This window comes from Buteo buteo, chromosome 5 (genome assembly GCF_964188355.1).
Source record: "Buteo buteo chromosome 5, bButBut1.hap1.1, whole genome shotgun sequence".
NCBI classification, from domain to species: domain Eukaryota; kingdom Metazoa; phylum Chordata; class Aves; order Accipitriformes; family Accipitridae; genus Buteo; species Buteo buteo.
The window spans coordinates 89,615-1,220,234 of NC_134175.1; the positions used below are offsets into that span (position 1 = coordinate 89,615).

Below are 1,130,620 nucleotides of genomic sequence, written 5' to 3' on the forward strand. Positions count from 1 at the left end.
AAACAAGAAAACCAAAGAAGGGACAACAAGACAGACAACGTGGGGAAAGGCAAGGAGAAGGACACAGAAACAGAGAGAGCGCGGGAGGGATAGGGAGCAGGACAGAGAGATGGAGCAAGAAAGGAAAAAAGGACAGGAGGCAGAACCAAGGGAAAGAGACAAGGACAGGGAGCAGGACAAAGGGACGGAAGAGGGAAAAAAATTAGCGACGGGCTGCAGGACAGAGATGAAGGGATTCAATAGACACAGGGAGCATGACAGAAGGACAGAGAGGAGACAGACAAAAGGGACAAAGAGCAGGCCAGCATCGGAGGGGAAAAAAAAACAACTGCGATGGGCAGTGGGAGAGAGATACGGAAAAAAGAAAAAAATACTGAGGAACAGAAAAAAGAAAGCAGCGACAGCTAGCTGGACAGGGGGACACCGTTAGAAAGGGCGGGAGAGGGAACGGGGCAGAGAAAGACAGACAGAGAAGGTAGTGAAAGAAAGCAAGGCAGAGGGACAGCAAGGCGGGGCAGGGGGGAAGGGACAGGGGTCTGGACAGAGATGGAGAAATAAGCAGCAAGGACAGAGGAAAAGAGACAGAAAGAGGGACAGGGAACATGGCAGAGAAGGAAAAATCAGGACAGCGGCAGGACGGAGATCAAAAACTGGGACGGTCCTCAGGACAGAGAGGAATACGAATACGAGCAGGGAGCAGGACAAAGGGATACAGCGAGAAACGACGGGACAGGAAGCAAGACAGAGCGACAGACAAGAACGATGACAACGAGAGAGAGCAAGCGAGAAAGACAAAGACCGTGAGAAGCACGGGGCGGTGGGGAATTAGAAAGCGAGGTATCAGGAGCCCTGCAGAGAGAGGGAGGGTGAATAAAAAAGGGGCAGGAAGCAGCACAAAGGGTCACAGAGAGTAAGAGATGACCAGGAAGGAGGACGGGGCCAGTGAGATCCAGAATGACAAAAATAAACAGCAACAGCGAGCAAGACAAAGGGAGAGAGAGAGAAACAGAAAGTAGGAAGACGAGAGATAGGAAGGCAGGGACACAGAGCAGCACATAGAGGCACAGAGAGGAAAAGAACGCCAGAGAACAGGCCAGAGAAATCGGGAGGCGGGGAAAGAGGCGGATGCAGATCAGGACAAGGAGATGGAAAAGGAAAAAACAGCAACTGGCTGCAGGACAAAGACGGGGAGGGGCGGGGGGGGGGGAGGAAGAGGGAGTAGGACAAGAGAATAGACAGAAGAGGAGAGGTACGGGGAAGCAAAATTTAAAAAAAAAAACAAAAACCAAATGTCACAGCAGCATGAGAAAGCGAGGGGGAGGGAGGGAGCGACCGGGACGCACAAGAGGAGCGACAGGGCCCCGAGGGCCCAGCACTCACCGCAGCTCTCGCTCTTGGAGCTGCCAGGAGGCCTTGCCAGCTCAGAATCTTCCTTCTCCTTCTCTCCTGCCTTCCTCTTCTGTAACTCCAGTCGCCTGGCTGTCCTCCACATAACGGAACACGCGAGCGCCTCGCTGCTCTTACGAGATGAGGCCCCCTAGACACGTAGCCTCGCTCGCTCGCTCACTACGTGGCCGTACCGCGCTGCTGGTCATGCATACAGACCCCGGCGGTCTGACCTGCTGTGGACTACGAGGAGGGATCCTCCCACACCCAGAGAGGCAAGCTCTCTCTTGCCTGCAGCGGGACGCAGCTGCCGGCCGGCCTTCCGTTTCTTCTTCTCTACCTTTCTGTGGCCTCTCCAGCTTCAGCAGCTCCCGTCCACAGCCAGCAAGCGCTCCGCCTGTCCCTCTGTGCTCCCGTGCCGCGAGGAGAGGGAGGCCAGGCAGAGACAGCCCACGCGAGCCTGAGGCTGCCGCAGTCAACGGCATCCCCGGGGACGAGCGGACAACCGCACTCACAGCGTGGCCTCTGGGAGAGGGAAAGAGGCAGCAGTGACCGTTATTACCGTAGCTCGACCCTGGCCGGAACCCCTCCTTCCGCAGGGGCTTCCGCAGACGCCGCTCGTTCCCCGCGCCGCTGCTAACGGCACCCACGTTCAGGGAGACTCGAGAACATGGGAGAGCCAGCTTGCTGCCCTCACGACAGGGCTCGGGGGCTGCCTGCGGCTACAGCACGGGCTTCAGGGGAGGGGCTGGAGCTGGGGGCAGCCGCACGGGCCGAGCGGGGCCGGGGGAAGGCGCCGGGGGAGCTCCGGCGACTCGGGGAGGTGCCCGCTGGCCGCGCCTGGGGGGTGCCCGCCTCCGTCCCCTCTTCCCTTCTATCGGCTCTCGGGGAACCGCCCGGCGCTGCCCTGGCCCGGCTCGCCTCCGGCGGACCGGGAGCCTGCCGCGGCGGCCGCTTCGCAGCTTCCCGTCCCGCCAGCCCCGGGCGGCCGGCGGGCAGGAGGCACCCCCCCGCCACCGCCCCGGCCCCCGCCGGAGGGGATCGTTCGCCTCACCCACGGTCTCGGCAACCGCCCGCCGCCGCCACGCTGCTCCCGGACACCGCGCATGCGCCGGAGGGGCCGGAGCCGGCGAGCGAACGCCGGGCTGCCCCACGCGCAGGACGGCACATGCGCCTGGGAGGCGCGTCCGCACGGCTGGTCGGGGAGCGGGCGCGGCGGGAAGCCCGCGGAAAACCACGCGAAACCGGCAACGCTCCCGAGTCTGACCTGGTCGGACTCCGGGGGCCGCGGCGGCAGCGAGGACTACGCCGCGCCCGAGAGCCGCGCTGCTGCCCGGCCGCCGAGTCCGCGAAAACTACAGCTCCCGGCATGCCCCGGGAGGCAGCCTGCCCTGCTGCCTGACCCCGAGGGGACGCCGCTTCCGTTTCCGCCCACCCCCACGCCGGCGCAGCCGCAGTCCCCGCCGAGCCCCCAGGGCCGGTCCGGGCGGCTCCAGCGCGCTCCCGCCGCCGCCGCCCCGGCACGGCGCGGCAACCCCCCGCCCGGCTCCAGCTTCGGGCAGCGCCCGCCGCCGCCCCGGCACGGCGCGGCCCCCCCCCGCCCGGCTCCAGCTTCGGGCAGCGCCCGCCGCCGCCGCCGCCCCGGCACGGCGCGGCCCGCCCCGGCACGGCGCGGCCCCCCCCCGCCCGGCTCCAGCTTCGGGCAGCGCCCGCCGCCGCCGCCGCCCCGGCACGGCGCGGCCCCCCCCCGCCCGGCTCCAGCTTCGGGCAGCGCCCGCCGCCGCCGCCGCCCCGGCACGGCGCGGCCCCCCCCCGCCCGGCTCCAGCTTCGGGCAGCGCCCGCCGCCGCCGCCGCCCCGGCACGGCGCGGCCCCCCCCCGCCCGGCTCCAGCTTCGGGCAGCGCCCGCCGCCGCCGCCGCCCCGGCACGGCGCGGCCCCCCCCCGCCCGGCTCCAGCTTCGGGCAGCGCCCGCCGCCGCCGCCGCCCCGGCACGGCGCGGCCCCCCCCCGCCCGGCTCCAGCTTCGGGCAGCGCCCGCCGCCGCCGCCGCCCCGGCACGGCGCGGCCCCCCCCCCCCGGCTCCAGCTTCGGGCAGCGCCCGCCGCCGCCGCCGCCCCGGCACGGCGCGGCCCCCCCCCGCCCGGCTCCAGCTTCGGGCAGCGCCCGCCGCCGCCGCCGCCCCGGCACGGCGCGGCCCCCCCCCGCCCGGCTCCAGCTTCGGGCAGCGCCCGCCGCCGCCCCGGCACGGCGCGGCCCCCCCCCGCCCGGCTCCAGCTTCGGGCAGCGCCCGCCGCCGCCGCCGCCGCGGCACGGCGCGGCCCCCCCCCGCCCGGCTCCAGCTTCGGGCAGCGCCCGCCGCCGCCGCCGCCCCGGCACGGCACAGCCCCGCTGCCGCTCCGTGCGTGCGACACAGACCCCGCCATCCTCCTCGGGGCTTTCCCCGGGACCCGCCGGGCGACTGCGCAGCCCCGCCACGGGGCCCGGTGAGCACCCCCCCCCACGCGCACGTGCTCCCAGCCGCCGCCCCCCCCCCCGCGCGCGCACGTGCTCCCAGCCCCCCTGTGAGCCCCCAGCTCCCCCCCCCGCCCCCGGCCTTCGGCACAGGCGACCCCACCTCCCCCGGGCCACCCCCGCCTCCGACGTTCGCCGTCCGAGGGGCGCCCGGCCCCGCTCACCTTCTCCCGAGGGGCAGCCGCAGCCCGGCCACCGCTCCACCCCGCTCCGCTCCTGCCTGGGCTCCCACCGGCCCCGCCCCGGCCCCTCCCCCGGCAGCCCCCCCTTTCCAGGGAGGGGCCGGCCCCAGCAGCCTCACTGCCCGCACCTGCGGCTCCTCCAGCCCCGGCCCGCAGCTGGGGGACCGAAATCCGGAACAAAACTCCTCAACACCCATGGGAAGTTAAGCAGCAGGCACTTCCTCGATTGAATGAAAGATGGCAAGAGTCATCTCATTTGGAAGAGGTGTTAACTGGGGTCAAAATACAGATTTTAATACCCATCTTATTTTAGTTCTAAGACTTGGCGATTGCCAGGTATCATCTTTTCCATTTACCCAGGTCCACCAGCGAGGCCACAAGGGAGATTTCTTCCAGAGAGAGGATAGAGTTATTAAGTCTAAAGTCCACCATTTGCTTTTCTCCTTCATGAAAAGATGAGTGGATCATTTATCATCACTAGTCACCCAAACAGTTAACCCTGAACTTTTCACCTGTCCTTTAATACAGTCAACTCCAAGCTAAATTTTTTCCGTCATTAAGAGGGGACCAAAGATCATTTAAAATATTATTATACTTTCTACAAATACATCCCCATCTTAGAGCTTTAGCTACTAGAGAAAGTCTTTGGAGTTTTGGGGTCAGAGGAGCTGCAAGTATAAACTTTCATACAGCTCTGTTGAGGATGTGTGATTTTTCTCTGGTTGTCTAAAGCAGTCTAAATTTCCATAGACGGTCCCGACTCTGGGTGGCTCTAACAAGGATCCTGGAACTCCAGGAAATTCTAAACAGCGTTTTATATTTCAAATATGATGCCAAGTTCCTTTTTGCACTTGTCTCTACGGTTTTGGCAACTGACAGCCCCAAGGGGTGCCCGTACAAGTGTCTCCCGAAGGGCGATTAAATTAATTCTTTTGTCCACGAGGTGGATGGTTTGGTAATGTTATAATTCACAACGCTCTAATTCCTTCTTTCAAATTTAAAAAAAAATAATTGCCTTTTAAATCCATCCCATTTAATTTGCTAAAATGATTCTCATTGTTCTGCATCTTTTCTCAAGTTTTGGTTAAATTCAATGTCAATATTCTTCACGGAACTAGATTTTCATCTGACTTTGGAATCGGAAGGCAGCCTGTTACTGAGGTTCAATTTTGTGTCTTTACCAAACTTTGAATCAATTACAAAACTAGATTTTTTTTTTTTTTAATCCAAATTACAAAAACGGTTAACATCAAGATTAATAGCTCAAACAATACTTGTTTCATTTTGTTTATCTCATGTTTAGAACCCCTCAAAAAAACCCACATAAACCCTATACACACACAAAAAGATTACTGCCCTCGACAATATTCCTAATAGCAACCCCAACCGTATAAACTTTACACAACTGTTTTCCCAAATAGATAACGTGAAACTTACTTATAGATTTTCAGGTTTAAAGGGCCAGTTTCTTTAGACTTCCAATTTCTTGTTGGTGCTTTCTTTATTCTTGAATAATGAAGCCAAGGTTCTTCTCCCAGACCTTTACTGCTATAAGGGTTGTTAAAATGACTCGATACGGTCCTTTCCACTTCTCCGTGATTTTATATATATTCAATCTAATCTCCCGGTCGGAAGGGATGCGCTGCTAAGTCCAATTCTAAGGGTCCAGCTGTGGAGACATACTGACAAAGTTCCTGAAAAGAATTGCTTAAAGAAATCATAACACCTTTTAAAAACCTATCTCCAAAGGCATTCAAGATACTCAGAACGTAGGACTCTTGATATGGTCTTTCATACAATATTTCATAGTGACTTCAATTTGCTTTCTCTTCTGGCTATACTCTGATTCTTAATAGAGCCATGGGTAATGCTCTAACCCATGTGAGAGGTTTCCTGACAAATTTTACTCGACTGTTGCTTAAGGGTATAGTTCATTCTCTCTCTCTCTCTTTTTTTTTTCCCCCCCCACTTGCTTGTGGTCTATGTGGGGTGTGATAGTCTCAATCTATAGATAATACTTTGCTCAACTTGTCTCCTAATCTTTGCTATAAAATGAGGGCCATTGTCAGATGACATTCTTACAGGCACCCCACATTTTGGTATTATCTCTTTGAGCAAGACTTTGACTACTTCCCTTGCTTTCTCGGTGCGACAAGGGAAAGCCTCGGGCCACCCAGTAAAGATATCAACTAAAACTAGGATAGATCCTTCTTTTCAAGGCAATTCTATAAAATCAATTTGCTAATATTCTCCTAAAAAAATTTCCTTCTTTAATAATCCCAAAGATGATCGTATTACTGATTCGGGGATAATTTTATATATAAATTTCACATCCGCTTATAATTGTTTAAGCAATCTTTGTCGTATTTCGCTTTCTGTTCCCCAGTATACTTTGTGATGTTCAGCTCGGGCAACTTCTCTTATTATTGTGGGTGGGACTCTTATTTGACCTGTCGGTGTTACAGCCTATCCTGTTTCATTTTGTTAGCCTGCCATCTAATAATTAATTCTTCATCTTTTTCATTATACATTGGAGTTTCTTTAGGCAACTTTATACTTTTCTCTGGAACTAGTGCTAGGATGCCTTTTTCTGCAGCCTCTTTAGCAGCTTTATCAGCCAGTCGGTTACCTGCGTTCGGACCGGTCTTACCTAACTGATGTGCTTTACAGTGCATTATCGTGACTGCTGTTGGTTTTTGAATGGTTTCTAACAATTTCAGTATTTGTTCTGCGTGCTGAATGGTGGTTCCTTGCGCAGGTAACAGTCCTCTTTCTCTCCGTATCGCTCCATGTGCGCGTACTGCTCCAAAAGCATACTTTGAGTCTGTCCAAGTGTTGACTCGCTTTCCTTGACTTAGTTCCAGAGCTCGAATAAGAGCTATCAATTCAGCCTTTTGGGCAGATATCGTCGAAGGCAAAGTTGGCAACGCAATTACCTCCTCAGTAGTTATTGTCTATCTTGATAAACGTTTTCCTTCACAGATGGAACCGCTTCCGTCGGCATATAGTTCCCAATCCGTTTCTTCTAGCGGCACATCTCAGAGATCCAGTCGGCTGGAGTAAACTCTTTCGATTGTCTGCAAGCAGTCACGTTCCAGTTCTCCTTTAACTTGATCAGTTGTGGAAAACGCAACAGGGTTAACGGTGGTAGTAGTTTTTAGGTAAACATCATCTTGTTCCAGCAACACCACTTGGTATTTCAGCATCCTGCTAGGGGATAACCAATGCCCCCCTTTCTGTTTTAGCACAACCGTTATCATATGGGAAACGTACAGTAATCCTTTGTCCTCAGGTTAAACTTACGAGCTTCCTGGATCAGTAGCACAGTTGCAGCGACGGCTCTCGGACGACCAGAGCATCCCAGACTCACATTACCTAATCGCTTCGAGAAGTAGGCCACAGCTCGCCCACTTGGCCCTAAATATTGGGCCAGGATACCCAGAGCTATACCTCTTCTTTCACAAGCAAAAAGTTCAAGTGTCTTTGTGAGATCTGGCAGGCCTAGGGCTGGCACCCCTATTACAGCCTGTTTCAATTCTTGGAAAGTAGCTTTCTGGGCATCGGTCCAATCCATTGTTTGAGGTTTTGAGCTGCTCCTATAAAGGTCAGGCCAGCAAGCCACAATTTATCATCTACAGGTGACACCACTCGACCATTCCCGGAAATGCTCGTCATTAATTTTTTTCGTCTTATGTTCGGGGAGACGACAAATTGCCTCTTTTCTCTCAGTTCCCAATTGTCTCTGCCCTTTTAGGATTTTAAAACTCATTTACATAAGTTTCTTCTTTCTGGGTTATTTGGTTTTTTTCTTTTGACGCTCGATATCCACTGATTCCCCAAAAGTTCAAAAAGTTAATAGTTAACTTTGTGCATTGTTCTTCCGTCTCGGCTACAATTAACAGATCATCCATATATTCCGGCAAGATTTCTTGATTACTTTCTTTCTTCCAAATCTCTAAGTCTCGTGCCAATTGATTTCCAAAAACGGTAAGACTATTCTTAAAGCCTTGAGGCAAGACTGTCGACGTATATTGTGTTTTTCTCCCAGTCTCAGGATTTTCCCATTCCAAAGCAAAAACCTCTTGACTATTGGGATCCAAGGGAATACGGAAAAAGGCATCTTTTCGGTCTAACACTGTGAACCATTCTTGTTTCTCCGTTAGGGTCATTAACAAAGTATAAGGATTTGCTACTACCGGATGAATATCTTGTACTATTTGATTTATTGCTCTGAGGAGGTCTTGAACTAATCTATCATCTTTTTTCATTAGCCTTTTAACAGGCAAGATCGGGGTGTTATATCTGGATTCACATTCTATTAACAATTTGTATCTTAAAAATTTTTGTATTACCATTACTAACCCTTTCTGACTTTCCGGTTTTAGGGGGTATTGTTTAATTCTTACCGGATTCCATCCTGGCTTTAAATCAACTCTCACGGGTTCTGCTTTTCGGATTTACCAGGAACTTCCCAGTCCAGACGATTGGAATTACAGCATTAGACTTTGACTGGTATAATCTTCTGCTGTCGGTAACCATCCTGTTAACAACAAAGCCACTGCTTCGATACGTTTAGTTTCTGGAATTAAAATTTTAATCTCTCCATTTTTAAATTTAATTTCTGCCTCTAAGTTCTCAAATAGATCTCTCCTTAACAGGAGTTTAGGAGAATTTGGCACATACAAAAACTGCTGAGTGACCCGTTGCTTTCCTAATTTCATTGTTAAAGACTTAAAGAAGGGTCTAGTTTCTCGTTCACCTGTTGCACCGACACCACCAATTTCTTCAAAACTTAACTCTCCCTCTAAGGTATTTAAAGCTGAAAAGGTGACTCTAGTGTCAATGCAAATTCAATTTTCTGTTCTCCCAGTTTAGCTGTAACCAGAGGTTCTGCTGGGAGACTCCCTTCCGGTCCCCGTCAGATACGTTCACTTAAAAAGAACAAATCTACATGTGGCGCTTTATTCCAGTTACTCTCTCTCCTACAAAACGACAGTAATTGCAATATAGTATTGTAACTCAAAGTTCTGTTCGTTTACCATTTTTCCTGCAACTCACCCCAACGTGCCAATAAACATCCCGACGCTGATGTTTTTGGTATCTTTTCATCAGCAGTTCCATTTCCTGCACTCTTATTCTTAAACAATTTTGCTAATGCCATTATACTTCTATACATTCAAATACCAACTACCAAACAAATGCAAATGACAATCGTCCCAAATAATACACAAAGTCCAACCCAGCAATAGCTTTCGCTTATGACTTACGGGCAGACGCCTAGGCTTCCACTGCAGACGGGGACCCTCCAAGCCCCAACCCTGCGAAGCTTTCGCCACGCCTCACGGGCAGGCTTTCCAAACAAATTCCAAAGCAGCGGCGCCTCACCTTTTTTCCAGGGAACGCTGCGAGGAGCTTTGCGAGTCGAGGGTGACGGTTCTCCCCGACAATACCTCGGTGCCGGCCGGAGTTCGATCGACACTCGATCTCGTCCAGTCTCACTCGCAAGGTCCCATCTGGGTCGCCAAAACCGTTACCAAAATCCAGAATAAAACTCCTTAACACCAACGTGAAGTTAAGAAGCGGGCACTTTGTTTATCGCAGCGCTGGGGACACGGGGGATCGCTCCTCCAAAGGCGTGCCCCACTTAGTATCAAAATCCACCAGTTTTCACAGACTTTTTCTGTCAGGTCATTGTTACCTAAGCTCCTTCTGTAAAAATGCATACTATGCTCGTTCTTAAATTTAACCTTTATAATGATCGGTCCTTTGATTATATAACCTTATCAATATTCTTATTTAAAAACAATCATTGGTCAGTTACACTTAGCTCTGCTGACTGGCATCTTCGATACTCAAATCGAGATGGGAAGGGTAAGGGGGTTTCCAAGCAGCAAACTGGTGTCCACGACAGTTTCCTTGGTTTCCTGAAACAGAACGTAGAAAAGCCAGTAACTTCCTGGTGAGGTTTCTAGGGTTAGCTCTTTCAAACTTTAACAATGTTAAGGTTCCTAGAGTCACGCGTAACACAGTTCCTAAAGTTTCTATGGCTACGTTTCAAACTTGACAATCCTATACGTTATGCTTCACAATTTTACTTCTTAATCAAACCTAACTCTTCTATGTGATTAAATTTTGATTTCTTTACCAGAATACTTGCAACAGCCGGAGCCCAGCAGGAACAGGGGGGGCACGGCCCGACCCCCCCAGCGCCTCACCTCCTCCTCCTCCCCTGGGCTCCCTCACGGCCCCTCGCCCCGTGCAGAGGGAGCGCAAACGCAGCCCGGAGGGCAAAGAGGACGGACGGCCAGCGTTTATTCAGTCAGTCGCGTGCCCATCGAGTCCCGCCAGCGAGTCTGCTCCGGGGCTCGGGGCGCCCCCCGGCGCTCCCCCTGCCCCTCAGACACCTCTGATAGCCTATTTCCATACATTCTGTATGGCACGTCTAAATATTGGTATGGTTTTAATATTTTGTACCAGCTGTGGAAACTGGTTTGCTGCTAGGTGACTGCAAAAGTGAGATTTGGTAAATAATTATTAGAAATCTTATACTAACACTACCATTGAAACAATAGACAAAAGTATAGCCAAGCAATCGACTAGCAGAGGTAGGTACTCCTAAGTTTTGCAGTTCTTTGCTCTTATGACTAGATGTTCCTGGACGCTAGATGAGAACAATGCTGAAACTGACCCCACGTGATTGAAACTGCGTTAAGCTTCAAGATCAAAGAACAAGGACAAGAATAAAGACTTCGAGGACAGCCAGCAAGAACTTCAAATGGGTCGGTGGTCGCAAAAGCAGCCCTTCGACTCAAATGGATCCTTCATTGCGCGTGATCGGATGTAGGCAGTACTATGATAATCGGTTGCCATCGTTTTTACGTATATGTATTCTAATCTGATTAACATGCAATTACTTATTCTATATAACCTGTTTGTGCTAAAGCGGTGGCATGCACGCTAGGTGGAACTATCCCCCGTGCATCCAGCGCTGCAATGAAGAATGCCTGCTTTCTAAAACTCCAAAACGAGTCTTAGGGAGTTTCTTCGACCGGCTTTTCAGTATCAGAGGTACAAGGGAGGAAGGAAAAAGAAACAAAAGAAAAAAGAAAAAAAACAGGCAGCGGTGTGGGAAAGAGAGGGGACCAGGGGAGGGGCAGGGAGGGACCAGAACGCAGAAGAGGGGAGTCAGGGCCCCGAGGGCCCGGGGCTCACCACAGCTCTTGTTCTTGGCGCTGCCAGGAGAATTTGCCAGTTCAGACGCTTCTTTCCGCTCCTCTCCCGCTCCCCTCCTCTTCTGTAACTCCGGCGCCACGGCCGTCCTCCCCCTAGGAGAACACGCGCCTCGTAGGTCTTGCAAGACGAGGCTTCCCAGGCACGGAGCCTCGCTCGCTCGCTCGCACACTACGTGGCCGTACCGCGCCGTCGGTGCTGCATACGGACCCTGCGGACTACAAAGAGGGATCCTTCCACACGTGGAGAGGCAGGCTCTCTCTTGCCTGCAGCGGGAGGCAGCTGCCGGCCGGCCGGCCTTCCATTTCTTCTTCTCTACCTTTCTGTGGCCTCTCCAGCTTCAGCCGCAGCAGCTCCTGCCCGCAGCCGGTAAGCGCCCCGCCTGTCCCCTCGTGCTCCCGCGCCGCGAGGAGAGGGAGGCCGGGCAGAGACAGCGCGTGCCAGCTTTCCTTGCCGGCGGCGTTTCCTTACCGGGAGGAAGCAACGAGCGCGGCGGCACCTCCCGCCGGTGCCGCATTGCCGTTACCGTCGGACGGCACGTGCAGGACCGGGGCAGCCCCGCGCACTCGCAGCCTCCGGGCTGCAGTACCGAACATTGGTCGCGGGGTGGCAGCGGCGAGCGCTTGGCACAACGCGCCAGCGCGCATGCGCGGCACCCCAGCTGCAGTACCGAACTCTGTTCAATAGGTGGCGGAAGAGAGCGCTGGAGAAACGCGCCGCTACCGCGCATGCGCGGCTCCCGAGCCGCTGTACCGCGTTTTGGTTGCCAGGCAACAGCAGGAGGGCGGCAAAGGCCGCCACCGCGCATGCGCGGCTCCCGAACGCCAGTGCGGCGTTTCGGTTGCCAGGCAACAGCACGAGCGCCGTAAACCGCGCAGCCGCGCATGCGCGGTGGCCGAGGCGTCGTGTCGCGCCTTGGTTGCCAGGCAACAGCGGCGAGCGCCGTAAAAGGCGCATCGCGCATGCGCGGTGCCGAGCTGCCGTAACGCGCTCTGGCTGCCGGGCAACGGCACGAGCGCCATAAACCGCGCAGCCGCGCATGCGCGGTGGCCGAGGCGTCGTGTCGCGCTTTGGTTGCCAGGCAACAGCGGCGAGCGCCGTAAAAGGCGCACTGCGCATGCGCGGATGCCGAGCTGCCGTAAAGCGTCCCGGTCGCTGGGCAACACCAGGAGCGCCGCCGCGCATGCGCGGTTGCCGCCACGCCGTGTCGGAGCTCCGGCGACTCGGGGAGGCGCCCGTTGGCCGCGCCTGGGGGGCGCCCGCCTCCGTCCCCTCTTCCCTTCTATCGGCTCTCGGGGAACTGCCCAGCGCTGCCCTGGCCCGGCTCGCCTCCCGCGGACCGGGAGCCTGCCGTGGCGGCCGCTTCGCAGCTTCCCGTCCCGCCAGCCCCGGGCGGCCAGGAGGCATCCCCCGCCGGAGCGGATCGCTCGCCTCACCCGCGGTCCCGGCGCTCGCCCGCTGCCGCCGAGACCCGCGCCCTGCGCGCCGCCACGGTGCTCCCGGGCGCCGCGCATGCGCCCGCCCTCGACGGCGCGCCGGGGGGGGGGGGGGGGTGTCAGAGCCGGCGCGCCAACGCCGGGCTGCAGTACCACACTTTGCCCACAAGGCGGCAGCACCCGAGGCGGCGGCGCTGCTGCGCACCTGTGCGGTGCCGGCGCTGCTGTTCCGCGCTTTGCCCGCTGAGCGCCCGCCCACACCGCGCACGGGGGGCGGCAGCGGCGTTTCCTTACCGGGAGGAAGCAACGAGCGCGCCGGCACTCTCCCCCCGTGCCGCACTGCCGTTACCGTTGGACCACGGGTGCCATTACAGGGGCACCACCGCGCCTTTGCAGCCTCCGAGCTGTAGGACCCCATTTTGGTCGCCGGGCAGCAGCATCCCCACAACGATCCTCTTCGGAGCAGCGGCTGGATGAGGGATGACTGACAGCTCAGCCCAGCAGAGACCAGACACAGGCGGCAACTACTTACTGGGGGCACAGGGCTTACGTTGCCCTGCCCTTTCCCCACTCGCAGCCCAGGCAGTCATCTTCATCGCCTCCGTTCCAAAAAGCACCCGAGGGCCTGGAGCGTTTACAGCAGTCAAGTGCAAAGAACAGACCATTCGGGTGCTCGCTTCTGTCCCTGCCCCCCCACCCCATTATCTAGAGAGGAGAAGCAGCACAGGGAGCCTGCAAACGGCAGGGGGGAGGGGGGGTGGTCCCCTGGACCAAGCCCCCAGGGACTGCTGTAGCCCTCTGCATGTGGCATCAGGGTTGCGGGAGTGACAGCAGCCAGTCAACAGATGCTGGCGACAGATTTTAAAAACAAAAACATAACGCCTGGTGCAGCTGACAGCCTGAAGGCAGGCCACAAGAGACCCAAAGCTGCTCTGTGCCAGAGGGGCAGCTCTGTTCAGCAGGGAACGCCGCGCACCAGATGCCAGCGGCCCACCTGCAAGCGAGCGATACCCTGGCGACCCTGGGGCTCAGTTGGGGTGGGCGCACCTTTCCTCACCTCCGTGCTGTCAGAACTCTGCTCTCCCAATCCTGCGCGCACACAAGGCTTCTTGTGCGGGGCTTGTCTCTTATCGAAGAGACGCTGCACGGTGTTACTTACCGCCCCGCCCTCCGGCGTGCAAAGGAATCAGCCGTGAAGCAGGGATAGCAAAGAGGCCTGTCGGGATAGTAGTAGTCCTCAGCAGATGACCGCAGAGCCCTCGAGGTTCCATCTTTGCTCCCTACAGGAGCGTGGCTCCGCACTCCTTGCCGCTCCCGCCAGCAAGCGACACAATTGCCCTTTGCCGCCTGCAACACGCAGTACCTGCACGGCCCCAGTACTGCCGCTTACAGAGCGAGAGGCGCTCGCTATAAAGCGGCAATGAAGAACAAGGACGGCCCGTCAAGATGGCAGGACGAACATAGAGAGCCTCCAGCATTAGCCAGGCGGGGCTTGCAACTCACCTCGTGTCGTGGTTTAACGCCAGCCAGCAACAAAGCCCCACGCGACCGCTCACTCGCTCCCCCGCCCCCAGTGGGACAGGGAGACAATCGGAAGGGCGAAAGTGAGAAAACTCGTGGCTTGAAACGAAAACAGTCTAATCATTAAAAAGAAACAACAACAACAACTTGCAAGGAAAAGAAGAAGGAAAAATGACAGAGAATGGGGTGCAGGCAGCATGCCAGGGGTCTGGAGCCTGATGGATGATGCGGGGGGGGGGGGGGGGGGGGGGTGGTGGTGTGGATTATGGAAGAGGGAAAGGAAGCGGGGGGGGACGACAGGGGGGACGGGACAGGAGACAGAAGAGCAGGGCATGCGGGGGGGAAACAACTCGCGTGGGTTAAAAACTCGCATGGGTGAAGGGGGCGGGCTGGAGCAGCAGGGGGCATATGGGGGAGAAACACACACGGGGGGGGGGGGGGGGGGTAGGTGAGGGTACAGAGGTGCATGGGGGGACACGGGTAGGGATGACCTACCCCAGGGAGTCCACCCAGGATGATCCACAGCAGGTAACTCGCCTGGGATAACCCGCAACAGAGCATCCACACCAGATAATCCACACTGGGAGGACCCCCAGCAACACCCCTCAAACTGCCTGTGCTTCACCCCCAATCTTCCCCAAACTGGGGAGTTTTCTGCTTTTTCAAAATACTCAGTTTGGGGTGTGTTTCAGTGCTTTTCCACAACATAAAAAGGGGTGATCTTTTGGTTGTGGTTTTGTGCATGAAAATGGGGTGGGTTTTTTGCTTTCCAGCTGCACAAATCCAGGCGGATTTGGCTTTCCCAGGAGTCCCAAATTTGTTTGGTTTTTTCCGTTGCAGACCCAGAACCAGGGGGTTTGGGGTTGTCCTGGTTTCGGCTGGAATAAAGTTCATTTTCTTCTGACTAGCTGGTACAGGGCCATTTTGGATTTAGAATGAGAACAATGTTGACAACACACCGATGCTGTAGTTGTTGCTAAGCAGCGTTTAGACTAAGTCAGGGACCTTCCAGCTTCTCATACCGCCCTGCCAGCAGAGGCTGGGGGTGCACAAGAAGAGTCGCTGAGCTAAAGGAGGATGCCAGGTAAACAGGTCAGCTCGAAATACACCACCACCTTTAAAAGTTAAGAGCGATTTGAACACTTAAAATCAGCACTTAGGCTAATCGATACCATTTTGAACACCTTCTTAGCATACAAGTAAACACTCTCGCCGGTGTTGGAAAACGTCTCCTCCCTTCCTTACAGCACTGCTGCAGGGAGATAACCCCGGGAGGCTGCGGGACGAGGTCGTACACAATCAGAATCTACGCTTACGGATCCACCGCAACAGCTACAGCCCTTGCGCTGCTGCTGCTGCTGCTGCTTTGCATCTTGCTTGTTTGGTGAATAAAGCTGAAAGCGAAGTGGAAAACTTCAAAGAGCAAAATGAAAAATAAAGAACAAATCTCAATCATTCACTTTACACTAAAAAGGTGTGCCCATGTTTATATACATCCAATAAAAATACTTATACTATAAAAGTATTTGATTTTCCTTTTCCATTACCTTAGCTTGCACAGCTCTGAATTCATACCATTAAATTATCTCTCTCCAAAGTACACAGTTATAACGGGACTAGGGGTTTTTGTGCGTGTTGCATAACGCGGAGGGACACCTGGTCAGCTGAGCTGCCCAAGAGAGGTGTACTGAACTGCCAGGGAAACGCACCATTGAAAGCCAGACAGAAAGAAAGTACTTCAGAGCACTCCGTCAAAACATCAGGAAAAAAAACCCATAACATTCAGTTGCCTCTCTTTTTAAATGTTTAGACAAATACCTAACTGCTTACATACACCTAACAAATCATATACTACAGCTATCTGGCAGTTACAGTTTAAACAATGCAAGTCAATTTGTAAAATCCCCAGCGCTGCAATACCTCAGACTACCAAAAAGGACTGGCAGATTTCCTAATGCTTTTGGCAGTACTGAAGCATGCAGAGCAACACTTTTTCATGTTATCTCGACCGTTACAACTGAGAAACCAAAGACCAGTGATGCCATCAACTTTAGGAAGATGGGCTGTGCTTGGGTCTTTGGAAGGAAATTGACTTTTTTTTTTTCCCCTCTCTTTTTTTAAAGAGAGTGAAAAGTCTCATTACTGATGACTTCTACTGTCAAGTTGATCACCTCTGAAGATCCACTCTGATGGGAAGTTCATAAAACAAAATTTCTTTGAGAGAGAAAGACTTCCATTTTGGAAAATCTCTTTCCAACTGAAGTCAAAATTACACACTGTAGGTGAAAGGAAAAAATACATTACTGAAGCAGTAACTCGTCAAAACCACCTCAGGACTCACTGTCACTAGTTACAAGGCTGCTAATGCTTCCTGGGAAAGCCTGGAAAACACACAGATGCGACGCCCATTTGCCCTGTTTTGTCCACGTCTCTTCTTTGACCTTGACTGCTTTTAGTACAGATGCTAATTATCTCCGTAACGTTTTTGAGCACTACTATAAGATATTTAAAAAAAAAAAAAAAATCATTGACTGTAAAAGCATAAAGGTTTTATCATGAAAACAAAGTCTGTTTCTTCTGAACAGCTGAACTCTTAAGAACAGTTTCTTCCCTCTTTTAGGACAAAATTAGTTTCACAGTATCATTTACTAGCAAGCACACAGAAACAGAAGATTATGCTTTCAGGAAGAGAAGATAAACTGAGGGAAGTAAACTTTGTATAGGTGTAACATGCTCCAGAACAGAACTTATTTTTAGTATTTGTGTTAAAATATTTAATGTAAAAAAAAAAAGTAGGAGAGTTGGCACACTCTCAACATTAAAGTCCGTACCGCAAGTACCTTTGGAAAAACACAGACACACATCGTAGGCGTACCTTGTACTTGCAGGCCACTACGGAATCTTTCCGTCTGTCTCGTACCGTCACGGCAGAAGAAAGGGCAACCACGGCGAAACGGTGCCAGCTGACATCCAGCTGAGAGAAGAAAAAAAAAACATTAGCACAAAGCTGGGTAGGAATCCAAAGCTGCCTTTTTTTTTTTTTTTGTGAAGGTTTGTGAAGACAGTACGACTGAGCGGAGGAAAAACTATTTTTGCGTCATCTTCGGTACAGTTGTTGACACGGGCCACTAGAGCTTTTGCATTTTTCAGACGACTGTGCCTTTTTTTTTTTTTTTCCCTTTCTTTTTTGACTCACTGGCAACTTTACTTTCACTAGAACTCACTTTCCTAGATACACGCAGGTGACAGACATAGAGACCTACCGACATTTTCTCAAGCCTTAGTATAGCCGAGGCTTCATCACCCTATACGTCCCAAGTTGAGTATCTTTGCTAAAGAGCACAGCAACATATCTGTCCTTGTGAACTGCCTCGTTGCAAAAAAGGAATCATTTTTTCCAGGCCGTTGCTCCAAACAGGCAAGATCTTTTAAAACCGCAGTTGTGCCACCAAACCCGCTCAGGGTCCCTCCTAGCTTTTGACCACCCTGAGATTTAACAGGCACACGCTCCATTCCATCTTCCAACAGCAAAAATACGTTAACGCTCTCGGACCCAGAGCGCAACCCTACGGATGTCCACGCACACACCCTGCCGTTTTGATGAGGAGCCACCGAGCATCCCTGCGAGCACAGCTGCACGCGCCAGATCGGTTTCCCCTACGCCGCGAGTTACCGGTTCCGGTGAACGTAGTTTCTGACGCTTTAAACCGAAAACCGTATCTCGACGCTTCGCCACAGTAGAAACGACCCATCGCCACAACGCTACAAAAACGCAGTAACACCAATTGCAAACCCACAGCAGCAACAGCTCCAGAAATATTTAGACCAGGAACAAGGGAGAAAAATAAAACAGCTTCATCTCACGCACAGGGGAGCGGCAGGCAGAGAAAAGGGTCGGCATTCTGAGCCCTTACAGAAAACGGGCATTCTCCTTCCGTTCCTCAGCCCGTCCGTTAAGGTCTAAATACCGCAACACTACTACGGCAACGTCGAGAGCAGGGAACAGCAGCCCTGCCGCTGGACTTGCCGCTGACCCACGCTATTTACGTAGCAGGACGCGTACGCAGAGGGACACGTTTTGCCACACGAAGCCCTGAACTTCCTGAAAATTTACGTTTACCAAAAAAAGCCATTTGGAACATATTGCCAAACAACATTCGGCAAGAAAGCTTTGATGCCTTTGACACACGCAAGTTTTTGGTCACTTGCTATTTGCTTCCTGTTGCTGCTGCTGTTCTTCCTTCAGAAATTCTACTCGTAGCCCAGTTATTCACTACTGGTTCAAGCATTTGCCTTCCTGGTATTACCAGCACATTCACAGAGGCAAATAACTTACTTGCTCTTCTACAATTATCCAAACGACAATTACAGCCATGAAAGAGAAGGAGAGGTCAGGCAGCAGAAGAGCTCTGCAGGCTGGCACCAGTCAATATTGCACTCTCGAAGAACAAACAACAACAAAACAAAACCGTGACCCTGTATCCTTCTTTCCCTTCCCCCCCCCCCCTTCTTCTTTCAGAGCTCATCCCTGCCTCAGCATTTTGTCTTGTCAGAGCACGAAGCGCAGGTGATCCGTACCCTGACTGTAGGTAATTAGGGCCTGGCGGTCGGAAGATCTCGCGTTGTACGGAAAGTTAGAGCCCAGCGCCAATTTTGCCAGCGCCATCCCCCAAAAGGACCAACCACGCCTTTTAGCGACTGCTCTGTTAGCACTGAATCAGTTCCCCCGGGGGGAGGAAGTAAATAGTCCCACCCAAAAACATTGGGCCACTCGAGCATTAGAAGAAGGCCCGCTAGTTATAATCAGGAATGAGTTAGGAGAATGGGAACAAGGATGGAGGCTAGTCCTTACAGGGCGGGGGTACGGCGCGGTCAAAAAAGACGGAAAAGTTAGGTGGTGTCCGCTTAAGTCCATTAAACCAGACCTCCAGAATAAAACTAATGAAAACTGTGAGTTTTTGTCCACAGGACCGGATCATCGGACGCCCCCGTGATCCATACTTCCCGATGGCAACAGAAAGTGACGAGCCGGCAAGCGTCCCGTCCGAACCAGAAGATTCCGCACCGGCGGAGCCCGGACAATATCTAAGCAACCTCGGCAAGGGAAAGTTCCGATGCTTTTGTGTAATCCTGATTTTAAAGCTTATCATTGCAGGAAAGGCAGAACCAGATTACAATCCCCATCGGCCATTCAGGTGGGTCCTACAAGACCTCACCAGCGATCGAGTGATAGCGGTAAACGTGACAGCAGGCCCCCCAACTTTCGTGGTAACAAATTTCGATTTGTTCCCTAAACGTGGAAGTCCTAAATCAATATGGGGAACGTATTGGTGTCCTAGTTCAAACCCAGGGAAGAGTTACTGTAACTATCCAGGACGTTGGTTTTGTGGGTACTGGGGATGTGAAACTATCGTGACGAGCAATAGATGGAAACCAGAAATAGAGGACAAAAATTTGCAAGTAGAATGGGGACCAAACGGGTGCAATCGTCCAAAATTCAGACCCAATGGATGGTTAGCCAACAAAGGTACCTGTTCCCATCTGGTTTTGAAGATCCAGAACCCGGCTAATATGGGATGGGTCGTGGGAAGGAGGTGGTCAGTATTCATTCACAGCGCTTTCAAAGATCCAGGAACAGTGGTACAGATCCTTAAAATAATCTCACAAACACCCCAAGCGATCGGGCCTAATCCAGTTCTCAACCCACCAACACCGATATATAGCAAAACACACGATATCGAAGTTACAACCCCCGATAACGTCCAAACCCCTTACAAAAATCTTCTTTGGAAAATAATGCAAGCTAGCTTCCAAGTATTGAACGAGACAAATCCAAATCTTACAGAGCATTGCTGGTTATGTTACGGAATAAGACCACCCTTTTATGAGGCCATAGGAGTAAGTGACCTACCCATGCAGACAAATGATGCAAACCCAGCCCAGTGTATATGGGACACAGAAAAACAAGGCATTACGTTATCACAGGTGGTAGGGAAGGGAGTGTGTGTAGGCAAAGTCCCAGAGCATAGAGAACAACTGTGTTCCAATAAGATGCTGAGTAAAGCCTCTACCAAATGGTTAATACCAACCAAAAATGCCAAGTGGGTCTGTTCTACTACCGGAGTTACGCCTTGTTTGTCATTAGAAAGCCTTCATAGGTCCTCAGAACATTGTATCCAAGTGTCCATAGTCCCAAAAATTTTGTACCATCCCGAAGAATTTGTCTATAACTATCAAGCTACCCCAGAACATCATTTGATGAAACGAGAACCCTTTACAACACTAACGGTAGCCACCTTAATGATCTTAGGAACAGCAGGAGTAAGTACGGGAGTAACATCCTTGGTACACCAAAGCAAAGGATTCAGCGCCCTAAGAGTAGCAGTACACGAAGACCTAGCAAGGATTGAACAATCGATAAGTGCATTAGAACGATCAGTTAGATCACTATCCGAAGTAGTGTTACAAAATCGAAGAGGATTAGACCTAATGTTCTTACAGCAGGGAGGAGTATGTGTCGCACTGAGGGAAGAGTGTTGTACATATGCGGATCACACTGGAGTAGTGAGAGACACCATGGCTAAACTGCGAGAAGGACTGGAGAAGCGAAAAAGAGAACGGGACGTGCAACAAAACTGGTACGAATCACGGTTCAACCGTTCGCCGTGGTTGACCACCCTGATATCCTCCTTGATAGGGCCAGTCACGATAATTCTGCTAACATTGATTTTCGGACCTTGTATACTGAAAAAACTTGTGTCGTTTGTCAAAAAACGACTACAAAGCGTTAACATCCTGTTTGTAGAGCACCAACAAATGCTTTAAGAATATTTAACATTGTCCCTAACAATTTCCTGACTTACTCCTTAACTTCCTTACTTACCTGTCTTAACTAATTTACGGTGTTTATAGTTTTTAATATAGTTTTCTACTTAGATTTATAATATATTACATATATTTTTTAAGACTTTTTATAAAACTAAAACATTTTTGCTAATTGTATTAATATAATTTTTATAACTAATTTAACTAATTTAACTAATTTAACGACGCATAGGGAGGGGGGAAATGTAGGTAATTAGGGCCTGGCGGTCGGAAGATCTCGCGTTGTACGGAAAGTTAGAGCCCCTCTCCTAATGACCAATAGTGTTTAATTTACGATGTAAGCAGACGGAAGTGGCGTCGTAAACCAAAGGTATATAACACCGTGTCGACCACTAATAAACGCCATTTGCTGTCCACCACATTGGTGTCCGCAAGCTGATGGACGGGGGTCGCCGTTCCTGAACCAGGTCGCCACGCCTGCATGCCAGGCGACACCTGACGACTTTTGCGTGTGATGAATGCCTGTTCAGAAATAGTCCAGATCTGCAAGACTGGTGTCATTTCTATGGTTTTAATCATCATAACTCAAATTTTATTTACTCACGCATTTGTGAGGAAACTAATTAACTTTCAGACACTGCCTCTCCTTTTTTTGAGGGGTGGGGGTGGAAATGTGTTAGAGACTGAAAAACATTACGATTCAGAGCTCCCAACCACGAGGGAGTGGTGGAGAAATCAATGAAAGCAAAGACCAACAGCAGCAACATCAACTGAAAGTTGGCTTTCATTCCGATCACGTACTTAAGCGACTCTCCTTGCAAGGCTGTGCCTCGGTCCTAGGAATGACTAGTCCCTTTTTGGAAGGACAAACTTTTTCACTTAAAAGTCCTAGACTGAAGACTCCGCTGAACGGAATGGGGATTGTGCCACGGGACAACATGCCATCAACACTCTTAATGGGGAAGGGAAAAAAAAAAAAAAACCAACCAAATAAAAATCAAGTACCAGTTCCCATCATGTTTCACTCATTACATTTCTACTGGCATCTAGGTGCTCAAAAACGAACTACAGGGACACCACATATTCCTAAAAATTCAGTTATACATAAAAAAGTAAAAGGCTATTTCCAACTTGCCCATAAAATCAGTATGAACAGAGAGAAGAGAAACACTCGACCCCCTAAAGAAGCTAACAGGCAGCTCTGAATTTACCAGACAGGAAATTTCATTCTTTCACCTGAACCAAAAACACATCACGGGACCAGTTCAGGAACAGGGCACGATCTGTTAACAGCAATTTTTCCATCAGCTTTTCGGCACTAGCAGCAAATTTGCCTTCTCTGTGGGTTTAACGTGGAGCATCTGTAGTGCCCTCGAACTCGCAAGTGTTCCTCTCCGCTCCCCCAGCCCGATACGTGCGATTACCTGAGCAGCAAGCGGAATTAACCAGGCAGGATTTTCTTCGTGTGACGCGGAAGGTGACGCTGGGAGAAGAGGAGACAAAGAAATGAACCTGCTTGTCACACCCAGCCAACGGTGAAAAGACAGGGGAGGATTCTGCCGGAAGGGCTCTGCACCCCAGGAGCTCCCGCCAGCCGGTTTCTCTCCCCTTTGCCCGGTACCGAGGGGACGACGACACCTCGCCCGCGCCCCCTCGCAGGGGAGGCTGCCCCGGGAGGGCGGGGGGACCCCCACCTCGCTTCTGCCCGTGGGAATGGACCGGGAGAGACCCTCCACGCAGAGACAGGAGCGTGGCGTGGATTGCATGCCCGAGGGAAGAGGCCGGGCTCCCCGCTGGCAGAAGGACAACTCACCTCCCTGCTGCTCGGAGCTGCTTGCTGCGGACAGCCCTGCCCGCGCCCGGCCGCTCTTCCGCCGTGCTGGGAGCGCAGTCCGGCCGACGGACGCTCCAGCGAAAAGACGCTCCAGCTAATCGCGCCCCCTGCTCGGTTACAGCCGCAGGTACTTTCGCCTCTGGCTAATGCACGCTCCAGACAGCGGACACCCCGCCTCGTTCCAGCTCCCGCTTGCTACAGTTCTGGCTCCTTGAAGCCCCAGCTCCGCACTGAAGCTCCGCCTGATTTCAGCTGCTTCTCCTTACAAGCTCCAGCTACGTGCAACGGTCTGGGCTTTCCATAAGGTTGCGTATCAACTGCTGTCAGAACTGGAGCACTAGGATTAAACAGCAGAGTTACACGCCAAGTAAATATTCGTTAAGTTTGGGCGATTAATTACTTAATAACTATTCTGAGCAGCGCAGAAAGAAGAGCTGGACTCAAAGAGGGCACGTGGGGTCTGAAAAGCGCCTTTCCCCCCCACAGACCATCGCAGATGTTGAGCTCGGCCGGCTGCGTGCCGGCCTCCCGAACTTCGGCGTCCGACACAACCAGACCCCCATCTACGGGGAGGGACCACGCACCCTGCCCGCCCCCCGCTTCCCCCCGCAGCCCCCAACACCCTCCCACCCGCCTGCAAAACCAGCCAAGCCGGCTCCCGCTTTTGGCCCCCACACCACCTGACTCGGGGCCCATTTGGGAGCCAAAAAACCCGGCTGCTGAGCCTGTTCTCAAGGCCCAAACACGCAGGGCCGGACCTCTGTTTCTGGGCCCAAAGCCGCGCAGCTCGGTCTGTTTCCGAGCCCCCAAATCAGCCACGCGAGCCTGTTGTCAAGCCCCAGGAACAGAAAACTTGTTCTCCATTTCTGACCCTGCAGTGCCCACGGGCGACGCCGAGCGTAGCCACCCCACAGCCCTGCACCCCCGGGGCCCCACGCGCAGTTTCGGGGAGTGCTCGGGACCTGCAGAGGGCCCGGCCCCACGCCTCTGCAGGGCAGCCCCAGCACAGGCAGGGCGTCGCTTCTCGATTGCCGTTTCAGGCTTTATTTCCCCGCCATCACCGGCACGGCCAGGCCCCCCACCCCAAACCTCCCAGCCGAAGCACCCCCGCGGGTAGCCGGGCCCAGCCACCCAGAAAACAAGAAAACCAAAGAAGGGACAACAAGACAGACAACGTGGGGAAAGGCAAGGAGAAGGACACAGAAACAGAGAGAGCGCGGGAGGGATAGGGAGCAGGACAGAGAGATGGAGCAAGAAAGGAAAAAAGGACAGGAGGCAGAACCAAGGGAAAGAGACAAGGACAGGGAGCAGGACAAAGGGACGGAAGAGGGAAAAAAATTAGCGACGGGCTGCAGGACAGAGATGAAGGGATTCAATAGACACAGGGAGCATGACAGAAGGACAGAGAGGAGACAGACAAAAGGGACAAAGAGCAGGCCAGCATCGGAGGGGAAAAAAAAACAACTGCGATGGGCAGTGGGAGAGAGATACGGAAAAAAGAAAAAAATACTGAGGAACAGAAAAAAGAAAGCAGCGACAGCTAGCTGGACAGGGGGACACCGTTAGAAAGGGCGGGAGAGGGAACGGGGCAGAGAAAGACAGACAGAGAAGGTAGTGAAAGAAAGCAAGGCAGAGGGACAGCAAGGCGGGGCAGGGGGGAAGGGACAGGGGTCTGGACAGAGATGGAGAAATAAGCAGCAAGGACAGAGGAAAAGAGACAGAAAGAGGGACAGGGAACATGGCAGAGAAGGAAAAATCAGGACAGCGGCAGGACGGAGATCAAAAACTGGGACGGTCCTCAGGACAGAGAGGAATACGAATACGAGCAGGGAGCAGGACAAAGGGATACAGCGAGAAACGACGGGACAGGAAGCAAGACAGAGCGACAGACAAGAACGATGACAACGAGAGAGAGCAAGCGAGAAAGACAAAGACCGTGAGAAGCACGGGGCGGTGGGGAATTAGAAAGCGAGGTATCAGGAGCCCTGCAGAGAGAGGGAGGGTGAATAAAAAAGGGGCAGGAAGCAGCACAAAGGGTCACAGAGAGTAAGAGATGACCAGGAAGGAGGACGGGGCCAGTGAGATCCAGAATGACAAAGATAAAAAGCAACAGCGAGCAAGACAAAGGGAGAGAGAGAGAAACAGAAAGTAGGAAGAAGAGAGATAGGAAGGCAGGGACACAGAGCAGCACATAGAGGCACAGAGAGGAAAAGAACGCCAGAGAACAGGCCAGAGAAATTGGGAGGCGGGGAAAGAGGCGGATGCAGATCAGGACAAGGAGATGGAAAAGGAAAAAACAGCAACTGGCTGCAGGACAAAGACGGGGAGGGGCGGGGGGGGAGGAAGAGGGAGTAGGACAAGAGAATAGACAGAAGAGGAGAGGTACGGGGAAGCAAAATTAAAAAAAAAAACAAAACCAAATGTCACAGCAGCATGAGAAAGCGAGGGGGAGGGAGGGAGCGACCGGGACGCACAAGAGGAGCGACAGGGCCCCGAGGGCCCAGCACTCACCACAGCTCTCGCTCTTGGAGCTGCCAGGAGGCCTTGCCAGCTCAGATGCTTCTTTCTCCTTCTCTCCTGCCTTCCTCTTCTGTAACTCCAGTCGCCTGGCTGTCCTCCACATAACGGAACACGCGAGCGCCTCGCTGCTCTTACGAGATGAGGCCCCCTAGACACGTAGCCTCGCTCGCTCGCTCACTACGTGGCCGTACCGCGCTGCTGGTCATGCATACAGACCCCGGCGGTCTGACCTGCTGTGGACTACGAGGAGGGATCCTCCCACACCCAGAGAGGCAAGCTCTCTCTTGCCCGCAGCGGGACGCAGCTGCCGGCCGGCCTTCCGTTTCTTCTTCTCTACCTTTCTGTGGCCTCTCCAGCTTCAGCAGCTCCCGTCCACAGCCAGCAAGCGCTCCGCCTGTCCCTCTGTGCTCCCGTGCCGCGAGGAGAGGGAGGCCAGGCAGAGACAGCCCACGCGAGCCTGAGGCTGCCGCAGTCAACGGCATCCCCGGGGACGAGCGGACAACCGCACTCACAGCGTGGCCTCTGGGAGAGGGAAAGAGGCAGCAGTGACCGTTATTACCGTAGCTCGACCCTGGCCGGAGCCCCTCCTTCCGCAGGGGCTTCCGCAGACGCCGCTCGTTCCCCGCGCCGCTGCTAACGGCACCCACGTTCAGGGAGACTCGAGAACATCGGAGAGCCAGCTTGCTGCCCTCACGACAGGGCTCGGGGGCTGCCTGCGGCTACAGCACGGGCTTCAGGGGAGGGGCTGGAGCTGGGGGCAGCCGCACGGGCCGAGCGGGGCCGGGGGAAGGCGCCGGGGGAGCTCCGGCGACTCGGGGAGGCGCCCGCTGGCCGCGCCTGGGGGGTGCCCGCCTCCGTCCCCTCTTCCCTTCTATCGGCTCTCGGAGAACCGCCCGGCGCTGCCCTGGCCCGGCTCGCCTCCGGCGGACCGGGAGCCTGCCGCGGCGGCCGCTTCGCAGCTTCCCGTCCCGCCAGCCCCGGGCGGCCGGCGGGCAGGAGGCACCCCCCCGCCACCGCCCCGGCCCCCGCCGGAGGGGATCGCTCGCCTCACCCGCGGTCTCGGCGACCGCCCGCCGCCGCCACGCTGCTCCCGGACACCGCGCATGCGCCGGAGGGGCCGGAGCCGGCGAGCGAACGCCGGGCTGCCCCACGCGCAGGACGGCGCACGCGCCTGGGAGGCGCGTCCGCACGGCTGGTCGGGGAGCGGGCGCGGCGGGAAGCCCGCGGAAAACCACGCGAAACCGGCAACGCTCCCGAGTCTGACCTGGTCGGACTCCGGGGGCCGCGGCGGCAGCGAGGACTACGCCGCGCCCGAGAGCCGCGCTGCTGCCCGGCCGCCGAGTCCGCGAAAACTACAGCTCCCGGCATGCCCCGGGAGGCAGCCCGCCCTGCTACCTGACCCCGAGGGGACGCCGCTTCCGTTTCCGCCCAACCCCACGCCGGCGCAGCCGCAGTCCCCGCCGAGCCCCCAGGGCCGGTCCGGGCGGCTCCAGCGCGCTCCCGCCGCGGCACGGCGCGGCCCCCCCCCCGCCCGGCTCCAGCTTCGGGCAGCGCCCGCCGCCGCCGCCGCCCCGGCACGGCGCGGCCCCCCCCCGCCCGGCTCCAGCTTCGGGCAGCGCCCGCCGCCCCGGCATGGCGCGGCCCCCCCCCGCCCGGCTCCAGCTTCGGGCAGCGCCCGCCGCCGCCGCCCCGGCACGGCGCGGCCCCCCCCCCGCCCGGCTCCAGCTTCGGGCAGCGCCCGCCGCCGCCGCCCCGGCACGGCGCGGCCCCCCCCCGCCCGGCTCCAGCTTCGGGCAGCGCCCGCCGCCGCCGCCCCGGCACGGCGCGGCCCCGCCGCCGCTCCGTGCGTGCGACACAGACCCCGCCGTCCTCCTCGGGGCATTCCCCGGGACCCGCCGGGCGACTGCGCAGCCCCGCCACGGGGCCCGGTGAGCACCCCCCCCCACGCGCACGTGCTCCCAGCCGCCCCCCCCCCCCCCGCGCGCACGTGCTCCCAGCCCCCCTGTGAGCCCCCAGCCCCCCTGTGAGCCCCCAGCTCCCCCCCCGCCCCCGGCCTTCGGCACAGGCGGCCCCCACCTCCCCCGGGACACCCCCGCCTCCGACGTTCGCCGTCCGAGGGGCGCCCGGCCCTGCTCACCTTCTCCCGAGGGGCAGCCGCAGCCCGGCCACGGCTCCGCTCCGCTCCGCTCCTGCCTGGGCTCCCACCGGCCCCGCCCCGGCCCCTCCCCCGGCAGCCCCCCCTTTCCAGGGAGGGGCCGGCCCCAGCAGCCTCACTGCCCGCACCTGCGGCTCCTCCAGCCCCGGCCCGCAGCTGGGGGACCGAAATCCGGAACAAAACTCCTCAACACCCCTGGGAAGTTAAGCAGCAGGCACTTCCTCGATTGAATGAAAGATGGCAAGAGTCATCTCATTTGGAAGAGGTGTTAACTGGGGTCAAAATACAGATTTTAATACCCATCTTATTTTAGTTCTAAGACTTGGCGATTGCCAGGTATCATCTTTTCCATTTACCCAGGTCCACCAGCGAGGCCACAAGGGAGATTTCTTCCAGAGAGAGGATAGAGTTATTAAGTCTAAAGTCCACCATTTGCTTTTCTCCTTCATGAAAAGATGAGTGGATCATTTATCATCACTAGTCACCCAAACAGTTAACCCTGAACTTTTCACCTGTCCTTTAATACAGTCAACTCCAAGCTAAATTTTTTCCGTCATTAAGAGGGGACCAAAGATCATTTAAAATATTATTATACTTTCTACAAATACATCCCCATCTTAGAGCTTTAGCTACTAGAGAAAGTCTTTGGAGTTTTGGGGTCAGAGGAGCTGCAAGTATAAACTTTCATACAGCTCTGTTGAGGATGTGTGATTTTTCTCTGGTTGTCTAAAGCAGTCTAAATTTCCACAGACGGTCCCGACTCTGGGTGGCTCTAACAAGGATCCTGGAACTCCAGGAAATTCTAAACAGCGTTTTATATTTCAAATATGATGCCAAGTTCCTTTTTGCACTTGTCTCTACGGTTTTGGCAACTGACAGCCCCAAGGGGTGCCCGTACAAGTGTCTCCCGAAGGGCGATTAAATTAATTCTTTTGTCCACGAGGTGGATGGTTTGGTAATGTTATAATTCACAACGCTCTAATTCCTTCTTTCAAATTTAAAAAAAAATAATTGCCTTTTAAATCCATCCCATTTAATTTGCTAAAATGATTCTCATTGTTCTGCATCTTTTCTCAAGTTTTGGTTAAATTCAATGTCAATATTCTTCACGGAACTAGATTTTCATCTGACTTTGGAATCGGAAGGCAGCCTGTTACTGAGGTTCAATTTTGTGTCTTTACCAAACTTTGAATCAATTACAAAACTAGATTTTTTTTTTTTTAATCCAAATTACAAAAACGGTTAACATCAAGATTAATAGCTCAAACAATACTTGTTTCATTTTGTTTATCTCATGTTTAGAACCCCTCAAAAAAACCCACATAAACCCTATACACACACAAAAAGATTACTGCCCTCGACAATATTCCTAATAGCAACCCCAACCGTATAAACTTTACACAACTGTTTTCCCAAATAGATAACGTGAAACTTACTTATAGATTTTCAGGTTTAAAGGGCCAGTTTCTTTAGACTTCCAATTTCTTGTTGGTGCTTTCTTTATTCTTGAATAATGAAGCCAAGGTTCTTCTCCCAGACCTTTACTGCTATAAGGGTTGTTAAAATGACTCGATACGGTCCTTTCCACTTCTCCGTGATTTTATATATATTCAATCTAATCTCCCGGTCGGAAGGGATGCGCTGCTACGTCCAATTCTAAGGGTCCAGCTGTGGAGACATACTGACAAAGTTCCTGAAAAGAATTGCTTAAAGAAATCATAACACCTTTTAAAAACCTATCTCCAAAGGCATTCAAGATACTCAGAACGTAGGACTCTTGATATGGTCTTTCATACAATATTTCATAGTGACTTCAATTTGCTTTCTCTTCTGGCTATACTCTGATTCTTAATAGAGCCATGGGTAATGCTCTAACCCATGTGAGTGAGGTTTCCTGACAAATTTTACTCGACTGTTGCTTAAGGGTATAGTTCATTCTCTCTCTCTCTCTTTTTTCCCCCCCCCCCCACTTGCTTGTGGTCTATGTGGGGTGTGATAGTCTCAATCTATAGATAATACTTTGCTCAACTTGTCTCCTAATCTTTGCTATAAAATGAGGGCCATTGTCAGATGACATTCTTACAGGCACCCCACATTTTGGTATTATCTCTTTGAGCAAGACTTTGACTACTTCCCTTGCTTTCTCGGTGCGACAAGGGAAAGCCTCGGGCCACCCAGTAAAGATATCAACTAAAACTAGGATAGATCCTTCTTTTCAAGGCAATTCTATAAAATCAATTTGCTAATATTCTCCTAAAAAAATTTCCTTCTTTAATAATCCCAAAGATGATCGTATTACTGATTCGGGGATAATTTTATATATAAATTTCACATCCGCTTATAATTGTTTAAGCAATCTTTGTCGTATTTCGCTTTCTGTTCCCCAGTATACTTTGTGATGTTCAGCTCGGGCAACTTCTCTTATTATTGTGGGTGGGACTCTTATTTGACCTGTCGGTGTTACAGCCTATCCTGTTTCATTTTGTTAGCCTGCCATCTAATAATTAATTCTTCATCTTTTTCATTATACATTGGAGTTTCTTTAGGCAACTTTATACTTTTCTCTGGAACTAGTGCTAGGATGCCTTTTTCTGCAGCCTCTTTAGCAGCTTTATCAGCCAGTCGGTTACCTGCGTTCGGACCGGTCTTACCTAACTGATGTGCTTTACAGTGCATTATCGTGACTGCTGTTGGTTTTTGAATGGTTTCTAACAATTTCAGTATTTGTTCTGCGTGCTGAATGGTGGTTCCTTGCGCAGGTAACAGTCCTCTTTCTCTCCGTATCGCTCCATGTGCGCGTACTGCTCCAAAAGCATACTTTGAGTCTGTCCAAGTGTTGACTCGCTTTCCTTGACTTAGTTCCAGAGCTCGAATAAGAGCTATCAATTCAGCCTTTTGGGCAGATATCGTCGAAGGCAAAGTTGGCAACGCAATTACCTCCTCAGTAGTTATTGTCTATCTTGATAAACGTTTTCCTTCACAGATGGAACCGCTTCCGTCGGCATATAGTTCCCAATCCGTTTCTTCTAGCGGCACATCTCAGAGATCCAGTCGGCTGGAGTAAACTCTTTCGATTGTCTGCAAGCAGTCACGTTCCAGTTCTCCTTTAACTTGATCAGTTGTGGAAAACGCAACAGGGTTAACGGTGGTAGTAGTTTTTAGGTAAACATCATCTTGTTCCAGCAACACCACTTGGTATTTCAGCATCCTGCTAGGGGATAACCAATGCCCCCCTTTCTGTTTTAGCACAACCGTTATCATATGGGAAACGTACAGTAATCCTTTGTCCTCAGGTTAAACTTACGAGCTTCCTGGATCAGTAGCACAGTTGCAGCGACGGCTCTCGGACGACCAGAGCATCCCAGACTCACATTACCTAATCGCTTCGAGAAGTAGGCCACAGCTCGCCCACTTGGCCCTAAATATTGGGCCAGGATACCCAGAGCTATACCTCTTCTTTCACAAGCAAAAAGTTCAAGTGTCTTTGTGAGATCTGGCAGGCCTAGGGCTGGCACCCCTATTACAGCCTGTTTCAATTCTTGGAAAGTAGCTTTCTGGGCATCGGTCCAATCCATTGTTTGAGGTTTTGAGCTGCTCCTATAAAGGTCAGGCCAGCAAGCCACAATTTATCATCTACAGGTGACACCACTCGACCATTCCCGGAAATGCTCGTCATTAATTTTTTTCGTCTTATGTTCGGGGAGACGACAAATTGCCTCTTTTCTCTCAGTTCCCAATTGTCTCTGCCCTTTTAGGATTTTAAAACTCATTTACATAAGTTTCTTCTTTCTGGGTTATTTGGTTTTTTTCTTTTGACGCTCGATATCCACTGATTCCCCAAAAGTTCAAAAAGTTAATAGTTAACTTTGTGCATTGTTCTTCCGTCTCGGCTACAATTAACAGATCATCCATATATTCCGGCAAGATTTCTTGATTACTTTCTTTCTTCCAAATCTCTAAGTCTCGTGCCAATTGATTTCCAAAAACGGTAAGACTATTCTTAAAGCCTTGAGGCAAGACTGTCGACGTATATTGTGTTTTTCTCCCAGTCTCAGGATTTTCCCATTCCAAAGCAAAAACCTCTTGACTATTGGGATCCAAGGGAATACGGAAAAAGGCATCTTTTCGGTCTAACACTGTGAACCATTCTTGTTTCTCCGTTAGGGTCATTAACAAAGTATAAGGATTTGCTACTACCGGATGAATATCTTGTACTATTTGATTTATTGCTCTGAGGAGGTCTTGAACTAATCTATCATCTTTTTTCATTAGCCTTTTAACAGGCAAGATCGGGGTGTTATATCTGGATTCACATTCTATTAACAATTTGTATCTTAAAAATTTTTGTATTACCATTACTAACCCTTTCTGACTTTCCGGTTTTAGGGGGTATTGTTTAATTCTTACCGGATTCCATCCTGGCTTTAAATCAACTCTCACGGGTTCTGCTTTTCGGATTTACCAGGAACTTCCCAGTCCAGACGATTGGAATTACAGCATTAGACTTTGACTGGTATAATCTTCTGCTGTCGGTAACCATCCTGTTAACAACAAAGCCACTGCTTCGATACGTTTAGTTTCTGGAATTAAAATTTTAATCTCTCCATTTTTAAATTTAATTTCTGCCTCTAAGTTCTCAAATAGATCTCTCCTTAACAGGAGTTTAGGAGAATTTGGCACATACAAAAACTGCTGAGTGACCCGTTGCTTTCCTAATTTCATTGTTAAAGACTTAAAGAAGGGTCTAGTTTCTCGTTCACCTGTTGCACCGACACCACCAATTTCTTCAAAACTTAACTCTCCCTCTAAGGTATTTAAAGCTGAAAAGGTGACTCTAGTGTCAATGCAAATTCAATTTTCTGTTCTCCCAGTTTAGCTGTAACCAGAGGTTCTGCTGGGAGACTCCCTTCCGGTCCCCGTCAGATACGTTCACTTAAAAAGAACAAATCTACATGTGGCGCTTTATTCCAGTTACTCTCTCTCCTACAAAACGACAGTAATTGCAATATAGTATTGTAACTCAAAGTTCTGTTCGTTTACCATTTTTCCTGCAACTCACCCCAACGTGCCAATAAACATCCCGACGCTGATGTTTTTGGTATCTTTTCATCAGCAGTTCCATTTCCTGCACTCTTATTCTTAAACAATTTTGCTAATGCCATTATACTTCTATACATTCAAATACCAACTACCAAACAAATGCAAATGACAATCGTCCCAAATAATACACAAAGTCCAACCCAGCAATAGCTTTCGCTTATGACTTACGGGCAGACGCCTAGGCTTCCACTGCAGACGGGGACCCTCCAAGCCCCAACCCTGCGAAGCTTTCGCCACGCCTCACGGGCAGGCTTTCCAAACAAATTCCAAAGCAGCGGCGCCTCACCTTTTTTCCAGGGAACGCTGCGAGGAGCTTTGCGAGTCGAGGGTGACGGTTCTCCCCGACAATACCTCGGTGCCGGCCGGAGTTCGATCGACACTCGATCTCGTCCAGTCTCACTCGCAAGGTCCCATCTGGGTCGCCAAAACCGTTACCAAAATCCAGAATAAAACTCCTTAACACCAACGTGAAGTTAAGAAGCGGGCACTTTGTTTATCGCAGCGCTGGGGACACGGGGGATCGCTCCTCCAAAGGCGTGCCCCACTTAGTATCAAAATCCACCAGTTTTCACAGACTTTTTCTGTCAGGTCATTGTTACCTAAGCTCCTTCTGTAAAAATGCATACTATGCTCGTTCTTAAATTTAACCTTTATAATGATCGGTCCTTTGATTATATAACCTTATCAATATTCTTATTTAAAAACAATCATTGGTCAGTTACACTTAGCTCTGCTGACTGGCATCTTCGATACTCAAATCGAGATGGGAAGGGTAAGGGGGTTTCCAAGCAGCAAACTGGTGTCCACGACAGTTTCCTTGGTTTCCTGAAACAGAACGTAGAAAAGCCAGTAACTTCCTGGTGAGGTTTCTAGGGTTAGCTCTTTCAAACTTTAACAATGTTAAGGTTCCTAGAGTCACGCGTAACACAGTTCCTAAAGTTTCTATGGCTACGTTTCAAACTTGACAATCCTATACGTTATGCTTCACAATTTTACTTCTTAATCAAACCTAACTCTTCTATGTGATTAAATTTTGATTTCTTTACCAGAATACTTGCAACAGCCGGAGCCCAGCAGGAACAGGGGGGGCACGGCCCGACCCCCCCAGCGCCTCACCTCCTCCTCCTCCCCTGGGCTCCCTCACGGCCCCTCGCCCCGTGCAGAGGGAGCGCAAACGCAGCCCGGAGGGCAAAGAGGACGGACGGCCAGCGTTTATTCAGTCAGTCGCGTGCCCATCGAGTCCCGCCAGCGAGTCTGCTCCGGGGCTCGGGGCGCCCCCCGGCGCTCCCCCTGCCCCTCAGACACCTCTGATAGCCTATTTCCATACATTCTGTATGGCACGTCTAAATATTGGTATGGTTTTAATATTTTGTACCAGCTGTGGAAACTGGTTTGCTGCTAGGTGACTGCAAAAGTGAGATTTGGTAAATAATTATTAGAAATCTTATACTAACACTACCATTGAAACAATAGACAAAAGTATAGCCAAGCAATCGACTAGCAGAGGTAGGTACTCCTAAGTTTTGCAGTTCTTTGCTCTTATGACTAGATGTTCCTGGACGCTAGATGAGAACAATGCTGAAACTGACCACACGTGATTGAAACTGCGTTAAGCTTCAAGATCAAAGAACAAGGACAAGAATAAAGACTTCGAGGACAGCCAGCAAGAACTTCAAATGGGTCGGTGGTCGCAAAAGCAGCCCTTCGACTCAAATGGATCCTTCATTGCGCGTGATCGGATGTAGGCAGTACTATGATAATCGGTTGCCATCGTTTTTACGTATATGTATTCTAATCTGATTAACATGCAATTACTTATTCTATATAACCTGTTTGTGCTAAAGCGGTGGCATGCACGCTAGGTGGAACTATCCCCCGTGCATCCAGCGCTGCAATGAAGAATGCCTGCTTTCTAAAACTCCAAAACGAGTCTTAGGGAGTTTCTTCGACCGGCTTTTCAGTATCAGAGGTACAAGGGAGGAAGGAAAAAGAAACAAAAGAAAAAAGAAAAAAAACAGGCAGCGGTGTGGGAAAGAGAGGGGACCAGGGGAGGGGCAGGGAGGGACCAGAACGCAGAAGAGGGGAGTCAGGGCCCCGAGGGCCCGGGGCTCACCACAGCTCTTGTTCTTGGCGCTGCCAGGAGAATTTGCCAGTTCAGACGCTTCTTTCCGCTCCTCTCCCGCTCCCCTCCTCTTCTGTAACTCCGGCGCCACGGCCGTCCTCCCCCTAGGAGAACACGCGCCTCGTAGGTCTTGCAAGACGAGGCTTCCCAGGCACGGAGCCTCGCTCGCTCGCTCGCACACTACGTGGCCGTACCGCGCCGTCGGTGCTGCATACGGACCCTGCGGACTACAAAGAGGGATCCTTCCACACGCGGAGAGGCAGGCTCTCTCTTGCCTGCAGCGGGAGGCAGCTGCCGGCCGGCCGGCCTTCCATTTCTTCTTCTCTACCTTTCTGTGGCCTCTCCAGCTTCAGCCGCAGCAGCTCCTGCCCGCAGCCGGTAAGCGCCCCGCCTGTCCCCTCGTGCTCCCGCGCCGCGAGGAGAGGGAGGCCGGGCAGAGACAGCGCGTGCCAGCTTTCCTTGCCGGCGGCGTTTCCTTACCGGGAGGAAGCAACGAGCGCGGCGGCACCTCCCGCCGGTGCCGCATTGCCGTTACCGTCGGACGGCACGTGCAGGACCGGGGCAGCCCCGCGCACTCGCAGCCTCCGGGCTGCAGTACCGAACATTGGTCGCGGGGTGGCAGCGGCGAGCGCTTGGCACAACGCGCCAGCGCGCATGCGCGGCACCCCAGCTGCAGTACCGAACTCTGTTCAATAGGTGGCGGAAGAGAGCGCTGGAGAAACGCGCCGCTACCGCGCATGCGCGGCTCCCGAGCCGCTGTACCGCGTTTTGGTTGCCAGGCAACAGCAGGAGGGCGGCAAAGGCCGCCACCGCGCATGCGCGGCTCCCGAACGCCAGTGCGGCGTTTCGGTTGCCAGGCAACAGCACGAGCGCCGTAAACCGCGCAGCCGCGCATGCGCGGTGGCCGAGGCGTCGTGTCGCGCTTTGGTTGCCAGGCAACAGCGGCGAGCGCCGTAAAAGGCGCATCGCGCATGCGCGGTGCCGAGCTGCCGTAACGCGCTCTGGCTGCCGGGCAACGGCACGAGCGCCGTAAACCGCGTCGCCGCGCATGCGCGGTGGCCGAGGCGTCGTGTCGCGCTTTGGTTGCCAGGCAACAGCGGCGAGCGCCGTAAAAGGCGCACTGCGCATGCGCGGATGCCGAGCTGCCGTAAAGCGCCCCGGTCGCTGGGCAACACCAGGAGCGCCGCCGCGCATGCGCGGTTGCCGCCACGCCGTGTCGGAGCTCCGGCGACTCGGGGAGGCGCCCGTTGGCCGCGCCTGGGGGGCGCCCGCCTCCGTCCCCTCTTCCCTTCTATCGGCTCTCGGGGAACTGCCCAGCGCTGCCCTGGCCCGGCTCGCCTCCCGCGGACCGGGAGCCTGCCGTGGCGGCCGCTTCGCAGCTTCCCGTCCCGCCAGCCCCGGGCGGCCAGGAGGCATCCCCCGCCGGAGCGGATCGCTCGCCTCACCCGCGGTCCCGGCGCTCGCCCGCTGCCGCCGAGACCCGCGCCCTGCGCGCCGCCACGGTGCTCCCGGGCGCCGCGCATGCGCCCGCCCTCGACGGCGCGCCGGGGGGGGGGGGGGGGGGGGGGGGGTCAGAGCCGGCGCGCCAACGCCGGGCTGCAGTACCACACTTTGCCCACAAGGCGGCAGCACCCGAGGCGGCGGCGCTGCTGCGCACCTGTGCGGTGCCGGCGCTGCTGTTCCGCGCTTTGCCCGCTGAGCGCCCGCCCACACCGCGCACGGGGGGCGGCAGCGGCGTTTCCTTACCGGGAGGAAGCAACGAGCGCGCCGGCACTCTCCCCCCGTGCCGCACTGCCGTTACCGTTGGACCACGGGTGCCGTTACAGGGGCACCACCGCGCCTTTGCAGCCTCCGAGCTGTAGGACCCCATTTTGGTCGCCGGGCAGCAGCATCCCCACAACGATCCTCTTCGGAGCAGCGGCTGGATGAGGGATGACTGACAGCTCAGCCCAGCAGAGACCAGACACAGGCGGCAACTACTTACTGGGGGCACAGGGCTTACGTTGCCCTGCCCTTTCCCCACTCGCAGCCCAGGCAGTCATCTTCATCGCCTCCGTTCCAAAAAGCACCCGAGGGCCTGGAGCGTTTACAGCAGTCAAGTGCAAAGAACAGACCATTCGGGTGCTCGCTTCTGTCCCTGCCCCCCCACCCCATTATCTAGAGAGGAGAAGCAGCACAGGGAGCCTGCAAACGGCAGGGGGGAGGGGGGGTGGTCCCCTGGACCAAGCCCCCAGGGACTGCTGTAGCCCTCTGCATGTGGCATCAGGGTTGCGGGAGTGACAGCAGCCAGTCAACAGATGCTGGCGACAGATTTTAAAAACAAAAACATAACGCCTGGTGCAGCTGACAGCCTGAAGGCAGGCCACAAGAGACCCAAAGCTGCTCTGTGCCAGAGGGGCAGCTCTGTTCAGCAGGGAACGCCGCGCACCAGATGCCAGCGGCCCACCTGCAAGCGAGCGATACCCTGGCGACCCTGGGGCTCAGTTGGGGTGGGCGCACCTTTCCTCACCTCCGTGCTGTCAGAACTCTGCTCTCCCAATCCTGCGCGCACACAAGGCTTCTTGTGCGGGGCTTGTCTCTTATCGAAGAGACGCTGCACGGTGTTACTTACCGCCCCGCCCTCCGGCGTGCAAAGGAATCAGCCGTGAAGCAGGGATAGCAAAGAGGCCTGTCGGGATAGTAGTAGTCCTCAGCAGATGACCGCAGAGCCCTCGAGGTTCCATCTTTGCTCCCTACAGGAGCGTGGCTCCGCACTCCTTGCCGCTCCCGCCAGCAAGCGACACAATTGCCCTTTGCCGCCTGCAACACGCAGTACCTGCACGGCCCCAGTACTGCCGCTTACAGAGCGAGAGGCGCTCGCTATAAAGCGGCAATGAAGAACAAGGACGGCCCGTCAAGATGGCAGGACGAACATAGAAAGCCTCCAGCATTAGCCAGGCGGGGCTTGCAACTCACCTCGTGTCGTGGTTTAACGCCAGCCAGCAACAAAGCCCCACGCGACCGCTCACTCGCTCCCCCGCCCCCAGTGGGACAGGGAGACAATCGGAAGGGCGAAAGTGAGAAAACTCGTGGCTTGAAACGAAAACAGTCTAATCATTAAAAAGAAACAACAACAACAACTTGCAAGGAAAAGAAGAAGGAAAAATGACAGAGAATGGGGTGCAGGCAGCATGCCAGGGGTCTGGAGCCTGATGGATGATGCGGGGGGGGGGGGGGGGGGTGTGTGGTGGTGGTGGTGTGGATTATGGAAGAGGGAAAGGAAGCGGGGGGGGACGACAGGGGGGACGGGACAGGAGACAGAAGAGCAGGGCATGCGGGGGGGAAACAACTCGCGTGGGTTAAAAACTCGCATGGGTGAAGGGGGCGGGCTGGAGCAGCAGGGGGCATATGGGGGAGAAACACACGCGGGGGGGGGGGGGGGGGGGTAGGTGAGGGTACAGAGGTGCATGGGGGGACACGGGTAGGGATGACCTACCCCAGGGAGTCCACCCAGGATGATCCACAGCAGGTAACTCGCCTGGGATAACCCGCAACAGAGCATCCACACCAGATAATCCACACTGGGAGGACCCCCAGCAACACCCCTCAAACTGCCTGTGCTTCACCCCCAATCTTCCCCAAACTGGGGAGTTTTCTGCTTTTTCAAAATACTCCGTTTGGGGTGTGTTTCAGTGCTTTTCCACAACATAAAAAGGGGTGATCTTTTGGTTGTGGTTTTGTGCATGAAAATGGGGTGGGTTTTTTGCTTTCCAGCTGCACAAATCCAGGCGGATTTGGCTTTCCCAGGAGTCCCAAATTTGTTTGGTTTTTTCCGTTGCAGACCCAGAACCAGGGGGTTTGGGGTTGTCCTGGTTTCGGCTGGAATAAAGTTCATTTTCTTCTGACTAGCTGGTACAGGGCCATTTTGGATTTAGAATGAGAACAATGTTGACAACACACCGATGCTGTAGTTGTTGCTAAGCAGCGTTTAGACTAAGTCAGGGACCTTCCAGCTTCTCATACCGCCCTGCCAGCAGAGGCTGGGGGTGCACAAGAAGAGTCGCTGAGCTAAAGGAGGATGCCAGGTAAACAGGTCAGCTCGAAATACACCACCACCTTTAAAAGTTAAGAGCGATTGGAACACTTAAAATCAGCACTTAGGCTAATCGATACCATTTTGAACACCTTCTTAGCATACAAGTAAACACTCTCGCCGGTGTTGGAAAACGTCTCCTCCCTTCCTTACAGCACTGCTGCAGGGAGATAACCCTGGGAGGCTGCGGGACGAGGTCGTACACAATCAGAATCTACGCTTACGGATCCACCGCAACAGCTACAGCCCTTGCGCTGCTGCTGCTGCTTTGCATCTTGCTTGTTTGGTGAATAAAGCTGAAAGTGAAGTGGAAAACTTCAAAGAGCAAAATGAAAAATAAAGAACAAATCTCAATCATTCACTTTACACTAAAAAGGTGTGCCCATGTTTATATACATCCAATAAAAATACTTATACTATAAAAGTATTTGATTTTCCTTCTCCATTACCTTAGCTTGCACAGCTCTGAATTCATACCATTAAATTATCTCTCTCCAAAGTACACAGTTATAACGGGACTAGGGGTTTTTGTGCGTGTTGCATAACGCGGAGGGACACCTGGTCAGCTGAGCTGCCCAAGAGAGGTGTACTGAACTGCCAGGGAAACGCACCATTGAAAGCCAGACAGAAAGAAAGTACTTCAGAGCACTCTGTCAAAACATCAGGAAAAAAAACCCATAACATTCAGTTGCCTCTCTTTTTAAACGTTTAGACAAATACCTAACTGCTTACATACACCTAACAAATCATATACTACAGCTATCTGGCAGTTACAGTTTAAACAATGCAAGTCAATTTGTAAAATCCCCAGCGCTGCAATACCTCAGACTACCAAAAAGGACTGGCAGATTTCCTAATGCTTTTGGCAGTACTGAAGCATGCAGAGCAACACTTTTTCATGTTATCTCGACCGTTACAACTGAGAAACCAAAGACCAGTGATGCCATCAACTTTAGGAAGATGGGCCGTGCTTGGGTCTTTGGAAGGAAATTGACTTTTTTTTTTTTTTTTCTCTCTTTTTTTAAAGAGAGTGAAAAGTCTCATTACTGATGACTTCTACTGTCAAGTTGATCACCTCTGAAGATCCACTCTGATGGGAAGTTCATAAAACAAAATTTCTTTGAGAGAGAAAGACTTCCATTTTGGAAAATCTCTTTCCAACTGAAGTCAAAATTACACATTGTAGGTGAAAGGAAAAAATACATTACTGAAGCAGTAACTCATCAAAACCACCTCAGGACTCACTGTCACTAGTTACAAGGCTGCTAATGCTTCCTGGGAAAGCCTGGAAAACACACAGATGCGACGCCCATTTGTCCTGTTTTGTCCACGTCTCTTCTTTGACCTTGACTGCTTTTAGTACAGATGCTAATTATCTCCGTAACGTTTTTGAGCACTACTATAAGATATTTAAAAAAAAAAAAAAAATCATTGACTGTAAAAGCATAAAGGTTTTATCATGAAAACAAAGTCTGTTTCTTCTGAACAGCTGAACTCTTACGAACAGTTTCTTCCCTCTTTTAGGACAAAATTAGTTTCACAGTATCATTTACTAGCAAGCACACAGAAACAGAAGATTATGCTTTCAGGAAGAGAAGATAAACTGAGGGAAGTAAACTTTGTATAGGTGTAACATGCTCCAGAACAGAACTTATTTTTAGTTTTTGTGTTAAAATATTTCATGTAAAAAAAAAAGTAGAAGGAGAGTTGGCACACTCTCAACATTAAAGTCCGTACCGCAAGTACCTTTGGAAAAACGCAGACACACATCGTAGGCGTACCTTGTACTTGCAGGCCACTACGGAATCTTTCCGTCTGTTTCGTACCGTCACGGCAGAAGAAAGGGCAACCACGGCGAAACGGTGCCAGCTGACATCCAGCTGAGAGAAGAAAAAAAAAACATTAGCACAAAGCTGGGTAGGAATCCAAAGCTGCCTTTTTTTTTTTTTTGTGAAGGTTTGTGAAGACAGTACGACTGAGTGGAGGAAAAACTATTTTTGCGTCATCTTCGGTACAGTTGTTGACACGGGCCACTAGAGCTTTTGCATTTTTCAGACGACTGTGCCTTTTTTTTTTTTTTTTCCCTTTCTTTTTTGACTCACTGGCAACTTTACTTTCACTAGAACTCACTTTCCTAGATACACGCAGGTGACAGACATAGAGACCTACCGACATTTTCTCAAGCCTTAGTATAGCCGAGGCTTCATCACCCTATACGTCCCAAGTTGAGTATCTTTGCTAAAGAGCACAGCAACACATCTGTCCTTGTGAACTGCCTCGTTGCAAAAAAGGAATCATTTTTTCCAGGCCGTTGCTCCAAAGGGGCAAGATCTTTTAAAACCGCAGTTGTGCCACCAAACCCGCTCAGGGTCCCTCCTAGCTTTTGACCGCCCTGAGATTTAACAGGCACACGCTCCATTCCATCTTCCAACAGCAAAAATACGTTAACGCTCTCGGACCCAGAGCGCAACCCTACGGATGTCCACGCACACACCCTGCCGTTTTGATGAGGAGCCACCGAGCATCCCTGCGAGCACAGCTGCACGCGCCAGATCGGTTTCCCCTACGCCGCGAGTTACCGGTTCCGGTGAACGTAGTTTCTGACGCTTTAAACCGAAAACCGTATCTCGACGCTTCGCCACAGTAGAAACGACCCATCGCCACAACGCTACAAAAACGCAGTAACACCAATTGCAAACCCACAGCAGCAACAGCTCCAGAAATATTTAGACCAGGAACAAGGGAGAAAAACAAAACAGCTTCATCTCACGCACAGGGGAGCGGCAGGCAGAGAAAAGGGTCGGCATTCTGAGCCCTTACAGAAAACGGGCATTCTCCTTCCGTTCCTCAGCCCGTCCGTTAAGGTCTAAATACCGCAACACTACTACGGCAACGTCGAGAGCAGGGAACAGCAGCCCTGCCGCTGGACTTGCCGCTGACCCACGCTATTTACGTAGCAGGACGCGTACGCAGAGGGACACGTTTTGCCACACGAAGCCCTGAACTTCCTGAAAATTTACGTTTACCAAAAAAAGCCATTTGGAACATATTGCCAAACAACATTCGGCAAGAAAGCTTTGATGCCTTTGACACACGCAAGTTTTTGGTCACTTGCTATTTGCTTCCTGTTGCTGCTGCTGTTCTTCCTTCAGAAATTCTACTCGTAGCCCAGTTATTCACTACTGGTTCAAGCATTTGCCTTCCTGGTATTACCAGCACATTCACAGAGGCAAATAACTTACTTGCTCTTCTACAATTATCCAAACGACAATTACAGCCATGAAAGAGAAGGAGAGGTCAGGCAGCAGAAGAGCTCTGCAGGCTGGCACCAGTCAATATTGCACTCTCGAAGAACAAACAACAACAAAACAAAACCGTGACCCTGTATCCTTCTTTCCCTTCCCCCCCCCCCCCCTTCTTCTTTCAGAGCTCATCCCTGCCTCAGCATTTTGTCTTGTCAGAGCACGAAGCGCAGGTGATCCGTACCCTGACGACTTTTGCGTGTGATGAATGCCTGTTCAGAAATAGTCCAGATCTGCAAGACTGGTGTCATTTCTATGGTTTTAATCATCATAACTCAAATTTTATTTACTCACGCATTTGTGAGGAAACTAATTAACTTTCAGACACTGCCTCTCCTTTTTTTGAGGGGTGGGGGTGGAAATGTGTTAGAGACTGAAAAACATTACGATTCAGAGCTCCCAACCACGAGGGAGTGGTGGAGAAATCAATGAAAGCAAAGACCAACAGCAGCAACATCAACTGAAAGTTGGCTTTCATTCCGATCACGTACTTAAGCGACTCTCCTTGCAAGGCTGTGCCTCGGTCCTAGGAATGACTAGTCCCTTTTTGGAAGGACAAACTTTTTCACTTAAAAGTCCTAGACTGAAGACTCCGCTGAACGGAATGGGGATTGTGCCACGGGACAACATGCCATCAACACTCTTAATGGGGAAGGGAAAAAAAAAAAAAAACCAACCAAATAAAAATCAAGTACCAGTTCCCATCATGTTTCACTCATTACATTTCTACTGGCATCTAGGTGCTCAAAAACGAACTACAGGGACACCACATATTCCTAAAAATTCAGTTATACATAAAAAAGTAAAAGGCTATTTCCAACTTGCCCATAAAATCAGTATGAACAGAGAGAAGAGAAACACTCGACCCCCTAAAGAAGCTAACAGGCAGCTCTGAATTTACCAGACAGGAAATTTCATTCTTTCACCTGAACCAAAAACACATCACGGGACCAGTTCAGGAACAGGGCACGATCTGTTAACAGCAATTTTTCCATCAGCTTTTCGGCACTAGCAGCAAATTTGCCTTCTCTGTGGGTTTAACGTGGAGCATCTGTAGTGCCCTCGAACTCGCAAGTGTTTCTCTCCGCTCCCCCAGCCCGATACGTGCGATTACCTGAGCAGCAAGCGGAATTAACCAGGCAGGATTTTCTTCGTGTGACGCGGAAGGTGACGCTGGGAGAAGAGGAGACAAAGAAATGAACCTGCTTGTCACACCCAGCCAACGGTGAAAAGACAGGGGAGGATTCTGCCGGAAGGGCTCTGCACCCCAGGAGCTCCCGCCAGCCGGTTTCTCTCCCCTTTGCCCGGTACCGAGGGGACGACGACACCTCGCCCGCGCCCCCTCGCAGGGGAGGCTGCCCCGGGAGAGCCGGGGGACCCCCACCTCGCTTCTGCCCGTGGGAATAGACCGGGAGAGACCCTCCACGCAGAGACAGGAGCGTGGCGTGGATTGCATGCCCGAGGGAAGAGGCCGGGCTCCCCGCTGGCAGAAGGACAACTCACCTCCCTGCTGCTCGGAGCTGCTTGCTGCGGACAGCCCTGCCCGCGCCCGGCCGCTCTTCCGCCGTGCTGGGAGCGCAGTCCGGCCGACGGACGCTCCAGCGAAAAGACGCTCCAGCTAATCGCGCCCCCTGCTCGGTTACAGCCGCAGGTACTTTCGCCTCTGGCTAATGCACGCTCCAGACAGCGGACACCCCGCCTCGTTCCAGCTCCCGCTTGCTACAGTTCTGGCTCGTTGAAGCCCCAGCTCCGCACTGAAGCTCCGCCTGATTTCAGCTGCTTCTCCTTACAAGCTCCAGCTACGTGCAACGGTCTGGGCTTTCCATAAGGTTGCGTATCAACTGCTGTCAGAACTGGAGCATTAGGATTAAACAGCAGAGTTACACGCCAAGTAAATATTCGTTAAGTTTGGGCGATTAATTACTTAATAACTATTCTGAGCAGCGCAGAAAGAAGAGCTGGACTCAAAGAGGGCACGTGGGGTCTGAAAAGCGCCTTTTCCCCCCCCCACAGACCATCGCAGATGTTGAGCTCGGCCGGCTGCGTGCCGGCCTCCCGAACTTCGGCGTCCGACACAACCAGACCCCCATCTACGGGGAGGGACCACGCACCCTGCCCGCCCCCCGCTTCCCCCCGCAGCCCCCAACACCCTCCCACCCGCCTGCAAAACCAGCCAAGCCGGCTCCCGCTTTTGGCCCCCACACCACCTGACTCGGGGCCCATTTGGGAGCCAAAAAACCCGGCTGCTGAGCCTGTTCTCAAGGCCCAAACACGCAGGGCCGGACCTCTGTTTCTGGGCCCAAAGCCGCGCAGCTCGGTCTGTTTCCGAGCCCCCAAATCAGCCACGCGAGCCTGTTGTCAAGCCCCAGGAACAGAAAACTTGTTCTCCATTTCTGACCCTGCAGTGCCCACGGGCGATGCCGAGCGTAGCCACCCCACAGCCCTGCACCCCCGGGGCCCCACGCGCAGTTTCGGGGAGTGCTCGGGACCTGCAGAGGGCCCGGCCCCACGCCTCTGCAGGGCAGCCCCAGCACAGGCAGGGCGTCGCTTCTCGATTGCCGTTTCAGGCTTTATTTCCCCGCCATCACCGGCACGGCCAGGCCCCCCACCCCAAACCTCCCAGCCGAAGCACCCCCGCGGGTAGCCGGGCCCAGCCACCCAGAAAACAAGAAAACCAAAGAAGGGACAACAAGACAGACAACGTGGGGAAAGGCAAGGAGAAGGACACAGAAACAGAGAGAGCGCGGGAGGGATAGGGAGCAGGACAGAGAGATGGAGCAAGAAAGGAAAAAAGGACAGGAGGCAGAACCAAGGGAAAGAGACAAGGACAGGGAGCAGGACAAAGGGACGGAAGAGGGAAAAAAATTAGCGACGGGCTGCAGGACAGAGATGAAGGGATTCAATAGACACAGGGAGCATGACAGAAGGACAGAGAGGAGACAGACAAAAGGGACAAAGAGCAGGCCAGCATCGGAGGGGAAAAAAAAACAACTGCGATGGGCAGTGGGAGAGAGATACGGAAAAAAGAAAAAAATACTGAGGAACAGAAAAAAGAAAGCAGCGACAGCTAGCTGGACAGGGGGACACCGTTAGAAAGGGCGGGAGAGGGAACGGGGCAGAGAAAGACAGACAGAGAAGGTAGTGAAAGAAAGCAAGGCAGAGGGACAGCAAGGCGGGGCAGGGGGGAAGGGACAGGGGTCTGGACAGAGATGGAGAAATAAGCAGCAAGGACAGAGGAAAAGAGACAGAAAGAGGGACAGGGAACATGGCAGAGAAGGAAAAATCAGGACAGCGGCAGGACGGAGATCAAAAACTGGGACGGTCCTCAGGACAGAGAGGAATACGAATACGAGCAGGGAGCAGGACAAAGGGATACAGCGAGAAACGACGGGACAGGAAGCAAGACAGAGCGACAGACAAGAACGATGACAACGAGAGAGAGCAAGCGAGAAAGACAAAGACCGTGAGAAGCACGGGGCGGTGGGGAATTAGAAAGCGAGGTATCAGGAGCCCTGCAGAGAGAGGGAGGGTGAATAAAAAAGGGGCAGGAAGCAGCACAAAGGGTCACAGAGAGTAAGAGATGACCAGGAAGGAGGACGGGGCCAGTGAGATCCAGAATGACAAAAATAAACAGCAACAGCGAGCAAGACAAAGGGAGAGAGAGAGAAACAGAAAGTAGGAAGACGAGAGATAGGAAGGCAGGGACACAGAGCAGCACATAGAGGCACAGAGAGGAAAAGAACGCCAGAGAACAGGCCAGAGAAATCGGGAGGCGGGGAAAGAGGCGGATGCAGATCAGGACAAGGAGATGGAAAAGGAAAAAACAGCAACTGGCTGCAGGACAAAGATGGGGAGGGGCGGGGGGGGGGGAGGAAGAGGGAGTAGGACAAGAGAATAGACAGAAGAGGAGAGGTACGGGGAAGCAAAATTTAAAAAAAAAAACAAAAACCAAATGTCACAGCAGCATGAGAAAGCGAGGGGGAGGGAGGGAGCGACCGGGACGCACAAGAGGAGCGACAGGGCCCCGAGGGCCCAGCACTCACCGCAGCTCTCGCTCTTGGAGCTGCCAGGAGGCCTTGCCAGCTCAGAATCTTCCTTCTCCTTCTCTCCTGCCTTCCTCTTCTGTAACTCCAGTCGCCTGGCTGTCCTCCACATAACGGAACACGCGAGCGCCTCGCTGCTCTTACGAGATGAGGCCCCCTAGACACGTAGCCTCGCTCGCTCGCTCACTACGTGGCCGTACCGCGCTGCTGGTCATGCATACAGACCCCGGCGGTCTGACCTGCTGTGGACTACGAGGAGGGATCCTCCCACACCCAGAGAGGCAAGCTCTCTCTTGCCTGCAGCGGGACGCAGCTGCCGGCCGGCCTTCCGTTTCTTCTTCTCTACCTTTCTGTGGCCTCTCCAGCTTCAGCAGCTCCCGTCCACAGCCAGCAAGCGCTCCGCCTGTCCCTCTGTGCTCCCGTGCCGCGAGGAGAGGGAGGCCAGGCAGAGACAGCCCACGCGAGCCTGAGGCTGCCGCAGTCAACGGCATCCCCGGGGACGAGCGGACAACCGCACTCACAGCGTGGCCTCTGGGAGAGGGAAAGAGGCAGCAGTGACCGTTATTACCGTAGCTCGACCCTGGCCGGAACCCCTCCTTCCGCAGGGGCTTCCGCAGACGCCGCTCGTTCCCCGCGCCGCTGCTAACGGCACCCACGTTCAGGGAGACTCGAGAACATGGGAGAGCCAGCTTGCTGCCCTCACGACAGGGCTCGGGGGCTGCCTGCGGCTACAGCACGGGCTTCAGGGGAGGGGCTGGAGCTGGGGGCAGCCGCACGGGCCGAGCGGGGCCGGGGGAAGGCGCCGGGGGAGCTCCGGCGACTCGGGGAGGTGCCCGCTGGCCGCGCCTGGGGGGTGCCCGCCTCCGTCCCCTCTTCCCTTCTATCGGCTCTCGGGGAACCGCCCGGCGCTGCCCTGGCCCGGCTCGCCTCCGGCGGACCGGGAGCCTGCCGCGGCGGCCGCTTCGCAGCTTCCCGTCCCGCCAGCCCCGGGCGGCCGGCGGGCAGGAGGCACCCCCCCGCCACCGCCCCGGCCCCCGCCGGAGGGGATCGCTCGCCTCACCCACGGTCTCGGCAACCGCCCGCCGCCGCCACGCTGCTCCCGGACACCGCGCATGCGCCGGAGGGGCCGGAGCCGGCGAGCGAACGCCGGGCTGCCCCACGCGCAGGACGGCACATGCGCCTGGGAGGCGCGTCCGCACGGCTGGTCGGGGAGCGGGCGCGGCGGGAAGCCCGCGGAAAACCACGCGAAACCGGCAACGCTCCCGAGTCTGACCTGGTCGGACTCCGGGGGCCGCGGCGGCAGCGAGGACTACGCCGCGCCCGAGAGCCGCGCTGCTGCCCGGCCGCCGAGTCCGCGAAAACTACAGCTCCCGGCATGCCCCGGGAGGCAGCCTGCCCTGCTGCCTGACCCCGAGGGGACGCCGCTTCCGTTTCCGCCCACCCCCACGCCGGCGCAGCCGCAGTCCCCGCCGAGCCCCCAGGGCCGGTCCGGGCGGCTCCAGCGCGCTCCCGCCGCCGCCGCCCCGGCACGGCGCGGCAACCCCCCGCCCGGCTCCAGCTTCGGGCAGCGCCCGCCGCCGCCCCGGCACGGCGCGGCCCCCCCCCGCCCGGCTCCAGCTTCGGGCAGCGCCCGCCGCCGCCGCCGCCCCGGCACGGCGCGGCCCGCCCCGGCACGGCGCGGCCCCCCCCCGCCCGGCTCCAGCTTCGGGCAGCGCCCGCCGCCGCCGCCGCCCCGGCACGGCGCGGCCCCCCCCCGCCCGGCTCCAGCTTCGGGCAGCGCCCGCCGCCGCCGCCGCCCCGGCACGGCGCGGCCCCCCCCCGCCCGGCTCCAGCTTCGGGCAGCGCCCGCCGCCGCCGCCGCCCCGGCACGGCGCGGCCCCCCCCCGCCCGGCTCCAGCTTCGGGCAGCGCCCGCCGCCGCCCCGGCACGGCGCGGCCCCCCCCCGCCCGGCTCCAGCTTCGGGCAGCGCCCGCCGCCGCCGCCGCCGCGGCACGGCGCGGCCCCCCCCCGCCCGGCTCCAGCTTCGGGCAGCGCCCGCCGCCGCCGCCGCCGCCCCGGCACGGCACAGCCCCGCTGCCGCTCCGTGCGTGCGACACAGACCCCGCCATCCTCCTCGGGGCTTTCCCCGGGACCCGCCGGGCGACTGCGCAGCCCCGCCACGGGGCCCGGTGAGCACCCCCCCCCACGCGCACGTGCTCCCAGCCGCCGCCCCCCCCCCCGCGCGCGCACGTGCTCCCAGCCCCCCTGTGAGCCCCCAGCTCCCCCCCCCGCCCCCGGCCTTCGGCACAGGCGACCCCACCTCCCCCGGGCCACCCCCGCCTCCGACGTTCGCCGTCCGAGGGGCGCCCGGCCCCGCTCACCTTCTCCCGAGGGGCAGCCGCAGCCCGGCCACCGCTCCACCCCGCTCCGCTCCTGCCTGGGCTCCCACCGGCCCCGCCCCGGCCCCTCCCCCGGCAGCCCCCCCTTTCCAGGGAGGGGCCGGCCCCAGCAGCCTCACTGCCCGCACCTGCGGCTCCTCCAGCCCCGGCCCGCAGCTGGGGGACCGAAATCCGGAACAAAACTCCTCAACACCCATGGGAAGTTAAGCAGCAGGCACTTCCTCGATTGAATGAAAGATGGCAAGAGTCATCTCATTTGGAAGAGGTGTTAACTGGGGTCAAAATACAGATTTTAATACCCATCTTATTTTAGTTCTAAGACTTGGCGATTGCCAGGTATCATCTTTTCCATTTACCCAGGTCCACCAGCGAGGCCACAAGGGAGATTTCTTCCAGAGAGAGGATAGAGTTATTAAGTCTAAAGTCCACCATTTGCTTTTCTCCTTCATGAAAAGATGAGTGGATCATTTATCATCACTAGTCACCCAAACAGTTAACCCTGAACTTTTCACCTGTCCTTTAATACAGTCAACTCCAAGCTAAATTTTTTCCGTCATTAAGAGGGGACCAAAGATCATTTAAAATATTATTATACTTTCTACAAATACATCCCCATCTTAGAGCTTTAGCTACTAGAGAAAGTCTTTGGAGTTTTGGGGTCAGAGGAGCTGCAAGTATAAACTTTCATACAGCTCTGTTGAGGATGTGTGATTTTTCTCTGGTTGTCTAAAGCAGTCTAAATTTCCATAGACGGTCCCGACTCTGGGTGGCTCTAACAAGGATCCTGGAACTCCAGGAAATTCTAAACAGCGTTTTATATTTCAAATATGATGCCAAGTTCTTTTTTGCACTTGTCTCTACGGTTTTGGCAACTGACAGCCCCAAGGGGTGCCCGTACAAGTGTCTCCCGAAGGGCGATTAAATTAATTCTTTTGTCCACGAGGTGGATGGTTTGGTAATGTTATAATTCACAACGCTCTAATTCCTTCTTTCAAATTTAAAAAAAAATAATTGCCTTTTAAATCCATCCCATTTAATTTGCTAAAATGATTCTCATTGTTCTGCATCTTTTCTCAAGTTTTGGTTAAATTCAATGTCAATATTCTTCACGGAACTAGATTTTCATCTGACTTTGGAATCGGAAGGCAGCCTGTTACTGAGGTTCAATTTTGTGTCTTTACCAAACTTTGAATCAATTACAAAACTAGATATTTTTTTTTTTTAATCCAAATTACAAAAACGGTTAACATCAAGATTAATAGCTCAAACAATACTTGTTTCATTTTGTTTATCTCATGTTTAGAACCCCTCAAAAAAACCCACATAAACCCTATACACACACAAAAAGATTACTGCCCTCGACAATATTCCTAATAGCAACCCCAACCGTATAAACTTTACACAACTGTTTTCCCAAATAGATAACGTGAAACTTACTTATAGATTTTCAGGTTTAAAGGGCCAGTTTCTTTAGACTTCCAATTTCTTGTTGGTGCTTTCTTTATTCTTGAATAATGAAGCCAAGGTTCTTCTCCCAGACCTTTACTGCTATAAGGGTTGTTAAAATGACTCGATACGGTCCTTTCCACTTCTCCGTGATTTTATATATATTCAATCTAATCTCCCGGTCGGAAGGGATGCGCTGCTAAGTCCAATTCTAAGGGTCCAGCTGTGGAGACATACTGACAAAGTTCCTGAAAAGAATTGCTTAAAGAAATCATAACACCTTTTAAAAACCTATCTCCAAAGGCATTCAAGATACTCAGAACGTAGGACTCTTGATATGGTCTTTCATACAATATTTCATAGTGACTTCAATTTGCTTTCTCTTCTGGCTATACTCTGATTCTTAATAGAGCCATGGGTAATGCTCTAACCCATGTGAGAGGTTTCCTGACAAATTTTACTCGACTGTTGCTTAAGGGTATAGTTCATTCTCTCTCTCTCTCTTTTTTCCCCCCCCCCCCACTTGCTTGTGGTCTATGTGGGGTGTGATAGTCTCAATCTATAGATAATACTTTGCTCAACTTGTCTCCTAATCTTTGCTATAAAATGAGGGCCATTGTCAGATGACATTCTTACAGGCACCCCACATTTTGGTATTATCTCTTTGAGCAAGACTTTGACTACTTCCCTTGCTTTCTCGGTGCGACAAGGGAAAGCCTCGGGCCACCCAGTAAAGATATCAACTAAAACTAGGATAGATCCTTCTTTTCAAGGCAATTCTATAAAATCAATTTGCTAATATTCTCCTAAAAAAATTTCCTTCTTTAATAATCCCAAAGATGATCGTATTACTGATTCGGGGATAATTTTATATATAAATTTCACATCCGCTTATAATTGTTTAAGCAATCTTTGTCGTATTTCGCTTTCTGTTCCCCAGTATACTTTGTGATGTTCAGCTCGGGCAACTTCTCTTATTATTGTGGGTGGGACTCTTATTTGACCTGTCGGTGTTACAGCCTATCCTGTTTCATTTTGTTAGCCTGCCATCTAATAATTAATTCTTCATCTTTTTCATTATACATTGGAGTTTCTTTAGGCAACTTTATACTTTTCTCTGGAACTAGTGCTAGGATGCCTTTTTCTGCAGCCTCTTTAGCAGCTTTATCAGCCAGTCGGTTACCTGCGTTCGGACCGGTCTTACCTAACTGATGTGCTTTACAGTGCATTATCGTGACTGCTGTTGGTTTTTGAATGGTTTCTAACAATTTCAGTATTTGTTCTGCGTGCTGAATGGTGGTTCCTTGCGCAGGTAACAGTCCTCTTTCTCTCCGTATCGCTCCATGTGCGCGTACTGCTCCAAAAGCATACTTTGAGTCTGTCCAAGTGTTGACTCGCTTTCCTTGACTTAGTTCCAGAGCTCGAATAAGAGCTATCAATTCAGCCTTTTGGGCAGATATCGTCGAAGGCAAAGTTGGCAACGCAATTACCTCCTCAGTAGTTATTGTCTATCTTGATAAACGTTTTCCTTCACAGATGGAACCGCTTCCGTCGGCATATAGTTCCCAATCCGTTTCTTCTAGCGGCACATCTCAGAGATCCAGTCGGCTGGAGTAAACTCTTTCGATTGTCTGCAAGCAGTCACGTTCCAGTTCTCCTTTAACTTGATCAGTTGTGGAAAACGCAACAGGGTTAACGGTGGTAGTAGTTTTTAGGTAAACATCATCTTGTTCCAGCAACACCACTTGGTATTTCAGCATCCTGCTAGGGGATAACCAATGCCCCCCTTTCTGTTTTAGCACAACCGTTATCATATGGGAAACGTACAGTAATCCTTTGTCCTCAGGTTAAACTTACGAGCTTCCTGGATCAGTAGCACAGTTGCAGCGACGGCTCTCGGACGACCAGAGCATCCCAGACTCACATTACCTAATCGCTTCGAGAAGTAGGCCACAGCTCGCCCACTTGGCCCTAAATATTGGGCCAGGATACCCAGAGCTATACCTCTTCTTTCACAAGCAAAAAGTTCAAGTGTCTTTGTGAGATCTGGCAGGCCTAGGGCTGGCACCCCTATTACAGCCTGTTTCAATTCTTGGAAAGTAGCTTTCTGGGCATCGGTCCAATCCATTGTTTGAGGTTTTGAGCTGCTCCTATAAAGGTCAGGCCAGCAAGCCACAATTTATCATCTACAGGTGACACCACTCGACCATTCCCGGAAATGCTCGTCATTAATTTTTTTCGTCTTATGTTCGGGGAGACGACAAATTGCCTCTTTTCTCTCAGTTCCCAATTGTCTCTGCCCTTTTAGGATTTTAAAACTCATTTACATAAGTTTCTTCTTTCTGGGTTATTTGGTTTTTTTCTTTTGACGCTCGATATCCACTGATTCCCCAAAAGTTCAAAAAGTTAATAGTTAACTTTGTGCATTGTTCTTCCGTCTCGGCTACAATTAACAGATCATCCATATATTCCGGCAAGATTTCTTGATTACTTTCTTTCTTCCAAATCTCTAAGTCTCGTGCCAATTGATTTCCAAAAACGGTAAGACTATTCTTAAAGCCTTGAGGCAAGACTGTCGACGTATATTGTGTTTTTCTCCCAGTCTCAGGATTTTCCCATTCCAAAGCAAAAACCTCTTGACTATTGGGATCCAAGGGAATACGGAAAAAGGCATCTTTTCGGTCTAACACTGTGAACCATTCTTGTTTCTCCGTTAGGGTCGTTAACAAAGTATAAGGATTTGCTACTACCGGATGAATATCTTGTACTATTTGATTTATTGCTCTGAGGAGGTCTTGAACTAATCTATCATCTTTTTTCATTAGCCTTTTAACAGGCAAGATCGGGGTGTTATATCTGGATTCACATTCTATTAACAATTTGTATCTTAAAAATTTTTGTATTACCATTACTAACCCTTTCTGACTTTCCGGTTTTAGGGGGTATTGTTTAATTCTTACCGGATTCCATCCTGGCTTTAAATCAACTCTCACGGGTTCTGCTTTTCGGATTTACCAGGAACTTCCCAGTCCAGACGATTGGAATTACAGCATTAGACTTTGACTGGTATAATCTTCTGCTGTCGGTAACCATCCTGTTAACAACAAAGCCACTGCTTCGATACGTTTAGTTTCTGGAATTAAAATTTTAATCTCTCCATTTTTAAATTTAATTTCTGCCTCTAAGTTCTCAAATAGATCTCTCCTTAACAGGAGTTTAGGAGAATTTGGCACATACAAAAACTGCTGAGTGACCCGTTGCTTTCCTAATTTCATTGTTAAAGACTTAAAGAAGGGTCTAGTTTCTCGTTCACCTGTTGCACCGACACCACCAATTTCTTCAAAACTTAACTCTCCCTCTAAGGTATTTAAAGCTGAAAAGGTGACTCTAGTGTCAATGCAAATTCAATTTTCTGTTCTCCCAGTTTAGCTGTAACCAGAGGTTCTGCTGGGAGACTCCCTTCCGGTCCCCGTCAGATACGTTCACTTAAAAAGAACAAATCTACATGTGGCGCTTTATTCCAGTTACTCTCTCTCCTACAAAACGACAGTAATTGCAATATAGTATTGTAACTCAAAGTTCTGTTCGTTTACCATTTTTCCTGCAACTCACCCCAACGTGCCAATAAACATCCCGACGCTGATGTTTTTGGTATCTTTTCATCAGCAGTTCCATTTCCTGCACTCTTATTCTTAAACAATTTTGCTAATGCCATTATACTTCTATACATTCAAATACCAACTACCAAACAAATGCAAATGACAATCGTCCCAAATAATACACAAAGTCCAACCCAGCAATAGCTTTCGCTTATGACTTACGGGCAGACGCCTAGGCTTCCACTGCAGACGGGGACCCTCCAAGCCCCAACCCTGCGAAGCTTTCGCCACGCCTCACGGGCAGGCTTTCCAAACAAATTCCAAAGCAGCGGCGCCTCACCTTTTTTCCAGGGAACGCTGCGAGGAGCTTTGCGAGTCGAGGGTGACGGTTCTCCCCGACAATACCTCGGTGCCGGCCGGAGTTCGATCGACACTCGATCTCGTCCAGTCTCACTCGCAAGGTCCCATCTGGGTCGCCAAAACCGTTACCAAAATCCAGAATAAAACTCCTTAACACCAACGTGAAGTTAAGAAGCGGGCACTTTGTTTATCGCAGCGCTGGGGACACGGGGGATCGCTCCTCCAAAGGCGTGCCCCACTTAGTATCAAAATCCACCAGTTTTCACAGACTTTTTCTGTCAGGTCATTGTTACCTAAGCTCCTTCTGTAAAAATGCATACTATGCTCGTTCTTAAATTTAACCTTTATAATGATCGGTCCTTTGATTATATAACCTTATCAATATTCTTATTTAAAAACAATCATTGGTCAGTTACACTTAGCTCTGCTGACTGGCATCTTCGATACTCAAATCGAGATGGGAAGGGTAAGGGGGTTTCCAAGCAGCAAACTGGTGTCCACGACAGTTTCCTTGGTTTCCTGAAACAGAACGTAGAAAAGCCAGTAACTTCCTGGTGAGGTTTCTAGGGTTAGCTCTTTCAAACTTTAACAATGTTAAGGTTCCTAGAGTCACGCGTAACACAGTTCCTAAAGTTTCTATGGCTACATTTCAAACTTGACAATCCTATACGTTATGCTTCACAATTTTACTTCTTAATCAAACCTAACTCTTCTATGTGATTAAATTTTGATTTCTTTACCAGAATACTTGCAACAGCCGGAGCCCAGCAGGAACAGGGGGGGCACGGCCCGACCCCCCCAGCGCCTCACCTCCTCCTCCTCCCCTGGGCTCCCTCACGGCCCCTCGCCCCGTGCAGAGGGAGCGCAAACGCAGCCCGGAGGGCAAAGAGGACGGACGGCCAGCGTTTATTCAGTCAGTCGCGTGCCCATCGAGTCCCGCCAGCGAGTCTGCTCCGGGGCTCGGGGCGCCCCCCGGCGCTCCCCCTGCCCCTCAGACACCTCTGATAGCCTATTTCCATACATTCTGTATGGCACGTCTAAATATTGGTATGGTTTTAATATTTTGTACCAGCTGTGGAAACTGGTTTGCTGCTAGGTGACTGCAAAAGTGAGATTTGGTAAATAATTATTAGAAATCTTATACTAACACTACCATTGAAACAATAGACAAAAGTATAGCCAAGCAATCGACTAGCAGAGGTAGGTACTCCTAAGTTTTGCAGTTCTTTGCTCTTATGACTAGATGTTCCTGGACGCTAGATGAGAACAATGCTGAAACTGACCACACGTGATTGAAACTGCGTTAAGCTTCAAGATCAAAGAACAAGGACAAGAATAAAGACTTCGAGGACAGCCAGCAAGAACTTCAAATGGGTCGGTGGTCGCAAAAGCAGCCCTTCGACTCAAATGGATCCTTCATTGCGCGTGATCGGATGTAGGCAGTACTATGATAATCGGTTGCCATCGTTTTTACGTATATGTATTCTAATCTGATTAACATGCAATTACTTATTCTATATAACCTGTTTGTGCTAAAGCGGTGGCATGCACGCTAGGTGGAACTATCCCCCGTGCATCCAGCGCTGCAATGAAGAATGCCTGCTTTCTAAAACTCCAAAACGAGTCTTAGGGAGTTTCTTCGACCGGCTTTTCAGTATCAGAGGTACAAGGGAGGAAGGAAAAAGAAACAAAAGAAAAAAGAAAAAAAACAGGCAGCGGTGTGGGAAAGAGAGGGGACCAGGGGAGGGGCAGGGAGGGACCAGAACGCAGAAGAGGGGAGTCAGGGCCCCGAGGGCCCGGGGCTCACCACAGCTCTTGTTCTTGGCGCTGCCAGGAGAATTTGCCAGTTCAGACGCTTCTTTCCGCTCCTCTCCCGCTCCCCTCCTCTTCTGTAACTCCGGCGCCACGGCCGTCCTCCCCCTAGGAGAACACGCGCCTCGTAGGTCTTGCAAGACGAGGCTTCCCAGGCACGGAGCCTCGCTCGCTCGCTCGCACACTACGTGGCCGTACCGCGCCGTCGGTGCTGCATACGGACCCTGCGGACTACAAAGAGGGATCCTTCCACACGCGGAGAGGCAGGCTCTCTCTTGCCTGCAGCGGGAGGCAGCTGCCGGCCGGCCGGCCTTCCATTTCTTCTTCTCTACCTTTCTGTGGCCTCTCCAGCTTCAGCCGCAGCAGCTCCTGCCCGCAGCCGGTAAGCGCCCCGCCTGTCCCCTCGTGCTCCCGCGCCGCGAGGAGAGGGAGGCCGGGCAGAGACAGCGCGTGCCAGCTTTCCTTGCCGGCGGCGTTTCCTTACCGGGAGGAAGCAACGAGCGCGGCGGCACCTCCCGCCGGTGCCGCATTGCCGTTACCGTCGGACGGCACGTGCAGGACCGGGGCAGCCCCGCGCACTCGCAGCCTCCGGGCTGCAGTACCGAACATTGGTCGCGGGGTGGCAGCGGCGAGCGCTTGGCACAACGCGCCAGCGCGCATGCGCGGCACCCCAGCTGCAGTACCGAACTCTGTTCAATAGGTGGCGGAAGAGAGCGCTGGAGAAACGCGCCGCTACCGCGCATGCGCGGCTCCCGAGCCGCTGTACCGCGTTTTGGTTGCCAGGCAACAGCAGGAGGGCGGCAAAGGCCGCCACCGCGCATGCGCGGCTCCCGAACGCCAGTGCGGCGTTTCGGTTGCCAGGCAACAGCACGAGCGCCGTAAACCGCGCAGCCGCGCATGCGCGGTGGCCGAGGCGTCGTGTCGCGCTTTGGTTGCCAGGCAACAGCGGCGAGCGCCGTAAAAGGCGCATCGCGCATGCGCGGTGCCGAGCTGCCGTAACGCGCTCTGGCTGCCGGGCAACGGCACGAGCGCCGTAAACCGCGTCGCCGCGCATGCGCGGTGGCCGAGGCGTCGTGTCGCGCTTTGGTTGCCAGGCAACAGCGGCGAGCGCCGTAAAAGGCGCACTGCGCATGCGCGGATGCCGAGCTGCCGTAAAGCGCCCCGGTCGCTGGGCAACACCAGGAGCGCCGCCGCGCATGCGCGGTTGCCGCCACGCCGTGTCGGAGCTCCGGCGACTCGGGGAGGCGCCCGTTGGCCGCGCCTGGGGGGCGCCCGCCTCCGTCCCCTCTTCCCTTCTATCGGCTCTCGGGGAACTGCCCAGCGCTGCCCTGGCCCGGCTCGCCTCCCGCGGACCGGGAGCCTGCCGTGGCGGCCGCTTCGCAGCTTCCCGTCCCGCCAGCCCCGGGCGGCCAGGAGGCATCCCCCGCCGGAGCGGATCGCTCGCCTCACCCGCGGTCCCGGCGCTCGCCCGCTGCCGCCGAGACCCGCGCCCTGCGCGCCGCCACGGTGCTCCCGGGCGCCGCGCATGCGCCCGCCCTCGACGGCGCGCCGGGGGGGGGGGGGGGGGGGGGGGGGGTCAGAGCCGGCGCGCCAACGCCGGGCTGCAGTACCACACTTTGCCCACAAGGCGGCAGCACCCGACGCGGCGGCGCTGCTGCGCACCTGTGCGGTGCCGGCGCTGCTGTTCCGCGCTTTGCCCGCTGAGCGCCCGCCCACACCGCGCACGGGGGGCGGCAGCGGCGTTTCCTTACCGGGAGGAAGCAACGAGCGCGCCGGCACTCTCCCCCCGTGCCGCACTGCCGTTACCGTTGGACCACGGGTGCCGTTACAGGGGCACCACCGCGCCTTTGCAGCCTCCGAGCTGTAGGACCCCATTTTGGTCGCCGGGCAGCAGCATCCCCACAACGATCCTCTTCGGAGCAGCGGCTGGATGAGGGATGACTGACAGCTCAGCCCAGCAGAGACCAGACACAGGCGGCAACTACTTACTGGGGGCACAGGGCTTACGTTGCCCTGCCCTTTCCCCACTCGCAGCCCAGGCAGTCATCTTCATCGCCTCCGTTCCAAAAAGCACCCGAGGGCCTGGAGCGTTTACAGCAGTCAAGTGCAAAGAACAGACCATTCGGGTGCTCGCTTCTGTCCCTGCCCCCCCACCCCATTATCTAGAGAGGAGAAGCAGCACAGGGAGCCTGCAAACGGCAGGGGGGAGGGGGGGTGGTCCCCTGGACCAAGCCCCCAGGGACTGCTGTAGCCCTCTGCATGTGGCATCAGGGTTGCGGGAGTGACAGCAGCCAGTCAACAGATGCTGGCGACAGATTTTAAAAACAAAAACATAACGCCTGGTGCAGCTGACAGCCTGAAGGCAGGCCACAAGAGACCCAAAGCTGCTCTGTGCCAGAGGGGCAGCTCTGTTCAGCAGGGAACGCCGCGCACCAGATGCCAGCGGCCCACCTGCAAGCGAGCGATACCCTGGCGACCCTGGGGCTCAGTTGGGGTGGGCGCACCTTTCCTCACCTCCGTGCTGTCAGAACTCTGCTCTCCCAATCCTGCGCGCACACAAGGCTTCTTGTGCGGGGCTTGTCTCTTATCGAAGAGACGCTGCACGGTGTTACTTACCGCCCCGCCCTCCGGCGTGCAAAGGAATCAGCCGTGAAGCAGGGATAGCAAAGAGGCCTGTCGGGATAGTAGTAGTCCTCAGCAGATGACCGCAGAGCCCTCGAGGTTCCATCTTTGCTCCCTACAGGAGCGTGGCTCCGCACTCCTTGCCGCTCCCGCCAGCAAGCGACACAATTGCCCTTTGCCGCCTGCAACACGCAGTACCTGCACGGCCCCAGTACTGCCGCTTACAGAGCGAGAGGCGCTCGCTATAAAGCGGCAATGAAGAACAAGGACGGCCCGTCAAGATGGCAGGACGAACATAGAGAGCCTCCAGCATTAGCCAGGCGGGGCTTGCAACTCACCTCGTGTCGTGGTTTAACGCCAGCCAGCAACAAAGCCCCACGCGACCGCTCACTCGCTCCCCCGCCCCCAGTGGGACAGGGAGACAATCGGAAGGGCGAAAGTGAGAAAACTCGTGGCTTGAAACGAAAACAGTCTAATCATTAAAAAGAAACAACAACAACAACTTGCAAGGAAAAGAAGAAGGAAAAATGACAGAGAATGGGGTGCAGGCAGCATGCCAGGGGTCTGGAGCCTGATGGATGATGCGGGGGGGGGGGGGGGGGGGTGTGTGGTGGTGGTGGTGTGGATTATGGAAGAGGGAAAGGAAGCGGGGGGGGACGACAGGGGGGACGGGACAGGAGACAGAAGAGCAGGGCATGCGGGGGGGAAACAACTCGCGTGGGTTAAAAACTCGCATGGGTGAAGGGGGCGGGCTGGAGCAGCAGGGGGCATATGGGGGAGAAACACACGCGGGGGGGGGGGGGGGGGGTAGGTGAGGGTACAGAGGTGCATGGGGGGACACGGGTAGGGATGACCTACCCCAGGGAGTCCACCCAGGATGATCCACAGCAGGTAACTCGCCTGGGATAACCCGCAACAGAGCATCCACACCAGATAATCCACACTGGGAGGACCCCCAGCAACACCCCTCAAACTGCCTGTGCTTCACCCCCAATCTTCCCCAAACTGGGGAGTTTTCTGCTTTTTCAAAATACTCCGTTTGGGGTGTGTTTCAGTGCTTTTCCACAACATAAAAAGGGGTGATCTTTTGGTTGTGGTTTTGTGCATGAAAATGGGGTGGGTTTTTTGCTTTCCAGCTGCACAAATCCAGGCGGATTTGGCTTTCCCAGGAGTCCCAAATTTGTTTGGTTTTTTCCGTTGCAGACCCAGAACCAGGGGGTTTGGGGTTGTCCTGGTTTCGGCTGGAATAAAGTTCATTTTCTTCTGACTAGCTGGTACAGGGCCATTTTGGATTTAGAATGAGAACAATGTTGACAACACACCGATGCTGTAGTTGTTGCTAAGCAGCGTTTAGACTAAGTCAGGGACCTTCCAGCTTCTCATACCGCCCTGCCAGCAGAGGCTGGGGGTGCACAAGAAGAGTCGCTGAGCTAAAGGAGGATGCCAGGTAAACAGGTCAGCTCGAAATACACCACCACCTTTAAAAGTTAAGAGCGATTGGAACACTTAAAATCAGCACTTAGGCTAATCGATACCATTTTGAACACCTTCTTAGCATACAAGTAAACACTCTCGCCGGTGTTGGAAAACGTCTCCTCCCTTCCTTACAGCACTGCTGCAGGGAGATAACCCTGGGAGGCTGCGGGACGAGGTCGTACACAATCAGAATCTACGCTTACGGATCCACCGCAACAGCTACAGCCCTTGCGCTGCTGCTGCTGCTTTGCATCTTGCTTGTTTGGTGAATAAAGCTGAAAGTGAAGTGGAAAACTTCAAAGAGCAAAATGAAAAATAAAGAACAAATCTCAATCATTCACTTTACACTAAAAAGGTGTGCCCATGTTTATATACATCCAATAAAAATACTTATACTATAAAAGTATTTGATTTTCCTTCTCCATTACCTTAGCTTGCACAGCTCTGAATTCATACCATTAAATTATCTCTCTCCAAAGTACACAGTTATAACGGGACTAGGGGTTTTTGTGCGTGTTGCATAACGCGGAGGGACACCTGGTCAGCTGAGCTGCCCAAGAGAGGTGTACTGAACTGCCAGGGAAACGCACCATTGAAAGCCAGACAGAAAGAAAGTACTTCAGAGCACTCTGTCAAAACATCAGGAAAAAAAACCCATAACATTCAGTTGCCTCTCTTTTTAAACGTTTAGACAAATACCTAACTGCTTACATACACCTAACAAATCATATACTACAGCTATCTGGCAGTTACAGTTTAAACAATGCAAGTCAATTTGTAAAATCCCCAGCGCTGCAATACCTCAGACTACCAAAAAGGACTGGCAGATTTCCTAATGCTTTTGGCAGTACTGAAGCATGCAGAGCAACACTTTTTCATGTTATCTCGACCGTTACAACTGAGAAACCAAAGACCAGTGATGCCATCAACTTTAGGAAGATGGGCCGTGCTTGGGTCTTTGGAAGGAAATTGACTTTTTTTTTTTTTTTTCTCTCTTTTTTTAAAGAGAGTGAAAAGTCTCATTACTGATGACTTCTACTGTCAAGTTGATCACCTCTGAAGATCCACTCTGATGGGAAGTTCATAAAACAAAATTTCTTTGAGAGAGAAAGACTTCCATTTTGGAAAATCTCTTTCCAACTGAAGTCAAAATTACACATTGTAGGTGAAAGGAAAAAATACATTACTGAAGCAGTAACTCATCAAAACCACCTCAGGACTCACTGTCACTAGTTACAAGGCTGCTAATGCTTCCTGGGAAAGCCTGGAAAACACACAGATGCGACGCCCATTTGTCCTGTTTTGTCCACGTCTCTTCTTTGACCTTGACTGCTTTTAGTACAGATGCTAATTATCTCCGTAACGTTTTTGAGCACTACTATAAGATATTTAAAAAAAAAAAAAAAAATCATTGACTGTAAAAGCATAAAGGTTTTATCATGAAAACAAAGTCTGTTTCTTCTGAACAGCTGAACTCTTACGAACAGTTTCTTCCCTCTTTTAGGACAAAATTAGTTTCACAGTATCATTTACTAGCAAGCACACAGAAACAGAAGATTATGCTTTCAGGAAGAGAAGATAAACTGAGGGAAGTAAACTTTGTATAGGTGTAACATGCTCCAGAACAGAACTTATTTTTAGTATTTGTGTTAAAATATTTAATGTAAAAAAAAAAAAGTAGGAGAGTTGGCACACTCTCAACATTAAAGTCCGTACCGCAAGTACCTTTGGAAAAACACAGACACACATCGTAGGCGTACCTTGTACTTGCAGGCCACTACGGAATCTTTCCGTCTGTCTCGTACCGTCACGGCAGAAGAAAGGGCAACCACGGCGAAACGGTGCCAGCTGACATCCAGCTGAGAGAAGAAAAAAAAAACATTAGCACAAAGCTGGGTAGGAATCCAAAGCTGCCTTTTTTTTTTTTTTTTGTGAAGGTTTGTGAAGACAGTACGACTGAGCGGAGGAAAAACTATTTTTGCGTCATCTTCGGTACAGTTGTTGACACGGGCCACTAGAGCTTTTGCATTTTTCAGACGACTGTGCCTTTTTTTTTTTTTTCCCCTTTCTTTTTTGACTCACTGGCAACTTTACTTTCACTAGAACTCACTTTCCTAGATACACGCAGGTGACAGACATAGAGACCTACCGACATTTTCTCAAGCCTTAGTATAGCCGAGGCTTCATCACCCTATACGTCCCAAGTTGAGTATCTTTGCTAAAGAGCACAGCAACACATCTGTCCTTGTGAACTGCCTCGTTGCAAAAAAGGAATCATTTTTTCCAGGCCGTTGCTCCAAAGGGGCAAGATCTTTTAAAACCGCAGTTGTGCCACCAAACCCGCTCAGGGTCCCTCCTAGCTTTTGACCGCCCTGAGATTTAACAGGCACACGCTCCATTCCATCTTCCAACAGCAAAAATACGTTAACGCTCTCGGACCCAGAGCGCAACCCTACGGATGTCCACGCACACACCCTGCCGTTTTGATGAGGAGCCACCGAGCATCCCTGCGAGCACAGCTGCACGCGCCAGATCGGTTTCCCCTACGCCGCGAGTTACCGGTTCCGGTGAACGTAGTTTCTGACGCTTTAAACCGAAAACCGTATCTCGACGCTTCGCCACAGTAGAAACGACCCATCGCCACAACGCTACAAAAACGCAGTAACACCAATTGCAAACCCACAGCAGCAACAGCTCCAGAAATATTTAGACCAGGAACAAGGGAGAAAAACAAAACAGCTTCATCTCACGCACAGGGGAGCGGCAGGCAGAGAAAAGGGTCGGCATTCTGAGCCCTTACAGAAAACGGGCATTCTCCTTCCGTTCCTCAGCCCGTCCGTTAAGGTCTAAATACCGCAACACTACTACGGCAACGTCGAGAGCAGGGAACAGCAGCCCTGCCGCTGGACTTGCCGCTGACCCACGCTATTTACGTAGCAGGACGCGTACGCAGAGGGACACGTTTTGCCACACGAAGCCCTGAACTTCCTGAAAATTTACGTTTACCAAAAAAAGCCATTTGGAACATATTGCCAAACAACATTCGGCAAGAAAGCTTTGATGCCTTTGACACACGCAAGTTTTTGGTCACTTGCTATTTGCTTCCTGTTGCTGCTGCTGTTCTTCCTTCAGAAATTCTACTCGTAGCCCAGTTATTCACTACTGGTTCAAGCATTTGCCTTCCTGGTATTACCAGCACATTCACAGAGGCAAATAACTTACTTGCTCTTCTACAATTATCCAAACGACAATTACAGCCATGAAAGAGAAGGAGAGGTCAGGCAGCAGAAGAGCTCTGCAGGCTGGCACCAGTCAATATTGCACTCTCGAAGAACAAACAACAACAAAACAAAACCGTGACCCTGTATCCTTCTTTCCCTTCCCCCCCCCCCCCCTTCTTCTTTCAGAGCTCATCCCTGCCTCAGCATTTTGTCTTGTCAGAGCACGAAGCGCAGGTGATCCGTACCCTGACGACTTTTGCGTGTGATGAATGCCTGTTCAGAAATAGTCCAGATCTGCAAGACTGGTGTCATTTCTATGGTTTTAATCATCATAACTCAAATTTTATTTACTCACGCATTTGTGAGGAAACTAATTAACTTTCAGACACTGCCTCTCCTTTTTTTGAGGGGTGGGGGTGGAAATGTGTTAGAGACTGAAAAACATTACGATTCAGAGCTCCCAACCACGAGGGAGTGGTGGAGAAATCAATGAAAGCAAAGACCAACAGCAGCAACATCAACTGAAAGTTGGCTTTCATTCCGATCACGTACTTAAGCGACTCTCCTTGCAAGGCTGTGCCTCGGTCCTAGGAATGACTAGTCCCTTTTTGGAAGGACAAACTTTTTCACTTAAAAGTCCTAGACTGAAGACTCCGCTGAACGGAATGGGGATTGTGCCACGGGACAACATGCCATCAACACTCTTAATGGGGAAGGGAAAAAAAAAAAAAAACCAACCAAATAAAAATCAAGTACCAGTTCCCATCATGTTTCACTCATTACATTTCTACTGGCATCTAGGTGCTCAAAAACGAACTACAGGGACACCACATATTCCTAAAAATTCAGTTATACATAAAAAAGTAAAAGGCTATTTCCAACTTGCCCATAAAATCAGTATGAACAGAGAGAAGAGAAACACTCGACCCCCTAAAGAAGCTAACAGGCAGCTCTGAATTTACCAGACAGGAAATTTCATTCTTTCACCTGAACCAAAAACACATCACGGGACCAGTTCAGGAACAGGGCACGATCTGTTAACAGCAATTTTTCCATCAGCTTTTCGGCACTAGCAGCAAATTTGCCTTCTCTGTGGGTTTAACGTGGAGCATCTGTAGTGCCCTCGAACTCGCAAGTGTTTCTCTCCGCTCCCCCAGCCCGATACGTGCGATTACCTGAGCAGCAAGCGGAATTAACCAGGCAGGATTTTCTTCGTGTGACGCGGAAGGTGACGCTGGGAGAAGAGGAGACAAAGAAATGAACCTGCTTGTCACACCCAGCCAACGGTGAAAAGACAGGGGAGGATTCTGCCGGAAGGGCTCTGCACCCCAGGAGCTCCCGCCAGCCGGTTTCTCTCCCCTTTGCCCGGTACCGAGGGGACGACGACACCTCGCCCGCGCCCCCTCGCAGGGGAGGCTGCCCCGGGAGAGCCGGGGGACCCCCACCTCGCTTCTGCCCGTGGGAATAGACCGGGAGAGACCCTCCACGCAGAGACAGGAGCGTGGCGTGGATTGCATGCCCGAGGGAAGAGGCCGGGCTCCCCGCTGGCAGAAGGACAACTCACCTCCCTGCTGCTCGGAGCTGCTTGCTGCGGACAGCCCTGCCCGCGCCCGGCCGCTCTTCCGCCGTGCTGGGAGCGCAGTCCGGCCGACGGACGCTCCAGCGAAAAGACGCTCCAGCTAATCGCGCCCCCTGCTCGGTTACAGCCGCAGGTACTTTCGCCTCTGGCTAATGCACGCTCCAGACAGCGGACACCCCGCCTCGTTCCAGCTCCCGCTTGCTACAGTTCTGGCTCGTTGAAGCCCCAGCTCCGCACTGAAGCTCCGCCTGATTTCAGCTGCTTCTCCTTACAAGCTCCAGCTACGTGCAACGGTCTGGGCTTTCCATAAGGTTGCGTATCAACTGCTGTCAGAACTGGAGCATTAGGATTAAACAGCAGAGTTACACGCCAAGTAAATATTCGTTAAGTTTGGGCGATTAATTACTTAATAACTATTCTGAGCAGCGCAGAAAGAAGAGCTGGACTCAAAGAGGGCACGTGGGGTCTGAAAAGCGCCTTTTCCCCCCCCCACAGACCATCGCAGATGTTGAGCTCGGCCGGCTGCGTGCCGGCCTCCCAAACTTCGGCGTCCGACACAACCAGACCCCCATCTACGGGGAGGGACCACGCACCCTGCCCGCCCCCCGCTTCCCCCCGCAGCCCCCAACACCCTCCCACCCGCCTGCAAAACCAGCCAAGCCGGCTCCCGCTTTTGGCCCCCACACCACCTGACTCGGGGCCCATTTGGGAGCCAAAAAACCCGGCTGCTGAGCCTGTTCTCAAGGCCCAAACACGCAGGGCCGGACCTCTGTTTCTGGGCCCAAAGCCGCGCAGCTCGGTCTGTTTCCGAGCCCCCAAATCAGCCACGCGAGCCTGTTGTCAAGCCCCAGGAACAGAAAACTTGTTCTCCATTTCTGACCCTGCAGTGCCCACGGGCGACGCCGAGCGTAGCCACCCCACAGCCCTGCACCCCCGGGGCCCCACGCGCAGTTTCGGGGAGTGCTCGGGACCTACAGAGGGCCCGGCCCCACGCCTCTGCAGGGCAGCCCCAGCACAGGCAGGGCGTCGCTTCTCGATTGCCGTTTCAGGCTTTATTTCCCCGCCATCACCGGCACGGCCAGGCCCCCCACCCCAAACCTCCCAGCCGAAGCACCCCCGCGGGTAGCCGGGCCCAGCCACCCAGAAAACAAGAAAACCAAAGAAGGGACAACAAGACAGACAACGTGGGGAAAGGCAAGGAGAAGGACACAGAAACAGAGAGAGCGCGGGAGGGATAGGGAGCAGGACAGAGAGATGGAGCAAGAAAGGAAAAAAGGACAGGAGGCAGAACCAAGGGAAAGAGACAAGGACAGGGAGCAGGACAAAGGGACGGAAGAGGGAAAAAAATTAGCGACGGGCTGCAGGACAGAGATGAAGGGATTCAATAGACACAGGGAGCATGACAGAAGGACAGAGAGGAGACAGACAAAAGGGACAAAGAGCAGGCCAGCATCGGAGGGGAAAAAAAAACAACTGCGATGGGCAGTGGGAGAGAGATACGGAAAAAAGAAAAAAATACTGAGGAACAGAAAAAAGAAAGCAGCGACAGCTAGCTGGACAGGGGGACACCGTTAGAAAGGGCGGGAGAGGGAACGGGGCAGAGAAAGACAGACAGAGAAGGTAGTGAAAGAAAGCAAGGCAGAGGGACAGCAAGGCGGGGCGGGGGGGAAGGGACAGGGGTCTGGACAGAGATGGAGAAATAAGCAGCAAGGACAGAGGAAAAGAGACAGAAAGAGGGACAGGGAACATGGCAGAGAAGGAAAAATCAGGACAGCGGCAGGACGGAGATCAAAAACTGGGACGGTCCTCAGGACAGAGAGGAATACGAATACGAGCAGGGAGCAGGACAAAGGGATACAGCGAGAAACGACGGGACAGGAAGCAAGACAGAGCGACAGACAAGAACGATGACAACGAGAGAGAGCAAGCGAGAAAGACAAAGACCGTGAGAAGCACGGGGCGGTGGGGAATTAGAAAGCGAGGTATCAGGAGCCCTGCAGAGAGAGGGAGGGTGAATAAAAAAGGGGCAGGAAGCAGCACAAAGGGTCACAGAGAGTAAGAGATGACCAGGAAGGAGGACGGGGCCAGTGAGATCCAGAATGACAAAGATAAAAAGCAACAGCGAGCAAGACAAAGGGAGAGAGAGAGAAACAGAAAGTAGGAAGAAGAGAGATAGGAAGGCAGGGACACAGAGCAGCACATAGAGGCACAGAGAGGAAAAGAACGCCAGAGAACAGGCCAGAGAAATTGGGAGGCGGGGAAAGAGGCGGATGCAGATCAGGACAAGGAGATGGAAAAGGAAAAAACAGCAACTGGCTGCAGGACAAAGACGGGGAGGGGCGGGGGGGGAGGAAGAGGGAGTAGGACAAGAGAATAGACAGAAGAGGAGAGGTACGGGGAAGCAAAATTAAAAAAAAAAACAAAACCAAATGTCACAGCAGCATGAGAAAGCGAGGGGGAGGGAGGGAGCGACCGGGACGCACAAGAGGAGCGACAGGGCCCCGAGGGCCCAGCACTCACCACAGCTCTCGCTCTTGGAGCTGCCAGGAGGCCTTGCCAGCTCAGATGCTTCTGTCTCCTTCTCTCCTGCCTTCCTCTTCTGTAACTCCAGTCGCCTGGCTGTCCTCCACATAACGGAACACGCGAGCGCCTCGCTGCTCTTACGAGATGAGGCCCCCTAGACACGTAGCCTCGCTCGCTCGCTCACTACGTGGCCGTACCGCGCTGCTGGTCATGCATACAGACCCCGGCGGTCTGACCTGCTGTGGACTACGAGGAGGGATCCTCCCACACCCAGAGAGGCAAGCTCTCTCTTGCCCGCAGCGGGACGCAGCTGCCGGCCGGCCTTCCGTTTCTTCTTCTCTACCTTTCTGTGGCCTCTCCAGCTTCAGCAGCTCCCGTCCACAGCCAGCAAGCGCTCCGCCTGTCCCTCTGTGCTCCCGTGCCGCGAGGAGAGGGAGGCCAGGCAGAGACAGCCCACGCGAGCCTGAGGCTGCCGCAGTCAACGGCATCCCCGGGGACGAGCGGACAACCGCACTCACAGCGTGGCCTCTGGGAGAGGGAAAGAGGCAGCAGTGACCGTTATTACCGTAGCTCGACCCTGGCCGGAGCCCCTCCTTCCGCAGGGGCTTCCGCAGACGCCGCTCGTTCCCCGCGCCGCTGCTAACGGCACCCACGTTCAGGGAGACTCGAGAACATGGGAGAGCCAGCTTGCTGCCCTCACGACAGGGCTCGGGGGCTGCCTGCGGCTACAGCACGGGCTTCAGGGGAGGGGCTGGAGCTGGGGGCAGCCGCACGGGCCGAGCGGGGCCGGGGGAAGGCGCCGGGGGAGCTCCGGCGACTCGGGGAGGCGCCCGCTGGCCGCGCCTGGGGGGTGCCCGCCTCCGTCCCCTCTTCCCTTCTATCGGCTCTCGGAGAACTGCCCGGCGCTGCCCTGGCCCGGCTCGCCTCCGGCGGACCGGGAGCCTGCCGCGGCGGCCGCTTCGCAGCTTCCCGTCCCGCCAGCCCCGGGCGGCCGGCGGGCAGGAGGCACCCCCCCGCCACCGCCCCGGCCCCCGCCGGAGGGGATCGCTCGCCTCACCCGCGGTCTCGGCGACCGCCCGCCGCCGCCACGCTGCTCCCGGACACCGCGCATGCGCCGGAGGGGCCGGAGCCGGCGAGCGAACGCCGGGCTGCCCCACGCGCAGGACGGCGCACGCGCCTGGGAGGCGCGTCCGCACGGCTGGTCGGGGAGCGGGCGCGGCGGGAAGCCCGCGGAAAACCACGCGAAACCGGCAACGCTCCCGAGTCTGACCTGGTCGGACTCCGGGGGCCGCGGCGGCAGCGAGGACTACGCCGCGCCCGAGAGCCGCGCTGCTGCCCGGCCGCCGAGTCCGCGAAAACTACAGCTCCCGGCATGCCCCGGGAGGCAGCCCGCCCTGCTACCTGACCCCGAGGGGACGCCGCTTCCGTTTCCGCCCAACCCCACGCCGGCGCAGCCGCAGTCCCCGCCGAGCCCCCAGGGCCGGTCCGGGCGGCTCCAGCGCGCTCCCGCCGCGGCACGGCGCGGCCCCCCCCCCGCCCGGCTCCAGCTTCGGGCAGCGCCCGCCGCCGCCGCCCCGGCACGGCGCGGCCCCCCCCCGCCCGGCTCCAGCTTCGGGCAGCGCCCGCCGCCCCGGCATGGCGCGGCCCCCCCCCGCCCGGCTCCAGCTTCGGGCAGCGCCCGCCGCCGCCGCCCCGGCACGGCGCGGCCCCCCCCCCCGCCCGGCTCCAGCTTCGGGCAGCGCCCGCCGCCGCCGCCCCGGCACGGCGCGGCCCCCCCCCGCCCGGCTCCAGCTTCGGGCAGCGCCCGCCGCCGCCGCCCCGGCACGGCGCGGCCCCGCCGCCGCTCCGTGCGTGCGACACAGACCCCGCCGTCCTCCTCGGGGCATTCCCCGGGACCCGCCGGGCGACTGCGCAGCCCCGCCACGGGGCCCGGTGAGCACCCCCCCCCACGCGCACGTGCTCCCAGCCGCCCCCCCCCCCCCCGCGCGCACGTGCTCCCAGCCCCCCTGTGAGCCCCCAGCCCCCCTGTGAGCCCCCAGCTCCCCCCCCGCCCCCGGCCTTCGGCACAGGCGGCCCCCACCTCCCCCGGGACACCCCCGCCTCCGACGTTCGCCGTCCGAGGGGCGCCCGGCCCTGCTCACCTTCTCCCGAGGGGCAGCCGCAGCCCGGCCACGGCTCCGCTCCGCTCCGCTCCTGCCTGCGCTCCCACCGGCCCCGCCCCGGCCCCTCCCCCGGCAGCCCCCCCTTTCCAGGGAGGGGCCGGCCCCAGCAGCCTCACTGCCCGCACCTGCGGCTCCTCCAGCCCCGGCCCGCAGCTGGGGGACCGAAATCCGGAACAAAACTCCTCAACACCCCTGGGAAGTTAAGCAGCAGGCACTTCCTCGATTGAATGAAAGATGGCAAGAGTCATCTCATTTGGAAGAGGTGTTAACTGGGGTCAAAATACAGATTTTAATACCCATCTTATTTTAGTTCTAAGACTTGGCGATTGCCAGGTATCATCTTTTCCATTTACCCAGGTCCACCAGCGAGGCCACAAGGGAGATTTCTTCCAGAGAGAGGATAGAGTTATTAAGTCTAAAGTCCACCATTTGCTTTTCTCCTTCATGAAAAGATGAGTGGATCATTTATCATCACTAGTCACCCAAACAGTTAACCCTGAACTTTTCACCTGTCCTTTAATACAGTCAACTCCAAGCTAAATTTTTTCCGTCATTAAGAGGGGACCAAAGATCATTTAAAATATTATTATACTTTCTACAAATACATCCCCATCTTAGAGCTTTAGCTACTAGAGAAAGTCTTTGGAGTTTTGGGGTCAGAGGAGCTGCAAGTATAAACTTTCATACAGCTCTGTTGAGGATGTGTGATTTTTCTCTGGTTGTCTAAAGCAGTCTAAATTTCCACAGACGGTCCCGACTCTGGGTGGCTCTAACAAGGATCCTGGAACTCCAGGAAATTCTAAACAGCGTTTTATATTTCAAATATGATGCCAAGTTCCTTTTTGCACTTGTCTCTACGGTTTTGGCAACTGACAGCCCCAAGGGGTGCCCGTACAAGTGTCTCCCGAAGGGCGATTAAATTAATTCTTTTGTCCACGAGGTGGATGGTTTGGTAATGTTATAATTCACAACGCTCTAATTCCTTCTTTCAAATTTAAAAAAAAATAATTGCCTTTTAAATCCATCCCATTTAATTTGCTAAAATGATTCTCATTGTTCTGCATCTTTTCTCAAGTTTTGGTTAAATTCAATGTCAATATTCTTCACGGAACTAGATTTTCATCTGACTTTGGAATCGGAAGGCAGCCTGTTACTGAGGTTCAATTTTGTGTCTTTACCAAACTTTGAATCAATTACAAAACTAGATATTTTTTTTTTTTAATCCAAATTACAAAAACGGTTAACATCAAGATTAATAGCTCAAACAATAATTGTTTCATTTTGTTTATCTCATGTTTAGAACCCCTCAAAAAAACCCACATAAACCCTATACACACACAAAAAGATTACTGCCCTCGACAATATTCCTAATAGCAACCCCAACCGTATAAACTTTACACAACTGTTTTCCCAAATAGATAACGTGAAACTTACTTATAGATTTTCAGGTTTAAAGGGCCAGTTTCTTTAGACTTCCAATTTCTTGTTGGTGCTTTCTTTATTCTTGAATAATGAAGCCAAGGTTCTTCTCCCAGACCTTTACTGCTATAAGGGTTGTTAAAATGACTCGATACGGTCCTTTCCACTTCTCCGTGATTTTATATATATTCAATCTAATCTCCCGGTCGGAAGGGATGCGCTGCTACGTCCAATTCTAAGGGTCCAGCTGTGGAGACATACTGACAAAGTTCCTGAAAAGAATTGCTTAAAGAAATCATAACACCTTTTAAAAACCTATCTCCAAAGGCATTCAAGATACTCAGAACGTAGGACTCTTGATATGGTCTTTCATACAATATTTCATAGTGACTTCAATTTGCTTTCTCTTCTGGCTATACTCTGATTCTTAATAGAGCCATGGGTAATGCTCTAACCCATGTGAGTGAGGTTTCCTGACAAATTTTACTCGACTGTTGCTTAAGGGTATAGTTCATTCTCTCTCTCTCTTTCCCCCCCCCCCCCCCACTTGCTTGTGGTCTATGTGGGGTGTGATAGTCTCAATCTATAGATAATACTTTGCTCAACTTGTCTCCTAATCTTTGCTATAAAATGAGGGCCATTGTCAGATGACATTCTTACAGGCACCCCACATTTTGGTATTATCTCTTTGAGCAAGACTTTGACTACTTCCCTTGCTTTCTCGGTGCGACAAGGGAAAGCCTCGGGCCACCCAGTAAAGATATCAACTAAAACTAGGATAGATCCTTCTTTTCAAGGCAATTCTATAAAATCAATTTGCTAATATTCTCCTAAAAAAAATTCCTTCTTTAATAATCCCAAAGATGATCGTATTACTGATTCGGGGATAATTTTATATATAAATTTCACATCCGCTTATAATTGTTTAAGCAATCTTTGTCATATTTCGCTTTCTGTTCCCCAGTATACTTTGTGATGTTCAGCTCGGGCAACTTCTCTTATTATTGTGGGTGGGACTCTTATTTGACCTGTCGGTGTTACAGCCTATCCTGTTTCATTTTGTTAGCCTGTCATCTAATAATTAATTCTTCATCTTTTTCATTATACATTGGAGTTTCTTTAGGCAACTTTATACTTTTCTCTGGAACTAGTGCTAGGATGCCTTTTTCTGCAGCCTCTTTAGCAGCTTTATCAGCCAGTCGGTTACCTGCGTTCGGACCGGTCTTACCTAACTGATGTGCTTTACAGTGCATTATCGTGACTGCTGTTGGTTTTTGAATGGTTTCTAACAATTTCAGTATTTGTTCTGCGTGCTGAATGGTGGTTCCTTGCGCAGGTAACAGTCCTCTTTCTCTCCGTATCGCTCCATGTGCGCGTACTGCTCCAAAAGCATACTTTGAGTCTGTCCAAGTGTTGACTCGCTTTCCTTGACTTAGTTCCAGAGCTCGAATAAGAGCTATCAATTCAGCCTTTTGGGCAGATATCGTCGAAGGCAAAGTTGGCAACGCAATTACCTCCTCAGTAGTTATTGTCTATCTTGATAAACGTTTTCCTTCACAGATGGAACCGCTTCCGTCGGCATATAGTTCCCAATCCGTTTCTTCTAGCGGCACATCTCAGAGATCCAGTCGGCTGGAGTAAACTCTTTCGATTGTCTGCAAGCAGTCACGTTCCAGTTCTCCTTTAACTTGATCAGTTGTGGAAAACGCAACAGGGTTAACGGTGGTAGTAGTTTTTAGGTAAACATCATCTTGTTCCAGCAACACCACTTGGTATTTCAGCATCCTGCTAGGGGATAACCAATGCCCCCCTTTCTGTTTTAGCACAACCGTTATCATATGGGAAACGTACAGTAATCCTTTGTCCTCAGGTTAAACTTACGAGCTTCCTGGATCAGTAGCACAGTTGCAGCGACGGCTCTCGGACGACCAGAGCATCCCAGACTCACATTACCTAATCGCTTCGAGAAGTAGGCCACAGCTCGCCCACTTGGCCCTAAATATTGGGCCAGGATACCCAGAGCTATACCTCTTCTTTCACAAGCAAAAAGTTCAAGTGTCTTTGTGAGATCTGGCAGGCCTAGGGCTGGCACCCCTATTACAGCCTGTTTCAATTCTTGGAAAGTAGCTTTCTGGGCATCGGTCCAATCCATTGTTTGAGGTTTTGAGCTGCTCCTATAAAGGTCAGGCCAGCAAGCCACAATTTATCATCTACAGGTGACACCACTCGACCATTCCCGGAAATGCTCGTCATTAATTTTTTTCGTCTTATGTTCGGGGAGACGACAAATTGCCTCTTTTCTCTCAGTTCCCAATTGTCTCTGCCCTTTTAGGATTTTAAAACTCATTTACATAAGTTTCTTCTTTCTGGGTTATTTGGTTTTTTTCTTTTGACGCTCGATATCCACTGATTCCCCAAAAGTTCAAAAAGTTAATAGTTAACTTTGTGCATTGTTCTTCCGTCTCGGCTACAATTAACAGATCATCCATATATTCCGGCAAGATTTCTTGATTACTTTCTTTCTTCCAAATCTCTAAGTCTCGTGCCAATTGATTTCCAAAAACGGTAAGACTATTCTTAAAGCCTTGAGGCAAGACTGTCGACGTATATTGTGTTTTTCTCCCAGTCTCAGGATTTTCCCATTCCAAAGCAAAAACCTCTTGACTATTGGGATCCAAGGGAATACGGAAAAAGGCATCTTTTCGGTCTAACACTGTGAACCATTCTTGTTTCTCCGTTAGGGTCGTTAACAAAGTATAAGGATTTGCTACTACCGGATGAATATCTTGTACTATTTGATTTATTGCTCTGAGGAGGTCTTGAACTAATCTATCATCTTTTTCATTAGCCTTTTAACAGGCAAGATCGGGGTGTTATATCTGGATTCACATTCTATTAACAATTTGTATCTTAAAAATTTTTGTATTACCATTACTAACCCTTTCTGACTTTCCGGTTTTAGGGGGTATTGTTTAATTCTTACCGGATTCCATCCTGGCTTTAAATCAACTCTCACGGGTTCTGCTTTTCGGATTTACCAGGAACTTCCCAGTCCAGACGATTGGAATTACAGCATTAGACTTTGACTGGTATAATCTTCTGCTGTCGGTAACCATCCTGTTAACAACAAAGCCACTGCTTCGATACGTTTAGTTTCTGGAATTAAAATTTTAATCTCTCCATTTTTAAATTTAATTTCTGCCTCTAAGTTCTCAAATAGATCTCTCCTTAACAGGAGTTTAGGAGAATTTGGCACATACAAAAACTGCTGAGTGACCCGTTGCTTTCCTAATTTCATTGTGAAAGACTTAAAGAAGGGTCTAGTTTCTCGTTCACCTGTTGCACCGACACCACCAATTTCTTCAAAACTTAACTCTCCCTCTAAGGTATTTAAAGCTGAAAAGGTGACTCTAGTGTCAATGCAAATTCAATTTTCTGTTCTCCCAGTTTAGCTGTAACCAGAGGTTCTGCTGGGAGACTCCCTTCCGGTCCCCGTCAGATACGTTCACTTAAAAAGAACAAATCTACATGTGGCACTTTATTCCAGTTACTCTCTCTCCTACAAAACGACAGTAATCGCAATATAGTATTGTAACTCAAAGTTCTGTTCGTTTACCATTTTTCCTGCAACTCACCCCAACGTGCCAATAAACATCCCGACGCTGATGTTTTTGGTACCTTTTCATCAGCAGTTCCATTTCCTGCACTCTTATTCTTAAACAATTTTGCTAATGCCATTATACTTCTATACATTCAAATACCAACTACCAAACAAATGCAAATGACAATCGTCCCAAATAATACACAAAGTCCAACCCAGCAATAGCTTTCGCTTATGACTTACGGGCAGACGCCTAGGCTTCCACTGCAGACGGGGACCCTCCAAGCCCCAACCCTGCGAAGCTTTCGCCACGCCTCACAGGCAGGCTTTCCAAACAAATTCCAAAGCAGCGGCGCCTCACCTTTTTTCCAGGGAACGCTGCGAGGAGCTTTGCGAGTCGAGGGTGACGGTTCTCCCCGACAATACCTCGGTGCCGGCCGGAGTTCGATCGACACTCGATCTCGTCCAGTCTCACTCGCAAGGTCCCATCTGGGTCGCCAAAACCGTTACCAAAATCCAGAATAAAACTCCTTAACACCAACGTGAAGTTAAGAAGCGGGCACTTTGTTTATCGCAGCGCTGGGGACACGGGGGATCGCTCCTCCAAAGGCGTGCCCCACTTAGTATCAAAATCCACCAGTTTTCACAGACTTTTTCTGTCAGGTCATTGTTACCTAAGCTCCTTCTGTAAAAATGCATACTATGCTCGTTCTTAAATTTAACCTTTATAATGATCGGTCCTTTGATTATATAACCTTATCAATATTCTTATTTAAAAACAATCATTGGTCAGTTACACTTAGCTCTGCTGACTGGCATCTTCGATACTCAAATCGAGATGGGAAGGGTAAGGGGGTTTCCAAGCAGCAAACTGGTGTCCACGACAGTTTCCTTGGTTTCCTGAAACAGAACGTAGAAAAGCCAGTAACTTCCTGGTGAGGTTTCTAGGGTTAGCTCTTTCAAACTTTAACAATGTTAAGGTTCCTAGAGTCACGCGTAACACAGTTCCTAAAGTTTCTATGGCTACGTTTCAAACTTGACAATCCTATACGTTATGCTTCACAATTTTACTTCTTAATCAAACCTAACTCTTCTATGTGATTAAATTTTGATTTCTTTACCAGAATACTTGCAACAGCCGGAGCCCAGCAGGAACAGGGGGGGCACGGCCCGACCCCCCCAGCGCCTCACCTCCTCCTCCTCCCCTGGGCTCCCTCACGGCCCCTCGCCCCGTGCAGAGGGAGCGCAAACGCAGCCCGGAGGGCAAAGAGGACGGACGGCCAGCGTTTATTCAGTCAGTCGCGTGCCCATCGAGTCCCGCCAGCGAGTCTGCTCCGGGGCTCGGGGCGCCCCCCGGCGCTCCCCCTGCCCCTCAGACACCTCTGATAGCCTATTTCCATACATTCTGTATGGCACGTCTAAATATTGGTATGGTTTTAATATTTTGTACCAGCTGTGGAAACTGGTTTGCTGCTAGGTGACTGCAAAAGTGAGATTTGGTAAATAATTATTAGAAATCTTATACTAACACTACCATTGAAACAATAGACAAAAGTATAGCCAAGCAATCGACTAGCAGAGGTAGGTACTCCTAAGTTTTGCAGTTCTTTGCTCTTATGACTAGATGTTCCTGGACGCTAGATGAGAACAATGCTGAAACTGACCACACGTGATTGAAACTGCGTTAAGCTTCAAGATCAAAGAACAAGGACAAGAATAAAGACTTCGAGGACAGCCAGCAAGAACTTCAAATGGGTCGGTGGTCGCAAAAGCAGCCCTTCGACTCAAATGGATCCTTCATTGCGCGTGATCGGATGTAGGCAGTACTATGATAATCGGTTGCCATCGTTTTTACGTATATGTATTCTAATCTGATTAACATGCAATTACTTATTCTATATAACCTGTTTGTGCTAAAGCGGTGGCATGCACGCTAGGTGGAACTATCCCCCGTGCATCCAGCGCTGCAATGAAGAATGCCTGCTTTCTAAAACTCCAAAACGAGTCTTAGGGAGTTTCTTCGACCGGCTTTTCAGTATCAGAGGTACAAGGGAGGAAGGAAAAAGAAACAAAAGAAAAAAGAAAAAAAACAGGCAGCGGTGTGGGAAAGAGAGGGGACCAGGGGAGGGGCAGGGAGGGACCAGAACGCAGAAGAGGGGAGTCAGGGCCCCGAGGGCCCGGGGCTCACCACAGCTCTTGTTCTTGGCGCTGCCAGGAGAATTTGCCAGTTCAGACGCTTCTTTCCGCTCCTCTCCCGCTCCCCTCCTCTTCTGTAACTCCGGCGCCACGGCCGTCCTCCCCCTAGGAGAACACGCGCCTCGTAGGTCTTGCAAGACGAGGCTTCCCAGGCACGGAGCCTCGCTCGCTCGCTCGCACACTACGTGGCCGTACCGCGCCGTCGGTGCTGCATACGGACCCTGCGGACTACAAAGAGGGATCCTTCCACACGTGGAGAGGCAGGCTCTCTCTTGCCTGCAGCGGGAGGCAGCTGCCGGCCGGCCGGCCTTCCATTTCTTCTTCTCTACCTTTCTGTGGCCTCTCCAGCTTCAGCCGCAGCAGCTCCTGCCCGCAGCCGGTAAGCGCCCCGCCTGTCCCCTCGTGCTCCCGCGCCGCGAGGAGAGGGAGGCCGGGCAGAGACAGCGCGTGCCAGCTTTCCTTGCCGGCGGCGTTTCCTTACCGGGAGGAAGCAACGAGCGCGGCGGCACCTCCCGCCGGTGCCGCATTGCCGTTACCGTCGGACGGCACGTGCAGGACCGGGGCAGCCCCGCGCACTCGCAGCCTCCGGGCTGCAGTACCGAACATTGGTCGCGGGGTGGCAGCGGCGAGCGCTTGGCACAACGCGCCAGCGCGCATGCGCGGCACCCCAGCTGCAGTACCGAACTCTGTTCAATAGGTGGCGGAAGAGAGCGCTGGAGAAACGCGCCGCTACCGCGCATGCGCGGCTCCCGAGCCGCTGTACCGCGTTTTGGTTGCCAGGCAACAGCAGGAGGGCGGCAAAGGCCGCCACCGCGCATGCGCGGCTCCCGAACGCCAGTGCGGCGTTTCGGTTGCCAGGCAACAGCACGAGCGCCGTAAACCGCGCAGCCGCGCATGCGCGGTGGCCGAGGCGTCGTGTCGCGCCTTGGTTGCCAGGCAACAGCGGCGAGCGCCGTAAAAGGCGCATCGCGCATGCGCGGTGCCGAGCTGCCGTAACGCGCTCTGGTTGCCGGGCAACGGCACGAGCGCCGTAAACCGCGTCGCCGCGCATGCGCGGTGGCCGAGGCGTCGTGTCGCGCTTTGGTTGCCAGGCAACAGCGGCGAGCGCCGTAAAAGGCGCACTGCGCATGCGCGGATGCCGAGCTGCCGTAAAGCGTCCCGGTCGCTGGGCAACACCAGGAGCGCCGCCGCGCATGCGCGGTTGCCGCCACGCCGTGTCGGAGCTCCGGCGACTCGGGGAGGCGCCCGTTGGCCGCGCCTGGGGGGCGCCCGCCTCCGTCCCCTCTTCCCTTCTATCGGCTCTCGGGGAACTGCCCAGCGCTGCCCTGGCCCGGCTCGCCTCCGGCGGACCGGGAGCCTGCCGTGGCGGCCGCTTCGCAGCTTCCCGTCCCGCCAGCCCCGGGCGGCCAGGAGGCATCCCCCGCCGGAGCGGATCGCTCGCCTCACCCGCGGTCCCGGCGCTCGCCCGCTGCCGCCGAGACCCGCGCCCTGCGCGCCGCCACGGTGCTCCCGGGCGCCGCGCATGCGCCCGCCCTCGACGGCGCGCCGGGGGGGGGGGGGGGGGGGGTCAGAGCCGGCGCGCCAACGCCGGGCTGCAGTACCACACTTTGCCCACAAGGCGGCAGCACCCGACGCGGCGGCGCTGCTGCGCACCTGTGCGGTGCCGGCGCTGCTGTTCCGCGCTTTGCCCGCTGAGCGCCCGCCCACACCGCGCACGGGGGGCGGCAGCGGCGTTTCCTTACCGGGAGGAAGCAACGAGCGCGCCGGCACTCTCCCCCCGTGCCGCACTGCCGTTACCGTTGGACCACGGGTGCCGTTACAGGGGCACCACCGCGCCTTTGCAGCCTCCGAGCTGTAGGACCCCATTTTGGTCGCCGGGCAGCAGCATCCCCACAACGATCCTCTTCGGAGCAGCGGCTGGATGAGGGATGACTGACAGCTCAGCCCAGCAGAGACCAGACACAGGCGGCAACTACTTACTGGGGGCACAGGGCTTACGTTGCCCTGCCCTTTCCCCACTCGCAGCCCAGGCAGTCATCTTCATCGCCTCCGTTCCAAAAAGCACCCGAGGGCCTGGAGCGTTTACAGCAGTCAAGTGCAAAGAACAGACCATTCGGGTGCTCGCTTCTGTCCCTGCCCCCCCACCCCATTATCTAGAGAGGAGAAGCAGCACAGGGAGCCTGCAAACGGCAGGGGGGAGGGGGGGTGGTCCCCTGGACCAAGCCCCCAGGGACTGCTGTAGCCCTCTGCATGTGGCATCAGGGTTGCGGGAGTGACAGCAGCCAGTCAACAGATGCTGGCGACAGATTTTAAAAACAAAAACATAACGCCTGGTGCAGCTGACAGCCTGAAGGCAGGCCACAAGAGACCCAAAGCTGCTCTGTGCCAGAGGGGCAGCTCTGTTCAGCAGGGAACGCCGCGCACCAGATGCCAGCGGCCCACCTGCAAGCGAGCGATACCCTGGCGACCCTGGGGCTCAGTTGGGGTGGGCGCACCTTTCCTCACCTCCGTGCTGTCAGAACTCTGCTCTCCCAATCCTGCGCGCACACAAGGCTTCTTGTGCGGGGCTTGTCTCTTATCGAAGAAACGCTGCACGGTGTTACTTACCGCCCCGCCCTCCGGCGTGCAAAGGAATCAGCCGTGAAGCAGGGATAGCAAAGAGGCCTGTCGGGATAGTAGTAGTCCTCAGCAGATGACCGCAGAGCCCTCGAGGTTCCATCTTTGCTCCCTACAGGAGCGTGGCTCCGCACTCCTTGCCGCTCCCGCCAGCAAGCGACACAATTGCCCTTTGCCGCCTGCAACACGCAGTACCTGCACGGCCCCAGTACTGCCGCTTACAGAGCGAGAGGCGCTCGCTATAAAGCGGCAATGAAGAACAAGGACGGCCCGTCAAGATGGCAGGACGAACATAGAAAGCCTCCAGCATTAGCCAGGCGGGGCTTGCAACTCACCTCGTGTCGTGGTTTAACGCCAGCCAGCAACAAAGCCCCACGCGACCGCTCACTCGCTCCCCCGCCCCCAGTGGGACAGGGAGACAATCGGAAGGGCGAAAGTGAGAAAACTCGTGGCTTGAAACGAAAACAGTCTAATCATTAAAAAGAAACAACAACAACAACTTGCAAGGAAAAGAAGAAGGAAAAATGACAGAGAATGGGGTGCAGGCAGCATGCCAGGGGTCTGGAGCCTGATGGATGATGCGGGGGGGGGGGGGGGGGGGTGGTGGTGGTGGTGGTGTGGATTATGGAAGAGGGAAAGGAAGCGGGGGGGGACAACAGGGGGGACGGGACAGGAGACAGAAGAGCAGGGCATGCGGGGGGGAAACAACTCGCGTGGGTTAAAAACTCGCATGGGTGAAGGGGGCGGGCTGGAGCAGCAGGGGGCATATGGGGGAGAAACACACGCGGGGGGGGGGGGGGGGGGTAGGTGAGGGTACAGAGGTGCATGGGGGGACACGGGTAGGGATGACCTACCCCAGGGAGTCCACCCAGGATGATCCACAGCAGGTAACTCGCCTGGGATAACCCGCAACAGAGCATCCACACCAGATAATCCACACTGGGAGGACCCCCAGCAACACCCCTCAAACTGCCTGTGCTTCACCCCCAATCTTCCCCAAACTGGGGAGTTTTCTGCTTTTTCAAAATACTCCGTTTGGGGTGTGTTTCAGTGCTTTTCCACAACATAAAAAGGGGTGATCTTTTGGTTGTGGTTTTGTGCATGAAAATGGGGTGGGTTTTTTGCTTTCCAGCTGCACAAATCCAGGCGGATTTGGCTTTCCCAGGAGTCCCAAATTTGTTTGGTTTTTTCCGTTGCAGACCCAGAACCAGGGGGTTTGGGGTTGTCCTGGTTTCGGCTGGAATAAAGTTCATTTTCTTCTGACTAGCTGGTACAGGGCCATTTTGGATTTAGAATGAGAACAATGTTGACAACACACCGATGCTGTAGTTGTTGCTAAGCAGCGTTTAGACTAAGTCAGGGACCTTCCAGCTTCTCATACCGCCCTGCCAGCAGAGGCTGGGGGTGCACAAGAAGAGTCGCTGAGCTAAAGGAGGATGCCAGGTAAACAGGTCAGCTCGAAATACACCACCACCTTTAAAAGTTAAGAGCGATTTGAACACTTAAAATCAGCACTTAGGCTAATCGATACCATTTTGAACACCTTCTTAGCATACAAGTAAACACTCTCGCCGGTGTTGGAAAACGTCTCCTCCCTTCCTTACAGCACTGCTGCAGGGAGATAACCCCGGGAGGCTGCGGGACGAGGTCGTACACAATCAGAATCTACGCTTACGGATCCACCGCAACAGCTACAGCCCTTGCGCTGCTGCTGCTGCTGCTGCTTTGCATCTTGCTTGTTTGGTGAATAAAGCTGAAAGCGAAGTGGAAAACTTCAAAGAGCAAAATGAAAAATAAAGAACAAATCTCAATCATTCACTTTACACTAAAAAGGTGTGCCCATGTTTATATACATCCAATAAAAATACTTATACTATAAAAGTATTTGATTTTCCTTTTCCATTACCTTAGCTTGCACAGCTCTGAATTCATACCATTAAATTATCTCTCTCCAAAGTACACAGTTATAACGGGACTAGGGGTTTTTGTGCGTGTTGCATAACGCGGAGGGACACCTGGTCAGCTGAGCTGCCCAAGAGAGGTGTACTGAACTGCCAGGGAAACGCACCATTGAAAGCCAGACAGAAAGAAAGTACTTCAGAGCACTCCGTCAAAACATCAGGAAAAAAAACCCATAACATTCAGTTGCCTCTCTTTTTAAATGTTTAGACAAATACCTAACTGCTTACATACACCTAACAAATCATATACTACAGCTATCTGGCAGTTACAGTTTAAACAATGCAAGTCAATTTGTAAAATCCCCAGCGCTGCAATACCTCAGACTACCAAAAAGGACTGGCAGATTTCCTAATGCTTTTGGCAGTACTGAAGCATGCAGAGCAACACTTTTTCATGTTATCTCGACCGTTACAACTGAGAAACCAAAGACCAGTGATGCCATCAACTTTAGGAAGATGGGCTGTGCTTGGGTCTTTGGAAGGAAATTGACTTTTTTTTTTTTTTTCTCTCTTTTTTTAAAGAGAGTGAAAAGTCTCATTACTGATGACTTCTACTGTCAAGTTGATCACCTCTGAAGATCCACTCTGATGGGAAGTTCATAAAACAAAATTTCTTTGAGAGAGAAAGACTTCCATTTTGGAAAATCTCTTTCCAACTGAAGTCAAAATTACACACTGTAGGTGAAAGGAAAAAATACATTACTGAAGCAGTAACTCATCAAAACCACCTCAGGACTCACTGTCACTAGTTACAAGGCTGCTAATGCTTCCTGGGAAAGCCTGGAAAACACACAGATGCGACGCCCATTTGCCCTGTTTTGTCCACGTCTCTTCTTTGACCTTGACTGCTTTTAGTACAGATGCTAATTATCTCCGTAACGTTTTTGAGCACTACTATAAGATATTTAAAAAAAAAAAAAATCATTGACTGTAAAAGCATAAAGGTTTTATCATGAAAACAAAGTCTGTTTCTTCTGAACAGCTGAACTCTTAAGAACAGTTTCTTCCCTCTTTTAGGACAAAATTAGTTTCACAGTATCATTTACTAGCAAGCACACAGAAACAGAAGATTATGCTTTCAGGAAGAGAAGATAAACTGAGGGAAGTAAACTTTGTATAGGTGTAACATGCTCCAGAACAGAACTTATTTTTAGTATTTGTGTTAAAATATTTAATGTAAAAAAAAAAAGTAGGAGAGTTGGCACACTCTCAACATTAAAGTCCGTACCGCAAGTACCTTTGGAAAAACACAGACACACATCGTAGGCGTACCTTGTACTTGCAGGCCACTACGGAATCTTTCCGTCTGTCTCGTACCGTCACGGCAGAAGAAAGGGCAACCACGGCGAAACGGTGCCAGCTGACATCCAGCTGAGAGAAGAAAAAAAAAACATTAGCACAAAGCTGGGTAGGAATCCAAAGCTGCCTTTTTTTTTTTTTTTGTGAAGGTTTGTGAAGACAGTACGACTGAGCGGAGGAAAAACTATTTTTGCGTCATCTTCGGTACAGTTGTTGACACGGGCCACTAGAGCTTTTGCATTTTTCAGACGACTGTGCCTTTTTTTTTTTTTTCCCCTTTCTTTTTTGACTCACTGGCAACTTTACTTTCACTAGAACTCACTTTCCTAGATACACGCAGGTGACAGACATAGAGACCTACCGACATTTTCTCAAGCCTTAGTATAGCCGAGGCTTCATCACCCTATACGTCCCAAGTTGAGTATCTTTGCTAAAGAGCACAGCAACATATCTGTCCTTGTGAACTGCCTCGTTGCAAAAAAGGAATCATTTTTTCCAGGCCGTTGCTCCAAACGGGCAAGATCTTTTAAAACCGCAGTTGTGCCACCAAACCCGCTCAGGGTCCCTCCTAGCTTTTGACCACCCTGAGATTTAACAGGCACACGCTCCATTCCATCTTCCAACAGCAAAAATACGTTAACGCTCTCGGACCCAGAGCGCAACCCTACGGATGTCCACGCACACACCCTGCCGTTTTGATGAGGAGCCACCGAGCATCCCTGCGAGCACAGCTGCACGCGCCAGATCGGTTTCCCCTACGCCGCGAGTTACCGGTTCCGGTGAACGTAGTTTCTGACGCTTTAAACCGAAAACCGTATCTCGACGCTTCGCCACAGTAGAAACGACCCATCGCCACAACGCTACAAAAACGCAGTAACACCAATTGCAAACCCACAGCAGCAACAGCTCCAGAAATATTTAGACCAGGAACAAGGGAGAAAAATAAAACAGCTTCATCTCACGCACAGGGGAGCGGCAGGCAGAGAAAAGGGTCGGCATTCTGAGCCCTTACAGAAAACGGGCATTCTCCTTCCGTTCCTCAGCCCGTCCGTTAAGGTCTAAATACCGCAACACTACTACGGCAACGTCGAGAGCAGGGAACAGCAGCCCTGCCGCTGGACTTGCCGCTGACCCACGCTATTTACGTAGCAGGACGCGTACGCAGAGGGACACGTTTTGCCACACGAAGCCCTGAACTTCCTGAAAATTTACGTTTACCAAAAAAAGCCATTTGGAACATATTGCCAAACAACATTCGGCAAGAAAGCTTTGATGCCTTTGACACACGCAAGTTTTTGGTCACTTGCTATTTGCTTCCTGTTGCTGCTGCTGTTCTTCCTTCAGAAATTCTACTCGTAGCCCAGTTATTCACTACTGGTTCAAGCATTTGCCTTCCTGGTATTACCAGCACATTCACAGAGGCAAATAACTTACTTGCTCTTCTACAATTATCCAAACGACAATTACAGCCATGAAAGAGAAGGAGAGGTCAGGCAGCAGAAGAGCTCTGCAGGCTGGCACCAGTCAATATTGCACTCTCGAAGAACAAACAACAACAAAACAAAACCGTGACCCTGTATCCTTCTTTCCCTTCCCCCCCCCCCCCTTCTTCTTTCAGAGCTCATCCCTGCCTCAGCATTTTGTCTTGTCAGAGCACGAAGCGCAGGTGATCCGTACCCTGACTGTAGGTAATTAGGGCCTGGCGGTCGGAAGATCTCGCGTTGTACGGAAAGTTAGAGCCCAGCGCCAATTTTGCCAGCGCCATCCCCCAAAAGGACCAACCACGCCTTTTAGCGACTGCTCTGTTAGCACTGAATCAGTTCCCCCGGGGGGAGGAAGTAAATAGTCCCACCCAAAAACATTGGGCCACTCGAGCATTAGAAGAAGGCCCGCTAGTTATAATCAGGAATGAGTTAGGAGAATGGGAACAAGGATGGAGGCTAGTCCTTACAGGGCGGGGGTACGGCGCGGTCAAAAAAGACGGAAAAGTTAGGTGGTGTCCGCTTAAGTCCATTAAACCAGACCTCCAGAATAAAACTAATGAAAACTGTGAGTTTTTGTCCACAGGACCGGATCATCGGACGCCCCCGTGATCCATACTTCCCGATGGCAACAGAAAGTGACGAGCCGGCAAGCGTCCCGTCCGAACCAGAAGATTCCGCACCGGCGGAGCCCGGACAATATCTAAGCAACCTCGGCAAGGGAAAGTTCCGATGCTTTTGTGTAATCCTGATTTTAAAGCTTATCATTGCAGGAAAGGCAGAACCAGATTACAATCCCCATCGGCCATTCAGGTGGGTCCTACAAGACCTCACCAGCGATCGAGTGATAGCGGTAAACGTGACAGCAGGCCCCCCAACTTTCGTGGTAACAAATTTCGATTTGTTCCCTAAACGTGGAAGTCCTAAATCAATATGGGGAACGTATTGGTGTCCTAGTTCAAACCCAGGGAAGAGTTACTGTAACTATCCAGGACGTTGGTTTTGTGGGTACTGGGGATGTGAAACTATCGTGACGAGCAATAGATGGAAACCAGAAATAGAGGACAAAAATTTGCAAGTAGAATGGGGACCAAACGGGTGCAATCGTCCAAAATTCAGACCCAATGGATGGTTAGCCAACAAAGGTACCTGTTCCCATCTGGTTTTGAAGATCCAGAACCCGGCTAATATGGGATGGGTCGTGGGAAGGAGGTGGTCAGTATTCATTCACAGCGCTTTCAAAGATCCAGGAACAGTGGTACAGATCCTTAAAATAATCTCACAAACACCCCAAGCGATCGGGCCTAATCCAGTTCTCAACCCACCAACACCGATATATAGCAAAACACACGATATCGAAGTTACAACCCCCGATAACGTCCAAACCCCTTACAAAAATCTTCTTTGGAAAATAATGCAAGCTAGCTTCCAAGTATTGAACGAGACAAATCCAAATCTTACAGAGCATTGCTGGTTATGTTACGGAATAAGACCACCCTTTTATGAGGCCATAGGAGTAAGTGACCTACCCATGCAGACAAATGATGCAAACCCAGCCCAGTGTATATGGGACACAGAAAAACAAGGCATTACGTTATCACAGGTGGTAGGGAAGGGAGTGTGTGTAGGCAAAGTCCCAGAGCATAGAGAACAACTGTGTTCCAATAAGATGCTGAGTAAAGCCTCTACCAAATGGTTAATACCAACCAAAAATGCCAAGTGGGTCTGTTCTACTACCGGAGTTACGCCTTGTTTGTCATTAGAAAGCCTTCATAGGTCCTCAGAACATTGTATCCAAGTGTCCATAGTCCCAAAAATTTTGTACCATCCCGAAGAATTTGTCTATAACTATCAAGCTACCCCAGAACATCATTTGATGAAACGAGAACCCTTTACAACACTAACGGTAGCCACCTTAATGATCTTAGGAACAGCAGGAGTAAGTACGGGAGTAACATCCTTGGTACACCAAAGCAAAGGATTCAGCGCCCTAAGAGTAGCAGTACACGAAGACCTAGCAAGGATTGAACAATCGATAAGTGCATTAGAACGATCAGTTAGATCACTATCCGAAGTAGTGTTACAAAATCGAAGAGGATTAGACCTAATGTTCTTACAGCAGGGAGGAGTATGTGTCGCACTGAGGGAAGAGTGTTGTACATATGCGGATCACACTGGAGTAGTGAGAGACACCATGGCTAAACTGCGAGAAGGACTGGAGAAGCGAAAAAGAGAACGGGACGTGCAACAAAACTGGTACGAATCACGGTTCAACCGTTCGCCGTGGTTGACCACCCTGATATCCTCCTTGATAGGGCCAGTCACGATAATTCTGCTAACATTGATTTTCGGACCTTGTATACTGAAAAAACTTGTGTCGTTTGTCAAAAAACGACTACAAAGCGTTAACATCCTGTTTGTAGAGCACCAACAAATGCTTTAAGAATATTTAACATTGTCCCTAACAATTTCCTGACTTACTCCTTAACTTCCTTACTTACCTGTCTTAACTAATTTACGGTGTTTATAGTTTTTAATATAGTTTTCTACTTAGATTTATAATATATTACATATATTTTTTAAGACTTTTTATAAAACTAAAACATTTTTGCTAATTGTATTAATATAATTTTTATAACTAATTTAACTAATTTAACTAATTTAACGACGCATAGGGAGGGGGGAAATGTAGGTAATTAGGGCCTGGCGGTCGGAAGATCTCGCGTTGTACGGAAAGTTAGAGCCCCTCTCCTAATGACCAATAGTGTTTAATTTACGATGTAAGCAGACGGAAGTGGCGTCGTAAACCAAAGGTATATAACACCGTGTCGACCACTAATAAACGCCATTTGCTGTCCACCACATTGGTGTCCGCAAGCTGATGGACGGGGGTCGCCGTTCCTGAACCAGGTCGCCACGCCTGCATGCCAGGCGACACCTGACGACTTTTGCGTGTGATGAATGCCTGTTCAGAAATAGTCCAGATCTGCAAGACTGGTGTCATTTCTATGGTTTTAATCATCATAACTCAAATTTTATTTACTCACGCATTTGTGAGGAAACTAATTAACTTTCAGACACTGCCTCTCCTTTTTTTGAGGGGTGGGGGTGGAAATGTGTTAGAGACTGAAAAACATTACGATTCAGAGCTCCCAACCACGAGGGAGTGGTGGAGAAATCAATGAAAGCAAAGACCAACAGCAGCAACATCAACTGAAAGTTGGCTTTCATTCCGATCACGTACTTAAGCGACTCTCCTTGCAAGGCTGTGCCTCGGTCCTAGGAATGACTAGTCCCTTTTTGGAAGGACAAACTTTTTCACTTAAAAGTCCTAGACTGAAGACTCCGCTGAACGGAATGGGGATTGTGCCACGGGACAACATGCCATCAACACTCTTAATGGGGAAGGGAAAAAAAAAAAAAAACCAACCAAATAAAAATCAAGTACCAGTTCCCATCATGTTTCACTCATTACATTTCTACTGGCATCTAGGTGCTCAAAAACGAACTACAGGGACACCACATATTCCTAAAAATTCAGTTATACATAAAAAAGTAAAAGGCTATTTCCAACTTGCCCATAAAATCAGTATGAACAGAGAGAAGAGAAACACTCGACCCCCTAAAGAAGCTAACAGGCAGCTCTGAATTTACCAGACAGGAAATTTCATTCTTTCACCTGAACCAAAAACACATCACGGGACCAGTTCAGGAACAGGGCACGATCTGTTAACAGCAATTTTTCCATCAGCTTTTCGGCACTAGCAGCAAATTTGCCTTCTCTGTGGGTTTAACGTGGAGCATCTGTAGTGCCCTCGAACTCGCAAGTGTTCCTCTCCGCTCCCCCAGCCCGATACGTGCGATTACCTGAGCAGCAAGCGGAATTAACCAGGCAGGATTTTCTTCGTGTGACGCGGAAGGTGACGCTGGGAGAAGAGGAGACAAAGAAATGAACCTGCTTGTCACACCCAGCCAACGGTGAAAAGACAGGGGAGGATTCTGCCGGAAGGGCTCTGCACCCCAGGAGCTCCCGCCAGCCGGTTTCTCTCCCCTTTGCCCGGTACCGAGGGGACGACGACACCTCGCCCGCGCCCCCTCGCAGGGGAGGCTGCCCCGGGAGAGCGGGGGGACCCCCACCTCGCTTCTGCCCGTGGGAATGGACCGGGAGAGACCCTCCACGCAGAGACAGGAGCGTGGCGTGGATTGCATGCCCGAGGGAAGAGGCCGGGCTCCCCGCTGGCAGAAGGACAACTCACCTCCCTGCTGCTCGGAGCTGCTTGCTGCGGACAGCCCTGCCCGCGCCCGGCCGCTCTTCCGCCGTGCTGGGAGCGCAGTCCGGCCGACGGACGCTCCAGCGAAAAGACGCTCCAGCTAATCGCGCCCCCTGCTCGGTTACAGCCGCAGGTACTTTCGCCTCTGGCTAATGCACGCTCCAGACAGCGGACACCCCGCCTCGTTCCAGCTCCCGCTTGCTACAGTTCTGGCTCGTTGAAGCCCCAGCTCCGCACTGAAGCTCCGCCTGATTTCAGCTGCTTCTCCTTACAAGCTCCAGCTACGTGCAACGGTCTGGGCTTTCCATAAGGTTGCGTATCAACTGCTGTCAGAACTGGAGCACTAGGATTAAACAGCAGAGTTACACGCCAAGTAAATATTCGTTAAGTTTGGGCGATTAATTACTTAATAACTATTCTGAGCAGCGCAGAAAGAAGAGCTGGACTCAAAGAGGGCACGTGGGGTCTGAAAAGCGCCTTTCCCCCCCACAGACCATCGCAGATGTTGAGCTCGGCCGGCTGCGTGCCGGCCTCCCGAACTTCGGCGTCCGACACAACCAGACCCCCATCTACGGGGAGGGACCACGCACCCTGCCCGCCCCCCGCTTCCCCCCGCAGCCCCCAACACCCTCCCACCCGCCTGCAAAACCAGCCAAGCCGGCTCCCGCTTTTGGCCCCCACACCACCTGACTCGGGGCCCATTTGGGAGCCAAAAAACCCGGCTGCTGAGCCTGTTCTCAAGGCCCAAACACGCAGGGCCGGACCTCTGTTTCTGGGCCCAAAGCCGCGCAGCTCGGTCTGTTTCCGAGCCCCCAAATCAGCCACGCGAGCCTGTTGTCAAGCCCCAGGAACAGAAAACTTGTTCTCCATTTCTGACCCTGCAGTGCCCACGGGCGACGCCGAGCGTAGCCACCCCACAGCCCTGCACCCCCGGGGCCCCACGCGCAGTTTCGGGGAGTGCTCGGGACCTGCAGAGGGCCCGGCCCCACGCCTCTGCAGGGCAGCCCCAGCACAGGCAGGGCGTCGCTTCTCGATTGCCGTTTCAGGCTTTATTTCCCCGCCATCACCGGCACGGCCAGGCCCCCCACCCCAAACCTCCCAGCCGAAGCACCCCCGCGGGTAGCCGGGCCCAGCCACCCAGAAAACAAGAAAACCAAAGAAGGGACAACAAGACAGACAACGTGGGGAAAGGCAAGGAGAAGGACACAGAAACAGAGAGAGCGCGGGAGGGATAGGGAGCAGGACAGAGAGATGGAGCAAGAAAGGAAAAAAGGACAGGAGGCAGAACCAAGGGAAAGAGACAAGGACAGGGAGCAGGACAAAGGGACGGAAGAGGGAAAAAAATTAGCGACGGGCTGCAGGACAGAGATGAAGGGATTCAATAGACACAGGGAGCATGACAGAAGGACAGAGAGGAGACAGACAAAAGGGACAAAGAGCAGGCCAGCATCGGAGGGGAAAAAAAAACAACTGCGATGGGCAGTGGGAGAGAGATACGGAAAAAAGAAAAAAATACTGAGGAACAGAAAAAAGAAAGCAGCGACAGCTAGCTGGACAGGGGGACACCGTTAGAAAGGGCGGGAGAGGGAACGGGGCAGAGAAAGACAGACAGAGAAGGTAGTGAAAGAAAGCAAGGCAGAGGGACAGCAAGGCGGGGCGGGGGGGAAGGGACAGGGGTCTGGACAGAGATGGAGAAATAAGCAGCAAGGACAGAGGAAAAGAGACAGAAAGAGGGACAGGGAACATGGCAGAGAAGGAAAAATCAGGACAGCGGCAGGACGGAGATCAAAAACTGGGACGGTCCTCAGGACAGAGAGGAATACGAATACGAGCAGGGAGCAGGACAAAGGGATACAGCGAGAAACGACGGGACAGGAAGCAAGACAGAGCGACAGACAAGAACGATGACAACGAGAGAGAGCAAGCGAGAAAGACAAAGACCGTGAGAAGCACGGGGCGGTGGGGAATTAGAAAGCGAGGTATCAGGAGCCCTGCAGAGAGAGGGAGGGTGAATAAAAAAGGGGCAGGAAGCAGCACAAAGGGTCACAGAGAGTAAGAGATGACCAGGAAGGAGGACGGGGCCAGTGAGATCCAGAATGACAAAGATAAAAAGCAACAGCGAGCAAGACAAAGGGAGAGAGAGAGAAACAGAAAGTAGGAAGAAGAGAGATAGGAAGGCAGGGACACAGAGCAGCACATAGAGGCACAGAGAGGAAAAGAACGCCAGAGAACAGGCCAGAGAAATTGGGAGGCGGGGAAAGAGGCGGATGCAGATCAGGACAAGGAGATGGAAAAGGAAAAAACAGCAACTGGCTGCAGGACAAAGACGGGGAGGGGCGGGGGGGGAGGAAGAGGGAGTAGGACAAGAGAATAGACAGAAGAGGAGAGGTACGGGGAAGCAAAATTAAAAAAAAAAACAAAACCAAATGTCACAGCAGCATGAGAAAGCGAGGGGGAGGGAGGGAGCGACCGGGACGCACAAGAGGAGCGACAGGGCCCCGAGGGCCCAGCACTCACCACAGCTCTCGCTCTTGGAGCTGCCAGGAGGCCTTGCCAGCTCAGATGCTTCTGTCTCCTTCTCTCCTGCCTTCCTCTTCTGTAACTCCAGTCGCCTGGCTGTCCTCCACATAACGGAACACGCGAGCGCCTCGCTGCTCTTACGAGATGAGGCCCCCTAGACACGTAGCCTCGCTCGCTCGCTCACTACGTGGCCGTACCGCGCTGCTGGTCATGCATACAGACCCCGGCGGTCTGACCTGCTGTGGACTACGAGGAGGGATCCTCCCACACCCAGAGAGGCAAGCTCTCTCTTGCCCGCAGCGGGACGCAGCTGCCGGCCGGCCTTCCGTTTCTTCTTCTCTACCTTTCTGTGGCCTCTCCAGCTTCAGCAGCTCCCGTCCACAGCCAGCAAGCGCTCCGCCTGTCCCTCTGTGCTCCCGTGCCGCGAGGAGAGGGAGGCCAGGCAGAGACAGCCCACGCGAGCCTGAGGCTGCCGCAGTCAACGGCATCCCCGGGGACGAGCGGACAACCGCACTCACAGCGTGGCCTCTGGGAGAGGGAAAGAGGCAGCAGTGACCGTTATTACCGTAGCTCGACCCTGGCCGGAGCCCCTCCTTCCGCAGGGGCTTCCGCAGACGCCGCTCGTTCCCCGCGCCGCTGCTAACGGCACCCACGTTCAGGGAGACTCGAGAACATGGGAGAGCCAGCTTGCTGCCCTCACGACAGGGCTCGGGGGCTGCCTGCGGCTACAGCACGGGCTTCAGGGGAGGGGCTGGAGCTGGGGGCAGCCGCACGGGCCGAGCGGGGCCGGGGGAAGGCGCCGGGGGAGCTCCGGCGACTCGGGGAGGCGCCCGCTGGCCGCGCCTGGGGGGTGCCCGCCTCCGTCCCCTCTTCCCTTCTATCGGCTCTCGGAGAACTGCCCGGCGCTGCCCTGGCCCGGCTCGCCTCCGGCGGACCGGGAGCCTGCCGCGGCGGCCGCTTCGCAGCTTCCCGTCCCGCCAGCCCCGGGCGGCCGGCGGGCAGGAGGCACCCCCCCGCCACCGCCCCGGCCCCCGCCGGAGGGGATCGCTCGCCTCACCCGCGGTCTCGGCGACCGCCCGCCGCCGCCACGCTGCTCCCGGACACCGCGCATGCGCCGGAGGGGCCGGAGCCGGCGAGCGAACGCCGGGCTGCCCCACGCGCAGGACGGCGCACGCGCCTGGGAGGCGCGTCCGCACGGCTGGTCGGGGAGCGGGCGCGGCGGGAAGCCCGCGGAAAACCACGCGAAACCGGCAACGCTCCCGAGTCTGACCTGGTCGGACTCCGGGGGCCGCGGCGGCAGCGAGGACTACGCCGCGCCCGAGAGCCGCGCTGCTGCCCGGCCGCCGAGTCCGCGAAAACTACAGCTCCCGGCATGCCCCGGGAGGCAGCCCGCCCTGCTACCTGACCCCGAGGGGACGCCGCTTCCGTTTCCGCCCAACCCCACGCCGGCGCAGCCGCAGTCCCCGCCGAGCCCCCAGGGCCGGTCCGGGCGGCTCCAGCGCGCTCCCGCCGCGGCACGGCGCGGGCCCCCCCCCCGCCCGGCTCCAGCTTCGGGCAGCGCCCGCCGCCGCCGCCCCGGCACGGCGCGGCCCCCCCCCGCCCGGCTCCAGCTTCGGGCAGCGCCCGCCGCCGCCGCCGCCGCGGCACGGCGCGGCCCCCCCCCGCCCGGCTCCAGCTTCGGGCAGCGCCCGCCGCCGCCGCCGCCCCGGCACGGCACAGCCCCGCTGCCGCTCCGTGCGTGCGACACAGACCCCGCCATCCTCCTCGGGGCTTTCCCCGGGACCCGCCGGGCGACTGCGCAGCCCCGCCACGGGGCCCGGTGAGCACCCCCCCCCACGCGCACGTGCTCCCAGCCGCCGCCCCCCCCCCCGCGCGCGCACGTGCTCCCAGCCCCCCTGTGAGCCCCCAGCTCCCCCCCCCGCCCCCGGCCTTCGGCACAGGCGACCCCACCTCCCCCGGGCCACCCCCGCCTCCGACGTTCGCCGTCCGAGGGGCGCCCGGCCCCGCTCACCTTCTCCCGAGGGGCAGCCGCAGCCCGGCCACCGCTCCACCCCGCTCCGCTCCTGCCTGGGCTCCCACCGGCCCCGCCCCGGCCCCTCCCCCGGCAGCCCCCCCTTTCCAGGGAGGGGCCGGCCCCAGCAGCCTCACTGCCCGCACCTGCGGCTCCTCCAGCCCCGGCCCGCAGCTGGGGGACCGAAATCCGGAACAAAACTCCTCAACACCCATGGGAAGTTAAGCAGCAGGCACTTCCTCGATTGAATGAAAGATGGCAAGAGTCATCTCATTTGGAAGAGGTGTTAACTGGGGTCAAAATACAGATTTTAATACCCATCTTATTTTAGTTCTAAGACTTGGCGATTGCCAGGTATCATCTTTTCCATTTACCCAGGTCCACCAGCGAGGCCACAAGGGAGATTTCTTCCAGAGAGAGGATAGAGTTATTAAGTCTAAAGTCCACCATTTGCTTTTCTCCTTCATGAAAAGATGAGTGGATCATTTATCATCACTAGTCACCCAAACAGTTAACCCTGAACTTTTCACCTGTCCTTTAATACAGTCAACTCCAAGCTAAATTTTTTCCGTCATTAAGAGGGGACCAAAGATCATTTAAAATATTATTATACTTTCTACAAATACATCCCCATCTTAGAGCTTTAGCTACTAGAGAAAGTCTTTGGAGTTTTGGGGTCAGAGGAGCTGCAAGTATAAACTTTCATACAGCTCTGTTGAGGATGTGTGATTTTTCTCTGGTTGTCTAAAGCAGTCTAAATTTCCATAGACGGTCCCGACTCTGGGTGGCTCTAACAAGGATCCTGGAACTCCAGGAAATTCTAAACAGCGTTTTATATTTCAAATATGATGCCAAGTTCTTTTTTGCACTTGTCTCTACGGTTTTGGCAACTGACAGCCCCAAGGGGTGCCCGTACAAGTGTCTCCCGAAGGGCGATTAAATTAATTCTTTTGTCCACGAGGTGGATGGTTTGGTAATGTTATAATTCACAACGCTCTAATTCCTTCTTTCAAATTTAAAAAAAAATAATTGCCTTTTAAATCCATCCCATTTAATTTGCTAAAATGATTCTCATTGTTCTGCATCTTTTCTCAAGTTTTGGTTAAATTCAATGTCAATATTCTTCACGGAACTAGATTTTCATCTGACTTTGGAATCGGAAGGCAGCCTGTTACTGAGGTTCAATTTTGTGTCTTTACCAAACTTTGAATCAATTACAAAACTAGATATTTTTTTTTTTTAATCCAAATTACAAAAACGGTTAACATCAAGATTAATAGCTCAAACAATACTTGTTTCATTTTGTTTATCTCATGTTTAGAACCCCTCAAAAAAACCCACATAAACCCTATACACACACAAAAAGATTACTGCCCTCGACAATATTCCTAATAGCAACCCCAACCGTATAAACTTTACACAACTGTTTTCCCAAATAGATAACGTGAAACTTACTTATAGATTTTCAGGTTTAAAGGGCCAGTTTCTTTAGACTTCCAATTTCTTGTTGGTGCTTTCTTTATTCTTGAATAATGAAGCCAAGGTTCTTCTCCCAGACCTTTACTGCTATAAGGGTTGTTAAAATGACTCGATACGGTCCTTTCCACTTCTCCGTGATTTTATATATATTCAATCTAATCTCCCGGTCGGAAGGGATGCGCTGCTAAGTCCAATTCTAAGGGTCCAGCTGTGGAGACATACTGACAAAGTTCCTGAAAAGAATTGCTTAAAGAAATCATAACACCTTTTAAAAACCTATCTCCAAAGGCATTCAAGATACTCAGAACGTAGGACTCTTGATATGGTCTTTCATACAATATTTCATAGTGACTTCAATTTGCTTTCTCTTCTGGCTATACTCTGATTCTTAATAGAGCCATGGGTAATGCTCTAACCCATGTGAGAGGTTTCCTGACAAATTTTACTCGACTGTTGCTTAAGGGTATAGTTCATTCTCTCTCTCTCTCTTTTTTTTTTTCCCCCCCACTTGCTTGTGGTCTATGTGGGGTGTGATAGTCTCAATCTATAGATAATACTTTGCTCAACTTGTCTCCTAATCTTTGCTATAAAATGAGGGCCATTGTCAGATGACATTCTTACAGGCACCCCACATTTTGGTATTATCTCTTTGAGCAAGACTTTGACTACTTCCCTTGCTTTCTCGGTGCGACAAGGGAAAGCCTCGGGCCACCCAGTAAAGATATCAACTAAAACTAGGATAGATCCTTCTTTTCAAGGCAATTCTATAAAATCAATTTGCTAATATTCTCCTAAAAAAATTTCCTTCTTTAATAATCCCAAAGATGATCGTATTACTGATTCGGGGATAATTTTATATATAAATTTCACATCCGCTTATAATTGTTTAAGCAATCTTTGTCGTATTTCGCTTTCTGTTCCCCAGTATACTTTGTGATGTTCAGCTCGGGCAACTTCTCTTATTATTGTGGGTGGGACTCTTATTTGACCTGTCGGTGTTACAGCCTATCCTGTTTCATTTTGTTAGCCTGCCATCTAATAATTAATTCTTCATCTTTTTCATTATACATTGGAGTTTCTTTAGGCAACTTTATACTTTTCTCTGGAACTAGTGCTAGGATGCCTTTTTCTGCAGCCTCTTTAGCAGCTTTATCAGCCAGTCGGTTACCTGCGTTCGGACCGGTCTTACCTAACTGATGTGCTTTACAGTGCATTATCGTGACTGCTGTTGGTTTTTGAATGGTTTCTAACAATTTCAGTATTTGTTCTGCGTGCTGAATGGTGGTTCCTTGCGCAGGTAACAGTCCTCTTTCTCTCCGTATCGCTCCATGTGCGCGTACTGCTCCAAAAGCATACTTTGAGTCTGTCCAAGTGTTGACTCGCTTTCCTTGACTTAGTTCCAGAGCTCGAATAAGAGCTATCAATTCAGCCTTTTGGGCAGATATCGTCGAAGGCAAAGTTGGCAACGCAATTACCTCCTCAGTAGTTATTGTCTATCTTGATAAACGTTTTCCTTCACAGATGGAACCGCTTCCGTCGGCATATAGTTCCCAATCCGTTTCTTCTAGCGGCACATCTCAGAGATCCAGTCGGCTGGAGTAAACTCTTTCGATTGTCTGCAAGCAGTCACGTTCCAGTTCTCCTTTAACTTGATCAGTTGTGGAAAACGCAACAGGGTTAACGGTGGTAGTAGTTTTTAGGTAAACATCATCTTGTTCCAGCAACACCACTTGGTATTTCAGCATCCTGCTAGGGGATAACCAATGCCCCCCTTTCTGTTTTAGCACAACCGTTATCATATGGGAAACGTACAGTAATCCTTTGTCCTCAGGTTAAACTTACGAGCTTCCTGGATCAGTAGCACAGTTGCAGCGACGGCTCTCGGACGACCAGAGCATCCCAGACTCACATTACCTAATCGCTTCGAGAAGTAGGCCACAGCTCGCCCACTTGGCCCTAAATATTGGGCCAGGATACCCAGAGCTATACCTCTTCTTTCACAAGCAAAAAGTTCAAGTGTCTTTGTGAGATCTGGCAGGCCTAGGGCTGGCACCCCTATTACAGCCTGTTTCAATTCTTGGAAAGTAGCTTTCTGGGCATCGGTCCAATCCATTGTTTGAGGTTTTGAGCTGCTCCTATAAAGGTCAGGCCAGCAAGCCACAATTTATCATCTACAGGTGACACCACTCGACCATTCCCGGAAATGCTCGTCATTAATTTTTTTCGTCTTATGTTCGGGGAGACGACAAATTGCCTCTTTTCTCTCAGTTCCCAATTGTCTCTGCCCTTTTAGGATTTTAAAACTCATTTACATAAGTTTCTTCTTTCTGGGTTATTTGGTTTTTTTCTTTTGACGCTCGATATCCACTGATTCCCCAAAAGTTCAAAAAGTTAATAGTTAACTTTGTGCATTGTTCTTCCGTCTCGGCTACAATTAACAGATCATCCATATATTCCGGCAAGATTTCTTGATTACTTTCTTTCTTCCAAATCTCTAAGTCTCGTGCCAATTGATTTCCAAAAACGGTAAGACTATTCTTAAAGCCTTGAGGCAAGACTGTCGACGTATATTGTGTTTTTCTCCCAGTCTCAGGATTTTCCCATTCCAAAGCAAAAACCTCTTGACTATTGGGATCCAAGGGAATACGGAAAAAGGCATCTTTTCGGTCTAACACTGTGAACCATTCTTGTTTCTCCGTTAGGGTCGTTAACAAAGTATAAGGATTTGCTACTACCGGATGAATATCTTGTACTATTTGATTTATTGCTCTGAGGAGGTCTTGAACTAATCTATCATCTTTTTCATTAGCCTTTTAACAGGCAAGATCGGGGTGTTATATCTGGATTCACATTCTATTAACAATTTGTATCTTAAAAATTTTTGTATTACCATTACTAACCCTTTCTGACTTTCCGGTTTTAGGGGGTATTGTTTAATTCTTACCGGATTCCATCCTGGCTTTAAATCAACTCTCACGGGTTCTGCTTTTCGGATTTACCAGGAACTTCCCAGTCCAGACGATTGGAATTACAGCATTAGACTTTGACTGGTATAATCTTCTGCTGTCGGTAACCATCCTGTTAACAACAAAGCCACTGCTTCGATACGTTTAGTTTCTGGAATTAAAATTTTAATCTCTCCATTTTTAAATTTAATTTCTGCCTCTAAGTTCTCAAATAGATCTCTCCTTAACAGGAGTTTAGGAGAATTTGGCACATACAAAAACTGCTGAGTGACCCGTTGCTTTCCTAATTTCATTGTGAAAGACTTAAAGAAGGGTCTAGTTTCTCGTTCACCTGTTGCACCGACACCACCAATTTCTTCAAAACTTAACTCTCCCTCTAAGGTATTTAAAGCTGAAAAGGTGACTCTAGTGTCAATGCAAATTCAATTTTCTGTTCTCCCAGTTTAGCTGTAACCAGAGGTTCTGCTGGGAGACTCCCTTCCGGTCCCCGTCAGATACGTTCACTTAAAAAGAACAAATCTACATGTGGCACTTTATTCCAGTTACTCTCTCTCCTACAAAACGACAGTAATCGCAATATAGTATTGTAACTCAAAGTTCTGTTCGTTTACCATTTTTCCTGCAACTCACCCCAACGTGCCAATAAACATCCCGACGCTGATGTTTTTGGTACCTTTTCATCAGCAGTTCCATTTCCTGCACTCTTATTCTTAAACAATTTTGCTAATGCCATTATACTTCTATACATTCAAATACCAACTACCAAACAAATGCAAATGACAATCGTCCCAAATAATACACAAAGTCCAACCCAGCAATAGCTTTCGCTTATGACTTACGGGCAGACGCCTAGGCTTCCACTGCAGACGGGGACCCTCCAAGCCCCAACCCTGCGAAGCTTTCGCCACGCCTCACAGGCAGGCTTTCCAAACAAATTCCAAAGCAGCGGCGCCTCACCTTTTTTCCAGGGAACGCTGCGAGGAGCTTTGCGAGTCGAGGGTGACGGTTCTCCCCGACAATACCTCGGTGCCGGCCGGAGTTCGATCGACACTCGATCTCGTCCAGTCTCACTCGCAAGGTCCCATCTGGGTCGCCAAAACCGTTACCAAAATCCAGAATAAAACTCCTTAACACCAACGTGAAGTTAAGAAGCGGGCACTTTGTTTATCGCAGCGCTGGGGACACGGGGGATCGCTCCTCCAAAGGCGTGCCCCACTTAGTATCAAAATCCACCAGTTTTCACAGACTTTTTCTGTCAGGTCATTGTTACCTAAGCTCCTTCTGTAAAAATGCATACTATGCTCGTTCTTAAATTTAACCTTTATAATGATCGGTCCTTTGATTATATAACCTTATCAATATTCTTATTTAAAAACAATCATTGGTCAGTTACACTTAGCTCTGCTGACTGGCATCTTCGATACTCAAATCGAGATGGGAAGGGTAAGGGGGTTTCCAAGCAGCAAACTGGTGTCCACGACAGTTTCCTTGGTTTCCTGAAACAGAACGTAGAAAAGCCAGTAACTTCCTGGTGAGGTTTCTAGGGTTAGCTCTTTCAAACTTTAACAATGTTAAGGTTCCTAGAGTCACGCGTAACACAGTTCCTAAAGTTTCTATGGCTACGTTTCAAACTTGACAATCCTATACGTTATGCTTCACAATTTTACTTCTTAATCAAACCTAACTCTTCTATGTGATTAAATTTTGATTTCTTTACCAGAATACTTGCAACAGCCGGAGCCCAGCAGGAACAGGGGGGGCACGGCCCGACCCCCCCAGCGCCTCACCTCCTCCTCCTCCCCTGGGCTCCCTCACGGCCCCTCGCCCCGTGCAGAGGGAGCGCAAACGCAGCCCGGAGGGCAAAGAGGACGGACGGCCAGCGTTTATTCAGTCAGTCGCGTGCCCATCGAGTCCCGCCAGCGAGTCTGCTCCGGGGCTCGGGGCGCCCCCCGGCGCTCCCCCTGCCCCTCAGACACCTCTGATAGCCTATTTCCATACATTCTGTATGGCACGTCTAAATATTGGTATGGTTTTAATATTTTGTACCAGCTGTGGAAACTGGTTTGCTGCTAGGTGACTGCAAAAGTGAGATTTGGTAAATAATTATTAGAAATCTTATACTAACACTACCATTGAAACAATAGACAAAAGTATAGCCAAGCAATCGACTAGCAGAGGTAGGTACTCCTAAGTTTTGCAGTTCTTTGCTCTTATGACTAGATGTTCCTGGACGCTAGATGAGAACAATGCTGAAACTGACCACACGTGATTGAAACTGCGTTAAGCTTCAAGATCAAAGAACAAGGACAAGAATAAAGACTTCGAGGACAGCCAGCAAGAACTTCAAATGGGTCGGTGGTCGCAAAAGCAGCCCTTCGACTCAAATGGATCCTTCATTGCGCGTGATCGGATGTAGGCAGTACTATGATAATCGGTTGCCATCGTTTTTACGTATATGTATTCTAATCTGATTAACATGCAATTACTTATTCTATATAACCTGTTTGTGCTAAAGCGGTGGCATGCACGCTAGGTGGAACTATCCCCCGTGCATCCAGCGCTGCAATGAAGAATGCCTGCTTTCTAAAACTCCAAAACGAGTCTTAGGGAGTTTCTTCGACCGGCTTTTCAGTATCAGAGGTACAAGGGAGGAAGGAAAAAGAAACAAAAGAAAAAAGAAAAAAAACAGGCAGCGGTGTGGGAAAGAGAGGGGACCAGGGGAGGGGCAGGGAGGGACCAGAACGCAGAAGAGGGGAGTCAGGGCCCCGAGGGCCCGGGGCTCACCACAGCTCTTGTTCTTGGCGCTGCCAGGAGAATTTGCCAGTTCAGACGCTTCTTTCCGCTCCTCTCCCGCTCCCCTCCTCTTCTGTAACTCCGGCGCCACGGCCGTCCTCCCCCTAGGAGAACACGCGCCTCGTAGGTCTTGCAAGACGAGGCTTCCCAGGCACGGAGCCTCGCTCGCTCGCTCGCACACTACGTGGCCGTACCGCGCCGTCGGTGCTGCATACGGACCCTGCGGACTACAAAGAGGGATCCTTCCACACGTGGAGAGGCAGGCTCTCTCTTGCCTGCAGCGGGAGGCAGCTGCCGGCCGGCCGGCCTTCCATTTCTTCTTCTCTACCTTTCTGTGGCCTCTCCAGCTTCAGCCGCAGCAGCTCCTGCCCGCAGCCGGTAAGCGCCCCGCCTGTCCCCTCGTGCTCCCGCGCCGCGAGGAGAGGGAGGCCGGGCAGAGACAGCGCGTGCCAGCTTTCCTTGCCGGCGGCGTTTCCTTACCGGGAGGAAGCAACGAGCGCGGCGGCACCTCCCGCCGGTGCCGCATTGCCGTTACCGTCGGACGGCACGTGCAGGACCGGGGCAGCCCCGCGCACTCGCAGCCTCCGGGCTGCAGTACCGAACATTGGTCGCGGGGTGGCAGCGGCGAGCGCTTGGCACAACGCGCCAGCGCGCATGCGCGGCACCCCAGCTGCAGTACCGAACTCTGTTCAATAGGTGGCGGAAGAGAGCGCTGGAGAAACGCGCCGCTACCGCGCATGCGCGGCTCCCGAGCCGCTGTACCGCGTTTTGGTTGCCAGGCAACAGCAGGAGGGCGGCAAAGGCCGCCACCGCGCATGCGCGGCTCCCGAACGCCAGTGCGGCGTTTCGGTTGCCAGGCAACAGCACGAGCGCCGTAAACCGCGCAGCCGCGCATGCGCGGTGGCCGAGGCGTCGTGTCGCGCCTTGGTTGCCAGGCAACAGCGGCGAGCGCCGTAAAAGGCGCATCGCGCATGCGCGGTGCCGAGCTGCCGTAACGCGCTCTGGTTGCCGGGCAACGGCACGAGCGCCGTAAACCGCGTCGCCGCGCATGCGCGGTGGCCGAGGCGTCGTGTCGCGCTTTGGTTGCCAGGCAACAGCGGCGAGCGCCGTAAAAGGCGCACTGCGCATGCGCGGATGCCGAGCTGCCGTAAAGCGTCCCGGTCGCTGGGCAACACCAGGAGCGCCGCCGCGCATGCGCGGTTGCCGCCACGCCGTGTCGGAGCTCCGGCGACTCGGGGAGGCGCCCGTTGGCCGCGCCTGGGGGGCGCCCGCCTCCGTCCCCTCTTCCCTTCTATCGGCTCTCGGGGAACTGCCCAGCGCTGCCCTGGCCCGGCTCGCCTCCGGCGGACCGGGAGCCTGCCGTGGCGGCCGCTTCGCAGCTTCCCGTCCCGCCAGCCCCGGGCGGCCAGGAGGCATCCCCCGCCGGAGCGGATCGCTCGCCTCACCCGCGGTCCCGGCGCTCGCCCGCTGCCGCCGAGACCCGCGCCCTGCGCGCCGCCACGGTGCTCCCGGGCGCCGCGCATGCGCCCGCCCTCGACGGCGCGCCGGGGGGGGGGGGGGGGGGGGTCAGAGCCGGCGCGCCAACGCCGGGCTGCAGTACCACACTTTGCCCACAAGGCGGCAGCACCCGACGCGGCGGCGCTGCTGCGCACCTGTGCGGTGCCGGCGCTGCTGTTCCGCGCTTTGCCCGCTGAGCGCCCGCCCACACCGCGCACGGGGGGCGGCAGCGGCGTTTCCTTACCGGGAGGAAGCAACGAGCGCGCCGGCACTCTCCCCCCGTGCCGCACTGCCGTTACCGTTGGACCACGGGTGCCGTTACAGGGGCACCACCGCGCCTTTGCAGCCTCCGAGCTGTAGGACCCCATTTTGGTCGCCGGGCAGCAGCATCCCCACAACGATCCTCTTCGGAGCAGCGGCTGGATGAGGGATGACTGACAGCTCAGCCCAGCAGAGACCAGACACAGGCGGCAACTACTTACTGGGGGCACAGGGCTTACGTTGCCCTGCCCTTTCCCCACTCGCAGCCCAGGCAGTCATCTTCATCGCCTCCGTTCCAAAAAGCACCCGAGGGCCTGGAGCGTTTACAGCAGTCAAGTGCAAAGAACAGACCATTCGGGTGCTCGCTTCTGTCCCTGCCCCCCCACCCCATTATCTAGAGAGGAGAAGCAGCACAGGGAGCCTGCAAACGGCAGGGGGGAGGGGGGGTGGTCCCCTGGACCAAGCCCCCAGGGACTGCTGTAGCCCTCTGCATGTGGCATCAGGGTTGCGGGAGTGACAGCAGCCAGTCAACAGATGCTGGCGACAGATTTTAAAAACAAAAACATAACGCCTGGTGCAGCTGACAGCCTGAAGGCAGGCCACAAGAGACCCAAAGCTGCTCTGTGCCAGAGGGGCAGCTCTGTTCAGCAGGGAACGCCGCGCACCAGATGCCAGCGGCCCACCTGCAAGCGAGCGATACCCTGGCGACCCTGGGGCTCAGTTGGGGTGGGCGCACCTTTCCTCACCTCCGTGCTGTCAGAACTCTGCTCTCCCAATCCTGCGCGCACACAAGGCTTCTTGTGCGGGGCTTGTCTCTTATCGAAGAAACGCTGCACGGTGTTACTTACCGCCCCGCCCTCCGGCGTGCAAAGGAATCAGCCGTGAAGCAGGGATAGCAAAGAGGCCTGTCGGGATAGTAGTAGTCCTCAGCAGATGACCGCAGAGCCCTCGAGGTTCCATCTTTGCTCCCTACAGGAGCGTGGCTCCGCACTCCTTGCCGCTCCCGCCAGCAAGCGACACAATTGCCCTTTGCCGCCTGCAACACGCAGTACCTGCACGGCCCCAGTACTGCCGCTTACAGAGCGAGAGGCGCTCGCTATAAAGCGGCAATGAAGAACAAGGACGGCCCGTCAAGATGGCAGGACGAACATAGAGAGCCTCCAGCATTAGCCAGGCGGGGCTTGCAACTCACCTCGTGTCGTGGTTTAACGCCAGCCAGCAACAAAGCCCCACGCGACCGCTCACTCGCTCCCCCGCCCCCAGTGGGACAGGGAGACAATCGGAAGGGCGAAAGTGAGAAAACTCGTGGCTTGAAACGAAAACAGTCTAATCATTAAAAAGAAACAACAACAACAACTTGCAAGGAAAAGAAGAAGGAAAAATGACAGAGAATGGGGTGCAGGCAGCATGCCAGGGGTCTGGAGCCTGATGGATGATGCGGGGGGGGGGGGGGGGGGGTGGTGGTGTGGATTATGGAAGAGGGAAAGGAAGCGGGGGGGGACGACAGGGGGGACGGGACAGGAGACAGAAGAGCAGGGCATGCGGGGGGGAAACAACTCGCGTGGGTTAAAAACTCGCATGGGTGAAGGGGGCGGGCTGGAGCAGCAGGGGGCATATGGGGGAGAAACACACACGGGGGGGGGGGGGGGGTAGGTGAGGGTACAGAGGTGCATGGGGGGACACGGGTAGGGATGACCTACCCCAGGGAGTCCACCCAGGATGATCCACAGCAGGTAACTCGCCTGGGATAACCCGCAACAGAGCATCCACACCAGATAATCCACACTGGGAGGACCCCCAGCAACACCCCTCAAACTGCCTGTGCTTCACCCCCAATCTTCCCCAAACTGGGGAGTTTTCTGCTTTTTCAAAATACTCCGTTTGGGGTGTGTTTCAGTGCTTTTCCACAACATAAAAAGGGGTGATCTTTTGGTTGTGGTTTTGTGCATGAAAATGGGGTGGGTTTTTTGCTTTCCAGCTGCACAAATCCAGGCGGATTTGGCTTTCCCAGGAGTCCCAAATTTGTTTGGTTTTTTCCGTTGCAGACCCAGAACCAGGGGGTTTGGGGTTGTCCTGGTTTCGGCTGGAATAAAGTTCATTTTCTTCTGACTAGCTGGTACAGGGCCATTTTGGATTTAGAATGAGAACAATGTTGACAACACACCGATGCTGTAGTTGTTGCTAAGCAGCGTTTAGACTAAGTCAGGGACCTTCCAGCTTCTCATACCGCCCTGCCAGCAGAGGCTGGGGGTGCACAAGAAGAGTCGCTGAGCTAAAGGAGGATGCCAGGTAAACAGGTCAGCTCGAAATACACCACCACCTTTAAAAGTTAAGAGCGATTTGAACACTTAAAATCAGCACTTAGGCTAATCGATACCATTTTGAACACCTTCTTAGCATACAAGTAAACACTCTCGCCGGTGTTGGAAAACGTCTCCTCCCTTCCTTACAGCACTGCTGCAGGGAGATAACCCCGGGAGGCTGCGGGACGAGGTCGTACACAATCAGAATCTACGCTTACGGATCCACCGCAACAGCTACAGCCCTTGCGCTGCTGCTGCTGCTGCTGCTTTGCATCTTGCTTGTTTGGTGAATAAAGCTGAAAGCGAAGTGGAAAACTTCAAAGAGCAAAATGAAAAATAAAGAACAAATCTCAATCATTCACTTTACACTAAAAAGGTGTGCCCATGTTTATATACATCCAATAAAAATACTTATACTATAAAAGTATTTGATTTTCCTTTTCCATTACCTTAGCTTGCACAGCTCTGAATTCATACCATTAAATTATCTCTCTCCAAAGTACACAGTTATAACGGGACTAGGGGTTTTTGTGCGTGTTGCATAACGCGGAGGGACACCTGGTCAGCTGAGCTGCCCAAGAGAGGTGTACTGAACTGCCAGGGAAACGCACCATTGAAAGCCAGACAGAAAGAAAGTACTTCAGAGCACTCCGTCAAAACATCAGGAAAAAAAACCCATAACATTCAGTTGCCTCTCTTTTTAAATGTTTAGACAAATACCTAACTGCTTACATACACCTAACAAATCATATACTACAGCTATCTGGCAGTTACAGTTTAAACAATGCAAGTCAATTTGTAAAATCCCCAGCGCTGCAATACCTCAGACTACCAAAAAGGACTGGCAGATTTCCTAATGCTTTTGGCAGTACTGAAGCATGCAGAGCAACACTTTTTCATGTTATCTCGACCGTTACAACTGAGAAACCAAAGACCAGTGATGCCATCAACTTTAGGAAGATGGGCTGTGCTTGGGTCTTTGGAAGGAAATTGACTTTTTTTTTTTTTTTCTCTCTTTTTTTAAAGAGAGTGAAAAGTCTCATTACTGATGACTTCTACTGTCAAGTTGATCACCTCTGAAGATCCACTCTGATGGGAAGTTCATAAAACAAAATTTCTTTGAGAGAGAAAGACTTCCATTTTGGAAAATCTCTTTCCAACTGAAGTCAAAATTACACACTGTAGGTGAAAGGAAAAAATACATTACTGAAGCAGTAACTCGTCAAAACCACCTCAGGACTCACTGTCACTAGTTACAAGGCTGCTAATGCTTCCTGGGAAAGCCTGGAAAACACACAGATGCGACGCCCATTTGCCCTGTTTTGTCCACGTCTCTTCTTTGACCTTGACTGCTTTTAGTACAGATGCTAATTATCTCCGTAACGTTTTTGAGCACTACTATAAGATATTTAAAAAAAAAAAAAAAATCATTGACTGTAAAAGCATAAAGGTTTTATCATGAAAACAAAGTCTGTTTCTTCTGAACAGCTGAACTCTTAAGAACAGTTTCTTCCCTCTTTTAGGACAAAATTAGTTTCACAGTATCATTTACTAGCAAGCACACAGAAACAGAAGATTATGCTTTCAGGAAGAGAAGATAAACTGAGGGAAGTAAACTTTGTATAGGTGTAACATGCTCCAGAACAGAACTTATTTTTAGTATTTGTGTTAAAATATTTAATGTAAAAAAAAAAAGTAGGAGAGTTGGCACACTCTCAACATTAAAGTCCGTACCGCAAGTACCTTTGGAAAAACACAGACACACATCGTAGGCGTACCTTGTACTTGCAGGCCACTACGGAATCTTTCCGTCTGTCTCGTACCGTCACGGCAGAAGAAAGGGCAACCACGGCGAAACGGTGCCAGCTGACATCCAGCTGAGAGAAGAAAAAAAAAACATTAGCACAAAGCTGGGTAGGAATCCAAAGCTGCCTTTTTTTTTTTTTTTGTGAAGGTTTGTGAAGACAGTACGACTGAGCGGAGGAAAAACTATTTTTGCGTCATCTTCGGTACAGTTGTTGACACGGGCCACTAGAGCTTTTGCATTTTTCAGACGACTGTGCCTTTTTTTTTTTTTTCCCCTTTCTTTTTTGACTCACTGGCAACTTTACTTTCACTAGAACTCACTTTCCTAGATACACGCAGGTGACAGACATAGAGACCTACCGACATTTTCTCAAGCCTTAGTATAGCCGAGGCTTCATCACCCTATACGTCCCAAGTTGAGTATCTTTGCTAAAGAGCACAGCAACATATCTGTCCTTGTGAACTGCCTCGTTGCAAAAAAGGAATCATTTTTTCCAGGCCGTTGCTCCAAACGGGCAAGATCTTTTAAAACCGCAGTTGTGCCACCAAACCCGCTCAGGGTCCCTCCTAGCTTTTGACCACCCTGAGATTTAACAGGCACACGCTCCATTCCATCTTCCAACAGCAAAAATACGTTAACGCTCTCGGACCCAGAGCGCAACCCTACGGATGTCCACGCACACACCCTGCCGTTTTGATGAGGAGCCACCGAGCATCCCTGCGAGCACAGCTGCACGCGCCAGATCGGTTTCCCCTACGCCGCGAGTTACCGGTTCCGGTGAACGTAGTTTCTGACGCTTTAAACCGAAAACCGTATCTCGACGCTTCGCCACAGTAGAAACGACCCATCGCCACAACGCTACAAAAACGCAGTAACACCAATTGCAAACCCACAGCAGCAACAGCTCCAGAAATATTTAGACCAGGAACAAGGGAGAAAAATAAAACAGCTTCATCTCACGCACAGGGGAGCGGCAGGCAGAGAAAAGGGTCGGCATTCTGAGCCCTTACAGAAAACGGGCATTCTCCTTCCGTTCCTCAGCCCGTCCGTTAAGGTCTAAATACCGCAACACTACTACGGCAACGTCGAGAGCAGGGAACAGCAGCCCTGCCGCTGGACTTGCCGCTGACCCACGCTATTTACGTAGCAGGACGCGTACGCAGAGGGACACGTTTTGCCACACGAAGCCCTGAACTTCCTGAAAATTTACGTTTACCAAAAAAAGCCATTTGGAACATATTGCCAAACAACATTCGGCAAGAAAGCTTTGATGCCTTTGACACACGCAAGTTTTTGGTCACTTGCTATTTGCTTCCTGTTGCTGCTGCTGTTCTTCCTTCAGAAATTCTACTCGTAGCCCAGTTATTCACTACTGGTTCAAGCATTTGCCTTCCTGGTATTACCAGCACATTCACAGAGGCAAATAACTTACTTGCTCTTCTACAATTATCCAAACGACAATTACAGCCATGAAAGAGAAGGAGAGGTCAGGCAGCAGAAGAGCTCTGCAGGCTGGCACCAGTCAATATTGCACTCTCGAAGAACAAACAACAACAAAACAAAACCGTGACCCTGTATCCTTCTTTCCCTTCCCCCCCCCCCCTTCTTCTTTCAGAGCTCATCCCTGCCTCAGCATTTTGTCTTGTCAGAGCACGAAGCGCAGGTGATCCGTACCCTGACTGTAGGTAATTAGGGCCTGGCGGTCGGAAGATCTCGCGTTGTACGGAAAGTTAGAGCCCAGCGCCAATTTTGCCAGCGCCATCCCCCAAAAGGACCAACCACGCCTTTTAGCGACTGCTCTGTTAGCACTGAATCAGTTCCCCCGGGGGGAGGAAGTAAATAGTCCCACCCAAAAACATTGGGCCACTCGAGCATTAGAAGAAGGCCCGCTAGTTATAATCAGGAATGAGTTAGGAGAATGGGAACAAGGATGGAGGCTAGTCCTTACAGGGCGGGGGTACGGCGCGGTCAAAAAAGACGGAAAAGTTAGGTGGTGTCCGCTTAAGTCCATTAAACCAGACCTCCAGAATAAAACTAATGAAAACTGTGAGTTTTTGTCCACAGGACCGGATCATCGGACGCCCCCGTGATCCATACTTCCCGATGGCAACAGAAAGTGACGAGCCGGCAAGCGTCCCGTCCGAACCAGAAGATTCCGCACCGGCGGAGCCCGGACAATATCTAAGCAACCTCGGCAAGGGAAAGTTCCGATGCTTTTGTGTAATCCTGATTTTAAAGCTTATCATTGCAGGAAAGGCAGAACCAGATTACAATCCCCATCGGCCATTCAGGTGGGTCCTACAAGACCTCACCAGCGATCGAGTGATAGCGGTAAACGTGACAGCAGGCCCCCCAACTTTCGTGGTAACAAATTTCGATTTGTTCCCTAAACGTGGAAGTCCTAAATCAATATGGGGAACGTATTGGTGTCCTAGTTCAAACCCAGGGAAGAGTTACTGTAACTATCCAGGACGTTGGTTTTGTGGGTACTGGGGATGTGAAACTATCGTGACGAGCAATAGATGGAAACCAGAAATAGAGGACAAAAATTTGCAAGTAGAATGGGGACCAAACGGGTGCAATCGTCCAAAATTCAGACCCAATGGATGGTTAGCCAACAAAGGTACCTGTTCCCATCTGGTTTTGAAGATCCAGAACCCGGCTAATATGGGATGGGTCGTGGGAAGGAGGTGGTCAGTATTCATTCACAGCGCTTTCAAAGATCCAGGAACAGTGGTACAGATCCTTAAAATAATCTCACAAACACCCCAAGCGATCGGGCCTAATCCAGTTCTCAACCCACCAACACCGATATATAGCAAAACACACGATATCGAAGTTACAACCCCCGATAACGTCCAAACCCCTTACAAAAATCTTCTTTGGAAAATAATGCAAGCTAGCTTCCAAGTATTGAACGAGACAAATCCAAATCTTACAGAGCATTGCTGGTTATGTTACGGAATAAGACCACCCTTTTATGAGGCCATAGGAGTAAGTGACCTACCCATGCAGACAAATGATGCAAACCCAGCCCAGTGTATATGGGACACAGAAAAACAAGGCATTACGTTATCACAGGTGGTAGGGAAGGGAGTGTGTGTAGGCAAAGTCCCAGAGCATAGAGAACAACTGTGTTCCAATAAGATGCTGAGTAAAGCCTCTACCAAATGGTTAATACCAACCAAAAATGCCAAGTGGGTCTGTTCTACTACCGGAGTTACGCCTTGTTTGTCATTAGAAAGCCTTCATAGGTCCTCAGAACATTGTATCCAAGTGTCCATAGTCCCAAAAATTTTGTACCATCCCGAAGAATTTGTCTATAACTATCAAGCTACCCCAGAACATCATTTGATGAAACGAGAACCCTTTACAACACTAACGGTAGCCACCTTAATGATCTTAGGAACAGCAGGAGTAAGTACGGGAGTAACATCCTTGGTACACCAAAGCAAAGGATTCAGCGCCCTAAGAGTAGCAGTACACGAAGACCTAGCAAGGATTGAACAATCGATAAGTGCATTAGAACGATCAGTTAGATCACTATCCGAAGTAGTGTTACAAAATCGAAGAGGATTAGACCTAATGTTCTTACAGCAGGGAGGAGTATGTGTCGCACTGAGGGAAGAGTGTTGTACATATGCGGATCACACTGGAGTAGTGAGAGACACCATGGCTAAACTGCGAGAAGGACTGGAGAAGCGAAAAAGAGAACGGGACGTGCAACAAAACTGGTACGAATCACGGTTCAACCGTTCGCCGTGGTTGACCACCCTGATATCCTCCTTGATAGGGCCAGTCACGATAATTCTGCTAACATTGATTTTCGGACCTTGTATACTGAAAAAACTTGTGTCGTTTGTCAAAAAACGACTACAAAGCGTTAACATCCTGTTTGTAGAGCACCAACAAATGCTTTAAGAATATTTAACATTGTCCCTAACAATTTCCTGACTTACTCCTTAACTTCCTTACTTACCTGTCTTAACTAATTTACGGTGTTTATAGTTTTTAATATAGTTTTCTACTTAGATTTATAATATATTACATATATTTTTTAAGACTTTTTATAAAACTAAAACATTTTTGCTAATTGTATTAATATAATTTTTATAACTAATTTAACTAATTTAACTAATTTAACGACGCATAGGGAGGGGGGAAATGTAGGTAATTAGGGCCTGGCGGTCGGAAGATCTCGCGTTGTACGGAAAGTTAGAGCCCCTCTCCTAATGACCAATAGTGTTTAATTTACGATGTAAGCAGACGGAAGTGGCGTCGTAAACCAAAGGTATATAACACCGTGTCGACCACTAATAAACGCCATTTGCTGTCCACCACATTGGTGTCCGCAAGCTGATGGACGGGGGTCGCCGTTCCTGAACCAGGTCGCCACGCCTGCATGCCAGGCGACACCTGACGACTTTTGCGTGTGATGAATGCCTGTTCAGAAATAGTCCAGATCTGCAAGACTGGTGTCATTTCTATGGTTTTAATCATCATAACTCAAATTTTATTTACTCACGCATTTGTGAGGAAACTAATTAACTTTCAGACACTGCCTCTCCTTTTTTTGAGGGGTGGGGGTGGAAATGTGTTAGAGACTGAAAAACATTACGATTCAGAGCTCCCAACCACGAGGGAGTGGTGGAGAAATCAATGAAAGCAAAGACCAACAGCAGCAACATCAACTGAAAGTTGGCTTTCATTCCGATCACGTACTTAAGCGACTCTCCTTGCAAGGCTGTGCCTCGGTCCTAGGAATGACTAGTCCCTTTTTGGAAGGACAAACTTTTTCACTTAAAAGTCCTAGACTGAAGACTCCGCTGAACGGAATGGGGATTGTGCCACGGGACAACATGCCATCAACACTCTTAATGGGGAAGGGAAAAAAAAAAAAAAACCAACCAAATAAAAATCAAGTACCAGTTCCCATCATGTTTCACTCATTACATTTCTACTGGCATCTAGGTGCTCAAAAACGAACTACAGGGACACCACATATTCCTAAAAATTCAGTTATACATAAAAAAGTAAAAGGCTATTTCCAACTTGCCCATAAAATCAGTATGAACAGAGAGAAGAGAAACACTCGACCCCCTAAAGAAGCTAACAGGCAGCTCTGAATTTACCAGACAGGAAATTTCATTCTTTCACCTGAACCAAAAACACATCACGGGACCAGTTCAGGAACAGGGCACGATCTGTTAACAGCAATTTTTCCATCAGCTTTTCGGCACTAGCAGCAAATTTGCCTTCTCTGTGGGTTTAACGTGGAGCATCTGTAGTGCCCTCGAACTCGCAAGTGTTCCTCTCCGCTCCCCCAGCCCGATACGTGCGATTACCTGAGCAGCAAGCGGAATTAACCAGGCAGGATTTTCTTCGTGTGACGCGGAAGGTGACGCTGGGAGAAGAGGAGACAAAGAAATGAACCTGCTTGTCACACCCAGCCAACGGTGAAAAGACAGGGGAGGATTCTGCCGGAAGGGCTCTGCACCCCAGGAGCTCCCGCCAGCCGGTTTCTCTCCCCTTTGCCCGGTACCGAGGGGACGACGACACCTCGCCCGCGCCCCCTCGCAGGGGAGGCTGCCCCGGGAGAGCGGGGGGACCCCCACCTCGCTTCTGCCCGTGGGAATGGACCGGGAGAGACCCTCCACGCAGAGACAGGAGCGTGGCGTGGATTGCATGCCCGAGGGAAGAGGCCGGGCTCCCCGCTGGCAGAAGGACAACTCACCTCCCTGCTGCTCGGAGCTGCTTGCTGCGGACAGCCCTGCCCGCGCCCGGCCGCTCTTCCGCCGTGCTGGGAGCGCAGTCCGGCCGACGGACGCTCCAGCGAAAAGACGCTCCAGCTAATCGCGCCCCCTGCTCGGTTACAGCCGCAGGTACTTTCGCCTCTGGCTAATGCACGCTCCAGACAGCGGACACCCCGCCTCGTTCCAGCTCCCGCTTGCTACAGTTCTGGCTCGTTGAAGCCCCAGCTCCGCACTGAAGCTCCGCCTGATTTCAGCTGCTTCTCCTTACAAGCTCCAGCTACGTGCAACGGTCTGGGCTTTCCATAAGGTTGCGTATCAACTGCTGTCAGAACTGGAGCACTAGGATTAAACAGCAGAGTTACACGCCAAGTAAATATTCGTTAAGTTTGGGCGATTAATTACTTAATAACTATTCTGAGCAGCGCAGAAAGAAGAGCTGGACTCAAAGAGGGCACGTGGGGTCTGAAAAGCGCCTTTCCCCCCCACAGACCATCGCAGATGTTGAGCTCGGCCGGCTGCGTGCCGGCCTCCCGAACTTCGGCGTCCGACACAACCAGACCCCCATCTACGGGGAGGGACCACGCACCCTGCCCGCCCCCCGCTTCCCCCCGCAGCCCCCAACACCCTCCCACCCGCCTGCAAAACCAGCCAAGCCGGCTCCCGCTTTTGGCCCCCACACCACCTGACTCGGGGCCCATTTGGGAGCCAAAAAACCCGGCTGCTGAGCCTGTTCTCAAGGCCCAAACACGCAGGGCCGGACCTCTGTTTCTGGGCCCAAAGCCGCGCAGCTCGGTCTGTTTCCGAGCCCCCAAATCAGCCACGCGAGCCTGTTGTCAAGCCCCAGGAACAGAAAACTTGTTCTCCATTTCTGACCCTGCAGTGCCCACGGGCGACGCCGAGCGTAGCCACCCCACAGCCCTGCACCCCCGGGGCCCCACGCGCAGTTTCGGGGAGTGCTCGGGACCTGCAGAGGGCCCGGCCCCACGCCTCTGCAGGGCAGCCCCAGCACAGGCAGGGCGTCGCTTCTCGATTGCCGTTTCAGGCTTTATTTCCCCGCCATCACCGGCACGGCCAGGCCCCCCACCCCAAACCTCCCAGCCGAAGCACCCCCGCGGGTAGCCGGGCCCAGCCACCCAGAAAACAAGAAAACCAAAGAAGGGACAACAAGACAGACAACGTGGGGAAAGGCAAGGAGAAGGACACAGAAACAGAGAGAGCGCGGGAGGGATAGGGAGCAGGACAGAGAGATGGAGCAAGAAAGGAAAAAAGGACAGGAGGCAGAACCAAGGGAAAGAGACAAGGACAGGAAGCAGGACAAAGGGACGGAAGAGGGAAAAAAATTAGCGACGGGCTGCAGGACAGAGATGAAGGGATTCAATAGACACAGGGAGCATGACAGAAGGACAGAGAGGAGACAGACAAAAGGGACAAAGAGCAGGCCAGCATCGGAGGGGAAAAAAAAACAACTGCGATGGGCAGTGGGAGAGAGATACGGAAAAAAGAAAAAAATACTGAGGAACAGAAAAAAGAAAGCAGCGACAGCTAGCTGGACAGGGGGACACCGTTAGAAAGGGCGGGAGAGGGAACGGGGCAGAGAAAGACAGACAGAGAAGGTAGTGAAAGAAAGCAAGGCAGAGGGACAGCAAGGCGGGGCGGGGGGGAAGGGACAGGGGTCTGGACAGAGATGGAGAAATAAGCAGCAAGGACAGAGGAAAAGAGACAGAAAGAGGGACAGGGAACATGGCAGAGAAGGAAAAATCAGGACAGCGGCAGGACGGAGATCAAAAACTGGGACGGTCCTCAGGACAGAGAGGAATACGAATACGAGCAGGGAGCAGGACAAAGGGATACAGCGAGAAACGACGGGACAGGAAGCAAGACAGAGCGACAGACAAGAACGATGACAACGAGAGAGAGCAAGCGAGAAAGACAAAGACCGTGAGAAGCACGGGGCGGTGGGGAATTAGAAAGCGAGGTATCAGGAGCCCTGCAGAGAGAGGGAGGGTGAATAAAAAAGGGGCAGGAAGCAGCACAAAGGGTCACAGAGAGTAAGAGATGACCAGGAAGGAGGACGGGGCCAGTGAGATCCAGAATGACAAAGATAAAAAGCAACAGCGAGCAAGACAAAGGGAGAGAGAGAGAAACAGAAAGTAGGAAGAAGAGAGATAGGAAGGCAGGGACACAGAGCAGCACATAGAGGCACAGAGAGGAAAAGAACGCCAGAGAACAGGCCAGAGAAATTGGGAGGCGGGGAAAGAGGCGGATGCAGATCAGGACAAGGAGATGGAAAAGGAAAAAACAGCAACTGGCTGCAGGACAAAGACGGGGAGGGGCGGGGGGGGAGGAAGAGGGAGTAGGACAAGAGAATAGACAGAAGAGGAGAGGTACGGGGAAGCAAAATTAAAAAAAAAAACAAAACCAAATGTCACAGCAGCATGAGAAAGCGAGGGGGAGGGAGGGAGCGACCGGGACGCACAAGAGGAGCGACAGGGCCCCGAGGGCCCAGCACTCACCACAGCTCTCGCTCTTGGAGCTGCCAGGAGGCCTTGCCAGCTCAGATGCTTCTGTCTCCTTCTCTCCTGCCTTCCTCTTCTGTAACTCCAGTCGCCTGGCTGTCCTCCACATAACGGAACACGCGAGCGCCTCGCTGCTCTTACGAGATGAGGCCCCCTAGACACGTAGCCTCGCTCGCTCGCTCACTACGTGGCCGTACCGCGCTGCTGGTCATGCATACAGACCCCGGCGGTCTGACCTGCTGTGGACTACGAGGAGGGATCCTCCCACACCCAGAGAGGCAAGCTCTCTCTTGCCCGCAGCGGGACGCAGCTGCCGGCCGGCCTTCCGTTTCTTCTTCTCTACCTTTCTGTGGCCTCTCCAGCTTCAGCAGCTCCCGTCCACAGCCAGCAAGCGCTCCGCCTGTCCCTCTGTGCTCCCGTGCCGCGAGGAGAGGGAGGCCAGGCAGAGACAGCCCACGCGAGCCTGAGGCTGCCGCAGTCAACGGCATCCCCGGGGACGAGCGGACAACCGCACTCACAGCGTGGCCTCTGGGAGAGGGAAAGAGGCAGCAGTGACCGTTATTACCGTAGCTCGACCCTGGCCGGAGCCCCTCCTTCCGCAGGGGCTTCCGCAGACGCCGCTCGTTCCCCGCGCCGCTGCTAACGGCACCCACGTTCAGGGAGACTCGAGAACATGGGAGAGCCAGCTTGCTGCCCTCACGACAGGGCTCGGGGGCTGCCTGCGGCTACAGCACGGGCTTCAGGGGAGGGGCTGGAGCTGGGGGCAGCCGCACGGGCCGAGCGGGGCCGGGGGAAGGCGCCGGGGGAGCTCCGGCGACTCGGGGAGGCGCCCGCTGGCCGCGCCTGGGGGGTGCCCGCCTCCGTCCCCTCTTCCCTTCTATCGGCTCTCGGAGAACTGCCCGGCGCTGCCCTGGCCCGGCTCGCCTCCGGCGGACCGGGAGCCTGCCGCGGCGGCCGCTTCGCAGCTTCCCGTCCCGCCAGCCCCGGGCGGCCGGCGGGCAGGAGGCACCCCCCCGCCACCGCCCCGGCCCCCGCCGGAGGGGATCGCTCGCCTCACCCGCGGTCTCGGCGACCGCCCGCCGCCGCCACGCTGCTCCCGGACACCGCGCATGCGCCGGAGGGGCCGGAGCCGGCGAGCGAACGCCGGGCTGCCCCACGCGCAGGACGGCGCACGCGCCTGGGAGGCGCGTCCGCACGGCTGGTCGGGGAGCGGGCGCGGCGGGAAGCCCGCGGAAAACCACGCGAAACCGGCAACGCTCCCGAGTCTGACCTGGTCGGACTCCGGGGGCCGCGGCGGCAGCGAGGACTACGCCGCGCCCGAGAGCCGCGCTGCTGCCCGGCCGCCGAGTCCGCGAAAACTACAGCTCCCGGCATGCCCCGGGAGGCAGCCCGCCCTGCTACCTGACCCCGAGGGGACGCCGCTTCCGTTTCCGCCCAACCCCACGCCGGCGCAGCCGCAGTCCCCGCCGAGCCCCCAGGGCCGGTCCGGGCGGCTCCAGCGCGCTCCCGCCGCGGCACGGCGCGGGCCCCCCCCCCGCCCGGCTCCAGCTTCGGGCAGCGCCCGCCGCCGCCGCCCCGGCACGGCGCGGCCCCCCCCCGCCCGGCTCCAGCTTCGGGCAGCGCCCGCCGCCGCCGCCGCCGCGGCACGGCGCGGCCCCCCCCCGCCCGGCTCCAGCTTCGGGCAGCGCCCGCCGCCGCCGCCGCCCCGGCACGGCACAGCCCCGCTGCCGCTCCGTGCGTGCGACACAGACCCCGCCATCCTCCTCGGGGCTTTCCCCGGGACCCGCCGGGCGACTGCGCAGCCCCGCCACGGGGCCCGGTGAGCACCCCCCCCCACGCGCACGTGCTCCCAGCCGCCGCCCCCCCCCCCGCGCGCGCACGTGCTCCCAGCCCCCCTGTGAGCCCCCAGCTCCCCCCCCCGCCCCCGGCCTTCGGCACAGGCGACCCCACCTCCCCCGGGCCACCCCCGCCTCCGACGTTCGCCGTCCGAGGGGCGCCCGGCCCCGCTCACCTTCTCCCGAGGGGCAGCCGCAGCCCGGCCACCGCTCCACCCCGCTCCGCTCCTGCCTGGGCTCCCACCGGCCCCGCCCCGGCCCCTCCCCCGGCAGCCCCCCCTTTCCAGGGAGGGGCCGGCCCCAGCAGCCTCACTGCCCGCACCTGCGGCTCCTCCAGCCCCGGCCCGCAGCTGGGGGACCGAAATCCGGAACAAAACTCCTCAACACCCATGGGAAGTTAAGCAGCAGGCACTTCCTCGATTGAATGAAAGATGGCAAGAGTCATCTCATTTGGAAGAGGTGTTAACTGGGGTCAAAATACAGATTTTAATACCCATCTTATTTTAGTTCTAAGACTTGGCGATTGCCAGGTATCATCTTTTCCATTTACCCAGGTCCACCAGCGAGGCCACAAGGGAGATTTCTTCCAGAGAGAGGATAGAGTTATTAAGTCTAAAGTCCACCATTTGCTTTTCTCCTTCATGAAAAGATGAGTGGATCATTTATCATCACTAGTCACCCAAACAGTTAACCCTGAACTTTTCACCTGTCCTTTAATACAGTCAACTCCAAGCTAAATTTTTTCCGTCATTAAGAGGGGACCAAAGATCATTTAAAATATTATTATACTTTCTACAAATACATCCCCATCTTAGAGCTTTAGCTACTAGAGAAAGTCTTTGGAGTTTTGGGGTCAGAGGAGCTGCAAGTATAAACTTTCATACAGCTCTGTTGAGGATGTGTGATTTTTCTCTGGTTGTCTAAAGCAGTCTAAATTTCCATAGACGGTCCCGACTCTGGGTGGCTCTAACAAGGATCCTGGAACTCCAGGAAATTCTAAACAGCGTTTTATATTTCAAATATGATGCCAAGTTCTTTTTTGCACTTGTCTCTACGGTTTTGGCAACTGACAGCCCCAAGGGGTGCCCGTACAAGTGTCTCCCGAAGGGCGATTAAATTAATTCTTTTGTCCACGAGGTGGATGGTTTGGTAATGTTATAATTCACAACGCTCTAATTCCTTCTTTCAAATTTAAAAAAAAATAATTGCCTTTTAAATCCATCCCATTTAATTTGCTAAAATGATTCTCATTGTTCTGCATCTTTTCTCAAGTTTTGGTTAAATTCAATGTCAATATTCTTCACGGAACTAGATTTTCATCTGACTTTGGAATCGGAAGGCAGCCTGTTACTGAGGTTCAATTTTGTGTCTTTACCAAACTTTGAATCAATTACAAAACTAGATATTTTTTTTTTTTAATCCAAATTACAAAAACGGTTAACATCAAGATTAATAGCTCAAACAATACTTGTTTCATTTTGTTTATCTCATGTTTAGAACCCCTCAAAAAAACCCACATAAACCCTATACACACACAAAAAGATTACTGCCCTCGACAATATTCCTAATAGCAACCCCAACCGTATAAACTTTACACAACTGTTTTCCCAAATAGATAACGTGAAACTTACTTATAGATTTTCAGGTTTAAAGGGCCAGTTTCTTTAGACTTCCAATTTCTTGTTGGTGCTTTCTTTATTCTTGAATAATGAAGCCAAGGTTCTTCTCCCAGACCTTTACTGCTATAAGGGTTGTTAAAATGACTCGATACGGTCCTTTCCACTTCTCCGTGATTTTATATATATTCAATCTAATCTCCCGGTCGGAAGGGATGCGCTGCTAAGTCCAATTCTAAGGGTCCAGCTGTGGAGACATACTGACAAAGTTCCTGAAAAGAATTGCTTAAAGAAATCATAACACCTTTTAAAAACCTATCTCCAAAGGCATTCAAGATACTCAGAACGTAGGACTCTTGATATGGTCTTTCATACAATATTTCATAGTGACTTCAATTTGCTTTCTCTTCTGGCTATACTCTGATTCTTAATAGAGCCATGGGTAATGCTCTAACCCATGTGAGAGGTTTCCTGACAAATTTTACTCGACTGTTGCTTAAGGGTATAGTTCATTCTCTCTCTCTCTCTTTTTTTTTTTCCCCCCCACTTGCTTGTGGTCTATGTGGGGTGTGATAGTCTCAATCTATAGATAATACTTTGCTCAACTTGTCTCCTAATCTTTGCTATAAAATGAGGGCCATTGTCAGATGACATTCTTACAGGCACCCCACATTTTGGTATTATCTCTTTGAGCAAGACTTTGACTACTTCCCTTGCTTTCTCGGTGCGACAAGGGAAAGCCTCGGGCCACCCAGTAAAGATATCAACTAAAACTAGGATAGATCCTTCTTTTCAAGGCAATTCTATAAAATCAATTTGCTAATATTCTCCTAAAAAAATTTCCTTCTTTAATAATCCCAAAGATGATCGTATTACTGATTCGGGGATAATTTTATATATAAATTTCACATCCGCTTATAATTGTTTAAGCAATCTTTGTCGTATTTCGCTTTCTGTTCCCCAGTATACTTTGTGATGTTCAGCTCGGGCAACTTCTCTTATTATTGTGGGTGGGACTCTTATTTGACCTGTCGGTGTTACAGCCTATCCTGTTTCATTTTGTTAGCCTGCCATCTAATAATTAATTCTTCATCTTTTTCATTATACATTGGAGTTTCTTTAGGCAACTTTATACTTTTCTCTGGAACTAGTGCTAGGATGCCTTTTTCTGCAGCCTCTTTAGCAGCTTTATCAGCCAGTCGGTTACCTGCGTTCGGACCGGTCTTACCTAACTGATGTGCTTTACAGTGCATTATCGTGACTGCTGTTGGTTTTTGAATGGTTTCTAACAATTTCAGTATTTGTTCTGCGTGCTGAATGGTGGTTCCTTGCGCAGGTAACAGTCCTCTTTCTCTCCGTATCGCTCCATGTGCGCGTACTGCTCCAAAAGCATACTTTGAGTCTGTCCAAGTGTTGACTCGCTTTCCTTGACTTAGTTCCAGAGCTCGAATAAGAGCTATCAATTCAGCCTTTTGGGCAGATATCGTCGAAGGCAAAGTTGGCAACGCAATTACCTCCTCAGTAGTTATTGTCTATCTTGATAAACGTTTTCCTTCACAGATGGAACCGCTTCCGTCGGCATATAGTTCCCAATCCGTTTCTTCTAGCGGCACATCTCAGAGATCCAGTCGGCTGGAGTAAACTCTTTCGATTGTCTGCAAGCAGTCACGTTCCAGTTCTCCTTTAACTTGATCAGTTGTGGAAAACGCAACAGGGTTAACGGTGGTAGTAGTTTTTAGGTAAACATCATCTTGTTCCAGCAACACCACTTGGTATTTCAGCATCCTGCTAGGGGATAACCAATGCCCCCCTTTCTGTTTTAGCACAACCGTTATCATATGGGAAACGTACAGTAATCCTTTGTCCTCAGGTTAAACTTACGAGCTTCCTGGATCAGTAGCACAGTTGCAGCGACGGCTCTCGGACGACCAGAGCATCCCAGACTCACATTACCTAATCGCTTCGAGAAGTAGGCCACAGCTCGCCCACTTGGCCCTAAATATTGGGCCAGGATACCCAGAGCTATACCTCTTCTTTCACAAGCAAAAAGTTCAAGTGTCTTTGTGAGATCTGGCAGGCCTAGGGCTGGCACCCCTATTACAGCCTGTTTCAATTCTTGGAAAGTAGCTTTCTGGGCATCGGTCCAATCCATTGTTTGAGGTTTTGAGCTGCTCCTATAAAGGTCAGGCCAGCAAGCCACAATTTATCATCTACAGGTGACACCACTCGACCATTCCCGGAAATGCTCGTCATTAATTTTTTTCGTCTTAGGTTCGGGGAGACGACAAATTGCCTCTTTTCTCTCAGTTCCCAATTGTCTCTGCCCTTTTAGGATTTTAAAACTCATTTACATAAGTTTCTTCTTTCTGGGTTATTTGGTTTTTTTCTTTTGACGCTCGATATCCACTGATTCCCCAAAAGTTCAAAAAGTTAATAGTTAACTTTGTGCATTGTTCTTCCGTCTCGGCTACAATTAACAGATCATCCATATATTCCGGCAAGATTTCTTGATTACTTTCTTTCTTCCAAATCTCTAAGTCTCGTGCCAATTGATTTCCAAAAACGGTAAGACTATTCTTAAAGCCTTGAGGCAAGACTGTCGACGTATATTGTGTTTTTCTCCCAGTCTCAGGATTTTCCCATTCCAAAGCAAAAACCTCTTGACTATTGGGATCCAAGGGAATACGGAAAAAGGCATCTTTTCGGTCTAACACTGTGAACCATTCTTGTTTCTCCGTTAGGGTCGTTAACAAAGTATAAGGATTTGCTACTACCGGATGAATATCTTGTACTATTTGATTTATTGCTCTGAGGAGGTCTTGAACTAATCTATCATCTTTTTCATTAGCCTTTTAACAGGCAAGATCGGGGTGTTATATCTGGATTCACATTCTATTAACAATTTGTATCTTAAAAATTTTTGTATTACCATTACTAACCCTTTCTGACTTTCCGGTTTTAGGGGGTATTGTTTAATTCTTACCGGATTCCATCCTGGCTTTAAATCAACTCTCACGGGTTCTGCTTTTCGGATTTACCAGGAACTTCCCAGTCCAGACGATTGGAATTACAGCATTAGACTTTGACTGGTATAATCTTCTGCTGTCGGTAACCATCCTGTTAACAACAAAGCCACTGCTTCGATACGTTTAGTTTCTGGAATTAAAATTTTAATCTCTCCATTTTTAAATTTAATTTCTGCCTCTAAGTTCTCAAATAGATCTCTCCTTAACAGGAGTTTAGGAGAATTTGGCACATACAAAAACTGCTGAGTGACCCGTTGCTTTCCTAATTTCATTGTGAAAGACTTAAAGAAGGGTCTAGTTTCTCGTTCACCTGTTGCACCGACACCACCAATTTCTTCAAAACTTAACTCTCCCTCTAAGGTATTTAAAGCTGAAAAGGTGACTCTAGTGTCAATGCAAATTCAATTTTCTGTTCTCCCAGTTTAGCTGTAACCAGAGGTTCTGCTGGGAGACTCCCTTCCGGTCCCCGTCAGATACGTTCACTTAAAAAGAACAAATCTACATGTGGCACTTTATTCCAGTTACTCTCTCTCCTACAAAACGACAGTAATCGCAATATAGTATTGTAACTCAAAGTTCTGTTCGTTTACCATTTTTCCTGCAACTCACCCCAACGTGCCAATAAACATCCCGACGCTGATGTTTTTGGTACCTTTTCATCAGCAGTTCCATTTCCTGCACTCTTATTCTTAAACAATTTTGCTAATGCCATTATACTTCTATACATTCAAATACCAACTACCAAACAAATGCAAATGACAATCGTCCCAAATAATACACAAAGTCCAACCCAGCAATAGCTTTCGCTTATGACTTACGGGCAGACGCCTAGGCTTCCACTGCAGACGGGGACCCTCCAAGCCCCAACCCTGCGAAGCTTTCGCCACGCCTCACGGGCAGGCTTTCCAAACAAATTCCAAAGCAGCGGCGCCTCACCTTTTTTCCAGGGAACGCTGCGAGGAGCTTTGCGAGTCGAGGGTGACGGTTCTCCCCGACAATACCTCGGTGCCGGCCGGAGTTCGATCGACACTCGATCTCGTCCAGTCTCACTCGCAAGGTCCCATCTGGGTCGCCAAAACCGTTACCAAAATCCAGAATAAAACTCCTTAACACCAACGTGAAGTTAAGAAGCGGGCACTTTGTTTATCGCAGCGCTGGGGACACGGGGGATCGCTCCTCCAAAGGCGTGCCCCACTTAGTATCAAAATCCACCAGTTTTCACAGACTTTTTCTGTCAGGTCATTGTTACCTAAGCTCCTTCTGTAAAAATGCATACTATGCTCGTTCTTAAATTTAACCTTTATAATGATCGGTCCTTTGATTATATAACCTTATCAATATTCTTATTTAAAAACAATCATTGGTCAGTTACACTTAGCTCTGCTGACTGGCATCTTCGATACTCAAATCGAGATGGGAAGGGTAAGGGGGTTTCCAAGCAGCAAACTGGTGTCCACGACAGTTTCCTTGGTTTCCTGAAACAGAACGTAGAAAAGCCAGTAACTTCCTGGTGAGGTTTCTAGGGTTAGCTCTTTCAAACTTTAACAATGTTAAGGTTCCTAGAGTCACGCGTAACACAGTTCCTAAAGTTTCTATGGCTACGTTTCAAACTTGACAATCCTATACGTTATGCTTCACAATTTTACTTCTTAATCAAACCTAACTCTTCTATGTGATTAAATTTTGATTTCTTTACCAGAATACTTGCAACAGCCGGAGCCCAGCAGGAACAGGGGGGGCACGGCCCGACCCCCCCAGCGCCTCACCTCCTCCTCCTCCCCTGGGCTCCCTCACGGCCCCTCGCCCCGTGCAGAGGGAGCGCAAACGCAGCCCGGAGGGCAAAGAGGACGGACGGCCAGCGTTTATTCAGTCAGTCGCGTGCCCATCGAGTCCCGCCAGCGAGTCTGCTCCGGGGCTCGGGGCGCCCCCCGGCGCTCCCCCTGCCCCTCAGACACCTCTGATAGCCTATTTCCATACATTCTGTATGGCACGTCTAAATATTGGTATGGTTTTAATATTTTGTACCAGCTGTGGAAACTGGTTTGCTGCTAGGTGACTGCAAAAGTGAGATTTGGTAAATAATTATTAGAAATCTTATACTAACACTACCATTGAAACAATAGACAAAAGTATAGCCAAGCAATCGACTAGCAGAGGTAGGTACTCCTAAGTTTTGCAGTTCTTTGCTCTTATGACTAGATGTTCCTGGACGCTAGATGAGAACAATGCTGAAACTGACCACACGTGATTGAAACTGCGTTAAGCTTCAAGATCAAAGAACAAGGACAAGAATAAAGACTTCGAGGACAGCCAGCAAGAACTTCAAATGGGTCGGTGGTCGCAAAAGCAGCCCTTCGACTCAAATGGATCCTTCATTGCGCGTGATCGGATGTAGGCAGTACTATGATAATCGGTTGCCATCGTTTTTACGTATATGTATTCTAATCTGATTAACATGCAATTACTTATTCTATATAACCTGTTTGTGCTAAAGCGGTGGCATGCACGCTAGGTGGAACTATCCCCCGTGCATCCAGCGCTGCAATGAAGAATGCCTGCTTTCTAAAACTCCAAAACGAGTCTTAGGGAGTTTCTTCGACCGGCTTTTCAGTATCAGAGGTACAAGGGAGGAAGGAAAAAGAAACAAAAGAAAAAAGAAAAAAAACAGGCAGCGGTGTGGGAAAGAGAGGGGACCAGGGGAGGGGCAGGGAGGGACCAGAACGCAGAAGAGGGGAGTCAGGGCCCCGAGGGCCCGGGGCTCACCACAGCTCTTGTTCTTGGCGCTGCCAGGAGAATTTGCCAGTTCAGACGCTTCTTTCCGCTCCTCTCCCGCTCCCCTCCTCTTCTGTAACTCCGGCGCCACGGCCGTCCTCCCCCTAGGAGAACACGCGCCTCGTAGGTCTTGCAAGACGAGGCTTCCCAGGCACGGAGCCTCGCTCGCTCGCTCGCACACTACGTGGCCGTACCGCGCCGTCGGTGCTGCATACGGACCCTGCGGACTACAAAGAGGGATCCTTCCACACGTGGAGAGGCAGGCTCTCTCTTGCCTGCAGCGGGAGGCAGCTGCCGGCCGGCCGGCCTTCCATTTCTTCTTCTCTACCTTTCTGTGGCCTCTCCAGCTTCAGCCGCAGCAGCTCCTGCCCGCAGCCGGTAAGCGCCCCGCCTGTCCCCTCGTGCTCCCGCGCCGCGAGGAGAGGGAGGCCGGGCAGAGACAGCGCGTGCCAGCTTTCCTTGCCGGCGGCGTTTCCTTACCGGGAGGAAGCAACGAGCGCGGCGGCACCTCCCGCCGGTGCCGCATTGCCGTTACCGTCGGACGGCACGTGCAGGACCGGGGCAGCCCCGCGCACTCGCAGCCTCCGGGCTGCAGTACCGAACATTGGTCGCGGGGTGGCAGCGGCGAGCGCTTGGCACAACGCGCCAGCGCGCATGCGCGGCACCCCAGCTGCAGTACCGAACTCTGTTCAATAGGTGGCGGAAGAGAGCGCTGGAGAAACGCGCCGCTACCGCGCATGCGCGGCTCCCGAGCCGCTGTACCGCGTTTTGGTTGCCAGGCAACAGCAGGAGGGCGGCAAAGGCCGCCACCGCGCATGCGCGGCTCCCGAACGCCAGTGCGGCGTTTCGGTTGCCAGGCAACAGCACGAGCGCCGTAAACCGCGCAGCCGCGCATGCGCGGTGGCCGAGGCGTCGTGTCGCGCTTTGGTTGCCAGGCAACAGCGGCGAGCGCCGTAAAAGGCGCATCGCGCATGCGCGGTGCCGAGCTGCCGTAACGCGCTCTGGCTGCCGGGCAACGGCACGAGCGCCGTAAACCGCGTCGCCGCGCATGCGCGGTGGCCGAGGCGTCGTGTCGCGCTTTGGTTGCCAGGCAACAGCGGCGAGCGCCGTAAAAGGCGCACTGCGCATGCGCGGATGCCGAGCTGCCGTAAAGCGTCCCGGTCGCTGGGCAACACCAGGAGCGCCGCCGCGCATGCGCGGTTGCCGCCACGCCGTGTCGGAGCTCCGGCGACTCGGGGAGGCGCCCGTTGGCCGCGCCTGGGGGGCGCCCGCCTCCGTCCCCTCTTCCCTTCTATCGGCTCTCGGGGAACTGCCCAGCGCTGCCCTGGCCCGGCTCGCCTCCGGCGGACCGGGAGCCTGCCGTGGCGGCCGCTTCGCAGCTTCCCGTCCCGCCAGCCCCGGGCGGCCAGGAGGCATCCCCCGCCGGAGCGGATCGCTCGCCTCACCCGCGGTCCCGGCGCTCGCCCGCTGCCGCCGAGACCCGCGCCCTGCGCGCCGCCACGGTGCTCCCGGGCGCCGCGCATGCGCCCGCCCTCGACGGCGCGCCGGGGGGGGGGGGGGGGGGGGTCAGAGCCGGCGCGCCAACGCCGGGCTGCAGTACCACACTTTGCCCACAAGGCGGCAGCACCCGACGCGGCGGCGCTGCTGCGCACCTGTGCGGTGCCGGCGCTGCTGTTCCGCGCTTTGCCCGCTGAGCGCCCGCCCACACCGCGCACGGGGGGCGGCAGCGGCGTTTCCTTACCGGGAGGAAGCAACGAGCGCGCCGGCACTCTCCCCCCGTGCCGCACTGCCGTTACCGTTGGACCACGGGTGCCGTTACAGGGGCACCACCGCGCCTTTGCAGCCTCCGAGCTGTAGGACCCCATTTTGGTCGCCGGGCAGCAGCATCCCCACAACGATCCTCTTCGGAGCAGCGGCTGGATGAGGGATGACTGACAGCTCAGCCCAGCAGAGACCAGACACAGGCGGCAACTACTTACTGGGGGCACAGGGCTTACGTTGCCCTGCCCTTTCCCCACTCGCAGCCCAGGCAGTCATCTTCATCGCCTCCGTTCCAAAAAGCACCCGAGGGCCTGGAGCGTTTACAGCAGTCAAGTGCAAAGAACAGACCATTCGGGTGCTCGCTTCTGTCCCTGCCCCCCCACCCCATTATCTAGAGAGGAGAAGCAGCACAGGGAGCCTGCAAACGGCAGGGGGGAGGGGGGGTGGTCCCCTGGACCAAGCCCCCAGGGACTGCTGTAGCCCTCTGCATGTGGCATCAGGGTTGCGGGAGTGACAGCAGCCAGTCAACAGATGCTGGCGACAGATTTTAAAAACAAAAACATAACGCCTGGTGCAGCTGACAGCCTGAAGGCAGGCCACAAGAGACCCAAAGCTGCTCTGTGCCAGAGGGGCAGCTCTGTTCAGCAGGGAACGCCGCGCACCAGATGCCAGCGGCCCACCTGCAAGCGAGCGATACCCTGGCGACCCTGGGGCTCAGTTGGGGTGGGCGCACCTTTCCTCACCTCCGTGCTGTCAGAACTCTGCTCTCCCAATCCTGCGCGCACACAAGGCTTCTTGTGCGGGGCTTGTCTCTTATCGAAGAAACGCTGCACGGTGTTACTTACCGCCCCGCCCTCCGGCGTGCAAAGGAATCAGCCGTGAAGCAGGGATAGCAAAGAGGCCTGTCGGGATAGTAGTAGTCCTCAGCAGATGACCGCAGAGCCCTCGAGGTTCCATCTTTGCTCCCTACAGGAGCGTGGCTCCGCACTCCTTGCCGCTCCCGCCAGCAAGCGACACAATTGCCCTTTGCCGCCTGCAACACGCAGTACCTGCACGGCCCCAGTACTGCCGCTTACAGAGCGAGAGGCGCTCGCTATAAAGCGGCAATGAAGAACAAGGACGGCCCGTCAAGATGGCAGGACGAACATAGAGAGCCTCCAGCATTAGCCAGGCGGGGCTTGCAACTCACCTCGTGTCGTGGTTTAACGCCAGCCAGCAACAAAGCCCCACGCGACCGCTCACTCGCTCCCCCGCCCCCAGTGGGACAGGGAGACAATCGGAAGGGCGAAAGTGAGAAAACTCGTGGCTTGAAACGAAAACAGTCTAATCATTAAAAAGAAACAACAACAACAACTTGCAAGGAAAAGAAGAAGGAAAAATGACAGAGAATGGGGTGCAGGCAGCATGCCAGGGGTCTGGAGCCTGATGGATGATGCGGGGGGGGGGGGGGGGGGGGTGGTGGTGTGGATTATGGAAGAGGGAAAGGAAGCGGGGGGGGACGACAGGGGGGACGGGACAGGAGACAGAAGAGCAGGGCATGCGGGGGGGAAACAACTCGCGTGGGTTAAAAACTCGCATGGGTGAAGGGGGCGGGCTGGAGCAGCAGGGGGCATATGGGGGAGAAACACACACGGGGGGGGGGGGGGGGTAGGTGAGGGTACAGAGGTGCATGGGGGGACACGGGTAGGGATGACCTACCCCAGGGAGTCCACCCAGGATGATCCACAGCAGGTAACTCGCCTGGGATAACCCGCAACAGAGCATCCACACCAGATAATCCACACTGGGAGGACCCCCAGCAACACCCCTCAAACTGCCTGTGCTTCACCCCCAATCTTCCCCAAACTGGGGAGTTTTCTGCTTTTTCAAAATACTCCGTTTGGGGTGTGTTTCAGTGCTTTTCCACAACATAAAAAGGGGTGATCTTTTGGTTGTGGTTTTGTGCATGAAAATGGGGTGGGTTTTTTGCTTTCCAGCTGCACAAATCCAGGCGGATTTGGCTTTCCCAGGAGTCCCAAATTTGTTTGGTTTTTTCCGTTGCAGACCCAGAACCAGGGGGTTTGGGGTTGTCCTGGTTTCGGCTGGAATAAAGTTCATTTTCTTCTGACTAGCTGGTACAGGGCCATTTTGGATTTAGAATGAGAACAATGTTGACAACACACCGATGCTGTAGTTGTTGCTAAGCAGCGTTTAGACTAAGTCAGGGACCTTCCAGCTTCTCATACCGCCCTGCCAGCAGAGGCTGGGGGTGCACAAGAAGAGTCGCTGAGCTAAAGGAGGATGCCAGGTAAACAGGTCAGCTCGAAATACACCACCACCTTTAAAAGTTAAGAGCGATTTGAACACTTAAAATCAGCACTTAGGCTAATCGATACCATTTTGAACACCTTCTTAGCATACAAGTAAACACTCTCGCCGGTGTTGGAAAACGTCTCCTCCCTTCCTTACAGCACTGCTGCAGGGAGATAACCCCGGGAGGCTGCGGGACGAGGTCGTACACAATCAGAATCTACGCTTACGGATCCACCGCAACAGCTACAGCCCTTGCGCTGCTGCTGCTGCTGCTGCTTTGCATCTTGCTTGTTTGGTGAATAAAGCTGAAAGCGAAGTGGAAAACTTCAAAGAGCAAAATGAAAAATAAAGAACAAATCTCAATCATTCACTTTACACTAAAAAGGTGTGCCCATGTTTATATACATCCAATAAAAATACTTATACTATAAAAGTATTTGATTTTCCTTTTCCATTACCTTAGCTTGCACAGCTCTGAATTCATACCATTAAATTATCTCTCTCCAAAGTACACAGTTATAACGGGACTAGGGGTTTTTGTGCGTGTTGCATAACGCGGAGGGACACCTGGTCAGCTGAGCTGCCCAAGAGAGGTGTACTGAACTGCCAGGGAAACGCACCATTGAAAGCCAGACAGAAAGAAAGTACTTCAGAGCACTCCGTCAAAACATCAGGAAAAAAAACCCATAACATTCAGTTGCCTCTCTTTTTAAATGTTTAGACAAATACCTAACTGCTTACATACACCTAACAAATCATATACTACAGCTATCTGGCAGTTACAGTTTAAACAATGCAAGTCAATTTGTAAAATCCCCAGCGCTGCAATACCTCAGACTACCAAAAAGGACTGGCAGATTTCCTAATGCTTTTGGCAGTACTGAAGCATGCAGAGCAACACTTTTTCATGTTATCTCGACCGTTACAACTGAGAAACCAAAGACCAGTGATGCCATCAACTTTAGGAAGATGGGCTGTGCTTGGGTCTTTGGAAGGAAATTGACTTTTTTTTTTTCCCCTCTCTTTTTTTAAAGAGAGTGAAAAGTCTCATTACTGATGACTTCTACTGTCAAGTTGATCACCTCTGAAGATCCACTCTGATGGGAAGTTCATAAAACAAAATTTCTTTGAGAGAGAAAGACTTCCATTTTGGAAAATCTCTTTCCAACTGAAGTCAAAATTACACACTGTAGGTGAAAGGAAAAAATACATTACTGAAGCAGTAACTCGTCAAAACCACCTCAGGACTCACTGTCACTAGTTACAAGGCTGCTAATGCTTCCTGGGAAAGCCTGGAAAACACACAGATGCGACGCCCATTTGCCCTGTTTTGTCCACGTCTCTTCTTTGACCTTGACTGCTTTTAGTACAGATGCTAATTATCTCCGTAACGTTTTTGAGCACTACTATAAGATATTTAAAAAAAAAAAAAAAATCATTGACTGTAAAAGCATAAAGGTTTTATCATGAAAACAAAGTCTGTTTCTTCTGAACAGCTGAACTCTTAAGAACAGTTTCTTCCCTCTTTTAGGACAAAATTAGTTTCACAGTATCATTTACTAGCAAGCACACAGAAACAGAAGATTATGCTTTCAGGAAGAGAAGATAAACTGAGGGAAGTAAACTTTGTATAGGTGTAACATGCTCCAGAACAGAACTTATTTTTAGTATTTGTGTTAAAATATTTAATGTAAAAAAAAAAAGTAGGAGAGTTGGCACACTCTCAACATTAAAGTCCGTACCGCAAGTACCTTTGGAAAAACACAGACACACATCGTAGGCGTACCTTGTACTTGCAGGCCACTACGGAATCTTTCCGTCTGTCTCGTACCGTCACGGCAGAAGAAAGGGCAACCACGGCGAAACGGTGCCAGCTGACATCCAGCTGAGAGAAGAAAAAAAAAACATTAGCACAAAGCTGGGTAGGAATCCAAAGCTGCCTTTTTTTTTTTTTTTGTGAAGGTTTGTGAAGACAGTACGACTGAGCGGAGGAAAAACTATTTTTGCGTCATCTTCGGTACAGTTGTTGACACGGGCCACTAGAGCTTTTGCATTTTTCAGACGACTGTGCCTTTTTTTTTTTTTTTCCCTTTCTTTTTTGACTCACTGGCAACTTTACTTTCACTAGAACTCACTTTCCTAGATACACGCAGGTGACAGACATAGAGACCTACCGACATTTTCTCAAGCCTTAGTATAGCCGAGGCTTCATCACCCTATACGTCCCAAGTTGAGTATCTTTGCTAAAGAGCACAGCAACATATCTGTCCTTGTGAACTGCCTCGTTGCAAAAAAGGAATCATTTTTTCCAGGCCGTTGCTCCAAACAGGCAAGATCTTTTAAAACCGCAGTTGTGCCACCAAACCCGCTCAGGGTCCCTCCTAGCTTTTGACCACCCTGAGATTTAACAGGCACACGCTCCATTCCATCTTCCAACAGCAAAAATACGTTAACGCTCTCGGACCCAGAGCGCAACCCTACGGATGTCCACGCACACACCCTGCCGTTTTGATGAGGAGCCACCGAGCATCCCTGCGAGCACAGCTGCACGCGCCAGATCGGTTTCCCCTACGCCGCGAGTTACCGGTTCCGGTGAACGTAGTTTCTGACGCTTTAAACCGAAAACCGTATCTCGACGCTTCGCCACAGTAGAAACGACCCATCGCCACAACGCTACAAAAACGCAGTAACACCAATTGCAAACCCACAGCAGCAACAGCTCCAGAAATATTTAGACCAGGAACAAGGGAGAAAAATAAAACAGCTTCATCTCACGCACAGGGGAGCGGCAGGCAGAGAAAAGGGTCGGCATTCTGAGCCCTTACAGAAAACGGGCATTCTCCTTCCGTTCCTCAGCCCGTCCGTTAAGGTCTAAATACCGCAACACTACTACGGCAACGTCGAGAGCAGGGAACAGCAGCCCTGCCGCTGGACTTGCCGCTGACCCACGCTATTTACGTAGCAGGACGCGTACGCAGAGGGACACGTTTTGCCACACGAAGCCCTGAACTTCCTGAAAATTTACGTTTACCAAAAAAAGCCATTTGGAACATATTGCCAAACAACATTCGGCAAGAAAGCTTTGATGCCTTTGACACACGCAAGTTTTTGGTCACTTGCTATTTGCTTCCTGTTGCTGCTGCTGTTCTTCCTTCAGAAATTCTACTCGTAGCCCAGTTATTCACTACTGGTTCAAGCATTTGCCTTCCTGGTATTACCAGCACATTCACAGAGGCAAATAACTTACTTGCTCTTCTACAATTATCCAAACGACAATTACAGCCATGAAAGAGAAGGAGAGGTCAGGCAGCAGAAGAGCTCTGCAGGCTGGCACCAGTCAATATTGCACTCTCGAAGAACAAACAACAACAAAACAAAACCGTGACCCTGTATCCTTCTTTCCCTTCCCCCCCCCCCCTTCTTCTTTCAGAGCTCATCCCTGCCTCAGCATTTTGTCTTGTCAGAGCACGAAGCGCAGGTGATCCGTACCCTGACTGTAGGTAATTAGGGCCTGGCGGTCGGAAGATCTCGCGTTGTACGGAAAGTTAGAGCCCAGCGCCAATTTTGCCAGCGCCATCCCCCAAAAGGACCAACCACGCCTTTTAGCGACTGCTCTGTTAGCACTGAATCAGTTCCCCCGGGGGGAGGAAGTAAATAGTCCCACCCAAAAACATTGGGCCACTCGAGCATTAGAAGAAGGCCCGCTAGTTATAATCAGGAATGAGTTAGGAGAATGGGAACAAGGATGGAGGCTAGTCCTTACAGGGCGGGGGTACGGCGCGGTCAAAAAAGACGGAAAAGTTAGGTGGTGTCCGCTTAAGTCCATTAAACCAGACCTCCAGAATAAAACTAATGAAAACTGTGAGTTTTTGTCCACAGGACCGGATCATCGGACGCCCCCGTGATCCATACTTCCCGATGGCAACAGAAAGTGACGAGCCGGCAAGCGTCCCGTCCGAACCAGAAGATTCCGCACCGGCGGAGCCCGGACAATATCTAAGCAACCTCGGCAAGGGAAAGTTCCGATGCTTTTGTGTAATCCTGATTTTAAAGCTTATCATTGCAGGAAAGGCAGAACCAGATTACAATCCCCATCGGCCATTCAGGTGGGTCCTACAAGACCTCACCAGCGATCGAGTGATAGCGGTAAACGTGACAGCAGGCCCCCCAACTTTCGTGGTAACAAATTTCGATTTGTTCCCTAAACGTGGAAGTCCTAAATCAATATGGGGAACGTATTGGTGTCCTAGTTCAAACCCAGGGAAGAGTTACTGTAACTATCCAGGACGTTGGTTTTGTGGGTACTGGGGATGTGAAACTATCGTGACGAGCAATAGATGGAAACCAGAAATAGAGGACAAAAATTTGCAAGTAGAATGGGGACCAAACGGGTGCAATCGTCCAAAATTCAGACCCAATGGATGGTTAGCCAACAAAGGTACCTGTTCCCATCTGGTTTTGAAGATCCAGAACCCGGCTAATATGGGATGGGTCGTGGGAAGGAGGTGGTCAGTATTCATTCACAGCGCTTTCAAAGATCCAGGAACAGTGGTACAGATCCTTAAAATAATCTCACAAACACCCCAAGCGATCGGGCCTAATCCAGTTCTCAACCCACCAACACCGATATATAGCAAAACACACGATATCGAAGTTACAACCCCCGATAACGTCCAAACCCCTTACAAAAATCTTCTTTGGAAAATAATGCAAGCTAGCTTCCAAGTATTGAACGAGACAAATCCAAATCTTACAGAGCATTGCTGGTTATGTTACGGAATAAGACCACCCTTTTATGAGGCCATAGGAGTAAGTGACCTACCCATGCAGACAAATGATGCAAACCCAGCCCAGTGTATATGGGACACAGAAAAACAAGGCATTACGTTATCACAGGTGGTAGGGAAGGGAGTGTGTGTAGGCAAAGTCCCAGAGCATAGAGAACAACTGTGTTCCAATAAGATGCTGAGTAAAGCCTCTACCAAATGGTTAATACCAACCAAAAATGCCAAGTGGGTCTGTTCTACTACCGGAGTTACGCCTTGTTTGTCATTAGAAAGCCTTCATAGGTCCTCAGAACATTGTATCCAAGTGTCCATAGTCCCAAAAATTTTGTACCATCCCGAAGAATTTGTCTATAACTATCAAGCTACCCCAGAACATCATTTGATGAAACGAGAACCCTTTACAACACTAACGGTAGCCACCTTAATGATCTTAGGAACAGCAGGAGTAAGTACGGGAGTAACATCCTTGGTACACCAAAGCAAAGGATTCAGCGCCCTAAGAGTAGCAGTACACGAAGACCTAGCAAGGATTGAACAATCGATAAGTGCATTAGAACGATCAGTTAGATCACTATCCGAAGTAGTGTTACAAAATCGAAGAGGATTAGACCTAATGTTCTTACAGCAGGGAGGAGTATGTGTCGCACTGAGGGAAGAGTGTTGTACATATGCGGATCACACTGGAGTAGTGAGAGACACCATGGCTAAACTGCGAGAAGGACTGGAGAAGCGAAAAAGAGAACGGGACGTGCAACAAAACTGGTACGAATCACGGTTCAACCGTTCGCCGTGGTTGACCACCCTGATATCCTCCTTGATAGGGCCAGTCACGATAATTCTGCTAACATTGATTTTCGGACCTTGTATACTGAAAAAACTTGTGTCGTTTGTCAAAAAACGACTACAAAGCGTTAACATCCTGTTTGTAGAGCACCAACAAATGCTTTAAGAATATTTAACATTGTCCCTAACAATTTCCTGACTTACTCCTTAACTTCCTTACTTACCTGTCTTAACTAATTTACGGTGTTTATAGTTTTTAATATAGTTTTCTACTTAGATTTATAATATATTACATATATTTTTTAAGACTTTTTATAAAACTAAAACATTTTTGCTAATTGTATTAATATAATTTTTATAACTAATTTAACTAATTTAACTAATTTAACGACGCATAGGGAGGGGGGAAATGTAGGTAATTAGGGCCTGGCGGTCGGAAGATCTCGCGTTGTACGGAAAGTTAGAGCCCCTCTCCTAATGACCAATAGTGTTTAATTTACGATGTAAGCAGACGGAAGTGGCGTCGTAAACCAAAGGTATATAACACCGTGTCGACCACTAATAAACGCCATTTGCTGTCCACCACATTGGTGTCCGCAAGCTGATGGACGGGGGTCGCCGTTCCTGAACCAGGTCGCCACGCCTGCATGCCAGGCGACACCTGACGACTTTTGCGTGTGATGAATGCCTGTTCAGAAATAGTCCAGATCTGCAAGACTGGTGTCATTTCTATGGTTTTAATCATCATAACTCAAATTTTATTTACTCACGCATTTGTGAGGAAACTAATTAACTTTCAGACACTGCCTCTCCTTTTTTTGAGGGGTGGGGGTGGAAATGTGTTAGAGACTGAAAAACATTACGATTCAGAGCTCCCAACCACGAGGGAGTGGTGGAGAAATCAATGAAAGCAAAGACCAACAGCAGCAACATCAACTGAAAGTTGGCTTTCATTCCGATCACGTACTTAAGCGACTCTCCTTGCAAGGCTGTGCCTCGGTCCTAGGAATGACTAGTCCCTTTTTGGAAGGACAAACTTTTTCACTTAAAAGTCCTAGACTGAAGACTCCGCTGAACGGAATGGGGATTGTGCCACGGGACAACATGCCATCAACACTCTTAATGGGGAAGGGAAAAAAAAAAAAAAACCAACCAAATAAAAATCAAGTACCAGTTCCCATCATGTTTCACTCATTACATTTCTACTGGCATCTAGGTGCTCAAAAACGAACTACAGGGACACCACATATTCCTAAAAATTCAGTTATACATAAAAAAGTAAAAGGCTATTTCCAACTTGCCCATAAAATCAGTATGAACAGAGAGAAGAGAAACACTCGACCCCCTAAAGAAGCTAACAGGCAGCTCTGAATTTACCAGACAGGAAATTTCATTCTTTCACCTGAACCAAAAACACATCACGGGACCAGTTCAGGAACAGGGCACGATCTGTTAACAGCAATTTTTCCATCAGCTTTTCGGCACTAGCAGCAAATTTGCCTTCTCTGTGGGTTTAACGTGGAGCATCTGTAGTGCCCTCGAACTCGCAAGTGTTCCTCTCCGCTCCCCCAGCCCGATACGTGCGATTACCTGAGCAGCAAGCGGAATTAACCAGGCAGGATTTTCTTCGTGTGACGCGGAAGGTGACGCTGGGAGAAGAGGAGACAAAGAAATGAACCTGCTTGTCACACCCAGCCAACGGTGAAAAGACAGGGGAGGATTCTGCCGGAAGGGCTCTGCACCCCAGGAGCTCCCGCCAGCCGGTTTCTCTCCCCTTTGCCCGGTACCGAGGGGACGACGACACCTCGCCCGCGCCCCCTCGCAGGGGAGGCTGCCCCGGGAGAGCGGGGGGACCCCCACCTCGCTTCTGCCCGTGGGAATGGACCGGGAGAGACCCTCCACGCAGAGACAGGAGCGTGGCGTGGATTGCATGCCCGAGGGAAGAGGCCGGGCTCCCCGCTGGCAGAAGGACAACTCACCTCCCTGCTGCTCGGAGCTGCTTGCTGCGGACAGCCCTGCCCGCGCCCGGCCGCTCTTCCGCCGTGCTGGGAGCGCAGTCCGGCCGACGGACGCTCCAGCGAAAAGACGCTCCAGCTAATCGCGCCCCCTGCTCGGTTACAGCCGCAGGTACTTTCGCCTCTGGCTAATGCACGCTCCAGACAGCGGACACCCCGCCTCGTTCCAGCTCCCGCTTGCTACAGTTCTGGCTCGTTGAAGCCCCAGCTCCGCACTGAAGCTCCGCCTGATTTCAGCTGCTTCTCCTTACAAGCTCCAGCTACGTGCAACGGTCTGGGCTTTCCATAAGGTTGCGTATCAACTGCTGTCAGAACTGGAGCACTAGGATTAAACAGCAGAGTTACACGCCAAGTAAATATTCGTTAAGTTTGGGCGATTAATTACTTAATAACTATTCTGAGCAGCGCAGAAAGAAGAGCTGGACTCAAAGAGGGCACGTGGGGTCTGAAAAGCGCCTTTCCCCCCCACAGACCATCGCAGATGTTGAGCTCGGCCGGCTGCGTGCCGGCCTCCCGAACTTCGGCGTCCGACACAACCAGACCCCCATCTACGGGGAGGGACCACGCACCCTGCCCGCCCCCCGCTTCCCCCCGCAGCCCCCAACACCCTCCCACCCGCCTGCAAAACCAGCCAAGCCGGCTCCCGCTTTTGGCCCCCACACCACCTGACTCGGGGCCCATTTGGGAGCCAAAAAACCCGGCTGCTGAGCCTGTTCTCAAGGCCCAAACACGCAGGGCCGGACCTCTGTTTCTGGGCCCAAAGCCGCGCAGCTCGGTCTGTTTCCGAGCCCCCAAATCAGCCACGCGAGCCTGTTGTCAAGCCCCAGGAACAGAAAACTTGTTCTCCATTTCTGACCCTGCAGTGCCCACGGGCGACGCCGAGCGTAGCCACCCCACAGCCCTGCACCCCCGGGGCCCCACGCGCAGTTTCGGGGAGTGCTCGGGACCTGCAGAGGGCCCGGCCCCACGCCTCTGCAGGGCAGCCCCAGCACAGGCAGGGCGTCGCTTCTCGATTGCCGTTTCAGGCTTTATTTCCCCGCCATCACCGGCACGGCCAGGCCCCCCACCCCAAACCTCCCAGCCGAAGCACCCCCGCGGGTAGCCGGGCCCAGCCACCCAGAAAACAAGAAAACCAAAGAAGGGACAACAAGACAGACAACGTGGGGAAAGGCAAGGAGAAGGACACAGAAACAGAGAGAGCGCGGGAGGGATAGGGAGCAGGACAGAGAGATGGAGCAAGAAAGGAAAAAAGGACAGGAGGCAGAACCAAGGGAAAGAGACAAGGACAGGGAGCAGGACAAAGGGACGGAAGAGGGAAAAAAATTAGCGACGGGCTGCAGGACAGAGATGAAGGGATTCAATAGACACAGGGAGCATGACAGAAGGACAGAGAGGAGACAGACAAAAGGGACAAAGAGCAGGCCAGCATCGGAGGGGAAAAAAAAACAACTGCGATGGGCAGTGGGAGAGAGATACGGAAAAAAGAAAAAAATACTGAGGAACAGAAAAAAGAAAGCAGCGACAGCTAGCTGGACAGGGGGACACCGTTAGAAAGGGCGGGAGAGGGAACGGGGCAGAGAAAGACAGACAGAGAAGGTAGTGAAAGAAAGCAAGGCAGAGGGACAGCAAGGCGGGGCGGGGGGGAAGGGACAGGGGTCTGGACAGAGATGGAGAAATAAGCAGCAAGGACAGAGGAAAAGAGACAGAAAGAGGGACAGGGAACATGGCAGAGAAGGAAAAATCAGGACAGCGGCAGGACGGAGATCAAAAACTGGGACGGTCCTCAGGACAGAGAGGAATACGAATACGAGCAGGGAGCAGGACAAAGGGATACAGCGAGAAACGACGGGACAGGAAGCAAGACAGAGCGACAGACAAGAACGATGACAACGAGAGAGAGCAAGCGAGAAAGACAAAGACCGTGAGAAGCACGGGGCGGTGGGGAATTAGAAAGCGAGGTATCAGGAGCCCTGCAGAGAGAGGGAGGGTGAATAAAAAAGGGGCAGGAAGCAGCACAAAGGGTCACAGAGAGTAAGAGATGACCAGGAAGGAGGACGGGGCCAGTGAGATCCAGAATGACAAAGATAAAAAGCAACAGCGAGCAAGACAAAGGGAGAGAGAGAGAAACAGAAAGTAGGAAGAAGAGAGATAGGAAGGCAGGGACACAGAGCAGCACATAGAGGCACAGAGAGGAAAAGAACGCCAGAGAACAGGCCAGAGAAATTGGGAGGCGGGGAAAGAGGCGGATGCAGATCAGGACAAGGAGATGGAAAAGGAAAAAACAGCAACTGGCTGCAGGACAAAGACGGGGAGGGGCGGGGGGGGAGGAAGAGGGAGTAGGACAAGAGAATAGACAGAAGAGGAGAGGTACGGGGAAGCAAAATTAAAAAAAAAAACAAAACCAAATGTCACAGCAGCATGAGAAAGCGAGGGGGAGGGAGGGAGCGACCGGGACGCACAAGAGGAGCGACAGGGCCCCGAGGGCCCAGCACTCACCACAGCTCTCGCTCTTGGAGCTGCCAGGAGGCCTTGCCAGCTCAGATGCTTCTGTCTCCTTCTCTCCTGCCTTCCTCTTCTGTAACTCCAGTCGCCTGGCTGTCCTCCACATAACGGAACACGCGAGCGCCTCGCTGCTCTTACGAGATGAGGCCCCCTAGACACGTAGCCTCGCTCGCTCGCTCACTACGTGGCCGTACCGCGCTGCTGGTCATGCATACAGACCCCGGCGGTCTGACCTGCTGTGGACTACGAGGAGGGATCCTCCCACACCCAGAGAGGCAAGCTCTCTCTTGCCCGCAGCGGGACGCAGCTGCCGGCCGGCCTTCCGTTTCTTCTTCTCTACCTTTCTGTGGCCTCTCCAGCTTCAGCAGCTCCCGTCCACAGCCAGCAAGCGCTCCGCCTGTCCCTCTGTGCTCCCGTGCCGCGAGGAGAGGGAGGCCAGGCAGAGACAGCCCACGCGAGCCTGAGGCTGCCGCAGTCAACGGCATCCCCGGGGACGAGCGGACAACCGCACTCACAGCGTGGCCTCTGGGAGAGGGAAAGAGGCAGCAGTGACCGTTATTACCGTAGCTCGACCCTGGCCGGAGCCCCTCCTTCCGCAGGGGCTTCCGCAGACGCCGCTCGTTCCCCGCGCCGCTGCTAACGGCACCCACGTTCAGGGAGACTCGAGAACATGGGAGAGCCAGCTTGCTGCCCTCACGACAGGGCTCGGGGGCTGCCTGCGGCTACAGCACGGGCTTCAGGGGAGGGGCTGGAGCTGGGGGCAGCCGCACGGGCCGAGCGGGGCCGGGGGAAGGCGCCGGGGGAGCTCCGGCGACTCGGGGAGGCGCCCGCTGGCCGCGCCTGGGGGGTGCCCGCCTCCGTCCCCTCTTCCCTTCTATCGGCTCTCGGAGAACTGCCCGGCGCTGCCCTGGCCCGGCTCGCCTCCGGCGGACCGGGAGCCTGCCGCGGCGGCCGCTTCGCAGCTTCCCGTCCCGCCAGCCCCGGGCGGCCGGCGGGCAGGAGGCACCCCCCCGCCACCGCCCCGGCCCCCGCCGGAGGGGATCGCTCGCCTCACCCGCGGTCTCGGCGACCGCCCGCCGCCGCCACGCTGCTCCCGGACACCGCGCATGCGCCGGAGGGGCCGGAGCCGGCGAGCGAACGCCGGGCTGCCCCACGCGCAGGACGGCGCACGCGCCTGGGAGGCGCGTCCGCACGGCTGGTCGGGGAGCGGGCGCGGCGGGAAGCCCGCGGAAAACCACGCGAAACCGGCAACGCTCCCGAGTCTGACCTGGTCGGACTCCGGGGGCCGCGGCGGCAGCGAGGACTACGCCGCGCCCGAGAGCCGCGCTGCTGCCCGGCCGCCGAGTCCGCGAAAACTACAGCTCCCGGCATGCCCCGGGAGGCAGCCCGCCCTGCTACCTGACCCCGAGGGGACGCCGCTTCCGTTTCCGCCCAACCCCACGCCGGCGCAGCCGCAGTCCCCGCCGAGCCCCCAGGGCCGGTCCGGGCGGCTCCAGCGCGCTCCCGCCGCGGCACGGCGCGGGCCCCCCCCCCGCCCGGCTCCAGCTTCGGGCAGCGCCCGCCGCCGCCGCCCCGGCACGGCGCGGCCCCCCCCCGCCCGGCTCCAGCTTCGGGCAGCGCCCGCCGCCGCCGCCGCCGCGGCACGGCGCGGCCCCCCCCCGCCCGGCTCCAGCTTCGGGCAGCGCCCGCCGCCGCCGCCGCCCCGGCACGGCACAGCCCCGCTGCCGCTCCGTGCGTGCGACACAGACCCCGCCATCCTCCTCGGGGCTTTCCCCGGGACCCGCCGGGCGACTGCGCAGCCCCGCCACGGGGCCCGGTGAGCACCCCCCCCCACGCGCACGTGCTCCCAGCCGCCGCCCCCCCCCCCGCGCGCGCACGTGCTCCCAGCCCCCCTGTGAGCCCCCAGCTCCCCCCCCCGCCCCCGGCCTTCGGCACAGGCGACCCCACCTCCCCCGGGCCACCCCCGCCTCCGACGTTCGCCGTCCGAGGGGCGCCCGGCCCCGCTCACCTTCTCCCGAGGGGCAGCCGCAGCCCGGCCACCGCTCCACCCCGCTCCGCTCCTGCCTGGGCTCCCACCGGCCCCGCCCCGGCCCCTCCCCCGGCAGCCCCCCCTTTCCAGGGAGGGGCCGGCCCCAGCAGCCTCACTGCCCGCACCTGCGGCTCCTCCAGCCCCGGCCCGCAGCTGGGGGACCGAAATCCGGAACAAAACTCCTCAACACCCATGGGAAGTTAAGCAGCAGGCACTTCCTCGATTGAATGAAAGATGGCAAGAGTCATCTCATTTGGAAGAGGTGTTAACTGGGGTCAAAATACAGATTTTAATACCCATCTTATTTTAGTTCTAAGACTTGGCGATTGCCAGGTATCATCTTTTCCATTTACCCAGGTCCACCAGCGAGGCCACAAGGGAGATTTCTTCCAGAGAGAGGATAGAGTTATTAAGTCTAAAGTCCACCATTTGCTTTTCTCCTTCATGAAAAGATGAGTGGATCATTTATCATCACTAGTCACCCAAACAGTTAACCCTGAACTTTTCACCTGTCCTTTAATACAGTCAACTCCAAGCTAAATTTTTTCCGTCATTAAGAGGGGACCAAAGATCATTTAAAATATTATTATACTTTCTACAAATACATCCCCATCTTAGAGCTTTAGCTACTAGAGAAAGTCTTTGGAGTTTTGGGGTCAGAGGAGCTGCAAGTATAAACTTTCATACAGCTCTGTTGAGGATGTGTGATTTTTCTCTGGTTGTCTAAAGCAGTCTAAATTTCCATAGACGGTCCCGACTCTGGGTGGCTCTAACAAGGATCCTGGAACTCCAGGAAATTCTAAACAGCGTTTTATATTTCAAATATGATGCCAAGTTCTTTTTTGCACTTGTCTCTACGGTTTTGGCAACTGACAGCCCCAAGGGGTGCCCGTACAAGTGTCTCCCGAAGGGCGATTAAATTAATTCTTTTGTCCACGAGGTGGATGGTTTGGTAATGTTATAATTCACAACGCTCTAATTCCTTCTTTCAAATTTAAAAAAAAATAATTGCCTTTTAAATCCATCCCATTTAATTTGCTAAAATGATTCTCATTGTTCTGCATCTTTTCTCAAGTTTTGGTTAAATTCAATGTCAATATTCTTCACGGAACTAGATTTTCATCTGACTTTGGAATCGGAAGGCAGCCTGTTACTGAGGTTCAATTTTGTGTCTTTACCAAACTTTGAATCAATTACAAAACTAGATATTTTTTTTTTTTAATCCAAATTACAAAAACGGTTAACATCAAGATTAATAGCTCAAACAATACTTGTTTCATTTTGTTTATCTCATGTTTAGAACCCCTCAAAAAAACCCACATAAACCCTATACACACACAAAAAGATTACTGCCCTCGACAATATTCCTAATAGCAACCCCAACCGTATAAACTTTACACAACTGTTTTCCCAAATAGATAACGTGAAACTTACTTATAGATTTTCAGGTTTAAAGGGCCAGTTTCTTTAGACTTCCAATTTCTTGTTGGTGCTTTCTTTATTCTTGAATAATGAAGCCAAGGTTCTTCTCCCAGACCTTTACTGCTATAAGGGTTGTTAAAATGACTCGATACGGTCCTTTCCACTTCTCCGTGATTTTATATATATTCAATCTAATCTCCCGGTCGGAAGGGATGCGCTGCTAAGTCCAATTCTAAGGGTCCAGCTGTGGAGACATACTGACAAAGTTCCTGAAAAGAATTGCTTAAAGAAATCATAACACCTTTTAAAAACCTATCTCCAAAGGCATTCAAGATACTCAGAACGTAGGACTCTTGATATGGTCTTTCATACAATATTTCATAGTGACTTCAATTTGCTTTCTCTTCTGGCTATACTCTGATTCTTAATAGAGCCATGGGTAATGCTCTAACCCATGTGAGAGGTTTCCTGACAAATTTTACTCGACTGTTGCTTAAGGGTATAGTTCATTCTCTCTCTCTCTCTTTTTTTTTTTCCCCCCCACTTGCTTGTGGTCTATGTGGGGTGTGATAGTCTCAATCTATAGATAATACTTTGCTCAACTTGTCTCCTAATCTTTGCTATAAAATGAGGGCCATTGTCAGATGACATTCTTACAGGCACCCCACATTTTGGTATTATCTCTTTGAGCAAGACTTTGACTACTTCCCTTGCTTTCTCGGTGCGACAAGGGAAAGCCTCGGGCCACCCAGTAAAGATATCAACTAAAACTAGGATAGATCCTTCTTTTCAAGGCAATTCTATAAAATCAATTTGCTAATATTCTCCTAAAAAAATTTCCTTCTTTAATAATCCCAAAGATGATCGTATTACTGATTCGGGGATAATTTTATATATAAATTTCACATCCGCTTATAATTGTTTAAGCAATCTTTGTCGTATTTCGCTTTCTGTTCCCCAGTATACTTTGTGATGTTCAGCTCGGGCAACTTCTCTTATTATTGTGGGTGGGACTCTTATTTGACCTGTCGGTGTTACAGCCTATCCTGTTTCATTTTGTTAGCCTGCCATCTAATAATTAATTCTTCATCTTTTTCATTATACATTGGAGTTTCTTTAGGCAACTTTATACTTTTCTCTGGAACTAGTGCTAGGATGCCTTTTTCTGCAGCCTCTTTAGCAGCTTTATCAGCCAGTCGGTTACCTGCGTTCGGACCGGTCTTACCTAACTGATGTGCTTTACAGTGCATTATCGTGACTGCTGTTGGTTTTTGAATGGTTTCTAACAATTTCAGTATTTGTTCTGCGTGCTGAATGGTGGTTCCTTGCGCAGGTAACAGTCCTCTTTCTCTCCGTATCGCTCCATGTGCGCGTACTGCTCCAAAAGCATACTTTGAGTCTGTCCAAGTGTTGACTCGCTTTCCTTGACTTAGTTCCAGAGCTCGAATAAGAGCTATCAATTCAGCCTTTTGGGCAGATATCGTCGAAGGCAAAGTTGGCAACGCAATTACCTCCTCAGTAGTTATTGTCTATCTTGATAAACGTTTTCCTTCACAGATGGAACCGCTTCCGTCGGCATATAGTTCCCAATCCGTTTCTTCTAGCGGCACATCTCAGAGATCCAGTCGGCTGGAGTAAACTCTTTCGATTGTCTGCAAGCAGTCACGTTCCAGTTCTCCTTTAACTTGATCAGTTGTGGAAAACGCAACAGGGTTAACGGTGGTAGTAGTTTTTAGGTAAACATCATCTTGTTCCAGCAACACCACTTGGTATTTCAGCATCCTGCTAGGGGATAACCAATGCCCCCCTTTCTGTTTTAGCACAACCGTTATCATATGGGAAACGTACAGTAATCCTTTGTCCTCAGGTTAAACTTACGAGCTTCCTGGATCAGTAGCACAGTTGCAGCGACGGCTCTCGGACGACCAGAGCATCCCAGACTCACATTACCTAATCGCTTCGAGAAGTAGGCCACAGCTCGCCCACTTGGCCCTAAATATTGGGCCAGGATACCCAGAGCTATACCTCTTCTTTCACAAGCAAAAAGTTCAAGTGTCTTTGTGAGATCTGGCAGGCCTAGGGCTGGCACCCCTATTACAGCCTGTTTCAATTCTTGGAAAGTAGCTTTCTGGGCATCGGTCCAATCCATTGTTTGAGGTTTTGAGCTGCTCCTATAAAGGTCAGGCCAGCAAGCCACAATTTATCATCTACAGGTGACACCACTCGACCATTCCCGGAAATGCTCGTCATTAATTTTTTTCGTCTTAGGTTCGGGGAGACGACAAATTGCCTCTTTTCTCTCAGTTCCCAATTGTCTCTGCCCTTTTAGGATTTTAAAACTCATTTACATAAGTTTCTTCTTTCTGGGTTATTTGGTTTTTTTCTTTTGACGCTCGATATCCACTGATTCCCCAAAAGTTCAAAAAGTTAATAGTTAACTTTGTGCATTGTTCTTCCGTCTCGGCTACAATTAACAGATCATCCATATATTCCGGCAAGATTTCTTGATTACTTTCTTTCTTCCAAATCTCTAAGTCTCGTGCCAATTGATTTCCAAAAACGGTAAGACTATTCTTAAAGCCTTGAGGCAAGACTGTCGACGTATATTGTGTTTTTCTCCCAGTCTCAGGATTTTCCCATTCCAAAGCAAAAACCTCTTGACTATTGGGATCCAAGGGAATACGGAAAAAGGCATCTTTTCGGTCTAACACTGTGAACCATTCTTGTTTCTCCGTTAGGGTCGTTAACAAAGTATAAGGATTTGCTACTACCGGATGAATATCTTGTACTATTTGATTTATTGCTCTGAGGAGGTCTTGAACTAATCTATCATCTTTTTCATTAGCCTTTTAACAGGCAAGATCGGGGTGTTATATCTGGATTCACATTCTATTAACAATTTGTATCTTAAAAATTTTTGTATTACCATTACTAACCCTTTCTGACTTTCCGGTTTTAGGGGGTATTGTTTAATTCTTACCGGATTCCATCCTGGCTTTAAATCAACTCTCACGGGTTCTGCTTTTCGGATTTACCAGGAACTTCCCAGTCCAGACGATTGGAATTACAGCATTAGACTTTGACTGGTATAATCTTCTGCTGTCGGTAACCATCCTGTTAACAACAAAGCCACTGCTTCGATACGTTTAGTTTCTGGAATTAAAATTTTAATCTCTCCATTTTTAAATTTAATTTCTGCCTCTAAGTTCTCAAATAGATCTCTCCTTAACAGGAGTTTAGGAGAATTTGGCACATACAAAAACTGCTGAGTGACCCGTTGCTTTCCTAATTTCATTGTTAAAGACTTAAAGAAGGGTCTAGTTTCTCGTTCACCTGTTGCACCGACACCACCAATTTCTTCAAAACTTAACTCTCCCTCTAAGGTATTTAAAGCTGAAAAGGTGACTCTAGTGTCAATGCAAATTCAATTTTCTGTTCTCCCAGTTTAGCTGTAACCAGAGGTTCTGCTGGGAGACTCCCTTCCGGTCCCCGTCAGATACGTTCACTTAAAAAGAACAAATCTACATGTGGCGCTTTATTCCAGTTACTCTCTCTCCTACAAAACGACAGTAATTGCAATATAGTATTGTAACTCAAAGTTCTGTTCGTTTACCATTTTTCCTGCAACTCACCCCAACGTGCCAAGAAACATCCCGACGCTGATGTTTTTGGTATCTTTTCATCAGCAGTTCCATTTCCTGCACTCTTATTCTTAAACAATTTTGCTAATGCCATTATACTTCTATACATTCAAATACCAACTACCAAACAAATGCAAATGACAATCGTCCCAAATAATACACAAAGTCCAACCCAGCAATAGCTTTCGCTTATGACTTACGGGCAGACGCCTAGGCTTCCACTGCAGACGGGGACCCTCCAAGCCCCAACCCTGCGAAGCTTTCGCCACGCCTCACGGGCAGGCTTTCCAAACAAATTCCAAAGCAGCGGCGCCTCACCTTTTTTCCAGGGAACGCTGCGAGGAGCTTTGCGAGTCGAGGGTGACGGTTCTCCCCGACAATACCTCGGTGCCGGCCGGAGTTCGATCGACACTCGATCTCGTCCAGTCTCACTCGCAAGGTCCCATCTGGGTCGCCAAAACCGTTACCAAAATCCAGAATAAAACTCCTTAACACCAACGTGAAGTTAAGAAGCGGGCACTTTGTTTATCGCAGCGCTGGGGACACGGGGGATCGCTCCTCCAAAGGCGTGCCCCACTTAGTATCAAAATCCACCAGTTTTCACAGACTTTTTCTGTCAGGTCATTGTTACCTAAGCTCCTTCTGTAAAAATGCATACTATGCTCGTTCTTAAATTTAACCTTTATAATGATCGGTCCTTTGATTATATAACCTTATCAATATTCTTATTTAAAAACAATCATTGGTCAGTTACACTTAGCTCTGCTGACTGGCATCTTCGATACTCAAATCGAGATGGGAAGGGTAAGGGGGTTTCCAAGCAGCAAACTGGTGTCCACGACAGTTTCCTTGGTTTCCTGAAACAGAACGTAGAAAAGCCAGTAACTTCCTGGTGAGGTTTCTAGGGTTAGCTCTTTCAAACTTTAACAATGTTAAGGTTCCTAGAGTCACGCGTAACACAGTTCCTAAAGTTTCTATGGCTACGTTTCAAACTTGACAATCCTATACGTTATGCTTCACAATTTTACTTCTTAATCAAACCTAACTCTTCTATGTGATTAAATTTTGATTTCTTTACCAGAATACTTGCAACAGCCGGAGCCCAGCAGGAACAGGGGGGGCACGGCCCGACCCCCCCAGCGCCTCACCTCCTCCTCCTCCCCTGGGCTCCCTCACGGCCCCTCGCCCCGTGCAGAGGGAGCGCAAACGCAGCCCGGAGGGCAAAGAGGACGGACGGCCAGCGTTTATTCAGTCAGTCGCGTGCCCATCGAGTCCCGCCAGCGAGTCTGCTCCGGGGCTCGGGGCGCCCCCCGGCGCTCCCCCTGCCCCTCAGACACCTCTGATAGCCTATTTCCATACATTCTGTATGGCACGTCTAAATATTGGTATGGTTTTAATATTTTGTACCAGCTGTGGAAACTGGTTTGCTGCTAGGTGACTGCAAAAGTGAGATTTGGTAAATAATTATTAGAAATCTTATACTAACACTACCATTGAAACAATAGACAAAAGTATAGCCAAGCAATCGACTAGCAGAGGTAGGTACTCCTAAGTTTTGCAGTTCTTTGCTCTTATGACTAGATGTTCCTGGACGCTAGATGAGAACAATGCTGAAACTGACCACACGTGATTGAAACTGCGTTAAGCTTCAAGATCAAAGAACAAGGACAAGAATAAAGACTTCGAGGACAGCCAGCAAGAACTTCAAATGGGTCGGTGGTCGCAAAAGCAGCCCTTCGACTCAAATGGATCCTTCATTGCGCGTGATCGGATGTAGGCAGTACTATGATAATCGGTTGCCATCGTTTTTACGTATATGTATTCTAATCTGATTAACATGCAATTACTTATTCTATATAACCTGTTTGTGCTAAAGCGGTGGCATGCACGCTAGGTGGAACTATCCCCCGTGCATCCAGCGCTGCAATGAAGAATGCCTGCTTTCTAAAACTCCAAAACGAGTCTTAGGGAGTTTCTTCGACCGGCTTTTCAGTATCAGAGGTACAAGGGAGGAAGGAAAAAGAAACAAAAGAAAAAAGAAAAAAAACAGGCAGCGGTGTGGGAAAGAGAGGGGACCAGGGGAGGGGCAGGGAGGGACCAGAACGCAGAAGAGGGGAGTCAGGGCCCCGAGGGCCCGGGGCTCACCACAGCTCTTGTTCTTGGCGCTGCCAGGAGAATTTGCCAGTTCAGACGCTTCTTTCCGCTCCTCTCCCGCTCCCCTCCTCTTCTGTAACTCCGGCGCCACGGCCGTCCTCCCCCTAGGAGAACACGCGCCTCGTAGGTCTTGCAAGACGAGGCTTCCCAGGCACGGAGCCTCGCTCGCTCGCTCGCACACTACGTGGCCGTACCGCGCCGTCGGTGCTGCATACGGACCCTGCGGACTACAAAGAGGGATCCTTCCACACGCGGAGAGGCAGGCTCTCTCTTGCCTGCAGCGGGAGGCAGCTGCCGGCCGGCCGGCCTTCCATTTCTTCTTCTCTACCTTTCTGTGGCCTCTCCAGCTTCAGCCGCAGCAGCTCCTGCCCGCAGCCGGTAAGCGCCCCGCCTGTCCCCTCGTGCTCCCGCGCCGCGAGGAGAGGGAGGCCGGGCAGAGACAGCGCGTGCCAGCTTTCCTTGCCGGCGGCGTTTCCTTACCGGGAGGAAGCAACGAGCGCGGCGGCACCTCCCGCCGGTGCCGCATTGCCGTTACCGTCGGACGGCACGTGCAGGACCGGGGCAGCCCCGCGCACTCGCAGCCTCCGGGCTGCAGTACCGAACATTGGTCGCGGGGTGGCAGCGGCGAGCGCTTGGCACAACGCGCCAGCGCGCATGCGCGGCACCCCAGCTGCAGTACCGAACTCTGTTCAATAGGTGGCGGAAGAGAGCGCTGGAGAAACGCGCCGCTACCGCGCATGCGCGGCTCCCGAGCCGCTGTACCGCGTTTTGGTTGCCAGGCAACAGCAGGAGGGCGGCAAAGGCCGCCACCGCGCATGCGCGGCTCCCGAACGCCAGTGCGGCGTTTCGGTTGCCAGGCAACAGCACGAGCGCCGTAAACCGCGCAGCCGCGCATGCGCGGTGGCCGAGGCGTCGTGTCGCGCCTTGGTTGCCAGGCAACAGCGGCGAGCGCCGTAAAAGGCGCATCGCGCATGCGCGGTGCCGAGCTGCCGTAACGCGCTCTGGCTGCCGGGCAACGGCACGAGCGCCATAAACCGCGCAGCCGCGCATGCGCGGTGGCCGAGGCGTCGTGTCGCGCTTTGGTTGCCAGGCAACAGCGGCGAGCGCCGTAAAAGGCGCACTGCGCATGCGCGGATGCCGAACTGCCGTAAAGCGTCCCGGTCGCTGGGCAACACCAGGAGCGCCGCCGCGCATGCGCGGTTGCCGCCACGCCGTGTCGGAGCTCCGGCGACTCGGGGAGGCGCCCGTTGGCCGCGCCTGGGGGGCGCCCGCCTCCGTCCCCTCTTCCCTTCTATCGGCTCTCGGGGAACTGCCCAGCGCTGCCCTGGCCCGGCTCGCCTCCCGCGGACCGGGAGCCTGCCGTGGCGGCCGCTTCGCAGCTTCCCGTCCCGCCAGCCCCGGGCGGCCAGGAGGCATCCCCCGCCGGAGCGGATCGCTCGCCTCACCCGCGGTCCCGGCGCTCGCCCGCTGCCGCCGAGACCCGCGCCCTGCGCGCCGCCACGGTGCTCCCGGGCGCCGCGCATGCGCCCGCCCTCGACGGCGCGCCGGGGGGGGGGGGGGGGTGTCAGAGCCGGCGCGCCAACGCCGGGCTGCAGTACCACACTTTGCCCACAAGGCGGCAGCACCCGACGCGGCGGCGCTGCTGCGCACCTGTGCGGTGCCGGCGCTGCTGTTCCGCGCTTTGCCCGCTGAGCGCCCGCCCACACCGCGCACGGGGGGCGGCAGCGGCGTTTCCTTACCGGGAGGAAGCAACGAGCGCGCCGGCACTCTCCCCCCGTGCCGCACTGCCGTTACCGTTGGACCACGGGTGCCGTTACAGGGGCACCACCGCGCCTTTGCAGCCTCCGAGCTGTAGGACCCCATTTTGGTCGCCGGGCAGCAGCATCCCCACAACGATCCTCTTCGGAGCAGCGGCTGGATGAGGGATGACTGACAGCTCAGCCCAGCAGAGACCAGACACAGGCGGCAACTACTTACTGGGGGCACAGGGCTTACGTTGCCCTGCCCTTTCCCCACTCGCAGCCCAGGCAGTCATCTTCATCGCCTCCGTTCCAAAAAGCACCCGAGGGCCTGGAGCGTTTACAGCAGTCAAGTGCAAAGAACAGACCATTCGGGTGCTCGCTTCTGTCCCTGCCCCCCCACCCCATTATCTAGAGAGGAGAAGCAGCACAGGGAGCCTGCAAACGGCAGGGGGGAGGGGGGGTGGTCCCCTGGACCAAGCCCCCAGGGACTGCTGTAGCCCTCTGCATGTGGCATCAGGGTTGCGGGAGTGACAGCAGCCAGTCAACAGATGCTGGCGACAGATTTTAAAAACAAAAACATAACGCCTGGTGCAGCTGACAGCCTGAAGGCAGGCCACAAGAGACCCAAAGCTGCTCTGTGCCAGAGGGGCAGCTCTGTTCAGCAGGGAACGCCGCGCACCAGATGCCAGCGGCCCACCTGCAAGCGAGCGATACCCTGGCGACCCTGGGGCTCAGTTGGGGTGGGCGCACCTTTCCTCACCTCCGTGCTGTCAGAACTCTGCTCTCCCAATCCTGCGCGCACACAAGGCTTCTTGTGCGGGGCTTGTCTCTTATCGAAGAAACGCTGCACGGTGTTACTTACCGCCCCGCCCTCCGGCGTGCAAAGGAATCAGCCGTGAAGCAGGGATAGCAAAGAGGCCTGTCGGGATAGTAGTAGTCCTCAGCAGATGACCGCAGAGCCCTCGAGGTTCCATCTTTGCTCCCTACAGGAGCGTGGCTCCGCACTCCTTGCCGCTCCCGCCAGCAAGCGACACAATTGCCCTTTGCCGCCTGCAACACGCAGTACCTGCACGGCCCCAGTACTGCCGCTTACAGAGCGAGAGGCGCTCGCTATAAAGCGGCAATGAAGAACAAGGACGGCCCGTCAAGATGGCAGGACGAACATAGAGAGCCTCCAGCATTAGCCAGGCGGGGCTTGCAACTCACCTCGTGTCGTGGTTTAACGCCAGCCAGCAACAAAGCCCCACGCGACCGCTCACTCGCTCCCCCGCCCCCAGTGGGACAGGGAGACAATCGGAAGGGCGAAAGTGAGAAAACTCGTGGCTTGAAACGAAAACAGTCTAATCATTAAAAAGAAACAACAACAACAACTTGCAAGGAAAAGAAGAAGGAAAAATGACAGAGAATGGGGTGCAGGCAGCATGCCAGGGGTCTGGAGCCTGATGGATGATGCGGGGGGGGGGGGGGGGGGTGGTGGTGTGGATTATGGAAGAGGGAAAGGAAGCGGGGGGGGACGACAGGGGGGACGGGACAGGAGACAGAAGAGCAGGGCATGCGGGGGGGAAACAACTCGCGTGGGTTAAAAACTCGCATGGGTGAAGGGGGCGGGCTGGAGCAGCAGGGGGCATATGGGGGAGAAACACACACGGGGGGGGGGGGGGGGGTAGGTGAGGGTACAGAGGTGCATGGGGGGACACGGGTAGGGATGACCTACCCCAGGGAGTCCACCCAGGATGATCCACAGCAGGTAACTCGCCTGGGATAACCCGCAACAGAGCATCCACACCAGATAATCCACACTGGGAGGACCCCCAGCAACACCCCTCAAACTGCCTGTGCTTCACCCCCAATCTTCCCCAAACTGGGGAGTTTTCTGCTTTTTCAAAATACTCAGTTTGGGGTGTGTTTCAGTGCTTTTCCACAACATAAAAAGGGGTGATCTTTTGGTTGTGGTTTTGTGCATGAAAATGGGGTGGGTTTTTTGCTTTCCAGCTGCACAAATCCAGGCGGATTTGGCTTTCCCAGGAGTCCCAAATTTGTTTGGTTTTTTCCGTTGCAGACCCAGAACCAGGGGGTTTGGGGTTGTCCTGGTTTCGGCTGGAATAAAGTTCATTTTCTTCTGACTAGCTGGTACAGGGCCATTTTGGATTTAGAATGAGAACAATGTTGACAACACACCGATGCTGTAGTTGTTGCTAAGCAGCGTTTAGACTAAGTCAGGGACCTTCCAGCTTCTCATACCGCCCTGCCAGCAGAGGCTGGGGGTGCACAAGAAGAGTCGCTGAGCTAAAGGAGGATGCCAGGTAAACAGGTCAGCTCGAAATACACCACCACCTTTAAAAGTTAAGAGCGATTTGAACACTTAAAATCAGCACTTAGGCTAATCGATACCATTTTGAACACCTTCTTAGCATACAAGTAAACACTCTCGCCGGTGTTGGAAAACGTCTCCTCCCTTCCTTACAGCACTGCTGCAGGGAGATAACCCCGGGAGGCTGCGGGACGAGGTCGTACACAATCAGAATCTACGCTTACGGATCCACCGCAACAGCTACAGCCCTTGCGCTGCTGCTGCTGCTGCTGCTTTGCATCTTGCTTGTTTGGTGAATAAAGCTGAAAGCGAAGTGGAAAACTTCAAAGAGCAAAATGAAAAATAAAGAACAAATCTCAATCATTCACTTTACACTAAAAAGGTGTGCCCATGTTTATATACATCCAATAAAAATACTTATACTATAAAAGTATTTGATTTTCCTTTTCCATTACCTTAGCTTGCACAGCTCTGAATTCATACCATTAAATTATCTCTCTCCAAAGTACACAGTTATAACGGGACTAGGGGTTTTTGTGCGTGTTGCATAACGCGGAGGGACACCTGGTCAGCTGAGCTGCCCAAGAGAGGTGTACTGAACTGCCAGGGAAACGCACCATTGAAAGCCAGACAGAAAGAAAGTACTTCAGAGCACTCCGTCAAAACATCAGGAAAAAAAACCCATAACATTCAGTTGCCTCTCTTTTTAAATGTTTAGACAAATACCTAACTGCTTACATACACCTAACAAATCATATACTACAGCTATCTGGCAGTTACAGTTTAAACAATGCAAGTCAATTTGTAAAATCCCCAGCGCTGCAATACCTCAGACTACCAAAAAGGACTGGCAGATTTCCTAATGCTTTTGGCAGTACTGAAGCATGCAGAGCAACACTTTTTCATGTTATCTCGACCGTTACAACTGAGAAACCAAAGACCAGTGATGCCATCAACTTTAGGAAGATGGGCTGTGCTTGGGTCTTTGGAAGGAAATTGACTTTTTTTTTTTCCCCTCTCTTTTTTTAAAGAGAGTGAAAAGTCTCATTACTGATGACTTCTACTGTCAAGTTGATCACCTCTGAAGATCCACTCTGATGGGAAGTTCATAAAACAAAATTTCTTTGAGAGAGAAAGACTTCCATTTTGGAAAATCTCTTTCCAACTGAAGTCAAAATTACACACTGTAGGTGAAAGGAAAAAATACATTACTGAAGCAGTAACTCGTCAAAACCACCTCAGGACTCACTGTCACTAGTTACAAGGCTGCTAATGCTTCCTGGGAAAGCCTGGAAAACACACAGATGCGACGCCCATTTGCCCTGTTTTGTCCACGTCTCTTCTTTGACCTTGACTGCTTTTAGTACAGATGCTAATTATCTCCGTAACGTTTTTGAGCACTACTATAAGATATTTAAAAAAAAAAAAAAAATCATTGACTGTAAAAGCATAAAGGTTTTATCATGAAAACAAAGTCTGTTTCTTCTGAACAGCTGAACTCTTAAGAACAGTTTCTTCCCTCTTTTAGGACAAAATTAGTTTCACAGTATCATTTACTAGCAAGCACACAGAAACAGAAGATTATGCTTTCAGGAAGAGAAGATAAACTGAGGGAAGTAAACTTTGTATAGGTGTAACATGCTCCAGAACAGAACTTATTTTTAGTATTTGTGTTAAAATATTTAATGTAAAAAAAAAAAGTAGGAGAGTTGGCACACTCTCAACATTAAAGTCCGTACCGCAAGTACCTTTGGAAAAACACAGACACACATCGTAGGCGTACCTTGTACTTGCAGGCCACTACGGAATCTTTCCGTCTGTCTCGTACCGTCACGGCAGAAGAAAGGGCAACCACGGCGAAACGGTGCCAGCTGACATCCAGCTGAGAGAAGAAAAAAAAAACATTAGCACAAAGCTGGGTAGGAATCCAAAGCTGCCTTTTTTTTTTTTTTTGTGAAGGTTTGTGAAGACAGTACGACTGAGCGGAGGAAAAACTATTTTTGCGTCATCTTCGGTACAGTTGTTGACACGGGCCACTAGAGCTTTTGCATTTTTCAGACGACTGTGCCTTTTTTTTTTTTTTTCCCTTTCTTTTTTGACTCACTGGCAACTTTACTTTCACTAGAACTCACTTTCCTAGATACACGCAGGTGACAGACATAGAGACCTACCGACATTTTCTCAAGCCTTAGTATAGCCGAGGCTTCATCACCCTATACGTCCCAAGTTGAGTATCTTTGCTAAAGAGCACAGCAACATATCTGTCCTTGTGAACTGCCTCGTTGCAAAAAAGGAATCATTTTTTCCAGGCCGTTGCTCCAAACAGGCAAGATCTTTTAAAACCGCAGTTGTGCCACCAAACCCGCTCAGGGTCCCTCCTAGCTTTTGACCACCCTGAGATTTAACAGGCACACGCTCCATTCCATCTTCCAACAGCAAAAATACGTTAACGCTCTCGGACCCAGAGCGCAACCCTACGGATGTCCACGCACACACCCTGCCGTTTTGATGAGGAGCCACCGAGCATCCCTGCGAGCACAGCTGCACGCGCCAGATCGGTTTCCCCTACGCCGCGAGTTACCGGTTCCGGTGAACGTAGTTTCTGACGCTTTAAACCGAAAACCGTATCTCGACGCTTCGCCACAGTAGAAACGACCCATCGCCACAACGCTACAAAAACGCAGTAACACCAATTGCAAACCCACAGCAGCAACAGCTCCAGAAATATTTAGACCAGGAACAAGGGAGAAAAATAAAACAGCTTCATCTCACGCACAGGGGAGCGGCAGGCAGAGAAAAGGGTCGGCATTCTGAGCCCTTACAGAAAACGGGCATTCTCCTTCCGTTCCTCAGCCCGTCCGTTAAGGTCTAAATACCGCAACACTACTACGGCAACGTCGAGAGCAGGGAACAGCAGCCCTGCCGCTGGACTTGCCGCTGACCCACGCTATTTACGTAGCAGGACGCGTACGCAGAGGGACACGTTTTGCCACACGAAGCCCTGAACTTCCTGAAAATTTACGTTTACCAAAAAAAGCCATTTGGAACATATTGCCAAACAACATTCGGCAAGAAAGCTTTGATGCCTTTGACACACGCAAGTTTTTGGTCACTTGCTATTTGCTTCCTGTTGCTGCTGCTGTTCTTCCTTCAGAAATTCTACTCGTAGCCCAGTTATTCACTACTGGTTCAAGCATTTGCCTTCCTGGTATTACCAGCACATTCACAGAGGCAAATAACTTACTTGCTCTTCTACAATTATCCAAACGACAATTACAGCCATGAAAGAGAAGGAGAGGTCAGGCAGCAGAAGAGCTCTGCAGGCTGGCACCAGTCAATATTGCACTCTCGAAGAACAAACAACAACAAAACAAAACCGTGACCCTGTATCCTTCTTTCCCTTCCCCCCCCCCCCTTCTTCTTTCAGAGCTCATCCCTGCCTCAGCATTTTGTCTTGTCAGAGCACGAAGCGCAGGTGATCCGTACCCTGACTGTAGGTAATTAGGGCCTGGCGGTCGGAAGATCTCGCGTTGTACGGAAAGTTAGAGCCCAGCGCCAATTTTGCCAGCGCCATCCCCCAAAAGGACCAACCACGCCTTTTAGCGACTGCTCTGTTAGCACTGAATCAGTTCCCCCGGGGGGAGGAAGTAAATAGTCCCACCCAAAAACATTGGGCCACTCGAGCATTAGAAGAAGGCCCGCTAGTTATAATCAGGAATGAGTTAGGAGAATGGGAACAAGGATGGAGGCTAGTCCTTACAGGGCGGGGGTACGGCGCGGTCAAAAAAGACGGAAAAGTTAGGTGGTGTCCGCTTAAGTCCATTAAACCAGACCTCCAGAATAAAACTAATGAAAACTGTGAGTTTTTGTCCACAGGACCGGATCATCGGACGCCCCCGTGATCCATACTTCCCGATGGCAACAGAAAGTGACGAGCCGGCAAGCGTCCCGTCCGAACCAGAAGATTCCGCACCGGCGGAGCCCGGACAATATCTAAGCAACCTCGGCAAGGGAAAGTTCCGATGCTTTTGTGTAATCCTGATTTTAAAGCTTATCATTGCAGGAAAGGCAGAACCAGATTACAATCCCCATCGGCCATTCAGGTGGGTCCTACAAGACCTCACCAGCGATCGAGTGATAGCGGTAAACGTGACAGCAGGCCCCCCAACTTTCGTGGTAACAAATTTCGATTTGTTCCCTAAACGTGGAAGTCCTAAATCAATATGGGGAACGTATTGGTGTCCTAGTTCAAACCCAGGGAAGAGTTACTGTAACTATCCAGGACGTTGGTTTTGTGGGTACTGGGGATGTGAAACTATCGTGACGAGCAATAGATGGAAACCAGAAATAGAGGACAAAAATTTGCAAGTAGAATGGGGACCAAACGGGTGCAATCGTCCAAAATTCAGACCCAATGGATGGTTAGCCAACAAAGGTACCTGTTCCCATCTGGTTTTGAAGATCCAGAACCCGGCTAATATGGGATGGGTCGTGGGAAGGAGGTGGTCAGTATTCATTCACAGCGCTTTCAAAGATCCAGGAACAGTGGTACAGATCCTTAAAATAATCTCACAAACACCCCAAGCGATCGGGCCTAATCCAGTTCTCAACCCACCAACACCGATATATAGCAAAACACACGATATCGAAGTTACAACCCCCGATAACGTCCAAACCCCTTACAAAAATCTTCTTTGGAAAATAATGCAAGCTAGCTTCCAAGTATTGAACGAGACAAATCCAAATCTTACAGAGCATTGCTGGTTATGTTACGGAATAAGACCACCCTTTTATGAGGCCATAGGAGTAAGTGACCTACCCATGCAGACAAATGATGCAAACCCAGCCCAGTGTATATGGGACACAGAAAAACAAGGCATTACGTTATCACAGGTGGTAGGGAAGGGAGTGTGTGTAGGCAAAGTCCCAGAGCATAGAGAACAACTGTGTTCCAATAAGATGCTGAGTAAAGCCTCTACCAAATGGTTAATACCAACCAAAAATGCCAAGTGGGTCTGTTCTACTACCGGAGTTACGCCTTGTTTGTCATTAGAAAGCCTTCATAGGTCCTCAGAACATTGTATCCAAGTGTCCATAGTCCCAAAAATTTTGTACCATCCCGAAGAATTTGTCTATAACTATCAAGCTACCCCAGAACATCATTTGATGAAACGAGAACCCTTTACAACACTAACGGTAGCCACCTTAATGATCTTAGGAACAGCAGGAGTAAGTACGGGAGTAACATCCTTGGTACACCAAAGCAAAGGATTCAGCGCCCTAAGAGTAGCAGTACACGAAGACCTAGCAAGGATTGAACAATCGATAAGTGCATTAGAACGATCAGTTAGATCACTATCCGAAGTAGTGTTACAAAATCGAAGAGGATTAGACCTAATGTTCTTACAGCAGGGAGGAGTATGTGTCGCACTGAGGGAAGAGTGTTGTACATATGCGGATCACACTGGAGTAGTGAGAGACACCATGGCTAAACTGCGAGAAGGACTGGAGAAGCGAAAAAGAGAACGGGACGTGCAACAAAACTGGTACGAATCACGGTTCAACCGTTCGCCGTGGTTGACCACCCTGATATCCTCCTTGATAGGGCCAGTCACGATAATTCTGCTAACATTGATTTTCGGACCTTGTATACTGAAAAAACTTGTGTCGTTTGTCAAAAAACGACTACAAAGCGTTAACATCCTGTTTGTAGAGCACCAACAAATGCTTTAAGAATATTTAACATTGTCCCTAACAATTTCCTGACTTACTCCTTAACTTCCTTACTTACCTGTCTTAACTAATTTACGGTGTTTATAGTTTTTAATATAGTTTTCTACTTAGATTTATAATATATTACATATATTTTTTAAGACTTTTTATAAAACTAAAACATTTTTGCTAATTGTATTAATATAATTTTTATAACTAATTTAACTAATTTAACTAATTTAACGACGCATAGGGAGGGGGGAAATGTAGGTAATTAGGGCCTGGCGGTCGGAAGATCTCGCGTTGTACGGAAAGTTAGAGCCCCTCTCCTAATGACCAATAGTGTTTAATTTACGATGTAAGCAGACGGAAGTGGCGTCGTAAACCAAAGGTATATAACACCGTGTCGACCACTAATAAACGCCATTTGCTGTCCACCACATTGGTGTCCGCAAGCTGATGGACGGGGGTCGCCGTTCCTGAACCAGGTCGCCACGCCTGCATGCCAGGCGACACCTGACGACTTTTGCGTGTGATGAATGCCTGTTCAGAAATAGTCCAGATCTGCAAGACTGGTGTCATTTCTATGGTTTTAATCATCATAACTCAAATTTTATTTACTCACGCATTTGTGAGGAAACTAATTAACTTTCAGACACTGCCTCTCCTTTTTTTGAGGGGTGGGGGTGGAAATGTGTTAGAGACTGAAAAACATTACGATTCAGAGCTCCCAACCACGAGGGAGTGGTGGAGAAATCAATGAAAGCAAAGACCAACAGCAGCAACATCAACTGAAAGTTGGCTTTCATTCCGATCACGTACTTAAGCGACTCTCCTTGCAAGGCTGTGCCTCGGTCCTAGGAATGACTAGTCCCTTTTTGGAAGGACAAACTTTTTCACTTAAAAGTCCTAGACTGAAGACTCCGCTGAACGGAATGGGGATTGTGCCACGGGACAACATGCCATCAACACTCTTAATGGGGAAGGGAAAAAAAAAAAAAAACCAACCAAATAAAAATCAAGTACCAGTTCCCATCATGTTTCACTCATTACATTTCTACTGGCATCTAGGTGCTCAAAAACGAACTACAGGGACACCACATATTCCTAAAAATTCAGTTATACATAAAAAAGTAAAAGGCTATTTCCAACTTGCCCATAAAATCAGTATGAACAGAGAGAAGAGAAACACTCGACCCCCTAAAGAAGCTAACAGGCAGCTCTGAATTTACCAGACAGGAAATTTCATTCTTTCACCTGAACCAAAAACACATCACGGGACCAGTTCAGGAACAGGGCACGATCTGTTAACAGCAATTTTTCCATCAGCTTTTCGGCACTAGCAGCAAATTTGCCTTCTCTGTGGGTTTAACGTGGAGCATCTGTAGTGCCCTCGAACTCGCAAGTGTTCCTCTCCGCTCCCCCAGCCCGATACGTGCGATTACCTGAGCAGCAAGCGGAATTAACCAGGCAGGATTTTCTTCGTGTGACGCGGAAGGTGACGCTGGGAGAAGAGGAGACAAAGAAATGAACCTGCTTGTCACACCCAGCCAACGGTGAAAAGACAGGGGAGGATTCTGCCGGAAGGGCTCTGCACCCCAGGAGCTCCCGCCAGCCGGTTTCTCTCCCCTTTGCCCGGTACCGAGGGGACGACGACACCTCGCCCGCGCCCCCTCGCAGGGGAGGCTGCCCCGGGAGAGCGGGGGGACCCCCACCTCGCTTCTGCCCGTGGGAATGGACCGGGAGAGACCCTCCACGCAGAGACAGGAGCGTGGCGTGGATTGCATGCCCGAGGGAAGAGGCCGGGCTCCCCGCTGGCAGAAGGACAACTCACCTCCCTGCTGCTCGGAGCTGCTTGCTGCGGACAGCCCTGCCCGCGCCCGGCCGCTCTTCCGCCGTGCTGGGAGCGCAGTCCGGCCGACGGACGCTCCAGCGAAAAGACGCTCCAGCTAATCGCGCCCCCTGCTCGGTTACAGCCGCAGGTACTTTCGCCTCTGGCTAATGCACGCTCCAGACAGCGGACACCCCGCCTCGTTCCAGCTCCCGCTTGCTACAGTTCTGGCTCGTTGAAGCCCCAGCTCCGCACTGAAGCTCCGCCTGATTTCAGCTGCTTCTCCTTACAAGCTCCAGCTACGTGCAACGGTCTGGGCTTTCCATAAGGTTGCGTATCAACTGCTGTCAGAACTGGAGCACTAGGATTAAACAGCAGAGTTACACGCCAAGTAAATATTCGTTAAGTTTGGGCGATTAATTACTTAATAACTATTCTGAGCAGCGCAGAAAGAAGAGCTGGACTCAAAGAGGGCACGTGGGGTCTGAAAAGCGCCTTTCCCCCCCACAGACCATCGCAGATGTTGAGCTCGGCCGGCTGCGTGCCGGCCTCCCGAACTTCGGCGTCCGACACAACCAGACCCCCATCTACGGGGAGGGACCACGCACCCTGCCCGCCCCCCGCTTCCCCCCGCAGCCCCCAACACCCTCCCACCCGCCTGCAAAACCAGCCAAGCCGGCTCCCGCTTTTGGCCCCCACACCACCTGACTCGGGGCCCATTTGGGAGCCAAAAAACCCGGCTGCTGAGCCTGTTCTCAAGGCCCAAACACGCAGGGCCGGACCTCTGTTTCTGGGCCCAAAGCCGCGCAGCTCGGTCTGTTTCCGAGCCCCCAAATCAGCCACGCGAGCCTGTTGTCAAGCCCCAGGAACAGAAAACTTGTTCTCCATTTCTGACCCTGCAGTGCCCACGGGCGACGCCGAGCGTAGCCACCCCACAGCCCTGCACCCCCGGGGCCCCACGCGCAGTTTCGGGGAGTGCTCGGGACCTGCAGAGGGCCCGGCCCCACGCCTCTGCAGGGCAGCCCCAGCACAGGCAGGGCGTCGCTTCTCGATTGCCGTTTCAGGCTTTATTTCCCCGCCATCACCGGCACGGCCAGGCCCCCCACCCCAAACCTCCCAGCCGAAGCACCCCCGCGGGTAGCCGGGCCCAGCCACCCAGAAAACAAGAAAACCAAAGAAGGGACAACAAGACAGACAACGTGGGGAAAGGCAAGGAGAAGGACACAGAAACAGAGAGAGCGCGGGAGGGATAGGGAGCAGGACAGAGAGATGGAGCAAGAAAGGAAAAAAGGACAGGAGGCAGAACCAAGGGAAAGAGACAAGGACAGGGAGCAGGACAAAGGGACGGAAGAGGGAAAAAAATTAGCGACGGGCTGCAGGACAGAGATGAAGGGATTCAATAGACACAGGGAGCATGACAGAAGGACAGAGAGGAGACAGACAAAAGGGACAAAGAGCAGGCCAGCATCGGAGGGGAAAAAAAAACAACTGCGATGGGCAGTGGGAGAGAGATACGGAAAAAAGAAAAAAATACTGAGGAACAGAAAAAAGAAAGCAGCGACAGCTAGCTGGACAGGGGGACACCGTTAGAAAGGGCGGGAGAGGGAACGGGGCAGAGAAAGACAGACAGAGAAGGTAGTGAAAGAAAGCAAGGCAGAGGGACAGCAAGGCGGGGCGGGGGGGAAGGGACAGGGGTCTGGACAGAGATGGAGAAATAAGCAGCAAGGACAGAGGAAAAGAGACAGAAAGAGGGACAGGGAACATGGCAGAGAAGGAAAAATCAGGACAGCGGCAGGACGGAGATCAAAAACTGGGACGGTCCTCAGGACAGAGAGGAATACGAATACGAGCAGGGAGCAGGACAAAGGGATACAGCGAGAAACGACGGGACAGGAAGCAAGACAGAGCGACAGACAAGAACGATGACAACGAGAGAGAGCAAGCGAGAAAGACAAAGACCGTGAGAAGCACGGGGCGGTGGGGAATTAGAAAGCGAGGTATCAGGAGCCCTGCAGAGAGAGGGAGGGTGAATAAAAAAGGGGCAGGAAGCAGCACAAAGGGTCACAGAGAGTAAGAGATGACCAGGAAGGAGGACGGGGCCAGTGAGATCCAGAATGACAAAGATAAAAAGCAACAGCGAGCAAGACAAAGGGAGAGAGAGAGAAACAGAAAGTAGGAAGAAGAGAGATAGGAAGGCAGGGACACAGAGCAGCACATAGAGGCACAGAGAGGAAAAGAACGCCAGAGAACAGGCCAGAGAAATTGGGAGGCGGGGAAAGAGGCGGATGCAGATCAGGACAAGGAGATGGAAAAGGAAAAAACAGCAACTGGCTGCAGGACAAAGACGGGGAGGGGCGGGGGGGGAGGAAGAGGGAGTAGGACAAGAGAATAGACAGAAGAGGAGAGGTACGGGGAAGCAAAATTAAAAAAAAAAACAAAACCAAATGTCACAGCAGCATGAGAAAGCGAGGGGGAGGGAGGGAGCGACCGGGACGCACAAGAGGAGCGACAGGGCCCCGAGGGCCCAGCACTCACCACAGCTCTCGCTCTTGGAGCTGCCAGGAGGCCTTGCCAGCTCAGATGCTTCTGTCTCCTTCTCTCCTGCCTTCCTCTTCTGTAACTCCAGTCGCCTGGCTGTCCTCCACATAACGGAACACGCGAGCGCCTCGCTGCTCTTACGAGATGAGGCCCCCTAGACACGTAGCCTCGCTCGCTCGCTCACTACGTGGCCGTACCGCGCTGCTGGTCATGCATACAGACCCCGGCGGTCTGACCTGCTGTGGACTACGAGGAGGGATCCTCCCACACCCAGAGAGGCAAGCTCTCTCTTGCCCGCAGCGGGACGCAGCTGCCGGCCGGCCTTCCGTTTCTTCTTCTCTACCTTTCTGTGGCCTCTCCAGCTTCAGCAGCTCCCGTCCACAGCCAGCAAGCGCTCCGCCTGTCCCTCTGTGCTCCCGTGCCGCGAGGAGAGGGAGGCCAGGCAGAGACAGCCCACGCGAGCCTGAGGCTGCCGCAGTCAACGGCATCCCCGGGGACGAGCGGACAACCGCACTCACAGCGTGGCCTCTGGGAGAGGGAAAGAGGCAGCAGTGACCGTTATTACCGTAGCTCGACCCTGGCCGGAGCCCCTCCTTCCGCAGGGGCTTCCGCAGACGCCGCTCGTTCCCCGCGCCGCTGCTAACGGCACCCACGTTCAGGGAGACTCGAGAACATGGGAGAGCCAGCTTGCTGCCCTCACGACAGGGCTCGGGGGCTGCCTGCGGCTACAGCACGGGCTTCAGGGGAGGGGCTGGAGCTGGGGGCAGCCGCACGGGCCGAGCGGGGCCGGGGGAAGGCGCCGGGGGAGCTCCGGCGACTCGGGGAGGCGCCCGCTGGCCGCGCCTGGGGGGTGCCCGCCTCCGTCCCCTCTTCCCTTCTATCGGCTCTCGGAGAACTGCCCGGCGCTGCCCTGGCCCGGCTCGCCTCCGGCGGACCGGGAGCCTGCCGCGGCGGCCGCTTCGCAGCTTCCCGTCCCGCCAGCCCCGGGCGGCCGGCGGGCAGGAGGCACCCCCCCGCCACCGCCCCGGCCCCCGCCGGAGGGGATCGCTCGCCTCACCCGCGGTCTCGGCGACCGCCCGCCGCCGCCACGCTGCTCCCGGACACCGCGCATGCGCCGGAGGGGCCGGAGCCGGCGAGCGAACGCCGGGCTGCCCCACGCGCAGGACGGCGCACGCGCCTGGGAGGCGCGTCCGCACGGCTGGTCGGGGAGCGGGCGCGGCGGGAAGCCCGCGGAAAACCACGCGAAACCGGCAACGCTCCCGAGTCTGACCTGGTCGGACTCCGGGGGCCGCGGCGGCAGCGAGGACTACGCCGCGCCCGAGAGCCGCGCTGCTGCCCGGCCGCCGAGTCCGCGAAAACTACAGCTCCCGGCATGCCCCGGGAGGCAGCCCGCCCTGCTACCTGACCCCGAGGGGACGCCGCTTCCGTTTCCGCCCAACCCCACGCCGGCGCAGCCGCAGTCCCCGCCGAGCCCCCAGGGCCGGTCCGGGCGGCTCCAGCGCGCTCCCGCCGCGGCACGGCGCGGGCCCCCCCCCCGCCCGGCTCCAGCTTCGGGCAGCGCCCGCCGCCGCCGCCCCGGCACGGCGCGGCCCCCCCCCGCCCGGCTCCAGCTTCGGGCAGCGCCCGCCGCCGCCGCCGCCGCGGCACGGCGCGGCCCCCCCCCGCCCGGCTCCAGCTTCGGGCAGCGCCCGCCGCCGCCGCCGCCCCGGCACGGCACAGCCCCGCTGCCGCTCCGTGCGTGCGACACAGACCCCGCCATCCTCCTCGGGGCTTTCCCCGGGACCCGCCGGGCGACTGCGCAGCCCCGCCACGGGGCCCGGTGAGCACCCCCCCCCACGCGCACGTGCTCCCAGCCGCCGCCCCCCCCCCCGCGCGCGCACGTGCTCCCAGCCCCCCTGTGAGCCCCCAGCTCCCCCCCCCGCCCCCGGCCTTCGGCACAGGCGACCCCACCTCCCCCGGGCCACCCCCGCCTCCGACGTTCGCCGTCCGAGGGGCGCCCGGCCCCGCTCACCTTCTCCCGAGGGGCAGCCGCAGCCCGGCCACCGCTCCACCCCGCTCCGCTCCTGCCTGGGCTCCCACCGGCCCCGCCCCGGCCCCTCCCCCGGCAGCCCCCCCTTTCCAGGGAGGGGCCGGCCCCAGCAGCCTCACTGCCCGCACCTGCGGCTCCTCCAGCCCCGGCCCGCAGCTGGGGGACCGAAATCCGGAACAAAACTCCTCAACACCCCTGGGAAGTTAAGCAGCAGGCACTTCCTCGATTGAATGAAAGATGGCAAGAGTCATCTCATTTGGAAGAGGTGTTAACTGGGGTCAAAATACAGATTTTAATACCCATCTTATTTTAGTTCTAAGACTTGGCGATTGCCAGGTATCATCTTTTCCATTTACCCAGGTCCACCAGCGAGGCCACAAGGGAGATTTCTTCCAGAGAGAGGATAGAGTTATTAAGTCTAAAGTCCACCATTTGCTTTTCTCCTTCATGAAAAGATGAGTGGATCATTTATCATCACTAGTCACCCAAACAGTTAACCCTGAACTTTTCACCTGTCCTTTAATACAGTCAACTCCAAGCTAAATTTTTTCCGTCATTAAGAGGGGACCAAAGATCATTTAAAATATTATTATACTTTCTACAAATACATCCCCATCTTAGAGCTTTAGCTACTAGAGAAAGTCTTTGGAGTTTTGGGGTCAGAGGAGCTGCAAGTATAAACTTTCATACAGCTCTGTTGAGGATGTGTGATTTTTCTCTGGTTGTCTAAAGCAGTCTAAATTTCCACAGACGGTCCCGACTCTGGGTGGCTCTAACAAGGATCCTGGAACTCCAGGAAATTCTAAACAGCGTTTTATATTTCAAATATGATGCCAAGTTCCTTTTTGCACTTGTCTCTACGGTTTTGGCAACTGACAGCCCCAAGGGGTGCCCGTACAAGTGTCTCCCGAAGGGCGATTAAATTAATTCTTTTGTCCACGAGGTGGATGGTTTGGTAATGTTATAATTCACAACGCTCTAATTCCTTCTTTCAAATTTAAAAAAAAATAATTGCCTTTTAAATCCATCCCATTTAATTTGCTAAAATGATTCTCATTGTTCTGCATCTTTTCTCAAGTTTTGGTTAAATTCAATGTCAATATTCTTCACGGAACTAGATTTTCATCTGACTTTGGAATCGGAAGGCAGCCTGTTACTGAGGTTCAATTTTGTGTCTTTACCAAACTTTGAATCAATTACAAAACTAGATATTTTTTTTTTTTAATCCAAATTACAAAAACGGTTAACATCAAGATTAATAGCTCAAACAATAATTGTTTCATTTTGTTTATCTCATGTTTAGAACCCCTCAAAAAAACCCACATAAACCCTATACACACACAAAAAGATTACTGCCCTCGACAATATTCCTAATAGCAACCCCAACCGTATAAACTTTACACAACTGTTTTCCCAAATAGATAACGTGAAACTTACTTATAGATTTTCAGGTTTAAAGGGCCAGTTTCTTTAGACTTCCAATTTCTTGTTGGTGCTTTCTTTATTCTTGAATAATGAAGCCAAGGTTCTTCTCCCAGACCTTTACTGCTATAAGGGTTGTTAAAATGACTCGATACGGTCCTTTCCACTTCTCCGTGATTTTATATATATTCAATCTAATCTCCCGGTCGGAAGGGATGCGCTGCTAAGTCCAATTCTAAGGGTCCAGCTGTGGAGACATACTGACAAAGTTCCTGAAAAGAATTGCTTAAAGAAATCATAACACCTTTTAAAAACCTATCTCCAAAGGCATTCAAGATACTCAGAACGTAGGACTCTTGATATGGTCTTTCATACAATATTTCATAGTGACTTCAATTTGCTTTCTCTTCTGGCTATACTCTGATTCTTAATAGAGCCATGGGTAATGCTCTAACCCATGTGAGAGGTTTCCTGACAAATTTTACTCGACTGTTGCTTAAGGGTATAGTTCATTCTCTCTCTCTCTCTTTTTTTTTTTCCCCCCCACTTGCTTGTGGTCTATGTGGGGTGTGATAGTCTCAATCTATAGATAATACTTTGCTCAACTTGTCTCCTAATCTTTGCTATAAAATGAGGGCCATTGTCAGATGACATTCTTACAGGCACCCCACATTTTGGTATTATCTCTTTGAGCAAGACTTTGACTACTTCCCTTGCTTTCTCGGTGCGACAAGGGAAAGCCTCGGGCCACCCAGTAAAGATATCAACTAAAACTAGGATAGATCCTTCTTTTCAAGGCAATTCTATAAAATCAATTTGCTAATATTCTCCTAAAAAAATTTCCTTCTTTAATAATCCCAAAGATGATCGTATTACTGATTCGGGGATAATTTTATATATAAATTTCACATCCGCTTATAATTGTTTAAGCAATCTTTGTCGTATTTCGCTTTCTGTTCCCCAGTATACTTTGTGATGTTCAGCTCGGGCAACTTCTCTTATTATTGTGGGTGGGACTCTTATTTGACCTGTCGGTGTTACAGCCTATCCTGTTTCATTTTGTTAGCCTGCCATCTAATAATTAATTCTTCATCTTTTTCATTATACATTGGAGTTTCTTTAGGCAACTTTATACTTTTCTCTGGAACTAGTGCTAGGATGCCTTTTTCTGCAGCCTCTTTAGCAGCTTTATCAGCCAGTCGGTTACCTGCGTTCGGACCGGTCTTACCTAACTGATGTGCTTTACAGTGCATTATCGTGACTGCTGTTGGTTTTTGAATGGTTTCTAACAATTTCAGTATTTGTTCTGCGTGCTGAATGGTGGTTCCTTGCGCAGGTAACAGTCCTCTTTCTCTCCGTATCGCTCCATGTGCGCGTACTGCTCCAAAAGCATACTTTGAGTCTGTCCAAGTGTTGACTCGCTTTCCTTGACTTAGTTCCAGAGCTCGAATAAGAGCTATCAATTCAGCCTTTTGGGCAGATATCGTCGAAGGCAAAGTTGGCAACGCAATTACCTCCTCAGTAGTTATTGTCTATCTTGATAAACGTTTTCCTTCACAGATGGAACCGCTTCCGTCGGCATATAGTTCCCAATCCGTTTCTTCTAGCGGCACATCTCAGAGATCCAGTCGGCTGGAGTAAACTCTTTCGATTGTCTGCAAGCAGTCACGTTCCAGTTCTCCTTTAACTTGATCAGTTGTGGAAAACGCAACAGGGTTAACGGTGGTAGTAGTTTTTAGGTAAACATCATCTTGTTCCAGCAACACCACTTGGTATTTCAGCATCCTGCTAGGGGATAACCAATGCCCCCCTTTCTGTTTTAGCACAACCGTTATCATATGGGAAACGTACAGTAATCCTTTGTCCTCAGGTTAAACTTACGAGCTTCCTGGATCAGTAGCACAGTTGCAGCGACGGCTCTCGGACGACCAGAGCATCCCAGACTCACATTACCTAATCGCTTCGAGAAGTAGGCCACAGCTCGCCCACTTGGCCCTAAATATTGGGCCAGGATACCCAGAGCTATACCTCTTCTTTCACAAGCAAAAAGTTCAAGTGTCTTTGTGAGATCTGGCAGGCCTAGGGCTGGCACCCCTATTACAGCCTGTTTCAATTCTTGGAAAGTAGCTTTCTGGGCATCGGTCCAATCCATTGTTTGAGGTTTTGAGCTGCTCCTATAAAGGTCAGGCCAGCAAGCCACAATTTATCATCTACAGGTGACACCACTCGACCATTCCCGGAAATGCTCGTCATTAATTTTTTTCGTCTTAGGTTCGGGGAGACGACAAATTGCCTCTTTTCTCTCAGTTCCCAATTGTCTCTGCCCTTTTAGGATTTTAAAACTCATTTACATAAGTTTCTTCTTTCTGGGTTATTTGGTTTTTTTCTTTTGACGCTCGATATCCACTGATTCCCCAAAAGTTCAAAAAGTTAATAGTTAACTTTGTGCATTGTTCTTCCGTCTCGGCTACAATTAACAGATCATCCATATATTCCGGCAAGATTTCTTGATTACTTTCTTTCTTCCAAATCTCTAAGTCTCGTGCCAATTGATTTCCAAAAACGGTAAGACTATTCTTAAAGCCTTGAGGCAAGACTGTCGACGTATATTGTGTTTTTCTCCCAGTCTCAGGATTTTCCCATTCCAAAGCAAAAACCTCTTGACTATTGGGATCCAAGGGAATACGGAAAAAGGCATCTTTTCGGTCTAACACTGTGAACCATTCTTGTTTCTCCGTTAGGGTCGTTAACAAAGTATAAGGATTTGCTACTACCGGATGAATATCTTGTACTATTTGATTTATTGCTCTGAGGAGGTCTTGAACTAATCTATCATCTTTTTCATTAGCCTTTTAACAGGCAAGATCGGGGTGTTATATCTGGATTCACATTCTATTAACAATTTGTATCTTAAAAATTTTTGTATTACCATTACTAACCCTTTCTGACTTTCCGGTTTTAGGGGGTATTGTTTAATTCTTACCGGATTCCATCCTGGCTTTAAATCAACTCTCACGGGTTCTGCTTTTCGGATTTACCAGGAACTTCCCAGTCCAGACGATTGGAATTACAGCATTAGACTTTGACTGGTATAATCTTCTGCTGTCGGTAACCATCCTGTTAACAACAAAGCCACTGCTTCGATACGTTTAGTTTCTGGAATTAAAATTTTAATCTCTCCATTTTTAAATTTAATTTCTGCCTCTAAGTTCTCAAATAGATCTCTCCTTAACAGGAGTTTAGGAGAATTTGGCACATACAAAAACTGCTGAGTGACCCGTTGCTTTCCTAATTTCATTGTTAAAGACTTAAAGAAGGGTCTAGTTTCTCGTTCACCTGTTGCACCGACACCACCAATTTCTTCAAAACTTAACTCTCCCTCTAAGGTATTTAAAGCTGAAAAGGTGACTCTAGTGTCAATGCAAATTCAATTTTCTGTTCTCCCAGTTTAGCTGTAACCAGAGGTTCTGCTGGGAGACTCCCTTCCGGTCCCCGTCAGATACGTTCACTTAAAAAGAACAAATCTACATGTGGCACTTTATTCCAGTTACTCTCTCTCCTACAAAACGACAGTAATCGCAATATAGTATTGTAACTCAAAGTTCTGTTCGTTTACCATTTTTCCTGCAACTCACCCCAACGTGCCAATAAACATCCCGACGCTGATGTTTTTGGTATCTTTTCATCAGCAGTTCCATTTCCTGCACTCTTATTCTTAAACAATTTTGCTAATGCCATTATACTTCTATACATTCAAATACCAACTACCAAACAAATGCAAATGACAATCGTCCCAAATAATACACAAAGTCCAACCCAGCAATAGCTTTCGCTTATGACTTACGGGCAGACGCCTAGGCTTCCACTGCAGACGGGGACCCTCCAAGCCCCAACCCTGCGAAGCTTTCGCCACGCCTCACAGGCAGGCTTTCCAAACAAATTCCAAAGCAGCGGCGCCTCACCTTTTTTCCAGGGAACGCTGCGAGGAGCTTTGCGAGTCGAGGGTGACGGTTCTCCCCGACAATACCTCGGTGCCGGCCGGAGTTCGATCGACACTCGATCTCGTCCAGTCTCACTCGCAAGGTCCCATCTGGGTCGCCAAAACCGTTACCAAAATCCAGAATAAAACTCCTTAACACCAACGTGAAGTTAAGAAGCGGGCACTTTGTTTATCGCAGCGCTGGGGACACGGGGGATCGCTCCTCCAAAGGCGTGCCCCACTTAGTATCAAAATCCACCAGTTTTCACAGACTTTTTCTGTCAGGTCATTGTTACCTAAGCTCCTTCTGTAAAAATGCATACTATGCTCGTTCTTAAATTTAACCTTTATAATGATCGGTCCTTTGATTATATAACCTTATCAATATTCTTATTTAAAAACAATCATTGGTCAGTTACACTTAGCTCTGCTGACTGGCATCTTCGATACTCAAATCGAGATGGGAAGGGTAAGGGGGTTTCCAAGCAGCAAACTGGTGTCCACGACAGTTTCCTTGGTTTCCTGAAACAGAACGTAGAAAAGCCAGTAACTTCCTGGTGAGGTTTCTAGGGTTAGCTCTTTCAAACTTTAACAATGTTAAGGTTCCTAGAGTCACGCGTAACACAGTTCCTAAAGTTTCTATGGCTACGTTTCAAACTTGACAATCCTATACGTTATGCTTCACAATTTTACTTCTTAATCAAACCTAACTCTTCTATGTGATTAAATTTTGATTTCTTTACCAGAATACTTGCAACAGCCGGAGCCCAGCAGGAACAGGGGGGGCACGGCCCGACCCCCCCAGCGCCTCACCTCCTCCTCCTCCCCTGGGCTCCCTCACGGCCCCTCGCCCCGTGCAGAGGGAGCGCAAACGCAGCCCGGAGGGCAAAGAGGACGGACGGCCAGCGTTTATTCAGTCAGTCGCGTGCCCATCGAGTCCCGCCAGCGAGTCTGCTCCGGGGCTCGGGGCGCCCCCCGGCGCTCCCCCTGCCCCTCAGACACCTCTGATAGCCTATTTCCATACATTCTGTATGGCACGTCTAAATATTGGTATGGTTTTAATATTTTGTACCAGCTGTGGAAACTGGTTTGCTGCTAGGTGACTGCAAAAGTGAGATTTGGTAAATAATTATTAGAAATCTTATACTAACACTACCATTGAAACAATAGACAAAAGTATAGCCAAGCAATCGACTAGCAGAGGTAGGTACTCCTAAGTTTTGCAGTTCTTTGCTCTTACGACTAGATGTTCCTGGACGCTAGATGAGAACAATGCTGAAACTGACCACACGTGATTGAAACTGCGTTAAGCTTCAAGATCAAAGAACAAGGACAAGAATAAAGACTTCGAGGACAGCCAGCAAGAACTTCAAATGGGTCGGTGGTCGCAAAAGCAGCCCTTCGACTCAAATGGATCCTTCATTGCGCGTGATCGGATGTAGGCAGTACTATGATAATCGGTTGCCATCGTTTTTACGTATATGTATTCTAATCTGATTAACATGCAATTACTTATTCTATATAACCTGTTTGTGCTAAAGCGGTGGCATGCACGCTAGGTGGAACTATCCCCCGTGCATCCAGCGCTGCAATGAAGAATGCCTGCTTTCTAAAACTCCAAAACGAGTCTTAGGGAGTTTCTTCGACCGGCTTTTCAGTATCAGAGGTACAAGGGAGGAAGGAAAAAGAAACAAAAGAAAAAAGAAAAAAAACAGGCAGCGGTGTGGGAAAGAGAGGGGACCAGGGGAGGGGCAGGGAGGGACCAGAACGCAGAAGAGGGGAGTCAGGGCCCCGAGGGCCCGGGGCTCACCACAGCTCTTGTTCTTGGCGCTGCCAGGAGAATTTGCCAGTTCAGACGCTTCTTTCCGCTCCTCTCCCGCTCCCCTCCTCTTCTGTAACTCCGGCGCCACGGCCGTCCTCCCCCTAGGAGAACACGCGCCTCGTAGGTCTTGCAAGACGAGGCTTCCCAGGCACGGAGCCTCGCTCGCTCGCTCGCACACTACGTGGCCGTACCGCGCCGTCGGTGCTGCATACGGACCCTGCGGACTACAAAGAGGGATCCTTCCACACGCGGAGAGGCAGGCTCTCTCTTGCCTGCAGCGGGAGGCAGCTGCCGGCCGGCCGGCCTTCCATTTCTTCTTCTCTACCTTTCTGTGGCCTCTCCAGCTTCAGCCGCAGCAGCTCCTGCCCGCAGCCGGTAAGCGCCCCGCCTGTCCCCTCGTGCTCCCGCGCCGCGAGGAGAGGGAGGCCGGGCAGAGACAGCGCGTGCCAGCTTTCCTTGCCGGCGGCGTTTCCTTACCGGGAGGAAGCAACGAGCGCGGCGGCACCTCCCGCCGGTGCCGCATTGCCGTTACCGTCGGACGGCACGTGCAGGACCGGGGCAGCCCCGCGCACTCGCAGCCTCCGGGCTGCAGTACCGAACATTGGTCGCGGGGTGGCAGCGGCGAGCGCTTGGCACAACGCGCCAGCGCGCATGCGCGGCACCCCAGCTGCAGTACCGAACTCTGTTCAATAGGTGGCGGAAGAGAGCGCTGGAGAAACGCGCCGCTACCGCGCATGCGCGGCTCCCGAGCCGCTGTACCGCGTTTTGGTTGCCAGGCAACAGCAGGAGGGCGGCAAAGGCCGCCACCGCGCATGCGCGGCTCCCGAACGCCAGTGCGGCGTTTCGGTTGCCAGGCAACAGCACGAGCGCCGTAAACCGCGCAGCCGCGCATGCGCGGTGGCCGAGGCGTCGTGTCGCGCCTTGGTTGCCAGGCAACAGCGGCGAGCGCCGTAAAAGGCGCATCGCGCATGCGCGGTGCCGAGCTGCCGTAACGCGCTCTGGTTGCCGGGCAACGGCACGAGCGCCGTAAACCGCGTCGCCGCGCATGCGCGGTGGCCGAGGCGTCGTGTCGCGCTTTGGTTGCCAGGCAACAGCGGCGAGCGCCGTAAAAGGCGCACTGCGCATGCGCGGATGCCGAGCTGCCGTAAAGCGTCCCGGTCGCTGGGCAACACCAGGAGCGCCGCCGCGCATGCGCGGTTGCCGCCACGCCGTGTCGGAGCTCCGGCGACTCGGGGAGGCGCCCGTTGGCCGCGCCTGGGGGGCGCCCGCCTCCGTCCCCTCTTCCCTTCTATCGGCTCTCGGGGAACTGCCCAGCGCTGCCCTGGCCCGGCTCGCCTCCGGCGGACCGGGAGCCTGCCGTGGCGGCCGCTTCGCAGCTTCCCGTCCCGCCAGTCCCGGGCGGCCAGGAGGCATCCCCCGCCGGAGCGGATCGCTCGCCTCACCCGCGGTCCCGGCGCTCGCCCGCTGCCGCCGAGACCCGCGCCCTGCGCGCCGCCACGGTGCTCCCGGGCGCCGCGCATGCGCCCGCCCTCGACGGCGCGCCGGGGGGGGGGGGGGGGGGTGTCAGAGCCGGCGCGCCAACGCCGGGCTGCAGTACCACACTTTGCCCACAAGGCGGCAGCACCCGACGCGGCAGCGCTGCTGCGCACCTGTGCGGTGCCGGCGCTGCTGTTCCGCGCTTTGCCCGCTGAGCGCCCGCCCACACCGCGCACGGGGGGCGGCAGCGGCGTTTCCTTACCGGGAGGAAGCAACGAGCGCGGCGGCACTCTCCCCCCGTGCCGCACTGCCGTTACCGTTGGACCACGGGTGCCGTTACAGGGGCACCACCGCGCCTTTGCAGCCTCCGAGCTGTAGGACCCCATTTTGGTCGCCGGGCAGCAGCATCCCCACAACGATCCTCTTCGGAGCAGCGGCTGGATGAGGGATGACTGACAGCTCAGCCCAGCAGAGACCAGACACAGGCGGCAACTACTTACTGGGGGCACAGGGCTTACGTTGCCCTGCCCTTTCCCCACTCGCAGCCCAGGCAGTCATCTTCATCGCCTCCGTTCCAAAAAGCACCCGAGGGCCTGGAGCGTTTACAGCAGTCAAGTGCAAAGAACAGACCATTCGGGTGCTCGCTTCTGTCCCTGCCCCCCCACCCCATTATCTAGAGAGGAGAAGCAGCACAGGGAGCCTGCAAACGGCAGGGGGGAGGGGGGGTGGTCCCCTGGACCAAGCCCCCAGGGACTGCTGTAGCCCTCTGCATGTGGCATCAGGGTTGCGGGAGTGACAGCAGCCAGTCAACAGATGCTGGCGACAGATTTTAAAAACAAAAACATAACGCCTGGTGCAGCTGACAGCCTGAAGGCAGGCCACAAGAGACCCAAAGCTGCTCTGTGCCAGAGGGGCAGCTCTGTTCAGCAGGGAACGCCGCGCACCAGATGCCAGCGGCCCACCTGCAAGCGAGCGATACCCTGGCGACCCTGGGGCTCAGTTGGGGTGGGCGCACCTTTCCTCACCTCCGTGCTGTCAGAACTCTGCTCTCCCAATCCTGCGCGCACACAAGGCTTCTTGTGCGGGGCTTGTCTCTTATCAAAGAGACGCTGCACGGTGTTACTTACCGCCCCGCCCTCCGGCGTGCAAAGGAATCAGCCGTGAAGCAGGGATAGCAAAGAGGCCTGTCGGGATAGTAGTAGTCCTCAGCAGATGACCGCAGAGCCCTCGAGGTTCCATCTTTGCTCCCTACAGGAGCGTGGCTCCGCACTCCTTGCCGCTCCCGCCAGCAAGCGACACAATTGCCCTTTGCCGCCTGCAACACGCAGTACCTGCACGGCCCCAGTACTGCCGCTTACAGAGCGAGAGGCGCTCGCTATAAAGCGGCAATGAAGAACAAGGACGGCCCGTCAAGATGGCAGGACGAACATAGAGAGCCTCCAGCATTAGCCAGGCGGGGCTTGCAACTCACCTCGTGTCGTGGTTTAACGCCAGCCAGCAACAAAGCCCCACGCGACCGCTCACTCGCTCCCCCGCCCCCAGTGGGACAGGGAGACAATCGGAAGGGCGAAAGTGAGAAAACTCGTGGCTTGAAACGAAAACAGTCTAATCATTAAAAAGAAACAACAACAACAACAACTTGCAAGGAAAAGAAGAAGGAAAAATGACAGAGAATGGGGTGCAGGCAGCATGCCAGGGGTCTGGAGCCTGATGGATGATGCGGGGGGTGGGGGGTGGTGGTGGTGGTGGTGTGGATTATGGAAGAGGGAAAGGAAGCGGGGGGGGACGACAGGGGGGACGGGACAGGAGACAGAAGAGCAGGGCATGCGGGGGGGAAACAACTCGCGTGGGTTAAAAACTCGCATGGGTGAAGGGGGCGGGCTGGAGCAGCAGGGGGCATATGGGGGAGAAACACACACGGGGGGGGGGGGGGGGGGGGGGGGTAGGTGAGGGTACAGAGGTGCATGGGGGGACACGGGTAGGGATGACCTACCCCAGGGAGTCCACCCAGGATGATCCACAGCAGGTAACTCGCCTGGGATAACCCGCAACAGAGCATCCACACCAGATAATCCACACTGGGAGGACCCCCAGCAACACCCCTCAAACTGCCTGTGCTTCACCCCCAATCTTCCCCAAACTGGGGAGTTTTCTGCTTTTTCAAAATACTCAGTTTGGGGTGTGTTTCAGTGCTTTTCCACAACATAAAAAGGGGTGATCTTTTGGTTGTGGTTTTGTGCATGAAAATGGGGTGGGTTTTTTGCTTTCCAGCTGCACAAATCCAGGCGGATTTGGCTTTCCCAGGAGTCCCAAATTTGTTTGGTTTTTTCCGTTGCAGACCCAGAACCAGGGGGTTTGGGGTTGTCCTGGTTTCGGCTGGAATAAAGTTCATTTTCTTCTGACTAGCTGGTACAGGGCCATTTTGGATTTAGAATGAGAACAATGTTGACAACACACCGATGCTGTAGTTGTTGCTAAGCAGCGTTTAGACTAAGTCAGGGACCTTCCAGCTTCTCATACCGCCCTGCCAGCAGAGGCTGGGGGTGCACAAGAAGAGTCGCTGAGCTAAAGGAGGATGCCAGGTAAACAGGTCAGCTCGAAATACACCACCACCTTTAAAAGTTAAGAGCGATTTGAACACTTAAAATCAGCACTTAGGCTAATCGATACCATTTTGAACACCTTCTTAGCATACAAGTAAACACTCTCGCCGGTGTTGGAAAACGTCTCCTCCCTTCCTTACAGCACTGCTGCAGGGAGATAACCCCGGGAGGCTGCGGGACGAGGTCGTACACAATCAGAATCTACGCTTACGGATCCACCGCAACAGCTACAGCCCTTGCGCTGCTGCTGCTGCTGCTGCTTTGCATCTTGCTTGTTTGGTGAATAAAGCTGAAAGCGAAGTGGAAAACTTCAAAGAGCAAAATGAAAAATAAAGAACAAATCTCAATCATTCACTTTACACTAAAAAGGTGTGCCCATGTTTATATACATCCAATAAAAATACTTATACTATAAAAGTATTTGATTTTCCTTTTCCATTACCTTAGCTTGCACAGCTCTGAATTCATACCATTAAATTATCTCTCTCCAAAGTACACAGTTATAACGGGACTAGGGGTTTTTGTGCGTGTTGCATAACGCGGAGGGACACCTGGTCAGCTGAGCTGCCCAAGAGAGGTGTACTGAACTGCCAGGGAAACGCACCATTGAAAGCCAGACAGAAAGAAAGTACTTCAGAGTACTCCGTCAAAACATCAGGAAAAAAACCCCATAACATTCAGTTGCCTCTCTTTTTAAATGTTTAGACAAATACCTAACTGCTTACATACACCTAACAAATCATATACTACAGCTATCTGGCAGTTACAGTTTAAACAATGCAAGTCAATTTGTAAAATCCCCAGCGCTGCAATACCTCAGACTACCAAAAAGGACTGGCAGATTTCCTAATGCTTTTGGCAGTACTGAAGCATGCAGAGCAACACTTTTTCATGTTATCTCGACCGTTACAACTGAGAAACCAAAGACCAGTGATGCCATCAACTTTAGGAAGATGGGCCGTGCTTGGGTCTTTGGAAGGAAATTGACGTTTGTTTTTTTTTTTCTCTCTTTTTTTAAAGAGAGTGAAAAGTCTCATTACTGATGACTTCTACTGTCAAGTTGATCACCTCTGAAGATCCACTCTGATGGGAAGTTCATAAAACAAAATTTCTTTGAGAGAGAAAGACTTCCATTTTGGAAAATCTCTTTCCAACTGAATTCAAAATTACACACTGTAGGTGAAAGGAAAAAATACATTACTGAAGCAGTAACTCATCAAAACCACCTCAGGACTCACTGTCACTAGTTACAAGGCTGCTAATGCTTCCTGGGAAAGCCTGGAAAACACACAGATGCGACGCCCATTTGTCCTGTTTTGTCCACGTCTCTTCTTTGACCTTGACTGCTTTTAGTACAGATGCTAATTATCTCCGTAACGTTTTTGAGCACTACTATAAGATATTTAAAAAAAAAAAAAAAATCATTGACTGTAAAAGCATAAAGGTTTTATCATGAAAACAAAGTCTGTTTCTTCTGAACAGCTGAACTCTTAAGAACAGTTTCTTCCCTCTTTTAGGACAAAATTAGTTCCACAGTATCATTTACTAGCAAGCACACAGAAACAGAAGATTATGCTTTCAGGAAGAGAAGATAAACTGAGGGAAGTAAACTTTGTATAGGTGTAACATGCTCCAGAACAGAACTTATTTTTAGTTTTTGTGTTAAAATATTTCATGTAAAAAAAAAAAGTAGAAGGAGAGTTGGCACACTCTCAACATTAAAGTCCGTACCGCAAGTACCTTTGGAAAAACGCAGACACACATCGTAGGCGTACCTTGTACTTGCAGGCCACTACGGAATCTTTCCGTCTGTTTTGTACCGTCACGGCAGAAGAAAGGGCAACCACGGCGAAACGGTGCCAGCTGACATCCAGCTGAGAGAAGAAAAAAAAAACATTAGCACAAAGCTGGGTAGGAATCCAAAGCTGCCTTTTTTTTTTTTTTGTGAAGGTTTGTGAAGACAGTACGACTGAGCGGAGGAAAAACTATTTTTGCGTCATCTTCGGTACAGTTGTTGACACGGGCCACTAGAGCTTTTGCATTTTTCAGACGACTGTGCCTTTTTTTTTTTTTTTTCCCTTTCTTTTTTGACTCACTGGCAACTTTACTTTCACTAGAACTCACTTTCCTAGATACACGCAGGTGACAGACATAGAGACCTACCTACATTTTCTCAAGCCTTAGTATAGCCGAGGCTTCATCACCCTATACGTCCCAAGTTGAGTATTTTTGCTAAAGAGCACAGCAACACATCTGTCCTTGTGAACTGCCTCGTTGCAAAAAAGGAATCATTTTTTCCAGGCCGTTGCTCCAAAGGGGCAAGATCTTTTAAAACCGCAGTTGTGCCACCAAACCCGCTCAGGGTCCCTCCTAGCTTTTGACCGCCCTGAGATTTAACAGGCACACGCTCCATTCCATCTTCCAACAGCAAAAATACGTTAACGCTCTCGGACCCAGAGCGCAACCCTACGGATGTCCACGCACACACCCTGCCGTTTTGATGAGGAGCCACCCAGCATCCCTGCGAGCACAGCTGCACGCGCCAGATCGGTTTCCCCTACGCCGCGAGTTACCGGTTCCGGTGAACGTAGTTTCTGACGCTTTAAACCGAAAACCGTATCTCGACGCTTCGCCACAGTAGAAACGACCCATCGCCAGAACGCTACAAAAACGCAGTAACACCAATTGCAAACCCACAGCAGCAACAGCTCCAGAAATATTTAGACCAGGAACAAGGGAGAAAAACAAAACAGCTTCATCTCACGCACAGGGGAGCGGCAGGCAGAGAAAAGGGTCGGCATTCTGAGCCCTTACAGAAAACGGGCATTCTCCTTCCGTTCCTCAGCCCGTCCGTTAAGGTCTAAATACTGCAACACCACTACGGCAACGTCGAGAGCAGGGAACAGCAGCCCTGCCGCCGGACTTGCCACTGACCCACGCTATTTACGTAGCGGGACGTGTACGCAGAGGGACACGTTTTGCCACACGCAGCCCTGAACTTCCTGAAAATTTACGTTTACCAAAAAAAGCCATTTGGAACATATTGCCAAACAACATTCGGCAAGAAAGCTTTGATGCGTTTGACACACGCAAGTTTTTGGTCACTTGCTATTTGCTTCCTGTTGCTGCTGCTGTTCTTCCTTCAGAAATTCTACTCGTCGCCCAGTTATTCACTACTGGTTCAAGCATTTGCCTTCCTGGTATTACCAGCACATTCACAGAGGCAAATAACTTACTTGCTCTTCTACAATTATCCAAACGACAATTACAGCCATGAAAGAGAAGGAGAGGTCAGGCAGCAGAAGAGCTCTGCAGGCTGGCACCAGTCAATATTGCACTCTCTAAAAAACAAACAACAACAAAACAAAACCGTGACCCTGTATCCTTCTTTTTTTTTTTTTTTTTTTTTCTTCTTTCAGAGCTCATCCCTGCCTCAGCATTTTGTCTTGTCAGAGCATGAAGCGCAGGTGATCCGTACCCTGACGACTTTTGCGTGTGATGAATGCCTGTTCAGAAATAGTCCAGATCTGCAGGACTGGTGTCATTTCTATGGTTTTAATCATCATAACTCACATTTTATTTACTCACGCATTTGTGAGGAAACTAATTAACTTTCAGACACTGCCTCTCCTTTTTTTGAGGGGTGGGGGTGGAAATGTGTTAGAGACTGAAAAACATTACGATTCAGAGCTCCCAACCACGAGGGAGTGGTGGAGAAATCAATGAAAGCAAAGACCAACAGCAGCAACATCAACTGAAAGTTGGCTTTCATTCCGATCACGTACTTAAGCGACTCTCCTTGCAAGGCTGTGCCTCGGTCCTAGGAATGACTAGTCCCTTTTTGGAAGGACAAACTTTTTCACTTAAAAGTCCTAGACTGAAGACTCCGCTGAACGGAATGGGGATTGTGCCACGGGACAACATGCCATCAACACTCTTAATGGGGAAGGGAAAAAAAAAAAAAAACCAAATAAAAATCAAGTACCAGTTCCCATCATGTTTCACTCATTACATTTCTACTGGCATCTAGGTGCTCAAAAACGAACTACAGGGACACCACATATTCCTAAAAATTCAGTTATACATAAAAAAGTAAAAGGGTATTTCCAACTTGCCCATAAAATCAGTATGAACAGAGAGAAGAGAAACACTCGACCCCCTAAAGAAGCTAACAGGCAGCTCTGAATTTACCAGACAGGAAATTTCATTCTTTCACCTGAAACAAAAACACATCACGGGACCAGTTCAGGATCTGTTAACAGCAATTTTTCCATCAGCTTTTCGGCACTAGCAGCAAATTTGCCTTCTCTGTGGGTTTAACGTGGAGCATCTGTAGTGCCCTCGAACTCGCAAGTGTTTCTCTCCGCTCCCCCAGCCCGATACGTGCGATTACCTGAGCAGCAAGCGGAATTAACCAGGCAGGATTTTCTTCGTGTGACGCGGAAGGTGACGCTGGGAGAAGAGGAGACAAAGAAATGAACCTGCTTGTCACACCCAGCCAACGGTGAAAAGACAGGGGAGGATTCTGCCGGAAGGGCTCTGCACCCCAGGAGCTCCCGCCAGCCGGTTTCTCTCCCCTTTGCCCGGTACCGAGGGGACGACGACACCTCGCCCGCGCCCCCTCGCAGGGGAGGCTGCCCCGGGAGAGCCGGGGGACCCCCACCTCGCTTCTGCCCGTGGGAATGGACCGGGAGAGACCCTCCACGCAGAGACAGGAGCGTGGCGTGGATTGCATGCCCGAGGGAAGAGGCCGGGCTCCCTGCTGGCAGAAGGACAACTCACCTCCCTGCTGCTCGGAGCTGCTTGCTGCGGACAGCCCTGCCTGCGCCCGGCCGCTCTTCCGCCGTGCTGGGAGCGCAGTCCGGCCGACGGACGCTCCAGTGGAAAGACGCTCCAGCTAATCGCGCCCCCTGCTCGGTTACAGCCGCAGGTACTTTCGCCTCTGGCTAATGCACGCTCCAGACAGCGGACACCCCGCCTCGTTCCAGCTCCCGCTTGCTACAGTTCTGGCTCCTTGAAGCCCCAGCTCCGCACTGAAGCTCCGCCTGATTTCAGCTGCTTCTCCTCACAAGCTCCAGCTACGTGCAACGGTCTGGGCTTTCCATAAGGTTGCATATCAACTGCTGTCAGAACTGGAGCATTAGGATTAAACAGCAGAGTTACACGCCAAGTAAATATTCGTTAAGTTTGGGCGATTAATTACTTAATAACTATTCTGAGCAGCGCAGAAAGAAGAGCTGGACTCAAAGAGGGCACGTGGGGTCTGAAAAGCGCCTTTCCCCCCCACAGACCATCGCAGATGTTGAGCTCGGCCGGCTGCGTGCCGGCCTCCCGAACTTCGGCGTCCGACACAACCAGACCCCCATCTACGGGGAGGGACCACGCACCCTGCCCGCCCGCCCCCCGCTTCCCCCCGCAGCCCCCAACACCCTCCCACCCGCCTGCAAAACCAGCCAAGCCGGCTCCCGCTTTTGGCCCCCACACCACCTGACTCGGGGCCCATTTGGGAGCCAAAAAACCCGGCTGCTGAGCCTGTTCTCAAGGCCCAAACACACAGGGCCGGACCTCTGTTTCTGGGCCCAAAGCCGCGCAGCTCGGTCTGTTTCCGAGCCCCCAAATCAGCCACGCGAGCCTGTTGTCAAGCCCCAGGAACAGAAAACTTGTTCTCCATTTCTGACCCTGCAGTGCCCACGGGCGACGCCGAGCGTAGCCACCCCACAGCCCTGCACCCCCGGGGCCCCACGCGCAGTTTCGGGGAGTGCTCGGGACCTGCAGAGGGCCCGGCCCCACGCCTCTGCAGGGCAGCCCCAGCACAGGCAGGGCGTCGCTTCTCGATTGCCGTTTCAGGCTTTATTTCCCCGCCATCACCGGCACGGCCAGGCCCCCCACCCCAAACCTCCCAGCCGAAGCACCCCCGCGGGTAGCCGGGCCCAGCCACCCAGAAAACAAGAAAACCAAAGAGGGGACAACAAGACAGACAACGTGGGGAAAGGCAAGGAGAAGGACACAGAAACAGAGAGAGCGCGGGAGGGATAGGGAGCAGGACAGAGAGATGGAGCAAGAAAGGAAAAAAGGACAGGAGGCAGAACCAAGGGAAAGAGACAAGGACGGGGAGCAGGACAAAGGGATGGAAGACGGAAAAAAATTAGCGACGGGCTGCAGGACAGAGATGAAGGGATTAAATAGACACAGGGAGCATGACAGAAGGACAGAGAGGAGACAGACAAAAGGGACAAAGAGCAGGCCAGCATCGGAGGGGAAAAAAACCAACTGCGATGGGCAGTGGGAGAGAGATACGGAAAAAAGAAAGCAGCGACAGCTAGCTGGACAGGGGGACACCGTTAGAAAGGGCGGGAGAGGGAACGGGGCAGAGAAAGACAGACAGAGAAGGTAGTGAAAGAAAGCAAGGCAGAGGGACAGCAAGGCGGGGCGGGGGGGAAGGGACAGGGGTCTGGACAGAGATGGAGAAATAAGCAGCAAGGACAGAGGAAAAGAGACAGAAAGAGGGACAGAGAACATGGCAGAGAAGGAAAAATCAGGACAGCGGCAGGACGGAGATCAAAAACTGGGACGGTCCTCAGGACAGAGAGGAATACGAATACGAGCAGGGAGCGGGACAAAGGGATACAGCGAGAAACGACCGGACAGGAAGCAAGACAGAGCGACAGACAAGAACGATGACAACGAGAGAGAGCGAGCGAGGAAGACAAAGACCGTGAGAAGCACGGGGCGGTGGGGAATTAGAAAGCGAGGTATCAGGAGCCCTGCAGAGAGAGGGAGGGTGAATAAAAAAGGGGCAGGAAGCAGCACAAAGGGTCACAGAGAGTAAGAGATGACCAGGAAGGAGGACGGGGCCAGTGAGATCCAGAATGACAAAAATAAACAGCAACAGCGAGCAAGACAAAGGGAGAGAGAGAGAAACAGAAAGTAGGAAGAAGAGAGATAGGAAGGCAGGGACACAGAGCAGCACGTACAGGCACAGAAAGGAAAAGAACGCCAGGGGAACAGGCCAGGGAAACTGGGGGCGGGGGGGGGGGAAGAGGCGGATGCAGATCAGGACAAGGAGATGGAAAAGGAAAAAACAGCGACTGGCTGCAGGACGGGGGGCGGGGGGGGGGAAGAGGGAGAGGGAGCAGGACAAGAACGCAGAGAGAAAAAGAAAGGGGGGCAGTCGAATGAGAGAGAGAAAGGGGGAGAAGGATAAGAGAATAGAAGAGAAGAGGTACAGAGAAGCAAAAAAAAAAAAAAAATCAAATCCAACCACAAACATCACCGCAGCACGGGAAAGAATGGGAAAAATTAAAAAAACAGGGACAGGGAACCAGACGATAGCGATGGAGAAAGGAAAAAAGTTGCGATGGACTACAGGGCAGAGTGGGAGGAATTAAAGAATCCGGACAGAAAGAGACGAAGAAAGACGTCCCAAAGATCCCGTCTCCGCAGGGAAGCCACAATTCCAACAGGCTCTCTCTCTCACCAGGATTTGGAGACAGCCAAGCGACGGAGCCGCACATCTCTCCGCATCGCTCCCCCGCCCCGCCCCGCCGCTCCCTCCCTCCCGCTCCGAACGGCCGCGACTCCGGAGCGCCCCCAGCCCGCGCTCCCCGGCGCCCCCCCCTTCCCCTTCCCCTTCTTCTTCCCCTTCCGCCCAGACCAGCCCTCCCAGCCCGCCGGTGCACGCACCCCACAGCCCCCGCCCTCCCGCCAGCGCGCCCGGGCTCGGCCCAGGGACCCCCGAAGACCCCTCCGAGGCAGCCCTCGCTGCCCGCTCCCCTCCGGGCGCACCGCAGCCGGCGGCACACCTCCCGACATCCGCGGCCTCCGCGGCGCCCCTGCCCCTCCGCGTCGGGCGGCCCCGACCCTCACCCGCTGTCGGCGAGAAGAAAGCAGGCTTCAGAGCAGGCTGCTCCCGGGAGCAGCGGGAGGAGAGAGGCCGCTCCGCCGGGGCCCGAACCGGGGCCGGCCCGTCCGTCCGTCCGTCCTCCCGCCCGGGGCTGCGCCGGCCGCCGCGCTTCCGGCGCCTCTTGCGTCATCGCGCTGCGCCGCAGAGAGGGCCCGGCCGCCGTCATGGTGCAGCTCGGTGAGTGAGTGCGCGCGGGCGCGGCCCGCCGGCCCCGGCCCCGGTCCCTCACCGCCTCGCGCTCTCTTCGCAGGCAGCCGCCTCCTGAAGAGCTACCGCGGCGGGCACGTCGTGATCCGCTTCGCTCTCGGAGGCTGCGCCAACCGGCCCTTCTTCCGCATCGTGGCAGCGCACAGCCGGCGCGCCCGCGACGGGAAGTACCTGGAGCAGCTGGGCTGCCTCGACCCGCTGCCCAACGCGCACGGCGAGAGGGTGGCCGGGCTCAACCTGGAGCGGCTGCGCCACTGGCTGGGCTGCGGCGCGCAGCTCTCCCGGCCCGCGGAGAAGCTCCTGGGTAGGCCCGGGGGGGGGGCGTCGGGGGCGGGGGGGGGCGCGGACGACTCGCCGCGGCTCACCGGCGGCATCTCCTTGCAGGTCTGGCGGGGTTCCTGCCGCTCCACCCCATGACGGTGACCGGTGCCGAGAGGCTGCGGCGGCGAGCGCAGGAGGCTGCCGCGGACGGCTCGCCCGGGCCTGGTGAGGCGCCCTGAGAGAGGCACCGGCCCGGCCCGAGGATGCGCCCTGCCCGGTCAGCGCACTTGTCCGCATTAAAGTGTCATTTGCACGCTCCACACTGTGCATGTGCTGCTCTCTCCGGACTCGGCTCCGAAAAGGTTACTACCGTTGCTGCCAGATTTGGTGCAGCAAATACAAATGACGATGTAGGTGCCGGACCATTCCAGGAGGCATATATGGCTTTTCCTAAAGGCACGTGATTACCTCTGGTGTATCGCTTTCCGCAGCAGTGGCGTGAGTACTGCCAGCTTCCGTTTGCCTGCTGCGCTCGTGAAGTGTTTTGACTCCTGGTGCCGATTTACTGTAACAGGGCTGGCCCATGGTCCAGGAGAGGCCTGGTGCAGAAAAATGCAAATGGGACTGCAGCTGCGTTTCTGTTTAGTTTGTCCAGAGAGGGTCTGGCCTACTTGTTCATTTACAAGCAGAAGGGAATGATTTCAGTCTCGGGTAAAGAGGGAGTGGGGTTTGCATGAAGTGAGGTGAGAGCCTTCATCACGTATTTGACCCTATCCTGAGAAGCAAGAAACCCATTGAAGTCCCTCTCCTACCTTAGATATGCTTCTTGCTTTTGGGGATTTCCTTTGGCACAACTCTTACACAACTCTACAAAGGTCATGCAAAGACAAGTTTTCACTTTTACATCCCAGTAAGGCTTGTAGTGTAACCTCCCCAATAGAGGAAGAATAGACAAAATGCTCTAAGAAAGGGGCTGGCTTGCTTTTAATAGAAGCACAATACTGAGCATGGGTGGTTTTATTTCTGCTTACAGGTGAAAGATCAGATGATTAAAAACTGATTCGTTGAAGTGGATGAGGCTGTGAAAGGTGGTGTTGCTTTTCTAATCGTCCCACCTTCTTCCATGTATTTGATATGTACAGAGTCACATTTTATATAAAATGGTGGCTGTACTCTGGTACAGGGTTTCTAGGAAGTTCCTCTAGCTTACTCTAGCTTTCCTTGCTTCAAAGGTAAAGTTTTGCATCTGCGCTGTTCTTCCAATGGTCATCTAAAGGTACCAGACAGCTCTCCCTTTCTGGAGCTTTCTGCTTCGAACACAAGAAGGTAGTTTGTAAGGTTTCTTTTGAGACAGTTTCGTGGAGGCCTGGCTTTTTTGCCTATTAAAAAAACCCCCAAACTACTTTGTTATTAAATAAAGCATCCCATAATCATACATGAGGCAGTAAAGCAGGTGCTTTCACATCCTTTTGAATACATAAGTGCTACAGGGGTGCTCTGTAATGCAATAGGGTGAGTGGCTATTAGCATCAGACACTACTGTTGCAAGACACAGTAAGAACACCAGGTAAATGAAGGAAGTAATAAGAGGAGAGTCTGGCCGTGCTGAGGTTGTGCTTTCCGCAGTGGCTCCTCTCACCTTTTCTCTTGCCCAGCCTATTGTCTTAAGTCCCCTGCTAAGGCACCTGCTACACTGACAAACAACATGCAACTGATTGGAGACTTACAGAAAACTGTGTGTTTCTCCTCACCTAACTCCTTCCTTGTCTGTGCAAGCGGTGGGCCTGTTTCTTTTTGTGGACCAAACAAGTAACTCAGGGTTCCTAAATTGCTGCACATGGATCAGAAGAATAATTTGTGCAACAATGCAGAGCCTCTAGGCCACAGTAAACCGAGCCTGCCACAGAAACAGTGGATTTTTCTGCGCAGATGCAGAGTACTGTGCACCAGTACAGGACAGCCCCAGCTTTAAAAAAGAAAAAAAAAAGCATACTAAGCTTATAAAGTGTAATTCTCAAATAGCTGCTCTGATGCTGTCAGTGGGTGAAGGCTGCGAACAAATTACAGAGCAATTCCAGTGTCTTGCAAATGGCGAGAGTGCAGTGCTGGAAAAAGGGTATGGCTGAGGCCTCTGGAGTTTGCTAGAGAAAACCAGTAGCAGTTAGCTATGACCGCTGAATGCAACTTTGGCTTTCAGCTGAACCTGCCTTTCAAGAGATTAGTTGATAGTTTTCTTCAGGGCCATGATGACCTGTTGCTTAAGGGGGCTGTACGTGGCAACGTAACGTACAGGGATCCAAGTTCAAGGGTGTATGTGTTGCGGTAGATGCTGCGCTACATACTTTCTCTAGAGCAAGGGCTAGGGCAAAAGGAGAAAGAATTTTCCTTTTCTTGGCAGGAAGCAGCTATTAAACTCATTCAGCTATATTGTCACCTTCTCCTATTTCCCCTGAAAGTTGTGTGGGCTAAACAAAACAGCTGCATACAAGGAGTGAGCATAAGCCAGAAGCAGAGTATCATCAGGCTGACGCACAGCAAAAACTAGGCTTGAAGAAAGCCACAAGTGAAGCTCGAATCTCTAGCATAGTAATTCTTCATAGCATTTGATAGCAATACGGTTAAATTCCTCATTGTTTAAGTAGCTCTCGTAAGCTTGGTTAGCACCGTACTCACACAAACCAAAATCTTCATTTCTGCTCTGACGCGGTGATTTCCTCTGCTGGCCGTTCTGTTGGCTATTGCAACAAAATTTGTTATCCTTTGTTCGAGAAAGCTATCGCTGGATCCTAGAAAAAGCAAAAACAAAACAAAACAAACAAAAAAAGCTTACATACAGCTTATATATGCAGCGAATACTGCATCATCCCCATTGTAGACTGCTCCTCAGTCTGCAGACTGCTACTCCATGCGTATTTCGCATTTGAATTAATCTGATAAACATTACTTCATTGCCTGCTTTCTTCCTGCTCCTGGAATACTTCTGTGTTCCATACATCAGGCAAGCTGATGAAGCAGTCTCCCCTTTACTTACTGTTAACTATTAGTGCTATTTGGGTATTGGACTATGCTGTTGCCTTTGAGACCTAAAGTAAAACTCCTTGGCTAGCACTGTGGGAGGGGGTTTTAGGCAGCAAGCTGCACACACCAAAAATTCTCATTATTCCATGCATTTACCATTTCTGCACAGGATATACAAGAGAGAGCGAGTGCACGTTGGCAAGGCTTTTAACATGAAGAACTCCTTGTACAGTGTAGAACGCTGTCTTCCCAGAACTTTCAAATCCGTTAGGCGACAGCATGGACAGCAATACCGAGGAATCTAAGGATTCTAGTAAAAGACCACTAGTCTGTCCTGGCGCTGCTGCCCTACAGCTTTTGCTGTTGTCTTGGGTGTTGCAGCCTGCAATTTGCCACCCTAAATGCAGGCCCACTTTCACTAGCACCGTCCCTTCCACTCACCCTGCTTACAGAAGTGGCAGCCTGGGGCAGAGGAACAGCAATGGAAAGTTGCTGCAGCCAAATGAATCGTTATGTCTTAACAACCAGAGGTATGGAAAATGTCAATTTAGATAAATTAAACAGATGCTGGAGATTTCCCTTGGCATTTCAGCTCCAGTAGTCATAGAATTCTCAAGATGTTTATTGTACTTAATGCAATCCATTGGGTGGTGTTATGGTAATGGCATCTAAAAGTCTCTCACTAAGGCTGTCATCCAGTCTGAGGAAGGGAGAACATACAGTAAGAAAGCCACCTTTCACCTGAAGACAAATTCTTTTTTTAATAAAATAAAGTGCATCTCCTGTAGAGTACCAGATGACTAACTACTTGTCAGTAGAAAATAAATTGTCTAGACTCTTTTCAAGCAGCTCCCAATATAGCTTTTCTTTTTATATATATATACAGTCATGCAATTTTATTTGATTCTTGAGAAGACTTATTTTCTTCATTCAAGGATACAGCAAACGTTCCAAACTCATTAGGTTGTCTTTTTTGAGAGACATGGCAGAGGTCAAGGGAACTGCAGGCACACGCTGAAATGGTTACAGCTAGCTTAATTACAAATGTGAGACAATTGATTAGGTGCTTTCTCTGTCCCTCTCCCCATTTTCCCTACTTATGTACATCTGTTATAAATACATTTATGAACATCCACAAATAATTGCCATCAAGCAACCTTTAATTATAAGGACTTAATCAAAATTAACCTTTAGGCACTGCTGAAGAGATTCAACTACAGCACAGCGTAAAATCACTTTCCTGCCTAAACTCATGCATCTTACTTCTAAACAGCAGCTTGCAGATTTAGAATATTTGAAGGGTTTGGATTCCAAAAGGTAAACATCACTTTGCAGCTCACAGTTCAACAGTGACCACATACAGTAATTTCTGTAAAACACAAAATGTATGACAAAGGAAGAGAATAAGCAAGTAAGCAGTGCCTCTTCTTTAAGTTAGTTTCTATGGATTTGGTGCAACTTCCAACTCTGCATGATGGTGGCAGGCTCTGTTTTTTTTCCAGACACCACCAGTATTGCTCAAAGCCCCAAATTAACATACATTGATGTTGACTTAAAAATACTATGTATGTAAACACTACATAAATACATATGCAAAACAAAGTCCATATCCTGTAAAATAGAAAATGTGATATATATTCTATTGGGCAATGCATACAGGCAATAGCAGTAGTTTTATAACTATATAAATATTTCAACAGGTTATTTACATAGGGAAGCAGAGACAAACATTACCATCAAATACATTGATTTCATAATTCTGTGAATCTTTTGAAGATCCTCGCTTGCAACAAAATGACCTGCAACTCCAGCTACCTAGGAAAGTAAAGTGCTCATGATCCATTTAGTGCAATAATGCTGGCTACAAAACTTAAGAGGAGAAAACATTTTAAGAACTAGTACCACATTAGCTAGTGGGACCAAACAAAACAAAAAAAAAAAAGAAAAATCATTTTTTAGTTTAAAAGTTTGATAAGGAAGAGAAATTAAGGTTACACAGCAGACCAACAAGAAAAGAAAAACTCTCCAAAGTCAAGTCTTTAGATTGTCAGAAATCGGGAGTGCCAAACGTACAGTTTCTCAGGCTATTTTGTTCCAGCTTCATCCTGAACATTCTTGGAGACAGCTGTCCCATAATCCAGGAAACGGCATGTCACAGATACTCCTGCAGATATGACACTACGTAAGCCCAAACAAAGAAAAGAAAGATGAACAGACTCACCAATCTGACAGTCCTTTACCTCTGAGTGCTTAACTTCAGCATTCCTCCATTTAAGTAAATACTGAGTAGCATGAAACTTGCTTCTCAAATAAAAAAAAGTAATACTCAGGGATGGATGATAAAAACAAGGGGTTCTTACAAGCTGTGCATTACGCTTTCAGCACTGGGGTATAGTAAGCCACAACAGCTAAAGATTGCACAAGTTATTTCATCTTGGCATCACAGATCAAGCACCAGAACAAACTTAGGTGAACAGTCAAGTACAACTCATTTAAAAGGAGTGACACTCCAGAGAAAACCCTTCTTCTGCACCCAAAGACAAGGTGAGCAAAAATAACCTCCAGAGGGATGCCATGCACAGCACACGTAAACACCAAAATGCCCCATCAGCCTTGGTAAACCTTGGCTGTCTACCCAAATACAGAGGGAGGCTGACAGTGATCCTAGAAAGTTTTATTTCTGTTTTCATCTTTGCTCTCAAGACTTAAAAGACTCACGGGCTTAACTGGAACTTACATGAGACCTCACACTTACCACTTTCCAAAATCAGAATATTTAAGAATTCTCACAGATAATGAAACCCAAAGCCCTTTTTTACTAGTTTCAGTGAGAGATGGAAGATGCAGCTCTAGCTGACAAGTACTTAATCACCAATCCCATGCAGATTTTAAAATGTCACAAGGTACAACTGAATGAAAGACAAGGATGATGTGCTACAGGCTTTCACATAAATTATTTTTCTTACATTCTCAACTTTGAGAGTAAGCTTCTACCCAAAGGAAGTTGACGCAAAAAGACCCTTCTCCCCAAAGGTAGCTTATGGACAACTGCCTGTCCTCCTGCTAAGTCATCACAAGCCCTTGTAGTCTTAGTTAAAAGTCTAACGTGGAAGCAAATATGCACATATTGGCAACCACCACCATGGACCACAGCCAGAACCTACAGAGCAGGGTTTGCAAGCCAGGCCACTGCGGTTTCACCCCACAGTGGCTTCTTGGAGCAGTTCTGCTGGCGGGAGCTCTGCGCACCCAGGAGCCTGGCTGTGGCACTTGACAGAGTAGTTAAGCCACCTGAGCAAGACCAGTCACTCTCTGCCTTTCCCAAGTTTTGAAAAGCACCCATCCAGAGCCAGGCCTACCACAGGCAGAGACTGGGACCCGCAGGTTGGTCCCGCCGCTCCCTGAGGCCTCACGGGAGTCACTACTGCCCTCGGCAACTGAGGTCCAGGCTGCTCCACCGGGCTGCGAGATGGGACCTTCTGCCCACGAAGCCGGCGGAGCACTGCAGCCCCAGCGCTCCGGCAGCGGCAGTGCCTGCAGGGGCATGTGCAGCCCCGCAGCTCGCTGCCACCAGAGAGATAGTGGTCGCCCTGCCCGGGCGCCAGGCTTCTGGGTCCCCTGCCTCAGGCCGGACAACGCCACTCGTCCCGCCAGGAACGACCGATGGCACCGCGGGGCAGCTGGAGGGAATGGCCCCGCGCTGGCACCACGGCTTCCTGTTGCTGTGGCCCTAGGGGCACAGATGGGCCTTTGCTGCCTCAGGGGAAGGATGAGCGGTGCCGGGTGCCGCCAACTCGCCCCTCGGCTCCCGCGGGCAGGGGAAAGCTCGGCGAAGCCAGTGCAGACCTTCTCGCCATTTGCCAGGCCCACTGCTGCCGTCCCGGGGGGGCACGAGCCCACCGTGCCGCGATGGGGAGGCCGAGGGCGATGCAATGAGGCAGCGGAGGCTGTGGCGGCTTCTCCCATTTATTCGTTCCGCGCGCGGGGCAAGAGCGGGCGCTGCTCCTCAGCGGGTGGCAGCTCCTCGGTGAGTGGCGACTCGTAGGTGACACAGAGGGAAGAGAAGAGACAGCCCAGGAAGGATACCAGGCTGGCGAAGTACATGGCGCCGCTGGCGCTGCCCACAGCCGCCGTCAGCGGCCCCATGGCCAGGGCCACGAGGATCTGTGCCAGGAAGTACTGGCAGCTCAGCAGGGAGATGTCAACGCCCATCCCACGCCGTGTGCCCTCCGCCTGCGAGCCTACGAACTGTAGGGGACACAGCGTAAGGGGGCGCAGCGGAAGCCCCTCTCCCCTCCCCAGCCTGGGGCTCACCTCGCAGCTCTGGTAGTAGTCGCAGAGCAGGGAGTACGGCAGCGTGCAGAGCGTGGCGAAGAGGATGCCGTAGGTAGCGCAGAGTGACAGCACTATGTAGACGTTTCTGGAGAGCGTGGCCAGCCCCGTGCCCAGCCCGAAGGCCAAATAGGCCACAAAGTACAGTGTCCGTGTGCTGAACCGCTCCTCCAGCTTCTCCAGTGCAGCTGCAAGACAATGGCATGGCATTCGGGGTGAACCGTGGCCCTCCCCAACGCTAGCCCATCATTCGACCCAAGGGGTGCACTTTCAGGCCCCACGGCCCAGCTTTTAGGCAGCCGCATCTCAGCAGCAACCGTTACACCTTTGACTAACTGGTGGCTCACACGTGAATGACAAGGACCCCCCTTCCAAACCCCACTGCCACAATGCAGCCTTGCTGCCCTACCTGTGTGGAGGACACAGCAGAGCTAAAGGCTGGCAGTGCCCCTGTCCCAGAGGGGTAAATGGGAATTGTTGGGGGAGGTGGGGGGTGGCAGGGGGAGGGCGGACGCGTGACACACACAAGGTGCTGGCATGGTGCATGATACCGGGGCGTTCTGCTGGGGGCACACAGGCACTAAGGGCTGCTGCGCCAGAACTGTGCCTACGGTGGCTGCGTGTATTTCTGGATTCAACGTACATTGAAAATGCCACTTGTGAAAGGAACTATATACTAACAGAGATGTGTTTTCACCAGACTGCTGACCTCATCTGCTGTCAGTGCAGGCCAAGCTAACTAGCAGAGATAATATGGTGAAAAAGAACACTCTGCTTCAGCACTCCTGCCATGCGGTAGGCTACGTGCAACATAAATGGTGGACTACTTGTTGCAGAAACACCGCTTAAAGAACGGGTGCATCTTTCTCACAGCAGTGGTTAAGATGGCTGTACTAAGTACCTGAATAGAAAGCAGCACTGAATGCATAGATGCACATTCCCCAGCAGCCCATGGTGACCCCAGCATTGTACTTCTGGTACTCATCTGAGTTGTGAGGTGCTTTCGGATTCCCTTGAAACACTACTTCTCCCATGAAGTCGGTATAGAAGAGTAACATCCCCTCAAATGAAAGCCATCCTGAAAGAAGCCAGAAGTAGCCCATTAGGATTGCAGAGCATCTGTTTCCCCTTGTCAGCTTAGGGGATGGTATTAGCTATATTGCAAACTGCAACTGAAGACAGGTTGTGCAACATCAGTATTACATAACGTTCAGCCACATTTATCTGAGACTGCTGTTCCCTGTGCATTATGCTACCATGTTTGTCAAAGACATTCAGGATTTTAAAGACCAAGAGTTATCCTTTGAATGCCTAAGTGGAATCCCAGAGGCTGACTGCAGGCCACATAATACTGGTTTAGCACAACAGAAAAATAGATTACAGCAGTCTGAGCTGCCTTCAGGTTTTGACAGGACACAATGCTCAGTTTCACAGAGTGTCTCATGACATCGTCATTTCAGGTTGCTGTTGTCCTCCCACAAAGAACTGGAAGGAGTGCTTCTTACGTCATGGTTGCAGTCTCTAGAGCGCCTCCAACACGGTTAAAAACTCCTACTCACAAACCAGCGTCAGGGCCACTGATGCAGGCAATCTCTTAATTCCTTTCACAGCCAATAAGTATTAACTACCTGTTACCTTCTGACCAATTTTGTGTAAACTGGATTGCTTGCAAGCCCTTCCTAACCATCAGTCATGCACTGGTAAGCATAAAGGTAACAGTGCAGTGGTTATGGGCACTCCTGAGGTGTCGCGTTCCGCGCCTGTTCTGGGACCCCCTAAACACATGCTGTCAAAGGGAGGAAAGTGAATGCCAGTCTCAGGTGTGAGCAGGGAAACACAACTAATCTCGTCTTTCTGCTCAGTAATGCCAGTTTCAGAGCACTAAAAAAAAATAAAAAGAAGGTCAATAGTTTCAAGTTCTCGGTTCAGTGGAGTTTGTCATTCTGTTGTAAATATTCCATTTAACAGATGCGATGATTTAGGCCATTGTTATTCCCTCTCAAGGAATGTAGGCTTTACTGTTTTGTTGGGTTTTGGGTTTTTTTCCCTTTCTCAGTGTTCTAAGAAACTAAATACCAGAAAATACCTTATTGGTGAGTGTACATGGAACAAATCATGTCCCTCTAGTTAGTAGCTATTGCAGCAATAGATAAAATATTTAAAAACATTCACCCGAGGTAGACTTTACTTTACGCTGAAAGCAAGACGGCACTTTCTGAATACCTAGGAAGTGGTTGATGCAGAGGTTACGAAGAGCCTTGGGCATCTGGCAGATGGTCGAACAAAGAAGTTTCACGGAGAGTGGTTGCTCAGAGGTGTCACCTGATCCATTCAGCTCGCTCTCATACTTAACACCATTCAGCAAGATATTAGCAACCTGCACCATAAGAACTCCCAGGTCAACAAAGACAGTAAGAAAAACCTAAACGTTCTTTGAGCAAACCTATGCAGTATTACACCCCTATCTGACCACCTGAAAGTTAAACTCTGCTGCTGCAGTATGTTAACCTGGAGATAAAGAACAGTGTATTTAGCTAAGCTGTAAATTCAGCCTTTGAACAAGTGTTAAATGGCACCACTGCGCTGCAGCTTTCAGTATACTTGAAACAGTACTCTTCACTTTTCTAGGGTACTTGGCAACCACATCCAGATGCTAGCGTAGGGAAGGCATAAATTCCACTGCTTTTAATAGGAGCTGTACCCACATTCAGGTGGATTTGGTTCCTGAAATTTTAGAGACATTGAGGAAGAAGAGGCCAGTTTAAATTGAAACACATTCTTACTGCCTGCTAACCTTGATGCTCAATCTCTATGTGCACAGCATGTAAAATTCTGGGCCTGATGAAGTCTCCTCTCACAAACTGGGTCAAAGTACAGCAACAGCAACAAACAAACAAAACAAAACAAAGCAAACAAACAAAAAAAACACCACTACCACCACCCCCCAAAAAAACCAAACCAAAAAACAACAGGACAGTTTACCTCATCCCGGATCATAAAAAAATGGGCCAGCATACAGAGGTCTCAGACATTCCAAGTTATCATCAACAGTGGGAGGTGAGATCAGAGTCTTATCCCTGGGTAAGGGAAACCTCACCTCCCTGATGGAACCAGATGTAATGACTGCCATAAGGAGAAGCTCATGGGAGAATCCTATCCCTGGCCCTATCTTGCGGGTATTTCTGTGGAAAGGGAAGATACAGGCTCAATAAAAATGTGTCTTTTTTCTGCTCTCACGTGGTAGGTCCCTGGGTGGTGAAGCAAGGCTAAAAATACTGAACTAACCTTCACATGTGGCCCGCTGAGAGCGGAACGCTCCCATTTCTGCCATCTTTAACAAAGACAGTTGACAGACTGCCAGTCATAATTCACATCCTACCCACTATTTTACCAGTAAAGTCATAGCAGGTATGCTGTTCCCATAATGACTTTTATGAGCACACTATCATGAGCATTCTTTAATAATGAATTTGTGCACCACACATTTAAAAATATATGAAGAGATTAAATGAATGCTCAGGTTTACATGGTCATATCATTGATGTTCTGCCCTTACCTGTTGGCTGAAGGTTACATTTCTTCTTCTGCTATTTTCTGGACAGTGTCCTGTTACGATATCTGGAATGGCCAAGGTCTGAGGTCTTTTCAGGATCCCTGACGACCGTGGCTTTGTCGCATCCAGTGAGCCCACTCTTAGCACCTCGCCATCAGGCCCCGGCGTTATGCTGCTCTCCCCTTGCTCCAGAACTCCATTTTCTCCTTGGTAACAGCCATCAGGCACCCGAGGAAAACTGACACTGACAGGCTGCCTGGGCAAGCTAGCTGGAAGTGCTAAGTAGCTGTTGTGCCCGCCTGTAAAACAGTCTATAAGCACGCTGTCAATATTTGAAGTCCCAAATGATGATGCAAACTCATTAATTCCCGTCAAGGAATTATCTCTGCTGACAAAACTGCCATATTTGGGCGTAAGTGGGCTGAGGGGGGAAACTGGACTCGTAAAACTTGCATATAAGTGAGCTGAGTTATGAGAAGCAAAGTTTTCATTTACACCCTCCTCAAAGAAGAAAGGTGGAGAAGGAGGGAGAGGAAGACTTGGACTCTTCATCACCTTTTTCTTCCTGCTAAAGGACCTTAAGGGTCTTTCTGGAATGCTAATTAGAGTCAGCACAGTAGTGACAGTCAGTATAACTGAGGTGAAGACATAGATGACGCGAAGTTGCCCTCCCACAGCTTTTCCAAAACTGGTTTTATCCCAGTGTATTCCTCCAACAACATAACCAAAGCCACCTCCAAGACCTGGTGGAAAAACAGAGCTGAGATTATCTTCCCTAGCCAATCCTGGAAGTCAGTAACAGCACAGCACCATTTGTCTAATGATTTGTGAGTAGAATCCGACGTGTTACTTCTGTTCTACTACTCAACCCCTCTTCAATTCAAATGCAGTAATAAACAGTTATCCGCACCACAAGGACAGTCTGGATGTACAAACACAGTACAGAAAGAGGGAGAAGGTCAGTGCTGTAAAAGTGATGATACAAAAAATTAAAAATGGTAGTTCTTTCTCTGCCAAGAACAAACCACTTTACCTTCAGCTATTTCAGTCCGTAAAAGAGAAGTGTCCACCAGCCTCGTGGCAAGGCTCTGCAATCAGTCAGCTAAGACTGTCTTCCTGAAAGGAAGTGAAAATCCATTTTCCTCACTCAGTTAGAGGAACACAGATATAACTGCGTCCAAGACAGACCGAATCACTTCGGAAGCGTAGCAAGCTCATTACTCAGCAACACGTTGACAGCGTACAAAACTGCCACTGCATTACTACCAAATGAACACAGAAGTTCTGAGGGCACCGGATACCTCTCTCACTCCATTCACATGGTGAAAGCCTTACAACACTGTCCTTTCTTTCTTATGAACGCATTCAAGACTGTGAAAGAGTCTCCTGATGGAGAGGAAAACTAGACTAGGGCAGTACAGCAATTGAAGATGACAGCAATGAGGGATCATAGCGCCCAGTATGCACTTTCCCCTCCAGCAGAGTGACCAAAAAAAGGCATTTTCCACACCTGCAGGAAGCCAAACCTCCTCCCTCAAGGGATAATTTTGTTTCCATAGGTGTTATAAGTGACGTAAGGGACCTTCAGATGAACAACCCTGGACTGCATCTTGTTTGACTTTTGGTAGTTACAAAAGCCTTTTACAGAAAGCACAAGTTTGTTTTCAAAGTTAATTAGTGCTACTCTCCAGCTATTTGGTTATTATGCTTATACAGAAAAACACCAGCGATTTACACTTGTCTTTCTCACAGCAGGGCTTGTTTACTTAGGGTTCACGTCACCCAGGAAGCACCAAGAAAGCATACCTGCTAACAAAGCGTGGATGTTGAGGCCCCTGTCTTGATCCACTGGACTGCATACATCCATCATGTAGGCATGACTGGGATTGTCTGCTGAATCTGCACTGAAGTCCATGAGGACAACACCACAGACTGTAAGAATGATTCCCCATTTGTGGTTATTCGCAGTGTCAGACAAGGCAGTCCCTATATCTTTGCCATTCAGCATAAGCGAGAGCCCAAGCAATGCTCCTGGGAATAAAACCAAATCAAAATCAATCAATCGACTGCTTGTAAGCAAAAAAATCTGCATCACTCCATGATCCAAAAGCACTGTACTAACTGCACAGCCTTGCGGCAAGCACTATTGCTCTTATTCAGACCACCACAGTCTGGGGAATGAACGTGGCTTACAGGATATACATAATCCCTTTCCACTGTTCAAGCTTACAAATGTCTGGAGTTGTTTTGTTGACCAAAGAAAAACATTCTTGACCCTCAAAACACCATCTCATCAGACTCTGGCAAGAGAAGCTTTTATGCGTGGATCTCCGGCTGCCAAAGCATCACCTCGGCGCCATTCACCACCTTCTTCAGACCCACAATACCCAACACTTCTGAGGCATTTTGTTCAGCCTAGTGCCGCAGGGGATATCGCAGAAGAGAGATGTGCAGTGTTTCTACTTTACAAGTGTTATCCCCATAGTTTCTAAAAGACACACCTACTGCTAAGACCAGAATGAAAGGTCTTCTCCTCCCGAATCTTGATGTGCATCTGTCACTCCAGGCCCCCAGCAAAGGCTGCAGCAAAAACCCTAGAAAAAAGGAATCACCAATAAGTAGCATTTTTCTACAAGCCTGCTTCACAGGGGAGTTAAAATAGGTAGCTTAAAAGGCAGCTAAAGGCAGGACACCATAGCATAGTGATATCCCCAGTTGGTACTAGTCACCCAGGTGCACACACAGTGTACTGCCTGGCATTTCCCAGGTCGGGGACTGAATAACGTAATGTGCCGCTGCTCACTGTCATGGCGGTTCACTCTGCATCATTAATATCGCAGAATTTGACATCAGGTGGACAGTAAAAGTACAACAGTTACATGTTCTAAAGGACTCTGTTCCTTACAAGCTATTTCATTTACCTCATCTTAGATGGGAGATCCCCTGCAAAATTAGCTTGGAAGATAGCAGGAAGCAAGCGTGCAAGTTGGAAAGGTGCCTGTATTACCCTGGGCCAGCCTGTGAGTAGGGGCCTATCTACTCTCTTCTGAAGCACATCCCACGAGTACAAGAACAGGCAGAACAAAAGTTTCCAAGTGGTAATAGCCCATCCTATGGTTCTTCCCATAGTAATGGATATGCCCCCAGCCCTGCCGCCGTACTAAGGCAAGTAATCCAATGCCCACGACAGTAGTGGTCGACAGTCTTTCATCACTGGAACACCTGGTTTGTTTCAGAAAGTTAAACAGGAGAAGGCAATCCCACTCTGCTTTTTTCACACACCCTTGGGAACTGTCTCTGTATGTTTTTTTTCATAGGGCCATAAATGGATACACTGATCCTCTTTTGCTAGTTTTTATATGTAGGAACAGAATAACCAAAGCTTACCCTTGCACAAGATGTAAGAGGTTGAGAAGCTGTTAAAAGAACAGACCTTTTGATCACACCAGGCCCATTTCAGGCAAAACATAGCAAGAGTTATTCTCCATTCAGTTGTCTAAAATTATGACTAGGGCTTCTTAACCTTGAGAGCACACAGAATGTAATTATGAACAGCTAAGGTAGAGAAAATAAAAACATATAAACCCCGTGTAGTAGAAGAAACAAGAGGGAAGAAATAGCGTAAAGAACAGTTACCTAATATAGGGCTGATGAACCACACCATTCCATACAGTTGGTCTGGAAGCCCCATCTGAAGCAGCACAGGGGTAACATAGGCTGTTTCCATGGCATAGCTGAACTCAAGCCCAAAGAGAATGCACCCATTAAACAGGAGTTCTAGGAAAGACCTCTGAGGCTGGAGATCCCCAAAGTCAATCAAATCAATAGGACATGGAGTATTTGGTGGTGGCGGTGGTGAAGGGCGGATGTGTTTTCTCCTTTTTGGGTGTCTCTTGAAGTTGTTAGCCCTATGACTTATGTGCCGTGTGACCGATCCAGAATAGCCTGGAACTTGTGACCTCCAGATTTCCTGAGAAGCCACACTTGGCAAGAGTGCAGCATCGCTGACAGGGGTTGTTGCAGATGGTGGAATCATCACGGGTAGGCGTCTGGAAGAAAAATAGCTCAGAATAAAATGGTTGAGTAAGAAAAACTTTTGCTTAATTTCACTCACTGAAGTCCGAGCCATTTCTCAACATTTCACATACTGAGTGCAGCCTTTGTATTAGTTATAACCTTTTCTCTCCATCTCTTGACACAAGGCGTATACGTCTTATAGGCACGTCTCCTCTATCTTTGCACAAATGAGACACCAGAGATGCTATCTTGCTTACCTAGGCATTGCCTACCATCATTGGGGATTAAGATTGTGTCATGGTTTCACCCCAGCCAGCAACTAAGCACCACGCAGCCACTCACTCACTCCCCCCACCCAGTGGGATGGGGGAGAGAATCAGAGGGAAAAAGGTAGAACTTGTGCATTGAGATAAGAACAATTTAACAGAACAGAAAGGAAGAAAATAATAATAATAACAACAATAATAAAATGACAATAATAATGAAAGGATTGGAATATACAAAACAAGTGATGCACAATGCAATTGCTCACCACTCACCAACCGATGCCCAGTTAGTTCCCGAACAGTGATTCCCCTCAGGCCAACTCCCCCCAGCTTATATACTGGGCATGATGTTACATGGTATGGAATACCCCTTTGGCCAATTTGGGTCAGCTGTCCTGGCTGTGTCCCCTCTCAACTTCTTGTGCCCCTCCAGCCTTCTCGCTGGCTGGGCACGAGAAGCTGAGAAACCTTTGATTTAGTATAAACACTACTTAGTACCAACTGAAAACATCAGTGTGTTATCCACATTCTTCTCATACTGAATCCAAGACATAACACTATATCAGCTACTAGAAAGAAAATTAACTCTATCCCAGCTAAAACCAGAACAGATTGAAATATTTAAAACAATTAGCAGTCAGACATGTCACGCTTCCCAGGAGTTCCCATAACAGCAATGGTTTTACATTTATCTGCAATTCACTTGAGCTAAATTAAGATGAATCGAGACCTCAGTCTAAGTTTACAATAAAGCAGAGCTGTGGCTTGGCTGCAGATCCAGGCCCCTGCTGCAATGTGAAATCACCTTTCAGTACTGATCCTACCATTCCTGCTGCCTGTGCTGAGGCCAAGATTTAATGCAAAACTTTTTTCGCAATGACTGAGTTTGGTTTTCTTCCTATTTATATACCTGAACTCAGCAGAGACACTCCGTTGCAAGGACAGGGTCTGATTCTCTGCTTCTTGCTGGTTCTATTTCTGTAAGACTTTACTGGAGCACCCAAAGAAAGCGTTTTTGAAGTTCAGACTTCAAGCTGAACACCACACAAGCTGAACACTTGGATGAGGTCAGCTGATAAGAAACACACTTGGAACCAGAAGCTGATATCATTTTTCAGTGCAGGAATTGAAGTTTCAAACTAATTCTTGAGAAGAAGATACATACCCCACAAGCCACTCTCAGCACTGCTACTCCTCTCTCAGAGATGAATGCCATTAAAGGGCTGAACAGCCTCCTTGGGTCTCATCAGAATCACTCCTGCAGCCAAAGCACGCATACTGTGGTAGGTAAAACAGCCAAATGGGTTCCAAAATAGCATCTCAGGATAGATGTCGACAGATCTGCTGAATTAACGAACCACATGCGATTTCTTGCCTCTTGTTGCCAGAAATGGAAACACCTCGTAAGTGAAGTCTGACCTTTTCTTTATGCTTTCTTGCCCATGGACCAAAGGCTGCTGCTGCACAAGGATGGCTCCACATCACCCCACACCTCTTCAGGAAAACCCCCACAGCTGCACACTAGTAAGCAAAAGAAATATCTTACTTTTTTTGTTCACAGTTGCCTGAGGAAAAGACTCCCACCTGTTCTGCTCCTTTGGCTGTACAGAACTCCCACAAATCTCCCATATTCTGCTACTTTCTCTGGCACATTTCACGCACCAGTCTTTCTTCCTGTAGCTTTTAGTCTACGCAGCGCCATTCTTCCCTGCATATCCCCAACCATTATCAAAAGCAGAACTCCGCAAACCCACGTTTACCATCACATTGACGCAATGATTGTTAAGCATGGTGGGATGATGCCCTAGACAGAATGATCCTCAGCTTCACGCAAGCATCCGACACTGCACAAAGCAAAACTGAACACCAAGCACCTCACAGAAGACTGCAGTTGGCGTAACTTGACTGTATTTGGGGCCTGAGGGAGAGGAGGAAGGGTGGGAAAGAACAGACATCTACTGAGGCATTGCTAACATTGTACCCTGGGTTTCCTCAAGATTGCTCCTCTTCAGACCAAGATGCATACCATGTTAAGAGAGAAGAACAAGCAATTCATAATTGTAACTACACGCCTTGACAACCCCCATCTCACAAGGCACCAAGAGCAAGCTGCGTTTTCTTGGGAAAGCTCATTAGACACAATGTCACCTAGATAGACCAACAGAAGGAGAACCGTATGGAGACTTTGTGAAGATGCCCGCACCGATGTTCCCCTTGACGCTGTTTTAACAAATTATTGAAAACTTCTTATGACCCGTGTCTTCATAAGGAAAGTCCTTACTTTGCACGAGTACCTTTATCAACCTTCAGATCAAAGTAATGCCCTAAAGATAACAATTTCTTAAAAATTAGGAGACAGATACCAGAAAAAAATATAATGAAAACCCAGTCAGATTCTCGATGGATGCTCTAATGACCCTTTCACAGAGACATGACAATACAGCTATGCTAGCACTCCCCTTCACCACTGATACACCTTGCCATTTGCACCCAGGGTGTTGATCTCACTCTATTAATCTATTAGTTTAATTTCATCCTAGGTCCTCTTTCATCTTCCTGCTCTGTAATGTGCCTTGCAAAGAGATCATATTGGCAGTTAAAAGTAGCAACATTTTAGCGACAGAAAAAAAGAACCCCTCTGCGTGGCTCAAAAGTACCGGTGGCGATCTGCAACTACTTGGAAATAAAGGCCATTATTGACAGCATGTCACTGGTCCAGCAGAAAGTCTGCGTGGAACTGTGAGCTGAGCCCATACTCCTCACCACCCACTTTCCTCAGCTTACAAATTGTTCACCAGAGGACATCTTCAAAAGACTTAAGCCTGTCCTCAGGTGAATCTACCCTATGATCGCAAGAGCTTCAAAGCCAGGAACCTCTCCTCCAGCGTGCAAAAGCTTTCACTGTCAGTAGTCATTTGTGATTTCTGGCACTCTACATTTGTCATACCAACAACTGCGCATCTCAAACTGCAGGGCCCTGGCGATACCGCCTCTGCCGCCTGCAATCCGCACAGTCAAACCCGCGCCCGCAGCCAACACGCGTGGCGGGCAGGGACCGGCCGTCACCGTTCCTCCGGGGCACCTCTGCGCCGAAAATGACCTTTTTCCTTCTTCGCCAGAACCCGGTCCCGGTTTCGCTGCGGCGGGTACCGAGGGCTCCGAACGAACCACAGACATCAGCGTCGCAGGGAAAGGCCGACCCCGAGCCGGCGCTAGGGCCGCGGCCTCCCGAACGCCCCTATCAGCCGAGAACGAGCCGCGCCGCCTGCGCTGCGCAACCGCCCCGGGCCCGGCCCTGGGCCCACCGTCCGCCCGGAACGGGAGGCGCGCCCGGAGCCGCCAGCGCGCAGCGACCCCCGCCCCGTCCCGCCCGGCCGGCCTTACCTCCAGCGACCCCCGCCCCGTCCCGCCCGGCCTTACCTCCAGCGACCCCCGCCCCGTCCCGCCCGGCCGGCCTTACCTCCAGCGGCGCCCGGCCCGGCCCGGCCCCGCACTGCGCCGTGCGCGGTGACGCCGCCCCAGCCCCGGTGACGTCGTCCCGCGCGGCGGCCGCCCGCGATTCGCCAGCGGAAGCGGCCGCCCCCCCGCGCCGCCGCCGCACGAGCAGGTTCCGGGGCGGCGCTGGCGCGAACGCGCGAGCGTGCTCCGCCCCCCCGGGCCGGTGTCGGGGCCAGGGCCGCCGTGCGGGACGAGCCCTCCCGGCCGAGGCGGGGGTCAGCGCGGCGCCGCCTAAGAGAGAGGTCAAGCGCTCTCCGTCTGGGGTACCCGCCGCCGCCGCTCCGCTGCCTCCTTGCGAGCTGCGCCCGCTTTCTGTCGCGATGGTCGCCCCCGACAGGCGCGAGCTGCCCTACTCCGCGTTGGCACTGGAATCGCAGGGGAGGCGGGTCGCAGTGGGAAGATTTCTAGCTGTTTTGTGGCAGGCCCGTAGAGCAGATGCTGTAGATGACGCTGCGCTTTTCTAATTAACAGTAGCGCTCAGTCTTCCCCTTCCCTGGGTAAGGCGCTCTGGCAATTTTGTTTTACAGCGCTGTATTTTGTGCTCATGTTCCAAATTTCCTCATGGCTTGCAAAGAAAGATGTCATCATGTAGTGCAGTCTGCTCTGTGTGTTTTTAAAAAACTTGAAGCTCAGGGCATTAAGGATGCTTAATTCTATCTCCAGAGGTTACTGTAACACCACATGAATCCTTAGTATATATTAGTATTTAGCTCTTGCAGAATTTATTGGAGCAGAACGATGGCTTCGTTCCACAGAAATCACTAGTTGCAGTAGGAATAGAAGGTATTGTGCCATTTGTCTGTAGAAAACTAGCTCTCCTTTACATGGTAGGTGTGGTGCAAGAACAACATCTGAAAAAGATGCCAAAGAGCACTCTCCAAGGCAGGTGGGGTTCAGCTAGTGCACAGGTTCATATAAAGCCCAACAAGAAATTACAAGAAATCAGGGTAATCTTGCAGCAGTCAAGGACAGGTGCAAGAGACCACTGAACATTGTTATCACCATGGATTCCCTGTCACCTGGTCCGTGGTGTTCAATTTTTTTATGTCAGTTTGGCTGTTATATGGGTCAAGTATCATTCGCCAGTGTTTATGTAATCCAAGAGCAGTGTAAAGGACCTATTTACAACACTAAGGGTTATTCACTCACAGCACAACGACATTCACAGGGCAGAATGGGGTTTGTACTGGTCTAAATTAAAAGTGGGACTGGGTTCCTCACCTATCCTCACAAATGTTCTTCCTCAATACCACATCCCAACCAGCACATCAACAGTCATGGCAAAACTCTTCCCTTTACTGCTTTCTAAGACAGGGCCCTGTGTAAGCACATTGTTCCCAAACTGACTGCAAGATACATGCCTAATTCTGCCAGACTAGGTAAAAGTGAGCATGAAACTTGTCAAGCACCGGCACTGCTGCTCTCAGCTATTTGATCCAAGTTCACCTTTTCACCTCCTCCTTTGCCCATGTCAAAATGCTCATGCAGATAAACTAAACACAGATGGGAGAGTCAGCCTGATGTCACAGACATCTTTGAGTAATGGAATCATCCCAAAATACACCTATTTGCCCCAAACAACACGTGTTCTTTTGCTGCCACGCCAGACACTGTTGCAGGCTTCTACCGAAGATGCTGCAGGTTCCTAATCTGACATACATTCTATCCCCAGTCCTTCTGGCAGAGTTGAGGCAATTTTGGTACCGAGATGTCCCTCGCCTGTCTGTGCTGAGCTTTTCCTTTCAGCTCCCCAGATATGGGACTTCCAGAGCCTACGTCAAACCAGCCTTGCCACACGCCACTTCTCAGTGCTGATGGCCGATGGCTGTTGCTGTCTCTTCTCCTGCCAGAGGGTCTCATCCACAATACGGCAGCCACTGCTCCATTTGCGGCCTGTTGAGAGAACAAACTGGTTTTAGAAGCCACATTCTTAATGAATCGATTAAAACTATTGCTGTTGCTCTGGAAGAAAACAATCACGTTCTCGTTCAAAAGCACAGGCTGATGGCATCCCTTTTATTTACATGCCTCCGATGCCACAGCCACTGGAAAGATCCTTCATGCTTCTGAGCAGCAAAGGTGAAAAAACGAAGATTTGCAAACCTAGGGATGAAGGGCAGGAACAGGAGAAGGTCCAGCCAGGTGCCACAGCTGGTAAGAGAACATGAGCGGGCAGGTCTGCTGCCTGCCAAAGGGAGCAGACAGGTGGGGCAAGAGACGGCTGTTGCTGGGAGGAGCCACTACCATCAGCAGTAGTCGCAGTAACATCAGCTACTGCTCACCCAGCTTCTAGTGCTCAGGGACAGCTAAATTGGCTGCGACTATGGCTGACAGGCCAGCCACAATTGTTTGCTTCCTTCTTTGTTCAAGCCCCAGCATCAGCCATCCCTTCAGTGACCACAAGAGAGAACACAGCCCAACAGCCTGTGCTCTTGCCAGCCTCGGTCCCAGCCACCACCCAAGTGCTAGAGAGCTCTGCAAACACTGATCAGATGAAGGGGGCATTTAAGAGCCCCATTCCTTGTCACCGAGGATGACTTTTTGTTCCACCTGGGCATGGAGAGTGGGTTATACTATTAATGCCGGCAGGCAGTCGTGGCCATCATATACGATGATTTTTCCCTGTGAACATGTTTGAGACATTAAACTCACCTTTATTCCATGTTCAATTAAATAAAACTGCCTGCTCAGAACTTACAAGGATTAACTCTTACACCATTTAGCACAGTTTGTCCAGTTGGGATGGCGGGACAAGGCACTCTACTCCTTCCCAGGGTAACAACAATGGAGAGAACGAAAGCAATTCCTGCTGTGCATTCATCTATCAGCATCCTTTGGGCTTTAGACAAAACAGAAACCACAAATCTCCTCTCCTCTGTGAGCTTACACATAAATTGTTGTTGAAATGTAAAGATACTCATTTACTTTGTACTAATTTAACCCAACAGCATTCAAAAGAGCGAGTTTTGGTGATGAATACCTACTGCTATGAATCCGCGCTGTTCCCTCCTACCTTCTCTGGGTGCAAGATGTTTTGCATTCATTAAACTCTTTTGTGAAGTCTTTCCGCGACGCAGCTTCTGACAGCATATTCATCTCTCTGCTCATTTACAGCTGCATGTTAGGCTCACTGTTTCATTTGCCAGCAGACCTCATTATCTGCCTCGCTTAGATCAGGACCATTCCTCCGTTTCTTGGAAACCTCTCTTACTATCCTTATAATCCTTTTCTCCGAGGTAAACATTAGCTCCAGTTGAGTGAAATTCTGTGCAAGCCACCAACTGAGAGTATGTTGTTCTTTCTCTTAAGAATGGGGTTTCAGCTGTGTGATACTGGGTGTTCCTTTTTCTTTTTTCATCTTAATTTTAAAACATCTTTCAGTTAGGTTCAGTGGCTCCGTGATGCCATTCAGTGATCCACCTGGAACTGGCAGCTTCTTTTCCAACCATGACTTGATTCTTTTGCAGGGAGATACAAAGTCTGTACCAAACAGACACGCTGTGAAAGTTGTTCTGTGCTCAGGGGCTGCCACTTCAGAACACCCAAAGGCCAAACAAATCCTGGAGCAAACATTAATCTATGCTCAATAACCCAAAAAGGGAGAAGCCTGATGAGTTACCAAGTTTTTATGTCTGTGGAGGGTCCTGTGCATGCCCTCCGCAAACTATCGTCCACTTCCTACAGAACAGCAGACAGCTTTCTCTTATACAACCAAAGCAGTCAAGGAAAAACTATGCCAGCAGAGATCACACACGGCCCCTCTTCCTTCAGAAGGGCCATGAACGCGCACATCCTGCACTACTGTGTTTCAGTGGAAGACGGTGGGCATGGCTGCAGAGAGCTCCTCAGAACAAACTGTACAGGCTTGCAATAGCAGTACAGCTTGATCGCCCTTGACACAAAAGGGTTGCCTTGCCAATATTTTAAGAAAACCTCAGAAACTGCATTCTCTTCTGAAGACAGATGGGGGGGGGTGTCTCAAATGAAGTCACCTTCTTTTTTCTTTTCTAATTTAGCAGAATTCACTTCATTTAAAGGGGGGGGGAAGCTGCTTAGTTTGGAGGACTTCAGTTTGTCCCCTCCTGAGCTCCACAACAAAGAAGGCGGGGCGGCACAGCAGTAGGTGAGGAAAATCCAGAGCAGCATAGGTTACAGAAGAATAATTGCCAAGCCTATCTCAAGTCAGTTTGCACAATTTCCAAGTCAGTGATGCTGTCACATACTGGACAACTTTCCTTTCCATACCATGGAAAAGACTAAAGCTCCCTGTGCCCAGAATGAAACATTGCATATTTCTTGCTCCTTAGGAGGAATAAGTGGTCTAGCTTAATCTGTCATTTTTGACCACCCCAACCTGGCAGTAATACAGAAAGAACTAAGTATCCTTCTTTTCCTACTCCACATTGAAGTGACAAGTTAATTACTGTCCATGCACTACAGTCTTTCAAATGGAAAAACAAAAAAAGCCTTTGTCTTGTTTGGGAGAACGAAATTCAAGGGGCTGGGGGGGGGGGGGGTGGGGGTTGGGGTGCTACTCCTTATTAGTTAATTATTAAGCGGAAAGGTTAGGTTAAAGAATTTATGGAAAAGCTGAGACCTTACCATTTGTTGCCAATGTGTAGCTCTCATTGAAAGAGTATTTGACTGAGTCGGCTCTGCTGCGCTAGGCCTTAGTACCATAGCTGATCTGGCAAACTCATTGCCAGTGAGATTATACAACACATAAGCTTTTCAACACTTAGTACTTTCATAGTTTGAGAGAGAGAGAGAGATGTATACAGACACAGTGACTTTCTAAGGTTCTTTCAAGCTGTACAGGATTTAGTGCCATGGATTCAAGACATTTGTCTGATACAAATTAAATTGCCCAAGAAATTTTGGGTGAGTTCTCAGAAGGTATTAGAGGAGAAACAACCACTCAGCTTATATGGCTTTGTACAACAGCTTCTTTGTTTGGTTACTGCTTCTAAAACTACTGTGTCCCAGTCTGTTGCATCTTCCTATTCTACTTAGGCAGTCTTTGTATTTTAGCAAAAGCTCACTTTCAAAAAGCTACAGTCAGGAACTCTTCCAGCGGAAAAGCGCAATACAAAGATCTCAGCCCATGTCCAGAGAACAAGGTGTCAGCATCTGCATCGCCTCCTCTTGTACACAGGCATGACTCTAGATATTTCCATACGCACAAAACCAGCCCACTGATTTTTCACAGTCCTTTTGCAGGGGAAAAAAAAAAAAAAAAAGGTCGTTGATGCCCGATGCCTGTCAGCTGTCAGTGTTCAAGAGGCATTTGGACAATGCCCTTAATAGTGGGCTTTAACTTTTGGTCAGCCCTGAAGTGGTCATGCAGTTGGACTACAAGATAGTTGTAGGTCTCTTCAAACTGAACTGAACTGAACCATTCTATTCTATTCCTCAGTACTTTTTTCTTGAGAAGTAGAAAGCAGTGTGATTACTTAAGAAGCTATGAGTAAAGCCCTGTACACTTGCTACTGGGCATCAGGCTCATCTCTTTCAAATACAGTCTTTTTCCAAGCAAGTTCAATGCCCCAAATATTCCTGTAATCCCTCAGAAAGCTTGATGCAACTCTTCCTTTTACGTAGCATATTCCTCATTCTGTCCAGCACAGTTAACAAAAAGTCACATTATTGATTAACTTTCTTAGGGCAATGTTGCAGTTTTCTTGGTGTTATCATTCTTTTGCACCAGAATAATTTAAACAGGTGTCAGCTCAACCCTAGACTATTTGTAAGGGTGATGAGTTTGCAAACCAGGGACCAAAACGTTTCTTAAATGGCAAGTTTATGACAGTCTTATGCTTATTTAAAATTAGTTCTGTCAATGATAAAAATTGCAAGGGTTAGAATCATAGAATACCTCAAGTTGGAAGGGACCCATAAGGATCAGAGTCCAACTCCCTGCTCCTCACAGGACTACCTAAAACTAAACAATATGACTAAGAGTGTCATCCAGACACCCCTTGAACTCTGACAGGCTTGGTGCCGCGAACACTTTCCTGGGGAGCCTGTTCCAGTGACCAATCACCCTTTCAGTGAAGAACCTTTTCCTAATATCCAATCTGAACTTCCCTGACTCAGCTTCATTTCATTTCCTCATGTCCTATCGCTGGTTACTGCTGGAGTTATCTAGATGAATATAGGCGTTCACCATACAGGCTGAAGCACTCTCTAAATCCCAACTGTCCTTGCTCTTTCCACAGTCCACTTTTGCAGATAATTTCTAGAGCTGATGCCAGTTTGCCCTCTTCCCTTGAACTCTTCCCATACATGTATTCCAGGTACACAAGAGTTTTTGCTTCATTGCTAAATCCAAAAGAAACTCTGCTTTCCACAATGTTTATGATACCAGTTGAAGAAGAAATTTATATTTCTGTAAAAGCCCAGTCACGGCAAAAAGGTCTATGGCCTATGTTATTGAACACAGTGCAAATATGGAGTAAGACAAAAAAAATGAAGCAAGTTCAAACAAGGTGAGGTACATTTCAATTATACGTTCTTAATGCTTATATGGTAAGAGGAGCTTACCATGTAAATTACACCGCCCTAGCATCCCTTACATGCCAAATGAGTAGGCGTAAGGAAGTTGGTGGGAGGCTAATACAATGTAAGAACATAAAGAAGTCTCATATATGCCAGTTTGCACACCACCTCCATATCTGGCCCTTAGCGTATTGTCATATGACTGTAACAGCCCAGATAAATCAGTTCCTGAACGTGGATTCACCAAACTCCTACGCTGGCTATATTAATGGGTGCAATTAAACATTTAAAAGGGCTTTTGAATTTTTACTTAAAAGAAGGAAAAACACAACAACAACCCCAACCCCCAAAAACCCACACCCAAAACACCACCAGAAACAAACCCCAGTATTTTGCTGCAGAACGAACAGCAGTGGTAACAGCACCAATCCATTTGCATTAAAATTGAGTTGTCAATTCATTGCGACAATAAATTCAACATAGCGAACTACTATACAAGATAAGAACACGAATTTTTAAAGAAACATGTATGCATGTTCTGACAACTGCTGTCTGCAATTTGTAAGCCTGCACCTGCATGGATGTAACAAAGTACAAAAGGAGTTTGTGTCTGCTCCCATCCTTTTTCCCAGAACACAGCAAATCTACCCTATTCTTTTTGGGTGCAAGGTGAGGGCATGCTCCTGAAACAATCCATTGAGAAGTATCTTCAAGATTACCCCTGACAAGCGTGCCAGGCAACTACAATGCACAACATTGCGTGTAGAGCTCTAATAATAGGAAGATACAGAAATGTTCCCGCTATTGACAAACACATAGTCCTGGACCATAGTTCAAACTTTTGTAAAACAGGTGAAACTTTTTTATTTTTAAACAAGCAAAGTCTTTAGTAAAGAGCCAATTTGGTTTTAGAAAAACTGGAATGCTGTCACGGTACAAATGAAATGTCAGTGATGTATCAGCCTAGTCTACAGTTGCTGTATCAAACGAAAACCAGAATGCCGTGGCCCTTTCTCAAACCTTACAGGATAATTACTCAGAAAAATTTCACTAATGCCACGCTTCACTGAAACCATTCAAGCATTGTGCACTGACAACCCAATAGTTTTTCTCCTGCTGGTTTGCGCTTGATTTGACTCATGTTTTGGTTCAGACGTGCTATTTCCACAATAGCAGAGTGCATGCATTCAGTCGTTTGCTTTCCTGAGCTTTGTGCAGTGACTGCTCAATGAGCCTTTTTGTTTGCTTCTGCAGGACAAACTAGTGCTGCCCTCAGAATAAGGACACTTACCTAGCTCCTGCCCTCACCAGACAACCACCCCCCTTCAATGGCTGGTTTCTCTCTCCGGCAATGAAAACCCAACACACAGTTCAGAGAATTAGTCACTAGAGGGCACTTACAGAATCCAGAAGATTGAGAACGGGCTTGGTATCAGAAGGCTACAGTCCTACAAACAGTTTAAAGCGTCCAAATGACGAGTTTTGCATTTACTTCCTAATCAGCTCCTGCTAAGATACAGAACCAGGGAAGTAATTCTATTTCAGATGATCTTTTATCATTTTCTGGTTTTCCAGCAATTGAATGAAAGAAGGCTGAGGAAAAAGTCTCCTCTGAGGCAACACGCGTGCTAGGCTACACTGACCATGCACTTCTGGAGAAATGCTGAACAAGTTAACTGCAGGCATGTAAGACATTGACCATGCAAGATACTGGTGCTGAGTGTCGCTGTTGTGTGCAGCTCCGGGGAAGGAGGTGCAGGAACACACAAAGCAGCGTGGCAAACTCACAGAAGTACAGTATTTCATTTCACTGCGATGCCTCAAGTGGACTACACATTTCACAAGAGACAAGGATGTGATTATACTCCAAAGACCCTGCAGGGTTTTTTCTGCATGTGACAAACCACAGAAAGGTGACAAGTACTATGCCAGGAAAGCAGGAGCGAGAATCCTGGATGCAGGAACTTGTTGTCACCCAGAGCAGGGCTACATATCTTTTAGAACTAAATTCAATTTTCATTTAAAGGTAGAGCATAAATAGAGACTACAGACATCCCTGCTGTGTTACATGAACAGCTCAATTCCTTGCTTCTCATATTAATTGTGAGGTGCAGCTTCAAGCCAGTAGGTCCTGTCATTAGTAAGATCACAGTTTTCTTGGCTACCAGGTGTCTTATTTCTGTGATTCAGTACACTTCGGATCTTCTAGCGGAGAAGGAAAGCAGAACTCATGTGACCAGTGAGTTCTGGAAAACCTCAAATCACTGCTTTTCTGAAGGCCAAATGCAGGGCAGCACAAGAAAGGGCCGGGCCACTGCTGTACCGAGGGCTGTCGGGAAGAGGTAGGTGGCTGGGTGAGGCACCGTGCAGAGGGCAGGCCAAAGCACCCGGCTGCAGGCGAGCGTGGCGAACGGTGAATGCGGCAGGTCTGTCACGCAGCATCGCTCTTGGCAGGAGAGGTGGCGAAGGGTACCAAAGCGCTGCTGCGCCAGGCTGCGTTCTCTAGCAGCTGCACTTGGCAGGGCTCGGGCTGGCTCAGCAGCAGCCGGACAGAGACAGGGCACTCAGAGCTCGCAAAAGAAAAGCAGCATGGCACCAAGTGGTACGTGGTGGGCGCTGCAAGAAGACCGGCGGTGCGCCTGCCTCTTGCTAAGCATTCATGAAAACTTTGGGTTATAAATTGGCTCTGTACTTTGTCTAAATTGACTTTGGAAGCCTATGGGAAGTACTGCCCCACTTCCCTGTGTTTACCACAGGGGAAATGAGAAACCACCGGGTCCCTGGGGCTAATTACTTTCTTCAAAACCCAGCATTGCTCTGTGTTTCTGACTCAGTGCAGCGTTCAATTTTCTGCTGAGATTTTATCTATATCGCATTACAGGACGAGTTGCAATAGCACTCGGTGTTAATTGCAGTGCACAGACTGCTCCCTTCTCTCCTTTATACCAGTTATCAAGAAAAACCAGAAAGTCTACTTCACTGTTTTTAATTTAGCCTCTTCCATCCATACAGAGTGCCTGTCAGACAGGAGAGGCAGGGGCTGTCATCCCCTTTCCGCCTGAAAGTGTCTAGCAACAAGGCAGAGACTATAAAGATGTCTACGTGCCATCCCAAACAATCAATTACCTTATGGAGACAGACAGATGTTGGGGTGCGGTACGGCCACTCGGTGTAAACAGATAGACAGGTGCTTTAATATTCCTGGACGGCCCCAAAGCCACTCTGACGGCCTTCCTTGCCTCTCACATCCACTGAGGCAGAGAAAAGGGCAGAGATGAAGTAACAGGACACCCCTATGCTACTCTGAGTGCTTGGCAGTCTCTTTCAGGGCATCTGTCTGCCTAAAACACCAAAGCAACCCTCAAAGCACCAGAGCACAACCACGAGCAGACTTTCACAAAGCACAGAAACAAGCAGGGGCTGTGCATCCCAACTTGATGAGTGTATATGGCTCAGGAAATTCTCCTATGGGAACTAAATTTGAGAACATTTGCTAAGTGATGAGTACGATTTTTACCTTTCCCTGGAGCATGATCAAAGGGATAAGGGTTTTTAGCGTCTTATCCATATTTTATTTCCCTCCTAAATGTCCATCTCTAACAGCAGTATTCCAGCACCCTACCATGTCGGAAACAAACATTTCTATGATACAAGTCATTTGCTAGCCTATCATCTCCCACTTCCATCACTAGCAACCGAGATTTCTGTCAACCGCCATTGGTAACGACCACTTGCTCTGCATCATATGTACACAGGGGAACGATACGGACTTGTATAGTGCTTCTCACTTTCAATGCAGTGTATGAATAGCATTTGAAGAAAATTGATTAAACAATATACTGGAAAGCAATGCCTGCGGGACTAGCGTGGAGGTTTTGGAGATCTTTTTGTGAGATCTTTCAAACACGGCCTCCTACTAAAGCAACAGGAAGGCAGCCATACTAGATCAGATAGCAGTCCTGTTTCCGACAGGGGCTATTAGTGGACACTTGGTTGCTGCAATTCACAAACCTGCTTTTTGCTTCTACTGGTCTAAATAGACTATTCACCTTGGTATTCAGTTTGTTGGGTATTTTCCAATAAGTCAAAGTGCTGTAAGTACCTCCTTTCTTCCGATTTCTTACCCTTTGCTTAAAGGCCCTTTCCCTGTTTGGCAGATCATTCTCAAGACATTTTCTGCTCTCCCCCATCAGCAGTAAAGAAAATCCTCTGACTAGAGTCCAGCCTGCAATATGTGTGCAGTCTGGAGCTGCTTTTCTTAGGAGAGAGGAGGGGAAAAAAAAAAGAAGAAAAAAAAGGAGACAAGAGGAACAGAACATTCTGTCAAATAAACATTTGCTCACACTCTTGAGCAAGAGAAATGGAACAGGTAGTAAACAGTAACCCAGATTAACTATCTGCTAGGGCAAATACACAGTACGCAAAGGTTCCCCATAAACTATTTGGATGGCATTTCTGTGTTGAGCCTGGTACACTGATATATTAATTGATCTCTCCAACAGCAGCCATGACCTTTGGATACAAAATTGGAGGTCAGGCCTCACAGTACTCTAATTAATCTCCTGCCTGGTAGAATAAAAACAGGCTTGCTGTTAGCTTGACTTTTCTACTTTTTTTTTTTCCTCTCCCATGAGGAGTAAAGTGATTTCTGCAGGTACACAGTTACTCAGTTTCTCAGTAATATTATCAGCTCTTTGGGTGTAGGACTAGCAGAGCTTGCCGAGAATCCATGGGTTGATTCTATATGAAAGTTTACTGCAACTTCTGGGTCAGCTTTGTCTGAAGACTGAACATGTAGGAATCAGTAAATGAGTAATTGGTTCCTCTCTTCTGGGGCTGAGCCGCACAGAGGCATTCCCCAGGAAGGGGTCTGATCACAGCCCTTAACCAGCAGGGAGTATTTTCCCTTCTAGGCCTGGTACAGATGAAGATGACACTGGAGCCTGAGTCTAGCTCTGGGGACCACAAGTGAAAGATAGCATTGAAAAACTTGGGATGAAGAATAGCAGAAATTATTTACAAGCTGGAAAACATTTTGCAATAATCTAATGTAAGAATTTTTATCTGTTGAATTCCTGAATAAGACACAGAGCAAGGGCTTCCAAAGCAGCTGGTCCAACAAAGGGCTGAAAATTAAAACTAAACAAATTCAAATTACAAGTAACATACATGTTTTTCAGAGTTAGAAGAGATCAACCATTGCAATAGGCTACCGAGGGAAGCAGTAGACATGCATGCTTCTGGGGAATACATGGATTAATCAGAGATCACCGGAGGAAGAGAGAACATGGGTGGAAGACTTTTTGCTATATGAGAGCTCAGTCCACGAGGCTAATGGTCCTTTGCAGCCCTAAGGAAGGGAGTTTTGCACCTATCTAACCAATCTCTTCTCAAAGACAGTAGGGACAGAGCTAGATCACATCCACTCCACAGTAAGCCAATCTACCATCTTTTGCAAAGTCAAAAAAATCTCCTTTGGAGGTCTTAGGGTCAGAGAGAAGGACATGTTAACCTCAGACCAATTTCTTCAAACAGACCAGATTCTCCTGGCTCTCCTTTTCACATTGGCCAAGATGCCGGACAACCTTTCTGTGCCCATGTGACAAATGCTTCCAACCTCCTCCTCCCTGCTTTTTTTTTTTTTTTTTATTAAAAATCCAGGTGCACTAGGAGACTTGCTTATGTGATCAGGCTACATGGAGATAATAAAATGGGAGAAGTTTTTGATCAAAAATAAAGTGGACATCCTAAGATATTGGAATATGAGCTCATTCAGATTTCAAGTATCAAATAAATGTCTTCACTGTGTGATAAAAAGATCAGATTTCACAGCTGAAGAACAGCCATAAGGAACAGAGGTGAAAAATATTTGAGATTTAGTCAACATAAAGTAGATTTTTGTCACTATCTTTTGTTTCTGGGCAAGTTGGATAGGAGAAAAACAGGTTTGATACAAGTGTTTTCCTGCAGATTAACTTGTTACCTACCTTTGCACAACTCCTCAAGCCACCCACTAGCCTAAGGAGAAATGATGTCACCAAACCTAGTCCATGAACCTCAAGACAAGCTCTGCCCTTTACTTTCCATGGATGATAGTAACAATAAAGTCTGGACACCCAGCTCACAGATACAGGGGCTGGGATACAGATTCCATAGTCTTATTATAATATTAGTCCTGCGAACTTCATGCATACCACACATTCTCCCGAACAGAAGAGATGACCAGGGCTAGTCTCTCCCTCAGCTTTAAGGCATACTGGACCACAATGGCTCTGGACATCCCCTCAGAATTACCTTCCCTTGAGAATTTCAATAGGGCAGAAACATGTAAGCTCTTTTAAGACCTTCTGTACTGTCAATGAAAGGGAAGGAAGCAACCTATTTTAACCTGCAGAGTCAATGTTCATGACCTTTTGGAACAGCCCCTTTAATTTAAAATCAAAACTTTCTACAAGCCAAAGGAGACTCACTCTCTCCCTCCTCTATTCTAATACGGTCTGAGATTATGTGATCAGACCAACACACAGAAATCCTGCTGTGGGAGCAAAGCAGATCTATCCAGCAGCATTTTCTCCATTACACCCTGGTCTAACCTCACTGCAGAAGTTTGTCCTGGTGACCATGTTGCATCCTTTTCAGTCCTCCATTCTAGGGTTTCAGGTTTCCCTGTGTTTTCTGTTGCAACAGCATTTCTACTGCCCTGTCCTCTACCTGTTTAATGACGACAGCATTGCTGTGGATAGGTGTGGTTTCTACCATTGCCGATCTTGCAGCTAAAACAACAATCTGTGTAGCAGTAGTTCTGTACAGGAAGAGGGAGCTAGAATTCTGATGTGCTTTTACTACATATATCATTCCCAGAATTGCCCAGTTGGATAGCTGGTATAGACAAAGGTCACATCTCCATGATGTTCTCAGAAAATACATGCATGTTAGACTGCCTCTATTTGTCATACCAAATGGATCTTCAGCCAGATCATCATCATCTTTGTTATTCTTCACCAAAATGGAATTTTCTTCCCTTTGCAATTCTGTATAAAACACCAGCACTTGGATACAGCCTAGCTTTGCACACTCCTTCACAGATACTTCTTAGAGGTGAAATGCACCCGACTGGAAAGAAAGGTTTTTTTCCTGTGTTTGTTAGCTCAGCCACAGCTACAAACTCCTGACAGTAGACTTCCAAGAAAAGAGGAGTTGGGAAGGGAAGTTCTATTAAATGGACTGTCCACATTCACAGTTCATCCTCAGAAACCCCAACTGTCACCTTCTTCTATGGTCAGTTGACAGAAGTCGTGAGCCCCATGTCAGCTAAAGTGTACGTAAGAACAGCTGCTTACCTCTTTGTTTTGCACAGAGTGTGCACCTGTGTAGCAACACACACATTACATAATAGTAAGTCATAAACTAAAAGGAGTCAGATTGCTAAATCAATCCACTGTGTGGATGAGATTTTTACTTCCATCACCTGATAATTTAATTGCTCAATTAGCTCCACCTGAATGCCTTGGCCATGGTAGAGGAATGTTCCCTTGCAGGTCATGGTAAATCAGAAGACAGGAGGAAAGTAAGCAATGCAAAGGTAAATGATTCCTCTACAGCAAACCAAGCGCATCATCCAATTGTATTTTCTCTCCTGATCTGCTCCTTGCACTAGTGTTTTAGAGACAGAACAGGCACCAGACAAATAAAAGACCAGAAAACTCTGGTCAAAAGCCAGTATCATAGGAGGCCTCCCCTATGAGGTTTAATCTTGAAACTTTCTTAGCTGATTCAAACCTCACTCGGACATTTCTTTTTGCATTTCTGCAATTCCATAACATGCCTAATTTAGGTAACAGGGTAATCTCCTCGTTGATGAGGACTTTGAAACATCTGCTGCATGACTGAACATTACATTATTGCTTTCCTTTAGCCAAGAGGCAAGTGGGAAAGACGCCATTAAAGTGGCACTTACTGATCATCCTGGAGCATAGTGGGACTGACTGTGGGCCTGTGGATGTGACTCTTGTGCAACAACAGACCCCAGCACAGAGGGTTTTGGTTGCAATGAACATGGCCTGTAGGTAGGTAGGACTTGATGGACTTTGTAACTTAATTTTTTAGACTTAATGGGAAAGTAATTACTTCTGCTGCAGAAGCAACTCTTGAGTGTACCGCAGGCACCTAGGTCACAAGAAACTAATTCTATCATAGCATTCAAAGAAATCAAAGAACATGCAGTTCCCAGGGAAATCTGTATTTGTAATAGATTGGCTGCTGTGTAGGAAGGGCCTGGTTCTGAATAAATGCATTTGACACACAATTCCATTCTAAGCAGTTCTTGCCCTGCACTCTATACTGGAGTGCCTGCTTCTGCCCCCCCCAAATTCACCACCACTGATCCAATCCACAACTGGAAAATCTGACTCATACCTTCCTCTGGACAGGTACTGGCACTTACCCTCTTTCCCTCACAGCTTGGAAGTGACTTAAAGCATTTCTGAATTGTGGCTTTCCCAAACTCCTATTGCTGGATCACACTGATCCCAGGCTACACTGCAAGAAAAAGTACCAAATGGACAGATAGTCAGAGTTTGGACAAAATAATTGGCACTCACTGTGCTGCCGTTGGAGCCTAATTTTAAATCATACTAGTAAATACACTTTCTCCGTCAGTTTAAGGCATTATTCCTTCTGAAGTAAATCATTACTGTATGCCCTGCTGTGAAATATGACCCTAATCTGCACATCATTTATCTGTGTATTTGTCTGGGTCTAATTGAGTCCCCTTCCTGTCTCTCTCCTATCTGTATTTCTGTTAACACCAGTTTTATTAACAATCCTCACAATTGCTTATTAACAATTTTCATTCACAAAACCGCCACTAGCAAAGATCAGGAAAACACGTCAGAATAAATGAGAATTCTTCAGGGGACAGAACCTTAAAGAAAATCAAGGGGCCAAGAGGTGAGCAGGAGGGTCATTATGGCACCAAACTGCACATACCTGAATTGTACCCTCTTTCATCTGGTGGGTCGCACCGGAACACAAAATGAAGCTACAGCAGTCAAGTTCTTAACACTCTCCCTCTGCTGCTCATGTCAAAACCTGAGTGCTCCAGTACAATTAATGAAATCATGTTGTTTTAGTTAGACACGGGGCAAAAATTTCTATTAAAAAGAATTTAAAATTGCTTAGGGAGATAGAAGAGTCTGTATCACTGGAGACTTTTAAGATCATCTGCCAGGATGCTTGAGAGCAGGTTAGGGTTATTAGATCCTGCCTTGGGCCAAGAAGATGAAATAGAGGAACTCTGTGACCTTGCAAGGTCTCTTCTAGCTTTTCCTGGAACCATTCAGTGAAAGCGGTCTGGAAAAGCAGCAAACCAAGAACCACTAAGAGAGACACCTCTGGTCTGTGTTCAGTTGTGGAAGCAAAAAAAGCCAAAAGAGGCTTGAAAAGTCTACATCTAGCAAAGTGTCAAAAGAGAAAAGAGTTTACAATTGAAGTCAGTGAGTGCTAAAGGGGAAACCATCCTCTCCCCACATGACCCCTATTTAAGGTCTTCTCAGGAACACCATCATTAAATCCCTACCCATATTATCATTTTGCATAGCTCCTTCAAAACTCCATTTGTGAACTTCCCCCCTGTAGTGCTCCTTGCGATCATCATGAGAGCTCACATTAAGTCATTCTGCAATGCGCCTTTCCTAAATTGCTCCCTGAAGCCACCTATAAAACAGGTAGAGGTGAAACAGAATTTACTTGGTGATTACTGACCCCCTTTTGCTTTTAATTAGGATGCAGTGTCTCCTGAATTCTTGGTCATTAGAAATCATCAGCCTGTTGATTCTGCAAGGACTCACCATGCTAGAAAATCCTGTTTCTGCCTCATGCCATGCAAAGTCTGACTGGATGTTACTTTGACCTGAAAAACAAGAAACAAAGTAGGTTTGTAGCCAAACCTTGGGCTGCCAACTATACCTGTGGCAGGAAAAGGTGCATCTCCAGCAATCAGAAATTATATTTTAAATACATCTTTTCTTGGATGGATCCTATAAATCAGGGCAGTTCAAAAGAGGTGAATTTAATTAGAAAACACTTGTCCCAAATGTGATATTGACAATCTTGGAAATTCAAGATTAATGGAAGGCAGAAAGGAGCTAAAAATAACAGCAACTGTACATAACCAGCTTGGGAAACAGATAACGGAAGTAAGAGGCAATGAGGAAGGGAAAAACAACAACAACAAAAACCACCAAAAACCCACCACTTTCCAGCAGACAATCAGAAATGTTTAAATACATTAGGATAAAAACAAGTACAACAATTTGTAACAACATCTGTAATAATCAGATTGTCCGTTACTACATTCATAGGGTAAAATCAATCTGTAAACAGTAATACAGAAAAGGTAGATATTTCTCATAGTTATTTCTGCTCTGGACTGCGAGACAATGCATGTCATATAATACCTTAAAGCCAACAACTCGGACTGATACTTCAATAGTACCGAAGGTGAGATATTAGTGAATCAGCACCCCAGAGCCCTACAAGACGTCGTCTGAAGATCTGATTGCTGACACTGAGTTTCTGCAAGTCATTGAAAAATAAGTAAGCTCCATAGGTCAGAGAGAAAGCTAATCTCTAGAAGTATAAACAGGACAATCCAGGACTAAGAGCTCAACACCAGTCCAAAAGCGGGTGAAGGAACTCCCTTTTTGTGGAAGGAGGGACAGCATTCCAAAAGCAAGCAGCTGCCACCTAGGCACTACCCGGCAGACCACCCGTCACATCCTCAGCAAACTGCTCCGCTTCCCAGGAAGCCGCAGGCACAAACGTTTTCACTGAAGGCCTTAAGAAATGCCAGGGGTTCTGCATTTGGTCAAAAATGCTCCACAGCCACAGTCTGATCAGAGCACCTACGTCAAAAGTGGCAGAGTTTATGTTCGTGGATGAACACTGAGCTGGGAGGATGTTGGGCTGTAGAACAGGCTCAGCATCAGTGCAGTAGGGTACTGGGACAAAATAATCTCTCAAGTATTTGGAGAGAATAGCCAGAAATAGCTAAAATACCTCTAAGTCTGCACCATGGAAAACTGTTTACTAAAAAATAGGAATACTTTTAAGAGCCACGAAGAACTTGGGAGGTCTTGCAAGGAGAGATAAAGAGACAAAACCTGTGTCTTAGAGCCTCCAACTAGAACTTCTCTACTAGTAAATAAAATGCTATGACATCAATAGTGACAGAGCTCCAAGTGAAAGCAGTTTTAATTCCAAAATGTTTGGATTAAGGAAACACAATTGTAGCTTAATGTATTTGGGACGCAATCAGAAAACTGCATTTAAGATGGTAAATTTGCCTTTTTACTCCACGTAACTTACAGAAAAATCTGCAGAACATTTCAGTATAAAGATAGAACATTCTGGAAGAACTTGATGATTGTTACTTTACATATGAAAAGTGTTTCTATTCCATTCTTTGAGATTTTATCATGCAAATCACGCAGAAGTGGGTGACTGAACATTCCAAAAGGCTTAACACAACTTTTACCGTGTTTGCTTAGGCAAATATTCTGATACCTGTCACCAGTTCAAATTTAATCTTGTCCCAGGGTTAGAAAACAGGTCACGGTGTGTTACGTTTGCCATTTTGTTGCGAAACTTCAGAGCATTTTCATACCGAGGACACATGAAACAATTTCTAGGCCAGCTGACTTCACTGGTACCACAGTTTCCTCTCAACTGCTACAGGATTCCCACATATTTGTCTTTTTTGAAGAACTCAAGCACTGAAGAATAATTTGGTCCTTTAATTGTTTTACAGTGCCTGGGAACAGTTCCTCTGACTGAGCCTGAAAGAAGTGCTGAGTTTTAATTTCACCCTTACATGCAAACTTGAACTGGAGCTTGGTAGAAAGACCCACAGTTCTGGCGTTTGAGATCTAACAGCATTGTAGGTTTTCTCTTGTAGGTGTTGCAAGCTCATCAGATTTCAAGCACATTTCCATGTTTATAAAGCAGCTGAGCTGACCCAACGCAAATGAATAGGTGGAAAGCCACAGGAAACCGAAGCCCTACCAATTACCTGCAACCGAATGCCATTTCTCAGAGAGACAATACAAGACGCTGATGAAATGCAGATACTCGCTTTTGGAACGGGGTGCTGGCTGGCGAGTTACAAGCTTTCACTTCAGGCTGCAGCCATCCCCCAGCTGACCTGCTGCTGGCGAAGAGTGACTCAAGCACGACGGGCGCTGACGCCCCAGCCCTCCCGGTTCTGCAGCTTGTGACTCACGCCTGCACCCCCCCGCCCCGCTCCGCTCCCGGGCAGGCACCCCAGGGCCTCCCCTCGGAGCTCCGATACGTGCTGCTCCGCAGTACCTCTCCTTCCACTCGGGGCAACCCCGTGCCCAGACCGCCTCGGGAAAACCTCAGTTTCAGCAACAGCGAAGAAGAGCTAGTTAACAAGGAGGAGCGAGGAAGCGTTAGCGAAAACATCTTCTCCCGTGGGTCCGGAGGAGCGGAGTGCATCTGCTGACTAACAGCGGGGACGGGACGGGAAGGGAAGGCAGCTGGCATCTCTGTGAGGGAGGAGACACGTTCCTGAGCGATGCTGTGGGCAGTACAGGAAAAGCTGTCATCTCCAACAGCAGCGCATTGCCTCTCGGGGATCCGACACCCACTGCTTCCACAGCACCCAACGCTCCTTTCCCTCCTGGCTAAAATGCATGTTAAACATGATGAGCCTGCAACACTCAAGAGGAGTTAAACTACAGCTAGAGCTCTCTGTTTGGCTAAAAGCCTTAAATACAAGTGGAAAAACTGATAGTATTCGTGAAGCCCTGAAAAGGAAAACCCAGGATACCTAAGTCCATTTGTAATAAAGTAACCCTCTGTGAAAAGTAAATGCAAAGGGCCTGATGCTCCCCTTCCCGCAACCCCCCCACACCGCCCAGAGAACAGAAAGCAGTTTTTGTAAACCACCACCAGAATTCACACACATCCACAGGTTCACTGGCACCTCAGCCCTCTGCTAACAGAGAAGGAGAGCAGAAGTGCAGCCTTCCAGGAAAAGGTATGCACGTGGACAGGATGGGACACAGCAGTTCCAACACTTTCTGATTGAATTTCCTGAAGAGACTTTCACAGGGTGAAGATCTGTGGGTCTCTTCAGGCTTTCTGGAGTCAAAGGCATGCAAATTCCCAGGCACAGAATCTCACAGTGGCATCAACTGCTGCAAGAAAGGTTCAGGTTTTTTCGATTCTCCTCCTTGCACATGACCAGCCAAGACTACTCCATCTTATCTACCTGCTTATGACCCAAACTTCTTGTCAGCTGCTAGCTGAGTGATCCCCAAGTCTCCAAACACCACATACCCTTCACCTCGTGCCTCTACTACTACACGCATCCTTGCCACAAAGCGGAGTGACTCACAGCCTGCCCATACAAGATCATGGCCTAGACAGCTGCTGATCAGGATGTGGAGGTATCAGCCACATCCTGAAAATGGAAGGGGCCACAAGGTAGAACAGACAGAATGGCACTGACAGACCTGTGAGTCAGAACACAAGGGAGAAATGAAAGATGTTGTCGACAGCATAAGGAGCCTGGAGGTAACAGGGAGCTTAATTGCTAGACACGTACAGAATGGTGAATCAAGGTAAAACCCCTCCACAGCAGATTCTGTAACATTCTCTCAGCACACGTTCCCAAGCGCAGAGTCTCACTGTGGTGTATTTGTACCACTGTCAGGACCAGTGTGAACAGCTTTTTAAGACTGCCATACAGGAAGAAGGCTTCAGGGAGTCTTTTGTGATTATTAGTTATGTTAGAACAGACTGGACTTTTGTCTCTCTGTTAACTTTTTGAGTCAACTCCACGGGTCACCAGCCAGAAAACCCAACATGAAATGCAGTCTGGTGTTTTGTTAATAATATACTCTGTGTTTGTTCATGCTCTTTAATCACATAGCTTTTTGCTCTGTGAAACATCCTGTCTCTCTGGCCTAAACCAGTTCGGAGGTAAAGATGCTTTGGACTGAATCCAGACTACACATGTATATTTTTGTCTTGCTCTGGAAACCCTATGTCAATTTAAGACCAATTGGTAGAGTTTGTATTACTGAATTTTCCTGAAAAACAAAAGTAACCTGCTTATAAGAAATATGAACAGATAGCCCTGTGCCCACCCCTCCAAGAGGAAACCCTTTGCCTCTCCAAAGACAGGAAAAAACTGAAGGGGAAAGGCTAGCACACTGATAAATTTGTTAAGACTAACTGCTCATAAGAAGCTATTCATTTGTTGCTACTGCTATGTTTCTTACACATCAGCAAATGTGGTAACTGTTTATTTTTCTGTATTTTCATGCTAAGGCCATAGCATTAATGGTTTGGGGGTTTGGGGCATGTTAAACTAATCTCAAAATCTCATATTCCGTTTCTACTCCCAAGCGTTAGGAAACCACCAAATACGGCTCCAAATCACTGACACTGTTATGAACAGAACATATTATAAGTAAACTTATCACTAAACTGCTAATACCATGGATTCATGGATAACTTTTGCAAAAATTTGGGGTTCTACCACTGCTGCCTCCTGACCCATGCATAACCCAGAGAGTATGCACGACGTCCACTGGAGAAGGGAATAAATATTCCAACAGCAGCAAATCCTCTTTCAAACCCCATCTAGCTGATTCATGCTTTCACAAGTTGGATAACAGGTTTTTATTCAGTCACTTTGATTTCTACCACGTTGCTCAAAGTTTACAGGATGCTTCAATGCTTCTCCCTCTGCCCCATTTGTGTAATACCCAACGGATAAATTATTGAAACTGTGTCGGCATACTCAGGGCAGGACGGGGGGGACCAAATTAAAAAAACAAACAACACAACAAAAAAACCTCAAGATTTCCAGATCCCCAAAATAAGAATAAACTGTGTAATTCAAAAACTATACTAGCGTGGAGTTATATTTAATATTAAGAGTCAGTAAGTAAATGTATTGGACATATGCCATTCCAAACCAAACGCACATATTCTTTATAACAAACAAATACTGTAGAGTAAAGGAACCAGGACTGACCGTCAGGAATTTACAATAAAACATTTTACAGGGACATTGTAATTAGTCTGAAGAGACCTATTCTGAAACTAACCAGATAAATTAATCAATAATTAGCAAAATTACTGCAAAATTATTTATCCATTCCAAGACTAAGTGCTGTCATTTGGAATGCTTACCCATGTTCCCCACATATAAGCAAGCATTTGATTCCTGTCTTACAGGCAATACTCAAGTTAGTCTTCACTGTGGAACAGGTACAAAAGTGTCCTACTATTAACTCTCATGTTGGACATTAGCCATAAAATAACATAGCTACTTATTGCTGGAGATCCACTATTAAACGGGATTCATGGTTTTAATCTTTCATCATAAAATAGATTAAATCTGCACCTTTGTAGAAGCATGAGCACATAATCCTAATAAGAGCCTATTTATCCTACACAAAAATAATTAAATGTTTGATTGCTGATTTTCTGAGCAACAGATTCTGTTTTTCTGGTTGGGGACACTATTTCTTATACATATTTTAAAAAGCTCATGCTAATTAACACACAAAATATATCCAGTAAGAATGCTGGTGCTCAAATGGTGGGGCAATAATCAGAAGGGATCTGCTGACTGCAGTCCAGCGCTCCTAAGGACATTTGTGTCACTTAATATGGAAATAACATGGGTATTTTATATATCCCCAACTTTTGCATTTAGGATGCACATGAATGAAAGGGTATTATTTGGAGCCATTGGGATCACTGTGAGTGAATGCCATTCTAATTGACACGACTGGATGTGACTCCAAGACAAACTCTCATTACCTCTGTGTATGTGTATTTGCAAACTGAGCTCCTGAAGCACATTAACTACAAGGCATTTGTAACGCGCACAGTTTGCTGCAGAGAGGCATGTACTAGAACTGGCTATTAAGATTGGGCATCTCTCCTGACCACCTAATTTTGTTCTGCTGATGCTGCCCCTTGTGTCAGTTCGATTTTGTAAACTGACTTCTACCTGGGCTGCCCTCACAGGAAAATGATGCTCTTTTGACCAATGAGGAAATATCAAATACACACTGTGTAGTTTGTTACACTGCCATTTTAGCAGAAAACAGAGTTTACTGACCTATCAAAGAAAGCAGCTCTGTGAGCAGCAGAAGTAGTGGAACCCAGGTCTAAATGGATTTTGTGGCTGCTGCCCGATTTACAGTTCTCTGCTGTCCTCAACTCATGCCAATAAAATTCTCTTCTGCTTCCTGTCACAACAAACGCCTGTGAAATAACACACTGGCTGCCACACTTGCTCAGAGAAACCAGCTGACAAAAAGTGTGGAGAGACAAACTTGACAAGGTTTGACTCAGAGCATTCTTGCACAACAGCTCCCTATTTTCCAAAATGTGTATGAAAATAATTACATCTAAGACTACATTTCTTCTCAATTTGCTAGAAATTGTTACAGATGGGATTATACCCGTCCTCATCAAACAATCAAACGCCCATCTAAAAAGCAATTTTGAGGAACAAGAAACACGAAATTCTGACATTCAAAATCTATTGCTCTGTCATTAACCCTATTTTCCCAGTAATGCTCATAACACAGAAATTAAATAGAAGTATTACACCTTAATCACTAATATTTCAATTTATTTGAAGGCAAATATTAGGACATATAAAAATATTAAATTAGTGGTCTGAGAACTCAAGATTTCTTATTCAAAGGAATACTATTTATTGAGGAAAAAAAGAAATCTACCCCACACAACCTGAGTTCTCATTTCTAATAAAAATCTTCTCCCTGTTAACAAGAGAAAATGGAAACTAACGTCCCCCCCTTCCCTCCTTGGTATCCTATCATTCCATTTCATTAAAATTCAGGTAGCATTGACATCTCTGGACACCTTTGGAGGGTGAAAGACTAGTATAAAAGCCCACTCCCAAAACCTGAACGTTTCCCTTAAAGCCTAAGTTAGTTACAGATCTGGCAGTCTCTGTCTCAGTTCTTTTTTCCAGCCTGTACGATAGACACCATCCATCCTAAGCCTATATGCCTGCAGCTGGCGTGAAAATTTCATGACAGTAAAGCCATCTGAAGAAATAACAGCACAATACTGTTGTCCATAAGGCATATTTTAGGCTTGCATAAGACCTCCAGTAGCTTGTTTAAATTGCTATTCTTTTTTAGAACTGCAGGAGACAGAACAAAGAAATGGCTTTGTTAACACTTCCACAAAAAGCAGAGTATAGATCCTTGGGGCAGCACAGAGCAGCTGTTTCTGGTGAGAGCGGGATATACAAATAGATGACTGAATTGCTGAAGACTGGGGAAAAGGCAGGAGTAAAAATAAACGTTAAATTTCACAGGCTGAAAAACGTCTGGGCTTGTACATACTTTCTCTACTCTCCAGCAGATGAGGTGCAGGAGAGGACAGTGCCTGCCTTTCATTTCCTCCCCTCCTCTCCACAGTTCTGCCATCCAAACTCCCTTCCCCTGTCCCACTACCCTCCCTTTCCCTCCAGCAACTCCGTACTTCTGCAAGGTTCTTGTGCAGGGCCAGATCTTTGTCTGTCTCTTGTCCTGCCTCAGCGTTTTTAGATTCCAAAAGGCTTCTGCAACTGCACTCTAAAAGCAACATCATACTTCAAACTTAAACAGAGCTAACTTTTATAAGTAACAAAACTTGTATGACAGGTGGATCTTGAAAAAGAAAATTCTTAGAATTTAAATCTGGAGAAGACCAATGTGATTCTCTGCTGTGATCTGACACCACAGAGACCTTAAGTTTTACACAGTCATTTCTGAAGGCAGAGAGTGACTGTGAGGGGGATAAAATCCTCTGGAAGAAGCCCAGGGAGTGTTTACAAATTTCAAAAGACAGAATAATCACCTCACAGTAAGAAGCACTAGTGACAAATCATCTTCATTTTTTAAATACTTTGCCTTTCATAATTTTTTAGAACTAGCAAATGAAATACTTTTCTTCAAGGAGAGGGTTATGGGTTTTTTTGGTTGGTTGGTTGGTGTTTTATATATATATTTATATATACACACACGTATATGTATGTATTTTCAATCTTTGATCCTGACAGTTTACATGTAGTTTTTCTGGAAAAGTTGGAGAAAATCCGTAAGTTCTGCAGTAATGCTATGGTGTATCAAAAAAAAAAACAACAAACAAACCTGGAGTTAGTCCTGTGGAGCTCTTTATTTAGAGAAGCAGAAAATTATTTTTAAAATACCAGCTTTTAAACTCTCCTACTTGAGATAAGTCTAAACAAACCAATGCCAGTGTTTTGTTTTGAGTCTGAAAACTTAGGGTTGGATGAACTCCAGAAGGACTGAGTGAATTTAAACAGGCAGGAAGAATCATAAATTTTGCTTCTGGAAAAAAGACCTGTGTTTTGCTTGCCAACAGGACACCAATAAACCTTCCCAAGAGGGAAGGAGCTGAACAACAGTTTTTAAGCCATCCATCTGCACAGTCTTCCATTAAATTTTGAGAAGTTGAAATAATCTTTTGGAGATGAATGACTAAATCTCTCTGGAACAAGTAGTGAAAGACCACGTGAGCAAAAACACCGAACGTGACTTGCAGTGCTGTGCACACACAGAAGAGCCACACGCAGCTGGGCAAACCCACACAGCATTCGGGTTAACACCTAGCATAAGCAGCAAAGAGCCTATTTCCCCAAAGACACAAAAGGACAAAACTTTTTCAATATCTCCATGTGAAATGACTCCTCTCTTACATTCTAGTCCCTAAAGTAAATTCATTCTTTTTTTTCTTTTTCTTTTTTTTTTTTTACTGACTTTGGAAAACATTTTCTGTTCAGAGGTAGTTACCCAAAAATAGAGCAATACAGGCAGGGAGGCTTGTAAGGTGTAATATTAGGAACAAGCCTTGGAAAGCTCTAGAAAAAAAATCAGTGCAACTACAGTGACAAAATAAAACAGAGGCAGAAGGTGAGGCAAATATGCACAGTTAAATTTGTCACATGATAATAAATAAAAAAGCAAGATACTGTTCTGTCTGGTTTCATTGCTTCTGCTAGACAGCACCTTCATTATTTCAAGTGTAGTAAAAACAAGAGGGCATAGCAGTTCATTTGCATAAACTTTAAAAAGTTTTAAGCGACTAGAATGGAAGAAGCATCAACCAGCATCTGGCATTCATTGGCAATAACAACTCCCCCCATAATCCTTCATCCACACAAGCAAAGGCAAGATAGGCTTTCCATGCCCAGCCCTAATCGAAATTCTACTTCAGGAATTAATTAGCTTGCTACAAAGAAGGAAAGCACGCAGGAGTGGCTTTGGCCTGTCTGTGCTTCCAGCAAAGCCAGCCTTAGGCTGTAACATTCCCTGCTACGAGTGGGAGAGCTCAAACAGCTCAGCTGTTTAGACTCTTTTTCTCTTTAAACAACATAGTGGTGCATTTTAAGCCACAGAGCAGAAGTAATAGGTATTATGATTTGTATACACTATAATATTTTTGCACAGCCCACTTTTAATATACCTACCAGAAAAAAACATTGAGTTACAATCCAACAAGTCCATCTAAAAGATTCACTAGCAGGCAGTAATAAAATAAAATTAGGAGAGCTCAGCATAGCAGCGATCATGGTGGCAAGTGTGAGAAAGCAAAAAACCTTGAAGAAAATTAATTTCAATAACAGCTTAGTAATTTAAGACTGCTGTCTGAACTACAGCTTGTTAAGTTCATCCTCATTCAAGTGAAGCCTCACAAAACAGAGGACGTGAGGCAGGGCTAAGTCACAAGAATTTGAAAAGATCTGTAAGACATCTCCTAGGCAGGTGATAGGTGCCTATTTGACAAAGAACTGATGTACAACCATGTTATGAACACAAAGGTACAACAATTTAATGAATACTGGACTGAGAATACATCATTGCATACTGGGTTAGAAAAAATTATTCTGTGACTAACGGGAGCTCATTTACATTGGGTGGTGCTGGAAGAATAAACAGAGGAGCAGTATGTTTTAAAAACTGGGGAAGTGTCAGTTTTAAAGCCCGTAATTTTTCTCACAGAGAAGTGGCAAGCTTGCCTTGCCAGGCTAGGGACTTGGCAGATCAAAGAACATGACATTGAAAAGTCCCCCTAGAAAACAGCTTGGGAAATACATGCTTGTGAAAACCATCTAGGGCACAGTCCCAGAGAAAAAGAAAGTGGATTCAGGAAGGGAGTCCAAAACAACTAAGACTTTCCCATTCACAAAATGGCAGGGCTCAGTGGTCAGTTGTGTATATACCACCTATTTTGTTGATTTTTTGACATTCCCTGAAATATTCTAATTCTGCATACATGACAGAAGTAACGAATTTCAAAGCAAAGGCTGTCTGTAGCTAGAGCTCAATGAGAGAGACGGCACAATATGCAGACATCATCGGTCCCTAACTCCCTTAACTTTTTAAGGTAAGGATTGTCCATACAGACCCATTTCACCAAGAAATGTTATTGCAAAGATACACTAGCAGAAACATCTGCAGAGAGACTACCAGTATACTAATTAGATGTATGCACAAAATGAATTGAGAACTAAAGCAAGCAGAAAACCTGCAGTTAATAGTGAAGTGCCCCTCACCTATATGAACACCACTTCAAATATCTTTTTTCCACTTGATATGAAAACAATAATAAAAGCAAACTAAAATACTCCACAAGACAACTTTCTGACTGAACAGACTGAGAATATACAGGTGCTGTAGAGAGGAAAAGGCTCTCTGGGAACCAAGGGATAGATACAAGGCAGATCTTCACGCAGCTGAAAACACTGCATTTTTTGCACAAGACCAATATTCTTTGAAAGCAACAGTATTTCAAATGTAGATTTGATTCAGTCTGATTATCAAATTAATTACAGGAAGTCAGAAGAGACTGGCATCTGCATTCTAGCACAGTTGAGGGGAGAATGTAAAATCCCTTATAAATTTAAGTGCGTTAAATGCTCATTAAACATATACCATCCTTCCTGACACATAATCTGTTTAAAAGCAATTTACTTATCAATCTGCTCCAAAATAAAAAAGCCCACAACACATGAAGCAGGGCAGCAGATTTATCAGATGGGCAGAACTACCATTAAAAAAAAGAATGTATTCCCAGACTGTCTCTTTCTACGTGTAATGTTTACTTACATGTACAGTAGATGGTATTGTAAAAAGACAGGACAAAGTGTTCTCACCGACTATATCTGGAAATACACAAGGTCAGCGGTAGCGTGTCAGTATTAGCCAGGTCTTTTTCAGCAGGAGGTTATGCAGGCTCCAACGTTGTGACAGATCATCACAAAGCACAGTTGAAGGCTGGTATGAACTGGGGAGCCTGGAACAAGAGAATAGACTCCTTACATCTGAGTTGGATGTACCGTAAATTCAGGTAAATTTATAGCATTTTAGAACTCATGGTTTTATTCACACTGAGACGCCTACCTCAACTAGGAATGCAGAGACATGGCAGTGCTATGAGATCAAGGAAACGGGTTTGAACAGTGACACATCTCAGCAGTTCCACTCTGGAATGGTTCTATCAGTAAAAAAAAAAAAAATGATGCCATATCCAACTGCTCCCACCAACCCCTATGGCAGAGCTTTGAAGACTTCGGTATTGCAGATCAATTTCCTATGCTACAAACAAAATACTTTTGAAAGGGCTCTGAGCGTGGGCAATCCTCAGCAGCCCTGCTGCGTGCAGGACACTTCCAGGGACCAAGACACACACTACTTGTATTTCCGCTTAAACTTGGGTCTTGCCCAATGAAAGGCCTGGCTCTCTTCCACTGCAGCTTTATGAGCATTGCCAGGGAAGAGAATTTATGCAGAGAGAGAAGGGACTGGTGTTCCTTCTACAGTAGGGCCAATTGTCTCAGGCTGCCACATTCAGTTAAATGTTTACTTTGTTGTTTCACAACTCCACAGGAAGCAAAAGGTCAGAGAGGGCCCACTGCAGAACAGAGATGGTGCCATTCATCTATTCACCTGAAGCCAAGATTCCAGTGGGAGACTACTGCTTTCCAGTTTTTTTCCTCTTCCTCCAGAAGACAGACACCAGGTAGTAAATCAACACTCCAGCAATTCTTCCAGTCTGGTTTCATATCCTAGAAGAAACGTTAGAAGTCTGAGAGTATTCTGTCAAGATTCTGGAAGAGGAATATTGCCAGGATTTATTCACCAAGACTAGTTAATGGAGAAAGATTAATTTCTTGAGATTACCCTTGAAGACCAGCCTTTTTGGCACACTTTAAAAGTAGAGCTATAGCAAGGATAGAGCCATAAATGTGTAGAGCTTCCTGCGACACAAAACTTCTCCACTTGAAATGGTGAAGACCCTACTCAAATTCAGAGTCCTTCAGAAGCTGCACTTGCCAGCATGAAGGTAAAATAAGAACAACCATTTAATAGGAATGAGACTGCTATTCTTGGCTTGTTATGAATGGACAACCTGCAGTTTTGCTCTCAGTCAAGGAAGTATGAATTCACCTGGAGAGCCACTTGGTCACCTAGTCCGTTAAAAATAGCCCAAAACTCTCTTAACCTGTAAGTATTTTCTTCCTCTGTTCAATTAACATGAGAAAAAACCCACCGAGTTTAGCCAATGAAAACCTATCACAATAGTAATCAAGCCATTATTTTCAAGAGGAATATGCATGGGTCAAACAAACATAATGTAATTCTCAGCTAACTGCAAACATGCTCTGAGCTCGTGAAGAAAACGCAGAATATTGAGTCCTGGCACAGAATGAGTCCTGCTCTGATGAAACTTTGACCGCATTGTTTCTGACGGTCTGAGCGGCCAGACGGTTATTGGGACACAGCCTTGGATGGGATGAGTCATACCCCAGCAACACCTGTTTCTCTCCACTCAGTACCGAGAAAACTGAGACAACCAGCTCCAAAGCAGAAGTCTATATTTGGACAGGCAAATCCTTCCTGCTCTGTCTCTTCCTGAGCACAGCATGCAGTTCACCGATCAATCAACAACTGTAGGACCTGAAGAGACTGGTGTGCCTGCAGAGTCTGGGAAATGTCATCTTCCTCAAAGACCAGAACCTCGAAAACACAAACTGAGACCTTTTCCGGCATACGTGGGGTAATCCCAAATCTGGAGGCGGGAACCCCAAACCCTCACCACGGCTGACTGAGCAGACGTGTATTAACCAAACCTTCCACCTTCTCAGCTGCTTACACAAAAAGTAAGCAGTACTTGTTCTGTAGCTGGTTCAAAGCACGGGAGCCCCATTCAAACTGGAGAACAACGTGTGCACTCTTCTGAGATGATGAGCATGTATCCAATCCCCAGTCTCATTAAAGAGGCTGACAAATCTACCATTGACCTAAGGCAGTAGCAGGATTACGCATCTGACTGGAAAAGCACAGATTTCCTGAGGACTGTCCAGTCTATATACAGCCAGCCACATAACTCGGTGACGCGCTGAAAATCCCTGGACATGACTCAAAAATCTTCCTCACAAAGCTGACGGGAACATTCCTGGGCCAGCTATTCTGGCCACAAGTACTGTCCTCCTCACTGGATATGAGCTTTGTCATTCACAGCAACCTATGCCAGTAGACTCCTGACTCCTCTAGGTTATGAGGCAAAGCTCAGGTTTTTACAGATCAGACCTGATCCATCAGACCAGGCTCTTCACTTCAAAATGGTCAAAAGTCTTCAAACAATCTTCAAGTTCCCATATGATTGTGGGTATATTTTGACAAGTCGGCAGGATTTTCATTCCCCAGTCAATACTATTACATAAGCAAAGAAAACATTTTCATATACAACCTATCTTATATCCCATACTATCCTATTCAAACAGCATTTGAAGCTATGTTTGGAGACTGAAACATCACCACTAATTAACTCGCAAATGGGTAATACGATAGAGAGTGCTTTAACAAGATGACTGTATTCCATTCTAATTCCACTGAATCACTCTATTTTACAAAATAGGAAACTGAGATGCAAAAGGCTATTACTGTACTGCATTTGTAATGTCATATTATGTAAAAAAGTACTGACCTCGTGTTGCAGAAATAATGCAAAAGGATTTAGAATTTACATTTTTCTCATAGTGTCACCTAAGATCACATACAACAGGAAAGATATTTCATTTTTCTTCAAATTACTCAGAAAAGACCATGACACAGTAAAAATCTGTCAGCAAGACTTCTTGGAACATTGGACATCTGCCACGTTACTCAAGAATTACATGTATCTCAGTCTCTCGGCTGACACAGAATTTAAGTAGGAACATCCACAGTGGTTTTTAGAACATACCACCATGTTTCACTCTAAAAATCAAAAGGAAAAACCCTCTGCTTTAGATGCTTACGTGTACTTGTGTGTTTCATCTGGCTGACTGTAAATACAGCTTTTCAGAGCTGAATCATTACAGCTTGATGACACCAAGTAAAGGGTAATGACTCGTGCTCTCATACAAACAAGCGGGCAAACAGTTAGTGAGAAGAGCAGCCTCAGTGACAGAAATGAGCTGTACTGCATTAGGACACTGCCCCTCATCTTTGAACCTTCTCAGAATGGAAATTTGAGAGCATGCAGCAGCAGCACAGAATAAACTTCAAATATATTTTGTGAAAAGCCTGAAGAAATCCCACCTCTGTAGAGCACAGAGATCTCATGCTCATCTTGCGGTGCAGACCACATTAAAACAAAGAGTGTAGTGGGGACACTTCTTCTAGCCCTGTGTAACACTCAGCATAGCATTTCAGGCTGTGATTCAAAGCCTAATTCAATACAGCATAGGTGTGTAGCCTTGGCTCTGTTGTGCTGAGAAGACTGTTGTTAAGGTGTGAGAAAGTATACAAGCTTAAAGCTATGCAAGATAAAAGTAAAATCACAGACAGAAGTGTAATCGTCAAGACATGAATAACAGGCCAATGATTCAAGGAAAGAAATACTGACATGAAAAGGTAACAAGACCAAAACATTCTAACAAGAAAAAGAAAGCAAAGAAATTCCATGTGTTGTGCCACTTCTACTCTCTGTGAGTACTCTCTGTGCTCCTGCAGATGTTTATGCAAGTGCTGTTCTCCCTTGATTACGATTCACTAATACCCTGTCGCAGTCAGAGAAAAGTGTTGGCACAAGAGTGCCACACATCTTCCTTTACAGCCCTCCAGATGATTCATACGCAATTATTTAAAAGTCATAAAATTGTTCATCTATGAGGGTGAGTCAGAGAACTAGGAAGTGACTCGTATACCAGACTATGTGGACCTTACAGTCTTCAGCAGGATTCCTATAAGACCAAAACTATTTCTAAGACTGATTGCTTTGTGACACAAACTCTGTTGTCAGCTGATTAAAGAGACACTGTAAGGAGAGAGGTGAGGCTCAGGGTACTGAGGACAAACACACACACTCATTCACTGGCCATATTTACTTTTACACATACATTATGAACATATTTCCAACAGCCTATTACTATGCAATTGAATGCAAATAAGTTTGCTGATGTTATGACAGTAAATAAAAACCCCACACTGTTATGTTTATAAGCATAAATAGTCAAAATTACTGATTACAAAGATGAACATTATCTATGATTTGGTAAGACCTAGGAATGAATATGGCAGAATATTTTTAAAACACTACCTATATCTGTAAAGGTCTTCCAAGCACCTCATGAGCTTCATTTGGTTTTTGGTTGGGTTTTTTTTTTTCCCTCCTCGGGAACTTAGCTGAGTACTAATAAAGGCATATCAGTGTTAAACTTCTTTCTGGATGCTAAGTACTAGTATAGATTGAACATCATCCAAACGGTATATAATTCATAGACATATGCTACAGTAATTTTCTGCAATGCACACTCTAAGCAAGCTAAAGGTAAACTTCATCTTTCCTAGAGCTTTACTCCTGTTCAGTCTTAATGCCTGTTCTTTACAGTAAGTGGTTCATGATAGTACGTAGGTGGAATCTGGAAACGAAAGGCTGTTCCTCAGTCATGGCTATGCCGTGTGCGGAGAAGTTCATTTCATTATTCATGCATTCCCAGAAGAGGCCAGATGGACATGGGCACAACTACAAAACAGACTCTCTAGTAGTTTTCATACGGGGATTATTTCTTATCGGCAGCAAGGGGAAGATTTATCCATCTGTCAGAAACCATCAAGGGGCCATTGGCCCCCGTTATGATGAAATCTGAGCAAAACTACTCATGAATGAATTTTTCAGATTGTAAAAAGATGGTTATGGACCACAGAGGAAGAATGTAGCACTCCAAAGTCTGATGTTTGTGGGATCTAGGTTCATACTACAACACTAATACACACATAGCACGCTTTTAGTCATCTTTAGTAACCACAGCATCGTGGCAGTGAACTGCGACGCTCTTGATAAAACCTGGTGTTTAACAATATTAGTTAGCCAAGTCCGGTTACACTTTTTGGCATGAATCGCCAGAGAACGCCCGTTTTAAAAAGTAGCTGCTACAATTACAGCTATATATGAGATATTAGCAATGCCATTGAAATGTAACTTCATAGCCTCATTGGCATGTTTGCAGCTGAGGGCAAACTGAACTGAAAACAAAGCAATGTGAGTTGGAGTCCAAATTGCGACAGAGCAAATACCAACCATCTTGTCCATCAGCTCCCCAGACACGAAACAGATTCTAGCAAAGCTGTCTCTTAGCATTTGTGCTTTGCAGCAACCAATAGCCCAAAGCATTAGGCTCACACTGAATGAGCAGGAAAGAGCGCTTGGATAGTTCCGACACACTGAGTCCTGACACCACTGTGCGGTGCTAGAGACCGAGACTGGCTTGGCCTTCGCTCCCAGATGACTCCGCAGCACTTGCAGTCAAGACTAGAACAGAACCTGTTCACTCACGCTGCCCTCAGCTCTACTTGAGGAACGCATGCGGTGCCTCACTCTGTGCTGCCCGTCACACGAACTCTGCACCGGTACAGAAGTGTGATAAACAGTCTCAGCCCACCTGCAGAAATTCAAAGGAAAGATCTGCAAGGATATACAAGTGCTACATGATGAAACAAATTCTACTATATCACTGCTTTTCTTCCGTGCTTACAGGTCCAACAGCTCGGCCAGCTCTCCAAGCCGCCAGGTCACAGCTGTGCCACACTAACTCTGGCACGATGCTGGCAGAAGGGGTGGGGGGCACTGCCTGGTTAATCTAGTTTACAGAGTACAGCTCCTGCGTATCTAACTACAGTCTCAAAGTTTTTAGGCTCTGCCCACTCATAATGGTTACCAGTTCACTCTTTACAATGAAATCCACCGTTCCCAAAAAGCAGCCAGCAGTTTCACTGAGGTAGCAATAACATGGAAACATAAAGGCTGATTCTCAACCATCTATGTAAAGTTCAAAGTAATTTCTTGTAACCTTGCCTCTATAAAAAGTTTCTAAACATCATTTAGCACTGTATTTTAAGCTGACCACAGGAAGCGCAAACAGGAAAGTCCAGGAGAAGCCTCATCTACCCCTCAGGCACTTCCTGCACTAGTGACAAAGGCATAATGCAAAATTGCTAAGAAAATGCTTCATGTTTAGGTTATGCTTTTTCTTCCTTTTAGGCAAGAATATCTGTTTATCAAAAATCGCAGTCTGGAAGCAACTATGCCCACCTCTCTGTCACTGTGTCTGGCTAGACTCAGAGCTGCTGGAAGCATGTCTCCGATAAACCAAGTTTGGGAGCAAACTCAGAGAATGAACCAAACCAAAGCCAAGCTCTTAATTTTTCCTCCCTCTCTTCAAGCAGAGTGGGTGCCTAATAGTCATGTGATCTACTAGGCCAACCTTTGCTGAAAGGAAATTACCCATACTCCTCTCCACTAGCCTTGTAATCGCTTAGCTGATGGAAGAAAAAGCTCTATGGTCCCTTTAAGGAGGAAGCAGATGATTCAAACATTCCCATGTTAAAAAAACACACTAGAAACAATTGAAAAGGCCACAAATTGTTCCCCGATTGCCACAGCTATGCAATATCCCCAATCATAATGACCGTTAGCAGTGAATTCTCTCTTCCTGCTCAGACATCAAGGCAATAAAAGCAAGAACAGCTACAAAAGACAAAACATTCACAAAAACTTTTTCACAAGTATTAATCTCTTTTTTCCTTCTCCTGCTGCTTCCAAGGTAGCCTAAAGGGCCTTACTTTAAACTCGTGGAGCAAAATCTCTAACAGTTAGGCTAAGTCTCAATGTGTGTTTGCTCCAGCCACGATTTGACCCTATGCTGAAGAAAGAGTTGAGCATGTGCTAGCAGTTCATTTTCCATCCCTGCTTCATTTCCAGAGACAGAAAAGGAATACGCGTGCCAGCAGGTAGACAAAGCACACTATTTTAGGTACCTGACCTGGATGACTGGAGAAGCAGGATCTTGAAGTGTCTGCTCCTTAATCTGGACACAGCATCTGATCTCTGCTGAGCATCAAACAGGGATGCTTCTCTGCACGGTTCCCTTTCTCATAACGATTTGTGCTTGCCTACTCTCACTGAAATCTCTACATCCTAAGTAATCAGCACACTTTACTGTTCCCCACAGTTCCTGGCAATCTTGAACAAGAAAAAAAACTACAGAGCAAGGATTTAGTGTTCTTGACCATAAAGGTTATTACATGTGTATTCACACAAGTCACAAAGGAAGAGGGGAGGGAAAAAAAAAAAATCCACAAAACAACAAAAAAACAAACCACCAACAACCACCCCACACCCCTGGACTCAGAGAACGCTTCCACTAAAACCTCTCCCAAACAAATGAAGACTTCAGCATGCTCTCGCAGCTCATTGCAAAAGACAGCACACAGGTTTTCTCTTTAGGTAAACATGGAGTCTTAATAGTCTCTCATTTCATGATGGTTGCTACCACACAGGTGGGATTTGTATGCATGTTTCTGCTAGCTTTCTAGTGTACAATACTGTCCACAGAGCCTTCAATATTCCTTCCTCAAAAAATGCTAGTCATTTCGCCACAAGTCTTGCTACTGGGAAGGCTTTCCTGTGGTATAAGGAAACACTACCTATGTTCACATCCTTCAGGAGCAAGCTATCGACTCTTCTGTGTCACTATAGAAATCAGAGGCAAAGACTTTTTTTACAAGAGGATATTTTCTAGAAGGCCTAGATAGGGTGGGGCAGACTGCAGCAGGAGAAGCTTGCTTGTGCCAAGTGATTTCAGAGTGCAGGAGACAGATAACATATATGAATCAGCAGTGCCTTGGGCTCCAGTTGTAACAGCATTTCTCTCCACATCAGGAGAAAGATCCTGTGCCTGACAAGAGCTAAAATCAGGCAGGGAGTGTAGCTTTCTAAATCACCTTCTAACCTGAGGGACTGCAAATCAAGGAGTTCAGTGAATTTGACTTCTTCAGCTAATGTGCACACAACAAAAGGCATGATGGGTCCTGGGGCAAGAAGAGGAGATAAGCCCTCCAAAATGCCCGTGGTCTTTCAGCTCCTTAGCAGCACCTTGGTAGCATCAATTAAAACCAAATCAGTTCCTCTAATCCACACTAAAATAGTTCTAATGCCACATTCCTTCTGAAGGAAGCTTATCTTGCCTGATTTTTCACTAGGACAGGCGACCCACAGACATACCCTAGACTGTCAATCTTCTCTCTACCCTCTCTTTCCACAAAGGCCTAACTCCACCTGCATTATTCTTCCAGGTGGTGGATCCATGGTATTTGCAGGGGCAGTGGACAGGATCATCACAAAGATGGCAGCGCAGTTCTGCGGGCAAGTCTTGAACATAGATGCATTCCTAATGAATGTCTGCTATGTCTGAAAAATCATAGAGTAGCTTCGGTGGGTTGTACAAACAGTGAAGCCCACCACTGCTGACTGAAAAGACCACACCAGTTAAATGTATTTCAGCTGATTAGCATAAACCCTTTTAGAAAGAATGTTATGTGATATTATATTGCATTCCATTATATTGCCCCACTAGAGAAAGCTCCAAACTGTAGTTGCTTCTCTGAGAGATGACATCTTCATTGTAACCCAGAGAAACATGCACAGTAATTTACGTAAGAATGCAGTAAAAATGTCTTCCATTTGGAATATTTTTATGTGCTGAGATCCAACTCAGTTATGCCCTGGTGAAACTAAAAGTAAGGCAGTTTGGTTTTGCTTCAGAATAGGGAGTATTCCTCATGATTTAACACATCACGGAGTATGGAAGACACCTATCTGTCCTGAGTCTTGAACCCTTTGAGATCTGCCACCTTGCATCAGCAAACTCAAGTGCTGGTAGTATCATCACAGGCAAAGTTTAAAATAAACAAACAAATAAATAAATAAAAATCCTTTTAACAAGGTTTTAACTATGTCTAGAATCTGCTGTCACCTATGTGGGGATGCAGGACAAGCTCACACAACATGTGGCCTATATTCTACACAAAGAGTTCTGCCCAAGGTAAAAAAAGCACTCTGCGTTACATACTATTTCTTTCAAAGTCTTACTGAAAATCTGTAAACTTTCAGTTTCGTCATACTGAGAACTTGCATGGTAGCTAACTAGAATATACAAGAAAGTGAATATTCTTATGACTTAAAATATTTGGAGGAATACAACGTAGCATCATTCTCCTACTTTCTCAGGCATGCCTTCCCATACGAGAATCCTATATCTTAGCAAATACATAGCCAGGTAATCATTTCCCTGATGACGCAAGTGTACCTTACTACTACAGGCAACATTCTGTTCCTGATGCTAGTGACTGACAGACTCATGAAAGACCTAGGTAGCTCAGGGAAAATAAGACATTAGAGCTGCCTTTAACTGTTTGTCTTTGTTGGACGATGCTCTGCCTATTTTGTACTCAGAAAAATTGAGATATTTAGGGACAAATGTGCCTCAGAGTGTGCATGTTACACCTAAAGACTGATTATTCCAGGTTGACCTTTTCTGTTTCCATGCAGCCTACAGCACGCTGCTTTCCAGATAACAGATACCGCTTCCTGTACACAAAGCCACATAAAATGAGATTTCAGGAAATAATGGATTTTTTTTTTTTAATCCACAAAATAACCCCACCCCCAGACCCACCAACAGGTTTTCTGTTTAAGACTCATAGACTGCCTGCAGGTACTGCTGTGCTCTCCCTGCCTCCGGGAAAGGAGATAAATCTTATCAAGGAGTAATTAGAACAGGGAGCAAACTGTACTGTTGACTGAGCCAATGCAGGTATACCCTGTTACAGTTCCCTCGCTTACCACTGCTTACTTGCTAAATAAACTGACCCAATGAGTCAGTCATTGCAACAAAATGATGTAATGCGTAAAAATTCTGAACTAGTAACCTCCAATATTCTTTGAACACTCGGGAATAACCCCTGCATTAGTCAGGGAGCAGCAAGTACAAGCTGCCACTGCCTTGGTGAGTCATGAACAAAAGAGACTTGGCATCTCTTGCAGCTTTGTGTAACCCTCCTCCTCATGTTCTTCCACTACAAGCCAATGTTTCACAAACTGGGCACACAGTATGAGCACATCTGTGATGCTGGCTACATCCCTACTACATCAGGTCAATGACTTATCCAAGTGTGCCCCAATCAACTAGTGCTCAGTGATCTGTGCTCCTCTGTGTTTACACACATCAGTCCATTAAAATAGATGCATTTCTACATTGGATCTTTATCCACCTAACCTTCACCTGAAGACAATTTGAGTATCTAAGTTAAGCAGTCTAGTCTTATGCTTCCTGGAGGCATTTTGCATCAACAGAATTCATTTCCAATCCCTCACTAAATCTACTGAATTACAAACAACACTTTTCCAATTATGCAGTCTTCACTGGCTTTGTCAGTCCTTCTGTCAAAAGGCAAACTTCAAAACCTACCGTCTTGGGAAATGTTTCTGAAAGCTTCTCCTTCAAGCAGTAGGCACTGTAGATTAACACCAGGCCTACTCAAAGTGTCTGGATATTTGTCAAGACCAAGCATCCACCAAATTGTCTCCTACAGGATTTTCCCTGCAGGAATTGCCAACTCAACCTTTTGAAAGCTTCTAATTCACTTAAAATAAGCACTAAACACAGTCTAGAGACATCTGCCGGTGTCCAGGAAGGCAGGGCCTCTAGAAATGCAGGATGTATGCTAGAGTTACACGACATTAATAGTTTTAAGAAAAATAAGGCAGGATCGCCCTTTGTATTTAACTGCAGACTACAATGGATTCAGTCAATGTTTAGATGACTGTATCACTGGTAAGGTCTGAAAAGGTGGGGTCAGCTTGTTTGGTTTGGGCTTTGTTTTGGGGGTTTTTTTTGTGTTTTTTTTTTTTTTTAAGTAAACTTGTTCAGGAGTTGAGCATGAGAGAGTGAACATCTCCAAAACAGACAAAGAATGCCAGCTAGAATAGATGTTTACTTGCTGCCAATGCAGTGCTCTTCAAGTTGGTATTTGTCTCAGTCACTACAGATAATAGATCTCAATGAACACACATAAGAATTTACAGCTATTAAAATGACAACTAATTTAATCAAACTTCCTCTCTCTACACAAAACACAAAGGCAAAGGTTTACTCTACCATCCTTCCTGGTTTTCTGATCCTGTATTACTCTGCAGGAGGTCCTCTACCAGGACAACAAAAAGACTGAAATTGCAGCAACCCCACAACACTCCCAGCAGGCAAGTTTATGCAAGCTAAGTCTGTGCAAGAAGCTCTTATGAAAAAAACAGAACAGAGAAGAACATGAAGTGTATCATCAAGGCAAGCAGAACCCTTGGCTATGTGATCTGAAATTCAAACAGCTGATTCTTTGCAAAATTAACTCCCTTGTTTCCTCCCAAATCCATGGTAGCTGCTGGCATCCTGTAAGAATTTCCCATTACACTTTGTGATACTGTAATGTACCTGGATGCACTGCAGAGGGAATGTCCATCTCTGTGTCTAGGAACTACAGCTGCTCTCCTGCACCAACATACACTAACGATACTAATTCTACTGTACTTACAATAATTGGATTCATATACATTGCTTTGTAATCATTCACTGAAGATGCATAGGACAGTGAAAGCAGAAATGTGAAATGCATTATTCCATGCAGGAATCTAGTAAAAAACTGAAATGCCATTTCCTAAAGGATATTTAGAGAACTTTTACTGTGAAAGCGTAAGTTGAAGCTGCTTCCACCATTGCTTCAAAAACACAAATGTTAGAAAAGAACTGTTAATTCTATCCCTAGCTTCTTTCTTTCCAATTATTCTTCCCATTCAGCCCCAGCTCTAAACTCAATGTCAGAATTCAAGGAATGTTGCGGAGGACCAGTGATCTCCCCCTTGCACTTTGAAATGGAGAATCATCCTTCTGCTGCTCCAGGTCATGGTTAGTCCGACAAAACCAGAAAAGCCTTCTCTGGTCCCAAGGATGCTCCACTTCTCCATAAAAAACATAAAGATATTTTAACTTCTAATTACTAAAAATTGAACTCAAAATTGCAAACAGCTTTCATAAAGATGCCTGGCAGAAAACACCTCAGTATTTGCTGAATTCTAACATAAACATGTATTTACTTATTTTAAGGCTAAATACTTGAAAGCTGGTAAGGCCGGGATGCACAGCAAGCTGTGCTGTTTTACCCACCAGTTCCAGTAAGCCCAGAGAGCTACCTTCTCAGCAACACAGGCCCAGATCTCTTAAATCTGAGCTGGAAAGAAAAGAAATTAGCATGTTCAATTAAGAAAAAGAATCTGCTGTTATCTACGCAGCTGGGAATTTGTGTGTGTTTGGACAGCAGACCCAGGTTAATGCTTCTCTAGCCTCTACAGTTTAAACAGTTAAATCAGAATGGTAAATAAGCTTAAATGAAAAAAAGAACAAATAGTAATGGATACAAATCTCAGACCCTGGCAAGCCATTTCTTACACCGCTGAATAAACACTCTCACTAAACTGCATGTGCTCTTTGCAGACAGGCAGTGACATCTGGCTGATACGCAGTTCCCAGTATCCTCTCAGTCACACGAGTGAAGCTGCAGCTTCTGCACAGCCCTGATAGCCAGTGTTTGCAACCAGGTTGTGGGAGCAGACTAACAAGGGAGAAGGGCAAACAGCTGAGCAATTAATTCCCCTCTGATCAGTACACACTGGGCTTATATGCATCACCTCCCACCTCAGACAGAGACAGGAGCCTCTGAGAATTCCAGGCTCTCCCATCACTGTAGACTGATCTTCTCCAATTTTTGCTTTGTATTTGCGTAAATCTATTTCTTCTCCTCACCAGCAGCTTTGTGGACTTCCATTTTCTTATCCTTAAGGATGCAGATAATTAGCCTGACAGTGTTTCAGCTTCATAAAAATCAGCTCAAGACCTTTGCGCTGCTGGTCCTTGATGGGCACGAGCGCATTTTAGAAACGGTTGGAGGAGGCAGATATTAAAAGTATACCTTGCCTTTGCCAACTTTCAAAAAAACAGCTGACACATTAACCTCACACTGACTATTCCTTACAGAACTTCTCCATTCTCTTAGTCTCCTTGGTCAGGAAGACGCAGAAATGGTTTGTCCCCAGGACCACTGGTGGCTCAGTAAGCATTCCAGCTTTCCCGCTCAGCATTCCAAGCAGAGGAATCAGCCACAAAGGGTTTTTTCCTTTTCCTCCGATTAACACACATAAGTTTACACATGGCAAGCGCCACACATATTTTGGTATTGCTTAAGAAACATCTAGGTTAGGCAAGCAGAGGCTGGAGCGATGGAAATTGCCTTACTGGATATATGAAAGACTAACCTCAAAAGAGGCCATGGGGTGAGGACAACATTTCTGAAGTTAACACATTCGCCACAGCAAGAGGAAGATGCAAAGCAAACTTGAGCTGCCTGCTGTGACAACTGCAGAGGTTGTGTGCTGAGCCCAGTGCAAATAACTGCTCTAACTTCCTAACAGCACCACGATGAATAATGGCAATCATTGTATAAGCACAGAAAGAGGTAGTCTCTCCATTGCTAGTAGCAATAAAGGAGTAGATATTCTGGACCAAAAAACTAGGATCCATCTAATTCTGTGTCTTCGAATCATAGAATCATTTAGGTTGGAAAAGACCTTTAAGATCATCGAGTCCCACCGTTAACCTAGCATTGCCAAGTCCACCACTAAACCATGTCCCTAAGCGCCACATCTGCACGTCTTTTAAATACCTCCAGGGATAGTGACTCAACCACTTCCCTGGGCAGCCTGTTCCGATGCCTGACAACCCTTTTGGTGAAGAAATTTTTCCTAATATCCAATCATATAAACCTCCCCTGGTGCAGCTTGAGGCTATTTCGTCTTGTCCTATCGCTTCTTACTTGGGATGAGACCGACCCACACTCCTTTCAGGTAGTTGTAGAGAGCAATAAGGTCTCCCTTCAGCCTCCTCTTCCCCAGGCTGAACAACCCCAGTTGCCTCAGCTGCTCCTCATAAGGCTTATGCTCCAGGCCCCTCACCAACTTGGATGCCCTTCTCTGGACATGTTCCAGCAACTCAATGTCTTTCCTGTAGCGAGGGGCCCAAAACTGAACACAGGACTCGAGGTGCGGCCTCACCAGTGCCGAGCACAGGGGGACAATCACTTCTGTAGTCCTGCTGGCCACACGATTTCTGATACAAGCCAGGATGCTCTTGCCCTTGTTGGCCACCCAGGCACACTGCCGGCTCCTATTCAGCCGGCTGTCGACCAACACCCCCAGGTCCTTTTCCGCAGGGCAGCTTTCCAGCCACTCCTCCCCAAGCCTGTAGCGTTGCATGGGGTTGTTGTGACCCAAGTGCAGGACCCAGCACTGAGCCTTGTTGAACCTCATACAGTTGGCCTCGGCCCATCGATCCAGCCTGTCCAGATCCCTCTGTAGAGCCTTCCTGCCCTCAAGCATATCAACACTCCCACCCAACTTGGTGTCAGCTGCAAACTTACTAAGGGTGCACTCTATCCCCTTGTCCAGATCATTGATAAAGATATTAAAGAGAACTGGCCCCAATACTGAGCCCTGGGGAACACCACTTGTGACTGGCGGCCAACTGGATTTGATTCCATTCACCACCATGCTTCGGGCTCGGCCATCCAGCCTGGTTTTTACCCAGCAACAGTACACCCCTCCAAGCCATGAGCAGCCAGTGTCTCCAGGAGAATGCTGTGGGAAACGGTGTCAAAGGCTTTACTAAAGTCTAGGTAGAAAACATCCAGAGCCTTTCCCTCATCCACTAAGCGGGTCACCTTGTCTTGCCTAAGGGAGTTGTCAATACCAACTTCCTTAAAGCAGGATGTAAAAAAAAAAAAGCCCTACAGGTAAGAGCTTTCCTCACAGAGAAAGAGCTAACCTGGTTATCGAGTTTCCTTCGTTCAGTGCCCCAACACTTTGACCCAAAAAGGCCAACAACAGCCACTGCACTCTAAGTGATCCTTCTGGCTCCATTGCCTCTCTCTGATGTGGAAAAATCACCACCAACAGACTTATGCCAGAGCCTCTTAAAGGTCTAGCTCCCATTTCATAACCTTGGCAAATGTCCGAGCTAGTAGTTTTACAACTGGGGAAAATTAATCCTTCAGCAAGAACAATCAGCAGGTGACCACAGAAGGGGACTGCTGGTAAGACAGGATCGATCACAGGTGGATATGCCAGTACTTAAGAAATTCTCTAATGTGGGTTTTAGTTAACAGCCTCTCTCAACTGCAGGTAAGGTACAAGTGGGGTTGAATATGGCTCAGCAAGCTGCCCTCTTATCCATGAGGGCTTACCTGTTCTGAAGGGAATTTCTGGAGGAACTTTGCTGACTAGTTACAATGGTGCTGTAAATACACAGTACTGCAAGAGCCTAGCTAAACAGAAATAAGAATTGCTAGTCACAGGTAGTCTTTCAGGGGCTGGAGTCATCCTTTGTGAAGGACTGCGGGCAGACTGCTCAGTGTTGCTGCCAACACAGAGCGCTTGTGGACGGTCCCCTCTGATACAACTGGCAGCTCCACGGAGCCAGTGAGGGTCCTCAGAAGGCTGGCAGTGCCCTGGGATGCATCTAAGCCAAGTCTGCAGCAGCCTTGAAGAATGCGTGTGGCATCATCTTTCTCACTCAGTTATACACAGATGAAGCACAATTGCATATTCTCTCTTTCCACAGAAAAGCAGCACTGAAGGTGACACTTAGGTTAGGCTCAGCTTTTCTCTCATTTCTGTTTTCCAGTCTAGTTTCTTCAGAGACAGCAGCCAGATCTAACATACTTAGGAAGGCTAGCCTCTTCTGAATCCTATCCAACCTGAAATACTGGCTTTGTTGGCCAGAGGCCCAGGTGAGGCTGTAACTGTGACACTACATGCAGTACCTTTGCTTAACCTTTTCCCTCCCACATTGCCAGGATGCATTTCAGATATTTTGACATCTTAGCAACAAAGACAATTTCATATACAGCTTTTTATTTCTCTTTCCAAATGAGCATGCCTAATGCAGTGCTCTGCAGCAACTGCGATCAGTACAGTCCCTTCCAAACTCTGAGTCAGATGCTAGACTGCATCTTGCAACCGTTCAGTCTCTCCAGTGTCCTCAGGGCCAGAGGCTGCTGCTCCTCCAAATGCCTCCAGCCCATCTCAGGGAGGGGCTCAGCAGCACCCTCACCTTTGGCCAGCTGCTTGCTCTGTTCCACCCCTCCTGACTCAACCTCAAGAAACAGCCAAGTGAGCAATGTCCTTTTACTCTCTTACTGTTTGGTCCAAATAAGAGCCTGTAGGCTTCCACAGACACAGAATCCAGATTCTTTGCACAGATGCACTTTCAGACAGAGAATCCTGCAACTTCATGGTAACTTGAAATGTTTGTAAACATTTCTTCAGCCATGCCGCAGCTAACTGACTGAAAAAAAAAGTTAAACTAAGTGTTCAAACAAATTCCTAGGCTATATTATCAGCAGCTGGGTCTGGCAGTTGTGAAACTCATAGTCTTTAAACACAGCAGCCATTCAAGAGTTTCTGTCCTCAGCTCCTTATTGGGGAAGATGATTTCTTCTGAAATTGTAAAGAGCGCTTTACTCACCATAAAAGATATCCCTTACACTAATACATGTAATTCCTCAAGCTAGCATTCTTCGAAGGGAATTTTTCAAAAGTTAATCGCTGTGTCAGTTTTAAGTATTGTGAAAGCAAACAATGCACATAGATTCTGGGCAGGGTCATCTGGAGAAATGAAATTCAAGCAAGCTGGACAAAGGCACTCCTAAAGCCTTCTGTTTTCCCACGTTTAGTACAAATTGGATCATACGACAATTTAGGGTGGGCGAGACCTCAGGAAGTCTCTAGTCCAACCTCCTTCTCCAGGCAGGATCATCAGCCACTATATTAGGTCAGAGCAAGTTGCTCAGGGCTTGATTCAGTCTGGTCTTGAAACTCTCCAGGGACAGAGACTGCACAACCCCTCTGAGCAACCTGTTCCAATGCTGGACTGCTTCACTGTGAGCAAGTTCCCCTTTACACCCAGCTGCAGGTGACAAAATGGTCTTTTCAACCACAGAAGTTTTTCTTCTGACAGTTTCCTCCTTTAGTTCCCTAACTTTCATAGCGGCATACTCATCTTCTCAAACCCCTGCTCTCATCTGTCTCCTGCTTGCCTCCTCGTTCCTTTTGCTCACCCTTGACTTCTCTCTCACCTTCGCCACACCGTCCCCCACACTTAAGCCAGCTTGCTGCTTTTTGCTTAGAAACCCTCCTGGGATTTCTTGCTCTCATTCCCTCCTCAGTTTACTCCTTAGATCTTCTCAGCTCTAAGGATGCCTGCAGGTCCCTGCAAAGAAAGATCCCATGTCACCTTTTGTGCTTGAATTCCTCAGTGCAAAGATGAAGGATGCCCAGAACTTTTCCACTCTGCAGGTAACTGCATCCACAAGCAGCACTGGAGCCTCTCCTTCCCCTCCTCCACAGCATCCCTCAGGGTGTCACAAAAAATCTCTCATAAGCAGACACTATGAACAGCAACTACCTTGCTTTCAGCTCCTGCTCTGGAGACTACCAGACAGAGCAGCGCAGATGAAGCCACAACTTCTACCATGAGGCAATACTATCACGACTCCCATGGCATGTGCGAATTTCTACAGAACTTTGGGCAGATGAGAGATGTAGCCGAGCTGCGCAAGGCACCCCTGAAGGAATTCCAGGTGAATTCACAGTAATGTATGGAAAATGCTGACAGACTGCTTCCCCACCCCCACCCAAGGGGAAAAGGATTTCAACTTTACAACAACAACAAAAAAGATTACAGACCGGGATATCCCAACTACCTTAAATTTGGCTTCAGCAGTCAAGTCTTACTTTGGGTGACTCAGGGTTACTCAGCTATCAGGATAAATTATCAAGCCAACCCTTTCACTTTGACACCAAGAAATAATGACTCTCGTGACATTTCTTCCTGTTCACTTGCTTGCCAAATAACATTGTTGATATCTTCTTTACAAAATAAGCACGTGCTACCAGAACCTGATGTATAAGCAAGCTGCTCCAGCTTCTCTCAAGTATGGATAGCAATGGTACAGTTTAAGTAATTTCCCAGAAACTGTAAAGTCAAGTGCTTAAACACACTTAACATAACTGTTATGGCATAGAATTTTCTTAGGCATCTCCATTTTCAAAGCAGCAAAGCAGCCTCTGAAAATGCCATATAGCAAAAATACCCCGGAGAATCACAGGCATCCTGGAGCTTTGAGGTGAGATACAAAGCCCTGCTACCGAGTCTGGCCCAGCCACCTGGCACCGAAGTGAATTACAGACCAATCAGCTTTACGGATACAGATGGAGACCTTGGCTATTCATGCAACCTCGAGAGGAAAAGGGAAAGCTTAAAATAATCTCTCTTATCTAGGCTGAGTCTAATTTATCCTACTATCCAGGGCAATTTCAAAGCATGTATCGAAGCGCACTAGGAAGCCTGTCAGGTACCACACAGCAATTCCTCAGCAAGCAAACAGGTAGGGAAAGCACTATTCCTGGGATATTTGCCAATATCCTTCTCCTTGAGCACCCTACGTATGGTGGGGTTGCCTACTCAAGAACCATTTTATCCCCACCTCGCAATGTGTTCTAATGCTCTACTGTAAATATTGTTTTACACCAAACATGATTTGTTTTAGATAATATGTAACGCCTTACTCAACTCCACCTCTGTGTACTGCCTCCAGCAGAACCCACTAGCAAACATGGAAGTAAAACACATTAGAAATGGGGCAGAGGAACCTTCACCTTCTGTCCGCTGTCCGTTAGGGATTCAGCAGTCAGCTCTAGTGACGTGTCACAGATGATAGGCTGATGGATGGCTACCTGCTCCAGGCCCTCCTCCTCCTTCCTTGGACGCGGAGACACAGGGCGTGCTGGATTGGCCCTTCAGAGACACCATGAGCTCACCCTGCCCTGAAGGGGCACCTTTGCTGGTGACTGTACTGGAACGCGGGCCACTCAAAGCCACTTGTTCCCCTTACACCGAGTGTTTGTTCTAAAAGAACCCGTAACCAACTCATGCTATAGACTGATTTAAGAACCTCCGAGCCTTAAAACATAAAGCATACCCTCTAACAACTCATGGAAAAAACATCCGGAAAGCAAACTGAAAAGCCTGAAAACTGAAAAGCCTGAAAACAACTGCCGTGCTTGCTGACTGCTGAAATCTGTTAGCCGTGTTCCTGCTTAGCGCTCGAGTAGCAGCGCAGTCCCCACCCCAGCAGATGGAACAACATCCTAACCTACTACACTTCAAACTAATTAGCTGGCTGCTCCCACTAACACCAGCAATCTCTTTTTACACTGAAAATACTTGAAGGAGCTGAATAAAAAAAGCAAATAAATTAATCTTCCTTCCCTCCAACCAGTAACACAGTAATCATGAACAAGCAATGGCTGTTGCCGTTTCTCAGAGAAATTTCTGTAAAAGCACAACTGTGTAAGTACATCAAAACAATCTTAAGTACATCAACCCGATGGGAACTGTGGTAACACTTCAAAGTCATTACCTGTACACTGCAGAGAAAGTAACTCCTATGGTCTCTCCTTGCTTTAGGAAGAAGAGGAGCTTCAGCGCAGATAACACAAGCTCACACATCTACGGAAAATCAACGTAAGCCAGGCCTACGCAACGCTGCACCCAGCTCAGAAAAGAGACCGCCAAGTCATGCACGACAGCCCTCCGCAACCGACGTCTCGAATTGGGGCAGTTGCCAGAAACAGACAACAAAAAGTTAGAAGGATACAACCAATCAGACAGAGCGTCCATCCCACGCGTGGCTCTGGTCTCTGCACCAAGGGTGATGAAGAGAGAAAGGTAACTACAACGATGAAAGGAACAGGGGCTCGTGAGGAGAGACCGACGGGGCTGAGATTTCCATCTGGAGGGAGAGAAGGATGCAGGATGAAAGGAACAGGGGCTCGTGAGGAGAGACCGACGGGGCTGAGATTTCCATCTGGAGGGAGAGAAGGATGCGGGAGACTGGAGGGATTACGATCCAGGTTAAAACCCATAAAGGCAGTAAACAAGCTGAAAGTGCAGCTCTCACCACATGTAGGTATTTGCCAGAATTTTAGAAGCAGGGGCTCCTGCAGAAACCAGCAGCAAATTGGGTTAGAGCAGGTAAAAGAAAACACTTCTTTACACTCTTAGCAGGGACTCCCAGAGCCTGCTGCCACCAGTGGCTGTGGAGACATCCATGCTCACTCAGCAGGTTCAAAATCAGACCAGATAAATGCATGGAAAACTGATCTGTAACCAGAAAATACAGGACCAGGCAGGGATGGAGCCCCGTTCCAACAGCTGTGGCTTCTGGGGGAGTACAGGAGGAGTGGACCACAAAACTGTCTAGGCTTGCAAGCCTTCCCCAAAGTAGCCTTTCCTATTGCTCCCACAGGAGTCTGACTACTGGCCTAGATGAACTGTTGGTCTGACCCACTAGCACATTTCTTGTGTTATTTTTATTCCCACACACAAATCTGTCGGCTTTAGTTGGATCCACAGCCAAACAGAAGATTCAAATTCAGAACTTGAGTTTGTGCACTGTCTCAATATTTGCACACACACACGAGATCCTGAACGGATGTTACTTTCATTACACATACTTCTGGATAATCTTTCTTTTCCCTTGAAATATGGGCTGTCTTTTGGGAGCCAGCCAGCTGACTTCAGGAGACAATGCTGCTGAACTGCTGTCAGCTGCTGCACTGGAATACAATACTATCTGACAGCCAAGGAAAACAATTCTTAACACGTTCACCACGAATGTGCCAGAGGTTATCACCAGTGTTTGTGTGTGGAAGACAAGCAAATAAGTAGACAAAAACTCTCGTATACAGTGAACAGCCTGGGAAAGGGCAAAAATAACATATTTGCAGAATACTGTGCAACCATCCCTCCGCATGTGTGCATTTCTGTATGTAAAGCTTATTTTCAAAGAGGATTTAAGAGAAATCAGTAACCCATCACCAGAAAACCTGTCCTCTGCGTAAGCCCAAAGTTCTCCATCAATACACAGACAGCATCTTTCCCTGCTAGAGTGAGTGGATACTAAAGTAACTTGGAGATAAGGCCTGTATTACTAGAAATCATTTCACAGCAGAAACTTCATGCAGGCTTTACTTTGAAACTACTGCTTCCAGGAAGACCAGAAAACTTGGGACATCACACCAGAATTAGAAAGCACCAGCGTGCCAAGTCTGAGATTGAGTCACATACCTTTCCTTCCCCAAAAGACTATTTTGATAGCAGACTTGGTTCAGCTTATTTACAGGTTTGCAGGTCATTTTTTAACTTGTCAAAACATATGCCAGGCATGTGTGCAACAGCCAGATAACTTATCATTTAAGTAATTTTTGAAAACAACATGCAGAAACAAACATTTAATACAGATGATTATCACTTATACTTTGATTTTGGCTTCAGACTACTATCTTTGCATCACTGTATTTAATTACACTCCACATTTCCTTCATGATTCATCGTTGCATAACAAACTAGATAGCCACTTTATGGGTGTGTTGCAGGTTTGCACAATTAACTGAGTCTATTGGACTGGAAATGACGATTTGTATTAACTGAAGAGATCATGTGGCTGCATAGTTTGTGGGTGTTGGTTTATTAGAATGGAAAGTGCCAATTAGAGAAGGAGAAAACAAAGACAGACTCATTATGTTTTAAAGAGAAGTACCTACGACTTCCTGGAAATGTTAAAGTTTATCTGGGATAAGATTCCGAGTTGCTAAATTACAGAGAAAATTATTCTTCTTGTGTTCACGAGCACGTAGGAACGGCAAAGGAGGAAGCACAGGCGGCGGAGGGAGAACAAAACAAGTAGCAATCCAGGAACAGGACAAAACAGGAGTTTCCAGGCCAAGGCTACCTCCGCCATCGCTGCCACCTCCCAGCCCCCGCCCAGCAAAGTCTGTGCCTGCTGCAGGCCGGGCACATCGGTCACACAAGCTGCAGCAGGCTGTAGGGACTCACTGGGGACCGGCTGCTCTGCCCTGAGCGCACTCAGCAGATCCTGGGAGGAGGACGAGACTTTTCCACAAAGAAATGCCGGCTCCCAAACCTGCAGTGACCCTGCAGAAGAAGGAAGAGAGTGCAGTCAAGACGACAGCAACTTCGGGACTCCGTGAATGCTGGGTTTTGGCCATGCTGCAGGCCATGCGGGTGCAGCCTCACCACCCAGACCTCACCCCGCTGCTCCCTCCACAGAGCTACTTCCAGCCACGCAGCAGGAATACTCTTTTCCTGCCCATATTTTGAGCTCAACAGCAAATTCAGTTCGATCGTACTTCATTCTTCACACCTACTTTCAAGAGCGCCATCTCACTACGACAAATCTACACGAAAAATGTAAAGCTCAAATGCCTCCGAACTGACTAAGTTTATACATTTGACTATGGTACTCACACCATGTTGATTAACAGTTAGAAGGTGATGCTTATGACAGAACAAACACCGTATAACTTAAGTAGTTAAAATCAAAGATGTGTTAAAAACCTCAAGCTATTTAGTTGCTCAAAAAACCTCCACCATAATTTGGATTCACCCCTCAAACCAAGCGTGAAATATTTCCCATGAATTTTCTGCAATGTACTTAAAAAGAAATCACAGAAATGAATTATCCCTCATAAATTTCTTAAATCTGAACACAGAAGGGAATTCAATTCAGAGTTTGAAAAAGTGCTTGATATCTTTCAATATGGTATATTAAAGGAGGACAAAGTATTTTTTTAATTTTCTGGTTTTGGGGGGGGGGGAGAGGAGTGGGGTGGGGGGAGGAGTGGGGAAACACACAGAATCAGGTTATTCCTTTAATTTGTATTTTTATAATTCAATCCATGTTTATCTGATGTGTGAAGATACTGAACAGCAGACCAAAACCCTCGAAAGGTCATGTTGCTCACTCTTAAAAGCAGATTATTATTCCTACAGCATTAATGAATTCTGGTTCTCCTTGGAATCCTTTTTTTTCTCCCCAGACTTCAGAGTAGAGCCCATACACATAAAATATCAAATGCACATCATGTAGAAATGCTCTCACAAGAATGTAAGTAATCAAGTAGCTTATTTTAATGCAATTATGTGCAAAGGTATCTGTCTGTCAGGATTTCCACTAACTGTCAGTCAATACATCCCCAGCTTTGGTTTTCCCGCCAACTTGCACTGGGGTCAGCTGGAAATTCCAACAACTGCCACAAGGTTCAGAAGGACAAACCAAGCACAGGACTTCATTCTGCAATATTTCTCAGCGCCTTGAAACAAGAACCGTGTGGGCGCTGAGAGCAAGCGCAGGAGGAATCTCATTTTCTGTCCAAATACCTCAGGCTGATGAATGAAGTTAGTAAATGAAACACTATAGAAAAAAAGGGGGAGACAAGATGGGAGCTGAAAAGGGATTGCAAAATGCTGTACAAAAAGCTTGTTGAGAATTACTCTGATGGCACCAGCTTTCCCCCCTTCTTATATGCTTGCAGCCCATGCTGCTGCTATGCCCAAGCACAGTTAAGACCTATCTTGTACACAGACATGCATATATATGTACACATTCATACGACATATACGTTTAAGAGGGAAAAGCTATTCTCATGCCTCAATTTAAGAGACACCCAATTTGAAATGTTTTGAGGCAACGTGATCTTAAAGGCATGACATTAGTTTTTTTCCTCTAAACCTCACAAAGGCTATTTTGATCACATATATATAACCTTAACTAGAGACAGGGCACTAGAGACACCAACATGTAAAAATACTTCTAAATAAATATATTTAATATCAGCTATTTAATTCCATGTGTAGATGTAAGTAAGAGCTGAAATTCAGAGATGTTGATGAATCTTTTTTCCAGCAAAATCATTAGGTCCTGTAGCACTCGGCTTCTCAGAACATTAGTGTTTTATTAGTAGGCACAAAGATGCACTCAGGTAAGTAAGTGTTAGGCTCTAGAATTAAAGATGTCGTTCATAAACAGACATTAAAAACACATGTCAGATTTTGACAGGACAAAAAACCAGAAGCAAGTTCAGCAGCACAGTCTCACTTTGTTGGGGATGTCTGTAGCAAGGGATCAGTAGTGCAAATACAAGCACACATCTCAAAATACCAATGCTCGGCAGACTGTTGTGTCCCCTTCCACATGCCCCATATAGGCAGAATCTCAAATATGAATAAAATTAACTTTATACTATTTGGGAATCAAGTTACCGAACTATTAATTTCTACAATGATACACTTAGAAGTGCTTCCAAATACCGTTTCTATATATATAGCTTTTCAACTGAAATTGCTGGTTCAGAATGAGAAACAGCGGAGCTTTACCCTCACTGTCCTTCCTGCTCAATCTGCTCTTACCTACCTGGCTCAACGAAGCCACACACTATTCCACCTTCAGATCTTGTAAAATCAGTGAAATCTCCTTCCCCTGCTTTCAGAGGTCTCACCAGTACCCACCTGACATATAAAGGCATCCCAAGCATGCCTGGGTTTTGTTTTTAATGGTATGCTATACTTCTAGGCTGTCAGTTTTGCTTACTGTTTATTTTGTAGAGATCATAAGCCACATCTATTGATGATACTAAATATCAATTTCATCAAAAGAACAGACTATGGCATTGCCTTCAGTAGATAAAAAGACTAGAACAAGCCACAGGAAAAGGCACAAAGAAAGCGAAGAGCTGACTGCTACCATTCTTTCCAATCTCTGTGAAGTCAACTGCCCAATTATGACTGTAAAAGACTGACAACTTCTAGGCTTGCCAATACAAAATACCCAACAGATATAGGTGCTGACCATATTTAGTTATTTTTCAAGAGCTCCTGTTCGGTCTTGACAAACAAAGGTCTGGCCAGAGCAATCCACACACCTCACGCTGGGCAATGCAACATGGTGCGTCTGGAGATTGACTCAGTGGACGTAGGGCCTCAGCAGCATGTGCTGCAGTGCACCAGATCACTCGGGACTGGCTCCTTCCACAGACAGCCTACCTGATCTAATTTATGTCCCTTACCTTGGTGTCTGTGTGATAGAGTAATTAAGAAACTTTACCATGTGCAAGGACCAGTTCAGAGGCCCCTGCATCAGATACGCTCCTTGCATTGGGCAAACCAGCTGAGATCTCTTGCAGCAAAGAGACGTAAATCCTTCCCCAGCAGGGATAAGAAACGCTACACATACACAGAGTGTTCTGCAGTTTTCAGATGCAAGCTTGCTTTGCCTGTTTATCAAAGCCAACATACGAGCTAGGGTATAACAGCTCAAGCTGAGCACTATGCCGCTATTCATATAGCTTCTAGCTGTTTTGAAGAACAGCCACCGCAGACGCCCCTACCTGCAAAATACTGCGTGAATGCATCCTATCATTCTTGGGCCGTTTAGCTTTGCCACAAAGACGACTTCTATCTATGTAGCGAGATGACCATGGCAGAAAAAGCACATTGAAAAAGAAATAGCATAATAGACAACAGTAACAGAATACAACATGTTCTTGGGAAGGATGAAAAGGAACTTCTGCAGTGCTGCAGACCCTAACACTGCATGTGGGTAAATTCCAGGAACCTCCCCCAAACTGCCTTTATGCATAACACTACACTTGTGTGAAACACTGTGCCTAAAGGGCACAAAAACACAGCTGAGCCAGTCAGCTGACAGCAAGCCCTCTGGCTCCGTAAGGAAGGAGATGGGACACGGCAGGGCAGTTAGACTGGGATTTGAGTCAGCTCCTCTGTTTCTGCTGATCCGCCCAGCATCCTGCAGCGGAACGTCTCTCAACACTGCCCTAAAAGCATCCAATCTAACGGATTAAGTGAGCTCGGGCTATTTCACCAGACTAGAGCTCAGCTTCCTGATGACCAGTTTACACGCCTGAGAGCAAGAATGAACTCAGCCCAGGAGGACTGTATAACAATGTCCCTACAGCAGCAGGATGGATGTAACATTTCTGCGAGGCATTCAAACATTACAGAACGGATGGTAAAAAACAGATGTGGCTGTGGCCATTTCTGGGAAACACAAGTGTGAACAACCAGCTATTTTTAATTTCTCAAGTTCCATTCCAGTCTAAGCTGCTACAGAATCTGTGTCAATCTTTGTGTCCTTTTTTGATCTCTTCCCTCACTCAGCTTATGCTTATGTACTGAAAAAGTCTGAGCACATGATTACCCCATCCAGGCAACATGCCTTTGAAATGGCTTTTTAATCTAGACTCTCCACTCCCTGACAGACTGACTTTTGCAGTATGTCTGTATTTGCTGTCTAGACACTTGAATATGCTAACCTCTAATTTAGCCCTCCTTTACTGACCCGTGAGTTTCCTCCCTTCTGTGGGTCTTCTGGCTAAACTGGAAATGCAACACACTCATTCTGCCCTATACCTGCCTGGTGTAACTGCATTCATACAAATCTGACCAGTGAAGTAAGCACAGGTTCCTCATTCACAGCAGCGATGAATCCTTACACTGAAAAAGTTTTGTAGCGCTCTCCTAATCCTGTTCCCTTCTCTGCTGTCTCCAAACTCAAAGAACAGTGCAGTCCTTTCCTAGAAGGATTCAGGACACATCTGGAGAGACAAGGACCTAAGCTGAATCTTGTAAGCAGAATTAAATCATTGTGTACCCTGTTACGTAGGCAGGAAACGATGGAAGAGTCTGATGTATCCTAACAGCAGCTATACTGCCTCAAATCCCAAGGTCCACCTAACCCAATATTGCCCTAGCATGGGCAAAAAGGGAACAAGAGATGTTTAGGGCAGCAGGAAACCTCCTCTCCCAATTCTCAGCAGTCTGATACAAGGCACTTTCTCTACAGCCTTAATAGATTTTTGCTTTCATCAGGCTCCCTGTGCCTAGGTTTTGAAGCGATGTAAAACTGGCATTTGCAGCATTCAGACAGAGATGTAATCAAGGTACACAGAGGAGAGCTCACAAAAGCCATGCTGTACTTCCACTTTAGATAGTATGTTTGCATCACAAACCACTTCCATGTGCCTGAAGCATAAAAGATTTGCTATCTGTGTCAGTTTCTACAGATGACTTAAGAGGCAATTTAGAGTTATCCAATTGCTTTAAAGTCTTGGATAGGGTGAATTTGCACAAAGCCTGAGTAATGGCCTCTGTCCAAGGCTGAATTTCAGCATCAGGTCTGCACAGCAGTCTATCGTTACCCTTGCAATGCCAGAGTCTGCACTGCTAATCTTGGATATGCCTTACACTCAAACTCATTGTCTCTGCCCCTTCCTTGCACACCTACACATCTTTCTCTATCCCACAATAAGTACCACGGTGCACTGTACAACATCCCCCGTACAGTAAGAATAGAAGAAGTATGAAGTATTAACTGCTTGTAAGTTGGGCAATGATTTCTCCACTCGTGTACCGGCACATGAGTTTACCACCGCTGTACCACAGTCTCTGACATGCTATCAGTTCAGTGGGACTACAGCAATTCTGATGCATCCCATACGCATTGTTTTTTCCCTCGAATTAACAGATGCTCAGATTGATTTCCCTCACTTCAGGGCGATAGATGTTCAAAACTTAGGCAACTAAGAATTTTATTATCTGCGTACTTTGTTTACGTCATCATAATGCATGCATCACTAGAGTAAGAGTACCACACAAACTCCTTAACCTCAATATTCATATGTAGATCCACTCTGTCAGACTACCACAGAACAGAAGATAAGGACCTGAATAAGACCTATGAAATGAAACTACACAACGATCGCACACATTTTAACTTCTGCTGTGCACATCTTGATTCTGCTTGAGGTAAAGGCTGTGATTTTTAAGAAAGAGGTAAGAGGGACATGACAACGCATTCATTTTGGAAGTTAGTACCCAAGCCAAGGCCAATGTGTTGAATTTTGATCTACTGAATAATGACAGAATTCAGGACTTCTCACAATGGAAAGATTTATTCATAGACCACCTTCTGCATTGCTTTTTGCTAGGGTTGCTTCTCCCAAGCAACCCCTTTAACTAAAGGGTTCATAAAGGCTACATCTGAAATAACTACAGTGACAGATGGTCCCAGCTCTGCAGAAGCACCTCTGGAGGTGCTGTAGAAGTGTATCTACACCACTTTCATTCACATAACTAGTCATGCAAAAACTAGCACTACAGCATCCAACTTACGCTTTGTTTACCTCTCTTCGGAAAAGATTTTCCTCTCTGATGACCTACCGCAATTACCTTTTCTAGTCATTAACAAGGCAGAAAAGAAGAGTGTCTAAGCTACTCATTCCCTCTCAGGCAACCAGACCGGAGGCACACTTACCAGAAAACACGGAATAAAACCCCAAGCTTCCTGCTCAAGAGCAGCTGCCACAAATAAGTAGGATTAAGCAATAAGACAGCAGCAGCTACTGTAAAACAAAGTTATTGTTTATAGAAGTTGGCTCACCAAAAAAAATCGCGACAATCTACAGAATGACCATACAAGAGCTCTATCTCACATTCTGTATTAAAAATACATACCTATTACTTCCCATGTTAGTCTTTCCACATGAAACCTTACTTTAATCATTTTCTAGCTTCCTAAAGAGATTTCGCGTGTCGCTTCTCCAGCTGCTGCTTACATTTATGCCTTTCTCCTCTCAAAACAAGCAGAAATAGCAACCGAAAATTTTAAGTGTTGAAAATGGGAAATATCAAGGGAATTGAGATCATTGAAAAGGTGTATGCTGCAAAGCAAGCTAGAAATAGGACAACTCTGATCAAAGGACATCCAGTATCACAGGGATCCCTTTGCAAAGGGAATGCTTGTATGAAAGGGAATATCATGAATGGAAGTCCATGATATTCTGTTTTCACAGAATTCAGACATTGCATTTACTAAATACAGACAAGTCTGCTATCCTTCTCCAAAACAGGGTACAAAAGAGATTTAAAGCATCTTGCAATACTACCTGAGCTGCTTTTTTAGCATACTTGTCATTAACTAATATTAACCAACCAGGATGTCCAAGATTACTTAGGAGTTAATCTTTAGGGCAACTAGCAAATTGCAAAGAGTGGTTTACACATGCCTACAGAACTGTGAGGTGGTTTAAGAATCCTGAAGTATCTTCATATTGCAAAGAAGGGAGAGAAAGGAGAATGTAACCGTTGGTACAGAACTCAATTTCCTCTGTGCAGAGGTCAGCACAGAAACTACTACAAGTGACACCATTACTAAACATTTTTATTCAGTAGAACAATCAGAAACTCAAGGCAGTGGGGTTTTAGTGAGCAAAGGCCATAGGTAAAGTCATTTAACAGTAAGAGACAAAAATTCCATACCATTACATGCCCATGAACTAACTCCTAAATTATCTAACAGAGAAAAACCAGGCCTGCTGAGGGAAGTACAGAGGCCATAGGGTAACATCTCCAGGGAAAGCCAGAATGACCTTTTCCTGGACCAAAGATTCTCAGGCACAAACCAGTTGAAAAGCCAAACATCTATTATTCCTCATGTTCCACCATGGAGGCACTGCAGGAGTTTGTCCTACTGAAGTCATGTCAACACTCTGAAATGTATTTAAATAAAAAAAAAAAGTTTGTCCTTTGTATCCATTCATAATAACATTTAGGCCTATTTGCACCATCAGTGAGTATGTATATCGACATACTAGAATTAAAAAAAAAAGAAGAGACAACTTTCTCCTCCACACATACATGTAACCAGGACAATTTAAACTTAAAAGAACTCATGTTGCAGATGCAGTTTATCCACAGAAACAACTAGTTGCAGTCTTCATGTCCAGAGCAAGAGAAGTGCAGCAAAGCATTTGGAAGAAGTCTTTGAGCATGTACAGTTCAGCACAAGCTATCATCGCTAGTTGCTAACCCCTCTAAGCATGCATCCAGAATACAACATAGCACAGTCTCACTGTTAACACCGTGTGCCGTAATTCATCAAAACCACAAAATCTCACTTGTCCGATCTCCTCCTTTCTTTTGATGATTTTCACCCCCCCTTATGTTCTTTTCACTTTCTCTCTTCTGCATAACACGTCTAGCCAACTTTAGAGCAGCTTTTCATCACTTCTCACATCCACAGAAAAAGAAACCCACCAAAGATCTCTCCTAGTTTATATCCCTCCCCTTTCTTCTCACATCACCTTCATTTGTACAGCAATATAACAGTTCTAATGATACAAATATGCAGTAAGAGAGCTTACTGTCCCCGAGAACAAGGGCAGATGGGGGACTGTCACCAGAGATCAATAGAAACCCCAAAAGAGAAAGCAGAAGTCAACTGCAGACACGCACCGCATCACGGAATGAAATCAAGCATTCTTCCTTCTTAGCGATATGAATAACTATTCCAGCTCAAAAAGTATAGCAGACACCTGCTGTTAATCCTGTTGTTAGCAATTCTCAGAGCTGGGAGTCTGAGCGTCCCACACTGACATTCCTTTGTCCAACAAAGAAGTAAGCGCACTGTGCAGCAAAACTGATCAAAACCAAGGTTCACATCGTTTATGCTGTAACGAACAACATCGCCTGCAAATGCTCACTAAAGTCTTTACATAGCAGCTTTCACCGAGAACCCTGCTGCTCTAACCAGTGTGTTTTACCATCACAAATGCTAAGTCTTGACAGAAAATACACTGTCAAGTCTGTGATAACCCACGTGCGATTGCTCAAGACGCCCAGTAAATCACTATATGTGCAAATGGATTCACGTCAATGCAAAGTTCAGGAAAACAGACATTCACAGTAGCAATCCCTGCAACGGTGGAGGCAGGCCTTGGTGGCTTTTTCCTTCGAAGGACAAGAGTTCCCTACGACTGCGGAACACGCAGACACCAAGCGCGTGGGGCGAGGACTAGCTCCACCTCGCCGCAGAAGGAGCTGCACCACGCACCGGCAGGGAGATGAGCGCGGAGCCGAAGCCTCCACGTTCCTCGCCGGCCGACCGGGACGGGCAACGCGGGAGCCCGGCGGCCCCGGGGCCGCCCGCCCGCTGCGGGCAGCCGGTTCGGGGCGGGAGAGCGGGCGCTCCCTGGTGGCGGCGGGACGCCTCCGCCGGCCCCGCGCGGGTGGCGGGGGAAGCGGTCCCCGGGGAACGGCTGCCGAGCCGGGCGAGGCAAGGGGCTTCCCGCCTCCCGCCCGCAGCCCGGCCGGTGCGGCGGGGCGCGCAGGTCCCCTCGCAGAGCGGGAGAACGGCGGGCGGGCGCTGAGCGGGGCGACCGGCCCTGGCAGCGTCGGGAACGGTGCACGGCGGGGGGGGGTAGTGGTGGTGTGGTGTGGGTGGGCAGCGGAACGAGTAACCGCCGCCATCCCCCGGGGAACGGGGACCCGGAGACAGACGGAAGGACACGGAGGGGGGGGGGGCGGCGGGAAGTTCCCCTGAAGGATCGGTGCACCGGCCAGGGAAAGCCAAGCAGATGACCGGGGAAGGAAAGGACGCCGAGCGCGGGCGAACCGGGCGTCTGCTCGGTGAGGCCAGCCGCCGCGGCGGCGAAAACCGGGCGCCGGCAGGGTTTCACCAGCGCTACCTCACAGCCTCGGCTGGGCGCCCGCGGCTTCCCGCGCCACCGGCGGGAGCGCGGCGCTCTGAGGGGACCGAGCGCGAGATTCCCGCCGCGCCGCTGTCCCCAGCAAGTCCCTCACCCGCGCCGCCGGGCCAAGCCACCGGCCCCGCGCCCCGGTTACCCCCGCACGGAGCCCGCTCGGCGAACGCGCCTCTCGTTCAGCCCGGAGGCGGCCGTTCCCCGCAGGCCCGGGCGGGGGGGGGGTGGGGGGGGGGGCGCCGAGGCGGGGGGCGGCGCCGCGCCGGCAGCGCTGCCCGGAGGGCGCACCGGCGGCCGTTCCCGCAGACGGGCCCAGAGGAGCGGACAGCGCTGCCGGCGCCCAGGCCCCCGCCGGGACCCGCTGCAGCCCGCCCCGCTCCCCGCCCGTGCCCGGCGAGGCCCACACCTTCCCGGTAGCGCCCGCCTAGAAACGGCCACGGCACCTTTACCGGCCCACGCGCGGCCATCGCCCCTTTAAGGTTTTTCCCGACGAGTGCGCAACGTGCGGGGGGGGGGGGGGGAGGTGGCCGGGCGCGGGGCGGGGCTCCCTGGCGGCTCCGCCCCCCTGTATAAACACAGCCGTCCGCGCGCGGCGCGGCAGTGATCGGGCGCTGTCGCGGCTCGGCGCATGCGTGTGGCGCCGGTTGGCCGCGCGGGGACATGCGGAGCTGCGCGAGGCTGTCGGGGTGAGTGATGGCCCCCGCGGCGGCACCTCCCGCCGCCCCGCTCGTTGCCATGGCGGCGGGGCGCCCCCCCCCCACCCGCCCGCCGAGGCCGCTCCCGCCCGCCGCGCACCTGAGCCGCCGGCTCCGGCCCCCGCGCCGGGGCGAGGAGCGGGGACCGGGAGCGGCGGCACCTGCGGGTCGCCCGGGCCGCGGCGCCAGGGCCGGCCGGGCCCCTGGCGCGGAGCCGCGGTCCCGGCGCGGCGCGGCCCACGCCAGCGGGCGCGGAGGTGGGGGGGGTGGGGGGTGGCGGCGGGCCGCGGCCCGGGAGGCGCGCCGTGGAGGAGCGGGAGCGCGTTTCCTGCCCTTGTGCTGGTGAGGGCGGCGGGGGGGGAACGACGGACGGACGGGGGCCCGCCGCTGCGCCGCTTACCTGCGGGGTCCGGCGGGGAGGGCGCGGTAGAGCTCGGCGCGGCGGGGAGCGGAAGCGCTGGCGCGGCAGAAGCCCCCTCAGAGCCGGACTGGCGGGTCGGGCGGGAGCCGCCCGGGGTCAGCGCCGCCCGGGGTCAGCGCCGCCCGCGGCCGCGATCTCGGAAACCGAGGCGGCACGCCGTGCGTCTTCCCGTGACCCGAAAGAGTACCCGCGTTCCCTTCTCCCTCAGCCTCCGAGCTGCTCCTCTCGCTCCTGTGAGTAAACAGAGACCGCATTGTGGGCTCAGGCTCCGCGCTCTAATTTAGGATGGCTTAATTTAGAATAAACATTTCTTCGTGACTTCATACCCCCGTACACGCTTACCCTCGACCTTCCAAAATAGCCGGTCTGTGGTGTTTAAATCTGGAGCCACCACTGTACCCTTCAAGTATTTCCAGTGCATCTCTCGAGCATGTACGCCTGCTGCGGACAGGCGCTGCATCGGTTACACCAAGCGAGTGGTCCAGAGCAGCTCCGAAACTTCGGTGGTCTCGTGTCGCTAGGGCACAGGCCAGACTAAGGACCCTATGCAGTATTGCTGAAGCGATAAGCAAAAAACTTGCCTTGCTGGATCTAAAGATAACAGTAGTTAATCATATATTGATAAACTGGATGGGAAAGGCTCTGGGGGCAAGGTCTCTTTGGTCCATTTGGGGATACTTGAATCTTTGTCATACTGGAATGACAGGTGAACGATGCCTCTGCATCGCAAACGCATTTGTGAGCTGCATTTATAAAGTCAGTAAAACTTTAAAAGAGGAAACCAAACTCCTCAATTCACCCATGTTACTTTGTGCACAACCCTAGTTTTCTTTCCTTAGCAGTTTACCTATATGGAGCAATCTTTTTAATTTTTTTTTTTTTTTTTTAAATAGAAACCTGTGTTTTGAGGGAATGTATGTCCTTGGTGAAGCCTTTTCTCTGCCATCCTCTGCAATATAGGAATTATTTCAGAGGAAAACAGTTCCACTTCTCTGTAGTGGAAAACAGAATTAAAACTTATCACAGCGTGTCTAACGCTATGGTTATGACTCTGAGTCAGCTATAAAGGAATTTTTATTTCCTGAATGTAAGCTGGCTATATTCACATTAAAATTTTCAGGAGGGTGAAGTACCATACCTTAAGCATGCATCTGAAATCTGACAAGCAGAGGCAAGGCAATTGTCTTGCTATTTAATTATTAGTTTTCTACTGGCAATTTACAGGTTCCTCCCAGTTGCTGTGTAGGACCATGAAATGGTAGCCCAAATTTTAACTGAACTTAAAACTCCTTGAAGAACTGCAGTTCTTTGACTATATTCCAAAATAGCTATTATAATCTAAATACCTGTTTGTCTGCTGTTCTGTTGATTTGTCTCTAAATTTATGCCCATCGTCATCTGGGCTATACCTGTAGAATTAATTTTATTTGCAACCTCCTATGATTCGAGCAGCATTTTTATCCATCTTTACTAAGTGATCATAGTCTTAAATTTTCTGCCACAGAATGGTCCATTTCTGGTTGGCAGAATGCATAGGAAAAAATCTCTCAGAGCTAAGAATATGCCTAATTTATATAACTGTAGAGAATATAATGAATATAAAACTGTAAACAATGTAAAAGAATAATTCCTATAAATGGAAAAATCTTCTGAGGCTTATATCTGAGCATGATTTGGCTTGTGACTCCAAGGAATACTGAACTGCACTGTGGAGATCTGGTGCACAGCAAATAACATCTAATTATTTATTAAATGAATAGATTTAAACTAACCTTCTTGTGAGGCTCTTTCTACTCGGTGTTGGTTACTGAGCATTCATCTAGTTGCAAAGACAAAAGCACTTAAGGGATGATATGACTACTTGAGAACCAGGTTTTTGGTTTGGTGTTTTTTTTTTTGTTTGGGGTTTTTTTTTTTTTTTTGGAAGTATATGGAGTTCCGGAAAGTATACTAACAGCTCTTAGGCTTTTTAAAGTGCAATTAGAAGTCTGAAATACTTAAATATTAAAAGAGGTGGCTCTACCTCAGGTACTTATGTTAAATAGAAAGTCAAAGGAAAAAAAGGAAATTACATCACATTGTCAAATAAGGAACAGCTAGCTGGAGCGGATGACTTGTAGTGCAAAAATGTGCCCCTCCTCCTGTGAATTGCTTCTGAGATTTGTTAAAGATACGTGATGGCAAGGTGAGCAAAAATAGGTTGTGGATTTAAGGTAGCCACAGTTCTTCCCCTCCCAAAAGTGGTAAGTAGGTCTTACTCCCCTCCGCCCCGCCTCATTTTTTACATGAGGTATAGAAGATGCTTGTTAAGAGTGTTGCCTTTTTAAAATCTGTCCAAAATTTGTGCCGGCATTCAAAAATCTGTACAGCAAATTACTGTATTCCATGCCCATTAAGTGAAACATTCTAGAGCATGCTTTGGTCTACTGTGCATACCAGAAAGGTTTTCTTTATTATGAATCTGACTCGCCTCAAATATTTAGTTGCATTGGGGCTGGGAGAGCGGGGAACATAGTAACAAGGTTCTCTGTGTGATCAGGGCTAGGTGTGGAGCTAAAATATATGCAAATGCTTCTTAGTTTCTAAATAGAGGGTTACTGTCGCCATAGTACAAGTATTCTGTGATAGGTATCCACATGAAAACTGTATATTTGGGATGTTTCACGTAACTCCATCTCACAAAAATTTTCTGATATATTCCCGTATACATTCCCCACTCTATAAATACCCTACTGCTTATGGATACATTTGACCATTTTCAGCTTACACATATCCATCCTATTATTCATCATTCATCACTTCAAGTCTGAATGTGTATTTGGCCTTGTAAAAAAAAAATTTTCAGTCTCACCTCTGATATTCAGAATAATTCATATTTGTTAATGTGAGCAGGCATGAATGATTTTAAAAGTATCTCCTCTGCACAGTTACCTTGCCTTACAGTGGATGGTGTTGATAGCTTTCTAATGTACCAACAAATCTTTGATTTGCCTTGGTTTGTATCTGCCCTGTAGTACTTGCTAGCTACAGTTTTAGTTTGAACTAACTCAGTTTCTTTTGAATAACAGTGAAACTGTAACATCTTCGAAAGTGCTCAAAGTGCTTCCATCTTTCTAAGTACCATAATCTATGCATAATTAGGCCAGACAAGCAGAGTAACCAGAAGCCCATTCTGTGCAAATGAGTGGCAAACAAGCATGAGATCCGGAATACTTCATTACTGCAGAGTATTCATTTTCTTTAGGAAGTTTGATTTTATTTATGGTTAAGTTTAGATCCTTGAGTATTTAAGGAGGCAGGATTCAGCCAACAGTTACAGTGGAAAGTGTTGGTGTTTTTATCTTCATGACTGACTTCTGTCATATTTTTTTTTTAAGCCAATTACTAGAAAACAGTAGCCTCATGAAATATGTACTGCTCATCTTTGGTAAGAGCACACTGTATAAAGTACAAAGTTTGTACTCCTCAGTTACATGTCCTCATGGCTCCCTCTTAAGATACTCTTTCTTCAAACAAGCTTATGCATGTTTTAAAATATAAGCACCAACGCTCTAGACTCCACTGAAAAAGTAACAAGATGATGCAGTGAAAGAGCACATGCCCTACCTCGCTTGATACTCCTAGCTTAAGGCACAGAGGACAGTTTCATAACTGTCCATTCACAACTCCCCACTGAAATGTCGAGGCAAGTCACCTTCTGTGAATTCACAAAGAGGTTATTGTTAGAGGCAAGCAAGTTTTATGGCTGTAAAGTTTGTTTGTGCTTTATTTTTAAAAAATAAAGAGTTGATTGAAACAAGTGAAAATTACCTTTTCCTAGGGTATGTAAATATTTAAGTCCATTTCAGAAGTTGAGCTTAACATTCCAGAGGGATTTCAGAGAGGCAATTGTGCAACTATCAGTCTTGAGAGCTGAGATTTAGACAGCATTCAGAAAGCTGACACAGTAATTACTAGCAGTGGTTTTGGCGTGGGATCTGATGGAGGTTGGGCTTCTTAACAAGCCCTGCAAGGGTTGTATGTTATCATAGCAAGCACATTACATGTGCTCTCAAACTACAGCAATGCCACCCCCCCTTCCTGTCTCATTTTTTATATCAGAATCAATGTCTCGCTCATGGTCTTGTCGGATCTTGTATGCGTGCTGAGGTGGAGTACTATCATTTGCTGACTAATCAGTGTTCTGTAGCAGTGATTTTTCAACTTGTGACTTGCGTTTCACTTCAAAAAATACTGAAATGGAAGCACAAACTGCTTCATAGGCATTAGTCTTAAGTTCACTAATTCATTCTCCTTCATTTCTTTTGCAGATTCATTGTTAATAGGATAGGATCTGTGAGGCACAAAAAAAAAAATCACTGCTCAATACAGCATGAGCTGATGTGATGGATGTTTCATTTGCAAATTCTGTTAACATGATAGGAATTCATTTTAGAATTCGTGCTGTACTTGTGCTTAAGCTTTTTTGACAAATGGGATTCTCCAGTCTTCTGCTCCCCCATAGACAATGGTTCTGCTTGCACTCACAGAACTGGAAGGAAGAACTGCTGTTACAGGACTACTAGAGATTTTGAACCCAGTGGCTAATCAGAACTGTGTTATTGCTTCCTGGGGCTGTATGTTTATATTTAATTTCAGTATGAAATTGTAATTTACAGCAGTCAAAATTTACTGCAATTCCTATTATGGGAAGGGTCCAACTTGACTGTGTAATGCAAAAATTTCCAGGGTTAAGCTAGCTTTTAAGGAGATTATCTGAAAAGGAAGAACAAAGTCTTTAGTAAAATCAGGAGGGCCAAAGTAAGTAGGACTAAGACTCTGATGCAGCAGACAGAACACTGGTTTGGCCCTTGTTCACTTCTATTAAAGCTAATAGCCTCCTGTCTAGAATTCCTAAGTGCTTGGCTAACATACACTGCATATCTGGTAGTGAATTAAAAAAAAATTAAAAAAAATCACACTTCTGTTGACACAAGGGTGATCACTGGTAGTCACAATCAAGAAAACCATCACACCACACTCTTAGTAAGAATGTGATTAGGTCTTGCACATGATAAATATACGTACAGATATTTTGCGTGTACTGTTTGCTTGGATGATCAATATTGGACTCAATTAAAATTTGGAAAAGCATAGCAGAGTTGTTCTTTCTCAAGTAGTTGTTTATAAAAGGCAAATCGTGGTGTTAGATTGCAAATTAATCCTGGGGCAATTGGTTTACAGTCCTGCTTAGGAGTCTGCCCATCCCTCATGTTGCAAATGAGCATAATGGATCTTTCCTCTTAAAGGAAAAGGGAGATTACGCATCTGCATAGAATGCCCATTTTTTAATGGATTTACTATAAGCATAAGCTATTACTTGTTTCTGTACCCCGTTTTCTTGCTGCACCATACTGTGAAGGTGTTTTCTTGACATGTATACTGCACTGATGTAGCTGGCCCTCAATTTTTCGTTGACTTTTCTTTAGGTGGAATTTTTTTCTTTCAGAGGGGAGGAGGAAAGTAGTTCATGTTAAGAAACTGGTCATATTCTTGATTCTCAAGAGAGATACAAATTAAACTGTTCTGGCTGGATTGGGTTTTGTTGTTTTGGTTTTTTTTGTTGTTTTTTTTTTTTAAATGGCCATAACACACCATATCATACTTGCTGAATTTCAGATATTTGTGTAGATGAAGCACAGACCAAGAGCACATCACTGCTTATAGTCTTGGACTTAATTTCTCCTGCCTTCAGAATGTTGACTACTTTTATACTGTGCTCCCTCCCCCTCAATAATACATTCTGAATTTTCTAAACAAAGCCCTGTTAGTCAACTTGTTCCTTAGACTATGATTACTTCTTCAATGTAAAGCAATTGCCAACACATTTTTTTCTTCTGTAAATGAGCCAGATAAAGCACTGTTCACACATTCAAAATAAATCTGAATACAGCAGGACAGACAGTTTAAGATGAGATTATTTCAAAACACTAGATTTCCAACTTGTTTGAAATAGCTAGAAGACTTGAGGCTGAGTTAAAGTATCTTAATGCTTAAGTTTGTTAATAATAGCAACTGCTTTACGTAAAAGAAGTTTTGGAATTCTGATTTACGTAGTCAGTAATTCTGTTTATTGGAGCAAAGGCCATTTGTTAGGCTATTGAAGGTAATACTTAAAACCAGACCAGGCTGTTACACGTTGGCTACACTGGACACCATAAACTCATTAGCAAAAAAGATATAACTAAAGATAGATGGCTACGAGAAAATTAAAAGAGATGGTTCTGGAAAACTTATTTTGCCTGAATAACTAGGAGTTTATGTACAAGAACTGAAGTTGTTGATGCACAGTTGCCATGTATCAATAGCTTTACTGAACATACTTTTTTCTATACAGTTTAATTCTGTAAAACTTAATCATTTTTGTTCTTTAGTTTTGCAGTCAGACACAAAATAACAAGTTTGATAAAGTTTTCCTGTTGGCAAGTATTAGGACAGAAGGCCTTTCTAGAGAGCTATTTAATTCCTTGAAATACTGAAATTTCAGATGAGAGATGAACTCATCAAGTTTGCATTTCTGATATTTATGTCCTTCTCTCTTTTGAAGGGAATGAAAACTGCAGGAAACCTGTCAAGCACTGAATTTCTAGGGTTGTGAGACATCGCCAGAGAGCAGTGCACGATGTCAACTGCAGGAGTTGCTGCTCAGGAGATGAGAGTCCCATTAAAAACTGGATTCCTTCACACTAGTCAAGGCATGGGGAGTCTTAAAACCTGCTGGGGTAGCCACAGTGGATTTGAAAAGTAAGTGAGGCTAAAATTTCATCTATCACGTCTTCAAGTATATGAGATGAGGATTAAGAATACTTATACTGGTACCGACCTATGGTTTCTTTACTTTTTTTTTTAGTACTTTCTTTAATGTGGACCCTATAGCAGTGGCATATAATTTGAATTCATCAACAGAGCAACATTTACCATCCATTGGTAAGTATAAAGCCTAACACATATGTACTTAGGTAGTGTAATGGATTTGTCTTAGGGAAAAAAAAAAATCCTGAAGTCGTCTTCCCTAAGACACTAAATGCTTTCTCATTCTAGATATAAGGCTGCCCTCTGGTGACAGATTGCAAACATTTCAAGAAAATACTACTATTCAAGCCCAACAAAACCCCCCTAACAATTTAAATAACATGATCAAGTTAAAAGAAACAAACAAAACCTTTTCTTTGTACTTAGAGGCCTCGGAGTTGCCATTACTCTTTTGACAGAAAAACTATTTAGTAAAATAGCACTTGTTTCATCGTAATCCTTTGCTGGGATCTTTGTAGCTGTAGCTCCGTTCTGTTGCTTATGCTTGGGGTCTCTTGAACTACCTCATTTAACTGGAGCACTGGCCTAAAACAATAAGATAATCAGCTGCTCTCTTAACTAAACACATAAATCCATGACTGGAAAAGATCTAGAATAGCTAAGTTTTGCTACTGGCGTCATTAAGCAGACATTACTTATTATTGCATTAGAAGGAATTAAATATGCAGTGGCAAAGTCATGCACTAAAGTGTTATTCAGAAAAGTGTTTCTAAGACTTTCTTAACTTTTTAGGGCACTCTTCCAACCATGCTTCCATGAATGACCACAGCTTTGCTGAAAGTTGTATCCAAGTCCCATCTCAGAAATCCAGTCCGCTTCCTGTAAGCCCCCAAAATGAACAGCCAATTTCAAGACACGAAGACCATCTCGTTCCTGGCTTTAGTAAACTGTCATTAACCATGGGCTGTGTTTCTGAAGAAACATCTCCTCACATGCCAATAAAAAATGGGCCAATTCAATTTCTGTCTGCATCTTCCAATGACCGTAGCTCCAGGCCACTACCCCCTCTGCCTGTTTCGGAAGGCCTTACTCCAGATGAGGTTGACAAAGAGGTGGAATTCCTGACTAGCTCAGATACTGACTTTTTGTTAGAAGATTATGAACTTCCTCCTTTTAAATCTAGTGCTCCAAGTCGGCGGAGCTTTAGGGGCTGTGGACAAATCAACTATGCATACTTTGATACTCCAGCAGGACCAAACCCAGAAGATGCCAACCCTACACAAAGCCTAAATGGATACATATCCAGTATTTATCCTCCTCCACAGCAGCTGCATCGACGTTTGCGAAGGTCCCATTCTGGGCCAGCTGGATCTCTTAATAAACCAGTAGTAAGACTATCTGGACACTTAAACAGGTCTTCTCCAAACTCTGATGAAGATAAACCAGAGATTCCACCAAGGGTTCCCATACCTCCAAGGGCTCTCAAACCAGATTACAGAAGGTGGTCAGCTGAAGTTGCTTCTAGCGCATACAGCGATGAAGACAGGCCTCCGAAAGTGCCCCCAAGAGAACCTTTGTCACGCAGCAATTCCCGTACACCGAGTCCCAAAAGCCTGCCATCATACCTCAATGGGGTTATGCCCCCCACCCAGAGTTTTGCACCTGATCCAAAGTACGTCAGCAGCAAAGCTCTACAAAGACAAAATAGTGAAGGATCTTCCAACAGGGTCCCTTGCATTCTTCCGATTATTGAAAATGGTAAGAAGGCCAGTTCAACACACTACTATCTGCTGCCTGAAAGGCCTCCATATTTGGACAAGTATGAGAAATTCTTCAGAGAAGCAGAAGAAAGTAGCTCTAACACAGAGGTTCAGTCCTGGTCTGGTGACTGCACAGCCACTTCAGCCCCAGCAAAACTGGACTCAAAACCTAGAATGGACATAGCTGGTCACCTGAAACGAAAACACCTGTCTTACGTGGTTTCCCCATAGTCTCCGGGAACACAGGCTCAGCTCAGTTGTTCACGATGGAGCTGAACTTTATCATGTTACAAAGTTGTTAAGGTTCTCAGATAATGAAGTAGGACCAGTTTGTCCTCTGAGAACTGGAAAGTGGATGGTAAAGTCCTTTTATGCTGCACATCTCTGATATGTTTCTTAAGACTGTTTTTTGTCTTGGTATATATAGCTGAGAACCTACAAGGATTCCATAGAAACATACAGAGGGATAGTAGTCACAGTTGGCCAGTTATATGCTACCTAGATGAACATATTTGGTAGTCACGTTATCAAAAAAAAAAAATCAATCTAGCTTTGCTTACGAGTCACTTATAAAGCTGACAACAGAGCAGATAGTGCAGTACAGTTTTTGTATCAGGCAATTCCAAAATTTCTTTCACACAGTAACTCTACTGAGAACAGACTCTATCATCTTTGACTAGGATATACCAACCTGGTAAGAAGGTAACTGCAAGATCTGATATCCACCTCAAGACTTGGCAAGCGTATTGGAAGCGCATTTCGAAAGATGAATCTATTTTACAACTTAATTTGACACTAATAGACTCTTAAAGTGAGTTAGGTTTTGTGGATTCTTTCAGTTGCTAGACACACTTGGCTCAATTTTGCAGTTTTTCCTAGGAGAGACTTGGACCAGCCATTGCTAAGCCTCTGCTGCTGCTCTTTTCCTGCTGGATCCTAGAAATGTGTGAAAGTGTCCTGAAAGTGGCAGAGGATATGAGCAGCTATATGGTTGCTATTAGGTAGGCAGTAACAACCACATGCTCACCTGGAGTCTGAAATTCTGACTGTATTAAATACAGAAACACAGCACAAGCTGGTCTTGTGTTTTGATTTCTGTTCAGTATTTTAGGGGAGGAGGAGAGTATGAGGAAAAAATATTATTCCCTTTATGAACAGTGTCAGTCCCATCCCCTGCTGCTTCAGATGCTGCTTCTTGCTGTTTAATTTGTCCTCATCGTGCCTCAGCGATCCACTAAAGTTCATTGAGGTGCCACATTTGTGCATTAGCAGTTTCTCATGCTCATTTTGATTACATTTATCGTCTTACAGATAAGCACAAGAGAAAGGGTGCTCGTAACGGAGGTACAGAAGATGACTGTGTTCCTCCTAACAGAAATAAACAAGCTGTTTACAGTTTAAACTGCTGAATGAGATGTTTGAGCTATTTTAAAGCTTACTTTTTATTTGTTTTAGTACAAACTAAATGAAGGTGAAATACATGCTATAGAAATGCACTGATATTTCTGCATCGTGTACAGTATTGAATAGAAAAAGAATTCACTTTGTATTTTGAATATTGTCATGTCTTGAGTTTAATAAAGTTATAAAATACTTATTTATGATACATTTTGGTTTTTGCTTTATTGAGTAGTGTGTGTAGTTGTGCATTTGAGTTCTGCATTTACTGGAAAGTTCAAAGTGAATAATGTTAAATGAGCAACAAATGTTGAATTCAGCTTGCATTTAATTAAAATTAAGATTTCTGCAGAAATGTTCAATGACTCACATTGCACACCATTAATTTCAATTCCTCCTTACTACCTGGTAGCACAGTGTCTATAGTTTTGTGCTGGCAATAACACATCCTGTAAGATTAAGTTATTCAGCCTATCATTATTAATAACCTTTGTTATTTCTAGAATCAGCCATAGCATGTTAGGCACCATTGTACAGAAAAGAGAAGGCAGTAGTGTTCCTGTCTTCAATTTCTCACCTGTTAAAAGAGGACCAAATCATACATTGGGGTGACCGAAGAGGAGCTACTCATATTCTGAGGATGAAAAAAGCTTGAGCATAGCATGGTGATTTTTTTTTTTTTCTTCTTAAGAGGAGAAAGAAATTGCAAATACTCATTGCAAAGCAACTATATTTAACCATAGCATACGAGCCATGGATAAGGTTACTGACAATACGAAGCATCACACAGCTTAGATCTTTTAGCTGTGTATGCAGGTAAGTACTTGCCTTGATCTGTCAATCTAGAGCCTTCACATTTTCTGTGAATGAGCTTATTTCAGAATAAAGCATGTTGCCATCTGTGGCATCATACTTGATGGAAAAAACATCGTATGTAGTTTTTCAGTAATGCCTAATTACTTGGCTTTTATAGCTGGGGAGTTTGCTAAGCTTCATTTATGTAGGTGCTTAAAAACCTACTGCGGTGCCATAAGGCTGCTAAGAACCTACACAGATTGGCCTCCAAAACATAAAGAAGTTATCTAATCCTGTGCAAGGCTGTTGACTATGATATTCATCCTACTGAAAGCTCTGCTTCCCCTCCACCCCCTAGATTTTTCAGAGGTGGAAAAAGTCAAATTGGTACTTGCAGCCTTAATTCTGAGCAGCTGTAACCCTAGGACTCCAAAACAACATACCTTCTCAGTTACACCACCCCTGCTGCAGCAAACAGAACAGCACTGCTAAGCTGCAGCTCTTTCTTTGTCAATTGTGAGTCTTGGCACAGACTCAGCAGTTGTCATTTCAGTAGAACTCAGTCTAAAACCAAGTGACTGCCCTGCAAATCTCTTCTAGCTTTTGCCTCTGGGTCCCACTCCATTCCTGATAATTGGAACCCCCCTTTTTATCCTAGGTTCCTGTGCTTGAACAGACTGCTCTTTTCACCTTACCTGGAAGCACTTGAATTCCCAAAGGCCTCAAGTCTCAGTTCTGCCCTTAACAAGCATTTACTCCCAAAAGAGTAGCAAAGCCACTCTTGGATGGGAAAAAGAAGAAAGCTTCCCCATCCAGATACCCCTTAGTAAGCATCTTCCCTGCTTTCAGTGGGATTGTTTCAGCTTAAAGCATTTGGGAAAAAGCCACAGGGCTAGTGTGCACACCAAGAAATGAACCCCTCTTGACAGGGAGGCCAGCCCAGTCATTCTGTATCATGGGATGTATAAGGCATTGCATTTGGATGAAGGAAAACTGTGAGTCTGAGCCACCGCACTTGCTGCCAGGTCTCATTCACTGTTCTTTTTGTGAATACAGCAACAGGATAAGCTTTCTGCCCTAACTCATTGCACTTCACGCCAGCCTGATGCTATTACTTAGCATTTGCACAGGGCAAGCCAAAGAGACTTCTAAAGTGACTAACAACTGAACACGTCTTTACTGTATGAAATGGGGTATTTGTTACAATTTCCCCAGCCCCGCACCACGGCACTTATTTTCACTTCTGTAAGCAGTGGAAGTTCCCGAGTCAGTGGGCTAAACCCTTTTCTCCTAATGTAGCAGCAAGACATTTTTCACTTCCTCAGAATAAGATCTACTTCCAAGTACAAACTGTTTTCCTATTTAGAGTACTGAAAAGCTTAAAAACCTTATAAAACTTGTGTTTCTGAATGGCCCTACATAACCTTTTCTGAAATTCTAAAAGAGTTTAAGACTTTTAACCTAACCTCCATTACAGTTTTTCTCCTAGAAGAAAAAAAAAAGAGTTGAGTATTCCTTTCCTGAAAATACTAGTATTGCTACTCAGTCCTGAGTATTAAAAAAGTTACTCTGTAGTGATGCTTTCTTTCCTACTGTGTCAGCTGAGTAACAGCTGAAAACAGCACAGCATTAAGTCTCCTCCCAGAAGTTAAACCTAAGTTTAGCGCAACAGTGACTGAAGTAAAACAGACTGAACCTAAATTGAAAATAGTGACTTGCTATGAGCAAGACATTCAAGCAGGTTTCAGAGCTCACGTGCCTCTTCAGTATGAGGAAAGTCATTCATAGGCAAGTCTTACAGTAAAGTAACTTGGCCATTTTCCCTTTAAAAATCCAAAGTAATAAGGTTTCACTGAGGACTCGGTCCACAGTTCAGTGGTTCTCTCTGGGTGATGGTGGGGGGGCGACTGACAAAGGCAGGTGGAAGCCTTGCTTGTGTATTCCCAAGACACCAGATTCCTGTGCTTTGGGGGGCAAAGTTTGCATGATCTAAAAACTGTATTCCGTTTTCCAAGTGAGTAATTAAGGCGGTAGGGCTGTGGGGGAAGCTTTGCAAGTTCTGGCCAGAAGACATCTCTCTGCTCATCCCCTGGCACATGATAAGACTTGTCAGGACACAAACACGCTTTTGCAACAGCCTGATCCCCTGTTTGAATATTTAGAGCTCGGGCTCACCTGGGCAAGGCCCGACAGCTTGCCTCTGAGGAGGAAGCCCCTTGCCAGATAGATCTGACTGGAGTGATCACACTTCAGAGCAGTTACGACTTGACACACTGAAGCCTGAAGAGTCAAGGAATTTGTGTTGTAGCAGGGAAGAAGGATGTGCATCTAAGGAAAGGCAATGCTTCCCACAGCCTCCTGATTCAAGAAGTGGGCTACGCATACTGCTCCCCCTGCCCCCCCCCCAGCAGTCTCTTGCCTCAGCATCGCTGTTGTGACCACGCAGCCACGTTAGTGAGGACCCATGGGTCCCAGGAGGCAGCTGTGCTGGGGCAAAGTGAGTTTGTACCACAACAAACTACATAGGGCTGGATCCAGAGCAGCCCTATGGTGAACCCGCATTTAAAAACCTCTGGATTGTCAGTTTCTCTTGCATCATAAGAGATAAAGCAGAAAATAAACCCAATTCAGAAGCATGCTGATTGACAACATAATTAAATTCTGTAGTCATTTAAAATTACTGATCATTGTTGTTGCTGTCACTATTAGTTTTCCATTCACTCCCAGACTGCAACAGGCACAATTGCTACTGTACTGAAACTGCAGAAGAACTCTCACTGAGATTGCATTTCCTCCTGCTGCACCCTTGGTTTTGCTTTTAAACAGTACAAGGGAAGCGGTAGGTTTGACATGATAAAGGAAAGCATCCATCTAGTCCAGGACAAAGACACCAAATCTGCAAGGGCAGTTATTACAGCAGGGAGTAGTTGCTGATGGTGTTCAAACTGAGCCTTGTCAGGAATTCAGGGTTAAGATGATGACCAGATCAGTCATGGTGGAATTCCCACCCTTCAAACCCATGATTACAGACTGTGGCCCTTATAAACACATTTAATAGTATTACAAGCTGTATGCTAAGTACATACCCTCTAGATTACTGTCAAGAAGGAAATTTGAGATGGAGGTAACAAGGTGCATCATTTTATCTGCTCATAGGGTCTCTGCGGTTAGGTAACCGATTGAGCGTGTGTGAGCATGTGTTGAGTGTTCCTGGGGTAAACTTTGCTTTTTTCAAAGTAGCCTAATCTTTTCCTTTCTTGATAGCTTGCTTTCCAAAGCAGGTTATATTCATTTAAAACTGAAAACATATAGCAAATTTTCTGATTCTCATAGCTCCTTGGCACTGAAAATCTAGCACACGAAGTTTAATTATACTTATTAATATTTGTTAAATAGTGCTGCAGAGATTTCTGGCTGCTGAGCTTGTGATTAGCATTTGTAAGCTGGAAGAGGTGTTACCCCCACCCATCCTGCGTTGTAATTCAGGCCTTGCATAATCCCTGCCCAAATGCCTATTTTCATCCACACAGCTCATTATCTTTTCTGAATCATACATGGAAGCCACACCCGTGATTGCTCATAGACTGTTGCTATATTATTTGTATATTGGTGTGCACCTTGATCCCAGTTGCGGTTAATTTTGGAAAAGGTGTTAGGTATTCCAAATTTTAAGTGGCATGCCACTGAAACATGGGAACCATTACTGCTATTCATTTCCTTACAAAGTGATTCAGAGGAAGAGATGCTTCTATGTTTAAAACCTGCAGCTTCTTGCTGAAGATTAAAACTGTCACCCACAAATTGTTAGCATGTGAAAGCCGCAAAGGAAGAAGAGTACAAATATACTGCCATGAAACACCAGAGAAAAAAGAAAACATGCCAGATTACCCCACCATCAACCCGAATCTGCTCAAGGATGCTAACCACTGCACATTGAGCCATCGTGATAAAATACTCAGAGGCCCTCCATGCTCAAAGTCTCTGGATCAAGCATTAGATCATCAAGTCTGACCCTGAAGAACAATCTCCTGCCCACCACCTACCCAGGTGACAGGAGAGGCATGTTCCCATTACCCGAAATCTTCATTTTACCTTTGTTAACGTGTTTCTTGTGCTCACAAGAACATCAAGGGCAGGGTCAGCACTACTGAATGCCCTTCTGCAAGGCAACTGAAACATCCAGCCAGCCCTATAGACTTAGCAGTCTTCGGGCGTATAGCTCTTGGGGAACGTGGCAGCTTCAGGGATGTTCATGCTAAGGACCACATCAGCTCATGCCATGTTAAGTCCAGCTGCTGCTTGGCAAGGTGCAAGGGAGACGCAAGCGAACAGCAAGTGGACCTCTGCAAGGTTACTCACTGCCTTGCAATCTGTGTGTTGTCATTTACTGGCTATTAAGCAAGGTCCAGAGGAAATCTGAGACTCCAACCATATTAGGTTGCACTTGGTAACTTCATTTGTCATCTATCATGTTGACAAGTTATTCCAGAAAAGTTTTCCTGCATCCTGCTTGCACACCCCTGCGCTTAGAGCTTAAGCAATTTGATTTGAATTGGGATTGTGCTCTTATGATGCAGAACCTACATCGCTCCAGCGCAGCGATAGGCACGTGGCAACACAGAGGCCTCTAACGACTCAGGGCAGAGATGAGATTATGGCACACACCCGACACATTCTGTTGCTCGTGGGACTAAAATAGCCTGAACTGCTTTTGCTGGTGGGAGGGAAGGCTGTCTTTTCACAGAGTATTTTCTCATCATGCTGACAAAACCCAGTGAATCGAAGCGGTCACTTCATTAAAAGCCATGGGGACAGATGGCCCTGTCCGAGACATGCTCTTTTCAAAATGGACGGCAGCAAGGCGGGTGCTGGTGAACTCCTGCCTTGTATATACAGAGGCTGATGGAGAACTGGCATGGGGCTCTGAAGAAGAAAGGCTAACCTGAAGGAAGGATGAACTGTTAGCTCCTAGCTTCAAGTTACATGGCTTAATGCTAGTGTTTTGTTAAAGGCCGATGGGCTCAACATACATGTTTTTAGGGGCGAGAAGACTACATTAGGCCTTCTTCTTCCATAAGTTTTCTCAGTCACAGGATACCCTGTGCTGTTGCATCCAACACACAATAGTATTGTTCCATGGGAACAGCCAAGGACGTCACCGCTCCCCGAGCAACCTTTCCACTAGAGGAACAGACTACCACTCCACTGAGACAGAGACAGCAGGCACAGGCAGCAGTTCTGTCCTAGCTTTAGGCAAGAGGATGCGGTGCACAGGAGTTAGCTCAAGGTTGCTCAGCCTCTCGGGCTGCTCACAGCCGAAGGGGCCACTGCAGGGTGCTCTGGACACGCTGCCTCTCCCATCACCCGCGCTGAATCAGACCAACTTGATCAAAAGCAGCCTCCACAATAAGACAGATGCTATTGCACGCCCTGGAGCAGCACAGTGAGCAAGGCAGCTGTTTTACAAGCAGCCCGGTTTACAACTCAGCACCCGAGCTTTCCATCGGGACATTTGGTCACGCAGAAGGCAAATTACAGAACGCTGGCTCTCTCCAGCAACACAACAAGACGCAGTCAGTCTCACTGGCTGCGGCCCCGCAGGATTCAGCAAGGCTGCATATCCCCCCACCAGGGCTTGGCAGGAGTAACTCCTCTCTCTTCTTTCTGCCCTTTTTTTTTTTTTTTTTTTTTTAATCATGTTCGGGGTGTTAAGGCTCTGCACTTCTCTGAGGAGGAAGGAGGAAAAAAAACCAACCACCCCCCCCCTCTTGTTTTTGCTCGAAGGGACTTATTGGAAAACTGATGGCAAATCCTGCACCTCTGGAGGCCCATACAGGATCCCAGAGCCGTGTTATTCCTAGAGGTTCCTAGCACAAGCCCTCACTTCCCTTCTGCGCAACCAAAAGGAAGGGAAAGTACTCCTTTGCAAAACACAGCGGGAGAACAACTGGTTAACACATCGGACGTGGCAACGGGAGAAGTCAGCACAGATAAATGTTCTTCTGTTGCCAGTTCTCTTAGACAGCAATTCCCCACCCAGCGGCAGATTTCCCGTTAAAAATGCAAACGACAGTGCTGTGCCCATCAGAGGTCAGATTCGTCACTGCTCAAGGCAGCTCGCTCCCTATCTGCCAGTCACTATCTTGTCTAGCTGGTGACTTCAGCATGAGAGGGCCTTTTCCAGTTTATATACAAAATAACAGGGGAGAAAGCGGGAGCCCGAGACTAGAGCTGCAGGTATGTGGAAGTAAACAACACGGTCTTAGAAGAACTCACTGTAACTTGGAAATGTTTCAATGTACAAAAGCAGGCAGCTCCCACAGTTGATGGTATTTACAGTGCAATGCGTGCAATTTAAAAAGCGGGTTTGAAACTACATAGAGACCAGCCTCCCAAAATAACTCATTGAAACTTAACAGCACGGAGAAACCAAACACCTCATTTAAAGAGGAGCTGTAACTGCAAAAACCTCAATAGAAATATGCCTCTTGAGAGTGCAGCAATTCAGAAATTCCTAAATTCTAGAAACAAAATCCACAAACAGAGTCTTTAAGAACCAAAGCGCTTCCAACTAACCACAGGGACAGGAAGTATCCTTGTTGCCAGCTTTAGAGCCAGCAAAACGACACTGCATCGCCCAGCTCCAAATCCTGGATTCTCAAAGAACAAACACAGTGGCACCGATGGACAGGGAGCAACAGCAGTAACTTCTCCACAACAGCAGACAAACAGAGCCAAAAGCACCAGCGAGGCGCACAGCCCTACAGTACCTGAGCGAGGAGAGCCAAGCGGGTCCTGGGGAAAGCAGCAGCTTCAGCGAGCGCTCCAGTGATCCATCAGCCGGCAGCTCCGAAGCAAAGAGGCAGCTCCAAAGTCAAACCAGGAAGCCCCTGCAGCAAGTCAGGCTCACCAAAAAGCAGAGCTGCACCTGAGCCTCACCTTAAAGGGAGCTCCTGGGCCAGGGGCAGAGGGTGCTGAGAGGGCCCAGGTGAGGCTGGTCAGGGCCATGATGGGCTCTCCATGCCCACAGCTGCTGCTCAACCCTGGAAAAAACTATTTCCAAGCTGTTTGAAGGAATGATGGTCACCACTCAAGAAAATTTTAATTCTTAGGAACTGGCAGCAAATTTCAGCCAATACTTTGGGTGTCATGAAGGAGAAAGCACTCTGTCTCAAGCGTGTGGGGCTGTCATGCACCTGACTTCAAAAGCTCTTTGGGGCTGTCATGCACGTGACTTAAAAAGCTCTTATCAAAAACCTGAAAATTGACTCTGGGCATTCCTGGTCGGAGTACAGGAGACAGCTTGATTTGGACAGCTATCAGTGGGGAACTTCACTGATGCTTTAGAAAGGAATTTCTTCGCTTTGCACTAAGTCTTGAGCAGCAAATAAAAATGCAGAATTAAGGAGAACTCAATGTGCTACTAGACTGAAAGGATTAAGTCACAAAATGACACTTTAAGTTTAGACTCTGCTGAACAATAAAGATCTTTAAATATCGGGGGCTATAGTCAAGAGTCAAACTACACAGTTAATAGCAGAAGAAATCCTCTGTTCAACATACAGCAGATTAAATTTTCATTGGAGATGCACTAGCAGAAACACTCCCACTTGCATTCGGGGGATTCCTTTGATTCAGAACAGCAGCTCTACAAGATTGCAAGGAACACTGAGAATGCCGAAGGAAATTCTACCATAACCATCAATGACAAGAGGATGGTTGCAGGCTTTAGAGCTGTTACTGAGTACACACCTGAACTGCAGTCAAGTTCTGTCTGTGGCTCAGAGTCGCTGCCAGTGTAAACTGTAAAAATAGTTACACCACTGATATTTAGACATCAGAAAGATTTGCTCAGAAAATTGTTACGTCCCTAGTCCTGCTGGGAAACTTCAGCAGCTGAGGAAAACTTCACTGTCACCACTGATACACTTGTTTCTCTAGACATAATTCTGCTCTTTAGAATACAAGTGCTTGCATGAGATCCTCGGACAACTTTACTTCTTCCATCCTCTACTATTGGTGGAATGGCCTTGAACCACATTGTAAAAGGTATGTAAGTATCTACAAGACTCAAAAGGGCTGTAAACTCTGTGTAGGGGGGGGATTATTTAAGATTGTACAAGGGGTATAATTAGAGGCTGTTGAGTGAAGTTAAACAAAAGAACAACAAGCCCGAGTATAAAGGCTTGCCTCTTAATCAGCAATGCCTTCTAGCACACCGCAGAGGTGTGTAGAAAGCACAAAGGCTCTAGAGCTGCTGAAGAGACCGAGCGCAACACAGAGCACTGCCATACCTAACTGCTGTGCTACCCAGTGGAGTCCTCAATGCACCTAGACACTATAGAGGAATGTTACCTTAAACCAGCATACTGGGTTTTAGAAGTCTCAATCTGCTTCTGGAGCCTATCAATCACGTACACTAGCCCTCTTTCCCAAAGCGTGGCCAGAAAAAGACAAACCAGTAATGCTGCGTAGTCCCTTAACCAGTACTCTGCTAGTTAGAGTACTCGGGATACAGGAGGCCTGGATTCAATTCCCTCATCTCTGGGTTGTGTGGCCGGGCCTGCTCTGCATGCAGAGCTCCGAGTGTCCACGTATGCAGAAAGGTGGATGCTCCTAGACACGGAGGATTCACGTACAGCAGGTCTGGCCGTTCTGGGAGGGTAAGGTCTGCCTTGGGATACCTACCCCACGGAACGCATGCTAACTGAAGGAGCCGGGCCAATGTCTGAGGCGGCACCCGGTACAGTGATTCACACAACCTGCTCCTAGCCCCTTCCCTTCCTTAGAAGCTTCTCAAGAGATGGCAGGGAAGAGGCTGAAGGGCAGATAAATTGTTCCAGCAGGGGCAGCCTGTCCCTTTTTGCTGTTCTTCCCAGAAACCTTTTACCTTCCTGCCCCATGACGATGCTGCAAGAACTACAGCATCTCCATGAAGATGCTAGAAGAGCTCCAAGAGCATCTCCAAGAAGAGCTAGGAAACGTTACCAGAGTAAGCCATTCAGCTGTCAGATCAGGGCAGCAGGTAGGCACGTCTGTGCTGGGGCCTGCTCAGCTCTCATTTTACATATTTTGCTTTCTCTCCATACTGCATTTCACGCAGATATACCACATGCAAGACTACATTCTAAACATGCTAAACTATTTAAAATTTTGGGCGACAATTTCTTCATTCACTCACAGTGTTTTCTTGCTTATTTTTGAAACTCAAACATGGCAACCCATGTCCCACTAAAATGTAGTCTCCGTCTAACAGCAATGCATCCTTTTTTGTGGAGGTACAGTTTGTGAATACGAATGATGGTAGGGATGCAGGGCTCAGGATTATTTCTGTAGTTGGCACCTTCCTACTTCTCTGTTACATGCCTATCTTTCCAACCAAGCCACATCTCATCCAGGCTGCTGGAAGACTGCTGTCTTTTATCATTTTGGGATCGTTGCTTGTATCTTGCATCACAATGCATCTTTTTGTTGAAAGAACAAACAATCTGATTTAAGTAACCATTCTTTGCTCTGACAGTCACTGTGGGTTTTGTGCCTTGTAGTTAGGTCATACCAAAAAGTATACGTATTCAAAATGGCTAGCAAGCTGTCCAAAGCTTGTAATTACTGGATGAAGCATATTCCTTTGTGTACTTTTACAACTGTAAGTACTAGTGTGCAGGTTGCTTTGCATCTGTTATGGTTGTGTTTGTCTCCACCTATTTTAAAAGTAACGCCTTTCTCTCTGGAGAAGAGCCTCCTTTCTCTGTTGCTCGGAGGGACGTATTCCTGGGTTTGGATTTGTGCCTGCTTACAGCACAGTGCCGTGTACTTTGCTTTTCCTTTTCGGAAAGAAACTTGCCAAGGAACTGCAGCAAACCCAGACTGCTCACTCTCCACATGTTCTTTGTTTCTTCTGGTTCAGAGCTGCTTCTCCATTTATAAGCTCCTTCATTCTGAAGGAAAATATTTTTCAGCATTGCAAGTATTCACTGCTGGCACTAGCACCTATGCCATCTTGCGTACATTCCTGTTCCTAAGTCATAGAATGCATCTCAATTCAATAAAAAAGCTCACTCTCAGTTATGCATTCAAGCCTACACAATGACCAGAATCAAGAGAAAAAACCCCACACTATTCTTGAGAGATGATACAAAACATACAGCAAATGCTAACTGACTACCTTCTCTGCAGGAAAACAAACAAACAATCCCCCAAATCCTCTGACTGTCAGGGAACAAAATGGTAAGTGCTAGCTAGAGATGGGTGGATGCACCCTTCATTTTAAGCCAAGTTCTGTGGCAGCAAATATCCAATTACTGTAGGCTCTAAAACTAAAGCTTGCCAATAATAAAAAGGCACGAAGTTTCTAGCATTCATGAAACGCTGAGCAGAAGAGCACCTCATCTCATGTTTCAGCAGCAGATATAAGGTGCTTTAGGGAAAGAGACATGTAACAGCTAGGGAACCTCTGTACGAAACAGATAAGGAGAGAGGAAAAAAGCATTTCCCAAGTTGGAAGGCAATTTTTTTTTTCCCTCTCAAATCAGCAAATTCCTTCTTCACACTTCCCCTAAAAGAAAAATTAGCCTAATCTTAGTTCATGCTTAACTCCCCTAACTTTAAGACTGAGTTAGTGACACCTTGGCAGAAACAGAGAACCCATGTAAATTCAGGTTTGCTGGACATCTGCAATGTAAAAGGTTGAGAACAGGGTCAGCTTTATGAAGGAAGCTGTGATGCAAGCACATTTCATTAACCAAGTCCTTTTAGCTGAATGCACTGAAAGAATCTGCAAGTTAACCAGATACCTTAATGGGCTCTAAGCTCATTTTACTGAGTGCTTTTCCTATTACTACTTTTAACAGGAGTGAGAAAGCCCAAATGTACACTTTGAAAACCTCATTTCTGTAAACTGAACTCTCTCGGCCTTAGAATAAAAAATAAAAATCTATAATAAAATTTCTGGTCGTTTTGTTAATGCCTTATATTAAAAGCTTTCTGGAAGCCTAAATATAATATAAGCATGGAAATATTTTCCGTCTAATGCTATAAGGCAGTACTACAGCCCAGGAAAGCACAACCTTTCCTGTATTCTGAATCATGCCAATTTACAAACCAAGTGATTATTCCAGATTCTAGGACAAAGAATCTTTCCATCATTTGGTTTACATTTGCATGGCTATACCAGTTAGACGTGCAGCTTTAATGAACAAACATGTCCAATCTTACACAGATTACAACTTTTTGCATATCTTGAGCATATTTCAAAGCTAGAGAAACATATGAAAGATTTCCTAAACAAATTAGAGGCAGAGCATAAAAAAGCTAAAGCAGTTCTTCCAGTAGATACTAACAATGTAGAGACATTTCTTAATTCTAAATTTGCAAAAGTACCTATGTATTTCATTACCAAAATGCAGTAATTGAGAATGAACTTGTTTCCCATTAAAATAAGCAATCACAAAGGCACCTATGCAGTCATTTTCTAAAGTTTAAATTGTACCCTTCAGATGTATGCAGAACCAGGTCTCCAGATGCTGTGGTAACTTGAGAGTCCAGTGAGGTGCCATCTTGTAAGTGTGATTGCTGACAGAGCCAGATAACAGCAAAGTTATTTGGGAAAAGAAAGGCAGCAAAGACAAAAATTGATCCCAAAATCTCAATTCTCATAGGGACAGTGCTCCACTACTTCCTCCAGAGATCTGTCCAGCAACTCCTCTAAGCCGACATATGCTCACTGAAGCCAGTCTTGTAGCAAGTTCCGATTCACAGTAAGCAGAAACGAGCACTGCTACTGGCAGTAAGCTACTAACTCCAAACTTCCTGCTTTATGCTGATTATTAGCTGCCTGAACAGCTCAATGGATCTGCAATCATTTAACGCAGAAGACAAATTTCAAGGGTATCATGGACAACCTGCTAGCTATAGGAACTCTGGGGTGCTTGACAAGGAAAGAATATTCCCACTTTTAGTTCCATGCCATCTTAGAATTAATACTAGTTAGTTATTGGCCTTATTTGTCTACAGCAAACTAAATATTGTTTTAACAAATTCTAACTTACAACTTAATACTATGTCATTGAATCACAGAATGTCCTGAGTTGGAAAAGACCTATGAGGGTCATCAAGTCCAACTCCTGACTCCACACAGGGCAACCTAAAAGTTAAACCATGTACCTAAGAGTGTTGTCCAAATGCTTCTTGAACACCGACAGGCTTGTGGCCATGACCACTTCCCTCGGGAGCTTGTTCCAGTGCTTGACTACCTGCTCATTTCAGCTCATACTTCAGAAGAACTGTGTGAGATTCTAGACAGAAGTTGTTTTGAATAGTACATTGCTAGCCATAGCGGTAAAAAGGTTTCATGGGTCTGGATTGGGAGAAAACACACAAAGAAACAGCACACAAGCAGGGTTGCTTCATTTTTATTTACTCAGCAAACATTTTCCCATGTGATTCTTAAATGCAATGCAGGAGCTAACCAAGATTATTAGGTGCTGGCTGCTTTTGCGTGGTGAAGCTTTTTGCTAACAGGATCTTTTTCCAGAAATAAAGACCATTGGTTTGTTAAGGTATCCCAGTTTAGCCAAGTACAGTTGCTAATTTCACCCGCAATTAAATTGTATTTACAACAGTGCATCCTACAGTTATTCTACAACAGACAAGACTCTCCATCCAAAATGGTCCTACTCCCCATCCCACACCAGGATTTCACTCTTTCAGTATTAGGGGTGCCTTCACCTGTTCGGCCACTTCCTTCCCCATCAGCGTTTCAACAATGGCCAACCCAAATTCAAAGCTGGTACCAGGGCCGCGGCTGGTGAGGATGTTCCCATCTTTCTCCACGCGGCTCTCGGAGTAGGAGTAGTGTGCTTGGGGGGACACACAAGAGAAAGAGAGAGGGTCAGTCTCCAGCACAGCGCCCACAGCTGCCGCAGTGCATAGACCTGCCTGACGCAGGGTGCTGCCGCCGGCTGCCTGCAGGCTACTGCAGCTGAGGAGTGGTGGGTCCCGCCTGCCTTGGGCTCTGTACCCCTGTCCCTCCAGAAACAAGCAGCGCATCACTGCCTGCAGTCCTCAGGCAGGAAAAGGGCCCACAGGGAGCTCTAGCACCTTGTTCACATGGTATGAGAAGGCACCTCTGATTCTACAAGCTCATCAAGAAGCGCTTGCCGTGCCTGTCAGTTCCCGTGAGGTTACTTTTGGAAGTCAGACTGCTGTTGTGTAGCTGTTCACAACCGTCTTTTTTCCAAATGCAAGCAGAGGGAACTGGAGCAACCCTGCAGACTCCTGCTCACCTTCAGACTCGTTAATGTTCACAGAGTGACTTCTTAGTAGTGCTTCACCACCACTTCCTTTCGGTATGAGAAAGTGTGGACCCATCAGCTGCTCATAGCACTAAAGTACTACTCATGGGAGAGCAGGAGAGGTGCTGCTGGGGTTTGCTGTCGGGCCCACTGAGGCAAAAAAACAAAAGGGTAAGAGATGGCTCAGCCTCAAGAGAATAAGGGAAAAAGTGCTCCTAGTATGACAGCAGCAGCGTATTTTCCCCAAGGATAAGAATGTTAATATAGCCCTGTATTTTGAGGTTAAACAGACTTAGAAATATAGTCTTTGCATATTCAGTTGAATTTTGATTACATTCAGGAAAGCATTAAGGAAATTCAGAGACACAAAATAGGATACAAAAGCTATTTTCCTTTCTTTAAATCAGGGGTTCAGCTGAAAAAAAAAAACCACTCCGAGAACAGTTTAGAGAGAAACTTATAAAAGTCATTATGTACCTCCATTCATCATTTTATCTTTGGCCAAAGGATGTGTTGTGACTTTGCTTCCAAACCCTATTCCATGTGCCAGAAGGGCAGTAGGACCTGTAAGGACACAAAGTTGCACCAGTGAGGAACTATTTTCTGCTACAAATGCTTTTAAGAACCCACGTCCAGGCACTAGGCCCTCAAGGGGCCAAAGCTCACTGTGGACAGACTACTTTTACAAGACCCGGTGCCAGCCCTATCTCTGAAGCAAAAAGCTTCAAAAAGAACACAGCTGTATAATCTCTCTCATTCTGTTACACAAAACACCCTGTGCAGAGAAACACAGGAAGAAAAGAGAAGGTTTAGAGAACACCCAGTTCATGCAGCTGTCCTGCCGATGATTGTGCTGCCTTTGAAGGAGTAGAGAACAATGGTTATTTCACTTCCAGATAATACATTTTATTTAAAACTGCTTGAAACTAAGTAACAAAAAGTCTGCATTTCAATCTGAACATTAACTAGGTATAATTACTTTAGGACCTTGTTAAGCCTTGCATTTAGGGACTTAGCAGATAAAATATTATTTGAGCAAGCCTTTACATGTTGCAATTGTGTGCCAAGCAGTATTTTAGACAGATCATGGGCTGGCTGCTAAGTTTTTGGTTTTAACAGTCTTTCTCTTTTCCTTTCATACTTCCTCCTTGGCCTGAATTGAGGAAGGAGTTTGTGTCAAGAAGCTTTAGGTCATCTGACAGAAAATCCTTACGGGAATTCCAAAAGAAACTGAAGGCAGGATTGGCCTGACATGAGTTTTATTTCTGTACATTTGATTCATTTCAGATATAGTCCAGGAAATAACCTTCTTTGCGTTCAGACGGAATTAGCTCTAAGAACCATTACACCTAAATAAATGAACCATCCCCATTACAAGCAAAGGCCTTTATTGGGCAACTGTGAATTTGCGATTGCTCTGAAAGAGATACAGATAGAGAAGTAGAAGACTACCGCTGCCAAGTTCAAGAATGTTCACAACTCTGTATGCGTATCACCTAACTGAAGAATGAAAGCGTAAAACCCCCAGCAATGTACCAGAAAACAAAAGTGAAAACACACTCCACAAACTCACTCTGTTAGACTGTCGTTTACATGCTCGTTGCCACTCTCCTCGTTCTCGGCCATGGGTACCTAGGCCAGCCTCTCAGTTCAGTTGGGAGTATTGGCAATTGTTCATCTTGCTTTTTTACACGCAAATCTTACAAAGGAATGAACTGGATACCTAGCTGTGCAGAATATGTAAGCAGACAACCCTCTCCTCGGAGTAATTCCATCTTTTGCTACCACTCAGATGAGGAATGGTGAGCCTGTAATACTATATTTACAGCCTTCCTTCTGAAGTTAAAGGGCAGGAGAAGAGATGTGAGATAAATTTATAGCAATGATGTTCTGCCAGCAATGTGTCCTCAGCAATGTGAAAGATCACCAGAATAAGCAAATATTTTGTAAAAAATCCTCGCACAGTACCTTTCACTTTTTATTTTAAAGACAGTAACACAACCAATTGAAAAGAACTGGGTACCAAGCAGAACTTGCAGCATAAGTGTTCAAAGTATTTCAGAGATTCCTCTGCTATTAAATTTACAAAAAATTCACATGCTGATGGGTGCATGTATAGTACAAATCCCTGCTACTACATTACAGGAATACAGATTTCTAAGACGGGAAACTGTCTGCCTGCCCCTTCAAAATATCCAAATGCTTTACAAAGCAAGACATCTTGTTAACCCACCTGCACATATAGCAGCAATCAGGCCTTTTCTGCTTTCCTGGTCCTTCAAAATGTCTTTCACAGCAGGAGACTGTACAAAGAAACCGTATCACAAGTCATTGTTTGGCACTGATTATTTGAAGCACAGTTGAAATATTTACCACTGCAACTTCATAAACAAGTTTTACAAAGAAAACCAGCTGCCAGCTCTCCATCCTGCCTTAGCACAGAGGGCAATGAAAACACTAAAAAGGAGAAAAAACTGAACAATAAATACATGCCCCACAAGGAAAGAGCAAGGAAATCAGAAGGAACTGCAGGGAAGTACCTGGCCCACATAAAAGCTCGTTAATCCACAGCCACAGAAAGTTGTTGTTGGAAAGCTTCACAAGACAAATAGGAAAGAGTATTCATGAGACACCTCCAGACAGCCTCTATCATTCTTAAGAAGATTTATACGGGTATTTGTCTCATATTCCAGGGCTTACGAACTGTGTGATACCATCTAAATCCTATCTGATAGATGGACTTGTTTGTCCGCCTGCCTTCCACAACGTATTTATACCACCACTACAACAGCTTTGCACCAGAGACAGAATTCTTGAGCAAAGGAAGAGAGTCTCGTGGGTTCGGCCTGTTTTATATTTCATGGAATTAAATCTTCATTTGCAACTGTTTCATCTTCATACGATTATGAACAGAGATTTTCCCACAATACAGAGCACCCTTCCCTTTTTATTCTGCTTAACTAGGTACTCAAGTCCAAGAATTTACGCAGTTGTCCCACCTATGTATTCATAAGAAGGCTTAAGACAATTAACATTTAGTTTACTGATTCGTTCAGAAGAGAATTTTCAGATGCCAAACTGAATTTGCAGGATTACTAAGCAAGTGTAGACCACCCACTACTCATGAGGATGCCCATGAATCTTTAAGATATCAGAACTTTACCTCTGACAAGTTTTGAGCTCCAAGGTTACCCCCAGGCAGGACCACAACATCGTAAGGCCCCTAAACAAAAAGATAAAATTGTTCTGTTGAACAGAGGCTGTACGTACATTACACTGTTTTATGGCCACTACAGCTGAGTCGGATGCAAAGCAAAGGGATCTACCTTTTTTTCCACTGAACGACACTTTATAATCAGAGAACCAGTTCCAATTATGGACCAAAATACGGTCTCCTACTCCAGGAAGAGCCTATTATCAATAACGTCTGTCACAGAACTAACTTTCAAGCCCAGTGCATTTAAGAGCTTCAACAAGCAAATGGCAGCTCTTGCACTGTAAGGATAAGTGGTTTTCTTCCAACCTTACTGTTCAGGTCTAACTGTAGCATTGTTTAGCTTTTCATCAGAACTTTTCAATTGTTCCACATCACAGTATTTTGTTGGGCCAACTAACATGCAAAATAAAGCTCTATGTTTGATGCTTTACAAAAACAAATACCTGTGCAGAATTACAAAATCTGTCTGATCCTAGCATGCTATGAAGCAGGACAACACTGAGGGGAGCACTGTGGGATGTGCAGTTCCGTGATTCACTGCTGCGTAGAGCTAACATAACATGCAACATATTCCTAAAAGTAATGCATAAGCTTTCCAAATTCACCTCTGAAACTGTGAGAAAGGCTATGTTGGCCATTGTATCAGATCAGGGTGATGACCAACCTCTTTTCTGGCATCTTCAAGACTGGCATCAGGACAAATGAAGACATCTCGACTGCACTGCACTGGTTCTTTTCCTGTTAGGCCTGCAACAGTCACCTTGATCTAACAGAAGAATACATACAATTCAAGAATTCAGGGCATTTTTCTTATATGTTTGTTCTTAAGTAGTACATAGAATGAGTGAAGCACTACCGACAGCTGCTGAGAACAGGGCAACTCTTAAGCTTCCCCAAATCACGATTAAGTCCAAATGTGCAAGGTAAGCAGTGACACTCACCTTGAGATTAACAAATACCTCTAATAGTTCAACTTTTCAAACAGGACATTTAGAGAATATCTGATCCCACAGGTTTGAAACAAAACAAAACAAAACAATAGAACCCAGGAGAGCTGGACTAAGTAGATCAGATAATGAACTAAAGTCTCTCTGCAGGCTCAAGCCATTCTCAAACACACTTACAGAGTGTTCAATTTTCTCCCTTGACTTTTAGATGCCTGGACATAGTATCATACATGTGCATGGCACAGCTCACATTCACTAAATAAGCAGACAAGCTTGAGCTTCTTATGGCAGCCCAAATGGGCAGCACATTATTGGAATGACAAAGGTGGTGGGAGAGAGTAATTTTTAATTTAGTCATTTCTATACACATGCAGTTGATGGGTTTATTTAAAATCTTATTTTCATACTTAATCAGACGATAACACTGTGTACCACTACCGTTGCCAAAGTAACAAAGAGCATCAGGAAACCCACCAGACAGAATTCTAGTTAATGACAGAATCTTAAAAGCAGCTTGCGAAAAGCTATGTAACGTCATGAGCTGTAATGTACTGAGCTGTCCAGACCCCTATAAAAAAAGCACTCCTGTTACTGTGCATGGGAGTAGCCATGTTTTCTGATAGGGTAAGATTCACCTGAAACACTGCTCTGGTCTACGTGAGGCTGGTATTTTAAAAGGTTATCTTTTGCACAAATGTCAGTTGTCATGCATGCTTATTTGGGGCATGGCACAAATATTTGCTAACCGGTAAGAAGGCAAGGGTGAATTTTCACCTCATACCAGCAGACTATGCCTTGAACTCCTAGCAGTGACCGTCAACTTGAGGCAAGGATTTTCCCTTGACCAAGCACTCACAAAAAGATTTTTCGTCGTCTGCATACTCACCCCAGCTCTTCTCATAACATCAGTGGGGATTACAGTTTCCATTTCCTCTGCCCCTTTTGCAAGAATCACCAACGCTCTTTTCGAGGCCATATCTTGAGGGGTTGCTATTAGGTGAGATGCTTGCGAAGGGGGGGCTGAGCAGGGTGGAAAGAGACAATGTCGTTAGAAGGCAAATCCCCTAGTATAAATCCTTCCCAATGGTGAAGGTTAACAGTGAGTAATTTGCATTTTTGCATTATCTTTCATTTAAGCCACCTTAAAATGGTTCACTAGCTTTAATATTCATAGCAATTTCACTTAAATAAAGAGCTTTTTACAAAGAATGCATTATGATATTAAGGGATCAAGACGTTTGTGTAGTGGGAGGCACAGCACATCAGCACCAGAACAGGAAACAGCCTGACCTAGTCAAGACTTTACATGACTTGAGTCTGCCAGAGAGAGGGGTTCAAGGTGGGTGGCAGAGTTGTTTTCAATTTGCACACCCTCACTCATACCCAGACTACTGACTCCTACCCAGGTCAGCATTTATAAAAAGGGCTTGCATGAGCTTTGACCTCATGTCTGGTATTTAGTTTCCACACAGCATGCTTCATGAAGAGTTTCCTGTGACTTACAATGACTCGACCAGTGCCCCTGCAAAACCTCAGCAACAGATTTTCTGGGTATTTCACAATTTTGTGGGGGAGAAAGGTGTGTGCACATGTGTGATGGGGGAGCAGACCACAGAATTTAGCAAATGGAACAAACTAGGCTTAAGACTTTTTTTTCTGGTTCCTAAACTCAAGTTGAGGTGAATGGCCAAATTTCTATTTGAAGGTTAAGTTAAAGTAGCATTAACTACATCATGTAAAATACACACTAACTCATACTGGCCTGACAGAAGTCTGTGAAAGCATCTGTGGTGTGAGAAGGCATTTCACAGGTCATCCACTCTATGAGACAGGGATTTTTTTCCTATGCAGGGATTTGCCATCCAGAAATGCATGTAGCACCTGGGAGCTCTTCATAAAATGACATCCATGTTTAGTTGCCTCCACGGAAGAAAACCATCCCCTCATCGTGCTTCAAATTCATCTATTTTCAGGTTCGCTCCCCACTGTTAAGCGTCATTTAGAAAGACGCTCTTTCTAGAATGCAGTCATATACAGCGGAACGTCCTGCAGGATGCAGAACCAGCCCAAGCAGACTAATTCAGTGTGTCAAATCCTACTTTTAGGACAGCTTTACATACTGTCAACGCCAACTGAACAAGTACACTCAAATCATAGGTATTAGCAATAACTTCAGGACAACCTGGAGCTTCTTAATAATTCGTCCTGAAGATATATGTTGATTCTGCAAAACTAATTTTCGTATGGTTTTGACTAACTAGCAATGGAACACCTGAATAGCCACAATGCAGAAATACTGCATTTGCTTCTTATTGTAGAAAAGTACTCCAGGTCATAGTTTGTGTCCCTCTCTCTCATTAGTTCTTTAGATGCAAATAGGCACCCGATCCTGAAAGCTTTTCTCTTTCTCCTAATCTAGTGAAATGCAGTCTCTCCCTACTGTCCTTAGACATTTCTGGTAATACACTGACCGATTCTTGAGCATTAGTGCTGTTCTTTACGTGGGTGCATATGTAAACAGCCATCACGCTGTAAATGCTACCAGGACAAGACCGTTTTCCAAGGCGGCAGAACCAAGCTGTACAGACATGACACCCGCTTCATTTAACAAGCTGTCTATGCATAGCAAACACAAGTCACCCATTTGCTTCTCGGTGCCAGCATATGCGCAGGCTGCCTCGGACCTTTAAGCCAAACATATTCCCCTATGTGGGTACATGCACATTTCTTGAGATGGTGACTGCTGGCAGACGGCCGAGCCAGAAACTCCAAGCAGGCCGGCTTTAGAAGAATCACGCCTTTCGGCGCCCCGACCACGCAGCCTAGCTACCAGAGGCAAGGGAAGCGTCCAGGGTCACCAGATCAGCCGCTCCGAACGGAAGGCCGCGTCCCTGCGCGCTCAAGTGTTTATTTTAGGGACGCGGCGCCATTCGGCGTCGCAACCACCTCAGAACACGGCGAACGGCGGCGCGGGGCGACGGGAGCGGGGGGGTGTGGGGGTGGGGGCGTCGGGCCCCGGAGACAAGCAAGCGGCCTTCCCGCCCCTGCCCGCGGCCGCCGCCGGGCCCTGCGCGCCCCCTCCGCCCCGCGGCCGAACCCTCGCCCGCCGCAAGCGGCGACCCGGCCCCCCCCGGCCAGGCGCTCCTCCGGCCAGACCCGGCGAACCGGGGCGCGACGCAGCACCGAGCGAGCGGCGGGAGCGGCGGCGGCGGCGACTCACCTCAGCCGAGGCGCGGGCGACTCTGGGAGGCGCGGCCCCGCCCCCCCCGCCGCGGGCCGCCCTCCCGCCGCCGCCGCTGCCCGCCCGTCCTCCTTTTCCGTTTGCGAAAGGCGCCGGTTTTCTCACGTTCGCTCGGAACGCGGCTTCGGCGGGCGCTCCGGGCGCCCACCGCCGTGACGCCACCCTCCTACGTGCGGCAGCGCGCTCGCGAGGGGCCACCTTCAACGCGAGCCGCCGCCGCCGCTTTTCCTCGGGCAGCCCTCGCACCTGCGGGCAGTGCCGGGCCGAGCCGCCGCTCTCCTCCGAGCTCTGCCCGGAACGGCAGACCCACATCCCCGTTTCCGAGGCCCGTGGCTCCAGAACTGAGTTTTCCCTGGGTTTAAGGAGCGGTTTCAGTATTTGGAAGGACGGGCCGGGCTGCGGGAGGGGCCCTTCGGGACTGCGGACGGCCCTGCTGCGTAAAACCGCTACTTGCGGGTGCCGGCAGTCACGGCCCCGCTCCCCGGTGAGGGGCTCAGGGGAGCTGTGGCGGAGCGACTCAAGTCCAGGGCATGGGACCGGAGAGCAGGGCACAGGGAAGGGCCTCGCTGGGGGCTCTCCCGCAGTCGGTGCGGGGTTCTGCTCCCGCCACGGGGAGCTCTCGCGTGCTAGGCACACTGGACTTCGCTCAGAACCCCCGACTGGGCTGGTCCTCGCGCCTGCTGCCCACGAGCCGGCGGGCGCGTCCGCTTGTCGGTCATAACGCGCTCTGGAAAACTCCTTCCTCCCGCTCCCGCCTGCCCACGCCGCCCGCGCACACGCGAGGCCCGGCGCTCCCGCAGGCCGCACGGGCCGGCGCCGCCCCCGCCCGCCCCTGCTGGAGCGGCGGAGATTGGCCGCGGGGGAGCCGCAGGGGGCGGGGCTGCGCGCCCGGCCGCGCCAGGCGGGCGCCCGGCCGCTGCTGGACAGCGAGCGTCGCTGCCCCCCGCCGCCGCCCCGGCCCGACCCCGACGCCGAGCGCCGTCGGGCCGCAGCGCGCCGTCACCCCTGCGCTGTGAGATTTACCTCGTGCCGAGGTGGTTTCGGTACCGCGCGGTACCTCCGCGCACGGCGGAGGTCGTTTGCAGACGTGCCGGTGCGGACGGTCCGGCCCCTCTGCCCCGGCGGCCTGGACACCCAGGCTCTTCCCCCCTCACCTTTCGGGGGCGCGGCCGGGCCGGGCCGCCAAGCCACGGCGGGGATTCCGCGCGGGACTCAGCGGGAAGCCCCGGGGGCGGGAGCGGCGGGCGCTGCCCGGCAGCGCTGAGAGGGGCTGCGGGCGCTGCCCGGCAGAGCCGGGGGTCGCGCCGCGGGGGGGGGGGGTGTGGGGGGGGCGGGCCGGAAAGCCCCGCCGGGCCGGGGTTTTCCCCGCCGCCCCCGGGCTGACGCAGCCAGGCCCTCCGGGGGCGGCCCGTAAGGGCCGGCGCCCGCCGCCCCGCGCGCACTCCAGCGGGCCGCGCCGCGGCCGCACCGACCCCATGGGACCGGCGGCAGCGCGGGCGGGCCGGGCGCTCTTGCCGGCGGCGCTGCTGGCGCTGGCGCTGAGCCCGGCGCCCGCCGCCCTGCCGTGCGGCGCCGGCTGCCCAGCGGGTGAGGGCCGGGCCGGGGCGGGCCGGGGCGCGGGGCGCGGTACCGTGGCAACCACCCTCTGTCTCGGCCCGCAGGTACCTTCGTGGTGATGGCGGACTGCGGGCGCGGCGCGGGAGCGGGCTGCCGGCAGTGCCCGCCGGACACCTTCTCCAGCGCGGCGGGACTCCGCGGCTGCACCCTCTGCCGGAAGTGCGAAGGTACCGGGCGGCGGCGGCGGCGGGGGGGGGCGCCTTCGTTACCTCCCCGGGGCGAGCGCGAACGGCAGCGGCAAAACGAGGCGACGCGTCTGCCGGGCTTCTCGCTGAAGCCGCCGGCCTCGTTTCTGCAAGGCCCGGGGTCCCCAGCCCGGGCTTCCCTGAGCGCGTGCGTAACCCAGGACTGTCTCCACTTTCCAGGGAGATTCAGGTACTTAAAAGAGTGCTCCTCAAAAAGCGATGCTGAATGCACGTGCAAGGAGGGGTACCGCTGCAGCGGCGACGGCTGCTCCCGCTGCGACCCAAGCTGCGGCGTGGGCCAGGAGAACACCGGGAGTGGTAAGGTCGCCTTTCCCCGACAGCTTAAACCTCCTGCGCTCGCCACACCGGACGCGCCGCTGCCTCTTGCGCAGCGCGGAAACAACTAGAGCAAGGACCTCGCAAGACAAACCCACCAAACTCTGAGCCCTGCTGCAGCTCAAAGCCTGCGCCGGTTAGGTCACTTTGCACGACAGCTCTTCTGTTGCCAGCACGTGGGAAACTGAGCTGGGAACTCTGGAGCTAGAGGTGATCTGCAGCATCTTTTGCCAGATAAACAGGTGGTGTAGCCAGGTGCTGTACTGGTCCATAGCTCACGGGGAAAGAATTGTCTTGCACGATCACAACAGCTTATGAGATAGTAATTCTGTGAATGTGGATCATAGTCATTGTACAAGCAGGCAAAAATAATTTCACATGTTGTTTTAAATGCTCATCTTGTACTAATTTACCTGTCCTTCTCTGTTGAAGGCTGCCAAACTTGCCGCTATGGAACTTTTAATGATCAGCCCAATGGCTCCTGTAAAAACTGGACAAAGTAAGTAATCTAAAAATAAATACTACAGCTATTATACTTGACTGGTTTTTTTTTCCATGGTTTGTTTTTTTTAATTTTTTTTTTTAATTTCTTTTTTGCTTTAAATGTCTTTCAGGTGCTCTGCAAATCAGGTCCTGGAGCCTGGAACTGCAACAAAAGATGTCATTTGCAAACATGCTTCAGATAATCCCACTTTAGTCACTACTCTACCTACCACGTCTCCTGCAATTCCATTTTCTATCACTGTGCCAGGTGAGTCATAGTATAAGATTGCTTATGGAGCTAAAGAATTATGACCTACTTTGAAACATACTCCAGCTCGCTCACTCACCATTTAAAGCAAGAGTCCTTTCTTCTATCCATTTCCAGTGTTGCAGACTCCTCCAGAAACAGAAGTGGAGACAGAGTTGTCAGCTAATTCAAGGGCAGTAGAATTTCGCTTTGTAATGCTTATTAGAGAATGTTTTTTGCTCCCTAGGGGAAGACCTCCAGATGGACATTATCAGAATTTCTCTTACTGTAGCTGGGCTGTTGTGCATAGTGTTTCTGCTACCTTCGTGCGTATGCTTTGGTATCTGGCAGAAAAAGAAGCTACATGCTGTCTTCAAGAAAAGTAAGATATATACACTCTTGAATTCAGTTTTTCTTTTTGAAACTAGACAGAAATCAGGAATCCAGGTTTTTAAATATCTTTCAAAGATAATTCCAGACAGCTTCAGGTTTTGGCCTTGTAAGTCAGAAACAACAGCTGAAAGGAAAACGGTTTGGGAATTTCTGTTGCAGAAAGCACTTAATTAGCTGTACGCGTTTTACCAACATTGCAGGTTAACTGCACGTGTATCCACAGAAGTGAAGTATTCATGGGAGGCGAAAAAGCTCAGCTGAGCCTTGCTGATCTGGTTGAGGGTCAGTTCAGTTTATTACTTCCAAGTACCATCCTTGGCGTGCATGGCAATAGCGCTTTCCAGTTCCGTCTGCTCAGGAACAGTATGCATGGCCCGGAGTGAGCATCCCTGAACTCTGGCTGCAGTAGAAGACGCGATACCAGTCAGGACGTACTACTACACAGATACAGAGTCAGCCTGAATCCAGCGCTGCCCTCCGAGAGCTAATAAGCCCCAGGGAAGCTCAAGAGTTCAGCATAGAGATGAGATGGAATTGCATCCAACATAGTTTGTAGTTGGGATTTTTGTCTGTTTGGGTTTTTCTCTCTCTCTCTTGTCCTCTCCTCTCCCCTCCCCTTTCCTAGAGATAAGGGCTTGATCTTCTAGTGTAATTCTGAATACATGAGACAATAGCATGACTCCAAAAATCTAACAGCTCCATATTCGTCTTCCTTTCATTCTTATGGCAAACAGAGCAATTACAGCCCCTGTTGCATTAGAGAAAACAAAGTATGATAAAATAGTTTTATCGGATGTACATGCCGTAGAGGAATAATTTCAGATTATTGAATCATTTGGAAGAATTTTTCTTGCTGACTTCCTGTGCTTGTGACTGAGGAAGGGCGAAATAAGATGGCTGAATAAATACAACAGAAAGTGAGCATTTGATCTTTTTCTTCAGTGCACACCACACCTGAACAGTCAATTCAGGAAGATGATGCCTGCAGCTGCCGCTTTCCTGAGGAAGAACAAGGTGAATATCAGGACCATAGCAAATCCACAGAATTCAGAGATCTTTTGGTGAACTAGGAATTGGACTGTTCAGCTCAACCACATTTGAATTTCCTTTTGGAACACAGAACAAGAACCTGTTTACATAAATAGAGAGGGTATCAAAATCTGTGGATTTCAGAGCGCTAAATAGCCCAGCCACTGAGGAAAAAGTGCATCTTTTCCATCTCTTAAAGAAATAAAAATAAATAAATAAAAAGATCTGAGTTTGCTGACTTTCTTCCTCTAGGACTAGGAATCATATTTCTAAGAAGCGGTACTTGATCTACATAAAGAAAAAGTACTGCACTTAAAAGCAGTAACAAAAGGGCAGAATGGCTTTCTGGTCCCTCTTAGAAATGGTGCTGGAGCCATAATTTACATGCAGTCTGAAAGCATTTGATGCTAAAAAGGGGATGTGTAGCACATAGTAGAGCCACTTGTGATGCTTATGGTCTCCATTACCATTACCAGCCATCCTCTTGAGTCTAGAGCTGCAGCTCCTCCTAAAGTTTAGCTCAAACCCAACAGTCTTGGGTTTTGTGTGCAAATACAGATAGACCTCATTTCAGATCCCATCAGTGCTAGAAACAGATACCTGGCCTAACTACTGCACACCTTCTTATATGTAGGAGAGAGGAAGCCAGAAAAATCTAGACCTGCAAAGTGTTTCATAAGAGCTTGCCTCTGCTGCTGTATTACAGTGATTGGCTTAAGAGGGGCAGTGGAAACACTGAGAAAAGCTGTGGTTGACTTGATCTTAGAAATAGATGTTACTGTGCAGCTGGACTGCACCACCTTCAGTTCTACATCATTCAACTTTGATCTTTTAGGTGATGCAAACATATTATGTACATTGCAGATGTGGTATACGTAGATGTGATACATTTCTGGTACTATTTTTGTAACTCTGAGGTTGGAAAGATTTTAACATCAGACAGTCTATCTGTCTCTTTGATCGATTACTGTTACTTTGGTCTTAAAATGCATGTTTGAATTCATGGTATTCGCAACACCTTTTTTAACCTTTTACAAAACCAAGTATTATATTTCTTTAGTAGATGTTATGCAAAAAATAGAATGAAAACCCACCAATATGTCACTTAAAAGATGATTTTCCCCTCTATGTGATTTCAACTTGGAGAATGCTATTCTTGTCTTTGAGGAACGACAGCCCGTCTCTCCATTCAGCAGAAGATGATGATAGCAGATTATTTTCACCAAACCACACTTAGGCATTCTGATAAACTTCTGTACAAGTAAATATAAAACAGTATGTGAGAAAATAAATGTCGTACCAAAGCCTGAACTATTAAGTATATTTAAATAAATCTCTCTTTCCATCCCTAGCCCAAGTCTCCTCTCTATTAGTACTTTTGACCATGAGAACTAAGTGACTATTACATCAAGTTCACAAACTTAAAGACATGAACAGGACACGTGAAAAGCCACCAATCTATTTATAAAATCAACAAGCAACCTTTGCACCAGTGGACAGTATCTTAGAACAGGATAAAACAGTTCTGCTTGTGATTAGTTTCTAATCCACATGTAAGGTATGAGAATTCATGTACAGATCCCTGTAAAAACTCAAAACATCCGGTGGTTTGTCCTTGGAAAAAAGAGATAGCAGTTGGAATTTTACATTTTGTTAGTACATTCAGTATATATTTTGAAGGACATTCAGTTTATAACAAAAGCAGCACTGTAAATACTAAGATAGTTGGAGTGTTTAGCAGTTTTCAGATTTATACAATATTCAAGTTCTGTGAATTGTGGCTTTCTATAAAGAACTCAAATTATACCCATAGAATCATGCACTTCCTTGAACATAATTAATTGTTGCATGTTGTGGAATTTGCCTTCACTGTGATCACATAGAACAAATGTATTAGAAGCTTGTTCCCATTCTAGACCCCACATAGATAGATATTTTTATTTAAAAGTACTAAAGGATTTGCTTAAATTCTTCTTTTCACTATGCATGTAGCAGAAACAGCTGTAAAACCACTTCTGGCAGTATGCTATGGAAATGCAATGGGCAGACTCATCAATTAAGTTTGCTCGGAAGTTTGCATCTGCAAAAAAGCCACATATTTGTAGCTTCCTTTTTTCCTTTTTAAATTATTCTTTCATCTCCTGAAAAAATCCATGGCAGCTATTAAAACGTCAGGCAAAGCTAGATAATGTGCAGATTGGTGGTTGACAAGTGGCTACTATACAAGTCACAGAAGCAGAAATGGTGTAGGCATCTGATCTAAAGTCAGGATGCCACATGCAATTTTTTGAATGTTTTGCTCTCTCAAGCTTTTGTAAAAATGTTGCACAGTACAATTTAGGGATCATCAATGACTAGATTAAAAGAAACATTGTCATTAGAATTAAGCTTCTACTAGCTTTCCTGAAGAGAATTTGTGGCTGAATTTGTCTGTTTCTTAACACAGAGGTTGACAGCCTTCCCACATGCATATTAAGCACTGTAAAATCCTTCATCCAGCAAGGGTGAAGGGGGACAAACTGCACTGTGTATCTTTGGCTACTGGCAATTATGGCAGAAGGAAGGAGTGAAGCCTAACTGTACATAATTCAGAACCAGGGCTGTGGAAAAGAAGTATTTTTTGGTGAGGAAAAATAATGGATAGATCACATGCATCTTAGCTTCACAGGGAGTTTTTATTGAACATACAGATTCTTTAACACCTGAAGAAACTTACCAGTTCATGTAGAAATAATGCAGATCAGTCCTCCTAACTCTTTGAGCTCTAAGTGTTGTCTGCTTTCTGTGAATGTCCCTTTTCTCAACAGTCTTTTTAATTTATTATGTAGCAAGCAAAAAGGAACTGGGAATGCCATGGCGACTCTCAAGCAGCCCAGGTGGCTGAGGATGAGGTAACAGGCCAGATGCAAGCTTTTTGCATTTCCATTTGTTTTTCTTGGAAGTCAGAAAGTGTCCTTTTAGCCAGACTGTGTGTGGAGGCCCAGGTGATGTCAGGCAGAGTTCTGAAAGCATGGAAAAAGGAGACAAATCCTCTTTAAAGATAATTTTGAGCAGGAGAGCCTGCTGGTTTTTTATTGCTTCCAGAACCAGCACCATTTCCTGGCACAGTTACTGGCATCAGTAATTAAAACCATGTTTGTCACATGTCTTGGCTTCATAATTTCTTGTAAGAGTTGTGTGGCTAAGGAAAGCAAAAGGTTCATAGCAAAAGGCTTTCTGTTTCTCACTTCCCTCTCTTCTACAGGCACGCCTGTGCATTTCTATGCCTGATACTTCTGGATGATAGAGACTCTGAAACTGTAATAGCTCCTCTCAAACATATAAATATCGTATCATTTTTTAAAACCAGAATATGATTTCTTATTTTCAGTCTTTCTATCAGATCCTTCATAGGATAGAAGCATACTCTTCCCTGACAGTCATTCTGATACTAACACTAATGATGCAAATACCTCCACAGGAGACGGTCCACTCTGAAGAGACTTAACACACAGGAAATAGTACTACACAGGCGACTCGCACCACTCCACTTGCTTTTTAAACAGGTGATAAAAAGTCAAGGTAAGTTTCACTATTAAAATGATACAAAGTCTTATTCTATCTCCAAGTGTTACCTCAGTTCTCTCAGCCAGGAACAAGCCTTCCCTGATACAGTGCTTTCTTCAGAGCCTGCCAAAGGAGGTTCTCCATCCCACAGGGTTTGTGTTAGCTGTGCATCAGGAACAGATGGCTGAGCATCCTCCTATCTATCCCTGGAACTAGCATGAAAAAAGCTGTTGGATGCCGTCACTGCCCTCACTGTAAATAAAAACTTTTAATACCATCTACAAAGAAAATGGAAATTCCCTCTAACCTCAATTTGGCAAGAGTTTGTTATGATATCACCTACTATGTTTCCTTTCACCTTCTAGATCCTGGGTGCCTGCCAGTTAAAGCAGCAGACTATTCCTGCAATACTCTGAAGCAAACTGGATTGTATTTTAATGAAAAAAAACCCAAAAAAACCCAGCAGCTGAACACCCACTGAAATCAGGGAAAATCTCTCCTGTTTGTCTAACCTGTTTGCATTAAGGAAATAAATCAGATTTTATTTGATTTACTAAGTGCAAAACCCCATACAAAGACACCTACCTCAGTTTAAGGATGACTTATCATAGTGTATCTTAAACCTGTTAAATCTACTCTCAGTTTACATAATCCAAACTAAAACAAGCCATTTCAAAACTGAAATAAACTGTCCGAGTTACCCATTTAAGTCAGTTTTAAACCAAATCTTAGGTTACATTAGCTCTCTTTTCTCCTTTACACAAGGATTTCAGCAGGTTTAGAACAAATGCAATTCTGGAAAAAGAAGAAGGTAGATGGAGAGGTGAAAGAGACAATTTGCCTTTAGCTACAACACTATAGACTTGAGAAACATTTCTATTAAAAAAAAAAAATCCTTCTAATATTCACAGCATTGATATTTTGATACTTTCCATTTAGAACAAGTATAAACCATTTAACCTGAAGAGAACACTATACAGGCCTGTAAGCAGGCAAAAAAAAAACCAAAAGGAAAAAAAAAGGCACCACACTACTTTTACTCAGTGCACCTTTATACAAATTTTAGAGCAACTTTGAAAGAGTAGAACACAATTCTAAAGAAAATTTACATACATGCCTAAAGCAAAATTTACTGAAGTATCTAAAGCATAACATATTTTTCTTAAACGAGAATGGAAAATACAACGAACAGGTATATGAAAGGAGTGGTAGGAAGAAACATCATCGACTCCAGAGGAGCTGCAACACTGCAGTTCAGCACCACAGTTGTCTTATCAAGCTACAATCCCATCAGAAGGCCAAAAAGAGATTGACATTATCAGTGTTACAGCCACCCTTAATAATGCATCTTTTTGTATTACCGTATAGAAGTACAGGTGTAACCACAGAAAATGCTGGATGGTTCCCTCAAACTTATGAGTTCTAATAAGAGAAAAGGAAGCTGCTGTTCTTTTCTTTAACTTGAGAGTCAAAGGATTTAGAAATCTGAACAGGCACTGTACTCGGGAAGCCAGCAGATATGACCGTAGCATATTCTCTTGCCATTGCATCTCACTATGTCTGCATTCATCAATAGGGTAGGCTACAATCAGAATACTTCTCACATGGAACAGCAAGGCTGTAACACATAGCATTTGTGTGCTTCTCAAGAGTGATTAAATATGCCTCAGGGAATTACAGAACAGGAAAAGGTTTTACTGTGCTGCGGCAGTACTAATTATCCTACCTTATATAACGGTTTCTGCACCTTCTTCCAGTCATTCCTAATGACACAGAAAGAGATCATCCTGTAAATAAAACATTAGTATGGTGGCAGAAACAAGTAGAGTAAATGAAGAAGGCTTTGGAGGCTTCCCGCACTATTCTATTTCCACAGATGGTGGTTTGCAATGGATTATTTCCTTCTAAGCATAAATCCTGCTTGTCTTGTAGAGGATTTTTAGAAAAGCTACATGGGTGCTGGGATGGGATACTATATGCATGCTCTAGGCTTTGTGAAGTGACCTACTTCCTCAGCTGAAAAGGCCAAGAATACATCTGAGCAGTTACAAACAGCCAGAAATACCTCCCCATCACCCTCTCCAGCTTAAGGAAGGAGGATTGTCATAAGGAATAGTGGAGAAATGGATGGAACAAGAGAAGAAATCATGGAATTGTTTAGGTTGGAAAAGACCTTTAAGATCATCACAAATGGCATCTAAAAGCTAGTTCGAATGTTGTTCTTTGCAAAGATCTGCAGCATTTCCTCTCCTGGTCTTACATATCCTTCACCTCCTGCTATATGAGGGTTCTCCTTAACCAGATGGTTCTCCGGCACATTAGAAGAAAGGAGCTACACAGCTGGCAGCAAGACCATAAAAAGAAAAGACAGGACTGTGCTACAACAAGCACATCAGATACGTATCCCTTCCTTGTGATACAGGTCCCAATCCCACTCTTCCAAGGATGGAAAGCATACGCTTCCATGCACAGGTGAATTTTTCTTATTTCCATGTTTCTTCTGCAGACTCTGCTCAGCAGTAACCAGTTGGTCCTGTCTGTTACAAGCCTCACTCATAAAAAATGCATATGTAGTACAGGAATAAGAGTAACAGGCTAAATAGTGACTGCTCTACAGAACTCTTCTTATATTGTAGATCTGCCTTGGGAGTTCTTGCAGGAAAGGGGATTTTGCTCCCATTACTTAGTTCCAGTGTAGCAAGAAACATTCAACTTGCCAAACCAGAAGACAAAGATCTGATACCTGCTTCCTTCACCTTTGTTAATTCCTATTCCTGTTGATCACTCCCATCCCCAGGGAAAGCTTTCCACTCCAGTCAAGATAAGTCAGAAAGTCAGTCAGTCATTACAGAGAAAATCAGTTAACGCTTGTAGCGGATTCCAGTTTATCAAATAATTCCCATCTCTTAAACAGTGAAGGGAAAATTCTACGTGGCTGACTGCCAAGATACATGCTTTCATTTACAAAATAACCTTGAAAGAACTGCTTTAAAGCTCAAGTTGCCCAGTGAGACCTATGCCAACTTTCCACCTGTTAAGTACACGTATTTGTCCTGAAATGTGAATCACCGAGCTTGCAGAGATTCCATTTAATTAACAAAAAATCCTCCAAGTAGTGAAAGATTAAAGAGATTATGCACTTGGAAAGCAAAATTAAAAATTAAAGTCTGCTTTTGTGAGCTATTCATTTACTGCCTACGCTAAGTTAGACAGTTAAATGCCAATGATTATTAGGATACCTCTTTAATTACAGTGGCTCCTGCCCACGCACTGAACTTCTATAGAACTACCTGAAATTTGTCCTCTAATATCAGTTGTTAGAGTGGTAAGTGATCCTAAGCCTCTGTGGTAAAAACAGGAAGAACATGTGTATACCAAATGTGAAAATGTGGACAGAAAAATAAAGAAAAGCATAAGGACACCTCTGACAAAATTGCCTTTGTTCCATCCCCACTGTAGATGCAAGCCCTTACCCTCTTGCTCTTTTAGATAATGAAACAGGGCACCATCTTCAAAGATAGCAAAATCTTAATAAGTTTCTGATAAAATGGTTTGTAACAAGAAACTAACGAGGCAGAGCACTGTGCAATTAACAGAGTACGAAGTAGGCTCAAGCAGGGAAATCTGGAAGACAACTCTTATGCCTCATCCATCTCTTGCGATTTGCTGCTTTAGTGTTTCTGCACTTCTTCATGTTGTGCCAGAAAAAGTGCAAGACAGCCTGGCCTGCCCACCCCATCATCCAAACTACTACATCCAAAGAAAAGAATCAGCAGGGTATTGCTGCTTCCCTTTTTGACATTAGAAATACCATTTTTTTTCAAAGTTGCACTCGAAGCCTTAGGAGACAGAAATATTAAAGCTGAAGTTCATTTCTTTAAATCCTCAGCTGTATAGATGTTTGTGTGGGCAGGCTCCAGGACAATCATTTGTATGGAAAACCCCTCAATAATATGCTTAACAAAAAATAATGAATGGTCTAATTCTAAGAACAGGAGTGAAAATGTCATAGCATGCAGCAGTCACCTAGCTCTCAGCAGAATTAGCTTGATAATTTCTTATCACAACCTAAATTAAACCTCAGGAAGACTGTGCTATTGTTGTTGTTGTTGTTTTTTTTTAATAAAATATTTATAATATCTACTGCTGATAAGACTACGAATATACTGTATTCTATATAACAACAGTACTTATGCAAAAGTCAAAAGATACCCTAGCATAGAAAAACTACTGTGAATATATAGGAATACAAGGTACTCGTGATCCACAGTTGCAGAAAAAGGCAGGTTATTATATAGTACTATAAACAACAACAAACAAGAAAAGGTAATCATTCATTTATGTTTAGTAAGGTCTTTATGTCTGTACTGTAATACATACAGATAGAAGGCTACCATTAAGCCTGCACTGTGTTTGGCTGTTTTTCTAAAGCACCATGCTACCTAATCATCCACAGTGAACATAAGCTTCTGCACTTGTGAGCTTTGTTTTGCAGCATATCAGTTGCCTCTGAAAGAAGATTCAAGCATGGCTGCTCCCATCATTTGTAGCAAAACCTGCTATGGACACATAGCAGGCACAAAATTTGATTCCTTCTCTCCAAGGCAATCCCTAAAACTACCTCAGTGAGTATTGCTCCCCAATATATCCCCTAGACCACATATGCATCTTCATGCCATGCTGAAGGCCTCCAGCCTGTGCTTTTGCTCTGGCAGACAGAGGAAAATTGATTTAATTAAATCATAATAAAATAAAAGTTGTATGATCTGTGCTGAGATAGTATAGTAATGGACAGTAGTAGAAAAAATGATCTAGCAGTTTTACATGAACCCCCTGCAATGTCACTATATATATATCAACCTATAGTTTTTATTATCTTGTTCTCAGAGCATAGGGCTATTCCTTCATGCTCTTCAGCTCTACAACGAGCAAGGGTTCTGTTTCAATGCCTATACAAATTAAAACTGCTTTCTGAATAATGTTGCTCTCGCAAAATATATAAGAAGTAGTATTTGGTTCCTACTAGTTATTTAAACATTTTCAGAAAAAAGCTATCAACATGATACACTGTATTTTCAGTTACAAAGGACCATAGCTGATGGGAATCATCCAAGCTAATCAGCCTGAGAACAAATACAGCAAGGTCACTGGATACTTAGTTTGGCAACTATTCCCCACTGCTCAGTTCGTCCCTACAGATGCTCTCAGACAGCCCAGGACACGTGCACCAGCAGGGACAGGACCAAGGCTGACTGGAAGTTAGGATCTCTTCAGACCAGAACCACAGGGAGCCAGAGATGTGAACAAGCTTACGTGCTCAAGGATGGAGGGGAACAGGAAACAACGCTGAACTCCATAGCTCTATTTGCTGAGGATGTCCATTTTCTCACCAAACGAGAGGACAATTAGTGTAAAGAGAGAAAAAAAAAAAGGCAGCTTTATTCGGTATATTCATTGATTCATACACCATAAATACACTTGTGCCTGTGCAGCCACAAGGGCTCCAGAGCGCCCAGTGTCACCTTCCGTGTTCCCTGTCCATGGTCCTGTGCCGAGGCCGAAACAAGGACCGAGTCCTGCAAGCACCTTCCCAAACCCTCCCTTTAAAAGCTCCTTCTTTCTTTCCACCCCCTACACTTCCACCTAGAGCAGACAGAGAGATGAGGCTGGGCACTGCAGACAGAGGAACAGTGCCAGGAGCGTAACAAGAGCACAAGCAGGAAGGGAGAAGAAAGGTAAACTAGTACATGGAACAGAACAAGGCCTAAGGTTGGACTAACAAAGGGGCTGCTACTTAAAAGCCTCACGAAGGTCGAAATCCTGCACAAAATGCTTTAGCTGTGGTTTCAGAGAGTTAAACCAGATAACAACGGCAGGCCTTCCAAGCTTCTTAACATGAGAAGAAGCCTTGACTGCTTCCAGAAATGCCAAGACAGCAAAGGCATTACAAGAAGGAAAAAGAATGAGAAAGCAGAGTAGATCATACAAGAGCATTCAAGAGTGAAGACTCTGTCCTGACCCGACTGACTGTTTTACTCTGATCCACATAATTGTTGTGGTGCTTTTTAGTAGACCGAGCTTCTGATGCAGTTCCAACACCAGCAGTGATGCTGACTCCTATCAGTGAGGCTACTCAAGAAAAACTAATGTCTAAGGAATATATTGTATGGATAATTCCTCCAGAGTAAAAGTCTCTTGACCTTATTTAATCATTCTTCAAAAAAGGCAAGAGTTCTTTAGCTGAGAAACATATGTATGCAAGAAGGGAAGAGAAACAAGACCTTTTTCAGAAGAGAAAAGTGGACACCTCCCCCCAAACAACAAAACCAATGCCACACAGTTACTTTCCCACAATTTAGTTGTCTTTTGTAAATTTTAATTCTATACCGCACTGCCTGTGACACCAGCCTCGAGCCCCGCGCCCGGACCCTGGTCGCTCCAGCCTTTTTCAGGAGGTTTCTCAGCGCCACCTCCCGGGGCAGGAATTCCATTATCAGCTCCCTCAAACCCACCGAGGGACAAAGCCAGCATGAGCAGAGAGAAAAGGTTTCTTTTCTTTGAAACGCAGTCTGAAAAAATGAGGTACCTGTCACTGGTTGAGGCACACTGGCTGGCTGTTAAAAAATACCCAGAAGTTAATTACCCCTATTCAGAAAACCAAACAGGAAAACGTGTTCACCTATCCCAGCTCTTCCTCAACAGTTCTCTCCCTTCACACTCCCCACACCAGGAAGGAAAGGATTGGTGCACTGTGTCTCAGATCAGAGCTCATTTGGACTACTCTGGATTATTGGAAGGTCTCCAAAAATCCAGTACTTTGCCTTGAAAAAGCCTCACAACAGACTTCTCTGCAACAAAGAAGCACAACTTGGAAACTTTTACTGGTTCCAAATGCAAGCAGGGCTGCAGAAGCAGACATGCATCTCTGAAGAAAACGAGCACAAGTTTCCAGCTTGCTCTATACCTGGGACTGATAAAATGAGAGTGCAAGTATGGATAGTCACCGACCAACAGCCTATGCCTTTTAGGAAGGCTGCTTTGCACTCATTTCTGTGCAGTGTGCTGACCAGAAAAATGAGACAAAGAAGTTCTTATTCTGCTTTAGTCCAGACCATAATTTCTTATTAGGGTTGAACAGATTATTTGGGATACCTTGCGAGAACAGGAGAAAGGTAAAGAGAAAGTTCCATTCTTGCTGCAGAAGGTTTCCTCTCTTTCCTTATACTGCCTGCTCTCATAATTTCAGTTTTAAAAATAAACTGTAATTGCATAGTTAGTTCCATTACATTTTTTGTGGAAGAAACCTTATTTCAAGATCTGGTCTCTGCTCCTCTGTTTGTGGCTGCATTATCCAGAATCTGATTCCCATAAGATATCGATGTGCTGAATTTCCAAGCTCCAGTCATGCCAGACTTACTTTCCTTCATGTCAAACAGTGTGAAGCTTCAGTTTGCTAATTCTGTAGTGCTGAGAGGACAGGTGAATTAAGGACCAGTTTGTCAAGCTTCACTTGGAGAATATACCCAGACTACAGTGTGCCAGCCCAGCAGGGCCAAAAATCAAGAGGGTTTTTTCCCCTCAAACTGGTGGAAACTACACTACAAAGGAGTAATGTTTTGGCAGCTGTGATCCTGTACTAGAGAATTTTTAGACCACTTGCCAATTCTGTAGCAAAATAAAACATCTTCAGAAAGGCCTACAGACCTGTCATCTTCATTTACGCAGAGGCATGTGTTCAGTTAAGCACACATACTCACCTATGCACCTCCAACCCACCAAAGAACAAGAAAACCTAGGTCAGAACCTCTCAGAGATCTTACATAACTGAGAGAAATTCAGAAGACAGAAATACTAATATGCGTACCCAAATATGCGTAGCACCGTATAGTGCTATTTGGTTATACAGAACACACACCACATGCGCTATACTACAGTTTGCGCACAGCAGGCAGAAGCATCATCTTCAAAAAAGGAAGTTAACAGCAAGTGCCCAAGTTATGGTTAGTTTTTTCCTTTGATCCTCTCAGTCTTACAGCTGGCTATTTTCAGTACACTCTAAAATGCAGAGTATACATAAGGCAATGCAAGCTAGTGGCAGGAAAACTCTTATTGCAAGTATGACCTCACAAGGCAGCTATTTCAGTATGCAAAATAGATCTAATAATCAAGTTACAAAGCTGAATAATTAGCTAAAATGAGAAATGTTAAGTTAAAGTTAACTTCTTAGGTGTTAATGAGGACAGATATCTGCTAAGCCAGCAGTGACAGCAAAGCAAAAAAACCCAAACCCCTAAATGATACACTAGACCCTAGCAGGGAAATAAATAACACTGCAAATATTTTTTTCTCTTACACCAGCCAACATGTATAACTCACTGAAACAAGATGTTAAGTTAAAAAATCTAGTAAAATTCAAGGAAGAGCTGGAGATTTATATAATAAGCTCATCTGCAATTACAGTGTCAATACAAAAACATTCTACTGCACGCCTCTCTTCATGCAACCTAAATTCAAGCTAAAACGTTACACCAAAATTTACATCCTAGGAAGAAGTCCCTCATACAAACATTACTGCTAAATCACGTCTTCTCTTAAATTTCTGCTTTTGCCAAGTGTCGCAATACTTGACTAAAATAACTCATGTTTACTTATCATAAAGCACTTTAAAATGGGAAAGAACTTTTGCGTTATAGGTTAGATTTCATCCTTACTATTCTACATAGAAGGTGGATAATTTTGGGGGGTGTTTTTGGCTGGTTTTGTTGTGTCTTATTTTTTAAAAGAGTTTTCTTGACTTCATTAGCAAATTATTCTTCATGAGCCATCATTCTAAACCAAGAATAGTTGTTTCTTCTGATAATTAAGGATAATCTTTTATGATAGGGTAGCATATACTTACTATTCGGAGCTTGCTAAGTAATTTATCTGGACTGCTGCTGCCCTGTTATTTTAAACTGAAGCACTTGAAAGAAAGTCTATTAGCATAAATAAGAACTTTAAAAAGTTTTCCCACAAAAGAGTAGTTTTGATAAAAATTAACACTATTTCTTGCAAATCAATTTCCAAGTTTTCAAAGTGCAATTCACATTTACTTCCCCCACCCATGTATTCAGGGTTTTGTACCTTTGTTTAGGATGAGCTGTTTCTTTGCTTTGCATGATGACGTGTGCACTGTCCCCTGAGGAAAATGCCTTTGACATTTTGGTAGAGGAAAGAGTGTCCAAGTGACAACTTCAAATCTGAGTAAAGGCAATAAGCTGTGGGCAAGTTGCCCAACTTCCACATGACGCACTCCATGATGGCTCTAAGAGGCTGAGACTTCCTTGAGCGAAGACAAAGGACATAAGTTGCTTGTGAAGAGTGCTTCATTAGCTTTCCTTGGAGGATGCTCAGAGCAAATATTGATAATGCCATTGTCATTGATAGTTCACTGAAGGAGAAGCATTTGTACAGAGCATCCAGCACCAACAGTGAGATCATGCATCAAATCAGACCTAATTACTGTCTGCAGTTTTGGAACGAAGAGTTGCATGACTCAGATGAGGAGAGAATTCCTCACTAGCTACTTATTTCTCTCGTAGGGAAGCACAGGGCAAGAGGCATATGAAATGTATTAGGTTAATTCTGTAGAGAAATTCTTTTGTCATATCCACTCACTTCAGCAAAGAGAAGTCCAGAGAAACACCATTTGTACTTCAGACACCTGCAGCATGTATTCTATAAGTCAATACTAGACCTCTCTGTACACACAGGAGAATAGAAAAGTTTAGGTTGGAAGGACCTCTGAAGGTCCTCTCTTACCTCTCCCACTCCCCACCTCTGCATTCAAAGCAGAGCATTTGACCTTACATGGGGATGCTCAGGGCCTTGTCAAGGTTAGTTTTGAAATTCTGTCCCATTCCATCCTTGAAGCTATTCAAACCTGACTGGACACACTCCTGGACAAACTGCTCTGGCTGACCCTGCTTTGAGCAGGGGGTGTTAGACTAGATGATTTCCAGAGATGCCTTCTGACCTCAACCATTCGGTGATTCACAGGGTCCACAGCTTTTCTGGACAACCTGTTAACTGTGCCTGTTTGGGGCATGCTCTCCTGGAATTAGACCTGCAGCAGAAATACATCTGTTCTATACGACAGATGTAGCCAATTTGAAATTAGGCCTAGGAGCCACAGAACTTATAATACAAAAATTAATCTTCAACAGGAAATGTTAATAAAGGAAAAAGGAAGCAGATAAGTTCACTCCTTTTACAACTTACAATTATCACGCAATTCAGCATAGGGAAAGAACTTTAGTAACATTAGTTGGATTTCGTAGTATTTTACACAGCATTTGAAGGCACAAACATTTGATTAGAGGCAGGAAAGAAAATTACCAAACCTCAATTTATTATGAACCTGAACAGGCATAATCTTCTCACCACCTAAAGGAAAGAAAATTGGCATAAACTTACTTTTTTTATTTTCAAGGCTCTATATGGTTGGGTTTGACACTTCATAGAGAACGAAGATGACAGACCAGTCCAGTCAGTCCTTGCTCTTTGATATGAAAAATGAAATTGTAAGCAGAGAAGACAATATGCTAGATGGAGAGAAATAAAGACTAAAGTTAGGAGATTACGTATAGCAACTACCGTGCTAGCATTAAATAAAAGCAAAAGGCAAACACGGAAAAAAACCTAGCTAGCAGACACAGAATTAAGTAGCTCCAACTGAGGGAAAGAGAAGATAAGCAAAATAGAAAAGGGTCTCCCAGTCTAGTGAGGGACCTGTGTTTAATATCAACCAAAGTAGTTTATATGTACCAAGCAAGTCTCCAGATGGAGGCTGTACTTTCTCTGCCAAGACAATTCTCTAGGGCAACACTGGATGAAGTCTTCTCAAATAAATAGATGTGAAATGCTACAAGGGGGAAAAAAAAAAACCAAAACCACCCCAGAATGAACTACCCTAACATTCTCTTTGTAAATTAACTAGATATTTTAACTCCCCATCTCTTTTACTTTTTCTGGCACAAGAACCCCAAATACAACACAACACATTCATCCATCTCACAAAATGAAAAAAAAAAAAAGTGCATTTCATATCAGATGCTTTGCGTCAAGCCTGCTAAGGCTCATAAATCAGCTGTCTTATTGCCCTGGTCATTTCAACCAACGTCTGACCCTTTTGTTAACTCATGATTTATAACTGGAAGTTACTTTTTTTTTTTTAATGCCAGATTTATAAACTTTACTGTGCTTGGTTTGATATAATATCCATTTTGTACACCAAGCTATAAGACAGTAAATTTATTGTCTATGAACTGTTACCTTGAAAAATTACATCAATGCAAAGTGGTTTCCATTTAGAATCAATGGGCAATAAATTCATTGGATTTTTTTTTTTTGAAGGGGGGGGAGAGAACATGATGATATTTATGAGGTCATGAGCGGCTATATAATGGGTGAATCTGGGAGCAGAGGCAACAGTCAGACAGGAGTTCTGAGTTACAGGGGTAGACAAAGACAAAATATATTCAACACAGCAACGATGCATAAGCTGGTATTCTGCTGTCTCATTATTATCGGCTTCTCCTATCCTCTCTCATCTCTCCCCATCATCAATGCCAGTGAGATGTCTTATCAACTCTCAGGTAAGAGTCTTTTGATTTTAATGGTCATAAAGCAGGGGCTAGAGCAGCAAAACCAGAAGAGAAGCAGGTATGCTTTCCAAGGGGCCTTTATCTGTGCTGATGAGCTGTAGAAAAAGCAGGAATATCTTCAGAACACCAGCAGCGCAAGTGACACCATCCGTGGGTGCTAGTCTTGTAAACGGGGAGGTTGGGTGCCCTAAATATTTCTTCCTGCTGCTTTGAGATCCAGGAGGCAAAGGTATCCGAGCCTTCTGGCACTGAATGCAAGCTGGCATATACAGTGTCTGTCTTTGACGCAGCATTAGTAGGCATTGGGTAATTTAAAGAAACTTGGCCGTATGGTCTCTCCTCTTGCTATGCTTTAGAATGAGCTATGTTTAACTGAAGGTGTATTTAAAAAGGGGGAAACCTACTGCAAAGATTAATGCAGTCCTACTTAGATCAAGAACGGGCAAGTCTGTCTTACACTACAAAAATAGCAATGTATTGAGCATGCTATTTGTTTGCAGTAATGCAGATTCCATTCAGCCCAGCAAAAGAATAAATCTTTGCTTGAAAAAGCCCTCCTCAAAGTTTGAAATTATACTACAAGTCAAGACTGAAATGGCTCAGTAAAAACGCACAACAAAGTCTGGAAGGTTACGGTCATCAGACCTGACCTGTGCTGGAACAGTTTCTGAAATGAGTTCTGAAAGAACAGGCTAATCAAACCCAAAGTTATTGCATAAAGCTGACTATTAAAAAATGGCTGTTCTTACCTGCTTTGCAGGTGCAAGAGCTATTGTGCTGGTTTATAGATATCAGTCGTTCCTAGTTTGCTTTGAAAACCTTGGACTCACTAAGCCAGCATCTTCTCAAGCCTTCCACTATGTAACTTTCATTTACAGGCAGCCATGACTCAGTACGGATAACATCTATCACATCATAGGGTGAACAAGCTGGCTCTAACAATTACTGCGTTTGTTTGAAGATGTCCATTAGGCTTATTAAATCTTCCTTGCTAATATAAAGAGTCTCTAGGCTGGGTAAGATAGAAGTAGAACTCCGTATTAAAGAGGGTGGTTTTGGGTTTGTTGTTTTGGTTTTTTTTTTTAAATCTCAAAGCAAGTTTACCTGCTAACACTGCTCTGAATTAAAAAATAATACAAGGCTAGAGATGTGAATTGTCTACACATAGCACTGGGAAGTTACAGTATTCTTATTTGGTCTTACATTTAAGTCCCCACTGTCCTTTGCAATTGTCCTTTCGTACAGTGAACAAACTAACAACGTGGATGTCCAAGGTCTTCAAGTTCTTGATCTTGGTCCAAGCTTTTGAAATGTTGGGGGATTATTTTCAGCAGTTTATTTTCTTATATATTTCATATTGAGGAGCTATAGAGTCTCACCCATCCCTGCAGGTAAGAGCAACTAAAACTCCATAGTATTATCTAAAAGTACAACTACAAAACAATATTCATCTATACAACTAGAGTTGCATAATAGCACCCTCTCGTAGCCCACAATTTTGAATGTCTGCTATATATTAGCAAAGAGGAAATTTACTGCTCAGATTACAAAAGCCTTATTTACCTCAAGTATAACACCGCTAAGGGCTCCGGCTGGCAACCTGCCTCGGGGTGGGGCACAAGCTAGTTACAGAATTCTGAATTCTCTATGCACATACAAATTAATTCCATCAGGTATCAGCAATCTGTTGTTTCAGAAAAAGTAATAATATCTGTACTGATACACACATTAAATGAGGGAGATGATTGAAATGCACAGAGAAGCATAGCTGCCAAAATAAGCTTTAAGACTTCTTACATTTATTCCTGCCCTTCCCCTAATTTTATTGCATTTAATTGTCAGGAAACTGAGCAGGTTAATAGGCCTTGAACACAAAGTTTTGTCTTTATTCATAGAAAAGCTCCAGCATAGGAAGTAGTTGATAAAGATATGGACTAAAAAAAAAAGAAAAAAATTATATACACATTTGGGTTGTCTACAGCTGGGTACCAGAAGGATTAGGTTATGAGCTCCTCAAGCAATGGGAGGGGCTGCTGTCAGTCAAAAAACTTTCTTAAAGAAAGATCTGCCAGAGAAATGACCATCCAAGATTAATATCAGGAAGGTATCTTTTCTGACAGCTTTGGAAGGAAAAACAAGACCAACTATCCCCCATTTTATTCATTTAAATGAGGATGGATGACTGGTGATTTCATGATAATCTTCAACAGGTGGGGCCAGCAGACCTGATCAGAAGTCATCCGAGACAGACTGAAACAGGGATTCAAAGCAAAAGACTCTTACTGTATGTCTGTTTCTGTCATCTCCCATTTGCAGCTGATGAAGATTCAAGATTAAATCCAGAGCAGTTGGGCAGCCTAGGAAGCACTTCCCTGCTTCAGTTTCTGCCAGAGCTCTTGGGCACACTGACTGAAGACAACAAAGCAGGTGAGGATTTACAACAGCAGTTTATGGGACAGTGCCCATGGTTTGCATGTCCAGCTTCCACAGAGATTGTGCCCCGATTCGTGGGTATATACTGAAATACAGCATTATATGTAGGCAACAGACAGCTGTCATTTAATTAACTGGGACCTCAGGGAAACCTGCCGAGCAGCCATGCTTGCAGCTCAATACTAGCAGGAAAAGTCTCCAAATTAGTTTAGCAAAACCTTTGTATAGCAAAACCGGGGCAAGGCAAAGATTGGCCTAGAATGAGCTAGCAGACAAAATGAAATAGCACAGTCTTTTAAAAAACATCAATACTTGCAGAAAGTGCAGAATCAATAGCAATAGATGGTTTGGGGGGCAACAGACATAACAGATGCCTGCTGAAGAGGACAGTACAGCTTGCATCTGCAGAGTCCCAGATCCTGCTGGAACTGTGTGCCACAGGAAGAACTGGCTGTGCTGCTGCAAAAGTGTTTTCTGTCTGTTCCTCTGAACATACCAGTTCAAGACTTCTGCTGGCTATGGTGTTATGGTACACAAGGAAGACTTGTGTAGGTTCACAGTTTCTAAATGGTAAAACATTTCATTATGTCTCCCCTCTACCAGGTCTTAGTCCCAGCAGCTACAACCCAAGGGAAAATATCAAAGAGGTAAGTAAATGATCATCTGTCACTGAAACAAGAAAAATAAGACTCCACATTTTAAACTACATGGAACTGTTACCGAGACATCATTTAAGACCCACAGACTTCGTAAACAGTATAGACTAAAGTATGCCACAGTGTTCTTGAAGCTGGAATCACTTAGCAGTTAGATAAGCAGCGGAGGAGAAGAAAAAAAAAGGGGGGGGGAGGGGAGGAAAAAGAGCAAGTAACCCAGAGCATTCCATTCTAAGACCCACACTTTTTTCCCCCAGAAAAACAGCTTTCTAAATAAAGACAAATTGTCAGCTTCGCCAGGCCAGGCCAGCACATTAACCAGTATTAGCTGCATGTCATTTCTGCCCAATGCCCACTGCAACATAGGCTATGCAGTATTATAAGATTTGTTATGAACCATTAGGTAAATGGAAAACATAATTCCTGTTCATTTGTCTGCTGAATTAAATATAAAGGCAGAAGACGGGGACTAGTTTTAGTGCATCATCTAAATCAGAGGGCACACTGGGCAGCCATCTCTCCTTCCCCCAGTCAGAACACAGGGCTGGGTGATCAGCTGGGGCAGCAAAGAGCATACTTTCCCACTGGGAACATCTACCCTCCAACAGTAACCTCTCTAATGCTGTTTGACTACAGACTTTCTATGGAAATCATCCTCGAATTGCTTTGCTGGGCCGCTTCTTGACCAAGGACAGGAAACAGTACAAGAAACGTGGGAATCTCTCCGAGTGCTTCTGGAAATACTGTGTGTAAACAGGAGAAGAAACTCTCCCTGACTTTGGTTGCATAATTTATACAGATGTCTGAAAACATGTATATAGATTTGCTTGATTTAAAATGAGAATGAAACATGAAGACAGCTCCTAACTTTAGACTCTACGCTACTTGGAAATTAATAAATTCTTGATGTTTTGCAATTATGTTGTGAGCAGTGTACTATTTTCTTAGAGTTCAGTACTACAGGAAGAAAGTATTGGGACAAAGAGATAAACATGCAACACGAAGAGAACTCAGGCATGGGAAGCAAGATTCCCATGGGGTCCTGTGAAAGCTCCCTGAAGAGAGATGCCTCAACTGCATCTAAGTCCAGAGGCAAAAGGACTTTTTCCTTTGTCACTTAGTCAGCTGACGTAGGTTGGGGTGCCAGGAAGAAAGGGTCATTGCTGCATTCCCTGATGACGCTGAGCTGGTGAGGGATGGCAGCTTAACGGTGCCCAGACCCCTCCTGCCAGCCATCCCCAAAGCACCACAAAAACAATAAGCATGTGTTAGGATCAAGCATCTGCTCCCAGTACCACTGGCGACAGTTAACTGTTTCTCTTGGTCACTCGCAAAGACCCACAAATCTCTTTCTTTGCAGCACCTTGCCTAGTCCCCAGCTGCCCATGACAACAGGATTGCCTGTGCATAGCACAGGCTTTAAGAATTGTGTCTGATTATCATCAAGCACAGCATAGAAGGTAAACATTATGGTTGTCAATATGAAGGCTTTACACTCAGATTGCAGGGTCAGTGGAGGTAAACAGGGATGACATGACTTAAGAGGTTCTATGACTGTGACCTGCACTTAGGTGGCTGCACACACAGATGTGGGAATGTGATACACGGACATAGATCACAAGCATTACTAAGGCAAGTCACCTCCTGCTTGGGCACTTAAGGGCAGTGAGATTTGTTCCCCTGAGCCACCACATGGTTTTTATAATGTTATTGTATCTTGGCTCTAAAGTAAGTGAGGGAGAAGACAAAAGAGCAGCTGCAAGAGGGTTCCAGTCTGACTCCTTTGTATGCGGAGTACCAGCATTCTCTCTCAATCCCAGGCACTTCCTGATAGTATCTGCAATGAATAGAGCCAAAGAGTCAGGAATTGTCTCTGAGGGATGGCAATCTTGATAATATGCACAAACAGTCTGAACTGTGAAGCCTTACCTTGTTCGATACATACTTTGCATAAATCTTGGGCTAATCAAGGCTCACAGAAAGCTTGAAGTAAACGTCAGCTAACAGTGATACACATGCTACATTGATCTCAATAATATACATCATAAATCTCTGACTGTGCTGTTTAAACAAGGGCTACAGGCTTGATACAGCTCGTTCACTTCACATAAATTCTAAGACAGATGAAGCCAGCTATAACAAAGAAAAATGTCCTTACAAATGCAGAGCAGCTGGATGCACTATGCAGCTACTTGAAATCTTCTGAACATTGATTCTTCTCTCACACAATGCAGCAAGTCAGTGCCTGTCTGGAAATTACTCCTTTCCTGCCACCTCATCAGTCAATAAGAAGTTGTAAGAAAAGGCTTCAAATTTATCTACATGAATAATCATCTAACATAGATTTATTTCATAGACAGGGAAAGGTGTAGAGCCTGCAAAGACTGGGGAAAAAAAATCCCACTTAAAAAATTGCAAACATAAAGCAAAATAAATAAAACCACAATCAGTAATAACTGAAAAAAATATTACAAGTATTAAAAAGTTCACTAGCCATCTACGTAAGAGAATAAAGGAATGAAGAGAGCTGTCGGATGGTGAGGATGGAGTCAAGATGATGTAACTGAGCTATAAACCCTCAAACTGTTTCACCTCTCGATACTGCAAAAATACTTGCTAGCAATTATGGCATCTACAGAAGGAATACTCAAGCAACTTACTGTGTTCAAGCCAGGCCAGAGCACAGCAGCAGGGGCTAGAGGAGGAATTCAGCTAATTCTAATCTAGCAGAATTTCAGCAGAGCCTAAAAATTCCAGTCATTCACAGTCCTTGCCTCTGGTAGGTAGGAGTTCAGACTGCATCTTTGGACATGACTGGTAGTTCTCAAAAAGATGACCGTTCGAGACCCTGTTGCACACCCAACTGCCTCCTTCCTGAAGGAAAGAAATGTTTATGGCAGATGCCAGATAAACTCAGTGCCAGGGCCCAAGAGCCCAGAGCCTGGCCAGCCCATGACACAGAAGGGCAAACACCACTTCTGCCCCATCCCGCTACAACCTATAGCTACTGCCAGCTTTCAGCTCTGAGCTTTTCCTCTCTTCTGCAGGCCAGACAAGAAGGCTGGAGCTGCCACAGAAAACTGAAGAGATTGTAGGAAGACCTCCAGCAGCCAGGTTGATCGTCTTTCCACCGGACAGGGCAGAGCTTCCGGAGCGGGCAGAAAGGCGCAACTGCAGCTGGGGAAGTGAGCCGCAAGCATCCCGTCTATGTCAGCCTGAGCCTGCCTGTAACAGTTTCAGGCAGCAAACTGGAGCATCAAACGGGAGCCAAGCAGGTAGACACCTGTTTGAGCTGCACAGAAGCAGTATGTAATATATACCCTGAAAGTTAATGAAACTGTGGAGCAAACCTACTACAGAAAAGCTACGGTCCCATTACTTTTGCAATTGGAGTGAGTAAGCATTACAGGTCCAATACTTACCTCTCACCATCTGCCCAAAATACAGAAGAACATCATTCAGCTCAACTTTGACAGCCACACAGAGGTGAAAGCTACAGATTTTTAACTGTGAGCAAGAACTTCAGCTGACAGGAGGACGACGTATTGACAAACCAGTAACGTAGCTGGACTGACATTGCCTAGATCTCTAAACAAAAACATAGCACCACCTCGAACTTTTTCATTTCACAAGCCTATTCACTTCTCATCATTTTTGGACCAAAAATACCTAGATAATTTGGCTCACATTTGTAAGTAAGTTTAGAATGATCAAATCACCCTTTTAAAAATTAATAAACCATCAGCAAAAATATATCCAATGTTACCTTTGAGATGCCTGTATTTCAAGGAACTGCATCACTTACCTTGCCAGAAGCACCTTCAGTTACATACTTATCTAAGATTACTTCTCTCTTCCAATTTTAATAAGATGCTACATCTTTTGGTTTGTACCTTGTACTCCCTGAAGTGACTTTGCCTTTCTCCCGCAGGCTTCTTTAAGCACTGTTGACCACACTTCTCTCTAAAGTCCCTTAAAGCAGAAAAAGATGAGCAAATTGTTTCTCTGCAATTAGTTAAGAACTTTATTGCTCTATGAGACATGCCTGTGAATCAAACCTCTGAATTGTTTCTTTGTACTTCCTCTAGAACAGAAATTTTAGCACGGTGGGGCCAAAACTCCTAGGATGTTTATTAATTATCTTTTCTAACAGATCAGCACAGACAGCAGCTTTAAATCCTGCATGCCAAACCCAAAGAGCTTACACATCCAAATACAATCCTTTACACTCAAAAGGTACTTGCCCTTCTCTGTGGGGTGCAATTAGAAAGGAAATAACATGTCCTGAAGTGGGCAAGGTAGAGTGAGATAAAAAAAACAAACCCAAACACAAAACCCCACACAGAACAGGATGAATGGCTGCTACATGACTGCTTTCACTATGCCCACAACCTCAACACTTAAGTACAATCAGAAAAACATAATAAATATTTTCTTAAAAGTCTATTTTCTAGAAATTACCAACAAAAGTAAACACACATTTGAAACAGTTCTTTGCAGCATATTTTTCAGTTTTATTTATAAAAACAGAAGCTCCTTTGAAGTGTACAGTTAAAATCACAACTGTAAATTCAACCACAGCTGAATATTATTTCAAGAAAATATTCCTATCAACTGATGTAAAAATTCATTTGATGTGTTTTAAAACTTGATTCAGCTGGAAGATAAACTTACCAATGCATTACTCGTTCAGCGAATATTCATCGCACTGTAAAAATACACTAGGGTCCCTCCTGTTCATAGCAATGCCATGAAAATATTTGCACATCAACTAATCTTTTAAAAACATAATTCTGCATTTATGAATACAACAAAAAAAATTGCCAGTGAAATCCACCATGGGTTTCCGAACTGCTGATGCCCCCACAGGGGGTAGTAACTGCATCACTATTGTACTTGTGTGTTTTCCCTTTGATCACCAAAAAAAGTGACCTTCCAAGCAGCTCTAAACTGTCTGCAACATTTTAATTATGCCAGGCAAAACAAAGTCACATAAACAAAATAGCATGTCCAAATCTGGCTGCAATATTTACTCCATTGGTCTTTCAGATGAGAACTGGATCTCACGTCCACTACTCCAGCAAACTACAAAGACTGAAAGATTAATATAAGCTGAAGTAAAAACTACCAATTCCTGAAAACGTACTGAAATGACGTCCTTCCCAAAAGGCTTGATAAGGCATTTGATTGCAAGATACTGTAGTTCTAGGGGGGTAAAGAATAGCTTGGGAAACTGGTTTTTTTTGTTCTAAACTTGGTTTTGCAGTCAAGACTGTTTGCGTTTTTTGGGCAAATAATTTAGTTTCGTGGTCACACAGGGCACCGATTCACCTCTTCCTTCCTCTTACATTCTTTGCCCATACCATAATTTTTTCTGTAACCTGGGACTAGTGTAACCCCAGACAAGGAATCTTGCACCTAAGATTTAGCCAGGATTACAAACTTTGAATTCAAACTCCTAAGCACATGCACCTTCATCACTTATGGTTAGAGGGTATGGCGTTCACAGCACTACAAAAATCATCCAGGATTTCTGTGATCTCTATGATCCTACTGGGCACAAATTCACAATAATAGGTGGTACAAGAATAGTTAACATCTCCAAACAATAAACATATGTAACACGATCAGGTTTCTAGGTACAGGTCAGAATCTTGAACACTTGTAGCAAAGACAGCACAGGATACAGTAAGTGAAGATCCCCAAATTATACTCCTGGATTTGGTATGAACTGGGGGTATGCATCTGTGCAAGTCCTTTGTGTGTCTGCCTCTTTTTATACACCTGGGATAATGATAGTCAACTTTTTGACATGTTTCCAGACCTACGGATGAAAAACGTTATTCAAGCGTTAGGTACGTATTACCATTCTCGTAAACTAAGTCCCAGTGTTTTATAAAATGGATGACACGTATGCCTGCTAAGACATGGCAAGCCATCTCATTTTTATACTCGGGAAATAAACAGTAGAAATAACGTACAGCAAAAGAGTTGATTATCTAAACTTTCCTTCTGGCTTACACTTTTAAATTCTTCTGAAGGAGACAGCCATCCTTACCTGGAGTATTCCAATTAATCTATTTCACTAAGTCTCAAAATATATTAAAGCACTCAATTTAAGCACAGCCAATTAGAATGGATTCTAGTGTATCAGTCTAATTTGACAGTTAAGTTAGTTAAGAAGCTTCCCAATTAAGAGAAGAACCTATACACATAGCATCTTGTTACAAGTTTTAGAGCAAATATTTTAGGCGGTGTGGCTATAAAGAATACCGTACCTGGAAAGTGCTGGAAAAAGACTAGGTATAAGGTATTGCCCACATTTTCCTACTTGAGTATATAACTTGCTATATGTAAACACCTATCAAAGTCTCTCAGTTTTAGAAGTGTTTAAAGTTCAAACACAAAAAGTACTGAGGATGTGTGGACCTCTGCTGATTTACAACACAAGAAAAAACAAGTTCAAGCTGAAAAAAAATGAAAGACCAATAATGAAATGCAGCTTGAGAATAAATAGAAAGCAATAGGTATAAACAGAGCAGGCAAGCATACTGTAAAAAAAAAAAAAAAAAAAAAAAAAAAGAGGAAAAAAAATCAAAAGAACAATGCCTGAGTCAAATTCACCTTGAAAACTTCAAAATTCTGTAACAATAACTTTCCTTGACATAAGCTTTAATGACAAAGATTGCCACTGAATTGATTTTAAAAAGTAACAAAAACCTTTAGATAAATAATCGTTTTCCTTCAATGATCTGCAGATCACAGTATTTTTAACTTACTCAAAAACTTGAAGCTTACTAGTAAATGAAACTGAAAAAGTGAAAATCCTTCACAGAGCAGAAAAGGTAGAGTTACACAGAAGAAAAGGGTGAATAACGTGTTACATTCTAAAACTCTTTGTTGAGAAGGCTAAGGTGATTAATGACACCACAAGGAAAATCTGATTACATTCAGCTTTCGATAAACAAAGGGGAAATCAGACAAAATCTGCTAGGTTTTAGTGAAGAGTGTCCTGTTTGAAGAGCACTTTGAGACATTCAGCTTTAAGCTAGAAGTATTAACATGAGAACAAGTACTTTTACATGCTGAAAGAGAAAGCGGTTACCACTTTCTGAACAACAAACTCACACTATGCACAAAGTCATTTTTTGTCCATGGATTTCAACAGCCAGAGACTCCATTACAAAGAAAGAGGTTAAAACTTGTACAGCAAGTCAACAGTGGTAAGAAATTATGAATATGTGGTTTGATGTTCAAGTTTGGCTCCACAACATGTGACTTTTCAAGAAAGCAGAAGAAATGAAGCTCAGCCTCTTTTTCTTTTTGGCATCACCACAACAAAAACAAAACAGGGAAACAACTTAAATTTTCCTATTAACTATGTCTGGATTCAGCTCATCTAACTACTCTAATACAACAACAACAAAATTAAGATACAAATCCACCTTCCAGAGTGCTAGCAACGTAAGATAAAAGATTGCATGTAGCTACTTGATAACTAGGCTCTAATGCCATGATAGAGAAGGTTTTCCATGTGTTTTTTATTAGAAAGCAGATCCTGCATAAGGAAATAACTTCTGAATTGTTACTTCTATTTTTTTTGATTGCTGTTTATAATTTAATCTCTAGCAGATTTGCAAACCAGTTACCCTCAATCAATTTTAAACACCTATCCTGAGAAACACAGCTTTAAAAGCAAAAGCTATAAAACAACTTGGTTCTAAAACATCATGAAAAACATAGGGAATAGCTTTGCTTCTTTTCACTTCAGTTTGTTTTTTTGATGGGCACAAGCTGGTGAAAGGCATTTTGATGCAGAATAACTTGGTTAGTTTTTCAGCTGCTCATTAAAAAGCCTGTTGGACCCTGGAACCAGCTACTGTGATTTTAGAACCTCAGAGTATTAGGATCTTCAGTTTAGACCTTTAAATATTGAACAAACAAAAATGAAGAGCACTCCATTGTAGTTTGGTTGCAATGCTGTTTTCAACACATGTACCTTGGAGAGTAAACATGCTCTGATCCGTTAGGCTGATCACTGTAGGTTCTTAACCACTGCATCTTTTCAGACTCTTACTTGCCAAGTGCAAACAAACAAACAAAACCCAAATTCAAACCATCTTTGTATTTTGCTCATCATTGAGCAACCAAAAGCTAAAAACATCACCCATTCTGCGTCAAGCCTGTGAGGTCAGGAAGGGAAACAGCCTCCCAGTGAAAGATTGTCTTCCAAGTCATGCCAGGAGTGGAGGGGTAATGGAGGAAGATTTAGTTTCACATGTGCAAATGCTCATGTTGGGGATAGCCAGAAAGATTCATCACTAGTATGTAGCAAAGCCAGTAGAAAAGACAACGGGAATTACACTAAGCAGTTTTACTGACACAAGTGCTGATGTCTTCAGCGTTGCAGGAGCGGAGGTGATTTTCCCTTGTTTTCCATATTGTCAGCAGTCATTGCAGCCTCACAACTCGCTCCCCTGATGTCACATGTAACACAGCCCTTTAAAAAGGAACAAGAACGTAGTAATTTAAATTCTCCTTTTTATGAGTGTATTTCAAAGAATCAAATCCTGATAGCACGATACGTTGCAATCTCTTGAAACGTCTCGCCAATGGGCTGAAACCTCTCTAAAAGCAAAGATCACACAGGTATCTTATTTTCAGAAGCAGGTACTTGTACCTCCAACTTATCTTGTCTCGAAAATGAATTCTTCGGTTAGTGGAACATACAGTTTTAGCTTTGAGATAAAAAGGTACATGCCTTCCTTGAATTTGAAGGCCTAATCTTTCAGCTTTATAAGCAAGCTACTCATTAAGGATTTGGACTGCAGGCTGAACAGCAACAATACCGACCAACAAAAAAAGGCTGAAATGCCCGAGTTTATTGACAGACCAGATTTTTCTCCTTTTTGAGAAATGCTGTGATATTGAAATAAAGTATTAAAATAGAAACCCTGTCTTTCTTTCTACTGTCAGAAGCCTGATTGCATTTGCAAAATGATAATTTATATTGGAAACATGACCTACTGCTTAGGAACCTTAGATAGTTTCAGCACCTTAGATATCAAGTATTTATATTTGCACACCAATACATCTCATAACATTTGAGATGTAAACATTCAACAGAATTTTCTGCAAGACCACTGGACTTCATTTTGCTATCTGAATCAAACACACGGTCCTAACCACAATAGGGGACATAAGATTTTTATCAACAAGGTATTAGGAAAACAAAGGCTAATTTTCTGGTCTTGTTCCAGAGCCAAGGACACAGATTTCTCAATTTTTCTGCTCTAAGAGTAAATACCACAGCTTATAATGCCACATTTGAAAATCCTAGCACATAAAACATATAGTCCTATAACAGACTTTAGATTTTTCTGCTGCACGGCACATGAATACAGCCCACTCAGCCTTGACATTTTCTGTACAACTCATCGCTGGAACTCTAGATTTTTGTGGGCCTAGTTCCGCCTCGCTCTTTTCTTCTCCAGAGTACCTTTAAACTGATTAAGACATTCTCTAACACATACGAATACAAATCAGAAGTAGTTTATCAGAGTGCCCAACAGTTATACCAAATAAAATAATCTGGCATAAGATACCAAAAATCTTAAAGAATGAGTCCACCTACAAAAAGCCAGCTATTTTTGTGTTTCTTACTATATGCCTGAACCTCTTCTGTGATGATGAGCATTTTTCAGTTTGCTGAACACACTTGCTCTAATCTTCACTAATGTCCCAGTGTTATATGCTATTCAATCATAGCAACCATCAACTTCATAAGAAAAAGAGCAAAAGACCTAACACCAACAGAAAAAACATCACTAGATATGGACTCTTCTGTGACAGCATGACACTACTCCCATTCACCCAACAGTGTGACTGAAGGAACTTAGCTACAGGTGGTTCCTACATTTACAAGTAATAACCTCGTTACAATACAAGTTGAGTGACCCTAACACTAAAAGATTGCATTGGTTAGAAAGGGCACTGCCTCAGGCTAGCCAAGGCATGAATGAGCTGCTGATTCCTTTCACAACTCCTTACCTGGGTGCTGATTTGCAGTGGTACAGTCTGGGTCCGGATCCACGTATGCACCTCTGCAAGCTCCTTCTTTTGCCCATCCGTAAACCAAGGCTGCTGCTTTTGCATGACTGTCAGCTTCTCCAGATCCTCCTTTAAAACTTCCTCTTTAATTCTGCAAGTAACAGACATCTGTGAACACAGCTGTACTAAATGAAGCAAGGCAGGCACTCATTACAATCACCCTGGGAAAGTCTCTTCACCAGGATCTATGGCTGAAGTCTAGACAGCATCAGCAATTGACAAGCAACTATACTTCGTTATACCTCACTTGCTTTGTAAGGCTTCTTTCAACACTGGTCTGTCAGGGGGGTTTTCGTTGTTTTTGTTGGGGTTTTTCAGGTGTTTGGTGTGGTTTTTTTTTTTAATTGTTTTGTGTATTTTTTTTAATGTGGAATCTCATTACAAATCATATATAAGCTAATTGCAAGCAACTTCAAATAACACCTAAGTATTTTTACCGCTTTGTGCATTCAAAGTACAGGACAATAAGCAATCCCCTGTAATACTTCAGCAAAAAAGGTTACATGTTACCATATTTTAACTGATAGTGGAAATAGGGAAAAAATAGACTAAAGGAAATAACCAGGGTTTAAAATGCACAAACACTAGGTTAATACACCTTCTTGGCATTTTATTGGTATGTGCGCTCTTTCCATGGTCTCGTTTTTTAATTCTACAGCTCTATACACAATTCCAAACTACATGTCAGAAACTGTTGATGTTTTCCAACCTGTTTGGCATTTGGTAAGTCATTAGAACTCGCTCAGGTGTGTGATCCATCATCACCCAGGCTGATTCATGTTTGGATTTATGAGCTGTCCCTTTTTCTTCTGCTTCCTGACTCTTCTCTTCTTTGGAAGCTTCAGAAGAATCATTACTGGCAAAATACTTGCTGCTTTTCCCACTGTCTGCTGAGAATTACCATGAAAAAAAATGAATGCAGATGCCTGAGAAATCCTAGTAATTCAGCACAAAAAAGTAAAAGAACACCAGTGTATTCTTGTGAGCTAGTTCTGTAATACGAACACAGGTACTCCCAGATGATTGCTCTAGCAAGTGATTAGTACCTATTGAGAATTCAAAGATAAAGTGCATTCTATTAAGTTTCTTAAGACCTCCAAAGCTCTTTTCACTCTTCTCCAAATTAATTGGCTCAACTTCTCTGCTTCTGTTTCAAGAGGTCCTGCTCTAGGCAGATTTACCTTTACTCAAATAAGATGCAATCCAGTATCTAATGCAGAGAAAAGTGATAATGAGCAAAATGAAAGAGTCACAGGTTATAGGAACAGCTTCTTAGATTCCCATTTCCAACTACAGCGACTGAAACAAACGTGGCTTCAAACACTGAAAGCTGGTGAAAAGTAAAGACTACAGATCCTCTTACTGGGATTTCCCATTCCCACTACAGGATCTTGTTATGAATTACCAGCATGTTTGCAAGCCATCTAGCACATCCAGAACATCCAAATCTCAAAATTCCCTACCTGTGCCACAACCAGAAGTCTCATTGGAGCCAGAGCCTAAAGAAAGAGATAAAGCTGATCCACTGCCTGACGCTGCCGAACCTGTACCCGACTGGGAGTCCTCGTACCGTGAGCGGTCAGTAAATTCACTAGAAGCATAATGGCTAGCACTGTTACCACTGTCTTCTGGATTGTTGTCCTGGAGACAAAAATCAAAACAAACACATCCATGGAAGTTACATTTAAGTTTGAAAAAGGAAGTTCATGCATTTACTGAATTTGACACGTGTTGACTAAGTTCTCGTATCAATTTAATAGGTTTGGAGTTTCTAGCTCTGAAAATGAATGGCGGTCTAGAACTCAGGATAACACTCTTCATGGGTGAAAGCAACAAGCATCCGGACTCTAGTTTACTGGTTTCTGCTGTAGATCCTTCCCCACTGGGTCAAGATATTGTACTGTTGCATTAAGTTAATATTTTCTGCTGACAAGAGAGCAGGAGTCAGTTCCCTTCATGTCCTGTTAGATGGCATGAAGCAGCCACACACATCAAGCAATGGTGCACTACAGGGAAAATGAGAGAGTCTTCCCCTGATTCACTGTGTGAAGCTCACCGCTTCAGCAGCTACAGGTACACCAACTCCCCTTTCAGGACCCTACCCTGCAGTTTCAGCTGATCCAGCCTTTCCAGCCCAATCTGGATTCAGGAGCCAACATATTTTTCCTTGCCTGCAGAGCTCAGATTCCTGCCTCTGAGTTTACCGCGGAAGTTGGAGAGGCCTTTTCTATGCCCATGTATGGAAACCGACCCACACGGATCCCTGTTCTTCGTTCATTAGCTGCATCCCTGGGAGACAGAGGGAGTAATTAGAAGCGTATCTTCCCTTTGTTTTGGTTCTCCACAGAGACTGTGGGACTGGGTGAAAAAGGATGCGAATTGCGCAGCACTAACCAAGTTCCACATGCATAAAAGCCCCAAACCCAAAATTCTGGCTGACAATTTAATTGAAAAGGCTGCTGCCAAAAGGCTGAGCAGAAGTGGCTTGTGGCAGCCTAGACCAGATCTCACATTTCTGTCATTTGCTAAGTGCCAACACTGTACTGTTACAAGTTCCACGGGTGCAAGTATAAACAGCTTTCTCCACCTCCTGTGTTATTTGTGCCCTGCAGTCTACATAGCACAGCCACTGGAAAAAGCAGCTAACAAAATCTGGTGACCCTGAAACACAGATCATCATCACTGGTTTTGGTGACTGAACACCATGCAAGTCAGAGTTTCTCCTTTACATTAAAAATTCGTATTACTTACACATTTAGCTTCTGCATGTGCCTTAACATCAGTACTAATGGAAAGCTCCATAGGTTTCGGCAGCTCTTCTTGAAGCAAGTTCAGCTGAAGTGGGGAGCTGCTCCGTGAGCTACTCAGCAGTAGGACCTGGTCATGCTGGCCCTCTTGCTGGTCCTCCATGGATGTGGCAGAAGAAGCTGGAAAGGGCTGATCCACAGGGTGCGGTGCTATTTGTGATGGAGCAGGAGCAGGGGCTGGAGGTAGTGTAGTGCATGGATATGAGCAGGGGGAATAAACATACTGAGGGCTAGGAAGAGAGACATATTGAGGCATCTGAGCATACGTGGGGAAATTCTGGAAAAATACAGCCATAAAGGTGCCTGCATTTGGGGGATAAAGTGCTGAGCATGACTGTGCTTCATAGCATAGTTGTGCCGATGACATGGACTCAGGTTTTAATGAGTGAAGGGCAAGCTCCCCTCCTACAGAATAGGCTGGAAAACTAGATAGTGGATGTGAATAGACAGGAAATCCCACAGGAGGAAGGACATTCATACTGGACGAGCTCAGATAGGAGGCTTCTGAGGGAGAGAATGACTGTTTCTGAATTGTTCTCTTCTCACATGGAAGACTATTTCTATTTTTACTAGAAAAGTGGCTATCTGAGTTCTGTGTCTGAGGTTTCTGGCGCTTGAATTTTCCACGTTTGCCTTTTTTCCAGCTAGCTGGGCTCATCTGCTTTGAAGGGGAATCTCCTAAGGAGGAAGAAAAATAGACACATTCACTGAAATGACAGACCTGGGGCGGGGGGGAGGGGGGGGAAGAAAGAAAAAGAAAAAGACAAAAGAGAAGAACATCCAGATAATTGAGTGTGGCTTATTTGGAGAGCTGACTTTCTTCTAGATAATTCTTTTGTACACTACAGTGATGGATTTGCTGACATATCTACAATATTTTCCTTCATGTCACCAATTTTCTTATCAATTATTTTGGCTTATCCCAATCAGATCTTTTATATTCCTTCAAGGGGAGGCAATAAACTACCTGGGATTTGCAGGGTTGATTGCAATAATTATCTGCTTTGTGAAAAGTCTAAGATAGCAACATCCAAGATGGAGCAGACCTTCTGTGTGGGTAATGCTGTTGTCAAGCCTTGGCAGTTCAAAGGAAGCATTCTGTTTGCAGCCAGCATAAGATACTCGCTAAATCATGCAAAGGAGAACCACTGCTAGGTTGGTGTCCTGGTTTCAGCTGGGTTAGAGTTAATTGTCTTCCTAGTAGCTGGTACAGTGCTACGTTTTGAGTTCAGTATGTGAAGAATGTTGATAACACACTGATGTTTTCAGTTGTTGCTCAGTAGCGTTTAGACTATAGTCAAGGATTTTTCAGCTTCTCATGACCAGCCAGGGCACCTGACCCAAACTGGCCAACGGTGTATTCCATACCATGTGACGTCCCATCTAGTTTAGGAACTGGGAAGGGGGGGGCAGGGAATCGCCGCTCAGGGACTGGCGGGGTGTCGGTCGGCGGGTGGTGAGCAATTGCCCTGTGCATTATTTGTACATTTCAATCCTTTTATTACTACTGTTGTCATTTTATTAGTGTTATCATTATCATTATTAGTTTCTTCTTTTCTGTTCTATTAAACCGTTCTTATCTCAACCCACGAGTTTTACTTCTTTTCCCGATTTTCTCCCCCATCCCACTGGGTGGGGGGGGAATGAGTGAGCGGCTGCGTGGTGCTTAGTTGCTGGCTGGGGTTAAACCACGACAGTCGGTCTTTGTAAGTCATTGTCCTGGTTTCAGCTGGGATAGAGTTAATTGTCTTCCTAGTAGCTGGTATAGTGCTATGTTTTTGAGCTAGGTATGAGAAGAATGTTGATAACACCAATGTTTTCAGTTGTTCCTAAGTAACGTTTAGTCTAAAGTCAAGGATTTTTTAGTTTCTGATGCCCAGCCAGCAAGAAGGCTGGAGGGGCACAAGAAGTTGGGAGGGGACACAGCCAGGACAGCTGACCCAAAGTGGCCAACGGGGTACTCCATGCCAAGTGACGTCACATCTAGTATAGGAACTGGGGGGAGTTGGGGCAGGAAGATCGCCACTTGGGGACTAACTAGGTGTCGATCGGCAGGTGGTGAGCAATTGCACTGCGCATCATTTATATATTCCAACCCTTTTATTATTACTGTTGTCATTTTATTAGTGTTATCATTATTAGTTTCTTCTTTTCTGTTCTATTAAACTGTTCTTATCTCAACCCAGAAGTTTTACTTCTCTTCCTGATTTTCTCCCCGATCCCATTGGATGGGGGTAAGTGAGTGAGCGGCTGCGTGGTGCTTAGTTGCTGGCTAGGGTTAAACCACAACAGTCATCTACTAAGTCTTTATTTCTCAAGGCTGCTGCCTACCTTGGCCACAGGAATGTCCGTTGTTACTTCTGCTCCCCTGTTGAAAGTAAGTCCTAAATGGAGAGAGCAAGATCCTCTGGCGGAACTTGTCAACGTAGTTCTGCTCCTCCTTTTGAGTGTGGGCTGACAATGTCTCTTTTGTTAGGCCAATTGGCTTTAAGTCCTCAGGCACCATAGTGAGACTCTGAGCATTCACAGGAGGCAGCTCAATTTGTTCACTTCCAACAGCAGTATCCTCCATTGTAGTCACTTCTTTGAAGAGGGAAGAAAATAAATCACTCTTTGGTCTGGCCTTCTGGTGTCAACTCCCACAACACACAGAAGGTTACACAGAAAACAATCTCATCTGAGCTACTGAGCAGATACAGGCTGCAGAAGCGGCAGGGAGAAAACACCCTTTACACTCAAATATAGTCACACTAACATCAACTGAGCAAATTACTTTGCATGGTCTAGAAGACTTCAAATTCACTTTCAAGTTACAGAGGCACTTCTTTCTTCATATTTTCTTAGTACAATAGCAGTTAAATACTCATTTTTATGCTTCTTTCTGCATTAAAATGAAGTAACACTGGCCCACTAGTCATTTTTATTATAATCCTCAATGGCCAAAAGCACATTGTTGTGTTCAAGACGTATGTGATGAAGTTAAAGGCAAAAGGAAATAGTGCACTCTGTTAAAACTAGGTTTTGTTAAAATACTGTAAAAATTTCTAGGGTCAAGTTTTCTTCACAGTATCCCTAGAAGTACCTTAATTATATTTCAGAATTCATATTCACGCGAACATATCTTAAATGGACAAAACTTTCTCACGGTCTACTTCAGTTTGAAAACATTGTGTAAATTTAAAAATCAGTGAGTCAAGTCAGTGTTTTGCGAGTGCAAACAGTACCTGATTCAGGGTGTGGGACATGCACTATAGTGCTGCTGTAACTGCACTGGCTGGTGACAGACACCACGCTTGGAGCCTTGTTGGACAAGGTCAGGTCTGCCAGAGGAGCTCCCACCATGCCTGTAGTTGTCTGATCTTTCAGCATCTCTTCCGGAACAGCAGATATTGGAGTTTCGGAATTAACTGCTGAAAGCATAGCAGTATCTTTCGGTAAATGACAACATTTCTGTGTGGAATTTCATTCCAAGCACTACGGTCCCAATTCATCACATCTGACTGGTTCAGAAACAACCAGTAACTATGCAGACTACTAAAGACAGTCTTATATACAAATAAATGTAACATTCTTATGCCAGTGCCATGTCAGCACATACTAAACACGGCATAAAATGAGTGAGCAAGAGAAGATACATCTAGCAACAACAAACAATAGTTCTTTTGACGCATTCTACATTCAAAGACTTAATATTGTAGGTTATGCTTAATTGTGAGGTCTAGACAAAGTAGGCAAATATTTATCACATAACCAAAATATATGTGCTGTTAGCATGACAACACTTTAAAAAGTAGGCATAAACCTTGGAATGTACAACAGTGGCATATAAAAAAAAAAAAATAAATCACTTGTTGAGGTCCTAATTATGATTGCCAGTATACTTTGTGTTACCTTCCAATGCCTCGACTTCCTGCTGACTTTGCTGGCCTTGCTTGTCATCTTCTGAAGATGACGATGATGTATTTGCAGAAGACTTACACTTCCTTTTCAGTGCTGGAATACTGCAGCTCTCTAGATATCTGAAATAAAAGCATATCACAGGAAGCTCTCCCCACTTTGCATTTTTTCTCCATTTGGAGAGACAAACATTTGAGCAATCCAAACTGGAGATCCAGAGGTTGTTAACTAGTATTTCAAATTCACTGCAGGAAGCTCTGGACATATATCTGCTTTCCAAGGAGTATTTTAAATAAAAACCTATCAATTACTCTTAAAAAAAAAAAAAAAGGAAAAAAAAAAGATGATGTTATCCACTTGGTTAAAAAATACCAGCATTTTATAAATTATATCAACTTTCTGTTTTATATGGATGTTCTCAAAGTGTTTATTGAGAAGACATTGACATATTAGGCCCATCGAAATTCAAACTGCTATTGCACCAAGGGTGAAACTAGCAGTAGACCAATGTCAATAGCTGCAAACAGAATCTTAGGCCCTAAGTTCTTCATTACCGTGTAATTGGGATTGACTGAGCATTGGGATGGATTCCCCAGAAAGGCAGAAAACTTTACAAACAATCCCAAATTTATCTCACAACTCAAAACCCAGCCAGTTTAGACCAATGCAAACTGCTTGGATATTTACCTTCCACCAATTAATCTTAAACTTGTGTAACTAAAATCGCTTCATAGTTTATTACCTGATGATACTATCAACACAATTGATCTGCTGATAGGAAGGAACACGTGGAGCCTTCTTTGAATCATCATAAAACGTGTTGCCTGGTTCTTCTGTGCTATCACTTCTCAATGTCTGAAGAAAACAGGAAGCAGAGTCCCCCTTCCCTACAAAAGCAGAAATCCTCAAAGACTCCTCTCAAAGGCATCTAAACACTACTGCCACCAAGACACACACACACACACGTATGTATCTATATATACACTAAGATACAAATATATGACACAAGGATATATGGCTTATGACAGCACAGATCTCATTACTAAGTTATTCTGCATTTTCATCTTAAGTCACATGTTTTGAGGCAAGGGAGGTAGAAGGGGAAAGAATGCCTAAAAAGAAAAAAAACCCCACACAACACCTTAAACATCCACTCAGAACAACTAGTAAACACAAAGAAAACAGCATAGAAAAAAAATTGTATTTAAATTGTAAACAAAGCTGCAGTCAATATTACTCTTCTCTCAATTTATACATCACAGAATCCAACCTGTTATTTAACAGTAATTTACAGCTTTTCATAGCATAGATACACTGGTCAGAGTAGTATTGACATTCACAGTGCTGTCTTCTTATCAACAAGACTAGGAGTTAATTATCATTTTCCTAGGCAGTATCACCATGCAAAATGTTTTAATACAGATTCCTGTATTTGAGGAAGCATCCAGGTTTCTCCATATATTTGTGCTAGGTACTAACTGCAAATAATGTGTGTTAGCATACTATTAAGCACTCACTAACTAAACCACTACTTCAACGGGAAGTGGGGCAGTGTTTTCCAACCTATGGATTGTTTCTGAGAGTCCACATAAAGTAACTAAGGGAAGCTTCCACAGTAGACTTATACTTGCTACAAGCAAGTCCGCATTTTCACTAGAAAATGTTAAAATAAAAGAAGTCTAATAACCTAGGAAGAGACAGATATGTTCCTCCATATCTCAGGGAGCAGTTAAAAAGTTAATGGATCTGCTGAGGTTTTTTTGGGGGTAGGTTTAGGGGTTTTTTGGTTGGTTGGTTTTTGATTGTTTAAAAAACAAAACAAAACCAAACCAAAACACTTCCCACATTTAAGCCACGCTAAAATGCTATCTTAGAGTTCTTCAGCATAACACCAGCTAGCCAAACTCAGGGCTATAGACCTACAGGAGTTCATGTTACCTTAAGGATCATAATTACATTAACTTACCTCCTAGCACTTCTGAGCTCACAGCCTGTTCATTTCCATTCTGTGGCTTGCTCCTTGATGCAATATACAGCTGCTGTCCCAGATTCTTTATTCGGTTGACATCTGCACAAACTTGTTGCAATGTCATCTTGAGATACATGAAAATGCGAAGGCAGAATAAAATGAATAAAGAGAGGCCACAGGAGACCATTAAGATGGGTTTGGGTTCTTGTATTCTCCAAACTGAAAGGGAGTAGACTGTCAGCCTAAGCCTGGTATCTATTGGTATTTGTAAATTTAATGAATCTCATTATCATGGTTGATTTAATTAAATTAACTATGATAAAGCTCAAACAGCCTCAGCATTTGAATGTTTTAATACTGATGCAAGCCTTGAGAGTGGGAATAAGCTGATGACTTACCCAGGAGCGTCACAAGGAAATTAGGTAATTGTAATGCTTGTTTTAGGACAGCACTGTTTCCAGTCTTTTCTACAGCAGCCTACACTGTACCTCTAGTGGCCTTTTTAAAACAAAACAGAAAATCCCAAGCAAACAGAAACCCCTCCACATGCATCAATCTTCTTTCTGGTCGCATGGTTCTTCCACTTTTTTTCTCTCAGTCCACTGGTTCTTTGAGAGGGCTGATCTTAAGCAAGTCTTCAATTTACTTTAGTGAACTACCACAGTAGTTATCTGCTCATTTTAGTCAGCAAAATTAAGAGCAAAAAAACCCAAAAGCCAGCATTCTATAACTGACCAATTTAAGTACATTTAACTTGAACATAGCTGTTTCTTCCCACGTCAGTAAAATTCATAATGAGTAGTGCGTATGTACACAGTAAAAATTGTCATTTTTAAAACCGTATTTACACCACTCTGCAGGAAGTGACACATTTATAGACTTACTGGTTCCTGTATTTCCTCTGCACAGTTCCCATTGGAGTCACTTGAAGATGCTATGCTGATATAGTGCTCATAAGAGCCATTGCTTCCAAGGCTTCCATAACCACTGGAAACATTGCTGTGAACTGGCTGAGGGGAGGGGAAAAAAAAAAAAAAAAAAAGTAATTAAAAAAATCACCCTCTCAGAGAACAAAAAGAAGGGAACAACATACTTTGCAACACAGAACTTCAAGTAAACAAAGAAAAGTAAGTGAAAAGTCAGTACTGCTCTGAGCTCTATCACTCGCTTAGGAAAAATTCTCTACCATGCTTAAAGCTGTTTCAGGATGTAGATTTATCTTTCAACATAAAGACTTGGCAAATGTGTCAGACAAAATATTTTTTTTCTTATCAGGTGGGCTACCCAGAGCTATATTTTTAATGCTGTCGCACAATCCTGTCTCCATTTAGAACTTTCCTTTCAGACCTTTTAAAAGACCATCCCCAAAGTAGTCTGCTAAACAGACCCAAGTTTCTTTAGCCTCTCATTCAGAAGGCCAGCCAGTGTTTTGAAATTCTTTCATGTTCTTTACCTGCAGAAGCAGCTTGTAAATTTGTCCTTGCAATTCCCTTATCTCTTTCTCAACACTGTTTGTTTCTTTTCTTCTTGCAGCAAAGACATCTTCATTCAGAGGGCTTCTGGAGAGAGCCAACAAAATATCACTATTAATTTTAATTGGATGAAAAAAGGTAGCTATAAACAGAGTGGGAACATATCCTTTTTTTAATTATCATTATTTTATTTTGACTGCCTCACTGAATCAACAGAAAAGGATGTCATTTGTTCCACTAGCAGCTCTGCTAGGGTAGTGGGGCAGTACTACGAGATAAGTGCTTCATGCGAAGCCCCAGGAAAGTCATTACACCAGCACAGTGACGTGAGTTAAGGCTGACAAGCATCTACCCCTCTGCCTCCTTCACTCAGAAGGCAAATTCACACCCCATAAAATCCTGAATAAAAGGTCACTTTGAAAAGTCAAAAGGCCGTCCCAAAAAGCCGTTTCCTAGAAAAGAAACCGGGTAAGAGGAAGGCAGACAGCCCATATTTCCAAATCTCCTCGAAACTAAGGAGAAACATCTGAAAAATTAACTTGAACATTCAATACTAATTGCATTTTTAAAAGAGGTTACCTTGGTAAATATTTACATTCTGTATCAAGTGAATGTTCGAGAAGAAAACAAGCCAGGAGGTGATTTTGGCTAAATGTCTGTCAATTAATGTGGGTTTTTTTGTGAGCCAATCATGAATCAACGTCAGCTAATTATTTGTTACGTTGCTTTTTAGCTTTTACTCGGCTTGTCTAAAACTGTTAATTTTGATTTAAACACGTCCATTGTCACAGTACTTGGACATCAACTGTGTGCAAAAACATATGCTAAAAAAAAAAAGTTGGATTTGCCTTTTACTTAGAAGTAATTTACTTGTCTTCATGCTTAATAAACAAGACTAATGCTGTTCTGAAGGAACTGGCTGCAAGACTGATGCTAGGTAACTGTCACAGACTGCAGGAGCAACATTATGTCTCTAGTTCATTTTTGTCTTGCATAGTATTCAATGAAAAGCACTTCAATAGACAGTTCTACAACTGACTTACGTCCGGACTTTGTGTCGGCCAATGATGAACACTACTTTCCTGCTCCAAGGATTCACAAAACTGGACCAGCTGGTATCCAGTATGACATAATCCCCATTCTGAGTACAAAATCTAATAGGTAAATGTTCAAAAGGGGGTTGGCCAGCAAATTTCAGGACTGAAAAAAAAAAAACCAAACAAACAAGAAACAAGGTTTAGTTTACATTATGACACAGTAGTGCAAGCACAAACACTAATGACTGGGGTCCTTTAAAACTCTGGGTTTGAATTTGCTTTAATCTCAAACTGGTTGCTTTAATTCATTAATTCATCTATTTTTGTCTAGACTGCAGATCAGTCACATGTCAAGCAATATGATAATGAAAGAACGTTAAAAACAGTAGAAATTCCTCTTAAAGCAACTATACTTACTTTTCCGGTGAATAGCAATCATCAAAGGACGATCTTCTGGGTGCAGATACATCAGTATGGATGTTCCAATTAAATCTTGAGGTAAATAACCCAACAAAGGCACTGCTCTGAAACCCGAACACGTTATCACTGATTATAATATAGTTTTGAGTATTTACATCCTTAACCCTTTGCTTGTCAGTGAAGTCCCCATGTACGATCTACAACGCCATGAACTAGGGCTACAGAACATTTTCCAGCCCATCTAATAATCCCCCAGTGCAATGCAGACATGTAAATACCAATGACAAACATTTCTGTGCCTGGAGAACTAACAGATCACATTTGCAGTCAGTGTTGTGCTTGTCTATATGCAACGAAAAAAAAAATAAAAAAAGAAGAAAAAGGGAACTTGAAGAAACCGGTCACAGGGAAAACGTCAGTAAGAAATGTGACATGGATGCTGCAAAGTGTGTTGTAAAAACACTCCTGTGGCTTTGCAGGAGACAGCTTTAGTTGGACAAATTTATTTGACCCAGCTCAATACAGCTATATCTCCACACTGTGATCCCCAGAGCTTTGCATTATGTGGTTTTTCACTGTCTGTGTTACCACAGGTCCCCATTGCCCTGGGTAATGAAAACTGACTGCAGTTCTGTTTAATTCACATTTTAGAGTCAACAAAAGAGATGACGTCCGTGGAGTTCTAGATGGTTTTCCACGAGCAGATCAAAACAAAACTACTTTGTTTAATTAACTACTGCCAACTGCACAGTTCAACTACTTTACTTGGGTCTCCAGCTGCATCACCAAAGGATTTTTTGCTACCTCTCCATACACACCTCACAGGTCTTAAGAGTCAAATCTCACCTGTCATCTATGTCAAGAAAAACACATCCAGGGGTGTGAGTGGTGGTGAAGATTCTTTTATCCATAGGAATTCGAGGAGCTAACAGAAAAAAAAATACTTACTGAAACAAAGTATGCACTAAGACAGAAAACCTAACTGTTACTTTTGCTCATGATGGAGAGTTATTGGCTCCTGAACTTTTTAACTGCTCACTGCTTTTTGACCAGTAACTCATAGAAACATTACAAATTTTTAGGTGCTACAGACTTCTCTCAAAAATAAAATAGTGAGAAGACGTCAAATGCATCGGGGCCTTGCAAAGAAGGCACAGATGCTCTGGATTCGCATGCATGCACGTGCGTGTGCACACACACACGAACTGGATGTTACATGGGTGAAACTACCCAAGCACAAGTTCTAAACAAAGGAAGTAGACTTTCATATACTGCATTTTCCTATTGGCTTGGTTTTTTTCACTGAGTCTCCTGACTTGCCTTCATATCCAGAGTGAATTTTCTCAGCCAAAGCCAAGCAGCAGAATTCTGCATCCGCATGGACAGAAGTACACACATGGACCAAGTATGGGGTGATTCGGAAGGGGTAACAACGCATTTCTTGATCTTTACCGCCCCTGAGGAAAAGTAAAAGGGATTAATGCACTGGTTTCAAGACTCAGATACTTTACATCAGGGCTGAGAACCCTGCACAGAGAACTAACGCTGAGCACACAGACCCAGGTAATCAGAATCTCCCAAGGTCCTAAGCACACTCCCTTGCGATCCAAGGCCAACATATTCAGCAATACTGATCTCGTTCCCCTTCAAACCAAGTAGGTGTTTTGCCTCCAATACTTGCATTCAGAGACTTTTCTAGAAATGCCATTACTCCCATGGTTAAAGACCACCTTCTGATTCTCAGTCCCAATGTATTCATGAGAACCACTAATTTGGTCTCGAGCTCTCCTTCAAGTTAAACAGTTCTTTTTCTGTTTGTTGTTTATTATGTACCATTTTTAGGTAAAAAAAACCCAAACCAACAACAACAAAATCTCTCTCAAGTTTTGTTTCACTGACCTACATAAGACAGACTCCTCCAGCCTTGGTTCGCAAATAGTTGTTTTTCTTTGATTGTCCTCCTCCCATAAGGATTTGTCTTCCTAGAACATGTGTGAGCAGTAGCAGGACACAACATACTAGATGAGATCTTAACCAGAGCTTTGTAACAACTGCATTAGTGATTGCCTGTTCCTATTGCAAGTGCTTTTTCACCTGTTCTAATTGCACTATCTTACCCAGCTCTGACAGAAAGAATTGAGATAAATTTTTGGACATTATCACTTACACTAAAAGTTACTTTCTTATTCCACACTTAGTTTTGTAAAATGTTTCTAGAGAGAAGTTAGTGTCATTAAAACTATGACTGACAGCTCCTCCTTTTGGAAAAAAAAAACAAAATAAAACAAAACAAAAAACCGGAAGTTGGATATAGCAGAAGTCTAACCCACAAAAAAAAATATTTTCATACTTAAGCCTAGTGCGTGCTTGTGAAAAAATATTTTTACTCATGAAGCCCACATAATCAAAAGGATCTGTTATATAAAGGAAGGAGAGGTGTCATATGAAAATCCGAAGAAAAGCTATTATAAAATGTTCTGTGTCCTACGAATAGTTCCCCCAACTTAAAATTGATATCTGTCCCGCTATATTTATTTCAAGTGCCGTTACACAATTCAAGAGACAAAGGTGATTTCAGAGCTTGGGTTTTTGAAACACAGATTAATGAATCAACGATCGACTGAAAGATGGAATATGTATTATGTCTGCTCAGAAGCAAACAGTTCTTACTGAAATCAAGAGACCACCCGCATCTGGAACAGAATGGCACTGAAGATTACAGGCCAATCTCAATTTTTTTTTCTTCTTTTTAGCACTAAAATTAGCCAGGCACAAAGCAACAAACTGCATCCATTGTGACAGCAAGTAGTTATCTCATGATTCAGGTCTCATACTGTGACTTGGGTGACTGAGTTTCTGTTACTGCCTCTGTCACAAACTCTCGAGCAATCTTAAGCAAAACACCCTTTGCCTCCATTCTCAAACTGTAAAAGGGGGAGCAGCAATTTTTCACAAGATCATTCTTCTCCTGCGCGACAGTACCGAAGGAAACTGATAGGTCCAAAAGAAACACGTATCAAGGGTTTTCCTTCTATCCCCACGCAAGTTTAAGCATCACTATCAGAAAGATATTCCAAACATCCTGCTGGATGCCAGTATTAAACACAATAAGCCCATTTTGTCATGGAGTTCCGTGAGCTCACGCTGGTCAGTTGTAACAACAGAACACTGTTTCTGCCCAGTACTGTACCCTTTGCCCAGCCTTCACAAAGATAAAACTATAATAATGTACTTGCCTGATCCTGCAGAAAAAGGATTTCACCTGGGCATATTCATACAGAGAAGCTAGTGAGAAGAACACACATTGAGAGTATCAGTTAATACCCTTCCAAAGGTCACACCTATCAGAACTATTTTAAACTCTGCATTCTCCAGACTTTCTGAGTAAGACCAAAGTCCCACAACCTGCTCTTTATTAGCTACTAACTTAGCTGCTCAACAGTCTGCTCCCACCTCAAATGTTATCTCTTCTCCAGCCCACTTACTCTTGGAGAAATGGTTGACCTGGAACTAAATTCAGAGGGAACACATATGATCTAAAAAACTTCCTTCCCTAGTACATCACCATGGAAAGGGAAGGCGAAAATTCCTGGCTTTATGAGCCTCCCACCAAAAACTACATACAGTCAAGAATTAAGGGGACAGGAAAACTCAGTAACAGTTCACAGCAAGGAAGTAACAACAACTTCACAGGGGTGCCACTGCTCTGCTGGGTAGGCACACCCCTGGCTTCCAAGTTGCAGAACCCCTGGCACATTAGCATTAGCAGCCTCTGATGTCTCACATCCTTTGGTAGCAAGGATTTTGGACTTCCCAGCTCTGATGCCAGAACAGCCCTAAGGCTCGGTGGACAAAAGACAGGGCTTTGGCATGGGAGCTACATTCGAATTACTCACAAATAACAATGGACTCAAAAGTCACCATTTAGGCACATCCAGCACTGAATAGCAAGTCAACTTAAAACTTGGGTTCGGTGAGCTATGTTCACAGCAGGCTGCAACAGGACCATAAACACAAAGCACCTAAGTAAGCATAAGATGTAGATTAAACAACTTTGAACTCACAATTAGACCTTTAGTATCTTTTTAAAAAGCGGCAATATTTGGAATGAGTAAGATGGTACACAAAAAAAAAAAAAAAAAAAAAAGCCTTTTGCTTACCACAGGTAAGAGTTAAGCCCCTAGGAGGCTAGCTAGGACTACCTGCATAGCTACTCAGTTTTCAAAGTGGAAAGGGAACAAGTGTTGCCGATGTGTATTGCTAGCATAAGCATTTAAAATTAACTACTATTCTATCCTTATTCTGCAAAGACAGAAAGACACATAAAGCATTTAAGAGCATTGCCAAGTCCCACCTGTTTGACCTTCCATGTTCCAAAGCGGCAGGTGGGACTGATCGGTGTGCGTGTAGAACACACTCACATCCTGAGGGACAAGCAGCTCTACAAACCGGCAGGAGTCCAACGCTTTCTTCTTACAGTGTAGAATGGATGCTGCCTGCTCAGAAATATGCAGTATGCGTCCAGAAAGCAAGGAAAATACAGCCACAAATGTGTCCTGGAAAATAAACATTGTTAAAGGCAATCCTCCCCCAACACATGGTAGCAATATTGTAAGGATAAAAAAAACCCAAACCAAACCAAAAACAACACCCAAACAAACAAACCAACCCCAAACCACCACACACCACAACCTAAGACAGAGGTTCAAAAATGTGTTCTGAAGTTAGCATCCAATTAAAGTTGTGCATGAGATACTACAATCTCCAGTGCTATAGTAGCTTACTCGTGATTTACAAATGCTAATAAGACTGCAGTATCAAAACTGAAACAGATTACAATGATGCCTGCCATTGTCCAGAATGACTGGTTGTCACCCCACACACTTCTCCCCAAATTTCAGAGTGTTCACCACAATTCCACACAGAAAAATATTCCAAGAACTTTTCAAGTAGAAAGCATTTGCAATATTTCTGATACAGCATGTAACAGTACTGAATCTCAAGAAACACTCTTTTCTTTGAAGCAGAGCCAGAAAGCATGACACATGCTGCAAATCAAGAACAAAAAAAAATTAAATCCAGGAGTACAAATAGAAACCAAAGTCCCTCACAACTATGGACTTGCTATGGACTTTCTGCTAAGTCTGTCTCAAGAGATTACTGTGCTGTAAATGAATGCTCCAATATATTTGTTGCTTCTGGCAAAAAAAAAAAGAAAAAAAGAAAAATAGGTATTTCTTCACTTACTGCCGTTGAGTACCCTGAGTCAGCACAGATAAGAAGTGGTCTTGCTCTACCTTTAAAAATACAAAGGCTCGTCTGGCTAAATCTTAAAGGCTTTTCAATTTTACACGTTCTATTTCCACAAAGCAGTGTAAGGAGACTAAATAGAGAGTGAAACAGCAAGTGATGAACTCCTTGAGTGCGCCTGAATTCCTTACAGTGTTTTTTGGAGTGTGTTCAGATGCAATTGCCACCAACTCTTCTATGCTGTACATCATCACATCTGTCTGAAACACTCTTCGGTCATTCAGAGCCTGGAAAAAGTCATTGTTTGCTAATTGGAGAAAAAAAAACAAAAAAAAACAGGAAAAGCAAAACAAACACAAGGAAGTCAGTAAGGAGACTATTTTGAGTGTTTCTTACAGCCCTTGTACTTTTGTCATCTTTTGGGTGAAGTCCAAGGTGAGATGAGGAAGGTCTGTGTAGTGACAAAGGAAAAAGGAATACTGATTATACTATTGGAGTGACCTATTTATGCTACAGAAAACGAGCATGAGGAAGCAGAAAGGACAGAACGTGATGGCAAAAGAACCATTTTAGCTACTTGGTTCCGTTGGAAAACACAGGCTGTCCAATAAGTTTTCAAAGTGGGATGGGAATGCTGTTTTTTCAGTATACACAGAAAGTTATTAGTAGGCACCTATCAGCTATAGGATTCTGAAGAAAAGAAAAGCAGTAGGTGGACATTTCAATAGAAAAGATTTTAAAAAACCCCAAACTCAAACCCACAGTGCTTCCGAAAGTCAGTTGTTTGCAGGTTAACTGGAATGCTTTCATTTGTTTTAGTGTTATTTGTCACCAGACAGGTCTATTCAAACTAAGCTGCTGTATAGCTTCTACACTTCCAGATTTTGTTTCCACACCTACCTTGGACCTGTTGGACACACTGCAAGGCATAGTTGAGAGCACTGATGGTACTGGGCTTGCTGGAACTCCTTTTCTCTTCAGGCAAACACCTTTTCATTTCTTGGATCATCATCATCAGATCTCTGTGAGACTGGCTCCATTTCAGCTGCTCACTGTAAAACAGAGGTTAAATTTTACCGGAGACTTCTTTTCTGTCAACTAATTAAAATTATTCACTCAATCAACATTTTATGGGCTTGGCTGCAGAGACACAGAATATCTGGAAATGTGCTAATGCTCATTTGCTATACTTCCTGTTGCATCTTTCTCACTTCTTTGCTAGTTAATCTTTTCTCCTCTACCTTCCTCCTTTCCAACTCCAACACGTCATGGATAGCAAAGTCACATCATAACCAATCTGCTTGCTAAGATGCTTAGCAGCTAAAAATAAGCTGATGTTTACTCTAGGTTTTCTAAATCTCACTGGTATTAAAATCATGAATAGATACTGATTCTTTATGAATATGTCTTTCTAGCCTTGAAGTCTGCATCTGATTGTAAGCTCTTCAGAGAAACGTGAGGTCCTCAAAATACAACTGATGCCAAGGTTTCACTCCTCACATGATTCAGGAGTCTTCATTATACTTTTAACAGAGTTGTTGGCCTCAGCAGCTGCAAGGTTATTAACAAGCAAAGTTTCCCTCTTCTTCCTTCTGCTTATTTCACTGACTGAAAAATAAACAGTCAATATCCTCAAAACACAGACTGATTCTAATCCTACAGATGAGATATGAACACTGTTATTTTACATAACATTTTACATAATATTGTACATACTTTACATCTGTCCATTTGGCATTTTTATTAGTATCATACTCTTACTATATAAATCACTAAATAAGTTCAAATATTGCATGTTAACTTTATGTACCAGTTCAACATTGCACAAATTATAGCTCTTGAACTGCCTTTTTTTTTTTTTTAATTATAAAATAAAATAGAAATTAGCACCTCATTGCACTTCTGAGCTTTTGGGAAAAACATCATTTAAGTAATTTCTGCTTTACTACTGCTGAACGCCGTCTTTAGAGTAAGTCTATACGGAAGCCACAAAAGGGTCAATGAGGTATTCGGATCAGCCCATCTAAGAATTAGGCAGAGAGCTTAGGAGGAACCATGCAGCAGCAATGCAACCTCCATGCGAGACCATTATAACAATCGCGGTCTGCGACTCAGGCAGGCTTCCTGGGTGTACTGAAGTAAGCGAGTCCCGAGAAGAACTCGGGATCCCAGCCATGCCAGGTGCCCGACGCTGACGTTAGCTCTCTGCTAAAGTTAAGCACGTCGCTTCAAGCACCAGGACGATCGCCTCTACACGCCGTCAGGAGTTACCTGTTAACTTTGCTCTGCCTCACACAACTTCCCGCCGAACGGCCGTTCGACTCGCGGCTGCAGAAGTCCGTTCTGTCGGAGCGCGGCCCGTTCAACCGCTTCTCGCTAGAGCCGGTTCCCGTACACAGGGCGCAAGGCAAGTCTGCGTCCCCCCGCCGCTCTGCCGCCTGCCTCCCCGGGCCGGCGGGGCCCAGCGCCTCCTCTCGCTCGCCCGCAGCCCCAGCAGCAGCAGCCGGGGACCAACTCGCGCCGCGTTCCGAGCCGCCGCCTCGGAATCTGCCCACGTCCATCTCTCAATCCGCAGAACGCTACAACGCAGGGGCATCGGCGGCCACGGCCCGGCTCCTCGGCTCGGTCAGACCCTCGGCCGTCGGTTCAGGACTCGGGCCCCGCGCGGCTTCTGCGGGGGAGGGGGGAACAAACACCGCCTCAAGGGACGGCGGGAGGGGCGAGCCCACCCCCCGCCGCTGAGCCGGCCGCCCATGCGGGCTGGTTCCCGCCCTCCCGCGCTGCTCCCCAGCACGCGCCCCCTCGCCTCACGGCCAGGCAGCGCCCGTCGGCTCCTAGCACGGACGTCAGTCGGAAGTCCCCGGGCGGCCGCCGCTTCGCCCTCCCGCCCCTCCCGCCGGCCCCGGGCCCTACCTGCTGCGGGCGGGCAGGGAGGGAGGGGGGGGGGGGGGGACACGGACTCGCCAGACCCCACCGGAGAGCGCCGGCGCCGACCGGGCCGCCGTGAGGCGCCGTGCCCGTGCCCGTACCCGCACCCCCGCCCGGCGCCGCGCGGTTACGTAACGGCGGCCGCACGCGGCGGACCCGCTCCCACACACCTCGGCCACGTGCGCCGCAGCCCCGCCCCGCCCCGGACAGAGGAGGAGGAGGCGGAGGCAGGGTCGGAGCCGCTTTATTGGAGGAGACGGCGCGCGGCGGGGCGGCGGCGGGGGCGCCGCCCCGCCCCTCACGCGCCGCCGCACGCGGACCCCGTGCGCGCCCGCCTGCCCCGCCGCCACGTGCGGCGGCGCCGCCCCCCCTCCCCTCCGCCCCCGCGGCCGGAGGCGGGGCCGGGCCCGGCCGAGAGCGGAGCCTCGGTCTCGAGTGGCCCCGCCCCGCGGGAAGGGCCCGGCGGGGCAGCGCCCGCTGCGGCTCCTCGACGGCGGAGGCAGCGAGGCGGCGCCGGGGCGCGTCGAGCGTGAGCGCTGAGGGGGCATACGTGTGTGTGGAGAGGTGTCCCTCCGCGGCTAGGAACTGCGGCTTCATCAGGGCTAGGCGGGGGGGGGGAGCCCCCCGCAAGGCACGGGTCAGCCCACAGAGCCGGCCAGGAGGACGAGGAAGAGGAAGGCACATAAATCCCCAGACCCAGTACGGAGCCCGCGACCCCTTACAGCACCGACCGTGGAAACTAGAGCCAGATCCTCCTCACTGGCGCCGTGCCCAGTTCATCGAGGCACAGGGCAAGTGGTGGGCTGTGCTTGTTAGTAATTAATGATAGGAGTGTCTTAAGGCAACCGGGTAAAGTTAGTTAACATTTCAGTAATCAAAACAGTTTTGCTTTAAACAGCAGTAAGTGGGCTGAAGATACAGCAGGTTTGAAGTGGAGAGGCTGAAGATAGGCACCTTCGGTTGATTCGAGTTTCTTCCTGTAACTCATCAAGACACATTCCAGACTACAAAAAGAAGAAAGAAGTTGGACAGTCTCCTTCAGCCCCTCACCACAACAATCCTGCATTTTCAGAATTTAAATTACTAGAGATAAGTAGAGACGGATTTAAGAGCTTCCCACGGTGGTTTTCCTAGTTTTACTTTTCCTTTGCGCTTGCAACCTGGTGTTTCTGCCCCAAGACTGCCTGGCTGTCGCCAACGGTTACTGCAGTGTTTGTTACCGTATTACAGCACAAACTGAAACTCTGTCCTCCCATGAAATACTTGGGGATTACATGAGAATTCAAACCAAAGACTGAACTCTATGTCCCCTGGCTTGCTATCCTGACCCAACGCTAGTATCATTTCACCCAGCAGCAAAGTCTCTACTTGAAAAATGCCTGTCTGCTATGGCAGTGCATTTGGAACTGCCACACCAAAAAGGATTTGCCTAGCCAGAAGCCGGGGCAGATGAAAAACAGTTCTCAGACAAGGGAGGCAGATGGTATTTCTCCTTCTACTTCTGCAACATGCAGCTGTAAAAAAAAAAAAACAACCAAAAAAACACCACAACAAAAAAAACGAGGCTGTTCCTGCTTTCCTAGTCCTTGCTATTTTTGCTTTCACCTGTTTCACTCTGCACACGCGTCTGAGACTCAGCTATTGGAGCTCCCACAGCGGTCACAGTTTACCACCCATTACAGGCACAGGTTGTTAAAGCAGTCCCTGCTATTTCAAATTCATGTTGTATCTTCTTTCCTTTGAGTATCCTGGCTTGATTTAAACTGTACCAGTCAGTGAATTAACACCATCTATTCCAACTCTATGAGAAATCCCAATTTTGGGGAAACTTACCAATAATGATGATGATGATAATGAGAACAACAGCTATCAATATTGCCCACATCTGTGAAAAAAAGCCATACAACACTTACTACAAACCATGCAGCAGCATCAACTGGCCTTGAGGGTACAGGAAAGCAGCCCCTGGAAAGTACTTTTGCACCGTGCGCTAGACCTAACATGGCAAGTAAAGCTTCTTCAGTAAGCAAGCTCGATTCACCATCACCACTCAGAGATGGTAGGCTGTGCACACAGGCAAAACAGACCAAGTTCTTTCCCACTGTGTCTCCACACAAGGCCCGTCTTGGGGGACTACACAAGCGGGAGTAAAAAACTATTAAACATCACTTCTACTCTTACCCTATACCACAGCTTTCACTGTTTTTGTTGCTCACCAAAGGAGATTCCAACCTTTGCCAACAACTACAAGTAAGGAGCCTGAGCGAGCTCCTTCGGCTTTCTAATACTTCCTGTACATTAACTCAACCTATGCATTGTCGGCTGCCTTCTTCCTGTTCCCCAAAGCCTCAGATTACTGAGTTGTTTCCCTCTGGCCGTTACCGTCTCAGACAAAGTCTTGCATCAAGCAGCATGTAAAGCTGGTAATCCAGCTTTTGGTTCCTTCACCTAACCACTATGCCACGTTTTAAAAATGGATGGTGTAACTTAAATAACATTGGCTAAAGCCACTTTTACTTCTGCCTTTTGAGATGCTGATTGTAATAGTGTTAACTGCAGTACTGCACAGTGTAAGTATACAAGCCATGGTTACCTTACAGTTCTTCCACCAATACTTTCTTTTCAGCTTGGCTGCACTGGTCTCAAACTGGGAAGCTCCTGCTTGCAGTGCATCAGCACGGTCATCCAACTCTGACAGCTTCTGGTCTCGCTCCAACACCTTGTCCACATTCACTCTCATGATGTCAACAACCTACATCGGTTTAATGCTTACAGTAAGTTATTAGTTTTATCATCCACTGTGGAACTTAATTGCAGGCAACAGATAGCAACACATGGTACTCAGTGTTCTCTTCTCAGAAGTAGAAGCTATTGCCTTTTAGTGTATCCAGTCATAAGCTTAAACAAAACCATGAAATTCACCTGCGGCTGGAAGCCCCTAGTACCTACTTTAAAATGTCAGTAGTGCCAGTTGTGCTGGCATTCCCTTAAACCCAGGAAATAATTCCTGACTTGCTTCAAAAGAAGTTGAGGCATATAAACATGCTAGTCAACCACATGTCAAAAAGTACTGTTGGTAGCCAGCCTGGTTTTTGGACTCCCCAGAAATGCGGGCATCTCATATTTGGCGGTCAGCCTTCATTGCTGCTGCTGAGAAAAAAGCTTGTTGTCTTTAAGAACAAAGGTTTTCATCTTTCTTATGCCAAATCCTCAAGCACCAAGTTTGCAGCTAACGTTTGGATGCAGGTAACTTCTCTCTTACTTCCCCACTCCCACTGAATGGATCCCCCCCCCCCCCCCCCGACTTTTGCAACAGTTAAGTGTAATAAAGCAAGCTGAATTATACTTAATTATATGAAGGGGAAACTGCTTTGGCCAAAATATCCCTTCTCATTATATAGGTTTCCTGCAGGAAAATCATTACGCTGCTATCAGACTAGACTTTTACCTCATCTACTTGGTGTTGAGTCTGCTGAAGACGACGATTACCGCCAGCAGCCATATTTGAACTTCCAGGGGCAGTGGCTGACCTGCAGTGAAGAAAGTCATCATTATTCTGTTTAGCTTTTGATAAGCTGTGGTTTTGGTTTTAAGTGGATATGCTTAGAGTACATGTTATCTGACATTCCTGAAAACAGGGAACTTGTACCCCTGGAATAAATAGGGGGCAGTTGCCTACTGGAGAAGTGATGTTTTAACAACCGACAATAGGGGCAAGTCACGCAGTGTCCCAAACATCTCACCAACGAATTGCTTGACATGCTAAAAGACAGTAGTGGCTTGCTAATAGTATAGTTTACAATAAAGCATATGACAACTCCTACAGTGGTTCATAGGGCTCAAACATTCAAGAGTTGGGGCTCAGGGGTGTTCTTGTTTTCTAGTACGAACACAAATCCAAACAGTAGTTTACAAAAAATTAAATACAGAAACTTAATGGTTATTCTAACTATGTCATCTTCCAGTGGCTGCCTCCGTCTCTATTCTTTTGAAACAGTTGACACAGAGCAAGAGAAAGCACAAGAAGGAGAAAGCATCCGGCATATACAACAATTTACCTCTGGTCAGCTTTGACTTCATAACCTCATGCAGTCCAAGTTCTTTTTACCAGCTGCAACACCCTGCTTCTTTGTAATGGATGACAGAGCCTCTGTACATAGTGTTCATACCCTTTTCACCACTTTGGCAAGCTTTTGTTGCCTAACTCTAGAGCTATCTGTACTCAATTTGCTTTTCTGTGTTTTCATGTCCTCCGCATCAGAAGCGCGTACTGTTTGTTTCGTTCACCCCCATACCCGAAAGAGCCGAACCTGAGCATTGGCTGTATTGGCACGTTGACTTCCAATTTACACTTAGTGAGAACAAACGCGCACACGCACAGCGAGCAAACGGGGAAGCCTGTGCCAGGGCTCAAGAGCAGTCCACGTGTAATACCACAGAGCCGCTCCTCTGTTCCGGCACTTAAGTCACCCTTTTGTGCTCTTTTGCTGCTGGTCTCAGGCTGAAGAGTCTCGGAAGCGAAACCTCTTCCCGGGAACAGAGGGGCCAAAGGCAGCACCGACCCAGCCCCTGGGAAGCGCGCTCCCGGGGCCCTGCCCGGCCGCTCCCAGGGCGAGGCCTTGGGGCCGGCAGCGCCCCGCGGACCGCCAGGACAGGCCAGCCCGCCCCGGTAGAAGCCGAGCGCCCTGACACCAGTCCCCGCCGCCGGCGAGGCCAGGCCGGGCCGTGCCCCCCGCCGCCGGCCGCGCCCCGCGACTACAGGCGCAGCCCGCTCCCGGAAGCCCCCGCCCGCGGGCGGCGCCGTCCCAGCGGCAGCCAGCCGCCACCGCGCTACGCAGTAGGCCTGACCCGGCCCCGGCCCCGGCCCCGGCCCCGACCTCGGCCCCCGCTCCCCCGGCCCCGGCCCCCGCTCCCGCTCCCGCCGCGGCGGCCCGCACTCACATCCTGCCGGCGGGGGTCGGACCGCTGCTGCACGGCGAGCGCGCCCGGGCGGATCCCAACGGGAACTGCGCGCAACTCCGGCGGCGCCCAGCAAGTGACGACAGAGAAGGCGGGGCCTGGGCGGGGCCCGGGCGCTCCGCTCCGAGCGGCAGCCTGGGACCACGCCTCCAAAGGGGCTGTCCACGGAGAAACCACACCCCCCCGCGGGGCGGGGCGGGGAGCGCGCGGGGCAGCCGTTGGGGGACGCGGCGGTGGGGGTGGGGCTGTCACCGCCGTGTCAGGCGCCGCCGGCGGGCGGGGGGCGGGGGAGGGGGTGGTTTCGGTCCCACAGCGCCCTGAGCGGGGGGCGGGGCGGGTGTCAACAAGCGGCTATTTGGGGGGGGGGGGGGGTCGGGGCCAGGGCCAGGCCGGCCGGGGAGGGCTGCGGGCGGGAACGGGTGCTGGGACGCTACCGGGGCAGGACCCGGAGGGGCGGGAGGCCGGGGGAAGACCTGAGGAGAGGACTCCCCCCCCCGGGGCTCCCCTCCGCCGCAGTGATTCGGTGGTGTCGGCTCTTCGGGCGGGGGGTGTCCGGGGCCTGCCGTGGTGCCCGCTGTCCCCTGCAGCGGCCTCGGTGCGCGGGACAGGCCAATGTACTTGACAGCGCGCACACCAACGCACCCCCCCCCCCCTCCACACACACCCCCAGCCAGCTCCTGGGCAGGACACGGCTCCTCCGGCCCCCCCCGTGTGTTAGCGCGGGTGGGGGCACAGTTCGGGGCTGCGGGCCGCCTGTGAGAGACCCCGGTTCTGTGCCGCAGCCCTCACAGAAGTGGTGCGGTCATGCCGCCTCAGCAGCAAGCGCTTGGCCCGAACTGCCGGGGACACGAGGTGATTTTGAGGCAGCGCTGTGCTTATGCGGTGCGAAAAAAGTGTGTGTGTTTTTTTTTTTTCTTGTTAAACGCCTCGGTGCGTGCCTCGTGTCGTCACCTGAGGGCGAGTGGAAGATGCTGAAGGGTGAAGGCCTGCCGAGGCGGGTAGATTTGTTCTTATCCCTCTCACTGGTTGTGAAGGGGTCCTGGCGTGCCCGAAGCCCCCCAGTACAGCTGGGCTTGGAGACCTGGCGGGGTTATGCCTATACTGGGCCTGGCTGGGATGCGGCCGATGCCCTTCGTCGCCGCCTGTACGGTGCCAACTTTTCGATTTGTGGCCAAAACAGTGTCGATAACATGCTGATGTTTTGGCTGTTGCTGAACGGCGCTTGAGTGGCATCAAGGCCGCCTCTGTTTCTCATGCTGCCCCCCCCCCGCAGTGAGCAGGCTGGGGGGGTGAGAGGCTGGCAGGGGACACAGCAGGGACAGCTGTGCCAAACAGACCACAGGGCTGTTCCATGCCAGGTAACATCATCCTCGGCAGTAAAGCTGGGAGGGTGGTGGTGGTGCTCTTCCAAAGGTATGCGGCTGCTGGTGGGAGGTAGTGACTGCCTGCCTTTGCATCACTTGTTCTTATTTTTGTTCTTTTTGGTTTTTTCCCTTCATTTATTAAACTGTCTTTATCTCACCCCAGGCATTCTCTTCTCACGTTTGCTCTTCTAATTTTCTTCCCCCCATGCCACTGGGGAGAACGGGGGAGGTGGGGGAGCGAGCGAGCAGCTGGTAGGTGCTTACTTTCTGGCCAGGGTCAACCCACCACGATGCCAAAGGCAAACCAAGGAATTAACAGGCATGTAAAATGGAAAATCGGGGAACTATCTGTGAGCAAATCAGGGAGTTAAATGCTGATTTTTTTTTCTTAAAGAGAAACATAATTAAACATGTTTCTCTGTAGTCCAGAAGAAACTCTCCTAATGAAATCTTGTCTTCTGTTGTAGTCCTGGGTTTTGGAAGAACTTATACTAGTACTAACATAGTCGTTCAGAAACAAGGTGATTAATCTATGAGAGCTGTTTTTCCCTGCTAGGCTAGCCTTGTAGTCAGGTACAGAAGTTGCATTACTGAGGGCTGGTTCACGTAACTTACATAGCTGTTCAGTGCAACAGTTACTAAGTCTCAGTTGTTAGTATTATTGTTATTAAGTGTGACCTCTTAGGTTCCTGCATCAGCAGGCCTCTTGAATTCTGCTAAGATTCGCCTCTGCTTTGTGCACAATGTAGGATTTAGCATTCTTCTACTAGGTGTGCAGGGTTTCTCATGAAAAGCCCATACGCCCTGCCCTGGAAATGATTGTCTACTGAAGAGGAACTGAAAATAATTTGATCTCAGAAAAGCTAGTCATCCATAGGTGAGTACTATCTGCCATGTTTATACTATTATATAGAACTACTTGAAGTTGTGTTAGAGAATCTAATCGGAACTGGGGCCACCTAAGGGCTGGTGAAATATTTACAAATCCGTAGTATTATGTCGCCTTACATGATTTCACAGAACATTTCCAAATTTGAAATGCCATCATGGCATATTGCCTTGAAAACTAATTTCCACCAAACCAGGCTGCTAGCTGCAGCTGGGCAAAACTTGTATTTTAAGGACAATTGGATTTTTAATGCTTTTGTGTAGTTATAGTCATCTTGGCAAAACCTGTACTTTGACGCTTGGATATTAGGGGTAGATGAGTACCCAGCCTCCGTGGTTTTAAAACAGTTTTCCTTTCTGCTGTAAGAGCGTGGACAACACTCAAAAGGAGAAGTTTCTGCTTGGGGCGAGGGCCTGGATGGCTGGCGTGTACAGGTTTTGTCTAGCAGCTGCCAGCGCGCGAGCCACCGGCAGGGCCTCAGGTGTGAGCCAGTAGTGCTGAGCAGTGTCATGGAGCTCTGGGCTGGCCTCTGAACTGGAGGAGGACCGGGCTGGCAGTGCTGTGCCCAGGAGCTGCAGAGCACCACTGGGCAGCGGCACTCTTCAGCAGGGGACCTGGAAAAGTTTGCTGCCCAAGAAATAGAGAGTTCCTCTCAAACATGCTGCTTTACGCACCAGACGAAGGTTACACACTGGAATACAGCAGCAGAAAGGGCTGCAGGTCCAGGGACTGTGTTGTTGCCTTTAGTGAATCCCACCACACTCCAGGGGCTGCGCACCCGCTCGCGGGTAGGCTGTGAACTGTTCAGATTATAACCCGCAGGAAACTAGATGCTACTTACAAGCAGTCCATGTAGTAAAAGAAATGGATTTTCTTCATGGTTACGTACAGTGACTAAAAGACTACATCATGCTTTTCAACTAGGATAGAAGAGACATGTTTAAAGAGAGGCGCACACTTTGTATGGGGAAATTTTCTTTGTTTTTAATTTACAGCAGAAAGAATATAAAGCATTCAGAAAACATTTTCCATATTTTAAGGGCAATTCAAAACATTTTGCATGGTTCCAGCAGCTGAGTTCTTCAACAGATCCATTGATTCAGTGATGCTTTACATGCACGGTTACAAAAATAAAACTTACAAAAGAGAAGACATCTATACTAGTTTTACATGCAAGTCTTGGGGACCCCCCATTGGGCACCAGCTATTGTGTGGAACTGCCATAAGCGTGCAACCAGAGAGGGGGTTCATGTTATATTCTGTATTTCTTTCACACAGTATTACTGCTGTCGAATGTGTTTCACAAAGGAGCAATTCCATTATCAGAAGACAGAAGATCTGGCTCCTGGCACTTGGGAATTTGAATTTTCCCGGAAAGCTGCACTTACTTATCTTCCGTGACAATGTAAGTTCCACAACCAAGAAACGGGTGAGCAGAATCACTTCACTGCGGGGGGAGTCTTTCTAACTCCCCAGTGATACACTGAAGGGTTATGGCCCGACACAACAAAGCACTTGGAAGCTGTACTTGGCTTCAAGCATGCAAGTAGTTCTGTTGCGCCCGTGGAATCGCTTGCATGTTTAACAGCAAGTACATGCTTAAACGTTTGGCTGAAGCAGGATCTATATTAGTAGATACACCACCAGGCCCATGGATCTGGAAGAGTAATTTGAAATAGCTCTGTATATTACTGAATCATTTTCTGTAAAGACAGGGAGTTAAAACATTTCCACTGAGGTCACTACTCTTGTTAGGAAAAGGTCGATTCTATATTGTCACGTATTGGTTAATGGGAGCAACATTTCAGTTTCAAAATGTCAGAGTTCTTCCAGTATTAATACAGAGCATTTCCAATTCATTCCAAAGGAGATTCTTCGGCGTCTCCTGTTCCGTTTTTGCGCAAGCAGAAAATTTAACGGTTAAGGTCCCAATTCCATACCGTAAATCGAGGCTATGAGGCTGCCCACAGGCACAGTGTGAGCGCCAGACCGTTCGTTTTTCTTTTTTCCCTTTTTTTAAATTGAATCAGGTCATAAAGCAGCAGTTCAGAAATGTACAAGAGAATTCTGATAATGAGCTATAGCACATCTACTGTAATTCAATGCTGGCAGTGAAAAGAAGTAATTAAAAACAGGTACAATTATAGAAAAGGCACCAAGAGCACTGACCCCAGTTTTTTTTGCCACAATCTTTGTTTTTACTCTTCTTTTAAAGACACCAGTTTAAAAGCTTCTTATGTGTGAATATTTTTAGGCTTCACAACAAGCCTTGCGTTTAAACATTGCAGTTGGTGGCCGGGATCAAGCAAGAACAACTATTCCAAAACTAACAATCTCAAATTTACACCAGTCCATTCAGAGATTTTAAACTGCCACAAGCAAAACAAACACAGAGGAGCAGTTTCTGATCTCAGACACACGTACATAACCCACAGTAACGACACGGACTTCAGGAGTTTCTTCCCTTACATTCCTGTGTAATAAAGATCAGAACCTGGTTCCCATTGTCGAGAATTTGTGACAGTTTTAAATTAGTAGTTCAATTTAAAAAAATCTAATTTCTTTGGCTCCTCACTATGTGGAAATAGCAATATACCATGACACCCCTACAAGATCAGTTTGCATCTTTTTTTAAGTTTTACTGAATTTTTTAAAATTTTTTGTGCAATTTTTATTACATTTTCTGACTTCCAGCAGGAGATATGAAAATGTGAAACATATTTTCTACTTTCGTACTATTTCTTTTTTTTTTTTTTTTCATTTTATGTTCATTCTACGTGTTCTTTATTGGAGTGAGTGTATGGTGTTAAGCTAGATACGGTTTTTGTACTCTTATGATTATCTGCTTTGCAAAAGTAACTTAATTTTCTTAAGCAATATTAGCATTCACATTACTTGGCACCATTGGCAAAAAAAAAAAAAAAAGAGACGGGGGAAAAAAAAAAAAAGGAAGGAATAAATAAATAAAATCCAACCAAACCGAACTCCTGGTAGCCAAAATCAAATGTAAACATATCCTTTTTTTTTCTTTTTTTTTTTTTTTTTTTAAAGTAATGTTGCTCTGCCTTTTTTTCCTAAGTCTAAATACAGTAGCTCTTTTTTGCCATTTAGTCATGCTTTAGCAAAAATGTTCTTCTAAAGAACATTTAAAATAAAGTTTCTTATAGTGAAATAAAGTTTTTGTTTCATTTTACAGACCATAGCCACTAATGCTTTGCTTTGTTCATTTCTTTTTCTTGAGTTCATGCACATATCTCTTTGTTTTAATATATACAATATGTACAAACAATACATCCACACTCTTCTCGTTCATTCAGACAAAACTATACAAATAATAATTTTATCTTGCCAAGTTATTGACCCTTTGTGAATAAAATATTTAGTAATTAATCAATATATTCCCTTTCAAATATTTTTTCTCATTTTCCATTTCTACCTTCTATATATACAGAAACTGCCCAGATTTTGATGAAGTAGCCAAAATAAGAAATTTACTGGCCAGAATGCAGCACCACTCTGATCTTTAGGTGGTATAAAATGTCCAGGCAACATATGTATGTGACTCTGCAAAATGACAAGAGGTTTGACAAGTACTTAAGATAAAAAGCTACATGTTTTACAAATTATTTTCTGAACTTAATTCAAATAATAGTACATGAAAGTAAGGCTAGAAAATAAAGTGCTGAATATGAGAGAAAGTACATGACAATTGATATGTTTGCAGGTTCTAGTAAAAATACCAAAAAAACTTTTTAAAACTTGCTTAAGCTGCTCTCTCCATTCCTCATGCATTACCCGTTTATCTCATACACCAACCCCTTCTGTAAGTTCCCACGGGATGTATTAAAAACCTGCAGATTTAAAAAGTTGCATTAAGTGTGCTGTAGAGATTTAAATAAAACACAAAGGACAGAAGTGCGAAGGAAATGAGGATGCATGGACCCAATAAAGATGTACTGATCTAAGCCCCTCCACTGAGACTCTCAAAGCTTCAGTTTCTTGGAGATGACTGACAGGTGCAGGAACAGCATTCTTGTGTTGCTTGTGCATTCCCACCTTTTCTTAACAATATTTTTGGTATAATATTTGTACAGTTCCACATGTTGTTTAATACAGCCCTATATGAAAAGGATAATTAATCGCTTCTTCCTTCTTGGAGAATGAAGCAACTCACAATTTCCTCCTGGTGTCTTTTGTTTTCCCCATGATCCAACAGAAGATTGAGTTCCAAGATGTCTTGCTGAACAAATTAAAAGTTGTCCATGAAAGTGCAAATGCAATGACCAAAACATTACTGTTAAAATCCTGCAGCTGGTATTTCCAGAACTGCAGTGGGTATTTTTGTTGTTGTTGTTGCATGTCTCTGCTAAAAACAGAAAATGAAAACAGTCTGAAAAGCAATGTCACATTGCTACGGGATGCTGCTGCGTATCTTCAAGTTCCTTGGCCTTTTTCAATTCTTTCACTCTGAAAAAACAAAGAGGAGCTATATAACACTTCTGTCGCAACTCTCTTTCAAGACAGAAAAACCAAAATGATTCCTCGCTCTAACCTCCTGTGCAAAGGAGCCAGCTCCCAGAGGAATGACAGGAGGGCAATACGTTCCTGACACCACAAACAGTTGGAAGCGCAAGAATGGGCCGCTAGAAATCCAAGACAAAACGCATTTGGAAAGATATACTTATTTCCAGCTACTGTTTTTTTCTGGTATTTGTAACTACAGCTGGACTTTGTTCTGGTATTGGCCTATTTAATTGCCTGGGGAGTTGTGGGACTGCTATTCCTTAACTGATTTTGCAGCTGCCCGCTATTCCAGCTGTTGCGACAAAGGGGCTTTTCAGTGTTGACCTCTTTTCTCCATACATCGCTGAAGCGTGAACAATTTGATGTCGTGCCCAGCGCAGTAGGGGAAAATCAGTCAGTCGTACTTACAGGGGCAGCGTGATGTTGATACAGAACGTCACATAAGGAAGTGTTTCTATGCGAGCAGAAGAACCGGTATGGGTGTGAAGAAAGAGAATTTACTTCACGCTTCCTCCAGCTGCTAGCAGCTGTATCTAGCACGTTGTTGGCAGCAGACTCATGTTTTTTCCCAGCCAGCAGTGGAGGACGCTGCGTGCCAAGGGCGATGAACCTACAACGTGGAAGAGTCACTCTCCCTAGATGTGGCCTAATGCTTCAGTTCTCAACTCTTCAAATGCATGCAATACACTACCTCCTCTAGCACTTGTCAGCATGAGAACTAAATCATAGCTGAAAGCTGAAATAATTAAAAATTAAATTAAAAGGATGAAGAGAAGGGAATAACTTCAATTACAGTTCAAGTAAAGCAGAATTCGGCATTGGTGCTGGAGTAGCAGCAATCCTCTGCTCCAGCTGACAAACTGGCTGCGTGTCAGTGAAGGCTCCCTGCAAAGGAGCCAAAACAAATCCACGGGGACGTCCCGTGCCGCCCCTAAACTTGAAGGCAGGTGCCCAGCTGAGCTTGGGGCAGCTTGGCTCTGCCTCCTTTTGCAGGGAGCTCCTTTCTGCAGTGTGATCCCTTTGCCACCTGCCTCCACATGCCTCCCCTCTGCTACTGCGAGGGGAGGACCCCCCGAAAGGAGCAGAACCCAGCCTACATTAAGGTGACCTAGCAAAGCATGTACGTGCCCAACTGATGTCGCAAAAACTTGGAAGGACAAATAACGAAGGTATGGTACAAAGAATTGTGTCACAGCTGCAAGTCTGTGTAACAGAATCCAACTAAGGGTGAATGACTTTAAGAAAGCCTAAGTAAATACAGATAGCAAAAGATGTTGCGAGAGCTACATGGCAGCAATGCCAGTTTGTAGCTTCTGTACGTTGACTTCCACTCACACATCCTCTTTTGACTCTTGCGCCAGCCTGCTCATAGAAGGATACATTGAAGGCTGCAAACTGACCTCTCTAAATATGCCTCCATTTCACTGTTTCCTTTATTCATTTTTCTGCATGTACTATTACTCAGAATCACAGTCAAAAGGGAGCTGTCTGCTTCTAACTCCTTGTGTTAGCTGACTCAAAGCTCTAAGCACTCAAAGGCATTCTCTTTATTTGTGAAACTGGGGGAAACAGGAGTCAATGAATAAATCACACTAACCAGCATGCAGGTCAGACCTTTGCTAATTACCTTAATTCCACCAAACTGTTTGAGAATATCATGTATGGAAAGACAGAGGGCTCTGCTAGTCCAAATGCACATGCCCTTTGCAGAGGCTAAAGACCCACATCCAAGGGGCCAACAGCACTCCTCTGAAATCTGAGTCTGGCAGAGGGGTGCCTCAGTGCAGCCCTCCCAGATGCCAAGAAGTACTCTGATCCCTGGGCTGAGGAAGGGGCAAGGCAGCGAGCAGCACAACTGGTTCTGAATTCCTGCCTGGGTAGTGCTGTGCCGAGCCTGAATGCCTGCCACAGCTTCACAGAGAAATTTTCCACAGGGAAATTTTGGCTCTGCGCAAGCTGGTGTCTAAAAGATGTCTCCTGCTGACATCAGGGGAGCGGGGGCTTCAGCTCACAAATGACAAACTGACCAACCTCAGTATATTTTGTTTTCTTTCTTTTCTTGCAGCAGAAAAGCAGCCTCTCCCTTGAAATTATTACTAAAATTTCTATTACTGCACCGCTTAGAAGCGGAAGGTGAGCCAAGATCCCTGCTGTGCTAGAAAAATGTGGTGTGCCTCTGTGCACTAGGCAATTTTTAAGGCTTAGATTAACTATGTTCAAGATACCATCAATTAATGCATGATTTGCAGTGCAACTTCCAAGTGTTTTCCGTTGCACTTCAGTACAGTAATGTAAAATTAACCTGTTATTATAGATCTCTTACTGAGAACATGCACATTGGATAAGCTGGTGGCTCTTTCACTGAGACATGCTATACCTTAGTTTAGCACTTCAACATGCAAGGGCTACACTAACAAAGCACTTTTGCTGGAAGAATGCAAGACATGCTTTGCTGCAAACTTCAACCTACAGCATGCAGTATCTGTACTGGTGCAGACCTATTGAATCTGTTTAACTGGAACACACATGCCAACAGAAGTTAATTGCTGCAGCGCTCAACATTTGCACTAGTACAGATCCTATTCAGAAGTATGCAATGCTTTCCTCGGTCAAGTGTGCTTGACATCGGCTTACAGATTTTCAGGCTTACAAAAATGTTGCAAGTGCAATGATAATTACTGCTTAAAAACATAAGCACATACTAATACAGAATTTCCCTACAGCAAAGTTACAGACTTTGAAATGCATCACGGGTACATTACTGAAAGATGCGGTTTAGTATGTAATGGCTTAAAACAAACCCTGCGTTCCACAGCATTTATAAACTTGCACTTCAAGATGATGACCATCCACATTTACTAAGCTACCACATTTTTTTAATTAAACTAACCTCTGTGTGCATTACACATAATTATGCATGTATTACATTAAATATGGGAGCACAGGTAGGTACTCTAAGGCCTTTATTTGTACAATACACTGCCTGGTAGGTATGAAGACCTGCAGTCTGCGGCTGACAATCTCTCCTCCACGCTCAGAAGAGCTGGCACTGGGAGGCCAGAGACATTCTCCCCTCTCCCGGCAGCTGGCTCGAGGCAGCCCTGCTCGGCTGTGGGATCTGCAGCATAGCACAGCCCAAGTGGAACTGAAGTACCTCTAACTGCTACCAATAACTGAGCAAATCCATGGCCAGGCCGGCGCTTAGGAAGCACTGAAGTGGTGTTGTGAATGCCCCTGCTTCTTCCCCAACCCAGGGCTAAACGTGGTGTGCCACAACACGCGTACGCATCAAGCGAGATACCAGCCCAAGGTAATCCATTCATTTTGTCATTTAAAACAACTGTTCTTAAACAAGCCTTTGAACTGCTTTACCAGGAGAACCTAAAACTAATTGTTTTCAACCAATTAAAGTCTTTATTGGAGAGTCTGTGCTGCAGCCTTTCCTGTGTCTTAGAAGTCCTTTTAGTCCTCATTTAACAGTTCTTTTCTTTTTGAGTAAGTTCCTTACTCAGTGGTACTCTGATTTGATTTTGTTACAACTGTATGAAGTGTTAATACCCCCAACTCAGTGTGGGGCTGGTATTCCCTCTTCATTAAAGCTCGGTGTAATGAACCCTCTAAATTTTCAAATGCAGTCAAAAATACAGTTTGACCAGGGAAGAACTTTGGACAAATTAGGACCCTTGAAAAAGAAACCCACTGAGTAAGTGCTGCTAGAAGTGAACAATATAGCATTGCCTTCATGCTAGAAGGTGATCTTCCTTGGTTCGTACTTCTCTGCTCTTAAATTCAGGCAAGGGAAAAGGGTAGCATTTACAGTTACGAGCATTAATAAACTGCTCTAAGAAAAAGAACACTAGGGCAATTAATAAAATGGTACAGCAGAAAGGATGTTCTTAGAGAAGATGTTTCAATCCAGTCTGGCAGACTTCCAGTGAGACTTTTTTCTTTTTTTAAATAGCAGAAAAAACAAGCGCGCCGAGAGCAAGTAATACCAGCAGGCCAGGTGCTGATGGATGGTACGCAAACCTCTCCAGAGGTCTATAGGCGCTGGTATGCTGGTTTGGATCACTTCTGGAAGTGCCCCCAGCTGCACGGGGACTGGAGGCGAGGACAGTTCCAGTGATACATGGCTGCAAGCCAGAGAGCACCAGAAAGGGTAACAGGCTCCAGCTGTTGCAAGGCTCCAAACAAGAAGTACCATCCTATGTCAGCAGCTACTGAAACCATGCACAGAATTGCAAAGACCATAAATTTGCTTTTGCACTGATGAAGCCTTCAACAAAAACCTGCTCAAATAACATTTCCTCTAGGCAGTAAGCGCCTCTAAGGGCCAAAGTCATTCCCTCGGCAATTGCTGAAGAGCAGATGGACGGAAAAAGCACGTGCAATCGAGATGACCACCGCTAAGGTGTGTGAATCACAGCCGTGGTGCTGACGCACAGATCGGGAAAAGAAGATGATTTCAACTCTGACCTTTGAACCCTGACACTCGGGAGCTACGTCCCAGTTCCCAGATTGCTCCAGCCAGACAAAGCTTCTGCCCTTCGAACTGTGTTACTTACTTGGAGACCATACAGGAGGTTGCATCATTACGTGCTGAAGCAATGTAGAAAGCAACAGCCCCAGAAGCGAGCAGCAGCTCCTCTCCCCACGCGCCCTCCCCAGTCTTGTATGGGAGTGTGTCAGCAAATGAATTAGGCCTACTTAGAGAAAGTTACAGCAAACGATGGCTTCATGGGTAAAGCGTAACACAAAGCTGCTTCATCAAATTTACTCCATAATGCCCAGCCAGGGAAATGTTTAATGAATCTGAATGCTGAAGATCAGTATAAAGGACAGGGTGCAGGAGCCAGAGAAGGCTGTCTGGCAAGTTACCTGTTGCTCTGAGAGCTGAAATGGCCTGTGGGACATTTAGGAAAAGAGAGCTCTCGCCTTTTTCCAGATATCTCATTTGGGCAGCAAAACAAAAAAGACAGAAAGGCCCAATAAGAATGACACCCCAGAGCACGCGGTCTGCGACTTAACACCCACATTTGAGTTCCAAATACATTCAGCCCCTGCAAGAGGTAAATGAAAAAAGAAATTATGTTGAAAACTTTTGTTGCAGGTACAGTGACGCATATCCCAATACGACATTTTCTCACATCATCCTGAACTCAAACAAACGGGACTTTTCAATCCCTTAAAATTTTCCCCCACTCTCAATCCTACTATGAGATGTAAGAAACTGGGTACTTAAATGCAATGGCTGCTGCATGGCACATATTAAAAACACACAAAAAATACGAGTCCTAGTTGCACAGGAGTAGGAAAGGGCTTGTTGCTGAAATGCCAAGAGAGGGAATGGTATGCACAGAACAACAAAATCTAGTAGATGATGTTTATTTAGGTATGAAATAAAGTTGTACTTACCGGAGAAACTGACTTCAGGTGTTACATGCACACTCCCCAAACCAGAGAGCAGCATTTAATCAAACCGTCAGAAACGGAGTGGGGGTAAAGGCATCTATTTTTAAATGAAAGATGCCGTGAATGAATACAGTCTTTATTACTCAGGATCATAGATAACACATGTGCTTGTTCTGCCCCGGAGAGGACAGAAGTTTCGCCGTAGGCGGAAAGCGATTGGCTAGCCTCGTGATGTCAAAAGACTTGCTCCTTGTGATCTGCTCCAGATCACCTGCCTACCAAGAGGGTCACAGTTCAAGCGGCCGTGTATTTTTGTTCATGTCCTATATCTGGACTTTGAGCAAAGCTCTCCTTCACAGGAGGCTACAGTGGATGGTTAACCAATGAGCAGGGAAACATTTGTGTAGCAGGCACTGTGATTAGCTGTAATCTGTCCACTAGAGCGGCTTCCCCTGAGGTGAAAACTATTACTTAAAGGCAACAGTAACTGTATATATATTTTTTTTTTTCTAGAAAGTCTTTTAATTTCTACCGCGGAAAGATAGCAAGTTTTGTCTCTTATAAGTTGGCCAATAAAATCTCCCACCTCTCCCTTTTTACTGATCCTGGTGTGATGTTAACGCCAATAAATCCAGAAAAATTAATGATGAAATCAATTTGAAAAGAGGTTTTCAAACTGAAACACGGAAGCAAATGCTGTGATCATTTATCTGCACCCACAGACTACAAAAGCAGTGTCAGTGTACAGAATACATCAAATTTGTATATTACAGACAGACGTATGTTTGCATGCATTCCTTCAGCATATATGGAGATGTCAGCTTGTGCACATCAGAAGGCCCAGAAATACTTTTCTTCTGTGCATGCACGCCAGCAGCGTATGCACACGGGTTGCTATCAGAATGCAAAGCAGCAAAGAATCATTTGCTGTAAACAGACTTATTTTGGCACAACAGCAGCTAATACATTTTGTGATGGTTCATAGCTTACTTCTTCCAGATAAGCAGAGAACTCCCCGATTTCCAGATCAATCCCACATCACTTGCCATTCAAGGCAAAACCTGCAAATGCTACTAAACTTTCAGAATCTGCTTCCTGCTGATCTGTCATACTGTTACATACACAAAGCCTTAAAGTGCAACCACTATTTCTCCTCCAGTACTGACGACTAGCCTGTAAGCTGCACCAAGAGCAGAATCACCATACAGTATCTATGGAGCGTGCCCTCAGGGCTGGCTTCCCCAGCTTTGTTTGAGTCCAGGGAGCCAGTGCGCTAGCTGTGGGCCTGGACCCTGCCCTTGCTCCTCTTTACAGTCCCCCCTACTAGTGCACTGACCACGCAACACCGGTCGCTTTTAGTGTATCTCCAGACTGCAGCATGCATCTCCTCTCTTTAGTAGGAATCCCAGCTTTGAACGGAAAGGCACAATTGCTTCATTCTTCTACATCCAAGTTGTACGTTGCACATTCTTTTCAGTGTTGAATCCAACTAGCCCACTTTGGTATGCACTTTTTAACTTTAAATTATTATTTCTCCTATTCATAGGACAAAGGTCATAAAACATATTCGCCTCCTGCCTGGCAGGCAAAGCTTACACACAGTGCTGCTAGCGGAGAACGCAGCACAGCTTCCAGCCCATGCCATTCCCAGGGCTGCGGAGTGCAGGGAGCAGGGGTGTTCTGCGGGGCAGACCAAGCCCACGGACCCCAGGGCAGACGGAGGTGCCCAAGAGAGCAGGGTGCAGCAGGAACTGTGCTGGCACACCTGCACGCAGCCAGCCAAATCAGCTAAGCAGAAATTCTCTGGAGAGAAGGAAGACTGAGAAGAGAGCACCAAAATTGCAAAAACAGGAGTAGCGGGAGGAAGGAACATATTTTGAGCATACCAGCATCTAGCTGTGGACATGCATGCTAGCCCCTCTTCTTACACACTGTGGGACATGGTCCACCGCTAGCCAGACAAAACCAGGGAAGACTGGGAGACCCCCAGTTATCTCCAGGTAGTGTTAAGAGAAGAGGTCTCACCAGGAAGCCCCTGCTGCAGAACGAGTCTGAGGCAGGGCAGGGAGCAAAACATCGTCTCTGTCTCTTCTCTTCCTGCAACTCCTATCTTGCACCCGTTTCTTCCAGTTCTGCTGCTTTTGAAAGGGTTTCACACCCTCAACAGGACTGTAGCATTTGACTTTTGCTCAGAGAAGAGACAGAGCGGGTGCATCCACCATTCTGGTTGGCAGGGGCCCTGCAGCTCAGCCTCCTCTGTCCCACGACCCAAAGCGTGTCGGGCGGCTGCAAGGCTGGCTCCGCACTTGCACACCAGAGTTCAAGGGTTCCTGCCACAACAGGCGCATGCTGCGCTATAGGGGCTGAGGAGCTGCAGCTCCTTGCTCAGGACCATCTCGGGACAGGAGGAGGGAGGTCGGGACACTGCCTGCCGGGGAGGGAAGGTGTGCTGTTGGGCCAGCCCCAGGCAGCTCTGCCCTGCAGTGTGCTGCTCTACCGGCTGCTAAATAAAATGTCATTTGTCTGCAGCATTCATTACTGCCCCATGGATATGGTAACTGACCCCAAGATTAAAGATGGTTAAACTTGCTAATGTTTTTTTGTATAAAAGTAGACACTTAGGTCCTTACAACAGAGGAAGGCCGATTTATCTAATCAGAAGAACTTTTTTTTAAGTTACTTCCAGTGAATTTTATTTTTCAAAACCCATTTATGTTTTTTTCTTCAACAGGCTTTTGAAATCAGACACCCAGCTGTAGACCAAAAATTACTAGCCCTAGTTATACACAAAGAATCAGGTTAGTAAAAGCAAGTCACCCAGTCAGTCCACCATTATCAGAATACAAGCTATTTTTACAGTTCCTGACTTAACCTGCATTAGTTGTAAAGCACGTTACCGTATGTGCTAAGACCTGGAGCTATATTTTCCAGCTAATAACTTCACAGCGTTGGTGTCTCTGCAACCAGGAGTAATGTTTCTCTTCATCAGTGCAAGATCCATGAAGGTAGCACTTAAACCAGTTAGGGCTGATCTGGACCTTTGTCCCCATTTCATCCAATTCTTACTTCATTTGTCATTAGTAAAGAACCCAAATTGTTACTTGGAAAGAGATGTCATTAGCTTTTGCTTCTTTGTTAGGGTCCATAGGCTTAAGCCCAATTCAGACTCTCACTCCTAAGTCATAAAAATTGCCTCTGCAATTTGCAATCAGTAAACCTCCACAATCAACAATTCAGTTTTTTTTTCTGAATGTCAAGTGGAAGCAGGAGTCCAGGTCATCCCTCCCTCTGCCTCTCCTCCCTTGCTGAAATAGGAGTAATAAGCACACAAATGGTGTTATTTCCAACTGCAGTTTTTGACAAAGAATAATCCTGCTGTCCTCCAACCTCTCAAATGCAAGATGGCACTGAGCAGTCCTGCTGACAACTCGGGCACGTGCCTTAAAAGCCACAGCATTCCCTGCTCGTGCAGGGACTGTGACCTGCCGTGGGAACACTTTGGCGTATTCCCACCCTGCTGTGGGGCTAACCAGCCCACTAATGTGACCGAGCACAAAGGCGAGCGGACTCTTTTCATGCTGAGAATGAGACCCCCGACAGAAGCTTACTCAGCACATGCTATAACACAGTTATAGCACCTTCATTTCAGTTTTTTTTTGTTTTCCTTCCCACTACGTAGATTAACAGCTGAGAGAAGCAGTTGTCAGAAAGCTGGCCCTAGTAAGGTAAGCAGACGTATAACTTACTGATGACCAGCTTCTAGAAGGTAAGCATTAATGCTTAACCACCTTAGGGAATAAAAAGCAGTGTGAAGAGCTCTTCTGCTTCTTGCTGGCTCAGGCAGAAACAAACACCCATCTAGAGTAGGCTGCATCTGTACTGCAGCTTCCTACCGCCTACACTGAACGCTGTCGCAGTCCCAGGACAAAGGACATTGTTACTCATTGAGTGTGTGTGAGCACAGACCCCGTCAAGTGCCAAAATCTACTAGCAGCCATTTTGGATACTGAAAAAATATCCCACCGACAACGCCGCCTAAGCATGCCCATGATGAATATACATGTCCTTTTTCACACATTCATGCATTGGTAACGTCTACTGCAGAGCTCTGTCCTGTTACAAAAGCAGCAGTGTTAGTCATTGCAGTAGGGTTAGTTTATACAGGATTCTGTTTTATATAATTAATGGAGGTGAAACTTACTGGCATATCTTGGCTGCAGCCCCATGCAAGCAAGCAGAAAGCAAAAATATTTAAAATGGAAGAGAGGAACTGGCTAGCAGGCAGCTACACTCACCCTTTTGTACAGCCTATGGTCCACCAGTGGGCTTCAGATTGCAAAACAATACCAAAGAGCTATTAGCACACACATGGCAATAACCATACCTTACCAAGAGCTTCACTTCAGGGAGGAGGAGACAATACTTCTGCTTGCCTGGAGAGAAAGAACCCTTCCCACTCCTGCCTACTGGACTCCTCCTCATTACCAGGGACGAGCAGTCCTGTGTTTAGGTGTTTTAGGGCAGGAAGTAATAAGCAAGTAAAATAAACCCAACACTGTCATCCCGGTGGCATTTCTAGCTGCATCCTGCCTTCCCTTGCAGCGATTGTCTGCCTTCTATCTCATTCCAAATGCTACTCCATGAAAAAACACTGCAGATCATAATCACAGCCTAGCAATGGCATAGGTACCTCTTGGAAGACTAAAATTTTCCTAAGAATCGGAGAAAGAATAGGAAATAGGAGGTTACCTTCTCAGTGAAAGCTGACGGTATGGACCATATATGGATTCAGCTCAGCAAACCCAAACCACTTTGGAGCTCTTGCATTTCCTTGTGGCTCTAGACGTGTCATATCTGGGGATCTCTAAGTAGGTGGAGTCTTTCCAAACCCATTAAATACACAAACCTTGATTCTGCCTCACACAGGACAGCGTGCCAGGAGACAGCTCAACTCACAGTAGGTGTAATGGCAAGTTTTAGGTTGAAAGTTAGTCAAGTGCCAGCCAACAGGTCCAGGCACCATGGGAAGACAGGCAAAGCTCTCCTGCGAGGCCACGAAGTTTCTGTTTCTCACTCTCAATGAACAACACTTCTGTGGTGACAAGTTATGTTGATACCATGTTATGGCTGATGTATGTTTTTCACCACATTTTTGAGAATATGACAATAGATGGATAGTTTTGGGTTTGGTTTTTTTTTCAAAGTCAAACGGAAACAATACATGTCTGACCGTCAGAATGACTGCTGCTGATGAATGACCACTTTTGTCTCCATGACACCTGATAATAGTCAGCTGCTAGAGCTCCAATATCTTCTCTAAGCATACATTTGACCAAAACTTACATTTCTTTTCTGATTTTCATCAACATCTATGCATCCATTACTGAGAGAGCTCCAACTGCAGAACCTCTCTCATTAACTCTCTCAAACATCTCAAATACTGTCTGACCAGGCAACAAGCGTAAGTTCAGGAGATCAGAAAACACAAGACCAACATGCCTATGCACCCTGGATCCTCAAGCTGATGGGAATCATGTTTGCACTACTGAGCCTTTGTGTCAAAAAGCTAATAAGCAAAATAAGACAAGACAACCATTTAAGCTGTTCTGAATGCTAACAGACAAAGAGTTCTCATAACTGGCTTAAAGTAGAGTTTGATCACTTTAAAATAGGAAAAAAAACAACCAACCAGATGGTTGCCAGGGGAAAGCCTGAGTAAATCTTGCCTAAAGGCTACAGAATAAGCTCTTAAGAGTCATTTATTGGCCCAGCAACAGAATCTGCTTGTGGACAAACACCTAGGTTAAACAGTTTGATTTTTTTAAGGTTGAATTTCTGAACTTTAAGAATTTACTGCCTTTTCACTTAGCTCACTATCCTTACGACAGACTGCAAACGGCTTTTACAGCCTCCTCCCCCATCTCTATCAGCTGACAGAAATCTGCTACAAGATCCTGCTTCTTTGATGTTCCTGTGCATGCTCTCTTCTCTCTCACTCCCTCAGATTTTCCAAAAATATCTGTCATTTCTATCCTTTGCACTGACAAGGCACTGTGGTTTAACAAGTGGCTCCACAGTGCCATTTTTACGCTACAGGCCATTAAATAACATTAGGTGTTAGTTGCTACGGCTTGCCCCTGGATGTTCAGGAGCTTGGATGGCTGAAGCATTTCTTTATGGAGCCTGGGCCTTTCTTAATTTCTTGTTTATAGCAGCAGCATGCTAATTTTGAGCATTTCAAGAGCAGTCCGCAATGGGATTCCAACAAGCAGTACTCCTGAAACAGCACGTGTGGCTGTTAGCCTAAGTACCAGTCACATCAGCAGCAGCTGTATCCTGCGTGAGCATTACACAGGACACACAGTAGACTGAATGAATATAATTAGGAGGCTTATATAGAGGTGGTTTTAAGCTTACTTAACATTCTAAGTTTCATTACCCTTAGAAAGAGGCAAGCAAGAAAAGTCAAGCAGTGAGGAATAACTGTAATTATTAAGACACAGAAAGAAAATTCAGAAAGCCTGAAGACGACCAGATGAGAGGGAAGCAATGCTCTCATCTTCCACCTGGTACCCCAGTGTACATGCACCACGAACAGGGCAGGTCAGAAAGGGGGTTGCAGAGCCAAGCTTGGGAAGGAACGAATGCGGGTGGTCTTGCCAGGATATGGCTGTGCTGGGGAAAGCGTGTGGATCTCCCCCTCGCGGCTGAGCGGGGCAAGGAAGCAAACAGGTCAGTCTGAGTCAGCTGAGATGATGAAGCAAGTGAAGCTCTCTTTTAATAAGTAGATCTGTATCATTTCCAGTATTGTACTTTTCCTCTGCAGTTGTTTATGCAAGCAAAAGACTTCAATCTGTTTGTCTTCAAAATCCTTTGTGGTAATAAAGCTCCAAGAACCCGATTTGTGTGCTGCTCTTCACAGAGCGCAAACAAGCTCAGGGACCAGATCTCTCTGTATGGTACTGGCAGCCAGGAGAGTCCGAGGGTCTGTGAGATACTTCAGCAGTGTGATCCCAGGATCACAGATGCAGCCTAAGTGCACAGAGCATGAAGTGTTTTGGCAAACGTCCTTCTTTGCAACTGCTTGCTACAGCTTTTTTGGCAAGCAGGAAGAATATGGGGAAAGAGGCTCAAACTTGTCACATGTCTAAACAGTTCTGTAAATCTAGTAGACTGGTAAATTTATGTCTTTTTCAAGCAGATTTAAATGCTGGTTTTGTCATTTTGGTAAGTCCTGCTTTTATTTTTAGCATTTGCCAACGCCAGAATGCTCCTGGTTAAAATTTGTGTCAGTTATTAATACTAGTTACACTAACACAGTTTTAAACCCTTAGGATCGCTTAGAGAAAGTGCATGACCACGAACGTGTGATCGTTTTTATTTCAGAAGGAAAAGCAAGGCAGTTTTGAAACACAGTTAACATCTTCAGGGGAAATAAGTTACTTTCTGATTTTGTTGCATCCTAGCCAAGAACCATGGATGAATTCCCAAGTAACCACAACCACTAACAAAGTGCCTACAGACAGACAGGACTGCACTGTTGCAGAAATGCCAAGTACTGAGCAGTGTGACATAAGCCAGACAGAGCCTACTGACAATGGATCCCCCCCCCAGCCCCCGCTTCTTCATTTTTATTTCCTGTCTATAAACACCCAAGACTTAAACCCATCTCCCAGAGATGCCTGGCAGCAGCGACCACGCTGCTGAAGAGAGAGGAGATCGACTACAGGCAAAGGGAAGGGTCTTGCCTGCAAACTTCAGCGATGCAAGTGAGTAGGGTCTCGCTCTACAAAGGAAACAGGAGACGCTGAGAAAGAGGACGGCAATGAGCTGAAGGCAAGAAAAACTCCTGAAATCACGGGCAATTTAAGCCCTGGAGGTCTAGGTTACTCGACAGTTGGAGACTTAACTGAGCGTGGCTGAAGTGCACAGTGTGTCCTGGACATTGGTGGGAAACCCAGGGATACAGCTCGTCGTGAGGTATTCTCTGGGCTTGTGTGTGATAGTTGGCTGTAAGAGCCGCTGGCAGGTTGACCCTAGAGCCTCCATGGATGGAAACGGGCACATGGCTTCCCCAGGGACTGCCTGGATCTCAAGCAGATCTGAGAGGATACAGAAGTTCCGAGCCTCCGCCTGCTTCAGTGGGACATGCTGCCCAACAAACACAACAAAACAAACCTTTTGGTCTCTTCCACATGCCCAGCTGAGAGCAAGAAGCCACTTGTGCTTCTTTATGAACAAATGCAGCTGTTTCAAGTGCATTTGGAATTGGCCCGGAAACGATAAAGCCCTCTTTCTTGTCCACACATGTTACTTCGCGCTGAACCTGCAGGTAAGATGTCCTTCCACAATGTGAGCCACACTGACTTCCTGCAAACTACAGCTCTGAAATCCTACAAAAAGGACTGAGTCTGTTTCTAAAATCAAGTTTATCACATGCCTCTTTGCCTCTCAGAGTTCTCCTTGTTCAAACATCACTGGGCTGAACTAGACATGCTTCAAAATGCATCAGGTCTGACCAGCTCCTGAGTGGATGAAATGCATGTGTGGTGAGAATGGAGGGAGCAGAGTCAGAAACATCCGAATTTACTTTTGTCTAGGCAAAGTTCCAGTTTGCAACCTGATCATATATGGGATCCTTTCATTGAGAAATCAAAACAAACGCCCTGCACATAGCCGAGCACTGGTATGACAGCGCTAGCTGCCACATGTGAATGCTTTGGCAAGCCTGCGCAGGTTCTCACACTGGCAGGAGATGATTCATCTTCATGTCTGTGTCTGTACTCCCAGCTTACTGAGGTATGTGTGGAGTGGCTGATGTGAACTAACTTGTCCGCTGCTCTGTTGGCACATTCCACCTATCCACATTAAAAAGATCCCGTATTTGATGAGAGTTTACCAAAGGAACCTGTGACCAAACTAAAGGCATTTCCAGCATACACCAGATCGTCACATTTTGCACTTTCCCACGTACCATGAATGCTTTGTGCAGCACTTACAAGCTGCAGCTATGATTAAGTAAGCTTTTTTCAGACTTCCTCAAGTCCAACTTTTAAAGTCATGTGCCTTGCTTTGCTCAAAGCTTCCTTATTCTGTGTCTGCCCAACACAACCTGGGCTGCTTCACCATATCAGCAATGGAGCTGAACATGATTCAGCAATAGTCCTAAGTTAGAGATTTCATTTTTGGCAGCATAACTTGGAAGCAGTTGGGCTTCGTTATTGGATTAAAAGATCTGTAGTGAGCCGATTCTATTACCCTTTACATTGCACTCATCAGTGACATTGCTGAATATTGTTGCATTGCTCTAATAAAGGGCAGATACCAAAAGATAGCATCATACCTGTGGCGGCAGCGTCGTAAAAACCGCATTATCTTGCGAGCAGCTTGATCCTGCTTCTTGGTAAGCAGACTGCTTCTAAATGCAAAAAAACCCAACAGTGAGGTGTAGGCAAAACTGAGGAGAATACTACTAAATGCAAGCATAGTTATCCTATGAACCACTGTCCTTTTCCCACCAGCCTTTGTAAACTACAGCACAGCCCTGATGAGTGTAAAAACAACATGTAAAGATCATGGTAGCGTCTAACATCCCAACAGCTCACCTGAGTTTCTGTTGTACAATGGTGGCTGCCCGACGGTTTTGCCTCCTCTTCCCACATTCTTTGTAGCTGCGATAGTACTGCTGGATCAGCATCGCAGCTCGTCGGCTCTGCTGGAATTTTTTCTGCTCATAATAACTTCGGAATTTGCTCTGGATAAGAATGGCAGCTTGCGTCATCTTTTTATAAAGTGCATACTACAAGAGAAACAAAGAGAAGCTGAGGCATTACAATAAAACCAGCAAGAAGCAGGTTCCTACAGAAAGACTCTTGTGCCACTTAAGACACAACGAGAAGCAAATGAGTATCTACTCGTTGATCATGAACTGTATGAGAAAAGGGTGACAGCAAACTAGAACAACTGTGAGATTAGGTGCAGAACCTAGTCTGCATTAAGAAAGCAACTACTTGTTTTGCTGCCCCTGTGATAGTTTGACGGGATTCAAAGAATCATAGAACAGTTTGGGTTGGAAGGGACCTTTTAAAGGTCGTCTAGTCCAACCCCCCTGCAATGAGCAGGGACACCTTCAACTAGATCAGGTTGCTCAGAGCCCTGTCCAACCTGACCTTGAATGTTTCCAGGGATGGAGCATTGACCACCTCTCTGGGCAATCTGTGCCAGCGCTTCACCACCCTCATCGTAAAAAATTTCTTCCTTAATATCTAGTCTAAATCTACCCTCTTTTTAGTTTAAAACCATTACCCCTTGTCTTATTGCAATAGCCCCTGCTAGAAGTTTGTCCCCATCCTTCTTATAAGCCCCCTTTAAGTACTGGAAGGCTGCAGTAAGGTCTCCCCGGAGCCTTCTCTTCTCCAGGCTGAACAACTTCAACTCTCACAGTCTTTCCTCACAGGAGAGGTGTACCATCCCTCTGAGGTTTTATTTAATACCTAGCTAGCAGAGGCTCTACATGTACATGCTGATGACCAGATCCAGCCATCCTATACTTATGAACAACTGGAGCTGATCCCGAGTTGTGTTTACACTGCTTCATATTTGTATTGCAGTACGTCTGCGTAAGAGATAAACCAATCGATTACACTTAGAGGAATTGTTTCCCTTGCATACAGAAATCTCATTACGAAGTACAGGATGCTCATTTCTGTGCAGCCATTGTTTGTAAAGACTCAGAGCAACAGCAGCAAAATATGCCCAACTAAGTGATTGTAAGAATAAAGCAGTGTGAATGACTATTCCAAAATGCTAACAAATTAACTAAAACCAAAATACACTTTTTTGTGTCTTCATTTAAAAATATCTTTTAAACAAATTACTTTTGTAAGAACCAAATTTGCTGTTCACAAGGGTATTCCACCTTCCTAGGACTAATAGCTTTTAAACAGCTCACTTCTTGTTTCCATGCCATAGCACAATACTGCAAAAGTTTTGATTGCTCATATATCCATTTAAATCCAAGCATTTCAAATGGAGTAACATGTGATTCTAACTTTAAAAAAAAAACACAACAAAACCAAAACCAAACAAAACCCCAAACCCGGAACAGTTAATTAAGCAAGTCTAATACTGAGCCTAAGTCACAGGCAAAACTAAATCTCATTAGAAGTCTGCAGCAAGCATCCACTGAACTTGCAAATTTGCATGAGCAGTCATACACATCCAAAACTCCGTCTAGCACTGTATTATTTCTAGTCCCATGATTCCAAATAAAGCAGGCACAAACTCTAAAAAAGAAAGATCTTTATTCTACATGCTTTTCCTTTTAAAGCACGCAAGTAGATGGCCGCTTAAGAGAAACCATATGCATTCATGCATATTTTTAAAAGAGATGTAGAATAATGTATAGAAGTTGCACTCATACCTCTGAACTAGCACTAGGACAGAGGTTTTCAGTGTTTACTGATCTTATTTGGAAAGTTTTAACACTTCAAAACTTATGTGTCTCTTGTTCCTGGATATTTTATCAGCTATGACTTCTGCTTACTTTATCAGACAGGTAAGACACAGAAACAGCAGCTACTGCCCTGTATAGGGTAATGTCCTAACATATCTCAGTGGAGCTTCCTGTCTTTTGGGGGAAAAAAAAAACCACCAAAAAACCAAAAAGCAAACAAACAATGCCCCCCAACATCACCCCAAAGCAAAAAAACCCTCCAATATCACCACAGACCACCATTTACCAAATTTCACTTTTTGGAATTGAAGCAGTCATTAGGTGCAGTTGTATTTTGCCATTATTTATTTCCATTGGGTTTTTTGTTTTGTTTTCTTTTTTCTTTTCAACATTTTTAATTAAATGGATCAGATTGTGGTTTTAAATTAGCTATTTTAAATAAGTCCACTCACGGGCTTGTCATGGTTTTCCTTCAAATTTGTAGCCCAGATGGGACTTCTGTGGCTGAGTTACAAACCCCTGAATAGAAGGGTTCAAATAGGAAACTGTGATGTAAGCTATGACTGTTCAAATTTAGTCATAAGCCTGCGCTGATCCTGCCAATACAGTAACATAATAGAGGAGTAAGGCGTGTGAAAGAGAAAATAGCAGTCACTGGGTAGACCCCAATAAGTTTGCATTCAACTCTAAGACCCACTTAGCTGATTAGCTGCTCCCTCTCCTCCTCCTCTTTTTCCTTCAGCTGGGAAGAGGATCAACAGAGAAGTCCCGTGAACTCCATGAAGCGGTAAGCCTCAGCTAAGTACAGTGCCCCAGAAAGCTCAGCTCACTTGCGCTGATACAACAGTACTTTGATACAAAACCATGGTGCAGGAGGAAGCTGTGGATGGAAAATTACCACAAGGACACATTCTCTCCCAGAAGAGCGTGCCTTGCCTCCTGTGTAGCTCTGAGAAAAGCTCAGCGGATTCTAGCATCTGATGAGAGCAAGACATTGCACAGCTGGGAAATCCATCTTTACAGGAGAACAATTATTGGCCATGAACAATTTAAGACTGGCATCACCAGTTGTGCCTCCAGTGTGAGCAGCAACACACGTGAGATGGTGGTCTTAGGCATTCAGGGCACAGGTATTTCAAAGATGAATGTTCAAAATACTTTGGCAGGCAGAACGCAGAGGACATTGGCTGCCTGGGTGGGATAAATGTTCTCCTGCGCTCCCCAAATGCCAAGGCAAAGATCACCGAGTGACGGCTAATCAGCAGCAACAGAGGAAAGCTTGTCCTCCAGAAACTGGCTTCAAAACCTTCCTCACACCTCAGCCCATCACTGCTTAAATGAGTACCTGTAGAAGCAGGAGACTTTTTTTTTTTTCAGTTGTACTCCTACATTGATATGCTGTGGCACAGCAGCCCCTACATATCTCCCATAAGGATTAGTTGTCAGTGATTTCTCAGCCACAGATATTTATTAGTGGATACGATTAAAACACTTCTCTAAATGCCAGGTTCTCCTGGTTTATATTGAATGTGAAAGTTAGTGACCCATGGGGAATTTTTTCCAAAACAGTGTTTGTATTTGTATTACCTTCAAGGCTATCCAAGTAAGCTTAGGGAGAAACAGAAAAATACATAGTTAATGTTAGTTCTGCAAATAAAGAATGAAAAAATAAACCCAAACCATCTTCTTTCAAAAAGAAGCGATTCCAGGATCCAAGACAAAGCAGTTTGTCAAGCAGTTTTTGAAAGGAACTAAGCTTCCCTATTACAGGAAGCATCACTCCAGAATGACAGCCACGTGACAGGTTGAATGTGAATCACGATGCAGTCACCTAACACTAAAAAGGCTTCCCAAATAAATGTTTTTGAAGGTTGCAAAAGAGCACAGGCACCTTGCCTTTCTCTTTACATAACATGCCACCAGGCATCAGACAGCTTGAGTCTAGCAGGGTATAGTGAAGAGGGATGTGGGGCTCTAGCCCCTACAAAAAAACCCCAAACAACAAACCCAAACCCAACCCAACCAAAGAGGAAAAAGAAAAAGTATCTTCTTTTTCTGGGGTTGAGAACTCAGCCTAAAAGCATGTCTCCAGCTAGAGTCTGGAGAAAAGTCTCAGTCCTGGAACAACTTGCATCAAGCTAAAACACGTGACTTCGTGACTTCCCATAGTTTAAAAGTTTAGCATGTGCAAAATAAAAGAACCTATTTTTCATCTTTGCCTTTACCAAAGGCAAAACCAACTTCAATTTCACAATGAAATTTGGCAAGCAACTAGTCAGAGAATAGTCTCACCAGGCTATAGCATGCATAAAGGCCAATACGGAATACATCATTGCCAATATGAAAAACATCATTGCCCTCTATCTCATAGCAAAAATGCAGGTATCATCACAAACAAAATGCTTTCAAGGATTCCCTCCAAAATTAAGATTCAGGACATGAATTTTCTTCCCTTTTCAATTTTGCCTTAGCAGGGTATTTCCTTACTGCGTGCTGAAAAGCATACAAGAGCGACAGTGGGATAATTCCCATTACAAAGGGCTGTGTTCATGGCACTTACGTGTGTGTCATAAAATTTCCCTTCCTTGATTACCTGTTTGTATTTTCGGTAGCAACGCTGAATAACAGCAGCAGCCACCTCTTGCTGTTCCCGGAGAGGACGACCCTATGTGGAGAAGGAAAGAAGCAATAAGATGATGTGAAGTGGCTCACAGCAGCTTGCAGGGCACCTACTTCTATAAATCTCTCCTATCAGTGCCACCTGGTCCGATTCAGGTCTAGGCATTGCCTGGAGATGTCTCTACTGTCAATTCACATAAGGGACAAACCCTCCAAATTGATCTTTACACCAAACAGGCAACTAACCAGAACCTCTGGGGTATGTTTTGAGGATATGCTTTGTGAGTGTTGCTCCGGCACAGAAGGCATGCTATAGCATGGCATGCTCTCTCCAGTACGGTAGGTGCTGGGTAAACATCAACAAGCAAATACTAGAAGCATTGAAAAGGTTATGACAGAAACTGTATTTTTGTCCCAGGAGTGGGTATTACCCACATTTTGTTTTGTAACAAATTATATTCTCTCACACCTAACAAGGAAGACATTGGATGTTTTGACCACGTACCTTGTATTTCCTGAACACTGTCTGGACGAGTTTGGCAGCTTCATAGAGTTCTCTCTGCTCATGATCAGACAGAGTTAACTGTGCAAACTCATTTTCTACCTTCTCGCTGGTGGATGCACTCAGAAATTCAGACCAATCTGCTGCCGAGGGAAGGCTGGGTTTCTCAAAAGCTATTTCACTGATTGGTGAGCCTGCAGGGCTCAAGCTGGTGTTCGAAGAAGGGGTCAGGGGTTCACTATACAGACTTCTGAAATACCAATCACAGTAGCAATTATTGGCTCACAGAGCACCTGGGCTGGCATCACAGATAAGGACTACAACATTTCCGAGTTCAAGGCAGAAGCTCATGCTCCCTTCCCTCTCTCCAAGCAACATCCCACATTCCTGAGCCTGCCTGTACTGCCTTGCACAGACTTGGCACTGGAAGAGAAGTCACAAGTCAGACCTTGTGGCCATTTCCCCCTCCTGCTGCATGCACTCCCATTCTTCCATGAATTTGTAGCTGTGCTGGCAACGATACGTTTGATCACAAGAGTGTGGCTGGGCTTGGAACACCAGCATTGAGTCCCACTGAGAAAGAGCACCTGCAGGCTAAAGAATCAGTGCATGCTGCCCAGCATACAGACCACTCAAAAACCCAGAGCAACTTCACAGCTCTTACTGACCTTATCTGTGCAGCACTCGGCAGATGATCGACATCAGCAAGGTAACTGGCCAGCCAGCTCATTGTGGTGCTCATGGCAGCACTGTCCGTTCTCTCCACCAGTGGTGACTCCATTGGCACAAAATTCTCCCGCTTGATCCTGTCAGGCGTAGCTTCGATAATGTGCTCTGCAAGTGTCATCATGTTCACCTGGGAAGGGGGAGAGGAGAGCAAACTTTTGCTGCCTGGTAGCAGGAGCCTTGTGCTTGCATGCTACAGCCCAGCTTTAGACAGACTGCCCCATTTTCCCCGAACTTGTGGTAGCTGGAGTCTACCGTTTGTCTCGGCATTGGAGAGAAAGTAATTAGCCAAAGCTCATTTGCTTTTCTGTCTCTTCTGACAAAGCACTGTAGGGTTTCATATTCCCCAGACCTCTTTTTCATTGAGTGTACGGGGAGCCTAAGAGATCTGGTGAAAGGTTTATGTCATCTGACCTTTGCTGTCCGCTACTGACAGCTGTCACTACTATCTTGTTTCCAAAGGAAAGGTGATCTTGCCACTCTTCCATTGAGGTGTGCAGTAGAGCACGACAAGACAATAAAGGCATATCAAGAGAAGTTAAAACCCTTGGGACCACAGCTTTGTCAGGAATCCTTCTGACCCATATCCCCCCTGCCTGCCAAGGTTCACAGGAATTTTTAATACAAAGAACAGAAAACAGTTCTTGTTTTGCAAACATCTGCTTCATCCGTGTTATGCCAGCAAGATTAGAATATTTAGAGATGCCAAGGCAGTGCATGTAGGTTGTGTTCCCATTACTCTTCGCTCAGAAGACCAAGCGCAGTATCTTTCTCCCAGTGACTACTTCTCATTTGTCTGTCCTGCTACTCTTGTGTTTTTATCTCCTCTATTCCATACCTGGTGGGATTTTTTCTTCCCCAAACCCACTCTCTCTCCCCTTCTCCACCCTTACCTCCTTGCCCTTTAAAGTGCAGTGGCTTGGCCTGCAACCACAGCACTGCCACTCTCGGACCACCTTGTCTTCGGACCCCAAAGAACTATGGGGTCACCTTAGTCTCATTTACTGATGTGACCAGGAGGCTCTGCTTTTTCCTTTTTCCGTGCAAAACGCCATTTTGTGCATTCTGTACAGAAGTGTATGCCAGCGCACGACCCTAAATGCTAACCATTAGCCTTTGCATCCGGGTTGAAAAGATACCCTTTGAAACTGGAAGAAAGTATACATTGAGCATATGACCACCTCCTTTCACCCAATTCAGAGTCTCTGAAGGCCTCCACAGAAGTTTCTCACAGTTAGGCTCCTGTGTGCAGCCACCATGTGCTCTGAGACTGCTGATCTTGGTGCTATGGGTATGTTTACCTGCAAGTCATCCATGTGGTGTAAGCAGTCCTCATCCCCTGCATTGTCCCTGTAGGACAAGAGCTCTGCATCCACCATCTCCCTGTCAGCCATCATCAGCACGTTCATCTGCTCTCGCTGGCGTAGCCGATGGGCTACAGTGTCCTTCCCCAGCGCAGCCCCCTTCTGGCTCCCTGCCACCTGCACTGCAGACACACCAATATAAATGTCTTTTGGGTTCCATTTGATGCCTGCTTGGCTGCCAGAACCCCGGTACCCAGTAACTTCTGGGATGTGCTGGGAGAGCTCCCGGCCATAGTCCCTTATCCCTTCACTGGGGCTGATTGTCTCAGTGGCGGATTGCTTGGAGTTGGAGTTCTGCTTCCTGATGCTCGGCTGTTCCAGGCTGAGTGCAGTGGAAAGCAGTTTCTCTTGCCGGGCTTGAAAATATTCAGGGCTCAGCTTATGTTTTTTGGGTGCAGGGTAATCTTTCTGAGTCTCACTACTGTAGTAACTGGAAGGTTCTGATCTTGGTCGTCTCAGTTCTGGAAACAAACAGATCAGTGGTCAAAACGAAACGTGTAACCCACGATCGCTGTAGGAACTATGACAGCTTCTGCCACGCAGCTGCAGGCAGAAGTTTGTGCCATGCTCTAGGACACCCGACAGTATGTGCAAAGGGAGTAACTATCACCCAGGGAGGATACTACCTCCACCACTCTTAAGATATACATGCCTTTCTAAAGCAGGCATTCAATCCTCTTCCCAATACTTATGCAAGTGCATGGAGCACATGACAGAGGCCTCACAAGAAGAATGAAGTATGGACAGCAGGGCTACAGGTGGGATCTGCTGCCCAGGTGAGGTCCTTGGCCCCAGGTTTTCACACGTCAAATGTCAGCAAAGCAGTGCATGCCCTCGAGGTTGTTTTACCTGTGTTTGTACTGGAAATCACAGTGACTCCCTTCTGAGGCTCCTGAGGGGCAATAAGCTCACTGTGCCACTGGGACACCCAGTTCTCTGTGTTGGAGTCTGTGCTCGAGGGGCACTGAATCCTGGGGTTTTGCCCAAGCTGAGTTTGCTCATCTCGCTGTAGCTGCTCCAAGCACTCCGCCAACTTCACGTGGCCCCGAGACCGGGCGATGGCCAGTGGCAATCTCCCAAGGGAGTCAGGAATAGAGATGGCTCGGCGGTCCCACTTGTACAGCACAACGGCTGCATCCATGTGGCCCAGGGCGCATGCCCACATCTGAAAAAGAAAAGACAATTGACCCATTGGGTGACCTGCCTTCTTCTTCCTTTCTTGCTAACGCAGTGGAGTCTGGTCCTCAGCTCAGGGAGAAATGACTCTGATAAGCAAAACCACAACATGCTTCTACCCCAACAACTGGCTTTTATAAATGTCCTATCCTGACAAAGGCCATTACAGAGGATTATATGCATGCTGTCCTCTCCTGTGACAGAGAAACCTCCACCTCCCAAATGAAGCTGACAGTCTGATGCTTTCTTATTTAACAATAAACGTTTTTTGGGTTTGGCCCTTTTTTTTTTTTGTTGACACTGGCATCACTGCAGAGACGGAACAGCTTCATATGCAAAGGAATCTCTTAGATCAGAAACACACAGACAGGACCAAAGGTTGGGAACAATAAAATCAACACTCTGCTGTTGTAAACTGGCACTTCTGGTTCCACCCACTTTGGTTTTTTGCTTGTCTAAGTTCTTACTCACGATTTCATGATTCCAATGACCAAGATATTGCAATGACTTCACAATCTCTACAGTCAACCAGTGAAAGAGAAGGCGTGTTAAGTCCCTTCCCAAGCACAATAGTGGAGACTAGATTTTAGGTAAAACACAAACCAGAACCACCTGTCTGTCCCCTTTCCTCATGTTACTCAAGGACAAGTTTTTTTCTGTGTGGTCTCTCTCAACAAAATGCCAGAAAGTCGATAGTGCTGTCTCTTACCATTTACATAGCAAGGACACACAAGAAACTCTTCAGAGTGTGAAACACATTAGGGAAGTAACACATGAGGAAGAACTCTAGAGGGTCCTCAAACTCTCTCATAAGTTTCAGTCTCTGCTCTTACCAGCGGAGTGCAGGAGAAATGATCCACATTCAAAGGGTCAACTTCTAGCTCCAGATCGATGCTGTCTGCATGTTTGGTGCTGCAGAGGAAACAATAGAACAAATGATGCTCTGTAGCCAGGTTAGGATCATTGCCTAAATGCACAGCTTTACCCAGTGAACCCCACCACAAAGAAGTGGCCACGCACATGCCCATGACACACATATTTACTACAGATGGTGCCCCCACCAGAGACTTTAAGAACATGATACATCCAGCGACTGGACTTGCTCTCTCAAGAGACAGGTCCCGTTAGATCAGGGGACAAGTTCAGGGACTTGGCTGTTTCTAAGGGACAACCAGAAATCTGGAGCAAGCAGAGCTTACACATGCGTCTGCTATGCCTGTACTGACACCCAAGACTCCAACAGGCTGGGTCTTACCGCCATTTGATGAGGGTCTGGATCAGCGTAGCATAGCCCTGGGCAGCGGCTAGGTGGAGCAGTGTCATTCCTCGGAAAGTCTTTGAATGGATCAAGTGTTTGGACTTTGCCCAGCAAGCACGACTCATCATCTTCTCGCACACCACCACCACGCGGCTCTCAAAGCAGCTGCCCAGTGTCCCAGTCCCAGAAACGCACTGAAACACCACACACATCCCAGTTTAACCACTGAGGGGAGCTGCAACCTGCCCTGAGCAGGCAGCCTTCCACTTCTAGAAGCACTGAGACAGTGGCAAGTGAGAGTGAAAGCCAACTGCTGTTAAAGACACCCACAAATCAGACATGTTGTTTAGGGGAAAACTATAATCCTTTCCACTCCACTCCCCACCCCCACCCCCCAAAAGCCCCAAACAAACCCAAAGTCTGGTAAGAAAGCATAATGCTGCCCTGTCTGGACACATCGGGGTTCATACCTGCACCTGCGTTCCTCCATTCCCACTCCCATTGCTCCCGCCTCCTACTCCTTGTTTGTGCTGCTGGGAGCCTGTCATTTCAGCCATTCTCCTCTCCATCTGCTCAAGTCGCTCCAATATTGACATCCTGAACTGGTTATCTAGGTTGGAGAAAGCCAGAATAAGGATATTTCCATGGAAAGAAAGCTCAGGTTTTGGTAGCCTACTGCAGGAAGCCACAAAGAGCTATCCTGGAAGTCACACAGGAGATTTGCTCTGCTTTGCAATGCACAGGGACACTTGCCCTGCAGCATCCTAGCCCTTCAAGTTCCTGCAGCAGCCCTTTGACTGCAATTCCAGAGAACTTCCTTAAAGAACACAGACAGAAAAATGAAAAACACAGGCAGAAGATGGATCCCTTCCCTTGTGATTCTAGCAGTATCCACACAATAAAGGACTGAGGTAATGTAACTTCTTTGAAAACACAAGTAACCCTAAGCAAATATAACCATTCAGACAGCATTTCAGTAGGACCATATCTTGTCAAAATACTCTCCATTTTGGAGTCAATCCCCCTACTATACAAAAGTCCTGAATTCAGCTTGGCTTGCCTCCTGAAATCATGCAGTAACGGTACCTGGAGGAAAAACAGTCCTCTGCTTCCTTCTGTGCTTAGAAAAAGGAGCCTTTAAAAAGGCACTTGCTCCTTCCTTGACAGGCTCCCTTTCTTGGAAAACAGGTTCAGCCCAGTGCCAGAAACAGAACTGCCAGAAATCACAGAGTAGGGGCACTGATAATCCAGTAACATCATTCTGAAAAGCTTTACAACTCTTGAGCCCTCTGGTCCCTGCAGAAGTCTAAAGGCTGTTATTAGTTACTCTGTCCTCCTTGCATTGTAACCTAGCGCTATGATACAGCTACTAATGCTTGAATAGTGGAGCAGGGAGATTTAGATAGGTTAATAGGACATTGCTAAACCTGATGCTGTAAAGATCAACTCAAGCAATCTTTTTGTGTTTAGGGTCAGTCAGTGCAGCTCGAGCGGCTGCAAACACAGAGGGCTCCTTCTGTCTTGTGACCCGTAAGGGAGAATCTTCATGCAGCTCGTGTGGAGCTGGGCAGGATAATTTTGTGCATAGGGAACATTTAATGAATCTTGCTATCATGCTAACAGTGTATATAATAAACTGTGGGGAAAAGACAACCCTCATCCTGTGTGGTTTCATGCATCCGTGGAGATGATGCGGTGGTGCAGAGCACCGATAACCCCAGAACAAAGCCCACTGACAGTAACAGGAATCTGTGCATCAAAATGAACAAGCTGTGATCAAGTTTTAAAAGAGAAAGTCTTCTCCGAGTGACCCAGTTACATGCAGAGTCCTCCCTGGAAGGCTGTGGGAGTACTTGTAATACTACACTCTGCAAGGGGCAACTCTCAATAGAGGGTATTAGAGAGATACAGATCTCTCTGCTGTACTGCCCTGAAGACTATATTGCAGACCATTAATAAGAGACAGCTCAGGTCCGCTGGCTAATGACATCCCCTTCTGCCTAAGAGGCTGCTGTGGTTTGACAGTAAACAAGAGCTCTGCTCCCTTCTGGTCAGCACCAAGGGGTTGTAATGCGGCATCCCACCCTGGTTGCTCAAGAGCCACGGACAAAGGAGTGCGGCCAGCACACCCTCTCTAACCTCCTTTCAGAGATGAGCTCACTATGGTCTTTTCTCGCCTAGTCCAAAACGCTATTACTTATTATTAGTGCCTTATTAATAATTCAGTTGACCTGCTAATTGCAAAGCCTCTGGGAAAGTGACTGACAGTTACATGAGGAAAGATTCGTAACAGATGCAGTCTCAGGGCCCTGTCTCCAAACTGGTCAGCACACAGCAGCAACACAAGTCGTCTTTTCCCAGCCCGTCTTTGTTGCGGGAGTGCTGCAGTGTGCTGCAGTGCAGTCCATGTCGCTGTCTCCTCCTTCCCCATTGCCAGGCGGAGCACGTACACTGCAGAGACTGACAGAGACCTGGCACCGCTGAGCCATCCCCTCTCGCCGCAGGCCTGTGCCAAACAGAGCTACTACAACTCAGGCACCAGGAAAAGCGGCTGCGTTCGCCACGCAGGTTAACAGCTCCATTCTGCACATTTAAGGCCACTCTCTCCAGTTGGGCGGCCAGCACTCGCATTTTATTAGAGCTAAGAGTAGCAACACATGCCAGGTATTGCATCTGAGCCTTCAACCATATATAGGTAAAAGTAGCATCTTTTTAAAAGAAGAAATTTGGCTTGAACTGGTGTTATAGAACAACAAGCCCAGGGCTGCAAGATACTGGGCATTTGCTCCTGCCCATTTAGCGTCAAAAGAGAGTAATTATTCTGTACAGCCAGAAACAGCAGGAGAAAATTATTCCAGTGAGATGAAGAAGTACACTGTGCAGATTACTATTCCCCCCTCCCTCCTTTTTTTTTTTCTCCAAGCTGAAACCATTGTGGAACAGAAATGGAGGGGCCCACATTTGTGTCTATTTTCCAGGCTCTTCTCCCTAGGCTCTGTGATCTTTAATGAGTGAAGCCTCCACCTTTCTTGATACCGAGCTAATGACACTGAACACTTCCTGGTACTTCTCGTCAGAGGACTGAAGTTTCTAAAGGGACATCTGTCACCACCAGTGTCCCCAGATGGGGACACTAAACCAAAGAAAAGTAGAGAACTTTTCTATGAAACAGAATTTGAAACAGCATCTAGTGCTCCCACGTACTCCTATTCAGACACCCAGACAGTGCTACCGGGAAATATTTAGGGCAGGACAACCTGGTTTTGGGTAGCAGAGGGCATCTGTTTGACTCAACAGGAGTCTGAAGGACAGACATTATAAACTCATCAGAGTCTTAAACCTGTAACCTTCAGCATCTTACCAAGACAACGGTATTTTTCATAGATGGTCATAAATCGCTGCTCAGTCTACAGGCAGGCAAGAAATATGCCACTATTAGTAAAATGGGAAGTGGAAACAAACATTCTGGAGTGCCAGCGCAGAGCAAAGGGAGGCCCTTCCACACCTAGCAGAGACTGCCGGCACTTACCCAGCAGCAGAGTGCACCCTTGGATTAGAAAACTCCAGGCAGCAAATAAGGTAAGTGGGGCAGTAGTGCATGGAAAGTATCTCTATGCCGCCCATTTTCCAGGTGATTAAACTTGCTACCTAAGCAGCCTGAACAAAGCCACAACTGATGGCAATTTCAAAATTATTTATGTGTAGTGTTTCCATAATAAATTCCGTGGTATCAAGTACGCCAAGGTGTCCCCTTCAAAAGCAACTGGTCACTTGAAGCGTGTACACTGTACTAGTCTACCAAAAAAAAAAAAAAAAAAAAAAGGTAGGGGAGAGTGAGCAAGAACAGGAAAGGGAAGGCAGCAACTAGCTCTGCTGCAAGAGTTGGTACCTCCTTAACAAAACAAGACAAGGACACCTGAGCACAGAGGAACAGCCAAAGGGAAGGACACCTTCCCCCAAGGTTCCCTCTGGACTCAGCAATGAGACGAAAGGCTCCTCTTCTTCCACATGGAGGCCTGGACGCACGCTGGATTAATGGCATTTGGACCGCAGTCAGCACAGTTCACACACCATTAAGAAGCCAACAGACGCCTTGCCCAGGCAGCACCAGCAACAACACACGTCACTGTTTGTGTGGAAGATCCCTGGGTCATTCAACCCCCTAAACAGCCCATTTCCTTCCTTCCTTCCTTGCTTGGGGCAGGGCCAGGGAACCTGCTTGCTTTCAGTTAGGCTCCCCAAAGTAAACCACATACAAATACCGATTCCTACACACTCTCCTCTTGCTGCACTTTTGCAGCATCTCTCAGTATAACTGTCCACAGGCAGGTGAACTTCTAAACTATTTTACCAGCCTGCACTGGTCCTACCCCGTTAAAATTAAGTTACAAAGAATAAAGATGATCTCGTACCTTGAAAACTTAGATTTTGCAGGGGCCTAATTAAAGGGTAAATCTTTAAGTGACCTCCTAGGAATCAATATTCTGTAAGTCCCAAGTTTGCCAGTTTGTATCAAAACATTATCACTTCTGTATTCTCAGAAACAAGACTTGGCCAGCTTCATCTCTAAGGACAACAGCATCATGTTGAAAATAAAAGTACAACTTGTAACCACAGAAACTGACATGAAAATATCCTTCCTTTATATAGTCCTGGGTTCAACAGGGTCAAAACCAAAGTCAGCTTCACATACCATGAGTCATATGCAATACACCCAGTTTGTCTTTAAAACCGATGCATCTGTATCTGTGTTAGCAGCCTATATAGAAGGATGACTGCTACAGCTGTGTAAAAGTTAGAGGAACTAGACAGAAAGAAAACCTCTGACATTTTGGGAATCAAAGGGTTGCTTTTGTGTGCGTGTGTGTGCGTGTTATGTACTGAACATAACTGAGGTCTGAAACAAGATTCTCCAGCTCAACCATAAACGTATCAGATGATGCCACAACACATTTTTTTTTAAGCACTGTGCTCCATTGCAAAAGAAAACCATGCTTTCTGGTAAAGAAAACATGACCAAACCTGACCCAGTTCTGCTGACTCTCAACACGCTTTCCTGCGAGAACCCTAATTGCCAAAAAAGCACTGTCAGCAAAGCCCGAATGCCACAAACAGGATGAAAATGAAGTGCAAACAAAAAAAAGACAAGCTGTCTGGTATTATGTGACTTACCTTGCAATAATTAAGGGATGGGCTATAAAAGCCATAGGGCTGAATGTTACAGGTATCGCTCTAAGAGAAGTTCAAGACCCTTTATCCCTCATTATTTCTTCTTTTGCTAGTCACACTCTTTTCTGTCTTGCTCACTTAGGGGTTTGTGTAGAGCCACTTGCTTAGCAGGCAATGAAGTTACAGGAACACAGTTTCCACATTCCTGTCTCATATTCAACAGAAGATCTCACGACAAGTATCTATCTCACAGTGCACTGAAGACAAGAGCTCAACAGCATACAAACTGTTGTCAAAATAAGCTTTTCTACTGCTGCATTATACAGGAAATCTGAACAGCTCCAGCCCAGCACAAGGAGACGCCTTGCACTGGGAGCACCCTCTTTCCAAAGGCCGCAAAGATGCACGTGGATACAAACGTATACACATATTTAAGGTTCTACCCCAGGACTCTGCTTTTGATGATAAAATGTCAGATTTTTTTTGTGAGCCAAAAAATTAAGGCTTGCAAATGTTTCCATTTCTTGAGTTTCTCCATTACGTATTGTGCTGGTTTTGGCTGGGATAGAGTTAATTTTCTTCATAGTAGCTGGTATGAGGCTATGTTTTGGATTTGTGCTGAAAACAGCCTTGTTAACACAGGGATGTGTTATTGCTGAGCAGTGCTTACACAGAGTCAAGGGCTGTTCTGCTTCTCACCCCACCAGCGAGGAGGCTGGGGGGGCACAAGAAGTTGGGAGGGGACACAGCTGGGACAGCTGACCCCAACTGACCCAAGGGATATCCCAGACCATAGGACATCATGCTCACTACCTAAAGCTGGGGGAAGAAGGAGGAAGGGGGGACATTCAGAGTGATGGCGTTCGCCTTCCCGAGCAACCTCTATGTGTGCTGGAGCCCTGCTTTCCTGGAGATGGCTGAACACCTGCCTGTCCATGGGGAGTGGTGAATGAATTCCTTGTTTTGCTTTGCTTGCATGCGTGGCTTTTGCTTTACCTATTAAACTGCCTTTATCTCAACCCATGAGTTTTGTCACTGTTACCCTTCTGATTTCTCTCCCCCATCCCACTGTGAGGGAGGTAAGTGGCTGCATGGGGCTCGGCTGCTGGCTGGGGTTAAACCACGACACATATAAATCTGAGGAAAATGTTACAATATTCTTTAAGAAACCACAGAGAAGGTTTCTGAAGCTGTTCTTCAAGGCTGCCTCCACTGAAGGTAATGAAAACGACCGCATTTGTGCATCTCCAAGACACCTCTCACAGAAAACATTTCGAATACTGTATCTTTTCTGGAAATTATTATTCTTCAACAATAAAAACGTAACATCAAAATTACTCTTCACCATTATTCCTTAGCATAACAGGAAGAGGTGGTGACTTTAGGCCCTAAGGGCCTTTTTTGTGAACAGACCGAGTCCCAGCAAGGCAGGACAACCTGCTCTCACAGAGCTTTTCCACCAGCAGCTGCCTTCACCTGATGGGAGTCCTGAAGCTTTCAGGATCTGATGGAGCGACACGTGTCCACTTGCTCATGCTTCACCCCTCTTGCCCTGCACCTTCTGTGAAACTCTGCAAGCCCCAAGCGTGCCCCTGGGTCACGCGTTAATTTAGGGATCTGTTCCATCACACACAAAGCCATTTTCACTTCTGTTGTCCTCAGCCCTTCATAGGGGAGTGAGAAGCTATCCCATGGATTCAAAACCAAGCTTAGGAAACGCAGCAAAACTACTCATGGTGGTATTTTTTTGCAGGGTCTGGTCCTCCTAAGAAAACCAGTTGCTCCAGTGTCATGTCATGGCTGGGCTGCTTCACAGCACTGGCAGCCTGAGGGGAGCCTGACTGTCCCAGCAGGGAGAGACTGGAAAGAGCTGCTTGGTCAGATTTTGGGCCCTACTAAGAAATTGGTTTGCCTCTCATACTCATTTCCCTAAAACATGAACCATCATTTGAGTGCAGAACGAGCTTCTTTTTAATTGGTACTCAGAGGGAGCCTACTACTGATTACAGTAACAATAGCAAGTTATGGACAAAACATACCTAAAGATGCAAAACTGTTCTGGTACGAGTCTTTTAAGGATGCATAGTTAATTACATCAGTTAGCAGTTTACAGAGCTACAGCGTGTACAGTTGCACACTTACGCCCAGTAGACAAGTTTTCACCTGAGACTGCAGAAGCACCTGCCTTGTGAAGCCTGCTAACAGCTTGTGACCCCTCCTGACTGCATGTACCCTGTATTAAAAGGGAAACTAAAACACAGCACTTGCAAACTTTGTACAAGTGTTTTCCATGCGAGGAGGCAGCAGGGCTGCTACCAGAAAGATTTGCGATTACGCACCGAGTGGGACAGTTCCTGCAGAACTACCAAAAGACACCCTACCCTCATTCAGCCATGTCATCGTACCAGCAGGAGACAAGACACTCGAGACTTTAGTAACAGTAAGGGTGGAGTCCCCATCCTAAATGGTGTAGAAAACCAAGGACCGCACCTGGGGGAAACGCCTGCGCTGCAGAGCTTAGTCTCAAGTGCAACACTTCACCTGCCCCCCTGCGATAGCCCACTCCTCTGCACGGCCCTCCCCATCTTCTAACCCAAAGATCTCTTTCAAAGACACTGTATTTTTTATTTCTCTTTTTGAGCTATGCAAGCGGTGTTTCAATGGGTGGGCACTGGCTCAAGTCATTGGCTCCTGCTCACGCTTTATTACAAAACGTAGTAAAGCCACACGTTAGCGGACATCGAGTCTCAAGTCTTGCACTTTCTTTGTGTGCTACCCGAAACACCACTATGGTCCAGGTATGGAGCTAAGAGGATACCAACATACAGCAGCGAGTGGCAAGACCTCCTTTGCTTGACAAGCCAAGTTTAAGCAATTAGCATGGAGAGCTGCTTTTCTCATCTCTGCACACTGCTTTACTGGACAAGTACAGATCCAAAAGCATCTCCTCTTTCGTCCTTCTGCCAAGCAAGCTTCAACCAGCAAGCAAGCTTCAACCAGCAAGAAACTGTCTGTACTACTCACAACATGGCAGTGCAGCCAGAACTGTTAGAGGAAGCACTGCTTTGCAGTGATGAAAAATAAATCAGCAGTTCTTAGCAGTGAGCAGTGTCTATACTGCCTGCCTTTTTTTTTTTTTTTTTTTTTTTTTTTTTTTTTTTTTACACTCTCACCTGGAGATCCGTTTTTTTTTCACCACACTGCACAACCTAAATGACAGACAGTGTTTGACTGGAAGGGCTAAAGGATGAGGGCGCATGATCTCCTGCACATTCCACCAGGGCAGTATCTGTCCAGGATGTAATTATTTCCCCGCAGACTTCTAACCACTGAACTAACGGTGCTGTGTGAGATCTGCATCTGCACGTGTTCCCAAGTACTATGCTTAAATACTCAGGAGGTAAGAAGCCACTCCGAAGGCACCGGCTTCTCAGCACATGCAGTTTCTTTAGCTGCAGTTTCTGTGTTACAACCTTCACTGTGTGAACACACGCAGGCTGAATTTAACAAGTGCGATAGCTGAGCGCTGTAAAAAAACCCAACATGCAGCGCAAAGACATTTGTCTGTTTCGCAGAGCAAGTCAGACACGCCATATTCTCTCATCCAGTGCAAGCTGTGGGTGGGGATGGAAGCAGTCTAAGGACACATCACTTCTCCGAGTGCCACTGCTCTGTTCCTATTTCACAAATCATCTGTCACTTGCCCGTAAAATCTTACTCAATTCTTCTATACAGCAAAAGTTATGAACACCTTCCATGTCGCAGTATCAATTTGATCCGGTTTAGTACTTATTTCTGAGGTGTCATCATTGCAGGAACATGTATTTCTGAAATGAAATTGCAGTAGCATCTTCGATGCGCCTTACAAAAAGCTCTGTTTAGCAGTGAGCTATTACAGGTCATGGTCTCTACCAGCAAATGAAAGCACTTAAAATTTTTACTTAATATTCTAAGACAAATGCGTATCTGTGCTAGTGAGGCAGGTCAGTTCCAGGCCTTTTGATTAGTGAGAAATGTCACAACTACTGAGGCACAAGATGAGGAAAACACTGTATTTACACTCTGAACCTAAGCGACAGCTGAAGAAGTCTGTTCTTTCACAGAAGAAATAAACACTACTGGGCATGGGCAGGAATAACGAAGTAATCCAGAACTGCACATGCAGGCATTGTCATTGATTTTAAACCATTTATCCATCTACCAGGGCAAGACTTCTCACTGGCAACACTTTCCCCATAGCTCTTCCAACACTGTACAACTTCAGCTATTGCTCCCACGCCATCTGGGACTACCCCGTCCCTCTCTATCGTCCCCAGCAGCCAGTGCTCCCTCAAAAGATGGTACTTGCCCCTACTTTTCTTTATCATGCCATTACTAGAGAAGAGGAGAAGGGGGGTGGCTCAGGCTGACTTTTTCCCCATGTGGCAGTCTCTATACCCACAGCGATAAAGCACTTGCTGCCTTTTTTTTTTTTTTTTTCCTTTCCAGGTTTCTCTTCCCCAGAGCTTAGGCATGGCAAGGTTTTCACGCTATCCAGGAACAGCTACTGCAGCAAACCAGGGAAGGTTTTAGAGATGCCATGTGGACTTGTTGTATTTTATAGGTAGGGCAGACTGCTAAAGATGTCACTTCTTGCGCTATTTAGTAATTTGTATAAAAACAGTTGCCTGCCTAAGGTCACTCTCTGCATCTCAGGTCAGAAATTGGCTGTACTTTCCCTTGGGTGCCAACACTATAAAAGACGTTGTGCTTTTAGAGGTATGCAAAGAACGCCAGCCTAGGAGACGCGCTGCCTGCTGCTCACCTGCACAGTGCTACCCACTGCTCATGGAGACTCCCTCCTCCAAGGGTTACATGCTAATGGAGCTATAAACAGGAAAAAAAAGCACCTCCCGGGGCACTATGCAGTATCTGTGCTATGGTACTGTAAGTATGGTAAAAATTCTGACCCAAGTCTCCTCTCATAAAAATTGCACACTCAAGAAACAAAACAGTCACCCAGAAATCACCAGACTGATGAGCACAATGATACAAAATGATCGCTGTTTGCTGCAAAAGTAGATGAACAGGAACTGCTACAAGCTACAAGGCTGTTAAACACCAGGTCAGCAAAAGAGACCGAGATCTCCTTCACTGGAAGCTTTCAAAAAGTCAAACATCAGTCATGTTTACCCCATCTCTAAACTGGGAGTGGCCTACACCGTCTTCTGAATTCCTCTTCCTAGTCCTACTCTTTTTGATGAGGCGCCCTGCAAAACAAGTTTTGCAATCACCTGGCACGGAGCAGGCATGTGCTTCAAGCATCCCTAAACCCCTCAGGGAAGGTTTGGGCTACTGACCTCATCCCACCCTGTACCAACTCAGAACGTGAGATTGTGAGCTAGAGGTGTTAGGAGGTAACCTCTCCTTCTGCGTGCGTGATGCTACAGCAAAAGCGCTGTCCCAACCCTGAGCCAGCATCCTAACATCGCCCTGGAAGGGCTGGGGACCAACGGGGGCGGGGGGGGGAGAGTAGATGGAAACACGACCGCGTCCCACAGCTGGGGGCACAGGGAGAAGGAGGGGGAGGAACAGCGAGCTTAAAAAGGCGCTCGTTCACGTTCTAAGTAGAGCGGAGCGAGGGACAAGACAGAAGCATGCAGATTTAGACCCCAACAAATACTGCTCGACGCGTCATCCTGCAATACTTACTGGAAGCAGTGCTTTGCCGCATTCGCACATCCACCTGCACGGGGCGGGGGTCCCGGACCCCTCCGTAGTACCTCTACCTGCTTCCAGGTGAATAAACAGACAACATCTGGCACCAGAGCGCTGACCCGGGAGTCTACAAAGGCGTCAGCGGAGGCTCCGGCCAGCGTCTGGCGCAGCCCCCGCAGCGGGGGCGGACGGAGCGGGCTCCCCCGCAGACCCGGCCGGCGTCTTCGGCATCCTCGCAGCCCGCCGCAGCTCCTCCGGCTCACCGCAGCGCGGGCGCCGGCCTCGGCCGTCCGCCCGCCCCGCACCTCTGCGACCGCGGATGCCCGGGCTCGCTAGCGCCGGCCGGCATACCCCGGGAGCGGGGCAGTCCCGCCGCCCGCCGCGGGAGCCGACGCCGAGCCGGGTTCAGCGGCCGGCGGCATGCCGCCGCAGGCGGCCGCCCGAGCGCTGGAGCCGAGGGGCAGCGCCGCAGGACCGAAGACGGGCTCCGCTCGGCGGCTGGCTCCGGGGCGGCTGGGCGGCGCGGCCCAGCATCTGGGAGGAGAGCTGCGGCTGCTTCCGCGCCGAGACGGGCCACACCTCCCCCGCCGCGGGCGGGCGGCCGCCGTGCCTCGCCCGCACCGGGGCGGCTGCCGGAGGGGCTCCGCGGCCGCCGCCCGCCCCGCGGGGGTCGCCCCGCGACGAGTTAAAGGGCGGCGACCGGCAAGCGGACGGCCGAGAGGGGCTCCGGTGGCCCGAGGGGCGGGGAGCCGGCGGGGCGCTGGCCCCGGTTACCGCGGGCGCGGCCGAGGGCCCATCGCCGCGCCCGACACCCCTCTCGCACCCGCAGGTACCGGGGGGCGCCGGTACCCGCCCCGGGGCGCCCGGGCAGCGAGCGGCGCTTCGCCGGGCTCGGGGCGCCTGAAGCGGGGACGGGACGACGACGGCAGCCCCGAGACCCCGCCGCCGTCGCCGGGCGGGAGCGCTGGGTCCCGCCGCCGCCGCCCTCAGCCCACGCCGGGACCGCCCGGCGCCGCCATAATAGCGGGATACCAGCGCCCCCCCGCCCCGGCCGACGGCCTCCCCGCCACCGCGCTCAGCGGCGGCCTGCTGCGGGCGGCGGGAGGCGGCCGCCGCCTTCCATTGTCTGCGGCGGGGCGGGCGGCCCGGCCCTGCCCCGCTCCGCTCCCCGCCGCCGGCGGCCGCCGGGCCCCGCCCCGGGCGGTGACGTCACCGGCCCCCATTGGCGGCCGCCGCCGTGTTTACGGTGCGCCCCGTGCTCGGCGGCCCCGGCCCCGGCCCCGGCCCCGGTCCCGGCCGCCTGCCCTGCTGCGGCAGCCGGGAAAGCACGGAGCGAGCTTCCTACCCGGCGGCCCGGCCGCGAGGGCGACCGCAGGTCTCTGCCCAGCCGCTCCGGCAACGCGCGTCTACGTGGCGTGCTCCGGGAAACGGGAGTGATTCAGGGCCGGGACGTGAAGCACCTGCGTCACCTTCGAGCAACAGGGCTCTTGGCGTGCAGTGCTCCTCGTCTCGCCGCGCGCAAAATAATTACGCTTTCGCTAATTGCCCTGCCACGGCGGTAAAACCCGAGACACAAGCCCAGAGAACGTCGCTGCGGTTACTTGCTCCGAACAGAAACTCGCCTCGGCGGCGGGGCGTGCTTCGCCGTCAGCCCGAGAATAAACACGGGCTCCCTGGAGGAATCCGGTCTCTGACCGTGAAGGCAGGCTGGCTCCAAAGACATCATCCCGAACAGAAAGGGAGACGCTCCTCACCTCAGTTCAATCCCATTATAGCCAAAATAGAAGAGGGTAATCTGGGAAGTGCAGTCAAAGCCACAGAAGACAGGCTCCCGGAAAGAACTGTGGCAGAGCAGCCTGGCCTTAACCATGGTGTGTGAAAGGTAAAAAAAACCCCAACAAATCTCAGCAGGAATACAAACAAAACAGACAGAGCCTCCCTGCTGACCAGGAGGCAGTAAAGAAGAGAGGAAGATGAGCAGAAACATTTGAAGTTCACCACGTAGTTCCTCCTCCTCAGGAACAGGGTATCCAAGTCCCGTACCAACACTCATGTGTTCCAGTGAGCTGCACCGCAGCCCCAGAACATGGCGCAAGACATTCATCCCTCCCCCTGAAGGGAACCCAAATATATAATCTTTTACGGTAAAATCCAAGACATAAAGTTAAACACACAGTCACCTCTACCCAGGTGGAGACAGGAGTGATAAACAATGCTACTGTTTATGGACATGGACTTTTTTTCTACCAAAAGTCTCTTACGGCTGTGAAACAACAGTTCTAAGGACCTCACCAATGCTGAATGCGTCTCTCCTACAAGAAACTGTTGTCTGCATCTCGTCACATCTGCATGCTAGAAAGGGCATCCGGTCCTGGTAGAGAGACATCCTCTATAGATTTTGGTGACGAACATCTATCATCCTGCACGCTTACCACTGCTTTACAGGAATCATGTACCTATCAGACTGTGAAATGCCACAGGTAGCATGCACATGCTCTACCGTCACAGTGAATGCATGTGATCCCATCCACCTCCTGTGTGCCAAAACGAGAGTTTGGGTGCCACAGGTACAGCCATGTCACGCGGATACGAGTGAGCCACCAAACCCCCCCAGCTTTTTTATGTTTTCGGGCTGGGAAAGACAGCCACTTCTTAAACTGAGAATCCAACAGTAGCTGAAAGGCTGCCTATTATGCTCTCTCGCATCGGCACCATTTGCATTCAGTACCAGTCACACCCTTGTCCATCCCATACACGCTTGACTCATCAGTTCACACATTGCCTGCCCGTATTTCTAAGTTCTGTTTGGGCTCCCTATGGCAGCACATACTCCTCCCCCACCTCTTTCCTGCAGATGCGTAAGCATAATGCCAAGGAGCACTCATATAAGCCTCCCTGGCATTTCTGATCATGTCCCATGCCAAGGAAACGTCACCTCTACAGACACTTTCTGAAAGCAGCAAAGACTTCAGTTGAGGGCAAACATACCTGCTTTCCACTGGAAATTTGTACTAAAAAGCCTTTCTAATTTGTCATGCATCTGTCACCAGAAGACCTCTGTCCTTCAGTTCAGAAGGGGTCTCATTTGCTTTTTGTTTTTCTTTCTTAAGAGAACCTCTCTACAGACAATGAATGCAAAGTGAGGTCAAATGGTTATAGAAGTACACGATGGCTTCTGAAACCTGTCAGTTTTATAGAGAAAAAAGAAGAGGCTGCCAAGTTTATCAGAGATCAGGATTACATGAGAGTGCTTCCTGTATGAGAAAAAGAAAGAACACTGCTATTCTAATTAACTAGAAAAAAAAAAATGCAAGAACATCAGCAGCTGGTGTCCACTGACCATTTGTAAAAGATCCAACTCATCTGTGGGGTAAAATAAGGAAAACTCAGAATAAAACAAGCGTGGCTGTGTATAGTTCAGAAGAGTGTGTGCTATCCTTTATAGCACAGCATAGACACTGAAAAAGGAAGAAGCCCTTCAGAGGATGGCTACCCAACGTGCTGCCCCTTAAAAACTCCTTCTCTGCCCATTCCTTCACTTGGCTTCATACAGTCCTAGAAAGAGGAGGCATGGCAGGAGATGGTCTCACAATGCTCTCCAGTGGTTTGCAGTACTGCTCCCTGATCCCAATGGCCAATACTTGCTCTATGCTCAAGAAGGTAGGATTTTATCCTTGCCCCAAGCTCATTACTTCCAAGAGCAGCAATTACTATAAGCCGGGAAATTATTTAATGAAATGTTTTTCTCTGGGAGACACAATTCCTGTTGTTTCACTCAAAATGCCCTCCTGTTCATCGCATCTCTCCCAGACCCCGAGCCCTACAGGCACTGGTTAAATGTTCCCTGAATAATCATAAGAAGTACCTGCCTTTACAAAAACTTAAACCAAAAGTTGCTGTAAGTGCTTATAAGAAGGAAGCGTGATACGTCATACCACTGCTGCTCTCTGCTAGTGCAGTAGCCAGGCGGAAGCAGATCCTGCTGCGACGCTGCACAGGCACCTGCGTGGACCTCATGGCATTCCCCTGTGACAGCAATGTCCCCCAGCGAGCAGCGTCTCTGCTCTGAGGCTGCATCAAGAGCTGCTCAGCATGCAAAAAAATTTGTGCTCACTTTTTCCTACCAGGCACTGTGGAGCTCTGGAGCTTGGTGTCAGATGCTTCTCTGCTAACATATCTCTGTTGAAATCTGGAAACTTCTACAGAGGTGTGATTCCAAGTGTGCCTACTATCTTAGCATTAACTGGGAGCCCTCTGTACCCGAAAGCGGCAATTTTATGTACATACCTATTTTATTTATTGGCTTTGTTTACACCATATCCTTTCCTGGTTGAGGTACTGCTGCCTGCCCTTTTATGTCTGGAGCTGTGCTACAGCCTGTGTAGCACAGCCAGTTACTGCAAAAGCATACAACAACTACACAAGCCCTATAACTGGACAGTGAATTCTCAACAGGAGCCTGCAGATAAACTGGAAGCACTACGCTGTGAGCTGGGCATGGTCAGGCAGCTAAAGACTTGCCTCCTTGAGACAGAAACAGAGGCTAAAGATTTTTCAGGTATCTGCAGAACTGAACCTGCAGAACTGAACCAAGGCAGCAGATTAATTTTTGTCTTAATGTAACTGAAAAATATACGGTTCACATATAGGATGCCTTTATTTTTATTTTAAAGAGATCTGTGGAAGACAATTGTTTATCTAAACTTACGTAAGATGGAAATTGCTTATCCTCTTACTATGCTGTTCCTGGGGTATGGCTGACTGCTAAATCTGCCTCTCTTGCAGTGGTCATACTAGCTGGAATCATTAACTGTGTTTTAACAGTGTAGTGCAAAGGAACTCAAAGTGTTCCACTGAGTTAATTAAAAAGAATTTTAAAATTCTTGTCAATATTTTGGGACTACAAATATTCCTTGAAAACCTTCCCTCAAGACTACATAACCGGCAGTAGGGCAAGGATTTGAAGCAGGGCAATTAAAGTAAACAGAGAAGACAGGGATTTGTGTATTTATTCTAGTGATAGAATCAACTCACTTCGGCTTATACCTTAGCTAGCTAAGCTAACATTTGTTCTCTAAGAATAAATGGGAAGATGTTGCTGGTCCTTTAAATAGGAGTGTAATCTGCTCCCTTTGGAGCACGGTGCATAAAGGCAGAGGCTTCTGATAAGTCATGGTTAGTATAATTATTCAGTCTTTTTCCCTGAAGGGCCTCTGCAATGCAGCGGTCCTTTTACTTTTTTTTTCTCCTCCCTGTTAGCAATGCCCTAGTTTGTTCACTGCTGCAGTCCCCCTCCCTTCCACCATCACCACATCATAACAATCTCTAATTGAGAGCTTGCCCGCTAACCAGGAGCTCCCAGACAAACTGCAGGAACACCAGAGACAGCACTCACAGCCACCTTTTGCAGCTCCTCTGAATTCACCAGCACAAGGGTTTTAAAACCTATCCACTTTGCATGCCACACTGGAGAGATTGCTAACAGCTGAATATCAGTCTCCATCGCATCAGTATCGGCTCTACTTCACACGCAATGTGCAGCCTCAGTAGCAGATGAAAAGCACCTGCAGACTCTTCCAATACTCAGAAGTCAAGCCAGCTCAATTTTGATGCTGAACATGAGACTATGTGCACTTCATCTTTAAGAGCTATTTCCATTTCTGTTTGCAAGTATGCCTCTACAGCCAAGTCACAAACCTCTCTTTACTCCTGCAACAACCACAGTGATCTGCCTCCGTTCTGCTCATGCCTACAAAATGTTGGAAGCAGTGTCGCCCCAACTTCCTTGAAATGCCCCTCTTGCATGTGGCATGAGAAACACAGCAGCTACAGGCCAGAAAGCGGAAACAAACTAAACGTTTGTGTTGTGTGACATTACAGGGAGGGGGCGAGCCAGGGAAGGACACAACAGTCCGCTGCTAATATTGATGGATAACCTTCAACAGCTGAAGGTACAGGCACTGTGCCACTGAAATAATGCCTGATGTTACTTTGAAGGACATTCTGTTTTCTTATTATTTCCCCCGACTTGTCTCCAAAAGCATCAGCTCAGACTCTGCACACGTACACACACCGCTCTGCCAGAATCCAGCTAGAAATGGCTCCTCCTCACCTGCCCCTGGCGCTCACGTTTTACAGATGAATGGCGGATGCTCTTATCAGCATCGTCAGGGTGCTCAGTTTTGACTCACATGACTAGTCCCTAGGCTCACAGCTGCTAATGGTATGGAGAAAGCATCTAATGAATGTTCTAATGAGGAAAGCTTTTTCTGTCAAGGCTTCCCAGAATGAGGGAGCCCACCAAAAACCTTTCAAACACCACCTGCCTACACTGATATGTAGCTGGCCTGAATTAAGCTCAAAACTGTTCAGTATTTCTCCAGTTAAAGTAAAGCAGTTCTAAGTATTTGCCATGTCCATCAAGGATAGAAAATAACACCACCACCACAGTAACATATGCTTCAAATCTTTGTAATGATAGCAGTGTTTTAAAGGCATTAAACTGGTGTCAAAAGTAATATCCACGGTAGATTTCCCAAAGCGTGTGTTGTATTACAGTTACCATGTCTGCAGCTGACAGACAAAATAGGATGAGGTTAACTGACTGAGGAACAAACTGCATCAGTATATTAGCTCATTATTTCTCTTGCCTTCAGTATGGCCCTGTGCAAACAACCACTCCTGTGGCTTCTTTTGTGTAACACTTTGTAACATTAATATTAGTTTGTCAGCTATGAAATCTATGAAGACTAAGGATCTGACCTTACTGTATTTGTCTCCAGTATTTAGCAGGGAAAATAGACACTTAGCAAGAGCATTGGGACTTTGCTAAGATTCACAAAATGCACTGCCCCAGCAGCTGACTCCCCCTGATGAAGAAAGATGAAAGCAGTGTTACTGGTCCTCTCCCAGCCTGTCATACAAACCAGCTCTCGCCCTGCATCTCCTTGGCCTGAGTTGGAAGCTGTGACTCTCTAGCAATCGCACTCAGGAAGGGAAACAAATGTTTCAGGCTCCTAAGTTCTCCTGCTCTCCTTTCTCATCTTGCTCCTTCATAAAATGCATTTTGGGGGCACAGCGTTACCAGGTAAACCCGAACCTAAAATTCGCAAGCACAGAGTTGCCATTCAAATCCAGAGCCTGTGTTCCCATCCCTTGGTGCGACATTTAGGTACCAGAGATCTGTTCTGATCAATCATGGATTCTTCTGCCAACTGCTTGGCTAAGAGCTAACGCTATTAGGGTGTCCATCTCATCCCTGCAAGGCTCAAGGGATGCTCTTATGAGTCTAAAAAGGCTGACTGTGGCTGTTATGTGCCAGAGCGTGCCTGGCTTGCCATTAGCGCAGACTGCTCTGGCACTGAGCTCTCAAGCGTTTGGCAGAATCTGTATCTGCCCCATTTGGTAACTCCTAGGTAACAAGGTGGGATGGGGACATCACAGCAGTGGCTGACTAAAGTCCCTTCATTCCTTAAATTGCCTCACTGTCTTCCCACTTCCTGCTTATGTAAATACACATTCTTCCAGACAAGCTCAAGTTTCAGAGTTCTCAGGGAAGACAACTGCAGGGTAGATGCTCCTCTCCTGCTAGGGAAGGGGGTAGTCCCTGTGTTGGGGAAACAATCGGCTTTCTGTTCAGACTAAGAAAACACTCCCCTTTGTCTCCTTCCCATCAAATGCAGCCACATTTTGTTCACATTAAAAGAACTTATAAGAAATTTCAGCAAGAGGTCTTTGATTAATTGTGCAACAGACCTTCCCCACAGCACAACCTTGCCCCTCTACATCCCTCCCCAACACCAGGAGCTGCTCCTCTCATTCACAGTCCTACCATTCGGTGTGCTTTGTTAAAGAACATTGCATGCTTCTTACCATCCAAGGACAGCCAGTCATGCTGGGAGGAAGGCAGGGTTGGCAGAGCTCTGGCTTTGTATTCAAACACCACAGAATTGGAGATGATCTGATTGTTGAAGGCAACTTGCAAAGTCACAAGCCCAGTGTCATGAGCTGAAAGGAAAGCGCATGTGGTAAGACAGAGACCTCCCCGCAGAAACGGGCAGCTAGGTATTATCCCATTGATCTCCCATGTGCTAAGCAGCAGGCTGAGAGCAGATGCAATGAGGGGAGAGGGGGCGTTTGACAATATTTTTGTGACTAAACAACTGAAGAGTCCAAAATGCCAATCTGTATTTTCAAACACGAAGGTTGTACGCTTAAGAGTCATCTAATGGGTTGTTTTGGCAGGAGGCAGAATCACGTGTTCCAGCCTCACTGCATTTCTAGTGGGAAGCTGGGGCCTAACAACAACACCAAGTTACTCCGCATACACTTAAAAGTCATATACTGAGGGCCAGCACTACCGAAAATCTCTGCAGGGAGGTTGGAGGTGTTCTCATCCTGTAAGTACCAAGGACAAATCGTAGAATATAGGCAAATTAAGAGTCAGCAGAGCAGTGAGTGCACTCCTGAGTAACAGTTGCTCTTTAATCTGCTACTTCAAAACTAAAGAAATGCTTAGAATTATTTTAAATTATTTCACATAATTATTTTAAAGCTAATTCAGAGCTTTTAAGCAATATTTGTTGTGATCTGTTGTGACATATCGAGATCCTAAGCTGCTGTTCTCACATTAAATAGGTCAAAGAAAAAGGAAAAGCTTCTCGATGTTTATGTGCTATCATTCACAATGGGTCCATGAGTTTACTCAAGGCATATACATGACATTATTAGGCTGAGAACTCGCTCTGAAACCACCAGCTCTAGAAGAGAAGTGTTCCATACCTGGGCAGTAGCAGCGCAGTACCCCTGGCTGAATTAAAGATGCAGGCACTGAGATCTGATCAAACAGACAGCTGTAATTATTGCTGGCTTCCTGCCATGGACCAGTAATTAGGACTTTTACTCCTCCCTGTAAGGAAAAGAGGGGGGAAGAAAAAAAAAAAGCATTACAGAAGAAGCCATTCCCAGAGACGACCATGCACTGAAATGGCTGAATGGCAAACAGCATCATGAGGGCTAACAGAGGCGCCAAGCTAACGCAGATCCTCGGCAGCAGTCAACACCGATGCCCCAGTCTCCCCCCATCGTGGAGAAATGCAAATAGCATTCCTTAGGAGAGCATCTTTGCTTCTCTTCACTCACTCTGGTCCCCGCTCCTGCCCATGCACTCAAGTCCTGTGCTTTGCCAGCGTGACCCTCACCACAGACCGCTGGCCTTTCTCTTGCTCACGTGCCAGCTCCCAGAGCAGTAATGGCAAACCTTATCAATGCTGTGAGCCAGACATCCCTCCCACCAGGCAGGTCCCGGTAACTTCTGGGTGCTCCATCCCCACCTCGCGCCCACCATCGCCTCCTCAGGCTCCAGGCTCGTCTCCTCGCCACCGAAAAGCGCCACAGCTCAACCACAGCCACCGTGCTGCACGTGTGCCATCGCCGCCCTGACCCTGCTGAGACGGAGGAGCGCGCGCGGGACACAAAAGGCGACACGTCGCCTCCAAAGTCACGACGGGAAGCCCGAGAGGAGCCGGACCGCGAATCCGACAGGCCGCCACGTCGGAAGGCCTCTGCCAAAACCCCCAGCCGCACAACCGGCGCTTTTCTGGGTACCGGGAGCTCGGTTAAGTAAGGAAGCAAGACGACAGCGGGGCTGACGCGGAACGGGTGGCCGAGAGCTCCTTCGCCCGCAGCGCCGGCACCCCGGGCCAAGCCGGTCCCGCACCTTCGCCCCCGCCCGGGCTCTGCCCGGCTCGCCGCCGCGGGCCACCCGCGGGGAGGGAGCCCCCTCAGCCTCTGCCTCTCCGGCCGGGCCAGGGACGCACCAGCTCCATTCGCGCCCAGACCCGCAGGAGCGGAACCGGCTCCCGCGACAGCAGAGACCCCCGGGCCAGGCCCCCGCCGGCGCTCAGGCGAGGCCGGGAGAGGGGCCGGCCCGGCTCGGGCCGCGCCGCCGGCCCTGCCCGTCCCTTCCCCGCGGCCGTGCTGCCCTCGGGCGGCCGCCGGCGGGAGCGCGGCCCGCCCGCCCTCGGCAGGCGGATCCGCCGCGGCCGGCGGCCTCGCACCCTCCGGCGGAGGCGGGACGCGGCTGCCGCGGCCGGGCAGGCGTCCCGGGCTGCGGCCGGGTGACAGCCCGGGCGGCCGAAGTCACCCCCGAGCCCGGCCCGCAGCGCTGGGTGCCCAGAGGGCCCCTCCGCCCGCGGCAAGATCTCGTCTGGAGACGGGAGAGCTGCCGCTGGGATCCTTCCCCAGTTCGGGACGCGAGCGGCAAGGGCTGCGTAGCGACTGGAGAAACCCAGCAGCCGGGGTACTGCTCTGAGCTGCCTGCAAACGACAACCTTGAAGCTCCGGGTACGAAGCCACGCAACCAGAAAGCAATCCTGGACCCGCCTCGGCTTTGAGAAACGTTCTGGTGGGTCTGCGCGGATGGATTAGGCTTTGTGGTCTGCGTAAAACAGCAATAAAACACGCTCTGCCAGCAGGAGTCGAACAGGTCATTAGCGTAGCAATGGACAACAAATAAAAAGTTTCCAAGGTGGCAGCAAGAAAGAAGGATTTGCACCGGGAAGGCCGGAGGTTTGCCGTTAGGCTTTTTTGGTTGATTTTTGGGACCTTCTAATGCAAGCGAGCAAGAGTCAGACTGGCTGTCTGGACAACAGGCACGGCAGAAGCAGTGTCTGTAGCCCAACGTAGCCAAATGCCCCCGAAATACTGTGCTTCTTGCAAACGAAGCCTACCTGGGTTCTAGCAGGTGCTAACAGGCCATCATTGCATTACTGCTGGATGTTAAACAGCCAGTTAGACAACACTACTATTGACCACCACAGTGCTGATGCTTCAGTTTCTATTATACCCCAGAGAAGCAAGACGGGCACATTCAGACCCAGTTTATCACCAAGAGCGAGAGAAGGTAAACTCCAGCTGGTGGCGAGGGGTAGATGATCAGCGACCACCTTGTCTCTTAGAGGGGACCCTGGATTTGGCAGCTGGCAGAGGTGAGGCCCCTGGGCATCTCCTGCCCCAGACAGTCCCAGGTCTCCCGGTCAGCTGCAGGCTGCGCAAACGGCCGGGGAGGCAGTAACGAGTGGCAGGATGCCTTCAGCTGCCCACAGTGCCTGAGCCTGCACCGCCACCTCGCTGGCCACGATGGACTTGTCTGGAGAGAGCGAGCGACTAAGTGGTGGGCAGAAACTCCTGAAGGAGGCTTTTCATCAGTGCCCATCGGCCATTCCTGCATGCTGACACCTCAGTTTCTTTCCATCTGCAGAGTGAACGCCCATGTTTTCACACCAAGTCCCATACTGCAGAGTATGTGAACTCTTAGAGCCACTGAATGCCAACTCATCGCCTGCTCCTGGAACACCGTGGTCCTGGAGCTGTCGCAGGATCATTCAGCTGAAGGTTAAGCCACCTCACCTGCTTATTACTGGCTGTTTCTGCGGCCTCACCCACTAGCAAACTTGCCATCCAGTGGTGTCAGATGCATGCTTACTGGGGGTGGCATCACAGGACTGATAATCAGATAGCACTAGTCAATGGGAACAGAGAGATCTTTTCCTGAGCAGTTATACACCCCCACAAGGTAACAGATGCAACAGTGCTCCGAGGCTGGGCTTACAAAACCACAAAGGAGCATTTTTTTTATTCAAAACAACCTGCCTCTCCATTACTGGCTCAAAACAGCCTCTTTCCTCCAGCATTCCTTCACATCAGAAAAGACTGTGCTGCTGACATTTTTAACTTGTGGTGCACGTGACTGATTTTGGATAGCCTGTGGGATGGAGGTAAATGCTGAACTCATTAAGGCAATGCAGGTCAGGAATTATTCTACTAAGAACATCAGAGCCAGATGTAAGGATTGGCTCCAGTTTGCAAACTTTGTGGCTGTAACGTGGCTAGGTAGTACCATGAAGCCATCACGTGGGAAATACTTTGCTTTTCAATGAAACAAAACATTTCTGTTCGGATGCTTCCTAAGTGAAGAAAGGGCCCTGTCAGGGTAATGAAGTGCATAATTAAAAGTACGCTCAGACATGCAAATGGTCTTGGATGCTCTGACTTCTAAGAGAAATATTTTGAAAGCCTTGTCAAAGCTTTAACAAAACAGTTCTTGGGAGGCCTTATTAACAAAGCAATGAAAGATAAGGCAGTAAATGTTAATGAGTAAAAGCCCTAGACTCACCTCAGGGTAGGACCATTCTGGTGAATAATCTGTCACCATGAATAAGCGCCCACTCTGCTGTAGCAACCCCAGAGTGCCTTGTGCCGTAGCTGCTGAGACCACCTCAGCCACATGCATGTATGCCATCGTGCTGGCTCCATTCTCTGTGCTGCTGAGCTGCATGTTGGCTTGCTGAGGGCTGCAGCAAGGAATGCACATTTCAGCCTGGTTGTAGGTTGCTCTGTTACTGTCTTCAGGCTGAGACAGTCCGGCACTGTCACTTGACACCAGCTGGTGTCCATAGAGAGCATTGCTCCCACCTTCTACTGAAATGAAATCATTAATCAGATCAGAAAACTGGTTGCTGAAGGAGATGTCAAAGTGGTCCAAGTTAAGCTCCATGTTGGAGGAGTTATTTAAGCTGGGATGGGCCACAGGATAGAGTCCTTGTACCATGTTTCCTTGGAGAATAGGGAGATTGTTCCCATTCCTGATACCCCCATTGGCCTCGGGCTGCAAGTAGTGTTCTGTGCTGCAGGCTTGAAGATCCCCTGATTTAAGTAGATTTTCGTTCCCTTCTGCCTGCTGGGAGGTCTCCATGGGAACTTCAGCCTCTGCAGTCATAGCCTGGAAGTTTGCTTGGAACTGCATGAGCTGGAGAGAAGAGGTGGACTCTATTCTGGTTTCCACTGTGCCGTTACAGTTGGAAGTGGTTTGGGACGAGGACTCTGTTTTCACACTGGGGATTCCTAACGTGTTCACAAATGAGCCACTTGTGTCATTCAAATTGTTGTGAGTGTTTTGCTCAAGGGGAAGAGGTTTGCTGGCATCCTGCAGAAAGAAGCTGGGGGAAGGGGTCTGATGAACATGAGGGCTCTGGACGGTCTGATTGAAGCTGGAAGAATAGTCCTTATTGGAGTCAATGGCACTGAAGTCCATCTGCTCCAGGGTGGTACTTGGGCTCAGACCTCCTCCAGATGGAAGCAAACCTGAACCAGTAGTGAGGGTGAGAGTGTTAGATGCAGAAGTGGAGGAAAATGCTTCTTTGGACATCTGTTGTTCGAAAGAGGTGTCCTCAGTTTTAATTTCTTTTGTGAGGGTTGTATTGAAGTTGAAGCTACGTTCCGTTGTGGGTGACTGCCTTATGTTGGTACTGATGCTGTCACTTTTCATACCGCCTCCACCATAAGTCTGCCCTTGCTTGGGATTGTTAAGAAAACAGTCTGGGTCAAAATTCATGGTGGTTTCTGGAATTTTTCTATTTCCATCTAAAGTTGTGGAGAGCACAAGTTCCTCAGAGACAGTGCTGGGTAGCATTGACAAGCTCTCCGAACTGCCAGTTGTTGGAAAAGCAAATTTGTGTCCATCTGAACTCACAGCAAGTACCAGTCCTTGTGCAGCTGCATCTGAGGACAGAAGGTGCTGATTTGGGCCAGAGGTGGGTGACATGGTATACACAGCTTCACTGGTGACTTCTGACATAAATACGGTGGCACTTTGTGACAAACTTCCCATAACTGATGCTACAGCCATACTGGACACACCAGTGACGGCTGGGCTATCTGCCATATCCGGGTCGCTATTTAATCCACTGCTGATGGACACGGGAGAATTCTGGGTCGTGTCAGGGACCTCCACCTGGTTGGTGGAAGAAACCTCAGTGCTGTTTTGATGGAGCAACACCGGTTTCGCCACTTTACCGTTCCTCTTCTCTCGGCTGGAGGCCTTGCCGTGACTGTGCTCATTCTTGCCTTCAGAGACATCGTTATTTTGTACCTCTGAATGAGTGCTGTACCCACCTGTCCTTGGTTCGACCTTTGGTGATATGATGCGATGTTTGGCACTGTTACACTTGTGATGCACACTGCTTCCTGCCCCTGTGCCAGAAAACAACAACATTTGCCATTCAGTAAATACAAAATTAAGACAATGCTAGCTGCGTATCTTATGGCTGTAGCAAAGGAGAGCCGTGCTTATGCGCGAGTGTGTGTGTGTGTGTGAGAGAGAGTGAGCACACGTATGAGAGAGCAAGAGACACCTTGGAAATAAAATTCATTTCTCGCCAGTGCCAGATTTACAGCTCCCTTCCTGTCTGATGCATAGATCCATTGTGTTCAATGACAGCCACCTCAGAACAGGTGTGTGCGCACCTTTCTGCTCACCCCACATAGCACGTGCCCCCTTCCTCCCTGCCCCCATCAGACAACACATTAGGAGAAGAATCGTCATCCATGACAAGTTTTGGAGTTATTTAAACGCGCCCCATCTCAGCGCAAAGTCTGCAAAGCAAGGGCTGTTGCTGTCAACTGTGGCAGAGGGTTTCTGCCTCGCAGGATCTGTTGCATCTGCACTGCGGACAAGACCTCAGCCTGCTGCGACACAGATGCTCGGCTCTTCCCGCTGGCTGATGTCGGGCGGTTTGACAAGCGCTCTTGTGGGTTGGATGCTGACTGGTAATCTGGAGGTGACAGATGCCATATCACGCTCCTGTCCCCAGCATCACCCTGCCGCCTAGATTGCAACCCTTATCTTCTTGTCATCATGGTGTCTATTACAGCTGCCAATCAAATTATTAAAACAGTAGTACATTAGCCAGCACAAAGAAAGCTTTCCCTCCCATAAGGATGGCGATGCGTTTCTCTTGCCCTAAGCTGTTCATGTGCTGACAGATAAACATTTTGTACTTTGAGAGGTCACACGCAGAGCGCACGATTAGTATCGGAGCGGCTGAAGAACGCTCAGGAAAAGGTCACCAGAAGACAACCCTCCACAGAGTTCAGCCAGCTGGCGCCTTTACTGGCCCGACAGAAGATGAACATCAGCCGAGTTCCTGGGAGCCTGGAAATCAGGTAGGATGAAGTGAACAATTCTATCTGCAAAGGCATCTTAGCCACAAACTGGTGTAGGGACTGCTTTTGTTGTTAAAAGAAGAACAGCCCATGCATTTTTGATGTTTCTTTCCTTAATTGATTCATTTTCCCTAGAATGAGGTAAGAACATTAATTATGGTACTGTGTAATGACTAAAGGGAGAAAGAAACCTCCTCCTTATAGCTAATGGCTACAATTATAAATGCCATCTTCTGGGTAACATAAAGCGCCCGTGTAGCTGCTGCAATTTGCTAAATCTTTTGTTCCTTGCCCTTGAAGGGGAACTTCTCTGTTATGTGCTCAAGATTTGAATCGGGTCACTTAAAGTAGTTCAGGACAGTGCTTTTGAGACTAAATGCAATATTAAATCTCTCTATTCTCCTAGGTATAGAGATGAACAGGAACAAGGGAGAGGCTTTCACGCTGTCGTCTTTGTGGATGACAGTAAGGAATTGGGAATGTATGTGTCAATGTGCAAGCCGTTACAAAACAAAGCGATACTGTTATGTTAAAAAGCATGCAGCAGACTTAGCACAAGACAAAACATCAAAGGGAAGAATAAAAGGATTCATGTTCAGATCTGCAAGCCTGGATCAAATGCTGAGCCTTAAGGGTTGAATTTTAATCCAAACTCAGGTATTTCAGAGGTCATCTTTCCTACTTAAGTCTTGATTGTATAATGCCACTGCCCAAAAAAAGAAGAAAAAATAAACCCTTTGAAGCACTGACAGCTTTCCTTTATAAATTTCACTAAAGACTAATTAATGTGTCATATATTTTACTTGACCCAAGTACTAAGAAGGGGTAGCTACAAAGCAGATGAGTTGGAAAAGTGAATCACACAGCTTCCCACTCTCTCTAAAATGCTAATACCAAGGATGCTGTTTCTTGCTGTCGTAGTCTCACTCAAAACAAAGCTATCTTCTTTAATAGGAAAGAAATCTGTATTTTCATGATACCTAAATAAAACCTATCTTATCCCAATGATATCTTGTAATTTGCCACCTAAGCCCATTTTCTTCAGCAAAGTGGGCTGCAGGGCAAGGAGTTCAGAGGGTGAAGCTGGAAGAACATCAAATTTTGAGGCTTTGGTAACAAAATTTGAGCATGTAGAGGAGAATATGCCTTTTTGAGCAGGTCACATATAGACAGCATTTATTAGAACCTGCACATTACAAAGCATTGACCTTTTTTCCAGAAGTTCCAGCTGCATCTTTTTATGCTCAAGACTTCTTCTGTCACCTCTGAATTCACTGTCTCTCAACACTTCATGATACAGCATTTTAGCACATCAGTAACACAAACCCTACCCCAAGTCTGGACTGAGCTGCGATCAATTTGGTGCCCTCCCATGGTACTCACCCAAGGTACCAGTGCAGAGACAGTTGTGTGTCCGAGGCTGTGGTTTGGTCTGGTGACTATCGAGGATCTGCTGCACGAGCTGTTCCACCGAGAACCCTGAACTGCTGTTTCCATTGCTGCATGTCCACTTAATGCCATGAACTGCGAAGAGAACAGTAAAACTTCCCATCAGAAACTTCAAACACACACCAGAAACTGTCAAAAGCCACCCCAAAAGAACAGCAGAAACCCATTCCTGCTGCTTTTTGTCAGAACTGAAGGAGACCTATAAAAAGCAACAGTAATTGTTATTGCTTTACTGTTCTCTGCTTCCCAATACCCATAGGCTTCCAAATGCAATTCCTGGATTAGGTACATAGAGAGGAAAAAAACCTCAGTAGAGTATCTTTCTCTATTTCAGTTTGCCTTTAATGGTGGCTCTCGAACTAAGCTGAAAAATTGTGAGGACTATCTGGATAGTGCATGTAACTTTCACTAAAAATCTGAAAGCAACAAAATATTTATGTTTCACTGAAGTAAAACAGTACAATTCCAAGGAGAATTTTGCAATCTTTTTCTAACAGGAAACCAGAATTAGTTAGTTTATAATAATAAAATCAGCAGCCAAAAATATGCCAGTATAATGGCAAATAACAAGCTTTTTGCCAGGTCTTCATTGTCAGATCCTGGCTGGCAGCAGTGAAGACTGACTCATTTTTTGGGAGTCACTAACAGACACTGTGTGAGTTCCTCCTCAGACTTGGACAACTTTTTAGTAATTTGGGAAAACAGACAGGAGGGTGACATTGCAGAACACGTTGTAAACTGAAGGTCTCTTTTCTTGGGGACTCTCTTGGCCTGTTAGCTATTTAAATAAGAACGCTAAGCTGCATGCAGATAAATTATTTGAAGAAAGGCTCCCTCTCAGAAATTTTTAGATGCAGAATTTCACATATTGAGTGTATTTTCAACCAGACTTACAATGGAAATGGCATTTCTAAAATATTTTCTCTGTAGTAACTGACTCAAAGCATCTTCTGTCTTCTTTAATGTGTCTCTGAATGATTTATACATGCGTATTATTTATTATCCTTTGCGTGCACCAGAGCTCACTTGCAGATTTTGGAAAGTGCTGGTTGGTGGCAACATAATTTCCAAGATGTCCCTGTGCCTGGCAGCTCAGGTCTGAAGAGATGCTGCTTTTCAGGAGTGTCTTTGTCATACCCTAGCAAAGCAGGTTTTTTGCATGTTGTATTCTAAAATCCTTAACCAGAATATACCGAATCAAAGTTAAAAGTCATACGGACTTCAACTTTGTAGGATTAAGCTCTAAATACACATATCCCTGCATAGTGAAGGTCCTCAATGTGAGGTCGTGAAATGCTGGCAACAGCACATCGGGCTGATAATCGCTATACAGCCAGAAGTATCTGCAGACTCCACAGCAACAAGCTGTAAGCTGCTTCATGCAGGAAGATCAGAAGCAAATGAGGGCACATTTATGACAGCTAATGACCGTTTTCAAAGAGGCAGGACATCGTGTGAATCTCCTATTCTCCTCTTTGATGCTGCTTGTTTAGTATGTCATAAGCAGCCGGTGGAATGAAGTTCCTGGATCTGCTCTGTGAAGCAGTTTTATTGCTTTTTTAATCAGCTGTTGCTGCGTTGCCTCATCACCCACTGACGTTACTTTGCCTAAGAGCATCTCATCTTGGTCTAGTTTTATATTACATAATTCGCATTTTTATTAGCTGGGCCCAGTAACTTGCAGAAATATTGTAAATAAGGTTTACAAGTATTCTTCCTCATATCACTATTTAAAGTGCCGCAGTTAGTTTAGCAATGAGTCCCTCTGTGCCTGCTTGACAACTGCGTTTATTGTTATCGCACCCAACAGATTTTGCTTTCTAGTACGTTCACAATTTTGAATTTCCTTTTAACACTCAGTATCTGTTATTATGTCTAAGTTTAAGTTTATATACGCTTACCGCTTCAGTACCTCCACTCACATTCATTTTATTATTCTAGGCACATTATTCTGTCACGTGTGATGTTATGCCTAATAAGTGATATTTGAATAGCAGTTTTGCAAGAAATACATTGACAGCAAGATTAAAATGCAGTAACGTATTTGGAATACTTTTGGCTATACTATATAAAGTTACTGAACTGTAATTATTCCTGAGAAACCTTGCATTAAGTTCTTTCTGGTTACTTCAGAAATGCTTTGCTAAAGAAGTAAACTCACATACGTGTTGCTAGGTATCAAAAGTCTATTTTACAGCAGTATGTCAGAGTTTGCTCCCTACTGCTGCTAAATCCTGTGATGAGCAGCATATTACAGGGGGCAAGTCTGGTAAGTGAATCATGTCTCATGGTTTGTGTACTCTTGATGATGGTTCTTAAGTCTGAATCAAGCTGTGAGCTGGAAGCTAAGAAATAATGGACAGCTTTCTAGCTGGATACATATAGCACCATGCCTATTATTTTCAGGTCTAGAGTACAACAAAGTCCCGTCGTGGATCTATTGCTGCTGAGGAAAGGTCCTCCCCTAGCCTTGCTCCAGCTGATCCTAACAGGCTCTGGCTCCAGCTTCTGTCCACGTGGTGTGACTTTTTTTTAGTGCTTATGCTCTCTGTATGTTATGAAGGTTATAAAATAAAAAGCCAGTGAAGGGTGACAGATTGCAAAAAAAGAATGTCTGGATGCTTAATGCAAATTATCCGCTATCTTGGCATATCCAATATGCAGATTTTCTTCCTCCCCCTTTTAAAGAAAAACTCCTGTGAGCTGGTGAGTTGTTAGTACTGAATACCAAATACTATCAAGATGGCTTTTAACATGTCACGCTTGGCTTCCTGACACATAATGAATCAGCAGGAAAGGAGATTTCTATAGGGAAGAAAGTGCATTATGAAAGGAGGGTTAATAAAAAGCACACACACATGCACACTCTTCCTGTTTCTTAGTGGTTCAAAAAGTGAAACCACCTTAGAACGACATTTGATTAAATACAGTCATAATGTAGGAACACAAAAAAAAAAAAAAGGAAGAAAGACTGAAGCTTCACAGAAGTTCTGGGAAGTATTTTAACCTGGATTTCTGTTCAGATTCCTCCTGCATTTCCTTGTAATTTAAAATTAAAGCTGTGCACTGCTCCAACACTTGCCTTTCCAGTGATACCACGAATGGGTCTAAAGGCTGCTGCATTAGAGCAGCAACATATTCCTTGCCACGCACCCTCTGCACAGTGCCTGTAGCACTGAGGCAGCAGAGCTGGGGAGAACTACTGCTATTTCACCGGGTGCTTGAAGAAGAGAAGTGAGGCTGGAGGAAGGTCCACAATTCAGAGTGCTAAGGCTGCTCCTAGCGGAAATGCCTCCAACCTCTTTTTGTGAGCATGGGCTCACATCTTTCTTCTCTTTCTTCCCTTGTGAAGAAAAGACAACAAAAATGACCTTCCGATATTGGCCCAGCGACTCCCCGTTCATTAGCGCTGTCAGGACTTTGACCATCACAAGCAAAGGAATGAAAAATGATCTAGATTACCAGCAAAAAGGCAGCTAAGAAGCCAAAGGAAACTCGCTCACAGAAAAATGTGATTTGTCCAGGTTTCTTACAACACCCTGGCTCTTTCTGCCTTCTTCTGCTGCTGGGGGAGCTCGGTCCTCCACAATCACCAGGTCTGCAGTCCTCTGGTCTTGCAGATATCTTCTTCCTCCTCATCGCCTCAAGCCTGCCTTGCTGTCTCACCTTCACTCTAGGCTGAACACCACCAATAGCTAAAAGCCTGACTGTTTCCCTCTCTGTGGTTTCCTCCACCTTAAACAAAACCTGTCCCTAAAATACCATCCCACATTTAAATACAATCATTTCACCCTTTCTGAACGCTCTTAGACGTTCCTCTTTGCCACTTCATCCATTTCATGTTTCCTGTTTCTACTCCAAAGCTCTTGCTCTTCTGCATCCCGTATCTACAACAACAGCTTACACAGATATGTATATGTACACTACATAATGAAGCCATTCCCTATACGTTACGTGCTGCTCCTTTGCCCCATTTTGACAGGTAAGGGCCCATCTTTTGTTTTTTGAGTAACAACGATGACATCTCCCACATGAAACAGGCAAGTTGGATAGACCGACAGAGCTGGAATATTTGGAATAACCAAGGACAGGTTTCTGTTTACCTCTCCCTCTTGACGTATCTCGGAGAGCCTGCTGCAAACCCTTGCGTCACAGTCCTGCCCTTGGCCGCTCCCGACCGACACAAAATGCTTTAAAATCCTACAAGCGCTGACCGTAGCGCGAGCAGGTCCTTTGTCCTACCGCCCTGCTGATGGGAACGAAAGCCCGCCTTCCTTCCTACATCCCGCGCCACCAACTGTTGACACTGGGAGGCTGTTTCCATGGCGATGGTCAATTGGAAATGGCAGCCTTGTCCCTTCAATTTTCGCCGCGTTGGTGTTGACAGCAGTAAAGGCCTTGCTCTCATTTCCCCGTTCGGCCGGAGGAGATTTCCATTAGATTTATCCTTTCGTATCCAGACGCCCCCACACAATTCAGCTCTGATTTTCCACCCCTCCGCTTCCACTCGTTATTGGCTACGAAGGAAAGAGTTCCTGCGCCTTGCTGGCAGGGACGCAGGTGGGGAAGATCACCTTGCACATTCGCCGTTTCTTCATGACACTTCCTGAATTCTCATGTCTTTGCAAGGACTTGTAGAGACGTTTCGCTCTCAGCCGTTCTTTAAAGAGAAGTCTTCCTTCCAACATGAGACCTTGCCTTGAGGGTTTGCTCCGGTGCAACGGGATGCCTCATGGCAAGCGGGAAGATCGTGCGGTTCAGACACCCTCAGAGAGGGCCGGCGGGATGCGGCTTTTCCGAAGCTGCTCGCAGCGAGACTTCTGCGACCGTCGTTTTCGGCTGAAGCCATTCTTGCTTGCAGCCACCTGAAGTCCAAGGCTGCTCCCGCACCAAAGAACCCTCAAAGCCGAAGCCGACCCTCCCAAACCCTTCTCCCACGCCACGTTACGTGGTACCGGCCTGCAAGAGGAGGCGGATCGCGCTAGGAGCTCTTCTTGCCTTTGACAACCTCGGTCAGGACGAGGCTGCAGCCGCCGGCGGGCCGCTCCGCTCCGCCAGACTCGAACTTTCTGAGCGGATTCCCTCAACAGCCGCGCGCCTACCGCCATTAAAGCGCGAAGGCGCTCGTCCCCGACGCGTTTCGGCTCCCTTGGCACCGGAAGCTGGGCCGGGCCAACAGCCCGGAGGGAGCGAGCCCGGCCGGGCCCGCCCGTCGAACCGGCCGCTGCCAGCGGCGCGAGCTCCCTCCGCCGCCCCGCGCCGCCAGGTGGCGCCAGCGGATCAGGAACGGGCGGCGGCGGCGCCCGCGCAGGTCCCGCCGCCCGCCGGTCCGCGCCCACGGGGCTCTCGCGAGCCCGAGCCACCGCCGGTGGTTTCTCTTTGTTTTTCTTTTTTTTTTTTTCCCCTGGTTTCTTTCAGCGGGAATCTTGCTGTGGGGACAAAACTCTCGGTAAGCAGGGCCCGGCGCTTCCAGCCGCACCACCCGGGCCTGCTCTCCACGGTGCACCCCGGGTCTCGCGTGGGGGTCAGCAGCCATCCCACCCCCAGGGACAGCCAGCCCTCTTTTTCACCATCCTGGTGGAACTGCCAGGAGAAGGGGGCCGCCACCTCGGGAGATGCTCTGGTATGGAGCGTGACATGCTAAGAGGGGAGGTGAAATACTAAGGAAGAGAGAAGGCAGGCTGCCGTGCCCACGGCATCCTCAGGGCGGTTCTGTACTCGCTGCGTGCGGCTTAATAAACGTCCAACTTTTAGGAAACGATTTGGTTTAGCTTTCCTCAAGTTAATTTCCGTGCCTGCTAACAGCCCGGTTACTACTGGATTAGTATCAACACTCCGCTTCGGCTAGCGGGATTATTTCACTGTGGTATCTGCAGATGCCGTTGAAAGACTGCCCAAAGCACCAGGTGAAAACCGGTTGCTAATTTTGTTCTTTGGGCGAAGCTGGACTTTCTACAGTAGGTAAAACTCACACGCGAGGGAAACCAGGTTTCCCAAGGAGTGGCCGACATCGGCATGGGACCAAGCTCCTCTGGGGACATGAAGGTCACCGCCGATCAAAGACGGGGAGGAAAGGTGCAATTCTTGCCCGTGACCCGTGTTTAGCACAGCGCACCTGCAGTAATGAAAGGTTTAAGAGATGCATCTTGGTGAGAAGGTGAGAAATGGTGGCTGCCATCAGCTATGCAGCTGATGCAAACGGGAGGTGCTCCAAGTCCCAGTGGCCAGTGGGGTGGCAGAACTTGTCTCGCACCTACTGTTGTATTCTCTTTTTGATAAAAAACCGCAGCCAATCAGAGTAACATGTAAGTACTGGTCCAGCAAAACTGGACATCTGCATTACTAAAACCAAGCTCTTTTAAAGAAACTAAGTTACTTTTTACGTGGAGGTCAGCTGGAACTAAGCTGGCAAGCTTAGGTTTCCATTGAGGGTCACTCTGTGGCTCTGACAAACCGGCTGGGGAATGGTAAAAATCATCCCACGTAGCATTTTTGTACAGCTGATCTTTTAAGATTAAATTTAAAAACCCCCTTAAACACAATTACTGAAACTGAATATAAATTTAAGTCAAGATAAAAATACCCAACAACTCAATCCTTAAAACCATATTAACGCCGATCACCGCCATTCAAACTTTGTTTAATGCCCTCTCCAGTCGCAACAATGCAGGGATGCTGTTTCAGGTCACCTCCAAGAGCCCCAGATTGTTTCATGTACACAGACAGAACAGAGAGAACTGGTGACTCCAGGGAGAGGCAAGAGTTGCCTATGCCCAAAGGTATTAAGCCTGACGGGTGCCACGTGAAACCTCCAGTTTCCCCAGCTGTGGCTGCGGGCAGGCGGCATGAGCAGGAGCAATCAGCTTCCACGCAGCAGAGGAATGAAAAGAGCTTTTTTCCGAAAGAAAGATAGCTCTTAATTATAGTGGACCTGAAACAAGGATTGCAACGTAGCACCAGCTGTGAGCTTGTAACTCATACTTTGCCAGCTGAGGGATGAGAAAGCCAAAAGGGGATGATTTGGAGAAACCCCCAACATGAGCTGGCCCACAATTTGCTGATCATATGGAGTTTATATACAGCATTCTGCTGTGCTGGATTCTGCCACTGCATTTTGCTTTTACCACCAGATGCCTCTAAGGACATCTGCTAATCTGTTCAGAGAAATCTCAAAGCAGGACTATAACGGGGCACAAGAGGGGGGAAAATTTGAAAGCAATGCCAAATTGAGGCCCATTCTTCATACCAGGCATCCTGAAATGACTTACAGGTGTCTGAGACAACGTTCCCGCAGAATTTTCACGTATTATCGCCATTCATTTTGCACAAATGCCCCAAAAGGTTGCATTCCTACAGAAGCAACACACATGACAACCCTTTTGATTCAGACAACCAGTTAGGACGCTGCCGACAGTCGGATTATCACAGCTCTGCCATCAGCAGCAGGATGTTTCAGAGGAGGCTTTACAGTCCTCCCTGTGCTCCCTGACCACAATTACACCTCTAAGACAAGGCGCCCCATCTCCTAGCCTGGAAGGAGAGAGGAATTATCCTGCTGGAGGTCACAAACAGCATATCCAGCCCTTCCAGGCTCGTCTGCTTTGGTCTCAAGGACTGCCAGACCAAGGTCTGACAAGCCAACAGTGATAGTCAGACAGGACAATCAGGAGGTCGTGGACGTCCCAGCATGAAGGCACGTGGCAAATATATCGGAACTAAACAAAAAATCCAAAGCCATGAAAACTGAAGTCAGGCTGATTAATTAATTAATTACTTATGGTCTCAGTTCAGCTGGAGATGTTGAAAAAACCCCAAATCCTCAGAGCATCTGCAGTGAGTATCACCTTTCGTGGATGTTCAGGCGGGTTAATTTCAGTCTCTGAATTAGTTCACAGACCAGCTATGTTAGAACAAGTTAATGATGCTTCCACAAAGCTCTCAGAGCTGTATGGCTACCTAGAAAAGGTATTTTTTTCATCCATAACCACCAGTGCAAGCACAGTCACAGCACGAGGAAGAACCACCTCTGAAGCCAGTCAAGAAGCTCTGGGTTCGCAGAGGTCTCCTTCAAGACCAGGACAGGAGGAGCCACCTCTCAGCAGCCCAGACCTCAGCGCACCGCTCTGCTCCTGGAGTGATGCAGTCTGGTACCAGGAGCTTGTGCCTGTCCCAGATGCCTGCTGAACACTTGGTGAAGCCTGGACTGACTTTGGGATTATGCAGCAGGGAAGGAAGAGGGAGCCGAGTGAATTATGGATGCAAGAAACGTGAGCAAACGCCCTGCTCATCCCAGTCAGGGTCCCTCTGCATTTCAGGAAAAACAGTTTGATGTATTTGTCTGGCTCGGACTCTCAGACCGATGCCTCTCTCCCTGCCAGCCATCTGCCACATCACTTTTAGTTCTCCAGGCACACGCGGCCAAGAGAACGTGCTCCCAGCCTTTGGCTACCACACCACTGTCTCCGCTATCCTAGACTCCGATATAAAAGCTTTAATACCTGACAGAGGTCAAAAGCTTTAATGCCTGACTCCGGTCCAGGCTGAGTAGGGCTTGAACAAACGGCACTTGTTCTCAGCGAGTCAAGAGCTGGACGCTGTCACTAGCCTCTGACCAGGAGGAGGCATTTTCCCCAAAGGTAGAACTAGTATTAGCTTCTCCTCCTAATTCTGAAAAACATCAATGGTCTGAAACAGGATGCAAAAACCTCCCTGCAGGTACAGCATTCGGCCTCGGACCTCCGTGCACAGCCTGGCTGTATCATCGCTAACTTGTCTTAACTCTGAAATTCTTACAAAAAATGGCAACCAAGAAAACAAAGGAATCGACAAAAACCTCACACTGCTTCCAAGTCCAGAGGAATAACAACAGCTGAACCACAACACGGCATGGGTAAAAGGACGAGACTATCACTTCACCAGCGACAACACGCACAACGCTTTAAGTCATTGACAAATCTGCTTTAGGGCAGAGAAATTTGGAAACATCAGGTGATCAAACTGTGAAGTCTGTGAAAGAATGTGATTAATGCAAAAATGTGATGAAACTGATGTGCTTGGCTCCAGAATTTCATGGCACACCCAACACTGGAACCAAATCTGATGGCTTCTTGGCGAGCAGTGCCCCTCTGTGTTCCCCAAACACAGTTATCCGTGTCCTCTTTGTTTTCTAGGCCTGATCAGAATCTAAAGCTTTTATTTTAGCTACATTTCTAAGGATGCGTTTCCAGGATATGTACCCATAAACAGAGACGTGTACATGCATATATACTCTGAATAATTGTGCAGAATTTCACTCTTCCCTCCTGAGACATAAAAGAGCCAAGTGTTATTAAATTTACGGCGAGTTCGTTGTAGTTTTCACATAATTTTCTTGATGCACTGCAGATTTTTTAACAGGCTGCCACTTCCTCTCCTGCTTAATGCTAAGGTACTTGTCCAGTCTCAGCTACACCTTCAACATCTTGGATTTCTGTCTAAGGTTATCAGTCTCAGGGGCAATATTCTGTTCAGCAGACGTGTCATTTTCTCTCTTCTCTTCTGCTTGTCTTCTGCCCTCCAACTTTGCGTGGAAAAGGAATACGTGGGCCTGCAGAGCTCAGGACACAACAAAGGAGCGGTGCAAACTTAGACTACTAATGCTGCACTCAGCACCAGACTGACCTTTCACTGATGGTTGAGACGCACCAGAATGTACTTCATGGCTGTGACCTCTAATTGTGGAAGGTTGGGCATGACACCAGCATCTGACTGAGGGCAGGGGTGAGGGAGAGAAGCAGACCTGATATTTGTTGACTCAGATGCAAGCATCTAGATTTGGTATTGCAGCTCCTGCGGTTAACCTTGTCTTGCTTACAGACCTACATTATGCCTAATCTTTCTTCTCTTTAGACTGCAAAGCTTAGAACAGTAGTAAATGACACCCACCCTGAAAACACTCAGCTCGACAGAGTCCATCCGTAAGCAACAGCAACCCATTCCGATGTGACATTGAACCACCCAAACATCGAGCACCCTTGGGGAAACCTACCTGGCAATACTGCAAAGGCTCTTTGCAAGCAGGCAGGTGCCTGCAAATGGCGCCTGAAAATGCAGGACAATAGGTACAATTTTTAACCAGTGTGTGGAGGGGACCTCTTTTGGGACACTCTGGGCAGCTCTCGTACCACGCGTCCCAGAAGGGTTAAACATCGGGAAGAAAGCGCACGTAGATGCAAGTTGAGTTTGATGGTGAGAAATGACTCCTTCACGTGGACGGTTGATGGCAGTGAGAGACATCTAAATTAACCCTTTGTAAAGCAAAAGAGCAAAAAAGCCTCCAGATACTCACACATCGGTTTGAGCTGTCCGATGAGTTCCTCTTTTGTCCACTTTGCCCATTCCTTCTTGTCTGTGTTTATTGAGCACAAGATGGGGCCGCACGGTTTCCCGCAGTCCTCGATGGCAGGGACGTTCAGGTAGTGCACCAACACAATGTCTGGGTTCTGCGGGGAGAGCAGAGGAAAGGTTATCTGGTTGGGCCTCTCCCCCGCTCTGGGCCCTCTGCATTTATCTTCCTAATTAAAACTATGACAGAAAGCATCACAATTAGATCCCAGTATGTACCACGTATCCCTGAGATCAGAGCTGTTCTTTAAAAGAGGTGGCAGAAGACGAGGCATGGCAGATTTTGCACGCAGCTTCCCCCCATCCTGAGCGCCATTTGCTCGCAACTCTCCTGCTCCCCTTGTGTGCGCAGGGTGAACCTTTTTTCCAACCCATGCAACACCGAACACTTGCAAGAGTCCTGCAAACGCCAGTCGCAACAAACACCAGGTAATTTGCTTTGGTTTAAGGGACCCACGGCCTGTTTGATCCAGTGCTTTAATTGGTTCTGGTCCACATCGGACTATTTTGAATATACGGAAATTCACCCGAGAGCATCAGTAACAGTCACGCTTCCCGTACGGCGGCAGAAAGAGCAGAGGGAAGAGCCAAAGAGGCTCGCAAACGGTATTACAGAGTGCCCCAAAGACAGGCTCTTTTCAGACAAGCCCAAAATTTCTTGTGCTTTGAAGATCTTGCAGCTTTGTGACGAAAACAGTGAGCTGCAGAAGGTCGGGACTGGAAGAGACCGTGTCCTTTGCAGAACTGCTGCAGAACAACTGCAAGGCGCTCGCTCCCGCAGGGCTGCTTAATGCTCCCCTCTCTCCCCGCACACCTTCTTACGGGGGCTGAGAGAGGGGACGCAACGCCGCTTTGACGCACTGCGGCGCCGTCCCACTGACACAGACCTTTCAAGTAGGGAGCTGAGCAGTGTGTTACCACCCTGCGAGTAAATGAATCATCTTAACAACAGCAACAGAAACAACTCCGCTCGTTTCCCAACAGCATCCCAGGGAGATTGTACAATAGATAATAACAAGATTGAGGAGCTGATTTCTTTCCCTTAAGTCATTTACTCCTAAGTTCACAAACTTTAATGACTGCTTTGGAATTATTTATAAAAATAAATAGGATAATGGTGTAATTAAAACTCTAATGTTTCATTAATGCTGTTAGAGCCCTGTTCTTAGTGGGAGAGGGAACACAAGCCATCGTTCCTTTGCAAAGGTTGTGCTAATGGGAGCACTTGCTCATGAAACCCACAGAGGGCTGGAGCAGGACGTGGACGCCCATGCCAAGGGAAGACCAGCGGAAGGTAACTTCTGACGGGCAAACCAGAGCGCTGAGGCTGGGCATGGCGTGCCGGGCATGGTGTGCCGGGCAGCTTCACCTGGAGCCAGCCCAGGGCAGGGGCAGGAGCAGGGCAGCGCTCACCGCTGCCGGGGTGACCGTGCAGCCCCTCGTGTGCCCTGCGCGCGGGGAGCATTCCGCACGTCCCCGAGAGGAGGGGGCAGCCGGTCCCAGCTCCTCAAGGCTTGCCAAGACGGGGCTGGCGGCCAAAAGGCCACCCCTTCGCGTGGTGCCCGCGTACAGCAGCACGACAAGCGCAGCAGCCCCGCAGAGCGTGCCCTGCCCCTGCCTGCATCCCCTTGGACGCTGGTACCCACCAGGGCTTCAGTCATCAGATGCGTCCCTCGGTCTGGAGAGAAGCTCTCTTTTACGTTAGGGAGACATGCAAGCAGGAACTTGCATTTTTTCCCCCTCTGTTGAAGAAAACCGCAAGCGGGGGATTTGCAGTGAAGATTCTGCGAGATTGCAGTATCCGGTTCTTGCAGCCTCTGTTAAAGAGTTGTATTGCACAGGGAAGAGGCAAGGAAACCTAGTAAGGAACTGCTAACAACTTATTTTGGAGCAGTTTTGGAAAGTGCTAAAGCAAAGAAAACCGTCGGCTCCTCTATTCCTGAGATTCTCCTGGAGGCAAACGATTGGACCTTTTCATGTTCAATTTTCCTGCGTTCAAAACCTTCCGTTTCACAGGGCACATCTGCCCCAGACACGAGACAGCCAGAGAAGGACGCGTTAAAACACCGTACCCCCTCTTTCCATACCACAGTGCAAATCCTCAGGTCACCATGCAAAATGGAGCCATGTTTTCCTTTCAGCCTTCCTGTTTTACCCTTTAAAGGCAACGGAGGTGACAGCCGGGCTCCCGGGGAATTAACGGGGCGGCTGAGCTGCTTCCAACACGAGCGGACGGCCCTGCTCAGGGCTGGGGAGGTGATGAAGGGGAGGTCTGAAACATTATGGTCCTCATGCATAATTCAGAAAAGATTCAGATAATAAAAATGATTACCTATACACCCAAATAGTCTCCATCAGCTAGTTTAACGTAATTAGTGATTTAGATGATGAAGTAATAAAAAGTAATATGCTTCAGAGATTTCATGTAAAGACATCTCTTGCTCTCAGAGGAGTTTGAAAGAAGAGAGCAAGGACACACTGCTGCGGCGGCATTGGGCAACTTGGCAGTTCTGCAGATGCTTCTCCCTTCGTTTCAGATAAACTGTATTTTTCACAGCCTGATAGTGCTTGTTTGTCACCAGGCAAGTCAGGATGACGGGGCTTCCTGGCCTCATTGCAGTAGAAGCAAGTGGTCCTCAGCAGTAGATTGGCACTGGAATTTATACTTTTTATATATAAAAGCATATAAAATAAACACCAAACCAACAGGTTTGTTCCTTATGTCTACATCTAAAACTTGACCTCAGATTGGCAAGTCTCCTGAATGCCAATCTACCCAATAAACTGAAATGTTTTGACACAAATTAAGAGAATACGTATGTTTTGGAAAACTAAATCAGCAGAGAATCACTATTTCTTTGTGGAGACCTACCACTATAACAAGAGAGATGTGAAAGACTAAAAGAAAAATTACAAATGTTAACCTCCACGTGGGAAACGTGCCAGGACAGTGGACGTGCCACGGCAGAAGCCCTTCCCCTGGGCAGCAGGAAAGTCCTACAGGGAGCCCTGGACTGGGCTGCAGACGGCTCTGGAAACGTGCCCATCGGAGAGCTGCCCGTAATTTCAGTGCCCAGAGCCTCGGCAGAGCTGCTCGGCTTCCCAAGGGTCCGAATCAAACCTGCTGCCATTTTTTTCCTGACCTGGGCAAGGCTCCTTGGCACGCTGGACCCGAGGCACCCAGTCCGCCTCCTCAGTGGAGTCTCCTTAGGGTGGCGGGAGAATTTGTTCCACTATCCCTGGTGCTTTAGGGTAAGCAGGAGATGGCGCAAGAAGTGGTTAAAAAACCCACAAAAAGCTGCGAGTTTTGATAAAGAAAAATGCAGCTGCAACATCTGTCTGGCTCTTGTTTGCAGCTTCATCAGCACTAAGTGGTCAATAAATCAGACTGGCATGGCGTTACGTTTCTTCCATGGCTTAACCATTAATCTAGTGCCAGTTCTCATGAAAAATGAAGGAGAAAAACTATGTGATAGTGAAAGTGTATACATTATCCAGAAAGTAATAATAGCACGTAATGGCGCTGCAGACCTCCCTCCCAGCATGATTGCGGGAGCAGCGATGCAGCCTCCCTGTGCTACTGACTACACGCTATTTAAATTAACCAAGTAAATCAGCTATTGTTTGTTCCACCAGCCCACTCCATGTTTATATTTTTCACATTAGCAGAAACACAAAGCTGAAACAAGCCGGGCTGCTCCAGCTCCCCAATTCTGGCAGCCGGGGAGGGCAGAAATGCAAAGAAAAGCACGGCCAGCCTCTGAAGGGCTGATTAATGCTCAGATGAAGGAATGGCAGGTACCCCCAGCGCTCCAAGCCAGCAGGGCCGCAAGGGAAGCCTTTCTCTCATTTCGGTGACCGCCTTCTGCTTGCTCGTTACTACCCAAAGTCAGTCCCCCATGCGAGGGGAAGTCCCTCTTCTCCAGCAGGGCAGAATAATCACAAAAAACTCTCCCTTCTTGCTGTCCCCATCCCAAAGCATGCGCTTTTTTTTCCTGTTTGTTTTTTTAAAAGCAAAAAAACCCAAAACATTTCTGCCCGGCTTTCAGCCGCTCTTCAGCTGCTCAGCAACGGCAATCAGCTCAAGGCTAAATCTTACTGCCAGGGGCTTCCAAATCACTGATGACCACAGCTAAAGATACTTATTTGGAAAAATACTTCTGAGCTGAAAGTTTTGCATTTGTACTCCCTGCTGGAAGAATGAAAGGAAATAAATCATCCTCAGGGACAATGAGCATTGGTGAATTTAATTCCAGCCACCCTGCAAGGAAATTACCCCCACCTACAGCCCTGGGACCTGGGAGCGATAGCCATTAGCTCTGCTCCACTGCGTGGCCAGTCACCCAGGCTTTCGCTGGATACCTGTGTGATTTCTGTTGTGTCGAACTTGCAAAGTACTATGCATTATTAAAAACAGGGAAGGTGAAACCAGCCTTTTCCAGCCCTGATAGCAAAACCACAAAGCAAAAGGGCAGAAGGGGCAGAGAAGTGTGGCAGGGGGATGCAGAGGGGGCTCCTGTGCCCCCCTCCCTCTGCTTTCACCCCTGAAATTATAAGAGGGTTTTTTCTTTTCTGACAGCTATTCATTCATGAGGTTTACTTTGTATTCCTCAAACCATCCAAAAGGTTGAAAAGGAATCTCAGCTTTCTGGGAACATAATTCACATCCATCGCTGCAGGGTGCCTGGATTAATACCTAACAGATTATCACCCAGAAAAAGGTAATACAAAAAGGTTTCCACAGTTTTGAGAGGCTGCTGTTATGTGATGCCTCAGTACCCACAGGTAACTCGGAGACGGGTACTGGGAGTGTCTGTGTATCATCTATATATTATCGAATAACAAACCAATGGATGAAACCATTCCCAGACACGCAGAGGTGTGGATGATAGAATCTTCCGCTATTTATAGCAGTGTCTATCTGCAGGGTTTCCTCTGGATTTTTAATGGTTTGAGAGCAGAACCTGGCATACCTGAAGTACAAGGCACAAATACACAACACAGACACAGAAGTAATGGGATTTTTTCCTTTCCAGAGACTAAATGTTAGCTTTGGACAAGATTACTGGTTTGAATCCCAGCAATTTCTTTATCCTTGAACTAATTTTTAATTGAGGCCACGCTACAGAAGGCAACCTGGCAGCTGATGCATTAGAATATATTAATCTTTCACACTAACAGTGAAAACAAAAAAATCTAACATTGACTTTAAATGCACAACCCATTGCCTTAAGTTATCTTGAGCTGGGCATGTTTAATTAGGGAGAACAAGGCAATTAATAGACGCATAGCACAGCCCTGGCACCCGAGAGTTGAAGCACCGGAGCACCTAGAAGAGAGGGAGACCCCAGAGCCAGATGCAAAAGCAGAACTCATGCTGCAGAGCAGGATCCCTTTTGCTGGGAAATCCATTTTAGCCTGTACAGCTCTTTGAATTAACCTTATATCCTACGCCTCCAGCTGCATGAAAGAGCTGGTGGAACTTACATCCCTTCAAGAGCTTTCTCAGGAGGAGAGGACACTGGGGGTCAGCCGGGCAGAGAGAAACAATGGTGCATCTATGGGTTTAAATCTGGTTACATCAGCATCCTGATACACACCGGCTCAGGAGCAGTTCCTAGGTGTCATCGTCCTTGCCTGGGGACAGGAGCATCAGGTCCCCTCTGGGGCAGGGACCATCCCTGCCATCTCCACTATCATCCCAGCCATGCCTGGAGTCGCAGGATTTACACCCTACGGATGCCACAGGTGTCTCCAAAGGTCAGTCAGCCCAGAACTCCAAACCAGAGTAATTTTCCCAGCTTTTCAGCCCAAAGCCTTTTGAGTTTTTTTGTTTAAATTCACTAATTTTTGAGGCAAGAGACTGGTGACAGGCTGATACAGCTCCACGTACCGCAGACAAGGGAACGACGAATTGTGAAGGGCTTGGAAAGCTAAAAAATTATTTCGACCCTTGTGTAATTATAAGGGTGAGATTTCCTGCAATTGTTTTAAAGGGAATCAAGATTTAATAGGGCTGTATGCTTTACAACGTGCTCCCCAGTTCCTCTTCAATACCTTGGTAAGGGAAGATAGAGTATAATCAGGAAAGTAATTGTACTCTGTTCTACATTTCATGTCTCAAAAGAATGACTATGGGGTACAGAGCCACTGCAGGGCAGGGTTTGGACTAGAAAAATACAGGCTTTCCTTTTGTTATTTTCCTTTTTAATCCTTCTTTATCTTTCTTCTTCCTCTGGCTGCTCCTGGTATCCCTCGATAACCCGTACGTTTCTCCCAATAACAAATGGTGCCTGTCCTGTCCCTACGACGCCAGTGACACGGGCAAATCCCCTTTGCTCCTCGGGAGCATTGCTCTCGGGTCCCTAACAGCCAGCCTGCAGAAAGCATCCTTGGCTGAAACGCTGATTTGTGCTCCACGTGCTGGCGGCAACACCTGAATACAAATGGGAGCGAGAGCCCTGTCCCGAGCACCTTCTCCTTGGGGCTCGCAGAAGCATCGCCTGTGGCAGATCTCCAGCGGAGGTGAATGCAGAGGATCCCACCAGACAATCTCGGGAGAAGGCAGTAGGGGAGCAGAAACGGTCCTGAAGTCTCTCTCTCCCCCTTAAAAGAAAGGTCCGGGGTGGTGTTCAGGATTTAGCACTATGGGTGGTTTGATTTGAACTGTCCCAAGACAACCCCAGAAACAAGCAGAGTCTTGTCCATGGAAAAGTCAGGAGATCAGCAAATAAGCTTTTCTTTGTGGGTGAGCCTGGCAGCAATCCTGTGGGGTTACAAACAGCACATGGACCAGCCCGGTCATCATCAGGCAGCATTTAAATAGCGCAAGCGGCAGAGTAAGAGAGTCTTAATATAGAACAAATACCAAACACTTACTCATACATCATCAAATGTGATATATTTGAAGGTATTTTATATACAAAGAGCTGCCTCTGAATACTCCTGGGGATCATGTTTATTTAACACGCACTTCGAAAGATACAGAAAAATACAGCGCTGTAATTCCTGGCCTCCAAAGTTCCAAAAAGAAATTGATTTCTGAGTTGCTTATTATCTTTCATAGCAATACCTCTTGTGCTACTAAAAGGTATAACAGAAGGACAATACTGCACAACAAGAAGCGTGCAGCAAAATAAAACAAAAGGCACTTCTCTTTCTCACACACAGGTATTATTCTTCTGGATAATGGAAATTTCTTTTCATCTGTGTCACTGCTCCCAGCTGGAAGCTTTAACTTACATGGGCAGCTGACAGGGACAAGATAATTCTGCCATGAGCTGGGACTGCTTTTGTTTATCTAGAAACACCCAGCGGAGCTGGCGGTGCTGACGCAGAAGTGCCATGTCCTGGTGCGCAGGGACAGAAACGCGGCAGGGAAGTCTCCTGTCCTGCTTATCGCTCTGAAGCAACGAACCCACCGGAGACCGTGAGAGCGTTCGCCCGGGAAGGGCCGAGGAGACCCGAGTCTTCCGCACCCGAACGCTGATGGCGTTGGCAATGCCCTGCGCGCAGGGCACTGACCAGCGGTGCAGCCTTCCCTGTGGCAGCGCCGGCCACGGCAGCGCAGCTCAGCTCCAACCGCAGAGCCTGCAAAGGGTTTTCTTTGAGAACAGCAGCGGGCTCCAGACTTCAAACCACAGAGCAAGGCAGAGGAGCTGAAGGAGCAAAAGCTGCTCTTGCCTCTTTCAAAACCATGGTTTTTACTGTTTACCACTCAATCCTTTATGACTGTACATCTGGATTCTTGAAAGACCAGCCTGAGACTTCAATAGCCCTTGAACAGTTGGTCACACGAGGTGCCTGGGCAGCTGTTTGAGGCAGTTTAATAACCTTCTAAAGCTATGCCATTGCTCATGTATAAAAACGTAACCACGATAAAAGCATGCAGAGAAAAGTTACAGAGAGCAACTTGCCCTGCTTCACCTTGCTTAGAGATATTCTTTCTTACCACACACCCAGCTCATGAAAACCACATAACAATGGCAATGGATGCATTTAAGCCAGCTGCTGCATCTCATATCGATTCCTTTTTAAGGGAGACAAATTTGCCATGAAAATAATCAAAGCACCTCCTCCTCCTTTCTGTCACTTGCTCTCTCCAGTTGTCCAAGGTTTTACAACTCATTCTGCAGAAGCCTGGAGTTTCTGCAAACAATAACTCTGAGGGCAAAGCAAAGGTTTCTTTGGGTTGGAATTCCTTCGAGGTAGTCTTCCTGACAAAGGAGGCTTATTACAGACATGTAAATGTCTTGCTATACCACACATATGCTGCTACTCCAACTCTCCACCTTTGAAGACTGACACTTAAGAAATGCCTCTATGTTTTCTTACATTAAACCTGCATATTGCAACCATTTCCAGAACAGTGTAATTTCTTCTGCATGGAAAGTGGTGCAGAGGAGACAACCAAAGCCATCTTATATTTCAAAGTATCCTACGCTTGAATTGTGCTTTTTGTTTTCAGAACATCTCAAAGAATTTGCTAACCAGTACAGTCAAAGTTATATACTGCGATTACTCAATTTAATAGCAAACCCCAGCTCTTTCTAGGGTAAAACAGAGCAAACACTTGATAGCACACAAAGTGTCAGTAAGGAACCTCATGGCCACCAAAGCTGCAGATGCAGAGCAGAGGTCTGCCCTGCAGTTGCATTAATAGTTCAAAACTACGTTACGCTACCCATGCAAACACCAACAAAGCCGTGTCAAATTGTAAAATGTAAATGTAAATATCGAGGTATCGAATATGATGGAACGGTGCCAGCCTCTTTGCAGACTGCTACTCTGTAAAAGATTTGCTACTGCATTCAGACTATTTTTCCCCAACAAGTGTCAGCCAGAGATCCCTCAGCTGACATTTGTGAGGACTTTTTATTTTCTTCATTCTGAAGTGCAGAATCTCCTCTCCCTCTTTCTGTTTTTACCGCAACCTTTACATGGGAATTCTGTCATTGCATTTCAAACGGGCTCAGACAGAGCTAAGCTCAGAACGCTTCCATCCTCATCACCTTCCAGAAATACCAGCATTATAAAGCGTGCCCCAAGTGGCTTCTATCCTTTCCCAGCTCACCCAAGCCAGAGAGGCAACAATAGCTGGTCTGAAATAAGAAGAAATTTTAATTTCAAAGCCTGGTGACATTCACCAAGTGCTTTCAAAGTTTATATCAACAGAATGCACTGCTTCAAATTCTGGTTTGAATGCAGATGGCGCAAGTTCTTTCTCTCATGTGCTGATGGCCTAGTTTGCCTCAATAAAACTACTAACTTTTAAATATTAATGCATTTCTGTGAATTAAGAACAGTTCAATGTGTACCTGAAGATACCTAATTTTTTTTTTTAATTGGTATTGTTGTAGGCAGACCAAGTAATAGGAAGCTGACATTTCCAAATACCAAACGAGAAAACCCCAGGAGAACGTACCCAGAGCTCACGATAAGCTTTCCCTCCAGAGACGTGCTGTCCCTCAGTGCTGCTCCTAAAGCTTCATCAAGCTCTAAGCTATTTTTGTACGTATGCAAATGTGTTAAAATCATTTGGAAGCTGATTGCCCCTCAAAAACCGTGTATAGTCCCCACAGCAGCAGCACGCGAGCGTCAGCGTGCGGGAGTGGAGGATGTCGGGCTAAGGATGCGTCCAAGGGTTTGCACGCGTGCAAGATGGAGACGACCAGCAGCTTGCCCTTTCACAGGGTACCACGGACCCCCGGCCCCGTGCAACCCACTCGCACACGTGCGGACCAGAAAAGGAACGTTCTGCAGCAGCGGCAGTGACGGCAGCTCCTGCAGCTGTGCCGAGCAGCTGGCTCTGCCCAGAGTCCCTCTTCTCCCTCCTCTGCCGGGAGGCTGAGGGACTCTCCACCATCTCTCGTTAGGCGTGACGGACTCCCCATACAGCCCTGGTCTGCTATTATGCGACTACCTATTATTTCTGGCTGGTGTCTGGATCAGGGGAAGGGCTTTAACAAGTCTGATGGGGACGTGCTGCCCCTCACAGCACGTGTCCCTCCTTCCCCGAACAGGACACGGCGCTCGCCAGCCCCGGCCCCTTCCCATATATCTGCACAGCACAGCAAGTGCAGGGACATGGGCTCCAGGTGCCTGGAAAGGATGCAAGCATGACCTTGATGCCTGCCTGGAGGAATAGGAGAGAAACGCTATTTAATGTTCCACGCAGCCTATATGGTACATGGTAAGCCAACGCGTCCTTTATTTTTACTCTTTGCTCTTGCTCTGAGGGCTCTGTCATTTATAGCTTCTTTAAATTTGTTACTTTTGATATCAGTGACTGGTAATACAATTCCCAGAGGAAGAACATCAATAACCTTCAAAACACTTTCATAATGATGGCTTTGATAGTCTTGCAACATTTTTGTTCCTATGCTGTAACCCTTATGACACTGCTATATAGCAGATAGGTTATTCACTGAAGGTTTTGTTGTGCCCAGATAACCTCTCTGGACAAGACTAACGCCCAGTGCCAGGGAATCCAAAGTTCTCCTCCTGTGGCACGTATTTTGGAGTCCAACTGTACCTTGCGCTGGACATGAGAGCTCACAGAGATACACGAGTCCCAATTAAAGGTGCACAGGGAGGCCAGCAACACCGGGGCTGTCCCCAGAGGCAGAGATGGGCAGGTACCAGGGATACGCCAAACTGCCACGTCAAGGACGCGCAGGACTCCTCCCTTCTCACTACAGTTGCTGGCTTTTACTCAATAGGCATGGTGTCCTAAAAAGGACTCACAGCAGCCAGCTGGGAACTGATGCAGCACTTTAGACTGGAAACATCGAATCCTAAGGCAAAAAAAAAAAAAAAAAAAAAAAAAGAAAAAAGAAAAAAAAAGTATCAGGCTTGAATTTCTTCTGAATTGCAAGAAAAAAAGATTATAAGACACCCTTCTTTCTTCTTCCCTATCACTCAGAAGCCTCAGATTTCCCCAGAGGAGATTAACAAACAGAGATTAGCATCTAAGAGCTCCTGCTGTAGGCTGTGTTAGACCGAGCCCAGCTCTCCGGGCCTCCTGTACATATATATTTCTAGACTCCCAAGTGGGTGCCTTGAAATCTTAAAAGGAAATGTGAACCCCACCAGTGCTGCTGTGTGGCTCAGAGGGGCTTCTCTGACCTACTGATGAGAGCAGAGTTATCTCCTTATCAGACCTTTCCGAGGACTCCGAGTCCTTTCTAGCTGTGTAGGTATTCAGGTTTCTTTTAGGGAGATCTCGTACCATCTGACAATCAGATTTTGTTTCTCTATTTCACGTAAGAGAGCAAACACAGAACCACTCCCAGGGTGGACAAACAGCTCTGGTTAGTGCTGACACAACTCTGAATTCAAAGAAGGACACATTGCTTCCTGGCTCCTTTTTGCCCCAGATCAGGTCTCTCTTTCCCAGGTGTCTCTTTCATACACTGAGAGAAGAGAATGGTAAACTGGATAGCGAGCCTGTCCTGCCTCAAACTCCCAAGGTAGAACAAGCAACCTGGCTGCTGCTAACTAGAGACATTATTATTATTTGCAATGAGCAGAAGGGGTGCTACGACCTGGCTAAAGGAAAGTAAATTGCCCTTCAGCCTAACCCCTCAGTCTCAAATCCACTGCATGGGAGCAGCCCGGTAATTTCCTAGCAGATGACAGCACACCGATAACCTCAAAAGCTGTGTTATTTAAGCAGAAGAAGGTGAGCTTTGTTTAGCCCTTGGGCTCAGGCTGAGCGGATGGCAGATGCCAACGCTTCATCCAATTAGATTTTTAAGTAGTGAGAGCAAATTTATCAGGTAAGCATTTGGGGACGTGGCACATGAGAGTTACCAGCTGCTTTGGTAACTCCATGGCTGCATCTCACCCTGTCCCTTTGGAGATTCTCCCTCATCTTTTTATTTCATACTAAGCTCTAATAACAACAGTGAGGCTTTGGCAACACCTTCTGAAGAATATAACAAGTAGTAATGCATTTGCTGTTAGATGTAGAAACTCCCCCCCCCCCCCATTGTTGTGGTTTTTTTTTTGTTTTTTTTTTTTTTTTAAATTTACTCACTAAAAGTGTCTGTGAAGTAGAGATACTTTATAAATTGAGTGCTGCTGCCTGTGGTGTACACTCACCTTAGCAAGGGAAAAGAACACACAATGCCAACAACATTGTACACTTTACAAAGAAATGTAGGGAAAAGGCTGCTGAATTTCAGTAACAGACACAGACTATTACACGCAGCAAGTCATTATTCATTTTACCCATCAGCTACTTGACCCAGCTACATACACTGGTATCTTCTGAGACATCCCAAAAAAGCAGCAGTAGTCAGAACATCCAGTGCCAGACACGGGAATAATTAAAGTTTAACACGAGTACTTTTAAGTTTGTAAATGCTAGGGAAAGCGAGCGCAGATCAAAGGCTTTTTTTCAGCTTAGGCATCGATGCATCTAAAGTAGCATCTAAGAAATAGGTAACTCCAAGGAATGAAGAGCTTACGAAAAGAGTCCTTGAAATCCCAGAAGCAGCAATATTCTCCACTATCCAGACTCAGAGCGCTCTGTGCATTTCCAAATTTACTGCTTTTTCATTTTTTTTCCTGGCTGTACAGAACATGGAAGAGGAATGGAGACCCTTGTCTTACTGTCCTTTAAAAAGTGGTAGACCAGTGTTTCTTCTTCAGCTTGCACATCTCAGATCTTGAACTTCATCAGACAGTGTTTTTCACACATAGTTACAACCCTTTCAATGCTACTAAGAATTAACAGCTAGAAATGCCACCTCTGCTGGCGTGGGACACCGAGGAGGAAGAAAGAGAAGCAGAACGTGATTTGGTGCTGCAGTAAGGGAAGCTGCTGCTTCCACTGCTATGGCGAAGGACGTTTGCTGCTGCGGGCTGCAAGACCGCAGGGCTGGTCGGCGAAGCCCCCCCACCCACTTCAGTGCTCTGACCACGGGTGTGCACCGTGCCAGCAGTAATTGCTGGAGATCACCAGGCGAGAGGGGCTACAGCAAGTTTCTGGCTATTTATCAACCACGCATATAGGTCACACTTCACCACGCAGCGCCTTGAGAAAAGATAAAAGTGAGAGAATTGATCTGAGCATCTGTTGTTAAGTGTGCCACACATTACTGCAGATAAGATTATTTTTGAGGGGAATATTGACGTTCTTCTATGCCTACCCTCCTGGCTGTTACTGGACACTCACAGTAGAGCGTATCTTTTTCTCTTTTGCTCCACTTCCCATTCCCTTTCACTAGGACGAGTTCTAGTCCCCTTGTACCAGTTCAACTCCACTAAACTCCAGTTCAAAGGTACAAGTATATCCCTTACATTAAGGGACAGAATTCATCAAAAGGCTTTTTGCAAAGTTATCTTTAGCATGATCTACCTTCAGCAAATATACAGTGCTGTGCTTTGCCAGAAAACGCCAATATTTAGCATTTTAGCATTTGTACATATCCTGCATAGGTTTTCTGCCTGGGAACATTTTTCTTTTGCCAGCAAAGACTGCCTTTTTCAGTCAGAGACCCTGCCCAGATGCCTCCTATTTGTTGCTAGATAGGACCGTCTTCACTCATCCAGCCACAGATCATTACTCTCTAATACTGCCAGAATGGAGACTTGGTGCTGACTCAGCAACAGCGTGAGTTGGGGTGACTGCAGTCATGCCTCCTCGCAAACAGCTCAACGGGAAAGATTTTCATCTCGGCAGAGACACAGGAGCTGTGGCTGCTTTCTCCCATTCATCAGGAACATTTCTATTTCCATCAGGAGTGTTTCTGTCACCTGCCACGGCTGCAGAGCGCAAGAACCGGCAGAAGCGTCAGCTGCAGCAGAAATTCAAGTCGCCGGGATTCCCCACGTTATTGCCTACTCGTTCTCAGAAAAACACGCATCCGAAGCGGCAGATGCCATGCACAGGAGTGGCTGCTCCCACCTTGCCTGCCAGGACCGTAACACCAGCGCAGCTGGTACCCACCACCCATTTGAAGTGGTTATGCCGGCACTGCCATCCTTCTGCCTTCACTGTGTGTTCACAGTGACGGACACAGAGCAGCAGAAAAGCAAAGGGAATTCTGTTCTCGTTACACATGTAACAGCTGATTACGTTATTCCTAAACCCTGGGACTGGAGAAGCGGCACTGCCCATCCCGGGGCTACTGAAGATGCTGCAATACTAAAGCACGAGGGAGACCACGTCCTGCTCTGCCAGCTTGAAGGGCAGCTATTTCACGCGATACGTGCCGTCTGCCTGCCGTGTCAGGGAGTATTAAAGAAACCTGTAAAGGAATACATAACGAGACCACAAGCAGCAAAACCCGTGTGAGTGAATGCACGGATTCCCTGCAGAGTCTCCTTTTGGCTCTGCATTAGGGGAGCACTCTCTGGGGAATGTGGCATCCCTCTCTTTAGGCAGAGAATGTTTAACGATGAAAACCCGTGCACAGCCAGAGGAGATCCTCCATCACAGCTAGTTGCAATTTTGTCTTCTCCAGGTTTCCTGATGTTTTGGCGTTACGTCAGAAACATTTCAACTGGCTCAGCACTACAAGAACCTGGAAAACGTCACAAAAATCCTCCTTCCCGACTTGCACACACAGTTTGGAAATGACCAGAACAACCACCACGCCTAAGGAAATTAAAGCCAGGTTGTCCCTGTTTGCCAAAAAACAAAAGCACTTCCCTGCCATACAAAAAGCTGCGAGGTACCACCCAGGGTTTCTAGTACGACAGGCAAAAGTCCATACATCACCGTAGTTTGATGATGTGGGGGTAGAAACAAAGGCAGACCCCAGAACTTGAAGGCAAGTTCTCAGTAATACCGCAAACTCCCCACTAAGTTCACTGTGTTGTCAAGTCATTCTTTTTTATAGATAGAGACACAAGTTAAAAATGAAATCTAAAAAGCATTGTCAACTTGAATGATCTTCCAGGTTCTTGTCACTAAACAACCATCATCCCTCAGAGCATAAGAAAGGCAATAAAACCAATAGAACTAATAAAGGAAACCTGTGTGGAGCTTGACAGATCTGGCTGTCCCTGGCATGTGACAGCCTATTTTACCAAGCAGGCAAATTGAAGCTGCAGCAGACTTGTCCACAGGATAAGTGAGACCCTGACAAAACCGGCACCGATGCCTAGTTTTTTAATGCTGTTAAGTTCTACTAAAAAAAGGGCCATTTTGAAAGACCATTCAAGAGGTTTCGCAGAATACATTTGCAGCTGATATAACAGCCGCTCAATAATTCTGTTTAACTTCTCGCCTCTGCTGAACATGAGAGCATGGACCTAGTCTGTTCTCCAGCACCAGTAATTTTTCACTGCCACTTAAAGGGATGCACCTCACCTTGTTAATATTGCTTGTCCACATATGGAAAAAAGCCTGAATTTTTATTTGTAACTGAAGTAATAGTGGAAAACCAAACTAAATAGCTTTTCAAAATAAATACGGTGTGGAAGATATATGCTTCAAAGTTGCAGACGTCAGTGGGAAGTTAAACCTTGTACTATTCCTGAGGCTGGAGGTCAGACACTCATACATCCTTTGCTGGTACTCATGAGATAGGGCTCAGGTCTGTCCACAGCTCTGAAGGAAAAAAAACTCACCCAGACTTTGGGTAGCCCATTTGCATTTTTCTTCCTCCTAATACAGCACAGGGGGAAGGGGCACATGCCCAAAAGATGCGGGGGGGGGGGGGGGGGGGGGGGGGAGAACAGCACACCCCTGCTCTGCAGGAGCCCGGCAGGCTGCAAGCACCTTGGCTGCTCGAGACCCCAGCCCACGACTGCTCCCTTGTCATCTGCATTTCTCTGAACGCTGAAAACCCATCCGAAGCTTTAGTTATTCTCCAAAAGTTGGAATCCTTCAAGCCATGCGGTGAGCCAACCCTAAACAGTTTGCAGTAAGAGTCTGTTACCAAATCCGAGCCTTAACGTGCTTTTGAAGTCACTTATTTACCAATAAATTACAATGGTCTGAAATCATTAGCAACAAAGTAAATTGTTTTAATTGATCTGAACTTCTTTACGATGCAGGAACTTCGTTTCTATATAATTGCACTTTCTAAAGGACTAAAATAGCAAATTAATCACTCTTGGAGCTTGCAGTCTTTAAAATACTCCTTATTCTGAAAGGCTGCATGGTTGAAATGAAGAATAAATCCACAATTCCACAACTCTTTCATGTTCATGTTTGTAATGAACCTTGAACCTGTCTCATGTTAACCTTGTAAGGGTTCAAGGACTTTCCTATGTCAAGGGATGCACCAAGACAGCAAGCCACACACAGGTATTTTACATGGGAAGAACAGCATTTCAAGACGCGGAATCACAGAATGGTTTGGGTTGGAAGGGACCTTAAAGATCCTCTAGTTCCAGGCCCCTTGCCATGGGCAGGGACACCTTCCACTAGACCTGGTTGCTCCAAGCCCCATCCAACCTGGCCTTGAACACTGCCAGGGATGGGGCAGCCACAACCTCTCTGGACAACCTGTTCCAGCACCTCACCTCTTCTTCCTTACATCTAACCTAAATCTACCCTCTTCCAGTTTAAAGCCATGACCCCTTGTCCTATCACTACATGCCCTTGTAAAAAGTCCCTCCCCGGCTTCCCTGTAGGCCCCCTTTAGGTACTGGGGGGCTGCTAGAAGGTCTCCCCAGAGCCTTCTCTTCTCCAGGCTGAACAACCCCAACTCTCTCAGCCTGTCTTCACAGGAGAGGTTCTCCAGCCCCCTGATCATCTTCACGGCCCTCCTCTGGACCTGCTCCAACAGGTCCATGTCTTTCCTGTGCTGAGGACCCCAGAGCTGGATGCGGTACTCCAGGTGAGGTCTCACCAGAGTGGAGAATCGCCTCCCTCGACCTGCTGGTCACGCTTCTTTTGATGTGGCCCAGGATACGGTTGGCTTTGAGCCACAAAAGCGTGTCGCCGGGTCACGCTGAGCTTCTCGTCAACAGACAACCCCAAGTCCTTCTGCGCAGGGCTGCTCTCAATCCACTCATCGCCCAGCCTCTGTTTGTGCTTGGGATTGCCCTGATCTACGTGCAGGACCTTGCACTTGGACTTACTGAATTTCACAAAGTTCGCATGGGCCCACCTGTCAAGCCTGTCAGTGTCCCTCTGGATGGCATCCCTTCCCTCCAGCGTGTCAACCGCATGACACAGCTTGGTGTTGTTGGCAAACTTCAGCTGTGGGTGCACTCAATCCCACCACCCATGTCACCCACAGAGACGTTAAACAGCACCGGTCCCAATACCGACCCTTGAGGAACACCACTCGTCACTGCTCTCCACTCGGACATTGAGCTGTTGGCTGCAACTCTTTGAGTGCAGCCATCCAGCCAATTCCTTATCCACCGAGTGGTCTGTCCATCAAATCCATGTCTCTCCAATTTAGAGACAAGGATGTCATGCGGCACAGTGTCAAATGCTTTGGACAAGTCCAGGTAGATGACATCCATTGCTCTTCCCTTACCCACCAATGCTGTAACCCTGTTGTAGAGGGCCACCAAATTTGTCAGGCACAATTTGCCCTTAGTGAAGCCATGTTGGCTGTCACCAATCACCTCCTTATTTTCCATATGCCTTAGCATAGTTTCCAGGAGGATCTGTTCCATGATCTTGCTGGGCACAGTGGTGAGACTGACTGGCCTGTAGTTCCCTGGGTCTTCCTTTTTTCCCTTTTTAAAAATGGGGGTTATGTTTCCCTTTTTCTAGTTGGTGGGAACTTCCCCAAACTGCCACAACTTCTCAAATATGATGGATAGTGGCTTAGCCACTTCATCTGCCAGTTCCCTCAGGACCTGCAGATGCATCTCATCAGGTCCCATGGACTTGCTGTCCCATGGACATGCCTACTCTTGCTGCACTATTTATAAACAATATTCACAGGATTTTTTTATTTTTTTAAAGTGATTGGAGAACATGAAGACTATGCCGATTTAAATAACTTCAAAATTTCATTTGGTATAACCCCAGCCAAATACAAAGGTGCAGAGGTCCTGTTAGTAAATACCTACACCTAGCTCAAGCCCTTTCTGTCTGAATAATGGCAGCCTCTGCAAACAGCAAAGCAGCAATCTAAACCAAACGATGTGCACTGCCATCTAGTATAAATACATTTTCTATTCAAATTGGTTGGGGGGTTCAGAGGAAATATTCAATTTATGAATAGAGTATAAAAGGCATCTTTCAAAATAACAGTTTTAGGCACAGATTAGCTCTCCAGCCTCGTTGCTTCTGATGGGGCTAATCATCACCCTAAATCAGTGTTTCAGCTGAACCTGACATTGGAAATCACATATAATTATACTGATTAATTTTGCTGAAAACATACAGTGTTTTGCTATAGAAATGTAAACATAATAAGGTGAAAGGGTGATACAAATAGCAAAAGCTGACTGCTGTTCAGAAAAAAACTACTCAGGTGCTAAAGACATTTGAGTGACTACATTTATTAAATGAGCAGTGCCGATTCCTGCATCTGCCTACTTATTTCGGGGGGGGGGGGGGAAGGGGGGAGCAGAGGAAAACTGGTGGATATGACTCAGGAGTGTAGTTGCAACCTACTAAAGGCATCCAATTATTTATATATACACATATCAGAATAAAATGAAGTGGAGTATCATAAAAGGACTGCTTGAAACATCACCAGTGCTGCAGACAACCTGCATATTAAAGTGCCTGATGTGGCCAAAGAAACAGTTCAAACACAGGAGTCTTGGCTGAGGAAGCTAAAGAGAGAGGCAGTATAGGAAGAGAGGGAACTCCAGTTGGATTCCTGGCAGTGAATTATTTAACAGCTAGTAGAAGAAATGTAAAAGGCATCGCAACACAAGGAGATTGCAAGAGGAAAAAAAACCCCTAAAATTAGGAATTCCTCCTTTGTCATCCTTGTGCAACATCAACATTTCAGGAGAAGTTGTAGCAGCTCTAGAAACACGCTTGTTGTCAGTGCCTAAAGACAAGATACAATTTCTACAAGGGGCAAATGGGCACAGAATTTCAGCAACAAAGCCTAGTAATTTCACAGAAGAAACCAGCATTAATACATAGCACTTAAAATGGAGAGAGATGCATTTCTTCTTAGCTGCATCTTGCTGCGCAATGTTCTGAAAAGCCCCTGGAAGAAAAGTTGCTTGGGTTTCAATTTTGAAGCTGCACTTAACCAAATACTATCCGTCTTCAGACATACTGGCAAGGAAAAGTAGCAAATTACTTGTTTTTCCTGTAGCACTGAAAATCACAACAGCTATCGTGTCGGTCCCTTGTTACCCAAGATCAACGCTCATGGAGCTGATAAATTGCTGTGACCGTTCTTCCCGCGCCTTGCCTTGTGGGGAAGCAGCTCAAATTCTTTGGATGGTTTGGCTTATTTACTCACAAGCACAAAGGCAACCTCCAGCAAAGCACCTGCATCCCACAGAACAGAAGCACTGGTTCCATCGAATATAGCATTTTCTAGTGACCTTTCACAGAAATTGCAGCGTGGTACATCTTGCTCTCATGAAGCAGCATTGCCTCGGTACAGGGCAGCACTCCACCTCCCTAAAGGGCTTGGGCCAGAAGTCATATTCTGGTTTCCTACAGAGCATCTCTGCAGCAGACAGCTTTTGGTAAGGAGGACCCAGGGTTTGCTCCATCCTAGCGCAGAGCCTGAAGATAAACGGAAGGGAAAGGCAAACACAAAGCTACAGCTGAGTAAGTAACATTAAGTCTGACATGGGGAAGCTGTGATGCATTACTCACCCTGATAAGTTTAATGTATAATTTAGGAAGATATCACCAAAATGGAAAAGAGAGGCTCTTAAGCAGCTCTGAAGGGTATTCAGCTCAGGCATCGCACGCAGGTAGCGTTTAAGGGAAGCTGCTAGCCCTGTGGCAGAAACCCACCCCTCACCCAATAATTTGATTTAGATGTCTCTCAGCACTGAAGCATCTTAGAAAGAACCCATTCCTTTTCATAGGCCAGATTTAGGCTTTTTATTGAGTATTAGGTATTACCCCCCTGCTTGATAACCAAAAGCCATCAGATCAGAAAGCCCTTATCGTCCAACTGCTGCTCAGTGTAATAGGCAGCCTCAACTATGCAGTTTGAGCCCACACCTTGGAAGTAGCAAATAATCCCAAATTACATTAAAAAGAACTTGGTGGATGCATCGCCACAAGTGACAATTAAAAAAATAATAAAAATCAATCGCGTCTCACAGAACACATCAGGTGATATTATTTTGGTTTAAAAGAATATAAATGACAGGCACCTTTCCATATTCCTTTGAAGAAATATTTATGTCGGGGAAAACAAGAGCTTTGCTGGGGCTTAGGGAATCTTCTGCCCTTTCTGCTTTGGAGGGATGGTGCAGAAGAGTGATGCCCCAGCTGCTTTTTGAGGAGGGTTGTACGTGGGTGACTGTCAGTCTAGCACCTGCCTAACAGGGGAAGCATTAACAAGGAAAGGTTTTTTTCCTGGTTGAACTTGCTGTAAGCGTCCCCTAGAGTCCACATTTCAGAACTAATGATTTCTGATACTGCTTATGCGATCACCAGAGCTCCTACGAAAAATATTTTGATGATTAAGGATGCCATTCGTTAACAGGATGAATTTGAAGAGCGCCTGGCAGAGCAAGGGCACCCCCAGGACACCTCCCAGCACAGAGCAAACCCACACCGCCGAAATGACGAGGAGGAGACGGAGCAGCGGGGTCCCACTCTGTACGGGCTTGTGATGGTGCCGGCTCAAGACCGGCACTGGTGTTAGCTCAGCATCATTTTCTTTCCACCGGAACATTTCCACCAATGCTGACGAACCTTTAGCGCTGCCGCCCCGAATTATCTTTGCAGAGCTCACTGCACCGCTAAGTGAGGGAGCTCAGTCAGGTCTCCAGTGGACGACCCGGCCTTGCAAGGAAAACCATCACCCCTAATTGGAAGGACCGGCAGGCTGTGTTTGGGGAGCATGGTGCCTGCATTTCAATGCAGTCCAGCACTGTCCCACCAGGGATGCTCCTCCACCCACCCACCCACGTCCAGGTCCACATCGCGGCTGCCATGGGCCCCAATAGGTGAATTTCAAGCAAACTAGAAATGATGGATGGCAGCAGGCTGGACCTGAGACAGGGAGGAAATTCATCCACAGAGCCGAAAAAGTGCTGTGGCATGGGAGGGAGGTCACATAGGGTGACACTGACAAAAAGCCCTGAGTGGCCCCAAAGGTGCGGCCGGTCCCAGTAAGGTCCAAGGTTTGACATCCCTTCTGGCAGCCCCTCTAACAAGTTTGCTTGTTATTTCCCTGGATGCTCTCACTATCCATGCATATTTTCATTCCGTTTTTGACTTTATCACACTCAAGAACTGAATGACATCTCGCAGCAGTTTCACAGCACTTCCTTTCCTTAAATCAGGTTTGACTTCTGTTGCTCTTCAGTAAAATTCATTGTCCCCTTATTCAGCATTACAAGATAAAAAGGACAGAAGTGTCTTCTCTACAATTTTGGAGCAGTTCCTCATCGTACACAGTATTTGTATGACACCTCCTTTTGTCTTTTCTTAGTCAGTTAATATTAATCTTTTCAATTCTCTTCACACAGGACCTTTCAGGCAGCGATCTCTGCTGCCCCCCCCAATCCCCACCCAACCCCTGCTGAATGGGACTGTCCAGCATCACCCACAGTGTATCAGACAAGGCTGCACTTTGTTTTATTCAATCCCTCTGCTTTTTGTTTTTATGCAAACATCTGTATTGCTTCTTGACCTCAGTTGCACATGTAGAGAAACACTGACAACCCATGACTACCTCTAATGATATCTTAAAAAAAAAACCCCAAGCACCTCCAGTACTAAGAAACAGCTTTCCAATTCTCTCCCTCTTTCCCAGCTCACCATTAAAAGTAGACTTTATAAAAGGCCTTGATTCTTGATGGCCCAGCATCCAGAGCACCTTGCACTCCAACACCAATCTGACCAAAAGAAGCGGTTTCCCACCGTGGGGGCACAGCTCTCCTGGGCTCACCCATCCTTGAGGAAGGCGGAGATGCTTTTCAGGACACATCATCACTGCAACTGCTCCATGAAGTGCTTTATCACACACATATTTTAAACTCTTGATAACACGCATGCAGAGATAAGGGAACAGGAACTTGAGCCACAGTTTTATAACATTTTCCCGATTTCTAGCGGTTTATCTCCAGAAAACATCAATATGTCTCCCAAATCCTTACACATTAGTACAGCTGGTGATACCAGCCTCTCTGACCTCAAGCTGTACTGCCTGCAATAACTGACTCTCAATAATCTGCTCAAGAAGGGAGCCCTCGTACCAAAAGCAGTCTACCTCCAACACGCTGAACATCAGGCACCCATCTTTGCAGTGAAAAACAGAATTTGTTGGGCTGATGTCCTGCTATTTACTTGAAGCAATGACTGTCCGCACACCTTTCACACAATGACCCTTCAGCATGCAGGAGAAGAGCAGACAGTGACCCCAAATTTCCATCCTTTCAGAGGTTACAGCGCAGCTGGGAATTAGCTTGTGATGAGCATTTCACACTGCTGTACAAGCCAGGGCCATAAAATGCCTGGAAGGAAGATCCTGGCTGCTGCTTCAGGCAGTTTTTACAGACCAGCGCTGGACCCAAGGTCCAGCCAGATCATGCAGTACACAAAAAAAGGGGCCTGGGACAGAGAGATACTGAACACAGGGGTGACCCCAGCCAATTCATTTAAAAGCAGACAATTGGACCTTGTAATTCTGGATACAGCAGAGAGCACCTGGGACCAAACCGGCCCCCAGCCACCCAAATGTCCTGCAGCTGAGGAGGACCAGCACCCGACTGCTGGGGACATGCATGTAATCTCTGGCACACTGCTAAAGCCCATGCTCTCTCTGGATACGAAAAGATTAATCCTTGGGAGCTCTTGGCAGAGATTTGCAAGGAGCCGTTTTACTTTGCATTGAGCTAGACCTGGAGTGCTCACGCAGCCAGAGCAATCCGAGGCTCACTTTTTTTTTTTTAAACAAGCACAGACTGTGCCCACAGAATCTGACATAATTTGAGTTCAGAGAGGCAATAAAAAATAGCACACCCTTCCCAGAGCTTTTAGACTCAAAATCTCATCAAAAAGAAATGCAGTTTCATAAATTATGCAGCCCTACCCTGCCTATCACATTTGGCTGCTGCATCGAGTCTCTTCACCTGACAGTGGTTTTAAGTTACGAGAGCTCCTTGGCTCCTTGAAAATTATGAGGGCTCCTGCCTCGTGCTGCTGAGAGGGCAGCCCTGCGTTGGGTTGCTGGAGCCTGCTGAATTCAAATGCCCTTGTAGCCAAAGATGACTGTTGCTTTTGCTGCAAATGCTCTTGAATGGTTATCTGGCTCAAAGGGGTAGCAGTGCTTGTGCAGCGATATCCTGGCCAAAGCATCCTTTTGGCAGGGGAAAGCAGCTTTCCCTGAAAACGTCCCCTGAAGGATGCTGGCCCCAGGAGCGTGGCAGGCAAGTACCCGTGCTGGTGCTGGGTGCTGCCTGTGCTACCTGTGCTCACCCACTAACGGAACGGTGCAGCGCTTTTCATCGCAGTCAGATCTTGGCATAGCACGCGATGAAAGGCTTAGAGCATTGCCAGTGTGCTGAATTTAGCAGAGAAGGGAGCTGGGGAGATGGGATTCCTACAGACAAAAATAGAAAGTTTTAAAGCTGCAGCAAAGAGAAAAGACTGCTGGAACATGGAGTCCTCTTCAGCAGCATCCAGCCAAGCAGCAAGAACCAAAAGGAAACAACCTATAAATAATATAGAGCAGATCTGCTCTGATCCACTAACCTACTTTAGGACAGGTTTACAGTGAAGAATGAAAAAAATTTAAGCTTGATTGCGGTGATTTACAAAGCATCTGTATGGTGTTGATGTATATTCCTTGCCCTGGTTTCTCAGCTGGCATTAAAACAGAGACCTGAGTCCAAGTACAGGAAAAACAATCTGTCTGTCCTCTCCGTTTCTTTTTTTGGAGAAGGGAAAGAGTGCTTTGCAACTGTCAGCTCTGGATGTTGCGCAGGGAGGCATATGTTTCGCTGCGTGGCTCAGAGAAGCACCCTTGGGGCGGGTGAGATCCTGGATGCTGTGACCGAAGCACAACGGGATTAGAGCATTTCCACCAGCACCGCAGCATCCCCATGGGAAAGGAAAGCAAACACAAATCAGTCACCATTTATCAGCTCGTAAGAGCTGCCCTGGGATATGCAGCACATGTCATACTCATGTACTAACAGGACATAACATCAAACTGAACATGGGTGGTTAATTTCCATTATGGAATAACGGACATTTCTTTATCCTTATTTGACGATGGGTGGGGGGAGGGAAAAAAAGAAAAGCAAGCTTACCTTTCCTATAGGGTGCAAGGCCATACGCAGACATTGCCAAAGCCTTGTTTTCACTGCTAGGAAATTCCTTACGATTGTCGGCTGAATGTGGGGCATACCCCTAAGACAGCAATGTTGTTGCCAAAACGTCCTCTTGTCATGACAAGACTGTCAGCAAACTGAGAGAACAGCCCTAATTTTACTGAAATAAGCCCAAGCAGTAATTTCCTGTATGTTTAGATTGAATACAGCAAAACAGCAACCTGTGACTTTTTGCAGGTGTGGTGGTTGGATGCCTCAGTCAAGAAATTCATGGCATGGGACCTCCTCAGTCCTGCCCTCCCTGACTCTGAAACTTTCGAATGAGGTGCCTGACACCATTTACTCACTGGCTAAGAAGTTCTTCAAATAATACCAAATAATACCTCCACGTTGCCAAGTACCCTTGGCCCAGGGCCTTCCTACTCCCCTCTCTTTTCTTTTTCTGTTCATCAGCAACATCTTCATTTTAAGCACATTCCACCAAGGCAGACTGAGCCTTAAATAACCTCATACTTCATCATTTCTCTTCCTTCAGCAGCTAACTGTCATTGGTACAAGCAGAGGCAGCCAGCTCTGCTCCATCTGAGAAGGGAAGCCATTTGCCGTGTTTTGCTTAAGCGCATTTTAATAATGCATTTTGCGTGTGAGGAACAGCGAGCCAAAGTGCGGCCAGGGAGCTGGAATGCACAGCTAGTCCAAAAGGAAATCTCCAGGTGAGCAGCACTTGTGCAGGCTTTAAAGATTATTAATTACTGTTACTTTCCTGAAAATGCTTTGAAAAATAATCGTGAACATGGTTTGGGCCTAATGAGCAAACATGCTTTGTGTTCACCGACACGGGCAAGTAACAGACAATCAGCTCGATAGCCTGTTTATCTGTTAATTTATTATGCCAGACACCTGAAACCTGACGTTACCTTCTTAGCTTCTTCTTCTTCTTCCTACATCCCATATGTTTCCATTTCCTTTTGACCTGAAGGAGAACTTTTGAAGAGCAGAGCTACCCAAAAGGCAGAGAAAAGCTCAGCCTAGGTCTCGCGATTGCAGGATTTCAGGTTGCCCGGGGTGCGTGCTCTCAGGAACGCAGAACACAAGTTTCCTGCTGCACAGTGAGCTTGGGGGGGTGCGAGCAGCACATCCCCCTGGCTCCACAACATGCTCTCAGGAGGTCCAGGAATTTTAGGAGCAAAATGGACAAGTTTAGGTGCAGACCTAACCCCCAACAGCACACAGAATGAACACGGACGTCCCACATTCATCCTGAAGCGGAACCTTTCTGCATTTTTTCTCTTCCAGTCCTTTCCCAGGATCCCCTAGAGTGGTCTCTGGACCAGAGTCTCACTGTGAGAGGTGGATGAAACACCACGCACACAGGAAAGAGTTCAGCTGTTATGTTTCTAGGAGGGAAAGAAAAAAAGTCCTTAAATTAGTTTGCCACAAGTATTTTTGGAGCTACGTCCAGATGCCAATTAAAAATATCCTTGTGCGTTAAGATGACATTTGGAGCAGCTGTGAGGCAGCCGCTGTTTTTGGTTCCTGTGAGAAGGCTATACTGCAGCTGCCACAACCTGTACAGTTTGCTTCAGTTCATTGAGCTAAATCTGCTTGATTATAGATTTGCTGTAATCTCTTTTCTGTTTGCTTATGGAAACATTGGCCACAAAAGGAAGCGTCCAGATTCCAGAGAGAAACTGACCCAAAGAGTTTATGTCAAAAGGGAATAGCGGTGGGCTAGCAGATCCTGACATTACGACCATTTGGATCATTAGTGGGTGGTATAAGAGAAAAGAGCATCATGGATGTAGGAGATCTCACATGCCATTTGCACAAAGGTTAAAAAAGCTGGCCACAAGCACCGTGCCTGCCACCGAAATTCAGCATGCCCCAGCAGAACAGGCCCACGGGTGGATGCACGTGGTGGGAGGTGGAGGGCTGCGGCTGCACAAAGCACGTGCAGGAAGATGGAGCAGGTCCACCACGCGTGTGCCTCGCATGTGAAACGGTATGATTTGGCAGCCCCATCGGTAAAGAAATGCCTGCAAGAGGCAGATCTCACACCACCAGTAGTGAGACTCCAGGGCAGGACAGCCTGCACCCCACCAGTTCCAACCACCGCTTGTTCTTGGAACCGGCATCTCATTCAAGAGCCCTGTAGCTCCCGACCACTGACTTGCAAACGATGCACTGCACACGAAAACCATGCCGTTTTGCCCCAAGGGCTCCAGTCCACATCGAAAGGGGCAGCCCAGTTTTGCCGTCAGGTATTTCTTTAGCTCAGGAGAATCCAAAAGTCCCACATTCAAACCTTACTTATGCTCCATATGGGAACGCATCCAACCATGTAACAAAATATTCACTCATGTAATTAAGCATTGTATTGCATTATTATATATTTTAATGCTGAGCAAAAGGGAACAGATCATCTAATTTTGTACACATATGTTCCCATTTTCCCAGTCCTTTAACAAAGTTTAAGTAGACACTACTGTTTGGGTTAGGGGATGCCTATGAGGGTTACCAAAGAGTGGCTCTTGCAGTGGCAATGGACGTTGGCTCACTAGGGGTTAAACACCGATCCCACCTTGGGATGTTTGGTGGTTCTCACTGCAGCAAATCACAGTCCAACTCTCCGGCCTTTATTCCTCCAACAAACTGCAAGATAACCAGCAAAGGCTCAGAGGAGTTGCTCTGTCACAGACCACGCTCGCCTGTCCCTAAAAATCAGTCCCGTTTCACAAAGCTAGGCTTAGGGGTGCCTGGCAAGCAGAGCATCAGGAAGCCGTCGGCTGCTGCTACTGAACTTTTGTGCACTTTTCTAACACTAAGACCGCTGTGTTTTGCCTACGTGACACGCAAATTCGCACCTTTGTGTGGATAAATAATTTCTGTAAAACTTTCCCAGTGATCACACACACAGCCTGGCACATCTCAAACAGATTTCTGCCCTGCCTCAGCACCCGCATTCCTCTTCTCACCTGCTCTGTGCCGGCTGTGGGGTATGCCACTGCCCTTCATCTCTTGTACTGGATGGGCATCTTAAATTTCTGCCTGCACTGCCGCCGAACTCTGCTTTCAACTAACCATCTCTCCAACTAACTAGCTGCTGTACAGTTACAAGCAGCATACATCACAGACCTATAGATGGCATATGAGGCTCAAACGACACCGTGGATGTGAAACCAGCATCCAGCAGCCCAGGGAAGGGAGACTCCATGTTTTCTTCCCGAAACAGCCCCCGGCCGCAAGGAAACACAGAGCAAGCCAAGCATTACGCTTCTGGACTTTTCTTCAAAATTAAAAACAAAGCCATGCACGCTTTTTGGTAAGAGGAGTTAATTTCCAATCCAAGCACGTGGGAGTGTGTCCCTAGGGAATGGCATAATGAAGCCCTGGTGTTGGTTGCAAAACAAATAGATAAATCAATGTTTCCATTTGCTCCACAAGAGCGAATGGGCCGCAGTTGCTTAGCAATTCAAGGGACGTGACTGCAGGCTCCTCACACACAGCCAGAGACGCTACCAAAGATGCTGGGGTTTCTACCACCGCAGAATTAAAATAAAACTCACCTTCTGGTGGCAGTAGCAACTCGAGGGCCAAAGGAAGATCCTACTTCCATGCAAAACTCCCTGAAATCCTCAGCTCATAGCCGAGCCAAGCAGCAAATACCTTCTGAGAGTATTTTCAAGTGCAGCGTGCCTGTTGCAATCAAGGAAGCAGCAGGTTTCTGTGGCTTGTAGGAAAATTCATTTCAATATCAACATCGAGACTCTACAGCTAGGGTCTGGACAAAGACAGACACCACGTGTGCCAAGTCTCCCTCCCAGGGCTGCCTGGGTGCTGGGGCAGGGTTTATAAAGCACTCGCACAGCTATGCTCTGTATGCCAGTACTGAGCTCTCCTGAACGCTCTAAATCCACTCAGGTGCGGCGATGCCGGTAAAACCGGGGGCTGAAACCAGCTCCAGGTGCCCTCTCAGACGAGCAGGCCTCTGATGAAGGTGAGATCCGCCTGGTAGCTTTGGCTTAGGATGGGGTCATTTCAGGCAAGCTGATGATTTCTTTATAGTGAGAGCAGGGGAAAAAAAAGATTAAAAAAAAAAAGAGATCCTAGGTATTTCCCTGGCTAACAGGGTCTAAGCAGTCTCGCTCTCACACAGGTCTTGTACTCAATTCGCCCGCAGCCTGCGCTGCAGGTAACTTACTGGGTCTTTTGGTGTTATTGCCTGTATCAGATCAAGGTTTGCTGGCCCCACACAAACCGCAAGCCCGTCCAGCCTCACGCTCGCCTGCGCCGGGGGTCGTGCCATCCTTTCCCCCTGCCCCTTGCCTGCCAGAAGTGGTCGGGGAAATTGGTCAGGTATCCCTGCTTCCAACTGAAGGCCTTTTTTTTTTTTTTTTTTGCAGGACTCCACAAAGGCACCCACTGCCCACCCTGAGAACAGCCAAACCCAAAAGAGCTCCAACGCACCCTAAAGCCAAACAACCCTTCACGGAAAACAAAAAAGCCAAATTTTAGCTATGCGCTCCTGGGTTTTTCTGATTAGAGGAGCCTGTGCTAAACACTTTTAAAAGCTCTTTTGGCCCCAGGTAATTCCTGGCATAATATCCTTGCCGGTAAATTGGTTTTGGGGGGCGGGGGACTCAGTGCAGACTAACTCCCTGTATTTTGCTGCCAGGTCTGTAACAAAGAAATGCTCCATTGTTTGAGAATATGGTAATCTCTCTCTCTCAATCAAACCCGAAATCACAAAAACACATTCCCCCCTTAATTCAGTTTAAACCCTGATCTGTTCCCCAGGTAATTAATAATGTTTGCAAATGTGCCTCCTTTGAAGGAATATTATCATAGTTTAGGTGACAAGCTCAGACTCGTATTCCTCTTTATAATTCCTAACATCTACTCAGGCAGCATTAATTGGATTCAGAGCAATTACACAGGAGTCGTGTTGGCCACTTTATATCAAATTCTAGAATAAATTTTGCTTTGCGCTGCTCTGAGCCGCGGTGCCGATTCCCAGCCTTTCCCCTCCCGGCTGCCTGGTGGGCACCCGACAAGAGGCACCAGGGCAGGTTGTGCTTTGCCTTTGCAGAAGCAAAGGAGCTGCATTTATTGACTGTAAATCGACACCTATAGTGTATTTTTTATTATTACGTGGGGAAGGACCACGAGATGGAGACTTGTCATCCAAGGCGATAAACGGGCAGTCCTGTCCCTGTGCAGCACCTGCCCCAGGACAGAGGAGTTGCAGCGGCAATAAAGGACGCGCACCATGTCATTTTGTACTCGGGGACAACATGCCCTGCGTTGGTGCGATCTCCTTCGGCCTGGAAAGCCACCAAGCATTTGTGGACATTCCAGGAACAGACTTGGCTCCAGAAGGAAAAAAAATTAAAAAGGATGTCTGTCTCTCTACAGTGCTGACCCATTTCTCTGGGCTCAAACGAGAAAGTTCCTCCGTTGTTTTATCATGCACAGACACGCGCGCGTAGCCAAGCAAAATAAAGCCAACACAAGGGCCTGATGGAAGCGTGCCTGGGAAATGTCTGGAGCAGGGACTGCTGAGAAGTGCGTAACATTGGAAGAACACCAGTGTGATGCTCCATTCACTTACTTCATAATCATTAAAGATATCCAATACACAATCCAACAGAATTTGAGGATCCTGGCTGGTACCAGGAACAGGCAGCCAAGCCTTGTCTCATAAACTCTGCTGTAGTATCTCTGGCTGATTGAACATGGTTTTTTTTCTGCAAAGAGTAAGCTTTAAATTAAATTCCACTCTTTGTAAACAAGAAGCACCGTTTTGCTCAGGTGTATTTTCTCTTTTCTCATTAGAGACTATCGAACAAAAGAGATTATTTTAATAGCAAGTTCAACACGTAGCATCCATTTACTCCCAGAGCTGCCGGGCAAGTGGTGCTGCCAGACCTGGCAAGGTTACCCAAGTCCTGAACGCCTTCCAGGGAAGGGCTGTGAATGACCCAGCGTGGGGCTCCCACGCCTGGGACGGAGACGAGGGCTGGGAGGAAGGCACAAAGCATCCCTTCAGATGGCAAGGGGTCAGGGCTGCTCCTGGGGTCCCAGCCAACAGGGCTCCAAACCCAAGGTCAGAGCAGCCAACGTCCCGGGCACGCCATCAACGGGGGCCCTGGAAGAGCAGAAAGGCTGTTGGGGGGATGAGGAAGAAGAGGCTGCGGGTCAGGGGGTGCCAGTGGACCTGCCAGAGAAGGAGTAGGGCAAACTCTGGAGGCGGCAACGGGCTTGGTGGCTGGCACAGGGACCCGGAGGTCATGGCATTAATATAGTATTAAACCCCAGGAGCTGCAAACCAATTTGGTGAGACTTTTACACCATACCTTTTCTTGAAGCAGAGGAAGCTAAACCCAGCTCTGAGCCACGCTGATGGCTTTCAAAACCGTAATACGTTGCCTCTAATATCAGTGCTCCAATTATCCTCGGGAATGTACAAATAAGCAACACTTTGCAGTGGTTTCCAGTGTGCATTGTGCGCCTGTAGGGGAGGGATCTGCAGAAACCGCTCCGATAGAGTTAATGGGCTGCTCTGCCAGAGCCTATTTAAAATTCCAGGCAGCGCTAATTTAGTTTTAATGGGCACAAATTCAATTCCAATGGCTAAAGTATGCAAATAACAAATAAAAGGGAACCCCTGCTCCAGCAGCTGCCGGAGAGAAAATGAACAGCCGCCCAGCTCCCACCTTGCCCCGAGCCGCTCTCTCCCCACCCATCATCTCCAGCAGAAGCTGACCCTGTGGCCGCCCGGGCTGCTGGCAGAGACGGGGCTCGCCCCCACACCACTGGCTGATGTATTTATTTGCTGATGAGTGCAGAACTGACGCTAAAGGGCCCTCAATAATACCAAGCCTCATTAAATTTTAATCAGGGCAGCCTCATGCTCACTCTTCAAACACCAAGACTTTGCGAGGGAGGAGATGCTGCGGCAGGCAGCCTCCGGCGGGGCAGGGGAATGCCTTGGGAAGACCCTTCCCACAGCACGCCCCGTTGTCACCCAGCCCACCGGGCCCGGAGGAGACAGGCTGCTACCGTGAGACGCGGCGCTGGCGTCACTCCAACCCTCCTGCTCCGCCAAACCGCTGCCCCCTCGTCGCAGGGAATCCCATGCAAAAGGCGGTCTTCCCCACGGTGCCTTACGGGAACCGACAGAAAGGATCTTCTGCTGTGAGCAGTACAACAAAGGGCTTTTGGTGTAAGCTTGAACTCTGAGCTGCAAATAGGACGGGTTTTGCCAACGCTCAAGACTTGGTCGCCTCCGCCCAGCCCAAGAAAGAGCACCATTAGCAATGCCTTCCCAGTTGGGAGGCATCGGCTCCAGAAGTCGCTCATGGATAAGCTGGAGCAGCACGCCTACAGCTGTATGCATTTGTGCCCTTATCCTGAGGGCTGGAAACATACGTGAGAATACAGAGATGGGCGTGTAAGAAATCCTTTGCTTCTTGCTAAATGTCGTATTGACGCGATGTGGTAGGTGCAACACAGCCAGATCTGTTCAGAGACTACTTGCAAGCAAACCTGGAGGGGACGTTAATAACCCGCTGGCTATCATTGTGGCTACGCCGCTCATTCTTTGGGAGAATGTAAAAAATAAAGAAGTTAGAGCCAATGAACCAGCAGGGTACTGGACCAGAGGAATAAACAACTGGCAAATGCCAAGCCATTCTCCAGGTGAGTACAGGTCGGTTATCAGAAAGAACTGGAAAAAGGCCAAGTCTCAGGTTCGCTGCAGCACGACACACCAGAGCAGTTGAGCAAACCTGTTCGAGGGACACCGACATTGTGGCAGGAGTTTTATGGGTAGCAATCAAAGATCAAGCTTCTCCAAACCAAGGTCCTTTTTCCATTCTGCTGCTACAGAAGCAGAACTCAAACTGAGTTACGCCAGCCAACTACGCAGGAGAAAGTGCCGAATTAAACAGCTTAGTAACTTTACACACTCAAACCAGGGCACAATACCATAAAATACGCTGAGTAATGGTTGCCTAATGTAGATTTCTTTCTCAAAAATGGCTAAGACAGCAGAAACTAAGCACGCGAGCACCGAGGGTTTACATCCTCTGTAGCTACAGTAGAGGCAGACCCAGTCCCTCTCCTCGACGTTATCCCTGCAGCCTCTTTCCTGAGATCATGGTGGCTGCAAGGACACTAAAGGGAAACCAGATGCCAGCATCTGGGACACAGAAGAGCCTCGCTTTTATCCAGGGGAACTGAAGATGCTTCTCTCTGCTAATCACTTCAACCTGTATTTAGCAAGGAAAGGACTGCAGAGATTTCCAGCTTCCCATCCTCTGTCTACACTGACTGCTTACTTCCCAACCACCGCAGAGAAAGACAGGCCAGGGCGTTATGATTCTGGAAAAGCCAGCTCTGTTCGTCACCCGTGGGCTTGTCCTGCTCCGTCCCAGGCAGCATCACTTGCCGCTCATCACTTGCAAAGTGTTGGGTCAGGTCATTCTTCCTCTAAACTCATTTACTCCTTGACAAAGGCTCATTATGTCACCAGAGCAGCACCGGAAAAACACTGACGGATGAAGGACTCTGCAAGGACACTTTCAGAGCCTTTATATGATGCTGCCAGGTGTGGGAAGGAGATGGCAGGGTAATGTGCCACAAGGATGGAGGGATGCAAGGATCTGCCGTACCAGAACCGAGCGGATCACGCCCCAGCCCAGAGACTCTGCTGTGCGATCTGTAGCTTCGCCATGTAAAAAGAAGAGCAGCTGGTTACAATAAGGACCCATCCTTGACTCTCTTGTGTGGCACCAGAGGGAAAAGGGGATGCGGGGCCACACACGAGGGTTGGGGTGAGCATAGCGAAGCCCAGCTCCTCACGCCTATTGTTGCACGGGCTTACACTTGTCCTCGTCTTTGTCCTCAGTGCTGCAAAGCTGATACCGACGGCCAAGTACAGACGAGGCACAGCGTTTCTGACCAGTCATGGCAGCACCTGCAGACGCACGGGTCGGGCACGCTGCCAAGCACAGCACCCTCCTGCTCCGAAAATCCTCCTCGCCCTGCCAACTAGCAAGGACTCACGGAAGGATTTTTCCAGCAATTGCCTCGGCAGACGTAAAAGGCATTAATATTGCTGTCTGCTCCCCACAGGTGCTGTGCGCCTCGCACTATCCATATGCTGCACTACTCCCACCGGAGAAACATCAACATTCTCCCCCTGTTGCTTGCAGTCATTCTTACTTGTTTCAAAGACAGGGTTTTCCCTTAAAAAAAAAATAATAAATCAAACTGGGATGTGGTTTCTAGGAATCACTCCAATTTGGCACCGCAAGATGCACGCTCCCTGAAGGGCTGACGCCAAAGGCCCGTGGTTCAAGAGAGCAGGAGCGTCCGTCACGCCACGTTCCCCCAGTTACAGATGCCAGCAATGCGCCGGCTGCCGCGCTGCAGCCGTCAGCCCCAGGGTCGCCTCCTTCATCGCTGTTTTCCCTTGGACTCGCTGTACCTGACTCTGTCGGCACAAGTTCACCAGGTAAAAAGGCACATGTAGGAAACAGGCTGGTTTTCCACCAGTACCTGAGAAGGAAGGCTGGTTTCTGACCTGCGTCTTTGGCTGAAGGCACGAATGCGGAGGCAGCGCCGTGGAGAGTAACCCACCGTGTCTGCATAAGCACCTGGCAAAGACCTGCTCTCGACACACAATTCTTCCTGCCCAGTATTTCATTGCTTCTGGAGTACGCAGGCAGCTGCAGAATGATGGATCTCCATATGGCTGGGAATGGGATTTGTTTGCTCTGGCAGCAGCAGCAAAAACGGGGAGTTTCTCCCTTCCGCTCCGGGCACAGCATTCAACACTTCCTTGACCTCTGCTACCGTAAACATGTAGCGCGGGCTTCGCATACATTTACAGTATCACGACGGAAATGGAAATTTAGGTGAAGTCACTGAGATGAAGTACAGGAAGTCTGGGACCTCTTACTCCAGACACTGGGAATGGTTTCTGCTCCTCTCCTTGGCACTGATGGATTTCCCAGCGCAGATTTTTCTCAGACCACTCAAAGTTAAACCCGAGCTGTGCTGGGCATTACACTCAGGCATCCCCTTCTGCCCTCCACAACCTCAGCAAAGTCCTCCAGCAGACTCCAAATTTAAGCCCCGACACATTTCTTTGCCCTCAAGTAAATGCGGACATTACAGACACTATGTTTAAACTGTCCCGGGAACGGTTACAGCCAGGTGCTTGCAAGTTACCTGCAGAGCACACACTGCACCACATCTGCCTTATGCTAATAATACGGTTGCACCCTTGGCACGTTTTTTTGTCCACGTTATTGGAGGGCAGAATGAATGTGTCCTCTTTTATAACTAAGGATAACAATTTGCAAGGTACAAAGAGCCTTAGATGTCAGGAAATTGAATCTTATTCAAATTCAGCAAAGATAATATGAGCAGAAGAAATGCACATCATCAGGGCAAAGGTAGGATGGAGAATGGACGGGGTGATCCTGATCAATGGCTACACTTACTGTACTCGAAAAAACGAGGGACTGGGTCTTTTCATACCTTTGGCAGCACAATATAATTCTAATGCTGTGGGATTATCACAATCAGACTTTTTCAAAGACTGTATCTTGAGTACTTTATATCAGTGATTTCAGTTAAAATCTGAATTCACAATATCACTTCTATTTATAGGCTCACATTCTGGTTTTGAGAAATAAAGGAGTTTATTTCAAGAGTAATAGCTAAAGTGGTGAAAGATCGTATTTCCAGAAGAATTAATCTCTAAAATGATGTACACTGTTCACCTGAAATATAATTTTACAATTAATCATTGCAAGATTGCCTTCCAATGGCAGAAGGCCTCTTTAAAAAGTGGCTTCAAATCAGGGTCACAACTCTGGACTTTTTATTGTAGCACATCTAATTTCAGAAAGCATCAACTACATTTGGAAATGCTAATATAGCAAGAAACGATACTGTGTGCACTCTCCCCGGTACAGAAAGAGCCCGTGGAGGCAGAAGGTCGATGCTCAAAGCATGGCCGAGAAAGCAAAACCAAGAGGGAGGATGCAGCAACACACCGGTAAGCTCCTGCGTGAAACATCCTCTCCTGTTAGAGGGAACCGGCTGAGCAAAGGGACCGTCTCACGTCTGTCGCTCAAACGTCTGCTCATCTTGATCAGACAGGGAAGCACAACACAGCGTTCCTCTCCTCTCCACACCTCCCTGGCAAAGACACCTCGCTCCCTTCCTCTTTGAAACTGCTGTCCTCTTGGCTTTGAGGTGCATATGACAGTGGTATTTCACACTAATATTTCCTAATACCGGAAATTAGTACAGTGTTGCAGGACCTTTTCTCTTTTCCTAAATTAAGAAAGAATCCAATTAAATTAAGAACTGAGCACCCAGTAAGTTCCTCCCTATTAGCAGGTCTTTTATCATATTGACTTTGGCTGCTAAAATTACTCTTTAAATATCACTATTTTTTGCTGCTTTTCCTTGTGCAGGGGAACACTGATTTCATCATATGACAGTAAGTGGTAAAGCCCACCTCAAACTGTCTGCTTTAAAAGAGAAAAGAGAACACGTCACTTTCTTTGCAGGTGTTTCATCCCCCGGGGAGACGGCCGCTGAGGCCAGTCCGACGTCAGCCTCAGAAGCTGCCTCTGTAAATAAAAGTGTGATCCCTCTCGACAGGCTTCACAATTTCAGCCCCTCGGCAAGGGCAGGGTTAATGCTGCGTGTGCAAGCTGGTGAGAAACGAGCGTCCCTAAATAGATGTTAAGGTGTTTTCTGGGGAGAAGGGAAGGGCAGCCCGGCATCACGACGATGCGCGAGGGCTGAGCTCATCCATGTGCCTCAGCCGGGAGCGACGGTGACGCGTTACGGCTCCGTGTCTCATCACTCTCCTGAAGGGAAAATGCCGCAGAACCCAGAGCGGGAGGAGGGAGGTGGAGATTCCTCAGGGACACACGGGTCTTCTCCCGCTTCTTTCCGTCCCTGAACCAGCCTGGCAGAGACATCCAGGTTGGGCTCCTGCGATGGCTTCCCCGCTCCAGCGCAGCTGGGAAAGACAAGGCGCCTGGGGACGTGGAGGTGATGGCCACGCTGGGACCGCAGGTCATCACAGCTCCACGTGGGCTGCAAAGCAAGACACCAAAGGGAGGAGAGGATTTGAACGAGCGGGGTGAGGAGGTGCTGAGAGGTGAAGGTTGAGCGGCTGCTCCAGAGCGAGATGGGATGTCTCCAGCTGGAAACACAGGGAGCCACTTGGGAAAACAGATCACCTGCAACGTGTGGTAACATTAATACTTAAAATACTTGATCAACAAGCAGCACGGAAGAAGGCAATGTGAGGTGTCCATCTCCCACTGCTATCACTTGAATTTGCTTGGTTTTCCTGACCCATGGGAGGCAACTGAGGTCTCAGACCCACCTCTGTACCCTCAGGTACCACTTTTGCTGGCCACCAGTTTGCACTGGTTGAGAAAGTCACTCGTGGGCATCACATCTGCACGCAGACAACAAGGAATAAATAAAAGCAAAATCAGCTGCTGCTAATTATATCCTGACGTTCTCACCTTTAAGCTTTAAATCACAAGTGACACTTCCAAATCAATCCTATTCTTTTTTTGAGAGTTTAACAAGAAACAGTCAGTCTCCAAGAGCACTTGGATTTATTCTGATCAGTAATTTGACAAGAATCCATTAAAATATACTGGAGGTTGCTTTACCCCCTAAGGAGAGAGTTTAGTCCAAGGGCTTTTTCACAGCTGCCTTTTGGCAAAAAATGTAAATGGAAACTCATTTTAAAAGTGCAACGACTTGTAATGAGCAAGCTCCAAAATGCTAATCCTAACAGTCCCTTTTTATTCAGCACCTGATGATGAACTGTACCTGGGTGTGTCGGAAGGAAGAGAAAACCTTTTCCAGCGCTTGGGCATACCAAAGCGTTTGACAGCTATGCGAAGGCTCCCACCACATCCCAGAAACGGTCTGAAATGGGCCAGAAAGGAGAGGGACCGACCAAAGCAACCCCAATCCCACGCCCCGAGGAGCCCACGGCACCGCTGCGTCAGCTGCAGCTCTCCCAAGGGGCAGGTAGGGCCAGGGAAACCCTCACATTTCGGGGGCAGAGCCGCCCCAAACAGGAGCGTCCTCCCGCTCCCTTCCCGTCGTGTCTTCTACCCTCAAATCAGAGGGAAGCAACCTGCCTTGCATTCGCAGCAGACGTTCTGTACCCAATTTTATCTGTGTGTTGTCCCCGAAATTATGAACACGGGCAGAAGCCCAAACTCACACGATTGCACTTTAGCATCCCCGCATAAAACTGTTATATCACAAGCACGATTAACCTCAAACTGTTACCACCACACTGCAGTATGCCAAACCCAAAGCAGATTCGCAGCATCGTTCTGCGGCGCATATTGGTACCGAGCTTTTAAACCTCGGCAGGAACAGTGTTAAGGGTATTTTCATATGAAAACTGTAACTGCATCACCAATGCATACTTACCAAATCTCTACCTACTCTCTTATTTTCCTTATACACAACAGAGCAGGTCTTAAACGTATCACAAATTAGTAGAATACAAATGAATAATATCTGTGCTTTTTGCATAATCAAAAACATATTCGAATAACTCATAAGGAAACTGGGATTTTCATTTCATGTACAACAGATTGCAATTACTTTACTTATCTAACACGCATACAATTGCTGTTCTATTTTCACTTAAGGCATTTCACTTATTGATCAAATCAGGTTTCAGGGCCATGATACCAACCCTTCTACCAATCCCAACTCACAGATTCCTGCCCAACAACGACGACTATGAAAAGGATGACATTTTTCTTTTAAAAATAGGCTGCTATTGATAAGGTATTTTTGGAGATATAATCAGATTTTAATTCATGGTCAAAAATTGTCTGGTTAGGTCATTTTCAAGTAGCATCTGGAGAATGAGCTTTCCTACTGAATATAACGCAGAGCTAGCGCAGAACAGGAGGGACGGTGGCAAGTTCTTCAAACACATGAACACAGTAAACAAAGAAGGAAAAAGAAGGGAAGAAGGGTGGAAAATAGGAATGCACAAGCCATGAGCAAGCAAGCTAGTCTGACCAGCGTTGGGATGCTGAAAAATAACGCAAGGTCCCGTGCACTGCAGGATTTGCAGTTTTAATACGTTCCTTCCTGTCATGCTTTGCACAGGGTCTGGAAGCCACACTCACTGCACCAGAGTGAGAAAAACAGTTTGCCCAAAAACATCGTTCTGGCAGTTTGCTGTGGAGGTCATTTTCTGGAGACCAACGACCTTCCCCGCTTTGCTGTGGTGAAACAACTTTCTGTAACTAATCAACTAATTCATTAAACTTCTGTGAGGTAGGTCAAAGCCTCTCTAATTTAGCCAATTAATCAAGTTGCTATAGCTCCGTTCGGTGCTTAGGCGTCGACAATAGTTTCTGTGACCTCTCTGACCACGTAACTATCCCTCTGAAGCCTTTAACCCAACGCATTACTCACTGCCAACCGGCCCGTTGGTTGCCACCTGCACAGAAGTGAGAATCACCAATTAGGTCTGTGGATTCAAGTTGCTGCCAGTGAGAAATAAAGCTGAGAAACAGGCAAACTCCAGCTGCCCCATCGAGATCGAGGCTTTCAAAGCAAACTTCTGTTTTTCTCTCCTGTCCCCAGGACACAAGAGTCTAGCTCAGCACCACTTAACTCATCTTCCCTGGTGGCATTTCTGGAGGTCATCCCGATAGCTGCCTCGACTCCTACGCTGCACTTGTTTCCACAGGGACACCTTTCTGCCGACAGGTCCAGAGAGATGCGGCTCCCCACAGTTACCCAGTAAATGCCCATTTTTCTAAAATGTACCACTTCCAGCAGCAAAGCCTCAAATTCAGAGGAACACAAGAACAACCAGCATCGTCTGCCACATCGTGCCAGAGGAGAGTCAGCGAATGGAGCTGCATGTGGGGTCTTGTTAACCCACCGCCATCCCTCCCGCCCTGTAACACTGCTGTCTCTCTGCGGTTAATGAACTTTCAGGCAGCAGACCCTGTAATTAGAAGCACCACTGTTGTGGCCCATCAAGGGATGCTACTTGGGATGTCATCTCTCCGAGACACCTGACTTATGGTGCTGAAAAAGGCCAGTTAAAAAGTGGAAGAGTCAAAAAGGTACGCGTACAAATTTTCCCCCTGTATCTTAAAGAGGGTGCCGATCTGCCTTGGCAGGCATGCAGACTGGTTTCTAAATTATGTTAGAAAAGAAAAGCATTATCCCCTGGAATCATGCTTGCCCTCCTGAGGAGGAGAAACAAACCTACTGTGAAAGGTGCTCAGGGTGGCTGGCTGGCCTCTTTGTTTTAGAAAATGTCCATAGTATGGCACTTGTCTCTGATTAGCTGAAATAAAATTTTACAGTACCCACCAGGCTCTCCATACTCACCAGGTACATACACCTCTCAAACAGGGTGCTGCTATGCCTGTACCACCCGACTCAAAACACTGAACCGCGTCTAGACAATTTAGGGAAAGACTACGATCTTTTGCAGCTCAAGATCCGAGAGGAAGGGAGACGAAGTCACTTGTTCCAAGCAAGGTTACAAACCCGTGATCTGCAGCTGGAGCCCCTGCCCACAGCCCAGTACTAATGGGACAGGGCTGATGAACGCCTGCTGCGCTCCGCATCTTGCAGCGGGCTTGCAGATCCTGCATGCGTGAATGAATATGCAGCCTAGAGAACCGAGCCGAGACCAGAATCGCCTGGAGAGAAAACAGTATCCTATTAACTTGGGCTGAATCCATTTTACCATATCACAAACATTCGTTTTCAATGTGGAAATCGTTGGCTCTTGCAGCCCCTGGATGCCGTTTTGAAGCATATATAGCAGCTTCATCCCACCCTATAGCGTAAAGCATCTGATTTGTTTTCTGGATTAAGTCCTGAAGCTGGGAATGCCGTCCTTAACGGCGTAAGAGGAGAGTAACCTTTTGCTCTCAGGTGGTTCTCTTCGCAGGGAAGGGAAATGTTCAGCTCTCCAGCAGGTTAAAGGTGCTTTCCACCGTGTACTGCTACGGCCTTTCAGCTGGCATTTATTTCAATGCTGCGCACCTTATTTATAATTCAGATGTATAGAGTAGGGCTTTTTAGCTAAGTTTATTGAGCACCAGTTGGAGTCTGCAGCTGAAAAAAGCAACCATCTTCAGAAAAGGTACAAACCTCCTTTAAAAGATCTTCTGATTAGCAATATTTACCAGAAAAAATAATTGGGAGAGTCAGTACCCTGAGTCTACAAGGAGATCAAAGCGCAGATACAGTCACAAACTATCAACCGAGCATGAGCTTTCTTTAATAGCTGCCAGTGGATCCCCAGTAACTAATTACTTATTGTGGTGCCCTTAGCTTTGTGCCTAGCCAAGGAACGTATAAAGCGAGTGTAAGCCACGGGATAATTACAGGATGAAACAGGCATCAATCTTCCTGCACCAAAATCTGGCACCCTTCAGCAGGAACAGCCTGTGTCGAGTCAGCTTCATTAGGTATTGTCTAGAGCCCCAATCCTCATTTGTTTGCATCAATAATACATTCAAAGGATTTATCTAACTTGCAAATGTGAATTCACTTATTGGTCCCATAAGCAAGAAAGAGCTGTGACCAGAGAAGTGTTTCATGTTACAGGTTGGGTACTAAACTGGGACTACTTGCTGAAATTTCAACAATTACACTCTATCATAAATGTTTATATTAGTATAATTTCCCTGTGCACATTATAATAAAGAATTTTAACACAATGTTAATCTGCAATTTTAAAGATACATATTCCTTATAAGAGCAGAGCAATCGCGTGAGCGTTAAGAGATTTGTTTCTACAGAATAACAGAAATAAAGTTAAGTAACAGAGTCAACAGAGTAAAATTTGCAGAGGGTTAGCAAACTGCCTGTGTTGACCCTAGAGTCCTCCTTGTAGCAGCAATCCTTTTCTACACAGCAAATTTCAATTACAGTCACCTTTTCTGGTCTCGCTTTTTACAATGAAACATCCAACAATGGTATTCCTTGTCTGGAAAAATGGTCCTCCCTGCATTTTATGTCCTGATTGTATGGCATGAAGTAATATTTATTGCTACTGTTCTACCTAAGACTAGGCAACCACCTGAGCACAGCAAGATGACACCACTTGGTGACCAAGGCTCCAGATCACCTCCTTCCAGCTTTGTAAGCATTCCAGCCAGATTTTTCATCCTTTTTGCATCTTTTAACCTGTGCCGCAGGGACCGCTGGGGACAGCCAGCAGCATGTGGCTGTGCTCTGCTCCAGACCAGGCTGCTTTCTGCTCCGACCCTGGCAGGAGCATTGGCAGCAGGTCAGATGCCCATGTCTGGTGCCCGCCTGCCAGGTCCCTCACCCATCACAGATGTCGTAAAGATGAAGCACGACGGAGGGAATGTCTGTTGCTAAATCACCAGCTATCGCTAGAAAGGCAGATAGAGAGGCTGGTTTCACAGGTGGTCCCACATTCTGGATTTTCTTGTCATAGAATCACAGAATGGTTTGGGTTGGAAGGGACCTTAAAGATCCTCTAGTTCCAGGCCCCTTGCCATGGGCAGGGACACCTTCCACTAGACCTGGTTGCTCCAAGCCCCATCCAACCTGGCCTTGAACACTGCCAGGGATGGGGCAGCCACAACCTCTCTGGACAACCTGTTCCAGCACCTCACCTCTTCTTCCTTACATCTAACCTAAATCTACCCTCTTCCAGTTTAAAGCCATGACCCCTTGTCCTATCACTACATGCCCTTGTAAAAAGTCCCTCCCCGGCTTCCCTGTAGGCCCCCTTTAGGTACTGGGGGGCTGCTAGAAGGTCTCCCCAGAGCCTTCTCTTCTCCAGGCTGAACAACCCCAACTCTCTCAGCCTGTCTTCACAGGAGAGGTTCTCCAGCCCCCTGATCATCTTCACGGCCCTCCTCTGGACCTGCTCCAACAGGTCCATGTCTTTCCTGTGCTGAGGACCCCAGAGCTGGATGCGGTACTCCAGGTGAGGTCTCACCAGAGTGGAGAATCGCCTCCCTCGACCTGCTGGTCACGCTTCTTTTGATGTGGCCCAGGATACGGTTGGCTTTGAGCCACAAAAGCGTGTCGCCGGGTCACGCTGAGCTTCTCGTCAACAGACAACCCCAAGTCCTTCTGCGCAGGGCTGCTCTCAAACCACTCATCGCCCAGCCTCTGTTTGTGCTTGGGATTGCCCCGACCCATCTTCTTGCTGTCTTGTTCCAAATTTGTGCCAGGAGGCAGTAAATCCTCACCAAATGGGAAAAGCCCAGAGAGAAAAAACCATCGTAGACTGGTAAGATTCAGATTCTGCCATTAACTGGATTTCTTCCTATAAAAGATACCTAAAAATAGCAACAAACCTTGCTGAAATGGCCACCAGCCACAGCAAAGGCAGTCTGTGATTGCCACAGCTGTCAACAGCTCAGAGGCTCTTCTGAACCCTTTTTTTGTAGCAACGAGGCTTAAATTAAGATGGCAGGGCAATAATTTGCCATAACAACATTCTCTGAGGTTTCTGCCTGTTTGCTGCAATTGTGAGATGCGGGAAAGCTAAGGGACGTTGCTGCCAGGAGGGTCAAAGTGTTCCAGGTCCTATTGGTTGCACTTCTAAGAAAAGAAAGAATTGTCATTTGCTTTAAAAGAAAAAAAATCAAGCACAACAAAAAAAACCCCAACCCCCAAAAAAGGAACTGGGGATTAAGACAAGATAAATTTCTTTGACAATTAATGCATTGCTGTAACGCTGTTCCCTGTGTCAGTAGAGCTTTCTTCAGCGTCTGCTTGGAGGGGGCAGGAGGGGGCTCAAGACAGTTCAATTTTGTTGGATTGAAAACGAATGCTCGAAACTGGACAGTGATGTAAAGTGAAAACAGCGGCAGAGCCTGCGTTATTTAGAGTGCATCATCTGCTCATGTTTAGCAGAATTTTGCTATGATTCTCACGTAAAGGGAAGACTAATGGGTTTCTTCCTTGAGGCAATTAAAAAGTGATTTGTTACAGGCCAAGATGCGTGGGCTTGTATTGGCAGATCCTCCTCTCCTCTCCCCCCACTGTGAGAGGGGAGGGCACCGGGAGCTGACGGCAGAAGTGGGCTCGTCCCAGGGCACCAGGAGCGGGACCGGGCGACAGCACCAGGCACCTCCGCATCCCAAGGCCCCAGGTCGCCGCAGCAAGATGCACCATTGGCGGCAGGACCCTGAGCCTTCGAAAGCTGCCTGCTCGTACTCTTACTGACTGCTTAACTTTTCCAGGCGGCCACGCATTTGTGGGACTTTGGAAGTAATTCGGATGGTATTTCTGAATAATTCTGAAAATCGGCTTAAGCGTGGGTTTAAATAGAGGCTTCCCAAATTCACACGAGCCCACGAAAAGTTGGAGCAAGAGCTCTAACCAGAGACAGAGCAAACTTTGTCTCCTCTATCTCCCCAGCCTACTCGGCCATACCTGCGCCCACACTGCAAACACGCTAAGCCACTGCTCGTCTGTCTGCACGTTTCCAGCTCCCCCGCCACGCAGCGCAGAAAAGGACGTCTTCTGCAAGAGGGGCAACAAAGCAAAAGGAAGGGAGCACTTGCATGCAGAGCTGCTTTGGACACCAGTCACCGAACGTAACACAAAGTGACAGGGAGAGCCCTTCTGGACACAGCGAACGCCTTCCCGGATAAGGTCACGCTCTGGAGAGTTGAAGAGCATCTTCTCCTATAGAAAGCCTTGGCCGTACTGCAGACCCAGCCTCAACATCTCCCTTACAAAGCAGCTTCTCCAGGCAAAACGAAGTCACTAAGAGCTTCAGCTGAGGCAGAAGCAAAGCTGGCAGCAGCTGTGGGAAAGGGACAGGGGATCTGCCCCGACCCTGCCGCCCAGACCCTGGCCCCCATCAGCCAGGTTGCTCTACGCAGGCTGAAGAGCGACTCAGAAGCTTGAGCTGAGCCTAACAGCTCCCAAGCCGCCCTCACCCGCTGGCTCTGCAAGGATGGTTTCTGAGCTTGCAGCAGTGTTTCTGCCGGCCAGCGGGCAGGGGGTCCCGTTTCACCGATTCAGGAAGGACCCCGTTAATGCCAAGAGCCACCCTGCCCTTCTCCCACCATTTCAAAATCCTTTGATTCCCCTCAAGGCTCCCAGCGCATCAAACATTAAAAGACGGACATTATTTTGAGCACACAACGACGCTAAAGTTCAGGATATTCTGCAGATGGATTTTAAAATCTTAATCCATTGTGAAGCCAAAATCCTGCCGTAAACACTCTGCGGCATGCTCCAGTTAACTGCTCATGCAGATATAAAAAAAAGCCTTTCCAGCTTACTCTTTGCAGATGACCTTGTGGTCCCCCCACCCCACATCTCACAAACCTCGAGGGACCGGCAAGGAATCAGATAAAAGGATTTCATTTATTTTTGTTGGCATTGTTTTATGAAGCTTTCCTTTTATCGACACCTCAACTTCAAACCATTTTCAAACACCAAGCAAGGCACCAGAGATCAACAGATATTTGAGGGACATGCTGAAGGTGTCTTGTCTTTATTCCCATCAACCTTTCTGTGAAGGAAACTCTGTATTGCACATATGCCAGGCTTTAACCTAAATGCCGGCAGTGCCACGGCATTGCTCTCCTGGTGTGCTGCCCGCCGCCAGTGACACCCTTTTGCAGAGGGTCAAACTGTGCCGGGCAGCTAATTAAAGTGCTGCAATCAAGCCTGACGTGGTCCTGAAAGCTATTTCATCACAATGGTAAACCCCTACCTCATTTTCCCAACAGAATTCATACCAAAAAAATATACCAGATTATTTTGCCCAGCTTTCTAGACAAGTAGATGGGACATCATGGTCCCTCCTATTGTGCCTGATGCTCACGCACGTCATCTTCTTCCTCGCTTGTCATGGGGGTGGAACATGGAAGTCGCACGGATTGTGCTGCTGGAAACGGAAGGCAGCTGTTTTCCCAGAGGCTAGAGAGATGCTGAGGATGCTGAGTGCGTGGGTGTGCGTGCGTGCGAATTACTGGCTACCTGTTTCCAACACTACTATATGCAAACACTTCATTTAAAAGGCTCATATATCACCGGTCTCCCGAGCTCCCGCTGAACATCCTCTGATCTGTTCTCCTCTGTGTGACAGAAACACAGGGATCTCTCTGGAAACCAGGCAGGAGGTGAATTCCTGACCTCTTGGCTCCAGGAAGGGGAATGATTTCAGGCTGTAGAAAATGCTGCATTTTGTACGGTGTGTTTCCTCCCAATGCACCCTTTGCTGCCAGGAATGAAGATCTCGCTTTGCACCCAATAGACTGATTTCCTATTTAATAATACAATGCCCATCACTCAGATCAGTTAAATTCAACACTGAAATACAAATGCATTTGAAAACATCAGGTTCTTTTTTTTTTTTCTTCTTTTTTAGGACCGGCATCCTCAGCGTTTCCAAGATCCTTCTGTTGGACTCTTCCTGTAAATACCCAATTCCCACGCTCCAGGCACGTGGGTCTCCCAGAGTGTATGGCCACATGCTCCTCCAGCTCGGGCTGGGCTGCTGCAGCAGCGTCTCACCGCTGCAGAAGGCTGACAGCTTTTTGACTGGAGTTCAAGATGGAGAGGCAGGGAAGAGGCAGAGACCAATCTCATCCTAAAACATGGAGCTCGCAGTACAGCCAGCCTCTAGCTGGGACAACCACCTTCCTCCCCCGGCCACCGTCCAGCCCAGCAGCAGCGAACACCAGGATAAATCTCAGGGCTGCTGGGCTGCCACCTGAGCTGCCAGAGGGCTGTTTTACGTCTCTATTGAAAATGGATGTTTTATATCCTTTCTGCCATCACTACTTTTGCTCTCTGAATATGGACTTTCCCCCCTTATAATAGTATCAGTCGAGTGGCATAGCTTTAAATAGGTGTAAATGCATCTAAATACTGGACTTCAGAAAAAAACCAAGGTTGTGCTTTGCTTCAAAAAAACATCCAAGCCCTCTTAAAAGAACATTCTTGTCCAGAAAATTCCAACTGAAACTGATATACAGCAAAATGCACTGGGTTTATACTTGTTCCTAATTGGTATTTGTCCATTTAATAAATACAGTTGCAACACAATACAATTATTGAAGCCTGAGGCATCTGGGAGCCCTTTCTGCAGCTCCAAGACGATGGGAAGGGGATGCTTCGCAAGGGACAACTCCCAGTAGGTCAGGTCTACTGGAAACCAGCTAGCGAGGTACCAAGGAAGGGCTCTCCTTACATCGCACTTGACCCTCATACCCTCCCTGTCACTGTGTCACGCGTCAGTGCCAAAATAGCATCGGAAGAGCGCTCAGATAATAGCGCATTTACAATTATAATTGCTCATGTCCAGGAGTAATCCAGTTTAAGCCCTTTACCATCTCAAATATTTAGAGAAATCCTGCCAGCTGCCTGGAGGGGAGAAAGTTAGGAGCCCTGGGAGAGCACAACAGATTTTCATCTTTCCAGCCCTGACAGTCTTTCACGCATAAATATCCTCCCAGCCCCGCTTCCCCCCCTCCCCTGCCCTCTCCCTGCTCCGCAGGCAGCCCACGTCGGCTCCCGCCGCGCCGGGGCAGCAGCCGGGCAGCTCGGCGCAGGAGCGGGGCCGGTGCCCACGATCCACGGCCGGTACCACCGCCCAGAGCCCCGAAACCCCACGGAAGCCTCTGCCCTGGGAACGTCCTCGGAACGGAGGCTTCCATTTGGCTGCGATAGGGATCTTTGCTTTTTTGGGTTGGGTTTTTTTTTTTTGAAGGAGGCGAGGGCATCAACGTCTCCCGGCCTCTCTGCTGCCTGAGAGGTGGCACACGAGGATTGCCAGGCTCACCGGCATCGCTGCCTCAAAAACCCCACGACGGGCATCCCTTACGTGCCATTCCAACAGTTTCCCTTCTTTCGCAAAGGCCCTTGCTGCCGTGCAAGTGATTTGGGCAGAAACCCCGCAGACCTGCAGGTTCCAAGCTCGGTCAATGAACGTCTTGGAGACCTCAACGCTCATCTTGCAAACTTTTCACATTTCATGTTTTTCTAGCTTTTCGGGCCAGAGGATGGCACTGCTAGCGCTGAGCCTGGCTCCCTGCACAGCAACGCAGGGGGGTGTATTCCAGACGCTGGTCCCCACCAGGGACCCCCGGCCAAGCGGGATGCACATCTTCTCAAAAACCACCAAATTCACAAGGGAGAGTCCCTTAACAGCTTGCTCCCTTGAAAATTGCATTCACCATTCAAACTGTAAACACAAGTCAAAGCTGTAATTTTGCTGACTTCGGCCCACAGGTACTGTACCTCTTGTTGAGCTTTTAGCCGTTAAAACTGCCTAAATGCAAGTGCAATTAATAGGCTGTGACCAAATCACTGCTCAGTCTCCTCTCTGAGCTGCTTTATTCTCTCACTAGCAGCTCTCCTCTAAAACCTCTGCCATTTTCCACCTTTAAAAGTGACAGGACCATGGCTGGGTGTGTGCCACTAGTACTCATCACAGAACTGTACAAAGTCTCAGCTTCCACAGACTTGGACATTCATGCATTGGAAGCCATTTTCAGAGACATAGTTGGTTGCTGCTACCCTGCAAGCCTGCTCTCACCTTCTTTTTGATGCAAAAGCTTGCTTTTCAACTCAAACACATGTTGATAACTCTACTCGTCTCTAATAACCATGTTCAGATTATTTTCTGTGACCAACCTTCATCAATATTTATTACCCTGCAAAACTTCACAAATGGAAGTGGTGATAAAACTCGCAGGTAATGATTTTATAATTTCTTTCAGATGGTTGATAAAATATTGAATACTACTGGGCTCAAAAGCAGTCTCAAAGGGATGCCACCAGAACCACCATGACAAACTGATAAATTTCCCATTAGCAAGGAAGTGGCAAGATTCGCCAGTGAGCTGTTGCAGTCTACAGGGCACGTGCCAGTTTGAGAGTCCTTGCACATGGCATTAATATTTATGCCAAAGAAGAGTGTGGTTAAAAGTCAAACGCCTAATCCTTCCCCAGTTTTGTGAGTGCTGCTCTGCCACCCGGCAGGAACAGACCTCTGGGTATACTACAGGAATATCAAGTTTGAACTTCAATGGTATTGCACAGTGTTTCCTTGATAAATGATAGGACAGTCTGTAAAAGGAGCAACAGTTGCTCTTGAAGACAGCAACTCTTAAGGGATGACAGATCACAGCACAGATATTCCTTGCCTTTGAATCCCCTTGGACTGCTGAATGGGACTTGTAGCTCCTTCCAAGGACCACTCCGTGTTCCTAAAGCGTACTCGCCACAGGCTCCGTATCGGACAGGAGTGGTGCATAGGCCGTGAGTTTTTTTTTTTCGTACTGCAGCTGGACACAAGCAGAATATTGAAAACTATATTTCCACGTGCTTCACTAAAATGACATCTAGTATTTCTTTGCTTTGCATCACAACTTCCAGTCATCACAGCACAACTGACACCCTAGTATAGGGGGGTTAGATTAACAAATCATCAGATTGGCTTCCTATGCTTTCTCCATTTTCTGTCTAATGCTATTCCGGTGTCCGACAGGAGGGAAAACCTTTGCAGCTGATGAATGCAGACAGGCTGATATTAAGAACTGTGGAAGTTTTGTCAGCAAGAAACCATCAGGCTATCAATGCAATATTAAACAGAGAACACCTGAAGCTCTCCCGAGCTTTTACTAGAGCACAACCATGGCAAAGTGAATCCCCCTGTCAGTATCACGCTGCCAAAGAGAAATATTCGTCATTACTACTTCAACCTGGGAAGATGAAGCACTGTTGAGAATACAGGTCTTGTCTACCTTGTAAATTTGATATCAGCGCTAGATAAGACAGCTTGCATCTTTTCTCATTTTACCCATTTACGCAAGTTGCTTTCTTCACAATGGAATTACACACATTTTGTTTACAGATACGCTAGTGGGGCATTCTAAACTAAGGACAAACAGCTTGGGGAAAAGACGTGCAGGCAGGCCCCAGCAAGTCGTCTCCATCTCTTCTCATGATGGGGAGCGAGAGCCCGGGGGACACTCCCAGCCAGACCAAACAGGCAGCTTTACCCATCAGTGCCAAAACCCCTGTCCCTCCCTGCACTGCCCACTTCTTCCCTTGACAATGCATGGCAGAGGCATTTATTTTCACCGGGAGCTATGTTTGAGGCACTGGCTTTGGGTGCGATGTAAAGGAAGCGGGGAGAAGCGTTCATCAGCAAAACGAAAACCAGCCAGCAGCCAGAAACACGGCAGGTTTGTCAGATGGCTCTGGTAAGCCAAATTTACACTTCTCTCTTAGCAGACATTAATCTAAGTCAGAAAGATAATAGACTGCCACGCAATGGGGAAACGAGAGCAGGTCTGTGTTTTAACTCCTCGCCAGTTTACCGTCAGGAGTGCTCTGGAACCACTGGGTGAAAACAGGGAGCAGGGGAAGGTGCGCGCAAGGTAACAGGCTCCAAAGGGACCAGAAAGCACAAAGACAGAGAGAGAACTGTGTTTCATCCTGGTATGCCTTCTGCTTTCCAGAGAGAGGATAAAGCACTTGCACATCAAGAGACAGCTCGAGATGTTGGCGCAATAAGGAAATCTGATGACTTTCCTTAGAGTTTTGCTTACAGAAAAGCGTCCTACGTACAAGTGGAGAAGATTTGCCACAAGCAGCCTCCTCTTTGGAGTCCCGACCTGAAAGCCGCCTGATGTATTACCCTCTGCCTTGCTTAATACTCCTACAAATTCCTCCAGGCCTGTCACTGTTATTCTGCATTATTTTTACACTCCTCTTCTGCAGCACAAGTTTAATGAGAAGTGCGACTTCAACTAATGTGCTCCCCAGAGAGAAAGGGTCAATGCACGTGTGCGAGGAATTTCTGATCTGGTTATGCAGGAAGGGAGGGATCTCCTCTGACAACTTCTGACTGCACGGAAAAATTAATTCCCCTTTCCCCTAGAAGTTCATCATGAGAAAGCTACTATATCAAATTGTTAATGATTTTGCAGGCACCAAATCAGTGTCGCTGAGTGAAATCTCACTCTCATAACTTCGCTTTTAATGAAAGACCGCAGATGTTGGACTATATTTATATTACAACTCGAGAAATGTTTCATCGTTTAGGCTTCATCTATGCGGTTCATTTACGTTGACCTCAATATCTGAGCTGATCTGCACAAATTTTCAATTCTACTCGTTCACAGCAGCCAAGATGGTCTCTGTGCCAAAACCCGAATATGACCTGCTACCCTCTACGGGACAAGCCCACAACAGCCCTTTTGTTCACTGCTGAAGCAGTTTTCATGACTTCTTTAATAATTGTGACTGCAAACAAAGGGCCAGCATAAACCAGAAAGCCTCAGACCTGGCACCCTGGGTTTCCGTGAAGGACAGCTTGCAGGGTGCTGCCGCTCAGCCTGACGCGAAGGGAGCCCAAGGCACAGGGCGTTGCACTGCACCGCGACCGGATCAAACCTGGTACGCACCACAAAACCCCAGCCTCAACTACCAACGCACCCCCAGAAGCTTGCGTTAGGAGAACTTTTAGGCTTTGGAAAAACCCTTGGTGTCTTTTGCTTTGCTACCCCTCACATGTGCCAGCGTGCATTGCGGCTCTCAACCAGAAAGCAGGACATCAGACGATGCGCAACTGCAGCACGCTGATGCGCAGCAGCGCTGGGGATTTGCCGAGCGCCGAAGGAGGAAAGTCCTGCTCTCATGCTTTGGTACTCCAGTTACTGCAGAGCCCGGAATAAGGGGATTAACCATGTTCTCGAACAAGCTTTTTGCTTCCTGCTGCTGCTTTAGGCTGCTCAGTGCCCAGCACGCGTCCCGCAGACCCGCTGAGGTGCCTGCGGCTCGCATGTACGCAGCAAACCGGCCCTTTGCTGCCGGCGAGCTTCGCGCTCTCTGCGCTGCAAGCCAAAACCTGACCCCGCCGCAGCCGGTACCGAAACTTCATTAACATCCAAGTGCGCAGGCTTCGGCACTGCATGTGGGTCACGGCAGACAGTGCGCGCGGGGAGAGGAGTGCTCAGCCGCGTGGTCTGGATGAGGGTACAAGCTGCACCGACAGCTATAGCTGTCCAAGCTCTCGGTGCCCTGAGAACAGCAGCACCGAGATGATCCGGTCAGCTTCCAGCCACCGACATGAACTTTGCTGTTAAATTATTTGTTTGGCTTGCCCTTAAATGCAACCAAAGAATCCCATTATTCCAGGTAAAATGAGTCTTCCTTTCCTACTTAGATACTGAACTGATAAAGCTTAAAACCATTCTGCTGAAAACCATAAACTCAGCTTCTGTTCCATTCAGCTCGTGCAAGCCTGAGGCAACACTGATATTATTACGGAGGCTATTTGCATAGGAAGAAATTTTTCTTTTGATTAAAAAAAAAAAAAAAAAAGCCTTTCTATATTTCTTGGTCTGCTTGGGGTAGAGGGAACTATGGCAGTTTCATCACTATGCAATTATCCAAAGATCTGAAACACCGCGCCATGGGAGCTTGCAAGAAGTCTGGCGAATACATTAGTGAACCACCTATTCTGCATCACTGGATGCACAAAAAGCACTAAAAAGACACCAAAGTTGTCTGTTCTTACTGAACTCCTCAGCAAGCAAACACAACATTTTCAGATATAAAGAGAACTTATAACGTAGCAGGTGAATGACAGAAGAGGTCTAGTCTCTGTGCCCAGGGATGCCATCGGCGCGCACGAAGAAGCCCAGCAGAGAAGAGCACACCTTTGGTCCTGACTGCTGCTTCTTGCAGAACAGAGGTTACCGGTTTATGCAGTGCTGCCTAGGAAATCCTTGGCTCCAGGCAGGCTCCAGGGCACATCCACTGCCTCGGGTTTGGATTCCATCACACTTTTGGGAAGTGCTCACTCCAACCGTTTTGCTGAGCCTCTCTATAATAATCACATCTCCCTCCTGCTACTTAGATGATTAATGGCTGGATTTGATTGAAAAGCTGGTGCCGTGCCCCATTTTCCCAAACCTCCCTGTCAAGAAGCCTTATTCTGCTATTTTGAGAGGAGACCTCACCTTGCTGCCCATGCCATTAATTGAGTAACTATCAGTTCCAATTTATTCCACATGGCTACAAATTAGATTTCAGCTGGCTATTTCCAAGCCCCGCTTCAACACAACCTTATAAAGCTGTGTCCCTTGGCTGATGCCACTTGTCAACCTGCATCTGTTCTTGGTGTATTAAAAGACAACAAAGCCAGAAACCCGCCAGCCTCTTAATGAACAGAACCCAATACGTTTGGCTTTGCTCTTTTTGAGTTTATCGTTCCTTTAATGAAGACAACTAGGCTTGGTATTTAGGAGGCTCAGCCTGTCCACCTGCATCCCTCTATTTAGAGGAGAGATACAGCAGGAAGTGAAAAACTGCTCTCAGGAAACCCAGCAGCATCAACAGTCTCTCAGAAGAAAATGCCTTAAAAATCAACATGTGCAGAAATAATTACTTGTTTGCAGTTAATGCATTGAACTACGTTTGCAATGCCACTTACTGCTCGCTTGTCTGGGTTGCTCCCCATGTCAACGGAGACATCCATGCAAGGAAATTCCTCTTGCCTGAGGAATTATCATTTGGAGAGATAGGTCTCAGCCAGACCCAATACAAATATGTTCCCCAGAACCACAACTCTTTAGCAGCAGAACTTGCCAAGCTTCTGAAGAAAGCCACGTTCTTAGGAAATCCTACATTTTAGTTTAAGGGGGCTTATATTCTTAAATTCTTATATTCCCAAACTTTTACCTAATTTTGCAGCAACTTTATTTCTGTCTGCTAAGGACATCTTCACGAATGTTTCTTTTTTGGCACCTGTGCCTTCATCATCATATTTTTATTGCCATGGTCAGGTGTAACTCAGTTTGCTCTCCTCGTCAGACAGCACTTGCTGGGAAGATTCATCGGGACCTGCAGGACGGGTCTGATAAGGTACCTGTTAGAGACAGCAGAGGACACCCACTGCAGAGTGAGAAGTGGAGTCCATGTGTTGGAGATGGAAGATTTTCTTGCCAGCAGTCCTTGCTTAATAGCAGCTGGCCTCCACGCACTCTCTTCTAAGCCTGCTAGGTAGACCCAGTCAGGAAGGTGCCCAGGTTCCCGGTTTGATATCTCCTACGTTCTTCTGATGGGAAACGGAGGGAGACAGAATTCGGACAACCATCAGCAAGTTTCCTTAGAAACATCTCAGCACTGATCAGTGGCACAGTATGGCATGAACAAATACTTTTAACAGAAATGCTGCATCTCCAGCTTATTTGTTTTTATACTTGCTAGAGAATGCTCAATTTTTCTTGGTGTAAAAGCTCTAAACGTCCTTTGAGGGATGAAAATACTTGCGAGGGAAGAGAAGCCGTGAAACTCACCGCTGCATCCTTCATGTAAATTAATCACAACACTGAATTTGCACGGCATGTTTCCCAGCAAGGACTGAAAGAAGATGCAACTAGGGAAACCACTGCCAAGTGCAAGTCTTACCTGGTCAGAAGAAGCAGGAGGTGAGTTACAATGCAAAGTATTCGTCCACTGTTTGCAATACACTTAAAGATACCCCTCCCTAAATGACCCGAAAGTACTGATTGTCTGGGTGACTGGAGGATTTTGGCAAAGCCAGGTCTTCCCACTCCCTTCAGAACAAGCCCAAATGAAATCCCAGCTCTTTCACTGTGATTTCGTCATCTTTTTGCAAGCTGCCAGCAAACCTTGCACCTCGCTATCTGGCGTGAGGCCCACGGCCTCTCCCCAAATCCCTGCAGGATGACGCTTTCCACTCGCATCCCTGCTATGGATCGGGGCAGAAGAACGCCGTTCCGGGCTGTAACGCACAGCCTTTGGCAGCAAGGGCTCCTGAGAGCCGCCGTCCCAGCCCAGCAATGGGCATCTCCAGTGCAGAGTTCAAACTGTTGTTCTGTGATCGTGGGCTGACTTAATTCCTACTAGAGTATAAAAATTAATAACAGTAAAATGTCACGATCGTCTCGCACTAATTACGCATCTAATGAATAATTAGCTGTGGACGCATTTGACATTTTTGGTCATTAATTTGAGCAAGTGTTTTAAGCCTTGAACAAAACTGCTCTGCGACTGCGACTTGGTGCTGAGCAGCACCGACCTACGGCATCGACGCCCATGTCGGATGAGAGTGCCCACCAACTCCAGCTCCTCTTCCCTGCAAACGAGGGGACCCTCTTCACAGCGGGAAGGGCCCAGCAGCAGCAGCAGCACCTTGTGCTGAACTCGTCGGAGTGGCCGAGTGGCTCTGTGCCTGCCAGCGCCGTGGCGGTTGGTGGAAAAAGTATGATTTAGGAAGGGAATTTCTGCACACCACCTCTCTGTGCACCAAATGTGGATGTGTAGATGTGAAGCTGCGAGGAATATTCTTTCCTAAATGTGCCAGGAATTTGGTGGAAAGCAAGACTTTAATTTTCCGTTATAAGCTGTAGCTGTTTTTTGGTGACAAAATCATTATAAAAAAAGGGGAAGAAGGCATAACTCTGCATCTTACATATGCATGCATGTGTATATACACACATCTCTTTCTCTGCCTGGCTCAGGATTTTACTGCCTCTCAGCCTCCTTTCCCTCCGACTCCACCTTTATCATTTTGTCTGTAAGGTCTCGGGAATGAAGGAAAATAAGACAGGAGCAAATCTCTCCTAGAGGGTAGAGATGAACTCTGGAGCAATTTGGTTCAAAGGTTGCAACACACATCCACAATTAATGAACAAAACACGTCTCATATATAGGATGAAGGGACATATAAAAAGGTCACGGAAGGCCAGAATTAGCACCAGATTGAGCACTAAAACCGAGACAGAAAGCAACAGATGTTTCCCTCCTAATTTACTCCATTAGGATCTTCTCCAGATAACATGCAATGTTGCTTGCTAATGAAGCATTTCAATCTTCTTGCTGTATAGCTCGTAAATAAGCATCCCTGAGGTCAGAGGCAGGAACACAACCGCTCCTCCTGGGCAGGCTTTGTCTAATTCTATAAACCCTATTTTTTGTCAAAGAGAAAATAAAAATCTGTTTCCAAATTCACAAGTAGTTCTGACACAGCTTAATTAACTGCTCTTGCTGAGTCGCCTTTCTTGAACAGTGATGCTTTAACCTCATGGCGAACCCCAGTTTCCTTACGCTTGTCACAACGAATCTCCATGTTATGGACAGCTGTGTATACACTAGGTATATTGATTTTTAAGCTACAGGAGCAAGCTGCAACAGACCTAAATAACAAAGTATTTTTACCTCCTATCTTGCCACTCCTGGTATTTTATACTAAATGGAAGAAACACCCCAAACTGGCTCCATGCGCCAGACCTCTCACCCCTCCATCCCTGCCACCGTGTCGGCTGGGAACAGCCCCGGACTGCAGGCTACGGTGAATAAATAACCCGCAGAACCAGGGTCAGCAATAAAACCTGCTGCCCTGTCGCTGCCCTGGCCGGCCACGAGCACGTCTGCGAGCTGCAGTGGTCCAGCGGGCCTAAAATTTGGGAATTACTGCCTTAGAGAGGGTGTTTTCCATCTCTCCAGCCTGTGAAATGCGACCCGAGACTGAAACCTATGGCAAGCAGAGGTGCGATGCTGCGGGCAGACGGTACCTCTCGGACAGAAATCTTCCTGAGCACAAGCCAAAGGAGCGCTGCCCGAGTCTGCTGGGAGGGCCCTTACGAGACAGCTTAGACAGACACACTTTCCAAGCAAGATGCATGCCTCCCCATTGCACTACAGCTTAATTATAATGCTCTTGCAAAGAATTTCAATTTTTTCCTACCATGGGAGCGAGCTCCGTAATGAAAAGGCTTTATTAAAACGAAATGTAAAACATGGTATTAATTAATGAGGCTATGCAGGTGTGTTCCTGAAAGCAGTCTAGATCCGTGCGCGTTGAAGGGAGCCAGATTAAGGGTTAGCTGCGGCGTAACACCCCTATCGCTGTGCAATGTGAAGTTCCCTGTCATTACATCTTACACGTGTAACACTATGTTGTTACTCAGGTTTGAATTCAGACGAGAAATCCTGAGGAGCACCTGGGGAAGAGGTGGTAAAAATGTGCTCCCTGCAGTAATGCAATACGACTTTTAAACCAAAACCAGCCTGAGATGTGTTCTTGCCACTACAGCGCCTGAAGAAAGATCTGATCGGGCGCCTCTTGCCAGGCAGAATTTTGGAGTGAGAATTAACGCAGGCCAATAGCACTAAGGTTAGCAGGCCTTAACAGATGGAAAACCACAAGCTTAAAGACAGGCCTATCTGACACTGAAGTTAGAACTCATGCAGATGGAAAGCCAGCGAGAGCCAAAATGTCACAAAAGATGCATTTAGCGGCAGTTAGGTTAACGCCAACTTGCAGACTGTGGGGGGTTTTTCAGTTTTCTTTACATTCAGACCAAATCTGTGTCCTCCATTATTTGGCTGTTTGAAACCACTTCTGTGTTGATGACTGAATTGCACGTATAAAGACATATTCACAGTTGTGTGATGGCTGCATATAGCGCGGGGCCACAAATAGCCCCTTTTTGTTTTCTTTTGACAGGAGTGCTTGCAGCACTGTGGAAAGTTATTCTTCATTCATTTGAGCTAGCTTATTTGTTGAACTGCAGCAAATTATACTGCAGCAGGTGTGAGCATTATGCAAAGCTATTAAAAGGAGGCTGTTGGTATCTTATTCATATGTCAACGAAAGAGAATCTACTGATTATATACACTCAAAGGCGCGTAAACACGCAGATAATACTGGAGGTATAGGTTGTGTCGCAAATCCGTTTTCAGGGTTTCTTTGTTGTAGAGTGGAAGTATTTATGGACAGTTGTTACCGTGCAGGCTAGATACCCCTCGGTGAGTAAGAATGGCCCTTACGATTAATACTGCTACCGGCTAATCACTCCGAGCGAGCAAAAGCCATCGGCAGATCCCTTAGCTTCCACCCTTAAAAAGGTCGCATCCTGCCTCGTTCCTCTAGCTCAACAAAAACCTACCCTGGACCGGCAGATGGCGGCGTCACAGGGCGTTTGGGAGAGGTGCAGGTGGGCAGGGACCCCGGCACCCCTCTTGGGTGATGCTCCCGCGCGCCCAGGCACCCTCGACCACCTCCTCCCCGGGGGACACGCAGCCTTTCCCAGCCAGCGTTCTGAGCGCTCCCTCCCCACGGGCAGCAGCCTTGCTCTGGCTCCCGGGCACAAGCCATCCGAGAGAGTCTGGAATTGCGTCCCTGCCTGTTACTCCTTCACCAGCACCCTGTCTTGGTGCACGGAGCAGGCTGGGAAAAGGAAGAAGTAAAGCTGCTCGGGCTGCCAGAAAGGGGGCCTTTCCTAACTTCCAGGCATGTAACTTTGAAATCAAAAGTCAGGATAAATGTATACCGGTTTTTAACGTGACTATACAGACCTCTAAGTATCAATGTACACGCAAAGCATGCTTTGTTTCGCTTGTAAAAAATACATGCAAACGCATCCTCTGCATGGCTGAGATGCAGCTGTTACATTCCGAGGCTCCGCATACAGTGAATTTTTATGGCTGAGCTATAAACCTCTGAAAAATGAGGTTTATAATAGAAACCCTGACACCCTCTAAAATATAGCAGCACTATTGGGTGCTGCTGTAATACGGCCCTAATTTATAAACCACGGAGGAATCCTGTTCCATTTTGAAAGTTACACACAGTAATCTAGAAAAAGGGTAAACCACGAGGAAAAACGGTCATGCTGTCTGTGAGCTATAGCGTCTAGTCCAACCAACAATTCAAAAATCAAGTAGGATGCCACAATATTTAGGCCACGCGCTGAATCCTGGACTGTCACAAAATAAAAACATGGCGTATCCTAGGATGGGGGTGTATTTCATGAAGCCATGTGCCATTTCCCATGCCTCTGGGCAGTATTTTTCGAGGGACAATTTGATATGAGAACACTAGAAGTAAAGAAAAAGAAAGACCAGAGAAACACAACCCAACCCCTCCAGTTTTGTGTGACATAATAAATGTTTTTGCAAGAGGGCTTCAATGTACTCCCGTTTAAATTGAAAAAAGTGGCAAAGCAAGCAGATTGTTTACTCACAGGAGACAAAAGTTCATCACTAAAAGCTCGGAAAAAGCTCTCGGTGCCTTGAGCCTCCCGCTCTGCATTAAAACGTATTGAGGAGACGGTAATTCACGGGGGCAGCACTCTGTCTCGCTGCTCGCAATGCGTTTTTCTGTAGTACGCCGGACCAGAAACCTGTTAGTAATCTTTACGGTGACCCTGAAATGCTAAGCAGAGGTTTCAGCCTTGGGATTTATGTTTGGAGAGTCCCTTTGTGCCTCTTTGGTCATCCCTGCCCTGGGACACCTCTCCTGGCATGGAACAGGAGGAGGGAGCTGGACAAACGACCCTCTAATAGAGCGATGCTGGCTTGCAATTTTGGGAAAGAAACGGGAACCTTTTGGTGCAACGGTCAGAAATCAAGGTGGCGAGCAAGGATTTCATTCATCGCTGTCACTTGCTTCAAAGCCCAGAAAGAAGTCGCTTCTCCCCTACGCATCAGAGTTACCTCACCCTGGATGCTGGGATCACCCCACTTACCCGCACCAAAGGGGTGTTCCTCCCCAGCAAGACACAAGACTTTAGGGGCTCACAGCTGTCAGGTTTACCCAAAAATGTTCACTGCGGCTATCCTGGATTCCTCTCTTACTTCCCCTAAACGGTCTCCTTTTGCATGCTGAGCGTCAAAGGAGAATAAATCCAGATTTATTGCACTTTTCCTGCTAAAACTATTTCCCAGTAGACTTGCTATAAATCAAGAGCACCGTATTCTTGTCGGCCACATCACCGCCCACCAGGGCGGTAACGTTTTACCTCCGGCAGACCTCGCCCCCCTACTCAAGTGAGCCCTAAGCCCTCTGAGCTCTTCATTAACAAAAAATGTGGATTTGCTTGCAGAAGAAGCCAACAGCAGCAGCCTTCAGCAGCACTCCACGCTGCTGTGCCTTCCCCCAAAAACTTCACTGGCAGGCATTGCAGAAACGCTCCGGGCAGCACCGAGGTGCTGGGATCCAGGCGTGAGAGGGGCTGAGCTCTTCATAAACCGTTAGCAGGCTAACGAGGGCATCTGCAGAAGGAATAGGCACTAAAACTGAAACTAGATACAAAATAAATATCCCAGAGCTGGATTTCTTAAAAAAGATTCTGCTGAGCTATAGTTCCACATCAAATTTTTATTGAATACATTTTCTACTGAGAATTTGTGCACTAAACCCAGTCAAAATCAGATGAGAGGGGTATAAATTTCATGTACAGTTTTCACTGCAAATATCCTTCAAGAGAAAAAGCAAAAGCACTTTTTAATCAAGCCCACCCCACATCCTCTCCTTCTTTTCCCCTGCAACACGAGCGGCAGGCTGGGAATCTGAGCCCATGCAACCCTGGTCCCCGACGTACCAGAGGCAGCGGGAAGCCTCTGCGAGAGGGATGCTCCGCTTGAAGGTCACAGCGAAGGGGACAGATCATCCACCCTCTGCCATGCCTAAAGATGGTGCCTAGGTCTGCTTCGTGTATAGGAAAGCTACGAAGAAGCTGACATTTTACAGCAACTGATGCTCTTAACTCATGATATCAATTCGTGTGATTTCAGCAAACCACTGTTAAAACCAAACTTGATACTGCTTCTTTCCCCAAACTCAGAGTTGCCCCTTCAAAAACTACAGCGGTGACATTATTTCCTGAAACCGTAACGGATTTCATATTTGGTTCTACAAAACCTGAAAATGAGGGTTAAGCTCCCTGAAGGACAATGTTTCTCACTGTACAAGCAAGATTATGGGTAACTTTGAGCTTGGAAAGACTCTAGGATCTAAAATGGTATTACAGACAGAAAAGCTACTTTAGATAACTTCTTTTAGCAGCTTCCCAGCATCTAACAGTTGTAACCTCTTCTTCCCCCCAACGACTACCAGGTGAACTTGGAAAAAATGTCTTTTCTCAAAGGTTTCCAGATTTGTCAGCATAATGTAAATACCAAATGGGTCTAAAAATCCAGCACCTTTCAGAACTCAAGTGGGTCTTGGCCGGTGCATTGTCCTAGATGCTCATATGGCTAGTCTTCCCTGGGATATTTCGTTACCTGGGCTCCTGGGAAGAAAATTACACTGAAGAAAAGGTCAATAACTGGCAGACAGGAGATGACATCCCGTAATAGTTCTAATTACTGTTTATCAGAGTGCCTCACTGCACAGGTAGCAGGTTACAGGACATATTTGCTGTATTTTTCCATGAAAAGAGGAACATGGCTACCCGATTCAGGGTTGATATAAGAAACGTATGGTTTCCTGCACCGATGATGCTTTATTACAGAAAGCCCAGCGCAGTTACATCGCCTCCACAGAAACAAGTGACCTTGAAAGATGTTGCATTCATTTTTCTTTCTGCATATTTTTGTGATGGATTTAATGTTCAATAAAACCGAAAGAATAGCAGCATTTGAGGCTTGAGCTATTTGTGCAAGTGCCAAGCACTGCAGGAGGAGTTCAGGGCTGATTTCTGCACCTTGCTCAACCCATTCTCAGAAAAACTGATGTTGTGGCTCCATTCTTTTCACTGTTGGCTGAGAAGGGGATTTATTTGCTATGTGGATTCTTTTTCCCACAAAGTTTTACACTATGCATGTCAGGCAAATTCCTAGCAGGACAGATGCATGAAATGCAAAAGCATGGGATGAGCAAAATTTGACTGATGTGTTTCAGAAAGGCAACAGTTCTCCAAAGTATGAAATATCTATATGTGGACACTATAAAGAGAGACTTTTTTGCATCCACAGAGACTGTGCCTCCATACTGGACTGGTTGAAGCACATGCTGATGGTTGGCTGAACCACATCTGATGAAGGTCCTCCTTGCACTCTGAAAGCACTACAGACACTAGCTCTGTATCTTAAAACCAGCAAAATCCCTAAAGAATGCGGCTGAAGTGTAGGTTATAGAGAGAAATAAGCACAAGTGTTCTGTGTCCGTAAATAAAGGCTGCGGTTACGGAGCCATTGATGCTGGCTTTTAAAGAGCACCAGGAACAAATATAAATGAAGAATGGTGAAAATCCCGGCAGCCTCCTCTCCCCCTTTTCCAGCAGAAAGCGCCCGCGACGTCTCGCTGAATTATAAATGGCGATTATTACGAGCGCCAAGCAAAAGGGCAGCTGAGAGAGGTGGTGTGCGTGCTGTCCCTCTGGCCAGGACAGCACCGGGAGCCTCTGCCACGCGTGGGAAAGGCTGGGAACGGCCATTCGATTCTTCTGTATAATGCTGGGCACACGGCTCTGGCTGCTGCAGCATCCCTGTAGATCCACCTACTTCCTGCGCCCCGGCGTGGGATGAGCTGCCCGCAGCTTCTTTCGGAAGTTTAGTACGTGCTGCAATATTATTTTGCAGGTTTTAGTCTGTGCTGCAACATCCTTGCACGTCTCCTGCTGGCAAGTGATGGACCGACACTGCCAAAAGCCTTCCTTCGGGTGAGAGCTCTCCCCAGCAAAAAGCAGCAAGTACCTTAAGCCTAAAGGCAGATTCAGGTCATGCAGACTGATCATATTTTCTGAATTTCCTCCCCTGACAATGCGATAGCTACTCCGTACTTAGAAAACTGTCTTGTTATAGGTAGCCCGATCAGGTCGGTCAGAGCGTTTAACAGCCGTCATTACCAATAAATCCAGTACTGGCGATGCCAGCCAAACATATTTTTGTAACAGGAATACCGTCCTGCACGTCCCTAAGGACTGCGGGCAGACAGTACTTAAACGCACGTGCTACGCGTGCTGCGCTGGGTCGCAGGCAGACTGACCATCACCTGGGCTGTCCTCCTGCCACCCGTCCCTGTCGTGAAGTACATTATTTTCACTTGCCGCAAGGAGATCAGAAATACCTTCAACCTTTCTCGGGAATCTTTTGCAAAGTTTGGTTGTAAAATGAGGTCAATATGAAGACATATTCAATCCAACAGACTTGTTTTGTGCTGGTTACGTTATCGGGAAATCTAATTTCCTGGGAAGAGGCCATCCCATTTTACAGAGAGTAAACGGATAAAAACCTCAACCTCTATTTTACTCTATCTAAATTGTGCTTTCTTTATTGCTGATGGCTAACAACTCCGGTGTGAGCTAGCAGACTGTCATATGACATACGTCTTGCAGCAGCGTGAGGAGCAGATGCAAACCGGCTGACATTTAACTGGAACAAATGCACGATAAGAAAAATCTTGCCCTTTTTCCTTGACACAGAAAATGATGCCCTGAGGTACGACGCCTGTTCAGGAGGGAAAGCCATTTAGGTCGTTCTCCTCCGGCTTTTGCCCCTTCAGCAATATGTTAAAGAAAACCATCAAACGATCTCGCCGAGGACTAAGACCGTGGTCTGCGTACACCGTTCCCACGGCTTCGGATGTGGGCGCATCGCGTTATAGCACAGACCGTGAACTCCGGGCCGTTTTTAATAACCTTTACTGACTTTCACCAAGGGTAGCGCACCATCTATATGTTCACATACGTGACAGCCGCTTTCCCATCCGTCGGTCTGACATGAGACATCATCGCAGGCATGGACCGGCAGACGGATGCAGTGATAAAGGAGGCGGCTGCGGGAGGTGACCGGGACGGAGAGTCCTTGTCCCCATGGGGCAGGGCAAGACAGACGGGGCATCACGGTTTCATTAACCAGGGGCAGGCGGCAGCAGCGCAAAACATCAGTGACAGCTGAAGGCAGCCCCTCAATAGAAAGGGAATAGACAGATACTCCTTCAGAAATAAAAGATGATTTTGAGAATAAAAGCAAGCGGGGTAATAAGCGAGGCGTTCACGCAGGCAGAAGGACAGCAAGAAAAGCATTCACAACTGCAGACACCTGGGAAGTGATTTATCCGAAACGCTTCTTAAAGCGTGCCTTAACAGATCAAATACAAAAGGGGGAAACTCACTGCACGCCAAGACACTGCATATTAAAAGAAGAAAATATCCTGCGTTAGAAGGAGATACTTCAGCCTTGGCAGCATCTGCTACAAGTCCTCCGCTGCCCACGCCAAAACGAACTCCAGATCTCTAAACTCAAATTGTAATTTGCTTCACTACAGAATTTCCAACCCAATCCTCAATTATGCCTCTCCGGCGAGGGTGAAACTTCAGCCGACAGTATAATACATTCACGGACACCTGCAGACCTAATAATTGACCAGGGAGGATGTGGATGAGATCAGCAAAATTGCTGCATTGCTACTGCAAGCCTCAGTGTCCTACACCAGGAAACAGCTTTGCTACTGCAAGGTGCATAATTTAATAAACCATTAACTCAAACCTGAGGTGAAGTAAATTCAGCGTATTATATATTTCAAAATAGCATTAGAATTCAATTTAAGTGTCACCAAAAGCCTAATCCTCAGTATATAGAGCATATTAATAAGTGTCTTGGAGCCTGTGGTTTGATTTAATTTCCAGCTGAGTTGTGCTGTCGCATGACCGCGATCCCTGCCGCGAGGATCTGTCGGTGATAGCATCAGTGGTCCAACCCGCAGCAGAATCGGAAAGATGCACGGTCTCGCTTTCCGGGGTCTTCCCGGGCGAACGGGTGGGCCTGCGCTCGAGGAAAAGCAATCCGGTTTCCAGTCGCGTCACTTCGGGGTGCCACTGTTACGGTGTTGACGTTCCCCAGCGATAGCGGGGTCCTCAGCAGGGTCCCCGGGCTCCCCCGAACCAACTCTGCTCTCGGTTCCCTTTTGTAGCCATGGGGGCAAAAGGCATTTTTGGTAAGGCAGCTGCTCCTGCAAAAGCCGCTGGGAAGGGGCAGAGGAAAGGCTCTTGGCGTAAGGCCGGCGTCACGCCAGCGCCGCGCTGCCTGGATGATGCACGGAACGCGACCGCTGGCTGCGGCAGGGGCTGCCCCCCGCCACGCCGACGGCACACGGCAGGGCTGTGGCGACCGTAAAGCGACGGAGACGCTGCTTTCAACCCCCCAAGTCAGGCGGAAAGCGCAAATGGTGCATCGTTTCCACCAAGAGCCAAAAGCCTCAACTCTGCTTTCTGTTTTTGTGGGAGTCGGCCACGTTCTGGACTTTTTGACGTCGCCCCTGTACTAACTCCTCTGGATTAGCAAGCCAAGCACGTCCCACAGCAGTTTGGGAAACGCATCTCTTCTATAAATGACAACAGATTATTTAAGCAACAACTAAAGCACTCTGACTGCTTTTTAGCTTGCTCGCATTAACGTCAGTCTCCTCATATATCTAGGGAACGAATCCGGGATTTTCTCTAAAATGGTGGAGAGCGATACAAAAATAGCAGACTACTCATCTAAAATAAAGTTATGTGTTTGAAAGGGTTGGAAATTGTTCTTTAATCACTGGCGTCTTTCTTCTGGAATATAATCTGCCGGCTATACATTTTGCTTTTCTATCCGATTTCTCAGGAAAATGCAGCAAGTGTGTTAATAAATAATTTATAAAAACATTACAAAAGATAAAGCACTCCTGCTAAAATGTTTCCAGCCTCCGAGATACCAGTTCATTTGTAATCCTCTCCACCTCCCCTTCGCCGGAACATCAGCAGAGGGTTATTGCTGCCTTTCTCCGCAGTCCCATTTTACTTGTCCTGCAGGTGTCAAAACACATCTTTGTTTTGAAGGTAGTCGGACTGATAAAAGGGTATGGCCCAGCCTGAGTTGCAAGCTCCATTTTATCTACTACAGATTTTTGTCACAAAAAACGTTTTTCAGGCAAGCGACATCCTGATTTATTTTCGTGCTCTGGCGCACAAGGATGGGTGTAAAACACAGTCGCGCTGCTGGCTCTCCCAGAAAAGAGGGCTCTTGTAGATGCTGTTTCCTCCAGTGTTTTGTCCTTCCCTAACAGCAAATGGGACGCGCTTTCCGTGAAACTAAACTGGGCAATCTTGGAGCACGGTGCACAGGGTGGCTTCGTTCTTGGGAAGGGGAAGGAGACGGTTGGGAGGAAGAGGGCGTGTGATGAGCTCTGCCAGATAGAACTAAATTTTAGTGAAGACTCTATGAGAAGCTAACAGTAGCGAGCAAGTAAAACCTGAAGGAGGAAAAATCAAGCAGAAATAGCCTTCAACCTGAACAGATAGTGTGTGCGTCTGTACTAAAAAGGACTGTAAGACTGAAGGTAGCTTTCAGTGGATGCAGCTGCTCTGAAAGCAAATCAGGGGACGAGAAGACCAGTGGAAAACAGAGTACAATTCAAGGGAATCTCCCGCAGGAGAACCACTGCGGGTACTGAAGTGCCGTCACTGGGGCAGCTCCCCCCCGGCTATCTCAGCAGCCCTGGCAGGGCTCAGCGCCGTTGCACCCATCCTGTCCCCGAGCTGACCGCGTGCTGCTATGGGGATGCTCTGCCGGCCAGAAATCCGGCAAAACCAACCAAGCTGACCAAGACGAGCCGCGCGTCAGCTAGCCACGAGCCAGACACAGCAACCGTGCTGCCCGAGCACCGCTCCCAGGAACGAGCCGCAAGCGCTTCCATCTTCAGCCGGCAGGATTCACGGGGTGCGGGAGCTCCCTCCGTTCAGCTGCAAAACACAGGAGACGTTTCAAAGGCAGCGAGCGGGCACAAGCGTCGGGGAGAAGAGAGCGGCTGTCACCGCGTGTGACTCTCAGCGCCCATCACGACCGCTGGCAGCGACAGCGGCCCCGGACGCCCCGGGGAGACGCAGAAGCGATCGGGCGGGGGGGCGGGAGATGACGAAGAGCAGACCTGCAGCAGCCGGCTCCTCTCGAAGAGAAACAGTTGCCCTCAGGTTTCTGATGCTGAAGGCGAAGGAGAGAGGTCTTCCAGCAACGCAGCCTTTTGCTTCATCTTTATTTCGCTAAAACGTTGGAGAACAGCAGAGCACAACATGAATTGTTGTCGTTAAAGCTACCTCTAATGACAGTTAAAATGACGTTTTGGGGCATTTGTGCTAAACGGAACTTGAGTTTTACGCAATGCGCAGAGCCGCAAAAAGGCTCCTTCAAACCTGTTTAACTATTCATCCCACTGTTAAACACAGCTTTGCCCAGGGCGATCCCAGCGCAGACTGAGGCTTGTTGAGATCGGCAGCTGGCACCAGGCTAACACACCCAGCAGCTTCTGACCTCGAACCAAAATGAATGAAAAGGGTTAAGGTGTTTGCGAGGAGGCACAGCTAACACCTCTCTTACATGGTTTCTTTGAAATTCATTTGCAGGAGTAAATACTTGTTAGAAATGTGCCCCCCCCATAAATTCAAAATCATGAAAACAGAAAATTATTACAAAAGAGTTAACAAAACCCTGGAATTTCAGCCCACTGAGCAATACTTTTTGCACAGCTCCACTGACTCCAGGAGTATTTCCTATCTTGAATGATCCCGGAATAATGTGATGGGAAGTCTTGAGAGACGGCTGTTCCTGTGATCGCAAGGCAGCAGAGACGTGGCAAGGAGCACTGTGCCTTCAAAAAGAGCTGATGAGAAGCTGAAAGGAGAGGAAGGAGAGAGCGGACCTTCAGAGAGATCATGTCAAAGGAATATTAAGGAAGCCTGAAAAGGGCGCCCACAACTTCTTTGCTCTCCGAAAATGCTTTTGCACTGGGAAGCACCATGAAGCCCAGCAGAGACACAAGGGGACCGACTGCTGTATGCTATCGACTCCTGGCCAGAGTGGCTATTGAAAGCGCTTCTTCTGTTGCAGCTCAGAGTGAAATCGATGCAAAAGACAATTCTGCTCTCCTGGCAGCATCATACGCTCCCACCACGCTTACCCTCTTCTCTCGCAGCACAGCTCCACGTGCGCACTTTGCACTAATAATAGGAATCCGAGGCAATTAAAGCATGCCTGCTTGGAAGGTCTGTTCTGTACGCACCCATCTGTTGGTGGAAAGTCCTTGTCTGGTCCTGCAGAGATAATCCCTTCCGAAAAGGTGCCCGTGCTGAAGAGGCATCAAGGCAGATGTGTCCATCTGAGAAAAATCTCTGGGGCTTTGCCTTAGCTTCTCCCCATCACGCCACCACCCAAGAAGACGCCCAAGCTTTGGTTGGAGGAGGGCACTGTGGAGCGTTACGGCAGCCAGGGAACACCTGAGCCTTCAGAAATTTTGGCAGTTTGAACATGAGAAAGGCAGGACTTTTTCTTGCTTTCAACCTTGTTTGTGGCCACATCTTAGGAAGGTGGGAGTTCCTCTGTCCGTTTGGTATTGTGGTCCATCTCGGCTGGGGCTCTGCCTGCAACACGCTCTGCATTTTTCAGCAGAAGTTAACCCTCAGATACCCATAGCCTCTGACCAGGTAACAACAATAAATAGCACTTTATCCCACCTTACTTTTATATTCTCTTTCGGATTTCCTTAGCTTTACGGCAAGTGCTGAGTAACAGCCTCTACAAGGGGACACAGACCGTGCATGAAGATGTTGCAGAAGAGCGCTAAAGGCCGTAGATCCCCAAGTGCCTCCACCACAGGTGGTGACTGCCACCGCCGCCGTCACTCCGGGATGGGACGCTGCACCTCAGACCGTTCAGTCGCTGTCCCAAGGTCACCCAGCCCATCTGTGCCGTGATGCTGCAGGTGGTCATAGCGACGTGCTCCGGATGCTGAACCACGCTAGCGCCGGTGAGGTACCCCGTGCCATACTCTGCTATACTTCAATACATGCTTAATTTCATCATATAGGCTAAAACTCACTTTGGGAAAATGCACTAGCGTAGCGGCAACAGTTTATATTCCCATTAGGAAAAACGCAAAGGCTCATTATGCCGAGAGCCTAACTTACACCTTGCTCCCCAACAATACGGGACCGATCTAACGTGCCCACATAGAGCGCACGCTCTTCAATGCTTTATTGCCCAGTCATTTCTATTTTACCCAAATGAAAAATAAAAACCCATTACTAAGCAAAAGTCTCAGGAATTTTTATGAGATTGTAATGCTTCCAATTTATGTTGAAAAAGACCAAAACCCTCAAGCTGTCTGTAGCTCCTCCAGCCAGGGACGTGGAAGATGCTGCTAACACAGCACAGCACAAGCGATCAGAGGGGGCAACGCTGCTCTGCTGGGGTGCCATCAAAAAGGAAAGGTTCTTCCCTCGCGTAGGACATAATGGAAAATTTGAGGCAACAAAATACAGAATGAGCCCCACATTTCTGCAGGACAGCTGCAGATGTCATGTAAAATGTTTTAACTGATCTTCAGGCCTTGATACTTTCTGTCCACAGCTTTCAGACGAGCTGCATTTCAGGAAGGAAACACTCAGGGAACATCAAGCATCAGTGTAGACATTAATGGTAATAAACAGCTGAATATTCAAGTGTATCAGAAGGAAGAATCCAGGAAAAAACAGTTTAAAGAGAAAACATTGCTTGAGTCTCTGACATTAAATCAGTGCTTCTGGATGCTCTGCAAGTTACAGCTGGTGCATGCAGAACCGCATGAAGGATAATTAAAGACGGCTAACAGAATATTGCCCAACTACAGCGTCCTCTTCAGCATCTCCCACTTGCTCCTTCCAGGACAGACGCTTTGCCTGGACATCACCACTGGTATGACTACTGATGTCCCCTGACTTCCCCTCCCACTTTCTGCCCCACAGTAAAGCCTCCCAGGGACTCCTGTGGCTGCTGACAGCACCCTGCAAGTGTGCAAGCAAGGAAGGTGAAATGCAATTTTTCCCCCCCAGCTCCTAGAGGATCGGATTATTACATTTCAGCAATTAGTGTGAAAGCTCGCTTTACAATGGGGCTCTGAGGGGCTCTGGTGTCTCCCCATGCCCAGCACAGCTCAGCCTGCGTCCCGCTCTGCTTCTCCGACTCACCTGTAGAACAGTGCCACTTACACACTTCTTCATCACTTTTGAATTCTTCAGTGAGCTGTTAATGCGCATACCGTGTGAAACAGGTATCTGCCCACATATTGCTCTCGAACGCTTATTAGTCTTAATTTGTTTGATTGGCCGAGATGAATAGGTAAACGCCAACAGGCTGAACATCCCTACCCACTCCCCGCCCCTCCCATATCCACAAGCATCTTTATCGAGAAAATCTCACCTGTGCAAATGCTATTGGCAAACGAGTAAGCTAATGGGAACATTCTTTGAACAAATGCATGGGCTTTATTTGAACATATGATCATAATTCATTTGATTTTATTCCACTTTATCTATAGCTGAACAGGAGGACATCCTATCATGTTGGCAGCACTCTGTGGAGGATTCCTCACCTCGCCTTGCTGTGACTGCTGCTGTTATTAAATGATGGCAGAAAGTGGGGAGTCATTCAAAAACCCAAACAAATAAGAACATTACTGAAACCTGAGTGCCTAAAAGGCACACTTTCCCCACATTTAGGCAAACAATTACAGAAAGGATGCCAATATGAGAAGTTCTGTCCTGTGCCATGAAGAACTAATATTCAGCCACTGTCTAAATTCATAAAAAGTTTTTAGCATGACCCTATAGCACAGTTCATGTACTTCTTCATTAAGAAAAAGGGCAACAGGTTTTCTTCACGTATTACTTCCCAAAACCGCAGCACCTTAACACCAGCACTCAAAAAAGATACCAGAATCTGACAAAGGCAGGATGGCAAATGACGACTGTCCATCAAACTCGGAGTCTCTATGGCACGAGCGTGGAAGAGAGCAAGAGACGCATTGCTATTCATGGGTAAAGATGAAGCCCGCCTCCAATAACCTTTGCAAACAGCAGCCAGCCCTGGGAGCCTGGCAGCTAGATTGATTTTAAATTCCTGGGGTGCCAATTACCAACCCACAGAAGGGAACGCTGCATTTCGCTACTCAGCTGTGCCAATGTTTGAAAATTGTCTGTATCTGAGAATCCACATTTTCCCTGCATTAGTCATTATGAGTACAAACAGGGTTTTTTTCCTTCTTCTTTTTCCATTGACAGAAAATCTGGTGCCATTTTGAAGGTCTAAACACACACAGCGCGGGTGTTTGTACACGCGCGTCCTGCTGGCAGACAAGCCAACAAGCCCAGTGGCAGTGTCTGTGCGCTGAAGCCTTTCCAGGAGTCTGGGGACCTGCCATCACTCATACCTAAAAAAAGGCTTCAGCAGCGCTGTTCTGCGCTTGACTAACTGCGAACAGCTAGGGTGCTGCTGCTTTTAGGAAGCTAACAGGTAATGCAAAAAAATTAAAAAAAAGAAAAAGCGCTACTGAAGAGTCCTCCCCGGCACCCCTTGAAGGGGTCACCTGCATCCTCAGCCCTGTCCTTTCCTCTGCCTGTCGCTCAGAGCATGCTCTTCTATTTCTAGAAGTCAGGAAACTGAAAGAAAAAATATGACAACCCAATGTAGGAGAACACCACCACCTCCTTGGTCATGCTTCCTTCCCTCAGCTCCAAGAGGTCCACGCGGGTGGCTGCCAGCGCCCAGGGCTGGACCACCTCCTGCAGCGACACTCCACTGTTTGCTCGGCAATTACAACAGCTATTAAAAATCTTGAAGGTGTTTGGGGTAAGGCAGCATTTAAAATCCGTTATCAAGAAAGCTTGAAACACCTCGGAAATGTAAAAGCCCTTCAGAACAGAGAGGAGGAGACCTCAGCCGCGGTGCCGTGCACAGCAGACCTACCACCACAACCACTCCACGCCAGCCTGCGGTCGCAGTCACTGCGCCGCAGCCTCTGCCTACAGCAGGGTAACTGCTCGTAGTAGCGACTCAGAAAAGTGCATTGGCCCACTGACGTTTCAAGCTGACCGGTTTTCATTTCTCATCCCTTTGACCAGTCTGCAGGGAGAAGGCATGCCGTGTCAATCATAAATGACAACGCAAAGTTGTTTAAATAAGAAATCGGATACCACCATATAATTAATGGCTACAGCACAGCATAAATGCACAAGAGAGACTCCTAGTCTCTCTGGCTTGTTTGAGTCTTGGTCTGTGTGCTAAAAACGCTAGTCAGCGAAGATCAAGAACAATTGCATGGGGATTTTTAATCAATATCTAACCTGACAACAGGATTTGGAGGAAGAGCATCCTATAAAACACAGGCGGCATCACAGACTAATTGTATTTACTTCCTATTGACCAGAGACTTGCTGGCAGAGAGCTCCGTGTCCCGGGAAGGTACTACACGTCTCTCTCAAAAAAGTGAAAGTCACCCATCTGCCTCTGTGAGTTAGAGAGCCAAACATTTTGCTAGAGGTTAATGTTAAATGTTGCCCTGTCTGTACCCGCTTGGGAATATCAAAGTCATGTACTGGGTGGTGTTGAAGAGGGAGATTCTGAAGCAGATGCCCAAAATGCCTTCTCCCTCTCTCCTCCTAGTCTCGCTCTCCCTAAATTCACCGTGGAGCTGAACAGAAACATTGTGCAGATGTTAGAAAAGCATCATCTATTCTTGGACGGCTCTTTTCTCTCCGGCTGCATAACCTTGAGCGCGTGATTGAAGGATGCCCATTTATGCCTGGGAGATGCTGTCATGAATCACAGACCCCTATTCCTCCCACAGTGAAGGCACAACGTGTCCTTGTTTCTGAATACCAGTTATACTACATCCGCAACGAGATGTCCTGCACCACATTTTATAAATAGGCCCCTAAGAAACATACCTCCCATCCACTCATCTCAATCCAAAGCAATCATCGGAGCAAAGAAGATGCCTAAATGTCGACACACACCCTCTGAACGTCAGCGAGCCAGACCTCAGGGCACGGGTAAGAAGATCCGATGGTGCTGCAATGCAACTCATCAGCTCAGGCTTGCTAACTGCCACAGCAGCCAGGTCCAGCAATACTTCTAGGTAGCATGCACCAAAAATGAAAAGGAATACAGAGCTCACGATTAAAGATAAGAGGGGTGACCTACGAGGGTAGAACCCCTGTGGGGACAAGCACAGGCTGGCCAGCCCGCAAGGGAGCAGGCTCTGGGGACTGCCCGCGGTCGGGGAGCACTTGGGCTACACGAGCACAGACGGCTCAGGCTGCTGGATAACAGGTTGAAATCATGGGAAATTTCCTGACAGAACGATGGGGAAAGCTAGAAAATAGTCTCTCAAAGGTAACGGAAAAAGCTTTGCGGTTTGGGAGCAAACCTCCCTAAAGGTCACAGCCCAATTTTAGGTTGGAGCTCTGCAGTTTGATTTTGCGTCATCTGTTCCTCTTGGGATCTAATAGGAAGGACTCTGCTGCCTGCCCTGAATTTCTTCAGAAACGGGGGCTGACTTAACTTTTTCAGTTCATGTGAAAACATTTCATGAGCTGAGCTGCCCTCCAGGGATGCTGGAAACCTCCCGGCACCTGTGGTGACTGCGCCTGCGCCGAGGGCTGCTGCTGACGGGGGAACCTGCGGCATCTTTCAACCCCGTGTGGTACCGGTACCCTCCGAGCTCCGGGGGCGGTGGATGGAGGATGCTTCCACCAAGCCCACGCCTGAACTCCTGTTCCTGAGGAGGCAAGAGCAGAAGAACCAAGTGACCCGCTATCCTGCCTGCTGCGGTCCCCCCTGCCTTCCCAGGGACACCCGGGACAGACGCTGGCTCGGGAAGCACCGCTGTGCCGTGCCGGCAGTTATTCTGAGGGAATGCGGAATTCTCTTTGAATTCTCGTGTCACGCCGTCCGTCACAGGCACTGGCAGAGACGGATGCTGAACAACCACGCGAGCAGCTGTCTGCCGCCCTGGGCAAACCGGACCTTAGGTTTAGAGGTTTTGCTCGGTTCGGCGCACTGAACTGTGAACATTTAACGGCTTCTTCGGGCGCACCCACACCCCGCTGCCCCTCTTCTCGCTGCATCCAACCATGGACGCAGGTCAGGACCTCGAGAGACTGCGGGCAAAAGCGCTCAGCATCCGCAGGATCGATGTTGTCGTGCTGCATTTTCAGTGGAGCTGCAGCTTTCCTCCGTGGAGGTGAAATACTGCTCCCACCACTGCAGCGAAGCCTCTTCCCCTTTACTTACACGCGGCATTTACATGCAGAGGATGCAAAGAGAGCCGAGACCCACAAAAACACCAGAGAGGACAGTGACATTTTGTGCACGTTCCCTTTGATTACGTGCATGGTGCGGGCACCGTCCTCTGTGGGTCGTGGGGCATCTCTCATGCAGCAGTGACCGCAGCAGCGTCGTCTTGTGTAATATGGAAGCGCAATTGCAAAACCGGGGGAAAAAGGGATTACTTTCCCTTTGCTTCTTGAAACAGATGTCACTTTCCTCAGACCTGTTTGTTTTCAGGACTGAGGGGGTTTAATCTTTGAAACAATAATATTATTACAATATGTGTCAAATGCTGTTTTCCAACAAAAGAAAACAAATTGCTTCCGCTTTGTAAGCAATAGTAACCAGTCAATAATATAAACAGCTCCACAAATCTAGGGTTAGCATCTCAGCCCAGCAAACGCCCACCCCAGGCAAACTCCCGCACGTGAACCTGAGCACACCCACCGCAGCCCAAGGAGACTGGGGGGCATCAGGCCACTACCCAAAGCCTGCCGAAATAAGAGGAAAACTCCACTCGACTCCTCCAGGGGCATCACTGTGCCCACAAGAGTCCAAAGAAAAATCATGGAGGGACCCCCAAAAACTCCCTTGAGACTGAACTCCCTGTCGGAGGAAAGCAGACGCACCGCAAGGCTGGCCACAGGGTTTGCCCCAAATTCCAACAGAGCCACAGGGCTGATTTCTCTCCCACAGCATCACGTGCCAGTCCAGCAGTCAGCTTCCCGAGCTCCTGGCCCTGCCTCGCTTCAGAACGGAAAAACATGACCGAAAACCTAAAAGGCTTCAGAACGGGAAAACCCAACTAAAAACCTTCCAAAAGTCACCCTTGAGCTGACTCTCTGTTTAGGAAACGTCTGAGCTGGCATCAGCTCTCTGTTTGCTGGAAACTTAACCAGAGAAAATATGTCATACACCCGAACAGAGACATGCAACTAAGAAAATCCCCCTCACCTCCAGACAAACAACATCCCCCCAAACACTGCAACAGGGACCGTCGACCTCCCCAGCAGCAGCCAAACACGGCCCTACGGGCTCGACCGGATTACCCCCAGGAGAGAGGAATGTGTCGTCATCCTACCTGCAGAAGCCAGTAGCACCTTCTGTGAAACGTGGGGATGATGGAGGAATGGACATAGCAGCCGTACAAGCACTAGAGACACAAAAAGAGAGAAAGCAGAGTCGGGTTAGCGAAGGAAACCATCACCCGAGGAGGCAGCGCCGGGGACGGGAGCAGCGGCGCGTTATCTGCCACCGGAGGATGTCGTTCGGAAGTCGGTCCAGGGCTGGCATCACACAACACCGGATTACAGCACCCCAAGGTTTTTATTTTTTTAAACATTGCTACAGGTTACAGAATTGCTCTCCTACCAGCCCGGCTGTGCCGGGGCCCTGCGTTCGCCCGGTGCGGTCAGAGCGAGCGGAGTCTCCCCACGGTGCTCTGCATCCCGACGCACACCACAGAGGTGGGGTTGGCTAGCTGCATCTTAATCTTTGCTTCGACATATTTTTATTTTTAAAAAAAACACAACACAAACATCTCTTTTTCCATGGTTTACCACCTGGGCATGTAAACGGAAAATTCAGGTTTGTAAACGGAAAAAATTGCTGTCAGGTATTTGATACAGCAAAACACCAAAATACAGTTGCTTTTTTGTCGTCTTCTTTTTTTTATATGAACCTGCTTCTCTGATTAAATGAAATCAGTAAGGCTAAGGAAATTTTTCTGCAGGAAAAAATCAAATTTCCAGTACGTTAAAGCTTTTCAACACCGCTGTCGGCTGGAAGCTAAGCCCAGTGCAAACCAAACACACAAAACTGGTTTTAATTTAAAATATCCCGGTACGATTCCTGTCCACAAGATTTGTTTATTATTAAGAAAGCAATATTATTTTCTGACTCCGCTGGCTTTTAATATAGCGCACGTGGGGGATGGGTGTGCATGTAATGATATATTCTCCCATACCGAAGGTGATTAGTTTTCCTTAAATGCGAGATTGCAGCAGCTCAGCAATCTGCTTGCAGCTTTCTTCAGGTATTTCCCCTGGCAGATTGTGGGCCACGTATATTTTAGGCACACCGGTATTCTGCCACGACAGAAGGAAAAAATACATAAACCCAACTGCAGGGGATTTTTAAGGGGAATTTCTTTTTTTTGTTTTATTCCGGCGACTGCATCGGCTACGACGACCCTCACGATTAGGGTGCTCTTCGCTCGCTCGCAGCCCTGTCTGCACCCTACCAGGGGGTCCTCACCGGTGTGGGGTGCGGGAATCGTCACCCAGCATCCTGCCGGCAGCAGCGGCTGCAGGACGGGATGGCCCCGGCCGGACTTCAGCAAGACTTTACACAGCATTAAGTGGGTCCTAAGTTGATGGGTACCGGAAAAAACCTATCGCTAAATCACCGTCCCAGTTCTCTCAAGTACCTGTTTCTGCAGACATGGGTGCCATGGCATCGATAGCGACGTGAAGGCTGACGCGTGGCATTGAGGCATTACCCGTGCTGGCGGGGGTGACAGGCGCTCAGCGCCCCGGCGACGCCGTTATCCCGCCCGCACACCAGTCCGGTGCTGGGACACAGCCCCGTCCGCGCCATCCCCCCGGCGCAGGATGCCGGCCATGCGGCACGAACACAAAGGGGCCGGTAAATCTGCATTTCTTATCTTTCTGCCTGGAAGGCACCTCACAAACTATGAGAACTCTCTGCGAGGAGCAAGCTCGCCTGCCCTGACATCGTTAGCGAGCCCTGGAACGGGGCGAGCGCAGAGGCGTGGCGTTAAACGCGCACGCTTACCGGCGAGCACGTGGGGAGGCTGGCGGCAGCGTCTCCTCCCCAAGATCACCGCTCACAAGGTCGGCCTGAATTAAAAAGGATTTAAGGGCTGCTGGCTGCTATCACCGAGTTATTTTTAAAACACAAATGACAAAGATTAATAATGTTTTTAAATGTGTCAAGGGTACATTCCACACACAAAAAAAGCAGGGAGGAAAAGGAGAGGGGAAAAAAAAACCTGCAGAAAATAATCCAGAGGAAAGCTTAACGTTCAAATCCCACCACTCAGCCTGGGGAAAAGCAGACGCCGTTTATTTAAAATAATCCCTGACAGCCACTCCTGGCTGCACAGCACCGGCGGCGGCCTTAAAAGGTCTTTAATGTTCGGTTCTGCTGACTCAGAGCTGGTCCTCCCACCGTGGTAGGTGCAGCATCTCTCACTCCCACCAGCTTCCCAGCAAGGATGGGAGGGCTGGTCTGGAGCAGGCAACTGGAGGAGCCTCCGCAACACCTAGGAACATCCACAGCGCCTCGCGCAGTCTGTATCAACATACACCGGCACAGCCCCACGCGCTTCACAACCCCGATTCGCTGTGAAGTCGATGGAAACTTCACCGTGATTAAGACCAAAAATAATGGCAAGCACTAACGCTGAGCTCCCTGCAGCTCGCTGCATTTAGTAGGTCGGAAAGCTGCTCTCTATCTCCAGATCTGTCTCGCATATAGTTCTCGAGGTGTCAATAACGAATCACACAGAAGCATCCCACCTCCACAAAACTGGTTTTCAACATTTCAGCAAACCATTAAGAAAGTCCTAACGGTTCACAGAATTTACAAAGCATCCAGAATACAGAAGTGATTTCTTTTCATTTTTCTTTTCTTTTTTTCCCCCCACGTGGCAGGACATGGGAATCTGGTTCTGGGTTGATGGATGTTCTAACTTGGGCAGCTGGGACGAAGGAGACCCTTCAGGTGTAAGCCAGCCCCCCGGGCCTCAGAGAGGCAGTGGGAACTTCTTCACGGGCACTGTGTGCTTGCACCACGAGAGAACACGGCTGCGGAGAAACGCACTGCGGTGGTGTATAACAGACCCTGGGAACCCAGCTTCTGGAGTAAAGGCAAAATGAGCGATGGCGGCAATAAAAGCTACATTAATTTTCAGATAAAAAGGCATAAAAAATTGTTAAAGAGATAAATAGAAACCTTAGAAATCTGAGCTTCATTGTTCTGGAGGATTTTCACGGTTAATGAGTTAAGCGCTGTTAGATGACCTAAAATCTAAAGTTTGATAGGAGGGTACACGTGGGTTTACAGGGAGAGGGTGCACAGAGGCGATTTTCCCGTGCTCGGCTCCACTGACCCCTGCACCCGACACGGGGCAGTGACGAACCCCTCTGCCTCGCGCTGGGTCATGGCTGCCAAACGCCCGGTCAGCAGCCGACGCCTCGACACACAACGCTGCAACTAATTAGTAGAACGGAATTACCTCTGTGGCTGGCCTTAGGAGACAGGTAACCAGGGCACGCTTCATGCCTTTAGCTAAAGGAGTCTTTAAAATGAATTCCTGCTCAAAACAGGCAAAAGGGGTTTCATTAGCTGGGTTTTCTTTTTTTTTTTTTTTTTTATCAGGGAGGTAAAAAATGCGGAGGCCTGTGTGTCTGTGGCTATGTTAATGCCAGGCTGGGCGCTCAGCCAATGCATTAAGTGAAATCGAATTCCTGAAACCAGCTTTAATCAGCAGATTTTTAAGGTTAGAATGACTCTCTCCTCTGGAAGGCTTGCCAAGGTTAATTCTGTCCTGAGCAGGCTGAATTAATGGGCTGGACAGGGGAGAACATTTTTTTTTTCCCGATTCTCTTTTAAGTTTACAAAATCTCCAGGAGAAAAGAAATGGCATTTCTGAACCATCTGAGGAGAAACGCCACTTCAGCAGCTTATCGACTTCTGTTTGGAGAACGGGGGCCGAGACGTGAGCGGCCGTCACCTCCGGCCCGCGAGCTGCCATCCCTGTCCCCATCCCTTCATCCAGCCTGTCCCCCGGAGAAGCCCCGCGCGGCACTGGCCGAGGGAGACGGACGCCAACCCGTGGGATCGCTCCCCGTCCCCGCTTGCCGCGGCAGGACAGGGACGAGCGCGCCGCCGTCGCCTTTCGGGGAGGGATGGGCTCGTCCTTGCCAATTACACGATGTCTGGAGACGGAGGGTGTGCAGAGCACCAACTACGTCCTGCAGCCCTGCGGTGGTGGGGGAACCCTCTCTGCGCGGATAAACCAGCCGAGAGCAGCCACCCACGCAGCCCCCCCCCCCCCCCCCCCCGACCACAAAATCCATACCTGCCTCATGAAGTTTGCAGCTAGAAGAAACTTTTTTGCAGCCCCCGCGCTGCTCCCGGAGAGCCAGGCCCTGCCAGCTCCGCTTCATCTCGCACCTTTTTAAAATCGACGGATAATTAAAGAGAAAAGGGCCTTCTCTGGACAGGGGAGGAGAGCTGTGCTATTACAACTGCCTACCTCTCCATTTATATGCAGTCCACATCTTGCATTAGCAAACTTCTGAAAACCAGAGGGGCGGAAAAAAAAAAAATCAAAGTATTAGTGGATTTTTTTTATCCTGAGCTCCTTAAAGTGCTTGTGGCTTATTTAAAAATAATACAATAATGCTGAGGTGTTCCTCCTTAACAAGAACACCTTGGGAATGCAAATAGGAAAGCAAGAGAATCAGAAATTCAAGATAGGGTTGGACAGGCTTTGCAATTCTTCTCCCTGGTGAGTTACACTAGTGGATATTTAAAAAAAATGAAAACCGCCTAGATTTTGTTCAGATTTTCACACTGAATTCCCAATTCCCTTAATAAGAAGCTACATCAATCTTTAGAGAACAAACCACCTAAGACCTGTGGCTCTAAATTATTAAAATATACTCGAGTGATTTTATGGTGTAAGGCTTCAACTTCCAACACCCCAGCAGCCTGCAGACATCCAAACAGGATCCGTACAGGTTATTGGGGAAGAAGGACCGTGCCCGCTGCCCACGGGCTTTCAGGGAGGCAGGGCTGGCACATTCCCACCACGGTGCCTTTCCCGAACAGCAAACCCCCGAATGCAGGCCACCAAAGATGTCCCCTTCCTCCCAAAGGGCAGCTGGCTCAGTGTCCCTCTCTCTCTGCCAGCCAGTTCTGCAGATCTTCCTCGATTCTTTTGGAGAGGTAGAACGAACCTGCTGGGAAAGGGCACGCGTTCCCTGTGCAAACCCTAACAGCTCGGGATTTGCACTGAAATCCCCAAACAAATAGTCTTTTCAAACGAAAACGCTCATGGCAACAGCAGTAAAAAAAGCCCCAAATAACGGCATCTGACTAACAGACAAGTGAAATCCAAAACATGGTTTAAAAAGAAAATAAAAAGAAAGCCAGCATGAAATCATCAAAACAGGAGATGTGAAATTCCTTACGAAAAGGCTCCTGAATTGCACAAATGCGCCTGCAAAAGGAAAGGCTGCTGCCTGCAGCCACCTGAGGCATGGTAGGAGCTCGAAGCCCACGTAGAAATAACCACCAAATACCCCAAGGAGCCCGACGCGAGGGAACCCTCCAGCCCCAAGAGCTGCCTGGACGCGCACCCCAACGCGCGCTGGCTTCTGCCTCGTCCCGCTCCGAGATGGCACAATGAGCAAAGGCAGGCACATCTCTGCAACCTGGTTCTGGTGCCGACTGCCCTAAAATTGAACGTAACACTTCGCATGGCCCGCAGCAGGACGTCAAAACCCTTGATAGGAACACAATGCTGACATTTAACAAACGAGGGACAGGGGCGACGACTGCTTCAATGGCAGGCGATGCCAGTAGTGTGGGAGGACGGAAAGCCATCGCCGCCGCTCTTAGCTCTCGTGGTGGTGTTGAACAGCGCGTGCTCAAGTCTAGCAGCTAATCACATCCCCGTTACACCACCGTACCGCACAGGATCTCCTTCTGTAATTACACTGATGATTTCAGAGCTTCTCCACCAATTTCCATCGGGGAACAGCATACTGCTTGCAGTGGCAGCACTGCTGCCGTGGATCAAACCTCCCGGGAAAGCCAAATGAGGCGTTAGGTTTATTCTTCTCGTCATCCTGATGATAGGCTACAGGTCTAAATTAGTGGCTGTATCTGAGCCCAATCAAGCTCTGTCCTTACCCACAGCCTGCCCGCTACCTGCACAGCCACGCAGCGCACCAGGAAAGGTACAATGTAGGAACTGCAGCCATGCAATAGCATGCAGGCTGCATCTGGTACAGATTTCTCAGACGTAGAAGTGAAAATGGAAAAGCAGCTTGTAAATTCACATCTCAGCGTCCTTTGCTGCAGTAACCTGTGTTTTGGAGATACCAGTCGAAACGCAGCAATACAACCCACTCTCCCATCCCTACCACAGACATTGCCATTATCTCTTCATATGGATTCCACTGCTATCCCGTTCTTTTCACCAACTTTTTCACATCCCAGCAGAGACACTACCCAATCTTTTTGAAATCGATTTCTCTGGATTTCATACAAATCACGATCAGAGGAGTTCATTAGCTGATTGTAGTAATACATTTGTTTCACATGTAGGAGCCATCTTCCATCTGCGTCCGTAACAAGTACCCTCAAAATTCTCTGCTGATCTTCTCTGACAGGGCAGAGCGTGGTTGGAAAGGCAAGGCAACTGAAAACCTTGAGTCTCTAACGTGAGCTGCCTCTTGGCTACCAAATTAGCAAGCATCAGGGAAAACCCTCAAATTCTACGTGTATCACCTCTCTTTTCAAACGGACCTGAAGCAAGTGCCCTCTGAGATTGGGTTATCTTGTAGCAGATGGTCCTTCCTTCAGGACAGGGATGCTAAAGCCACGGACACGTTCCAAATCCATTTAAACATCAGATTAGGCTCGCCCCTGTCAGCCGCAGGAGCTGGGAGACAGCAGCGGCTCCCGCCTGCTCCATTAATCAAAATTCAGCGAGAAAAGCCAACGTGCTGCTACAAAACCCCCTGACTCGATGCCAACACCACGCACAGGGAACCTAGGGCCATCAATCTTACTTCTCCTCCCCCGGCAGTGAGATGCTGCCGGGGAGGGGGGAGCAATGATGGGGGCTTGGCCAAGCGAGCGGAGAAGCAGGTTTTTGACAACTCTCCCAAGGCAAAACGATGCACAGTGACACCAAGTTGATGGGGACGCGACACAAAACCAACCTCAACGATTCTTTGTACAGACCAGCCCTGGTTCAGCCTTTTAAAATTGGGAGGTGTAACTATGGCTGAGCCCTGCAACACCGACTAATCACCCGGGCGGGGGCAGGTAGGCTGCACCCGGAGGTCTTATTTTGATCTGAAAAGGGAAAAAAGTGTCATAACATAGGGAGGCATCCAAAATTTCCTGTTACTGTAGCCAATCTTCAACTAAAACACTGCTAAGCATGTTTTCTCACTCCTGATCTTAGTGAAACACAGACATTAGACAGGTTTGGACTCTCCTCCAACGCCTATAGATAGTAACTTTGATTCAGCAAAGCGCAAAAACGTGCTCAGATCTCAGCGCTGGACTGATCTGCACTGCTGGCAAGGTTTGCCTTTTATCGCTGTCAACAAAACTTAAGCAATTGCTTATAGTTTGCCAGTTTGGGCAAGGAGTCGCTACGTACTGACAGCAGATCTCAAAAACCACCTGAAAATTTTTATGGGGCTGCAAAATCCCAGAGAACCTGACCCTTCATTTCTGGGCTACAGCTGGCACAGCTGCAGCCTCACAGCTTACCTCTGCAGCATCGGGACACTGCCCACCGTGCAGGCGTTCAGCCTGGCGCAAGAATTTTGGTTTTAATCCTACTGGCTCTTTTTCTGATGTGTTTCAAACCCTCCTGATGCCCTTGATGTCACCAGCAGTTATACCTAGATAAGGGTTTCTGGATTGAGCCCAGGGAGCTCATCTGATGGCTAATCACGGGAGGAGAGGTTACCGCAGCCTCAGAATCTAGAGCCAAGCTCTATGTGTTGCAGGACCTTGTCACTTCTGGCAGCTTTTGTTATCAAATATTGTCCTGTTTACCTCGGGACTTGTTAGAAAGCAATTTTTGAAATGTTCAATATTTAATGAAATATTTAAATGTTTAATGGGTTCTTTTTCAAACCCTCTTTTCCCTCTGTGGAGTTCCGAAGTCACTGCAAGGATTGCGGGTTTTAACTTTCCTACTGTTAGAAAGGTTTCTTCTAACAAAGTTGGCTAATTGGCAGAAATCTTCGTACATGGGTATCGATCTTCAGTGCCCCAAAATCTAAAATTTAAGTTTTATGCCTGCACTCCTATACTGTATGCCTGACAGACCTCCCTCCACCCTCCCAACCTGATCCTCAGACCTCTCTTTACCATAGTCCTGCTGCACAGACTACAGCTCTTCACCTGAAGACTTCTCACTCAGATACCTGCCAACGACTCCCGTCTTTGGCATGCTTTGCTGCGCCTTCCTTACATGCAGGAAGGAGAGCAGTCCCTAGAAAGCGATGTATTTTAGCACCTTCCCTTGATTTTTCCAGTGAGCGCTATTTCCTTTAGGTCTAGTCTTTAGACTCTCTATGTATTACGTTGATGCGTGAAAAAGAGATGCGAAACTGTGCTCCCTGTTCGATGCTGAAGGATAGCGACGTTTCTGCTTTTACCACATATGTGGGTTTTTTTTCCCTAGTCCAATAAAGCCAGGTCTGGCAATTTGGTGTGCTGCCGTTGCCGAGGTTTGCTGCGCAGGCGGCACAAGGAGAGGTGCCACGTTGGAGAGAAAGAGGACGGAGACTCGGCGGTCCCACCTCGGCAGAAACTGCCGCCGGGTTTCCCACCCTGCCCGTGACGATGCTAACGGCGTGCAGCCACTCTCCTCGCAGGGAAGGGCTCGGCAGCCAAAGCCCCCCGCACATACAACCCTGCGCAGATGTTCAAAGCCCACCGCACAGCCAGGCACCACCGTGCTCTTCCCATTGGGCTTGCCGCAAAGGAAAAGTTAGGCAGAAACGTCATTACGAATCTAGCAGGGCTGTCACGCAGTGGGTTAAATCATTACAATAACAAACCAGTCGGTAACAGTGTTTTCCAGCCTGCCCAAACCGCAGTTTTCTATACCTGGTCTTTACGCTGGTAGCCTGTGTTTTCAGTAAGAGCATTTACTGCTGCTGTCCACTGGCTATTGAATCCTCCGGCACTTACCCATCGATCTCCTACCTACAGCTCAAAAGCCAATTACAGTCCAAGGTCAAGCCTTTCTGCAGGTTGTTTATGCCCCGCGCAAGCCCCTGCCTCTCTCCGACGGAGGGAGCTGGGACACAGCCCCGGCCGCCGACGCATTCGCCATTGCTGGGGAGGACGGGCAGGCGCAGGCAGCGGCAACGCGGAGAAATTCGCCTTTCCGTGATGGCGAGAAGCATGTTGGCTTCCCAACCTTCCACCGCAGACTACAGCACGCTATGCGCCAGCTATCAAACTCTTAATTTTTTATACTGGTAATTCTTTTAATAAGAATTCTTTAAATATTTATGAAAAGAAATGCGTGAGGCCAGCTCAACAAGAAGCGATAGCTTTAATCTCAGTGTGCTCTGCAGCGATCCTGCCTGCTGCTCTGCAACAAGAGAAGTGACTTGCGGAGCCACCTAATCCCCCGGTGGTGGAACTCCAGCCCTGCTGCAGTTGGTGGGAATTTTGCCATCGGCTGCAACGTGGCGAGGGTTTCAACATCTTTCCTAAGTCACCTAAACCACATCCTGCACTAAGTCACAGCATGGAAAGCACAAGGCGCTGTTTCTCCAAGAAGTGAATGTCAGACAGCGTCTCTACAAGCGCAAAATTTGATACGGATTTTCTGTTATTTGCGACGCTGTCAACTGCAAGACGAATCAATAGGAACTGCCCACCCTAGCCTGCTACTCTATTGCTCAAATTGGTATTAGCCACACACTTGCAATTGGGTTATCCTTGAGTTTTGACTACAACTAACCTCATAAAATCTTTCATGAATTCCATAGGAAGCAAAATCCACAGCTCGGTCTTGCTGTAGGATCATTGGTATGCAGCCCCGCACACCCACCTACAGTAGCTGCCTGTTCATAAATGCATATTTCTTTATTAATATGGGGATACTTTAATCTCAGTCTAATTTTACCTTTAGGGAAGCTATATCCCGAGGCTGCCAGGAGCTAAAACCCTCCAGATGCAGCGGTGTAATTTGTATTCAAAGCAGCAGGTCTATCTGTCAACATGTTTGTCTCCCCTATCTGCCAACTCTTATTTATAATCCCATTCAGATTAATGAATGACAGTAGTTCTCATCACAAGAAATTTGATTAATCAATTTAAGTGCTTAATCACCCTGGCCTGGGTGAGAACCGTATGGGAGCGATGCTGCCTGGCTAGGGACAAAGTTGTGAGACATAGGAGGAAAACGTCACAGCTTTCCCTTGGGAACAATTCAAGTGGGGAGTGTGCATGGGATCCTCGATGGGATTACAAACTTTCCAGGAGCTGAAGGTTTCCTTAGGGCCAGTGGTCACGGCCAATTAGTCACAAAATAGCCTTTTCAAACCACCTCCTAATCTGACACAAAAGGCTTCACGCTACCCACCTTGTTCCCTGCTACCCATGTCCCTCGCCACCAAACCCCCAAACCATAAATCATAACCCCCTTGCCCTGCCCTGGGGTATGACCATGATAACCTAGCTGGGCATCCTGGAGGCCACTGGATGGCTCTGAATTAGTTGATAAACCAGCCGGGCACACCGCGCGGCATCCTGCTCCCAGTTAGTTCCTGCCCATCGCTTCCCTGTACCACAAAGACCCCCATGGCTTGGCGACCGCCAGCTTGAATATTCTAGAATAATCTCCAGGGTTTTCTGGAGACCTGAGAGATGTTGATGATGAGATGGGTGAGAGCAAGGTCAAGTACAAATCACTGTCTTCTAGGAGGGTTATCTAGGAGAGAGGCCACGCAGCGTGAGCGCTGCTCTGAGGCTACTCTTGTGGATGCTCTGAACGACAGGGTAAAACAAAAAAAAATGGATAAAACATCCGAATCTCAGGAATAACATCATCTTCTCTTCCATGAAAGACAAGTTTAGAGAGAAGTACCCCCTTTTGCTGGCAGACAAGATGCATCTGAACTCTGTGACAGAGAAGCAGGCGTTCGTCATGAACTGGCTCTGGATATTACGATAACAGGCATGTCGCAAATACCCAAGTCAATAGCACTTCAAAATAAGCAACAGCTGTCCTGCTGCCAAGCCTTGTCTCGTGGCCACTCACTGGAAATCAAGATCAGTCTCCCGATCGCGCTTTTCAAGAATCGAAGCCCAGCACTATTAAATCTTTGCATCAGCAATCTGACGACAAACAGGGAATTGCTGCGAACAAAAGTTGCAAGTGACCAAAGGAGCATGGAGGAGCAGGGTCGTCATGCGGAGGGAAGGGGATATTTTGGGAAGATGAACTTCCTTCAAGGAAAACTAGCATCTAGGTAACCACTTCTCCAAGATGGGGGAACGTTTCTTGGAGGGTAATGAGGGCTCTGGAAAGGATTACACAGCCACAGCTCACGTACCGCTTCATGTGACGACCACGCAACACCAGGGCGAAGGGAGATAATCTGGTCCTTGGACGTGTACTTGAGGGATGCTGAAGTGATAGAGGAAACCAGACATAAACCCAAACAAACAGATTTGGTGTCCACAGCTGAAAAGCTGGAGGTGGCGTAAGGAGAGGACTGGAAAAAATGTATTGTGGTGGGAGAGCTGGACCATAGCCTGTTTTATTTGAAAAAACGTAAGGCAAAAAGCTCACATTAACCAAATACCACTGCCAGAAGTATTCATGGAGACACAAACATTGGCTGTCTAGTGACTAACCTAGGAGAGAGAGACAAATAAATGAATGCCTGGAGAAGAAGGCCAAATGATTTACATTGAAACTGGACTACCCATTTGAGCTATCAAAGGTTCTTTACTAGAACAAAACCTGGGAGAGGTGGACAGTCTTATCTCCACCTCCTGCTTTCTCCTGTGCTCACCCAGCTGCCTCTCCGACCCATCTGCTAGAGACAAACCAAGCGGGGCTGAGACACAGGTACCAAGTCAAGATGCATCATGTACGTGGCACGCGTGAGGTCAGCCTACACATCCACGGTCCTGTGCTCTGACCGTCCCTTGGGGACACGGGGAGTATTTGGTAAGATTCCTGGGAAGCTGCACAGGTAGGTCAGGGTTAGAGCCCCGGCGTCTGGGGCACTGACAGCCCCGATCAGCACGGGGCTCATTGACGGATCGCGCTGCACACGCTGCAGGCTCCAAGCAACCTCTGCACAGCCGGGTACGCGGGATACGGGGAGTCTCACTGGGAAAGACGGATGGATGGTCCAGTGATGCCCTGGTAAATATGCAACAGTCCAAGTTTGCAAGCGGTGATGAAGAGTAGATCTGGGTGACGTAAGGTCACCGCGAAACCAGAGTCCCATATTCTCAGGTAAGGGAAAAGCATCCCAACAGCCCCAACATCAGCAGGGGGTTAATAAGAGGAAAAGCGGCACGGAAGGCTGCTTTGGCTCCACGAGACCGTTTTCTAACTCAACACCATCTTGGCAGTCACTCAAGTGGGATACATAAAACCTGCGGGACAGAGACATTACCCGGGTCCCCACACATCATCTCAACTCCAGCAGCTTGTGCAACCGCACGTTTCCCCAGGTATGAGGGTTTCTTGACTGTCACCGCAAGGTTAGAAGAATTGTGAGCTGGAAAATCATGGAGCATATTAACGTCAGACTGAAATATGACCACAATACACAGAAGTATTTTATATTTATTCTCTTTTAGAAATGTTATAAAGACAATATAATGAGAATGTTGCAAACAAGTCAAGTGGTTTCCTCCTAATCTGGCAATAAAAATATGTCAAAGAAATGCCTAAAAACCTAATAGGAGAACAAAAAAATAACGGGCTAGGCTATGACAGGATTTAGCTGTGATTTTACTCAAAGGCTTTAATCATGTCTACTACAACATAAATGGAAAATCAGATACAAACCTGTATGAACCATTAATGTCTCTGTTGGTCGGCTCAGCTGTTAGGGAGGCTGAGACGGAACAGATTTGGTGGAGGTTAATGAAGATAGGTAGAGGTCTAAATACGTTTATATCTGAGGAAACTTTGCACAAAAAAAGGATGATCGAGCTGGTCTTCGTGGAGACTCGACTGAGGTAGCAAATACACAATTATAAAAAGATTAGAAAGTGATTAGTCATTCCATTTTAACATCTGCTATAAGAAAAGAACAAAGGGTTTCTTGATTAAATTAATGTCTGAAAAACTTGGAATCTACAAAGAGGAAATACTCTTTTTTCAGGGGATACCCAGGCTTTGGAAGTCAGCACCATGGAAAAGGGGGAGTTCAACGTTAGAGGCGGACTGCAAAGGGCTGAATAATTTAACGAGTTGGAGCGCAGCAGAGCTATGACGAAAGGCAGGGCAAGAGGCGTCGAGAGGGAGAGCATCGCTACCTCTGCCTGATGTTGGATCTGGATCTTCATCCTGGGTTCCTGTCAGGATGCTCTTGGCTGTGCTCCATTCAACAGGGACACCGGGAGAGAGCAGGGGAAGCGAATCCCACAGGACACCAGCTGGGGGCCAGCGGGGTGAAAAGTGAATACCAGGTCTGTGGGAAGAGACCAGGATGGGCTCGGAGTGAGAACATCAAATATCCACTCACCACCGTAAAAACACCACCACCTTCTTGAGCCCAGCTGCATTTACCGCCGCCATCATACAGGCAGGCTGCGCAGAAGTTAGAGAAGTTTTTATTATCCAGCCGAATCTCTCTTTTGGGGAAAAAAAAAAGACCATTACAGCATGGGGAAATGACAAAATCTGATAGCGCCCTGGGGAAATGCAGGCTAAGCCAGTATTGTTTGCACACACGCAGCAGAAAAAAGCCACATCTGCTAATGACCACGGTGGGGTGCAGGGCACGGGGTGCCATCGCATGAGAACAGACAAGGGTCTGATGCGTTCACCGCCTTTCAGATTCGGGTAAGTAAGGGTAAGTCTAACAAATGCAACTTACAGGCAAATATATAAATATCTAAAAGAACATTTGGGAGCTATTAATTATGCCTGCAGTTTTATCTTGGATTAATTTTGTGCTGGAATGGACCAGAAGCCTTAGACGAAATCTTTTTTTGGCAGCCTCCCCTGTGCAAAATTAGCCTTGGAGTTATCTGCAGACATACTACACTGTGCCTACAAAGTGACGCATTCAGCTGGTTTGCGAAATACCCAGTTTCTTGGTCCTGTTGTCTTTATACCACTTGCTTACATTTAAGACCAGAAGCCACTGCAGTCAGTGTTTCAATGATCAATGCGCAGTCTTCCCCGTCTGGTCACGTCAAGTTTGCTGCACAGGTGGCATAATTCGCATTATGGCACCAAAAATGCTTTCCACTGAGTGGAAGGAGAGCATGGTTGTGGCAAGGCTATCAGTATTCCATCAAAGGAGCTTCAGAAGTTGATATTCCCTTCCCCACCTCAGGAAGTCATTTAAGGTGTTCAGCAGCTCCTGAATTCTGAACATTGAATCTAAGCGCATGGAAAACTTGGAAGGACCTGACCTTCAAACCTCCTTCCAATGAATCCCTTAATTAAAAAGCATTTACACAACCTAAAACAAATTATTGTGTGTGCCAATACTAAATCTTCCCATTCCAATTTAAAATCCTTAGAGCTTCACTATCGCTCAGGAGCAATGGCAGGAGCTATAGTAAGCAAGCATTTCAGAATGTCTTTCTGGACAAGCTGTTGTAGAAATACTAAGTTTATATTGCTTGCAACCAACTTATAAATATTTCATTCCTGTCCCAAAAACCCAAACAGCAAAGCATTAATTTCTCAAGATTAGTGTGCCTAAATTTACTGAAGTTCACCACCAGCAAACAGCTGAGTGTTTCTGACGTTCAATAAGCAGCGAAAAGGTCGACGTTTTACTTGTATTAATTTTTTATCAGAGAATGGAAAGCTCATTTTCGTGACAGATAATGAATGTTGGAAGACATCTGCTATGGCAAGATACAGGAGACCGGTGTATCCTCTGTACAAACCATGGCAGAATTTCAGAGACCTTCGTTGTGTCTTCCTGAGGTGATGTTATCTCTAAGATTTTGCAAGTTATGGCTGTGCCTTCTGAAGAGTTCTTCAGGACTATTTAACAGTTATGACACTTGGGCTGTTGAGGAAGGAAAACACAACTCTAAACACAAAAGCAAGTATCTTCCATATGCCCTGAGACATTATGGAGAATACAAGCAGAAACTGCAAGCTAAGAGCAAATTTTCTTCTTGTTTGTAAAATAATAGTAATTTCTATCACTGGCATTCAAAGTGTGGATGTCTAAAGAGGATCCGTCTACATGTTGCCAACAAAAAGTTTATTTGCATTCTTTCTTCTTCATGGTGGAGGCATCTTGGACCTTAGGTCTGGACTGCCCCTTTCCTCCTGCCCTTTGGGCTGCTCAGCCAGAGGGCAGAAAAGGTACGGTGCTGCACTGCAAAGAGTTGTCCCTGTGCTTTTCTTCATGGACTATTCTCCTCGAAGAGACACTCGGGGAGTCCTCCCACATAGCACCAGCCACCGCATGGCCCCGAGACCTTCGATTCCACCGTCCCGGGACTGTGTACCTGCCGCTTGGCAAGGATGCTCCCACGCCTCCCCAGCCGCTCGGCTGCAACGGCAATGGCCAGATACCCACAGCAAAGGTGCATCGATGAAGTACGTGATCTGCAATGTCACCTGTACACAAATGTGACATGAAGGGATTTAGTTTTGCTTTGACTAACTTGTCACTAGCATCCAATTATAGGACCGGTGGGCTTTGCTGATTAATTACGGATTAACTAGATGCAAGCCTTCACACAAATTAATCTTAAAAACTCTGCTGACACAGATGGGATCTTACACATTCCTCTTCAACCTTTTGTACTTTTTAACTACGAAGCTGGAAGTGCTAACAAACAGCATCAGTCAAATCTGCAGGTTATTTAGCAGGTAACGAGGGCTGTGGAGTCCCCCGTGTCCGCGCTTTCCGTGTCTCTGGCTCTGGGTGCTGCGCACCTCCCGGCTCTTCCCTGGGGTCCTGCCGTGCTACGGACGCTGGTGCTGTGGAGGAGACCCAGGCAATCACAGGCATTGACAAATGAAAGTCAAGTGATTAGCTGGCAGTTTCAACCGTTTTGCTTCTGAAGTGCTTTCTGCATATTTTCTCAATAAAAGCAAGACAGCGCTGATGAGATATTTGACAAAACAGAATGCTGAATCATTTTTAGTGCATCACCTCTTCTCACGCAGAGGGAATCTTCCGTCTTCCCCATCACAGCCAATTAAAACATTCAAAACATTTCTTCTAGGCTGACAGTGATTGCAAAAGACCACGAGACTTCCTAAAATACACTTTCAAGCTTTATACCACTAGGTCTGTTCTCTTCATGCCCCTGGTTCTCACAGTGTTTTCCTGGGTATGGCAGATCAGCATTTTTCTCAGCCCAAACAATTTTTTCCTTGAATGCCAGTACAAAGCACAGCTTTGCCAATGGAAACAGAAGACATTTTTGCTTTAGAGCAGCAGCAGCAGCAGCACAACCGGCATATCGAACTGCTGCTCTGAGTCCCGACTGCCCTGCTCCTGCAGACATAGTGCCCCAAAAAACCTCCGTCCTTCTGCAGGGATGGACACAGCTGGCCCAGGAAACAAAACCGCTGCAGAACAGTGTGTCCACGTTATTCCTGTTCGTTCCACTTCCAGCACGACAAGCAGTTTAGTTCCTACAAGAGTAGCTCCGAGGTCCTCATACCTCTCGTCTGCAAAGGCTGACTCTTCTGTTTCAGGGGGCTGCTCTTCATTCTCAGCTCCCCAGAGGCGAGATGCACCGATCTAATTAAGGGTGTCATCTGAGCAAGAACTGAAATGTTACTTGAACATGGAATTACTATTTCAGCTTTTTTCAAGACTGAAATGGCAAAATGCCATCCCTTGGGAGCAGTCGCCTCTTACAAAACCCGTATCCGTACAGAGAAACTTCAAACGCTTTCTAAAATTTTCTCTGGCTAAATATAGCTCAAAAGAAGATCAATACTTTCACGTGCAATTCATAGGGTCCAGACATTATTCATGGTGTTGAACAGATCAGAGGAAGATTCACTGCAACATGCGTAAATTTACACATTGTTTGTTTCATTTTTGAAAACAGAAGTTTTTCAGCATTTGGGAGAAAAGGCACAAATACGTACTCATACTTGTTTACTGCCAAGATAAAATGCTTCATTGAGGCTGACCATGCACTGAGTCTTGCTTAAGCCAGCTACAGCACAAAATCGAAACACAGTATTTTCTCAGTCACTGAAACTGACCCACGTTCAAGATTCAAGGAAAGGCAGAAGAAATCACAGAAAATTCTGGGTTGCTCACTTCCCCAAACCGCACATTAACACCGCAAAAAGTGTCCTTAAAAATGAGTCCCATGAGTGGACAGAAATCTGTTCCCTCAGCCATCCAATTCATCATTTTTGTCCAATATATTACCTGTAGGTTTACAAATCACAAGGAATTTACTGAGTGTGCTTTCATAAGTAGAAGTGGACAATAAATCATCATCATACCGAAGCCACTCACGTAACACACAGTTTCATTTTCATGCCAAATTTCGTTATTGGTAACTGCAAAAAAACCCCAAAACAAACAACAAAAAACCCGTGTCTGAGCGGTCTTCAAAAATAACGATACAGTATTAAGGACAGATATTAATTCAATTATTCACCTATTCTTTCTTCTCTAATCCCATGCTGAACCTGAAGGGGCAAGAACATGCCACCTCCCCTAGCCAGACTGCACTTTGCTTCAACAAGCTTTTAAAAATAAATGTTTTTATTTGCATTAAGCATAAGGGTCTGAAGGACAGGGACGCTCCCTCCGAAACTCCTGCCACTGCTGTGTGGTTGCTGCTGCACCTCCTCAAACTTTTGATAAATCCTCCTCCGAAACTGCAATTAACACCTTTTGCAGGTCGCCCCACAAGATTAATTTTCCCAGCATAGATTAATGAAAACGCATACAGAAGTGTTTAGAAAATATTTTCTCTATTAATCTCCATCAGCAGCAGATTACCAGCAGGGCGGCTAATGAAGACGTTGTATTGTTAAGGTGAAAGCCGACAGGGAGAAGGACGAGGATGCTCTCCCGGGCGCCTTTAGCGGTGCCTCTGATGGGGACAGCTTTGTCACCATCACGTCCCAGGACAGTGCTTTGCCCGAGATTTATTTGGGTTTAGAGCCACGCAGGAGAAGAGCAACATTTTTAGACTGAAGAGTCGCAGCGTGAAACCACAGCCCCTGCAAGACCCCACTGCATATTTAATGTTAATTTAGAGGACATGATGCTATAAAACATTCCTGTCTTGGGAAACAAGTGGCATCATTCCTTAAAAACTCACCCTTTGCTTCTTTAGGGTTTTTTGTGGTGTGTTTTATTTTGTTCCAAGCAAACCCCAAAGATCAATGAATTGGGGCCTGAGCGGCTGGCCAAAAATGCTGAACGGATCCTCCCCATGCACCGATTCACACCTCAAAGGAGGGAGCTGCCCGTGGCAACTGCAGCCTGCCACAAACCCCTACAGCCGACGGCTTCCGAGCTCCCCAACAGGAGCGCAAACAAACACCTTTAAAAATCTCCAGTCCCCCCCCCCCCAAATCGATCAACGGCAGACGCTATTTTACTTCTGCTTTAAAGTTTACCCTTAGGACTTAAGAGGATCCTTTTCTAGAGATCATTTCTTTACCATATCTCACAGAGACGTTTAACAGAATTAGATCAAGAACTTGAAACAAACGCAGAAAAGATCCTGCAGAGTAAACCTGACACCCGAGAGGAGCCCGTGATCCCTGCAGAGCTCACAGCAGAGGCCTCCGTAAGTGTGCCCACCTTCATGAAGCGAGGACCTTTTGACTCCCAAACCTCCTTTTTTCCCCCAGACTAACAGAGCGTCTTTCACGTTTCTGTCTCTAACAACAGCATCTCCCAGAGTTCAAGCAAATAACAGCTTGTTTCCTCATTATCCTTTCCTTTACAGCATTAAACTCTCTTTTAAATCAACAGCTGTTATTTTGCCTTCATTTTTCCAAGCTCATTTGTTGCAATGTTGCATTTTGATATAGTCTAGCTTACAGCTTAATTTGCTTTTAAAAACAGCAAACGTGGCCGTTTACCTATCCTGCCTCAAGGAAGGAAGCTTGCTCTCACCTGGCTCACTACAAAATCAATCACAACATGTACCTAATGCTCTCCTTGAAGGAAGGGAAAGCAGCGGGATGAAAAGCCGAAACCACATCCTCTGTCCTTTGTCAGCAGCACAAAGCTCCGCAGCTCCTGTACCCTTCAAAGCTCCTTGTTCTTCGCAGGCGGATGGCAAACAATTACCGAGGACCTGCATGTGCTTCCTCCTCAGCAATTCACCCGTCCTCGCACTGCCTTCGGATCAACACCGAGGACTTCTTTCAGTTCAGGGTTGAACTAAACAGGACTACGGCTGAAAGTAATGTTAACAAAGGTTATCTTCAAACCTTTTTTTTTTTTTTAAAATTTGGTGTATACTCTTCATAAATTAGGCATTACCATTTAATATTAAGGATGCCACCTCACAATGCTAGCGCTCGCTTTATAAAATGCGAGCTTCATGGCTTTATTTCAAGGTTTGCTTGCAAACTTAACTAGAATAAAAAGGTGTTTCTCTAATGACATCAAGGCAAAGAGAGGGACTGACTCATGCTGAGGCTGGATTTGACCGTGACTATCAGCTGAGCATCCCTGCAGGGTTCAGGGAGGATATTACACCCCTGGAGACTCTTCCGAACCATACCAGTTTCCCAGTCCGTGTTCAGAGCCCATTTTGAGCACCGTACCAAAACCCAGGCTAGAACAGCAGTCACCTCGTTTTAGTAGCATTTCTGGTTTATCTGGGGCATCTTCAACTATTTGACAAAATAACCTGCATGGCACAGGCGAGCACGGTGCTTCAAGGGCTCCCGCCAGCGCGTCCGACCCACACCCAGCACGCCAGCGCCCACATCTGCCACCTTCGCTGTGCTGCCCAGCCAGTGTCATCCTCAACTTCTGTCAGGCAGAAATCTGGGAAAGCTGGGATTTATCCTGCTTCGGCTGCACCCTCAGAGCCCACGTGTCAGGCTGCTCCTCAGCGTCTCGGCGAGCGCTTTGCTCAGCCACTGCTCTGCAACCGGCTCCCGCCTCGGACCAGCGTGCCGAAACCGGTACCGCTGGCTGGCAGCGAGACGGTGAGAAATGCCGTTAGGCAAGAGATCTGCCACGGGGTGGTTGCGTTCACATCCATCAGTGAAAGCAATCAGGAACCGCACTGGTACGGAGGCCCTGTACCATTCACCACAAGCTGCCCTTCCCAGGCCAAATGTGCATTTTTCAGCTAGAGCGTGAAGTCCCTTCCGTTAGTGCCTCCCAGTGCCAGCAAACACGATGCAATTTAGGATCCCAAATGATTCCCACGGGACATATTTTTGCCCTCATCGGTGTACCCTGCAGTACAAAGTGTCTCTTATGTTTGAGTCTTGCCCTACATGATGCAAGCAGCAGGTGAGAATGGTGATTTGGCACCAAGAAATAGCTATTTTATCACATTTCTTCCTGCAGATCAACAAACCGAGAGGAAATGGCCTCAAGGTGAGGCAAGGGAGATTTAGGTTAGATATTAGGAAAAAATTTTTTACTGAGAGGGTTGTCAGACATTGGAATAGGCTGCCCAGGGAAGCGGTTGAGTCACCATCCCTGGAGGTATTCAAAAAGCGAGTAGACAGGGTACTTCAGGACATGGTTTAGTGGGCATGGTTGATGGTTGGACTCGATGATCTTGAAGGTCTTTTGCAACCTAAATGATTCTATGATACCAGACCTATCCTGCTTGTGCGTCCCTCGCAGCTTGCTCGGAGCCTGCGCCGCCAGGAGGGATGCCTGCGACCCAGACCTCCTCTCCGTCCTGTCTCTTCACACTTGCAATGCCACCAGAGTCAGACATGCGTGAGAAACAGGATCGGAGAGTCATCGATTCCCAACAGCAACTGTTGAGACACTAACTTATCTCTCCCTCGCAGAGTAGGGAAGGTCCAATAAGTATGAAGTTTAATGCTACCCTGTTTAATGATATTTTCACTTCAACCAAACTGTAAAATTAACTGAGAACTTACACTAAAAACGACTTTTATGCCGATCATTAAGTAAGGAGGTTTCACACTTGAGATCTGTTATATTAAAGGGAACTGAAATTGCTTTTATCAATTCCCTTATTCTAAGCAGACAGACTTCTCATAAAATATTGAAACTGTGTGGTGACTATGGAGGAGGAGAGAACGGCTGAATCACGGGTGGAAGGGATCCCTGGCGATCTGGGGATGACCACGAGCAGAGGCAACCCCGCGAGGTTCGCCAGTTGCCTGCAGGAGTTGGTTTATATCACGCCACGACCAGGATGCCCGCACCGGTGCCGGTGCTGTGCACCGCTCTGCCTGCGGTGCTGGGCGCCAAGACGATGGCTGGCAAAGCCTGGTCTGGGCTGACCACCGATCCGGTCCCTGGCTTATTTTCCTCTTTATAGGGGTACTCATCAAATATCCGAAGCATCGGCTCGGGCAGGATTTGGAGTGATGATGATGGCAGCACCCCGGCTGACTGCCTTAACCTGTGGAGCAGCAGCATCCGTCAGATTATTTTACCTACCTACTCAGCCTGATTAATCTCACCTTTATCGTTTGCTAATTCTGGGCTTGTATAGCACACAGATAAACCCGACTTGCAAAGACACAGAGGGAGGCTGGATGAAAGGGGAAACCATGGTCCGGCCTGCTTCGTCCTCCCTCTCTCTCGATGAGAATTTACCCAAATTATTGAGGACTCAGACACCGACTTCAAGGTGCTGGCATGACCCGAGAGCTCCAGGGTGACGGGGTGGCAGCCGCTTGTACTGCCGGGCTCGTTTGCTCTCCCTCCACAGCACTTCTAATAACCAAGACAAATTACCCTGCACGCCACGTGCCTGAGCAGGTCTGTCCTGAAGCTTGGGAGCTGCAGGCATCTATTTCTGGGGGACCAGTCAAGGGTAAACCAGTGAAGCAAGCTATGCCCATTATTCATTAATTATAGCTATTTATTTAACGATAATAATGTTCTTTATTATTTGAATAACAGGGTCAGTGCTGCAGGATGAGGAGAATTGCTCTCACATGTGAGGTTGCTGCTGATATCTCAGGCCAGGAGACCCGGGAGCGTCAGTCCCACCAAGGATTAGAAAATGTGGAGTGGCACTGATACACTTCCAAGGCTGAAAGACCCTCAGGCATATGTAAGGAGGGGGCTTTCACCAAGGGCAGGCACTCGGCGCTCTGCCTGAGCAAGCACGACTGCAGGACGACTTCAATAAAATGAGGTTTTCTGGCTATTGTTTTTGAAATATATGAAGACGCAAGAGTAAAAATCAATTAAGGTGACAGAATTCCCTGAAAAGTGCGTGCTTCGAAGGATTCAGTCTAACCCAAATCTTTCTGGAAAATTCACAGCAGTATTTTTAAAAACTCATTTCATTCATAGCTCTCTGCACATCTGTGCATAGTCTTTGATACTATCTCAGTACTATAAATATCTAGAAAACTGTTTTCTGTGTTCATTCACGTATTTCCATTGGACACATGACCCTGTTTCTGACTTTGCGTTACAGTACGTGAAGTAACACTCCTGTCCTTGATAAAACTTCATTCCTGCAGCAGTCCAAGACCAGCGGTAGACTCTTTGCTTAAAGGAATTCCCAGCAAAATGCTTACTGAGATGTGGGTTCTCCTTACGCGGAGGGTGTCAGTCTTGGAAAGCATGCTTTAGCAAGCAGACGGTCCAAGCATAGCATTGGTCACTCTTTCACACATCATTTGGAAATTTTTTCTTTTTTTTGGCCCTATTTCCCAAGTGTCCGAGTTAAAGTTGAAAAGCATCTCACAGGCTTCCTCCCTCTGTCACTACGGGCAGAGCACGGCGGGTTTCACGACACGGCACATTTAAAGCCCGAGCGGTCCAGGGGTTGCCCGCAGCCTCAGCGTTGACGCTGCGCGGCACCGACCTCCCCTCGCTCCATGGGAGGTACCACAGCCCCCAACACTCGGGACAGGGCACGGTCCCACCCTACCTTCTGTGGACCACAGGCGTTATTTTCCACCACGTAAATGATCTTCTTCAGGTTCTAATACTTAAACCAAACAAAGGTACACTCAGCTAGAGCTTCATTACTTTGTTGTTTACCCTGTTAAGTAAATAGATCTACAATGAAAGCAGTTCAAAAACTAATAAACTAACAAGCTCAGGAGAACCATCTTCAGTAAAGCACACGCTCAGCGAGTGGACAAGGAAACAAAACTCAGGAGAAAACTGGTTAAGCAGGAAAAGGTCTGAGGGAAACCGGCAACTGGGAAAAAGCAGCTGGGTCAGAGACCAGCACAGCGAGCAAGCGGAGAAGGGGAATAGTTCCCCGAACTCCAGCACGGCAAACATGAGCTTGAGTAGGGAGCGTGCAGCCGGGGGCTCAGCATCTCCCTGTGGCTGTGCCACCACCAGGACCCGGGACCCCAACACCTTTCGGTTACCTCCCCTATAAAGTATCTTCCCTGGCTGTCAGGATGTGCTACTACGAGTGACAAATCAAGCTTAAATACTGCACATTAATTTATGTTGTCAGTGTCATTACGGTGTTACTCATCAAGTAGAAAAGATCTCCTTTCTAGCTTGTGAATATTTCTCCTGAGCACCCCACGTTTCTTTACAGGCTAGCTGGTTTTGCTACCCTCTGACATTCAGAGGGGGGACTGACTTTATGAACTGTTACCCACAATGTCTGTCTCACCTCACTTAACAGCCTTTGCTTCTGATGAGGAAATTTAAACATTCAAACTATCCCTACAGAGAGGATGCTCAAACAAAAGAGTTGAAATAAATATATTCAAGCTGAAAGTTAAAAGCCTAAAGCAAATATCTGTGCGGACTTACTTACCCAAAAAACATGGGTTGCTGTTGCCCAGCTAAGATTAAATACCCTATTAGTAGTCCACAAACAAAAGGTACAAGCCACGGTGATACAGCGACAACAGCAACAGGGACCCAGGGATGCTCCTATTAGTCCCAGGACCAACCACACCCCATCTCCTGGAAAGGATGCGTTATACATGCACTAAAAAAAAAAAACAGAGCCGAGATGCAGTCTGCCAGGAAGGGTAGAGAGCACCGTCTCCTGTGGGCAGTGGGATTCCTCGGCACATGGAGCACACGCAGCGTGCCGGGGGCTGGAGGTGTAGAGCGGGCAAACGAGGATCGGGGCTCCACAAGCATCGTCAAGACACAAAATATGCAGCAACAGCCACCGACCAGCTGCTTTGGAGAGCCATGGTGGCCCAGGTGGCCTACAACTCCTCACTGCTTGGATACCGAAAAGCCAGTTCCACGTTTTCCCAGCATGTGCCTGACGTGATTTGTTGGGTTATGTAGAATACAAGTTCCTACACGCAGCTGCAGCACCCTCTCCACCTCCAGTTCCCCAATTAACAGCGGGTGGCAGTCATCTGACCCAACGAGCACCCCAAAGTTGGGTCTGCACCGAAACCAGGTGCCCCAATGAGAACAAATGGAAAGCAGCCCCTCAAAAATTGACATGCTTCTGTAATTCTTTTGCTGTAGCGTCTCTGATACAGTGCTGTGTCATTACAGGTACGCAATTAATTACAGATGAGTTGTAATGCACTTTGCAAACGAAAATTCTATTAAAATATAATTATTAATTCTACAAAAATGTAATTATTAATTCTATTACTACTACTGCCAAGGGCACAAACCCAGTTTGAAATATAAAACTCCCCTCAGGTAACTTAAGAGACACACAATAAACGGTGCAGCGAAACAAAGTACTGTTGGATCATCAGACCACCAAAACTTTTCAAGCACAATGGGACTAGCACAAATAAATACCTGTGCTTGCACAGCTGCAGAGGCATCTTTACAGAAATACTTTCTTCTGCAGGTAGTGTGTACACCTCTTTTGTTGTGATCATCCTCTTCACCTTATTCTCTTTCCTCTTAACATATAAACAGAGGGATTTCAGTTGCAGAAGGTGCTGACATAGCAGGACTGGGTTTGCTAGCAAAGTACATATTATCCACTGATTTATACAACCACACACTATTTATTTAATCAAAAGCCACACCTCAACTCTTTGAGTGGGACAAGCACATGAAAGTGCCCAGCTACCCAGCTCAGCTGTTGGCACCTACAAGCAGAATTGTTCTTTAGCATACACAGACATTCAGGAAGGTTTCAGGAAGCCAAACCCTAAATTTAGAAGTCATCGTCTCAAAGTTGTATGTGAGATGATTCATCATGACAATAGCAGCAGCATGTGAAATAGAGTCATTTAGAGAATAATGTAGACAGGAATTTATGAAGCACAAGGCTAACCGCAGTTGTCGGAGCCTTCTAAATATTGATCGTGCCACCCCAGAAAGGTGTGGCTTTTCCAGTGTCTTACGATGAAGCTGCCACTAAGCATAATTAACCAGCAAATAACGTTTCAGCACGTCCTAACACACAACAAAAAATCTAGCTATATTCTGGAGAGGGGAAAAAAAGAAAGAAAAAAGAAAGGAAAAAGAGCCTTCCTGTCCAGAGCAGCCAATGCTGCAGCTTTCACCCACACTGACGATTTCTGGCCATCGAGCCCCGTGCTCCTGCGCGCAAATGCTGCAGGCGACCTCGGTCCTTGGCTCCTGCCCAGCTCCACCCTCACATGAGCCTTGTGGCTTGCAGCCCGACTCCTGCGAGAAGGCTCGTACAAAGATGCAAGGCTCTGAGAGAAACAGAAACCATCCTCTCGTCTCCAACGTGCACTTACCTGCAGCCGTTCTTGCTCCGGGTAATTCTTGTGCCGATGCCATCCTTCAGTTTATGCCTTTTCACCTCCCCACTTTATTCCTTGGACATTTGTAGATGGAGCAACCGTATCACCTCTCAGCCTTGGTTTTGCCAGATGAAACAAGCTAAACAAGCTTTTTATTTCCGCTCGTAAAACAATCCAAGTTCCCGATCTGTTGACTTGTCCTTTTCTCTTCTGCTTTCCACTGATGTTTCCTGAGCACTGTTCTCCTCAGTTGTACACAGTATTGTAAATAATGTAACGCCACCTTGCTCAGCGGCCTCATTGTGCCCTACGGCTACTGATTATTCCTTCTTTGAAACCTCCTAGGGTTGCACATGCCATAATAGCGATTAGCACATGCTCTCTGAGGCCAAGAAGCTCCGAACAACACACAATTGCATGTGAAAGCCACTCTACATGCACATGAGACATTGGTTTTAGCAGCAAAGATCTTCCAGTGTGGCAAGTATTGCTAAATACATGCAATTTAACAAAGCGTGGTGTTTGAAGCATGGCTGAACATGTGTGGGGCAGAGGGAAACAAGAATGCATCTCAAAGAATAAAATTATATAAAAGCTAATCTCCCTCTTTATCATCGTTATATTCCCAGTCACAAGCTATGTGTTGATTATCTTCCATTAATGTATCATGTCCTCTTCCTTAACTTCCTAATGAAATGTTTATCTCCAAGGAAATTCTGCAGAAAAGACTGAATTTGCATATAAATAATAGACATGTCAAAACATAAGATGCTAGGATTTGGTATTCTTGCTAAGAGTGTTATACATGATTTGTATTATTTCCTTAAATTCCAGTGCAACTCCACAGAATTCAATCACTACCGGTGGCATTGTACAACTAATTGCATTACCGTTACATTTACTGAAGTTACGGCTGCTGATTACGAGCTGCCCTTTTCGGCTATGCAGATTTTTGGGCAATCCTTTCCATAATCTAAATGCAGCTTCTTAATTCTGCCCTTCACGGAGGGAAGATGGGATGACGGCAAGGCTTTTCCACGGGATAAAATATGAAAAATGAATAGCAGGGAAACTCGTTTTTCCAGAGGAGGAGGGAAGCTGTGACGGCAGGACCGCCGAGGGAGCCAGCTACCCCACAGCAGGCAGCTCACGCCGCTGCCTCGACCTCCCAGCCGGGAGCCCTCGGCATTGAGCGCTCACAAGGGCTCGCCACCACCAAAGGCAGCCGAGCGGGAGCGAGCGCGCGGTGATCGGCAGGCCACCAGACCCACGGCTTGCCGATGGCACGCTGGCCACCAGTGGCCGGGACACGCGGTACGTGGGTGGTTTTGCTGGCTCTGTGCATTGGAGTTGCGGCACAGAAGAGAGTCCCAAAAGGAAAGCGAATCTCTGCAGATAATGATCCACCGCAATGGATTTCAAATTGGAGCCAAAAGAACCCTGAATGCTAAAGGTGAACTTCAATTAAAGATCTGCTGCACATTTCACTCCAGACCACGATAAAAACTTCTTTCCCTGCCAACAGCAAAGTCTCCTGTGAGTTGTTTTTTTTTTTTTGAAAACTGGCTATTTTCGAAAGCCAGCTTAGAAAACACATGTGCTCTAGGGTATAAGGAAGGCAGCGCTGTGTGTAAGATGTAATACTGGGAGGTAGAGCTTAGTATATTGACATTATAAAAACCGGGTAGCAATGGGAAATAATATTTCTACAAAGGTTACAAACATGAGTGTAAGACCTAAAGGCAATTTTCCAGATGCTGCTTAGTAACATGGTATTGCGCATTCCCTCTTCTGCTACCGAGCTAAGCAAGGTGAGCAACAGGCAGGAGCGCAGGAGCTGTGATGCTCACCAGCTAACCAGACGCGCAGGCCAGCGTCCCGTCACCAAGAGCCACCGCAGCGCTCACCATGGAAGAAAATGAGCTCCCAGCCAGGAATTCCCCGGCACGAGGAGCGTCCTCCCAGCTCCCGCAGCTGAGGCACATTCCAGCACATTCGCACCCCCCGTATTGACAGCTCCTGTGGTTCACTTGCTGTCATTCCTGCATCCATAAATCAACTTTACGTAATGCACCGATCCGGGAACGGCGCAATAAAACACACGCTTACTATTGGAATAGCAATGTTTGTTTGCGAAGAAACTGTTTCCAAGCTGGCTTCCTCAGTGCTGGAGAACTTTGGACGTAACACGGCAGAGACGTCTGCTGTGCAGTACAGAGGTTGATTATATCCCCATGCAGCAAACTCTTCCAAAAGCTGACACTGCTGCCCAGTGCTTCAGTGCTGAGGAAAGCAGAATACTTGCCACCCGTGGTAAAATGGGGGATAACAGAAACTTCTTATGTCCATATTTAAAAAAAGCCCACAAACTATTTCAAGTAGTCTGGCAAACATCACCCAGATGGCCAGTTTGCTGCATCCTTGCTGAAAAATACTATGCAGCCAACAAACCCATATGGCCAACCAGAGGAGCCACATAAAGATAACGATACACCCGTACAAGCAAAATGTTAATGAATTAGGCCCAAAGTAGATAAAAATCTGCTACCTGGTACATTACACCTGTTTACAAAATCAATGCGCGTATTTGTTGTAACATTTAGCAATTTATAAACAAGTGACAGGCAGGTATGGTAAATTCAGAGATGTTGGCAACAGGCCACCTGTGCAGCCCGTTCTTCTCTCCCCACCCCAATATTTGCCCCTCTTTCATCTGGAAATAGGGTCTCACAGTCTTTAAATTCCCCTGAATGAGAAAGGGATGAGGCATGCAAGCAGATGGTCGATAAATAAGATTCTGGAAAAATCTCTTGCTGCCTGTGGATTTATCTTCTTTAAGAAAGGCCGCCCAATTCGCTACAGGATTCTTACGCTCACTTCCACGTACCTGCAGGCAGTAAAAGAAATGCCAAAGGGGCTGCATCATTTGAGCCACTGACTCAAACGAATATCAAATACTGACGCCTTCAGGACAACATGTAACGTGAATAAATACACTTAGCATCGGACAAGGTGAAAATACAATGACAGTATTTAACAATACCAAAAGTCAAAGCATAGCGGGAGTGAGAAACTCATTATTCAGCCCACCTTTAAGCTAGGCAGAAAAGCAGGGTGGCCCCAGGTCCCTTGCTGCAATTATAAATAATGTTATAGTACTGCTGTGGACATGAGACACAAAGGATGTGGACAGGACTCTGTTGTGTCATGTGAGAGACCTTGCAAGACATGTGGAGAAGCGATGGAAAAAATGATGTTCTGCCTCACAGGTGGCGATTGCAGCCCTTCAGCGGGCGAAGCACTTGCAAGTTCTCTGCAGACATCCCAGCAGAGGACAGTCGGAAGGAGGAGCAAGGATGCACCTCACCAGATGCTCGTGAGAAAGGGGCGAGGAAAAGCAAATCCAGCCAGCGAGCACAGGGGGTGTTTGACATCGGGGGCTTATGGGAGGCAAAAATGAGTTTCTGAACACCGAACAAGATATGCACCCTGTGGCAGTTAAGCCAAAAGGAAAAAAAAAAAAGAGCAGCAAATGGAAGGATGCACAGAGGGGAGAGCCCATCAGAGGTTTCAGATGCCTGAGACAAGGCAAGGAGCATGGGGGAAGAGGGTCGCTGAGAAGCATTTGAGCAAAGCCGACTTTGGATGAGCGGAAAGGGCATGCTCTGGGTCAGAGCGTGCCCGGGACGGGAGGAGAGGGCAGGGCAGGCAGACGATGACTGCAAGCAGTATGCTCAGGAAGGTCAGACAGGAGAGGGAAAACGGAGAGGAGGCAGGCAGGGATGCAGGTGCTTTGTTTTGCAAAGGCAAATTTTGATGTTAGTATCTAAAACAATGGAAAGGCTTTGCATAGGAAATCTTCTCAGAAGCACTCATACGACTGTGATTTTTAGGGAAATCCCTCATTTGTTTTTAAAATGTTGAGACAACATTGATGCAACCAAGGAATGAACAGAGTAAAGGAAAACAAGGATTGCTTTTTCCTCTTGCTGCTTCTTCCAATAGACAAATTCCAGCCAAAGCTGCCTGGTACATCTAGATGCACGGGCAGAGTCTCGCGAGGCTCCTGGGTATCATCCTGCTAGTGCTGTCGTTGCGTCAAACATTTTTATAGCCCTGGTAGACACAGAAAACCAGCTGACCACCTCCTGCGACATCCCAGGACAAAACCCCTCAGAAGGTCGGTAGGCACAGCAGGATTTATAGGGAAGGGTTCATGATCAACGTGCCAAGGTAAGATCAGCAGCCACGATGAGCCCTTATCAACCGCTTGGACAAAGAGGAGAACCGGCCCCTGAAGGAAGAGACACGGGCTGGGATGCGCAGTGCACCAGCTGCAGCTTGGTGTCCTCTCTGGTCTTCATCACCAGATGACTTGCTGGTGCAGTCAACCGGCAGAACAACCTCAGTCGGCTCCAGCCAGCACACAAACGGCCTTTGGGGTAAGGTGATTCGCACCGAGCTGCTGCAGAGGCACCGGGGCCTCCTGGGCCCAGCTCTGCCATCACCACCGTCTCCTCCGTGGTTCCCATCAATGTGAGACACGTTTCTGTTGGCTTCCGAGATGACACTGAACTGAAAAAGCTGCGGAGGGAGCTGGCAACATGAATCTTTTATATTAGGATTAATCAATTAAAAGGCCATTACAGCAGGAAATGTCAGGATGCTAGACGGCCAAACAAATCTGTATTTATGCCCTTCTGCCTGGAATTCCCCACTTGCTATTTACCATCACCCTGAGTCACCTCTCATTTAGCCTGCTCTGGAAAGGAAGGGTTAGCTGTTGGTAAAACTCAGGGCACCAGGGGAGGAAGGGTATTTCTGCCGCCCCCAGCCGCTCCACGGGCATTTACAGGTCCTGGCCAGATGCACGGTCCCATCCGAAGGCGCAATAAAAGGCAGAAGCCTCGAACGCGTTTTTAACTTCACGGAGGCTTTCGACGTCTGGGCGCGTTGCTGCCGCCTCTGTAGCGAACTGTCGCCGACGCTCGTGGGGAGCCCGCGCGGGTACCACCGCAGCGGTTTCCATGGCGACGGCGCGATCTGAAGCCGGATTCCTTTCTCATCAGTTGAGATGGCTCGAGTATCCATTACACATTACTGTGGCGGATTGAATAACAAACACGAACGCTAACAAATCAATGAGACGCGCAGAATTTTAAGCCCTGCAAAACGCTTGCTTTCTTCTGTATTCCCACGAGCCTGAGGCTCCCCAGCCAAGTCAGAGCGAAGGGATTTCAAATTTGGCAAGCATCTAGGTGACAGATCCTCCTGAAGTGCAAATTGCCACAGTTCCACTGAAGTCAGCAGAGATATGACAATTTACACCCACTTAGGTTCTGCCACTGGGTAATTAGCACATTGCAAATAACTGGAAACATATTCCCAACTAAGAACACTCTTAAGCTTGAAGCAAGAACGTTTAAATAAAATATATATAAAAAAAAAAGCCCACCACATTTTTTCCTAGGATTAAGCAAACTTGCAAGCTTCTCTGCTGGCTGTCGTGGTTCTAATATCTTACTGGCTGAAGCCAGAAATTTAATCTAATTACCGGTCTTTTGTTTCCCTAATGAAACCAGGATGAAACCACAATAGTGTCATCTGCCTTGATGTACCTGACGTGCTTCATTCAACACGTCCCCCACTCGGTATAACCCACATGCTCTTTCACTACTAATCTGTTTAATTCCCCCTGTGCCACCCAAGGACCTAGCACCCCTAATTGCTGGCTCTAGCCATGCGCTCAGTCATGCCCTGGTTGTGCCACCTGCCCAATTTTACAGACTTTTACCTCGGACACAGCAGTAACAACGCACATATTGAACATTTGCAGGAACGTTGGGAGATTTTGCTGTTCTTAACATCATGGCTGTCTGCTTTTTATAAAGTCACCAGAAAGACTGATTTTTTGCTAGCACCAATTATTAACTCCATCAAATATCTGTATGCAATATATAGCAGTATGTAATGAGAGGAAGCAAATAGACTGTCATGTTTGCCACTTGTAACATGGGAAGGGCTACTAACTTTTAATCACATGTAATACCTATGTTCTGTATAATTTCTCTCTTAATCAATATCCGAAAAGGTCAAGCAGAACGAACCTCTCACTCTCTCACGTCGGGCTGACTGGTCTAACATCAGTCCCGGGCAAAGCAGTGGAAAAATTGATACAAGACTCAATTAATAAGGAATTAAAGGATGTGACTACAACTAATGCTCGCCAACCTGGTTGCGTGGGAAATAGCTCCTGTCAAGCAAACCTGATTTTGTTCTTTGAAGAATTTCAAAGTCTGGTTGACAAAGGCAACATATTTGCAAGGCACTGAACATTTTGTATGGCATTTGACTTAGTACCAAACAGCATTCTAGTATTAAAAAAATACCGCTCTACATTATCTGTAACACACACATTTAATGGATTAAAAGCTGGCTAGCTGACAGATCTCAAAAGCAGTGGTCAACCGGGAATTATAATTGAATAGTGAGCTTTAGGAGAGGTGGCTATACCCTGGAAAGCAATGACTCTGGAAGAGTTAAGGCTTTGGAGTGGACAAATGACTCAGCCCACATGTGCATGCAGGCGTGAAACTGAATCGCTGTCACGATCGGCACTTACGGTGGAGAAAAGTGGCTGGTGAAGGTTTCTGCACGGCAGCCAGACAGACATACCAACAGATCTCTTCCTTTGCCCGAGTGACAATCGCACGGCTCTGCCATACCAGCTTGCCCAGTGAGAACAGTTTTAAAGAGGGGAAATGTCTACAGCGGCACAGCAAGGATGCCCTTCCCTGTCCTCTTCCTGGGATACGGATGCTCTTTGCGCCTGTCCCACACGCACAAGCTGTTAAATTGCAGCGGAAGGCGCAGACCAGCCATGCGAGATCGAGGGCACCGTCTGCCCTTACCCACAGACCGTGCGCAGGCGCTTAATCGATCGTCCCACATGTGAGCTCGCTGGTGGGAAGTCAAAAAGGCAGAAACACCCGGCAGTCAGAGGTCCCCCCTATTTGCTTCTTTCCGTCATCAGCAGAGGATGCTCAGGGATTCCCAAGAGCTAGAAGAGCTGCCCCTCTGCCTGCAGCCCAGCCGTGGCACTGGCCCTGAGCTGCGCCCTGCCCTACGTTAGGTTCACGCTGAGGAGCTAACGACCCCCTGTTAATGCCTCTGGCGACAGCCGCTTGCGTTTCTTCTCCAGTTGGTTATTCCAAAGGCCCAGAGTGCTGAGCCTTGGAAATGTAACGTGATTTCCACACCTCAACAACAAACAAACAAAGGCACTACGACGTCCCTGCTTTCGCCTGCTACCAACGCGTTATCTCCCTCTCTCATCTGCTCCAAGAACCTTCCAGAGGGAAAGCCGGCGGAGCGCAAGCGCAGGGCAGGGCAGGATATCCACGAGAGGAGCCAGAGGTGCACTGATGCTCTGCGGCAAGACTTGCCATACCCACTTGAGCCCCAACATTGTGGGGGGAGAGAGAGGGAAAGAGGGAAAGAGGGAAAGAGGGAAAGAGGGAAAGAGGGAAAGAGGGAAAGAGGGAAAGAGGGAAAGAGAAAGGAAGGAGGCAGCCCCAGAGGTACAAGGAAGGGGATGTGTGGCCCCAAACCACCAGCAGTAAGACAGTACCTTCCATCCACAGCCCTGCTCAGAGTGCCAGACTACTCGCAATTAAAGCCTGCTTTAGTAACGTCTACATCAGCGGACAACTTAGGGCTTCAAGCAACGCAGACGTGTTTTAACGCCATCCGGCAGGGAGTGGGAGCTTTTCTTCCCAACGTCTGCTTTGCTGCCTTGCCTCACAGCAGAGCCATCCTTCCCCGTCCCCTCCCTTGCAGCGAGGTTCGTTATTAGCCGGGGAAACAGAGGGTGTCCGATGGTGAGGGGGGAATAAATCATTGTTCGCGGCTAAATGGAGTAGTGCGGATCTGCTAGAAACGCCGCCTTTTACCAACAGTGCAAATAATGAAGATTGCATGCACTGGGGACAATGCAATGAGCCGCTGCACTATTGATGGGGTATTTGTACAACTCCAGGAGTTATGTTTCAGAAGCAAGCTCTATTAAAGGCAGCATCTTTGTTCAGAAGCCAAGGATTAATACTGCTCCTCAGACAACGTACAGGTTTCCCCGGCTAGACCCAAGAGAAGTCAAAGGAAAAGCATCTCTTGCTTGTGTCTCCCCCTTCAGCCATCGCTGTATTTTTGACGGGACCGCCGCACCTCCTGTCATGCGACTCACGTGCATCTGTGTGTGTGTGTGCGTGTGTATAAGGGAGGATCATTAGAGTATGTCGGTAAACGAGTCTTTGTGGAAACATGTTCAGAATTTAATCTGGGGGGGATTATCCCCTGGCAGACATGAAATAGAGACATTATCACACTAGATCCATCCCCGTTTAGCCTAGTCTCCCGTTTCTGACAACCGACAGCATGAGCTGCACTGGAAGAAGGTGAAAGCCTTTTGCACGAGACATCAGGAACTCCTGAAGGCATTATCCTAAATCCTAAGCAACCTTCCACTCTGTAGCTACTCCACTGGCAGAGAGAATGAGATCTATGAGAAACATGATTTATCTATACAATTATAATTTAGATTTTAACACATAATGCTTCAACAAATGCGTTAAAGTATCTCATCTCTAGCATCTAATGTTGTTGACGCCAGTCAGCATGTTCCACTGCTTACCATTTTTACCTTGAAACTCCTGGGACTGCTGGCTTTGTAACCTGTTTATAGCATTCTCCAGGCAGGCCATCTGCATTTATGTCCAAAGAAGAAGGAAAAAAAAAGCACCGAAGTGGTCAACAACCACCATACACTGGAAATCGAGACATCGTTCTGCTCCTGCCGGATGGACAGCTGACTCCATCTGTGAGTGAGGTCAGTCCCAGCCCCGAAAGGCATCCTCTGGTTGTCCAAAGCGCGAGCAAAACCACTGCATTGACCCCAGAGAGATCCAGCTCGTTCTGCCACCGAGCACGGGTTGCTCTCCCTCCCTCATTGTCCCTTCTCCTCCCCTCGCCACCCACCCACCCGGTGGGACCAGTTACATGGGGCCCAATCCTGTGGTTCACAGCGATGCACAGGTTCCGCCAGCACCAGCTTAGTGTCTCAGATCGGTCTGGTCTGATAAAATGCTCGCTCGAAAGGCAGCGTTTTCAGATGTATATAGAAAGAGGGGTTTAATGCACTTAGCTCTCGTCTCCATTAAACTTCTAACAGACAGAGGTGAGCTGCTACAGTCAAGGAAAAGCTTTTACAAAAATTATCTACTCTGTGAATACATGCAGTGACTTTTTATTATGCAGAAATGGTGGGAGTTTCCGTACAGCAGAACAGAGAAGGCCAGACTAGGAAAGCTGCCCGTTGGGATAGTCACCATCACCCGTAAACCAGGAGACGAGACAGCTGGTTCCCCACCGCAAATGGGTGCTACGAGGCTGGCTCAGCCCATCCTTCCACCACGCTCTCAGGCAGCTGGCCCAGCAATGATTTCTCCTGCTCTCAGGCATTATCAGTGCAACCTTCATTAAAATATCCATTTATACCAGTCCTTTTGAAGGAAAGTATTCGATTTGCTCTCGCAGCTGCTGCTCCAAGTCAGGGGACAGCCTGAGCCACAGAGGTGGGACCGAACCGCACAGAGACCAGCCTGGAGACACTTGTGAATCAGGTTTTTAAAATACCAAGTAACTGAGCAAATTCATGGCTCCTATTCTGCAAATAAAAATTTGGGATAACTCACCTGAGGGAACTGGGAAAGCCATTCCAGCTGTTGGCTACATCACTACAAGTGAGAGCAAAATCCTGTTAGGTCTGGATTCTATTTTTCTTTTTTAGGTTGGTTTTTTCTTCTGGTGGCATTACTAAAAAGCAATGCGCTCAGTAACAGGACAGAACACCTGAACTAATATCAGGGAAAGAATTACAGGCTTAATCCTCTGCAGTAGTTTGCAAAAAGTGCACAACAACGCATTATTAGCGTATAAAGATGAAAGGACTATAAATCTGTGCAAGAAAGCACAGTTATCTTTAAAAAAGAAAAACAATCAAAAATAAAATTACAGATGAAAACTAGGCATCAGCTGTGACAGCGCCTGCTCCAGTCAGAAACGACAACCAATATTTCAAACTGTTGAAATACATCACTCTTCAGGTTTACTTTTATAACCAAAGAACAGCAGCTTCTCTTCTTGATTTTTTCAATGTATTTAAAAATACAGATTAGTACATTATTGGGATTGTGGTGTTTTTGGTTTTTTTTATACAGAAGAACCATAATACATCAGAGATACTCCAGGCCTTCAAAACTTTTCAAAATGTTGTTCTTGAAGTAGCTGTACATGTTAGTAAATAATTATCCATGAAACAGAACAAGTCCGAGGCTTTTCCACTAAAAGGGTCTCTGCCTAAATCCTACCTGCTCTGCAGTGGAACCTTTTATTCTACTCCTTTATATGCATGCTTTTTACATGTATCTCGAAACCCTTGGGTTCAACCGTGCCTTATTACATTTTAAAGCCTTTGGATGGCAGCAGCAAAGTGTTCTGCGCTATAAACCAGAACACAGCTGAGGTTTGATGGGTTTGCTTCTCCTTTCTACCCCACAAAACGCTTTCTAAATGCTATTAAAATTTAGCATACGCCGTAATAACCAAGCTGCATTTTTTTCCACATTTAAGTCAATTGACTTTCAAGTTTTATCTTTCCACGTACTTTGAATCAAATAAAGTTGTTTCCGCAGTTCAGGAGGAGGATAGTGTGGAGTATCTCATTCTGATGAGAAGCAGTTCCATGAGCAAAGGTCCAGATATTCAATTAAAAGTGTCGGTGGCCATTGGAGACAAAGTAGGAAAGTTCAAAAATTTTCTGTCTTTTCCTGCTACAGTTAGATTTAAAAAAAAGAATAGGTGCAAGAAAATGAAATACAAAGCATTGATGTGAGCAGAAAGCAAGGTGCTATGCAGAAGCACGCTCGGGGCTTGCCCGGGAGCCTCGGCAGCCCCCTGCCCCTCAGAGCCCCTCACCCTTCGGCTCCTGATACCCAGCCCTCACCTCGGACCCCCAGACACGTGTTGGTTTCAGGGTGTCCCCGTGCCGGTTACCGGTGCAGAAGACCACGTCTGACCTTGCAAGTATTGCTCGCCGGCCCCCTCTGCGGCCCGAGCAGCTCGCAGGGGCTCACGAGCGTGCTTCCCCAGCAAGCACGTTACCTCGCTGAACCTTATTCGGGGGCTTAAATGAGTTTCAACAGGACGCCTGGCTTCAAAAGACCTCTCTACTTTTACCTTATCTCAATTCCAAACAGAGCTTCTCTGCTCCCCGGCGCCCTCAGGGCACCCGTGGGCTGCCTCCCCCCCACGCCTGCAGGAAGGCCGCGGGGCGATTGCTACGTTCGCTAAGGAGCCGTTCAGAGCAATAAACCCCCCAGAAGTCCATACGAAAAGGCGCGGGCATCAGGCAAGGCGCACGGCGAGCGGCACGGCTCGGGACGGCAACGACGGCGGCGCGTGGCACCCGGCCACCCTCCGCCTGCCCAACCAGAGCGTCGGCGCGCCGACGGCACCCGACACGAGCACAGTGAAAATAACCGTAGGAAATCAAACTCAACAGCCACAGCGATGAGAAGTTAGGCTTTGCGCCGCTTTTTGGGTCAGGGAGCTCAGGGCCAGGCTCTCCGCCCATCACCGGGGCCTCTGCTTCTTTACGGCAGGCGGGACCTTTCGCTCCGAAAGAAACGGCTCCTCTCCGAGGAGAGGGAGCCGCCGCGAATGCCGACGTGAGGCCCAATGTCACCTTGGCCATCAGAGGAGGGCTCTGGCTTGGGCTGCATCCAGCGCCGGTCGCGCTCTCCTGATGGAGGTCACCTCTCCGCAGGGTTCGCTGACGATCTCCAAAATGACAAGGAAGGAAGAGAGCTCCTGTCAGCACTCTTCAGGGGAGAGAGACTGCGAAGGGAGGACAGGAACAGGGGGAAATGCAGGCAAAGGTCGCTTTTCACATAAATTGGAGGGTTACCAAAGCGTGGCCAGGTCCAAAATTAACTCCTGGAAATACTGACCCCGGCACAGCCCGAGACGCCGGACGCGCAGGGCCAGGGAAGGGAACCTGCAGGTGGAGGTCAGAGACCCCCCCGGCTCACCCGGCAGGACCCCGCGGTCCCGTTTCATCGGTAAAAGCGGCACTTTGTGTACCGTCCATACTTGGGGTTGCAAGCATTTTTATATCTAAATTAGCAAACGCCTGCGCTACATTGCTCGAAAGGGGAATAATACCGAAGTGACGTCGTTCAGGGAGGATTCTTGTGATCTGTGCAGTCAGACCCATCTCTGCAGCATCTCTAACGTTACGGATACAATTACAACCATCAGCCTGTGCTAACGTGTGGGAAGGGGAATGATTTGCATCCAAACTGTAGCCAAGTCAAAGCAGAAGACAGTTCTGAAATAGGACCCAGCAAGGCATTTAACTAGAAAATCCTTCCATTTAAAGTTACAGATAAAATGTAGGGAGTCATACTATAAACATTCCTCCTTCCAGCTGAGTCAGGGTACAGAGGCTAAAATGAGCTAAATCTACATTACCTTCGAAATAACCAACACTGAGGAAGAAGGAAAAAAAGAAACCAACACCGCCCAAGGAGCTCGGCCCCAGCCCACCACCCCGCTCGGAGCGAGGGAAGGACGCAGCTGGAAAGCCCACAGAAAAGAGTCCACCAGACATCATGCCAAGTATTTCTGTAGACGGTAGGAAATTTACAGTAGGTAGAAACCAGGAAATTCTTCCTCAACTCAGGCAGAACATCAAGGAAACCTTGGTGGCAGTATGATTTATTACGCCTCATAATCACCCCCTGGCCCAGTGACGGAAGTTTCATCATGTGGAACATTTTAGGTTCTGCACAACGTTAGAAAATACACTGCAGGGCATAATGCACCTTTGGCTCAAAAGGCAGGAGAAATCACTTAATAGATTTTTCCTGCACCTAGTTTCTATGAGTCAAGGCTTTGGAATTACAAAGAAGGAAGGAAGGAAGGAAATTTTGTAGAGAACATCTTTGATTACAATTCCTTTCAATGGATGGCACTGTTGCTAAAGAGGGTGGCAGGGGGGAGCAAACCCGAACCACATTGCCAAACGAGCCACTTACGCCCCAGTCCGAGGGGATGAACCGGCATGCTTTTAGTAAGCACTTTTTAATGAACAGTTTAAAGAATTGGGGCATTTATCTTGCTGTGATTTCCTCCCAAATTACGTGACAAGAAACACACGACGCCCACCCTGCGGTGGACCAGGACCGTGCGCTCACTGCGACTCATATGCTTACCCACAGGTAACCTCTGAACGCCTGCTAGATTCATTTCTTAAGCACCCACGAGCAAGCCCTAACTTAAAATACTTGGCAAACTCTTCCCCTGGATTTTGCCTTCTTTCTTACCTTTCCATTGCCAGACTATATAGAAAGTGGAAACCACAGCAGCTGTAAATTCAGGTTATGATCCAGCGCCCCAAGGATGCTCTCGGACGCTCCCCCCAACTCACGGGATCCGGGGATGTTTTCAAGCAGCTTTCCTCTGCCATGTGGATTTGGTCCAAGGAGGGTCGTTTATAGTCACTGGCAGTTCCACAAACATCCATGATTTAGTTCCCCAAATATTTGTCTCCCATGAACGCTGGGAACCTCTCAATTTTACACGAGTTTTTACAAGTCAGACAAAAGCTATTAATAAGAGTGAAACCTGCAATATCCCCAAAGGGGGATGGGAAAAGAAATCAACACTGGAAGTAAAGATCAAGTGAAGCTCGGGTGACAGATGGTGCTCTACAAAAGGTCAACCCTTGGCTCATTCTGCTCTTCATTATTTATTAACAATCTTTCTGACATTGGCATTACTGCAAGAGTCCAGCATTATGCAGATAATAAAATGCTATTTTATAGTTCAAGGTCTCCTGCAGGTACAGCAAAAAGTTTGCAAAGTGACTCCCACACGTTGCACGGCACTTTTGAGGATGCACTTGCTAACAAGCGCACGGACAGCTTGCAAAGGGAAGGTGAAAAGGAAAAGTTTCACGGCTCACCTGCCTGGCCTCCCTCTTGCCCAGACTTTTTCATCACGGTTTCCCATTTCTCCCCCAAAATAAGACAGCCAAGGTCACGTCTGTTACAATCTACGCTGGCTCTAACAGCTCATGGGTTACATCTGCCAAAGGCCAACAGGAAACCTTCCTTATTTAGCTTCCTTATATTTGAGGACATTTTAGCAACAGAGACTGCATTGCTCCTTCCAACGCAGCAATGAGAGCAGCAGGGAGAGGGAGTCAGCGAACACAGCAATGCAGCAAAGCAGAAGAAACCTTCCCCTATTCAGTAACCGTGGAATTGTTCTTGTAATGCAGTAAACATGCAGTAAACATGCCAAAACAGAGTTCATATTTGCCAACGACAGGCCCATTAACAAGAGGCCAGTCTCCCCCTGCCAGGAGCTGTCGACCTAGGTCGTACAGAAAATGGCCCTGCCACCCCCCGCCGCGAACCTGCTGCTGGAGACAAGTCTCACCTACCCCAGCTGGCGACAGGAATTCAGAACGGCACCAAGAAAGAGTCTGGTTCAGGTCTGACCGAACTCTTGTTTGCTGACACATTTGCGCCCCGGGTGCCTACCTGCGGCCGTCCCTGCTGGCTCCTCCGTCCCAGGGCTGAGGTCCGATGCACGAGTCCTGGCCGTACCGGGGGTACCCGGGCACGTCCTCCTTGGCCGCGGTGCCATCCCCGCATCTCCTTCGCCCCCTCCGCCCAGCATGGGAGATGACGGCTACCTGGGATCAGCTGGTGGAGCCCACGTAACAGCGATGTAAGCTCCTCTGCCCTCGTGAACCGGGTTGACCAACACCTGCGTACGACCCTCCTGCCTTACCCCAGCTGAGACGGGTTTAGGGGACACCCCGAATCTGGAGGAGCTGCTCCCCAATGGGAGGGCAGCAACCTTTGGTGCTGTTGCAGCAGAAAACATCCCTGTGCCTTCATTTTTAGGCTAGCAGGATGGAAAAACAGTAACAGGCTCATCTCCAAATGTTGAATTCAAGCGTGGAAGGAGATGAACCATGCACCACAGTGCCTACATGCGGGACCACCTCCCTGCGGGGTGAGGAGCGCTTGGAAAGGAGCCTCATCAGCCCAGCCGAGAGGCCGGAAGGCGACGAGAAGCCAAAAAGCAAATGGGAATCCGCGTATGTGGAATATCTCCAGATCTTGCCAAAAATAACAGTCAAATGTATCATTCGGCATCTCTGCAAGGCATTAGGTACCCGTGTTCAACACTGAGGTAGCAAATTTTAGGCCTGGCCACAGTACTAAGGCTGGGTAGATCAGCATTGTGACATACAGCACTGAGACAGAAGCCCACAGAGTAAAATCTGCATTTGTTCACTTTTTTTTTTCTGCTTCATTTTGAGGATATTTCTTTGCATTCTTTATATAAAAAGATACATGAGTGCAGTGGACCTCAATTTGTTGTAAGTTAAAAATCTGAAAAGGCAGATGCATTCTGCTTGAGCATTACAAGTCCTTCCTCTTCACTGGAGGAAACAAAGCGCAGTCTCTTTTTTCCAGCTTTTCAGGTGCGAGTAATCAGAAAGATGAGCTTAAACAACAGCAGTGTTATTGTTAAAGACTGCCAAACCAAAAGAAAACCTGGGAGATCCCACTGACAAAATAAGAGGCATTTCTGTTACAGCGAGCCCAGTACTGCCTCCAAGGAATGATCGGCATAAGCGTGATTATATCAATAAAAAATAAAAACATCATAAAAAGTAGTCAGGCAGAGATAAGTTTATTACTAATTATGAGCAGCCTGACATGCCCTGACTCCTTGTAAAATAAAATTAAGTCCATTTTTAATATCTGCTTCCCCGACTTCCAGATAATAGACAAATTTACTTCCAAGGTCATATCTCATTTAACACGTCAAGAGTTTTAAGCACGTGTAGGGAAACCACCAAAGGCCTCCTGCTTCCCACAGAATCAAAAGGAACGTACGACAGCGTGACTGTGTTTTATCTTCCTCCTCCATAAGCGCTTATCAGCAAGTATAAATTGAAGTTCATTCCAGAGACAGGGTAAGTTCTACATATAGATCTACAGGATTTATAAAGTCCCCAAATCTTTAGGATACCTGGGTTTTTATCCAAGAACAATAGGAACAAGCACCAGCTGCTCCTCAATAAATGCAAATCAGGTATTGACGCTGGCAGCAGCAAGGGAAGAAGAGCTATAAACGGAGCAGAGAAAGGTTGGCTTCTACGATGGACTGATCCTAAAGATCACAACCCACTCTTCTAGGCTTAAGGATGCAAACAGACAGCAGTGCTGCCATCACCGAGGACAGAGCTCCTTGCCAAGCCAGCAGTGCATGATGCCAATGTGCAAGGGACACGCAGTGCTAGAGGCTGTGTGTGGAGGCCGCCTGACAGCTTCCAAACACATCTGGTAAGAGAAGAGTAAATTTTCCTGCGTCAGAAGGCAGCGGCACAGCTTCCCCTCCCAGGATTTCCAGCAGCATCTCCACTATCCGAGATTTAGCACCTCCCAGAAAGCATCAATGCTGCACGAGTTTAACACGCTAAATGCTTCCCCCAACCGCGTGCTGACCCTACGCATGTGCTCCCTATTTATCAGTGCAGACTTTTGTCGCAAATGCCCAGACTTGATGCTTTCATGATGGTTTCCATTTCCTGCTCTTCGCTTTTCTGCTTGATAGCCAGGGCTGTTCAAAGCCAGAGCACATCACTTTGCTCTCCTTATATCAAGGCTCCCTTCACTCGCACACTCTGGCTTGCTTTTTCCCTTGGTCTGAGCCTTATGATTTGGCCATAACAACCCAATGTTTATACTTGCCATAAATGTCAAGCCAAAGTAACATATAACAGTTCTATTCTATCCCACAATGCTGGGGTTTACCCATAACTATATTAAAGAGGCTCCAGGAAGTATTAAATACTCTCTGTGCTTTCTCCTGAAGCTGCAGTGCTGGGTAGCACAGGGCATGGAGCCGAGATCCCACTGCTGGGACCTGGAACCCATTACATGCAGAAATCCTTACTTTCAATACAACCTGGAACTCGGAAATGGCAAGATTAAGGAAAAAAACATCAGTGAGTTGTTTACCCAACTTCCATACATTGACAACTTCAAAATGTTGATTTAACTTCTTTATTATAGGTGCTTTACAACCAGTTAAAAATACCCATGGTATGTTTTCACTAAAAATACACGATTAGCTGCCAGCACTGCCTTGGTGATGCGATACGCCCACCCATAAAACAACAATATGTAGCTGGAAGCCAATGTATGTTTTCTAAACCAGGTGTCCCCATGGACAGGAGCCCCCATTTGGCCATCCAAGTTGTTTTACAGCAACAAAGTAAGATTGCTCGACAAGAAATGGAAAAGCCTTTCCTGTTCTCCCCACTTTCTCTCAACTCCAGCAATTTTCAGCACTTTGGATTTATGTCTGTAAAAAGTTTAATGAACTTTCAATGGCTTCCTGAGAAGGAGCGAGCAGTAGGCGTTATCTTCGGGAACTGGTCCTCCAATATCACAAGGGTGAACCAAGAAATAAAAAGAAATGGAGGACCCCCTCGGATAACTCAGAACACAGCCTATGGTACGCGCTGAATTACAATACTTGCAGCCTAGTAACAGAGTAATGGCCATGGAATATTCTACTTATTGGGTGCTTTTTAGCGTCTGGGTTCTGCTGACTGTGAATGAAAACATGTATAAATAAACGTAGAGCACACTGGCAATGATGTTAAATGATGCTTCATATAATTATCGCTATTCTGCGGTACCATTAACAGGCAAAAGCACAGAATCCTAATGACCACGTTCGCATGGCAGTCCGGATTTGTTGTCTGACACCACGTGGCTGTAAAACCTCCCCACGAACGCAGCTGCTGATGGCACAAGACCCACAGGCAGACGGCAAGAGTCTGTTTTGGCAACAGACAACCCATTTTGTGCATGAAAAACAGCAGCACTCTTACTGCCGCAGGCCGAAATACGGCTTTCTCCATTTACCCAGTAACGGCCAGAGCACAGACCGTACTGACAAGACTCGGGCTCTCACCCAGCAGCCGCACCTTCCCTGCTCACACCGCCTAAGTCCACGCAGCCACCACGGACCGGGATGCTCGCAGATCGGGATGCTCGCAGATCGGGATGCTCGTGACCCGGGTCTACACGATCAGGCCAGGGTCCTGCTGACTGGGGACTTCTCAATGCCTTCGCCCTTGCTTCAACTCTAACAACAAATCCAGGTATTTACAGTTCTCAAGATTAATGGGAGCGACTTGAAAGCCTCTCCACCCTGAGACAGAGAGCTTCGGACCAAACATTTGAAGGTTTTTGTGGGGAGCACCAGCGCAGACCCATACACTGCTTCTTGTTACGAGAGGACCGGTGCAGGAGTGGACTACGTCAGTACCAAAGTGTCTTCCACAGCAAAAGGGACCTTGTCTTCACATCTGTAACTCTCCTAATGAATCCAAGCCATCACCACAACATAAAACCCTACACAGCTCCAAGGCACTGAGCCTCGGTATTTTATTTCTCAACTGTGTACCTACCGCTTAACTCTGAAAAATATTACTTATAAAAGATGATTCCTAAAAGCAAAGTTTGGAATTTTATTACGCCTCTGGGATAGATCGGCTGATCTTTGAAGAAATAAGGTTGTACCCTTTTCATTTGATATCCACAGGACAATATTTTAGTGGTGAGCGAGGTCGAAAGATAAAGATCCGCAGGGCTCTTGCCATGTGATGTGTTTTAGGCAGCAAGGCCGGCATCGCCAGGCTCAAAGGGCCACCACGTAGCCTTAATAAGGTGGCACACTGGAATTTGATGGATTGTACCTACCAAGGCCAGAAAATACCACTCACCGTTCAAAAGGCTGCGAAGCAGATGGAGCACATGAAAAGCACTCAGAAATGCATACCAAAAAAAAAAGTAATGTTCAAAAAGTTGGAGCAAGAAGTAAGAAGGAATCCTTGCGATGCCACACTTGTTAGCAGTTGACACAGAGACTTCTTAACCTCAATAATCAAACATCCCTTCCCATTTTACATAGCACTCTGTTTATAATAAGCACTTCTATTATTATTACTACTGTGTTTTAACTTCATTTTGCTTTGTGAGCCACCATACTTGTCCCTTTCAGAGCTGTATTTACTCCTTGGAGAGGGCAGGACGTCCAGATGGAGACAGCCGCGGCAGAGCACTCTGCGGAGGAGCTGCCGGACGCCGACCAAACCGCTGCACCGAGCTGCCTGCAGATAACGCCCGCGGATGATGCTTGTGGGGAGGGAGAAGGATCGTGCAGCTGTTTTGAGCCCGTCCTGTGCTGCACTGGTACCGGCCAGCCAGCCTGGGTGAGCGCGCCCAACTAACGCTGATGGGGAGCTGCCTCTGCAACTGGAGCTCCCGCAGCCGCCCTCCAACGGCGAAGGAGAAGGTGCCGGAGTGAAGAAGCCCTTAGCCAGCCAGAAAACCAGCTGCCAAGAGAAGGCAAGGGCAGCAGCAGCTGTTCCTAGGCAGCGCGCGTGGTGAGGAACCTACGGCCATCACGATGTGGAAACCCAGTTAAAGTCATGCCCAAAGGGCACTGCAGGAAGGGAATGGCTTATTTCAAGGTCATTTAGCTGAGGTCACCTTGAAGGTCAAAAAGCCCCATTAAGTTATATTTGTATTTCCCTACCAGTCTCTAACCCCACATCTTTCCAGTTACAATGATGTTAGAGAGGAACCAGTCCAACCAGTAAGAATCACCAAGGTCACTACAGGCAGCACTCTGGTCCGAGGAGAGCCAGTGAGCCATCCACCTGGGATGCTGGAACTGCGGCGGAGAAAGCGCCTGGGCTTGGATCCCGTGAGGGCACACCGAGGCAGCTGCACGCTACGCCGTCTTCCCCTTCCCTTCTCCCTTCAGCACAGCCGGCCCCGGCTTTTGAACAAAGAAGTTAAAATTCTGCCGGCGGATCTGGGGCCTTATCTGCATTTGAGACCGTAAAAGCATTCCCATAAACAACTAGTGGGGAAAACCAACAGAAAAGCAACGTATTGCAAGCCTTTCCTGATGAAAGCACAGCGCTTTCTGCGCCCAGGCACAAGTACAGAAGTGGAACAAACCAGAGATATGTGGGCACAAGTGGGTCCCCAGGGGATTACAGGGAATTGGTTCTTGCAGCTCCTCCTCTGCCACCACTTGCCTGGTCTGGGTGTTGGACGTCACCTGCGCCAACGAGCTGCCGCTGTGTGCACTTGGTATATTGGGAAGGATCCAGGTAGCTTCTCCTTGAATCTAAATTCTTCTTTTTTCTTATTAAGAAAGGCAATAATTTGTTCCCAATGTCCTAATTTGCACGTTTCCCAGGGTGAAGAACACACCTTAACTCAGGACACGGCACAGTGCTACATGTCAAAGACCAGCTCAAAAAAGGTGCAGCGTAATGAGCTGGTACTTCACAAGAGCGTAAGCTGAAAGCTGCCTGACACTGGCTACGGAAATAGCTTGAAATTGCTACATACTGAAATCTAGCTTCTATTCGAACTACGATTTAATCCATACTTTTTCTTCGGTAAACGTGCCAATAGGTGTTCGTTGCTTGCAAATTGTCATGCTAAGCAAAACACAAAGTCAATTTGCTTTCAAAGAAATTGATTCGAGAGCATTAGATTCATCAACAATCATTTTTTCCAGTGGAAAACAGGGTAGGAATAAGGATTCAAGATTCAACCCTAAAACTTTGGTTTAACTTTTTAAAGGACCTGATTAACTTCTTAAAGCAACACGCGGCTCGTGGGATGCTGCCTGTCCATCACCACCGCACTTCCCATCAAATCGGCACCGAAATGTTTCCAAGCAGGGGCTTTGCAGACAAAGCTGTTTGCCCTGAGCAGACCCGTATTAGCTTTAGTGAGCAGATCCATCAGCCCAAATTGCCTGCAGATTGCAAAACCCGAGCTTCCTCCTAAATCACGCCATGCCACGTTCTGGTTAGAGAGCCGGCTGTCGCAGGCGCTCCAGATGCCAGGTGATGAGAACTGCCGATGTGTCGCTGCCGCCAGAGCAGTTTGCTTTATGGGCTGATGGGGCTGGCTCCGAAATTCAGCTGCACCCCATCAGCACACGGGGCGACAGCCTGCAGAAAGAAAGAGGTCACGTCACAGCATCACCCACCCTCGGCCCATTCTGTTTCTGCTGCCAGTGATCGGTCCTTTTAAAGAAACAGCTGGCAAGCGTATTTTTACATTGCATCTGCGGTTTTAACGAGCTGCCTCCTGGGAACGTCAGCAGAGGACGGAGAGGCTTCCCCGGGGAACCTGGCCGTTTGCTCCATGCTGTGCGGCGACAGCGGGCGCTGCCGATGGGGCATCGCACCCACCATCCCCATTGCACAGCGTTGCCCACCCTGGGGAAGGGGGACGGGTGGGACGGGCAGCCCGGGCAAGAAGGGGCAGATCCTGCCTGCTCCTAACACCACTGCGGGGGCATCACACGGGAATCACCCACAGATTGCAAACTGTTCCTTCGTCCGCGTGAATCAGGCGGGATTTTCCCACCGAAAAGGGAGGAGTGACACCAAAAAACCCTTCACTGGGATACCTCTTGCCTTCCCTTCCAGATGCCCTTTGGTTTCAGACAAAATGCCTCAAGCACTGTTATGAAGGCAAACCATCCTTCGGCTGCAATATATTTTGAATAAGCTGTTTCAAAAGCTTAAATACTTCACTTAATTTTACTTTTTTAAACAAAGGTATTAGAGGTCTCCCTTTCGGCATGAAACGGATGAGACTTTCCACTTCCTGCTCATTTTATTCCATGCTGACATGGCTGAAAATTTTATTTTTAAATAGAATTCCTTTCCGATAATGTATATCAGCAATCAAATGCAGGCACAGCATGGTTACCCGACAAGTTAAAAATTCTGTGGTATCTTCCCCTAAATAGTTTCATGTACTGATTACTTAGAAGAGCATATACTCTGCAGAGCTGCAACCAGGCACTCGGTTTTTGCTCTTACTGATAAATGTAAGCAATAAAAATATGTTCTATTCTACAGCAGTGCCTATTAAAATGTAAACACAGCTAGAAGATTTTGAGCAGGCTACAAAAATGCTTTATTCAATAGTCAAAGCAAAAGGCTGTCTGAGGCTGCTGAAACCCGGCATGGTATGTAAATACGCCAGCTGGCGTGTTCCACTAGAGGTCAATATTACGGTTATATAGGTGTTAAACCAGGGAGCGCTGGTTTGGGGGCTCTTCGTACTCAGGTTCCTGAAATTAGGAGTCGCTGTGGTGAGTGGGACGTAGGTTTGATGGGTGCAACAGCAGCCTGCGTTCTGGTGGGCTGGGGTGAGAGCAATCGCACCAGGACGCTTCCCCCCACCCTCCCCCCAGGCTCAAACGAAGCCCTTGCGATAGTCGTGGGGAAGCGTACGTGTCCAAAATTGTGGCAAATTTTCCTCTCTCTGAGGTCAGAAATACATTTACAGTCTGCGTTAGGCAAGATGCTGATGAATTAAAATTCAAAATGTCCCTCATGAATAATTCACTGAATGTGTGCAAGTAAATTATAGCAATGGAAGTATATATATGTATATAAATAGATACGTATATATGCAAATTAATACATTAAGGGCTCAAGTTATCCACAAGGAAAACTACCAGCCACATAAGAATGCTCATGTAACATTGGATCAAACACGTAAAACTATAGCTAAAGAAACAGCCTGTAAATTTCTCAAAATACAGCATAAAGCAGGCCTTGTACCATGTGCGTTTGTGACATTACAAATCCTTCTAATTTCTTAAAATGTATTTGTTTCCCCACTTCATGTTTTACTCTTACTAAACCCAACCTATCACACCTTGGAGATGATGGCTCTGCTCAGGAGCACAGGTTGCAGCCACCCACCGTTTGCATCACGACGCAGAGCTACCGAGCGACCAGTTCAACATCACCTCGTCAATCTGCGTTCTGCGGCTAAGTTACATGAGTAACAATTACCCTGGTAAGCTAGCAAGTGCATTAAAAACCTTGAATTCTTATAAAAAACAAAACAATATAAATGATAGACATAGGTGCAGAGTCCATCGATCATCCCCTTTCTCCCTCACAGCAAGAAAGGTGGGATCACATTAGAAATAGAGCAGACACCTGCAAACAGATGGGTATTTATACGGAATATTGTGACAACTGTCATTTCGCATTAGTCAGAGAGATCCCACAGGACTTGGGCAAGTATTAAATGTACCAGTTTTTGTTTACTGGCAAAATATAATAAAATCCACCTTCCCCGATGGTTTCCTGGTGGGGATTGCTTCTCTCCCTAAACTCATTCATAAAATAAGGATGTTTCTCCAAGATCCTGGGTAGAAGACACCTGGGTACGGAGGGGGGCATTTTTGTGATTCCTTACTCGGACTCCTCCATGATTTTCAGGATGGTTTGATGGCGCTGGGCTCAAAAAACGACCATAAACCACCCAAAGTCAATGCAGACCCATTGCGCCATGCCGTAGCAGGTCCTGCTCCCACACACCGTGTGCTACAAAGCAACACCAGTGCTGGTGTGGAACCACTTTGAGAAGGACCGCATCCTGTCCACGGCAGGGTAACACTAGTGCATAGGAACAGCCCCGCTTCTCTTGTATGAAAGCAGCGAGTTATGTGAAAAAGCGGCCAAAGCTGTTGCACTTGCTGGTGGAGATACCCTGCAACAGAACCTGTGCAAAACTGCAAGTGATGCTACGGTCATGTTTTCCCTCAACTCTGATAAAGATCAAAAGTAGCACTTTATGAATGTTGTTAGAGGGATTTCAAAAATTTTACCTTGACCTTACTCAGCTTAGCCTTACCCATTTGGACTTCCTTTAAGTTCCTTCTAACTTCCTTTAAGTTCCTTCTAACTTCCTTTAAGGCATTTCCCAGCGTTTCCCAAGAACTTCACCAGCTCCAAGAGCAGAGGGTCACTCCTGCCTACCCACAGCGTGTGCTATTCTTGCCATTTTACCCAATTCCCTCATTTGCCAGCCAGCGGACAGAAACTATAAAAAGGAAGCAAAACCAGATTACACGTGCCAGCCTGACCTGCGGGAGCGCATTTCAACTGAAGTTGCTGAAATGACAGAAACACGTTGTTCCCCACTTAGCCTAATTGACAGGCTGTAACTGTTGATTAATTACGTAGGGAAGGTGCAAGGAAGCGGCTAGGTGGTCCGCTTTTATTTCCCAGATCTTCCAGGTATGATCTTCAGACCCGCCAGGCAGCATCTTGCTGGATGTGCCGAGTCGGCAGGTGAAGTGCCGTCTCCTTTCATTACCCCCCGTGTTTGGCTTACACCTCGACTTGCAGCTTCCCACCAGGTTGTCTGAGGGCTGCTTCTTCCTTTTTTTCCCAGATTACATAGGGAATTGCCAACAACTGAGCTCACCTGCTGCTTCTCAGCACTTCCCGGTCATGCCCTTCCCTGCTCTCTCGAGTCCCGCATGGAAAGCTGCAGCCTGGCGTGGGAAAGTTGTACATCTTGAAACATGTTACGTTTAGTGAAAGAGCAAACCGCTATTGAAATTCCTCCATCATAAAAGAAGATAGTTATCTGATTAATAGTTCCAATGATGAGCCCCAAAAAGTGAAGATCAGAAGAGGTCTGTATGCTCCTGAGAGCACGTTTCTCGACCATGTTCCTCAAGGGTCTTGGGGAGGAAAAACCCGAAATCCAGAGCTGGAGCTACTTTTGTTTGTGTACAACAACAAAAACCCCTCACCCATACAAATGAAGCACTTCAAGGTCTTGCTTGTTACCTTGAGCAATAAAACCAGGACTTTTGTACATGTCCTAGATGTCCCTTTTACTTGGTGAAAAACGTTTACATCACTTGAAGCAAAATGGATCCTCAATGGCAATGTAGTTCCTATCCAAAACCACAACATGCCCTACATTTTATCATCAGGCTGGTTAATCATTTATACAGCCCTGCAGTTGTACGCAGCACTCTCTGAAAGAGATGAAGGCACACTGCGTGCCCCAAAGAACAGGCAATGTAGTACAGGAAAGGCAAACAAGGGCAGAGGAAGAAAAGACATTGGATACAACCTGGGATGGACAGGGTTGGAGAGGTAAGAGATGATGGACAAGGGGACAGAATGGGAAGGGGTGAAGGGAATTACAGAACCAAGTGGGAAATCAGGACAGGAACACGTCAATGGGGCAACACTAAAAACATTAAAGGTGAAGAAGAGGGCCTTGAAACAGATGCAGAGAGAGCCAAGGTGCCACCAATGGGTTCCAAAGAAAAGGTGACAGAATTGGGATAGCAGGCAAGGACAGCATTGACCAGGCATCAGTGGTTCAAGGGCAGCTGCTGGAAGGACAAGGAGGTTATCGGAGCGCATGGGAAGGCTTTTAGCAACAGCGGCTGGAGGGAATGGGGAAACATCAGTAGTCTTCTGGGCAGAGCAACAAAAATGTTGTTTTAAAACAACTCACACAAGACAAGAGACAGGACTGCTAAGAACAGAAATAATACCTGAAAAGTAATGTGGCACAGTGGAAAGTGGAGAACTGATCCACCTGTCATGCGATGCCACCAGAAGCATTTTATAAACACACATTAAAATTCAGGTTCTGTTTCTGAGCGCCTCTCCCGGGTCGGTTTTGTGCCGCTCGCCAAGGGGACTGGACAGGGCACGGCCTTGACTCATCTCCTGGCCGCCACTGAGGTCCCTGGCTGTGCCAAGTCAGATACGTGCTCCTGATGCAGGCAATCTGTCAGCGGCCTTTGACACCCGAATTCTCTCTCTTGTGTTGTCCCAACATGCAGGGCATCTGGGCTTGTTTGTACCAACCACGCTCATGTCAAAGCCCAGCCTGTCGAGCGATCCATGTCGTCTGGGCTGGGAATTGGCTCAACGACTTGACTGCGTTTCCCTCCCGCCTCATTAGCGGTCGGGTGGGACATACGCCATGCCCCAGCCCTCTCCCACCTGGCAGAGAGGGACAAGCCGCCTGTCCCAGACTCTGCTCGAGTACATCGACGACTTCCCGATCATTTTGCCTCTTCCCATGCAAACCCACCAGCCTGACCTTTGGCAGGCAGCTTCTTCAGCTCCACCACTTCTGCTCAAAGCACATGCTGTCCTACCTTCCAAATTTTCCATCGTGATATTTTTACAACCTACTATAATTAAGCTTTGTTTGGTAGACTCTCTCTCTAGCTTTGTATTCTTGCCAGCACTTGGGTTGCTTCTCCACACTATGTAGAGCAAGTTTACAACAATCTTTTTCCCATGTGCATCACTGCCTCACCGAGGCCTCTGGCTGCCCAGCACTATCAGCTAAGAACCCCAGACTTTGCCTGAGCTTTCAGTAGGAAAAAACCCAACAAATTTTAAATAAAGCTATATCTTGCAACCTAAAACTCAAACTTAAAAATAAAGAACATAAGAAAGAAAACTGGTTTTCTGAACAAGAACAGAACTTGGCTTTTCTTTGAGAAAATGCAACCCTTTGAACGACATGCCTTGCAACGCAGCCAAAGACCCACACAGTTTGGGAGCGAGAGAGACAGACCTTGGGAGTAAGTGGGAAAAACATTTTATGGAAGCCAGGAATCCCACAGTCAAGGGATGGGTGGTAGACAAGTAGCAGGACTTGGGCAGTACGTGCCATGCACAGGGTAAGAAGCTCTCACAAAATCCCGGGGTGTATAAACTCAGAAATATCAAGCAGGTGGGAATTGGGAAAAGCGGCAAGGTTTGCACGAGACTCACAAAAGCATACACGTAGTCTGTCAAACCTGCCTCGGTGTAACTTCAGTAAGCCTAATCTACCCAAATGAAAAATAAAGGGAATAGGAAAGCTGCAGGTATTAGAAAGGTTCTCTTTAGCCTCGCTAGTTTTAGGAGAGCTTATTTCCATCGGCCCGTCCCACGGCCAAAGGACATGCGCTCTTCCCAGAGATGACTTACGGTCCCAACAGTGGATGTCCTCCTGCCTGACGCCCTGTAGAGCAGCCCCTGCTTTGCTCCCCTGTCTCCATGAGGGGCTCATGGAGGCAGCGGGCTGCCAAAAGCAGAGCGAGCCTCCACGATCAGCACTTCACCCACCCTCATCACGGCACTGTCAGCCCTGCCAGGGGGAAGAGATCCGGCTGTAGGCTCCTAGACGATCGGGGACAGAGCCAGCGTAGCGATAAACACGGCATTTGAACGGTACAAGCAATTAGCCCCTTGAAGCACGGTTCTTAAGCATGAAGCAGATTCCCCGTCTTTTCCTATCTTTAAATCGTGACCAACATCTTTCTGAAAGATAAAGGCTCAACAAGAAGTCATGGACTGAATTCAGGCATCAGTAGGTGGAACTTTCCAACGTGTGCTACGCAGGTCAGAGGATCATAGTCGTTCCTCTTGACCTCGCAATCTATAGTTTAATTAACGTACCCTCCTGGTTATGGGATATCAAGAAACATTACAGCTAACAATCTTCTGCTTGGGGCTTTTCCTCCTAAAATGGACTTTCAACAATCGCTACACATTTTTCTTTGACTTTGATAATCTAACGTTAAAATCGTGAACTATCCGCAATCCACTTCAGATTTTGTTTGTTTAATGAAGAGTTGAGCAATTTCAAAGATGTTTTTACAATTCAAATACTGGGTGTTGCACGCTGAGAAGATCCTTTGATATCCAAACAGTCCTCCAATGACAATCTCGTGGTTTTAATCTTTCTGGTATTGAAGGCAATCTAGTTGATCTTACAGACATTTCTGATGAAATGAGCCTTTTTCTCTCCCTGGTTTTCACACAAATATATAAAATATTTACAGATACGATACAATAACTTTATGCTCTTCTTCTGCTTAGGGCCACACTTTGTGACACAGGTAGATGGTATTTATTTGTCATTAAAGGAAAAAAACCTAAACCTACAATTTTTTAAAACTAATTATTTTATCCAATACTCTATTGGGGTTTTCCACTAACACCAGTCACTGCACAGAGTGACTTATTAAGAGTTATTTTTGTGGATAAAAGTCAACAACAAGTCAATAATTTTTGGCAGATAGCCTTCACTGTTCTGCTAGCACAAGCGCATCCAACCGCTGATGAACCTTAATGTCTCCCTGATATTGTTTTCTGCTGTAAAATAGAAGATCTAATCTATGCTGAAGGTCAGTCCACACCGAAGGCTGCAATCAGCGACAGCATTCATAAAACCGACTGAAATTTGTAATATTGTGCAACATCCTCTGGACGGTCACAACAGCGGCTCTATTGATATGTCCTCTACCCAGGACATTGCAGAGCTGTAAGTACCCCTACTTCGGCACCATTGCTTATGCATGAGAAATAAGTGATCCACAGATCAAACCGGAGCACGTGGAAGCTGCCAGCGCAGCCAGTTTAACCCCATGCACACTTTATGAAGAAGGATGAAGTCCCGACCACTTTCACCAGCAGCCCACACCTCTGGCAGGGACGCCTACCTTCGTTTAGAACAACAGTTAGTGAAAACACGTCTTTTTAAATAATCGTCTTGTACAAGTCTAAACGCACTACATCTTTTAAAAAAAAAAAAGCATAATTAAAATCTAGACTTCTCGCAATACCTTGGAGTCAGGCAATTACGAGGCACTTTTAATGAGTAATTTAGGTAATTAAAGAAGTCAAACATATAATATGCAAGAAGCAGCATCAGTGAGCTACTGCTCCATGGCATGTTGCTCTCTGACCCTGGCCGGTGCTTGCTGCGGCGCAAGGGCCGTCTTCTGCTGATGTATCGCCTTAGCTGGGTAACGGCTAAAGAGGGTTTTCCACATAAGCTTCGGCTGCGACTCATGTTTAAGTGTGTTTAATACCGACATGTATAAAGTATGTTGGGTAATTGCTGCTGGAATTCAATGTATGCTGTATCTCATCTAGGATATGCAATTTACTGGCTATATTCTAGTAAAATAACTTTACGGCTTTCTGTCATGATAAATAACAGTTTATAGCATAATGGAATTAATATTTACTTTGAAAGCTATGCAGACTATTCAAATAAAGTTGCTATATATAGAATCATCTCAACCGCCGCCGGTTTTTTAAATGCTGTGAATTGACAAGATGACACGCAAGTATTAAATTGAAGTGCCCTCCAGCCATTAATAAACCTTCGGATTTGGGATTTGTAATCGAAACCCTTCCATATATTTTATACAATTACTGTAGTTCAGAAAGCATTAATTCAAAAGTGTGACAAACTGGACACTGACGGGCCTCTGGGGTTTGGGAGCTTTCTCCGCCTGCTCTGCCTGCCCTAGGGATGGAGATGGGGCAGGATGGCGGGTATGGACCACAGGGCTTGGAGCCGGGGGCAGAAACCTTAGCAACTGTTCACAAGAAAGTTCAGGATTTAACACACACAAATGAATAGTGTTTTTGTAATGATAAAGGTATTTTTTTATTATTCCAACAAGGAGACATTAAAAAGATGCTGAAGTCTCAACACGTCTTTTAATATGAAAGTGAGAGGGAAAAGAAACTGACCATTTTTAGATGGATCTTTCTCAGGTATTTCAAGTTAATATACCACTGTCAAGGCTCAAAATTTATTTTTATCCCCCACGTATTTTATTGCCAAATTTCTATCAAAAGCGGTGCATAAGGCAGTTTTGCCTGCCTCTCCCTGATGCTTATGGGCCAGCGCAGGGAACTTCTACACAATGTACAACAACCTCTTCTCACATATTTAGCTGCACAAAATTCTCTGTTATGATAGATGGATAATGAAGCAATGAACTAAAAAAGCATCATCATCAGTGACCAAAATCTAAGCCATTCTCCTGGGCTCCAGATGCTGGTCCCCAAGTACACACGGTTGCAGTATGCAGAGCTCGCCCGCCAGCATCTCGGGGCCACCCAGAAAAAAAACACAAGCTGAGCCCGATATCCAAAGGAGCAGACTGAACGTCAAGGAAGACAGATGTCAAAATCTAGGAGGTATGTTACAAATGGGTATTTTAATCATTACTTAAGAGAGACATATCCATCTTCCTCATCGGTTTGCGTTGCGTGTAAGAGCCGCGGCGCACTGCTCAGTGCAGAGCACAGGGCAGCTGAGCAGAAGCATCGTCCCACGCCTGGTGTCACCGTGGAGGCAAACGTCATTTCCCAGACTGCAACCAGTCTGTACAAGTTTTGTTATGTTTAACGCTGCTCGTTTGCTTTCCAAAGAGTCTGCAGCTCTGTCTTCAGAGAGTTACGTATAACCTACAAAAAGCTGAACAAAGGGAAACTCTCTCATTAAAAATTAAGTCCAAGTGTTGGACATTCTCTAAGAGAGGATGGGCATGAAGGGAAGTACGTGGGAGGCAGGGAAGGAGGAGGTATCTCATCTTTTTAAGCTCAAAACCATGCTTCCCTTTAGCAGGAAAAAGCTAAAATAAATTGTTCTGGCCGTGGCGGGTAAGACATTACGTACCGAATGGAAACCTGTCCCCGAGGACGACAGAGAGCCTGACCGACAAAAGGACAAGGAAGGGGCAAAGCTGTTGCTTACATCGTGCATGCCCGAAAGTAAAAGCAGCGGGAGTATTAGCCAGTGCAGCAAGCCCACCGGCATTTGTACAACCAACTTCCAGCGCTTAGGCATAAAAATATTTCCTCATTCTTGTTTTATTCAAAATTTGTTTATGGCAACAGGCATACAAAAACTGCAGGCAAAGTGTAACCATCAACAGATACACCCACGCAGTATTAGAGAATACACTTAGGTCAGACAGAAGGCATAATCTTCAAAAACATATTTATAGTGCTCTAAAACGTTGCAGTCCTCAGTAGCATTAGCATGGGGCCTTTAAATGGAAAAATACAGCATATTTGTTGCAGTAAGTGACAAGGAGCGGCCACAAGCAGGCATGGAAGAGCTGTCCTGAGAGGTGCGGGGTGGGAACACCACCGCGGGGGACTGGGACCGTGGTGGCCGGTGACAGTCAGCTGGAGCCAAGGAGCCGGGGACGGGAGCACTGGCACAGCCCAGCCATCGACCACCTCCACCACGCGCAGCCTTGCAGGGGCAACCACGGCACGCCGGGACGTGCCAGCGCCAGCACCCTTAACTTCGGGGAACGCAGTTATCTTAGAACGTTCAGGCTTATTTTACCTTAGGCTGAGAGCTCCCCGAAATATTAAACCAAGCGTAGCTTTGCAAAGCTTTGCAATTACAGGCGAACATCAAGCCTTCCCCGGTTCTAGTCTGCAGAATTTTTGCATCATTACCAGGTTTTGGGTGTTTACTCCTTGAAAATAATTTTAAAAGCAGGACTCCCAATTCCTGGTGTAAACACTTGAGAGGCGGGGAGCACTGGAAATGGCAGGGGAATGTGCTGCCTAGCAAATCCCAAACCCATCCCCAGGGCAGGCAGGCACTGGCTGCCACCAGCAGCTCGCTCGGTGGGGGACAACGCCGCTCCCGGGGAGAAGCTGCCAGAAGGGCTCAAAAAGCTCATTACGGAGGACTCCGTCTCAAGGCACGCACGCCAATTTATTGCATCCTGCCGCCTTCTACTGCAAAGCGTAGGACGGTAAAGCCGGAGGTACAAAGCGGTCACCGGGAGGAGGGGAGGGAGGCTGAGGCTGCACGGTGCCGAGGGGCACCGGCCGGCTCCCGCCTGCGGAGAACGGGAGCTGCTGCGCCCGAGCGATCCCAAAAAACGAAGGCGACTCAGGCCAGAGCAGCTGCGTGAAGGGATGGAGGGCGGCTCTGGCCGGGGGGACGGGGGTCTCCCGGGGGTCTCCGGGACGGCAGCGGGGTCTCTCCCCGCCCAGGAGAGTGCTGTTAATCCCCAGCAGCCACGCGATGGCAGCAGAAATATGGAAACATCGGAATGGACGAATGCATTATCATACGATTATAACGAAAAGGTATTTTGCAGGGACGAGGCAACTGCTAAACATAACCCAACAGGCACGACGTTTTTAAGACAGGCAGGGAGTAGGAAAATAGTTTTTCCCTCTGAAATACAATAACATGCGTTTGCTGCGTTACTTTAACTGCCAATAGGGTCACTTGCGCTTTCTTGTTGTAGCACTGATACAACACAGCCCTCTCCCCCTGCGATTTTACTCTGACCTACAGCAGACACAGCAAGGTGCAGAGAACAGCTCCCGTTTCAGCCTAATGCCTTGAGGTCTGGGTAACTGGTGACTGGTCTCAGCCTTGGACGTGAGCTTATCCCACAGGGTGCTGGGTCTCTCCTGGAAAATGCCAAACAACCTGGCCTCACCCGAGTCCCCATGAGAACATCAGTTACTTTATTCTGAGAAACAGAGTATTTAGTTTGCTCAATGGCTATTTGTACCATGGTTTCAACCCGGCACATCCAGTGAATGGAAAACACCAACGATCTCATTCCTGTCAGCTCCATCCCATCACCAGGCATTATCTCAACTATGTTAGCAGGGGCTGACATCTCATTACTGCCCTTTTGTTTAAGATGCTTGCCTGCTTTTTGTCTTTTTTTTTTTTTTTTTGCATGTACAAGCAGGTTATTTTCCAGGAGCTTGTTGAGGCACTTTTTTATTTTACAAACAGTTGGCACCCAAGTGAGACTATCTACAGAACCCCGCCAAAGCATCAAGCTGAGCTTCTAAGTCCAACTCTCGCTGTCTGCTGCTCACGGACACACGGCATCTGAGTGCGGTTACAGCATCCCACCTGGATCCCCAAGGGTTTCCGTTCCCCGGACTTCGTCCCTGCAACTCTGTCATTAAAAGCAGGTATATATGCATTTCCCAGAGACTATGACTACAACTCAGAACGCGTGAAAGGGGTATTGGCACGCAGAAGCAAACGATCCCGACCATCTCTGCCAGCCTACGCCCACCGCATCTGGCTCGACAGAGGGAACGACTTCGTGTGCGGGGCAGAGACGCCGACGGGTACCCGGCGAGGGCAGGCAAACCCTCTGCCGACGGCCCCACTCCTCCGCATCGCGTTTCCCTTTCACTTCTGACGACGGGGTATTAGTATGCAATTAATGCTTTACATTTCCAAAGAGTTGTACAAACATTGGCTAATTAATTCTTATCTCTCGCCTATAAAAAGGGTGAGTAAATAATATCTTACAAAGCGGTGGCCATTAAAATGTGTCCACGTGCAGGACAGGGCCACACTCTGAAATCCTGTTTTGTCAGCTTTTGCGTCTACTGCGTTTTGGGGACAATACCGGATTTTGTTTAGGAACTCCAGCGCCTTCGAACCCTTGGCACGACTCTGCTCTCACTGCTTCCCTCCGCACTCAGGCTTTGGTGAGCAGTATCCGTCTTTCCAACAGGAACTCAGGAAATGAAAACGTTTAATGCATCTCTGATGCATACAAAATTAGCAGCGATACAGCAAACGAGATTTGCTTTCCTTTCCTACGCACTGTGAAATAAATAAATAAATTAAAACACATTAAAACCCAGGCGTGTAACGCAGAGACACTGAGGCTCCTCGTTTCCAGTGGAAGCCCTTATCTCCGTCACAGCCCACAATGCAATTACAAGATTACAAGGCACATGCTGCTTCAGCATCTGGATCCTCCGTGCAATCACAGGGATCCCTACAGAAAAAGGAAACCTCTTAATCTTGCGAGGAACGGCGATGATTTCACCTCGCCGTGCTGCACCCCATTTAAAACGCTCTAGGAGCTGCGTGATGAGCGGCCTGCAGTTAAAGACTTTAGTCTCTGGTGTTAGTCTGTCTCCACGCATGCACAGAAAGGCAACTACGTGGTCAAAAAAGTAAATGCAGACCACTGCCTCTGGTCCAAAAAGTATTTACGTTTATTTTGTTGTGCTGTAAACTGTCTCATCTGAATTGCAAACACTGGGATAAAGTTTGGACCAATAAACCTCCACTCCCATCTCCAGTCCCCAGCACATTAAACCAAGACCACAGATCCAGCAATCCAATCTCCATATATTGTATTCTCAAAATATTTCATTTCTGGCCACCAATCTTTAGATCTCCTATTGGATTTTGTTTTCGTAAATGGATTTTCCCACAGAGCTGGCAGAAAATATATTTAATTTCGAATTTCTCTAAACCGAAATAGTCAATATAAATGTCAATGTGTATTTGTGCTGTACAGCCTTTGCAGTGACAGAAACCTCACATTTCAGAGGGGGGTACACGGCTGCCCGTTAGCTTGTTTTGTGTCTGCACACTTGTTCTAACATTTTATTTAATCAGGATGGCTAAATAATGTAAAAGTATATATATATTAAATTTTTTGGTGTGCTTTGGTTTGGTTTTGGGGCAATCCAGAAAGAAGCATCGTGTCTACCACTGCTATGCAGGCAAATGAAGAGGAAGATGGAGAAATTGGAGTAACAGCCATCCCCATTGGGCCTGGAGCCCGATGCAGGGGCTGATGTTTGTCACCCCATTTCTTTAGACCCATCCAGCATATTCAGTCTCGTGATTTCTCCGCAACAGAGAAGCGTGGAAACTCATGTCACCGGGTTCCTCCTCTTTTCCCCCACAGTATGTGGTGCAGTTGCAGCATCAATTACTCAAACAACTGCAATCTATCTAGACGCTAATGTCATTAGTCCACAGAGATCCTTTTGGAATAATTTACATCGAAACTGCCTTTACATGCAAAATGAAAAATGTTCAGACTTTAGTGAATGGGATTTGAATTACAATCCCACCACATGTGGCTCAGCTTTATTCACGCTATTTATTAAACAGGGGAAAAAGAAGGTGATGCAGTCAATTACAAAGCAATTACCTGAACTGCTACTGCAAACCTGTTGCCTTGCGCTGAAGGGTCGGTTGCCCTTGACTTGGGCAGAACTTGCCTACGGGCCACCTGCCCATCACCCGAAAGGGGGTCCTGACCCCTGCGTACGCTCGAAAGAACCCCCCACCCCCCCACCTCATTTCTGGCTGGCTTTGAAGGCTCCTCGCCCGGTACTACACTGCATCCACGTTGCACGTCACTCAGCGCCCGTTTCTCAGCCTTTCTGCTACCTTCACCGACCTTCCATTACTGGATAAAGCGATCCCGTGCACTACAACTGGGTGTAGCTGTTTGGCATCTTATTTCAGAAACATCAAAAGCCACGTAGCTCTTCTAAATGCCTTTGCTGTGCTTCTCCAAGGTATTTAAGATGACTTGGGAAGTCAAAAGATCACTTATTTTTTTACTTTACTGCAAGAAAGATTCTTGTTTGCTAAACTCTGTTAAAGAGCCCACAGATTATTTTTTCCACTGCGTTCAAAATATAGTAGCTGGTATAGAAGCAGGAACTCTGCACAAGGCTTAATGTTACTGTAACAGCATTCAAACCACACGGATAATTAAGGCAAATAAGCCAAGCCTGCCCTACAGGTACCCTTTGCTGCTTCAACGTTTGCAAATGCTGAACCCACCACACCATTTGTCTTTCACTGAAATTCAACACAAACATGCTCAAGCTGAGCCGCAATCCCAAAAGCTCTTGCTCTCAGCTTTGCTTTGTAACGTTTACGCAAAACCCTCAGTTGTTGCCATGAAGCAAATTGTTTTCAAAAAAGAAAGTTCAGTCTGTTAAGTTGTAAAAGTTGTCTTTTGTTAAAAGCAGATTAGGAAGGGTAAAGACTCCTTACCCCACTGAAATCACACAAAACTAATGGTGGAAGGAATCAAATACAAGGGGAAAAAGCCCGAGACAGCAATTTAATCCTTTTATTCCACCTTTTCTCCCTTCATCATACAAAAACAAAACTAAAAACGTTTTCCATTCTGGTTCATGTCCAAAACGATGCGTGAACTAATCGAGTGTAAAAACAGTCGCTTGGAGTTGCATCGGTTAAAGCAAATGTTACGTTTGCTCTTCCTACCCTGCAGCTCTCCTCCATTCCTGTTTTTGCTATAATTCAGTCCATTCCCAATATGTCACTGGAAAGACTATTCGCAAAAGCAGGAATAAGAAACAGACTCTTTATTTCTTTGTGAATTTATTTTCAGTTTCTTCAGTCTAAGGCTCCCCCCGTTTACCAAGTGTCTCCATCTGGAAGCCTCCCGGTAAGCCAACTTTATAGACGAAGTGATGATCCGCAAGTGAAACACTTTCATCTGGTAGACGGTATTTAGTTATTCTGGACTGACGCTGCCAGGCTGAGTGAGTGAAGAAAATGCAGCAGAAAAGCTGTATCACATTGTCTCAAGATTTAATAATTTTCCCACAAATATTCACTCACCTCTTATAGCAAACCCCTTCTCCAGAGCTCATTGCACAGCACACCTTAAGGAACGAGATAGGGGATAGGGATTCCCCAACAGGGAGGTACCCAACCCAGCACGGCCCTTCATTTCACAGCAGGTACTTCATTTGAGACCGGGGAAAAGCACAGGAGTGAAAGGAACCTGCAGCTGCACTTACACCCATTTACCTCCTGCTAAATGGAGAAAGTCCTTCAGACTTTGGACCAAATAGAAATATTGGCGCACAGTACTCAAAATCAAGCATGGGCTCAAGTCACTTTGCAAGAGCTGCTATTAGGACAGTTTTGTGTGTGCCAGGGTAATGAGAAATAACGTGGACCCTCTTCCTTCCCCCAGACCATGCCGGCATCGCCCGCGGGACCATGCCGAGCCAGCGGTCCCCTGATCTCCGCCAGGAAGAGCCATCCTTGTCCCGTGAGCCCCACGCACAAGTAAGCTAATTACATCGGACCAAAAGCATCCTGAGGACAGCTGCCTTCATCTGCTGACATTTCATACTAGCCGTTATCGATTTTCCCCTCATGCTGCGCTGCCCAGAAGCAGTAATGCCACTAACCTGCTTTGTGAGCGGCAAGCTTGGAGCATTTCAGCTCTCAAAGTTCTCTCCCAAAGGTGAATTTTTCCGGAGTGTTGCACAGCAATGCACCGGTGGCTTGGTACAAGTTAGTCCATGCAGGAAATAAAGCCAAATATTTTATAGCATGTCTCTGAATAAACAACTCCTGCCTGCTAAAACACCAACCAGCGCGTCCATTTTCTTGCCGAGGCAAGGCTCCAAGCAGACGTGGTGCCAACTGCACCAGACCTGGGCAAAGCATCTCCTCCAACATCATACACAAGGCCGTGGCCCTGATCTCAGCTGAACCTTCTTTCTGAGACACCCAGATATTAAGAAAGCTTTTATTGCTGAAGTTATACACCGTAAAATAAGCGACAACAATTAAAGGATTAGGTACGTTACAGGTCCGTTGAAGGATAAAATCTCCTTGACGCATATAGGGTGTTAGGAAAAGATGGCAAAACCCACGACCATTTGCTGTGAATTTATGTTACTGCAAGCGAATACAGTAGGATCCTGATATAGAAAATGAATTCTTGATATGAATGTTCCCTTCAGAAGAGACTCTCGGGAGACCCATTCCAGATTTAACGATAATCCATATTCCCCTTCAGAAACGGTAAACCAACTCTCTGATTTCCCCAGGACCGCCACAAATGCGTGAATCATTAAGATGCCATCACAACCCTACGTTCTGGATGCTGTAAACACCACCTGGAATAGGTAACAGAATAAAACTCAACCACAGCTCATGAGTCAACACCTTCCATATTTCTGTATGTGCATCTGCCCGTTGCATCCTTGCAGAGACGTGCACACCACAGCAAAGATGGGGAGATGCTGTTGGGCTCTGTGCCCTCTAACGAGTTACGGGAGATTAAGGGAGCGGCTGGTTAGGAATGGCGAAAGTCAAACACTGGGAGAGATGTAAGGAAAATACTGTTAGGAGTGATGATGAAGAACAGATTTGTATAAAAACTGTCACTCCTCTCTGAGTAGTTCTTCTCCTTTGCTTTCAGGGCTGCGCTTGTTTGCGTTAATGTATGCACACGTGTGTGTCATATTTTCAGAAAGCCTTTCACATTAAACTCTCCTTTCTCCTCCAAAGCCACCCTGCAGTATTTCTCTGGAATGCATTAAGCAGCCCGACTGAACAATGCAATCCTAATTAGTTTGCAAACTACCCAGCTCACCTCTGAGGGCGAGCAAAGCCCATGTAAATTAAAGCGAATTGGATCAGACTGTCCTAGGAATAGTCCTCCAGATTAGTGCTGCCTGAGCGGGCGATCTCACAAGTTGCTTTCACCCTCCAGTAATAACTTACCAGTAGATTTCACCGACAAGAGCAGAGAATTGAGAGATGTGATAACATTTTGCAGTTTGATATTCCATGATGGGTTATTTTACAGAATACAGAAAAGCCCATTTGGTCATTTACTAAAAGGAAAAGTCATCTTGTTCTTAGCACGTATTCCCAGCTCGGAGGCTGTAAGAGCAAATGACGCTATTATCACCCAGGTTGTACTGCCTGCGCAATACCGAGTTCAGGTACGCTGCGTTTTCAGACCCAAACGCGAAAGAAACCTTTTGCAAAGTTTTGACGGTGATGTCCCAGGGTTTATGCAGTAATTGAATAATCTAAAATTTCCATTCCTGTCCTCGTGGACTAATCTGTAACGGTGTTAAGGGACTGTTATGATATTAATTAAATACAAGTCCTGCATACAAAATTGATACTCTGCATCTCCATCTCCACAAGGGAGTTTCTCTCTTAATAAGACTTAAATCAAGTTTTACTTTTTTTTTTTTTGGTTTTGTTTTGTTTTGAGGAATTCATAAAGATTACCATATTGCACTGAGATAACATACATCTATCTAGGAGAGAACGCGATCTTTCAAGTATAGGAGCTCTGGCGCATTCCTCTTGTCCTCTGACCCGGAATTAGCGGCGTCAGACTAAACGAAGGCTGATGAACGACCCTCCCCGACGAGCTGGGGCTGCTGGCGGTGGGGGTCACTGCTCAGCTGGCAGTGCCGCTCCCGTTGCCGGTCCAGCACCGAACAGCAGCGTCTCCGCTGACGGATGCGCTGCTGCGGCTCAACCCTTGGCTGCTGTAGAGCATCGGGCTCCTGCCAGCCATTTGGCAAAGTCACACCACAGGTAGCATCGCTCGTGCTGAGAGAGGGACTTGGCTCTGCCCTGAGTTTGAGAGAACCCTTTTCTCTGACTTCTCTTCAGGTGGCGGGGTTTGGAGAGACCAAAATATCCTCGGTACAGGATAAAGAGCAACGGAATCGGCGCCGACCTTCCAAACCGCAGAGGACAAGAGGGAAACTTACTATAAAAACATGACCTCATTGCCATTTCGGCAGCAGTTTACTATGAATTCACGTGAATGCGCCATTGCCGAGCACCCGGACAGGGTCACGCACAAGAAAAGGCAAATGCACCAGCTGAGCCAACCAACTGTAAAGTCGGAGCAGCGCCAGTCCGGAACGATGTTAAAGCTATTTCAACACTCCCCTTACTATTATTTATTAGTTAAAATTTTTAATTATGTGGATTGATTAGGAACACATCACCAGGGATCCTAATTAATTAGAATTTTAAAAAGGATCACGGACTGGAGATTTTTAATGGATTCCACAAAGAATTACACAAAGAGGTATATTAAGGGAAAGGCCAAATTAACTTCTCCTTTCTGGTTTATCCAGCATTTTCTAACAGGATTGTGCATCAGATTAACCAAGTAATAGCCCAAACCCTCATGCACAGTGATGCTAACCAAGACAGTAGCTTAAGCATTTCAGGCAGTTATAATTTAACATCTGCTTGGCAAATTAGTTTATTCCTCCCATTCCTTACTTATTCAAATTAGTGTATTCCTACTTAAATTCGTTTCTTCCTTATTTATGTCCTAAATTTGCTTTAGCTGCCTCATCCATGTTCACCAAATCCTTTTATATGGTGGGGATAGGCACCAACATCCCCAAGTACCTGGTGTAAACTTTTTGTTTCCAAATGCTTTTTTTTTCCCTTACCCAAAACTTGCAAAGACACAGCAGCCATCACACTGATGACACCGAGGACGTAATTAATTATTAAATCTACTAATACAAATCCCTTTTCAGAACTGGCTGGTCAGTAGTTTCACCAGCCAACATGTTTCTCCTTCTTGCCTATTAGCTGCAGTTTCCAAAGCTCTGTTTGGATGCTATCGATGCTCTTGGCTGTCGGCTTTGCAAGTATTTTTCCATCAGCGCAACGATGATACCTATTTATCTTCTGGCTGCAACAGTCGCTGAGATGATCTGGCAGTGCCACAAGGCAGACAGTTATTTCATGCCCTGTTAAACCCTAATGTGGTTAACTACAGTATCGCTCCAACTTTGAAAAAAGCCTTTTTTATTATTTTAAATCTGTTGCCTATGTGCCCAAGTAAAGAACATCGCTTCCTATTAGGATGGTATCAGAAACATAAACCCGTAACGCTATCTGTGAAGTAGCACGGTGTACTGATCGAGTAATTAATTAAGAAGGTTAAAAATACCTAATTCTGCTGCCCAAGCAGCACTTAGAGGTCAACAAAACGAACTTTTCCTGCATTGTTCCGAACGGCGACTGGCAGCAATCACTCAGATGCCCCCCTGGCAGCGAGATGGGACAGCAAGGGGCATCAGGGCAGGTCAGCGAGGGGGCTGCGCGGCAGAGCGCGGCGGCTTCTCCTCCAGCCTCTGGAAACCGCAGACATGCTTCCAGGCACGCTCGGCACACCAGAGGTTTCTACAGTGGACCCAACTCTTCTAGACCCAGATTTAGGTAGGAGTTAAATTGCAGACCCAAGCCTCTATTCGCCTGTTCCTCTTGGTTTCTTTTCTTCTGCCTTTGTCTACATAAACTGCGACGACTTGAATCATCACTTCCTTTGTACGCTCTGATACCCAGGGGGGGGAAAAATTAATTTCTTTTCATCACTCAGATGATCAGTCTGCATTTTGATAACCATTAGTGCTACTTAACACATAGATTTATGTAGAGGTTGTGTTCCTCCAGTTTTGAGCCCCAGTAAAAATTGCCATTAACTGTTCACAGTGTTGGCTCAGGAGCCAGGTTTGTGCTCGGTTGTCGCTTTATCTGCTGCAAGACCTATCAACTGTAAAACTGGCCACATCCCGCCTCTGCCAAAGCCAGGAGGCTCAGAGCTGGGTCCGCTGGGCTTTGCAGCGAGAAGATTGAGGGATGACTTGATGAGAGGGCGTAAGTACCTTCTTGGAGATAAAATACTGGGTATTAAAGGGCTCTTAAACTGGAGAAAGAGGTGGGAATGAACGGCCGAACCCCGGCACATCCAAATCACAAAGCAAGTACTCTGACACTTATTTTCTTAAGTGGCGAATGTGATCAGCCACAGGAAGAAACCCTGAAAGCTGTGTGTTCTCCAGCACCTGATACATCCAATTTCAGATTTGTTACCTTCCAGAGACACACTTCAATCAAATAGAAATTATTGGGTTCAGTGCAGGGCTATTTGAGTTAAATATGAAGGCCACACACATTCATGCAGTCAGGCACTCTAGGGGTTGATGGCTCCGTCTTTGAAAAAAGATGTCAGAAAGTATTTATTTAATCATGTGCATGTGTGGTAGCCAACGGTCACCACCACCCTCCTACAGGTAAGCTCTGCAGCGCAGGTTTTGGTATTCTGCATTGTTGAAGTTCACAGCAGTTAATCAAATCATGCTCTGCAAACCCGAAACAAAAACAATGCACAATTTCCATTATGCTGACTTTTTTTTTGAGGCTTGTCATAATAAAACATTGTTATTGGATGTAAAAATTATGGAACAAAGTTATGCCTCTCTGGTGTAATATAATGCAATCCATTTAATACTATTTTAAACCCAAAAACCTCATTAAAGCAGACAGAACGTAAGAATGACAAATCACCCACGAGGAAGCTGGAGCACGAGATGCGTTCCAGGCGCTTGGCCGCTTTGCATCCCCCGCACCGAATTCCGAAACACCGCGCGGTGTGGAACCCCCGCCGGCCCCCAACTCCCGGAGCCACACTGGACATCAGCCGGACACGAGAAAGGTTAATGCTGTGCAAAACATCTGCCAAGACGGGCCTGGGGGTGAGGTTGGAAAGCTCGGCTTAGCCCAAACTCCAGCCTGAAAGCTATCGGACATGCCTTGAGGTAACGGGTTAAGCCTTGCCCGTCACTGAACACCGCCAATTACTCCAAACGCTGCCATCCATGCTGGGTTATGCCCACATGCCTGGGTGCAGCCTCCTATCCGTAGTGATGCACGCAGCCTGTGAGCTGCAGAAATCAGTACAGCTTATACAAATAAATACCCTTATGGCTTTGCTATTCATGTGCCGGAATTAGAGTATTTCTTGATGACACAGCTAAATGCTACAATTACATCTTTGAACACCCTTTTACCATTTTGGCCCCAAGTTCAGTATCAAATGTGGGGAATACAGCCTGGGGTCTTAGGAACTAAGCTAGGCAAAGCTCTGCAGCTGGACTTCTGCTATCAGAAAATGTAATTCCCAGTTAATAAAATAGAAAAGAAAAAGTTAAATACACATACTTCTTGTCCACATCTGTGCAGACCTTTAACGTCAGAAGTGATCAGTGAGATCAAACAGCTCCTGTCTCACGCAGACGGACTTTAAGAACAAATAGTTGTGTCAAACAATGACACGTTTTAGAACACACAGGCTTATTCCAGAAATACTGTGTCAGGTGAAATCATCCACCTGCATTTCTTTGAATGGCTAAATACCATCAGTAGAGCAACAGTCTCCTTCAAAACACGCCTTGAAGCAGAGTCCGATTCTGGTCTGAATTCAACAGAAATTCTACTTCTGCATATTGGAAGACCAACACTGAGTAAGCACACGGAAAATTACAGTAACTGCTACCAAAAACTAGCTGGTATTTTGTGAGAATCAAAGCATATACGTACAAAGCTGATACGGTAAAAAAAATTGCTTAGCAACCCACCCCAAGATGTTTGGTTGCCCTTGTGAAGTACCGGTTACAAAAAGCAGGCGTTCTACCAAAAGATGCTTGGTGTGGAGACGCTTCCCGGTCTTTCGTCAGCGCTGCTACCATACAACCTCACAGCAACCAGAGAGCAGTAATGCAATCCGACAGTGAGGCTATATGCAAATTTTGTTCAAAGTAGTAACAAAAAACACGCGTATATTTGTGGGGGGGGGGAGAACCTGGGATTCAGCAAATATAAACCTTTTTCTGAACGTGTGGACAACTTCACATTGAACGAACTTTGGGGAGCTGTTGCTTCCCAGCCCAGCTATCAGCCAAAGCCACCCCCACTCCGTTCTCCTACCTCCACTCCTTGGACCTTCAGTTTCATGTGATCCTCTCGGGTGGTTTTCCCATCTTTCCTTTTTTTCCAGCAATATCCATCTTTCCTGTATTTCACCTTCTTCCTATTGTACAGGATCATAGAACCATTCTGCGGTCTGGAAACAAGAAACAGTTTTGGATTACATAATGAAAAAAACCCACCCTAAGAGAGTTTATGAAGCAATGCACTACAGACTAGAAAAAGTCTCTACAGAAAAGCAATATTCTGTATTTGGCATAATACAAATTTTCACTGTTTGTTGCTCCTAACAGAATTAATTGATGTTTTGCAATTTGCAAAATTTTACTTGAGAATCTTGTACCTAATGAAGTAAGCATGCCAGTGAGAGGTATTAATAAAAAAAAAAACAAACCAAGGAAAGCTTATCATAAAATAGTCAGCGTCTTCACAGGATATGTTATGATTGGGCTCAGCTACATGCTGAAAATTAGGAAAGACAGGTTAAGGAAAAAAAAGGATCGTTATTATTTTATGATAGACAATCTCTCTCTTTTTAATGCATCAGCGGGATTAGGCAACAACCACCTCTAACACAGCACCAGAATACGGATGTTGGCTTAAAAAGGTAATAAACAGGCAAAAAAGAACGGAAGGAAAAAAGCATGAGCTTATACATTGGTTTCACTGTTCCTGCTTAGATCAGTGTTAGACATGGACTAACTTTCTCTCTTCTGAGCACCTCCTTGACTTCAAAGACACATGAAAACATTTTCCGCTTAGAAACCAGGCTGATGCTTTAGAATATCAATAAAGGCACACTGATGCTTGCCCAACAGACAGGAGTCACCAGCTATTTGGCGTATGACAGTATTTCACAGAAATGTTTTGCTATCTGCTAAGCCAACACACAATAGGAGCATTTCTGCTGCAATACTAAAAAAAAAGAAAATACACCCCCCACCCCCCCCCATCACTGCAAAGACAGCATGCATCCCATGCAGGCAGCAGTGCTGTAGATGCTGCAGACATTCACAGTGGTGCATTAGTCACCGTAATTTGGCTTTAGGACACCAAGAACAGAAAGAAAAACAACAACATTAGCAGCAGCAGCAGCAATAACTTTCACAGGAAAGCTTTGGCTGGAGCCTTTTGATAAAGGAAGGCACCTGAAGTTGTATAAACGAACCAAATTAACAGAAAGAAGCCTTTCAGGATTGAGAGAGAGGGTCTGGTTCCCCCCACCCCCCATCCAGTCCACACTTCACGTCGGTCCTCACACCCCTCCACTTTTTGGACACTAGCAGCCAGGCGTTTTCAGACGGAGCAGAGCAATACCTGGAATTGCTGAAAATGCCACCGAGTATTTTCACTTGCCCAACCAACGCAAGGAAGCTTTTTAAATAAATGAGCCAAACTAAGCGCTTTGTGTCCATGCAACATTGGCTTGTGACTTCAGAGCCACGCCGAAGATGCAAAAATCAGTGCCTGGCCCAGCTGGAAAAGCATCCGCCTTCCCTCCCGCTTCTGTCTTTCAAACAGCACAACACTACGAAATAAGCACAAGAACAAGCTTCTGCAGGTACCCTCTCCTCATTTTTCTCTAACAAAATACTCCGGTTGAAGACAGCCGCCTTCACCCATGTTTATCACATAATAATAGGGCAGTAACATCGATGTAAAAGCTGTTAATTACAGAGTAACTCATCCCAGTGCTCCATTAAGTGCATAAAGGCACCTTACTACTGAGGAAAACAAGCTCATGATGGTTTTCTACCACCAATGGCCGGCTGAAATCACCTAGATCAACCAATACAACACCCTTCCTCTGTCAAAGCAAACACCATTGGGGATCACGGGATCTGCTACCAAACCCCCATCCTTTCCCCTTGTCTCTGCACGTAAGTATGCAGCTTGGGTACACACAAAAGGATGCCCTGCCAGCTTTACACTCAGCATTTGCCCTCCAGAACACACAGGCACATCACAAATATAATGAATGTGGATGAGAAACTGCTGCACAAAGTCTCTTTTAGTATGAAAACAGACTTTCTGCTTCTGCAAACATTTGCAAGACCGAAATGACCTTTGATCTAAGTGATTATGAGCACATCCTTTTACTAAAACAGAACTTATAGACTTAATTTTCTTCCACATACACGCAAATATTTATTCCCTGTGACCAGAAACCCAAGCTCTGTTCGCTCCCCCCAGCTACGTCTCCTCCTCCTGCCCTGAAAATAAACACTTGGGTGTCAGGACAACCACGGCGTCTATTTGCCAGCGATGTAGATAGTGCAGGGTTAATTCAGCAGAGATATTACATATCTTGTTTCGGTGTTTCTTCTATAAACCTCCCGTTGCTCCACATGTCAGCTCAAACCCTCCTCAAAAGATCAAAGATTTCCCCTTGTTGCCGTCAGGGAGACATGCCCTATGGCTTACAACGAGTTACCTGCACGTTTAGGGCGAGTAAGGAAAAGACAGCGCAGGAACTTATCTCCTGTCTAGTGCCTCGGCACTCGCATGCGCGGCTTTTCGGAAAACATACACTCGAAGGACTGGAAGGAGGACCAGAAAGTTTTCTGATGTGAGAAAAATACTGCTTTTTCTTGCCTGCAGTGCCCCGAGAGCGTGCGGGTGAAGGGACCGCAGAGCTGAGCTCTGCAACCTTGCTGCTGTTCTGCAAGGCTGGAATCAGGTTTTTGTTGGCTTATTTCTGTGATGAAAAAAGAACACCGTAAGAGGTCACTGGAAAACAGTTAACGAGATTTATACAAAATAAAGCACAATGGAACAAAATCTCCTAAGGATCTCTGGAGCAGCTGTCGATTTTGATAAGAGTGTATCGAGTTGCTTTAAGGCTCATAGAAAGCAACTGGTCTTTAAAGATATCTTCATAAAATGAGAGGCAATTTTAACCTGATATACATTGCTATTGTATTTCACTTGTTGTAAGAAAGAACAGAAAGGGAAGATCTCCTGTGCTTATCTCTGGCACACAAACACAGCCAAGAGCAGCAAATTGATGGTTGCGGGAAGACTCATCCGATGAGGTCCGACAGGGATTCCCAGGACGCATGACGGGTGCAACTCCAACCCAGATCTCCTCTGGAGGTTTTGCCGCTCAACTTGAATTTGGGGGATTTCGTTCGTACCTCTGCAGAAGAGGGGGACGAAACCGCACGCCTAAGCGTGGGCTACCCGGGACTGCAATTCCCTACTGGCTCCTGCGGGCGCGTGTTTAGGGAGCCTGCAGCCAAGGCAAGGTCGGCTTGCCTGCACGTCATCAGACACGGAAAGCAATCGTCTTCCTCTGTATTAAACTCCACCTGGAACCACGGCAATAACAACAAGTACTGGAACATTAACGGAAATTTACTTCATTTGATTAGCTACTACTTTGCAGCTCTTTTCATTAATGCGGGCCTAAATGGAAAATAATAAACCAGTATTTTAATATTAAGGTACTGCTGAAAGCAAGCCAGCCAGAGTGATCGAGACCCACCAAGAAGCCTGTCTGTGCTTGCAGCATGCGGCGCTGGGGCTGCCGGATGGGACCCCCGCAGAGCCTGGCCCCCACGGGGCCCCCTCCCTCGTCCCTCCCCGGTGGGGACGGCCACAGACCAGTTTTGCAAGTTTTGCATCTCGTATGACAAAAGGCAGACTTGTGGCCGTGAAATGGCAGCATGGCCTCACAGCAGGTCGCCTCACCTGTATTTGCTCTACATCAAACACCAGGCTACTCCGCGTACTCGCTCCGGCTGATTCCCCGGGATAATGCGGAAAGGTCAGTAGCATTTCCCCCTCCACTCAGAATAATTTTTTTTGCAATGAGACAAGAAAGGGTTTGTTGCTCTTACAAAAAAAGGCAGCGAACAAAAGGCAACGAATTGGGAACAGGCGAACGGAGCAATCCTAAACCGTGAGCCCCCCCAGCAGCGGAGTCGACGAGCACTTTGCCTGCCTTCCTTGCTTCCAGTAAATCACTGTATTCAGTTTACGCTGGCAACACCAACATGCAAACCTTGGCGACCGCTGCTGCTGCTCCACGAGCAGAGATGCGCACCCCATCCTCAAATTCACACACCCCCCCCGCCAAATCCCCGTGAGCCCGGGTGCGACGGCCGCGACCTGCCCTCAGCACCAGCCGCCAGGCACGTCGCTCGTCCGTCTCCCCAGCAGCTGCGCCGGAGCGACCGCCTGAGCCCCGAAACAAGGGCAGCCGGGCTCTTGGCAGAGACGGTGCAATTATTTCTGGTCCCACTGTGTGGAGCTTGCAGGATGGTCTACTTGCTTACAGACCCAAATAGCAGGCAGCAAAGTTGCAACTCTGAATTTCCTCTCTTTTATGAGCCTGTGGCATTTAAAAGCTGCTTGATCTCTATTTAGGTTTCTTGCTTGTGGCCTGGGGGAAGGAGGGGCAAGGACAGGAAGAGTAATTGCAGAGCAGAAAGCCTTTTGTCTTAACTATTGATGAGATGGGAAATGCTTCCCTCTCTCTCCCTGTTATTTACCACCACGGCTCTCACATCAATTGCCACAACAGCAAAAGAGCTACTTTTGCCCAAATTGTTCCTGCTACAGCCGGGAAGGAGATGCTAAATTCAATTTTTGGACTTATCTTCAAATCGAACAATCATACCCCACAGCTGACGGGTCTCAGGACCGGCTGGTTGCTTGGGGCTACCCGGGGCTCCTGAGGATGCTCACCTCCAGCTCAGGACCAGTCCAGGCCACCGGATAAACTGGAGTTTCTCGCAGTAACAGGGGGAGAGGCGGTAGCAGAGCGCTTGTACCAGCAGGAATCAGAGGGGCTTTCCAGGGAAGATTTTCCAGAAATGTCATTTTGGATTTGGCACCCAATTCAGCTGCACACACCTACCTCTACATCTACCTCCAAGTCCCGTTCTGAGGGGGGTTTATTTCTTTTCTATAAAGTGCCTTACTTGGATAATAAGAATCTAAACCAACTCATCTTATCATGAACACGAACCAGATGCAAGGAGGGAGTAAACAGAAAACGAGTTAAGATTAGGATATTTTGGTCAACTGATGCTGCTTCTCCACTGTGCTCGTAAATTAAAGTCTTTGGCCTAAACAACCACGATGTTCCCCTGATCACACTACTGCAATATTAATAAAGCTGTTCATCGCAACTAGCTCCCTCTAAATCGTCACATCAAGGTTTGGTAAATGTCAGATGTATCATTTAATAAAAACTATGTTTTACTGCCTAGGGAGCTCGGGTTGCTGAAAGGGAATTGCAAAATTGCAAAGCCAAAGGCGACTCTTTTTCCAGGACAACGGAGTAATATCAACCAGAACCATTCCTCGAGAAGGTCCACGGCTCTAAAATTAATTTTTTATTTTAACATCTTGGATTTATTTCAGTTCCCTGCCAAGGCGGCTATTTAAGGCAGCTCAGTTCTTTACAATAAAAACACAAAATTAGGTGTGAAGCTGCTCACAGGGGCCCTACCAAAGCCAGAGGCATCAGCAGCCTCAGAGCTTGTCATCGGCCCAGAAAGTGCTTGTAACCGCACCGTGGCAGCGAGATGACCACTCTTCCAGTGAGCCGCAGGTCGCCGAAGCCGGGGGAAGGCTGCCTGGGCACAGCGGGTGAAATCCTCGCCCGGCTGTTCCTAACACGAGGGTCAGGGGCAGCTGCCCCTCGCGCCGTGCTGCCTGCGTACGCCATCCCCTGGAGCTGGAGGGCGACAACAGTAAAAACAATAAGCAGAAGGGTGCGGCACACCGGACGCTTTCTGTGCCGTACTGGTGCACAAGCAGCAGCCGCCCCCAGCCCGAAGGTGAAGAAGCCCCCTGATCCCTCCCTGCCGCACGCTGCACTGAGGAACGGCTCTTGCTAACCGTCTGGATTATGCCATTTGTTATCCTGCGGAACTATTAGCTTTGTTTTCTCTGGCTATGAAGTTATCATGGAGTTGAGCGACAGCAAAAGGGGACTATCTTCCATCTTCTGAATCTACGCATGATAATAATGAGAAATTAACTTCCACTCTCCCAAAGGAGCAACCTACTGATGCAGAAACTGGCTGGGAAAAGCTGGAGTCTTGGAGGAAGCCCTGGAAAGAGAGACAGAGCCTTGTAATAAATCACTGCACGGAATCATTGTTTCCCAATGAACACAAAGAGGATGAAGTCCTTGAATTTGCCTTCATCCTGAGAACCCTAACTCCTCCCACAGGTGTAAACCAAGCCAGCACAAGCACGAGGACACCCTTCTCCGAGGAGCTGCCTTGCTGGAAACCAAAGCCACGCAAGAGCTTGCAGAGTGCACTGTGTTTGCATCCCAGAGTACAGCAGGACCGACTGATGACGTTGTGGTCCAACACGCTGACATCGCTCATACCCACGTCCCAGCGAATCCAAGCAAGCACTAAAGCAGGAGTCACGGTTAACCATGCTTGCTTTCTTCAATGGTTTTGTGTTAGTTCCTAAAAGAGGAGTGCGATCGTTCTCCTGCTGACCATGTCCAGAGTAGCTTCCCAGATTTGGGGTAAAACAACATGCAAGTCATGACATGTCACACAACATGACACTACTATGTCATGAAACATCACTCAACATGATGCTACTATGTCAGGAGCCGGTGGTCTTACATACTGCAAGATAGTTCTACTTTTTAGCCTCCAAACTTGCAAAACACACATCCTCTTGCTGTGTGTTGCCTCCTGTTTCTGACAAGGAAGCAAAATCCTATCGACATGATTATAACGAAGAAACCTGTTCTACAAAGAAGTCAAGGCAGGCCTCCCTCATCACACGCCTTAGTGGAGAAGTAGGGAAGTTCACAAAGCAGAGAGACGGGTCAAAGCCCACTGGTGGGCTCCACCGAACACGATGCACGCCCTTACGGCTCCACCAAGAAGACAGCTGCAATACAAGCATGGGGCAAGGTGGAACGGGAAGGTGGCTCCAGAATGGGTTATCGTCATAAGAAATATTCTGCAAATAATGGACTAAAAAGGTGCCTCAAAATATTCTTCTCAAAAGTTAATTAAACTAAGGAGAGAGGACTGAGAATACGATACTCAAGGGAAATCATGTACCTCTTTGAAAACACCAAGAAAAATTGTGTGTGGCCAACACGGGGCACTTTAAAATAACACAGAGCATACATAATAACATCTGAAAAGACTGACACAGGCCCATAATTCCCTCATCTGATACTCGGACAATTTGCTTAAAAGCATCATCTATTTAGTTTATGTCACCGACTCGCTTTGCTTCGCTGGAAATTGTGTTTGGCCGGTTCCCGGCCATCGCTGACAGCGTCAGTCTCTTCTGGATCTCATCCGGCAGCAGAGACCCATCGCCTACGACATCCCCCCTTCCCTGCCCGTTTGTCCGAAGCGGGACGGAGCATGCAGTATCAGGAGAGAAAACCCATGCCGAAGCGCTGGCTGGATTTGGGGACGGGGAGAAGCCCCAGCAGCGAGTGCTCCCAGGCACCTCCCACCCAAGCTAACACCTCGCCACACAGCAGCCCAGGGCGGGCACGGTTTTATCCTGTAGAGCTCTGCTCCATCTGGGTCTATCAAACATTCCAGGGGATGGAGTTCAAGCAACCATCTGTTAATTTCACCTTCTTTTTTTTTTTGCGCTGTGTGCAGCTTTAAAGCCTTTGCATTGCAGCTCTCACTTGCGGGGCAAGGAGGGATGCACGGGGACTGTCGGTCAGGATTGCTCCTGACTGACATCAAGATTTCAGAAATACCTCATCTCTTATTTCTTGTTTCTACAGAAGAAAAAAAATCTGATGACAGAAGTTATTTCTCCCCCGAGGAGCGCTGCTCTCTAAGTCTTCATTTACCTTGACATTTCCCCTCCGCTGTACCAACGGCTTATCAGAAGATTAAAGCCCAAATGGAAAACCGAAGGAGGAATCTCAAGCAGCCACAGACTGGGACGTCTCACCCCCACGTTTCAGAGCGAGCCCGTCCTTGGCCAAGCAGACGCCCAGACACTCGGTGGCGGTTTAGGAGGCCACCAAGATTCACCTGTCAGCATTAGGAAGGGGTCACCCGAAGGCGAGGCACCACCGCAACGCCTCGGTTAGACGGCAGTGCATCACCGCATCACCCCAGTGACAGATCTGAAGGGTGCTGCAATAGGTACCTACAGCTCTCTTCCATACAGACAGAGTGTGTTAAAATATTATTTACACAGGCAAATGTTTTCAGACTTTGGGGAACTTGACCATCACAGCTGTATCACTGGCAGATCACACATGAATTGGTTTTATAAACCTTTTTCCCCCTCTCCTCCCAAATAAACACTTAGCTTTTACCCTCAGGCAATGACGCGCACCCACCCTGGAAGAAAAGAAATCCCAGCGTATGTTCAGCCTTTCTCAGCAGGACTGCAAACAAAAGAAAAGCCCGTCACGAGAACTTAATAGAGATGTTCAGACGTCACCGTGTCTGCTGAGGACCCAGCAACGTGTCACCTTGCAGGGAGAGGCCGCTTTAAAAGTCCCCGTCATCCTCACTTAGAGTTGCGATTATGAAGGAATTGCAGATTACATGTTTGAAATTTACCTGATCTTTGAACTCTGCAGAAGTGAAATAAAGACTTCAGAAGACGTCTTCTCATTCACATAGGAAGAGAGATAAATCACAAGAAAATGTAAATACACTGGATTTTTTTTGTCTCTAGAACTAAATGTCATTTACGTTTAAGATGAAAGTGAAGGGATTTTGTATCTACAACATTGTCCTGGTTTCAGCTGGGATAGAGTTAACTGTCTTTCTAGTAGCTGGTATAGTGCTATGTTTTGGGTTCAGTATGAGAAGAATGTGGATAACACATTGATGTTTTCAGTTGCTAAGTAGTATTTAGACTAAGTCAAGGATTTTTCAGCTTCTCATGCCCAGCCAGCAAGGCTGGAGGGGCAGAAGGAGTTGGGAGGGGATGCAGCCAGGACAGCTGACCCAAACTGGCCAAAGGGGTATTCCATACCGTGTGACATCGTGCCCAGTATATAAACTGGGGGGAGTTGCCCTGGGGGCAGGGATCACTGCTTGGGAACTAACTGGGCATCAGTCAGCAAGTGGTGAGCAACTGCATTGTGCATCACTTGTTTTGTATATTCCAATCCTTTTTTTATTATTACTGTCATTTTATTATCATTATTAGTTTCTTCCTTTCTGTTCTGTTAAGCTGTTCTTTTCTCAACCCACGAGTATTAGGTTTTTTCCCCAATTCTCTCAGCCATCCCACTTGGGGGGTGGGGGGAGTGAGTGAGTGGCTGTGTGGTGCTTAGTGACCGGCTGGGGTTAAACCACGACAAATATTTAAGAAGTTAAAGTCTAAAATAACAGACTTGGCAATTTTATCCAGAGTTGTAGTTAACGCAATGGCTAATCCCATCAAGGGGACACTAACTGTTGTCTAGATGCTCCTTTCCATAGCAGCAGTAGGCCATAAAACTTAATCCTTACGTCCTCTTTCCAGCTTGTAGCCTCCGTGTTCATCAATAAAAGTAATGTTATTCATTAAGTATGGGAGTAATTACCTACAGCTCCAACAAACAGGACTGAACAAGGATGTGCCAGTACAAAGTTGGCTTTCAGGACAATTCTCAAGACTGGAATACAAGCTACGAAGCACTGTAAAAGTGCTGGGCATTTTTTCGGCCTGTGCGGGGACACCCGTTGACAAATCTTACCCCGGAACCAGTTCCTTGGGGCTATTTAAGGAGTGATCAGGATGCCAGCGCCACAAAAATGCATCCTCCAGATACTTCTGTTTGCACAGTACATTGCTATAGAGATTAACCCAAGTAACATCTGGGGCTCTACTAACTTAGGCAGGTCCAAAGTCTGTGCTAAACCGTCTTCCCAACAGTGACAGCTCTGCGGCACAATGCAACCAGGTGCAAAGCATGGTGGCTTCAGCCGCGGGCGGTGGCACAGCAGACCCTTGCCCGTGCCCCCCGCCGAAGTCCTCCGCAGGCTGCGGAGACGGAGGGTGACGGGGCAGCTATGGGGCAGGCATGTCCATCTAACAACAACTCCGACTGGTACCACTTGTCCTGTGCAAAGACCTATTTTTATGAACGCGCTGGAAAAGCCTGTACATTTTGGCTCTCTGTTACTTGTTCTTGACACAAGCAGAAAATAGGAAACAGTGATAACAGCACTAATAATAGTAATACAACTAATAATAGGATTTGACTTCTCAGTAAACATTTACTCTGCTGTCGTCTACACTCAATGGTATCGCGTTTTGTTGCCAAAGAGTGAACTCCACGAAAGATTCATTCAGCGTCTTTGGGTATCACGGTTACTCAGTCTGATTAATTCAACCATTAACAGTTCTCTTACTTTTAGAGCCAATCAAAACAATGAGAGAAAAAAAAATCTGTATCGTCAGTGCTTTTGACACAAGAGATGACCATCCTCCCCCTATCCCTGCTTTGGTTTCTGGAATCCTCATCGCCGCGTCTCCCTCCACAGCACCATCTGGGTGTTGTCCTTCCCCGATTTACACCTTAGGGCACATCAGTTAGAAACTGTGGTCTTGTGAAAGAACCAACAGCCAAACTCTGAGTCAGAGTGGGGGGGCTTTTTGCAGGAAATAATTTCTGTGCACCATTATGACTTTGAGCAGCCAAAAATACTGAATATTAAAAAGCTCCCAAAGGAGGGAAATGGAAAAGTCAGGCAGCTCCACTGCCAGACCTCGCACTGGTAAAGCCACAAAGCATCCCAGATCACCCTGACTTATTCCTACACCTCCATTTATCAGATCTGCTTCTTGACTCAAGCATCTGTATCTCAAGACCATAAACATATCTACAAAAAGAAAATAAACATCTGCTGAAGAAATGTTTCATTACCGAGGTCGGAGGAATTTCCACAGAGTTTATAGGTTACGCATTATTTTAAATCACTTTTGCGCACCGGGTAGCTTGATGTACTTTACTGGTATAAATATATGCCATATTGATTTGGGAGCATGGGTCTATGCCTTTGAAATTAGTTCTTCAGCAGAGAAACCTCATTCCAACTCCTCGATGCCAGGGAATAACTTCCCTGAGCTTCAGAGAGGGCTGGAGTCCAAGCGGAGCCCTTGGCCCCGAGCACTCCCTGGGCAAATTTGGATGCTGTTAGGAACTGCCTGGGGGCAGCTACCCCTGTCCCTCTATTCTTGGGATAATGCAGCAGGAAAGAGTTATTTGGCCAAGGGCAAAAGAAAAACTAAACCCAACCCTTCTTATTTTGAGGGCAGAGGAGGGTAAGAAAACACAAGACAAAACCCCACTGAGGTCCTAGAGCTGGAAATTCAGGTTTGGAGATGTGCTTATCACAAAATAATCTGTAAGGGAAATAATCCATAAGCAGAAGTTATGCTCTCTGATCACCAAGAGAATATAAATTTTCCTGATGCATCACTTTAATACACTTACGGGCAGGATCATGCCTGGTACTTTTTGTTGAGACTGGGATGCCAGCTTTAACTCGCGTGCATGAGCTCTTCTCTTTCCAGCAGCGTAGTAAGTCAGAACTTGGTTTAGCACCTTGTCCTGCGCTGTCCCAAAGCTGTAAATTCAGTTCAAGCACCTAACAATAGTATTCCCAACATTTTTGCTGGATAACATGGTAATTCTTGTGTTGATGGTTCTGAACTCTATGCCAGATTTGAAAGAGAAATTAGAAACAATCTTTATGAACTCCTCAGTATGCCGAGCAATTGAAACCTCCTCATAACGATATAGGACCAAAGCTAGAATATTAAAATTGTCATTAAGTGGAATGCACACGAAATGCTAAAAAGTCTTTTGGCAAATTATTTCTTGATATAATGACATGCTATAGAGCTAAATCTTAGTACAAGGCATGAAAAAAGACAGTTAAATCAACTTTGTTCATTTAAATATAATTTTAAAAGAACTGGCGTTCGTCTCTTTATTGCTCAAGGATCTTTATCAATTTCTTTAGCCCTCATTTATTTCTCTTCCTTACTCCCACGGGGATACCGTTTGATTTATTGGGAATTAGTTCTTACAACTCATGAATGCTTTAAACTGTTTTCAGATTAATCATCCCAATGCCTGTTAGTGTACCAAGGAGAGCCCCCGTTCGATCTATAGGTTCACATATACGTGAAGGGCTCCCAGCCCGCTGCGTGCCGGCAGCCGTTTTGCGTTATTGATTGCTCTCTCCATGGAAACAAGTCGTTAGGGCAAGGACCTGGGGCTCCAATTAACTTTTAAAAACCTTCTTTTGAGATGGCCTTGTTCTGCAGGCGTCACTGAAGGCAGAAGTCAGCTCTAAAGCAAGGTCACTTCCCAGCACAGCGGTGATACCCGCACCCGCAAAGGCTGCCGTATTCATATGGGGGAGGGAGACAATGGGGAAAAAAAATTCTGTTTATTTAGTTAACTTACTTCCAGTTCAACCTCCCTGCTCATTGCAGCCATCGGCTTGAGGTTTAACAAGGTCTTCCCCAACCAAGCGGGGCCGTACCTCAGTTTTATCCCAATTACTGTATTCCAGGGGGAGCTGCCAGGATGCCATTGATGCCCATTGCCTTGGCCTCTGACAGCAGCTGGCAGGAGCTGCGCGGGGTTTGCCGGGGATGAGGAAAGCCTCGGAGGGGACGGGAGGCGAGAGGAGCTCTGTGCCATGCTTGGAAAGCGCCAAGAGGAAGGAAAAAGGTTGCCGGTTCTCCCTCCACTACCGGCACGGAGCTTGGCTCACGACTTGAGACACTAGAAAAATCCGTAAATATTTGAAAATTGAGTACTAACTCATTAATTATAAATTTTAATTGAGAACCACTTCAAAACGGAATTGCAGTTCGACAGTCAATGAACTTCCAACACTGCAGCCAGCAAACGGCTGGCAGAACAGTGACGGCAGACCTCAGCGTCCTCCGGGCACCCGGAGGGACCTCACGTGTGTGGCAGCACCAAGACTAACCAAGGAGCCGGGGGGAGCTGGGGCTGGTCGGGCTCCGGCTGGAAAAGCTGGCGACGCTCTGATGGGAGGGAGTAAACTCCCAAACTTTGCTCCAGCGCAGGATGAGGACTGATGCTTATAGACAACATACAGGGGAGGGCAGTGCGGACTTTGGGAAAGATGCTAAGCGTATTAAGCATATAAGGAACTGTTTGTTTGCTCTCTCCTGTGGTTGTGAAGCCTTACGAATTGGCACTTACCGGCTGTCAGAGCAAACACAAGCCCTGGAAATGAACCTGAAGGAGCGGCGCAAACCCTGGGCACTGCCGGGTACTGAGCATCCTCCAGCAAAGGCAACGCCACGGAGAAGCGCCGTGTCCGGCACAGCAGCTGTCCAAACAAGGCACGGAGACGTTTGGCCTGACGGCGTTGGAGAAGAGGAGGAAGAAGCCACCGAGGCGTCCTCTCCCCAGCAGCGATGACGCGGCTCCCCCGTTACGCCGCGGCAGTGACGACGCGGCTCCTCCGTTACGCCGCGGCAGCAGGGCGCGATGCCTCGGTCCTCGCAGCCCGGATCCCATGTGGCCGCCCCGGCGTCCCCCCTGCCCTGGCACACAGCTCCTTCCCAGCGCCCGGGGAAGGGATCGGGGGTTTATTTTCTTCTTCTTGGTGCGCTCGCAAAGGATGCGCGAGGGAGTGGGAGGAAGCTTCCCACAGAGCCCCGAGGAATACTCTTTCAGAGCAGGGCTCTGCACAGCACTTAAGCTCCGGTCTGGGAGCGGCGTCAAGATGTAAATGCAGAAATTCATCTCCCATCAGCAACGCAAGGCACAGCAGAAGATGTGCAGAGCACTAGGGGAAAGGGCTGGTATAGGAGACACCATGCTGCTCATCAACCACCACCCGCTCTGTCTTCCCAGGCAAAACTATTTTATGCAGTATCGCAATCTAATTAAAAAGATGTCGATTTACCCCTGGACTCAGTTGACTGCTGCTTAATAGTAATTACATGCGTAAATCTGGATATACCTGGAAGCTGGAGGCGCTCAAACTGTCAAATAAGCTGGGCTGATGGGTCTGGCTGTTTTCAGTCCTCAGCCAGGACCATCGGCTGTTTGCAGGGCTGAAGCTTAGGACTGAGCCAAGCCAACAGTTGAGGCTAGTTTTAAGAAGATGGGGCAACGCAAGCTACCCCGGCCTTGCCTGGGAAAAGCGAGCGTTCCCTCTCCTCCCCAGGAGGGCAGAGCTCGGCTGCATCCATCTTCCAAGCGGATTTACGAGCGGTGACACCGACTGAGCCTGAACGTGACCTTGGGCGCATGAGCTCTCTTCGGCACTTCACTTATCGCCCGCTGCATTCGAGGCACGTGCTTAAACACCCCGCAGCAACCTGTTTTAAGCCCCTCCTCCCTTTCAAATTAACCTCAGGAATATAATCTATTTATTTATATCAATTTAGTCCCATCAATTAATGATGACAAGGCAATTAACTAGAATGCCAGACAGTAAAAAATAACCACATAATGCCTTCTTTAGAGGAAATCTATTATGTAATCCCAATCGGTCTTCATTAACACAAAGTATTCCAGTAAAAGGTAGTAATCTAGTTATGGTCTCTGAAATATGAAGATCCGCAAAGTAATTTTTCAGAATTAAGGGTAAAGTATTTTTAGCAAATGGAAAGGAAACATTTTTGCATTTTTCCTGCAAAGCTTTGCAAAAAACAAGAGAGTGCCGTAACATAACGTACCAGTACCGAGCAGATTGTGCGATATCACAAAAGAGGCATTAAATTAGCCATTATCACTACAACGAGATGCAAGGCAGCTTCCTAAGCATCTCCCTCCCCCATGCTATTTGGTTTCTGGATCAAGCCAAGAGCAAGACAGCATCAATTTTCTCCATCCCTCGTCCAACACTCGCTGCGCAAAGATACAGCACCAGGAAAACGGATCTCAAACTGCTAACCGAGGTGGTCCTCAAGCACCCTGATAATCAGTTTTCGGGCCGAAAGTGTTCAAATCAGTGTTGCACAATTTTATTCAAATGACAACTTAATACACCGCTCCTCCTCGCCAACCGCTCTCCTCCACGCGGGGCTCACAGCCATCACAACAGAAGGATGCCACGATGCAACCTGACCCTGACTCCTTTCCCACGCTGCTGGCTTGAAGAACTGGGCAAATGACTCGTGAGCAGAAAAAAGATGACTTATTCGCTCCAATATTTAATGTGACGCACTTCAGAATTAATACATCAACTATTTTAATGATATTAATCTAATTTATCACTTTTATATATTAAAGATCCAATTATTAGAAAAACTAGATTAAAAGCTTACACGAATCCACAGTTCTTAAAGCTTACGCAGAACACCCCGTTTCACATGGAAACACACGTTTTCCAATTTTAAGCCTCGTTCGCCTTCAAACTTATTAATAAACTAGTAGATGATAAGAGAGAATTAAACCCAAATATAGAAAATCCTACAAACAAATATAAAGGTAGTCAACCACTTCTCCAAAATATGCCAAAGCTGTTAAGCACTCTTGACTTAAAATTTATAATGAAGCAGCTTAAAAAATCCCAAATTCCTATAGGAATGTGTTTACAATACAAACTCAATTATTGTCTTATTCCGATCCTTATCTTTTCCATACCCTCTCAGCTCATCCTACTTTTGAATTTAATTACATTACAGTATTTTTAGTTCAGATGAAATTACACATTTTCAGATTAATTTAGCCTGAACTAACTTTTGATAACAGAAAATCCTTCCTTCTATCATGCCCTAATTTGAGACCATCTAAGTTAGCATGAATCACTCTTTTGAACCTCATGTCGCACCCCCCAGCAAAGCCACACTCGCCGTCTCCAAACCCAGCACGGTGCGCCAGGCATCGAAGGGTAAATGTTTGCCCAGTTTCCTTTAATGAAAACTCTCTTGTTTTGCTCTTTCCTCTCTTATTTTCTGAGCCCAGGCCGACAGGAGAGTCAGGCAGTGACTGTTCCCCACACACTGGCACCCAGAATGCTCTAAGAAAGGCATAACCTTTTCTGTTTGTTTAAAAAAGCACTAAAAAAAAAAAAAAAAAAGAAAGAAAGAAAGAAAAAGAAAGCCTTGTATATGTTTACATACACAAGACTTCAAAAAATAATTTTAAAATTTAATTAACATTTCATTCCAGCTATTTACTTGGGGAAAAAAAAACCCCAAACAATCCTCTCATGAATACTTTCTTAAACTGAATCGATGTAATCCAGAATATTTTCACTTAAAAAGTATACATTTTATCACTCGATCGGGTTCTTTGCCGTCTTTGCAGCTGAGGTATTTTGCTATCATTTTAGCCTAGAGGCGATGAGTCCATGTGCCCACCGTTTTCATAATCTATACAACTGTCTGCCAGAAGACGGAGACGGACAATCCAGATACACTCAGAAGCGTTCCAGGGACTGGCACGCGTCCCCCACGGTTTATGTAAAATCCTTCTATGGCATTTCCACCTGGTTAATTCCAGGTTTGATGATAACAACCGGATTTTTCCCTGCAGTTCAGGAAACCCTTTACAGCAGCCGTGCTTTTGGAACATAAGACTCCTCAGCAGGGGATGCCGGTGGAGCGGATGGGACGATGCTCGCCACCTTCAGTCGTGCCATCCCGGCGCTGAGCAGGAGCCCATGCTCAGTTTCGGGCTCCCAGGGAGAGCAGACACCCGTCCTGAGGGAAACGGACAGCGCTCTGCTTTGGGACGTCCAGTCGCTCCTGTCGTGCCCTAAACGCTCTGGGGTTGCAGCTCTCAAAGGAGAATACGGCTTTATACGGATTTGTCATCTCTACCAACTTAAAGAGCGATCCAAGCATTTCATGTTTCCCTAAGTTCACTTCGGACCACCGTGCTTACAAGAGAAACAAGATTTATTTTAGTGACTCAAAGGGCCGTGTTCTTGTAACGATAATTTGGGTCTGCGATTAAAGGAGAGGGGCGAGGCAAGCATACGGACTTAAAACACGCCCGACGCCGAGCTCCCCTCCCACCCAGCCGTTTGAAGCCCCTCTCCGCTCAGCAGGACCCCACCGGGACATGAAGCTTTCCCTGTCGGATGCCTCGTGGTTCCCGTGGGATCACCCGGTGCAGCACCATCCACCCGTGCAGGGAAAGCCAGCCTCTCCCAGGGCTCCCACGTTGGCTTTAATCCAACCACAGACGCCACAGTTTTCCCCTCACCTGCCTCCTGCAAGTTGTTATCTGACGCAACTGTCAAATCCTAAATGAATTTAAAATCTGCTTTCTTAATGTGCCAAGCTTAGAGACTCGATCTAATTATTGTAACTGAGTTATAAGCTGTAATTGTGCTAGCGCTGTGCAAGATTTTCACTCTCTAAACCTTGACCAAACTATGATTAATATCAGCAAGAAACTAAGATTAAACATTAGCTTCCATATGAACTATAGAATCTGAATGAAAAAAACCAGCCCCTACTTATTTTATCTTTTGTATACATTACTGATAGTGCACCAACATCCTTTAAGTGGGCAGAAACCCCTTTCTAACAGATGTCCACTTCAGCACATTACCAGCACAACTGCGAGACTGTGCCTGCTTATCAGCTGGTTTGGTTGGTTTTCTAATTGCTGAGATGAGCAGCATTAAATACTCAAAGAATCTCACGGTTTAAGGACACAACTGTCACCATGATCCCCCCCGTTCACACCCTTGGGATGCTGTCCCAGGCTGAAGCATGGGGCAAAGCCTGGGCTTCTCAGTGCAGTCCTATATGGCAAATAACCCAACACATTTTTCCAACCCGGAACACAGAAATCCTGGGAATGAACTGCATGAATCCCGAGCCTGCGTTACTGAAGGCAGTCCATGCATTTTCCGTCTCTCCCGAAGGCTGTTGCCTGTGCAATATGGGAATTTCTCCCACGCCTTCATAAATATAGAGTATTTCCATGAAAGGTCCATGTTTTTACATTCCAAACGCAGCAGAGACTGAAAAGCTCAAGATATTCCTTGAGCATCCATCCCAAGAGCCACAACGGGCAGCCCTCTGATAAACTGCTCCGGCTGAACGCTCCTACGGTGACCCACGCCTGGGCATCTGCCGCCGGCACCCGGGGCTCGCAGGGACCAGCATCCAGATGCCACACGGTACCCGAAACGGCTCCAACACGGTGTGGGCTTTCTGCCCGCCGTCGCCACGGTCTCTTACCCGGCGTTTGCCTATCCCGAGGTCAGAGCTAATTACCCACTCTAATTTCCCCCCTTCTGATGGAATCATAACACTATTAAGAGCCAATACATTTATTATGAGGACTCTCAGCCAGAGAGTATTAAAACTTGTGAAAGTGACTTTGCAAATTACCAGCCAGTCACCGAGCTAACGAAGCGGGGCTTTTACAGGGGCTGAGAAATAATTCCCGTATTATCGAGGGCAATCTGCTGCACGAGGAGAGGTCTGGTTCGGCGCAGAAACACTCCACAGCGTGAGAAACGATAATCCACGCAGAATTGGGCAATAGAGATGAAACAGGAGACAGGTTTAACGCTGACGAAATACGGCTTAGGAAAGAGCCAACATGATAGATAATAATAACAATAATCAAAAAAGTAATAATACTTTGTAAGTCACAGTTTTCTATGTTCATCTGAGCAGGTGAAGAGACTGAACTGCTTCAAGTAAACTTGGCAATAGTTCAGAAAGTCCTGAGAGCAAGTGAGGTTGGTTGGTTGTTTTGGTTTGGGTTTTTTTTTTTGTGTGGTGTTTTTGTTGGTTTGGTTGTTTGATTTTTTTACTTCAGATGAGACTTCTTTTGAAGTTGTCAAAACACTGTATTGGCATTAATGGCTCCTAAACGTACATTTAAAACATCTAAAATGCACTGTTTGCTCGTTAGTTTGAATGTCACGAGGCCATTCAGCAGAAACGTTAACAGGGAAGCAGCACCAAGAGCAGCACAACAAAAGCAACAACCACTTCTCTAACTCGACGGAGCTCCCACGGGAACAGCAACAACAACCAACCTCGAAAAAGAGGTGGTCAGGCCTTGACCTCTTCCAGAGTGCTTCTCTTTGCAAAAAACATGCAAGAGGCAAAACATGAGCACTTAAGAAAACTTATTTAAAAAAAAAAAAAGAAAATAAAAATCAGCCAGGGGAAGGGCACTGCGGAGCCTGGAGCCCACCAAAGCCAGTTGTGCACCCAGCCGGACTGCGGCCACGGCACCACCCTGGCACCGTAAACCTCTGGAGGCTCGCAGCCCAACAGCAACAAAATTTAAAAAGTAATTCAAAAAGAATGCAATGAGGGCGAGAGAAGGACAGCCTGACTGACGAAATCCTGCTCTGTCGCGCATACATGTCCAGGTCCATTGCCTGCACCTCCCGGGTCCTGGGACGAACGGCCGACAGCTCTCATACCCGACGCCCAAAGCACTGCAAACGGCTGCCAGAGAAGTTGGGCCCTCTGCGTTTTAAAGAACATATACGGTTTTCCTGAGTGCCTGATCACAGGCAAAGCTCAAGCAAATGACGGGCAGCTCAAGGAGCGATCCAAGATAACTGTCGCGTTCCATTCCTCGCCCTTAGAGGAGGCTTCCCCAAATTGCAGGCTCAGAGGAGCAGGCGGAGGTCGCAGCGCGGTTTCTTTTAAGCTAGACAATGACAAGAATAAGGCAAGAATGTGTGCATTGGGGTTTTTTTTCCAATTGTGACAATTGTTCCAGTGCTTCAAATAGTTACTGGCTGAGCTGGCGAGGAGCAAGTCCTCCGGCACCGGCACAATCCCACAGCTCTTGGCAGGACCCCGCAGCATCCCCCGGGGCTGCCCCTTGTACGTCCCCATCGCTCCTGTTCCCCAGCCCAAGGCAGCCGCAATCGCAGCCTGCCTGCGCCCACACCAGCCTGCAGAGGTGAGCTGCCTTCACAAGCCTCCTGTTATGGAATCTCATCCGATATTGGGGATTTCAGCAGAGGCAGGTGGACGGAATGAAGGAAGTCATATTAGATATAATGGTCCCTTCAGACCTGGGATCTGTGCAATGGCACTGCGGGCTTTAAAAGTGACTTTTTTTCAGATTTCAGGAGTCAAGGAGATGAGAGGGAGGATTGAACAGCAGAAGGCAACGAACAGAGCAGCGTTTAGAAAAGCCCGGGAGTAAAACTGCAGGGAGAGGAGGAGGCAAGGCGAGCAAGCGGAGCCATGATTATAGAATCTTCCAAATCTTTAATATCCTAAATTTAAAGCGGAGCACAAAACAATGAACCACTGTTCACTGGCACTGTTACCAAAGGGCACAATTTATCAAAAAAACGTTTGCTGAACAATTTAGAGCTGGTTAGATCTTCTAACCTGGTCTGGGATTACAAACGCCATTGAGCAGGGAGACGCATCGCTGGGTGGCTGCAGCTGGCGCCCGGTATCTGTATTTCTTGTTTGTATGCGCGTCCCTTCCCAGAAATAGAAGCAAGGTCGGGGCAATGAGGTGGAAAGGTCAGGATGCAAAACGAATGAAAGCCCCAGCCAGTGGAAAAGGCTGCGCATGGCTGTTTGTGCGGCACCACAGCATCTCCACTAACGCCAATGGCTGAAGAAGGGTCAGGCAGTCTCCGGAGAGCTCAGGACAAGGAAGAAATAAGAAATACCCCATTTTCTCAAAAAAAAAACCCCAAACCACAAAAAAACCCCAAGGCCACAAATTGTAGGCTGTTTCTCCTCTATGGATGCCCTTGGTGTTTGAGGATGCTGTGCTGGATGCTGTCCTCCTGAGGATTTTTCCCAATCAGACCCCCAAGAAGTTCCTAGAATAACCAAATTTGGAACATTTAGAATGGCAACTTTTGTTCTGAACACAGCTTTTCTGTGTTTCCAAACTCCGAGCAGATTATGATGGCAACAAACAGATCCAAATGCTGGAGCAAAGGTCTTGGTGGGTCCCTGGGAAGAAGCGACATCTCGGTGGCAGCTGCTCAGGAGCTGTCTCATCTGCCCTGTGCTTGTCGAGCGCTCGATGAAACCTTTCTAGCCCACAGCGCCGGTACGATATATAAATGAACACACCAGTAAACCGGAGAGCAAGAAGGCAGCAGCCAGATAAATCATGACTAGGAAGTCGGCAGCTCGCCACGCAGCCCATTTCTCTCTCCTCCACGAGGTCAGCATCGCTGGCTTTAGAAGAGAATATTGCAAAGTAGAACTAAGAAGCAGGACAGTGAAAAAACCTGACTCTCGGCTGCGTTTCACCCTAGCTGGCGGCTGGGACAACGCGTTATTCAGTGAACCGAATCCCCCCTAACACACAAAGTATTTTCTTGGTAACTGGTCCAACAGTTTCAACCTTTCTTAGCTGCTTGCAAATCCTGTTACACAGCAAAGATTTGTACTAGGGCTTTAATTTACTTACTGTAAATAAACCCAGCAACTCGGCCAGATCGTTTCGTGAGTCACCGGCATGCCCGAGGGCCCAGAGGATTGTCATCCTCGTTCCAGCAGCACGCGGTGCAGCTCCGCATTGTAACCCCAGGTAATGTGCTGCTCGTAGCACCCTGCCACTTCAAAAGATGCAGACAAAGCCTTTAAAACACATTTGGGGTGAATGTCACCTTGCAGTGCCCTGCAGATGGCCGTCCCCCATCCCAGGAGCAGTCCGCTTTGACTCCCGGCCCCGCCGCAGACGCGGGGGCAGCTCAGCTGGCGTGCAGAAGTGCCGGTGTTGCCAAAGCCTTTGCAAAGGGTCACGACAGCTACTTTGGAGGAGCTTTGTGAGCCTGCACAGGGAACTGATGACAGCCCAGATCAACAAATCAAACAGATGCTCCCAGACACGCTGCCGAAAAGTTTTGTCTCTCAAGAAAGCGTACAAAGGTTCTTTTAATTATCGCTTCGCTTCCTTTACTTGTAACCGTGTAAATCAACTTGTGGTACCCTGTACGCTCACTGCGGCAGCAAAGAGGAGGAGGAAATGCAGGAGCGTTTTCGCCAGAGAGAGTTAAGTTAAATGGAGGGACACCCCACAAATACCAAAGTCAATTAATTCATTTGTTACAGAGCGAGAGTCCTGCATAATTTGTTCTTTGAGTAGTTTATTTTAGCTAATTGCTTATCCAGCAAGAAGATCTCCCCTGCGTGACCCATTTGCTGCGCAAGAGGCTCAACTGATGAGAAACGAATGGTCACCTTCCAGAGAGCACCGAAGCGACGGCGCCAGGATGCTCCTCAAACCCACGAACGAGCCGCGCAGACCACGGAGGGAGAGGAAAGCGCCAATAACCTGCTGGAGCCTGGCGGGCAGGGTGAGCACCGGCTCCCTGTTTCTCCAGAGGAGACCACGGCTCCCCTCTCCAGGCCAAGCATCCCCACGAAGACGGGGAAGAGAAGGCTGCAGACAAGACGCCGTACCTAAGGCGTTACTCCCGCCTCTGCCTGTCTCCATCGCTGCAATTCAAAGCGACGCATAAACACATTGCTTGCATTTTACACCAGTGCTTAAAACAATTCAACAATTTCACTTGCGAAGATGGTGGCCTTCTGTCATCTGCGTCACTCCCTCAGCTTCTCCACTGGTGTAAGATGAAGCATAGACAAAACCAAATGGCTTAATACAATATTGCCTTTGTAAAACCCTCCTTTTTAAAATGTTACTGGAAGACAAGCTGAGCAGAGAGCTGTCAGACCCGCTAACCGTCTTCCAGCCAGCCAAAAGATGGAACAAGTACAGATGTTATTAGTCTCATTAAAATTTTGTAAATTAAACAGCGAGAAGGAACAGCCTTATTTATCTTAATTGAGTTCATCATTGACATTTATAAAATAAATACAGAAGGAATGCTATGGGCACAATTCACTCTCCCTGGCAGCAGCAGGAGTCACAGGCACCCCGATGAAGCGCAGGGAGGGATGCTGCTGCCTGCCTGCCAGGAGAGGAGCCGGACGGCGCCAGCTGAGCCCCGAGGGATCCGCTGGTACCTCTCACCTAAGCATTCCCTGCTGCGTGAAATCCTGCAGCGGGCATGCTGCAACGTGGGGGCTCATCTACGGAGATGGAATTGAGCAGCCCGCAGCACTCCAAGGTTCAAGTGCGACGGTCGTGCCCACGGTCCCTGGCTCCATCAGAGGAGGAATACGTGATTCAGCACATCCACCAATTCCGTGGGTTTGATCACAGGCAGCCACAAACACACCTCTGCAGTCGCGCACGGTCCGTTCGGTGCGTGCTGGTGCCTGGCCCTCCTGGGAGGAGCTCTTTCTATCGCTATCTCGACCAGGGCTCCAGAAATTGTCATCGCTTGATTGTTTTAAAAATACAGCCACATTGTTCCACAACTTCACGCTGCACATGGCATTGTTAAATTAGGCTGGAGAAAAACATTCAAATGGTACACACCGGCACATTTTGGCTCTACAGTGAAAAGGCACAACAGCTTTGCCAAAGTCGATAGATTTTACTGTTCATTTTGTAAAAGTGCCAGGCATTGGAGCAGCAAGCAAACAAGATGCCCTGGGATGACAGCACACTGGAGAAGATGGAAAAAACCAGTGCTTTCCAGGTAAGTGGAGTCATTTTTAGGCAAAACTTCATTTCTCAGAATTAAAAAGAATTCCTGAACCGTGGGAGCAAAACTTTTAATTTCACACCATGACAGAGGTGGGGCAGGAGGGCGGGGAGGGACCACCTCCAGCAGCTACACGGCAGGGAAGATCCCGGGAAGCCTCTTCAGCATCACCGGACCGACATCAAGTCCCTAAAAGCCCATCCACGCATCGGGGCCAGCGAGGCGATCACAGCAGCACCAGGCGCAGCCTCGCTGGACTGAGCCGGGTGATGCTAAAAAGAGGAGGAGGAGGAGGAGAGCGAGGCGATGCTCGCTTTGAGACCAGTTGGGCCAGCGGTTTAAGAGTCACCACCAAGCAGATAACAGGATTCCTGTCAGGAAAGCTTCCAGTTCTCACACTCCACCGGGAAGCTCATGATGGGCTTTTACCGCTGCTTTATTTCCCTCAGAATCAATAGAAAACAATAATCCTACGGCCAAACATAAATCACGTTGCAGAACTCAGCGAATCATCACATGGGACGCCTCAGGACGAGGCCTTTTATTTAATCCCAGAAAAAGCACCGTTAATGATTTAGCAGACTCCTATTCCGGGGCGCTGGAGATCTCCATCCTGCATCGAGCACGGCCGCCGTTGCCCAAGCAGTTAAGGTTTATTGGCGGAGCAAACGCCGTTTCAGCCTCGCGTGTGCCAGGCGGGCACAAGCGCCTGGGAACAGCTCTCCGCACCAGCAGGCAAAGCCCACGGGGGCTGCACGCCTGTGCCCGTCCCGACACGCGCCCACCCTGCCCGTGGGCTGCAAAGCGGCTCCTAAAATGCCTTTTACTACTGGTTGTACTGGAAATACCCCTTCGGGCTGCGCCAGGCCAGGAGTGCTTTACAAGTTTGTGCCGTCTGTTAACGTGGAAAAACGATGGTAGGTAAAGCAGCTGCGTCACGAGTGGGAAATTAAAGGCTCCTGCACTCAGCTAACAGCGGCAGCGGCTCCAGCAAACTCCGGCAGGACCTTTCTCTCCGCTCCCAGCCGGGAGACAACACAACCCACGGGAAGGGGTTTTTTTCTCGTGAAAGCACAGCCAGCAGCCCCAGACACCCCCACGGGAGCTGCAAGCTCAGTCCAGCCCCGCCGAGCACCCAGCCAGACAAAAGGAAATCCAGCACCGAATCAGCTAAGGAAAATGGGAAAGCGTTTATCCTAATGAACAAACTTTTTTCCCCCTGAAAAGCGTACCAAAAACTGGCAGAAGAATCATGTCGGTTTACATCCTGTCAGGAAATTACAGGAAAGAAAAAGGCACAGTGGAAATTATCTGTGGGTGTGAGATTTAAGGTACATTTTTAATTAAAACAAAAAGACCAAAGCTGCGATGCAGCGTCATAAAGCAGATAATTTTACAGCTGGATGGTCTCCCTCTGATGTACTTGAAAACCATTTTTAAGTGACATAAAGTTTAACATACCGGTACATCTGCCTACCCACCAGATTCTACACGGAATTTAAAATTTAATTATAGTAAAGTATTGTTACAGCTCGCATAACAAGAATGCCAACCGAGTGTAACTTTAGGAGAATCTTTGCCAGATTTTTGTAAATTTGTGTTTCTCAGGACTAGGAAGAAAAAAAAGAAAAAAAAAAGCTCAGCCCCTGTATCTATGCTCTCAGCCTTTGTATTTATTGCTCACCCACCATCTCCTCCACACTTGGACTGAGGAGGTTCACACACTTCTCCAGCACTTCTCACTGCCGCCTGCAGAGCAGCAGGCGGGTGAAATCGCAGCGTCCTCTCGTAGCAGCCTCGGCGCAGGGAACCGGACTCGGGAAGCCGGAGCTGCACTCCCTGATGCTATGTTACACACAAGGAGTCTCCCACAAGATTCTCCTCTAAGTGCAAGCACGGGGATGTATGCATCCTGGAAAACCAACCATCTACCTACAGGAGAATGCATAAAGCCACGTGGAAATGGAATACTGCAGGTGTAGCAGTCCGTGGGTGAAGGCCAGAAAAGCAGCAGCAGCAAAATGGGAAAATGCGTCCCTCAGTATCTGGTGGTGATGGTACGAGGACAGTCAAAATTAGCTTTGTTAGAAGGTTGATACTGCAGGACCCCAGCAAGGCCTGTGGGGCTTTGAAATCGATGCCTTAGAAAACGGGAGGGCGAATTGCAGGAAACCAAATCTGAATTACCAGCCTTGGGACTTTGCAGCAGCTCGTGGAGCAGCAGGCAAGGGGCCGGGAGGACGAACGGGAGGGAGAGCCGCGGGTTTTCAGCTGAGAGGAGAGCAGGCAGCCGCCAGCATCTCGCCACAGCACCAATCGCCCCCATTAGGCAATTCATTAAACCCCGCGGCGCCGCTTGCACCACCAGTGACAAACGCCTCTCAGCTGCACCAGTTCACACGGACTGCAAAAGGACGTTATTCCAAAAGCTGGGAGGGAAGGGGAAGAAAAGAGAAGAGCACAACGAGAGGGTGAAGATCGCACCTCACAGCGGGAGCGAGGAAGCCTTTTGCTGTTCAGGTACACCAGAAACGAAAAGAGAAACTCCTAGCGCAAAGGACAGAACCTTCGGGACGGGGGGAAAGGAGTAATTTCACATTTCTGTAAACGTCCAGGAAGACCACAACCCCTTTAGAGAAACCAAAGGACACTACAAGCCCAGCAGTGTGCGCAAGAACAGCACGTGCACCCACCAAGCACGCCAGCTACCAGGTTAGCAAATTATTCCTCATGCCACAGCAAGATAAAAGCCTGCTCATTACTTACAAACACTGTTATTCAGCACCAAAAAAAACCCCAACCCCAGCCTCTGTAGTCAGCTCCTCATCTTCCGACAAACGCGGGTTGTTATACAAATCAATTTGTATTCTTCCAATCTGAATAGCAGGTTCGCCGTGATGCACGGCTCCCGGCTGCTCTTCACGCACGTGGGGCGCAAAAGCCCTCATCCCAATTCCAGATTTCTAGCACACGCTTGCTAACGCACCAGCGTGCAAATTAAATCATGCTATATTTGCCACAAATGTTACACCATCCCTGTCTGGAAAGCGAAGCATCCACCCTCTGGAGACAAGACATCCCTTTCCACCGGACCCTGGGCACCCTGATCTCTGCTGGCCAAGGACGGGAGGGTGGGGAGAGCCGCGATGCCTGGCTCCAGCCCAGCACTCCAACTTCAGCGCCAGATTTCCTGAACGGAAAAAACTTTGTCAATAAATAATCCCGATAAATAGTTTCTTTTTAACCAGCTGGTATTTGCAGGCCATTAAGATGCAACAAGCAGTCTCAGACACTCTTTCTGTACGTTGTTTTTGATGCAGAGAATGTATCGGAAAAAATGAGAGAATATCATTAAAGGTTAATTATGAGCAACTTAAAGGTTATTTTTGCATATCTCACCTCCTGGACAAAAGATGCTTCTTCATTACCATACCAGAATATAAATTAAGTTGCAAAGCCTTTAAAATGCGACAAAGACTTTAATTTTGTTGCCGTTTAAAGCAGTATGAACAAATACCAGTCTTCCTATCCCTTCTGCAGCCTCTACGCATTGTGGAGAAAAGGGCACCTCCAAAGTGGTCCCACAACTGCAATTAGACCCTCCATCCTTCTCGGTATCCTTCGACTGGAAGCATAAAATGCATGAAAATATGGGAAGGTCTGGCGGGTCTGGTTCCAGCCGCCAGGAGCCCCAACCCAAAATCTCTCCTTGCACATCTTTACCTTTCTTCTGCTCTAACTGGGACAAAGGCAGCTCCTCTCTTATTTGGCTCACAGCCCCTTAAACCCCAATCACACTGTCAACATGGCAGGGACTCGCTCATACCAAGCGGCCTCTGACACTTGGAGCATCCTCCCACCCCTGTAACATTTGATCTAGAAACAGTCAGAGCCTGCCCAAATTTTGAAAGTCAGTTTTGTCCAAAAATGAACACCACGTATTTTCCTTGGCTGTATCTATCGATGGAAAAAAGCTTACCAAGCCTCACTGAAGGCTGATAGTAGTTTGCTGAATAATTTAATCGCTTTATTATCAGATAATTGCTTTTTCTGACAATTCCATGTTTTCTAGGGTTCTCTGTCTCTCCAAGGGGCAACGCTGCAGGACTCTCTCCTGACTCTGTGTGAAGAAGAGCGGGAGCCTTCGCACCCCAGCACCGCCATCCCCGCAAAGCCGGGCAGCGGGGACAGGAGAAGATGTCCGTCTGCATGGACCAGCTATGGAGCCAGCATCTTTGAAACCGTACCCAGCTGACGTGTGGCAAACTCAGAGCCTGGTGAACACACATAGTGGCTGCGGAGAGATCAGTGGGCTGGAGGAGCCAACCTTCAGCATCCGTGCCAGTTGAATCCCGCCCACAATGGAAATACGGACATCTCGCCTCGGTTGTCCAAGTTGGCCAATGCTGTCTTCCATGGTGATGCAGCTCTCCTGAGCCGTGGGTTAAATACGAAGGGAAACCAGCTCTCCAGGAGCACCAGCTTGCACCAGCTGCCCAGGCTGGATCAGTCATAGCCAGGGCTTGCATGAAATACTTGAAGACTGTCAACTGATCTGGGCCAGGGCGTCCTGATGGCTCCCAGCGATCCTGCCGCTAGGTCACGTTAAAACAAATGGGGTGAGCTGTTAAAGGAATTAATTATTGGCGTCTCAACACCCCTGGACCACAGCGGCTAAAAATCTATATGAATCAATGCCTCTCAAAACCACCTCTGTACTGTTTATCCTCTTCAGAGGAAAAAAAGGAAAAAAAAAAAAAAAGAGTAGGAAATACTGAGAGCAGCGAGAAGAAAGCGTTGAGAGTCATGAAATCTTTAAAGTGTAGAGAGAGATGTGCCACAGTTAGCAGGGATTATGCCAAGCAGCATCCCAAGCCAGAAAGAGCTGACAGCACACACATTGCCTTTGATGAAGGAAAAATAGGTCATATGCGACCCCAAACATGCAAACAGAGTTTCCAGCAACACAAGCAGAAAATCCAAAATTTTGCCACCGCGCATGGGTAAGGTTGATGGTCCTGGATCCCATGGAGAGTATGAGCCACACGACAAAGCAAGGACCTTTCAAACGTGCCTTGAGAGTCTAAACATGGTTTCAAGAGTATTTTCATCTGCGATAAGCAGAAGGGGAGACGGACAGAACTTTTGCCATCGATCACAAGCTCTAGGCGGTCGCCTTTTCACGACCTCCCGCTTACACGAGCATCTCCTCAACACGGAGCCTCCAGCTCAGTTCACGAGTGCCAGGACATCCTGGCAGCAGATCTACCCGACACAGCAGGACGGCTCCCGCCCAGAGCGCGTCGGCGAGCCGCCTTGCAAGGTAATGACCTAACGCAGTAAATGAATTCCAAAGCACAATTGTTTTCAATCTTCATTTAAACCCAACCTTAGTTAATCTCACTTTAATGACATAGGAAATGGAAATCCCCTTAATAAAGTAAGTTATGAATATTTATGAGCCTATTTTTACCTGAAAATTGAATAATTCAATTAATTTTACTATTAATTATTTAATACAAAATTAATATACTGCAAGATCCTAACTTATCTTTAAGAAGCCCCCAGTCAAGATATCCAAGATGAAATACATTCCTCAAGCTGGACCGCCGGACAGGTAAGGACCGGAGCGTGCTCCTTGGGCGATGGGCAGCGGGATGGGCACGAGGCGAGGCTCCTGCCCTTTGCCGCAGAGCAGGGTCGGTCCTCCCCTGCAATCCCCCCGCGGCAGAGGGTCGGTCGATGCGGACCCCATCCCTGCCCCAGCTCTGGCTCCAGGCCCTCTCCCACCCCCCCCAGCACCAGCAGCGGGGACGGCCGGGCAGGCAGCAGGGCTCACCGCACCCGGCGATGCTCTCCAGGGGAGACAGGCGCGTTTCTTCTCGCCTTTACATCCCCCCCGGGCAGTTTTGCTGAAACAATAATTGTATTAGGTTTGCCTGCCGTGCTCCCTCTAAATCTCATTGCGGACTGGTACCCTCTGCTCCAGCCCAGGCACGAGCCCGCACTTAATGTAACAAATTGAATTTCCCAGGAAATTTCAAAACTCTGGAGCCAGCAAAAATCGCTAAAAAAGTAACAGAGGAAAACAACCACTGTTGTGTGTGCATTTTCAATCAGAAGAAGTGATTTCTAACCGGCCTAATGTAATCTGCATCCCTGCTTTCAGCGACCAGTATCAGCAAAAGTTGAAGTGAATAAATGGTACAACAGTCCTCTCCAAGACACGACGTCTCTGATGAGAGAAAGCCGGGTTACTTATTCCTCTGCTTTTCGCTACCTTGGCACATCCTCCAGCCTCGAGCTGGGTCCAGGTTCCCCGAAGCCTCGGCTCACCACGGGGGCTGCGAAGCATCGCCCCCCCGCAGCCCGCGCCTGCTTCCGAGCCGAGGACCAGCTCTGCCCAGTGGGATGAGCCCTTCCCACTCCCACGAACCGGGTCCCGACAAGTCTGTGATTTATCAGGTTGGGATTTTTCAGCGGGAAACGCTGCCCAGCCTACCGTCCCTGCCCGTGACACCAAAAAGTGATGCTTTTTTTCCTGAAGCCAGGAGAGGGGAATTAAAATGCTAAAAATAACCCAGGAGGTAGCAGAAGTAAAACTGAATTCCCCCAAATGCATACCGACAGCATATGTAAATCACTATTGATTTGTAGGAGCAGGCTGTTGCCCAACTTTTTTAGTTGCAGGAATCTTACTGTCTCACTGCCTAAAAGAGCATTTGGGCTCTAACCTCGTAGCTTCTGGGCACGGCCAAGTCTTTTCAGTGGCCTGAGCCTCACTTGTGAAACACAGGTGAAGCTACATCGGATCGCTCAAGCGTATTTTTAAAATCCTCTAGAAATGATAATTACAGAAGGCACTTAGAAACAGATAAGCAAAGTATCTTCATCTAGCAGAACGTTTTTGGACTAAGAAGGTCGGCTTTGTCACTGAAATTCCAATGTAAATAACAATTAAGTTCTACTTGATATACAAATGTCAAGTAATTTTTTTTTTGTCGTCACAATTTGCATTTAAACTTGGAAATGTCAGAGACTTCAGCCTTGCTGCATTAGCAGAAAGCTTCCCCAGTTCACCCTGCTGAGTGGAATACCCGCTGTGGATTATCTGGCACATTATCAAGTAACCAAACACCATTTCAAGGAAACATCAAGGTCGATGCCTTGCGAGGTGTACTTGTTAATTTATGTTGATAAACGGGAGTGCTTAAAAGACTGTTGTAATAATACTCCAGTATACTTGCATCAGCATATTTTATCAATTAGAGTCATTCAACAAGAAGTTTCATAAAAAAGCCATTTTAGCGACCTTTAAAAGCTTTCTCATCGCTCCTCTAATGCCACCACAATGGCATCGTAAGAGGGTTCCTCCTCCATCCACGACCAAAGCGACACCTGACCGGTACCGTGTTGTAAACACGGGAACTTCTTTATGAGAAAGAGATGAAGACGCTCGGAAATGGCAGGCAGGGCTCGAAACGAACTCTTCCTCTTTTGCCACCTTCTGCATTAGCTCAGTAACCCGGGAAGTCACCAACAGCTTCGGCAACCGCCGGCCCCCGACGCGCATCGTCCGGCCGCTCTCAGACCCTGCTACAGCCATCCATCTAGCAGCGATTCCTTGGGTCACGCTATACATCATCTTATTAAGAGACTCCATAAGCGTCAGTGGTGCAATTAATTTTTATTAATTGTCCGAGATGAAATTAGCAGCACCCACAGCAGCAAACAAAGAACAGGGAGTGTTCCAGTTCAGCGCTGGATCGATGTCGTTAATTCTGTAATACCGAGAGCCCTGATTGTATGAACTCAGCATTTAACTCTTCCAATTAATTTTTATATTAAAAAAAAAAAAAGAAAACTAACTCAACGATTTAAGAAGGTCCTTAAACAGCCGTCACAACTTTCCATCTCCTGCGACACTCATTCTTTCAAGTGTAAACACACAGGAGGAAGGTATTGTAATATTAATCAGACAATTTTCATGCATTGCCTTTAGCAAACCAAACTCTTAAAATCATAAGACACTGCTACAAAAACATTTATAATCTCCTATCTTTAGTGATGCCATGTATACCCAGACTAGTTAATATGTTTTTCTGACCACTTAATAGACTTATCTGGCAAAGGTTCAGCAAGAAATTATTTCGCCTTAATTCCAAAACTCAGACTACCAGGTCAGAAGAAAGCTTTTTCTCGTATTATCATACTACCTGCTGTCCTGCAGCCAAGAAGGGGAGTGAAGCAAAGTGTTTATGCACCCACCAAGGTGAGACTCTTGGCTGCCATCCACGGGAAAGGTCCATCTATGGGCCCTTCAGCCACCACAGCAGCTTTGGGTCTTGCAGAACCATTTGAGAAAGCAATCGGGTTTCAAACGTCTCTCTTTCCAGGTACTATGGACACAAATGCATTACTTAAAGTTGTCACAAAAAATATAGAACAGACTGGGGAGGGGGACACGGACACCCCAAACCAAACCTAAAATTACATACGCTTTTTTTCTCCTTATTTCATGGAAAGCACATCCTCTCTGTGCCCCGACTGCCGCTGCACTGCGCTCCTCCACCTCCGCCCTCCCCTCGGCTGGGAGCTACGGAACACCCGGGCAATTAATCTGCCCTACTCGTTAGGGTCAATACCGGTCCTTGCATCTCACTAATTTCTGCTCCTGCTAATTACAGAGGGAGGCAATGCCAAACCCAGCAAGAAGCTGCCCAGGACGCCGCTGGCACTGGGTCTCTGCAGCGGATGGCGATGGGACGCGGGATGCTAAAAAAGGCTCTTCTCCCACCTTGGTCCTAGCAGGCTTCCTCTGATAACCCTGCCCTTTTCAATAGGAAAGGGATGGATTGGTAAAAAGAAATAGAAGAAAAACCCCCACGACATCAGAAAGCAAGTTTTTTGTGTTGGTGAGACATACAGAAACTTTGCAAGCCTGAACACAGCCGAACCGGCAGGAAAACATCCGCAGCCGAAACTTCACGTATCGGTTCCCAAGGGAGCGGAGGAGTTAAACATTTATGGCAGCGCGAGGAAGACATGACATTTACTGAATAATAAACTGCAAACATGTCTGTTAATGCGGCTTTTTGGGATCTCCTCGCCATCAAACACTTAACCCCAGCAAGAAAAACACCAAAACGCAAACAATCCCTGCGACTGCATGTTAAACAGGCAGAGCACAGGGGAGGGCTTTGCGCTTTTTTATTTATTTAAAGTTGGAGGCTGCAGGGAGCACTGTCAAGATAAATAGCCTGCAACCTCGCTCACAGGCTTTCAAACCCCTTCATCTGAAGGCATACAATTAAATCCTGAACAATCGGGTTAAAACTTTAACCTGTCAAGATTGCAGCTGTTCCATTTTTAATCAATCTGATTTCATTCAATAAAATGCTCATTAAGTCAATTAATGAGAGTTTGGTGTCACAAGCCATCAAGCATGACTGGGAGCTTTCGCTCAGTGGCCAACGCATTGATTAGCGAGTCAAGTCATCAGTGAGAATGAGTCAATATGCTGAAGCATGAGCAACGTTACCTTGTTTTAGGGGAAGTTGTTAGCCATTCTTCATGCTTTTCAAACGTTATTAAATAAGCTGCAATTTCCTGAAAGAGAAACGCAGAAAGAAAAAAAGAGTTATTTGCATGGCTGTGTTGGAAACCGGAAAGTTCTATAACAGAGAAGTTTTATAACTGAGACAAGGAGCTGCCAGCCCCGGGTTAGGTCGCAGCTTCAATCGGGTTTTGACCGCAATAGTGTGCTCAGTCAACGTTTGTATTTGCGCCACCAAAGCCAGACTTAAATAACATAATGAAGAGATGCAAACGAGGAAAGACATTAACATTTTCCAGCGCAGACAATTTGCTGGTAATTTTGGTGACCGCAGCATCGCCGAGAGCCTGGCGTTACGTCAGGAGGCAAAGGGGAAGGCAGCGACAACACGGACACGGGAAGCTAAATTAAATATTTATAAATAGAACAGCATCACTGCAGAGAGAATTACTGAATTATTAATCGTTGCCATAAAAAGCCAGCGGGTGACATCAACATAAGTCATCGCTCCCACTTGCAGGAATGATACGGGCGATTACTTCCAGATCAGAACCGATTTGTTCGCAGGAAATTATCGGCGCCGGCGAGATAATTCACGACGGTGCTTGTACATACGCCTGACGAACGCGGGATGGCCGCCCATCAATTTCCTTGGTACAAACCCGGAGCGGTTGTGGGGCAGCCACGCTGCAGACAGGCTGAGCGTCACCAGCAGCCCCGGGAGAGACCAGGGCGATCCGCACCGGAGGAGATGCAGGACCACTGACCGTCCCTAATGGCGATGGCTGCCGTCACCACGCCAGCAACGTCCCGACACCTAGAGATGGCCAAGGAGCCCTGGGGCTGCAGTCCACAGGCTGCTGGAAACAAGGTGTCCCGCCCCCCCCCCCCCCCCCCGAAGATATATTCAGAAATACGTAGGGTTTTGATGGTTCTCTTCCAAAAATTGCCTACCAGCCAGGTCCAGAGTCTCCCTCTCGGAGGGAGACTTGCAACAGCAAAAGCTATGCAGGAAGGTCAGCGAGGCTGCCCTGAGCGTTCCATTGCCTCAAATTAGACCACGAAAACGCGTGCAGTTTAATCTCCAGAGCTCCTGCAACAGAAATGTCTACAGGCTGCGCCATCGCGAAGGTAACGCACACAAGAAATGGGTCTTTCGACCAGGAGATGATTTTTTTTTTTTTTTTTAAAAAGATAGTTCTATATAAGGGTTGTAGCTGTGTAGTACCAAAGCTAAAAAAATCCACAATGCTCTCCAACCAGCTGGCCCAAGCATCTGCTAGAGCCACAAAATGCAATTATATTACTCCCAAACGAGACGTAAAAATATCTTGTTTCCAATACTCTTGGTTTTAAGACTCATACTTAATGTCCTCTGGGTATTGCAGCGGTGCCAGATCTCCGTGTTATGTACTTTATTAGAGTTGTGTGAATGTCATATTAATGACTCCTGACCAACATGTTTACACTGCAAATAAATTCTCCCAGAATCCACCACCGCACCCCTCGCTTCCCAAGCCCGACTCTGCATTTTTAAACGCCTACCCTAGCAGCAGACGATGGGAGCAGTACCGCTTCTCCGTGAGCCAGGAGGAGGAGCAGTGACATGAAGCTCCAAAAACACTTCTTTTTAATTTCTGGCTAATTGCCACATAAAATTCAATACCAAAATAACGTGGTGCAGCCCTCCACCGGGACGCCAGTTGTTGGCATAGCATCTACACTCGCGACCTTCCCAGAGGACACGCCAAACCTTGTGCTTTTACAGAAGCCACAGTTGAATCAGATGCAAGTGCTAAAATTCAGCCACTGCACGGGCAAAAAGGTCTGGCCCCAGATTTCCACTGGGCTCCAAAGAGGCATTGCCCGTTGCTCCCCACCAGAGCCGCCGATGCAGCGTTAACTCACGGCTTTGACGCAGGGTGCGACTTGTAAGAGCCAACCGCTGATTTCATGTGTGTGTGTGTGTGTGTGTGTATATATACATAAAAAAAATACTCTGCAACTGAAGTTCTTCAAAAAATATGAAACAAGATCTCTGGTTTTTTTTTAAAGCCAGTACAGTATTTCCACCAAATGTGCTGCGGTCTGCAGAATTTTATTCCCAGCCCATCCCACATTATGGCCTCGAGTTGCTACATTACAAATCTGTGTCATCTCGCACCTTACAGTGAGATGAGCTTTGGAGATACCAAGGAACAAGCACCAGCAGATGCCGAAGAGGGAGCTCTCTATACGTCCTCTCTAACGCCCAAGTCCCCCGGACGCTCGCAGCGTATGATCTGCATGAGCAGGCATTTACAGAAACAAATCCCTTCAATGCAGAGACAGATCAGCTGATTCACCCTCAAAATCCTGCAAAAATAGGCATGTTCGGTGGGCTTCAGATTAGCATGGGATTTTGCCTATTCCTACTAAAATTAAACTTGCCGTAAGGAGAATAAAGCAATTTTTAACTTTTGCGGCTGAACAAACGCATTGCTACAGCAGAGAAAACCAAAGTATTTCAGGTGAATGAATGCCGCTCTTACCCAAAGCTTGTTTATTTTATTCCCTCCAGCCAGCCTATACCCTGCACGCTTGGAATCTTCATCCCAAGACTGTCACCGATGGGAGGAGCTGCGGCAACGAGACGCTCCCATCTGGAAGGAGAACGTTTGTTTCCACACTGCCGGCCCGGGCCTGCTCAACAAATTTGGGCAGACCGAAGAATAAGCTGCCGATTGACATCGCCGGCATGCGGGCGACCCACTGAAACACACGCACCAAAACACACGCACGTTCCACGGTACAGAAAGGCACAGCTCCAACCAGACTCCAGGCTGGATCTTGAGACAACTCAAAATGCGTAATTCAATTCTTCTAACAGGATAAAAGAAGGATCCGCATCAACCAGGATAGGAGCTCCCCCAGGCTTTCTGCTTAATGACATATTACAGCCTGATTTCCCTCCTCCAGAGGAAATACCTTGGATAACAAGGAAAATCTAGCTCACGGCAGCGCTATAAATTAACACGCAGAGCAGAGAGATGGCAAATCCTCCACGCTGCCTTCCATGCCCCGAGTACTCAGAATTACAAGGACCGACATGCAAATGGGGCAAAAAAAAAAAAAAAAAAAAATCCCCAAATCTCCTGCCTTGTCTGCTCGCCCTGCCCACGCCTGCCTGCAACCCCGTCGCCCGGAGCACCGCACCCTTCACCAGGATGTCTTGGCATCACCAGCAATGAGGAGCCGGCACGCTCAGCGTCGCAAGCTACCATGCCAACAGCTCCTCGACCCGGTTTGCGTGCTGCTGGAGCGGCGGGGGGGAGCCGAAACCAGGCACGCAGAGTCCGAAGAAGGTTCGGCGTCAGGAGAATTCCTGCCACGGTGCCCGATCGCTCCCCCAGCCACAGGACCCCACGCCGCGCCGGGGAAGAAGCGGTGAGCAGAAACACCGGTTTATGGTTTTGACACCTACGTGCCAACTTCTGTCAGTACGTAAGCACCGTGACTCTGGGAGAATAATCCCTCGTCTGCCACCTCAAATTGGAGCAGAACTGCGAGAAACAGATGACTCGGTGATGCTCGGTGATGCCGGCGGCGAATGCTCCCGCACACGCAAAGCCTGTCGGAAAGGCACATCTCGCGCACCGGGGGGAACCCTGCACAGGGGCTGCACAGCGAAACGCTGCGTTTCGGAGGGAGGGAGAGAGCAGAGCTGTGTGCACCGGGCACACGAAGCAGAGGAGCGCAGCGGCAAGACGCCTCGGGTCGGCGCCCGCAGCCTGGATGGAGAAAGCCTGTCCCAGGGATGGGATGCACAGGACCAGGATGGGGAGGATGCGCTGGGGAAGGCTTCTCTGCTGTCAGCAGCAAAACCCCTTTAAACCCCGGTCTTGAAATGTTCTGCTTTCTGTAACTACACATCTTTGTGTCCGTGGCCCAGGAAAGTCCCAGAAAACCGCAGAAGCCAGGGTTGGCAGCAAACAGACAGAGGTGGATGCTTCGAGGTCAGAGGCCGGAGCGAAAGGAGATGCTTTTCATGGAAGAGACAACACAGGGGGCATGCACACACAAATCCGCAGCCAAGCAGCTCCTCCAAGCAAAGCCCAAACCAAGCTAAAGGTGAGCCCGAGCAGCTCAAGTCATAAAAAAAGCTGTTGTTTTCAAATCCGAGGAAAGCACCACCGGTGAGCTGCAAAACACAAGGACAAGGTTTCTGAGGAGTCTTGAAGCCGCAGGCAGCACAGAAAGAGCTGCAGCTGGGAGCGGTCAGCACTTCGAAAACCCAGGGTCAAACTCAGCCCAAGTCCGGAAACTTTCCTCTGAGACACCATATCCCACACAGCTTCTTGCAACACATGAATTCCTACAAAGTTTTTGCTATAGACAGGTTGGAAAAATAAATCCAAAAGGCCCAGAAAAAGTGGTCAGGCTAACGCTGCTGTTTTATCAATAGTGTGCAAGAGGTGCTTTTTAAAGCGTGTGCCTGTCTGCGCTTTGGGGCACAAGCAGGGCTGCTAACGAAGAGCCGGTGCTCATCAGCTGCGCGGGGCATGTACCCCTTTGTCACACCAACACAGTCTTTCCTTTTGAAAGAAGGGGGAAGAAATAGATTTATCACCAGAAGACACAAAGTCATTAAATAATTAAAAACAAAACTATAGGCACAATAAAAGCCCTCTGATAAAAAAACCCCTGCATTTTAATGTGCGTTAATTCCCCTAATGATTCACTCTGTATGTCTTCCAGGGTCAAATCAATGTCTTCACCAAAAAATTCAATTATGTCCCATTCATCGTATCTCTGGAGCGAGGCTATTGTTTGCTTTTGTCTCCTATCAAACCCTTTTCCATTGCTTCTTGCCCGAGATTACAAACAAAAGGCAGTGTGGCACCAGCAAGGTCAGACAAGACAGAGCCAGGCTTTGAAACCCCAGCTCTCCGTCCTCAGCTTTGCTGTTTAATTATAACGCAAGCAGAGAAAATAAAAGGACACGCACGCTTGCTGTAAACGCCCGACTCATCACCGCTGGCGAGTCCCTGTGGGGCACCGGTCGGGGTAAGTGACACTGGATGGACCCCAAGGCCACCCAAGAGCATCTCTGTGGGCAAGGGTACCATGCACCAAGCCCAGCAGCCCCTTGGCTGGGACGTCCCACCTGGCCCCGCATCCCTTCTAAGCCCAGTTTTGGAAACAGCATCAGCAAATAAGCTGAGCGAGCTTTGCTGAGAAAGGTCAAAATACCAAAACTTGTGCGGATCCAGCTCTGTTTCTGACTGTGCCTGCCGATTCCGTGGCAATGCTCGGAGCGTGCCTTTCCCACCTAAGTGAGAGCCTGTAGGACCGAGCCCTACGTTCATAGCTTGTAAGAGACTGGTGAGGAAAAAAGGCTTAATTTGATCAGCTCATGGAAGCACCCCATAAAGCAGTGAGGTAATTTCACATTAAAATCACACGAGTTATGTTTGATCCTAAACTTGGTCATACAATTCAGTGGCTTAATTTATACTTTGTTGCTTGGGCTGAAAGCATTTTACATAAACGAACATTCATTTTTATTTTGCGCTCCCCTGTTTGCTAAGATTATTAGTTCGAACGCGTCCAAGAGCCATCAGCTGTAAAGCCAAGCTAACCGCACCAGACGGGACACGTGCGGGCTGTAGCGTCTCCAGACGACCACCACCGAAGCCCTTCCCGTCGCTCGTCCTCCGGCTTCGTCCCGACAGCCCCGTGCGCTACGTGACCACAGCTTCTCGGCCACTTCAGGACTCTGTCCTGCTCTCAGGTGAAGGACCGGCAGGGGAACGCGCACGTCGTTTGGAAGAAAATGTTATAAAGAGCTCGGAAACTCGCAACAAATACCCCTGCCTGGCAGCAGACAATCTCTGAATCTGAATTTCAGCCCGGAGGAGATGCAAGGAAAGGCTATCGCACAGATGTCTGTCAGAGACACGAGCTCCGGAGGCGGCAGGGCCGCAAGCGCAGAGGCATCGCTCGACAGAGCTGGCAGGCAATCGTCCCACACGGCTCTCGCCCAAAACCCTGAGCGCGGGCGCTCATTAGCACGAGCTAACTGGGATTACTGTTGTCCCAGAGATGGTACCGAGGGGCTGGCTGAAGCCACGGATTTGAGCGGCGGCGGCTCTCTCCTCCCAGCTCGACCCCCTCCAGGTCATCTCTGCATCCTTGCGAGGGTATCAGCAATTCCCACCTGATCTCTTAAAAGAAAAAGAGAAACTGGAACCCAAATAGGATTCCCCGTGCCAGGTAGCTTAGGCCACCTATCTTGTCTCCAAGCAATAAATCATTAGTTTAAAAAAAAAACAAAAGTCTGAATTTCAAGTTATTACTTTGTATGAATTATATGCATCCAAATTAATAAGCTTGAAATGTATGCGTGTTTTAAGAGGAAGCAGGAGAGTTTGTACACATCTCTGGATTTATACCACAGAGCTAATAAAGTTGCATTCTCTTGAGCAAGCACATTTATTCTCTTAGGAAATCTTCACGTCCTCGCTGCTATAAAGACAAATTCCAGCCCATCGCTTCCTTATCGTCCTTCCACTCTGAAATGAAAATACAAATTCATGTTGATTATGTAGCATCTCCTCAGCTGGGATCAAGCCATTTTCATTTTCTAGCCGTCCCTGCTCTCAAAGCCATTAATATTCTGAATATTACGACTACAAACTGATCTGAAAGCCACACAGAGCAAGGTCTCACTACCTTGTTTAGCATCACTGAAACAAAAATTGCAATACCATTTCATTCGTCCAGTTGCTTGGCCTAAAATAGCAATGCAGCCTTGAAAGGGACATCGCTCGGTGAGCTGGGGAGAAATGAGAAGCAAGAGAAAAGCAAACAAAGCTTCTGAGTAACCAGCAGAGAAACACAAGTCAGGCTGCCGTCAGGTTGAGAAATACCTGTCAACAGCAAAACACTTTTACACCAAAATGTTTTATTTCCTTTTGCAGGCAGTGCTTTATTTTTTGTCTCCAAGTGTTACCCATCTGCAACTTTCTTAAGTAAAAATGTTGATCTGCACACTCCAAAGCTGAGAAGAGGAATAAACCCAAATATTACTACGGTTTTACTGACAACCTGTGTTAGCGATACAAGCTGGAGGCCGATGGGATAGAGGTGTCCTCGTGTTGCATTTTGCCAAGAGAAGCCAGAGTAGGTTGTCAGGCTGGATTTGCACGGCTTTGGTTTTCCAAAGTGTGCCAGGGATTTTCTTCCAAAAACCTGCCCAGCCTCCCAGCAGCAGCCGCGCTTTGCTGGGACTCGCTCTAATTGTCCCCAAATGCGCAGCAGGGAGAAGCGGGACGGCGCGGTGTTACCCCGTTTTGTGTCTGATGAAAGGTACCTGAAAGCAAGCTCCCCAGTTACTACAGCACCTTTTCCATTGTGATGGAATTAAAGACAAAAATAAACTAAAACTTCACTTGAAATGTATTTTTCTAACCGAGTAAGGGTACACTAACTAACATCCTATCAAATTAGATGGAAGCTGGGTTTTATTATCAGTATCTGCAGCTAACTAATTGAATCATTTACAACCACCGCCGCACTGAGGGGCTCTCTGTCCCAGGAGGGGGAGGCTGTAGCAGGGGGGGCTGCCATGCACAAAAACCTCCGCTACGCCCCTGTCCCCCATGGGAAAAAACCGGCATCGGTCCCCGTTTCCTCAGTACCCTTGCAGGGGGAGAGATCCGCTTTGTAACGAGGTCCCTGCCTCCTCGGGACTCAAACTTCGTCTCCTCAGAGCCAATGCAAATTCCTCCTCGCTGTATAGCTACCAGGCGCTATTGGGAAAAGTGGATCCCTGCATCCCTGACACCCCTCCCTCCGAGCATCCTCCATCCCGGAGCGATGCTTTTGCCCTGGGGATGCCCTTCTCCATCGGCCGCCTGATGGCACCTATGCAAGGATGCTCTGCTTCGCCCTGTGCTCCACCACCACAGCTCCCCCAGCAAATGGCTGGATTTTAAATGCCCGTTTTCTGGCAGACAGAAAAACCGCAAGTCGCCAGGACGTGGCGGCTTCCGGAGCCATCACTGCTGGGGGGTCCCAGCTAGTCGCCTGGGGAAGAAAAGGCTTTTCTCTATTCCTGGAGCAATAAGCCAAACCCCGCTCCGGAAGGGTCTTAAAGGAGATTTATTTTGCAGAAGCCGTTTTAGAGCCTCTGTGTAGGAGAGAGTGATAAATATTCCGGCTTTCCCCAGTCTCCGCTGCTGCCGCTTGTCCCCCTGGGAAGCGGCAAAGCAACCGGAGAGGGAAGAGGGAGAGAGAAAGCATAAAGGGGGGAACAAAGGATTCGTTTCCAAAACCTGGGACAGGCAAACATGACCTGGTGATGTTCGCCCACGAGGATGCAGGGATGGAGAGGGAGAGCTCACCCCTGTTAACCAGGGCTGTGCTCGCGTGCAGCAGGGGTGCTTATTTATACCCATGAAAATACCATTAAATAGCTTAAGCCAGACTACTTGGTCTATTACTCTAATGGATGAGAAAACCACAGTTTTGGGGGCCCAAAGTGTTTCTTGCTTTCCCTTGCTTTGCCAGAGAGCAGAAGACGACCTGCAGCCCGCCGGCTGCTGCCAGCTCCTTCGCCCAGCCTCGCCCAGCAGAAAGCACCTCTGCAGAGTTTAAATCTTGCAAAAGAGGCGCAATGGCAGCCCTGGGACCGCTAATTGGCACCGCAGGAGAATAAAGCCACGGAGTGGAAAACGCATTTGGTGGGGGAGATGTACGTCTTGTTTCTCCGCGTTGTGCACGGCGACGAGCGGCTGGATTGCAGGCGCTGGAATGTTTTCATTAATAACAGCGTCTCGCTAACCATCTGCTAAAGGTCCACACTATTAATTTAACAGAAAAAAATGGAATAGATTACGCTTACAGTTTTCAATTAAAGTACATGATGTCTTCAAACTGCAACCTTAATTAGACATTACAGGATGACATTTAGGAATCCTGAACTGATCAAGTCATCTGATTGCGAAGGCGTTCCGCAGTAATGCCAGGGCAGCACGCACCCAGGGTGCCGCCGAAAGGGGTGCCCCTCGAGTTTTAACACTTGAGCAGCTTGGCTTAACTCCTAAACTTAAAGGAGTAGAAGGGTGAAACCAACAGCAGCCTCAGCACAACAAAAAAAAAAACAGCTTCAAACAGGCTTGGACACATTCCCAAAGAAAACTTATGGAGAGAGACAGGAGTGCACAAAGGGGGAGGGGGGAGAAAAAAATAACAAAGGTCAGATGTGTAACCAACATCATCCAAACCCAAGCCATGGCACGATTTACACCTACACCTAAACACTTCCAGGGAGACTTCATGGAAACGGAGAACTTGATCTACCCAGACAAAGGTGCCCCACAGCACCCCCACTTAACAACCACTTTCCTGCATCCCAGCAAATTCTGACCGTCTCCACTGATAATTAATAATTAATGATTATTTTACACAATCCCATTTAGACTGCATTCATAGAACATTCTCCAGCACACGTAAGACTTCAGCCCACTCTGCTATACTTTTCATTGTAATTTTAATTTGAGAAGTTGCTGGAGATTGTTTATTACTAGAAGGAAAACGCCGATTGAGCTGTACAGATTTGTAAGGCTCAGCTCAGTTAAGTCAAGGCATTTCCTTCAGGTCAGCATGACCAGAGCTAAAGGGGCTAGCCCTTGTCACTCTTAAACTTCTATAAGTTTAGCAAGCAGACAACTTAAATGCTTTATTTTCAAGGCTAAACCCGGTATGAAGAAACTCAATCAAGACGAGAAATAATTTTCTCTAAAACTGATGAAAACGAGAAGAAAAAAAAAAACAGTCAAGTGAATAAGCAGTGATTAACAGACACCAGAGTTAAATGACATCTGCTCAGCAAAGTCACCTGCCAAATACACGTGGAAAATAGTAAACTTAAAATATGCAACAGGTCTCTATAACAAGACCACAATTCTGCACAAAGGCACTTAGCAATGGCTGTCCTGAACTGCTCAGCTCAGAAGTACCGTTAGTCACAAGTATTAGCGACGTCAGACCTTGAATCAGGCAGTGCCTAATGGGATTAGGATAGATTTTATCTTCCATTTCAGTCCCAAACTGAGGGATAGTCAGTGGAACAGAGCAATATTAAATAATGCCCAATCTTTAGTTACTGGAAAATACCAACCGATCATTACATGATTATTATTATTATTCTTTTTTTTAAAATGACCTTGGACTAAACTTTGTGCTTTAAAGAAATATATGAACTATCATCTTGCTGTCACTGTTAGCTTTAGTACACAAATGGGACTTCTCTTCCATAGCCTGAAAGCCTCAAATAGGCAGTGGGATAAAAGAAGAAAATTCAGTAAGATACGTGTATCTACGTTGCATCAATTACAGTATAACAGTAAAAACTTCAATTATTTTACATAGTTCGAACAATCATGTGGTTTGAAGATGCTGAAGAGTGTCCCCATCCTCTGGAGCAGGCACGCACCATGGGGAGATGTTACCCTGCTCTCGACTCCCACAGAAACCAAGGGTAACATTTAATTTTCTGCAGCTCTCCTCCATTGACCGGCAAACCCCACGCGTGCTTTGGTGCAGCATGGTGGAACAGACCAGATCACCTGCCGTTAACCCACCGTTGTGGGCAATGCAAGGCTTTGAGCCCTGCTGAATGCAAAATCAAAGAGCACTCTTCACCTAAAAAATGCAGCAAAAACACAGATTTGGGAGAGAAGAGGCCCCAAATTACTTTGCCCTTGAACCGCTTCGCGTTTATTCTGGCAGTCTCCCACGGAGCCCAGCCAAACCATCACACGTGAGGGAGAAACACAAAGGATCTCTATATAAAGACATATCACTCCACTGTAATGCTGTATATAGTGTTTTTCCCCCCTTCACCTCTCTAATTCTTCCCCAGCGCTAAGGCATGCAGGCTACATTATTAAACATCTTCCAGACAGCCCCTCACATTTTTATTGTCTTCTTCAATTAAGGACGACAAATTGAGAATATTTAGCTCTTTTGGCTTGTTTCAGTAAAACCGCCGAGTTAATGTCAGCTGGAAGAACGGCGGCTGAAGTAGTACTTCAGGCAGTATCTGCGTTATTCATCTTTTTTTCCTTCTTTATTCAGGTTTAAGTACCACACCATCAGCAAATGTGCTACATTTAACTTTTTATTTTCCATCCAGATTGGAAGAGTTCAAACCCACTTGATTTCTGGTTTTTAAGGGAAAGCAGCAGCTTGTTGTAGCCAAGGAAGCACCCAAAGCTGAACCCCCACCAAGGGAGCAATCCCACGGCAGACACTGGAGGAGATCCGTGGAGAGGAAAACCCGCAGAGCTGTTCCCATCACCTCCCGTCAACACCACTGGGCACACCCTCCTGCGAGAAGCCGTTCCATATCTCCAGTCGAGACCGGCCAAGTCCAACATCTCCAGCCCTAGTAAAACAAGGGGGCTGAAGGATGCTGGTGGATTTTAAGCCATAAGAATCTGGACTGCTGGCCTTAGGAATACATTTTGGGGGAAAATGTCAGGTTTTGTTTATTTGCAACCTGCTGCTACAATCACTTGGCTGGAAGCCTACAGGGATTTCCTCCTTTTGGGTTTCAAAGAGTAAAATGCGGACACGAAAAGAATAGCACTGGTCAGAGCAGGATATCGTGCTTGGTATTTGCAATTATTCTTTCCTAACTTGCCAAATGTGTAGCCTTAAATCGCAGTCATCGGCGCGAGGCTATGAGGATGCTACACGGATGCTGTGCGGATACCGCCCGTACACCCGCTCGGGGAGGAGATCTCCATCCAGCACCAGAGCAAAGCCCTGGCTGGCCCCAGCTCTCGTTCTGACTCGAGACCAGAAACCCACCGCGTGTTCCCCCGTGGATTGGGACTGACAAGCCCGCACGTGGTCCCTCAGCCCCGGGTGCCCTTTGCTTCCAGCCCCCCGGGTGACAGCCGACCCGGCTCTGGCTGCGAGCATCACCCTCCAGCCCAGCTCGCCCTCCTTCCCACTGCCTGGGTGACACAAAGTCCTGCTCTTTGCAGCGAGGCAGCTACACCCAAACGCCAGATGAGGTGAAAATGTCCGCGCTTTCTCGATTTGCCTCTCCCTGCAAGGAGACAGCAGCAAACCCTTCCACCAAAGAACTGTGCAAGGTTCATTAAAAGGAAAATATCCATGGTAATTGCCCCTTTCTGCATATTCCTCACTCCAATATTCTCTAACATAATAATGTTCCACATTCCTGCAGAACTGTCTTTTCAGCATGTTTTTGCATTATGCCTAATTTTGTAAGAGTTTTTCAGTCCCACATAATGACACAGTTCAATGCAGAATCAGATATAAATCTGGCTTAAGAGACTCTCAACAGGAATTCATTTAAAACTGTAAATGTTAAAAGATTCTGTCTCTGATTTATGGCGTTTCCTTATTTCAAACAGGGAATTAAAATCCTTCTTAAAAGATACACATTAAATCATGATAAAAGCTGTGTTCGAATGAAGATGCTGGTCCGACCGAGAGCCACAAAGCACAGAAAGCTGGAAGGAGCAGTAACGGGTGCATTCTACGTTCTCGGCTAAAGCGGCGCTGTCCTGCGACGAACTTGGTCCCCCACATCTTCATCAGTGTAAACTGGATTTCTGGCAGTTGCTGCTGCTGCTTGCATGCTTCATATATCCCCCTCCTGCCCTCCAAGTGCAAGGATCTCCCTTCTCCTGAAGATCTAGCTAAATAAAGGAGTTGCTTTACCAGAAATGATTATTTCATTGTTTTATTCCTTTTGTATTGTTTACATGGAAGACTCTCCCAGCTCTCCAAGGTGCTCTGTAATATCGCACAAGTGCCCCTGTATTGTGCAAACAACATTTAACCTTAAAAGAAATTACCAATGCTAGTCATTATTATCACTCCTATAATAATTCTTAATGTTTTATACTTGTGAACAGATAAAATGGTACTGATCAAGTCTTGAGCATCACGGCATTTGCAGCCCCACACCTGAGCATGGAGACACTGATGAAAGTTTACAAAAAGCTTTTGAAATGAAGCCGTGCAGCGTGCCGATACAATTCCCAAGTCCTTTATTAAGTAGCCAAGATCCCAAAAGAAGAGGGGCCGACGAAAGACTAACGGCTTTCGGTTGTGCCTCCTAGAGGCGCACTCACTGCATCGCCAGATGCCAATCTGTTGCAAGAGTCCATAACCTTGTATTGCTCAGTTAAAATAAAAAATCTAAATGGAAGTAGGACCAATATCAAATATAGGAGTAAAGAAGTAGAGGCGGCCAGAAAAAGCGTTATTCAAATATTTATATAATTAATTGCTCATTACTTGCAGGCCACAGAGCTGTTAGCAGAAACCGAGAGCTCCCTGCCGTGCAGCCTTCAGAGATGCAAAAGGCGGTGCCCGTTCATTCATTAAAACCTTTGGGTCACCCTGACACTTGGACCTGAAAATGCTCCAGGTAACTGCGGTGACGAGGCTCCAAAATTCTATTTCTAGGAGCCAACTATCCCTCACAAATCTTCCCAGAGACAATACAATGGAGTTTAAGGTCTGCTGCCGTTTCTCTTCATCACACAGCTGGACAAGCAAAATCAAATACCAGCAGGTATTTGTTCTCTTCCCCAAACATCCACCCAATTAATCCAAACAAACCTCAAACAAAGCCTAGGGTGTCAACGGGATAAAAAAGACCTTTTGAAATTGTTGGTATTATTACCTAAAACATTATAAATGATCCCATTACACAACCAATTAAGAAATTTGTCTTCCTTCCACCAGGCAGGATGGAGCAGCTACGGACCGAGCTTCAGAGCCAAGAGATCTGCAGGGATCCCCCAGCCCTCCCCGCCGGGAAGCAACTGCAACAGCAAAAAAAAACCCAAAACACCTTGGGAGGCAGAGTTTTGTTCCCAGGCTAAGTTAAGACCTGAGCCATTTGTGTTGTAAATCTAAGCGCTAGGCTCTCTTTCCTCATTTCAAGCATTCACGGCTCGTTAAGTTCTTCCTCCTCCTTTTAACTGTTACTCGAGGTTTAGAAAGAAAATAAAACCATGAAAAATGAGGATTGGGAACACAGCTGTGATTTCCAGTTCCCAACCTGTGCTGCTGGGTTGGTTGGTTTAGGTGTTGGGTTTGGGGGGGGATTTTTTTGGTGTTTTGGCGGTTTTTCCCCCCCAGATCTCCCCCAGTAAATCAGTGGATTCTTCCCAGAAATGGGACTGACAGGTCAAGTATCTAGAAGAGGCTCACGAATACTGATTAATGGGTGGGATCAGCTCCTGTGCAACTCATTACGCTCATGGCTGCAACCAAACCGTCCTCCCTTCTGTGTGGGGCAGGAAAGTGGAAATATTTCTGCTCTAGGTAGGTATCTGGCCATGCCTATTAACCCAGGGCTGTTAGTCTGGGGCCTCACAGCAGATCCGACCCCCGAGAAGGACCTGCTTTCGCCAGCTGGTTTTCATCCGCTGGAAACTCACCCTCCAGCCCAGAATTATTTGATATGTTGGAACAGAAAGTCAACAGCCTAAAACCAGAGCAGCATCAGGGAACCATAAATTCTTTGCAAGTTATTTGCAGACTTCTGAGATTTTACTCATTCCTCACATTCGAAAAAACATTTAAGAAAAAAAGGACAAGGGAAAAAAAAAAAATGACAAGAAAAAAAGGGGCATTATTTGTGCAATAAAAGCCATTTACAATTCTGAGCAGTGCCAGGGCAGCAAATTTCCCAGGATTTCTAGCATTTCTCCTCAGAAAGGAGTCGACCAGAAGGTTGGTGTGAAACCAGGGACAATGTCCATATCACCCAGGGGAGAGTGTGAGGGACGCACGCTCCCGGAGCGGGCCGGCCCCTCTGCCTGGCACGGCTGCCTGCGCAATCCGGGTCACCTTTTGGCTGCCAACAACGGCTGGAAAATCACTGCAGGCTGTGCCGGGGCTGCCTCGTGTTTTATTAAATAGAGAGGAGACAGCTGAGAGCGCTAATAATGTTTTCCAAAGGTTAAGCATTACAGGCGGTTTCATGGTCTTTACATTTTTAAGTGGTGGATTTCTGCCTTTTCTTTTTTTTTTTTTTGTAAATAAAAATAATCATAAATCCTAACATCTGCTCCCGGGGTGGCAGCCTGAGCCCTTGGGGTCTGCGTTCAGCCAGGGAAGGGAAAGAAGCTGCCAGGGGCTGGTGCAGGTGTTATTTTTAGTGCAACAGCTATTTACCAGCTCCATTCCCAGAGGGAATTCAGGGAGGAAAAGGGATGCTGATGCATTTCTTACTAAATATAGAAAAAGGGTGAGCCGCTGTACACGGCATGACTGCAGCCGCCAGCTCCCACCGGGGATGCAGCCGCAGCGAGGGGGAGGCCGGCCCCAGGTGGTACCTGGCACCCCGGCAGAGTCCCGGCGTGCAGGGCTGGATGCTTAGTTCCCTGCATTTTAACCTTCAAGCTCTTGGCGTTTGGAAAAAGCTTTTTAAAAGCAGCTCTTAGACCTAATTGGCTCCAATTTGAAGCCTTGATCCTGTAATGAATGGCTCCAGAAATCAAACAAAGCATTTTCAACACAAACAAAATTGCCTGTTATGAAAGCAGAACGTTTTTAGGGTAATATTGACTTTAACGCGCTGTCAAGGCAAATCGACAGCAGGGATGAAAACAACCCTCCCTCTTTTAAGGCAGTCCAAATTCAGCCGCTGAGAGGGGACCTCAAACACTCATCCAAGTCTGTTTCATGCCCCCGACAGCGGGCTCATTTCATAACTTATTTAAAATTCTATACCTTAAAAAAAAAAAATAAATCTTGTTTAACAAAGAAAGGGATGCATTTCAGAATTACTCTTCTTCCCTATCTTTAAGCATTTAAAGTTCTCGAGAGTCAGTTTTGACATCAAGGAGCTCCGCATTCCCAGCTAGATGGGGATTCCCTAAGTCCTTTCATATTTAGTCTTCAGCCTACATCCTGTATTGCTTAATATTTACCAATGACCTGGAAGGCGAGCAGTGAGAAGGAAGCATTTGAATATGACAAAAGGCATTTACAAGTGAGGATCAGACAGGCTGGAAAACCAGCCGAGAGACCTACACAAACTGCAAACTGGGCAAACGATCGACATGATAGAAACAGAGTGCATGGCTGGGGGAGCGTGGGGGTGGAGGGAAGCAAAGTAATGGGGATTGGAAGAGAAAGATGCATTATTCATACAGCCTGCGAGGGTCTGCGTCAATGGCATCACCTCCAGGTGATCCGAGATCATCAGAGCATCGGGGCATGCAGCACGACAGACGCCTCTGCTCAGTGCGCCAGGCTGGTAGAGAGGAGAGGGAAGAGCCAGGCTGCAAAAGGAGTGGGATAAAGTAATAAAAGCTTATAGAGCCTTTGGACCAGTCAACGCTGCTGCCACACCTGGATCACCACGTGCCGTGCCGGCTGCCCTCGGATCCATCCTGCACTCCCCAGGGCTCAGTGACCGGGCGGCCGCTCCCGCCCCCACCCAAGAGATATAGACAGACAGACAGATAAATACACACACACACACACACACACTCCCTGGGACACTTAATTTCACTCGTTTCCAGAAGGGTTTCCAGAAGGGTGGCCACTTACAAAGAAGAAGAAAAAGAGTTTAATGAATTAAAGTGCACTTAAGTTAGGGAAAACTAACTGCAAGTCCCACATTAATTGGACATACTTGAGAATCCAACCTTGCCACTGTTTTGATTATGAACTGCAATTTCTGGGCACAGGTGAATTCGCAGCTACCTCCTCCTGAAGCAACCTGCTGAGAACAAATTGCTTGGTCACCTACTGCCTGTTAAAGCGCTCTCTATTTCTAGGGGGGAAAGCACCAAGGCTCACCTCTTATTTTCCTTTCCTGGGGTTTCCACTGCCTTAATTGGCCCCAGTTTACCTTGTGACCATCCTAAAGCAGTGCCGGCTCGGGGATGCCCGCTCTCGGGGATGCCCGCTCTCGGGCACACAACACGCGTGCTCGGCATCCCTTAGGGCAGCTCAGCTGCAAAGCCCACGTCGGCCAGCGGCGGGTCTCCTGGAGGCGCACGTAATGCCGAACGCGCCGGGCACAGAGACGGCCGGGAGCAGGCGTGCCCCGAGGGAGAGCCCCGGCAGCCCGGTCCCGAGGACGGGCTTTGTGCGGGTTCGCACCCAGCTGTGGTCGGAGCTCTCCTGGAGCGTTTTGGAACAGGGGAGCTCCCGGGCCGTTTCATGCCATCCCACCGAGTATCGTGCTGCCAAGAGGAGTCTCTGGCACGCTGAGATCTTCCAGCCTCTCGTGTGCGCTTAAAATACCATTTGATTTAAAAAAAAAAAAAATTTAAAAAAAAAATTGTATTTTGTGGGACCAAGAGTTTTCAAGTGCCGGAAAAGCAGCAGAAGCAATGTTCGCCCCGACCTGTGCTGCCTAACCAAAACCACTTTTGCTAGGTCTGCTCATGCCCTTCTCTTCAGATGGTGTTGTTTCCATTTGGCTTAGTCCACGTGGGAAAGTCAAAGACGGGGAGGCAGAAGTGCCATTTCCTCAATCCCCACCCTGGAGACAAGCACTGTGAGAAGGGGTGATGAGAAAGAAAGGCTACGCTATTTGTGGGTATACAAGAAGCATATGGAAGTAGAAAAATGCCATCCAGAGAAGTCAAATGCATTGAGGTTTCTCCTCCTCGCCCACCAAAGAGGTTTTTATGCAGGGAGGGCTGCCCGGGCAGACGGCAGAGAGGCGGCAAGACCCACCATACAGATGTGGTCCATCCTCCGCCTTCGAGGGCTGCCCAACGCGACGGCCTCCGAGCTCAGCTCTCTCCCTGTTCCAGCACCGCTGCCAATGGGAACTGCCTGGGTTCACACCGAGGAATTCATGTTTGTTCCTCCTGGTTTTCCTCTCTGAGTCGGAGTTACATTTGTTATACTCCGTATCCCATCACTTAATGTATGCAAATTATGTTAAATATTTCATTCATTAAATGGCTCAGGTTATTACTGAATTGCACCTTAAGCTGTTCAGAAAGTTAATTCTTCTTGCACTTGCTCGGTAATGTGAAATAACCGACTTAAATGAATATTTTACAGTTTGTGCTAGACAGAACATTTATTAAAAATTCTGTCCTTTTCAGAGTTATTCTTTTAAGCAGGCTTCAGTGCACTATGCAACTTAAATTATCGAGAGGGAATGATTTTTTTATTTTTTATTTTTTTTTAAAGTTTGTTTCACTCCCAGTATGGAAGAGCCCAACAACCTGCCAAGGACCCAAACTTAAATCTGCTGGGAGAGAATAGCAGTTCGAAAGTGATTTTCTAAAAAGCTAAGGGAGGGGAGGGAAGCAGCAGGAGAATTTGAGAGCTTTTTTGTACTCCTGTAACTCTCAGATAGCTTTGCTGTTTGAAATGAAATAGCTCCCGCAATAGCCCATAACGTGCCACGAGTCCTTTGGGAGTTTAATAAGAGTAATTTGAAGTGACAGGGCTCCAACGCCCGCGCATCGCCCCCTCCCGCGCACGCCGCCGCCATCCGTACATAAGCAAGGCGAAAGCGGTGGGGGGAATAGGTGCAATTCCAGGGCAGCTCCACCTCCTTCCAGCCTCACCAAAAGCCAAGGCAACAGCATCCTCGCCAGCGATGACGAGGTCGTTACTATTTCTCACCAAGGGAACAGGTACTGGCTAACACACCAGCACGGTCTGGCAGCTCCCAGCCCTGTGGACCATCACGCAATCCACCTTCCCCGGGGGTTAAGGCAGGATAAAACATACTCTGATGTACGCCCAGAGGATGGTGTCACACCAGCAGCAGCCCGAGAGGCGAGGCGGGCGTCCTCCGTGCCGGTGCCTCCTCCCGCCGCATCTCCAGACGACTTTCCCGTTCGCACGCCACGGGCAGCTCCTGGGGAAAGCCTGCCAGGCTTCAACCCGTCTTTTAACCGCCGCCCGGCAGCCCCGTCTGTACGAACTTCCCAGGTTTAGAGGAGATGCAGCTGGTTAAAAATAACGATCGCTGGAACGGCGGCACAGGCATCTAAATAAGTCCCTGGCCAGTGACCCAGGGAAAGGCGGCTCCCCCCGGCACGGGCGCATCCCCCGGGATGGAGTCTGACAGCCTCAGCCGTGAGCGGTAGCACAGCGGACCCCCTGGAACTGCAACGACGTCTCATCAATCTCGGCTGGGAAAAACCTTTCCGTTTCCAATGGAAATATGCAAACCAGGCTCCACACTGTAAATCTTCCTTTCCGGCGCTAAGGAGATAAGTAGGACCTATTAACCTCCCATGTTATTTCCAACTTCATTATTGGAGCTGACACGACGAGAGCGCACGGTGACGGCTCTTTTTGGCAGAGTGCATGTAAATCGCTTTCTCAAAGGAAATTACTTCTCTGGGCTGAATGTTATTAATCTAAATTCTCCCTTAGTCAAATTGTTGCCCATAATAAATATGGAACAGGTTGCTATGCTCATCTCCGAGGGCATCCCAATCCAGCTGCAGGTTTTCCCCCGCCGTTTGAAACCTCTTGAGGAGCTGCTCCGTGAGAGCACGCTTCACCCAAGGGTGGGGACCGTCCACCCCGACGGCACCCTGCGCTCACGAGCCCCACGATTTCATCATGAATACGTATTTTCATGCTGCCGGCATGGAGTCCTCCAGCACCAAAACTGTGAGCAGGAGCAAGATGCGGCACGGCGAGGCTGGGGAAGAGACAGGACACGGCCTTCACCTGCGATGTGACGTGGTGGCCTTCCACGGCCAGCAACTTCCATGGCTGGCGCATCATTTATGTCAGCTTCGGTACTGTTAAAGCAGCAAAACTTCCAAGGTTTAAGAGTTTACGCTCCTTCCCAGTGCATATACATCCTCCTCATGCAACTAAAAAACCCCAGAGTTTAAGGAATAACAGATCAAAAAACCCATAAAAACTAGATCAAAACCAAATCTAAACTTTGCCAAAGATGCAGCTAGAAAATAGAAATTTCACATCTTAAATGCTTAGAGGAATTATAAATGAAGGGGAATTTTATTTGCACGGTATTCCTTCATTTTATTGAGAACCAGCTTATAGCCAATAAAGATTTTCACTAAAAATACTCACGGAACACCTGTTTTTTTTCCCCTCCCTTCCATAAGAAGCACGCAATCCCTTCTGCTTAAATACGAGCACACCACAGGGCGAGGGCACAGACCTCTGGCACACACCAGGTACACAGCAGATTTGAAGCATTATAAATCCAGCGGTACAGAAAGCCCTTCTCCTCATTTGTTAGCCAGCCGAGTGTGAAAATGTTAATGAAGGCAGCTATAGTAATCTATGGGAATTTCACAATTAAGATTTCATTCACGTCCAACAGCCCCTGCTCACGCGCAGCCTGTTGTGCATCCACCCTTCCACCTAATAGCAGCCGTAATTGCTGCGCTCTGTCCAGCCACCCTCACCCGGCGGCCCTGATGGGGGAAATTACTGTCATTCTATTAACTCGAACTTTTATTACCTGTATTCCTAAAAGAAAATAAATGCAGAAAGATTTTAAGTGTGTATCTACTCCCCTACACGAGTATTTTTAAAATATAGCACACTGAAAAAGAGCACTGAAGTCAGGCACTATGACGGCACCTCCTTTTATTGAAAAAAAAAAAAAAAAAAAAATCTGAATTTTACAGGTGGCTCATGAAAGCCCCGACTCGTGGGAAACTGGTGTCTTCCTGTTGTTCAGAGAGGTGAGCCTTTAAAGCTTGTTGGGTGCTGAGAGTGCCGGGCGCCCTACTGTGGGGGATAACGAGCTACTGACGCAGAGCAGCATGCCATGGAAGTCAAACCATACAGGTCAACTCTGAAATTAGAAAAGGGAGTGATTTTTCTTAAGTCTTCAGCTTGTCACCAAGATTATCTTGATGCCCTTCCACCCCTCAAACATCCCAGACCAGTCGCTGGTCACCTGGAAGCAGTTGGTGTATTTATTAGGGCTCATTGCAGCACAGTTGCATTTTTATGGGGATTGGGGCGTGGGCACGCTCCCTCCAGCTCCTTGCCCAGAAATTTGTTCTTGGGGATTTGTTTCCGAGTCGGGAGATGGATCGATCCTGCTTTCCCCAAACACCTCCCACGCTCACGTCCCCGGCACCCGTGCCCCACGGCACGCCCAGCGGGTAAGCCGGGCACGGCAGAGGTGCCGGACCCTGCCGGCCACGGCTGGGCACTGACGTTTTTGGAGAGCTGCCCATGGTGACTTCCAGCTCTCCTCCTCTGTTAGAGCTGTTAATTTATCGCTGCGTATAGTGCATCATCAAGGCTGTCCCTCCCTTCCATGTAATTTAAATTTAGGGTAAATACATGCGTTTTGTAGAGTCGTGCTGGCCGCTGTCAAGGCGTACATTGACATGCTCGGCATTTGGGCAGCGCTAACCACGAGGTCATGCCAAACTTTGTGTTGGACGCACAACTTGAACACAAAGTCTCTGCCCACCCTGAGCCAGGAGAGCGGTCTGCCCTGGCGAAGGCAGCCCTGGGACCGCAGCCGCTGGAGGCTTGGTGTTACCGTAGGAAGCAGGAGAGCATCGGCAGCACCGAGCCGTCGCTGCCACGAGAGGACAACGCTCGGCACCGCGGCCGGCAGACAGGTTGGAGGCAGAAGGCACCACGCAAACGTTGTGCGGTTGGAGGCACCAGCGAGAAATGCTTCCAACCCTTGGAGCAGGAGGCTTGAAACATCACAGGCTCCCGCAGGAGCTCCTCAAAGCAACCCCACAGCATTTCGCCACCCTTTTTTTCATCTGTGTTTTGCACAATGCCTCTTCCTGGGAAGCCTGATCACTGTTGAGGCACTGCCGATTCTCAAACATGTTATTCTCAAGCCACGAGCACCACGAAGGCGCGGGCGGGAGCTGCCGAGCAGCACGGAGCCTGCCACAGGACGAGGATGCTGCCCCAGTGCAATTCGCAGCCAGAGCAGAAACAGCTCACGGCAGTAGATGGGAGAGGACCGGCGGCAGCAGCAATCTGTCAGCGGCGGCCCCCGACAGAAGACGTGCATCTCTCTTTTGGCAGAGAAGCAAGGGAAAGAGAATGCACGATAAAACGAAGGCATGCTCACAAAAAAATTACTTCCCTACCACAGCCGTGTGATTTTTAATTTTCCTCTAATTTCAGGACTGCAGCACTGATATAAAAATCCCTATAAGTGTTTTAGGGAGATGGTAATGGTCCTATACTAAAATAATTCAACCAACACTATAATTTTAGTACCACTATCAAAATGAAATAATGGCTGTTTACTATGTTACACCTTTCAAATGACCTTCATTTGAATACAAATTGTGGCTTGAAACTCTAAAAGCTGCTCCATTTCAGGAGGCAGCAAATTGAGGATGTTTACCCAGGGTTTACTCTGCCAGCAGATTCCTCAGTATAACCACATAGGCTAAATTGTTTTTGGGGGGTTTTTCTTCTCTTCTGAAGCTGCTGGAGACTCGCTTAAAGGGCCCGTGTGGATCTGACCGGGAGCCCAAGCGAGACAGAGCGACAACCCTTTGCTCCACTCCAGGCGCAACAGGAATCGCACTTTCTGTTTTATCTGGAAATACTCGTCATCGACAGTGAGACCCGTTCGCTCGCACCTCCCTTGCTTGGATGATGGATGAGGATTATTCTGCTAATAATCAAGTACCCAGCCCGAGAGAGGAATGCAGGTGGGTCCGATCTCAACCTGCACCTGTGAAAACACCATATTTTATTTATTTTTTTAAGGTTCAGCTCTGTCTGTCTATCACGGGCACGGTACTGGTTTGGGGGAGCCCCGCACAGCTGCCTCTTCCCGGAGGAGCTGGCCGGTGCCTGGGAAGCAGGGAAACCCTCGGCGCAGACCTGGGCGGACACAGCGGACACAGGGGTGCTGCGCGGGGAACGGTGTTTCGAAATACCTGGGTTTGTGCGGGTCTTGCAGCTCAGCCCACGCAGCATGAGCAGTGTCTGCCACTAGCAAGGTTCTGCAGAAGAAATTTCACTACAGAAGTTCCCCAATATTTACTCATCCACCTGGGGAACACCAGCCCAGCATCAGCTATTTCTCTCTAATAATGAATTTTTGCTCTTTCATCAACATTAGTCAGAACAAGCTCTGAAAAAATTCCCATTTGGTGCCAGGAATATAAAAGAGAATATTGACATGACCGGCAATAAGCAAAACCAAGCAGCACGCACAGCTGCAAAGCAGCACAAGCTGCTAGCACCCAATTCTTAGCCCTTCTAATATCATTACTAAGCAGGGAAAAAAAGTATTATAAAAAAAAGAAATTTCTTTATAAGGCACCAGAAGTTGCACTATGAACTCCCCTCTGGCAGAGACAGCGATGGGCAACGATCCTGCAAGGATGCTCTTTCCTCAGAAGCTCAGGGACACTCGCCTTTCCCTCCTCTCCCCCCGTTCCCAAACAAGAAAACAACCAACCAAACAAACAACCCCAACTTAAAAAGGCGATTCAGGCTTCAGGCCAAGCAGACGTGGTGCCTTTGGTGCTGTTCACAACGTGAGTGCCACAAAGGGAAAATCCCCACGCTCCAAAAATACGGAGTATCTGTAAACACTCCCACTCCAAGACACCTACGTGTAATTACTCACAACAAGCGAGGAGGAGGAAGAAAAACCCACTTTTTTTTAATTCTCTTCTCTGCGCATAAAAGCTATTGCAAGTGAAGCCCCCAGCCGGCTGATGTTTCCACAGGGGAAGGGCAGCACGTGGCCGCAGCAGCAGGCAGGGAGGGACCCACAGAAAGGGCAACAGTCTGTTTGGCAGCAGCCCCGTTTTGGGGTGGAAAAAAGGGAAATCCCTTCTGTAAAGGGTGACCTCTGCCTTTTCCCAGAGCCCCCCTTCCTCAGCGGGTGCAGCCCTTTTGGGGGAGCAGCCCTCCCCAGGCAAGAGCCAAGCCAGTGACAGATGCTCCAGCCAGAGATCCTGAACTGACGCCGATCTCCTTCATGGTGACATTGTGGAGAAACAAATGGGGTTTAAACGATAGGTGTTGTATAAAACAACTGAAAAACAAGACAAATTAGTCATTAAAAATTAATTTTGGAAAATTACAGTCTTGTTAACAGACACCGTTGCAGCTTTGCACGTTCATTTTCAGGCAGGAGGGAGGAAGGGGATTTAAAACACATTTTCTCATCTTTCATCAAAAACTGAAGCGATAAGAGACAAATGCCTTCGAAAGCCCGTGTTTCTGCACTGCACAAATTCGCAACCTGAGTATATGTGCATTTGCAATTTGTACTCGCAAGGAGGAAAAGCCATTGTATTGAGCGATTCTCCCATCTCCTCATAAGCTGCCTCCCCATCCCTCCAGCTCGCGGTGTTCCACTGCTGTCTGACCTCACTCCCCATTACACGTCGGGATTTCTGGGGAATCGGGGTCTGGCACTGCGGGGCCTCCAGCACCAGCTCCTCCTGGCTCTGCTCCACCGGGAGCTCTCAGCCGGTCTTCCGACACGGCACGGGAGAGACGAGGGAAATCCATCACATCCTGCCTGAACACCATCAGCAGGCACAGCTGGGAAAGTTACCCCAAACCCCACAAAACCCTGGAAGCTCTTTGCACATTTGACAGCAAAAGGCAGCGTCTGCTCCCAAGAAGATGGGAAGGTGCCTTCTCACCTAAAAAGGGACGGGATCCTGACCACAAGGCAAGAAATCACAAAAGATATGGGGGAAGAGCGGAGCGGACCCACGCCTTGCGTGGAGGCAGGGGACCCCAGGCAGGGACCGCTTCTCCTGAGAGCATCCCCCTGTTGCACCCACATCCCCCAGTCTGCAAATGGCAGGGCCCGATCCGTCCCCCTGCACCACGTCCAGGTGCCTGGAGGACGGCCCCATTCGGCGAGGGCAGCAAAAACGAGCCGGTGCCAAACGATGCAACCAGGGGAAGGCGAGCGCCTGCAACCTTGAGCCGAAAGCCCCCACCACAAAACCACCCAAGGGATGCTCCGACGTTATTTTCACGCTCTCGACAGCGAGGACTACGCCAAAATACTCAAGGTCAAGAGACCAGCATGGTTCGAGGCAATCTGCGCCTCTTAAAACAGTGACAAATATGTTATTTAATTTTAATGAGCTTTTTTGCATCTCCAATCTAATTACGGCATTATCAAGTACTGCTCCGAACTGCAGGTGGCTTCTCATTACTTGGGGTAAGGCTGTCACAAGCATTTTTCATGAATACTAAAAACCGCTTCACTTCACTACCCGCCCTGAAACTTCCCCAGCCCGGCTCCCCCGCTCCTGGTTAGGGGCTCACAGGAGAGCTGTGCCCCCCCGCCACCACCCCCAAACTCTGAAGAAGTGAGAGCATTAATGCCACAAGCTTTAAAAGCTTCTTTTTCAAAGACCCCGTTTTCCAGCCAGTGGCTCCACTTTTGAATTTGGGGTTTATTGTGGTTAACAGAGAGCAGTGCCCACCCAGCACAGCCCTGCGCACCTGCCCGGCTCCTCCAGCCAAAACCCCAAGGGGAAACCTCTGCATCCACCAAAAAAGTCGTGTTTTGGTGCGTGAGATGCTCCTATTGGGCGAAATCTCCCCCAAAAGCAAACGTCTCCCTGTTCTGCACACAAAAGCAAGGACACCCTGTGAAAGGGCACTTAAGAAAACCCCTCTCTTCCAGATCACTTCTAGTTTTTGCTTTCAACTTCATGTTTTTTAACATCATTATTAAGGACAAAGGAAGTGCTCCAACGTCAAAAGTGTTTTGGCAAGATCAAAATACTTCAGTTTCTCCTCAAGCTTTTCAGAAAATCAGATTTCTCCAACGGTTTCTGGCCGACTCCTTTGACCGCCTCTAGTCATCAGTTATTGTTTCCTCCGTGTGGTGCAAAGTTGCCAGAGTTCACGTCCAAAAAGCTCCTGCCTAGACTGTTATTCAGACGCCATCAAAAATCAGATGTTTTAATTCTCCCCAAAAACCTTCTTCCCCGAGCGGTTTGGTGAACACAGGCAACACACAAGCGATAACAAAGCCCTGACAGCAACTTCTCCTCTTAAGAAGCGTGAAGGCCTGGAGGACACCGGCTCCGTGGTGACCCCAAATCCTCAGCCCTGGGGAGCCGGGAGCAGCCCCTGCAGAGCCACAGGGATGCAAGGACAAGGAGAAGGAAACCAGAGGACGGACGATCCCTTCCCCACAAGCTCCCTTTGAAACACACACGTCCCGCTTAAAACCCGGATTTACTGGTGGTTTTTTTCCCCGAAGGCTCTGCGGAAAGCACCGTGGGCTGCAGACAGCTGCAGGGAACAACACAGCTACCCGTATACGGGATGCTGTCCTACGCTCCCGCGAAGGGAAAACAGCATTTCCTACCTTGGCCGTTTCCACAGACACAACGCTGCTGTTAGCCAGGAGTCACAGAGCACAGCATCGATCCCCACGTGCTGGCACCGACAGCGACCAGCATCTTACAGCCCCAGCACCAGCCAACACGCAGCCCAGCTCAGCCTCTGAATTACCTCTTTTTGCCCCAAACAGCCACAACCAGGGGCAGCCCGCGGGCTTGCCCGAGTGGGAGCACTCACCAGCATCCAGGGAGCCACAGGGCTGATGGGGGGGTCGGCGAGGGGCACTCAGGACCACTGGGTTCTGCACTGCAGGAATGCTCCGGCAAAGTGAGCTCGGCCGCAGGCAGGTGCTGGGCTTGTCCCAGTTCCCCCAGCAGCCTCGTCAGCTCCCATTGAGGGCAGCTGGGAGAGCCCCATCAGCTGAGCAGCAGCACCTGGGCCACCTCCTGCCACACGGCCAGATATCTGTGTATAGACGTATACATGTATACGCATGTATGTATAACTTAGCATGCACAATACGCACTAAAGCTCCCCTTTGTCGCATGCAGCTTTGTATTACAACAGAAAAAGTTAACGTTGGAGGAACTGTCACTTGGAAATGAGACTTATCAGCGCCTCTGCTGCAGTAACAGCATGTTTTGTCTCCCCTGACCTTGCTGCAAACCGCAGTCGCCTCTGAGAGGCGTCTCCCCCCCCAACAACTGTAGCCAATTACTGCCGCATGGTTGTTTAATTATATTTCCCTGTGCGCCGCGACGGTTGCCGCTACCGGTGCCCCAGCATCGCAGGGCGATGGTAAAGCAGAGGCAGGCAGGTCCAGCCGGGCACGGGCAGCCTGCCCTGCACGGAGGCTGCCCGGCACCTCCGGGGAATTAGTAATTTGGGCTGGGAGAGGGCGCGTTTCCTCGCGGAGCGGGAAGTTGCCGGGAAGTCCAGCGAGTGAGGCAGAGAAGGCAAGCGAGCGTAACGCAAATCTGCATTTGCTCAGCTGCGCCTCGGAGGAACTCGCCGGTTCCCCGCTCCCCCCAGCCAATTTACTCGGGGAGCTCGGGCTCTTCTCCAGATAAGCACATTGACTTTAAAATAAAGTGCGTGCCAACAGCTGCAGCACCGAGACTGGAGCAGACAGAGATGTGGCGCTGAATGATAATTAAATACATTTTCATCATCTGTCATTTTTTACTGCAGGTGCCGGTGTAATAAATCCGAGCTTGACTCTTTTGTCAGCTGGCAGCGAACACGTTTTAACGCCAAATCCTGGGGGACGAATTCAGAGTCGCTTGGCCTTGCAGGGGGGAGGAGCTGCCTCTAACGTGCCAAGCGGGTAACTTATACCTGATTGCTTTCACAATGCTTTTATTATTTTGGTGATACGGATGTCTGATGCAGCATTTCAATCCGCTCCAACGGGCTACAGGGAATGCAAACACCTCCACCGACGTTCCCAACTGGACCACAATTCTCCCAGCGCAGCGCCGGCTCCGCTCTCCTCGCCCCCTCCGTGCTTTCCCAGCATCTCGGCGCGCCCGCGACCGACTGGGGATGTTACGATTTTGGTCGAAGAGGAAACAAAGTCAAGGGAAAAAGGCAAACAGACAGAATTTGCAAATTAATTTAATTAGAACAACTGCAACTCAGAAAATTAAACATTTAAGTTAATAAGCCGTAAATCCAACTTGTAAATCTAGCACACAGTGAAGGAGCAGCTCTGCTTCCCTGCGGATGGATGCAAAGCACTCGTAATTCATCTCATGGAGAACAAAAGTTCTTCGCTGGAGACGCTGCTGGGACACCCCGCGTGACATCATCTTCCATGGGCACCTGCCCGTGATGCAGCACCAGCCCGTAAACATATTGACGCCGTGGTCCTCAGTCCAAAATTCCCACTGGAAATGAGATACGGCACATCCAGCCCTGCCACGGCGAGGAGGAGCAAGCGGAGCTGGACACAGCGGCCACCTTTGCCCGGCAGAAGGGATTTTATTGAAATGCTGCCATTTTCTACTGATCTTGAAAACTGAAACTTTTCGGGTCTCTGTCACAAACCAAAGAACCAAGAGAAATGTGGAAAAAATCTCCCTGAGCCTTTTCTGGGCTCCTCCATTTTAACTGATCAACCTTGTTTCACCTGCCTTCAGCCGAGCACATCAATTAAAAATGCCCGACCCCATAATTGGTATGAGAAAGCTCATGGGCAAAGAGCCGGCACTGCACCCTGCTGTAACTCTGGCCTCACCTTGTTTTCTGAGTCAGCGGGGTAGGACAAGTCCCAGACAGAACCGTTTTATTTTGCTCCGTGTGCTGCAGTCTACCGCGACCTGTCATTTCATTTAAGGTCAAAAAGGGATTTCTGCCCATTACCTTGGCAGTAACAGAAAGCTGGCAAAAAAAAGACATTTCCAAACTTTTCCCCCAATTCCCTTCAGCAAAGAAAACAAAATCAGCAAGGATAACAAAAGTAGCTATTTGTGTCTGTGCGGACTGACATGGGAGATGAAACCAGCCCAGATGCTCTCCTCCCATGCCAAAGTCACCCCGACGGGCTATTTGCTATTTCGGGGGTTGTTTTTTTCCGAGCGCTGGAACTTTAGCTGCAACAAGTCAAAGCCTCGGTGATCCGCCTGATGCATCCCACCTCTGAAGAAACACAGATTTTCTTTTTTCCATTACTGGCAAAAACACTGCAGACAAATTTTTAGGTGAACTCTACTGGGACAAAATGCCTGGTTTATCGCTTCCCCCCCCGCCCAGGCTTGGCTAGGGCTTTCCACAGATACTAAAAAAAAGGCGGCTCATTAGCATCACTTTGACGGCAGCACAGGGACCCAGGCTGGGCAGCTGCGGTCCACCAGGGAGAGCAGCTTCTGCAGTTGAGTCCATTCATGGGAAAGAAGATGTTAACACTGAAACCTGGGTGCTGCAAAGGCAACGACTCCCTGCAACCCCTGCAATAGGCAGAAATAAGCTCCCTTTTCTCCCCAAGAAGAAAAGCGCAGTAACAAATACTTATGAAATAAAGCCAAATCTGGCAATCTCCTGCGCAGGAACTCATTAGGAAAGTTGAAATACTGAGTTTACATTTTTCCAAACAAAGCACTTGATCCCAATATTCACTCTCACAGGAGTAAACTGTTTGAAGGAGATGGATTATTTTACCGAAAGCTTTCTTCTCTTTGGCTTCCACACGCAGCCCGGCTGATGCACCAGTCAGGTACAAATTCAGGTGCCGCGGGATGCTCCTGCCTCCGAGCTCGCCCCATCCCCAGGAAGGATCACCAGCCCAGGCACTGGGCTCTGCAGGGACAGGAATCATCTGCAACGAGCTGGGGCTGGCAAGAGCATGGAGTGCAAGGGGAGAAGTCAAAACACCAGTGGAGAATTGTCCTCCCGGTTTTCACTACCGAGCGCAGGGTAACTCAGCGTGCCGATGGCTGGGGCTTGCCAGATGCACCCAGCTAATTATAACACCAGCACTTATGTAATTAGAGCTTGACAACTTATAATGCGAGCCTGAAAATCAGAGCACTTTATTTATCCAGACAAACCTATATTAATGCAGTTCTCCTTAAGATGGTAGAAATCGTGTTTACGGAGTATTTGTAGGTGCCTCTCTGAATCCAGCTGCCCTGAACGGTCTCTCCCCTCCCAACAGCACGGGCTGGTCGGGTCGGAAACGCGCAGGTAAAAGCTTCGGCAGCACTCTCGGTCTTCCAGGACTTACTGCACTTTCAGTCCAAAAAAATCCCCATTTTTATTTGAGGTGGATAATGCATCTGAAGGGATAAATAGCTGTCATTCCTGCCCTCACCACCAAAGCAGGCACGAGCAACTGCTTTTGCCCCTGAGATGGTTTCCATATGTATTCGCTCTGTGCTTCACCCCTCAACAAATTTTGAATTTAGCCTGTTGCTTTGCCAGCGGTATTTGTGTCTGGGAGCAGTAAATGCCTTTTTTAAAAAATTAAATTAAATTTAAGCATAAATAAACAAGTGGCTACAGGAGAGTGGACACCCCCCCCCCCCCCGTTTTGCGTAACAGGAACCAAACCTGATGCTAGCCTGCTTTTCTGAGTTTTCTTAGCAAGCGCACTGCGTCAGCTCTCATTTAACAGAGCAGCAACAATTACAACACCATCAGAACACAATCTCCAAACGTAAACCTCCACAAAAAGCTGCGATTAAACTTGCAGGCAGTAATCATAAACACTTAATTTACAGCACATACAGACCTTTCCCCCAGAGTTGGAAACCCTCCCGAGACGGGGTTCTCACCACTCTCCCTGTCACGTTCCTAAAAACCCATCACCTGTCAATCAGCTCACAGACAACTATTTGCTTTTCTCGACACGAGCATCGTGGCACCAGCTCAGGGTAGGTGAGCACTGGGTGTTTCCAAACAGGAATCGCCGTCCACCTCCCCGTCTCTGGGAGTGGCAAACCAGCCTCTTTCCACCTCTTCAAAACCGTATCCATCGACTTTTGCTTCTTCCAACGTCAGCCGCGTAGCTGCACAGCTACCCGTACCTGGCCGCTGCCGAACCTAACAGACATGGGAGTACAATTCCCACCTAGAAAGTGCCGCTACTCAAAACACCTCTCGGGCGGCTCATAACGCCTGGTTTAAACAAAAGCACGTTTTCATTTCATTTTGAACGTTCCCATGGATTAAAGATTTGGATGCCACAGCAAAGCAAGTTAAACATTTACTTTCTATTAAAACATCTAAATGAGAAGATTAAAAACTGGTTTACATTTAACAGAAAGGGAAAGTCAAATCAGCACAGGAGCAGCTTAGCGGGTACTTAAAGCCAAGGCGCTCTGACGGTGAGAGGTAATCAATTTAAGGAGGCAGGGATTTCTTAAAACTACTCAGAAAGGGGGAAAAAAGTAATAGACATGCATTTGAAAAAATCTTTCAATTATCTCTCCCAAAGAACACCTCCCAAAGCCTTTCTGCTGCCAAGTCTAATAGGCTTGCTTCAGCAGACAGCTCTTGCCCCAGATTTCCACGTAAAATGTTTTCACAGCTTATTAGTCTATTTAGCACGTTGTGTGCTTAAGCCCTTTTGTTTATTTTTCATTTGAGATGGCAGGAGGAAAAGATCCTATAGAATACATAAGGCAACTGTCTGAAGTAACAGCAGGTAGAGGTGACGGAGGTGACACAAATGACACAGCTGATCGGTGTAAGAATTTATGCTCTAATTTTCTAACATCCAAATAGACCCTGCTTGGTAACCAAAAACTACCAAAACTATGGCTGGTTACCGCTAGGCCAAAATTCCTCAGGGAAGCAGAAAGTCTCACTTTACAAAGCCAAAATCCGAGTCTACTTGCAATAACCTGCGGCCAATTTAACACGCGTGCAGATTGGAGAACGGCTCGGTTTCATCACGCCGGTAACAAGGCAAAGCTCCAACGCTGCTGCCGGGGACCGTCCTTCCACGGTGTTTATTACGTAAGCTTCTTGACGATACATCTCGTCAAGAGATTTAAGTGACGCCATTTAAGACGACCACCAAACCCTCAGGTTAACACAAAGCACCCTCTCTGCCGCACACAGTCCCCATCCAACATCCGACATCTAAAATCTGGTACAGCACCGGCACGTGCAGCGATACCCACGCGGCCAGTAGTGAACCCCCCTCCTTAGGGACTCGCAGACGGAACCCCGTCGCCAAGTTTAAGAGTGATGTATTCTTACTTAATGACTAGTAGATTTTAAAAACCCTACAATAATAGAGCTCTATCAGTTTATCTCACTGCCATTAAAAGAAAGAATCAGAGCACCCATTTCCTGTGTAACAGAATTAGATTTAATCCCCCCAGGCGCTTTAGAGGTCATCCCAAAGATAAGACTCTATTTTAGCTGTAATCCTCGGGTTAAAAAGTTTATTAAAAACACAGAAGTGAAAAGCAGTAGAAGGAAGCAGGGTGGGGGGGCAGAGTGGAAGCGCGAGGCAAACGAGAACAGCCCGCAGCTCCCCCTGGGGTGGGGTTTTTGGTTTTCTTTTAAATGATTGTACTTAATTTCTGTTTGAAGCAGCACCCCAGCCGAAGAAAGCAGCATGTGGGAAATGCTATTCAACCGGCCTTGTCAAATAAAAGCATTTTGGCACGAGTATATACTATACAAAAGGAACAACGTCTTTTAGCTAAAATATTTGAAAGAAAAGTTTTACAGCTATGAGCTACAGAGAGCTTTCTCCGATATTTTCCATTAGCCTCTCTGATCATGCTGAACGAAACGATCTAACTTACAAAGTATTTTAGGACAGAACTTAGAGGTTCTACTTGCAACCAAGTGGATTTTGCAGCTTACGCTACACACAGACGGGAAAGTAGACGAGCGGCTCCAAGGCTCACTGGCGAGAAGCCACGCGACCCGTTGGCCACGGACGACGCTCATCGTGAAGGGTCCCGGTACCCGCGGTAAGCGGGAGGCGCGGCAGCAGCCCCGGGACGCTTCGCCGACTACGGCTCGCTCGACCCTGCGGCGCCCGAGCGCGTCGGCTTTCTCGCGGTCGCCGCTCGCAGCCCCGGCACCTTCACGCGGGAGCCCACCCGCAAGGCAGCGCCGACGCCGGACCTCTCCCTGCGTCCCTCCCAGGGGACGATTCATCTGAACGACACAGCTTTGGCTTCCCTATAATCGCCGTCTCCTCAAAACTCTGATCTTCCCTGCAAAATCTGCACATTAAATGCCTTCACAGCACCCTCCTGTGGGGATTCCGCGTCCATACAGAGACGGGGGCAGCTAGAAATGGGGCGTGCGAAGGAAATCCTCCTCCTCCTCGTCCTCTGGCGACGCCGGCAGGGACAGGCAGCCCAAGCCGCCTTTGCCGCCCGCTCCGAGCACGCCAGGCTGACCCGCTGGCACGCGCCGTGTCCCCGGTCGCTGAGCGGAGCCGGGGGTGCGAGGCGACGCCAAACACACCGCGACCACCAGCCCGGTCCAGCCCGAGGGGACGGGGCGAACACGGGGACTGCGCCGCGCTCCTCCGCTCGGCGTGCGGGGCCCGAAACCATCCAACGTGTTGGCCTGCGAATTACCGATTTGCAAAGCCAAGTAATGACAGGTAATGTTAAAAAAAAAAAAAAAAAAAAAGAAAAAAATGGTTAAAGCAGATTTTCCTGTGGCAGCCACTGACAAATAAAAATGCCACCTCGACTATTTCACTGGGGTTTGCAATTGCTACCCAAACAGGGTATGCTGATGTTTAAAAAGCTGCTCTCAAAACTAGAGAAATCTCCATTCACCAGCACATTATTCTGGAATCACTTAGGCTTTAATACTTCTGTTTTTGTGGTGATGCTACAGTTTAATTCAGATACTTGAATGCATTTTTACCATAAGCTACAGTGGGTTTATGCAACGCTTTGCCACCGCGATGAAAACCTGGCAGTTCACTTATTTCTAAGAGGAGGAAGACTTGAGAGAGTTTATAATTATTACATTACTAAACATTTATCTTTAAAAAAAAAGTTCCTATGTTACTTACGGTGTTGATTTACAGCATGCAGAGTGGAACTGCGATACAGAAATCCCATAGATACCACATACCTTCCCGCTTTTTGCAAGAACGCTGTAAAATTAGCGTTGAATAAATCTCAAATCTGAATTATTGACTATCCTTTAGGATATGTCGTAATTTAATGCGCCTCACCGTATAAGACTTGTGGAGCGCACACAGATCAATTCACTTGTGCAACGTGGAATAAGAACACTTACATGGCATTATTCACTTTCAAAGCATCTCGCACCACATTAATTAATCTTAACAGATGATGCTTCTGTAGGAACAAACCAACTTTTTTGGTTCCCAAATCAATAGGTTTTTTTTTAAAAAATCTAGATATTCAGTGAAGTGCACAGACACACATGCAGACAATGATCTAATATTTTAAAAGGTTTAGAATGAGGTAAGAGTGATCGCAGGAGGGATGATATTCCCACATTTACTTTTTCCTCCACCTAACAAGAGGAGTTCTTTCCATACGCTTATCAATTGGTAATGACTGTTTTCACTTGTCTGGAATCGCATGTTGCTCCCGTCCCTGGAGCACACAAGGATTCCGTCATGAGAAAAACACGTTCTTTACAACGTCAAGAGCAAAACTACAGAAGCACACGGTTTGCCGTGGCCAAGGAGGCTGGCCAGAGCCCAGCAGCTCTGGTTGCAGGGCGGCAGCTCGCCCGTGCAGCTGCAGGGCATGCAAAGGGCAAAAGCGGCACAAAATTTGGGAGTTGGGTACACCGTGGGCGGGCGCCCGGCATGCTGCGTGGCCACGCTGCTGCCAGCACGCCTGCGCCACAGACTTGCTGGTCTAGGTCCTGGCACAAAGCATACATTTCCAGACAGAACTGCAACTTGCGTCAATGTAGATGTGTATGTCAATGGAGATGTAAACGCATCTAGAGAGCGGTAAAGAAATACAAGTATTTGGTGGATTTTCAGTTACGATTTAAGAAGTTTTACACCTAGAAGCCTCGGAAAAAACCTGTACTTGGAACCATTTGTCTCCCTTAGTTATCCCCAAACAGAATAATAATCCAATTAGGGGCCTTAGATGGACTTTGCATTGCCAACAGCTGAAATACTGTGAGGACGTGATATACTCCAGATTGATTTCAACATGTAGAATCAATCAGAAATAAGCCATCAGAGAGGAGCATCTAGTTTGGAAAATTCAAGTGCAAAACTGCGATTAAAAATTGCCATTCCGCTGCTGGAAAGCCTTCTCGTATTATCTTACTGGGCAATAACTAAACCCTCCTCTTGAAAGTTAAAAAAATCACTGCAACCATGTACCTATGAGAAAGGAAGAGTTGCTCAGCGTGTCACCTCTAATTTGCTACCAAATTCTGAAGACATGACTGAGACCTGCAGCTGCTCTTCCAGGGCAAAGAAAGGCTGAGGTTGATGGCAAGCAGGGGCATGGAGGTGAGGGCTGAAGTCCTTCCAGCGGAACCCAGAGAGGCAGAGCGAGCAGGCAGGAACAGCAGCAAGATGAACCAAGAACACAGTTGTTACTGTGACACAACATGTGTGTCCAGGGAAGGCTGGTATTGGGTAGGAGCCTCTCATCGTTAATGGATGTAAGACATTACTCATTATTACTACCATCAGAAACGACAGCATCATCCGGGCAGTAGCAGCAGTATTTTCTGGATGAGAACACTCCATTTCTACCTTGAAGAATATCAATGCTTCCTCCACTGCCCAGCCTTGCTAGTGGATAGTAGAGCTATTCCCAGCTACAAAGAAAATGTGTCCTAAACAAATGGAGAGGAGAAAGGCAAATACAATGTTTGATAATAAAGTCTTGCAAGCTGAAGTCTTTTACAGGAGGGAAATAATCTCAACAGCTGGAAGGACACCTTTCCTCACACCAAGGTCAGATCTTCCAAAGGAACCGAGGCCGCAAGGCAGCACGCAGATTGGCCCCAACCCAATCGGTATCGCAGAGAGTACCGTTCCCAATCTGCTTTCTTCTACACATCTCCAAGAGGAAAAGCAAATGCCAAAGCATAAACCCTTGTTAACAAATTACATGTGGATCCAACTACTGAATTAGTAATTTCTTAGCCTCTCATCAGCCTACCACCCTGCTAACACATGAGGACCAAGGAAGACGGGAAGTTAATAGATTTGACTTGGGTGAAAAAGTAGCAGTGCTTCTCATCAGGAATTTACACGAGTGCCACGGCACCTTCCCCCTCCAGGTCCCTCGCAAAGAACGGAGAAAGGCAAGTTGTAGTATTTGTTTCATACGTTCATCACAACAGGAACATCACCCAGATCTAGACTAGGTCCAAGTAATAATCACTGTAATTAGCACTTCATTCATATAATTACCAGCAGACCCCATAACATTTTACAATGGAGGTAATTACCCATATTTTACAGCTGAGGAAACAGATACAGTGCAGGTGAATAACTTAAAAAGAAATCATCAGTAAATCTGTGGCACAGCCAGACACTGCAATTATCCTTATTTCCAGCCAAGGCTCTCCCCAATAATCCATGCTGAATTCACTTCTGTCTTGTGGGAAGGAATCCAGAGAAAATAAACACAAACTGGAATTTCCAATGTCTAGAAGAGCTGAAAAGCAGACAAGGCAAACCTGAAGGAGAAATAAAAACACATTTTTATCACTGAACATTTTCTCACCCGAGGTCTGCAGCTAAGAGCGAAGGAAAGACACAGGACCCTAGCTCTAGCATACACAGAAAGCCAAATGCAGGGTTTCGATTGCTATAGGAGTTCTACTTCCGTAAGCAGAGTAAAAGCAGAAGCAGAAGACTGAGTCGGGGAAGGCTGCCCAATGGCGCCGGCTTACCCCTCCAGCGATCAAAGACCTTAATGCCTTTTGAGCATTTAAAGATTAAAGCAACAGCAGCAATTAAATTATTTAAGGACTTTGCAAAACAATAATACACACAGAGCAGCAAGCGGGGTGAGAAGCCTGGGAAATTCACCCCCAGCCCCCGAGGAGAAAGTCCCGAAGAAGCCGACTGCCAGGGCAGCAGTCCTCCCGCGGCCGCCGCTCCGACAGCCTGGCGCAACCGCCCGCAAGGCTGGAGCAGCTCTCGGGCTTTCCTCCGCTAAGTGAGAATTCCCCTTCCCCTCCACGCACCAGAGCAACAAGATTCTCACCCAGAAGCCGCTGGCCCTGAAACACAGTAGTAGGGGACGGCTGCCCATTTGTTAGGTTTATGGCATACAGACAGATTCTGTACAGAAATCTGTGTTTTCTCAGATACAGACTTTGGGGGCGGGGGGGGGTGGAAATCTGCCCTGCACACTACTTCATCCTGCATGTGTGGATGAGTTTTATTATTAATAGAAAAATGTTTGCTTGTGTTGACTGATAGATCTGTTTTTCAAAGTAGGCCAGACTGAAGTGAGCAATTTGTCTGCTGCCTATGTATATTTTATTAAATGAACAGCACATGCAGATGATTGATACACAAGTGTGTCTATTAGGCTGAATAAAGCAGATTAGGTTAATCCGACCCCAGCTGCATTACCTGAACTGCAAGACATGCAATGTTCTAAATCTAGTAAATGTGCCAAGTATTTCATTTCAGCCATTTAGCCTTATCGTAAGGTTCGCATATAAAAGCATCCAGCAGTAGAAGATATTGCACAAATTTCAAAATTAAGACTTGTTTCAGGGGTGGATGTTATCAATATTCTGGCTTTGAATAACAGAAAAACCTCATAAGCAGGAACAAATCTCTCAACAGAGTATTCTCTTAATATTTAAATAGACAAATGTTTTGCTTTGCCAACATTTTGCAGCATTTGTGTAGTTCTTTGATTAAGCGTTTGAGGAAAGCATGTATTTTAGTTCCTGTTCAGTAAAAAACAAGCTCAGTAAAATGAATTAAGTTCTTCATGGCATCTCTTGCCATAAAATGGACAACTGTTGCTAGTATTATCTACAGTCATCCAGTAACACTGCAGCAGAAACCCAAAGACAGACTTTAAGCTTGGGTAAATGGTAATGCTATTGCCATGTTAACAAAGCAGCTTTTCTTACTAATATTTAATGTTGTTTATACAGGAAACTGAGAACAATTCCCATCCTCCCTTTCCAAGGGCTCTACCTCCTCCTTCCCCAGCAGCTCGAGCATCCTGGAAGCCCCTGCAATAGCTAACAGGCATAATCCATGCTCATTACTCCGATTTCTGTGAATAACCATCTGCATCTGCCAGAATACTTGGAAAGATCATGAAAAAGATAGCATGCATCATCCTGTGTCACCCAAACATCTTGTGAGATACACCCAACTATCTCCATCGCTAAGAGTGCTTACCTTATGAAAAGAAGGCAGGACGGACATGGCAAAATGCCTCCGAAATAAGAAATTCTACCCATCTTTTAAGCCCGTGTGTTTTTATATTATTGACTCCAATTCCCAGCATCAGACGTTTTTATTCCATCACTTTTTTTTTTTTCCTTGCTATTTGTTCTACCAGGAGGCAGCTGAAAGCCAGCCCTCTACACAGAGAAGGGAGATTCCCTTTGGTTTCCAGATGTCTAAATAAAGTTTTTTTAAAAAATTGCTTTCCTAGAAAGTCAAGGCATTCATGTCTAACTGCTGCTGATATAAAATATGTGTTACAAGGAAGAGAAAAATAGTCTTCAAGGCATTTTCTTGGGCAAAAAAAAAATATTTTCTCCACTGAGTTTTAAAAACCCTGTTCTGAAGACTGGAGAAATAGCTCGAGATGATTTTGGAGGATCATACTTCTCCAGCTGACAGGCAGCATTAAAACCAGAGTAAAAGCCAAATCCCAGCTATCCAAAACATGCTCGATGTAGGAGTGGCAGCTTTGCATACCAGAATTGATGACTCTAGGCCTACAAAAACTATTACAGCTAAAATTTGGAATAGGAAGCAAAAAGGGAAAAACCACCTGAACGCTTCAAACACTGATGTAGGCTGTGATTGTCCATCTCAGCTCCTAACCACTGGGTCAAAGAGAAACAGGTGCATCAACGCAGAGCAGATACTGGTCAGCAGAATTTTGTGAATACTGCTTTTGACTGCCACATTCTTTTTAACAGGTGACTCTGCAAACACAATGAAGGGCAGTTTAAAAGCAGAGCTCTTGCTATTTAAGCACAAAGATTAGTGTTGGAAATACCTTTTTCTCAAGCACGGATGCTAATTAAAAATAGAAGATGCTTCCTGAAGCAGACTCCGGTGATGACAGTGCATCCCCAACGCTCAGGGGTAAAACCTGCTGGGGCTCAACCCACCAAGCCTTCAGAGGACTCACAGGTAAATAAGGCAGCTCAGGCTCAGCCCCGGGGGCCAGCAGCACCCCCAGCAAACACTGCAGCAGAGCTTGCTGCAGCCTCTGTGGTGCTAGGGAAAGTATCAGCGGGAGGGTTTTCAGACGGGCTTCGGGCTCCTCCAAAAGAGGCCAGGCATGGGCAGTGGCCAGGTGAGGTTGGCAGAGCCGACTTGTAATATGCGAACAGCTCACTACAATTTTAATCTGTAGTTCTAATGAACGATATAAAGTTTTATAAGCATCAACAAGGCTCAGAGAAGACCTAAATCCATTTCAGTGCTCATTTAGCAGCTTCATCTGTGTGCAATTAAAACTTCAGCATTAAATGTTAGAGAATAAAATAATGAGACACTTAAAAAATAATCTGTGCTTCAGTGGGCTGTGCTCAGTAGATTTCATACGATCATTTACAAGATAAAAATAGAATCTGGCCAAAATCTGTCTTACATGCCAGTACCCTTTCAATAGAAAAATGGAAAGAAAACACCTGCTTAACTTTGGGGGGCTTTACTACCCCATGTACGCACAACACTGCTTCTTTAAGCACATCCATGCTTAAAGCACATCCCAAAGCATTGATAACTTCCCTTTTGGCTTCAATGATAATGTAAAAATAAATGTAAATTAAGTTTCAATCGAGATTTTCATTTTGGTCTAAAGCCTAATCTTTTATTAAAATAGCTATCTGTTTTAAGCTGATGGCTAGGAAAAGTTATCTTCAGGATGGGGAACAAAATTTTAACAATAAAGAATATTTCTTAGTCATAAGAGTATCTTAAATGCTCCCATGATTACTTTACGCTACCAAAATGTGACTGGGGTGGGGTGGGGACATCAGCATGTGTTTTACTGACCAAAAGAACTGCACAGAAAAGCAAATTAAAACCAAAGATGTACGGAAATATCAAAATTAAAAATTAGATTAAGTACTGGGATAACACAGGTCAAAAAAAAGTAACGTACTATACAAGAAACATACACACAGTTAAACTTAAAAGAAGCAAAACCCAATGAAAATTACATACTTTATTTTTTTTAAACAACTGAAATAGTTTTTATTCAAGAAAAGCCAACATTACATATCTTCATAGAAAAAAAAAAGACATTTGGGGAGGTCAGAGAACGCTACAGTTTAAAATGATGAAATGTTACAGCTTGCACACCAAAATTAAAAATGAAATGAAATTAAAAAAATGAAATGGTTACCAAAGTAATGCAGGTCAAGGGATCAAAGGTGAAGGGTCACACATTATTAAAAAGAAATCCAAAAGGGCGTCTGCATCAAGATCTCTGCAAAACAAAGGAGCTTCAGTGAGTAAAACTAATACCTTCCATGGAATCACATCAAAGCTCTCGCAATTCACACCCAGCACACGGCAGCACCCGCCGGCCGTCCTGCTCCCCCCAGGCACGCTGAATTGCAAGGTGCCTGCTGCAGCAAGCCCTCCTGCACCCACGACCACCCCGGCTATGGACGTCAACTCCTACTTCTAGCAGCTTTTTTTCTACCCTTTGGGTTTTTTTGTTTGTTGTTTTTATTTTTTAACCTCCCTGTAGAATAGTTTCTACAAGTCTTTCCATTTCCATATTGCTGCATCAGTTTCTTATTAGACAAAATGTGTTTTCAGAGCTCGGGATAAAAACCAGCAGGGCTCACGTGCTGGCACTGTGCTGCACAAAGCATGCAGTCCAGCTCCAGCGCTGACAGGTTACCTTCAGCAGGTCAGAACCCAAATGGCTGCCAATACAACTTTTAGATCACCTCTTTGCAGGGTAAGCATTACATGCTCTTTTTCAAGAGTTTGCTGTATTCATTGTAACTGTGGAAATATAGTCATTATTGACACACACGCACACCGAACTCCTAACATCATAATGTATTGGTTTAACGCTACAATAAAAAAGTAATTCAAATGTGGTTACCAAGACAAAGGCCTCTACTCCTGGAATTTCAATTACACAGAAGCTATAAAAAAACCTTTGGTACCCATTTCCAAGCAAGATGCAGTCAATTATCTATACTAAATTTATGCAGAGCATGTAATATTTACATCAGATAACTTCAGGAGAAAGACACCCACCAAGGGCATTACATCCCTTTTCATTTCAGCGCCTCTCCCCCTGTCTGGCAAGGCATTAAGTTTTGGGAGTCTTTTGTCTGGACCAAAACAGCTTCATTCTCGAAGCCAAGAAATAAACCCACCCCACAAAACTGTGTCTTCCTAAGGTAAAGAAGCCACCGATGACAGAAAATCTCCTAAGTTGAAATGCAGTGCAATGACCTAATTTGCCCGGACGTTTTTCCAGAACACACACTGCATCTTTCTGCATTGCTCCTGCTTTACATGCATCACAGTCAAGAACCCACTGGAGAAAGTGGGAAGGTCTGTATTTTTAACACACCCCCCCCCCCAAGCAGCAGCGTCTGGCAAACCCTCCTGCTAAAGTTACTGCCACGTGTTGGAGTTAAAACCAAGTTCTTGCCGTTACTTCCAACACTCATCAGTTCCAACTTTTGTGAACCCAACCAAAAAGTCAGCTTTTCTGCTGTTATTTCACCCACGTGCAGAGGCTGGGTCCTTTCATTACGATTTACCCTACCAATTTGTAAGACAACCTCATTTTGGAGGGAAGTGATTTGGAAACCAAGTGACTCGGAAATAATTCAACAACAAAGACACCAATTTGCAGTGACTCAGCAGCTAATTAAGTCCGGACGGCATTAACTGAGTCACATGGTCAGGAGGAGCCCACAGCTCAGGAACTCCTCGAAGGTGAGAGATGGGGACCTGAACACGGTCACCCCGCATCCCCAGGCACGAGCCTGGGGCTCCCTCCCGCCTCCTCAGGTAACACAAAGTGTGCGTAAAGGCGAGTTTTAGGTAACTCCCAGAACGTTTTACCGGTGGGATGGCAACTGACGGGCATTAAATGCGGGGCAGTCCCACAAAGCCCAACACCTCACCCGCATTTTGCTAACTCCGCTCTGCTGTACACCGGCCAGCAAACAGCTCCCCGCTCCTGGTTTTATGACCCACAGCCCCATTTGTAAAGAGCTGGGTATAGACGCCAGTCCCAAAGGAATGGACGCAAAGACTTTTTTTTATATTTCTCCCCTAGTGCAACAGATTTCTCCCCCCTCCCCCTCTCTCCCCCCAGGTACGCTTCATTCCCCCCAATGATCACTCCTTTTGCAGAAAACAAATCGGGTTCACTCTTAGTCCTTTTTCTTACGTACTACCCCTGCATAAAATCTTCGCTTTTATTGGCACTAATTTTTCCTTCATATCTAGTTGTTCTTTTTCATCTAAATCCCCTGGTTTTCCTCTTCAAAATGAAACAGCCACCCTTGGAAGTAGCGAACATGAGACAGAGAAGACAGGATTTCAATCACTTACAAAATATAATATCCTTAGTTTCCATTCATTTGACAAGTGAACCAATTCATTTGTGTTTATATATGCCAGTCCCTGGCAGAGAGACACTTCAATTGACTTTGTAAATTGACTTTGTTGTAACATTTTCCTTGTAAAATGCGTTACAAAGCACAACTTGCGTAACACACCAGCAAGTATTTTACTCAGTGCTGGGCAAGCCAGAGACCCAAATACATGACGCAGTGATACCTACCACTACTGTTGATGTTCCTGTAAACAGCTAAATAATAATTTCATTAATGCCCTCTGCCGATTCTCTCACATTTGAAGAAGGGTTTACATAACTGGTAACTCCAACTTCTTATTTCCCCTACATCCACATTCTCTTTTGATACTATACTTCAGAGTAACCACATACCATTAAAAAGGATGAGCCCCAACAGATGATGCAGGTTAGGAAAAACACACCAGGTTAATCAATTGGATGAAATAATATTCCACCTTATTTTCCCCACATTCCTAGAGCAATCTATGATTTTTTTAAATTGTGCATTATTGTGTATACACTAGACAAAGGATTGAGAGCCTGCTCTTACAGAGAAGAACAGATGTCTGGACATGCATTTGTTGCTGCTAAACTACGGTTGTCTACACGACACACTTTCAGTAGAGGAGCCTTGCCTGACATGACAAAAACCCAGAAAGTCCCTTCCATCTGAAGTAGACACTTCAGTTTGCTGGGAGGTTTCGTCCTTGTACCCAAGAACTGCTCTCGTCTGCTCTCTGGCTCGGTGCAGCACACAAACCAGTACATCCGCTTCCCAAATAACACAAACACAAGCGGCTGCATCTCTACATACAGGAGCACCGGGAAGCCCAAATAGGAGGCACGGCCACGGGAGCACTCAAACCAAACTGGACCGATTCCACTCCAAACTAATTGCTAGAAAAAGTTTCAAAATTTGTAAAAATAGTAAGAGGTATTTCGACAGGTTACTAATGTCAAAAAGCCAGTGAGTTAAATACCATCAGCATTTTATACTTTGTATAATATGCTAAAACTAATTATGAAGTAATTTTTTTCTTCAGCTGTCATTAAGTGTAAAAAAGTTAATTTCATTCATTCAATTGAATTCACTTGGGAAAAAAAACCCCAACAAACAGGAGGGCAGTACATTATCCAAAACAATACATTTCATCTGTTTGCTACGCTTTACAGGATTCAATCTGGTTCCAGGACACCAACACATTAACTGAACAGAACTGCAAAATCAGCCATTTTTAAAGACTTATCGTTATACAATCACAACATCAGTCCTAACACTAACAAAAGGGAAGGAAAAAAAAAAGTCAGATTTTCCTAAGAGGAAGATGAGGAATCTCTCTCTATTAGAGCATGAACAGCATAGCAGGTATTACTGCTTTTGTTTAAAATTGCCAGGAACAGTAACCTTTCAATTCTGCTAAATCACCGAGCCTGCTCACAACATTTACTAATTATGTAAACATGACTGAGAAACTGCAAAAGCAAAGCCACTAGCAGATTTTCTGCTTTGTATATTAAGCAAAGCACAGAATTTCATTAATTTCACAAAATAAACCCATAATGAAGTGCTTCTGTTAAAGAGAAATTTCCATCTCGTTCACTGATTGGCCTTAAAACCCTAAGTATGCACGCAGTGAGAAAAGCCGCCCACCCGTGCTAGACAGCATCAGTCAGGTGTACAAACAGTTTACTCCTGACTCTGCTCTAGTCAGGGTGTAAACGTTATTTCCTTTTGATCTTTCAGAGCCACTGCTTCTCCTTTAAAGAAAAGTGGGTTTTCTTACATTTCTGTTGCTGGCCAAGGGGATGGACACACTTTGGAAAGCACGCTACCAACGGCTGGTAGAGCAAGCATCCAACTAGCTAGCGACAAACTCAGATGGGACATCCCTTTCCCAGCTCCAACGGCTAGCAGAAGACCACCGCCACTGAAACAAAGGACTTGAATCAACACCGACGTTCTTGATTTTACAGGTGCTCTGGCTGTTCCAGCACTTGGCAAACATGGTGCCCTCAACTAGGCACTTTCAACTAGGCACTTCCTCTCAGTCACAAAACCTTATGTTAACTTGGTTCAGCCCCCAACTCGGCACAAACCTAAAGGCAACGCTGCGTGCCAGACCAATGGTGGCGGGAGGAGATGCCATGTCAGAAGTGTGCACAAGCCGGACTGTGACCGCTTCCCCACTACTGCTCCAGCAGAGGATCATCAGGTGGAACAGAAAGCAACAAAACTTCTCATCATAGCATTTGCCAATACCACCGTAATATTTTATATTCCGTGATCACATGGGTAGTAGGCAATTAGTCAAAATTACATATTCTTATTGCTCGTGAGAGATCACAGAGCCGATGCAGACAGCGAAGATGTTCCAGCTTTGTAAGAGCTCGGCAGCCGCAGAGCTCTCATTGCAATGGCCAGCCTCTGGCTTCGGGAAACTCTGCGCTTAAGCAAAACACATCTGAATTAACTTGACCTTAATGGAAAGCATTAAACAACATATACTGAACAACTTTACAGTCCTCAGGAAACTGTAATGAGCACTGTTGCTTCTCCAGAGAGTTTTGCCATCTTGATGGCATATCGCAGAGGGGATGCTGTGACCTGGACAGACACCCCCTTTCTTCCTCGCTCTGACTGTGGTGATGAAAAAAGCTGATCCCATACACTTGCTCCAACCCATGAATTTATAACACATTAAGCTGCTTTGGTAAATGAGGTATGAACTGGTACAGTAACGTAGCCCAATGTTACAATACACCCTACTGTCCAGGGCAGCCTTAAAACAAGCAGGTGTTTTAAGTTTTCAGACATAGGAGTTAATTCTAAATGGCACTTGAAAGCATTTACAAAAAAAAAAAAAAATAGTAGTAGTAGTATGCCATACTGCTCCGTCTTTACCCGGAGTGGTACTTTGATGAACAAACTTGTGATGACAGGAGCCATGCCAGTAACTGGCTGCCTGACACTTATCTGCCAGGGGGCTGAGGGGGAATTGGAGTAGCAGGTGGCAGGCGACGTATCGCTTTCACCTACTCCTTGCTAGTGTTTCATAGCATAATAGCCAGACCAAATGCTCGAGACTCACTTCCCAAATCAGTCTAGGTCCCTTACGTCCCTCAGGCAATTCTCCAAACCTTCAAGATCTTCTCTGCGCTTTAGAGAAAAGACAGAAAATAACTTGATGTCAAGCGGAAGAGGAGAATGTCGCTGTCGTGCAAGCAAAGCAAAAATGCAAGACCACATCAGAGATGTCAGTGAGCATGCAACTCAAGGTCCCCAACACAGCATCGTTAAAGAACTTCTTCTTATGCTAAATAATGCTCAAATAGAGAGTTTTGTTATTGCACTTATTTGCATACTACCAAGCAATACCTAAGGCTGAAATTTGTAACAAGTTGATGCTAGATGTCACACTAGAAAACAGGGCATTTCTGTCTTGCCCCTCAAGAAAAGCCTAAGCACACGAAGCAATTACTATTGGTTTTTTCTACTGTGGAAATTCTGGGCTTCTCCCAACAGAGAACGTAAATATAGAATACTGTCAGAAACAAAAGCCCTAGGTAGCATTTTACATTTCCAATGTTTAACTTTTTCCTTCTTTCTCAGACTGTGTCATTAAGTTTACAAGGATGATTAATGACTGCGTCTGCCAACTCCACTAATGAAAGGCATCTCTGCTCAAAGCCACAATCCCGCTTTTGGCAAGCACCATGCAGAGACAAGGTTATTCCGACACCCTTGAGCCCCTGCACCCACCGTACCGCTGAGAGCACAGCAGCCTGGGAAGCTCCCGGTTCCCGGATAACCTGGTCACTTGACAGAAAGAAGCAGGATGCCTTTCCTGCGGACAATGTCTCTTGCTGCCCAAAGCAATTAGCAGTTCAGAAGCTAGCGACCTTTGCCACCTGCGTTAGTGGACAAGGCACGAGGAGCGCCGACAGCCGCCAGGCGAAGCAGGAGCTCAGCCGAGCGCCCAGACGGACAGGCAGACAGCCGGCTCTGCACAGCGGTGCTTTGGGACCATCCGTCCCGCTCCTCGTGGAAGGGACCCGAGACCCAGCGCCCCCGAAATCCACCCTCGGTGCGCACCGCGAGCACGCCGAGCAAGCTACAAGCGGCACTGCTATGGGAAGTCTTTGCTCCATTCGCTTGCTAAAGCCAAGCCAGATCTGCATTACACAAACACTAAAACGGTTCAAAATGAACGACAACTAAAACCCAAGAGCAAGGAACTCTGTCAAATGCACAGAGCGTTTGCAGAATTTTCTGGCAATTAACTGATTTGTCCTAACGTGAGAAATCGTATGAAAAACCCCTTTCTATCCTCCCCCAGAGCAAGAGAAATAAGCACACACGCACTTTCACAGGCATCTCAAAAAATGTAAATCTGTAATTAAATTGCTTGGATTGCTTGGCTAAACTTATGATTTTGTATCTCTGGTTAAAAAAAAAATTGAATTAGAGGGAACACTTCCTTCACTAGGAAATATAAAACCACTATAAACTTGATTTAAGACAAGATGACATCTTGATATGGAAATATATTTCCATCAAACATTTCAGTTAAAACTGCATAATCTGACGGAAAGCAAACATCTCAGTAACGTGTTCTAAGAATTTTTAAATGCTCCATTTCTCTTGCTGCTCATAGCATTATTTTACTAAGTGTAAAGTCAACCACGACCTATTCAGCTCTCAAAGGATATTGTTTCTCCATCCCAGTTACCCAATCCAGAGCAACATATGACCATTATCCTCAATCTGCAGATGAAAGCGCTCAGAAAAAGTTATTTGCGGCGTTCCCATGGCGATGCCCTGGTAGAGGAAAGAACAAACCCCAGCTGCTCCCTGACCTCCGCGTTCAGCCTCAGCAGCAGCTCATTTGCAGATACAAGGCAATCATCAGCAGACCAAGCCTACGCATCACCGTGCAACTCTGGCCCTTTATGCCACCCACCAGCCCCAGTGGCTGAAGATACATCTGCACTTTATTTCAAGGACCCACAGATGCATACAAAGGCCATGTTTAAGTTTCCTTGAAATATCCCAAAAAAAGGAGCAGAAAGAGGGGTTTGGAAAGTAGCCAGGTCGCAGCTGGGTTAGAAGGGCCGGCGCCGGCCACCCCTTGGGACACATCCCACACCGCATCCCACCACGCTCACACTCCGGAGAAGTCTACGGTGAGACCGGACATCTGTGAGTTTGTCCAAACACACACAAGTTTGAGGGAGGTCAACAATGTCACAGACATATTCAGATCTGTAAGTTATTTTACGCATTTTATTTTCTTTTATACTTTTTAACTAACCTCCCTATCCATGAGACACCTTGCAAGCAGTACCCATGATCTTGAAATTAACACAAAGATTCCGGAAGTACCACTGTATAAAATACATCATCTTCGTTTGTATTTTACAACTCACGCCTTCACCAGCATAGACAGAACACCTGTGCACTCAGACGAAAACTTACATTCCCTTAGGAATGACTCTGAAATGTAGTCCAACATTATTATTCAATTATACCATAAGAAAAATTCAAGTATTATAACAGTGAACAGAATTAAACTTCCAGGTTGGGGGTGGGGAGGGAAATAAAATCTGTAAGCTAAGCTCCCTCCTCCCCCATAATTAACACAAATTTTCCAAGACTTCATCTAGGCATAAGATTCTGCTTTTTTTTTTTCTTTTCTTTTTTTGCACGCCTCTGAGCTAACGAGGCCAAAAATCTCTGGCCACAAGCTCTTCCTTTTAAATAATGCAATAGGGAAACTGAAACCGACATGCCACATACACTGGCAGAGGCAGTGCCAGTAATAACCCATGTAGAGAACCAGCTCCTTGTCCCCACTGCGTGGCAGCCACAGTGACAGATTTTGGAGGAGAGAGAGATATAAATGAGTGTGACAAACTTGACATTTAAAAAGACAGAAGTGGGTTGGGTTTGGTTTTTCAACATACTAGCTCATGATTTGTGATTATTAGCAAACAATCCATCTCGAATTAAGGTATGAGACAAACCTACACCAGCAATATGCTGGCAAGCACCACCAAAACCATTCACTTCCCCCTCTCCAGAATGCCGACATGTCCTGCAGAAGGAAGGCTATGCTCCCCAACTTTTCTTCTAGCTTAATACACCTCACAAGCACCTACGCCTTCCCGTCTGTATCATGCTTCTGAATAATAAAAATTTTCAGCTATGTGATTAACTTCATGTGCCACATTCTGTACCCTGGCAGGCTACACACACCAAACATTGTTCAAAAAGAAAAGCTGAAAGCCTGCATGTGTAAACGTATACACAAGGCTCTAAACTAGGGACAACAGAAATACTAGAGAAAAGTGACTAAAAACTAACAAGCTGTTCCCAATAACAAGGAGCATCATTCTGCCACAGACTCGTGCGGAGAGCTTGCTTTCTCAACTGTCTTTGTCAAAACATCATCTTTTAGAGCCACTGGAATTGCTATTACTCCATGCCCCATTCCCATTAGTATAAACGCTATCACAGAATAAATGGCAACCCACGTTTTCTACAAGTCACATTTCAACTCAGATGACCCAAGACAAAAACATCTACACAGAAGACCCAATGCCAGCAACTCTCCCCAAAACCCGATTAATTCTGTCACGGTACTTAGTATGTTAAAAACATATACTTGACTTGAACTTTCAGACAAAAGCAGGGGGGAAGGGGTGTAATGGACTCTGACCTTGAAAAATACACACATGAAGTGATCCGTACTTGATTCTGCGCTCAGCAAATATACACATGAACTGATCCATATTTGATTCTGCACTCGGCTTGCCACTTGCAGTCATTAAACTCGTGGGTACAGGTTTTGTTAATGCGTTTAGACGTTACAAACGATTGATTAGAGGGACAAGAATAGTTAGCTAGCAACAGGCAGATACTAACTGGAGTTTTACAGTAGCTTCTCAAAGTTGACTGCTGCTATTATTAAATGATTCACACAAATATGGCAAAGGTACTGTAAGACAGTGCTACTGGAAACCAAAACTACACTGGGTAGGTATACCCACTATACTACGTGGGTATTGCAGTGTAACTTCCAGCTTTGCTGCCCAGAAGGAATAAAGGCAAAGGATCGTAGGCCTATTTGGATTGTTCTTCAACTTTACTTTGGTCCACAAGACACCTGAATTTTAAATACTTCTGTTTCATGTCAATGAACCCAACCATGAGGTATTAAGAGGAGATATGCAAACCAGCACATTCAGAGTAACTGGATTCCAGTATAAAACGTCCAATTCTGTGTGTCCCCTGTTCTTAACAGGACTTCTCAGATGGGAGCAAGCTGGTTATTTCTCAGGACCCCGTTTGGCAAACAAACACGCACTGACTTTTTGTTCACAAGTCTTTACACGCCGTAAGATAACATTTTGTTTAACATGGTACCAAAAGACCTATCTAATTTTAAACAATTTTGAAACATGTCAAGAGGATGGTACGAGATTTGACTCTTTGAGACCAGTGACATACACACACACAAGCAACAGACTCCTACTATACTAGTAGTCAGCTTCCACATTTGCTTTCCTAGTCTAGTTTAAACCTCACTTTCAACATGTAATAGGACTTTATTATTTGAACAACAGGTTCCAGAGCCAGCAAATTCATATTCTGTAACTTACGTGGTATGCTCTCAAAAAATAATCCATAAGCATCAAGTAAGCTGGTACATTTAAGAACAAATAAGAGATGTAACTACCTCATTAGTGTTCCAGCGGTGCCTCTCTTTCGGTAAACTTGAACATTTTGGTAGACATTCAAGCAGCTTCTTCGGTAAAAAGATTTTTACATGACTGCCATTGCTGTTCCCATGATCATCTAGAAAGAAGAGGAGACACGTGATGCATACACAGGACAACAGGCGGTTTCCACTAGGAGACCCTAGCTACGATGAGACTCGGAAACCCACCAGTTCACTTGTCACAGAGCAGGCAATTTGTCATTGCAAAGAAGAATATGGCTTTCTGTTGAAATCGCACCTTTATTTCAGAAATATAAACACAGTTTAATTCCTTGTGGTTGCAAAGTTTGAGAAGAGCTTTGATGGATTTGTGCATGAGGAGCCTGTGTGTGTGCTTACCTGTGCCTATTTCAGCTTATTATTTCCTTCGGTGACAAATTTTACAAGCAATAGCGACAAAATGTTAGAGAAGCTGTGACCACAACAGTATGACCTGCCAGCAAAGTCATAAATGAAGTTCACACTCGCCAGGATTTGCAAGTAAATAAGCAGAACCCCAGTACCTGCTATAATTTTGTCAAGCTGCAGCAGAAACGCAACTCAAGGTCTATTAGTTCATTTAAAACTAAAATGCGCTGTACCCATTAAAAACAGGTTACTTTTCTTTCCACGGACAGCTCAGAAAGCGAATGCAGTTCCTCAACTGGAAAGTAAGGTAGAGGGATGGAAATCTTCCTACCTCACCACACCCAGGGGTCGCAAAAGCAGAAATACTGCAGAACACAAAATTATTATTTTTTGTTGCTAAAAACGTAAAAGGTGCATCAACTGCCCTTAAAAAAACAACAAAAAAGAGACCCCAAAACCCTTTAAGTCCAACAGCAGCCCGCGTAAGTCCCAGAATCATTAACTTCATTGTGCCTCTCTATCCTCCCTCCGACACCGCCTAAAGAATCACAGCATCCACGAACGGTGCATATACAGATCACATCAGTCCCCGCAGAAAAGGGAACCGGAGTGGCAGGATAAGACATCCCAGCCACACCACAGGAGTTTTACTACTACTTCTAAAACCCACCATCTCTGCCTGCTTCCACCATTCTCACGCTTTGCGTGACAGATACTGGGCAGCAGTATACGAGAAATACACTTATTCATTGGCATTTTAGCCTACAAAATTCATTTACAGTCATCTCCCATTTGGAAGCGTACAGAAAAAAGGATATTAACTTTTTCCTTTTACACATCTCATCATTTTGTGTCATTAAACAGGTGCCAGCATCATGATAAAACTCCTCTGCAATTACATACGATACGGAAATTTCCCATGACCTGCAGCAAACCCTGAGAGAACCTGTCCCGCAATCATTTTAGAAAGCAGGCGAAGAGCGCAAACCAGCAGCTAGACAACCCTAGTATTTTTAAAGCTTGATTATACTCTTGGATGTGTCAAGTTCAACAATATACATGCTGTTAAATCAACTACTCGTGCAAGCACAGCAGATGAGTTTACAAGATAAGCAGCGATGTGTATGATAAACGTGAGCTGCTCTATAATTTATGAGTCCTGCGTGCTCCCTGAGTTATTGGGAACTTTACTGTACGACTGCGTTAGACTAAATCAACAGGGTTGCCAGTTTCATACTTCTTCCCGGGCAAACGAGCAGTCGGGCAGCACTGATCCTTGCTGAACTGATAAAGAAATCAGGAAGAAGGTTGTCTCAATTATTATTTTTTTTGTATACTATTCCAGGATTTCTAGCTTGACGTTGAGTATCTCAGACCGTTACTCTACAGGGCTTTTTGGCCACATCTTCCCAGTCAATGTTCCACACGTGTGGCCGTCACCTTTGTTACCTCCCACCGCCTCTGGCCGCTCAAAGCCTCACAAACACGCATGTCGAGACACTTGGGGTTATCCACAAGACACCAACTTACTTGGGGCAAAGAATGGAGCCAGACAGGGCCCTGCTGCAACAGCAGCCCCACGCCATTCCCACCTGTACTTTCAGATCTGCCATCTGATTTAGCCGGTACCTACTTAACATTCCCTGCATTCATTTTATACCGTTTTCATTTCTCATTCAAAATATTGCATTGCACTACATTCAATTCATTAAGGCGGCAAAGTATTTTACAGCACACATTATTGCTTTTATCAGCCAAACTACATCCCCAGTTACATCTCATCAGCTTATTTTCCATGGGCACATTTTAATTGACATTAATTGTATTACTTCCCCTTACCTCCGTATCAGTCAAGTCCTCTATCATTCATTCCATTATTTTGCAGGGCTGGCAGACCTCTAATTATTCAGCTCGTTTTATTAACTTTCTTCCACTGTCATCAATTATCAGTATTATTAATCCAGAAAGTGCCTATGGATAATACATCCCCTAAAAAATGTTTTGGTAGAACTTATTAGAACTTGCTGACTCTAAACCTTCCAATTCCTGTTGTTAGCATCTCATACCTTTGTGTTATTATAGCAATGGAAGGTCATTTTCATCATCCTGTAACGTGACTACATCTCACGTAGGCTTCCCTTTTCTGTGGCTAACAATGACACTTCTTTCCAAAAAATCCCCAACACGGAAAACAACAACTGCCACCTGCCTCAATCTGACAGGCTTTTCGTTAAAGAATCCTCTATCTGCATGGTCAGAACGACACCCAATAATCACATTATGGGAAGTGAATCCTAAATTCAACGACCTCTAAACAGATTTGACCTTGGAAAAGGACGGAGTTGGCCAACCAGCTACGAGGATTAAAAGCAAGAAAGCACCTTGCCCCAAACGATGCGCACGCACTTGCTTTAAAACTTGCTTCTCTACCCGCTGGAATCATTCATGACGTATTCCCAAACGGAGGAAAGTCTATGCAGGTAAGATGGGGAAGCCAGGCACAGAAGAGGAGGATTGGTCTCCCAGCTGCACCAATGGTGCTGGCAGACCTCGGTCACCCCTGGACCTCCACCCCGTGACTCGGCCTCCTTTGTCCAAGCATCTGCCATCAGCAGATCCCCAAGCATCACACGGGATTTGTCACCCCCACCTACAGACTGGCTACTGAGAGTTCACGTTCCTCCAAATCCACCACTGCTTTGCTACTCAGGTTCCTCACAAATAAAATCACAATCATTCAAACTAAAACACATAAATCTTTAGGGAGGTGGAGCAAAAAAAAGTGGTTGCCCTTTGGTTTGAATCAAATCTGTCATCTCTAGTCAACCTGACGCACCCACTCCCCTACCACTGAGTCTTCTGATAAAGTCAGAGGAGTGAGAATCAACACTCCTCAGCATCCACACCCAACTTACAGAGCAGCCAGCACGTTCCAGAGGGAATATTTTACATTTATTTAGAACTAAAATTTCCTCTGTAGTTAAAAAAAGGAGCTGCAATTTCACAATGCTTATTTGATTTTACTGTGCAAATCCAGGCCAGATGTGTAATTGAACTTTCTTCCTCGCATTATTTTTGCTACGGGTGCGACTTATGACATTGTGATCTGCAAACCCATCCAGTGTCAATAAAAAGTGCTTTTGCAAGCAAAGCTGCACTTGCACAAGGAGGATTTGCCAGTAAAGCTGCATCGACATGGGGTTTTTTTTAGTGCAAAGCTGGCCACAGCTCAAAAACGCTTCCCCAGGCACGCACAGCCAATTCTGAAAACTACAATAAGGAAGCTATATACTAAAATATAGCGGCCTACAATGTATCTTGTTATAATTCAATACAAAAATCCAAAAATTAAGTTCCATTAGCAATCTTCAAGATTACTTATTAGCAAACCAGAAACTTGTGTAAAATTAAGAAAAGTACAACTATTATAAAGTTCAAGGAAAGTTCCATATTAATTATACCACATAAACCTTTCGTAATTTTATGGGTTTCTTCATGCTCCTTGCACTTTATCCTCCCAAGGGATGCAACATGGGCCATAAAACTTTAAAGCACACAACAGCAAATCACACAGCGAGTCTGTGCTCTACCCTCGCTCTCCAAACAATCCCTCCTTCCCCACACCCCCCCTCCTTCCCCCCCCCCCTTTAACTGGTTCTTAAATCTTCTGTGATCCAGGAGGTGAACTTAGACCTGTAGACCATTTAACTACTGCAGTTTATCAATATAACGTATAATTGGAGAATACAGAAATGGCTCAATGGATGTTGATCAACTGCTGATTTGCAGACAGTTCTATACTGAAAATAAAGAATAAGCCTATAAAATCACAAACACAAGTTTCATAAACCCATTATTACGAAGTAGTAACTTAGGGTTGGCCATCTTCTTAACTACCGCACAATAGGTAAAAGGTGTTTAAACGTTACAAATAGGTGCTTTCGTATAAAACAAACGGCTAAAGTCACAATGTAATTATTAGCTACTTAAATGGAACGGGAGGGCATCAAGTTAACTGTGACACCACTCACCACACTGCTGTTTAAGCAGCAGAACCAAGTAAATACAGTTCAGAAGTGGCACCTGTACGAACACAGTCAGCGTAGGCTACGCAGTCATCCAGTCTTTGGCGTAACGCAGTATTAACCCATGCCCCAGCCCTCCTCACAAGGAAAATCACAAACACGTGCCTTAGGTAAGAGAACTCAGTAGTAATTACATCGATACCCAACGCCAAGGCACCGACTCCACTGTCCTTTCTTTGGAGCTGTGCTTCTCAACCCTATTGGCTTTTCTGAAACTCTTCCCCTTTGTAAAAAGCTACTCTTCTAGTATCTTACTTTTCTGAAGATGATATACGAAGAGATAGACAAAAATGAAATCAAGATACCTAGGATTTAGTAAAGAGAAATTCAGGGTTTTTTACATATTTGTATTTCCCATGTATTGGTTTGGCTCTGCTAGGTCCCAAGCCATGGGTGGGAGTATGAAGTTCCCTTGAGGTCCTACATTCTTTCACTTGCTGACCTCCAGACACAGACAAAAAAAGTAACTTTAATCTGGCAGAGTTGAATGCAAAGAATTATCCCCGATCCAAACATCTGAACGACTGGTATGCTATTTCTCAAAGTTAAAACTTCATTCCTGGCATTTTTAGTCAGTAAACAAGTGGCAATATAAGCAAAACCAACAGCTTTTGGTCTGTTTTCTAGAAATATTTGGACGATTACAGTTGTAAATCTCTTGGCAACAAAAGCAGATTTCTAAATATCAGTAGAGGGTGGCTAAGATGAGATAACCAGGTCCAGCTCTCCAGCACTGCTTCCCCAGCAGGGTTCCGCTGGATGCCAGCACTCAGCTCAGACACCGGCCGAGCAAAGGCATTCCTGATCCTTCACCGCCAAAGCTTCGGGCAGCCCCAGAAACAGCCTGGGGGCTGAGGGGAGGACACAAGGAGAGGGTAGACAGCTCGGGCAAAGGTAAAAAACGTGCAATGGGAGCAAGGGAGGACGAGACACAAACCAGCACGCGTGCAAGCTGTGACTGCTGCCTGCGGGGAAAACGGGAGGAACAAGGAAAACCAAAACGGATGAGGAGGAAACCATAGGAATGGTAGTAGTATCAAGGATGATCAACAAAATAGTTTTCCTCCAGTAAGTTATTGAATCTAGCCTAGCTTCTTGGAATATTTGTGATAAATACTTTGTTGCTATGATAAGCTCTACAAACCATTCTAAAACTGTAAGAAATACAAATATAGCTAAAATTCTGCTGCCACATATTACTGTCCCGGTTCTCCCCACCAATAATGCGCTACTTGTAAGCTATTTTATCCTTTTCACATAGCAGAAAGTTCCCTGACATTTTATAACTGAATTCAACTGAAACAACACAGTTATGTAAAACTGCACATGGTGCGTTTTGGGGAAGAGTTGATAGCACAATTCTTCTTAATGAAAGCCTACGTGCTGGTCGAGAAGGTCTAGTTTACACAATTAGCTATTTATTTCTTATGCTGTACATTTATCACTGTGCTCAGCGCTGAGGAGTCTACTTCCCCCCACCAACAAAACTGGCTCCTCTATTTCACAGGCTCCACTTTTCCTCTCCCTCCTTAGCAGGCGGTTTAAAGCACCCTGCTAACCACGCAAGAAAGGAGAATGTGGTTAAATTCAGAAGGTGCACAAGAGTAACTGTTTTACAAGCAATCTTTAGGAGCAGTAAAACAGTGCAGTCACTTCAACTTTCTCCTGCAGCTCGCAAGTGTGTTCATGCATGACTTTCACCGTGTTGCTTTTAAATATGACAAGTGCAACAGAAGGATTAGACCATTGCTCACTGTCGCCAACACTCACTTGTTTTAGACCCGTCATCAATTCCTTCATCCCTTGGTCTTCACTAAAATTACATCATCAAACTCAACGGCAACGAAACGAAGGCAAGATAGATATTATTGGTCAAGCCTAGCAAAGATAAACTACCCATTTGTACAGTTTTCAATCCTACAAATGTTCTCAACGCTACAAGCAGTTTTCCGGAAGCCCCAAAGTATTGGCTAAGCCTAGTGAAATTACTTACTCTGAGCCTATAGGCTGGCAGCCACCAGCCACAGATATTTTTACCCTCACCCCTGCCCCCCCCCCCCCACCCCACTATGAACAGTTTGAGTTTGGAAACCTACCTGGAGAGCTGTCAGGGAAAAAAAACAAAATCCTTGAACAGAAGATGCGACAAGAACAGGAGAAGGACACCGAGCTCTCCATTCCCAGCAATAATGGGAGTTTGCTCTTGCTCACCCAGTGTCATAACTGCTCCTCGGTACAAAGCCGCACCTTCAGCATCGCCCCAGGGAGTTGGCAGGTGCTGCACCCCAAAAAACTGGGGTTAAGACAGACGCCAGCACCCACAGGCTTACTTGCCTTTCAAAACCCACAGGGTTTAGAACAGGGTGAACACAACACAGGGCTGAAGGGGTGCAGGAAGCCACAGAAGGTGAAAACAGGATGTGAAGCAAGGGAAAAAGCCAACAAGAAACAACTCAGCAAGGTGTGGAAGAGGAAGCCAGGCAACACTGAAGATGCAAGAAGCTGCTGGAAGCACTGCATTTTAATTAACCGGCACTGTATTCCACAACGCACTCTACCAGCCTCATTTCACTCCATGGAAAGGTTTGGGTTTCTTTGGTTCCCCCCCCCACCCCCCCTGATATATTTGGTTTATTGAAGCACAGACAGAAGGGACACTAAAAAAGGAAGGTCACATTCCAGCTCTCTCTTTCTGAAGGCTGCCTGGACAGAGAGGTAGCATAGCTACTTCCCCTTCCTCCGATAACATACACCTTTGTAAGCAGGTCTTTAAGAGACTGCGTGTTTGAGAAGAATAATTTAAAAATATTAGTAACATAAAGTTAGCACCGCGCCCTGAAAGATTAAATTTCAAAAACATTTGTTTTAACCTTACTTGCACGTAATTCTTTTACTGTTTCCCAATACAGGAAATGAAATCTGAGTTACAACATCTGTAGGAAATCTTCCTACAGAAGTAGCTTTACAAACCCACACAAATAAATCAGAAAACCTTTGAGCCAAAGGGTTTTGGAAAATCATTAAGAAGAGATGTGGAATTGTATTAGAAAACCAGAGCTTTAAACAAGCCCCATGCCTTACATCTGGAATCTTGCGCATACCACAGTTATAATACCAAAAGTACTCAAAAAATTTGACCTCACACACACATGTAGTTCCTGCTGTTCAGAAAAGGCAAATCGAGTCCACTCTCTGAAACTGTCCTGCTGGCTGACAGCCCTCCGAGTGGGTCTAGAAGCTTCACCAAAAGGCAGTTCGCCTCTGACAACAGTAATTTTGGTAAAATCCCAACTGCTTGAAATTCAGCAAAAATTCTGGGGCAACGAGTGGACTGAGCCGAGCGTCAAACCCTGCCTCCTCACCGTGACAGTCCGATTTTGCCAAGAAGGACAGCAGTACGGAGAGCGCGGCACAAAATCCAATCCGTCACGCTCACAATAAGCTCAGGTTTGTTTAAGTAATAAAACGTTATGCAACACTTCCGCAGAGGGAAGTAAATATTTGCTGTTTAACAACCAAATCAAGAACGTTTTGTTTTCAAAAGGTATGTTGCCCAAACAGTCTCTCAGCATTCAATAATATTTGAATGCTCTAACTTCCTTCTCGGTCAGTATCAACAACATAGCCCAAACAGCTGCCAAAATCCCTGCCGCCATCCTCCCCCGGCACCCTCGGCTCCCAGGGGAGTTCCGAGGAGAAATTCCACCTCCTGCCTTTCCCACCTATTGACCCTGCCCAACTAACAGACATGAAATTCAACAACTGCATATAACCGAACTTAGCGGGCACAACAAATAAGGCACCCAGCTCCTGCGCCATTTAAATAACATGGGCACCGCTCTGCTTTAAAGCTATCGGTTTCAGATACCTGTCCACAAGAATACACAGAAATCTACAGAAAGGTTCTTGATGCACATTCTTTCTGTTTTGAACTTTTTAAAAAACTTCCTTTTTTGAATTTAAAGAAGAGCCCCGCACCCCAGTTGAGTTCAGAGCCCATTACAGCTGCCAAGATGGCACCTCCGAGCGTCAGTCCTCCCATTTCAGTTCAGACACGCAAAACGTGGCAGAAACTACAAAAGCCACAAACCCTCCGCCACGCAGACGGTAAGAGCTGCTCAGTCATGGAGCCCAACTCCATCCTGCCTAAAGAAACCAGAAAATAGGCAACTCACCCAAGTCTTCCAAGACGTGGAAATCTCTCCTGCAGCCAGGGAACAGAGAGGCCAGCCTCATTTCAAGCCCTCACCCACTGCCGAGGTTTTTCTGCTGCTAGCTGGGCACGAGAAGCCCCGACTGAAGCTTGACAGGGAAGCTCTAAGACCAGGCAGGTCTGCAGAGCTCTTCGTCGCTGTTCACGAGGTTCGCTTCTACTGTACTACTCTGGGCGGGTGGAGCAGATTGCTCCCCAATAAAAGCAGCGCTTCTCTGCGCAACTAACTTGCTAGCAGCCATTTACGATTGTTTTTTAAATATTAAAGTAACAAAACCCTCAAGCGACTTGGGTTCTCCCCTCCAGCATCAGTGTTACTGGTGAGACACTTGTCTTGAATCACGCTTTAAGATGACTCCCATTTAAGTTTCTGACAGGTGGAGTTTAAGTTTAAGGAATGAATGGTTTATATCTTGCCTCCTTGAAAATATACCACAGAACTAGGTCAGCGCGAGGAGCTGCTTACTACGAGAACAACACAGGCGCCAGTGCCGAGCCGAGGTGAAAACTCTCCGCTCCTGCCCGAGCGGTGCTGCCAAGCAGCGAACCAGCTACTGACCAGCCAAGTGAAACGCTGGTTTACGACACGGGATGGGCACCCTTAAACGCCAGGCACAAAAGTCCTTTCTCCAGCAGCTCGTGCACGGCACTACCGTACAAGAGCGAAGGCTGCTGCGGACCCACCTCTTCAGCCCCAACACGCCTCAAGGGCCCACAAAAATCAGCTACCAGTACGAAAGGTGGTAAAAATCGCATTAAATAACAAGCGTAAAGGCCAAAGTGCCTTTCAGGTCAAGGACCGCTGACCTGCACAGCTCCGTAAAGCCATGGCCTCGCAGCAACGAGTATTCTGAAACCGGTGCTTCACGTAGAAAAAACGTCACCGCCCACTGGCACAGGAAGCCCAAAAAGAGAATCAAGCCCAACGTGCTTTGGCAACAGCGCTTTCATCCAGTGAAGAACCAAAAGTTCACCATTTGAGCTACGAAGTCCAGACAGACGCTAATTCTCTTCTCACTTACGCCCCTGTTCACCAGTTGGCATTTTGCTACTTCAGTGGAGTTGATCATTTACTTCAACGCAAATGAGAAAAGAATGAAGCCCGGCGTTTTCCACACCACAGGAAAGATGGAACTAATGAATTTGGGAGCATCAAAGAGATTAATAAAAGACAAAGCTGACGATGCTCATCATCACCGCTACTACTTAAAACGTACATTCTTGTAGAGCACTCAGCCTTCACCAAGCTGGACAAGGCGCAGGCAAAATGCAAACCCAAGGCGGCCATGCCTACAAAGGCTCTGCAACTACTAAATGACGAGAAACAACCGAAAAAAGAGACGTTCCGACAGCACCTGGAGCAGAAACCCAGACAAAGAGATGGGCTAACGAGCCTTGTATCCCAAGAAGGGGTTTCCCGGTAAAGAGCGCAAACGGGTTAAAAGCGAGGAAGAGCGCTGGCTATAGCGGATGAGGAAAAAACGCCTCTTAGCCGGATGAAAGGTGGTTATTTGAGGTGCCCGACTACAAGCAGATAAATTCCCGAGGCGTCAGCAAACGTACCCCCTTTCAGTGACGCAACCGGTTACTTGCGGGATGCAAAGCATCCACCTCCCTCTCTCCTCCCGCCCCTATAAAATGGAGGCCCTGACACCGGGTACCGGTTGCGTGGCGCAACGCCACGCCAACCGAGGCCGCGGCCGAGCGGCTCCGGCCGCCGCACTCCCGCCAGGCTGCAACACAACTTGGGGCGACGGCCGGCCCGCTGCGCGATCCTCCCCCCCCGCGTCCGTCCGGGAGCGCCGCCGGCGTCCCGAGCCCTTGCCCCCGCCACCGGGGTCAGGAGTCCCCGCCGGCGCTTCCCGCCAGGCTGCTAGAACGAACTTTGCTTAAATAACAGAAAATATTAACCGCCACGCGGACGGGCCCCAGGACACCGACCCGCGCGGCTCCCCGCCGCCCTGCTCCCGCCGGACGGCCCCGCCGGGGCGGCGGGAGGGGGGTGGTGGTCGGGGGGGGGGGGGGGCCGGCCGCCGCGGGGCCGCGCACGGGCGGAGCAGCGCTACCCCCTTGCGGACGCGGCGCGCCCCGGCTCCCCGCCGCGCCGGTAACTTTCGGCCGGAGTTGGGCGCCCCGGCTCTCTCCGCCCCCCCCCCCCTCCATCCTCCCCGCCGCGGCCGAGCCCTCCCCTCGCTTCCCCCCCCCCCCCCCCCGCCCTCCGGGCCCGCCGCTCGCCGGGCGGCGCCGCTCCCCTCCATTCCGTTCCGTTCCGCCCGCCCCAGCAGCGCCCACCCCCGGCCCGCCCGCTGCCCGCCGGCGCGGAGGCCCCGGTGCGGCGGGGCCGCGGACGAGGCCGCCCCGCTCGTGACGGGCGCGCGCCCGCGAGGCACGTGCGCCGCCGCCGCTGCCGGGAGCCGGGGGGGGGGGTGGCGGGGGCGGCCCGGCACGGCGTGACCCCCGGGCGGCGGCAGGCCCAGGCCGGCGGCGACGAACGGCGGCCCGGAGCCCCGCGCCGCGCCCTGCGCCGGCCTCTGCCGCCGCAGCCTCCATGTTGGCGGCGGGCGGGCACGTGCCGGCGGGCGGCGGGAGGCGTGCCCGTGCCCGTGCCCGAGCCCGTGCCCCGGCCCCGGCGCCACGCGGCCTGCCCGCCGCACATGGCCTGCCCGCCGCCCGCCGCACCCCCCCACCCCCCACCCCGCCGGGCCGGCCCAGCCCGGCGGGGGCGCCCGCCGCCGCCAAACTTCACGCCGCGCGGCCCGGGCCGGCCGCCGCCGCCCCGCGGCGGGGGCAGAGGCGCGGGGCGGCGCGGGAGGCCCGGCGCGCCGACAGCCCCGCGGTGGTGGTGGTGGTGGCGGCGGGCAGGCCCGGCCCGGCGGCGCGGAGCGGAGCGGGAGCCGGCCCGGCCGCGCTCTCACCTTCCGGCTTGTTTTCGGCAGCCATTTCCCCTCCGCGCGCCACATCCTCCTCCGCCTCCTCGCGACCGGGACCCAGGCGCGCGCCGCCTCCTCCCGCTGCCGCCGCCGCCGCCGCCGGGCCGGCCACCCCGCGCGCACGGCGCACACCCCGCGCCGCCCATTGGGGGAGCCGCCGCACTGACACCCGCGGCGGCCAATCGCGACGGGCGGAGGGCGGGCGCCCGGAGGGGATGGGCGCGATGGACAGCGCGCGCCGCCAATCGGAGCGCGGCAGCGCTTCAGTGACACGCGCCGCAGCCACTCGGCGGCCGCGCCGGGAAGACGAGGAGGGCGGCACGGGACGCTTTACTGACGGCCGCAGCGGCCACTCGGGAAGCGGCGCCGCGCGACTGACGGCCGCCGCAGCCAACCGCGCCGCGGAAGACGCGGGACGCGCCGATTGACGCACGGGCGCCGCCGGCGCCGGCGTCCAACGAGGCGCGCCCTCCGCCAGAGTGACCGCGCGCGGGGCCAATGGGGCGGGCGAGCCGGGCGGCCGCCGGCGCCACCGCCCCCAGCCCTATCCATTGGCTGCGGGCGGCCCCGGCGGGCGCACGCCCCCTCCGCGCCCTGTAACCCTAAACAAAGCCGCCGATTGGCGCGGCCGGCGGCCCGCTCGCCAATCCCCGCGCCCGCCCCGCCCCGCCCGCCCCCCCAGCGGGGGCAGCCCCGCGGCCCGGCCCGGCCCTTCCCGCCCTCCTCCCGGCCCGGCCCGGCCTCGCCCGCCCGGCAGCCGGGGCGAAGGGCGGATCCGAGTCCTCCCGGGGCGGGGCGGGGCGGGCGAGGGAGCCCGGCCGCCCTCCTCCACAGCCGAGCGAGGGCCGCGTTTACCCTTCTCCGGCAGCGCGGGGCCGAGGCGGTTCAGCTAGCCCAGGCGCTCCGGCGGGCCGGGCTCGCCGGCCGGCGGCCTCCCGCGGCGCCGGTCCGCAGCCAACCGGCTTGCCGTCGGCCTTCCGTACAACGACCACGTTCCGCCGCCGTTCCCCGGCTGCCCCGCCGCCCGCCGGGACCGCGGCAGCTCCGGTGCGAACGGGGCCCCGCGGCAGCCCGACGGGCAGGGGCGAAGCAGCCGGGGCCTGCGGCCCTGCCCGCTGCCCTGCCCGCTGCCCGGCCGGTCACCCCGGCGGCGACCCGGTCGCTCTGGGGCCCCCTCCGGTCAGCGGGACGGTCACCCGGCCGAGGTTTGGCCAGACGCCCTGTCCGGAGCGAACCGCGGAAGCTGCGGTTTTCTTCTTCAGTGAGCAAAGAAACGCCCAAGCCGAGATGTTTTCAAGAAGGGGTTTTTAAAAGGGGGGTGGGGTGGGGGAGGAAGCTGGAAACGCAGCATTTTCTGCCATCGCTTGGTACCGCTAGAGCTGAACCCGCCTTCCCCCCCGCTTTCCCGTCAGGTGAGGGCTGCCCGGCTAGGCTGCTGCCAAAAGCAGCACGCAACCCCCCGTCCCCCCCGTTGAAATCACGGGCTGGGCACCCCGCTCTTTACCTGACCTAAGCAACAGCACCAGGGCTGCAAAGGTTATCTCCCCCATCTTTTCAATGCTGCTGAAAAGTCAAAGTTCTCTAGGCCCTCTTCCACAACCGGAGTATTTTGGGGCAGATGGCCCGATGCTCGGGGGCGGGGGGGAAAGCCGCTCTTGGCACGGTATGCAGCCGACGAGGTGAGGATTTGTCACCTGCAAAGAGAACCGAGTTACCGTTGCCAACGAGATGTAACGAGTCTGAGGGAGTCCTGCAGATCATATGGGAAGGAGTTCACAGCAAGCACTCGCCCGTTCTGTGAGAAGGGCGACAGTCTGCGGCCATGCAGACCCCTTCCAGTACCCCCCCCCCAGCCCGCAGCATGCCATCTCAGGATCAGGATGTCGAGGAGCTTTTGCTGTAAAGAGCCTCCCAAGAAACCAAGTAAATTGCTCAGCCCTCTTAAAAACGGAAAATGCCTTGGAAGAATGAGGTGTGATTTGCCTGGCCGAGTTTTCTCCCCATCTCGTCAAAGCTTGAAGAGTCCTGGCGCTTCTGCCTTCCCAAGCAGAGCTCCGTGTAACTGGACCACATCTAATGCCTGCACAATGCAAATGAAGATCGAAACGGTTGTTTCCTTTGATGTGTGTGACTAAACACGCAAAAAGGATATTTTCCCTTAGATCCTCAGGAGAGTGGAACTTCTTTAAAAAGACCTGTTGGCTCTCTGGTTTTGCTAAGGACCGAAGCCATTTCCGAGCCAAGACGAAAGAGGAGTATGGTGTGCTGGCTCTCTTCTAAGACAGAGGAAAGGAAAATTCCTTCTTCCTATTTTCAGCGGCTGCTAATCTCATGGAGCGTGAAAGGCACATTGATGAAGAGGCTCTAGAATGACAGGCTCACTCCCGACGGTCATAAAGCTAATCTAGTACGCTCTGTCCTATAAATACACACAAATATTAACACAGCTAGAGGATTGGCTAAGATAATTGTTTCCTTCGGCCGTTCAAGATACACTGGAAACTTTTCTAGTTGCCACGCTGGCAAAGAGCTATCATTTTCTTGACGAGTTCTAGGGAATTTAAGTCTTGCCTTGGATATTCTTCTGAGATGACCCACATGCTTAGCAGAGACACGAGGTAGCCATACAGTCGGTGCTACTCGCAGTCCGCAGTATGGCAAAACCAGAACAGTAGATTAAAGCAGATATCCCTCTGCAGTTAAGAGATGGAAGGTAGTTTCCTGATGCAAGTACCAGATGTTTAGATGACACCTTACTGAGATGCGAAGGGCTAGCCCACGTTGAACTCATCCCCAGCGCTCCACACGGAGTGGCAGTTGCCAGTGTCTACCCCCTATGGACAGACCCACCTCGCTATCTCTTCTTCAGCAAGAAATGGGCACCTGGATTAGCCAAGCAGCATGGCCTGCAGTGCCTTCAGCGTGCCAATCCTATCCACCGCCTCTCTCCTCTGAACCGGCTTATCTCCTGGCATGTCGGTCTCCTGCCCAAGATTAACGTCAGGCTGGTATTCAGAAGGGGCTCGAGCTTCCACTTGGATATTCAGGCAAGACTACGTAACAAAAAAGAGATGAGAGAAACGGTGGAGCCGACACATCTCTCCAAAGACTATCATTCTGCTACCAAACACAATGATGCCAGAGAGCCATTCACATTTGGTTTTGCAGACACTGGTGCTTGTGGCTGAAATGCAAGCAGGAACCCAGGCTGCTCCCAAGTACGGCGACAGCAACCATTGCCACAAACAGCCTTTCCGTTCTCTTCAGGGAGACGAGCACAAATGTTTATTTCCGTCATAGCCCTCACTGCATTATTCACTTACGTTCACTCTTGAGAACAAATAACCATAAGGTTCTCCACATGGGGTTAGACCTTGAGATCACCCAGAAACATAAATAAATGCAGAATCAGCTACATGCGTGCACAAGAGTGTCCATCTCTTTCTCTTCTCCAAAGCCCAAGTAGTTCCTTATGTGCTTCCATGGCTCACTAGAGTAATGAGGTCCATGTGGTCCGATTGACAAGGTTGTTTAGGACGCCAGCTGCCTTCTCTCAGCCGTTACAGTCTGGGGAAGGAGGAACTTCCACCGAATCACTTGGTAATAGCTCCACTTCCAGAACTAAGGCAACCTACCTTGCTTGGCTCTAGAGTAGTGTGCAACCTGCTCTATGAAGTGTCTTCGGGGGCACTGCCTGGCTTCCTAGATCCTTCCTGGTCTGTAAAGACGATGAGAGTTTTTGTGGATGAGGATGAATAAGGCATTTTTAAGGGGTTATTGAAGTAGTGTATGAACTCAGCTACGTACCGCTAATGAACTCATTCTCTTCCTCAATATAAGCTTTTCTACCAAGAGAAAAAAATCCCTAATAAACTGAATCTTATATACCTGAAATCATACATAATTTTAACAGTAGCATATAGGTTATTACAGCAATATGATCTATGTAATATTACAGATGCCATTTGAACATGGATTTTATATCAAGCATGCCAGCAAAGTCCCAAATATTTTCATTTAATTCCTTGTGCAACACAATGATAAGAAAGAATCCATTTGAATTGAAGTGCTGCTGCTGGTATCTTTCAAGTTTCCCAGCTCCCCACTGTTTAAAAATCAAAGGTCTAATCACTATTAAGGCACAGAGGTACTGAACCGCAAAAGATTTTGCACATGGATGGTATAGGATAAACTGACTTGGTCTTACCTTTCTAGGGGCACAAACACAGAGCTACCTCCAGCTGATAAGCGGCAAGAAAGTAGATGTGCCAGGAGTTTTTGCAGTCTGAACCATGAATAATTTTGAACAGCACACTGATAAAAGCTGCTGCTATTCTGATGTACGGTGTTTGGGTTTTTTTGTTAAGACGGAGGTGAAATACAAAGTTCTTTAAAAAAAATCTTGATTGTCATTCCATGGTGGGTCTGGCTTGGTTAATTGGGTTAATGTGATGATTTGGCATGCTTAGTTATATGCAGAAGTAAAACTGTAAAGAATATATCCAAATACCCTGTTACGGATATTCAGCAAATTATACATCCACTGTTGCTATGGCAAGCATCAAAAAGCAAAACAATTCAGACAGTTTTAATAGCTATAATGACAATTTTGGAACCCCATTTCTTTTGAATTGTTTGCACAAAGTTACTCCACAATTTAGAAGCAAGGAATGCCAAGTGTTTTCACGAAAATACGCTTAGAAGTGTGAATAGAGATGCTTAAAAAACCAACCCCACAATGATAGAAATGAAATGGTTTTGGCCTATCCTCTCTCCAGTTACAGAATCAAAAGCTGTTTCTTCTAGGAATAAACCTAAGACTTAACCAAGCTGACGCGTATGTATAAATCCACTGTTAACTTCACAGGACTTCACTGCATTTGTGAAATATAATTGCCAATTCCCAGGTTCATCAAAACCAGGAAAATATCCCAAAACACGTATTTCTTCAGAAAGGTTCTCCAAAGGAGTATACTCTGTTTAGGGCTCTGCCATCCAAATAACCTGCCCCAAATGATGTGTGGAAGTTGAAGAAGAAAATACTACCAGGAACTAAAGGTTCTGGGTTACACTCAGAGTGGACAAAACTGCATACGACCCTAGCAGGAGGCCGAACTCGGTCATCATCCATATTCTGGGGTTTGGACACATTCTCCTCCCGGTTCCTTCTGCAGTTCTGAGCTCATTTATTTCCCTCAGAAATACAAACACTACATTCAAATAATCTCTAGTAAAACTCTGCTGGCTATAGGGAATTTACACCAGACTAAACCAAAGCATAACTCCAGAGCCATTTTAATGGACCCCAGAGGAAAGATGTTTTTCATCTATGCAAAGCCTCATGAAGTTTTTGTAGATACTTAAGCCAGTAGCCTCAACACTAAACACAGTATTTACCTGTTTAACCAAGAACAAGGGCAAAAATGCTTTGTTCCTCTACACCAGCATCGACTGCAGAAGAGAAGCAAGTGGCTGGCTGGGGGGGTTTGCAATGCTGGAGCCCCATTTGTTCCAGTGCAATGTCAAACAGCTTCAGAACTGACTTACACGGGTGCCAACCTCCAGCATTTTGCCGCAGCCAGCAATGCCAGGGGAGAATGCCTGCCACGCCGTGCACTGCAGCACGCTGCCTCTGCCACCAGCCCCGTTGTTCCTCCCTCTGCAGTCCTTGGTCCTTTATTTCCCTACAAGAACAGGCCAGGTTCTGTCTTCACTTTGGTTCATGCTCCAAGCACCCTGGTGGCACTAAGAAAATAACAATTATTTTGCTCTAATATACATCCATAAGCCAGTTAGAGAGGAAAAAACTGAAATACGAGGTAAATTAAAGCTTCCAACTAAGGGGATTTACCAGTAAGTCACCATAAAATTCAGATAATTTATTTTTTCAATTCTGCAGCAACTTTCTCCAATTCGTTTGGATTAGCTATTAGAAATTATGTCTCAAAAATTAAAGAAAATGTCTATTGACCATTATATCAAATTCTAATTTTAGCCAGAAAAAAAAAGAATAATTAGGCTGTGATTTACTCTGGTAGTCAACTTACATTAACAATTTTTTCCCCGTTTATGTAATTCTGGCAAAATCAAATAATATATACAATGTTCATAAATGCTGGGCTAGATTTAGTAAAGACAATTTCCTACAGTATATTCAGGACATTTCTCTTTGCTTTCTGTTATAATAAGACAATCAAGTTATTTAGTTTAAAGAGGTAATATGATTGTCATCCATGGTAGCCTCAGTTATAATTTTAGTGCAGTCTTCAATAAGGTATATGGAAGGATTTTTTTATTATTTTTTTTTTAAGCTGTCATCATCCTGTAATAAGCTGTATATCTTGGCTCCTGCTCTCTGGGAATGTTCTTCCCCCACATCCTAACCCCTCTCCCCTGCTAGTATGCAAAACTCCACTTACTACCTAAGAAGCAAGAAGACAGTGTAAATCCTACAGACATTCAGTAATGCAAAGCTCTCACACACAATGTTGGTACACAACTGGCTCTGTTCTGGGCAGTAGATGAACAGCTCCCAGCTCAGGACTGGCCAGGAAAAGCTGCTTGACAAAGGTGGCAGCACCAGCTCATTGAATCCCAACCGACAGCACGTGCAGAAACCCATACAGTAACCAATATTACTTGAGGGAAAGGCCATTTTTCACGATTCTTCTCTTCCCCTCAACTCACACAAGATAGCATAATCTTCAGGCTAGTTTGATATCAGATCTCTAGTGATAGCTGAAGCAAATAATAACAGGAAAGTATGTTTAAGTCTAAGATCCCTAAAGGTATGCTCCTAAATTTCTGTTCCTACTCTTAAACAAGTATCTTTTCCAGGATACTTAACTCCTCTGAAATTGGACTGCTGTCTAAATTAACCGAATAAATACAGATCTAGGAGCCAAACTTTAGTCACCAAGGTATGAAAATGTCAGCCTCAGGCACTGAAAACAGAAGAATGAGTAATGGAAGACAATGACAGAACAAAAGGAGAACCGAAGGAAGAGAAATTGATGATGGTAACAGAGGCAGAAGGTGTTCAAAGCTATGTAGATTCAGGAACTGGAAGCCAGAGGCAAAGTCAAATTTAACTGAGTCAGTCTGCTCCCAAGGAACTTCTGGTGACAGCACCACCCAGGCTCTGCCCTCTGCCCAAAAACCTGTCCTGCAGTTACCAAACCAAGTCTTCATTCATACACTTCTGTGATTTATTGTATGTATGTGTAATACGGAAGCATCATTAACAAACAATAGAGCACTCACACTTTCAATTAAAAGCATCATTGTTGAAATCATTATCTCAAGTCTTTAAAGGACTCCACCACGATTGGGTTCTGCCATGCTATAAATTCACAATGAGAATGAACTTCCCTGACTTTTTTTCATCATTATTTATGAATAGATAAACCAAATGGAAGTATAATTCCAGCATCACAAACTACAATCAATTGTGATTTGCTTACAGTGGTACTATGGCAGTGCAGCTAGTCAAATTATCTCTTGGGTGCCTGTCCGGTGCCTTATTGCACAAAGCCCTTCTTCTCTGTCATCAAGGATATGCATTAGTTCTTATAAACAAAAATAATTATTTTAATATTTTGTCCTCGTTTCAGCTGGGATAGAGTTAATTGTCTTCCTAGTAGCTGGTACAGTGCTATGTTTTGAGTTCAGTATGAGAAGAATATTGGTAACACTGATGTTTTCAGTTGTTGCTACGTAATGTTTAGTCTAAAGTCAAGGATTTTTCAGCTTCTCATGCCCAGCCAGCGAGAAGGCTGGAGGGGCACAAGAAGTTGGGAGGGGACACAGCCAGGGCACCTGACCCAAACTGGCCAAAGGGGTATTCCATACCATGGGATGTCACGTCTAGTATAGGAACTGGGGGGAGTCGGGGCGGGGGGATCGCCGCTTGGGGACTAACTGGGTGTCGATCTGCAGGTGGTGAGCAATTGCACTGTGCATCATTTGTATATTCCAATCCTTTTATTATTACTGTTGTCATTTTATTAGCGTTATCGTTATCATTATTAGTTTCTTCTTTTCTGTTCTATTAAACCGTTCTTATCTCAAACTGCGAGTTTTACTTCTTTTCCCGATTTTCTCCCCCATCCCACTGGGTGGGGGGGAAGTAAGTGAGTGGCTGCATGGTGCTTAATTGCTGGCTGGGGTTAAACCACGACATATTTCTCATTAGTTTTAGCTACAAAACAGTGTTTTCTTTCTAGATTTGCCTAAACCTTGTCTAACCACCAAAACTATTCTTTCCCATATGACCCATGAGAGTTGCACGGAATGAGAAATACAAACAAACAGTATATGCAGAAGATATGGAGAAATAGCTAGTCTTTACTTAGATGGTTTCATTTGTGAGTTCTTGGCTTTCCCCTAAACTTCCTCTCCTGAAGGACTGGAACAGCTATACTTTTTTTCCTGAAGTGGAGTAAATCAGTTCCTACACTCTCAGTAGCAGAGTGAAAATTAAGATGTAAAGGAGTAAAGAATGCAGGAGAACCCTATTATTCAACAACAATACAATTTGCTGCTGATCTTCAGTTGCTAAGACAGGCATGTCAATTATTTATAGAACCCAGAGTGTTAAATATGAAGTATTTCAGCCTGGGACAGCATGAAGGTAAAACCAGGAATGTGATCCTGTCAGAACTGCAGAATTGTGGGCAAGGACAGAATATCCCTCCACAGATTACCCTTTTTATTGAACTATAAATTGAAAGAGGTCCTTATGAAGTGTCACTTTCTGTGTTAAGTGATATGCATTCTCCCTTTTTGACAGCGTCACTCTGTATTTAATGTTTATCTAAAGGGCTATTTCTGCCAGGGAAACAATGCACAGCATCTTCCAAAACCACAAGTTAGCATAACCTCATCTGAATATTTGCATGAAATCCATGACCTTCTCTTTATCTGTGCTTACGTCTACAAACAGCCCATCATGCATATTTTAAAATTTGCTCCAAATGACCACGACTTTGCCATTCTCACAGTGCTGAGAAGACCTCGCCATGCAACACTGAGCAACACTGTAGGATTAGCCCAAGGATTAGATACCTACTACCAACTCACCTATAGTAACCACAAAATGCAGCTTAAAATAACTTCCACTGACTCCTTAGAGTGGGAGACACACTGAAAATTAGTGAGCGCTCCTAAAGAAAAGAATTATGCATAAAATGACTTCTTTTTAGCTGGTAAGAGAACTATTAATATTGGAATTAGCTTTTATACTTGGAATGATGTCTTTCAACTTCCATCTCTGATTAAACCATAAAACCTGTGACCTAGTGTTGCACAATGTCAATTTTTGTAACACCCCTTCCTGCTTAAAAAAAATAAGTAGATTTACAATAATATTAAAACTAGAAGTTAATCTTTCTGCAGGATTACTGATTGATCAAAATCAATGAGAAGTATAAAAAGTAAACAGATCTTAGTGCAGAAATTAGTACAGGATCAATGGAAGTGGGCAGTCACCTGGATGACAAGCCTGAAGAGCACATTTCAGAAATGGATCTGCAAGCTCTGCCTATGAATTTAAGTGCTGATTAGGACTGCATTTACTTCTGCTGTATTTGGCATTAAGCCCTTACAGTTCAGGTGAAAGCCTGGAGGATGAAATTATGTCCCTAACCTCAAGCACCCACCATAATCCAAACAATTATGTTTTGCATGAACTATACAAAGGTGTAAGTGCCAGTACTGGAATTGGCTCACAACAATGGCCAGCGTTACATGACACAATCCTGTCAGCACAGAGACTTCCAGTTACGCAGACTAACTACAAAGTTTCAGATATGAAATCAGAAAGAACGTATAGGCTTGCTTTTAATAAATGTCTTATCATTGTCTACAATAATCCCAGAATTTTGGAAATAAAATATTTCCCACCTCATTTGGCCATTTGTTTGCTCAGAAAACATTGCTTCCTGTCTTGCGCCATTTAAGACGCAAGGGCCAAAGGCCTCTGCGTATGTATTGTCATTACCGGGAAGCTCCTTGCACGTGGAATCCTGCGGAGCTCTGTCCTGCTCCCCTCCTCACAAAGGATACTCTCTCTCATTAAGGGAGGTGTCAAAATGCTAAGGTTCTTCATGCCAGCAATACAGGAACGTGTGGTTTACACCTCTCCCACATTGAGATTTAAACCTCTCGCATCTGAAAAGTTTAAATCCAGTTTCATCAGTCAGCTGACTGGATACTCAGGAAAAATGAGCATAGGGTGAGAAGCACCCACTTCAACTTCAAGCCGGGTCAGATAGCCGTTACTGCGGTTAGGAAGGTGAATACTCCAAGGCATACACTGGGCATGCAAAGATACCTTCTTAAAACAAGAACTGTGCCTTAGGTCCGTTTTGAACTCAAGTGTTTTCAGACACCTGACTCAAACTGCCCTTCCCCTCTGTAAGTGGTCTTTCCTCTCATATGTGGATCATGCAGCTGCAAGCCAGCCTGGGACTCTCGACCCGTGCAAACCAGTACATACCCGTCAGATTGGCCACTCTTAGAAAGACAGTGCAAGACGCATCTGTTAGCCTGTTCCTCCAACGATGGCAGCTACAATGCAGTACTAATGCTACACAAAGCCCAGAGCAGGCTGCGAGGCTTGCTTCTGTAGTGGGAGAGGCTTAAACAATGAAACCAAGACGGTTTTAGTAGCATGTAGTGGTTATTTGGAAACAACCTATGCAAACTGCACATGGTGGAAGGTCTGCTGAAAGCACCGGGTAGAAGCCACTTCACCACCAAAGACTTAGAGACAGACTGAGAAAGACACAGTTCTCTCCTTTGCGGAGAGCACCTCCTCGCTTGAACTCTGCTAGTGCTTTGGGCCACGCAACATGCTGATAAGCACCACAAGTCTCTTTCATTTCAAGAACGTATGTAATTTTACCCCAAGTCTTTACCTTGGTGTCAAACAGATAGCATATTTGACTTTTTATATGGTGCAAGCCCTAAAATGCATAAATGAAAGCTCACACTGCTGTACAGACTGAAAAGAGTTTAATCAATCCCAAAGTGTTCGCTTCTTGGGGAAAGTAAGGCACACAACAACCTTGTGCTTACTGAATTAGACTCTTAGAGCCACTGTACCTCAATCTATGAGGGTTTTCCTCCCTGAGGGATTTTTGTTCGTGGTGGCCAGCTAGCTCCTTCTAATAAAAATAAGTTTTCTACGGACAACAATGATTAAGAAATACTGAAAACACTGTTCATCCTTCACCAGAAATAACTGATATGATGGCACTCAAAGAAACTATCCCAGATCGTGAAGGGGACTTCTTAGCATTTTGCGTCTTGCACACTGACTCTACAAAAGCCCTTATTTACTAAACTATTATAAACAACTCATTAGCCACACTAATCCCATAAAGCAAGCAGTGCATTACTGGTAGGTATCCACCATCTAATACGCGAAAAGCTACACTGTCTGTCTCTGAAAATACCTCATTTATTTTATGCCAGCCAGTTGCCAGCTTTTATTCAAAAAGGGTGAACTTTTACTTAAGAAGAGTACGGTTGGAAGCACACAAATTGTGTGGCAGATATTAACATACTCATAACTTCCACAGAATCAAAATTTCAACTTATGTTCGCATGAGTGATACTGAAAGTTTATCTGCACAAAAGGTGCTTGTATGGTTCATAGCAAGTTTGTTGAAAGCAAGCATCTGGATTAAAACACCCAAAGTTGCAGTGAAAGGTTGTCCATGGCTCATCTGAGGAACTAATCTGTACTAGTCAAAAATGTCCACAGTTTCCTGGGGAAAAAGATGAAAACAAAACAAAAAAAACCACAAACAAAACCAGAAAACCTTGGAGCCCTACATTCTAGTAACAGGAACAGTAGTAACGGCCACTGAAAAGTGATATGGTCTTAATAAAATGCACTGATAGCTCCATTAAATATTTTATGCCCAATCAAATATTTCAAAGATGGAGGAACTCTAACTGCATCTCCTCCAGCTGCCTTGCCTCTGACATTGAGGGCAAGATCTTCAAACAAAATGACTAAGAAATTTTGTCTGACAAACCACTTACAGAGAAGGAATAATACTGAACTTTAAGATCAAAGTATACGAGTGATTCACCTTCCTTACTTGTACGTTTGCAAGACATAGGCTAAACACGAACATAATACTAGGTGCTTTGAAAAGCTCCACCTGCATTTGACTAAGAGAATTTGCATCAAGTGGTAAGGTGAGGCTACAGAACCCTGAACGATTGGATTCGACTCTCTCCTAGATAACCATCCTCAAGAGCTTTGTCTATCAGACCATGTCACCTGAATGACTAACAGCACAGTAACTCCCACTGCTGCCATCTCTCACTGACTCCAGCAAGCTAAAGCATTAGCAGGACAGCAAGCAAAATAGAATACATATTTCCCAGTGCTCCCCTGCAATTGAAAGCCTGCATGCTGACAAGACTGAGGGAAAAAAAAAAAAAAAACCACCAAAAAAACCCACAAGCTAGTCTAGTAGGCTCGGGGTCACATAAAATACCACGTGCTGGGGGAAGGAAGAAACAGCGAGGAGCTGGCAACATCCAAGGCACAACGCCCGCAGAAGTGATTGTGCTGATGCCAAACCTGGTCCTATCTGAGCTTTCCAGCCACTGCTGAGTTGACAGCACGTGCCACGATGCCAGAGCTGGCAGAGGCGATGCTGAGCACAGCTAGTGGCCACTAGCCACCTTAAAGCAATAGCATCACGCATCTTCCCTGAGCTAACGTTTAGTGGCATAAATAGTAAAATAACATGTATATAGTACTCTGTCGAAACCACAGCAAATACCTAAGAACAATTGCCTGTTCTCCGTTTCACCCAGCCTGCTGTGATGCCGGACTCGCAGGGTGCTGCAGTCCACCGCTGAGCCACGCTGGCTGGGCTCCAGGGCCCCAAACAGCGAGCAGGAGGAACGGGGAACGGCTGCAAGTCCTGGCTCTGGGGAACCAGCTCCACCGTAAGGACACAGCTCCTTGCCAACACTGACTGTACTCCAATTTTAGCACACTTAAAGCCTTCCAGATCAATGGTGAAGAATTTTGAAACTCAAAGAGCATGACGGATTTACATCTGAGTTTACAGAAATAGCTGAATAATATACCAACAGCCTTAACGTAAACGCGTGCAGAAAAAGAACGAACCAAACTATCAGATCTCCCAAAACACAGATTAACAACAGAAATTTGCTAATTACTATTTTAAGTACGCCTGAATTCTCAACTCTGGTGTTATAAAACTAAAAATTATAACATCATATATTTTAACTATATGATAGCTCATGATATACAATACTTCAAACATGGTTACATTTCCAAAATGACATAGGACAAATTACTGCTTTTTCACCAAAACATCTGAATCTGGTGTTGCTCCTCCCCTGTGACATCATGTGGCCTAAACATAACAAGGATTTTAGGACATCCTGTAGCATCCAGAGCAGCTCCTTATCATGGCAACAATGGAAAGTATTTTACTAAAGAGGCAAAATTAAACTGTAGAATTAAGCCCAAATAATATTCTCACTGAGAAAGCAGGAGAAGTCATTGACTTCTTCTCAGAGAACTATGCTACTAGAGGCAGTTGGAGGCTGATTTTGGAGAGAGAAGAGCTGGTAGGGAATACGGGTTCCCAACTTCCAGTCACGAACACTGCATGAAATCCAGAGGGCTGGCCATGGAAAATGGTATCTGTAATTCATTCCTATGTTTCTCATCTTCAAAGTGTAAAAGGTTGGCTTTCTGGCAAGCTCTACATGTTCTGAAAACAGCTTCTGACAGATGAAAGTGATGCCCTAACACAGAGCTCTGTCCCCACGACAGGCTCTTTATGCACTTGGCTGAAAGGATCCAAAGACACCGAGCGCGCTGGTTTAAGCTATACTGCTGCAGGAAATGCACTTTAGTGGGAAAGAACAAGGTGCCAAAGGTCAACAGAAAGCCAGCGTCTCCCTTCCCAGACACCTGGTGCGCATACGGAATTGCTGGATCTTTCAGAAGATTTCCTAGCAGTATGAATCAGCCTGAAGAAATAATTTCTGACGCTGTCAAAACTGCGCTAATAATCTTCAGGAAAGGCTATGGTGCTAGCACATTCAAAAGCCTTAACCCTGCCCTGCACAATGTTCTGTGTGATGGACCACATCTTGATTACAAAAAATTTAAGCTCATAAAAATTACAACTGGCACCAACACCTGAACTATAGCAAATTCCTCCCTGATTGTTGTTTTGAAGACAACACTTCCAGCAGAATAGAACTGTTATTTATATATATCAACCATTCACACCTCATCCTGCTTCTCGTACTGACAAGATCTTCTGCTTGCCACAGAAATGCCCTTCTGTCCCATACACTTGCTGCCAGAAAGAGCCGAGAGGCAGGGGGCAACATGCAGATAATTACTACAAACCTGGAACATTTTCAAGGAGAATGTTTGCTTTTGACTTTTGGGGGATTAAAGCCAGTCTTCCATAAACAAGCATGAAAATATCCCAAGGAGAGCTACATTACTAATGAAGATTTCCTTGCTGCTTGTCATTTGCTTCAGCCACTTCTGCTGCCTTTGGATGAGTGTGACGAAGGCCTTTCTACTGCATGGCTCTCTGCAGGTGTGATTAAATCTGCCTCTTACTTCCCAAAGTCCCCAAGTGGACTATCATGCCTCAGTTACAGAGATAATTTCTCAGAACGAAAGAGCCAGTAAGAAGTGATTCCTTTGGGCATCTCAACAGCATTAACACAAAATGCAGTAAAAAGCATCACAGTACCAGAAAGCAATTTAGTCCTTGTGGAGGCAACATGTTTGCAATACATTCCAAACATTTTAACCATGTGTATCTGCCCCAGTTTAAGTCAGAAGATGGTGCAGGCAATGGCTGCACTGAACCGTCACCTCAGGAGAATGGCACTGGCTGCAAATTAACTGGTTGAGATCATCTCTCATTTATCTTTTTGCTCTCCTCACAAAACATGGCAGCAGATTGCTGGACTGGTATGATTGCTAGACTAATTTGGCAGCGTGAGCTGCAGGTTGGGACGAGACAGCCGCTGGACCTGCAAGCGTGTGCATGCAAAGACACATTCGAAAGTATGAGTCTTGCAGGGGTTTTAGGTACAGAACGATGCAGCTTTGGGGAAGACCTAAGCATAGAAAGTAGTAAGTCAGGAGTGAGAGGCGTCACTGGGACTTCATGCACAATGGAGGAGGAGGGAATTCAGAAAACTCAGCTAACGTTTGAGGGGGTGTGCCATTTGCCTCATGAGGGAGGGTACCACATGAAGTCCCACAGGCTCCAAAATGCACTCAATTAGCTGTTCCTTTTACCTTTTTGTTCTACCCAGCATTTCTTCAAGAGCACTGTCATCTCTGGCTTTGGCATCCTACTCATCATCTATGAATTCATGTTGCCGTTTCCTCCCTGAAAGGAAAAAGTCCCATAGTCAGTCATTTGCTACACAGAGGAAAGGACAAATTTGACAGAGTATTTTTGCCACTGTTCAAGTTCAAAGACCATTGCTCCTTGAGCAGACAGTACTGCAAGCTGTGTTCTCCTCTATGGTGTCATTCATCTGAAATCAATCAGCCTGTGTTGACTCTAGAAACTTAGCCCGAATTTACCTGTAAGCAGCTGAAAAGCTGTCAGTATCGCAGACCTGCCTGGAAAGAAAGAGCAGGGCAATGACTCACCCAGAGTAAAAAAATCCCAGCAACAACAAGAGAGACTTGCGCCAAGCAAATATCTTTATTTTATTTTGAAACATTCTGAAAGTGTTACTCTATATGAAAAAGAAGCAATACAACTCAGAGAGCACGCTTAATGTTAGGGAAGCCTTCATTTCATATCACATGAGCCAAATTAAAAATAAAGCTAAACACAAGCGTACAAAGCAGAGACAAAAAAAAAATCAATTTTCTGAAAGAGATAACATGAGGGGCTCCCACAGGAGCTGGCAAATTCTGGAAGAGAGAAAGAGATTATATTTTATGGGAAGAGATTCAATAACCATTCTTTTCCCATAAAGCTAGTGATGGAGGATTGTCACTGCTCCATAGACACACTGTGCACATTTCAGGACAACAGTAACAGAAAATCAATAGCATCTTTTATACGTGAAAAGACATTATCTCTATGGACTCCTAATACTAACAAATGGGACCAAAGAAGACCTTTACTAAAATTTAGTAGTCAGCATTAATCTGGCTGATAAGAGAGGGGTAGTATGCTAGTCTACATCCTCGAATTTTTTTATTTTTTTTTTAAAGAAATAACTCTGCTCAGAGCTTCACCCTCCACTGAAGCCAAAGAGCCCCCAGATGACACTACATTAAAAGTCTAACAATGTTGAACCCTGGCGCTGTCGCTCGAAAGCCCCATCGGCATACATTTCCTCTCTGGCTGATGGCTGTAATCATTAGGAGGTAGGAGCTTTATCAGGTGGTAATTTGACAGCTTTGACAAGCTCGGCTGAATTTATGGCACTTTCTAGTTTTTCCCTCCATTGAGCTGAGATGGAACTAAAGTTAATATTAGCAAAAAACACTTTGTGCGGGGGCAATTTTCCAGCAATGACTACATGATTCCAGTTACTAAGAAAATCTGCTAAACAAGGCCTCCTCACAGTCCTTTGCCACTCTCCCCAGACTAGGGAAGATGGTTCCCCATCCAGCCCACTAGCTTAGATGAAAGATTCAGTCCATAGAAGGAATCTCTGGTATCACTGGCTCTAAAGCAGCAGAAGTGAGTCAATTCTGGAACAGCTCTGCACCTTGTAGAGGAGCCACTAGCATCCCAGAGAAACACAAGGACGGATGTTTCCCTTAGCTTAAAAAAAATAACTTTCAGCTCCAAAACCAGTTTTCCAGACAGGGACATTCACAGTTTGCTGCTCCATTTTTCACCACGCAGCACTGTTCACTGGTGCCTAAGCTCAGGAACGCTGGCACTTCAGATGTACCCTTCCAACATGTCCAGATAGACTGCGAAAGCCCTCCTGAAGGACCCTCCTGAAGGACCCTCCTGAAGGACCCTCCTGAAGGACCCTCCTGAGCACATTCTACTACCCACTGCTTACCCAGAACAAGCACCTAACCCAAGTTCATGAACTCAACACCTCAGGCCAAGAATGTGATGTTCAGGATCATTATGCTCAACTCCCTTTCTAGGTGCAGGCTAAAAGTCTTTTAAACAGAGCACATAGTTTCTTTTCTGTCTGTAAAAAAATCAAGCAACAATGAGAGTTTCTTATATTTGCATGGATCATACGGTCCACTCTAAGAAGGAACCTAACCAATTACATCTGAGGAGGAGCAATGCCAGTAGATTGTAACCTCTGGAAAACACCAAAGCTGTGTCAGGACACTAGTAAGGCTACTCACAGTTTACAAAAGGAGCACACTACACACACTGGAACAGAAGCCGCAATGTCACGTGTCTGACAGCACACAGGTCGGCTAAACCCAGGATCTGATTCCTGGGGTCTGCTTCTCTCATCACAAAAATCACATCCCACACAGCACCACGATGCTTTCTTGTGTGGTGTGAGGAATCTGCGAGCAGTGACATGGGCAAGAGGAGCACTGGACCCTGAACCAAAACTTGGCAAGTCAGTAAAGCACAAACAAGTACTTTTTTTTTCCCCCAAATTGCTTTTTGCCCTAGATGTTAAATTTCCTCTGTTATAATCTAGGGTTTTAAAGAGCTCTCTCTGCATGCTTAGAAAGCACAGTTCATATTTAGCTCCCTAAAGTCGTATTTCTCTCTTCCTATATTTCCCTGCCAAGATGTGACATCTGTGGACTGTTCCCAAAAAATTCCCCTGAATCATCTGTGATGCATGCGAAACAGCGGCCAGAGCTGGCAACGAGCAGCTGTGTCTTTTAGGAAAGCGTTAGATCAATCTGGTAAGGGGAAGGATTCCCAGTAACTCTGCCACCAACACCCCCGAGGACTGCACAACTCCCAAACCACGTTAGAAAAAGAGCACAATTACGACAGGACCAAAATCCATGGGAAATAGCGTTGCCACAGCAACTGGCATCCTCAGAACTCGAGTCTTCTTTGCATTTTTGCACAGACTCAATGACTCCTAAACCACGTGGAAAAAAAAATTAGTCTAGCAGGTGGGTACATTCAGGAAAAGGATGCTGCCAGGTGATTCCCTGTAAAACAGACCCATTTCTACATGGTTGCTCAGAAATTGAGCCTTTGTGGATCTCTTGTTCCAAACACTGCATCTCACTTACTACAAGCACAGAGGAACTTCCATAACACAACCAACACTCCCTTGTTAACTACCCTTGGACCAGAAAAAAACTTATTAAATATTAAAACATTCCTGTTTTCAAACAAAAGTTACATGAAGATAAATCCAGAACAGATTAGCTGAGCTTTGGAATGGGAAAACACAGTTTCAGCTTCACACTAGACTGTATTGGTGTTATTGAGTGGTCTTTCAAAAGCTCCTCTTTGAGGACAGCAGTACTCTAAAATCACTCCAGCACCCCCTACACAAACATCACACCCAGTCACTGGGGAACATCGAACCACGAGCAGGAAAGGCCTTATTTTTCTTCCTGGCTGCCTCATCACAGCGATAATGCCAACGAACGCCCAGTGTGTCCACCAGCATGCTTTATAACAAGGCACAGGTTAAAGCACAGACCAGGAAGCCCTTCTGCTAAAAATTCTGTCTGCTCCCCACACTTTTGGGGCATTTCCTTCCATTTCGCTACTGGGTAAGACTTGGTGAGTGCCCTCTCCTGGTTAACCCGCCATCAAGACTGTCTGCTCTTTGGAGGGCAACACAGCATTCTCTGCTCTGTGGTGAAAAGCCAAAGCACCTCTATTAACTCAAAGAAAGCTGCTCCAGATTTATAGTGGTGACAAATAAGAACGAGGTCTAGCCCTGGTTTACTGCCAGCTGTTTTGTGCCAGAAGGTTTGACATTGCTGAGCTGATCTTCTGCTCACCTCCCCATTCTGTGCAAGTCAGAAGATCTGACCTCACGACATTGAGCTGCAACAGGTTGCAACGTTTCTCAGCTAACCTCTGCAAGTCAACCTCGTAAGAGCCAGAAGCTACTCATGAAATAAAGACGCTCTGGGCACAAAACGCTGTGGAAACGATCCTCTAGCTATGCCAAGCAAGAGGCCTCGGGGCAACGTCCGGGACTCCTGGGCCCGCGAATAAGAGGCAGCCCTTTTTGGGGGGCACGTCTGGCGGGCAGGCTGCAGTCTCGGCGGGACCCCCACCGCCGCTGCGCTCCACCGCCAAGGCGCTCGACGCCAAGGGCGAGCACCGCCGGAGGGAGCCTACCACGGCCGGCGGCACCGCCTGCGGCCGCTCTCCTCCCTCTCTTACCTAGGGACGGAGACCCCGACCACCCGCGGCTCCGCCGGCCCGGGCCCCGGGGCCCGCAGGCTGCTGTCACTACCGGCCGCCACTCGGCCCCCCTCCTCCCGGCCGGGGCGAGTGCGCGACCACGGAGCGACGCCTCAGGGCGCCGGGCCGCCGCCGCCGGGAACAGGGCCGGACCCGCCTATCCCGCGCGGCTCTCGGACGCGCCGGGCCGGGCCGGGCCGGGCCGGGCCGGGCCGAGCCGAGCACTCACCGCGGCATCCCGCGCCCGCCGCCGCCCGCCTCGCCTCACGGCGCTCTGGGGCGGAGCCTGGCCGCGCATGCGCGGACTGCGCGCGCGGGGGGGGGGGTGGTGTGTGGTTTGTGGTTTGTTTTTTTTTTTTAACCCGGGCGCGTGCGCGGGCGTTCGGACCTCCGGTCCGCTGGGGGGCGCGCCGGCGGGGAGCGCCGCGCCTCGCGTCCGCTCTCTCGTCCGCCGCCGCCACGCCCGGCCGTGCGGGGTGAGAGGTCGGGAAGATGGCGGCGGCCTTGGGGGAGGAGGTGCCGGACAACGAGGACTACTACTCGCTGCTCAACGTGCGGCGGGAGGTGGGCCTGGCGGCGGCGGAGGGCTGCGGGCGGCGGGGCTGGGCGGTGGGGCAGGGCGGAGCGGCGGGGCCCGGCGGGCCGTGTGACCCCGGTGCCCGCCTGGGCGGGCCGGGCCGGGCCGCGCCGGGGCCCGGCGGGCGGGAGCGGCGCTGGACCAGCCGCTGCCCCGGGAGCAGGAGTTCAGAAATCCGAAGCGGGATGGCGGGGCGGGAGAGCGGCGGGTGAGGCGGAGGTGGGTTGCGGTGAATGCTTCCGATTTGACTCTTCCCGGGGCAGAGGGTAGCTCGGCCCCGAGCCTCAGCCCCGCGGGTCCGTGGGACTCGTGTTGCTTGTCTCTTTGGCTGCCTGTTCGTTCTGCTTTTAACCAGGGCTGTGCGGACTTCCCAAACGTTTCCAAGTTGAAAATCATACGTGTGTTGCAGGGCATCTCACTTAGCAAAGAAGGAGGATCAATACTCCCCAGTTTCATTTTTAAGAGTAGATGGGTATTAGTTGGTGCAGTTTTGTTATGCTAGAACAGTTTGGAACATAATGGGAGGTAGCCTTTCTTATAGTAATAATTAGGCAAATCGCCAAAGATCAGAGTGTATAAACTGTGCTATAGCTTGTTTCGTCAAGTGTAATAGCAATATATCTATATATACTCTCTATATGTTCATACATATATCTATAAAGACTTAACCGTTCAAACACATCGGCCTAGAGGTTAACGATTTGGACTGAAGAAGGCTTTTGCTGAACTACTACTACTACTGCATATAATAGGAGTTCAGGACTTGGAAGCAATTCAGTCTGATAGCTTGGAAAAAATTATCTTTGGAGCTAATGTCGGTACTTGCGGCCTCAGTGACAGCCTCCTGTGTCTCATTTGTGGACATGTTCCACATTTCTGAAGGAAAAATGTGTAACAGTAAGTCTGTTTGCAGAATTCCTGAATGCCATGCAGCAAAGTGTGCTCTTTTTAGAAAAACTTCTGTGCAACTCAAGCCTGAGTCTTGTTAAAAGCCGGTGGGCCATACTTGTAGATCACTCAACAGCTTTTGTAATTCATCCTCCCAAATGTCAGCTGTGTGCAGTTGTAGAGGTTAATGGAAAGACGTAGGAACCGCACAGGGGTTACAACTGCTTGGGAGATAAACAGCGAAGGCTTAATAGTTAACTTAGCTAGGCTTTCAGCTCTGTGCTGGAGACCAGCAAATTCAGGTTTGGTACAGCAGGGAGCTGGAAACCAAGTTAAAATGGTCTTCGAGGGAGTAATTCCAACTGAGAGTAGTAGTTGCTTTCTTAATTACCCCTTGCTAATTAAATTCAGTAGTACTATCCTGCGTAGCAGTGCAATGCAGTGACTCACATTTTTGTGTGCTGAGCCAACTTCGTGTGATGTGGTAGCTGAGCTTAAAATAATAGTTAACCACTGACCTTTGCAGCCCCGATGAGGAGAGTAAGCCTGCCGAGCCGTGATTTTCGTGCGTGTATGTATATAAATGTTTAATCTTTTACAGATTTCAATCCAGTAAAAAAGTGGTGACATGTTTGAGACGTTAAATGAAGCCATTTAAACCCCAAGTAGGGAGATGGGATGCCTTTTAATTTTGCCTGGAATTTTGGTAATAAAGATGTAACTTACGTATGATTATTACTGACTTATGTATTTCATTGCAATTTGAAATGATGTCAGTATTTCTTTAGCGGTTTCTAAGAGGCTATTGCTCATGAAATATTGAGCTAATGACCCGAGCTATTCAATGATGATGAAAGGCCCAATCTAACATTTTATTGAACATGGCATTTATGAAAAATGAAACTGCTCATTTCTATTATATAATCAATAGCACATTAAACCATTTATCATTAATTTGATTAAAGAATGCCATTTTAGACCTATATGTTCCCCTGCCTTCTCAGTCGAGTTTAATTTCGATGTCCGAGAAAGCACAAGGTGGTAAAAAGAAAAAAAGCTAATCTGTAGCTACATTTACTGTCTTGGGGCCAGCAGATTTGGCAGGTCCCATTTTGCTCTATCACTTAGAAACATGAAATAGTACACACGTGCAGAGAAAACATTTATTCTAAGCCGTCCTCAAAATTGAATGGATTTCTAGCTTTGGTACACAAATGAATGCGTTTCTCTGATGAAAACCCAGACTCTCCTTACCACAACTTGGAAAAAAGATGTTACTCTAAGAAACAAACTGTTAGGGCCTTTGTTTCCACGGTGAAAGCTTGGAAACTGTGAAAGCTTCAACCACTGAAGAGTGTTAAGAGTAAATGGAATTTGTGTCTTTAAATTCCATTATCGAAAGTCATTTTCTGGATGCCCCCTTCTCGCTTGCCTGCGTTATATTCCTGTCTATCGTAACCCCTGGCTGTAATAAAAGGGATGGCATTTGCTTGAAGGAGGCCAGCAAGTACCCGTCATGTTGTTTCGGTTATTTTACTCTGCATATTTCTCCTGGTGCAGACAAGTGGCTTCCTGCACCCTGGGAATTGAGTCTTGCCTGGACAGTTTTGTAACTGGCTGGTTGGTAGCTCTGTGCAGCTGCATGCACTACCTGTGCCTTTCAGGGAAGTTCTGGCTGGTTTTGGCAACTGCGCTTCTAAGCAGGTGTTAACCAGCTGCCAAGGCATAGACGGCTGCTGCAATATAAGGACTGTTGCAGGAGCGAGATAAGACAGGGGAAGTTACCAGGAGTCTCTAGAGTCAAAAAATAACATTGCTGTGAGGTTGTCTCCTGAGAGGTGGTAATGGAAGGAGTGGGGGTTTTATTCCATCAATTCTGAGAGCACCATCTGAAATCCCTTTCCTGAAATCCCTGTCTTTGGAATGAGGCCAGGTGCCGTCTGAAATTCCAGAGTGGTTGTGGTAAAGAACAGGGCTTTTTGTTTTTTCTTGATGCGTTTAGTGACATGCTGTTCTTCTGGTTACCCATCTGCTGCAGGTGAGTGTGTTTCTGCGGGAAGATGATGTGTCTTCCTTTCGTACAGCACAACAGAGAGCCCTTGCTGTATAGGAAGGGAGGTGCTAGAGAGCATGGCGGTGTAGGGGTGGATGTAAAACTGTAAGTTTACGTTTCTTAGCTTTACTGCTGTGGAAAGTCAGTGCTTTTGGATAGTTATAGTATCTACTTGAGGGTTTAAGCTGAAATATGAGTAGAATTTGATGTACATCTCTGGATTTAAGTGGTTTTATCCTGAGGTGACTATTTCTTTTGCTTTTCTGCATTTAATTGAGGAGACATTAGTTGTGTAATAACAATAATGTATGAACACAGATTGCTTGGGCGTTTGGGGGGGGGGGGTTAACTTATCTTTTTACACCTAGGTATACACTGATGAGCTGTTGCTGTCACTTGTTGCACTATAAATAGTGTGGGAAATACTGGTGTGCATAATTGAACATTTTATTAACTTACGTAATGAAACAAAAGTCCATTATTGATTTTGTGTAAGTAAGAGTAGTGTAATACGATAGCTGATGGACTTCTCTTTTAGGGCTGATCTTGAGAATGGTCTTTTTTAAATAGCATTGGTTGTACTTTAATTCATTTTTACTGCTGTTCACAGGCCTCTCAGGAAGAGCTAAAAGCTGCCTACCGCCGACTGTGTATGCTCTACCATCCAGACAAGCACAGAGACCCAGAGCTCAAAACGCAAGCTGAGCGGCTCTTTAACCTTGTTCACCAAGCTTATGAAGGTCAGTGGAAGTCTGAAGTTTGCAGAAACTGTTTTCGGTGGTTGTCTAGAAGGAGGGCTGTGTCTTCGTGCTTTTTGAAAAGTATATATATTGTTACAAAGTAATAATTAAACTTCCTTAGCGATGCTTTGTTTCCTGATTCTGTCCTGTAAATCAGAGGAGCAATGCAGTATAAATTCTTCAATGAACGAAATGTGGAGTCTCCGTCTTATTTCCTGCGTGTCATAAATAATCTTTTCACCACTTCCCTTACTTCTGAAAAGACTCTCCCATAAGAGACTGAGGACTGAAAAGCTTCAAACAGAAAGACAATTTTATATTTTACTTTTGAACTGATACATCCTGAGTTTCTGTTCTCTATCAACTGGTTGCAGTCTCCATTGTTTTTCAGCAAGTTCTTCCATATGCTAAGACTGAGACAAGGACAGTAATTTCATCCAGGGATGCCAAAGCCCTTTAAAAATATTCTGAATTAAGCTGACATTTACTTAAATCCTGGTGTCACCATAGGTAATAAGTAGTGTAACTGAGGCACAAGGAAGTGATTCGTTAGAATTAGCTTGCAGCATTTTGCAAGTGTGGTAAGAGGCACCTGGAATGCAAGTGTATTAGAGGCTGGTAGGACTCCGCTGCATTAAAAAAACTGGTGCACCAAATGAGATGCTCTGTCCTGTAGCCTAAAGAGAAACTAAAGCAAAATGATGAATAAATATTCCTCTATTAAACCTCAAAGATGAACTAAATTTTTTTTTTCTTTTACTGTCATGTTTTCCGAATGATAAGCATTTGTTTCTTCCAGTTGGGCTTGAACATGGGTAAAGTCTTTTACGTTGTCCCTAGCTAGGCGTTAGGACATACGGAAGCTTTTGCTGGGGAGAACAGTGAAGGTCTTACATTGACGACATAGGGAATAAAAACTCAGGATGCTTCAATAATTTCATTTTAATGCGGTGAGTAGGTCTTACATTAGAGTCAGCTTTCCCTTTGAATTCTGTGTCTCTGCTTGGCTCTGTGTTGCAATGTATATGTAAACGGCTGTTCGTTTAGTACTAAATGTAAGCATAATACTTTACAAGCAAAAGTTTTGACATCTTGAAAATAAGCCACCCCGCCTCCTGCCTATTTTCTCCCCCTTCTCTTCCATCTCCTAATATCACACAAGAAAAGAGTTATTTTTTCAGAATTTATAAAAAATAGTATCTGCCTGTGACATTTAGCAAGTTCAATAATCTTCAAGTAGTTCAGATCAAACCTCAATTACTAGTATAAGCCTCTTTTTGTCTTAATATACACACCCAGCTCCCTGAAGACTCATCAGTTCCTCCACAGTCAAAAGACATGCATGATGATGATGATGAAGCTGATCTTGGAACCCTGTGGGAAAAATACGGATGATTTTTTAATTTTTTTGTTTTTTTTAAGGAAGGGTGTGGTATGAGAGATTATGCATTTAAATATGCCTTACATTTTGGAGAGTATTCTTAATTCTGTGTGCAGTCGTTTTCCAAACTAACTGTTCTACAGTCTCCTGGTTTATTTTATTTTCTCCATTGCATTGTGTGACTTTTGGGGAGATTCAGATTCTGCATGCATTTTTGGAATTACCCTGTAGTTGATGTTGGCAAGGCAGGAACTGCCTCATGGAAATTGCTTTGTTGGTGCTTGGCATGTCCCATATGTTTGGACTGAGTGGGAAAAGATCAGTGGACAGGGATGGTAAGGAAGATCGAACACAGGGCGTGAAGCACCAAAGAGCTTTGAAAGCTAGACAGAGGTAGGTGTCATTCCTCCTCAGACAGTTTCCAGGGACTGCTATTGCTGAATGGCTAATAATCCTAATAATGCCATTAATTGTTAGAGGGCTTATGTCACCCTTCAGTCAAAGAAAGCAATATTAAAAAATCCTGCTGCATATTCAGTTAGTCTGCATGTCTCTTTTGTGTTCTTTTCACTTTTTGATTTTAGAAGTAAGGAAAAAGAAAAAGGAATTTGCTGGGGGGAAAAGTGAGTGTGTCCTGTTAATGTAGCATGTGAAAAGGTTAAAGGGAGTTAATGTAAAAATTGGATGCAACTGTAGAACAACGTGTTTCCAGGATCTGTGCTTGAATTCCAAATAACACTAGTGTGTTGGTCTGAAATTTGAGGAGAAGACCAAAAACTGAGTTCTCTCCTCTTTTGATTTTAACTTGCAGTGCTTAGTGATCCACAGACCAGAGCCATCTATGACATATATGGGAGGAGAGGACTGGAAATGGAAGGATGGGAGGTGAGAGAAATTTAGCACCTTACGGCCAGTGGAATTGACTAAACCCACCTTTATCTGACATTCTTGTTATATCGAGCTGCACTGACACCTTGATGGTAATAAATGCCTGTTTGTTTGAAGGCATCCCTGTTTAGTTATTTCTGCCTCTCTCCATCTCTGCTGAAACACCATGATGGATTTTCAAAGAATACTTAGGTTTTTCACTTGACAAGAGAACAATAAACCTGACATTCAGAGTTCCCTAATAGGATATTACCGTGACAGGCAACATCTTTGTCTGAGAAAAATGCGTCGTTATTGTCCATCTAGTCTCATCTTTTTCATCTGAAACTTTTTTCCCAGCGTCAGCTAGCCTCTGAGTTTGAAATTACTTTTTCTTTCTGGGCTCTTTGGGGTTGTTTGGTTTTGTTTGGTTGGTTTTTATGGGCTTTGAAAGAGAACTTTTCCATTTGTGGCTTTCCTGTTGTTAAGTCCCCTTGCTAGCCTCTGCCAGTCTTAGTTGATTGCACTACGCTGCTTGCTGCAGAATATATTGTATTGGGTCAGGCCAGTACAGAGGTCAAATTTGGAGTTAGTAGCAAGACATGGGGAGCAGTGGCAGGGTGTAACAGACGTTTTTGAGCTGCCTGTGGCAGACTTGATCTTATTTTGAAAAGCTGAATCCATACCTAGAGCCATACCTGCTTAAAACCTTCATTCCCTGAGCCACGTAAGGGAAAAAGACATGAATCGGTGTAGCCTAAAATCACAAAACTCTCACTTAATCAGTTTACCTCAGGCCAGAAGCTTTCAGTTGTTTTCATTTTTTTCTCTACCCCTAGTACAGAAGTTAATGGATAGCTGTTGGTAACGGTTGTGCTGCAGTATCTTGTACTTGTGGTTTGAAAGCTATTTGCCCTGGTTTTGTCAAGGAAATAGAAATAACAAGACCATTTTCCCTCCTGTCAAAGCATGGGGTTTTCTCTTGTGCCTGCCATTTGATCTGGCCCGAGTGTTTGCTTCCAAACTCTGAGTTCAGAGTTTCCAGGGTGGCTTACAGCAGCATCAGGGACAGCATGTTAGAGCGTACCAGGTCAGTGGACCTCCGTCCCATCAGCAATGCAATACCCTGAATACCTCTTTCTGGTAATCTTCTGTTCTTAATTTCTTTTTGAGCAGGTTGTGGAAAGGAAGAGAACTCCAGCTGAAATCAGGGAAGAATTTGAGCGTTTGCAGAGAGAGAGGGAAGAGAGAAGACTGCAACAGCGAACTAATCCAAAGGTAGGCAAAGACTTCATCCTAGGGTCAAGGGTGAATCTGTAAATTATTACGAATATGCAGGGTGTGATTAGCCTGGATGAGGGGCTATAGTAAATAGCCCCTTAGGTATCTACACTTAGTGAGTTACTTTTCCTGTTTTGAATATTCAGTTTCTCTGGGCAATGTAGGGAAAACAGCTAATTTTTTTAACAGTAATCCTCTATTGAAAGTTCCTTTTCTTTATTTCGTTGAAACATGTAGGAGCAAAATACCTGTTTCAGCAATTTCAAGAAAACAGACCTAACACTGAAATGTTTATGATTTCTTTCCAAGTATTCCAAATACAATGAAACTCCCTGCAGTTACCTGATGAGTTTCCCTTTGACACTGCTGTAGTGTCGCAACAATGCAGGGAGATATTCAAACGCAGCTTTGAAGCCAATGAAAAATGCAAGGCAGCTACCAAACCAGCTGGGTAGCAGAACCCTTCTGGCTGCAGCACAGTGAGCAAAACCAACCTGAACAGGATTGGGGTCTTGCCAGTTTCACAGTTAGTGCCTGTACTAGGAAAGCTTGATTGCACTCTCAGGATGAGAATCATTGAGTATTCCATTCGCATCTCTCAGTCTGTTTGAGCAGCCATAAACTGACACTAAATGACCCACCTCGCAGCTGAATCTTGGCTGTTCAGAGATGATCAAGAATACCGTGTTGAGAATGATGTTCTCATGGTAGCATTGGGATGGCAGGGAGAGGTGGAAATGACGATCAGCCGCTGCTTCCTCTGTCACCTGCTGCGACTGGAATACTCCAATAGTTTAGAATGCTAACGGCTTTGCTGGCTCTTGGCTTGATAAGTATGCTAGGCAAACCCCGGTTTTGTCAGGATTGTCACGGACTGAGGTTTCAAAGCTTGTTGAATCACAAAAATCTTGGTTCTCATGCAGTGAATGACATTATCCAAGGGCTGCATCTACACTGGCCAAATGTATTCATACTTTAGTTTACCTGTATCTATATTTTTCTCGGGGTTTTTTGCTTAAACTATCAGAAACCATTTTGTACCTATTTTTTGAAAAGTGTTAGAAATCCGTTTATTCTATGCAGTATGGAAGTGGTCCGTGGTGGAGGAGCCTTAATTTTACTCTGTCTACCCGAAGGTAACCGTACAGATATTTATGTAGACCAATTTTGTTCATCTTGAAAAAATAAACTGTAATGAGACATCAATTTTTGTTTTATTTATAAATGCTTCTATCCTTGGTGGAAAACTGGGTATCCCCAGAGCTCTCACTGCAGGCTTGCATTCAATGCAGATTCTGCATCCTGAAGCATGGGTGGCTGTACTCTTCTGATGGCTTTGAAAGAGGAGGTCTCCTGTGTTGTTGTGTTCACGCATGGACCTCTAAAGTGTTGCAGCATAACTTGCGTAACCTGAGAAACAAACTACCAGTTGATTAACTACTATTACTGTTGTTTTTGAAGGTTGATGGTATTTTCATGGGCAGCAGTTTAAAATCACAATGTTTTCTGATTGGACAGAAGAGTACGGTAATGCTTAGGACTGTATCAGAAAAATGTCCATCCGAGAAGACCTGTAATGTTTTGAGATATTCAACTTGGCACAGACTTTGGATCTGTGCTGGTCTTAGCAAAGCAAAGGACTAATACAGATCACCAGGCTGTTGTGGATAGTGCACAGATACTGAGACCTTGTTTGTACTGGAAGGGTAAATAAGCATAAGGTGTTACATGAATAACTGCTGACAACATTATTGCAGGCAGGAAGGGATTCCTGGATGCCACTAAAGGGGCAAGTCGAACTGTCTCTGCTGGAGATGAGGGTGATTGGGGTCAGAAGGGTATTCTGAGAGAGGGTGATGTTTATCTCCACCTCATGATTCTCTGTGACTTCAGGAATTTGACATTTTGTCTGGGCGCCTCGCTGTGGCTGTGAGCCGTAAAAAGTGGAGCTGCATTGTAAGCCTCAGCCTCTGTGTCCTGTGATAAAATTAGCCATCTGGGTGTTTACAGCAATTGCTGATTGGCAGCCTATAGAAATGTCTCTCCAGGCAGTGTTCCTGTGGAATTAGGTAGCGCAGCTGTGATCATTTCATACACGAACGCAAGTTATTTTAAAATTTCCAACATTTTGTCAGTTCTATAAAACGGTTCCAGCAAAATAAAGCATTTTCACCAGAAATGTTGAGCAATAACCAGATGTAGGCAATTTGGCAGGTTTCGAATTGAGTCTATTATTTGCTTTTAGAGCTTTGTTCCTGCTTTCAAAGATGTGCAGAAGGGTTGAAAAGTTCATTACTTGATTTGAGAAGAACCGCTTCCTGTTAGGAGAAATTAAATCCCATTATTTTCCTGCTGCGGAAGGTCAGCGTCTAAGAGATGCAGGTCCCTCAAGGCTTAGTCTGGCACAGCTTCCATATGTCACCTTCCAGAAGGTAAATCCCTAAGAAAAGAGGCAAGGAGGGAGTATATTCTTCTCTGGCACACCTCTTAATTCCAGCAGTAAAGTCTGTTTCGTATTCTCAGGATGGCAAATAAAGGTGATTTTAAAAGAGGATACCAGGTATCAACTCTGATGGTTCTGTAGTGTCGTTCCCCAGCTTCCCGTCCTGCTGAGCTGGTGTGCTTTGCAGCACGTCGTGTGCGTGCACCGCTGACTCCTGAGCAGAGCTTTACAGCTTTTTCCCTGCTGCTCTTTCTTTGGGGAGGGCTTTTTCATTTCCAATGGTCTGAGCAGGTGGCTGATGGGGAGTTGCGAGCAGCAGCGGTCCCCTCTCTATTATCCGGTGGCATAGGGGGTGCTGTCGTTCTCTGGGAATATTTTTAACTTTACCATCTGCTGCTTTTCCTGTGCTTGCGCCCGAGCCAGTTTCCTGGCCAGGATCTATAGACCTCTGAGGGTGACTTCACCTGCTCAGCGGGAGGTGAAATGTCTGCACGGAGTCCACCGCTCGCTTCAGCAAAAGGCAGCTGAATAGAAGATGTGCGGAGGAGGCAGAGAGGGAGTGGAGACGCTCCTTTCCTCTGAATGGGTCTTGTGGATTTTCATGGATAGGTTCAGGTGTTTACCTTTTTTCATTGGGAAGGATATTTGCTCTGAAATTCATAGGTGTGAAAAAGGAAATCATAAGATTTTGAGTATGACTGAAAGAAAGGAGGTGCAATGAATTTCAGGAATGTGTGTGGACCTTGATCCATCTTTACAAAGGGTACAAGCATTGCAGTATGAGTAAACGTAGTATAGTAAGGTGTTTTTCAGTGTTTGGGTTTTTTTAGTGCAAATTCTTGAGAAAGATTTACTGCTGCTTATATTCCAGTCTGAGTTGAAAACACACAATTTTCTGTCTTTTTGCCATTCAAATTCAGCATGCTTACTACTCGGCATGCTATCCCTTGTTTAAAAATGTTTAACTTGGAATTTAAGGTTGCAGTCTGGCAAAGGTTCTGCACTGAATGTGGCGCTCCACATGGAAAGCCTTTCTTTCCATCCTGCCTCTGTTAGGAAAGATCTTGGGTTTTACGCTTCCTTGAGTTGAAGAGCATCAGGGAAAAATTAAAATAGTTCTCTCTTTTGTTAAAATAAACACTCACCTGTATCGAGACATGTTCGGGTGGCCACTCTGGAGTGCATTTGCTGGAATTTCATTGAGTGGAGTTGGCACTTTCTGTTTCTCTTGGGCTGTTGTACTCCGTGTCTTTCCAGAGGGCTGGAGAGCAGCACAGGGCTGTGCTGCTTCCTAGGCGGTTGGCGGTTTTGCCTTGCTTCGCTCTTAATTTGGCCTCGTTTCAAGGCACAGCACAGCGTAGGAGTGGGCTGAAACTGAAGACGCTGTAGCGTCTGGAGAGCAGATCCCTTGAAGGTGACTTTGCAGATGGTTCCTGAAAAGTAGTCTTCTGCATAAAGGGCAGGAGCTCGTCCTTGGTGCTGCCACAAAGAGAACGATGAGCGTAATTGCTTTGAAATTTGCCAGCCTGCCAAGAGTAATCTGTAAACAGTTGGGCCACAGCCCCTGTTCCAGAGTTCTCCTGGAAATAATCACACCTTCCTGTGTTAAAATATTTATCCAATTTTTGCCGTGCAAGGAATCAGAAAATAAACATGGAGAAGAGGTCGGGAATCTCCACAGCAAATAAATAGTTGGGAGCCAAACCAGAAAGAAGTTTTGAGTCCTGTCAGACTCTGCAATTCTTCTTATATTTATGGTTCAGCATTTGATTAGAGTGGAGTGAGCAAAGAAAAATGCTCACTCAGGTTGAAATAAGAACTTATTCCATCCACACTTGGACTCTGTGTGAGTGGGTTTTGTACCTACGCAGCTATTGAGTTTCTTTATACAAATTGCTTGGGGTTCGTTCTGTGCTTCTGCACAGAGGGTTGTTTTTTTTATTGCAACTGGTACATTTTATATGAGCTGGAATGCTGTTTAATAGGTCTATAGGGAAGGTTTCCAAAGCCTCTTGAAGTTATATGACCCAGACAAGGATCTAATCGTGCCCTTTTCAAATAAACCCACTCTTGCAGTTAGTCTGAGTGAGCACAGCAGCAGGTAGCCAGACTATTTAGCTGTGGCCTAGTTTTTTGTAGGAATAAGCTTTCTTTCGTCTGAGAAAGGAAATATTTACCACTTCCTAAAAGTCTCCCTTTGTCAAGCTTTTCTTCTGATTACAAGATATAAACTAGGAAAAAGAAAACTAAATTTTTGACTAACGAGGTCAATTGCAAGCGAATGATGGCAGCTCAAAACTAAATTGTTTCAGATAACTCAAAGAAGAAAGCATTTAGAGGATTTCTGGCCAAGTTCCATGGAAGAAAATCAATTTCTAAAATATATTATTTCAACTTTAAAATACTGACAGTGCAGAGTCAGTTGTGGGGGAAGAAGAAACCTGCTGTGTGAAAGTGTTCTACCTACTTCTGTAATGTGTCACAATAGAACTACCTACTAGTATTACAAGTTGCAATCCTGCTGACAAATTGTCTTTTATCAAGTTTATTTATGATTTATATTGCTGTTTTAGAATATTGTGATCATTAATTTTTGTTTGTCTTGAATGTGTAAGAAATGCATTTTAAAGTGGAAAAGGTAATAGCAGAACAAGAAAAAAACGCAAAAAAATTTAAACATGTACAAGGACTGTTTAGCCATTTGGCCTCTATATGTTGGATGTTTGTTAATGCTAAGTACTTGTTTCACTTGTCATTCCTTAGGGAACAATTAGTGTTGGAATAGATGCCACTGACCTCTTTGATCGTTACGACGAAGAATACGAAGATGTGCCTGGGAGCAGCTTTCCCCAGATTGAGATAAACAAAATGCACATATCCCAGTCCATTGAGGTAAGGAGGGCAGACACTGCTGCTGGTGTGGAGCAGGGCCTGAGCTAATGAGGCACTACTGTGCAAAGCAACGGGAAATGAAACACTGCTCAGGGGGTTCTCATCTTGATTTATGGAAGGATGCGATTACCAGTCTGGGTGGGAAGAGGAAGGTCAGTTCCAGCAGGACTGCGTGTTGACTGTACAGCGTGCATTTGCATGACTCGTTTGTAGGCTACAGTGCTCCTGCCGGCTAGCACAGAGGCTCAGTCAAGATTGAAAATGGGTATCTACTTCTCACTGAACATGGAGTGTTTAGTGTATGAAAATGAATGGTGCCCAGTTTTGAGGATGTGGGGTAAGGAAAAGAAAAAGGAGCGTTTCCTCTGTTCCAGAGAGGTGACGAAATTTAGTCTGCTAGTGACATTAGAAGGGTTTGCAGCTCAGGGTCAGGACTTTAAGGTGGTACATTAAAGGTGTCACAAATGTCTGGTACTGTAAGAATTATCTCCCTTTTTGCCATACTTGATCTTTGACTACAAAATTTAGAGCAAGTGTGGCCATGTCTGGTTTAAAGACCTGGGCTCAGTGGATGACAAGGAGTCACTGGAGAGTTACCTTTTTCTCTGCGCTTTCACTCACTGCAGTCGTGATTATGTCCTTGCAGAATAAGCACTAAATGTGTGAATTGGGATCAGACTAATTGGTAACAATATATTCATTTTTCAGGCACCACTGACTGCCACGGACACAGCAATACTGTCTGGTAACCTTTCCACCCAGAATGGAAATGGAGGTGGATCGATTAATGTTGCTCTGAGACGAGTGACATCTGCCAAGGGATGGGGAGAGGTAAGAGTACTAAGTGTTATGCGTTTTTATATCCAGTCTATTTCAGGCTGATTGGATTAGTTACCTAGTGTTTATTTTCTTTAGGGAACTTTAGTTCTGTTTTATCTCTCATTTTCTATGTTCTGTAGAATGTAGAAAAGGAATTCTCAAAGGAATTTGAGAAAAAGGGAAGGCCAAACTTTGTTTTTTCTTAATTTTTTCCCCTTTCCATTTGACCATGCATTTTTGGACTTCACTTGTGCTGACAGAATTGTTACCTGTTGTCTCCAGCCTTCCTAATTTCACTGTCTGAAGGTTCTCAAGTGCCTTCCGGTGCTGTGAGCATGCACCTTAGGGCAGCATGATAGTTTGCCTTCGCTTCAAAAACTGCTTTGCTCACAAGGGAAGAAGTTATGGGGGAAAACAGTTTGACTCCCAGGAAGATCTGATCTAAGGAGCTGGAAGGTCCCACGCTACCACCTGCAAGCTGTGCCTCGCTAGACCGGTGGCTTTGTTTGAGATGCTCATGGCATCGCTGCTACGGCTGGCAGGCAGCTTGCTTTCTGCGCCTTCCTTTTTGCACACTGTCTTCTGCTAACCTGTTTCTTCAGCTTGTGAGAAATGGAATTTTTCCCTCTTGTTTGAGAATTCATAGATTGGAGGCATTTGATTTGCATTAGAATTTCATAATATTGGTAATACAGGAGCTTGTGGATATTGTCGTGAGTCAGTTGACTAAAAAAGTCTTAAAAAAAACCCGTGCAATAAACTTACTTGGGAGATGCAGATGTAGTAGGAACTGCTTTTGCAGGTTTTGTCATGAAAAGTGTCAGGTCTAAGAACTGCTTCCGTTAGTGAGACTGAACAGCATCAAATAAACATTGAATAGCAGCCCTGGAAGTCACCCAGACTTGTGAGTGAAGCAGCAGGCATGTTTTGCAGGTGCTGAGATGGTGCAGCAGCAGAAGTGCTGACAACATTACTGTGAGGCTGTCCTGTGAAGGACTCTTACCCTCAGAGGGCAGCAGCCATGCCTTGCTGTTTGCTGTTGTGAGGCTGCAATGGAGGCGTTTTCTCCATTTTCACTGGAGCAACCAGAGCAGGTGCTAGTAGTAGTAGCTTGTAGCGCTATGGAACTGGCTTTGTTTTACTCATGAGGACCCTACTCAGTCAGACACCTCTTATTCTGAATGCAAAGCTAGCAGAAAAGAATGGATGCTGAAATACATGGTAAATGTTACTCACGTGTAAAATGTCTGTGACATAAATGACACTTGTGAAGTACTTGGTCACTGTTGTAAAAGATGTTTTCTTCTAACAATTTGGCATTATGCATTTCAACAGTTGGAGTTTGGAGCAGGAGACCTTCAGGGACCTCTCTTCGGTCTGAAGATATTCCGTAATCTTACACCAAGATGGTAAATATTAGAAAAATGGTCTAATGGTTAATATTCCACGCTAAGGAACTAAATGGGTTGAATTCTTTTCCATGTTGATTCTGTATTTGTTTTCTGTCCTACAATATATGGTATTTCTTCCTCAGACTTAAGGTTGTGCTTTAGTATTGATCAAAATGCTTGTACTCTTTTTGTGTGTTGCTGTCCTCCATTTTGATACCTCCAGTTTAAGGAAGGTCTGTGTTCCACATCCTTAGATTTTGTACTTGATCTTGTCATGAATTCATGATACCTGAGGCATGGTCTCACAATCAGAGCCACAGAAGTTTGCTCTGGGAGCAGAACAAAAAAATTGGGGAGCTCTTCTGGGGCTTCCATGTGTGAGCCGAAGTTTCTGACAGGAATAGAGGAGATGATACGTCATATTTTTAGGGAAATGATGCCAAATTTGCCACTAGTGTGGTGTCTGTTTACAAATGAACAGAGGTCTCAAGTTGCAAAGGAGAGTACAAGGTAAGGGCTGTGATTGTAGACACATGCTAGAGCATTGTAGGTACCAGTGTAGACTTCCTTCTTTTTATATTTTCTAATTTAGTAATGCCATTCCTCAGAGCTTATACAGGGATCTTGTTCTGCATAGAGTCCTTTATTGCTGGTTTTTGGAGCTGATGCTTGAGGATTATTAAATAGCAGGGCTGCTATCTTCTAGCAGCCAAGTGTGCTGCCTTTACAGAAGAGCAGGACTTTATCTGCCTAGGGCGAGAAGGGTAAAGGCTGAAAGGTAGCCTGCTGCGTTGGCTGCAGTGTTGCGGCACAGACCAATAAATTAGGGCATGAGCTTGCTCTTCTGGGTGGTGCTGTGGTCAGTACGGTCTAAATTAGTTTTGAGTTTTTCCTGAAACCCTCAGGCGTTGTGCTCTTTGCAGGATATTCTCTGCATATTCAGCAAGGCTCTTGGGCAAGAAGGAATTTGAGGCCATCTGGGAGCCTGTGTTTTATCACTGATGGGGCTTTCCTTATTTCTCCTAGTTTCATCACTACAAACTGTGCCCTGCAGTTTTCGTCGCGTGGGATCCGCCCAGGCCTCACCACGGTTCTAGCCCGCAACCTCGACAAGAACACAATGGGGTACTTACAGTGGCGGTGGGGCATCCAGTCAGCCATGAACACTAGTATTGTCCGGGATACAAAGACCAGCCATTTCACTGTGGCGTTACAGGTGAGAGTCCTGTTGCTGTACGCAGGGAACAGTGATACCACCCTGTGGGAGAAAAGTGCCTCAGCTTTTCTGCTCTAGCAGTATTTTCGCTTGGGACTAGAGGATAACGGAGCAGTTGGTACTGTCTCGTATGAATATGTAACGTAGGTAACCAGCTGCATTTGGCAGAACGCAACACTTTGCACCCAACATCATCATCTCTAATGTGGATCAGCTCAGATTAGGGTCAGGATGCACAACACAGACTGCAGAGGTTGCAGGCTGTGGCGTGTAAGTGGCAAGCATTGCTATGTTTTCTGTGCTACTTAAAGGATAAGAAAGGAAATTTGAGGGAGCATTCAGTGGTGGCAGAGGGTATGTTTTCATACATTTGTGCCTCTTGTATTTCAGCTGGGAATCCCCCATTCTTTCATGATGGTCAGTTATCAGCATAAGTTTCAGGATGAGGATCAAACACGAGTGAAAGGCTCTCTCAAGTAAGTGTGCAAGAGGAAATTCACATTGCTCACAGCCTGAAGAATCTGTCCTGTCCTGCTGTTGTAGGCCTCCAGGTTCCACACAAATCAAATGCTTCTGTGGTCTTTGGGAATCTGCTCTTCATTAATTAAATCTGGTAAATGCTGAAGTGAATGTCTTGAAGGCTTAGCTCTGTGTGCCTCTTCAGATAAGTGGAACTTAAAATATTTGTGTGTGGTATCTCTGTATCATCACCAATAAGAAAGCCAGAAGTTCTTGTAGTCTGTTTACTACTTTACAAGCTGAAAAGGCTAATTTCATCTTGTAGATACACAGTGAACCTTCCAGTAGCCAACATTTGCTGCAGAGAGGTGTATTTCCATGCTTTACTTGTTGGGGAATTACAGGATTCAGTAAAGAGAAATTCAGGAGTCTTCTCTGTCTTAGCAGTTTTTGGTTCTCTCGTTCTAGGGCGGGTTTCTTTGGGACCATAGTGGAGTACGGAGCAGAGAGGAAGATTTCCAGACACAGCATTTTAGGAGCCACCGTCAGTGTTGGTGTTCCCCAAGGAGTGTCTTTGAAAATCAAGTCAGTTCAAGATTACAACTCTAGATTTCAGAGGCTGACCATAACCTGCATAATTCTATTTCCAGTATTCAGGTGGGAAGGTCCCAATCTTAGGGTAATACAGGTATATTGATATATCACTATGAAAGGTTGCAGCTGCCCTCACCTCTAATATAAGTGGTGCCCATCGGAAGCAATGTGTGCCTTCTGCTGGTGTTACGCTGAGCCTGAGCCACCTCTTTCAGGACTAGTGTGTGTGCGTGCATCAAAATATTCTGAAAATACAGCTTAAAGTAAGGTTTGGAGCATTATGGTAAGTGGATGGAAGATTCCTGAAGATATTATCGATAGAAATGTATTTAATTGCATTCCATTTTTAAAACACTGTACGCAAGTATATACTTGAATTAGTGAATTATCATTAACTAATCTAGGTGATTATACTATTAATAAAATGCAGTTCACAAAGAGGGGCAGAACTCCCTTAAGGGTTCATATACTGTAGTGCATTTTTAATTGGTGCCAGCAGAGGGCGAGCCAGGATGCATAAACTGTAAAGAAGCCCTCTGTCCCAAGAAAACTAAAGTTTTCTAAAATAAATATTATTGTAAGTGTCAGAAAAATATTAATGTACTCCTCCCCTGAAGGCACATGCCGGTGTTGTGCACATAGACCTTTTCTCTAGGCGTTTTCTTTTCTTTTTATGATGATGGTAGTCCCTTTCCCTGGTGAAATTAATGACCAAATAAATTCTCCTAAGATTAAAAAAACACTTTAGAATGGTCAGGTACTACCCCAAGAGAAGTCTGCTACGTAAAAGCCTGGCTATGGGTGGTGTCAGCTGTCTGTCTCACTGTTGTCTTGTTTCAGTTTATCAGATTTTCACCTTTTTGAGCTCATCATTCATTTCTCCTTTGGTTCAGCAGTTCTTCAGCAGCATACCCTGCTGCTAAGTGTACTTAATCAAGCACATTAAACTCTGCATTTCCTCTTACCTGTCACTCTGTTCTTTTTTGTTCCAGGTTGAATAGGGCTAGCCAGACCTACTTCTTCCCTGTCCACCTAACAGATCAGCTGCTTCCCAGTGCTGTATTCTATGCCACTGTGGGACCTCTAGTTATCTACTTCGCCATGCATAGGCTAATCATCAAACCCTACCTCAGGGCACAAAAGGAGAGGTAAGCTCGCAAGACTGTGTTTTAAATTCAGAGCTGGGAAGTCCCATGCAAGTGCTTCTGGGAGCCTGGTGCAAAGGCTGGAATATCCAGCTGAGGCACTGTGGTTCACTACATCATCAATACTACTGAGTTCTGGAAGCCTACAAAAATATCTTGAAAGGTGGGCAACAACCTTAAAACTGAGCTCATTTGTGTCAGGTTGTGGGCCAGTTGTAATTGGGGTGGGTAAGTAGACATCTGCCACTTTGTGGCTGCATCCCATCCACTGTGTAGACCTGATGTGATGTTGACTTCCTTACGCCAGAGAGCTGGAGAAGCAAAGGGAGAATACAGCCAGCGACATCCTTCAGAAGAAGCAGGAGGCTGAAGCTGCGGTGAGTTTTTCCTGTAACTAATCCTTCTTGGTTAGAGGAAGCTGTTTTCACTCCGGGCTTTTCCCTTTTGGACACAGTGTCTGACAGGGCTTGACTTTTGCTCTGCCCCTTGTGTTGTGACAGGTTCGGTTAATGCAAGAGTCTGTCCGGAGGATAATTGAAGCGGAGGAAGCCAGAATGGGTAAAGATTACAACACCATTTACTTGTTCCATAAATTTGGAGAGAGGAGGGAACAATACAAATGCTGGGTGGTACAGGGGGGAAAAATGCAAGGTATTGTTTCTTCATTTCCACTCCTAATGAAGCACAGCATAATTGCTGTTGCACACATAATGGGGAAGTTCCGTTGCGCTTTGGCTTACGGTGCCTGAGTGTAGTAGGGATCCGCTGAATATTCTCTTGGGACAAGCTGTGAGGTGGGTCAACAGGCTGAAGACAGTTGTCTGGATTCAATTCTCCACAAGAGAGAGGTGTGTGTATAAATACGTGCAAAAGTTATAGTCTGAAGTTTAGGTTTCACTGGTCTCTAGCTTACACAGTTTGCTCCTGGATCATAACGGAAATCTGATTTCTGATGTTTGCTAGCAATTTCCAAGCAAATGTTTCAAAGTGACCTGACATCCACTTGAACTGCCGTGTCAGCGTGGGGTTGAAGTCACGTCATTCTGTCCTAGTGCTGAAGATTGCTAACAAACACGCAAGTAGAAATGTTCTTCTGTCTTGAGAAGCATGGGTCCAGGCAAGGAGAGTTTAAATGTCATTGAAAGCAAGAGAAAATGCCGGGATGGTCTTTTCATCAGTGTCTGCCTAGCTGTCGGTGGGAAGCCTTTCATCACATCTCTGATTTCATGTGAAATGCAGGTTTGATTGTAGTCAACGCCTGGTATGGGAAGTTTGTTAATGACAACAGCAGGAAGAATGAGAAGGTGAAAGTAATAGATGTGACTGTGCCCCTGCAGTGCTTGGTGAAAGACTCTAAACTCATCCTTACAGAGGCATCCAAGGTACGTAGCTGTTCTGTCAAAGCCCAGACTCAAGGGCTCCAATGTGTGACTCAGAGTTTCAACTGAACCGTATGCTGTCCTGCCAGGGGATTTCTCCAGTGTGCTTGAAGCTAGTGACTCTAGATCAATTTACAGTGTTATGAATGTCCAGGAACTTCTGTTTCTCTGGGCATTTCCAGTGCCAAAGAAACAGCATCTCCATATCTGCAGCGTGGGACAGTGTCTGTTACAGACTCTGGGGCTGTACACCAGAAACTTCCCAAACCCCTGATTTTCTTTTTTCTGCCATTAGAACTTGTGGAGGCGATTCCTTAGCTTGTTGTCTCATCTCATTGGCAACAAAACTCCCTTTTTTTTAATGACTCCTCACTCTGGCAGTAATAAATGGTCTGGGTCAGTTGAAGAGCTGTGAAAGTCCACTCCCTGATGCTCAGTCTGTCCTTCTCTGGTTCAAGGCTGGGCTGCCGGGTTTCTACGACCCCTGTGTGGGTGAGGAGAAAAGTTTGAAAGTGCTTTATCAGTTCCGAGGAGTTCTGCACCAAGTGATGTCAGCTGACAATGAGGCCCTTAGGATACCAAAGCAATGTAAGTAGCAAGGACCACCCTGCTTCTTCCTTCAGGAACCAGTAAAGGACTGCTTCAGCTCTGTGTGGCAAAGTGCACAGAACTGGGGTTCTGGGGTTCAGAACTGGGGTTACTGAAATGGGCTGACCATGATAGACCTCTGGAGTATGACCTAAAAGAGCTCAGCAGCACCACTGCAGCTGTTTTTACCAACTAACCTTATATATCTAACTGGAATTAGAAGCAAAGGCCTCCTGCAGCTGCCAGTGTCCCTGCCAGGCAATTCACAGCATCGGATTGCCCTTTGAGGACTGAATTGAATGTATGAAGGCAAGTTGGAGGCCTGAACCAGATTTCTTCCTCATCCCCATTTATCTATCTGCCAAAATATTTTCCCTGCCAGAATAATTTTGTGAAACTGGTATCTGCTAGTGACAACATTTACCGGTACCCCTGTAGTTCTGGGGAGTTGGCTAAAGGGCACAAACCTCGTGTTTACTCTAGACCAGCTCCCTAGCCCAATTTAAGAAGCACAAGAAGCACATCCAACTTACAAAGCTTCCGTAAGTATGTTGGAGGTGTATATGAATCGTGTTTAATTAGCAGCCAGAAATGTTGCGGTCTGTCCCTGGTACGGTGGCAAGTTCAAGCTAGGATGTGTCTTGTCCAACAGAAATGGCATGTGTCTATTTAATTGTTCTTATCCGACAGCTCACAGAATCGATGCAGATGGCTAACGTGGTGAGAGCGTGCGTGTCCATTACAGTACCTGGGTCAACGGAAACTACAAAACCTTCCCCCGGATGCTACAAGTTTGAACAGAGACATTTTTATTTTTACTATCCATATAGCAGGTGGTGTCCTACCAGTTATGTTAGGAGACAAAATGAGAGAACCTGCTTCTACAGGTGGCTCCAAGGCAATACTTCTCTGAATTGTGGCTGAGTAACCAATAAAGCAACGTGACTCTGAATGCGCAGTGCTTTCTGCTGAGGTTGTGCGAGCGGGCACTGAGCACCACCCATCACGCAGCCAAGTCTTTCCTGCTGTGATTTGGCCATGGTCTGTGTGGTCTCACGTCTATCTTCTTGCACTGAGCAGGGAAGAAGACCTGTTGTTCTCCCTTCTCCACATACTTCCTGGGGTAGGTAACATACCTTTTTCTACTCCTGAGGGGAAGTTAAGTTCTCTGGCCACCTCCTGGAAGGCCTCGAAAGGCCTCTGTGTAAATCCTTTTGTTGGAAAGAGGACAGAGATTGTTTTCCATGTCAAATGTGTATTTGAAATGTACTTGTTAAGAACAAGTATGTTTGGAATGGAGTTCTTTGCCTTTTGTAGTAACATGGACCTCTTCAGCATGAATCCATCCAGCTGCTAATTTCAAACACTGCTATTCCAGCCAAGGACATGGGGTATAATAGTCTTATTAATTCTTCTGCCACCTAGAACCATGTACTATCAAGGTTTTCCAGAAAAGAGGAAAGCAACTGGGGGAGAAGGACAGCAATTCATTTCGCTTGACTCCAATGCTGGAACTCTCTCTTCCCATCTAATTTATTTCTAGGAAAAAGAGGAACATAGGTTATACAAGTAAACCAGACCAAAGTGAGGAGAGATGCCAAATGGGCAAAGAGCTGAAAACGTAAAATTCAGCTGGCCTTTCTAAAAAGCATCAGTTATGACATCAATCCATTGGATTAATCTTGCATAGAAGCCACGCCAGTCATTTTCCAGCAAAAAGGGCAGTCGTGTTCTAGTGACACAGCAGATGGAAACGGCAGCCTTATGGTATCTACTACACACTGCATACATCAACACTACCGAGGCTTTTTCATAGAGAAAAGGAATAATCGTGGCTGTTTCTCAGTCACAGTTCTGCTCTTGGTGAGTCCTAGAATAGCCTTCATTGCTTACATGTGAGACAGAGGGGAGAAGAAAAACATATCTTGGCAGTGCATTGTTGCTCTTGGCAGTCCTGAGATGTACCTGGACCCTTTTTCTGTGCAATGGTGGTTCTCTTTGCTCAAGTCATTGTAACAGGAGAATTAGATTTCCAAAAGCAGACATATTTGAGCCAGTCTGAAAGAGATGCCCCCCACCCCATACAGGTTCATACAATGAAGGGGTGTTCACTTGTTTTTATTAAAACCAAAACAAAACTCTTCAGTTGTGACCAGCTCCTGGTGCAGGATTTTATTTCACTTACTACCAGTGTTCTGTTGATCTGAAATTAAATGTAAAATGTGCAATAAATTATATTCAGCCGAAAAGTAGCCCATGTTCCCCTTGCATCTGTAGGACGCTCTTGAAAATAAACTCTGGAAAAGCAAGGGTTGCAAGTTTTGTAAATGTAGCTGCACCCTCTGTCACATCCTGCTTATTGACCTCTGTTGATCGGTTGTCTCTGTAACTAGTTGAACTGGGCAGAAATCTCCACCAGAAATTCTGTTGTCGTGTCTTGTCACTGCATGAAGTGCATGGTCAAGAGTGAGAGCCAGCCTGTAGTGACTGGGATGTGGCAAAATATTCGCAAGGAGGAGTACTGAGAATTAAGTTTTGTGTAAGCAAGTGCAAAATAGTGACAATGCATTTACTGCTAATTACAAAGAACCTTAGCATAGCCCTGTATCTAGTTTGCAGTGACACTGCGGAGTGTTTACACAAAAAAGTTTACACAGTAACACACTTTTCCTCCTTTCTGACAGCTTCCTGAGATACAGTTTCTGCTGTCATGCAAGTGTTTGTCTACCTTAAAATGGAGAGAAATAGCGATGTGATGCTAAAAACTGCTTCAGTACTTCAAGAGGTCCTGGGGTATGTCTACACTTGAAAAATAAAGTTTCTGAGGGGCAGAGTGCATTGGTCCTACTCCAGCAGCTAAGACCTCTAAAACAGGGTAGCATCTTTGGGTGTAAACTTCAAAATGCATTAGAAACATGAGGTGGCGCATCCATCCCTAATTGACCCAGCAAATGCTTAAGATACCTTAATGAGGATCCAGGAACACACACTAGTCTTTTCAGCCAGAGCTTTTAAACTGTAAATTCTTGAGGTGGAGATTCAGGTTTAGGATTTACTTTATGGCATCTTCCCTTATCTTCCTGTACATGCTCTCCTCTTTGACAGCCATGTGCCAGGGTGGCTCAGCTGGTGAAAGGCTACAAGGAGCCAGAGCTCCAGGCACTGGTTCTGCTGTAAAAAACATCTAAACCTCCTCCCATGCAACTCAACTGGTGTGTTCGTACCTCCAAGCCAGGGCTTAGAGTCAGGCAAGTGCTTTCCTCTTAACCACAGCTGTGTTCTCATCAGAGAGCTGACTCAGTTCTCCTGCCTTCCCCCAGCACCTTGGAATTGTCTTTCTGTCTAACTGCAAAGAAGTTTGTGCAAGGCACAGATGAACCGTAACTTTGTACTTTGAACATTTGAATTTGCGACACTTGTTAAAGTAAAATCTCTCACAATTAATACTGACACAGGCCTTGCCCCGTTCCCTGGCTAAAGATCATAAAAAGTATATAGCTTGGGTTTTGCTGCCAGATTAGCCCACCAAGCATTCAGATCCTTGCTTTTCCCCTCCTTTCAAGTACTGCGAGTGCCCTTTCCCATCCACGAGGCTGCTGCGGTAGGCTCTTCTCTGTGAGCTCCTTTTTTGCTTCCCTGCGGTGTTTGTCATCAAGCGATGCTGAACTGTGTCCACAGGGTGGAGTCTGCTGCCTGTCCTGTCCTGTTTGTCCCCTCCCTTGGTGCCAGGTATTGGGTTGGTCCCTTCTACTGAATACTTCAGCCCACCTCCTCCTCTCCACCTTATTGTCGTGGTTGACGCCAGCCACCAACTAAGCACCATGCAGCCACTCTGTCACTCCCCTCCTCAACTGGACAGGGGAGAGAAAATATAACAAAAGCCTCGTGGGTCAAGATAAGGACAGGGAGAGATCACTCAACCAGTTACCGTCATGGGCAAAAGAGACTCAACATAGGGAAAATTAACTTAATTTATCGCCAATCAAACCAGAATAGAGTAATGAGAAATAAAACCAAATCTTAAAACACCTTCCCCCCACCCCTCCCTTTTCCCAGGCACAGCTTCACTCCTGAAGCAGCAGTGCAGGGGGATGGGAAATGGGGGTTATGATCAGTTCCTCACACCTTGTCTCTGCCACTCCTTCCTCCTCAGGGGGGAGGACTCCTCACTCATCCCCTGCTCCACCGTGGGGTCCCTCCCACAGGAGACAGTCCTCCACGAACTTCTCCAACATGAGTCCTTCCCACGGGCTGCAGTTCTTCACGAACTGCTCCAGCGTGGGTCCCTTCCACAGCATGCAGTCCTTCAGGCACAGACTGCTCCAGCGTGGGGGGGTCACAAGTCCTGCCAGGAGCCTGCTCCAGCATGGGCTTCCCACAGGGTCACAGCCTCCTCCGGGCACCCACCTGCTCTGGTGTGGGGTCCTCCACGGGCTGCAGGTGGGTATCTGCTCCACCGTGGACCTCCATGGGCTGCAGGGGGACAGCCTGCCTCACCGTGGTCTTCCCCACGGGCTGCAGGGGAATCTTCGCTCTGGCGCCTGGAGCATCTCCTCCCCCTCCTTCTTCACTGACCTTGGTGTTTGCAGGATTGTTTCTCTTACATGTTCTCACTCCTCTCTCCAGCTGCAGTTTCTGTGCCCCAGCAACTTTTTTTTTTTTCCCCCCTTTTTAAATATGTTATCACAGAGGCGCTACAACTGTTGCTGATAAGCTTGGCCTTGGGCAGCGCCAGGTCCGACTTGGAGCCGGCTGGCACTGGCTCTGTCAGACATAGGGAAAGCTTCTAGCAGCTTTTCACAGAAGGCACCCCTGTAGCCCCCCCGCTACCAAAATCTTGCCACACAAACCCAATACACGTATTTTCTGTTGGTGCAGAGTTTTAAAGAGACTGCAAGAACAGCCCCACTTGAGAAACCACTGCTTTCAACACCACCATTTCTGCTCTACAAGAAACTGCCATTTTACAGCTCCAACTCTGCTGGGACTTTGTTTCTTACTCTGTATAATACAAAATTGCAAATAGAATTAAAATAGAAGCTATAAGCAAGCAGAGCTTAGCTTCTAATACAATCCAGTCCTGTTTCCAAAGAATTGAGCCATCTTTGAAGTTTGCCGAGGTGTTAAGGCTGCAGCTTTGAACACAGCTGGCTGAGCAGCAGTGCCTTCAGGGTCGTGGCATGTACAGGAGCACATACAGGGGTGGCACCAGGGCACCAGCATCCCTTCGGTGGTTTGGGGTCCTCGGTGCCACCCTGCGGCACGGCAGGGGTGGGAGGGAAGGAGCCCTCCTTCAGCACAGCTCCCAGGGGGTTTAAAGGGGGTTTGCTTTAGGTCTGGCTGAGCAGCCTGTCTTTGCCAGGCAGATGCAGTACAGCCCAAGGTCCGTTTCTGAGGCTGCCCAGTCCTGCGGGGACCTGGCTCTCACGCAAGTGGGACAGGCACGGGGTCACTTCGGCCAGCAGTCTCACCTGGTGTGACCTGCCCAGCTTCTACACACCAAGCCTGCCTTCAGGCGCTCTCCACGAAGGACCCCTGCCAGGACAGCACGCTCCCAACGCCACAGGCATCCTGACCCAAGCCCTCTCCCCCCGGTCTCGCGCCAGCCTTTGTACCCTTCAGCAGGTCCCTGTCAGCGAGGCCGGTGCAGCATACCAGCTGCGTTCAGCCGCTCTGGACTCCCGCAGCAGCAGGCATCGCCTGCCTCCCATCGCTGCCCCATGCTTGTCCCTGCACCAGCGACAGGGCTCCACCACGATTTACCTTGCTCACAGCAGAGGCAGGGCAAGGAGCAACTGTAACAAAGAGAGGTAAGGATACCTGTCAGCACAGGGAAGATGCGTTTGCAGCGCTTCCTATCCATACCTGAATTAGTGAGCGTACCGTTGAGGGAAGAGTGCTTGAAGCATCAAGTCTTGCTGCCACCTGGCACAACTGCTTTACACACCGGTAAATCATAACAGCAGACTCCTGAGTTTGGAATAAAACAAAATCATTGTTCACTTGTTTCACATTTAAGAAAAAAACATGGTTCATTAAAACAGTTTTAATGAAAAAATAAAGTTCTGAATTAAACTATAATTATACATGGTTGAAAGTGATGAACTAAAAGAATGGAGATGTTACTTTTTTTTTTTTTTTTTCCTCTCTGCTGATACTGTAATGTGCTGGACTTGTCAGACACCATCTATGGGGATAAATCTGAAAAGGTAAGAGAACAAGAGTCAGTCACATTGATTAGTATCGAACCTCTGTGAAAAAGAGCCAGTTCGCTTGGCAGTTCGCCATTTCTCCCATAAAAGCTTCAGGAACGCGTTCCACGGAGGTCCAGTTGAATTGCAGACACGCTGTAAACAAAAGAGATATACCAATTTTCAGAGCAGGTCCAACCCTCACGCAGCTTGCGACCGGGATCTTCCAAAGCCTTTCTGTTTGCAGAGGGAAATGGTGGCATTTGAGAACTTTGGTTATTTTTCTGGCTGCTAAAACAGTCAGGCAGCCGGCAGGGGCAAGTCTTTGGCAAACTCCTCGGTGGTTCCATGCAGCTTCTGGAAGGCAGCGTACCATGGTCACGGTCTTAAGATTTTGCAGAAGCTGGCGCTGGTTTTCAGAACCTAGAGTCAGTTGTTGCAGCTTGGTGGAACGGGATTTTTATAGAGAAGCATACAGTCGCACGTCATGCTGTTCTGTCATCCCGACCCGGGCCTGCGGATCCTTCACACCCCCGCGTCCCACACAGCAAAGCCCCGGGGTGCTGCTGTGCTGGACTGTCTGCCTGAAGCTTTGGCAGCCCCGTGTCAGACACCTGAAGGAGGGTACCTGACTCTGTGTACTGGAAAAACCCTTAGTCATCACCAGGATGCATCTCCTGATGGGCCAGTACTCTGATAAGGCGGTGGTCTTAATGTGGTGTATCATCTGCAGGACTAACGTGGACACGTGCCAACCAGTACAGCTAGTCTCGCTTCAGCCGTGGTATCAGCCAGGGACTCCCCTTGCCTCCCGGTCTCACCGGACAGAGCACACGTTGTCCATCAGGCATAACTTCAGAGAAATACCTCGACATGTCAACCGAATTTGTGCGATACATACGGCTCGCTCTGTTTGGTCATCGAGGAACAGTGCCGCTGGCTCGGCGGCCTTGTGTACAAGCCTCGACTCCCTGTCAAGTTTCTGAACAGATTTCCCTCGGGCTGAGGCCCCAGGAAGTCCCGTCGAGGGAGCGCAGCGTCGGCAGGGGCCTCAGTGCTCTCCTGTCCTCCCCCGCACTGGATGGATCTTCATTGCACTTCATCTTGCTAGCTGCATAGCCTGCATTTGCTTTTATCTGTGTAATTTGCAACCAATAGGTTAAAGATTCCGTCTTTTTGATTACAAATCCAGTCTCAAAACAAACAGCGAAAACAAAAGTCAACTCAGCTGTAGTACTCGGATGGAAATGATCAAATCCCAAACCAGCCCTGCCAGGTTCTAAGTTTACTATGGCCCCTTTTACAGTCCACGTTTGAATTCTGGGCTGAGAAAACGGAGGGTCATCGTCGTCTTAAAACAGCACCTTAGAGTTTAACGACGGGCCGGGAAATGGAGCGAACAGTATCCCCCCCATACACACATTGGAGCCAATCATGCAAAACAAAGTCACGAAAAATCACCGTAAGAAGAGACCACCTAGCAAGAAATCCAATGTCGCTAATCCCCAGCGCTGCCTGTCCAGAAAAAGAGCTGCTCTCTTCCTTGAAATGCGCGGGTCTCAGCACAGAGGGAAGCCCCGTTTTCACTTGAACAGTGCCAAATCACAGGACACCCCTACTGCCCGGGGCCTGCTGAAGAGGAGGCAGATCGCGCAGAGGTTGGTATGTATTGACGCTCACTCCCATGGAGCCTTAGAATATCTAAGATTGATATATATGGACAAATGGGCAGGTATAGTATTACATTAAAATTAAAACACATGGCCATTTACTTTTCAGACTCTTCACACAGATTCCCTCCTCCTCCTAGGATTCCCTCCTCGAGTTTCCTAGCACAGAGAAGGTTCGCAGTTTCCCGATGGGATGAGAAAACATACGTGGCAAAGGTATTATACATTCCCCAGACATCACCTAATTCATAGTTGTGACTGGACAAAACCCCACCAAACCCAGAGAGCTTAGTCTGTGCCTCGAGCAAATCGGTATCTAGCAGCAGTTTTGACCAGTCGGCCTCTTCCAGCCCCGGCTGCCCACAACTTGGCAATTCCTCGTCCCTGTTACCGCAGGCTGGCCGGGCAGCCCTTCCGCCTGAGCAGCAGCAGTTCGGGGGAGCTCTCCCCGGCCTCCCGGCCGGCGTCAGCGGCTCGCCCGCCCGCCCAAGCAGCGCACCAGCACGCGCCTCCCTCCCCTAGTCCAGAAAGCGCCTGCGTGAGCCCGTCCGGGAGCGGTTCGAACGGCGAATGTCAAACTTGGAGTCCCGGCACTTCTGACATATGTAGACCTCTGGGACATTCGACTTGCGGATTTTGGCGCAGGAGAGGTGGATCCAGGTGTGGCACTCATTACACTCAATCATCGGCCGCCCGGCAAAAGGCTTCATGCAGAAGCAAGTGACTAGGTCCCATGAGTCGTCATCTGCAAAGAGAAACAGCAAGCTATGTTTTTAACGGCCAACGCCTCTTGACCACGCCGGGAATTTACTCTCCTTTCGCGCTAAATTAACTGCCTGGGTTTCAAAGACAGGCAGTTTGCTGATCTTTCCAGGTCTCTCTTGCACGGGAAGAGACTCTCGGCAGCACAAGAGAGGCCATAATCCAGGAGAGTGGAACCTGCTGCTTCTACGAAGTCGCAGCTTTTCACTCAGTTTATCGCAAAAGCAGCCAAGCGGTCCCCCCCCTTCACCCCGAACACCCAACCGCCACTTAATTCTGCCCAGGCAATGCACCGTGGCGTTATCCTCACGCTACAAGTAAAGCACCACAGAGATCGGCAGCGGCACCGCCACTTCCACCTGGCTGATCCTCTTCCGACAGCCAGGCCACCTACCTGAATCCACCATGATGTCCTCGTCATCGCCGGTGCCGTCTTCATCCCGAAAGACCACCTGCTTGCCCTGCCGGATGACCGTTCGTTTGCCCACGCTCTGGATCTCCACCGTCGGCTCGGCCGTCACAGCAGGGTAGGAGACGCTGGAAGGCGTGTCCGAGTCCCACACCGAGCAGTGCTCGGTCGCAGACTGAGGGTCACCCTCCGACGAGGGGCTCATCGGCGTCTCTACGTAAGAGTCCTCCGCCTCCAGCTCCAGCAGCTTCTCCTCGTAGTCCTCCTCTGCAGACACCTCCGTTTCCCTCCTCTTCAGCTTTTTCTTCTTCCTGATCTTATCGATTTGCTTCCGCTCCGGCAGGAAGTTGCCGGGTTTTGCCCGCTGGAACAGGGAACCGTACGGTTTCGCTCGCTTAAGCTGACTGAAGTTCTTTCTGCTCTTGGCAGGCAGGGAAACAGCGGAGGGGATGTCATTGAACCGGGGGTCCCAGCTATCACTGTCAATCGTGCCTCCGGTGCTGTTGGGAGGGCTGGGGCTGTTCCTCAGCGGCGTTTCCTGGAAAACGTCGAGGAAGCGGGTAAAAGCGTTAACTCGGCTCAGCACTGCGCCCTTTCCCCCGAGGCGTTGCTTGCTCTCGCCTCAGTCCAAGCTCCCGCTCTCCTTGCGACCTGCCCCGCCGCAGGCACCTCCAGCCGGGCCGACCCGCGGCCCGCGGCCGCCCAGGCCCCACCGAGACCGAGGCGGCGATGCCGGGGCTCCGTGCTTTCTTCCCCCCCCCCGAAAAGCGGCCACCCGGCTGCTCTAGTTCCCCCTTTTGTTTCAGGGAGCCGGCGCGGAGGCGTCACCTCCTCGCAACGGCCGCTTTTACAAAACGGCCCGGCAGACGGCTGCTGCGGAGGACCCGCTGCGGCCGCGGGACCGGGAAAGCGCCCGGGCCTCCCCGGGGGGGAACCCGCCCGGTGCCCCCTCACCTCCTGCGGGTAGGGGATGTAGCCGGCGTAGGCCAGGACGAAGGTGCAGAACTTGTTGAAGTCTTCCACGGTCCGGTGCCGCCGGGAGGCGGGGGAGAAGTCCTGCGGGGGAAGGGGACGGGGGTCAGCGGCGGCCGCCGGGCCGGGCCGGTACGGGGGGGGGGGGGGGGGGGGGGGCAGCCGCCGCCGCCGCTCCCCGCAGCCGGGCCCCGCCCGCCGCCGCTCCCCGCGCCGCCCCACCCCCACCCCCCGCGGCGGCAGTAGCCGGGCAGAGCCACCGCCGTGCCCCCCCCCCAACCACACCACCCCCCTCCCCCCCGGTCTTGGTACCGGCCCCTCAGGCGGGCCGCCCCCCGCCGTAGGAGACGGCGGGGCGCGCCGCCGCCATTCCTCGCCCCGGCGCTCCGCGCTCGGGAGGCACAAGATGGCCCCGGCCCCGCGGCGGGGCGGCAGCGGCGGCGGGGAGCGGGCACCGGCGGCCGGGCTGGGCCGGGCCGGGCCGGGCCGGGCGGCGGGGGACGCGCCCCCCGCCCTGCGCCGCTGCCGCCGCCGCCGCCGCCCCGGCCTCCGGGGCCCCGGCTCACCTCCGGGGCGAACGGGGAGGCGCAGGAGTCGGAGTCCATGTCCCGGCGCGGGAGGCGGAGGCGGGGCCGGGGAGGCAGCGGCGGCAGCAACCGGGCAGCGCCGACACCCGCGAACCGCTCGGTACCGGCGGGAGGCGGCGAAGGGGGGGGGGAAAACGGCCGCCCGCGCGGGGGCCGCCGGGAACGGTAGTCCGCCCGCGCGGGGAGTGCTGGGAACGGTAGTCCGGGCCTGCGCGGTGGCGGCCGCGGGGGCTGCCGGGAGCGGCAGTCTGGGCCGGGGCGGCGGCGACGAGCGGAGCGGTGAGCCCGGGGGGGGGGGAGGGAAGCACCGGGGCGGCTGCGGGCCCCGCTGCGGAGCCGCGGTGGGCCTCGGGCGGTGTGTGGGGGGGTCGGTTGGCCGGGGACGGGCGGTGGCGGGCAGGGCGGCCGCCTCTCGCCAGCCTCGACCCCTGGGCCCCGCTGGAACCCGCCCGCCGCGCCTTCCCGGGGGGGGCGGCGGCGGCCTCCCTCCGCGTTGTCCGCCCCTCCTCGCCCCGCTCGGTCTCGCCCGGCTCCGGTCTCGCCCCGCCGCGGCCTCCCCGCTCTCCTCCCCTCCCTGCGCCGATCTCCCGGCCCTCGTTGCCGGGGGAGCGGAGCGGCGGCGGCTGCAGGGCCGAGATACCGGGCTGGGTCCCGGCGGAGGACCCGAGGCAACAGCCGCGTCTTCGGGGACCGGCTCCCCCGCGCTCCCGTTCTTCGTGGAGCGGGAGTCCCGCTGCCCGCCCGCCCACGGAGGCTGCCAAGGGCACGAGTGCAGCGCAGGTGAAAGCGCTTTATTCCTCCGGTGTCCCTTTGACTGGGAGCGAGCGGGGACGGGCAGCCTGGCAGGACACCAGCCGTAACGCTTTTGGCCAAAACCCCGGAGCTCTCCGCTTTTACGCAGCCGAGCCTCGCCTGCGGTAACTTAGGCCGGGGCGGTCAGCGAGCGTGCCTCCCGGGAACACCCCCTTCGGCACCTCGCTTTCGAGGAAGACCCCGCTGTCCGCCTCGAAGAGCGGCGGGGGCTGCTCCCGCTGGGCACCCTATCCGCGACATGAGGCGCCGGGGGCTCGGGCGTGACATTCGTGAAGGTGTTGGGTTCACAAAGCTCTGCCCAGCTCTTGTGAGGCTGCCGTAATCCTGGGCAGCGTCAACACGGGCTTCTTAAAAATATAATTAGACTAAGCAGGGGAGGCTGCTGGCAGCACCAGCTTGTTATGCAACCCCCGCTCCTCTGTGACGGGGGAAGGAGGATGTTTTCCAGGGCTGTTTAGTTTATCCCGCTTCCCAGCCAGAGGACGGTTTTCCCTGTGCTAACCCACCTTTTCTTTTCTTCTTTTCTTTTCTTTTTTTTTTCTTTTCCTTTTTTCTGTCCTGTAAGCTGCTCTCAGGGTTGAACCCCAAGGGGCTCCACGCAGGGCGTGACGCAGCGTGTGCTCTCCCACAGGCACGGCATGGCAGCGAGCACAGGCAGCAGCGGTGGTGAGACGGCGGCGACGGGGGAGCCAGCACACGCGGTGTCGCTGCTGCGGGGGCTGAGCGCGCTGCGAGCGGAGCGGAGCCTGCTGGATGTGACGGTGGTGGCGGGTGGCCGGGAGTTCGGGGCGCACCGCGCCGTCCTGGCCGCCGCCTCCGGCTACTTCCGCGCCATGTTCGGCGGGGCGCTGCGGGAGGCACGGGCCGAGCGGGTACGGCTGCACGGCGTGGAGCCCGAGTGCCTGGCGCGCCTCCTCGACTTTGCCTACACCGGCCGGGTGGGCGGGCTGGGCCCCGACATCGCCGAGCGCCTGCTGCGTGCCGCTGACCTGCTGCAGTTCCCCGCCGTCAAGGAGGCCTGCGGTGCCTGGCTGGCACGTCAGCTGGAGCCCGCCAACGCCCTGGACATGCAGGACTTTGCCGAGGCCTTCGCCTGCCCGGCGCTGGCGGCTGCCGCCCACCGCTTCGTCCTGCGGCACGTGGGCGAGCTGGGCGCACAGCTGGAGCGGTTGCCGCTGCCGCGCCTCCTCTCCTACCTGCGGGACGACGGGCTCTGTGTCCCCAAAGAGGAGGCCGCCTTCCAGCTGGCGCTGCGCTGGGTGCGTGCTGACCCCGCCACCCGCGCTCCGCTGCTGCCCCAGCTCCTGGCCCACGTCCGCCTGCCCTTTGTGCGCCGCTTCTACCTGCTGGCCCACGTGGAGGGCGAGCCGCTGGTGGCCCGCTGCCCGCCCTGCCTGCGTCTCCTGCGCGAGGCCCGTGACTTCCAGGCCGCCCGCCTCGACCGCCATGACCGGGGGCCCTGCGCCCGCATGCGCCCCCGGCCTTCCACCGGCCTGGCCGAGATCCTCGTCATCGTCGGTGGCTGCGACCGCGACTGTGACGAGCTCGTCACCGTTGACTGCTACAACCCGCGCACCGGCCACTGGCGCTACCTGGCCGAGTTCCCCGAGCACCTGGGCGGGGGCTACAGCGTCGCTGCGCTGGGCAACGACATCTATGTCACCGGTAAGGCGTGCAGGGCATGAAAGCACCGCTGCTGAGATTTCCATTGAAAATACATGGGTTCTAACAGTGAGACCTGGCTTTTCTCGGGGTAGCAGAGAGTTTGAAACTCTGCTCAGGCTCAGTATGACTACAGCCTGAAGGTGGGTGTAGGGACTCCTTGAGTTCATGCTGAATTTAGCAGCGGGTCTCAATCCGGGAGGTATTTTGTTGTGATTAATGCTCCTGAGCACGTGGGCAGAAGTAACAGATCTTGCACCGGTAGAACTTTCTAACCACTCGCACTGGGGGACAGGAGTGACTTGAGAGGGTTTTGAATTTCTGGCTGTGAAGATGGTGTTTGGGTTCAGAATCTGTGAATCACAAGCCAAGCGCGTGCTCGAGGCAGAGGCGCGTCAGAAAGCCCCCAGTTCCTCAGCCAGCCAGCGCCTATGAGTCACGGTACCTTCCTCAGCACAAATGCTGCCTCCTCGCAGTCCGCTGGGGCTATAATTACTTCTGTCAAGGTGACACGGATGTGTAAATTCGGCTGTTAATCTGCATGTAGATGCCTCCTTTGAAGCACATCCCCGTAGCTGGAGTGGCAGCCCTGCGGCAGCCGTAACAAACCAGGGCCTGGGAAACGAGGTGCTGCAGAACAGCTTGCTCTGGGTGTGCAGGACGTGCTGACAAAGATTTGAAGGGCAGGTCAAATGCAGGTGAACAGGAAACTGTTCGTTTTCTAGTCACGAGCAGAAAACAAGGCTCTGCTTTAAGGGCAGAGTTCTAAAAATGATGGGCTACCACACAACTCGTTTGTATGGATGCTCTTACGTCCCGTGGGAGCTTTCTGGAGCGATCCCGGGCAGTTCTGGGGGCACCGATACTGCCGAGAGCTCCGTGCTTCAGCAAGGCCACTGCTGGCAGGGATCTTCAGTTGTTCTGCGTAGTGTCAGCATCGTAGCATGGGTAGTGGGGAGGGAGGGTTGGAAGGTTTCCGTACTGCCGGTGGTAATGCTGCCTTGGCAGCCGGGCACTGGTGAGCGTTAGTCTCGGCAGTTTCTGGACAGCGACGCAGCAAGGTTTGCAAAACAGGGAAGAAAACGGTTGTTTGGAGGGATGGAGCTAGTCAAACCTGGGAGACTTGTTTTGAGTCTGGCTGAGTACAGACTAGGAGTGACACGGGAGAAATCCTTCCAGGCTTGCTGGGAAAGAGACAGTGCAAAACTTCTGTTGAAGTCCTCACAGCATACGCTACTGTGGTCCCCCAGCGCTGAAATATTTTCATAACGTACAGCCCTGGGAAGGAAAAAGTGCATGTGGGTATTAAGAAGGTGCAGCTGGAAGACATAGCAAAGTCCCCTGTCCCCAGTGTCCTCCATCGCCCTGTAGTATTTCCCTTTGCGAAACCACATTTTGACATGTGGCATGCTGTGCCGCAGGGGGATCGGACGGGTCAAGGCTGTACGACTGCGTCTGGAGGTACAATTCCAGCGTGAATGAGTGGACGGAGGTGTCTCCCATGCTGAAAGCCAGAGAATACCACAGCTCCACGGTCCTGGACGGGCTGCTGTACGTGATTGCCTCCGACAGCACGGAGCGCTACGACCACTCAGTGGACAGCTGGGAGGCTCTGCAGCCCATGCTGTACCCCATGGACAACTGCTCCACCACCTCGTGCCGCGGCAAGCTGTTTGCCATAGGCTCCCTGGCTGGCAAAGAGTCCATGGTTATGCAGTGCTACGACCCTGACAGCGACCTCTGGTCCCTCGTGAACTGCGGCCACCTGCCTCCCTGGTCCTTCGCCCCAAAGACTGTCACTCTCAACGGCCTCATGTACTTCATAAGGTGAGTAGCAGGAGCAATAACCTCCCTCCCCATGCCCCTGCTGGGCAAGCCCAGGGTTTCCCCGGGAAGGCATGCGGATTTTGTGGGTGGTTGCAGGAAGAGCACTGCGTTGGGAAAGCACAGCAGTGCTTCCTCTGATGGTCCAGGTGGGTCTGTAAACTGCCACACCTCTTTGCTTTACTTCTGTTGTAGCTGGACCTCAAAGAACTACACTTAAAATTCTGTAAAAATGTCTGAATCTAAACCCACAGGCTGGGGAATAGCCAGGTCTAAATCTGGCTGAAGTCAGCAGCAGTGCTGCTTGGAAATAGACTTCTCAGTTTTCTTGGCTTCTGGTTCAACCCCCCTTGTTGCTATAAATAAGCGAGTAAGCTCCAAGAAAGCGTTAAACTGTAGCCCAGGGGAGGACATCCTCCGTCTCAGCAGAGATAAGAGGACTGAAGATGAAATGATTGGTCACTATTTTTAAGCGCCTTTCCAAATTGGGACTTAATTACCCATCTGAAGCTGTCCTGGTGGCGCAAATACTTTGGTTATCCACTTAATTAAAAATAAACTGAAAGGCATGCTAGCACTGAAGCATTTCATCTTGTTATGTTGACTTTGAGCAAACATAGACTTCTGCGATGGCCTCCAGACACTTTTCTTTTTTTAGTCTCCTCTTGGCTTTGCATAACACAGCAACTTCTACCCAGGACCTCTTATTTGATTCATTTGGGTTCAGCCGAGTGTCTTGGTTCCTGGCCATTGTTTGCAGGTAGCAGTCTGAGTCACCTGCTTTTCAGTAAAGACTGGCAGGGTTGTTCTAGCTGTTCGGCCACTTGTCACAAGCGGGTTCTATAGGTTTTCCTTTTTCTTATCTTTTTTAAGATACTGATGATTGACACTTCAGGATTTCTGATCACTTACACCTCTGCAGGAGTTAATGAGGAGATGATCAGGGTCAGGTTTTTCCTCCCCTCATTTCACGTGCTGCACATGGGCTGCTGCTCTGTGTAAAGCTGTGAGATAATCTTTGGAGGACAGAGGAATAGGTTATGAATAGAGGTCGCAAACTCATTTTTTGGTTAGTTTTAAATAGCTCAGACTAAAGCTTCTGAGTGACGATCCCCTCTAGTGGGACTAGTTTTATAACTATAAATATGGCACAGCAGCGAGGCTTAGGTCTTCAGCTGTATCCTTCTTTTTGAGCTAACCCTGAGACAGGAGAGGAGGTCCTGGCCTGCCTGTCACCAGTGCCTGGAACTGCGTGCCTAGAGCTTTGCCCCTTGTTTCCCTTCCAGTCCGTCAGGGTTTTCAGCTTCATACTTGGAAGTATTTGACTCACCTGCTGCTCTGTTAGTTACGGGAAGCGTTGTGAACAGCAGCACTTCCTCCAGGTACAAATGGCTTTGGAGCAGCATTTACCTCCCAAGCGCTGTGTGCTAAGGCAGGTACCGGCTCTTGGTTCTGAGCAGTTCTGAGGAAGAAAGGTTGGTCTTAGTGCAGCTCTGTGGGGCTTGGAGCGCTCGCTTGCATGTGCCTGCACTCAAGATGTTTCGTTCAGGTGAATATCGGTTCAGTTAAAGGTACATCGCAAAAGTAACTCAAACTGAAGAAACTGGTTTCAAAGTGTGTGTTGTATGGGTACCTTAGGAACGCTTGTCCAGAGCGTAACCAGAAAGCCCCATGGCACGCACCTTGGCTTCACCACAGGCTTTGCAGGTGGATTTCTGATGTAATGTTTGCTAAACAGATGCTGCTGTTGTAGGTGAGATTTCTCTTTTTTTTTCATTCCCTCCCCTGCTCAGATTCACGTCAGCAATTGATAGTGATACCTTGTCACCTGCACGACGCATGACAATACGCAATGTCACGATAGATACAAAGACAATAAAATATTCCTCGCAGCCTTTTGAATCCATCCCTAACAGGACTGTCTTGGAGTGACTGACAGCGCTTCTCCAGCTGCCCTGACCTTGTCCTCCTCGTGTTCTTGGGTCAGCAGCGCACATTTCTGCATTGTGAACATCCTTCACCTGTCACTGTCACCCTCCTGCCTCGCGAGCGGAGCGGGCAAGAGAAGCCTTGGGGAATTACACTGCCCCCGCCAGCTCTTCTCTCGCAGTCCTATGGCCCATCTAAATTTGGCACTGGCAAAAAACTCAAGCAGTAGGGATGCCGTTACTTGGAAGTGCATGGAGGTTTAAGCCTCTCCAGAACAGCAGTCATTTTTCTTCCAGACCCTGAAGACTTGGCACCAAAGCCAGATTGGTCTGTGAAATGCAGGCTTGCAGAAAGTTAGTCTGTGAACACACCTACCATAGATGTAGATGTAAATAAATAAAATAAAAAAAATAAATAAAAAAAAAGACTTGATTTGAGAAAGCCCTTGTGATTGTGGAGCCATTTCTGACCCAGCAGTGGCGTAGCTGTGTGCTGGACTCCGAGCGGGGCATGCAGTCCAGAGCAGCTCGCCCTGCCATCTCGGCTGGAGCGACCAGCTTAGGCAGGCAGAAAACAGTGCGTGCTGTCAACTTGCTCTATCTCCGGTTGTCTTGTCTGCCATCCCACCTAGGCAGCGTCCTGAAACTCGGCATACACCAGAAAGTATAGAGTGTGTTGCTTTGGCTGTAGAGAAGCTCAGAAGGGGCGTTTGGGCTCTTTGGATGTAGGTCACTGGCACTGAGAATGAGACGTGCTCCTGCGCTAATATGTGGTACGGGCGCAATGTCTGTGCCAGCCTGCTTCGTGGGTTAGGGGTGCAGCAGAGAAGTCCAGGCATTTTCTGGGGTTGAATGTCACTACAGGCACAGGAGAAGTCCACGCTGGAGGCTGAGGTCCGCATCGAGACCTGCACCTTTGTACAGGAACCCTCTGGTCTCCACTCTACGTAGTGGAATTGGAGCAGAAGTGGTTATGGCAGCATTTCAGGCTGTTGAACTGGGGGCTTCACAAGGTGGGAGGTTTTTAGAATGCAGAAGAGTAATTTTGTGTTATCTCCCACAGAGACGACTCAGCTGAAGTGGACGTTTACAATCCAGCGAAGAATGAATGGGATAAAATCCCTGCCATGCTTCAGGTAGGACGCTTACCGAGCTACCGGCTGCCTATTAGTGTTAAAAAACAGCGTAATTTACCTTTGGAAAAAACAGGTGCTCTTTAGATGATAACCCCTTGCACACAGAGTGCATTTAAGCATCTCACAGTCACCTGGTAGAAAAAATCCCAGACTGCGGTTGCGTAGTCGGGTGCTCAGCCCAGCACACAAGAGCTGGGCAAAGCTAGAAAACGCTGTCTCCTCCTGGCAGTTGGGCAATGCTGGCCGAGAGCCAGAGTCAGCAGCTGGTGGGCGCTGAGCCCCGTCCAAGCGAGCAGTTGCGGGACAGTACCCGACACCTTTGTCATCTGCCTAATTGGGCAAAACTCTCCTGTCTAACTGTTGCGTATATTTATTTTTAAATTGTAGGTTCACGTTGGGGGGAGCGTGGCTGTGCTTGGCGGGAAGCTCTACGTTTCTGGCGGCTACGATAACACGTTTGAACTCTCGGATGTCGTGGAAGCCTATGACCCTGAGACACGAACGTGGAGTGTGGTGGGCCGACTCCCCGAGCCCATCTTCTGGCACGGCAGCGTCAGCATATTCCGGCAGTTCATGCCGGAAACCACGCAGGAGGATGATGGCATCACACTGGACAACACCATCAACTTGAACCGGCAGCGCCAAAACCTTCACAGCCAGAACCTTAACGAGCTTCGTTAGCAGGGGAAGGCACTGTTCCCCTGGCTCGGCGCGAGTTCGTTATCCAGAACCAGTGTTGCTTTGAGAGAAGGCGGAGGCAAACCGGTGCTTGGAAACAAAAACGTACTGTTCAGAGAGGGAGTGAAAACTCCTAATGTTTGACGTGCTGTTGCGGAACCGCAGCTGGCAGACAGCGAGGCCTCCGCTGCGGCGTCCCTCGGCCCTCCTCTGGGGTGGGAGAAGGTGCTGCACTGCCTGCAGAGGAGACCCAAGAGGTGAACTCTGAGGAAAGCGATCGCGCTGAATGTCACTGCAGCATTGCAGCTTACAGCTTTTGGTCAGACGCCTTTTGCTGGGAGCTCCTTCACCCTGTAATGTTTCATTTGCCACCAAACTTTCTTCAGTTTCTTTTTTGGTAGGACGGTGGTCGGGACCCCCACCTCTGTTCTGTGCTTCGGAGGAAGACGGACCTCCTGCGCGTGTCTTCCTCTGTGTGGTTAGAGGGGGGAAAGGCCTTCCCACAAGAGCTGGAGGTCTGTTAGGGGCGAGAGGTTAATATGAGAACATGGCCCCTCCTGCCCTGTCACCGTGGTCCTCAGTCCCCGTTCATGCCTTCAGAAGGAACAGACGTCCTGTAGCAGGGATCTCGCCGAGGCTGGGTTATGAAGTTTCACCTTTCCCTTTGTCCGAAGCTCAGTTCTTCCTGTATTTTGGTGGGGTTTTTTTAAGTTGCAGCATTTAAACTTCTGCAGGTGTTTGTCTTCCAACCCTTCCTAGTAGCGCACTTCTTCCTTCCAAGAAGAAACACTCTTATTTATCTTTTAATTGCATTCTCACAGCTAGATTATTTTCATTTCTGATCACCCCAGCTGCACCCTCCTGTTAGGGGAAGGGGAGAAGCGAGTACCCCTCTTGGCTGGCCCGAGGAGCCGCTCTCCCTTCCCGGTGTCATTGGACTTGTTGATAGTGGGGCTGAACTAGGCAGAAAAAGCTGCTGCTTGTGGCGAGGGCTCTTTGCTGCTGGTTCTCCTGTGCCGAACTCTCAGCCAGCACGCTGGGTTGGGCAGATAGGCCCCATGCAGCGAGGGCGAGTTTTTATTTCTTCACCATTTTGAAGGAGCCAAGTCAGCGTTGTACTGTTTTAGGAAAAAAAAAAAAACTTACTGGGAAAGGCGAGCGCAGCTTCCTCAGGAGATTCACCGCAGGCTTGCAGAATTGCTGGCTGTGTTTAGATACCTTGATGCAGAATTGCTTTCAAATGCATTGCCCTGTGTGAAGGAACCCACCAGACCTTCGGAGGGGTCTCGTGCCTGTCGTGCCTCCGGTTTGCAGGAGCTCTCGGGATTTGGGTGAAGGTGTAGGAGTTAGCCAGTGTTGAGGACTGAAAGGTAGTTATTTTAGGGTTGGGTTTTTTTCTTCTTTTTGCTTGGGGTTTGCTGGTTTTTTTGGCCTGTGTAAGATTTGCCTTTATACTCGCCCAAGTGACCTCATTAGCTTGGGCTGTGTTTCCTCTGTCTACCTTAGCTAAAGAGAAGCAGTTTACTTGTGGAATGTTTCTTGAACAAGAAAATGGCTAAAACTGCAGTACGGCTTACCCAAAAATGAGCATCGTGCCTTTTGGAAGAGTGTAAAGTGTGACAATAGCTGAAGTGTTGGCTGGATGCGCTTGCTTTTTCCATTTTTCACCAACAGGAAAGAAAATTGAACTTATTTCAGAGATGGAAAGCCCGTCTACTTGATTGCACGCCTGCCTTCTGGCTTGCCCTTGGATTGAGTAGTGTCAGAGCCCCATCTCCACAACATCAGCGCCTTCACAGCTTTAAAAAAAGCTCTTTGCCTTCAATGCTGTTTTATGCCACGCTCCTCAGCTGTGGAACTTGGGAAAGCTGTTCATGAAATTTAGGCTGTTCTCCAAGTCTGAAACTTTGACAGTGCCTTGAAACTGCCACGTGCCGGTGGAGGATCGCGGAGGGGCCTCGTCCGGCCACGGCAGCCTCTGGGTTTAAAACCCTCTCCGGCGCTGCCACGGGCTGGGGTGCAGGGGGGGCCCCCCTTGGGTGGAGGGGACACGGAGGGGGCCTGTGATTTGGGGCGGCTCCTTCGTTTCTGGCTGCATCCCGCCACGTCGACCCGTGAGGCCAAAGCAGCCCGTCCCCACGGCGCCGTGTCGTGCCCAGGAGAGACGGTGCACGCCACGCAGCTGAACTTGCATTGCAGACTGAAGTATTTACGCTGAACTATAAATAGTATGCACACCCTGTCTCATACTGTAGTGCTCGCTGCTAGACCTGCCACCCCTGAATTCCCCAGTTGAACAGTTACGGATCTGTATTTATTTTTTTGTAAAATTCATTGTGTCCGAATCTCTGAGTACAGTTTAAATACCGTCCTTTGAAACAAAGGCATTTTACATTTACAGATATTGTATTTTTATTCTCATAGTTTGTTTTTAAATTTACTTGCAGCAGTCAAGTTAAATAAAACACGTTATGTAAATCTCGCTGTCGTCTTTGAAGGGAAGATTACTGGAGTAAGTTTCTACTGCGATGTTTCTCATTCTAGGGCTGAGGTACGTTTAAGCTGAAGACTTTCTGCGTCCTTAGTGAGTAAAAGAGGGAAAGGGGAGAGAGCGTGGCCGGGATTTCAGGGCACGTGGGTACACTCTGTGATCTTCCCCCACCCTGGGAATACTCAGGAAAAGGTTCTCAGCATCACAGCAACCCTGGATCCTCATATTTCAGACAAGTACAAATTCAGACAAGTACAAATCCCCACGCCTAAGAGCAAGAGCTGAGAGCATTGCCCAGCTCCTGGAGATAATGTGTTTCAAGTTACCGAACAGCTACATTATCTCATTAGTGAGAAGATACAGGTCATGCCCTGCCTTTAACAGGGTAAAGAAACAGCAATTAGCAGAAGTTTGACAAAACAGAGTAGAAATAAGGCACAAATTTAACAGAGGAGACAATCCTTTCAGCAAGTGTTTAAGGAAAGGGGCAGAGCCGCACTCTCTTGGGGAAGGTAAGCTTTAATCACAAGCTTTCAGACTCAAAAGGCAGAACTGCCTGCGCAAGGCCAGAGCACTGGAGGAAAGGGGAGGCGAGCACCAGTTGTCCCTCCAGCCGCAAACAGAGCTTGTTAAAAAGTGATTCACAGTATTACACACACGGAGTCAGCAGTCACATCCTGCCTCATACAGCACACGTATGTTTATTTAAGTAGCCATTCTGAGTAGCTTCACATTTGTTTCTTCATTTGTGACCCGATTATAACTTCATGTCCCTGCAACCTGGGGTGGGAGCTTTGTGGGGAGGAGGGGAAGGGGCAGCTGCACAACTCAGAAAGAACAAGAGCAGCAGAGAGCAGCTCCAGCCTAACGCTTTATTGTGTTTTGGTAGGAAGGACGCGCACAGGTGGTCGTGCTATGTTTCGCAGTCTTCGGGAATCGTCGTCGTTATAATTAGCGATTGCTCGATCACATCCGCTGTAGAGAAGTTCTCGTTCGAGCAGAGTCTCTGCACAGGGAGCTCCTCGGGCAGGGTGCCGCGGGACAGGGACTCCACGATCACCTCGGCCGAGCCCACATCCAGCTCCGGCGGTGGCTGCAGTGCCACCACCACGGCCTTCTCGTCCTCGATGATCAGGTTCCGCAGCTTCCGCTGCCGGGGGTTGTAGTTCTCCACCCGGTCATGAATCCCCATGTGGCGCCTCAAGTGAGCCTGCAAAAGGAAGACGCAGGATGAGGGGCCCGGTGGGGGCTGGCTCCCCTGGAACAGCACATGCTGCTGGGGTTGCCAGAGCCGGGGAAGGCCTCACCTGCCGCGTGAACTTGTAGCCACACTCGGTGCACTCGAACTTCCTCACACCCTTGTGCCGGCGGACGTGGACGCGCAGCTGTTCAACAGCTGAGGAGGGAAGCAAGAGCTCGTTGGCAGCAGCACCACATTGTAGATGCTCGCAGTGATGCAAAGCCACACCACAGAAAGGAGGGCAGTTTCTAAAGAGCCATGTGAAAGCTCTGATGCCCTGGCCATTACCTTTGAACGTTTTCCCACAGATCTGGCAGAAGTGGGGCCTCCCCTCCTGGTGCCGGCTGGCAATGTGCCTCAGCAGGGGCCCCTTCTCTGTGAAGCGCTGATCACAGAACTCGCAGCTGAAGGGACGCTCCCCAGTGTGGGTCCGGTTGTGCTTGTCCAGGCTCGCTGCCGTTGGCAGGGGGAGAGAGGGGGAGAGCCGCCAGTCAGCGGCGCGGCACATGCCCCTGTTGCGGGGCTCAGGTACGAGCCATGCAGCAGCAAAGACCACACACGTGCGGTGCGGTCGGTCTGTGCCAGGCTGGTTAGGAAGGCTTAGAAGCAGTAAAATCAGCAGCCTGCTGGTCCAGGTGAACTGTTACTGGGGAAAACTCATCAATTTCTTCCTCTTTTGTGCCACGAGGGTAATGGAGGTAATGGGAACCTGCCTTCCTCAGTGTTAGTGTGCGCTCCCAAGAGCGTGGCTTTGCTCCCCGGAGGAAGTGGGCAGAAGAAGGTGGGTTTTGCAGCATGGCTGCTTTCTGGAGGTCCCGGATGCCGGAGCACGGTGCTGAGCACCAGCAGCCCCAGCCGCGCGCCCAGGGGGTACCTTGTGTCCTGAAGGTCTTGCCGCAGAGGTGGCACTGGAAGGGCTTCTCGCCGGTGTGCGTGCGCAGGTGCATGTTGAGGTTGGCTTTCTGCGTGAAGGCGTGGTGGCAGAACTCGCAAACATAGGGCCGCTCATTTCTGTGGGCAGAGGCAATGTTACCTTTATCTCTGCCTTTGCCAGCTTCAGCCCCACAGGTTAGCTGCTGCTCCTCGCCCGAAGTTCTTGGAATTAAACTCCTACTTCAACCCGTCTCAAACTAAAGTATTTTGGAGGCCCACAAATGCTATTCTGCAGCCACAGGCTCCCAAGCAGCAGCCTCCTGCCCCTTGGGCATTATAACCAGCCCAGGAAACAGAACACCAAGGATGAGCGTGGAGAGCAGCTGCTGGTGCACGCTGGCCACTTCAAGAACACGAATGAGCTGGGCTGACAAGCTTCAGTCATCGCCTGTATTGCTATGACCATACGCTCAGAGGAAGTGCCAACGGTCTGCACTTCCTTTGGAAGAAAGAAAAGCAAAACACCAATTGGCCCCTCACCAGATTTCTGGCAGAAGCTTCGGCCTGGCACCTTGGGGAAGGGGGTGATTGCCGCCTTCCAGCCAGCCCCTCTCCCCAGCACCACCCAGCTGGGCCCTCGGGGGAGGAAGCGCAGCCAGGAGAGCCAGGGCGATGCAGGAGAGGACACAGGTTACGTCATACCTGTGCTTGGCCTTGATGTGCATCTGCAGGCCGTTGCGACTCGAGGCCCGGTGCCCACACTCCTCGCAGACAAACAGCTTCTCTCCCCGGTGCTTGAAGGCCTCGTGCAGGCGCAGCTCTGTCCGAGACAGAAAGCACTTGGAGCAGGTCGAGCACTGCAAGGCCACAGGAGAGCGCAGGGTTAGGCAGCTCGCCCGGGCGCGGTTCGCGGCGTACGCCCGCGCCAGACCCGCTCGCTGCCCAAGACCACTCCCTCTGCCTGCCGCTGCTGCTTTGGGGCCCTGCCTGCAGCCAGCTGTGGCAGCACCCCCAGCTCCAAAATGCCTAACAAGACAAGACGGTCTGACAAAGGCAAAATACTGGTCAGTAGTTGGGTCTGTCAACCAAAAAAATGACGAGGACTGCTCCTGTTCCCAAAAAAACTACTTCCAGCAGCTCTATAACTTCCTGCCTTGCTAAAAAGAGCCAGACAGGACAACAGGCGCCATTCCTTAGGCCAGGCCTGAGCGCAGGCTAATTCCCTCCCAAAACCCCACCGCCGCCCGCCTTCTCCCTTACCGCGTGGGGCTTTGGCGCGCCATGCAGCTTTATCATGTGGCTCTGCAGGTCCTTCTTCTGCATGAACTGCTGGGCGCAGGAGGAGCACTGAAAGACAGGAGAGGAGGGTCAGCTTCCAGCAAACGCCAAACGGTGATTTTGGCGCAAGGAGAGGCCCGGCAGCGCGCTGGCGCAACGGGCAGGGGAGCGCCGTTCTGACATGGAACACGAATCCCTGGTAAGACCGCAGAAAGCGCCTGGCTTTGGTTTCTCCCTGGAGCACGTTCTGGCTCAGAGATGGGGAACGACCCTCAGCAGGCTGCCACGGACAGGGAAAGGGAGCCGGTGAGCTCTTTTCCCCTGTCAGGCTGGGACAGGCTGCCCCAAAACAGGACGCTCACCCCCCCTTTCTTCGCAGCAGTGTGGAGCCACTCGTAGGGACGTCAGAGGCAGGCACTGCTCACCTTGTACGGCATCTCCCCTGTGTGTGACACCATATGCAGCCGCAGCTCCATTCGCCTCTTGAACACCTCCTGGCAGACCGAACACGTGAAAACCTGCAAGAGAGGGGGGAAGCGTCAGCTTCTACTGAACCGAAAGTCCGACGCAAAGCCCGCAGCTCAGACCGGCACTTGGCACTTGGGCACTGGGACCTTGTTATGTCATTTAACCCGCACCGGCAGCAACCTGGATCTTTTACGGTACAGAGTATCCTCACGCGCTTGAAAAAAACAGACAAAACGAGAGTTGTGTGGTAAATCAGACAAAAGTTGCTGCCATCCTCATTGGCAGTGGACTTGGGGAGGGTTATGGCTGGAGATAGGCTCTAATTCCACTCCTGCAAAACGGCACCTGCTTTCCAGACCGCAGCTTCCTGGGCGTACCTGCTCAGATCGGTTCATGCAATTTCTGGCTTCGTGTTGCAGGAGGTTCTCTTTTCTGAAATAACATTTGCCACATTTGGAACATTCAAATGGCTTTTCTCCAGTGTGTTTCCTAGGGGGAAGACAAAAGGAGAGTGTCCATCACTGCCAGTCCCACAGCAGAGATGCACGAGCGGGCCCAGCGAGGACACTGGGAAGGGAGAGGGAAGGACCAGGCAGCTTCTATACCGCCCCCCCCAGCACCAATATTCACAGTTGCCCAAAAGCCACCTTTTATGCCAGCTTTGCAGATCCCATCAAGCTGTTGGCGCCCACTGTGCCCCACGAAACCTCAGTTTCGCAGGGCTAAGGTTCTCCCCTCACAGAGGAGCACAACTGGAGCTCACGCTCTCTCTGCAGGCACCCACTTTGCTCTTGATTATCGACCCCCAGGCTCCTGGCGGCACCCGGCCATGCCAGCACACTCCCCAAAACCCAGGCAAATTGCCCCACAGCCCATGCCGATTCTGAAAGCCCAGTAGGGCCATTTGCCATCACCCACCCGCAGCCAGCATGTCCCCTGGAAGAGCCCCTCAACGCTGCCTTTTTGAGGCAGGCTGGCGCTGAACCCTGAGAAGCAGAAGCCCGGGACAGCCGTTGTGGCTCTCGGAACGGTTTTGGAGCTGTACAACTCCCCCACAGCCGCCCCGGCTCAAAGCGACCCCATCCCGGGGGACAGAGGGGTCCTCCTTTTCCATCCCGGGGGACCCTGAGGCGTTGAGACCAGCTGGCCGCAAGTAGGGCTGATCGCCCACCGCCCCCCACCCCGTGGAAGAGCGGGTGGGAAGGGGCAGAGCCTCACGGCGCAGGTGCCTACGCGCGAACGGAAGGGGAAGGAAAAGTCGGAGCGTTTACCTGTTGTGCACTTTAAGGCAATATTTGCTGAGGAAGGTTTTATGACATGTGGGGCACTCGACCGGCACCGCTGTACCTTTTCTGCTACCCGGCGTCCCCGCACCGCCGGGCGCCTTCCCCGGGGGGGGGTTCTTTTTGCTCCGCAGGGCCTTTTTCTCGGGCAGGGACTCGGCGTCGCTGTCCCCCCGCCCGCCGTCACCCGCCGCCGCCTCCTCCGGGGCCGGGGGGGTGGCCTGCGAGGGAAGAGGCGGCCGTCACCGCGCCTCCCCCGCCGGGCCGCCGACCCCCTGCCCTTCTCCCCGCCCCCCCCGCCGCCCCGTTCCTTTCCCTTCCCCACTCCCGGTCCCCTCACGCACCGCCTGGCCTCCGGGCTGCGGGGGAGCCGCGGCCGCGATGTCCGCTTCCCCCGGGCGGGTCGGGGTCGGGGCGGCGGAGCCGGCGGCCCGGCGGGGCCGCTGCCGGGGCCCGGCAGGGCGGAAGGCCCGGCAGAGCGCCACAGCGTCGGGCACGCCGAGCTGCTCGGCGGCGGCCAGCAGGCGGGCGCGGTTGTGGGCGGTGAGGGCCAGGCGGCCGGTGTAGAAGAAGTCGAGGAGGAGCTGGAAGGTGTCGGCCAGACCCTCGGGCAGCGCCACCGGACCGCCGGGCCCGCGGGCGCGGAAGAAGCGGGAGCAGCTGGCCAGCACCGGCCAGTGGGCGCGGAACTCCCGCCCGCCCACGCCCAGCGTCGCGTCGCAGAACTGCCCCGCCGCGCGCTGCCGGTTCAGCTCCCGCAGGACGCGGACGCTGTGCGCCGCCGCCGCCGCCATGGCCGCGCCGTTACCGGGCCCCGCGCCCCGCCGCCATCTTGGCAGCGCGCCGGATGTGGCGTCAGGGCGCGACGGATGTGACGTGGGGGGGCGCCTCTGGGGCCCGGCGGCGGCCGTGGCGGCGGCGGCGGCTCGGCCCCGTCCCGGTCGGCCCCGTCCACCGGCCGCCTCAGGCCTCGGCCAGGCGCCGCGTGTAGCTCTGGATCGCCATCTGGAAGTGCTCGGGCGTGTTGAGGCGCGGCCGCAGCAGGATGACGAAGGCCTTCGGGAGAAAATAGCCGCCCAGGAGGGCGCCGAGGGTGCAGAGGGTGCCGAGCACCTGGACCGCCACCGCCTCCCGACCGCGGAAAGCGCCCTGCGTGCAGAGGACGACGGCGGCGCAGGCGAGGTGCAGGAACAGGCTGCAGGTGAGGCACTTGGCCTCGTTGTAGCTGGCGGGCAGGTCCTTGCCCGCGTAGCTGAGGACGAAGCAGCAGACGCTGAGCAGCACGGTGTAGGCGATGACGGCCACCCGGCTCGCCCCCGCGCTCGAGGTGCACTCCAGCACCACCCGCTCGGCCGCCACGCCGTAATCCCAGTGCGGCACCGAGGGGCTGGCGGCCTCCGCGGCCAGGCACAGCACCGCCTGGGTCGCCGTGCCGGCGGCAACGAAGAGCACCGGCCCCCTGCGCCGCAGCCAGGCCTCGTAGAGGGCCGGCCAGCGTGCGTTCAGCTTGAAGATGCAGATGATCTGGAAGGAGCGTGTCGCCACGCACAAGAGGAAGACGGTGAAGCTGATGGCAAAGAGGGGGAGCTGCAGCAGGCACGCCTGCCGGGTGGGCTCCCCAAAGTAGCAGAAGAGACTGCTGCCGGCGCAGGCCAGAGAGCCCAGCATGAGGAAGCACATCTTCCCGCCAGCAGACTTGACCACTGGCGTGGAGGCGTTCAGGGCAAAGAGGACGGCCAGCCCTGCCATGAGCAGCATGAGGAGGATGATGGGGATCAGCAGTGCCCAGGAGATGGGCTCGGACCAGGACAGAAACTCAGCGGTGCGGTTGAAGCAAGCTTCGCTCCTCGCCGGGGCCCACTCCTCTACCCTGCAGGACTGGCAGCTGTAGAGGTCTGCAGAGGACAGGAGCCCGGGCGGTGACAGAGGCACCTCGCACACCACGGACCCCGGTAAGATGTCTGCCGCGGCAGAGCACCCTGCCCTCGCGGACCCCCTGGGCTCTCTGCAAGAGCTGCCCACTCCTTGCGTCCTGCTCCTTCCCTGTGGGCGCTTCCAAGCCTTAAGGAGCAGAGGGTCTCTTTCCCCAAAAGTCCCCCCAGTGGACTTCCGAAAAGTCCATTGCTTGGGTTGAGAGGCACGAGGCCTGCAGGAGCTCGGCTGGGTGAGCTGAGGCTCAGGGGCACGTGGGCCGCAGGTGGGAAGGGGCTCATGCGTCCAGCAGTAGCCTGTGAAGGCCGGGACGGGTCTGCAGCAGCCCCCCTTCTGCAGGCTGGGGTATGGGACAGCAATGCTGACCAGCCATGTCTGGGGGCTCCCACTCTTCCCTGGAGCTGGCTGTTTCCGCCCACCTCAGCTGGAGTGCAGGCCGAGGCTGCCGAGTGACCAGCTGCTAGCAAGGGGTTTGTTGCTGTGGCTGGTGACGCATAGACAGGAGATTCCTGCTGCCTGTCCCAGGCGGGGGACATTTCCATATGCCAACTGCTGGTGACCACATGGTGCAGAAGCCCCGAGTGCCACCTGGGGCACAAAGGCAACCACCGGGTCAAATTTCCCTCCCAGAGGATGCGGTGCAGGAAACAGCTGTTGGGCTGGACGCTGCTTGGCCCCTGGCTGTGGGAGAAGGTGCTCTGCCAGCACCATCTCTGCTGGCTGTTTGACTGTGTGGTCCTACCTGTGGGCAGTGCTCCCCGGAAAGCACCGGGCATGGGCTTTGCATACCCACAGGTAGGCAGACGGGAGTCAGACCGACTGCGTTCAGGTCAGCTCAGAGGTTTTTACTGACCACAGGGAGGAAGAGAGAGCAGGAGGGAAGAGGCTGGGGGAACAGTGAGACGGAAACAAACAGCTGATGTGAGGGGGAGGCAGGGTGTGGGCAGGGGGTCCAAGCGGGAAGGAAGGGGAGGGAGCAGCCCCCCGGATGTACTGACCTGATCTGTTCAGGAAGGTTCCTGATGGACAGGCCACACAGCTGAAGCAGCATCGGTGGCGGCTCTGCTGCAGCCGCTTCTCCCCCGGTTGACAAGCCTCGGAGCACACTGAGGTGGGAGCCTGTCGGGAGCGTGGCAAGGGTTAGGCAGGCGAACGGGGCGGGCAGCAGGACCCCTCGCTGAGTGCCAGGCCTGGGCCTGGCAGCATTCAGGCAGCTTGCTGCCCGCTTTCAGGACAGACACTGGGCAGCAGCCAAGAGCTCGCCATGTTGTGGTTCTTATGGAGGTGGTGGGAAAATGAGAGCATTTAAAGGTAAAAGTAGGAACCTTTTTGGTTCGTGTGCCCTGCTTGTTTTTTGGAAGGATGAAAGCTGATACTCAGAGCATGGATCACCCCCCCCATACCGCCTCCGTCTGCCCTCATTTTTGTCCGATTTTGGGGAAATACACCAGAACTGGCAGCGTTGGAGATATAGCTGGCTCAGCAGTAAGCAATAAATAAGATCTGGATGCAGAACAGTACCTGGCGATCCTTTGTGTGCCACGGGATTTTGCCCTGGTCAATGCTCAGCCTGTCAGGGTTCACACGGAAAGTTCCTATCATGTTGAAAGCCCAGCTCGGGCCACTCCAGTCCCAGGTGATGATATCGTAGCCTTTACAAATGTCCCCATTGGCATCAAAAGAGATGCGGCTTTTGTACAGGGTGAAGTTTACTTGCTTGATTTTTTGTAAGAGCTGTAAAACAGGAGAGTAAGAGAAGAGCCCTTCCCGATGACGAGCCTCCCGCTGAGGAGTGCCTTGTCTCGGGAGAGAGATATGCTAGAGGGCCCCTCCTCTGCTCTGGCTCCTCTTTCCAACCCCCCAACAGCTAGCTTATGCCCAGCTGCAGAAACTCCCTTCAGGTTTCTGCGACGGGCTGGCAGTAGAGGAACAGAAGTGATCTAGGGCAGGGGTCTGGGTCTAGGTCCAGGCTGCTTTGACTGTGACCAGTGGCTGAAGCCCATGAGGCTCTTCAGCTGGGACACGAGCCTTTCAGAGGGACAGAAAACCCTTGGGCGCAAGGGGAAGATCCTTCCCTGTGAGGAAGGATCCTCATGGATCCTCTTCCACAAGGAAGATCCTTCCTCCTGTTGCTCTTACCTGCCAGGGGTAGACCTTGCCTTTGCTGCATGCCCCTGAGGCACAGCCCAGCAGGTCATGGAGGCCGTGGGCCACGGCATACACGGCTGAGTACACGTTGAAGGAGGCTTGAGCATCATACGTGTTGGGGGCAGTGGCGAGCAAGTGGCAGCCGGTGCAGCGCTGCGTGCAATACAGCTGGGCACTCCCTCCATCTCCCCCGCCTGCCTCTGGGCTGCAGGCACGCTCAGCTGCAGCGCTTTTCTCTGCCATCTTCCAAGATTCAAAGCGGTCCAGCATCGGGGACTCCGTGTTCTCAACCGACATCCCAATCACTGAGCCGATACTCTGGATGCCAGGCACCTGCCAGATTGTTTGGGCTAATGACCAGTCTTCAGAGCCTACCCATACCATGCCTGTGACATTCCTCTGGACCACCACTTCAAAGAAAGGGCGGGCGCTTTGTCTGTTGGAGAAGACGACGGTGACGTTGACCCTGGTGTCCGTGAGAATTCTGACCAGGTTATGGAGCTCCGGGCTGCTAGCGTCCTTGTTGACGGGGATGATGCCTTGGTAGGCAACACACACGTCACTTGTGGTCAACAGCTTGTGGAGGGCGTGCAAGCCGTCCCTACCATAGGCGTTGTCGCTGCCCAGCAGTGCGACCCAAGTCCACCCAAACTGCTGCAGCAGCAGGAAGATGGCCTTCACTTGCTGCCTGTCGCTGGGAATGGTGCGCAGGAACGAGGGGTAGAACCGCTTCAGGCTCAGCGTCGCCAAGGAGGCTTCGTAGCTAATCTGCAAAGGGAGCCAGGAGAAAGGGGGTTGTGCTCCCCCAGGCAGCAGCACCCTAAGAGCTAACGGCACAGGCAGCCTGTCTCCTGAAGAGACTTGGGGCTGGGCAGGCAGCGGAGCTGGAGCCGAACGTGCTGCTGCGAGAGAAACCTCTGAAGGACGGCGAGCCAGCCGCAATGCCTGCCTGCCAGCGCCTGGGAAGAGACCCGGGCCAACGCGTGCACAGGGGGACTGCGTTTCCAGCTCAGCCTGGCTCCACAGCTCCAAGCCCACCCTCCCTCAAACCACTGCTCCTCGGGGTCCCTTTTCTTCATCTGCTGGGGGAGCCGCGCTTACCTCCGGTACGAGGAAGATGCCAAGGATGGCCGCTGTGGTGACAGCCAGGCGGGTGCTGTCAGGCCCGATGATGGCCACCACCTCGGGCTCATAGTGGCGGAAGGTGGGGAGCACCTCGACCTCCCGCCCGCCTTTCCGGGCGAGGGCGCGCAGCGTGGCGTGGAGGCTGGCGGGCTCCGAGCAGGTGTCGTGGATGTCGTAGCCCAAGGTGACGTTGGGGAGGAGGGTGCTGGAATTGTTTATCTCCTCCACGGCGAAGCGCATGGCCTGGGACAGGCAGTAGCCGTGGCTCCTGAAGGCAGCGGTGCTGCGTGAACGCAGGAGTGGTTTTTAGGGAGGGAAAAAAATGCGTTTTGGGGGGAGGGGGGGACACACCAGAGGGGTGCGGGGGACTCACTCGTCGCAGCCGTCCACCAGCGGCCGGGCGGCGGCCCGCGGCGCCGAGCTGTGCATCTGGAAGAGGCCGGCCAGGCGGTAGTCGCCGCGGCTGGTGAAGGAGGCGGCGGCGGCGGCCGCGCAGAGGCAGAGCAGGGCGGGCAGCGGCATGGCGGGGCGGCGCCGGGTGGCGGGCGGCGCCTCTTAACGGGGCGGGCGGCGCTCGGCCCGAGGGGCGGCCCCGGAGGAGGCGGAGGCGGAGGGAGGCTGCGGCGGCCATGCCCGCGCGGCGCGGCCCGCCGGCCCGCCGCCCCCGCCGGGCCTCGACCCGCGGGGGCCGGGCGGAGGCGGCCTGGAGGGAGTTCGCCGCCTCCTTCGCCCGCGCCGGCATGGTGCCGCCGGCCGAGGCGGGCCTGGCGGCCGTGGAGGCGGCGGAGGGTGCCGCCGTCCTTCTCCTGGCGCCGCGGCAGGTGAGCGGCGACCGGCCCGGCCGCTCCCGCCCGCCCTCCGCCGCCGCCTCACCGCCCTCTCCCCTCCGCAGGCGCTGACCTTCACCGGCAAGTGCCGCCTGCGCTGCCTCTATGGCGCCGTCCGCCTCCTGGGCTTCGCCGTCGCCTCGCACCAGCCGGGGCTGCCGGTCTTCTCGCCGGCCACCCACTGCGCGCTTACCCTGGAGGCGCTCCCCGCCGACCGCCCGCCCGCCGCCGACCTCCGACAGCTCCGCGCCGCCGCCCGCGCCGCTATGCGGGCGCACAGCGTCCGCCGCCGTGAGTGCCAGCCCGGTGCGGGGTGGGCGGCCGGTTGCTGGGCCGCCATTTTGTGTGCGGTGCGGGGTGGCCGCCATTTTGCGTGGGGTGCGGGGGGGCGGCCATTTTGTGTGCGGCGCGGTGCGGGGCGTCCGCCATTTTGCGCGCGGCGCCACCACCGCTCTTTAGCGCGGTCTGAGGACGGCGCTCTCCCTCCGTTGCAGAGGCGCGGGTGAAGGTGATGGCCAGGTTCTCGCCGGAGTGTGCCGTGGTGCTGCTGGAGCACCTGGACACGCCGGTGACGCGGTTCCTGCTGAGCCACCCGCCGCTGTCACGGCTCTTCGAGCCCCAGGTGAGACGCAGAGGGTGTCAAGATGCCCGCTCCGCCCTGGGTGGCGGCACGGATGTCGCGCCTTCCCAGAAACAGGCCTCGTGCGGAGCGAGGGGCAGCTGCCCTGCTTTGGGTGCCTGTCAGCGTCCAGTAGCGCAGCTACAAGGCCTTATGCACACCTGTCTAAGCGTTTTTCCCTCTTCCCTAGAAAAAGGAAGAATCCAGCTTCACGCCGGAAGATGCAGTTCTGGCATCTGTTGGCATCGTGAAGTGTAGCCCTGACCGTGGGCTGCTGGTGTCAGAGAGCATGTTGCTGGCTCTGGAGGAGCTGATCCAAGTGTGCTGTGGTGAGTGGCGTGCACTTGGTGAGGTTGGGGGGTTTAGTAGCCTGAAGAAAGGAAATTCACGAGGCTTTTTGTGACTTCAGGTTAGGGAGGGTGTGCCCTGTGACAGGCACTGATGGAGGGTCATATTTTTCTCCTGAAGAGTGGGAGTCTTGAGCTTGTGCATTGCCTCGAGTGGGTTTGTGCCTCTCCTGCCAGACGGGCAGCTTGCTGCTGTAAAGGCACTTCCCAGTCTAACGTCAAAACTCTCATTGTGGTCTCTTTTGTAGCAGGTAGAAAAAAAAGTCCCCTTACCCAGCAACATCTAAAATACCATGAGCAACTGGAGTTCATACATGCTGGGTTGTAGTGCTAGGGCTTGCTTCTCGCTTCAGCAGCTTTTTCCCTTTACACTGGTACACTCAACATGCTTCTCTTGAATGTTTTGGGGTTTTTTTTCGTTTAATTCAAATGCATCCTAGTCAGACCGCAAAGTCTGTAGGGTTTTTCGGGCTTTTGTTTTTTTAACAAATTTATGTAAACAGGGCACATCAGAGTAACTGACAGCATTGGTCAGTTTCAGACTATGTTTATTTTTCCAGCGGAAGATGAAGGTGTCCCGGTGGTTCTAGTGTGTGGCCCAAAAAACACTGGGAAATCGACGTTTAACAGATACCTGATTAATCTGTTACTGAATCGGTGAGTCTTCTCATGTTCTACAAGTTTTTAAGTACTGCATGGGATTTAGGAGAAGGAAAAAACTGCCTGCCAGGATTCTCAGAAAAGCTGTTAACTGGAAGGTAGATATCTTTTAAAAGCAAACAAACAAAAGTGCAGAAAAATAGGTATTCTTGTCTTGGGTTCCTTTCAGAAAAGTTGACTACTGAAGCATTTCTATTGAAATACTACTAAATTGTTGTATTGGAGTATGTGAACTAATTTGGAACCGAGTAGTTAGCGTTCGGTAAGGAACTGGTAGTTGGAACGCTTAGAAAGACACAGTAGGTTATAATTTGTTAGGGTCTTTGAAGATTCTTGGCAGAGCAAGGTGTAGAAGCTTATTCTCCTGACCATTGCGTGCTTAAAATAAAGATAATAAAATTTATAAATTTCAAATGGCTGCTCTTAGGGTGCCCAGTTAATGTCGGAGAGGCAGTATACTTGATTAGTACCACCTCCGATTATTGTTCCAGCTGCTTCCCTTAAAGCTGGATGGGTACGGAGCTATTGTAATATAATATTGCACTATAGGGGAGCCTTTTACGTTCTCGCTTAATACCCTCTCAAGTGAGGGAAGGAGAGAGATGAGTTTTGGTTTGATTGTATTCAAGAATTTAATTTTGACAACCTGGAACAAAATCAGATTGTGCTTCTGATGTGTTCCAGGTCGTGTCCTGTTTCTTTTTTAAGTGGACGCTAATATACAGGCTTCTTCCACTGCAGCCTTCCCTCGGTTGAATATATGGAATGTGACATCGGTCAAACCGAGTTTACACCGCCCGGATGCGTGTCTTTAAGTAATGTAACGGAGCCAATTCTTGGTACGTGTCTTGCCATTTTCTGCAGTTGCACAAACCTGTTTCATTTCCAGAAGGTGCTTTCTGAGTAGAGACTGTCTTTAGGGGAAGCTGCCACGTCTGTCCAAGGTGCATAGAGAAACTAAAACCAAGGCTGTTAAAGTTTTCTTGCATGTAAAGTCCATGAGAATCTCGTAAAGTAACATGGAGCTATTCTCCCCACTCATTTTTTGTGTCTTAGAGACAGTAGCTGTTTATAAGGTGGTGGAACAGGCTGTGACATGTCAGGGTGGATTTTAAGCCTTTCAGATTTGAAAGGTCTCTTTGGGAAGATCTTTTCCATTTTTTAGTATCCGTAGATAAAGCTAGCTTGAGTTTTAGGGGGAAGTTTTAGGTTGGGGGCTGTCACTATGAGCGTAGAAAAACTAGAGCCAGAGAAATCGGTGGTGTTTCTGGTCTTGGGGATTTGGGTCACTGTCTGAAAAGGATACGGCCAGACTGGTTTACTTTCTGGATAGTCTGTCAGAGAAGACGGTGGTTTTAAAATTCGCAAGTATGTAACTAGTGACTTAAAACAAACAAGAAAAAAACCAAACAAACAAAATTCCTAGCATGGAGTCTTGCAAGTGACAGTAAAGTTTCTCCATAAGGTGCAGGCTGCACAGGCAGGACTGTTAGCATGTGAAAAGAGGACAGATTATTTTGGAAGGGATTGCACATAGGTGCTACGGGAATGGGAGCTTTCTGATTTGACTTACTGAAACCACTACAGCTTTGTTTGCTGCTTGCTTTTTCAGGTCCACCATTCACTCATCAGCAAACGCCACGTAAGATGGTGTATTACGGACAGACTAGTTGTGAGCAGGACACAGAAAGATACCTTGATGTTGTGAAGTATGTGTTCAGCTCCTACAAGAAGGAAGTGCCTTTAGTCATCAACACCATGGGCTGGGTGAAAGGTAAACAGGATAAATCTGTTCTTAAGGGGTGGTGCAGAAGGGAGGTAATAATTGTAGCGGTACACCACCACGCTTTCTAGACAGTCCAGAACCCAAAAGTAAGGCTTACCCACCTTGAGCTAGTAGTGGTCTTCCATAGCAGTGTTCCGACCTGTATATGTAGTGGTAGCAATCGTGTTTTCTCTGCTCCCTAAAGGTGAGGGGTTGCTGCTTCTGATTGATATCATTCGGCTGTTGTCACCCAGTCACATTGTTCAGATGGATGTTTATGACTGGAAAGCCATGGCTCCGCTCACCCCAGAGTATGTTCATCTCACTCCTGGCCTGTACACCAAAGGCAAACAGCAAGCCAAATGCAAGCAGATGGGTATGAGTGGAGTGGGAAGCTGGAAGTCCTCTGAAGGGGAGGAAGATGCATCAGCTCCTGAGTATAAGTTGCTGTACGTCCATCCAGAATTCCCTCGAGCAGGGGTTGCAGGTGAAGCGTAAGTAAAAAGTTCAGCGCTACGTGGCAGTTAGTGGGCTTAACAAAATCACGGGTGGTCCTGATGGTAAAGGCTCTTGCTCTGCTTTGGCCTCGAGAGTTCCGTTAAAGTGGTCAGAGCTGGTTAGTTTACTTACTAGGGGGTTATGTTTGGGGGGTGTTTGGGTTTTCTGGGTACTTGGGTTGGGAGAAGGGGAGGGTGTTTGGGTGGAGGTTTGTGTAGGTTTAGTTTTTTAGGCAGGGGGGAAGGTTGTTCCTCCCTACTCCCAGTGACTACTGTCAGTTACTTAGTTTTACACTGGGCATGACTTCCACTTGGAATTGTGGAACATTATGTCTCTCTTTTCTAACTGGGAGGTTCCTTACCCATTTCGTACAGACATAGATGATGGATCACCTTATTTCTTAATTTCTCTGATACTTTGAGCATCTGTGATGCTGATGGTGAAAGTTAATTAATGCCTTTTTAAAGTTGAAACAATGCCCTAAATCCTGCGATCCCTTAGCGGTAATAAAAACATAGCTCTAAATGTTCTTCAGCGGTAGATGTTTCAAAAACTAAATTTGGATGAAATAGCGGCTAATACTGTATGGTATACTTGGGACTGTCAGGGGTATCTGATTTGGGTCGCTGTATGAGGGTGCGCTGCCTTTCCTTGACTTGTTGCGGTTATTTTTCCAGGCGAGTACATAGCGGCATCTTGCGTGACATGTCCATACTGGGTTACCTGGGTCAGCTGCAGTCCCCAGACATAGGGGCGGTGCTTCCACTGCACAGTCTTGTGCCATATCAGGTAAGTGAGCGTTTTTGAAAGGCTTGGAGATGGTGCGGAGGGCCCGTCTCATAGTAATTGACAGTTCTGCTTGTACTGCGCATGGTTTTTGGAAGAGGGAAGAATGCTCTGTAATCCGCAAAAAGATAGTGATTTTATCCAGTGTGTCTAGAAGTGAGGTTTTTGTTGTGATGTCAGTGTGGCACGCGTTTTCTGCGTGTTCAGGTGTTAGTGTTGAAAATGTTGTGTTTGCCACTGAGATAATGCCTGTGCGTAGGTGTGTGTTGGGAGCTTTCAGAGAATTACCTTGTCTCTGAACTCAAAACTACATTGACATTGAGCTAATGAACAGGTTTTTTTCTTCCCTTTTTTTTTTAACCCCTTCAGGTACCTTTCAATGCTGTTGCACTCAGGGTTATTCACACTGATGTCGCTCCTACCAACATCATGTATGCAGTGAATGCCAGCTGGGTTGGGCTCTGCAGGATACCGGATGAAATCAGATGCCAAACCGATGGGCCAGTCTTGCTGACACAGACACCAGTCTGTGATTGCCTTGGCTTCGGTGAGTGAGCCTGGGAAACCTTGAGCTGTGTTCTCACCTGTCATATTCTGACAGATAGGTTGCAGAGTGACAGAATTGCCTACTCTTTGAAAAACAACTGAAAAAGTGGGATGAGATAAGAGAATAATCATGGGTTCTCTTCTATTGCAACCTGCTCTTCAAGTCCTTTGGTTTTCATTAACCTGCAGTAACAGCTGTGGGGAATGTCGCTGAGCAGAGCCTTTTGTCACTTGCTTCTCTTGCTCTTTCATAACTTGACAATTTACTTCCTTTCTGGATTCACATTCTCAAAAGCAGATTCCATGTGGCTTATGCAAAATACTTTTAGTTGTGCATTTCCTTCTACGACTCAATTTAATATTACAGTTCTGACTTGGAGGTTGATACTGAGCTACTCGGGTTCCTCTAGGAAGGTACCAGTGAACAAGGATATGCGGTTTGGGAAGTTGGCCGTTTGCTCATATGTACGCTGAGGTACTGGAGCAGTGGGATACAACAATGCAGGTTTTTGTCATGATGTGTCTCAAATCCTTCTCTTGGTTCTAGAAGAGCTGTTTATTCAGAGAGCGTCAGCTGTGTCCAGTTATTCGCTCCAAAGTGATCAGGTGGAGTTAAGACTGAACTTTGCCTGTATTTTTTTCAGGAATTGTCCGAGGGGTAGAAATGGAGAAGAAGCTTTACCACGTTCTGACGCCAGTGCCTCCAGAGAACCTGAGACTAGTGAATTGTTTGCTCCTTGGAAATATTGCTGTCCCAAACTGTGTTTTTGTGGGCCAGGTAGGAGCTGCACAGGAAGAGGGTGGAAGCTGGCTGAGCTTAGGCTGGCTGGCGGGTTTTCTGTTTTCTTATTTCTGAGGCTTATGCGTGCCTGGAGATGTCTGGGCATTACCAGATGGTTATCTCTCTTGGAAACTGTCCTTAGCCTGTAGAAACAAGGGAGAGGAGAACGTTCTTATCATGTTTTAGATACCAGCGCGGGATTTGTTCGATGATGGCTTGCTCCTTTCCACCAGTCAGCTCTCTCAGTCTGTAGAGGAAAGTGCTTCCCGTTCTGTTGAAGATAAGAGTTCTTAAAGTTGTTTCTGGTTTTGTTCCAGCAAGGAGTTGAGGGAGAGATCCCCTATGTCACATCCGATTATAACTACAGCATCTTGGGCTCTGGGAAGCTGAAAAAGAAGAAGCATTTCAAGAGGAGGGAGTACGCGTTCGAGTGTGATTACACCTAAAGCCTTGGAGACCTCGGACCATGGGATTTGTTTTGTACGGAGACTGGCAAGAGCCAGGTATGGTCACAGAAGCCCTGGGTGCTGCAGAGCTCTGAGAGACCCTCGGCATGTGTCCAGTGTAGATATTACGGTGTGTCTGTTTTTGATAATGTTTTATATTTTCAGTTTGTATTTTGGTGTTTTGTAATAAATATCTATTAAAAACATCGGTTTGGTTTGAATTTTTTCCTCAGCCTGTGTGGACTTGGACATGACTGGTGCCAGCTGGGGGTGGTTGCCATCGAAAGTGTTCTTGGCGTTGATTCGGCAGCAGTTCTCTGTTTGAAGCCCAGCCTTCGGTTAGCTCTGGGTTTCAGAGCGCAATGCGCGGTGGCGTGAACATGACTTCCTAGTAGCCATAACCTTAGGCTACTTGTGGTTTGGGGAAGAGCTCCTGCCGGTGGTTCTCTCCCTGGTGCTGCGGCTGACCCGCATCTGGGTGTTTCGCTTGTCCAGGAGACTGGGGAGGAAGGAGCAAGTCAGAAAATCCTCTCTCTCTTCCTGCGTGACCGCAGATACAGCCGCTGGAGGGAGTCCCCCGCTCTGTCACACCTCGCTGTGGCGACGGCCCCATGCAGCCCTCTGCGGCTGGTGACAGTGCTGCTTTATTCCGCCTTGCGGCTGTCTCTGGCCACATACCCTAGCTAGAGGCTAAAATGGGACAGAAGTGGGGAGGAACTTGTAACCCACGATCTGTGCAGACCACTGGGGTGCTTGGTCTTGCCTGACTCGTTACCTGGTCTGCGCCCCACTGGGAAAGACTAGAGGAACTTTTTTTTTTCTTTTTTTTTTTCCCCCCAGCTCTTTGTTGGGGCAGCAGTTTGCTCTGGAGTGAAGATGAGGTTGGTGGGAGTCACGCAGAGGGTGAGTGAGCATCTCGGGCTGAGTTGAGGACCTGTTTGGGAAAACCACTTCTGAATGGGTAATATCAGCACATCAGGCATTTAATGGATCCAAGACTGCAAAAATAACCGGACTTCTAACAGCGGTTCCTGCTAATGTGACACGGTCCTGCCTGTGTCCCAGAGCAGAGGGACAGTCTGGCCTGGGGGTCTGCAGCGCCCCAAGACGGGTGCCTGTTCAGACCCCCTGCAGACAGGTTTCTCCTGTGGAGGAAGGAGGGATGCAGTGGGCATGCCGCTCGATGCTCGGTCTTTTCAGCTGGTGGCTGCTGTGGGCGTGAGTAATCCACAAAAAATGTTTTTATCTGGTTTGCAAGGAGATTTGCTAGCACTCTGTGTACCTACCTGTAAACGAACAAATTAAATGGGATGACTGGCGGGGAGGGGACAGAGCTGGAGAGGAGCTGTGAGGGGCTGTGTGGTGTTGCTGCCTTTTAAAGAGTTAAAGCTTTAACTTAATCCAGGCCTAATTATCCCCATCTGGCTGGGTCTGACAGCAAAGGAAGGACTTGGCCAGCAACCTGGCCTGCACAGTGGCTAAAATAAATACAGGGGCCGCCATCGTGCAGCCAGGGGGAAAATCCTGGGTGGGGCGAGGCGGGAGTTCAAGTCTCGGGGGAGCGGGTGGAAAAGGCGCTGGGAAAGGTGAGACAGGCGAGCGGTACGGGTGAGATGCCCGGCGCCGTAAACCCCCCGGGGTCGAGCATCCCCCTCTGTGCTGTCACTGGCCCCCCAGCATCTGCCTCACCTGGCCGAGGGTGACAGACCCTGCACTGGCCAAGCGGGGCTCCCCTTGTCGGAGCCGGGGGACAAGTGAGTAACCCCCGTGCGCCTGTGCCGAGCCTCGAGTGTCTGGCTGGGGACTTCGGAGTGTAAACCTTGGCGTAGCATCCCGCTGGTGAGGGTGGGAGCACTCGGTACTTCGATCGATAGGAAATGGGTTACTTAGCACTTCAAACATCAAAGATGTGCTAAATAAAGCAGGATTTATTTTTTTTTTTAATATGTTAGCATAGCATCTATTAACTTTGCAGCAATGATTTCTTTTTTAGTTTCTGGCTATCTTTTCTGGCAAAGGGCACCTAGAAGCAGCAAAACTGTGGGGAGCATGTGGCACCTTTGGGAGAAGATGCTGTTGATGCCGATGACTTTGGGGGCTGGGATGGTCTCAGCCCAGCTGATTGTCCTGCGCGGTGTTTTGGTTTTCCCCGTTTTAGGGAGGAGTTTGCGTGGGGCAGGACAGAGGTGCTGTCCTTTGCTGCCTTTGTGGGTTTTAAGCCCTATCTGGTGCTTTCCCATTTACTCGGGTTTAGCAGGGGGGAAAACCCCCCAAAGACCCCTGGCTTTCCCCGCGTGGGCTGGGGGCCCCCAGTGTGTCCGCAAGCGCAGGGGTGCAGCCGGGGCCCAGGGCGGTGCATTCCTGCCCCCCCAAAAGCTGTCCGACGGCAGAGCCGCCGAACAGCCCCCCTCTTCATGCCGATTATTTTAATCACAAGCGCGTCTTGTCTCTGCAGCCGAATGTCTTTCATAGACGGCGGAAAGTGAAATTTGTGCAATGTCTGTAGGAGGCTGAAGAAAGGCCCTTTGTGTGCCCCCCGCGCGGGCGCTGGGCAGCCTCCAGCGGCACCCTCCGCAGCCCCGCAGCTCCCGGCCGCCGGCCTGAATGCACCGCTTGTCCGGAGACCGGGATCCGCTCTTAAAGCCGGAGCCGGGCTCCCCGGGTTAGTCCCACCGGTGGCCCCGGCGGGGCGGGCACGGCTCTGGGGGGGCCCCCCCCTCCGGCCGCGACCCCAGGATGTTTCTGTACTGGAAGAAGCGGGGCGCCTACGAGCTGGAGGCTTTGCCCGCCGGGCTGGCAGGGTTGGAGTACGGGGCGGTGGAGCGCTTCTCCTGGAGCTCCAGCCTGGACATCAGCGAGGAGCTCGGGGGTAGGTGGCCGGGGGGCTGCGGGGGGCCGGCAGGCTGCGGGCAGCCGTGCTCGGCCAAAAACCTCCAGCCCTGGCAACAAGGGTGAGGGTCTGGGAGAAGCTCCGGCCGGAGCGGGGATGCTGCTGGGATGCTGTAGGGAAGGCGGTGAGGGTGCCGCAGCGATGAGACGGGGAGAATGCTGCAGGTGCAGCCGGGGAACGCTCAGTAAACGGCCCTGTGCCACCGGCACCGCTCCTTCCGGCTCAGGCAGCTGAAACGGCGAGCTGCCACGGTGCGCTCTGGCGCAAGGACGGTCCGGTTTCACACTCGTTTGCCGTCACCGTGAGAGCCGGGCGTGATAACGCAGCCCGTGGCACCAGGAAGAGGAGGAGGCGACCGGCCGGGGAGAGGAGCTGGTGGGGACAGGATCCCTCCTCCGGCCCCCAAAGTGTCCGGTGGGGGGCCGGACACCCTCCTGCCTCTGCCAGAAACTGGGGCTCCCTCTGCGCGTTCCCTGCCGAGGAGCTCCCACCGGCACGCCTGAGGCCCTAGCGCGCGCGTGACCTGCTGCCAGGGTCACCGGTTGGGAAAAGCCACGCGGCTGCGGCCGCGGCACGGGGCTGGTCCTCGGCACTGCTGGCCGCTCCGGCCAACCTCGAGTTTTTGGTGAGTTTGGAAAACTTTCCCTTGGGTGCGTGAAAGAATTCCCCGTTTGTTTCCGTTATTATTCCCGATAGGTCAAGTGAAACGGCGGCGGCGGGGGGCGGGGGGCCGGCCCAGCCCGGCGGGCGCTGCGGGGCAGCGGTGGGGACAGAGCCCTCATTGTGCTTGTGCCGCGGGGGCAGCGCGGTGGCCCCGGTTCCCAGCCCTCTCCTGGGGGGCGGCGAGCCGAGCCCTGCCCGGCTGCTCCCGCGCCGTCGTCCAGCAGCGCCCACCTGCACCCGGGCTCGCCTCCTGGCCGGGAGCTGGGGCAGCCGGCACCGCTCCGGATCGCCTCCCCCTCTCCAGGCAGAAGCGGCAGCTTTTTCGGCACTGCCCCAAAAGGCGGTTTTTCCCGCAGACTGGGTCTAACCCCGGCCTTGGCCACGGTCCCGCTCGGGCCGGCGCGGATGCTGTTTTTGTTGGCAGGAGGAATGCGGGAGAGGGGAGCGGCGCGGCGGGGGAAGACCCTGTGCCGGCTGCCCTGCTGCTGGGGCTGGTGCGGTGGTGCTGTCCGGCGCGGCCGTGCCGCCTGGCCTCCCCGCGTCCCCTGCGTCGGCTCGGTGCCCAGCACGACAGCTTCCCATCGGAGCGTCCCTGCCCTGCAGCGGGACCGCCCTGCAGGAGGGTGTTCGTGCAGCTCGTTTGCTGCAAGCGGCCGGAGTCTGTTATTTTTAAACAATTAGATGCGACGTGTAACAAAAGCCTTCAAAATAGGATTTGTCCCTAAGGCCGATTTAACTGTCAAAGCTTAAAGTGCCTCCTAAGCCCCGTTGGGGGCTGGCAAGCGGCAGATTTAGCGTTCCTGCTGCAGCCCAGGTCCGTGCCGGCCCCGGGGCAGCTGGGGCAGGTCCGTGTCCTGATCCTGCGACTTGGGGCGCTGGGCAGTAGGTGCTGGATCCTGACGCTGCGGGATGCACGGCGCCTTCCCCCAGCGGGGATGCAGCGCTGGCTTTTGGGCATGGGGTTTCATCCCCCTGGGTGGCCTGTGGGGCAGGCGGGAGCAGGCATGCCCAGCCTCGGCTTTGCCAAGCTCTTAAACCCAGGGTTTGCGGTGTGGGAGCCTCGGCGCTGCCCCACTGCGTGGGCAGGGCTGGGAGCGGGACTGGAGGGGACTCCCCGCGGCACGCCGGCACTGACCTCCCTCTCTCCCACAGCCGAGCCGTGCCCGCCAGAGGAGACGGTGCTGCGCTGCCAGAACCCCAACTGCACCGGCGAGAGGAGGGCGGCCAAGGTGGGTCCCTGCGGGGGTGGTGGGCGGTGAGTGCCGGGCAGCTGCCTTCTGCCGGTGCCTGGCGTTGGTCTCGTGGGTGAGAAGGGGCAGCGGGTGGCTCTGCCTGACCTGCCGCTCCACAAAGCTCCCCTGGCACGGCCAGCGGCCCCCTGCCAGCCACGTGCCCCCTGGCCCGTGCTGGGCATGCAGTCCCTGGTGCTGTCGTGGTCCTGCCGGCATTTAACGGCATGGAGGCAGCTTGCCTGTTTCCCCTAGCTAACGTGATTCAGGCTAATCTGCTCCAGCCCGTCTGTCCCCTGCTTGCTAACATGACACCAGAGCGGATTTAGGGTCCCTTCTCTCCCACCGGCTGGCCAGGTGCGGGTCTGGCCAGGACCCGTGCACCGGCTCCTGGTGAGTCCCTGGAATTCCTGTGCTGGGCCGCAGGAAGTGTCTTTCTGGTGCAGCAGGCAGGACGGTAGCCAGGCTATGCCGGGAGGTGTGCCGCCGCGCTTTGTTTGCACAGCTGGGGTGGCAGGGCCAGCGCTGCCGGGGGCACATGTGGCGCTGGGCTACGGCCGCGCCGGGGCACGGCTGGGACCGCCAGGAGGGACCCACCGGGGCCACCCTGCCGCTGTCACCAGAGACCCCCAACAGCGCCCAGCAGGTAGCATGGGGCGGGGGGGGGTCCTGGCCGGGCTGGGGCTCATCCTGCCGTGGCACGGAGCTGCATCGCGTCCCCCCTTGCTTAGCGGTGCAGCTGCCGAGGGCGAAGCTGCCGTGTGCCGGCAGCGTGGTGGGGCCGGGAGCCGATCCCTGAGGTGGGCAGAGGGGTTTGGGTGTCATCCTGCGGGGACGAGCCCAGGGCTGAGCCGTCGGCACAGGGTGGGTGGGGAGCCCTGCATCCCGGTGGGGCGGCTGCTAAGGGCCCCGTGGGATGCCCACTGAGCGAGCGCCGGCCGCGGTTGCTGCCTGGAGCCCGTGGCCACGCTCCCTGTCTCGCAGGTGCCACGATGGCCGTGAGGGCGTTGGGCTTGGGGCACACGGTGGGAGAGCTGGAGGGCTGGGGCCGGGGGCACGGAGCATCCTGGGCAGGGCTGGTATATTGCTGGGGCCGGGGCTTTCTCGTGGCCCGGGGTAGGACACCGGTGGGTGCCGCGGCAGCGGGTGCCGCGGAGGGACCGGCGGCTCCTCGGGGAGCGCGCGGGTGGCGGGAGCGCGTCAGCTCTGACCTCAGCAGCGCCGGGAGAAAGGAGGGCAGGAAGCGGGGGCGGCCGGAGCTGCACGGGCGCTTCCTCCTTCCAGCGGCACGGTGCGTGGCAGGCAAGCCCGGGCAGGGCTCGCTACTCCCCAGCAGCCCCTCGCACCCCTCCGCACGCAGGGCGGCAATGGGGGTCCCGCGCGGGGACGTGCCGGCAGCGCAGCGGGGCTCACCGCCTCGGCCGATGGCGCTGCAGTGCCCAAGAGCGGGGCCAGCCGGACCCCCCAGCCAGGCGGGCACTGGCCGGGGGTCACGGGCCATGTACTGCGCTGGGGGCCCGGCCGGGGGTTTAAAAATAACCCGCTGTGAATGCCCGGCGGGGCTGGGGCCGGGGCCGCGGCCGGCACACAATCGGAGGAAACGCGCCGGCTTCGAGCATTGTTTCGCCACAGACGCTCGCTTCCTCTGTCCCGCTGCAGGGACGCTGCTCTCGCCAGCACAAAGGGGCCGCGGTGCGGGAGGGCGGCCTCCCCCGGCACCCGGCAAGGTGCGGGTGGCACGGGCACAGGTGGCTGTCCCCCGACTCCCCCTCTGCGCCTGGGCACGCACAGCCCTCCCGGGGTCCCTGCTCAGTGCGGTGGAGTGGGGAGGGGGCTCTGCGGTGCAGGACCCCCTGCCTTGTGGCCGTCTCCTGCTCACGCTGCTTTCCCTGTGCCCGCTCCGGCCTCGACGCTGCCCACGACCGGCGTGCCGGCAGCGGATGGGGATGGGAAGGGGGGACCCGGCTGCTCGTGGTGCTGCCCGTCCTTCCCACCGGCGTGCCATTGCCGGCAGCCCCTGGGGCAGCCCGTGCCCGGCTGACGCGTGCGCCCGCAGGTATGCCACCACGTGGAGTGCCGGCAGCTGAACCGCAGCGGTCCCCTCAGCCTGTGTGAGCTCTGCGACGGCCGCCTCCATGGCGCCATGCACTTCGACGGCCATATCCGCTTCGACCTGCCCCCGCAAGGTGAGCAGGGCTGGATGCGGCCAGCACCGCTGCTCCCGGTGGCTCTATAGCATTGGGATGTGCTCGGGGCCGCCGGCGCGGCACAGGGATGGGAGTGGGATGCGGCCAGAGCTGGCACGGGGCCGGGGGTGCCGACGCAGCCCAGCTCAACGCCCGTTTGCAGGCTCCATCCTGGCCCGCAACATGTCGACGCGCTCGTGCCCCCCGCGCACCAGCCCTGCCTCTGACGTGGAGGAGGAGGAGGAGGGACTGGTGGATAGCAGAGGGTGAGCCCCCGGCCCCGCGCGTCCCCTCTGCGTCCCCAGCCCGTGGCGTCCCCGTCACCCTGCCTGCCCTGTGCCCGCAGGGAGCGGAGGAGCTCGGCGCTGAAGCTGCCCAAGAAGAAGGCTCGGCGCAGGCATACGGACGTAAGGCACCGGCCCCTCTCCCCGGGGCGCTCGGCGGGGCGGTGGCACGGCCCCGGGCCGGGCGGGAGGGACCCTTGGGTGAGCGGCTGCCGCCTCCCCCCAGGACCCCAGCAAGGAGTGCTTCACCCTGAAGTTCGACCTCAGCGTCAACGTCGAGGCGGAGATCGTGCCAGCCGCAAAGAAGAAGTCTCTGGGGTGAGTCTGCTGCGGACAGATGCAGGGACCGGTGCGGGGACAGACGTGGAGATGGACGTGGGGCTCCTGTCCCCGCAGGGAGGTGCTGCTGCCGGTCTTCGAGAGGAAGGCGATCGAGCCGAGCAAGGTGGACATCTTCCTGGACCAGTCCCACACGCCACTCTCCCTCCAGTTCGAGGCGTACCGCTTCGGGGGGCACTACCTGCGGGTAAAAGGTGCGGCAGGGGCCCAGCGGGAGGCTTGGCTGCCCCGGGGGGCTCCCGGGGGACTCTGACCGCTCGTTGCTCCCGCAGCCAAGCCTGGGGATGAGCTGAAGGTGGAGCAGGCGGCACGGGATGCCAGGTCGGCCAGCTTGCCCCTCCTGCACCCTGCCGGCACCGCCGCGCTCCTTGGGCCAGCACCGGAGCCCATGCCAGGACGCCGGGAGGGCACCGACAGCCTGGTGAGTGCCAGTGCCAGCCCTGGGGAGGGGAACTGGGGAGGGGCTGGTGGGCCGTGGGATCCCCCTGTAGCCGTCCTTGCTGGGAAGATGGGGACGTGGGGCAGCGGCACGGCGTCTCCTGGATGGCCTCGTGGGGCGTGGGCTGAAGACCCCCCTGGAGTCCCAAAGAGCCGGTCTGGCTCCTCGCTGTGCCGCGCCGGTTGTGCCGTGGTGTCGGTGCACGGGCAGCGCCCTGTGCCAGGTGTGGCAGCTCAGCCGGTGGCACCGGCCCTGCAGCCGTGCCACGTACGGGCTGGCACCAGAGCAAAGGCAAACAGGAGCCCCGGCGGCCCCGGCAGTGGCAGCCGCTCGGTGCCGCCCCGGCCCTGCGGCTCTCCCTGGCCACCAGTCCTCTCGCCGCGGTGCCTGACAGCTGCTGAGCACAGCTCGGTCCTGCCCCGTGGACCCTGGCCCCAGATAAGCCGTGGGACCGGGCTGGCCGCCACTCCCCACGGGAGCAGGCTGCCACGCTCACAGGGAGCAGCTCCAGGGGGGCCGGCGGGGACAAGGTGGTGCTCAGCCCCGCGCCGGTCAGCCCCCGAGGGTGGCAAGCTGGCCGCGTGGCCGGGGCTGGTGGCCGCCCGCATCCAGCACTACAACGCCTGGCTGCGGGACCGGCACAGCCCCGGCGGGGCGGGGGGGCCAGCGGGCAACCAGCCGCCCCTGCGGGGGTCTCGGCCCCCGCCACCTGCCCGGCAGCAGGCAGGAGCAGAGCCATGCCGGGGCGACGGGGCCGGCAGCGGCCGGGGTCCCTGGGGACCCGGCGGCACGGTGAGTAACGGCGATGGTGCCCGCGGCGGCTGTCCCCGCCTGGGTCTGCGGACAGGGCAGGGTGCGGGGCCGTGCCGGCGGTGGCGGCGGCAGCGTGCCGCATCCCGTGGCTCAGTGGCAGGCGGGGAGCCCCGGCCCTGCTGCCCTTTGTGCCGGGGCAAGGAGATGGCAGCGCCCGTGTCCCGGCACGGCCCAGGGATACGTGGGGAGGCAGCCGGTGCAGCGGTGCCCGGGCCAGCGGGAGCCGCTTGGCCGTGACCCAGCTCTCGCGGTCAGCCGGGGGGCTTTGATCTCTGCCGGTGAATTGTTCGGCTCTGGTTAGCTTATCTGGTGAGGAGGGAAATAAGGTTTTCGGCGCTGGCCCCACCTCCTTTTGTTTCGGAGGAGCCCGGCCGCAGCCTGCCCAGCTCCGGCTGCGCCGTCCGAGCTGGGAGCGCGGCTGGGCGGGCGGCTTGGCCGGGGTGCTGCACCCCATGGGATGCCCTGAGGCTGCCGGGACCGCTTGCCCGCGCCCAGCCGGGCTCGGCCAGGCAGCACCCGGGGCCCCGCGCCCCCAGGATGCAGGTAGGCAGGTCAGTGCGGGCAGGGGATCGTGGCCGGGGGGACCCCGCTGCCTGCGGGTGCCATCGGGGTGTCTGTCCGTCCCACGGGCGCTCGAGGTCAGCCTTGCTGTAGCATCGCGCCGCGCCGTGCTGCTGTCCCCATCCCGGTGGCACAGCTGTGCCAGGCGCTGACCCCGGGGGCACCGGCTGTCCCCGCTGCAGGCTCCGGGCCGGCGGAGGAAGAACATGACGGAGTTCCTGGGGGATTCCAGCATCCCCAGCCCTGAGCCGACCTTGCACGGCGGTGGGTCTGCGCCTGCCAATGGCACCGACACCTGGAAGAACCGTGCCGCTAGCCGCTTCAGTGGCTTCTTCGGCTCCGGCACCAGCGCCGGCTCCTTCGGGCGGGTAGGTGGGACGCGGGCTCGGGGAGGGGGCGCGGGAGCTGCTCGCGGCTATGCTGGGGAGCTGGGATGGGTCCCCGGGGCTCGAGCCCCCCCCAGCTCTGCGGGCAGGGCGAGGGGGTCCGTGGCACGTCTCCGCCAGCCCCCCGCCCAGCCGCTCTGCCCCCCCACTTTCGGCCAGGAGACGGAGAAGCTGGAGCAGCTGGCGAGCAGGCTGCACGCCTACGGCAGCTTCGGGCTGCCCAAGCTGCCGCCCCAGCTCCGCTTCGACCGCGACTCCTGGGAGGAGGACGGGGACGAGGCCGGGCTGGTGCTGGAGGACAGCTGGCAGCAGATCATCCAGGGAGCAGAGGTAGGGTTGGGGGGTCCGGGGGGCCGCGGTGGCTCTGCCCAGCCACCGGCGCAGCGCTGACGCTCAGCCCGACAGGCCCTGTCGCGCCGGCAGTGCCACCAGCAGGAAGCCATCTGGGAGCTGCTGCACACCGAGGCCACTTACATCCGCAAGCTCAAAGTCATCACCGACGTGAGTGCCGGCGGCAGCCGCGCCGTGCCGCGCCGCGGCAGGGGGCCGGGGGCCGCGGCTGCACCCCACCGGCTCCCCGCTCTGTCCCTGCAGCTCTTCCTCTGCTGCCTGCTGAACCTGCAGGAGTCGGGGCTGCTCTGCGAGGTGAGCGGTGGGGGGGCCGCGGGGATGCCCTGGGTCGGGGATGGGACCTCAGTCTGGCCACGCCGGCGAGGCGAGGGTGCCGTCCCCAGGCAGCTGCCTGCCTCACGCCTGCAGGTGGACGCCGAGCGGCTCTTCAGCAACATCGGCGAGATCATCCGGCTGCACCGCGAGCTGTGGCGTGGCGTCATGGCCCCGGTGCTGGCCAAGGCACGCCGGACCGGGGCACTGCTCGACCCCGTTGACTTCCTTGATGGCTTCAAGATGGTGAGCGGAGACCCGGTGCCGCGGCGGGGGACCGTGCCGCGCTGCGCCCCGCCGTGACTCCCGCCTTGCGTTTCCCAGTTCGGCTCCCTCTTCAAGCCCTACGTGCGGTACTGCATGGAGGAGGAGGGCTGCATGGAGTACATGCGGGCGCTGCTGCGGGACAGCGAGCTCTTCCGCGCCTACGTGACGGTAAGGGGAGCGGCTGGGGCCGGGGCCGGGGCCGGGGCCGGTGCCGGGGCTGACACCTGCGTGCCGCAGTGGGCCGAGAAGCACGAGCAGTGCAGCCGCCTGAAGCTGAGCGACATGCTGGTGAAGCCCCACCAGCGCCTCACCAAGTACCCGCTGCTCCTCAAGTCCGTGCTGAAGAAGACGGACGACCCGCGCGCCCGCGACGCTGTCACCGCCATGGTAGGGGGCCGGGGGCACAGGGCGGCGGGGCACGGCCTGGGGTGGTACCCCCCGGCCCCTCGAACCCACCGTCACCCCGGCCGCAGATTTGCTCCGTGGAGCGCTTCATCAACGACGTCAACTCGCGGATGCGCCAGCGGCAGGAGCGGCAGCGCCTGGCCGCCATCCTCAGCCGCATCGACGCCTACGAGGTGGTGGAGGGCAGCACGGATGAGGTGGACAAGGTAGGCTGGGCGCGGCGGACCCGCGATGCCACGCCGCCCCAGGCCACGCTGCCTCATACCATGTCCTGCTACCCCATGCCATACCAAGTTATGCCACCCCATGCCACCCCATGCCACGCTACCCCGTGCCACCCCATGCCGTGCCTGGCACTGACGCCGGGGGCTCCCGGCAGCTGCTGAAGGAGTTCCTGCGGCTGGACCTGACGGCTCCCATCCCCGGCACCTCCCCGGAGGACACCCGGCAGCTCCTCCTCGAGGGCGGCCTGCGGATGCGGGAAGGTAAAGACAGCAAGGTGAGGACCGCGGGGGACGGGGAGCCTCGGCCCCGGCCCCTGCCCGCCTGCCCCTGCCCGCTGCGCCGGCTGGCGCCCACGGCCCTGCTCTCGCCCCCAGATGGACGTCTACTGCTTCCTCTTCACCGACCTCTTCCTCATCACCAAGCCCCTCAAGAAGGCTGAGCGCACCAAGGTGGTCCGGCAGCCCTTGCTGGTGGACAAGGTCGTCTGCCGGGAGCTCAGGGACCCGGGTGAGCGGCGCTGGGGGTGAAGGGGGCGGCGGGGGGGTCCTTGGACGCCGTTTGACGGCTCCTGCCCACAGGCTCCTTCCTCCTCATCTACCTGAACGAGCTGGGGAGCGCCGTGGCCGCGTACACCTTCCAGGCCAGCGGGCAGTCGCTGTGCCGCAGCTGGGTCGAGGCGGTGCGCAACGCCCAGGTGAGGGGCGCGGGGGGCGGCTGGGGGTCCTGCGGGCGCTCCGTGCCTCTCTGATGCCTCCCCCTCCCCAGAACCTGCTGCAGCGGCTGCGGCAGCGCCGGCGCCTGGAGGAGGAGGAGGAGGAGGAAGAGGACGGCGAGAGCAGCGCCTCAGCTGCCAGTTCACCCACCGTCATGCGCCGCGGCAGCGCCAGCCCGGACTCGCAGTGGTGGTAGGGAGCGAGAGGGGGGCCCCGCACACCCCCAGCCTGGCAAGGCCCCCTCCTTACCCTGCTGCCCCCGCAGCCCCTCCGACGGCTCCACCGAGACCCTCGCCATGGTGGCGGCGGCAGACAGCGGCGGCGGCGAGCTCTCCTCCCCAGACTGGGACACGGGGCCCTTCGGCTCGACCTCGGACGGCTCCTCCGTCGGCACCGGCACCTCCACCGGCACCGGCGCCTCTGCCGACACCTCCACCTCTGCCGAGACCCCCACCCGGGAGCTGCCGGCGGGCGCCCTGCCCGTACCCCTGCCCCATGGCGCGGCCCCCCCGGCCGGCGGCTGCCGCTCATCTTCCATCGACAGTGCCTACGGCACGCTCTCACCCGCCTCCCTGCGGGACTTCAGCCAGCAGCCGGAGGGGTTGGCCGAGGAGGGGCGGGAGCCCCCCACGGCCCCCCGGCCACCCCCGGCTCCCCGGCCCCCTTCGCCCCGACTGCGCCGCCGGCTGCCCATGCAGCTCCTGCCCTGCCCGGCCAGGGTGCTCAAATCCAAGTCGGAGGCCAGCCTGCCCCAGCTCTTGCCCCCCGGCCCCCCGGCCCCCCTCAGCCAGAGCCGCAGCCTCTCTGACCTCTGCGCCGGCCCCCCCCGGACTAGCCAAGCCCCTGGCCCCCCGGCCGCCCCCAGCAGCAGCGGCAGCTCCACCTCGGAGCTGTCGGAGCCGGAGGAGCCGGCGGAGAGCCCAGCATCCCTCCCGGGGGAGCTCGGTCGCGACCCACCGCCCGCTGCCCGCCGGACCCTCTCGGACCCGCAGTCGGCACAGCACCGCAAGCTGACGCTGGCGCAGCTCTACCGGATCCGGACCACGCTGCTGCTCAACTCCACGCTGACTGCCTCGTGAGTACGCTCCTGCCTGCGTGCTGCCGGACGGTGCTCTGGCTCTCCCGGTTGCTCACCGGGGGCCAGGTCCCGCTGCTGAGGGCGTTTCTCCCCGCTCTGTGCCTCGCAGGGAGGTCTGAGAGCTGCCGGCACGGTAAGGACGGACGGGCGGACACACCGAGGAGCTGCTGCCACTTCTAACTGTAGCGTGACGCTGGGGCCGGGCAGAGCAGGCCCTGGGACGCCGCGCCTGCGGGGACACGGATGGGGATGCAGACCGGTCCCCTCGGCGAGGATGTGCCCCGGGCATGGCAGCGCGGGGGGGCTGCCCGCTTCTCCCCGGAGCGGGGACAGACACGGCACACGGCTCGTGCCGAACCCGTGTTCGCAGAGATGAGGGTTGGTGGCTGGGGCCCAGCTGCCCCGTGGGGCATTGGGCAGGGGTCCCAGGGACATGGGGGGCTGCGGGGGGGGGGCGCGGGGCAGCTCCTGTGGGCGAGGAAGGGATGATGACGTTGGCGGTGGTGAGCGGGGAAGGTGCCGAGAGGGACACGGTGCCGGCGGCACAGTGCTGCGGGTGGCGCGGGGAGGAGGCTGGGGCTGGCGGCAGGAGGGGACGGAGCTGGGCTGGGGGGGGCGGTGGCCCCAGGGTCCGGCGGGAGCAGGGTTTGCCCTGTGGGGCGGGATGGGCGGCAGCGGCCGGCAGTGCCCGGGGCCGGAGCGTGGGAGCCGCGGGGGGACGTGGCGGCAGCCGGAGCGCCAGCTGTCGTCCCGTGCCAGGCTGCGCTCCGCGTCTCGGCCGAGCAATAAACCCAGCTGGTGCGCTCTCGTGCCCGCCTCGCCTCTCCTTCGGCCGCAGCGGCACCCTACGGCTGGGCGGCACCGGGGTGGGCGCGTGGCGCGGCTGAGGGAGCCCTGCCGGGGCAGGCACCGCGGCGAGTCTGGGGGTGGCTCCAGCCTCGGTGCCCCAGGATTCGGGGTGGGGATGGAGCCCGGGGGGGGGTGGGGGGGGCAGGTCAGCGCTGCGCCCCGCACCCCGTCCCAGCCACGGTGGGTCCGTGCCAGCGGGAGAGGGAGGGCGGCGGCCGGGCGGCCCGCGGCGAGGCGGCGCAGGTCCCTCCCGCGCCCGGCGCTCCCGTCATGTGGTTTCACACCCCCTGGACTGACTTCCAAAAAAGCATTTCCTCCTGCTGCGGTCGGGTGTAAAAGCCTGTGTGGGGAGGGCTGGGGCTCACTTACCACGCGTCGCGCTCTGCTGGTGGCGGCGGCGGCGACGGCAGCGGCGGCGATGGGGTGCTGGGGCACCCTGCCTGGGCGCTGAGCTGCCCTGACACCCCGCTGCGTCCCCCGCCCCAGTCCTCTCGCCGCCCCGGCATGACCCAGCTGCACCGGCCGCAAGGATGAAGCGCTGCTGTCTGGGGACGGCTTGGGTGAGTGCAGCGGTGCCAGCGTCCCGCGGACCCCTGGCACCGATGTTGGGGTGCGCCGTGGCTGTGGCCACAGGGGGTCCGGAGGCGGGGGGGTTAGCCTAGCACCAAGTGTGCCGAAAACGCTCGCCCCCCCCGGCTAAACACCTGGGACTGGGGTCTGCTTTGCCAAAGCGCCTGCAGCGTGGCACGGCCACGGGGACCGCGGCCGTGGCACAGCCAGAAGACTGCAGGCGCAGCCACGACGCCTGGGGAACCGTGGGCTCTGCCGCGGGGCCGCAGGCAGGGAGGGCGCTGCCACGGGGATCGGCTGTGCCGACAGCCTGCAGGCGCGCGTCAGGGCTGCCGGCGGTGGCAGCTGCTGGGGGCGGGCAGGCGTCCGCCGCGGCGCACGGCACCGGGGCCGCGTTACGGGCAGGGGTGGTGGTTGTGCGGCACGGGAAGCGGTGGCTTGCCCCACCACGCAGCCAGCGGTGGGATAGCACCTGCGCAGATGGCTCCCCTGCCCGCAGGGCACCTGCTCCCCGTGCCGGGGAAGGGGGCAGCCGCCCGCTTGCGGGCAGGGCGTGCAGGCAGGGCGTGCAGGCAGGGCCCCACCATGGGAAGGTCATGCTTCGGCGGTGACTCAGACATGCCGCTGGCAGCCAGGGCCGAGGCGGCCGCCCCGATCTGCCAGCGACGCTCTGCGAGTGGGGCGGCTCATGCGCGGTTTCCAGTCTGCCGGTGGTGGCGGGTTTAATAGAAAATGATTCAGCTGCCGTAATCGGGGCCATCACGGCTGGGAAATCCAGCCCCCGGCGAGGAATCCCCTGGCTCCCTGCCCGTGCCGCCGGTGCTGCGGCCCTCCCCAGGGCGGGGGGGTGCCAGCATGGGCACCCCCTCGCCGCCCCCGCCGGGGTTGTCCAGGGAGGTGGGCACCCCTGAGTACAGCACCCGGCTCCCCGGGGCGGAGGAGCGGTGACCTAGTTTGGGACGCACGTACGAAGCGCGATAGCATCGGGGGGGGGGGGGGGGGGGAGCATGAGCCGGGCACAGCTTCCTCTTGGGGAGGAAATCGCCTTCTCTGCAAGGGAGATAAACCCCAGGAAAGTCAAAGTCGGCAGCCTTAACCCTCCCGTGCCTGGCTGCCGGCACCTCTCCGGGCTGGCCATCGCGTGGGCAGGGTGACCCGCACCGCCGGCGGCCCGTGCGCCCGACTCCCTCGTCCAGTCGACATGGCAGTGGGTAGGTGGCCGAGCATCCCGGGCCCCCTCCCCAGCCTGGCGGCACCATTGGCAGAGCACCCAAAGAGAGCCCGACGGCGGCCCCCCCGGGCTCAGGGGCCGGCAGGGTGGGCCCCGCAGCACGCGCGTCCTGCGGTGTCAGCAGGAAGCCGCTCGCTTGGGTACCGTGGGGAAAGCGCGGTGCGGCGGCAGCCGTGGGGCGTTCCCAGCCCTGAGGCCACACCTGGGCAGCTCCAGGGCACGGGGCTGCAGCTCCAGCCATCGCACTGGGCACAGGTACCGGCGTCCACGCGTCTCCGGTAGCCCAGCGTGCGTGGCTGGGAGGGTGGGGAGCGCGGTGGGAGGGCTGCCCTCCACGGGTGCACGGCTCCTGGGGCACCCCGGCTGCCCGCATCCCTGCCCTCTCCCTGCCCACAGGTGATCCTGGCAGCCCTGAGTCTGGCAGCGAGTGAATTGCAGCCCCCAGGGTGCCAGGACCGCGCCGTGCCGCAGGGGCGGTGGGTCCTGGTGCGGCCGCCCGGCCGCCCGCGGAGGCACGCCACCAGACCCCTGTGCCCCGCCAGGATGAAATGGATCGAGGGGGCTCGCCGGTGCTGTACCCTGTGTCCTGCAGGTGAGGGCCACCTGGCCGGCGCAGCGTGGCACAGCGTGCCGGGGCACACCGGGCACGTCGGCCCAGATGGCCGTGCTCCCCGTCACCTCACTGTCCCCGCAGGGACGTTCCTGCGCAGCCCCTGCTCGAACAGCAGCAACGACGGCGACTGCACCCCCTGTCCCGCCGGCACCTTCAGCGCCCGGCCCAACACCTTCCCCGAGTGCCAGGCTTGCTACGAGTGCGACCGCCAAGGTGAGCCGGTGGCGTGCCGCGCCACGCCGTGCCGTGCCGTGCAGCGCCGCACAGCGCCGTGCCTGTCTTCCGCAGCTTTCCAGAGCGTGTTGAGCAACTGCTCGGCCACCAGCAACGTCGCCTGCGGCTGCGAGCCCGGCCGCTTCCGCGACTGCCTTGACGAGCGCTGCAGCGAGTTCTCCTGCCGGCAGTGCCAGCCCTGCACCGGGCGGCTCATCCAGCGGCCCTGTGAGTGCTGCCGGCCGGCCTGCGGCGTCCCCCCACCGGCTGCGCTGCCTCTGGCCGTGCCGCCCTGCCTGACGCCTGCCCTCTCCCCAGGCTCGGAGGCGCAGGACGCGCTCTGCGGCAGCTGCAAGCCTGACTTCTACGCCGAGGGCGGCGAGTGTCGGCCGTGCAGCGCGTAAGCACCGACCCCCTCCCCGTGCCCCAGCCGGGGACGCGTGCGGGGCGCTCGGCGTGGCGCGGCGCGGCGCCCACGGCTTCCTCTCTCCTCGCAGGAGCGCCCCGGAGACGTGCGGCAAGGAGTGCCAGCGGGTGTGCGGCGGCAGCGGCGGCCGAGGTGCGGGGGTGGCGGGGCCGGCTGCGGTGGCACGGGGGACGCCGCGGCGGCCGGCTGACGGGGACGCTCCTGTTCCTTTTTGCAGGCTCGGGGCTGGAGTACCTCCTGCTGGCGCTCACCGGGCCCCTCTTCCTGGGCGCCCTCGCCATCTACCACAGGAGGAAGCGGCTCCGGCACGACGCCCTGGCGGACAGCCCCCTCCCCACGCCGCGGGCGGCCGTTCCCACGGCCGGGGCCGCGGCCGCGCCGTGGTACCAGGTCAGCGCCTGGGGGTGGGACGGCCTGCGCTGGACCCGGCCGTGCTCCCCCCAGGTGACGGCGCTTGCCAGCGGCGCGGCGAAGCAGAGCCCCGAGCACCGGGCCTTACTGCGGGAGCAGCCCGGCGGCGTGGCGCGGCTGGGCGGCGAGGCGGAGCCGCCCGCCGCCCCAGAACCCCGCGGCGCCCTGCTGCAGGGCAGCCAGCTCTACGCCGTCATCAACGCGGTGCCGGTGAGGCGCTGGAAGGAGTTCATGCGGGTGCTGGAGCTGCGGGAGGCGGAGATCGAGCTGGTGGAGCTGGAGGTGGCCCACATCCGCGACCAGCAGTACGAGATGCTGAAGCGCTGGTGCCAGCAGACCAGCGCCACGCTCGACCGCGTCTTCGCCGCCCTGGAGCGCATGGAGCTGGCCGGCTGCGCCGAGGCGCTGCGCCGGAGCCTGCTGGCGGGCCCCTGACCTGCCCGGCGAAGGCACCCTGGCAGAGGGAGGTCCCGGCACCTCCCCAGCTCGCCGGGCACCTCGGGCGAGCCGTACCCCTAAGTATTGTTACTTATGCCGTGTAGACATTTTATGTCAGTTTTATGTTCCCTCCCCGCCTGCCCGCCCCCCCTATTTATGTCCCCCTGCTCCCAGGGCTGGGGGGGGGCCCCCGTGCCCTGGCACGCCGGCTGCCCGGCCGCTCGCGGGACGAGCGGGCGCCGAGCCCGCCGTGAACCCATGGGATAGTTCTCGAGGCCGCCCGCTGCCGGGCGCGCCTGTCCCCGCCCCAATAAAGTGGCACGTTCTCCATCCGCCGGTCCCCGGCCCTTCTTCCTGGGGCTGTGCCGGCCTGGCCGGGAACCGGTGCGCTGCTGGCGTAAGGGCCGCCGCAGGTGATGCGGCCGCTGCAGGTGACGGCGGCGATGCCGGTGACGTGGCTGATGCGGGTGATGGTGGCGATACGGGCGATGCGGGCACCGCGGTGGGCGCGGCGCGGCGCTGGGCAGGGGGGGTGGTGTGGGCAGCCCCAGGAAGGCGCGGGGCACTGCTGGCGGGGTTTATTGTTTTAATCGCTGGAAAGGCAGGCGGTCCGGGGCGCGGGGGAGCCGGGAGCCGGCCTCGAGCGGCTCCGGACACGGGAGGGGCGGGAGTGGAGGCGAGCGCGCTGCAGCCGCAACGGCAAGCGGTGCCAGCGGGGAGCACGGGGAGCCAGCTGGCACGGCGAGCCCAGCCGCAGCGGTCGAGCCGGGTGGCACGCAAGGAGCCGGGTGCCCCACGCCGCGGCAGCTCGCTTTGCGAAGGGCAGCACGGGGTGGCGGCGGGCTGGCGGCAGGGGGGTGGGGGCTACGGGTGCCTGGGGCAGCGGTGGGGGCTCCTCCGGGACAGGCTACGCGGCCGTCCGCGGCGGGAGGAGGGTGCCGAGGCGCGTCCCAGTCCGTGGCGGGACCTGCCAGCCTCCTCCCGCCGTGAAGAGCCAGGGCGCGGCGCGGCGCGGCTAGTGCTTGGCTATGTCCCCCTTCTTGAGGATGATCTGCCGCTGCCAGGGCGCCAGCTTTGTCTCATCGTACCCGAGAGTCCTTAGCTTTTCCGACTGCTCCTTCTCCTTCTCTTCCTCCTCCCGCTTCAGCTTCTCCTGCTCTTTCCTGCTCGGCAGTGGAGGGCACGGGGCGCCGCGGTCACCAGAGCCGCCGGAGCCGCCGTGCCCACCCGCCCGCCCACCCTGGGAAGGGGCTCGCGGCACTCACCGTTTCTGCTCCCTGCGAAGGCAAAGGGAAGAGCGGGGTTAGCGAAGCCGTGGGGACGGCCGACTGGCGTGGCATCCCCCGGCCCCGGCTCACCTCTCCTCCTCCAGCTTTTTGCGCAGGATGTCCCTCCTCCAGGCCGGCATACTGGCCAGGCGCGCTTCCTCCTCCTTCTCCTGCAACAGACAGCCGCGTTACCGGCACTGCCGGGAGCCCACCCTCGCTGCCGGCACCATGGGGCAGTGGCGTGGCCGCGGCACGTGGCACCGCATCCCGCTCGTGGCTGGGCTGAGCCGCGCTCCCGGCACGGCACCGGTGGGGGCTCGCCAGCACGTGGCTCGACGGCGTTGCCCCTCGCCGCCCGCCTTCTGCTGGCGCGGGGAGGAGGAAGGAGTGCGCGGCGTGGCCAGCCCTTCGCAGCACACCACAGCTTTATTGCACTGACACGCGGGGGCCCACGCCGCCCCGGCACCGCAAACGCCACGCCAGAGGGGAGCGCAGCCCCGGTGCCGCACACCCCGCACAACACACAGCCACAGCAAGCAGCACACCGCAACCTCGGCCCCGGGGCCGCGCGAACCGACACCGAGCCCTCCGCCGAGCCGAGCCGCGGCACTGCCGGCGCCCCTGAGGCAGCTGAGCACACCTGGGTGCCGGGTCTAGCTGCCTCCCCGGTCCCTGCTCCCGGCCAGCCCCGCACCGCACCGCCGGCACAGCCCGCAACGTGCTGCCGGGCTCAGGTGTCAGACATCTCCGCCTCCTTCTCCTTCCAGAAGGAGAAGCTGCGGTCGATGAAGCGGCAGATGTCCTCCTCGCTGAACTCGCCCAGCTCCGGCACCAGCACTGCCGCCCCCTCCCCTCCCGGGGCCGGAGGGGGGGGCTCCGGCGGGCTCTCCGCCACCGCGGTGGGGCCGTCCCCAAAAAACTCCTGCACGAGGTCCTCAAAGCCATCGAGCCAGTGGCGGTGGCCCGCCTCGACCCGCTCCAGCACGGCACGGTGGAAGCGGCGGACGCGGCGCCAGCTGTGGCCGCCCAGGCGGTCGAACATCTCGTAGCAGAGGAGGTGGCGGAAGCGCCGCTCCTCGGGGCTGAGCGGCATCTCCAGCAGCTGGAAGTAGCCCAGCATGAAGAGGTCGAGCGGGAGGCTGTCGTGGGGCACGGGCGAGCCGCCGACGTGGGGCAGGAAGTGCTGGGGCCAGTACAGCGCCGCGGTACGGCTCAGCCGCCGGATCTGCCGCCCCGGCACCCGGCGGGCAACGCTCCTCCAGCGGGCCAGCAGCCGCCCCGCCGCTGGCCGCCGCCTCCCTGGCCGCCGCGGCCGCTCCTCCCCGGGCACCGCTGCCAGCGCCCGCTTCTTCCAGTGCTCCAGGAAGAGGAAGGCGGCACGCTCCTTGTGCGCCTCGGCGCACTCCCGCGGGCCGCTCGGCTCTGGTGGTGCCGTCCGGCTCCGCTGCGGTGCCCCGTCCCCATACTCCTCCTCCAGGACGGGCTGGCGGGTGCTGCCCGGGGGCTGCGCCCGCTTGCGCTTGGTGACCCTGGGGAGGGGCACGGGGGCCCCTCCCGGCCCCTCATAGTTGGCCTTGAGGCTGCGGACGGAGACGCCGCAGCCCAGGATCTCGCGCCGAGCGTCGTGCTGGGCGCCGGGGCCGCCCACCGCCCCCCCTGCCCCGGGGTCCTCCCGGCCCCCCAGGGTGGCCGGCGGCGCGGCCGCGCTCCTCGGCAGTGTGGGGGACCAGCTGCCGCGGGCGGGCCGGTCCTCGCGGGCGAGGGCGAAGCCCTGGGGCGCCGGGGTGGCGGGCAGCGGCGGGAGCAGCGGCAGCTCCTCCTCCGGCCGCCCCGGCAGCGGCCGCGCCGGCTGCGCCTCGTGCATCACCCGCAGGCTCCCCAGCTGCCTCTCCAGGTGCCGCACGTCCTCCTCCCGCATCGGCTGCCCGGCGGGTTCCGGCGTGCCCCCCCGGGCGGGTGGCCCGTGCCGGCACGGGGGCTGCGAGTGGCTCCCGGGCTGCGGCGGGAAAGAGGGCAGAGGGGCTCTTGAGGCCACGCCGCGCGCACCTCGTGTCGCCGCCGCGTGCAGCACCCCTGGGGTGCGATGCCCCTGCATGCTGGTGGGGTGGTCCCCCGGCACGGCCGGGAGCCGGAGGCGATGCCGCACGTGCCGTCTCGCCAGGTCCTGGGCCGCCGGGCCGTGCCCGCGCTGCGCTCGCTGCCGCGGCCCGCGGGACCCCCCTACCTTGCGCCGCTGCTCCTCTTCCTCCTGCATGCGGAGCTGCAGCTTGCGCACCATCACCTGCCGCTTCCACTCCGGGATGGGCCGGCCCTGCTCGTCGTGGCTCGGCACCAGCACCTCCGCCTCCACCGGCGCCCCAGCACCCGCCGCCAGCACCGGCGAGCTCCCGTTCAGCACCAGCTCCGGTGAGCCCCCTGCCAGGCAGCGTGGCGGCCCGGCAGCCTCAGGGGTGGCCGGCGGGGTGGGCGTCCTGGTGGGTGACGGGGAGGATGCCGGCGACTCTGCCTGCAGAAAAAGGAGGGAGGGAGGGCGGTGGGCACCCGCCGTTCCGCGCCACGCCGTGCCACCGGCTCCCGTGCCCCCCCCCCAGCCACCTACGTTGGCCCCTGCCTGGCCACTGCCGGAGAAGACGGTGGTGAAGCCTTTGCTCTGTGGCGTTGGCTTGAGGCTCTTCCCAGCCTTTATCTCAGCCAGCAGCTCCGAGTTGTCACCGGTGGGGGACATCATGTTGAAGGACTTGGTGCCTGGGGGGAGGCAGGGTGGGCAGTAAGAACCCCGCTGCTGGCGGCCCCCTGCCCCTCCAGCTCCCCCACCAGCTTGTGGGGCATGGAGGTGGCCGGCTGACTGCCCCCCGCACCAGGGAGCCCCTGGGACGCCCGTCGGGGCAGCATCCCAGCATCCAGCCCCCCCCCAGGTCCACGGGACCCTGCAGGACCAGCGCCCCGGCACCCGGCTCACCAGGTCCGCAGGCACAGCACCCAACTCCCCGGGTGCCCAGGACCCCACTGGAGCAAAACCCCAGCACTCAGCAGCCTGGCACCCACCCCCCAAGGTCCGTGGGACCTGCTGGAGCAGCACCCCAGCACCCAGCTCCTGGGGCCCCAGCCCTGAGTGTCCCCCACCCCGCCGCACTGTGCTGCGGCAGCAGCTTTCTGACTGTGGAGGGATGGGTCTGCGGCAGCCCCGGCACAGCAGGACGGCCCCGTGCCGCCTCGCTGGGGGCCCTGGGAACCCCTACGCTCCCCCGCAGCCCCGGCAGCGACACACCGACAGCCTGCACCAGCCCTGCTGCCAGCCCTGAGCCCCAAGAGCTGCACAGCACCGGCACCGGAGCACGGCAGTGCCCCCGGGGATGCCCGCGCCGCCGCTCGCGCCGCCCACCCCGCGAGCACCCACCGTCCGTGCCAGCCATGCGCGGGTCCCTAACGGCCCATGGTGCCGTGCCAAGGCAGAGCCCCCTCCCCGCCGCCGGCACCCGCAGCTCGCCCCGCTCGGCCGCGCCGCGCCGGGGCCAGACGGCTGCGGGTGCTGAGGGCCCAGCGGGGCGCACGCGCTGCCATCCAGCGCCGGCTGAGACCCCCCAGCCCCGGGAGCCGGCGCTAATAAAGCGGGCGCCGAGCGGCGGCCAAGCCCGCCGGCTGCAATCAGCGGTGGGGGAGCGGCCGGTGCGCTCACGTGGCGGGGTCACGCCGGCCGGCTGAGCGCGAACAAAGGCCCTCTGTGCGCGGGGCCGGCTGCGGGGCCGCGGGGGCCGTGGGGGGCGTGGGGCCCCCGGCCGCCTGCCCAGCCCGGCCAGCCCTGCCCGGTGGCTTCGGCAGCCCCGCGCCGGCGCTTGGGGCGCCCGCGTGGCACGCCGGCCCGGCGACGCGGCGGGCGGGAGGGCTGCGAGCAGTTGCCAGCCCCGGCCGGCCGTCGACGCCCCGTGGCTCCGGTGCGGGACGGTGCCGGGTCGGACCCCTCCGGCCGAGCCCGGCGCCGGGGCACCCCCCGAGCAGGGAGGAGCGCGGGGCCGCGGTACTTACTCTTCATCTGCCTGAGCGCCTTTCCTCCTAGGGAGAGAAGCAGAGAGGCGGCGCGGGGCGCGCGGCAGAGGAAGGATTTGGCCACCGCGAGACAAGAGAGAAGAGAAGCGGCCAGCAGTGAGAGCAGGCAGGGGCGGGCGGGCTTGGGGGCCCCCGCGCCGACACCGGAGGAGAGAAGGACAGAGAGGCCGTCAGGAGCCGCGCGACCGGAGTGCCGCAGGAGGAGACGCGCCGGGGCGGCCGGCGCCGCGGTGCAGCCGACGGGACGGTGCCCGGGATCGCGCCCCGTGCCCACCCGGCACCCCGCCACTTACTTCCCGTGGAGGACGAGGAGCGGCGGGGGCCGGCGGGGGTCTCGGCCAGCGGGGGCGGTGGTGGAGGTGGCGGGCAGGCGGCATCGGGCAGCGGCGGGGGCGGCGGCGGGGGTGGCAGCTCGGCGCCGGGCTTGCTCTCCCCATTGCGCATGGTGTCCGCCGAGATGGGCGATGCCTGAAAGAGAGTGCGGGCAGGTGTCGCCCGGTGCCAGCGTTGCCCAGCGCCATCGCCACCGAGCCACGTGCAGGCTCGCGGCGTGGGGCGGAGGGCTCACCTCCTCGCTGTGCGCCATTCGCCGGGGGCCGGGCTGCTCGGCTGCGCCGTGGCCCAGGTGCTTGTAGTAGTCACCGGTGCTCGGCTGCTTGCCGAAATTCCTCGACCGCCTGGTGGAGTCGGCCCTGCGCAGGCCCTCGGGGCTGCTCTCGCGCGACGCCAGCTGCAACGGGGAGCGTGGCTCAGTGCAGCCGTGCCCGGCTGCGACCCGGGTGGCTGCGGGGCAGAGCCGTGGTGGAGTGGGGCCGTGCCAGCGGTGGCCGTGGGGCAGATGCCCAGCTGGGGGGACGGCAGGTGCGTGGCCCGGGGGTCCGCTCTGCACGAGGCTGCGCCAGGGGCTGCGTGCCGGGGTGGCGGCATGCGCCATCAGCGCCTGGCACTGTGAGCCCATAGCCTGTGCCCAGGAGCCTGGCCGAGCCTCCCCCGGGATAACCCCCTGGGAACAGGAGTGCCGAGCCCCGGCCCCGCGGATTACCGGGAGCTTATCCCCCATGGGGCCAGGGCCCGGTTCCAAACCTCCCTCTGAAGGGGGCTCTCAGGCAGCGCAGCCTCGGCTCACCCCGGCACATACCGCAGCGGCTTTGCGGGTCGCGCTGCCGAGCGCCGGCACTGCAGGGGGCCGTGCCTGCTCCCCGGGTCTGGGGGGGCCACAGCGGCACGGCCCTGCTCCCAGTGCCGGGGCCCCCGCTATTTGCATTTCCCCGTGCACCACTGCCGCCCGTGGCATTTGCACAGCAAGCCTGGGCGCTCGCCGCCGCTGCCAGCCCCAGCTAAGTCAACAAGCGCCAGCTCGGCACTTCCTGCTCTGGCCGCCATGGGCGCCGTGCCAAGCCTGGCTCCCGCTCCAGCGGCCCCAGCCCCGGTCCGGCGCGAGGGTCCGTGCCACTCAGCCCCGCTGCATGGGGCACCTGCGCCGCTCTGGTACCGGGCTGGCACGCGCCCGCACCTCACCAGGGCGGCCCGGCTCTGTAGCCCTGGGCAGGGCTGCTCGTTGCCCCGGTAAGCGCTAACAAGCGAGGGCCGTGCACAGTGAGCGCAACGGGGTCCCGAGGCCCACGTGGGCCTGGAACACTGCTCCGCCGAGACCCCCCATCCCATGTGCCTCTGTCCCCGGCGGTGCTGGCCTCTGCCAGCGCCCCGGCCATGGCTGTGCACCAGGCTCCCGTCCCTGGTGGGGTGGCGAGAGCCAGGGTAGGGGGTCGGGACGGCCCCGAGCCCACCGCATCCCTGTGCCCCCCCGGGGGGCTGCACCCCTCTTACCTGTGCACGCCCGGCTGAGCCCTCTCTGCTCCTGGCAGCGCCGGCTGTGCCACCCGACACCTGCGGCGCGGGCGACACCGGAGCCGGCCGCTCGGGTTACAGCCTGCGCAGTCGCCCACGCACAGCTCGGTGTGGTGCCGGTGGCATCGCCGGGGCCACGTGGGCGCGGCTGCGCCGGCCGGCCATGCGCCGGTCTGCACGGTGCCACCAGGTGCCCCAGCCGGCGCAGCGGTGGAGCAGGGCTGCCCAGTGCCGCGGAGGCACCGGAGCATCGCCAGCCCTGGCTCGCTGCAACCTTGCTGCCGGTTGCACCCCAGCCCCCCGGTGCATGCCAGCGTCGCGGGCACGTGGCCTCAAACCGGGGCTGTCCCCTCCCAGTGCCGTCAAGAGCTAACAGCTCCCCATGGGGGATCGGTGCCCGGTGGCACGTCCCCCCCCCCGGTGGCACATCCCCTGAGCTGCGTGACCAGGAGCAGCTGCGCACAGGGCATGGGACATGGCGCATGGGGCCGTACCTCTCGGCGCAGCGCCTGGCTCTCCACGTGCCGCAGGTTGTTCTTGGCCCGCACGTAGATGTCGGCAGTGTGGGGGGCGGTGGGGGGCGCGGGTGCGGGGTAGCCGGGGGGCGGCGGGGGCGGCCGGGCGGTGGGGGGCGGGGGCGGCGGCGGGGGGAAGGCGGGGGGCGGTGGCAGGGGGGGGCCCTCGCCTGCCGGCCCCCGGCCCCGCGGCCGCGTCTCGGGGTCCAGCATGTCCATGTACGCCTGCATGTCCACGAGCGCCGGCTCGGGCACCCCTGTGCAGGGCAGGGGGTCAGGGGGGGCTGGCCCCGCGCCCCCCACCCCGCGCCCCCCGGCCCCGCACTCACGGGCGGCGGGGGCCCCTGGGGGGCCGCCCCTCTTCTCCCCGGTGCTGGACTGGCTGGAGTGGCAGGAGTCGTAGTTGGAGAGGGTGCTGGCGGGGGAGCCCACCTCGAAGCGCGCCTGGGGTGCCGACACCGTGGTGTTGGGCGATGACATGCCCGAGTCAGGCTGCCGGCACTCCCCGTCCGCCGAGGGGTCTCGCGACAGCACACGGTGCTCCACGCTCTGCTGGCACAGCCGGGCGGTCAGGCGGCCGGGCGGGAGCGACAGGGCCCCGCGTGCTCCCTGCGCGCTCGGCCGCGGGACGCCGCTGTACCATGTTCTCCACAGTGCGCAGGTACTGGGCGCAGTGGCCGTGGCCATTGTAGTCGGCGAGGTCGGCCGCTGTGTAGCCGTCCTGGTCACGGACGCTGAGGTCGGCGCCGTTCACCACCAGGATCTGGCAGCACTGGAGAGAAGGGGGGTGCGTGGCAGGGTCGGAGGGTGGCCCCCCGCCCCCCCCCCCCGCCCCCACTGGCTGCCAGCCCCCACCTCCAGCTCGCCATTCTCAGCAGCATCGTGCAGCGGCGTGCCGCCCCAGGCGTCGGCAGTGATCTCCCCACCGTGCAGCAGCAGCCAGCTCAGCACCTTGGCGTGGCCGCGGCTGGCGGCGAAGTGCATGGCCGTGGCTCCCTCGCCATCCCGCTCCGACAGGCTCACCGTCGTGAAGCTCATCTGCGTGGGCAGGCTGGCTGAGTGCCGGCGCCGCCAGCCCCACGCCATGCCACCACACCGCCATGCCATGCCCGGCCAGCGCTTACCAGCCAGACGATGACGGTGTTGTGGCCCATCTGGGCGGCGGCGTGCAGCGGGGTCATGCCGTCGTGGGCACGCGCGTGGGGGTCGGCCCCGCAGTCCTGCACCAGGTACTGGATGATCTCCAGGTGGCCCTCCTGGCAGGCGAGGTACAGCGGGGTGGCCCCCGTCTTGGTCTGGGCACTCAGTGTGCTGCAAGCGGGGCACAGCACCCGTCACCCATGGCCACCGCTGCCGGCAGTGCGCCAGGATGGGTGGGCACAGGGGACACGTGGGTTGCAGGGACATGGGGGACACATGGGGGCACAGGGGACACACTGGTGGGGGGCAGGCAAGGCAGCACCAGGGCCAGGCAGCGTGGGCAGCGTGGGCAGCGTGGGCTGGGAGCCATCCACCCCACGGCTCCCCACTGGGTCCCAGCGCAGTGGCGGCCACTGAGGCGGGAGGTCGCTAAGTTAATCAGCCTGCTTAGGCTAAGCTCCTTCCTCCGGCTGTTTTTGGACACTGCAATTTAGCAGTATTTTTAAATAAGCGGCTTAGGCAGCACCGGCTGCAGGGGAGCCGGCAGGGAAAGGCCGACCTGCACCACGGCGCTGCCCGGCCCCGCTGCCCCTGCCGGCCCCGCTGCTGGGCACGGGCATCCCCCCGCTGCCTCCGGTGGGCCTTGGCACCACCGCATCCCTCATCCTGAATTGCACATCCTGCATCCCCGCTGCGCGGGAAGCTGCTTTATGAAGCGCTCCATAAAACCCCCTGTTGAATATTTCAAAAAGGAAGAGCAATAAATACTCCACTCTGTTATCGCAACGATCGCGGGCCCTTAATAATTGATCCCTGTAACTGTGAGACGAGCCGCGGCCCGCGTGGCCTTCCCACCGTGCCATGCCGCAGCGCCAGGCCGGCATGCTGCTGGACGCTCCCTGAGCAGGGGCCTGGGCAGCGGGAGGCCGGTCTGGGGTGACGGACAGGCATTCAGCCCCCGATTGCCGTTTCCCAGTAATCATGAAGGGGTTAGGCCGCTTGGGCGAGTGCCGGTAAACTGCTTTGCCAGATGGCCGTGACCCCACGCCGAGCCACCGGCTGCCGGGGCGAAGGTGGGCCGGGAGAGCCAGCACCCCGCAGCGGCACCCGGGGATTGGATTTCGTGGCTGTAACGGAGCCTCCGGCTGGGCGCGGGGCTGGGAGCGGGGCCAGCCCTAAATAATTCAGGGGGAAGGCGGCGACGGCAGCGGAGCAACCCCAGCAAGAAGCGTGAAAGCCAACGTGGGATGGCTGCCGCCAGCGCCAGCACCGCACCGGGTCCGCCACCGCGGGCACCGAACGGGAGCCGGGCCGCCGGGGGGGGAGGTTAAGGGGGGCTGAACCGGCACACCAGGGGCAGGGGCATAAGAAGCCGGGGCCGGTTTCCAGCCGCTGCCCACCGCGGGCAACCGGAGCAGGGGCTGCGGAATCGTCCGTGCAGCCCCGCGGCTGCTGGGGACCGGGGACCGGTGCCGCTGGTGGCGTGGGGGGGTGCGGAGTGCGGTGGCTGCCGCGGCGGCCCCGGGAGGGGCGCGGGCTCTCCGGGGCGGGCGGGCCGAGCCTTTTTACATAAGGGCGGGCGGACAAAGGCGGCTGTGTTATCGGCCCGCTCCAGGCGCCCCGCCAACCGGCCCGGCGGCGGCAGTTCTGCCGGCGCTCGCCCTCGCTCCCCGGGCCGTCAGGAACCGGGGACGAAGGCGGCTGCGGGGACCCCGCCAGCCCCGCTCCTGCCGGGGCCGGGGGGGGGTGTGTGTGTGTGTTGTGTGCGTGTGGGGTGGGGGCGCGGAGCCGGTCCCGCCGGCCGGCAACGGGGCCGTTACCTGGGGCAGTGTCCCAGGAGGAGTCGCAGGGAAGGGAAATCCCCTTTGGCCGCGGCGTAGTGGACGGGCAGCGCTCCCGTGGCGGTGGCCGCCGTGGGGTCGCTGCCCCCGAAGCGCAGGAGCCATTCGATCACCTCGTGGTGACCGAAGCGGGCTGCCAGATGCAGGATGGTGGCACCGGAGTTGTCTGTGTCCTGCGGGAGGAAGCGGGGCGGCCGTCGGCACCGGGGACGCCAGCCCCCCTCCCACGGCAAGGCGGCCTGCGGGGGCGGGGGGGGCCGCGGGGCAGCCCCCGGCCGAGACCCGGCCCCGGCCCGGTTGGGGGGGGGGGCGTTGCCCGGGGCGGAGATCCCGCCTGCAGGGAGCGGGGCCGTCGGAGGGGCCGTGCGAGGAGCGCCTCTGCCCTCCGGCGGGGCCTGCAGCCGCGCCCGGCCGGCGCCCCGCAAAGCCCCCCCCCCCCCCAACTTGTCCCGGCGGTGGCGGGGCAGCCCCTGCCCCGCGGAGCCCCGGCCGGGGCGCGGGCGGAGCTGGCCCCCGGCCAGGAGGCCGCCGAAGCGGGTCGGCCCCGTCCTTGCCTCCTAATCCCCGCCGCCAGCCCCGCCGCCGCCCTCCTCTCCCTCCGGCCCGTCACATGTCGTCAGCTCCCGGCCGGCCCCGGGGCAAGCCGCTTACCGCCCCGGCCCTGCCGTTGTGTAACGCCGGGAGGGGCCGGCGGCCCGGAGGGTCCGTGACCCCTTCGGGGCTCAGCCCCGCCGCGACGCCGGCCCCCCACGCCCCGGCCGCCACCCGCCCCGCACGGCTGTGTCCGCGCCGGCGGAGCTGGAAAGCCCACGCGCGACCGTCTCCCCGGGGAAGGCCTCCCCGGTTGCCCTCGGCACCCGCCGCCCCCCCCCACCCCTCGACCCCCCGCGCCCCCGCTCGCACCTGCACGCCGCAGCCCCCCTGCGTGAGCAGCCACTGGAGACAGGCGAGGTTGCCGGTGGCGGCGGCGTCGTGGGCCGGCGTGGCCCCGTTGCGAGCCCGCGCGTCCCCGCGGAGCGCGGCCTCGGCCGCCAGGTACCGGAGGCAGGCGAGGCGGCCGGCGCGGGCGGCGTGGTGCGCGGGGGAGGCGCCCAGGGCGTCCCGCAGCCCCGGCCGCAGCAGCCCGGCCGCCCGCAGCCCCCGCAGCGCCTCCACGTCTCCCTGCCGCGCCGCCAGCAGCGCCCGCTCCAGCGCCATCCCGGCCCCGGCCCCGGCCCCGGCCCCGGCCCCGGCCCCGGCGGCGGCCCCGGCCGCCGCTTGGCACTGCGCGGCGCTCCCGCCCCGCCGCCCCCCGGCCCCGCCGGCTCCTCCTCCTCCTCCCCCGGGGCCGCCCCTCCGCCCGCCCCGCCCGACGGCGCGGCGGCTGCCCGCTGCCCGCTGCCCGCTGCCCGCTTCCCGGGTCGCCGGCGTCGCTGCCCCCCCGGTCCCTGCCGGGGCAGCCCGCCTTTGCCGCTCCCTGCGGCCGGGACCGGGGGACCCCAGGAGCGCACCGTGCCCGGCGGGAGCCGCTGCCCCCCCCCGGCCCCCCAGCCCCACGGGTGTCCCGTCCTCCCCCCGCCCGCCGCCCGCCAACGCGGGAGGCGCGGCGGTGATGGGCTACTCCGGCAGCCCCGACGTGCGCCTGCCGGTCCCGGCAGCGCAGGCAGGAGAGGGGGGGGAGCCCGGCCGGGCTGCCCTGCCTCCTCCCGCCGCGGGGCGGGTGGGGCGTGTGGCGGGACGGACAGTGAGGCCGTCGGGCGGCACCGCGGGAACCGACGGCGGGACCCGTGGGCAGCGCGGGCGGCGGCGGCGGCGGTTACCCCGGGGGCGGTCAGGCGGGGACACCCCCGCCGTCAGCACCGCGGACAGCGCCGGCGCCGCTCCTTCAGCACCGCGGACAGCGGCGCGGCCGCCCCGCCCGCCCTGCCCCGCCGGCGGCCGGTAAAGGCGGCGGCGGTACCGGTACCGGTACCGGACAACCATGACCCCGGCGGGCGCCGCGCCGCAGCCCCCCCGGCCCCCTCCTGCCGCCGCCGAGCTGCGCAAGGTGAGAGCTCCGGCGCCCCCGGGCCGCCCCGCAGCCCCGGGACCCCCGGGCAAGGACGCGAGTGCCGCGGCCCCCCGCGCCCCCGGCCCTGGCCCGCGCCCCCTCTGTCCCTGCCCCATCCTGCGCTCGGCAGCGATCCGCCACTGCCTGCTCGGGGCCGCCGCCTCCCCCCGCCCTGGGACCCCTGGGCGCCCCGCCGAGCTCTTTCCCAACCGGAGAGAGCCTCCAGCGCCCTGGAAGGAGGGAGGCAGGGAGGCTGCCCGCCGGCAGGTGCCGGCAGCTGCCCGTGCCGGCCCGAAGGCCGTGGCCTCCGTCAGCCGCCGCGCAGGCAGGGCTCACCCCGGGGCAGGCGGGCGAGCGCGGGGGGGCAGAGGGGCACCCCGTCCCGGTGGGGCGCACACAGCTCTCCGGGCGGGACCGGAGCTCCGCCCCCCGGGCCCCGAAGCTCCGCCCCCCGGGCCCCGGAGCTCCGCCCCCCGCGCGGCCCTAGCTCCCCGCTGCGCCCCCGCGCGGCGCCAGCCGGCAGAGCGCCGGCCCCGCCCCCCAGTGCCGGCGCGGGGGCGTGGCGAGGCGCTGCCCGCCAATGGGGCGGCGCGCGGGGGGTGGGCGGGTCCCCCGGAGGGGGCGTGGCCTGGCGAGGCGTGGTGGTGCCGCAGCGCCGTTGACGGGCGGGGCGCCGGTGCCGCCATGTCGGAGCGGGGGGCCGCGGGCCCGGGGCCGGCCGCCATCCAGGTGTCCAGGTACGGCCCCGCCGCGCCGCCCGCTGCCGGGGATCCAGGGGAGGGCTGGGCAGGGGAGGGCAGGCGGGCCGGGGGTACCGCGGGCGGGCTCCGGGGCCGGGGCCGGCCTGCAACCGGGATGCTACCGGCGGTGCTACCCGCACTGCTGCCGGCACCGGCCACGCCGCCTGCACTCAGGCACTCCGCCTGCACCGGTCGCGCCGCCTGCACCGGCAGCGCTGCCCGCGCCGGTGACGCAGCCTGCACCGGGGTGACGGCACCCCGTAACCGGTGCCCTTCCCCGGTGGGTGTCAGCTGGCAGGGCGGGCAGGGCGCACCCCGGTTTTCCTGCGTTCGCCCGCTGCGGTTCCTTGGCATGGCCGCCTTGCCGAAGCACAGCTCTTCTTCAGGCCGGCACACAGCCATTGCCCCATCGCCACCGTGCCTCGCCTTCCCTCCTCCGGTTGATTATTTGCTGCTCCGGCAAAAGCCGCCGCTGCTGCTGCCAGGAAGCCGGGTCGAGCGGTGGCACGTGCCCGGCTCGGTCTCGGTTTGCTGCAGTGGGGTGGTGGTGAGATGCAGTCCAAACCGAGCAGCCGGCTGCCCCCAGCAGAGGGGCAATGCCTCCTTCCACTCCCAGTGGTAATTTAGGGCGGTTTCCACCGCCGCTCACAGGAAGCCGCGCGCAGGCAGCGCCAGTGACGTTGCCGGCTTCAGCGTGGTGAGATGGCCCAGCAGCTTATCTGGTAGGGTGATGGCAGTGCCTCTGGGTGGCTGCACCAGGACCCGGGCTGGGGGCACAGCAGGGGATGTGCGAGCTCCTGTGTCCCTCTCCTGGCAGGATCATGCGCCCGGATGACGCCAATGTCGCGGGGAATGTCCACGGGGGAACCATCCTGAAGATGATCGAGGAGGCGGGAGCCATCATCAGCACCCGCCACTGCAACTCCCAAGCTGGGGTGAGTAGGCACCGGAGCACCTGCAGGGCTCCAGTTCGGTGACTCTCTGACCCCCATGCCGTGCCACAGGGGTCTGCTGGGAGGCAGGGGTCCCCTGGGACGGCCGGGCATCCCTGGGGGTCTTCCCGGTCATCTCCCCCCACCGGAAGTGCTCGCTCCTGCGTGCAAACTGCCAGTGGCTCTGCTGCTGCCAGGGCATGGGCCCGGTAGCTGGAAGCATCCGCTGAAACTGTGTTTTACAAGCAGAACCATTATTATGCCGCCACTCATGGTTTAACTCCCGCGAAGGGTGAGTCAGAGGCGGCCCCAGTGCCGGTTACAGGCCGGGAAGGAAGCACAGCCACCGGCTGATAAGGCAGAGGTGGAAGTGCCGGAGCCGTGCGCGGCACAGGCTGGCCCCGGGGAGCCACCAGCTGCGGTCTTGCGCGGTGTGGCTGCGGCTGCTACCCTCGCTGTCCTGCCATCCCCAGGAGCCCTGTGTGGCTGCGCTGGCACGGGTGGAGCGGACGGACTTCCTCTCTCCGGTGTGCATCGGCGAGGTGGCCAACGTCAGCGCCGAGATAACCTACACCTCCCGGCACTCTGTGGAGGTCCAGGTCAACGTCATGTCCGAAAACATCTTAACAGGTGGGTGGCTGCCAGCGGCCCTCTCCCAAAACTCTGGGAATAACTGTGGTGTAAGCCGAGAGCTCGCAGCAGTGACCCCATCCTCCGCCCACTGTCGCCAGCAGCATCGGGCAGAGGGGAGATCTTGCCTTTTTATTGACAGTGCTGGGAGCGGCGGGGAGGGGTGGCGGCGCTGGGAAGGGAAGCCAAGCAGGCTCCCTGGGGACTACGGCTCCATTGATCACTTTTAGCAAAGAATGGCAAAACCCGCTGGTAGCTCCTCCTGCCTGGTTTGCTGCCCATGGCTGCCTTTGGCCTGAGAAAGGCCCTTTTCCTGCCGTCACCGTGGCAACCAGCTGTGCTTGCTGGGTCACCTTCCCAAAAGCGCATCGTCACATCTGCTCTAAGCCAAAGCCCGGCAGGAGCTGGCAGGGCAGGGGGCTGCCTGCTGCCGGCGGCATCGCCGGTGTGTGGCAGGCCCTGGACTGTGGCAGCGCCGGTGGCAGGTGAAGCGCTGCTGGAGTCAGCACGGTCACCCTCTGTCCCCCTCCCCTCCAGGGGCAAAGAAGGTGACAAACAAGGCGACGCTGTGGTACGTGCCGCTGTCCCTGAAGAATGTGAACAAGGTCCTTGAGGTTCCCCCCATCCAGGTAGGATGGCTCGCTTTGCTCCCCAAAAAGCGGAGCTCGCCCTCTCTGGGAGAACGGCGCTAACCTAGCCCTGTCGGCACCCCTGGCTGTGCCAGCGGCTTTGCCAACCCAGTTTTTACCAGCCTTTCCTTCCAGTATGCCAGAAAGGAGCAGGAGGACGAGGGGAAGAAGCGCTATGAGGAGCAAAAGCTGGATAGGCTGGAAACTAAGCAGAGAAACGGCGACGTGATCTTCCCTGTCATCAACCCAGGTAACGCGGGCGGTGCGTTGCCTGTGGAAGCATCCTGGCGATGCTGGGAGGCCAAACCGGTCCCTGAGGCAGCTCCAGCTGTCCCCAGGCACCCGAGGGATAGCTGCAAGTGCGCACTCTGAAACGCTGCACTGGGGGGGGGACTGGGATTTTGCAGCCGTGGTGTGGGAGCAGAGGGGGAGCTGGGTGGGCTCCTGTGATCCCCCGCTGGGGCTGGTGGGTGGGATGGCCTCTGCTAAAACATGGTTCCTGCCACTGCTCCCAGCATCCCTCGTGCTCTTCTGGGCAGCGGGAGCTAGTTTTGCTTAGTGTAGGGTAAATGCAAGCGTTGGGCAAGGGTTTTGCACACTCTGCAGCTGCAGCCCCTCTCTGGAAGCCAGGTTTTAGCAAGAAGTTCATCGGCTGGTGTTTGAAGGGGAGGATGAGCTATGGGGAGGAGCTGGGGGTCACGCTCTCCCTAGGGGAGCGCTGGGGATACCTCTCCTATCGAAAGTGTTGCCCTGGCTTCTGGAAACACGGTGGCGGCGCTGACGGCGAGCCAAAGGGGTGAGCGGCTGGTGGCCTCCAGGGCTGGCCATGGTCCTCGGACAGAGGTGGAGAGGTGGCATGTGGGCATCGTCGGGGGGGGATGATACAGGATGAATGTTGCTCAAATGCTTTTTTCCCCTCTGTTCTTCCTGCTCACAGATAGGCAGACAAAAGGTAAGGCTTTAAAGGCGCTGCCACGCGGGTGTCCTCCCCAAGGACGTGATGCTGAGCGGTCGGGTTGGTTTTTTCTGCGCTAAGCACCCTTAGCATCTCTCTTTAGACAGAAAAAGCAGCCAACCCCGAGAACAGGTTTCCTCTGCTGGCAGTTGGAGGGTGTGATTTCTGTCGCCTGGATTTAGTGGCGAGTCAGAGGTCACTGGCCTGTGCCGGGGCTGGGGGGTGTGGGGGCCGAGGTCTTCATGCCAAGGGCAAAGTGTGGCTCTTTGGAGATGCCACTGAGTGGCAGGTTTGGGGAGATTCAGCTGCAGCTGGTGGCCTGAGGAGGGAAAGCATACAGCCACACATCCATCCAGTTCACTCCCATTTGCTTTCGGGCTCTTTGAAAGCTTTAAAAGAAGAAACAAGCTGAGCTGGAATAAAATCAATGGGGAGGCATTAGAAGGAGGTGGCAGCCCATCAGGTTGTGAATAGCCTCTGCTCTCAGGGCTTCTCGGGGCCAATTTAAATGCTGATTGGCACATACTTCAGCTTTGCACGAGCCAGCCCTACGTTTTCTTCCTTCAGATGGCTTAAGACAGGGGCGTACGGGGGCGTACAGGTGCTGGCCCAGCAGCTCTGACCTCCACTTTGCTGTCTTTCTCTAACCAGAGCCGCACACCGTCAGCTATAGCCAGTCCAGCCTGATCCACCTGGTGGGACCGTCGGACTGCACGCTGCTGGGCTTCGTGCACGGAGGTGAGCGAGCGCTGCCCCATTCAATGGCTGGGCTGGTTTTTTCTCCGGAGCGGAAGCATGGTTTGAGAGCGACTCGCGTGTCTCGGTGTTTTCGGGAGGCGGGCTCTGCCTCTGAAGGCACGCAGGCCTATTCCCGCTCTCTGTAAGGTTTGGTGTTGCTTCAGCTGAGATGAAAGCTTTGTCTTTTTCTATGCTTAAAAAAACGCCCTGAAAACTGACATACTCAAGCTGTAAATACTACAATTTTGTCATCGTCTCTTAAATTGCAAATCTAAACACCCAGCATACAATGACTGCAATTTGCTGAAGTAATTTCCTCTTGGCTGGCAGTGCCTGTTGCCTGCCAGGCAGGCAGGGCAGGGCGGACACATGGGTGCGGTGTGAGCCCAGGGAGAGGCATGTTTGCCGAGGGCCAGGACGACGCTGGATGCTGCTCTTCATCTAGTTGCATCCTTAAAAAAAAAACCCAAACCACAACAATGTGGCTCAGAGCTTTTTCCAAGCAGGAGGTTTGTGGGACTGATCCTGCCTTGCAAGGCTGAGGTTTGCTCAAAGATGTTTGGGAGAGCCAGAGCTGGCCTAAATCTTAAGCCCAGGTCTGTGAGGATGTCGCCCTGGTGGTACTCTTGACAGGAATCTTTGTGCTGGTACCGGGGCTTTCCTGCAGTCAGGATTGACTCTCTGGTCCAACTCCTCGGCGTAGCTTTGGTCATGCAAAGGCCTTGCCGACTTACGCATTGTTTTTCCCAAATCCCACTGGCCTCCCTGAGTCAGGACCCTCTGCTTCCCCCCGCCCAGGTGTCACCATGAAGCTCATGGACGAGGTTGCTGGGATTGTGGCTGCCCGCCACTGCAAGACCAACATCGTCACCGCCTCGGTGGATGCCATCAACTTCCACGAGAAGATCAAAAAAGGTACTGGGGGTGGGGGCGGGCACTTTGCTGTCCCGCGGTGCCACGTCCTGGTTCCCCTGGGTGCATGCTGGGGACGCAGTGGCAGAGAAATTTAGTCCCCATTAGACTTGTCCTGTGCTGAGAAGCTCCCCTCAAGACGTGGCTTAAGCATTAAACATGCAGGGGACGCCTTGCTCCCTTCCTCTGAGCAGAAGTGGGGGCCACCTGCTTAACCAGCCCCTCTCCACTTCACAGGCAGCGTCATCACTATTTCGGGGCGCATGACCTTCACGAGCAATAAATCCATGGAAATCGAAGTCTTTGTGGATGCCGACCCATTTGTGGATGAGCCTCGGGAGCGGTACCGTGCCGTCAGCGCCTTCTTCACCTACGTCTCCCTGAGCAAGGAGGGGAAGCCCCTGCCCGTCCCACAGCTGCTGGTAAGAGCTCTCCCCGCCGGGCTGCAAGCCTCTCCTGCTCCTCCCGGGGCAGACCCCAGCCGGCTTTTTTGTCCAACAAATCCTTCTCCCTTGAATTTTTCAGCAGCAAAGTATGAGCCTGAACGAGCCTTTCCAGAGCAGGCTTGAGGGTTGTTTTCTGAAATTTCTCCTGGTTGAAAATTGCCAATGTGGAGACATTGGGGGCGGGGGGTTTCCTTTCTTGCGGCTGAGGACAGGCTGCATGCAGGCTCTGCAGCTTCCTCTCCTGCCTGCACCGGAGACGCGCGGGAGGGGACCCTGAGTGGCGACGGAGGCCCCCACGTCCCCCATCCCTGCTCTCCGTGGCATCCCTGCTCCAGCCCTCCTGCCTATTTTTAGCTCTCCTGAAGCCGGCAGGGCTTTGCTGACACGGCGCTGCTGACTAGGGGCTGTTTCTTGATTAATATTTTAGCCCGCGCAGGTCTCCTCCTGCTCTGTGCAGGAGTACCTTAGCTGTCAAAAGATGTATGTCACGGAGCGCAGGTTTTCCTTTACTTTTCCTGTAAGGGGAGGCACATTTCCCTCCCGCATACGCTTGCACGATGTGGCTTGGGAGAGCCATGCTGCCCCGAGGCAGCTAACACCGGCGGCTTTGCTTTCTTTCTGTCGCCGGCAGACGGAGACGGAGGATGAGAAGCGGCGCTTCGAGGAAGGGAAGGGCAGGTACCTCCAGACAAAAGCCAAGCGGCAGGCGCAGATGCAGCAGGCTGCCCAGCAGTGATCCCGTCCCGTGCCGCCCCGCGCTCTCGCAGCCTTCGCCCGCCGAACGTCTGGGTTCCCGTTAGTGTCGTGTCTGGTCCGCGCCGGGCCTCGCACCTTCGCCCGCCCCAGCCTGCTGCCGGAGCTGCCGCGGCAGCGTGGTTGCTTCACTGCTGACCGGTTTAGCGCCCGTAGACCTTGTGCTTTAGGTGGCCTAAGCGCCCCGAAAGCTGCCGGGAGCCTTCCCGGTCGCTCGCCATTCGCCTCTGGAGCCCTGTTTTCACCATTGAATCCTGTAAGTGGAACGCCCATGCTGGAGCGGGGCAGAGGCACGTGGCGGCACGAGGGATGCGCGAGGCCGCGAGTCTTTGTGATGCTGTGTTAAACTTGCCAGTTATGTCCTAAAACTGCACACCAAAGCTTACGTGCGATACTTGTGACTGGAAACGCACCCCGGTATCGCACTGAATGTCTCGGACCATTTTGTTGACATCTCTAGGTAGTTTCTCTGTGCACATCTAAGTTATTTAAGGAATCCTGTGGCATAAATAAAGTCTGTTGTCGTTGACTGAAATAAAATGGGGTTGTCTTTTATTTTTTTGTCTCGAGCAGCAGCAATTCCGGCTGAGGAGCTTTATTTATTCCAAAAACTCGTGCCACTTCCCCTGCCCCTTGCCTTTCCCCCAGCCCCTCCCAGGGTCCCCGGAGCGGCACAGCAGCCTCCCACCCTTGTTTTGCAGAAAATCTGCCTCTTCTAACGGGAACCCCCGACGGGCCCCCGCAGTTGGGCAGCCGCCCGGTGCGGCTCGCAGCCCCACGGCCACCCTCGCCGTCCCGGGACCGGCCCCCGAGGGCCCCAGGCAGCTCTTCACCCTGGGGCCCGCAGGCCGGTTTCCTCCACTCCCCCGCGGGGTACACCACGTTCCTGTGGGCCTCTCAGGCGTGGGGCAGGGGCCAGAGAGAGAGGGCCGCGGGGCCGAGGCCCGACGCCCTGGCCGGGCCCAGAGCGGGAGAGGGCGGGCGGGCAGGCCGCGGCCCGGCGGATGGCGAGGGGACGGTGACCCTAAGGTTACAGCCCGGGCCGGGAGCGGCGCCTTCGCCCCTCGGTGCTCCGGTTTGAGACATTAATCACCAACCGAAAGAAAAACGGGCTCCGGGAGCGCCCCGCCGCCCCCGGCGGCCAGTGCGCCTGCGCGGCGCCGGTGCTGCCCGAGGGCAGGTACTGCGCCTGCGCGGGGCGCAACTCTCGCGAGAGCGGCGCGGCCGTTGCCCGGGCGACGCGGGCGGGGCGGGCGCCGCCATGATGGCGGCGGCGGCGGCGGCGGCGGCTCCGCGGCGGGGGCGGCTGGGCCGGGAGGCCCGCGCCAGCCTGGCCGCCTTCTTGCTGGGCGCCTCGGTAGCGGCGCTGCCGGTGGCTCTGGGCTCCCCCTCCGCCCTGCTGGCCGCCCCCGGCCTGCGCGGCCGCCTGGCGCTCGCCCTACACGTGGCGGGCGTCAACGCGGCGCTGCTGCTGCTCTACCCGCGGCCGCTCTACAAGGTGCGGGGCCGGTGCGGCGGGGGGGAGGCACCGGGGGGGCGGCGGCGGGGAGGAAGGAGGCGTCGGGGTTGGAGGGGGCGACGGTGATCGGGAGACCGCGGGCCCGGGGGGAAGGCCGCGGCGGGGCCCGGTGGCGGTGGTGGTGGCGGCGGCGGCGGCAGCGCCCTCGGGCCCTTCCTCTGCTTGCAGATCGCCATCCGGGCCTGCTTCCTGGGCTTCGCCTTCGGCTGCGGGCTGCTGCTCAGCACCGGCCGCTCCGCCTGGCGCCACTTCGGATGGTAAGGGAAGGGCCCGGGGGGGCCGGGCGGGCGCGGCGGCCCCCGGCCCTGGCAAGCTTTCCCTCCCTCTCTCCCGCCGCAGGTACATGTGCTCCCTCTCCCTCTTCCACTATTCGGAGTACCTGGTGACAGCCATCAACAACCCGCGCAGCCTCTCGCTGGACTCCTTCCTGCTCAACCACAGCTTCGAGTACAACCTGGCCGCCCTCTCCTCCTGGGTGGAATTCACGCTGGAGAAGCTCCTCTTCCCAGGTCGGCCGCCCTGTCCCTCCCTGCTGTTCACCCTCCCGCCCACCATCCCCTGGCTCTGCCCGGCTGCAGGGCCCTCGCCTGGGGCCCACCTGCCTGGCAACAGAGCGCTGGCGACCCCCGCTTAGCTGACCCGTGGTGGCAGCAAAGGAGGGCTTTGATGTGGCCTTAATCTCTCTGTGCTCAAAGCCTCCCGGTTTCGGTCTTCGGGGGCGGGGGGATGCCAGGCCGTCTTTGCCGCATAGCAGGTCTTCAGCCCTTTTCTGCCTGCATCTTTCAAGCTACTTTGGTGGTACAAAGAAGGACGCTTCACTTACATCTGGGCGTCTTCTTTTGACCTGGAATAAAATCAAATCGGCAAAACCTGTTGCTGTTTGCCCAACCTGGGGTGCTTCCTTTTCTTTGGGAGAGGGGAGGTGTTCTTCCCTGCTTCTTAACGGCAGCACGGGCTGTGAAGCTCCCCGTGTCCGGCCTGAGCGCATCTGCTTGGCTGTGCTTTACATTGGCTTTACTCTACACCGAAAAGCCGGGCTCTGCCTCAGCACCGGGTTCCCCTCAGGGCGATCCACCGCGAGGATGTCCAGACTCCGCGTTGGGGGTGACTCTGTGGCAGGGGATGCTATTTTCATTTGTTTTGGTGGCGGGACAGCAGCACGTGGAAAGCTGGCTGTGTTTTACATGTTGTCGCGCTTTGAGACAGGGGGAAAAGCCCACCTGCCGACCCAAGCCCCTGTGACCCCCCCGCACCGCGAGCGTGACCTGTGCGAACCTGTTGTGACCCGTCCTTATTCACTTGCAGAGCTGAAGCAGATCACCTGGCTGAGTACTGTAGGGTTGTTGATGGTGATCTTTGGGGATTGTCTGAGGAAAGCGGCCATGCTCACAGCTGGCTCCAACTTCAACCATATTGTTCAGAATGAGAAATCGGATACTCATACTTTGGTGACAAGTGGGGTGTATGGGTGGTTCCGGCACCCATCTTACGTGGGATGGTTTTACTGGAGTATTGGAACACAGGTACCGTATACAACGCGCTCAGATACTTCTGTGTTATAACCCGGGTCTTTCTTCTTAATGCTGCCCCGCACCTGTAACGGGACTCAAACTGCCGGCGATCAGCGGTACCAGTGGCCGGTCGTGGGTTTTGATGCCTCCTGCCTCCCACCGGCACGCCAGGGGCCAGGGAACCCCGAGCGCTCAGGCCCACACTGTCTTGGGGGAGACCCCATCGCCTTAATTTTCTGTGTGGAATAAGCAGGGGTGGCGGGGCCGGGGTTTGAGCCAGAACGCCCTCGAAGGCTCGGGGTGCGATCTGCTGCTAGCCTAAAGCTGGTGTCCAGAGTTTCCTTGCATCCCTGTGGGCAAAACGCCTTCCGTAAGTGGTCAGACTCAACCGTGCTCCTGCCAGATACCAGTCCTGTGCCAGGCTGGCAAAGAAAACTACCTCTAAGAGTGCCCAGGGCCCCGGCCAGAAGGTAAACTGGAAGCCAGCTGCGGTCGAGCTGTAACTCAGCGCTGCCTCAGTCGCGCTCTTCTTGTGGTTGGCTGGTGGTTGGCACTTGGTTTCATTTCTCTGGAGAGAGACGGTAAAGACTGCACGTGGAGTAGTGCAGCCATGCGTGGGCTCTCTAGAGCCAAGGCGCTGCTCTTGGCCAGGGCAGCAGGAGCTGGCAGCTGCCCGCGGGCTGCTTTCTTCATAAGCACTAATTTCTCCCCGGCATGAAGTTCCACAAAAGGTGCTGGGATCTTTTCTTTTCTTTGGAGACCATTTAGACAGACCTCATGGCAAACTTAATGAAGGGTGATTAGCATGTGGGGGTGGGGGGCAGCCTCGGTCTCTTTGGGAGGCGAGGGGACGCTAACCGCCCGTGTCTGTTTGCAGGTGTTACTCTGCAATCCCATCTGTATGGTGGGCTACGCGCTGGTGTCCTGGCGCTTCTTCAGGGAGCGGATCGAGGAGGAGGAGATCACACTCATTCACTTCTTTGGAGAAGAGTACCTGGAGTACAAAAGGAAGGTGCCGTCAGGTCTCCCTTTTATTAGAGGAGTCAGAGTAGAACTGTAATGCAGGCAAAAACCGAACTGGCTGAGCGAATGCCCGGCTCCAGGCACTGCACGGCAAGGGATGTTGCATGGCACCGGGAGTAGCCCGGTGGTATTTCCCAGCCGCCCAGGAGGAGCTAGAAGGGCTGCGGAGCTCGGCAGCCTGTCGCGTCGCTGGCAGATCAGAAGCTCGCTCGTCCTCCTCGAGATAAGTCCTTCGTTGCACATTCAGGGATCTTCCAGATCACTTAGCCTGTAGCGACCCTAAAGAGAATTGAACCCTCCTGCCTGCAGCAGCTGCAGTAAATGCCTCTGAACCAGTTCTTCCAGAGAACAGGTCTGCCCTCCCACCCCCATGCAGGAAAGGCGCCGGTCAGCGGTTTGGTCCTATGACATAATTCGATTTTAAAGCTTTTTGACCTTGCGAGCCAGGCAGTGTGGCTTTAATCTCTTTAGGCCTGATTCTGCAAGCTGGCGTCCAGGCGGCTCACAGGAGTGGGCCTCCAGCTCTCTGCTCTTCAGGTGCAGGGGTCACCTACCCTCTGCTTGCCAGAGAGCCGGCGGTGCAGCACCAATCGGTTCTCTCCCAGGCGTTAACGCTCACAGGGAGGATTCTTCTGCTCGCCTCATGCCGCTGGATCATGAGTGTCTCCGTGAAACGCGGCAGGGGAGTGAGCCCACTACTTCCTTCCTTGGCTGCTGCCGTGAATTTGGGAGTCACCGTTTCAGCCGCCGCTTTCCTGAGCCTCCCTGTCGCCACCTCTGTTCCCTCTTCCTGCTTCCAAATCATGCTGCTTCCTAGCCTGCCAGGCTGCCTCCGTCCTGCAGAGATCCCAGGATTTTGGGTTGGGAAAGAACCGCAGCTGCTGGGCTTGCCGAGGGCTTTAGCGCTCAAGATTCTTGCCTGCTTTTTTAGGCGAAAGCTGGGATGTTGGTGCGACTAGGAGATGCTTCTAGGGAAATTCTCCAAACAGGGAAAAAAGTTTGGCTAGCTAATGCTATTTTAAACGTTACCATTTTGGAAATGGTTCCTACTCGAGCTTTGTGGTATAACTTATTCTGTCGTTATATACCAAAGAGGTTCACTGTTTTACTGAGTTTTACATTATTCTTCTTAGCTGGAATGGAAACGAGTTGCTTGTCAGTTCACACTTTGGGCTTGCGGTGTTCCTTGGTGAAGGTGCTGTGGTATGGCTCAGGAAAGGGGGCACTGATGGATATTGCTTTAGTTTTTGTTTGTTGTTTTGTGGTTTTGTTTTTTTATAAAAAAACAAGTAAAAATATTGCCAACTTCTGCCTGGTGGTTATTTGGAGACCTCGAAACTGGAATCCTTACTTTTACAATTCCCAGTGGGTTTTCAGAACGCTCCAGTGTTGGGCTGAAGCAGGACCACAACTCACAGTGGCTTATGGGGCTGCGCAGCCTCAGGGACAGGGCGAATTCTCTGTCTCTCCACTTAACCGATGCAGAGTCTTTCCTCTGCCGAGTTTGCTTTGTATTGCAGAGCGTGTTCTGCACAGAGCATTGGCTTTACGCCTTTGCTGGTAAATTGTCTTTTACTGAGCGTGGTTTTAGCTTGGGAGAAGAGAGCAAACGTGAAAATACACCAGCCTGATAGCACTGATTTCTCATAGGCCCCTGCTCAGGCTTTTCTCTGCCTCCAGCGCACATCCCTCATGGAAGCTGTGACCTGATGTTGTAGCCAGCATGTCTCAGGCAAGTTAATTTTTAACTATTTTTTTTGTTTCTGCCTTGAACTTGCAGAAATGTACTTTGAAAAAAAAACCAAACAAAGCGATCATTGCTTGGCTTTGACATGAGCTGACAACAGAAACTAAGCTTTATTCTCAAGTCCTTTGTAGTAAATGCACTTCGATCCTAATTTACGGGAGCGTGCCAGTGCTACCTCTGACCCTGGTTCCAGCTGTGCGGCACTAAGGTCTGCCCAAGGCAGGATACATTGGCACCAAAAGAAAGGGATAAACTTCACCTTGAGCAAAACCTTTAGAGCCCTCTCAGTGCTTTTGAGACCAGCAGCCTCTCTAAACCTTTTATTTTCCTGAATCCTGTGACTGGAAGCTTGGTGAGGAGACAGGAGCTCACCAGGCATGTGGAGGGTGTTGGAATCTTGCATGAAAAACCAGAGTAAGCTGCCAAACCCTGTCCTCCTGTGCTGCAGGAGTTGGTAAATTTTTAAATAGCGTAGGTGCACAATGAGCACAGTGCCTCTTTCTAGCGCCCTGCCTGTGTTTTTGCTCTGCTGCCTGTCGGCAGTTCACAGGACACTCTGAGACCCTGCAGTGAGCACCAGGGTTAGTCGTTGGGGTTTTTTTTCCGCCCCCCTGCCACATTTGCAAACTTTGTGGTTTTGAGAGCGGCTGGATGCCCCAAGCTGGCAGGCCCATTTTGCCCAGAGCCGCAGAACTAAGTGGACACGTACAGTTGCGCCCTTTTATTTCACCTCTAACACACAAGAGGGAGAGTATAAAGACAACTATTTTTTTCAGATGAACAAAGCCGCCCTAAGGCAGGCTTTTGATATGCTGCAGACACTGTTCCTCAGGCTGTATTTTCCTGCCTTCACTTGTGGCACAGGGCAAGAGGAGCCAGTTGACTACTGGGGCACGGCGCTTGTGCAGCAAGTGCCAAGCGGCTCCATGCACTTGCTCGGCGTCGGGCTCTACGGTGCAAGCTCTTTCTGGGTGGTGCTCTCAGCCCCGTTTTTCTGCTGGCCCCTGCAGCAGTGTTTGCTTTTCGGGGAGGGCTCTCCGGGGTCGCTGCTGGGCGCGTAGCCCTCCCCAGGGCTGGCCGGAGCCCCCTCCTTGCCACTGGCCAAGGCGTCTCTGGGGAAGGGAAGGTACCTTGGCAGGGTCAGCGGCTGGGAAAGGGCGCAGGGGGAATTCGGCACCCTGGTGCTTGCCGTTGCCTACCTTGGCTCCACTTCGCTGTCGTCACAGATCTTGAGCAGCATCTGCGCCTGTTCCTCCTTGGGCTCCCGGGGTTCCTGCAGCCTGCGGTGGAATGGGCGTGAGCCATGGCTGTGTCTGCCATGGCCACGTCCTCCCCAGCCCCAAAAGCCTCCCCGTGCCCCTCACCTGGGCTCCAGCCGCTCCTTCACCTTGGCGATGGAGCGGACGTAGGGTGCGATCTGCTTGGTGATGGTGGTCAGGCAGCTGTTCTCCTGCCGCAGCTGCAGCAGGTCATGGAGCTGGGCTGGAGGGGCAAGAGGAGCGGGCTGTGGCCACGGCTGTCCCCCCGGTGCAGGCATAGGGAGTTTGGGGCTGGGGGAGTGGGGTCTCTGGTACCTTCGTAGATCTCCTGCTCGTTTGCCACCCGCTGGTACGTCTCCTCCCAGACCTGGAAGGGGGGAGAGGGAGCCAGGCAGCGTGCCGTGGCACGGCACGGAGGGACCCTGCTCTGCCGGGGCGCGCCGACCGTACCTCCTCGAAGACGCTGCGCATCATCTCCACGGCGGAGTAGTGAGCCGCGATCTGCACGTCCATCTGCAGGGACTTCTGCAGGATCTCACTCATGATCTCTGTCTTGATGAGCGAGTGGTGCTTGGTGAGGTCGCGGTGCAGCTCCTGCACCTGGTCCTTCAGGCCTTGGATCTCCGTCTGCAGCATCTGCAGGGGCCAGGAGGCACTGCCATGTGAGCAGCACCCTCCTGTCCCATCCCGACCCGTCCCAGACCCGTCCCGACCCGCGCTCCGTACCCGGTAGGTGTTCTCATAGTTGCGGCAGTGCTCGGCAAAGGGGGTTTCGCGCCCCTCGGCCAGCAGGACCTTGGTGCTGATGTACCGGTGCATCGTCGGCTTCCGCACGATGGGGCCAGTGGACGTTTTATCACCAGTGGGGGGGCAGCTGGGCACCATGAGGGTCTTGGAGCATTGGCCACCGGGGAGCCTGCGTGGAGAGGGTGACAACGGCGTACTGCAGGCGAGCAGTGGTGGGGCGAGGTGCCAGGGGCCACGCCACCGGCTCAGCCCTGCCACCCCTCGCCCCTGGGGTGCCTGGGGACGCACCAGCCCCGCACGTCCCTTCCCTCACCCAAGCACACGGGGACAGTCGGAGGCGCCTTATGCTGCCCCGAAAGTCAGGTTTCCGTGGGCAGCTCTCCTGATGCCCACGGCTCTGTGACCAGCTGTGGCACGGAGAAGGCAGGAGCCGAGCTCGGCATGTGCCGCCTTCTGAAGGGAAGGATGCGGCTCGCTCCCTCACCGCCGATACCTCCTGGCCCCTTGGCAGGCGCCACTGCCCCATGCGTCTCCCCCCATCCCGCAGCCTCTCGGCGCTGCCCACCGCCCCGGCTCTGCTGCCCCACCGCCATCGGTCCTACCGTGCAGCGCCGCGCTCCCCCTGCCTGCGCCGGGGCCAGCAGCCCCCAGGAGCTCAGCTGCCCTGTGGCACTGAGCCTGGCCGGGGGCGAGGAGCGGTCCCCATGGGGCGGCAGTGCCCGTTTGTCCTCTCCGGCCGGGAGCGCCTGGCAGGGCCGGTGCTGCCGTGACATCAACGGGCCTAAATATATCCTGGGTGAGGAACGGCCGGGCACTTCCCTGAAATTCTGATAAAAATAGTGGCGGGCAAAGAGGCTGCGGCGCCACGGGCGTGCGGGCGAGCAGGAGCTGGCCCCGGCACAGCCCTCCGGGGACCGTGGCGGGGGGCCGGGCTGGGACGCAGGGCGCAGGGTCACCCAGGCACCCTGTTGCCAGGCCTGCTGCCCACCCACCCACCCGCCCGTCCCGCTTCCCAGAACTGTCACTTGAAGCCCCCGTGCCTGTCGTTCGTCAGCGCAGCTGCGCTCCGCGCTGTTGCCGCGCCACCGCCGAGGTGACGGGCTCAAGGGCAGCAGCGGGGGCAAGCTTGGCACGCGCGGCAGGATGCGCCCCAGTGCCGGGTGCGATCCTAGCACCTCACATGTTCGTGCCAGCGATGCCAGGACCGATGCCACCGGCGCTGCCCACCACGGAGCGGCGGGGGCTGAGCATCAGCAGGGGCTCCAGGCAGCGGGCAAACTCTGCCCGGTACTCGCTGTTAATCTGGGGGGCGAGATGGGGGCGAGCGCGGTTGGGGCCAGCATAGAGCCGGCAGCCGGGGCTGCCCACGGGGCACTGCGGGCAGGGGCTCAGCCCCAGGCGGGCGGCAGGGCTCTACCTTGCTGGTCTGGGCCGGCCGCAGGCGGTGCGGCAGCTTGACGATCCTCTGCAGCCTCTCCATCAATTGCTGAAAGGCAGCGGTGAGGCGCGGTGAGGGGTGCCTGGCACCCTGCCCGTGAGCCCGGCACCACCGCAGCGTGCACCAGCCGCCCCGTAGCACCGCGGTGGGATGCTCCAGCCGCCTCGCGGCACATTGGCGGGGTGCACCAGACGCCTCATGGCACCGCGGCAGGATGCTCCGGCTGCCCCGCAGCGCTGGCACTACTCACATAGCCCAGGTCCAGGAATTCAGCTTTGTTGGCAGAGCTCAGGAAAGCCGAGCAGGTCACCAGGTGGACCTGTGTGCGTAGGGGGATGTCACCACCGGCACCCATCCAGGCCATGCCAGCCTGGCCCCTGTCCCGGCCCGGGGTCCTACCTGCAGGGTGGGCAGCAGGGAGGCGAGGTGGGCAAGCTGCTCCTTGAATGCCTTCTCCTTCTCCTCGTGCTGGCTGCAGCAGAGCGGGACTTGGCACAACCTTTGTGGGGTGCCAGGGAGCCGTCCGGCCCCAAGGCACGCCAGCATGCCCCAGGAGGGGGGACACCCCTGGGAGGGGGCTCAGCCCGCAGCCCCTCACCTCTGCACAGCTTTCAGGAGCGCCTTCTTCCTCTCGGAGAGCTGTTCCTGCAAACGACACGGCCGCCCTGTGCCCCGTAGCTGCCCCAGTCCCCCCCCGCTGCCCCGGCTCTGCCGTGCCCGTGCACTGGGCACCCGTGGGCGCAGGGCACCACGCGCCGGCAGTTGCCCCGCACCTGCATGCGGCCGAAGAGGGAGTTGATGGCCGCCTCCTCCTCGCTGGCACTGTTGCGCACCTCCTCGATCATGGCCTTGAGGAGGACAATGGCCTCACGCGTGGAAGTCTGCAGCTCCTTCACGGCCTGCCCGGGGGCAGCGGGGCGGCTGCGGCGCTGCAGGCAGCACCGCACCCCTATTCCCCCCACCCTGAGACGCGCCGGCCCTGCTCACCATCACTGCCTGGTCCAGCCGCTGGCAGCCCTGCATGTACGCCGTCTCGATGTCGATGCAGTGTGCTCGGCTCTCCCTGCAGGCACGGGGGTCAGGGCACGGGACAGGATGGGGCGCGGGGTGGGCACGGGGCCGGGGCTGCTCACCCCTGCATGTCCCTGAAGCAGTTGATGCAGAGCATGGACTTCTTCTCGGTGGAGAACATGATGTAGGGCTCCTCGTGCAGTGCTGCAAAGGACGGGGGTGTCGGGCAGCCTGGCGCGGCACGGCGCGGCACGGCGTGGTGCGGCACGTTACTCACGGCACTTCTTGTGGATGTCTTTGGTGCGCTTGGAGAGGGAGACAATCTCGTGGCGGGCGAACATCTTGGCGCGGTGGGTCTCCTCGCGGCACGGGGCGCAGAGGGGCTGCCCGCAGGTGTTGCAGAAGTACATGGTGTCCAGCTCCTGCGTGGCGGGGGGGGTGGCTGGCGGCGGGCACAGCCCCGGCAGGGGTCCCCTGCCCGCCCGCCCCGCTGCCCTCACCGCCTTGGCGCAGCGCCGGTCGCAGTTGGCGCACTGCACGTCCTCCTCGCCGTCGGCCGAGCTGTCCACCAGGAATTGCAGGAGCCGGTCCACGGGGGGCAGCCCCGTGCCTCCCCTCACCACCGAGGGGTGCCTGTGAGGATGGGGACAGGGACAGGGATGGGGACGAGGTGGGGACACCCGCCCAAGGCAGGCGGGGGCACCTTTGGGGAGCAGCGGGAGCAGTGCCAGGCCGGGCTGCCGGCCACGTGCTGCCTGCCCCGGTCCCGGCGTCTCCCCTGGGCAGGATCTGTCCCTTACCCGCAGAGTGGGCAGCGCAGGCGGCCGTCGCTGGCGCGGCCCCGCAGGCAGCTGGCGCAGAAGTTGTGGTAGCAGTCGAGCAGGCAGGGGTGCTGGTAGGGTTCGTGGCAGAGCAGGCAGACCAGCGGGTGGCAGTTGGCCTTCTCCAGCTCCGAGCAGCTCCCCAGCGGGGAGAAAATGCCACCGGCCATCTGCGGGGCAGAGAGCGGCCCCCCACACTCTGCTTCACCCCCTGCACCCGGAGGGCCCCCAGTGCGGCACCATGGCCGCCGCGGAAAGAACGAATCCTGCCCCCCCCCGGGGCCTGTGAGCCGGTGCCTATTTTTAGGTTATGAGCGGCACGGCATGAGGCTGCCCCGAACGCGCTCCTTCCCCCGCCATCGTGGGCCAGGGGCAGCGGGGCCGGCTGGGCTGGCCCCTGCAGCGGGGGGTCTCTTGGGATGGGGTGTCCCCTGCAACAGAGCATCCCCTGCAGCAGAGCGTCCCCCAGGACAGGGGTGGGGGGGACCCCAGGGCTGGGTGGCCCCCAGGAGGAGCGTCCCCCGCAGCGGGGTCTCCCCTGCCCTGGGATGTCCCCCGTGACGGTGGTCTGGCAGCGAAGGCAGCCAGCTGCCCCGCGTGCTGGGGAGCCCCCGGCCCGGGAGGCACGGTGGCCGGGCGAAGGCTTTACCTCTCCCCGTCCGTAAGCCGGGGGATCGGCCGTGCCGTGCCGAGTCGAGCCGTGCCGCTGCTCCCCGGGCGCCGGCTGGAATGAGAGCGATGCCGAAGCGGCAAGACGTGGGGCCCCTGGCACTGCCGGACGGCTGCCACGCCACGGCCCAAAAATAGCCCTGTGGCAGGGCCGGCCCTCGGGGTGCGGGGACGGGTGGGACAGGGGACCGGGCACCCCTGGGGCGCAGCCGGGTTGGGGGGAACACGGGCTCCCGCGTGGCCGGCCGGTGGTCCCCACGAGGTGAGAGGGCGGGCCGGGGGGCGGGGGGGCACCGGTGGGCAGCGACCGGGGTGCGGGGATGCGTGCACCCCGCGGGCAGCGGGGCACCCACCCTGGGGTGCGGGGGAGGGGGTCCCGGGCTGCGCCCCGTGCTTCAGCGAGACCCCAGACCCTCGGTCCCCGCCGGGCCGAGACCCCGCCGGACCCTTCTCCGCGACCCCGCCCCCTTCCCCAGCCCCCGCCCAATTCCCCATCGGCCCCGCCCCCTTCTTCCCGGCCCCGCCCCTTACTTCACGGTCCTGCCCCCTTCTCTTCGACCCCGCCCCTCCTCTTCGACCCCGCCCTCTTCTCTCCGGCCCCGCCCCAGGCCGAAACCCCGCCCCAACTCCCAGCCCACCGCCCGGGGCCCCGCCCCCGGCTCTGCCCGCCGCGCGCCTGCGCCGCCCGGCCAAGGCAGCACTATGCGCTGGCGGAGCAGTCAGAAGCGTGCGTGGGAGGGGCCGGAAGCCATCGACGCTCTCCGCGGTCGGCTAGGGCGGCCTGCGCACGGCGCGCGGCCCGGCGGCGGCGTGGGCGCAGGCGGCTCGGCGGACGGCGCATGCGCCCTGGCCGCCCGAGGCTGTTTCCGCGCATGCGCGCGGCGCGGCGCTCCCTTTTTGCCCCTTCGCTGGAGCCGCCATGGCGCCCGTGGTGAGTCTCCGCCGGCGGCGGGCGGCAGGCCGGCCCTTACCCCCTCCCCTCCCGCCCGGGCTTCCGTCCTCCCCCGGCCCCGTCTGCCCCCGCCCGTTCTCTTCCGGACCGGCCTGGGCCTGCGCCTGGGGCTGGGCCTGGGCTTCCTCCGGGGCCCAGCCCGCCAAGCGCCGGGCGTGCGGCTCGGGGGGACGGGCCGCTGGGGGAAGGGGGGAGCCCTTACCTCTCCCCGCTGCCCCTGGCCCGCTCCCCCCTTCTCTCTCCCCCGCCCACCCACAGCTCGGCCCGGTCCCCTTGCCTCCAGCCCGGAGCTCGGCCTGGCCCCCTCCCACCGCCCCGGGGCCGATCCCTCACGGTTCTCTCTTTCCCCGCGCTTGCAGAAGAAGCCTGCAGCGAAAGGTGGCAAAAAAAAGAAGCAGGTGTTGAAGTTCACCCTGGACTGCACCCACCCCGTGGAGGATGGCATCATGGACGCCGCCAACTTTGTGAGTGGGGGGCCTCCCTGCTGCCCCGGGGACAGGCGGGACGGCCCCGCTGCCCCCCAGCCCTTCTCGGAGGGGGAGCTGCTAGTTCTGCTTCCAACAGCATGTGGGCGAGCACAGCCCCAGCTGCCCCTGTTGCCCCGGTGCTCCTTTTCTGCCCCCTGCCACGGTGCAGCGTAAAAGCCTGCACCGCTGGGAAATGCTCCGCAGACAAAGGCAGCCTGGGTGGTGCTGGAGGCCACGAGATGTGGCTCGGTTTGAAACACTTTGTAGTTGAAGCGCGAGCGTTTTCCCTACCTGTCAAACAGTGCTACCCTTCATCCCTCGCGGGGTGAGTTTTCCATTGCGCAGTGAGGAACGGCAAGGGCTGGGAGCGCTGCGATTCTGCTGAACCTGTTTTCGTTCAAGCTGTGCTTGGGTACGGGTTTGAAGCGTGATGTTGTGGCTGAGGCATCCTTGGAGGATGTTAAGCCAGCCATTGCTTTGCTGGCTGTCCCCTGGGAGGGCAGGAAATGTGTCCCTACCTCACTCTTCTGGTGCATTCGGAGTTGAGAGCTTCGCTTAGGTGCAGGTTGGAATGGGCCGGTGGGATTAGCTGTGGAAGGCACTGGCAGGCTCCCAGCCTGCTGGAAGGCACCTTTGCTCTGCTTTTCCCCGGACATAACAGCACTTCTGTCTCTTCCCCAGCTCTAGTAAAAAGCTGAAATGCTGGGCGCGAGCGAGCTGGGGAGGCCTTGTCTGGCGGGAGGTGGTGGCCCTGGCTAAGCGGTGGCATTCCTCTCTTGCAGGAGCAGTTCCTGCAGGAAAGGATCAAGGTGAACGGCAAGGCCGGTAACCTGGGCGGGGGCGTGGTGACCATCGAGAGGAGCAAGAGCAAGATCACGGTCACGTCAGAGGTCCCGTTCTCAAAGAGGTGAGACAGTGGGGCAGCCCTGTGTCCCGGCGGTGCTGGGTGCCATCCTGAGGCTGCTGCCGGCGCCCGGAGCCATGGTTGGTTGCTGCTGGCAGCAGGCAGCCCTCGGTAGGGGATCGCTGGCATTCAGATGGGAGCCTGGCTGGCAGGAGGGCCTGGTAGTGAAGAGATGTCTCGGTGCAGGAGTCGTGCCAAGACTCTTGATTAAATGCTGCATGATGCTCGGTGTGGCACCTACCATTCCCAAATGATCTTTGCGAGCAATATGCGGTCGATATTCCTGCCGGGAAGGCTGGTGGGCTGGGCAGTGGGGGAGGGTGTGCAGGATGCCAAGTGTGGAGTTTTGGGGATAGATCGGCAGCTGAGCTCTTCCGCTCCTGTATTATGATTCCCATCCTGCTGGGCTCCTGCCCTCTGCCTGCTTTTCACGGCTGCCTGCCCTTTCTCTGACTTTGATAAACGTGGGTTTTGCTGTGGCAGAGGTGGCATGGTGAGACGGCTGGAGGTCTGAAACGGTGGGAAGAGGAAAACTGTGTGGAATTGGGGCAGTGCCCTGCTCTGTAGGCACCTGCCTTTCACCTGACCCGTTTTGTCCGGGGTGGTGCCGCACCCGGCACTTCCCAGCAGCTGGACACAGTGGTTAGCCACTGTCCGAGCAGAGATGTGCTGTGGTGTGTCAGACCGGCGGCGTGGAAATACGGTGTTGTGCTCGGAGGGTGAGGTGGGGGGAAAAGATATCCCGGGCTCGGTGTTGCAGGCATGATTCCCCCAGCGGCAGCGGTTCCCGGCAGAAGCTTTGCTGGTACGTGCCTTGCTGCCGGCGGAGGGGGAAGCCGGCGGGCGCAGGGGTTTGCGTTGCCCTGGGAGGGGGGACAGAGAGGTGCCGCTGCTGAAACGCCGCCCGTCTGGGAGTGCAGAACCGCTTTCGAGCCGGACTTCTCCCCGCAGGTACCTGAAGTACCTGACCAAGAAGTACCTGAAGAAGAACAACCTGCGCGACTGGCTGCGCGTGGTGGCCAACAGCAAGGAGAGCTACGAGCTGCGCTACTTCCAGATCAACCAGGACGAGGAGGAGGAGGAGGAGGAGGATTGAGCCGGCCCGCCGGCCATTTTGTACAGTTTTGCTTTCCTGGAATAAACGGCGGGGAGAGTTGTTGCTACCCCGCGCTCCGCTGGCGGCGGGGGCCGATTTGGGGGGATTTGGGGGTTTTCGGGGAGGGGAGAGGCGGGGCGGGGGGCGGGGCCGGGCGCGCGGGGCGGGGCCGCGTCGCGTCACGGGGCGGGGGGCGGGGCGCGGCGGCCGCCATCTTGGCGCGGAGCGGCCGCGCCCGCCGCTCGGCCCCGCCGCTCGGCCCCGGCGCGGGCCGCTGCCGCCGCCCCGGCTATGCGGGGGCCGGCGGGGGCCGGCCGGGAGCTGCCGGACGACGCGGAGAACGAGGAGGACGTCTCGGGTAGGCGGCGGCAAGGCGGCGGCGGCGGCGGCGGGGGGGGGGGCGGGAGGGGTGATGGGGCCTCCCCTGAGGCGCGGCCCGGCCCCGGGGCGGTCCCCGGCGGGCCGCGGCACCTCCAGCTCGGCCCCGTTACCCTCGCGGCCGGGGCCGGCAGCTCCGCCAGGCCCGGGCTTGACCCCCGGGGCCGGCCCGGTCCCTCCAGCCTCAGGGCTGCCGCCGTTCCCTCGCTCGGGGGCGGCCCCGGGTCCTTCCTTCCCCTCCCCGTTCCCCTTCCCCTCCTGGCCGTGAGCGCAGGGGAGGCCAGGCTCCGCAGCCCCTTCGGCGGCACGATGGGCCGGAGGTTCCCTGACGTGCGTGGGCAGGTGGTGGGGCCGGTCCCGCCGGGGGTGGGCTCCTGGCACTGCCCGGCCTCCTCCCCCATTCCCCGTGAAGTGGGTGGGTCAGGCGCCTGCACCACCGGAGCCTAAACCGGCACAGCCTGAAGTCAGGCCGGAGGTCTGTCCCAACGACTCCGGGCTGTTCTTACTGTATAAGCTCAGAAATTAAAAATAAAAATAGTGATATAGGCCGTCAAGAAGTGCAAAGGCTGGCCAGGATGCTGGGACTCACTGGGTCTGGGGGGATGACGGTGGTGGTGAGGTGAGAGCATCTCTTGGGGTTGGTGTCGCTGCCTGGGGCCGGGGTCCCTGGGGTGGCATCCGCTGCCCAGCTGGGTGCCCGTGGCACTCCCCAGGTGTGGAGCTGTGGCAGACATCTGCCATGCAAGGCCTTTCTCTTCCTCATTGACCTTCCATTGAATCCGTTTTAATGGGCTCTGCTTGGGGATCTGAAAAGTAAGAGCCTAGCACTCCCCAGTTACCTGCACACCCAGATCAGTAAGGGCAGGCAGCGTGTGAGGGCCTCCTTGTGCCCCCATCTCCTGAGGGTGGACTGCAGACTGCCAAAACCGTGGATGTTCATGTGCAAGTGGTGGCCAGGAGCTGGGCCCGAGAAGTGCCGGGGCACGTGCTACCAGGCCAGACCCTGCCAGGGCTCCCTTGAGGGTCAGTAGCGGATCAGCTGCTGGCACGAGGGCCTCCACGAGAGGCCATGGAGCTCCACGTCTCACAGCCTGATGCTGCCGCTTGGGTGTGCTCCTCTATGAGGATAAATGTGAACGTGGGGTCCTGCGTGCCTGTGCAATCTGTCTGCGTGAGCTGTCCCTTTTGTCCCCAGAAGAAGATGATGGGGTGCTGGAAGGACTCGATGAGTTTTTCGCAGAAGAGCAAGTCGCTGTGCAGAAAAAAAAGAAATCCAAGAAGCTGAAAGATGGCAAAGCTGCCAAAATCAAGAGGAGGAAGAAGGAGGTAATGCTGCATGCTCTCACTCCGGCCTGGGGGGCTCCTCTTGGCCGTGGCGCAGAGGCAGACTGCTCAGGGTGCGGCTGGCTGCTGGCAAGCACCTCTTGGGTGTCACCGGGTGGAAAGGAGGGGCATTACCGGGGTATTCCTGTGCCAAGCAGGGGCTCTCCTGGCCCTGGGAGGTGACCCAGAGCCAGGGTCTGAGCAGTTCTTGTCCTGCTCTGAGACTCTGGGGTGGAAATCTGCCCTGTGAGTGGTCTCTGGAGAGCAGCTGGGGGAGGAAATGGCAACCGTGCCTTGTGGCAGCCACGCGGCTGCCTGGCCCCTCTGGAGGGGCTTGGCTGTGGTGTATATGTTGGTGAGCGTGATGGTACCGTCCGTCCCTGTTCACTGAAGCCCTCCTGCCTGTGGTGCAGTGCAGCACCTCCTTACCATTGTGTCCAGGGGCAGGCAATCTTTCTGCCCCGTCCTGTCCTGTACCGATGCCGCGTCTGGGGCTCATGTTTCTGAGGAGGGAGATGCAAAACACTGCATTGGGGGTGTGACCAGGGCAGGGCTTGGAGGTTTCTGTGAACGTTGGTGTCAGCCACGCTCGTCCAGGGCATTTTGCAAGCGAGACAGTGTAGGGGCTTCTAGGATTTGACACGTGGAAGGGCCATTGGGCCTTCCGTAGGAAAGTGAAGATGAGGTGTCGTGTCCTCGAGGATCAGGCCTTCCCAAGGCTGTGTTGGGGGTCTGCTCTCTTGTCAGGAAGGCTGACTGGCGCTGCCTGTGCCCTGCCGGGGTGCCTGGTTCAGATACAGTGCGGTCCCGGAGCTGGGCTGGCTGCTGTGTTGTGCCACACAGGCTCTGCCTCTCGCTCTCCCGGCCCCGGGCAGTGCTGGACGTGAGGACAGGAGCCGACATCTTGTGTGCTGGCCCTTTCGCTGACTGAATGCAAATAGGGTGCTGGGAAGAAAGGGCCAACAGCGGAGGTTTCTTCAGTCCCCATCCTTCCCCAGTGATGCTGTGGCTGGGGAGAAGTCGCTCATCTAGCACAACTAGGTGCATCCCCACCCCGTCCCTTGCCAACCCGGGGCTGAACGATGCCGATCCCCTCCGGTCATCCCCTCCTCCAGCTGCTCCCCATGGGATTTGTAAAAACAGATTGGCTGGATGAGGTAGCGCGTTAAAGTGCTTTTGCTACTGATGGGAGCATGATGCACTGCGGATTTAAAGAAAGCTGATGCCGTCCTGCGCTGCGTTGCCTGCCAGCCTTTTGCAGAAGCCGTGGCCCTGAGGAAGCTTTTTTCCGTTCGTGGCCATGGTGATGCTCTTTTCTTTCTGCAGATACCAGACAAAGCTGGCTCAGGCCCTCTGCCTCCCTGTGCCTCTTCCATCGTTGGACACATTTTTTTTCCTATGCTGCCTTGCTCGGGGTGGGGAGAAAATAAGGCTGAACGTGGACTGCACTTGTTTTTGAATTAAGGCCTTGTGTGGGCAGTCTTAACCAGCCTTGGTTCTGCCTGTGGGAGACTGTTCCTTCGTCCATCAAAGCCAAGGGGAAGCTGGTGCTGTAGGTGTTGGTAGGCACCAAGCAGCACCCAGGCTGCGTTTTGGGATGAGGAGATAAAAGGCCGGGGGGCCCCTGAGCGAGGCTTCCTTTTCCTGAACTCCTCCAGAGTTTTGTAGGGTGAGTGGGCTTTCCCCCTGCTAGAGGAAGGTGGGAGGGAGGTGCAAGCCTCGGATGTGAGGCCAGTGCCTACGCCGTGACTGGCCGACACCCTGTAGCCCCCTGGTTTTGTCATTGGAGCGTGGGGCGGGAGGGCTGCCACGCCGCGCTTGTGCGGGAATTTGCCTGCACCAGCCGCAGTGGAACTCGCTCGGTTTGCGGTGACGCTGACGGAAGCCCTGGCGCAGGAGCCGGTGCTGCAAACCCCCGGAAAAATCTGCATAAAATAACCAGGCTGCGGTTGGAACCTCCGCGTATGGAGATGAAGGTCCTTGTCAGAGAAGGGAGCGGAGAGGGGGAATTTCAACCTGTGCTGCAGCAGTTACCATGGCAACCAATTATTCCGTGCCAAATTACAACTGTTTATAGCCCCTCTGAAGGAAAGGCTCGGTTTGTTCTGAGCCCACAAGCACCAGAACCCCTCCATGGCCGCCTGCGCCCCTCCGCAGCCACTGCCTTTGGCCGTTAACGATAAACTCCCGTTGCCGGGGCGGTGGCGCCGGGCGCTGTTCGCGGGGCAGCATCCCGCTGAGCCTTTGTGCTGCTTTGCACGCCGGCGTGAGGGCTCAGCCGTCCGGGTGGGACAGAGGGATGCCCTAACGCACACAAACCCTCTCAGGCTCTCTCGGGACCCGAGTGCTCCACCCGGCGTTCCTTAGGATGGCGATGTGGTTGCTGTCGGAGTTGCACAGCGGGTTACGGTCTCTCTCCCGGAAAGAAACCTAAATTCCCCCTGACCGTGCTCCACTCTAGCTATCTGCAGCTTGGTGTAGCCATCTGAGCCTGGTCCCTTCTGCGGGGAAGCAGAATGCATCCGTCAGCCATCCGTCAGTTGGCTCAGCTTGCTGCTGAAGCTGTGTGTGACCAAGTCTCTGCTGGAGATGGGAGGTTTCACGTGGCTGTCTGTCTCTGAAAGCGAGGGAATTCAGCCAGGCTCACCTCGCTTGCTCTGCTCTCCTGCCCCTTTCAAGACTCTCTGTGCATCCACCAGGACTGTTTTGCTCATGTGACAGCTGAAATCCTCCTGTAGTCACGCAGTTTGGCTGCAGCACATAGTGCCCAGCTGGGCAGAAAAAGAAAACAGCAACAAAGCAAAACCCTAGCGTGATACCTGTCCAGTGAGCTAAAAGATTGCATGTGACTAAAGAGATCTTCTCTTCGTTTCCTTTAGTTTCTTAGCCATTCACACGGTGATAGAAGAATGTGACTTTCTTTGTGTAAAGCCATAAGCAAACACAAGGTAGAAGGAGCATCATATGTTACCTGTGTTATAGCAATTAAAAACATTGCCTAAATGTTTCCCGTCTGAAAATTTAGGATCTTTTAGCAGAGCAGTTAGCTGCCTCTTAGAGGTGTTGCTTTTTGGTTTACTACACAGCTATTTTTAATGCGCACATTTGCTTACTTGGCTTGCTGTCTCCTGATTTTCTGTTTATACCGCTGCTCATCAGACTGGTTCCTGGACACTGTGGTATTGCAGCATCTGGGCACTTTCAGAGGAGCACGTTACAATATGGAGGTAGAGCAGGCATCCGTCTGCGCGGCTGTGGCTCAGCATTGCTTCTCTTGCACCCCTCGGTGAATGAGTCTTGAGGCAAAAGCGTGAAGGTTCCATTTCATATACTTTGGCCTAGACAAGCTTTTCCAAAGCACAGTTTTATCTGTATTGCACGACCTTCTCTTGTTTCCGGTGCTTCCGCAGAGTGTGGGTTGCCTTGCATGAGCAGGTGTGTTTGTAGTGCGCCTGGAGAGGAGAGAGGGACTGGCTCCGTTTACAGGTGGGGACTTGGGCCAGAAGGTTGGTTAGGGATCACAGAACTGCCCTGAAGAAACACCTCCAGATAAACCAAGGATTTCTTTCTGTCTATGTTTCCTGCAGTCAGGTGCTTCTCGCCATTCCCAAATCTGATTTTTGTGGTGTTTTCCCCCAGCCTTGCAGTGTAATGGCAGGATTATTTGAGGGAGGGGTGACTTTAGCTGGTGACAGCAGCTGCTTCATGCTGCCTGGGAGGGTTTGTGGGAGGAGAGCGGAGGCGGGGCAGGCCCTGCTCTTTCTCCACTGTCACTTTCCGTTTTAGGGGAGCAATGATGAAATGTCAGACAATGATGAGGGGATCGAGGAGAAGTCTGAGAGTGAAGGGAGTGACTATTCCCCCAACAAAAAGAAGAAGAAAAAACTGAAGGACAAGAAGGAGAAAAAGCCAAAACGGAAGAAGAAGGATGAAGAGGAGGATGACAACGAGGATGGAGTTCTAAAGGTACCGGATTCCTTTATCCTGAGCTGGTGCTAGAGCGTGAGACCGCAGGGTGTGGCCAGACCCTGCCAGGGCTCGAGTTACCTCGTTCAGTGTGAGAGGTGAGCCATGTTTTCTGGCCAGTCACCTTGTGCTGGTGGATAAGTTCCCTTTGTGTAAAGCAAGGCAGTGTAAGCAAGGTACTCTCTGGCGGGCTGACCAATTTAGCTACGCGGCAATGTGTGCTCACAACTCCTCCTGGTGCCTTTTGTGGTGATGAAGCCAGCGTATTTTCCTCTGAGGTTGGAGGCCTAGCCAGGTAGCTTGGACCTTCTGACAGGCGGCAGCTTCTCAGTCTGAGGCAGCTTGCCTTCTTGGATCGTCTGCCCGCATCCCGCCAGTAATAGGTTAGATTCATTGCATCTGTCCTCTGAACACGGGGGCAGGGAGTGGCAGAGCAGCTCGTGCTTAGACAAAGTGGCCTGGAGGTTTTATGAGAAGTCTGCCCTGAGTTTGGCAAGGAAGAGGTTGCAGGTGAACAACAGGGAGAGGAGAAACTGTGTTTCCCTGTTATTTATCTTGGCATGCAGAAGGAAATGGAGTTTCTCGGAGATGCGAAACCTGCCAAAGCTTTGCATTGTATTGCATGGTACAGGGAGCATTTGGACAGTGCCATGTTAATCTGCCTCTTGGAGTTGTGGGAAGCATTAGTTTATTAAGAAATTGTGCATGCTCTGTTTTGTAAATCACAGAAGCAAATCGCTGCGGGTCGCTGACTAGGGAGAGCATTTGATACAGAGCACGTGACAGACCCAGCCTTGTGCTGCTTGTCTGCAGAGCCGCGGTCGTTTATGTTAATGATGTCTCTCTAAATCTACAGGAGCCCAAGAGCTCAGCCCAGCTGATGGAAGAATGGGGCCTCGATGACGTAGATTACATCTTCTCAGAAGAAGATTATCATACTCTGACTAATTACAAGGCTTTCAGCCAGTTCCTCAGGTAGGAAACTGTAGGTCTGGAGTGGGCCTTGGGTGGTGGTTGAGGTTTAGGCTTTGCTCCATCAAGTGGGTGAAGCTGTGAAGTAAATTCTGCATCATGAGCTCCTGGTTGCTTCTCCCTGCCTGACCCTGTCCTCAGGACTCCATTTTAATTGCAGGATTGGCTGGAAAACAGCTGAAGTGTTTGTCCCTCCTCTCCCTCTCTCCAGACCCCCATTTGTGGTGTGTGCTTATTCGAAAAGTTTTGTGAGAAAAATTGAGTAACAATAATGAATTTTTGCTTGTACTGCAAGCCATTCAAAACACAACAGGTATTTCAGGGAAAGGTGGTCTCAGAGGAAGTTTTGGTGTGCCCCCTTTTTCCATGTTCTTTTTTAAGAAAGCTCTGGTTTCTGGTGCCTTTCCAGTGGAGCTGCTACCAGTGGGCCGCAGCAGCCTGCTGCTGTGAGGCATGCACCACTGGTGCATTTCTCGGGCTGAAGTACCAGTAGGTGACGAGCAGGAGTGGACGCACAGCAAAGCTTTTCTGTTAATGTGTGGTTTTCCCTTTCACCCACCTTGCAGGCCTCTGATCGCCAAGAAGAACCCCAAGATCCCCATGTCCAAGATGATGACCGTGCTTGGTGCCAAGTGGCGAGAGTTCAGTGCCAACAACCCATTCAAGGGCAGCTCAGCAGCAGCGGCAGCAGCGGCTGTTGCTGCAGCTGTGGAGACGGTCACCGTCGCTCCACCGCTTGCCGCCAGCCCACAGCAGTCTGCCTTGCCCACTGTCATCAGGAAGGCTAAGACCAAGGAGGGCAAGGGTAGGTGCCAACCGCGGTGGGCTGAGTGGAGGGGCTGCTCTCACCAGTAGCATATGGCCCACCTGTGGAGCTAGCCAGCCGCATCTTCAGGCTGGCAAAGGTGGCTAAGCATCTCCAGGCAGGAGGCATGCTGCAGCAAACTGGGGAGGCGAAGGTAGTGCCAGAGTTGTGTCTGCAGCTCCTGTTTCCCTTGCAGAAGTCCTAGAGGGGGCTGTGGTTTGTGAACCATGGCAATACACCCTGGCAGCCTCTGGACCTTCTGGACTTCCAGCAGTTTGTGGCAATTAATGCTCAACTTCATTCTTATATCTTCAATACGTGTTTGGGCCATGTGTTTCTGTGCCATCTTCTCTCCTGGGGGATTCAGTGGGGCTGTAAAGCCCTCTGGAAACCAGCAGTATCCTCAGAGTCCAGTGTCCAAGCTGAAGGGGATATGTAGGTTAGCAAGGCTAGGGCAGAGGTGCGTTGGCAGAGCAGGTGTGGTCTGGCCAGATGAACATGAGCCCTTTGGCAGTTGAGCTGGGTGCTTTGTCTCTGAGATAGCAAGGAGTTCAGTGGTGGAATGGCACTGACAGTAAGGCTGCAGCTCTTTTTCAGAATAAAGGATTTGTTCTCCTGGTAGGTGGGTGGACGGTGACTGTCTTCAAAGCCCACTTGCAAGGAGCGAGCCAACTGTATAAATCTACAGTAGCTCCTCTGGAAATAGTCTGACTTGTACTGAAAGGGCTCTCCTGCTGTAAACATTTTCCTGTTTCTGACAGCAGATTGATGCTGCTTTCCCCACACTTGGAAGGGGCTGTGTGAATTGCTGTAGAAGCTGGGCAGTAGCAGGAAAGGGAGGGATCTCCCTTTGTTGGCGCCATGTTCCTCCTCGGGAAGGTTGCTGTTCCACTTGTGCAGTTGTCAATTCCTGATGCCTCGAGAGGTTTTGAACAAGCGGCTCAGAGCTGGCAGCTGACCAAGAGTGCAGCTTGCAGCAGCCTTCCCGCGCAGCGGGCTCAGTGCAGCATTCCTGCCTCTCTGCGGCCGCCTCTTCTCCCCACCTTGCAGACCCCCAAGTCCTGGTTTGGTATTTGCAGCCCTGTGGTCTGTGGGCTGCGGTCCCTCTCCTGGATCCCAGGGCAGATGCTTTCCTCCCCCGATTCTTTGCAAGGGCTGGGTCTGGGCTTGCAGCCTTTTGCCCCGAAGCACGTGCTCTGTGGACGGTGTTAGCCACTGCCCTGCTCCCTGTGATCCCCAGTGCTCTCTCATCTTCCCTGTAAATCCTGGAGTTGGTGGGGGGCACTGTTTTGGGGGACAGGTCTTTGTAGAGTACCAAACAAATCTTCTGTTTCTCTAGGTCCAGGAGTGCGGAAGAAAATCAAGGGCTCCAAAGACGGGAAGAAAAAAGGGAAGGGGAAAAAGATGGCAGGCTTGAAATTCCGGTTTGGAGGAATCCCCAGCAAAAGGAAAAAGGGCTCCTCTGTAAGTGTGCGCCTCCATTTTCTGCATGGGGCCTTGGGTACAGGGGAGTGTGGCAGAGAAAAGACAGGACAAGCCCTCCCCTAGAAGCCTCCCTCGTGTAGGGGGTGTCACAGCCTTGTTCATGCCCCGCTGCGAGGCACCAGTCTCTGATCAGCATGTTCGTTCATCCCTTTGCTAGAGAGAGCTGTGTTCAGGCTTAGATTTGTAAAGATGTCATGTGTGGGCACAATTTCTGCTAAAATCGTATAACCACCTTTAATTCCAGTGGTGAGGTTGGTAATGCCATCATTTCAGATTTCATTTGCAAAGCAGTTCTTTGGGGCTTGCACTCCAGCTGAACCATACCTCTAAGAGAATTACCAAATGCTTTAATTATGTTAGCATAGCCTGCCACCGGGCATCTGTGATCCCGCAGTGTAGCCCAGGAGTACCAGAGATTCCCAGTAAGAGCGCGGCAACAGGGCGCCACTGCAGTTTGCGTGCTGTGCTCTTGTCAGCATACAAATACCAGGCATGTTTTAAAGACTAGCAGAGCATTCTGAAGCTTAAGTGTCTTAAATAAGTATTGAATAGGGGTGGAACTCTTGTAGGTCTTGATAATAGTATTGATCAAAATCCCGTTAGTTCACCCTTATTGGAGCTCACCGACTCTCTAGCTCTAGTTCACATAACACAACCTGTTTGTAAATAGCTTTGTGCGTCAGAGGCTGAAGCAAAAGGAGCAGTGCGAGGCAGCCACTCGCTGCTGCTGTTTTTCAATCACACATCACAAAAAATTCATCCCGTCTCTGGGTGCACCTAGATCTGTGCCTTTCTGAGAGTTATCGAGAGCTTGGGCTTGCTCCTGCAGCTGGAGTGCTAAGCACCTGATTAATAATGTGCAAATCGGGTATTTGCATGCATAAGTCTTCAGAATAAGAATTCAGATGTGTTCTGATGTTTTGATGCCATTGAATGCTGGGCCTGTATAACTCCTTGCACATTGTAAGGCAGGTCAAGCGTGAATGCCTACGTGCGTGCATGCAAATGGGCTGACACAAGCTGAAATGGGTGTCGAGAGAGAGGGAGCCAAGTTCTTCCAAGCAGTGGAGAAGGGGGCCCCTGACTGCACAGGACTGGGAGCAGGGGGTCATCCCCCCACGTGTCTCTGTTTCGGGTGTCTGCACCCAGGATGATGTTGTCACAGCAGTGGGCTCTTGCAGCTGGCTGACACCTGCGAGATGCTGAGCCCTTCCCAGCATGCTGGGCCGGCCGCACCATGCAATATCTCTGCACTCTGTGCTAGTGGGGATCGCAGGCTGCAGGGGAAACCCAGAGCCCACCTCTTGTCAAGGAGGCCGAGCAGGGACTTGACCGCTTGGTGACTGCACATTGATGGTGCTGTGAAGTGGACAAACTGTCCCTGTGCTGTGCTGAGCAGTGCAAGGTATTTGCCTTCAGGCTCTAGTGATAGTCCGGGTCTACGCTTATAGATTGCCTGGCTAGGACATTGATCTGATAGAGGAGATTTCTGCTTCCTAATGCCTTGTGACACCTATGAAGCCTGTCTGTCAGTGCCAGGAGCACACTCACCCTGCGCCATCCCTGCTGCTCTGGGTAGTCTATTCATGTGGAAAGGAGGGTACCCTGAGGAGCTCAGCCGCTGGGCGATGATCCCATGTGGGTTTATGTGGGTCTTTAGGGGTTTGTTCCGCTGCAGAGCAGTGTTCTTTGGGAGTGACCGCTGGGATGCCAGCGCTTGGACTGTGTGTGCTTTGGTTTTCCCCTCTGCAGAGCGAAGAGGAGGAACGGGAGGAATCCGACTTTGACAGTGCCAGCATCAACAGCTCCTCAGTGCGCTCCGAGTGCTCAGCTGGCCTGGGGAAGAGAGGGAAGAGGAGGAGAAAGAAAAAGAGGAGTAGGCCATCCTTTGTACTCTGTTCCTGTTCTGTTTGGATTGCCCTCTTCAGATGGTGCTTTCCTGGCCTTGGCAGCTCCAGGCCGTGTCTGGCGCTGGCTCAGTGGAAAGGATGTGCTTGAGCTTGCCTGTGTGTGTGGAGTGCGAGGAGCTTTCTTGGTGTCCAGGCCCTGCTGCTGGTGGGCTTGTGCCTGCGAGAAGGCAGCAAGTGGATCCCATCGCAGGGCGCTGGCTCACCCCCACAGTGCCGGTGGCGGCGGGGCAGCCTGGTGGCAGGGCTTTTCTGTCGAGCCACCATCACATTTCCCTCTGGGCATATCTCCAGCCGTCAGCCACCACCTGGGGCTCCTCTGCCCCCCAGCCAGCTCTGTTGCCACTCAGGGTTGCTTCGGGAGAGCCATGGTTGCGGTGCTGTGCTGTGCCGTGGCTCACAAAGCCCGCCTGCCCCCTCTTGCTGCCTGCTAACAGCCCCAGCCACCCAGGGCAGCTGAGCCCCCTGCCTGCCCCAGGACCCTGCCTGTGCTTTGGACACCGGGGTGCGTCACAGGCAGTGTGGGCAGCTGGCACCCTGCCTGCGCATGTGATCCTGCCAGGATTTGTCCTCTAGCAGCAAAATTCCAGAATTTATGGGGCGTCTAGGGAAGGTATTTTCTGAGGAGCAGCCCCTGGAGAAACACGGTTTGTGGCAAGCTCCCAGTGGAGCAGGGCAGCCTGCAGGCAAGAAAGCATTAAGACAAGGGACTTTTTGTCTGCGTGAGTTGTGCAGTCAGGCAGCGGGCAGGCAGTAGATCTGTGGTAGTGATGTAGGAAGGGAGGCACCCGAGCAGCGGTGGAAAGCATCTGTCGGGGTCTCCCAGAAGCTGCGTGGCCACGTTTGTGTGCGTATTACTTCATCCCTTCCCTCGCGGAGGGCTGTGGGTGGATTCTGCGTGACGGCACCTGCATCCCTGTGCTGCCGTTGAGAGCAGCCCCCCTGCGCTGAGCTGCCCCAAGCCCTGCTCTGGCTCCAAGTGCCGATGGGACTGCTGGGGCTCGGTGCTGCCCTGCCTGGCTTCCCATGCCATCTCTGCCTCCTGTGCAGCTGCAGGATGCGTGCTGCCTTTCTACCTTGCATCCTTGTTTGGGATGAGATGCTTCAGATGTAGGCGCATCCTTTGGCTTCTTAGCTTTGCTGATGGGTTTTTGCTTCCGAGAAATGGAAGGGCGGCTTCTGGGCTGGGGGACAGTTAGGGCATGATGCTGGCCAGCCTCCCCGTTGGTCGATGAGGCAGGGCTGGCTGGCTGGCTCCGTGTCTTGCGTGTGAAGGGCATCACTTCTCCTCCTGGCTTGTTGCTGTACGAGGCCCTCGTGCCAGAGCTAGGCAGCTCCTGCTGTGTGCTGGAGGAGCAGAAGGTTGGAGGTCCATGCCGGGAGTTTGTAGCAAAGCTGGGCATTGAGATGAGCCGTTCTGGTGCTTGCAAGGCCTTGTCCCTCCCTTCCTCTTCCCGTCAGTGCCGAGTTGAGAGAGCTCCTGCCTCTGCGCCAGTGAGCACCCAGGAAGAGCAGAGTAGTCCCAGGAGGAGGGGTCCTCCTCCTCGGCCCTGTCACCCTTGCATGGTGCGTTTGCAGTTGGTGGCGCTGGTACCTGGGGAGGTTTCTCTGACCGGCCTCCCTTGCAACCTCTCCAGGTTCTGGCATTCTCCATTGAGAGCCTGAAGGAACCAAAGGATGATACAGTGTGGAGAGAGAAAGAGAGACAGAGGTGAGATGATGCTGTGTGCAAAGATGAACTGTGGTGCTGAGGGACAGAGAGGTAGGGGGACGTAACAGGAGGGGTCTGAGGTGAAATGCTTTCCTTATTTCCTTAACTGTATCATAGAGGAGCAAGTGTCCCGTTCCCTCCCGGGAGAGCAGGCAGCTCTGCCGTCCCTCTGACTGTCCGCCTGTCCCTTGCTTGCAGTCGAAGAAGGGGATGGGTACGAGACAGACCACCAGGACTACTGCGAGGTGTGCCAGCAGGGAGGAGAGATCATCCTGTGTGACACCTGTCCTCGCGCCTACCACCTCGTCTGCCTGGACCCTGAGCTGGAGAAGGCCCCCGAGGGCAAGTGGAGCTGCCCCCACTGCGTGAGTGGGGTCGGGGCCCCGTGAGGGTGGGTGGGTGGGCGGGCGGTGGAAACCCTCGGCGTTACGCTGGCTGTGCTTCCCCAGGAGAAGGAGGGCATCCAGTGGGAGCCGAAAGAGGAGGAGGAGGAGGAAGAGGAAGGTGGCGAGGAGGAAGAGGACGACCATATGGAGTTCTGCCGGGTCTGTAAGGATGGAGGGGAGCTGCTGTGCTGCGACACGTGCCCATCCTCCTACCACCTCCACTGCCTGAACCCGCCGCTGCCAGAAATACCAAACGGTGAATGGCTCTGCCCTCGCTGTACAGTGAGTGTTACCAGCATTCCTCGCCCCGTCCCTGCTCCCGCACCCACCTGGCCCAGCCTGGGAGTGGGTTTCCCAGCCGCCACTGCCCCTCGTACCCTCTCCCTGTGCCTTGCCGCAGGGCCGGTGTCCTGCCCTCTGCCACAACCCCCCTCACTGGAGCAGCATCGCTGCCAGTCACGTGCACCTGAGGGCCCTGGACAGCTCTGCCGCCTGTGCAGTCTCCCCGTGGGGATTGCTGGCTGGCGGCTTCCCTGCTGGTTTTCAGATGGGATGTCAAGCCCTATTTGATGCATGGCCTGTGTGGAGGGGCCTTTCTTGCCTGGTGGCGATGCCTGTCCCCGCGGGGGATGCTGCGGCGTCACGGACATTTCTTGGGCACACCTGCGCCAGCCAGCCTCTGCCCGCCCCACGCAGCCTCACCGCCTCCTTTCTGTCCACCCCATTAGAAATAGCAAAGGCATAGCTCTGCCCGGGACCCGGGCAGCACTTTGCTTTCCCCTGGGGGTGGTGGTGCTGTCTGCGGGCTGAGATAGATGCAGGCAGGGGCTGGGACTGCTCAGGTCACCCGGTTTGCCATGCTTGGCTTCCCGCGGCTAGGGGTGAATCCACGGTCGCTCCCCGCCCTGGGCTTTCCCTCTGGCAGCAGCTTGCGATACAGGCTGTGCCAGCACGCTGCCCGGAGCTCTGGCCGTGCTCTCCCTGCCGTGCCTGGATGGCTGCCGTCCACTCGGCATTGCGAGACTCCTCCTGCCCTTCTAGGTCTGCCCTTCTCCCCGCGGCCCCTGACAGGGGCTCACCTTAAACTCTGTGCTCTTGCCTGTTTGCTTTTTTCATCCTCAGTGCCCTCCCTTGAAGGGCAAAGTCCAACGCATCCTGCACTGGGCCTGGAAGGAGCCACCGGCCACCCCGCTCCCACCTGTGCTGCCCACCCCGGACGCGGAGCTGGCCCTCCCCGCGCCAAAGGTGCTGGAGGGGATCCCAGAGCGCGAGTTTTTTGTGAAGTGGGCAGGCCTCTCCTACTGGCACTGCTCCTGGGTCAAGGAGCTGCAGGTGAGCCAGCGCGTTGTTGTCGTCATTGTGGGGCCCCTGCTGGGCCTGCTGCCCCACTGCCCGTGGACTCACCGGGGCTCCCTCCTGCTGCAGCTGGAGCTCTACCACACCGTGATGTACCGCAACTACCAACGGAAGAACGACATGGATGAGCCACCGGCCTTTGACTACGGCTCTGGGGACGAGGACAGCCAGAGGGAGAAGCGGAAGAACAAAGACCCGCAGTACGCCAAGATGGAGGAGCGGTTCTACCGTTACGGCATCAAGCCTGAGTGGATGATGATCCACCGCATCCTGAACCACAGGTGAGGAGCTGCGTGCTGGGGGGGTGCTTGAATGGGCACGTGCCAGGGTGCCTGAGCCCCTGGTAGTGCTGGTGCTGGGCGATGCCGTCGCAAGCCAGGGAGGGAAACGGCAAGGGTGAGCCATGCCGCGCTCCCTGGGACCCCCACAAGTTCTGCAGATAAAGGTTTGAGCAGCAGGTCTGTGCACTCTGTGGGTTTTCCCTTTGTGCACAGCTCTCACATGGACAGTTTATGTGGTTAGCTGAGCTGCTGGGACTGCCTGCTGTGGGATTTCTGTGCTTGGTTGAGTTCTCCCCCCCGGGACGGGAAGTTCTGGCCGTCCTTCTGCAAAGCCAAAATCTTGGGCTGGTGGAATTTCAGCTGCTGGCTTGTTTCAAGGTCTCTGTCGCCTTGGAGGCTTGCTCCCAAGGTGAAGCTAAGGCCTGGAGTGAATTGATGCCTGTCTTATTTTGTTTCCACTACCTTGCGCGTTAAAAATAGAGATAGTAAATTTTCCCAAAGGTGGATGCACAGGGTTGTTCCGCTCTTCCCAGACATATTGTTTGTTTCCCTGCTATGGCCTAATCATTCTGTAAATTTCTGCTGCAACCTGGTGATGAGTCTTGCTTCCATCAATGGTGCCCTGCGGCTGCTGCTCCTCTCCTAAACTTCTTTGGAACAGCAGCCCTTTTCCATGTAGGTCATTTGTTCCTCTTGGAAACCATGTGGCACCTCTGCACTCTTGGCAAAGGTGAGGCACCAGCAGGGATTTGTGTGGTACGCGTTGTTCCTGCTTACCTCCCGTGATGCTGCTAGGGACAGTGCCCGAGGAGAGGAGTTTGAGCAGGTGCCTGACTTCCTTTTGAAGCCTTGACATTTGCATTTCTTTTCTGTGGAAGAAATTTCCTGCATATGAAATGTGCTGTGCAGGTGGCTTTTTTACATCAAGTGGCTAGAGACACCTTTTTGTTGAATTTCTACGTTTCAAGTGGCAACTTGAAGTTTCAAGCAGTGACTCTGCTTGAAGAATGCTTGGCAGAAAATAAAGCAAGCTGCCTGGCTAATTTTCACGTGAGCTTTACGTTGTCTGCTAATAAGGCAAGGGTTTTTTCCTCTTAGGCATATAATCAGGCTCGGTAGTGTGTTTATTCATTTTTCAGTGTAAGCAAAACTTCATAGAGCAGTGAATGCTGCAGGAGAAAGAAGGGTGAACACTGGTATTCATCCAGTCCTGGTAAAACTCGAAAACGAGGTTGCCCAGTGGAATGGAAGAGGAGCCTTTAAAGCTCAATGATTTAACACATGCAGCAGATGAATAGGCATTTCTGCAGGAAAGCGTAGATACTTTCTTTCTGTTTTTCTACCTCTGTTTGAATGTCGTGGTCTGTAGGTAAAAGCAGAGGATGAAGCATCCAGGTTCGGGGAAGCAGGCTATGGCTAGCTGCTTCCCGGGAGTCAAGTGTCATTTCACTGACAGGCTTTTCATGCCCTGTGTTACAGCTTTGATAAAAAGGGAGACATCCATTACCTGATCAAGTGGAAAGACCTGCCCTATGACCAGTGCACCTGGGAGATCGACGAGATAGACATCCCGTACTATGAAAACCTCAAACTCCTCTACTGGAACCACAGGTACGAGCCAGCCAGGTGGTGGGACCGCAGCTGGGCTGCCACAGCCTGGGAGAGCCTGGCAGAGCTGGGGCAGCCTGTGCAGGCCTTGGGACGACTGGGAACTTGTAGGTGACCCCTTTGGAACATACTGGCACCACTCGCAGGGACCTCTCTTCAAAGACCAGTGGCCAAGTGCTTTCGGAAAGCTGGCTCTCCTGAAATGCCATTTCAGGGCTGCTGGGAAATCTAGCCTACCTGTTGTTTTCCAGCCTGTGCTCCCCTTCCCCTACGTTTATACTGCTGTAGTATTTGTGGTCTCACTGCACTTCAGGGCAGCTCTGTGGTGCTGCTGCCTGTATGTTTTGGGGGAAAACCACAGTACTCTGATGAGATTGCTATTCTGCATTCTGGAATGATGTGGCATGGACTGCTGGGAGGGGAAAGTTAACACTCCAGGAGTGCCCATGCTAACTGGGCCAGAAAAGCTCCCGTGGGGAAAAGGCAGTGGAGTTTGAGAGGCGGTTCTGTCCTTCGGCTTGGGGACTGGGAGAGGAATGCCCGTCTGCCTTTTCCTGATGCACACTGGCTGTTGCAGGGAGCTGATGCTGGGGGAGGACACGCGCCCTCTGAAGAAGCTGAACAAGAAAGGAAAAAAGCTGAAAGAGGAGAAGCTGGAAAAGCCTCCAGAAACGCCTCTCGTGGATGTGAGTAAGAACGGCAGGGGCAGCGCAATGGTGCGTGAGCTCAGAGACGGAGGTCTGTCTGGCCCCCCCCATCCTGTTGCCCTTTTCTCCTCTAGTTCCCTTGGGGACCCTGGTGTTTTTTTTTTCATTGAAAGCTCCGCAGTGGTTTTGCTGTGAGGAGCCTGAGGGCTGGGCTGGGGACTGTGTCTGCATCTCTTTTCAGGCTGTTCGGTGTCACAAGGCTAAAGAGGGATGTGCTTGGCCGCAGAGAAAGGAGGGGGAGTTGGTTCTCACTGCTTTGCGTCATGTCTCTTTTCAGCCTACGGTGAAGTTTGACAAGCAGCCGTGGTACATCGATGCCACGGGAGGCACGCTCCATCCTTACCAGCTCGAAGGGCTAAACTGGCTGAGATTTTCCTGGGCCCAAGGAACGGATACTATCCTGGCTGATGAGATGGGACTGGGGAAGACTGTGCAGACTATTGTGTTCTTGTATTCCCTGTACAAGGAGGTGAGTGGAGCATCCAGCGGTCCCCAAGGTGGCCGAGAGCTGCTCAGTACGGGAAGAACAGCTTGGACTTTGTCTCCCTGAGCAGGGCCACTCGAAAGGGCCGTATCTGGTCAGCGCCCCTCTCTCCACCATCATCAACTGGGAGCGCGAGTTTGAGATGTGGGCACCCGACTTCTACGTCGTGACCTACACGGGCGACAAAGAAAGCCGGTCGGTCATCCGGGAAAATGAATTTTCTTTTGAAGACAACGCCATCCGGAGTGGAAAGAAGGTCTTCCGGATGAAGGTGGGAGCTAAGTCTGTGCCCTACCTGGTAGCTTTAACCATCAGCTAGAAGGGGAGAGAGCAGAATTTGATCTGGAGGAGGAGGTTGGTTAGGTCCCTAATCAGCTGTTTTCCAAAGAGGGAAGCTGGCACAGTTGACAGATGCAGGAGATTTGTGATGAGCTTTAAAGATTTGTGCCAGACCGTTTTCTGTTTCTGTAGTCCCCTACGTGGTTCTAATGTTCAGATGCGTTTTCTGCTGGCACAACTCATGCCTCGGCCCTGCTGCCGGTGCTGTGCAGTGCAGTGCAGGCAGTCCCTCCTTTTCTCCTTGGGTCATGTACAGCAGCAGCAAAGGTGGAGGCTGTCCCGTTCCTTGCTCTCTTATTGTAGCTTTTCTCTCCCTCTGCTCCTCCAGAAGGAAGCGCAGATCAAATTCCATGTCCTGCTCACCTCCTACGAGCTGATCACTATTGACCAGGCGGTGCTGGGCTCCATCGAGTGGGCCTGTCTGGTGGTGGATGAAGCGCACAGGCTGAAGAACAACCAGTCCAAAGTAGGTACTAGATATTTGTCAGCAATTTTTGTGGTGTGGCTGGTGCCATAAAGATATGACACCCAAGCACTGGCGGTCTGCTGCTCCGTGCTTTTCTCCGTGGGAGCTGAACGGTGTCCTCATCTCACACAGACTCTGCCTGGGACCCGCGTTTCAGTGGATTTGCTCTCTTTAACACCCTCTGGCATTAAAAATCCTTCAGCAGTGGAATAGGCAGCAGCCTAGCTGCCTGCCTGACAGTCCTTGGATGGGCTGTCATGGAAAGGAATCAATCCCTCTCCTTACTCTCCCCTTTACCTGAGGCTAAACGTGGTCTCTGGCCCCTGGGACTTTCACGCAATCCCCAGCGCAGGGAGAGGCAGGTGGTGTGACCCAAGGACATGCAGGATTGCTGCCTGTGCTTGATGGGGATGGTTCGGAGCAGGACAGGCAAGCTGTGGTCTGCTCTGCGAGCCTGGCGGGAGGGAGAGGTTACTGCTGAGTCTCCCTGTGTGCAGCCTGCAGAGTCCCCGGATGACTAACTGGCTCCTCTGAGCTTTTTTCACCTAACCTCGTTTCTTTTCCCAGTTCTTTAGAGTATTAAATAGCTACAAGATCGATTACAAGCTGCTGCTCACCGGCACTCCACTCCAGAACAACTTGGAAGAGCTCTTCCACCTGCTCAATTTCCTGACTCCTGAGAGGTTTAAGTAAGTTGCGCTAGTTCCCCGTCTCCGAAAAGGGAGAGCAGCCGGGACCTGGCTTGCAGGGTGGCCCAGCAGAGGTTTCCCGGGGCTCCTGTCTGTGTGGGGGTGTCTGGATCCAGTTACTGCTGTGCCAGTGTCACTGATCTGTGCCGGCAGGCGGGTGGCAAAGTGCATCGTCCCCGTGGCTTGTTGTAGCAGCTGCATGCACGTTTAATGTAACCCCAAATTTATTCCCGTGGACTAGAACTTCTTGGGTCCTGTGTGTAGCTATTGCCTTGCTATCGGACAGGAGATTTGTGAGTGGGGAACTGAAACCTGCCTTCTCTTCCCTCTCTGAGGAGAGAGGTACTTTGGGGAACTTGTTCAGACCTTGTATTAGGGCATTTAGTGTGGATTTCCCCTCAGCCATCAGTGCAGCTCCTTGGCCTGGCTTTTGCTCTGCTCAGATACAGGCATGGGAGCATTACCTCATCGCGTACCCTCTGCCCTTGTTTTCAAGTCACAAAGAAACAGATATCTTCGCTCTCACACATCCCATTGTCACTCAGCACTCTCTGGTTCTGGCTGCTTTCACAGTAACCTGGAGGGATTCCTGGAGGAGTTTGCAGACATCTCCAAGGAGGACCAGATCAAAAAGCTCCATGATCTGCTGGGTCCCCACATGCTGCGGCGGCTCAAGGCAGATGTGTTCAAGAACATGCCGGCCAAGACAGAGCTGATCGTGAGAGTGGAGCTGAGCCAGATGCAGAAGTGAGTAATTCCAGAGCAGCTTCCCCGGGGTGGCTGGCTGGCTTCCCTCACCCTGCCTCATCTGTGGCATGGCGGGGCGTCAGTGAGGTTTGACAGGTCAGAGACACCCTGCTGTCCTCAGGACGGCTGCAGGAAGAGCTGGAGCGCTTTCTGTCTCACTGGGGAGCACGTTCACTCTGGTTAAATCGGGCTCCGTGCAGTCCTGGCTGCTCAGCAGGAAGCATTTGATGCTGTCAGGCTCTCGGTGTGGCTCTGCTACTTCTGGGGGGCACAGAGAAAACCATGAGGTTGAATCCTCATCTCCCTCTCCTGTTCTCGGCACCGGGGCACCAGCCTGTGCTGCCAGCTCGCCTGGTGTCAGTCTGCAGCATTGCTGCTGCCCTAGGGCACGCTTGCTGGACTCTGTTTGTTTTGGGCTGGCTTGCTCAGCTTCAGTGGTATCTTCTGCCGAGATGGGGGACTTTTTGGGAAGGTCATGTCAATTCCTCCCAGCATGGTGGGCCAAGGCTTGGTTTACACACAGCAGCAGGGAGTGTTCCTAGCCACTGTGCCTCTGAGTCTGTCCCACTTACAAGTGGTGCGATGTCCACAGAGCAATCAAATAAACCCGACTCTGGGCTGAGGGTGCTGAACCGTCGCTTTTAAAAATGTCCAGATGTCCCTTTTGAAGTGATGTGAGTGGGGTTTAGTTTGGTGCTGTCCTGCTCACGCCAGTCCCATATCTGGCCAAATTAACAAGGGTGCCTGTCCTGTCCTCGTTCCCGCAGGAAGTACTACAAGTTCATACTGACGAGGAATTTCGAAGCCCTGAATTCGAAAGGTGGTGGGAACCAGGTCTCGCTGCTCAACATCATGATGGACCTGAAGAAGTGCTGTAATCACCCGTACCTCTTCCCTGTGGCAGCAGTGGTATGTCAACTGTATTTGCACCGTGGAGGCATTTCTCAGAATATTGTGTGTAAGCCGTCGGTGAGGGCTGTTTCTGTGATCTTGCTTTGGTTAACGGTGTGGGTTTTCATGCGAGTGGTTTCATACAAGGATTTTGCCTTGGAAATGCATGTGAATTTCTGCATGAAGTTAACGAGTGTTGTACTTGAGGAGGCTAACCAGGATGCCTTGACAGGAGGCCCCGGTTCTGCCCAATGGATCCTACGATGGGAATTCTTTGGTCAAATCTTCTGGGAAACTGATGCTGCTCCAAAAGATGCTGAAGAAGTTACGGGATGGGGGTCACAGAGTTCTCATCTTCTCCCAGGTGAGCGTAGGGAAGGATTAATAATAAATACATCTTTAAAGGATTTTTTTTGTTCTGTATGAAAATTTTGTGCTAGGAACAGATAGCAATAGGTGGAAGAGCTGGTGACAGCTTCTCCCCCAGATAGTGTGGCAGCCATGGCCGTCACGACGGATGGGCTGCGTCCCAGCTCTCTCCTGAAGGAGTGCCTGTTGTGTTTAAAACCTCTTTTATCTATGGATAAAGAGGAGATAACAGCAATAGTGGTCCCCTTCGGGGAGGGCCGTTCAGACACGATTCCCTTGTGCTGGCAAAGCTGCCTGTAGAAGACGAGATGCGAGTGTCACTCCACTGGCAGTTGCCTGTTGGCCGTACTCTACCATTGGTGATTCCACCACCACCTTGGCCTCTGGGCTGCGGGCAGGGGCCCAGCCGGGCAGGGCAGGCCCCCGGGGAACGCGGGGGGAGGCAGGGAGCTGGACCACGCAGAGCCCTTCATGCCAGGGTCACCTTGTCCTGCAGATGACGAAGATGCTGGACTTGCTGGAGGACTTCCTGGAGTACGAAGGCTACAAGTACGAGCGGATAGATGGGGGCATCACCGGCGGCCTGCGCCAGGAGGCCATAGACAGGTTTAACGGTACTCGTGTTTCTGCCTCACTGAGGAGAGGGCGCGGGGTGGATGCACAGCACGCAGCCAGCAGCAGGGTGGGCTGGCTGTGCCCGAGAGCCCCGCTCGCCCGCAGGAGAGGTGGCAGGGGGTTGCCTGTGTGTCGGTCGTACCGCGCTCAGCAGGTCCGGCTTCCCGAGGCACGGCGGGGGCTCCTCATACCGTGGCATTAAGCCCTTGAGTTGGGTCCCACAATGAACCCTGGAGCGTGCCAGCAGCAGGCTGCCTAGTTTGAGGGTTAAACCACAACACCAAGGAATGATGTGTTCTCACTCCTTCCCTTCCCTGCCCGTTGCTTGTTGGCTTAGACCGACAGTTCCCGCTGTTTTATCCCTAAAGCACGGTACTGCACCTTTCCACGTCTCCTTTCTGTCTCACTGTTTGCCACCTGTGGGTTTGTCTTTCTCAGCTCCTGGTGCTCAGCAGTTCTGCTTTCTCCTCTCTACCCGCGCTGGCGGTCTGGGCATAAACCTTGCTACGGCCGACACAGTCATTATTTATGATTCTGACTGGAATCCCCACAATGACATCCAGGTTTCTGACTTTTCCTTTTCCTTCCCGTATAGTAAGTACCTCTCTGGCTCTGCCCTCTGTTTGCATACCCTGCACAGGGAAGCTGGTCTCTTCTCTCAAGAGCTGGTTCTGCTCAGGAGCCCCCTTCCTGCATCTGCCAGCCTCGCTCTGGCCTGTCCGCAGCATGGGAGAGACCGGGCATGTAAAACCGGCTCTCTTCCGCAGGCTTCTTACTCTCTCCTGCTGCTTGTTCGCAACTGGGTGCCCCCTCCTCTTTTGGGGAGCTTCCACTTGTGTTTCCAAAAGCCTGGGGTGGACCCTAGCTAAGGACTGACCACCAACAGAGCAGGCGAGCAGCCAATGCCTTGGAAAGTAATGGAAAAGTGAAGAGAAATGTGTAACCCTCCCATGCTCCCCGGCTGGGAGAACGTCCTCTCCAAAGCTACGTCTGCTGTTGCTGTCCATTTGGGCCAGCATTTCCTTTGCCTGGGCCCTAGGCAGGAGGACGTGCTGGTGCAGGGTGGTGAAGGAGCAGTGTGGGCCCGGTGAATGTGCAGCTGGAGGGTTCCTAGCGGGAGCGTGTCCTTGCTGCCTGCCTTCAGGCCCTTCAGTTAGGGGCCTGGATGGGGAAGCTGGCTCACCTGCAGTCAGTGGAGGGGGCCAGCATATTCAGGTTGGCTCTGAGGAGCCCCTCTCACTCCACTGCCCCGTAGCTGCCTTGAATGCTGAATTCAGCCTTGCCCTGCCAGTGCCGTTGCACAGCCTGGAGGGGTGAGAAACTGGGACCCCTTGGCCGGCACAGCATGCTGCTGCCCTTGACAGCTTCATTCTCTGCCCGCAGGCTTTCAGCAGAGCTCACCGCATCGGCCAGAACAAGAAGGTGATGATCTACCGCTTTGTGACTAGAGCCTCTGTTGAAGAGCGCATCACCCAGGTGGCCAAAAGGAAGATGATGCTCACCCACCTCGTGGTCCGCCCGGGGCTCGGCTCCAAGTCAGGCTCCATGACCAAGCAAGAGCTGGATGACATCCTCAAGTTTGGGACAGAAGAGCTCTTCAAGGATGATGTGGAAGGTGAGGTCAGGAAGGTGCTGGGGATGCTCTGCTTGAGGTGGGGTCCTGTCTGAGTTGCTGGGTCTTGTTCTCCTCTTCTTACGTCCGCAGGCATGGTGTCTCAGGGACAGCGGATCACCATGCCGGATGCTGTCACCCCTTTCTCTGACACGCTGTCAACCAAAGGGGGTGCAGTGACTCCTGGCATGAAAAAAAAGCACGGTGGCACCCCACCAGGTGTGTAGCCCCCCTTGGTGGGGTGACCTCTCCCCATCCCTGGCCCAGCATCCGACCTGAGCTCGCCTGGCTCTGGGAGCGGGCGTGGTGATTTGCGTTTCCATTCCACGCACTTTGCTCTCCAGGTGACAATAAGGATGTGGATGACAGCAGCGTGATCCACTATGATGACGCTGCCATCTCTAAGCTTCTGGACCGAAACCAGGATGCAACTGATGACACGGAGCTCCAGAACATGAACGAGTATCTCAGCTCCTTTAAAGTGGCCCAGTATGTTGTGAGAGAAGAGGATGGTGTGGTAATGTGATTAGTATCATGTCTTACAATCGCACCTCTTTGTACGTCCCTTTGTGTTTCTTCTGCTCCCTTTCCTGTTCTTGTAAGCGTTTCGGCATGGGCAGGACTCCTCCCTGCTTGCTCTCTGACAGCTGTAGATGGTTCCAGACCCAGGGGTCCCAGGGCTGTCGGGCCCAGCCGCAGGCAGAGGAAGCAGAGTTGTCGTTGTCCTGTGCAGCCCACGGCGCAAGGCAGGCTCTGTCCTGGTTGGCGTGGGACCTCATTTCGAACAAAGCACCCATCCATAGGCACCCCATTCTGTCCTTCTGGAGGCTCTTCCCCTGCAGACTGGCAGCACGTACTGTGCTGCTTACGTACCGTGCTGCTGGCATTGGTTTTCCCAGTAGCTGACTGACTTAGTTCCTTTATCTGTTGACAAAGGCGACAGTAGGCTGCTGTTCTGGGAGGTCTCTGCAGATCTGTAGTTTCTCCTTTGGTGTGAGTGTGGGCACTGCCAGGTGGGATGGATGGCAGTGTTCAGAGGAGCTCTTTCTGGGTGGGAGGTTGGCCCAGCCCTTTGGCAGCCTTGCACCGAGGTTGGTATGCCTGGGCAACAACCCAGGAGGCAAATTCCAGCCAGTGGCTCGGTGCCCTCCCTCTTTCCCTGGAGTGCCATTAGAGGACCAGCAGCGGGGCGATGCAGGCAGGTCTGTGGCTGCCTGATCTCAAGCCTCTTGTCTCTTGCTTTGCAGGAGGAGGTGGAACGTGAGATCATCAAGCAAGAGGAGAACGTGGACCCTGACTACTGGGAGAAGCTGCTGCGGCACCACTATGAGCAGCAGCAGGAAGATCTGGCCAGGAACTTGGGGAAAGGGAAGAGAATCCGCAAGCAGGTCAACTACAATGACGCCTCGCAGGAGGACCAAGGTATGGCTGTGGCCGCTCGGCTCCTGGCTGGGCTCGGGGTGGGCAGCAGGCCCTGCGGGCTGGCTCTGAAAAGCTACACAAAGAGGTTCCCTCACAGACCCACTGGCTGAGTTGTTGCTTGGCATTTCTCTGCCGTTTGGTAGACTCTGTACCTCCCTGATTCCTAAATTTTCAGGGATAGAAATTCTTCAAAGATTTTTTTCTTTTTCTTTTTTGGTCCGTAAACTCTGGTTCTGCCAGAAGAATTCTGGAAGAACGTGTCTGTGGGCAAAATACTTCAAACTGGGTTTTTTTCTGTAGAGGAGAATACTAATTTTGGAAAACCTGAGAAGGCGATTTCCTGCTTGTTGTGCCCTCCTCTCTTGCTGCCTGGCAGTGGATGCCAGTTGCACCCATGGGTGGGCTCTCAGCTGTCCTGCGTGTCCCTGCCAGGCAGGGTCCCGCTGCTCAGGCACTCTTCTAACCTGGCCTCCCTTGTGGTCTGCAGAGTGGCAGGATGAGCTCTCTGACAACCAGTCGGAGTACTCCATTGGCTCTGAGGATGAGGATGAAGACTTTGAAGAGAGGCCAGAAGGTCAGAGTGAGTTAATGCGTTTGCTACTCCAGGGGATTTTGCTCTGCGGGAAGCCCCCGGCACTCAGGTGCAGCAGAAACATCTGGGCTGGAGGGAGCGGTGTGCTTCTGGGCCTCCATGCAGGGGGAGGTATCCCCACTTGCCTGCCAGGCAAGTTGATTCCCAGGGCAGGGAAGGCAACTGCCTGTTTCCTTCACCGGTCGCTGCAGGACCTTGGTCTGGTCCTGGCAGTGGAAGGATGGGGGACTGCAGGAGGAATGGGCACGGTGTACTCCCTTGCTGGTAAGGGCAGAAGAGCACCCCGGCTCGGGGAGGCCGGCAGGATGGGTGGAAGGGGCTCCGCAGCCTGGGCTGCCGCTCTGCCCGGCTTCTGCTCCTGTCGGGAGGCGGTGCAGGAAGCTTGGGGCACCTGAGTGCTTTGGCTGTCCTTCCTCGCTGCCTGGGCCCATCCATCACTGAGGCTGCTTGACTCTAGGTGGCAGAAGACAATCCCGGAGGCAGCTGAAGAGTGACCGGGATAAGCCTCTCCCTCCTTTGCTGGCAAGAGTTGGGGGAAATATCGAGGTGAGTGTTGGCCTCAGCCAGAGCACGACTGATGTGGCTGTGCTGGGGCTGCCCTGGGCTTGCAGGCTGGACTACTCTGTGCTGAGTTGCCTGCACGTCGGTCCTGGTCCAGCACTGCTGTAACAGCCCTGGGGCTCCGAGATGCCACGTGCTTCCGAAGCTGCATTGTGGTCACGGCAATGCCTCTGCTCCCTGCAGGTTCTCGGCTTCAACGCCCGCCAGCGCAAGGCTTTCCTGAATGCCATCATGCGCTGGGGCATGCCGCCCCAGGATGCCTTCAACTCTCACTGGCTGGTCCGGGATCTGCGAGGGAAGAGCGAGAAGGAGTTCAGGTACGGGGGCTCCTGGGCAGGCAGGGTGAGGTCTGTCCTGGGCTCTGCTTGATCGTGGCGAGTGCTTAGCTCACGCATTCGGGACAAACCCCAATCGTCCTGTTGTCTTGCCGTGTCATCGTCTCTGCCGTGCTCCTCAGGGCAAGGCGGAGGCTGTGCTGTGATGAAGCCCACTGGGCAGCAGTAGCCCAAGTGCCTGCTTACCCCCAGCATGGTTTATTTTTGGGGAGGCAATGCCTGTTTCATTTGAGAGGGCTGCTATCATTCTGTGTGTGATAGGCTAAATCTTAGCCTGGGTGCGAAACTCTGCCCTCACCTGTGGGTGAAAGCAGACGGTGTGGGTGCTTGCCTCAGCAGGGAGTCCGTGGGCCGAGCTGGACTGAGGTCTGGCTTTCCTTCCGCAGGGCGTATGTCTCTCTCTTCATGAGACATTTGTGCGAACCTGGGGCAGACGGTGCTGAAACCTTTGCGGATGGCGTTCCCCGGGAAGGGCTGTCGCGCCAGCACGTACTGACTCGGATAGGAGTCATGTCACTAGTAAGGAAGAAGGTGGGTGAGCAAAATGTTCAACGTGCTGTTTCAGGTGTGTTCTGGAGGCTTGTGGGTTTCATTGGCTGCTGAATGCCTCTCACCAGGGATCCCCTACTAAATCTCTCAGGCTCAGGGCGCATCCGTTTTTGTCATAAACGTATAGGGGATGGTAATGCAAACGGCCTTTCAAACCCTGCCGCTTCTTTCCCTGGGAGGGACGTAGGGATGAGCAGGTATTCAATAGCCTGGCTGGCAAAAAAGAGAAATCACGCTGGAGGCTTGCTGGATCTCTGAGCCGTAGTGTCAGACGTCCCTGGCAGGGTGGGTGTAGCGATCCTGCCACTTTGTGCCTCTGCGGGTGGAGCAGCCTGCACTTGCTGGCTCTGCGGCACCGGGCTGGAAGCGTCTCTGCTGTGTTTGACTCAATGGTGTGCGTCTGCCCCAGGTCCAGGAGTTTGAGCATGTCAATGGGAAGTACAGCACTCCAGATCTGATCCTCGAGGGCCCAGAGAGCAAGAAGTCCAGCGAGATTGTGTCCTCGGGTCCCAACACCCCCATCCCGGCCAGCCCAGCACATATGCACACGGGATCTGTGGCCCTTGCAGGTAGGTGTGCCTACAGGCTTCCAGGGGATCATGGCTTTGGTCTGCCTTGGAAAGGGAGGTGGGCCAAGAGGCCAGAAGGGCTTGCAGGTGTCTGCCTACCCCTCTGGGGCCCCATTCAATGGCTTCCTTGCTTCACTGTTGCTACAGACAAAATAGAAACCCAACTCGGGTTCCAGGAGGAAAAGGAGCAAGTGGAGCAGAAGTCCAGGAAAGTGTCCGACAGCCAGGTAGGGTGGCTTCTTCCAGCAGTTCTGCCAGGAGGCCTTCTCGTGGTCTGCCCAGAAACTTGGAGCGCTCCCTGAGGAACAGGCAAGGCTGGGCTGATCTGGTGCGGGCACTTTACGTTCAGGTGCCTGTGAGCGCCGAGAAGGCAGAAAGCGAAGAGCACACAGAAAGCTGCGATAGCAAGGAGAAGCCGAGGGTGGAGAAGCAAGAGGAGAGTGAAAAGACTGAGCCTTCTCCTGAGCCCCTGGTGAAAGGTGAGGAGTCTCTTTGGCTTGGACAAACACGATGCCCATGCGCGGGCTCCACTCTCAGTTGTGGCTGGGACTTCTGTGGGGCCATGGTACCCAGCAGTGGCATTGATTTGTGCTGGAGAAGTTCTACAGCTCAAGTCACGTGGAGCCCAGGGCGTGCACCCTAGAAGTCTGGGACGTGCTAGCACTCCTGACAGGTGGGCTTCCCCTCTGGTGGGAGGCTCTGGCGCTCGCACCTTGCTTGGGTCTTTTGCTTCTCTGCATCGCAGTGGGAAACCTGAATATTGCAAGGTCCTGTAGCGATTCCTGAAAAAACAACAGTTCCAGGTTGTAAATTATGAAAAGTGCTCATTCTGGGGAGCATTTTCTGTTCCTAATAATATGTTTCTTCAGCTGTCTCAAGGAAGAGGGAAAACTAAATACATTTTCCTGATAAAAGGCATCATAATATTCTGTTAGAAGTTTTTTTCAAATGCCTTGAATGTACAAACAGTGTAATCGCTTTACCCTGAAAGGGAAAGTCTATCCAGACAGTAAGTTGTTGTTCCCTGAAGAGCGTTTTGCAGTCCAGGCTTTTCTCATGGTCCCCTTCCCTTCTGCAGATGAGGGCATTCAAGAGAAGGAGAAGCCTTTGGAGAAGCCGGAGTTGAACAGCAGCCCAGGGAAAGGGGAGGACAAAGAAGTCAAACCAGGTGAGGTGTGAGGAGGCTTTGGGGTGGGAAGCGGTGTGAAGGGCCTCCAAAGCAAGGCAGGTGCCTGACACGGAGGCGAGGGAGCGTGTCTGTGGGGTGACGTCGAGGACAACCATCGGCACCCGCAGCAGCTGGTGCTGCCGTCTGGTGATGCTTGGGAGCCACCAGCGGACACAAGACGCCTTTATGGTGGGCGCTGCCTGTACTTGCTGTGCAAATAGTAGGACCTGCCGAAAGAGGCAGGTGGTCAGCTGCTGCGGAGCAGAGAGCAGGCTGGTGGCTTTTCCAGTGGTGAATTTAGCAGGGAGTTCCTCTGGCAGCTGATGGGGCAAGAAAGACCCCAGTTGGTCTTTTGGCAGAGTATGATTAGACAGGCGTGATTTCTTGTGTTTGCCAAGCAGAGGACGCCAAGGCGGAGGAGAAGGAGCAAAGCGAGGCTCAGCAAAACGGTGACAGAGAGGAAGAGGAGGATGGAAAGAAGGATGACAGAAACATGAACTTCCGATTCATGTTCAACATCGCTGACGGCGGCTTTACAGGTAAGAGCAAGAGATGAGGCATCAGCCGCTTCTGCAGAGCTTCTACACGGAAGCTCTGAGCCTGTGCAAGAAATGCGAACCGCGTGGAAAGGCTGGGCAGGATGGTGCTTCGCCTGGCAGCAAGCTGTCTCGATTTTGCACTGTGGCCCGGGAGGTTTCATCACTCGCCCTGCCTGATGCACTGCACGATGTCCCCAGCCCTGCTGGCTGACCCGGCTGTCTCGCTTCTGCTTCCGCAGAGCTGCACACACTGTGGCAGAACGAGGAGAGGGCTGCCATCTCCTCTGGCAAGATCTACGACATCTGGCACCGCCGACATGACTACTGGCTGTTGGCAGGAATTGTCACGTACCCTTTGACTTGGCGGGAGCGTGCCTCCCGTTTTTGGCTGGCAAGGGAGGCCTCGGCGGGGCGTGGGAGCTGGGGTGATGGTGCGGTGACGAGCAGGGAGGGGGTTTGGCAACGCGGTGTCGCCGCGGGGCAGCGGGCGTGCTGTCGGCTGGCTGGTTCTTCCCTTGACGCTCCCTCCGCACCAGTCATGGCTATGCCCGCTGGCAGGACATCCAGAACGACCCACGCTACGTGATCCTGAATGAGCCGTTCAAGTCGGAGATACATAAGGGGAACTACCTCGAGATGAAGAACAAGTTCCTTGCCCGGCGGTTCAAGGCGAGTTGCAGGTCCAGGGCTGGTGAGTCCTTACCGGGTGGGGGGGACCAGAGCGGCTCCCCAAAGCCGGCGGGGAGCCCGCCAGCGCCTTCTGGGAGTGGAGCAGGGAGCAGTCGTGGGCTTTGTGAGGGGCTTGTGCTTGCCGGAGGAGAGCAGGCAGCCGGGGCTTGGTCCCGGGGAGCTCGCGAGCTCTGCAGCATGGTGCACGGGATGGGGCTGGCTGCCCTGGGCTCCTCTCTGTGAGCAGGCCAGGTTGGGTGCTCTGCCTGCTCCCAACACGTGCGATGCTGTGGAAATGCTGCCCAAATCCCCTTCTGGCTGCTCTGTGTCTGAATGGGATAAGAAAACATAAGGGCTAAGCCTGTTTTCCCAGGAGTTTCTGGGAGCGAGGCTGGTGGGGAGCAGGGCAGGACAGAGGCTCTGCTGGCGTGAACCGCCTGGGCAGCTGGAGCCTGTGGCATGGTACCCGTTTACACCGGAGCAGGGGCTGGTCCTGAATCCTTCCCCTCCTTTACCTCCCAGTTGCTGGAGCAGGCCCTGGTGATCGAGGAGCAGCTGCGGAGGGCTGCGTACCTCAACATGACCCAAGACCCCAGTCACCCGGCCATGGCATTGAACGCCCGTCTGGCTGAAGTGGAGTGCCTTGCCGAGAGCCACCAGCATCTCTCCAAAGAGTCCCTGGCTGGGAACAAGCCCGCGAATGCCGTCCTGCACAAGGGTGCGTGCTGGTGGAGGGGGGGGGGACAGGAACCTGCCCCAGGGGGGTGGGAAGGGTTTGCCACCCTGACTGTGGGGAAATCCAGCCGTGATGTCATCCCCGTCTCGCATTCCCTCAGCCAGGAGCTGCCTGCTCCTCCCCAGCTCGCTTTGCCGGCGAGGGCAGTGGCAGACTGCCGCTGCAGCCTGCGGCGATGGGGGTCCGCAGTGCTCTTTGCCATCAGCTCCCTGCTGCTGGAGCTCACCAGTCCCCATGGCTGGGATGCCGGGGAGGCTCCCACCTCTGCCAGGGGTCCGGCGGGCAGCCCCTCAGTCTGAGTGCCACCTCACTCTGCTCGCAGTGCTGAACCAGCTCGAGGAGCTGCTGAGTGACATGAAGGCCGACGTGACGCGCCTGCCGTCCATGCTGTCCCGCATCCCGCCTGTGGCCGCCCGGCTGCAGATGTCTGAGCGGAGCATCCTCAGCCGCCTGGCCACCCGTGGGGGGGACCCTGCCGTCCAGCAGGTCAGCGGGGATGGGGATGGAGCCCCTGGCTGGGGGGTTGGCGGTGGGACCGAGGTGCAGCTCAGTGGCTCTTCTCCCTCCTTACCTCCCCAGGGCTCCTTCGGCTCCTCCCAGATCTACAACAACAACTTTGGGCCAAATTTCCGAGGTCCTGGGCCGGGCGGGATTGTCAATTACAGCCAGATGCCTCTGGGACCGTACGTGACCGGTAGGTCGGGGTTTTGAGCGGACGCTCCGGGGCAGAGAAATTCAGGGGGCGGATTTGAGCGGGCCAGGAGCATGGCCAAAGGACAGTGGGCAAGCCAGGCGTTGCCTCTCTCTCACTGCAGATATTTAGCTGTTCCCGCCATGTTCCTCCGCAGCTCCCGATTCCAGCTGAGGTAAGGCTGCGCTCGCTGCTCTTGGTATTTTGTTTGCCAGGGCAGACACGCGAGAGGGTGGGGGGGCCGTATGTGCCGGTGTCCGGCTGTGGCCTCTGGCTTGAGGAACCGCAGCGGGTACCGGCAGCGGAGGTGGGAGCAGGATCCTGCGGGGCTGGAGCCCAGCTGACGGGCAGCTCTCCCCTCTCCCTGCAGCAGCCTCCGGGGGCCGCTCCCTGGCCCCCCCAGCCGAAAGCCGCCCTGTCACTGGAGGAGGGGCAGGGGAAGCGCGACAGCGTCGCCTGCGTGGAAGATTAGCTGCTGCTGGTGCTGCCAGGCTCTCCCGCTCCCGCTTCAAGTGTGCTTCAACCGACGCAATTCCCCCCACCGTCGCCGGAGCAGCTAGGACGGGGGGGTTTCATTTCCGTGTACATTCTTTGCACTTTCTTATTGAAGACTTGAAGGGTTGGTCTGGGCGAGGTGGGCTGAGCTGAGAGGGGAGGGAGAGTCACGGTGTTTATGTCTGGTTTTATTGCTGCCTGTGGGGTGTGAGGGGAGGCCGGCGGGCGCCCACCTTCCCGGCTGGCTGTGCCGGGGCGCCCATCCGGGGCCGAGTTGGCTCCCGCTCCCGAGCTTCCCTGTACGGTCCATTTCTACGTCCTCGTGGTGTTTGAACGCGTGCATGCCTGCCGCCAGCCCCGCTGCCGCAGCCCGCCTGCCCAGCCCCGGCGGGAGCATCGGCGTGCGCCAGCGCTGCCGTGGGGGAGCCCGGTGCTGTCCCAGCAGCGGGGCTGTGGCAAGGTCTGGGGGGGTCCGGGCATGTGCCGGGCTCGGGGCACACGGGTGGAAGGAGGGGACGGCCGGAGCCGGGACGGGGACACCTGCGAGCGCGGCGACACCGACTGCGCCGCGGTGGTGGCCTCTTGCCGGAGGCTGACGGCAGCTGTAAGCAGTGCCCCCGCGTTCCCTTCGTACTCCGTGTGTCCCCGTTTCTGTTCTCTGTGTTTTAATAAATCCTTTCGGAAGGATGCAGCGGCAGCCTGGAGGTAGGGGTGAGCGGCTGGGGGGGCGAGGGTCCTGCTGCGGGGGGTGCAGGCGCCTGCGCTGGTGGTGATGGGGGGGAACCCAGCTACGGTCCCGGCTCTCCCATATGTCAATATGTGCCTATATATATGTAGATACATAGTGTAATTTTTGTATCGGTGCATATACACACATATGTATGTATATATCTCTACAGATATATAGAGATGTGTACATATCTATATGTGTACATAGAATTGTAATTTTTAGATACCTGTGCATGCATGTATATCTTGGTATAAGCATATATAGATAGTAATAGGTATAGATATATATGTATAGCTAAAGGTATAGGTATTTAGGTACAGCTGTATCTATGTGGGGGTATATATTTATATACACACACAGCTGCATATTTTTATAGACATGTGCATAGAATGTATTTGTAATTTTAATACGTGTGTGTTCATATATATGCTTATGTACATATACAGGTGAATATATAGGGGTGTGGGTATATATATAGGTATGGGTAGATAGGCATAGATATATATATATACGTAGGTATGGATGTATAGATCTATTTGCATAGGTGCATATACACATAGCTGTATCTGTGTTTATATCTACACATGTAAATACCTATTTGTAATTTATGTGTGTATATATACACACACATACATATGTATTTAATTCTGATATTTATATGTAAGTAGATATAAATAGATACAGATAAAGGTGTATAGATATAGCTACACATATAGTATACATGTATGTATACACAGGTACTTGTAACTTTATACATATGTGTGAGTAGGTATAGGTTTATATATGTATACAAAGATCTGTGTAGTTCTACAAAAGTAAGTAGGTATAGATATGGATAAATTGACATATCCAAAGGGATCTGGCAGGGGTAGAAGTGTATCTACAGCTGTAGTGGATAAATGCATACAGGTACATGTAGGTATTGGCAAAGGTATGTGTCTTTCTGCACAGAGAGAATACATACATGTCCATGTATATGTATAGGCATATGTTTTTATATATAGGTATAGATATGAGTATATATCTATTTGTAATTTTCATATATGTGTGCATATATATACATACTGATATATATGTAGCTATATCAATATATTTACATGGATATGTACACATCTATATATCTACATATATGGATATACACATATAGCTATATATGGCTGTAGATACATAAATACACATCTACAGTGTGTGTTTGTATACATATTATATACATAGTTTTCATAGGTGTAGTGCATATATCTACATACATATAGCTATATATATAAATAGGTATGGTATCTGCATAAAAACTGGTATAACTATAGGGATAGAGGTAGATCTACATTTATATATACAGCTGTAGATGTATGTGTGTATGCAGATATACACTTGTCACTTAGGTGTGTGCATATATAGGTGCATCTACATGTAAATAGAGCTAAGGTACTTGTGGATCGAGCACACTATCTCCCCACTTGCTTATAGATGCATGCACGCAGGTGTGCAAGATGTCCATATATCCCTGCGTCTATATGGGGGGGGCTGTACGCACGCGCTCACACACTTACCTGCCATCCACCCCGGTCCCCTCCCCGCAGCAGAGCCCAGCTCCATCAGCCCCCTGTCATCGCCCCATCCCACCCCCCAGCCCCGGGAGCGGGTACTCCCGTGGGCCTGCAGCCCCCACGGTGCCGGCGCCGCCGCAACGCAGGCAGGGCAGAGGCGAGGGGCCGGGGCGCAGGCTGGGGAACAGCTTCGTGTTGTCGGCCTCGCGGGCGTACAGCACCCGCTCGCATCCCCGCGCCCACCGCCTCCGGCAACGCGGCGGGAGCGACGCATGCAACGGGGTCCCCGCGCCGCGCCGGCGGCACCCGCTTATGCTGCGGGCAGGGCAGCTCGAGGCTCGCCCTCGCGCGCTCCCCGCTGGCGGCCGTCCCTGCGCTCCAGAGCCACGTCGGGTGGAAGCGGTGCGGCGGTCCGGGGCAGCGCGGGCGGGAGCGCTGGCTCTCGGCGCGTCGGGCTCGCGGTGCAAACCACACTCTCCACTTTGCTCCAACAAAGCGTAAGCAAGCGAACGGGCGGCGAGGGCTGCGCGGCGGGTGGCGCGCTTAGGATCTGTAGTCCTTCTTGCTGTAGGGTTTGTTGCCCAGGATGCTATCGATCTCGTGGACGATGGAAGACGACAGCTTCGGAAGGACCTGCGGGGGACAGGGGACACCAGTGGGAGTCAGGATCACGCTGGTGGTGCATGCGGGGGGGATGCAGCCGGCGGCGGCACGCAGCCGTGCTGCACTCGCCGCTTCCACCCCCCCACCTCGATGCTACAAGCCCCGGCGTGCCAGCTGAGCAACCCAGTTGCAGAAAGCCTAGGTCGGGCTCCTCCCCTGCCTTCTCAGCCCAGCAAAGCCTCGTGTCTGCCGCTCACATTCAGATCAAGCAAAAACCCCTAATTTTTTTGTTTGGAGCCAGGTTTGCAACCTCCTTTCCCTCCGCAGCGCGTTAGAGCAGCATGCATTGCCGCAGCAAAGCATGCGCAGGCAGGCGCTGCCCCCTTCAAGCCCCGTGAGCAGGGTCTGTTCGCTTCCCGCTGCGAAGCCGCCCCCGGCGCGCGCTGACCTGTATTGCTCCGATGTTCTCCATCAGCTGGTCGGCGTTGGAGGCACCCAGCAAGACGGAGCTGACGCCCTCGTTGCGCAGGCACCAGGCTGGGGCAGGAGGAAAAGTAGAGCTTGAGCGTGGCCTGGCTGCCCCCGACGGCTCCCCGGTACCCCCGGCGCCTCCCCCAGCCCCTTACCGATGGCGAGCTGGGGCAGGGTGCAGCCCAGGCGCTCGGCGATGGCCTGCAGCTCCTTCAGCTTCGCCTGCTGCCGCCGGCCCTCCTCGCTCAGGATCTTGTCCTTCAGCCACTGGTATCCCTGGGAGGGCGAGAGGGGGCTCAGCGGGGGTGTCGTGGGGGAACCGGGCTGTACGGGGACCTTGTGCAGGCAGGGCATCCCCAAACGCCCCAGGTCATGGCTCCTGGACCTCCTGCTCCCCTGGCTCTGCCTGTCCCGTCGCGACCCCCCCAGCCAGGCTCACCTTCAGCGAGGCGCGGGAGTAGGGGGGGATCCCCCCGTCGTACTTCCCCGAGACGATGCCGCAGGCCAGCGGGGACCAGGTCATGGCTCCGACACCTGAGGGCAGAGCAGAGCGGGGGGGTGATGCTGCTGCCCCCCAGCTCCCCCAGGGACACGCGCTGTGCCCCGGCGGGCTTTGGGGAGCACCGTGCTTTGGGGGGGGCTGGGGCAGGACCCCCACTGCTGTACCTATCTTGTGGAAGAGCTCGGGGAGCTGCACCTCCACCTTCTCCCGCTGGAACATGTGGTACTCAGCCTGCTCGCAGATCGGCGGGATCAGGTTGAACTGCCGGGCCACCGAATACGCCTCCTGCCGAAGAGCCAGGACCCTCAGTGCCCTGCCAGCCCCCACCCCCGCCTTGAGCCCCCCTGGCCAAGCCCCGAGCAGCCACCCCGAAAAATAATTAAGGCTTAAGCACATCTGCAAGCGCTCGGCTCCTGACAGCTGCTGTCTAATTAAATCAGCATCACCGACAGCACCAGGGCTGCTCCGCCGCGGCCACCCCGGGCCCCTACCATGATCTCCATGGAGCTCCAGCGCGAGGTCCCCCAGTACATGGCCATCCCCTGGTTGATGACGTGGGTCATGGCTCGCACCGTCTCTGCCGGGAGGGAAGGGGAGAGCAGCAGGCAGGGGTTAGCAGGGCGCCACGCCGGCAGAAGGGGGCTCGCGCCGTGCCGACGGCCGGCGAGCATCCGGCTCCCCAACGCAAAGGTGGGAGCTGGGTTGCGTCCGGAGGATGCTTTCAGAGGAGCAGGATAGGGAGGGAGGAAGCAGCCACTCGGGACGTGCCAGGGACCACGGCTGACCCTGGCATGCTGCCGGCGATGCCGGGGCTCTCCCGGCACAGAGAGCAGCCCGAGGCTCCTGGCACTGCACCCCTCAGGGCACCAGCACTGGCACCACGCTTGGCATCACTGTGGGAGAGGGACCCGAAGCGTCGCCCGTGTGCCGAGGAGAGGGAGGGAAGCCCGGACCCCACGTGCGGGGCGTGGGGGTCTCGGGGGAGCCGTCCCTGAGCCATGCGGGCTAGGGCCAAGCCAAGGCGCGCTCCTGCAGCCAAAGGCGGGCAGCGGGGAGAGCGAGGGGCGCGAGGCTTGCCTGGCCGGCACCGGAGCGCACGCCCCGGCGTGCTCACAGCTGCCGCGGCGAGGAGAGACCCTGCCGCGGTCCCCGGCACGGCTGCAAAGGGTGCCCCGTGGCGAGGAGGCTGGGGATCCTCTTTGCTCTTGTCCCCTTTAACTGCCAGATGGTCTGAAGGGGCCTGGGGGGTGTTTTTGTTGTGCTGCTGCTGCTGCCTGTGCATTTTATGGCAGGATTTGCTCAGGGTGGGAGGGAACGGGATGGAAATCGCAGAGGAGTGGGGGTTCTGCCCCAGGAAATGCCGCTGGGACACAGGCAGCGGCCCACGGGCAGAGAGTACCTTCTACGATGAAAGTCCTGGACTTGGAGGAACTAAATGGGTCCCCTGGTGATAAAAGAGAGATTTAGAGAGCGCGCAGTTGGCCGCTGCTAGCAGAGCAGAGCGAGTGGCTCGCCGGGATGGGGTCAGCGACCTGCTGCCGTGCCACCAGCCCACCCCTGCCACGGCCCAAGGAGGGTCCCGGTGCCGGGCTGGGGGCAGCAGAGGCTTAACCGCAGCGTGGGCTGACCGTGGCGGTGGAGGAGCGGTTTCTGCTCGGGAAGGGAAAATGCCCTTAGATAAAAGCCTGGCACAAACCAACTGCGACGGCAACAAAAGGCGGCAGGGAGGAGCGCGGCACCGTGGCGTGGCACCCACCTTCCATTGGCGTGTTGGGATCGGGCCGGTTGGCGAACACCACGTCCACGTACTCCAGCTGCAGCCGCTCCAGTGACGCCTTCAGACCTGCCGCAGCGAGGGCGCTGTCAGGCGCGGTGGCACCAGCCGGCGAGGCAGCCGGTGGAGGCACAGCCTGGCGCCAAGGCTGGCAGCACCTGGCAAGCATCCCTACCTTCTATGATGTGCTTTCGGGACAGGCCCCTCTCCGTCTCAGCCCTGGAAAAGGAAAGGTGGGTGAGAGCCTGGCACGCTCCGGCCGCTCTGCCGCAGGGGGGGTGCGCTACCTACTTTCCTCCCCAGAAGATTTTGGTGGTGATGACCAGGCTGGACCGTCTGCAGGGAGAAAGAGAGGGTCATTGGCAGTAGCACCCGCAAAGCCCTGTGCGCATTCATGCCCAGGGCTGCTCCGCCGGCTTTACCCAGCCCATCAGCACCGCCGTGATGGCTTTGCCGCACAGGAATGAAGTCCGGCTTACCTCCACCCTTTCTTCTTGATGATGTTCCCCAGCACCACCTCGGCCCTACAAGAGAAGGGGAGGTCAGCCGCCGGCACCCTGGCTGCTGCAGCCATGGGGAGCGGTGGCAGCCGGCAGGGATGGCCCTGGGTCCCCAGCAGACTAAGAGGCAAACGCGGTGGCCGTAGGGACACCATTTCCCCCCTCCCCAATGCATGAGCTCGCCGTTTTTAAGTGGGTGCGTGGGCACACCGTGATGCCTCTGGGGCACCGTAACCCGGGCACAGCCGCGGTTCGCCGTGCCAGGGAGGGTGCACGGCTGCACTTGTGTGGCACAGGCAGCCCAGAACCACACGAGCTGTGACCTCTCTGCAAGCAAGCGCTCGCTTTGCAGCCAGCAAACCCGGAGACTCCCAGCACTGCCGCAGTTTGGAGGTGCTGGAGTCCAGGGTGCACGGTGAGAGGCCCCTTGTGCTGCTGCTGAAGTGGGGTACTTACTTGCCGGCAGCGTAGACTTCTGCCGTGTCAAAGAGATTAATACCGTTGTCGTAGGCTAAAGTCATCAGCTGCTCCGCCATCTGTGAGGGGAGAGCGGGGAGGGTCGGCAAAGGAGGTGGCCGAGAGCCGGAGCGCAGAGGCACACGCTCGTGAGCGCTGATGAGCTCTGGCACGCCACACGCACCGAAACCAGCAGCCGTGGCTGTGCCGGCCCCATCCGTTCCCCGCTTCGCTCGGGAAGGGCTGGGGAGGGACGGGGCGAGGGGGTGCGATCCTTACCTCATCTGTGATTTGCCCTCCAAAAGTCACCCACGTCCCTGCGGAGGAGAGAGGGTGCACGCACAGTGAACGCGGCGAGCGCCGAACGCTGCCGCCTCGAGCCCCCGGCCACCCGCCCCGACTGCCCTGGCACAGCCCTGGCACGCAGCGGCCACAGTTGGCCCCGCCGCGTGCGGCACGGCGCTCCCAGCATAGCCCGGTCACTTCCTATCACGTTGGAGAAGAAAAAGAGAAAATAATTTGACAACTTCTGGGCCGCTTCTCAAAACCGCCGCCGGGCCAGAGGAAAACCCTTTCCTTCCCTTCGCAAAGCATCGCCGGAGCAGGCGAGCGCTGCCCTCGCCAAGGAACGCCGGCAGCGGGCGCAGGACAGAGGAGCTGCCGAGGGGCCACGGCAAACCCCGGCACTTACCCAGGCCCAGACAGGACACACGCAGCCCCGACTTCCCGAGGTTCCTGGAAGACAGAGATCTGTTAGGAAAGCTGCCGGAAAGCCCCCAAAAGCCACCTCATGCATCCGCGTGCCACCGAGCATGCCGTCCGCGTGGGCTGGTAGGTGTGGTGGCGACCCCCGGCCCCTGTCTCCATCCCCATCCCCGCCTGGGACTGTCGCACAGCGAGGGTCCCCCCGCAACTCACTAAAAACCCACCCCAGGCCGGGCATGCCGTGGCTCGCTGGCGGCACGGCCGGCACCGGCGCAGTGATGCCGTTTCCCGCACGCAAAATAATTGCCGTGCCTAGCAGGGTAATCAAGAGTGGCAGCGGGCAGTGACCTCGTTAAAGCGGCTCCCCGTGACGAGGCCGGGGTGTCCGGCTCCCCCGGCAGCGCCGCTGGCATGGGGTGACGGGGCAGGAGCCGGGGGAGACGGCATGCCGGTGGTCAGGCCCGGAGCAACCCACATGTGGCATGAGCTGTGCTCGTTCTCTGCAGTGCTACATGGGGAAGCAAAGGGCTCGCACGGGGAGAGGGTGCTCAGGAGCAAAGTGGTCTTCTGGAGGAACGGAGCACCCCCGAAAATTTGGCCAGCACAAGGAGCTGGAGAACAGCTTTTGGGAAGGGGGCCGGGCTGGCAGACGCCTTCGCCTCGGTGATGGAGAGCCAGTTTCTTGTTAAAAATGACAAAGGCTCGAGAAACGAGCGTTAAAATAAATAAAGTGTAGGTGAGCCGTGGCAGCTCGCCCGCGCGGGTGTCGCGTAGCAACCAGGAGGCACCGCCACCGCCGGCATGGGCACGGGGAGCCGGGCAGGGAGCACCCGCGGTCCGACGGCAGCGGGGAACGGCGGGCTGAGTCAAATCGGGGCATCTCTCCTTCCGCGCCAGCGCATTATTGGCCAACATCTGGAGGCGCGGGCGCTCCCCCCAGCCCTGCGTTATTTTTAGAGCATTTCGTGGCGGGGAGAGGCCGTGGCCTGGCCATGGGGTGGCGGCGGCTCAAGCCCCTGCGATGGGGGGTCACGGCGGCACAGGGATGGCACCAGTCCTGTCCCGGCTATCCCAGGCTGCAGGGGCATCACCGGGCTCCTCCTGGGCGGGTGGGCACCGGCAGCACATCGCCACTTCTGGCTCTCCTGCCTGAAAGCGTCTTGAGCGGCCGCCCAACGGAGACGCTGCTGGGTATTGGGGGAGGCCAAGCATCCCCCCGCTGCACTGCAGCCTTCCCGCTCCGTTTGCACGGAGCATCCCCCTGCACCGCTTGTCCCCGCCACAACCACTGGCGGGGACCCCCGAGCCGGTCACCCACTGCCTGGGAGAGGGTGGCCCCCCGGCGCGCTCCTCCTCCGGATGGGGATGCGACCGCCAAGCCCAAAGGATGCCACCGCGTGTGGCCCCAGTACCGCCACCGCCGCCGCCGCAAGGGTTCGGTGTTCGGGAGCTGGAGGGGGCCGCCCCAAACCCCTCCCCAGTGCCCGGGCGATGATGATGGTGGGTGACGGCTGGACTCATCCCCGCGCTCTGCCAGCCTGACGCAGCCCAACGCCGGCCACATCTGGGCTGCCGTGAGGGCACGCAGCGGCTGTCAGATGGACCGTGGCGCGCACGCTCATCCCGGGGGGAGCCCCCAGCCCCATGCTTGGGTGCACGCTCATCTTGGGCGGGGGGGGGGGGGAAGCCCCCGGCGCTCCGCTCCAGCGCCAGGGACGTGGAGCGCGTTAACCCAGTGGGTGCTGGCTGGGGGAGGCACAATGTGCACACGCCGCCCTTCGTTTCCAAACCCACTGCGGGCAGCCGAGGGCCGAATCCCGGCTTACAGCTCCGCCACGCTTCGCAGGGCGGCGAGGCTCCGGCAGCGCCGTAACCAACCATGCCACGGCAGCCCGCGGATTAACGCGCGCCGCGACTCTCAGCCCCCCCCGGCTCGGCGGGCGCCGGGGATGCTGCTAATCCTACCCCGCGTTTGAGGGTCCCCCCGCCCCATCCCGCCGGTTTTACATGAGGCTGGACGAAAGCCGCCCCGAGAGGGGACAGGAGCAAACAGCGAGGAAGGCGCCGGAGGCGCACGGTCAGCACTTTTAGCACCGAGAAACCAACGGAGCAGGACTCAAGCTGGGGATTAGGGGAGTGCAGCACAGCCGGCGTCGCCCCCCCAGGACCCCCCACCGCCCAGATCTCAGTGAAGAACAGAGAAAGCAGCCGAGCAAACCTGCCCGTCCGTCTCCTACCGGTATTTCATCCCCGGCTGCTTGACGCTGGACTCGCTGGAGGAGGGAGCGTTCTGCACCGAGAGCTGCCCCAGGCTGCGGGCCACCATGGCCACCGCCCGGAACTTGCCGCGGGTGCCGAGGCTGGGGCTGCCGGCATTCTGTCGGTTCAACCGGTCCTCCGCGCTCCGGCTCTTGATGCTGTGCTCGGAGCACACAAAGGAGACCTGCATGCTGCTCCGGCGGGCAGCCTCGCCAGCTGCCTAAATTTAGCCGGCGCCCCGGGTGAGGCGGGGAGCTCCTCCCGCGCGCCGCCGCTCCGCCAACGTGACGGTGGGGGGCTGCCAGGCGGCGGGCGCGGAGATGGCTCCCGTCAGCCCTCCTGCCCTCAATATTTGATGAGCTCAGGAAGGCAGCAAGCGGCGCCCGGGCAGGTGGGGGGGCGAGGAGGGGGAACGCCGCTGAGGGTGCCCCCCCCCCCCAAAGGCACCCCCCGCCGTGGGCAACGCTTCCAGCCCAGGCCCGGTTTGGGGTGCAGCGGCGGGGCTGAGGCGCTGGGGGCGAAGGGGTCGGCACGGCATCCCCCCGAAACAAAATCTCCCAGCAGGAGGGCTCGTGCGTTGCCGAATACACGGTTCTGGGGTGAGAGCGCAGGCGGCGGCGATGCCGCCGTCCGTCCGGCTCTCCCGGGGGTAGAGGCCGGCGGTTTGCCGAAGCTGGACAGGTTGCCCCCCTCGGGGCCGCGGTCTCCAGATTTTGCCCGGCACGAGCTACGCGGATCGGGGCGAAACCCAGCCCCACACCTCCTGCCGAAGGAGGGACGCAAGCCGGCCACGCTACGGCACCGTTTTGTGGCCGGGGCCACGTGCAGGCTGCCCTCACTGGCTGTGCCCCCCCAGGTAAGAGCAAGGAGCGGGGCTGGGGCTTTGCTTGCGGCAGAAATTACGCACATTCAGCCCCGACCTAATGAGAAATCTTGTAATCTCCTCCGCTCCCCTCTACCGCAAAGCTCCTTAGCCAGGCATGCCCGCTGGCTCCAGCCCCCAGGCGGGGGGGGGGACCTGGCAGCAATCAGCAGCTCCTGGAGAAGGAGAAACCCCAGAGATTTTGGGGGCAGCGGGCACATGCCCCCCTCTCCCCATCAACAGAAGCCTCTCCCCATCAATAAATAACCACCCCATGAATATTAGATGAGCTCTTGCCACCGAGTAAATGTTACCTCTCTCATTGTGAGCAGAGGGGAACCTGACCCGCGGCGCGGCACGGCACAGCGTGGCAGGAACCGGCACGCCTGGCACCCCTGCATTTTCACAGTGGGGAACAGCCGCCGTCCCCAGCCCCGGTGCCCCCGGCCCAAGCCTGAACTGGGTTATTGGGGGTGCCCGGCTCCACGGCCCATCGCCCCACCCGCGCCACTGGGGGAGACCGGGAAAGGATGCGCTGGGAAAACCAGCCACGTGCCCTCAGAGGAGCCGCGGCCGACAGCTCCGGCTGCCCGGCACGGGTGGGTAACGAGAAGGACAAAAGTCGGCTGAAGTCCTGAGATGCCTCACGCCCTACCCGGGACCCGCATGCAAAATTAATGGAGCGCCTGCTCTGCAACGACCGCTCGTCAGATGGATAAAGCATTTCTGTAGCCGTTTCCTCCAACCGCCTGATCTTTAAAAGCACAGAGTGTGTTTGCACTTGCAGCTTCCCAGCCGCAAAAGGGAAAATAATCAAGTCAGAAAAATCAAAGCTCACCGAGCAAGCAAGAGGCAACGGCGCTGCCCTGCCACAGCCTCTCCCGCACGCGCTGCGCGAGATCGCCTTTCCTGCCGAGGACTCCGGCTCTTCCCCACCTCAGCGTCCACAGGGACACGGGCGAAAGCTGGGCTTTTCCCCGACGAGGCGTAAAACCAGCACTAAGCACCATCCCCTGCTCCGTCCCCGCACCTCGGGCCGGGCGCGCTCGGCCCTCGCCGCCCCGGCAGGCGCTGGCACGCTGCCTTACCTGTACCTCATGCCAGTGGTGCGGGCAGTGCTGTCGGCCAGGGAGAGCCCGTGCATCCGCAGGAACTCCTCCAGCGTCTTCGCCCGCGCTGCCGCCCGCACGTCCCACAGCCGCCGCAGCTCCAGCCCGTCCGCCGGCCGGGGGGCCGGCGGCAGCCCCCACTCGGGGGGGTGCCGGCTGGCCACGCTGCGCAGGCTCTCGCTGTACGTCATGGAGAGCATCACGCTGCCCGAGCCTGGGCTCCGCAGCCTGGCCTGGCCGTTGACCGCTCAGCGATGCTACGGAAAGAGCCGGGAAAGCGCCCCGCCGCCGCTCACGGGAGAGCCCTGCCCGCGCCACGATGCCGGAGCGGCGGCACCCACCCTCGCAAGGACCTGCGGCGGGTCTGCGGCGCGGGGAAGGTAGAGCGGGGACCCCGGCAAAGCCAGTCGCTTCGGCGGAGTAAAGCCTTGGCAAGGGAGCCAAAGAGCAAAGGAAGGCCGAGGGCGGCAGCGCGGCAGGGAAGGGACGCGGCGCTGGGCAGCGCTGGGCAGCTGGGGCTGCAGCGGGCGCCTGCCACGGCCGCCTCCAGCCCGGCAAGCTGCGGCAGCCCGGCACCTGCCCCGGCTGCGCCGTCTCCCAGCTCGCACCGGTTTGCATCCCTGCGAGGGACACGGTGGGCCCCGGGAGCTGGCTGAGCGGCGGCACAAGTGCCGCCGGTGAGAAGCCAGCACCGCGTGCCGGCGGGTGGGAGAGGTCAGGATGGGAAAGGTGTCCCTGTGTGGCTCCCCGGGGAGGGTGAGCATCCGCGGAGGTGCTGTGGGCACCGGGTGCTCGCCGGTGGCTGCCGTGCCCGCGGCAGGCTGCCGCAAACTTGCGCCGCCAGCCGACACCTTCCCTGCAGCCGTGGCAGCGACCTCCCAGCCGGTGCCGAAAATAGCCTGCCGCAGAGCGGGCTTCTCACCCGCTGGAGGTGCTTGCCGCCTCTATGGCTGGGATCTCGTCGGAGGTGGCACCGGCATCGATTTCCCTGCTGCTCTCTGCAGCGACCCTCGCACTCAGCGTCTGAAAGAAGGAGCGGGGACTGGGGCCAAAACTGCGGCACTGGTGCCAAAGTGGCTGCTGGGAGTGCACCGTGCTGTGGCTGTGCCGGCATCAGGCTCCGGCCGGGCTCCCGCTGGTGGTTTTTTCTTTCCCTATGAAGCTCAAATTTATGGTAGCAGGAGCCAAAAGCAAAGCACAGTCTCCCATTGAGGTATGACCTCAAGAAAAAAAAAATAGAGGAAGAAAACCCAGAAGATACGGAGCAGCAGCTGGTGAGGGGTGACTGAAACCCCAGGGAGCTCATGCGATACCCAGCACTGCTGGAGACCCTCCTGCTCTGCAGCAAGGTCTCGGGAGCGCTGGCAGACCCCTCTCCTGCGGCAAAACCAAACTGAACCCTGGCCACCAGCCTCCTCCTCCTGCTGCGCCTCGAAGCTGGAGTCCAGAGCCGGCACCGCCAGCACCAGCCCATCTCCACGGCTGGCTGTTTTAATTTAGGGCGGCGCCGGTGGCTCCTGCTGGGCACGGGCACAGCACCCAGCCTTGGTGGGACCCTCTTGACCCTGGTGGGATCCCCTTGCCTGCTAGTGCCCAGGAAAAGTCCAAAATGGCTGCACTGCTGCTCTACAGCTTCACCGCGCTGCAATGAAATGGCCGCAGCAAGTGAAGCCAGGGACTTTGGGCTGGGCTGCTTTGAGGAATGGGGTGGGAACCCACCGGCCCCCCCATTTCAACACCTCCCTGATTTTCAGCTGAGCAATGTTACGAGGCGGCAGAGAGCGCGCGGGGGCAGCGGGTTCATCCACGGGCCGTTCGTTAGCAGAAATCCTGATGCTGCCGGAGGGACGAGAAGCGGCGGGGGCTGCAGGAGCTGCTGAAGCCCAAGGAGCGCTGTGCCCAAGCGGGAGAGGCGAGGAAGGAGCAGGGATGGGGACGGCATGCAGGCTCTGCAGGGTGACGGGGGGATCGTTAGTGCACGTCAGGGACACAACAAGTGGGTGACAGTCGGGTGTGCAGGGTAGCTGCTCAAAAAGGCGTCTCTCCAGCCTGGCTTGTCAAGCTGGGAACTTGCTGGCAACCAACAGCCTGCCTGAAACCAAAAAGACCCCAAACCAAAACCTCCCCAAGCCACCAAATCCCGAGTCACCCCACACAGCAAATCCTCCCTGCTGCCCCCATCCCTGCTCGCCGCCCGCGCTGCCGGCCCCGACTCACCCGCGCCCTGGGATGCTGCTCATGGACAGCAAAGCTCTGGGCAGCCGGGCTGCCCCGGGGCAGCTATAAGAGATGCGTGGCCGCCGCGTTTTTTTGCATTAGGGGAGTGTCGGCGCTTGGCATCCAAAGCAATTGGCGGCTGCGACGGGCCCCCCCAGAGCCCAGCTTTCTCGCCGCGCTCCATTAGCCCTATTAGGGGATTTTCTTCCTTGCGAAGGGGAGCTAAATTATTCATGGCCGCTTTGCTAAAAGCCCGAGGATGCGCCGCTGCTTTATCAACGCTGGCATCGCTGCCTTCACCCGCAGCCGACCCTCACCCTGCGGCGACAGGTCCTGCACCACCGGCACACGGGGTGGTGGGGACGGCCGGGCACGCTGGGAGCTGTCGGGGAGCGGAGCCGGTCCCCGGCGGTGGACGCAGCCCTCCCGCAGTCCCCATTGCGGCGGGGTTGGATCTGGGCTGGGGCAGAACCAAAACACAGACTTCTCCGGGCCAGAGCCCCAAAACAGGGCTGGGTGATGGACACCGGCAGCAGCTGCCTGCGGGCAAGCCGGTTCCTGCCTGTCGGCCTCGGGAGCCTTTCGCACCAGATGTGTCCAGTGGTTCAGGTGTGCGGCTGTGCCTGGCCGGTTTGGCAGCCAAAACCCACCCGTGGCTCAGGCTCGGCGGTGCTGGCAGCAGCACATCGCCGGGACAGGTACGCTCGCAGTGCCGCCAAGCCACCCCGGTGCTGGCCAGCCTCTCCTCCTCCCGCTGCCCACGGGGACGGAGCAGAGAGGCCACAGCTCTCTCGGGGGGGGCATCTCCCCGACCCCACTACATCACAGCCAGGCCGGACCTGGTCTGGCACCGTCAAGCTGCTGCGGCCCCACGAACACCAAAGCGGTTGCTGGTACAGCGTGTCAGGGAAAAGTGCCGCCTTCGCTTCAGACGGTAAAAGGGTGGTGGGGGGGAAACTGTTGCCTTCTGTACCACTTAATGACGCTTCTCTTAATGGAAGGAGCAGCGGAGCGGCTGGCTGGCTTCCTGGAGCTGCCCTTGGGAGAAGCCAGTGGGCTCTTCCCGGCGCAGCATCGGTGCGGGATGCTCCCCCCGAGCCAAGCCAAGCCCTGCATGCCGGTGGTGGCTGCCCCCCAGTAGCCCTCCGGCCGTGCTCCGGCCACGCTCTGCCGCTTGGGGACCCCGGCGAGAACGGCCCCCACCTACCCATCCGCACACGCGGGGTCCCCACGTCGCACTGCCAAACCCACGAGCAGGCGAAGACGCGATGCCGCGCCGGCGATGCCCACCCTGCACGATGTGCCAGCATCGCCCGTGCCAGCACCACCCCGGGCATGGGCCGGGGCTTCAGTCACGTCTGCTTGCCGGGGGGGGATTTTGGGGAGGGAGAAGGGCTGGGTTACCTGTAGAACTGGAGCTGGCGCTTGGGGCTCCCGTACCTCGCGCTTCCGACAGCAAAGGGGAGAAAGAAGAAAGATGCCACAAACCCCGTTAGAAAGGTGGAGCGGGACCGAGCGGCAGAGCCGGCGGCCGCAGGAAGGGTCAGTGGCGCCCACCCGCATCGCGGGCACCGGCACGCTCCCCAAAAGTACCCATTCTTCCCGAAATAGGCATGAGCGCCAGAAAACGCTGCTGCCGCTGCCTCGTTTTTTGCAGTCCTGGAAGTTTTTGCACAAAGCATGCCAGGGTGGTTTTGGGGGGCCGTGACCCCGGGTTTGAAGCCCCGCAGAGCTCCCCCCCGGTGCCACCCCGCACCCTTACCTGTAAATCATCCCTGGGGAGCCCGTCTGCCGCAGAGAGAGTCGCGCCGGGGAGTCAGTGGTGGATTCGGGATACATGGAGCCAGCCTGGGCTCCCCGGAGCCGCTTGCCGCCTCACCCCTGCCACAGGGGAAGAGAAAAAAAAGAGGAAGAAACGGGGGTTTTTGGGGCGCGCGCATGACGGCGCTTCCTGTTGCCGAAGCTGGCGAGCCGGATGGGCGTGCGGCGCGGGCAGCGGTGCGGGCAGCGGCAGGCAGGGCACGGCAGCCCTGCCAGCCCCAGACCCCCCACCCTGGCCCACCGCCGATCCCAAACCCATCCTCGCCCTGTGCCGCCAAGTCCCCAACTTGGTCGCTCTCCCCACATTCCTGGGGCTCCTGGGAAGGGTAGATCAGGGCTGCCTGCTGCCCGCGGGAGGCGAGCGGGGCACGCCACGGGGCAAGCCAGCTGCGGCAGGGAGGCAGCGACCCGTGCCACGGAGGTCTTACGACATCTCAGGAAATGGTGAAGAAACGCGGGCCTGAAAAATGAAGCTTTTTGCTGGTGTTAAACGCTAAAGCAGCCCCCAGAGGGTCCCTCTGCAAGGGACGAGATGAGGAAAGGAAAACAGCTCGGGTCTTCCCGGAGCCTGCACGTGACTGCGTAAGCTCTGAGGGAAAGGGGTGCTCACCCCCAGCACCCCTGACCCTTCCCATCCCCATCCCCATGCTGGGGGCATCCGACATGACTCCCTGCGGAGCTGCGGTTCCGCTCTCTGTCCCGCAACACCGTCAGCAGTTTCCAGTATCACAGAAAACCACAACACTTCCCTACAAATCTGGGGCTAATTTTTAAATTTAACCCATCTTTCTCTAGGCCCATGAAACCCCATCTTTATGCCGCAAGTCACGAGCCGCTTCTTCCCCCAGATGGGGACTGAGCGCGCTACGGGCTCCTTCCCCGGCTGCCCCGGGCACAGCGGGAGCGTGGCCTTGCACAGCACGCTCATGTCCTGGCACGCATCCTGCCTGCATCCTGGCACGGCACGCCTGCATCCCGCATCCCTCCCGCATCCCGGCACGGCGTGCCTGCATCCTGCATCCCTCCCGCATCCTGCATCCCTCCCGCATCCCGGCCCGGCGTGCCCGCATCCCGGCGCAGCCCCTGCAGCCCACGCAGCCCAATGGCAGCGGCTGCGGCAGCCGAGCCCGTCCCCGCGGTGCCGCCTGCCCGCCCACCGCAGCCCCAGCCCCGCTGCGGCCCCCGGCCCCGCTGCAGCCCCCCGGTGCAGAGCCCCGTCTCCCTCCTCCGCCGGGCGCCGCAGAAACGCGGCTCCCTTGGCCGCAGCCGCGCCAGGGCTAGAGATCAGGCAGGCTCAATAAAGCCGGGTGTGTTTTCGAGAGGGCAGGGGGGAGCTGCACCCCCGTGGCCCCGCATCATCGCGCCGCGCACCCCAAGCGGGACCCTGCCGAGCCCCCAAAGCCATCGCGGCCCCCCCGGCTTCTCCCGGGGGCTCCCGGCGTCACCTTTGCGGTTCCCCACGGCCCTCGCCTGGCAGCGACGCAGGGTCCGCGGCAGCCACCGGCCCCGGGCACCGTCTTGCACGCTCCTTCCAGCCGCTTCATGCCCGCTCGGCAGCACTTAATTAGCGGCAACATAACGAAGCTGAAGCGAGCCGGGGGGATGCCTGCAGGAGGGACGGCCGGACCCCCCCTGCCCCAGCCGCAGCGGGGCAGCCGTGCGGCTGTCTTGCCTGCACTGCCACAAGCCGAGACTCAAACTTATTGCAGGGCTTCGGACTGGCTCTGTTTACGCCAGATCTGCGGTGTCACGAGCTCAGCTCTGCGATGAGCTCAGCTCTCCGCGATGTTCAGCGGGGCCCGACGCCCCTCATCCCTGACCTCGTGGTAAAGATGGGGGGACTGAGCGCAGCGGCTGGTAAGTCTCCGGCGGCGTTGGAGAAACTTTGCCGGGAAGCGCCGCTGGACCGCTGGGACACGGGGCAGGGTTCTGCACCCCGAGGAGCCGGAGCATCCCGGCTGCCAGGGTCAACCCGCCCCTGCGGGTCCTCTGAGCCAAAGGCGCTGCCGAAAGCCCGGTCCCCTCCACGCTGGCAGATTGGTGCTTGCCCAAGACCACTCCTGCGCCTTCGGCTTCCTCACGGCAAAACTCGGCCACGAGTCCGCAACTGCAGGAGTTTCTGCAGGGCGATGCACGGAAAGGGAAGAAAAGTGTTTTGTTCTGCGGGATGCGCCTGGGACCTGGGTGCGAGGGTGCCCCGAAAGCTCGTGCTCTTGCTGGGCTCCATCTCCGTCCCCATCCCAAGCCAGCACGACAGGGCAGGAGAATGTGGGCGCTGGGATTCTGAGAGGATTTATGGCCAGGAAGCCCTGGGGAGCCAAAGCTCTGCTGGGCCAGCCTGGGGGATGCCTTGCAGACCCCAGCCTCCCAAACACACCGCCGTCAGAGCAAGAGGAGGTGAAACTGCACACAGAATTAATTTGAATACAGGGGCGAAGTTCCTCACCTATGGCTGAGCCCGAGCCCCCTTTGGGGTGGGGGGAGCTGCAGGACCCCCACCCTGGGCAGCCCGGCGTCCTTCCCAGCTGCTCAGGTGGGGGATGCAGGGGCAACAGCGCCAAGCATCTCCCCACTCCGGGCATCCGTCCCCGTATTTCTACCCCTTTTTTTACCAGGTTTGCAAACAGCACCCTCAGCAAACACCCCCCCCGCCACAGGAAAGGTGACTTTAGCACAATTACTCACGCTGCGCTGCTCTGCCTCGCGAATGGCTTTCGACCCGGCACCTCCTGCCGCTGCTGTCACCTCTCTGGTGGTGCCCCGCGTGGGGTCCCGTGCACCCCCCACCCGCAGCACCGGCGCTGCAGGGATCCGCAGAGCAGCAGCCCTGCCCCTTCCCTCTGCCCGGGGAAGCCTCTGCTGCAGAGCAGCGTTCGCTCCCCTGGCCCGCCGTCGCGGCACGGGCTCCCTCCGACCGCGGCCCGTGGGCTCGGGCGTGTTTACAAGCCGGTCATAAAAGACAACGAACAAGGCAGGCGTTAGGGATTCAGCTGTGACACGTGAGGTTGCCCGTGATCGCGCTGTGTGCGCCGAAGCGCAGGCACCCGGCGCCGCTCGGCTCCCCAAGTCGATGACACAGCCCAAAACCACATGCGACACGTCAGAGGGGCTTATTGCTGCTTTGCTGTCACGTACGCCAGCACAAAAGTAAGGGGGTCCGTCAGGACACTGAGCACCCGCGGGTCCCCGATGCGCAGCATCGCCAGCACGCACCCTTCCCCAGGGAGCCGGCTGGCAGGCTCCCCAACTTGCCGCAGCTGCCAGCCCGGCACGGCCGAGCTGCCGACAACCCCAGCGCTGCACCTACCTGGCACCGGTGCTCCAACAGAGATGCGCGGTCAGGAGGCAAAAAAAAAAAAAAGAGAAACAACCCCAGCTGCCAGCAGAGCTGGAGGCTCTGCAGGTTTCAGGAAGCAGTGCCGGTGCAGTGCAGCCGTGACAGCCGGAGGCAAAGGCAGCAGGTGCCAGTTCCTACCCCATTCCCTCTCCGTCCCTGGGAAAAGGCATCCGGCAGCAGAGGGGAAGCCGAGCCCCCCGTACCCCGGGATGCGGCAGCACCCAGGGATGCTGCAGAGCCGGCCCTGCCGCTCTCACATCCTGACTCGGCAAGTTTGGCTCCGCTGGTGGCGTGGCGTGCAGCCCGGCTCCTCAATCCCACCGGTGCCTTAACCGTGTCGGCGCCACAGCCCGGCACCGGCAATGCGCGTGGGCGAGTGAGTGGCTGCCACCCGGCGCCGGCCACCCCTGCGCAGCTCAGGCGAGAGGATGTTTGTCCGGAGGCCACGGGGAGCGTGGAACCAGACATTTCCATCATTGGACACCTCCAAATCACACCGTGCTGGGTGTTTTTCTTAAAGAATGAAATAAGGGCGGCTGCAGGCAATGCTGCGGGGCTGCCTCCCAGCACCAGGGCTCGCCCAGCCACCACGTCCCACCGGCTGGCCACGCGTCCTGCTCCCCGGTCACGCCTTCTCAGCAGCTTTTGCTTTTCGGCCCTCTTGGGCAAAAAAAGCACCCCAGAATACACGGTTCAGAGGCACCCCAGTAACTGGAGCGCACTGGTCCCCAGCAGCAGCACAGCACCGTGATCCTGGAGCAGTAATGGCACCGATGCGGCCAGTGGCTGGATTTAACATAAAAACCAGCAGCCAAGCCAGCAAAAAGGGGTCAGGGTTTTGGAAGCGCACAGCTGTGCTTTTTCATTTATAAATTAGGAAAACCTGGTCCCTCTCCGCCCACCAAGTCCCAGTCAGTTTCACCACCGCATCCTCTGCCCTCCAGGCGCAGTCTTGCCAGCAATGGGGCCAGCAAGAACAGTGCCCACTCTGAACCGCGCCGGCACTGGTGGGGACCCACTCGGCACCACCTGGGCCGGTGATCCCAGCAGGTTGCCCGCTTCCCATGCCATGGCAGCTCTGCTGGCAGTGTGCGACAGGCGGGGAAGGCTGTAAAGCCCGTCCCGTTCGGGGAGCGCTCCCCAGCACCAGCACGGCAGCAGCTTTGCTTCCCCAGCAGACGGTGGAAGCCACGCACCAAGTCACTCTGCTTTTGCTCCGCTGCACATTCAACCCACAGACCCGCGCGTCAACAGTGGGGAGGCGATGGCCAGCCCTGCTGCCCTCCTCATAAAAATAAGAGTAATAAATAATAAAGGGGGCTCTTGCATATCTTCCATTAGCAGCTGCAAGCAGAGGCATTTCTTGTTAACAGCCTGAAAATTACTGCCTATATGCAATACGTATATATATACATATGCAGTATATACCGGATATATTGCCCAGCCTGCCTGCTCCGGCGCTCCCCCACGACGCTGCACCGTGGCTCCAGCGACGCTTTAGGAAGAAACCTGCGCTTTTTGGGCACTGGCAGGCAGCCCTAGCCGCGCAAAGCCGGCAGCAACCCGGCCTCGCCTCCCGCCAGTGTGGAGCGTGGCTCTGCTCTTCTACAGAGAACCTCTCACTGGGATGAGAGCCCCCGTGGCACCCACGCAAGCAGTCCCGGGATGCCTGCGGTCACCACAACGGCACGGCGTCCCGGCCGCCGGCTGAGCGGGCATCAGACCGACGAGGGTCCCCCCCAGCGAGGAAACAGCCTGAAAGAGCGGAGGCCGAAGCGGGGCTCGGGAGCCAAAGAAACCCTCGAGTTGCGGGCACGGCTGCAGGAGAGCCCACGGGGAGCTCCGGCAGCAGCCGGGCTGCGGGAGGACGGGGAGGACGGGGAATCCTTCGCACCTCTCCCGGCGGCGTTCCGCCACCTGCCTCTCCCGGCGCGGCATCGACGGGCTGGAGCATCGACCTCCACCGCCGCGCTCCCTCGCTTCGCTGGGGAAAAGCCGGGGCGGAGGGCACCCGCCGGGAGCCCAAAGCCGCGGCTCTCGGTGAGCAGCCGGGCCCGGACCCCCCCTCCCGGGAGAGGCCGGCGGCCGCCGGGGCCGCGCCCCGAGCTTCTCCCTCCGTTCCCACCGAGACCGCGCCTGCGCCGGCCGCTCCCCCCCCGCCCCCGGTAACGCCGGGAGGATGCCCGGGGCGCAGACCGTCCCCCCGCCGCGGGAAGGGGCGCCGGCCGCCCGCCGCAGCCCCCCTCCCGCCGCTCCCGGGCTACGAGCCAGACGCCGCCGGAGCGCCAGCCCGCCGCCGGGAACGGGCGGCGCGGCCGGACCGTAGCCCTGCCCGCGGCCGTGCCCGGCCCCGACATCCCCACCGCGGTCCCCGATCCCGCTCCCCGGTCCCCGGTCCCGCACCTGCCCGCGGCCGCCGCTCCCCACCGCTCCGCCGCGGCGCCCTCGTGGGGGGCAGGCCCCGCCCCGCCCGCCGCCGATTGGCCACGCCGCCCGCCACTCCCGCCGCATATGAATGACGGCGGCCCCGCGCCCGCCCCCATTGGCTGCAGAGCCGATTGGACCCGGCGGCGAGGCACCGCCCCCCGCGGTGCGGCACCATCGCCCTAGTAACCCGATGCCGAGCCGGGCGCGACCACCCGCCCGAGGAGGGAGGTTGGGAAACGGCCACCGCCGCCGCCGCCGCTTCCGCGGCCGCCGCCGCTCCCGGCTCGGCTCCGGGATCGTCCCGCCGACGTTTCTCTCCTTTGTCCGCCGGCGGGGTGGGGCGCGGGAGCGCGGGCGGCGGGGCGGCGAGCTGCGGCGCAGCCTCCGTATCCCCCTCCCCCCCCCCCCGGCGCGAGGTTGGTCGCGCCCGCGAAGATGGCGTTGGGGCGCGGTGAGTACGCGGAGCGACGCGGGTTCGAGCCGGCGGGTGGCGCGTGGGCGCCTATAGCCGCGCGCGGGCACCTATAGCCGCGCGCGGGCACCTATAGCCGCGCGCGCGGGCGACGCGTGCGGGTGCGCGGGCGACCCGAACGGGTGCGCGGGCGAGGCCGTGCCGTCCGCCACGCGTGTCCGCGGTTTTGCCGCGGGCAGCAGCCCCGTCCCTGCCTGCGTGGGCACCCACCCGCGGGAGGGGCGGGTGCACGGGCGGGCGCCGCGGTGCGCCTGGCCTCGCCCTCCGCCGCCGGCCCCCTACGGCGCCTATGGCGCTGTACGCTCGCGCACACGCGCGTACGTGTTTGGGTGTCGGCGCGCGTGCGTGGGCGTCTGCGGGCACGTGCCCGTGGGTTTCCCGTGTCCGTGCGCAGAAGCGCGTCCCTGTACGGGTCTCTGCGCGCACGCGCGCATGTGCGTCCGCGGGTCGACTCGTACGGGAGGAGCGGTGGGTGCCGCACGCTGGGGTGACCTGCACTGGACCCTCCGGCTGCGCTCCGTCAAGCCGCCCGCTCCCGGGGAAGGCCGGCACATCCCGCGGGAACCCAGAGCCCCTTTACGGCACATTCCGTTGTGGCCGTCCACGCGCGTGGCATCATGGCCTCGGAGCATGTTGGCCGGAGTGTGTGTTTCCCGGCTCCGTTTTCCAGCCGAGCACTCGCCCTAACCGACGCCGGGAGGGAGAGGCGACCTTCGGGGCAGCAAGATGAGCGAGTGGGAAAGGGTGTTTCTGCGGAACGTCGTCCTTCCTCCGCACTGCCAGCGGAGACGGACTCGCCGGCCGGGCTCCACGGCTTTCCGCTGCGTCCTGAAGTACCTGGAAGGGGCTGCCCTCACCCAGGTAGGGGGGACTCGGAGAGCCCAGCAGTGTCTTCTCGCTGAGCCCTTGCTTTCTGCCCACCGCCGGCCGGGATCTGCTGTGTTTGCCGGCCGGAGCTCACGAAGGCAGAGGTTTTCAAGACAAGGTTACTTGTTTTGGGGGGAACTAACTGTAAATCTCCCAGAAACACAAATCAGAGCCGTGTCTCAATCCCAGGGGTTTTTACCTGCAAATCTGGGTTAGTGTTTAATTAAAAACCCTTTAATTTTTGTTAGTTTTTAATCTAGGTGAGCACTTTTAAAGTAAAATCCCCAGGGAGCACTCTAAAAGTCTGCTACCCCTTTATTAGATGCTTAACATTCAGTTTTCCCGCTTCTGCTTTGCTTGTTCAACCTCTGCCGTTCCGACAGGTTCTCCAGCAATGCACGAAGCTGTCCGCGGCCGCTGGCCTGATTTGGGCATCGATTCGAAAACGGGAATTGTTTGTCCCCTCTTACTGAAGTGTGTTTTCTGCAGCGTTGGGGGCTGCTGAGCTGGTGTGTCCCCATCCTGTCGTGCCTTGCAGGGAGCCGAGTACCAGCTGCGCCTCTCCCTTTTCGACGCCACCTACCACCACTTCTTCGGGAGGACGTGGAGGAGCAGCCGGCGAGCTGCCCGTGCCACCCCGCCGCGCCCGGCCAGGGCGGCTTTCAATGAGGTAGGGTGCTGGGGGAGCGGCCGTGCCGGCTGTGTCTGGGAAAACACCGGCAGCCCCCCGGGAAGGGGCAGCGATCCCACGGGGAGGCGGCTGGAGCTGCAGGAGTCAAGTCGGAGGAGGGAGGTTTTTAATACGCGAAGGGAAAAGCTGTCTTTGCTCGAGTTCAGCCTGGAGCTGCTCTCCTTTGGTGCTGGTTTGGCTCCGTCAGTCTGTGGAAGCGGAGCTTGGAGAGCTCTGGGAGCCTACGATCGGCACGCCGTAGCCGTCAGCCTTTTAAAGCGGCAAGTCCGAAGCGTGCCCGGGCTCTGGCCCGTGGTCGGTCTGTCTGCTGCTGAGCCTCGTCTGCGGGGCTTCGTTCTCCTGCACGCAGGCAGACAGCAGCAGCAAACCCTTTTCCCTTCCCGATCCTTTGCCCAGGGTGCACCCCAGACACAGCCCACTTCTTAAGGTTTTATGCAGGGTTTATTGGAATGGGGAAATGGGGCTCTTGGGTTACCTCCGGGGCTGGGCGACGGCGTGGGAGCAGCGGCGTGCCACCCTGTGCCGCCTGCTGTGTTCAGAGCCGGCAGCAGAGAGCAGTGTTTCTTCACGAGTGGGAAGGAAGGGAAGGACACAGCGCTTTTCTCACCTTCTCGCCTTCTTCCCTTACCTGGGAACTTAACTCGCTCAAAGCCATGCTTCCATCTGCTGCTGATACCCGCAAACCAGGGTGCCCCCTTACTGGGGAGATCCCGCTGCCCCGTAGTGGGGATGATGGCCGAGATATCACGTTTTCTAATTCATATGTTTTATTTCCACCTCCTCCGGTGCTGCAGATGAAGTGTGGCACAGATTAGCACCGCGCTCCTTCATTCATTTAAATCGGTAGCGGTATCTGAGGGGTGCTGACGTGTGCATTTCTCCCCCGAGTATTTTAATTACGGGCCAACTCCTGCTTTTTTGAAGGGGGATGCAGAAAAACTATGGCAGAGTGCGCTGCGGAGAGAGCGATGTGGTGCTGCTCCCCACCTCGCCAGATGCCTTTCCAAGCACCATCCCTATGTCCGCAGGCTTCCTGGGTGTTTGGCGTACGGTTGGGAGCAGTTGGCAGGAGCCTTGGGGTGTTAGGGGACTGCATCTCACAGCCTCTCTGCAGTCGCTGAATTGCATTGCCCATCCCCTGCAGCCCGCCCAGCACGCTCACGGTGCAGCCGCAGCGCTCGGGGTCTTGCAGCCTGCGTTGCAGCTGAGCACTGGGATCTTTTAACTTCACGATACTCAGCAGTTCGGCGTCGCAAAGAGTTCGGGTGCAGAGGCAATCGATGTGTGGAAGGTGAGGGAAGGGGGAAAGGCGCTGCTCCTCGTGCTAGAGAGCCGCCTCGCGAGACCTGGCAGCGTGCAGGGGCATTGCGTCCTCTGCCTGCGCAGGCCACGCGCTGAGCTTCTGCCTGCACGTGCTGCTGCCTGCACTTTCGCCAGCTTCACCGGAGGAGTGGGCAGGGGACGGGGTCCGCACGTGTGGTGGGTTAAGGTGACCCCTGCGCTGCATCGTCCTCGTAGGGTTTAGGGGAGAGGAGCGAGCTGTCGTAAAGTGGTGTTAGCGTTCGCAAAAGGAACAGCAAGCCTGGTTTTACAAGGGATCCGCTTTAAGGGCTGTCTGTGTCTTTGCAAGGCAAGGCATCGGTCTGCAGCCAGCGGTCATTACTTCAACGTTTTGCAATAAAAGATAATAGAATAACGATTTATTTCCCTGGGTTGACACGGTAATGTCTCTCTCCGTTATCCCTTCCTGACAGCCTGTGATTACAGTAAACGTTTTCCCTGGGACACTGCGGTAATGAGTTTTTAACAGAAAGATTAACCTAGCTTTAAATCCTGTCCCGGGGAGGTGACCTGTGTCCCGTCCCCTCCTGCCCTCAGGTTCGGGCCACCCCCATCTCCCCTCCCTGCGGCAGGAGGGCTTCCAGCTCCTTTGGCTTTCCCAGTGTGGGCCTTGCTATGATGCTGTAGGTCAGGGGCGCATCAAAGCCCCGCTCTTATGGGGTCCGCAGCCTGCGGAAAATAGGTGTTAGCAACAAAAAAAAAAAAAAGAAAAAAAAAGTTAATGATGTTTGAGATTTAAGGAGGTTGAGATTTCTGAGCGGTGCTGGAGGTCGTTTGCCGTGAGCTGCTGCCTGGAAGTTTTGATGGATGGTCTGGTTGGGCTGCTGGCTGTCCAAATGCAACGGCTATTGCTCTGCCCGCAGCTGCCGCCACCACCTCTGAAATACCCTTTCTCTCTCCTTTTCCTGTCCCAGACCGTTTACTTCCACACCTCCTTGAACCACCCCGGCATCGCCGCCGTCGTGGAAGTGGTGGCGACGGCCGGGAAAGGGGACGGGGGCTCTCGGCATCTCTCCTGTGGCTTTGGACTCATCCCCCTCTTTGGCAGCGGGTCGGAGGCGACGGATCCGGCCGCTGAGGACAGAGCGTAGGTCCCCCCGCCGCTGCGTGATGGGGCACGCCGGGAATTGGGGTGGCAATGTACATGGCTCCTTCGGAGGGGGAGAAAGGGTGGTCCTGGGGCTGCAGAAACAAAGCCAGTGTTTAGAAACCTGGAATTCTTCATGGCTGGGGAAGCAGCAATGGGCTTGTAAGTGATGCCTGTCCTTTCCATAAAGGACAGGGTTTTTACCACGGGTGCAGAGCAGGAAGGTGGTTTCTTACTGTTGAGCGGAGGCATTGTGGAAGATGAAGATGGGCTTCAGGGTGGATTTACTGACCGCTGCGCCTGTGCTCTTTGCTTTCAGACTGAAGCTGTACCATGGGACGCCACGCGCCTTACTGCACCCGCGCTTCCAGGACCCCATGGAAAGTAAGCAGCTCCAAGACATTGCGTCTCGCTCCTTTCTTGGCAGCCTCTCTTATCCAAATGAGTATTGTGTGTGTCCGGTCGATGCGATATGTGGTCCGTGCCCTGGTAGTGCTAAGCGGATGTGCCTTACTGCCAGCCGGGAAAAGCCTGGCCGGGCAAACCCAGGTTTTCCTTTGCTCCCAACACATGCGTTCGTGGATAACGATTTCTTCAACAATGGCGCTGTGAAGCTGTGTCCTCTACCCTGTTTTGGTCATTTTGGGATGTTTTCTCTTCTTCAGAGAACAAATACCTGACGGTGATGGAGAAGAGCCACCTGCAGTATGCCCTGAAGACCCACCAGCCCCTGGAGTCGATATTTCACCTCCTTCCCGAAAACCTGCTGGTGTCTGGGCTGCAGACCATTCCTGGGTTGCTGCCAGCGCACGGAGATGCGAGTAAGGGCTCCTTCCCTTTCCCTGCTCCCTGTGCTGCTCCTGCTGAAGGCAGCAGGTCCCTGGGGAGGCTGCGGGCAGGGCAGGCAGGGTGCTGGCATGGGGTTTCTGGGAGCACCGACAGGTTCTCTGCAGTGCTGCCCCTTGGCGAGAGCATCTCCGCTCCGCCGGTGGGGCTGCAGCCCTTGTGTTCATAGCTTGTCCTGAAAGATGTCAAAACGGCTTCGGTCTGTTCTTCCATTAATTGCTTTGCTCCTGGGAAGCTGCTAGGGATAAGTGATGGTTGGTTTAATCACAGTTGTTCAGCGGCGTCTTAGGAGAAGCCCTTGCAACTTGTTTAAAGTCGTCCTCCTTGGTGGCGAGGCTCAGGATCACTGGGGGTCTGGCAGGTTCGGGGGGACGAGCCCTTGCACGCTCAGCCCTCGTTAATCTTCCCCTGTGAGTAGCAGCCTTGCCGTTTGAGCTGCTGCGATTAAAATTGTGTGATCTGAAGATTCAGAGGGTAAAAAGTACTCTCAATTCTGGAGCGGAGTTATTCTTCAGCTTACTGCCGGAAAAACCCTACTGCTAACCGTTTTGGGGGTTGTAACTGTTAACGTTAAAGCTGAGCAAGGTCTCCAAAGCAGCCGAGTCCCCGGTGCTGCTGAGAAGGAGGGGAGAGCCAGCGTCTTGCACTGCAGGGCACCTTAGCACTGCAGCGGCGGTGGCTTTATCAAGTAAACAGATTGCAGCCATTGACACCAAAGGCATTAGGTATTTCTGGGTCTCTCCCGGGCGTCAAGGCGTGTATGTGCCAGGGAAACGGGGTGAAGCAGGAACGTTTCACTGTGCATCTCTGCAAACACCCCACGTCCACATAAAGGTGGTGGCCCCGTGGCCAGAGAGCCTGTGCACGGCCACGACCTCTCCCCGGTGCTGCTTTCGGCTCGGGTCCGGCTGCGGGTGCCCCTGCGTTCCCGGCATCGTCCCCCCGGCCGCAGCGTGACCTGTGGCCACCACCTTGTCTCTTCAGGTGACTGCTTGCAGAAACCCCGGCTGATGAAGCCGGTCACCTGCTATCTGGAGAGGCTGTCCGTCCGGCTGTACCCTTCCTTGGAGGAATTTGAGGAAGAACTGCTGGACTTACTGAACAGCGATCGTTTACTTCAGGTACTGCCGATGCAGTTACAGCAGGGGAAGGCACAGTGCACAAGCAGTAATGCCGGCGCTTCGTTTATGGGCAGAGTGGAAAGGTTCAGATAAATGGCACTTGTGTATTTGTTTTGCTTGGAGTCTCTGATTTTTTGCTTTGGCTTTTTTTTCTTTTTTGCTGTGCAAGCCTCTTGCATGTTTTGTGGCTGGGTTAGCATGCAGGTGCTCTGTGTAGGCTTTGTTTTGAACATCCAGACAGTAATAAGCAGCATTTGGGTTTGCTCTGCTATGGAAAATGCAAAGATAAAGTGCGGTGCATTGAGTACGTCTCTTTAGGAACAGCAGCGCTCAGTGCCCAGTAAGGACTGCTGGCCGAGTCCTTTATTTGCCAGATTTGCGCCAACTCTGCCATAAAGACGAATGATTTTAATATCCATCAGCCGCTGGGGGGGTGGGTCTTGTTTTTTGAGCTTCCGACAGATTGCCTGAATTTTCCTGGCCGCGGGCGGTGCAGGGAGGGATGCTGTGTCACCCCATGCCGCCTCGCTGCCCCAGCTGAAAAACTTACCTGTCGCAGGCTAACGCTGCGCCGGACGGCGACGGGGTGGCAGTTCGGGAGCGGCGGCTGCACGTCGGCGTCCACAACGGCCTGCGCTTCGTCCAGGCGCCGCAGGTCGCCGTGCTGGTGCCGGAGGCGGAGGTGGTGCGGGGCGGCTGCCTGGGGGTGCCCGGCTCCGGAGCCAGGTAAGGGGGAGACCCTCCACTGCCGGTGCCGCTTCCCTCCTGCCTCGGGTGCTGCTGACAGCCGCTTCTCCATCCCGGCGCAGGGGTGCAGGTCAAGCCCTGGTCCTCAGGAGCCGCATCCACCTGAGCGAAATGGTCCCTCACCCAGCGTTTGGGGTCTGCTTCCAGCTGGAGTACGTCTTCTGCAGCTCGGGGAGAGCCGGCGGGAAGGTAGGGCTGAGCGTGCACGCGCCTCGTCTCCGTCCCTTATTAAAGAGCGGAGTTCTGACGCTGGGGGAGCGAGCCCTGCTGAGTAACTCTGTCCTCTGCTCCCATTTCACCATCCCGTGCCTCCAAGATGCAGGGGCTCCTCATTTCAGGGCCATGCTGCTTAATGAATGGCCCTGCAAAGTGTCCAGTGAATGGCCCCACAAAGTGTCCAGGTGCTTTCCGCAGCGCTGCAAAAAATATCCTGCAGATGGGCTTATTGAGTCCTTTTAATTACATGCGGTTACATTTCTCCACTGTGTATATGTATATAGAAAAGTGTAGCCTGCAGCAGTCCCATAGTGTTCTGGCAAGCTAATTTGGAATATTTCAGCTTTTTTTAATTTAAAAAAGGCTTTTCTTTAGAATTTAGCATTTATGCCAAAAAGAAGTTAACCCTCCTGCTCTTTTTTCTTCTCTGAATGCTGTGTTTCTCTGGGAGCTTCAGCCTGATGTTCTCCGGATCTTAAAGCCAGAAGTCTCTGTATTGACTGCAGAGACCACGCTAACGCCCACTTACCGATCATTTACACGTATTTCAGTTTAACCTTTCCCCAGGCTAAACCCAGCTTAGCGAGCCCTTCGGTAGTCCCCTCCAGAGCCCCTTTGCTATTGGAGCCATTAGCTCATAGTGTGGCTGAACCAATGGCCATCAGTTTGTTAGGAGGCCCTAATCGTGCTCCTTGAAAATGCTCAAGTGTCCTCTCTTGTTACAGCTGTCCAGAGCAAAACTTGGGGGGGGAAATGGGTGTTTATAAAGTGCGACACAGGTGCCAGGCTGGAGGGATTTCTATTGAGGGGGGAGGAGAAGCTGACCCTTGCTGTCCGAGATTATATGTGGGGTTCAACTCCTTCAAAAAGCTGAAACCCGAGGACCCATGGGCATCTGGGGCTCCAGACGCAGATCTAGTTGTTTGGCTGTGCTGGGTGCTGGGCATGCTGGCCGGGGTGGCGGTGGAGCCGGTTCCCGCGGTGCAGCCCTTGGGCAGAGCAGTTAATCCCAAAGCCGCTTGCCGAGCTGATCGCCTTGTCCTCTGTGCCATAATTAGCAGGCTGCGAGGGCGAATGCGGGCACAGATAGAGACCTCTTGGTTTGCTTCTGTACCTCTCCTTCAGTTTAAGGGGAGGCTGTGGACGCGCCTGGGTAAGTGGAAGCCTTTATGCTGCCTTTCCTGTCTGCTAAATACATACAAGGGATGAAAATCCTGTTATGTTTGAAAAGCATTATATCATGCTTTTACAGTATATCAGCATTATATTATGCTGATCCATAATACAGAGGTGTAGTCGCTTGCATAACTGGTGAAGGGATGAGGTGCAATTACCTGGAGCACGGGTGCCTGCCGTACTGCAGCTGCAGGCTGCGGGAAGGGGAATAACCTCAGCGATGGGCTGAGTAAATGGGATATATGCAAGAAAAAACAGTGTGCTCGTGTGGGGAAGGGTGGTACAGGGTTTACAGGGAGAAAGTGGGATTTGTGCCTGTGGGCAGCTGTGGCTGTGAGTTTGTGGTCAGCCTTGAGGAGGTGAAATCATGTAGGAAGGTGCCGGTTCTGCCTGCGGCACTGCTGGCAGAGGGAAGAGAAGCAAACCTCAAAACGGTGCAGGCCAGCTCAGTGCTCTTTCACTGAGAGGTCTCGCCATCCTGCATCCCCTCCCCGGGATCGATGAGTCCCTCTCCATCAGAGAAGCATTCCTGGTGCTCCTCAGAGCCTGCAAAGGGATGGGAGCAGAAAGGTGCAGTTGGTGGTGGGGGGGGGAAAAATGGGTGCAGAAAGAGAAATAAGGTGCTGGAAAGTGGAACGTGTCCAGAACAGAGCCGGGTGCGGGAAGGTGCAGTGGGAGATGAGAGCCGGCATCTGTCTGGCAGCACCCGCTCCTCCATCCCACGGCGAGGTGGGGTGCCCGGCACTCACCACGCTCCCCCGTCTCCCACCCAGGCCCTGCCCGGCAGTGCCCACGGCGAGACGGCCGACATACGCTCGGTGCGCTGGGCCATCTGGAGCCCCGACCTGGGTGCCGGCGAGGCGGAGGTGGTCCTGCCCCTGCGCGGCGGAGCCTGCCGCGGCCCCTGCCAAACCTTGGTCTACCGGACCCCGACGAGCGGCAGGAGCTCCCGACAGGTAAGGGCTCGCTTCTGCGCTGCAAAATACACGGGGACGCTGCCGGTGCTTGGACGGGCTTGCCGATAGAGAGGCTCTTTGCCAAAACCTTTATAAGTGCCCCGGCGACGGAGGAGCTCTCTGCAAATCTGTGAGGGGATGAAGAGGCTCGGGAAGAGGAGGGCGGCAGCCCCCCAGCCCCTGCCAGCGAGCGTCTACGGCGATAGATAGCGCACTCGGTGTCTGGTGCTGCTTGACTTCAGTGACGGCAAACGGGCAGACTGAGCTGCCACGTAGCTGGTCGGCACAGTTATTGCCATATTTCTTGGAGGCCACTGTGACCTGAGCAGGTTTATTCCGAGATGTGCATGCACGAGAGAAAGACCTCGTTCCCAGGTATTTATCAGCAAAAGCAGGTTAGGGCTGGGGCGAAGGAGTCACGGCGGGGTGGCCAAAATATGGCTGTGGTGCTAAGCTGCGCGGTTTGCTCTCTGCTGCGGGCCAGGACGGATGAGTGTCTGCAGAACTTGCCCAGTAAAAATCTTATACCGGGTGGTGGTGGGTGCAGTTAGCAGGGGGCTGTGTGTGTGTGTCTCTGCAAAGACAGAGGTATTTGGTCAGAAATTAAAGTACAGCCCCTTGCTAGCTCTGCCTCTGGCTTGCACCACCGTTTCTCCGACTGCAGGGCAAGGGAGTCGTCTCTCGGAGGTACGGGGGTGGCTGCGTGTAGCACGCTGTCTAAAAGTATTTCGTTTCTAATTTCAGGGGAAGCACGTGGAGTCTGGGACTGTCCAATTCTATGTTTCCACTGATTCGGAAGAACATCTTGTAACTGCTGCGGAGATCCTACGTAAAGACAAGGACGAGTCGGAGAAGCCTCCTACGCCATCGCTGAGTGAGTGTTTTCCAGATCGCTGACATTTAAAATACAGAGTGTGGCACTGGTGTCTGCTCAGGAGAAGAAAACCACGTCTTCACCGAGTAAGCTAGTTTATGAATTACTGGAGTGAACCAAGTTTCCATCGAGTTGAATTCAGCTTTCACTTTTGAACTTGCAAAATTCCCCTGTGACAGTAGTGCTGAGCCACGTGCAAAATCCCCAAGGATTTCCAGCATCGCACCAGCCCGCTCCCGTTTCGGGTTGCGCTGATGGCGTTAGGGCTCCGGTGCTCAACACCCAGAGCAGCTGGATGGGTGCAGCGGCTGCACCAGCAGCGCATTGCTCTCTGCCAGTGCTGCTGCTCATCTCTCTGGACTCTGAATCCCTCCATACGTGACGACAGGAGAGATGGCAATTATAGGCTGAGGAAAAAAATAATAATCTTGTGCTGCTGCTCAAGGAGCGTGACAGCAGCACACATTCGATCGTCCTGCACAGGCTGTGCCAGTGCCTAGCCAGGAAAAACCAGGCTGTGTATGTGTGTGTGCACATAGGCATTTATCTGTCTGTGTGTCTGTAGTGCAGGGGTGCCAGGTGGTCGGGGTTTCAGCGCTGTGTGTGTTGGAGGCAGAAAGAAAACTGCCATTGGCTTGGGTTTGGGCACGGAGTTGAGTCAATGCCCCCGGCTCCTGGAAATCCTCTGTGGCTTGTTTCTATCTAATCCCCCCTTTTCGTGATCGATGGGAAACAAAACTTCCCTTTCCTCTGCAGCATCGCTTCTGCTCCCGCTCTGGTTCCCACGCAGGTCTCGGTGCGACGCTCCAGATACCTGACAGTGTTTAAATACGTTTTACGAGCTTATCCAGCTCCTCTGGTGAGCCGGTAGCTGGCGCGGTGGATGCCTGTTCCTGCTCTGGCTCTGGATCTGCTGTGCCTTCCACGAGATGGCAGTGGCACCATGGCTCTGCCGCAGCAAGTCCTGGCTTTCTGCCGGTGAGGAGCCGGGTTTGCTGGTGCAAGGGGCTTTAGAGCAGGAAAGCTTCACGGGTGAAATGAAGGGCTCTGGCGATGCTGCGCCGGGTGAGGCTCTCTGCGACGTGGCTGCATCGCTGCTGGTACCTTCCTGGCGCTGCTTGAAAGGTTCTCCTGGATGCCTTTCAGCTGGCGACAGCCGGGATGTTGAGGGAGTTGCAGTGCGGTGAAGGGAAAAGGCAGCGCGCGCCGGCGGTGAGCTTCCAGTCCGGCACTGGGCTGGCGCGCTCCGGCTTGCAGGGAGCGTGCTGGAGCGCGGGCAGGGTGCCCGGCGAGGGGAGATGCCCCAACAGGGTGATTTTAGGAGATGAGCTGCATGGCCTTTCCCTGACTCCGGGGGCCTGGTGGCACCGGGGAGAGCTTGGGAAGTGCAGCGGTGGTCCTGGAGCTGTGCTGGGAGGTGAGCGGCCACGCGCGAGAGCCAGCCTGCGCTCCGAGCTGCTGAAATGAGTGTTTGGTTAACTTCTTGTAGAGCTCCGTTGGAAAACATGCCACCAGCTGGCCCTTTTGGCCAGCGGAGGCCAAGCGCATCTTCTGTCAGCTCAGCTGCCGATGGTGCTGATGGATCCGTCCATCATCTCCTTAACACTGGCCAAAGCCATCCTAACTGAAAGAAAACAATGTTGTAGACGTAAGGGAAACAGGGTGGTTTCCTTTGCACAGCAGTCAGCGTGAAATAGCCAGAATATGTGTGGTGGTGAAAGCAAAATAAGGTCTCAGCATCACGTGGATGCAGAGATAGAACATCTGTGCCCCTGGACTGCTCCGCTCTGAAGGACCCGCGGCTCAGCGGCGCAGCGAGCTCAGCTGTGCCGGCGCGCGAGCCGAGCAGCCAAATATAAACATGATAAAGCTCGTACCGTTTCAGGGCACGAACGCACGAATAGATGAAGGGAGTGACAAGAAATAACAGAGGAGCGACGAAAACCTTAAGTATCCTAAAACTTTCACGTCTCATTAAGCATCCCACTTAGGCAGCGCCGGATGGCCGGAGGGAACCGCGGCACTGTCTGGGAATGGAGGAGCTGCCTTTTGCGGCAGAGTTAGCCTAATTCCAGCAAAATAACGGTTGGATCTGGAGACGTGCTACGTTTCCCCCCCGCCAGGCAACAGTCGTATTGGAAAAATAAGTCAAATAAGTGGTTGAGAGGTGGTAAGCCACCTCACCGAGCTGGTTTAACCCCCCCAAATTTGAAAGGGCTGGCAGGAGGTTGGAGGGGGCTTGCTGGCGGAGGTCACAGCCGCGGCGGCGGGGCCTGGGGCGACGGCTCTGCTACAGCATCTCTCCCGTCCCTCCCCGCAGGTCCGCAGGCCCCGCTGCGAATGGCGACCTCCCCGCGGGGACCGGGGGTAAGTGCCGCGGACGTGGGTGGCGGGCAGCGGCGTTCCCGGGGGACGACCCACGGGCTGAGGGTGTGCTCCCGGTCGCGTCCTCTGCTGGTTTTCCAGGCTGCTGCGGCCAAGAGGCATCGAGCGTCCTGCTCAAACCCACCTCCTCCGAGGCAGCAAAAGGGACCCTACCTATAACGTGCTGGGCGAGATTCCCTCAGCTCTTCTCACACCCCAAATGTATTTGTAAGGGCAGTTCTGGTTTTTGACAGCCCAGATTTGCTGAGTACTGTTGTCCCCGGTACATGCTGACAGTGACGCACGGTTTCTTCGTGCGGAGCTACTGGGATTTAAGGAGAGCTATGAATACCGAGATCCCTCTTTATGCTTTTTTTATATCTTGATTCAAGGATCAAGGCACACAAATATTTTTGATGAAATAAAACGCTTCATGAGACCGCATTAAGCGGTTTGATCTTCCTGCTGCATTTTCCCATCCCTCCCCTTGCCAGGGAAAGCGCAGCAGCTAAATCAGAAGCAGAGGTGCCGCACCGCTTCTCGGCAGAGCGGCGATGCCGGAGCACGTGGCATCTGAGCCGCTTCAGCAAGGAAGGGCCGCTGGCCCGCCTCGACGCCGGGGTCCCCGCAGGGCAGCCCGCCTTGGGGGGGCTTCTCTCCCGGCGTGGGGCCGCTGGCGCTGACCCTTGCCGCTCTCCCACCAGCTGTCGGCGTCGCAGCTGTCGGTGCCGGCGCGGAGCAGGGGCCAGTCCCCGGCGCGGCGCGGCCGCGGCTCTTGGCAGGAGGGGGGGATCACTCACCTGGAGGCTGACCTCGGCTCGCCGGACCCAGAGCCCCGCGCCGGCGACCAGCTGCGGGCGCTGCCCTTCACCCCGCTGCAGGTGCCCATCACTGCCGTGGGGCTGCAGGCAGGCAGGTGATGCTCGGCCGCCCTTCCCCGGGCTCCTGTGTCCCCATCGCCCGGCCCGCCGGGGTCCGCCGCGGCCGATTCTGCGCGGTTCACCCCCGTTTCTCTTGTCAGTTCCCGCACCCTGCTCTCCCGTGCCTCCCTGGCGCGACTGCACGCCGCCGGCTTCCCGGAGATCCTGGACCACAACCAGGTACCGGTGGAAATCTCGGAGCCGGTGGACCCGGCGAGTTTCAGCCCGCGGCTGGAGGAAGCCGACCCTCTGCAAGGCAATGAAATAATCCTGCAGTTCCTGGCTTTCGGCAGGTGGGATGGCAGCTCTTCGTGGTACCTTCTGTGGGCAGATCCCAGGGGCCTCCTGGGGGAGAGTCCTTTACCAAAATCCCCCCCAACCCGCTTCCCTGCTTGAGAGGGAGAAGTCCTTGCAAAGGTGCTGCTTCCCCCAGAGACTGCCGTGGAGGCAAAGCCCCGGAGGGTTTTACGATGATGCTCTTGTTCTTTCCGGGCACTCTTAAATCACGTTCCAATTTTTTTTATTGTATCCATTAGCCACAATGTGATGTAAAAGCTAGTTAATGCAGGGTTTCTCCATAAATGCATATGGAGTTGAGAAAGTTGGCACCCGTGGGGGTGGCTTTGGCTGGATAAGGCCCCACTTGTGTTTTTTCTGTGGATGGCAGTCTGCTCTGTGAAGGTAAAACGCTGCCTTTGCTGGGCTCCTCTGTCACAGCATATGGCGGAGGACAGCTGGAATTGTGAAGCTTTTTGGAAAGCCAAGGCAAACCATATGCCCGCTGTCTTCAGAGAAGTCCAAATACTTGTGATGCTGCCGATCTTCTCTTGTTCTTCTGCCTTTCAGCGCGTGCCAAACGCACTAGTTGCTCGTGATGGCGAGGCAGCGCCGCGCCATGAGCTAACCCAAACCCCTCTCTCTCCCTGAAGGGATGCCCAGGATGGCGTGGAGGGGACGTGGCCGAAGACCATCTTCCTCACCTTCCAGTTCTACCGTTTCCCACCGGTCACCACGCCGCGGCTGCAGCTGGTCAGCACGGATGCGGGGCTGGCGGCTGTGCCGGCGCAACTCCTTGTCCGGGTGGACAAGGACGGGACCCTTAGCACCGGTGAGCTCCGGTTTTAGCATCCTCGTGCGGCCGCTCCTCTCCCATCAGTCAGTTTAGGGCTTGCCTGTGGGCTGAGGAACGGGCTGGCGTCTGCTTTGATAGCCAGCCTCCGCTAGTTTGCGTGGCACGTCATGAAAAACGTTCAAAATGTCCAACATTTGAAGTAGAACGCCGGGAAGTGTTGGTGGCAGGATTTGCACGTCGAGGCTGCCAGCTGCCGCTGCAGCTAAGCGCCTTTGAAAAGAAAGGCGGCACGTGAGAGCGCAGCGCCCAGAGCGAGCGGCTCTGATCCTCCTAGCTGAATGCTCTTCTTTGTTTCTTTCTGTGCCTTATTGAGTTCTGGTCCTGAGAGACACCAAGCACTTGTGGCTGGGGAAGCTCCTTTTCCACATGGAGCTGTTAATGGAAATGGAGGGGGGTCTGTACAGGCTGAGTGTTTCTGGGGGGCGGGTGCAGTCCCGGGGGACCTTGGACCTTACTAGTTGACCGATGGGTTCGTTAAGCGGAGGAGAGGAGGGATGTGAGCAGGCAGGCTTCTCCGGAGCAGAAGAGTGTCCCCGTCCCGGCTGACGTGCTGCTGTCAGCAGAAGCTCCATTTCCATGACGATGCCGCGTGTCTGGCAGGACCGCCGGGCTTGCAGCTGAAGTACATGGTGGATCCCGCTTTCCTGCGACCCGGGGAGCAGCGCTGGTTTGTGCGGTACCTGGCCGAGCACAGCCTCCAGATTGACGTCTGGGACGGAGACTCCCTGCTCCTGGTTGGGTCTGCTGCTGTTAAACTGGAGGTATCGGTTAAATTGAAGGTCTTTCCCCTTGAGCCCTCAGGACTGCTAACGATGCAGGAGACCCCCTGCTTAGCAGGCAGGAATGTTAAGGAAGAGCCTGACTTTTCCTTTGGTCCCACGTTGAGATTGCCTCTTTAGTAATCGAGCTGCTGTCAGCCCCTCTGTGTAACCGAGACCGATGCCAGCCCGATAAGCCCCTAATTGCGGGATTTGTCATCTTTTCCTCAAAAGTGGCGGCAAAACGTTAACTTTCTTCCACCGCCCTGGCCATGCTGCAGTATTCTAGGGCTAAACCCCCCAGACCGAGGGCATCCAGAGACATCCTTACCCCTCACCGGTCCTTGCCTTGTCCCCAGCCCCTGCTGCGCCAGGGCCGGGCGGCCGTCAGGACCCACCACGAGCTGGAGGTGGCCACGACCGAGTACGAGCCCGACGTGACGGTGATGGGCCGGGAGGCACTGCGGCACGGCGCCCTGCGGCCCCTCGGCGTCCGCGTGGCGGTGAGGGGCCGCCTCCACCTCTGCCTAGCCAACGTCGGTAAGAGCGCGGCCGACAGCCTTGGGTGCTGGCACCGGCACCCTTGCGGCACGCACGCCTCGCCGGGTACCCCCGGTGCTGGTCAGAGCCCCCGTCCTGGCACCAGCGCTGCTTGGCTCCGGGTGCCGCGGGGCTGCGAGCGGAGCCGTGTGGCCCTGGTTGTGCTTGCGGTTCCTCCTTGGCTGCAAACGCAGCGGGGAGGCCGGCGGCGCGGGGACGGCAGCGCCGTGCGGTTAGGTGCTAGCAAACAGCACGGGGCTGTGGGAGAGATGCACAGGGCTGTACCTCAACGAAAATGATGCTTGTGAGAATGTTATTCTTCCCAGAACCCGCTGGCTGCTTTTATTTTATATATTTAATTCCCCGTCCTAGAAATGTGCAGTGACTCCAGGTTTTAAAATCTTATCTTCAGAAGGAAGATTAGCTCCATTATAAGATATCTCAAATCGTCATTTCCATACTTTGCCTGCAAAGGGACGATAAGCTCCTGGGAAGGAGAATCTGAGATTCACAACCCAGGGAGAGGTTTAACTCACACCTCGCAAAAGAGGGAGGGATGCTGCACCAGGACAACAGCCGCCCTTTGATTGTTTTTTTCCCCTTCCTCTTTGTTTGAATTTCAAAATACTGTTGTTAGAAACAGTATTGAAAAGCTTGGTGCGCCTGCCCGAAGGATGGGGATGGGATTTGTAGGCCGGGTAAATACCCAGCGGGTTTAGAGCCTCATCCAGCTCCGCTTGGCATAACCTTTTCGGGAGCACAGATGGCAGCAGGAGCAGGGCTGCAGCCCGGGGATGGGGAACACAGAAAGGAAAACCGGAGCTGGTGAGGGACTCGGTGGTGACTCACTCAGTATGGCACTGTGCTTTTGATGCTGCTCCGTCTCCTGGCAGACGGCTGTATGGTGGTAGCAGCACTAGGCTCTGGAGGGAGTGCCGTAGGGCTCGCAGAGCGTTGTTAGCAACCAGATAGTTGCTCCTGCTTTTTAAAAAATTGTCTATAAAGAGCTGCTGCGAGGATAAAAATTTGTAGTAGATTTTTTAACGATGAAAAACAGATGGTTTCCGCTCACTCTCGTCTCTGCTCGTGGCAGGTCACCCGTGCGAGGAGACCCCGGGGCAGCCGCCGTCCCGCTCCCGCGTCGTGCCCGCGCCGGACGGCGCTGGCAGCATCCCAGCCGGCAGCTGGATCTCCCTGAACGCCGCCGTCGGTGAGTCCTGCCGGGCTGGGGCTCGGCCCGTCTCCCCGGCGTGGGTTAGGCTTGGCGGTGCCTCTGCCGCCGTGCCCCCGCCAGCGGGGTCGCTGCCCCCTCCGGCGCTCCCCTTGCCGGCCCGGCGGCATCGCGGGGGGGTCCCTCGGGGCCGCGCTAATCGGGGGTCCCTTGTCGGCGCCACGGTGTTCTCCCCCCGCAGGCGGGCGGGTGTCGCGGGCGCGGAGGCTGGCGGAGGTGGACGGCGAGCTGGCGGCCGCGCTGCGCGTCCGCCGGCCGGAGGCGAGGCTGGCCCCCCCGGCCGTCCCCGGCGAGGCCACGGCCGCCCGCCGGCGCAAGCTGCGGCGCATGGCGCTGGTGCGGCAGCAGGAGGACGCCGGCGGCGGGAGGACGCCCCAGCTCTCGGTGAGGAGAGGGGGGACGGGGGACGGGGACGCGGCGGTGGCTCTGGGCTTACGGTGCCCTCCCTCGCGGCAGGGCTGGCAGGAGCAGCGTGCCCGGCACCTGCGGGACCTGCAGATCGTCGATGCCTACCGGGAGCGCGTCAAGGGCGAGAGCATCTCCCGGATGCTCAGCCAGGCCATCACCGCCACCCACACCGTGCACGCCGTGCTGGGGACGGCCGAGTTCTTCGAGTTCGCCCTGAAGAACCCCTACGGCGTCCAGCACACCGTGACCGTCGAGGTCGACCACCCCGAGCTCAGGTGGGGGCCGAAGCGGGGTCTCCCCTGTGCGCCTGGGGAGATGCCAGGGTGGCACCGGCTCCCGCCCAGTCCGCCCCAGCACCTCTGCCGCTCGCCCCCCCAGCGTCATACTGGACCCGAGGGAGTGGCGCCACTTCAAGGAGCTGACCAAGAGCGCGACGCCGGTGGAGGAGGAGATGTTCCACCTCCGTGACGACCTCAGGCCTCAGGTCTACCTGCGCCCCAAGGAGACCGTCCGCATCCCCTTCAAATACCAGACCTTCTCCGCGGACCCTGCCGTCGTTGTGGCGCAGGTAGGTGCGAGCCCCCGTTTTGAGTTGTTCCCGGCAGGAAGCATTTTCCTCGGCTGTGTTTGCCTCTGCAGGGCAGGGTGGTACCGCCACGGGGAGCACCGCGCAGCCATAGCGGTGCTGCATCCCCAGGCGACCGGCTCTTGCACCCCACAGGGGCCGGCAGGGCTGGGTGCTGGCGCCGACGCAGCCACCCGCTCCCTGGGGAAGAGCGGGGCCGGGCGGACAAAGCACATCCAGGTGAGGGAACCGGGCGAAAACGCCGCTCGAGGGGCTGCGCGGGAGGAGAAGCATCACTTTTGCAAAACTCCGTCCCTCTCCCGCTGGTCGCCCGGGACAGGTCTCCTTCCAGGTGAGCGGGGGGAAGCCCATCGCAATCCTGCGGGTGAAGGTGGAGCCGCAGCCCCACGTGGTGGACCAGACCTTCCGATTCTACCACCCGGAGCTCACCTTCCTAAAGAAGACCATTCGGCTGCCTCCCTGGCACACGCTCCCCGGTGAGCCTGCAGTTGGGGCTCGGGCTCTTCCTCGTTAACCAGCGTCCAGGGTTCATTGGGGCCTCCCTGGAGGTGCGGGTGGCATCCAGAGAGCTTGTCTCTGCTTCCTCGCCCTTTCACAGCCTTGGGCTCCCCGCTCGCTCTTCATCCACTTGCCTGCATTAATTTTATGTTTAATTCCCCGCACCAGTACGCCCATGTAGTTTGCTGGTAGCCCTGCATAAGGGATTGTGGGTTGCGGCTGCGTGCGGTGCAGGGTAGCAAGCACAAGCACAGAAAACGCTGAATATGGTTTTACCTTGGTCTCTCTCCTCCACAGGTGCGCCAGTGGGGATGCCGGGGGGGGAGCCTGAGATGTTTGTTCGCTGCAGTGACCCTGACATCATTTGCGAAACCAAAAACATGGTACTGGTTACGCTTTGGCATCGGTCTGTCCTTTGTGTCCTTCTGCTGGGGGTTTTCATCGGTGGTGAAATGCCTCGCACCCGCGGAGCATCCCTGTGTATCAGCCCGTGGTAGTGAAACGCTGGCAGTGATGAAGCCAGAATTGCCCTTTATTATTGCTCCAATTAAAAGGAGCCACATGGCTTTTGTGGTGGAAGCTGAATATTGCCCCTTACCACATCCTGCGGCAGCCTGTACTGGCTTGTTCTTTTGAGCAAATACCAGATGATTAAGATGCTGGGGAAAAGCAGCCTTTTGTCGGGCGTGGGATAGACCTTCCCCGCTGCTCGGGGTCTCCGCAGCCGCTGGAGTCGTGCAGCGGGGGGACGGCGCATCCTCTGAATGCGCGGCAGAGCATCTCTCCGCTGGGTGATGCTGAGGTGGTGGGGAGGACCGTGCCGGACCAAGGTGCTCCTTAGGCTAAGCTTAACCGTCGCTCTGCGTCCCTCCCCAAGCGCAGCCCTTGCTTTGCAATGCCCGGCACGAGTTTCCTGGGCTTGCTCTGCAGCTGGGGGAGGTAGAAAGGAAAAATAAACTTGAGCCCATACGTGCAGATGGCGACGAGGGGTCGTTCCTAATTGCCGTTGCAGAAACATGTTAGTATGGTAATTGGATTATGGCTTGTTAGAAAACTTGGGGAAAATTTGCCAAAATTTGATTACAGATGCAGACCTGGAATGCGATAGTCGTTTGTGTCCTCTTTTGTAATTAAAAATACTGGAAGAGCTCAGCCAAGCTGTATAATAACTTAATAACATAGTTTAACTAGATGCTGAAAGCATCTGCTTTCGTAAGTGGGTCGGTGGCGGGTTTTTCCGTTAATGGGAAGGAAACCCTGGAGTCCTCATTAGCTGGTTTGATCACGAGGTTAACCGTTGGAACGATGCTCTGATTTCTGCACGCAGGGGCCCGGGGAGCCGCAGGACATCTTCTTAAAAGTAGCCGGAGGACCAAGCCCGCAGATCAAAAAGTTCTTTGTTGCTATTTATACGTAAGTAGCAGGACCCCCAAAAGTGAGAAACACTAGCCCCGAGTGGTGGCAGGGCAGGAGGGGAGCTCACGCTGCCCTTCCCTTGCTTGCGGCTTCCCGAACCCAGCCGGCTTCGCTGAGCAGCAGAAAGCTGGGCAGGAGGCTTCCCAAAACTTTTGCAGCTTAGGGTTTTACATCGTTTTCTTTTCCTCTAAATAACCCCCGGCCAGAGCATCCCTGCTGTGCAAGCTAATGCCTTTTGAGCCAGCCGGGCTATGTCTGCGTCGGACGATGCTCTGGGAACGGGTGGGACTGATACGGGTTCCTTAGCAGAAGCTGTCAGTGAGCCCCGTCCGTCTGTCTGTGCTGCAGGGACGCCTGGCTGGCAGCACCCGTCCAGATCTGGCAGTTCTACCTGCACTCGCTGCAGCGCCTGGACGTCAGCTGCACGGCCGGGCAGCTCTCCCGCCTCTCCCTGCTGCTGCGGGGCACCCCGGCCCCGCGGAGGGTGCAGGCGTTCACCTCCCACCCCCAGGAGCTGGAGGTAACCCCCGCCGCGGGTGGGCTGGGGGCTGCGGCAAGCGAGGGGCTGGCCTGGACCAGCCTGGTGAAATCCCCTCCGGAACGGGAAAGGCAGCCCCAAAGTGTTTGCGATAATTATCTTTTGATTAGAGCTGTCATGTGTAGGATCATCGGCACGAAACCCCAGAGGGCAAATTATCTGCGTTAATGAGACCATCTGAAGACTAACAATTTCTTTAGAATCCGTTTGGCTATAATTGCGAATGTCAATAATGGAAGGCACAAAAACTCCATCGCTGTCCCGTAAACAAAAGCAAAAGTCTCCCCGGGCGAAGCCTGCGAGGGGAAGGAGTCCCGGGGCTGGGGGGAGCTGGCTCTCCGCGAGCGGCTCTTATCCCTCCCGACACGAAGCCGGTCCCGGCGTATTCACGTGGGTGGGATTCAGTAGTGGTGGTGTAGGTGCACAGGTCTTTAAGAGCAGTCATCGGGTCTAGTTTGTTCTCCAAGCTGGACGGCGCGGAGGTGCGATAGGCTGCCGCGGGTGGCCGCAGCTCCCGGTGTTGGTTTCCGCAGGTGGATCCGGACGGCGCCTTCCTTCTCCCCGCCAACGGCATCCAGGACCTGTACCTCGGCGTGAGGCCCCGGCGGGCCGGCAGCAGGTTCATCTACCTCAACCTGGTGGACGTGGAGTCCCACCAGCTGGTGTCCTCCTGGCTGCTCTGCCTGTCCTGCAGGCAGCCCCTCATCTCCAAGGTACGGCGGCTCTTGCACCAGAAAAACGCGGTGACGGCACTGGACCGGCGGTTGCGGTCTGGCCAGTAACGCGGGGCCGTCTCCTGCTTCTTCCTCTCTTTACATCTATGGGTTTTTTTGGTGCTTGCCACCCTGAGCGCACGTTTCATCCTCGGGTACTCAAATAATCTTGCTGCAGACTGCGGTAAAACGTCTTTCAGGCGGTTTCGAAGGCAGTCCCATGCTGAGGAGTGTCAACTCTGAAGTATCCCCGGTTGTGAAATTAAAGCTACAGCATGCTGCTTTCTATTAGCACTGTGCTGGCAGAGGCCTTGCCTGAAAGATAGAAAATTAGATTTTCCGGCTAATGTGTTCCTTTTAAAAACGTTTTCCCAAAACCCTTGGTGCCGGGGGAAGTTCAGATCGGCGTTTAAACCGATGCCTCGGCATCCTGCCAAGTGCCAGCCCGCCTTCAGTGCCACGGGGCGTTACCTGAGCGAGCGCCATGGCTCTCCCTGTGGACGTCCATTAATTAGCTGGAGGACGAGCTGGCCGGTCCCAGCTGCTCCCCTGGCCCTCGGTCGTTCGGGCTCGTAATTACTTCTGCTGCCGCGCCGGTGCCAGCGGCGGCGCGAGGAGGATGCTTTTGCTCAAAGGTGGCTTCTTTATATCTGCCGGCAGAGATCAAGTGTAAGGCGTAGAAGGGGAGAGGAGGGGACGTAAGGCAACGTGCCCCCGAAACGCCTCCCACGGCGTGTGGGTGCAGGAGGCATTTCTCCGCAGTCGGTTTGGGGGAGCGCCCGTCGTTCCCTCCGCCCGTCCCGCGGTCCGTGCCACCTACTGCCACGGCTTGTGCTCAACCCGCAGGCGTTCGAGATCTCGCTGCCCGCGGGAGGCGGGAGAGGCTGCAACAAGCGCATCACCTACACCAACCCCTACCCCTCGCCCAGGCTCTACTTCTTGTACACCAACCGGCCCGACCTCCTGCAGTTCAAGGAGGACTCCTTCGAGGTACGTCCTCCTGCCGCCGGTCCCCCCCCCTTGACAGACCCCCGGCCCCATCCGGCTGGACACCATGATGCGCGGAGCGATGCTCGGTGTAGGGATGCAGGCTGTGCTGCCGCGGGAGGGCCGTGCTAGCCCGGGGAGGGTGGGCAGGGCGAGGGGTCCTTGCCGGGTCCCACCGCCTCTCCTCCCACCCGTTTTCCCGCAGGTCGCCGGCGGGGAGGTGTACACCATCGGCTTGCGCTTTGCCCCGAGCCAGGCCGCGGGCGAGGAGGAGATCCTGATTCACATCAACGACCACGAGGACAAGAACGAGGAAACCTTCTGCGTGAAGGTCACCTACCAGTGAGGCTGCGACCCCGCCGCGGCAAAGCGGCTGGTCTCTGTGCCGGCCACCGCCGCTCCCCCGGCAGTGCCACCTCGGGAATGCCCCTGTCTCCCCGACGGGGGGTTGTGAGCCCCGTCCCCTCGCAGTCAGCACCTCACCAAGCCGGGAGGTCTCGCTGTCCGCCGGGATGCCCGGGCATCGCCGTCAGCGTCGGTGCTGCCACGCGGCTCCATCTGCACGAACCGGGGAGAGCCAATGTATTTGTTGCCGTGCGTGGTGACCGCAGGATGTCTTTATTTTTGTTAAGCGTTACTATGTTTTAGGCACATTGGAATCTTTTTTTAACTGAAAAATTTGCAGATCTGATTCTGCAGAATATTTTTAAAGTATTTTATATTCTACAATGAGTTTTGTACACACTGAAGCAGTTTTCTGGCATTTTCGTTACTTTTTACTCATCCTTGATCAATTAAACTTGCTGCACAGAACTGGCAGACTCTGGCGGCGTTTTCTTCCGTGGGAGGTGGCAACCCTCGGGATCCCCATCCTGTGGAGGCAAGTGCTGAGCTTGCCCTGCCTGCGGCTACGGTGCCATCCGTCCTGCGGTGGGGAGTGCCGGGGGTCCCCTGTGTCACCCCCAATTCCCTGGAGCTTCCTGGGGGTCGGGGCAGAGCAGCCCCCTGCCCCCAGGAGACTTGTGCCCCCGTGAGCACCGTGTCACTTCTTTTTACAGGGCTGAGGCTGGTGAATTAGTAGCCCCGATGAAGTCGTGTGCCGAGTTCCTCTGCCTCCCTAGGACTGATCGGAAATGACAGCTAATATTTTAAAAATGATTATGCTGTCTGCAGCACAGAGAGGCCCCGAAGTTGGGTTATTAAAGTAGATTAGCTGAATAACTTTCATTACATTTTCATACAACGATATTTCTTGAGGCTTATGAATGAGCTGGTGCTGTACCCTCGGCCGTGGCAGAGGAGGCAGCTTGAGTGCCAGGCGTTCACAGCCGCCGGTAAATGACGCGCCGGCGGGCAGGGGATGCAGACGCGGGGACTCGAGCTGAGCTGGCGGCTCGGCAGCCGCGCTGCCATTAAATGCGACCGGCCGCTGCAGTGCACGGCTCGTGCAGATGCATGTACAGCGTGCCTGGCGAGCAGCACGGTGGGCAGCAGCCTTGTGGACAGGGTGCTGCCTGCTCCCCTGGAAACCGTGGCACGGCTGTGCGCTCGACCTGAAATCTACAGAATCGATGAGGCGGGTAAGAAAAGTTGAAAAAGACTTTCCTGTTAGGAAACGGAGGTGTCTTGTGTCCCAGCTCCTTCGGGAGGGACCTGGACACCCACGGCTGCTCCTCCTTTGTGGTGCTGCCTGCAGCCATGAGGAAGGGCTGGTAAATAAAATCTCCAGCAGCACTGGTTTAAGAAACCGGAGTGAGAATTTGTCACTTCTTAGTGGTGCAAGGCTACGTGGGAAAACGCTCTGCAGAGCCGCGTGTCCCCGCCGTGATGGAGCTGGTCTGAGCTGCCAGCCAGCCAGCCTAGATTAGTGCTGGTGGCTTTGTTGCGGATGGTGAAGGTGTAATGAGGTGGCTGGATTATTTAGACACACACCTATATTTAGCTGCGGAGTTTAAGTGGGCTGCAGGAAACCAGGAGCCGGCTAGGGTGAGGTGGTTTTCCCTTTTCCCCTGCTTTTCCAGGCAGGGATCGCAGGTGGGAGCCACGCTACCTGCTCCAGCCCGGAATACCTTCCCTATGGCACAGATAGTCCCAGAAATCTTTGCAGGGCATTCGTCTGCCCTGCTGGCACCTGGAAGTTTGTTTTCATTACATTAGCTTTAATTAAACCATTTCCTTCCTTTGAACGTAAGCAAATCCATGGCGGTCAATCCGAGCGGCTTTGTCGGTGCAGCGTGGCAGGGGCTGCGGAGGTGCAGCCCTGCGGGCCGGGGGCTGGGGGGGTGAGACCCTGTCCTGCCAGAGAGCAAAGAGCCTCCGCAGAGGCATGAGGCATGCAGGGAATGCTCCAGAGCCCGGCAGAGACAGGGCTGCGGCCGTGCACGGCGCTGCTGGGCATTAAAACCACGGCCCTTGGAAATGCTGCTGCTGCTCGAGCATGGGGCAAACACAGGAGCAGCATCTGCTGCCCGGCTCTGCTGGGCTGGAGCCGCTTCTTGGGTTCACGCTTGTTAATGAAGTCGTCCCCCCTAATGACAATAAACTCGTAGCACCGCGTGCCTAGCATGCAGCTTGTTGTTCTCTTCCCATTTCGTTCATGTCAGGAAGCAAATTGGATTCCGGCGATGATACAATTAATTCACCCTAAAAAATCTCGGCTCACATCTCATCACCGAAGCGCGCAGGGAAGAAAAGATTGGGAAGCACTTGCCATGGTTTTCAATAACTCTTGGGACTGCTCTGTCCTCTCGGAGCAGGCGGAACCCTTCGGGGACCTGAGCATCGCTGCCTTCGCCTCGCCGATGCTCTCAGCTGGACAGCTTCAGGTCTCTTAAATCTGCCTCCGCAGGCTCCCGGGCGGCCGATGGGTGCTGATGCCGATGGACCCTCGGACCTGGCGAGGGGCTGCCATTCCCTGCTGCTGCGTGGCCGCGTGGCTCTGGCATTTCCCAAGGAAGGGAGGTCAAACGCTCCGCAGCGGCTCTTTAATTGAGCTCATTTGGTGGAGGTCCAGCGCTGAATTGACTGGAGGTGAAGGCAGGAAAGCTCTGCATCGCTGCCGGGTGCTCTGAAGGCTTTCCACGGCTTGGGCTGATTCCACTTGTGCTTTGCCTCTCCAGGTGCCTGTGTCCCAGTGGGGTTTGTAGCCATTGCCTGGAAGCATCCCGCAACGGGACTGCCTGCCCATCCCTGCGGGACGTGGGGTCCCCTCGCCTCGGAGCGATGCCGGGAACCTCGAGAGATGCCGGCACACGTGCCGCTGCGCTGCTGCTCCGGCACCTTCTCTGCTCTCCCCGGCTGCGGATGCGCTGCGGGGAGGTGACTGGGGTGGCTGTGCTGGAACGGCTCCCGCTTGGCTCCCGCTGCCTCCGTGCTCTCCGTGAGCTTTGCCAACCAGCGCTGGCATTTCCCATCCTGAGCGGGGTGGATGGAAAACCCCTCAAAATTCATTTGCTTACCCCAACAGTTGTCATCATTGGTGCGCTGCTGCGGCGGCTGAACTTTGCTGATCCTCAGAATAAACAACCCTTCGGGGGCTGTGTTGGGAACCCAGGGGAGGCAGGAGCGGGCAGAAAGCCCTGCCTGACGCTTGCGCACGGCTGCCTGCGCTGCCTTCCCGCGGGAGCTGTGCTGGCTCGCTGGCACCGCTGGGTCCCCAGCCCTTGGCACTGGGGCTTACGCCAGGTCTTCAGGCGGGAGGTACTGCAAGCAGAGCAGCGGAGGAATAAGAAGAGCGAGTAAATCTGTCCCTAGCTCCCGGCCGTACGCCCTGGGGCAGGGAGGGGCCACTAAAAACTGGCAAGCAGAAACAAGAAAATAAATTAAAAAAAAAAAAACGGAGGAGTTGGGTGCAAAAGCTCCTGCAGCAGCAAAATGCCCTTTCAGACTGGGAAATGGGCTCCCGAGATGCCTGGGCTTCAGCAGGGTACTCCTTGGGCTCAAACTTTTAAACCCAGCTTATTTTTCCCATTATGAGGAGGAAATTGCTCCTGCCTGATAAACCTCTAATTAAACAAAGGCTCACCATAATATTTGCTGGGACCTTGCCAGCCTTGTAATATGACATTACCGGGTATCTTTATTAGCTGAAATGAGTATTTGGAGTCTCTGCCAAATTGAAAGCTGATAGACGCATTTGGAAGTGGCACTGCAGCACCAAGCAAACACTTCTGCAACCTGCCGCTGAGGCTTGGCCGCGGTGGAGGTCGGCTGCCGTCGCCCTGTGCGGTGGGAGGGGGCCGGGAAGCCGCCCCGGTGTCAGCCCCCCCGGCGCGGCACCTTCTTATGGCAGACACGAAGTCGCGCTGATGGAGCCATGCATCGCCTTTTGGCTGGCGTTGGCCAAGCGGCGGGGCACCTTCTCTTCCCACGGGGGGGACGATCGCAGCCGGGAGGCTGGCAAAAAGCCTGTGCCAACCATGCCAGCCTGCTGCACGGCCCGGAGCTCCTCTGGGCAATTATATCCCGGATCGTAATTTCATTATCAATTAACCAACAACACACCAAGGACTGTTACGCTATGCATTTATTGGTGTACAGTCTCTGCTCTGGGTGCTGAGCGCAGCTGGTGGTGCTGCCGGAGCCTGGGGTGACTGGCAGGCTGATGCCAGTGCCTTGCAATGGTGACACCGGGGAAAGCTGCCATTCCGTCAAAACTCCCGGGAATGCCCCGAGGAGCCCGGTGGGGCTGGAGGAGGGCAGAGAAAACCCAGTGGTCCAGGGCAGCTGCCCATGGGGCGGCTGCTGGCACCGAGATTTCAAGGAGCAGCGTGCCGACTTTAACAGCCAGGGAAATCTGTGAGAACAAGCCTCAAAACAATCTTTTTAATTTTTTTTTCAATTTATTTTCCTTCGGCGTGTTGCTGTGATTGCGCAGCTGCAGCCCTTTGGAGCCTGGGTGCCCTCCGAGCCATGGCCCCGCTGAGAGCTGCCGACAGCTCCGCAACGCCAGGGCTGGCGGGCGAATCTGCTCTCCTTAGGGAAAGGGGCTGCTCCCAGCAGTCTTTCCGCCTAAGGAATCAGAAAACTTCAGCGTTACAATGCGTTGCCGTGGCATTTCCAGCAGGAAGTGTTTTGATTCTCAAGTCTAAAATGAGCTTTTATTTTGAAATGCATTATTCATTTTCTTTTGAAAGGTCAAAATCTAAATGAAAGACTTTAACTCACCTGAGATGAATTTATTAGTTTTGTCTTTGGCAGGCACACGGTAACTCAACGTGCTGGTGGCATGCCGCGCTCGGGCAGTGGACTCGAGCGGGCACGGGCTGCGGCACACCGTGGGTGCTGCCGTGGCCACCGCCGGGCTGCTGGTGGCTGTGCGGGAGCCGTGTGGTGGGTCGTCAGCTCCGAGTAACTTTTCTACTTTTCAGAGTGCTGCTCTGCTCACTTTGACACATGCAATGCATCAGGTATAACATGTTAAGTGCAGGTGCGGTGACTGTGTTTTTTCTCAGGCCACCTTTAAGGAGGTTGCACAAACCATCTCTGGCTGCAGGCTCAGTAGTTGCTCTCTCAGGTTCCAAGCACTGCGCATCTCTTCCTTTCTTAATTTGACGGTACCTTTCCCCCGAGGGAAGCTAAATGCCCACCCCGGGCCCCGTGGCCCCAGCTGCCCTCAGAGGAGAAGCTCGTCGGATGCCCTGGCGGTGATACAGGCAGAGGAACCCCCCAAATCTGTGGCTCGGGCGAAGGCAGAGCATCCCCGGGGCTGCCGGCTCTCTCCATCGCCCTCACTGGGGACAGTGACTCTGACTGCATGGGGAGAGCAAAAACTTGCTGGAAGGCCAGGAGAATGCGTGGGAGCCGCTGGCCAGCATTGCCAAAGATTATCTTGACGTTCTTGTGCCATTAGTGGGACAAGTGACTTTTTCACCCCTGTCTGCTCCTGCTCCTGGCCCCACACCGAGCCACTGCATGCCGGGGGTGCCGGCAAGCGCTTGCAGCCCTTCCTTCAGCAAAACTTGAAATATTTTGTTCCTTATTAGAGAAAGTGTTTCAGAAAACCTGTAGAAGTTTACTCCAGAGAGCCGTTGGGCTTCACGGGGAAGAAACAGTTGCTGGTGGTAATTGTATATTAGCTTTAAGACAAGCAAATTACTCCAGAGGTGACAGCATGTCGTGGAGATGGGCAGGGGCCTCCTGCCAGGGCGGTGCGGGCTCTTCTGAGCTTATTGGCAGGGTCAGGGAAACCAGGTCCAGGCTCTGCCCTCCCCTTTCCTCAGGATGGTTTTCCAGAGGAAAATTGGAAAAATGGACATCTGTTGGCTGAGGCGTAGACACAGCATCCCAGCTTTCCCATGGCACAGCCGGGGCCGTGCCCGGCTCCACCTTGCCCCAGGGAGGGTCCCAGCACCTTGTCTTTTAGAAAAAGCTTTCTGTATCTGCAAGGGTCATTAATTTTCCTATCTGAGAAGGAAGAAATGGTTTTTCCAACAGGACGTGAACCTGTAGTCCCTGCGGCTGCCAGTACTGGGAGCAGTGGATGTCCGGTGTCTGAAGCCAGACACAATTCCTGGCGCTTGCCTTCCAGAGGGAATATACTAAGGAGTATTTATTAGGCCAATTACAATTCGCTCTTGTCCTCTGGCAGTTCAGGCCCTGTACTGCTCCAAAGTGAGGTGTAACATGATCTTCTGCAGAAAAAAAATCCCCTTTTGGTTAGTAACATGTAGCCCAAATATGGCACAGCAGTCCCAGCGCTGACATTCAGGGGGTTTATTCCCCATTTCTCCCACACGTCTTCCTGAAAGTGTACCACCGACCTGATAAAAAAACGATTTAATGGTTACAAAACCCGCAGATAAAGCTGCTCTTAATGGATTTCTTTATGATCAAGGCTGTCAAATACCAGGCTCAAAATCCTTTCTACAGCAAGAGCCACTATTTTAAGTGCACTCAATCAAAACCAGGCTGAGGTTCCGTAAGTGAAACAATGGCTGTAGGAAATGCATTTTATTAGCATCTCCAGCAGAAAGGAGGGCTGGCAGAAGAGATGAAAAGCCTCCGAGCTGCGGCTGCTGCACTCCCATTCAGCCGGGATGGATGAGATGTGAAGGGCATTTTCAAAACATGTCCTTGCTATCTAATCATGTCCTGTTGGGAAGAGGGTGATGGGAGCCATCCCTTTGGGCTCCGAGGCAAAATAACACAACGGGGGCCTTTGCCGGGAGGGAAGCGGCTGCTCTCGGGCGGCAATCTCTGCAGCCGGGGCCACAACAGCCGGACCCGTGGCGAGGGGCTGCTCGGCTGGGGCCGACGCTCAGAAATACACGTCAAAATCTGCCGTGAGGAATGCTGGCTGCTTCCCTGTGGAGCTCGTCTCCTGCCTGGGTTTAAAGTCGAGCGGGGCTTCCGAGTTTGCAATGCTCCGAGGGTTCTTGGGGTCTTTGATGGGGCTTTCTGCAGCTATCGGGTGAAGGTTGGGGGCCTCTCTACCACAGACTGTGCTGTGCATGTAGGCTGATGCTGAAATACAGATTGGTTTTTAATAATAATTTGCAGTTACATAATGAGAAATTTGTAGCATTTGTAAACTGCCGGTTGCTTTTAAAGAATTTCCCTTCTTTCTGTCCCAGGCTTGACATTTGATGAAGAATTCATGCTTTGTCTTCATTTATGAATTAATTTATTGTACAGAGGTGGGAAGCAGTGTCCACCTCAGTGAAGGTCAACAGCATCACGTGTTTACCTGTTATTTCCAAATATTATTAAACCTTTTAAATAAACCGTGTGGGTGCCATAGGCAACGAAAGCACCTCTGGTGAGGCTGCTCCTGCTCCTGCAGCAGCTCCCATCGGATGGTGACACGGTGTTCGTGGGAGCAAGACCGGATCACTTGGCTCGTCGGTGGGAGTCTGGTGTGGAGTCCTCCCGAGCAGGTACGTCAGAGCGTGCCCCCGAATTCACGCTTGGAGAGCGCTTGGTTTTAGGGACACAACGAGCTGAGCACTGACAGTCATTCGTCACTTCCCAGCCCAAATTAATATTTGATTTGCACCCTGCTTTCCGTCAGCTTGCCACCCGTCCTGCTCATCCATGAGACGTTTGACGGAGCTGCCCCAAGACTCCTCCCGGGGATGTTGTGTTTGCCTCCTGCAACAAGACCCGTTTATTAGCTTCTGCAAATCTGTTCAGCTGGTAGCTGGTGCGTGAGGAGACTGGACTCTGCCAGGAGGTACGGCTTACCAAATGTCACGCAGATCTTATCTTGGGGGAAATGTACTTCAATCGTCAAATTAAATGAAAAGTCCTGGAATAAAAGCCTCGGAGGCTATGGCCTTCTGTTCACCTCCAAAATACATACGGAGCGGGAGATGGGAATGGGAGATGGGAATGGGAGATGCCAGAGGGCTAGGTCAGCTCTCTGCTAGTTTCACTGTGCAGCTCCAGGTATCATGGAGCGTCTTGTACTTCTGCGCTTTGTATTTTCTCCCTAAAGGTGTGTCCTTTCTAGAGAAAGGCCAGACCTGCAAGTTTGCTGAAAACCAGCCCTGTGCAAATCACCTGGGGGCTGTTACCAGCATCTCCAACGGTGCCAGCCTGGGAGAAAACCTGCTGCGGGGCTGCCGGAGCACCCGGAGGGGCAGGGGCTGCGCTTCCCACCCAGAGTTACGGCACACGTGGTTATCCACCACGCGCTGGATGGGCCGGGCTTTGCTTTTATGGCTGGAAATCTCTTAAAATTTCTGGTGAGTCACCTCTTGGCATCTGACGGGGTGTCACCCAGCGTTTCGGGAACAGCCCTGCCCTACCGTTACACCCACTTTGCTGGAGAAAGGCTGTAAAAGAATTGATCGTAAAAGCTGTCCTCTGCCTTCGACACGGGTTTAGACTCCCCTTGGGATGGAGGCTAATATTTACATCTGCTACTGAGGGATAATTCCAGGATTACCCGCTGCCAGCCCTCACCTGGCACAAACCTGGCTGCGCAGGCATCAGCTGCTGGTGGGGGGGTCTCTGCCCCGGGGTCCCCCTGCCTCTGCTGATACGGCGGCACCCGTGGCCCAGTGCTGGCCCCGGAGATGCGCGTGAGGGAAGCCTCTGCTCGGCCTTGGGGCTCTCCGGCTGGAGCCCGTCGGATGGTGGGTGCTTGAGCATCACCAATGGCCCTGGGCTCCAGCTCTGTGTGCAGCTCCTCATCCCATCCCATCCCATCCCATCCCATCCCATCCCAGTTAAGTGTTGGTGATTAACTCCAACACTGACAAACTGGAAACAATTAATCTGGCGTCTCACCTCTTCCTGGGTGAGCCCCACCAGCTGTTGATGGTGCAAGAATGCGGTGCAGACAGCACTGGCATTGTGGCCCTGGGAATACCTACCCCAAAACCAGAGGGCTGCATGTTTCTCAAGAACAGGTTTTGCAAACCTGCGGTGTTTCGCTGGGCTGGCGGGCCAGTGGCTGAGGTCCCCGCAGCGTGGGGACAGCAGCAGGGTCTGCCTTTGCCCGCAGTGCATGCCAAAGGACGCTCTGAGCTCTGCCCGTGCAGACCATCTGCCCCCTCGCTTCAAATTAATAGACAAATTCAGAAAGAAAAAAAGTAATCAAAGTCTTTTCATGGATAATTTGCGCATGGAAAAAAGGGGCCAAATGAATTAAATAAATTCTTTGCTGCAATGGGCTCACCCAGCTCGGCTCCCTGCCTGTCGGAAGCAGGTTTTCAAGCCTAATGGTATCAGACACTCTTTTGGCACCCATTTTCGAAGAAGCATCCCACCCCTGCTGCTTCTTAATGCAGCTCATCTCCTGCCGATTGCTCCCAGGGTCTCAGCCAAATCAACACTTCAAATTAAAGCCTTCCCTGCCGCTCGATGCGGGTTTCCATGGAGATCCAAGCGGATGCTCCTTCCTCCTCTGGAGCCCATGGAGAGGCACCCTCCCGGGAATGGCCCATGGGGGGGCCCGTGGGTCGCCCAGTATCCCGGGGCTCCGTAGCTGCATTTGCCATGCGCTGCTGCTGGCGGATCCGGCATCTTCAGTCCCACTGTGCCGGCGCTGCCGCGGCTCCTCTGCTTTGCCGGCAACAAGCTGGGCTTGGCATCCGTCCCCACCGCCACCGGGAGCCAAATGTGAGCGGGGGGGAGGTTAGGAATAGCTTGGTGAATGCGGGTTTCTCCTTGGGCAGTCCTGGAGGAGTTCCCGGGACCTCTCCTTGCCACCAGGGTCTGCACCTTGTGAAAAATGTCATCTCCTTCCCCAGCTATATGTTTCCTTGTCACTGCCGATGCCCCGTTCTCGCCGGTACGTGCCAGCCTGCGCATCTCCTTTGCACACATGTACCTGAAACAGGCTTTTGGTTTAAGTTACTCTTGCGCATCGGAGCTGATGCCACCCGGCTCCCCGCAGAGCTTGGCCCATGGAAATGCTTATCTTCAGGGGAGAACCAGCCCTTTCGCTGGGTGAGAATCAGGTTGATTTGTGTGTAGCATCTTTGTTTAAACTAAGAATAGTCTTTGTAGTCTGAAAACAGGCTTCCTGAGCATTGCGCAGAGCTGTTTGGCCAAGGCTGGGCCACGGCAGGCGGCGGCGGCGGTGGGAATGCCCTCGCACGTGCGGCTGAATTAGCAAATAGCTGCGAGATCTAAGAAATGATAGTAATTACAGGAACAAAATTGTTATTAATGTACTAATTTACTTGGGAGCCAGGCTTTATGTAATTACACTCTGGGATCAAGATAAGGTTAATGCATTTACCTTCCCGGGTAGGCACTTGGAATTGTTCTTCCTCTGCCGTAAGAAACAAGCATGCGTGTTCCTGGCAATGCGGCGGCAGGACCGTGCAGCTGCGCGGCTCCGCGGGCAGAAGAGGAGACGAGGGCACGGGGGGGCTTGTTGCTCTTTGCTAATATTGCTAATGAGGGGATTCAGAGCAGCGGCTCCCCTGCGCAGCGTGCAGCCCCGTCTGCGCGTCCCGTGGGGCATCCCAGGCTCGGCTGCTTACCAGCGCCTTTCAGAGCACGGTCAAACAAGCTTTCCACGGTGAGTACATCCGAGGGTGAGCTGTCCTGGGGACCACCGGTGGCTGGCGTTTGGCTGTCTGGAAATAATCCCCCGCCCTCCGGGCTCAGCAGCGATGCTGCAGCCGCCCAGGGCTGGCAGAGAGGCCAGCAAACCAGACCCGTTCATCCTTAACAAGTTAAAACTTTGCAAACACCTCTGAAACTTGCAGACGCTGGTGAAAAACCTTCTGCCTGCGAGGATGCTGTGCCCTGTGTCAGGCCCTTCTGAGGCCGCCGGAGGGCTCAGCTGCAGCATCGGTCCGTGAGATGCTGAGTCCTTTGGCAGCCGCTGCTCAAGCGGCCGTGGCCACGGGTGCCCCAGAAATGCCAGGATGGAGCAAGTGGGCAGCGTTGGTGGGCAGCAGGGAGCCCGGGGACCGGCAGGGTGGGTGCAGAGCCACACGCTGCAGCCCCGGGACAGGCTGCCGCAGTTTTAAGCATCGCTCCGTCGCGGGCGAGAAAAGAAAAAAGCAGAGCAGGATCCGACAGACCGCGGAGTCCCCCTCCTCGGGGATGCTCTGGCTTCTCCCCCAGTGCCTCCGGAGCTCCCTTCGCCGCTCAAGCCCACCTTTATTAATGTCACGCTGGGAAATGTCAGCTGGGTTTGCCAAGCATCCCGCAGAGCTAAACCCTCCCGGCTGCACCGTCCGCCCGAAAGCCGATGAGCCCGCGCGGCGCGGCGCTGCTTGCTCGCAGGCCACTTGCGAGCGGCCGCCGAGTGTCACCGGGGATATTTCTCCTGGTGTCACACGGGGAGGACAGCGGCAAGCTGCAGAAGGTCAGAGCAGCCCTAAAAATATGTATCTGTATGCGCATGTATGTATTTTTGGCGTCTTCATTATTTGACACACATGCTGCTAGTTAAAGGAAAGGCTGGAGAGAACTGAACACAGGTAACCTTTAAGAGCAAGGGAAAGGTTTAATAAGGTCACATTAGGCCTTAAGGACCCCTCGGCTTGGCCTTTCGCTAATTTACAGGGAAATAAAGGGGTGAGTGGTTGTGGGGAGTCCAGTGGCTCTGCAGAGCTTCGCAGCGGAGCAATCGGAAAGGGAAATCTGCTGAAGAGGAGCTGACAGAGCTGAGCAAAATCTAAAATAATTTCCCCGGAAATCAATGCAGAGATTTATTCCTGTCTTTAAAGGGGAAGGAAAGATGGTTCTGGGCTGTACATCAGGCCCGTTTAACCGCATCGTGTAAAACCATTTTTACCACAAACATAAGTTTGAGTTATGTGTGTTATTTTTGCTAACTGTTTGCACATGGCTGAATTTCATGACGACAGAAGTGAGTAACTGCACAAGGTTATGCAAATGAAGTACTTAATTAAGTAGGAGTCATATGAAATAAATTCCAGCTCCACCAAACGCCCTCTGTTTTCCCTCCGAGCCCGGGTCGCTGCTGAGTGATCGGCTCCCGACTGAGAAACCCCCTTCCCGGGGGGATGATGCTGCTTTCCCACCCTTGCTCGGGAGGAAGGTGGGAAACTGCGTCGCCATCCCCAGAGTTCCCCCCTGGGCTGTCCCAGCCCGTCCCCTCCGGTCCCCAGCCCATCCCTGCTGGTCCCCAGCCCATCCCCTCCAGCACGACGCTCTGCTGAGCCACCCGCAGCTTTCCTTCCTCTGGACCCCATTAATCACCCTCGAAGACTCCTCATATGTTATCAGGCCCAGATGTTTCCCACTGTATGCTACAAATGTTAATTATCTCCTAATTACTTATTAGCAGTGGCTGGGCTGGCACAGATCAGGGCGAAAGCCAGCCAAGGGCATTCATAGCCCTGGGCGGCCGTACATGAACTAACAGCTGCTTCTGGTGGGGACTTTATGGAGTTCCTTATTATCTGCCCCCGATTCCCAATATTTACCTCGGCAGTCGCCCAGGATGGAGGTGCCCGTGGGGATGCGATGGTGCAGAGCCCTCTCTGCCAGCCGAGCCCCCCCCGGCACCGGTGCTTTCCAGAGCCTGGCACATTTGGCTGCTGGTTGTGATGGTGGGACGCATTTCTGGGGGCTTCGTGGTCAGCGGCAACGATGAAAACCCGTTGGGCTCACGCGTTACCAGAAACTGAGGGGCTGAGGGTTTTGTCAGCTGGAGCCTGGCTCACGTGAGGCAAGTGGGAACACATCTCTTCTTGGCACTGTGGTTTTATTGATCCCCCTGCAACACACAGGCCTTCGTGCATTTAATTGTGTCAGGCGAGGAAGATGGATCAGCACGTGGTCACCTTCAGGCCGGCCACATGTCATCTTCTATCCAAATAAGCATCAGCCCACCCTGCTGCCTCACCTCCGCAGCCGCTGACTGTGAGGACCCCCGAAAGCCACCCAGAGAAAGCATAAAGATTTGTTTCGGTGCAGCTATAATTCTCCCTGCCGCCGTTAGATATAAAAAAGAGTGTGCCGTGCTAGCTCTCATTTGCAGTACATTATTAATAAGCACAGGCAGGGGAGGGAGGGGAAGGCACCTTCCGCAGGCAGCTGCCTGCAGCAGCGATGCTGGGGACGGGCGCGGGGCTGGGGTGGTCCAGGGGCTGGGAGGGATGTTTCGGCAGAGGTGAGATGCACGGCGTGCAGCCCTTCCTGGGAAGCGCAGGGAATCCTCCCGTGTGCACGCATGTCGCCAAAGATCCGCTGGGACAGCACGTCGGCGGTGGGTAGCTCGAAAGCCAGGATGAACTCTACGCGAAGCGATGCGCCTCGCGATAAAAATCACTACAAGGCAGGGAAAAGACGCTCGGGCCCACGCATCTGTTGGCAGAAGTTCCCGTGCGACGGAGCGCGGGATGCATCAATGCCAGGAGCGGGTCTGGATCCTGCAAGCGCTTCGGCATCTCTGGGGTGTTAACTCTGAACATGTGCAACAGCGCTGCGGGTTTGCAATGCTCCTCCAGAGGTTTGCGACACCTCGTCCAGAGGTTTTCGGCTGGTTTGCCTGACGATTTCGCAAATACCCGTTTCCCGTGAAATATGGGCTCTCCTTCTGCATGGAAAGGCTGTTTTGTTCCAATCTGCAGCGAAGAGTGATGAAATCCATTACCACCGATGCTCTGCGAACGTCTGTGGCGCAGCTCCTGCGAGCTCCTATTTCTTCCTAGAGGCTGATAACTTGGGGGCTGCTGGCTTCTGTGGAATCTTTAATCTTCTGCAGTGCCATGTAATTTAGATAAAAGAGGTTTGGTAAATTTTTGCCTCTTTTTCTGGTGTTCAGAAATTCCCCCAAACCCAGGTCTTGGTCTGTTATTGTTTCCCTTTCTGCATCCGAGCGCGGAGGGCGAGGTACACGGTGCAGCCCACCCCACCTTCGCTCCCCCGCATCCACTGACTTCTCCCCTGCCTGCCCAGAGTAGTCATTAATTGCAGTGGGACTCGTTTCACTTCTTGTGCTCCCTTCTGAGTCCCCTTGTCAGGAGACAGAAATTCTGATTGCTCACGGTAATTGTGCTGATGACTGTCCCGGTGGCACTGACCTCGTTTCCAGCCAGGCCGGGATGCAGAGAGGGTGGTTTTCTCTTACAAAGATGCAAAGAGGGCGGTTTTCTTTTACGAAGAAATAATGTCTCAGCGAGGATGATTGCCTCCTCGCCGTCCCTGTGTGCTCCCGCGCAAGGCAGCCGCAGAGGGATCCAGCCCCCCAGCTGGACCTATAAAACCAGCCACCAAACCCAAAGCCCCGGCAGAAGGGAGGATGCGGGAGGTCTGGGGGGAGCTAATCGGGGTGGGGGCTGCTCTGGCGTAGCTGTTAATTTGAACGCAGCATTGCACAGATGGGAGCGGAGCAGCCAAGCTGCCACCAAGCACCATTTGAAGCTCCCTGAGCATTTTGCACGCTAAGACAAAAAATACGAAATCCTGCTGGCAGTTAGTGGAGTATTTGTTAAAAACATCCCTCTTTCCCGAAGTGCAGAATTTAACATTCCTCCTCTTTTTTCCCCACCTTCCCCTCCTGACAATGTGCCCTCGTTTGTTATCCTCTGGAGGTCCTTGTGTTAATTGCTGCAGCCGGTGCCACACCGGCATGCGGCAGCACCGCGGGAGAGACCCTGCCCCTTGCTTGGGGGTATGTCCCGGACCCCGACACCGGGTGTTTGTGCCAGCACCGGCAGGTGGGAAGAAACCACCGCTGACCTACATTGCTTTAAAAAATCTGGGTCTGGGAGCCCAAGTCTGCAAAATTACTTGGGATTTAAAGCTAACCCTCCCATATTAGCTGCTGGCATCTCACAGCGAGCCTGACCCTGCGTGGGCTGCAGAGGGTTCATTTGCAAAGCACACCCCAGCCAGGGAGCGAAGCTGGCAGCGATTTAATTGACTTCTCTTGCTCTGCCACAGGATTCCCAGGGGTGGGATTGGAAAAGCTTAAAGGGGGAGAATGGCTTGTCGGGGAAGTCACAGCCCAAATTGAAGCCATCTGTGATGCCGCGCAGTTTCTGCCATCCAGCACATCCCCAAGCTGTCCCCCGTGCTAAATCCTCTCGCCGTGGCAGCCGCGCTGGCGTCGCCGCCCTCTGCCCACTCTGGCCTCAAACGGGGACGGGGCAGGGCATCACTGGGATGGCACCTGAGCAGGGGCTGGAAAAGCCTCAGCCCCCTCTGGCTGAAAGCTGGGCAGCTTTGTCAACAGGGAGCAAATATTATTTTAAAAAAGGCAAACCAAACACTACCAAGCAGGCGAAAAGAACAACTTTTGCGGAGGCTTTATTATTAGCTCCCTCCAGCGCAAAAAACCACTTAAGGAAAGTGTAAAACCCCACCCCCAAAATGCAAAGAGTTGGAAGCCAAATGTCACCGCAGCTTTGATCCCCTCCGGAGGAAGCTCTGGTGCTCTCAGTCTAGAAGCATTAGATTTGCATATTCATGTCCCCTAATTTGCTCTTCGGGGGCTGAAAGCTAATAACTAAAGGAAGAAAGTCTTCCTGTGTGTGCAGAGGAAACCCTGATTATGTCACAGATGCGTTAAGAAAAATAAGCAGACCTAAAGAAGTCTCTGTCCCAAAGAAAAGGCTGCCCGCGACTGAAACCTTGGCAAAGACAAACATCCCTTCTGTGCACGTCCAGGGGACGCCGCAGGGGGGACTGGAGGTGGCCACAAGTGTCTGTGGGTCAGACCCCGTCCCCAGTGCTGGGACGTGCCCTGATGCAGGGGGGTGAAGAGAGATGCTGAAGGGGAGGCTGAGGGGGCTGGAGACCTGCTTGGCTGACCAGCAGAGAGGCATTGAGCTGTGTGATGGGAATGGGCTGGTTTTAGGGAGCGCCCAGGGACCCGCCGTTACCAGCACCAGCTGCAGCAGGAGCCAAAAGGCTGTTGATGGAGTTTGGACGACCGGTTGACTTTAACAGCTACGCTGCCAAGTGATGAATCCCTTCTGTTCACCCTTAATTAAATTTCTTTTAGCAACACAATAGCTCAGTTTTATGCCCGCCATTTATCAAGAGTTAAAGTTATTGGCATCGTCGTTGGCAGGGGGATCGATTATGAGGCGGCACTAAGGCTTGCAGGAGATGGCGATTGCTCGGCATCCCGCTGCACACCCACTCCTCATCCCCGAAAACATGTGCAAAAGCCCCCGGGAGCACCTGTGTCTGTTGGAACTAACGGGACGTGTGGGGATCCAGTGCGACCACTGGATTTAATGCGAAATGTGAAAGCTCAGCCGGTTCGGGGACAGCCCGCGGCACATTGTGGCAGGAGCATCGCCCTCTCGCTGCTGCTGACGTCGGAGCAGAGCTCGTGGCTATCTGAAGAAAAGCTGAAGACGGGCTGGGCTTGAATCACACGTTACCATTTATTCCTTGCAGTGTCTGGAATGCTCTTTCTCTCTGTTCTCTCAAGGGCTGCAATTACATATATTGTTGTCAGTAGCAAATAAAGATTAAGTTGTCAAAAAGATCGAGAGGCCGGGTTTAAGGCTGCTGCCCAAGGTAGGAGCCATGTGGTGATGAGAACTGCCGGAGCACCGAGTGCTGGCCGCGCTGGCACCCTGTTTAATGGAGAGGGTGGACTTCTGGAGGAAAAACATGCCCCTGGTTTGGCCGGAGCCTGAGTGTAAAAGCAATCCCAACAGCTCTGTGCTGCATGGCAGCAATGTGGCTGGAAAAAAAGCAAACCCAAGCACGGCTGCCTGGCAAGTCCCGTGGGTAAGGGCTGGTGACAAGCCGGAGCGGGGATTTGCTCTGCAGCAGCCAGCTGAGGAGGGAATTACAGCCACAGCCCTGCTATCGGTCCGCGGCAGCCGGATTCAGCTCTGCCTGGAAGTGGGCACACTTGGCCTTTTTCCTTCCTCTTGCACTGATTTTCAGTCTTGTGAACTAGAACGTCCCTTATGCCCATGGGCACCCTGGCAGCCCAGAGCATCCCGTGCCTATTTCCCGTGCTGAGCGCCCTACGTACCCATCGCCCCCTCGCGTTCGCCATCCTGGGTAAATATTGCATGGCTCTTAACTAGGAAAACACTTGCCAGCATTTCAATTTGTCAGACGGCTCTTTAGCCTCCAGTGCTTTAACTCTCGACTGTTTATCATTGCTAATTCCTTTGGTAATTACGGCAATAACAATAACCAGGGAAAGCTCATTGGGCTGTAATGTGTGTATGTACTGTGCCGTTCCATGCAAATTCCGCTTGGGATGTGCGGTGGTTAACGAGACCCGTCTGGAGGGCTGGGAAAGTCCTGGGGGACGGTGAGTGCCGGGCCGGTGGGTTTGCAGGGCATGGGCAGAGCAGCGGCACAGCGGTGGCACCACAGCAGTGCCATGAGTGGAGCTGGGTGGTGGTTAGCTGTGTAATGTTTGTTTCATGCTCCGCAAGCGCTTACCCTATTTAAATTGCAAATATTAGTTATGCTGTCACACTTCAAGGGTGACTGTGGCTTATTCATCCCAGCATGAGCTGAGTTAAAACGCAGAACTGGATTGCAAGAAGACAAGTTACATTTTATTGAAAAGAAAAAAAGACGATGGTGTCTGTATTTATGAAATTGCTTTGGATCGATTATTTCTCTTTTTGAATGGTTTATCAGGGAAACAACTTGAATTCCTTAATTGTCAGAGACAGGGAAGCTGTCGCTTCCATTCTGCCTTGCGAGGCGCAGCCTTGCCGTCGGGGCCCTGCCCCGAGATCTGCCCAGCAGGTCTCTGTCGCTCAGGGATGATGTTAACTTTGAACTCCGATGGAGGATCTGAGCAGCCAGGATTAAAGAGGAGCCATGCAAATCTGCAATCACAGAGCCACCGGCTCTGCTCCTGCTGCCCACTCCACCGTGGGACCTGCTGGGTGGGAATGCTGCCAAACTGGGCTGGGGAAAATCCTGCTCCCGGCCAAGTCCCAGATTTCACTGGACATCAGCAATTTCAGCCTGAGTGGTGGGACTCGGTTTGAATGGAAACGTCAAATTTGGCAAATTTACTGGACTACGTTATCTATCTCTAACATCAACTCCTCTTAAGAAAATAACAAAGAAAAAAATCTTCCGCTTTCTTTTCTGTCAGCTAACACATTTTAAATAAATTATATGATTAAAAACATTAACAGTTTAATCAGCTCCCCTACCATGCTAAAGTTCAAAAGGAACATTCATCAGTCATGAGTTTGGACCGCAATTTGTATGTGCCACTGAAAGCTTTTTAATTCACTCAACGGGAAACGAGGAGAGCAGTTGATTAAATGGGAGCTGGTAATTTAGTCTCAGCCGGCAGCCGTTCAGGCACCCTTCAGAAAGTTTGCAGCCGCGGGGCCAGCCGCAAGAGCCCGGTCCCCTCCTCTGTCACCGGTCTTGCCCCGTGTCAGTGGGCTCCCCTCCAAACCGCCCGAACCAGCTCTGGCCTCAACTCGCAGCAGCAAGGATGCAAAAGTGACCTGAAAAGCAGCCTCTGGGTGCTCATTCTGCAAATGCAAAACCTGCGCAGGCAGATAAATGATTCCCTTCCACGTCTCTCTGGGTCATGGCCAGAAACCCCCCGTTTCAGGAGCTCAGACACGCTGTTCGGCACGGACTCGCTCCAGGCTGTCCCTCCCCCAGGACCAGTTTAATTGGGAGCAGTAAGATCCCAACAGCTTTCATGCCGTGTTTTTAAATGAAAGGAAGACTGGTCTGACACAGCGTGTCCACCCCGTGCTCGCTGCTCCTCCCAACGAGTGCTCTTGCAGGCAGGGCTGCGGTGGCCGTGGGGGAGCAGCCAGCCCTGCCTCCACCCCGGGTTTTGGGACGCCGGGGTCTGCCTTTGGGGAGGCCCCTCTGCACCCTAATTAGATCAAAAAGTCATTTGTTTGTGCTCACGGCTAATGGTACGGTTCCTTGTGCTCCGTGCTTCCCTCGCTGTTCAAAAAGCGCCACATCCAAAATGTGCAAATGTATTCATACAACTGGAGAAATTTTTTGCAGATTTTGTAATAAAACTTTACAATGTAATTTTGGATTACTGACCCCCATCTCGCCTCTGAAGACTCCTTTGTCCTTCATCATGAGGGCACTCAGGGTGGCCAGATGCGTTACCTTTGCCCTCCCCACGCAGTCCTTCTTTCACCTGCACTTTACTTTTTATTGTCCAATAAGGGAAAGGTCAAACCCAATATAATGAAGCTGCTGGCGTAAAATCACTGGTTCACCACCAGTAATTAGGGGGCTGGCGCTGAGCACACTGAGCAAATACTCTTCTAATTTAGCTGCTTGTCACTGTGTTTCTAAGTACAAGGCTTTTAGGGCTCGTGCCCTTTTGTACCGCCATGCATAACCACGCAACGATCCGATTCACACGCCCAAGGCGCTGAAGCTGGTGCCGGCATTGCCAAACCTGCCCCGTGCGCCTGGTTTGGCGGCAGAGCTGCGAGCCGGCGGGGTGGGCAGCTGGGTCCCGGCGGGGCATCCCGTGGGGGGGCAATGAAGCCCACCAGTTGGGTGATGAAGCCTGTTGCGTCAGGCAGCGGTTTCCCAGAGCTACGCTGGGGAGAGGCAGTGACGCGGTCTGAAAGCATCCCGGGGAAAGGGCAGCTCCGGACAGGGGCTGGGGCTTTTCTTGCCTTGATTTCTCAGCTGTCTCCCAGCAGATTGGCTTCTTCCACCAGCAGCCCGTGTGGGAGGCGTAGCTCTCCAGGTGCCGCCAGCATCCCCAGGACCTCAGATGAAGGATGCCGCCCATGAAGCCAAATCCACTTTATTACCATGATCGAGAAACTTACATCCTTTTCCACAAGCAGTCCTATATTGTTAACAACAAACCAAGCAACTGCTGACATCCAGGCTGTTCTGGAGAGCAAGCCTGCATCCTTTTTGAATACTGAAAACATGCCAGCATGGTAATGTCCTCTTTCATCTGTCTCCCGTGCTCCTTTTTGCCCATTTGCTTGCCCATCAGAGACTCTGGGAGCACAAGCAGCAGCAGCAGCAGCAGCTGGCTGTTGAAGAGTTAAGGATCTGTTTTTTCCACTGCCACTCTTCCTTCTACAGGGAAGACAAATGATTCATTATATTCCCCATCATTTTCTCTGATGCCTGGCTGCCTCCCATCGAGATGTTGGGGCTGCACCATGGAAAGTCATTAACGCCATCTCCAAGAAGAGCCGTGGAGAGCAGTATTTCCTATTTGTGTGTGGTGATTCATGCCAGGGGCAAAGCAGTGTGATCAATTCTAGTTTTCTTTCAGATCTTTACAAAAATGCCTACATATAGAGACACGGCATGAGAATATAAACAATGATGTCCAGCTTTTACTAGGCAAAAGAGAGAAAACACTGTGACTGCGAAAGGTTTTGCAAACTGGTAGCATGGGGGAGAAGCCTGCAGACACTGCAGAGGAAGGTGCACAGCAATACGCTACCTATGCTGATGGCTTATTGTGGGGACTATCGGCTTCCACCGTCCCTTGAGGTAAATAGTGAACTCATCTTCTCCTGGGCAATATTTGCCTCTCAGATCCATGGATTATAATGTATAATTTAACAGAAGTCGGTCAGCTACGGGCAGGGCAGCAGAAGATGCAAAGGGCAAAATGCAATCTTTCCCATTGGAGCAGTTGTACTCTCCACAGCGAGAGGAGGACAGGCTATCTGTCAGGAAAAACATGGTCTGAGAGCTCGCTGTGGAGCTTTTCCCTAAAAACACTGCATTTTCACTTACAAGAGTGACTCGCCACTGAGCTGTATGCATGACCGCCTGTGGTTAAGATAATACGGGCGGTGTTTGTCATGAAGTGAAGCCAGGCTGTGCGAGCAAAATGCTCCAGCTTTCAATAGTGAAATCCAGAGGTTTTTTGGATGGCACAAGTGTGCTAGATTTCAGAGCCCGAGTCATCCGAGAGTGTCCAGATCCAGGGAAGGTGTGGGAGTCTCCAGCGCTGAAGGGATCGGCGAGGAAGGGGTTTGCTAAGTAAGTGAGATTCGGGTGCATACAATGGGATGGTGACCACGTCGAACTGATCAGAGGGCTGATGTCCACAAGCACCTAAGACCCCAACACAAATCCTAAAAGCCCGTACGCTCCCCAGTGCACGCCTGAGCCCAGGCGCAGCAACTGCCCGTCATGGATGGAACGCTTTGCTAGCTGGGAAAGAAGCAGCAATAAAAGTGATTCAAATAGGACCTATTAATATATAAAGATCAATGTGTGTTTTAGCTTCTCTCTGGAGGGTTGTGTTAGTCCTGTTATTATTTTTAACTGTCCTCTCCTGGGCTGCTCGAAGGCACCGGGAAGGGTGCACTTGAAATGAAAGGGAAACTGCGCATCTTATGTAGCTGGGCAGAAAGGTGGAGGCGGCTGTGACCGCTGGGGCAGTGGAGGTGGGAGAAATTTGTCATGGAAATTAGGGCTGCTATTGCCTTGAGTACCAGTGGTCCCCCCGGCATCAGTCGGGACGGCAGCCCCCTGGCAGCATCTCCCAGCTGAGCCGTGCCGGGGAGGAGCTGGGACCGCTGGAGCCGATGGGCTGCTCCCCAGCCAGGTCCCTGGCAGCACATAACTTACTGGTTTATTTTGATAGGCAGGAGCCATTCCTGTTTGCAGACGTTTAATGTAATGTGGGAATTAGTAGTTTGTGATAGTGGCTGAAATCACTTTTGAATAGGTAAAACATAAATACAGCAAAAGCGGAGAAATGAGCCATAACTCTCCCTAATGGAAACCCCGGCCTCCCCGCTTTTTATGGTACAGGAGAAAAATGGCCCCGCTATTTTCGATCATTAATTTTGTATTGGCCCGAACTGTGGTGCTGCTGGTTTCCAAAGCACTTTTTGCAAAATAATGAGGCTATTTATTAGCAGCAACGAGCCTGCACAGAAAGAAGAGTTGAGATAGTTTCTATAGTAACTCCCTGCAAAAACATTTGACACTCACCCTGGCTAAAGCTGTTCTGCCGCCCTGATTGCCAGGCTGAGTGGAGCAGCCCCCGCCTGGAGGTCGGGGCGAGGAGTCCCTGCTCTCATTTTTCTCCATCCATTGCAGGACCCACTTTAAGCCATTACGAGTGCCATGTGTGTGGCTGTGGGACCGGACCGGTCACAGGGGCAGCATCTCCATTTCGGGGTTTATTTGGCAGCATTTCCCCGAGAAACACTGGTGGGCAGGTGGGAAAGGAGGCGCGAACCCCACCAGCCTGGCGCCGGCTGGGTGGGCTGCTGGGCAAGGCGATGCAAGGCAGCCCTGTGCATCGACTGTCACGGTCCTCAGGGTGAGATGCAACAGCTCTTTTTTCCCAGTGCAGCATCTTTCTGTCTTCCTCCTCATCTGTAGGTCACATTTTCATTGGGCATACAGGTATGTTCTCAACCCCCTCCTCAGAGGAGAAGAGGAGCAGGAGGGGAGCTGGATGGCCGAGCGCAGGCTGGCTCTTGAGCATCCCGAGGCTCACCAGCAGCACTGGCCACCAGCCACCCCCCTTCAGAGAAAAACCAATTCAGGGCTCACGCTGGTCTCTGTGTCGCAGCAGAATTTCCAGCAGTAATTGGATTTGGCTGTTCAGATACTTCCACAAATAAGGGAAAACACAATTATTCACATTCGCCAGTCGGATACCGTGGGAACTAAGAACAAATTCCATTTTTCTTATATGCAGTTCTACAAATGGTTTGTATCGAGTCAGAGAACAATAAAAATCCCTGGCACCGCCACATTCATACGTTGAAGCGAACGAAGCAACTGAGCAGCCCTTTCGAGGTGCTGCAACACAACAAGTTTTCCTTCTGGCCACCAGCAGAACAGGGAGCGGGTATTGCCATGTTGTGCGGCAGAGCATCCCGCTGTCGGCCGTGGGACCCCAGGCAGCCACCGTCCCTCGGTGCTGCTCAGCTGTGCCGGGGCTGGCAGCGTGGGATGCGGCCGGCACGGGATGCAGCCGGCTCGGACAGGGGACAGGAGCACACCCAGCGGGGACTGGGTCTTCTGCCCACATTAGCGGGTGCAATAGTGAGGTGGGCATCGTTGAAAAGGGAGGGTCTGAAGACCTACATCTCTCACCGCCCAGCTCCATTTGGCTTCCTGAAGATTAAGAAGAGGCTAAATTTACTGAGGAAACAGTTATTCACCTGGCCCTACACGACAGCTGGATGAACAGGGCTTTAGGAAGGAGGATAAATCAGTCTCGACCCGTTGCTGTTTGCAGGGGGAGCGGAGCCTCCTCCAGCCCGCGCGCAGGCTCTGGCTCGCCAGCTTCTCCCGTCCCCCACGAATCCGTTATTAAAGCTGGCAAGCCATCATGAGAAATAAAGATTTATTGTGGCGTAATTTCCCAGGAGGGACAGAGATTAATGCCGAGGAGAGGGGAACCAGCATTTGTTTTCTGTGTGGGGAGCGGAGGAGCTTTTCACCCCCCCGGGGCCCCTGTGTGCCAGGAGCCGGCAGCGGTCCAGCTGGGGGGCAAGGGTGCGGGGCTCTATCCTGACCCCGCTGGGAGCCAACCCACCCCTGGAGGGAGCATCCCTGAGCATCCCGCTCGGGAAGCTCAGCGCTTTCATCTGCTATCCTGATGGAGCGGTGCTAAATCGGGCAGCAGCACAACCCGCTGCCGGCACAAGGTGTGGAGCAGAGGGGTCCCCACTGCGGCCCCGCGTAGACCCTCTGGTCTTACTGCGCCAGTGGTGACCCCGTGGCACAGCCTCCCTCTATTCCCCAGCTAATAAACCAGCAGCTCCATTGAGAGGCATTTCTGTTCTTTTGCGTAGTTCTTGAAAGACACATGTTCCCATAACGACCTCCCGTCGCACGCTGCTTTGCTCTTTCCCAGCTTTGTAGCGCGACAACTAATGCTTGGCGCTGGGTAATACAAATTACTCGCGGTCTCATCTAGCCATTCCTCTGGGCACGATCACAGGTCGCATGGGAATGTGCCATGAATATAATGTTTTGGAACTGGGAGGTGTTTTGGAGCATTTTTGGGTGGTCTTTGCCCAGGGAAGGTTCCCTGATGTTACCCAGAGATCTGCACCGCACAGCAGCATTGTGCTGGGCATCACCGCGGGATTCTGGCAGTGGGAAGGCAGCTGCCTGCACGGGGAAGGCAGGAGGGGCACCCCCTGGATGCAGACCCAAAAGTCACAGAGCTGTGGGAGCACAGGTCGGTCCGGCAGCATCCGACCCATCTCCTAGACAGGCTCCCCGAGTGCCGGCAGCGGGACAGCCTGCCTGAACCCCTTCCTCCACCCCAGCAGCTTCCTCATCCTCCATCTGCTCCATCATAGGACTGGCACCTGCCAACGTGTGCTCCCCACACCGGCTACACCAGTTGGTTTTGTTTTCATTAGAAACAAAGTCGTAACTCCCCAAGTGCCAGCCTGCTGAAAAGCAATCATTGCTGGTTTCGACAGTTATTCATCAAAATCAGACGAGAGCTGGTCTGCTCAGGATCATTTCCCCGTGCTCAGGCTTGCCTACCCCTACCCCTCCTTGCTGCCTTCTCCTCTCCCGGGGGGGAGGTGAAGGCTCTCCTTCCACCTCCTCACTCCTGCCCTTTTTCCCTGCTTTGATGGGAAAAGTGAAGCAATGCCAGAAACCTCAGAGGCATTTCTGCAGCCCTGGGACCCTCCTCAGAGAGGCCGGTGCTCTGCAGCAGGGACCTGCCGAGGCTCCGGCTCCAGCACGTCTGCCTTCGCTTTTCTAAAAACATCTTAAATTTTGCCCTTTCAAGGCCACTTTCGGCAGCGTGGCCTCTGGCGAGGGACTCCCTGTGCATCAGCGGATGGCAGCACTTCGCAGGGTACCTCACCGGAGGCTGTTACGCTGGCGATGCACAGCACAGCCCCAGCCCTAAGCACCGCTGCCCGTGATGGATTTCAGAGCAGGAAGAGAGCTGTGCTGTGCTAAAATACATCAGCAGGAGTTAGTGCTGCCTGCTGCCGGCGTGGCATGAGGAGCAGCTGGCATCTGGTCGGCCGTGGGCAGAGGCGAGTGTTGTGGCGATGCTCAACCAGCCTGGGTGCCTGGAGCAAGGGGAGAGGTGGGACATGAGAAAAGCTGCAGAGAAGTTGGATAGTACGGTCGCTGATTGATTTTACAGAGAAAAAGATAATCGGTGGACTCAGGAAAATGCCACGACGCGTAGACAGAGACCAAAGGGCTCTCATGGAAAATCCCAATTTTTGTTATTGCGGCTCGTGGACGCACTTAGTGGTAGGAGGGAATACTTGTAATGTGTATTTCAATTTTGGCTGCAAAACTTTCATCGTTATCATTTCAATTAAAATTGCTCTTTGAAGCAGTTTGTCTTCAGGCTCAGCCACACGAATCTTTGCTTTCATGAACATGGAAAACTTGAAAAATAAAAATGACCCTACTTTATCCAGCCCTGCTTTCTTCCCTTTGGCACTCTGTGAGGTTTCAACTACAGGGGTCATATCGGAGCATGCAAGGACGGCTGCCTTCATCGAGCGTGGCATCTCCCGGGGAGGCTGGCCACGCTGCGGTGTAAACCTCGATATGTGTGATGCGCACCAAGCTGGCTGGCTGCCGCAATGTTGGCCAAATCAGCTGGGTGCCCACGTCAAGGCAGGCAGCAGCGCCAGGGGTTTAGGCTTTAAAAAACAGCGATAGTTTGGCAGGAGCAAGAAAGGACACTGTTAAAGCTTGGCTATGACAGCGGTGGCAGGATGGGGTAGGATGCGAAGCGTGGTGTCCGTGGTCTGAGGGCATGCCCAGCTTGCTCCGGGGCAGGGAAGTGCTCCTGGAGCAAGGGCAGCACTTGCCCCGGCGCGATGCCGAGGGAGGTGCACGCAGCCCCGTTAGCTCCCACCTTACAGAGAGCTAAAATTGAGCGAGAGCTCCCTTAATGCCCTTCTGGCTTTGGCTTTTGGCCAGCGGCCCAGCCTGAGATGGGCGAGCATCTCATCCCAAATCGGTGGGACCCCGCAGGGGTACGACAGGAGGACAGGTCTTTTCTGTAAACGCTCACCAGCCTCCCCTACCTCTGCTGGGGATCCTGGGATGGTCCATGAATACACATGAGGCGGAGATTATTCAGCGCTTCCATAAAACAAACTGATGTTCAACACTAATTTATGGATATACTGAATTATCTGACACAAATGTAGATGGGATTTAAAAAGAGATATCAGGAGAGGCACCTACAGTCGAGTCAATCTTCTTTGCAGAGAAGCAGGAGCAGAAACGTGGAAAAAGAGCCTGATAATTTCTGCATCTGTGTGTCCCGTTCTCTCCTCAGGAACGTGGATACCAGTGGCTGCCGCCCGTCCTTCATAACTGCTCGCAATGTCATCTTTTTAATGAAAATTAAGTGCTTTGGTTGTACTAAATAGAAGCTGTGCGGACATGTCTAATTGCAGCACTGGGAGATGGCAACCTCATTTGAAAGGAAGCAAGTCCCGGGAGGATTCAGCGTGGACTCTTCAAAAACAACAGACGCCATGGACTTAGAAGGACTAAAAATATTTTTCCTGCATCTGTGCGAGCTGTTTCATTTCCTCTTCATTCTCTCTAATTTTCTTTGTCTTCAGCTTTAACTGGTTTGATGCATCCTAATTACGAGGACATCTGCCCGCTCCCGCGGCGTCCCAGCTGACCCGCGCCGGCACCAGGGCCGGTGGAGGGAGGGAGGGAGGGATGGGGCCGCGGTGCTTGCTCAGCGCTGCTGGATGCCCCCAGCCCTCCCGGCCCCCGGCAGCGAGCCCTGGATGCCGCCCAGCCATCCCCAGGAGAAGGCTTGCCATGCACACAGCGTTTCCCGTGCCGTAATCCCCGGCTAGAGGAGGACCAACCGTTTTTCCCACGCGTACGGTCACTTTCCCAGGAGCTAACAGCACGGTCAGGATCGCGCCTGTTGCGGCTGGTCCCCGGATCCCGCGGATAGGACTGGGGCTGGCTTTTTGGGGTTAGCCGTCACTTAAGAAAAGCCTGTGTAAATCCAGTGCTCAGAAGTAATTTATTCCACTTCTAATATATGACAGTGTTTTTCATCCTGATCTTAAAGAAAATCCATCCTCACACTGAAGCTAAAAGCAAATCCCTGGCAAGATTAGGTTAGCCTAGAAAAACTCAGCCCATAAGCAATTACCCATCGCTTCCGAGGTGTTTTATCTCCTGGCATAAGGAAATCAAAATCCCCAACCAACGATTCATGGGAAGAAGCGGCTCCAATACAAGAACAAAATGCATGTTGTGTCCTTTCTTTAATCAAGTTAATGGTCATCATTTCACATGCTAATGTCTCCTCAGTGGTCCATCAGCTCGTACAGCTGCAGCCGCCTTCAATCCGGCGCAGTTTACCTAGGAGACCCAATTACGTGCTTTCCTTCGAGCGGGCTGACTCTGAACATCGCAAATAAACCCCCACCGCCGACCGCTTCGTCCGCAGCAAAGCTCTTCTCTGGCATCAAGTATGGCAGGGGAATAATTTCAAGGTTTTGGGTGAAAAAACGAGGAGGAGAACGGCTTGCACCCCGCTTCATTCGGTTCCCCGGGAGGGATTGGGAACAGGCAGGAGGCTGCGGGGACACGGGGGTGCCTTGGTCCTGGGGCCGAGCTTGCTCCTGGGAGGCCTTTAGCAGCTGGGGATGCCTCCAGAGAGCCGCAGGCTGTGCCGCTGGCAGCCCAGGGCCATGAGCCCTGCCAGGCTGTGTATGTCAAGATGCGCTGACATTTTCATTGCCATCTAGTGGCAATCGCTCACAGCTGCTTTTTATCCTCCATTTTCTCATACGATCGACAATAACTGATAATAAAATAACCGAAGCCAAATATTCAATACTTTCCCCCGCAATCTTTGCATGAAGCTGCTTGATGGATGGGGCCCGGGGTGCCTGCGATGGAAGGTGCTAATCAAAGGCAAAGCAAAGAGGTGGTCAGTAACAAAAAGGATGCACCAGTTCTCTGGATTTGTGTCCAAGGGTTCAGTTCCCCCTTCGCCCAAGCGGAGAGCCATCTGCCCTCTCGTGCGACCCGCAGAGCCGCAGGCGTAACCGAGAGCAGACTCAGTTTCCCCCTGTATTACCCAGGCAATGAGCAAACCACGCAGCAGAGTACGGCGCGGGTGAAAACTATGCTGTGAAGGAAGCGCAAATCCTGGGTGGCCAGGGCACTCAGGCAGGGTCCTCTCCGGCTTTCCAGTGCCATTTCTGTTGAAAACGTGAGGCTTTTGTGCATCCCTCGCCTGCCTGCAGCCCCAGCCCTCAGCAGCATCCTCGCTCCCACGGCCACCGGCTGGACCATCGTCCCCGGACAGCCCCCTCCAGCAGGACCCGCGTCTCCATGGCAGGATGAGGGGCTGTGCCCCTGGCTGTGCTGGGACACCCAAGCCCGGCAGGAGTGGATGGAGGCAGCACCCTCATGAGAGGCTTGATGGCTGCTCGCCGTCTCCAAGGGCTGCGAGATAAGGGGGCCGCCAGGGAAAAGCCGGACCAGAGAGATAAGAGAGCTTATTCCCTTCAATTATTGGGCAGATAAGGCAGCAAAGGCAAGCCTGGCTCACCTAATCCATCGCAGCAAGCTGCAGAGGGTCGGCCTCTTCCAAACGAACCGTCCCCACGTGGCTGCTGCGGCACTCATCGGGGCTGGGTAATTCCTGCTGCAGGCAGGCAGAGCCTGGCTGCCCCGCTGAGTCTCCTGCCGGAGACTTTACGAGCCTGGGACCGCTCGGACTCGTATTTCTTGTGAAATACGGCCCTGGCATTTCTCACAACCTTTGCACAAAGGTTAGGAGGGAGCTTGATGAGATTTGCTTGATGACTGGGAGTTGGGATGCACTGTCGACGGGGATGACGGAGCTCTCTCCCGGGAAGCGGCGGCTCACCCGCGGCTTTGAGGGCTGGCGAGGAGAGGGAGCGGAGAAGCATGGTATGCAAGGTCGTCCTCCTGCAGCAGCAATGCTCTGCCAGGGCTCGCCTCGACCGAGGGAGGAGAGCTGCAAGGTCGCAGGGCTGCTGCAAACTCCAGTCTGGCCCCATGAGCCCCCAGCACAAGTGACAGCCCCCTCCCGGGATGGCTGCAGGCAGGGGTTTGCAGCACGGGGGCTGCCCTGCAGCACTGTGCACCACTCTGGAGGGTGCTGGCAGAGCCGTGCATCCAAATGGGGACAGGATCAACCCCGTGCAACGGTCTCGGGAACGCCTGGCCCCTGTAGAGCTGACTGCGATGAAGGAGGGGCAGGGGGTGATGGGCCAGGCTTGCAGGGCACCAGGCCAGGAGAAGCACGGGGGGCACGGGGGGCACCGGCGCTGGGGACAGGCTGACCCACCCAGGGGAGCAGCATCAGCCTTTGGGGCCAAACACCAGCATCCCCGAGGTCTTCCTCGGTGAGGGGGGACCGAGCGTCAGTCCTGGGGTGTGCAGGCGAGCAGAGAGAGAGCCAGACCTGGCACGTTTACAGCTCTGTCAGCATCTCGACCCTCCCTCCCCGCTCAGCGGCTCATTAAGCTCGTTTCTGACGGCACCTTCCCCGTGGCACGTGGGGCCAACCGTGCGTGGATCCCAGCCTGCCGGTGAAGGGCTGGAGCCTGCTGGGGCAGCTGGTGTACCTGTGCCCCCCCCTCCCGGCACTACCCTCCCTGCAGAGCCGTTAATTAGCCACAGGCCAGCACCACTCTTAATGAGCAGCACTATCCCCCTCCCCAGGACCCGCCGGACGGGATGCCGGCGCGTTTTGCAGAAGCCGCCTGCGCGGTACCGCTGGGCCGGGGCTCGGATCAAACCCCCCTCCCGGGAAAAAGGGCTCGGGCAGCTTCGCCTCACCGTCTGCCGCAGGACTCTGAAAAGACGCAACCCGAACTATCCCCAAAGCGTCACCGGGCTGATTTGGAGGCACAAACGAGCCGTCCTTCAACCACCCGTAACCGCGCACGCTCGGACTGGGCCAGGACACAGCTTTGTGCTTTGGGGAAACTTCCTCAGGTTTTTAATTATCACAGGCAATTAAGACTTTAATTCTGCTAGGCTCCAGCTGCTGCGGCTGGCGCCGCTCCAGCAGCCCAGCCATCCTCTCCGAAGGCTGCGCTGGGATGCTGGGCCCAGATGAGGAGCTCCAGGAGAGAGGTTGGTCACCGAAGCCACCGCCGGGTGAGTGGGGGTCCTGGCAGGAATAAGGTCGTGCCGCGCACGGTTGGCCGGCAGCGCCCGCGGGGGCACGTCGGCGATGCCCAGAGCCCGGCGAGCAGCTGGGGAGGCAGGAGCGGGGCTGCCGGGATGCTCCCGAGAGCTGCCGGCCGTCGGGGGAGCCAGGGCACGTGCAAGAGGAGTACTCGTAAAATGCCAATTCTGCTGTGAAAAGTCAAGTATTTTATAGAAGGCAGAAGGACGAGGAGGAAAAAACAAGAGCAGCATTAAAAATAGATCAAGGTAAGGAGGTGAGAGAGGTGGCTGGGGAAATGAGAGCCCGTGTGAGGAGTGGGGGATGAGAAGCAGTGTAAGAGGGAGGGGAAGCGTCCAGCCAGGGGAGGATGGACGGACAAACTGCCGCAACCCCCAGGGAACCCCCCCCGGGGACCGCGAGGCTCCAGCTGTCCCGCAAAACCATCCGGACAGCCCTGGAGAGAGCTGTGCTCGGCCAAGGATGTGAATGCAGACATGGCACCGGAGAGCTGGGCCCTTAATAGACAGAAAGCATAATAAATTAATCTGGGTCCCACTGCAGCAGCTTTTCTCTTTTCGTGGTGAAAATTTCTTTCATAGCTGATCTAGCGCAAGCTGATACAGTTGTAATACACACGCAGGGGGATGTGTCTTTCCACGGCTGCCTTCTGCGTTATCACAAATAAATATCACCACAAAAACCGGAGGAAGCACGAGCTTGGCCTCATCTGGCATCCCACAATGTAATTAGTTAGCGCACATCAACTGGAGCCTGAAATACGGAATACAGAAATCAGAGGAGCTCACCCAACGAAACGGAAAATGAGAAAGCCTCACCCAATGAACGAGCTCTCTAAATATAACCAGTGCTGCAAAATTATGTCAGAGAATAATTCATACGCAGAAATAGCTCTAAAACTTGGTGGAAGCGTGAGCAGCTAAATAGAGCAAACCCCAAGGAACAATAAGGAAACTGCACAAACACGATGGAAGTGTGAGAGCAATACAGAAGCAGCGATAAAAAATATTCCAAGATAGTTCTTGTAAGTTGTGCCACCGCTCTGGGTTGCAGGGGGAGCGAGGAAAGCCTGGGGAAGAGGTGGGAGGTCCCTTCCCTAGTTGCCAGCTTCTCCTGCACAGCAGAAGGATGCAGCTCCTTGGATTTGCTTGTGCCAAGTTGGACATCAGCAAAACAGCACCGTCAGTTTTGTACGCTTGATATATCTACATTTAGTCCTTTTGTTTCCTGGGCATGTTGCTTCAACACGTCCTGGGTGGTATAAACACTTTGCCCAAGCAGCCCCTTGGCCACAGGAAACCTTGGCATTAAATGGGCTCTGCAGCATCTCTAGGGCCGGGGTACCTTCAGCAAAAACGCTGGAGTTCAGGCAAGGAACTTTGGGGATTGCATGGATTAGCTGGCTCCCTGCACTGGTAGGGGGGGAGATGTCTAACCTGCCTTTCCTTCCCCTGCCCACCCCGGGGCTCCCCTCGCCGGCAGTGCGGAGGTGATTCATTCCCGCAGCTCCCTATGCCGGCTTGTGCTGAGGCTGGCACCCCCAGCACTTTGGGGTTATTTTGGACACTTTCCTTAATTTAATTTGGTGCGATTGGGTTTGATTAAAAGGTATTGATTGCGGGGGGGGGGAGGGGGGCTAAAATTGTGGCCATTTGTCAGTAGCCGGGAGCCTGTGAAATCTCCTCATTAATAAATCAGGGCCGGTGCTATTCAGTGTGCAGCTATTACTGTTCAGAAACACAGTCAAGCTCTTTCCCCTCTGGCACCCGGTGACAGATTAATACCATTAAAAGTTGCGAGCATTTCCAGCATGGAGCTGCTGCTAGGTCCGGAGAGAAAAGCCCCGGAGCCGGTGGGTGAGAAATGGCCCCACAAAGCTGGGGTACCCCCAGGGTGGTGGAGGCTGTGGGTGATGCACCCTGTGCTCCTCCACGCGATGCCCCGTGCAGGCCAGTGATTTCAGAGGCTACCAGAGCCCAGCTTCAGGGAAAAGCAGGAAAGTTCCTCTCCCAAAGTGCCTTTCCCCTCCTCTTGGGCAGCAGAGGCTGCTCGGACAGGCTGCCTCCAGAAAAGGCTCTGACGGAAGAGGCCGCTGCATCTGCCATAAGGTGCTCTGGCATCTCCCAAAAGATGCTGCTGCCTCTCCCATAAAATGCTTCCTGCACACGGGGCTGGAGCACCTGCCAGATGTGGACGCGGCTGCCACTTTGATTTAAGTGCACTGTCCACAGGCAGCTTCTTCAGTAGCTGTGACATATAGAAAAATTACAGCGCAACACTTACTAGCTCTTTAGCAGCGTATTGACACAACTCAGAGGGAAAACGGGGACTGAAATGAGTAGATGTAAGACTTCTGATGCATTTGTATTATTTTCAGCATGCTATCATAGCTCCCAGAATGGGAATGTCAAATGGCTTCCTCTGAGCATTTTGTACATCTTTAAAAATGAAATGGGCTGTGCCGACGCCTTCAGACGTCTAATGGGTGATACAAGTGTAAAAGTGCCACTTCATGCTTTGAGATGTCACTACAGTAAATCAATCCTATTTTCGCTGCTTATGAACGGCAAATATTTTCTCAGGGCTACTTCAGCGCAGAGGGACTGAAGGAGGAGAATAGGAGCCGGGGGCATTTGGCAAAGCCGAGCGCAGCCGGGTCGGCCTCGCAGTCCAGCTGAGCTGGCTCTTGTATCCTGCGGAGGGTGTGCAAGGGGGGCAGTGGCTGTGGGTCCCCGGCTTTCGCCTGTGCTGCTCAGCACCCTGGGGGCTCGGGAGACATCCCAGCACCATTATCTCCTGCCTCGTACGGGCTTTTGTGCCACCCAGGAAGACCTATCTCTGTATATCTAAGTCCTTTGTAATAGCTTAGATGGAGCCAGGGGAAGCTTGACAGGTTGGCGCAGTATTAAAAATGATCTATGATAATAAAAGGGGAGGAAAAAGAGACCACTGTCTTACAAGAAGTCATCTCTGAAAGGCATGGAAGGGAACATGATTAACAGATCGGCTGTATCGCACATGCTTGTTGTTGGGTTTGGGGGAGAAAAACTCTCCACACTTGGCATTTTTCTTCAAAGGCGGTGGATGCCATCAAGAAATGCCAAGACCTTGATGCAATGTGAGGTGAGCAGCAGAAAGGCGGTGCACGCGAGTCCAGGAGCCGTGGGACCCCTGAAGTCCTAGGCACCATGCCCAGGGTCTGCAGAGAGAGGGGAATCCACTTCTCCAAGGTGAAGCCTCCTGAAGGGCACGAGGAGGAGAGCGCTGGCCGGCTCCTGCCCTCCGCTGAGAAGGCTCCCACTGATGAGGCCAACGGTGCAAGTGTTTGGTCCGGAGCAGGAACGAGAGAAGGGGCCACTGAGAGGTGCACGAGGATCCATCATCTCCTTAACTCCTACGAGCCTGTGCCTGGGATCTGTGGTGACTTATGTCTCGGTGACTAATGCAGTCATAATCAAAATGGACCATAATCATTACGGCAGTAAAGTGATCCTTGCATTTTCCTATTTACTAATCTTCAGCTTCTCCTTGTGACCTTTACTTTAAAATGTTTCAATATAAATAATGCACTCCTGTGAATATATTCTTCTGATTATTTCCCAAAGCTCTGATTCTCCATGTGTGACGGTCCCTGAAGTGGTAATTTGTTCTCTTTCCTGGTAATTGCAATTTTAGAAATGGCTTTTTCAAATGCTCACAGCCTGATATCTTTTTAGAAGATATTTCCTTCATTTTCCCCTCCACGATAAAGTTGCTGCCCACGGCAGCAGCGGCACGCGCCCCAGGCAGCCGGGCTGGGGAGCAGGGTCCAGGGCAGGGGATGCCCCGGGGGGAGCGGGGGCTCTGCGGGTCTTCCCCTATTGCAGAGGAAGAGGTTTGTGCACCCCAGGAGACTCCATCTTTCTATTAGGCACCTCCTAATCTGTTAGGGCATCTATTAGGAGTCCCCTAATCATTTCAGATCAACTCTTATTAATTCCAGTTGCCACCGAGATTCAGTTACTGCAGGATGGGAAACGTGCTCATGATACATGGAGGGAAGGTAGCCCAGCAAAAGAGACGTCCGTGTGAGAACTGGACGGAGACCCACACTTAATAAGCGGTTAATCCCCGAGGCACAGATCTGAGATACACATCGCTGTTGCTAAGTTAATAAAACGATCATTCCTGCATACAGTAAACGGTTTTGGGCTCTGGATCTGGGCAGAGCCCAGCAGCGGCGCAAGGGAGCGGGACCTGCCGGGTGATCTGACCCCCCTGCCAGAAGGCAGCCCCCCGGCTTGGGCGCAGAGGCTCGTTACCTGCAAACAAAGCGCTCGCAGCAACCAGGGTCTTTGCTTTTGGAAGGAGAGGGGGTCTCCAGCGCGGTGTCCGGTGCAGGCTCCTTTTCCCGAGGGAGATGCCAAGGGAGGGCTCTGCTCGCCAGCCTGGCTGCCCGGCCCCTGCCCGCTCGCCGGCAAGGTTGGCTCTCATTTTGACGATGCCACAGCCCGGGCCCCTGGGCTCTAACCTTTTGTAGCCAGTTCAGAGAAATTGTTGGTGATTAATTTAAGCTGAAGGTTAAGAGCCAACATAAGCTCGAAAGTCAATGACTAATCTATTAAGCTCCCCAGTAACTTAATTTACATGTTTTTAATGATTACTTCCTACCTGGGCACTCTGAAAACTAATTGGACTTGAATCGTTAAGTGCATTCAGAGGTGGACTCAAATTAATAAGTACCACTCGTGTCTGCTTTTAGATGCAAAACAAAATCAACTTCGGTTTTAGGGGCTGCCAGAACACCTCATTGCTATGCAAATGCTGCGGCCTCTCCTCCATTCAAGGGGTGTCTGCTCTCTAATAACCAGGATGCATTAGCCTGGGGAGTCAGGTTTGCTGTACCCGCTGCCATTTAGGAATTAAAATCCCAATTAAGGGCTTGATGCACTTCTTGAAAATTGAGGTTTTTCGTTCATTGTAAAAGAAAAATCTGCTCGAGACTTCAAATGGGGCTCGGGCCAAGCACCGCTCCCAATTAGCCGGTGGTGTTCTTGGCATCCAAGGGACCGGTGAGACTGGCTTGATGGTTTCTCTGCTGTCAGGTCATGAGCTAGCCATCCCTCCTCCTCCTCCTCCACCGGTTCAATTGCAGACTTCATCAGCGACGGCCCGGGTCTCCCTGCTCCCTGGGAGCAGCGGGTGAGAGGACATCGTTCAGTGGCACAGCAGGTCGTTAGCAGGGTCAGCAGGCTGCGGGGGGCACGCCGGGGAAGCTGGCCTTTTCGCCCGGTTTCTGAGACTGAGACGAATGCATCTGAAGGAAAGGCCCGCGGCGGGCGGGCAGGAGGAGACCCTTCTGCACCGCGTCTGCTTCCCCAAGGCACGGACCGCACGCTCGCAAGGAAAGGACAGCCTTTTCCAGGAAGATAACCGCTGACGACTTGTAATTGGAAGGACCCACGTCCAGCTCTCGATTTCCAGCGCTGCTATTAGAGATGGGCGTGCGATAGAAAACACACGTCTCAACCTCAGCAAGCGAGTACGGCTCCAGGCACACCGGCGTCCAGCTCATCACCTCGAGCATTTTCAGTTCCCAGGGGATGGAGGGGTCGCCAGGAGTGGGGGGGGACCCCCGGGCTGCAGTGAGGGGGTAGGAGCAGATCACACCTATTCGCATGCCCAGGGGAAGGAGGTTGTCACTCAGATCAGAATACCCCGTCGTGTTTAAGGTGCCTAAAATCTGCGCAAGAGAAGTAGCTGATATGCCTTCTCTTTCTGTACATGCAAGGAAAGCTCTTGCTTTGAGGAGAGAAGGCTGGCGGTAAGGGAGGAAATGTGGCTGGAATGAAAAGCACCTACTTAAGAGATAACATGAAAGCCCTTTTAATATAATTTAATGGCAAAAGGCAAAATGAAGCTTCGAGATGCAGCGCCGGTTCCCTGCTTAAGGCAAGGATGAACACTCGTATTGGAGTAATCCACATGAGGATGGGGAGGAAAAAAAAATCAGCGCGGTATTTATTTCCCTAAGAAGTCCAGCATCTTTGCAGGAGCTGTGGGAAGCGAAGTGAACTCACTCGGCATCAGAGGCGTAGGGCTGTCCTCGGAGCAGCACCGCGCTCGTCCAAGCAAAGCAGGACTCGGGCTCCGCAGGCCCTACCGAGCGGCCGGGTGCGAGACCTGGCTCTGCCTCCGTAACCACGTGCAGCACCCCGCGCCATCGCTGCTCGCACCAGGAAGGCGACCAGCCAGCAAGTTACAGACGGCACAAGTTAATCACAATGAAATTGAGAATTTCACAGTTTGCCATCAATTAATAGCTGAGCAAACAGAACAGTGCTTGTATTGGGGAAGATGGTTCCCCCTAAAGAACAGTTCCTTTAATGAGGCTCATAATAATACTCATTAATTTGTGTATGTCTGAATTTTCAGGTTCGCAAATGAGAAAGGAAATGGCTTTGCATTATGGTTGAGTCATATACACAATAGCTTCCCTGTTCCTTCCAAGCCTCAGGTGGGTCATTGAGAATTTGTTTTACTGATATAAAAAAAAAGTTTCTCGGAATAAATCCCGCAGCCGGCGCCGTCCAGCTAGGGGGGAGCGACAGTCTGGGGGTCCCGCAGCCCTCGCTGCCTCCTCCCCTCCACATCCCATTGAATGCATCCAAAGCTTTTTGTTTCTGCACCAGGGGGTTTTGCAGGCCAGCTACGTGCAGCAGGAAAATGAGCTTTCTCCCCTTTTGCAGGAGCAGCTCCTTTCCCTCTGTGCCACAGGCGAGGTCCTGGCTCGCTCCCCTCACAGTGCATTCCCTGGGGGGACACGCCACGGAGATGCCCCTTACCGCGCCATGCCTCCCAGAACCCCGGGAGCTGGGAGCCCCTTGCAGCAGGAACAGTCTTTCTCCAGCACAGGGAGCAGGAGAAAGCCTTGCTCAAGCCTGCCAGGCTCTCCTCCAACACAAATAATAGCTCTGATGGAGAGCGCCGAGTTCCCTTGCCGTCCTTGGGGGATGGAGCGTTTCATTGTGGGCTCTTTCGTTAGCTTACAATACAGGAGCTGTACAGATGCTGTCTGCTCCCCCCCAATGGCAAGGAAATTATGCACCTGGGCTAGCAGCCAGCATACAGAGGATTTATGCTTTTCAAGGTCTTTTATTAACTTGACAACATATGGCTCTATCTGCAGAGCACCTCCTCCTCCTCCCCCAGGATGCTGGGGCTGGACCGGGGCTCTCCCTGGCTGCCCTGTGCCCCTTCGCCCCGGTTTCTGGGCACCCTGCTCGGGGGAAACACCCAAGGAAAAGAAACACAGAGCCCTCTGGGGGTGGGTGGAAGGTTAACAAAATGACATGAAACAATTTTCTTCATTAAAAGCATATTTAAACTCCTTTTTTCTTGCACAAATGCAAACCCAGTGCCTTAAAGTAACATTACCGAATATTTAGGAAACTCAGACATTTTCTTTTTGGCACGTACCGGTATTTGAAGAGGCACACCTGAGAATGCGTTGACACAGGGTAAGTTTTGATTCCATAGTTCTCCATGGAAACCTGCACCGAGGATGGGTTTTTCACTACGTTGGAGTACATTCCCACACTGCCAAGAGCCGGCCCCTTAAACAACCACACCCCAAAGAAGAGCCAGTGCGTTCTTTGCATTCATACCTGATTTTTATTCTTGCAGATGCCTAACACGACAGTCTGTAAAGGTCCCTTTGGACCCGGAGACTGCCTGAGCCTCTCCACTCGATGTATGCATATGAGCCCACGCTTGGAAAGCAGAGTTACAATTGATTTTTGTCTTTAAGATTCAGGCTGCAATTGATTTCACTCAGACAGAAGCTTTGCGTCTAATGAAATGCAGAGATCCTCTTGGAAATGCACTGCAGCTGGCAGTGGGGCTACGGCCAAGGAAAATTGCCCTCATTTTTAAAGCTTTTAGTGACTTCAAGAGAAAACTCAAATGGCTGGGTTTCTGCAGGTGGAGGAGCAGGAGGGAGGTGGGGAGCGGCTTCAGAGAAGGCAGCCCCGCCAGGGAAAGACCCTGCCGAAGCGTTCCTGTGCCTCGCTGTGTGTAGGAGGAATGTCTAATGATGTTGAACTTAAACTGGCTGGAAAAATGTCATACCGCTGCCTGGCTTTAGACGTGTCTCTTCCCTCTCACGGCTGAAACACAGCTGGCTTGCACTGAGCTAAACTCCTCCTCGCTCGCAGACAAGCCAAAACACCAGAGGCAATGCTGGATCTCCAAGCTGGTGAGAGTCAGCACCCTCCAGGCCAGCACCCATCCCCGTCCTGGGGGCATCGGTGGGCTGGGAGTGACGTACCCCAAGGGCAGATATGCGGGAAGAGGCTACGTCTACACACCAGCAACTCAGATGCTTCCTCAGCCGCGACCCACCAAGGAAACCGGAGGATTACCCTGGCTGCAGGGGCACAGAGGGCTCCCTTGGCAGGCAACCCTTAAAATGCTCTCAAGAGGCACGGGTGGGAAGAAATCCCACTTAACTGGCAGTAGAGTTTTGTCCTCTAAGAGGAGTATTGCTCCCAATCAGGCAGATGCACACTGCTTTGCTGTAAGTCAGTGTGGCAGAAGGATGCTGAGAACTGAGATTTATTCCTCTCTCCTCCACGTTTGAAAGTCGCCAACAGAACAAATCCCTTCAGTTATGGGTACAGAAACCAGCTTGGCATCGCCTCAATCTCAGATCAGTGTCGCAATGGCTGTCGGCTGCAGCCCTGCCTTTCCCTTCGCTCTGCGTCCCGGGATTTCCTCCCTGGGGGACAGGACCCCCCCAGACCTTCAAACCTCGGTGCTGGCAATTAAGACCACCAGACCTCCCGAGCCACCTTCGAGCCAGTGCTCCCTAAACAGAGAAGCCCGAACCCCGACCCACCTTGTGTCTCCAGCGCTGGCCCAGGGGTGACCACGAGGAGGCTTCATGCATGCTCAATGAAGTTCGCTGCTCCTGGAAAATCCTCTTCCCTGCCCCATGCCAGTGTTTTCCTGGCCCTCCGATTGCTTTGCCAGTGGGAAAGCCTTTCCGAAGGGCAGCGAAGCCCCGGGGATGCAAAGCCTGGCCACACACAGGAGCCTGCAGCAGCCCCACCGGCAGCCGATGCTTAGAGGTTTCCTCGGCAGATCTTTCCAGGCGGGGATTTTCTGAAGCAAAACTCAGGAGGGGAGAATCCAGCTGGACAGCCCTCACACCAGAGACCTCTCCTTCCATCCAAAAAGCCCTCCCGGCTTTTATGGGCGAGCTGCGGGGCTGTGCTGAGTGCCCCAGCCGTGAGCATCCCCAGCTAGCTGTGTGGGGAGGGAGCTCCCGGCCCCTGTACCCCCCCACCATCCCCAAAAAGTGTAGCCCCAGCCCCTCCTTTCCTTCAGCCTCCAACTGACCTTGCTGGGACCAGTAAAAGAGCTGGACAGGCGAGACCGGGGTGCGTGCCTGTCATCCCAGTCCGTGCCGTCGGCTCGGGTTTTAGCAGACATTTGTGCACACTGAGTGCCTGGCTCTCCGTCGTCCCCTGGCGAGTTGCGATGCCCGGGGTGTTTTAGCAACAGCGCTGGAAATGCCAGCGGAAACTTGGAGTGGAGGTTAGGAGCTGCCATTTACATATACATGAAACACTCCAAATCGATCGATGCAAGACCCAAATAAGCCCCGCGCAAGCTGAAACGCAAGTGTCGGCGCGGCTGCTCGCCGGCTGCCTCGAGTCCAGCCCGTCCCAGCGCCGGGAGCCCGGTGTGCTGCGGCATGTGGTGTGGTCCGACCCTGCTGCATCCCGCTGCATCCCACCGAGCCACCGGATCTTCCATCCGCTTTGGACGACAGGCATGTTTTTTTTCCTTTGCATACCCGCACGTTTTCCAAACTTTTCTGAAGGCGGCTGTTCGGAGTGGCAGGCGCGGGCTCCGCTTGCACATTCAGACCCGCGGGATGAGTTCGTTTACCCACGCGCCTTAAAGTGCGGAGCATGAGGCTACAATGGCATTTGAGCAGTGTCGAGTGCTTTCAAGAAGATTACACCCGCTGAAGTAGTAATTAATGTTTGTTTTATTATGTTCTGGGGAATGATCGGCCAACAAGATAATTCAAATAAAGCAGAACATGTTCCGATTGAACACTGTTTAAAGGCTGATTCATTGCAAACTGGCCTGTGCAAAGGACTAATAATTAAGAGAAAAGGCACAAGTAGGAGCATGCTTACCATTTATCTGCCTTTTATGTAATTAAAATGATGGAAATTATGGCTTAATGAGTGGAAATTGGATGTGCTCTTGAGAGTTTTGTGTATTGTGTTTTCCTACGGAGCACCATCTCCAACCATGGCTCCCCAGCCGTGTCCGCAGCCTCGGGGCACAGCCTGATTGCAAAGGAACCTGGGCCGCTCGGGGCGAGAAAGCGGGCAGCGATGGTGCTGGCAGCATTTCTGCCTGCCTGCCGCGGCGCTGCCCACTGAAGTCTCGCTCCCGAGGGGCTGCACCACCCGGCACTGGGTAGCGAGGGCTGGGAGCGGGGCTCCTCTTACCAGATCTCAGCAAAGCAGTCCAGCGCGAGCGCCGCTTCCAGTGATTAATTTGTTCCTAATGTGTCATTAAATTATATACAGTGAAATTACTGTCTCCCATTATATGGTAAATAAACCTCAATGAAGGCAGAACATCTAGCAGGCTGAGGAACACCCAGTTTTACCCTACAGCTGAGCGCCGAGAGGTAGCGCGGGGTGCTGAGGGCCAGGATGGCAGGAGCTGCCCGGTGCCGCTGCCAGCAAAGCCCCGGTGCGGCCGCGCCGCAGGCGGTACGGCATGGCGGGACTTGCCACGGCTTTTCATTCCTTCCTTTTCTTTGCAGAATCTAAATTCCCCTAAACGTGGAGAGAAATTCTCTCTGTAACAGAGTGGCAGGATGAGGACAGCGTAGTACCCCTGCTCTCCGTATCCGTTCTCTGCCGCACAGGGACCCTGCGAAGGGAGGCGCTCGGCGTGTCGGTTAAATGACGAGAAGAAAATTGTCCTCCATCTGTTGAAATAAATTCCACCGCATTTATTCCTCAGAGTAACTGCACAGGGGCGTAAATGCATTATTAAGCCCATGGAGGCAGAGCCGGGGAGCCAGGGTGCTGGCTGGGTGCCAGCACCGCCAGCCTGCCAGGGACCCTCCTGCCGTGCCGGCACGCCGGCGGTGCCGAGCGGACCCCCGCACGCTGGCTCCCACACCGAGGGGCAGCTTCCCACTCCGGCTCCTCAGGGAAGCATCTTCCACAAGATGGAGCCTGAGGGCAGACGATGCGCAGCTGGGAGGACGCCGGACGGTGAGCGGCTGTCTGTCCGTCCGGCCACTCCAACGCACAGTGGTCTGTCTGTCCGTCTGTCACCCAGGCGGTGCCCGGAGAGTGCTGTAGAATGGCCTGTCTGTCTGTCCATCTGTCCGTCTCCCAGGCGGTGCCTGGAGAGCGCTGCAGAACAGCCTGTCTGTCTGTCCATCTGTCTCCCAGGCGGTGCCCAGACAGGGATGGAGAGTGGCTGTCTCGACTCGTCTCCCTTTGCAATGCAAGCTGACCAGAGACCTGCCGCGGGCCCTCGGTCATGTGTGTGCATGTGTCTGAGCGTGTGTGCGCACACGCATGTGCCCTCTGGCCCCAAGCACACAAACGAGCTGCCCCCAGGAGAACCTGACAGCCCCGAGTCCAGGGATGCCATCTCAAGGCAAGCCAGCAACAGGCACAGGCTTTAACCACGGGCGACTTCTGCCAGCACTCGAGAGGCACGAAAAACTGCCCTGCAGGGTTTTTTTGGGCTTCACATCCCTCACACGGGATGCTGTGGCTGCCTCAGTTTCCCCTCTCGCACCGTGGTCTGTGGCTGATGGCAGGGGCTCCCACGCGGGGTGAATTAATCTTTGTGTATTGACGGCTCGCTGCTTTGCCTGCTAATCGGGGGGGGGGAATGCAAAACCAAGACGGATTAAAATAGATGCCAGAGCCCGAGGAGACACGTCGGCAGCTGGGGAGGACTGCGGGGGGCCGGGCGCCCCGGGGAGGGCTGCTGCCACCCCAGCTCAGCTCGCCCACCTCCTCCATCTCCGAAAGAAACCTTGCCCGGCTTATGCCGAGCTGGTTTGCACCCACGCTGGAGGGCCCTGGGAGAAAGATTGGTGCTTGCTTGACCGGGACTTCCAGCCGCACCGTTCCTTGGGTTTATTTATTCTGGCTTTCCTTTTTGCTAGGAAAACCTGAAGTGGAGGGGAGGGCAGCTCTGCTTCCTGTAAGCGGCTTGGGGAGAAAAATAGCATTGCGCTTCACGCCGTTTCCACATTATGCTAATGCACATCTGTTGAATGCCTCCTTCCCATCATGAATTCCAGCAGGTCCTTTCTCGTAAGTGGGAATTACTTCCATTTGCTGTTTTTTTAATTACTCGGTGCTTAGGAAAGTAGATCACTCGGATGGTTTGGTTGCTGGCTGTGGCAGCCTGGCGATGCTTGGCACAGGTGGGGCCGCGCAGTGGGTGACGCCGTGGACCTTTCGGGGCGATGCTGAGGACCGGACAGCTGGTGAAGCCGGCAGCTGATCCCGCAGAGCAGAGGGGGGGATGTCCGTCCAGGCTGTGTGCTCAGACTGCTCAGCACCCACCAGGCTCCTCACCTCACCCGGCCCTGGGAAGAGGAGACCTGGTCCAGGGAGCCCACCAGGATGCTCGGCTCCTCCAAAGCACCCTGCCGCTGCCAGCCCCCGGCTAGCGACGTTGCCTTCACCAGGAACAGAATTACATCAGGAAAGGACCTGGCCTTTCCTACCATAAACCTTCCCAAATAAGCTCTGTGCCCAACCACGCACAGATGAGGCGAGGAAGAAATGGATCAATAAAACATTCAAGGATTGCAGAAAAAAAGGACAAAATAATGAGCACCTCATTTGTTTGCTTCCTTTGCAGGTTGCCTTAAAGGCAGGACGACAGGAGAAAAACACCACATATCTGATAAAAAAGAAACAGCTGGAGGCAAAAAAACCTGCCTAAACATCAGCCAGGCAATACGGGTAACCAGGCAGAAAGCCTCGTGCTTCATCTCTGCAAATGTGGGATAAGAGCCGCAACTTTGGCCTTTGGCTCAGCTGGACAATGTCAGGGTGCCGGTACGCGGGCAGTGCCGGACGGGTGAAGGTGCGGCGGCACTGTGGGACGGCAGCACTTCATTAAAGGCAATATAAATGGAAAGAGGATTTGGAGAGCGAGAGGAGACAGATAAGCGGTGACAGGGAGTATAGAAACGCAGCCTGAGGAAATCGCTACGGCGTTATTGGAGACGCGAAGAAGACCGCTTTGACACGGGAGGCTCACGACGCCCAGGCTGGAACCAACCGGGACAGCAGCGCCGGCACCGTGTGGGTGCGCCGGAGCCTGGCAGCACCGCGGGGTCGCGTGTAAAGGCTCCTCCTCTGCTTCCTAGCGAGGTCTTTTTGCAGAAAACAGAGGGAAAGCCCTTCAGTCTGAGCCCCAGGGGAGCAGCGCCAGGCTCGGTGTCCCAGCCCGGAGGCAGCGGCCATACCCCCGGCTCGTCCCAGGGCTGAGCCTTCCCGATGGGAGACGCTGGGATGCTGGGGCCACGGGGAGAGGGATCTGCCTGCGGCACGTCCCCTGCCTCCCACCTCAACCCACAGTTTCTCTCCCCCTCCCTCGCCTTGCCGTCGAGGCACGCGTGGCTTTATTTAGCAAATCCTTCCAGCGTGATGCTCACCTATGCTGGGATGAAGGCTGCTCGCACGGCGGTGATTAATGAGTGAAGCAAAGACCTTCTCTGCTGCCCCATCACCCTTGAAATCTGCCCGATCACGCATACTAAGTGGAAACAAATTTCAGGGATTATGTTTTCCTTAGTGTTCTTCGGATAGGTCTGTGCTGAAGCCCCTGCCATGATTGCCGTCACCAGGTTGGGCTGGATTTGAGGAGAATTTTTATTTGAACAATAGGTCAAATGTGAACTCACCTCGCTCCAGAGACAGGATATTAGCTCCAATTTTGGAGGCTTTTAGCCTCCTTGCAGAAAGGGGAAAGAAAGAAAATCCTCACCGTCTAATTATCTTGGTTACAGGCAATCAGAGTCTTAGTCATATTCTGATGACTTTTATTTGACACTGATTGATTACACTTTAATAGCTGCCCTGAGCACTTTCTCAGGTTGTGAGAAAAGAAGTTTCGGAGAGTTACAGTGAGCGTTACAGGCTTGGAGACTGCTGCTTGCAGGTCACAGCTATCTCCTTCTCCTGCACTTGGGAATCTCCTTCAAAGACTGTCGGCTGAGAACCGGGGTGCATTACAGGAAACAGGGCGCAATTAGACGGAGCCTAATCATGCAGAGTGATCTGCAGCTGGATTCGTGTCACAGCGCCTGCGGTGGCAGGTTCCACGGGGCTGCGGCTCGGGGCTGTGCTCCCAGCATGCAGATGCGGACCCACAAACCGGCCTTGGAACAACCCCCTGGGAATTGGGTTTCCAAAGAGCAAAATACAGCTTTGAATGTGTTCGGATATCTTTTACCACACCGTAACACGCGTATGGCTGATAGTGGAGCAGTACTCACACAGGGAAGTCTGATGCCACCGATAAAAACCGATTAGTATTTTTAAGATAGAAAAGTGTATCAATTTTGAACACAGATGCCGAATATATCGCTGGAGGAAGGTATTATATTCACAGCTCGACCGTCCCATGGTTGTTCACAGCACACATGGAGCATAGCAGGGCCACACCACCATTCCACGTGCTCTTCCCCACACTCCCCCCGTGCTGGGCAGGAAAACCTCCCGCTGCCAAAAGGAGGGGGAAAAGCACGATGACGAATCCTTACCTTCTAAGAAAACATCGATCCTTGCACACAAGGACAATATTGCAAAGCGCTCTAGGACCTGCTTTCAGAAATGTGCATGTCAACCCCTTTATAAACCACAGAGGAACGTGGCTGCTACAAAGCCCTTTTCCTACACGCCGGTGGAAGGGCAGAGGGTAATTCCCTCTCCAACAGCTGCCAGCCATAGGCAGGGCGGCACGGAGATGGGATGAGCCGCTGCCCGGGGGAGACATGGGGGCAGCACCCGGGGAGGGAGCAGGGCATCCCGGCTCCTCGGTGGAAACATCTGCAGCCCCCAGCGCCGAAAGAATCGACGTTGCTCCTTGGGAATTAGGCCAGCAATTTCTTTTTCACAGTTTTTTTTTTAATCCCGTGGACCCAGTTTACTTTTGCCAAAAGATTGTTTTGCACTTTTCCAAGCGGGAAGGCAGGCACTCTTGCAAATCGGTGTGAACTGAATGACCGAGTCTCTTACGACACCTCAAAGAGACCCAGCTTCGGGTTCCTGCCAGCGCTGCGATTGCAGCCTGTGACCTTGCCACGGAGCAACGGAGACAGCAGCAGCCTGGGGACGGCCGGGTGCTGCGGGGAGGAGCGCAGCCGACACGAGGGCAGGCAGGCAAGAAGCACCAGGATAACCTAATGTGACCAGAACAAAGAAGAAACCCTTCCTCTCCAACAGCCAGAGTGGCACTTTTTCAGAGCTGTGTCATTCAAATGGTGAAAGGAGAAAAGCCTGGTGTTTTCAGGTACCTGTACCTTTAAAAGCTGTATCATCAGTACATTCATTATCTTTTAATGCAGCAATAGGTTGGGAACAACAAATCCAAACATTTAAATAGTGTGGTTTTCTGAACTGCTGCAGAGGGTGGAAGGCCTTCTGCTCACTGACTTAGCGTCTCGCCTCCGAGGGGGAAAGGAGCAATGCAAGAACCTGCTGGGAGCAGAGCAGCCGACCCTTCCAGCCTCTCATCCCCCCGAAGAGCCGGGTGCCCGCAGCCCTTCTGCCGGCTCCTGCCCGCGTCAGGGCAAGGCTGAGCGCGTGGGGCTGGATGAGTGCCGGCGGCTTTATAGCAAAACATGTCCTCAAGCATTTAGGAATTCGGGCAAGGCACTTGTAGCGAGTAATTGAAATACAGAATATTGCAGCTGAAATTCCTCGCGCCGTGTTTCAGTGGAGGGCTGGCAGCAGATAATCGCTTCTTTTTGCGGGGAAAGTGCCGGCGGGGTCAGGGCTGATGCATTGTAAATCAGCGCCTTGGAAGGAACGGCACCTTGTTTTACTCAGCCTGCTCTTGCCAATTTGAAGTTGATGTATTATTCTACAGCTCGCTGCTGCTCTTCAGGCAACCACGTAATTCCCTTTGGCACCCAAACTTTAACATGAAAGGCACACCAAAACACGGACTGGCGCTACAGCATCACCGCACTGGGAACCCAAAGACGAGGCGGAATAAAAGTGTTTTCTTTCTTTCCTGAACACACAGCTAGCAGCTAGCCAGTATTAGATCCTCAGAATAACTTACATTGAACGCCTCATCCTGTGGTAAATAAACACTGCTTTGGAGACCTGAGGCAATGCTGTCAGGCTGAGGCCACTGCCAGCTGCCCTCACTCGTGTCCCACCTGAAAATAAATGCAATTTTCCCCAACCTCCCTGGACTTTTCTTTCTCGGCAGAGCCTCTTTTCCTTCTGACGTGGCTACCTGAGAACAGCCGAATCAATTTAACAGCCCTCTGAGCTCCATCCGACAGCATTTCGCATAAATTGGCTGTAGCTTTCCAGCCTGGGAAGGGCTGAACGGGGGACGCTGTGACCCCACGGGCAGCAGGGCAGCTCTCGTAGGGGATGCAGGCTCTCCTGCTGATGCTGCCGCAGGCTTGCAAGGGCCCCTGAGCACGTGGGAAAAGCTTGTAGCCGGGCTGTGCCCACAGCTCCCTGCGGGAGGAGGACGGCAAAGCCCAAGAAGGCACGAGGTTTGGGTTGGAAACAGCCTTGGAAACATGGTGCAGGGCTGGCTTGCCTGCCCAGGAGCGTACGCTCACCCAGCCCGGGGTCAGCTCCGCTTCTCGCTTCAGCCGCCTCGTGCCGATGCACACACGGAGGGTTTTCATCTCTAATTTTGCAATTTCTGACCATTTCCCTAATTGTCTCCGGCTTGTCTCTCCACGCTCGTTTCTCGGGCGAGGCTTTGACCCCTGTGAATCTCATCTGCCTAATGGACGAGGGAAGCGCTGTGCCCTAACGGCGGGCTGGGGGTTAATGCGCTCTCGCCCAGCGCGTGGCATTTGCAGGTGCGTCCCCTTCCATCACCCAGCCTGAGCTCCCGCAGCACAGACCGGGGATGCTCCCACGCTCATTCCTGCTCTGAGCCCAATACCTTGTGGCTGCGCTAATTTTCTCCGTTGCTTTGGCTTTTTCTCCTGAGCACTGATAATACCATGGGAAAAGAAATGCCAAAATAGAAAAGCTCTCCTTATTAGGCAGTAAATGGTCTTTGAGCCTAAGGAGACCTACAGAACAGACAAAAAGGCGGTTTTTAATTGCCAGTAGCATTACAAGGCTGGCTGTGCCTAGGTACCTGCAGCTGTGGAGTGGGCTTAGCTTTCACAGTCTGCTGGGTTTGAGGGGGGAGCTGGGTCCATCCTGCTGAATAATTATCTTTGACATCCCTCCGTCAGTGAGAGCTCACCACTGGCACAGGAGAGCAAGTCTCAGTGCTTCCCCGTTCCCCTCTGGAGGCCAACTGGCCCTCCCTACGCAGTGGTACAAGGTGATGTTAGGGTTATGGCACCTGGGGGGGAACTGCTGAAAAGCTCAGACCAGGCAGTTCTTGTAAAACAAATATTCGACATAAAGGTGAGCATCTAACCTTGGTCTTGGCACAGTCCTCCCTGGCCTGGGGCTGCTCACATGGCTGTAGCAGGATGGAGCGCATAGGCAATGCAAGCCTAGAAAAAAGAAAAAAAAAAAGATAAAATCTCACCATTGTATTTAACAAGCAGCAGACAATACGCCTGTGCCTGGTTTGCTCAGAGCCAAGTGAAAACCCCTGCAAACCCAGAGCGCAGGCAGGGGCTGCCCTGGGAGCGGGTCTGCAAACTCGGGCAGCGAGAGGTGCCCTGGGAAGCAATGGCATAAGAGGCAAAGTGCAGCCGGCTGCCCAAGGCACCGGGGATTCTGGAGAGGCTCCCGAGCTGTGAGCCATGCCTGCATTAATTATATTGGCCTTTTGTGTCATGCCTAAATGCAAACAATCCAATATCTCCAGTGGTTGTGGCTAAGTGGCTGGAGCTGTGGTACTGCGCTGCTACGGGTCCAGCTGCATCCTTTGCTTCTACATTTCATTTCTGAACTGTTAATAAAGACATATAAAAGTTGCTTTTCTTTCCTCTGTAGGTAACTTCTGGACCTCTCTTTCTTTTTCCCCAGCAGTGCTTGCTGCCGGGTGCCGACGTGATGCCCACAGAACCGTGATGCGGGTGAGGCTGGCGAGACGGGCAGCCACCGGCAGCTGCGGTGACCACCTGCACTGCAGCCTCGGTGAGCCCACGCTTTGCTCTGCTCTGCTCGCAAGGGACCGGCAGCGACACAGCGGATCTGGAGCAAAATGGTGTGTTACTGAGGTGACAAAACACGTAGGCTGGAAGGCGACCCGCGATGTCCTTCCCCTCCCGCCCACCACGTGGGTCTGGCCACCAAAGGGAGATACCAGCTCTCTACGTGAGCGCACGAGAACAGTCTCTCACTGTCTTAGGCAAAAAACCAGACCGATGTAAAAAACCCAAACCCCAGAGTGAGAACTTAATTGTGAACTCTTGCTGGTGGAGGCAAAGCGTGAACCAATAAATAGCAGAAATACATCTGATAAACTCTGGAAGGCAAAGATGCGAAACGAGTTAGCTGTACGTAGGAGTATGTAGGATGATGAAAGGCTTTAGAAGTACCTATAGCAGGAGAAAGACCGTGGGGAGTAATAAACCAGGTGCTTAGCATGGTTTTAGGCGAGCTTCAGGCTTCAGTTGCGGTGATGCTCTCACCCTTCCCCACGGCAGAGCAGAGCTGGGAGAGACAGACTTCGCTTGCAGGGAAAACACAACAAGGGCCACTTGCGGGACAGTTTCAGTAAGGAGCCCAAGATATTTGCAAAGGAGCCTTCATCGACACTGTCTGCGGGCACTGCCTTCTGGCAACGGATGGTTTGGACTTACTACAAGTCAGGCTGAATCTCTGGAGCCACGTTGCTGCCCCGTTGCAGGATCTGCCCGGCACCACCTCCAGCCCCCGGCTCAGGGATGGGAAGCCGCTGCTGCGGCTCTGCAGACGGCGGCCGCACACCGGCAGCCCTGGTGGAGGACTGACAGGGACTGGAGGGCAAGACCTTATAATAACCAGCCCTGCTCTAAAAGTAATATCAAGTACTTTTGGTTATCTGCAGCTGGGAACACACCCAGCTTCAGATATTCCAGTCTATGTAATTGAATTATTTAGGGGCTGGCATGGCGTGATGAAATAGGCTTTCTTCCTATTTTTAGGTTTCCATCTACAGCGCTGGAAATTACAGCCATTAAAATGTTCTATTAGTAATGATATATAAAGGGGAAAAAACTGATCAGACTTTTCTAGTGCACATAGAGCATTAGGATATCATTAATTTTAATGATAGAGCCCCAAATTACAAAGCTATTACAATCATACTCAAAGTTGCCGAAAAAAAGAGAATCATTCTAAATTATTGCTAATGAGTAAAAAAATATTTAAATCATATTTAACAGACCTTAAAATTCTAGTTGATATTGCCACGAGCTAACAATGGCTTTGGCTGCATTTATTGCCCGGTGCTGACAAACACACTGTCCTGCACGAGGAGGCAGCGAGGAGGATTTGCATGAAGCGTTTCTGCAGGGGAAGGGGGGAAGAAGCCACGCTCCTCCAAGGGCTGCTTTGGGGCTTTAATTTCACCAGGCTCAGCCCTTGCCGTGGGATTTCCTGCTGTCAGGGACACCACAGGCATTTTCTCAGTGCTTGAAGCCAAGTACCTGGTTTACCTGGGAGATGGCATGCCTCTCCCTTCCTTTCCAAGGTTAAAAACGGCTTCCAAGTCCATCAGCTACTGGGCAAAAAATACAATTACCAACCTTGTATGCTCTGAAGTGGCAGCAATTAACGTCCCTCAGAGGACGGCAGATTTTTATCTTGGTTTTCTTTTACAAAATAAATGACTAAGGAACAAAAGTCTTGTGACAAAGCAGATGGGAAAAGAAGAAACTTGAAAAGAGAAAGCCCTGAGATGGGAGGCTGCGGCAGCTGCTTTTTGTGCTTCCCTCCCTGCTGGGGGCAAGGAGGGAGCCAGCGGCATGGGAAGATGGGCTGCGGCACCTGGGAAGGTGGCTGGGCCTCCCCCGAGTGTGTGAGCCCGGGCAAGGGGTCCGCACGCCGCCCGTAGTGTGTCTCTGGGGAGCCGGGATCCTGTATTTATTGAGACACGCTTGCAATAATTCAGTGAGCATCCCCCGACCCCGGCGCAGCGATGCACTTTGGACGCAGCCCGAGTCCCTCTGGAGCAGGGCTGTGAACAAGGGACGATTTACTGCCTTGCCCTTGAAAGCTTCGGTCCTAAGTCACCAAACTCTTGGCTTCCCTGTGTAAAATTCTGTATTATCCAAACCAGCTACAAAGTTTGCCATCTGAGTTCAGATCCCTCACCTGCGTGCTGCGCTTCATTTTATCGAGACCATGTAGAACCAGGAAGAAAAAAAATCAACAAACATGGGCTGATATTGGCAGGTGTGTTTCTAGCTGCACTGACCTGAGGGTGCAATTTCTCTCCGTTACTAAACCCATGTATCATTACGGAGCTGGAGCCAAAGCACGGCAGCCTCTCCCAACCTGGGGGGGTTCCAGCTCCATCCCCTCCTTCAGTGGCCCTGCTGCAGCAGCGGTGCCTCCCCGCATCTCCTCGCTCCTGCTTCGGGAAAACCCGCGTGGTTTTAACCCACCTGCAAAGGTTGGCTCGACATCCCTCGAAAGCCCGAGTCTGGGAGGGAGAGGTGCCCACAGGGCACTCCCGGCCCAATCCGGGACACAGAGGGTGATGGGGATGCAGCGGGACACAGGCATCGCGCGGTCCAGCCCTTGCCCAGCACACCGCGAGGCACATAGGCCAAGTAGGCAGATACAGGAGGATCTGCTCTGTTTTTGGCAGGAGCGTTTTCCCAGGGCTTTGCGCCTCAAACCCTGCAGAAACACCCTTGCTCAGAGGAGGGCTTCCCAACAACGAGCTCGTTTTGTGGGAACACGGTCTTCAGAGCAAGACAGCTGCAGCAAAGGGTTTGAAGGGGCTCAGAAGCAGACCCAGGCATAGCCAGACCCCGGTGGGGATGCTGCCCGGGGAGATGCTGCCGGCAAGCCCAGCTCGCCATCGGAGCTGCCGCTGCTGGCGAGCCGCCTCTCCCGCTGCCGGCACTGCCGCATCGCCCGCGTCTGCAGCTGGCAGCTATTAAGCAGCTTAGCAGCCCGCCGTGCCCTCTGATGGGAAAGGCGTATTTATGGAAACACTGATATTCTGGAAAAAAAGAGGCTTTGTTTCTCGGTGCCCCGTGGCCAGCATGACCTGCCCTCCCAGGGGCTGGAGGTGCCGCTGTGCCGGCGTGAATTGTGCCCGGGCGAGATCTGCAGACCAACTAGCTACCGCCTGCTGCTGCCTTACCCTGGTCTTAACCCACCTCAACATCACAGCCTGTTTTCTAAGGGGGAAGGCACCCATGGGTGACACCTGCTTGCTGTTTGGGGTCCCCCCACCAGCGCGACTTGATTTCTTTATGCTTTGGAGCAAGCCCCTTGGCAAGGACGCGGCAGGCAGGTAGCTCCTCCGCGCCAGCCGTGCTGCCGGACGGCCAGCCTCGGCGGGACAGCAAAGCCGACGCCAGCTCTGCCTGCAGCGACCGCGAGTCTGCTTTAACCTCCAGCCTCGCAACACAGCGATGTGCTTGCTAGGCATGGGAGAGAAGGTATATGGGAAAGGAGCATTAAATGGAGACATCTCTCTGAGGAAAACCCCTACCCGCTGAATCTCACACTACTCCGGTTTGCTGGCTGCTGTCCTAAAGCTCTGCGAAACATCTCAGAGCCGAACATCTAGAATAAATACATTGGCTCATAATGGTCTATGCAACATTAAAACTATTTTCCAGATACCTGATATTTGAGATGTTGCAATAAAAGGGTCAAAAACTTTTCAAATTCATTAAGCCATCGCCTCAAAATAGCTGCTTCATTAAGTGCTGTGGAGATGGCCGATAACAGGAGGCGAAGCAGAGAGCCCCGGAGATTGGATGCACACACGGTGCTGATAAATGGCTTCTCTGTGGCTATTCCAGAGCCGGCAAGGGGAAAAATGCCATCCCACGGTTGAACGAGTCTGGAGTTTAGTGTGAAAACTCAGGAACTGCCTCGGCCAGAATATAACATCGCTGCTTCTGCCTTGCGGGCAGCAATGTGACCTTTGGGAGAGGGGCTGCAAGAAAACACGGCGGTAGTCGGCAGCGCGGCGGGAGCTGAATGGGACCCAAAGCCCCTTTTGTGCTTCCTTGGTGCAGCTGCCGGCCCCGCTGCCTGGGGGTCCCCAGTGCCCGGGGGTGCCCGCACGCCCACCCCTTGCTGGGGGGATTCGGTCCTTCGGCTGCCCCCGCCATGCACAAGGGTGAGGAGCAATCGCTACCTGCAGCCACAGCTCCCTCTTTTTTGGGGTGCCATTAAAACAGCAGCCTGCCCCACTGCCTCCGGCTTTGATGGCTGCGACCTCCATGCGGGAACGTGGGTGAGGGCTGCGGGGGGTCCACGCTGCCCGTCCTCCCTCCCGTAGATTTAAATAATCCCGCGGGTCGATCCCACCTCTTCAACACTCGGAGAGGAGCCACGGCCTCGGGTTCTGCATCCCCAAAGAGTTTCCACTTAATTCAGCTTGATCGGTTCCAGCTGCAGATCTGGGATGTGCAGTACATAACAGTGCTGAACCACCAGCCCCTTTCCTGATGGATAAGGGGGAGGATGAAGACAGACAGTTTTCTTTGACCAGGGTAATAGAGTCAGCAATTCCACTTGGCTAAGCACATGGTTTTTGTGATGTCCCTGCGCGGTGTTGAGCAAAACACACCGGTGGCAGAAGATGTATAATGCTATCTGTGGAACAGTCTATTTTCTAAATGGAAGCTTGCTATTTAAAAAGAAAGCACTTTAACACTTCAGAAAACAGGAAGGTCCCCAAAGCTGAATTTCTGAGTGCTCATTTTGCAGCTTACAAAAAAGCCAAGTTCATTACTGAGCAGCAGCGAGCGCTGGGTGGCACCAGTCCAAGCAGCACTTAGCGTGCGCATAACTTTAAGCAGACCCACAGTCCCAGCATAGTTGGAGGCATTACTCACGTCCTAAAAGTTAAGCATCTGCTTAACTGAGTATTTAACATGGGATTTTCTTTTTTTCATTTTTAACACCAAGACTGGCACCAGGTTTGTTCCCAGACTCACCCTGTCCCTGCGAGGCACCTGTGGCCGGGGGTCCCGCTGTCCCCCGCTGTCCCGGGGTCTCTCCCTTGGAGTCCCAGCTCTGCTGTCAGCGTTGTCCAGACTCGTCCTCATTTCCTGGCACCAAGGTTTGTAGGCCATTGCATTGTAGCTGGGCTTTGCTTCACTCTCCCACCTGCAACAGTGCCACCTTGTAGTATTTCTATTCTCCCAGCCCGCGGCACAGTAGATACAACTGGCCTCACCCCCAGCTCCTCTCCGAGCTGCCCTTGTCCTACTGACCAAGACTTTCATCTATTTCTGCAGCAACAAATATCTTTTGCAATCATTTCGAGCTGGGTCTCCACAGCAGGAGTTCACCCAGCATCTGGTCAAACTGGGAGGAGCGCAGCCCTGGGGGCTCCGGGAAGCCGATGTGCGGCTCTGCCCACCTCTACCCGAGCGGCACCGTTTGCAGTGCAGCAGGAGGAGGAGGAAGAGGAGGAGGAGGAACCGGAGCGATGCACTGCTGCGGCGACCTTCCCTGGAGCCATAACCCATCGCGCAGCCCTCGTATGCGGCTTCGGCACGATGCTGGAGCACCACGGTCCCCCGCACCGCTGCCGCCTCCTGCAGGGCGAGGGCTGGGCGGCTGCTGCCGCTGCAGAGCGTGTCCAGGCAGAAGCGGTGAGGCAGGGGAGGTGACAAATTGCTTTGTTTTGGGAAAGCAGCCGCTGAGATAAATGCCCCTCGCTCAAGCACGTCCTTCACGAGACACTTCTCTTGCTGCTCCCGTCGTTCGGTGGTTTGGGCAACGCCTCTGTGTTGGTAAAATAAATTGCTTTTAATTAAGAGATAGGGGACAAAGACGACATTCTGGAGGATGCGTGTGGGAGAGCAGCCCACCTCTCAGAAAGAGAGGGCTCCCCAGCAGTCGGTGGGAGTGATCAGAGGGTGAAACCTTCCCTCCTGCAGCTCAGCATCCACGCATATGGGAGCCCAGCAGCAAGCAGGTGGGAGAGCGGGCACGGTGGACAGGCAGGGAGGGATGCGTGGGAAACTGGGGGGACTTCTCACGACTGTGTGGCCACGCTGACCCCGGTCTCACCGAAGGCTGGCAAAGGACATCTGCAAGTGCCAGCTTCAAAGCCGCCCAATCGCAAGGCTTTTTATCCAGTTTTTCACTCGTTTTGCACGGCCGATGCTCCTGGTGTCTGCGGTCATCCCTCCGAGTCGAAACACCTCTCACCAGCATCCTTCCCTGCGGTGCCGCATGACCTCCCATCAGCGCCGGCGTCCTTGTCAAGGAAGGAAAACGCTAGTCTCCTCTTCTTGCCCTTGCCTCTGCTGAAATTCAGGGGAAAGCAGATTGCCCACGTGAAGTGGGTGCTGTAGAGCACGCTGCCAGCTCAGCCGTTGCATCCTTCCCTGCCTCTCCTCGAAGCCGTGGGACCGAGCAGCCTGAGCAGCAGCAGTCGAGCACACCATTCAAACATTTGGTCCAAATCACTCTGGTTTACTGTGTGGGAGCCAGCAAGCTCCATGATATCTGTAAATTCGGGCTGAGCTTCACCAAATCTATTTACTTGATCAGATTTATGTAGCAATTCCAGGACGAGGTGAATAATGAAAATGACTCATGAATATTTCATTTTTATAAATCACATAATTCATATCTATTCACAAATATTTGCTTTGCCTTATAAACCGGATGAATAATTTACGGAAATATGCAGCAAATATTTTAAAGAAAATATGAAATTCATCGACTACATTAATCAACAAATATTATTCAACTTATATTGGTTTAGCTTGCCGACAGATAAATTCTCTGTTTACGAGAGGAGCTGGAGGAGCAGGTGACATTTCCCGCATTAAAACACGAGGAGACGAAGCTCATTTCTTCCCACGACAGAGGTATTTTCACACTTGCCTGCTCAGTCTTGGCCACAGCGGTCCGAGCTGGAGACCCATCCGTGGCTCTGGAAGCCCCTTCCTGCTCCATGGCTATGTTTTGGGGAGACCAAAGGGCTTCTGGAGTCAGTGCTGGACCCGCACCCTCGGCTTCAGCATCTTCTCACCGGCGCCAACAAAGTCCACAGCCTGGGCAGGCATCCATCGTGAAATGTCTTTCCGTACCTCCGCCTTCTCGCTGCCCAAGCGGGGAGTACCGGGGTTTCACCACCTGCAGCAGGCGGTTCTCCAGCTTTTTGTCCCACTCCCTGCTAATACAAACAGCGTAAACCCCGACATTTGGTGGTGGCTGTGGTTCCCTCGTGCCGAGGAAACGGGGCTTTTATCGGTGACAGCACCGAGCGCTCTCCTGCCGTCGCTCCCGGTCGTGTTTTGCAGCCAGCGCCACATCTCCAGCACAGCAGGCGAGAGGTGAGCCTCCTCGGCCGGCAAAGCTGCCCGCAAACAGCCGGCCGCCTTTCGTCCGCAGATGTGCACGACAAGAACGGAGGTACAAGTGCTCGGAATATGAAAACAGAAAAAAGAAAAAGGGAAGAAGGCATCGCACCTCGCTTCCCTGCAGCCTCTGCGCCGGATCGGCTACGGCTCGGCTGCCATCTGCCTGCGCTGAGCTGGCGTGGCAAAACTTGGTAAGGACACATCTCCTGCTACCGCGTGGCATGGAGGAGCTGCCTCTTCTCACTGAAAAAAGAGAGAGACCTGTTAAAAAAAGGCCTTTGCCCACAGCTGATAAATGAATGCCTACACTGGGGGCTGAAAACCCAAATGCTTTCCAGTCAGCTCAGCTGCCCTGGGCATGGTCAAGACGAATGAAGCACAGCATTGCCAGATCTGTATTAACAGATGGGCTGTCTGAAGAGAGATGGGCTGGCGGGGATGAAATGAGAGCTTATTGATACCGCTTTTACCAAAGAAGTATTTCTATCTAGAGAAAATAACGGTGCCTCAGCTTTTTTAATTATTTCCTCACCTTTTTGGTTTTGTTTCAATACCACCACTCAGCTACCCCAGCAGAAGCAATCACTGTAAAGACTTTGTTGGTGGCTAAAAGGGAGAGAGAGGAATGCCACTTTTTGCATTTCTGTTTTCCACAGCTGGGGCTACGCGGCACCACCATCCCCAGGTCCCTGCCGCACCGCCGAGCCAGGGCAGGAGTGTGCATCTACTGGCTTTTCTTGGCTGGCAGCTCTGACAATAAGCAGTAAGTAAACTGTTAAGTTTTCTCATTTTACGGTAATTCCCTCAATTATTTAGCTTTTTTTTTAAAAATCAGCTGCTTAAACAGAGTATTAAGTGACTGCATTTATCCACCTGTATTTGGATGATAAAGCGATTAATCCGATCTATTTAAACACTGTGATGATTTGGTGATGAGTGCCCCGACGGAGGTGGGGGCTTTGCTGAGCAGCATCCTGCAAAAGGGCTCAATCACCGAGGCAGGCTCGAGGGATGCACGGGGACGGGCGCAGCATCCATCTCCTCCTGAAAACGTCACCTCGGCCAGTCCAAATTCCTTCATCAACCAGCTTCATCGCGGGGGCTTGTGCGCTTTTCCTTTTCCGTGCAAGTTTCTGGAAGCAGCAAAGGGGGAGGGAGGGAGGCTGACGTTTTCCCTGGTTCTAAAACGTTTAGCAGTGGTTTGGGATTGCCGCTTGCAGCCCCAGATTCCCAGGCTGGAGCGAACGTTTTGCACCTTTGCTTCACCTCGGATGTTTGGTCCCAGGAACCTCTCCTGGGGATGGAAGGGGAGCGGGTGGACAGGGCTGGGGGCACTTCACATCCACACATCACATCCACGCTGGAGACGCTGCCGAGCGAGACAGCCCGCCGGGCGCGAGGCGGGGAGCGTAGGTTAAAAGGACAGCGTCAGCTCGCATTTTTGCAACCCGATTATCGAAGTGCAGAGCCAGCGCCTGTGAACTCGCGAGCGAAATTGTGGAGAAACCCGGCTGACGGAGCTGCGGAGCGCAAAGCCGCAGCGCTGATGGCGGGGCAGGCATCGAGACCCCCCCCGCCGCTTTGAAGGTGGCAATTGTCACTCCCATGGGGAGCTTAAATGGCTGAGGCACTTGGTGGCCATCCCACTGTGGGAAAACCAGGCTTCGGTACCTTTCCACATGGGAAACTGGGACCAGCGGAGCAAGAGTCAGGTCTGCCGCTGCCTCTTTTCCTTTGCAACGCAGGCACAAGGCGAGGAGGGGACGGGGCAGCTGTGCGATGCCCAAACCGAACGCAGCTTCTTAGAGACCCTCCCAGCCCCATTTAAGCAGGAATTAGGCGCAAACGTCGCGGTTCGAGACGGGTCCCAGAGGAGCGGGGCCGAAGCCGATGCAGACCCTGGCATTCCTGTGTGCCTGTTTCCGCAACCCAAAGCAAGATCTAACGTCCCTTTTTAGTATTCCTGCCGTTCGCAGCGTGTCTCCCAAACGATTCATCTGTAACATTTGTAGGCCTATTAAGAGGGAAATACAATTTCATAGTCACAGATAAGAGATTAGACAGATCAATTCCTCCCTGCGAAATGAGCTGAGAAAAAACCCCATTTCCAAATCGTGACGGAGAAGGTTTTTGTTCTCTTGGTTTATTGAGCTGTGGGTCCTGCCACCAACTTTTCTGGTCATGTTCTCATTAGGACAGCAAGACATTCATGGGCTAAATGTTAAGATAACCAGTGGGGCAGCCGAGGGACCTGACATTTGGGGTTCTTTTGGGGGCAGCCAGCCGTCCCCTGCTTTGAGACAGCCGGCTGCAGAGCGGCTTTCTCCCTCATCCCCTTTCCCATCTCTGGGGTTTGATCCAGGAGTGTTTCCCCCAGGAGGGACACGGCCGCCCGGCGCAGCCCGTGTCGGCGGCGGGGAGCACACGGTGTGCCGGCACGGAGCACGTGGTGTGCCGGTGTGCCACGGCGGGGAGCCGAGGGGACTGTTACGGTACAGCATGACATGCTGTGCTAGGCTGCAAGAAGAGAGGCTGTCAAAACATTTAGCAGCGGAGTTAAACTGAAACTACTACATCCACAGATGGGGAATTCTGCACAATGGCTCTCAAAAACTCAAATGCTTGTGAAAAATGCGGACGCCGAGATGGGCAGAGCCATTTCCCCATGCGTGCCTGGCCCTGACCCATGGCTAGCAGGAGGCACTTGCTCTCCCGAGATGCTCGGCTCAAGGTGTAGAAACACATCCATTTCTTCAGGTCAGGCAGACGTCAAAGCAGCTTACGCACAAATCTCCATCAAAGGCGATGGGCTTGGCGAGCCGGTTGCATGGTCCCAGCACGCACGGAAAACCTTCGGCTGCTCCTGGCACCATCGACAAAGGGCATCACCGACAACCACCGCAGCGGCCAGGGGAGTGGGTGCCGCAGGAGCGAAGGGGGGAAAGCGGAGCCGGTCTGGAAAGGCTGGGAAAATGGCAGGGATGCTGCTGAGATAGTCAGAGGGCACCGTTCCCCCGTGGCTCTTTCGGGAGGACCGGAGTCAACCTGTCGCCTGTTCGCTCCTCAAACCTGCACACAGCAGCTCCGTGCCAGAGAACCCTGAATTATTTATAGCCTGTTATCATCCCCTAGGTATTATTTGTGTAATCATTAGTTTCTGTAAAGTGTATGAAAGAAGCTGTAAAATATCAAGCATCTCCTCACTTCAACTGGGAGCTGATTATTTTCCTGCCTGATTTACCAAGCTCCGTCTCAGCAACTTAACCCTTTGTGACCGCCGGAGGAGGACCGCGAGCGCTTTGGTGTGCTGTCAGCCCGCACTCACGAAGCCACGGCTCCTCATCCCCACGGGAAAGGCGGCGTGGGAGCCGAGCACCAGCTGCGGGCATCGCAGGAGAGGAGAGGAGAGCGCTGGATTGTTCGCTCCTGAGCTGGAAGCTTTTGTCCTAACGGGAGGAGCTCTTGACTGGAAAGCGGTGGCTCTTCTCCGGATAAATACAGTTTCAAACCCATGATTTATTCAACAGTTTAATGAATTCAGTGCCTTTTAAATGTGACAGTGGGTAAAATGCATCGGCCTTCTGCAGGCTTAAATGTCACCTGTAAAGATCAGGCTTTCTCTTCCCTCCCCAGCACTTGTGGGCCATCCTTTAATTTACTGCGGGATTTTAGATGGGCTTGGGGCAGCAGGGCTGGCACGGCTGTGGGGACACAGCAGCCCCACATCCCCGTGTCCCTGCACCCCCAGGCACTGCCCAAGCCCGACAAAGGGGAAGAGAAATGAGGGGAGAAGGGCTTGGGGTGAGGAAAGCAGAATCCACGAAGCTCAGCAGGCTGCCCAAGAGACGAATGCCTTGTAGGGGGTTCCAGATGATGATAACGTGTTTCTTTTCATGCTCAAGTCAGCAAAACAAACCAGAATTACGCTTCAATGTAAATTTAGAGCCAACCAAAATATAAAATAGAGATGACAAAGCCGACTAGAAAATAGCCCTCAAATTCACTTAAGGCAGACACGACAAGAGGCTTGGACAAGGCTTGAGAAATTAGTCTAGAAAACAAGCACTTCAGAAACCAAATAAACTGTTCCGAGGACACAAAAAAAATTACCCCGAACAAGCTCATATCGATTGCAGGCACTGAACCAAACTAATAACACACACACCCTCACGCCAGCGGTGCCTGCTCTGCACCCACTGTCCTTGGCAGCTGCCCCCCCGCCAAGGTCCTGCCTCCTCCTTGCCACGCTGCCCCGGTCCCAACCCTCACGCTGGCATGAAAAGGGGAGAGCAAACCAGCATTTCACTGTATTTCTCCAATCCTTTCCACCCACACGCTCCAGGATAGAAAGAAAAGGCCTTCGCCTGCAGGAAATTCATCACAGAAAGTCTCCCCCCCGACCCGAGCGGGTGCATCGCGGGGACCCCTCGCTATTTCTGGAGGTTAAGCGTGCTGGGACAAGCAAAAGGCAGCACAAAGGTCGGTATGGCCGGGCAGCCTTGGAAAACGCACCCAAAACCCAGGCAGCACGAGCCTGGGCAAACTCCTTAAGAAATTAATTACCTGGAAGGATAACTGGGAGTTGCAGGTAGAGCAGATTTGGCGAGTTTACGAGAGAGCCCGAGGAGTAAGGTTGCACTGGGAGCAGGAGATAAGGCTGCTGCTGCGGGGAATCCAGATGCGCCTGTCTTCTTTGGGAGGGAGCAGCCTAAAATCAAAGGAAAAAACAGATAACAGCAGAAGGAGAAAGGCAGAAGGGCAAGTGAGGGAGAAAGCAAACAGAAACAGAAAATACAGAGGAAACTGTAGAAACAGCAGTATAAACACGATCAGTCATTACCCAGAGTGTGCGTGTGAAGCTAATAAAGCAGAGAAGAGTCATTACCTCTGGCATCACCCAACACTGCAGTCTGGGGCAGTATTTCCCGCGCAGGTACCATTCCCACAGAGGCTTTTATGTTTTCCTCCTTCAAACACCATCTTTCTCCTTCTCTCCCTGCCAGGCTTGATGCTGGCATTTTTGCGAGGATGATTTTTCTTCTGCCGCCTGTTTGGCTCGGCTCGCGTCGCCACCATTTCTCATGCCAATCCCCCCCCGACTTTTTGCGAGGGGCACTGCACTCAACTGCACAAGGCTGGAAATAGATAAAAAGATTGGTCTTCCTTTAAAATTGTTTAACTGATGCAATTACTGCCCAGAATAATCAGAAACTTCTTTTAGGAGACCCCCAAGTGCCATTGTGGCAGTGGACCACAAGTCCAGTGCCGCAAGTCCCGCAGCAGAAGATGCTTGGACTGTATTTTTGGCTGTTTGCTCCCCTTTCCCTTCTGCTGCTGCCTCAGTCGGCTCCGAGGGGAAGCAGCCATCCCATGGCTGATCGCCCAAACCAGCTGCCAGTCATGACCCCCACGCTATTTTCAGTGCTGGTGGGAAGCAAACAGCAGCCATCGGCCACGGCAGGACCACGAGCTGCCCCAGGCGCTGAAAGAGAAAACGCGGTATTTCACAGAAAATCACTGTTCCTAAAAATTTCCAATTACGATCCTACTCTGGGCTTGACAAGCAAAAGGACTGGGAAAGCAGAGCAGCAGCAATTGGCTGTATGTTAATTAGCCGGCCTTATCTCAGGAATATATTAGCCCTGACTGCGCTCGCAGCATTGGAACAAACCCCTCAGCCGAGAGCCTGCCCGGCTGGGAGCAGGGTCGGGGCTGCAGAGCCGTGCCGGACACACTGGTTCCCCCACATGCTAACCTAAGCAAAATAGTTTAAAACAACCCCCCATCTAACCAAAGACTTTCTCCGGGCCAGCAGATAAAAGCAGGCGATGACAGATACAGGCGACAAAAGCGCAACCGGAAATTTGAGCGGCTGCCGAATATCGATGGGGCTGCAGGAAGGCCAGGGTTTCCCAAACGGGGAAATATTGCTGCATGGCCAATGAGCTCTGGCCACCTTCCCGGGGCGGCCGTCGGTTATCCGAGGGCTACGGGCAGGAGCCCGGCCGTTCCCGCACATCACCCCGTTGGCTGGGAAGCTGCTTCCTTGCTCACGGCTCCTGAAATGAGCCTGCACCTCCCGCGGAGAAACGAGGAGCCTTTGGAAACTCAAAAGACAAGATACCCAGGAGGAAAACTCTCAAGCCTCTGCACGGACAGGTTTCGGTGAGGGTAGCAAGTGGCGGGGGAATGGCACGTCGTGTAAACGCCTCTGTTGCCAGCATTGCAGACCTGGCTGAAAGGAAAAATCGTGCAAAACCAAAACCAGTCGCCTCATCTCCTGGAAGGCGATATGTCCGTACGTACCTCGTTATGCTGACCCGCACAGCAGAGGTTTGTTTCCCGCAGCGGGCAGGGAGGGGATGCCCTTTGCCTGCTGGGCATCGCTTCTCCCGGGAAGCGCATCAGCATTGCCGGGCCGGCTGGCTGAGAAACTGCCCTGCCAAAAGCAGCAGCTGGTACACAGTAAAAAAATGAGGGGGGGGGTGGAAAAAAAGTTTTCCTTTCAGATCATTGAACCGACTGTAGTAAAAACTTCACATTTAATATGCATGACCCCCTCCATGCACTCCACTCTAATAAACTGGTGGAACATCTTGCACAGCTAAATCATTAGGGGGTGGATGAAACACCAGGGGCCAGTTGTAAATGCAAGGGAAAAAAAAAATTAAGCCAGGCACATAAAATATGAACCAATTTTCTCATCTTGGCTAATAGATTTTAAATGGGAAATCTGATCATGGATAAGCAGCGAGAATACGAAGAATTCAGGTGTTGCTAGGGCCCTACCTGGATCTGTAAGGGTAGGGCAAAGTGTGATGAACGCTCCCAGGAACGCGATCGAGGGCACGAACCTTTATTAGCTGCTACATTAAAAATCTGCTGCCGAACATCATGCTTTTTCAAGCTCTCGTTTAAAGGTGTGTTGTAGCTTGCTGCTTCCTAATTACCTTGTATGTTCTGCATAATTTTTGTTTTAATTTCAGATGGGAAAACACCATAAACTCGCTAATTAATTACTTTTTAACCCCGGTGTATCAGCTGAAGCACACGCTTCGCCGTGCAACCTCTCCTCTCCACAGCACTCCATGGGAAATCATCCTCCGAGCCGAGCTCCGGGGCAGCCTCCAGCGGAGCGGCTGAGTTTGCAGGGGATTTCACTGAAACCCCTGGAAAACAAAGGAAGGAGACAACAAGGAGCCAGGTAACCTGATTTTTGGCTACGGCAGCAGCCGCTCACCAAATCCGGCCCCAATGGAGGCTGCCTGGGAGCAGAAACTGCTGTGGAGGTGACATTAACTGGAGATTGATGGACTTCGTATTTCAAAAGCCTATAAGCTGCTGAAGAGAAAATGTTTAGAGAATCTAAAGCAGCTAGAAGTACCAACCGGGGGTGCAGGGGGCGTACAAATCCTAAAATAAGGTGGCACTGACAAAACGAGTGCCAGCTCCCTGGCTGGCCCCAGAGCCGGCTCCCAAACCCACCGTCCTGGGTCTCGTTCCTGAAGTTTCCAGAAACTGCCGTGGGTTTTGACAGCCAGCCCTTCTCTCCCTGCTCCTCCTAATTTTCTTGCCGCCTCCTTTCTCCTTGAAAACGTCTAGCTCACGCGTACTTGATTCCATTCCAGTCACCTCCAATAATCTTTTAGGTTAAAGGCAAGGCAGACTGATGAACCTGGGGGGGGGAAAAAACCCCAAAATGAAAATTCGGACTATCTGGGCAGGTGAATGACTTGCTTCTTAGCACACCAAGCTGGAAATGATTTTTTCCTTTGTTTTTATGAATCATGCACATTTCCATCAACTTAAAAAGCAAACGGGCAAATGTCAACGTTAGGATTTTTAAATGGGAACACACTGATGCGAAAACAAATAGAGGTTTAATTTCCTTCCCTTTAATTCCTGGTGATTGCATGTTAATGAGAAGGTGGGGAGCCCAGCTCTGTTGACAGAAGCAGGGGTAACAAGAGACACGTCTGGACTGGCAACGAGGAAGGGGAGCGTGAGCACAGCCTGGCACGGGCTGTCCGACGGCCGCAGTCCGCATCCCACCCCACGCGCAAGGGACGGAGCAAAGCTCCGGGGGGGTATGTCCGGGCGACCCCCTGAGAAGCGTGGGGCAAGGGTGACACATGGAGTGGGATGGCAGAGTGGGGCTGGGGTCCCTCCTGGTGCCCACCACGCCACGTCCTGCCATAGCCCCAGTAAGCTGTTTACGCCCCTCATGCTCCATCAATCATTTTTTCATAGAGTTGGAAGATTATAGCTTCTTATACGCTACCTCCAGTCCAGCTTGTCATGGGAAAACTCCGGGGAGAAATTCGCAGAGATGTATTAAAGCCATCTAACGCTTTCTCCATGGCAACTGGGACCGGTGCAAATCCCATCAGCCCTGCCTGGAGCAGGATGAGAGCTCCTCCGCAGTTCTTCCAGGCGCCCAGATAACAGCAGATAGAGGGGAAACGTCTTCATTAGCTCAAGATGCCTCCCAACTATAACACACAATAACGCTTGATTAACGCCAAAGCATTTATTACTTGTGAAATACATTCGACTGAGGCTCCTCGGCAACTCGTGCTTACCCTGGCCTTTTCCTACCTCATCTGAGCGATCTTACGTTAACGCGCATCCATCCGAGTGCTCGAGCAGATGGGGAAAGAGAAGTGATGCGGTTGGGCAGAGCGTAATCGCAGCTGCACGCAGGACAGCACTAAATCGCCTGCCAAAGATCAAATGAGAGCATGTTTATAACAACACATAATTAATAACACTATTATTAGTTTCGAAAGTCTTGATCTTTTATTGTGCTGTCCTCTGCATGGTCAGGAGCCTCCGGACAACGCGGGACAGGGAGCTCCTGCTGCAAGGAGCAGATTTCAAGCATTTAATACCAAAAGTTACAGCCACAGCGTACGCTGGAAGGTCTTTAAAAATAGCTCGAGGTCTGTGTGCGCACAGACATTGCGAGTGAGAGGGATGTCCTACATTTCCTGGCTCGCTTAATCCCTCCGACTGATGACAAAATCCCCGCTCATCCTCCTGGTAGGTGAGCTCCCCGTTCCATCTCAGAGAAGAACGCTTCCCATAACCAAGGGCTTCACCTTCCCCAGCAGCCGCAGGGTCCGGGGGGGCACCTTGGGCCATTTTTGGCAGATGCAGTGCCTTCCCCAGAGCAGGGCATCTCCCGGGGTGCAGGAGCCGGCCGGGCACTCACCGGAGCGGGTTCAGCCGCGGTGGCAAGCAGATCTCCGCAGGGAACTGTGCCGAGCTGGGTGGCAACCTCGGTGTGCCGCTGCATCGGCCGTGCTGCCCGCACGAAGCCAACGGGGGGTGAAGGTATGAGGAGCGGGGCTTCGCTGATGCTGTCTGGCCAAAAGCCTTGCTCTCCGAGGAAAAAAAACTTGTTTGAACCACAGGAGCAAATCTGCAATTTTATTTCAACTCAACCTACCACCAAACTGCGAGGGAGCCAAACCCTTTGAAGTCTGCCATGTCCAATCCATTATTAATCACTGTAAATCTGGTATAATCTCTACAAGCATATTCCGCTCCCTACAAATAGGCTGGTGCCAACTTGCTCTAATAAATCCTGCGTCAGGGCAGCTATTGTGTCTTCTCTTCACGCAGCATTTCCCAGCAGAAATATTTAGACAATAACAGTCTCTATTTGGTGCAGTCACTTTTGTTTTAGAAGACTACAGCCTAACGTGTAACAGATTTAGAGCTTACAGAAAGGCTTGGATTTATGGCACACTTTCTTTCCAATGCTTTTTTGTTTCTAATAATCCCTGTGAGGCATTAAATGTCTCCGTTTGGGTTCCTAACTTCAGGCCAAAGCAAGAAAACTACATTCTTCTTCCTGCCCAAAACTTTAGGGCAAATTCTGAAAGTTCTACTGAGGAGCATTGCTAAAAAAGCAATCTAGCATCACTTCCCCACAGACAAGAAACTACTTGCCGATTTCTCTAGAGCTGGGACAGTCTGTGAAAAAAGGGGAAGAACACGTGTGCACAAGGAGTGCTCTTCATGCAGCAAGGACTTTCACAGGCCAGTATATGGCAGAGTTAATGAAAATCGGTGACTTACCTCCTGCTACCTTTGTGAAGCAAACCTGGAGGACAAAGGTAAGGTTTTACGAATCTTTCCCCTGCAATGAGTTTATCACACAGCCTACAAGGAAAACATTTGCTGCTCGGCGCTTGGGAGGAAAGGCAATGCTGCCACAGGTAAAGGGAGCACCGGCTGCAGAAGTGGCCCATCTTATCAACAACCTTTGCAATAAAAGGCTTAAAGCCACAGAAAATGACCCTGGGAACTCCAGAAATACCCGCTAGGACCAGTATTTTACTTGTATGCAGTCACACTTAGTCGGCTGCAGCCAAGTGGCACGGCTACCTGCAGCAGCAGGTGATGCTCAAAGGCGAGGCAAGACTCAGTTTTTGGATGGATTGGTTCCCTGCAGGCAAAGGAGGCCAAGGAGCCAAAAATCCCAAAGCGAGAACAAGCAAAAAAATTCAACCCCAAAATACACACTGGCCAGAAAGAATCAAACACAAGGGTAAGAAAACTGACCCCCAAATTGTGCAGGGGGACGTGCAAACGAAGGAGGTTTATACCATGAGCTGCTACCCAATGCCATATATAAGCAGCAGCTGCGTATATAAACAAATGCTGGAGAATTATCAACTCTTACTGAGCTCACAATCTATACCAGACAGCCTCCTCATTCATGTGAGCACCTGGCGATGTTTGTTTTGAACAAAGCCCACGAGCCAAGCCAGTCTCCCAGAGGAACCGGGAAGCTCCGAGGTTTGACAAGACTCTGACGCTTCCCAGACATGTGAAACTTTTCCGGCAAGAGTTTGTGGCTTCGAGCATGTCAGCCTCTTGTGGATGCCAGTGCCAGGAGCCCTTCTCTCCACACTGGCAAATACTGGCACCGAACAGCTCCGGGCAGCACGGCTGCCAAGGAGTGGGGAGGGAGCCCGGGCTGCTTCCGCAGGATGCTCCGGGTGATTCCTGGAACTGCTGCCCAGGGGCACAGCAGCTGGCCCTGGGGATGCTCGGTCCCACTGTAACTCATGGGGCCGGCTGCCAGCCTGGGTCTTTACGGAAGGGTTTCAGCAGCAAGACGCCAAGATCCTCCCCTGCTCACCAGCCGCCTCCATCGCGGATCCCGAGCGGCGCTCGCAACGGGGACGGCGTTGGCCCTTGGCTGAGGATGCTCGCCGCGCGCCTCCTCGACGTGAGCACAACCGACCGGGAGAAGGAGCTGTGAAGGCTGTTAGTCCAAACGACAGCTTGTTTTCTCTCTCACTGACAAACGAGTCGGAGCTCCAAAAGCAATTTAGCCTGGGAGTAAACATCCAAGTACCCACTGCTAGGGCTGAGGCACTAAATGAGCTAAGCAGAGGGAGGCTGCAGCGAACTCAGCTTCCAGGCACTTGGTTTTCACTTGACTTCCTCAGCTGGCAGCTCGCAGCGGACTAAACGCTCTCCAAGAGGAGCAGCTATTTCCTACCCCTGCCAAGGACTCCGGCCAGAAAATGCTTTTTTCCTCCCCTGACGCTACTCATTAATTTTGTTTGTTTGTTTTCTTTTTTTTAAAGCTTTTGCTGGTTCCCTAATTAGGATGCGATTAAAAAAAGAAAAGAAGGAAAACTCGAGGTACAGAGAATTCAGCCAGATCCCTAGCGTGGGCAGCGGCAATTGCCAAGACACCCAAACCCCTTTTTAGTGACGGCACGGGCAGCCAGGCCACCACACCTTCGTCTTCCTCCTCCTCCCACGAACATAACTCATTTAGTGCCTTGCCCATGTTGATAAACCGGCAATAAAAATGCACAGGGAACTGAAGTCAGATCGATTTATTTCAATATTTCTGACACAGTTGCCGCAGAAGCCAAGAGCTGGGGAACCAACAACACAATTTCCTACCAGAGAAGTGGTGAGACATCTGGCATAAATTACGCTTAAATGTCACTTAGATAATGAGGCTGCATCCATGAAGATTCATCTCCACTTTTCTCACATTGAAAAACGCTCCGAGACAGCGATCTGACACAGGAGCTGTCACGGCACAACCTTTCCGATAGGATCAGACCTCACCAGAGGTGTTTCCCTCCACCGACGCTGCAGGGATGGAGCTGGGGTACCTCACCTCCCGAGCTGCGCTTTCCTCCCACATTCCCCCGTCCCTGCAGCTCTAAGGTCAGAGCACAGGTCTAACAACTGAAAATCAGAATATTAATGTTCACCTTCTGGGGGGTGGTTGGATACGCCACTTCCAATGAAGAGCAGTATTAATTTCAGTGCGTGTAAGAGACATCCGAGGCAGTTTCCATTGTTGGCAGGGAGACGTGGGGGAGCTGGTGTGAGCTGTCTGCTGGGACCCAGGAGCAAAGAGAGTATATTTTTCTTTTTGCATTTACAAAAATAAAATGACACCTCACACGCCTGCTCGCTCTGAGTGGTTTTCTAGCTGGAGTTCATAATTTCTACCCACTTCCCTATATTTAAAGCCCCTCTCAAAGCATGTTTGGAGCAGGGATTTTGGTAAATAGACTGCCAGGGGCATTCCCTTCAGTTCCTTACAAGGCACGGGCACGACCCATGGGATCAGATTTTCTAATGGTTCAAATCAGGCTTCACTGTAGCGTGTTGAGTGAAGTGACAACTAATTGCATCTCTTGGGGCTCCCACCACTTCCCAGCCCTACGACCTGATTACAAGCAGCTCATTAGTTTGCCTCTGACGGGCGGGTACCTCTGTGCGGGACCAGCCAGCTGGGAGCGGGGACACCGCGTTTCACGTCCCCCCCGTGCACTCCCCTTCTCTTTGCCCCGCGTGAGTTCGCCATGCTCTCCGAGCCCCCGGGCAGAGCCACAGGTGGATGTTTGGCCAGGTTTGAGAGCCCCAGCCATACTTTAGGGTCTGGGGGCTGGTTAAGACTTGCAAACCAGCCATGTGTCACTTGGGGCTGGACGCAGACCCCCAGCCTCACCCCTGCTGGGGTGGGGTGCGACCCCCCGGGATGGTGGGGAGAAGCGGGCTCCCTTTGCCCGGGGGGTGCCGCTTCGCAAGGGCATGCGCCAGCTCTTTCTTGGCACTTCATAAAAAGCTCCGTGCAGAAGGAAATTAAAGGAAGGCTCCGAGCAGGGGCTGCGGTAACGACGCAAGATTGGCTGCAGTAACCAGCTTTTCCAAAAATATCTTTCCTCTGTCGGAGACGCTCTATTTTTAGAGCTACGAAGCATCACACTGACAAGCGGCGGGGGTCGAAGCCTACCTTTAAACTTCCGAAATTCCTTTGCCCTTGTGCGAGCACCTTGGTTTTTCAGCCGGCTATCAAACGTAACGAGCCGCAGTACTTCCAGCAAGCACGACTGGCAAGCCCCGGCTCCCAGCTTCCCCCAGAGCTTCGATGCCCGGGAGCCACGCAGGCAGGGTCAGCTCAGACCTGACCACACACCATCCATCTAATAGGTTGCTTACTTTACCCTGAGCAGCTGACACATGTCTATGAAAACGATCCGTAATTTAGAAACCCACAATGAGATCTCCAGGTGGGGTAATTGCTGTTCTGTGACTTCTGTATAGGAGATATATGTGCTCAGGCAAAGAAGGAACTCCCTAGATGTCTGGATCCTTTTCCCCTGCTCCAGCAGACAGGGCAGACTAGGGCAGGTTAATTAAATTATCACAAATCTGAGAGCTGCTCCACAGCAATTGAAATAGGGGAGACCCCAGTCAGAGCTGTAGGACTGCCATGTCTGCACAGACAGCAAACCGAGCACATACCGTGTAAAATTAAAAATCCAGCCGTTCTATTGCTAGGAATAAAAGCCAACATTTGCATGTTAAAACACCTCAGCTTACAGCAGCAATTTCTCTCTTTTTAGCTCTCTCGGTTTACGCAGTTTCCAGGATAACGCAATGAAACTCCTCATCGGCAATACGCATTCAAAAATGTGATAGGACTTCTTTTCCCCCTAAACCTACACATCTTCTGCAAGAAGCCTTTCCAGTGAGATGTCTAAATACCTGCTGCCAACAGCTTCTGCTAGCAGCTTCTAAAAAAACCTTTTTAACTGTGAAGGTTCAGGAGGAAACGCCTGCCTGTGGCAATAAACCCACTGGGCTGCAGGCAGCTGCCTCCAGAGGGTCCCTGCCCTGCCTGGCCAGGGCCCAGTGAGCCTCCGCAGCAGGTTTTAATATTTAAAGTGCAAAGAAGTCACATCCACTCTGCTGGTTGTGTTCATAATGATCAATAAAATAATGAGAAGACGCTGTCCTGACCGATACAGAATCCTGTTTCCCCGGCAGTGATCACTAGGGCATCAGAAACCCTGCCTACCTGTCCCCATTTATGCTAATGGCATTTATCTGTCTCTAATAACGCCTCCAATAATTTTTCCATTGCTCAGATTACTGCCCAACAGCTTTCCTGTTTGTCCAAATTAAAACAATCTCTGCACACCTCCGTTAACAAGATCTTGCATCGCTTCCTTTAGGAATAAGCAAATTAGCTCATGGGGGAAAAAACATTGCCATCAACCTGGTTCTGAAGTCTGGAAGCAGATTATATTAAATTTGAATAATCTAGGTTATATTTGATTTTAAAACGTGCTCTTGTCTGAAGAGGAAAGAGAATTAGAGTGCAAACGAATTGATCAGCCCCCAGCACGGGGCTGCCTTGCAGAGCCAGGCTCGCCTGGTGCCTCTGCAATAGAGCATCAGCCAAACCCAGCCGAGATGCGACGGCACGCCCGGCCCAGCGCCCGCCGTGCCGCTGCCCACCATTTCGTGCTTTGCTCACCGGTTCTGCCGTTTCCTGACCCGCTCCTGTCTTTTCCCAAGCCGCCTTCCTGGAGGAGAAGCCCGGGCTGGGCAGCGATGTCCCAAGGGCTGTGACATTCCTGCCGGCGGGACGAGCAGCACACGCGACGGGAAGGACACGGTTTGCCGAGAGGAGGAACCCCAAAGAGCCGCCCTGTTATCACTCACTTTAGGAGATATTCCTGCCTTTCTCCTCTAACGCCAACTCCAGACAGAATCAGAGGGAAATGCAGCTTTCCCTGAGCTTGTAGGTTTTGCCCCTGAGAAAGAGCACGGCTTTTCTGCTCTGGAACAACACAGACGGAGGCCATAAAGGCACTAAGAGGCACCTTGCCCTCTGATGAGGTAATTTATAGCCTCACCCTCTGCCATCAGAGCAGTTTCTTCTGCAGCTGAGTTTAATTTCCCAAGCGAGCCCCCCACCCAGCCCCAGCGGATCCCTCTCCCCAGCTGGGGAATGGGCACCCTGCCTGCTGCCGGGGGATGGAGGCTTGGGCTGGGCGGGGGTATTTCTACATGTCGAGGAATCCACGTATACAATTACATGGAATATTTTGCTTTCCACGTCCACTAACACATAAGTAATCTGTTTGTAAGTAACGCACATAATCAGCTTAACGTAAGTAAAGTAGCTCCCCTTATTTGCATTTGCAAGTGTTTATTAGTTTTTACTTTTATTACACACAAACCTTCCACCAAGCTTAAGCAAAACGCCTCGCTGGATTCCATTCACCCCGAATCCCCACGTGCCGTGCACCTATTTGCAGGTGTGTATCTCAATTCTGGCACAGGTAGTAACAACGTGCAAAATTTTCCCGCAAGCGGCACCACAACGGGTATTGAGAGAAATTATGTCATTCCCGTTGCCTCCAAAGTGAATGTGGCGCGCTTGTGATACAGCAGGACCTGACCGAGGCTCCCACACCCAACAGCATGAAACAGTTAACGCCGATAACACAGCACATGTAACAGCACATAACAGAGCTCGGGATGTTTGGGAATTGCAGTTAAAGTGAGAAACTCCATTTACAAGAGGTTCGAGGCGGGCGCTGGCAGCCCAGCCAGCGGTGCCGGCTGCTCCAGCACGCCAGCGCTGCTCAAGGAACATGCATTTTCTACCAATGCAAATTGTTCGCTTGCATTAGAAAATAAAATTATTTCCATTTATACATGTTTAATGAGAATTTCAAGAGCGTATAATGCAGCTAATGCTTCCAGGGCGCGAGCAGGCGTTTGGAGCTGGAGATGAAGAGGTCTGGTGCGCTGCAGGATCCTGGCCCCGCAGCCGACCTCTCCACCATCACCTCCCGGAGCTTGGCACCCAAAGGTCCTCGCTTAAGACGTGAAACGCATCTTGGTCCCTCGGCTCCCCATGCCCAGCCGCCCCTGGCAGCAAACGGGTGAGACGGCCCGAGCTACGAGACTGCAACTCGCTCATTAACAAGCTGTTAAATAATTAATAAGTTTACATATAATTGCTTCTGTGTACATAATCTTGCATTTTTCAGAAAACTATCATCAATTTTCAGTTAGTTCCACTCGAGGAAACAAGGGCTAATGCTTTCATTTGAGCAGATGAATATTTATGACGTGCTTGTTCTGTCTGGGGCTGGGGAAAACCGGATTGTTTGGCTTCCCAGCGCGCAAAAGGTGGGCGGTGGGAACCGCGCGTCCTCGGCTGTCGCTGGTGCCCGTTGGCCGCTCCAGACCCCCCACCCTGGCTAATTGGTCTCTGAAGAGCCTGAAAGTTTGGCGAGCTTTGGGCTGGTGAGCGGGTCACAGGGATCGGCTCGCTGCTCTGAAACGGTGCCGGGACTTGGTCCCCTGCTGCTGGGAGCACCCGTCACAGCACTTATGATTGATCTATTATTGATCTGTTATTCCACCTCCCCAGGACGGGGACGGGCCAAGCAGAGGCGGGGAGAAACACGTAGGGAGGACGCTGGCACGAGGCGACGCGCGTCCCCTGCCGCAGCGCTGGCGCGAGGCGCAGTTCTCCTTTTCTCCAGTTCTCCTGAGCCTCGTGCTTTCCCCGCTGCCCGTAACTCATCCTCCAAAACCCATTATCATCATTTAAACTGAAAATGGCCCCAGTTTGATAGGGGAGAATGCCTAAACGCGTTCAGACAAAATGCCTGTAATTACCGTACGTGCCGTCGCCATAAACATGCGATCGGGGCCGCATAAAACCCGCCAAGGACTTCCCTGTCCCGCAGGCAAAGTAAATGTGATGCGGCGGCTGAGCACGCACGCTGCCCACCTCGGCAGCGCGGAATTTTGGCTGCTGCAGTGGTGGGGTGCTGCAAGGTCTCCCGGTGCCTGAATTACTGCTGAAACGAGCCATCGAAGGGGCTGCTGGAGTTTTTCGGGTGTGAAGAGCCACCAGACAGGAGGGTTTCAGAAAAGCGTCACTCCCGCGGGAGCGGCGGAGGGGGCTGGCTCCATTGCGGGGTGCGCTCCGTGCCCTTGGAATGACGTGACGCGGCACCACGGCAGCTCGATGCCAAAGCAACCCGAGCTGAACAGGAACCTTTTGATCTCAAAAGATTCCTCCCTTCGTTTTATGCCACGGCTCTGCGGCATGCGGCTCCTCAGCTTCTATGCTGTAAGAAGTCCTTCGGCAGCCTCGGCTTGCTGTGGAAACCAAATATTTTGACTTTGCTGTTTATTCCTGTTTTTTTAAAGTGTGTTCTGAGTGAATAATAAATATGGTTTTTAAGGCAGCTGGTGCTTCTTCCTCTAATGCACAAGGTGAGATAGAAACAAACATATTTGCTTTCGCTCCGTCTATTTATGTGATAATAGGATCTTTGGTTTTAATGGCAAAAAAATGTAATTACCGCACATGTTCTCACAAGCCCTAATTAGCACAACGTTTAAGCATACGCTTAAGCACATCGCTGTTCGCTGTCAGTTTTATTGTGGGCTCTGCAAGAGCTGCCAGCAGCCGGCTGAACGGGGGCCATGCCCTTCCCGGTTCACCTCGTGCTGATTGAAAGCCGACATTTGCCCACCTTGAAAACCTGGAAGTTATTTTTATCCCAACCGGCGGCGTGGTCGTAACGAGTCTCAGCCACCAAAAGAGCCGCGTCTTCCCGCAGAGAGCGTTGCACGGGGCAGAACGCTGGAGGAGGGCGAGGACGGAGCCGCGGGCGTTCGGACACGCGGAGTGGACGCTGCCCCGAGAAAGCGTCTCCCAAGGGAGCTCTGCCGAGTCCCCGTCCTCGGCTTAAAAAAGAGCAGGTTTAATCTCATCTGAAAAACCGCCGAGGGGACCGGCAATGTCACCGTCCGCTGGCACGCGCCCGTGCGGCACGCCAGGTGCCGCGTACAGTGTTTGGTAGCAGCGCAGCATCGGTTTACTGTATCGCAGAGAAATTAAAGAGTACATGTAACCCCATCAGCGAAAGGCACCGAGACGCGGCAGTCAGTCACTCCTCCTTGGCCCTAGCCACCTTTACTGCATTCGCCTTGATCTTTCAAAGCTGGGGAACATCGTGCCAGTGAAAAGCACAAGTGCAAAACCAGCCCCCGATGCGCCCCGAGCCCACACTAATCCCAGCGGGGGACACAGCCCGACCTTCCTTCTCTCCCGCTGCTTTCAGCCGGTGCTGATCAAGTGCAACAGGGACTAATCGAGGCTTTAAAAAGAAACATGTTACTCACTTGCCTGTAATCGAGGCTTTGCTAATCCAGGAGATTTTTTTTTTTTTTACTTTTTCTCCCTTTTTTCCCTTTGTATCGGCAATAACGTTAGCTCAGCGCAACCATCATTAAGGTAATTAAATGAGCACTTTGCTTATTAACAGATTGCAACCTTTTCCACAAGATTTACTGGGTTTCCCCCCTTCGAACGCAAACTCCTCGTGCACAAGAAGGAAGGAAGGGGTTGTCTAAGGACAGGGCTGAGCGGCGTGACCCGCGCCTCGGCTCTCTCCTCCATCGGCAGACCCCGCTCGTGCTCACTGCCCCGCCACCGCTGCTGCCCCCGGGAGGGGAGGCTGAGCCCCCCGGACCGGTCCCGGGGAGGGTGGGCTGCCGCCTCCCGCCCCCCTGCATCCCCGTCCAGGGGCTCCGGGAGCGCCCATGCAGAGCAGGGAGCCAGAGCTGTGTGTAAGCTGCTCTATTTACATAAGCTTCTGTCGTCTTACCCCTCAGACTACGATGATGTACTCCCGTGTCAATCCCGTAAGTAGCTGGAATTTAATTCCTGACTTAATATTTCCCTGGATGCTTATTTATCATGAACTGAAGCAAAAATACCATCTTCCCCAGTGGAAGTGGAGCAAGCAGCTCGTTGCAGGTGCTCCTGGAAGCGCTGAATAAGAGCTCCCAGGCTCGCTGCGGGTGGCATTTGGGAGCCGGTGCCCGGCTTCTAGCGCTCCCACACCGGTGCACGGAGCGACCCATCGCAGCACTTTGTGCTTTCACCCAAAGGCTCAGGACGCATGGCATCCCTAAGTCACCAGGCAAAAGGAAAAAACATTGTTTGATTTACTCCAAACCAGCCTGAAAAGGGCCAGACAGGTTCTTTCTCCCCCAGAGTAACCTCTTTTATCAAAATAAGTAATTTTGGATGAGTAAGGGCTGCCGGTGCAAGGCGTCCCCAGGCTGCCTAGCCGGTTGCCACCACCCTGGTGCAGTGCGTGGAGGGGAGCTTGGGGGATGCCGTTCAGTGGGAAACATTTCCACGTCCTTTGCACGTCAGGCTGCGGAGCCAAAAGGTGCGAAAGGAGCTGCCGGAGCGGTGGTGCCACTGGGGCACAGCTGGGAAAGCACATCTCAGCCCGGCCAGCACTGCCAGCAGCCTCCCCACATCAGCATGCACAGAGCTTCCCGCCGCCGTGATTCGCAAGTCGGGATGGAAGCGGCTCTGAAATCACTGGACAGAAAATTAAAAACTCCTGGGAGAATTTGCCCCAATCTTTCACCGTGTGTTCAGGAAAAACAGCTGCTTCTTGTACTCGGGAGACCCAGCTCCACTCTCTAGAATAAATTCAGCGTTGCCCTTTTCCACTCCGCACTTAAACTAGTCTTTTTTTTTCCCCTTTCAGTTTCCCTGGCCTGTCCAAAGCAAGTGATGCAGAGGCCACGAGTGGCTCTTCCGACCCTGGGTGCTCACGCCAGGGCACGTGCTGCAGGGCTCTGACGTACCCACAGCCGGGGCAGGCGACGCGCTGCTGCCTCGCAAGATCCCACCGGTTCCCTGCGGCTCCGCGGTTTGTGGCCTCTGGCAGCAGAGTGCCAGCGTGGAAGGGAGATGCCAGGAGCATGGGCTTACGCTCCAGCTCTGGCACAGCTCGTGCCCAGTGGGTCGCTCCCGGGAAGCGCAGGCATCCTCACCCAGCGCGCCTTCCTGGGTCTCCCGTGCTGGCAGAGCCGCAGTGCTAATTGGCTTCGTTATGGCACAGAATTACTGCGGTTCGTAGCGGACACAACCAGGAGGGATGCGGGTGTCACTTCGAATAATCACTGTCTTGTGGCCAAGGGACCGCGTGCTCCGGCAACAGGATCTCTGCATCGAAGGGCCGTGATTCACCCAAACCCACGCTGGCAAACACACAAGGCACCGCAAAGGGGAACGCAGCCGCGCTCCTGGCCGGTGGGTCTGTAATCGCCGTCACGGATGACAGCGAAGGCCTCTAGCCACGCAGAGAGGGAAACCGAGAGCACGGCACCGGGTCGGACCACGCCGCATCCCCGCGGAGCTGAGCCGCAGGCGCTCGGCATCGCGGTCCTCGCCGGCCCCGTGCCGCCCCGCACCAGCAGCGCGCTAACCGGCCTCCCCTTTGCCAACCAGCGCTTCAAACCTCGCTGCATCCTACCTGGGACTCAGAAAGCACTGCGGCCAAACCCTGAAATCGTCTTTATCGCTGCCGTGGATCCCCCGAGCTGTCCGAGAGGGAAAGTACCTGTAGGTCATTAACAAGAGACTAACGGCCTCTTGCTTTTCTCACCCTTTCCCCTTTGATCACAGACCGGGTCTGGCTTTTCAGCAGCCTGCGTACTTCTAAGGAAAACACCAAATTAAAGTCTCGAGAGCTCGCCCCGATGGGAAATTGCTCCCGTTTTCACCAGAGAAAATGGCTTGGTGTTTCCCCGGGGCGGTTTCCTCTTCTGCAATGCTCCGTTGCCTGGGATATCTTAAACTGTGGTATTAAAAAGCCATGGATAATGATTACTGTTCACCAGCATAATAGTCTCAAGAATCAGCATCCCTACTTTTTGCAAGAAACATATCCCCAGGCAGTTTCCTTTGCATATAAGCGTACAAAAAAAGTTCAAGTGAGAAAAAATCGTATCAGCAAAGCACATTTGTATAGATGAATTATTTTGAAAATTTCTGAGCATCCAAACTAACTGCAGCAGATTTGAATTATAGAATTATAAGCAACACGTTCATTCTGATCCTCTGGGCTAAAAAGTTATAATTAGCACATGCACCATAAAACTGGCTTTTAATTAAATAAGCCTTGGAACGGAGGAAGTTTTGCGAGATCCCTCCCTCGCTTACGTAAGGCAGGCGGCCCAAACGGCCACCGCTGGGGATGCTGCGACGGCTCCCGAGCCCGGGGAGCATAAGCAGAATTTTAAAGAACGGAAAGAGAGAAATGGGAAATCAGGCAAGCGGGGAGCCCGCAGCCAGCAGCTGGATCTCGTACGTTAGTGACCCGAAGAGCCATCGCAGCCAAATGAGCTGGAACGATGGTTCGCACTGGTGAGTTAAGCTGCATTGCCGGATCTGCGGTATCCTAGGTTATACCGATAGCAGCTGCTGCGAGCGCCGGGCAGCCCAAACGCCCCGCAGCCGCGCGGGGCATTGCAGCCGGGGGCTCGCCAGGGCCGGGGTATCGGTATCTGCCCAGCGGGACCCAGCCCAAACACACGCCGGGAAGGCAGCGTCTTTACGAGGGCTGGCACGGAGGCCGTCGCTTGTACCTCCAAGCATCCAGCCTCCGGCATAGCCCGGCAATACGTCACGCTACCTGTTGCCTGTATTATAATAGGCTGAGTTTATTCACAAAAGCATATGTTGCGGTACCGAGCGTGGAAATGCCATCTCTCACAGTTGTCTCTCTCTTCACACTTTCAAAAGGCTGTAGGAAAAGATGACATATGGCACCTCAGCTTACGACGGTTTCATCGACACTGGTAGGGCCAGGGAAAATAGAGCAGAGCGGCGTTCCCGGGGGAGAGCGCCCGTGCCCGGTCCCACCGGGACGCTGCCTGCTGCCTCCCGTGCCGGCGGGTGCCGTTACCCGCAGGTGCGCACGTTGCCAGCGCTGGCGCTGGCGCTGGGCGATAAAACGAGCTAATTAACAGGCTCCTCCCCGTCAACGCCAAAGCCGAACCTCTAGTTCTTCAAATGTGTAATTAAAGCACGCTCTCGTAATTATAAAATTTCATTCCACTTGAGCGAAGGCAGAGGCCTGGCAGGTGCTTAAATTAACTTGATCGGTTCCACTTCTTCTCCGCTCCTCTGGAGAGCGGCACAGCCTGAGCAGGGGGGTGGGGGGGAGGATGAGGATGCTGAGGGCAGGGTGGGGGGCTGCCCACCGGGACCCCGGCGGCAGGGCTGCGCCGGCACCCAGGGCAGGCGCCGAACGGGGCTCCCAGCTTGGGAAGGCTGAAGGTAGCTCTGAGGCTGGCGGTGCCTCTGGAAGGCAAAAAACTCGCCCACTTGCTGTCTCCGAGAATAACAAAAAGTCGTGAGAGGCTTGACGAGCGAGTGATGGGAACGGTGCCTTCGCTGCATGGGGAGGGGACAGGGAAGGCTGTCAGCACACATGCCTTGCGTAGCTGGGAAAGCAAACGCTGCTATTTTCCCTCAATATCCAAAATCGTCTGCAAATGCCATTGCTGGAATATTCTATAAATACTCACTGTTCTCAAAGCCTCCTTCTCAACAGCCCGCCCCAAAGCCCACTCCTCTCTCCAGACCGCGCACCAAATCTCACTGTTCCCTTTCCAGGGGCGACAAACGGCACGAGCAAAACCATCGCGGGAACACGAAGACCCGACTCATCATGCCCCAGACCCGGAGATGGAAAGCTGGGAAAGCTCCGGCTACAGGGAAGGCACGAAGCGCCACGGATCACAGGAATGCGTTTGTCTCTGCGAAAGCGCCCCGGGAGGTGATGGTCACCCTGCAACCACCGCTTTATTCAAAGGAAAAAGAGCTTTCTGTCCTGACAAAAACACCGAGGCTGGTGGTGCAGTGGGGGTCCATCGGTGCTGGAGCCAAGCCTGGGAGTCACCCGCAGCGGTGAGACCAGCATGGGGTGGGAAGCATCGCCTCTGGAGCAAACCGACCGCTGTCTCCCGAAACGGCCCGAGGGTCCAAGAGCAAGGGCCAAAGCGGGGGGGAAGGGAACGGTGGTGGCCCGCCAAAGCCCCCGCACGAGCTGGGCTCTGCCGGCCGGGTCTGGGCTTTTCCTGGCTGGGCTCCAAGGGGGAAGATGGGAGCCGGGCTCTGGACCTGCCCCTGCGGATGCAAAGCCCACGCAGGGGGAGAGCGGGTGGTACCCGTGGGGGCTGTTCAAATTGTGACTGTGGGCAAGCCAATTCAAAACAAATAAATCACGCTAACCTATTTCCATGCCATTGTCCCTTCTCCGGGGGGAACAATCACTGCTGAGGATCTTTGCAAAAATTAGTTCCTGTAAGATCTGAGGAATCTTTCTGCTTCTGCACTGAGCATGGGGAGGGAGCCTATAAATCCACTTAGTCACACTCGCTGGATTACATTGGACCTTGTACTTCTGCTTTTATTAACAAGATTGTTTACTATATAAGAAGCTTTATATAACTGTGAATCACGGGTGATTTGTAGGACTGCACAGATGGGAGTTGCCAACCATCCGTTTTCTCTGTGCTTGCGTGAACCTCCCGCTCCCAGCCCATACCTAAAAAATAAATGAAACCCTTGCTGTGGTAATTAAATATCTGGCTCTACTCCACTTCAGTGGTGCTCTCGGTATGGGATTTAAGACTCCCTGATATTCCAGTTTAACGCACGGGTTTGTATCAGTGCTGATGCAGGGATGAAGTTATCCCTAAAAAGTGTTCTCCATCCCGCATCTCTCCCTTGAGGACATCCCTTGGGTGCAAGGAGAGATGTACCGGCTCCCACCTGGCGCCAGGCAGGAGACCACCGTGCCCCAAACCCATCAAGGCTGGTAAGCGACAACAAAGTAGTTACCAACTACCTCGTTTATAAAGCATGAGCACTTGAAGGCAAAGTCTCCAGGACTGAATCGCACCCTGCCTGCAGAGCGCGTGTCGATCTTGCCCAGTATCATTAAATGCCTATTTTATCACAACTGAGCGACCTCCAGACTCCTCCCAGTGCTCACTGGGCTTCTCCTCTCTGCACCCCTTTTTCCTCTCGATTTATACGTGCTTTTAAGTGACTCTGCCAAAGGGCGTTTATATAGCCGAGGCTAAGCATCGGTACGAGGTGACAGGCAGATAGGAAGCATCAATTAATATCTCCGCCAGTTAACCGCGTCATTTTCGGTAAAGTGCTGATCTTTAAGGACCAGTTGGTAGATTTAGTACAGCAGCGTCAATTTAAACTTCATTCACAACTTTGCAAAGAGGTGACGGGACCCGAGCTTGGGGCTCCGCATGGCAATTGCGGCTCTCTCCCTCCTGCAGGCAGCCGGGCCACGGCTCCCCCGCAGCCTGCCGGCACCCGCGAGCCGTTCCATTTGTGCACAGGCAGCCTTAATCCTCAAACCGAGTTAATTCGTTTACCTTCATTTATTTTACCTGTCGTGCTCTCTGAAATGAACTGATCGCCTCGTCGCTATGCCACAGCCCAGCAAAACTCACTGTCAGCACGTCCAGCCGACAGCACGGCGGTATTAGTCACGCACTTTGGGAAGGAAGGCAGGCTGAAGCTGCCAGCCCAGCTCCTGGCTGAAGGTGACTTGCAGGGAAAATACCAGGAAAACACAGGAAAAACACCGGCTCAGCCTCGTCCAGCAGCAGGAGGAACAGCTGACTCCCAGAGCCCGGGCAAACCGAGCAGGGCAGAAGCTGCTGCCTCCCAGCAAGGCTTCCCACCTGCCCCCAAAACCTCGTTAGTAGACCTGACATTGGCTATTCAGGACAGTCTTTGCGTGACCTGGTTCATCCTGTGGCCAAGATGCAACCCAGAGCTCGTCAGCGAGGTGCCTGCAGGCAGCGCAAGGGAACGCTGACCAGTCCCAAAACCCGTAACTGAGGTCTCCTGGGGCCAGAGCCACGGCCAGTGCCACATCCAGACAGCGGTGCTGGTGCCCTCAGCAGTGCGGCGCACCCTCAGCAGCGCCCTATTGCCCTGAGTGAGACTTGCTGGATAAATAAATATTCTAGAGATGCTCCAGGTCTCATGAAAATGTATTTTTCAGGAGTTTGTTCCACTATCAGAAACCGCACCCTTTAAGATCAGGTGCTACTGTAACAGAAGTAATTTTTATAATGAGTAATTTGTTTGAAAAGCTGCTTCAGATCGTCTCAGTGAAAGAAACGCGGTTTGGCTCGCTCCGCTCTGCAGCGGAGGCAGGAGGGATGCTGGAGGGACCTGCGGGCCCTCAGGGGCTGCAGAGGGGCTCCGGCTGCGCCAGGGTACCGAACCTCGCCGCAGGGGGAAACACGCAGCATCCCGCAAGCAAGGTGCGCCCAGCTGGCTCTTCCCAAGGCGGGCTACTCTCCTATCTGGGAACACCGGCAATTTCTGGATGAAAATCGTATTGAAGTGCACCTTTCCTGCAAATTCAGGGATTCTCTGGGGAAACGCGCAAGCCCTTCCTGGCCCCGTGGGCTGGCTCTGGCAGACCCACTCGGTGCTGCCGGTGTTGAATTCACGCTGCGGACGACGACAGCGACAACTTTGGGATCCTCGTGAAACAGCCTGCACAGCTATTTACTGTTGCACTAGATTTAGACCACGCATTTAGATATTGATTGAGACTGAGCCTCCAAGCAAAGACTGCTAATTAGCGCATGCAACAAAGAGCCAGCTTTTAATTAAATACAGCTTAGCGAGAAGGACCTGCGACAGACAACTCCCCTTGCACGAGAGAGATGCATGCAGGAGAGTTTCAGAGCAGGAACGAGCCTGCATGGTTGCCCCAGGACGGGGGTCCCGCAGCAGGAGGGCTCAGCCCAGGACGGGGGGGGGGGGTGGCTGCTCCCCTCCCTGGGGGTAGCCCCAAACCAGGCACCCTCATCGCGGGGCTCCCGCTGCCCGCACCCCTGCCTCTCCTGCCCACGCTGCCTCCTCCGCTAGCCACCAGCCCTTCCTTGCCATTGCAAATAACCAAACAAGCAGCACGGCGAAGAGAATAATATTAATATTAAAAAGGCATTTATAGTTTTAATCAAGCTTTGGGGGGAAAAGACAGCTTAACACGGCACTTTACACAGTTGATAAAATGTTTGACATTTACTGGTGCCTGTAATGAATCTTGTCTCAATTTTCTCTTTTAAAATGCCACTCCAGATACTCTATCTATCTGTAGGGTTTAAAAAGCACTTATCCAACAAAGCGTTATCACGACTGAGAATATTAAATGGTGGCTCGGCGGAGCACCGCCAGCTGCAGGGTTTGCTGGCACCCGAGCGAGCACCGAGGGTTTGCAGCAGCGGGCGAGAGCCGGGGCAGCCCCGCTATAGCACAGCCCAGCAAAACACCACCATTTTCCCACTGGTTTCCTAATCCCTGAGTGGGAAGTCCCCAAGTTCCCAACTTATTCTGCTCCCTTTGCTCCCAGGACACACGCTCCCCCTTGTACCCGTCCCCTAGCTGAACGCTCCCTTTGTTCCTCTTACAGAAGGCAGCCTGGGGATATTCACTCAATCTTCAGGTACCCAGTAACCCAAAGCAGATGGCAGCCCCAGAAAACGGCATGTTTTCCTTTGCTGCGACTATCCCCATCCTCCTTGTGTGCTTTGGTCAGTAACAAAATCAGTGAGCGCGGCCCCGGCAGCAAAGTTGGCGTCAGCCTTCGAAATCCGCTCTTTCGCGATGGATGGGAAAAACACATCCCACCCTGGGATCGTGGCTTTGCTCTTCGGCAAACCCTCCCCCAGGTGCTGAAATGCACTTCAGGCGTTACTCCGTCACGCCTTTCTCTTCCATCGCGTTTATATTTTGCCAAAGGAAGCGGCAGCGAGGTGGGATCGAGTCACCCGGTGGCTACCAACTCTTGTAACACCTCCCCGGAGGCCCACCAGCCTTGCGGGAATATTGGGAGCTAAGCGGCCGTTGCACCAGCCCGGCGCGGCACGCGAGGCTTCGGGCTTGGTCATAGACCAAAGCAAACCCATAGGTTTTGGAGGAGGAGGCTGGAAGTTTACTTTGTCCCATAGGAAGAGAGGAGGTGAGCCGCCCTGCCTGCTCCTGCCCGCCCAGGCTTTGTGTTTTATCAGTAAACGGCAGTTGTCTTGTGTAAATACAGCCTCACGCTCCGTGGCTACTGAACGGGCGTTTATCTGCGGAATGCTTCTGCTCCTCGCTGGAAGGACACTGCAGAGGGAAATATCAGCAGCAAACACGCAGGCAGCTGCTGCCCGGCTGCGCGGCTCCGTCCCGGGCTTCCCTTTGACTAGGCACTCTTAACGTCTTTCTCTTTGCTTTTTTTTTTTTTCAGGGGGAAGAAATGAATTGTTCTATGGAAGTTAGTGCTTGTCTCAGGAGCCTGGTATAGAAAATTAGGTTTTAATAGCTTTGGAATTGAGGTTCTGCGGGTCAATAGGACAAGATTCTGCCAGTGAAATGACAAACCCATAAAGGGAAAAAAAGCAAATATTTTGTTACTCATCAGAGAGTCACAGTCCAAAGATAGCAGGCAGTAGCTTGAAATACTGCTGTGCTCTTCAGGCTACTGTAATGTTTAGTCAGAAGCTCCTTTTTTCTTGTTGTCTATATATATATTAGCTTTGGGAACGGAGCACTTGGCTTTCCATCTTCGGACGTGCCTAGGAATTTCTCAAGTTACTGCTGGAATTGGAAAGTTTGCTCTGAAATAAAAGCGCTCTGCCTTCCCTGATCGCTTCAAGCCCACGAACTGGGGACCCTGAGGATGCCCCATCGGACGGAGGAGCTCACCCACACTGAGCACGGGAGCGGACCACGACTTGCGTCACACGATGCTGAGTCTCTCCGGCATTTATGCTATTAGCAGCCTTTTAAAAACCGAGCTGATAACACAGAAGCATCCCATCCATATGAGAACAGGTAATTCCGAGTGAGTTATCTGAAGGGGAAACATGTAATGAGATAAAGACCAATGCACTTTAAATGGACAAACATAAATAAGCTACAGACTCGTTTCCTGAGAGTTGGAGCTTGATCCCCCTTTTGCTAATTAAAACCACAGCAAAATGAATGAAATGAAAACCAGGAGACTTCGTAACACCTTTTCCCATGCAGGGAGAGGAGCTGGAAATTGCCTGCCGGCGGGGCAGAGCCGGAGCACGTGGCACAGCACCGGCACGTGCCCGGCACGGAGGGTCTGCGGGCTCACGGCCAGCGCCCACCGCAAAGGGCAGGAGCAGGAGAACCGGGGCTGCCACCGGCAGGTACACACGCTGCCCGGCCACACCGTCCCGGGGGGGTGGAGGGCTGTGGGCTGCTGCACAGAGAAAAGCTACTAACCCAGCCGGCAGTGAAATTGTTTCGGCTCACACAGGACGCAAAACTTTCAGAGAACTTCTGCTGACGAGCACTGGAACGATTTGAGTCATTATTAAAGGGACGAATGGATTATAATTATTCCTAATTTCATATTCAGAGATCATTACCATCCCTTGGAAGGGTAGACAGGGAGCCCTTGAGATCCTGCAAGTTACTTTAAATATTCATAGGGCTGAGAGAAATTTCTCGTGGTTTGGACGGGCTGCGAGGGGGACAGTGCCTCCGGCCGAAGGGGCCAGGCAGCTCTTCCCCCCACGGCTGACGCTCCCCAAAGGCGCATCCCAGCCCAGGCATCGCTGCGCCGGTCCCCGGGGCTCACCAGCCCACACTGGTGGCAGCACCAGCCCGGCACTCGGAGCTAATACTCCGCTAAGGGACTGTGCACTGGCGAGCAGGAGATGGGACGCCTCGGCGTGTTTTCCAGGTCACTCGCTGCTTTGTGGCTCTTCCAGGTTTTAGCTGTGGTGAGGTGAGACAGAGGAAGGCCACGGTGAGCATGTTCTTGCCCTGACACACATCAGTTCGCTTGCACCGCTGCTGCGGGAGCATGTTCCAAAGGCTCCCAAAGTGGCTTTACTACCGTGCAGTAGCACGGATACAGCTGCTGCTCAACCGGCTGCAAATTCCCTCCTGCGAGCGCCAGTCCAATCTGAACTTCCACTTCTTCAGCTTGATGCACGGGAACTAATGAAATTACCTCTGCGAGCCTGCTAAGGGCTGTAGGAGCTGTCACCCTGGACAAGCTCCCGGGGAAATCCGCAGGCTCAATTCTTCTCTAGGCCTTTTACTCACGAGTGGCAGCAGGTCATCCCTCCTACATCCCACGACGAGGCTGGAAACTCTCCCCAGAGCAGAGGATGGATGCTCCCGGCTTGCTGCTTGCGGCACGCCAGGACTTGCTGAGCAGCCACGAGCCTGCGCAGGCAGCAGGCACAGGCAGCAGGCGCAGGCAGCAGGCACAGCTGCCCAGCGCCTCGTGCTAGCAGGACACTTAAGCGCAGGCTCCCTTCTGGGTCTTTGCTTAGGCTTTCTCCGGGAAGAAATCAAGCTCAGATACTCCCACCGTTGTGTCAGCAGCAATAGAAGCAATCTCATAATGACCTAAGCCAGAAGTTGCCTTTTTTCCCCCCCCTCTTAATATCCTTTGGCATAGGAACTGATGGAATATAAACAGTTGCTAAGGAGATTTTTAATAATATGAAAAGACTCAGAACTACGCTGTTGATGCAAAACCCGTACACCTAAAAAGCGAAGCGGTTCCCCGTATCTGTCTCATCCCACCGTACCCGTCGCTGGGCTGTACGGCAGCAGTGGAGGGCAGGCAACAGGTCAGTGGGTCAGGCTGGGTCCAGGCTGGCAGCTGCCGGCATTGACGCCAAAGCTCATTTGCTCCATCGCCTGCCCCCACGACCGGTAAATCAGCATGTGGTAATGACGGGATCAGCTTTCCCATCATTTCCCCACTCCAGGTTTTACGGCGGTGCTAAATCACCGATCCTCGCAGCGACCTCCACGGCGGGATCATGGCTGCTCCTGCGGGATGGTGTGCCGAGGGGGGGACCGGGACACGGCGCCTGGCAAGAGCCGCTCTCCTCCGACTGCGGGCGAAGGCACGCAAAGGAGCGCGACCAGGCACCGGTGATTTACGCCCCGAATTACGCCTAGCGTGCACGCTTCGCTAACGTATAGAAATGTCACATTGCTTTAAGCATTGCGCCGAACTTCTGTCCTCCAATCAATGCTCAATTTCCTTCCAAGGATAAAGCTGTACATTATTTTTGGCTGACCAATTCAGCTCAGGGCACTCTTAATTTTTCCCCCTGCGCTCAGAGGACAAATGCTTCACCGTGCTTGCCTCAGAGCAATGACAGAACAAGCACATTTCTAATGGCTGGCACAGCGCGTCCAAAATATATTAAATGTATTAACTTTGGCACTCGCCAGGTCTCGGGAGAAGCTCTTGGAGCTGCTCACGTGCTTCGCCTCCGCTCCCCCGGCTCCTTACTTCTCTCCTCTTCTGCCTGGAAAATTCCCTGTCCCCGAAACTGCGGCTGGCTGGAGGTCACCGCCATTTGCCGGCAGCTCGTCTCCGTGCCCCACTGGAGGCTGCCCCGCCACGCTCGGCAGGCGGGAGAGGCCGGCGAGGCTCGCAGATGGCGAGCAGCCGTCCCGCTGCCGCAGAGCAGCCGCGCGGTGCCGGCAGCGCCGGGGCCGGGAGATGCTCGCCGTTCCCGCGGGCACGCAGGACCCTGGAGCCAACACGCGAGCAGAGCAGGGAGCACGGGAACGCATCCAGGACAACACGACCAAATGCTCCATTGGCTCAGCAACACCCATATTCGTAACGTCCAGATGCTTAAAGCCTGGCCGGGATTCGCTTCAGGGCTGAACTGCGGGGAGTGAGGCTCTCGGAGGGACGACTCGGGCGGGAAGTCACCTTCTCGCCCCCGTGCTGGGGGGAACCGGGCAGCGGGACTGCTCGGGGATGCCCCTTAGGGAAACCCACGGGGGCTTTCCCACTGTCCTGCCCGCCCAGGCGCTGCCCAGGCTGGAACCGGGGCCGGCACCGACCCGCAGAGCAGCCGCCTACTGCTGCGCGGGAAGCAATTCCCAGGGCTCGCTCTCCAGCCACGCACAGCCCGGGATTTTATTACGTTTTCAATAAAAAAAGTGCTGCAGGATAACACCCTGAGCGGCATCTGCCACGTGGGCTGCTGCTGTGAAGATGGGAAAATTGCCCTTTGTTCTTCAAAAATAAATCTGAGGGAAAGCCCTTTATAAGCAGGCAGCATTCTCTGGGGGCTGCCAAGGACTTCACAGGCATCGCCATGAATAACAGTTTATCTACAGAGTTTCATTCAAAAGGAAGCCTCAGACATGGCCTAAAATTATGGGGACGCTGTGAAAATGGCTTTATAAACTATTGCTTTTTCCTCTATGAGCAGCAGCAAAGTACAGGCCAGACAAAAGCCAGCCGAGACTCCAAATGTAATAAATAAGTCAGCGGAGCTGATAAAAATAAAGGATGAAATATAATTCAGCCATTCAGTGACAGATCCCATCTTAGCTGTGATATAGGGTCTGTTGAAACTGTCATTGCTTCAGGAAATTAAAGAATGAGCCCATTAGTAAGGATATTTAAAGATGTTCATATTAAGATTATGACTTCCCAGACTCAGCCCGTGCAGGCAACACGCTCTATTCAAAAGTCATTTTTCACAGTCCCTTTTCGCTCCTGCTCCGAAACCCCAAAGGGTGCTACGGGCGCCCACGACGCGAAGGGCGAACGGGGGGTTTGGGTGATGCACCCAGGGGTGGGCGGCTGGAGGATGGGGGACGCGGCACCCAGCTCAACTTGCGGGTTGCCACATGGATGGGAACAACCGGCCTAAACCGAAAGGGAAAGCGCACGTGGGGCAACCGGTCCTGGGAGGGGAACCTAATTGCCGCCACGTGCGACTCCTCGGCACCGCGGCGGTGCTTCGCCGGGGCTGCGGCGGGGCCGACGCGTGCCGGCGCCTCGCACGCTCCCTCGGCTCTCTGGAGGCAGGAGCAATCGCGGTTGCTTGCTTCCACTTCCAGCTACCAAAGCAAACACCGCTGCTGGCAACCACGGAGCAAAGCACATAAGAAAAGCAAATAACCAGCGGCTGGGAAGCGCGAGGGGAAGGAGAGCTGCAGCCGAAGCGGAGGTTACGGGGAGCCTGGGAGGTGCCCGAAGGACGAGGGGATGTCGGTTCCAAAAAGAAAAACAATGCTTAGAAAAGGGTGAAGATCTCTAGACCCGGTGTGTTGAAAAACTGATGGATAATTGTAATTAGCTTTCAGGATTTTTAATTATAGAAGGGGTATAAATAATCACAAAGCACAGCTTCACTAATGAGAGTCCTTGTGCTGAGAAACACAGGGATGCATTTGTTAGGGAGACTTTGAAAGCTCTGCTGTTAATTAGGTGCCTCGCAGCCAGCAGGGTTTCAGGAGAAGGAGAAACATGTATACATTTAAATCAGGCTCATTGTGAGAGGTATCCAACATCAATTACGGGATAGCAGGGTGCTAAAATCAACGCACTTTGTAATTAGCAAGTGGATCTGAAAGGCAGAGAAGAGCCTTTGTTTCCCTTTCAGGTGCCTGTCAGAGGTATTTAACGCTGGTCGGGACCTGGGGCCGGAGGAGACGTGACCTGCCTTCCACGCGCGCGGGAGAGCATCCCACGGCATCCCTGGGTGGGCTCCATCAGGCAGGCTGGGATGGAGCGGGGTTCAGCAGGACATCGTGGCCGGGGGTCCCACAGCCCTGTCCCACTGCTTTTATTGGCAGAACCAGAACAAAATCAAACGGTAGCTAAAGAGAGCAAACAAGGACATTTTCTCCTCCGGCTTCTCTTCGGGGAACAGCTGCGAAGGGCTTTTAGCTTGGGGATGCTACAGGTTTTCCCATGCCAGGCACATGGTGCCGGCAGCATTGGGAGGGAAAGGGAAAAGGCGGTTATCCCCGGCATCACCCAGCCTCGCCGGTGCCTCTCGCCGGGGCTGGAGCTGCTTCTTGCTCCGGCGCGTCCTTGCTGGAGATGCAGCACGGTCAGACAGAAACAGCGGTTCGGTACGTTGGCTGCTAGTTAGTTTGCGTGTCTTCTCGATGGTTATAAACGAACAGAAAAAGAGATGACAAAGACCGGGGAGATCCTTCCTAAAGCACGTGTCTGCCTGTTTGCAGTGCCCGGCGCGGGGTGCCCCCCACCAGCCCGCTGCGCCGGCAGCAGCCAGGCTCAGAAACCAGGGGTGAGCTCGGGCCCCCGCTAAGACCCACCAGTCTGATTCCCACCGTCCTTCCTTAAATTTTCTTCTTTGACCACAAATTCTAAGCCTTGCCACAGGAGTTTGTGCAAGTAATTATGTTTAGCCGGTATTTGGCTAAATCTAATGAAGCAAAGATAAACAGCTCAGCGTTTTCTTCCCTGACGAATAATGAATATTAATTTGGCTGTCAAAAAAGAACCTCTGCTCATTGCAAAAGATTAGATTCCCGTGCTAAAACTTGCCGAGGGGATAGGATTTCACCAGAAAGGACGGCATTTTGGGAAAGTCTGCGTCTCCTCCCGCACGTGCCTGCACAGGGGAGAGCAGAGGCACCTGCGTGCAATCCCGACGCATGCTGGCACGATGTCCAGCGGTAATTCGGCCAAGTGCTGAGGTTCTGCACCGTACGGAACGAGCAGACAGTGCTCAGCGTTTGGGTATATGTCGCCTCTGCAGACAAGAGCTGACTTTTCTTTTGAAGGATTTTTCCTAGATGGTGAGGGCCTCTGGAAAGCTGAGTACAAGGAAACGGCCCTTCTGACAGTGGGGATGGAAGCCTGGATGGAGAGCAGCAGGCTGGGTTCAGGCATCTTTGTAAGGAACGGCCGGCAAGCCCCATTTGACCCTTCAGTCTGTATTTTTTTTTTGGCAGAAACCGGGCTGAGCATGAGCTGTGAAGACATGCCAGGCACTGCGTGTCCCATATCACAGGCAGCAGTGACCCCAGGAACCCCCCTCCAGACAGGGAGAGCCTTCTGCAGGAAAACGGCACAAAAGTCTTCAATGGGTTATCCTCCTCCGCATCAATAATCCCACTGAACTGACGGTCCATCTCTACGCCTCCCAGTGAAACGAAGAAGAGCCCTTATGCTCTGTCCCCCGCATGCAATGCCTTACTTCTAATTACTTTGCTTATTGCTTGATAGCTTTTTTTAAAATTTTATTCCCTCCCTAGTTTTTATCACTTTGCCGTGTGCCGTTGCGGTAGTTGTCGGGTAATGCCTTTGCAGCTCAGCGTCCCAGTACCTGGGTGGGGAGGAATGGGCAACTCTTATGAACACGGCTGAGGCTTTCGGTGGTCTGCGGCGCACAGGAGGATCATGGCCCCATTAAGAAAGTCCAGGACTTCATTTTTTCTGACAGGGTATTGCTAGCGAGTGAGACACGGGCCAGAAAGCCAGCCCTGGTTTTAGGAGGAGGCCGAGTATACCCGTACCTCTGGTTTTACACATGGTGCATTTATGCATGGCCTAGGCATTAAAATGTAAATCGCCACAGACCATCTGCTGCACCTATTGCCAGGCAGAATTTACAGCAGCATAACAATGACAAATTATACAGAGAAATCATGAAATGCTGCCTGATATGTCTTAGGAAAGATTTTGGAAGTTACCTGCATTCAGCCAGACCATCTTTTCCCGGCTGTAAATTATTTCCCTGTGCTCTCTGACTGGCTACAGCTGGAATTAACATCTGTGGCACACGGGAAGAAAACTTCAGAGCAGCCAGTGCTGGAAAAACAACGCCTCAGCGTCCTGAGCCTTAACTACAGCGAGATGAAGCCCCGACGTATGGTAGCAGAGAGCAAATTTTTGTGCATCAATAGACAGAACCGTGTCTCAGGGAAACTCGTAAATAGCTGGAAGGCGGAAAACTGTTTCAGAGACTAAACGTTCACCGCGCTGGAGAGAAAGCTGCACCAAAGCATCTTCTCTGCCTTGAGAATAAGCCTCTTTTTGCTGCTCTGAAGGCTTTCCCATTTCCAGTCTGACTATAAAGCGCGATGGTGAAGCCGGATTTTTGGTGGGAAGTGGAGAAAAGGTTCCCGGGGCCGGGGAGCCTTCGGCACCTGGTGATCACGGAACGGCTGATTTGTATGAATGCGCTTACCAGCGATGTTCGCATCTACTGAAGCTATTACATTAATGCTCAGGAACGATCACACCCACCGCACAGCTCGTTATGCTCCATAAAAATTTAATGGCAAATGAAATGTGCTGTTGTGGGTAAATCGATATTGTTATTCTCTTTTGGCAAATGATGAAATATATTGTTTTCATAATGAAAACCATCATGGCAACGTACTGGCGTTGGGAAGAGGAGAGGGAAACCAGGGGATGGGAAGGAGTGTGCGACCTCCCATCACAGTTGTGTCCCTCTCCTCGTGTCGGCTGGGTTTGTGCTGCTGCCCGAACGCCACCCCGGCATCACCCCACGAGGGCTCCCAAAGCCCTCCGCCTCTTCAGAAAGGGACAGAGAGGCTTTGCTCTCTGGGACGTGGCATCGGCTCTCCGTTTCCCCCCGTGCCATCCCCCAGCCCCGTCTCTGTCGCTGCCTTCAGCTGCCTCTGCACCTGGGAGGCTTGGAGGATGGGGGAACATCACTCTTTTCTCCTGGCTATCACATTTCTGTCACCGGTACAAATGACTGGGTGAGCGCGCAGTGCAAACGCAACCCGGCATCATTTATTTCGGGAGGGAAACAATCCCAGAGTTCTGGCTCCGTACCCAGGCAGGAGGAGGTACAAGCAGTGCCCATCCCCGCTCCCTCGCCTCCTTTCTCAGAGATGTTCAAATTAACGAGGTGATGCTTCACCTCACCATTCGCGGTTTTGCATCTCAAGTCCTATTAGTGTTTTCTCGTCAAGCGGCTGCTCACGGGTCCACAACGCTGGCAGCCCGCTTGAGCGGTGGCCGTGAAATGGCTCGTACTCGGGGCACGGCGTGGGAGCCACGGGGAGCCACCCCCGCGGCCACGATCGTTCCATCCCCGCGGCCAGGCTGCCTTCAGAGAAGCGCAAACTGTTTGTAACGAGCCCAAAAGCGCCGCGGCTTCAGCAGCTGCGACAGCCACATGCTGGGCTCTCAAAATACTGGCACGGGGCTCTGCCTTTCTGGCACTTTCTCCCTGTCTTTTGGAGTGAAACATCAAAGCCCAGCCCTGGAGGAAGATCCGAGCTCTTCGCCCTTCTGAGTGTGTATTAATCTGCCACTTGATGGTCGTTTTTAGCAGCGCGGGAAACGTGGTGCTGGTGCTGCTGCCACCGTGGCAACCCTGGGGCCAACCCTGCGCTCCAGCATCCCGCGGGATGCTCCTGCTGCCGGCCCCGTCCCAGCCTGGCAGCCCCTGGCTGCCGTGGGGTCTTGGGGTGGGGGGGTCACCCCAGCTCGCCCCAGCTCCCTCATCTCACCGCTCAGCACCGGTGCTCGCGGTGCTCCGCACCGCTCGGAGCGACGTCTCGGTGCCAGCGTCACGTTAATCTGTTTCTAAGTTTAACCAGCACGTGGGCTGCAGTGAAATGCGGTTCGCGCACGATGTGAGGGAAAACGCGCGGCTCCTCCCAGGGAGGGGGCGGGTGTGAAAATGAGTCTGCCCGGGGTGGGCGAGGGGAAGGGAGACCCGGGCGGTCGCTGCGGGGCACCCGGCTTTGCCTGTGCCGGGGTCCCCCGGCCGGACCCCCGCATGGCAGCGCGCTGCAGGGGTAAATTGCCAAGCCGGCTCCTTCTAGCACACTGCCGGCGGGCATCCCTCTACCGAGGAGGGAATTGAACCCTCTCATTCCCAGCAGTTGCTCTCAACAGCCCCCGAGGGATGCGTCGAGCTCCTTGATGTTGCTCTTAAGCACCGGCACCCGTGTCCCAGGCTGTGCCAAAGGCTGAGGAAGCGGCCTGAGCGCAACGGGGGATCGAGTCTGTGCGTTTCAAGGGGCGCAGAGGGACAGGGGCTGCTTCTCGGCACCCGGCTCTGGCTCCCCGTTGGCAACCGGTGCCGCCCGCACCGCGGCAAGGCAACCACGACACCCCGGAGGGAGCGCGGGAGCACACCCAAGTGAAAGCGCTGGAAGGGGACTAGAGAAACAGCGTCAGGGTTTACTGTAAAAACAGGTGCTAAACTTTGAATTTGGCAAGAGGAAGCGACTCCGGCATCTGCTCGAGAAGATGCCGGGGCTGGCGGTGCGAGGGCTGGGGAACGTGAGGCTCCCAGAGCCCAGCAACAGCCGAAGGGAGCCCGTCTTTCCCGCTTGTCCCTAGGCAGCTCAGAGACCACAGGCACTAAGATGAGGCAAAGCACCGATGAGTACACCTGCTGACGGGTTTAAAATACTTAAACATGCTAACACGTTTGCCGGTATTATTGAACTTCGTTCTCTGCAATCCTGGCTTCCCAGCGGCTCTGCAGCCCCCGAGCTTCAGCACTTCCAACCAGCTTTTCTCTCCAGAGCCTGGCTGCGAAAGGGATGCGTGTGGCTGCTGTTCTTCCGCTTATGGTTATGACTGAGTATTCCTTAGAACAAAAACAAGGGGGAAAAAGAGATGGTGTTCTTGCCTATGCAAATACAATATGCATTCAGATTCAAATAAAATTATAGCAAATAGAATCTGCAGCATTGGAGATAAAAATGGTAATGAGTTTTAATAGTTCGCTTTGATTTCCTCTATTGAAAGCGACTCTGGGAGGCTGATATTGTACCGGGAGATGTTAGATCCCCGGTCACACATCAGGCAGCTGTACAGCTTCCAGGGGGCGAGGGAGAGGGAACGGCACGCTGCCGCCGCTGCCGCTGCCGCTGCCGAGCATCTCGGCTGTGGCGAGAGCAGAGAGCCGCGAGAGGCGGCCATTACAGCAGGCGGGCAATTAGACCAGCTATTGATCGTTAATATGCTTTTAATCAATAACCTGGGCAACGCTGAGAGCTGGATTGATGTTGCAGGAGTGTGAAGCACCCATAAAATTGTCATCTGAGTATTTGGGGAGGGCGAGCTTCTCCTCCGCTGCTGATGAGCTGGACGGGGATGTAATTGGCCAGACCAAAGCAGGAGCTGACTGACATATGATTTAATTTCTGAAGTACCCGTGTTACTGCCAGACACATACAGTTACGCACAGCTCCAGCGCTACACCTGCTCCTTTCACCAAGGCTCTACATTCCAGCTGACAGGGCATGTACACACACGACCGTCAAAGCAGAAAGCCAGGTTTGTCATCTTCTGTTACCCGAATGAAAAGCGTGATTGAACTTGTCACTGATACCACTGACAGCCGATAAATTAACAATCTTACTCCATCCCCGTGTGGTCAGCCACAAGCACAGAAGGAATGACATTGCCTCTGCAGCCCCGCAGGTGCAAAGCACCCGTAACTCTGACCTCAGCAAAACAGCCACTGCCTCGCTCCGAAGCAGAATCACATCATTTCCCCAAGCAGCTTGCGGCTGTGCAGGCAAGCCTTGCTTGAGCAAAATAAAGTTCTCTTCGGTGGTGGGGCCACAGCTGCCGGGAGCCCGTGTGCTCCGACGAGCTCCGTGTGCTCGCGAGGAGCCATCTGGGTCAAATAGCAGGAGGGAATCTCGAAATGTTCTTTTTTTTTTTTTTGCTCTGAGAGCTCAAGGGCAAAATTTGAACATCAGAGGCAGGGAGACGTATTCCTGGGCTGATTTGTGAACATCGTGTTGAGACGTCTAGGATCAGATCTGAAAATATTTTAGTGATGCAGAGAGTGATTCAGCGAGTCATCTGGGTTATCCACCCCTCGCTGAGGATGTGATTGAAATGTTTGTGGCTGAATATCATCCGGGAAGAGCAGAGCAGTCATACCCGGCGTATAAACTGTCATGTTTATATCCCAGGATCTCCTCAGCCTCGTAGCAAGGCTGAGAGGAGCATTCATCATTTTCATACACGCTCTTTGGGCTGCCTGCGGGGCTTTCTCATTCAGCACTGCTCCCGGCTTTAATCTGATTGCGCCAGGCGGGTTGGCCGGAGCCCTTTCCTCAGCCTCACCCGCAGCAGGTCCGGCCAGGAGGGACGAGATGCTCGCGGGAAACGCCGGGGATACCCCACGGCTCGGCAAAAGCTGCCCCCTAATTCTTTCACACCAGAAATCATAAGCGCAGGAGGTTAACTTCTCGAGCCCGTGGCTCAGCCCGGGGGCTGCGGCAGTGACCCGGGGGCTGAGGGGCCGTCAGGGCAGCTGGATCCCCCCAGCTCCTGCCCTGGCATCCCTCCACCACGGCGAGCATCCCGGCTGTGCCGCAGCCAGCTCGGCGAGAGCCGCGTGGGCTGCGGGGAGAGTTGTCTCCGAGCGGGAGCAGCCTCCTCAAAGGTATCTCCAAGCACCTTTTTGAGCGGGTGCCGTTTGCTTCCTGGCTGCTGGCGGGCTCAGATGAAAAAGCGCATTGTTTCTTCCCTCCCTGGCTAGCCAGCTGCCCAAAGACAAATTGTCCTCCCTTGGGGTGCGCATTATAAATGCTTAAGCAAATTAGCCATAAATAGAAAATGTAACATATGGGTCTGTAGATAATGTTTCATTATAAATTATCATATTCTCCAGGGAGATACGCCTCTTCCCTTCACACCAAAGACTTTGTGTTTCTTCTTCTCTGCAGATTTTGAGTTTCTTCTTCTTTTTTTTTTTTCCTCTTGGTAACTGTTTCTGACAACGATTGGACTCAGTAGTTGATTTCCTGGGTGCGGAAATTGGGATATGAAACTCACTTCTGCTGCAAATCCTCTCAGATTTAATACTCTCTCATTAAAAAAAGAAAAGAAGTTAATGCAGTTCTGATGAAAGGTGTCTGAGCGAAAGCCCTGAAGATTAAACGTGGCTGTTTATCCACGGAACAGTTACGCCAAGGACAACAAGGCTTCTCCCCGCGCAGGCAGCCCTGCCTGCAGGACGGCCGCTCCTGCTCGCTCTGCGCCCAAGGCTGGCAGTGGTGCGGGACCACGGTCCCAGTTCCCAACCAGATTTAAATGAAGCGCTTTCCAGATCAAGAATGCCTGTGCATTATTCCCTCTGTAGAGCTGTGTCTGGGCCAAACCACTCAAGAGGAATTTGCCCAGCGCAGAAGCATCGCCTTGGACAGCCATCCGTCACCCCAGCGCCCTTCAGGCACTGTGGACCATGGTGAGCAGCACCAAGCACCTCCCTCCTCGCAAAAGTACTTGAAAACTGCGTTATTGTTCATCTAGCTACAGAGTCCTCAAAGGAACAGACTCCCCAGGCAGGAGTCGGAGCTTTTTTTTTTCAGAAAACTTACTGCATAAGTAAACACAGACTTGTAGGCCAAAGTCACAGTGCAGCAAGCAGTTTTCTACCACACGTATATAGGCGTATATGGAGGTCTGTCTCCATACAAAAGAAATTGAACTAACTTGGACCACTTCAAACGAGATTATTGTAGGCTGAGAGATTTACCAGCTGTAATTGGAGAAATCTTGGCACTTGCACCCTGAAGCTAATCGATGCCATCAAAGCAACTGAACGAGTCCTGATTTTGGTAGTAAGAGTCCCACCTGGCATCTCTGCCTCTCAGTAATAACGACAGACTTAAGGGAAAGAAGGTGTATAAAGTAACATCTGTTGCAACGCAAATATTTGGGAGGATTGTGCCAGCTCGTACCGGAGGCGCTTCCCGGCCCAGTCGTACATGTAAAACGTCCACTCGTGGTTTCTCAGCATCTTCCTCGGGCTGCCGGCAGGATGCAGAGCGCTGGCAGCACGTGTGCCCAAGGGATGCTCGGCGAGCCGGCGGCGGCTGTAGAGCCCTTTCTGCGGGAGGCCGCTCCGCTGCGGCGCCCCAAGAGCAGCCCAGCGACACGGTCCAAGGCTAGAAGCGGCTGGGTTGAGTTTTTATTAAGCGCCCTCGAAGCGTCCGCTGGACACGGGTGCAAGCGTGGGAGGTCCCGCGGAGCCGCGGCAGCCAGCCGTGCGGCAAAGCTGTTGCCTGCCAGGGTCGTAAAGCAGAGACCGGCTTATTTGCGAGTGCTTTGGGAAAATAAAGTAAAAACAAAAGAGGCAAGCGAGCAGTGGAGCGACGGCAGAGCAGAGCTGCATCCACCATAAGGCAAGTCCTTTCCAGCGCTCTGGGCGAGCCTGAGGATAAAGGGATGATCTCAATCCTTCCCGGGACCAAAATAAACCTTGCAGGGAGGGATGCGGCCGTGCACGGAGCCTGCGGGATGCTTTGCCCCGTTCCCTCATCCCTGGTGTGATGCAGCGCACCGTCAGGGAGGATTTGCAGCGGTTCCTCGGCAGCGCTGAAGGGTTTAGCAGAGATCCTGTTATGCCGGGGGACAGGTGACTTAACTGGGTCAGCTGGCTTTGCTCTGAAAAGGCTTAACCCTCCGTATTAGCCTCCTTCGCAAGTTTCCTGGCAAACTTCAAAAACAGAAGGAACAAAATATTCCGATTGAGCTAGAATTTCACGCTTGACGCAACCTGGGGGAGACGTGCCCGCGCTGGTGGCATTGCCAGAGACGGGCTTTGGGTGCCGGGGGTCCGACCTCACTCCCCCGCGGGGTGCTCGCACCCTGGCACCGGGGACAGAGAGGACCCAGCACAGCCCGTCTCATCCTTCTGCTTCTCCATCAGCGCTCCCAGGGGAAGACGAAGGTGCCATCGGGAGCCCCGAGCTCAGGGCTGCCTCTGTCCGGGATCAATCCTGTCCCTTGAGGCTTTCATGCTGTGCTGTGCTCTCAGAAGGACCTCCAGGGTAGCGGTGGCAGTGGTGGGGCTGGAGTCCCTACGGAATTGACTTTGCACATCCGAGCCAGCCGCAGGTTCGCCCTGCGCTGGAAGGTGGCGGCCGCCGTGCCTCACAAGGCTTGGAGAAACTTTCTGCCCATGGAAATATTTACCTTTCCTCCACAGCAGCAAAGTGAGAGGTCGAGCGGAGCTGCCCCTCCTGCATCCCTGACTGAGAGATGAGCATTAAGCAAATCAGCTTAGTCATTTAAAATAAATAACAACCCGAACTTATCCCTGCCAGTCGCAGGGCTTTGGCTTATTGTTCCAGTCAAAAAATAATTATCGCCCCCAGGCCTTGGAGATGAAAAAAAGGGGAAAAGGAACAGAAAAGGCAGCAAAAGGGAAGAGCTGCAGCAACGAGTTCCCTTGCCAGCTCTGGGAGCTGATGCAGTTTTCCTGCAGGCACGGGGAAACGATGCGCTGCCGAGGGAGTCGCAACGTACCCAGATGCTTCGGTACCCTCCTTCGCTCCTCGCCAACCCCGTGCTTTTATAGCCTTGGAGTTGTACTTTTTTTTAAAAAAATCCGTGGCTAATTTTTCACTCTGCGGCACGACGCGCTCCCTACAACGAGATGAACAGATGCAAAGGCAATCTTGAGCGTGGAGCAGCGCAAGCCATCGCCAGCAAACCCTCCAAACCCGACAGCTTCGGAGCCCTAATCCCGCGGGGAATAAGAGAGGGAGGCAACACTCTCCAGACATCTCAGCTCTCCTCCGGAGGCTGCGACGGGCTCCGGGGCAGGCGGCGATGCCCTTTGCACGCAGGATTTCAATCGGGTGGGAAAACGAGGCAAAATCCGTCTGCTCCGCGTGCCGGCGATGAATTATTCATCCCCTCCCAGCCAGCATTTACATGCAGAGGGCTGCCTTAATATTAAGCAAACAGCGGGGAGGGGGCAGGGACGCGGGTCCCCTCACGCTGCCTTCGGTGCCCGAATGCGGCAGCGCGTCTGCGGCGCTAACGAGCCGCTCCAGTGTAAATACTGCATACGTCCAGGAGCGGAGCGGGCGCGTATCCTGCATGTCTACGCAAAGCAAACACAGATTATGCCGTTTCTTCAGGCCTTTCATTTCACACGTCATTTTTTCTATATAAGTATAGGTTTACATGAGAGGTAATTATCATCCTTTCAAAGCTCTTCGTGCAGAGTAAAATGAGACGGAGCATTACATTTGTAGTATAATCGTAAATAAAAAGGGCCGTAATAACCACCAATTAGCACATTAAAACACGTCGAAGACTTGTCTTATCGCTCCGGTGTAAACAAGACCTCCAGGAACACCTTATATCGCCGGCGGTCTCCCTTCCAGAGCCAAGTTACACAACACCCTCAAAACCAGCTATTAGTCGGAGTCAGACACGGTTTTTTCACGAGGATAAATTAATCACGGGCGAGTCCGTTCTCTCTGCCGAAACACCCGGTGCCAGACGGGGAGGAGAGGGGCTGGAGGTGCAGCCCAGCCTCCTCTTCCCAGGCTGCACAAGCAGCATTCCCAGCTCCCGTCGGCAGGCTGCGGGGATGAAGCAGAAGGGCAGCGTGAAGATGAAGGAAAAAAAGGCCAGGAGCCCATTTTCGCTCGTACAGTTTGGCACCGAACCAAGCCTTAGCTGAAGAGCGTCTTCTCCCAACGCTTCGGGGCAGGCGATAGCAGAGGCGGGGGCTGGCGGGGGCTGCCCCCTGCCCCGGGGCAGGGCCCGATGGATGCCGTGTCAGCTGCCGAAGGGGAGATACCAGCTTTTCTGTGGATTTCTGTAAGTACATGGAAGGCAAACAGGCTTAGGCCTTTCCCAAAGCTGTGATTGCAATCCCCCAGGGAGACTCATTTTCAAATGATCTTGTTAGACATTGTTAGGAATTGATATATTTGCATAGCATGAATGTTAAAACTCAGAAAGAACTCAAATGCCAATTAGAACCACGGCGGTTTTTTTCCCCCTAATTAATCAGTCATAAAAGAGCAGCTCCAGGTGTTTTTCCCTGACTAAACACCAGCAGAAGTCTATCGTTATTAATCTTGATGACCCAAGTGTCATCACCATATGCAGATTTTTTTCAAGGTGATGGAAGACTGGAAACAATTCAAGATGCACGGCAGAAGCGCAGCAACCCGCTCGCTAAGGATCATTCCCAGGGCCTGGGGACCGATCCTGGGATAACACAGGCTTGAGACGCAGCCTCTACAGCAGTTAGGGATGCCGACGGAGAGGTTCTAGTTCCTTCACCTCAATTTAAAACTGTACAGAAATTTTCCATTAGTTCATTCTAGTTTTTTTCTTCTGTTCTAGTCTGCGGAACAGGCCAGGAGAAAAGATGATTATTATTATTTTCTCCTTTGATAGAGGTGCATTCTCTGGAGAAAACAGTTTCACCAGTTTTACCAAAGTCACGCTCTGGGGCACTAATCCTGCCAGACTCCTTGGCCGGGGACCCCCTCGCTGCAGCACGCGCAGATGGGACTGGCCGGCACGTGGCCTTAAACACCGTAATTTAGAGATCTAGGCAGATGCTATGCCCCATTTGAGTACGCCAGCTACTCCTGGGACGCTACGCTCTGCATAAAATCAGCAATGAAACCTGGAATTTCTTTTCAGAAAACACTAAGGAAGTGACGAGTCAAGCAAGACTGGGCCCCTCTCCGAGCAGGAGCAAGTGCATTTGGTGAGAAATGTTCATGCCGGTGTTCGGAGGCAAGAAATACCGCACTCTGGTGACGGGGCACGTCATCGGGAAAGTCAAAGGCATCGCAAATAAAAATAAAACGTGTGCACCGCAGGCAGGTGGACTGCGTTAGGATAATAGAGAAAATACCCGTACCTGATGCAGCGGGGAGGATTTGTGCTGATTCGCTTTTTCTGCAGCCGGGAAGCGGAGCGATTTGGGTAAGCGGCTTCACCGCAGCCCGGCGTTTCAGGCTGCGTTTGCAGCGCGGCCGGCGCAGGGGCGAGAGCAGAGCCCCGGGGACGGGGACAGGGTGGCTGCGTTCCTGCTGCCTCCCCCGCGGAAGATGCTGCCACCCTGCTCCGTCCCCTCCGCAGGGACAGGAGCCTTCGCTCCGCTTTCTGCGAGCGCAAAGCCAGCTGCCAAACGCCTGCCTGGAGGCGGCAGGGTCCCCTCCTCCTGGGACAGGGCACAGAGCGTCAGGCTTGTTATTTGGTTCACAAATGGAAACTTTGGGGGTTTTCCCCCCAGTATTTCTATCTCCACCCCGAGTCATCTTTGTTTGCCTTGCGGCAAACCACCAGTCCGTTAAAAGTCTCGGCAAACACCCGCGTTTGCCCGCTGGTTTTGGTAGGACCCATAGCCCTCTTCTTGACATCACCCGTTTTCTGTGCTTCGAATCGCACAGCCCACAGAGATGCCGCTCAGCCTTGGTGGGCACCGGACACGGTGCGAAGGGTCCTCCTGGCACCTTAGAGAGGAGCGGGGCGCGCGGGACTGGCGGGCAGCCCCTCGCGCCAGCGATGCTGGGGAAATGCCGTGCCGGTGCGGACCGAAGGCACCTCGCGGGCACCCCAACCTGCCTCCGTCCCGGGAAGCTGCCGCTCTGCCGCGAGCCCGTCACCTCCGGCCGGTCGGCAGGGCATCGCCGAGCTGCTTGGAGCCCTCCGGGGAGGAAATCAATCAGCTTCACGGCGATTAATTACCCTGCAGTAGCCGCAGGTGCGACGCTCCCCTGGGGACGGGATGGGGCAGAGGCGCAGCCCTCACCCAGCTTCCCACCCGGGAATAAGGCGTGCACAGGATCAGCTCCAATTAGCAGCACCCAATTTATACATCCTACTACAAATGGTGACTGGAAAAAACCCAAACCCCCAAACTAAAAATATCTTCCCTGGGGAGAAGCATGGGCAGCATTTAAGCTGGTAAGACAGAGAGCGAGGAAGAAGATGAAGAAGAAAACTGTCCTTCGACTTAAAAGGTACTGTTTCAGATATGCAGATTTTTAACAGACTTTTGAAATTCTCTACTAAAAATACTGTTAAATATTAATTATATTGCTATTTATAAATGTATACATAATTAATAGGAATAATTAATGTAGCAAGGATCGGTTAAGAACTTTCTTCTAAATATTTGAATAGCGAAACATAATTATGTTTTGATGTGAAAATGTCAGGAATGTATTGAACTGTTTTTACTTTACTGAAACCAGCAAAACTTGCTGGGAAATACCAGGTCTGGGAGACAGGCTGTTTCACCTTATTCCACTTAACTTTCAGAGTTTTTGTGCACTCTGCCGCCTTAGTACGGCAAATGCCGTAGACAGCAATAGCTGTTGACACAACATCAGTACTTCAGACTACAAACATCATTATAACCAGCTCGAGATTCCCCGGAGCGTTGATGAGCTTTGAACCGAATTCCCAGGCGTTTGCTGTACGGGCTGCCCAGGGAGCACGCGGTGAAGAGCAACCTTCGGCCTCCCTCAGGCTTCTGCAGCCCGGATGGCGGATTGAAGCCTGGGGAACGCTGCTGGGAAAGCGCTGGTTAACAGCTCGGGCAGATGCGGGATCGTGTTTATTGTACATCACGTTTATGGTACCTTTTCCCTTTGCTTTAATTGCAGTTTCAAGGGCAGCGGCTGAAGACGCGCTGAAGCGGATCGCCGGGCGTGGGAACGCTGTCAGGGGAGGCAGCGACCAGCGTGGAGATCATCAAACCCGCCTCCCCGCTCCGCATCCTCGGCAGGTTTTCCCTCCCCTCTCACGCCTCGCAGCTGAGGACGGGTGGGCAGAGAAGAGCGGCGCTGGGCACCCAGATCCATCACCCCAAGGACATGCCCTCGGCCAAAGCCACCACCCCAGGCAGCTCCCTCCATCAACAAGAGGCCTCTGCTTCAATCCTTAAACCGCTTTTTTTTTCTTTTTTCCCCCCTCCTTCTTCAAAACCAGGAATAGCTTCTGCCAGCCCTGGGGCACAAGCAGCACCCTCCTGACGGGACACTGGCAGAGCTCGGACAGAGGCACAGCAGTGGCCGAGGACAGACCGCACGCGTCGTGGGAAGCTCACGGAGATATTTGAAATACTTTGCCGCTTTGCTTCCTTTTGGTGAGACTTCGTGGGAAACAGATGCCAGGCTGTTTGCTTCTGGAATTCGTGACCTCTGACGCATTTGAAAACACCGTGGCACGAAAGCAGACACATGCTCTGATTAATGATTAGATTGAGGAGAAACATGGGAGATGAAGGGAAGCACTTTATTTGATCCCCAGCCTCAGTAAGGCTGCTGAGAGGCTGAGCAGGATTGCTTGGTCTCCCCCAGTAGCGTTTTTGGGAACCTTTGGGGAGATGCTGCGCCCGCTGCCCTGCGCCGCATCCCCGGGCGAGATGAGGGGCACAGCTGGCCGAGGTGCCTGTGCAAGCAGAATAACTGCCGCAGCCTTGCTCCATAGGTTTGGGAGGTTTTGGCACTAGAAGCGATGCGAATCACACATTCTTCTTTCCAGGAGAACACAGTACATGCTTTTGCACTTAGTCAAAAGGCTTTTCTACTTAAAAGTGAGATTTGCTCCAAGGGAGCAACGAATCCCAAATAAGTTTTCTTTCCAAATGGTCTTTATACCCACTCGCTTTGTCCTGAAATATCCCGGTTGGTTCTGCTCCCTTGTTTTGTGTTTGCTGATGAACACGGTCATTTAGCGACCGCTGTGCCGGAGGGTGAGCCCCTTTGCAAGGCTTCTCCCAGGTCCCAGCCCCGCCTCGCAGGGAGGGAAATCTCACCAAGTACCTGGATGCTGAGCTGCCTCTGCTTTCAGGATAAATATTGTGACCTCCTGCTAGGGACCTGGCATGCGTCAAAATCGGCTCCAGCTGGAGCCTGCAGCACTCAGAAGGAGTAACGCTGTCTCCATCGTGCCACTGGCTCTGCATCGGTGGTTGGGGTCTCGCTGCCCCTGCCCTTCCTGGCTGGCTCCCACCTGCATTTCGGACCAGCACACTGCTTGGTCAAAAGGCTATTCAGCCGCCGGCACCACTCCTAAGGCTGAACACGATTTAAACTGTTACTGGGTTCTACACCTGACTCTTTACAGGAAAGAGAAGCATTGCAATGAAAAGTTTAAATTGAGTAACGATTCCACGTTCAATGAGGAGTACTCGCATTGCAAGATGGTGCGTCGCAAGATGTCATTGCAGCCCCGTCTCCTTGAGGGTAGCGTGGTTCGGTGAGGACTCCCACGCCAGCGGCAGCAGTGGCCGAAGCCCCCTCGCGACAGGCTCGGGACGGAGGACCGTGCCACACGCGGCCCTACGTCCCACTCGCGGCACCAAACCCTCGCAGCGCGGCGGCACGCAGCAGCCACGCGTGCGGGAGCTCATCCAGTCATCCGTTAATATTGCGGAGCCTTGGTGTTATACAACCTTATCAGCCTGGCACTGATAGGAAGGTGGTGTAAAACACGAGGAATTCAGTAGAGTATGGGAAAGACGCGTTTCGAAATCATAAATTTTGCCATAATGCAATCTTTATGCAGATCTCGGCAAGAGGCTGGGTCCGCTCAACCATCAGTCACCATGAAAGATGAAACTTTTCAAAACTTTTGCACATTAAAGAGAGGTTTGCAGTTTCGTTTCCCGGTTTGCTTGCTTTTTAAATGCGTAACATGACCGATTATGTCTAAACCTGAACGCTTCGAAGGTCTTCTAACTTTCTGGAAGATTCATGGCATAGCTTCCCTATGTTTTTTGAAGAGGAAAGTATATTTATTTATTGCACTTTAAGTGAAAGATAGTATCTCACAGGCAATTCCCTAAAACAGCTCTTCTGTCCTAAGGCACTCGCTGAGGATTGCTTCTGCTCAGCTAATACATTACCATATAAAAGGGAGAAAAGTGACCTTAAAATTCGGACATCTGTCTCTGGTGGGGTTTTTCTTTGGTTCTCAGAAAGAAGGAACAGAGACAGACCTCCCCCAGGCCTGTGCAAAAAGAACGAGTTATTCTGGCTGTCCCGCTATTACTGCCAAAAATCTTTGGCTACGTCAGTGCCTGAGCATCTGTGTCAGCAAGTCAAGAATTGCCCTTTGCGGCTCCGCACCCAGCCGCGAGGGCCTGTCCAAGAGCTCTGCGAAGCCCAGAGGGAGATTTTTCTCCCAACCTGGTGGACTCTGGACTTCCCCCAGTCCCTGGGATCCGCACCGCACGAGGCTTTGCCGTGCGGTCACAGCACCAGGCGGGAGCTGCAGCCGTGTCTCGCTCGCTCTGCGCGCCGGAGGACGCGCCTGCGCCCGCACCCGGCTCACCCGAAACCTACGGCGAGCACCCTTGGGTCCCTGCAGGCGCTTCTCTTTTTGCAGGGGATGCTGAGGGAGCCGAGCCCAAGCGATGCACCGAGCTTTTGGCTACCTGAAGTTAGAGGAACCAGCACAAAGAACCGTACCCAGACACCACACCACGCCGTGCCGCAGCTGGTCCCACCGTCTCCCAGTCACGGGCTGAGCCTCTGCCCGGTGCCCGTCCCTACGGCACACGTGTCCGAGCGGCAGGGTCCCGAACGAGCGGGAGGCACGCTGTGCCGCAGCCTGCGGACACGAGCTGCTGGCAGCGGCAAGAACCGCTCCGTCCTTCTGATCTCCCTCCTCTTTCCCTCCAAATGTTGCAGGCGATCAAATACGGGTAATGAACGAGCAGTCAGCATTTGTGCTTGAGATGTATTTAAAAAGGTTAAAGCAAAACAGATCAAAACATCCTTTATACTACAGCCATTTCCCCAAAGTAACACGTTAGCCCGAAGGTAAAAATCAATGTTCAAAGCCTGTACCAATTTTCAGAAAGATAAATGCTGTGTTTAATACTTTGCAGCGATGATTGTTCAAGAAGCTGTCCTTGGTGTATACGAGATGGTACCAGCATCTCCCAATTAATGCCTACGCAGCCCCTCGACTGGTGCGCAGCTTGAGGAGAGACGCTACAGAAAGAGATAAAACAGGCACGTGTGAGGACTCGCTTTAAAACGGTTTACACGATGCTGACACTTCACATTGCAGCTGACGCTCCGGGTTTGTAAACCCAAGTTTCCCCAGGACAGATGCAGGGAGGAGTGGGAAGGCGCCTACAAAGGGGGCTCCCACGCCAAATCGAGACGGATGGTCCCCAAGGATGCACCAAGCACGCATTGCCCGGCCCCCTGGTCTCCCCATCCCGTCGTCGTCGGACCCGTGCTGGGACCGGCACGGTGCTGCGGCATTGCTGAAGCCAAGCACGTGCCCGTTCTGGTGACCTTCTCAGGTCTTTAAACTCAAAGGCAGTGTGTAGCTTTGACTTGTAAGGAAAAGATCATTTTTGTCAGAAGCAGCCTTTCGATATTTTTGTAAAGGTGATCGCAAGACGTGAAGGCTGGCAGCGGAGCCACAGCGTTTCGTTTGGTTCCAGCTACGTGATTCACAGACGTTGTTCATTTGGGTGGAACCAGAAATGCATTCAGCATGTCCTGCCTGCAGCCCTGCCTGCTTGCACCGGCGGCCGAAGCTGGTTCAGAGCAGCGGTGCCGGGTCGCACGCCCCGGACCCCGCGCAGTAAGGAGCTCCCCACCTCTGCTCCGACAGACCGCACAAGCAGGAGACGGGATGAATCTCACCCGGCACCTCTCCCGCCACGCTCCTGCGCAACGAGAACGCAGCTCAGCGTTGAATGCGGCTCTGAAACTGAGCACAGATACGGGACACCACAATTAAAAAGCCTTTTATTATCGACAGCGCGCCTGCTACTGTGGCGGGGTGTGTGATGGGTATCCTGTATCGGCACAGCCCCAGGGCAGTCACAAACCATGTGCTCCTCGGGCTGCTTCTGCCAAGTGGTGGCAAAGAGGAAGATAAGAGATGCTATCTTAGCTGCTACTTAGCCTGCAGCCATTTAATTGCTTGTTGCTTGGATGTCCATTCAGAAAGAAGACGAGGGGCATGGATTCTTGCTTCTTATTTCTTAGCAAATGCTAGAGGTCTGACTATTGCCTTATTTTTCAGACATTTCCCTGATTATGGCAGCCCAGTGCTTTGCCAAGCCTTGCTTTCCACAGCGATACCCAAGGTGAGCCCTGCCTGCCCGTCCTGGCAGAGCTGCTGCCTGCTCCTGCAGGCACTGGCTCCTTGAAAACAGGAACGTGCAGCCGATCAAAATTGAAGTAATAAACAATTCTCTCAGCCCGCAAACACCCTGCCTAGTTAGCTAAGCATTTTCTGAGCTAAAAGGACTTTATTCTTTCTTGATGGATCCCAAGTACGATAATTGTATTTGCTGTGATAAAAAGTTAAACTGCATAAAATTAATATTGATTCAAATTAAACCATTTATCTCCTTTCACTTTTCAGCTCCACAAATACAATTATTGCTTCAGCCGTTACATACCAAGTAAAATTACAAGTTGAAACTAAGGCTTGTTTTCTGGCTTTTCTTCCCCCCCCCTCCCCTGGCTCGCTCTCACTTGCAGGGAAGAAGGCAGGGCCCGAGCCGGGACCTCTCGGCATCTTCCCGAGCACGCAGTATGGGGATGCCATCCCCAGTCCCGGCAGGTCTGCGGCACACGGTCCAGCCTCGGATGCTTGCGGACGGGAGCACAGTGGGCAAGACAGGCAGAAAACACCCGGCAGACCCAGCTCCCATGCCTGGACTTCAGAGCCTGTTCCCTCCTGCTTTCCTCTTCCTTTCCACCGCCTTCTCATGGCGATAATTGGAAAGGAAGGAAGGAGCTATAAATACCTCCTGAAATCAAAAGGAGCACGTATAGTCTTGGCAGAGAGGGAGAATATCCTGAGGGTCCCGGTTCCTCTCCCCTACACCTATTCCCAAGTGTTTACTTTGAAATTTTTCATTTGTCTCCTCTGGGAGTAGAGGCAAAACAATATTTGACAGCCCAGGAAAAAGGCGGTTTCTATGGAGTGCTGTTTGCTTATGCCAGGGATGAAAATTAGCCTTGGTGGGAAGCAGGCTCAGGCGCTTCAAAGCCGCGCTCTTAAAAATGAGCAAGTCTCGGCAGTGGGCCATGGGAAAAGATGTCCCCGCTGCCCTCGCCTCTGCGTGCAGCAAGCTGCTCAGAGCAGAGGACGTGACAACTGAACTGTTGACGGACCCTGTGAACGGAGCTGAATCCCGATGTCCGTCTGTGGCTCTGCCCCTGTGGGCAGCATCCCCCTACCCTGCATCCGCAGCGGCACGCAGCATCTCCGCGGCACTGCCGCAGAAACCCCGGGCTGGTTTCTGTCCCCATCGCCAGGAGAAGCTCAAGGGAGCAACCTCCCCGTCAAAATCTTCTCTCCAAAGGCCAGAGAGCCACCGCCGAGCAGCGCCGGGGCATCGCTGGCTGGAACCAGAGCTTGCTGGGGCACGGACTGAAGCAAAAAAGAAAACAAGGCTTGTCTGGGTAGGAAACCACATATTCTTCCTGAATCTGGGCTTGTTCCAAAGCGAGCCCCTCGCTGCAGGGCAGCTTGCCAGGCCCAGACCCTAGCCTGGGAGGCAGGAGAAGTTCCTTGGACTGGAGAGATTTCAAACAAAACATGGTGGGCAGATTTGGGTCTCAGCTGCTGTGTAAAACTCTGAGTAATCGCTTCAGGCGAGCGGCTGGGACCAAGCTCTGCCCACAATTGCCTCAACCCAGGCATCACAGGGGAATGGGGGGCGTTTGCTGGCTCTGCCCCCACAGCTCATAGCGTACCGAAATCCTGGCCATACATCAGATATTTATAACCGGGAGAAGTACAAGTCAAGTCCTGCAGGATGAGGGTTTCGACAGAAAGGCAAAACCGGGCTTTGCTGCGACCTATGAATAATCGATGGGCGACGCGCTGGCGCTGTGGAAACGGCGAGGCTGGTGCATCGCCCAAGGGACTGCGGGCTGGCAACTGGGAAAGCCCACAGCAGTCCAAGCTCATCCGTCATCTGGATAAGATTCCGGCATCTCAGGCTCCGAGAGTCAAGGAATTAGCAAAAGTGGGATTGCCACAGCAAGCCCTTGGAGTCAATAGTTCCCGCGGCTGGCGGGTGCGTGAGCACAGCTTCACACGACGTGCTGTGTGCGGGCTGGAAGGATAACAGCACGCTAAACTGATGAGCATCAGTGCCCCTTACACACCTCCCAAATTGCTACACCCCGGTTTGCTTCTAACCCCACGCCGATGGCTGCTCTCCGTCCCCTGCAGCGAGCGGAGGGAAGGCTGCGCAGCCGGGAAAGGTGCATCTCATCACGGCTCAGCGCCAGGACACGCCACCGGTGGCCCGACTTGCCGAGTGACCCCCCGCGAACGAGCGGTACCCGGACCACCCACCCGCTCTACCAGGACACAGCCGGTGCTGAGCGGGCTGCCCACCTCAGCGGGAGCAGGGAAGGCTCCGGGCTTTAACGGGACTGGGGGAGGAAGGAAAGGACAGAAAAGAAAAGAAAAGGCGATTATGGATTCAGTTCAGCCCTGAATTGTTCTCCCATTACGTTCAGCAGAGCTTTACAGCGCTTAATTTAAAGTGCTGTTCCGTGCAGGAAACTCGTAAAGCAACATGATCCATATTTATTATCTCTTCACTATTCCAAGTGAATTTTTCCCATTTCGTAAGCTTAAGGGAAGGGAGAAAAGGTCTGAGTTGCTGCTGCCAGCTCTGCCAGCGGATTGCACGTGGGATCTGCAAGCAGCCCGCGCTCTCCGCTTTGCTCGCCCACCTGTACAAGGAAGAGGCTGCGGACGAAGCGCTGCCCTCACCGACGTCTGCCTCTGGATCCTGCTCCGCCTCAGCGCCCGCTCCTGCCCTTCCCTACAGCTCCGCTGCCCCTCCAGCAAAACAAAAAGCAATGCCTCAGGAAAACCTCTGCGAAAGCATTCCCGAGCCCAGGCGTGCCGTTAGGTAGAGACCGGCAGCCTAATTTTTTCTTTTTTTCATTTGAATCCATTGTGAGCAGCTGCCCGCGTATTCCTTCCCCCGTGCCTCTCAGCTACTCTTCAGCCGAGCTCCGCTCCTGCCTATTCTCCGATGCCTTGTTGTCCGTAAAAGTGAACATGAATTGCTGCCAGCTCAAATTAGTGTCTTTCCACAGGCGGCCAACTGAAATGCTGAAAGAGGGGAAGGAGTCGGGGTCTTCGAATATTTATGGCTTGTTTAACTTGTGTTAAATACCGGGCTACTGCCGAATTTGCTAGGAGGCGTTTGGCAATTCGGTCGCCTTCATCTCCTCTTAGATGGGAACCGGGCTCTTCCCGGAGCAGCTGTGGAGAAAGCCTGCTTGCACAGGGGACTCACGCAAGGCTCTGAAAGGAGATTAAACTTTATACACAAGATAGACAAGAAATAGCAGCCACTGCAGCCTAGCCAAAGGCGGTGAACACGGTGTTCTGGCAGAACTTGGTGCTGTGGTAGGAAGCCTGATGCAGGCAAAACCTGTCCTTGCCTGGAGATGCTGAGGAGGGTTATAAAACTGGAAACCAAATAAACCAACCGACAATAACAAAATGACCCCAGAAACACCTTAATGACCAATAACTCGCCCCAGCAGCACTCCCCAGCTCACGCAGTACAGGCGTGACAGCTTGGAAATGCCTTCCTGCGTTAGTTAAGGAAGATGGGAAACCCTTTTTCATTTCTCTGGAAGTGCAAATAACTCCTGAACTGGATGAGGAAAACCTTTTATCGGGGGATTTGATTGATTTTATCAGTTGTGGATTTGATTGCTCAGGGTCAGTAGCTAATTAGGATACGTTTTGCCCAGTTATTTTCGATTGCCTTCCCGCTCTGCCCACAAACCCCGCGGATGGGTATGTGCTTTTTATTGACCAGATAGATGTGGCTGTAATCTCTCTGGAAATGCACATTAAAGGAATTTTAAAATCTGGATTATCTCTGTAAGTAGTCCTTAATGACGCCTTTGCAGCTGTTACAATGCTTATGTAAATATTGCGAGCAAATATTTAAGGCTCTATTAAAGAGAAATTTACTCTGCTGTCCGTAAAGCATTGAATACCTCCATAAATCCTGCTGCGCAGGTTGGCTCTCTGAAGCACAACCAGTGCCTCCCTGTTCAGCTCCGTTTCAGACGCCCTCACCTCCGCAATCCTGATGCAATTGCAAATAAAACACTGGAGGCATCCTCGGGAGAGATGCAAATGTCTGAAGGAGACTTGCACCCCATCTCTATCGACTTTGGAATCAAAATGTGGGAATAATGCCCAAGTAGGAGAAGAAAAAAGTAAACTAGAAAGATGTAAGAAAATGTGAAAGAATTCAATATAAATGAATATTCCAGGCTAGGAATAATACACTTGTGTATATGTGCATGATCGCTATCAGCTCTTTTGTTACGAAGCTGGAGGAGCATGAAAAGAGTAACGTGTCTTCTAACAAGACCTCGAACCTGCCAGAAGTAGCTGTACATGAGAAGAGTCTTTGGCAGTTTCTCTGGGCTCATGAAGAGAAAGCCTAATTAATTCAGACTAACCATCACTTGAAAAGCCACCTCTCTCTGCAGGATTTGAGCAGCGGATGGACGGAGAACAGGAGCACCGTGAACTTCCAGAGCATCTCCTACCACCTGGGCAAGGCAGCGCCACGCAAACGCTGTGACCCGCTGCCAGCGATGGGCCGGCCGGTGCCCTGCGGCGGCAAGACCCCAGCCGGCTCTGTGGTCAGCTCCCCAGCTCGAACCCGGCGAGTTTAATTTAAGCGTGTGTACAGGAGACTGGTATTCAAGCATCGCCCGGAGGCGGGAACCTCGTCGTGCCACCCTCACCCCACGGACAAGCAGTTTTGGTTATCAGAATTGACCTCCCGACTCTGTGCAGAGCATCTCTGCGTAACCTCTTGCCGCGGCGCGAAGGTGGGACGCTGGACCCCCGGACGTGCGGCACCTCTGGTCCCCGAGGGCAGAGCACCCCAGCCCTGCTCCCCACTCCGCTTCTCCTCTCCCCCGTATCATGCGGAAGGTTAGAAGCTGCCTCCTTTTTGCTGCTTACAAGGAGAGGTGGTAAAGGGTGTAAGCGGCACGCTGGGTTTCTAATGCTCTGCTAACGTGCATTATTGGGCAGGAAGGGAGCACCCGACACTCGGGTGGGCAGCTCATCTTAAGCAGCTAATGCCTCTTACCTGACCCCCCTTCAACGCGGGTTTTGTTTACAATTCAGTGTCAAATAAACCCCGTTATCTCTGCGAAGCAGCTCTGTTAACAGTGACGGCGAGGTGCGATCTGTTACGAACCCGGCCAGCGCAAGGGTCTCCGGTGCCTGACCCCGACCCCTGCCCACCTGCAGCGCCGGAGCGACTGCAGCTCGTGCCCTGCGCGGCTGCAGCACCCTGCCCGCGGGTGCTCAGGGTGGGCTGCAGCACGCCGAGAGCTGGGGCGAGGCTGGGCCACCCCTGCCCTGGGGTCCATGCTCTCGGGTGGCTGCCCTCCTTTCTGGTCCTCCTGCACTTGAATTCCGGCAGCAGAATCCACGTAGCCCAGAAGAAACGGGCCGACGCAGCAGAGAGCATATGGCCCCGCGTTATGCCGCACGGCAGCTCCCACGCAGCTAGGATGCTGCCGGGATGCTGCTGGGATGCTCAGGTGCCCAAGCAGAAGCAGAGGGGAGATCCTACGGGACCCCTCAGACAGACACCCGTGCTCTCGGGGAGGAGGCGATGGAAGCGGCAAAGTGCCTTTTAGCAGCAAACCTGGGTAATGAGGCTGCTGAAGCACGCTCAGGCTTTTTAGACTGGATTAGGAGCCTTGCCACAGAAATTTCAGCTTTTCCAGTAACCCTTTGAAAGAGCATTACAATAATCTAAACAAGAAGCAGTACGAGATGAGCTTCTCTAAATCGGGTGGCAATTTTCTCTCCCCCCTCATCTACAAGGTCGGAGTCTGCCTGCAGACATCTCCCCCGACGGCAGCGGGGCTTCCTGGCGCTCAGCCGAGAGCCAAACCACGCAGCCACGGGCTGCACGTACCTGAGCCCTTACAGAGGGGAGGAAACCAAAGATCACAACTAGCAGAACATTCTTTTTCAATTATTATTACTATCGAACGTTTACAAGCAAATATAGCATCAGAATCCTAGGAAAAATTAATGGAAAAAGATTAATTTTCCTAAACTAATGAAGTACTTGAGCTCTAGGGCAACAACTGCTAATGGTGCTTCTATCTCAGCTGAAGAGGCAAAAAGTTCTGTTTAATAGTAATTTTAAATATAGATTTGAGGATCTTGCCCATAAATCATGAAGTCAGATAAGGAGTGCACATAATAACTTCTCAGATTACATAAATAAAACTGATCTCAAGTACTTGAAGAAGAAACACTTTTATTCCATTTGCAAGGCTGCAAGCTTGAGAGGAGACTTAGTACCTGTATGAACCACCAGCCATTTTACACCTTCATCTGCGGTAACTGTTTCTGCATATTAATGGCACCAAATCTGATAATCACGCAGGCTTTAAAAAATGATTTAAAATTGTACGGACGGGAGTTTGTCCAGGGAGGGATCTCCTGCAGGTTTGCTCCGAGAGAAAACCAGCTTCCCATGCAAGCCGTGAGCGGGGATGCCGAGCGGCTGTGAGGAGCCGGAGGGGAAACGGCGCTGACAGCAGCCCAACCCAGCTCGAGGACATGGACCAGGGCTCGAGGAGGAGACGATGCACCACACCAGGCAGCTCCGGGGTCGAACGGGCCCGAACCCTTGGCCGGCAGCGCGGAGGCATTTGCCCCGGGCTTCCAGCCCCAGCCTCGCAGCGCCTGCTGCATTCAGCTGAATCACAGGAACGCCCTCCATCACAAGCCTCATACACAGGGAAAGTGCGGGCATCCATCAGTTTTATTCCCCACGTGTAGCCCTGAGACACCTCTCACGCTGCCGTGAGCCGCCGCAGCGCCGAGCTATTACTTCAAATGTAAATAATAGCCTGTGCTCTTACACTCCTTTACAGTAGGTATTATTTTAATGTTTCCCTCCTTGAATCCCTCGTCCCCCGAGGACCGAAACGCTGCAGGCTGATGCATTACTGCCACAGAAACCCCTCGGCAGAGCAAAACCCGCCGCTGCTGCCGGCACAGCCAGCTCAGCACCTTCAGGGACCGGCTTTCACCGAGATGTGCTTCCCGGGCAGCCAGGGAGCAAACGCCCATTTCTCCGATACACTGATAACGTCAAGGTGAGTATTAATATCCTCCCTGAACCTCTGGTCTGTCAGACTTCAATAAAGGGATGCCACGGAGCAAGGGAAAAAAAACCTTATTAACAAAACCTGGATTGGCGCTTTGGGGTCTGGAGATAAGAGCCAGGGGACCCGCGCAATGAAGCCTCCAAGTCGACCATCTTCTGGCCTTGGACCGCTCTTAAATCACAACTGCCGCGGCGACTGCCCCGTCCCCACCTCTGGGGCCCATCGATCACATTTACAGTGACCACAAATCACCACCAGATTATGCTTCATTTAAAATTCCCTCAAGGGGAGGGGATGCCCGAGTCTCTGAACCTTCCTTCGTCCGGCGCCGGCCGAGGAACCCCGAACCCGTGCTGGGAGGGAGCTGGTCTGCATCTGCCAGCGAAACCACCCGGGGGGGGCAGTGGGAACTGGGGCTGTGCTGCAGGCACGGCTCCTCCGGGGAGCCCAACGCGGTTTGCTTACGCAGAGCAAATGGAGGGAGAGACCGTTGCCATCTCCAGTGCCCTGCTCTTTTCAGTGGTTTATAAACTTTTTATCCAGCTGTAAAATTTCTAATTAACTGAGGTAACTAACCAACGTTGCATGAGCTCAAACTGAGAATATTACAGTCAAATACATAATTAAGAATTTCTGCTGTGCTGGTTCCTTCCGCCGGTGACGTAAGTTACTGCACACCGTGCGGGCGCCGCAGCCCAAGACCCCGTTTTGAGGATTCCCCTTCCGGTAAATGCCAGGGGCGCGAGGACGGAGCCGTGCTCTGCCCTCCCCTCCTGCTCACCGCCGGGACCCGGGGAAGGGACCCCCACCCCTGCCGGGGGATGCGGGTGCCCCCTCGCCCCGGCGTGCCCCCTCGCCGCGTGGCAATGCCGTTTTTCCCGGCCAGCTCCCCATCTGCGCTTGTTTTGAAGAGGAGCCGTAAGTACCGACAGAGAGTGGGAGCCACCGGGCTGCAGCCCAGGAGCGCGGGCTCTGCTGGCAGAGCCCGAGCCGCAATTAGAGCGAAGCACATGCTAAGCTTTCTCTTCCTCAGAATTAACCCTGGGAAATATTCTCCTGTCTCCAGCTAGCAGCAGCTGGAGATCGACGGTCTGGAAAGCCACAAAGAGACGGGGAGAAGCCGCTGCTCCCAGCCTCCCTGGGCCGCACGTGCCCTTGCTGCAGAGGGGGAACCGGGACCCTCGGCCTCTGCAGCCCACCGACCGCCGGGAAACTTCTGCGGCTCTTCAAACGGTGCCAGAAAACACGATATTCCTCTTAATGATTCACCTGCCTCCACGCTGCATCAAAACCATCAAGCGGGTCTCATAGCAACTGCCAGATTAGCACATCTCCCTAAACCAGGCTTCTTGCTGCGAGCTGGAGAGCTAGAAGGAAAAGCGTGAGATGCCAGACCTTCGAGAAAAGGGGCAATTCCCCCCGGGGCACCACGTACCTGCCAGGGACGAGCTGCCACCGGGCTCCCAGGAGGCACGAGCAGGGGCTGAGCGACAGGCAGTGCCGGCTCCTTTGCTGCGTGTTAAATAACCTCTCCTGCAGCCCAACTGAGCCTGGGAAGCCCCTGCCCCACGGGCAGCTGCCTGCCTGCCCACCTGTGAAAGGCGCCGACTCAGCACCCAGCCCCTCCAACCGTGGCTGCCGGCTCTCCCCAGCCCCGGCGCAACCTGCTGCACCGCACCGGGGGCTTCCAGCTGAAGCTTCTCTTTCTGAAATGAAATGTGTCGTGGGTGCTGGTGGTCCCCAGCCCCTGCCAGGCGGCACCTGGACTTGGGCTGCCGAGAGCCACTGCTTTAGAGAGCCCTGCTTTGGCCAAGACGCATCCAGCCGGGGTTGTGTTTGGCTGCTGCAGCTGGTTTTCTTTGCAGGGATTGTCTCGCTTCATGGGCCGAACGGTGTTTCAAGTCCCGGTAGCCATGGCAAAGCCCTTCTTGCTAACGAGCGTGATGGATAGGCTCTCCGTCCAGCCCCGCCGCGGTTTCCACCCCACCGCACGTGGTTGCTCCGTCCAGCTCCCACGGCTGTGCTCGGCCTCTGGCGTGTTACGCGCGTCGCTCCCTTTTCCTCCCATAGCCCGTGTGAGCAGGGGAAAGGGTCTGCAGCAGCTTTCTGTGTTAACATCCACGCTCCACACGCGCTCGCATTTGACGTGAGAGTGCTGATAGAGGGTATAAGCCCCCGTTAGGCTTTAGGATTTACTCCATGTACACTTCACAGCGGGATGGGGAGTACTGACACGGAGATCATGTAACCGCGGGGAACCCCAAGCAGCGATGGGCTTCCAAACGCTCGCCGAGCCCTCGAGCGCGGGGCACCGAGCGCTCGCTAAGCCCGGGCTGTGTGCTGGCTCCGGGACCCACTGCCGCTGGAAAAGCCCTGGCCTGGAGCGGCTGCGCCGCCCCGGTGAAAGTGCTGGTGGGAGAAGGATGCCGGCCACGCTAACTGCTCCTGGCAGCGAAAGCGCGGGGCGATGAGCGTGTCCGACTCCACTCCAAATCCTCTTTAGATCAAAGGCGTTTGGCTCTGACTAATTTTGAAGAATCTTCCTGCCTCCCTAGCCCCGTCGCTTGGCTTCCCAGGCAGAGCCCTAATCCCTGCTGCAGTGCTGAGCGCGGTGCCCAGCCGCGGGTCCCCACCGGCCCCATCTCCTCTGGCAGAGCCGTGGCAAGGGGGGGGAAGAGTCCGGAGAGCCTTGGGTGGCCAAGGTGGCTCCTGCTGCTTTTTTGGAAAGGGCTGCTGAAATCGGCTCCCGCAGGTCTCACCGCTGCTGCGTTGCCCACGCATCTCCAGCCCCTTCTTTGTCTCCGGGTTTTATCCTGCTATCTATAGCACCGATCGGTAACGCTGGGGAGCGGCGGCAGGAACTTGCGACCCCAGGGCAGCCGTGCCTGTCACGCTGCTGCTTCGGGGATTTTGCTGTATACAGAGATGATCTCCCGTGGGAGCATTTTACAGCTCTTCGCAACAAATTATTGGAGGGTGGTTTAAACCCTAGTGCTATCGTGCCATTATCTGTGCCTAATTTTCCATTCCAGCCCCTAACATTTCAATTTACCCCTTCACTGATCTCCTGCTTTAATAGCTCTTCCAAACTTTGCCTAAGTTGAGAAGTGCCCATTTGGTACCATTCCTGCCGCATCCTACCGATGCCTCGCCTCCTTTCTTTCTCCTACTCATTTCCCTTTTCTCATCTTTTTCTCCTTGAAAACCCAGCCTCTATCTCCTCGCTCCCTTGGGAATCATGGTGCTGGCCCTGCCACTGCTGGGGATGCTGCATTTTCCCCACTCAGCAGCCTCGCAGGGAGCCTCAGCTGGACTCCGGGAAGGACTTTTCATGGAGCTTGTGAACCTTCACTGTTCCTTTTCTTTTCTTTCTTTGGAGCCCTCAAACCTAGCTCTAGCTGACACTCCACTTGTATAGCCCCAGCATGACTCCAGGGCTGTGCTTGGCCAGAAAACCGTTCCAAATCAATTCAGCGCGTTAGAACCACGCTCGGATGGTCTCCAGCGAGCACTGCGTCTTTTGGGCCTCTCGTCCCGCCACTTCGCCTGCTCATTCAATGTGCCGACCACTTTTGGCTGGCTGCCACCGGAGAGGCTGCGCTGTCCCGTCTCTTCCCAGCCCCCCGGAGAAAGGATGCTCCTAAGGCTCCGGCGGCCGCTGCTCAGTGTCACTCAGCTGTCACCGGGCTTTGTCCCTGCCAGCATGCCGTCTGGGAGACGGGGTCCGCTCCGAAGGGCTCGTTCCCAATCTCCCTGGCACAAGCGACCCGCAGGCTGGCACTGAGCAGGGACGCGGGCTCAGGAGAGGGTTTTGGGGGCTCTCGGCTGCTTCTTCCCCCGTATCCCACCGAGTCGCTCCTAGGGCGGCGGAGACCGTGGGAGGTGTACGTAGCTCCGTACAGGCGGTGGCTGCTCTGCCCTACCCTCTGCCCAAGAAGAGGCGGCCTCAGCGGCTTTGGGAGTCGATTGTTTGAAGCCAGACAGCGCTAAAACCTGCCAACCCTGAGGGAAAAGGTTTTATTTGCATTTTAAATATTAGCACTGAGTCCTGTTTTTCAGCCACACGCTCCACCTGATTCGCGCGAGACGTCGGTGGGATTAGGGTGGCGTGTCTGAGCACGCACAAACCAGCTCCTGCCCCTGCGACGCGCGGCTGCAGAAAAGCCCCAGCATCCCCGTTTCTCTGCCCAGGAGGGCCACATCTGGAGGGCTCCTGCCTTCCCAAACCCTGGGAGAATAACAGGGCAAATATACCAGCCCAAAGCGTTAGCGGCGGCGATGGATGTTGCCGGCCACCGGCTGACTCCCAGCTGAGTGGCTCTCTGGGCTGATTGAAAGCAAATTGGTGAATGTGGGCCCTTTCTTTACCAGGGACTGTGCTCACGGCTAATTGCTTTGATGTACAGGTTTATGGACTGTTACATGGATATTGCTCTTCTCCTGGCTTCACAAAACCATTTTATAAATGGTGCTGGCTGTGATCCACTGCTCCGTGTATAGCTGTCGGTCTGGATGTCAGCGCAGAGTCTGAGGCAAGAAGGAAAACACGAATGAGAAATAGATAGGGAAAAATAAATGTCAAGCTGTGCTTTTTATAGACCGAGGGCAAAGTGCCGGCCAGCCTTTTAAAGACGGAGAAGTAGAGAAAGATGTGCTGGTAATTGGAAACACGCGCCCGGGGGAGGAGGACAGTCTGGCTCCTGTACCACCGGGCAATCGGGACACCTGGCCGGCCAGCCCCGGACCGGGATGCTGCGCTCCGAATCCCTGCATGGGGCTCCGCTCCATTGGACCCACAGGGGCTTTGTCCCTCGCGGCACAGCCCGGGGACGGGGCTGTCCAGATCTGCCCTGGTCGCGGAGCCGGAGGGGTCGGAGAGGAGACGGAGGAAAGCTGAGCTGTCACAGAGTGGATCCCACTTCTCAGGCAAAAATGGGATGAGGGTTGGCCTCCCTGTTACCATTATGAACACAGCAGTCCTCTGGGTTACTTGGAAAACTTGGAAATACTCAGTGGCAACCAGAGGCCGAATTAGCGCTGCTTAACGATGGCTTTTTCCAGGAAACTAAAGCCCCGAGGCCATACTTGGGCCACAGGTGTTAGCGTTGCCCACTGGAAACATCAGGCGATGCTCTCCAGCCAGTGAAACCAGGTGAGAATTTCTAAACACGCTATTGATGGCCAGAGTGAGTATCAGGCAAAGACATCAACTGTTCCCTGATCTAAGCCAAGTGAAATCAATTGCTGCAGGGGGGAGCGCGGTCAGCCATGTCTAAGCCCTTTGACAGGTCAATAAATACCGCTCCCGAGAGGACACGGCTCGCCCACGGAGGCGGACGTGCTTCCCCCAGCATCGCTGCTCGAGCAGCAGCCAGCCTGCTCGGGCGGGCGCCGGGCGCCAGGATCGGACCCCGCGCCGCGTGCTCCAGCACGGAGCTTCGCGCACGGCTTCGCACGAGCCTTCGCACGGGGCTGTGCGGAGGGACGGCGCCTCGACGCGGCCCCGAGGTCCCGCCGGGGTTTTTGCTAACGCATCTCCCGTGCTGGTCCTCTGCTGCGGCAGAGGCGAGGAGTGGGCTCCCAGGACGCCCGCCACCGGCTCCTGCCGCCCGTCCTCTGCTCCAGTCACAGCACTTATTCATGTCTGAAAATCTGCAAGGGAAAGATAGTAACAACCCCGAAGAAGCTCCGTCCCTGTTTTGGCCTGACAAGGAGCTGAGATAAATGTGAAGTTTCAGTTAATATCACACTTGGAGGATGAACGGGAACAGCGAGGATTTCATTCGGGTAAGTTTATTAAAAACATGTAGACATGTCAGTCCTGGCAGAGCTGAACAGGTCCTGGAGTCTCAGAGCTCAGGTCGTATCAGCGGCAATAAAACCCGAGATTAGATCTAACACCAGCCTTGCATTTGAATCCTGCCAATCGCAACTCGTGCTTCCCGAGTCTTCAGGAGAAGACGCTCCCCACCCCAGCCGGGCAGACGGAGAAGACCCACGGGCTGACCCCGACCACGGGCTGACCCCAACCGCGGGCTGACCCCAACCACGGGCTGACCCCACCGCAGGCCGACCCCACCACGGACCGACCCCGCCGCTTTCCGTGCAGGTATCCTCCGCTGCTGCATCCCCGGGGCTCTCGCTTTCCAACGCCCTCCTGCCATAATTCATCTCTCTGCTGAGAGGCTGTGCTGCTCCGAACTGCTTATTAGCACAAATTGCCTGGCAGTAATAAAACGCTCTCTCAGCGCTCGTCATTTACTGGGCACGCACGTCCGCGGCCAAATGCCGAGATGCGAGCCCCGCCGCCTCGGCAGCGCGCCCTGCCACGGGGCCGCTGCCGGGAGCTCGGCGCGAGGCCGGGTGGACGTGACCCGTGGGCTGCTTCAGCGCCTGATCGCAGTAATAAACCCTCCGTTTTGCGACGGAACTTTTCGATGACTCGAATAATTCCAATTCGCAGAAAAGGTTGCGTTCAGCCCAAAGTCCAGGCACGTTTGGGCCACGCCACCCGCCGGGAGCCGGATTCGTGCCGGGGTCTGGTACCCGTCTGGTTAGGGGGGAGGCTGCAGGTAGGGATGAGCTGCCGGCCGAGTCCCGTCCACCCTGCGTGGAGCCACCCTGCCACTGACACCCACGCACGGCCCCATCCCTGTCCCCCAGCCCCACGGGGAACTGATGGCACTTGGAAGGAGCGCGAAGCGTGGAGATCTTGGCGTTGAGACCCATCAGCTAGGATGATGTACTTAAACTTTTAATAAGAAATAGCACTCAATATAGCACATTTCCAGCATTTATTGAACTGAAGTGCCTTCTACTGCTTCAGTGCTGAGCCCTGAAGCCTGTCCTGGATGATTTAAGAACGATCCATCTGGAAAATGATGCAGACAATTTGTTACATCCAGCCAGAGAGCCATAGAAACCACAATAACAAGCTTAAATGATTTCAGCATCGCTAAATCATCCAGCCCCAGCCAATCTTCCTCAAAGCCACCGCCGAGGTGGGGTCACTGCACCACGCACGGCTCCTCTTCCCGAAGCCGGCGCTCCTTCTGCAGCCCAGCCTGGTGCCGGGACCCCGGCTCCTAGCGCACGTCTCGCAGGACACAGGGACACCGGGACACCGGCACGACCGGTTCCCCACGGCGAGGGGACCCCTTTCTGCCTCCCCCCTTCTCATCTCCACCCCCCCCTCCAGTCCTTATTTGCGAATAAGAAAACAGGACCGGCTTAAAAAACCTTCCTTGGTGGGCTCCTCCTTCTGCAGGCAGCATTGTTGCATGTTGATAGTTACCACCTAGCCCTGGAAAAATCAGGGCTTCGTTTTTCAAAATAGCATGTTGATTGATGCTTAAAATATCTGCAGCAATTACTTCGCCCCGGTATAATTATAATAATTAAACTTGGATAATGCTTAGTCCTACTTTTTAACAGAACTGTGTGCTGCGGCATCAGCGCGCTCGTGTTTTTGTTTCCAGCCTCCTTTTCCAGTCTCGCCCCGCTGCCGGGTGGAGGCAGCCCCGAAGGGATGCAGAGATCGCAGCCTCCCGAAGGGATGCAGAGATCGCAGCCTCCAGCGCTGAAAAGGGGACGGCGAGCCAGCCACGGCCCCGCCAGCCCCGGGGACCGCTCCGGGCATCGCTTACCCCGGGGCACGGTGCCCGGTGGCTGCGCCCTGGTCCACGCTGCGCGGCGGGGCGAGCGGCAGGAGGGGATGCTCCTGGCTCCGTGCCGGCAGCGATCGGCGCTGGAGGGGGCAGGGACGGCCGGCTCTGCGGGGACGCCGTTTTGGCCGGTACTCCCCTTCGGCTGCAATGCAGAAAGCTGAGCTCGCCGGGCTGGGCAGGAGCTCCCGCAGCAACGGTCTTTCACGGCGCACCAAAGTCACACAAGGAGCAGAGCGGCGACGAGCTGCCGCCCGCTCCGGCAGCCGCGCCGGCTGCCCGCCGCCGTCGCAATCCGTGCGAGCGAAGTGCACAAATCCGGGTGAGACTGTGCAGCGCCCACCCGCCCGAGCCGTTCGGCTCCTCCTCGTCCCCCACGTCCCCTCTCCCACACTCGCACAGGGCTCAGTGCAATATTTCTCCCCTGCGCTCGCAGCAGCGACGCTTGCAACAATTCAAGCTGGCGAGTACGTTTCCGGCTGTGACAAATAGCAGGGAAAGGAATGAGATCCCAACACCGTATTTCATGCCCTGAAATCCCACTTGTATCTGGAAACAAACAGAGCTCTCCGGCTGATATACGCAGCTTCAGGGCCGCTCGCATCCTGTTAGCTTGTACACATTGTCACGGTGATTTAAGCTGGCAATTTGGCCCTAAAATGAAGAGCGTCTCACTTTCTCCCTCCCTATTTTCCTACATATTTTCCCACAGGAGAGAGGTTTTGGGGAGGATTTGGCCAGGCTGGGGAGGGGCGGCATCTCTGGTCCCCATTTCGGTGTGCCATCACGTGGCTGGCCTGGCACGGAGAGCTGCAAAGGGTCCTGGAAACAAAAGCAGCAGGCGGCTGTGCTGAGCTCCATCTTCTCAGGTCATCCCTCTTCCAAGCCAACGCAGACACTGAAAAAGGCTTTTCCCCCTTTCCAGGTCAGACGGCGTTTCGAAGGATCGCAGCCACGCCGTCCCGCAGTGTCCTGGGGAAGGGGAGGAGGGCGGTGGGCACGCAGGGGGGGCTCTGGAAGCTGTCCCCGCTGCCCAGCAAGCTCTCCAAGAGCCCCCTCCATGCGGCACCCCGGTCCCCATGGCCGTCTGTCTGTCCGGCGAGCAGAGCACGGCTGTGCAGCGGCAGGGCCAGCCCCGCCTCGGAACACAACAGCTCAAGCGTGAACCATCGTCACCCATTTCAACCCAAACTTGTGAGCAAGAAATCCCGTTTTAATACGCATCTGCTCAGGGGAGAATTTCTCTTTATGTAAAACATGCATCTAGGTTAAGCAGTTCCGTAACGCCTGCTTACCTTGTTGCGTAGCTGTGTATTTAAAACATCGTTAGTGATGTTTAATTCGTCCTATTAAAGGGCTTCCCTCTTCCAAGCACTTGGTCCCAATGCACGCGCGCCGGTTCCCCCCCCGAGCCCTGGGGGACGCTGGGCGAGCCTGGGGACCCGGTGCCCTCCTGCCTCTGCCGCGGGGTCCGGAGGCGGCCGTTGCGGCGGTGGGGACCTCGAGGGGATGCACCAGACCCTCCTCCCGGGACGAAGGCTGAGCCGTTTCTTGGCCGCTCGCCCGAGGGATGCGCAGCTGGGGAGCCAGGGAGATTTCTCCAGGGAAGACCCCGGGCTCCTTCTTGCGGAGCGTTTGCCCCCCCCCCCCCGGCCCCCAAAACGACCCCGTCCCCTCCCCAGGGACCGCAGCCGCCACGCAGAGGAACCCAGTCACCACCCGGCTGCGCGGTTCTCATATCAGTTTTAATAGCAACATCAGAGTACTAAATATACACAGGGAAATCGGTATAGGGTGGCATTTACAGTGCTTCCAAATACACAGCTTCGAAGTACAGAGACAAATTAAAAACCACTCGGGAAGAAAACAGTTCTCGCCTGCGCGGGCCCCCCCCCGGGGCAGCCAGCTCCCCACCGCCATCGCCCCGGCTCGCACCGGGGCAACCGCGATGCCGAAAGGCGACGGCCGCTTCTGCCGGCGACGGCCTCAAGCGCATCGCCCGCGTACGGGCAGGATGTCTCGCGGTGCGGGATTTTCCCAGGAAAAGAAAGAAGTACTCAGTGATGTCAAACCGGTTACAAAGTAAAAGCTGTCTCATGTTAGAAAACGGGTTTTGGCAAAATAAAAATAAAGTGTAAACTTCACTGTACATGTCCTATCAAACAAAAAAATAAACCCCTCGGAACCTAAAATAGAAGAATCTGGGTCAGAAATCTGTGCCCTTAGTGTACATTTTTGTGCAACATAGACTTTTTCTCAAAGGAAATATTATCTCCACTCGCGACACTATTAAAAATGTACCTACAAACGCTGAGAATAATTCTTAAAAATGCGTGAGAAGCGTTACATGAGATCTGGAGACCAAACCCACGGACTTCTGAAATGGTGAGGGATTTCTTGCTGGTTTTGAAAAAATCGCTTACAGATTTTATACCTGGTTGAACCAAAATTCCAACCACATTCATCCTGAAATGGGTGGGCTGGGATAGTATATATATATTTTTGTTCTATTTTATTTTATTTTTTTTTTACAAAATATATAATATGTGTAGAATATCTACTATTTAACTACCATTTGAGCTGAACTACCTTCCTTCACAACAAGCTGCCAATGGAGAAGAGGTAACCTGAAATCCGCCCCCGCACGCTCTCCCCGCGCCGGTTTTGCCGTCGCTGCTCCGACCTCCCAGCCGGCGAAGGGCGCGGAGGCTGGAGAGCGCGGCGGAGCGCGCTTCCCGCACGGCCCCTCCGCCGCCGCCGCGGTGGGCTGCTGCCCTTTATCTCTAGCTGGGAAGACAGAGTGAAGGTAAACGATCGGATGCGGAGAGATGGGCAGCCGCCCGGGACCCGCTCTGCCCCGCGAATGCGACGGGACGACGCTGCCCTCGGGACACCCCGCTTTGCAAAAATCAGGGGCTTGGGTACCGAACCCTACCAATCTGCCCGCCGTATCCCGAGGCGTCGCGACACGGTAGCCGGGACCGGTAGCCCCAAACCAGCTCAGTTTGGCGCAGCGAAGAGCCCACCGGCACCGGCCGCAGCCCTCGCCCGAGCGGTCGCGCCGACTCCGCGGCTCGGCAGGAGCAGAAAGTCCTGCAGCTCCTGCTCGGCGCCTGCAAGGGACTTTGACGGAGGAAAGGTCCCGCACAGCCCCGGCAGGTCTGGGCTTGCTGCGGAGCCCGAGGGAGAGCCAGCCTCTCCTCTGCCGGGGGAGCAGAGCAGCCGCCGTCCCGGCACAGGAGCAGCCGGCTTTGCCGGCTCCCTGCAGAGGCTGGCGGTGAGAAGGGCTCGCCCCAAGCCGTTTTCTCTCTAAGACAGAGCCACAACCAACACGCAGACACACCACCACACATCTGGGGGATTTGGCAGCCTTTCGGCAGCCGTGACGCGTTTCTTAGTAACTACCAAGGGGCTAAGAAATCCATAAAATGAACCGAAAAGCAACAAGAAGCAGCTAGCTGGAAGTTTACGGCAAAGCAAGGAGCAAATCTTTTTTTTTTTCAAGCCGCCAGATCCACAATGAAACAAAACACCGTAAAAAACTCTGGTTTTCCAAAGAAAGGGCACGCCAGCAACATAGTTTTCCTAGGCAGTGGTGGACGCCCGATGCCACGACCGGGCTGCACCCCGCGCCCGCTGCGGCTGCTCCCCTGGATTTACTGTCCATCCATCGAGTCCCACCACACGCGTGCCCACGGCTCCCCAGCACGGCACCGCAGCGAGGTGACCTCCCCGGGCACAACGGGGACATTCACAAGGGACGTTCACCGCCTTGCTGCTCGCAAGCCATGGCTCAATCCATTGCAACACAAACGATGCCGTCCAGCGCACAGGGCTGTGTTTCACGGTGGAATTTCATGGTTTCCTGCTACCTGCGCAACGCTATCAGGCTGGAAAACGGGCTCAGCTTCTGAATGAGAACAGAAAAACCCCTAATTCTCCAAACACGCGCAACTCCCTTCTGCCCTTGCACAGGAGCAAGACCCCGCTGCTCGGGCAAGCGGCTCCAGCCGATTCAAAGTACCTGGTGGCATGAGCATTAGCAAAACTGCCCCTGTTATTGCTGAATAAGCTTTGGGCTGGCTCAAGCTGATGAACCCCGGCACAATTCCTGCCAGCTGAGGACAAAGCTTTGTGACCGGCAAAGGGCAGCGATGGAAGGAGCCCATCTAGAGCCATCGCCTGTGGCTGCGGCAGCCAAAAGACCTTGGGGCCAGACAATGTGGCCAAAACATGTCACAGGTCATGAAGGAACGTGCCTGCGAACACCCCGCTTGCCTGCTTTTTCCCTGGTGTGAAGGATCTGCTCGACCGGTCTAGTCCATGAAAATGTGACTTTCTGTTTTCACTTCTTTCTTTTTTTTTTTTTTGGCTTTCATCAATAGTAGGGAATGAAATAACCACGGTTCATTTCTCTTGACTACGAAAGACATTGGGATGCTAGGATCCTGCCTCGTAAATCACCGCATTTGCAGCTCCGGCCCTTCCCTTCTTCCTCCCCTCCTTTCCTTTCTCCTGGCAGTTGTCCCTTGTTGGTGTGCTTGGCATGCATAGGGATGGGAGGGTTTCTCTGATAAAGTGCAAGTGCTGTTGGTCCTTATAAATAAGGGAAGATTGTGCATCTACTTTTGTTCCCTGGTTCACCGCTCATCTCTTGGTGACCAGGACGTGTCCTTCTGCAGACTATGTGGAAAGCTCATGCAAGTCCTGCTGTCAGAAACCTGCTCCCGTCGCCTGGGGTCAAAGTTATTTGCCTTCGTTCTCTCTCCCTGACACACACACAGACACACACAGACACACTTCCCCCTCCTTGCCCCCAGCTCTGCAGGGAATTTCCCGGGAACTGGGTGCCAGGCTCGGGGCAGGGCACCTCTCCATCACCGGCACCGGCGCTGCCCATGTCGCCCTGCCAAGCCCCCAGCTCTGCCTGATGACTCCCCTTCAGGCAGCAGGTTCCATACACACAGAAATACAGAACGATGCTTCAAACGCTCGGGAACGAGGGAGTTGAGATATATTTTATGATGTCAAATTGCTGTCGAGATTACACTGGAATACCCGCAAGAACTACTGGGTGCAGCCAGCACATACAAATAAATAGGAATATCAATGGGTGAAGCACAACAGATGCGGCTCCCGAGCTGGAGCGGATTGATGCCAGCAAAGTCAAACAAAGAAGGAGAATTCAAAAACCGTGCCAGCAAGGGTAACTTGCGAGGGCTGCACCGTTTACATCAGTGAAACACAAAAGCCCCGGTATACCGAGATGACGGATCACCCTGGAGTAGTGGCTCGGAACCCGCGCTCCCCGCGCAGGTTTTGGCTGACCCCCGCTGCCACGAAGCCTCCCTCCAGTGCAGCCCTGGGGGTGAGCAGCACCCGGGGTGCTCCCCTGCGCAGCCAGTAATCCAAGCGAGGCAACGCTCTGCGCTTTTAATCGCACCCCGCCGCACGCCCAAGCCCCCCCCCGGCGCGCACGTGAGACTGTCGGCGATGCGGACAGGACCCCACGCAGCACCGCCGTGCCTCCCCGTTTCGGGGCAGACCCCCTGGGACACCCCGAGGGCAAACGCTCCCCGCGTTTCTCAGGGAAGGCTAAAGCTTTTGGGGGGTCGCTCCTCTAATGAGACACCGTCGTCGTCGTCCCCCCACTCCTGGAGGCATCCCGGGGAGGTATCCCATCCAATGGCCTGGAGACCCGGACAGGAGAGCCCCCCAGTAGACCCCCCCTGCCCCATGCCCAGCCCTATGATGGAAAGGTTTGCTCTCAGGAAACACAAAAAAAGAGCAGATCTCCATTCCGCTGCAGAAGTCTAAGGGGACCCAGCCCTGTTAAATACCCCCCAACACCAAGACCCGGCCCCAGAGCCACGCATGTCTGCTGCCGCCCATGCCCCCCCAGCTCAGCGCTCGTGAGAAACCACCTCCACAGAATGAACGGGTTCGGTCAAGGACTAAAACCTGGCCAGGAGCAACAGGAACCCCCCCATCTCCTCTCCAGCTGCCGGTCGGCAGCGACCCCGGTGCAGAACTCGCCCGAGGCGATGCTCGAGGCTCGTCGGAGTCGCGGGGAACGTTGCCAACGCAACATTTGGTTGCATTTGGTGCGAGTCCACAGGTAATCGCCAGGTCCGGCAAGGAAGACTTCTTTCTAGGGCAGCTTCCAAAAAATCAGAAAAATAATCCAGACTGTGCAACTCCATCAGAAAAGGACAGAAAAGGGTACGGAAACAAGAGACCACACACGTGGCTATGCACAACACCGTAAGTTTCTGAGTTTGTTTTTGTTTTTAAACTGCACGTTCGTTATAATAAAGAAATGGTGCTGAATAATTAGCGGATGAGTAGAAACGTGTATCTGGACAATTCTAAAAAATCGCTAGTGTTTACGAAGGGCAGTTTACAAAAAGAACTGGAGGACTTTGGTCTGAACTCTGCTGTCGTTCCCACCCACGTAATGTTGAAGCAACCCAACCGAGACCCGTCTCGGTGCCTGACGTGAAGCAGACCCTCACATGAATCGTACAGTGCAGCTACCCGGGAGCCCTCTGCAAGCTTTGCCTTGGCACGGTCTATGTGGGCAAGCCCAGGCTTGGAGCAGGGCACGTGTCAAAGAGCAGAAGCAAACCGTGACGAGACACCGGGCAGGTCGGGAGACCCCAGCCCGCGGCCGCCATCTCCTCCTCCTGCCTGGCTCTCCCACCCGTGCCAGTTTGGAGGGGCACGGCATGGCTGGCAGCACCCGACTCCATGGAAAGATTTGGACGGGGGGCTCATGGGTAGGCTGGCAAGCTCGTCGGCACCCACCGAAAACACCCACCCCAGCAGGAGCTGGATGGACGACAGGACGTGTTTCTAGAGCAACACACCAAACCAGAGCCAGCAGAACAGTACTTCCCTGGCAAACCGTTGGGCAAAATTCCCTTTTTAACGCTATCAAATGATCTCCGTGACTGTGGACGGCAGGCTGCATCTTCTCCTGCCGCCGCAGACCCCGCCAAGACCAGGAGAGCAAAGGAAGAGGCTCCCCGGAGCTCGCTGGCCTTGGGCTGGGTCAGCAGGCAACGGGCTCGCTCCTCTCTCGTTTCTCACAAAGGGCTGAGCAAGCTTTGGTGTCGTGGCCAACATAGAAGCCATTTTCCAAAAAAACTCCCACATCCCACTCCTGAAACTTGTCTCCTGTGCCAAGAGAGGCCCCTCCCTTGAAAGCCCATGCCTAAAACCCGTCCCCGGCCAGCCCCGGGGTGTCACACCAAATACAGCTCCGCGAAACAAAGGGCAGACGCAGGCTTTCGGGCTTCTTCCTATCTCCCCTGATCTCGGGCTGCAGAAGTCTGGAAATGCCCTTTGCCACCGCCTCGAGATGCTTCAAGCTGCCAGGAGCCGGAGGACCTGCCTGCTGCTTGCTGCCTGCTCGCTCCCGCTCGCCCTGCCCCTGGGAACGCAATGGAGCGGGATCACCGTCTGGAACACGGGGTCCGTGGGGAGCGGGAGTGGGATCCGCCGCGTGCAGGCGGCATCCCGCATCGGCGAAAGGAAGCTTGCAACGGCCAAGCGGCCGGGCGAGAGGGGAGCTCCTCTGCTGCCCGCTCCTCTCGCCGCGGCGTCACGCTTCCTCCGACAAGCAGGAATGCACTTTGTGAATTTGGCCCAGAGGCATCCTTCCAGCTAGAACCCCAGCCCGTTTCCATTCTCCTCGCGTTCCAAACCAGCCTCCAGAGCGCTCCGTCATCCCTTCCGGAGCCGGAGGAACCACGGGGCAGCGCAGCCGCGCTCTGGCTGGTTTTTGGGAAGCCTCTCCCCAGCAACCCGCCGGCAGCCTGCCGTGCCGGCAGCGCAGCCCCGGCCGTCCCCCGCCGCTGCGGTCACTTCGCCACCACTGGAAAAGCATTTCCAAAAAGAACCAAAACTATATATATCTCTCTCTATATATGTATACATACATATATATGTTTATACATACACACACATACGTATATATATATGTATATATGTCTACCTATATATACACATATAGGTTCGAAAGGCAAGCTGCCAAAGTAGAAAACATCGGTTCACCTAGTTTGTATTATGCGTGTTAAAGAAATGAGACTTTTAGCCCATGACATCTTCTTTAAAAATGAGTATTTAAGATCTCCAAAAATTGCTACAGTACAAAAAGTGTTTGTGTGTGTATATATATATTTTCTCTCTACATATATCGTATGTATGTATGCGTATGGAACGGAATGAATGACCCCACCAGAAGAGACGCCCCACTCGTCCTCCACAATGTTTCTAGGCGTTATCGACTGAGCTTCGGCTTCTCGCGAAGTCTTTGCATCGGTACGTGGCACATAATGGTATTATTGGCACAGGTTCAGAGTCACAGTCCGCGTCCAGGCTCCAGGCGCCCAGTCCTTCCCTCTCAGTCCCTCGCCGGTTCCTCTTCCTCCACAGGATTCTTTGCTCGCACATTAGTCTTTCTCTTCTCCAAAAAACGCGCTCTTTGAAAAACGCAGTTACCTATAGGCGTGTTCATTTTTATAAAAATATATTTGGCCCATAGAACGCTGCTCTTTGAGTCTCCTACTGGTAAACGGAAATGGTAGGTACAGGTAACCCATTATTTTTTTATATTTTTTACAGGTTCACCAATGGAATCCTGTTAAGGACAAGAAGAAAAACAAAGGTTAAATCGCGACAGGGCAACGCACCACGACTCGCATCACTTCTCCGATGCCCCCCAGGAGCCCGGAGGCTTCCCCCACCTCCCACCAGCAGCACCGCGGGGTTCAGGGGAGCAAATGTCGATGGCAGTGGGCGAGCATCCCGGGGGAGCGGGGGACGGAGGAAGCGGGGTGTCAGTCACCTCCCCCTGCCGAGCTGCCAGTCTGCATTTGGGACTGGGACCACTACTTCTGCCTCCCCGGAGAAGGGCCAGCCTTGCCCAGCTCGCTCGCCGCCGCGTTTGGCGGGGCAGCCTTCCGAAGGGGGATGCGCGCGCTGGGACAGGGACGCTTTTGGTGAGTGGTGGGAGCGACTAAGAGCCTTCGGTGTGCCCTACTGCGCGCTTCTATCTCCTCGGGGCCTCTTCCAAAGCGTGATTTATTTCTGAGCATGCTTGCATTCTGGAGCTTTTCATGCTCGGGCTAGGAGCAGCGAGTGCTCTGGCAGATGAGAAGATGATGATGAGTACTAACAAGATTTTCTAAAGTTAAAAGCCCTAAAGAAATCAATAGAGAATTGGTTAAGCCTCAAACCCAGAGATCCTATTGAAGTTCCTCTTATGCTATTTACTTGCCGTCTTCTGAAAGACCTCTCCCTACGTAATCTTTCAACCTCTGTGTGAAGACAATTACTCCCCATCATTAGTGTGCGGCCCCTTGCTTCACCTGTATGCGACTGGCTTTATGTATAGTGATACATGCTGTGCCTGAGACCGAGCTACCTGTGTGCGGGCTTTATATGCAGCAGATACATAGTCAGCATATGCAGAAGTGCTGCCCGGAGTGTGCTCATGACATATATGCCCTCATCTACACTATGGCCTCTGACTAGCTGGTCATTAGCATTTAGAAATGCAATACGCTTTCTGTTCGAGGGTTCTTTCTTCAACATTATTTTGAAGCAAGATGCCCAATATATACCATCTCCAAGAACAACGCTGAAGTCTTAATTAGCGAGACAGATTTTACAGAGTCCTTAATCTCCTGCACGGGGGCTGTGTTGGGACTGCTGTTATTCCTCCGAAGGCAAGCCGGGCTTTTTTATGATGACTCATTATCTGTTAATGTTAATACAAACCATTTGCTGTTGTTAGGCAGAACGAGGCCATCACAGCAGCTGCTCGCCATGTTCAAAGCATGGAATTACCATACAATACCATCAATTTTAACTGCCTTGTGCAAAAGCTAGGGTCAGATCAACGTTACCGTACCACCATGATTTTCAGGTCTCAAATCGCCACTTCCCTAACAGCGATGCCGAACATTTGCATAGTTCTGGATGAATACTATTTAATGCATGCATTGCAGGATGTAAAATTTATATTGTATTCCAAATAGCCTCTTTGTGCAAAGTAGGTCAGTGCTTGATCAACCTTACCGATTTTTGTATAATCTCATTCCATGGGGTTTTTCAGTCAAAGAGAACGGGATTAAGGACAAGAATAATGCAAAATCTCAAACTTCATTTCAGAAAGCCCCAAAGCCAGTATGAAATCAAACCAAAACAGCCACAGTTTGCTGCGGTGCCCGGCCAAAAGCCACTCGAGTCTTCAGCAAATTTCACCTTGCGGTTTGCAAAACCAGCGGCCGTTCCTGCCTCCGCCTTGGCGCTGCGTCTCCTCTGTCATCTGCCATGATCGGGGCACAGATAGTTTCGCTTCTCACACCCCCCTGCAGATAGTTCCTCAGTGAGTTGCCTGGCACGAATGCTTTGATTGACCGCTTTACTCTCCACCTAAGCCAGCCTTGGGCGGAGAGGCCAGGTCCTCCTAGGTGCGACATCCATCTACAAGCCAGCGTTCCCGCGGGACCTGACCGCCGGCAGAGGCAATCTGCTGGAAAGCTCCAACAGCTGCTCACCGCCGGCGACGTCGCCCCATCGCTCCCGCTGGCACGGGATGAACGTGACCCCGGGAAACAGCTTCCGACATCTGCTCGCCGTGTAACTCGATGAATTTCACCGGGTTTCCTGACACCACCTCGGCGCTGCCTGCAGCTCTCCAGGCTGGAGACCGTTCCGTGGTGCCGTCCCTTACATCTGCTCCCTGCAGCCGCTCAGCCCAGCCTTTCGTTGCCATCAGCGTCGTCAAATGCCACGCTGCCATTTAGGCAGCACGACGTTTGGTACTCGCACAGCGCTGACGGACTGTAATATGTAAAGTCCCCATTAAACTCCAACCAGCCTCCCAGTGCTCATCTAGTCGAAATGTCTGCACCCCCTCTCTGCCCTGCCATCCCTGTCCCCGGCCACATCGTCCGTCTTCTGTCTCCAGCTCTGACTCTACACGTTCCGTAGTACTGATTTCCTTGTTAGACAGCTATGAGCTGTGAAGGGCCATCAATTAAAACTTGTAAAGTGCTTTGAGCCTTTCCAAGGAGAGAGGTCTCCGGCGCGGAGAGCCCCCCCCTGCCCTGCTCGCCTTGACTGGGGGTTGCTGCTCTCATGCCCCCCTCCATCCTCCGCTCATGCTGAAAGGGGCTGGGAAGAGAAAGCTGCACGTAACCCCTCCAGCCAAGAAGCTCTGCGTGCTCTAGAGCATCCCTCCACCTCTGCTGAGATGCAGCGCATCAACATCGGCTCAGGTCACCTTCAGGCGATGTTGCTGCTACCGTAAAAGCCAGCCAGGAGAACAGCCATCCCTCCAGAAGAGGTGCAGCCCAAAGCAGCTGCGTCTCCTTTTCCACCAGCCTCTCCTCTAGAAACAAGAGCTGGAAAGGCTTCCTCAGTCCCACCGCTCCTCCCGCGCTCAGCAGCATCTGTCCGGTGACAGTACAAGGCAACCGCGACGACAGGGGACAGACTACCAGGGAGCTTACCTCAACACCATCTGCTCTTGGAAGCTTTTACCTTACACAGGGACAGGTGAAACTTGAAATACTCATTTTGTCTGTGGGATGTCCCAGCTGGCACATATGCGCTGATGCAAAATGCTGTTTGCATGGGGTTGCAAAGCATCTTTCGACCGCAGGCTTCTGGGAAGCCGCGGAGAGCCGTGCCGACCGCCATGGGCTGCGGGGCAAACACTGGGCTGCAGGAACAGCCGTGCAGCACTGCCACGCAGAGCAAAGCCCACTCGGAAAACATACACGCTGCGACCTTGGCAGGTCCTCGCTCTAACAACTGTGCCCTGGCAGAAGATGTAGGCAACCATGCACGGGAAGTAGCACGGTGCGGAAAAAATATTAAGCGACCTTGTTGAACTTCTAAAGGATTTGGGTTGACCCCATTTTGGGACAAGGGCAATTTCTCCTGTTATCTGTGCCACGGTGACATTCTTGAGGTTACTCCCCACAGACGGTAGAGTTCTATGGCAGTCACCTGGTTTTTACCATGACATACCACTTAGGCGTGTGTATGCCAGAAATACCCTGGTGCAAATATACACATGCACGTGTACACATGCAGAGAACAGTTTTTGGATTCATCTCACTTTGTTAACATTAATGAAACCAAACATCAGCTTCCAGAACTGTATAAATAATTGAAAGACTGTTACGGAGCTTATGCTCAAGGTATGACTCGGATAGATTTTTCCAGAGCGTGTCAATACGCCTTTTATGGATTCCATGAAAACAGGTCAATGAGAATTTCAAGGATTTAATAAGGCATAATGAACCAGCTTTGAACTATTTAAAGAAATGTATGGAGATGACCAGGGCGCGGTCTTTGGCACAGAGTTTCACAGGACCTTGGGCAGGAGCGGTGGGAATTGCACCGGCTTCCCATAGTGGGCAACAGCCCGGAGCTGCTCATTCTCCTTCCCTCTACGCTTCAGGCACAAGAGCTCCTGATGGCATCCAACTATGACTGGCTTGGGTTTTGTGTTGTTTTGGTTTTTTTAAATAATTTTAAGCCCACGGACAGACATCACAGACTACAAAGCTCACGGTGGAAGAGGTACAGCGGGCTATTGCTGTTTGCTTTCAGCAGCTAGCGTCCACACTTGCTGTTGAGGAAGACCCTGCAGAACCTCCCTGTTCATCCTCCCGCTGCCCTTGCTCACTAATGCCAGCTCTCTGGCCAGGTACCTTGGCACTTTGACCCCCTGAGACAGCAGCCGCAACAAAAGTCAGAGTAATAATGGGAGAACACTAACAGATGGGGAGTGAGAGCCTTTTAAATTCCCTAGCAAAGCCCCTCCAGCCAGGAGAGGCTCTCGGGGGGCAGAGCCGCCCCGGCTGAGCAGCGGGGTCACACCAGTGAGACCCTGCGGGCAAAGACCCTGGTGGGCAGACGGCCGAACCCTCGCTTTCTGCTTTCTGCCCTCCTCCACGCAGGCAGGCAGGCAGGCACACACCTCACCTGGCCTGCCCAGACACAGCCAGCCCCGGGCACAGCCGAGACCATTAACTTTTTATTCCCTTCCATTCTAATCTAATTATATTTCTGTGTTCAATAGCTGAGCATAATGTTAAACAGGCTATTCCGAGCAAGCTGCAGTCAGGGAAGGCTGGAAATTTCATTTACACTGAATATATGATTCATTACAGCAGGGACTTGGGACAGACCAATTAATTCACCTGAGCGTGCAGCTCGAACGGGCACCGCTGCCCCACGGTGAGCTGGCACGCAGTGAACCCTAATTGCTTTTCCTGCCACCGCTATCGGCCGTGCCACCTTCAAAAGCAATACCAGGAGGTGAAAACGGCTCAAGCCAACTCAAAAAAAAAAAAATCCCCAAACAACGTACTGTTGAAACCAGTACAACGTCGTTGTACTCCTTTGGTTGCAGCAGTACCTGAGGCGTGAACCTGGATGCTGGGGACTGCACACACAGGCTTGCAGGCTCGGCTTCCCACAGAGCAAGAAGGGGCATGGGAGCAGGAGGAGGAGGAGGAGGAGGAGGAGGAGGAGGAGGAGGAGGAGGAGGAGGAGGAGGAGGAGGACCCCGGCACCCTCGCAGCGGGAGCATGGAAATGTTTAGGACAGAAAACATCATCAAATGAGCTTTCGGGTACCAATGGAGAGTGCATGTCGGATGCATGACTCTTGAATGAGACAGACCGTTCCTCATGCAACAAGAGGTTAATTACAGATCAGGCCATTTTGCAGCCCGGCAATTACGTTCGCTTATCAAGGTTTTAGAGGTGGGCTGGAACCTCAGGATCAGGCTGAAGCTCAAGGCTGCCCCAAGGACCCTTCCCTCGCAAGTCCACATCCATCCCAGTCCCTGCCTTTTAGCTCAGGCCCGTCTGTAATTCACCTCCGCGGAAAAGCCATTTTGGCACCCAACGTCCCGTCCACGGCGGGAGACGTCTCTGGCCATCCCAGCTGGGTGAGCCGCCCTGCTCGGGTCCGACGTCCCAAAAGAAGGGCGAGCGGAGGATGGCACCAGGCAGGGAAGAGAGCGGCTGCTCGCGGGCAGGGGACGATGGGCACGGGGGGGACACACACGTGATGGACGCGGGGGGGAGCGCGGTACGTACCAGGAAACAGCCCGATGGCGTCTGCCCTGCCCCCAGAAGTCAAACAGGCTTCGGCCAGTCAGCAGGAGATTTCAAACCATTTCTCAGACACAAAGGCCACGGGAATAAGATGCCGGTCAGAAGAAGAGGGTCTGCAGCGAGCAGAAAAAGGGGCTTGCACGTGCCGGTATGTAACACACAAGGAGCAAGCCGAGATGGCCTGCTGCAAAAATCAGCTTTTTTAGAGGGAAAAAAAAAAAAAAAATCTCTGAAGTAATGCTTTGAATGGGCTTATTGGCCTCGGAAACCAGGGTGGTGCAAAGCAGAGAGAGAAGAAGAGAAGGACAGACTGCAATATCGAACGTTTTGGCCCCTGTGCATGAGCACCTTTTGACGCAGCCAGTTGCTGCAGGGATAGCTGACGCCAAATGGCAGCATCTCCTGTCTGCCACCTCCCCGTCTCCCGGGTCCCGCATGGGTCTGCTGTGCCCATCACCTGCACGGGGTCCGCCAGGCTGCCTGGAAACGCACCGAGGCCAACAGGGTCCCAGAAAGCATCACTTGACAGCAGAAAAGCGACGACCCCCTTCCAGCCAGAACAAGGGCACCCCTGGACCGCTTGGGCTAGGGTTTGCATCAAAATCAACGCACGCGTACGTTCAACGAAATGGTTTGAAAATCCCTGCCAGTTCTCTGCCTTCCGAGATCTGAGGAAACCCTGAAAAACGTGAACTAGCAAAACCCCATGCGCACGCAGAAGATGATGGTTAAGAAGATGCCTATCAAGCTGTTGGCTTCCAGGCTTCTGTCCTTCATGCAGGTAGACGTCAGCTGAGGGTGGCACGCACGCCACGGTCCAGCCAGGCTGCGTGGAGCACCAGTGGCTCGTTTTCTCCCTCAAAACTCCCCTCCTGATTGTCCCTCTAGCTTTGGTGGGGGGCAAGCGCTTACGGCGTGGTGAAACTGCACCAGCACCCGGTGAAAGGGCTCTGGGAGCCAGCCCGGGGCGCGGGGAGAGGTCGCTCCTGACCACCTCCCACCCACGCAGGCAAGGGGCACGCAGAGCGAGGGCTCGCATCTTTTACGCCCTGCTGCCAGCTGCTACGAAGCCTCCTCGTTAACGCATCGTTATTTCACACCAGACAAACGGTTCATTTGGCTCTCGCCGCCCGCTCCTCCATTAATCACCCCGCTCATTCGCAACCCAGCAGCTCTTTCGATGCCACTTTAGGAGACAGCACGAACGCTGGAAGATGGATCCAGCAGCATTTACGTGCTGGCAGCAGCAGCGGGCGGGAACTGAAAAACGTGCGGTGCCGAACGCTGCCGGGGCTTGCTGAGATGTTGGGGGGGGTCCAGCCGGCCAACACCGTGAGGACAGGGGCCACCGAGCCGCCCACCCACCCTCATCGGCGGGATGAGAGGTCCGGCGGCCATGCCTATGCTGAGCTATGGGGCAGGCGAGCATCGCGGCTCGGAGAGCCGGAGAAAGGCAGCTCCGCCGTGCACTCCCAGGGCATCTCCCCGGGGAAGAGAGGGGGCAAGCGGACCCCCGGAGCGGGACGGCGCTCCCCAACCCGCAGGGAAACCGCGCCGGCCGCCTCACCTGTTTCCATTGAAGGTCGTTTTATAATCCCCAGGCGAGCGCAACACCTCCTCCGCGTAGACGGGGACGGGGGTCCGGACGCACTCGTGGGAGCACTGCAGCGTCTCGTTGTAGGCGGTGAAGATGTCGAGGGCGCTGGGCACGCGGGCGGGGGCGAAGTCGGTCAGGTTCTGGCAGCTCTCCTCCTGCTGGTCCAGCTTGCGCTGGTGGCTGTTGCGCCGCGGGCGCCCGCTCTGCGCGCAGCTGGGGCGGCGGGGGAGAGAAGAAGGGACACGACGCACCGCGCGTCGCTGACGCTCGGCAGGGGGAACGCGCGCTCCCGGCCGTTAATTGTACATCGCTCGATATTAGATTAGAATTCAGGCACATGGGAAAGATCAGCCGCGATCAAGCAGTCGTTTGGCTCACTTTTTTTTTTTTTTTTTTTTTTTGGATCGAATTTAAATTTTAGATATAAGCTTTTTACCACCAGAGGAATGACTTGGCAAGTCATACGTTTATACCTGCAGGGAATGAAAGCCTTTTTTTTAAGTGAAAAGACAGGTGAAAACAATGGAAGTGAAACCTTTTCTGCTTGGGAAGTACCAAAAGGGTTTAACTTATTGGGATAAATAAGCTCAGAAACCGGTCTGACATGGCAGACACGCTCCCCCTCGGCCAAGGGACGGCTGGCAGGGCAGCCCTGCTCCCCAGTGACTCCACCGGCTCCGGAGGCTCCAACGGGATCTCGTGGCCGTGCAATGCTTGCGGTTGGATACAAAGGAAACAAGGGAGAACGCCAGCTAGCAGGAACCTGCCCTCGATCAGGCTGGTCCTATTTAAGGGTCTAGACGCTGATTTAAGTGAGGTGTCGCTTTTTTCTGAACAGGATTGACAGCGCCTAGCCTAATACTGGAGTTTCGGAAGACCGCAACTCCGAGGGCCGCGGGAGCTGGGGATGCTGGTGCTGCCCGCGGAGGGAGACCTGTGGGACCGGGAGCGCAGGGCTCCCCTGGGAGCGGTGCCGGCCACGCCGGCAGCATCTGCCAGCAGCGGGGCACAGCCTGCTCTGCACCGGCTGATGCAACCGAAAGAGACAGCCACTAAAATAACCGTCAGCTCTGTCACGGCACGTTTGCAGAAGGAGTAACGACAAGAAGGACGCCAGCGTGGCACGCAGCCATCACTCACCCGTCTTGCCCGAGGGGGACAAGCGCCAGCCTAAGGGACGGGGGTCGGGACCGCATCCTGTTCGGGGCTGGGGACTAAGCGTGTGATTTGGGTCAGGTCTGTCATGGAGCTCGCAGCCAGCGCGCAGCCGGCCCTCGCCTGCACGAGCAGCGCCGGAGGTAGCCTAAAAACCGCGTCAAAACCCAAAGCGGTTTGGCAAATGTTAGAGCTGAGCAAACTCATCGGGGTGCTGCTTTCCTGCCTGGGGCGTGTCTGACTGCTGACCGCGCTTGCCTGCAGGTATCCTCTGGGGATTTCCCAACTTCACTTACTGTAAACAATTTCTATGCTACACTGATCACTGTATTCTTTTTTTTTCCCTTTTTGGCTTCAGCATTAGGTTACTCGAGCCGTTCTGGCAAGCTGCGGTCAGCCGGATCAATGATATGGACTGCTCACCACCACTACTAGAGAAAAATCCCAGAAGTGTTTTATAAAGTATTTTCCACGCTCTTTCACCGAAATACTGCTATGATTAGGGAAGTTTGGTAAAATAACTCCTGTCTGAGATACAAACCGGAGCATCACTGGCTGCACTCCCGACACCTCCCCGCGGGCCCGCTCACAGCAAAGCAAACTCCTCTGCAGGGCGAGCGACTCGGCGCTTTCGGCCAGCCGCAACGCTTCGCTACAGCTCTGCCGAGATTAAAATGCCTCCGGAGCCCTGCAAATAGGTTTTCCTCTAATCCCGGGGAGCGAGCAAGCTTCTTCATCAACCCGGTTTTCTAATTTCCTCCTGCGCGCAGGAATCGATTTGCTGCAGCGCCTTGGGAGAGCTTGGGCGGGCAGGAGCCGGCCGGGCTGGAGGAGACTGCCGGAGGAGAGAACCGCCGCCGCCGAGCGCGGCAGCACCGTACGGCAGCTCTTGCACCGGCCCAGAGCCGCAGCCATATTCCTAACACCAGTGACGCTGACCTCAAAGTAGGCCAGTTTCCCTGGGAAAATAGGTAAAGCCACGAGCGCCTGAAGCGAAAAGCTAACCTATTTTGCCATACGCCCAGCCTTGCTGAGAGAATAAACGGGAGCAAATTAAGCTGGAGGAGCGCACAAGCGCTCCGGGGGATGGGGCACGCTTCAAACCGGCGGCATCCGAAGGGCTCCGAAGGTGCCCTTCGGTCCCTGGAGTCGGACGGAAGGTCAGAAAACACGATTGTTGCTTGCTGAGCCATGCCGGCGATTTAAGGAGCAGCAGCAAAGCTGCTTAAGCGAGGCGGCCGAGGAGATGCCACCCAGCGCAGGGCAGGTCCCGGCACCTCGCGGGGACACCGGCCGTGGCCGAACGCACGGCTTTGACCTCACCGGGTGGCATCACGTTGCAGCGACTCGCTCCCGGGGCTGCGATGCGCACGTGTCCCGCGTGGGACTTGGCCGCCCGCCCTTGGCCACGTGCCGGTCCCCAAAGCCGCCCACGCCACGCGGCGAGAGGTGCGGGAGCCGCAGGGGCACAACGAAGCCAGCTGCTTCGACCTCCTCTGGAGGTTTCGGTATTAAAACAACCCGCTCTCTCCCGCGATGCCTTTCAGAAGCCACCCTGGCGGACGCCACGGGCTTCAGCGCTCACGGCTGGAAAGGCGTCCCCACCCTGTCCCCGTCCTCGCGCCACCCCCCCACGCCAAACAGACCCAGGAGAGTACCTTACCAATTTTTTAAGACAAGAGTTGTTATCAGAGCAGCTATGACCATGATGAGGGACACGGTAATAGTGATTATCTGATGAACCGCCAGACCTGCAGAGAAAAGAAAGGAGAGAGAGTGGGGACAGGAGCCAAGGGGGATCCCGGGCAAAGCCCCCCGCCGCGCACAGACCCCCCCGCCGCCTCCTCCTGAGCCCTTCTGCGGCACGGGGCTGTACGCAGCCCCCGGCGGCAGCAACGCAATCCTCTCTCCTGCCTTACATAAAATAATCTTTAAGCCAGGCTTCTCATTTCCTATCCTCTCAAGTATGTTCCTTGTCAGCCCGAATTAGGCACGAAGAACGGAAGAGATGTGAAGACGTATCCCCTCCGGGACGGAAAGGGAAACTTGAGCGCAGCCTTGCAGTGGGTGCAGGATTAACCAGAGATAATAATTACTGCACTAACTGCTGCTCACTTAGAAGGTCGGATGGGCTCATTTTCTCCTAATTCACCTTACACAGGGTATAATTTTGGCTCGTGTATCATTCCTAATGAGCAGTTTGGAAACAAAAGCTTCTCAATGTACAGTATGTTTGTGATTTTGTGCTGCTTTACAGTTGCAATTTCGTAATGAAATGATTTTCCTGGCTGCAGCCCAAGGATGTGCTATTTTTCACAAACAGATGTTGCAACTCCTGATGGATGAGATTTTTAATAAATAAGTGTTAGTATGACAGGAAAACAAGCAGTTATATATATATACATACACACACACACACATATATATACGTGCATCTGGGCAATACACGCGTAGCGCTCCCAGCTTGTGCGCGTGCACGTGGCGAGGAAATCGCTGCTTCTTCCCACACAAGAGCACATGGGTTCCAGTGCCGGCAGCCGTACACAGGCACATCCCTTCCCCGGCAAAAGCGGCTCAGAAGGCGGAAAACCCTCCTGGGAGAGACAGGTCGGGGGCGGCGTGCCCCCGCTGCATCCCGGAGCGCCGCTCTCCACAGGAGCATCCCCCCCGCCACTCCCACGGGAATGCCGCCCAGGGCTCTCCCACTCTCCCGAGCAGCGGATTTGGGGCCACACTGCAGCTCCCCTGCTTTCGGCACAGCGCACCCCACTCTCGCAGCAGGCTTGTGTGAGACTCTGAGCAGTAACCCAAACACCAGGCTGGGTAATTAGGCCAGACGAGATTTATCAGTGTTATTTTAAACCATGGCTCACGCTTGCTGCTCTGCTGCCTTCTCTCGAAGGACAAAAGTTTTGACTCCCTTGAAATTCGTTATCTCGTCTCCCCCTGCTCATCCCCGCACTCCGGGGGTTTCGGGTCCCTGCCCGTGCACCCACGCTGCCGACAGCGCTCATCAAGGGAGAAAAGGAAAAACTGCTTGAGTTTAGCTTGACTCCCAGGGCACAGCTGCCACCTCCCAAGGCATGCAGGTGTTGGATGCCTCCCCAGCCCATGCACCTCCAAAGAACCACTTATCACCCAGGAACACGATGGAAAACGCATCTGGCCTGGGGAAGAGTGGGAAAAAAGCCGTGCAAGGCTGCCGAGACCCATGGTGATGCCTGAGGGGAGATGGAAACTCCTCAGTGTAGGTGCACGAAGAGTTACACTCACCTTTCGAAGGCCAGCTCCAGCACCCAGCACAGCAGCTTCCCAGTTTTCGGGAGCACAAGTGCACATCACACCTCGACCTCCCCTGGCTTTCGGTAGCCCTGCCCACCGGCGCACGTGCCTCAGCACCACACCTCGCCACCTGAGCATCCTTGCTCAAGATCCACCATCATCTCGCCCTTGTTGGTGCTCCCGTGCTGCCCAGGCTGCAGGACCCAGGCTTCACCGCTGGCTGCCTCGGGAAGGAGGCGCGGATCCCCGCTCGGTATGCGGAGACCCATAAAATCCCCGATTTTGAGCAATGAGGCCAGCCAGCGGCGACACCTTTTTAGCGCTGGGGACTTTGCTGCCAGGATGCATCCTGGGCATAAATCAAATGCTCAGAGAAATGTGAGTCTTGACAGTTTAATATAATAAAACCAAGGTCACCTTCGGCGAGTCTGATTCACTACAACACGCCCAGTGCCAAGCACCAGGGTAGCAATCGCTTGCGGGAAAGGCTTCGCTCCCAGCTCCGGAGCTGGCGTGCCGGCAGGGCGGGCAGCAGCCAGCGACCGACGGCACGCTGCCGGCGAGGGAGCTGCTCGGCAAGGAGGGGTGCGAAGGGGATGGGCGCGATGGGCTGGCACCCGCCCTGGCGACCACAAAGCTCTGGCATCTGGCAGAGCAAAAGCACGCACCTCCAGAATAAAAGCGGCAGGGTTTCTAGAAGGAAGCACGCGCCCGGCATCTTCGAGCGCTTATTCCGCTTTGCTGGCAGATATGCTATGGAGGACATCTGGGAGAAGAGCTGGAGGGAAGAGCAGGGACCCCGACTGGTTTTAAGGACGGGATGTGGTCCGGAGCGGGAGGCGGCAGTGAACGTCAGCCACGCCACGGACATTGCTGGCAAAGGGCTTTTCTCAGAGGCAGGACCAAGGAGAAATTACTTCCCGAAGGCCAACGCTTCCGAAGTGCCGTCTCTTTGCATCCTGGCACGGTCCCAGCGTCGGGCCGGCAGAAGGCAAGAGCCCACCCAAACGCAGGGAGGTGCAGAATGCTGCAAACCCCGGGTACTTTGGGGTTCTTCCTCTGCTCCCCAGGGCTTCCCGGGGAGCCATGGGACGGACAGCCGGGACGGCTGCTCGCCAGCCCCCGTGCCCTGGCAAAGCCGAGCGCAGCGGGATGGGATGCGTCAGGGTTATTTTTCTCCCTCGACTCAAGCACCTATTTTGCAAATGACCCATTTCCTTCATTTACTCCCAATTACACTTCAATTGGTTCAAACACGCTGTGACAGGGCTGTGACAAGGCTCCTCCGGAGAACGGCTGGCACGAGCAGCTGCCAGAACAAAGAGCGGGTCAGGGGAAGCAAACACGAGGGCTGGGGACGGGGAGGGTGGGAGGACGGGGAGGACCCGGCACCCACCTCCTCCGCACCACCTCCAGCTCCGGAGGGGTCTGACACCAGGGAGCAGCCGTTGGGCTTCGCGCCCTTGAGGCTTCGAGAACCCGTTCGTGGCTCTGCAGGCTGGGGCGGGGGGGCTCCGGACCGAGAGCCAACACCCGCGGGGACAGCTGGGACAGGCAGGATCGCTCGGGAGATGCCGAGCCCGGAGCTGCGTGGGCTGGCGGACTCGTCCTCCCCCCGGCTGGGGAGATCAGCCAACTCCCACGAGCGACCGGGGAGCCAGAGCCACGTTGTTTGCCCCTCGGCTGCTCCGGCTTTCGTTTCCCATGGGAATTCCGAGGGAAAACGCCACAGGGCTCCCCACCTCCCACCGGCACCCCGCCAGCTGAAGGCGAGGCGCGGAGAAAGACTGCCGGCCCCATGCTTCAGATATTCCTGGAGGATGGTCGCGACAGGAGCCGTGTCCCGACGGAACCAAGAAGCGCAGCCGGCAGCTCCCAGCTCACGCCCGCGCGCGCCGGGTCAGGAGCGACACCCGCCCCGGCAGCAGCCCGGCGCAGCCAGCCCGGCCGCATCCTTCACGGCATCCAATCTTGGAGCAGCTCCCAGTGGGACACTGCCGAAAAAGATAAAAGGAACAACTCTAAAAATAAAATAAAAACAGCCCAGTGCCCGATTCCTTTGAAAACAGAAGCGGCATCGGAAACGAGATCTTCTGCAAAGATGGGAGCCGAGGCAGAGGCGGCAGGGACATGGGAGAACCTAACGATGCAATTAATCCTTGCACTTACGTAATGGGAAAGGCGCAGGCAGAACAGATTGCAGGTGGCTGAGCACTGGGGAGGATGGCGGCTCTTCGGAGCAGGACACATGGATTTTAAGAAGGGCTGGATAATTTTAGACTCCATCACATACATAAGTTGCCATATGTACCAGCATAGAAGAAAGTTCCTTTGCATCGCATATTAATTCTGCACCAGAGCCTGGGGGGATTTTAAGGGGATGGGAGATGTTGTTCCTGGCAGCCTTAACCACAGCGGTGATGGAAAGAGGGAAAGGGACCTGATGGGTCCTGGGGATGATTTCCTGGGAAGCCCTGCAGCAACACCAGCTGCCATAAGGACTAATAGGTCTTTGTTCTTACTTCACAAATGCATCAAATCCTTTCCTCCGGGCCTTCGAAGAAATGTACGGAACTGTACAGAGCAAAACCGAACAGAAATATCCAATCTACAGGAGAAGGAGTTAATGGATGGGGCATCCTGGGAGAGGGGAACACCCCGTCAGGGACACACACTACCCGGGGAGCGAGGCGAGATGAAAGAGAGATGGCTGCGAAGAGCAAAGCATTATTTTAAACACGGCCCTAGGAACCCAATCTGTCTGGAGGAAAGGGACCTGGAGGATAAAATCAATAGCTCATAAAGCCAAATTACCATCCTCCTCCAGTGCGGGAAGCCTCCTGGCACGCGCGTAACTCACAGTGAAAACCTGCACCCCCAAAACACGGGGCAGGCTGCTGGAAAGAACCTGGAAGCAGGCATCACGGTGGCTCGGTTTGGTTTGCCCATCTCCATGGCCAACGTTTCAAATGGCAAAGTTACAGAACCTGCCGGCTACTTAATTACACGGTAATCACTGGTGAAGAAACAAGCTGCGGGAAGGGCAGAGGCTGGCGCGCGGGATTGGGATGGGACGCCCGGCGAGCTGCCGCCCCGTCCAGCACCGGCCACGGCAGCTGTAAATGCCTCATCTCTGCGAGGGGACTGTGAGCGGCTCCCTCTTACAAGGCTTTTACTAGGCAATTTGACGCAGTGACCATTTAACTCGAGGGTAATTACAGGAGAAGTATTTAATGGAATTGAAAGTGTGTCCAAACCCCTGCGCTTCTGCTAGTGCAGCAGAATTTAATGTGTCGCCTGCCAGGAGGGAAAGCTCTTCAAAGGCGCTCTTTGAACCCTTGGAAATGCTGAAATATTGCTGGGTTTTTCCACTCACGCACCATCCGAGCGCGCTCCGGTCTCGCCGGGGACTTCTCGTCCCCTCGGCAGTGGGAGACCCGGCCTCGGCGTCCCCGTGGGCAGCAGCCCCGGCCATGGCCGCTCAGGCAGCAGCCGTGCGTCAACCTGCAAAACGCAACTCCAAATTCCCCAGGTCCAGGAAAAAACCCAATCTTCTCAAAGCAAGCAAATGCCAGGGCTTTTTTTGTATGTTATTTTAAAGACCGTGTATTTGCCACCGAGATGAAAGCACTGAGTTTTGGCCTTTCTGGCCACCTTTTGAAACGGCTCCCGGACAGCTCTGCATCAACAGAATTAATTCCATGAGAAAATCCATTCGAGACTAATGTCTTGCTACTGCAGAAGTGCGCAATGCCAGCGAACAGGAGATATAAGCTCTTAATTAAAAACAAAGAGAACCTCTATCCCCTAAGGCCTTTATTTCAACAGCTCTGGTTAGGGAGACCATATTCTTCATTCTCCCAATAAAAACAGCTACGAGCCGCAACTCTTTGAAGACCCTCGTCAAGGCCTCTAAGCTGCATAAAATTAAAAAAGGCAAAACCAGCTCCGTTTCATTTTGCAGACCATAATCTTGAGTTGCCGTTAGTGGTAGCAAAACAACAGATGCTCCAAATACCTGCTACACCCCAGCCAGGAGGGCTGAAACAAAGCACCCAAGCCCCTTCCCGCACGTGTGCCGCGCGGATTGCTCCCTTGCTCTTTTCTCCCTGCTCTGCCTCAGCCTTCCCACAACTCCCGGTGTGAGTCGAAATGCCGAAAGAGGGTAAATCTCCTAAATCAGTCAAGGCTGGGTCTGCCGGCACGGGGTGAGAAGCGGGGAGGGCCCGGAGTTGCAGGGATGAGCCGGAGAGGCAAGTGCTTGATTGCAGCAGGATCTGCCTCTCCCTCCCGCTCCTCAATCAAAGCATCGGGTCTGGCAGGGGAGAGGCCATCCCAATGGGCTCCCAGTAACGAGCATTAAAACGGAACTGGCTCCTGGGAGCAGCTGAAGAGCTTACAGAGAGGGAAACGATGAAAACGCAGATGAAATCGGTGCCGTGGCAATCATTCCCGGCCAAAATAACCTTCCAAGCAATTTCCACGGTGAGCATCACAGCCCACTCAGAAGCCAACAACCGGCGCCGGCGCCACCGCTGCCGCCCTGCCCCGCGTTTGGCGCGGCACCGCATTGGGCAGCCGGCCTTTGGACGCGGGGATATCGGTGCTAGGGGCTGCCCGAGGAGGGGCTCTCTCCCGAGTGGGGTCTTCTCACAGGGCTTGGCATCCCATCCTCATCCCTGCCACGAGACGCTTTCCTCTGTTCTTGCACACCCTGGGTGCCGGGACACTCCCGAGCATCGCGGAGAGGCTGGGGAAAACTGGCTGGACTCAATAGACAGTACAGCTTCCCCAGCCATCTGATTCCCGAAAGCCTCGTCCGGCCCATAAAACCGCTTTTGGACAGAAAAATTCAATCAGGAGTGTTGCGTGGCCGCTCTGCAGCAATCACAGCCACAAACAGCCTTTCCCAGGGGGGATCAGTCAGACTTTGCAGTTAACGTGAACCCTACTGCCATTTAATAGCTTGTAAGAAAAATAATTTACAAAAAACACAAGGGTTAGATACGGAGGAGTAGATAAGGCAGGGGTCGTCTTGGAAAACCTTGATCCGGTGCAAAACCGGCTCATCTGCTGCCTGACCCACTGCGCTGGGGAATTGCCTTGGGTCTGCTCCTCTTAACACCCCTCTTGCCTTCAACGCAGAATTTGGGCAGGCAAAGCCCCCTGGTTTTCCACCTGGCAAATCAGGGCGATCAGCTCCGAAACCCGGCCCAGCGAGCATTAGTCATCCTGAAGTGAAAATGCAGCTCTTCGGCAAAAAAACCCACGAAGGTTCCTGGAAACCTCTTGGTATTTTGGGTTGGACTGATGAAAGGAGGAGAATATCCTCCTGCTGCTGCTGCTGCGAAATATTCTTGCCAAGAACAAAGATCCTAGAGGCTTATGCTAAAGACACTGGGACTTATCTGCTCAGGTGTTACAGCAAATATCACCGAGCAATAAATACTTCTGAGAGCAGCAGAGGAGAGTTTCTGGCTCGTTTCGACACACGTGGGTGAAGGCACACACGCACGCCCGACATCTGCTAATCCCGGGGAGAAAGACAGTCCCTTCTCCCTCGCCAGAGAGAGCTCAGCTTACGGCCACGCTCATTTCTCGCTTCAGCCATCATCCTCCGTCCTTAAGGAAAACCGCAGCTGATGCACAGCCTTACGAAGGATCCTTCGGGAACCTCCCGGGAAAGGCGACCGGTGGGTGCTGGCCCAGGAGATGCCGTCCAGCCCCCTCAGCCCCTCTCCGGCCCCCGGCTGCGACGGCTCCCCACGCCTGTGCACGGCGGATCAAAGAGGCGGCTGCATCCCCACCGCCCAGGGTCTTCTTTTAAACACATTTTATCTTTAATTAATTCCTTTGAAGCCTTTTGCCTCCGCTATCTCCTTGCATCCAGCGCCCCCTCTCCTGCACCCTCTTTTTGAAGGCAGGGTCATCTCCCAGCAGGGAAGCGAATGTCTTTTTTTATTATTATTATTATTATTGTTCATTCCCAATATGCTCCCCGGCCAGCGGCAGGGAGGGAGCAGAGGGCGGGCTGGGGCACGCCATGAGCTCGGCTCTGGCTGCCGGCGCGGCGGGTGCCCACGCCAGCGCCCACGCCAGCACCCACACAAGCCCCACACCTCCACCCGGGAGCACCCCCGGCTGGCAAACCCGTCCCCCACTTCTGGGCCAGCCTTGGGGGGGTGCCCCTTAGCACCGTCTCCTTCACCAGCACGCCGCTCGCAGAGCACGATGCCAAACTCGTTGCGTACCGGCGATCAAATCGCCATTAAGAGCGGCAGACGGCACATAAAGTCTTCTGCCTTATAAAGCACTTAAAGGTTTAATTAAAGACGGCTTTATTCTAATAATACTGAAAGGAGAGCCTCAGACAACCCAGCGAGCGCAATTCATGCCTTTGCTCTGACAGCCTCTGATTCATTCTTCTCTTTTCTTTTTTTTTTTGGCTGAGCCCACAGTACAGGAGGATGCTCTGCCTTGGCAGAGGAGCCCAGCCCGCACGGAGAGCGACCGCGTGGCCGCCCCGGCGAAAGCTCCAAACAGCCCTTGCCTCTCGCAGCACGCCGGAATTTTAATTATTTCTCTCTTTCCGTGCTCCACCGTAAAACGATCACGACAGCCCCCGAAAAAGGAAGAGCAATTTTGAGAAGCATAAGCATAAACTACGCCTGGGTGAACATATTGCGTCCCCATCTGACTGCCATCAGCACTCTGCCAGGCGCCGAGCAGGCAGAGGTGGCACCGGGACAAACACACCTGAGCTGTGGGTTGCCCAAAACAGCCCCCCTGCACAGCCGCACCCCCCAAACCAGAGCGGCACGTACCGGCCTCTCCATTCTTTCCAGACACTGCAAGTAATCGCTCGTCTGCCTTCTCTCCTACCTACAGGCAGAATATTTGCTATTCCAGGGGAATTTTTTTAAGCTTGTTTTTGCTGCTAGTGAGTCACGGAGATGTTGTTGCTGGCTTTTTTCTCTTTTTTTTCCTCTTTTTCAGCAAGGGGGAGCGGGGCGACAGGAAGACCTAACCGAGCAGGATTTGCTTTCATTGCTCGTCTAAGTGAATGCTGCTGCCTTCCCACCCCACGCGCGCCCCAGGGACCCCCCACGGTCCCCCAGCATCACTAAGTCCCTTTCCAGCAACGCAGAGAGGGAAGCAAGGGCACGGCGCGCACGGCAGGGAACGCAGCACCTTCGTTAGCACGACGGCAGCACCCGATCCGACGGCAGCGTGGGTCCCCTCGGCTGCGGGAGCCCTGGGGTGGCTCTGCCGGCTCCCAGGGTGGCCCCAGCTCCCTTGGGTGCTGCAAGCGGGACCACCCTGACCCCCAGGGCTGCTGCCAGAGAGAGCTGAAGGACCGCAAGCTGCGGGAGCAGCATCCCTCCCCGTCACCCACCCCCCTCGGGCTCCTATCACGACGTGCGGCGCCTTACAGGACAGCAGGATGGGGATTTGCAATGCTCGCTGAGGCAAATAAAAAGTACTGACGAGTTACCTAATCCTAATTTGTAGCCATATGTTTTTCCCAGCAGAGAACAAACACTTCCAGCCGCTAAAGCTTATATAACAAAGAGGAGCAGAGCTTGAAAAATGCACAGCCTTGCACAAACCGGCAACGGCACGGCCGGGGCTCTGAGACGGCGCTGGCCGCTCGCTCCCAAAACGCGGGTCCCGAGGCGCAGCAAGGGCTCGGTGCTCCTCGCCGGGGCTCTCCTGGGTGCTCAGCCCCAGCGGTGGAAGGAGAAGCAGATCCGGAGCTCGGGCGCTTTTCAATTTAGGGTGAACAGGCTGAGATCAAAAAGGTCCTTTAGCCCCGGGAAGGAATTTATCGTATTCACCACTCGGCAAAAAGAAGTTAATTAGCAAAAACTCCGATCCCGGCAAAAGCCCCTAATGAGAGCTAAGAGCCGGCAGATTAAAGCAGCCGGTCCCCCGGGAGGCTGCCGGGAACACGGAGGCTCGGGGCCGCGGTTCTCTGCCGATCTGCTGGCCAGGGAGGGCAGCGGCAGCAGCACCGGCGGGCAGGCGGCAGCACCGGCGGCTCATCCTTGCCTAAACGAGGCGGCCGACTTGCTCACGAAGTCAGAAAGCACCGGCACGTGCCAGGAGCCATCCTCCCACGTGCTGCAAACGGAGCCGGTGGACGGGCTGCCGCAGCCGGCCGACGACGAGCCCACCGGACGATGCCGCAGAGGCCAGAGGCACCGGCCGTGGCAGGTCTGGGGAGATAAGGCTGAGGATCTCATCACGTGGCGAGCAGCTCACGCCAGCAGTCGTTATCGACACTCCCTTGCTAATTTATCCAGCCGATTCCGGCATTTTTTTTTTAAAAAGCTGTGTAGGTTGGGAGTTTTTTGCCACTATAAATAACTCCTCTAAGTCAGGAACACCACTGTGGTTGGCTTGTCTCTTTCTGTCAAGCAGGGCAGGCTAGATAAATTAACTGGGATTGAGATTAGGCCATAAAATTCTTTTCTGATTCGACTAGAAAATCACTGTAGGCTAAAAGCAGTCGATGCACAGTGAATAAATTCTGTAAACTATACAACGGTATCCCACAGCTTAATACTGGCAATAACAAATATAATTTGAAATAAATGGGAAGCAGCTTTCCCATCCATGTCCACACAGCAGACAGCGCTGGGGGAACGTGCTGCCGTGCCCGAGCGCGGCGCTGAACACGATTACGGGAGATGGGCTGTGGACGGATACCGCTAATGGGAAAAACACAGCAAGCTGCTGGAAAACGCCTCGGATAAAAGCGATGAATCAGAGCTGCCGCTTCCCTCCCGAGCGCTCCTGTTTAACATCACACACTTATTTCCATCCCGGGCACCGCTGCCACGGGGAAACTCATGCCGCAGTGACCCCTCTGCTCCAGGCCCCCGCCAGCCCTCCCAATTCACCCACCGCCGCTGCCCCGGCAGACCCTACCTGTGCTGTCTCCCAGCCCGCGGGGCAGGCGAGCATCCTTGCCGCCGCTGCTGCTGTGGCCGGCGGCCGGCTCGGTGGTGCTGGTGCGGCCGGGGCTGCTGCGGGGCGCATCCCCGCCGGGCGCGGGAGCCGGGGTGCTGGGGGGCGCGCGGGGCGGCGTGACGGCGGCGGTAGCGGCGGCGGCGGTGGTGGTGGCGGCAGCTGTGGTGGCGGCGGTGGTGGCAGCGGCGAAGGGGCCGGGCAGCGTGCTGCTCTCCAGGGAGTCCTCCTCGCCCGTGGGGCCCCAAACGATGACCTCGGGCGGCGCCGTGGTCCGTCCGTCCCGCGGGGCGAAGCCGCGGCCGCGCAGGTGCCGCCGGCCCCTCCGGGAACGCGGCCGGCGCGGGGGGCGGCCGGCGGGCAGCGGGGCGGCGGGGGGCGGCCGGCGGGAGCGGGGTCTCTGCGGGGGGGTTACGGGGGTGCAGGTCCAGGGGGGGCCGGGACGTCGCAGGTCCTCCCCGCTCCCCGCTCCCCACAGCGAGCCGCGGGACAGTCTGTGCCGGAGCGCCGGCCGTGGTGAAAGCCTCCCGCCGGCGCCGCTGGCTGGGGGCTGGCAACTAGCGAGGTCCATGGCTAGGTGGAACATGGCTATTAAAATCCAAGCATGGCTTCCGAGCGGGCAACCTGACCTGCGGACAGACGGCGACAGCGTTAGAAAGGCAAGGGAACGACCGCGCGCTCCCTCCCGGCACGGTGCGCCCCGGCTCCCCGAGCCCGGCCACCCGAAACGGCCCTCGGCACCGCGGGAAGCGGTGCCGTCATCCTCCCGCCGCGCTCCAGCCCGCGTCCCCCAAAACGGCGTGGCAGGGCACCCCGCACCCCGTCCCCACCTCCCTCCCACCGCGAAACCCACCACCGCCACCAAGGCAGATCAAGGACCCCCATCCGAAACCACGACTTTGCTGCTTTTCGGCGGATCTGTGAAGGGCACGAACGATTTGAGGATGGGTTTTACCACCAAACACCCCGAGGAAGCGGTCAGCGTCTGCGTTGCCCAAACTCAGCCCTTTTAGACGAAATACCCAAAGCAGACGGCTCAAGCGGAGTGCCAGCAGGCAGAGCCTTCGCTCTGGGGTCTCTGGGTCGCAGGGGTATCGGGGAGCCCGACCCCTGCTCCCCGGCTTTCCAACCCAAGGAGCAAGCCCACAGAGGACGGCGGTATTAACCCCTCAACGAGCTGAAGCAGAAGAGTCCGTGGACTCTTGCGTTTGCACGTGTAACCCATCTCCTACTGAGGAGGTCGCAGCAGGAGCGTCCCCTCCCGCGGAGCACGGTACCCAGTGCCAAATGCGACCCCGCGGCACAGGGACTCGCCGGCCACCGCGCCAGGCGTCTCCTCAGCGGAGCCCCTGACCTCGGGGGGGAGGACATGCGGCCCCTTCCACTGCCCTCTCTTTCACCGAACAGCTGGAAATCACGCTGAACTGTGGGCGGGCTCGGTATTTAAAATTCAGCTTTGATGTAACGTGCCACCATCACATCGCATCACATCACGTCCAGGCCCTCTCCCTTCCTCAGCAGCACTGCACCTTGCGAGACTCTGCTCCGCTCGTGTCTCCTCCTAAGATGCTACTCCACATGAAGCATGGTGTTGTGCCTTGAGAAAATACCCCATACACACATTTTTCTTGTTCTTTTTTTTTTCTCCCCCCAGAAAAAAAATCATTAGACCGAAGCCCAAAAATCTTTACTGCATTTTATTCAGCTTTTGCACAAGAAAGACTTTTGTCGAACTCAGCAGGAGTTAATGAGAGCTTTATATGGCTAAACAGGCTAATCCTCCGCAGCACTGTGCCCCGTAAAGTCCTTGGTAGCACTACAAAATGTGCATCTGGTTGACAGAAGCATTTGTACACTCCCTCCATGCGTGAGCAAATGAAGCTAAAGGAGCTGACCTGGATACTCTCAGGCACAGTCTTTTTCTGCTCACAGGATCTCTTTTTTTTTTCCTAATTGGGTATTTTTTCAAAACGTAACAGCATTTATTTTAGGGAGGAATAAGGCAACGCAGGGAAAGAGCGCAGAAGGAGAAAGGGAAGAGCCAGAAACAGACAACATAAACCAAAATAGTTCAGGCTGGGGGAGGAAGAATTTCAAGGCTTCAAAAAAACCAAACCACCCAAACCACGCTGTTGGTGGGGGCTTTTTTTAGAGGCCAGCAGAGCGGTGGCAGTGCCGCGGTGGGCAGCACAAAGAGCATCCCCCATGTGCCGCGCATCGGCGGTGCCACAGGCAACACCCCATCTCCACCGGTGAGGAATCGGGAGCTCGGGCTTCCAGCGAGAGCATTAAACTCAGATTCACCTTCCCAATGCTTACATTCACTCCGGTGGCACATCAGGCTCGATTTCAGCCTCTGCCTGATTCCCTAACGCCATTTGAAATGTCTCCTGGCAAGGGAGGAGAGGTGGCCTGGCACCTCCCCAGCACTACCCTCAGCCCAGGTACCACCTCGCACACCCAAACCTCTTCCCTGCCCTCTGCCAGCAAGCAGCACGCATGGCGCGCTTTTATTAATAGCCGCTGAGCGAGGCGAGGGAAGATGCGCCCAGCCCAAACTTGGTGCTCGCTAAATCCCAGCTGCTGTGTGGAAGCTTCTGAAAGACAAAATGCCAGCCCTCGGTACTCAGGATTGGCAGCTCGCAGGAAAAAACAGATTTTTTTCCCCTCTTCCCGCTTCCTCCCGGCTTGCTCGTGACATACTCGAGCTGCAGCGATGGCAGCCCTGAATTTGCGGGGGTCTGCTCCTGCGCCGGACCTGCCTGAGCATCGCTGCCTCGCTCCCCGCAGCGCCAGGAGGACGCGTGGGAAAACACGACGCGCAACCCCCGGCTTCACCCGGGTCACGCCAGAAACTCGTGCCCGAGCGTGGCCAGGCAGCGCCAGGGGACAACCCAAAAGGCAGGGGCGTCCCTCGCTCCTGGCATCGCTCCCCAGGCCACAGCCTCCGGTGACAGAGAGGGACACGGTGGGGGACACCCACGGCTCAAGGATGGCGTGGGTCACCCTCCCGCCTGTGTCCCTTCGAGCGCTGTCACCCACGGAGCGTCCTCCTGGCCACCCCGCCGGCTGGCACGGCCCCGGGGAGGTGACTTTCGGGACGGGAGCAGCGAGTCCGGTTACCTCGGAGGAATTTTGCGTGGCGTGCAATCTTTTGAGGGCTTTGCAACAACAGATAAGAGCAAGTGTCCTTCAGAATAAATAGCAGCGTGTAGGAGTTGCCGTCGTCTAGGCAACGCAGCGCGATGCGCCCGGCGCGGCGGGGATGCGGCAGCGCGTGGAGGGGCCGGTGGCAGCCAGGGGCCACGGGCTTCGCCGCAGGACCCCCCCTTCCCTCCCCCTGCCACCCCTCCTGCTCCCCCGGCCCCACTCCGGCACCCTGCCAAAGCAAGAGACACGTGGCCCAAAGGGCAATCCAGGGAGCGGGGACACATCCCTCCCGGAGGTCCTACCACCTTGTGTTTGACCCCCCCCCAAAAAAAAGCCAGGTTGTCCCACAAAAACCCGCTGTTCCCGAGGAGCTCCCACGCCTCCGCATCGCCACACCGGGCAGGAGAGCATCCGTTCGCCCCTCGGGAGGTGTGAGCACAAAGTCACCGCTGCTGGGAGGACGCCTGAGCTTTGCTGAGACATCAAACGGCACAAACCCCTCCTCCAGCTGCGCGAGCTGCATCCCACCGGCCGGAGAGCAGAGGCAGGAGGAACCTTCGCCGCTCTCTGCGTGTGGAATAACTCACCAACTGCACTCCACGGGTTGGGGGGTCGGTTGTAGGGAAGGGGATCAATCGGTCGGCCGTGCACGTAGCACCTGTCTGCCTTGGTTCAGGGGGCACGACCCCAGCCCTGGCTGGGGTTATGTGCTGGATTGGAGGGATGCACCAGGCAGGGCTGTGACTATGCTGCTCGCTGAACCCTCTAGAAATCAGGATTTTGATTATTTATAACTGACCCCATAAGCACACACAACTTTTTTCCATCACAAAGAGAAATGAGAAGGGCAGGCAATTTTCACGTTATTTCTTCTCCCATCTTAGAGGTGAATGGGAACATTATGCCCAAATACTTCTCAAACTCAAGGAAAAATTCGACAAAACTCTGAATTGGGTTAAAAAAAGAAAAAAGCAGCGGAGATATTTGAGAAGATGAAATCCCTTCTTTGCCCTCCTCATCCGAAGCCTTTGCTCCTGCAAACCACACCGCTCCTGCGGCTTAATGGATGGAGAGGCGGCCGTATTCTCACGCAGCAAGGGGAACTGCTACAAATATTTACCTGTGCTTCGCGAGAAGTACAAGAGCAGATTTCAAGGAAAGTACTTGGATAATTACAGGGATCATCCACGTTAAGCGCTCCAGGGTTGCTTTGCTGAGCCCAACCGAGCCAATCTCTGTTTTAAAGGTGACAGGAGTTACGGGCGTTGAAGGTGTTTCACGTGGAGCCATCTCAGCCTGCCCAGCCTACGCGACACGTTTTAGAGTTCTCCCCAGTATGAAAACCCCTTCCAAATCCTTTCAGATGCAGCTGTTTGCTTTGAAGAGGAGGAAAGTCGGCACTTAAGACGGAGATTAATTTCAAGGAGGCAGGAGGACGTGAGCTCTCCGCGCTCTCCGCTGGTCGGGAAGAGGCTGCCAGGGCGCTTTCGCATCCGGAGCCAGCACGGTGATGCTGCCCGGCTCCTCCGGCCACACCACCCTCGCGGGCAGCGGCAACGCGGCTCTTGCCAAAAGCCCCACGCGCCTTCAGCTCCTTCCCCGCCAGGAAAACCAGGATGCCCAAATCCCCCCCCCCCCGCCCCGACGGAGCTTCACGTAACAGCCAGAAACCCCCCGAGCGTTTTGAGGAGCACGCGCACGCAAGCGAAACGCTTTGGTAATTAGTGACCTCAGATTGCGGCAGAGCTGAAAAGGCGAGATTATCTCTGTCCTGGGATCACCTTATAAACACGTGAAGCAGCAGCCTAGGAAAGGCAGCGTCCCGCCGTGAACCCAAACCTGCTGCCCCTCAGGCATCAGCCGGACCCATCGCCCCAGGGCTGTCGCGTTGCAGCCACGGCTCCCGCAGCGCCGCGGCAGCTCGGAAGCACGCGCAAGGGCTACGCAGGCGCAGTGCGGTGGTTGCATCAACTACGCGATGCTTCCGAATCCGTAAGGAGCGTCGAGGGTTGCTTAGTGCTTTTGGAACGATGGCGCTGCATGCAACCGGCACAGTAGCCAAGCACGGTGTGGAAGTCGGACAGAAATCCACGGGAAAAGCAAGGCGCAGACAAAAGATGAGAGCAGTCAGGACAAATGGAGTAAAACCCCTCTTCTGCTGCCCTCCGCATGCATTATTTTGCATTTCTATCCACAGAGGCAGCCTGGCGCGGGCACCCCCAGGGCAGAGGCGGCTGCAGGGGCGCAGGGTCCAGCAGCATGACGGCAGCGAGACCTCCCCGAATCCGGGGCTGGCAGCACCCCGGTGCCAGGCTACTTCTCACGCTCGCTCTGCGCCATGCCCCGGTGAGAGCCAGAGCTTCCAGAGAAGCGGCCAACTCGCTGTAACGCCCGGGGTTTTAATTCACGTGGCTCCGAAGGCTGTGAAGCCCCAGGGCCACTTCGGGATGCTGCCTCGGAAATCAGCCGCTGCCACCTCTGCGCACGTGGTGCCGGGAGGAAAGCAGGAACATCCAGCACGGCCGATGCACAAGAGGAGGTGCACGGAGCGGGAGGGAATCGCCTCTGCCTGGGGCCCAGGGACCCTCAGAGGACGGTGGCACCGCCGGCGAGCCCCGACGCTGCGGGCAGGATGGGGGTTAATCCAGCGGCTGCAAAACCAGGCGACCGCTGGGCGCCCAGAAATCCCCGAGTCTGGTAATCTGTCCGAGCAATTAACTGGGATCATGGCCACCGAGCGGCTCTGACAAACTGCAAAACACAAACCGTCAGCAGCTTGCACGCCGTTCGCGCGGAACCCATTTCCCCGAAGCCTCAAAAGGCTCACTCGAGCGTGAATCCCAGGGCAGCGCCGGTGAGAGGTGCCTATTTGCGTCCCTTTCATAAGGTACTTGTTTGCTCTCCAACACCGGCCCCTTTCTCCTCTGGCTGTGGAGACACTTCACAGGCAGCGTTAAATGCAGAATAGGCTGATTTTTAATGCAGAATTATACAAATGGAGCCATTCTTCCATTTCATGCCTCCTGTTAGGTAATCTATTGGTATTGCACAGGGAATCAAGGTTATGTCCTTGTTGGGATGATTTACAAACTCCCAGCATTTCCTATCTCCAAACACCCAGCGAGGCAGAGACAAAAATATTCTGGCAAACGCCTGGAGTGCGAGTGGGAGCCATGGCCAGAGGGACGGGGTGACGTTCGCTCGTCCCAGGCAGTACACGGCAGGAAAGCGGGCCCCACGCTCTAGGAAAAGCAACCTCGGCAGCGCGGCTGCGTGTCCTACAAAGGTGTTCGGAGCATGACACATCGTGAGAGCGTTTGCAGAAACTCGCCGGCTGGAGAAAGAACGAGGCCGCTGCATCTCAGCGGGTGACTTTCACGCTGGAGCAAGAGGAAGAGGGGAAAGTTTCGGCAGCGGCGGTGGCAGATACTTGGCCCGCAATCGCGCGTCCTCGCCGAGGTGGGGACTGCGGACCCGGCGCATGCCGCAGCCGCTCTCCTCTCCAGCCCCGCTTTCGTGCATGACGATCCCTGCAGTGCAGCGACTGTCCTTTGTTGTGACACTACCAGCCATCACCATGGAAATGGAGCATCACCGTTTCGCCCGAACTGGACCCTGGTGCCTGGGCTGGGAGGAAGGAAGCTGGCACATTCCGTGCGAGGGCGGCACGGATGGGTGCCGAAAGGCACATCGCGAGTTACACCGTGGGATTACTAGGAGACCCCGGGGACCACCCCGGCGGGGCACGCAGCACAGAACCCACCGCATCCCACCCCGCTCCCCCGGGAGCTGGCAGCGGAGGAGCGGGACCGCGGGCACCGCCGACCCGAGCACCTCTCTCCTAAGCGGTATTTTGCTCCAGGACAAGTCGCTCTGAACCCAGACCCAATGGGACCTGGAAAGTTACTATTCACTGCACCGTCCGCAGCCCTGACTTCTTCCAAGATAATTATAAATTTGCGAAAACATGGCTGCCGAGCTCTTTAAAGCCAGGACTGGGAATTAAGGCACAAAAGCTGACACACAGTAGCACCTAGGTAAATTAAATGTGCCACATCACTACCTATCTATATTACAGAACTGAGCTTCAGGATTACCTACTAATAAAAGTGATATTTAAAACAAGTCCTAAGTTCCTCTGCTCTCCCCCTTCTCCCCACAAGTAATTAAACCGACACTGCTTCCCACGGTGGAGGGGATGGGATTTATCACGGAGGGAAATCAGCAGAGGGTGAAATAGGCTGAATCCTCACCACCACGCTTCCGTGGTCAGGCAGTCGGCACCCATTTCCCCAGGAAAACGGGGCAGAAAGAGGTGGCCAGGGCTGGGGAGCAGCGGGTCCTCCCCAGGACAGAAATGCCGAAATAGAGACGGCTGGATCCGTCCCTGCCTGCGCTTGGGGAGCCGCATCCCACAGAGCAGAGGGAGGCAGGAGGGCGGCCGTGGCGGAGGGGAGCTGCTCGCTCTTCTGCCTCTGTCTTGAGCTCACCCAGCTGCAAATAAACAATTTTAACATTTGAATAGCCGCGAGTGCGGAAGGCATAATTAATACCCAGCGGTACCGCCAATATGCTGATGCGGTAGGCGCAGACCCTGCCAAGGCTGTCAGGGAGCAGATCTGGCGCAGCAGTGCCGCGGCCTCGGCTGCTCTCGCCTTCGGGTCCCGTCCTTCGCTGGAGGCAGAGAAAGGGCAAAGCCCCGAGCGCAGCAGCCCGGGGCTGAAGCCCACCGGCGCGGGACCCCTCCGGCACGTCGCGTGCCGTGAGAAGCTGCACGGCCTTGCAGAGCAACGCGGGAAAGAGAAGAAAGGAGAAAAACGGAGAGGATGGGCGCACGCAGCGCTGCCGCAAAGGCAAAAGCACGTTTGCTCCACGTGCCCGGTCGCTGCCGAAGCCGAGCTAACCCTTAACCCCAGGTTTCAAGTTCAGTTCCCATTGCCAAAGACTTTAGAGGATGCCACCAGGACTAAGGCGAGCTCGGCGCCCGCAGCCGGCCCGAGGAGGAACGCGAGAGCTCAGCTAGCACGGCGAGCTGGCGAACAACGTCCAAGACTACCAGCTGAGTTCAACTTGCTCTAAAAAGGGCACAACATCTGCTGTAGAGTTCTTTCCCCGGTCTTGCGGGATTATTTCAGACAGGATCTGAAAAGCGCCGGGGGCGGGAAGCCCAGAAGTCAGCGTGCGCCTTCAGAGAAACGTCTTCAGCAAATTTCTGTGCGAAACCGGCGCTCAGCGATTCACCTGCTGCTGCTCGGGTGGAAGGAGCTCCACGCGTGGTCTAGGTCCTCCGGGAACCCCTGCTGCCCCTGGGTACCACCAGAGCATCCCCCCCCCGGCGGGCACGGCACGGCCGCCGCTTCCCCCGCCGCCGCTCGGCCAACCCAGCCGGCAAACACTGCGCGCATTTAGCGTGGCAGGGCCGGACAGTGGGGCATTTCATCGAACCGTCGGAAATAACACTCAGCTTTTGTCCCGCCCGGATAAAGGGGGTTTGTGAGCGCTGGCTTTCCAGCCCAAACCTGCACCTGTCACCGACTTAATCCCACTTGTTCCCCCCCGAATTCCGCACCCGCGCTGAGGAGCAGGCAGCAGCAAGAGCTTCAGTTCAGACACAACTTGCCGGGAAGTTTCTCTCAGATTTCCAAATCCACCAAAAATCTTGTCAAAGAGTCATAGCCTCGAGCTCCATTCTTGGTGGTATTGAAAAAATCCCCAAAACCTAAGGAAATCAGGGGGGTTTCCCCCTGTTTTAGCTCTCTCTGAACCTCCTCGAGTATTTCACCACCTCGTGTGCGGCGCAGAATCACTTCCCAGACTTCGCTCGCTAACGCCTACCCGGGAGGTCCCCGGGCACGTGGGACCACGTTGCCCTCTCCCATCACCACCACGAGAGCAAAGAACACCTCCCCCTTTTACCAAATACACGACAAGACGACCACGTCGGGGCACACGAGCGGGATGCAAAGCCCGAGTGCTGTGGGATGGGACGGGACAGCAGGAGCAGCAAACACCAGGATTGTGAAAATCCTGCCTGTTCCCAGGCTGGAGCGGGAGCCTTACGAGGGTTTTTCCTCCTCTGAAGCCGATACCCAAGGTGATTTCAAGAGACAGCGACTCATTCAACCCAGCCCTCCGGCCCTGAAGGGACCAACAAGAGGAAGACCCTGGTACAAGCTACTGCTTACACCGCCCTTTAACACCACTGCTTCACTGGTAAATAAACTGCACACTTATCTTATTTTCTAAATTAATGTGCTCAAGCATGTCATTACAAGGTAGGCAGGAAATGCTTTGATCTAAAAAAATAAGATAAGTTAGCTCAGTACATATAAAGTAGCAGCTTAATAAGCTTTAAAACAAAATAATTAAAATAGGTCCACCGCATTGTTGTAACACAATACGCATTGGAGGCCACCACTCTGCCCGCCGGGATATCTGCATCAATGGGAAATACCACCCCTGTGGCAAATACCCAAGGAGAAAATATCTCCCAGTGGGCTTTTTAATGACGATCTCCCAAAGAGCTCCACCTTCCCGGGAGTGAAGGCAAGCACTGACCCCGCTGGAAACGCCTGGGCGACCGGCACGGGGCCCGGCTGTCCCCTTCCCGCAGGGAGAGCTGGATGTCTGAACGGGACTGCACGGTGCCTCAGGAAATCCAACCGACTCCGGTCTTTACTCCAGCACCATGGTCTCCTGGCAGAGCTGCTCTCAGTTCACACTGGAGTAACTGAGATCCAAACCTGGCTTTCTCCCGGGAAGTCCCTGGCAGCCCAGGGATGCACAGCCTGCCCCGAAATCTCAGCACGGGAACGAACACAGGGAAAGCATAAAGAGTTTCCAGAGCTCCAGTAACTCTTACAGAAATGGAGAAGATGAGAGAAATAAAGCCTCTAAAAGCAGACAGACAGACAGATGGCTTTTATGGCGCAATAAACAACAATAAAAAAAAAAAACAAAAACAAACCAGCAGCAGTGGAGCACTGTCTGAAGGCATGGAACATCAATAGGAAAGCCTGGAGAAAGCAAAGGCACAAGAGCTGGGGTCCAAGGGAGGGGAGCGCAGCGCTGGGCATGGCATCGCCCGGCCAAGGCTCTGGCGTGGTACCGGGGAGCTCCCGGCACCGCCAGCTCCGGAGCTGTGTGCCAGGACCCTGCCCAGCCCCACAGCGGGCACATCCCGCTGCTGGAGAAGGCTCACAGGCTGACACGCTTCCCAGAGAAAAGAGAACGGCCCAAAAAGATGGAGAAAAAGCCAAACCAAAATAGAAAGCAAAGGTAGCGAGAAGAAAATCCGGGGCAAAGACTCTTGATCCTTTCATGCAGACGTTTAAATCCCCTTTTAGCACCGAACAATCCCTTTCCCACGAAGAAGAGCGGTTCTCCCTGCCACGGCCACCTCACCACACGTACAGCATCCGGGCAGCTCGCAGGCTCTCCTGCTCCGGCAGCCGCGGGAGTGAAATCCTGCCAGATCAAGGTGAACGCGAGTCACCAGAGGCACTCTCAGCGCCTAGAAAACACTGCGCTGTTTGTGGGCACACACCCTCCGGAGCCTAATTGCCAGTGAGTCAGATATCGCTGTACTTTGCATCTCATTAAAATTAAAAAAAAAAAAAAAAAAAAAAAAAATCCCCTTTGCAGGAGAGATTAAACTTTTCAGAGCGTTATCTCCAAAGGAGAGACCGAGGTCTCTGCCAGGCAGATCGGCGGTGACAGGGGACCTTCCGCATCCCGCACTGCTTTTCACAAACCTCTGCAGTTTATTGCATCTCCCGCGGTATCTCAGCTTCCTGCAAATGGCCCCCATACTGGGTCTGCATGCCAGCAGCCTCACGCCGCATGGGTCCGGACCTCCAGAAGGACAAAAGGGAAGAACGTGGAATCATACCCCTTGCCACCAGGTGCCCGAGCAGAACATCCCCAAGGAACTGCCCGTAAGAAACATTTCCGTCCTCATCCATCAAAATTAGCAGAACTGATTGTGCCAGACAATATGGTCACTTGGATGGGAACTCGGAATACGTCCTGAATATTTCACATCGGAGGATGCTGAAGGGGTAGAGAGCCTCTTATGAAGCCAAGAAACAAGAAGATGAGTAACCCATCCTCATCTTTCCCAGAGAAAACTTAATATGAAAACCCATGAAAGGCAACTACTTGTAGAAAGCAGGTTTATTCACGCAGGAGCTCTTTTTAAAATAACACTTGCCAGCATCTGAGATGGCAACGCTTTGCCCGTGTAATGCCCAGCTGCTGCGGGCTCAGCCGAGCTTCGGCTTCTGCCGGGGAGAGGCAGAGCTGACCGCGCTCCCAGCTGGAAGCGCGGCCACGTGGCCTCAGCTCCCGGCATTAATCACCCACGTTTCGGTGGGTACTTAAGTGGATGTCCTAATCCATGTCAATTAACTGACGCTTCATTACTCGAGTCCTGCAGACGGAGGCAGAGATGCTATCGCAGGCACCGGGAGCAGGGCCGGGGTCACGCACGGGACTCCGGCAATTAGAGGAACGCGTCCCCGAGGATGCCGCGCGTGCCGCGGGCTCGGCTCGCCGGGCAGGCAAATCCCAGGAGGGTGGGGGGAAACCCGGGGTCCCCCCCGACCTTGCCACATCTTCAACCTGAATGACACGCAGTCAAGTGGCGACATCAATTAGCGCTGTTTGCTCTTAACGGAGCCTCAAATGCTGTCTGCTGAGCAACGAGCCCTCAGCCTTCCCACACCGAGCCACGGCTACGCGGCCACGTTTTCTATTCACAGGGCCACCAGCCACGGCTGGAGCGGGTGTCACAAGGAGATTCTCCTGAACACCCCGGGGATGCTGCAGAAAGGGAGCCATGGCCAAAGCCCCTTATGGATGGGAGCAACCGATCCCTGCAGGGTGGTAGCTAAACTCCACCAAACCGCTCTCCTGCGCAGAACAGCGCAGTCCCTTGCACGGCGTGTGCTGCTCCGCCGGTGTCCCGAGCCACACGGTCACCCCCCCTCGCCACAGGTCCCTGCACCAGCATGTCCCCGTCCCCATCCCCATCCCCTCACTTCTCGCACGCCAGTGCACAAGCACTCTGGCAAGCTCCGGTGTTTCCGCCCCAAGGGTCCGGACTTGTATTTCTCTTGCAGGAAGCAGGTCACAGCTCCCAGGCTACGTGTTGCTCTTAAAGGAGCTCTCACTCAGCCTTTATTTGGAAGCCAAAGGAGTTTGCAACGCTCGCGCCCCAGCCAGGCAGAGAAAAGCTTCACCACTCCCACCTTGCAACGGCCAAGCCTTGTCCCACGGGCAGCTTTACCCGGGGCTAAAAGCAGATTCGCTTTTGCTCCCCATAGCACCGTGCAGGATTGGGCAAGCCGGACGCTGCTGGAGCGCACCGGCAGCATCGCTCATCGGGACGCACCAGCAGCCACCGGCAGAACGGACACAGCACTGCTGGGGACGCGACAAAGCTTCCAGAAAAGCAGAGCTGCCGAGAAGGACCTTCAGAGCAAAATTAAACAAAAATCATCGCATGTTCAAGTATATCTCCCGCCTACACATCGTTTCCAAGTCACAGTGAAACATTCTGCAGATCAGAGTTGAAAATGAACACTTTATGAATGATGAGCTTTACTTTTTTTATACTTTTTTTTTTTTGGTTTTTTTCCAAGTCCATTTAATTTCTCCAGGACAGCCAGCAAAGTTGGAGGGCTGGGGAAGCCTCTGCCGCTGAATTTTGGTGGGGCGCTGGCCCAGAGGCAGCCAGTGGTCTTGGAGAGAAAACCAGAGCCAGGCCAAAAGGCCTCACTGGGGATGTACGACCCACCGCTCTGCCGGCAAGGACCTCGGGCGAATCCCCGGCAGGCGCTTCAGCCCCCGCCCCGGGGCACTCAGCACTCGCTGACCCCGTCCCCGTGCTTATTTCCACACAACTGCCCATCCATCTCCACGGCAAGCCATCTTCCTTTTCCTTTTATCACCGTTGCTTGGTACCAGAGAGGCTGAATCACTCAGCGCTGACGAGAGGACGCATCCTCCCGCGCTTGGGGTTACCACCGCAGGTCTCCATCTTGCTCTGTGAGCATCGCAGCCAGCAGCCCTGGACCCGCGCGAGAAGCGCCAGAGAGAGACGGAGCCTGGCCAAAAAAAATGCCCCTCGGTCCCCGCTGCGGCTCCAGGCAAAGGCATCCAACGCCGCGCTGAAAGGAGGCTTAAGCGCGGCTTCTACTCGCAGAGCCGCTGGGGCCAGAGAAAGGCATTGATAAACCCAGAAAGCAGTCGCAATTCAGTGGCAGGCAAAACCTCATTTCAGGAGGAATCCTCATAAAACCAAATTAATGTTGAAGGATGAAGGCAGGTAAACCTCCCACAGTTAAGTTCAGGCCACAGAGACTCAGTTTAAATCTCCCAGCAGTTCTGATTTAATCAATGCATTTCAAAGTGAAATTAGATGAAGTACATCTCCATCACAGGAAATTATGTAAGCTATCAAAGTCTGTAGGTGCAGGTCCCAGTAAGAAGAGCCACAGGAAATATTCATATCAACTCAAGTTCCATTTTTAAGGAGGCAGCTGAGGTCCAGAGTTTTACGTTATTCCAGTGAAAAAATTCACTCTGATGAAAACCGTGCACCCGAGGCAAAGAAGGGCCAAGCGGCAGCTTCGGGAGCATCCCCCAGGAAACCTGCGTCGGCCGCCGGCTCGCTGGGCTTGGCCAGGGAACCCCCTCCCAGCGGGACCATCCAGCGTGGGAAGGACGGAAGGAAAACCCCTTTGTTTTAAAGGAGGGGGTGAAAGTGCCGACGAGGTCGCTCCACCCTCCCCGCTGATCCCGCCCAACACAACTTGGCTTCCAGGAGCTGCCCCCCTGGAAGAGTTGTGGTCTCAAACCCAAACCCCGTTGGGCCCAAGTTGCTGTAACCCGCTTCATCGTGCCCAGCCCTTAACGAGAATAATGGGGGTACCGCAACCCGGAGCGGAGCAGCTCCCGCTCCTCCGGCTCAGCATATTGATTCCCGTAATCTTTCCTCCCAGTCCTTCTCCTATTAGCTGTATTTAAAGGCTTAAGCATGCATACATTTCCATAATAAACCTCAGACCTGTCGGAAGTCACATGGATTATTCACACCCTACGGAGCTGTCGTGCGAAGCCGCTCTCGGTGCTCACCGCCGCCCTGCATACATACGTATAGATACAAACGTAAATAAACCTCGCGGATAGGGCTCAGGTGAGGAAAGGTGGGAAGGAGGTTATCGGGCCAGCTGGAGAGCTGGTCTCTCCCTCGCTGCGTTCCCCTTTACAGGCTGGGCTTTGAAGGAGAACTAGCAACTCCTTATTTTCAGCCGATGACCGGTAGGTAAAGCAAGCCCCAACCGCGGCGCTCCGACGCCTGGAGCGGAGGGGCCGGCGGCGTGGGGCAGCCCCCGCAGCACCCAGGGCGAGCGGCTGCTCCGCGGCAGCTCCCATCCGTCACCCCGCCGGAGACGCCACAAAGGCAACGTGGCGGCGGCGACGGCTCCGGCGTTATTACAACAATTATTCATGCTCTGTGGAAGAGGCTGCTGAAGACCAGCGCCGCTCCCTTTGCCTCATCTGTGAAATTGCTGCCGGTTAGGAGGTACGAACCGCTGCATAAAAGTGCAGTTTATTCAAGCATTATTGTGGCTGTTAAGTATCATAGCCGGTGACACTAGATGAATTTCTGTGGCAATCAATTCACCCAGGAGCAGCCAGCTCAGCCCCTGCGTGGATGCGGGATGAGTAAGGACTCCTCAGTGGAGGCCATTAACTCCCACTGCTTACTGCTCTCATTACTTTCCAGACTGCAAGGCTTGCATCTTTGACGAGCGGCTGAATCTACATTTGACAGCGTGAACTTGACGAGTGAAACGCACGGAAAACGTTTGCTTTGGCAGTAACTACAAGGCCCATAAAGTTTCCTCAGTGCCAACGCGCAGGGATGTATGCTTTTAATGAGTTGTTCTATGCAAGCGGGAAGAAATTGCAAACAGTGTTTTTACTCAGACTGCAAATCACTCCGGAGCTAAATGCTGTAAAAATCGTGGCATATCGTTTAAAATTGTGTATTTGTAGCTACGGAAGGGAAGTCCTCAGCCAGAGCTAGAAGCCAGGCAGGCGGCACGCTGCAGAAAGCTGTCGTGCCCTTACAGGCAGGCGCAGGCACTGACGCAGACGTATGCACGCACACATATGTCGGTGCACGCTCGGGCGGCGACGGAGTAGTTGCCGTCCCCCCCAAATAACAGACCTTTGCCCTGCAGCACCCACCCACGCCCCTGCTGCGAAGGGCAGAGCGGATCCGGAGCATCCCCGGGACACCGCAGGGGCTTTAAGGGGCGACGCCGCGCGCCCAGCCCCGCTCCTCGCCGCGCTCGGAACCGGGGGAAGCGCAAGCTCCCCTTCGCGAAAGCAAGGGCGGCGTAATTCCGAGCGACGGGGGTTTAGCAGGGCTTGCCCTCCCCAGCTTCAGAGCAAGGCTCGCCCGCAAGGTCACGCAGCTGCCGCGGGGCGAGAGGAATCCGGCTTGAAAGGAGCAATAAGGTACCATCTCCCCGTGGCAGCCGGCAGCTCCAGGCAGAGACCGTGTGGGGTGAAACGGGCGCTGGAAAGGTCTGCTGCTTCTCTTGGAGCTATTTTTCCAGCAGTCTTCAAGAAAATGAGGGGAAACGACATGGGAAATGTCAGAAATAAAGCCAGAAGCAATTAGAGTTAGAGAGAAGCGAGAGCAGCAGGCAAGGTTAGCAGTAAAGTTATCTCTTATTAAAAATAAAACGCGGAGGGACTGGAAGCTGATGAGGTGGTACAGAGGACAGCCTGGCGCTGAGGATCCAGGAGACACAGCATAGAGATTCGCGAGGCGAATCGAGGAGAGAAGCGACCGGAAGGCTCCTGTTTTCACTGCTAAACTCTTCGCAAAAATAAAAAAGCAGAGGGCGTCCTCTGTTTCCAAGATTACAGTCTTCTGCCGGCTCCAGCCTCAGGAAAAGAGCCCTCCAGCTCCACCGGGCTTTTCGTCTGCCACACAACACATCCAAAGGCAAGGCACCCTGAGAACCCTCTTGGGCACCTTCCCTAGGAGGAATTCCTACGGTCACTACATCGCCGCACACTCCCCGGAGACTCTCTCCTTCCCACCACACGGCAGCACATCCTCGGCAGGTGGACGGATGGACGGACGGCTCCGGCGGCAGCGGGAAGGCGCTCGCATGGCCGGGCCGTCAGGGTGCATTGGCCGGGAGCAGGGGACGAGGCCGGGGGCATCGGGAGCTCACTTGCCACGTGCCTCCGGACTATGCCGCACGGCACAGGCGAGCGTAAAACAAAAGCCGAGGGCCTCCCCCCAGCTCCGAAAAACCCCTCAGTTCAAGTTTCACCCTCCCGGACTCCATCCAAAGCCCAGGCAGAGGGAGCGAGCCACCAGCGACCCCAAAGGGTGTCGGACGAGGGCCTCTCGCATCACCCGCATCCCGCCCGCGGCCCCTGCGGCGTTCGGGGGGCCCTGCCCGCCTCCCCTCCCGCACCCCCAAAGCAGCAGCCATGTTCTGCCGGAGCGCACGGGCGCGGGGAGCGGAGCGGGCTGATGGGCTCCCCTAGTTGCTGCGCGGGGTAGGGCTGGCGGCGGGGGCGCATCCATCCGCTCGCCCCGCAGCCGTCCGGGGTGCCGAGTCCCGCTCCCCGAGGAGTGGCCGCCGGGCCCGGTGCCATCGACAGGAGCGGGGACCCCTCGCCCGGGGACCCCTCTCGGCAGCGGCCAGACCCTCCGCGCAGCCGGCGAACGCGAGGATGCGTTCCGAACCGCCGTCCCGCTCCGCAGCGGGGGGCGGGCGGTGGGGTTTGACCCCCTGCCCCATGGGCACCGCTGGCCGGCCCGAAGCCAGGACTTCTCAAACACAGCACCGGGTGGGGAAAGGGGGGGGGACGGACAGAGGAACGGATGGCGGGTCTCAACGGCAGCAGCGTGGTTTTTCCTCACGATCTCACTTGTTTAACGCGCTGCCGCCGCTGCTGCAAACAAATGCATTCCACCGAGGGAGGGAGGCTGGAGAGACCGACCGCCAGGTACTGCTGCGGGGGCAGGCGGGCAGGGCGCGGGCAGGCGCCGGGTACCCGGGCTTCTCCCCCCGCCGCACCACGGAGCCCACAAGATTCGGGCTCGGCCGACTCGGCGGCGGGGAGGAAAACGTGTTACGTAACACTTTGCCTCCCTCTCCCCCCCGCTTTAGCGAATCCCGATTAATCTCCCAAACACATCCAGCCGGCCGGCCGGCAGCACCCACCCCCCCCTCGCCCTCAACCACCACCACCACCCACCCACCCACCCACCCCCGGGCCGGCGAAGCGGGGGGACGGACGGACGGACGACCCCTGCCCGGCAGCGGCGAGGGGACCGGCAAGGCGAAGGGACGCGGCGCGCCCGCTTCCCCCCCGGGGCGGACGGGGGGGGGGGGAAGGGAACGGCAGGGAGGGAAGAAGGGAGGGAGCCCGGCCACCTCGCCCGCACCCGGCGCCGGCCGCGGCTCCCCGAGCGCGGACATCCTCCTCCGGGCTGCGCCGCCCCGCTCCCCGCTCCCCCAAGTTCCGCCGCCAACTCCTGCTCGCCGAGCGGCGGCGAGAAGCGCAGCCGGCTCGGGGCTGCTCCTCCGCGGGGCCGCCGCGCCCCGGCCCTACCTGCTTCCCGAGAGCCGTCGCATCCACATCCTCACGTCTCCCGGCCCGGCCCGGCTCGCTTCGGCCCGGCCCGGCGGGGCTCACCGCCTCAGCTCTCCATCCGGGAGCGCCGCTCCGCGCCCGCGGCGGCGCTCAGCGGCGGGGCAGGTGGCGGACAGCGGGGCGGGCATCGCCCGGGGGGCGGCGGGCGGCGGGCGGCGGTGGTGGTGGTGGTCCGGCTGCCCCGGCCCCTTCAGCGCCGGCGGGGCAGCTGCGCGCCCGCGGAGGCTGCGCGCCCCATGCGCGGCTGGGCTCGGCGCGGCTCGGCTGGGCTCGGCGCGCCCGCGTCTGTGCGCGCACCCGCGGGGCGGGGGCGGGCGGGGGGGGGGGCCGCGGCTCAGGCGAAGTTGCGCGGGGAGGAGGCGGGGGCGGAGCGCGGCCCCTCAGCTCCGCGGCCGCGGCGGGGCGGGCCCCGGGGGGGCCGCGGCTGGAGCCCCCCGCGGTAGGCGGCCCGCCGGGAAGCGGGGCGTTTGCCTGCCCGGGGGGGGCCGCGCTCGGCCACAACTTCCTTCTCCCCCCCCCCCCCGCTCCGCCGCCGGAGCGCTCTCTGTCCCCGAGCGCGGCGGGTTACACCGCGCCTGCGGCTGCCGGCGGAGGTGAGGCGGCCGCTCCGCTCCGCCCGGTCCGGCGGGCGCGCAGAGGGTCACGGGTTCGGGACCCCGGGGTCACCGGTGCGGGACGCAGGGATCACGCGTTCGGGACCCGGAGGTCACGGGTTCGAGACCCGGCGGTCTCCGGTCCGGGACGCAGGGGTCACCGTGTGGATCCCCCGTCCCCTGCGGAGCCGGCGCGACCCCGTCCCCACGCTGCTGGTGGTTCCCCGAAGAGCCCTGGGGAAGGGGACGCCTTTTGAAGCCGGGCTTGGGAAGGCCCAGGCCGCAGGCCCTGTGGGGCGAAGGGCTCCCTCGCACCCCGGTAGCCCAGGGTGGGCGCGGGCTGGCCGCAGAGGGGTGCCCACCGGCCTCCTGCCCCCCCGGGCAGAAAACAGCAGAGTTGCCGTTCCCGTGAAATGTCGAGCAACGAGAGCACAAATCTTCCACCGGCGAGCAGCGGCTCCCAAACGGCTGCTGCTGCCTCCTCCTCCTCCTCCTCCTCCTCCTCAGGCTCCCGATTGAGAGAGGTTTGCAGCAGCAGCCGCCGCCACCAAATTCCCCTCAGCTGAAAGTTCGTCCCTTTTTAGCTCTGCGCCGGTTTAAAGACGGCAGAGCACAAAGAGGACAAGCGAACGTGAGGGGAAAGGCTTTGGTTATTCTAAGAGGTGTTGCGCCAGAGCCTGATCGGTTTTCCTCTCTTCAGGGGCGCTGCCAGTGAGAAAGCCACATTATTCCTGTCGCTAGTGTATTGAAAGGAAAGTGTCTCTCTTGAAAAGACAAGCTGCTTTGGGCGGTTTCTGTTTGGTCGCTGCAATAAAGGAAATTTTTGTATGAATTTGGGGGCAGACTCTCCAAAGCTGCTCCCGGCTACGAGCGAGGAGCGGGACTGCAGTTTGCGGAGTCAGAACCGCCTGGGCGGTCCCCTCGCGGGAACGAACCTCCGACGCGCCTCGGCTCCACACAGGGCCGGCAAGGAAGGGGCATCTCGCACACCACGGCTCGCTTTGTTCTGAACAATCACACCAGAAAGCAAGACTGAAGCAGAAACGAGTCTCTGCTGCCTTTCTGAGTCACTGGGCTTCTCTTCTGCCTCCATACAAACTTATTCTAGAAAGAGAAGGAGCCTCCTTTCAGCAAGGCAGCCCGATGAAAGGTCAGCTTTGTCCCTCTGATGCCTGGCAAGTCCCGGCTCCGTATGCGCGCTCCCGGCGGATCGGCTCCAGCTGCCACTAGAAGTGCTGTAGTTCAGCATCCAAATCCCCACGCTGTTTGGAGTCAGATTCCTGCTCGGAAGGAACCTATTTTGGGAAGGATGAAATCTCAGGGGCTGGCCTGAAGAACAGCTTATCCTGTGAGATTTCAGCTGCTGGGGAGGCAGACCTCTCCTATCCAAGCCCAAGCAGAAGCAGGGCTACAAGAGTGTCCTAAATAATGGCCAGGCTGATCCTCGTTTTTCCCAAAGCATGCTGCCGACCTGCTGGGGCCATTTGGGCACGGTTCCCGCAGAGCCACCGCCGAAAGCCCGACCTGCAGGCCGGGCAGCATGCGTTTGGTGACGCTGCAAGGCCGATGGCAGTCCCCTCTCCATCTCCCCGTAACGAGGCCAGTCACAAACTGGACCTCAGCTCTGCCCAGTCAGAGTTCTCGTCCCTCCGCAGCCTGGCGGGAGGGAGCCACGAGACCCCGGGGCGTTCGTTACGTGCAAACCCACGATTTCACGCACGGTGTTTGCAGCTGCAAATTACAACAGCTTCAGCAAAAACAGGTGTCAAAGCACAAGACTCACCCGGACGCAGTCTTTCTGGAGGCTGCATGTGTAGCGACGTGAAGGAGAGAGCTTGGCTTTACTGCAAGCCCCATGACTTTATCATCTGCTAAACCCGGCTAACTAACAAGAAAGATCTTTAGAGAGAAGGGAAGAGCGTGCAATCATCAGTCACGTAAGAGGCTGTTCTGGAGCCGGAGCGATACTGGAACGCAGTTAAGTAGAAGACAATCAATTAAGGCTTAAATAAACCCAAACGAGCAAACACTAATGAGAGCTATCTTGTATCTGAAACAAATCCTCTTAACTCATCCCCACTTAAAAAAATATCATTTCCCCATTTGTGCTAAACGTGTGGAGCTGGCGTGGGGATTGTGCGCTGGGGGACCAGGACCGCGTCCGGGGAGCTCTGGGGCCCGGCAGCACAGGTCGAGCTTGAGCGAGGGGGCTGCAAGCCACCAGGAAACTGTGCCTGCATTTGTTTGGCTATAACCATCTGTTATACCTCTGTAGATGTTAGGGAGGCAAGTGAACCCCAGTACCGCAAGGCCCCGTGCCCTTGCCGTCAGCTATTCTCTGGCCCTGAGCCTCTTCTAGAGCTTCTGGCCTCTGCCCTGCCTTGAAACGTCACCAGCCAGAGTGCCCAGACTATTGTCGAACCAGAAAAAAAGAGGTATCAAAGGAGAGTTGAGGCTTTCAACAGTACCAAAGCAAGTGTGCACACAAAGCTTTTATATATAGGCCATTATCTGGGTTCAGGGTGGGTTTGAGATGCTTGGGGTGTAAATCTTGCGGGGAAGGAGATACTTGGCTGGAGTTTGGGCGTCCGAGCCGCATCCTCGCTGCCCTCTGGAAAGCCCTGCCCGCTGCCCGCCCGCTGCTGGGCCTCCTTAAAATAGCCAGCGCAGCATTTTTAGTGGCGTATTAAAAGGCAGATTGATGCCACTCGGCAATCTTGGTCCCCTTTGTCTGGCTCGTTTACTCAGCGGCGCTGCCAGGGCTGCCTAGCACGGAGCGGGTGGCAGGCGATGGAGCAGCCCGCTGCGGGAGCAGGAACTGTGAATTATCCCACCATTGAAGTAGGAGGGAAGGAAGTCATTAGTGAATTCATTTGTCGAACTTGTTCTTCTCAGAGTCATCTCTCCAAGAAAGTCAAGTTCCTGACGCTGGTGCAGAGCTGTAAGCGCTGACTGGAGCTGGATGCTGCGCTGCAGGTCACAGATGCTCACGCAGACCCATATTCTGGAAGAAAAGAGGGGGTTTCCCTGTAACCCGCACTGCACTTTCCACATTTCCCGCAACAGCACCTGTGTTACCACCCACCCACCCACCCACCGTGAGCGTTAATAGGTGTGGGCACCCCAAGGGTGCTGCTAACCGTGGCGGGTGAACGTTGCCAGCTGCACTGCACTTCACCCGTCGTGTTCTTGTGGCAAAATCTGTTAATTTGTCTCTGAGTGGAGAGAAAGATGCTGCCCTGGCTACACTTGCCAAGGAGGAGCGAAAATTGTCTCTCCAATAGAAATAGGTTGTCATTACCCATTTTCCTTTCATATGGAAAGAGCAGAAGTGTTACTTAGCGCTTGTGAGGGAGAGAGGAGTATAATGCAATTTCTGCCTCCTTGTAACGTCATACTTTGGTTTTTCAGACCTGTGCTGACCGTGAACAGGATTCTGGAAAGCACCTAGCGGATTTTATACTCTGAGCAGCTCTTAGGGGCCTCTGAGACTTGTATTCGCTTAAGAAAGCATCCCCCGAGGTCTCAGACTCCTCCTTTGATGGTCTTGATGGGACCGTATAGCAAGGCACGACTGCAGCTCCAGCTCACCAGATCCCTGGAAGGAAAGAGTCACAAGCCCAGGGAGCTGGAGGGGAGGGCTCAGAAGATGTGAAAAAGCTGGAAAGTATTTCAGGGGGCACATCTGCCTTCTGCCTGTTCTCCAAGCCCGAGAGTCACCGCAAGCCCCCACAGCCTCACGGAGCCTCCCTGCAGAGGGGGCTGCCTGCCCAGGGGACGTTACCCAGCTTTCCAGCCACAGCTCCCTTTTCCAGGGCTGCTGTCCCCAAAGCCCTTCCCCAGGGAGAGGAGGCAGAGCAGCCTGCCTTTGCTGACTACTGCTGGCCCTGCCGCAGAGCCCGCCTCGCACCCCCGGCGCCGCAGCCCCCCAGCTGCTTTTGGCCAGTGCTGAGAACCAGCAAAGAAGGCTGGGGAGTTGCTACCCAGAAGCTAACATCTTGTGTAGCGTTTGTCTGGCTAGGCTGCTCTCATGCAGTTTCTTCTTTTTTGAATCTAAACATTGCTAATCAGTGTCTTCAAGCTCCAACATACGTCCTATAAATATCCCTTGTGGAAGCAAAATCTGTCTCATATGTGTGTGCAAGACAAAAGAAAAAATTAGAAAGCGTGAAGCCCTGACTTAGCAGCCCAGCAGCTAAAGCCTTAGAGATAAATGAAAGAAGGAAAAAACGCCTACCTTCTCCATACCCTTCATACAGCCTCAGAGCATGCCAAAGCCCCAGTAGCCTCAGTCCCCGACAGATGCAGAGTTTGCCCAGGCTCAGTGCTCCTTGTTACTGCCTGCGGGTCTCATAAGCCACCCATGAGGTGGCTGCCAGCTGTTTGGCTGAGGATGGGACAGGGGACAGAGGTGGGCAGCGCTTCGTTCTTGGAGCTAAGCGGGAAGCTTGGTGCTTCCTCTCCTTCCCAGTATTTAGCGACAGCCCTGAGGTGCTCTTACAAGTCTTATTTTGCATAAGAAATTTATGGGCCCCTGGTTGAGCTTAGGGTAGGGTGGGATGTCCTGATTCTCAGCTTGCCTCTAAATGGGATAAGACAGGGACAAGTTCCCTGGGCAAGATACCTCCAGGCACCAGGATCCTGAATGCAGCAGTAGCACGGTGTAGATGGAGCTCTCTGGCTCTGCCTCTGTTCCAGCGCGGCTGATAGGAATGAGCTCAGATCAATCATCTTTCTCTAACTGGCTTCCTAGCTTGCATCCCCCAGCCTCCCGGCCGGGCTGCAAAGCCCTGGCTCTGAAGCAGGACCCTGAGGGCAGATGAGTATCTGAGCAGCTTAATTGCCTTCAGCACGGGTGTCAAGAATCCACCCGCTCACTCCGCGCTTACGTGCTCAGGTACTTTTGTTTTGATGGAGACGCGGTCAGCTCTTGGCTGGCTTCATCTCAGGCATGCCGAGCCCGAGCCCTCTCTGCCGGGCGGCTGCCGGCACCTCTGTTACGGAGCTGATGGGGCAGGTGGGGGCTGGAGACCCCGGGGGGGGGGTCACAGGCAAGGGGCTGCAGAGCGCAGGGGCACCAGGTGGGGTCAAAAGCAAACGCCTAAGAAACAGCGCTTGCAGGAGGCTGGAAACTTTGCTTTTAACAGCTCGAAAGGTAACCTGCCTTTGATGACTGCTGAGAAATCCTTGGCACCCTTAGAAAGGTGCCACTGACTTCAGCATTGCCATGGTTTCCCCAGGTTTTCCATCTAGCCGCTGCAAGGTGAAGCAAGGTGGCTCTCCTTCGCACGGCGGCTGGGAGACATTAACAACCCGGAGACGTGAAACTAAAGCAGAGGTCTCCGCTGCCTTGCAAAGGAGAGGTGCCATTACAGGGCGCAGTGCTTCGTGTGGTTCCTCATGGGGAGAGAAACACTAATCTGGTCCTGGTTCGCTAAGTAGGATAAGGTGAACAAATCTGAGGAGAGAAATGCAGCGGGACTGGTGTTCTTTCTGAACCTCTGCAGGAGCGGGGGTCCAAGCAGGAGTCTGAGAGCTCCGGGTAAATGAGGTGCAATCAGGGCAAAGCAAAGGTGATTTTGATTTCACTAACTTGCAGTTCCCAGTGACCGCACGGGAACTACATTGCGTGGAGCAGCCGCTGATGTAGAACTACGGCCCCTAGCAGAAAGGGACGGCGCTAGCAAACCCAGTGCTTGGCAAAGCTCAGAAGAGCCGGCTGCTGGCTGTGATTTCCCTGTGCAGGTTCTTCCACCGCTCTCAAGCATGTCTGCAGCAGGCTGCTTCCTAGGACACCAATTCACGCTGAATTACAGGTTTTTCACCTTGACGGTGGTGCATAGTACGGGTAGGTCCGACCCTACAGTTCCTTGGGTAAAGAGGTTTTCTTAAGAGGAGAGGCCTGATGCTAAGGCTGGCTTATTTCCAGCTCTGCTGCCAGTGTCCTCCCCTCTCACATGTCCCTGATGAACTTTTCCAGCTCTCCATCGCTGGGAGGTGGTACGGAAAGTAACGAAATTATAGCGCTTGGCTTCATAAACAGCACGTGCTTCTTAAACCTACAAGCACCTCAAGCAGGGCTGTTATAGATTCTCTTTGCTTTGGCTACCTTTGTCTCATAAATCTCAGTGCTGTTGACAATTGGGCACGGTTTAATTTTGCAAATCTGAGGAATGATCAGGCCAATTTAGTTCACATTTAAAGCATTTGTGTTCACATGCTGGAAAGCCTTTTCTCTTCCTTGCTCCTTGCCTAAGGCCCTTATTATCTGCTGGTGCTATTTATCAAGGCACGGCAGGTATGTTACAGTAAGGTCTCTTTCGTAAAGTGATACGAAATAATCATTCCTGTTCCTCATCTGCTCAGCAAGAAAAGTGAGCCCGACCCTCATGCGTGTCAATATTCCTGAGCCGCAGCCTTTTTATATTACTGCGGAAGAAGTGATTTAACTCAATCAGCTTGTCTCATAAATGGCAATAGTTTTGGAAAGTGAAAGGAGGCGTGTGTAAATTAACGCAACGTTCCCCTCCAGCTCCGTCGCTTTGAGCCCTGCCCCGGCTGCGGGGGATGCCGAGGGAGCCCCTTCCCCAGCTGCCGCGGGGTTATCCCTCTGCCAGGTCCGAGCTTGCACAGGGGCTGCTTTCCCGGGGCTGGGAAGCCTCTCACCAAGCGGGAGATGGTGGGAGGTGCTCGTTTCAGGGCAGATTACTTCCATTTTGGGTCCCGAAGCGCGTGAGAGGAAGGAGCAGTCTTTAATAACGGCTCGTGCCTGGGGAAAAGACGCTCCTCCTCCTTTACACACACATAACAGCTCCTTACCCCCTCTTCTCCATACAGGTTTGTCTGTGTTCAGGGAAGGACTGCGCGGATCTGGTACGCCACTGAATTGACACCGATGCATGTATTTGTGCCGCACGCCGTGGCCTGCAGGACGCTGCCGGCTCGCAGCGGCAGCTGAAGCTGTCTGAGCAGGGCGCTTCTTCCTCTGGCATATAATTAAATGCTGGGTGAAGTGTCTTGCGATGTCTGCACGCCTGAAAAGCACTACAGAAAAGTACAGTCAGGGCGTGCGTTTCCCCCCCAGGTTACAGAAGAAGATTGTGCAGACCCAGGAGCTGGTGAGGAGCGAGTCCTGTCGGACCAACAAACGCCAACCTGTGTGCCCCGGGCTTCTGAGCCGGGCTGGCTCCTCAGTTTGGGACCCGCGGGAAGCCCTGGCAGAGTCTGAGGGTCCTTCGCACTGCTCCCGCCCTCGGAGCGATGGCTTCTGCGGAGCAAAGGGGATGATTTACCAGGCTGCCTTTCCCCGAGCGCAGGGAATGTGGGTTTTGTTTGGCTTTCTCCTCCCCCAGGGACTGAGGTTTAATATTACCTTCCCATTAATTTATATGAGAACATTTCCAAATAGTAAACTGCCAATAAATTAGTAATGTTGATCTATAAAAGGGAAAAAATGGTGTGTTGCAAGTTTATAGCCCTGTGGAAAAGCCATTAAACAGAGGCCTCCTTAGCACAGAGCGCACTGGGGACACCAGGGGAGCTGAACTCCGGGCTGGAGACCAGCCTGAATGCGGCATATCTGCAGGGAACTGGGCTCACCCCCGGTTGCAAGGGCGTTCGGCATCCTTTAGCTCTGCTCAGGGTAAAACCTGATGCAAGACAGTTTGACGCGTCACAGGCCAACGTTGCCTTTACCACTTAGAAAACTCGTACAGAAATAGGTTCGCAGGTGGGTGCTGGGTGACGTGAGGCTGCGGGACTCCCGTCCTCCAATTAAACTCAGAAACCCTGTGGCTCCTTCCCTGCAACCGGGAGGGCTACAGGAATGAGTTTCTGCATGTGTACAAGCTTTCCCTGTAACAGCCACTTGAAATGTAAGTGGAGTTGATTGATAATTTTCCCACTGAAGAAACCCGAAATGAAATAAATAGGATTTGACACCTGAGGCAGCGCTGCTCCCCCGCTGTTCTCCATCACTGCGTGGCACGGGTATGCCTGCTGCAGCTCTCGCCGCTCAGGAGCTCTGCTCTCCACCAGTAATACATGGAATGGAAACCTCATTCCTTCCCCGTTCTCCTGTGTGTTCGAGACATGGCTCAGGACCTGCTCCTTGCCTGGCATCAGCATCACGGGGCGCTTGGCCCTGCCTACTGCCCGCAGAGGCTTCTTCCAGCGCAAATGGCAACTGGCTGCAGAAAAGGTATGGGGGCAAACTGGTCGTGAAGTCTTGTCATTTACGTGTTGAGGGAAAACCTCCGCGCGGGTTTCACCACCCAGCCACATCCCCTTACCCAGCAGCCAGACACGGTTTCCCGCAGCTGCCAGGACGAAGGCAGAATTACCCTTTACACTTCATCCCTTCTGTCTTTGTGGCTTCTGTCTTGTGGTCTTTATCACCACGGAAGGAGCGGTGGACAGGCAGGTCTCCAGTTTGGGTGCAGGCAGGCTGGGATGCTTGAGCGTGCGGCTCCGCGCCACGGGATAACCATGATGCAGCACGTTCCCTTCTCCAGCTTATCCCTGCGCCAGCCGAGAGCCAAATGTGGACGTTAGCCAGCCTGGGGGGACGTGGGAGGAAACTTGGATCTCTGCTGTCAAGACCCCTCGCGGCATAGAAGAAAAGCAAGCGCTTTCCAGTTGGTTTTTAAACACGCTTCCCCCCAGTATCTCTTTGTCAGAGCCAGACAGGGAAAAAAGCACGAAAAGATTCCCAACGACCAAACCAAAGGCGATGAAAAATGAATGAGAAGACAATTCAGCCTGGAGAGTACAAACAAACTATCTGGAGCAAACGGTTTATTTTAAGATGCTAACAAATTTGCTCCAAAGGCCTGTAGAAAAAAGTCAGGTACCACACAGCCAGCCTTTCCCTTATTTATAGAATAATTACGATGATTTATTAGCTGTGATCAGAAATATATTTATGGTGTGGAAGTTTTCAGCCATATTTCAAGTAATTCACCTCCTCACACAACTCCCTGTCGCTGTCATCCCAGCTCCACTTTTTCTTCCCCTTGAAACCTGCTTGCACCACAATTTATGACTTTGTTTGCGGGAAAAGCCGGTGTCTTGCTCCAGAGCACAGCAGCAAAATAAGTGCTGGAGGGCAAAACCCTCTGGCCAGCAGCCCCCGAGCAGCTTGCCATGCCGGCACACCGCCGCTCTCCCTGGCACCGTCCTCCGGCAGAGGGACGTGGCTTTCTGCCCCGGAGCCCAGCCACCCAGCATCGGGCAGAGGGTGTCCCGGCAGCGTCACGTACCACCCTGCGAGGCTCCCGGTCCGCTTTCCCCCCGTGCCCGCCGGCAGCCGGCTCGGTAGCGCGGGTGGAGAGGTGACAGCCAGCATCCCCTCCTCCGCAGGTCTCCTCGGAGCCTGGCTCGCTGCCTCCAAAACAAGCAGAAAAAACATCTTCATGTTCTCATGCTAGCCTCTTAATATATCCTTGTCCTCTTTCTACTCCTGCTGCTTGATATATCTCGCTGTTTTCAGCACAGGGAGGAAGTAAACACTCTCAGAAGAATGCCAAATGTAACAAGTTTGGGAGAAACACCTAAATATTTGGCCTCTGCCCCAACCAAAGCACTAAATATTTATTTTTTTTTCTGCTGTGCCTGCTGTTGTTTTGCAGGCGAGCAACAACGGGGCGAGCGAGGTGCGGCTGGGCTGCAGAGCCGGGGTGAGAGGGCAGGGCTGGGGGGGCTCGGCGTCCACCCATGGGTGTCTCCAAAGGGATGCCCGGCTGCCTCTGGAGCTTTTTCTGCCCGGCCAGCAGCTGGCAGGAGGGGAAGGCTGCGAGGTGCCGGCAGCTGTGGCCGTGCCATTGAGACAGGGAACCAGAGGAACCTTAGTAGATATAGTAGATATATGAATGTAGATAGGAATTGTTTAATAATTATCTAGCTTATAATGAAGTTAAAGAAGTTTCAGTAGAGGTAGACATGGCCCAAGGGGATGAGAAGTGATGTTTAACGTTTGCATTGTTGAGGCTGGCTGGGACAGGAGATAGTCCCTGATAAGAAGCAGCAGTCGACCCCAAGAACCAGCCAAGACCGGCCTTGGGATTTGGGCAAATGCCAAGGAGCGACCGAGTCTGCGCAGGGACAGAAGGTTAAGCGTTCACCGTGAAGAAGACATACAGCCTTCATCTTCACGACCACCAGACGACCACCATAAGGAGGCACTGCGCAAGCGCAGTTGAGAGGAGAGTGTGGAAATGGCTTCCTGGAGCTAATTTTAATATGAAGCGGGGATAGGTAATGCCTATGTATAGGCGTATTGAGAAACTCTATGTATATGTAACACTTGACTGTATAAATTTAAAGCGAACTGCCAAGACAGGCGTGCACAACTTTGGTGGGACTGCCCCCCGTGCTGCCCAGCGCTGAATGAACATACCTCCTTTACAGTCTCCCTGATCGTGGAGTCTGTTTTCCACACGTCAAGTGAAATCCTCTAACATACTTAACCAGCGAAGAGATTGGCCCGGGAAGGTTTAAGCACCGCGGGCTTCTTGGCGCTGCAGACCGAGGGCTGAGAACAGGAGCTGGAAACAACGTGCTCGCCTGACGCCGTCTGAAGGGAAGGACAGGCTCTCCCACACGCACAGAGCACCACAAACAAGCCGAGTAATTGAATTATCTGTACGAGAAGGCGGGCAGAGGCTTGAGCCGTGGCAAAACTCATTTCCCGCGGCGAAGGGCCGGCACCTCGTGCCCTCCTCCTAAATTCAGGGCCAGGAAGGGAGCTGGCCCGCCTGCCCTCTTTCTGTCATTTTTCTTTCAGATCTCTTCCAAAGCAGCGCGAGCAGGGCGAAGAGCCTTGGTGTCAGCAACACCCCCCCCCCCTCAAAACCATTCCCTGGAGGCAGCGGGGTCCGTGCTGCCCCTCAAAATTTTGGTTGGCAGAAAGCCTCGCGCAAACAGCCCTTCTGGAGCCGGTTTAATACAGAGCTATTTGGAAGTCGATGAACAGGAGCCCCGCAAATTGCTCTGCTTTGGGATGAGCCCGTGTTTGGCTGCAGGCTCTGGTCAGGCGTGGGAGAGCCACTACACTTCATCGGTGTTTCTGACTGTCAGCTCCGTGCGATTCCCCAACAAGCGGAGTTTCTTAAAGACTCGTATTAAGGCAATCATGTTGTCTTCTCTCCTCTGCTCTGGTGACAGTTTCCCCCTGACGCTGCCGTTATTGGAAGCTATATTCATGTCACGTCAGGAGTACAGATCGGCTCTCTGGAGAGTCCTTCTTTACTGGGAAGTGGCATCTCTGCCATGTAGTCCAGAGAGAAATCAATGAGAAAACTAGTCAGGGATCAGCAGACGAGGCTGATGACTCTTTCCAGTTACACCGGCATGCCTCATTTTTGGCTTGTGTAAGGGGAGAAATGGCAAGGGTGTGGAGGAGACTGAAGGCAGAGGAACCGGGCACTGGGGCTTCCCTGCTGCAGTGGGTCTGCTTTTTCCCATCCCACCTTCTCCCTACCTGCATTTCCCAGGCAGCTGCTTCCCCTGGGACCGCAGTATATCAATCGGGAGGTCAGGTGTGCTTGGGGCGAATTTCTTCATGCTCAGCAAGTCTTTCTGCAGCGAGCAGCAAGAAAGGAAATAGAAGAAAAATGATCAGATTTTCTCCTTCATTGAAACAGCTGAATATTAGCTCCTGATATATAAGACAAAGTGGGGATAAAGGGTCACGTTTCCATTACATCTTCTTAATCGGGCTTTTTCCTGAAAGCACAAAATCAATATTTTCATCTACACGTACCCAATAAGCTATTTGGGTCTCCTTTAATAATGCAAATCTGGCCTTTGTGCGTGCAGACTGATGGGGTACGGGCAGCTGCCCGCTGCAAGCGGGGCGCTCGCAGGGTGGTCGAGCCGATGTCCCAGCCACGCGGCCGGGCACAGCCCCATGGCACACCGGAGAAATGCCAGGCGCAAGGGGCTGCCCGGGCCATGCCACGGGGATCGGGGCCGTGCCGGCTGTTGGGAGCCCAGCCAGGTGCCGGCGGTGTGCGAGTGATCAAAATCTTCGGCGCTGCAGAAGAAAAGCCAATTCTGAGCCCAGCATCCTCGGTCAATATCTGCCAATTCCTACGAAATTGGCCACCTTGAAGTAACCGAAGTGACAAAATAGAGCCGATTAGAAAAATTAAACTCAGACCGAGCTAGAAAAAAGGCCATTCGGCTCACTGAAAACATTATCTGCTCTAATTGGAAGCTTTGTTTAATTTGGCTTTGAAATTGAATTCCCTTTCGTTCCCGGAGAACTGTTATTACCTTAATTCTCTGCTTTGAATAAGACCATTTATATGGTCAAGTACGGCTCGTTTGCAGCATGGCAAACTCACCGAGTGGAGCAGCGATTGCCCTCTCCCACGCCGGCTAGCGTTGGGCAAGCCACGTTTGTCAGGCCCCCGCATCATTTCGTCGCCCTTTTCCTTTCGCCCTTGCCCGGTAATTATGTCGGTCACGAAAAGAGTGATAGATCAATTTTAACTTCATACTCCTTCCGAGGCAGACACGGGCACGCTTCACGCTCCCCGTCTGCATTCAGAGCAGCAAAAGAGGTCCAGGCTCAGGGATGGGAAGATTTGCAACCCGGGATGTCTTCAAGCAGGAGGCTGCAGCCTGCCCCTCCGCGGTCACTGCTCCAGCCGGGGAAAAGGAGCCCGTCCTAATGCACCCGTGGCCGCTGCTGGTTTGGGGTGTGAATGGCAAAGCGGGTTTTCCCGTCTCTCTACCAACTCGTTTTGCCAATTTTAGTCGGCTCGCTGTCGTGTAGCTTATTTGCAGAACGGCAATAGAGGGAAGACAACAGCGTAATGAAAGCATTGCATCCCAATTTCCCAGTGTGGCCAACAAGATCCATCAGGCACTTTGGAAAAATCAAAAACTTTATCTCCAATCAGCCAGCTTTTATCTGCTTAGGAATAAACAAGGCTGAGGAAGCTAGCGGTAGCAACAGCTGCATCGTAAATAAGCCTGAAGCCAGACCCTTCTGCTGGAAGTAAATAATTGATCTCAGAAAAATTCTGCTTAGGCAAAGCCATTTCAATTACCTGGCAGATGACGATGAGTGCTGGGAGAGGTTAATGGCTCTGAAATATTTAAAGAGAAGATGTTTGCCTGGGCGCACCGTACTTTGGCTTTCGTTTACCCAATAGAGGGAGATTATTTGAGAAACTGAAGCCGCAGGTAGGTGTGACCAGCCCGGCCCGGCCCGCTCCAGTGTGAGTTATTGGGGCGACCTGCTTGCCAGGCGGGCAGTGAGGGGCGCCCGGTTTAGGGGTGAAACGCAGACACAGCTCTCGCTCGGCAGCGTTCCTGCTGGTCACACCAGCCTCAACTGCGACTTCAAGGGCTGCGAGATTTTCTTGGGGATTTATCTCTAACGCAGCAGAAGTCAGGCACTTCGTGGAGCCGGGTAGGTGAGACATAAAAGGGAGTTACTGTAAGTGAAGAGCTGCTGTGCAGTATGCCCGGGGCACCGAAAACCCGGACATTTAGTTTAGTGCTGCAATATTTCTCCCTCGGCAGAGAGAGCAGCCTCCTGAAACCGCTCGTCGCGCCACCGGAGCCAGGGAGCAGCGGAGCCGCTCGCTGCCGGCAGGGTTGAGCCTGGATGCTCTCAGCATCACTGGAGGCAGACCTTCTTTTGGGGTGCAGGAGGGAGCCCTCATCTCATTTCCACTGAATTTCGAAACCAAGAAAGTTTATTGCGGGGTGTTTTAAATAAAGTATTAGCGAAACAACAGCTCTTGATGAGCACCGCGTGCCTGACTGGCCTCCAGGTCCGCTCCCCAGAGGCGCGCTGTATCCCTGAACGGACGCGTGTGGGATGGGGAGCACCCCGTGCCCGGCTGCAGCGCGCCGCTCGCAGCGCGCTATCAAAGCCTCGATGTTGATCACCACGGCGGGCTGCTCAGCGATCGGCTTTGGTTTTGCGAGTGCTTTGATCATGATACCTCAGCTGTGGGAAATGTGTGGTTCCCTTTGTTTCGATTAACTTTCCTTTCTTCACTTTCATCCTCATAAATAATTTATTCTTGTTTGTTCTATTCACTTTCATATTTTTGTTTTCTTCCCCATTAAAATTCTGCTTCAGTGGCTTGTGGAGAAACTTTGAAGCTCTCCCCCTCTGTCCTCAACCTTTCTGGGGAAACAAATTCCTCCCCAGTATGGTTGCAGGGAGGGAGACACTTAACTCCCTCGCTCCCGGCTGCTCTTTGCAAAGCGCTTGCCCTGTGCAAGCCCCTGTCCCCGTGCACCTCTGGGGTGAAGAGCATCTCTGAGCGTGCAAGCAGCAAGCACACGCAGGTGAGAGCTGATGCCCTGGATAGCGGGCAGAAACGCGGCTCGGTAGAGGAGCTGACCATGAACATGAAACTATTTCTGGCATTATAACATATTCAGCTTTGGATATGCTGGGTCAATAAAAGCCTTCTCTAAGGAGGGATTGCTTCTCTGATGTTAAAAAGATTTTAAATTTTCACAGCAGAGCACAGATTCAGTGGACAAAAATGCCCTTTATCCACAGCTGCTGAGGAGGTCTTTCTAAACCACAGCATCGCTTGTCCCCATCATAAAACTGGCAGTCCTTAGCCAGCTTTTCCTTGCGCTTTCCATGTAGCAACTTCTTTAGCTGTTTTCTTTTTTACAGAGCTCTATTTTTTACCTTTTGTCAATATTTTTTCCCTATTGAAAGATGCAGTTTATAGTATTCACCCTTAAATGAGTCCTCCAAAAATAAACGAGGTGCACCTGCTATTTCCCATCCTATCTATTATACCCACACGGGTGTTGCCAGGTTTAGTAACTCCACCTGTGTTCGCATTAGCATCTGGGTGGGTTGGTTTGAGATATGCTGCCATGGCAGCAGGTTTTCCCACTTTGGTGATCAGCCCTCAGGCTTTAAAACCCCCCCAGGGCTCCAGGTGAGGTCTATAGGTCTTGTCTGTGGGAAGTGCTGTAGTCTGCCTTCTGGGACGCGGGGATGGAGGCTGCCTGCGTGCGGAGGAGAAGATGGGCTGTTTACCCTCTCGGATAAAGAGGTCATCCGCAGCCTTTTACAAGAACCAGAAAGGTAATTACTTGGAGGGGAAGCGAAATGCCTTCGCATTAGCAGGTATCGTTTGTTCTAAGGTAGCAAATTGCACTGTTGTTGCTATTATTACTTTGACAGCAGCACCCGGGGCCCTTCTGAGGAGGGTGGTGCTGCTCCCCGCCTTGATGAGCGTGGCATCTCTTGTCTCCTCTAGTTACCATCAATATTTTTAAGTGTATTGTGGAGAACTGGGTGCGTGTGCTTTCCTGTTTATGGAGGCTCAGCGTGTGTACCACCTCGAGCTACCCAGTGCAATAAAGGGGCAATTAACAGTTACTATAAACATGTCAATGATGTGACTTACCCCAGAGGATATGGGAGCACTCTTTGAGCTACTGTCCCTAATCCTGCAGCCCACAGTCAAGTAAAAGACCCATGGAAATCAACTGAGAGAGTCTCACCCCTTGTACACCATGAAATTGTGCCTGCAAGGCTGCCTCTGGGGAGATCTTGCTCTGGTTGTAGCTCTGGTCTGAAATTTCTGGGTCAGGATTATTGATTGGGATCGCTAATTGGCCGGGTTTTGCAAGGGGTGGGGACGTGGGGCTCTGTGCCACTGAGGTGCCTTTTGCAGGCAGCCTGCTGAGGCTTTACTTCTGCTTCTTTACGGGTCTCCTGGAAGATGCTGCTGCTGGATCATCGCCTTTTCCCTGTCCCTCTTCCACTGCTTATGAATAGCAGAGTGAACCTCTGTTCCTTGCCTCTGCTTGTCTACAGAGCTTGTCCCAGACCCTGCGTGGCCATGGCCAGCTCCCTGACTAACGCCTTGGGTGTAAGTACCCAGCATCGCTGCGGGGCCTCGGGGCTCCCTGGGGACCTGGAGAGCTGGAGTGCGAATATGAGCTGCCCTTACTGATGTACGTGTGCGGGAGGTCTCAGTCTGTGATCCTGAATAAAGCCAGTAGGGTTTTACCTTATCCCACAAGAGAGAGAGGATGCAAACCCCACTTGTGAGAAGGCATATTCATTTGTAAGGAAACTTCATATCTAGGACTCTTGTGGCAAATATATTTCAAGCTGAAGGGCTTATGGCAATAATAACCCTCGGATATGTCTCTCTTTCTTTACTGCTGTGGGATTTATAACATCCAGAAAACAGTCAAACCCAGGATAGCACCTTAACCAACACGTATTATGTCAGTTCACACCATGTTACCCTCCCTGAATATTTTCCGTAGTAATCGGATTTGACTACTTCCCTGCAAATTGACAGAGCTCGCAGGTTGGCACATAGGCAGACACGCTCTTTGAATTAAAAATAGTTCTCCGTGTCAGGGCTCATCTCAGTAATCAGCACCGCCGGGCAGCTTTGATCTCAATCCCATGCGAACCGCGATGGCTTTCCAGCTTTGCACGGCTCTGGTGTTGCACAGGCACACGCGCGGGGTGTACACACACGTGCCGAGCACGAGTAGGGGCTTGTATGTGTGTGCAGAGACGGGTGGGCTGCTAAACTGCCTGAGGGACACATTGTGAGTCCCTATGCCTTTGCAATATGCTGAAAACTCCTATTGATTTGAAGGCTGGGGATCAAGGCTTGAGACCTCAAGAGTCACACAAGTGACCTGAGCTACCAGATCCCATTAAAGGGAGTGGGCTCACCGAACATGAGACATCTGAATCCTGGAGAACCAGCTGGTGGGAGCCTGAGGTGATGGGAAGGGGGTGAGGGTTGTGGTGGGGTTTGGTTGCCCATGGAGGGCTGGAGCAGCCCAGCACGCTGCGGGTGCTGCATCGTTTTGGCTGTAAGAGCAGTCCCGGCTCTGGTGACTCATGGGTGCAAGTTACTGATGCGTCAGGTTAACTCGTGGAGTGCAGCTTTCTGGATGCTGCCGTGATTCTGTCGCTCCTCGTGAGGAGAGCTTTAGCTACCTGGAAAGTGGAAAAGGTTCTCCTGAAAGAGCCCTCCTTGGCTGCCTGTGGGAAGAGGCTCTGTTTTGGGGAGGAGCACAGTATTTCTTGCATCCTGAGCTCCAGTCCCATTTGGTTGTGACAGGCAGAGAAAAGGCACTTCCAAGAACCAAACTCGCAACTGCTGATTTTTCAGCAGCAGTGGCTGGTTTGAAGGAAATGGGAATTTCTTAGCCTGGAGGAGGGAGGAAAGACAACAGATACAGTTCAGTTAAACAGTAATCACAGGTTGAGGAAAAGAGCTGAGAAATTTAAAGCTAATTAAAAGTATCTGAGGTTTTCTAAAACTGCTTCTAAAGCAGACAAATGGAAATAACCCACCGGGTGATGATGAGCTCTGAATTTTGTTAGAAATGGCAGAAGAATAAATTTAGCAAATCATCAGGAAAGGCTCATGCAACACTGGAGCTACAGCACACAGTCAGTATTGGTAATTCTCCAAATTCTTGACAATTATCCATTTCAGGAGACATTTCCACTTATCTTACCTCACCTTAAAACCTTCCTATTGAACTCTGCCTATGATTAATGCTTGTTCATGCTCACCTTTCTCTTTTTTCTATTATTGCTTTCCTCCATTTCTCAGTGTGGTGACATCCATCCTCACCTACCTGTCCTTTTCCCTGCTACTGCTCCATTTCAGAAGGATTAAGCTTTTAATTGCAGGGAGTTTTTTGCCTTATCTTGCTGCGGCATCATGGAGCTGCGTGGCAGCAGCTATTTGAGGCTTCTGTCTCTCCAGAAAGCTGTAGCCCCTTGGTGTCTTCTGGTGTTGCCTGATGGGTGGGATGTTCCCAGCAGCAGATCCCTTCCAGGACGGCAGAGCTCGGTCTCGACCCCAGCCAGACACGCCAGTGAGGACAACAACTTTTGGCTCTGGGAGCTGACACAGGAATGCCAATATCTTTTTCTGAAGGAAAATGGAAGTGGGAATTTTCCAGAAACAGTGGGTTGTTTTTTTCTTAAAGGACAAATGTGAGGTGGAGAAAAGAGTGAGCAAGGACGCCAGCCTCAAGATGTCCCAGCATCCCCATCCACAGCACGCAGGAGATGTGGGGGGCCGGGGGAGAAAAACATTCTGTGATGGCATAGTAAGGAAGAGCAGATGATAATAATAATAATAAAAAGAGAAATGAAATAAACACAAGAAAAAAACCCAAGCTGCATCTCAATAGACTGTAGGGTTCAATGAGCAGCTGGGACAAAAAAAATGCGAACACCATGCTTCCTGAATAATACAGAGATGGAAGTACAGGTGATAAGGCGGCAAAGGAAGGAAGGAGGAAAAAAATAGAAAGGAGAAATTACTAAAGGGAGAAACCTGCAGGTGATGTGCTATTTTGCTGTGCTAATAAAGAGATGAAAGCAAATGGAACAGGAGCAGAGACTGGCAAAAGTCTTACTTTTGTTGGAAGGAATAAGAGGATAAACGTTTTTAACATTTATGAAGGAGCAAAATAAAGCAAAGAAAGGCTCAGAACATCCAGCTCGTAGATGAGGAAATTAAAGTACATAAAATATTTATTCATTTGTGCTTAGTGGCTGTCAGCCATGCATGCATTGGAGAAATGGTATGTTTCTAGGCACAGTTTTATTCTTGCTCCTATTTTTTCCTCCTCTTGCAGAGATGAACGGGAACAATTTGGTAAATAGTAGCTGAACGCTCAGCTCATTTTCTACATTCCATTAATGTTTCATTTCTTAATACCCTCGAAACAAAAAGGGGAAGTTGGTATAAAACATTATTCTCCTTTCAAATCATGGTAAAAAGGAGCATGGTTCCAGGCCAGGCATCAAGATTATAAACTGGCATCTGTATTAAAATGGGAATGTAGAGCTGGTGATATGTGCCAGATTGGAAGAGGTCCTTTAATGAGACACAGAAAGGGAGATGTAACACGGGGTTTTTTTCCTGTCACCAGCTGCCTCCAGCCTGAGAGGACCGTTTCTGGAGGATGCTCTTGGCTTCTTGTCCTCTGAATATTTCACCTGATGTCCTCGCTGACACAGGGAGCAGATTTGTCAGTTCAGGCGACTTATCGGTTACTGCACTGGAAATGAAAGCAACTTCCTAATTAAGGATGTTGGCCTCTGACTTGAAATGACAGCGGAGCGCAGCGTGCTCCTGAGATCTTTGTTAGATGCTTCTTGCGGTGGTGGGATGGGAATGCTGCCACCAGTGCCTGGCTCTGCGCTCCCGGACCTGGGCGCTGGGGCTGTAAGGAACGGCTGGCTTTGGGGAATCCCCATACCTCCTTTCCTTCACCTTTCTGGAAGAAATCCAGCTGTGCGTGGTGGGCAGGAGCAAGGCGCAGATCACTGCTGAGAGTGGGTAGCTTGTCCTGTGGTTGGAGCACCGTGCCTTCGTGCCCAGGCAGGGAATGCATCTGCAGGGGACCCACCTGCAGCACCCGGCTCCTGGTGCCACCACCGGGATGAGCGGTATCGGGCGGCTCAGCAGCTCTCCGCACCGGGAGAGTGGCAGCAGGATGGTTTGCTTGCTGGCACCTCATCCTCACCTGCAGGACAGCGCTGGCCCCAGGCAGTGGGCATGTCAGCCTCTGGCCTATTGCTAATTTTAATCTGTTTGATAGGGAATCCCGGGTGCTCCAGCGACTTGGCTGGCATCGCCTGCTGCCTGTCAGATGCATTTATTCTCCAACAGCAGCATCTAGAATGTACCGACCCTGGGCTAACTTGCTACTCCTCGTGTTCAGCAAGTATTTCTTTTCAGTCACCAGGCTGCTGTCACCCATTTACCCGCCTGTCTGTCTTGTCTTCAGGAACCTGCTGAGCTGGGGTCCTGGGTCGGACAGCCAGAGCTTCCCGGGAGCTGGGTGGGCTGCAGGGTGGGAGGCAAAGGGCTGCCCAGGAGAAGACTGAAGGTGCAGAGGCAATGAGCCCATGTGTGGAGCTGCACAGGCAGAGTGGGGCTCTGTCTCCCTCTTGCAACTGGCCTGGCAGGATGGCAGGGGTGGCTGGAGAACCAGGACCTTGGGCTGGAGACGGAGGCCAGGTCTGGGGATGCACCTTCACGGGCAGCGCTGCGTGGGGGGAGCTGCTTGTCATTCCAGCCAAGGTCGGGTTGGTGTCCGGTTTTGCAGAATTACATGTGCTAATGTTACACTACATGTTTGCCCGGGTGTCTTGGGGTTGATGAAAAAGCTGCTGGCTAGCCCAAGGGCTTTTCTAAATCCTACCCTTCCAGAAATGGTATCACGGGAGAGCTAGGAGTGAGCCTTGGGCAGAGTGGGAAGCTCAGGAGAGCCTATGTCTTCTCCTTGCACATCCTTTGCAGCTTTCTGTAAAGCATGGAGATGTCAATATTAGTTTCATTATGAAGCTTAAAAACCCCCTTGATCTTGGCTTTATCAGAACTGATAAATTCTTGGAGAATTTCTTAGTCTGGATATTATGGTTTCCAGTGAGATACTTGGATAATGTAAGCTAAAATCAATTCATTGACTTCAATTGGGATCTGCCAACTTATACGAGCTGAAAAGATAGTCTTTTTTTTGTCTTCTGGTGACAATTTTATCTAAGAGCTGACCCAGCCTGAAGGAAACGAGGAGAAGCTGATAACCACAACAAGCAATTTACTGCACACCCAGATGATGCAACTTTCATCTCTGATGCGGGATCAGAATTTTCTCAAAGAGAGAGAAAAATAGAAGCAACAATTTCTCAGGATCACCACTGAGAAATCACTTTAACAGCTTATAATGACACTTTATGGAAGGCACACACGAACTCCCACATCACCGCGATTACAGTACTTCTGAACCACGGGTGCTGCGGTGTGCATCCTAATCGTGCACGACGGGAAGCCGGGCTGCACTGAGAACTGGCGAGCAGTCCCCCACAGAAACACCCTGCTGGGTCCTCACCAGCCGTGGAATTCAAAGAAAACCCACCTATGGGGATGGAGCTTAGGAACGCAAGGGGGGGTGTCATCGAACTGCGTATAGATTTAACTATAGGGGGACAACAGGCTGGTTTTGGAAGAAGTCTTCTGTAGGATTTCTTCCAGGTTCCCTCATGTCTCCCTGACAGTGGTTGATGGCAGTAAGCCGTGTTTTGTGTATTTGATGGGCTGTTGTGAGGTGCTGCAGGGGTGTCCCCACGCCTGTACAGCAGTGGGGTGAAGGATATGTGCTTTGCATGTTGGCTACAGTAATTTTGCCTGTCTCGCTCTCCTCTGAAGAACATCCTGCTCTCTTCTGCAGTGCAAGTCTCGTCTTTGCTGGGCTCCAAAGCCCTCCAAATTTCCCCCGTGGCCTTTGTCGTCAATGTTCTGCATATAGACTCTCTCACAAGCCCTTGCACTTGATTCAGTCACTGCTTAATTTAATCCTCTAATTTAATCAATACTTCATGGACCAGGTCTTTGTTTTTAAAAAAACAAACAAACAGAAAACCTTCTAGTCTTTTTGATTGCTTTATGCAGGTATTATTAGGTTAATGCAATCAGCAGTGATAAAGCTGCCCTCCATTTAATGAAGGAGCAGTCTTGTTCTGCATGCTGTGGAAGGGAGGGGAGCCTGGAGAAGAAAACCACCCGCTGCCAAAGTTGGGTACTTGAGACCTCACTGCTGGCATCACCAGATTCAAAGGTGACCCTTTCTGTTGCAGAAATGATGGGAGGCACCAGCAAGGACTCCACCTCCTCTCCAGATGCTCCCCAAGACGAGAGTAAGAGGTGGGATGTGCTGCGGTCTTGAGAGGCGAGGAAGGCTGGAGACAGGTAGGATGGAGAGAGTGGCGCGGTGAGGAATGCAGGTGGAGGCAGGTTAAATGGTTTGCCCAAGGTCATCCGGCTCTTGTGGTGGGGAGTGCGGTCTCTGATCACACAGTGTGAAGCTGCTTTTCCTCGCCGGAGCTCCAGTTGTTCTGGGGCACCAGCACACGCTCCTGGTCGCAGGCTCTGCCCTCGCCCTACCTGCCGGTAGCGCTGATGGAGCACGTGCTCACGACTGGCTCTCAGCTTAATGAGATGATGCACCCGCGCTTCATAATTGTGAATCCTCCAGCAGTCGTTCCATCTTTAATCAAATTTGTAGAGCCTCGGGCCATTCATAAGGAAAAAAGTGTTTTCCACCTGCAATAAGAGGAAAGCTTGGCTGTCAAGGGGTACGAATCCTAATAATGAAGTTATTCTTTCTTGTTGCATTTTACTACGAATTTCTTCAGAATACTCTCAACAAAGTAACGGTGCATGTAGAAGACTTTTTTCCAAGCTCTGTGAGAGGGCTGGTAAATGGTAGCAGCAGCTTCCACTTCCAGGGCTTAGTGATACATTAGCAAGTCTCTAGCTTTCGAAATCATGCCCCGCAAAGCTGGTGGGGAAGCCCGCTCATACGAAATGCAGTGTGGACAGGCTTTGTTTAAAGGGACAAATGTGCAGTGGGGAATGAGGAACGTGGCAGAGGGCGAGATGGGGGGACCAGCATCGCCAGCTCCTCGGAAGGAGCTGCTTTGCCACCCCATGGCCATGGGGAGCCGTGGGCTCCCAGCTCTGGGGATGCTGTGGGCATCCTTGTGCTGCTGGAATTAGGAGATGCGCTGGGTGCTGCAGGTACCAATCGTGGTGCGGCGTGGGGCTGAGATCGGGAGCTCTGTGCAAAGTGTGTGGGGCAAGAGCTGTGTTTCTGGCAGCTGCTTGCTGGGACTTTTCAGTCCTAGATTGTACGTTTGCGGATGGTCCTTGCCATTTTTGACTTCACCTGTTTGGGAAAATTCTTCTATTTTGCCTGCAAGTTGTAGTGCTTTGGTTGCGTTGCATCTCTACTGAAGAAAACCAACCATAGTAAAGCTAGTGAGGAAATACCCCCCCAAAGAAACTACAATAAGCACCAGGAGGGTGATAAAAAGCAACAGAAACATGTCTACCTTCTTGTTTTTTTGAGAAAGGTCAATTGACTCCCTGCCACCTTGGAGCATATAACAAAATCGATGATACTTCATCTTTAATTTGATTTTTCCATTCAATAAGGGTGGTAAGCATTAGTGTCACTGTAATTTTACAGAGTACCATTAGATAACAGGAGAATATCAAATGTGAAGATTATGTGCGGTATCAGTGGCAAAATATTACACCCAGCAATGATTTAGAAGAACATTAATGTCCTAGGCATGCTATAAGACATGTCATGAATCGGACAATAAAATGACTTGGTCTTCAAATAATTACTCACGGGCTGATGTCTGGCTGTTTGGGAGGCAGATCGGTGCCCGTGGAACCCGATATCCCACCCGCAGCCGGTGACCTGCCAGCATTTCTCCTAAGGCAGGCACCTCCGTTCTCCTGCGGCTAATCCTGCGTGGCAGCGAGGCGGGTGGGTGACGTGGCCAGAGGGGTGATGGATGCTGCACATTTTAAGCAGGTCGATAACAGGATCGGTGTAGACCATGGTTATTTTTGTGTTTAATTCACTGAATAAAATGAAACAGGTAAATCACTCGGAGGAGATGCGAGCTGATGTTAATAGGCACATTTGCACTCATCTAAAAATGAGTTCTGCAATTACTGACTCATGCCATCGCCTGTGCTCCGCGGTGCTGCTGGGAGGCAGCCCTCCGTGCCAGCATCCTGGGGAGCAGCCCCTGGGCTCCAGCAGTGAGGGATGGGGCTCGCTGTCCTCCAAGGATCCCGCTGGGGCCATGCCAGGACTTTGGCAACGCGCAGCAAGCGTGCGCTGTCCCCGCGGAGCCGCAGGGCGTGCGCTGGTTTTCCGCGGCCTCGCAGGAATGGGGCTGAACCAGCAGAAAGCAGCAGGGCTGGGCAGCTCTTCCAGGCTGCGGTTAGCAACGCAGAGGAGACCTTCCAGGCTTCTCGCCTTCCTTGCACGAGGGTAGGAAAGCGAGCGGTTAGCGTGCCCGCGGCAGGGAGTCGGCGGTGGGTTCGGCTGTCTCTGCCCCTCCAGCTTTCCCGCAAAGGTCTGCACTGTGCATGGTCCGGGGAGCTCGGCTAATTTGGTGCTGTGGCTGCTGAAGAGCCCGTTCACCCAGGGCTGACTAATAGCAGCAGGTACCCAAAAAGCACAGCCGCTAACAGCAACTGCGGCAGAGGATGAGAGACTCCAGGATAAGCGTGAAATTGGATCAGCGCGGCCGCTTACCAGCGAGTGACTCCTGCGAGAAGCCATGGCGTGCCTGGCTCCCCGCAGAGGAGGCTGAGCTGGCGCAGAGGCTGGCTCACGGGGTGGGGGGGCATTTGCCTTGAACCCCCCTGGAGGAGCCTCGTTAGAGCATCGGGCATCTGCCCAGGATGAGGGAGATCACCCCACGATGATGGCTGCGTTTTGGCGCTGTTGCTATCACCTCTGGCTGAACATGCGTTGCTGGAGATGTGGCGAAGGGGCTGCAGGCAAAAAGGCAATGGGAGGAAGAAAAATTCTCTATCCCTTCTGCTGAGTAAACTACCTTGCAGCAACCCAAGGTGCCTGGCAGCGGGGCGGGCGGCACGGGTGTCGAGAGCCGCTGCCTACTGCTTGCGGTGGGACTGGAAATATCCCTGCTGCTACGAGGCAGCCTGTGCCCCGGCAGGCAGCCCAAACCTGCGTGAGGGTGCTCAAGAGACACGCACGCCTGCACACCTACACTACTATATTTCAGCGCCTGTGCCAATTCTGTGCAGCCGCCAGATCAGAGGCAGGGTTTTTCTGTGACTAATCTTTATCCCGCTGCACTGCTGGCTGCTGCGATGGAGGCGTTGCCGAGCTCTTCGGCTAGCTTCGCCATAGAGGACACGGCACCTTTCTCCAGAGGAAATGCAGAAGCTCAGCCACGGGGTCTTTCATCTTTCCCCATGACTGGGGTGGGATGCGGGACGTCCTGAGCATCCTTGACCCCAACCCTTCCAGGCCTCTTTGTGAGGAACAGCAGTGAGGACCAGGCATTCGGAGGGGTGATGCGGAGCTCTCTGCCGGCTTCCCAGAATAGCATCCTATGCAAGGCCGGATTAGTCCCTGCAGAACCTCGCTGCTGGAGCAGCCCGGCTGGTGGGCAGGCACAGGGGACAGGCACTGGGAAGCGCTCCCGCCAGCACGCAGCGTTCCCATCTCTGCAGAAGGAGAAGTAAAGGATCGGGGACCTGGATGACGCAGCCATCAACCCTTTTATCGGGAAGGAGCAGAATTAATCGCTCGGATCAGCAGAGTCATTGTGGCTTACTGAAAACAAAACAAAGCCAATTATTATTCGAAACTTGTCGGGGGGTCTGTGGCTAATCTCATTACGCGCAGAGCAGCGAGGCACCGGGGAAATCTCGTGGTGCCGATAAAGCGCTCGGCAGCTGCACAGAGCAATTATGGTGAAACCGGTGGGCCGGTCACGGGGACAGGCTGGGGGCTCAGCCCCTTCTTGGGGCAAGGCAGAGACCAGGGAGGGATGTCCCCATCTGAGCATCTCCCCCCTGCCCTGCCTGCCTTTGCGGGGAGCCCCTTTTTGCTCGCAGCAGTCCCTGGCAAGCAGATGCGAGGCAAGGCGGGTGCTCTTCCTCAGGTCCATCCTAGTGCCTTTTTCCCATGTGAATGTCCGTTTGCTGATGCCTGGTCAATATGCAGCTCTGAAAACAAAACTCTGCCAGAAGCAAAGCGGTTTGCTGGGGCCTGTGGGACCGGCCTCTCTGTAGGTGCCCTGAGTGGGCAACATCATCCTCACGGTCCCTTGCCAGGATCAGTCACCCAGAAGGCATAGGGCACTGCGGAACAAAGATGTCTCGTTCCAGAAGGTGGTAAAAGATATTTATGGGTAGCCATGCAGGCCGTAATTGAATGGCGTTAGAGTGGTGCTATTTTTTTTATAAATCTTAAATCATTCCACAGCTCTCACTACTGTTTTAAATTGTAACTTGGCTTTTTAAAAGTTTATCGTGCACTAATTCATTCAGCCTGTTCATTTACATTCTGCTGACAGGGTACAAAATTGCTTCTTTTTTCATCCCAGAGAATTCTAACTTTGGCAATTTATGGTGCCTTTTTGATTTAATCAGGATATTTCCTAAACTTCCATGGCAATAAGAAGACATTTTTCAAGAAGCACCTGAGAGATGGCCGGGTGTTATTTACATCCCTGGTGCACACAGTATTCATGAAGGCCTTCCCATGAGTTGCTGGCGCTTACGTATGGGCTGGAAGCTGTGGGTTGGGGCAGGGGTCCCTCCAGTATCGCTTGACCGTGCTCCTGGGGGAGGACCTGGAGAGCCCCCCTTTCTTTTTTCTTTTTTTTCTTCTTTTCTTTTTTTTTCCTGTTGTCAAAAATACCCATGTGTCGTTCTTCCCCCCTTCCCACCCTGAAGGAGCCCGGAGCCCCCAGCGAGGGCTGGGCACCTGGGCCACCCGCACATCACTCGTGTGCCATGGATGGAGGCTCTTTAGCGGTGCTCTGCAAAGCCAGTATCATACCGTTACATGCTGAAACACTGTTATTTCACTCTTCCAAACACTGTCAGAGCAAGTCACAGGAGGGATTATTTTTGGCTCTGTTCAGCATAGTTACCTAGCAATTTGCAGGAGGCTTGGTATTACTGGGTAGTTATTCGAGCCATGCGAGCTGCTTTGCGGCAAGCAATTCATTTGTTGCATTTGGTTCCTTTTACTGCTCACAAATAGTCCAGATGCCAGCTTGGAGTCTTACAAATTTGTTCTCTGTTGGAAAGATTTCAGCCCCGTTGGTTGTTTGTGAAATATTTCCTCTGATCGTTGCTTTTGCCTGCTCCCCGCCTGTAATTCCCAAATCACGCCTGGGCTCAGTCCACCGGCATGACGCGGTGCTTTTTCTCTGCCCTGTGAAAGGAAGGGAAAACCGCAATGTATGCAGATATCACTATTCTGTAGGACATTGCTTGGAAACGTCTTCTGATATTTTGCTTTCACTTTTCTCAGGTTGAAAAGAAATAATGTGCAAACGCTTTCCTCTTCCGGCTTCTTGCTGCGTGCCTTCCCATGCACGCTCAGCATCACTGCTTTAATGAGCCATAAATACTGTTTATATTTGGCTTATTATCTCCAAGGTAATTTATGCTTTTTTGCTCATCCAAGGCGTTTACAGGCCTTCTGTTCCCTGCAGAACTTGAAGCATTGTAATGAAGAATTGTTATTATTCAGCTAATAAGCAATATTGATTGCTAAAAAGCCAACAAAGTCACTGTCTTCCATCCTCCTAGCGTCAAACTGGAGGCAAAAAGCCCGAGGAAAAATCCCAAGTGGTGCGGAACAGGGAAAATAACATCCAGGTGGCAAGGACCCATGGTGCTATGGTAAAGTTTCAAGAATCTTAATTAGGAACAAATTAAAGATATTTCAGTTCCATGTGTAGTATTACCCACATGATGAAACTATAGCTAAAAAGAAAGGGAAAACCTGCTCTAGGCTTTGTCCTCTTACGGGCATCTTCTGTATCCATCCCTGGCCCTCCCAAGGCTCCCGGGTACCAAGTCTGCAGGCCAGCTTTGTGCCCATCCGGGTGGGTGCCCGTGCCGAGGGTCGGTGGGTGCTGCCCTGGTCGTGTTTTGGCCTGGCCAGGCTGGAGAAGGAGGCGATGCTTCTCCCCGCCGCGGGGTCTGCACATGCTGCCTGCCGCTGCCAGCTGCCCACATTTCATCCTCATCCAGCGGCTCCGGGCGCTCCAACAGCAGCTTAACGAAGGCTACGACGGCGGTTCCCTTCCCTTAGACGCCGCAGCGAGCAGCAAACCGGCCCCGCGTCGGCATGGCATCAGGCAGTTCCTCGCTGTCTGTGCCGGCAGCTAGCACCCGACAGCGGAACCCTGGAGTGTGAAATGCGTTTGCCTACGTTGCGGCACAGATGTGCGCTCAGCATCTCGTGGGTGGCGATTTCATGTCCTCACAAGGCGTTTAGTCCGGGCATTAGCTTGGAGCTTGCCGAGCTCGCAAGTGGCTTTTGAACAAGGTGCCGCCTCGATGGGTGCCTGCGCTTCCAGCCAGCCTTGGCATGCTACCGCCTAGGGTCTGGCCTTGCAGATGCAAAAGCGAGGTTTTATTGACTGCTCGGTTGGAGACTTTGTGTAGCTCGGTGCTTGCTGGGGACGATACTCCCATGAAGCTGAGCCCATCCCAGGGCAGCAGTGGCGGGTGGGAGCATCCCCGTCTCCTGGCAGGACCCTGGCATCACGCCCGAACTAACCAAGCGATTACCATAGCTGAAGGACACTCCTTTAATCTCATCAATGTCGCGGCTGTGTGTGCTCTGCAGAGGGCAGCTTCTGTGCGCGGTGATGTTATCAGGTATGGACGATGCTTTTCAGGGGGAAAGTGTTTATGAAGCTTTGCTCCCGTGGCACATAAATGTTCATTAGATCTATTATCCCGACCATTTTGTTTTCCAAAGTGTTGCAGAGAAGACAAAATGAGAACGATGGCTCTTTCGGAGCTCCAGCTCGAGCTGGATGTTTGCTTTAAATAGAATTAACCATGCAAATTGAATCATGTGAGCGTAAATTAGCGCTCATTTCGCTGGTGCTCTCGGTATCGCTTAACCTACCATTTACCCCAAGACATCTGCTAAGTGCCATTCTTTCAAGTACTTAAACAGCACCTATTGCTACCAAAAAAGCCCCAGCCCCACGGAACAACAAAGCTGCCGGAAAGCCTGTAATTATCATTAAAGGACTATTGTGCTTCTGGCGATGATAAAGCCGGCGGGTGAGGCTTTCCAGGCTGGCTCTCCCACTTGCCATGGGGAAGTGAAGCGGAGCTGGGGCCAAAGCCTGCCTGCTCCCTTCCTCTCCCTGCTCCGGCACCTGGGAAGGTCCCGGCACCCAACTACACTGATTTTGCCCAAACCCCGCTTGGTTTCAGGGAGAGCCCGTCCCCTGGTGAAGATTTGCAGCATGAGGCACCGCGCAGCCTCGGAAAGGTGCGATTAACGGGGGGGTGACCCAGCACAGCCCGCCTGGCCAGGGGCTCCCCGTTGTGCTGGGGTTTCCTACAAAGAATTGGAAATGTGCTGTTGGAGGAAGGCTGGACCGGACCTGGGCTCACCAGCCAGGGCTCCTGCCCGGTGCAAGTCTTGGGGAGAAGACCGTGCATCTGCCGGGAGATTTCCACCTCCGCTATCTCTTGCTGGCATCGCTTCCTCGGCAGCCGATAAGGAGAGAGAAGGCCCAGGGCTGCAGCAGGCGCGGTGTCACTCCTGTAAGCCTTCTGCAGTGTGATCTATTATTTACACGGTTATTTAAGCCTTTGTTGTCATAGCTGGGAGAATTAATGCATTAACCTCGCGGAGAAGATGGAGTGCCGGCAGGCTGGAAGCACGCAGCGCTCTGCCCTTCAGCGCAGGTTTGCTTCTGCACATCAGCTCGCAGCCGAAAGCACGACGGGTGGGGAGGAAAGGTGGCGGGGGATGGCATCGCTGGTGCCCAGGCGGCTCAAAGGGGTCCCACGGATGCTCAGTTCGCTCCTCGGCCGGGCTCCTCGTGGGAAACGTGGCTGTGATGTTCATCAGCTTCTTGCGCGATTCCTGCCCCCTCCCTGCAGCGTGAGAAAATTCATTGTGGCTGGTATGAATAGAGTCGGACACAATTCCTCCACAGCGGTTATGCAAATTCCCAGCCACAATGACACATTGTCTTGTGTGATCCTGCGAACAGATGGCCCAAAGACGGGCTCAAGATCTGAATTAGTCCTGGGCTCCTGCAATGTAGCTGGAGCATATGGTCCTCATAGATCTGTGCTTTAGCCTTAATGGCAAAGTGAACTGTTTCTGATGAATAAAGCAAAAGAAGAGGAGAAAAAACAATATTGTGATGATTCAGTAGTACTTGGGCTCTTCTGTAAAGCTGAAACGCTCCCTCCTCAAACTCATGCATCCTTCCAGCAACAGATGAGTTTTTGCTGTTGATGATCCATAAAGATGCAAGCAGCTCTTGTCCTCTGCAGAAATACAGATCGCTCGGGTAGGTGCCTGTTCCCGGCCACGTCCGGGCATGGCAGATGTCACAGTGACGTGGAGGAAAGCCTTCATTAACAGCAGATGGTTAAGCTGGCTGTCAAGCTCGTGTTGCTCAAAAGCCTGGCCGTAGCGAACCCGTCCTGCATGGCACGCTGGCAGGGTTTGTGTTTCGTATGGACATGCTGGAACTGGACTCTCACAGAGGTCTCGCCTGGGTAACGTGGACCACATGTGCGGTGCCAAAGGCCAGAAGACTCTGGTCTCATCCTCGCTATAGAAAGCAAGCTGCTGCTGTTTCCAGTGCTGATTCCCCTGCAAGGCGGAGGAGCTGGGATGCAGGCAGGAGCACGGTCCCACTTGTAGCAGCGCTGCCTTTTGGCCAGGGTGGCTCCTTCGGCTCCCACAGCATCGCTCCCATCAGTAGCAGTCTGTGTGGACCCAGCTCAGAGCCGGCTTCAGATCCTGTTATTTATGCTACGGCTTCCCAACCTGCTCTGAAAGTACCAGCGGTGGTTTATAATCCCATTTGGCACTTTGTTTTATTGTGAGGCTTTAGGAACTGCTTTGATAGATAGCTTCTTCTCTCCTGTTTGTCACGTCCGTGCTGCATGTTTTATCAGTTGCTGGTTTCCAACTTGGAGCTATCAAGAGGAGCAGCTATTTCAGAAACATGGGGTATCGTCTGTTCATTTCTTATAGTTTTGTAAATCCATGAAGTACTGGGTTTCTTCTCTGGTTTATTTCAACCTAAAGATGTTTTTAAGGCAGCTCATCGATGCTGCTTGGGCTTTCTCTAAGGACTGAATAGGAAAGTAATACATATGGTGGAAGTGCTGAGCAACAATGATTAATTCTGTCAGTTAAATAACATACAAGTATTAAATAGCATACGCTACCGTAACCGCATTCCCTCTGACATCAGAACTGTGCCCTTCCCATCAGCAGATGAGCTGTCACTTCAAGTCTACAATGCAGCATCTGGATGAAAAGGGACTTTTTTTTTTTCCAAGCTATACTATTTCTAATCAGTTGTGGGTCAGGATATAATATTTGCCTAGAGCAAATTCTTTCAGTAACCTGAATAAGTGGTCCCCAAGGCTCGTAACTGTGAAAGTGTGTGGAAGGGATTTTGGTGCCTGTGCCACTGCCGCATGGTTTCATGGTGCTGCAGACATGGCTGCGCCAGGACCGGGCTCTGCCGGCTGCCCTGCTGGGACCAGAGTAGCTGTGCCAGGGCTGCCTGCCTGCTCCTGTGCTTTTTCTAGTGCTCCCCCCTACAAAAATAAGTAGCAGAAGATGTTCCAGCTGATTTTTTTTTCTTTCTTTCTTTTTTTTCTTTTCTTTTTTTTCTTTTTTAGCGTAAACCAGCTCAGCAGGTCAGCCAGGATTTCCCCGGTACGAGGGCACTCTTGCTCTGGGTGGAGGAGAAACCCAAAATTCAGCATCTCTATGAAAAGAAACCACTCCAGAGGCGTGGGGGCCCCTCGGAGGCTTCAGGTGGTGGCACAGCAGGGCAAATGCACTGAGCGTTTTGGACTGGAAATGAAATGGGGTGCTGTGGAGTGGGTCCGTCAGTCCTTGTTTCTGTAACTGTGTTTCTGTAAAGTCAGCTTTCTCTCGTGTGAGCAAACAGAGTTTGCTGCTGTCCCTGGGTTCGTTGTTAGGATGCTCTGGGAAGAAGCTCAGACTGTTGCAGGGGACACAAGTGACCTTTTATTTCCTTTTAATTACAAAGCAGAGTTGTAATTAATTGATACTGATATTTTCTTGAAGAGGGTTGAAAAGCAGAGGACAATGCAGTTTCAAATCAGGACAGATGAAATACCAGGGCAGATGATGTTTAACGGGGCAGGGCTGTGAGCTGCTTCACCAGCCTCCAGGCTTCAGGGGAGCTCTCATCCCCATGCCGGGGAGACTGGCAGCTGATGACCAAGAAACACCGTGGGGTTTGCATGGCCTGTTTGCACATGCATCACGGACCTCCATCAGGACAGGTCCCCACGCACTGACTGCCAGCTTGGCAGTGCTGCCGGCATCTTCGGTTTCCATGGCGACCGTGGGATGCTGTGCCACGGAGCTGGGTACCAGTACACGCCACGGCACCGCCAGCTTCTGCTGGTTCCTTCGGGAAGTGGGTGGCACGAGCTGCTTTGCAGCTGGGGGAGCCTGTGGGAACCTGGGTGCAGGGCATGGTGTGTGGCCAGAGCCAGCTGTGGGGGATTTATTTTATGGCAGAAAGAGAGCAGAACCCCTGTGCTGGAAGAGAACACTTGCAACCCTGCAGAGAAGCACAACATACATACATATATATATATTCTTAGCAGGGCAGCAAGACAAATGAGCCCAGCTCTTGGAACCATTCATCTAACTCGTGTGCTCTGGACCCCTATTGCCACGACAACCTTTTCCAAGTAAATTAAGTCCTGTGCCTGGCACTATTTGCTCTACTGAGCTGTTATGCTCCGAGGCATAGCAGCTTGTGGTGAGTTTTTGGGAGCTCGGGGTGAGACCCAGCCCTGTGCAGGGCACTCGGCAGGCAGGGTGTGGGTGACAACCGGTTTGTTTTGGTGTTAGACGACGGCCCGTCTCTCGTTTCTGCTTGCATAGGGCAAATATATGTCATGACTGCTGGGAAAACAGCTTTCTCTGATGCTGCCCTTGGAGTGAGGATTTAGGATTTTATCCCCTGCCTTGACCAGAGACACCTTGGCTGGATGTTCAGGGTGGACTGCAGCCCCGCGGTGACCGTGGCTGCCCCACGGTGCTGCCCGTAGTCCCCGAGCAGCACCGGCAGCACCGTGACTTGCCCCACGCCTGCCCGAGATGCCGCAAGCAGAGTAAGCGCGCGAGGGGACACAAACTGTTAAAATACAATCCTGGCTTTGTTCTAAGAGCAGTCTCCTGGTGTATGAGGCTCCCTGCTGCCTTCCAATCACTCTTTGCTGATACACAGCAGAAAATCCCGAGCAGGCAGGCTGCCGGCTGAGGCTCCGAACGTGCTCCCTGCGCCTGTGGCGGATGGTGCTGCCACCTCCCTTGCCCAGGCAGTACCTGGCTGTGCTGGTGGGAATTATTAATGCTTGGAGCCGAAGGACAGGGGCGAGGCATGTTATGCCTTTTCTGCCAGTCTTGGGATTCTGCGGATGACTGATGTTCATCTGTTGTCTTAATTTTCATGTTTCTTGTACCCGGGGGTGAGGGTGGGCAAGGCCGGTGTGATGCTGAGCACTCCCTGCTGCTGCAGGGTTGCGTGGCCAGGGCTCCCGGTGCTCCTGCTCTCTTTGATATACGCACCTTTCTTTTTCTGGAGATTGTATCTTTTACGTGTATTGTAACTCACCCCGCTTCTCGCTGGCTGTGGTGAGGAATTCATCTCTCCTCTGCCTAAATCTGGTCATGGCAGGCTATGGGGGGAGCTGTTTTTTTAAGGCACACAGATGAGCAGCAGGTGGGCTCCCTCGCTCCATACTGCTCCTCTGCGCGCGCTTTTGGAGCGAGAAATGGGAGTTCAGCCCTCCTCCCCCCGAAACAATCTCTTGTGGCTGGAGGGAAGAGGTGGGTTTTGGCATCCACCCCGAGCAGGACCGTGCAGCTCTGCTGCTCCTCACAGCCTGCCGAAGGGGTTTTAAATAGAGAGCTTCATTGCTTTGCTTATGTAAAGCAGTCATTCCCCACTTCAACATTATGTCTGAGCAATGTTGCCTAAAACAAACTCTTTTCAAAGCCAAGATTTTCTATTTCTATAGCCCCAGTCACGTCAGCAGAGTAGCAGGAGGTCTGCAGGACAGTTGTGTCTCAGGGCTGGTTGGCCAGATATCCACAATGCCAAGGCCCAAGACCATCTTCTTGTCCAGTGAGGTCTGGAGGTTCGTCTAACCGGCAAGTCACCGCTTTTGGAGAGCCTCAGCTCCGCAAGTAGGTGTGCCATATTTCTTTGTCCATTTCAACAGGCTGGGTTGCCTTAAAACCATTCACAGCTCAGCTTTAAATGCTAAATAGAAATAGCTGCTAAACAGAAGTTACTTTCAGGAGTCTGATGAAGCTCCCTGGCTGACCATGGTGCCTGGGGCTGCTTCAGAGGGAAGCACAAGCTGCCCCGTCTTCGTATCGGTCTCATGTTCGTGCTCTCTTGGACTGTGGAACGCACCAAGAAAAGTCCCAGGCTGTTCCTGTCCGGATCTGGGGAGGACTGGTACTGTGCTGTAGCTGTCCATACCAGCCCTCATCAAAGACCACCTCACCCCGCCTGTTCCTGCTGTGCTTTACATCCCCAGCACCTACTGCCGCTCCGGTATGAGCAACCCCCCATCCCGGGGCTGAGGAACAGCCATTGCAGCTGCAAGAGAAGCCGGTGACTTATTACTCTAATAAAAGTCTATGCTGCTTATTTGAGCATTCTGCTAAACCAGGTGGAAAGGTAGGATTAATCCACTGTGCGTCATGTTCTGTCAGCATCGCAGCCTCCGTTGACGGCGCATCGCTTCCCTGCCCGTCCCCTCTGCCTGGGAGGACTTTCCTCTTCTTTCTCCTGTTGTCGGAGGTCGGATGCTCGCAGCAGGTCTCCGCGGCCTCGCCACCTCCCCTCCCAGCTACCGCCAGGCACTGGCACCTTGGCAGATTTCCCGCGCACGTGATCGATGCACCTTGTTCCCTTGTACCAACCCCACAGCCAATCAAAGGGAATAAAATGTGAAAAGCCGCACAAACAGCATCCCCGAAGAGCAGTAAAGCGCTAAACTGCTGCTCCTTGTGACAGTCAGATGAGATTTCTGCCATTAAACAAACACCCCTAGCTAACAAAAAAGAATACTCAACTACTGTAACAGTGCATTGAAAGAACAGAGGCGACTCCTTGCAGGTAGCGGGACCTATCCTGCCCTCGGCAGCATCTGCATCCCGGGCAGCCGGAGCACACACCGATGGGGAGGAGCAGGATGCGGCATGCCGGTGCTGCTGTCCATCTGCTGCTGGAAACAGCTTTAATTTCTCCTAGTGCCTCGCACAAAGCAGCGACCCAGCAGGTCCGGGTCCTGCCTTGCAGTGCCGGTGCTGCTTTTGGCCGCACGTGTGCACGTTTGCATGGCAGGAGAAGGCATGTGGCGGCGCTTTGCTGGGATTTCGAATCACTTTACAAACATTCTATCAAGGTGAAGTGCCTGTGCTGCACTCCTGGGACCTTCCCAGCCTGGCTGGTGGAAATCTCCAGGAAAGGAGCCCTCCGGTGCAGTGCAGAGAAGAGAACAGGGAAGGCGCATAAAGACAGCAGTAATTTGGGACCATCCCGGCCTAAACGAAGTTGCCTGATGGAGATGCCCGGCGCAGCGCGGTGGAGAGCTCGGTCTCCCTGGCAATGGTTGCCATGCGATAGCTGCTGTGGCACTGCGTCCGCCTGACTTCAGTCAAACGTGTTTTTCCTCCCAAGGGAATGCGCTTGTGTCAGAGTCCCGGGGGAAGCACAGGCACCGAGGGGCCCTGCAATGTGAGGATGCTGGGATGCATCAGGGCTGCGGACGGATGGAACCCTGCTGATGGGGAGAGGGGAAAGAAGGGAGAGACCTGGGGGTCAGAACCCAAAGGTGGAGCTGCCCCCCGGTCTGCAGCGAAGGCGGGACATGGATATCGCGGTGGGATTGAACAGCATCATGCCTGTACCCTGCCCTTCCAGGGCCCTTCCCAGGTACAGAATCCCGCCCCGCTGTGGCACACAACCGTCAGTCCCAGGCCTGCAGCAGATGCAGTTTTCCAAACATGATGTGGCCTGGAAGACACCTATAACCTATTTTTTGGTGGTTATTCAACCCTTTCGGGTCAATGCCTGAGCTGCAGTTTGTTGCTGCAGTCTCAGCCTATTCTGTGCTCCCTAATTTGACAGACTAACAATTTTACAGTCGTGCTTTCTGTCCCCCCAGCAAACAATTAGAGGTATACTGTAAGGTAACTCTGCTATTTCAAAAATAAATCTTCTATAGGAATGTAAATTTCTTATTTTAAATCCAAATGTGAAAGAAAAAAAAATAAATTAATGGAAGGAGGTCATAGGAAACCAGTGGGAAGAGGCAACGCCCCCAGATGAACAAGTGCTTTGTCTTTTGACATCCCATGACTAGTTCAGCTCGGAGATGTACACCCATTCATGCTGCGCTGCCACGTAATGCTGCGAATGTTGTAACGAACAATGCCCGGAGCACAGGGGGTTGCTGAGACTCCCACCAGTGCAGATTTCAATAGACATTGTGTACGGAGGGGTTCTGGCTTGGAAAAGCATCTGACCGTGCATTGAAAATAATCAAATAAACGTTTAAAATGTGTTGAGAAATATGCACCTGTTGGTTAGGCACCCATAGCCGCCGGCACCCGTCACTGGGTAGAGTCAGGTGCTGAGGAGCCGTCTGTGCTGGGGTTGTTGGCTTTATCCACTACCAGCACCAATTAGAGAGTTGTCCCAACAGAAACTGCCTGGTATTTCATACATTACTTGCATCTGATTTTTGTATCCGCTTTTCCACATGAACAATAACGTTGAACCGAACGTCAGTCATCAGACAGACGTAATTGGATTTGGAAAGTGTTATATTGTGAATTGAGTTGACTGATGGGGAAGTGTCAGTTTTATTAACAATCTTCCTTCAGATGATAATTTTATATCTATAAGGATGAATTACAAGAGTACTTGAAGGCATCAGTTCAAAATGATGAAGTCATTTTAATAAAGGCCGACTTTCTCTTTCATATACTTGTTTTTAAATGTTTTATCTCCTTGTGGGAAACCGTATCTAATTAGGAACCCAAAGCAGTGTAAAAAATGCCACATAATCAAGTGATTAGCTTGTATCCGGACCCCAGGCACGCGGAGCTGCCGTGCAGCAGCCGAGCAGGCAAGCCCTGGCCAGGGACTAGCTGTCTACAGGCAGCTTTGCTTCACGTTTTGCTGGGATGACCTGGCTTCTGGAGGCGATGGCTGCATGTCTGCTTATTAACAAGAGCAAAGCGTGTTTTCCTCTTTGCACGCTGAAATACTCTCAACCTCGGGAAAGCTCCCCGCTGGGTGCAGCCTCGCAAGGAAGCCCGTGCAATGAAGGCAGGGGTGCTGGTCCTGAGCACGGCCCCGGCTCTGGGGTGATGGATTTGAGCTTCGTCCCGCGATGCTGCAGGGTCTGAAAACACTTTGCTTTGTTTTTCCCCTCTGAACAGCTTTCATGGTTTGTTTTCTGCATTATTCCCGTGGCCGTGGGCAAAAGCGAATGGGCTGAATTCTCCCGGTGAGAAGAGCTGGACAACACGTTCTGCTTCCAAAAAATAGCCTTTAGGAGGAATTCACTGCGATACAGTGCTTGAATAAATCCAAGGATTATACCAGCATGAAAAAGCTGTAGTTTTGCAGTAAAAACTTGCTTCTGCTGCGTATTATGATAAATAGCCATGTCGTACGCAGATAAGAGCGAGCAATGCCCCAAGACACAGATTTGAGATGTAGTTAACACCTGAACTAACCAGCGCCAAGCTGGGATGGGGCGGAAGGCACTGGCATCTCTCTGCGTCCTCTCGCAGCACGTGTAGCGGTGCGCCGTCTCCTTGCCGCACGCCGTCAGGAGTTTACACCGTTGCCCCGCCAGCGAGATGCAGGAGGTGACTGCTTCGGGTACCAAGCGCATCGCTGCTGCCTCGGGCAGCTGCATCCCCATCGGCTCATCCCCGGCCTCTGCCTTCTCCTCCTGTTATCCTGGCTCTGGGTGGGAAGAACGGGAAGCCCGCTGCATCCAGAGAGGAGGCAGCCAGGGAGAAGCGGGACCACGGGAGCCCGGTGCCCAGCCGGAGGGGACGATCCCCAGGCATTAGAACAGGCTGTCCTATCACCTCGATTTCTCTATTGTATCGACACCTGCTGATTCCTGTTCTTGGGGCTTCAGTGCAAATCTGAAAGTTGAAAGAAAAATCTCCTTCCTTTTGTTGTATTTTTTCCAGAAGAAAGAAGTGGGAAACACAGTAAGAAAAGGAGTAAGAGGGACAAAACCAAACACTTGGAAATATCCCCAACTCCCTTCCACTGAAGGAAACTTACTGTTGGCTTTGTTCCATATCTTTCACAGCAAGGAGGTGCTTTTTCCCCTCATTGTTTCGAGTCATGGTACTGCTGAAATCAAAAGGGTTTGGGGTTTATACATCAGTGCTCCGGTGCTGCTCAGAGCCATCTTCTAAAGATGCAGGTCACCACTTCATTTCCCCTTTCTACTTAAGCTATTCTAATTAAGACTGTCTTAATAAATATTTGATGTGCATTTCAGCCGGAATGGAGGTTGTGAGCCATGCCTATTGCAAACACTGGTCAGTGTAGTCTGCAATCCAGGAGTCACCTTTGAGCACTCATTTATCACCGGACAACATCCGCTTCATTACGTCTCTATTGATCAGTTAAATACTTTGCGCTTTATTTATCCCACCGACAGGAAGGAGTATTGCGGGAACAAAGAACAATCAGGTTAGACTAAAATCTAAGGAAGAAAAATGAGCTGATAAAAGCTGTGCTCCGCCTGGCTTCTCATCTGGAGTGGGGTTTTTTTTACTAATGAAAAAAATTTGCTGCGAACCTGCAAATCAGTGAAAAACCTCTTTGGCCAAAGTTCTGCATGTTTACAAATGATTATGCCATGTCCCGGGTGAAGGAGAAGGCGGCCTGCGCTTGCCAGGGGAGCAGAGCCCGAGGCGGAGCGGGGCTTCGGGAGCTGTGGGCTTTTGTCCCCAGTTCCTCTGCCTCCGTGCCTGGGTGGCACGCAGTGCTGTCTGCCTGTTGTCGGGTGGTCTTGCTGGGCACGGCAGTTTTCGGAGCTGCGGGAGGTGCTGGGAGCCTCCCGGCTCAGCAGGGCGGCCTGATCCGGGCGGTGAGCGTGAGCTGATTTCCAGAGGTGCCTTTGCCCTGGCGCTGTGGATCGGAGAAGAGCGAAACCCGCCCTTCGAGATTGCTGTTGTTCTAAAGTGGGTCATTGGAAAACAACAGGCATTGAGCAAAAGCCTCCCTGACGGCGTTTTTTCCCCGGCCATTTGTTTCCCTTCTCCCTGTGCTCCTTCTCCCGCAGCGAGCCCCTGGCACCCAAGACCTGGGGACGGACCGATGGTCGAGGCGGCCGCAGGCAGGGCTGGGCAGCGGCACAGGCACCGCTGCGGCGAGCGCGGTGCCGGTGCCGCCCCGGTGAGCCTGTTCACCGGTACAAAACCCCGCGCTCCCAGCATCACGGCCCCTCCGAGCAGATGGGAAGGATGACCCATTTATTTATATTTTCTTTGAGAGATGAATGGCGAGAGCCAACTGCTGAGTTGGCCGATAACGAGATTAAACATGCCTGTATAACGCCTTGGGAGCCTCAGCGCCGTGCAGAAGGGCCAAGTGCTATTATTGCTATCTAGACTACTACTATTGCTGGGATATAAACCCCCGTGTTTGCGGAGACCTGCCCTGACCCGCCGTTAGAGATAGAAAGGCACTCCATTGGAGGATGCTATCAGACGTGCCCACCGCTTTTCCCCCTCACGAAAGGGATCCCAGATTTCAAAGCAAAATTAGAATTCCGGTTGTTCTTTGGTGAAGATCTGAATCTGCCGAAATGGTTTTGTGCTGAAATGGTTTGAAGTCAGATGCTTTAGCAGCAGAGAGAGCGTGAGGCCGGATTTGCATGTGAAATGAATCACGCCTGATGTGATTAAAAATGCCATAAAGGTTGAATTTAAGACTTTTTTTTTGTTACTTACTATTAAAGTTTTTCAGTAATTTTCCACCCCCTCAGATGAGCGTCGTTCAGATGAACTGAAGAGAAACTTTCTCTGCGATTCATTACTGAGGGGTCTGAGGGGAATTCTTCATTCTTCAGTGAAAAAGCAAAGCTAAAAATAAAGGTTCTTCCATCAGATAAGTGGTTTTGTAGAAGCTGAGATTCTGGGAAACACAAGGGCAGCTTTTTATCTTGTGAATTTTCAGTGGTAACTAATTAGGAAAGGGAGAGGGCATGGGCAGGGTGCAGTGTGCGACGGGCACGGCGAGGGCTGGGCACGGGGGATGAGCCGCTGCTGCTCCCGGTGTCCTCCAGTGTCAGCACGTTTGACACTGGCAATAACACCGATATATTTTGATCCAGAAAACACAGAGAAGGCCAATTTCCCTGCCGTGGGATGGTTCCGACAGCACTGCCGGGCTCTGCCACCAGCCCGAGCTTCGCGCGCTTTCTTCACCCACTTGGCCCATGCTGGCAAAGTCCCGCTTCCATGGGATCTTGGAGATCACCATGGACCACGGAGACGTGCATTTGGGGGAACGCCCGGTGGGCCCGGTAAGTCACCCGGCTGCTCCATCGCCCCTCCGCCTTCTCCTCCAGCAGGCACTGGTGTGAGCAGCGTACCCCCCCGAGCGCCGGCAGCCTCACGCCGGGAGACGCGGGCGCTCTGCTCCCGCAGCTGCTTTCCACGTGAAGTTGGGACCCGCCTTCAAAGTCTGCAGAATTTGGGGATTTTGGCAAAATGGAAGGTTGCGGCGCTCAGGCACGTGGGGGCCGTGCGGGATCCGTGCGGGATTTGCGCAGGGGCCACGCAGAGCCCATGCGGAGCAGCTCCGGGTGCCGTGAGCGAACAGGAGGCTGGAGCGGGTTTTCGTTGCTCCCTGTCAATATTTCAGCATTTGAGCATTGCCAGTGTGACCGTTTGGAAAAGCAACCACCGGGCTCAGCCACGGGGGTGAAGAGCCGATAAGCGCTTTCCCAGCCGTCTCTGGCACTGGTAGCACGAGGCAGTTGCTAGCCCCGGAGCCAGATGCAAACAGGCGAATTTTGCACGGCGCCTGTCCATCCCTGCACAACTGGCCGGCACAAATGTGCCTCGAGGCCCTGGAGCAGCTGCTGCCCACATCTCCGTCCTACCGGTATCTCCATCCCACCCCATCCCCGTCCCACCTGCATCCCCGTGCCCACGGAAACAGCAGTTAGTCCCTGAGGAAAGATTATTTGCATGATTAAAAAAAGGGGGAGGAACGTCACAGGCAGCAAACCACGTTCCTTAACCGTGCTCTTATGAAACAGATGCATGTCAGCATATGTCTTAATATGAGCGTCTATTGCAATGATAGCAGAATCAGTCAGCGGCTGGAAGAAAAAAGGAGATATCTCTCCATCTGTATAGATGCAGGGCTGAAATCATATTTGTATGTAAATGTGGTTTTTCTAAATGCATGCTAACTTACCCGTTGCTACAGGAGATACTGCGTATTCATAGCAGGAGAGCTTTTTACCAGAACAGGAGTTTTTGAAAGTACTTTGCATGATTTTTTCCTTTTTCTCTGGGTGTCAGAGTTTGACTAACACATTGAAAATTAAAAAATAATTGAAACAGATCATATGCAACTCAGCAGGGGCATTATTTTCCGGTGAGTGGCAAGGGAACGGTGGAGCGGTAACGCGCGGCTTTTGTAGCCTTGTCACTTTGATGAATTCTTTAGTACCATCAGAGGCAGCGCAGGGAGACTCGGGCTTTATGCCGCCTTTCCCGTCGGGGCGATGCCAGCCGGAGCAGCAGCGCTGGCTGGACGCAGGGAGCCTCATTCCAGAGAAAAGCGTATGTGTTTTCCGCTAATCGGCAATATACTTTTTCCTTGTAAACACAAATTGGACACGGGACAGCGTCGTTAGAAGGAGCGCTGATTCATGCCTGCGCTTTTCCACAAGGAGCGGAGCCTTTGGGCGATTGCGGCGGAAAGGCCTGGGAAAGGCTCCCCTCAACCCCAACCCATCCCACTCGGCAAGCCGTGCAACGTCAACGGCTTTGTGTAAAAAAAACCCCAAAGCAGTGAAGCGTGGGGCACCTGAGCAGGGCAGTCAATGCGAGCAAAGATTTACCTCCCGACCGACCAGGGGTGCTATTCCCCCAGTCCATGCCTTCTTCTCCAACGCAACCGATCTGTCCGCTCTGGGATGCCCACGGCCAAGTTCACCTTGGGCGTTACATTCCTTGGCGTCGGTCGTGAAGTTTTAACCCCCGCGGCGGTCTGCGGGGCGAGCGCCTCTCTGGCGGGTTGGTCCCGCAATTCTGCATGGGCGACGGCGAATCGCGGCTCCTCGCAGAGCTCACGGCCACGTCTGGCAGTGCTGTTTTCTGCCAGCAGATTCTCCAAAAACAAACCCCGATCCCCTGAAGGCACAGGGCAAACAAACACGGAGGGGACGGGCGGCCGGCGGGGATGGGGCGGTCCCAGGGCCCCCGAGGGGCTCCCAGCTCTGCTGGGTAGGGTTGGCCGGGGATGGCTTCCCAGGGAAAAGAAAAACAAATCATGGCTTGGACTCATATCTGCCTGCGAACATTTCCATACCACATCTGCTGCTTTGAATTAGGACCTGAATATTCATCTCCAAAATGTATAATTTATACTTACAGCAGACAATTCATAATTTAAGTGTTATTGCTCTAAATTAAGTATAACATTTAAGCTGGCTGCGGACCAGATAACTAAAACCAAGATACCATGAAGAAGGAAACCCGCGCTCTCAGCGGCTCACACCGCAGGGTACCAGCTGGATGTCGATACCGAAGCGCATGCCCAGGGCAGCCGGCGGGAGGATGCTCTGTCTGGAGCTGAGCAGGACCCGGCTGCACGCGATGCCCCGGCCAGCGCCTCTCCCTCCTCCGACGGCAGCCATTAGAGAAAGAAAGAAAAAAAAGTCAGAAATGAAAAAGGAAAATTAAACATGAAAATTTAATTAAATCACACTTTGATCACTCTCTGCGGAATGGACTTAGTTCAGAAGATTATTTGTTGGAGAGCAATAATAGCTTCTAATTAGGGTAGGATTCAATGTGAAATGAGGGTTGGTGATTGTTTTTTTTTAAATCAACCCGGTTTTCCCCTACACAAATCAACAAGACTCCGTGCACATAACCAGCTAAATATTATTAAAATTGTATTTTATAGCCCGGTTACTCGCCATTGTTTATCCACTTGAAACTCCTGGTTTAAAGTCAACACAGAAATATAATCAAAGCGGTTGATGGAGCAGCAGTTTGTGCCTCAATTGCAAAAAGCGGGTGCGGGGTGCAGCTGTGTGACTCCCACGGAAAGCAAGGTTGAAGAAGAACGTTTTCCCCCCACGAAGTCATCCATCCCCTCCGCGGGCGCTGCCGTGCTGGGGTGGCCGGTGCGGTGCGTGCAGCCCCATCCCTGGGGACCAGCCCACCCCGCCGGGACGAGGGGCTGGGAAGCTGGAAGAGCCGGGACGGTGAAGAGAGGGGACTTTGGGCAGCAGTCATCCTCATCTGCCAGGGCTTGGCTCCGTACAGTAAATCCCCTGGAAGAGCGGCTGTGGCTGCCTCAGCTTTGTGAATGAGGCCCTTAAAGATTTGCATATATCATAATAAATGTGAGTCATAAGCAGCCAGCATTTAAAATGCTCACCGAAAGAAGAACCAAATATCCCCATTAGAGCTTTTATCCCCTGCTATTTCATATCACAATAAAATGTCAAAAGGAAAAGAGAAGCAGATTTCTGATATTATTACTTTGAACTTTTCTTGGCTATACTCCCCTGAAGCATGACATTTACCGAGGAGAGGGAAAAAAGAAGAGGCTGGAATATCTCCTTAATCATCTTTATTTCAGCACTGTGGCATCGAGTGGCTGGACCTCGTCTCCTGCCTGTACGGGAGCAGCAAGCGGGGGTGGCACTGCGGCCCTGGGACCCTGTCTTGCCCACCGGCACCCGCTGGGGACCCGGCACCTCCGGGCTGCTCTGCCTGGGCGCAGCCGAAGAGAAGCAGCGGGCAACGTTTATATCGCTATTATTATCAGCAGCATCAATATCAACATTAACATCAATATAATAACACGTGGTATAGTATACTATGGCATGGTATAGTACGGTAATATAATAATAACAACATTTAAAGCTTTTCAAGGCGTCAGGCGGCCCATCCGCTGCACGCTGGGAAGAAGCAGAGCGGAGAGCCAGTTCCCGGGCGTGCTGGCGTAGCCATGCCGATGGGTCTGCCCTTGCCATGCCCCCGAGGTCTGGCTTTGCTGTGGGATTTACACCACGGCGTAAAGGTGTCTCGGGGGATTACGAATGAATTGGTTTGTAAAAAAATTATAAGTCATTAAAAGTTCATAGTGAAAAGAAAAGTGTGAATAGATGTCATAAAAAAGTTAGAAGACTAAAGTGTTTCTTCCATCAAAAGCTTTTACGAGACCATTTAAGAAAGCCATTTTAACTGTATTTTAATTTCATTTATGGACCTAATAAAGTCAAATAGTGTCAGGGAGATTCACAAAGGTGGGGCACCAACACTGTGTACAACTTCCATTTCGGAAAAAACCCTCTTCTGGCCGGGAGCTGACAGTGACTGAGCTTCCAGGGGCTTTGCCGGAGGGGACCGGGGTGGCCAGGGTATCCCACTGCCTCAGGACTGCGGGTGCTGGGGACGCTGAGCAGCATCTACCATCTTCGGAGGCCTATGATGGACAGCTGAGGAAGAATTGGACAGCAAAGTTGGAAAGTTAAGCCCGTGGAACAAGGTGTGAGGAGCTTCTCGTGGGCTTGAAGGGACTCTGCAACAACCCCAAAGATGAAATCCTGACCCCCGGGGAGGGATGCCCAGAGCTTTGGCACGCCTGCCGGGTACCAGTGGCTCTGCTTCCCAGGTGTTCAAAGCGGCTCCTCCCGGAGCATCCTGCAGAGCGGCTCCCAGATGGGAGGCTCGTTTTCCATCTGCTCACCAGGAATATTCAAACCCGGGCTGCGCTGCCAGGTTGCATAAATCACCGGAGCTCGTCGCCCTTCCCTGCGCCCCGGCTCGCAGAGGTGAACAACCAACGTCTCAATTTCGCGTAACATTTTCATTCCAAATTTGCTGGGGTGCTGGTTAGTCTTGCAAATCCAAAGGCACGCCTGCTGAGCGTTCAGGCACGTGAGCTGTTTCTGTGTTGACACCTTGGCAATGGCCAAACCGTGGCAAGGTTTTCCAAAAGTGAATACTAAGAGGGTGAGGAGGCAGGAAGAGGCTATTTAATAAATAAATCAATCTTGGGTGGCAAGAAAGAACAGGAATGAACACGCACGGGCATTATTTGGCAGCGTTTGCCCTCTCCTTCCCCTGCCAGGCAGCTTTTCTCCTCCCACAGCTGAGGTGCTGGTGGGTGCCATCCGGAGCAGGGGCTTAGGGGCTGTGCTGCCCATTCCGACGGGTCCTGCCGCGCTCATGCCTCGCTTGAGGCGGGCGGAGAATTCGGGGATCCCTGGGCTGTTTCTGTTCCCTCAGGGGGCACGCGGCGTTGTAAATAATTTTCATTTTGTTTTTGCAAAACTCCTTCAACAGCGGGCAGCTCTGGAGGGCTGTTTGCACAGCCGGGTCCCGCATTCCCCTTTCCAGCAGCTGCACTCCGTGCCCTCGTGGTGTCGCTTTGCCTTTCGTCCTGGTGCTGGTGCTGCTGGGGCAATTTTGATCAGTGTAAGGGAATCCCATTTAGCAGCTTTGGCTCTTGTGCTTAATTTTCACGTGAACATAGCAGCGTTATATCCTGACACAGCGAGGGTCTGGAGGTGGGATGGGGAATTTCTAACAGGCAGCAGCATTAGCGACCTTACAGGAGGTACCCGGAGGAGGAGGAAGTTTTGGAGCAATGCTTTCCCTCTGGGCAGCTTGCAGGGCAATTAAAAAAAAAAAAGTCATCAAAGCTACCGTCGTGCGATCAGGATTCAGTTGCAAGTGAGGACCTGGCAGCTGAAGGCGTCGACGTGCTCCTTCGAATGACAGAAGCACGCAGGCGCGCTGCCGAGGAGACGCTGCGCGTGGGGCGCCGGCTTTGCGCTAACGATGCCGGAGGCGGCTGAAACCCCCCAAAACTCAGCCCAGGAGCCGAACCGGCAAAGGACCACCTCGAACGCCGGCAGCCACGGAGCCGCGGCGGTGCCGGGGCCTCCTGCCCACGCCGGGGCCGGTGGGGTTTGCTGGTTGTGCGGGGGCAAAGGCAGGGAGGGGAGCGGGGGCTGTGCTGGGGATGCGGGAGGAAAGGTGTTGTTATGGTAACAAATGACTGGTATTCTCCAAAGGAAGCACGATTTCGGTTTAATAGGGGGAAAACGCAGGGAAGAAGAAAAGGATAATATTTCAAAAAAAATTTAATGAGACGTGAATCGTACACGCTCGTTCTCTGGAGTGTGTAACGGTTCAAGAGGGGGGACGAGTGGCGTTCGCAACCCACCTCACGCGCCGAGCGGGGCTGCCGCGCCGCTGCCGGCGCTGCGCCTGTGGAAAAGCCGAACTTCGAGGTGCCCGCTCGGCTCCTCCGACGCCGGTGAGCCGCCTCAGCCGGGACACCCCGGGAGATTTTGTTTGCTGTCCGGCCTCAGCCTCTACCAAAAGGTGCTGCTTGTCCGATGGCGCTGTGGGGAAGCTGGGGCGGAGGCACCCCACGGAGGAAAGTCTGCCAAAGGGGAGCATCCAAGCAACACCTTGGAACGGCTTCCCTTGGGGGGGGACGATGCTCTGCAGGCAGTGGGATGGAGGCAGAGCCGCCCTCACCCTGTCTGCCCACTGGCTGCGGACCCCTGGTCCGGGAGCATCCCTCCAGCGCAGCACAGCCGTGCCGGTGCCGATGCTGCCAGCACCAGCCCAGGCTGCCCGGGCTTCCCTCGTGGAGTGCTGCGCCGGCTCCTGCCTTCGTCTCCTCTACCCGGCACGGCTGATTTGCCGAGGGAAGGAGGTGGTTTGATAAGGAACACAATAATTAGGAATGTGCCAGAAACCAGGTATTAATAGAAGCGCTGTTAGAGAATTTATGGATGATTTAAGATGCAGCCCATTCTGCTAGTGAATGCCTCGTCTGTTTAAGAGCAGTAATTGCCTATTATCTAGCAGCTTCTAATGTGCTTGGCTCGTGCTGGCATGACACGCGAAGATGCAGCACATATTTAAAGAGCTAATGCCAATTCAGAGGACCTGCTTGTAATTTTAAACGCAAGAATCCAATAAAATTCAAATGGCAGCTAGGAGGTGAAAAAGCAAACGGCACACGCCAGGCACCAAATCAATAAACAGGTAAGTGCCCCGTAGCACAGAGGTGGGCGCAGCTCTCGGTAGCTGCTTAAGCTGCAGAAGACAGTTCTGCTTATCTTTAACGTGGGTAAATTTTACCCCCCCCCTTACTCCATGCCACTTATTTTGTGCCCTGTAGCAAAGACAGTTTCATTGATCAAACAGAAGCCAGTTAACGGCTAAAGGAACATGAAAAATAATGTAACATCGAGCAAGCCGGCAAGCGTCCTGCTTGTTTATCCATGCGTATGTCTTTTGAAATACACTGATTTGATTTTATTTTTTTACAATATTGCGGAACCTTTTTGCTCTTTGAAGTGCACCAATCTACCAGAGAAGCCTTAATTTCTGGACCAGGGGTAAGCATCCTCTCCGGCCTGCCGGCTGCTTTGCGCGCCAGGCCCCACTTCCAAGCGGGAGGAGTGCGATGCTGAGCGCGGGCTGCCCCGGAGACACGATGCTCGGGGCAATACCAACCACCTCAGTCCTGCTCCGAAGCTCCGTAGCTGAGCTGGCCCGAGAATACCCACTTCTCGCACCCACGATGGAGCAAAAGCAGCCGGCGACCATGCAGAAAGGAGAGCCGGACCCACGCTCACCCCACGCCAGCCAGCCCTGGACGTCCCTACCCGCAGGCACAAACCCTCCTCCGCTGTGACCTGCGGATGCTGAGCCCAACGCTGCCGCTGCCGAATCGCCCTCGTGCCTGCGACGGAGCCCACTTGGCACCCGCCTGCTGCCACCACGGTGCACAGACCGCCGCGGCGGACGTTTTTCCTATCTGCTGAAAGGAATCTTTCGGTGGCAAAAAGCTTTCTTGGCGGCGGAGGGAAAGTTCCCGCTGTTCAGCTTGCAGGGCTCTAGCTGGCTCTGCGAAGAATAAATGCCTTTTGAATACCAGCCACAGCAGCTGGGAAGCATGCTCGACTGTCTTCTTGGCGGCTTTTAATTTATAGCGCCTGCACTTTGACGTGTTGATCTTCGTGATTGCGCAAGGAATTGAATTTGATTCAGATTTATTTGTTCTAATTTGTGCCTCCTGTTACTTAGCACTGCAGCATCGTAGGCTGTGGACGGCTTTTGTTCAGCCATCCCAATTAAAGCCTGCAAAGTGCAAATACACACAAGAGCAGCTGGAAATACGATGAGCAAAGAGGCAAACAAGCCAAACCCCACAGTGATTGCAAAGCCCGAGCCATTTTGGCGCGAGTTTCACCGAGAGGAATTTCAGTGGTAGAATCAGCTCCGTTAATTTTCCAGGAGCCTCTCCTCCTGCCCCTCTGCCGCTGAGGAATTGCCTTCCTGCTGCTCTGCCACCCAGCTACGAGCCCACACAGGTCAGCCGGCAGCCGTGCCCAGTTCGGTGTCAAGAGTGGAAAATTACTGTGGCTGGGACCCGGCCCCTGAGACCGCACCGTGGCCCGTCTCTCCTGCTGCCTCTGCCTTGCCGGCGAGGAGACCGTGCTAACGGCGCTGCTCGCGAGCGTGAAATATTGCGAGATGTTTCTCCTGAGCTGCAGTGTCCGTTCTGCTGCCCTGGACATCTTCCCGCGCAGGTTATTATATCCTGCCTCCCGCCCGTCCCCTGCAGTCTCGGTTATTTAGAGCCTCATTTTCGGAGGGCTGAGCACCGGCAATTCCAGCTGACTTCAATCTCCTTGTCTGCAAAAAAGGGGACAATGAGGGCGACCTCCTTTACAGAGTACTTGGAGATTTGCTGATCAACCGCTGTATCCAGGAGGTCAGGATTAGCAATAATGATTCGGAGTAAGGATAAAAGGGCTTTGCACTTTTCAGTAGCAGTCCCTTTCTGGCTAGTCTGTCGTTTTTTCCCCTCTCGGCAGCACCCACAGCCGCTGGCTCCCCTGGCTGAGCCCTCCCTCCCCGCGCTGGGGCCAAGCCGGTGCAGGAGCGTGGCGTGCCCTCGGGAGAGCAGAAAGGGTCCTCCTCGGGCTGGAAATACCACGAGTCCATCATTTCCCTCGGTATCAGTAATCGCCCACGGTGCTATAGGAAGAAAAGGCCTTTGATTTTAATTGGAGTGTGTCTGGCTTTAATTCCCATCTGTTGGTTCTCGCAATGCTCCTCTGTACCGGGAAGCCCCGCAGTGCTGTCCCTCCCAGGCAGGTCCTCGTCCAAAGGGGCCGAGCCCCACCTCAGGCTTCTTCTAATAAGCTCAATAGACTGAGCTCTTTAATTTCCTTTGGGGGAGAGATTTTTCCAGCCCTCACTCATTTTTGCCTGCCTTTTCTCCATGAAGAAGCCTGCCTTCTTTTTGTGGAGCGTTTGCTCTGTTTCTGTTGCCATCAGGCGGGATCTTCTTTTCTCCTTTTTAAAAAAGCCTATGTTCTCCTCGCAGGTGGCACTATAGAAATCCATAAATAAATAACAATACCATTGAATGGCTCTGGCGGCTCACACCATCACACCCGGTTCTCCGGAGTTCAGAAGCATTTGGGGTCTGCTCCCTGCCCCGAGGCAGGCTCCGAGCATCGAGCGGAGCATCGCGGGCTCTGCCTGCCCAGCCCGGGGAAACTGCAGCTCGCCGCCATGCGCCGGTTACCGCCGACATTGTAATCTTGCTCCCTCCAGCCTCCCGTTGTGCCCAGGAGTGACAATGACATGGCAATCAATGGCAATGATCTCCCAAGTAGCCAGGCTGATAAACACACTCCCAAGGCTGCTGCGAGCGTGTCTGAGCTGCTCGCTCTGAATAAATTGGGTTTGGTGTATACAGTGCGAGGTGTATATACTTTAAAGTTTATTCCTTCAATTCCCGTTGCTTCTGAACCCCTGCTGCTGTGAGGGTAGACGGGAGCGCTGAGGAGCTCCCTAACGAGCTGCTGGGGCACGTCCGCGCCTGGCTGCTCCTGCCGCCGCAGGGACGAGGGGGTCCTGGCCGCAGGAGCCAAGCGTCCACCTTCGTGGCCGCAGGTCACCACGGCTCCCTGGGGTTCAGGACCGAAGGACCGGCACTCCTGTGCGCTCAGCACAGGTTTGCCGTGAGGATACCTCTCCCCCTTGATGGGGAGGGAGCCTGCATAAAAGCAGCCAGCAGTGGTTATCCCATCTATTTAAAATCCGTCGTTGCGGGTCAAACGCTTGCATGCGCTTCCAGTGAAAGGGCTGAGCAAAAATTGAGCTTTAATGACTCCACCAAGGCTGCAGTACAAAGCAGCAGCGGTGGGAGCACCGTGGGTTTCCCCCATGAGCCGGGCTGCCGTGCCGGTTACCCAGATGGCAAACCTCCGACCTGGGGCGATCCGCGGGCTGGGGCGGCCGCTGCTGCAGGCGGCGAGCGAGGGGCTTCGGAACTGGGGCTGGAGCTGGAGCTGGGCTGCTTCCCAGCAGGTGATGGTTAGGGCCAGGCATCGCACCGAGGCAGCAACGCCGGCAGCCTCGTTTGGCTGAGTGTTTTGTTTGTGTTTGCTTAGTTTGTGGAGTACGTATGAAAAATTAATATAAAGGTGCTAATCATATGCGGTCCTGAATATGAATCTGCCACGGGTACAAACTGAATAGCAAGTGGAGGGGAAGATTCTACCGGAAAACAGGTTTTCACTTCAGCCAGGGGACTATAAAGCTCGGGTCTGAAAACCTCAACGGGCTTCACGGTCCGAAGCCTGACCGGAGCAAAGCAGGTATGTGCGGGGGGACGGGGCTGGGAGGCTGCACGCAGCGAGCGCAGGGAGCCCAGCCGGTGCCTCCGCCCCCTCCGGGGCTGCGTGCCGGGGTGCCCAAAAGCGGGGCTGTGCTGCTGCGGTGGCCTCCAGCACGGCTCGGGTGCTGGTCTCCTGGTCCCCTCCATCCTCACCCCGTGCTCGACCTGCTGTAAAAACACGGCGTTTGCACGAGGGAGGTGAGAAACCCCGGCTCCCTGCCCGCCCCGTCCCCCGGGTCCTTCTGCGCAGGTACCCATCATCTCCTTTGTTTGGTTGCCTTAATTGAGCTTGCTATTTATAGCTGATTATTGGAACCAGGTCGAACTCATCTCGGTGTGGTTTCCACGAGGAGGCAGGCAGTGAGTCACTCCGAGTCCCTGCCGCCCGTCCCTGGCATCGTCCCCAGGCGCGGGGGGGGCCCCGCTGTTCCTCTGCTTAGCGCCGTTACTGCCTCGCATCCACCCAGCGAGAACTCCTCTTAAACCTGAGGTTAGCCTTTGATTTACAGTTTCGTTCTGCAGAAAATATATATTAGCCTTTTGATCCCCAAAGTGGGCTTTTGAGAAGGATTGCAGTAAAGTCTTCAGGATGCGAATACTGAGCTGCGTAATTACGCTCCTGGTAACATAATGAATGGCCGCAGCCAGCAGTTCTTGCCGGGTCTCCGCATACTTCAGCCGCCGTTTAACACAATCATTTTCTTTTGCTGGCTATAAATATGTTTGAATTCTCTGACCTCGCGAGCCAGCATTATTCTCGGAGGCAGAATTATTTCTTACTCTGCAGCTCGTAGGTTAGCTTTGGCCTCGAAGCTGCCCAGCCCCTGACAAGTGCGTGAAGCCCAATTTACAAAGCAAACGAGATGCCGGCAGCAGACCTTGCAGGGAGGCAGGGCAGTGGAGCAGAACACCCGTCCAGCTCCAGCCCTCACTGCCACATTGCTTTTCGGGTGACGATTAGCAACCGATCGTGCCCGTGGACAGCGCTGCTGTGACCGGGGTGTGTGCGTGGGCAGCCGTGATCCCAAAAGCCAGGAGGAGCCTGTCCTCCCACGCATGGGACCCCCGATGCTATGTGGACATTTGCAAACTCGTTGCTGTGCCGGTGCTCGCGCATCCCTGCGGAGGCCTGAGAGTCGCTTCCCACGGGCGCAGCTCGTCCGGGGCAAGAAAGAGCCCTACCCAGCGGGCGCTGCCTGCTCCTGCCTACATCCAGTACTGTGCTCTCCCTTCATCTGCAGCAATTTGCTTGCATAAATAATTAAGACTGTAGTCTCCCATGACTTGCTCCTCATGTTCACCCCTAATCCCAGCGTTTTGCCAAAAACGTGTTTCTTAGTAATCACTTCTGGTTTACAGTAGCTCTTAGCTGTACAGTCACTTATTAGCAAACCTATTCCTGTTTGGATGTTCTGCTGACAGTGACCTTGTCCCTAAACCCCTCTCTACTGCTCTTCCCTATGAAATCACTTCGCCGTAACAGTGCTAGAGTGGAAAGAATTTACTGCTTAAATAATTTATCTAGATTCAGTACAGAAAGTCTTTTGAGGAGATTCATCAGCTAATAAAGAAAATTGATTCTGGAAGCCAAAGTCAATAGGGGGTTAGAGAAATGCCACCGCCTGCCGTGGGCTCCTTTCCAGAAGCTTCCACTGCCACATCTGGCTCCCACTGCCACATCTGGCTCACACTGCCACATCTGCCTCGTGCTGCCATGCGCCTCCCGAGTACCGCCGCCTTCCCCAAACCAGATCGGGTCTGCCTCCCCACCTGCCAACCCTCGGGCACCTTTTTTCCAAAGTCCCACCTTTCTGGTGAGACCTGTAGCTTGACAAGACATCACTCAGCCTGCTGTGTAAATGTAGAGCACAAGGGTGATTCACGTGGCAAAATGCAGCGCTGCAAGACAATAACACCTGAGCACGAAGAAGGTGAGGCAGCCCCCTCTCTGTGCACGCTTTGCTTCTCAGGGTAGCTGCTCCGTCTCCAATTTTGGAAGATGGTCCAGCACAAGCTGCATCCTTCTGAGCTCGGTGACGAGGCCCTGCTCTGCACAGCTGCCTCCTGGCACCGATTTTGTCTTTGTTGGGTCTGACAGGCAGGTGGGCTCCTGTCGCCCTTGTGCCCTCCTTGCCTGCAGAGGCTCGAGGCGAGAGCAATGCATGGGGCGAGAGGGAGGCAGGGACGATGCTGTAAATCCAGAGCGAGTGGCAGGGCAGCGATGGCCCTTCCCCAGCCGGTGGCCCCGGCACACTCTGCCCACCCTTCTCCGGTTTTTAGGGAATATTTGTCCTCTGCGCGATCTAGAAGGCAAATACAACAAAATTTAAGAAACAGAAGCATCGAGAAAATGGCTCAAACTGGCCCTCAGCAAGGGAGCTGGGAAGCGATGCTGTGACTGGGGACGTGGAGGAAGGAGGCTGGGCACCTTTTGTGGCAGCCCATGGAAGATGAGAAATTGCCAAAGTAAAGAGAGAGAAAAGAAAATTTGGCAGAAACGTTTGGCCATATGGCTGATTTGTATTTCATGTGTGTTTCTCCATATGTTGAACGTACATGTGTTTGTTTACCCCCGTGCACTTTGCATGCCAGCGATAGTCTCAAACCCATCAAAATTATCTTGTAAAAGCCTGAGGAGCTTTAAGCATGCTGTCCTTCCCTCGGCTGTTCCTCAAAGCCATTTATCCAAATCACCTTGATCGCCTTGAACAATTAAAGCCGTCTTCGCCCTGATGCGGCTTTTACCCTCCCCGAGCAATCCTAGCAAGCGGCGGAGCACGAGGTGTGCAGAACTGCAAGCACTCGGTGGGCTCAGCCGGTTAATTTACTGCAAGCCAGATGACATTTGCTGGGAAGGGAACCGCTCTCACTGTCTTCATTGCCTCTGCTGGAACCCATGTACCGATCAATAATTCAGGTGCCCTTACAGCTACCACCAGCGGATCCCTTCCTGCCTGCTTAATGGGAAAGCACGTTGCAGTGCCCGGCTCGGGCAGCGAGCCGTGGGCGAGGAGCCGGCGGCCGAGCGGCCGGCTGGAACCCAAGGAGTTTCCCAGCATTGCTCCCACAGCAGCGCAAGCCCGTGCCGCTCTGCCTTTCCAGCCGGACAGACAGCCGCTGCCGAGCAGGGAGAGGGGGGCTGCCGGGCACGAGGGGGGCACGGGGGGCTCGGGGCTCCGCTGCCCCTCTGAAGCCGGGGAGATGGGACCTGAAGAAGTCGAGTGTAAAACCGGGAACACAGAGGCAAAAAAAATCCCAAGTCATTGCAATCATTACAACCGAACGAGTATCTCCACGTGCCAAGCCTGCTCTCCGAGCGTGATTTAAGCTGAAAATTCAGACCCATTTCCTGGTACAAATCATTCGAGCGGGATGAAACAATCAATGGGAGATATAATCTGCCACTCGTCTCTGCAGCCAAAAACATCTCATCTGTGAACACAAACTCATTAGGAGCGTGATTAATGGGGTCTGAAGGCAGGAGTTGGGGGTAGCGAAGCTATCTGCAAGCTCTGCCCTCCGCTTAACCTGCGCAAACGGCGCCGTGCCAAACGGCAGCAGCCCTGCCCTCCCAAAGCTGAGGCATCCGAGCTCACTGGTGGAGCCAGCGGAGGGATGAGGAGCTCCGCACCGCGTTAGCTGCCTCAAAAGCGATGCAATGCTTTAGTTTCCTGACAGCTTTTTCTTCCCTTCCTGGAGGGAAAAAATTTTGCGCTTGCTGGAGCTGAGGGGAACAGCCAGACCACCCCGTTGGCAGGAAAAGCGACCGCGGGCTGTTAAAGGTAGAAACAACAACGAAAAATGGTCTCAGAAGAGCAGGACCACCTGTGGAAAGACACAAAAAAGGGAGAAATGGGACTGCATTTGCTAGGTGACAGATGCAGGGGGCTCTGCCCGGGGCCGGGGTCCCCGCAGCGCCGGAGCTGCGAGCCAGAAGTTTCCCTGTACCGTGAGGTCCCTGGAGCACAGCCCGTTTCCAGCGTTGGCGAAATTTGTATTCAGGAGGGACCTGATGTGGTTTCTCTTCTAAATTGCCTGCTTGATTAGATGTATCAAAAGTGCACTTTGAGGAACAAAGCTCCTCTTGCCGCCGCGACCTGACGCCGGCGTAAGAGGTGACCCAAAGCCTCTCGGTTTCCTCATCCAGCGCTCATCCTTGCTCAGCAGCAGCCTGGCCTGCCTCCCGGCACGGCTCGACGGTCACCCTCCGCGCTGCTCCCCGTGGCCGCTGCGGACCCTCACCCGGCGCTGCCAGCACCCTCGCTCTCTTTGCCCCTGCTCTCGCTGGTGTGCGCTCCTCCCTTCCCATCCGTCGTAGGAGATCCCTGGTACAAACCCGCCCGGGATGCGGGAGGGGAAGGCACAGACCCGCTGCCTGCAGACCCCCGGCTCCGTCCTCCACCCGCTGCCCAGGGGCTTGGTGGGACACGGCAGCGCCGAGCCGTGGGAGCGGTCGGCAGCACGAGGATGGGCAAGGTCAAGCAGGCTTAGAGAAGCAAAGAGAGGGGGAGATTTTAGGAACATGGTTCAAATAGCGAGGTATTAATTCTAGAGATGCCACGGAAATGATGGCCCATAAAGTTAATGAGATATTGCTGAAAAAAGGGTAAACAATTAGGACTATTAGCTGCAAAGATAAACCAAGACCTATTGCCCTCAGAAACACTGAAACTAATTAAATTGAAAATTACAGCATGGGAGTACAAAAACAAAAGCAAATAAATTGAGAGAAAGAATTAACTGGCTTAATATCGTGATGATAATATTATTAGCAATAGGAAGCGGGGATTGTACGATCAAAGCTGTTTATCCTCACGCTCTTTCGCTGAAAGCAGGCGGCAAGGGACTCGGGGCAGGCAGGAGGGGACCCGCGGCTGCAGGGGGGTCCGCCTGGGGTCCCTCGCGGAGGTGGTTATACCGTCCTGGTGCGCTTGCCAGTGCCGTCCCACCGTGCCGGGCAGGAGCTCGGGCTCATCTGCCGGCAAACCTTGCAGTGCCCTCGCCAGCCGCGGCCTGGGAGAGACCTCCAGAAGAGTCATTAGCACTCCAATAATTGGTTCCATTTAAAGGGATTAGAGCCAAATTAACTTTGTGGTTTGCCACCCAGAAATAATCCTATTTTAAGTGGACACATTCTTCTGTAGCATCCAAGGAGACTATGAATGGGCGATGTACTGCTTGAGTGAATTCTCGACAGCGGAGGGGGCTCCCGGTCCTTCCTTGAGGGGACCTCTGGCGCGAACGAAACTCATCTAATGGGGGTTGATGAGGTGGGGGGCTGACGCGTTAGCAGCGGTTTCAGCCAGCATCCCAGCGTGGGTGACAAATCGAGGAAGAGAACTCAGGCGGAGGACAATAAAAGGATGCTTCGGGCAGGAATTTGTGCACCGTGGAAGGAAAGGAGACAAAATCAATCTGGGTCTTTGCAGAGCGCTGGCTCCCGAAGCCGGCTGGCCCTGCCTGGCTGCAGCCCGGGAGCGCGGAGGCACGAGCCATTTCTCCCAGCTGCCGGCCAGGAGTGCCAGCGGGGCTGACCGTCCCCTTCCCCGGTAATTGCGAGGGGATTAACTCACTCGACGGAAGATTGCAGAGCAGATTTCCACGCGTCTGAGATGCTCTTTGAGACCATCGATAAAGTGGATGTAAAGGCAGCGACGGCCGCGGGTCGGCTTTGTGTCACTCACAGCTCCTGGCCGAGGGGAGGCTCTGGAGTGAGCCCTGGGCTAAAACCTGGGGATTGCTCGGATCAGTGCAAGGCTCCAGCTGATAAAACGGGCATCTTACTTTTGTGTTTTTACCCATTCTAGTAAAGTTATCTTTCCTGCTGCACTGCAAACCCTGACATGTTCAGATACCTGCAGCTTCTCTAGAAAATGATGTTTCCTCCCTTTCCAGGTTTGAGAGACTTGGCGCCGGGTTTAAAGCCGTACGCAGCATCGCTAAGACCCTCACGCGCTTTTCAAGAGCAGAAATTAAGCCAAGCAAAAGGCAGCCAATATTCTGGAAATTAAGTGAAAGTTGAGAAGTTTGGGAAAGCAGAAAGGGGCTGCGAATCTGGGTCGAGTTTCTCGCTTGGTTCCATCCAACCCCTTCTGAAGGTCGGCGAGCGCAGCCAGCCCATGCCCAGGAGCCTGCAGCGTTATCAGAATCAGATCAGCCGGAGGGGGAGGCGGCACGGCAGAGCCGCTCCTGCCCCGTTGGGCTGGGTGCCCTTGTGTGCAAAGTCTGCGATATTTGTGATCCGGTGATGGAGGGCAAAGCCTCTTTTTTACGGTCGTTTCATTACGATGCTTAATTTCTTCTGCAAAAGCAATTACGTTCTACGGGTGGAAAGCAATATCGGAGATGTATGATTGTTATTGCTATCCCACCAGCTCCTCGGCTGGCGGCTGCCGCTGCCTGCGCTCCCACTGCCGCAGGAATAGCAATCAGGGCGCGGGCGCCAGCGGCTCAGGCTGCGCCCGCCTGCACCAGGACAGATAAGAGACTTTGCAAAAGGGGAGATAACCCCGTCCACCGGCCAAATATTTACCTGAGGCGGGGGCGTGTCGCGTCCGAGGGACGGCTCTACAGGCGCTGATCAAACACACTCGGTGACCTCTGGGAGCAAACAGAATTGATAACGCGGCCCTGGGCTGGGCTCCTTTGCTGTCTGTTTTCATCACCAAGTTCTCCATTTATTCAGGAAACGCAGCAGCAACGTGCCTGGTCTGAGCTTTGTTTATTCTTTCTTACACCATCTTCACCTAACAAAAGGAATTAATGCCAATACATGTAATTTTCTATTTCTCATAGGCTTAAAAAGAGTTACTTCTTCATCTGGTTAAACGAATCTGGTAGGAAATACAATTTTTTTTCTGAGCCAGTGGCCCAGTCTGCACAGGCATTGAGGGCATCTAATTACAAAACCAACTAGGCACCTTGCAGCCCTCAAACGTTAGTTTTGTTGTGAAGACTAGTCTACTTAATGATGTTTCCCTCATAATTAAAACTAGCATGTCAAGGGTTACTGTGCTGGGAAAGCGAAGGCAAAGGAAAGAATCACCCCAGGATTTGCATGGATCAAGATACCACCATGTGAAGGAGCTGGAAAGGTGCTGAGCAGGTCCAGGACCGCACAGTGTCCATTGGGGGGGACACACGCTGCAGTGTGGCCCCAGCAAGGACCATTGCTCCCGGCTGCAGCTCTGACGTGGATCCATCTGAGAACGTCACTGGCTTTTTGCCGGTGATTCGCAAAGACCGAGAGAAACAAAACGTACCGAATGAGAGGCCTTGGCGGGAGGCGGCGGAGAAAGCGGTGACTGCTGCCCGGACGGCATCCCTCAGGGATCATCCTGGCTTTGGTTTTCAAGGCTCGAGGGAAATAAACCGCGGCAATTGCAGGGGCTGGTGGCGGCTCCGCCGGGCGCCGCGCGGCACACGGGCCGGGGAACGGGGCAGCCTCCGAGCTGATGCGTCACAGCAGCTCGTTAGAGTGTCGCGACATTGGCGGAGCCGCGGAGAAGGATCTCCCAGTACGTACGGCGTGATATATGCTGCCCGTCAAGAGGCAGCCGGGACTGAGGCGCACGCGGGGCTCCGCTTGCCATCCAGTTGTCTGCTTTTAATGGATATAAATGGTTACCTTTAGCGCTGAAAAAGCTGAATAGTTACAAATATTACCGATGCCTTAAGGGTGCACTGGGCCTCATTATCCTTGGGTAATCGAGGTTATGTGGAGCTCTTCTCCTTTATCTGTCACTGTCTCCCTCGGCAATGTGCTGAAGCAGAGAAACCTTGAGGATGAATTGCCCGGGAAGCTGGAGATGGGCTGGGACCCCAAAACCTCGCTGGGCGGGAGAAGCACCCGCGTCCTGACTTACTTTTTGAATTCCTGAGTTGGGCAACGCCAGCAAATGGCAATGCTGGCCACTCCCTCCGTGCATAATTGGTTTCAACTAAATCTCTGCAAGTCGTTACTCATTTGGTACATTTTGTTTCTCTCGGTCTTTGCGAATCACAGGCAAAAAGCCAGTGACGTTCTCAGATAGACCCACGGTTATTTCTGAATTTCGCCGGGAAACATTGCAATTTGCAATGTGTGCGCTGAGTCGGTATCGCGCAGGAGAGTTGCTCTTCCTTCCCCGGGTAAACATCTACCCACGTGCTACCCATTGCTGAGTGTGAATGCTATTCTGGAGAGCTACAGAAATATCCCTTTGGTAAACAAACCCAATAGTACCGAGACTACCCCCAGCAGTGAATTTCAGGGGCTTTATTGGTCTGGCGAAGCCAGCTGTGTTGGGGAATCCCACAAGCCGCACGTGGCTCTTCCCGCTTCTTGGTGGGACTTATCTCACCAAGCAAGTTGTGTATTTTTCAACTGAATCTAAAATGCAAGATTTGCAAGCACCAAATGCATGGGCATTCGAGCTGAGAATTGCTTTCTGCAAGTATTCTTACCAATGAAACTGAAGCCGTAAAATATTCCTGGAAATGCTTATGTCAAATGATGTTTTTCACGTTACCTCAAATTTGCTTTCTGTTTCTAAGGAATGCTCAGACTTTCAACTCCTCCCCTCCTTTCCCCCCGCTGCTTGCAGTGTACGAGTCACGTTTGTAAGGAGGAGTAAGGCAGTGTGCTGTATGCATAATTACACGGCAGCACATCCACAGATCTTACCAAAATCACTGAAAATATTGAGCTGCATTTTTGCACTGAAACATTCAAGCAGATTCATAAAGCTCCAACTCGATTTACTTCATTAAAGGGCGGGGGGGGAAGCAGAGTTTCAAACGGTTCTCCATCCGTTGTCTCCCTGGCAGAGTAGATAAATAGTCCACAGAGGCCAAATCCCCATCGCAAAGCAGCGTGTGACGTCTGCCGGGCAGGAGTCAGACCGCGGCTCCCCCGGGCCCCAGCAGATGCTGTGTGTGTCCAGGATCACGGCTGCCTCTTCACCCGTCGCTTCCAGGTTGTTACAACGTTCATCGAAGACCGCTTCTCTGCAGAAGAGCGATGCCGATGTGGAGCCAGTCCAAGCCCAGCTCCTCGGCTCACTTTTTTTACCATAGGCAGGAAAATCATTAATGTGATGAAAATGACCTCAAATTGCTATTGCTGGATTATTTAATCTGGCCAGGCTCCTTTCGACTCTCAGCCACCATAAAGGAAGACAAATTGCCTGTCTCGTGTTTAAAGGTTTTGGAATATAGGACAGCATTGATTTTGTGTATCGGAAAAGGTGACACTCCCTGGGCTTGCCAGCGCGCGGGAGTTTTGATGACAAAGCATCCTTCGGTGCTGATCCTCCCCACCGATACTGCGCATCTCCCTTCTGCTGGGGACCGAGCGGCTGGCGGGCGTCACGGATAACGCAGGGAACAGGGAAGGGGGCAGAGGTGGGATGAGATGCATGGGAGGAAAGCGTCAGCTCCTTGGGCTCTCTGCTGCTGCCCACCCTCGCTGCCCACCCTGCCTGCCTCTGACCTGGGCTGGCTGGGACCCGGCTTCGTTCCGCGGGTCCCCTCCGTGCCCGCTGCTCTTCCAGGCAGCTGACGAGTCCCCCCGCCTCCTTCCCAACGCGCCGAGCAGATGGAGCGCTTTGCCTCTCGCTGGGAAGCGTTATTTCCAGTCCTTGACTCAAAGGGGATAAGCGCTCCCAATTTCAGGCGTCTATCGAGCTCAGAGGGCAGCCCGGTTCCCGCGGCGCTGGGCTCACGCCGCAGCTGCCTCCTGCTCTCCTGCACCAGGGCACTTCTCACCCCGACCCCGCCGCCACCGAAATGGGTTGGGGCAGCCTCCGTCGGCCGCCCCGTGAGCTGCTGGGGCTGCCAGCCAGGAGGAGAGCCAAAACTGCCCGCATGGACAAATTCCCCCCTCCAAGAGCCCCCCGGGCAAGGGGCTGTGGGGCTGCGCACCCCGGCTGCCCCCCGCTCACCTCGCAGCGTGCCAGTGGGGTCAGCGCCTTTTGTGTGTCTATAAACCACAGCAGTTACACCCCCGATCTAGTTTACACACAAAATAACGCTAATTCGTTGTTTGGGTTTCCTTCCACAAATTCCCAGGAGTAGCCCACAAAGGGGAAGCTACGAAGGAAAAAGCGATTAATTCTCGGTGGCACATTTAAACACCGTTTTTATTACAATTCAGCCTTTTCACGCACTTTGCCCTTTTCTGATTCATTCTTGCTCTTTTGAGGTGGAACAAGGCTGATGTTTTGCAGCTCCTGTTTCTCGAGAGGAGTTTTTAACTCCTGGTTTGCTGTTGTAGCTGCGTCGGTGAACCAGAGCCTTTCCCGCTGCGCCCACAGATGCGCGGATTCTCCGGGGATGCTCCCTGGGAGCGGCAGCGTGCTGTGCTCTCCCAGCACGGGACTTTGCTGCCCTGCAGGATCCAGCCCGGGCATGATGGGGTGCGGTGGGGTGCGATGGGGTGCAGTGGGGTGCATCAGGGCCAGGGCCGTCCCCGGCCAAGCCGCCAGCCCCCCCAGCTCCGCCGCGGAGTGCCCGCGCAGCGGCGTTTTACAAGGCAGCGCGACAAAACCTGAAATGTACTGGAAATAATTCTACTATCAACTGCATTCAGCTCTGTTTGTTTGCTTTTAAATTAACATTGGGGATGAAATGATTCACTGAACTACAAAGAGATCCTCGACTTGACAAGAATCACAGGCAGGATTTCTTCCACTTCCAGTTATCACAGGAAAAAACATTTCAACATCTTGTCTGCTCGGTGCAAGAAAAATAGTTTTGTACTCTATGCCTGCGAAACGAGGAGCTTATCAAAAAAATCTCAGGCATCAGGGGGACAAGATGGCAGAGGTGCCGACGAGGCACCTTTTCTCTCTGCTGTGTGTAACCGGGGCGGTGCTGCGGGGAAGGACAGGTCTCTGAAGTGGCACAGGGCTGCTCTTACGGACTGCTGGTGTCCGTGATTAAGGGGATGGGTCCTGCAAGAGCTAGAGCAGAAGGAGCAGGGGCACTAACAGGGTGCTCACGGCCAGCGCTGCAGCCCGGAGCCAGAGAAACGGCGAAAAGGGAAGGGTTCTCGGTGATTTTCCCGCAGTGAAAAGGGGGGAAATGGCTCGGAGATGCAGGGAGAGGGGTCCGTGTCCAGCTGGGCTGCCCGTGCCCCCATCACCCCGTGCCCCCATCACCCCGTGCCCTGCGCGCAGGCGCCTCGGTGGTCCCTCACCCCTCCCCAGCGCACAACATCCTCTCAGCCCAAGCAAGGAAAGCTTCCCCCCGCTCCCTGCCTCCCATCCGGATTAAACTCCTGTCAGCAGCCTACGGCAGGGGTATGCCAGGTGTCTCCAGACACGAGGCATGCACGTAGGGACGGCGGTAATGATTAGGAGCTGCTTTAGGTAATGATTAGGAGCTGCGGCAAAGCAAGCACGGGTGGATAAGCCGGACTCGTCAGAGCACATAAGCCTAGAGTCGTAATTAGACATGGGGAGAGGAGCCGTGACCTTGAAAGCATTAGGGAAGAGGACTTCTAATTAGGAGGCAAAAGGGCCAGGCGTTGTTTAACCTGCTTCTAAAAGTCATTAAACTGCCCCGGATGACTTTGTTGCCAAGAAGATTTGGAGGACGAGCTGACAAGCTTTAGCAAAGCTGACCGAGCGAGAAGAGAGGCCGGGCTGGAAATGAGGGCACGCTCCTCCAGGGCCGGCCCCGGTCCCAAGTCCTCAGGGTGCCCCTGCCACCGGCCGGGGCCGGGCACGAGGTTAACGGCGGATCAGAAACAGCTCCCGAGAATTCACCGGCAGCCTGCTGAGGAGCAGCAGCATCCAACAGCTCCGTTTGCAGGACAGGCTCCTGCACAGCAGATATTTCTAGCTGGATTTGGACTGGAAAGGGGGTTTAACTCCAGGAAGAGACTGGTGAGGTTTTGCTACTGGGAAAACCGGACGGAAAGACGGAGGTCAAGGAAAGGCTCCAGGAGAACATCAGGTCACAAATTTCCAAACCATTTTTGTGCACAAACCCCTTTATTTTTGGCGCCTTGGGACCAAACACGAAATGAAGCTCAGACAATTAAATAAGGCAGAGGGACTAAAAATTTCTCTCAGTTGGTTGCCCTTTGGGTAGGAAGGTCCAGCTGCTGATTCTCCAGCCAGGCAGAGGGCTGCCAGGAGCACCCCGGCTTGCGACGGCATTTCGCACGCGACGCTGACATGTCCCCTGCGGGTGGGCTTCGGTGCAAAGCCGAAGTTTGGGGAGTAGCCAACACGGGCGAGAAGCTGAGGGACGTGGAAGTTTAAGCTTTACCTTGGTTTTTGTTTCTTTCTAATTGAGCTGGTTTGCTGATTCCAGTTTGAAAGCTTCTGACTGTTCCAGAGGCAACAAGGTTACTGGACGATCAAACTCTCCGGTGCCAGCAGGTCTCTCCCACCCACTTAATGAAAACAAATGCCACCTGGGACAAGGGCCATCCTTCTTATTTGTCTTCTGGGGCCCCGAGAACGGCCTTGCTTTAGACTTCTTTTTATAGGCGTTATTTTAACAAAGGACCCAAATTATATCCCAACCGCTCCCAGATACATCTAATTCCCAAACCGTAATGGAGCTGCTTCTGGGCTCTGGCCATTAATCCTATTCGCATCAGCCTTTGCTTCTGGTTCTGGGCGCGTGAACTACCAGTTAGTCTAAGAGGGTGCAAAGCACAAGCTCTTGGAATCAGTTTCCCACATCAGGGCTCCAAAGGGCAGGAGCGGGGCTTAGCAGCCCATTAACAGCACTGGTGGAGCCACTGGAAGTGTGCGGGCAGCAGGAGGGGAGGCGTACTCCCCTTTTATGAAGTTTGTGGTCCCTGCTTTGTAATAAAATCCAGCGTTTTGGCCGGTGAAATGCAATCACCTTTCAAGAGCAGAGAATTAAGGCTTCCTAGACAGCTTACAGCAGACCCTCACCAGGGGAAAAGCACAAAGAAGCCAGGCAGCAGGAGGGGACATTTGTGCAATAAGCCAGTGCTCAGACTGTGCAGGCAAGCAAATAAGAGTTGATGAGGATCAATTGGTTTGCAGCAGGACCTCGACTGCAGCAGCTCATGCTTCCAGCAGCATCAAACTTCATTCACTCCTAAGGACCTCCAAACTTTAAGACTATTTTTTTCCCCTCAATATTCAAGTGCTGGCACAGTCTCCAGCTTGCCAGCCCCGTGGGTACCGGGGGGATGAATGAGTGCAGCATGAAACAAATTGGAAATAACAGCTTCCTTTTACTGTGAGATAAAAAAAGGAAGACAAGGGGAGAGCGGAGAAGTAGCTTAGATAAAACTGCAGCTCGGGCTGGAGGTAACGGAAAGCGGCAGAGACATCTGAAGCAGGTAACCGCAGAGAGGGGCACCTCAGCTCCCCTCCACGGCTGGCGCACGAATCCTGCGGCTGCTCGCTTGCCTGCCCGCCCGGCTGCAGCTTCGCGCGCTTGGTCCGCGCACGAGCCCTCGTGCGAAGCGTGCACACGCGCTCCGTGGCGCGTGAACTCACCCCGTCCCGCAGAAGTGAATTGCGCGGTAACTTGCAAAGCCGACCCTCCCTCCCCGGAGAGCAGCCGCCTGCGCACTGAGCGGGGTGATGCCAGACTGCGGTGATGTGCGGAAAACAGACTCCACCATCAGGGAGACTGTAAAGGAGGTATGTTCGTTCATTCAGCGCTGGGCAGCACAGGGGGCAGTCCCACCAAAGTCGTGCGCGCCCGACTTGGCAGTTCGCTTTAAATTTATACAGTCAAGTGTTACATATACATAGAGTTTCGCAATACACCTATACATAGGCACTACCTATCCCCGCTTCATATTAAAATTAGCTCCAGGAAGCCATTTCCACACTCTCCTCTCAACTGCGCTTGCGCAGTGCCTCCTTATGGTGGTCGTCTGGTGGTCGTGAAGATGAAGGCTGTATGTCTTCTTCATGGTGAACGCTTAACCTTCTGTCCCTGCGCAGACTCGGTCGCTCCTTGGCATTTGCCCAAATCCCAAGGCCGGTCTTGGCTGGTTCTTGGGGTCGACTGCTGCTTCTTATCAGGGACTATCTCCTGTCCCAGCCAGCCTCAACAATGCAAACGTTAAACATCACTTCTCATCCCCTTGGGCCATGTCTACCTCTACTGAAACTTCTTTAACTTCATTATAAGCTAGATAATTATTAAACAATTCCTATCTACATTCATATATCTACTATATCTACTAAGGTTCCTTTGGTTCCCCGTCTCACGCTTATTAAAACTTCCCACTTTGGCAGCTCATCTGAGATGAAATCCTCCAGCTTTGCACAAATAATTGGCATCGGATCCCACTGCCACATATTCAAGACTTGGTTGTTAACTGCGAGCTGGGTGGATGCCAGCAATCATCATTCCTGACTCTCTGGGAAACGGATGATTTCCTGAGAATAAGCTGTTTTAATTTCTACTGATTTGATAAAGAGCATACATTCTGGGATTTTCAAGCCACCTTCAGTGGAGACAAGCGAAGGTTTGTTTTTCAAATTGATTTGCCTACAGCGGGACTGCTGGTACACGCTGCGGACTCGCAGCAGGAGCCGTGCGAGCGGGCGGCACGGTCCCATTCTGCTCTCTGCTCCCAGAGGCATCCCTGGAGCCCATCAGCCAGGAGCCTTTCCAGCAGGATGGCCGCGGCGTGCCTGTGTTATTGCCCTCTCCTGGGAGGAAACAGAACTTCGTGCAGAAATGATCTGCAAGCAAACCATGACAGTAAGTGCCACGAACAGCCCAGCTCCGAACGAAATGGGGTCCCTTTCCCCATTTGATCAGACGGCCGTGGCTTGCACCCAGGCCCCTGGCAGGGCTGATTTCTACCCTGCGTGTGCTGCCGATCACGGACCAGCAATAACGTGCATCCTAACAGGAGCAGGACCCGAGCGGCCCCGGCTTCTCGTGCAGCTCCGGACACGTACGGGTGCTCTGCTCACGCTGCCTGCAAGCTGCACGCTGCCATCGCACACAGGCCAGAGACATCCCCGAAGGAATTTCGCTGGGCTGCCGGCAGAAAGCAGGGTGCCAGGCTGCGGCTGCCGGACCACCTGGCCACCTTCCACATCCTTCCTCGGTTTTGCCGGCTCTTTTGCGATTCCTGCGCTGGCACCGGTTCTTTCGAGCGCGAGCTTGCAAGGGTGAAACGGCTAAGCAGCTGCACGACATGTCCCAGTAAAGCGCTCTCCCCCAGGCTTCCCGACGGCAAAGCTCGGCAAGCCGGTGTCAGCTCTGGTAGCCCCACACCAGGCATGTGGCTTCCCTTGTGTCACCCACCGGGACGGCGCGGGACCTGTGCCGGGAGAGGCACCGACACCTGGGGCAGCGGCTGCCGACGCCTCCGGACGAGGAACGCAAGCTCCCCTGGACAGGATGATCTTCTCAGCTTTGCTTCTACAAGATGGCACAAAACCGGTTCCAAGCTGCCGTGCGGGGAGGCAAAAGCCGGGGGAGAGGAGCCTCTCCTGCCGCGGGGCGAGGGAGGATGCCCGAACGGCTCAGCCCCGGGTTTACGCCGAGCTCTGCCTTCCTCCTTGCTGGGCTTCCCCAGCACGCTCTGCAAACGCGAACTTAACCCCACCGCTGTTTTAGTAAAGTCTCCCTCGCACGGCTTCTCTGCCGATAAAAGTGATTTGCAATTAGTTCAAAAGCAGGTTTATCTCCTCCCCGCACAAAGTGGTTTTTGCAGAGGACTTCTGAAATAAATATTAGAGAGAATAACCAGAAGCTGATATAATAGAGCCGTCTACTCTATATTTTACCTCTTCCGCTGCAGGAGAAGAGTATGAAATACGTTTATAGTCCCACTTACAACCATCCCTAGGAGTGGTTCCTTTGGGCAAATTGCACCGGTGATCAGCGAGGATAAATCACACTTTCCCCACCACAGCCAATAAAGCTGTGCGAGCACGCACCGTCTTGGGATGCTTAAAGCGTAAATGGGGGACGGAGCCCGGCTTAAATCCAATCTGGATCTGGCGGTTGGGAAAGCTGAGGCGCTGTGAGCTGTATTGATTCTCAGGCTTTGCACTGGAAACACTGGAAACCTCGCAAAGACAAATGTCTGTTTGGAGCAGATTTGGAAAGGCTAGCCCCTGAAAGCAATAAATATGCCTCATAAAAAAGGTTAAACGTGTTACTTGCGTCTGCAGGTAGCAAACCAGGTTAGAGCCTGGCTCGGAGGGGATGACTGGCAGAGCAGAGCATGGCCAGAATATGGAAATTCCTGCTAAAAGACAGTGATTTATAGACCCGAAAACGAAATGGAAGAAATCGTTGAAATATGGAGCCTGTTTCCCAACGTCCTTAGAAGCAGTTTAGCTCCCAGGCATGAAAGTTTTGAAAAAGCAGCCGAGGCTGCTTGCCGCCAGCGTGGCCAGGGCTGTGGCTGCCGGTGGTGTGAGATGGAAGCAGCTGCCCACTCAGGGAGATGAGGTGTGATGTGATGAGATGAGATGCTCCCCGCATGCTGGAGCAAGGGAGAGAACAAAAACCCCGGGCCTGGCAGTGACGACCTTCGGGTCAAGGTGTTTACTTGCTGTTAAAGTGCAGAGAGCGTGTTGCCATCTATCAAAAGTCATTGCCTTGCAATTAAGCCATCTAGATGTCCTGAGGTCTCTCCTGCGCTCTGTCATCCTCTCGTTCTCTGAAATGCTACTGGCATTAACATATTTATCAGTAAAAGATCTATTAAGGTTGAGAACTGGATGAAACTGCTGAGTTGTAACACCTCATTTATAATTGCTGTCCCCGAGGATGCTGTCAGCGTATAAATACCCATCCTGTACCAAACGGCGAACGGCACGTGGTGCTTTGGGGATCCCAGTCTGGGCTCTGTCAGGAATACTGCAACGGCTGTGAGGAGCGGCGGGGAGCACCCCGAAGGCTGCGGGAAAGAGGGGCTGCTGCTTAGCAAATCTTCCTGCTTCAGCGGGGAAGAGGAGGCTTCAAGCTGTGATGGAGTAGCGACACGCTGGGGCTCAATTAGGAGGCAGGTAGGAGGAAGAACAGTTTCACACGGACGCGCCCGATGTGCCGACGGCGTGGGGGGCTCTGGGCTTTAGCGCTTGTTCAGGCTTCGCAGAGCAGCGGCAGACTTTTCCTGAGCACCGACGGCAGCAGCGATGCTCCTGGGACCGCTGGGGTGCCCAGCCGTGGCCGCAGGGTCGGGGCTGTTTTAACCAGCCAAGCTCGCATGAGAAGGCTTCCATCCCGCCAGCACTCTGCCCACGGGACCAGCTCCGGCTGGGACGCTTTTGGAGAGGGGCAGCAGCGCTTCTGCATCGGCGCATCCTCCCGGCGGGATGCAGCCGGGTCACAGGGCTACGAACGGGTTACAGGAGGCTGGAAGGATTATCGCTAGGATTATTATTGTTCAGAAATATTAAGACAATGAGGAATAAACACTGGATCTATTTATAGAAATTCTAGGGAAATCTCGCTCGAGCCATAAACCCACTTAATTGCAAATCTGCACAGATGTTTCCTTTGAATTTGAAAAGTGATTAATAAATAAATTAGAGTAATGCTTGTTTTGGCTGAAATATAATAATAAATAATGTTTATAGCGCTTAGTTACCAAAACATCCTCAGCGCTATGTGACAAATCAGACACACGCTAAATGGCTAAAACATACAAGATGGAAACAATTAAAGCCAGGCTCAAGCCATAAATAAACTCAACAGCGCAAGTGCAACTGCGGGTATGCAAAGGCGGGCGCTGAAGCTGCCGCGCAGGCTGGGATGCTCCGCAGCCCCGTGCCCGGTTTGGTTCTGGCCCTGGTAGGACCAGTCCATTGAGGCCCATGGTGTGGCACGGCACGGCATGGCACGGCACGGCACGGTGCCTGCATCCTGGCACCCCGCAGCTCCGCTCCACCTCTGACTCCGGCGCCGTGGGAAGCTTCCCAGCACAATCCCCCTGCTTGATCCCCCCTCTTCAAACCGCTGGCAAAGCCAACGTGTTTACTGTGTCCCTCGTGTTGACTTTTTTTAATTCATGCATAATTCAAACTATATATATAATTCCAGGGTAAACACAGACATAACTTTTCTGTTGACTATTCCTTGACCCAGTTACTGTACAAATATGCCTTGGAATTTAGCAGCACTAGAAAGGCGAGACCTTCAGAAATTTCAAGGGCTCACGGGGAGCCACGCACATCCCAGAGCAGCAAATTGCCGGAGGCGGCCGCAGTGAGCCCCGGCGTCACGTTGCCAGCTTCGGGAAGGTCACCGCCGCGGCGTGGCGAGGTGGCCGAGGGTCCGTAAACCCACCCGAGCTGCAGAGGGAACCGCTCAGGGTAATAATCTTGGCGGAGGACGCGTGGGAGGAAGCCCCACTGCCACCGTGAGAGTGTGGCGGTGCCGTGCCGGGACCGTATAGCTGCCCGCAGCCCCGGCTCCGGCCGCGGTAGCACCGAGGCAACGCGTTGCGCAGAGGGGACGACTGGTTTGATGACTTGTGAAACTATTGGCAAATCCGTTTGGGTTTCCACTGAAATAGGAGCTTTTATTTTAATTTATATTGTAATGAAAGCTTGTAACAGTACCGTATCGTAAACACAAACAGTGCAATCTTATAAAAATTTCATCTTTATCTATTTTGGGGAGAAATAGCCCTGTCTGCCTAATTGAAGCATCTGTCATTCTGACATTAAATAGTGCATCCATGGCTCTTTTATTATATTTTCTTGCATTTCTCATACACTGTTAAATTGAAATAACACTGTTGGCTAGGAGATAAAGGGAGATAATAGGTATTTTATAATGAGCAGAAAGGAGGATTCATCTTCAGTCGGAGCTGAGAATTGCTTTATCTTTTTTTTGGTGTTGCTATTTTGTTACCCTAAAGGGGGGATTCTGCTGCTCAGCTTTCCCAGCTCTCGAAGATCAAGCGAGGAGCGTTTATCCGCATGTGAAGAGGCGCGAGCGCCAGGCAGCTGCCCATCAGCACCCGAGGTGACAGGGTTTCTGATGTGCCGCTCCCCAAAATGACTCTGGACGTCCACAGAGGTGTCGCACAGCAAGGCTACGTCTGAATAACACTTACCAGGACACTTGGGAGATTATTTTTTTCATCATTTTAAGGAGTCATCTTTTCTCCTCATTGCCATTGGTAACTGCTTATTCAGCATCTGCTGACACGCAGCGCCGTTGTGAAGAGTTTCCCACGTTATGTGCGTGGGTGGCGGGGGCACGGCACGGCACGGGGACCCAAGTCGGCACCAGACCCTGGGCGAAGCCACCTTTAGGCATCCCCTGCTGCAAAACAAGCCCGGGTTGATTGGTTCATTCGCAAAGCCCCAGCTGCTCCGCCTCGCCAGCATCATTAACCTCCACCAGGCACCAGCGCCGGGCATTCCGCCCCACGCCGGGGCTGGCCATCCGGGGCAGCATCCCAGAGGAGCAGCCTTGGAGCGGGGCCGGGGGCGGCACGAGGAGCTCCTGCCCGAAAGCCGCTTGGGAGCATTGCTCTGCTAAGGATTAGGTGAACCTTGCTTTGGCAAGCTGGGGTTTAAAAGAAGGATTTTGTGCACGAAATTAGTTTTAGCCAGTGCCGCTCACATTGAGGAGGAGCTCGAGCAAATCAATTCAGCCTTGGCTTTGCATGGAATAAGTAAGAAAAAGTGGATCTGAGGGGATTTGGGATCCAGCTGTGGGGGGCTGCCAGGATGCAGGAGCCCAGCGCGGCTGGACCACGTGCTGCCCTCTCCGCTCTCCGGGCCAACGCTCGTCACCTCCCAGCAGCGAGACGTGGTTTTTGGGGGCTGCCCGAAGGAGAGGGACACCCGTACCACCACCTCCCCAGCTACGGCTTTGCCGCCAAGCAAACAAGCCACACAAAATCAAACCGTGCAGCGATTTCCCCATGTGGATTTCTGTAATTAAATTCCATGCAAAACGAAGCAATTACCAAAAAAAAGGCGCCATGCGACTATAGATAATTATCGGCGCGGAGGCCCCCCAGGTAGCTGGCAGAGAGGCTGGCGGCCGCTCGCCCGGCCCGATACCCGCCGGCGGGGATGCTCCCCTCAGACCCTGCCACGGCGGGGGCTGCCCTGATGCGGGACGTGGGTGGGCTGGTCCAGCTGCCCCTCCAGTGGGATTGCTTTGGGTGGCCCCCCTCACCCTCTGCCACGCTTCCCCGGCTGTTCACCGGATCCCCGTGGCTCCGGCTGGGCTCTGCCAGATCCCCACAGCTCCGGCTGGGATCCGCCGGTGGGCGGGGGGAAGTGGGGGGAAAGAAGTGGCACTTGGGGAGGCGAGGGAAGAGCTGCTGCTTGGAGTAAAAGCACGAGACGTCTAACTGAGATTTCCCTGAAACCCACTGGAAATAATTAAAATTGACTTCTAATACTTTACAAACTAATTAAGAGTATTGGACTGGATAACTACATTGAAGTATAAGTGGCATTTAATTGGGATAAACTGAATCATAATTGGAAATAAGCGTAGCCCAGAACAATAAACAGCGTGGTAGGAGAGGTTATGGGCAGCTTGCATTGCGGCAGGGAAGCGCGGCGCTGGCTCGGTGGCCGCCCTACACGGATGCCGGCACGGGCGCATCTCGGTCCCGTGCCAGGGCTGCCGGAGGTACTGGGGATGGGCGCCATCAGATTCCCCATAAAGACACCAGAGATGTTAAACCCTCGTAGGAAGCACTTGCACACCAAACTCAATTTCTAGAGCCTGATCTGCTTTATCAGCCCCCAACTCATGCCTGTTCGGTTATTTATCTAAGCTTTAATAACAGTACCCTTTCTGTAGTATCAAACAGCCACGTTGCTGCCTTGCCCGCTTCTCATTCTCCTCAATGAGCTAGGAACAAATTAATGGGATATGGGAGCTGCCGGGCCTTTGTTCTCCCTCATCTGCTCCACTCATTACTTTGAGGAGCCCTATTTTCCTTTTCTTTTCTGCTTTCTTTTCCCGAACAATGGGCTCTGAATGTATTCAAGCAATTCTTTTATCATTCACTTCTGTAGAGATCTCTAAGTTCTCCACCTGAACAGTTGGTATTTCTATTTATGAAAACTTTCTTGCTGACTGCTGAAATTTAAATTTTCGTCTTGCAATGACTGGTTAGCTCTATTATCTCCTGTTTCCTTCCCCCCCTTTAGATTTAACAGCTACAATTTATAAACGACATCTTTTCCTCTTGTTTCCTTGTCCCCTACACGCTTGCTGTGAACCCGTGAGCCTTCTGCTCTCCCTCTGATGATGGCTGGAGGTGGCCAAACCATTTTTCTGACATTATTTGCCCCACTAAAAGAAAACAGAAAACAAATTCAGAAAACCCTCAATGCATTCCCTCCCTTTTCAGCTTTTTACCAGCTGCAGACTTCATGAAGCTCTTCACCAGATGCAGGAAAGCCCCTGCTAGCCCTGGCAGTCACCACCCAAAGCCCCCAGGCTCCCCTGACAGTTTAGAGGATGCTACACTGCACTTCTTTTTACGTTACGTTTTTTTCTTCCAAGCGTGGCACAAAATATGAAAAAAGCTTAACGGCTTGTTCTTCTCTCATTCTCTCCGACAGCTTCTTTGAAGATCGTTCTGCTCCTTGCTGGTTTCTGGCCCCTCTGTTGTCAGAGGACATTTTCCCTCCCTGCTAATTGCTTTTTGCACTCGCAGCTGGGCAGAGCCCGTGCATCAAACTTCCCGCCTTCCCGAAGGTGCGAGTTGCTTTCAGGAGCAAGACGGCTCTTTTTTACCCTGCTTACGGCTCCGTCCCCATTGAGCCGGCAAGCCCTCGGTTTTCACTTTGCCGCTGGCAGTCTGGGCTGATGTTCCTCAGCCGGACATCCGAATTACCGAGCTGCTCGACAGCGGGCAGCCACCGAACGGCACCGGCCGGCGGAGCAGGCTGGCAGGGTGCTGGGTGCCCCACGTGGGGGTGACGGTGGGTGCTGGGTGCCCCGCATGGGGGTGACGGCGGCGGCTGCGGCGGCAGCATCCCACGCTACGCAGCAGCGAGGGGTTTGCACGGCGAAGGGGCGAACGGTGCCTTTTGCCCGGGGCTGCTCCCGCAGCCAGCCCGTCCCGCCGCCTGCGGCGGAGAGCGCCAGATGGGCTGGAGTTCATCAAAGCGTTCGCGTCTCATGGTCCAAGGAACCCTGAGAGGAGCTCGAGCGCCGCTCGCGCTGTCTTTTATACCAGCCCGGCTCCTCAGCTGAAAATAATTTTATGGTTAACTACAGACCATCTGTTATCCTCTACTTTTCTAACGGAGCCCATGTTCTTTATGGTTTATTAATATTTATTTAGTCTGTTTAAAACCTAAGCATGTTGCAGGAGACTTGTGATACATCTCCAAAGATTTTATCTTCCAGCTTGGCCGCCGCTGTGCCCAGGCACCCTCAGAGAGACAAACGGGAGCTTTTCCCTCTGCGCTGGCAGCTGGCAGACACCCTGCGCGGTGAAGCCCAAGTGCTGCACGGGAGCTTCCCTTGCACCGAGGCCACTCGCCGCACACAGCCCCAGCATCTTTTCGGGCAGCGTGAGGTGATGCCTCTGATGACGGGGATTGCGGGCAGCGAGGAATTCCCTGCCCGGCATCCGGACCACACGGACATGCCGCTGCGACCGCCGCTTTGCGAGTCCTTCGAAGAGATCGGCTGGAGGGAGGTTTCGGTCTTTGTGTCTGGCACACTGAAGGCTTCAATGCCACCTCCCAGCGGATCCTCCCGCCTCCGTACCAAGCAAGGGCTGCTCCGGCTCTCTCTTAAATTGTCTCCTATGAATTCCTTACTGTCCCGCGTCAGGGGCGTAGCTATCAAAAGCCTGCATGGCTATAAACCATGAAAGCATCAGCTCTGTGCTGGCAGAGAGTGAAGGGGAAGTCTAGTTGCCCCATAACCTGAGGAGGATTCAGGAGGCTTCTCACAGCACCGTGCAGGCAGAAGCTTTGCGGTGGTCTTGCCGGCAGGCTAAATCACTCTGGTGCAGCTCTGCTTTCCACCGTCCATTCCCTTCCATTTTTAGGCAGCTATTCCGAATACAAACCCTGGAGGATGGCAGTGGGCTTGTGCCAGGGCGCAGGAGAAGCAGCACCGGGCAGGGCTGCCGGCACCTGGGCAGGATGATGAGCTGCTGACCCTCCGCAGAGCGAGCCCCTTCCACCCCGCAGCACAGCGGCTCCTCTGGAAAGAGCATTTTATTGCACTGAAAAAAGTCAGGGCTGGGAAAGGAGATGAAAGAAAGGAGATTTACCATGAGCTTTGATAAGCGTTACCACGCTGCAAGTCTAGGGCTCTTGATAAACGGCAGAGACGCCGGGCTGTAACAAGCTGAGCGGCCTCTCAGGAGGCCAAAGAAAATAAAGTTTAGCATCAATTTTTAACTTTTGCTCTGCATTATTTAATAAATGGTTTGAAACCTGCCCTGCATCACGAGAGTTTTTAAATCGTTCCTGGGCTGGAAGAAGAAAAAAGAATATATTATTTTGCAATTACAGAAACATCCCCCTCAGCTGTGCATGCTTCAAATATTGGTCTGTTGGTTTGCTTTGTTTGTTTTAAGGACCCCTCAGAAAAGCTTTTCAGCACATTTAATGAGATTGAGCAAGGACAGAGCAAGCGGAAACTAATCTGCATGGGGAGGGTCTTGCGTGCCTGTGCCCTTGGCTAGCTTACACACCCTGGCCAGCTTTGAAACAGCAAAAAAAAAAATATCGGTCCCTTGTCTTTTCTGGCCACCAGCTAATAGGAGCAGCCCTTTTCTGGGCAAACACAGCCCTTTCTGTGTGCTTCTCCATCCGCCCCCCAGATGGGGGGGTCCGCCCAGGGGAGATGGAGCCGCCGACCCTCCCCACCTCGCTGCAAAGGGCTGAGCAGAGCGGGGGGTCCGAGCCCGGGGCGCATCCTGCTCTGCCGCACCAATCCCCGAACGGAGGTAACGCCCAGCTATGACTAATGTGCCAGGCTACTAATATGAATTGGGCCTAATTATGCATCCTCGTTAGTATTCTTCTGTCAAGCTGTTACAACGTAACCCCAAAATGGTCTCCTAATCGATCTCCTAATGTCATGTCGGGGGTGTTTCCACTGTTATTTTGCCTGGCTGGTGGCTTTTCCCGGGGAGAAGCGTCAGGCTCTCCGCTGGGCTCGCTGGAGCGCGGCTGTCCCCAACCTGACAGCGTCTCTGCAAAGCAATGCGCCTGGTTTTCCATTGCTTTCATCTCCCGGGGTCCCCGACTCTTCTTGAACCCCCCAAAGGGTGCGGCTGATCGGTACTGTGGCAGTTTGCAAAGCTTCCAAGTTGACACCAGAGCAGGTTTTTTTGGCAAATCGGCATGTTGCTGCCGGGGTCCGCGTCACTGTTGTCCCCCCGAAAGGCGTGGGAGCCCGCGCCTTCCTTTTGCCAGATGGGACACGGGCTCCTCTCTTGCACCTGCAAGGCGGACGGTTTGATTTTTCAAAGATTGCCAGGTATTTCCCAGTTGGAATAAAACACACCTTTTACGTTTCAGTGGAGGCATCAAGCTGTTCATGCTTCTCTATCCCTTTTTTAAGGGAAGCTTTATTAGACCGCTCGATGGATTTTCCAGTTAAAATAATGGGTGTTTTACACTGTAGGCATCAATAAAAATGTAAATGCAAACAGGGAAGGCAGCAGCAGCAATGGATTTTGTGGCTTTTGCTCCCTGGGCTGAACTGGCAGGTCTCCGGTTCCCTGGAAGGAATAACAACGAAGTGCCTAGGAGGGGCCAGCCAGCTTCTCGACTGAGCCTCATTACGAAAGCCCCTCCACGGCTCTCGTGCTGAACCGTGCGCTCCCCTGGTTATTGCCGGGGAGCTGCAAAGGGGTGACAGTGTCTGGCACAGCAGCACTTTGCACCGTCGGGGACGGGCTCGGGTGCCCCCGCACACCTCAGCACCGCTCACACCCTGCCCGACGCGCGGCCCTGCCAGCTCCGCTCATTCGGAAATTAATGGGATGATTCCCGTGAGCGAGACGAGTAGCTTGCTGCTTCCAAATTTCCATAACGATCATGGCCCTGGGACGGAATAAATTGCTTGCTTTGTGGAAATATTTATAAAGTGACGGTTTTGAATCCCTGCATGACAACGTTTAGCCTCATCCATGGCAGCGTTACCGATGGGCATAGCCAGTGAAGTCTCAGGCAGAAGATAACCCGTTCCAACACAACCGTCTGGACATCCCTGGCCTGATTTAATTTGCATCAGCACAAATCAAAGTGACGCCCAGTGCCAGGAGATGCTCTAACACGTGCTGACCAATGCTCGGGTTGAAAATGAATGGCGTGCGCCGGCTGCCCTCCCGAGGGCTGAGGAGCTCTTCGTCCTGAAGAAGGAGCTGGTTAATACACTCTCGAAAGCAGCTTGTGAAAGCATAATTCCTGGTTCAAATGTCATGCCAGTACATGGCATTCACCTGTATTGATGCATCTCTCCCTACCTGGGCAAGTAAACTAATACCGGGGTCTTTCTGGCAGTGGTGAAAGGAAGCACTATATGCTATTCTATACTTCCTCCTCCATTTAGATGGATTAATTGACCTTTAAAAATGTACCCAGAAAATAAATGACCTAATAAAATGAATTATCCTCTTCCACACAGTGCTCAAAATCCACTGTAACTTGAGAGGAGACTAATGAAACATTGAAAGCATTGAAGAAATGACTAATGAAAGAAATAAACCCAATAAAGAATAATTGATTAGTCATTTGGAAGCACCGCAAAGCCCGGGGTGAAAGTCTCAGCCAGGCCACAGGCCCAGGGAGAGCCAGCTCACCAACCCCTTGGGCATCAGTGGCCACCCCGGCAACACAGCCATTAGAAGGGAAGAGAAACGGCTCCTCGAGCGATCTCAGCACTCCAGGGATTGGGTCGGCTCCAACTCAGAGCAAAGATGAAGCGTCTCAGAGCTTTCGCAGGGAGGGTCTCTGCCCTGCCCTGGGAACGTGCTCCCTCTGCTCCCTGCAGCCTCCCCGCCAACCGATGTTCACCCCACGGGAATGGTAATGGGACTGAGGAGGTCTCTCCCTTAATGCAACCTCTCCCTGCTGGCCAGCCCAACTGAGCCGGGGAAGAGGAGCACCTCTGCCGTCCTGCCTGCGCCTGCACGGCCCTGGGAGGTGCTCCTGAACACCCCTGCTCCCAAACTGCTGCGCCCAAGCTGCTGCATCCCAAACTGCTGCATCCCAAACTGCTGCATCCCAAGATGCTGTGCCCAAAGGGCTGCATCCCAAACCACTGCACCCCCAATCACTGCACCCCAATCATGGCACCCAAACCCCTGCACCCTGAATCACTGCACCCTCAATCACTGCACCCCAAATCGCTGCACCCCAACCCCTGCAGGCTCAGAGGGAGCCGGGGCTGGAGCCAGCCCAGCAGCAGCAGCTCCTGCCTGTGCCCTCGGGCCAGGCAGGGGTGCCAGGGTGAGAGAGGGTCTCCAAGAGCTCGCAACTACGTGCACGAGGACTCCTCCGAAATGCCAAAGCAAAGCCAGCGCATGCTTCCTCACGACTGCTTCCCGCTCGGCTTTCCACCAGCACTCATGCCCCCACTTCTTTTCTGAAGGGCAACTTCCAGCTTGAGTGACCACAAAAATCACAGTTTGAATTCCTGCTATCCGTTCAGCAAAGCCTAAGTATTTGACTTATAGAGAGAATAAGCAAGACCAAAAACCACCTGAATTTGCTGGTTTTCCCCCATTTCTGCCCCCCCGGCAGCTGGGTGGGAGGCGTGGGAGCCACTGCCGAGGACCATGTGGGACCTGCACGCCACTAGGGGGTCGCTCACATCAAATTATCCTTCCTTGGACAAAATTAAGGGTTAAGGAAAAGCTTAACGAGACATCTGGAATTGCTGCTGCTTCTTTAATTGTAGTTTACAAGAACTTGGTAAATGGGACATGGAAAAAGAAAGCTCGCTACGCTACAATCGCCTCCTCAGGCTGGAGCAATTTTGTGCTTCCTTTTTGGCAACCACAGAGCCCTTATCTCGCTGACTAAAAACCATTCCTTAATTTTTATGAGGTCCTTGGTAAGACTGGTGGAGCGGAATGATTGCAGTCTATCCTGCCCTCTCCTCCCAGTTTGGTGCGAGGGAATATTGTTCCCTGGGTGGGAAATAAAGGTGGAAGTGTCTGCGCCAAATTTACAACTCGCAATAAGCAGGGTTTTATCAACAGCCCTCCGACAAATTATTTTTATCGTCAGCCTCTTACTGCCTGGAGCTGCGGCCATGAAAAAGCAATTCGGTGAAACTGTAATTGTGTCACCTATCGACTGGACCCGGCGAGGCCCCGGCGCTGGTGCAGCCGGAGAGGCCGGAGCTCTCCGCCTCCGCTGCCACACGGCACCGCGTTTTCCTCGCAAAGGGCATCCCAGAGGCGGTCGAGGGAAGAGCTGGGGAGAAAGGCTGCAGACCCCTGGATCTGGCTGTGCCAGCCCCTCCGGCAGCGCCCGTGCCCATTGGCAGCAGCGCGGCAGACTGCTGGAGGGGTCCCGGCAGAGGCACCCCTTGCAAAACTCCTGCGGGCAGAGCATTCGGCTATAGTGGCATGCGCTGCTAAAATGGATGGATACATATTTACATATTTATTAAACAGTTATTAGAAATTCCGCAAAAGAAAGTCATGCTGAAGCGCTCATTAATAAACCCGCGTAGACTGCTGGATCTCAGGTCTGCGATGCAATTGTTTAAACAAGCAGACATGTTTTACAATACAAATAGGATGTACTCCTGCGATGATTCCATCCATAATTCTATATTAAAAAGTGTCATATGAAGCTTGCACTCGTTACTCTAACTCCGTTTCTTCCATTTGTTTATTTGTTCTTCCAGCACAAAACAATTCAACCTCTACAGTTATTTTAAGCAAATTAGGTTTTGCTCAGAGTTTCATTTCCATTTTAAAATATGTCCTTGCAGGAGCTGCTGGAGGTGTGGGCATTTTCAGCAAATCAATACATTCTGGTTGAATTATTTTTTTAATGGCATTACTAACATTCACGGCAATAGATGGGGCTCTGGCAATGCAACCCGACCGAGTGTAAACACGGGCTGCCAGCCCCTTCCTCCACAAATATGCCAAAACATGGCTGAAAGCGGGGGGCACAGGAGAGGCCAAGCTGGGGGACCAGAGACGTGAGCCCTTGCCTTAGCGCTGCTCCAGGCACAGCGCTGATCATCTCCTCAGCCTGATTTTCTCCTCTTTCTAATCATAATGACTGCAAGATTAGCTAGAGGTGAAGAGAATATTAAAACTTTAATAAAGTTGTCGAGACCGACGCCACCTCTGGGATCTGATCTTGCCTTTGATTGTAATTTATATTTTTATAAAAAATTCGAGATCTGTAGTGGACTGGGAGGAAAAAATCAGGCTCTCGTGTAGTTATTGGCATCCCAGAACCGAGGTACAGCGACATGAGCGAAGCCGGTGCCGATGCCCGGGACACAACTGTGTCCGCCCAGGGATGCTGCCTACAGAGCGAGCCGAGCCTGGGACCCTCCACCGCCAGGCTGCGAGCGGAGCAAAGGCTTCGCACTCCGTCCAAAAGTGTCTGCGAATCCCTGTAAACCAACAATTTTCATCAATCAGGGCTTCTGCTGGGAAGACCCACGGTCTGTTTGCACAAAGCTCCTGCGCAGTGGCGAACGAAGGTGGCAGGAGGCAACTCCAACTGCCGGATTCCTCCCCATAACTCCAGCCCTCACCTATCGATTTTCCTACTTCCCGCTCGGCTGCGGCAGTACATGAGGTATCTGGTTAATAAAAGCTGAGCGGCGGCTCCCGGCATCTCCAGGGTGACTCCACCGAGCGGCTGGGACTCCAGCGTCCCCGGCAGGGGCGGCTCGCGCACCGCTGGCCACGGCCACCCACAGGCTTCATCCGATACGATCCCTGCGCTTATTGAGGAATGAAAAGACACTTTATACTTGTTTATAGCGGGATGCAGCGCCAACGAAGGCTTATTTTAGCCCCACATGCCTCCTCTTTATATCCACTTGAGCCATTCAAGAGTTTACATTTCTCTCCTCCTCACTCAGGCCATCCAAAATACCAGGCTGGGTTTGCATCGAGAGGGAGGAAAGTACACGTCTGCTCGAGCCGCTCTTCAAAGAAACGACTCAAGCAGAGGAGTAGCATCTGCATGGTAAATAGCAGCAGGGAACACCGCGGCTCAGACAACACAAGGGGGGATTCGTTCACAGGCGGAAGAAATCTGGAACAACTTTCAAGTGCAAATCTAAATGACAAATATATTCCAATAACTTTTTTGGAAGAATCACGGTCTCTCAATTCATTGTTTGAGTTAATTGCTCGGAGAAAACAGCTCCCTGAAAGCTCTGGCAGGTACATCGCCACGCTGATTCATTTAGAGGCGCACAAGTAATTCCTCAGTTCTTGTGTTTTTTCTTTCTCACAAAGACTAGCAGATTCAGAAGCCCGCACGCAAGGACAGCTGCAATTAATGCTAACGCTACCGGTCTCCTCGTTAAACAAGTGTCATAGGCAGAACAAAGGACAGCTGTGAGCCACAGCTGAAATGCTTCCAGGTACGGGATAGGAGCGGGTTTGGTCGGTAATTGAGTTAATGAAGAAGGAGATGAAAAGTCCCCTGTGATGGGGGCTCCCTGTTGCCACTCACAAAGTGCAGTGGTTGCCTGGAGCCGTTATCAGACGTGAAGGCCCTCGCACCCCATTTGTACCCCAGGAACCGAATCCCATCCTTCCTGCAGCTCAGCACTTGTGCAGAACAACCCAAAGAAGAAATGGAGCGCTTCTCCGGCAGGTCAGGGACGCGCGGGGGGAATTCGGGATGCAGTAGCTCTGACTACTTGAGATGCTGAACCATATGCTCAAATACCCTTCGCTAACTAATCTCCATATCCCCGTTCGTGCAACCCTGCGATGTTCCGGGCCGATGATTAATCACGGTGCTGAGTTTCGGATTGCAATGAGTGCAAATTGAACAATAGCTCAAAACCAACCCTGAGGTCATTGACTCAAGGTATTGAAGAAATGTCTGCCTGGCACAATAAATCCTAATTCGGGTTTATTACAACTTTGTTTGGAGGGGGCCAGCCGGTTGGGGTAGCACGGCTTTGCTGCGGCCGTTTTGCCTGCTCGGGGGTACCCCGGGAACGGGAGTATCCCCGGCCCTTTGGGGCGAGCACCAAGTGAGGTACCACTGTGTCAGACAGGCACAGCCTTCGTCGCATGGTCTTAAGTGGACGCTCCTCAGATTTTGCACAGAAACCTGTCTTAAAATAACAGCTTGATGAGCACACTTGGTGCTAATGAAATGAAAAATCTTTCTGTTAAGGGACAGAAACTGTTAAGACCGCTGTCCTGGTTTCAGCTGGGATAGAGTTAACTGTCTTCCTAGTAGCTGGTGCAGTGCTGTGTTTTGAGTCCAGTATGTGAAGAATGTTGATAACACTGATGTTTTCAGTTGTTGCTCAGTAGCGTTTAGGCTATACTCAAGGATTTTTCAGCTTCTCGTGCCCAGCCGGGGCACCTGACCCAAACTGGCCAACGGTGTATTCCATACCATGGGACGTCCCATCTAGTTTAGGAACTGGGAAGGGGGGGGGCAGGGAATCGCCGCTCAGGGACTGGCGGGGTGTCGGTCGGCGGGTGGTGAGCAATTGCCCTGTGCATTATTTGTACATTTCAATCCTTTTATTACTACTGCTGTCATTTTATTAGTGTTATCATTATCATTATTAGTGTCTTCTTTTCTGTTCTATTAAACTGTTCTTATCTCAACCCAGGAGTTTTACTTCTTTTCCCAATTTTCTCCCCCATCCCACTGGATGGGGGGGAGTGAGTGAGCGTCTGTGTGGTGCTTAGTTGCTGGCTGGGGTTAAACCACGACAACCGCTTTAAATGTTGTGCTACTTGGTTGACTCCAAAGTGGACAAATTTTCCACGATGTTCTTATATATGTTTGTTCTTAACCTTAAGAATATCATTGTGGCGATAATAATTCAATTTTGCGAGCAGGAGAGAAAGCAAACAGAGAAAGCTGTCCTGCTGTTTGCCTTGGGAAAGGAAGAGCCCTTGCAGAGCCTGGAGATGAGGCTGGCTTTGTCCTGAGAGTGTGTCTTCTTAACCCAGAAATGGAGACCTTAAATCACTGTATTATATAGACCTCAGTGATGGCTAGGAGGTGGAGACTGGTTTTGGGGCACACAGCTCTCCTCAAGGCCTGCAGTGCATTGCCCTGGCCATCAGTCCCTTGCAGTGGCTCTCCTCTTTTAATACTTCTGTGTGTAGGACTCAAACAACAGCTATTCTCTAGTTGGATTTTTTTGCGGTCCCAGGTGAAGTAGCCATTAATTGAGAAGTCACCCATGAACAAGCAGTCTTTCTGTGGGTCCCGAGTTACAGACCTCTGACTGATCCTTAGCATGCAGCAAAATCTTCTTAGGAGAAACAAATGCGTTTTCTGTCGTTGAGCGACTAATGCTTTAAGTCGTACGCACAGTGACAAAGTCTAACTACAAATGAAAGGAGATTGTCCTCTAGGTGGAGTATAGGTAGAAAACTCCTATTTACTGTGATGGAAATAATATTTTCATGCAAATTTCCCAGTTCTGTTGGCAATCCTTAATCGTCCGGTATATCAACACAGGTGTAAATGCAGTTCCGTTCCTGGGATATGATACTTACCCCCAGCTCTCAGAAGCGGGCTTATGTGTTTTCCAAATTGTTCTTCAGCTTTGAAAAACCTAATGTAGCCTGAACAACGGAAATGAAGGACTGCAAACTGACTGCTGTCTCCAGGCAGGATCCAAATCCCTGAGCAACAGCATCAGGGCGGCTGGGGAGTAATAGCACAGAGTAAGTGCTATAAATTATCCAAGATCTCCTGCTTCTTTTTTCCCCTTTTTTAGCAAAATGTGAATTTATGAACACAGACTATGAATTATTATCCCAAAAAGGCACATTAGGTATTTTACAGCATATTTCATATAGTTTCTCATCCAAAAAAAGGCAGACAGTCAGATGAGTATAAGAACAAACTGTTCTTCTCCAATAAAATGTCGCCGAAGATAATCGGCAATTTCCTTTTACTGTGTAGCATGTACCTGGAGTTGAGATTTATAGTCCTTTGCCTCGTCCCAAGCCGGGGGTCCCGTGCTCCCCCAGAGCCAGCCGCAGCCTGCAGCCGTCCCTCCCAGCCCCACTGGCCTGCGCTTCTGGGGGTCTTTTCCTTCCTCCTGAGCTTCTCCGGGGTGACCAAAATCTCGATTAAGTCCTACAATGGAGCCGAAGGCCCACGATTCTGCCTGACATGAGGATATAACTAGGAACAGCTCAAAATCCACCCTTGCAAAGTCCACAGGAGTAAGAGGATTAGGAGCGATGTGAAATTAAATGCTGGTTTCTCCAGAAGGTGAGCGGAGTACTCTGCTGGTGCCCTTCTTGGCCGAGGGCTCGATGCTGAGACATGCTGGCTGCCGAAAATGTCCTTCCTTGGACAAGGAGCCTGAGTCGATGCCCTGATTTTTCCCCCTCCCTCTTTCTCCTCGGTCCATCCCTTGGCCGTTTGCTGAGCCTGGCCAGGTTTTGCCTCTCCCTCTAAGACAGCCGCAGCTCTTGGCTTTGGTTCCCAGGCCAAAGTCATTCCTCTGGTACAAAGTGACAATGTTTGCCTACACGTGAGGCTGAGGAATAAAATATAAACTGAATGTATCCATCTGCTATAAAATATGATTAACTCCTTGACCTGGACAAGAGTTATGGCCACTTTGGGAACTCGCGGGGAGAGGAGAAGTGTTGGGCAGATCGGTTGAGGCAAATGGTAATGAAGATTTATGGGGTCTGCCGGTGGCAAGAGTTTATTTAGGCTCCTACAAAGTGATCCTGAGAGAGAGGTGTGGACGTGTAACTTGATGGGATGGCAGGGAGGCCACCGGTCCTGTCCCTCAGCCAAGCCTGGACACAGGAGCTGAACTGGCCGCAACGAGAAATTAATGACGGCACAAGACTCCCTGGTAGCTTTTCCACTGGAAAGCCGCTCGCTTTGGGGTCCCTTGGAAAACCCCGCTGTACCACGGGGCCCTTTCTGCCCCACGTTCGGAGCCCACACGTCGCACAGCCATTAACCGGGCTGTCCGTGACTGCCAGCACTGGCATTTCTTCCTGCACCTTCAAATAACTGCAGCTGGAACCTGCCTCCCTGTATGCGGCAGCTTCGAAAAAATGTGCAATTAAACCAGTGGCTGGAAATGAAGTAGGAGAAGAGTCTGCTCTGCTGTGGATGTAGGAAAGGAAACAAATGTTTTCATATAAAGGAAGTTTACACTGCATATAAATCTGAATGCCAGAAGCTTAATATATTGTGGACAGAAGCTGTTCCATCATTCTGGGGCTATTAAATTTTTTAATCAAACGCTTTAGCTATTAAACTGCCTGGGGTTGGCAAAAGCTTGCTGTTACTATAGGTTAAAACCCACCACGGTCCAAACAAATACAAAATTAATGCCACGTGCCAAAGGAACGGAGGAGTCAATATAACAGTAATATTTCCTGGGGGCCGGCTGCATGGCTGCCGTTTCCACCCCACCAAATGGGAGATGACCCCCAGCTATGGGAGGTCTGGTGATCTGTCCGAAGCTACCCGGGGAGTAGGTGGCAAACCTCTCCCACCCTGCCTCCTCCCGCTGTCCCAGCATCGGGCCCCCCCCCCCCCGGCAGGCAGGGACCACCGAACACCCGCCGGCTGCACCGGTGGGGTGATGTTGGCCATGGCCATGGCTGCCTTCGCGTTTTAGCTCAGCTAAATTACATCTGAGAGGCTGCATGCAAGGAGGAAAGGAGCTGCCAAAAATCCAGGGAGGAGCTGCTGCGGGAGCAAGCGGTCCCAGCGTGACTGCTGTCACCCCCGAGACCCTCAGCTCTGCCCTCAGCAGAGGTGTCGCACAGCTGGATACCCTGCTAGCCCTAACCAAAATGTGCCTTTGAAAGCGCGTCTCCCCGCACAGCTCCGGCAACATGCAGACAGAGTTCCAGCAAGCCCGGTGCTACGGGAAAACCCGCGCCGAGCCCATCCATCACGGCAGCTCTGTCTCCAGCCAGAGGTCCTTCGGAGGCACGCTCGTACATCACTGCTGAAGGGCTGCGAGCAGGAGGACTGACAGGCTGGGGTGGAAAGAACCAACACAGAGGAAGCAGTGGGAGGAAAATACCTGCAGCCCTGGCAGCTTAAAGCTGTTTTTAAGGATACAGCGAAAATTCGTGATGGGTGAGAAACGTAGAAGTTCACTTTGATTAAGTAGCCTGAAATACAGAGGCTCGCTGCACAACTTTGCTCTGGCGGCTGGGCTGATCGTTATTTCTTATGACATTGCCCACGTTTCCTGAGCTGAAAAGATGCTGGGAACAGATCTCCCACCCCGAGATCTGCCTGCTGAGCCTCTCCGCAGGATAGCAGAGGCAGAAGCGTGCCCGTCATATTTAGCGTCTTCTCTCCCAAAATAACCCATAACTGATGCTGCGGACAAAGTTTCAGGGAAAGCGGCAGCAGGTAATTATGATTTCCCGCCTGCACCTCAGTTTCTTCCCTCACGTACTTAAACCCTTGCAGGTTTTCCCTCACACAGAACTGTAGCTTTGGATTTGCTCTTTATCCCTCTAAATGCACAATCCACGCCGAACCCCGCTGGTCCCTCGCAGCTCATCCTGACAAGGCAGCGTTGCGTGTGCCTAATAATGCATTCTTTTAAAAAACATTTGATTTTATCCCTTCTAATTGTCTTTCCCCGCAGTCTAGGGGAAAAAAACATAATATGTAAAGCTGCCAGCTTCTAAGCCTATGAAGCTGTATCTTCACGAGCTCCCTGAACTCAGATGGTGTTTCTTCGAGGGCGGCCGTGCAGGTGTCAGCGCAGGATGGATGCCGGCAGAGCTGAGGTGCCGGGGCACGCTGGCTCTTGCTGCCTGCCATCTCCCCATCTCCCGCTGTCCCCCACGGGCTCGGAGCCTGGCTGGATGCCCGAGCAGCTCCCAGCACTGCTAGTGAGGTGCTGCAGAGCACTGGTGCCACGGCCGGGTTTCTCACCGGCGGTGGCCAATGTCACTTGCTCAACGCAGCTGCAGGTAAAGCACGAGCCCCGGGACTGGCATTCGCCCCACCGAAGTCAGCAGCACGCAGCTCATGTCAGATCCTGAACATTTCTTTGCTCACTGACCCTAAAATCGTAGTTGCTTTATGTCTTTTCACACAAAAAATAATCCCCAAACTTTTTGTCCTGGATGTTCAAATGCTGAAATAAGCCTGGAAAACGTTAGACCTCATTTTGAGCTCTCCTGGGTGAAGGAATTGCTTTCTCTGCCCTGAAGTTTTCTGCATATGCTCCGCTGTTAAGCTTGTAAATTGTGATCCTGACAGCCCTGCCGCTTTCCCTGGCAATGCCAGGAAGCCCCACGGGGCACTGGCATCCCCTTGGCAAAGCCCAAACCAGCCACCAGCGCCTGCAAGCTCTGCGTCCCCCGGGGTGGGTGCCAGCCACTGGAGCTCAGGCAGCACCCGGCGCTGCGGGGGACCCTCCCTGGGACCCCCCAGTGCTTGCTGACATCCCTGGGTGAGGTGCCTTTCCCAGCTTCTCCCAGCCCAGATGCCTCCCGCTGGGCTCCCGGGACGCCTGCTGCTTTGTAAAATGCCTTCGACAACAGAGGATGCAAAATGGAAATTCTCCCCAGCTCGCAAACCCTGCTTCAGCCTTTTGCTATTTAGCATGTGCAGCATAGGAAATATGTATTGCATAGGAAATAGGCAGGGGTTTAGAAATGGTTTGCCTTTCAACACAGGAGAATGGTGCCTTAATTGTGTCCCAAAAAAGCCTGAGGCTCCTAGCGCTGAAAAAACCCAGCATCTAATAATAATTCCCCAGTGTCCCTTTTTACTGATGGTGTCTTGAAGGGTTTGGAGAAAAACAATTCAAGGAAGAAGAAAACCAAGAGGGTTGTCAGAAAACTAAGAAAGCGATAAGTGATTTGTAAAAATGCCAAGCAGGTGTGAAGAGGTGGGCAGGCGAGCGACCGGCGGGGAGCAGGGGAGTCGCAGACCCCCATCTCCGGGGCAGCAGCAGTAAGGGTTGGGACACACAGCGAGAAAATCGGGAAGGACAGCAGCCTGGGCGCGTCGGGGTGGCTGCCCCTTTCTGCCGGCCACCTCTCTTCTTTGCCCTTTCCCTGCCGTAGCAGCTTGGGGCTGGATTCAGCGGCAGCTATTTCTGCTCCTGCCGAGACCCCGGGGAAAGCCGGCGTGGGAGGCTGTCTGTGGATGTCTCCCTGCTAACGGGACGGGAAATTTGGAGAAGAAAACAGCAAGAGAAGAGCTGCCCGCCTTCCTGCGCTGCCCTGGACCTGTGGCACACCGGGAGCACCGGAGCCAGGCGCCTGCTGACTGGGAGACTGCCAGGACCGGTGCGACATGGCACCTTCACGTCTGAATCCTTCCCCCATCCCTCTGTGTTCACTGCCCCTTTTGCACTGCAGGTGCTGACGTCTTCACTGCTTTCATTACATTTTGTACAATTAGGCTTAAAAAAAATACATAAAGTTATCAAATTAGAATAATAGCCAAGAAAAGACCGAGGCACTTAAGTGGGAAATGGAAGCATGTGCAGCACGAAGTGAAGACAAGCCCTCCAGGAAATTGAGTTTAGTTTCAATCACTGTAATGACACCTTGTCCAACCATGCAACGAGAGTGCGAGGCCGAGGAGTGGAGTATTCAGCAAACAGAGACCAGCTTTGAAAAATGGCACTCCGTTATTGGCAGGATGATGGCTTACCTGCAGGATGTAATGTGCAGCGTGGGTATTGGAGCTGAGGCCCTTTGACCACGAGCAGCTTTTCCCATCCTCCCTGCGGCTCCCTGAGCACGCACAGACCTCACCAGTGCTCTGCACCCCCTGAAAGAAAGGTCATTCAAGCATCAATGCTTTTATTGTTTATGGAGCATCCTGGTCAGACGAACCACCTCTAGAAGCAGGCAATCTTGGGCAGGACGAGTGTCAGGAGCCCCCGAGCTTGGGCATGAGCGGAGCCGGTGGCTGCGTGCTCATCCCTGGTTCTGACGTAACCAGCAGGCTTCGGGTTCCCGCGTCTGCTTTGGATCTCGGCAGCCACAAAACCAGAAGTGGCCATGTCCTCAGCTCTGAGCTTCGTATTCTGCTCTGGGGTAGTTAAAACCTTGAAGGCTCAAAATGACTTGAGCTGGTTTCACCGCTGTGAAGCCCATCGCTCCTGAAAGCTGTCTGGATGGCCGGTAAGCCAAGGTAATGCCGTGTCTGCTCGCTGTCCGCCCACCCAGCCGCTCACTCACCATAAGCCGACAGGCTGAAACCACCCACGTCCCTGCTTCCACCCGTCCCGGGGGCGTGATGCCCTGGTGCAGAAATCATGCCATCAAGGGCGAGGTGAGCCGCTCTGCCCTGCCACGTAGCGAGGACCCGTGCACCGCCTCGCGCCCGTAATTCATGGCGTAGGAAAACAGGGGGCTGCTTAATTAGTGTGTGCAAGGAGAGCGATGTGATTTCTTCTTATTGGAGATCTCTGGCTGGAGCTAAAATGATATACATGGCTTTAGGGACAGTGGGAATATTTTTTCTTTTAAATAACAGCACCTACATTTTTAATTTAGGTAGCACAATAACCATAAACCCTACAAAGCAATTCTTCATTTTAATAATTCATCTCCTCAAGTTTTACTGTGATTGATCAAAGATATTAAATTTAATAAGAGAATTTATCAAGGTTATCTGATGTCAAAATGAAAGAGTCTGGCTTTTTTCACTGGCTGGGGGATGCTGTGTGTTTGTGCGTATCCACGCTGTATATCCGGGCACCAAATACAGGCGGTAGAGGCAAAACCAAGGCCAAGCCATCGCAGCCTCCCAGATGGGGCCAGGAGAGTCCATCGGGAATGTGCTCCGGCTCCAGCTTCACACCCAGCTCCCGGTGGAGGGGGCCGAGCCCATTCCCCTCCAGCTGCAGGCTCCAACCCTAATGTTATTTTGGCAGCGAGGATGAACCCCTGCGCGGTGCCATGGGCTGCTAGGCAGCCAAACCTCATAGCTGGACCATCCCCGATGCCCCCCGAGGGTCGCTCCCCGCAGTCACAAACCCACCGGCATGAAAGGCTCCTGCCAATCCGTACAGGCACGTACCGTGGGAAAGGGCAGGAGAGAAAGGGCTAGTGGCGGCGGAGGATGCTCCCAGGGGTGAGGGCAGCCAGGAGCAGTCGCGGGAGCTCGCCCAGGGCAGAGCGAGCAGGTCGGGAGCCACTGGTAAGCCAGAGCTCTCCTCCAGCGCGCGGTGTTTGACGGCAGTGAGAGGAGGGAGCGGAAAGCGGCTTCTCTAATTGATGTTTCTAAGCACTCGCATTGACACCAGGAATTTAGCATACATCACCTAACACTGGCGGTGATTAAAATCATTTTGACTTCAATGCTGTAGGTGTAACTCAATTACGGAAAGGAAAACCCGCTACTTTAATACAGTTATCAATCTGAATTAAATTGAGCATTTTTAATAATGTAGCTCATTCCGGGAGGCTTTCCATGCCAGCTTCGGCATCTTTATCCTTTCCATACTTTTAAAAAACACCCAAAAGGAAGAAAGAAGCAACAGAAGCTCCGTCAGGTTCAGCAGGCGCAGCAAAGCGTGTGTTTGCGTGCACGCAACTCTGCTCTTGCCGCCGGCCGGAGGCAGGAGGGGACGGGCAGGGTGACGCTGTCGTCGCCCACCTGAGCACCGGGGTGGGGGGCTGCATGTCCCCGGGGGCCCTTGCAGTGGGCAGAGCGGCTCCCCGACCTGCTTTTGTGGGGACGCTCGCACGTCCAGCCCTGGCCGGGAATGACTCTGCTCGTGAAGAGGCCGAATTGCTTTTTATGTTTCTTGTTAATGTTTCATTCTCTCCTCAAGCTGAAGGATAAGCTCCGTTTATGAAAGAGGTTGAATATCCATCAAGAAGTTGTTCAGGCAGGTCAAGTGGAAACTGATGTATTCAAATATTAGCTGTAAAAAAATGTCCATTATCTATAAATTAAAGCCTGTCAGGAGCAGATAACTGCAAGGCATTAAGGACTGCAGGCTGAGGTCCTTGGTCTGCGTGCACCCCTGCAGCCCTCGCCCCTTCGTCAGGGGGCTGGGGCTCAGGAACACCTTGGCCGGAGGAGCCTTTTCTTGCCACCGAGCAAAATAACAAGGATGCCTCCAGTATCGCCCAGCCTGGCACCCAGGGAGCACTGCGACCTCGGCGGCGTGCGGAATTTCACCGTCCCGCAGGCAGACCTGGCAGGGATCCCATTTGTTCAGGAAGCGTGAGGTTCCCAACCTCCCTGAAGGTCCAGGCGCGGGAGGGGTTTGCTCCTAAATGCTTTGTGCCATTGAAAAAACAAACCCTGAACGAACGATAGCGATGCGATGAGAGGCAGTGTCACAGCCGATGAGAGTGGAAACTGCTCCATGTGTGTTGCAAAGAGGAGGATGAGCAGCCTTCCTCCACCTGGGAGGACGAGCTGGGCAAGTTGTCAGCGGCCAGCGGGAGAGGGAATCGAATGGAGAGGGAAACTGCTGGACCGACGAGCCTTTGGATGGCCGAAACTCCTCTCATTTCTCTGCTCAGGAGCAATTCTGCTTTGGAATATCACGTTTTGCCCAGCTTCCAGCCCAGAAGGAAAAAAAAGACCCTTAATTTGCATAGCTACAATATTGAATTACCATTATGCTGCTGAATAAATAAAGAATGAGGTTTCTGGAAATTCCCATAGATCAACAATCAACATAAAACGCCTCATTATTCTCGATGTGGTTTATGACAGGGGCTAGTAACATAAAATGGAATCGATAATGAGAGCACGCGCAGGGAATACGCTGTGCAATGGGAAGCCCATGGCAGAAAGGTGGTTTACAGGGCCGGCGAGCGCGGCGCGGCAGCAAGGCGTGCATGCTCTGCGCGGCGACGGCAGCCCTGCACCGCAGGCATGCCTAGGTGGATGTCTGACAGCTCCGCTCCTCCGGCAAGTGGCACCCTATGCCCTTCAGTCATTAAACCCCCCCCCCCCCCCCCAGCACTATGCGTTGCTGGAAGGCGTTAGGTGACAGCAGGCTCCAGGCAAAGCTGCTTTTCCTGATGTGGGAGCGGGAATTTGGAGGCAGACCTCAGGCATCCTGCTCTGGACAGCTTTGCCTGCTCGCCTGGAGAAAGCAGGAGTACTGCCCAAGGCTTCCGAGATGCAGCCGCCCTTGGCACAGGGGCGGAGGAAGCACCAGCGGGGCGGCCAGGCAGCAAAAATCTCCCACACCTTTCCCCGTGGGCAAGACCCAACCCGGCTCTGACCTCAGCACTGGCCCTTGGCAAACACCCCGGCACCCAGGACGTTTTCCAAGGAAGCCGCTCCGCTGGCCGGAGAGGAGGAATCATTCATTTCAAAGACTAAAGTGCATTTTGCTAATCAGGATTGCAAAGAGCAGGGGAAAAAAAGAAGCCGGCAATGACTCTGTCCTCTAAATGCTAAATTTGCCCTTGGATACAAAGAACAAATTGATAATTATTGTTCTAATTCTTTTCCCTGAAGGTCTGGCTAGATAATTAAATGTGTAAGCTTTCTACAGATTGAATACCTCCGTTTATAATTTGTTGCTTCCCCAAGCACGTTGTCCTATTGCTTACTGCCTGCTCCGACCACGACTCCATCAGCGCTGCTCACTCACCGTGTGCGCCGGTTGCTCTTGCTCCTGCCTAAGGGGTCTCAGGGAGGCCCTTTGTAATTTGTTCTGTGTTTTAACAAGTAAATAAACTTGTCAGGCGGTGATCCGAAGCGTGCGCAGGCAAGGGGGCGAATACAAAACCCCGCAGCTGCCGCAGCGTCGGGAGAGGGGCTGGGGACGGGGCACAGCAAGTGCAGGGCACGTGTAATAATGCAGCGGAGGGAAGGGTTGCCTTCTCAACGTGTTAACAACAGGCAACGCTCCTGTTCGATTCTTTAAAAATCTTGCCTTGCTGTGTGACGGTTCGCCAGTCGTGCCCAGACCCACCTCACCTGCTGAGCCCGGTGTGGGGAAATGGGTGCTGCAAAGCCGCAGAGAATGCCTTGGGACGTTGGGGGATAGCATCGCCGTGGCACGTAACTCCCTCTCCAGGACTCTTCTTATGCCGGCAAAAAGGAAGCACTGCTGAAAATGTGTTTGCTTTTCATGTTAAAGTAGAAGCCCCAAAGCGTGAAGCAAAACTTGCTTCAAAAATCGGGAACATAAATGCTGAAATCGCAAGCCACACATGACTCTGAATTACGGAGAGGACAGCCCCATAAATCTCCAGGCTTAGACCTTAAAATCTGATCAGGGATATTAAAAGAAAGTAGATTTGAAAGATATGCAGAGTCCAATATTATTTAAAGCCTCATAAGTCAGTAATAACGCTTTAAAATCCACCCTAAATCTTGCCAGGAGCCAGTGAGGGTGGGTTTGACGCCCGGAGCCGAGGAGCTACGTTTTATGTGTTGTGCACTCCGTACAGTAAGTAAGCAGAGACAATCATTAGTAACTGGTTGCACTGCGGCGGGGAAGGGAGAGACCTCCGAGAAACCACAGGCAGCTCCTGCTTCTGCGTGGGAAGAGCTGCGTTTGCACCGGCCGGGGATGCTGGAAGCATTCGGGTCGTGTGTCCCGGCTCCCCGGCCCACGAAGACCACCACGATCAAAACGTGCCCTGCATTAGCAGCGTTGCAATGTGCTTTAGGATCGGCGTGAATGATAAGTCAGGGGTTTCCTGCTCCCTGTGCTCGCTTTTTCCTCCTTGCAGCCCTGCCACAGCTGATGCTCGCAGGGGCCGTTAAAAGTGAATTAGCCGTGGTTTTAATTTCTCCTGCCTGTTCCTATCTGCCTCACAGGAAAAGAAGAATGGGCAAAACCAGGGGGAAGTGCCTGCAGGGTCGAGACGCCGAGCCCTTTTGAAGCAGGAGCAGGGGATTCGATACAGGAGAGGAGGCGGCTGGCCTGGGCTAACGGAGAGGGACGTGGTGCCGTAATCGCACGAGTGGCTCACAAGCAGCACGGGCAGGAAAACCCTGGGGATTACAGGTTTGCACTCGGATTTCTAAAGTGCGGAATCAGCACAGTTATTTAGTGCTCATCCTCTGAGCTTTGCCAGTTGAAATAACAGTGGCATTTCCACCACAAACTCACAGCAAACAAACCGGTGAAGCAAGATATTACCGTGCCGGCTGCCCGCGGCTGAGGGCAGGATGCGGCTGTTTGCCACCGGCGAGAAAGGCTTCTTCAGCAGTGCAAAATAATAGCGTGTGCTTGTACGCATCGTCCAGGCGTGCAGACCCCTTCGGCACCGCCAGAAACCTATGGACTTCCTCGCAGCCGGAGCAGCAGAGGTTATTCGGCTTTGCGCCCTCGTAAATACCCGCTGAGTCTCTCCAAGCTCTTTCTTCCTGAGACGTCTAGCCAGTGACGGCAGGGTGGAGAAAGCCTGCAGGCGGGTACGACCTGTGAGATGCAGAATACATCTAGAGAACCTAATTCCCCGGCTGGCAAGGGCAAAGTTTTCAGCAGTACTTTGGGTTCAGCCTTGCTGCTCCCCCTCCCTCGGCAGTGCTGCACGCCTTGGCCTCGGGCAGCGTGGTTCTACTTCAGAAAACCCAAAATAGCCACGCGGCAGGACCACCGTGCCCTCCCGGCAGAAACCCGTTAGTTTTCACGCTGGCTGTCGCCGTGCCCTGTCGAGCTGCGGCTTCACGGGGATGGTCTGCTTTTCCTCTGGGATTCTGAGGGCTGCTACCCCTGGGCCCATCACCGCAGTGCCCGAGCGGCGGACGGAGCGACCTGGCTATTTATAGCCTGGAAAGTATGTCGAGAGCCTCGGAGAGGAGGGACATTGGCTGGGGATGAAAACAATACAAGTGCATTTACCCGGCCTCCCTGACAGCCAAAGTCATCTTTCCTCTCGGCGACTAAGAGCGAGCAGTAATTCCTCACGCCGCTGCAGGAGCATCACGCTGCTCCTGCCCGCAGCGCCCGTGGGCGCTGCTCCGCCGGGCGAGGGCCGGCGCGTGCGGTGCAGGATGCGGCACAGAGCCAGCCTGGCGGCTGTCAGGATCCTCACCGCTGCGACTCGCTCATCACAACGTGGGCTGGAGATGGGAGATCTGTTTCTCCTGGTTAATAAGGTTTATTTTTGTTCCGAATGAATAATACATGATTAGTGTCAAAATAAATTACAGTCCTTCCATTATAAACCACTTTGCTGTTCTGTATCTTCTCCTCTCCCTGTCTTTCTGCTTCTTTCAACTATCTTTCTTTCTCTTTGGCTCCTTCTCTCTCTTTAAAGCTCCTTCTTCCTCTTGTCACCGTCACACCATTCATTTTCACAGCAGCAGAACAGAATATAAATTTGATGCCTTAGGGCTCAGCAAAGTTAAGAGCTTGTTGCATTAGGAAGCGCGCTGATTGGTCTAAATTATGTAAGAGCAAACCAAAGCGGCTGGGAATTCACTCATTTGCTATAAACAATAATAATATCAAAATCTAAATGCCTGCATTTTTCAGCCGCGCTGGGTTCCCAGGTGACGGGAGGGAGCAGGGCTGGGTGCCCGCTCCCACCCAGCGTCCACCCGAGTGCTGGTTCCCCCAGGGGTAGGAATTTTGAGCGCGTGTGCGGCTGTGACAGCGTCTCTGAATCGTGCCCCGGCCTTGCCCTTTGTCCACCTCTGCCGCCCGCATCCCCACCGCTTTTCACGCTGTCCGGTGTACAGAAAGCCTGTCCGGAGCGGGGACCTCCCGGCTTCCCGGCAGCGGCCGAGCCGCGGTGCGGGCTGCGAGGGGCACAGCTCCATCAGCCCAGCCGTGCCCCTGCGGGAGGGGACGCACCTTCCCTGCTTGCAGCGCATCCATCGCTGCCCACCAGCGAGAAGGTCCTCGCCGTCGTTTCGGCTGCTCGTGCCAACAGCATCGCCCTCCCCGGGTACCGGGGTGGCGGGGGCAGGAGGGAGCTGGTCCCTCTCCCCCAGTGGAGCCAGGGCACGGCAGGCTTCAACCGGAGCCTGACGGCTCTGCTCCGACAGCAGAACGGCCAGCTCCGATATGCATAATTTAACAGAGAATATTGTATTTCAGGCTCCCTCCTAAGATGCCTGGCGAAGGTGACTCAGGTGAAGTGCTGAGCGCTTTGAGACCGGATTGCCGCATTGCTTTCTATCGCTAAAGAGCAAAATGGCTGTATTTTTCTTTATTCTGTCATTAGAAAAAGAAGCAGCTTCATAAAATATTTCTGTTTCTGAAAATAATTGATTTTCTTTTAAGACCCTTGAAGCGAAACCTTCCGGTGGTGTAAGCGTTGTCCGGGTCATATTCCAAAGAGCAAAAACTATAATGAAACAGCCAGTACCAGCCACTTCAGAGGGAAGACCGATGGCTTTATTTAATTACTTTATACAATACGGACTTTGCTTCTCAGCCTCAAGCAATGTGAAATCCTCTGAATCTCCACAACAACCCAAGGCTCAAGGCAGCTCGTGGAGGCAGCTCGAGTGGTTTGTGCCGGAGCTGCTGAGCACGTGGGGCTTCAGCAGCTCTTGGAGAGTGGGAATGGGGGCACAGCAGCTCAGGAATTTGGGGGTCCGAGGGCACCCAGGACCCTCAGCCTGGCTGGGGGGGGAGCACTGGGGTGGGAGCACCCGTGTGTTACCTGTTGAACCTTTCTTTGCCTGAATCTGTCTCTGAACACCCAGCAGTAGGAGCAGGAGGGGGGGGTGCGGCTGTGTGCACGTGCGGGAGGAGCGGGGCTCCGCGTCCTCCAGAAAGCCTCTGATGTACGGCATCAGGGAAAGCTCCAGCAAAAAGAAAAGACAATTTCCCTTTAGGTTTGAAACTGGAAGTTTCTTCAAGTTTCCCCAACTTGAAGTGACAGTTGGCAGGCCGCCAGGTGGGAGGTGATGCTCGCAACCTCTGCCAGAGCAGCAACAACACACAAACGCTCGAATGCAAATATTTTCTATGAAAATGAAGGACTTGCAAGGGTGGGCAGACTGGGTTTGCCTCACTTCATTTGTTAAGAAACTCCAGTCCACACAGGTCAGCAGGGAGGAAGAGCAGCCCCGGTGCTCCGCACTTCTGCTCCGGCAAGTGGCAATCCCCGGCTGGCGCACACGGAAAACCGCGGGATGCATAAGGCCTGCCAAGCTAAAGCTGGATGGGAGCAGGCTTGCCGGGGGCTGAGCGGCCCTGGCTTTGCTCTCCATCATCTTACTATGAACTTTCCATGAATGACGCCTTTTCACCTAAAAGTTTTCTAAACAGACACCCAGTCGCGTGCTCCAGGGTAGTTGCCCTTGTTCTTTTGTACACCATAAAATAAGGTGTATCATGACCTTTCCTGCAAGAGAAAGACGATCTTAGTTTGATAAATTCCAGGGAACAACGCGCATCTCATTCAGTTTTATTACCCTTGTCGTAAGGTTACAGAAATGCTGTTTCAGATTATTGCACTTAACCCGCTGCCAGCCCCCACAGTAAATTAGCAGCCGCTGCCCGCACCTTTACTCCTGGCAGGGGTTTGGGCAGGCAGCTCTCCGCCGGAGCTCCCGGGCAGCCCGAGTCCACAGGTGAAAGGGACAGTGGAGGAATCCGCTATTGTTTTAACCTCACATGGAATTTATTCCGGTAAATCTCCTTCAGGGTGTGAGTATTTCATGGCCGGCCGTTTTACGGGCATGACGTTTCTGCCTTCGCGAGGTACAAACCCAGCCAGGCAAATATCTCCCGGGTTGATTTGTGCCAACAGCTGAGTCATTTAAATGGTGGGATTTATACAGGCAGGAACAAATTGGACACCTGCGCTGAGAAAGCTGAGTT

The 1,130,620-nt window shown here is 51.3% G+C and overlaps 26 protein-coding genes and 7 long non-coding RNA genes across 108 annotated transcripts; 14 read left to right on the forward strand and 19 right to left on the reverse strand.

The window, feature by feature from the left end:
* Nucleotides 1-16,548: 16,548 nt before the first annotated feature.
* On the reverse strand, nt 16,549-26,113 carry LOC142030755 (uncharacterized). The gene is made up of 4 exons (XR_012650271.1): nt 25,437-26,113; nt 22,905-23,262; nt 22,516-22,574; nt 16,549-17,240 (listed from the first exon to the last, which is right to left on the reverse strand). It is a non-coding gene; the product is annotated as an uncharacterized LOC142030755 (long non-coding RNA).
* Nucleotides 26,114-80,052: 53,939 nt separating this feature from the next.
* Nucleotides 80,053-88,490, reverse strand: LOC142030756 (uncharacterized). Its single transcript, XR_012650272.1, has 3 exons — nt 88,247-88,490; nt 87,858-87,916; nt 80,053-82,581 (listed from the first exon to the last, which is right to left on the reverse strand). It is a non-coding gene; the product is annotated as an uncharacterized LOC142030756 (long non-coding RNA).
* Nucleotides 88,491-105,276: 16,786 nt separating this feature from the next.
* LOC142030757 (uncharacterized) lies at nt 105,277-111,876 on the reverse strand. The gene is made up of 3 exons (XR_012650273.1): nt 111,633-111,876; nt 111,244-111,302; nt 105,277-105,968 (listed from the first exon to the last, which is right to left on the reverse strand). It is a non-coding gene; the product is annotated as an uncharacterized LOC142030757 (long non-coding RNA).
* Nucleotides 111,877-128,662: 16,786 nt separating this feature from the next.
* Nucleotides 128,663-135,262, reverse strand: LOC142030758 (uncharacterized). Its single transcript, XR_012650274.1, has 3 exons — nt 135,019-135,262; nt 134,630-134,688; nt 128,663-129,354 (listed from the first exon to the last, which is right to left on the reverse strand). It is a non-coding gene; the product is annotated as an uncharacterized LOC142030758 (long non-coding RNA).
* A 38,332-nt stretch (nt 135,263-173,594) lies between these two features.
* LOC142030764 (uncharacterized) lies at nt 173,595-182,272 on the reverse strand. 3 transcript variants are annotated; one of them, XR_012650279.1, is made up of 6 exons: nt 182,134-182,272; nt 179,050-179,399; nt 178,661-178,719; nt 177,504-177,608; nt 176,043-176,141; nt 173,595-175,659 (listed from the first exon to the last, which is right to left on the reverse strand). It is a non-coding gene; the product is annotated as an uncharacterized LOC142030764 (long non-coding RNA). The 3 variants fall into 3 exon arrangements; XR_012650280.1 differs by lacking the exon at nt 177,504-177,608 and having other exon boundaries at nt 173,595-175,440; XR_012650278.1 differs by lacking the exon at nt 177,504-177,608 and having other exon boundaries at nt 173,595-176,141.
* MRPS16 (mitochondrial ribosomal protein S16) lies at nt 182,206-183,617 on the forward strand. The gene is made up of 3 exons (XM_075027053.1): nt 182,206-182,347; nt 182,421-182,681; nt 182,762-183,617. Exons 1-3 carry the CDS (start codon nt 182,335-182,337, stop codon nt 182,875-182,877), a joined length of 390 nt encoding a protein of 129 aa, XP_074883154.1. The 5' UTR covers nt 182,206-182,334; the 3' UTR covers nt 182,878-183,617.
* A 17-nt stretch (nt 183,618-183,634) lies between these two features.
* On the reverse strand, nt 183,635-262,172 carry SLC45A1 (solute carrier family 45 member 1). 24 transcript variants are annotated; one of them, XM_075027034.1, is made up of 14 exons: nt 261,911-262,172; nt 229,861-229,979; nt 229,315-229,408; nt 229,068-229,207; nt 217,669-217,730; nt 216,264-216,358; nt 201,285-203,215; nt 197,178-197,590; nt 196,043-196,135; nt 195,348-195,572; nt 193,545-194,284; nt 192,161-192,365; nt 190,890-191,066; nt 189,609-190,176 (listed from the first exon to the last, which is right to left on the reverse strand). In XM_075027034.1, exons 8-14 carry the CDS (start codon nt 197,575-197,577, stop codon nt 189,623-189,625), a joined length of 2,394 nt encoding a protein of 797 aa, XP_074883135.1. In that variant the 5' UTR covers nt 197,578-197,590; nt 201,285-203,215; nt 216,264-216,358; nt 217,669-217,730; nt 229,068-229,207; nt 229,315-229,408; nt 229,861-229,979; nt 261,911-262,172; the 3' UTR covers nt 189,609-189,622. The 24 variants fall into 24 exon arrangements, 21 of the variants coding, with proteins under 21 accessions (XP_074883149.1, XP_074883135.1, XP_074883137.1 ...); XM_075027036.1 differs by lacking the exon at nt 216,264-216,358 and adding an exon at nt 251,295-251,393; XM_075027041.1 differs by lacking the exon at nt 229,315-229,408.
* Nucleotides 261,415-272,184, forward strand: ERRFI1 (ERBB receptor feedback inhibitor 1). Of its 2 annotated transcripts, XM_075027050.1 has the most exons (4): nt 261,415-261,501; nt 268,518-268,714; nt 268,821-268,897; nt 269,516-272,180. In XM_075027050.1, exons 2-4 carry the CDS (start codon nt 268,593-268,595, stop codon nt 270,712-270,714), a joined length of 1,398 nt encoding a protein of 465 aa, XP_074883151.1. In that variant the 5' UTR covers nt 261,415-261,501; nt 268,518-268,592; the 3' UTR covers nt 270,715-272,180. The 2 variants fall into 2 exon arrangements, with proteins under 2 accessions (XP_074883151.1, XP_074883153.1); XM_075027052.1 differs by lacking the exon at nt 261,415-261,501 and having other exon boundaries at nt 268,563-268,714; nt 269,516-272,184.
* Nucleotides 272,185-285,070: 12,886 nt separating this feature from the next.
* Nucleotides 285,071-295,170, reverse strand: PARK7 (Parkinsonism associated deglycase). Of its 2 annotated transcripts, none has more exons than XM_075027067.1 (7): nt 295,039-295,170; nt 291,019-291,152; nt 289,850-289,951; nt 289,132-289,191; nt 288,202-288,271; nt 286,446-286,532; nt 285,071-285,533 (listed from the first exon to the last, which is right to left on the reverse strand). In XM_075027067.1, the coding sequence occupies exons 2-7, from the start codon at nt 291,106-291,108 to the stop codon at nt 285,373-285,375; spliced, it is 570 nt and encodes a 189-aa protein (XP_074883168.1). In that variant the 5' UTR covers nt 291,109-291,152; nt 295,039-295,170; the 3' UTR covers nt 285,071-285,372. The 2 variants fall into 2 exon arrangements, with proteins under 2 accessions (XP_074883168.1, XP_074883169.1); XM_075027068.1 differs by lacking the exon at nt 295,039-295,170 and adding an exon at nt 293,353-293,442.
* TNFRSF9 (TNF receptor superfamily member 9) lies at nt 294,761-298,606 on the forward strand. Its single transcript, XM_075027066.1, has 7 exons — nt 294,761-294,960; nt 295,035-295,157; nt 295,356-295,493; nt 295,944-296,010; nt 296,126-296,262; nt 296,489-296,623; nt 297,577-298,606. Exons 1-7 carry the CDS (start codon nt 294,849-294,851, stop codon nt 297,702-297,704), a joined length of 840 nt encoding a protein of 279 aa, XP_074883167.1. The 5' UTR covers nt 294,761-294,848; the 3' UTR covers nt 297,705-298,606.
* A 22-nt stretch (nt 298,607-298,628) lies between these two features.
* PER3 (period circadian regulator 3) lies at nt 298,629-345,855 on the reverse strand. Of its 14 annotated transcripts, XR_012650281.1 has the most exons (23): nt 345,177-345,777; nt 343,806-343,957; nt 343,097-343,212; nt 342,010-342,211; nt 340,892-340,940; nt 338,976-339,112; nt 338,502-338,580; nt 337,653-337,759; nt 337,242-337,398; nt 336,180-336,285; nt 335,611-335,736; nt 334,724-334,850; nt 333,500-333,644; nt 332,752-332,879; nt 332,085-332,270; nt 331,192-331,443; nt 328,805-329,538; nt 327,517-327,694; nt 326,763-326,943; nt 325,994-326,144; nt 324,326-324,443; nt 319,837-319,915; nt 298,629-298,916 (listed from the first exon to the last, which is right to left on the reverse strand). XR_012650281.1 is itself a non-coding variant. In XM_075027054.1 (22 exons), the coding sequence occupies exons 2-22, from the start codon at nt 345,464-345,466 to the stop codon at nt 324,342-324,344; spliced, it is 3,705 nt and encodes a 1,234-aa protein (XP_074883155.1). In that variant the 5' UTR covers nt 345,467-345,576; nt 345,819-345,855; the 3' UTR covers nt 320,440-324,341. The 14 variants fall into 14 exon arrangements, 12 of the variants coding, with proteins under 12 accessions (XP_074883155.1, XP_074883156.1, XP_074883160.1 ...); XM_075027054.1 differs by lacking the exons at nt 298,629-298,916; nt 319,837-319,915 and adding an exon at nt 345,819-345,855 and having other exon boundaries at nt 320,440-324,443; nt 345,177-345,576; XM_075027055.1 differs by lacking the exons at nt 298,629-298,916; nt 319,837-319,915 and adding an exon at nt 320,440-321,767.
* UTS2 (urotensin 2) lies at nt 312,272-317,177 on the forward strand. Its single transcript, XM_075027070.1, has 4 exons — nt 312,272-312,845; nt 315,171-315,281; nt 315,891-315,934; nt 316,580-317,177. The coding sequence occupies exons 1-4, from the start codon at nt 312,638-312,640 to the stop codon at nt 316,694-316,696; spliced, it is 480 nt and encodes a 159-aa protein (XP_074883171.1). The 5' UTR covers nt 312,272-312,637; the 3' UTR covers nt 316,697-317,177.
* An 821-nt stretch (nt 345,856-346,676) lies between the features above and the next one.
* Nucleotides 346,677-350,890, reverse strand: VAMP3 (vesicle associated membrane protein 3). Its single transcript, XM_075027069.1, has 5 exons — nt 350,775-350,890; nt 349,282-349,363; nt 348,427-348,585; nt 347,667-347,718; nt 346,677-346,837 (listed from the first exon to the last, which is right to left on the reverse strand). Coding segments are annotated over exons 1-5 (312 nt in total). The 5' UTR covers nt 350,777-350,890; the 3' UTR covers nt 346,677-346,820.
* Nucleotides 350,891-355,729: 4,839 nt separating this feature from the next.
* Nucleotides 355,730-677,869, reverse strand: CAMTA1 (calmodulin binding transcription activator 1). Of its 4 annotated transcripts, XM_075027074.1 has the most exons (24): nt 677,726-677,869; nt 673,440-673,533; nt 646,479-646,597; nt 596,168-596,235; nt 563,156-563,291; nt 494,199-494,270; nt 419,727-419,880; nt 409,334-409,474; nt 405,123-406,978; nt 401,729-401,855; nt 400,820-400,954; nt 382,552-382,691; nt 382,079-382,275; nt 381,657-381,735; nt 380,497-380,812; nt 379,585-380,108; nt 378,226-378,413; nt 377,561-377,807; nt 377,030-377,101; nt 372,587-372,780; nt 372,325-372,399; nt 367,277-367,307; nt 362,448-362,629; nt 355,730-357,512 (listed from the first exon to the last, which is right to left on the reverse strand). In XM_075027074.1, exons 2-24 carry the CDS (start codon nt 673,504-673,506, stop codon nt 357,449-357,451), a joined length of 5,184 nt encoding a protein of 1,727 aa, XP_074883175.1. In that variant the 5' UTR covers nt 673,507-673,533; nt 677,726-677,869; the 3' UTR covers nt 355,730-357,448. The 4 variants fall into 4 exon arrangements, with proteins under 4 accessions (XP_074883175.1, XP_074883172.1, XP_074883174.1 ...); XM_075027071.1 differs by lacking the exons at nt 362,448-362,629; nt 367,277-367,307; nt 405,123-406,978; ... (6 more) ...; nt 673,440-673,533; nt 677,726-677,869 and having other exon boundaries at nt 401,729-402,238; XM_075027073.1 differs by lacking the exons at nt 362,448-362,629; nt 367,277-367,307; nt 400,820-400,954; ... (8 more) ...; nt 673,440-673,533; nt 677,726-677,869 and adding an exon at nt 394,293-394,468.
* Nucleotides 632,316-635,853, reverse strand: LOC142030778 (uncharacterized). Its single transcript, XR_012650293.1, has 2 exons — nt 634,933-635,853; nt 632,316-632,629 (listed from the first exon to the last, which is right to left on the reverse strand). It is a non-coding gene; the product is annotated as an uncharacterized LOC142030778 (long non-coding RNA).
* Nucleotides 677,870-677,931: 62 nt separating the features above from the next.
* DNAJC11 (DnaJ heat shock protein family (Hsp40) member C11) lies at nt 677,932-699,161 on the forward strand. Of its 2 annotated transcripts, XM_075027080.1 has the most exons (16): nt 677,932-678,060; nt 681,625-681,754; nt 683,947-684,020; nt 685,179-685,280; nt 690,490-690,618; nt 691,327-691,449; nt 692,773-692,846; nt 693,855-694,044; nt 694,435-694,520; nt 694,972-695,088; nt 696,090-696,245; nt 696,550-696,619; nt 696,743-696,800; nt 697,482-697,624; nt 698,080-698,209; nt 698,900-699,161. In XM_075027080.1, exons 1-16 carry the CDS (start codon nt 677,989-677,991, stop codon nt 698,923-698,925), a joined length of 1,680 nt encoding a protein of 559 aa, XP_074883181.1. In that variant the 5' UTR covers nt 677,932-677,988; the 3' UTR covers nt 698,926-699,161. The 2 variants fall into 2 exon arrangements, with proteins under 2 accessions (XP_074883181.1, XP_074883182.1); XM_075027081.1 differs by lacking the exon at nt 683,947-684,020 and having other exon boundaries at nt 677,962-678,060.
* LOC142030777 (uncharacterized) lies at nt 681,618-693,819 on the reverse strand. Its single transcript, XR_012650292.1, has 4 exons — nt 692,674-693,819; nt 688,872-689,205; nt 683,050-683,128; nt 681,618-681,900 (listed from the first exon to the last, which is right to left on the reverse strand). It is a non-coding gene; the product is annotated as an uncharacterized LOC142030777 (long non-coding RNA).
* A 75-nt stretch (nt 699,162-699,236) lies between the features above and the next one.
* PHF13 (PHD finger protein 13) lies at nt 699,237-708,912 on the reverse strand. Of its 5 annotated transcripts, none has more exons than XR_012650290.1 (7): nt 708,780-708,912; nt 708,196-708,297; nt 707,227-707,779; nt 704,459-706,815; nt 704,093-704,179; nt 703,825-704,004; nt 699,237-699,748 (listed from the first exon to the last, which is right to left on the reverse strand). XR_012650290.1 is itself a non-coding variant. In XM_075027082.1 (4 exons), the coding sequence occupies exons 1-4, from the start codon at nt 708,816-708,818 to the stop codon at nt 706,589-706,591; spliced, it is 921 nt and encodes a 306-aa protein (XP_074883183.1). In that variant the 5' UTR covers nt 708,819-708,912; the 3' UTR covers nt 704,240-706,588. The 5 variants fall into 5 exon arrangements, 1 of the variants encoding a protein (XP_074883183.1); XR_012650288.1 differs by having other exon boundaries at nt 702,617-704,004; XR_012650291.1 differs by lacking the exon at nt 703,825-704,004 and having other exon boundaries at nt 704,075-704,179.
* On the forward strand, nt 708,798-719,737 carry KLHL21 (kelch like family member 21). 4 transcript variants are annotated; one of them, XM_075027078.1, is made up of 5 exons: nt 708,798-708,900; nt 710,245-711,278; nt 712,697-713,102; nt 716,091-716,163; nt 716,551-719,737. In XM_075027078.1, exons 2-5 carry the CDS (start codon nt 710,252-710,254, stop codon nt 716,842-716,844), a joined length of 1,800 nt encoding a protein of 599 aa, XP_074883179.1. In that variant the 5' UTR covers nt 708,798-708,900; nt 710,245-710,251; the 3' UTR covers nt 716,845-719,737. The 4 variants fall into 4 exon arrangements, with proteins under 4 accessions (XP_074883179.1, XP_074883177.1, XP_074883178.1 ...); XM_075027076.1 differs by lacking the exon at nt 708,798-708,900 and adding an exon at nt 709,021-709,079 and having other exon boundaries at nt 710,179-711,278; XM_075027077.1 differs by lacking the exon at nt 708,798-708,900 and adding an exon at nt 709,026-709,079.
* A 273-nt stretch (nt 719,738-720,010) lies between these two features.
* On the reverse strand, nt 720,011-725,311 carry ZBTB48 (zinc finger and BTB domain containing 48). Its single transcript, XM_075027075.1, has 10 exons — nt 724,819-725,311; nt 724,463-724,695; nt 723,569-723,680; nt 723,149-723,241; nt 722,706-722,792; nt 722,148-722,302; nt 721,447-721,583; nt 720,861-721,025; nt 720,640-720,728; nt 720,011-720,542 (listed from the first exon to the last, which is right to left on the reverse strand). The coding sequence occupies exons 1-10, from the start codon at nt 725,266-725,268 to the stop codon at nt 720,246-720,248; spliced, it is 1,818 nt and encodes a 605-aa protein (XP_074883176.1). The 5' UTR covers nt 725,269-725,311; the 3' UTR covers nt 720,011-720,245.
* A 50-nt stretch (nt 725,312-725,361) lies between these two features.
* On the reverse strand, nt 725,362-730,324 carry TAS1R1 (taste 1 receptor member 1). The gene is made up of 6 exons (XM_075027084.1): nt 730,053-730,324; nt 729,656-729,962; nt 728,546-729,322; nt 727,928-728,140; nt 727,405-727,525; nt 725,362-726,369 (listed from the first exon to the last, which is right to left on the reverse strand). Exons 1-6 carry the CDS (start codon nt 730,199-730,201, stop codon nt 725,438-725,440), a joined length of 2,499 nt encoding a protein of 832 aa, XP_074883185.1. The 5' UTR covers nt 730,202-730,324; the 3' UTR covers nt 725,362-725,437.
* NOL9 (nucleolar protein 9) lies at nt 730,277-737,160 on the forward strand. Its single transcript, XM_075027083.1, has 12 exons — nt 730,277-730,500; nt 730,572-730,797; nt 731,001-731,128; nt 731,316-731,454; nt 732,033-732,129; nt 732,874-732,971; nt 733,745-733,906; nt 734,103-734,391; nt 735,073-735,184; nt 735,551-735,728; nt 736,372-736,505; nt 736,826-737,160. Exons 1-12 carry the CDS (start codon nt 730,309-730,311, stop codon nt 736,952-736,954), a joined length of 1,884 nt encoding a protein of 627 aa, XP_074883184.1. The 5' UTR covers nt 730,277-730,308; the 3' UTR covers nt 736,955-737,160.
* A 635-nt stretch (nt 737,161-737,795) lies between these two features.
* On the forward strand, nt 737,796-750,970 carry PLEKHG5 (pleckstrin homology and RhoGEF domain containing G5). Of its 5 annotated transcripts, none has more exons than XM_075027087.1 (22): nt 737,796-737,857; nt 741,660-741,736; nt 743,793-743,922; nt 744,086-744,188; nt 744,269-744,329; nt 744,433-744,524; nt 744,603-744,739; nt 744,818-744,966; nt 746,541-746,726; nt 746,904-747,074; nt 747,150-747,245; nt 747,339-747,389; nt 747,504-747,653; nt 747,732-747,842; nt 747,912-748,061; nt 748,148-748,285; nt 748,459-748,578; nt 748,679-748,811; nt 748,883-748,998; nt 749,070-749,209; nt 749,283-750,092; nt 750,205-750,970. In XM_075027087.1, exons 3-22 carry the CDS (start codon nt 743,880-743,882, stop codon nt 750,212-750,214), a joined length of 2,967 nt encoding a protein of 988 aa, XP_074883188.1. In that variant the 5' UTR covers nt 737,796-737,857; nt 741,660-741,736; nt 743,793-743,879; the 3' UTR covers nt 750,215-750,970. The 5 variants fall into 5 exon arrangements, with proteins under 5 accessions (XP_074883188.1, XP_074883186.1, XP_074883190.1 ...); XM_075027085.1 differs by lacking the exon at nt 737,796-737,857 and adding an exon at nt 739,624-739,823; XM_075027089.1 differs by lacking the exon at nt 737,796-737,857 and adding an exon at nt 740,410-740,469.
* Nucleotides 750,971-750,978: 8 nt separating this feature from the next.
* Nucleotides 750,979-755,177, forward strand: TNFRSF25 (TNF receptor superfamily member 25). Of its 2 annotated transcripts, XM_075027092.1 has the most exons (7): nt 750,979-751,504; nt 753,142-753,337; nt 753,440-753,571; nt 753,647-753,799; nt 753,890-753,971; nt 754,069-754,130; nt 754,216-755,177. In XM_075027092.1, the coding sequence occupies exons 1-7, from the start codon at nt 751,475-751,477 to the stop codon at nt 754,842-754,844; spliced, it is 1,284 nt and encodes a 427-aa protein (XP_074883193.1). In that variant the 5' UTR covers nt 750,979-751,474; the 3' UTR covers nt 754,845-755,177. The 2 variants fall into 2 exon arrangements, with proteins under 2 accessions (XP_074883193.1, XP_074883192.1); XM_075027091.1 differs by having other exon boundaries at nt 753,142-753,571.
* Nucleotides 755,178-755,380: 203 nt separating this feature from the next.
* On the reverse strand, nt 755,381-766,700 carry ESPN (espin). Of its 2 annotated transcripts, XM_075029195.1 has the most exons (15): nt 766,407-766,700; nt 765,483-765,676; nt 763,647-763,833; nt 763,378-763,560; nt 763,163-763,294; nt 762,897-763,071; nt 762,502-762,806; nt 760,728-760,889; nt 760,453-760,627; nt 760,139-760,165; nt 758,715-758,860; nt 758,340-758,621; nt 756,206-756,285; nt 756,113-756,124; nt 755,381-756,010 (listed from the first exon to the last, which is right to left on the reverse strand). In XM_075029195.1, exons 1-15 carry the CDS (start codon nt 766,698-766,700, stop codon nt 755,863-755,865), a joined length of 2,502 nt encoding a protein of 833 aa, XP_074885296.1. In that variant the 3' UTR covers nt 755,381-755,862. The 2 variants fall into 2 exon arrangements, with proteins under 2 accessions (XP_074885296.1, XP_074885298.1); XM_075029197.1 differs by lacking the exon at nt 760,139-760,165.
* A 1,463-nt stretch (nt 766,701-768,163) lies between these two features.
* On the forward strand, nt 768,164-774,793 carry ACOT7 (acyl-CoA thioesterase 7). Its single transcript, XM_075027093.1, has 9 exons — nt 768,164-768,269; nt 769,090-769,207; nt 769,678-769,834; nt 770,372-770,463; nt 770,599-770,713; nt 772,070-772,156; nt 772,955-773,071; nt 773,306-773,490; nt 774,146-774,793. The coding sequence occupies exons 1-9, from the start codon at nt 768,217-768,219 to the stop codon at nt 774,248-774,250; spliced, it is 1,029 nt and encodes a 342-aa protein (XP_074883194.1). The 5' UTR covers nt 768,164-768,216; the 3' UTR covers nt 774,251-774,793.
* A 697-nt stretch (nt 774,794-775,490) lies between these two features.
* On the forward strand, nt 775,491-779,629 carry ICMT (isoprenylcysteine carboxyl methyltransferase). Its single transcript, XM_075027115.1, has 5 exons — nt 775,491-775,765; nt 775,955-776,043; nt 776,126-776,295; nt 777,092-777,309; nt 778,175-779,629. Exons 1-5 carry the CDS (start codon nt 775,529-775,531, stop codon nt 778,355-778,357), a joined length of 897 nt encoding a protein of 298 aa, XP_074883216.1. The 5' UTR covers nt 775,491-775,528; the 3' UTR covers nt 778,358-779,629.
* RNF207 (ring finger protein 207) lies at nt 778,153-786,134 on the reverse strand. 9 transcript variants are annotated; one of them, XM_075027110.1, is made up of 18 exons: nt 785,993-786,123; nt 785,323-785,513; nt 785,023-785,155; nt 784,800-784,905; nt 784,645-784,726; nt 784,499-784,574; nt 784,285-784,410; nt 784,110-784,156; nt 783,911-783,983; nt 783,762-783,830; nt 783,491-783,559; nt 783,254-783,375; nt 782,053-782,242; nt 781,777-781,962; nt 781,642-781,693; nt 781,432-781,549; nt 781,267-781,347; nt 780,774-781,197 (listed from the first exon to the last, which is right to left on the reverse strand). In XM_075027110.1, exons 2-18 carry the CDS (start codon nt 785,511-785,513, stop codon nt 781,017-781,019), a joined length of 1,902 nt encoding a protein of 633 aa, XP_074883211.1. In that variant the 5' UTR covers nt 785,993-786,123; the 3' UTR covers nt 780,774-781,016. The 9 variants fall into 9 exon arrangements, 8 of the variants coding, with proteins under 8 accessions (XP_074883213.1, XP_074883211.1, XP_074883208.1 ...); XM_075027107.1 differs by having other exon boundaries at nt 784,800-784,944; XM_075027109.1 differs by having other exon boundaries at nt 780,774-781,179; nt 784,800-784,944; nt 785,993-786,118.
* Nucleotides 786,135-786,794: 660 nt separating this feature from the next.
* On the forward strand, nt 786,795-789,498 carry RPL22 (ribosomal protein L22). The gene is made up of 4 exons (XM_075027116.1): nt 786,795-786,943; nt 787,324-787,428; nt 788,214-788,338; nt 789,287-789,498. Exons 1-4 carry the CDS (start codon nt 786,932-786,934, stop codon nt 789,429-789,431), a joined length of 387 nt encoding a protein of 128 aa, XP_074883217.1. The 5' UTR covers nt 786,795-786,931; the 3' UTR covers nt 789,432-789,498.
* Nucleotides 789,499-789,582: 84 nt separating this feature from the next.
* Nucleotides 789,583-821,541, forward strand: CHD5 (chromodomain helicase DNA binding protein 5). Of its 10 annotated transcripts, none has more exons than XM_075027097.1 (42): nt 789,584-789,789; nt 791,005-791,135; nt 794,919-795,098; nt 795,955-796,073; nt 796,637-796,875; nt 798,215-798,339; nt 800,113-800,236; nt 802,177-802,343; nt 802,428-802,646; nt 803,487-803,696; nt 803,790-804,001; nt 805,481-805,612; nt 806,187-806,295; nt 806,594-806,785; nt 806,871-807,071; nt 807,471-807,605; nt 808,173-808,294; nt 808,868-809,041; nt 809,809-809,950; nt 810,165-810,296; nt 810,798-810,915; nt 811,355-811,479; nt 812,300-812,531; nt 812,622-812,747; nt 812,873-813,045; nt 813,776-813,950; nt 814,438-814,530; nt 815,000-815,088; nt 815,287-815,420; nt 815,825-815,969; nt 816,397-816,556; nt 816,704-816,783; nt 816,906-817,035; nt 817,635-817,724; nt 818,123-818,263; nt 818,503-818,611; nt 818,800-818,932; nt 819,455-819,650; nt 819,991-820,154; nt 820,248-820,362; nt 820,484-820,534; nt 820,730-821,541. In XM_075027097.1, exons 1-41 carry the CDS (start codon nt 789,723-789,725, stop codon nt 820,489-820,491), a joined length of 5,868 nt encoding a protein of 1,955 aa, XP_074883198.1. In that variant the 5' UTR covers nt 789,584-789,722; the 3' UTR covers nt 820,492-820,534; nt 820,730-821,541. The 10 variants fall into 10 exon arrangements, 9 of the variants coding, with proteins under 9 accessions (XP_074883198.1, XP_074883201.1, XP_074883195.1 ...); XM_075027094.1 differs by having other exon boundaries at nt 789,585-789,789; nt 807,468-807,605; XM_075027099.1 differs by having other exon boundaries at nt 789,585-789,789; nt 807,468-807,605; nt 814,438-814,524.
* Nucleotides 821,542-823,234: 1,693 nt separating this feature from the next.
* On the reverse strand, nt 823,235-842,210 carry KCNAB2 (potassium voltage-gated channel subfamily A regulatory beta subunit 2). Of its 2 annotated transcripts, XM_075027113.1 has the most exons (16): nt 842,148-842,210; nt 836,349-836,467; nt 835,991-836,032; nt 828,126-828,169; nt 827,714-827,751; nt 827,435-827,514; nt 826,958-827,002; nt 826,770-826,814; nt 826,654-826,697; nt 826,461-826,547; nt 825,196-825,281; nt 824,869-824,989; nt 824,642-824,736; nt 824,358-824,478; nt 824,180-824,268; nt 823,235-823,761 (listed from the first exon to the last, which is right to left on the reverse strand). In XM_075027113.1, exons 2-16 carry the CDS (start codon nt 836,423-836,425, stop codon nt 823,672-823,674), a joined length of 1,104 nt encoding a protein of 367 aa, XP_074883214.1. In that variant the 5' UTR covers nt 836,426-836,467; nt 842,148-842,210; the 3' UTR covers nt 823,235-823,671. The 2 variants fall into 2 exon arrangements, with proteins under 2 accessions (XP_074883214.1, XP_074883215.1); XM_075027114.1 differs by lacking the exon at nt 835,991-836,032 and having other exon boundaries at nt 823,236-823,761.
* A 268-nt stretch (nt 842,211-842,478) lies between these two features.
* NPHP4 (nephrocystin 4) lies at nt 842,479-865,460 on the forward strand. The gene is made up of 29 exons (XM_075027118.1): nt 842,479-842,622; nt 843,314-843,504; nt 844,049-844,180; nt 846,457-846,629; nt 846,949-847,013; nt 847,295-847,450; nt 848,460-848,596; nt 849,156-849,322; nt 849,406-849,532; nt 851,509-851,691; nt 852,436-852,565; nt 854,886-854,932; nt 855,634-855,845; nt 855,951-856,142; nt 856,779-856,957; nt 857,582-857,742; nt 858,099-858,279; nt 859,373-859,489; nt 859,692-859,894; nt 859,967-860,193; nt 860,297-860,486; nt 860,640-860,723; nt 860,824-860,980; nt 861,300-861,385; nt 862,330-862,415; nt 862,767-862,938; nt 863,490-863,669; nt 864,516-864,659; nt 864,862-865,460. The coding sequence occupies exons 2-29, from the start codon at nt 843,370-843,372 to the stop codon at nt 865,000-865,002; spliced, it is 4,164 nt and encodes a 1,387-aa protein (XP_074883219.1). The 5' UTR covers nt 842,479-842,622; nt 843,314-843,369; the 3' UTR covers nt 865,003-865,460.
* A 128,904-nt stretch (nt 865,461-994,364) lies between these two features.
* AJAP1 (adherens junctions associated protein 1) lies at nt 994,365-1,033,654 on the reverse strand. The gene is made up of 6 exons (XM_075029198.1): nt 1,033,508-1,033,654; nt 1,015,658-1,016,325; nt 1,005,105-1,005,192; nt 1,002,257-1,002,499; nt 1,000,672-1,000,802; nt 994,365-995,180 (listed from the first exon to the last, which is right to left on the reverse strand). The coding sequence occupies exons 1-5, from the start codon at nt 1,033,534-1,033,536 to the stop codon at nt 1,000,730-1,000,732; spliced, it is 1,101 nt and encodes a 366-aa protein (XP_074885299.1). The 5' UTR covers nt 1,033,537-1,033,654; the 3' UTR covers nt 994,365-995,180; nt 1,000,672-1,000,729.
* Nucleotides 1,033,655-1,130,620: the final 96,966 nt, after the last annotated feature.

What these genes read in the sequence shown, in the direction of transcription:
- TNFRSF25 (XM_075027091.1), top strand. Translation starts at nt 751,475, where the DNA reads ATGAAGCGCTGCTGTCTGGGGACGGCTTGG. An exon ending in CTACGAGTGCGACCGCCAAG is followed by an intron (nt 753,572 to 753,646) that starts GTGAGCCGGTGG and finishes TGTCTTCCGCAG; the next exon opens with CTTTCCAGAGCGTGTTGAGC. An exon ending in GAGTGTCGGCCGTGCAGCGC is followed by an intron (nt 753,972 to 754,068) that starts GTAAGCACCGAC and finishes CTCTCCTCGCAG; the next exon opens with GAGCGCCCCGGAGACGTGCG.
- ACOT7 (XM_075027093.1), top strand. Translation starts at nt 768,217, where the DNA reads ATGTCGGAGCGGGGGGCCGCGGGCCCGGGGCCGGCCGCCATCCAGGTG. An exon ending in GCCGCCATCCAGGTGTCCAG is followed by an intron (nt 768,270 to 769,089) that starts GTACGGCCCCGC and finishes CTCTCCTGGCAG; the next exon opens with GATCATGCGCCCGGATGACG. An exon ending in GCTGGGCTTCGTGCACGGAG is followed by an intron (nt 772,157 to 772,954) that starts GTGAGCGAGCGC and finishes CCCCCCGCCCAG; the next exon opens with GTGTCACCATGAAGCTCATG.
- CHD5 (XM_075027094.1), top strand. Translation starts at nt 789,723, where the DNA reads ATGCGGGGGCCGGCGGGGGCCGGCCGGGAGCTGCCGGACGACGCGGAG. An exon ending in GAGGAGAAAGAAAAAGAGGA is followed by an intron (nt 800,237 to 802,176) that starts GTAGGCCATCCT and finishes CCTTGCTTGCAG; the next exon opens with TCGAAGAAGGGGATGGGTAC. An exon ending in AAGAGCGAGAAGGAGTTCAG is followed by an intron (nt 815,421 to 815,824) that starts GTACGGGGGCTC and finishes TTCCTTCCGCAG; the next exon opens with GGCGTATGTCTCTCTCTTCA.
- MRPS16 (XM_075027053.1), top strand. An exon ending in GCCCGCGGAGAAGCTCCTGG is followed by an intron (nt 182,682 to 182,761) that starts GTAGGCCCGGGG and finishes ATCTCCTTGCAG; the next exon opens with GTCTGGCGGGGTTCCTGCCG.
- UTS2 (XM_075027070.1), top strand. Translation starts at nt 312,638, where the DNA reads ATGAGCGGCTATATAATGGGTGAATCTGGGAGCAGAGGCAACAGTCAG. An exon ending in GATGTCTTATCAACTCTCAG is followed by an intron (nt 312,846 to 315,170) that starts GTAAGAGTCTTT and finishes TCCCATTTGCAG; the next exon opens with CTGATGAAGATTCAAGATTA. An exon ending in CAAGGGAAAATATCAAAGAG is followed by an intron (nt 315,935 to 316,579) that starts GTAAGTAAATGA and finishes GTTTGACTACAG; the next exon opens with ACTTTCTATGGAAATCATCC.
- RNF207 (XM_075027104.1), bottom strand. Translation starts at nt 785,513, where the DNA reads ATGGCCGGTGGCATTTTCTCCCCGCTGGGGAGCTGCTCGGAGCTGGAG. An exon ending in AGACATCCACAAGAAGTGCC is followed by an intron (nt 784,727 to 784,799) that starts GTGAGTAACGTG and finishes CGTCCTTTGCAG; the next exon opens with CACTGCACGAGGAGCCCTAC. An exon ending in AAGGAGCGGCTGGAGCCCAG is followed by an intron (nt 781,348 to 781,431) that starts GTGAGGGGCACG and finishes ATTCCACCGCAG; the next exon opens with GCTGCAGGAACCCCGGGAGC.
- PLEKHG5 (XM_075027085.1), top strand. Translation starts at nt 739,691, where the DNA reads ATGTTTCTGTACTGGAAGAAGCGGGGCGCCTACGAGCTGGAGGCTTTG. An exon ending in GGACTGGTGGATAGCAGAGG is followed by an intron (nt 744,189 to 744,268) that starts GTGAGCCCCCGG and finishes CTGTGCCCGCAG; the next exon opens with GGAGCGGAGGAGCTCGGCGC. An exon ending in AGATCATCCAGGGAGCAGAG is followed by an intron (nt 747,075 to 747,149) that starts GTAGGGTTGGGG and finishes TCAGCCCGACAG; the next exon opens with GCCCTGTCGCGCCGGCAGTG.
- AJAP1 (XM_075029198.1), bottom strand. Translation starts at nt 1,033,536, where the DNA reads ATGTGGATGCGACGGCTCTCGGGAAGCAG. An exon ending in CGGGCTGGGAGACAGCACAG is followed by an intron (nt 1,005,193 to 1,015,657) that starts GTAGGGTCTGCC and finishes TTTTCTCTGCAG; the next exon opens with GTCTGGCGGTTCATCAGATA. An exon ending in ACGACCTTCAATGGAAACAG is followed by an intron (nt 1,000,803 to 1,002,256) that starts GTGAGGCGGCCG and finishes TGCTCGCTGCAG; the next exon opens with ACCCTCTTCTTCTGACCGGC.
- ERRFI1 (XM_075027050.1), top strand. Translation starts at nt 268,593, where the DNA reads ATGTCAACTGCAGGAGTTGCTGCTCAGGAGATGAGAGTCCCATTAAAA. An exon ending in AGCCACAGTGGATTTGAAAA is followed by an intron (nt 268,715 to 268,820) that starts GTAAGTGAGGCT and finishes TTTTTTTTTTAG; the next exon opens with TACTTTCTTTAATGTGGACC. An exon ending in GCAACATTTACCATCCATTG is followed by an intron (nt 268,898 to 269,515) that starts GTAAGTATAAAG and finishes TTAACTTTTTAG; the next exon opens with GGCACTCTTCCAACCATGCT.
- KCNAB2 (XM_075027113.1), bottom strand. Translation starts at nt 836,425, where the DNA reads ATGTATCCCGAATCCACCACTGACTCCCCGGCGCGACTCTCTCTGCGG. An exon ending in GAGGGCAAATCACAGATGAG is followed by an intron (nt 827,515 to 827,713) that starts GTAAGGATCGCA and finishes CTCCCCTCACAG; the next exon opens with ATGGCGGAGCAGCTGATGAC. An exon ending in AAAATCTTCTGGGGAGGAAA is followed by an intron (nt 826,698 to 826,769) that starts GTAGGTAGCGCA and finishes TTCCTTTTCCAG; the next exon opens with GGCTGAGACGGAGAGGGGCC.
- ZBTB48 (XM_075027075.1), bottom strand. Translation starts at nt 725,268, where the DNA reads ATGGCGGCGGCGGCGGCGCACAGCGTCCGCGTCCTGCGGGAGCTGAAC. An exon ending in CACATCAAGGCCAAGCACAG is followed by an intron (nt 721,584 to 722,147) that starts GTATGACGTAAC and finishes CTCTGCCCACAG; the next exon opens with AAATGAGCGGCCCTATGTTT. An exon ending in GCTACAAGTTCACGCGGCAG is followed by an intron (nt 720,543 to 720,639) that starts GTGAGGCCTTCC and finishes TTCCTTTTGCAG; the next exon opens with GCTCACTTGAGGCGCCACAT.
- ESPN (XM_075029195.1), bottom strand. Translation starts at nt 766,700, where the DNA reads ATGGCGCTGGAGCGGGCGCTGCTGGCGGCGCGGCAGGGAGACGTGGAG. An exon ending in CTGCCACTCCAGCCAGTCCA is followed by an intron (nt 762,807 to 762,896) that starts GCACCGGGGAGA and finishes GCGCGGGGCCAG; the next exon opens with CCCCCCCTGACCCCCTGCCC. An exon ending in GGCGCTCAGGCAGATGAAGA is followed by an intron (nt 758,861 to 760,138) that starts GTAAGTACCGCG and finishes GCCTCCCCCCAG; the next exon opens with GCACCAAGTCCTTCAACATG.
- PARK7 (XM_075027067.1), bottom strand. Translation starts at nt 291,108, where the DNA reads ATGGCCTCGAAAAGAGCGTTGGTGATTCTTGCAAAAGGGGCAGAGGAA. An exon ending in ATGTTATGAGAAGAGCTGGG is followed by an intron (nt 289,952 to 291,018) that starts GTGAGTATGCAG and finishes TTCTTCTGTTAG; the next exon opens with ATCAAGGTGACTGTTGCAGG. An exon ending in AGATAAAATGATGAATGGAG is followed by an intron (nt 285,534 to 286,445) that starts GTACATAATGAC and finishes TGTCCCCCCAAG; the next exon opens with CACACTACTCCTACTCCGAG.
- RPL22 (XM_075027116.1), top strand. An exon ending in TCATGGACGCCGCCAACTTT is followed by an intron (nt 787,429 to 788,213) that starts GTGAGTGGGGGG and finishes CCTCTCTTGCAG; the next exon opens with GAGCAGTTCCTGCAGGAAAG. An exon ending in GAGGTCCCGTTCTCAAAGAG is followed by an intron (nt 788,339 to 789,286) that starts GTGAGACAGTGG and finishes TTCTCCCCGCAG; the next exon opens with GTACCTGAAGTACCTGACCA.
- TAS1R1 (XM_075027084.1), bottom strand. Translation starts at nt 730,201, where the DNA reads ATGCCGCTGCCCGCCCTGCTCTGCCTCTGCGCGGCCGCCGCCGCCGCC. An exon ending in CTGGTGGACGGCTGCGACGA is followed by an intron (nt 729,963 to 730,052) that starts GTGAGTCCCCCG and finishes GCGTTCACGCAG; the next exon opens with CACCGCTGCCTTCAGGAGCC. An exon ending in GCATCTTCCTCGTACCGGAG is followed by an intron (nt 729,323 to 729,655) that starts GTAAGCGCGGCT and finishes CTCCCTTTGCAG; the next exon opens with ATTAGCTACGAAGCCTCCTT.
- KLHL21 (XM_075027078.1), top strand. Translation starts at nt 710,252, where the DNA reads ATGGCAGCGAGCACAGGCAGCAGCGGTGGTGAGACGGCGGCGACGGGG. An exon ending in CAACGACATCTATGTCACCG is followed by an intron (nt 711,279 to 712,696) that starts GTAAGGCGTGCA and finishes GCTGTGCCGCAG; the next exon opens with GGGGATCGGACGGGTCAAGG. An exon ending in AAATCCCTGCCATGCTTCAG is followed by an intron (nt 716,164 to 716,550) that starts GTAGGACGCTTA and finishes TTTAAATTGTAG; the next exon opens with GTTCACGTTGGGGGGAGCGT.
- DNAJC11 (XM_075027080.1), top strand. Translation starts at nt 677,989, where the DNA reads ATGGCGGCGGCCTTGGGGGAGGAGGTGCCGGACAACGAGGACTACTAC. An exon ending in AACAGCGAACTAATCCAAAG is followed by an intron (nt 685,281 to 690,489) that starts GTAGGCAAAGAC and finishes GTCATTCCTTAG; the next exon opens with GGAACAATTAGTGTTGGAAT. An exon ending in CGAGTGAAAGGCTCTCTCAA is followed by an intron (nt 694,521 to 694,971) that starts GTAAGTGTGCAA and finishes CTCTCGTTCTAG; the next exon opens with GGCGGGTTTCTTTGGGACCA.
- ICMT (XM_075027115.1), top strand. Translation starts at nt 775,529, where the DNA reads ATGATGGCGGCGGCGGCGGCGGCGGCGGCTCCGCGGCGGGGGCGGCTG. An exon ending in ACCCGCGGCCGCTCTACAAG is followed by an intron (nt 775,766 to 775,954) that starts GTGCGGGGCCGG and finishes CTCTGCTTGCAG; the next exon opens with ATCGCCATCCGGGCCTGCTT. An exon ending in GCCTGGCGCCACTTCGGATG is followed by an intron (nt 776,044 to 776,125) that starts GTAAGGGAAGGG and finishes CTCCCGCCGCAG; the next exon opens with GTACATGTGCTCCCTCTCCC.
- PER3 (XM_075027054.1), bottom strand. Translation starts at nt 345,466, where the DNA reads ATGGACGTGGGCAGATTCCGAGGCGGCGGCTCGGAACGCGGCGCGAGT. An exon ending in TGTCCCACACCCTGAATCAG is followed by an intron (nt 331,444 to 332,084) that starts GTACTGTTTGCA and finishes CCCTCTTCAAAG; the next exon opens with AAGTGACTACAATGGAGGAT. An exon ending in CACTGCAAATCAGCACCCAG is followed by an intron (nt 324,444 to 325,993) that starts GTAAGGAGTTGT and finishes TCCTTTTTAAAG; the next exon opens with GGCTGTGTTACATGTGACAT.
- NOL9 (XM_075027083.1), top strand. Translation starts at nt 730,309, where the DNA reads ATGCCCGCGCGGCGCGGCCCGCCGGCCCGCCGCCCCCGCCGGGCCTCG. An exon ending in TGTAACGGAGCCAATTCTTG is followed by an intron (nt 732,972 to 733,744) that starts GTACGTGTCTTG and finishes TTGCTTTTTCAG; the next exon opens with GTCCACCATTCACTCATCAG. An exon ending in GCAGGGGTTGCAGGTGAAGC is followed by an intron (nt 734,392 to 735,072) that starts GTAAGTAAAAAG and finishes TTATTTTTCCAG; the next exon opens with GCGAGTACATAGCGGCATCT.
- PHF13 (XM_075027082.1), bottom strand. Translation starts at nt 708,818, where the DNA reads ATGGACTCCGACTCCTGCGCCTCCCCGTTCGCCCCGGAG. An exon ending in CCTCCCCGTTCGCCCCGGAG is followed by an intron (nt 708,298 to 708,779) that starts GTGAGCCGGGGC and finishes CTTCCCCCGCAG; the next exon opens with GACTTCTCCCCCGCCTCCCG. An exon ending in GGACATCATGGTGGATTCAG is followed by an intron (nt 706,816 to 707,226) that starts GTAGGTGGCCTG and finishes TTCTCTTTGCAG; the next exon opens with ATGACGACTCATGGGACCTA.
- SLC45A1 (XM_075027039.1), bottom strand. Translation starts at nt 197,577, where the DNA reads ATGATTCCACCATCTGCAACAACCCCTGTCAGCGATGCTGCACTCTTG. An exon ending in ATGTAACCTTCAGCCAACAG is followed by an intron (nt 192,366 to 193,544) that starts GTAAGGGCAGAA and finishes CTTATGGTGCAG; the next exon opens with GTTGCTAATATCTTGCTGAA. An exon ending in CAGTGCTGCTTTCTATTCAG is followed by an intron (nt 190,177 to 190,889) that starts GTACTTAGTACA and finishes ATTGTCTTGCAG; the next exon opens with CTGCACTGGAGAAGCTGGAG.
- TNFRSF9 (XM_075027066.1), top strand. Translation starts at nt 294,849, where the DNA reads ATGGGACCGGCGGCAGCGCGGGCGGGCCGGGCGCTCTTGCCGGCGGCG. An exon ending in CCTCTGCCGGAAGTGCGAAG is followed by an intron (nt 295,158 to 295,355) that starts GTACCGGGCGGC and finishes TCCACTTTCCAG; the next exon opens with GGAGATTCAGGTACTTAAAA. An exon ending in CCAGGAGAACACCGGGAGTG is followed by an intron (nt 295,494 to 295,943) that starts GTAAGGTCGCCT and finishes TCTCTGTTGAAG; the next exon opens with GCTGCCAAACTTGCCGCTAT.
- CAMTA1 (XM_075027074.1), bottom strand. Translation starts at nt 673,506, where the DNA reads ATGATGAGTAGGATGCCAAAGCCAGAGATGACAGTGCTCTTGAAGAAA. An exon ending in ATGCTGGGTAGAACAAAAAG is followed by an intron (nt 646,598 to 673,439) that starts GTAAAAGGAACA and finishes TCTTCTTTCTAG; the next exon opens with ATGATCATGGGAACAGCAAT. An exon ending in ACAACTTCCCCTAAAACAAG is followed by an intron (nt 563,292 to 596,167) that starts GTAACGTTGCTC and finishes TCTTGTTTCCAG; the next exon opens with ACCGCAGAATGGTTCTATGA.
- VAMP3 (XM_075027069.1), bottom strand. An exon ending in CTCAACACCAAGTAGATGAG is followed by an intron (nt 348,586 to 349,281) that starts GTAAAAGTCTAG and finishes AAACCGATGTAG; the next exon opens with GTTGTTGACATCATGAGAGT. An exon ending in ATTGGTGGAAGAACTGTAAG is followed by an intron (nt 347,719 to 348,426) that starts GTAACCATGGCT and finishes TTTTTTTCACAG; the next exon opens with ATGTGGGCAATATTGATAGC.
- NPHP4 (XM_075027118.1), top strand. Translation starts at nt 843,370, where the DNA reads ATGAGCGAGTGGGAAAGGGTGTTTCTGCGGAACGTCGTCCTTCCTCCG. An exon ending in GGAGGACGCCCCAGCTCTCG is followed by an intron (nt 859,895 to 859,966) that starts GTGAGGAGAGGG and finishes CCCTCGCGGCAG; the next exon opens with GGCTGGCAGGAGCAGCGTGC. An exon ending in GGCAGCCCCTCATCTCCAAG is followed by an intron (nt 863,670 to 864,515) that starts GTACGGCGGCTC and finishes CTCAACCCGCAG; the next exon opens with GCGTTCGAGATCTCGCTGCC.